The sequence below is a fragment of the Schistocerca americana genome, chromosome 8 (genome assembly GCF_021461395.2).
Source record: "Schistocerca americana isolate TAMUIC-IGC-003095 chromosome 8, iqSchAmer2.1, whole genome shotgun sequence".
Classification (NCBI taxonomy): domain Eukaryota; kingdom Metazoa; phylum Arthropoda; class Insecta; order Orthoptera; family Acrididae; genus Schistocerca; species Schistocerca americana.
The window spans coordinates 19,072,036-20,225,468 of NC_060126.1; positions in this window are offsets into that span (position 1 = coordinate 19,072,036).

A 1,153,433-nucleotide genomic window follows, 5' to 3' on the forward strand; every position below is an offset into this window, starting at 1 on the left:
ACAAGAGGACTGACACTCTCACTTTCTATGATTTGAACCTCTCCTGTGAGTCCAGTTTTAGATTCCGATGCTTCACTTCAGGTTTACTGTTTACCTTGGACCTTCTTATTGACGATGAGACACTGAAATGGCATCCGAATTTAATAGAAAAGGCACAATGCCGACTTAAGTACAAGAGGACTTACACTCTAACTTTCTATGATTTGAACCACTCTTTTGAGTCCAGTTTTAGATTCCGATGATTCACCTCAGGTTCACTGTATACCTTGGACCTTCCTATTGACGATGAAACACAAAAATTGCATCCGAATTTAATACAAAAGGCAATTTGCCGACTTAAGTACAAGAGGACTGACACTCTAACTTTCTATGATTTGAACCTCTCCTGTGAGTTCTGTTTTAGATTCCGCTGCCTCACTACAGGTTTACTGTATCCCTTGGACCATCTTATTGACGATGAAATACAGAAATTACATCCGAATTTAATAAAAAATGCACAATGCCTACTTAAGTTCATAAGGGCTGACACTCTAACATTCTATGATTTAAACCTCTCCTGTGAGTCCAGGTATAGTTTCCGATGCTATACTTCAGGTTTACTGTATACCTTGGACCTTCTTATTGACGATGAAACACAGAAATTGCATTTGAACTTATTACAAAAGGAACAATGCCGACTTAAGTACAAGGGGACAGACACTCTAATTTTCTATGACTTGAACCTATCCTATGAGTCCAGTTTTAGGTTCCGATGCTTCACTTCAGGTTTACTGTTTACGTTGGACCTTCTCATTGACGATGAAGCACTGAAATTGCATCCGAATTTAATACAAAAGGCACAATGCCGACTTAAGTGCAAGAGGACTGACCCTCTCACTTTCTATGATTTGAACCTCTCCTGTGAGTCCAGTTTTAAATTCCGCTGCTTCACTTCAGGTTTGCTGTATCCCTTGGACCTTCTTATTGACGATGAAACACAGAAATTGCATTAGAATTTAATACAAGAGTCACAATGCCTACTTAAGTACAAGAGAACTGACACTCTAAATTTCTATGATTTGATTCTCTCCTGTGAGTCCAGTTTCAGATTCCGATGCTTCACTTCAGGCTTCCTGTATACCGTGGACCTTCTTATTGACGATGAATCACAGAAATTGCATCCGAATTTAATACAAAGGGCACAATGCCGACTTAAGTACAAGAGGAGTGACACTCTCACTTTCTATGACTTGAACCTCTCCTGTAAGTCCAGTTTTAGATTCCGGTGCTTCACTTCAGGTTTACTGTATACCTTGGGCCTTCTTATTGACGATGAGACTCAGAAATTGAATCCGAATTTAATACGAAAGGCACAATGCCGACTTATGTACAATAGGACTGACACTCTAACTTTCTAAGGTTTGAACTCTTCCTGTGAGTCCAGTTTTAGATTCCGATGCCTCACTTCACGTTTACTGTATCCCTTGGACCTTCTTATTGACGATAAAACACAGAAATTGCATCCGAAATTAATACAAAAGGCACAATGCCGACTTAGGTACAAGAGGACTGACACTCTAACTTTCTATGATTTGAACCTCTCCTGTGAGTCCAGTTTTAGATTCCGAAACTTCACTTCAGGTTTACTGTATACCTTGGACTATCTTATTGACGATGAAACACAGAAATAGCATCCAAATTTAATACAAAAGGCACAATGCCGACTTATGTACAAGAGGACTGACACTCTAACTTTCTATGATTTAAACCTCTCCTGTGAGTACAGTTTTAGATTACGATGTTTCACTTAACGTTTACTGTATCCCTTGGACTGTCTTATTGACGACGAAACACAGATATTGCATCCGAATTTAACACAGAAGCACAATGCCGACTTAAGTACAAGAGGACTGACACTCTCACTTTCAATGATTTGAACCACTCCTGTGAATCCAGTTTTAGATACCGATGCTTCACTTCAGGTTTACTGTATCCCTTGGACCTTACTATTGACGATGAAACACAGAGATTGCATCCGTATTGAATACAAAAGGCACAATGCCGACATAAGTACAAGAGGACTGAAACTGTCACTTTCTATGATTTGAACCTCTCCCGTGAGTCCAGTTTTAGATTCCAATGCTTCACTTCAGGTTTACTGTATACCTTGGACCATCTAATTGACGATGAAACACAGAAATTGCATCCGAATTTAATACAAAAGGCACAATGCCGACATAAGTACAAGAGGACTGAAACTGTCACTTTCTATGATTTGAACCTCTCCTGTGAGTCCAGTTTTAGATTCCAATGCTTCACTTCAGGTTTACTGTATACCTTGGACCTTCTTATTGACGATGAAACTCAGAAATTGAATCCGACTTTTATACAAAAGGCACAATGCCAACTTAAGTACAAGAGGACTGACACTCTAACCCACTATGATTTAAAATTCTCCTGTGAGTCCAGTTTTAGATTACGATGTTACACTTCAAGTTTACTGTATCCCTTGGACCTTCTTATTGACGATGAAACACAGATATTGCATCCGAAATTAATACAAAAGCACAATGCCGACTTAAGTACAAGAGGACTGACACTCTCACTTCCTATGATTTGAACCTCTCCTGTGAGTCCAGTTTTAGATTCCGATGCTTCACTTCAGGTTTACTGTATCTCTTCGACCTTCTTATTGACGAAACACAGATATTGCATCCGATTTTAACACAAAGGGCACAATGCCGACTTAAGTACAGGAGGACTGACACTCTAACTTTCTATGATTTGAATCTCTCCTGTGAGTTCAGATTTAGATTCCGATGCTTCACTAAGGGTTTACTGTATCCCTTGGACCTTCTTTTTGACGATGGAAGACAGAAATGGCATACGAATTTAATACAAAAGGCACAATGCCGACTTAATTGCAAGAGGACTGACACTCTCACTTTCTATGATTTAAACTTCTCCTGTGAGTCCAGTTTTAGTTTCCGATGCTTCACTTCAGGTTTACTGTATCCCTTGGACCTACTTATTGACGATGAATCACAGAAATAGCATCCGAATTTAATACGAAAGGCACAATGCCGAGTTAAGTACAAGAGGACTCACACTCACACTTTCTATGATTTGAACGTCTCCTGTGAGTCCAGTGTTAGATACCGCTGCTTCACTTCAGGTTTACCGTATACCTTGGACCTTCTTATTGACGATGAAACACAGAAATTCCATCGAATTTAATAAAAAAAGCACAATGCCGACTTAAGTACTAGGGGACTGACACTCTAACTTTCAATGATTTGAACCTTTCCTGTGAGTCCAGATTCAGATTCCGATGCTTCACTTCAGGTTTAAAGTATACCGTGGACCATCTAATTGACGATGAAACACAGAAATTGCATCCGAATTTAATACAAAAGGCACAATGCCGACATAAGTACAAGAGGACTGAAACTGTCACTTTCTATGATTTGAACCTCTCCTGTGAGTCCAGTTTTAGATTCCAATGCTTCACTTCAGGTTTACTGTATACCTTGGACCTTCTTATTGACGATGAAACTCAGAAATTGAATCCGACTTTTATACAAAAGGCACAATGCCAACTTAAGTACAAGAGGACTGACACTCTAACCCACTATGATTTAAAATTCTCCTGTGAGTCCAGTTTTAGATTACGATGTTACACTTCAAGTTTACTGTATCCCTTGGACCTTCTTATTGACGATGAAACACAGATATTGCATCCGAAATTAATACAAAAGCACAATGCCGACTTAAGTACAAGAGGACTGACACTCTCACTTCCTATGATTTGAACCTCTCCTGTGAGTCCAGTTTTAGATTCCGATGCTTCACTTCAGGTTTACTGTATCTCTTCGACCTTCTTATTGACGAAACACAGAAATTGCATCCGAATTTAACACAAAGGGCACAATGCCGACTTAAGTACAGGAGGACTGACACTCTAACTTTCTATGATTTGAATCTCTCCTGTGAGTTCAGATTTAGATTCCGATGCTTCACTTCGGGTTTACTGTATCCCTTGGACCTTCTTTTTGACGATGGAAGACAGAAATGGCATACGAATTTAATACAAAAGGCACAATGCCGACTTAATTGCAAGAGGACTGACACTCTCACTTTCTATGATTTAAACTTCTCCTGTGAGTCCAGTTTTAGTTTCCGATGCTTCACTTCAGGTTTACTGTATCCCTTGGACCTACTTATTGACGATGAATCACAGAAATAGCATCCGAATTTAATACGAAAGGCACAATGCCGAGTTAAGTACAAGAGGACTCACACTCACACTTTCTATGATTTGAACGTCTCCTGTGAGTCCAGTGTTAGATACCGCTGCTTCACTTCAGGTTTACCGTATACCTTGGACCTTCTTATTGACGATGAAACACAGAAATTCCATCGAATTTAATAAAAAAAGCACAATGCCGACTTAAGTACTAGGGGACTGACACTCTAACTTTCAATGATTTGAACCTCTCCTGTGGGTCCAGTTTTAGATTCCGATGCTTCACTCCAGGTTTACTGTATACCTTGGATCTTCTTATTGAAGATGAAGCACAGAAATTGCATCCGAATTAAATACAAAAGGCACAATGCCGACTTAAGTACAAGAGGACTGACACTCTTACTTTCTATGATATTAACCTCTCATGTAAATCCAGTTTTACATTCCGATGCTTTACTTCAGGTTTACTGTTTACCTTGGACCTTCTTATTGACGATGAAACACAGGAATTACATTTGAATTTAATACAAAAGGCTCAATGCCGACTTAAGTACAAGAGGACTGACACTCTAACTTTCTATAATTTGAACCTCTCCTGTGAGTGGAAATCAGATTCCGATGCTTCACTTCAGGTTTAGTGTATACCTTACACCTTCATATTGACGATGAAACACAGATATTGCATCCGAATATAATACAAAAGCACAATGCCGACTTAAGTACAAGAGGACTGACACTCTCACTTTCTATGATTTGAACCTCTCCTGTGAGACCAGTTTTTGATTCCGATGCTTCACTTCAGGTTTACTGTATCCCTTGGACCTTCTTATTGACGATGAAACACAGAAACTGCATCCGAATTTAATACAAAAGGCACAATGCCGACTTAAGTACAAGAGCACTGAGACTCTAACTTTCTGGAGTTTGAACTTCTCCTGTAAGTCCAGTTTTAGATTCCGATGCCTCACTTCGTATTTACTGTATCCCTTGGACCTTCTTGTTGACGATGAAACACAGAAATTGCATCCGATTTTAATACAAAAGGCACAATGCCGACTTAAGTACAAGAGGACTGACATTCTATCTTTCTGTGATTTTAACCTCTCCTGTGAATCCAGTTTTAGATTCCGATGCTTCACTTCAGGTTTACTGTATCCCTTGGACCTTGTTATTGACGATGAAACACAGAAATTGCATCCGAACTTAATACAAAAGTCATAATGCCGACTTAAGTACAAGAGGACTGACACTCTCACTTTCTATGATTTGAACCTCTCCTGTGTGTCCAGTTTTAGATGCCGATGCTTCACTTCAGGTTTACTGTATCACTTGGACCTTCTTATTGACGATGAAACACAGACATTGCACCCGAGATTAATACAAAATGCACAATGCCGACTTATGTACAAGAGGACTGACACTCTAACTTTCTATGATTTGAACCTCTCCTGCGAGTCCAGTTTTAGATTCCGATGCTTCACTACAGGTTTACTGTATACCTTGTACCTTCTTATTGACCATGAAGCACAGAAATTGCAGTCGAATTTAATACAAAACGCACAATGCCGACTTAAGTACAAGAGGACTGACACTCTCACTTTTGTTGATTTGAATCTCTCCCGTGAGTCCAGTTTTAGATTCCGATGCTTCATTTCAGGTTTACTGTATCCCTTGGACCTTCTTATTGACGATGAAACACAGAAATTGCATCCGAATTTAATACAAAAGGCACAATGCCGACTTAAGTACAGGAGGACTGACACTCTCACTTTTGTTGATAGAAGCCCTCCCGTGAGTCCAGTTTTAGATTCCGATGCTTCACTTCAGGTTTACTGCATCCCTTGGACCTTCTTATTGACGATGAAACACAGAAATTGCATCCGTACTTAATACAAAAGCACAATGCCGACTTAAGTACAAGAGGACTGACACTCTCACTTTCTATGATTTGAACCTCTCCTGTGAGTGCAGTTTTAGATTCCGATGCTTCACTTCAGGTTTACTGTATCTCTTGGACCTTCTTATTTACGATGAAACAAAGAAATTGCATCCGAATTTAATACAAAAGGCACAATGCCGACATAAGTACAAGAGGACTGACACTCTCACTTTCTTTGATTTGAACCTCTCCTGTGAGACCAGTTTTTGATTCCGATGCTTCACTTCAGGTTTACTGTATCCCTTGGACCTTCTTATTGACGATGAAACACAGAAATTGTATCCGAATTTAATACAAAAGGCACAATGCCGACTTAAGTACAGGAGGACTGACACTCTCACTTTTGTTGATTGAACCTCTCCCGTGAGTCCAGTTTTAGATTCCGATGCTTCACTTCAGGTTTACTGCATCCCTTGGACCTTCTTATTGACGATGAAACACAGATATTGCATCCGAACTTAATACAAAAGGCACAATGCCGACTTAAGTACAAGAGGACTGACAGTCTCACTTTCTATGATTTGAACCTCTCCTGTGAGTCCAGTTTTAGATTCCGATGCTTCACTTCAGGTTTACTGTATACCTTAGACTTTCTTATTGACGATGAAACACAGAAATTGCATCCGAATTTAATAAAAAAAGGCACAATGCCGACTTAAGTACAAGAGGACTGACACTCTCACTATCTATGATTTGAACCTCTACTGTGAGTCCAGTTTTAGATTCCCATGCTTCACTTCAGGTTTACTGTATCCCTTGGACCTTCTTATTGACGATGAAACACAGAAATTGCATCCGAATTTAATACAAAAGGCACAATGCCGACTTACGTACAAGAGGACTGAGACTCTCACTTTCTATGATTTGAACCTCTCCTGGGAGTCCAGTTTTAGATTCCGATGCTTCACTTCAGGTTTACTGTATCCCTTTGGACCTTCTTATTGACGATGAAACACAGAAATTGCATCCGAATTTAATACAAAAGGCACAATGTCGACTTAAGTACAGGAGGACTGACACTCTCACTTTTGTTGATTGAACCTCTCCTGTGAGTCCAGTTTCAGATTCCGATGCTTCACTTCAGGTTTACTGCATCCCTTGGACCTTCTTATTGACGATGAAACACAGAAATTGCATCCGAACTTAATACAAAAGGCACAATGCCGACTTAGGTACAAGAGGACTGACACTCTCACTTTCTATGATTTGAACCTCTCCTGTGAGTCCAGTTTTAGATTCCGATGCTTCACTTCGGGTTTACTGTATCCCTTGGACCTTCTTATTTACGATGAAACAAAGAAATTGCATCCGAATTTAATACAAAAGGCACAATGCCGACATAAGTACAGGAGGACTGACACTCTCACTTTTGTTGATTAGAACCTCTCCTGTGAGCCCAGTTTTAGATTCCGATGCTTCACTTCAGGTTTACTGTATCCCTTGGACCTTCTTATTGACGATGAAACACAGAAATTGCATCCGAATTTAATACAAAAGGCACAATGCCGACTTACGTACAAGTGGACTGACACTCTCACTTTCTATGATTTGAACCTCTCCTGTGTGTCCAGTTTTAGATTCCGATGCTTCACTTCAGGTTTACTGTATCACTTGGACTTTCTTATTGACGATGAAACACAGACATTGCATCCGAGATTAATACAAAATGCACAATGCCGACTTATGTACAAGAGGACTGACACTCGAACTTTCTATGATTTGAACCTCTCCTTCGAGTCCAGTTTTAGATTCCGATGCTTCACTTTGGGTTCACTGTATCCCTTGGAACTTCTTATTGACGATGAAACACAAAAATTTCATCCGAATTTAATACAAAAGGCACAACGCCGACTTATGCACAAGAGGACTGACACTCTAACTTTCTATGATTTGAACCTCTCCTGTGAGTCCAGTTTATGATTCGGATGCTTCACTTCAGGTTTACTGTATACCTTGGACCTTCTCATTGACGATGAAGCACAGAAATTGCATCCGAATGTAGCACAAAAGGCACAATGCCGACTTAAGTACAAGAGGACTGGCACTCTAACTTTCTATGATTTGAACCTCTCCTGTGAATCCAGTTTTAGATACCGATGCTTCACTTCAGGTTTACTGTATACCTTGGACCTTCTTATTGACGATGAACCACAGAAATTGCATCCGAATTTAATACAAAATGCACAATGGCGACTTAAGTACAAGAGGACTGACACTCTCACTTTCTATGATTTGAACCTCTCCTGTGTGTCCAGTTTTAGATTCCGATGCTACACTTCAGGTTTACTGTATCTCATGGACCTTCTTATTGACGATGAAACACAGAAATTGCATCCGAATTCAATACAAAATGCACATGCCGACCTAAGTACAAGAGGACTGGCACTCTCACATTCTACGACGTGAACCTCTCCTGTGAGTCCAGTTTCAGATTCCGATGCTTCACTTCAGGTTTACTGTATCCCTTGGACCTTCTTATTGACGATGTAACAAAGAAATTGTATCCGAATTATATACAAAAGGCACAATGCCAACTTAAGTACAAGAGGACTGACACTCTCACTTTTGTTGATTTGAACCTCTCCAATTAGTCCAGTTTTAGATTCCGATGCTTCACTTCCGGTTTACTGTATCCCTTGTACCTTCTTATTAACGATGATACACAGAAATTGCATCCGAATTTAATACAAAAGGCACAATGCCGACTTACGTACAAGAGGACTGACACTCTCACTTTCCATGATTTGAACCTCTCCTGTAAGTCCAGTTTTAGATTCCGATGCTTCACTTCAGGTTTACTGTATCCCTTGGACCTTCTTATTGACGATGAAACACAGGAAACACATTTGAAATTAATACAAAATGCACAATACCGACCTAAGTACAAAAGGACTGACACTCTCACATTCTATGACGTGAACCTCTCCTGTGAGTCCAGTTTTAGATTCCGATGCTTCACTTCAGGTTTACTGTATCCCTTGTACCTTCTTATTGACGATGATACACAGAAATTGCATCCGAATTTAATACAAAAGGCACAATGCCGACTTGTGCACAAGAGGACTGACACTCTAACTTTCTATGATTTGAACCTCTCCTGTGAGTCCAGTTTTAGATTCCGATGCTTCACTTCAAGTTTACTGTATACCTTAGACTTTCTTATTGACGATGAAACACAGAAATTGCATCCGAATTTAATACAAAAGGCACAATGGCGACTTAAGTACAGGAGGACTGACACTCTCACTTTCTATGATTTGAACCTCTCCTGTGAGTCCAGTTTTAGATTCCGATGCTACACGTCAGGTTTACTGTATCCCTTGGACCTTCTTATTGACGATGAAACACAGAAATTGCATCCGAATCTAATACAAAAGGCACAATGCCGACTTCAGTACAAGAGGACTGAAACTCTCACTTTATATGATTTGAACCTCTCCTGTGAGTCCAGTTTTAGATTCCGATGCTTCACTTCAGGTTTACTGTATTCCTTGGACCTTCTTATTGACGATGAAACACAGAAATTGCATCCGAATTTAATACAAAAGACACAATGCCGACTTAAGTACAAGAGGACTGCCACTCTAACTTTCTAAGGTATGAACTTCTCCCGTGAGTCCAGTTTTGGATTCCGATGCCTCACTTCGTATTTACTGTATACCTTGGACCTTCTTATTGACGATGAAACACATGAAATTGCATCCGAATTTAATACAATAGGCACAATGCCGACTTAAGTACAAGAGAACTGACGCTCTAACTTTCTATGATTTGAACCTCTAATGTGAGTCCAGTTTTAGATTCCGATGCTTCACTTCAGTTTTACTGCATCCCTTGCACCTTCTTATTTACGATGAAACAAAGAAATTGCATACGAATTTAATACAATAGGCACAATGCCGACATAAGTACAGGTGGACGGACACTCTCACTTTTGTTGATTAGAACCTCTCCTGTGAGCCCAGTTTTAGATTCCAATGCTTCACTTCAGGTTTACTGTATCCCTTGTACCTTATTATTGACGATGAAACACAGAAATTGCATCCGAATTTAATACAAATGGCACAATGCCGACTTAAGTACAAGAGGACTGACACTCTAACTTTCTAAGGTTTGAACTTCTCCTGTGAGTCTAGTTTTAGATTCCGATGCCTCACTTCGTATTTACTGTATCCCTTCGACCATCTTATTGACGATGAAACACAGAAATTGCATCCGAATTTTTTACAAAAGGCACAATGCCGACTTGTGCACAAGAGGACTGACACTCTAACTGTCTATGATTTGAACCTCTCCTGTGAGTCCAGTTTTAGATTCGTATGCTTCACTTCAGGTTTACTGTATACCTTGGACCTTCTCATTGACAATGAAGCACAGAAATTGCATCCGAATTTAATACAAAATGCACAATGCCGACTTAAGTACAAGAGGACTGACACTCTAACGTTCGATGAATTGAACCTCTCCTGTGAATCCAGTTTTAGATTCCGATGCTTCACTTCAGGTTTACTGTATACCTTGGACCGTCTTATTGACGAAGAAACACAGGAATTACATTTGAATTTAATACAAAAGGCACAATGCCGACTTAAGTGCAAGAGGACTGACACTCTAACTTTCTATGATTTGAACCTCTCCTGTAAGTCCAGTTTTAGATTCCGATGCTTCACTTCAGGTTTACTGTATACCTTAGACTTTCTTATTGACGATGAAACACAGAAATTGCATCCGAATTTAATACAAAAGGCACAATGGCGACTTAAGTACAAGAGGACTGACACTCTCACTTTCTATTATTTGAAGCTCTCCTGTGAGTCCAGTTTTAGATTCCGATGCTACACTTCAGGTTTACTGTATCCCTTGGACCTTCTTATTGACGATGAAACACAGAAATTGCATCCGAATCTAATACAAAAGGCACAATGCCGACTTAAGTACAAGAGGACTGACACTCTCATTTTCTATGATTTGAACTTCTCCTGTGAGTCCAGTTTTAGATTCCGATGCTTCACTTCAGGTTTACTGCATTCCTTGGACCTTCTTATTGACGATGAGACACAGAAATTGCCTCCGAATTTAATACAAAAGGCACAATGCCGACTTAAGTACAAGAGGACTGACGCTCACACTTTTGTTGATTGAACCTCTCCCGTGAGTCCAGTTTTAGATTCCGATGCTTCACTTCAGGTTTACTGCATCCCATGGACCTTCTTATTGACGATGAAACACAGAAATTGCATCCGAATTTAATACAAAAGGCACAATGGAGGCTTAAGTACAAGAGGACTGACACTCTCACTTTCTGTGATATGAACCTCTCCTGTGAGTCTAGTTTTAGATTCCGATGCTTCACTTCAGGTTTACTGTATCCCTTGGACCTTCTTATTTACGATGAAACAAAGAAATTGCATCCGAATTTAATACAAAAGGCACAATGCCGACATAAGTACGGGAGGACGGACACTCCTAGTTTTGTTGATTAGAACCTCTCCTGTGTGCCCAGTTTTAGATTCCGATGCTTCACTTCAGGTTTACTGTATCCCTTGTACCTTCTTATTGACGATGAAACACAGAAATTGCATCCGAATTTAATACAAAAGGCACAATGCCGACTTAAGAACAAGAGGACTGACACTCGAACTTTCTAAGGTTTCAACTTCTCCTGTGAGTCTAGTTTTAGATTCCGATTCCTCACTTCGTATTTACTGTATCCCTTGGACCTTCTTATTGACGATGAAACACAGAAATTGCATCCGAAATTAATACAAAAGGCACAATGCCGACTTGTGCACAAGAGGACTGACACTCTAACTTTCTATGATTTGAACCTCAACTGTGAGTCCAGTTTTAGATTCGGATGCTTCACTTCAGGTTTACTGTATACCTTGGACCTTCTCATTGACGATGAAGCACAGAAATTGCATCCAAATTTAATACAAAATGCACAATGCCGACTTAAGTACAAGAGGACTGACACTCTAACTTTCTATGATTTGAACCTCTCCTGTGAATCCAGTTTTAGATTCCGATGCCTCACTTCAGGTTTACTGTATACCTTAGACTTTCTTATTGACGATGAAACACAGAAATTGCATCCGAATTTAATACAAAAGGCACAATGGCGACTTAAGTACAAGAGGACTGACACTCTCACTTTCTATGATTTGAACCTCTCCTGTGAGTCCAGTTTTAGATTCCGATGCTACACTTCAGGTTTACTGTATCCCTTGGACCTTCTTATTGACGATGAAACACAGAAATTGCATCCGAATCTAATACAAAAGGCTCAATGCCGACTTAAGTACAAGAGGACTGACACTCTCACATTCTATGATTTGAACCTCTCTTGTGAGTCCAGTTTTAGATTCCGATGCTTCACTTCAGGTTTACTGTATACCTTGGACCTTCTTATTGACGATGAAACACAGAAATTGCATCCGAATTTAATACAAAAGGCACAATGCCGACTTAAGTACAAGAGGACTGACACTCTCACTTTCTATGATTTGAACCTCTCCTGTGAGTCCAGTTTTAGATTCCGATGCTTCACTTCAGGTTTACTGTATCCCTTGGACCTTCTTATTGACGATGAAACACAGATAGTGCATCCGAATTTAATACAATAGGCACAATGCCGACTTAAGTACAAGAGGACTGACACTCTCACATTCTATTATTTGATCCCCTCCTGTGAGTCCAGTTTTAGATTCCGATGCATCACTTCAGGTTTACTGTATCCCTTGGACCTTCTTATTGACGATGAAACAAAGAAATTGCATCCGAATTTTATACAAAATGCACAATGCCGACTTAAGTACAAGAGGACTGACACTCTCATATTTGTTGATTTGAACCTCTCATATGAGTCCAGTTTTAGATTCCGATGCTTCACTTCAGGTTTACTGTATCCCTTGTACCTACTTATTCACGATGAAACACAGAAATTGCATCCGAGTTTAATACAAAATATGCACAATGGCGACTTAAGTACAACAGGACTGACACTCTAATTTTCTATGATTTGAACCTCTCCTGTGAGTCTAGTTTTAGATTCCGATGCTTCATTTCAGGTTTACTGTATACCTTAGACCTTCTTATTGACGATGAAACACAAAAATTGCATCGGAATTTAATACAAAAGGCACAATGCCGACTTAAGTACAAGAGGACTGACACTCTCACTTTCTATGATTTGAACCTCTCCTGTGAGTCCAGTTTTAGATTCCGATGGTTCACTTCAGGTTTCCTGTATCCCTTGGACCTTCTTATTGACGATGAACACAGAAATTACATCCGAATTTAATACAAACTGCACAATGCCGACTTAAGTACAAGAGGACTGACACTCTCACTTTCTATGATTTGAACCTCTCCTGTGAGTCCAGCTTTAGATTCCGATGCTTCACTTCAGGTTTACTGTATCCCTTGGACCTTCTTATTGACGATGAAACACCGAAATTGCATCCGAATTTAATACAAAAAGCACAATGACGACTTAAGTACAGGAGGACTGCCACTCTAACTTTCTAAGGTTTGAACTTCTCCTGTGAGTCCAGTTTTGGATTCCGAAGCCTCACTTCGTATTTACTGTGTACCTTGGACCTTCTTATTGACGATGAAACAAAGAAATTGCATCCGAATTTAATACAAAAGGCACAATGCCGACATAAGTACAGGAGGACGGACACTCTCAGTTTTGTTGATTAGAACCTCTCCTGTGTGCCCAGTTTTAGATTCCGATGCTTCACTTCAGGTTTACTGTATCCCTTGTACCTTCTTCTTGACGATGAAACACCGAAATTGCATCCGAATTTAATACAAAGGGCACAATGCCGACTTAAGTACAAGAGGACTGACACTCTCACTTTCTATGATTTGAACCTCTCCTGTGAGTCCAGCTTTAGATTCCGATGCTTCACTTCAGGTTTACTGTATCCATTGGACCTTCTTATTGTCGATGAAACACAGAAATTGCATCCGAATTTAATACAAAAAGCACAATGACGACTTAAGTACAAGAGGACTGACACTCTAACTTTCTAAGGTTTGAACTTCTCCTGTGAGTCCAGTTTTGGATTCCGAAGCCTCACTTCGTATTTACTGTATACCTTGGACCTTCTTATTGACGATGAAACAAAGAAATTGCATCCGAATTTTATACAAAAGGCACAATGCCGACTTAAGTACAAGGGGACTGACACTCTCACATTTGTTGATTTGAACCTCTCATATGAGTCCAGTTTTAGATTCCGATGCTTCACTTCAGGTTTGCTGTATCCCTTGTACCTTCTTATTGACGATGAAACACAGAAATTGCATCCGAGTTTAATACAAATGGCACAATACCGACTTAAGTACAAGAGGACTGACACTCTCACTTTCTATGATTTGAACCTCTCCTGTGAGTCCAGTTTTAGATTCCGATGCTTCACTTCAGGTTTACTGTATCCCTTGGACCTTCTTATTGACGATGAAACACAGATAGTGCATCCGAATTTAATACAAAAGGCACAATGCCGACTTAAGTACAAGAGGACTGACACTCTCACATTCTATAATTTGATCCCCTCCTGTGAGTCCAGTTTTAGATTCCGATGCTTCACTTCAGGTTTACTGTATCCCTTGGACCTTCTTATTGACGATGAAACAAAGAAATTGCATCCGAATTTTATACAAAAGGCACAATGCCGACTTAAGTACAAGAGGACTGACACTCTCACATTTGTTGATTTGAACCTCTCCTATGAGTCCAGTTTTAGATTCCGATGCTTCACTTCAGGTTTACTGTATCCCTTGTACCTTCTTATTGACGATGAAACACAGAAATTGCATCCGAGTTTAATACAAAATATGCACAATGGCGACTTAAGTACAACAGGACTGACACTCTAACTTTCTATGATTTGAACCTCTCCTGTGAGTCTAGTTTTAGATTCCGATGCTTCACTTCAGGTTTACTGTATACCTTAGACTTTCTTATTGACGATGAAACACAAAAATTGCATCGGAATTTAATACAAAAGGCACAATGCCGACTTAAGTACAAGAGGACTGACATTCTCACTTTCTATGATTTGAACCTCTCCTGTGAGTCCAGTTTTAGATTCCGATGGTTCACTTCAGGTTTCCTGTATCCCTAGGACCTTCTTATTGACGATGAAACACAGAAATTGCATTCGAATTTAATACAAAGGGCACAATGCCGACTTAAGTACAAGAGGACTGACACTCTCACGTTCTATGATTTGAACCTCTCCTGTGAGTCCAGCTTTAGATTCCGATGCTTCACTTCAGGTTTACTGTATCCCTTGGACCTTCTTATTGACGATGAAACACCGAAATTGCATCCGAATTTAATACAAAAAGCACAATGACGACTTAAGTACAAGAGGACTGCCACTCTAACTTTCTAAGGTTTGAACTTCTCCTGTGAGACCAGTTTTGGATTCCGAAGCCTCACTTCGTATTTACTGTATACCTTGGACCTTCTTATTGACGATGAAAAACAGAAATTGCATCCGAAATAAATACAAAAGGCACAATGCCGACTTGTGCACAAGAGAACTGACACTCTAACTTTCTATGATTTGAACCTCTCCTGTGAGTCCAGTTTTAGATTCGGATACTTCACTTCAGGTTTACTGTATACCTTGGACCTTCTCATTGACGATGAAGCACAGAAATTGCATCCAAATTTAATACAAAATGCACAATGCCGACTTAAGTACAAGAGGACTGACACTCTAACTTTCTATGATTTGAACCTCTCCTGTGAATCCAGTTTTAGATTCCGATGCTTCACTTCAGGTTTACTGTATACCTTGGACCTTCTTATTGACGAAAAGACACAGGAATTACATTTGAATTTAATACAAAAGGCACAATGCCGACTTAAGTACAAGAGGACTGACACTCTAAATTTCTATGATTTGAACCTCTCCTGTGAGTCCAGTTTTAGATTCCGATGCTTCACTTCAGGTTTACTGTATACCATAGACTTTCTTATTGACGATTAAACACAGAAATTGCATTTGAATTTAATACAAAAGGCACAATGGGGACTTAAGTACAAGAGGACTGACACTCTCACATTCTATAATTTGATCCCCTCCTGTGAGTCCAGTTTTAGATTCCGATGCTTCACTTCAGGTTTACTGTATCCCTTGGACCTTCTTATTGACGATGAAACAAAGAAATTGCATCCGAATTTTATACAAAAGGCACAATGCCGACTTAAGTACAAGAGGACTGACACTCTCACATTTGTTGATTTGAACCTCTCCTATGAGTCCAGTTTTAGATTCCGATGCTTCACTTCAGGTTTACTGTATCCCTTGTACCTTCTTATTGACGATGAAACACATAAATTGCATCCGAGTTTAATACAAAATATGCACAATGGCGACTTAAGTACAACAGGACTGACACTCTAACTTTCTATGATTTGAACCTCTCCTGTGAGTCTAGTTTTAGATTCCGATGCTTCACTTCAGGTTTACTGTATACCTTAGACCTTCTTATTGACGATGAAACACCGAAATTGCATCCGAATTTAATACAAAAAGCACAATGACGACTTAAGTACAAGAGGACTGCCACTCTAACTTTCTAAGGTTTGAACTTCTCCTGTGAGTCCAGTTTTGGATTCCGAAGCCTCACTTCGTATTTACTGTATACCTTGGACCTTCTTATTGACGATGAAACACAGAAATTGCATCCGAATTTAATACAAAAGGCACAATGCCGACTTGTGCACAAGAGAACTGACACTCTAACTTTCTATGATTTGAACCTCTCCTGTGAGTCCAGTTTTAGATTCGGATACTTCACTTCAGGTTTACTGTATACCTTGGACCTTCTCATTGACGATGAAGCACAGAAATTGCATCCAAATTTAATACAAAATGCACAATGCCGACTTAAGTACAAGAGGACTGACACTCTAACTTTCTATGATTTGAACCTCTCCTGTGAATCCAGTTTTAGATTCCGATGCTTCACTTCAGGTTTACTGTATACCTTGGACCTTCTTATTGACGAAGAAACACAGGAATTACATTTGAATTTAATACAAAAGGCACAATGCCGACTTAAGTACAAGAGGACTGACACTCTAAATTTCTATGTTTTGAACCTCTCCTGTGAGTCCAGTTTTAGATTCCGATGCTTCACTTCAGGTTTACTGTATACCATAGACTTTCTTATTGACGATTAAACACAGAAATTGCATTTGAATTTAATACAAAAGGCACAATGGCGACTTAAGTACAAGAGGACTGAACCTCTCACTTTCTATGATTTGAACCTCTCCTGTGAGTCCAGTTTTAGATTCCGATGCTTCACTTCAGGTTTACTGTATACCTTGGACCTTCTTATTGACGATGAAACACAGATATTGCATCCCAATTTAATCCAAAAGCCACAAAGCCGACTTAAGTACTAGAGGACTGACACTCTAACTTTCTATGATTTGAACCTCTCCTGTGAGTGCAGTTTCAGATTCCGATGCCTCACTTCAGGTTTACTGTATACCTAGGACCTTCTTATTGACGATAAAACATTGAAATTGCATCCGAATTTAATACAAAAGGCACATGCCGAATTAAGTACAAGAGGACAGTCACACTCACTTTCTATGATTTGAACCTCTCCTGTGAGTCCAGTTTTAGATTCCGATGCTTCACTTCAGGTTTACTGTATCCTTTGGATCTTCGTATTCACGATGAAACACAGAAAATGCATCCGAATTTCATACAAAAGGCACAATGCCGACTTAAGTACAAGAGGACTGACACACTCACTTTCTATGATTTGAACATCTCCTGTGAGTCCAATTTTAGATTCCGGTGCTTTACTTCAGGTTTTATGTATCCCTTGGACCATCTTATTGACGATGAAAAACTGAAATTGCATCAGAATTAAATACAAAAGCCACAATGCCGACATAAGTACAAGAGGACTGACACTCTAACGTTCTATGATTTGAACGTCTCCTTAGAGTCCAGTTTTAGATTCCGATGCTTCACTTCAGGTTTACTGTATCCCTTGTACCTTCTTATTGACGATCAAACACAGAAATTGTATCCGAATTTAATACAAAAGTCACAATGCCGACTTAAGTACAAGAGGACTGACACTCTAACTTTCTACGATTTGAATCTCTCCTGTGAGTCCAGTTTTAGTTTCCGATGCTTCACTTCAGGTTTACTGTATCCTTTGGATCTTCGTATTCACGATGAAACACAGAAAATGCATCCGAATTTCATACAAAAGGCACAATGCCGACTTAAGTACAAGAGGACTGACACTCTCACTTTCTATAATTTGAGCCCCTCCTGTGAGTCCAGTTTTAGATACCGATGCTTCACTTCAGGTTTACAGTATCCCTTGGACCTTCTTATTGACGATGAAACACAGGAATTGCATCCGAATTTAATACAAAACGCACATTGCCGACTTAAGTACAAGAGGACTGACACTCTTACTTTCTATGATGTGAACCTCTCCTGTGAGTCCTGTTTTAGATTCCGATGCTTCACTTCAGGTTTACTGTATACCTCGGACCTTCTTATTGACGATGGAAAACAGAAATTGCATCGCAATTAAATTCAAAAGGCAGAATGCCGAGTTAAGTACTAGAGGACTGACACTCTAACTTTCAATGATTTGAACCTCTCCTGTGAGTCCAGTTTTAGATTCCGAGGTTTCCTTTCAGGTTTACTGTATCCCTTGGACCTTCTCATTGACGATAAACACAGAAATAGCATCCCAATTTTATACAAAATTCACAATGCCGACTTAAGTACTAGAGGACTGACACTCTAATTTTCTATGATTTGAACCTCTCCTGTGAGTGCAGTTTTAGATTCCGATGCTTAACTTCAGCTTTGCTGTATACCTTGGACCATCTTATTGACGATGAAACATAGAAATTGCATTCGAATTTAATACAAAAGGCACATGCCGACTTAAGTACAAGATGACTGACACTCTCACTTTCTATGATTTGAACCTCTCCTGTGAATCCAGTTTTAGATTCCAATACTTCACTTCATGTTTACTGTATCCTTTGGACCTTCTTATTGACGATGAAACACAGAAATCGCGTCCGAATTTAATACAAAAGGCACAATGCCGACTTACGTACACGAGGACTGACACTCTCACTTTCTATGATTTGAACCTCTCCTATGAGTCCAGTTTTAGATTCCGATGTTTTACTTCAGCTTTGTTGTATACCTTGGACCTTCTTATTGACGTTGAAACACGGAAATTGCATCCGAATTTAATACAATAGGCACAATGCCGACTTAAGTACAAGATGACTGACAGTCACACTTTCCGTGATTTGAACCTCTCCTGTGAGTCCAGTTTTAGATTCCGAGGTTTCCTTTCAGGTTTACTGTATCCCTTGGACCTTCTCATTGACGATGAAACTCAGAGTTTGCATCGGAATTTAATACAAAAGTCACAATGCCGACTTAAGTACAAGAGGACTGACACTCTCACTTTCTATGATTTGAACCTCTCCTGTGAGTTGAGTGTTAGATTCCGATGCTTCACTTCAGGTTACTGTATACCTTGCACCTTCTTATTGACGATGAAATACAGAAATTGCTTCGGAATTTAGTACAAAAGGCACAATGCCGACTTAAGTACACGAGGACTGACGCCCTCACTTTCGATTATTTGTACCTCTCCTGTAAGTCCAGTTTTAGATTCCGATGCTTCACTTCAGGTTTACTGTATCCCTTGGACCTTCATACTGACGATGAAACACTGAGTTTGGATCCGAATTTTATGCAAAAGGCACAATGCCGACTTCAGTACTAGAGGACTGACACTCTAACTTTCTATGATTTGAACCTCTCCTGTGTGTCCAGTTTTAGATTCTGATGCTTCACTTCAGGTTTACTGTATCCCTTGGACCTTCTTATTGACGATGAACACAGAAATCGCATCCGAATTTAATACAAAAGGCACAATGCCGACTCAAGTACAAGAGGACATACACTCTCACTTTCTATGATTTGAACCTCTCCTGGGTGTCCAGTTTTAGATTCCGATGCTTCACGTCAGGTTTACTGTATACCTTGGACCTTCTTATTGACGATGAAACACAGAAATTGCATCCCAATTTAATACAAAAGGCACAATGCAGCCTTAAGTACTAGAGGACTGACGCTCTAACTTTCTATGATTTGAACCACTCCTGTGAGTGCAGTTATAGATTCCGATGCCTCACTTCAGGTTTACTGTATACCTTGGACCTTATTATTGACGATGAAACATAGAAATTGCATCCGAATTTAATACAAAAGGCACATGCCGACTTAAGTACAAGAGGACTGACACTCTCACTTTCTATGATTTGAACCTCTCCTGTGAGTCCAATCTTAGATTCCGATGCTTCACTTTAGGTCTTATGTATCCCTTGGACCATCTTATTGACGATGAAAAAAATAAATTGCATCAGAATTTAATACAAAAGGCACAATGCCGACTTAAGTACAAGAGGACTGACACTATAACTTTCTATGATTTGAACCTCTCGTGTGAGTCCAGTTTTAAATTCCGGTATTTCCTTTCAGGTTTACTGTATCTTTTGGACCTTCTTATTGACGATGAAACACAGAAAATGCATCCGTATTTAATAGAAAAGGCACAATGCCGACCTATGTACAAGAGGACTGACAGTCTCATTTACTATGATTTGAAGCTCTCCTGTGTGTCCAGTTTTAGATTCCGATGCATCACTTCAGGTTAACTGTATCCCTTGGACCTTCTTATTGACGATGAAACACAGAAATTGCATCCGAATTTAATACAAAAGGCACAATACCGACTTAAGTACAAGAGGAGTGACAATCTAACTTTCTATGATATGAACCTCTCCTGTCAGTCCAGATTTAGATTCCGATGCTTCAGTTCAGGTTTAGTGTATACCTTGCGCCTTCTTATTGACGATGAAACACAGTAATTGCATCCGAATTTAATACAAAAGGCACAATACCGACTTAAGTACAAATAGAGTGACAATCTAACTTTCTATGATATGAACCTCCCCTGTGAGTCCAGTTTTAGATTCCGATGCTTCGTTTCAGGTTTACTGTATCCCTTGGACTTTCGTATTGCCGATGAAACACATAAATTGCATCCGAATTTAATACAAATGGCACAATGCCGACTTAAGTACAAGAGGACTGACACTCTTACTTTCTATGAATTGAACCTCTCCTGTGAGTCCAGTTTTAGATTCCGATGATTCACTTCAGGTTTACTGTATCCCTTTTACCTTCTTATTGACAATGAAACACAGAAATTGCATCGGAATATAATTCAAAAGCCACAATGCCGACTTAAGTAAAAGAGGACTGAATCTCTCACTTTCTATGATTTGAACCTCTCCAGTGAGTCCAGTTTCAGATTTCGATGCTTCACTTCAGATTTACTGTATCCCTTGGACATTCTTATTGACGGTGAAACACAGAGTTTGAATCCGAATTTAATACAAAAGGCACAATGCCGACTGAAGTAAAAGAGGACTGACACTCTCACTTTCTACGATTTGAACCTCTCCTGTTAGTCCAGTTTTAGATTCCGACGCTGCACTTCAGGTTTACTGTATACCTTGCACATTATTATTGACGATGAAACACAGAAATTGCATCGGAATTAAATTCAAAAGGCACAATGACGACTTAAGTGCAAGTGGACTGACACTCTAACTTTCTATGATTTGAACCTTTCCTGTGAGTCCTTTTTTTGATTCCGATGCTTCACTTCAGGTTTACTGTATCCCTTAGACCTTTTTATTGACGATGAAACACAGAAATTGCATCCGAATTTAATACAAAAGGCACAATACTGACTTAAGTACAAGAGGAGAGACACTCTCACTTTCTACGATTTGAACATCTCCTGTGAGTACAGTTTTAGATTCCGATGCTACACTTCAGGTTTACTGTATACCTTGCACCTTCTTATTGACGATGAAACACAGAAATTGCATCCGAATTTAATACGAAAGGCACAATGCCAACTCAAGTAAAAGAGGACTGACACTCTCACTTCCTATGATTTGAACCTCTCCTGTGAGTGCAGTTCTAGATTCCGATGCTACACTTCAGGATTACTGTATACCTTGCAACTTCTTATTGACGGTGAATCACAGAAATTGCATCCGAAATTAATACAAAAGGCACAATGCCGACTTAAGAACGAGAGGACTGACACTCTCACTTTCTACGATTGGAACCTCTCCTGTGAGTCCAGTTTTAGATTCTGATGTTTCACTTCAGGTTTACAGTATCCCTTGGACCTTTTTATTGACGATGAAACACAGAAATTGCATCCGAATTTAATACAAAAGGCACAATGCCGACTTAAGTATAGGAGGACTGACACTCTCACTTTCTACGATTTGAACCTCTCCTGTGAGTCCAGTTTTAGATTCCGATGCTTCACTTCAGGTTTACTGTATACCTTGCACCTTCTTATTGACGATGAATCACAGAAATTGCATCCGAAATTAATACAATAGGCACAATGCCGGCTTAAGTACAAGAGGACCGACACTCTCACTTTCTATGATTTGAACTTCTTCTGTGAGTCAAGTTTTAGATTCCTAAGCTTCACTTCAGGTTTACTGTATACCTTGCACCTTCTTATTGATGATGAATCGCCGAAATTGCATCCGAAATTAATACAAAAGGCACAATGCCGACTTAAGTATAAGAGGCCTGACACTCTCACTTTCTACGATTTGAACCTCTCCTGTGAGTATTGTTTTAGATTCCGATGCTACACTTCAGGTTTACTGTATACCTTGCACCTTCTTATTGACGATTAAACACAGAAATTGCATCGGAATTTAATACAAAAGGCACAATGCCAACCCAAGTAAAAGAGGACTGACACTCTCACTTCCTATGATTTGAACCTCTCCTGTGAGTGAGGTTCTACATTCCGATGCTACACTTCAGGATTGCTGTATACCTTGCAACTTCTTATTGACGGTGAATCACAGAAATTGCATCCGAAATTAATACAAAAGGCACAATGCCGACTTATGTACAAGAGGACTGACACTCTCACTTTCTTCGATTGGAACCTCTCCTGTGAGTCCAGTTTTAGATTCCGATGCTTCACTTCAGGTTTACTGTATCCCTTGGTTCTTCTTATTGACGATGAAACACAGAAATTGCATCCGAATTTAATACAAAAGGCACAATGAAGACTTAAGTACAAGAGGACTGACACTCTAACTTTCTATGCTGTGAACCTCTCCTGTGAGTCCGTTTCAGATTCCGTTGCTTCACCTCAGGTTTACAGTATCCCTTGGACATTTTTATTGACGATGAAACACAGAAATTGCATCCGAATTTAATACAAAAGGCACAATGCCGACTTAAGGAAAAGAGGTCTGACACTCTCACTTTCTATGATTTGAACCTCTCCTGTGAGTCAAGTTTTAGATTCCTAAGCTTCACTTCAGGTTTACTGTATACCTTGCACCTTCTTATTGATGATGAATCGCCGAAATTGCATCCGAAATTAATACAAAAGGCACAATGCCGACTTAAGTATAAGAGGCCTGACACTCTCACTTTCTACGATTTGAACCTCTCCTGTGAGTATAGTTTTAGATTCCGATGCTACACTTCAGGTTTACTGTATACCTTGCACCTTCTTATTGACGATTAAACACAGAAATTGCATCGGAATTTAATACAAAAGGCACAATGCCAACCCAAGTAAAAGAGGACTGACACTCTCACTTCCTATGATTTGAACCTCTCCTGTGAGTGAGGTTCTACATTCCGATGCTTCACTTCAGGATTGCTGTAAACCTTGCACCTTCTTATTGAGATGAAACACAGAGATTGCATCCGAATTTAATACAAAAGGCACAATGCCAACTTAAGTACAAGAGGACTGACACTCTCACTCTCTACGATTTGAACCTCTCCTGTGCGTGCAGTTTTAGATTCCGATGCTTCACTTCAGGTTTACTGTATACCTTGTAGCTTCTTATTAACGATGAAGCACAGAGTTTGCCTCCGAATTTAATACTAAAGACACAATGCCGACTTAAGTACAAGAGGACTGACACTCTCACTTTCTAAGATTTGAACCTCTCCTGTGAGTCCAGTTTTAGATTCCGATGCTTCACTTCAGGTTTACTGTATACCTTGCACTTTCTTATTGACGATGAAACTCAGAAATTGCATCCGAATTTAATACAAAAGACACAATGCCAACTCAAGTAAAAGAGGACTGACACACTCACTTTCTACGATTTGAACCTCTCCTGTGAGTATAGTTTTAGATTCCGATGCTTCACTTCAGGTTTACTGTATCCCTTGGACCTTCTTATTGACGATGAAACACAGAAATTGCATCCGAATTTAATACAAATGCACAGTGAAGACTTAAGTACAAGAGGACTGACACTCTAACTTTCTATGCTGTGAACCTCTCCTGTGAGTCCAGTTTCAGATTCCGATGCTTCACTTCAGGATTACTGTATACCTTGCACCTTCTTATTGACGATAAAACACAGAAATGGCATCAGAATTTAATACAAAAGGCACAATGCCGACTTAAGTAAAAGAGGACTGACACTCTCACTTTCTACGATTGGAACCTCTCCTGTGAGTCCAGTTTTAGATTCCGATGTTTCACTTCAGGTTTACTGTATTCCTTGGACCTTCTTATTGACGATGAAACACAGAGTTTGCATCCGAATTTAATACAAAAGACACAATGCCAACTCTAGTAAAAGAGGACTGACACTCTCACTTTCTACGATTTGAACCTCTCCTGTGAGTATAGTTTTAGATTCCGATGCTTCACTCAGGTTTACTGTATCCCTTGCACCTTCTTATTGACGAGGAAACACAGAAATTGTTCCGAATTTAATACTAAAGGCACAATGCCGACTTAAGTTCAAGGGGACTGACACTCTCACTTTCTACGATTTGAACCTCTCCTGTGAGTCCAGTATTAGATTCCGATGCATCACTTCGGGTTTACTGTATACCTTGCACTTTCTTATAGACGATGAAACTCAGATATTGCATTCGAATGTAATACAAAAGGCACAATTCCGACATGAGTACAAGAGGACTGACACTCTCACTTTCTATGATTTGAACCTCTCCTGTGAGTCCAGTTTAAGATTCCGATGCTTCACTTCAGGTTTACTGTATCCCTTGGACCTTCTTATTGACGATGAAACACAGAGTTTGCATCCGAATTTAATACAAAAGGCACAATGCCGACTTAAGTACAAGAGGACTGACACTCTCTCTTTCTACGATTTGAACCTCTCCTGTGAGTGCAGTTTTAGATTCCGATGCTTCACTTCAGGTTTACTGTATACCTTGTAGCTTCTTATTAACGATGAAGCACAGAGTTTGCCTCCGAATTTAATCCTAAAGACACAATGCCGACTTAAGTACAAGAGGACTGACACTCTCACTTTCTATGATTTGAACCTCTCCTGTGAGTCCAGTTTTAGATTCCGATGTTTCACTTCAGGTTTACTGTATTCCTTGCACCTTCTTATTGACGAGGAAACACAGAAATTGTTCCGAAATTAATACAAAAGGCACAATGCCGACTTAAGTACAAGAGGACTGACACTCTCACTTTCTACGATTGGAACCTCTCCTGTGAGTCCAGTTTTAGATTCTGATGTTTCACTTCAGGTTTACAGTATCCCTTGGACCTTTTTATTGACGATGAAACACAGAAATTGCATCCGAATTTAATACAAAAGGCACAATGCCGACTTAAGGAAAATAGGTCTGACACTCTCACTTTCTATGATTTGAACCTCTCCTGTGAGTCCAGTTTTAGATTCCGATGCTTCACTTCAGGTTTACTGTATACCTTGCACTTTCTTATTGACGATGAATCACAATAATTGCATCCGAAATTAATACAAAAGGCACAATGCCGACTTAAGTACAAAAGGACTGACACTCTCACATTCTACGAATTGAACCTCTCCTGTGAGTATAGTTTTAGATTCCGATGCTTCACTCAGGTTTACTGTATCCCTTGGACCTTCTTATTGACGATGAAACACAGAAATTGCATCCGAATTTAATACAAAAGGCACAATGAAGACTTAAGTACAAGAGGACTGACACTCTAACTTTCTATGCTGTGAACCTCTCCTGTGAGTCCAGTTTCAGATTCCGATGCTTCACCTCAGGTTTACTGTATACCTTGCACCTTCTTATTGACGATGAAACGCAGAAATTGCATCCGAATTTAATACAAAAGGCACAATGCTGACTTAAGTAAAAGAGGACTGACACTCTCACTTTCTATGATTTGAACCTCTCCTGTGAGTCCAGTTTTAGATTCCGATGCTTCACTTCAGGTTTGCTGTATACCTTGCTCCTTCTTATTGAGATGAAAAACAGAGATTGCATCCGAATTTAATAAAAAAGGCACAATGCCAACTTAAGTACAAGAGGACTGACACTCTCACTTTCTACGATTTGAACCTCTCCTGCGAGTGCAGTTTTAGATTCCGATGCTTCACTTTAGGTTTACTGTATACCTTGTAGCTTCTTATTAACGATGAAGCACAGAGTTTGCTTCCGTATTTAATACTAAAGACACAATGCTGACTTAAGTACATGAGGACTGACACTCTCACTTTCTAAGATTTGAACCTCTCCTGTGTGTCCAGGTTTAGATTCCGATGCTACACTTCAGGTTTACTGTATACCTTGCACTTTCTTATTGACGATGAAACTCAGAAATTGCATCCGAATTTAATACAAAAGACACAATGCCAACTCAAGTAAAAGAGGACTGACACTCTCACTTTCTACGATTTGAACCTCTCCTGTGAGTATAGTTTTAAATTCCGATGCTTCACTTCAGGTTTACTGTATCCCTTGGACCTTCTTATTGACGATGAAACACAGAAATTGCATCCGAATTTAATACAAATGCACAGTGAAGACTTAAGTACAAGAGGACTGACACTCTAACTTTCTATGCTGTGAACCTCTCCTGTGAGTCCAGTTTCGGATTCCGATGCTTCACTTCAGGTTTACTGTATACCTTGCACCTTCTTTTTGACGATGAAACACAGAAATTGCATCCGAATTTAATACAAAAGGCACAATGCCGACTTAAGTAAAGTAGGACTGACACTCTCACTTTCTATGATTTGAACCTCTCCTGTGAGTCCAGTTTTAGATTCCAATGCTCACTTCAGGTTTGCTGTATACCTTGCACCTTCTTATTGAGATGAAACGCAGAGATTGCATCCGAATTTCGGACAAAAGGCACAATCCCAACTTAAGTACAAGAGGACTGACACTCTCACTTTCTACGATTTGAACCTCTCCTGTGAGTGCAGTTTTAGATTCCGATGCTTCACTTCAGGTTTACTGTATACCTTGTAGCTTCTTATTAACGATGAAGCACATAGTTTGCCTCCGAATTTAATCCTAAAGACACAATGCCGACTTAAGTACAAGAGGACTGACACTCGCGCTCTCTATGATTTGAACCTCTCCTGTGAGTCCAGTTTTAGATTCCGATGTTTCACTTCAGGTTTACTGTATTCCTTGCACGTTCTTATTGACGAGGAAACACAGAAATTGTTCCGAATTTAATACTAAAGGCACAATGCCGACTTAAGTACAAGAGGACTGACACTCTCACTATCTACGATTTGAACCTCTCCTGTGAGTCCTATTTTAGATTCCGATGCATCACTTCAGGTTTACTGTATACCTTGCACTTTCTTATAGACGATGAAACTCAGATATTGCATTCGAATGTAATACAAAAGGCACAAATCCGACATGAGTACAAGAGGACTAACACTCTCACTTTCTATGATTTGAACCTCTCCTGTGAGTCCAGTTTAAGATTCCGATGCTTCACTTCAGGTTACTGTATCCCTTGGACCTTCTTATTGACGATAAAACACAGAGTTTGCATCCGAATTTAATACGAAAGGCACAATGCCGACTTAAGTACAAGAGGACTGACACTCTCTCTTTCTACGATTTGAACCTCTCCTGTGAGTGCAGTTTTAGATTCCGATGCTTCACTTCAGGTTTACTGTATACCTTGTAGCTTCTTATTAACGATGAAGCACAGAGTTTGCCTCCGAATTTAATCCTAAAGACACAATGCCGACTTAAGTACAAGAGGACTGACACTCTCACTTTCTATGATTTGAATCTCTCCTGTTAGTCCAGTTTTAGATTCCGATGTTTCACTTCAGGTTTACTGTATTCCTTGCACCTTCTTATTGACGAGGAAACACAGAAATTGTTCCGAAATTAATACAAAAGGCACAATGCCGACTTAAGTACAAGAGGACTGACACTCTCACTTTCTACGATTGGAACCTCTCCTGTGAGTCCAGTTTTAGATTCTGATGTTTCACTTCAGGTTTACAGTATCCCTTGGACCTTTTTATTGACGATGAAACACAGAAATAGCATCCGAATTTAATACAAAAGGCACAATGCCGACTTAAGGAAAAGAGGTCTGACACTCTCACTTTCTATGATTTGAACCTCTCCTGTGAGTCCAGTTTTAGATTCCGATGCTTCACTTCAGGTTTACTGTATACCTTGCACCATCTTATTGACGATGAATCACAATAATTGCATCCGAAATTAATACAAAAGGCACAATGCCGACTTAAGTACAAAAGGACTGACACTCTCACATTCTACGAATTGAACCTCTCCTGTGAGTATAGTTTTAGATTCCGATGCTTCACTTCAGGTTTACTGTATCCCTTGGACCTTCTTATTGACGATGAAACATAGAAATTGCATCCGAATTTAATACAAAAGGCACAATGAAGACTTAAGTACAAGAGGACTGACACTCTAACTTTCTATGATTTGAACCTCTCCTGTGAGTCCAGTTTTAGATTCCGATGCTTCACTTCAGGTTTGCTGTATACCTTGCACCTTCTTATTGAGATGAAAAACAGAGATTGCATCCGAATTTAATACAAAAGGCACAATGCCAACTTAAGTACAAGAGGACTGACACCTTAACTTTCTATGATTTGAACCTCTCCTGTGAGTCCAGTTTTAGATTCCAATGCTCACTTCAGGTTTGCTGTATACCTTGCACCTTCTTATTGAGATGAAAAACAGAGATTGCATCCGAATTTAATACAAAAGGCACAATGCCAACTCAAGTAAAAGAGGACTGACACTCTCACTTTCTATGATTTGAACCGTCTGTGAGTCCAGTTTTAGATTCCGATGTTTCACTTCAGGTTTACTGTATTCCTTGCACGTTCTTATTGACGAGGAAACACAGAAATTGTTCCGTATTTAATACTAAAGGCACAACGCCGACTTAAGTACAAGAGGACTGACACTCTCAATATCTACGATTTGAACCTCTCCTGTGAGTCCAGTTTTAGATTCCGATGCATCACTTCTGGTTTACTGTATACCTTGCACTTTCTTATAGACGATGAAACTCAGATATTGCATTCGAATGTAATACAAAAGGCACAATTCCGACATGAGTACAAGAGGACTAACACTCTCACTTTCTATGATTTGAACCTCTCCTGTGAGTCCAGTTTAAGATTCCGATGATTCACTTCAGGTTACTGTATCCCTTGGACCTTCTTATTGACGATGAAACACAGAGTTTGCATCCGAATTTAATACAAAAGGCACAATGCTGACTTGATTACAAGAGGACTGACACTCTCACTTTCTATGATTTGAACCGCTCCTGTGAGTCCAGTTTAAGATTCCGATGCTTCACTTCAGGTTTACTGTATCCCTTGGACCTTCTTATTGACGATGAAACACAGAGTTTGCATCCGAATTTAATACAAAAGGCACAATGCCGACTTAAGTACAAGAGGACTGACACTCTCTCTTTCTACGATTTGAACCTCTCCTGTGAGTGCAGTTTTAGATTCCGATGCTTCACTTCAGGTTTACTGTATACCTTGTTGCTTCTCATTAACGATGAAGCACAGAGTTTGCCTCCGAATTTAATACTAAAGAAACAATGCCGACTTAAGTACAAGAGGACTGACACTCTCACTTTCTGTGATTCGAACCTCTCCTGTGAGAACAGTTTTAGATTCCGATGCTTCACTTCAGGTTTACTGTATTCCTTGCACCTTCTTATTGACGAGGAAACACAGAAATTGCATCCGAATTTAATACTAAAGGCACAATGCCGACTTAAGTACAAGAGGACTGACACTCTCACTTTCTACGATTTGAGCCTCTCCTGTGAGTCCAGTTTTAGATTCCGATGCTTCATTTCAGGCTTAGTGTATACCTTGCACCTTCTTATCGACTATGAAACACATAAATTGCATCAGAATTAAATTCAAAAGGCACAATGCCGACTTAAGTACAAGAGGACTGACACTCCAACTTTCTATGATTTGAACCTCACCTGTGAGTCCAGTTTTAGATTCCGATGCTTCACTTCAGGTTTACTGTATCCCTTGGACCTTCTTATTGACGATGAAACACAGAAATTGCATCCGAATTTAATACAAAAGGCACAATACCGACTTAAGTACAAGAGGAGTGACAATCTAACTTTCTATGATATGAACCTCTCCCGTGAGTCCAGTTTTAGATTCCGATGCTTCATTTCAGGTTTACTGTATCCCTTGGACCTTCTTATTGACGATGAAACACCGAAATTGCATCCGAATTTAATACAAATGGCACAATGCCGACTTAAGTACAAGAGGACTGACACTCTTACTTTCTATGATCTGACCTATCCTGGGAGTCCAGTTTTGGTTTCCGATGCTTCACTTCAGGTTTTCTGTATACCTTGCACCTACTTATTGACAATGAAACACTGAAATTGCATCTGAATGTAATACAAAAGGCACAATGCCGACTTAAGTACATGAGGACTGAAACTCTCACTTTCTACGATTTGAACCTCTCCTGTGAGTGCAGTTTTAGATTCCGATGCTTCTCTTCAGGTTTACTGTATACCTTGCACCTTATTATAGACGATGAAGCACAGAGTTTGCATCCGAATTTAATACAAAAGGCACAATGCCGGCTTAAGTACAAGAGGACTGACACTCTCACTTTCTATGTTTTGAACCTCTCCTGTGAGACCAGTTTTAGGGTCCGATGCTTCACTTCAGGTTTACTGTATAATTTGCACCTTCTTATTGACGATGAAACACAGAAATTGCATCTGAATGTAATACAAAAGGCACAATGCCGACTTAAGTACACGAGGACTGACACTCTCACTTTCTATGGTTTGAACCCCTCCTGTGAGTCCAGTTTCAGATTCCGATGTTTCACTTCAGGTTTACTGTATCCCTTTGACCTCCTTATTGACGATGAAACACAGAAATTGCATCCGAATTTAATACAAAAGGCACAGTGCCGACTTAAGTACAAGAGGACTGACACTCTCACATTCTACGACTTGAACCTCTCCTGTGAGTCCAGTTTTAGATTCCGATGCTTCACTTCAGGTTTACTGTATACCTTGCACCTTCTTATTGACGATGAATCACAGAAATTGCATCCGACATTAATACAATAGGCACAACGCCGGCTTAAGTACTAGAGGACCGACACTCTCACTTTCTATGATTTGAACCTCTCCTGTGAGTCAAGTTTTAGATTCCTAAGCTTCACTTCAGGTTTACTGTATTTCTTGCACCTTCTTGTTGATGATGAATCACGGAAATTGCATCCGAAATTAATTCAAAAGGCACAATGCCGACTTAAGTACAAGAGGACTGACACTCTCACTTTCTACGATTTGAACCTCTCCTGTGAGTATAGTTTTAGATTCCGATGCTACACTTCAGGTTCACTGTATACCTTGCACCTTCTTATTGACGTTAAAACACAGAAATTGCATCCGAATTTAATACAAAAGGCACAATGCCAACTTAAGTAAAAGAGGACTGATACTCTCACTTCCTATGATTTGAACCTCTCCTGTTAGTGCAGTTTTAGATTCCGATGCTACACTTCAGGATTACTGTATACCTTGCAACTTCTTGTTGACGGTGAATCACAGAAATTGCATCCGAAATTAATACAAAAGGCACAATGCCGACTTAAGTACAAGAGGACTGACACTCTCACTTTCTACGATTTGAACCTCTACTGTGAGTATAGTTTTAGATTCCGATGCTACACTTCAGGTTTACTGTATACCTTGCACCTTCTTATTGACGATGAAACACAGAAATTGCATCCGAATTTAATACAAAAGGCACAATGCCAACTCAAGTAAAAGAGGACTGACACTCTCACTTTCTATGATTTGAACCTCTCCTGTGTGTGCAGTTCTAGATTCCGATGCTACACTTCAGGATTACTGTATACCTTGCAACTTCTTATTGACGATGAATCACAGAAATTGCATCCGAATTTAATACAAAAGGCACAATGAAGACTTAAGTACAAGAGGACTGACACTCTCACTTTCTACGATTTGAACCTCTCCTGTGAGTCCAGTTTTAGATTCCGATGCTTCACATCAGGTTTACTGTATACCTTGCACCTTCTTATTGACGATGAATCACAATAATTGCATCCGAAATTAACACAAAAGGCACAATGCCGACTTAAGTACAAGAGGACTGACACTCTCACTTTCAACGATTTGAACCTCTCCTGTGAGTATAGTTTTAGATTCCGATGCTTCACTTCAGGTTTGCTGTATACCTTGTAGCTTCTTATTAACGATGAAGCACAGAGTTTGCCTCCGAATTTAATACTAAAGACACAATGCCGACTTAAGTAAAAGAGGACTGACACTCTCACTATCTATGATTTGAACCTCTCCTGTGAGTCCAGTTTTAGATTCCGATGCTTCACTTCAGGTTTACTGTATTCCTTGCACCTTCTTACTGACGAGGAAACACAGAAATTGTTCCGAATTTAATTCTAAAGGCACAATGCCGACTTAAGTACAAGAGGACTGACACTCTCACTATCTACGATTTGAACCTCTCCTGTGAGTCCAGTTTTATATTCCGATGCATCACTTCAGGTTTACTGTATACCTTGCACTTTCTTATAGACGATTAAACTCAGAAATTGCATCCGAATGTAATACAAAAGGCACAATTCCGACTTGAGTACAAGAGGACTAACACTCTCACTTTCTATGATTTGAACCTCTCCTGTGAGTCCAGTTTAAGATTCTGATGCTTCACTTCAGGTTATTGTATACCTTGGACCTTCTTATTGATGATGAAACACAGAGTTTGCATCCGAATTTAATACAAAAGGCACAATAACGTTTTAAGTACAAGAGGACTGACACTCTCTCTTTCTACGATTTGAACCTCTCCTGCACTCGCAGTTTTAGATTCCGATGATTCACTTCAGGTTTACTGTATACCTTGTAGCTTCTTATTAACGATGAAGCACAGAGTTTGCCTCCGAATTTAATACCAAAGCCACAATGCCGACTTAAGTACAAGAGGACTGACACTCTCACTTTCTATGATTTGAACGTCTCCTGTGAGTCCAGTTTTAGATTCCGATGCTTCACTTCAGGTTTGCTGTATACCTTGCACCTTCTTATTGAGATGAATCAGAGAGATTGCATCCGAATTTAATACAAAAGGCACAATGCCAACTTAAGTACAAGAGGACTGACACTCTCACTTTCTATGATTTGAGCCTCTCCTGTGAGTCCAGTTTTAGATTCCGATGCTTCACTTCAGGTTTACTGTATCCCTTGGACCTTCTTATTGACGATGAAACACAGAAATTGCATCCGAATTTAATACAAAAGGTACAATGCCGACTTAAGTACATGAGGACTGACACTCTGACTTTCTACGATTTGAACCACTCCTGTGTGTCCAGTTTTGGATTCCGATGCTTCACTTTAGATTTACTGTATACCTTGCACCTTCTTATTGACGATGAAACAGAGAATTTGCATCCGAAATAAATACAAAAGGTACAATGCCGACTTAAGTACAAGAGGACTGACACTCTCACTTTATACGATTTGAACCTCTCCTGTGAGTCCTGTTTTAGTTTCTGATGCTTCACTTCAGGTTTACTGTATCCCTTGGACCTTCTTATTGACGATGGAACACAAAAATTGCATCCGAATTTAATACAAAAGGCACAAAGCCGACTTATGTAAAAGAGGACTGACACTCTCACTTTCTTATTTAAACCTCTACTGTGAGTGCAGTTTTAGATTCCGATGCTTCACTTCAGGTTTACTGTATACCTTGCACCTTCTTATTGACGATAAATCACAGAAATTGCATCAGAAAGTAATACAAAAGGCGCAATTCCGACTTAAGTACAAGAGGACTGACACTCTCACTTTCTACGATTTTAAACTCTCTTGTGAGTCCAGTTTTAGATTATGATGCTTCACTTCAAATTTACTGTACCCCTTGGACATTCTTATTGACGATGAAACACAGAAATTGCATCCGAATCTAATACACAAGGCACAATGAAGACTTAAGTACATGAGGACAGACACTCTAACTTTCTATGCTTTGAAACTCTCCTATGAGTCCAGGTTCAGATTCTGATGCTTCACTTCTGGTTTACTGTATACCTTGCACCTTCTTATTGACGATAAAACACAGTAATTGCATCCGAATTTAATACAAATGGCCCAATGCCGACTTGAATACAAGAGGACTGACACTCTCACTCTCTATGAATTGAACCTCTCCTGTGAGTCCAGTTTCAGATTCCGATGCTTCACTTCTGGTTTACTGTAACCTTGGACCTTCTTATTGACGATGAAACACGGACATTGCATCCGAATTTAATACAAGAGGCACAATGCCGACTTAAGTACAAGAGGACCGACACTCTCACTTTCTACGATTTGAACCTCTCCGGTGAGTCCAGTTTTAGATTCCGATGCTTCACTTCAAGATTACTGTATAATTTGCACCTTCTTATTGATGATGAAACACAGAAATTGCATCCGACATTAATACAAAACGCACAATGCCGACTCAAGTACAAGAGGGCTGACACTCTCATTTTCTATGATGTGAATCTCTCCTGTGAGTCCAGTTTTAGATTCTGATGCTTCATCTTCAAGATTACTGTCTACCTTGCACCTCCTTATTGACGATGAAACCCAGAAATTGCATCCGAATTTAATACAAAAGGCACAATGCCGACTTAAGTACAAGAGGACTGACACTCTCACTTTCTACGATTTGAACCTCTACTGTGAGTATAGTTTTAGATTCCGATGCTACACTTCAGGTTTACCGTATACCTTGCACCTTCCTATTGACGATGAAAAAGAAATTGCATCCGAATTTAATACAAAAGGCACAATGCCAACCCAAGTAAAAGAGGACTGACACTCTCACTTTCTATGATTTGAACCACTCCTGTGAGTGCAGTTCTAGATTACGATGCTACACTTCAGGATTACTGTATACCTTGCAACTTCTTATTGACGATGATCACAGAATTTGCATCCGAAATTAATACGTAAGGCACAATGCCGACTTAAGTACAAGAGGACTGACACTCTCACTTTCAAGGATTTGAACCTCTCCTGTGAGTATAGTTTTAGATTCCGATGCTTCACTTCAGGTTTACTGTATTCCTTGCACCTTCTTACTGACGAGGAAACACAGAAATTGTTCCGAATTTAATACTAAAGGCACAATGCCGACTTAAGTACAAGAGGACTGACACTCTCACTATCTACGATTTGAACCTCTCCTGTGAGTCCAGTTTTAGATTCCGATGCATCACTTCAGGTTTACTGTATACCTTGCACTTTCTTATAGACGATGAAACTCAGAAATTGCATCCGAATGTAATACAAAAGGCACAATTCCGACTTGTGTACAAGAGGACTGACACTCACACTTTCTATGATTTGAACCTCTCCTGTGAGTCCAGTTTAAGATTCTGATGCTGCACTTCAGGTTACTGTATCCCTTGGACCTTCTTATTGACGATGAAACACAGAGTTTGCATCCGAATTTAATACAAAAGGCACAATGCCGACTTGAGGACAAGAGGACTGACACTCTCACTTTCTATGATTTGAACCTCTCTTGTGAGTCCAGTTTAAGATTCCGATGCTTCACTTCAGGTTTACTGTATCCCTAGGACCTTCTTATTGACGATGAAACACAGAGTTTGCATCCGAATTTAATACAAAAGGCACAATAACGACTTGAGTACAAGAGGACTGACACTCTCAATTACTATGTTTTTTGTCGTCTCCTGTGAGTCCAGTTTTAGATTCCGATGCTTCACTTCAGGTTTGCTGTATACCTTGCACCTTCTTATTGAGATGAATCAGAGAGATTGCATCCGAATTTAATACAAAAGGCACAATGCCAACTTAAGTACAAGAGGACTGACACTCTCACTTTCTATAATTTGAGCCTCTCCTGTGAGTCCAGTTTTAGATTCCGATGCTTCACTTCAGGTTTACTGTATCCCTTGGACCTTCTTATTGACGATGAAACACAGAAATTGCATCCGAATTTAATACAAAGGGTACAATGCCGACTTAAGTACATGAGGACTGACACTCCGACTTTCTACGATTTGAACCACTCCTGTGTGTCCAGTTTTGGATTCCGATTCTTCACTTCAGATTTACTGTATACCTTGCACCTTCTTATTGACGGTGAAACACAGAATTTGCATCCGAAATAAATACAAAAGGTACAATGCCGACATAAGTACAAGAGGACTGACACTCTCACTTTATACGATTTGAACCTCTCCTGTGAGTCCTGTTTTAGTTTCTGATGCTTCACTTCAGGTTTACTGTATCCCTTGGACCTTCTTATTGACGATGAAACACAAAAATTGCATCCGAATTTAATACAAAAGGCACAAAGCCGACTTATGTAAAAGAGGACTGACACTCTCACTTTCTTATTTAAACCTCTACTGTGAGTGCAGTTTTCGATTCCGATGCTTCACTTCAGGTTTACTGTATACCTTGCACCTTCTTATTGACGATAAATCACAGAAATTGCATCAGAAAGTAATACAAAAGGCACAATTCCGACTTAAGTACAAGAGGACTGACACTCTCACTTTCTACGATTTTAAACTCTGTTGTGAGTCCAGTTTTAGATTATGATGTATCACTTCAAATTTACTGTATCTCTTGGACCTTCTTATTGACGATGAAACACAGAAATTGCACCTGAATTTAATACACAAGGCACAATGAAGACTTAAGTACATGAGGACAGACACTCTAACTTTCTATGCTTTGAAACTCTCCTATGAGTCCAGGTTCAGATTCTGATGCTTCACTTCTGGTTTACTGTATACCTTGCACCTTCTTATTGACGATAAAACACAGTAATTGCATCCGAATTTAATACAAATGGCCCAATGCCGACTTGAATACAAGAGGACTGACACTCTCACTCCCTATGAATTGAACCTCTCCTGTGAGTCCAGTTTCAGATTCCGATGCTACACTTCTGGTTTACTGTAACCTTGGACCTTCTTATTGACGATGAAACACAGACATTGCATCCGAATTTAATACAAGAGGCACAATGCCGACTTAAGTACAAGAGGACTGACACTCTCGCTTTGTACGATTTGAACCTATCTTGTGAGTCCAGTTTTAGATTCCGATGCTTCATTTCAGGTTTACTGTATCCCTTGGACCTTGTTATTGACGATGAAACACAGAAATTGCATCCGAATTTAATACACAAGTCACAATGCCGACTAAAGTACAAGAGGACTGACACTCTAACTTTCCTTGATTTGAACCTCTCCTGTGAGACCAGTTTTAGATTCCGATGCCTTACTTCAGGTTTACTGTATACCTTGCACCTGCTTATTGACGAAGAAACACAGAGTTTGCATCCGAATTTAATACAAATGGCACAATGCCGACTTAAGTACAAGAGGACTGACACTCTAACTTTCTATGATTTGAACCTCTCCTGTGAGTCCAGTTTTAGATTCCGATGCTTCACTTCATGTATACTGTATCCCTTGGACCTTCTAATTGACGATGGAACACATAAATTGCATCCGAATTTAATACAAAAGGCACAATGCCGACTTAAGTACAAGAGGACTGACACTCTCACTTTCTATGATTTGAACCTCTCCTGTGAGTCCAGCTTTAGATTCCGATGCTTCACTCCAGATTTACTGTATACCTTGCACCTTCTTACTGACGATGAAATACAGAAATTGCATCCGAATTAATACAAAAGGCACAATGCCGACTTAAGTACAAGTGGAATGACACTCTCACTATCTATGATTTGAACCTCGCCTGTGAGTAGAGTTTTAGATTCCGATGCTTCACTTCAGGTTTACAGTATACCTTGCACCTTCTTATTGACGATGAAACACAGAAATTGCATCCGAATTCAATACAAAAGGCTCAATGCCGACTTAAGTACAAGAGGACTGACACACTCACTTTCAACGATTTGAACCTCTCCTGTGAGTGCAGTTTTAGATTGCGATGCTTCACTTCTGGTTTACTGTATACCTTGCACCTTCTTATTGACGACGAAACACAGAAATTGCATCCCAATTTAATGCAAAAGGCACAATACCGACTTAAGTACAAGAGGACTGACACTCTCACTTTCTACGATTTGAACCTCTCCGGTGAGTCCAGTTTTAGATTCCGATGCTTCACTTCAAGATTACTGTATACCTTGCAACTTCTTATTGATGATGAAACACAGAAATTGCATCCGAAATTAATACAAAACGCACAATGCCGACTCAAGTACAAGAGGGCTGACACTCTCATTTTCTATGATATGAACCTCTCCTTTGAGTCCAGTTTTAGATTCTGATGCTTCATCTTCAAGATTACTTTCTACCTTGCACCTTCGTATTGACGATGAAACACAGAAATTGCATCCGAATTTAATACAAAAGGCACAATGCCGACTTAAGTACAAGAGGACTGACACTCTCACGTTCTACGATGTTAACCTCTCCTGTGAATCCAGTTTTAGATTCCGATGCTTCACTTCAAGATTACTGTATACCTTGCACCTTCTTATTGACAATGAAACAAAGAAATAGCATCCGAATTTAATACAAAAGGCAAAATGCCGATTTAAGTACAAGCGGACTGACACTCTCGCTTTCTACGATTTGAACCTCTCTTGTGAGTCCAGTTTTAGATTCCGATGCTTCACTTCAGGTTTACTGTATACCTTGCACCTTCTTATTGACGATGAAACACAGAAATTGCATCCGAATGTAATAGAAAAGGCACAATGCCGACTTTAGTACTAGAGGACTGACACTCTCACTTTCTACGATTGGAACCTCTCCTGTGAGTGCAATTTAGATTCACATGCTTCACTTCAGGTTTACTGTATACCTTGCACCTTCTTATTGACAATGAAACACAGAAATAGCATCCGAATTTAATACAAAAGGCAAAATGCCGATATAAGTACAAGCGGACTTACACTCTCGCTTTCTACGATTTGAACCTCTCTTGTGAGTCCAGTTTTAGATTTCGATGCTTCACTTCAGGTTTACTGTATACCTTGCACCTTCTTATTGACGATGAAGCACAGAGTTTGCATCCGAATTTAACACAAGAGGCACAATGCCGACTTAAGTAGAAGAGGACTGACACTCTCACTTTCTACGTTTTGAACCTCTCTTGTGAATCCAGTTTTAGATTCCGATGCTTCACTTCAGGTTTACTGTATACCTTGCACCTTCTTATTGACGATGAAACTGGGAAATTGCATCCCAATGTAATAGAAATGGCACAATGCCGACTTAACTACAAAAGGACTGACACTCTCACTTTCTACGATTTGAACCTCTCCTATGAGTCCACTTTTAGATTCCGATGCTTCACTTCAGGTTTACTGTATCCCTTGGACCTTCTTATTGACGATGAAACACAGAAATTGCATCCGAATTTAATACAAAAGGCACAATGTCGACTAAAGTACAAGAGTACTGACACTCTCACTTTCTACGATTTGAACCTCTCCTTTGAGTCCAGTTTTAGATTCCGATGCTTCGCTTCAGGTTTACTGTATACCTTGCAACATCTTATTGACTATGAAACACAGAAATAGCATCCGAATGTAATACAAAAGGCACAATGCCGACTTGAGGACATGAGGACTGACACTCTCACTTTCTGTGATTTGAACCCCACCTGTGAGTCCAGTTTTAGATTGCGATGCTTCACTTCAGGTTTACTGTATCCCTTGGACCTTCTCATTGACGATGAAACAAAGAAATTGCATCCGAATTTAATACAAAAGGCACAATCCCGACTTAAGAGCAAGAGGACTGACACTCTAACTTTCAATGATTTGAACCTCTCCTGTGAGTCCAGTTTTAGATTCCGATGCTTCACTTCAGGTTTAGTGTATACCTTGCACCTTCTTATTGACGATGAAACACAGACTTTGAATCCGAATTTAATACAAAAGGCACAATGCCGACTTAAGTACAATAGGACTGGCACTCTAACTTTCTATGATTTGAACCTCTCCTGTGAGTCCAGCTTTTGATTCCGATGCTTCACTTAAGGAATACTGTACCCCTTGGACCTTCTTATTGACGATGAAACACAGAATTTGCATCCGAATTTAATACAAATGGCACAATGCCGACTTAAGTACAAGAGGACTGACACTCTCTCTTTCTATGATTTGAACCTCTCCTATGAGTCCAGTTTTAGATTCCGATGCTTCACTTCAGGTTTACTGTGCACCTTGCACATTCTTATTGACGATGAAACACAGAAATTGCATCCGAATTTAAGACAAAAGGCACAATGCTGTCTCAAGTACAAGAGGACTGAGACTCTCACTTTCTATGATCTGAACGTCGCCTGTGAGTCCAGTTTTAGATTCCGATGCTTCACTTCAGGTTTACTGTATACCTTGCACCTTCATATTGACGAGGAAACACAGAGTTTGCATCCGAATTTAATACAAAAGGCACAATGCCGGCTTAAGTACAAGTGGACTGACACTCTCACTTTCTATGATTTTATCCTCTCCTGTGAGTCCACTTATATATTCCAATGCTTCACTTCAGATTTACTGTATACCTTGCACCTTCTAATTGACGATGAAACACAGATATTGCATCCGAATTTAATACAAAAGGCACAATGCCGACTTAAGGAAAAGAGGACTGACACTCTCACTCACTACGATTTGAACCCCTCCTGTGAGTCCAGTTATAGATTCCGATGCTTCACTTCAGGTTTACTTTATCCCTTGGACCTTCTTATTGACAATGAAACACGGAAATAGCATCCGAATTTAATACAAACGGCACAATGCCGACTTAAGTACAAGAGGACTGATACTCTCACTTTCTACGATTTGAACCTCTCCAATGAGTCCAGTTTTCGATTCCGATGCTTCACTTCAGGTTTACTGTACCCCTTGGACCTTCTTATTGCCGATGAAACACAGAAATTGCATCCGAATTTAATACAAAAGGCACAATGCTGACTCAAGTACAAGAGGACTGACACTCTCACTATCTACGATTTGAACCTCTCCAATGAGTCCAGTTTTAGATTCCGATGATTCACTTCAGGTTTACTGTATCCCTTGGACCTTCTTATTGACGATGAAACACAGATATTGCATCCGAATTTAATACACAAGGCACAATGCCACTTAAGTACAAGAGGACTGACACTCTCACTTTCTATGATTTGAACCTCTCCTGTGAGTCCAGTTTTAGATTCCGATGCTTCACTTCAGATTTACTGTATACCTTGCACCTTCTTATTGACGATGAAACACAGAAATTGCAACCGAATTTAATACAAATGGCACAATGCCGACTTAAGTACAAGAGGACTGACACTCTAACTTTCTATGATTTGAACCTCTCCTGTGAGTCCAGTTTTAGATTCCGATGCTTCACTTCATGTATACTGTATCCCTTGGACCTTCTAATTGACGATGGAACACAGAAATTGCATCCGAATTTAATACAAAAGGCACAATGCCGACTTAAGTACAAGAGGACTGACACTCTCACTTTCTATGATTTGAACCTCTCCTGTGAGTCCAGCTTTAGATTCCGATGCTTCACTCCAGATTTACAGTATACCTTGCACCTTCTTACTGACGATGAAATGCAGAAATTGCATCCGAATTAATACAAAAGGCACAATGCCGACTTAAGTACAAGAGGAATGACACTCTCACTATCTATGATTTGAACCTCGCCTGTGAGTAGAGTTTTAGATTCCGATGCTTCACTTCAGGTTTACAGTATACCTTGCACCTTCTTATTGACGATGAAACACAGAAATTGCATCCGAATTCAATACAAAAGGCTCAATGCCGACTTAAGTACAAGAGGACTGACACACTCATTTTCAACGATTTGAACCTCTCCTGTGAGTGCAGTTTTAGATTGCGATGCTTCACTTCTGGTTTACTGTATACCTTGCACCTTCTTATTGACGACGAAACACAGAAATTGCATCCCAATTTAATGCAAAAGGCACAATACCGACTTAAGTACAAGAGGACTGACACTCTCACTTTCTACGATTTGAACCTCTCCGGTGAGTCCAGTTTTAGATTCCGATGCTTCACTTCAAGATTACTGTATACCTTGCAACTTCTTATTGATGATGAAACACAGAAATTGCATCCGAAATTAATACAAAACGCACAATGCCGACTCAAGTACAAGAGGGCTGACACTCTCATTTTCTATGATATGAACCTCTCCTGTGAGTCCAGTTTTACATTCTGATGCTTCATCTTCAAGATTACTTTCTACCTTGCACCTTCGTATTGACAATGAAACACAGAAATTGCATCCGAATTTAATACAAAAGGCACAATGCCGACTTAAGTACAAGAGGACTGACACTCACGTTCTACGATTTTAACCTCTCCTGTGAATCCAGTTTTAGATTCCGATGCTTCACTTCAAGATTACTGTATACCTTGCACCTTCTTATTGACGATGAAACAAAGAAATAGCATCCGAATTTAATACAAAAGGCAAAATGCCGATTTAAGTACAAGCGGACCGACACTCTCGCTTTCTACGATTTGAACCTCTCTTGTGAGTCCAGTTTTAGATTTCGATGCTTCACTTCAGGTTTACTGTATACCTTGCACCTTCTTATTGACGATGAAGCACAGAGTTTGCATCCGAATTTAACACAAGAGGCACAATGCCGACTTAAGTAGAAGAGGCCTGACACTCTCACTTTCTACGTTTTGAACCTCTCTTGTGAATCCAGTTTTAGATTCCGATGCTTCACTTCAGGTTTACTGTATCCCTTGGACCTTCTTATTGACGATGAAACACAGAAATTGCATCCAAAATTAATACAAAATGCACAATGCCGACTTAAGTACAAGAGGACAGACACTCTCACTTTCTATGATTTGAACCTCTCCTGTGAGTCAAGTTTTAGATTCCGATGCTTCACTTTAAGATTACTGTTTACCTTGCACCTTCTTATTGACGATGAAACACAGAAATTGCATCCGAATTTAATACCAAAGGCACAATGCCGACTTAAGTACAAGAGGACTGGCACTCTCACTTTCAACGATTTGAACCACTTCTGTGAGTCCAGTTTTAGATTCCGATGCCTCACTTCAGGTTTATTGTATACCTTGCACTTTCTTGTTGATGATGAAACACAGAAATTGCATCCGAATTTAATACAAAAGTTACAATGCCGACTTAAGTACAAGAGGACTGACACTCTCACTTTCAACGATTTGAACCTCTCCTGTGAGTCCAGTTTTAAATTCCGATGCTTCTCTTCAGGTTTACTGTATACCTTGCACCTTCTTATTGACGATGAAACACAGAGTTTGCATCCGAACTTAATACAAAAGGCACAATGCTGACTTAAGTACAAGAGGACTGACACTCTAACTTTCTATGATTTGAACCTCTCCTGTGAGTCCAGTTTTAGATTCCGATGCTTCACTTAACGTATACTGTATCCCTTGGACTTTCTTATTGACGATGAAACATAGAAATTGCATCCGTATTTAATACAAAATGCACAATGCCGACTTAAGTACAATAGGTCTGACACTCTCACTTTCTATGATTTGAACCTCTCCGTGAGTCCAGTTTTAGATACCGATGCTTCACTTCAGGTTTATTGTATACCTTGCACCTTCTTATTGACGATGATACACAGAAATTGCATCCTAATTTAATACAAAATTCACAATGATGACTTAAGTACAAGAGGACTGACACTCTCACTATCTACGATTTGACCCTCTCTTGTGAGTCCAGTTTCAGATTCCGATGCTTTACTTCATGTTTACTGTATACCTTGCACCTTTTTATTGACGATGAAACACAGAAATTGCATCCGAATGTAATAGTAAAGGCACAATGCCGACTTAAGTACAAGTGGACTGACACACTCACTTTCTATGATTTGAACCTCTCCTGTGAGTCCAGTTTTAGATTCCGATGCCTCACTTCAGGTTCACTGTATACCTTGCACCTTCTTATTGACGATGAAACACAGAAATTGCATCCGAATTTAATACATAAGGCACAATGCCGTCTTAAGTACAAGAGGACTGACACTCTCACTATCTATGATTTGAACCTCTCCGTGAGTCCAGTTTTAGATACCGATGCTTCACTTCAGGTTTACTGTATACCTTGCACCTTCTTATTGACGATGAAACACAGAAATTGCATCCGAATTTAATTCATAAGGCACAATGCCTTCTTAAGTACAAGAGGACTGACACTCTCACTTTCTACGATTTGAACCTCTCCTGTGAGTCCAGTTTTGGATTCCGATGCTTCACTTCAGGTTTACTGTATATCTTGCACCTTCTTATTGACGATGACACACAGAAATTGCATCCGAATTTTATACAAAAAGCACAATGCCGACTTAAGTAAATAGAGGACTGAAACTCTCACTTTCTACGATTTGAATATCTCCTGTGTGTCCAGTTTTAGATTCCGATGCTTCGCTTCAGGTTTACTGTATACCTTGCACCTTCTTATTGATGATGATACACAGAAATTGCATCCGAATTTAATACAAAATTCACAATGATGACTTAAGTACAAGAGGACTAACACTCTCACTATCTACGATTTGAACCTCTCCTGTGAGTCCAGTTTCAGATTCCGATGCTTCACTTCAGGTTCACTGTATACCTTGCACCTTCTTATTGACGATGAAACACAGAAATTGCATCCGAATTTAATAGTAAAGGCACAATGCCCACTTAAGTACAAGAGGACTGACGCTCTCACTTTCTATGATTTGAACCTCTCCTGTGAGTCCAGGTTTAGATTCCGATGCCTCACTTCAGGTTCACTGTATACCTTCCACCTTCTTATTGACGATGAAACACAGAGTTTACAACCGAATTTAATACAAAAGGCACTATGCCGACTTAAGTACAAAATTACTGACACTCTAACTTTCTATGATTTGAAACCCTCCTGTGAGTCCAGTTTTAGATTCCGATGATTCACTTCAGGTTTACTGTATTCCTTGGACCTTCTTATTGACGATGAAACACAGAAATTGCATCCGAATTTAATACAAATTGCACAATGCCGACTTAAGTAAAAGAGTACTGACACTCTCACTTTCTATGATTTGAACCTCCCCTGTAAGTCCAGTTTTAGATTCCGATGCTTCTCTTCAGGTTTACTGTATACCTTGCACCTTCTTATTGACGATGAAACACAGAAATTGCATCCGAATTTAATACAAAAGGCACAATGCCGTCTTAAGTACAAGAGGACTGACGCTCCCACTTTCTACGATTTGAACCTCTCCTGTGAGTCCAGTTTTAGATTCCGATGCTTCACTTCAGGTTTACTGTATACCTTGCACCTTCTTATTGACGATGACACACAGAAATTGCATCCTAATTTAATACAAAATGCTCAATGCTGACTTAAGTACAAGAGGACTGACACTCTCACTGTATATGATTTGAACCTAGCCTGTTAGTCCAGCTTTGGATTCCGATGCTTCACTTCAGGTTTACTGTATACCTTGCACCTTCTTGTTGACGATGAAACACAGAAATTGCATCCAAACTTAATACAAAAGGCACAATGCCGACTTAAGTACAAGAGGACTGACACTCTCACTTTCAACGATTTGAACCTCTTCTGTGAGTCCAGTTTTAGATTCCGATGCTTCACTTCAGGTTTACTGTATACCTTGCACCTTCTTATTGACGATGAAACACAGAAATTGCATCCGAATTTAATACAAAAGGCACAATGCCGACTTAAGTACAAGAGAACTGACACTCTCACTTTCTATGATTTGAACCTCTCCTGTGAGTCCAGTTTTAGGTTCCTATGCTTCACTACAGGTTTACTGTATACCTTGCACCTTCTTATTGACGATGATACACAGAAATTGCATCCGAATCTAATACAAAAAGCTCAATGCCGACACAAGTACAAGAGGACTGACACTCTTTTTTTTCTATGACTTGAACCTCTCGTGTGAATCCAGTTTTAGATTCCGATGCTTCATTTTCAAGATTACTTTATACCTTGCACCTTCCTATTGACAATGAAACAAAGAAATAGCATCCGAATTTAATACAAAAGGCACAATACCGACTTAAGTACAAGAGGACTGACACTCTCATTTTCTATGATTTGCACCTCTCGTGTGATTCACGTTTTACATTCCGATGCTTCACTTCAAGATTACTGTATACCTTGCACCTTCTGATTGACGATGAAACACAGAAATTGCATCCGAATTTAATACAAAAGGCACAATGCCGACTTAAGTACAAGAGGACTGACACACTCACTTTCTATGAATTGAACCTCCCCTGTGAGTCCAGTTTTAGATTCCGATGCTTCACTTCAGGTTTACTGTATACCTTGCACCTTCTTATTGACAATGAAACAAAGAAATAGCATCCGAATTTAATAGAAAAGGCACTATGAAGACTTAAGTACAAGATTTCTGACACTCTAACTTTCTATGATTTGAAACTCTCCTGTGAGTCCAGTTTTAGGTTCCGATGCTTCACTTCAGGTTTACTGTATACCTTGCGTCTTCTTACTGACGATGATACACAGAAATTGCATCCGAATCTAATACAAAAAGCACAATGCCGACATAAGCACAAGAGGACTGACACTCTCTCTTTCTATGATTTGAACCGCTCCTGTGAGTCCAGTTGTAGATTCCGATGCTTCATTTTCAAGATTACTTTATACCTTGCACCTTCTTATTGACAATGAAACAAAGAAATAGCATCCGAATTTAATACAAATGGCACAATACCGACTTAAGTACAAGAGGACTGACACTCTCACGTTCTACGTTTTGAACCTCTCCTGTGAGTCCAGTTTTAGATTCCGATGCTTCACTTCATGATTACTGTATACCTTGCACCTACTTATTGACGATGAAACACAGAAATTGCATCCGAATTTATTTCAAAAGGCACAATGCCGACTTTAGTACAAGAGGACTGTCACTCTCACTTTCTACGATTTGAACCTCTCCTGTGAGACTAGTTTTAGATACCGATGCTTCACTTCAAGATTACTGTATACCTTGCACCTACTTACTGACGATGAAACACAGAAATTGCATCCGAATTTAATTCAAAAGGCACAATGCCGACCTAAGTACAGGAGGACTGACACTCTCACTTTCCATGATTTGAACCTCTCCTGTGAGTCCAGTTTTAGATTCCGATGCTTCACTTCAGGTTTACTGTATTCCTTGGACCTTCTTATTGACGATGAAACACAGAGTTTGCATCCGAATTTAATACAAATGCACAATGCCGACATAAGTACAAGAGGACTGACACTCTAACTCTCTATGATTTGAACCTCTCCTGTGAGTTCAGTTTTAGATTCCGATGCTTCACTACAGGTATACTGTATCCCTTGGACCTTCTTATTGACGATGAAACACAGAAATTGCATCCGAATTAAATACAAAAGGCACAATGCCGTCTTAAGTACAAGAGGACTGACACTCACACTTACTATGATTTGAGCCTCTCCTGTGAGTCCAGTTTTAGATTCCGATGCTTCACTTCAGGTTTACTGTATACCTTGCACCTTCTTATTGACGATGAATCACAGAGTTTGCATCCGAATTTAATACAAAAAGCACAATGCCGACTTAAGTACAAGAGGACTGACACTCTCACTTTCTATGATTTGAACCTCTCCTGTGAGTCCAGTTTTAGATTCCGATGCTTCACTTCAAGGTTACTGTATATCTTGTACCTTCTTACTGACGATGAAACTCAGAAATTGCAACCGAATTTAATACAAATGGCACAATGCCGTCTCAAGTACAAGCGGACTGACACTCTCACTTTCTACGATTTCAACCTCTCCTGTGAGTCCAGTTTTAGATTCCGATGCTTCACTTCATGTTTACTGTATACCTTGCACCTTCCTATTGACGATGAAAGGCAGAAATTGCATCCGAAATTAATACAAAATGCACAATGCCGACTTAAGTATAAGAGGACTGACACTCTCACTTTCTACGATTTGAACCTCTCCTGTGAGTCCAGTTTTAGATTCCGATGCTTCACTTCAGGTTTACAGTATACCTTGCACCGTCTTATTGACGATGAAACACAGAAATGGCATCCGAATTTAATACAAAAGGCACAATGCCGACTTAAGTACAAGAGGGCTGACACTTTCACTTCCTACGATTTGAACCTCTCCTGTGAGTCCAGTTTTAGATTCCGATGCTTCACTTCAGGTTTACTGTATCCCTTGGACCTTCTTATTGACGATGAGACACATAGTTTGCATCCGAATTTAATACAAAAGGCACAATGCCGACTTAAGTACAAGAGGACTGACACTCTAACATTCTATGATTTGAACCTCTCATGTGAGTCCAGTTTTAGATTCCGATGCTTCACTTCAGGTTTACTGTATACCTTGCACCTTCTTATTGACGAGGAAACACAGAAATATCATCCGAATTTAATACAAAAAGCACAATGCCGACCTAAGTACAAGAGGACTGACCCTCTCACTTTCTATGATTTGAACCTTTCGTGTGAGTCCAGTTTTAGATTACGATGCTTCACTTCAGCTTTATTGTATTCCTTGGACCTTCTTATTCACGATGATACACAGAGTTTGCATCCGAATTTATTGCGAAAGGCACAATGCCGACTTAAGTACAAGAGGACTGACACTCTAACTTTCTATGATTTTAACCTCTCCTATGAGTCCAGTTTTAGATTCCGATGATTCACTTCAGGTTTACAGTATACCTTGCACCTTCTTATTGACGATAAAACACAGAAATTGCATCCGAATTTAATACAAAAGACACAATGCCGACTTAAGTACAAGAGGGTCGACACTCTCACTTTCTACGATTTGAACCTTTCCTGTGTGTCCAGTTTTAGATTCCGCTGCTTCACTTCAGGTTTACTGTATCCCTTGGACCTTCATATTGACGATGAAACACAGAGTTTGCATCCGAATTTAATACAAAAGGCACAATGCCGACTTAAGTACAAGAGGACTGACACTCTAACTTTCTATGATTTGAACCTCTCCTGTGAGTCCAGTTTTAGATTCCGATGCTTCATTTCAGCTTTACTGTATCCCTTGGACCTTCTTATTGAGGATGAAACACAGAAATTGCATCCGAATTTAATACAAAAGGCACAAAGCCGATTTAAGTAAAAGAGGACTGACACTTTCACTCTCTATGATTTGAACATCTCATGTGAGTCCAGTTTCAGATTCCGATGCTTCACTTCAGGTTTACTGTATACCTAGCACCCTCTTATTGACGAAGAAACACAGAAATATTGTCCGAATTTAATACAAAAAGCACAATGCCGACTTACGAACATGGGGACTGACACTCTCACTTTCCACGATTTGAACCCCTCCTGTGAGTCCAGCTTTAGATTCCGAAGCTTCACTTCAGGTTTACTGTACACCTTGCACCTTCTTATTGACGATGAAACACAGACATTGCATCCGAATTTAATACAAAAGGCACAATGCCGACATAAGTACAAGAGGACTGACACTCTCACTTTCTATGATTTGAATCTCCCCTGTGAGTCCAGTTTTAGATTCCGATGCTTCACTTCAGGTTTACTGTATACCTTACACCTTCTTACTGACTATGAAACACAGAAATTGCATCCTAATTTAATACAAAAGGCACAATGCCGACTACAGTACAAGAGGACTGACACTCTCACTTTCTACGATTTGAACCTCTCCTGTGAGTCCAGTTTTAGATTCTGATGCTTCACTTCGGTTTACTGTATACCTTGCACCTTCTTATTGACGATGAAACACAGAAATTGCATCCAAATTTAATACAAAAGGCACAATGCCGACATAAGTACAAGAGGACTGACACTCTCACTTTCTACGATTTGAACTTCTCCTGTGAGTCCAGTTTTACTTTCCGATGCTTCACTTCAGGTTAACTGTATACCTTGCACCTTCTTATTGATGATGAAACACAGAAATTGCATCCGAATTTAATACAAAAGGCACAATGCCGACTTAAGTACAAGAGGCCTGACACTCTCACTTTCTATGATTTGAACCTTTCGTGTGAGTCCAGTTTTAGATTACGATGCTTCACTTCAGCTTTATTGTATTCCTTGGACCTTCTTATTCACGATGATACACAGAGTTTGCATCCGAATTTATTGCGAAAGGCACAATGCCGACTTAAGTACAAGAGGACTGACACTCTAACTTTCTATGATTTTAACCTCTCCTATGAGTCCAGTTTTAGATTCCAATGCTTCACTTCAGGTTTACAGTATACCTTGCACCTTCTTATTGACGATAAAACACAGAAATTGCATCCGAATTTAATACAAAAGACACAATGCCGACTTAAGTACAAGAGGGTCGACACTCTCACTTTCTACGATTTGAACCTTTCCTGTGTGTCCAGTTTTAGATTCCGCTGCTTCACTTCAGGTTTACTGCATACCTTGCACCATCTTATTGACGATGAAACACAGAAATCGAGTCCGAATTTAATACAAAGGGCACAATGCCGACATAAGTACAAGAGGACTGACACTCTCAATTTCTACGATTTGAACCTCTCCTGTGAGTCCTGTTTTAGATTCCGATGCTTCACTTCAGGTTTACTGTATCCCTTGCACCTTCTTATTGACGATGAAACACAGAAATTGCATCCGAATTTAATACAAAAGGCACAATGCCGACTTAAGTACAAGAGGGCTGACACTTTCAATTTCTACGATTTGAACCTCTCCTGTGAGTCCAGTTTTAGATTCCGATGCTTCACTTCATGTTTACTGTATACCTTGCACCTTCTTATTGACGATGAAAGGCAGAAATTGCATCCGAATTTAATACAAAAGGCACAATGCCGACTTAAGTATAAGAGGACTGACACTCTCACTTTCTACGATTTGAGCCTCTCCTGTGAGTCCAGTTTTAGATTCCGATGCTTCACTTCAAGTTTACAGTCTACCTTGCACCTTCTTATTGACGATGGAACACAGAAATGGAATCCGAATTTAATACAAAAGGCACAATGCCGACTTAAGTACAAGAGGGCTGACACTTTCACTTTCTACGATTTGAACCTCTCCTGTCAGTCCAGTTTTAGATTCCGATGCTTCACTTCAGGTTTTCTATATCCCTTGGACCTTCTTATTGACGATGAAACACATAGTTTGCATCCGAATTTAATACAAAAGGCACAATGCCGACTTAAGTGCAAGAGGACTGAAACTCTAACATTCTATGATTTGAACCTCTCATGTGAGTCCAGTTTTACATTCCGATGCTTCACTTCACGTTTACTGTATACCTTGCACCTTCTTATTGACGAGGAAACACAGAAATATCATCCGAATTTAATACAAAAGGCACAATGCCGACTTAAGTACAAGAGGACTGACACTCTCACTTTCTACGATTTGAACGTCTCCTGTGAGTCCAGTTTTACTTTCCGATGCTTCACTTCAGGTTAACTGTATACCTTGCACCTTCTTATTACTGATGAAACACAGAAATTGCATCCGAATTTAATACAAAAGGCACAATGCCGACTTAAGTACAAGAGGACTGACACTCTCACTTTCTACGATTTGAACCTCTCCTGTGAGTCCAATTTTAGATTCCGATGCCTCACATCAGGTTTACTGTATACCTTGCACCTTCTTATTGACGGTGAAACACAGAAATTGCATCCGAAAACAATACAAAAGGCACAATGCCTACTTAAGTACAAGAGGACTGACACTCTCACTTTCCACGATTTGAACCTCCCCAGTGAGTCCAGTTTTAGATTCCGATGCTTCACTTCAGGTTTACTCTATACCTTGCGCCTTCTTATTGACGATGAAACACAGAAGTTGAGTCCGAATTTAATACAAAAGGCACAATGCCGACATAAGTACAAGAGGACTGACACTCTCACTGCCTACGATTTGAACCTCTCCTGTGAGTCCTGTTTTAGATTCCAATGCTTCACTTCAGGTTTACTGTATCCCTTGCACCTTCTTATTGACGATGAAACACAGAAATTGCATCCGAATTTAATACAAAAGGCACAATGCCGACTTAAGTACAAGAGGACTGACACTCTCTCCTTCTACGATTTGAACCGCTCCTGTGAGTCCAGTTTTAGATTCCGGTTCTTCACTTCAGGTTTATTGTATCCCTTGGACATTCTTATTGACGATGAAACACAGAAATTGCATCCGAATTTAATACAAAATGCACAATGCCAACATAAGTACAAGAGGACTGACACTCTCACTTTCTACGATATGAATCTCACCTGTGAGTCCAGTTTTAGATTCCAATGCTTCACTTCAGGTTTACTGTATCACTTGGACCTTCTTATTGACGATGAAACGCAGAGTTTGCATTCGAATTTAATACAAAAGGCACAATGCCGACTTAAGTACAAGAGGGCCGACACTTTCACTTTCTACGATTTGAACCTCTCCTGTGAGTCCAGTTTTACATTGCGATGCTTCACTTCATGATTACTGTATACCTTGCACCTTCTTATTGACGATGAAAGGCAGAAATTGCACACGAATTTCATACAAAAGGCACAATGCCGACTTAAGTATAAGAGGACTGACACTCTCACTTTCTACGATTTGAGCCTCTCCTGTGATTCCAGATTTAGATTCCGATGCTTCACTTCAGGTTTACAGTATACCTTGCACCTTCTTATTGACGAGGAAACACAGAAATATCATCCGAATTTAATACAAAAAGCACAATGCCGACCTAAGTACAAGAGGACTGACCCTCTCACTTTCTATGATTTGAACCTCTCCTGTGAGTCCTGTTTTAGATTCCGATGCTTCACTTCAGGTTTACTGTATCCCTTGCACCTTCTTATTGACGATGAAACACAGAAATTGCATCCGAATTTAATACAAAAGGCACAATGCCGACTTAAGTACAAGAGGACTGAATCTCTCACCTTCTACGATTTGAACCGCTCCTGTGAGTCCAGTTTTAGATTCCGATGCTTCACTTCAGGTTTAATGTATACCTTGCACCTTCTTATTGACGATGAAACACAGAAATTGCATCCGAATTTAATACAAAAGGCACAATGCCGACTTAAGTACAAGAGGACTGACACTCTCACTTTCTACGATTTGAACCTCTCCTGTGAGTCCAATTTTAGATTCCGATGCCTCACATCAGGTTTACTGTATACCTTGCACCTTCTTTTTGACGGTGAAACAACGAAATTGCATCCGAAAACAATACAAAAGGCACAATGCCGTCTTAAGTACAAGAGGACTGACACTCTCACTTTCCACGATTTGAACATTCCCTGTGAGTCCAGTTTTAGATTCCGATGCTTCACTTCAGGTTTACTGTATACCTTGCACCTTCTTATTGACGATGAAACACAAAAATTGCGTCCGAATTTAATACAAAAGGCACAATGCCGACATAAGTACAAGAGGACTGACACTCTCACTGCCTACGATTTGAACCTCTCCTGTGAGTCCTGTTTTAGATTCCGATGCTTCACTTCAGGTTTACTGTATCCCTTGCACCTTCTTATTGACGACGAAACACAGAAATTGCATCCGAATTTAATACAAAAGGCACTTAAGTACAAGAGGACTGAATCTCTCACCTTCTACGATTTGAACCGCTCCTGTGAGTCCAGTTTTAGATTCCGATGCTTCACTTCAGGTTTAATGAATACCTTCTTATTGACGATGAAACACAGAAATTGCATCCGAATTTAATACAAAATGCACAATGCCAACTTAAGTACAAGAGGACTGACACTCTCACACTCTACGATATGAATCTCACCTGTGAGTCCAGTTTTAGACTCCGATGCTTCACTTCAGGTTTACTGTATCACTTGGACCTTCTTATTGACGATGAAACGCAGAGTTTGCATTCGAATTTAATACAAAAGGCACAATGCCGACTTAAGTACAAGAGGACTGACACTCTCAATTTCTACGATTTGAACCTCTCCTGTGAGTCCTGTTTTAGATTCCGATGCTTCACTTCAGGTTTACTGTATCCTTTGCACCTTCTTATTGACGATGAAACATAGAAATTGAATCCGAATTTAATACAAAAGGCACAATGCCGACTTAAGTACATGAGGGCTGACACTTTCACTTTCTACGATTTGAACCTCTCCTGTGAGTCCAGGTTTAGATTCCGATGCTTCACTTCATGTTTACTGTATACCTTGCACCTTCTTATTGACGATGAAAGGCAGAAATTGCATCCGAATTTAATACAAAAGGCACAATGCCGACTTAAGTATAAGAGGACTGACACTCTCACTTTCTACGATTTGAGCCTCTCCTGTGAGTCCAGTTTTAGATTCCGATGCTTCACTTCAGGTTTACAGTATACCTTGCACCTTCTTATTGACGATGAAACACAGAAATGGCATCCGAATTTAATACAAAAGGCACAATGCCGACTTAAGTACAAGAGGGCTGACACTTTCACTTTCTACGATTTGAACCTCTCCTGTCAGTCCAGTTTTAGATTCCGATGCTTCACTTCAGGTTTACTGTATCCCTTGCACCTTCTTATTGACGATGAAGCACAATAATTGCATCCGAATTTAATACAAAAGGCACAATGCCGACTTACTTACAAGAGGACTGACACTCTCACTTTCTTCGATTTGGACCTCTCCTGTGGGTCCAGTTTTAGATTCCGATACTTCACTTCGGGTTTACTGTATACCTTGCACCTTCTTATTGACGATGAAACACAGAAATGGCATTCGAATTTAATACAAAAGCCACAATGCCGACTTAAGTACAAGAGGACTGACACTCTAACTTTCTATGATTTGAACCTCTCCTGTGAGTCCAGTTTTAGATTCCGATGCTTTACTTCAGGTTTACTGTATCCCTTGGACCTTCTTTTATTGACGAGGAAACACAGAAATTGCATCCTAATGTAATACAAAAAGCACAATGCCGACCTAAGTACAAGAGGACTGACCCTCTCACTTTCTATGATTTGAACCTCTCCTGTGAGACCAGTTTTACATTCCGATGCTTCACTTCAGCTTTACTGTCTCCCTTGGACCTTCTTATTGACGATGAAACGCAGAGTTTGCATTCGAAAGTAATACAAAAGGCACAATGCCGACTTAAGTACAAGAGGACTGACACTCTAACTTTCTATGATTTTAACCTCTCCTATGAGTCCAGTTTCAGATTCCGATGCTTCACTTCAGGTTTACTGTATCCCTTGCACCTTCTTATTGACGACGAAACACAGAAATTGCATCCGAATTTAATACAAAAGGCACTTAAGTACAAGAGGACTGAATCTCTCACCTTCTACGATTTGAACCGCTCCTGTGAGTCCAGTTTTAGATTCCGATGCTTCACTTCAGGTTTAATGAATACCTTCTTATTGACGATGAAACACAGAAATTGCATCCGAATTTAATACAAAATGCACAATGCCAACTTAAGTACAAGAGGACTGACACTCTCACACTCTACGATATGAATCTCACCTGTGAGTCCAGTTTTAGACTCCGATGCTTCACTTCAGGTTTACTGTATCACTTGGACCTTCTTATTGACGATGAAACGCAGAGTTTGCATTCGAATTTAATACAAAAGGCACAATGCCGACTTAAGTACAAGAGGACTGACACTCTCAATTTCTACGATTTGAACCTCTCCTGTGAGTCCTGTTTTAGATTCCGATGCTTCACTTCAGGTTTACTGTATCCTTTGCACCTTCTTATTGACGATGAAACATAGAAATTGAATCCGAATTTAATACAAAAGGCACAATGCCGACTTAAGTACATGAGGGCTGACACTTTCACTTTCTACGATTTGAACCTCTCCTGTGAGTCCAGGTTTAGATTCCGATGCTTCACTTCATGTTTACTGTATACCTTGCACCTTCTTATTGACGATGAAAGGCAGAAATTGCATCCGAATTTAATACAAAAGGCACAATGCCGACTTAAGTATAAGAGGACTGACACTCTCACTTTCTACGATTTGAGCCTCTCCTGTGAGTCCAGTTTTAGATTCCGATGCTTCACTTCAGGTTTACAGTATACCTTGCACCTTCTTATTGACGATGAAACACAGAAATGGCATCCGAATTTAATACAAAAGGCACAATGCCGACTTAAGTACAAGAGGGCTGACACTTTCACTTTCTACGATTTGAACCTCTCCTGTCAGTCCAGTTTTAGATTCCGATGCTTCACTTCAGGTTTACTGTATCCCTTGCACCTTCTTATTGACGATGAAGCACAATAATTGCATCCGAATTTAATACAAAAGGCACAATGCCGACTTACTTACAAGAGGACTGACACTCTCACTTTCTTCGATTTGGACCTCTCCTGTGGGTCCAGTTTTAGATTCCGATACTTCACTTCGGGTTTACTGTATACCTTGCACCTTCTTATTGACGATGAAACACAGAAATGGCATTCGAATTTAATACAAAAGCCACAATGCCGACTTAAGTACAAGAGGACTGACACTCTAACTTTCTATGATTTGAACCTCTCCTGTGAGTCCAGTTTTAGATTCCGATGCTTTACTTCAGGTTTACTGTATCCCTTGGACCTTCTTTTATTGACGAGGAAACACAGAAATTGCATCCTAATGTAATACAAAAAGCACAATGCCGACCTAAGTACAAGAGGACTGACCCTCTCACTTTCTATGATTTGAACCTCTCCTGTGAGACCAGTTTTACATTCCGATGCTTCACTTCAGCTTTACTGTCTCCCTTGGACCTTCTTATTGACGATGAAACGCAGAGTTTGCATTCGAAAGTAATACAAAAGGCACAATGCCGACTTAAGTACAAGAGGACTGACACTCTAACTTTCTATGATTTTAACCTCACCTATGAGTCCAGTTTCAGATTCCGATGCTTCACTTCAGGTTTACAGTATACCTTGCACCTTCTTATTGACGATGAAACACAGAAATTGCATCCGAATTTAATATAAAAGGCACAATGTCGACTTAAGTACAAGAGGTCTGACACTCTCACTTTCTACGAGTTGAATCTCTCCTGTGACTCCAGTTTTAGATTCCGATGCTTCACTTCAGGTTTACTGTACCCCTTGGACCTTCATATTGACGATGAAACACAGAAATTGCATCCGAATTAAATACAAAAGGCACAATGCCGTCTTAAGTAAAAGAGGAATGACACTCTCACTTTCCACGATTTGAACCTCTCCAGTGAGTCCAGTTTTAGATTCCGATGCTCCACTTCAGGTTTACTGTATACCATGCACCTTCTTATTGACGATGAAACACAAAAATTGCATCCGAATTTAATACAAAAGGCACAATGCCGACTTACGTACAAGAGGACTGACACTCTCACTTTATACGATTTGAACCTCTCCTGTGAGTCCGGTTATAGATTCCGATGCTTCACGCCAGGATTACTGTATACCTTGCACCTTCTTATTGACGATGAGACACAGATATTGCATCCGAATTTAATAGAAAAGGCACAATTCCGACTTAAGTACAAGGCGACTGACACTCTCACTTTCAATGATTTGAGCATCTCCTGTGAGTGCAGTTTTAGATTCTGATGCTTCACTTCAGGCTTACTGTATACCTTGCACCTTCTTATTGACGATGAAACACAGAGTTTTCATCCGAATTTAATACAAAAGGCACAATGCCGTCTTAAGTACAAGAGGACTGACACTCTCACTTTCTATGATTTGAACCTCTCCTGTGAGTCAAGTTTTAGATTCCGATGCTTCACTTCAAGATTACTGTATTTCTTGCACCGTCTTATTGACGATGAAACTCAGAAACTGCATCCGAATTAAATACAAAAGGCCCAATGCCGACTTAAGTACAAGAGGACTGACACTCTCACTTTCTACGATTTGGACCTCTCCTGTGGGTCCAGTTTTAGATTCCGATGCTTCACTTCGGGTTTACTGTATACCTTTAACCTTCATACTGACGATGAAACACAGAGTTTGCATCCGAATTTAATACAAAAGGCACAATGCCGACTTAAGTATATGAGGACTGACACTCTCACTTTCTACGATTTGAACCTCTCCTGTGAGTCCAGTTTTAGATTCCGATGCTTCACTTCAGGTTTACTGCATACATTGCACATTCTTATTGACGAAGAAACACAGAAATGGCATTCGAATTTAATACAAAAGCCACAATGCCGACTTAAGTACAAGAGGGCTGACACTCTCAATTTCTACGATTTGAACCTCTCCTGAGTGTCCAGTTTTAGATTCCGAAGCTTCACTTCAGGTTTACTGTATCCCTTGGACCTTCTTATTGGCGATGAAACACAGAGTTTGCCTCCGAATTTAATACAAAATTCACAATGCCGACTTAAGTACCAGAGGTCTGAGACTCTAACTTTCTATGATTTGAACCTCTCCTGTGAGTCCAGTTTTAGATTCCGGTGCTTCACTTCAGGTTTACTGTATCCCTTGGACCTTCTTATTGAAGATGAAACACAGAAATTGCATCCGAATTTAATAGAAAGCTCACAAAGCCGATTTAAGTAAAAGAGGACTGACACTCTGACTTTCTATGATTTGAACCTCTCATGTGAGTCCAGTTTTAGATTCCGATGCTTCACTTCAGGTTTACTGTATACCTTGCACCTTCTTATTGACGAGGAAACACAGAAATTGCATCCGAATTTAATACAAAAAGCACAATGCCGACCTAAGTACAAGAGGACTGACCCTCTGACTTTCTATGATTTGAACCTCTCATGTGAGTCCAGTTTTCGATTCCGATGCTTCACTTCAGCTTTACTGTATCCCTTGGACCTTCGCATTGACGATGAAACGCAGAGTTAGCATCCGAATTTAATACAAAAGGCACAATGCCGACTTAAGTACAAGCGGGCCGACACTCTCACTTTCTGCAATTTGAACCTTTCCTGTGAGTCCAGTTTTAGATTCCGATACTTCACTTCAGGTTTACTGTATCCCTTGGACCTTCATATTGACGATGAAACACAGAGTTTGCATCCGAATTTAAAACAAAAGGCACAATGCCGACTTAAGTACAAGAGAACTGACACTTAAACTTTCTATGATTTTAACCTCTCCTATGAGTCCAGTTTTAGATTCCGATGTTTTACATCAGGTTTACAGTATACCTTGCACCTTCTTATTGACGATGAAACACAGAAATTGCATCCGAATTTAATACAAAAGGCACAATGCCGACTTAAGTACAAGAGGGCCGACACTCTCACTTTCTACGATTTGAACCTTTCCTGTGAGTCCAGTTTTAGATTCCGATACTTCACTTCAGGTTTACTATATCCCTTGGACCTTCATATTGACGATGAAACACAGAGTTTGCATCCGAATTTAATACAAAAGGCACAATGCAGATTTAAGTACAAGAGGACTGACACTCTAACTTTCTATGATTTGAACCTCTCCTGTGACTCCAGTTTTAGATTCCGATGCTTCACTTCAGGTTTACTGTATCCCTTGGACCTTCTCATTGAAGCTGAAACACAGAAATTGCATCCGAATTTAATACAATAGGCACAAAGCCGATTTAAGTAAAAGAGGACTGACACTCTCACTTTCTATGATTTGAACCTCTCCAGTGAGTCCAGTTTTAGATTCCGATGCTTCACTTCAGGTTTACTGTATACCTAGCACCTTCTTATTGACGAAGAAACACAGAAATTGCATCCGAATTTAATACAAAAAGCACAATTCCGACTTACAACAAGAGGACTGACACTCTCACATTCCACGATTTGAACCCCTCCTGTGAGTCCAGTTTTAGACTCCGGAGCTTCACTTCAGGTTTACTGTATACCTTGCACCTTCATATTGACGATTAAACACAGAAATTGCATCCGAATTTAATACAAAAGGCACAATGCCGACATAAGTACAAGAGGACTGACACTCTCACTTTCTATGATTTGAACCTCTCCTGTGAGTCCAGTTTTAGATTCCGATGCTTCACTTCAGGTTTACTGTATGCCTTGCACCTTCTTATTGACGATGAAACACAGAAATTGCATCCGAATTTAATACAAAAGTTAAAATGCCGACTAAAGTACATGACGACTGACACTCTCACTTGCTGCGATTTGAACCTCTCCTGTGAGTCCAGTTTTAGATTCCGATGCTTCACTTCAGGTTTACTGTATACCTTGCACCTTCTTATTGACGATCAAACACAGAAATAGCATCCGATTTTAATACAAAAGCACAATTCCCACTTAAGTACAAGAGGACTGACACTCTCACTTTCTACGATTTGAACGTCTCCTGTGAGTACAGTTTTTGATTCCGATGCTTCACTTCAGGTTTACTGTATACCTTGCACCTTCTTATTGACGATGAAACACAGAATTTGAGTCCGAATTTAATACAAAAGGCACAATGCCGACATAAGTACAAGACGACTGACACTCTCACTTTCCACGATTTGAACCTCTCCTGTGAGTCCTGTTTTAGATTCCGATGCTTCACTTCAGGTATACTGTATCCCTTGCACCTTCTTATGGACGATGAAACACAGAAATTGCATCCGAATTTAATACAAAAGGCACAATGCCGACTTAAGTACAAGAGGACTGACACTCTCACCTTCTACAATGTATACCTCTCCTGTGAGTCCAGTTTTAGATTCCGATGCTTCACTTCAGGTTTACTGTATACCTTGCACCTTCTTATTGACGATGAAACACAGAAATTGCATCCGAATTTAATACCAAAGGCACAATGCCGACATAGGTACAAAAGGACTGACACTCTCACTTTCTACGATTTGAACCTCTCCTGTGAGTCCAGTTTTACTTTCCGATGCTTCACTTCAGGTTTACTGTATACCTAGCACCATCTTATTGACGATCAAACACAGAAATTGCATCCGAATTTAATACAAAATGCACAATGCCGACTTAAGTACAAGAGGACTGACACTCTCACTTTCTACGATGTGAACCTCTCCTCTGAGACCGGTTTTAGATTCCGATGCCTCACTTCAGGTTTACTGTATACCTTGCACCTTCTTATTGACGGTGAAACACAGAAATTGCATCGGAATTCAATACAAAATTCACAATGCCGACTTAAGTACAAGAGGAGTGACACTCTCACTTTCTACGATTTGTACCTCTCCTGTGAGCCCAGTTTTAGATTCCGATGCTTCACTTCAGGTTTACTGTATACCTTGCACCTTCTTATTGACGATGAATCACAGAAATTGCATCCGAATTTAATACAAAAGTTACAATGCCGACTTAAGTACAAGAGGACTGACACTCTCACTTTCTACGATTTGAACATCTCCTGTGAGTCCAGTTTTAGATTCCGATGCTTCACTTCAGGTTTACTGTATACCTTGCACCATCGTAGTGACGATGAAACACAGAAATTGCATCCGAATTTAATACAAAAGCCACAATGCCGACTTAAATACTAGAGGGCTGACACTCTAATTTTATTTGCCTTGAACCTTTCCTGTGAGTCCAGTTTTAGATTCCGATGCTTCACTTCAAGATTACTGTATACCTTGCACCTACTTATTGACGATGAAACACAGAAATTGCATCCGAATTTAATACAAAATGCACAATGCCGACTTAAGTACAAGAGGACTGCTACTCTAACTTTCTATGATTTGAACCTCTCCTGTGAGTCCAGTTTTAAATTCCGATGCTTCACTTCACGTTTACTGTATCCCATGGACCTTCTTATTGACGATCAAACACAGAAATTGCATCCTAATCTAATACAAAAGGCACAATGCCGACTTAAGTACAAGAGTACTGACACTCTCACTTTCTACGATTTGAACCTCTCCTGTGAGTCCAGTTTTTGATTCCGATGCTTCACTTCAGGTTTACTGTATACCTTGCACCTTCTTATTGACGGTGAAACACAGAAATTGCATCCGAATTTAATACAAAAGGCACAATGCCGACTTAAGTAAAAGAGGACTGACACTCTCACTTTGTTCGATTTGCACTTCTCCCGTGAGTCCAGTTTTAGATTCCGATGCTTCACTTCAGGTTTACTGTATACCTTACACCTTCTTGTTGACGATGAAAAACAGAAATTGCATCCGTATTTAATACAAAAGTTACAATGCCGACTAAAGTACATGACGACTGACACTCTCACTTTCTACGATTTGAACCTCTCCTGTGAGTCCAGTTTTAGTTTCCGATGCATCACTTCAGGTTTACTGTATACCTTGCACCATCTTATTGACGATGAAACACAGAAATTGCATCCGAATTTAATACAAAAGTCACAATGCCGACTTAAGTACAAGAGAACTGACACTCTCACTTTCTACGATTTGAACCTCTCCTGTGAGTCCAGTTTTAGGTTCCGATGCTTCACTTCAGGTTTACTGTATACCTTGCACCTTCTTATTGACGATCAAACACAGAAATAGCATCCGATTATAATACAAAAGCACAATTCCCACTTAAGTACAAGTGGACTGACACTCTCACTTTCTACGATTTGAACGTCTCCTCTGAGTACAGTTTTTGATTCCGATGCTTCACTTCAGGTTTACTGTATACCTTGCACCTTCTTATTGAGGATGAAACACAGAAATTGAGTCCGAATGTAATACAAAGGGCACAATGCCAACATAAGTACAAGAGGACTGACACTCTCACTTTCTACGATTTGAACCTCTCCTGTGAGTCCTGTTTTAGATTCCGATGCTTCACTTCAGGTTTACTGTATCCCTTGCACCTTCTTATGGATGATGAAACACAGAAATTGCATCCGAATTTAATACAAAAGGCACAATGCCGACTTAAGTACAAGAGGACTGACACTCTCACTTTCTACCATGTGAACATCTCCTGTGTGTCCGGTTTTAGATTCCGATGCTTCACTTCAGGTTTACAGTATACCTTGCACCTTCTTATTGACGATCAAACACAGAAATAGCATTAGATTTTAATACAAAAACACAATGCCCACTTAAGTACAAGAGGACTGACACACTCAGTTTCTACGATTTGAACCTCTTATGTGAGTTCAGTTTTAGATTCCGATGCTTCATTTCACGTTTACTGTATACCTTGCACCTTCTTATTGACGATGAAACACAGAAATAGCATCCGAATATAATACAAAAGGCACAATGCCGACATAAGTACAAGAGGACTGACACTCTCACTCTGTACGATTTGAACCTCTCCTGTGAGTCCAGTTTTAGATTCCGATGCTTCACTTCAGGTTTACTGTATACCTTATATTTTCTTATTGACGATGAAACACAGAAATTGCATCCGAATTTAATACAAAAGGCACAATGCCGACTTAAGTACAAGTGGACTGACACTCTCACTTTCTGCGATTTGAACCTCTCTTGAGAGTCCAGTTTTCTTTCCGATGCTTCACTTCAGGTTTACTGTATACCTTGCACCTTCTTATTGACGATGAAACACAGAAATTGCATCCGAATTTAATACAAAGGGCACAATGCCGACATAATAACAAGAGGACTGACACTCTCACTTTCTATGAATTGAATCTCTCCTGTGAGTTCAGTTTTAGATTCCGATGCTTCATTTCAGGTTTACTGTATACCTTACACCTTCTTACTGAGAATGAAACACAGACATTGCATCCTAATTTAATACAAAAGGCTTAATGCAGACTTAGGTACAAGAGGAATGACACTCTCACTTTCTTCGATTTGAACCTCTCCTGTGAGTCCAGTTTTAGATTCCGATGCTTCACTTCAGGTTTACTGTATACCTTGCACCTTCTTATTGACGATGAAACACAGAAATTGCATCCGAATGTCATACAACGGCACAATGCCGACTTAAGTACAAGTGGACTGACACTCTCACTTTCTACGATTTGAACCTCTCCTGTGAGTCCAGTTTTGGATTCCATTGCTTCGAGTCAGGTTCACTGTATACCTTGCACCTTCTTATTGACGATGAAACACAGAAATTGCATTTAAATTTAATACAAAAGGCACAATGCCGTTTTAAGTATAAGAGGCCTGACACTCTCACTTTCTACGATTTGAACCTCTCCTGTGAGTCCAGTTTTAGATTCCGATGCCTGATTTTAGGTTTACAGTATACCTTGCACCTTCATATTGACGATGAAACACAGATATAGCATCCGAATTTAATACAAAAGGCACAATGCCGACTTATGTACAAGAGGACTGACACTCACACTTTCTACGATTTGAACCTCTCCTGTGAGTCCAGTAGTAGATTCCGATGCTTCACTTCAGGTTTACAGTATACCTTGCACCTTCTTATTGACGATGAAACACAGAAATTGCATCCGAATTTAATACAAAAGGCACAATGCCGACTTAAGTAAAACAGGACTGACACTCTCACTTTGTTCGATTTGAACTTCTCCCGTGAGTCCAGTTTTAGATTCCGATGCTTCACTTCAGGTTTACTGTATACCTTGCACCTTCTTACTGACGATGAAACACAGAAATTTCATCCGAATTTAATATAAAAGGCACAATGCCGACTTAAGTAAAAGAGGACTGACAGTCTCACTTTCTACGATTTGAGCCTCTCCTGTGAGTCCACTTTTAAATTCCGATGCTTGACTTCAGGTTTACTGCATACCTGGCACCTTCTTATTGACGATGAAACACAGAAATTACATCCAAATTTATTACAAAAGGCACAATGCCGATTTAAGTATAAGAGGACTGACACTCTCAGTTTCTACGATTTGAACCTCTCCTCTGAGTCCAGTTTTAGATTCCGATGCTACACTTCAAGATTACTGTTTACCTTGTACCTACATATTGACGATGAAACACAGAAATTGCATCCGAGAATATTACAAAAGGCACAATGCCGACCTAAGTACAAGAGGACTGACCCTCTCACTGTCTATGATTTGAACCTCTCCTGTGAGTCCAGTTTTAGATTCCGATGCTTCACTTCAGGTTTACTGTATCCCTTGGACCTTCTTATTGAAGATGAAACACAGAAATTGCATCCGAATTTAATACAAGAGGCACAAAGCCGATTTAAGTAAAAGAGGACTGACACTCTCACTTTCTATGATTTGAACCTCTCATGTGAGTCCAGTTTTAGATTCCGATGCTTCACTTCAGGTTTACTGTATACCTTGCACCTTCTTATTGACGATGAAACACAGAAATTGCATCCGAATTTAATACAAAAGGCACAATGCCGACTTAAGTACAAGAGGACTGACACTCTCACTTTCTACGATTTGAACCTCTCCTGTGAGTCCAGTTTTAGATTCCGATGCTTCACTTCAGGTTTACTGTATCCCTTGGACCTTCTTATTGAAGATTAAACACAGAAATTGCATCCGAATTTAATACAAGAGGCACAAAGCCGATTTAAGTAAAAGAGGACTGACACTCTCATTTTCTATGATTTGAACCTCTCATGTGAGTCCAGTTTTAGATTCCGATGCTTCACTTCAGGTTTACTGTATACCTTGCACCTTGTTATTGACGATGAAACACAGAAATTGCATCCAAATTTAATACAAAAGGCACAATGCCGACTTAAGTATAAGAGGACTGACACTCTCACTTTCTACGATTTGAACCTCTCCTGTAAGTCCACTTTTAGATTCTGATGCTTCACTTCAGGTTTACAGTATACCTTGCACCTTCTTATTGACGATGAAACACAGAAATAGCATCCGAATTTAATACAAAAGGCACAATGCCGACTTAAGTACAAGAGGACTGACACTCTCACTTTCTACGATTTGAACCTCTCCTGTGAGTCCAGTTTTAGATTCCGATGCTTCACTTCAGGTTTACTGTATACCTTTAACCCCCGTATTGACGAAGAAACACAGAAATTGCATCCGAATCTAATACAAAAAGCACAATGCCGACATAAGTACAAGAAGACTGACACTCTCACTCTCTATGATTTGAGCCTCTCCTGTGAGTCCAGTTTTAGATTCCGATGCTTCACTTCAGGCTTACTGTATACCTTGCACCTTCTTATCGACGATGAACCACAGAAATTGCATCCTAATGTAATACAAAAGGCACAATACCGACTTAAGTACAAGAGGACTGACACTCTCACCTTCTATGGTATGAACCTCTCCTGTGAGTTCAGTTTTAGATTGCGATGCTTCACTTCAGGTTTACTGTATACCTTGCACCTTCTTATTGGCGATGAAACACACTAATTGCATCCGAATTTAATACAATAGTTACAATGCCGACTTAAGTATAGGGGACTGACACTCTCACTTACTACGATTCGAACCTCTCTTGTGAGTCCAGTTTTACTTTCCGATGCTTCACATCAGGTTTACTGTATACCTTGCACCTTCTTATTGACGATGAAACACAGAAATTGCATCCGAATTTAATACAAAAGGCACAATGTGACATAAGTACAAGAGGACTGAAACACTAACTATCTATGATTTGAGCCTCTCCAGTGAGCCCAGTTTTAGATTCCGATGCTTCACCCTAGGTGTACTGTATACCTTGCACATTCTTATTGACGATGAAAGACAGAGTTTGCATCGGAATTTAATACAAAAGGCACAATGCCGACTGAAGTACAAGAGGACAGACACTCTAACTTTCTATGATTTGAATCTCTCCTTTGAGTCCACTTTTAATTTCCGATGCTTCACTTCAGGTATACTGTATACCTTGGACATTCTTATTGACGATGGAACACAGAAAATGCATCCGAATTTAATACAAAAGGCACAATGCCGACTTAAGTAAAAGAGGACTGACACTCTCACGTTCGATGGTTTGAACCTCTCCTGTGAGTCCAGTTTTAGATTCCGATGCTTCACTTCAGGTTTACTGTATACCTTGCACCTTCTTATTGACGATGAAACACAGAAATTTCATCCGAATTTAATACAAAAGGCACAATGCCGACTTAAGTACAAGAGGACTGACACTCTAACTTTCTATGATTTGAACCTCTCCTGTGAGTCCAGTTTTAAATTCCGATGCTTCACGTCACGTTTACTGTATACCTTGCACCTTCTTATTGACGATGAAACACAGAAATTTCATCCGAATTTAATACAAAAGGCACAATGCCGACTTAAGTACAAGAGGACTGACACTCTAACTTTCTATGATTTGAACCTCTCCTGTGAGTTCAGTTTTAGATTGCGATGCTTCACTTCAGGCTTACTGTATACCTTGCACCTACTTATTGACGATGAAACACAGAAATTGCATCCGAATTTAATACAAAAGGCACAATGCCGACTTAAGTACAAGAGGGCTGACACTCTCACTTACTACGATTTGAACCTCTCCTGTGAGTCCAGTTTTTGATTCCGATGCTTCACTTCAGGTTTACTGTATACCTGGCACCTTCTTATTGACGATGAAACACAGAAATTGCATCCGAATTTAATACAAAAGGCACAATGTGACATAAGTACAAGGGGACTGACACACTAACTTTCTATGATTTGAGCCTCTCCTGTGAGTCCAGTTTTAGATTCCGATGCTTCACTTCGGGTTTACTGTATACCTTGCACCTTCTTATTGACGATAAAACACAGAGTTTGCATCGGAATTTAATACAAAAGGCACAATGCCGACATGAGAGCAAGAGGACTGACACTCTCACTTTCTACGATTCGAACCTTTAATGTGAGTCCAGTTTTAGATTCCGATGCTTCACTTCAGGTTTACTGTATACCTTGCGCCATCTCATTGACGATGAAACACAGAAATTGCATCCGAATTTGATACAAAATGCACAATGCCGACTTAAGTACAAGAGGACTCACACTCTCACTTTCTATGATTTGAACCTCTCCTGTGAGTCCAGTTTTAGATTCCGATGCTTCACTTCAGGTATAATGTATACCTTGCACCTTCTTATTGACGATGACACACAGAAATTGCATCCGATTTTAATACAAAAGGCACAATGCCGACTTAAGTACAAGAGGACTGACACTCTCACTTTCGACGATTTGAACCTCTCCTGTGAGTCCACTTTTAAATTCCGATGCTTCACTTCAGGTTTACTGTATACCCGGCACCGTCTTATTGACGATGAAACACAGAAATTGCATCCAAATTTAATACAAAAGGCACAATGCTGACGTAAGTATAAGAGGACTGACACTCTCAGTTTCTACGATTTGAACCTCTCCTGTGAGTCCAGTTTTAGATTCCGATGCTTGACTTCAGGTTTACAGTATACCTTGCACCTTCTTATTGCCGATGAAACACAGAATTAGCATCGGAATTTAATACAAAAAGTACAATGCCGACTTAAGTACAAGAGGACTGACACTCTCACTTTCTACGATTTGAACTTCTCCTGTGAGTCCAGTTTTAGATTCCGATGCTTCACTTCAGGTTTACTGTATACCTTGCTCCTTCGTATTGACGACGAAGCACAGGTATTGCATCCGAATTTAATACAAAAGATACTATGCCGACTTATGTACAAGAGGACTGACACTCTCACTTTCTACAATTTGGACCTCTCCTGTGAGTCCGGTTTTAGATTCCGATGCTTCACTTCAGGTTTACTGTATCTCTTGGACCTTCTTATTGACGATGAAACACAGAAATTGCATTCGAATTTAATACAAAAGCCACAATGCCGAGTTAAGTACAAGAGGGCTGACACTCTAATTTTATTTGCTTTGAACCTCTCCTGTGAGTCCAGTTTTAGATTCCGTTGCTTCACTTCAAGATTACTGTATACCTTGCACCTTCTTATTGACGATGAAACACAGAAATTGCACCCGAATTTAATACAAAATGCACAATGCCGACTTAAGTACAAGAGGACTGACACTCTAACTTTCTATGATTTGAACCTCTCCTGTGAGTCCAGTTTTAAAATCCGATGCTTCACTTCACGTTTACTGTATCCCTTGGACCTTCTTATTGACGATGAAACACAGAAATTGCATCCTAATCTAATACAAAAGGCACAATGCCGACTTAAGTACAAGAGGACTGACACTCTCACTTTCTACGATTTGAACCTCTCCTGTGAGTCCAGTTTTTGATTCCGATGCTTCACTTCAGGTTTACTGTATACCTTGCGCCATCTTATTGACGATGAAACACAGAAATTGCATCCGAATTTAAGACAAAATGCACAATGCCGACTTAAGTACAAGAGGACTCACACTCTCACTTTCTATGATTTGAACCTCTCCTGTGAGTCCAGTTTTAGATTCCGATGCATCACTTCAGGTATAATGTATACCTTGCACCTTCTTATTGACGACGACACACAGAAATTGCATCCGATTTTAATACAAAAGGCACAATGCCGACTTAAGTACAAGAGGACTGACACTCTCACTTTCGACGATTTGAACCTCTCCTGTGAGTCCAGTTACAGATTCCGATGCTTCACGTCAAGATTACTGTATACCTGGCACCTTCTTATTGACGATGAAACAAAGAAATTGCATCCAAATTTAATACAAAAGGCACAATGCCGACTTAAGTACAAGAGGACTGACACTCTCACTTTCTACGATTTGAACCTCTCCTGTGAGACCAGTTTTAGATTCCGATGCTTCACTTCAGGTTTACTGTATACCTTGCACCTTCGTATTGACGATGAAGCACAGGTATTGCATCCGAATTTAATACAAAAGGTACAATGCCGACTTATGTACAAGAGGACTGACACTCTCAATTTCTATAATTTTGACCTCTCCTGTGAGTCCAGTATTAGATTCCGATGCTTCACTTCAGGTTTACTGTATCCCTTGCACCTTGTTATTGACGATGAAACACAGAAATTGCATCCGAATTTAATACAAAAGGCACAAGGCTGACTTAAATACAAGAGGACTGACACTCTCACTTTCTACGATTTGAACCTCTCCTGTGAGTCCAGTTTTAGATTCCGATGCTACACTTCAAGATTACTGTTTACCTTGTACCTACTTATTGACAATGAAACACAGAAATTGCATCCGAGAATATTACAAAAGGCACAATGCCGACCTAAGTACAAGAGGACTGACCCTCTCACTGTCTATGATTTGAACCTCTCCTGTGAGTCCAGTTTTAAATTCCGATGCTTCACTTCAGGTTTACTGTATCCCTTGGACCTTCTTATTGAAGATGAAACACAGAAATTGCATCCGAATATAATACAAGAGGCACAAAGCCGATTTAAGTTAAAGAGGACTGACACTCTCACTTTCTATGATTTGAACCTCTCATGTGAGTCCAGTTTTAGATTCCGATGCTTCACTTCAGGTTTACTGTATACCTTGCACCTTCTTATTGACGATGAAACACAGAAATTGCATCCGAATTTAATACAAAAGGCACAATGCCGACTTAAGTACAAGAGGACTGACACTCTCACTTTCTACGATTTGAACCTCTCCTGTGAGTCCACTTTTAGATTCCGATGCTTCACTTCAGGTTTACTGTATACATTGCACCTTCTTATTGACGATGAAACACAGAAATTGCATCCAAATTTAATACAAAAGGCACAATGCCGACTTAAGTATAAGAGGACTGACACTCTCAGTTTCTACGATTTGAATCTCTCCTGTGAGTCCAGTTTTAGATTCCGATGCTTGACTTCATGTTTACTGTATACCTTGCACCTTCTTATTGACGATGAAACACAGAAATTGCATCCGAATTTAATATAAAACGCACAATGCCGACTTAAGTAAAAGAGGACTGACAGTCTCACTTTCTACGATTTGAACCTCTCCTGTGAGTCCACTTTTAAATTCCGATGCTTCACTTCAGGTTTACTGTATACCTGGCACCTTCTTATTGACGATGAAACACAGAAATTGCATCCAAATTTAATACAAAAGGCACAATGCCGACTTAAGTATAAGAGGACTGACACTCTCAGTTTCTACGATTTGAACCTCCCTGTGAGTCCAGTTTCAGATTCCGATGCTTGACTTCAATTTTACAGTATACCTTGCACCTTCTTATTGACGATGAAACACAGAAATAGCATCCGAATTTAATACAAAAGGTACAATGCCGACTTAAGTACAAGAGGACTGACACTCTCACTTTCTACGATTTGAACCTCTTCAGTGAGTCCAGTTTTAGATTCCGATGCTTCACTTCAGGTTTACTGTATACCTTGCACCTTCTTATTGACGATGAAGCACAGGTATTGCATCCGAATTTAATACAAAAGATACAATGCCGACTTATGTACAAGAGGACTGACACTCTCACTTTCTATAATTTGGACCTCTCCTGTGAGTCCAGTATTAGATTCCGATGCTTCACTTCAGGTTTACTGTATCCCTTGCACCTTGTTATTGACGATGAAACACAGAAATTGCATCCGAATTTAATACATAAGGCACAATGCTGACTTAAATACAAGAGGACCGACACTCTCACTTTCTACGATTTGAACCTCTCCTGTGAGTCCAGTTTTAGATTCCGATGCTACACTTCCAGATTACTGTTTACCTTGTACCTACTTATTGACGATGAAACACAGAAATTGCATCCGAGAATATTACAAAAGGCTCAATGCCGACCTAAGTACAAGCGGACTGACCATCTCACTGTCTATGATTTGAACCTCTCCTGTGAGTCCAGTTTTAGATTCCGATGCTTCACTTCAGGTTTACTGTATCCCTTGGACCTTCTTATTGAAGATGAAACACAGAAATTGCATCCGAATTTAATACAAGAGGCACAAAGCCGATTTAAGTAAAAGAGGACTGACACTCTCACTTTCTATGATTTGAACCTCTCATGTGAGTCCAGTTTTAGATTCCAATGCTTCACTTCAGGTTTACTGTATACCTTGCACCTTCTTATTGACGATGAAACACAGAAATTGCATCCGAATGTAATACAAAAGGCACAATGCCGACTTAAGTACAAGAGGACTGACACTCTCACTTTCTACGATTTGAACCTCTCCTGTGAGTCCACTTTTAGATTCCGATGCTTCACTTCAGGTTTACTGTATACATTGCACCTTCTTATTGACGATGAAACACAGAAATGGCATCCAAATTTAATACAAAAGGCACAATGCCGACTTAAGTATAAGAGGATTGACACTTTCAGTTTCTACGATTTGAACCTCTCCTGTGAGTAAAGTTTTAGATTCCGATGCTTGACTTCAGGTTCACAGTATACCTTGCACCTTCTTATTGACGATGAAACACAGAAATAGCACCCGAAATTAATACAAAAGGCACAATGCCGACTTAAGTACAAGAGGACTGACACTCTCACTTTCTACGATTTGAACCTCTCCTGTGAGACCAGTTTTAGATTCCGATGCTTCACTTCAGGTTTAATGTATACCTTGCACCTTCGTATTGACGATGAAGCACAGGTATTGCATCCGAATTTAATACAAAAGATACAATGCCGACTTATGTACAAGAGGACTGACACTCTCACTTTCTATAATTTGGACCTCTCCTGTGAGTCCAGTATTAGATTCCGATGCTTCACTTCAGGTTTACTGTATCCCTTGCACCTTGTTATTGACGATGAAACACAGAAATTGCATCCGAATTTAATACAAAAGGCACAAGGCTGACTTAAATACAAGAGGACTGACACTCTCACTTTCGACGATTTGAACCTCTCCTGTGAGTCCAGTTTTAGATTCCGATGCTACACTTCCAGATTACTGTTTACCTTGTACCTACTTATTGACCATGAAACACAGAAATTGCATCCGAGAATATTACAAAAGGCACAATGCCGACCTAAGTACAAGAGGACTGACCCTCTCACTGTCTATGATTTGAACCTCTCCTGTGAGTCCAGTTTTAAATTTCGATGCTTCACTTCAGGTTTACTGTATCCCTTGGTCCTTCTTATTGAAGATGAAACACAGAAATTGCATCCGAATTTAATACAAGAGGCACAAAGCCGATTTAAGTAAAAGAGGACTGACACTCTCACTTTCTATGATTTGAACCTCTCGTGTGAGTCCAGTTTTAGATTCCGATGCTTCACTTCAGGTTTACTGTATACCTTGCACCTTCTTATTGACGATGAAACACAGAAATTGCATCCGAATTTAATACAAAAGGCACAATGCCGACTTAAGTCCAAGAGGACTGACACTCTCACTTTCTACGATTTGAACCTCTCCTGTGAGTCCACTTTTAGATTCCGATGCTTCACTTCAGGTTTACTGTATACATTGCATCTTCTTATTGACGATGAAACACAGAAATTGAATCCAAATTTAATACAAAAGGCACAATGCCGACTTAAGTATAAGAGGACTGACACTCTCAGTTTCTACGATTTGAACCTCTCCTGTGAGTCCAGTTTTAGATTCCGATGCTTCACTTCAGGTTTACTGTATACCTTGCACCTTCTTATTGACGATGAAACACAGAAATTGCATCCGAATTTAATATAAAAGGCACAATGTCGACTTAAGTAAAAGAGGACTGACAGTCTCACTTTCTACGATTTGAACCTCTCCTGTGAGTCCACTTTTAAATTCCGATGCTTCACTTCAGGTTTACTGTATACCTGGCACCTTCTTATTGACGATGAAACACAGAAATTGCATCCAAATTTAATACAAAAGGCACAATGCCGACTTAAGTATAAGAGGACTGACACTCTCAGTTTCTACGATTTGAACCTCCCTGTGAGTCCAGTTTCAGATTCCGATGCTTGACTTCAATTTTACAGTATACCTTGCACCTTCTTATTGACGATGAAACACAGAAATAGCATCCGAATTTAATACAAAAGGTACAATGCCGACTTAAGTACAAGAGGACTGACACTCTCACTTTCTACGATTTGAACCTCTTCAGTGAGTCCAGTTTTAGATTCCGATGCTTCACTTCAGGTTTACTGTATACCTTGCACCTTCTTATTGACGATGAAGCACAGGTATTGCATCCGAATTTAATACAAAAGATACAATGCCGACTTATGTACAAGATGACTGACACTCTCACTTTCTATAATTTGGACCTCTCCTGTGAGTCCAGTATTAGATTCCGATGCTTCACTTCAGGTTTACTGTATCCCTTGCACCTTGTTATTGACGATGAAACACAGAAATTGCCTCCGAATTTAATACATAAGGCACAATGCTGACTTAAATACAAGAGGACCGACACTCTCACTTTCTACGATTTGAACCTCTCCTGTGAGTCCAGTTTTAGATTCCGATGCTACACTTCCAGATTACTGTTTACCTTGTACCTACTTATTGACGATGAAACACAGAAATTGCATCCGAGAATATTACAAAAGGCTCAATGCCGACCTAAGTACAAGAGGACTGACCATCTCACTGTCTATGATTTGAACCTCTCCTGTGAGTCCAGTTTTAGATTCCGATGCTTCACTTCAGGTTTACTGTATCCCTTGGACCTTCTTATTGAAGATGAAACACAGAAATTGCATCCGAATTTAATACAAGAGGCACAAAGCCGATTTAAGTAAAAGAGGACTGACACTCTCACTTTCTATGATTTGAACCTCTCATGTGAGTCCAGTTTTAGATTCCAATGCTTCACTTCAGGTTTACTGTATACCTTGCACCTTCTTATTGACGATGAAACACAGAAATTGCATCCGAATGTAATACAAAAGGGACAATGCCGACTTAAGTACAAGAGGACTGACACTCTCACTTTCTACGATTTGAACCTCTCCTGTGAGTCCACTTTTAGATTCCGATGCTTCACTTCAGGTTTACTGTATACATTGCACCTTCTTATTGACGATGAAACACAGAAATGGCATCCAAATTTAATACAAAAGGCACAATGCCGACTTAAGTATAAGAGGATTGACACTTTCAGTTTCTACGATTTGAACCTCTCCTGTGAGTAAAGTTTTAGATTCCGATGCTTGACTTCAGGTTTACAGTATACCTTGCACCTTCTTATTGACGATGAAACACAGAAATAGCACCCGAAATTAATACAAAAGGCACAATGCCGACTTAAGTACAAGAGGACTGACACTCTCACTTTCTACGATTTGAACCTCTCCTGTGAGACCAGTTTTAGATTCCGATGCTTCACTTCAGGTTTAATGTATACCTTGCACCTTCGTATTGACGATGAAGCACAGGTATTGCATCCGAATTTAATACAAAAGATACAATGCCGACTTATGTACAAGAGGACTGACACTCTCACTTTCTATAATTTGGACCTCTCCTGTGAGTCCAGTATTAGATTCCGATGCTTCACTTCAGGTTTACTGTATCCCTTGCACCTTGTTATTGACGATGAAACACAGAAATTGCATCCGAATTTAATACAAAAGGCACAAGGCTGACTTAAATACAAGAGGACTGACACTCTCACTTTCTACGATTTGAACCTCTCCTGTGAGTCCAGTTTTAGATTCCGATGCTACACTTCCAGATTACTGTTTACCTTGTACCTACTTATTGACCATGAAACACAGAAATTGCATCCGAGAATATTACAAAAGGCACAATGCCGACCTAAGTACAAGAGGACTGACCCTCTCACTGTCTATGATTTGAACCTCTCCTGTGAGTCCAGTTTTAAATTTCGATGCTTCACTTCAGGTTTACTGTATCCCTTGGTCCTTCTTATTGAAGATGAAACACAGAAATTGCATCCGAATTTAATACAAGAGGCACAAAGCCGATTTAAGTAAAAGAGGACTGACACTCTCACTTTCTATGATTTGAACCTCTCATGTGAGTCCAGTTTTAGATTCCGATGCTTCACTTCAGGTTTACTGTATACCTTGCACCTTCTTATTGACGATGAAACACAGAAATTGCATCCGAATTTAATACAAAAGGCACAATGCCGACTTAAGTCCAAGAGGACTGACACTCTCACTTTCTACGATTTGAACCTCTCCTGTGAGTCCACTTTTAGATTCCGATGCTTCACTTCAGGTTTACTGTATACATTGCACCTTCTTATTGACGATGAAACACAGAAATTGAATCCAAATTTAATACAAAAATCACAATGCCGACTTAAGTATAAGAGGACTGACACTCTCAGTTTCTACGATTTGAACCTCTCCTGTGAGTCCAGTTTTAGATTCCGATGCTTCACTTCAGGTTTACTGTATACCTTGCACCTTCTTATTGACGATGAAACACAGAAATTGCATCCGAATTTAATATAAAAGGCACAATGTCGACTTAAGTAAAAGAGGACTGACAGTCTCACTTTCTACGATTTGAACCTCTCCTGTGAGTCCACTTTTAAATTCCGATGCTTCACTTCAGGTTTACTGTATACCTGGCACCTTCTTATTGACGATGAAACACAGAAATTGCATCCAAATTTAATACAAAAGGCACAATGCCGACTTAAGTATAAGAGGACTGACACTCTCAGTTTCTACGATTTGAACCTCTCCTGTGAGTCCAGTTTTAGATTCCGATGCTTCACTTCAGGTTTACTGTATACCTTGCACCTTCGTATTGACGATGAAGCACAGGTATTGCATCCGAATTTAATACAAAAGATACAATGCCGACTTATGTACAAGAGGACTGACACTCTCACTTTCTATAATTTGGACCTCTCCTGTGAGTCCAGTATTAGATTCCGATGCTTCACTTCAGGTTTACTGTATCCCTTGCACCTTGTTATTGACGATGAAACACAGAAATTGCATCCGAATTTAATACAAAAGGCACAATGCTGACTTAAATACAAGTGGACCGACACTCTCACTTTCTACGATTTGAACATCTCCTGTGAGTCCAGTTTTAGATTCTGATGCTACACTTCCAGATTACTGTTTACCTTGTACCTACTTATTGACGATGAAACACAGAAATTGCATCCGAGAATATTAGAAAAGGCACTATGCCGACCTAAGTACAAGAGGACTGACCCTCTCACTGTCTATGTTTTGAACCTCTCCTGTGAGTCCAGTTTTAGATTCCGATGCTTCACTTCAGGTTTACTGTATCCCTTGGACCTTCTTATTGAAGATGAAACACAGAAATTGCATCCGAATTTAATACAAGAGGCACAAAGCCGATTTAAGTAGAAGAGGACTGACACTCTCACTTTCTATGATTGGAACCTCTCATGTGAGTGCAGTTTTAGATTCCAATGCTTCACTTCAGGTTTTTCTGTATACCTTGCACCTTCTTATTGACGATGAAACACAGAAATTGCATCCGAATGTAATAAAAAAGGCACAATGCCGACTTAAGTACAAGAGGACTGACACTCTCACTTTCTACGATTTGAACCTCTCCTGTGAGTCCACTTTTAGATTCCGATGCTTCACTTCAGGTTTACTGTATACATTGCACCTTCTTATTGACGATGAAACACAGAAATGGCATCCAAATTTAATACAAAAGGCACAATGCCGACTTAAGAATAAGGGGACTGACACTTTCAGTTTCTACGATTTGAACCTCTCCTGTGAGTAAAGTTTTAGATTCCGATGCTTGACTTCAGGGTTACAGTATACCTTGCACCTTCTTATTGACGATGAAACACAGAAATAGCACCCGAATTTAATACAAAAGTCACAATGCCGACTTAAGTACAAGAGGACTGACACGCTCACTTACTACGATTTGAACCTCTCCTGTGAGACCAGTTTTAGATTCCGATGCTTCACTTCAGGTTTACTGTATACCTTGCACCTTCGTATTGACGATGAAGCACAGGTATTGCATCCGAATTTAATACAAAAGATACAATGCCGACTTATGTACAAGAGGACTGACACTCTCACTTTCTATAATTTGGACCTCTCCTGTGAGTCCAGTATTAGATTCCGATGCTTCACTTCAGGTTTACTGTATCCCTTGCACCTTGTTATTGACGATGAAACACAGAAATTGCATCCTAATTTAATACAAAAGGCACAAGGCTGACTTAAATACAAGAGGACTGACACTCTCACTTTCTACGATTTGAACCTCTCCTGTGAGTCCAGTTTTAGATTCCGATGCTACACTTCAAGATTACTGATTACCTTGTACCTACTTATTGACGATGAAACACAGAAATTGCATCCGAGAATATTACAAAAGGCACAATGCCGACCTAAGTACAAGAGGACTGACCCTCTCACTGTCTATGATTTGAACCTCTCCTGTGAGTCCAGTTTTAAATTCCGATGCTTCACTTCAGGTTTACTGTATACATTGCACCTTCTTATTGACGATGAAACACAGAAATTGCATCCAAATTTAATACAAAAGGCACATTGCCGACTTAAGTATAAGAGGACTGACACTCTCAGTTTCTACGATTTGAACCTCTCCTGTGAGTCCAGTTTTAGATTCCGATGCTTGACTTCAGGTTTACAGTATACCTTGCACCTTCTTATTGACGATGAAACACAGAAATTGCATCCGAATTTAATACAAAAGGCACAAGGCTGACTTAAATACAAGAGGACTGACACTCTCACTTTCTATGATTTGAACCTCTCATGTGAGTCCAGTTTTAGATTCCGATGCTTCACTTCAGGTTTACTGTATACCTTGCACCTTCTTATTGACGATGAAACACAGAAATTGCATCCGAATTTAATACAAAAGGCACAATGCCGACTTAAGTACAAGAGGACTGACACTCTCACTTTCTACGATTTGAACCGCTCCTGTGAGTCCACTTTTAGATTCCGATGCTTCACTTCAGGTTTACTGTATACATTGCACCTTCTTATTGACGATGAAACACAGAAATTGCATCCAAATTTAATACAAAAGGCACAATGCCGACTTAAGTATAAGAGGACTGACACTCTCAGTTTCTACGATTTGAACCTCTCCTGTGAGTCCAGTTTTAGATTCCGTTGCTTGACTTCAGGTTTACAGTATACCTTGCACCTTCTAATTGACGATGAAACACAGAAATAGCATCCGAATTTAATACAAAAGGCACAATGCCGACATAAGTACAAGAGGACTGACACTCTCACTTTCTACGATTTGAACCTCTCCTGTGAGTCCAGTTTTAGATTCCGATGCTTCACTTCAGGTTTACTGTATACCTTTAACCCCCGTATTGACGATGAAACACAGAAATTGCATCCGAATCTAATACAAAAAGCACAATGCCGACATAGGTACAAGAAGACTGACACTCTCACTTTCTATGATTTGAGCCTTTCCTGTGAGTCCAGTTTTAGATTCCGATGCTTCACTTCAGGCTTACTGTATACCTTGCACCTTCTTATCGACGATGAACCACAGAAATTGCATCCTAATCTAATACAAAAGGCACAATGCCGACTTAAGTACAAGAGGACTGACACTCTCACCTTCTATGGTATGAACCTCTCCTGTGAGTTCAGTATAAGATTCCGATGCTTCACTTCAGTTTTACTGTATACCTTGCACCTTCTTATTGGCGATGAAACACAGAAATTGCAACCGAATTTAATACAAAAGTTACAATGCCGACTTAAGTATAGGGGACTGACACTCTCACTTACTACGATTCGAACCTCTCTTGTGAGTCCAGTTTTACTTTCCGATGCTTCACTTCAGGTTTACTGTATACCGTGCACCTTCTTATCGACGATGAAACACAGAAATTGCATCCGAATTTAATACAAAAGGCACAATGTGACAAAAGTACAAGAGGACTGACACACTAACTTTCTATGATTTGAGCCTCTCCTGTGAGTCCAGTTTTAGATTCCGATGCTTCACTTCAGGTTTACTGTATACCTTGCACCATCTTATTGACGATAAAACACAGAGTTTGCCCCCGAATTTAATACAAAAGGCACAATGCCGACATAAGAGCAAGAATACTGACACTCTCACCTTCTACGATTTGAACCTCTAATGTGAGTCCAGTTTTAGATTCCGATGCTTCACTTCAGGTAGTCTGTATACCTTGCGCCATCTTATTGACGATGAAACACAGAAATTGCATCCGAATTTAATACAAAATGCACAATGCCGACTTAAGTACAAGAGGACTCACACTCTCACTTTCTATGATTTGAACCTCTCCTGTGAGTCCAGTTTCAGATTCCGATGCTTCGCTTCAGGTATAATGTATACCTTGCACCTTCCTATTGACGATGACACACAGAAATTGCATCCGATTTTAATACAAAAGGCACAATGCCGACATAAGTACAAGAGGACTGACACTCTCACTTTCGACGATTTGAACCTCTCCTGTGAGTCCAGTTTCAGATTCCGATGCTTCACGTCAAGAATACTGTATACCTGGCACCTTCTTATTGACGATGAAACACAAATTGTATCCGTATTTAATACAAAAGGCACAATGACGACTTAAGTACAAGAGGACTGACACTCTCACTTTCTACGATTTGAACCTCTCCTGTGAGTCCAGATTTAGATTCCGATGCTTCACTTCAAGATTACTGTATACCTTGCACCTTCTTATTGACGATGAAAAACAGAAATTGCATCCGAATTTAAAACAAAATGCACAATGCCGACCTAAGTACAAGAGGACTGACACTCGCACTTTCTATGATTTGAACCTCTCCTGTGAGTCCAGTTTTAGATTCCGATGCTTCTCTTCAGGTTTACTGTATACATTGAACCTTCTTATTGACGATGAAACACAAATTGTATCCGAATTTAATACAAAAGGCACAATGAGGACTTAAGTACAAGAGGACTGACACTCTCACTTTCAACGATTTGAACCTCTCCTGTGAGTCCAGTATTAGATTCCGATGCTTCACTTCACGTTTACTGTATCAACTGGATCTTCTTATTGACGATGGAACACAGAGTTTGCATCCGAATTTAATACAAGAGGCACAATGCCGACCTAAGTACAAGAGGACTGACACTCTAACTTTCTATGATTTGAACCTCTCCTGTGAGTCCAGTTTTAAATTCCGATGCTTCACTTAACGTTTACTGTATCTCTTGGACATTCTTATTGACGATGAAACACAGAAATTGGATCCGAATTTAATACAAAAGCCAGAAAGCCGACTTAAGTACAAGAGGGCTGACACTCTAACTTTATTTGCTTTGAACCTCTCCTGTAAGTCCAGTTTTAGATTCCGATGCTTCACTTCAAGATTACTGTATACCTTGCACCTTCTTATTGACGATGAAACACAGAAATTGCATCCGAATTTAATACAAAATCCACAATGCCGACTTAAGTACAAGAGGACTGACACTCCAACTTTCTATGATTTGAACCGCTCCTGTGAGTCCAGTTTTAAATTCCGATGCTTCACTTCATGTTTACTGTATCCCTTGGACATTCTTATTGACGATGAAACACAGAAATTGCATCCTAATCTATTACAAAAGGAACAATGACGACTTAGGTACAAGAGGACTGACACTCTCACTTTCTACGATTTGAACCTCTCCTGTGAGTCCAGTTTTTGATTCCGATGCTTCACTTCCGGTTAACTGTATACCTTGCACCTTCTTATTGACGATGAAACACAGAAATTGCATCCGAATTTAATACAAAAGGCACATTGTGACATAAGTACAAGAGGACTGACACACTGTCTTTCTATTATTTGAGCCTCTCCTGTGAGTCCAGTTTTAGATTCCGATGCTCCACTTCAGGTTTACAGTATACCTCGCACCATCTTATTGACGATAAAACACAGAGTTTGCTTCCGAATTTAATACAAAAGGCACAATGCCGACTTAAGTAACAGAGGACTGACACTCTCACTTTCGACGATTTGAACCTCTCCTGTGAGTCCAGTTTTAAATTCCGATGCTTCACTTCATGTTTACTGTATCCCTTGGACATTCTTATTGACGATGAAACACAGAAATTGCATCCTAATCTATTACAAAAGGAACAATGCCGACTTAAGTACAAGAGGACTCACACTCTCACTTTCTGTGATTTGAACCTCTCCTGTGAGTCCAGTTATAGATTCCGATGCTTCACTTCAGGTTTAATGTATACCTTGCACCTTCTTATTGACGATGAAACACAGAAATTACATCCGATTTTAATACAAAAGTCACAATGCCGACTTAAGTAACAGAGGACTGACACTCTCACTTTCGACGATTTGAACCTCTCCTGTGAGTCCAGTTTCAGATTCCGATGCTTCACGTCAAGATTACTGTATACCTGGCACCTTCTTATTGACGATGAAACACAGAAATTGCATCCGAATTTAATACAAAAGGCACAATGCCGACTTAGGTGCAAGAGGACTGACACTCTCACTTTCTACGATATGAACCCCTCCTGTGAGTCCAGTTTTAAATTCCGATGCTTCACTTCACGTTTACTGTATCCCTCGGACCTTCTTATTGACGAAGAAACACAGAAATTGCATCCTAATCTAATACAAAATTCACAATGCCGACTTAAGTACAAGAGGACTGACACTCTCACTTTCTACGATTTGAACCTCTCCTGTGAGTCCAGTTTTTGATTCCGATGCTTCACTTCAGGTTTACTGTATACCTTGCACCTTCTTATTGACGATGAAACACAGAAATTGCATCCGAATTTAATACAAAAGGCACAATGTGACAAAAGTACAAGAGGACTGACACACTAACTTTCTATGATTTGAGCCTCTCCTGTGAGTCCAGTTTTAGATTCCGATGCTTCACTTCAGGTTTACTGTATACCTTGCACCTTCTTATTGACGGTGAAACACAGAAATTGCATCCGAATTTAATACAAAAGGCACAATGTGACATAAGTACAAGAGGACTGACACACTAACTTTCTATTATTTGGGCCTCTCCTGTGAGTCCAGTTTTGATTCCGATGCTTCCTTTCAGGTTTACTGTATACCTTGCACCATCTTATTGACGATAAAACACAGAGTCTGCATCCGAATTTAATACAAAAGGCACAATGCCGACATAAGAGCAAGAGGACTGACACTCTCACTTGCTACGATTTGAACCTCTAGTGTGAGTCCAGTTTTAGATTCCGATGCTTCACTTCAGGTTTACTGTATACCTTGCACCATCTTATTGACGATGAAACACAGAAATTGCATCCGAATTTAATACAAAAGGCACAATGCCGACTTAAGTACAAGAGGACTCACACTCTCACTTTCTATGATTTGAACCTCTCCTGTGAGTCCAGTTTTAGATTCCGATGCTTCACTTCAGGGTTAATGTATACCTTGCACCTTCTTATTGACGATGAAACACAGAAATTGCATCCGATTTTAATACAAAAGGCACTATGCCGACTTATATACAAGAGGACTGACACTCCCACTTTCGACGATTTGAACCTCTCCTGTGAGTCCAGTATCAGATTCCGATGCTTTACGTCAAGATTACTGTATACCTGGCACCTTCTTATTGACGATGAAACACAGAAATTGCATCCGAATTAAATACAAAAGGCACAATGCCGACTTAGGTGCAAGAGGACTGACACTCTCACTTTCTACGATATGAACCTCTCCCGTGAGTCCAGTTTCAGATTCCGATGCTTCTCTTCAGGTTTACTGTATACATTGCACCTTCTTATTGACAATGAAACACAAATTGTATCCGAATTTAATACAAAAGGCACTATGCCGACTTAAGTACAAGAGGACTGACACTCTCACTTTCTACGATTTGAACCTTTCCTGTGAGTCCAGTTTTAGATTCCGATGCTTCACTTCAAGATTACTGTATACCTTGCACCTTTTAATTGACGATGAAACACAGAAATTGCATCCGAATTTATAAAAAAATGTACAATGCCGACCTAAGTACAAGAGGACTGACACTCTCACATTCTATGATTTGAACCTCTCCTGTGAGTCCTGTTTAAAATTCCGATGCTTCACTTCAGGTATACTGTATCACTTGGACCTTCTTATTGACGATGAAACACAGAAATTGCATCCGAATTTAGTACAAAAGGCACAATGACGACTTAAGTAACAGAGGACTGACACTCTCACATTCTATGATTTGAACCTCTCCTGTGAGTCCAGTTTTAGATTCCGATGCTTCACTTCAAGATTACTGTATACCTTGCACCTTCTTATTGACGATGAAACACAGAAATTTCATCCGAATTTAATACAAAAGGCACAATGCCGAATTAAGTACAAGAGGACTGACACTCTAACTTTCTATGATTTGAACCTCTCTTGTGAGTCCAGTTTTTGATTCCGGTGCTTCACTTCAGGTTTACTGTATACCTTGCACCTTCGTATTGACGATGAAACACAGAAATTGCATCCGAATTTAATACCAATGGCACAATGCCGACTTAAGTACAAGAGGACTGACAGTCTCACTTTCTACGATTTGAACCTCTCCTTGAGTCCAGTTGTAGATTCCGATGCTTCACTTCAAGTTTACTGTATCAACTGGACCTTCTTATTGACGATGAAACACAGAGTTTGCATCAGTATTTAATACAAAAGCACAATGCCGACTTAAGTACAAGAGGACTGACACTCTAACTTTCTATGATTTGAACCTCTCCTGTGAGTCCAGTTTTAAATTCCGATGCTTCACTTCACGTTTACTGTATCTCTTGGACCATCTTATTGACGATGAAACACAGAAATTGCATCCGAAACTAATACAAAAGCCACAATGCCGACTTAAGTACAAGAGGGCTGACACTCTAACTTTATTTGCTTTGAACCTCCCCTGTGAGTCCAGTTTTAGATTCCGATGCTTCACTTCAAGATTACCGTATACCTTGCACCTTCTTATTGTCGATGAAACACAGAAATTGCATCCGAATTTAATACAAAATGCACAATGCCGACTTAAGTACAAGAGGACTGACACTCTAACTTTCTATGATTGGAACCTTTCCTGTGAGTCCAGTTTTAAATTCCGATGCTTCACTTCACGTTTAGTGTATCCCTTGGACCTTCTTATTGACGATGAAACACAGATATTGCATCCTAATCTAATACAAAAGGTACAACGCCGACTTAGGTACAAGAGGACTGACACTCTCACTTTTTACGATTTGAACCTCTCTTGTGAGTCCCGTTTTTGATTCCAATGCTTCACCTCAGGTTTACTGTATACCTTGCACCTTCTTATTGACGATGAAACACAGAAATTGCATCCGAATTTAATACAAAAGGCACAATGTGACATAAGTACAAGAGGACTGACACACTAACTTTCTATTATTTGGGCCTCTCCTGTGAGTCGAGTTTTAGATTCCGATGCTTCATTTCAGGTTTACTGTATACCTTGCACCATATTATTGACGATAAAACACAGAGTTTGCATCCGAATTTAATACAAAAGGCACAATGCCGACATAAGAGCAAGAGGACTGACACTCTCACTTTCTACGATTTGAACCTCTAGTGTGAGTCCAGATTTAGATTCCGATGCTTCACTTCAGGTTTACTGTATACCTTGCACCATCTTATAGACGATGAAAGACAGAAATTGCATCCGAATTTAATACAAAAGGCACAATGCCGACTTAAGTACAAGAGGACTCACACTCTCACTTTCTATGATTTCAACCTCTCCTGTGAGTCCAGTTTTAGATTCCGATGCTTCACTTCAGGTTTAATGTATACCTTGCACCTTCTTATTGACGATGAAAGACAGAAATTGCATCCGATTTTAATACAAAAGGCACTATGGCGACTTAAGTACAAGAGGACTGACACTCTCACATTCTATGATTTAACCTCTCCTGTGAGTCCAGTTTTAGATTCCGATGCTTCACTTCAGGTTTACTGTATACTTTGTACCTTCTTATTGACGATGAAACACAGAAATTGCATCCGTATTTAACACAAAAGTCACAATGCCGACTTAAGTACGAGAGGACTCACTCTTTCACTTTCTATGATTTGAACCTCTCCTGATTGTCCAGTTTTAGATTCCCATGCTTCACTTCAGGTTTACTCTATACCTTGCAACTTCTTATTGACGATGAAACACAGGAATTGCATCCGAATTTAATACAAAAGGCACAATGCCGACTTAAGTACAAGAGGACTGACACTCTCACTTTCTACGATTTGAACCTCTCCTTTGAGTCCAATTTTAGATTCCGATGCTTCACTTCAGGTTTAATGTATACCTTGCACCTTCTTATTGACGATGAAACACTGAAATTGCATCCGATTTTAATACAAAAGGCACAATGCCGACTTAAGTACAAGAGGAGTGACACTCTCACTTTCTACGATTTGAACCTCTCCTGTGAGTCCAGTTTTAGATTCCCATGCTTCACTTCAAGATTACTGTATACCTTGCACCTTCTTATTGACGATGAAACACAGAAATTGCATCCGAATTTAGTACAAAAAGCACAATGCCGACTTAAGTAACAGAGGACTGACACTCTCACATTCTATGATTTGAATCTCTCCTGTGAGTCCAGTTTTAGATTCCGATGCTTCATTTCAGGTTAACTGTATACCTTGCACCTTCTTACTGACGATGAAACACAGAAATAGCATCCGAATTTTATACAAAAGGCAAAAAGCCGACTTAAGTAAAAGAGGACTGACACTCTCGCTTTCTATGATTTGAACCACTCCTGTGAGTCCAGTTTTAGATTCCGATGCTTCACTTCAGGTTTACTGTATACCTTGCACCTTCTCATTGACGATGAAACACAGAAATTGCATTAAAAATTTAATACAAAAGGCACAATGACGACTTAAGTACAAGAGAACCAACACTCTCACTCTCTACGATTTGAACCTCTCCTGTGGGTCCAGATTTAGATTCCGATGCTTCACTTCAGGTTTACTGTATACTTTGTACCTTCTTATTGACGATGAAACACAGAAATTGCATCCGTATTTAACACAAATGTCACAATGCCGACTTAAGTACAAGAGGACTGACACTCTCACTTTCTACGATTTGAACCTCTCCTTTGAGTCCAATTTTAGATTCCGATGCTTCACTTCAGGTTTAATGTATACCTTGCACCTTCTTATTGACGATGAAACACTGAAATTGCATCCGATTTTAATACAAAAGGCACAATGCCGACTTAAAAACAAGAGGACTGACACTCTCACTTTCTACGATTTGAACCTCTCCTGTGAGTCCAGTTTTAGATTCCGATGCTTCACTTCAAGATTTTTGTATACCTTGCACCTTCTTATTGACGATGAAACACAGAAATTGCATCCGAATTTAAAACAATATGCACAATGCCGACCTAAGTACAAGAGGACTGACACTCTCACATTCTATGATTTGAAACTCTCCTGTGAGTCCTGTTTCAAATTCCGATGCTTCACTTCAGGTATACTGTATCCCTTGGACCTTCTTATTGACGATGAAACACAGAAATTACATCCGAGTTTAGTACGAAAGGCACAATGCCGACTTAAGTATCAGAGGACTGACACTCTCACTTTCTGTGATTTGAATCACTCCTGTGTGTCCAGTTTTAGATTCCGATGCTTCATTTCAGGTTAACTGTATACCTTGCACCTTCTTACTGACGATGAAACACAGAAATTGCTACGGAATTTGATACAAAAAGCACAAAGCCGTTTTAAGTAAAAGAGGAATGACACTCTCGCTTTCTATGTTTTGAACCTCTTTTGTGAGTCCAGTTTTAGATTCCGATGCTTCACTTCAGGTTTACTGTATACCTTGCACCTCCTCATTGACGATGAAACACAGAAATTGCATCCGAATTTAATACAAAAGGCACAATGACGACTTAAGTACAAGAGAACCGACACTCTCACTTTCTACGATTTGAACCTCTCCTGTGAGTCCAGTTTTAGATTCCGATGCTTCACTTTAGGTTTACTGTATACTTTGCACCTTCTTATTGACGATGAAACACAGAAATTGCATCCGTATTTAACACAAAAGTCACAATGCCGACTTAAGTACGAGAGGACTCACTCTCTCACTTTCTATGATTTGAACCTCTCCTGATTGTCCAGTCTTAGATTCCCATGCTTCACTTCAGGTTCACTCTATACCTTGCAACTTCTTATTGACGATGAAACACAGGAATTGCATCCGAAATAATACAAAAGGCACAATGCCGACTTAAGTACAAGAGGACTGACACTCTCACTTTCTACGATTTGAACCTCTCCTGTGAGTCCTGTTTTAGATTCCAATGCTTCACTTCAGGTTTAATGTATACCTTGTACCTTCTTATTGACGATGAAACACAGAAATTGCATCCGATTTTTATACAAAAGGCACAATGCCGACTTAAGTACAAGAGGACTGACACTCTCACTTTCGACGATTTGAACCTCTCCTGTGAGTCCTGTTTCAGATTCCGATGCTTCACGTCTAGATTAATGTATACCTGGCACCTTCTTATTGACGATGAAACACAGAAATTGCATCCGAATTTAATACAAAAGGCACAATGCCGACGTAGGTGCAAGACGACTGACACTCTCACTTTCTACGATATGAACCTCTCCTGTGAGTCCAGTTTTAGATTCCGATGCTTCTCTTCAGGTTTACTGTATATATTGCACCTTCTTATTGAAGATGAAACACAAATTGTATCCGAATTTAATACGAAAGGCACAATGCCGACTTAAGTACAAGAGGACTGACACTCTCACTTTCTACGATTTGAACCTCTCCTGTGAGTCCAGTTTTAGATTCCGATGCTTCACTTCAAGATTACTGTATACCTTGCACCTTCTTATTGACGATGAAACACAGAAATTGCATTCGAATTTTAAACAAAATGCACAATGCCGACCTAAGTACAAGAGGACTGACACTCTCACATTCTATGATTTGAACCTCTCCTGTGAGTCCAGTTTTAGATTCCGATGCTTCACTTCAAGATTACTGTATACCTTGCACCTTCTTATTGACAATGAAACACAGAAATTTCATCCGAATTTAATACAAAAGGCACAATGCCGACTTAAGTACAAGAGGACTGACACTCTCACTTTCTATGATTTGAACCTCTCCTGTGAGTAAAGTTTTTGATTCCGATGCTTCACTTCAGGTTTACTGTATACCTTGCACCTTCGTATTGACGATGAAACACAGAAATTGCATCCGAATTTAATACAAAATGCACACTGCCGACTTAAATACAAGAGGACTGACACTCTCACTTTCTACGATTCGAACCTCTCCTGTGAGTCCAGTTTTAGATTCCGATGCTTCACTTCAAGTTTACTGTATCAACTGGACCTTCGTATTGACGATGAAACACAGAGTTTGCATCCGAATTTAATACAAAAGGCACAATGCCGACTTAAATAAAAGAGGACTGACACTCTCGCTTTCTATGATTTCAACCTCTCCTGTGAATCCAGTTTTAGATTCCGATGCTTCACTTCAGGTTTACTGTATACCTTGCACCTTCTCATTGACGATGAAACACAATAATTGCATCAGAATTTAATACGAGAGACATAATGACGACTTAAGTACAAGAGGACTGAAACTATCACTTTCTACGATTTGAACCACTCCTGTGAGACCAGTTTTAGATTCCGATGCTTCACTTCAGGTTGACTGTATACCTTGGACCTTCTTATTGACGATGAAACACAGAAATTGCATCCGATTTTTATACAAAAGGCACAATGCCGACTTAAGTACAAGAGGACTGACACTCTCACTTTCGACGATTTGAACCTCTCCTGTGAGTCCTGTTTCAGATTCCGATGCTTCACGTCTAGATTAATGTATACCTGGCACCTTCTTATTGACGATGAAACACAGAAATTGCATCCGAATTTAATACAAAAGGCACAATGCCGACGTAGGTGCAAGAGGACTGACACTCTCACTTTCTACGATATGAACCTCTCCTGTGAGTCCAGTTTTAGATTCCGATGCTTCTCTTCAGGTTTACTGTATATATTGCACCTTCTTATTGAAGATGAAACACAAATTGTATCCGAATTTAATACGAAAGGCACAATGCCGACTTAAGTACAAGAGGACTGACACTCTCACTTTCTACGATTTGAACCTCTCCTGTGAGTCCAGTTTTAGATTCCGATGCTTCACTTCAAGATTACTGTATACCTTGCACCTTCTTATTGACGATGAAACACAGAAATTGCATCCGAATTTTAAACAAAATGCACAATGCCGACCTAAGTACAAGAGGACTGACACTCTCACATTCTATGATTTGAACCTCTCCTGTGAGTCCAGTTTTAGATTCCGATGCTTCACTTCAAGATTACTGTATACCTTGCACCTTCTTATTGACAATGAAACACAGAAATTTCATCCGAATTTAATACAAAAGGCACAATGCCGACTTAAGTACAAGAGGACTGACACTCTCACTTTCTATGATTTGAACCTCTCGTGTGAGTAAAGTTTTTGATTCCGATGCTTCACTTCAGGTGTACTGTATACCTTGCACCTTCGTATTGACGATGAAACACAGAAATTGCATCCAAATTTAATACAAAATGCACACTGCCGACTTAAGTACAAGAGGACTGACACTCTCACTTTCTACGATTTGAACCTCTCCTGTGAGTCCAGTTTTAGATTCCGATGCTTCACTTCAAGTTTACTGTATCAACTGGACCTTCGTATTGACGATGAAATACAGAAATTGCATCCGAACTTAATACAAAAGGCACAATGCCGACTTATGTACAAGAGGACTGACACTCACACTTTCTATGATTTGAACATCTCCTGTGAGTCCAGTATTAGATTCCGGTGCTTCACGTCAAGATTATTGTTTACCTTGCATCTTCTTATTAACGATGAAACACAGAAATTGCATCCGAAATTAATACAAAAGCACAATGCCGACTTAGGTACAAGAGGACTGACACTCTATCTTTATATGCTTTGAACGTCTACTGTGAGTCCAGTTTTAGATTCCGATGCTTCACTTCAGGTTTACTGTATCCCTTGGACGTCCTTATTGACGATGAAACAAAGAAATTGCATCCGAATTTAATACAAAGGTCACAATGCCGACTTAAGTACAAGAGGACGGACACTCTCTCTTTCTATGATTTGAGCCACTCCAGTGAGTCCAGATTTAGATTCCGATGCTTCACTTCAGGTTTACTGTATACATTGCACCTTCTTATTGACGATTAAACACAGAGATTGCATCAGAATTTAATACAAAAGGCACAATGCCGACTTAAGGAAAAGAGGACTGACACTCTCACTTTCTATGATTTGAATCCCTCCTGTGAGTCAAGTTTCAGGTTCCGATGCATCACTTTATTTTTACTGTATACCTTGCACCTTCGTATTGACGATGAAATACAGAAATTGCATCCGAATTTAATACTAAAGGCACAATGCCGACTTAGGTATAAGAGGAATGACATTCTCACTTTCCACGATTTCAACCTCTCCTGTGAGTCCAGTTTTAGATTCCGATGCTTCACTTCAGGTTTACTGTATACCTTGCACCTTCGTATTGACGATGAAACACAGAAAATTGCAACCGAATTTAATACAAAAGGCACAATGCCGACTTAAGTACAAAAGGACTGACACTCTCACTTTCTATGATTTGAACCTCTCCTGTGAGTCCAGTTTTAGATTCCGATGCTTCACTTCAAGATTACTGTATACCTTGCACCTTCTTATTGACAATGAAACACAGAAATTTCATCCGAATTTAATACAAAAGGCACAATGCCGACTTAAGTACAAGAGGACTGACACTCTCACTTTCTATGATTTGAACCTCTCCTGTGAGTAAAGTTTTTGATTCCGATGCTTCACTTCAGGTTTACTGTATACCTTGCACCTTCGTATTGACGATGAAACACAGAAATTGCATCCGAATTTAATACAAAATGCACACTGCCGACTTAAATACAAGAGGACTGACACTCTCACTTTCTACGATTCGAACCTCTCCTGTGAGTCCAGTTTTAGATTCCGATGCTTCACTTCAAGTTTACTGTATCAACTGGACCTTCGTATTGACGATGAAACACAGAGTTTGCATCCGAATTTAATACAAAAGGCACAATGCCGACTTAAATAAAAGAGGACTGACACTCTCGCTTTCTATGATTTCAACCTCTCCTGTGAATCCAGTTTTAGATTCCGATGCTTCACTTCAGGTTTACTGTATACCTTGCACCTTCTCATTGACGATGAAACACAATAATTGCATCAGAATTTAATACGAGAGACATAATGACGACTTAAGTACAAGAGGACTGAAACTATCACTTTCTACGATTTGAACCACTCCTGTGAGACCAGTTTTAGATTCCGATGCTTCACTTCAGGTTGACTGTATACCTTGGACCTTCTTATTGACGATGAAACACAGAAATTGCATCCGATTTTTATACAAAAGGCACAATGCCGACTTAAGTACAAGAGGACTGACACTCTCACTTTCGACGATTTGAACCTCTCCTGTGAGTCCTGTTTCAGATTCCGATGCTTCACGTCTAGATTAATGTATACCTGGCACCTTCTTATTGACGATGAAACACAGAAATTGCATCCGAATTTAATACAAAAGGCACAATGCCGACGTAGGTGCAAGAGGACTGACACTCTCACTTTCTACGATATGAACCTCTCCTGTGAGTCCAGTTTTAGATTCCGATGCTTCTCTTCAGGTTTACTGTATATATTGCACCTTCTTATTGAAGATGAAACACAAATTGTATCCGAATTTAATACGAAAGGCACAATGCCGACTTAAGTACAAGAGGACTGACACTCTCACTTTCTACGATTTGAACCTCTCCTGTGAGTCCAGTTTTAGATTCCGATGCTTCACTTCAAGATTACTGTATACCTTGCACCTTCTTATTGACGATGAAACACAGAAATTGCATCCGAATTTTAAACAAAATGCACAATGCCGACCTAAGTACAAGAGGACTGACACTCTCACATTCTATGATTTGAACCTCTCCTGTGAGTCCAGTTTTAGATTCCGATGCTTCACTTCAAGATTACTGTATACCTTGCACCTTCTTATTGACAATGAAACACAGAAATTTCATCCGAATTTAATACAAAAGGCACAATGCCGACTTAAGTACAAGAGGACTGACACTCTCACTTTCTATGATTTGAACCTCTCGTGTGAGTAAAGTTTTTGATTCCGATGCTTCACTTCAGGTGTACTGTATACCTTGCACCTTCGTATTGACGATGAAACACAGAAATTGCATCCAAATTTAATACAAAATGCACACTGCCGACTTAAGTACAAGAGGACTGACACTCTCACTTTCTACGATTTGAACCTCTCCTGTGAGTCCAGTTTTAGATTCCGATGCTTCACTTCAAGTTTACTGTATCAACTGGACCTTCGTATTGACGATGAAATACAGAAATTGCATCCGAACTTAATACAAAAGGCACAATGCCGACTTATGTACAAGAGGACTGACACTCACACTTTCTATGATTTGAACATCTCCTGTGAGTCCAGTATTAGATTCCGGTGCTTCACGTCAAGATTATTGTTTACCTTGCATCTTCTTATTAACGATGAAACACAGAAATTGCATCCGAAATTAATACAAAAGCACAATGCCGACTTAGGTACAAGAGGACTGACACTCTATCTTTATATGCTTTGAACGTCTACTGTGAGTCCAGTTTTAGATTCCGATGCTTCACTTCAGGTTTACTGTATCCCTTGGACGTCCTTATTGACGATGAAACAAAGAAATTGCATCCGAATTTAATACAAAGGTCACAATGCCGACTTAAGTACAAGAGGACGGACACTCTCTCTTTCTATGATTTGAGCCACTCCAGTGAGTCCAGATTTAGATTCCGATGCTTCACTTCAGGTTTACTGTATACATTGCACCTTCTTATTGACGATTAAACACAGAGATTGCATCAGAATTTAATACAAAAGGCACAATGCCGACTTAAGGAAAAGAGGACTGACACTCTCACTTTCTATGATTTGAATCCCTCCTGTGAGTCAAGTTTCAGGTTCCGATGCATCACTTTATTTTTACTGTATACCTTGCACCTTCGTATTGACGATGAAATACAGAAATTGCATCCGAATTTAATACTAAAGGCACAATGCCGACTTAGGTATAAGAGGAATGACATTCTCACTTTCCACGATTTCAACCTCTCCTGTGAGTCCAGTTTTAGATTCCGATGCTTCACTTCAGGTTTACTGTATACCTTGCACCTTCGTATTGACGATGAAACACAGAAAATTGCAACCGAATTTAATACAAAAGGCACAATGCCGACTTAAGTACAAAAGGACTGACACTCTCACTTTCTACGATTCGAACCTCTCCTGTGAGTCCAGTTTTAGATTCCGATGCTTCACTTCAAGTTTACTGTATCAACTGGACCTTCGTATTGACGATGAAACACAGAGTTTGCATCCGAATTTAATACAAAGGGCACAATGCCGACTTAAATAAAAGAGGACTGACACTCTCGCTTTCTATGATTTCAACCTCTCCTGTGAATCCAGTTTTAGATTCCGATGCTTCACTTCAGGTTTACTGTATACCTTGCACCTTCTCATTGACGATGAAACACAATAATTGCATCCGAATTTAATACAAGAGACACAATGACGACTTAAGTACAAGAGGACTGAAACTCTCACTTTCTACGATTTGAACCTCTCCTGTGAGACCAGTTTTAGATTCCGATGCTTCACTTCAGGTTGACTGTATACCTTGGACCTTCTTATTGACGATGAAACACAGAAATTGCATCCGATTTTTATACAAAAGGCACAATGCCGACTTAAGTACAAGAGGACTGACACTCTCACTTTCGACGATTTGAACCTCTCCTGTGAGTCCTGTTTCAGATTCCGATGCTTCACGTCTAGATTAATGTATACCTGGCACCTTCTTATTGACGATGAAACACAGAAATTGCATCCGAATTTAATACAAAAGGCACAATGCCGACGTAGGTGCAAGAGGACTGACACTCTCACTTTCTACGATATGAACCTCTCCTGTGAGTCCAGTTTTAGATTCCGATGCTTCTCTTCAGGTTTACTGTATATATTGCACCTTCTTATTGAAGATGAAACACAAATTGTATCCGAATTTAATACGAAAGGCACAATGCCGACTTAAGTACAAGAGGACTGACACTCTCACTTTCGACGATTTGAACCTCTCCTGTGAGTCCTGTTTCAGATTCCGATGCTTCACGTCTAGATTAATGTATACCTGGCACCTTCTTATTGACGATGAAACACAGAAATTGCATCCGAAATTAATACAAAAGCACAATGCCGACTTAGGTACAAGAGGACTGACACTCTATCTTTATATGCTTTGAACGTCTACTGTGAGTCCAGTTTTAGATTCCGATGCTTCACTTCAGGTTGACTGTATACCTTGGACCTTCTTATTGACGATGAAACACAGAAATTGCATCCGAATTTAGTACAAAAGGCCAATGCCGACTTAAGTACAAGAGGACTGACACTCTATCTTTATATGCTTTGAACGTCTACTGTGAGTCCAGTTTTAGATTCCGATGCTTCACTTCAGGTTGACTGTATACCTTGCACCTTCTTATTGACGATGAAACACAGAAATTGCATACGTATTTAATACAAAAGGCACAATGCCGTCTTAAGTACAAGAGGACTGACACTTTCTATGATTTGAACCTCTCCTGTGAGTCTAGTTTTAGAATCCGATGCTTCACTTCAGGTTTACTGCATCCCTTGGACGTCCTTATTGACGATGAAACAATGAAATTGCATCCGAATTTAATACAAAGGTCACAATGCCGACTTAAGTACAAGAGGACGGACACTCTCCCTTTCTATGATTTGAGCCACTCCAGTGAGTCCAGATTTAGATTCCGATGCTTCACTTCAGGTTTACTGTATACATTGCACCTTCTTATTGACGATTAAACACAGAGATTGCATCCGAATTTAATACAAAAGGCACAATGCCGACTTAAGGAAATGAGGACTGACACTCTCACTTTCTATGATTTGAATCCCTCCTGTGAGTCAAGTTTCAGGTTCCGATGCATCACTTTATTTTTACTGTATACCTTGCACCTTCGTATTGACGATGAAATACAGAAATTGCATCCGAATTTAATACTAAAGGCACAATGCTGGCTTAGGTATAAGAGGAATGACATTCTCACTTTCCACGATTTCAACCTCTCCTGTGAGTCCAGTTTTAGCTTCTGATGCTTCACTTCAGGTTTACTGTATACCTTGCACCTTCGAATTGACGATGAAACACAGAAAATTGCATCCGAATTTAATACAAAAGGCACAATGCCGACTTAAGTACAAGAGGACTGACACTCTCACTTTCTATGAGTTGTACCTCTCCTGTGAGTCCAGTTTTAGATTCCGATGATTCACTTCAGGTTTACTGTATACCTTGCACTTTGTTATTGACGATGAAACACAGAAATTGCATCCGAATTTAATACAAAAGGCACAATGCAGACTTAAGTACAAGAGGACTGACACTCACACTTTCTACGATTTGAACCTCTCCTGTAAGTCCAGTTTCTGATTCCGATGCTTCACTTCAGGTTTACTGTATCACTTGTCCCTTCTTATTGAAGATGAAACACAGAAATTGCATCCAAATTTAATACAAAAGGCCCAAAGCCGATTTAAGTAAAACAGGACTGACACTCTCATTTTCTATGATTTGGACCTCTCATGTGAGACCAGTTTTAGAATCCGATGCTTCACTTCAGGATTACTGTATACCTTGCACATTCTTATTGACGACGAAACACAAAAATTGCATCCGAATTTAATACAAAACACACAATGCCGACTTAAGTACAAGAGGACTGACACTCTAACTTTCTATGATTTGAACCTCTCCTGTGAGTCCAGTTTTAGGTACCGATGCTTCACTTCAGGTATACTGTATTCCTTGGACATTCTTATTGACGATGGAACACAGAAAATGCATCCGAATTTTATATAAAAGGCACAATGCCGACTTAAGTACAAGAGGGCTGACACTCTAACTTTATTTGCCTTGAACCTCTCCTGTGAGTCCAGTTTTAGATTCCGATGCTTCCCTTCAGGTTTATTGTATACCTTGCACCTTCTTATTGACGATGAAACACAGAGTTTGCATCCGAAATTAATACAAATTGGCACAATGCCGACATAAGAACAAGAGGACTGACACTCTCACTTACTATGATTTGAATCTCTCCTGTGAGTCCAGTTTCAGATTCCGATGCTTCACTTCAGGTTTACTGTATACCTTGCACCTTCTTATTGACGAAGAAACACAGAAATTGCATCCGAATGTAATACAAAAGCCACAATGCCGACTTGCGTACAAGAGGACTGACACTCTCACTTTCTACGATTTGAACCTTTCCTGTGAGGCCTGTTTTAGATTCCCATGCTTCACTGCAGGTTTACTGTATACCTTGCACCTTCTTATTGACGATGAAATACAGAAACTGCATCCGAATTTAATACAAAAGACACAATGCCGACATAAGTACAGGAGGACTGACACTCCCACTTTCTACGATTTGAACCTCTCCTGTGAGTCCAGTTTTAGAATCCGATACTTCACTTCAGGTTTACTGTATACCTTGCACCTTCTTATTGACGAAGAAACACAGAAATAGCATCCGAATTTAATACAAAAAGTACAATGCCGACTTACGTACAAGAGGACTGACACTCTTACTTTCTACAATATGAACCTCTCCTGTGAGTCTAGTTTTGGATTCCGATGCTTCACGTCGGGTTTACTGTATACCTTGCACCTTCTTATTGACGATGAAACACAGAAAATGCATCCGAATTTTATATAAAAGGCACAATGCCGACTTAAGTACAAGAGGGCTGACACTGTAACTTTATTTGCCTTGAACCTCTCCTGTGAGTCCAGTTTTAGATTCCGATGCTTCCCTTCAGGTTTATTGTATACCTTGCACCTTCTTATTGACGATGAAACACAGAGTTTGCATCCGAAATTAATACAAATTGGCACAATGCCGACATAAGAACAAGAGGACTGACACTCTCACTTACTATGATTTGAATCTCTCCTGTGAGTCCAGTTTCAGATTCCGATGCTTCACTTCAGGTTTACTGTATACCTTGCACCTTCTTATTGACGAAGAAACACAGAAATTGCATCCGAATGTAATACAAAAGCCACAATGCCGACTTGCGTACAAGAGGACTGACACTCTCACTTTCTACGATTTGAACCTTTCCTGTGAGGCCTGTTTTAGATTCCCATGCTTCACTGCAGGTTTACTGTATACCTTGCACCTTTTTATTGACGATGAAATACAGAAACTGCATCCGAATTTAATACAAAAGGCACAATGCCGACATAAGTACAGGAGGACTGACACTCCCACTTTCTACGATTTGAACCTCTCCTGTGAGTCCAGTTTTAGAATCCAATACTTCACTTCAGGTTTACTGTATACCTTGCACCTTCTTATTGACGAAGAAACACAGAAATAGCATCCGAATTTAATATAAAAAGTACAATGCCGACTTACGTACAAGAGGACTGACACTCTTACTTTCTACAATATGAACCTCTCCTGTGAGTCTAGTTTTGGATTCCGATGCTTCACGTCGGGTTTACTGTATACCTTGCACCTTCTTATTGACGATGAAACACAGAAATTGCATCCGAATTTAATACAAAAGGCACAATGCCGACTTAAGTACAAGATGACTGACACTCTCACTTTCTTCGATTTGAACCTCTCCTGTGAGTCCAGTTTTTGATTCCTATGCTTCACTTCAGGTTTACTGTATACCTTGCTCCTTCTTATTGACGATGAAACACAGAAATTGCATCCGAATTTAATACAAAAGGCACAATGCCGATTTAAGTATAGGAGGACTGACACTCACACTTACTATGATTTGAATCTCTCCTGTGAGTCCAGTTTTAGATTCCGATGCCTCACTTCAGGTTTATTGTATACCTTGCACCTTCTTATTGGCGATGAAACACAGAGTTTGCATCCGAATTTAATACAAAAGGCACAATGCCGACATAAGAACAAGAGGACTGACACTCTCACTTACTATGATTTGAATCTCTCCTGTGAGTCCAATTTTAGATTCCGATGCTTCACTTTAGGTTTACTGTATACCTTGCACCATCTTATTGACGATGAAACACAGAAATTGCATCCGAATGTAATACAAAAGCCACAATGCCGACATAGGTACAAGAGGACTGACACTCTCACTTTCTACGATTTGAACCTTTCCTGTGAGGTCTGTTTTAGATTCCCATGCTTCACTTAGGTTTACTGTATACCTTGCCCCTTCTTATTGACAATGATACACAGAAAAAGCATCCGAATTAAATACAAAAGGCACAATGCCGACATAAGTACAAGAGGACTGACACTCTCACTTTCTACGATTCGAACCTCTCCTGTGAGTCCAGTTTTAGATTCCGATGCTTCACTTCAGGTTTACTGTATACCTTGAACCATCTTTTTGACGATGAAACACAGAAATTGCATCCGAATTTAATACAAAAGTTACAATGCCGACTTAAGTACAAGAGGACTGACACTCTCACTTTCTACGATTTGAACCTCTAATGTGAGTCCAGGTTTAGATTCCGATGCTTCACTTCAGGTTTACTGTATACCTTGCACCTTCTTATTGACGATGAAACACAGAAATTGCATTAGAATTTACTACAAAAGGCACAATGCCGACTTAAGTATAAGAGGACTGACACTTTCACTTTCTACGATTTGAACCTCTCCTGTGAGTCCAGTTTTAGATTCCGATGCTTCACTTCAGGTTTACTGTATACCTCGCACCTTCTTATTGACGATGAAACACAGAAATTGCATCCGAATTTAATACAAAAGGCACAATGCCGACTTAAGTATAAGTGGACTGACACTCTCACTTTCTACGATTTGAACCTCTCCTGTGAGTCCAGTTTTAGATTCCGATGCCTAACTTCAGGTTTGCTGTATACTTTGCACCTTCTTATTGACGATGAAACACAGAAATTTTATCCGAATTTTATACAAAAGTTACAATGCCGACTTAAGTACAAGAGGAGTGACACTCTCTTATTCTACGATTTGAACCTCTACTATGAGTCCAGTTTTAGATTCCGATGCTTCACTTCAGGTTTACTGTATACCTTGCACCATCTTATTGACGATGAAACACAGAAATTGCATCAGAATTTAATACAAAAGTCACAATGCCGACTTAAGTACAAGACGACTGACTCTCTCACTTTCTACGATTTGAACCCCTCCTGTGAGTCCAGTTTTAGATTCCGATGGTTCACTTCAGGTTTACTGTATACCTTGCACCTTCTTATTGACGATGAAACACAAAAATTGCATCCGTATTCAATACAAAAGGCACAATGCTGACTTAAGTACAAGTGGACTGACACTCTAACTTTCTATGATTTGAGCCTCTCCAGTGAGCCCAGTTTTAGATTCCGATGCTTCACTTCAGGTTTACTGTATCCCTTGGACCTTGTAATTGAAGATGAAACACAGAAATTGCATCCGAATTTAATATAAAAGGCACAAAGCCGATTTAAGTAAAAGAGGACTGACACTCTCACTTTCTATGATTTGTACCTCTCATGTAAGTCCAGTTTTAGTTTCCGATGCTACACTTCAGGTTTACTGTATACCTTGCACCCACTTACTGAAGAAGAAACACAGAATTTGCATTCGAATTTAATACAAAAAGCACAATGCCGGCTTACGTACAAGAGGACTGACACTCTTACTTTCTACGATTTGAACCTGTCCTGTGAGTCCAGTTTTGGATTCCGATGCTTCAGGTCAGGTTTACTGTATACCTTACACCTTCTTATTGACGATGAAACACAGAAATTGCATCCGAATTTAATACGAAAGGCACAATACCGACTTAAGTACAAGTGGACTGACACTCTCACTTTCAACGATTTGAACCTCTTCTGTGAGTCCAGTTTTAGATTCCGATACTTCACTTCAGGTTTACTCTATACCTTGCACCTTCTTATTGACGATGAAACACAGAAACTGCATCCTAATCTAATACTAAAGGCACAATGCCGACTTAAGTACAAGAGGACTGACACTCTCACTTTCTACTATTCGAACCTCTCTTGTGAGTCCAGTTTTAGTTTCTGATGCTTCACTTCAGGTTTACTGTATACCTTGCGCCTTCTTATTGACGATGAAACACAGAAATTGCATCCGAATTTAATACAAAAGGCAGAATGCCGACTTAAGTACAAGAGGACTGACTCTCTCACTTTCTACGATTTGAACCTCTCCTGTGAGTCCAGTTTTCGATTCCGATGCTTCACTTCAGGTTTGCTGTATACCTTGCACCTTCTTATTGACGATAAAACACAGAAATTTTATCCGAATTTAATACAAATGTTACAATGCCGACTTAAGTACAAGAGGAGTGACACTCTCACATTCTACGATTTGAACCTCTCCTGTGAGCCCAGTTTTAGATTCCGATGCTTAACTTCAGGTTTACTGTATACCTTGCACCGTCTTATTGACGATGAAACACAGAAATTGCATCAGAATTTAATACAAAAGTCACAATGTCGACTTAAGTACAAGACGACTGACTCTCTCACTTTCTACTATTTGAACCTCTCCTGTGAGTCCAGTTCTGGATTCCGATGCTTCACTTCAGGTTTACTGTATACCTTGCACCTTCTAATTGACGATGAAACACAAAAATTACATCCGAATTTAATACAAAAGGCACAATGCTGACTTAAGTACAAGAGGACTGACACTCTAACTTTCTATGATTTGAGCCTCTCCTGTGAGTCCTGTTTTAGATTCCGATTCTTCATTTTCAAGATTACTGTATACCTTGCACCTTCTTATTGATGATGAAACGCAGAAATTGCATCCGAATTTTATACAAAAGACACAATGACGACTTAAGTACAAGAGAACAGACAATCTCACGTTCTACGATTTGAACTTCTCCTGTGAGTTCAGTTTTAGATTCCGGGGCTTCACTTCAGGTTTAATGTATACCTTGCACCTTCTTATTGACGATGAAACACAGAAATTGCATCCGCATTTAATACAAAAGGCACAATGCCGACTCAAGTACATGAGGACTGACACTCTCACTTTCTATGATTTGAACCTCTCCTGTGAGTCCTGTTTTAGATTCCGATTCTTCATTTTCAAGATTACTGTATACCTTGCACCTTCTTATTGATGATGAAACACAGAAATTGCATCCGAATTTTATACAAAAGACACAATGACGACTTAAGTACAAGCCAACAGACAATCTCACGTTCTACGATTTGAACTTCTCCTGTGAGTTCAGTTTTAGATTCCGATGCTTCACTTCAGGATTACTGTATACCTTGCACTTTCTTATTGACGATGAAACACAGAAATTGCATCCGAATGTAATACAAAATGCACAATGCCGACTTAAGTACAAGCGGACTGACGCTCTAACTTTCTATGATTTGAACCTCACCTGTGAGTCCAGCTTAAATTCCGATGCTTCAGTTCAGGTTTACTGTATCCCTTGGACCTCTTATTTGACGATGAAACACAGAAATTGGATCCGAATTTAATACAAAAGGCACAATACCGACTTAAGTACAAGAGGACTGACACTATCACTTTCTACGATTTGAACCCCTCCTGTGAGTCCAGTTTTAGATTCCGATCCTTCACTTCAGGTTTACTGTATACCTTGCACCTTCTTATTGACGATGAAATACAGAATTTGCATCCGAATTTAATACAAAAGGCACAATGCCGACTTAAGTACAAGAGGACTGACACTCAAACTCTCTGTGATTTGAACCTCTCCTGTGAGTCAATTTTTTGATTCCGAAGCTTCACTTCAGGTTAACTGTATCCCTTGGACCTTCTAATTGACGATGAAACACAGAAATTGCATCAGAATTTAATACAAAAGTCACAATGCCGACTTTAGTACAAGAGGACTGACACTCTCACTTTCTTCGATTTAATCCTCTCCTGTGAGTCCAGTTTTAGATTCCGGGGCTTCACTTCAGGTTTAATGTATACCTTTCACCTTCTTATTGACGATGAGACACAGAAATTGCATTCGAATTTAATACAAAAGGCACAATGCCGACTTAAGTACAAGAGGACTGACAGTCTCACTTTCTATGATTTGAACCCCACCTGTGAGTCCAGTTTTAGATTCGGATGCTACACTTCTGGTTTACTGTATACTTTGCACCTTCTTATTGACGATGAAACACAGAAATTGCATCCGAATTTAATACAAAAGCACAATGCCGACTTAAGTACAAGAGGACTGACACTCTCACTTTCTACGATTCAAACCTCTCCTGTGAGACCAGTTCTAGATTCTGATGCTTCACTTAAGGGTTTACTGTGTCCCTTGGACCTTAGTATTGACGATGAAACACAAAAATTGGATCCGAATTTAATACAAAAGGCGCAATGCCGACTTAAGAACAAGGAGACTGACACTATCACTTTCTACGATTTGAACCCCTCCTGTGAATCCAGTTTAAGATTCCGATGCTTCACTTCAGGTTTACTGTATACCTTGCACCTTCTTATAGACGATGAAGCACAGAAATTGCATCCGAATTTAATACAAAAGGCACAATGCCGACTTAAGTACGAGAGGACTGACACTCTCACTTTTGACGATTTGAACCTATCCTGTTAGTCCAGTTTTAGATTCCGATGCCTCACGTCAAGATTACTGTATACCTTGCACCTTCTTATTGACGAGGAAACACAGAAATTGCATCCAAATTTAATACAAAATGCACAATGCCGACTTAGCTGCAAGAGGACTGACACTCTCACATTCTACGATTTGAACCTCTCCTGTGAGTCCAGTTTTAGATTCGGATGCTTCACGTCAGATTTACTGTATACTTTGCATCTTCTTATTGACGATGAAACACAGAAATTGCATCCGAATTTAATACAAAAGGCACAATGCCGACTTAAGTACAGGAGCACTGACACTCTCACTTTCTACAATTCAAACCTCTCCTGTGAGTCCAGTTTTAGATTCCGATGCTTCACTTCAGGTTTACTGTATCCCTTGGACCTTGTAATTGAAGATGAAACACAGAAATTGCATCCGAATTTAATACAAAAGGCACAAAGCCGATTTAAGTAAAAGAGGACTGACACTCTCACTTTCTATGACTTGAACCTCTCATGTGAGTCCAGTTTTAGATTCCGATGCTTCCCTTCAGGTTTACTGTATACCTTGCACCCTCTTACTGAAGAAGAAACACAGAAATTGCATTCGAATTTAATACAAAAAGCACAATGCCGACTTACGTACAAGAGGCCTGACACTCTTACTTTCTACGATTTGAACCTCTCCTGTGAGTCCAGTTTCGGATTCCGATGCTTCACGTCAGGTTAACTGTATACCTTGCACCTTCTTATTGACGATGAAACACAGAAATTGCATCCGAATTTAATACAAAAGGCACAATACCGACTTAAGTACAAGAGGACTGACACTCTCACCTTCTACGATTTGATCCTCTCCTGTGAGTCCAGTTTTAGATTCCTATGCTTCACTTCAGGTTTACTGTATACCTTGCTCCTTCTTATTGACGATGAAACACAGAAATTGCATCCGAATTTAATACAAAAGGCACAATGCCGACTTAAGTACAAGATGACTGACACTCTCATTTTCTTCGATTTGAACCTCTCCTGTGAGTCCAGTTTTTGATTCCTATGCTTCACTTCAGGTTTACTGTATACCTTGCTCCTTCTTATTGACGATGAAACACAGAAATTGCATCCGAATTTAATACAAAAGGCACAATGCCGATTTAAGTATAGGAGGACTGACACTCACACTTACTATGATTTGAATCTCTCCTGTGAGTCCAGTTTTAGATTCCGATGCCTCACTTCAGGTTTATTGTATACCTTGCACCTTCTTATTGGCGATGAAACACAGAGTTTGCATCCGAATTTAATACAAAAGGCACAATGCCGACATAAGAACAAGAGGACTGACACTCTCACTTACTATGATTTGAATCTCTCCTGTGAGTCCAATTTTAGATTCCGATGCTTCACTTTAGGTTTACTGTATACCTTGCACCATCTTATTGACGATGAAACACAGAAATTGCATCCGAATGTAATACAAAAGCCACAATGCCGACATAGGTACAAGAGGACTGACACTCTCACTTTCTACGATTTGAACCTTTCCTGTGAGGTCTGTTTTAGATTCCCATGCTTCACTTAGGTTTACTGTATACCTTGCCCCTTCTTATTGACAATGATACACAGAAATTGCATCCGAATTAAATACAAAAGGCACAATGCCGACATAAGTACAAGAGGACTGACACTCTCACTTTCTACGATTCGAACCTCTCCTGTGAGTCCAGTTTTAGATTCCGATGCTTCACTTCAGGTTTACTGTATACCTTGAACCATCTTTTTGACGATGAAACACAGAAATTGCATCCGAATTTAATACAAAAGTTACAATGCCGACTTAAGTACAAGAGGACTGACACTCTCACTTTCTACGATTTGAACCTCTAATGTGAGTCCAGGTTTAGATTCCGATGCTTCACTTCAGGTTTACTGTATACCTTGCACCTTCTTATTGACGATGAAACACAGAAATTGCATTAGAATTTACTACAAAAGGCACAATGCCGACTTAAGTATAAGAGGACTGACACTTTCACTTTCTACGATTTGAACCTCTCCTGTGAGTCCAGTTTTAGATTCCGATGCTTCACTTCAGGTTTACTGTATACCTCGCACCTCCTTATTGACGATGAAACACAGAAATTGCATCCGAATTTAATACAAAAGGCACAATGCCGACTTAAGTATAAGTGGACTGACACCCTCACTTTCTACGATTTGAACCTCTCCTGTGAGTCCAGTTTTAGATTCCGATGCCTAACTTCAGGTTTGCTGTATACTTTGCACCTTCTTATTGACGATGAAACACAGAAATTTTATCCGAATTTTATACAAAAGTTACAATGCCGACTTAAGTACAAGAGGAGTGACACTCTCTTATTCTACGATTTGAACCTCTACTATGAGTCCAGTTTTAGATTCCGATGCTTCACTTCAGGTTTACTGTATACCTTGCACCATCTTATTGACGATGAAACACAGAAATTGCATCAGAATTTAATACAAAAGTCACAATGCCGACTTAAGTACAAGACGACTGACTCTCTCACTTTCTACGATTTGAACCCCTCCTGTGAGTCCAGTTTTAGATTCCGATGGTTCACTTCAGGTTTACTGTATACCTTGCACCTTCTTATTGACGATGAAACACAAAAATTGCATCCGTATTCAATACAAAAGGCACAATGCTGACTTAAGTACAAGTGGACTGACACTCTAACTTTCTATGATTTGAGCCTCTCCAGTGAGCCCAGTTTTAGATTCCGATGCTTCACTTCAGGTTTACTGTATCCCTTGGACCTTGTAATTGAAGATGAAACACAGAAATTGCATCCGAATTTAATATAAAAGGCACAAAGCCGATTTAAGTAAAAGAGGACTGACACTCTCACTTTCTATGATTTGTACCTCTCATGTAAGTCCAGTTTTAGTTTCCGATGCTACACTTCAGGTTTACTGTATACCTTGCACCCACTTACTGAAGAAGAAACACAGAATTTGCATTCGAATTTAATACAAAAAGCACAATGCCGGCTTACGTACAAGAGGACTGACACTCTTACTTTCTACGATTTGAACCTGTCCTGTGAGTCCAGTTTTGGATTCCGATGCTTCAGGTCAGGTTTACTGTATACCTTACACCTTCTTATTGACGATGAAACACAGAAATTGCATCCGAATTTAATACGAAAGGCACAATACCGACTTAAGTACAAGTGGACTGACACTCTCACTTTCTACGATTTGAACCTCTTCTGTGAGTCCAGTTTTAGATTCCGATACTTCACTTCAGGTTTACTCTATACCTTGCACCTTCTTATTGACGATGAAACACAGAAACTGCATCCTAATCTAATACTAAAGGCACAATGCCGACTTAAGTACAAGAGGACTGACACTCTCACTTTCTACTATTCGAACCTCTCTTGTGAGTCCAGTTTTAGTTTCTGATGCTTCACTTCAGGTTTACTGTATACCTTGCGCCTTCTTATTGACGATGAAACACAGAAATTGCATCCGAATTTAATACAAAAGGCAGAATGCCGACTTAAGTACAAGAGGACTGACTCTCTCACTTTCTACGATTTGAACCTCTCCTGTGAGTCCAGTTTTCGATTCCGATGCTTCACTTCAGGTTTGCTGTATACCTTGCACCTTCTTATTGACGATAAAACACAGAAATTTTATCCGAATTTAATACAAATGTTACAATGCCGACTTAAGTACAAGAGGAGTGACACTCTCACATTCTACGATTTGAACCTCTCCTGTGAGCCCAGTTTTAGATTCCGATGCTTAACTTCAGGTTTACTGTATACCTTGCACCGTCTTATTGACGATGAAACACAGAAATTGCATCAGAATTTAATACAAAAGTCACAATGCCGACTTAAGTACAAGACGACTGACTCTCTCACTTTCTACTATTTGAACCTCTCCTGTGAGTCCAGTTCTGGATTCCGATGCTTCACTTCAGGTTTACTGTATACCTTGCACCTTCTAATTGACGATGAAACACAAAAATTACATCCGAATTTAATACAAAAGGCACAATGCTGACTTAAGTACAAGAGGACTGACACTCTAACTTTCTATGATTTGAGCCTCTCCTGTGAGTCCTGTTTTAGATTCCGATTCTTCATTTTCAAGATTACTGTATACCTTGCACCTTCTTATTGATGATGAAACGCAGAAATTGCATCCGAATTTTATACAAAAGACACAATGACGACTTAAGTACAAGAGAACAGACAATCTCACGTTCTACGATTTGAACTTCTCCTGTGAGTTCAGTTTTAGATTCCGGGGCTTCACTTCAGGTTTAATGTATACCTTGCACCTTCTTATTGACGATGAAACACAGAAATTGCATCCGCATTTAATACAAAAGGCACAATGCCGACTCAAGTACATGAGGACTGACACTCTCACTTTCTATGATTTGAACCTCTCCTGTGAGTCCTGTTTTAGATTCCGATTCTTCATTTTCAAGATTACTGTATACCTTGCACCTTCTTATTGATGATGAAACACAGAAATTGCATCCGAATTTTATACAAAAGACACAATGACGACTTAAGTACAAGCCAACAGACAATCTCACGTTCTACGATTTGAACTTCTCCTGTGAGTTCAGTTTTAGATTCCGATGCTTCACTTCAGGATTACTGTATACCTTGCACTTTCTTATTGACGATGAAACACAGAAATTGCATCCGAAAGTAATACAAAATGCACAATGCCGACTTAAGTACAAGCGGACTGACGCTCTAACTTTCTATGATTTGAACCTCACCTGTGAGTCCAGCTTAAATTCCGATGCTTCAGTTCAGGTTTACTGTATCCCTTGGACCTCTTATTTGACGATGAAACATAGAAATTGGAACCGAATTTAATACAAAAGGCACAATACCGACTTAAGTACAAGAGGACTGACACTATCACTTTCTACGATTTGAACCCCTCCTGTGAGTCCAGTTTTAGATTCCGATCCTTCACTTCAGGTTTACTGTATACCTTGCACCTTCTTATTGACGATGAAATACAGAATTTGCATCCGAATTTAATACAAAAGGCACAATGCCGACTTAAGTACAAGAGGACTGACACTCAAACTCTCTGTGATTTGAACCTCTCCTGTGAGTCAATTTTTTGATTCCGAAGCTTCACTTCAGGTTAACTGTATCCCTTGGACCTTCTAATTGACGATGAAACACAGAAATTGCATTCGAATTTAATACAAAAGTCACAATGCCGACTTTAGTACAAGAGGACTGACACACTCACTTTCTTCGATTTAAACCTCTCCTGTGAGTCCAGTTTTAGATTCCGGGGCTTCACTTCAGGTTTAATGTATACCTTTCACCTTCTTATTGACGATGAGACACAGAAATTGCATTCGAATTTAATACAAAAGGCACAATGCCGACTTAAGTACAAGAGGACTGACAGTCTCACTTTCTATGATTTGAACCCCACCTGTGAGTCCAGTTTTAGATTCGGATGCTACACTTCTGGTTTACTGTATACTTTGCGCCTTCTTATTGACGATGAAACACAGAAACTGCATCCGAATTTAATACAAAAGCACAATGCCGACTTAAGTACAAGAGGACTGACACTCTCACTTTCTACGATTCAAACCTCTCCTGTGAGACCAGTTCTAGATTCTGATGCTTCACTTAAGGGTTTACTGTGTCCCTTGGACCTTAGTATTGACGATGAAACACAAAAATTGGATCCGAATTTAATACAAAAGGCGCAATGCCGACTTAAGAACAAGGAGACTGACACTATCACTTTCTACGATTTGAACCCCTCCTGTGAATCCAGTTTAAGATTCCGATGCTTCACTTCAGGTTTACTGTATACCTTGCACCTTCTTATAGGCGATGAAGCACAGAAATTGCATCCGAATTTAATACAAAAGGCACAATGCCGACTTAAGTACGAGAGGACTGACACTCTCACTTTTGACGATTTGAACCTATCCTGTTAGTCCAGTTTTAGATTCCGATGCCTCACGTCAAGATTACTGTATACCTTGCACCTTCTTATTGACGAGGAAACACAGAAATTGCATCCAAATTTAATACAAAATGCACAATGCCGACTTAGCTGCAAGAGGACTGACACTCTCACATTCTACGATTTGAACCTCTCCTGTGAGTCCAGTTTTAGATTCGGATGCTTCACGTCAGGTTTACTGTATACTTTGCATCTTCTTATTGACGATGAAACACAGAAATTGCATCCGAATTTAATACAAAAGGCACAATGCCGACTTAAGTACAGGAGGACTGACACTCTCACTTTCTACAATTCAAACCTCTCCTGTGAGTCCAGTTTTAGATTCCGATGCTTCACTTCAGGTTTACTGTATCCCTTGGACCTTGTAATTGAAGATGAAACACAGAAATTGCATCCGAATTTAATACAAAAGGCACAATGCCGACCTAAGTACAAGAGGACTGACACTCTCACTTTCTACGATTTGAACCTCTCCTGTGAGTCCAGTTTTAGATACCGATGCTTCACTTCAGGTTTGCTGTATACCTTGCACCTTCTTATTGACGATGAAACACAGAAATTTTATCCGAATTTTATACAAAAGTTACAATGCCGACTTAAGTACAAGAGGAGTGACACTCTCACATTCTACGATTTGAACCTCTCCTATGAGTCCAGTTTTAGATTCCGATGCTTCACTTCAGGTTTACTCTATACCTTGCACCATCTTATTGACGATGAAACACAGAAATTGCATCAGAATTTAATACGAAAGTCACAATGCCGACTTAAGTACAAGACGACTGACTCTCTCACTTTCTACGATTTGAACCTCTCCTGTGAGTCCAGTTTTAGATTCCGATGATTCACTTCAGGTTTACTGTATACCTTGCACTTTGTTATTGACGATGAAACACAGAAATTGCATCCGAATTTAATACAAAAGGCACAATGCAGACTTAAGTACAAGAGGACTGACACTCTCACTTTCTACGATTTGAACCTCTCCTGTAAGTCCAGTTTCAGATTCCGATGCTTCACTTCAGGTTTACTGTATCACTTGTCCCTTCTTATTGAAGATGAAACACAGAAATTGCATCCAAATTTAATACAAAAGGCCCAAAGCCGATTTAAGTAAAACAGGACTGACACTCTCACTTTCTATGATTTGGACCTCTCATGTGAGACCAGTTTTGGAATCCGATGCTTCACTTCAGGATTACTGTATACCTTGCACCTTCTTATTGACGATGAAACACAAAAATTGCATCCGAATTTAATACAAAACACACAATGCCGACTTAAGTACAAGAGGACTGACACTCTAACTTTCTATGATTTGAACCTCTCCTGTGAGTCCAGTTTTAGGTACCGATGCTTCACTTCAGGTATACTGTATTCCTTGGACATTCTTATTGACGATGGAACACAGAAAATGCATCCGAATTTTATATAAAAGTCACAATGCCGACTTAAGTACAAAAGGGCTGACACTCTAACTTTATTTGCCTTGAACCTCTCCTGTGAGTCCAGTTTTAGACTCCGATGCTTCCCTTCAGGTTTATTGTATACCTTGCACCTTCTTATTGACGATGAAACACAGAGTTTGCATCCGAAATTAATACAAATTGGCACAATGCCGACATAAGAACAAGAGGACTGACACTCTCACTTACTATGATTTGAATCTCTCCTGTGAGTCCAGTTTCAGATTCCGATGCTTCACTTCAGGTTTACTGTATACCTTGCACCTTCTTATTGACGAAGAAACACAGAAAATGCATCCGAATGTAATACAAAAGCCACAATGCCGACTTACGTACAAGAGGACTGACACTCTCACTTTCTACGATTTGAACCTTTCCTGTGAGGCCTGTTTTAGATTCCCATACTTCACTGCAGGTTTACTGTATACCTTGCACCTTCTTATTGACGATGAAATACAGAAACTGCATCCGAATTTAATACAAAAGGCACAATGCCGACATAAGTACAGGAGGACTGACACTCCCACTTTCTACGATTTGAACCTCTCCTGTGAGTCCAGTTTTAGAATCCGATACTTCACTTCAGGTTTACTGTATACCTTGCACCTTCTTATTGACGAAGAAACACAGAAATAGCATCCGAATTTAATACAAAAAGTACAATGCCGACTTACGTACAAGAGGACTGACACTCTTACTTTCTACAATATGAACCTCTCCTGTGAGTCTAGTTTTGGATTCCGATGCTTCACGTCGGTTTTACTGTATACCTTGCACCTTCTTATTGACGATGAAACACAGAAATTGCATCCGAATTTAATACAAAAGGCACAATGCCGACTTAAGTACAAGATGACTGACACACTCACTTTCTTCGATTTGAACCTCTCCTGTGAGTCCAGTTTTTGATTCCTATGCTTCACTTCAGGTTTACTGTATACCTTGCACCATCTTATTGACGATGAAACACAGAAATTGCATCCGAATGTAATACAAAAGCCACAATGCCGACATAGGTACAAGAGGACTGACACTCTCACTTTCTACGATTTGAACCTTTCCTGTGAGGTCTGTTTTAGATTCCCATGCTTCACTTAGGTTTACTGTATACCTTGCCCCTTCTTATTGACAATGATACACAGAAATTGCATCCGAATTAAATACAAAAGGCACAATGCCGACATAAGTACAAGAGGACTGACACTCTCACTTTCTACGATTTGAACCTCTAATGTGAGTCCAGTTTTAGATTCCGATGCTTCACTTCAGGTTTACTGTATACCTTGCACCTTCTTATTGACGATGAAACACAGAAATTGCATTAGAATTTACTACAAAAGGCACAATGCCGACTTAAGTATAAGAGGACTGACACTTTCACTTTCTACGATTTGAACCTCTCCTGTGAGTCCAGTTTTAGATTCCGATGCTTCACTTCAGGTTTACTGTATACCTCGCACCTTCTTATTGACGATGAAACACAGAAATTGCATCCGAATTTAATACAAAAGGCACAATGCCGACTTAAGTATAAGTGGACTGACACTCTCACTTTCTACGATTTGAACCTCTCCTGTGAGTCCAGTTTTAGATTCCGATGCCTAACTTCAGGTTTGCTGTATACTTTGCACCTTCTTATTGACGATGAAACACAGAAATTTTATCCGAATTTTATACAAAAGTTACAATGCCGACTTAAGTACAAGAGGAGTGACACTCTCTTATTCTACGATTTGAACCTCTACTATGAGTCCAGTTTTAGATTCCGATGCTTCACTTCAGGTTTACTGTATACCTTGCACCATCTTATTGACGATGAAACACAGAAATTGCATCAGAATTTAATACAAAAGTCACAATGCCGACTTAAGTACAAGACGACTGACTCTCTCACTTTCTACAATTTGAACCTCTCCTGTGAGTCCAGTTTTAGATTCCGATGGTTCACTTCAGGTTTACTGTATACCTTGCACCTTCTTATTGACGATGAAACACAAAAATTGCATCCGTATTTAATACAAAAGGCACAATGCTGACTTAAGTACAAGTGGACTGACACTCTAACTTTCTATGATTTGAGCCTCTCCAGTGAGCCCAGTTTTAGATTCCGATGCTTCACTTCAGGTTTACTGTATCCCTTGGACCTTGTAATTGAAGATGAAACACAGAAATTGCATCCGAATTTAATATAAAAGGCACAAAGCCGATTTAAGTAAAAGAGGACTGACACTCTCACTTTCTATGATTTGTACCTCTCATGTAAGTCCAGTTTTAGTTTCCGATGCTACACTTCAGGTTTACTGTATACCTTGCACCCACTTACTGACGAAGAAACACAGAAATTGCATTCGAATTTAATACAAAAAGCACAATGCCGGCTTACGTACAAGAGGACTGACACTCTTACTTTCTACGATTTGAACCTCTCCTGTGAGTCCAGTTTTGGATTCCGATGCTTCAGGTCAGGTTTACTGTATACCTTACACCTTCTTATTGACGATGAAACACAGAAATTGCATCCGAATTTAATACGAAAGGCACAATACCGACTTAAGTACAAGTGGACTGACACTCTCACTTTCTACGATTTGAACCTCTTCTGTGAGTCCAGTTTTAGATTCCGATGCTTCACTTCAGGTTTACTCTATACCTTGCACCTTCTTATTGACGATGAAACACAGAAACTGCATCCTAATCTAATACTAAAGGCACAATGCCGACTTAAGTACAAGAGGAGTGACACTCTCACATTCTACGATTTGAACCTCTCCTGTGAGCCCAGTTTTAGATTCCGATGCTTCACTTCAGGTTTACTGTATACCTTGCAGCGTCTTATTGACGATGAAACACAGAAATTGCATCAGAATTTAATACAAAAGTCACAATGCCGACTTAAGTACAAGACGACTGACTCTCTCACTTTCTACTATTTGAACCTCTCCTGTGAGTCCAGTTTTGGATTCCGATGCTTCACTTCAGGTTTACTGTATACCTTGCACCTTCTTATTGACGATGAAACACAAAAATTACATCCGAATTTAATACAAAAGGCACAATGCTGACTTAAGTACAAGAGGACTGACACTCTAACTTTCTATGATTTGAGCCTCTCCTGTGAGTCCTGTTTTAGATTCCGGTTCTTCATTTTCAAGATTACTGTATACCTTGCACCTTCTTATTGATGATGAAACACAGAAATTGCATCCGAATTTTATACAAAAGACACAATGACGACTTAAGTACAAGAGAACAGACAATCTCACGTTCTACGATTTGAACTTCTCCTGTGAGTTCAGTTTTAGATTCCGATGCTTCACTTCAGGATTACTGTATACCTTGCACCTTCTTATTGACGATGAAACACAGAAATTGCATCCGCATTTAATACAAAAGGCACAATGCCGACTCAAGTACATGAGGACTGACACTCTCACTTTCTATGATTTGAACCTCTCCTGTGAGTCCTGTTTTAGATTCCGATTCTTCATTTTCAAGATTACTGTATACCTTGCACCTTCTTATTGATGATGAAACACAGAAATTGCATCCGAATTTTATACAAAAGACACAATGACGACTTAAGTACAAGACAACAGACAATCTCACGTTCTACGATTTGAACTTCTCCTGTGAGTTCAGTTTTAGATTCCGATGCTTCACTTCAGGATTACTGTATACCTTGCACTTTCTTATTGACGATGAAACACAGAAATTGCATCCGAATGTAATACAAAATGCACAATGCCGACTTAAGTACAAGCGGACTGACGCTCTAACTTTCTATGATTTGAACCTCACCTGTGAGTCCAGCTTAAATTCCGATGCTTCAGTTCAGGTTTACTGTATCCCTTGGACCTCTTATTGACGATGAAACACAGAAATTGGATCCGAATTTAATACAAAAGGCACAATACCGACTTAAGTACAAGAGGACTGACACTATCACTTTCTACGATTTGAACCCCTCCTGTGAGTCCAGTTTTAGATTCCGATCCTTCACTTCAGGTTTACTGTATACCTTGCACCTTCTTATTGACGATGAAATACAGAATTTGCATCCGAATTTAATACAAAAGGCACAATGCCGACTTAAGTACAAGAGGACTGACACTCAAACTCTCTGTGATTTGAACCTCTCCTGTGAGTCAATTTTTTGATTCCGAAGCTTCACTTCAGGTTAACTGTATCCCTTGGACCTTCTAATTGACGATGGAACACAGAAATTGCATCCGAATTTAATACAAAAGCACAATGCCGACTTAAGTACAAGAGGACTGACACTCTCACTTTCTATGATTTGAACCCCACCTGTGAGTCCAGTTTTAGATTCGGATGCTACACTTCTGGTTTACTGTATACTTTGCACCTTCTTATTGACGATGAAACACAGAAATTGCATCCGAATTTAATACAAAAGCACAATGCCGACTTAAGTACAAGAGGACTGACACTCTCACTTTCTACGATTCAAACCTCTCCTGTGAGACCAGTTCTAGATTCTGATGCTTCACTTAAGGGTTTACTGTATCCCTTGGACCTTAGTCTTGACGATGAAACACAAAAATTGGATCCGAATTTAATACAAAAGGCGCAATGCCGACTTAAGAACAAGGAGACTGACACTATCACTTTCTACGATTTGAACCCCTCCTGTGAATCCAGTTTAAGATTCCGATGCTTCACTTCAGGATTACTGTATACCTTGCACCTTCTTATAGACGATGAAGCACAGAAATTGCATCCGAATTTAATACAAAAGGCACAATGCCGACTTAAGTACGAGAGGACTGACACTCTCACTTTTGACGATTTGAACCTATCCTGTTAGTCCAGTTTTAGATTCCGATGCCTCACGTCAAGATTACTGTATACCTTGCACCTTCTTATTGACGAGGAAACACAGAAATTGCATCCAAATTTAATACAAAATGCACAATGCCGACTTAGCTGCAAGAGGACTGACACTCTCAATTTCTACGATTTGAACCTCTCCTGTGAGTCCAGTTTTAGATTCGGATGCTTCACGTCAGGTTTACTGTATACTTTGCATCTTCTTATTGACGATGAAACACAGAAATTGCATCCGAATTTAATACAAAAGGCACAATGCCGACTTAAGTACAGGAGGACTGACACTCTCACTTTCTACAATTCAAACCTCTCCTGTGAGTCCAGTTCTAGATTCTGATGCTTCACTTCAGGTTTACTGTATACCTTGCACCTCCTTATTGACGATAAAACACAGAAATTGCATCCGAATTTAATACAAAAGGCACAATGCCGACTTAAGTACAAGAGGACTGACACTCACACTTACTATGATTTGAACCTCTCCTGTGAGTCCAGTTTTAGATTCCGATGCCTCACTTCAGGTTTACTGTATACCTTGCACCTTCTTATTGACGATGAAACACAGAAATTGCATCCGAATTTAATACAAAAGGCACATTGCCGACTTAAGTACAAGAGGACTGACACTCTCACTTTCTATGATTTGAACCTCTCCTGTGAGTCCAGTTTTACATTCCGATAGTTCACTTCAGGTTTACTGTATACCTTGCACCTTCTTATTGACGATGAAACACAGGTATTGCATCTGAATTTAATACAAAAGGCACAATGCCGACTGAAGTACAAGAGGACTGACGCTCTCACTTTCTGCGATTTGAACCTCTCCTGTGAGTCCAGTTTTAGATTCCGATGCTTCACTTCAGGTTTACTGTATCCCTTGGACCTTGTAATTGAAGATGAAACACAGAAATTGCATCCGAATTTAATACAAAAGGCACAAAGCCGATTTAAGTAAAAGAGGACTGACACTCTCAGTTTCTATGACTTGAACCTCTCATGTGAGTCCAGTTTTAGATTCCGATGCTTCCCTTCAGGTTTACTGTATACCTTGCACCCTCTTACTGAAGAAGAAACACAGAAATTGCATTCGAATTTAGTACAAAAAGCACAATGCCGACTTACGTACAAGAGGCCTGACACTCTTACTTTCTACGATTTGAACCTCTCCTGTGAGTCCAGTTTCGGATTCCGATGCTTCAGGTCAGGTTAACTGTATACCTTGCACCTTCTTATTGACGATGAAACACAGAAATTGCATCCGAATTTAATACAAAAGGCACAATACCGACTTAAGTACAAGAGGACTGACACTCTCACCTTCTACGATTTGATCCTCTCCTGTGAGTCCAGTTTTAGATTCCGATGCTTCACTTCAGGTTTACTGTATACCTTGCACCTTCTTATTGACGATGAAACACAGAAATTGCATCCGAATTTGATACAAGAGTTGCAATGCCGACTTAAGTACAAGAAGACTGACACTCTCACTTTCTACGAATCGAACCTCTCTTGTGAGTCCAGTTTTAGTTTCCGATGCTTCACTTCAGGTTTACTGTATACCTTGCACCTTCCTATTGACGGTGAAACACAGAAATTGCATCCGAATTTAATACAAAAGGCACAATGCCGACTTAAGTACAAGAGGACTGACACTCTCACTTTCTACGATTTGAACCTCTCCTGTGAGTCCAGTTTTAGATACCGATGCTTCACTTCAGGTTTGCTGTATACCTTGCGCCTTCTTATTGACGATGAAACATAGAAATTTTATCCGAATTTTATACAAAAGTTACAATGCCGACTTAAGTACAAGAGGAGTGACACTCTCACATTCTACGATTTGAACCTCTCCTATGAGTCCAGTTTTAGATTCCGATGCTTCACTTCAGGTTTACTCTATACCTTGCACCATCTTATTGACGATGAAACACAGAAATTGCATCAGAATTTAATACGAAAGTCACAATGCCGACTTAAGTACAAGACGACTGACTCTCTCACTTTCTACGATTTGAACCTCTCCTGTGAGTCCAGTTTTAGATTCCGATGATTCACTTCAGGTTTACTGTATACCTTGCACTTTGTTATTGACGATGAAACACAGAAATTGCATCCGAATTTAATACAAAAGGCACAATGCAGACTTAAGTACAAGAGGACTGACACTCTCACTTTCTACGATTTGAACCTCTCCTGTAAGTCCAGTTTTAGGTACCGATGCTTCACTTCAGGTATACTGTATTCCTTGGACATTCTTATTGACGATGGAACACAGAAAATGCATCCGAATTTTATATAAAAGTCACAATGCCGACTTAAGTACAAGAGGGCTGACACTCTAACTTTATTTGCCTTGAACCTCTCATGTGAGTTCAGTTTTAGATTCCGATGCTTCCCTCCAGGTTTATTGTATACCTTGCACCTTCTTATTGACGATGAAACACAGAGTTTGCATCCGAAATTAATACAAATTGGCACAATGCCGACATAAGAACAAGAGGACTGACACTCTCACTTACTATGATTTGAATCTCTCCTGTGAGTCCAGTTTCAGATTCCGATGCTTCACTTCAGGTTTACTGTATACCTTGCACCTTCTTATTGACGAAGAAACACAGAAATTGCATCCGAATGTAATACAAAAGCCACAATGCCGACTTACGTACAAGAGGACTGACACTCTCACTTTCTACGATTTGAACCTTTCCTGTGAGGCCTGTTTTAGATTCCCATACTTCACTGCAGGTTTACTGTATACCTTGCACCTTCTTATTGACGATGAAAAACAGAAACTGCATCCGAATTTAATACAAAAGGCACAATGCCGACATAAGTACAGGAGGACTGACACTCCCACTTTCTACGATTTGAACCTCTCCTGTGAGTCCAGTTTTAGAATCCGATACTTCACTTCAGGTTTACTGTATACCTTGCACCTTCTTATTGACGAAGAAACACAGAAATTGCATCCGAATTTAATACAAAAGGCACAATGCCGACTTAAGTACAGGAGGACTGACACTCTCACTTTCTACAATTCAAACCTCTCCTGTGAGTCCAGTTCTAGATTCTGATGCTTCACTTCAGGTTTACTGTATACCTTGCACCTCCTTATTGACGATAAAACACAGAAATTGCATCCGAATTTAATACAAAAGGCACAATGCCGACTTAAGTACAAGAGGACTGACACTCACACTTACTATGATTTGAACCTCTCCTGTGAGTCCAGTTTTAGATTCCGATGCCTCACTTCAGGTTTACTGTATACCTTGCACCTTCTTATTGACGATGAAACACAGAAATTGCATCCGAATTTAATACAAAAGGCACATTGCCGACTTAAGTACAAGAGGACTGACACTCTCACTTTCTATGATTTGAACCTCTCCTGTGAGTCCAGTTTTACATTCCGATAGTTCACTTCAGGTTTACTGTATACCTTGCACCTTCTTATTGACGATGAAACACAGGTATTGCATCTGAATTTAATACAAAAGGCACAATGCCGACTGAAGTACAAGAGGACTGACGCTCTCACTTTCTGCGATTTGAACCTCTCCTGTGAGTCCAGTTTTAGATTCCGATGCTTCACTTCAGGTTTACTGTATCCCTTGGACCTTGTAATTGAAGATGAAACACAGAAATTGCATCCGAATTTAATACAAAAGGCACAAAGCCGATTTAAGTAAAAGAGGACTGACACTCTCAGTTTCTATGACTTGAACCTCTCATGTGAGTCCAGTTTTAGATTCCGATGCTTCCCTTCAGGTTTACTGTATACCTTGCACCCTCTTACTGAAGAAGAAACACAGAAATTGCATTCGAATTTAGTACAAAAAGCACAATGCCGACTTACGTACAAGAGGCCTGACACTCTTACTTTCTACGATTTGAACCTCTCCTGTGAGTCCAGTTTCGGATTCCGATGCTTCAGGTCAGGTTAACTGTATACCTTGCACCTTCTTATTGACGATGAAACACAGAAATTGCATCCGAATTTAATACAAAAGGCACAATACCGACTTAAGTACAAGAGGACTGACACTCTCACCTTCTACGATTTGATCCTCTCCTGTGAGTCCAGTTTTAGATTCCGATGCTTCACTTCAGGTTTACTGTATACCTTGCACCTTCTTATTGACGATGAAACACAGAAATTGCATCCGAATTTGATACAAGAGTTGCAATGCCGACTTAAGTACAAGAAGACTGACACTCTCACTTTCTACGAATCGGACCTCTCTTGTGAGTCCAGTTTTAGTTTCCGATGCTTCACTTCAGGTTTACTGTATACCTTGCACCTTCCTATTGACGGTGAAACACAGAAATTGCATCCGAATTTAATACAAAAGGCACAATGCCGACTTAAGTACAAGAGGACTGACACTCTCACTTTCTACGATTTGAACCTCTCCTGTGAGTCCAGTTTTAGATACCGATGCTTCACTTCAGGTTTGCTGTATACCTTGCGCCTTCTTATTGACGATGAAACACAGAAATTTTATCCGAATTTTATACAAAAGTTACAATGCCGACTTAAGTACAAGAGGAGTGACACTCTCACATTCTACGATTTGAACCTCTCCTATGAGTCCAGTTTTAGATTCCGATGCTTCACTTCAGGTTTACTCTATACCTTGCACCATCTTATTGACGATGAAACACAGAAATTGCATCAGAATTTAATACGAAAGTCACAATGCCGACTTAAGTACAAGACGACTGACTCTCTCACTTTCTACGATTTGAACCTCTCCTGTGAGTCCAGTTTTAGATTCCGATGATTCACTTCAGGTTTACTGTATACCTTGCACTTTGTTATTGACGATGAAACACAGAAATTGCATCCGAATTTAATACAAAAGGCACAATGCAGACTTAAGTACAAGAGGACTGACACTCTCACTTTCTACGATTTGAACCTCTCCTGTAAGTCCAGTTTTAGGTACCGATGCTTCACTTCAGGTATACTGTATTCCTTGGACATTCTTATTGACGATGGAACACAGAAAATGCATCCGAATTTTATATAAAAGTCACAATGCCGACTTAAGTACAAGAGGGCTGACACTCTAACTTTATTTGCCTTGAACCTCTCATGTGAGTTCAGTTTTAGATTCCGATGCTTCCCTCCAGGTTTATTGTATACCTTGCACCTTCTTATTGACGATGAAACACAGAGTTTGCATCCGAAATTAATACAAATTGGCACAATGCCGACATAAGAACAAGAGGACTGACACTCTCACTTACTATGATTTGAATCTCTCCTGTGAGTCCAGTTTCAGATTCCGATGCTTCACTTCAGGTTTACTGTATACCTTGCACCTTCTTATTGACGAAGAAACACAGAAATTGCATCCGAATGTAATACAAAAGCCACAATGCCGACTTACGTACAAGAGGACTGACACTCTCACTTTCTACGATTTGAACCTTTCCTGTGAGGCCTGTTTTAGATTCCCATACTTCACTGCAGGTTTACTGTATACCTTGCACCTTCTTATTGACGATGAAAAACAGAAACTGCATCCGAATTTAATACAAAAGGCACAATGCCGACATAAGTACAGGAGGACTGACACTCCCACTTTCTACGATTTGAACCTCTCCTGTGAGTCCAGTTTTAGAATCCGATACTTCACTTCAGGTTTACTGTATACCTTGCACCTTCTTATTGACGAAGAAACACAGAAATAGCATCCGAATTTAATACAAAAAGTACAATGCCGACTTACGTACAAGAGGACTGACACTCTTACTTTCTACAATATGAACCTCTCCTGTGAGTCTAGTTTTGGATTCCGATGCTTAACGTCGGGTTTACTGTATACCTTGCACCTTCTTATTGACGATGAAACACAGAAATTGCATCCGAATTTAATACAAAAGGCACAATGCCGACTTAAGTACAAGAGGACTGACACACTCACTTTTTTCGATTTGAACCTCTCCTGTGAGTCCAGTTTTTGATTCCTATGCTTCACTTCAGGTTTACTGTATACCTTGCTCCTTCTTATTGACGATGAAACACAGAAATTGCATCCGAATTTAATACAAAAGGCACAATGCCGATTTAAGTATAGGAGGACTGACACTCACACTTACTATGATTTGAATCTCTCCTGTGAGTCCAGTTTTAGATTCCGATGCCTCACTTCAGGTTTATTGTATACCTTGCACCTTCTTATTGGCGATGAAACACAGAGTTTGCATCCGAATTTAATACAAAAGGCACAATGCCGACATAAGAACAAGAGGACTGACACTCTCACTTGCTATGATTTGAATCTCTCCTGTGAGTCCAATTTTAGATTCCGATGCTTCACTTCAGGTTTACTGTATACCTTGCACCATTAAATTGACGATGAAACACAGAAATTGCATCCGAATGTAATACAAAAGCCACAATGCCGACATAGGTACAAGAGGACTGACACTCTCACTTTCTACGATTTGAACCTTTCCTGTGAGGTCTGTTTTAGATTCCCATGCTTCACTTAGGTTTACTGTATACCTTGCCCCTTCTTATTGACAATGAAACACAGAAATTGCATCCGAATTAAATACAAAAGGCACAATGCCGACATAAGTACAAGAGGACTGACACTCTCACTTTCTACGATTAGAACCTCTCCTGTGAGTCCAGTTTTAGATTCCGATGCTTCACTTCAGGTTTACTGTATACCTTGAACCTTCTTTTTGACGATGAAACACAGAAATTGCATCCGAATTTAATACAAAAGTTACAATGCCGACTTAAGTACAAGAGGACTGACACTCTCACTTTCTATGATTTCAACCGCTCCTGTGAGTCCAGTTTTAGATTCCGATGCTTCACTTCAGGTCTACTGTATACTTTGCACATTCTTATCGAAGATGAAACACATAGTTTACATCCGAATATAATACAAATGGCACAATGCCGACTTAAGTAAAAGAGGACTGACACTCTCACTCTCTATGATTTGAACCCCTCCTGTGAGTCAAGTTTTAGATTCCGATGCTTCACACCAGGTTTACTGAATACCTTGCACCTTCGTATTGACGATGAAACACAGAAATTGCATTAGAATTTAATACAAACGGCACAATGCCGACTTAGGTATAAGAGGACTGACACTCTCACTTTCCACGATTTGAACCTCTCCTGTGAGTCCAGTTTTAAATTCCCATGCTTCACTTCAGGTTTAAAGTATACCTTGCACCTTCTTATTGACGATGAAACACAGAAATTGCATTAGAATTTACTACAAAAGGCACAATGCCGACTTAAGTACAAGAGGACTGACACTTTCACTTTCTACGATTTGAACCTCTCCTGTGAGTCCAGTTTTAGATTCCGATGCTTCACTTCAGGTTTACTGTATACCTCGCACCTTCTTATTGACGATGAAACACAGAAATCGCATCCGAATTTAATACAAAAGGCACAATGTCGACTTAAGTACAAGAGGACTGACACTCAGACGTTCTATGATTTGAACCTCTCCTGTGAGTCCAGTTTTAGATTCCGATTCTTCACTTCAGGTATACTGTATCCCTTGGACCTTCTTATTGACGATGAAACACAGAAATTGCATCCGAAATTAATACAAAAGGCACAATGCCGACTTAAGAACAAGAGGACAGACACTCTCACTTTCTGCGATTTGAACCTCTCCTGTGAGTCCAGTTTTAGATTCCGATGCTTCACTTCAGGTTTACTGTATCCCTTGGACCTTCTCATTGACGTAGAAACACAGAAATTGCATCCAAATTTAATACAAAAGCACAATGCCGACTTAAGTACAAGAGGACTGACACTCTCACTTTCTACGATTTGAAACTCTCCTGTGAATCGAGTTTTAGATTCCGATGCTTCACTTCAGGATTACTGTACACCTTGCACCTTGTTATTTACGATGAAACACAGAAATTGCATCCCAATTTAATACAAAAGGCACAATGCCGACTTAATTTCAACTGGACTGACACTCTCACTTTCTACGATTTGAACCTCTTCTGTGAGTCCAGTTTTAGATTCCGATGCTTGACTTCAGGTTTACTGTATACCTTGCACCTTCTTATTGACGATGGAACACAGATACTGCATCCTAATCTAATACAAAAGGCACAATGCCGACTTAATTACAAGAGGACTGAGACTCTCACCTTCCACGATTTGATCCTCTCCTGTGAGTCCAGGTTTAGATTCCGATGCTTCACTTCAGGTTTACTGTATACCTTGCACCCTCTTATTGACGATGCAACACAGAAATTGCATCTGAATTTGATACAAGAGTTGCAATGCCAACATAAGTACAAGAGGACTGACACTCTCACTTTCTACGATACGAACGTCTCTTGTGAGTCCAGTTTTAGTTTCCGATGCTTCACTTCAGGTTTACTGTATACCTTGCACCACCTTATTGACGATGAAACACAGAAATTGCATCAGAATTTAATACAAAAGTCACAATGCCGACTTAAGTACAAGACGACTGACTCTCTCACTTTCTACGATTTGAACCTCTCCTGTGAGTCCAGTTTTAGATTCCGATGCCTAACTTCAGGTTTGCTGTATACTTTGCACCTTCTTATTGACGATGAAACACAGAAATTTTATCCGAATTTTATACAAAAGTTACAATGCCGACTTAAGTACAAGAGGAGTGACACTCTCTTATTCTACGATTTGAATCTCTACTATGAGTCCAATTTTAGATTCCGATGCTTCACTTCAGGTTTACTGTATACCTTGCACCATCTTATTGACGATGAAACACAGAAATTGCATCAGAATTTAATACAAAAGTCACAATGCCGACCTAAGTACAAGACGACTGACTCTCTCACTTTCTACGATTTGAACCTCTCCTGTGAGTCCAGTTTTAGATTCCGATGGTTCACTTCAGGTTTACTGTTTACCTTGCACCTTCTTATTGACGATGAAACACAAAAATTGCATCCGTATTTAATACAAAAGGCACAATGCTGACTTAAGTACAAGTGGACTGACACTCTAACTTTCTATGATTTGAGCCTCTCCTGTGAACCCAGTTTTAGATTCCGGTGCTTCACTTCAGGTTTACTGTATCCCTTGGACCTTGTAATTGAAGATGAAACACAGAAATTGCATCCGAATTTAATATAAAAGGCACAAAGCCGATTTAAGTAAAAGAGGACTGACACTCTCACTTTCTATGATTTGTACCTCTCATGTAAGTCCAGTTTTAGTTTCCGATGCTACACTTCAGGTTTACTGTATACCTTGCACCCACTTACTGAAGAAGAAACACAGAAATTGCATTAGAATTTAATACAAAAAGCACAATGCCGGCTTACGTACAAGAGGAGTGACACTCTTACTTTCTACGATTTGAACCTCTCCTGTGAGTCCAGTTTTGGATTCCGATGCTTCAGGTCAGGTTTACTGTATACCTTGCACCTTCTTATTGACGATGAAACACAGAAATTGCATCCGAATTTAATACGAAAGGCACAATACCGACTTAAGTACAAGTGGACTGACACTCTCACTTTCTACGATTTGAACCTCTTCTGTGAGTCCAGTTTTAGATTCCGATGCTTCACTTCAGGTTTACTCTATACCTTGCACCTTCTTATTGATGATGAAACACAGAAACTGCATCCTAATCTAATACTAAAGGCACAATGCCGACTTAAGTACAAGAGGACTGACACTCTCACTTTCTACTATTCGAACCTCTCTTGTGAGTCCAGTTTTAGTTTCTGATGCTTCACTTCAGGTTTACTGTATACCTTGCGCCTTCTTATTGACGATGAAACACAGAAATTGCATCCGAATTTAATACAAAAGTCAGAATGCCGACTTAAGTACAAGAGGACTGACACTCTCACTTTCTACGATTTGAACCTCTCCTGTGAGTCCAGTTTTCGATTCCGATGCTTCACTTCAGGTTTGCTGTATACCTTGCACCTTCTTATTGACGATAAAACACAGAAATTTAATCCGAATTTAATACAAATGTTACAATGCCGACTTAAGTACAAGAGGAGTGACACTCTCACATTCTACGATTTGAACCTCTCCTGTGAGCCCAGTTTTAGATTCCGATGCTTCACTTCAGGTTTACTGTATACCTTGCACCATCTTATTGACGATGAAACACAGAAATTGCATCAGAATTTAATACAAAAGTCACAATGCCGACTTAAGTACAAGACGACTGACTCTCTCACTTTCTACTATTAGAACCTCTCCTGTGAATCCAGTTTTGGATTCCGATGCTTCACTTCAGGTTTACTGTATACCTTGCACCTTCTTATTGACGATGAAACACAAAAATTACATCCGAATTTAATACAAAATGCACAATGCTGACTTAAGTACAAGAGGACTGACACTCTAACTTTCTATGATTTGAGCCTCTCCTGTGAGCCCAGTTTTAGATTCCGATGCTTCACTTCAGGTTTACTGTATAACTTGCACATTCTTATTGACGATGAAACACAGAGTTTGCATCCGAATTTAATACAAAAGGCACAATGCCGACTTAAGTACAAGAGGACTGACACTCTAACTTTCTATGATTTGATCCCGTCCTGTGTGGCCAGTTTTAGATTCCGATGCTTCACTTCAGGTATACTGTATCCCTTGGACATTCTTATTGACGATGGAACACAGAAATTGCATCCAAATTTAATACAAAAGGCACAATGCCGACTTAAGTACAAGAGGAATGACACTCTCACTTTCAATGATTTGAACCTCTCCTGTGAGTCCAGTTTTAGATTCCGATGCTTCACTTCAGGTTTACTGTATACCTTGAACCTTCTTATTGACGATGAAACACAGAAATTGCATCCGCATTTAATACAAAAGGCACAATGCCGACTCAAGTACATGAGGACTGACACTCTCACTTTCTATGATTTGAATCTCGCCTGTGAGTCCTGTTTTAGATTCCGATTCTTCATTTTCAAGATTACTGTATACCTTGCACCTTCTTATTGATGATGAAACACAGAAATTGCATCCGAATTTTATACAAAAGACACAATGACGACTTAAGTACAAGAGAACAGACAATCTCACGTTCTACGATTTGAACTTCTCCTGTGAGTTCAGTTTTAGATTCCGATGCTTCACTTCAGGATTACTGTATACCTTGCACTTTCTTATTGACGATGAAACACAGAAATTGCATCCGAATGTAATACAAAATGCACAATGCCGACTTAAGTACAAGCGGACTGACGCTCTAACTTTCTATGATTTGAACCTCACCTGTGAGTCCAGCTTAAATTCCGATGCTTCAGTTCAGGTTTACTGTATCCCTTGGACCTCTTATTGACGATGAAACACAGAAATTGGATCCGAATTTAATACAAAAGGCACAATGCCGACTTAAGTACAAGAGGACTGACACTATCACTTTCTACGATTTGAACCCCTCCTGTGAGTCCAGTTTTAGATTCCGATCCTTCACTTCAGGTTTACTGTATACCTTGCACCTTCTTATTGACGATGAAATACAGAATTTGCATCCGAATTTAATACAAAAGGCACAATGCCGACTTAAGTACAAGAGGACTGACACTCAAACTCTCTGTGATTTGAACCTCTCCTGTGAGTCAATTTTTTGATTCCGAAGCTTCACTTCAGGTTAACTGTATCCCTTGGACCTTCTAATTGACGATGAAACACAGAAATTGCATTCGAATTTAATACAAAAGTCACAATGCCGACTTTAGTACAAGAGGACTGACACACTCACTTTCTTCGATTTAAACCTCTCCTGTGACTCCAGTTTTAGATTCCGATGCTTCACTTCAGGTTTAATGTATACCTTTCACCTTCTTATTGACGATGAGACACAGAAATTGCATTCGAATTTAATACAAAAGGCACAATGCCGACTTACGTACAAGAGGACTGACAGTCTCACTTTCTATGATTTGAACCCCTCCTGTGAGTCCAGTTTTAGATTCGGATGCTTCACTTCTGGTTTACTGTATACTTTGCACCTTCTTATTGACGATGAAACACAGAAATTGCATCCGAATTTAATACAAAAGCACAATGCCGACTTAAGTACAAGAGGACTGACACTCTCACTTTCTACGATTCAAACCTCTCCTGTGAGACCAGTTCTAGATTCTGATGCTTCACTTAAGGGTTTACCGTATCCCTTGGACCTTAGTCTTGATGATGAAACACAAAAATTGGATCCGAATTTAATACAAAAGGCGCAATGCCGACTTAAGTACATGGAGACTGACACTATCACTTTCTACGATTTGAACCTCTTCTGTGAATCCAGTTTTAGATTCCGATGCTTCACTTCAGGTTTACTGTATACCTTGCACCTTCTTATTGACGAGGAAACACAGAAATTGCATCCAAATTTAATACAAAATGCACAATGCCGACTTAGCTGCAAGAGGACTGACACTCTCACTTTCTACGATTTGAACCTCTCCTGTGAGTCCAGTTTTAGATTCGGATGCTTCACGTCAGGTTTACTGTATACTTTGCATCTTCTTATTGACGATGAAACACAGAAATTGCATCCGAATTTAATACAAAAGGCACAATGCCGACTTAAGTACAGGAGGACTGACACTCTCACTTTCTACAATTCAAACCTCTCCTGTGAGTCCAGTTCTAGATTCTGATGCTTCACTTCAGGTTTACTGTATACCTTGCACCTCCTTATTGACGATAAAACACAGAAATTGCATCCGAATTTAATACAAAAAGCACAATGCCGACTTAAGTACATGAGGACTGACACTCACACTTACTATGATTTGTACCTCTCCTGTGAGTCCAGTTTTAGATTCTGATGCCTCACTTCAGGTTTACTGTATACCTTGCACCTTCTTATTGACGATGAAACACAGAAATTGCATCCGAATGTAATACAAAAGGCACATTGCCGACTTAAGTACAAGAGGACTGACACTCTCACTTTCTATGATTTGAACCTCTCATGTGAGTCCAGTTTTTGATTCCGATGGTTCACTTCAGGTTTACTGTATAACTTGCACCTTCTTATTGACGATGAATCACAAAAATTGCATCCGAAATTAATACAAAAGGCACAATGCTGACTTAAGTACAAGTGGACTGACACTCTAACTTTCTGTGATTTGAGCCTCTGCTGTGAGCCCAGTTTTAGATTCCGATGCTTTACTTCAGGTTTACTGTATCCCTTGGACCTTGTAATTAAAGATGAAACTTAGAAATTGCATCCGAATTTAATATAAAAGGCACAAAGCCGATTTAAGTAAAAGAGGACTGACACTCTCACTTTCTATGATTTGAACCTCTCATGTGAGTCCAGTTTTAGTTTCCGATGCTTCACTTCAGGTTTACTGTATACCTTGCACCCACTTACTGAAGAAGAAACACAGAAATTGCATTCGAATTTAATACAAAAAGCACAATGCCGACTTACGTACAAGAGGACTGACACTCTTTCTTTCTACGATTTGAACCTCTCCTGTGAGTCCAGTTTTGGATTCCGATGCTTCAGGTCAGGTTAACTGTATACCTTGCACCTTCTTATTGACAATGAAACACAGCAATTGCATCCGAATTTAATACAAAAGGCACAATGCCGACTTAAGTACAAGAGGACTGACACTCTCACTTTCTATGATTTGAACCTCTCATGTGAGTCCAGTTTTAGATTCCGATTCTTCATTTACAAGATTACTGTATACCTTGCACCTTCTTATTAATGATGAAACACAGAAATTGCATGCGAATTTTATACAAAAGACACAATGACGACTTAAGTACAAGAGAACAGACAATGTCACGTTCTACGATTTGAACTTCTCCTGTGAGTCCAGTTTTAGATTCCGATGTTTCACTTCAGGATTACTGTATACCTTGCACTTTCTTATTGACGATGAAACACAGAAATTTCATCCGAATGTAATACAAGATGCACAATGCCGACATCAGTACAAGAGGACTGACACTCAAATTTTCTGTGATTTGAACCTCTTCTGTGAGTCCAATTTTTGATTCCGAAGCTTCACTTCAGGTTTACTGTATCCCTTGGACCTTCTTATTGACGATGAAACACAGAAATTGCATTCGAATATAATACAAAAGTCACAATGCCGGCTTCAGTACAAGAGGACTGACACTCTCACTTTCTTCGATTTAAACCTCTCCTGTGAGTCCAGTTTTAGACTCCGATGCTTCACTTCAGGTTTAATGTATACCATGCACCTTCTTATTGACGATGAAACACAGAAATTGCATTCGAATTTTATACAAAAGGCACAATGCCGACTTAAGTACAAGAGGACTGACACTCTCACTTTCTATGATTTGAACCTCTCCTGTGAGTCCAGTTTTAGATTCCGATGCTTCACTTCAGTTTTACTGTATACCTTGCACCCACTTACTGAAGAAGAAACACAGAAATTGCATTCGAATTTAATACAAAAAGCACAATGCCGACTTACGTACAAGAGGACGGACACTCTTTCTTTCTACGATTTGAACCTCTCCTGTGAGTCCAGTTTTGGATTCCGATGCTTCAGGTCAGGTTAACTGTATACCTTGCAACTTCTTATTGACAATGAAACACAGAAATATCATCCGAATTTAATACAAAAGGCACAATGCCGACTTAAGTACAAGAGGACTGACACTCTCACTTTCTATGATTTGAACCTCTCCTGTGAGTCCAGTTTTAGATTCTGATTCTTCATTTACAAGATTACTGTATACCTTGCACCTTCTTATTAATGATGAAACACAGAAATTGCATGCGAATTTTATACAAAAGACACAATGACGACTTAAGTACAAGAGAACAGACAATGTCACGTTCTACGATTTGAACTTCTCCTGTGAGTCCAGTTTTAGATTCCGATGTTTCACTTCAGGATTACTGTATACCTTGCACTTTCTTATTGACGATGAAACACAGAAATTTCATCCGAATGTAATACAAAATGCACAATGCCGACATAAGTACAAGAGGACTGACACTCTAACTTTATATGATTTGAACCTCTCCTGTGAGTTCAGCTTAATTATCGATGCTTCAGTTCAGGTTTACTGTATCGATTGGACCCTCTTATTGACGATGAGACACAGAAATTGGATCCGAATTTAATACAAAAGGCACAATGCCGACTTAAGTACAAGAGGACTGACACTATCACTTTCTACGATTTGAACCCCTCCTGTGAGTCCAGTTTTAGATTCCGATCCTTCACTTCAGGTTTACTGTATAATTTTGCACCTTCTTATTGACGATGAAAAACAGAATTTGCATCCGAATTTCATACAAAAGGCACAATGCCGACTTAAGTACAAGAGGACTGACACTCAAATTTTCTGTGATTTGAACCTCTTCTGTGAGTCCAATTTTTGATTCCGAAGCTTCACTTCAGGTTTACTGTATCCCTTGGACCTTCTTATTGACGATGAAACATAGAAATTGCATTCGAATTTAATACAAAAGTCACAATGCCGGCTTCAGTACAAGAGGACTGACACTCTCACTTTCTTCGATTTAAACCTCTCCTGTGAGTCCAGTTTTAGATTCCGATGCTTCACTTCAGGTTTAATGTATACCTTGCACCTTCTTATTGACGATGAAACACAGAAATTGCATTCGAATTTCATACAAAAGGCACAATGCCGACTTAAGTACAAGAGGACTGACACTCTCACTTTCTATGATTTGAACCTCTCCTGTGAGTCCAGTTTTAGATTCCGATGCTTCACGTCAGGTTTACTGTATACCTTGCACTTTCTTATTGACGATGAAGCACAGAAATTGCATCCGAATTTAATACAAAAGGCCAATGCCGACTTAAGTACAAGAGGACTGACAGTCTCACTTTCTATTATTTGAACCCCTCCTGTGAGTCCAGTTTTAGATTCGGATGCTTCACTTCAGGTTTACTGTATACTTTGCACCTTCTTATTGACGATGAAACACAGAAATTGCATCCGAATTTAATACAAAAGCACAATGCCGACTTAAGTACAAGAGGACTGACACTCTCACATTCTACGATTCAAACCTCTCCTGTGAGTCCAGTTCTAGATTCTGACGCTTCACTTCAGGTTAACTGTATCCCTTGGACCTTAATATAGATGATGAAGCACAAAAATTGGGTTCGAATTTAATACAAAAGGCACAATGCCGACTTAAGTACAAGGAGACTGACACTATCACTTTCTACGATTTGAACCTCTCCTGTGAATCCAGTTTTAGATACCGATGCTTCACTTCATTTTTACTGTATACCTTGCACCTTCTTATTGACGATGAAGCACAGAAATTGCATCCGATTTTAATACAAAAGGCACAATGCCGACTTAGCTACAAGAGGACTGACTCTCTCACCTTCTACGATTTGAACCTCTCCTGTGAGTCCAGTTTCAGATTCCGATGCTTCACTTCAGGTTTACTGTATCAATTGGACCTTCTTATTAACGATGAAACACAGAAATTGTATCCGAATATAATACAAAAGGCACAATGCCGACAAAGGTACAAGTGGACTGACACTCTAACTTTATATGCTTTGAACTTCTCCTGTGAGTATAGTTTTAGATTCCGATGCTTCACTTCAGGTTTACTGTATACCTTGCACCTTCTTATTGACGATGAAACACAAAAATTGCATCCGAATTTAATACAAAAGGCCCAATGCCGACTTAAGTACAAGAAGACTGATACTTTCTATGATTTGAACCTCTCCTGTGAGTCTAGTTTTAGATTGCGACCCTTCACTTTAGGTTTACTGTATCCCTTGGAACTTCTTATTGACGATGGAACACAGAAATTGCATCGGAATTTAATACAAAAGGCACAATGCCGACGTAAGTACAAGAGGACTGACACTCTAACTTTCTATGATTTGAACGTCTTATGTGAGTCCAGTTTTTGATTCCGATGCTTCACTTCAGGTTTACTGTATACCTTGCATCTTCTTATTGACGATGAAACACAGAGTTTGCATCCGAATTTGATACAAAAGGCACAATGCCGACTTAATTAAAAGAGGACTCACAGTCTCACTTTCTATGATTTGAACCCCTCCTGTGAGTCCAGTTTTAGATTCGGATGCTTCACTTCTGGTTTACTGTATACTTTGCACCTTCTTATTGACGATGAAACACAGAAATTCCATCCACATTTAATACAAAAGGCACAATGCCGACTGAAGTACAAGAGGACTGACACTCTCACTTTCTACGATTCAAACCTCTCCTGTGAGTCCAGTTCTAGATTCTGATGCTTCACGTAAGGTTTACTGTATACCTTGCACCTTCTTATTGACGATAAAACACAGAAATTGCATCCGAATTTAATACAAAAGGCACAATGCCGACTTAAGTACAAGAGGACTGACACTCTCACTTTCCACGATTTGAACCTCTCCTGTGAGTCCAGTTTGACATTCCGATGGATCACTTCAGGTTTTATTGTATACCTTGCACCTACTCATTGACGATGAAACACAGAAGTTGCATCCGAATTTAATAGGAAAGGCACAATGCCGACTTAAGTACAAGTGGACTGACACTCACACTCTCTATGATTTAAACCTCTCTTGTGAGTCCAGTTTTAGATTCCGATGCTTCACCTCAGGTTTACTGTATACCTTGCACCTTCTTATTGACGATGAAACACAGAAATTGCATCCGAATTTAATAAAAAACGCACAATGCCGTCTTAAGTACAAGAGGACTGACCCTCTCACTTTCAACGATTTGAACCTCTCCTGTGAGTCCAGTTTTAGACTCCGATGCCTCACTTCAGGTTTACTGTATACATTGCACCTTGTTATTGACGATGAAACACAAATGGCATCCGAATTTAATACAGAAGGCACAATGCCGACTTAAGTACAAGAGGACTGACACTCTCACTTTCTATGATTTGAACCTCTCCTGTGAGTCAAGTTTTAGATTCCGATGCCTCACTTCAGGTTTACTGTATACCTTGCACCTTCTTATTGACGATGAAACACAGAAAGTGCATCCGAATTTAATACAAAAGGCACAATGCCGACTTAAGTACAAGAGGACTGACACTCTCACTTTCTACGATTTGAACGTCTCCTGTGAGTCCAGTTTTAGATTCCGATCCTTCACTTCAAGATTACTGTATACTTTGCACCTTCTTATTGACGATGAAACACAGAAATTGCATCCGAATTTATTACAAAAGGCAAAATGACGAATTAAATACAAGAGGACTGACGCTCTCACTTTCTATGATTTGAACATCTCATGTGAGCCCAGTTGTAGATTCCAATGCTTCATTTTCAAGATTACTGTATACCTTGCACATTCTAATTGACGATGAAACACAGTAATTGCATCCGAATTTAATGCAAAAAGGCACAATGCCGACTTAAGTACAAGAGGACTGACACTCTCACTTCCTATGATTAGAACCTCTCCTGTGAGTCCAGTTTTTGATTCCGATGCTTCACTTCAGGTTTACTGTATACCTTGCACCCTCTTACTGAAGAAGAAACACAGAAATTGCATTCGAATTTAATACAAAAAGCACAATGCCGACTTACGTACAAGAGGCCTGACACTCTTACTTTCTACGATTTGAACCTCTCCTGTGAGTCCAGTTTTGGATTCCGATGCTTCAGGTCAGGTTAACTGTATACCTTGCACCTTCTTATTGACGATGAAACACAGAAATTGCATCCGAATTTAATACAAAAGGCACAATACCGACTTAGGTACAAGAGGACTGACACTCTCACCTTCTACGATTTGTTCCTCTCCTGTGAGTCCAGTTTTAGATTCCGATGCTTCACTTCAGGTTTACTGTATACCTTGCACCTTCTTATTGACGATGAAACACCGTAATTGCATCCGAATTTGATACAAGAGTTGCAATGCCGACTTAAGTACAAGAAGACTGACACTCTCACTTTCTACGAATCGAACCTCTCTTGTGAGTCCAGTTTTAGTTTCCGATGCTTCACTTCAGGTTTACTGTATACCTTGCACCTTCCTATTGACGGTGAAACACAGAAATTGCATCCGAATTTAATACAAAAGGCACAATGCCGACATAAGTACAAGAGGACTGACACTCTCACTTTCTACGATTTGAACCTCTCCTGTGAGTCCAGTTTTAGATACCGATGCTTCACTTCAGGTTTGCTGTATACCTTGCACCTTCTTATTGACGATGAAACACAGAAATTTTATCCGAATTTTATACAAAAGTTACAATGCCGACTTAAGTACAAGAGGAGTGACACTCTCACATTCTACGATTTGAACCTCTCCTATAAGTCCAGTTTTAGATTCCGATGCTTCACTTCAGGTTTACTCTATACCTCGCACCATCTTATTGACGATGAAACAGAGAAATTGCATCAGAATTTAATACGAAAGTCACTATGCCGACTTAAGTACAAGACGACTGACTCTCTTACTTTCTGCGATTTGAACCTCTCCTGTGAGTCCAGTTTTTGATTCCGATGGTTCACTTCAGGTTTACTGTATAACTTGCACCTTCTTATTGACGATGAAACACAAAAATTGCATCCGAAATTAATACAAAAGGCACAATGCTGACTTAAGTACAAGTGGACTAACACTCTAACTTTCTATGATTTGAGCCTCTGCTGTGAGCCCAGTTTTAGATTCCGATGCTTTACTTCAGGTTTACTGTATCCCTTGGACCTTGTAATTAAAGATGAAACTTAGAAATTGCATCCGAATTTAACATAAAAGGCACAAAGCCGATTTAAGTAAAAGAGGACTGACACTCTCACTTTCTATGATTTGAACCTCTCATGTGAGTCCAGTTTTAGTTTCCGATGCTTCACTTCAGGTTTACTGTATACCTTGCACCCACTTACCGAAGAAGAAACACAGAAATTGCATTCGAATTTAATACAAAAAGCACAATGCCGACTTACGTACAAGAGGACTGACACTCTTTCTTTCTACGATTTGAACCTCTCCTGTGAGTCCAGTTTTGGATTCCGATGCTTCAGGTCAGGTTAACTGTATACCTTGCACCTTCTTATTGACAATGAAACACAGAAATTGCATCCGAATTTAATACAAAAGCACAATGCCGACTTAAGTACAAGAGGAGTGACACTCTCACTTTCTATGATTTGAACCTCTCCTGTGAGTCCAGTTTTAGATTCCGATTCTTCATTTACAAGATTACTGTATACCTTGCACCTTCTTATTAATGATGAAACACAGAAATTGCATGCGAATTTTATACAAAGGACACAATGACGACTTAAGTACAAGAGAACAGACAATGTCACGTTCTACGATTTGAACTTCTCCTGTGAGTCCAGTTTTAGATTCCGATGTTTCACTTAGGATTACTGTATACCTTGCACTTTCTTATTGACGATGAAACACAGAAATTTCATCCGAATGTAATACAAAATGCACAATGCCGACATAAGTACAAGAGGACTGACACTCTAACTTTATATGATTTGAACCTCTCCTGTGAGTTCAGCTTAAATATCGATGCTTCAGTTCAGGTTTACTGTATCCCTTGGACCCTCTTATTGACGATGAAACACAGAAATTGGATCCGAATTTAATACAAAAGGCACAATGCCGACTTAAGTACAAGAGGACTGACACTATCACTTTCTACGATTTGAACCCCTCCTGTGAGTCCAGTTTTAGATTCCGATCCTTCACTTCAGGTTTACTGTATACCTTGCACCTTCTTATTGACGATGAAAAACAGAATTTGCATCCGAATTTAATACAAAAGGCACAATGCCGACTTAAGTACAAGAGGACTGACACTCAAATTTTCTGTGATTTGAACCTCTTCTGTAAGTCCAATTTTTGATTCCGAAGCTTCACTTCAGGTTTACTGTATACCTTGCACCTTCTTATTGACGATGAAGCACAGAAATTGCATCCGAATTTAATACAAAAGGCACAATGCCGACTTAAGTACAATAGGACTGACAGTCTCACTTTCTATGATTTGAACCCCTCCTGTGAGTCCAGTTTTAGATTCGGATGCTTCACTTCAGGTTTACTGTATACTTTGCACCTTCTTATTGACGATGAAACACAGAAATTGCATCCGAATTTAATACAAAAGCACAATGCCGACTTAAGTACAAGAGGACTGACACTCTCACTTTCTACGATTCAAACCTCTCCTGTGAGTCCAGTTCTAGATTCTGATGCTTCACTTCAGGTTAACTGTATCCCTTGGACCTTAATATAGACGATGAAGCACAAAAATTGGATCCGAATTTAATACAAAAGGCACAATGCCGACTTAAGTACAAGGAGACTGACACTATCACTTTCTACGATTTGAACCTCTCCTGTGAATCCAGTTTTAGATTCCGATGCTTCACTTCAGGTTTACTGTATACCTTGCACCTTCTTATTGACGATGAAGCACAGAAATTGCATCCGAATTTAATACAAAAGGCACAATGCCGACTTAAGTACAAGAGGACTGACACTCTCACTTTTGACGATTTGAACCTCTCCTGTGAGTCCTGTTTTAGATTCCGATGCCTCACGTCAAGATTACTGTATACCTTGCACCTTCTTATTGACGAGGAAACACAGAAATAGCATCCAAATTTAATACAAAAGGCACAATGCCGACTTAGCTACAAGAGGACTGACTCTCTCACTTTCTACGATTTGAACCTCTCCTGTGAGTCCAGTTTCAGATTCCGATGCTTCACTTCAGGTTTACTGTATCAATTGGACCTTCTTATTAACGATGAAACATAGAAATTGCATCCGAATATAATACAAAAAGCACAATGCCGACATAGGTACAAGTGGACTGACACTCTCACTTTCTACGATTTAAACGTCTCCTGTGAGTCCAGTTTTAGACTCCAATCCTTCACTTCAAGATTACTGTATACTTTGCACCTTCTTATTGACGATGAAACACAGAAATTGCATCCGAATTTATTACAAAAGGCAAAATGCCGAATTAAATACAAGAAGACTGACGCTCTCACTTTCTATGATTTGAACATCTCCTGTGAGCCCAGTTTTAGATTCCAATGCTTCATTTTCAAGATTACTGTATACCTTGCACATTCTAATTGACGATGAAACACAGTAATTGCATCCGAATTTAATGCAAAAGGCACAATGCCGACTTAAGTACAAGAGGACTGACACTCTCACTTCCTATGATTAGAACCTCTCCTGTGAGTCAAGTTTTTGATTCCGATGCTTCACTTCAGGTTTACTGTATCCCTTGGACCTTCTTATTGACGATGAAACACAGAGTTTGCATCCGAACTTAATACAATAGGCACAATGCCGACTTAAGTACAAGTAGACTGACACTCTAACTTTCTATGATTTGAACCTCACCTGTGAGTCCACTTTTAGACTCCGATGCTTCACTTCAGGTATACTGTATCCCTTGGACCATCTTATTGACGATGAAACAAAGAAATTGCATCCGAATTTAGTACAAAAGGCACAATGCCGACTTATGTAAAAGAGGACTGACACTCTCATTTTCTACGATTTGAAACTCTCCTGTGAGTCCAGTTTTAGAATCCGATGCTTCACTTCAGGTTTACTGCATACCTTGCACCTTCTTATTGACGATTAAATACAGAAATTGCATCCGAATTTAATACAAAAGGCACAATGCTGACATAAGTACAAGAGGACTGACGCTCTCACTTTATATGATTTGAACCTCTCCTGTGAGTCCAGTTTTAGATTCCGATGCTTCACTTCAGGTTTACTGTATACCTTGCACCTTCTTATTGACGATGAAACAAAGAAATTGCATCCGTATTTAATACAAACGGCACTTTCTATGATTTAAATCACTCCTTGGAGTCCAGTTTTAGATTCCGATGCTTCACTTCAGGTTTACTGTATACCTTGGACCGTCTTATTGACGATGAAACACAGCAATAGCATCCGAATTTAATGCAAAAGGCACAATGCCGACTTAAGTACAAGAGGACTGACACTCTCACTTTCTACGATTTGAAACTCTCCTGTGAGTCCAGTTTTAGAATCCGATGCTTCACTTCAGGTTTACTGCATACCTTGCACCTTCTTATTGACGATTAAGTACAGAAATTGCATCCGAATTTAATACAAAAGGCACAATGCCGACATAAGTACAAGAGGACTGACGCTCTCACTTTAGATGATTTGATCCTCTCCAGTGAGTCCAGTTTTAGAATCCGATGCTTCACTTAAGGTTTACTGTATATCATGCACCTTCTTCTTGACGATGAAACACAGAAATTGCATCCGAATTTAAAACAAAAGGCACAAAGCCGACTTGAGTACAAGAGGACTGACACTCTCACTTTCTACGATTTGAACCTCTCCTGTGAGTCCAGTTTTAGATTCCGATGCTTCACTTCAGGTTTACTAAATACCTTGCTCCTTCTTATTGACGATGAAGCACAGAAATTGCATCCGAATTTAATGCAAAAGGCACAATGCCGACTTAAGTACAAGAGGACTGACACTCTCACTTTCTATGAGTTGAACCTCTTCTCTGAATCTAGTTTTAGATTCCGATGCTTCACTTGAGGTTTACTGTATACCTTGCACCTTGTTATTCACGATGAAACACAGAAACTGCATCCGAATTTAATACAAAAGGCACAATGCCGACTTAAGTACAAGAGGACTGACACTCTCATTTTCTATGATTTAAACCCCTCCTGCGAGCCCAGTTTAAGATTCCGATGCTTCACTTCAGGTTTACTGTATACCTTGCACCTTCTTATTGACGATTAAACACATAAATTGCATCCAAATTTAATACAAAAGGCACAATGCCGACCTAAGTAAAGAGGACTGACACTCTCACTTTCTACGATTTGAACCTTTCCTGTGCGTCCAGTTTTAGATTTCGATGCTTCACTTCAGGTTTACTGTATACCTTGCACCTTCTTATTGCCGATGAAACAAAGAAATTGCATCCGTATTTAATACAAAAGGCACTTTCTATGACTTAAACCATTCCTTGGAGTCCAGTTTTAGATTCCGATGCTTCACTTCAGGTTTACTGTATACCTTGCACTTTCTTATTGACGATGAAACACAGAAATTGCATCGGAATTTAATACAAAAGGCACAATGCCGACTTAAGTAAAAGAGGACTGACACTCTCACTTCCTATGATTTGAACCTCTCCTGTGAGGCCAGGTTTAGATTCCGCTGCTTCACTTCAGGTTTACTGTATACCTTGCACCTTCTTATTGACGATGAAACACAGAAATTGCATCCGAATTTAATACTAAAGGCACAATGCCGACGTAAGTACATAAGGACCGACACTCTCACTTTCTACGATTTGAACCTTTCCTGTGAGTCCAGTTTTAGATTCCGATGCTTCACTTTAGGTTTACTGTATTCCTTGCACCTTCTTATTGACGATGAAACACAGAAATTGCATCCGTATTTAATACAAAAGGCACAATGCCGACTTAAGTACAAGAGGACTGACACTCTCACTTTCTATGATTTGAACTTTTCCTGTTAGTCCAGTTTTAGGTTCCGATGCTTCACTTCAGGTTTACTGTATACCTTGAACCTTCTTATTGACGATGAAACACAGAAATTGCATCCGAATTTAATACAAAAGTTACAATGACAAATTAAGTACAAGAGGACTCAAACTCTCACTTTCTACGATTTGAACCTCTAATGTGAGCCCAGTTTTAGATTCCAATGCTTCATTTTCAAGATTACTGTATACCTTGCACATTCTAATTGACGATGAAACACAGTAATTGCATCCGAATTTAATGCAAAAGGCACAATGCCGACTTAAGTACAAGAGGACTGACACTCTCACTTCCTATGATTAGAACCTCTCCTGTGAGTCCAGTTTTAGATTCCGATGCTTCACTTCAGGTTTACTGAATCCCTTGGACCTTCTTATTGACGATGAAACACAGAGTTTGCATCCGAACTTAATACAAAAGGCACAATGCCGACTTAAGTACAAGTAGACTGACACTCTAACTTTCTATGATTTGAACCTCTCCTGTGAGTCCACTTTTAGACTCCGATGCTTCACTTCAGGTATACTGTATCCCTTGGACCATCTTATTGACGATGAAACAAAGAAATTGCATCCGAATTTAGTACAAAAGGCACAATGCCGACTTATGTAAAAGAGGACTGACACTCTCATTTTCTACGATTTGAAACTCTCCTGTGAGTCCAGTTTTAGAATCCGATGCTTCACTTCAGGTTTACTGCATACCTTGCACCTTCTTATTGACGATTAAATACAGAAATTGCATCCGAATTTAATACAAAAGGCACAATGCTGACATAAGTACAAGAGGACTGACGCTCTCACTTTATATGATTTGAACCTCTCCTGTGAGTCCAGTTTTAGATTCCGATGCTTCACTTCAGGTTTACTGTATACCTTGCACCTTCTTATTGACGATGAAACAAAGAAATTGCATCCGTATTTAATACAAACGGCACTTTCTATGATTTAAATCACTCCTTGGAGTCCAGTTTTAGATTCCGATGCTTCACTTCAGGTTTACTGTATACCTTGACCGTCTTATTGACGATGAAACACAGCAATAGCATCCGAATTTAATGCAAAAGGCACAATGCCGACTTAAGTACAAGAGGACTGACACTCTCACTTTCTACGATTTGAAACTCTCCTGTGAGTCCAGTTTTAGATTCCGATGCTTCACTTCAGGTTTACTAAATACCTTGCTCCTTCTTATTGACGATGAAGCACAGAAATTGCATCCGAATTTAATGCAAAAGGCACAATGCCGACTTAAGTACAAGAGGACTGACACTCTCACTTTCTACGATTTGAACCTCTCCTGTGAGTCCAGTTTTAGATTCCGATGCTTCACTTCAGGTTTACTAAATACCTTGCTCCTTCTTATTGACGATGAAGCACAGAAATTGCATCCGAATTTAATGCAAAAGGCACAATGCCGACTTAAGTACAAGAGGACTGACACTCTCACTTTCTATGAGTTGAACCTCTTCTCTGAATCTAGTTTTAGATTCCGATGCTTCACTTGAGGTTTACTGTATACCTTGCACCTTGTTATTCACGATGAAACACAGAAACTGCATCCGAATTTAATACAAAAGGCACAATGCCGACTTAAGTACAAGAGGACTGACCCTCTCACTTTCAACGATTTGTACCTCTCCTGTGAGTCCAGTTTTAGATTCCGATGCTTCACTTCAGGTTTACTGTATACCTTGCACCTTTTTATTGACGATGAAACACAGAGTTTGCATCCGAACTTAATACAAAAGGCACAATGCCGACTTAAGTACAAGTGGACTGACACTCTAACTTTCTATGATTTGAACCTCTCCTGTGAGTCCACTATTAGATTCCGATGCTTCACGTCAGGTATACTGTATCCCTTGGACCATCTTATTGACGATGAAACTCAGAAATTGCATCCGAATTTAGTACAAAAGGCACAATGCCGACTTATGTAAAAGAGGACTGACACTCTCATTTTCTATGATTTAAACCCCTCCTGCGAGCCCAGTTTAAGATTCCGATGCTTCACTTCAGGTTTACTGCATACCTTGCACCTTCTTATTGACGATTAAGTACAGAAATTGCATCCGAATTTAATACAAAAGGCACAATGCCGACATAAGTACAAGAGGACTGACGCTCTCACTTTAGATGATTTGATCCTCTCCAGTGAGTCCAGTTTTAGATTTCGATGCTTCACTTCAGGTTTACTGTATACCTTGCACCTTCTTATTGACGATGAAACAAAGAAATTGCATCCGTATTTAATACAAAAGGCACTTTCTATGATTTAAACCACTCCTTGGAGTCCAGTTTTAGATTCCGATGCTTCACTTCAGGTTTACTGTATACCTTGCACTTTCTTATTGACGATGAAACACAGAAATTGCATCGAAATTTAATACAAAAGGCACAATGCCGACTTAAGTAAAAGAGGACTGACACTCTCACTTCCTATGATTTGAACCTCTCCTGTGAGGCCAGGTTTAGATTCCGCTGCTTCACTTCAGGTTTACTGTATACCTTGCACCTTCTTATTGACGATGAAACACAGAAATTGCATCCGAATTTAAAACAAAAGACACAATGCCGACTTGAGTACAAGAAGACTGACACTCTCACTTTCTACGATTTGAACCTCTCCTGTGAGTCCAGTTTTAGATTCCGATGCTTCACTTCAGTTTTACTGTATACCTTGCTCCTTCTTATTGACGATGAAGCACAGAAATTGCATCCGAATTTAATGCAAAAGGCACAATGCCGACTTAAGTACAAGAGGACTGACACTCTCACTTTCTATGAGTTGAACCTCTCCTCTGAGTCCAATTTTAGATTCCGATGCTTCACTTCAGGTTTACTGTATACCTTGCACCTTCTTATTGACGATGAAACACATAAATTGCATCCGAATTTAATACAAAAGGCACAATGCCGACCTAAGTACAAAAGGACTGACACTCTCACTTTCTACGATTTGAACCTTTCCTGTGCGTCCAGTTTTAGATTCCGATGCTTCACTTCAGGTTTACTGTATACCTTGCACCTTCTTATTGACGATGAAACAAACAAATTGCATCCATATTTAATACAAAAGGCACTTTCTATTATTTAAACCACTCCTTGGAGTCCAGTTTTAGATTCCGATGCTTCACTTCAGGTTTACTGTATACCTTGCACTTTCTTATTGACGATGAAAAACAGGAATTGCATCGTAATTTAATACAAAAGGCACAATGCCGACTTAAGTACAAGAGTACTGACACTCTCACTTTCTATGATTTGAACCTCTCCTGTGAGTCCAGCTTTAGATTCCGATGCTTCACTTCAGGTTTACTGTATACCTTGAACCTTCTTATTGACGATGAAACACAGAAATTGCATCCGAATTTAGTATAAAAGGCACAAAGGCGACTTATGTAAAAGAGGACTGACACTCTCATTTTCTATGATTTAAACCCCTCCTGTGAGCCCAATTTTAGATTCCGATGCTTCACTTCAGGTTTACTGTATACCTTGCACCTTCTTATTGACGATTAAAACACATAAATTGCATCCGAATTAAATACAAAAGGCACAATGCCGACCTAAGTACAAGAGGACTGACACTCTCACTTTCTACGATTTGAACCTTTCCTGTGCGTCCAGTTTTAGATTCCGATGCTTCACTTCAGGTTTACTGTATACCTTGCACCTTCTTATTGACGATGAAACAAAGAAATTGCATCCGTATTTAATACAAAAGGCACTTTCTATGATTTAAACCACTCCTTGGAGTCCAGTTTTAGATTCCGATGCTTCACTTCAGGTTTACTGTATACCTTGCACTTTCTTATTGACGATGAAAAACAGAAATTGCATCGGAATTTAATACAAAAGGCACAATGCCGACTTAAGTAAAAGAGGACTGACACTCTCACTTTCTACGATATGAACCTCTCCTGTGAGTCCAGTTTTAGATTCCGATGCTTCACTTTAGGTTTACTGTATTCCTTGCACCTTCTTATTGACAATGAAACACAGAAATTGCATCCGTATTTAATACAAAAGGCACAATGCCGACTAAAGTACTAGAGGACTGACACTCTCACTTTCTATGATTTGAACCTTTCCTGTGAGTCCAGTTTTAGATTCCGATGCTTCACTTCGGGTTTACTGTATACCTTGAACCTTCTTATTGACGATGAAACACAGAAATTGCATCCGAATTTAATACAAAAGGCACAATGCCGACATAAGTACAAGAGGACTGACACTCTCACTTTATATGATTTGAACCTCTCCTGTGAGTCCAGTTTTAGAATCCGATGCTTCACTTCAGGTTTACTGTATACCTTGCACCTTCTTCTTGACGATGAAACACAGAAATTGCATCCGAATTTAATGCAAAAGGCAGAATGCCGACTTAAGTACAAGAGGACTGACACTCTCACTTTCTATGAGTTGAACCTCTCCTCTGAGTCCAATTTTAGATTCCGAAGCTTCACTTCAGGTTTACTGCATACATTGCACCTTCTTATTGACGATTAAATACAGAAATTGCATCCGAATTTAATACAAAAGGCACAATGCCGACATAAGTACAAGAGGACTGACACTCTCACTTTATATGATTTGAACCTCTCCTGTGAGTCCACTTTTAGATTCCGATGGTTCACTTCAGGTTTACTATATACCTTGCACCTTCTTATTGACAATGAAACAGAGAAATTGCATCCGAATTTAATACAAAAGGCACACTGCCGACTTAAGTACAAGAGGACTGACACTCTCACTTTCTACGATTTGAACCTCTCCTGTGAGTCCAGTTTTAGATTCCGATGAATCACTTCAAGATTACTGTATACTTTGCACCTCCTTATTGACGATGAAGCGCTGAAATTGCATCCGAATTTAATACAAGATGCCCAATGCCGACTTAAGTACAAGATCACTGACACTCTCACTTTCTACGATTTGAACCTCTCGTGTGAGTCCAGTTTTAGATTCCGATGCTTCACTTCAGGTATACTGTATCCCTTGGACCCTCTTATTGACGATGAAACACACATTTAGCATCCGAATTTAGTACAAAAGGCACAATGTCGACTTAGGTAAAAGAGGACTGGCACTCTCACTTTCTATGATTTGAACCTCTCCTAAGAGTCCAGTTTTAGATTCCGATGCTTCACTTCAGGTTTACTGTATACCTTGCACCTTCTTAATTTCGATGAAACACATAAATTGCATCCGAATTTAATACAAAAGGCACAATGCCGACTTAAGTAAAAGAGGACTGACACTCTCGCTTTCTACGATTTGACCCTCTCCTGTGAGTCCAGATTTACATTCCGATGCTTCACTTCACGTTTACTGTATACCTTGCACCTTTTTATTGAAGATGAAACACAGAAATTGCATCGGAATTTAATACAAAAGGCACAATGCCGACTTAAGTACAAGAGGACTGACTCTCTCACTTTCACCGATTTGAACCTCTCCTGTGAGTCCAGTTTTAGATTCCGATGCTTCACTTCAAGATTACTGTATACATTGCACCTTCTTATTGACGATGAAACAGAAATTGCATCCGAATTTAATACTAAAGGCACAATGCCGACGTAAGTACAAGCGGACTGACACTCTCACTTTCGATGATTTGAACCTCTCCTGTGAGTCCAGTTTTAGAATCCGATGCTTCACTTCAGGTTTACTGTATACCTTGCACCTTCTTCTTGACGATGAAACACAGAAATTGCATCCGAATTTAAAACAAAATGCACAATGCTGACTTGAGTACAAGAGGACTGACACTCTCACTTTCTACGATTTAAACCTCTCCTGTGAGTCCAGTTTTAGATTCCGATGCTTCACTTCAGGTTTACTGTATACCTTGCTCCTTCTTATTGACGATGAAGCACAGAATTTGCATCCGAATTAATTGCAAAAGGCACAATGCCGACTTAAGTACAAGAGGACTGACACTCTCACTTTCTATGAGTTGAACCTCTCCTCTGAGTCCAGTTTTAGATTCGGATGCTTCACTTCAGGTTTACTGTATACCTTGCACTTTCTTATTGACGATGAAACACAGAAACTGTATCCGAATTTAATACAAAAGGCACAATGACGACTTAAGTACCAGAGTACTGACCCTCTCACTTTCAACGATTTGAACCTCTCCTGTGAGTCCAGTTTTAGATTCCGATGCTTCACTTCAGGTTTACTGTATACCTCGCACCTTCTTATTGACGATGAAACACAGAAATTGCATCCGAATTTAATACAAAAGGCACATTGCCGACTTAAGTACAAGTGGACAGACACTCTCACTTTCTATGATTTCGACATCTCCTGTGAGTCCACTTTTAGATTCCGATGGTTCACTTCAGGTTTACTATATACCTTGCACCTTCTTATTGACAATGAAACACAGAAATTGCATCCGAATTTAATACAAAAGGCACACTGCTGACTTAAGTACAAGAGGACTGACACTCTCACTTTCTACGATTTGAACCTCTCCTGTGAGTCCAGTTTTAGATTCCGATGCTTCACTTCAAGATTACTGTATACTTTGCACCTCCTTATTGACGATGAAGCACAGAAATTGCATCCGAATTTAATACAAAATGCACAATGCCGACTTAAGTACAAGATCACTGACACTCTCACTTTCTACGATTTGAACCTCTCGTGTGAGTCCAGTTTTAGATTCCGATGCTTCACTTCAGGCATACTGTATCCCTTGGACCCTCTTATTGACGATGAAACACACATTTAGCATCCGAATTTAGTACAAAAGGCACAATGTCGACTTAGGTAAAAGAGGACTGGCACTCTCACTTTCTATGATTTGAACCTCTCCTGTGAGTCCAGTTTTAGATTCCGATGCTTCACTTCAGGTTTACTGTATACCTTGCACCTTCTTAATTTCGATGAAACACATAAATTGCATCCGAATTTAATACAAAAGGCACAATGCCGACCTAATTACGAGAGGACTGATACTCTCACTTTCTACGACTTGAACCTCTCCTGTGAGTCCAGTTTTAGATTCCGATGCTTCACTTCAGGTTTACTGTATACCTTGCACCTTCGTATTGACGATGAAACACAGAAATTGCATCCGCGTTTAATACAAAATTCTCTTTCTATGATTTGAACCTCTCCTCTGAGTCCAGTTTTAGATTCCGATGCTTCACTTCAGGTTTACTGTATACCCTGCACCTTCTTCTTGACGATGAAACACTGAAATTGCATCCGAATTTAATACAAAAGGGACAATGCCGACCTAAGTACAAGAGGGCTGACACTCTCACTTTCTAAGACTTGAACCTCTCCTGTGAGTCCAGTTTTAGATTCCGATGCTTCACTTCAGGTTTACTGTATACCTTGCACCTTCTTATTGACGAAGAAACACAGAAATTGCATCCGAATTTAATACAAAAGGCACAATGCCGACTTAAGTACAAGAGGACTGACACTCTCACTTCCTATGATTTGAACATCTCCTGTGAGTCCAGTTTTAGATTCCGATGCTTCACTTCAGGTTTACTGTATCCCTTGGACCTTGTTATTGACGATGAAACACATAGTTTGCATCCGAATATAATACAAATGGCACATTGCCGACTTTAGTACAAGAGGACTGACACTCTATCCTTCTCTCCTGTGAGTCCAGTTTTAGATGCCGATGCTTCACTTCAGGTTTTCTGTATCCCTTGGAACTTCTTATTGACGATGAAACGCAGAAATTGCATCCGAATTTAATACAAAAGGCACAATGAAGACTTAAGCACAAGAGGACTGACACTCTCTTTTTCTATGATTTTAGAGTCTCCTGTGAGTCCAGTTTTAGATTCCGATGCTTCACTTCAGGTTTACTGTATACCTTGCACCATCTTATTGACGATGAAACACAGAAATCGCATCCGAATTTAATACAAAAAGCACAATGCCGACTTAAGTACAAGAGGACTGACACTCTCACTTTCTACGATTTGAACCTCTCCTGTGAGTCCAGTTTTAGATTCCGATGCTTCACATCAGGTTTACTGTATACCTTGCACCTTCTTATTGACGATGAAACACAGAAATTGCATCCGAATTTAATACAAAAGCCACAATGCCGACTTAAGTACAAGACGACTGACACTCTCACTTTCTATGACTTGAACCTCTCCTGTGAGTCCAGTTTTAGATTCTGATGCTTCACTTCATGTTTACTGAATCCCTTGGACCTTCTTGTTGACGATGAAACACGTAGTTTGCATACGAATTTAATACAAAAGCACAATGCCGACTTAAGTACAAGAGGACTGACTCTCTAACTTTCTATGATTTGAACCTCTCCTGTGAGTCCGGTTTAAGATTCCGATGCTTCACTTCACGTGTACTGTATACCTTGCACCTGCTAATTGACGATGAAACACAGAAATTGCATCGGAATTTAATACAAAAAGTACAATGCCGACTTAAGTACAAGAGGACTGACACTCTCACTTTCTACGATTTGAACCTCTCCTGTGAGTCCAGTTTTAGATTCCGATGTTCCACTTCAGGTTTACTGTATACCTTGCACCTTCTTATTGACGATGAAACACAGAAATTGCATCCGTATTTAATACAAAAGGCACAATGCCGACTTAAGTAAAAGAGGACTGACACTCTCGCTTTCTACGATTTGACCCTCTCCTGTGAGTCCAGATTTACATTCCGATGCTTCACTTCACGTTTACTGTATACCTTGCACCTTCTTATTGACGATGAAACACAGAAATTGCATCCGTATTTAATACAAGAGGCACAATGCCGACTTAAGTAAAAGAGGACTGACACTCTCGCTTTCTACGATTTGAACCTCTCCTGTGAGTCCAGTTTTAGATTCCGATGCTTCACTTCAAGATTACTGTATACATTGCACCTTCTTATTGCCGATGAAACAGAAATTGCATCCGAATTTAATACTAAAGGCACAATGCCGACGTAAGTACAAGCGGACTGACACTCTCACTTTCGATGATTTGAACCTCTCCTGTGAGTCCAGTTTTAGATTCCGATGCTACACTTCAGGTTTACTGTATAAGTTGCACCTTCGTATTGACGATGAAACACAGAAATTGCATCCGAATTTAATACAAAAGGCACAATGCCGACTTAAGTACAAGAGGACTAACTCACTTTCTACGATTTGAACCTCACCTGTGAGTCCAGTTTTTGATTCCGATGCTTCACTTCAGGATTACTGTATACCTTGAACCTTCTCATTGACGATGAAACACAGAAATTGCATCCGAATTTAATACAAAAGGCACAATGCCGACATAAGTACAAGAGGACTGACACTCTCACTTTCTTCGATTTGAACCTCTCCTGTGAGCCTAGTTTTAGATTCCGATGCTTCACTTCAAGATTACTGTATACCTTGCACCTACTTATTGACGATGAAACACAGAAATTGCATCCGAATTTAATACAAAAGGAGCAATGCCGACTTAAGTACAAGAGGACTAATACTCTCACTTTCTACGATTTGAGCCTCACCGGTGAGTCCAGTTTTTGATTTCGATGCTTCACTTCATGATTACTGTATACCTTGAACCTTCTTATTGATGATGAAACACAGAAATTGCATCCTAATTTAATACAAAAGGCACACTGCCGACATAAGTACAAGAGGACTGACACTCTCACTTTCTACGATTTGAACCTCTTCTGTGAACCGAGTTTTAGATTCCGATGCTTCACTTCAAGATTACTGTATACCTTGCACCTAATTATTGATGATGAAACACAGAAATTGCATCCGAATTTAATACAAAAGGCTCAATGCAGACGTGAGCACAAGAGGACTGACACTCTCACTTTCTATGATTTGAACCTGTCCTCTGAGTCCACTTTAAGATTCCGATGCTTCTCTTCAGGTTTACTGTATCCCTTGGACCTTCTTATTGACGATGAAACACATAGTTTGCATCCGAATATAATACAAATGGCACAATGCCGACTTTAGTACAAGAGGACCGACACTCTAACTTACTCTCCTGTGAGTCCAGTTTTAGATTCCGATGCTTCACTTCAGGTTTACTGTATCCCTTGGACCTTCTTATTGACGTTGAAACGCAGAAATTGCATCCGAATTTAATACAAAAGGCACAATGCCGACTTAAGTACAAGAGGACTGACACTCTCCTTTCTATGATTTGAGAGTCTCCTGTGAGTCCAGTTTTAGATTCCGATGCTTCACTTCAGGTTTACTGTATACCTTGCACCATCTTATTGACGATGAAACACAGAAATCGCATCCGAATTTAATACAAAATGCACAATGCCGACTTAAGTACAAGAGGACTGACACTCTCACTTTCTACGATTTGAACCTCTCCTGTGAGTCCAGTTTTAGATTCCTATGCATCACATCAGGTTTACTTCATACCTTGCACCTTCTTATTGACGATGAAACACAGATATTGCATCCGAATTTAATACAAAATGCACAATGCCGACTTAAGTACAAGATTACTGACACTCTCACTTTCTAAGATTTGAACCTCTCCTGTGAGTCCAGATTTAGATTCCGATGCTTCACTTCACGTTTACTGTATACCTTGCACCATCTTATTGACGATGAAACACAGAAATCGCATCCGAATTTAATACAAAAAGCACAATGCCGACTTAAGTACAAGAGGACTGACACTCTCACTTTCTACGATTTGAACCTCTCCTGTGAGTCCAGTTTTAGAATCCGATGCTTCACATCAGGTTTACTGTATACCTTGCACCTTCTTATTGACGATGAAACACAGAAATTGCATCCGAATTTAATACAAAAGCCACAATGCCGACTTAAGTACAAGACGACTGACACTCTCACTTTCTATGACTTGAACCTCTCCTGTGAGTCCAGTTTTAGATTCTGATGCTTCACTTCATGTTTACTGAATCCCTTGGACCTTCTTGTTGATGATGAAACACGTAGTTTGCATCCGAATTTAATACAAACGCACAATGCCGACTTAAGTACAAGAGGACTGACTCTCTAACTTTCTATGATTTGAACCTCTCCTGCGAGTCCGGTTTAAGATTCCGATGCTTCACTTCAGGTATACTGTATCCCTAGAACCTGCTTATTGACGATGAAACACAGAAATTGCATCCGAATTTAGTACAAAAGGCTCAATGCTGATATAAGTGAAAGAGGACTGACACTGTCATTTTCTATGATTTGAACCTCTCCTGTGAGTCCAGTTTTAGATTCCGATGCTACACTTCACGTGTACTGTATACCTTGCACCTGCTAATTGACGATGAAACACAGAAATTGCATCGGAATTTAATACAAAAAGTACAATGCCGACTTAAGTACAAGAGGACTGACACTCTCACTTTCTACGGTTTGAACCTCTCCTGTGAGTCCAGTTTTAGATTCCGATGTTCCACTTCAGGTTTACTGTATACCTTGCACCTTCTTATTGACGATGAAACACAGAAATTGCATCCGTATTTAATACAAAAGGCACAATGCCGACTTAAGTAAAAGAGGACTGACACTCTCGCTTTCTACGTTTTGACCCTCTCCTGTGAGTCCAGATTTACATTCCGATGCTTCACTTCACGTTTACTGTATACCTTGCACCTTTTTATTGAAGATGAAACACAGAAATTGCATCGGGATTTAATACAAAAGGCACAATGCCGACTTAAGTACAAGAGGACTGACTCTCTCACTTTCACCGATTTGAACCTCTCCTGTGAGTCCAGTTTTAGATTCCGATGCTTCACTTCAAGATTACTGTATACATTGCACCTTCTTATTGCCGATGAAACAGAAATTGCATCCGAATTTAATACTAAAGGCACAATGCCGACGTAAGTACAAGCGGACTGACACTCTCACTTTCGATGATTTGAACCTCTCCTGTGAGTCCAGTTTTAGATTCCGATGCTACACTTCAGGTTTACTGTATAAGTTGCACCTTCTTATTGACGATGAAACACAGAAATTGCATCCGAATTTAATACAAAAGGCACAATGCCGACTTAAGTACAAGTGGACTAACTCACTTTCTACGATTTGAACCTCACCTGTGAGTCCAGTTTTTGATTCCGATGCTTCACTTCAGGATTACTGTATACCTTGAACCTTCTCATTGACGATGAAACACAGAAATTGCATCCGAATTTAATACAAAAGGCACAATGCCGACATAAGTACAAGAGGACTGACACTCTCACTTTCTTCGATTTGAACCTCTCCTGTGAGCCTAGTTTTAGATTCCGATGCTTCACTTCAAGATTACTGTATACGTTGCACCTACTTATTGACGATGAAACACAGAAATTGCATCCGAATTTAATACAAAAGGAGAAATGCCTACTTAAGTACAAGAGGACTAATACTCTCACTTTCTACGATTTGAACCTCACCGGTGAGTCCAGTTTTTGATTTCGATGCTTCACTTCATGATTACTGTATACCTTGAACCTTCTTATTGATGATGAAACACAGAAATTGCATCCTAATTTAATACAAAAGGCACACTGCCGATATAAAAACAAGAGGACTGACACTCTCACTTTCTACGATTTGAACCTCTTCTGTGAGCCGAGTTTTAGATTCCGATGGTTCACTTCAAGATTACTGTATACCTTGCACCTAATTATTGATGATGAAACACAGAAATTGCATCCGAATTTAATACAAAAGGCTCAATGCAGACGTGAGCACAAGTGGACTGACACTCTCACTTTCTATGATTTGAACCTCTCCTCTGAGTCCACTTTAAGATTCCGATGCTTCTCTTCAGGTTTACTGTATCCCTTGGACCTTCTTGTTGACGATGAAACACATAGTTTGCATCCGAATATAATACAAATGGCACAATGCCGACTTGAGTACAAGAGGACCGACACTCTAACTTACTCTCCTGTGAGTCCAGTTTTAGATTCCGATGCTTCACTTCAGGTTTACTGTATCCCTTGGAGCTTCTTATTGACGTTGAAACGCAGAAATTGCATCCGAATTTAATACAAAAGGCACAATGCCGACTTAAGTACAAGAGGACTGACACTCTCTTTTTCTATGATTTGAGAGTCTCCTGTGAGTCCAGTTTTAGATTCCGATGCTTCACCTCAGGTTTACTGTATACCTTGCACCATCTTATTGACGATGAAACACAGAAATCGCATCCGAATTTAATACAAAATGCACAATGCCGACTTAAGTACAAGAGGACTGACACTCTCACTTTCTACGATTTGAACCTCTCCTGTGAGTCCAGATTTAGATTCCGATGCTTCACTTCATGATTACTGTATACCTTGAAACTTCTTATTGACGATGAAACACATAATTTGCATCCGAATATAACACAATTGGCACAATGCCGACTTTAGTACAAGAGGACTAACACTCTCACTTTCTACTATTTGAACCGCACCTGTGAGTCCAGTTTTTGATTCCGATGCTACACTTCAAGATTATGGTATACCTTGAACCTTCTCATTGACGATGAAACAGAGAAATTGCATACGAATTTAATACAAAAGGCACAATGCCGACATAAGTACAAGAGGACTGACACTCTCACTTTCTACGATTTGAACCTCTAGTGTGGGCCTAGTTTTAGATTCCGATGCTTCACTTCAAGAATACTGTATACCTTGCACCTGCTTATTGACCATGAAACACAGATATTGTATCCGAATTTAATACAAAAGGCACAATGCAGACCTAAGTACAAGAGGACTGACACTCTCACTATCTATGATTTGAACATCTCCTGTGAGTCCAGTTTTAGATTCCGATGCTTCGCTTCAGGTTTACTGTATCCCTTGGACCTTCTTATTGACGATGAAACACATAGTTTGCATCCGAATATAATACAAATGGCACAATGCCGACTTTAGTACAAGAGGACGGACACTCTATCTTTCCCTCCTGTGTGTCCAGTTTTAGATTCCGATGCTTCACTTCAGCTTTACTGTATCCCTTGGACCTTCTCATTGACGATGAAACACAGAAATTGCATCGGAAATTAATACAAAAGGCACAATGCCGACTTAAGTACAAGAGGAACGACACTCTCACTTTCAACGATTTGAACCTCTCCTGTGAGTCCAGTTTTAGATTCCGATGGTACACTTCAGGTTTACTGTATACCTTGCACCTTCGTATTGACGATGAAACACAGAAATTGCATCCGAAATTAATACAAAAGGCACAATGCCGACTTAAGTACAAGAGGACTAACACTCTCACTTTCTACGATTTGAACCTCAACTGTGAGTCCAGTTTTAGATTCCGATTCTTCGCTTCAGGTTTACTCTATCCCTTGGACCATCTTATTGACGATGAAACGCAGAAATTGCATCCGAATTTAATACAAATGGCACAATGCCGACTTAAATACAAGAGGACTGACACTCTCTTTTTCTATGATTTGAGAGTCTCCTGTGAGTCCAGTTTTAGATTCCGATGCTTCACTTCAGGTTTACTGTATACCTTGCACCATGTTATTGACGATGAAACACAGAAATCGCATCCGAATTTAATACAAAAAGCAAAATGCCGACTTAAGTACAAGAGGACTGACACTCTCACTTTCTACGATTTGAACCTCTCCTGTGAGTCCAATTTTAGATTCCGATGCATCACATCAGGTTTACTTCATACCTTGCACCTTCTTATTGACGATGAAACACAGATATTGCATCCGTATTTAATACAAAATGCACAATGCCGACTTAAGTACAAGAGGACTGACACTCTCACTTTCTACGATTTGAACCTCTCCTGTGAGTCCAGATTTAGATTCCGATGCTTCACTTCACGTTTACTGTATACCTTGCACCATTTTATTGACGATGAAACACAGAAATTGCATCCGAATTTAATACAAAAGGCACAATGCCGACATAAGTACAAGAGGACTGACACTCTCACTTTCTACGATTTGAACCTCTCCCGTGAGCCTAGTTTTAGATTCCGATGCTTCACTTCAAGATTACTGTATACCTTGCACCTACTTATTGACGATGAAACACAGAAATTGCTTCCGAACTTAATACAAAAGGCACAATGCCGACCTAAGTACAAGAGGACTGACACTCTCACTTTCTATGATTTGAACATCTCCTGTGAGTCTAGTTTTAGATTCCGATGCTTCACTTCAGGTTTACTGTATCCCTTGGACCTTCTTATTGACGATGAAACACATAGTTTGCATCCGAATATAATACAAATGGCACAATGCCGACTTTAGTACAAGAGGACTGACACTCTATCCTTCTCTCCTGTGAGTCCAGTTTTAGATTCCGATGCTTCACTTCAGGTTTACTGTATCCCTTGGACCTTCTTATTGACGATGAAACGCAGAAATTGCATCCGAATTTAATAGAAAAGGCACAATGCCGACTTAAGTACAAGAGGACTGACACTCTCTTTTTCTATGATTTTAAAGTCTCCTGTGAGTCCAGTTTTAGATTCCGATGCTTCACTTCAGGTTTACTGTATACTTTGCACCATCTTATTGACGATGAAACACAGAAATCGCATCCGAATTTAATACAAAAAGCACAACGCCGACTTAAGTACAAGAGGACTGACACTCTCACTTTCTACGATTTGAACCTCTCCTGTGAGTCCAGTTTTAGATTCCGATGCTTCACTTCAGGTTTACTGTATACCTTGCACCTTCTTATTGACGATGAAACACAGAAATTGCATCCGAATTTAATACAAAAGCCACAATGCCGACTTAAGTACAAGACGACTGACACTCTCACTTTCTATGACTTGAACCTCTCCTATGAGTCCAGTTTTAGATTCTGATGCTTCACTTCATGTTTACTGAATCCCTTGGACCTTCTTGTTGACGATGAAACACGTAGTTTGCATCCGAATTTAATACAAAAGCACAATGCCGACTTAAGTACCAGAGGACTGACTCTCTAACTTTCTATGATTTGAACCTCTCCTGTGAGTCCGGTTTAAGATTCCGATGCTTCACTTCAGGTATACTGTATCCCTAGGACCTGCTTATTGACGATGAAACACAGAAATTGCATCCGAATTTAGTACAAAAGGCACAATGCCGATATAAGTGAAAGAGGACTGACACTCTCATTTTCTATGATTTGAACCTCTCCTGTGAGTCCAGTCTTAGATTCCGATGCTTCACTTCACGTGTACTGTATACCTTGCACCTGCTAATTGACGATGAAACACAGAAATTGCATCGGAATTTAATACAAAAAGTACAATGCCGACTTAAGTACAAGAGGACTGACACTCTCACTTTCTACGATTTGAACCTCTCCTGTGAGTCCAGTTTTAGATTCCGATGTTCCACTTCAGGTTTACTGTATGCCTTGCACCTTCTTATTGACGATGAAACACAGAAATTGCATCCGTATTTAATACAAAAGGCACAATGCCGACTTAAGTAAAAGAGGACTGACACTCTCGCTTTCTACGATTTTACCCTCTCCTGTGAGTCCAGATTTACATTCCGATGCTTCACTTCACGTTTACTGTATACCTTGCACCTTTTTATTGAAGATAAAACACAGAAATTGCATCGGAATTTAATACAAAAGGCACAATGCCGACTTAAGTACAAGAGGACTGACTCTCTCACTTTCACCGATTTGAACCTCTCTTGTGAGTCCAGTTTTAGATTCCGATGCTTCACTTCAAGATTACTGTATACATTGCACCTTCTTATTGACGATGAAACAGAAATTGCATCCGAATTTAATACTAAAGGCACAATGCCGACGTAAGTACAAGCGGACTGACACTCTCACTTTCGATGATTTGAACCTCTCCTGTGAGTCCAGTTTTAGATTCCGATGCTACACTTCAGGTTTACTGTATAAGTTGCACCTTCTTATTGACGATGAAACACAGAAATTGCATCCGAATTTAATACAAAAGGCACAATGCCGACTTAAGTACAAGAGGACTAACTCACTTTCTACGATTTGAACCCCACCTGTGAGTCCAGTTTTTGATTCCGATGCTTCACTTCAGGATTACTGTATACCTTGAACCTTCTCATTGACGATGAAACACAGAAATTGCATCCGAATTTTATACAAAAGGCACAATGCCGACATAAGTACAAGAGGACTGACACTCTCACTTTCTTCGATTTGAACCTCTCCTGTGAGCCTAGTTTTAGATTCCGATGCTTCACTTCAAGATTACTGTATACCTTGCACCTACTTATTGACGATGAAACACAGAAATTGCATCCGAATTTAATACAAAAGGAGCAATGCCGACTTAAGTACAAGAGGACTAATACTCTCACTTTCTACGATTTGAACCTCACCGGTGAGTCCAGTTTTTGATTTCGATGCTTCACTTCATGATTATTGTATACCTTGAACCTTCTTATTGATGATGAAACACAGAAATTGCATCCTAATTTAATACAAAAGGCACACTGCCGACATAAGTAAAAGAGGACTGACACTCTCACTTTCTACGATTTGAACCTCTTCTGTGAGCCGAGTTTTAGATTCCGATGCTTCACTTCAAGATTACTGTATACCTTGCACCTAATTATTGATGATGAAACACAGAAATTGCATCCGAATTTAATACAAAAGGCTCAATGCAGACGTGAGCACAAGAGGACTGACACTCTCACTTTCTATAATTTGAACCTCTCCTCTGAGTCCACTTTAAGATTCCGATGCTTCTCTTCAGGTTTACTGTATCCCTTGGACCTTCTTATTGACGATGAAACACATAGTTTGCATCCGAATATAATGCAAATGGCACAATGCCGACTTTAGTACAAGAGGACCGACACTCTAACTTACTCTCCTGTGAGTCCACTTTAAGATTCCGATGCTTCACTTCATGATTACTGTATACCTTGAAACTTCTTATTGACGATGAAACACAGAAATTGCATCAGAATTTAATACAAAAGGCACAGTGCCGACATAAGTACAAGAGGACTGACACTCTCACTTTCTACGATTTGAACCTCTGCTGTGAGACTAGTTTTAGATTCCGATGCTTCACTTCAAGATTACTGTATACCTTGCACCTACTTATTGACGATGAAACACAGAAATTGCATCCGAATTTAATACAAAAGGCACAATGCCGACCTAAGTACAAGAGGACTGACACTGTCACTTTCTATGATTTAAGCCTCTCCTGTGAGTCCAGTTTTAGATTCCGATGCTTCTCTTCAGGTTTACTGTATCCCTTGGACCTTCTTATTGACGATGAAACACATAGTTTGCATCCGAATATAATACAATTGGCACAATGCCGACTTTAGTACAAGAGGACTGACACTTTATCTTACTCTCCTGTGAGACCAGTTTTTGATTCCGGTGCTACACTTCAGGTTTACTGTTTACCTTGCACCTTCTTATTGACGATGAAACACAGAAATTGCATCCAAATTTAATACAAAAGGCACAATGCCGACTTAAGTACAAGAGGACTAACACTCTCACTTTCTACGATTTGAACCTCACCTGTGAGTCCAGTTTTTGATTTCGATGCTGCACTTCATGATTACTGTTTACCTTGAACCTTGTTATTGACGATGAAACACAGAAATTGCATCCGAATTTAATACAAAAGGCACACTGCCGACATAAGTACAAGAGGACTGACACTCTCACTTTTTACGATTTGAACCTCTCCTGTGAGCCTAGTTTTAGATTCCGATGCTTTAGTTCAAGATTACTGTATACCTTGCACCTACGTATTGACGATGAAACACAGAAATTGCATCCGAATTTAATAAAAAAGGCACAATGCCGACCTAAGTACAAGAGGACTGACGCTCTCACTTTCTATGATTTGAACCTCTCCTGTGAGTCCAGTTTTAGATTCCGATGCTTCACTTCAGGTTTACTGTATCCCTTGGACCTTCTTATTGACGATGAAACACATAGTTTGCATCCGAATATAATACAAATGGCACAATGCCGACTTTAGTAGAAGAGGACTGACACTCCATCTTTCTCTCCTGTGAGTCAAGTTTTAGATTCCGATGCTTCACTTCAGGTTTACTGTATCCCTTGGACCTTCTTTTTGACGATGAAACGCAGAAATTGCATCCGAATTTAAACAAAATGCACAATGCCGACTTAAGTACAAGAGGACTGACACTCTCTTTTTCTATGCTTTGAGAGTGTCCTGTGAGTCCAGTTTTAGAATCCGATGCTTCACTTCAGGTTTACTGTATACCTTGCAACATCTTAGTGACGATGATACACAGAAATCGCATCCGAAGTTAATACAAAAAGCACAATGCCGACTAAAGTACAAGAGGACTGACACTCTCACTTTCTACGATTTGAACCACTCCTGTGAGTCCAGATTTAGATTCCGATGCTTCACTTCAAGTTTACTGTATACCTTGCACCTTTTTATTGACGATGAAACACAGAAATTGCATCGGAATTTAATACAAAAGGCACAATGCCGACTTAAGTACAAGAGGACTGACACTCTCACTTTCACCGATTTGAACCTCTCCTGTGAGTCCAGTTTTAGATTCCGATGCTTCACTTCAAGATTACTGTATACCTTGCACCTTGTTATTGACGATGAAACACAGAAATTGCATCAAAATTTAATACAAAAGGCACACTGCCGACATAAGTACAAGAGGACTGACACTCTCACTTTCTACGATTTGAACCTCTGCTGTGAGACTAGTTTTAGATTCCGATGCTTCAGTTCAAGATTAGTGTATACCTTGCACCTACTTATTGACAATGAAACACAGAAATTGCATCCGAATTTAATACAAAAGGCACAATGCCGACCTAAGTACAAGAGGGGTGACACTCTCACTTTCTATGATTTGAACCTCTCCTGTGAGTCCAGTTTTAGATTCCGATGCTTCTCTTCAGGTTTACTGTATCCCTTGGACCTTCTTATTGACGATGAAACACATAGTTTGCATCCGAATATAATACAAATGGCACAATGCCGACTTTAGTAGAAGAGGACTGACACTCCATCCTTCTCTCCTGTGAGTCCAGTTTTAGATTCCGATGCTTCACTTCAGGTTTACTGTTTCCCTTGGACCTTCTTATTGACGATGAAACGCAGAAATTGCATCCGAATTTAATACAAAAAGCACAATGCCGACTTAAGTACAAGAGGACTGACACTCTCTCTTTCTACGATTTGAACCTCTCCTGTGAGTCCAGATTTAGATTCCGATGCTTCACTTCACGTTTACTGTATACCTTGCACCTTTTTATTGACGATGAAACACAGAAATTGCATCGGAATTTAATACAAAAGGCACAATGCCGACTTAAGTACAAGAGGACTGACACTCTCACTTTCACCGATTTTAACCTCTCCCGTGAGTCCAGTTTTAGATTCCGATGCTTCACTTCAAGATTACTGTATACCTTGCACCTTGCTATTGACGATGAAACACAGAAATTGCATCCGAATTTAATACAAAAACACAATGCCGACGTAAGTACAAGCGGACTGACACTCTCACTTTCGATGATTTGAACCTCTCCTGTGAGTCCAGTTTTAGATTCCGATGCTACACTTCAGGTTTACTGTATACCTTGCACCTTCTTATTGACGATGAAACACAGAAATTGCATCCGAATGTAATACAAAAGGCACAATGCCGACTTAAGTACAAGAGGACCAACACTCTCACTTTCTACTATTTGAACCGCACCTGTGAGTCCAGTTTTTGATTCCGATGCTACACTTCAAGATTATTGTATACCTTGAACCTTCTCATTGACGATGAAACAGAGAAATTGCATACGAATTTAATACAAAAGGCACAATGCCGTCATAAGTACAAGAGGACTGACACTCTCACTTTCTACAATTTGAACCTCTAGTGTGGGCCTAGTTTTAGATTCCGATGCTTCACTTCAAGAATACTGTATACCTTGCACCTGCTTATTGACCATGAAACACAGAAATTGTATCCGAATTTAATACAAAAGGCACAATGCAGACCTAAGTACAAGAGGACTGACACTCTCACTTTCTATGATTTGAACATCTCCTGTGAGTCCAGTTTTAGATTCCGATGCTTCGCTTCAGGTATACTGTATCCCTCGGACCTTCTTATTGACGATGAAACACATAGTTTGCATCCGAATATAATACAAATGGCACAATGCCGACTTTAGTACAAGAGGACTGACACTCTATCTTTCCCTCCTGTGTGTCCAGTTTTAGATTCCGATGCTTCACTTCAGCTTTACTGTATCCCTTGGACCTTCTTATTGACGATGAAACACAGAAATTGCATCGGAACTTAATACAAAAGGCACAATGCCGACTTAAGTACAAGAGGAACGACACTCTCACTTTCAACGATTTGAACCTCTCCTGTGAGTCCAGTTTTAGATTCCGATGGTACACTTCAGGTTTACTGTATACCTTGCACCTTCTTATTGACGATGAAACACAGAAATTGCATCCGAAATTAATACAAAAGGCACAATGCCGACTTAAGTACAAGAGGACTAACACTCTCACTTTCTACGATTTGAACCTCCACTGTGAGTCCAGTTTTAGATTCCGATTCTTCGCTTCAGGTTTACTCTATCCCTTGGACCATCGTATTGACGATGAAACGCAGAAATTGCATCCGAATTTAATACAAATGGCACATTGCCGACTTAAATACAAGAGGACTGACACTCTCTTTTTCTATGATTTGAGAGTCTCCTGTGAGTCCAGTTATAGATTCCGATGCTTCACTTCAGGTTTACTGTATACCTTCCACCATGTTATTGACGATGAAACACAGAAATCGCATCCGAATTTAATACAAAAAGCAAAATGCCGACTTAAGTACAAGAGGACTGACACTCTCACTTTCTACGATTTGAACCTCTCCTGTGAGTCCAGTTTTAGATTCCGATGCATCACATCAGGTTTACTTCATACCTTGCACATTCTTATTGACGATGAAACACAGATATTGCATCCGAATTTAATACAAAATGCACAATGCCGACTTAAGTACAAGAGGACTGACACTCTCACTTTCTACGATTTGAACCTCTCCTGTGTGTCCAGATTTAGATTCCGATGCTTCACTTCACGTTTACTGTATACCTTGCACCTTTTTATTGACGATGAAACACAGAAATTGCATCCGAATTAATTACAAAAGGCACAATGCCGACATAAGTACAAGAGGACTGACACTCTCACTTTCTACGATTTGAACCTCTCCCGTGAGCCTAGTTTTAGATTCCGATGCTTCACTTCAAGATTACTGTATACCTTGCACCTACTTATTGACGATGAAACACAGAAATTGCTTCCGAACTTAATACAAAAGGCACAATGCCGACCTAAGTACAAGAGGACTGACACTCTCACTTTCTATGATTTGAACATCTCCTGTGAGTCCAGTTTTAGATTCCGATGCTTCACTTCAGGTTTACTGTATCCCTTGGACCTTCTTATTGACGAAGAAACACATAGTTTGCATCCGAATATAATACAAATGGCACAATGCCGACTTTAGTACAAGAGGACTGACACTCTATCCTTCTCTCCTGTGAGTCCAGTTTTAGATTCCGATGCTTCACTTCAGGTTTACTGTATCCCTTGGACCTTCTTATTGACGATGAAACGCAGAAATTGCATCCGAATTTAATACAAAAGGCACAATGCCGACTTAAGTACAAGAGGACTGACACTCTCTTTTTCTATGATTTTAGAGTCTCCTGTGAGTCCAGTTTTAGATTCCGATGCTTCACTTTAGGTTTACTGTATACCTTGCACCATCTTATTGACGATGAAACACAGAAATCGCATCCGAATTTAATACAAAAAGCACAATGCCGACTTAAGTACAAGAGGACTGACACTCTCCCTTTCACCGATTTGAACCTCTCCTGTGAGTCCAGTTTTAGATTCCGATGCTTCACATCAGGTTTACTGTATACCTTGCACCTTCTTATTGACGATGAAACACAGAAATTGCATCCGAATTTAATACAAAATGCACAATGCCGACTTAAGTACAAGAGGACTGACACTCTCACTATCTACGATTTGAACCTCTCCTGTGATTCCAGTTTTAGATTCCGATGCTTCACTTCAGGTTTAATGTATATCTTGCACCTTCTTATTGACGACGACACACAGAAATTGCATCCGTATTTAATACAAAAGGCACAATGCCGACATAAGTACAAGAGGACTGACACTCTCACTTTCTATGATTTGAACCTCTCCTGTGAGTCCAGTTTTAGATTCCGATGCATCACTTCTGGTTTACATTATACCTTGCACCTTCTTATTGATGATGAAACATAGAAATTGCATTCGTATTTAATACAAAAGGCACAATGCCGACTTAAGTACAAGCGGACCGACCATCTCACTTTCAACGATTTGAACCTCTCCCGTGAGTCCAGTTTTAGATTCCGATGCTTCACTTCAGGTTTACTGTATACCTTGCACCTTCTTATTGACGATGAAACGCAGAAATTGCATCCGAATTTAATACAAAAGGCACAATGCCGACTTAAGTACAAGAGGACTGACACTCTCCCTTTCACCGATTTGAATCTCTCCTGTGAGTCCAGTTTTAGATTCCGATGCTTCACTTCAGGTTTACAGTATACCTTGCACCTCCTTATTGACGATGAAACACAGAAATTGCATCCGAATTTAAACAAAAGGCACAATGCCGACTTAAGTACATGAGGACTGACACTCTCACTTTCTACGATTTGAACCTTTTCTGTGAGTCCAGTTTTAGATTCCGATGTTTCACTTCAAGATTACTGTATACCTTGAAACTTCTTATTGACGATGAAACACAGAAATAGCATCCGAATTTAATACAAAATGCTCAATGCCGACTTAAGTACAAGAGGACTGACACTCTCACTTTCTACGATTTGAACCTCTCCTGTGAGTCCAGTTTTAGGTTCCGATGCTTCACTTCAGGTTTACTGTATACCTTGCACCTTCTTATTGACAATGAAACACAGAAATTTCATCCGAATTTAATACAAAAAGCACAATGCCGACTTAAATACAAGAGGACTGACACTCTCACTTTCTACGATTTGAACCTCTCCTGTGAGTCCAGATTTAAATTCCGATGCTTCACTTCAAGATTACTGTATACCTTGCACCTTCTTATTGACGATGAAACACAGAAACTGCATCCGAATTTAATACAAAAGGCACAATGCCGACGTAATTACAAGCGGACTGACACTCTCACTTTCGATGATTTGAACCTCTCCTGTGAGTCCAGTTTTAGATTCCGATGCTACACTTTAGGTTTACTGTATACCATGCACCTCCTTATTGACGATGAAACACAGAAATTGCATCCGAATTTAATACAAATGGCACAATGCCGACTTCAGTACAAGAGTACTAACACTCTCACTTTCTACGATTTGAACCTCACCTGTGAGTCCAGTTTTTGATTCCGATGCTTTACTTCAAGATTACTGTATACCTTGAACCTTCTTATTGACGATGAAACACTGAAATTGCATCCGAATTTAATACAAAAGGCACAATGCCGACATAAGTACAAGAGGACTGACACTCTCACTTTCTACGATTTGAACCTCTCCTGTGACTCCAGATTTAAATTCCTATGCTTCACTTCACGTTTACTGTATACCTTGCACGTTTTTATTGACGATGAAACACAGAAATTGCATCGGTATTTAATACAAAAGACACAATGCCGACTTAAGTACAAGAGGACAAGCACTCTCACTTTCTACGATTTGAACCTCACCTGTGAGTCCAGTTTTTGATTCCGCTGCTTCACTTCAAGATTACTGTATACGTTGCACCTTCTTATTGACGATGAAACACTGAAATTGCATCCGAATTTAATACAAAAGGCACAATGCCGACAGAAGTACAAGAGGACTGACACTGTCACTTTCTACAATTTGAACATCTCCTGTGAGCATAGTTTTAGATTCCGATGCTTCACTTCAAGATTACTGTATACCTTGCACCTACTTATTGACGATGAAACACAGAAATTGCATCCGAATTTAATACAAAAGGCACAATGCCGACCTAAGTACAAGAGGACTGACACTCTCACTTTCTATTATTTGTACATCTCCTGTGAGTCCAGTTTTAGATTCCGATGCTTCACTTCAGGTATACTGTATACCTTGCGCCTTCTTATTGACGATGAAACACAGAAATTGCATCCGAATTTTATACAAAAGGCACAATGCCGACTTAAGTACCAGAGGACTGACAGTCTCACTTTCTATGATTTGAACCTCTCCTTTGAGTACAGTTTTAGATTCCGATGCTTCACTTCAGGTTTACTGTATAACTTGCACCTTCTTATTGACTATGAAACACAGGAATTGCATCCAAATTTAATACAAAAGGCACAATGCCGACATAAGTACAAGAGGACTGACACTCTCACTTTTTACGATTTGACCCTCTCCTGTGAGTCCTGTTTTAGATTCCGATGCTTCACTTCAGGTATACTGTATACCTTGCACCTTCTTATTGACGACGACACACAGAAATTGCATCCGTATTTAATACAAAAGGCACAATGCCGACATAACTACAAGAGGACTGACACTCTCACATTCTATGATTTGAACCTCTCCTGTGAGTCCAGTTTTAGTTTCCGAAGCTTCACTTCTGGTTTACTTTATACCTTGCACCTTCTTATTGATGATGAAACATAGAAATTGCATTCGTATTTAATACAAAAGGCACAGTGCCGACTTAAGGACAAGAGGACCGACCCTTTCACTTTCAACGATTTGAACCTCTCCCGTGAGTCCAGTTTTAGATTCCGATGCTTCACTTCAGGTTAACTGTATACCTTGGACCTTCTTATTAACGATGAAACACAGAAATCGCAATCGAATTTATTACGAAGGGCACAATGCCGACTTAAGTACAAGAGTACTGACACTCTCTTTTTCTATGATTTGAGTCTCCTGTGAGTCCAGTTTTAGATTCCGATGCTTCACTTCAGGTTTACTGTATCCCTTGGACCTTCTTATTGACGATGAAACACATAGTTTGCATCCGAATATAATACAAATGGCACAATGCCGACTTTAGTACAAGAGGACTGACACTCTATCTTTGTCTCCTGTGAGTCCAGTTTTAGATTCCGATGCTTCACTTCAGGTTTACTGTATCCCTTGGACCTTCTTATTGACGACGAAACGCAGAAATTGCATCCGAATTTAATACAAAAGGCACAATGCCGACCTAAGTACAAGAGGACTGACACTCTCTTTTTCTATGATTTGAGAGTCTCCTGTGAGTCCAGTTTTAGATTCCGATGCTTCACTTCAGGTTTACTGTATACCTTGCACCTTCTTATTGACGATGAAACACAGAAACTGCATCGGAATTTAATACAAAAGGCACAATGCCAACTTAAGTACAAGAGGACTGACACTCTCACTTTCTATAATTTGAACCTCTAATGTGAGTCCAGTTTTAGATTCCGATGCTTCACTTCAGGTTTACAGTATACCTTGCACCTCCTTATTGACGATGAAACACAGAAATTGCATCCGAATTTAAACAAAAGGCGCAATGCCGACTTAAGTACACGAGGACTGACACTCTAACTTTCTACGATTTGAACCTTTTTTGTGAGTCCAGTTTTAGATTCCGAAGCTTCACTTCAAGATTACTGTATACCTTGCACCTTCTTATTGACGATGAAACACAGAAATTGCATCCGAATTTAATACAACATACACAATGCCGACTTAAGTACAAGATGACTGACACTCTCACTTTCTAAGATTTGAACCTCTCCTGTGAGTCCAGTTTCAGATTCCGATGCTTCACTTCAAGATTACTGTATACCTTGCACCTTCCTATTGACAATGAAACAAAGAATTGCATCCGAATTTAATAGAAAATGCACAATGCCGACTTAAGTACTAGAGGACTGACACTCTCAATTTCTATGATTTGAACCTCTCCTGTGAGCCCAGTTTTAGATTGCGATGCTTCTCTTCAAGATTACTGTACAGCTTGGACCTTCTTATTGACGATGAAACACAGAAATAGCATCCGAATTTATTACGAAAGGCACAATGCCGACTTAAGTACAAGAGTACTGACACTCTCACTTCCTACGATTTGAACCTCTCCTGTGAGACCAGTTTTAGATTCCGATGCTTCACTTCAGGTTTACTGTATACCTTGCACCTTCTTATTGACGATAAAACACAGAAATTGCATCCGAATTTAATACAAAAGGCACAATGCCGACTTAAGTACAAGAGGACTGACACTCTCACTTTCTATGATTTGAACCTCTCCTGTGAGTCCAGTTTTTGATTCCGATGCTTCACGTCAGGTTTACTGTATACCTTGCACCTTCTTATTGTCGATGAAAGACATAAATTGCATCCGAATTTAATACAAAAGGCACAATGCCGACCTAAGTACAAGATGACTGACACTCTCACTTTCTACGACTTGAACCTCTCCTGTGAGTCCAGTTTTAGATTCCGATGCTTCACTTCAGGTTTACTGTATACCTTGCACCTTCTTATTGACGATGAAACACAGAAATTGCATCCGCATTTAATACCAAAGGCACTTTCTAGGATTTGAACCTCTCCTCTGCGTCCAGTTTTAGATTCCGATGCCTCACTTCAGGTTTACTGTATAGCTTGCAACTTCTTATTGACGATGAAGCACAGAAATTGCATCGGAATTTAATACAAAAGGCACAATGCCGACTTAAGTAAAAGAGGACTGACACTCTCATTTTCTATGGTTTGAACCTCTCCTGTGAGTCCAGTTTTAGAATCCGATGTTTCACTTCAGGTTTACTGTATACCTTGCACCTTATTATTGACGATCAAACACAGAAATTGCATCCGAATTTAAAACAAAAGGCACAATGCCGACTTGAGTACAAGAGGACTGACACTCTCTCTTTCTACGATTTTAACCTCTCCTGTGAGTCCAGTTTTAGATTCCAATGCTTCACTTCAGGTTTACTGTATACCTTGCACCTTCTTATTGACGATGAAGCACAGAAATTGCATCCGAATTTAATGCAAAAGGCACAATGCCGACTGAAGTACAAGAAGACTGACGCTCTCACTTTCTATGAGTTGAACCTCTCGTCTGAGTCCAGTTTTAGATTCCGATGATTCACTTCAGGTTTACTGTATACCATGCACCTTGTTATTGACGATGAAACTCAGAAACTGCATCCGAATTTAATACAAAAGGCACAATGCCGACTTAAGTACAAGAGGACTGACCCTCTCACTTTCAACGACTTGAACCTCTCCTGTGAGTCCAGTTTTAGATTCCGATGCTTCACTTCAGGTTTACTGTATACCTTGCACCTTCTTATTGACGATGAAACACAGAAATTGCATCCGCATTTAATACCAAAGGCACTTTCTAGGATTTGAACCCCTCCTCTGCGTCCAGTTTTAGATTCCGATGCCTCACTTCAGGTTTACTGTATAGCTTGCACCTTCTTATTGACGATGAAGCACAGAAATTGCATCGGAATTTAATACAAAAGGCACAATGCCGACTTAAGTAAAAGAGGACTGACACTCTCACTTTCTATGGTTTGAACCTCTCCTGTGAGTCCAGTTTTAGAATCCGATGTTTCACTTCAGGTTTACTGTATACCTTGCACCTTATTATTGACGATCAAACACAGAAATTGCATCCGAATTTAAAACAAAAGGCACAATGCTGACTTGAGTACAAGAGGACTGACACTCTCTCTTTCTACGATTTTAACCTCTCCTGTGAGTCCAGTTTTAGATTCCAATGCTTCACTTCAGGTTTACTGTATACCTTGCACCTTCTTATTGACGATGAAGCACAGAAATTGCATCCGAATTTAATGCAAAAGGCACAATGCCGACTGAAGTACAAGAAGACTGACGCTCTCACTTTCTATGAGTTGAACCTCTCCTCTGAGTCCAGTTTTAGATTCCGATGATTCACTTCAGGTGTACTGTATACCATGCACCTTGTTATTGACGATGAAACTCAGAAACTGCATCCGAATTTAATACAAAAGGCACAATGCCGACTTAAGTACAAGAGGACTGACCCTCTCACTTTCAACGATTTGAACCTCTCCTGTGAGTCCAGTTTTAGATTCCGATGCTTCACTTCAGGTTTACTATATACCTTGCACCTCCTTATTGACGATGAAACACAGAAATTGCATCCGAATTTAATGCTAAAGGCACATTGCCACTTAAGTACAAGAGGACTGACACTCTTACTCTCTATGATTTGAACATCTCCTGTTAGTCCAGTTTTAGATTCCGATGATTCATTTTCAAGATTACTGTACACCTTGCATCTTCTTATTCACGATGAAACACAGAAATTGCATCCGAATTTAATACAAAAGGCACAATGCCGACTTAAGTACAAGAGGACTGACACTCTTACTTTCTATGATTTGAACAACTCCTGTTAGTCCAGTTTTAGATTCCGATGATTCATTTTCAAGATTACTGTACACCTTGCACCTTCTTATTCACGATGAAACACAGAAATTGCATCCGAATTTAATACAAAAGGCAAACGCCGTTTTAAGTACAAGAGGACTGACACTCTCACTTTCTATGATTTGAACCTCTCCTGAGATTCCAGTTTTAGATTCCGATGCTTCAATTCAGGTTTACTGTATACCTTGCACCTTCGTATTAACGATGAAACACAGAAATTGCATCCGAAATTAATACAAAAGGCACAATGCCGACTTAAGTACAAGAGGACTGACACTCTCACTTTCTACGATTTGAACCTCTCGTGTGAGTCCAGTTTTAGATCCCGATGCTTCACTTCAAGTTTACTGTATCCCTTGGACCTTCTTATTGACGATGAAACACAGAGTTTGCATCCGAATTTAATACAAAAGGCACAATGCAGACTTAAGTACAAGAGGACTGACATTCTCACTTTCTATGATTTGAAGCCCTCCTGTGAGTCCAGTTTTTGATTCCGATGCTTCACTTCAGGTTTACTGTATCCCTTGGACCTTCTTATTGACGAAGAAACACAGAGTTGGCGTCCGAATTTAATACAAAAGGCACAATGCCGACTTAAGTACAAGAGGACAGACACTCTTGCTTTCTATGATTTGAACCTCTCCTGTGAGTCCAGTTTTAGATTCCGATGCTTCACTTCAGGTATACTGCATCCCCTGGACCCTCTTATTGACGATGAAACGCAGATATAGCATCCGAATTTAGTACAAAAGGCACAATGTCGACTTAAGCAAAAGAGGACTGGCACTCTCACTTTCTATGATTTGAACCTCTCCTGTGAGTCCAGTTTTTGATTCCGATGCTTCACTTCAGGTTTACTGTATACCTTGCACCTTCTTATTGTCGATGAAACACATAAATTGCATCCGAATTTAATACAAAAGGCACAATGCCGACCTAAGTACAAGAGGACTGACACTCTCACTTTCTACAACTTGAACCTCTCCTGTGAGTCCAGTTTTAGAATCCGATGCTTCACTTCAGGTTTACTGTATAATTTGCACCTTCTTATTGACGATGAAACACAGAAATTGCATCCGCATTTAATACCAAAAGCACTTTCTATGATTTGAACCTCTCCTCTGCGTCCAGTTTTAGATTCCGATGCTTCACTTCAGGTTTACTTTATAGCTTGCACCTTCTTATTGACGATGAAACACAGAAATTGCATCGGAATTTAATACAAAAGGCACAATGCCGACTTGAGTACAAGAGGACTGACACTTTCACTTTCTAAGATTTGAACCTCTCCTGTGAGTCCAGTTTTAGATTCCGATGCTTCACTTCAAGATTACTGTATACCTTGCACCATCCTATTGACAATGAAACAAAGAATTGCATCCGAATTCAATAGAAAATGCACAATGCCGACTTAAGTACAAGAGGACTGACACTCTCAATTTCTATGATTTGAACCTCTCCTGTGAGTCCAGTTATAGATTGCGATGCTTCACTTCAAGATTACTGTACACCTTGCACCTTCTTATTGACGATCAAACACAGAAATTGCATCCGAATTTAATACAAAAGGCACAATGCCGACTTAAGTACAAGAGGACTGACACTCTCACTTTCTATGATTTGAACCTCTCCTGTGAGTCCAGTTTTAGATTCCGATGCTTCACTTCAGGTTTACTGTATACCTTGTACCTTCTTATTGACGATGAAACACAGAAATAGCATCCGAATTTATTACGAAAGGCACAATGCCGACTTAAGTACAAGAGTACTGACACTCTCACTTTCTACGATTTTAACCTCTCCTGTGAGTCCAGTTTTAGATTCCGATGCTTCACTTCAGGTTTACTGTATACCTTGCACCTTCTTATTGACGATGAAACACAGAAATTGCATCCGAATTTAATACAAAAGGCACAATGCCGACTTAAGTACAAGAGGACTGACACTCTCACTTTCTATGATTTGAACATCTCCTGTGAGTCCAGTTTTAGATTCCGATGCTTCATTTTTAAGATTACTGTACACCTTGCACCTTCTTATTCACGATGAAACACAGAAATTGCATCCGAATTTAATACAAAAGGCACAACGCCGTTTTAGGTACAAGAGGATTGACACTCTCACTTTCTATGATTTGAACCTCTCCTGTGATTCCAGTTTTAGATTCCGATGCTTCATTTTTAAGATTACTGTACACCTTGCACCTTCGTATTGACGATGAAACACAGAAATTGCATCCGAATTTAATACAAAAGCCACAATGCCAACGTAAGTACAAGAGGACTGACACTTTCACTTTCTACGATTTGAACCTCTCCTCTGAGTCCAGTTTTAGATTCCGATGCTTCACTTCAGGTTTACTGTATACCTTGCACCTTCTTGTTGACGATGAAACACAGAAATTGCATCCGAATTTAATACAAGAGGCACAATGCCGACATAAGTACAAGAGGACTGACACTCTCACATTTTACGATTGAAACCTCCCCTGTGAGTCCAGTTTTAGATTCCGATGCTTCACTTCAGGTTTACTGTATACCTTGGACCTTCTTATTGACGATGAAACACAGAAATGGCATCCGAATTTAATGCAAAAGGCACAATGCCGACTTAAGTACAAGAGGACTGACACTCTCACTTTATATGATTTGAACCTCTCCTGTGAGTCCAGTTTTAGAATCCGATGTTTCACTTCAGGTTTACTGTATACCTTGCACCTTCTTGTTGACGATGAAACACAGAAATTGCATCCGAATTTAATACAAAAGGCACAAGGCCGACTTAAGTACAAGAGGACTGACACTCTCACATTCTACGATTTAAACCTCTCCTGTGAGTCCAGTTTTAGATTCCGATGCTTCACTTCAGGGTTACTGTATACCTTGGACCTTCTAATTGACGATGAAACACAGAAATAGCATCCGAATTTAATGCAAAAGGCACGATGCCGACTTAAGTACAAGAGGACTGACACTCTCACTTTATATGATTTGAACCTCTCCTGTGAGTCCAGTTTTAGAATCCGATGTTTCACTTCAGGTTTACTGTATACCTTGCACCTTATTATTGACGATGAAACACAGAAAGTCCATCCGAATTTAAAACAAAAGGCACAATGCCGACTTGAGTACAAGAGGACTGACACTCTCACTTTCTACGTTTTGAACCTCTCCTGTGAGTCCAGTTTTAGATTCCAATGCTTCACTTCAGGTTTACTGTATACCTTGCACCTTCTTATAGACGATGAAGCACAGAAATTGCATCCGAATTTAATGCAAAAGGCACAATGCCGACTGAAGTACAAGTAGACTGACACTCTCACTTTCTATGAGTTGAACCTCTCCTCTGAGTCAAGTTTTAGATTCCGATGATTCACTTCAGGTTTACTGTATACCTTGCACCTTGTTATTGACGATGAAACTCAGAAACTGCATCCGATTTTAATACAAAAGGCACAATGCCGACTTAAGTACAAGAGGACAGACCCTCTCACTTTCAACGATTTGAACCTCTCCTGTGAGTCCAGTTTTAGATTCCGATGCTTCACTTCAGGTTTACTATATACCTTGCACCTCCTTATTGACGATGAAACACAGAAATTGCATCCGAATTTAATGCTAAAGGCACATTGCCGACTTAAGTACAAGAGGACTGACATGCTCACTTTCTATAATTTGAACCTCTCCTGTGAGTCCACTTTTAGATTCCGATGCTTCACTTCAGGTTTACTGTATACCTTGCACCTTATTATTGACGATGAAACACAGAAATTGCATCCGAATATAAAACAAATGGCACAATGCCGACATCAGTACAAGAGGACTGACACTCTCACTTTCTACGATTTGAACCTCTCCTGTGAGTCCAGTTTTAGATTCCGATCCTTCACTTCAAGATTACTGTATACTTTGCACCTCCTTATTGACGATGAAACACAGAAATTGCATCCGAATTTAATACAAAAGGCACAATGCCGACTTAAGTACAAGAGGACTGACACTCTCACGTTCTATGATTTGAACATCTCCTGTGAGTCCAGTTTTAGATTCCGATGATTCATTTTCAATATTACTGTACTCCTTGCACCTTCTTATTCACGATGAAACACAGAAATTGCATCCGAATTTAATACAAAAGGCAAACGCCGTTTTAAGTACAAGAGGACTGAGACTCTCACTTTCTATGATATGAACCTCTCCTGTGATTCCAGTTTTAGATTCCTATGCTTCAATTCAGGTTTACTGTATACCTTGCACCTTCGTATTGACGATGAAACACAGAAATTGCATCCGAATTTAATACAAAAGGCACAATGCCAACTTAAGTACGAGAGGACTGACACTCTCACTTTCTACGATTTGAACCTCTCGTGTGAGTCCAGTTTTAGATCCCGATGATTCACTTCAAGTTTACTGTATCCCCTGGACCTTCTTATTGACGAAGAAACACAGAGTTGGCGTCCGAATTTAACACAAAAGGCACAATGCCGACTTAAGTACAAGAGGACTGACACTCTAGCTTTCTATGATTTGAACCTCTCCTGTGAGTCCAGTTTTAGATTCCGATGCTTCACTTCAGGTATACTGTATCCCCTGGACCCTCTTATTGACGATGAAACACAGATATAGCATCCGAATTTGGTACAAAAGGCACAATGTCGACTTAAGTAAAAGAGGACTGGCACTCTCACTTTCTATGATTTGAACCTCTCCTGTGAGTCCAGTTTTTGATTCCGATGCTTCACTTCAGGTTTACTGTATACCTTGCACCTTCTTATTGTCGATGAAACACATAAATTGCATCCGAATTTAATACAAAAGGCACAATGCCGACCTAAGTACAAGAGGACTGACACTCTCACATTCTACGACTTGAACCTCTCCTGTGAGTCCAGTTTTAGATTCCGATGATTCATTTTCAATATTACTGTACTCCTTGCACCTTCTTATTCACGATGAAACACAGAAATTGCATCCGAATTTAATACAAAAGGCAAACGCCGTTTTAAGTACAAGAGGACTGAGACTCTCACTTTCTATGATATGAACCTCTCCTGTGATTCCAGTTTTAGATTCCTATGCTTCAATTCAGGTTTACTGTATACCTTGCACCTTCGTATTGACGATGAAACACAGAAATTGCATCCGAATTTAATACAAAAGGCACAATACCGACTTAAGTACAAGAGGACTGACACTCTCACTTTCTATGATTTGAACATCTCCTGTGAGTCCAGTTTTAGATTCCGATGATTCATTTTCAAGATTACTGTACACCTTGCACCTTCTTATTCACGATGAAACACAGAAACTGCATCCGAATTTAATACAAAAGGCAAACGCCGTTTTAAGTACAATAGGACTGACACTCTCACTTTCTATGATTTGAACCTCTCCTGTGATTCCAGTTTTAGATTCCGATGCTTCAATTCAGGTTTACTGTATACCTTGCACCTTCGTATTGACGATGAAACACAGAAATTGCATCCGAATTTAATACAAAAGGCACAATGCGGACTTAAGTACGAGAGGACTGACACTCTCACTTTCTACGATTTGAACCTCTCGTGTGAGTCCAGTTTTAGATCCCGATGATTCACTTCAAGTTTACTGTATCCCTTGGACCATCTTATTGACGATGAAACACAGAGTTTGCATCCGAATTTAATACAAAAGGAACAATGCAGACTTAAGTACAAGAGGACTGACACTCTCACTTTCTATGATTTGAAGCCCTCCTGTGAGTCCAGTTTTTGATTCCGATGCTTCACTTCAGGTTTACTGTATCCTTTGGACCTTCTTATTGACGAAGAAAAACAGAGTTGGCGTCCGAATTTAACACAAAAGGCCCAATCCCGACTTAAGTACAAGAGGACTGACACTCTAGCTTTCTATGATTTGAACCTCTCCTGTGAGTCCAGTTTTAGATTCCGATGCTTCACTTCAGGTATACTGTATCCCCTGGACCCTCTTATTGACGATGAAACACAGATATAGCATCCGAATTTAGTACAAAAGGCACAATGTCGACTTAAGTAAAAGAGGACTGGACCTCTCACTTTCTATTATTTGAACCTCTCCCGTGACTCCAGTTTTTGATTCCGATGCTTCACTTTAGATTTACTGTATACCTTGCACCTTCTTATTGTCGATGAAACCCATAAATTGCATCGGAATTTAATACAAAAGGCACAATGCCGACTTAAGTAAAAGAGGACTGACACTCTCACTTTCTATGATTTAAACTTCTCCTGTGAGTACAGTTTTAGATTCCGATGCTTCACTTCAGGTTTACTGTATTCCTTGCACCTTCTTATTGACGATGAAACACAGAAATTGCATCCGAATTTAATAGAAAATGCACAATGCCGACTTAAGTACAAGAGGACCGACACTCTCACTTTCTACGATTTGAACCTCTCCTGTGTGTCCACTTTTAGATTCCGATGCTTCACATCAGGTTTACTGTATACCTTGCACCTTCTTATTGACGATGAAACACAGAAATTGCATCGCAATTTAATACAAAAGGCACAATGCCGACTTAAGTTCAAGAGGACTGACACTTTCACTTTCTTAGATTTGAACCTCTCCTGTGAGTCCAGTTTTGGATTCCGTTGCTTCACTTCAAGATAACTGTATACCTTGCACCTTCCTATTGACAATGAAACAAAGAATTGCATCCGAATTTAATAGAAAATGCACAATGCCGACTTAAGTACAAGAGGACTGACACTCTCAATTTCTATGATTTGAACCTCCCCTGTGAGTCCAGTTTTAGATTGCGATGCTTCACTTCAAGATTACTGTACACCTTGCACCTTCTTATTGACGATCAAACACAGAAATTGCATCCGAATTTAATATAAAAGGCACAATGCCGACTTAAGTACAAGAGGACTGACACTCTCACTTTCTATGATTTGAACCTCTCCTGTGAGTCCAGTTTTAGATTCCGATGCTTCACTTCAGGTTTACTGTTTACCTTGGACCTTCTTATTGACGATGAAACACAGAAATAGCATCCGAATTTATTACGAAAGGCACAATGCCGACTTAAGTACAAGAAAACTGACACTCTCACTTTCTACGATTTGAACCTCTCCTGTGAGTCCAGTTTTAGATTCCGATGATTCACTTCAGGTTTACTGTATACCTTGCACCTTCTCATTGACGATGAAACACAGAAATTGCATCCGAATTTAATACTAAAGGCACAATGCCGACTTAAGTACAAGAGGACTGACACTCTCACTTTCTATGATTTGAACATCTCCTGTGAGTCCAGTTTTAGATTCCGATGCTTCATTTTCAAGATTACTGCACACCTTGCACCTTCTTATTCACGATGAAACACAGAAATTGCATCCGAAATAATAATACAAAAGGCAAAACGCCGTTTTAAGTACAAAAGGACTGACACTCTCACTTTCTATGATTTGAACCTCTCCTGTGATTCCTGTTTTAGATTCCGATGCTTCACTTCAGGTTTACTGTATACCTTGCACCTTCTTGTTGACGATGAAACACAGAAATTGCATCCGAATTTAATACAAAAGGCACAATGCCTACTTAAGTACAAGAGGACTGACACTCTCACATTCTACGATTTAAACCTCTCCTGTGAGTCCAATTTTAGATTCCGATGCTTCACTTCAAATTTACTGTATACCTTGGACCTTCTTATTGACGATGAAACACAGAAATAGCATCCGAATGTAATGCAAAAGGCACAATGCCGACTTAAGTACAAGAGGACTGACACTCTCACTTTATATGATTTGAACCTCTCCTGTGAGTCCAGTTTTAGAATCCGATGTTTCACTTCAGGTTTACTGTATACCTTGCACCTCCTTATTGGCGATGAAACACAGAAATTGCATCCGAATTTAATACTAAAGGCACATTGCCGACTTAAGTACAAGAGTACTGACACGCTCACTTTCTATGATTTGAACCTCTCCTGTGAGTCCACTTTTACATTCCGATGCTTCACTTCAGGTTTACTGTATACCTTGCACCTTATTATTGACGATGAAACACAGAACTTGCATCCGAATATAATACAAAAGGCACAATGCCGACTTAAGTACAAGAGGACTGACACTCTCACTTTCTACGATTTGAACCTCTCCTGTGAGTCCAGTTTTAGATTCCGATGCTTCACTTCAAGACTACTGTATACTTTGCACCTCCTTATTGACGATGAAACACAGAAATTGCATCCGAATTTAATACAAAAGGCACAATGCCGACTTAAGTACAAGAGGACTGACACTCTCACTTTCTATGATTTGAACATCTCCTGTGAGTCCAGTTTTAGATTCCGATGATTCATTTTCAAGATTACCGTACACCTTGCACCTTCTTATTCACGATGAAACACAGAAATTGCATCCGAATTTAATACAAAACGCAAACGCCGTTTTAAGTACAAGAGGACTGACACACTCACTTTCTATGATTTGAACCTCTCCTGTGAGTCCAGTTTTTGATTCCGATGCTTCACTTCAGGTTTACTGTATACCTTGCACCTTCTTATTGTCGATGAAACACTTAAATTGCATCCGAATTTAATACCAAAGGCACAATGCCGACCTAAGTACAAGAGGACTGACACTCTCACTTTCTACGACTTGAACCTCTCCTGTGAGTCCAGTTTTAGATTCAGATGCTTCACTTCAGGTTTACTGTATACCTTGCACCTTCTTATTGACGATGAAACACAGAAATTGCATCCGCATTTAATACCAAAGGCACTTTCTATGATTTGAACCTCTCCTCTGTGTCCAGTTTTAGATTCCGATGCTTCACTTCAGGTTTACTGTATAGCTTGCACCTTCTTATTGACGATGAAACACAGAAATTGCGTCGGAATTTAATACAAAAGGCACAATGCCGACTTAAGTAAAAGAGGACTGACACTCTCACTTTCTATGATTTGAACTTCTCCTGTGAGTACAGTTTTAGATTCCGATGCTTAACTTCAGGTTTACTGTATACCTTGCACCTTCTTATTGACGATGAAACACAGAAATTGCATCCGAATTTAATACAAAAGGCACAATGCCGACTTAAGTACAAGAGGACCGACACTCTCACTTTCTACGATTTGAACCTCTCCTGTGAGTCCACTTTTAGATTCCGATGCTTCACATCAGGTTTACTGTATACCTTGCACCTTCTTATTGACGATGAAACACAGATATTGCATCCGAATTTAATAGAAAATGCACAATGCCGACTTAAGTACAAGAGGACTGACACTCTCAATTTCTATGATTTGAACCTCTCCTGTGAGTCCAGTTTTAGATTGCGGTGCTTCACTTCAAGATTACTGTACACCTTGCACCTTCTTATTGGCGATCAAACACAGAAATTGCATCCGAATTTAATACAAAAAGCACAATGCCGACTTAAGTACAAGAGGACTGACACTCTTACTTTCTATGATTTGAACCTCTCCTGTGAGTCCAGTTTTAGATTCCGATGCTTCACTTCAGGTTTACTGTATACCTTGGACCTTCTTATTGACGATGAAGCACAGAAATAGCATCCGAATTTATTACGAAAGGCACAATGCCGACTTAAGTACAAGAGTACTGACACTCTCACTTCCTACGATTTGAACCTCTCCTGTGAGTCCAGTTTTAGATTCCGATGCTTCACTTCAGGTGTACTGTATACCTTGCACCTTCTTATTGACGATGAAACACAGAAATTGCATCCGAATTTAATACAAAAGGCACAATGCCGACTTAAGTACAAGAGGACTGACACTCTCACTTTCTACGATTTGAACATCTCCTGTGAGTCCAGTTTTAGATTCCGATGCTTCATTTTCAAGATTACTGTACACCTTGCACCTTCTTATTCACGATGAAACACAGAAATTGCATCCGAATTTAATACAAAAGGCACAATGCCGACTTAAGTACAAGAGGACTGACACTCTCACTTTCTACGATTTGAACCTCTCCTGTGAGTCCAGTTTTAGATTCCGATGCTTCACTTCAAGATTACTGTATACTTTGCACCCCCTTATTGACGATGAAACACAGAAATTGCATCCGAATATAATACAAAAGGCACAATGCCGACTTAAGTACAAGAGGACTGACACTCTCACTTTCTACGATTTGAACCTCTCCTGTGAGTCCAGTTTTAGATTCCGATGCTTCACTTCAAGATTACTGTATACTTTGCACCCCCTTATTGACGATGAAACACAGAAATTGCATCCGAATTTAATACAAAAGGCACAATGCCGACTTAAGTACAGGAGGACTGACACTCTCACTTTCTAGGATTGAACATCTCCTGTGAGTCCAGTTTTAGATTCCGATGCTTCATTTTCAAGATTACTGTACACCTTGCACCTTCTTATTCACGATGAAACACAGAAATTGCATCCGAATTTAATACATGAGGCACAACGCCGTTTTAAGTACAAGAGGACTGACACTCTCACTTTCTATGATTTGAACCTCTCTTGTGATTCCAGTTTTAGGTTCCGATGCTTCAATTCAGGTTTACTGTATACCTTGCACCTTCGTATTGACGATGAAACACAGAAATTGCATCCGAATTTAATACAAAAGGCACAATGCCGACTTAAGTACAAGCGGACTGACACTATCACTTTCTACGATTTGAGCCTCTCGTGTGAGTCCAGTTTTAGATTCCGATGCTTCACTTCTGGTTTACTGTATACCTTGCACCTTCTTATTGACGGTGAAACACAGAAATTGCATCCACATTTAATACCAAAGGCACTTTCTATGAATTGAACCTCTCCTCTGCGTCGAGTTTTAGATTCCGATGATTTATTTCAGGTTTAATGTATAGCTTGCACCTTCTTATTGACAATGACACACAGAAATTGCATCGGAATTTAATACAAAAGGCACAATGCCGACTTAAGTAAAAGAGGACTGACACTCTCACTTTCTATGATTTGAACTCCTCCTGTGAGTACAGTTTTAGATTCCGATGCTTCACTTCAGGGTTACTGATTACCTTGCACCTTTTTATTGACGATGAAACACAGAAATTGCATCCGAAATTAATACAAAATGCACAATCCCGACTTAAGTACAAGAGGACCGACACTCTCACTTTCTACGATTTGAACCTCTCCTGTGAGTCCACTTTTAGATTCCGATGCTTCACTTCAAGACTACTGTATACCATGCACCTACTTATTGACGATGAAACACAGAAATTGCATCCGAATTTAATACAAAAGGCACAATGCCTACCTAAGTACAAGAGGACTGACACTCTCACTTTCTATGATTTGAACCTCTCCTGTGAGTCCACTTTTAGATTCCGACGCTTCACTTCAGGTTTAGTGTATCCCTTGGACATCTCATTGACGATGAAACACTGAATTTGCATCTGACTTCAATACAAAAGCCACAATGCCGACTAGCCGGCCGAAGTGGCCGTGCGGTTAAAGGCGCTGCAGTCTGGAACCGCAAGACCGCTACGGTCGCAGGTTCGAATCCTGCCTCGGGCATGGATGTTTGTGATGTCCTTAGGTTAGTTAGGTTTAACTAGTTCTAAGTTCTAGGGGACTAATAACCTCAGCAGTTGAGTCCCATAGTGCTCAGAGCCATTCGAACCATTCACAATGCCGACTTAAGTGCAAGACGACTGACACTCTCACTTTCTATGATTTGAACCTCTCCTGTGAGTCCAGTTTTTAATTCCGATGCTTCACTTCATGTTTACTGTATCCCTTGGACCTTCTTGTTGACGATGAAACACGTAGTTTGCATCCGAATTTAATCCAAAGGCACAATGCCGACTTAAGTACAAGAGGACTGACTCTCTAACTTTATATGATTTGAACCTCTCCTGTGAGGCCAGTTTTAGATTCCGATGCTTCACTTCAGGGATACTGTATCCCTAGGCCCTGCTTAGTGACGATGAAACACAGAAATTGCATGCGAATTTAGTACAAAAGGCACAATGCCGATATAAGTGAAAGAGGACTGACATACTCATTTTCCATGATTTGAACCTCTCCTGTGAGTCCAGTTTTAGATTCCGATGCTTCACAACAGGTTTACTGTATACCTTGCACCTTCTTATTGACGATGAAACACAGAAATCGCATCCGAATTTAATACAAATGGCACAATGCCGACGTAAGTGCAAGCGGACTGACACTCTCACTTTCTACGATTTGAACCTCACCTGTGAGTCCAGTTGTTGATTCTGATGCTTCACTTCAAGATTATTGTATACCTTGCACGTTCTTATTGACGATGAAACACAGCAATTGCATCCGAATTTGATACAAAATGCACAATGCCGACTTAAGTACAAGAGGACTGACACTCTCTTTTTCTATGATTTGAGAGTCTCCTGTGAGTCCTGTTTTAGAATCCGATGCTTCACTTCAGGTTTGCTGTATACCTTACACCATCTTATTGACGATGAAACACAGAAATCGCATTCAAATTTAATACAAAAAGCACAATGCCGACTTAAGTACAAGAGGACTGACACTCTCACTTTCTACGATTTGAACCTCTCCTGTGAGTCCAGTTTTAGATTCCGATGCTTCACTTCAGGTTTACTGTATACCTTGCACCTTCTTATTGACGATGAAACACAGAAATAGCATCCGAAATTAATACAAAAGGCACAATGCCGACTTAAGTACAAGCGGATTGACACTCTCAATTTCAACGATTTGAACCTCTCCTGTGAATTCAGTTTTAGATTCCGATGCTTCACTTCAAGATTTACTGTATGGCTTGCACCTTCTTATTGACGATGAAGCACAGAAATTGCATCCGAATTTAATACAAAAGGCACAATGCCGACGTAAGTACAAGCGGACTGACAATCTTACTTTCGATGATTTGAACGTCTCCTGTGAGTCCAGTTTTAGATCCTGATGCTACACTTCAGGTTTACTGATTACCTTGCACCTTCTTATTGACGATGAAACACAGAAATTGCATCCGAATTTAATACAAAAGGCACAATGCCGACTTAAGTACAAGAGGACTAACACTCTCACTTTCTACGATTTGGACCTCACCTGTGAGTCCAGTTTTTGATTTCGGTGCTTCACTTCAAGATTGCTGTATACCTTGAACCTTCTCATTGACGATGAAACACAGAAATAGCATCCGAATTAAATACAAAAGGCACACTGCCGACGTATGTACAAGAGGACTGACACTCTCACTTACTACGATTTGAACCTCTCCTGTGAGCCTAGTTTTAGATTCCGATGCTTCACTTCAAGATTACTGTATACCTTGCACCTACTTATAGACGATGAAACACAGAAATTGCATCCGAATTTTATACAAAAGGCACAATGCCGACCTAAGTACAAGAGGACTGTTACTCTCACTTTCTATGATTTGAACCTCTCCTGTGAGTCCAGTTTTAGATTCCAATGCTTCACTTCAGGTTTACTGTATACCTTGCACCGTCTTATTGACGATGAAACACAGAAATTGCATCCTAATTTTATACAAAAGGCACAATGCCGACTTAAGTACAACAGGACTGACACTCTCACTTTCTACGATTGGTTCCGATGCTTAACTTCAAGTTTACTGTATACCTTGCACCTTCTCATTGACGATGAAACACAGAAATTGCATACGAATTTAATACAAAATGCACAATGCCGACTTATGTACAAGAGGACAGACACTCTCACTTTCTATGATTTGAACCTCTCCTGTGAGTCCAGTTTTACATTCCGATGCTTCACTTCAAGATTGCTGTATACCTTGCACCTTCTTATTGACGAAGGAACACAGAAATTGCATCCGATTTTAATACAAAAGGCACAATGCCGACTTGAGTACAATCGGAATGACACCCTCACTTTCTAGGATTTGAACCTCTCCTGTGAGTCCAGTTTTAGATTCCGATGCTTCACATCAGGTTTACTGTATACCTTGCACCTTCTTATTGACGATGAAACGTAGAAATTGCATCCGATTTTAATACAAAACTCACAATGCCGACTTAAGTACCAGAGGATTGACAGTCTCACTTTCTATGATTTGAACCTCTCCTGTGAGTACAGTTTTAGACTCCGATGCTTCACTTCAGGTTTACTGTATAACTTGCACCTTCTTATTGACGATGAAACACAGAAATTACATCCTAATTTAATACGAAAGGCACAATGCCGACATAAGTACAAGAGGACTGACACTCTCACTTTCTGTGATTTGAACCTCTCCTGTGAGTCCAGTTTTAGTTTCCGATGCTTCACTTCTGGTTTACTTTATACCTTGCACCTTCTTATTGTCGATGAAACACAGAAATTGCATCCGAATTTAATACAAAAGGCACAATGCCGACTTAAGTACAAGAGGACCGCTACTTTCACTTTCTAAGATTTGAACCTCTCCTGTGAGTCCAGTTTTAGATTCCGATGCTTCACTTCAAGATTACTGTATACCTTGCACCTTCCTATTGACAATGAAACAAAGAATTGCATCCAAATTTAATAGAAAATGCACAATGCCGACTTAAGTACAAGGGGACTGACACTCTCACTTTCTATGATTTGAACCTCTCCTGTGAGACCAGTTTTAGATTCCGATGCTTCACTTCAGGTTTACTGTATTCCTTGCACCTTCTTATTGACGATGAAACACAGAAATTGCAACCGAATTTAATATAAAAGGCACAATGCCGACTTAAGTACATGAGGACTGACACTCTCACTTTCTACGATTGGTTCCGATGCTTAACTTCAAGTTTACTGTATACCTTGCACCTCCTTATTGACGATGAAACACAGATATTGCATACGAATTTAATACAAAATGCACAATGCCGACTTATCTACAAGAGGACAGACACTCTCACTTTCTATGATTTGAACCTCTCCTGTGAGTCTAGTTTTACATTCCGATGCTTCACTTCAAGATTGCTGTATACCTTGCACCTTCTTATTGACGATGGAACACAGAAATTGCATCCGAATTTAATACAAAAGGCACAATGCCCACTTAAGTACAATCGGAATGACACCCTCACTTTCTAGGATTCGAACCTCTCCTGTGAGTCCAGTTTTAGATTATAATGCTACACTTCATGTTTACTGTATACCTTGCACCTTCTTATTGACGATGAAACACAGAAATTGCATCCGAATTTAATACAAAAGGCACATTGCCGACGTAAGCACAAGAGGACTGACACTCTCACTTTCTACGATTTGAACCTCTCCTGTGAGTCCAGTTTTAGATTTCGATGCTTCACTTCAAGATTACTGTATACCTTGCACCTTCTTATTGACGATGAAGCACAGATATTGCATCCGAATTTAATTCAAAAGTCACAATGCCGACTTAAGTACAAGAGGGCCGACACTCTCACTTTCTACGATTTGAACCTCTCCTGTTAGTCCAGTTTTAGATTTCGATGCTTCACTTCAAGATTACTGTATACCTTCCACCTACTTGTTGACGATGAAACACAGAAATTGCAACCGATGTTAATACAAAAGGCACAATGCCGACCTAGGTACATAAGGTCTGACACTCTCACTCTCTATGATTTGAATCTCTCCTGTGAGTCCAGTTTTTGATCGCGATGCTTCACTTCAGGTTTAATGTATCCCTTGGACCTTCTTATTGACGATGAAACACAGAGATTGCATCCGAATTTAATACAAAAGGCACAATACCGACTTAAGTACAAGAGGACTGACACTCTCACTTTCTATGATTTGAACCTCTCCTGTGAGTCCAGTTTTAGATTCCGATGCCTCACTTCAGGTTTACTGTATACCTTGCACCTTCTTATTGACGATGAAACATAGAAATTGCATCCGAATTTAATACAAAAAGCACAATGCCGACTTAAGTACAAGAGGACTGACACTCTCACTTGCTACGATTTGAAGCTCTCTTGTGGTTCCATTTTAGATTCCGATGCTTCACTTCAGTTTTACTGCACACCTTGCACCTTCTTATTGACGATGGAACACAGAAATTGCATCCGAATATAATACAAAAGACACAATGCCGACATAAGGACAAGAGGATTGACACTCTCCCTTCCTATGATTTGAACCTCTCCTGTGAGTCCAGTTTCAGATTCCGATGCTTCAGGACAGGTTTACTGCATCCCTTGGACATTCTTATTGACGATGAAACATAGAAATTGCATCCGAATTTAATACAAAAGGCACAATGCCGACTTAAGTACAAAGGGACTGACACTCTCACTTTCTACGATTTGAACCTCTCCAATGAGTTCAGTTTTAGATTCCGATGCTTCACTTCAAGATCACTCTATACCTTGCACCTTCATATTGACGATGAAAGACAGAAATTGCATCCGAATTTAATACAAAAGCACAATGCCGAATTAAGTACAAGAGGACTGACTTTCTCCCTTTCCACGATTTGAACCTCTCCTGTGAGTCCAGTTTTAGATTCCGATGCTTCACTTCAAGATCACTCTATACCTTGCACCTTCATATTGACGATGAAACACAGAAATTGCATCCGAATTTAATACAAAAGGCACAATACCGACTTATGTAAAGAGGACTGACACTCTCACTTTCTAAGATTTGAACCTCTCCTGTGAGTCCAGATTTACATTCCGATGCTTCACTTCAAGATTACTGTATACCTTGCACTCTCTTATTGTCGATGAAACACAGAAATTGCATCCAAATTTAATACAAAAGGCACAATGCCGACTTAAGTACAAGAGGACTGACACTCTCACTTTCTACGATTTGAACCTCTCCTGTGGGTCCAGTTTTAGATTCCGTTGCTTCACTTCAAGATAGCTGTATACCTTGCACCTTCTTATTGACGAAGGAACACAGAAATAGCATCCGAATTTAATACAAAAGGCACAATGAGGACTTAAGTACAAGAGGACTGACACTTTCACTTTCTAGGATTTGAACCTCTCCTGTGAGTCCAGTTTTAGATTATGATGCTACCCTTCAGGTTTACTGTATACCTTGCAACTTCTTATTGACGATGAAACACAGAAATTGCATCCGAATTTAATACAAAAAGCACAATGCCGACGTAAGTACAAGAGGACTGTCACTCTCACTTTCTATGTTTTGAACCTCTCCTGTGAGTCCAGTTTTAGATTCCGATGCTTCACTTCATGTTTACTGTATACCTTGCACCTTTTTATTGACGATGAAACACAGAAATTGCATACGAATTTAATACAAAATGCACAATGCCGACTTATGTACAAGCCAACAGACACTCTCACTTTCTATGATTTGAACCTCTCATGTGAGTCCAGTTTTAGATCCCGATGCTTCAATTCAGGTTTAATGTATCCCTTGGACCTTCTTATTGACGATGAAACATAGAGATTGCATCCGAATTTAGTACAAAACGCACAATGCCGACTTAAGTACAAGAGGACTGACACTCTCACTTTCTACGATGTGGACCTCTCCTGTGAGTCCAGTTTTAGATTCCGATGCTTCACTTCAGGTTTACTGTATTCCTTGCACCTTCTTATTGACGATGATACACAGAAATTGCAACCGAATTTAATACAAAAGGCACAATGCCGACTTAAGTACAAGAGGACTGACAGTCTCACTTTCTACGATTGGTTCCGATGCTTAACTTCAAGTTTACTGTATGCCTTGCACCTTCTTATTGCCGATGAAACACAGAAATTGCATCTGAATTTAATACAAAGGGCTCAATGCCGACTTAAGTAAAAGAGGACTAACACTCTCACTTTCTACGAGTTGAACCTCTCCTGTGAGTCCAGTTTTAGATTCCGATGCTTCACTTCAGGGTTACTGTATACCTTGCACCTTCTTATTGACGATGAAACACAGAAATTGCATCCGAATTTAATACAAAAGGCTCAATGCCGACATAAGTACAAGCGGACTGAAACTCTCACTTTCTACGATTTGAACCTCTCCTGTGAGTCCAGTTTTAGATTCCGATACTTCACTTCGGGTTTACTGTATACCTTGCACTTTCTTATTGACGATGAAATACAGAAATTGCATCGGAATTTAATACAAAAGGCACAATGCCTACTTAAGTACAAGAGGACTGACACTCTCACTTTCTACGATTTGAACCTCTCCTGTGAGTCCAGTTTTAGATTCCGATGCTTCACTTCAGGTTTACTGTATACCTTGCACCTTCTTATTGACGATGAAGCACAGAAATTGCATCCGAAATAATACAAAAGGATGAATGCAGACTTAAGTACAAGTGGACTGACACTCTCACTTTCTATGATTTGAACCTTTCCTGTGAGTCCAGTTTTAGATTCCGATTCTTCACTACAGGTTTACTGTATTCCTTGCACCTTCTTATTGACGATGAAACACAGAAATTGCATCCGAATTTCATAAAAAAGACACATTGCCGACTTAAGTACATGGGGACTGACTCTCTCACTTTCAACGATTTGAACCTCTCCTGTGAGTCCAGTTTTAGATTCCGATGCTTCACTTCAGGTTTACTGTATCCCTTGGACCTTCTTATTGACGATAAAACACAGATATTGCATCCGAATTTAATGCAAAAGCCACGATGCCGACATAAGTACAAGAGCACTGACACTCTAACTTTCTATGATTTGAACCTCACCTGTGAGTCCAGTTTTAGATTCCGATGCTTCACTTCTGGTTTACTGTATACCATGCCCCTTCTTATTGACGATTAAACACTTAAATTTCATCCGAATTTAATACAAAAGGCACAATGCCGACTTAAGTACAAGAGGACTGACACTCTCACTTTCTACAATTTAGACCTCTCCTGTGAGTCCAGTTTTATATTCCGATGCTTTACTTCAGGTTTACTGTATACTTTGCACCTTCTTATTGACGATGAAACACAGAGTTTACATCCGAATATAATACAAAAGGCACAATGCCGACTTAAGTAAAAGAGGACTGACACTCTCACTTTCTATGATTTGAACCACTCATTTGATCCAGTTTTAGATTCCGATGCTTCACTTCAGGTTTACTGTATCCCTTGGACCTTCTTATTGGCGATGAGACACAGAAATTGGATCCGAATTTAATACAAAAGGCACTATGCCAACGTAAGTAAAAGAGGACTGACGCTCTCACTTTCTATGATCTGAACCCCTCCTGTGAGTCCTGTTTTAGATTCCGATGCTTCACTTCAGGTTTACTGTACCCCTTGGACCTTCTTATAGACGATGAAACACAGAGTTTGCATCCGAATGTAATACAAAAGGCAGGATGCCGACTTAAGTACAAGAGGACTGACACTCTAACTTTCTATGATTTGAACCTCTCCTGTGAGTCCTGTTTTAGATTCCGATGCTTCACTTCAGGTTTACTGTATCCCTTGGACCTTCTAATTGACGATGAAATACAGAAATTGCATCCGAATTTAATACAAAAGGCACAATGCCGTCTTAAGTACACGAAGACTGACACTCTCTCCTTCTATGATTTGAACCTCTCCTGTGAGTCCAGTTTCAGATTCTGATGGTTCACTTCAGGCTTACTGTATACCTTGCACAATCTTATTGACGATGAAACATAGAAATTGCATTCGAATTTGATACAAATGGCACAATGCCGACTTAAGTACAAGAGGATTGACACTCTCCCTTTCTATGATTTGAACCTCTCCTGTGAGTCCAGTTTTCGATTAGATGCTTCACTTCAGGTTTACTGCATCCCTTGGACCTTCTTATTGACGATGAAACACAGAAATTGGATCCGAATTTAATACAAAAGGCACAATGCCGACTTAAGTAAAAAGGACTGACACTGTCACATTCTATGATGTGAAGCTCTCCTGTGAGTCCAGTTTTAGATTCCGATGCTTCACTTCAGTTTTACTGTATCCGTCGGACCTTCTTATTGACGTTGAGACACAGAAATTGCATCCGAATTCAATACAAAAGGCACAATGCCGACTTAAGTACAAGAGGACTGAACCTCTCACTTCCTATGATTTGAACCTCTCCTGTGCGTCCAGTTTTAGATTCCGATGCTTCACTTCAGGTTTACCGTATCCCTTGGACCTTCTAATTGACGATGAAATACAGAAATTGCATCCGAATTTAATACAAAAGGCACAATGCCGACTTAAGTACACGAAGACTGACACTCTCTCCTTCTATGATTTGAACCTCTCCTGTGAGTCCAGTTTCAGATTCTGATGGTTCACTTCAGGTTTACTGTTTACCTTGCACAATCTTATTGACGATGAAACATAGAAATTGCATCCGACCTTGATACAAATGGCACAATGCCGACTTAAGTACAAGAGGGCTGACACTCTCCCTTTCTATGATTTGAACCTCTCCTGTGAGTCCTGTTTTAGATTCCGATGCTTCACTTCAGGTTTACTGTATCCCTTGGACCTTCTAATTGACGATGAAATACAGAAACTGCATCCGAAATTAATACAAAAGGCACAATGAAGACTTAAGTACAAGTGGACTGACACTCTCTTTTTCTATGATTTGAAAATCTCCTGTGAGTCCAGTTTTAGATTCCGATGCTTCACTTCAGGTTAACTGTCTCCCTTGGACCTTCTTATTGACGATGAAACACAGATAATGCGTCCGAATTTAATACAAAAAGCACAATGACGACTTAAGTAAAAGAGGACTGACACTCTATCTTTCTATGATTTGAACCTCTCCTGTGAGTCCAGTGTTGGATTCCGATGCTTCACTTCAGGTTTACTGTATCCCTTGGACTTTCTTATTTACGATGAAACACAGAAATTGCATCGGAATTTAATACAAAAGGCACAATGCCGACTTAAGTACAAGAGGACTGAAACTCTCAATTTCTATAATTTAAACCCCTCCTGTGAGTCCAGTTTTATATTGCGATGCTTCACTTCAGGTTTGCTGTATACTTTGCACCTTCTTATTGACGATGAAACGCAGAGTTTACATCCGAATATAATACAAAAGGCACAATGCCGACTTAAGTAAAAGAGGACTGACACTCTCACATTCTATGATGTGATGCTCTCCTGTGAGTCCAGTTTTAGATTCCGATGCTTCACTTCAGTTTACTGTATCCCTCGGACCTTCTTATTGACGATGAGACACAGAAATTGCATCCGAATTCAATACAAAAGGCACAATGCCGACTTAAGTACAAGAGGACTGACACTCTCACTTCCTATGATTTGAACCTCTCTTGTGAGTCCAGTTTTAGATTCCTTTGCTTCACTTCAGGTTTACTGTACCCCTTTGGACCTTCTTATAGACGATGAAACACAAAGTTTGCATCCGAATTTAATACAAAAGGCACATTGCCGACTTAAGTACAAGAGGACTGACACTCTAACTTTCTATGATTTGAACCTCTCCTGTGAGTCCTGTTTTAGATTCCGATGCTTCACTTCAGGTTTACTGTATCCCTTGGACCTTCTAATTGACGATGAAATACAGAAATTGCATCCGAATTTAATACAAAAGGCACAATGCCGACTTAAGTACACGAAGACTGACACTCTCTCCTTCAATGATTTGAACCTCTCCTGTGAGTCCAGTTTCAGATTCTGATGGTTCACTTCAGGTTTACTGTATACCTTGCACAATCTTATTGACGATGAAACATAGAAATTGCATCCGAATTCGATACAAATGGCACAATGCCGACTTAAGTACAAGAGGACTGACACTCTCCCTTTCTATGATTTGAACCTCTCCTGTGAGTCCAGTTATCGATTCCGATGCTTCACTTCAGGTTTACTGCATCCCTTGGACCTTCTTATTGACGATGAAACACAGATATTGGATCCGAATTTAATACAAAAGGCACCATGCCGACTTAAGTAAAAGAGGACTGACACTCTCTCTTTCTATGATTTGAACCTCTCCTGTGAGTCCAGTTTTAGATTCCGATGCTTCACTTCAGGTTAACTGTATACCTTGCACCTTCTTATTGACGATGAAACACAGAAATTGCATCGGAATTTAATACAAACGGCACAATGACGACTTAAGTACAAGAGGACTGACACACTCACTTTCTATAATTTAAACCTCTCCTGTGAGTCCACTTTTATATTCCGATGCTTCACTTCAGGTTTACTGTATACTTTGCACCTTCTTATTGACGATCAAACACAGAGTTTACATCCGAATATAATACAAAAGGCTCAATGACGACTTAAGTAAAAGAGGCCTGACACTCTCACTATCTATGATTTGAACCTCTCCTGTGAGTCCAGTTTTAGATTCCGATGCTTCACTTCAAGTTTACTGTATACCTTGGACCTTCTTATTGTCGATGAAACACAGAAATTGCATCCGAATTTAATACAAAAGGCACAATGCCGACTTAAGTAAAAGAGGACTGACACTCTCACATTCTATGATGTGAAGCTCTCCTGTGAGTCCAGTTTTAGATTCCGATGCTTCACTTCGGGTTTACTGTATCCCTCGGACCTTCTTATTGACGATGAGACACAGAAATTGCATCCGAATTCAATACAAAAGGCACAATGCCGACTTAAGTACAAGAGGACTGACACTCTCACTTTCTATGATTTGAACCTCTCCTGTGAGTCCAGTTTTAGATTCCGATGCTTCACTTCAGGTTTACTGTATCCCTTGGACCTTCTTATAGACGATGAGTTTGCATCCGAATTTAATAAAAAGGCACAATGCCGACTTAAGTACGAGAGGACTGACACCCTAACTATCTATGATTTGAACCTCTCCTGTGAGCCCAGTTTTAGATTCCGATGCTTCACTTCAGGTTTCCTGTATCTCTTGGACCTTCTAATTGACGATGAAACACAGACATTGCATCCTAATTTAATACAAAAGGCACAATGCCGACTTAAGTACAAGAGGACTGACACTCTCACTTTCTATGATTTGAACCACTCATTTGATCCAGTTTTAGATTCCGATGCTTCACTTCAGGTTTACTGTATCCCTTGGACCTTCTTATTGGCGATGAGACACAGAAATTGGATCCGAATTTAATACAAAAGGCACTATGCCAACGTAAGTAAAAGAGGACTGACGCTCTCACTTTCTATGATCTGAACCCCTCCTGTGAGTCCCGTTTTAGATTCCGATGCTTCACTTCAGGTTTACTGTACCCCTTGGACCTTCTTATAGACGATGAAACACAGAGTTTGCATCCGAATGTAATACAAAAGGCAGAATGCCGACTTAAGTACAAGAGGACTGACACTCTAACTTTCTATGATTTGAACCTCTCCTGTGAGTCCTGTTTTAGATTCCGATGCTTCACTTCAGGTTTACTGTATCCCTTGGACCTTCTAATTGACGATGAAATACAGAAATTGCATCCGAATTTAATACAAAAGGCACAATGCCGTCTTAAGTACACGAAGACTGACACTCTCTCCTTCTATGATTTGAACCTCTCCTGTGAGTCCAGTTTCAGATTCTGATGGTTCACTTCAGGCTTACTGTATACCTTGCACAATCTTATTGACGATGAAACATAGAAATTGCATTCGAATTTGATACAAATGGCACAATGCCGACTTAAGTACAAGAGGATTGACACTCTCCCTTTCTATGATTTGAACCTCTCCTGTGAGTCCAGTTTTCGATTAGATGCTTCACTTCAGGTTTACTGCATCCCTTGGACCTTCTTATTGACGATGAAACACAGAAATTGGATCCGAATTTAATACAAAAGGCACAATGCCGACTTAAGTAAAAAGGACTGACACTGTCACATTCTATGATGTGAAGCTCTCCTGTGAGTCCAGTTTTAGATTCCGATGCTTCACTTCAGTTTTACTGTATCCGTCGGACCTTCTTATTGACGTTGAGACACAGAAATTGCATCCGAATTCAATACAAAAGGCACAATGCCGACTTAAGTACAAGAGGACTGAACCTCTCACTTCCTATGATTTGAACCTCTCCTGTGCGTCCAGTTTTAGATTCCGATGCTTCACTTCAGGTTTACCGTATCCCTTGGACCTTCTAATTGACGATGAAATACAGAAATTGCATCCGAATTTAATACAAAAGGCACAATGCCGACTTAAGTACACGAAGACTGACACTCTCTCCTTCTATGATTTGAACCTCTCCTGTGAGTCCAGTTTCAGATTCTGATGGTTCACTTCAGGTTTACTGTTTACCTTGCACAATCTTATTGACGATGAAACATAGAAATTGCATCCGACCTTGATACAAATGGCACAATGCCGACTTAAGTACAAGAGGGCTGACACTCTCCCTTTCTATGATTTGAACCTCTCCTGTGAGTCCTGTTTTAGATTCCGATGCTTCACTTCAGGTTTACTGTATCCCTTGGACCTTCTAATTGACGATGAAATACAGAAACTGCATCCGAAATTAATACAAAAGGCACAATGAAGACTTAAGTACAAGTGGACTGACACTCTCTTTTTCTATGATTTGAAAATCTCCTGTGAGTCCAGTTTTAGATTCCGATGCTTCACTTCAGGTTAACTGTCTCCCTTGGACCTTCTTATTGACGATGAAACACAGATAATGCGTCCGAATTTAATACAAAAAGCACAATGACGACTTAAGTAAAAGAGGACTGACACTCTATCTTTCTATGATTTGAACCTCTCCTGTGAGTCCAGTGTTGGATTCCGATGCTTCACTTCAGGTTTACTGTATCCCTTGGACTTTCTTATTTACGATGAAACACAGAAATTGCATCGGAATTTAATACAAAAGGCACAATGCCGACTTAAGTACAAGAGGACTGAAACTCTCAATTTCTATAATTTAAACCCCTCCTGTGAGTCCAGTTTTATATTGCGATGCTTCACTTCAGGTTTGCTGTATACTTTGCACCTTCTTATTGACGATGAAACGCAGAGTTTACATCCGAATATAATACAAAAGGCACAATGCCGACTTAAGTAAAAGAGGACTGACACTCTCACATTCTATGATGTGATGCTCTCCTGTGAGTCCAGTTTTAGATTCCGATGCTTCACTTCAGTTTACTGTATCCCTCGGACCTTCTTATTGACGATGAGACACAGAAATTGCATCCGAATTCAATACAAAAGGCACAATGCCGACTTAAGTACAAGAGGACTGACACTCTCACTTCCTATGATTTGAACCTCTCCTGTGAGTCCAGTTTTAGATTCCGATGCTTCACTTCAGGTTTCCTGTATCTCTTGGACCTTCTAATTGACGATGAAACACAGAAATTGCATCCTAATTTAATACAAAAGGCACATGGCCGACTTAAGTACAAGAGGACTGACACTCTCACTTTCTATGATTTGAACCACTCATTTGATACAGTTTTAGATTCCTTTGCTTCACTTCAGGTTTACTGTACCCCTTTGGACCTTCTTATAGACGATGAAACACAAAGTTTGCATCCGAATTTAATACAAAAGGCACATTGCCGACTTAAGTACAAGAGGACTGACACTCTAACTTTCTATGTTTTGAACCTCTCCTGTGAGTCCTGTTTTAGATTCCGATGCTTCACTTCAGGTTTACTGTATCCCTTGGACCTTCTAATTGACGATGAAATACAGAAATTGCATCCGAATTTAATACAAAAGGCACAATGCCGACTTAAGTACACGAAGACTGACACTCTCTCCTTCAATGATTTGAACCTCTCCTGTGAGTCCAGTTTCAGATTCTGATGGTTCACTTCAGGTTTACTGTATACCTTGCACAATCTTATTGACGATGAAACATAGAAATTGCATCCGAATTCGATACAAATGGCACAATGCCGACTTAAGTACAAGAGGACTGACACTCTCCCTTTCTATGATTTGAACCTCTCCTGTGAGTCCAGTTATCGATTCCGATGCTTCACTTCAGGTTTACTGCATCCCTTGGACCTTCTTATTGACGATGAAACACAGATATTGGATCCGAATTTAATACAAAAGGCACCATGCCGACTTAAGTAAAAGAGGACTGACACTCTCTCTTTCTATGATTTGAACCTCTCCTGTGAGTCCAGTTTTAGATTCCGATGCTTCACTTCAGGTTAACTGTATACCTTGCACCTTCTTATTGACGATGAAACACAGAAATTGCATCGGAATTTAATACAAACGGCACAATGACGACTTAAGTACAAGAGGACTGACACACTCACTTTCTATAATTTAAACCTCTCCTGTGAGTCCACTTTTATATTCCGATGCTTCACTTCAGGTTTACTGTATACTTTGCACCTTCTTATTGACGATCAAACACAGAGTTTACATCCGAATATAATACAAAAGGCTCAATGACGACTTAAGTAAAAGAGGCCTGACACTCTCACTATCTATGATTTGAACCTCTCCTGTGAGTCCAGTTTTAGATTCCGATGCTTCACTTCAAGTTTACTGTATACCTTGGACCTTCTTATTGTCGATGAAACACAGAAATTGCATCCGAATTTAATACAAAAGGCACAATGCCGACTTAAGTAAAAGAGGACTGACACTCTCACATTCTATGATGTGAAGCTCTCCTGTGAGTCCAGTTTTAGATTCCGATGCTTCACTTCAGGTTTACTGTATCCCTCGGACCTTCTTATTGACGATGAGACACAGAAATTGCATCCGAATTCAATACAAAAGGCACAATGCCGACTTAAGTACAAGAGGACTGACACTCTCACTTTCTATGATTTGAACCTCTCCTGTGAGTCCAGTTTTAGATTCCGATGCTTCACTTCAGGTTTACTGTATCCCTTGGACCTTCTTATAGACGATGAGTTTGCATCCGAATTTAATAAAAAGGCACAATGCCGACTTAAGTACGAGAGGACTGACACCCTAACTATCTATGATTTGAACCTCTCCTGTGAGCCCAGTTTTAGATTCCGATGCTTCACTTCAGGTTTCCTGTATCTCTTGGACCTTCTAATTGACGATGAAACACAGACATTGCATCCTAATTTAATACAAAAGGCACAATGCCGACTTAAGTACAAGAGGACTGACACTCTCACTTTCTATGATTTGAACCACTCATTTGATCCAGTTTTAGATTCCGATGCTTCACTTCAGGTTTACTGTATCCCTTGGACCTTCTTATTGGCGATGAGACACAGAAATTGGATCCGAATTTAATACAAAAGGCACTATGCCAACGTAAGTAAAAGAGGACTGACGCTCTCACTTTCTATGATCTGAACCCCTCCTGTGAGTCCTGTTTTAGATTCCGATGCTTCACTTCAGGTTTACTGTACCCCTTGGACCTTCTTATAGACGATGAAACACAGAGTTTGCATCCGAATGTAATACAAAAGGCAGAATGCCGACTTAAGTACAAGAGGACTGACACTCTAACTTTCTATGATTTGAACCTCTCCTGTGAGTCCTGTTTTAGATTCCGATGCTTCACTTCAGGTTTACTGTATCCCTTGGACCTTCTAATTGACGATGAAATACAGAAATTGCATCCGAATTTAATACAAAAGGCACAATGCCGTCTTAAGTACACGAAGACTGACACTCTCTCCTTCTATGATTTGAACCTCTCCTGTGAGTCCAGTTTCAGATTCTGATGGTTCACTTCAGGCTTACTGTATACCTTGCACAATCTTATTGACGATGAAACATAGAAATTGCATCCGAATTTGATACAAATGGCACAATGCCGACTTAAGTACAAGAGGATTGACACTCTCCCTTTCTATGATTTGAACCTCTCCTGTGAGTCCAGTTTTCGATTAGATGCTTCACTTCAGGTTTACTGCATCCCTTGGACCTTCTTATTGACGATGAAACACAGAAATTGGATCCGAATTTAATACAAAAGGCACCATGCCGACTTAAGTAAAAGAGGACTGACACTCTCTCTTTCTATGATTTGAACCTCTCCTGTGAGTCCAGTTTTCGATTCCGGTGCTTCACTTCAGGTTTACGGTATACCTTGCACCTTCTTATTGACGCTGAAACACAGAAATTGCATCGGAATTAAATACAAAACGCACAATGACGACTTAAGTACAAGAGGACTGACACTTTCACTTTCTATGATTTGAACCTCTCCTGTGAGTCCAGTTTTCGATTCCGATGCTTCACTTCAGGTTTACTGCATACCTTGGACCTTCTTATTGACGATGAAACACAGAAATTGGATCCGAATTTAATACAAAAGGCACCATGCTGACTTAAGTAAAAGAGGAGTGACACTCTCTCTTTCTACACTCCTGGAAATGGAAAAAAGAACACATTGACACCGGTGTGTCAGACCCACCATACTTGCTCCGGACACTGCGAGAGGGCTGTACAAGCAATGATCACACGCACGGCACAGCGGACACACCAGGAACCGCGGTGTTGGCCGTCGAATGGCGCTAGCTGCGCAGCATTTGTGCACCGCCGCCGTCAGTGTCAGCCAGTTTGCCGTGGCATACGGAGCTCCATCGCAGTCTTTAACACTGGTAGCATGCCGCGACAGCGTGGACGTGAACCGTACGTGCAGTTGACGGACTTTGAGCGAGGGCGTATAGTGGGCATGCGGGAGGCTGGGTGGACGTACCGCCGAATTGCTCAACACGTGGGGCGTGAGGTCTCCACAGTACATCGATGTTGTCGCCAGTGGTCGGCGGAAGGTGCACATGCCCGTCGACCTGGGACCGGACCGCAGCGACGCACGGATGCATGCCAAGACCGTAGGATCCTACGCAGTGCCGTAGGGGACCGCACCGCCACTTCCCAGCAAATCAGGGACACTGTTGCTCCTGGGGTATCGGCGAGGACCATTCGCAACCGTCTCCATGAAGCTGGGCTACGGTCCCGCACACCGTTAGGCCGTCTTCCACTCACGCCCCAACATCGTGCAGCCCGCCTCCAGTGGTGTCGCGACAGGCGTGAATGGAGGGACGAATGGAGACGTGTCGTCTTCAGCGATGAGAGTCGCTTCTGCCTTGGGGCCAATGATGGTCGTATGCGTGTTTGGCGCCGTGCAGGTGAGCGCCACAATCAGGACTGCATACGACCGAGGCACACAGGGCCAACACCCGGCATCATGGTGTGGGGAGCGATCTCCTACACTGGCCGTACACCACTGGTGATCGTCGAGGGGACACTGAATAGTGCACGGTACATCCAAACCGTCATCGAACCCATCGTTCTACCATTCCTAGACCGGCAAGGGAACTTGCTGTTCCAACAGGACAATGCACGTCCGCATGTATCCCGTGCCACCCAACGTGCTCTAGAAGGTGTAAGTCAACTACCTTGGCCAGCAAGATCTCCGGATCTGTCCCCCATTGAGCATGTTTGGGACTGGATGAAGCGTCGTCTCACGCGGTCTGCACGTCCAGCACGAACGCTGGTCCAACTGAGGCGCCAGGTGGGAATGGCATGGCAAGCCGTTCCACAGGACTACATCCAGCATCTCTACGATCGTCTCCATGGGAGAATAGCAGCCTGCATTGCTGCGAAAGGTGGATATACACTGTACTAGTGCCGACATTGTGCATGCTCTGTTGCCTGTGCCTACGTGCCTGTAGTTCTGTCAGTGTGATCATGTGATGTATCTGACCCCAGGAATGTGTCAATAAAGTTTCCCCTTCCTGGGACAATGAATTCACGGTGTTCTTATTTCAATTTCCAGGAGTGAATGATTTGAACCTCTCCTGTGAGTCCAGTTTTAGATTCCGATGCTTCACTTCAGGTTTACTGTATACCTTGCACCTTCTTCTTGACGATGAAATACAGAAATTGCATCCGAAATTAATACAAAAGGCACACGGCCGACTTAAGTACAAGAGGACTGACACTTTCTTTTTCTATGATTTGAAAATCTCCTGTGAGTCCAGTTTTAGATTCCGATGCTTCACTTCAGGTTAACTGTCTCCCTTGGATCTTCTTATTGACGATGAAACACAGATATTGCGTCCGAATTTAATACAAAAGGCACAATGACGACTTAATTAAAAGAGGACTGACACTCTATCTTTCTATGATTTGAACCTCTCCTGTGGTCCAGTGTTACATTCCGATGCTTCACTTCAGGTTTACTGTATCCCTTGGACCTTCTTATTGACGATGAAACACAGAAATTGCATCGGAATTTAAAACAAAATTCACAATGCCGACATAAGTACAAGAGGACTGACACTCTCACTTTCTATAATTTAAACCTCCCCTGTGAGTCCAGTTTTATATTCCGATGCTTCACTTCAGGTTTTCTGTATACTTTGCACCTTCTTATTGACGATGAAACACAGAGTTTACATCCGAATATAATACGAAAGGCACAATGCCGACTTAAGTAAAAGAGGACTGACACTCTCACTATCTATGATTTGAACCTCTCCTGTGAGTCCAGTTTTAGATTCCGATGCTTCACTTCAAGTTTACTGTATACCTTGGACCTTCTTATTGTCGATGAAACACAGAAATTGCATCCGAATTTAATACAAAAGGCACAATGCCGACTTAAGTAAAAGAGGACTGACACTCTCACATTCTATGATGTGAAGCTCTCCTGTGAGTCCAGTTTTAGATTCCGATGCTTCACTTCAGGTTTACTGTATCCCTCGGACCTTCTTATTGACGATGAGACACAGAAATTGCATCCGAATTCAATACAAAAGGCACAATGCCGACTTAAGTACAAGAGGACTGACACTCTCACTTTCTATGATCTGAACCTCTCCTGTGAGTCCAGTTTTAGATTCCGATGCTTCACTTCATGTTTACTGTATACCTTGCACCTTCTTATTGACGATGAAACATAGAAATTGCAACCGAATTTAATCCAAAAGGCACAATGCCGACATAAGTACAAGAGCACTGACTTTCTCACTTTCCACGATTTGAACTTCTCCTGTGAGTCCAGTTTTAGATTCCGATGCTTCACTTCAAGATCACTCTATACCTTGCACCTTCATATTGACGATGAAACACAGAAATTGCATCCGAATTTAATACAAAAGGCACAATACCGACTTATGTAAAGAGGACTGACACTCTCACTTTCTAAGATTTGAACCTCTCCTGTGTGTCCAGATTTACATTCCGATGCTTCACTTCAAGATTACTGTATACCTTGCACTCTCTTATTGTCGATGAAACACAGAAATTGCATCCAAATTTAATACAAAAGGCACAATGCCGACTTAAGTACAAGAGGACTGACACTCTCACTTTCTACGATTTGAACCTCTCCTGTGGGTCCAGTTTTGGTTCCGATGCTTCACTTCAAGATTACAGTATACCTTGCACCTTCTTATTGACGATGAAACATAGAGATCGCATCCGAATTTAATACAAAACGCACAATGCCGACTTAAGTACAAGAGGACTGACACTCTCACTTTCTACGATTTGGACCTCTCCTGTGAGTCCAGTTTTAGATTCCGATGCTTCACTTCAGGTTTACTGTATTCCTTGCACCTTCTTATTGACGATGAAACACAGAAATTGCAACCGAATTTAATACAAAAGGCACAATGCCGACTTAAGTACAAGAGGACTGACACTCTCACTTTCTACGATTGGTTCCGATGCTTAACTTCAAGTTTACTGTATGCCTTGCACCTTCTTATTGCCGATGAAACACAGAAATTGCATCTGAATTTAATACAAAGGGCTCAATGCCGACTTAAGTAAAAGAGGACTAACACTCTCACTTTCTACGAGTTGAACCTCTCCTGTGAGTCCAGTTTTAGATTCCGATGCTTCACTTTAGGTTTACTGTATTCCTTGCACCTTCTTATTGACAATGAAACACAGAAATTGCATCCGTATTTAATACAAAAGGCACAATGCCGACTTAAGTACAAGAGGACAGACACTCTCACTTTCAATGATTTGAACCTCTCCTGTGAGTCCAGTTTTAGATTCCGATGCTTCACTTCAAGATTGCTGTATACCTTGCACCTTCTTATTGACGAAGGAACACAGAAATTGCATCCGAATTTAATACAAAAGGCACAATACCGACTTATGTAAAGAGGACTGACACTCTCACTTTCTAAGATTTGAACCTCTCCTGTGTGTCCAGATTTACATTCCGATGCTTCACTTCAAGATTACTGTATACCTTGCACTCTCTTATTGTCGATGAAACACAGAAATTGCATCCAAATTTAATACAAAAGGCACAATGCCGACTTAAGTACAAGAGGACTGACACTCTCACTTTCTACGATTTGAACCTCTCCTGTGGGTCCAGTTTTGGTTCCGATGCTTCACTTCAAGATTACAGTATACCTTGCACCTTCTTATTGACGATGAAACACAGAAATTGCATACGAATTTAATACAAAATGCACAATGCCGACTTATGTACAAGACAACAGACACTCTCACTTTCTATGATTTGAACCTCTCCTGTGGGTCCAGTTTTAGATCCCGATGCTTCAGTTCAGGTTTAATGTATCCCTTGGACCTTCTTATTGACGATGAAACATAGAGATTCCATTCGAATTTAATACAAAACCCACAATGCCGACTTAAGTACAAGAGGACTGACACTCTCACTTTCTACGATTTGGACCTCTCCTGTGAGTCCAGTTTTAGATTCCGATGCTTCACTTCAGGTTTACTGTATTCCTTGCACCTTCTTATTGACGATGAAACACAGAAATTGCAACCGAATTTAATACAAAAGGCACAATGCCGACTTAAGTACAAGAGGACTGACACTCTCACTTTCTACGATTGATTCCGATGCTTAACTTCAAGTTTACTGTATGCCTTGCACCTTCTTATTGCCGATGAAACACAGAAATTGCATCTGAATTTAATACAAAGGGCTCAATGCCGACTTAAGTAAAAGAGGACTAACACTCTCACTTTCTACGAGTTGAACCTCTCCTGTGAGTCCAGTTTTAGATTCCGATGCTTCACTTTAGGTTTACTGTATTCCTTGCAACTTCTTATTGACAATGAAACACAGAAATTGCATCCGTATTTAATACAAAAGGCACAATGCCGACTTAAGTACAAGAGGACTGACACTCTCATTTTCTATGATTTGAACCTCTCCTGTGAGTCCAGTTTTAGATTCCGATGCTTCACTTCAGGTTTACTGTATACCTTGCAACTTCTTATTGACGATGAATCACAGTAATTGCATCCGAATTTAATACAAAAGGCACAATGCCGACGTAAGTACAAGAGGCCAGGCACTCTCACTTTCCACGACTTGAACCTCTCCTGTGATTCAGGTTTAGATTCCAATGCTTCACTTCAGGTTTACTGTATCCCTTGGACCTTCTTATTGTCGATGAAGCACAGAAATTGCATCCGAAATAATACAAAAGGATGAATGCAGACTTAAGTACAAGAGGACTGACACTCTCACTTTCTATGATTTGAACCTTTCCTGTGAGTCCAGTTTTAGATTCCGATTCTTCACTGCAGGTTTACTGTATACCTTGCACCTTCTTATTGACGATGAAACACAGAAATTGCATCCGAATTTCATAAAAAAGACACATTGCCGACTTAAGTACACGGGGACTGACTCTCTCACTTTCAACGATTTGAACCTCTCCTGTGAGTCCAGTTTTAGATTCCGATGCTTCACTTCAGGTTTACTGTATCCCTTGGACCTTCTTATTGACGATAAAACACAGATATTGCATCCGAATTTAATACAAAAGCCACGATGCCGACATAAGTACAAGAGCACTGACACTCTAACTTTCTATGATTTGAACCTCACCTGTGAGTCCAGTTTTAGATTCCGATGCTTCACTTCTGGTTTACTGTATACCTTGCACCTTCTTATTGACGATTAAACACTTAAATTTCATCCGAATTTAATCCAAATGCACAATGCCGACTTAAGTACAAGAGGACTGACACTCTCACTTTCTACAATTTAGACCTCTCCTGTGACTCCAGTTTTATATTCCGATGCTTTACTTCAGGTTTACTGTATACTTTGCACCTTCTTGTTGACGATGAAACACAGAGTTTACATCCGAATATAATACAAAAGGCACAATGCCGACTTAAGTAAAAGAGGACTGACACTCTCACTATCTATGATTTGAACCTCTCCTGTGAGTCCAGTTTTAGATTCCGATGCATCACTTCAAGTTTACTGTATACCTTGGAGCTTCTTATTGTCGATGAAACACAGAAATTGCATCCGAATTTGATACAAAAGGCACAATGCCGACTTAAGTAAAAGAGGACTGACACTCTCACATTCTATGATGTGAAGCTCTCCTGTGAGTCCAGTTTTAGATTCCGATGCTTCACTTCAGTTTTACTGTATCCCTCGGACCTTCTTATTGACGATGAGACACAGAAATTGCATCCGAATTCAATACAAAAGGCACAATGCCGACTTAAGTACAAGAGGACTGACACTCTCACTTCCTATGATTTGAACCTCTCCTGTGAGTCCAGTTTTAGATTCCGATGCTTCACTTCAGGTTTACCGTATCCCTTGGACCTTCTTATAGACGATGAGTTTGCATCCGAATTTAATACAAAAGGCACAATGCAAACTTAAGTACGAGAGGACTGACACTCTAACTATCTATGATATGAACCGCTAATGTGAGTCCAGTTTTAGATTCCGATGCTTTACTTCAGGTATCCTGTATCTCTTGGACCTTCTAATTGACGATGAAACACAGAAATTGCATCCTAATTTAATACAAAAGGCACAATGCCGACTTAAGTACAAGAGGATTGACACTCTCACTTTCTATGATTTGAACCACTCATTTGATCCTGTTTTAGATTCCGATGCTTCACTTCAGGTTTACTGTATCCCTTGGACCTTCTTATTGACGATGAAACACAGAAATTGGATCCGAATTTAATACAAAAGGCACTATGCCAACGTAAGTAAAATTGGACTGACACTCTCACTTTCTATGATTTGAACCCCTCCTGTGAGTCCAGTTTTAGATTCCGATGCTTCACTTCAGGTTTACTGTACCCCTTTGGACCTTCTTATAGACGATGAAACACAAAGTTTGCATCCGAATGTAATACAAAAGGCACAATGCCGACTTAAGTACAAGAGGACTGACACTCTAACTTTCTATGATTTGAACCTCTCCTGTGAGTCCTGTTTTAGATTCCGATGCTTCACTTCAGGTTTACTGTATCCCTTGGACCTTCTAATTGACGATGAAATACAGAAATTGCATCCGAATTTAATACAAAAGGCACAATGCCGACTTAAGTACACGAAGACTGACACTCTCTCCTTCTATGATTTGAACCTCTCCTGTGGGTCCAGTTTCAGATTCTGATGGTTCACTTCAGGTTTACTGTTTACCTTGCACAATCTTATTGACGACGAAACATAGAAATTGCATCCGACTTTGATACAAATGGCACAATGCCGACTTAAGTACAAGAGGACTGACACTCTCCCTTTCTATGATTTGAACCTCTCCTGTGAGTCCTGTTTTAGATTCCGATGCTTCACTTCAGGTTTACTGTATCCCTTGGACCTTTTAATTGACGATGAAATACAGAAATTGCATCCGAAATTAATACAAAAGGCACAATGCCGACTTAAGTACAAGTGGACTGACACTCTCTTTTTCTATGATTTGAAAATCTCCTGTGAGTCCAGTTTTAGATTCCGATGCTTCACTTCAGGTTAACTGTCTCCCTTGGACCTTCTTATTGACGATGAAACACAGATAATGCGTCCGAATTTAATACAAAAGGCACAATGACGACTTAAGTAAAAGAGGACTGACACTCTATCTTTCTATGATTTGAACCACTCATTTGATACAGTTTTAGATTCCGATGCTTCACATCAGGTTTACTGTATCCCTTGGACGTTCTTATTGACGATGAAACACAGAAATTGGATCCGAATTTAATACAAAAGGCACTATGCCAACGTAAGTAAAAGAGGACTGACACTCTCACTTTCTATAATTTGAACCCCTCCTGTGAGTCCAGTTTTAGATTCCTTTGCTTCACTTCTGGTTTACTGTACCCCTTTGGACCTTCTTATAGACGATGAAACACAAAGTTTGCATCCGAATGTAATACAAAAGGCACATTGCCGACTTAAGTACAAGAGGACTGACACTCTAACTTTCTATGATTTGAACCTCTCCTGTGAGTCCTGTTTTAGATTCCGATGCTTCACTTCAGGTTTACTGTATCCCTTGGACCTTCTAATTGACGATGAAATACAGAAATTGCATCCGAATTTAATACAAAAGGCACAATGCCGACTTAAGTACACGAAGACTGACACTCTCTCCTTCAATGATTTGAACCTCTCCTGTGAGTCCAGTTTCAGATTCTGATGGTTCACTTCAGGTTTACTGTATACCTTGCACAATCTTATTGACGATGAAACATAGAAATTGCATCCGAATTTGATATAAATGGCACATTGCCGACTTAAGTACAAGAGGACTGACACTCTCCCTTTCTATGATTTGAACCTCTCCTGTGAGTCCAGTTATCGATTCCGATACTTCACTTCAGGTTTACTGCATCCCTTGGACCTTCTTATTGACGATGAAACACAGATATTGGATCCGAATTTAATACAAAAGGCACAATGACGACTTAAGTACAAGAGGACTGACACTCTCACTTTCTATGATTTGAACGTCTCCTGCGAGTCCTGTTTTAGATTCGGATGCTTCACTTCAGGTTTACTGTATCTTTTGGCCCTTCTTATTGACGATGAAATACAGAAATTGCATCCGAAATTAATACAAAAGGCACAATGCCGACTTAAGTACAAGAGGACTGACACTTTCTTTTTCTATGATTTGAAAATCTCCTGTGAGTCCAGTTTTAGATTCCGATTCTTCACTTCTGGTTAACTGTCTCCCTTGGACCTTCTTATTGACGATAAAACACAGATATTGCGTTTGAATTTAATACTAAAGGCACAATGACGACTTAAGTAGAAGAGGACTGACACTCTATCTTTCTATGATTTGAGCCTCTCCTGTGAGTCCAGTGTTAGATTCCGATGCTTCACTTCAGGTTTACTGTATCCCTTGGACCTTCTTATTGACGATAAAACACAGAAATTGCATCGGAATTTAATACAAAAGGCACAATGCCGACTTAAGTACAAGAGGGCTGACACTCTCACTTTCTATAATTTAAACCTCTCCTGTGAGTCCACTTTTATATTCCGATGCTTCACTTCAGGTTTACTGTATACTTTGCACCTTCTTATTGACGATCAAACACAGAGTTTACATCCGAATATAATACAAAAGGCTCAATGCCGACTTAAGTAAAAGAGGACTGACACTCTCACTATCTATGATTTGAACCTCTCCTGTGAGTCCAGTTTTAGATTCCGATGCTTCACTTCAAGTTTACTGTATACCTTGGACCTTCTTATTGTCGATGAAACACAGAAATTGCATCTGAATTTAATACAAAAGGCACAATGCCGACTTAAGTAAAAGAGGACTGACACTCTCACATTCTATGATGTGAAGCTCTCCTGTGAGTCCAGTTTTAGATTCCGATGCTTCACTTCAGGTTTACTGTATCCCTCGGACCTTCTTATTGACGATGAGACACAGAAATTGCATCCGAATTCAATACAAAAGGCACAATGCCGACTTAAGTACAAGAGGACTGACACTCTCACTTTCTATGATTTGAACCTCTCCTGTGAGTCCAGTTTTAGATTCCGATGCTTCACTTCAGGTTTACTGTATCCCTTGGACCTTCTTATAGACGATGAGTTTGCATCCGAATTTAATAAAAAGGCACAATGCCGACTTAAGTACGAGAGGACTGACACCCTAACTATCTATGATTTGAACCTCTCCTGTGAGCCCAGTTTTAGATTCCGATGCTTAACTTCAGGTTTCCTGTATCTCTTGGACCTTCTAATTGACGATGAAACACAGATATTGCATCCTAATTTAATACAAAAGGCACAATGCCGACTTAAGTACAAGAGGACTGACACTCTCACTTTCTACGATTTGAACCACTCAATAGATCCAGTTTTAGATTCCGATGCTTCACTTCAGGTTTACTGTATCCCTTGGACCTTCTTATTGACGATGAAACACAGAAATTGGATCCGAATTTAATACAAAAGGCACTATGCCAACGTAAGTAAAAGAGGACTGACGCTCTCACTATCTATGATCTGAACCCCTCCTGTGAGTCCAGTTTTAGATTCCGATGCTTCACTTCAGGTTTACTGTACCCCTTGGACCTTCTTATAGACGATGAAACACAGAGTTTGCATCCGAATGTAATACAAAAGGCACAATGCCGACTTAAGTACAAGAGGACTGACACTCTAACTTTCTATGATTTGAACCACTCCTGTGAGTCCTGTTTTAGATTCCGATGCTTCACTTCAGGTTTACTGTATCCCTTGGACCTTCTAATTGACGATGAAATACAGAAATTGCATCCGAATTTAATACAAAAGGCACAATGCCTTCTTAAGTACACGAAGACTGACACTCTCTCCTTCCATGATTTAAACCTCTCCTGTGAGTCCAGTTTCAGATTCTGATGGTTCACTTCAGGCTTACTGTATACCTTGCACAATCTTATTGACGATGAAACATAGAAATTGCATCCGAATTTGATACAAATGGCACAATGCCGACTTAAGTACAAGAGGATTGACACTCTCCCTTTCTATGATTTGAACCTCTCCTGTGAGTCCAGTTTTCGATTAGATGCTTCACTTCAGGTTTACTGCATCCCTTGGACCTTCGTATTGACGATGAAACACAGAAATTGGATCCGAATTTAATACAAAAGGCACCATGCCGACTTAAGTAAAAGAGGACTGACACTCTCTCTTTCTATAATTTGAACCTCTCCTGTGAGTCCAGTTTTCGATTCCGGTGCTTCACTTCAGGTTTACTGTATACCTTGCACCTTCTTATTGACGCTGAAACACAGAAATTGCATCGGAATTAAATACAAAACGCACAATGACGACTTAAGTACAAGAGGACTGACACTTTCACTTTCTATGATTTGAACCTCTCCTGTGAGTCCAGTTTTCGATTCCGATGCTTCACTTCAGGTTTACTGCATCCCTTGGACCTTCTTATTGACGATGAAACACAGAAATTGGATCCGAATTTAATACAAAAGGCACCATGCCGCCTTAAGTAAAAGAGGAGTGACACTCTCTCTTTCTATGATTTGAACCTCTCCTGTGAGTCCAGTTTTAGATTCCGATGCTTCACTTCAGGTTTACTGTATACCTTGCACCTTCTTATTGACGATGAAACACAGAAATTGCATCGGAATTTAATAAAAAAGGCACAATGACGACTTAAGTACAAGAGGACTGACACTCTCACTTTCTATGATTTGAACCTCTCCTGTGAGCCCTGTTTTAGATTCGGATGCATCACTTCAGGTTTACTGTATTCTTTGGCCCTTCTTATTGACGATGAAATACAGAAATTGCATCCGAAATTAATACAAAACGCACAAGGCCGACTTAAGTACAAGAGGACTGACACTCTCTTTTTTCTATGATTTGAAAATCTCCTGTGAGTCCAGTTTTAGATTCCGATGCTTCACTTCAGGTTAACTGTCTCCCTTGGATCTTCTTATTGACGATGAAACACAGATATTGCGTCCGAATTTAATACAAAAGGCACAATGACGACTTAAGTAAAAGAGGACTGTCACTCTATCTTTCTATGATTTGAACCTCTCCTGTGAGTCCAGTGTTACATTCCGATGCTTCACTTCAGGTTTACTGTATCCCTTGGACCTTCTTATTGACGATGAAATACAGAAATTGCATCGGACTTTAACACAAAATTCACAATTCCGACTTAAGTACAAGAGGACTGACACTCTCACTTTCTATAATTTAAACCTCTCCTGTGAGTCCAGTTTTATATTCCGATGCTTCACTTCAGGTTTTCTGTATACTTTGCACCTTCTTATTGACGATGAAACACAGAGTTTACATCCGAATATAATACGAAAGGCACAATGCCGACTTAAGTAAAAGAGGACTGACAGTCTCACTATCTATGATTTGAACCTCTCCTGTGAGTCCAGTTTTAGATTCCGATGCTTCACTTCAAGTTTACTGTATACCTTGGACCTTCTTATTGTCGATGAAACACAGAAATTGCATCCGAATTTAATACAAAAGGCACAATGCCGACTTAAGTAAAAGAGGACTGACACTCTCACATTCTATGATGTGAAGCTCTCCTGTGAGTCCAGTTTTAGATTCCGATGCTTCACTTCAGGTTTACTGTATCCCTCGGACCTTCTTATTGACGATGAGACACAGAAATTGCATCCGAATTCAATACAAAAGGCACAATGCCGACTTAAGTACAAGAGGACTGACACTCTCACTTTCTATGATTTGAACCTCTCCTGTGAGTCCAGTTTTAGATTCCGATGCTACACTTCAGGTTTACTGTATCCCTTGGACCTTCTTATAGACGATGAGTTTGCATCCGAATTTAATACAAAAGGCACAATGCCGACTTAAGTACGAGAGGACTGACACTCTAACTATCTATGATTTGAACCTCTCCTGTGAGTCCAGTTTTAGATTCCGATGCTTCACTTCAGGTTTCCTGTATCTCTTGGACCTTCTAATTGACGATGAAACACAGAAATTGCATCCTAATTTAATACGAAAGGCACAATGCATACTTAAGTACGAGAGGACTGACAATCTATCTATGATTTGAACCTCTCCTGTGAGTCCAGTTTTAGATTCCGATGCTTCACTTCAGGTTTACTGTATCCCTTGGACCTTCGTATTGACGATGAAACACAAAAATTGCATCGGAATTTAATACAAAAGGCACAATGCCGACTTAAGTAAAAGAGGACTGACACTCTCTCTTTCTATGATTTGAACCTCTCCTGTGAGTCCAGTGTTAGATTCCGATGCTTCACCTCAGGTTTACTGTATCCCTTGGACCTTCGTATTGACGATGAAACACAGAGTTTGCATCCGAATTTAATACAAAGGGCACAATGCCGACTTAAGTACAAGAGGACTGACACTCTAACTTTCTAACATTTGAACCTCTCCTGTGAGTCCAGTTTTAGATTCCGATGCTTCACTTCAGCTTTACGGTATATCTTGCACCTTCTTATTGACGATGAAACACAGAAATTGCATCCGAATTTAATACAAAAGGCACAATGCCGACTTAAGTACAAGAGGACTGACACTCTCACTTTCTATGATTTGATCCTCACCTGTGAGTCCAGTTTTAGATTCCGATGCTTCACTTCAGGTTTACTGTACCCCTTGGACCTTCTTATAGACGATGAAACACAGAGTTTGCATCCGAATGTAATACAAAAGGCACAATGCCGACTTAAGTACAAGAGGACTGACACTCTAACTTTCTATGATTTGAACCTCTCCTGTGAGTCCTGTTTTAGATTCCGATGCTTCACTTCAGGTTTACTGTATCCCTTGGACCTTCTAATTGACGATGAAATACAGAAATTGCATCCGAATTTAATACAAAAGGCACAATGCCGTCTTAAGTACACGAAGACTGACACTCTCTCCTTCTATGATTTGAACCTCTCCTGTGAGTCCAGTTTCAGATTCTGATGGTTCACTTCAGGCTTACTGTATACCTTGCACAATCGTATTGACGTTGAAACATAGAAATTGCATCCGAATTTGATACAAATGGCACAATGCCGACTTAAGTACAAGAGGATTGACACTCTCCCTTTCTATGATTTGAACCTCTCCTGTGAGTCCAGTTTTCGATTAGATGCTTCACTTCAGGTTTACTGCATCCCTTGGACCTTCTTATTGACGATGAAACACAGAAATTGCATCGGAATTTAATAAAAAGGGCACAATGACGACTTAAGTACAAGAGGACTGACACTCTCACTTTCTATGATTTGAACCTCTCCTGTGAGCCCTGTTTTAGATTCGGATGCTTCACTTCAGGTTTACTGTATCCTTTGGCCCTTCTTATTGACGATGAAATACAGAAATTGCATCCGAAATTAATACAAAAGGCACAAGGCCGACTTATGTACAAGAGGACTGACACTCTCTTTTTCTATGATTTGAAAATCTCCTGTGAGTCCAGTTTTAGATTCCGATGCTTCACTTCAGGTTTACTGTATCCTTTGGACCTTCTAATTGACGATGAAATACAGAAATTGCATCCGAATTTAATACAAAAGGCACAATGCCGTCTTAAGTACACGAAGACTGACACTCTCTCCTTCTATGATTTGAACCTCTCCTCTGAGTCCAGTTTCAGATTCTGATGGTTCACTTCAGGCTTACTGTATACCTTGCACAATCGTATTGACGTTGAAACATAGAAATTGCATCCGAATTTGATACAAATGGCACAATGCCGACTTAAGTACAAGAGGATTGACACTCTCCCTTTCTATGATTTGAACCTCTCCTGTGAGTCCAGTTTTCGATTAGATGCTTCACTTCAGGTTTACTGCATCCCTTGGACCTTCTTATTGACGATGAAACACAGAAATTGGATCCGAATTTAATACAAAAGGCACCATGCCGACTTAAGTAAAAGAGGAGTGACACTCTCTCTTTCTATGATTTGAACCTCTCCTGTGAGTCCAGTTTTAGATTCCGATGCTTCACTTCAGGTTTACTGTATACCTTGCACCTTCTTATTGACGATGAAACACAGAAATTGCATTGGAATTTAATAAAAAGGGCACAATGACGACTTAAGTACAAGAGGACTGACACTCTCACTTTCTATGATTTGAACCTCTCCTGTGAGCCCTGTTTTAGATTCGGATGCTTCACTTCAGGTTTACTGTATCCTTTGGCCCTTCTTATTGACGATGAAATACAGAAATTGCATCCGAAATTAATACAAAAGGCACAAGGCCGACTTATGTACAAGAGGACTGACACTCTCTTTTTCTATGATTTGAAAATCTCCTGTGAGTCCAGTTTTAGATTCCGATGCTTCACTTCAGGTTAACTGTCTCCCTTGGATCTTCTTATTGACGATGAAACACGGATATTGCGTCCGAATTTAATACAAAAGGCACAATGACGACTTAAGTAAAAGAGGACTGACTATCTATCTTTCTATGATTTGAACCTCTCCTGTGAGTCCAGTGTTACATTCCGATGCTTCACTTCAGGTTTACTGTATCCCTTGGACCTTCTTATTGACGATGAAACACAGAAATTGCATCGGAATTTAAAAAAAAATTCAGAATGCCGACTTAAGTACAAGAGGACTGACACTCTCACTTTCTATAATTTAAACCTCTCCTGTGAGTCCAGTTTTATATTCCGATGCTTCACTTCAGGTTTTCTGTATACTTTGCACCTTCTTATTGACAATGAAACACAGAGTTTACATCCGAATATAATACGAAAGGCACAATGCCGACTTAAGTAAAAGAGGACTGACACTCTCACTATCTATGATTTGAACCTCTCCTGTGAGTCCAGATTTAGATTCCGATGCTTCACTTGAAGTTTACTGTATACCTTGGACCTTCTTATTGTCGATGAAACACAGAAATTGCATCCGAATTTAATACAAAAGGCACAATGCCGACTTAAGTACAAGAGGACTGACACTCTCACATTCTATGATGTGAAGCTCTCCTGTGAGTCCAGTTTTAGATTCCGATGCTTCACTTCAGGTTTACTGTATCCCTCGGACCTTCTTATTGACGATGAGACACAGAAATTGCATCCGAATTCAATACAAAAGGCACAATGCCGACTTAAGTACAAGAGGACTGACTCTCTCACTTTCTATGATTTGAACCTCTCCTGTGAGTCCAGTTTTAGATTCCGATGCTTCACTTCAGGTTTACTGTATCCCTTGGACCTTCTTATAGACGATGAGTTTGCATCCGAATTTAATACAAAAGGCACAATGCCGACTTAAGTACGAGAGGATTGACACTGTAACTATCTATGATTTGAACCTCTCCTGTGAGTCCAGTTTTAGATTCCGATGCTTCACTTCAGGTTTCCTGCATCTCTTGGACCTTCTAATTGACGATGAAACACAGAAATTGCATCCTAATTTAATACGAAAGGCACAATGCCGACTTAAGTACGAGAGGACTGACAATCTATCTATGATTTGAACCTCTCCTGTGAGTCCAGTTTTAGATTCCGATGCTTCACTTCAGGTTTACTGTATCCCTTGGACCTTCGTATTAACGATGAAACACAAAAATTGCATCGGAATTTAATACAAAAGGCACAATGCCGACTTAAGTAAAAGAGGACTGACACTCTCTCTTTCTATGATTTGAACCTCTCCTGTGAGTCCAGTGTTAGATTCCGATGCTTCACTTCAGGTTTACTGTATCCCTTGGACCTTCGTATTGACGATGAAACACAGAGTTTGCATCCGAATTTAATACAAAGGGCACAATGCCGACTTAAGTACAAGAGGACTGACACTCTAACTTTCTAACATTTGAACCTCTCCTGTGAGTCCAGTTTTAGATTCCGATGCTTCACTTCAGCTTTACTGTATACCTTGCACCTTCTTATTGACGATGAAACACAGAAATTGCATCCGAATTTAATACAAAAGGCACAATGCCGACTTAAGTACAAGAGGACTGACACTCTCACTTTCTATGATTTGATCCTCACCTGTGAATCCAGTTTCAGATTCCGATGCTTCACCCCAGGTTTACTGTATCCCTAGGACTTTCTTATTGACGATGAGACGCAGAAATTGCATCCGAATTTAATACAAAAGGCACAATGCCGACTTAAGTACGAGAGGACTGACACTCTAAATATCTACGATTTGAACCTCTGCTGTGAGTCCAGTTTTACACTCCGATGCTTCACTTCCGGTTTACTGTATCCCTTTGACCATCTTATTGACGATGAAACACAGAAATTACATCCGAATTTAATACAAAATGCACAATGCCAACTTAAGTAAAAGAGGACTGTCACTCTCTCTTTCTATGATTTGACCCTCTGCTGTCAGTCCAGTTTCAGATTCCGATGCTTCACTTCAGGTTCACTGTATACCTTGCACCTTCTTATTGACGATGAAACACAGAAATTGCATTGGAATTTAATGCAAAAGGCACAACGTCGTATTAAGTACAAGAGGACTGACACTCTCACTTTCTGTGATTTGAACCTCTCCTGTGAGTCCAGTTTTTGATTCCGATGCTTCACTTCAGGTTTACTGTATACCTTGCACCTTCGTATTGACGATGGAACACAGAAATTGCATCGGAATTAAATTCAAAAGGCACAATGCCGACTTAAGTACAAGAGGACTGAAACTCTAACTCTCTATGATTTGAACCACTCCTGTGAGTACAGTTTTGCATTCCGATGCTTCACTTCAGGTTTACTGTGTACCTTGCACCTTCTTATTAACGATGAAACACAGAAATTGCATCGGAATTAAATTGAAAAGACACAATTCCGACTTAAGTACAAGAGGACTGACACTCTAACTATCTATGATTTGAACCTCTGCTGTGAGTCCAGTTTTACATTCCGATGCTTCACTTCAGGTTTACTGTATCCCTTGGACCATCTTATTGACGATGAAACACAGAAATTGCATCCGAATTTAATACAAAATGCACAATGCCGACTTAAGTAATAGAGGACTGTCACTCTCGCTTTCTATGATTTGATCCTCTCCTGTGAGTCCAGTTTTAGATTCCGATGCTTCACTTCAGGTTCACTGTATACCTTGCACCTTCGTATTAACGATGGAACACAGAAATTGCATCGGAATTAAATTCAAAAGGCACAATGCCGACTTAAGCACAAGAGGACTGACACTCTAACTCTCTATGATTTGAACCTCTCCTGTGAGTACAGTTTTGGATTCCGATGCTTCACTTCAGGTTTACTGTATCCCTTGGACCTTCTTATTGACGATGAAATACAGAAATTGCATCCGTATTTAATACAAAAGTCACAATGCCGACTTAAGTAAAAGAGTACTGACACTCTCACTTTCTATGATTTGAACCTCTCCTGTGAGAACAGTTTTAGATTCCGATGCTTCACTTCAGGTTTACTGTATCCCTTGGACCTTCTTATTGACGATGAAACACAGAGTTTGCATCCGAATTTAATACAAAGGGCACAATGCCGACTTAAGTACAAGAGTACTGACACTCTAACTTTCTAAGATTTGAACCTCTCCTGTGAGTCCAGTTTTAGATTCCGATGCTTCACTACAGCTTTACTGTATACCTTGCACCTTCTTATTGACGATGAAACACAGAAATTGCATCCGAATTTAATACAAAAGGCACAATGCCGACTTAAGTACTAGAGAACTGACACTCTCCCTTTCTATGATTTGAACCTCTGCTGTGAGTCCAGTTTTACATTCCGATGCTTCACTTCAGGTTTACTGTATCCCTTGGACCATCTTATTGACGATGAAACACAGAAATTGCATCCGAATTTAATACAAAATGCACAATGCCGACTTAAGTAATAGAGGACTGTCACTCTCGCTTTCTATGATTTGATCCTCTCCTGTCAGTCCAGTTTTAGATTCCGATGCTTCACTTCAGGTTCACTGTATAAATTGCACCTTCTTATTGACGATGAAACACAGAAATTGCATCGGAATTTAATACAAAAGGCACAATGCCGTCTTAATTACAAGAGGGCTGACACTGTCACTTTCTATGGTTTGAACCTCTCCTGTGAGTCCAGTTTTAGATTCCGATGCTTCACTTCAGGTTTACTGTATACCTTGCACCTTCGTATTAACGATGGAACACAGAAATTGCATCGGAATTAAATTCAAAAGGCACAATGCCGACTTAAGCACAAGAGGACTGACACTCTAACTCTCTATGATTTGAACCTCTCCTGTGAGTACAGTTTTGGATTCCGATGCTTCACTTCAGGTTTACTGTATCCCTTGGACCTTCTTATTGACGATGAAATACAGAAATTGCATCCGTATTTAATACAAAAGTCACAATGCCGACTTAAGTAAAAGAGTACTGACACTCTCACTTTCTATGATTTGAACCTCTCCTGTGAGTCCAGTTTCAGATTCCGATGCTTCACTCCAGGTTTACTGTATCCCCTGGACTTTCTTATTGACGATGAGACGCAGAAATTGCATCCGAATTTAATACAAAAGGCACAATACCGACTTAAGTACAAGAGGACTGACACTCTAACTATCTATGATTTGAACCTCTCCTGTGAGTCCAGTTTTAGATTCCGATGCTTAAATTCAGGTTAACTGTATCCCTTGGACCTTCTTATTGACGATGAAATACAGAAATTGCATCCGTATTTAATACAAAAGTCACAAAGCCGACTTAAGTAAAAGAGTACTGACACTCTCACTTTCTATGATTTGAACCTCTCCTTTGAGTCCAGTTTCAGATTCCGATGCTTCACTCCAGGTTTACTGTATCCCTTGGTCTTTCTTCTGGACGATGAGACGCAGAAATTGCATCCGAATCCGATACAAAAGGCACAATGCCGACTTAAGTAAAAGAGGACTGACACTCTCACATTCTATGATTTGAACCTCCTTTGTGAGTCCAGTTTTAGACTCCAATGCTTCACTTCAGGTTTACTGTATACCTTGCACCTTCTTATTGACGATGAAAGACAGAAAATTCATCCGAATTTAATACAAAAGGCACAATGCCGACTTAAGGAAAAGCGGACAGACACACTCACTTTCTATGATTTGAACCCCTTCTGTGTTTCCAGTTTTACATTCCGATGCTTCACTTCAGGTTTACTGTATACCTTGCACCTTCTTATTGACGATGAAACAAAGAAGTTGCATCGGAATTAAATTCAAAAGACACAATGCCGACTTAAGTACAAGAGGACTGACACTCACACTTTCTATGATTTGAACCTCTTCTGTGAGTCCAGTTTTAGATTCCGATGCTTCACTTCAGGTTTACTGTATCCCTTGGACCTTCTTATTGACGATGAAACACAGAGTTTGCATCCGAATTTAATACAAAGGGCACAATGCCGACTTAAGTACAAGAGTACTGACACTCTAACTTTCAAAGATTTGAACCTCTCCTGTGAGTCCAGTTTTAGATTCCGATGCTTCACTTCAGCTTTACTGTATACCTTGCACCTTCTTATTGACGATGAAACACAGAAATTGCATCCGAATTTAATACAAAAGGCACAATGCCGACTTAAGTACTAGCGGACTGACACTCTCCCTTTCTATGATTTGAACCTCTGCTGTGAGTCCAGTTTTACATTCCGATGCTTCACTTCAGGATTACTGTATCCCTTGGACCATCTTATTGACGATGAAACACAGAAATTGCATCCGAATTTAATACTAAATGCACAATGCCGACTTAAGTAATAGAGGACTGTCACTCTCGTTTTCTATGATTTGATCCTCTCCTGTCAGTCCAGTTTTAGATTCCGATGCTTCACTTCAGGTTCACTGTATACCTTGCACCTTCTTATTGACGATGAAACACAGAAATTGTATCCGTATTTAAAACAAAAGGCACAATGCCGACTTAAGTACAAGAGGACTGACACTCTAACTATCTATGATTTGAACCTCTCCTGTGAGTCCAGTTTTAGATTCCGATGCTTAAATTCAAGTTAACTGTATCCCTTGGACCTTCTTATTGACGATGAAATACAGAAATTGCATCCGTATTTAATACAAAAGTCACAATGCCGACTTATGTAAAAGAGTACTGACACTCTCACTTTCTATGATTTGAACCTCTCCTGTGAGTCCAGTTTCAGATTCCGATGCTTCACTCCAGGTTTACTGTATCCCTTGGACTTTCTTATTGACGATGAGACGCAGAAATTGCATCCGAATTTAATACAAAAGGCACAATGCCGACTTAAGTACAAGAGGACTGACACTCTAACTATCTATGATTTGAACCTCTCCTGTGAGTCCAGTTTTAGATTCCGATGCTTAAATTCAGGTTAACTGTATCCCTTGGACCTTCTTATTGACGATGAAATACAGAAATTGCATCCGAATTTAATACATAGGACACAATGCCGACTTAAGTACACGAAGACTGACACTCTCTCCTTCTATGATTTGAACCTCTCCTGTGAGTCCAGTTTCAGATTCTGATGGTTCACGTCAGGTTTACTGTATACCTTGCACAATCTTGTTGACGATGAAACATAGAAATTGCATCCGAATTTGATACAAATGGCACAATGCCGACTTAAGTACAAGAGGACTGACACTCTCACTTTCTATGATTTGAACCTCTACTGTGAGTCCTGTTTTAGATTCCGATGCTTCACTTCAGGTGTACTGTATCCCTTGCACCTTCTTATTGACGACGAAACACAGAAAATGCATCGGAATTTAATACAAAAGGCACAATTACGACTTAAGTACAAGAGGACTGACACTCTCACTTTCTATGATTTGAACCTCTCCTGTGAGTCCTGTTTTAGATTCGGATGCTTCACTTCAGGATTACTGTATCCTTTGGCCCTTCTTATTGACGATGAAATACAGAAATTGCATCCGAATTTAATACATAAGGCACAATGCCGACTTAAGTACAAGAGGACTGACACTCTCTCTTTCTATGATTTGAACCTCTCCTGTGAGTCCAGTTTTAGATTCCGATGCTTCACTTCAGGTTTACTGTATCCCTTGGACCTTCTTATTGACGATGAAACACAGAGTTTGCATCCGAATTTAATACAAAATGCACAATGCCGACTTAAGTAATAGAGGACTGTCACTCTCGCTTTCTATGATTTGATCCTCTCCTGTGAGTCCAGTTTTAGATTCCGATGCTTCACTTCAGGTTCACTGTATACCTTGCACCTTCGTATTAACGATGGAACACAGAAATTGCATCGGAATTAAATTCAAAAGGCACAATGCCGACTGAAGCACAAGAGGACTGACACTCTAACTCTCTATGATTTGAACCTCTCCTGTATGTACAGTTTTGGATTCCGATGTTTCACTTCAGGTTTACTGTATCCCTTGGACCTTCTTATTGACGATGAAATACAGAAATTGCATCCGTATTTAATACAAAAGTCACAATGCCGACTTAAGTAATAGAGTACTGACACTCTCACTTTCTATGATTTGAACCTCTCCTGTGAGTCCAGTTTCAGATTCCGATGCTTCACTCCAGGTTTACTGTATCCCTTGGACTTTCTTATTGACGATGAGACGCAGAAATTGCATCCGAATTTAATACAAAAGGCACAATGCCGACTTAAGTACAAGAGGACTGACACTCTAACTATCTATGATTTGAACCTCTCCTGTGAGTCCAGTTTTAGATTCCGATGCTTAAATTCAGGTTAACTGTATCCCTTGGACCTTCTTATTGACGATGAAATACAGAAATTGCATCCGTATTTAATACAAAAGTCACAATGCCGACTTAAGTAAAAGTGTACTGACACTCTCACTTTCTATGATTTGAACCTCTCCTGTGAGAACAGTTTTAGATTCCGATGCTTCACTTCAGGTTTACTGTATCCCTTGGACCTTCTTATTGACGATGAAACACAGAGTTTGCATCCGAATTTAATACAAAGGGCACAATGCCGACTTAAGTACAAGAGTACTGACACACTAACTTTCTAAGATTTGAACCTCTCCTGTGAGTCCAGTTTTAGATTCCGATGCTTCACTACAGCTTTACTGTATACCTTGCACCTTCTTATTGACGATGAAACACAGAAATTGCATCCGAATTTAATACAAAAGGCACAATGCCGACTTAAGTACTAGAGGACTGACACTCTCCCTTTCTATGATTTGAACCTCTGCTGTGAGTCCAGTTTTACATTCCGATGCTTCGCTTCAGGTTTACTGTATCCCTTGGACCATCTTATTGACGATGAAACACAGAAATTGCATCCGAATTTAATACAAAATGCACAATGCCGACTTAAGTAATAGAGGACTGTCACTCTCGCTTTCTATGATTTGATCCTCTCCTGTCAGTCCAGTTTTAGATTCCGATGCTTCACTTCAGGTTCACTGTATACCTTGCACCTTCTTATTGACGATGAAACACAGAAATTGCATCGGAATTTAATACAAAAGGCACAATGCCGTCTTAATTACAAGAGGACTGACACTGTCACTTTCTATGGTTTGAACCTCTCCTGTGAGTCCAGTTTTAGATTCCGATGCTTCACTTCAGGTTTACTGTATACCTTGCACCTTCGTATTAACGATGGAACACAGAAATTGCATCGGAATTAAATTCAAAAGGCACAATGCCGACTTAAGCACAAGAGGACTGACACTCTAACTCTCTATGATTTGAACCTCTCCTGTGAGTACAGTTTTGGATTCCGATGCTTCACTTCAGGTTTACTGTATCCCTTGGACCTTCTTATTGACGATGAAATACAGAAATTGCATCCGTATTTAATACAAAATTCACAATGCCGACTTAAGTAAAAGAGTACTGACACTCTCACTTTCTATGATTTGAACTACTCCTGTGAGTCCAGTCTCAGATTCCGATGCTTCACTCCAGGTTTACTGTATCCCTTGGACTTTCTTATTGACGATGAGACGCAGAAATTGCATCCGAATTTAATACGAAAGGCACAATGCCGACTTAAGTACAAGAGGACTGACACACTAACTATCTATGATTTGAACCTCTCCTGTGAGTCCAGTTGTAGATTCCGATGCTTAAATTCAGGTTAACTGTATCCCTTGGACCTTCTTATTGACGATGAAATACAGAAATTGCATCCGTATTTAATACAAAAGTCACAAAGCCGACTTAAGTAAAAGAGTACTGACACTCTCACTTTCTATGATTTGAACCTCTCTTTTGAGTCCAGTTTCAGATTCCGATGCTTCACTCCAGGTTTACTGTATCCCTTGGTCTTTCTTCTGGACGATGAGATGCAGAAATTGCATCCGAATTTAATACAAAAGGCACAATGCCGACTTAAGTAAAAGAGGACTGACACTTTCACATTCTATGATTTGAACCTCCTTTGTGAGTCCAGTTTTAGACACCAATGCTTCACTTCAGGTTTACTGTATACCTTGCACCTTCTTATTGACGATGAAAGACAGAAAATTCATCCGAATTTAATACAAAAGGCACAATGCCGACTTAAGGAAAAGCGGACAGACACACTCACTTTCTATGATTTGAACCCCTTCTGTGTTTCCAGTTATACATTCCGATGCTTCACTTCAGGTTTACTGTATACCTTGCACCTTCTTATTGACGATGAAACAAAGAAGTTGCATCGGAATTAAATTCAAAAGACACAATGCCGACTTAAGTACAAGAGGACTGACACTCTCACTTTCTATGATTTGAACCTCTCCTGTGAGTCCAGTTTTAGATTCCGATGCTTCACTTCAGGTTTACTGTATCCCTTGGACCTTCTTATTGACGATGAAACACAGAGTTTGCATCCGAATTTAATACAAAGGGCACAATGCCGACTTAAGTACAAGAGTACTGACACTCTAACTTTCAAAGATTTGAACCTCTCCTGTGAGTCCAGTTTTAGATTCCGATGCTTCACTTCATGATTACTGTATACCTTGCACCTACTTATTGACGATGAAACACAGAAATTGCATCCGAATTTATTTCAAAAGGCACAATGCCGACTTTAGTACAAGAGGACTGTCACTCTCACTTTCTACGATTTGAACCTCTCCTGTGAGACTAGTTTTAGATACCGATGCTTCACTTCAAGATTACTGTATACCTTGCACCTACTTACTGACCATGAAACACAGAAATTGCATCCGAATTTAATTCAAAAGGCACAATGCCGACCTAAGTACAGGAGGACTGACACTCTCACTTTCCATGATTTGAACCTCTCCTGTGAGTCCAGTTTTAGATTCCGATGCTTCACTTCAGGTTTACTGTATTCCTTGGACCTTCTAATTGACGATGAAACACAGAGTTTGCGTCCGAATTTAATACAAATGCACAATGCCGACATAAGTACAAGAGGACTGACACTCTAACTCTCTATGATTTGAACCTCTCCTGTGAGTCCAGTTTTAGATTCCGATGGTTCACTACAGGTATACTGTATCCCTTGGACCTTCTTATTGACGATGAAACACAGAAATTGCATCCGAATTAAATACAAAAGGCACTATGCCGACTTAAGTAAAAGAGGAATGACACTCTCACTTTCTACGATTTGAACCTCTCCTGTGAGTCCAGTTTAAGATTCCGATGCTTCACTTCAGGTTTACTGTATACCATGCACTTTCTTATTGACAATGAAACACAGAGTTTACATCCGAATATAATACGAAAGGCACAATGCCGACTTAAGTAAAAGAGGACTGACACTCTCACTATCTATGATTTGAACCTCTCCTGTGAGTCCAGATTTAGATTCCGATGCTTCACTTGAAGTTTACTGTATACCTTGGACCTTCTTATTGTCGATGAAACACAGAAATTGCATCCGAATTTAATACAAAAGGCACAATGCCGACTTAAGTAAAAGAGGACTGACACTCTCACATTCTATGATGTGAAGCTCTCCTGTGAGTCCAGTTTTAGATTCCGATGCTTCACTTCAGGTTTACTGTATCCCTCGGACCTTCTTATTGACGATGAGACACAGAAATTGCATCCGAATTCAATACAAAAGGCACAATGCCGACTTAAGTACAAGAGGACTGACTCTCTCACTTTCTATGATTTGAACCTCTCCTGTGAGTCCAGTTTTAGATTCCGATGCTTCACTTCAGGTTTACTGTATCCCTTGGACCTTCTTATAGACGATGAGTTTGCATCCGAATTTAATACAAAAGGCACAATGCCGACTTAAGTACGAGAGGATTGACACTGTAACTATCTATGATTTGAACCTCTCCTGTGAGTCCAGTTTTAGATTCCGATGCTTCACTTCAGGTTTCCTGTATCTCTTGGACCTTCTAATTGACGATGAAACACAGAAATTGCATCCTAATTTAATACGAAAGGCACAATGCCGACTTAAGTACGAGAGGACTGACAATCTATCTATGATTTGAACCTCTCCTGTGAGTCCAGTTTTAGATTCCGATGCTTCACTTCAGGTTTACTGTATCCCTTGGACCTTCGTATTAACGATGAAACACAAAAATTGCATCGGAATTTAATACAAAAGGCACAATGCCGACTTAAGTAAAAGAGGACTGACACTCTCTCTTTCTATGATTTGAACCTCTCCTGTGAGTCCAGTGTTAGATTCCGATGCTTCACTTCAGGTTTACTGTATCCCTTGGACCTTCGTATTGACGATGAAACACAGAGTTTGCATCCGAATTTAATACAAAGGGCACAATGCCGACTTAAGTACAAGAGGACTGACACTCTAACTTTCTAACATTTGAACCTCTCCTGTGAGTCCAGTTTTAGATTCCGATGCTTCACTTCAGCTTTACTGTATACCTTGCACCTTCTTATTGACGATGAAACACAGAAATTGCATCCGAATTTAATACAAAAGGCACAATGCCGACTTAAGTACAAGAGGACTGACACTCTCACTTTCTATGATTTGATCCTCACCTGTGAATCCAGTTTCAGATTCCGATGCTTCACCCCAGGTTTACTGTATCCCTAGGACTTTCTTATTGACGATGAGACGCAGAAATTGCATCCGAATTTAATACAAAAGGCACAATGCCGACTTAAGTACGAGAGGACTGACACTCTAAATATCTACGATTTGAACCTCTGCTGTGAGTCCAGTTTTACACTCCGATGCTTCACTTCCGGTTTACTGTATCCCTTTCACCATCTTATTGACGATGAAACACAGAAATTACATCCGAATTTAATACAAAATGCACAATGCCAACTTAAGTAAAAGAGGACTGTCACTCTCTCTTTCTATGATTTGACCCTCTGCTGTCAGTCCAGTTTCAGATTCCGATGCTTCACTTCAGGTTCACTGTATACCTTGCACCTTCTTATTGACGATGAAACACAGAAATTGCATTGGAATTAATTGCAAAAGGCACAACGTCGTATTAAGTACAAGAGGACTGACACTCTCACTTTCTGTGATTTGAACCTCTCCTGTGAGTCCAGTTTTTGATTCCGATGCTTCACTTCAGGTTTACTGTATACCTTGCACCTTCGTATTGACGATGGAACACAGAAATTGCATCGGAATTAAATTCAAAAGGCACAATGCCGACTTAAGTACAAGAGGACTGAAACTCTAACTCTCTATGATTTGAACCACTCCTGTGAGTACAGTTTTGCATTCCGATGCTTCACTTCAGGTTTACTGTGTACCTTGCACCTTCTTATTAACGATGAAACACAGAAATTGCATCGGAATTAAATTGAAAAGACACAATTCCGACTTAAGTACAAGAGGACTGACACTCTAACTATCTATGATTTGAACCTCTGCTGTGAGTCCAGTTTTACATTCCGATGCTTCACTTCAGGTTTACTGTATCCCTTGGACCATCTTATTGACGATGAAACACAGAAATTGCATCCGAATTTAATACAAAATGCACAATGCCGACTTAAGTAATAGAGGACTGTCACTCTCGCTTTCTATGATTTGATCCTCTCCTGTGAGTCCAGTTTTAGATTCCGATGCTTCACTTCAGGTTCACTGTATACCTTGCACCTTCGTATTAACGATGGAACACAGAAATTGCATCGGAATTAAATTCAAAAGGCACAATGCCGACTTAAGCACAAGAGGACTGACACTCTAACTCTCTATGATTTGAACCTCTCCTGTGAGTACAGTTTTGGATTCCGATGCTTCACTTCAGGTTTACTGTATCCCTTGGACCTTCTTATTGACGATGAAATACAGAAATTGCATCCGTATTTAATACAAAAGTCACAATGCCGACTTAAGTAAAAGAGTACTGACACTCTCACTTTCTATGATTTGAACCTCTCCTGTGAGAACAGTTTTAGATTCCGATGCTTCACTTCAGGTTTACTGTATCCCTTGGACCTTCTTATTGACGATGAAACACAGAGTTTGCATCCGAATTTAATACAAAGGGCACAATGCCGACTTAAGTACAAGAGTACTGACACTCTAACTTTCAAAGATTTGAACCTCTCCTGTGAGTCCAGTTTTAGATTCCGATGCTTCACTTCAGCTTTACTGTATACCTTGCACCTTCTTATTGACGATGAAACACAGAAATTGCATCCGAATTTAATACAAAAGGCACAATGCCGACTTAAGTACTAGCGGACTGACACTCTCCCTTTCTATGATTTGAACCTCTGCTGTGATTCCAGTTTTACATTCCGATGCTTCACTTCAGGATTACTGTATCCCTTGGACCATCTTATTGACGATGAAACACAGAAATTGCATCCGAATTTAATACTAAATGCACAATGCCGACTTAAGTAATAGAGGACTGTCACTCTCGTTTTCTATGATTTGATCCTCTCCTGTCAGTCCAGTTTTAGATTCCGATGCTTCACTTCAGGTTCACTGTATACCTTGCACCTTCTTATTGACGATGAAACACAGAAATTGTATCCGTATTTAAAACAAAAGGCACAATGCCGACTTAAGTACAAGAGGACTGACACTCTAACTATCTATGATTTGAACCTCTCCTGTGAGTCCAGTTTTAGATTCCGATGCTTAAATTCAAGTTAACTGTATCCCTTGGACCTTCTTATTGACGATGAAATACAGAAATTGCATCCGTATTTAATACAAAAGTCACAATGCCGACTTATGTAAAAGAGTACTGACACTCTCACTTTCTATGATTTGAACCTCTCCTGTGAGTCCAGTTTCAGATTCCGATGCTTCACTCCAGGTTTACTGTATCCCTTGGACTTTCTTATTGACGATGAGACGCAGAAATTGCATCCGAATTTAATACAAAAGGCACAATGCCGACTTAAGTACAAGAGGACTGACACTCTAACTATCTATGATTTGAACCTCTCCTGTGAGTCCAGTTTTAGATTCCGATGCTTAAATTCAGGTTAACTGTATCCCTTGGACCTTCTTATTGACGATGAAATACAGAAATTGCATCCGAATTTAATACATAGGACACAATGCCGACTTAAGTACACGAAGACTGACACTCTCTCCTTCTATGATTTGAACCTCTCCTGTGAGTCCAGTTTCAGATTCTGATGGTTCACGTCAGGTTTACTGTATACCTTGCACAATCTTGTTGACGATGAAACATAGAAATTGCATCCGAATTTGATACAAATGGCACAATGCCGACTTAAGTACAAGAGGACTGACACTCTCACTTTCTATGATTTGAACCTCTACTGTGAGTCCTGTTTTAGATTCCGATGCTTCACTTCAGGTGTACTGTATCCCTTGCACCTTCTTATTGACGACGAAACACAGAAAATGCATCGGAATTTAATACAAAAGGCACAATTACGACTTAAGTACAAGAGGACTGACACTCTCACTTTCTATGATTTGAACCTCTCCTGTGAGTCCTGTTTTAGATTCGGATGCTTCACTTCAGGATTACTGTATCCTTTGGCCCTTCTTATTGACGATGAAATACAGAAATTGCATCCGAATTTAATACATAAGGCACAATGCCGACTTAAGTACAAGAGGACTGACACTCTCTCTTTCTATGATTTGAACCTCTCCTGTGAGTCCAGTTTTAGATTCCGATGCTTCACTTCAGGTTTACTGTATCCCTTGGACCTTCTTATTGACGATGAAACACAGAGTTTGCATCCGAATTTAATACAAAATGCACAATGCCGACTTAAGTAATAGAGGACTGTCACTCTCGCTTTCTATGATTTGATCCTCTCCTGTGAGTCCAGTTTTAGATTCCGATGCTTCACTTCAGGTTCACTGTATACCTTGCACCTTCGTATTAACGATGGAACACAGAAATTGCATCGGAATTAAATTCAAAAGGCACAATGCCGACTTAAGCACAAGAGGACTGACACTCTAACTCTCTATGATTTGAACCTCTCCTGTATGTACAGTTTTGGATTCCGATGTTTCACTTCAGGTTTACTGTATCCCTTGGACCTTCTTATTGACGATGAAATACAGAAATTGCATCCGTATTTAATACAAAAGTCACAATGCCGACTTAAGTAATAGAGTACTGACACTCTCACTTTCTATGATTTGAACCTCTCCTGTGAGTCCAGTTTCAGATTCCGATGCTTCACTCCAGGTTTACTGTATCCCTTGGACTTTCTTATTGACGATGAGACGCAGAAATTGCATCCGAATTTAATACAAAAGGCACAATGCCGACTTAAGTACAAGAGGACTGACACTCTAACTATCTATGATTTGAACCTCTCCTGTGAGTCCAGTTTTAGATTCCGATGCTTAAATTCAGGTTAACTGTATCCCTTGGACCTTCTTATTGACGATGAAATACAGAAATTGCATCCGTATTTAATACAAAAGTCACAATGCCGACTTAAGTAAAAGTGTACTGACACTCTCACTTTCTATGATTTGAACCTCTCCTGTGAGAACAGTTTTAGATTCCGATGCTTCACTTCAGGTTTACTGTATCCCTTGGACCTTCTTATTGACGATGAAACACAGAGTTTGCATCCGAATTTAATACAAAGGGCACAATGCCGACTTAAGTACAAGAGTACTGACACACTAACTTTCTAAGATTTGAACCTCTCCTGTGAGTCCAGTTTTAGATTCCGATGCTTCACTACAGCTTTACTGTATACCTTGCACCTTCTTATTGACGATGAAACACAGAAATTGCATCCGAATTTAATACAAAAGGCACAATGCCGACTTAAGTACTAGAGGACTGACACTCTCCCTTTCTATGATTTGAACCTCTGCTGTGAGTCCAGTTTTACATTCCGATGCTTCGCTTCAGGTTTACTGTATCCCTTGGACCATCTTATTGACGATGAAACACAGAAATTGCATCCGAATTTAATACAAAATGCACAATGCCGACTTAAGTAATAGAGGACTGTCACTCTCGCTTTCTATGATTTGATCCTCTCCTGTCAGTCCAGTTTTAGATTCCGATGCTTCACTTCAGGTTCACTGTATACCTTGCACCTTCTTATTGACGATGAAACACAGAAATTGCATCGGAATTTAATACAAAAGGCACAATGCCGTCTTAATTACAAGAGGACTGACACTGTCACTTTCTATGGTTTGAACCTCTCCTGTGAGTCCAGTTTTAGATTCCGATGCTTCACTTCAGGTTTACTGTATACCTTGCACCTTCGTATTAACGATGGAACACAGAAATTGCATCGGAATTAAATTCAAAAGGCACAATGCCGACTTAAGCACAAGAGGACTGACACTCTAACTCTCTATGATTTGAACCTCTCCTGTGAGTACAGTTTTGGATTCCGATGCTTCACTTCAGGTTTACTGTATCCCTTGGACCTTCTTATTGACGATGAAATACAGAAATTGCATCCGTATTTAATACAAAATTCACAATGCCGACTTAAGTAAAAGAGTACTGACACTCTCACTTTCTATGATTTGAACTACTCCTGTGAGTCCAGTCTCAGATTCCGATGCTTCACTCCAGGTTTACTGTATCCCTTGGACTTTCTTATTGACGATGAGACGCAGAAATTGCATCCGAATTTAATACGAAAGGCACAATGCCGACTTAAGTACAAGAGGACTGACACACTAACTATCTATGATTTGAACCTCTCCTGTGAGTCCAGTTTTAGATTCCGATGCTTAAATTCAGGTTAACTGTATCCCTTGGACCTTCTTATTGACGATGAAATACAGAAATTGCATCCGTATTTAATACAAAAGTCACAAAGCCGACTTAAGTAAAAGAGTACTGACACTCTCACTTTCTATGATTTGAACCTCTCTTTTGAGTCCAGTTTCAGATTCCGATGCTTCACTCCAGGTTTACTGTATCCCTTGGTCTTTCTTCTGGACGATGAGATGCAGAAATTGCATCCGAATTTAATACAAAAGGCACAATGCCGACTTAAGTAAAAGAGGACTGACACTTTCACATTCTATGATTTGAACCTCCTTTGTGAGTCCAGTTTTAGACTCCAATGCTTCACTTCAGGTTTACTGTATACCTTGCACCTTCTTATTGACGATGAAAGACAGAAAATTCATCCGAATTTAATACAAAAGGCACAATGCCGACTTAAGGAAAAGCGGACAGACACACTCACTTTCTATGATTTGAACCCCTTCTGTGTTTCCAGTTATACATTCCGATGCTTCACTTCAGGTTTACTGTATACCTTGCACCTTCTTATTGACGATGAAACAAAGAAGTTGCATCGGAATTAAATTCAAAAGACACAATGCCGACTTAAGTACAAGAGGACTGACACTCTCACTTTCTATGATTTGAACCTCTCCTGTGAGTCCAGTTTTAGATTCCGATGCTTCACTTCAGGTTTACTGTATCCCTTGGACCTTCTTATTGACGATGAAACACAGAGTTTGCATCCGAATTTAATACAAAGGGCACAATGCCGACTTAAGTACAAGAGTACTGACACTCTAACTTTCAAAGATTTGAACCTCTCCTGTGAGTCCAGTTTTAGATTCCGATGCTTCACTTCATGATTACTGTATACCTTGCACCTACTTATTGACGATGAAACACAGAAATTGCATCCGAATTTATTTCAAAAGGCACAATGCCGACTTTAGTACAAGAGGACTGTCACTCTCACTTTCTACGATTTGAACCTCTCCTGTGAGACTAGTTTTAGATACCGATGCTTCACTTCAAGATTACTGTATACCTTGCACCTACTTACTGACGATGAAACACAGAAATTGCATCCGAATTTAATTCAAAAGGCACAATGCCGACCTAAGTACAGGAGGACTGACACTCTCACTTTCCATGATTTGAACCTCTCCTGTGAGTCCAGTTTTAGATTCCGATGCTTCACTTCAGGTTTACTGTATTCCTTGGACCTTCTAATTGACGATGAAACACAGAGTTTGCGTCCGAATTTAATACAAATGCACAATGCCGACATAAGTACAAGAGGACTGACACTCTAACTCTCTATGATTTGAACCTCTCCTGTGAGTCCAGTTTTAGATTCCGATGGTTCACTACAGGTATACTGTATCCCTTGGACCTTCTTATTGACGATGAAACACAGAAATTGCATCCGAAATAAATACAAAAGGCACTATGCCGACTTAAGTAAAAGAGGAATGACACTCTCACTTTCTACGATTTGAACCTCTCCTGTGAGTCCAGTTTAAGATTCCGATGCTTCACTTCAGGTTTACTGTATACCATGCACTTTCTTATTGACAATGAAACACAGAGTTTACATCCGAATATAATACGAAAGGCACAATGCCGACTTAAGTAAAAGAGGACTGACACTCTCACTATCTATGATTTGAACCTCTCCTGTGAGTCCAGATTTAGATTCCGATGCTTCACTTGAAGTTTACTGTATACCTTGGACCTTCTTATTGTCGATGAAACACAGAAATTGCATCCGAATTTAATACAAAAGGCACAATGCCGACTTAAGTAAAAGAGGACTGACACTCTCACATTCTATGATGTGAAGCTCTCCTGTGAGTCCAGTTTTAGATTCCGATGCTTCACTTCAGGTTTACTGTATCCCTCGGACCTTCTTATTGACGATGAGACACAGAAATTGCATCCGAATTCAATACAAAAGGCACAATGCCGACTTAAGTACAAGAGGACTGACTCTCTCACTTTCTATGATTTGAACCTCTCCTGTGAGTCCAGTTTTAGATTCCGATGCTTCACTTCAGGTTTACTGTATCCCTTGGACCTTCTTATAGACGATGAGTTTGCATCCGAATTTAATACAAAAGGCACAATGCCGACTTAAGTACGAGAGGATTGACACTGTAACTATCTATGATTTGAACCTCTCCTGTGAGTCCAGTTTTAGATTCCGATGCTTCACTTCAGGTTTCCTGTATCTCTTGGACCTTCTAATTGACGATGAAACACAGAAATTGCATCCTAATTTAATACGAAAGGCACAATGCCGACTTAAGTACGAGAGGACTGACAATCTATCTATGATTTGAACCTCTCCTGTGAGTCCAGTTTTAGATTCCGATGCTTCACTTCAGGTTTACTGTATCCCTTGGACCTTCGTATTAACGATGAAACACAAAAATTGCATCGGAATTTAATACAAAAGGCACAATGCCGACTTAAGTAAAAGAGGACTGACACTCTCTCTTTCTATGATTTGAACCTCTCCTGTGAGTCCAGTGTTAGATTCCGATGCTTCACTTCAGGTTTACTGTATCCCTTGGACCTTCGTATTGACGATGAAACACAGAGTTTGCATCCGAATTTAATACAAAGGGCACAATGCCGACTTAAGTACAAGAGGACTGACACTCTAACTTTCTAACATTTGAACCTCTCCTGTGAGTCCAGTTTTAGATTCCGATGCTTCACTTCAGCTTTACTGTATACCTTGCACCTTCTTATTGACGATGAAACACAGAAATTGCATCCGAATTTAATACAAAAGGCACAATGCCGACTTAAGTACAAGAGGACTGACACTCTCACTTTCTATGATTTGATCCTCACCTGTGAATCCAGTTTCAGATTCCGATGCTTCACCCCAGGTTTACTGTATCCCTAGGACTTTCTTATTGACGATGAGACGCAGAAATTGCATCCGAATTTAATACAAAAGGCACAATGCCGACTTAAGTACGAGAGGACTGACACTCTAAATATCTACGATTTGAACCTCTGCTGTGAGTCCAGTTTTACACTCCGATGCTTCACTTCCGGTTTACTGTATCCCTTTGACCATCTTATTGACGATGAAACACAGAAATTACATCCGAATTTAATACAAAATGCACAATGCCAACTTAAGTAAAAGAGGACTGTCACTCTCTCTTTCTATGATTTGACCCTCTGCTGTCAGTCCAGTTTCAGATTCCGATGCTTCACTTCAGGTTCACTGTATACCTTGCACCTTCTTATTGACGATGAAACACAGAAATTGCATCGGAATTAAATTGAAAAGACACAATTCCGACTTAAGTACAAGAGGACTGACACTCTAACTATCTATGATTTGAACCTCTGCTGTGAGTCCAGTTTTACATTCCGATGCTTCACTTCAGGTTTACTGTATCCCTTGGACCATCTTATTGACGATGAAACACAGAAATTGCATCCGAATTTAATACAAAATGCACAATGCCGACTTAAGTAATAGAGGACTGTCACTCTCGCTTTCTATGATTTGATCCTCTCCTGTGAGTCCAGTTTTAGATTCCGATGCTTCACTTCAGGTTCACTGTATACCTTGCACCTTCGTATTAACGATGGAACACAGAAATTGCATCGGAATTAAATTCAAAAGGCACAATGCCGACTTAAGCACAAGAGGACTGACACTCTAACTCTCTATGATTTGAACCTCTCCTGTGAGTACAGTTTTGGATTCCGATGCTTCACTTCAGGTTTACTGTATCCCTTGGACCTTCTTATTGACGATGAAATACAGAAATTGCATCCGTATTTAATACAAAAGTCACAATGCCGACTTAAGTAAAAGAGTACTGACACTCTCACTTTCTATGATTTGAACCTCTCCTGTGAGAACAGTTTTAGATTCCGATGCTTCACTTCAGGTTTACTGTATCCCTTGGACCTTCTTATTGACGATGAAACACAGAGTTTGCATCCGAATTTAATACAAAGGGCACAATGCCGACTTAAGTACAAGAGTACTGACACTCTAACTTTCTAAGATTTGAACCTCTCCTGTGAGTCCAGTTTTAGATTCCGATGCTTCACTACAGCTTTACTGTATACCTTGCACCTTCTTATTGACGATGAAACACAGAAATTGCATCCGAATTTAATACAAAAGGCACAATGCCGACTTAAGTACTAGAGAACTGACACTCTCCCTTTCTATGATTTGAACCTCTGCTGTGAGTCCAGTTTTACATTCCGATGCTTCACTTCAGGTTTACTGTATCCCTTGGACCATCTTATTGACGATGAAACACAGAAATTGCATCCGAATTTAATACAAAATGCACAATGCCGACTTAAGTAATAGAGGACTGTCACTCTCGCTTTCTATGATTTGATCCTCTCCTGTCAGTCCAGTTTTAGATTCCGATGCTTCACTTCAGGTTCACTGTATAAATTGCACCTTCTTATTGACGATGAAACACAGAAATTGCATCGGAATTTAATACAAAAGGCACAATGCCGTCTTAATTACAAGAGGACTGACACTGTCACTTTCTATGGTTTGAACCTCTCCTGTGAGTCCAGTTTTAGATTCCGATGCTTCACTTCAGGTTTACTGTATACCTTGCACCTTCGTATTAACGATGGAACACAGAAATTGCATCGGAATTAAATTCAAAAGGCACAATGCCGACTTAAGCACAAGAGGACTGACACTCTAACTCTCTATGATTTGAACCTCTCCTGTGAGTACAGTTTTGGATTCCGATGCTTCACTTCAGGTTTACTGTATCCCTTGGACCTTCTTATTGACGATGAAATACAGAAATTGCATCCGTATTTAATACAAAAGTCACAATGCCGACTTAAGTAAAAGAGTACTGACACTCTCACTTTCTATGATTTGAACCTCTCCTGTGAGTCCAGTTTCAGATTCCGATGCTTCACTCCAGGTTTACTGTATCCCCTGGACTTTCTTATTGACGATGAGACGCAGAAATTGCATCCGAATTTAATACAAAAGGCACAATGCCGACTTAAGTACAAGAGGACTGACACTCTAACTATCTATGATTTGAACCTCTCCTGTGAGTCCAGTTTTAGATTCCGATGCTTAAATTCAGGTTAACTGTATCCCTTGGACCTTCTTATTGACGATGAAATACAGAAATTGCATCCGTATTTAATACAAAAGTCACAAAGCCGACTTAAGTAAAAGAGTACTGACACTCTCACTTTCTATGATTTGAACCTCTCCTTTGAGTCCAGTTTCAGATTCCGATGCTTCACTCCAGGTTTACTGTATCCCTTGGTCTTTCTTCTGGACGATGAGACGCAGAAATTGCATCCGAATCCGATACAAAAGGCACAATGCCGACTTAAGTAAAAGAGGACTGACACTCTCACATTCTATGATTTGAACCTCCTTTGTGAGTCCAGTTTTAGACTCCAATGCTTCACTTCAGGTTTACTGTATACCTTGCACCTTCTTATTGACGATGAAAGACAGAAAATTCATCCGAATTTAATACAAAAGGCACAATGCCGACTTAAGGAAAAGCGGACAGACACACTCACTTTCTATGATTTGAACCCCTTCTGTGTTTCCAGTTTTACATTCCGATGCTTCACTTCAGGTTTACTGTATACCTTGCACCTTCTTATTGACGATGAAACAAAGAAGTTGCATCGGAATTAAATTCAAAAGACACAATGCCGACTTAAGTACAAGAGGACTGACACTCACACTTTCTATGATTTGAACCTCTCCTGTGAGTCCAGTTTTAGATTCCGATGCTTCACTTCAGGTTTACTGTATCCCTTGGACCTTCTTATTGACGATGAAACACAGAGTTTGCATCCGAATTTAATACAAAGGGCACAATGCCGACTTAAGTACAAGAGTACTGACACTCTAACTTTCAAAGATTTGAACCTCTCCTGTGAGTCCAGTTTTAGATTCCGATGCTTCACTTCAGCTTTACTGTATACCTTGCACCTTCTTATTGACGATGAAACACAGAAATTGCATCCGAATTTAATACAAAAGGCACAATGCCGACTTAAGTACTAGCGGACTGACACTCTCCCTTTCTATGATTTGAACCTCTGCTGTGAGTCCAGTTTTACATTCCGATGCTTCACTTCAGGATTACTGTATCCCTTGGACCATCTTATTGACGATGAAACACAGAAATTGCATCCGAATTTAATACTAAATGCACAATGCCGACTTAAGTAATAGAGGACTGTCACTCTCGTTTTCTATGATTTGATCCTCTCCTGTCAGTCCAGTTTTAGATTCCGATGCTTCACTTCAGGTTCACTGTATACCTTGCACCTTCTTATTGACGATGAAACACAGAAATTGCATCCGTACTTAAAACAAAAGGCACAATGCCGACTTAAGTACAAGAGGACTGACACTCTAACTATCTATGATTTGAACCTCTCCTGTGAGTCCAGTTTTAGATTCCGATGCTTAAATTCAAGTTAACTGTATCCCTTGGACCTTCTTATTGACGATGAAATACAGAAATTGCATCCGTATTTAATACAAAAGTCACAATGCCGACTTATGTAAAAGAGTACTGACACTCTCACTTTCTATGATTTGAACCTCTCCTGTGAGTCCAGTTTCAGATTCCGATGCTTCACTCCAGGTTTACTGTATCCCTTGGACTTTCTTATTGACGATGAGACGCAGAAATTGCATCCGAATTTAATACAAAAGGCACAATGCCGACTTAAGTACAAGAGGACTGACACTCTAACTATCTATGATTTGAACCTCTCCTGTGAGTCCAGTTTTAGATTCCGATGCTTAAATTCAGGTTAACTGTATCCCTTGGACCTTCTTATTGACGATGAAATACAGAAATTGCATCCGAATTTAATACATAGGACACAATGCCGACTTAAGTACACGAAGACTGACACTCTCTCCTTCTATGATTTGAACCTCTCCTGTGAGTCCAGTTTCAGATTCTGATGGTTCACGTCAGGTTTACTGTATACCTTGCACAATCTTGTTGACGATGAAACATAGAAATTGCATCCGAATTTGATACAAATGGCACAATGCCGACTTAAGTACAAGAGGACTGACACTCTCACTTTCTATGATTTGAACCTCTACTGTGAGTCCTGTTTTAGATTCCGATGCTTCACTTCAGGTGTACTGTATCCCTTGCACCTTCTTATTGACGACGAAACACAGAAAATGCATCGGAATTTAATACAAAAGGCACAATTACGACTTAAGTACAAGAGGACTGACACTCTCACTTTCTATGATTTGAACCTCTCCTGTGAGTCCTGTTTTAGATTCGGATGCTTCACTTCAGGATTACTGTATCCTTTGGCCCTTCTTATTGACGATGAAATACAGAAATTGCATCCGAATTTAATACATAAGGCACAATGCCGACTTAAGTACAAGAGGACTGACACTCTCTCTTTCTATGATTTGAACCTCTCCTGTGAGTCCAGTTTTAGATTCCGATGCTTCACTTCAGGTTTACTGTATCCCTTGGACCTTCTTATTGACGATGAAACACAGAGTTTGCATCCGAATTTAATACAAAATGCACAATGCCGACTTAAGTAATAGAGGACTGTCACTCTCGCTTTCTATGATTTGATCCTCTCCTGTGAGTCCAGTTTTAGATTCCGATGCTTCACTTCAGGTTCACTGTATACCTTGCACCTTCGTATTAACGATGGAATACAGAAATTGCATCGGAATTAAATTCAAAAGGCACAATGCCGACTTAAGCACAAGAGGACTGACACTCTAACTCTCTATGATTTGAACCTCTCCTGTATGTACAGTTTTGGATTCCGATGTTTCACTTCAGGTTTACTGTATCCCTTGGACCTTCTTATTGACGATGAAATACAGAAATTGCATCCGTATTTAATACAAAAGTCACAATGCCGACTTAAGTAAAAGAGTACTGACACTCTCACTTTCTATGATTTGAACCTCTCCTGTGAGTCCAGTTTCAGATTCCGATGCTTCACTCCAGGTTTACTGTATCCCTTGGACTTTCTTATTGACGATGAGACGCAGAAATTGCATCCGAATTTAATACAAAAGGCACAATGCCGACTTAAGTACAAGAGGACTGACACTCTAACTATCTATGATTTGAACCTCTCCTGTGAGTCCAGTTTTAGATTCCGATGCTTAAATTCAGGTTAACTGTATCCCTTGGACCTTCTTATTGACGATGAAATACAGAAATTGCATCCGTATTTAATACAAAAGTCACAATGCCGACTTAAGTAAAAGTGTACTGACACTCTCACTTTCTATGATTTGAACCTCTCCTGTGAGAACAGTTTTAGATTCCGATGCTTCACTTCAGGTTTACTGTATCCCTTGGACCTTCTTATTGACGATGAAACACAGAGTTTGCATCCGAATTTAATAAAAAGGGCACAATGCCGACTTAAGTACAAGAGTACTGACACACTAACTTTCTAAGATTTGAACCTCTCCTGTGAGTCCAGTTTTAGATTCCGATGCTTCACTACAGCTTTACTGTATACCTTGCACCTTCTTATTGACGATGAAACACAGAAATTGCATCCGAATTTAATACAAAAGGCACAATGCCGACATAAGTACTAGAGGACTGACACTCTCCCTTTCTATGATTTGAACCTCTGCTGTGAGTCCAGTTTTACATTCCGATGCTTCGCTTCAGGTTTACTGTATCCCTTGGACCATCTTATTGACGATGAAACACAGAAATTGCATCCGAATTTAATACAAAATGCACAATGCCGACTTAAGTAATAGAGGACTGTCACTCTCGCTTTCTATGATTTGATCCTCTCCTGTCAGTCCAGTTTTAGATTCCGATGCTTCACTTCAGGTTCACTGTATACCTTGCACCTTCTTATTGACGATGAAACACAGAAATTGCATCGGAATTTAATACAAAAGGCACAATGCCGTCTTAATTACAAGAGGACTGACACTGTCACTTTCTATGGTTTGAACCTCTCCTGTGAGTCCTGTTTTAGATTCCGATGCTTCACTTCAGGTTTACTGTATACCTTGCACCTTCGTATTAACGATGGAACACAGAAATTGCATCGGAATTAAATTCAAAAGGCACAATGCCGACTTAAGCACAAGAGGACTGACACTCTAACTCTCTATGATTTGAACCTCTCCTGTGAGTACAGTTTTGGATTCCGATGCTTCACTTCAGGTTTACTGTATCCCTTGGACCTTCTTATTGACGATGAAATACAGAAATTGCATCCGTATTTAATACAAAATTCACAATGCCGACTTAAGTAAAAGAGTACTGACACTCTCACTTTCTATGATTTGAACTACTCCTGTGAGTCCAGTCTCAGATTCCGATGCTTCACTCCAGGTTTACTGTATCCCTTGGACTTTCTTATTGACGATGAGACGCAGAAATTGCATCCGAATTTAATACGAAAGGCACAATGCCGACTTAAGTACAAGAGGACTGACACACTAACTATCTATGATTTGAACCTCTCCTGTGAGTCCAGTTTTAGATTCCGATGCTTAAATTCAGGTTAACTGTATCCCTTGGACCTTCTTATTGACGATGAAATACAGAAATTGCATCCGTATTTAATACAAAAGTCACAAAGCCGACTTAAGTAAAAGAGTACTGACACTCTCACTTTCTATGATTTGAACCTCTCTTTTGAGTCCAGTTTCAGATTCCGATGCTTCACTCCAGGTTTACTGTATCCCTTGGTCTTTCTTCTGGACGATGAGATGCAGAAATTGCATCCGAATTTAATACAAAAGGCACAATGCCGACTTAAGTAAAAGAGGACTGACACTTTCACATTCTATGATTTGAACCTCCTTTGTGAGTCCAGTTTTAGACTCCAATGCTTCACTTCAGGTTTACTGTATACCTTGCACCTTCTTATTGACGATGAAAGACAGAAAATTCATCCGAATTTAATACAAAAGGCACAATGCCGACTTAAGGAAAAGCGGACAGACACACTCACTTTCTATGATTTGAACCCCTTCTGTGTTTCCAGTTATACATTCCGATGCTTCACTTCAGGTTTACTGTATACCTTGCACCTTCTTATTGACGATGAAACAAAGAAGTTGCATCGGAATTAAATTCAAAAGACACAATGCCGACTTAAGTACAAGAGGACTGACACTCTCACTTTCTATGATTTGAACCTCTCCTGTGAGTCCAGTTTTAGATTCCGATGCTTCACTTCAGGTTTACTGTATCCCTTGGACCTTCTTATTGACGATGAAACACAGAGTTTGCATCCGAATTTAATACAAAGGGCACAATGCCGACTTAAGTACAAGAGTACTGACACTCTAACTTTCAAAGATTTGAACCTCTCCTGTGAGTCCAGTTTTAGATTCCGATGCTTCACTTCAGCTTTACTGTATACCTTGCACCTTCTTATTGACGATGAAGCACAGAAATTGCATCCGAATTTAATACAAAAGGCACAATGCCGACTTAAGTACTAGCGGACTGACACTCTCCCTTTCTATGATTTGAACCTCTGCTGTGAGTCCAGTTTTACATTCCGATGCTTCACTTCAGGTTTACTGTATCCCTTGGACCATCTTATTGACGATGAAACACAGAAATTGCATCCGAATTTAATACTAAATGCACAATACCGACTTAAGTAATAGAGGACTGTCACTCTCGTTTTCTAAGATTTGATCCTCTCCTGTCAGTCCAGTTTTAGATTCCGATGCTTCACTTCAGGTTCACTGTATACCTTGCACCTTCTTATTGACGATGAAACACAGAAATTGTATCCGTATTTAAAACAAAAGGCACAATGCGGACTTAAGTACAAGAGGACTGACACTCTAACTGTCTATGATTTGAACCTCTCCTGTGAGTCCAGTTTTAGATTCCGAATCTTAAATTCAAGTTAACTGTATCCCTTGGACCTTCTTATTGACGATGAAATACAGAAATTGCATCCGTATTTAATACAAAAGTCACAATGCCGACTTAAGTAAAAGAGTACTGACACTCTCACTTTCTATGATTTGAACCTCTCCTGTGAGTTTAGTTTCAGATTCCGATGCTTCACTCCAGGTTTACTGTATCCCTTGGACTTTCTTATTGACGATGAGACGCAGAAATTGCATCCGAATTTAATACAAAAGGCACAATGCCGACTTAAGTACAAGAGGACTGACACTCTATCTATCTATGATTTGAACGTCTCCTGTGAGTCCAGTTTTAGATTCCGATGCTTAAATTCAGGTTAACTGTATCCCTTGGACCTTCTTATTGACGATGAAATACAGAAATTGCATCCGTATTTAATACAAAAGTCACAATGCCGACTTAACTAAAAGAGTTCTGACACTCTCACTTTCTATGATTTGAACCTCTCCTGTGAGTCCAGTTTCAGATTCCGATGCTTCACTCCAGGTTTACTGTATCCCTTGGACTTTCTTATTGACGATGAGACGCAGAAATTGCATCCGAATTTAATACAAAAGGCACAATGCCGACTTAAGTAAATGAGGACTGACACTCTCACATTCTATGATTTGAACCTCCTTTGTGAGTCCAGTTTTAGACTCCAATGCTTCACTTCAGGTTTACTGTATACCTTGCACCTTCTTATTGACGATGAAAGACAGAAAATTCATTCGAATTTAATACAAAAGGCACAATGCCGACTTAAGGAAAAGCGGACAGACACACTCTCTTTCTATGATTTGAACCCCTTCTGTGTTTCCAGTTTTACATTCCGATGCTTCACTTCAGGTTTACTGAATACCTTGCACCTTCTTATTGACGATGAAACAAAGAAGTTGCATCGGAATTAAATTCAAAAGACACAATGCCGACTTAAGTACAAGAGGACTGACACTCTCACTTTCTATGATTTGAACCTCTCCTGTGAGTCCAGTTTTAGATTCCGATGGTTCACTTCAGGTTTACTGTATACCTTGCACTTTCTTATTGACGATGAAACACAGAAATTGCATCCGAATTTAATACAAAAATCACAATGCCGACTTAAGTACAAGAGGACTAACACTCTCACTTTCTATGATTTGAACACCTCCTGTGAGTCCAGTTTTAGATTCCGATGCTTCACTTTAGGTTTACTGTATCCCTTGGACCTTCTTATTGACGTTGATATACAGAAATTGCATCCGAATTTAATACAAAAGACACAATGCCGACTTAAGTACACGAAGACTGACACTCTCTCCTTCTATGATTTGAACCTCTCCTGTGAGTCCAGTTTCAGATTCTGATGGTTCACTTCAGGTTTACTGTATACCTTGCACAATCGTATTGGCGAAGAAACATAGAAATTGCATCCGAATTTGATACAAATGGCACAATGCCGACTTAAGTACAAGAGGACTGACACTCTCCCTTTCTATGATTTGAACCTCTACTGTGAGTCCTGTTTTAGATTCCGATGCTTCACTTCAGGTTTACTGTATCCCTTGCACCTTCTTATTGACTATGAAACACAGAAATTGCATCGGAATTTAATACAAAAGGCACAATTACGACTTAAGGACAAGAGGACTGACACTCTCACTTTCTATGATTTCAACCTCTCCTGTGAGTCCTGTTTTAGATTCGGATGCTTCACTTCAGGTTTACTGTATCCTTTGGACCTTCTTATTGACGATGAAATACAGAAATTGCATCCGAATTTAATACAAAAGGCACAATGACGACTTAAGTACGAGAGGACTGACACCCTCTTTTTCTATGATATGAAAATCTCCCGTGAGTCCAGTTTTAGATTCCGATGCTTCACTTCAGGTTAACCGTCTCCCTTGGACCTTCTTATTGACGATGAAACACAGATATTGCGTCCGAATTTAATACAAAAGGCACAATGACGACTTAAGTAAAAGAGGACTCACATTCTATCTTTCTATAATATGAACCTCTCCTGTGAGTCCAGTGTTAGATTCCGATGCTTCACTTCAGGTTTACTGTATCCCTTGGACCTTATTATTGACGATGAAACACAGAAATTGCATCGGAATTTAATACAAAAGGCACAATGCCGACTTAAGTAAAAGAGGACTGACACTCTCTCTTTGTATGATTTGAACGTCTCCTGTGAGTCCAGCTTTAGATTCCGATGCTTCACTTCAGCTTTACTGTATACCTTGCACCTTCTTATTGACGATGAAACACAGAAATTGCATCGGAATTTATTACAAAACGCACAATTCCGACTTAAGTAAAAGAGGACTGACACTCTCACTTTCTATGATTTGAACCTCTCCTGTGAGTCCAGTTTTAGATTCCGATGCTTCACTTCAGCTTTACTGTATCCCTTGGACCTTCTTATTGACGATGAAACACAGACATTGCATCCGAATTTAATACAAAAGGCACAATGCCGACTTAAGTACTAGAGGACTGACACTCTCCCTCTCTATGATTTGAACCTCTGCTGTGAGTCCAGTTTTTCATTCCGATGCTTCACTTCAGGTTTACTGTATCCCTTGGACCATCTTATTGACGATGAAACACAGAAATTGCATCCGCATTTAATACAAAATGCACAATGCCGACTTAAGTAATAGAGGACTGTCACTCTCTCATTCTATGATTTGATCCTCTCCTGTCAGTCCAGTTTTAGATTCCGATGCTTCACTTCAGGTTCACTGTATACCTTGCACCTTCTTATTGACGATGAAACACAGAAATTGCATCGGAATTTAATACAAAAGGCACAATGCCGTCTTCAGTACAAGAGGACTGACACTCTCACTTTCTATGATTTGAACCTCTCCTGTGAGTCCAGTATTAGATTCCGATGCTTCACTTCAGGTTAACTGTATACCTTGCACCTTCGTATTAACGATGGAACACAGAAATTGCATCGGAATTTAATTCAAAAGGCACAATGCCGACTTAAGTACAAGAGGACTGACACTCTAACTCTCTATGATTTGAACCTCTCCTGTGAGTACAGTTTTCAATTCCGATGCTTCACTTCAGGTTTACTGTGTACCTTGCACCTTCTTATTGACGATGAAACACAGAAATTGCATCGGAATTAAATTCAAAAGACAGAATGCCGACTTAAGTACAAGAGGACTGACACTCTAACTATCTATGATTTGAACCTCTCCTGTGAGTCCAGTTTTAGATTCCGATGCTTCAATTCAGGTTTACTGTATCCCTTGGACCTTCTTATTGTCGATGAAATACAGAAATTGCATCCGAATTTAATACAAAAGTCAGAATGCCGACTTAAGTACAAGAGTACTGACACTCTCACTTTCTATGATTTGAATCTCTCCTGTGAGTTTAGTTTCAGATTCCGATGCTTCACTCCAGGTTTACTGTATCCCTTGGACTTTCTTATTGACGATGAGATGCAGAAATTGCATCCGAATTTAATACAAAAGGCACAATGCCGACTTAAGTAAAAGAGGACTGACACTCTCACATTCTATGATTGGAACCTCCTTTGTGAGTCCAGTTTTAGACTCCGATGCTTCACTTCAGGTTTACTGTATACCTTGCACCTTCTTATTGACGATGAAAGACAGAAAATTCATCCGAATTTAATACAAAAGGCACAATGCCGACTTAAGTAAAAGCGGACAGACACACTCTCTTTCTATGATTTGAGCCCCTTCTGTGATTCCTGTTTTACATTCCGATGCTTCACTTCAGGTTTACTGTATACCTTGCACCTTCTTATTGACGATGAAACAAAGAAGTTGCATCGGAATTAAATTCAAAAGACACAATGCCGACTTAAGTACAAGAGGACTGACACTCTAACGCTCTATGATTTGAACTTCTCTTGTGAGTCCAGTTTTAGATTCCGATGCATCACTTCAGGTTTACTGTATACCTTGCACCTTCTTATTGACAATGAAACACAGAAATTGCATCGGAATTAAATTCAAAAAGCACAATGGCGACTTAAGTACAAGAGGACTGACACTCTCACTTTCTATGATTTGAACCTCTCCTGTGAATCCAGTTTTAGATTCCGATGCTTCACTTCAGGTTTTCTGTATACCATGCACCTTCTCATTGACGATAAAACACAGAAATTGCATCGGAATTTAATACAAAAGGCATAATGCCGACTTAAGTAAGAGTGGACTGACACTCTCACTTTCTATGATTTGAACCTCTCCTGTGAGTCCAGTTTTAGATTCCGACGCTTCACTTCAGGTTTACTGTATACCTTGGACCTTCGTATTGACGATGAAACATAGAAATTGCATCGGAATTAAATTCAAAAGGCACAATGCCGGCTTAAGTACAAGAGGACTGACACTCTCACTTTCTATGATTTGAACCTCATCTGTGAGTCCAGTTTTAGATTCCGATGCTTCACTTCATGTTTACTGTATACCTTGGACCTTCTTATTGACGATGAAACACAGAAATTGCATCGGAATTAAATTCAAAAAGCACAATGCCGAGTTAAGTACAAGAGGACTGCACTCTAACTCTCTATGATTTGAACCTCTCCTGTGAGTCCAGTTTTGGATTCCGATGCTTCACTTCTGGTTTACTGTATACCTTGCACCTTCTTTTTGACGATGAAACACAGAAATTGCATCGGATTTAAATTCAAAAGACACAATACCGACTTAGGTACAAGAGGACTTACACTCTAACTATCTATGATTTGAACCTCTCCTGTGAGGCCAGTGTTAGATTCCGATGCTTCACTTCAGCTTTACTGTATCCCTTGGACCTTCTAAATGACGATGAAATACAGAAATTCCATCCGAATTTCATACAAAAGACACAATGCCGACTTAAGTAAAAGAGGAGTGACACGCTCTCTTTCTATGATTTGAACCACTCCTGTGAGTCCAGTTTCAGATTCAGATGCTTCACTTCAGGTTTACTGTATACCTTGGACCTTCTTATTGACGATGAAACAGAGAAATTGCATCGGAATTAAATCCAATAGGCACAATACCCAGTTAAGTACAAGAGGACTGACACTCACGTTTTCTATGATTTGAACCTCTCCTGTGAGTCCAGTTTCAGATTCCGATGCTTCACGCCAGGTTTACTGTATCCCTTGGACCTTCTTATTGACGATGAGACGCAGAAATTGCATCCGAATTTAATACAAAAGGCACAATGCCGACTTAAGTACAAGGGTACTGACACTCTCATTTTCTATGATTTGAACCTCTCCTGTGAGTCCGGTTTCAGAATCCGATGCTTCACTCCAGGTTTACTGTATCCCTTGGACCCTCTCATTGACGATGAGACGCAGAAATTGCATCCGAATTTAATACAAAAGGCACAATGCCGACTTAAGTACTAGAGGACTGACACTCTCCCTCTCTATGATTTGAACCTCTGCTGTGAGTCCAGTTTTACATTCCGATGCTTCACTTCAGGTTTACTGTAGCCCTTATACCTTCCTATTGACGATGAAATACAGAAATTGCATCCGAATTTAATACAAAAGGCACAATGCCGACTTAAGTAAAAGAGGACTGACACTCTCTCTTTCTATGATTTGAACCTCTCCTGTGAGTCCAGTTTTAGATTCCGATGCTTCACTTAAGGTTTACTGTATACCTTGCACCTTCTTATTGACGATGAAACACAGAAATTGCATAGAAATTTAATACAAAGGCACAATGCCGACTTAAGTAAAAGAGGACTGACACTCTCACATTCTGTGATTTGAACCACCCCTGTGAGTCCAGTTTTAGGTCCGATGCTTCACTTCAGGTTTACTGTATTCCTTCCACCTTCTTATTGACGATGAAACACAGAAAATGTATCGGGATTAAATTCAAAAGGCACAATGCCGACTTAAGTACAAGAGGACTGACACTCTAATTTTCTATGATTTGAACCTCTCCTGGGAGTCAAGTTTCAGATTCCGATGCTTCACTTCAGGTTTACTGTATACCTTGGACCTTCTTAATGACGATGAAACACAGAAATTGCATCCGAATATAATTAATAGTCACAATGCCGACTTAAGTACAAGAGGACTGACGCTCTCCCTTTCTATGATTTGAACCTCTCCTGTGAGTCCAGTTTTAGATTCCGATGCTTCACTTCAGGTTTACTGTATCCCTTGGACCTTCTTATTGACGATGAAACACAGAAATTGCATCCGACTGTAATACAAAGGGCACAATGCCGACTTAAGTAAAAGAGGACTGTCACTCTCTCTTTCTATGATTTAAACCTCTCCGGTGAGTCCAGTTTTAGATTCCAATGGTTCACTTCAGGTTGACTGTATACTTTGCACCTTCTTATTGACGATGAAACACAGAAATTGCATCAGAATTTAATACAAAAGCACAACGCCGATTTAAGATTATGAGGACTGACAGTCTCACTTTCTATGATTTGAACCTCTCCTGTGAGTCCAGTTTTAGATTCCGATGCTTCACTTCAGGTTTACTGTATACCTTGCACCGTCTTATTGACGATGAAACAGAAAAATTGCATCGGAATTAAATTGAAAAGGCACAATGCCGACCTAAGTACAAGAGGACTGCCCTTCTAACTTTCTATTATTTGAACCTCTCCTGTGAGTCAATTTTCAGATTCCGATGCTTCACTTCAGGTTTACAGTATACCTTGGACATTCTTATTGGCGATGAAACACAGAAATTGCATCCGAATTTAATACAAAAGGCACAATGCCGACTTAAGTAAAAGAGGACTGACACTCTTACTCTCTGTGATTTGAACCACTCCTGTGAGTCCAGTTTTAGATTCCGATGCTTCACTTCAGGTTTACTGTATACCTTCTACATCTACATCTACATTGATACTCCGCAAGCCACCCAACGGTGTGTGGCGGAGGGCACTTTACGTGCCACTGTCATTACCTCCCTTTCCTGTTCCAGTCGCGTATGGTTCGCGGGAAGAACGACTGTCTGAAAGCCTCCGTGCACGCTCTAATCTCTCTAATTTTACATTCGTGATCTCCTCGGGAAGTATAAGTAGGGGGAAGCAATATATTCGATACCTCATCCAGAAACGCACCCTCTCGAAACCTGGCGAGCAAGCTACACCGCGATGCAGAGCGCCTCTCTTGCAGAGTCTGCCACTTGAGTTTATTAAACATCTCCGTAACGCTATCACGGTTACCAAATAACCCAGTGACGAAACGCGCCGCTCTTCTTTGGATCTTCTCTATCTCCTCCGTCAACCCGACCTGGTACGGATCCCACACTGATGAGCAATACTCAAGTATAGGTCGAACGAGTGTTTTGTAAGCCACCTCTTTTGTTGATGGACTACATTTTCTAAGCACTCTCCCAATGAATCTCAACCTGGTACCCGCCTTACCAACAATTAGTTTTATACGATCATTCCACTTCAAATCGTTCCGTACGCATACTCCCAGATATTTTACAGAAGTAACTGCTACCAGTGTTTGTTCCGCTATCATATAATCATACAGTAAAGGATCCTTCTTTCTATGTATTCGCAATACATTACATTTGTCTATGTTAAGGGTCAGTTGCCACTCCCTGCACCAAGTGCCTATCCGCTGCAGATCTTCCTGTATTTCGCTACAATTTTCTAATGCAGCAACTTCTCTGTATACTACAGCATCATCCGCGAAAAGCCGCATGGAACTTCCGACACTATCTACTAAGTCATTTATATATATTGTGAAAAGCAATGGTCCCATAACACTCCCCTGTGGCACGCCAGAGGTTACTTTAACGTCTGTAGACGTCTCTCCATTGATAACAACATGCTGTGTTCTGTTTGCTAAAAACTCTTCAATCCAGCCACACAGCTGGTCTGATATTCCGTAGGCTCTTACTTTGTTTATCAGGCGACAGTGCGGAACTGTATCGAACGCCTTCCGGAAGTCAAGAAAAATAGCATCTACCTGGGAGCCTGTATCTAATATTTTCTGGGTCTCATGAACAAATAAATTGAGTTGGGTCTCACACGATCGCTGTTTCCGGAATCCATGTTGATTCCTACATAGTAGATTCTGGGTTTCCAGAAATGACATGATACGCGAGCAAAAAACATGTTCTAAAATTCTACAAGAGATCGACGTCAGAGATATAGGTCTATAGTTTTGCGCATCTGCTCGACGACCCTTCTTGAAGACTGGGACTATCTGTGCTCTTTTCCAATCATTTGGAACCCTCCGTTCCTCTAGAGACTTGCGGTACACGGCTGTTAGAAGGGGGGCAATTTCTTTCGCATACTCTGTGTAGAATCGAATTGGTATCCCGTCAGGTCCAGTGGACTTTCCTCTATTGCTTTTCTATTCCTTGGACACTTATTTCGATGTCAGCCATTTTTTCGTTTGTGCGAGGATTTAGAGAAGGAACTGCAGTGCGGTCTTCCTCTGTGAAACAGCTTTGGAAAAATGTGTTTAGTATTTCAGCTTTACGCGTGTCATCCTCTGTTTCAATGCCATCATCATCCCGTAGTGTCTGGATATGCTGTTTCGAGCCACTTACTGATTTAACGTAAGACCAGAACTTCCTAGGATTTTCTGTCAAGTCGGTACATAGAATTTTACTTTCGAATTCAATGAACGCTTCACGCATAGCCCTCCTTACGCTAACTTTGACATCGTTTAGCTTCTGTTTGTCTGAGAGGTTTTGGCTGCGTTTAAACTTGGAGTGGAGCTCTCTTTGCTTTCGCAGTAGTTTCCTAACTTTGTTGTTGTACCACGGTGGGTTTTTCCCGTCCCTCACAGTTTTACTCGGCACGTACCTGTCTAAAACGCATTTTACGATTGCCTTGAACTTTTTCCATAAACACTCAACATTATCAGTGTCGGAACAGAAATTTTCGTTTTGATCTGTTAGGTAGTCTGAAATCTGCCTTCTATTACTCTTGCTAAACAGATAAACCTTCCTCCCTTTTTTTATATTCCTATTAACTTCCATATTCAGGGATGCTGCAACGGCCTTATGATCACTGATTCCCTGTTCTGTACATACAGATTCGAAAAGTTCGGGTCTGTTTGTTATCAGTAGGTCCAATATGTTATCTCCACGAGTCGGTTCTCTGTTTAATTGCTCGAGGTAATTTTCGGATAGTGCACTCAGTATAATGTCACTCGATGCTCTGTCCCTACCACCCGTCCTAAACATCTGAGTGTCCCAGTCAATATCTGGTAAATTGAAATCTCCACCTAAGACTATAACATGCTGAGAAAATTTATGTGAAATGTATTCCAAATTTTCTCTCAGTTGTTCTGCCACTAATGCTGCTGAGTCGGGAGGTCGGTAAAAGGAGCCAATTATTAACCTAGTTCGGTTGTTTAGTGTAACCTCCACCCATAATAATTCACAGGAACTATCCACTTCTACTTCACTACAGGATAAACTACTACTAACAGCGATGAACACTCCACCACCGGTTGCATGCAATCTATCCTTTCTAAACACCGTCTGTACCTTTGTAAAAATTTCGGCAGAATTTATCTCTGCCTTAAGCCAGCTTTCTGTACCTATAACGATTTCAGCTTCGGTGCTTTCTATCAGCGCTTGAAGTTCCGGTACTTTACCAACGCAGCTTCGACAGTTGACAATTAGAATACCGATTGCTGCTTGTTCCCCGCATGTCCTGACTTTGCCCCGCACCCGTTGAGGCTGTTGCCCTTTCTGTACTTGCCCAAGGCCATCTAACCTAAAAAACCGCCCAGCCCACGCCACACAACCCCTGCTACCCGTGTAGCCGCTTGTTGCGTGTAGTGGACTCCTGACCTATCCAGCGGAACCCGAAACCCCACCACCCTATGGCGCAAGTCGAGGAATCTGCAGCCCACACGGTCGCAGAACCGTCTCGGCCTCTGATTCAGACCCTCCACTCGGCTCTGTACCAAAGGTCCGCAGTCAGTCCTGTCGACGATGCTGCAGATGGTGAGCTCTGCTTTCATCCCGCTAGCGAGACTGGCAGTCTTCACCAAATCAGATAGCCGCCGGAAGCCAGAGAGGATTTCCTCCGATCCATAGCGACACACACAATTGGTGCCGACATGAGCGACCACCTGCAGATGGGTGCACCCTGTACCCTTCATGGCATCCAGAAGGACCCTTTCCACATCTGGAATGACTCCCCCCGGTATGCACACGGAGTGCACATTGGTTTTCTTCCCCTCTCTTGCTGCCATTTCCCTAAGGGGCCCCATTACGCGCCTGACGTTGGAGCTCCCAACTACCAGTAAGCCCACCCTCTGCGACTGCCCAGATCTTGCAGACTGAGGGGCAACCTCTGGAACAGGACAAGCAGCCATGTCAGGCCGAAGATCAGTATCAGCCTGAGACAGAGCCTGAAACCGGTTCGTCAGACACACTGGAGAGGCACCTTCTTATTGACAAAGAAACACAGAAATTATATCATAATTAAATTCAAAAGCCACAATGCCGACTTAAGTACAAGAGGACTGACACTCTAACTTTCTAAGAATTTAACCTCTCCTGTGAGTCCAGTTTTTGATTCCGATGCTTCACTTCAGGTTTACTGTATACCTTGCACTTTCTTATTGACGATGAAACACAGAAATTGCATGGGATTTAAATTCAAAAGGCACAATGCCGACTTAAGTACAAGAGGACTGACACTCTAACTCTCTATGATTTGAACCTCTCCTGTGAGTCCAGTTTTGGATTCCGATGCTTCACTTCAGGTTTACTGTATACCTTGCACCTTCTTTTTGACGATGAAACACAGAAATTGCATCGGAATTAAATTCAAAAGACACAATGCCGAGTTAGGTACAAGATTACTTACACTCTAACTATCTATGATTTGAACCTCTCCTGTGAGTCCAGTTTTAGATTCCGATGCTTCACTTCAGGTTTACTGTATCCCTTGGACGTTCTTATTGACGTTGAAATACTGAAATTGCATCCGAATTTAATACAAAAGGCACAATGCCGACTTAAGTAAAAGAGGAGTGACACTCTCTCTTTCTATGATTTGAACCACTCCTGTGAGTCCAGTTTCTGATTCAGATGCTTCACTTCAGGTTTACTGTATACTTTGGACCCTCTTATTGACGACTAAACAGAGAAATTGCATCGGAATTAAATTCAAAAGGCACAATACCGACTTAAGTACAAGAGGACTGCCACTCTCGTTTTCTATGATTTGAACCTCTTTTGTGAGTCCAGTTTTAGATTCCGATGCTTCGCTTCAGGTTTACTGTATACCTTGCACCTTCTTATTGACGATGAAACACAGAAATAGCATCGGAATTTAATACAAAAGGCACATTGCCGACTTAAGTACAAGAGGACTGACACTCTCACTTTCTATGATTTGAACCTCTCCTGTGAGTCCAGTTTTAGATTCCGATGCTTCACTTCAGGTTTACTGTAGCCCTTGGACCTTCCTATTGACGATGAAATACAGAAATTGCATCCGAATTTAATACAAAAGGCACAATGCCGACTTAAGTAAAAGAGGACTAACACTCTCTTTTTGTATAATTTGAACCTCTCCTGTGAGTCCAGTTTTAGATTCCGATGCTTCACTTCAGGTTTACTGTATACCGTGCACCTTCTTATTGACGATGAAACACAGAAATTGCATCCGAATTTAATACAAAAGGCACAATGCCGACTTAAGTACAAGAGGACTGACACTCTCACTTTCTATGATTTGAACCTCTCCTGTGAGTCCTGTTTTAGATTCGGATGCTTCACTTCAGGTTTACTGTATCCTTTGGCCCTTCTTATTGACGATGAAATACAGAAATTGGATCCGAATTTAATACATAAGGCACAATGCCGACTTAAGTACAAGAGGACTGACACTCTCTCTTTCTATGATTTGAACCTCTCCTGTGAGTCCAGTTTTAGATTCCGATGCTTCACTTCAATTTTACTGTATCCCTTGGACCTTCTTATTGACGACGAAACACAGAGTTTGCATCCGAATTTAATACAAAATGCACAATGCCGACTTAAGTAATAGAGGACTGTCACTCTCGCTTTCTATGATTTGATCCTCTCCTGTGAGTCCAGTTTTAGATTCCGATGCTTCACTTCAGGTTCACTGTATACCTTGCACCTTCGTATTAACGATGGAACACAGAAATTGCATCGGAATTAAATTCAAAAGGCACAATGCCGACTTAAGCACAAGAGGACTGACACTCTAACTCTCTATGATTTGAACCTCTCCTGTATGTACAGTTTTGGATTCCGATGTTTCACTTCAGGTTTACTGTATCCCTTGGACCTTCTTATTGACGATGAAATACAGAAATTGCATCCGTATTTAATACAAAAGTCACAATGCCGACTTAAGTAAAAGAGTACTGACACTCTCACTTTCTATGATTTAAACCTCTCCTGTGAGTCCAGTTTCAGATTCCGATGCTTCACTCCAGGTTTACTGTATCCCTTGGACTTTCTTATTGACGATGAGACGCAGAAATTGCATCCGAATTTAATACAAAAGGCACAATGATGACTTAAGTACAAGAGGACTGACACTCTAACTATCTATGATTTGAACCTCTCCTGTGAGTCCAGTTTTAGATTCCGATGCTTAAATTCAGGTTAACTGTATCCCTTGGACCTTCTTATTGACGATGAAATACAGAAATTGCATCCGTATTTAATACAAAAGTCTCAATGCCGACTTAAGTAAAAGTGTACTGACACTCTTACTTTCTATGATTTGAACCTCTCCTGTGAGAACAGTTTTAGATTCCGATGCTTCACTTCAGGTTTACTGTATCCCTTGGACCTTCTTATTGACGATGAAACACAGAGTTTGCATCCGAATTTAATACAAAGGGCACAATGCCGACTTAAGTACAAGAGTACTGACACACTAACTTTCTAAGATTTGAACCTCTCCTGTGAGTCCAGTTTTAGATTCCGATGCTTCACTACAGCTTTACTGTATACCTTGCACCTTCTTATTGACGATGAAACACAGAAATTGCATCCGAATTTAATACAAAAGGCACAATGCCGACTTAAGTACTAGAGGACTGACACTCTCCCTTTCTATGATTTGAACCTCTGCTGTGAGTCCAGTTTTACATTCCGATGCTTCGCTTCAGGTTTACTGTATCCCTTGGACCATCTTATTGACGATGAAACACAGAAATTGCATCCGAATTTAATACAAAATGCACAATGCCGACTTAAGTAATAGAGGACTGTCACTCTCGCTTTCTATGATTTGATCCTCTCCTGTCAGTCCAGTTTTAGATTCCGATGCTTCACTTCAGGTTCACTGTATACCTTGCACCTTCTTATTGACGATGAAACACAGAAATTGCATCGGAATTTAATACAAAAGGCACAATGCCGTCTTAATTACAAGAGGACTGACACTGTCACTTTCTATGGTCTGAACCTCTCCTGTGAGTCCAGTTTTAGATTCCGATGCTTCACTTCAGGTTTACTGTATACCTTGCACCTTCGTATTAACGATGGAACACAGAAATTGCATCGGAATTAAATTCAAAAGGCACAATGCCGACTTAAGCACAAGAGGACTGACACTCTAACTCTCTATGATTTGAACCTCTCCTGTGAGTACAGTTTTGGATTCCGATGCTTCACTTCAGGTTTACTGTATCCCTTGGACCTTCTTATTGACGATGAAATACAGAAATTGCATCCGTATTTAATACAAAATTCACAATGCCGACTTAAGTAAAAGAGTACTGACACTCTCACTTTCTATGATATGAACCTCTCCTGTGAGTCCAGTCTCAGATTCCGATGCTTCACTCCAGGTTTACTGTATCCCTTGGACTTTCTTATTGACGATGAGACGCAGAAATTGCATCCGAATTTAATACGAAAGGCACAATGCCGACTTAAGTACAAGAGGACTGACACACTAACTATCTATGATTTGAACCTCTCCTGTGAGTCCAGTTTTAGATTCCGATGCTTAAATTCAGGTTAACTGTATCCCTTGGACCTTCTTATTGACGATGAAATACAGAAATTGCATCCGTATTTAATACAAAAGTCACAAAGCCGACTTAAGTAAAAGAGTACTGACACTCTCACTTTCTATGATTTGAACCTCTCTTTTGAGTCCAGTTTCAGATTCCGATGCTTCACTCCAGGTTTACTGTATCCCTTGGTCTTTCTTCTGGATGATGAGACGCAGAAATTGCATCCGAATCTAATACAAAAGGCACAATGCCGACTTAAGTAAAAGAGGACTGACACTTTCACATTCTATGATTTGAACCTCCTTTGTGAGTCCAGTTTTAGACTCCAATGCTTCACTTCAGGTTTACTGTATACCTTGCACCTTCTTATTGACGATGAAAGACAGAAAATTCATCCGAATTTAATACAAAAGGCACAATGCCGACTTAAGGAAAAGCGGACAGACACACTCACTTTCTATGATTTGAACCCCTTCTGTGTTTCCAGTTTTACATTCCGATGCTTCACTTCAGGTTTACTGTATACCTTGCACCTTCTTATTGACGATGAAACAAAGAAGTTGCATCGGAATTAAATTCAAAAGACACAATGCCGACTTAAGTACAAGAGGACTGACACTCTCACTTTCTATGATTTGAACCTCTCCTGTGAGTCCAGTTTTAGATTCCGATGCTTCACTTCAGGTTTACTGTATCCCTTGGACCTTCTTATTGACGATGAAACACAGAGTTTGCATCCGAATTTAATACAAAGGGCACAATGCCGACGTAAGTACAAGAGTACTGACACTCTAACTTTCAAAGATTTGAACCTCTCCTGTGAGTCCAGTTTTAGATTCCGATGCTTCACTTCAGCTTTACTGTATACCTTGCACCTTCTTATTGACGATGAAGCACAGAAATTGCATCCGAATTTAATACAAAAGGCACAATGCCGACTTAAGTACTAGCGGACTGACACTCTCCCTTTCTATGATTTGAACCTCTGCTGTGAGTCCAGTTTTACATTCCGATGCTTCACTTCAGGTTTACTGTATCCCTTGGACCATCTTATTGACGATGAAACACAGAAATTGCATCCGAATTTAATACTAAATGCACAATACCGACTTAAGTAATAGAGGACTGTCACTCTCGTTTTCTAAGATTTGATCCTCTCCTGTCAGTCCAGTTTTAGATTCCGATGCTTCACTTCAGGTTCACTGTATACCTTGCACCTTCTTATTGACGATGAAACACAGAAATTGCATCCGTATTTAAAACAAAAGGCACAATGCCGACTTAAGTACAAGAGGACTGACACTCTAACTATCTATGATTTGAACCTCTCCTGTGAGTCCAGTTTTAGATTCCGATGCTTAAATTCAAGTTAACTGTATCCCTTGGACCTTCTTATTGACGATGAAATACAGAAATTGCATCCGTATTTAATACAAAAGTCACAATGCCGACTTAAGTAAAAGAGTACTGACACTCTCACTTTCTATGATTTGAACCTCTCCTGTGAGTCCAGTTTCAGATTCCGATGCTTCACTCCAGGTTTACTGTATCCCTTGGACTTTCTTATTGACGATGAGACGCAGAAATTGCATCCGAATTTAATACAAAAGGCACAATGCCGACTTAAGTACAAGAGGACTGACACTCTAACTATCTATGATTTGAACCTCTCCTGTGAGTCCAGTTTTAGATTCCGATGCTTAAATTCAGGTTAACTGTATCCCTTGGACCTTCTTATTGACGATGAAATACAGAAATTGCATCCGTAATTAATACAAAAGTCACAATGCCGACTTAACTAAAAGAGTTCTGACACTCTCACTTTCTATGATTTGAACCTCTCCTGTGAGTCCAGTTTCAGATTCCGATGCTTCACTCCAGGTTTACTGTATCCCTTGGACTTTCTTATTGACGATGAGACGCAGAAATTGCATCCGAATTTAATACAAAAGGCACAATGCCGACTTAAGTAAATGAGGACTGACACTCTCACATTCTATGATTTGAACCTCCTTTGTGAGTCCAGTTTTAGACTCCAATCCTTCACTTCAGGTTTACTGTATACCTTGCACCTTCTTATTGACGATGAAAGACAGAAAATTCATCCGAATTTAATACAAAAGGCACAATGCCGACTTAAGGAAAAGCGGACAGACACACTCCCTTTCTATGATTTGAACCCCTTCTGTGTTTCCAGTTTTACATTCCGATGCTTCACTTCAGGTTTACTGAATACCTTGCACCTTCTTATTGACGATGAAACAAAGAAGTTGCATCGGAATTAAATTCAAAAGACACAATGCCGACTTAAGTACAAGAGGACTGACACTCTCACTTTCTATGATTTGAACCTCTCCTGTGAGTCCAGTTTTAGATTCCGATGGTTCACTTCAGGTTTACTGTATACCTTGCACTTTCTTATTGACGATGAAACACAGAAATTGCATCCGAATTTAATACAAAAATCACAATGCCGACTTAAGTACAAGAGGACTAACACTCTCACTTTCTATGATTTGAACACCTCCTGTGAGTCCAGTTTTAGATTCCGATGTTTCACTTTAGGTTTACTGTATCCCTTGGACCTTCTTATTGACGTTGATATACAGAAATTGCATCCGAATTTAATACAAAAGACACAATGCCGACTTAAGTACACGAAGACTGACACTCTCTCCTTCTATGATTTGAACCACTCCTGTGAGTCCAGTTTCAGATTCTGATGGTTCACTTCAGGTTTACTGTATACCTTGCACAATCTTATTGGCGAAGAAACATAGAAATTGCATCCGAATTTGATACAAATGGCACAATGCCGACTTAAGTACAAGAGGACTGACACTCTCCCTTTCTATGATTTGAACCTCTACTGTGAGTCCTGTTTTAGATTCCGATGCTTCACTTCAGGTTTACTGTATCCCTTGCACCTTCTTATTGACTATGAAACACAGAAATTGCATCGGAATTTAATACAAAAGGCACAATTACGACTTAAGTACAAGAGGACTGACACTCTCACTTTCTATGATTTCAACCTCTCCTGTGAGTCCTGTTTTAGATTCGGATGCTTCACTTCAGGTTTACTGTATCCTTTGGACCTTCTTATTGACGATGAAATACAGAAATTGCATCCGAATTTAATACAAAAGGCACAATGACGACTTAAGTACGAGAGGACTGACACTCTCTTTTTCTATGATATGAAAATCTCCTGTGAGTCCAGTTTTAGATTCCGATGCTTCACTTCAGGTTAACCGTCTCCCTTGGACCTTCTTATTGACGATGAAACACAGATATTGCGTCCGAATTTAATACAAAAGGCACAATGACGACTTAAGTAAAAGAGGACTCACATTCTATCTTTCTATAATATGAACCTCTCCTGTGAGTCCAGTGTTAGATTCCGATGCTTCACTTCAGGTTTACTGTATCCCTTGGACCTTATTATTGACGATGAAACACAGAAATTGCATCGGAATTTAATACAAAAGGCACAATGCCGACTTAAGTAAAAGAGGACTGACACTCTCTCTTTGTATGATTTGAACGTCTCCTGTGAGTCCAGCTTTAGATTCCGATGCTTCACTTCAGCTTTACTGTATACCTTGCACCTTCTTATTGACGATGAAACACAGAAATTGCATCGGAATTTATTACAAAACGCACAATTCCGACTTAAGTAAAAGAGGACTGACACTCTCACTTTCTATGATTTGAACCTCTCCTGTGAGTCCAGTTTTAGATTCCGATGCTTCACTTCAGCTTTACTGTATCCCTTGGACCTTCTTATTGACGATGAAACACAGACATTGCATCCGAATTTAATACAAAAGGCACAATGCCGACTTAAGTACTAGAGGACTGACACTCTCCCTCTCTATGATTTGAACCTCTGCTGTGAGTCCAGTTTTTCATTCCGATGCTTCACTTCAGGTTTACTGTATCCCTTGGACCATCTTATTGACGATGAAACACAGAAATTGCATCCGCATTTAATACAAAATGCACAATGCCGACTTAAGTAATAGAGGACTGTCACTCTCTCATTCTATGATTTGATCCTCTCCTGTCAGTCCAGTTTTAGATTCCGATGCTTCACTTCAGGTTCACTGTATACCTTGCACCTTCTTATTGACGATGAAACACAGAAATTGCATCGGAATTTAATACAAAAGGCACAATGCCGTCTTCAGTACAAGAGGACTGACACTCTCACTTTCTATGATTTGAACCTCTCCTGTGAGTCCAGTTTTAGATTCCGATGCTTCACTTCAGGTTAACTGTATACCTTGCACCTTCGTATTAACGATGGAACACAGAAATTGCATCGGAATTAAATTTAAAAGGCACAATGCCGACTTAAGTACAAGAGGACTGACACTCTAACTCTCTATGATTTGAACCTCTCCTGTGAGTACAGTTTTCAATTCCGATGCTTCACTTCAGGTTTACTGTGTACCTTGCACCTTCTTATTGACGATGAAACACAGAAATTGCATCGGAATTAAATTCAAAAGACAGAATGCCGACTTAAGTACAAGAGGACTGACACTCTAACTATCTATGATTTGAACCTCTCCTGTGAGTCCAGTTTTAGATTCCGATGCTTCAATTCAGGTTTACTGTATCCCTTGGACCTTCTTATTGTCGATGAAATACAGAAATTGCATCCGAATTTAATACAAAAGTCAGAATGCCGACTTAAGTACAAGAGGACTGACACTCTCACTTTCTATGATTTGAATCTCTCCTGTGAGTTTAGTTTCAGATTCCGATGCTTCACTCCAGGTTTACTGTATCCCTTGGACTTTCTTATTGACGATGAGACGCAGAAATTGCATCCGAATTTAATACAAAAGGCACAATGCCGACTTAAGTAAAAGAGGGCTGACACTCTCACATTCTATGATTGGAACCTCCTTTGTGAATCCAGTTTTAGACTCCGATGCTTCACTTCAGGTTTACTGTATACCTTGCACCTTCTTATTGACGATGAAAGACAGAAAATTCATCCGAATTTAATACAAAAGGCACAATGCCGACTTAAGTAAAAGCGGACAGACACACTCTCTTTCTATGATTTGAACCTCTCCTGTGAGTTTAGTTTCAGATTCCGATGCTTCACTCCAGGTTTACTGTATCCCTTGGACTTTCTTATTGACGATGAAACAAAGAAGTTGCATCGGAATTAAATTCAAAAGACACAATGCCGACTTAAGTACAAGAGGACTGACACTCTAAAGCTCTATGATTTGAACTTCTCTTGTGAGTCCAGTTTTAGATTCCGATGCATCACTTCAGGTTTACTGTATACCTTGCACCTTCTTATTGACAATGAAACACAGAAATTGCATCGGAATTAAATTCAAAAAGCACAATGGCGACTTAAGTACAAGAGGACTGACACTCTCACTTTCTATGATTTGAACCTCTCCTGTGAATCCAGTTTTAGATTCCGATGCTTCACTTCAGGTTTTCTGTATACCATGCACCTTCTCATTGACGATAAAACACAGAAATTGCATCGGAATTTAATACAAAAGGCATAATGCCGACTTAAGTAAGAGTGGACTGACACTCTCACTTTCTATGATTTGAACCTCTCCTGTGGGTCCAGTTTTAGATTCCGACGCTTCACTTCAGGTTTACTGTATACCTTGGACCTTCGTATTGACGATGAAACATAGAAATTGCATCGGAATTAAATTCAAAAGGCACAATGCCGGCTTAAGTACAAGAGGACTGTCACTCTCACTTTCTATGATTTGAACCTCTCCTGTGAGTCCAGTTTTAGATTCCGATGCTTCACTTCATGTTTACTGTATACCTTGGACCTTCTTATTGACGATGAAACACAGAAATTGCATCGGAATTAAATTCAAAAAGCACAATGCCGAGTTAAGTACAAGAGGACTGACACTCTAACTCTCTATGATTTGAACCTCTCCTGTGAGTCCACTTTTGGATTCCGATGCTTCACTTCTGGTTTACTGTATACCTTGTACCTTCTTTTTGACGATGAAACACAGAAATTGCATCGGATTTAAATTCAAAAGACACAATACCGACTTAGGTACAAGAGGACTTACACTCTAACTATCTATGATTTGAACCTCTCCTGTGAGGCCAGTGTTAGATTCCGATGCTTCACTTCAGCTTTACTGTATCCCTTGGACCTTCTAAATGACGATGAAATACAGAAATTCCATCCGAATTTCATACAAAAGACACAATGCCGACTTAAGTAAAAGAGGAGTGACACGCTCTCTTTCTATGATTTGAACCACTCCTGTGAGTCCAGTTTCAGATTCAGATGCTTCACTTCAGGTTTACTGTATACCTTGGACCTTCTTATTGACGATGAAACAGAGAAATTGCATCGGAATTAAATCCAATAGGCACAATACCGAGTTAAGTACAAGAGGACTGACTCTCACGTTTTCTATGATTTGAACCTCTCCTGTGAGTCCAGTTTCAGATTCCGATGCTTCACGCCAGGTTTACTGTATCCCTTGGACCTTCTTATTGACGATGAGACGCAGAAATTGCATCCGAATTTAATACAAAAGGCACAATGCCGACTTAAGTACAAGGGTACTGACACTCTCATTTTCTATGATTTGAACCTCTCCTGTGAGTCCGGTTTCAGAATCCGATGCTTCACTCCAGGTTTACTGTATCCCTTGGACCCTCTTATTGACGATGTGACGCAGTAATTGCATCCGTATTTAATACAAAAGGCACAATGCCGACTTAAGTACTAGAGGACTGACACTCTCCCTCTCTATGATTTGAACCTCTGCTGTGAGTCCAGTTTTACATTCCGATGCTTCACTTCAGGTTTACTGTAGCCCTTATACCTTCCTATTGACGATGAAATACAGAAATTGCATCCGAATTTAATACAAAAGGCACAATGCCGACTTAAGTAAAAGAGGACTGACACTCTCTCTTTCTATGATTTGAACCTCTCCTGTGAGTCCAGTTTTAGATTCCGATGCTTCACTTAAGGTTTACTGTATACCTTGCACCTTCTTATTGACGATGAAACACAGAAATTGCATAGAAATTTAATACAAAGGCACAATGCCGACTTAAGTAAAAGAGGACTGACACTCTCACATTCTGTGATTTGAACCACCCCTGTGAGTCCAGTTTTAGGTCCGATGCTTCACTTCAGGTTTACTGTATTCCTTCCACCTTCTTATTGACGATGAAACACAGAAAATGTATCGGGACTAAATTCAAAAGGCACAATGCCGACTTAAGTACAAGAGGACTGACACTCTAATTTTCTATGATTTGAACCTCTCCTGGGAGTCAAGTTTCAGATTCCGATGCTTCACTTCAGGTTTACTGTATACCTTGGACCTTCTTAATGACGATGAAACACAGAAATTGCATCCGAATATAATTAATAGTCACAATGCCGACTTAAGTACAAGAGGACTGACGCTCTCCCTTTCTATGATTTGAACCTCTCCTGTGAGTCCAGTTTTAGATTCCGATGCTTCACTTCAGGTTTACTGTATCCCTTGGACCTTCTTATTGACGATGAAACACAGAAATTGCATCCGACTGTAATACAAAGGGCACAATGCCGACTTAAGTAAAAGAGGACTGTCACTCTCTCTTTCTATGATTTAAACCTCTCCGGTGAGTCCAGTTTTAGATTCCAATGGTTCACTTCAGGTTGACTGTATACTTTGCACCTTCTTATTGACGATGAAACACAGAAATTGCATCAGAATTTAATACAAAAGCACAACGCCGATTTAAGATTATGAGGACTGACAGTCTCACTTTCTATGATTTGAACCTCTCCTGTGAGTCCAGTTTTAGATTCCGATGCTTCACTTCAGGTTTACTGTATACCTTGCACCGTCTTATTGACGATGAAACAGAAAAATTGCATCGGAATTAAATTGAAAAGGCACAATGCCGACCTAAGTACAAGAGGACTGCCACTCTAACTTTCTATTATTTGAACCTCTCCTGTGAGTCAATTTTCAGATTCCGATGCTTCACTTCAGGTTTACAGTATACCTTGGACATTCTTATTGGCGATGAAACACAGAAATTGCATCCGAATTTAATACAAAAGGCACAATGCCGACTTAAGTAAAAGAGGACTGACACTCTTACTCTCTGTGATTTGAACCACTCCTGTGAGTCCAGTTTTAGATTCCGATGCTTCACTTCAGGTTTACTGTATACCTTCTACATCTACATCTACATTGATACTCCGCAAGCCACCCAACGGTGTGTGGCGGAGGGCACTTTACGTGCCACTGTCATTACCTCCCTTTCCTGTTCCAGTCGCGTATGGTTCGCGGGAAGAACGACTGTCTGAAAGCCTCCGTGCACGCTCTAATCTCTCTAATTTTACATTCGTGATCTCCTCGGGAAGTATAAGTAGGGGGAAGCAATATATTCGATACCTCATCCAGAAACGCACCCTCTCGAAACCTGGCGAGCAAGCTACACCGCGATGCAGAGCGCCTCTCTTGCAGAGTCTGCCACTTGAGTTTATTAAACATCTCCGTAACGCTATCACGGTTACCAAATAACCCAGTGACGAAACGCGCCGCTCTTCTTTGGATCTTCTCTATCTCCTCCGTCAACCCGACCTGGTACGGATCCCACACTGATGAGCAATACTCAAGTATAGGTCGAACGAGTGTTTTGTAAGCCACCTCTTTTGTTGATGGACTACATTTTCTAAGCACTCTCCCAATGAATCTCAACCTGGTACCCGCCTTACCAACAATTAGTTTTATACGATCATTCCACTTCAAATCGTTCCGTACGCATACTCCCAGATATTTTACAGAAGTAACTGCTACCAGTGTTTGTTCCGCTATCATATAATCATACAGTAAAGGATCCTTCTTTCTATGTATTCGCAATACATTACATTTGTCTATGTTAAGGGTCAGTTGCCACTCCCTGCACCAAGTGCCTATCCGCTGCAGATCTTCCTGTATTTCGCTACAATTTTCTAATGCAGCAACTTCTCTGTATACTACAGCATCATCCGCGAAAAGCCGCATGGAACTTCCGACACTATCTACTAAGTCATTTATATATATTGTGAAAAGCAATGGTCCCATAACACTCCCCTGTGGCACGCCAGAGGTTACTTTAACGTCTGTAGACGTCTCTCCATTGATAACAACATGCTGTGTTCTGTTTGCTAAAAACTCTTCAATCCAGCCACACAGCTGGTCTGATATTCCGTAGGCTCTTACTTTGTTTATCAGGCGACAGTGCGGAACTGTATCGAACGCCTTCCGGAAGTCAAGAAAAATAGCATCTACCTGGGAGCCTGTATCTAATATTTTCTGGGTCTCATGAACAAATAAATTGAGTTGGGTCTCACACGATCGCTGTTTCCGGAATCCATGTTGATTCCTACATAGTAGATTCTGGGTTTCCAGAAATGACATGATACGCGAGCAAAAAACATGTTCTAAAATTCTACAAGAGATCGACGTCAGAGATATAGGTCTATAGTTTTGCGCATCTGCTCGACGACCCTTCTTGAAGACTGGGACTATCTGTGCTCTTTTCCAATCATTTGGAACCCTCCGTTCCTCTAGAGACTTGCGGTACACGGCTGTTAGAAGGGGGGCAATTTCTTTCGCATACTCTGTGTAGAATCGAATTGGTATCCCGTCAGGTCCAGTGGACTTTCCTCTATTGCTTTTCTATTCCTTGGACACTTATTTCGATGTCAGCCATTTTTTCGTTTGTGCGAGGATTTAGAGAAGGAACTGCAGTGCGGTCTTCCTCTGTGAAACAGCTTTGGAAAAATGTGTTTAGTATTTCAGCTTTACGCGTGTCATCCTCTGTTTCAATGCCATCATCATCCCGTAGTGTCTGGATATGCTGTTTCGAGCCACTTACTGATTTAACGTAAGACCAGAACTTCCTAGGATTTTCTGTCAAGTCGGTACATAGAATTTTACTTTCGAATTCAATGAACGCTTCACGCATAGCCCTCCTTACGCTAACTTTGACATCGTTTAGCTTCTGTTTGTCTGAGAGGTTTTGGCTGCGTTTAAACTTGGAGTGGAGCTCTCTTTGCTTTCGCAGTAGTTTCCTAACTTTGTTGTTGTACCACGGTGGGTTTTTCCCGTCCCTCACAGTTTTACTCGGCACGTACCTGTCTAAAACGCATTTTACGATTGCCTTGAACTTTTTCCATAAACACTCAACATTATCAGTGTCGGAACAGAAATTTTCGTTTTGATCTGTTAGGTAGTCTGAAATCTGCCTTCTATTACTCTTGCTAAACAGATAAACCTTCCTCCCTTTTTTTATATTCCTATTAACTTCCATATTCAGGGATGCTGCAACGGCCTTATGATCACTGATTCCCTGTTCTGTACATACAGATTCGAAAAGTTCGGGTCTGTTTGTTATCAGTAGGTCCAATATGTTATCTCCACGAGTCGGTTCTCTGTTTAATTGCTCGAGGTAATTTTCGGATAGTGCACTCAGTATAATGTCACTCGATGCTCTGTCCCTACCACCCGTCCTAAACATCTGAGTGTCCCAGTCAATATCTGGTAAATTGAAATCTCCACCTAAGACTATAACATGCTGAGAAAATTTATGTGAAATGTATTCCAAATTTTCTCTCAGTTGTTCTGCCACTAATGCTGCTGAGTCGGGAGGTCGGTAAAAGGAGCCAATTATTAACCTAGTTCGGTTGTTTAGTGTAACCTCCACCCATAATAATTCACAGGAACTATCCACTTCTACTTCACTACAGGATAAACTACTACTAACAGCGATGAACACTCCACCACCGGTTGCATGCAATCTATCCTTTCTAAACACCGTCTGTACCTTTGTAAAAATTTCGGCAGAATTTATCTCTGCCTTAAGCCAGCTTTCTGTACCTATAACGATTTCAGCTTCGGTGCTTTCTATCAGCGCTTGAAGTTCCGGTACTTTACCAACGCAGCTTCGACAGTTGACAATTAGAATACCGATTGCTGCTTGTTCCCCGCATGTCCTGACTTTGCCCCGCACCCGTTGAGGCTGTTGCCCTTTCTGTACTTGCCCAAGGCCATCTAACCTAAAAAACCGCCCAGCCCACGCCACACAACCCCTGCTACCCGTGTAGCCGCTTGTTGCGTGTAGTGGACTCCAGACCTATCCAGCGGAACCCGAAACCCCACCACCCTATGGCGCAAGTCGAGGAATCTGCAGCCCACACGGTCGCAGAACCGTCTCGGCCTCTGATTCAGACCCTCCACTCGGCTCTGTACCAAAGGTCCGCAGTCAGTCCTGTCGACGATGCTGCAGATGGTGAGCTCTGCTTTCATCCCGCTAGCGAGACTGGCAGTCTTCACCAAATCAGATAGCCGCCGGAAGCCAGAGAGGATTTCCTCCGATCCATAGCGACACACACAATTGGTGCCGACATGAGCGACCACCTGCAGATGGGTGCACCCTGTACCCTTCATGGCATCCGGAAGGACCCTTTCCACATCTGGAATGACTCCCCCCGGTATGCACACGGAGTGCACATTGGTTTTCTTCCCCTCTCTTGCTGCCATTTCCCTAAGGGGCCCCATTATGCGCCTGACGTTGGAGCTCCCAACTACCAGTAAGCCCACCCTCTGCGACTGCCCGGATCTTGCAGACTGAGGGGCAACCTCTGGAACAGGACAAGCAGCCATGTCAGGCCGAAGATCAGTATCAGCCTGAGACAGAGCCTGAAACCGGTTCGTCAGACACACTGGAGAGGCACCTTCTTATTGACAAAGAAACACAGAAATTATATCATAATTAAATTCAAAAGCCACAATGCCGACTTAAGTACAAGAGGACTGACACTCTAACTTTCTAAGAATTTAACCTCTCCTGTGAGTCCAGTTTTTGATTCCGATGCTTCACTTCAGGTTTACTGTATACCTTGCACTTTCTTATTGACGATGAAACACAGAAATTGCATGGGATTTAAATTCAAAAGGCACAATGCCGACTTAAGTACAAGAGGACTGACACTCTAACTCTCTATGATTTGAACCTCTCCTGTGAGTCCAGTTTTGGATTCCGATGCTTCACTTCAGGTTTACTGTATACCTTGCACCTTCTTTTTGACGATGAAACACAGAAATTGCATCGGAATTAAATTCAAAAGACACAATGCCGAGTTAGGTACAAGATTACTTACACTCTAACTATCTATGATTTGAACCTCTCCTGTGAGTCCAGTTTTAGATTCCGATGCTTCACTTCAGGTTTACTGTATCCCTTGGACGTTCTTATTGACGTTGAAATACTGAAATTGCATCCGAATTTAATACAAAAGGCACAATGCCGACTTAAGTAAAAGAGGAGTGACACTCTCTCTTTCTATGATTTGAACCACTCCTGTGAGTCCAGTTTCTGATTCAGATGCTTCACTTCAGGTTTACTGTATACTTTGGACCCTCTTATTGACGACTAAACAGAGAAATTGCATCGGAATTAAATTCAAAAGGCACAATACCGACTTAAGTACAAGAGGACTGCCACTCTCGTTTTCTATGATTTGAACCTCTTTTGTGAGTCCAGTTTTAGATTCCGATGCTTCGCTTCAGGTTTACTGTATACCTTGCACCTTCTTATTGACGATGAAACACAGAAATAGCATCGGAATTTAATACAAAAGGCACATTGCCGACTTAAGTACAAGAGGACTGACACTCTCACTTTCTATGATTTGAACCTCTCCTGTGAGTCCAGTTTTAGATTCCGATGCTTCACTTCAGGTTTACTGTAGCCCTTGGACCTTCCTATTGACGATGAAATACAGAAATTGCATCCGAATTTAATACAAAAGGCACAATGCCGACTTAAGTAAAAGAGGACTAACACTCTCTTTTTGTATAATTTGAACCTCTCCTGTGAGTCCAGTTTTAGATTCCGATGCTTCACTTCAGGTTTACTGTATACCGTGCACCTTCTTATTGACGATGAAACACAGAAATTGCATCCGAATTTAATACAAAAGGCACAATGCCGACTTAAGTAAAAGAGGACTGACACTCTTACTTTCTGTGATTTGAACCACTCCTGTGAGTCCAGTTTTAGATTCCGATGCTTCACTTCAGGTTTACTGTATACCTTGCACCTTCTTATTGACAAAGAAACACAGAAATAATATCATAATTAAATTCAAAAGCCACAATGCCGAATTAAGTACAAGAGGACTGACACTCTAACTTTCTAAGATTTTAACCTCTCCTGTGAGTCCAGTTTTTGATTCCGATGCTTCACTTCAGGTTTACAGTATACCTTGCACTTTCGTTTTGACGATGAAACACAGAAATTGCATCGGAATTAAATTCAAAAGACACAATGCCGAATTAGGTACAAGATTACTTACACTCTAACTATCTATGATTTGAACCTCTCCTGTGAGTCCAGTTTTAGTTTCCGATGCTTCACTTCAGGTTTACTGTATCCCTTGGACATTCTTATTGACGTTGAAATACTGAAATTGCATCCGAATTTAAAACAAAAGGCACAATGCCGACTTAAGTAAAAGAGGAGTGACACTCTCTCTTTCTATGATTTGAACCACTCCTGTGAGTCCAGTTTCTGATTCAGATGCTTCACTTCAGGTTTACTGTATACTTTGGACCTTCTTATTGACGACTAAACAGAGAAATTGCATCGGAATTAAATTCAAAAGGCACAATACCGACTTATGTACAAGAGGACTGACACTCTCGTTTTCTATGATTTGAACCTCTTTTGTGAGTCCAGTTTCAGATTCCGATGTTTCGCTTCAGGTTTACTGTATACCTTGCACCGTCTTATTGAAGATGAAACACAGAAATTGCATCGGAATTTAATACAAAAGGCACAATGCCGACTTAAGTACAAGAGGACTGACACTCTCACTTTCTATGATTTGAACCTCTCCTGTGAGTCCAGTTTTAGATTCACATGCTTCACTTCAGGTTTACTGTATACCTTATACATTCTTATTGACGATGAAACACAGAAATTGCATCCGAATTTAATAAAAAGGCACAATGCCGACTTAAGTACAAGAGGACTGACGCTCTCGTTTTTTATGATTTGAACCTCTCCTGTGAGTCCAGTTTTAGATTCCGATGCTTCACTTCAGGTTTACTGTATACCGTGCACCTTCTTATTGACGATGAAACACAGAAATTGCATCCGAATTGAATACAAAAGGCACAATGCCGACTTAAGTAAAAGAGGACTGACACTCTTACTTTCTGTGATTTGAACCAATCCTGTGAGTCCAGTTTTAGATTCCGATGCTTCACTTCAGGTTTACTGTATACCTTGCACCTTCTTATTGACAAAGAAACACAGAAATTATATCATAATTAAATTCAAAAGCCACAATGCCGAATTAAGTACAAGAGGACTGACACTCTAACTTTCTATGATTTGAACCTCTCCTGTGAGTCCAGTTTTAGATTCTCATGCTTCACTTCAGGTTTACTGTAGCCCTTATACCTTCCTATTGACGATGAAATACAGAAATTGCATCCGAATTTAACACAAAAGCACAATGCCGACATAAGTAAAAGAGGGCTGACACTCTCTTTTTGTATAATTTGACCTCTCCTGTGAGTCCAGTTTTTGATTCCGATGCTTCACTTCAGGTTTACTGTATACCTTGCACTTTCTTTTTGACGATGAAACACAGAAATTGCATCGGAATTAAATTCAAAAGACAAAATGCCGAATTAGGTACAAGATTACTTACACTCTAACTATCTATGATTTGAACCTCTCCTGTGAGTCCAGTTTTAGATTCCGATGCTTCACTTCAGGTTTACTGTATCCCTTGGACATTCTTATTGACGTTGAAATACTGACATTGCATCCGAATTTAATACAAAAGGCACAATGCCGACTTAAGTAAAAGAGGAGTGACACTCTCTCTTTCTATGATTTGAACCACTCCTGTGAGTCCAGTTTCTGATTCACATGCTTCACTTCAGGTTTACTGTATACTTTGGACCTTCTTATTGACTACTAAACAGAGAAATTGCATCGGAATTAAATTCAAAAGGCACAATACCGACTTATGTACAAGAGGACTGACACTCTCGTTTTCTATGATTTGAACCTTTGTTGTGAGTCCAATTTTAGATTCCGATGCTTCGCTTCAGGTTTACTGTATACCTTGCACCGTCTTATTGAAGATGAAACACAGAAATTGCATCGGAATTTAATACAAAAGGCACAATGCCGACTTAAGTACAAGAGGACTGACACTCTCCCTTTCTATGATTTGAACCTCTCCTGTGAGTCCAGTTTTAGATTCCGATGCTTCACTTCAGGTTTACTGTATCCCTTGGACCTTCTAATTGACGATGAAACAAAGAAATTGCATCCGAATTTATACAAAAGGCACAATGCCGACTTAAGTAAAAGAGGACTGTCACTCTCTCTTCGGATGATTTGAACCTCTCCTGTGAGTCCAGTTATAGATTCCAATGGTTCACATCAGGTTTACTGTATACTTTGCACCTTCTTATTGACGATGAAATAAAGAAATTGCATCGGAATTTAATACAAAAGGCACAACGCCGACTTAAGATTAAGAGGACTGGCTGTCTCACTTTCTATGATTTGATCCCCTCCTGTGAGTCCAGTTCTAGATTCCGATGCTTAACTTCAGGTTTACTGTATTCCTTGCACCGTCTTATTAACGATGAAACACAAAAATTGCATCGGAATTAAATTCAAAAGGCCCAATGCGGACCTATGTACAAGAGGACTGACACTCTAACTTTGTATTATTTGAACCTCTTCTGTGAGTCAAGTTTCAGATTCCGATGCTTCACTTCAGGTTTACAGTATACCTTGGAGCTTCTTATTGACGATGAAACACAGAAATTGCATCCGAATTTAATACAAAAGGCACAATGCCGACTTAAGTAAAAGAGGACTGACACTCTTACTTTCTGTGATTTGAACCACTCCTGTGAGTCCAGTTTTAAATTCCGATGCTTCACTTCAGGTTTGCTGTATACCTTGCACCTTCTTATTGACGATGAAACACAGAAATTACATCATAATTAAATTCAAAACCCACAAAGCCGACTTAAGTACAAGAGGACTGACACTCTAACTTTCTAAGATTTAAACCTCTCCTGTGAGTCCAGTTTTAGATTCCGATGCTTCACTTCAGGTTTACTGTATTCCTTGCACCGTCTTATTGACGATGAAACACAAAATTTGCATCGGAATTAAATTCAAAAGGCACAATGCCGACCTATGTACAAGAGGACTGACACTCTAACTTTGGATTATTTGAATCTCTTCTCTGAGTCAAGTTTCAGATTCCGATGCTTCATTTCAGGTTTACAGTATACCTTGGACCTTCTTATTGACGATGAAACACAGAAATTGCATCGGAATTAAATTGAAAAGGCACAATGCCGACTTAAGTACAAGAGGACTGACACTCTAACTATCTATGATTTGAACCTCTCCTGTGAGTCCAGTTTTAGATTCTCATGCTTCACTTCAGGTTTACTGTAGCCCTTATACCTTCCTATTGACGATGAAATACAGAAATTGCATCCGAATTTAACACAAAAGCACAATGCCGACATAAGTAAAAGAGGGCTGACACTCTCTTTTTGTATAATTTGACCTCTCCTGTGAGTCCAGTTTTAGATTCCGATGCTTCACTTCAGGTTTACTGTATACCGTGCACCTTCTTATTGACGATGAAACACAGAAATTGCATCCGAATTGAATACAAAAGGCACAATGCCGACTTAAGTAAAAGAGGACTGACACTCTTACTTTCTGTGATTTGAACCAATCCTGTGAGTCCAGTTTTAGATTCCGATGCTTCACTTCAGGTTTACTGTATACCTTGCACCTTCTTATTGACAAAGAAACACAGAAATTATATCATAATTAAATTCAAAAGCCACAATGCCGAATTAAGTACAAGAGGACTGACACTCTAACTTTCTATGATTTGAACCTCTCCTGTGAGTCCAGTTTTAGATTCTCATGCTTCACTTCAGGTTTACTGTAGCCCTTATACCTTCCTATTGACGATGAAATACAGAAATTGCATCCGAATTTAACACAAAAGCACAATGCCGACATAAGTAAAAGAGGGCTGACACTCTCTTTTTGTATAATTTGACCTCTCCTGTGAGTCCAGTTTTTGATTCCGATGCTTCACTTCAGGTTTACTGTATACCTTGCACTTTCTTTTTGACGATGAAACACAGAAATTGCATCGGAATTAAATTCAAAAGACAAAATGCCGAATTAGGTACAAGATTACTTACACTCTAACTATCTATGATTTGAACCTCTCCTGTGTGTCCAGTTTTAGATTCCGATGCTTCACTTCAGGTTTACTGTATCCCTTGGACATTCTTATTGACGTTGAAATACTGAAATTGCATCCGAATTTAATACAAAAGGCACAATGCCGACTTAAGTAAAAGAGGAGTGACACTCTCTCTTTCTATGATTTGAACCACTCCTGTGAGTCCAGTTTCTGATTCACATGCTTCACTTCAGGTTTACTGTATACTTTGGACCTTCTTATTGACTACTAAACAGAGAAATTGCATCGGAATTAAATTCAAAAGGCACAATACCGACTTATGTACAAGAGGACTGACACTCTCGTTTTCTATGATTTGAACCTTTGTTGTGAGTCCAATTTTAGATTCCGATGCTTCGCTTCAGGTTTACTGTATACCTTGCACCGTCTTATTGAAGATGAAACACAGAAATTGCATCGGAATTTAATACAAAAGGCACAATGCCGACTTAAGAACAAGAGGACTGACACTCTCACTTTCTATGATTTGAACCTTTCCTGTGAGTCCAGTTTTAGATTCATATGCTTCACTTCAGGTGTACTGTAGCCCTTGGACCTTAATATTGACGATGAAATACAGATATTGCATCCGAATTTAATACAAAAGGTACAATGCCGACTTAAGTAAAAGAGGACTGACACTCTCTCTTTGTATAATTAGAACCTCTCCTGTGAGTCCAGTTTTAGATTCCGATGCTTCACTTCAGGTGTACTGTATACCGTGCACCATCTTATTGACGATGAAACACAGAAATTGCATCCGAATTTAATACAAAAGGCATAATGCCGACTTAAGTAAAAGAGGACTGACACTCTCACTTTCTGTGATTTGCACCTCCCCTGTGAGTCCAGTTTTAGGTCCGATGCTTCACTTCAGGTTTACTGTATACTTTCCACCTTCTTATTGACAATGAAGCACAGAAAATGTATCGGGATTAAATTCAAAAGGCACAATGCCGACTTAAGTACAAGAGGACTGACACTCTAATTTTCTATGATTTGTACCTCTCCTGTGAGTCAAGTTTCAGATTCCAATGCTTCACTTCAGGTTTACTGTATACCTTGGACATTCTTATTGACGATGAAACACAGAAATTGCATCCGAATTTAATAAAAAGGCACAATGCCGACTTAAGTACAAGAGGACTGACACTCTCGTTTCTTATGATTTGAACCTCTCCTGTGAGTCCAGTTTTAGATTCCGATGCTTCACTTCAGGTTTACTGTATACCTTGCACCTTCTTATTGACGATGAAACACAGAAATTGCATCCGAATTTAATACAAAGGGCACAATGCCGACTTAAGTACAAGAGGACTGACACTCTCCCTTTCTATGATTTGAACCTCTCCTGTGAGTCCAGTTTTAGATTCCGATGCTTCACTTCAGGTTTACTGTATCCCTTGGACCTTCTTATTGACGATGAAACAAAGAAATTGCATCCGAATTTATACAAAAGGCACAATGCCGACTTAAGTAAAAGAGGACTGTCACTCTCTCTTCCGATGATTTGAACCTCTCCTGTGAGTCCAGTTTTAGATTCCAATGGTTCACATCAGGTTTACTGTATACTTTGCACCTTCTTATTGACGATGAAATAAAGAAATTGCATCGGAATGTAATACAAAAGGCACAACGCCGACTTAAGATTAAGAGGACTGGCTGTCTCACATTCTATGATTTGATCCCCTCCTGTGAGTCCAGTTTTAGATTCCGATGCTTAACTTCAGGTTTACTGTATTCCTTGCACCGTTTTATTAACGATGAAACACAAAAATTGCATCGGAATTAAATTCAAAAGGCACAATGCCAACCTATGTACAAGAGGACTGACACTCTAACTTTGTATTATTTGAACCTCTTCTGTGAGTCAAGTTTCAGATTCCGATGCTTCACTTCAGGTTTACAGTATACCTTGGACCTTTTTATTGACGATGAAACACAGAAATTGCATCCGAATTTAATACAAAAGGCACAATGCCGACTTAAGTAAAAGAGGACTGACACTCTTACTCTCTGTGATTTGAACCACTCCTGTGAGTCCGGTTTTAAATTCCGATGATTCACTTCAGGTTTGCTGTATACCTTGCACCTTCTTATTGACGATGAAACACAGAAATTACATCATAATTAAATTCAAAACCCACAAAGCCGACTTAAGTACAAGAGGACTGACACTCTAACTTTCTAAGATTTGAACCTCTCCTATGAGTCCAGTTTTAGATTCCGATGCTTCACTTCAGGTTTACTGTATTCCTTGCACCGTCTTATTGGCGATGAAACACAAAAATTGCATCGGAATTAAATTCAAAAGGCACAATGCCGACCTATGTACAAGGGGACTGACACTCTAACTTTGTATTATTTGAACCTCTTCTGTGAGTCAAGTTTCAGATTCCGATGCTTCATTACAGGTTTACAGTATACCTTGGACCTTCTTATTGACGATGAAACACAGAAACTGCATCGGAATTAAATTGAAAATGCACAATGCCGACTTAAGTACAAGAGGACTGACACTCTAACTATCTATGATTTGAACCTCTCCTGTGAGTCCAGTTTTAGATTCTGATGCTTCACTTCAGGTTTACTGTAGCTCTTATACCTTCCTATTGACGATGAAATACAGAAATTGCATCCGAATTTAATACAAAAGCACAATGCCGACATAAGTAAAAGAGGACTGACACTCTCGCTTTCTGTGATTTGAACCTCTCCTGTGAGTCCAGTTTTAGATTCCGATGCTTCACTTAAGGTTTACTGTATTCCTTCAACCTTCTTATTGACGATGAAACACAGAAAATGTGTCGGGATTAAATTCAAAAGGCACAATGCCGACTTAAGTACAAGAGGACTGACACTCTAATTTTCTATGATTTGAACGTCTCCTGGGAGTCAAGTTTCAGATTCCGATGCTTCACTTCAGGTTTACTGCATACCTTGGACCTTCTTATTGACGATGAAACACAGAAATTGCATCCGAATTTAATAAAAAGGCACAATGCCGACTTAAGTACAAGAGGACTGACACTCTCGTTTTCTATGATTTGAACCTCTCCTGTGAGTCCAGTTTTAGATTCCGATGGTTCACTTCAGGTTTACTGTATACCTTGCACCTTCTTATTGACGATGAAACACAGAAATTGCATCCGAATTTAATACAAAAGGCACAATGCCGACTTAAGTACAAGAGGTCTGACACACTCCCTTTCTATGATTTGAACGTCTCCTGTGAGTCCAGTTTTAGATTCCGATGCTTCACTTCAGGTTTACTGTATCCCTTGGACCTTCTTATTGACGATGAAACACAGAAATTGCATCCGAATGTAATACAAAAGGCACAATGCCGACTTAAGTAAAAGAGGACTGTCACTCTCTCTTTCTATGATTTAAACCTCTCCGGTGAGTCCAGTTTTAGATTACAATGGTTCACTTCAGGTTTACTGTATACTTTGCACCTTCTTATTGACGATGAAACACAGAAATTGCACCAGAATTTAATACAAAAGCACAACGCCGATTTAAGATTATGAGGACTGACAGTCTCACTTTCTATGATTTGAACCTCTCCTGTGAGTCCAGTTTTAGATTCCGATGCTTCACTTCAGGTTTACTGTATACCTTGCACCGTCTTATTGACGATGAAAGAGAAAAATTGCATGGGATTTAAATTCAAAAGGCACAATGCCGACTTAAGTACAAGAGGACTGACACTCTAACTCTCTATGATTTGAACCTCTCCTGTGAGTCCAGTTTTGGATTCCGATGCTTCACTTCAGGTTTACTGTATACCTTGCACCTTCTTTTTGACGATGAAACACAGAAATTGCATCGGAATTAAATTCAAAAGACACAATGCCGATTTAGGTACAAGATTACTTACACTCAAACTATCTATGATTTGAACCTCTCCTGTGAGTCCAGTTTTAGATTCCGATGCTTTACTTCAGGTTTACTGTATCCCTTGGACCTTCTTACTGACGTTGAAAGACTGAAATTGCATCCGAATTTAATACAAAAGGCACAATGCCGACTTAAGTAAAAGAGGAGTGACACTCTCTCTTTCTATGATTTGAAACACTACTGTGAGTCCAGTTTCTGATTCAGATGCTTCACTTCAGGTTTACTGTATACTTTGGACCTTCTTATTGACGACTAAACAGAGTAATTGCATCGGAATTAAATTCAAAAGGCACAATGCCGACTTAAGTAAAAGAGGACTTTCACTCCCACTTTCTATGATTTGAAGCTCTCCTGTGAGTCCAGTTTTAGATTCTGATGCTTCACTTCAGGTTTACTGTATCCCTTGCACCATCTTATTGACGATGAAACACAGAAATTGCATCCGAATTTAATACAAAAGGCATAATGCCGACTTAAGTAAAAGAGGACAGACACTCTCACTTTCTGTGATTTGAACCTCCCCTGTGAGTCCAGTTTTAGGTCCGATTCTTCACTTCAGGTTTACTGTTTCCCTTGCACCATCTTACTGACGATGAAACACAGACAATGTATCGGGATTAAATTCAAAAGGCAGAATGCCGACTTAAGTACAAGAGGACTGACGCTCTAATTTTCTATGATTTGAACCTCTCCTGTGAGTCAAGTTTCAGATTCCGATGCTTCACTTCAGGTTTACTGTATACCTTGGACCTTCTTATTGACGATGAAACACAGAAATTGCATCCGAATTTAATAACAAGGCACAATGCCAACTTAAGTACAAGAGGACTGACACTCTCGTTTTCTATTATTTGAACCTCTCCTCTGAGTCCAGTTTTAGATTCCGATGCTTCACTTCAGGTTTACTGTATACCTTGCACCTTCTTATTGACGATGAAACACTGAAATTGCATCCGAATGTAATACAAAAGGCACAATGCGGACTTAAGTACAAGAGGACTGACACTCTCCCTTTCTATGATTTGAACCTCTCCTGTGAGTCCAGTTTTAGATTCCAATGGTTCACATCAGGTTTACTGTATACTTTGCACCTTCTTATTGACGATGAAACACAAAAATTGCATCGGAATTAAATTCAAAACGCACAATGCCGACGTATGTACAAGAGGACTGACACTCTAACTTTGTATTATTTGAACCTCTTCTGTGAGTCAAAGTTCAGATTCCGATGCTTCACTTTAGGATTACTGTATACCTTGGACCTTCTTATTGACGATGAAACACAGAAATTGCATCCGAATTTAATACAAAAGGCATCATGCCGACTTAAGTAAAAGAGGACTGACACTCTTACTTTCTGTGATTTGAACCACTCCTGTGAGTCCAGTTTTAAATTCCGATGCTTCACTTCAGGTTTGCTGTATACCTTGCACCTTCTTATTGACGATGAAACATAGAAATTACATCATAATTAAATTCAAAACCCACAATGCCGACTTAAGTACAAGCGGACTGACACTCTAACTTTCTAAGATTTGAACCTCTCCTGTGAGTCCAGTTTTAGATTCCGATGCTTCACTTCAGGTTTACTGTATACCTTGCACATTTCTAATTGACGATGAAACACAGAAATTGCATCGGAATTTAATACAAAAGGCACAACGCCGACTTAAGATTAAGAGGACTGACTGTCTCACTTTCTATGATTTGAACCTCTCCTGTGAGTCCAGTTTTAGATTCCGGTGCTTCACTTCAGGTTTACTGTACCCTTGGAACGTCTTATTGACGATGAAACACAGAAATTTCATCCGAATTTAATACAAAAGGCATCATGCCGACTTAAGTACAAGAGGACTGACACTCTATCTCTCTATGATTTGAACCTCTCCTGTGAGTCCAGTTTTAGATTCCGATGCTTCACTACAGTCTTACTGTATCCCTTGCACCTTCTTATTGACGATGAAACACAGAAATAGCATCGGAATTAAATTCAAACGACACATGCCGAATTAAGTATAAGAGGACTGACACTCTAACAATCTATGATTTGAACCTCTCCTGTGAGTCCAGTTTTAGATTCCGATGCATCACTACAGGTTTACTGTATCCCTTGGACCTTCTTATTGACGATGAAACACAGAAATTGCATCCGAATTTAATAAAAAGCACAATGCCGACTTAAGTACAAGAGGACTGATACTCTCGTTTTCTATGATTTGAACCTCTCCTGTGAGTCCAGTTTTAGATTCCGATGCTTCACTTCAGGTTACTGTATACCTTGCGCCTTCTTATTGACGATGAAACACAGAAATTGCATCCGAATTTAATACAAAAACCACAATGCCGACTTAAGTACAAGATGACTGACACTCTCCCTTACTATGATTTCAAACTTTCCTGTGAGTCCAGTTTTAGATTCCGATGCTTCACTTCAGGTTTACTGTATCCCTTGGACCTTCTTATTGACGATGTCACAGAGAAATTGCATCCGAATTTAATACACAAGGCACAATGCTGACTTAGTAAAAGAGGTCTGTCACTCTGTGTTTCTATTATTTGAACCTCTCCTGTGAGTCCTGTTTTAGATTCCGATGCTTCACTTCAGGTTTACTGTATACCTTGGACCTTCTTATTGACGATGAAACACAGAAATGCATCCGAATTTAACACAAAAGGCACAATGCCGACTTAAGTAAAAGAGGACTGGCACTCTCACTTTCTGTGATTTGAACCTCTCCTGTGAGACCAGTTTTAGATTCCGATGCTTCACTTCAGGTTTACTGTACGCCTTGCACCTTCTTATTGACGATGAAACAAAGTAATTGCATCATAATTAAATTCAAAAGGCACAATGCCGACTTAAGTAAAAGAGGACTGACACTCTCACTTTCTGTGGTTTCAACCTCTCCTGTGAGTCCAGTTTTCGATTCCGATGCTTCACCTCAGGTTTTCTGTATACCTTGGTGGACCTTCTTATTGGCGATGAGACACAGAAATTGCATCCGAATTTAATACAAAAGGCACAAAGCCGACTTAAGTACAAGAGGACTGACACTCTAACTGTCTATTTTTTGAACCCCTCCGGTGAGTACAGTTTTAAATTCCGATGCTTCACTTCAGGTTTACTGTATCCCTTGGACCTTCTTATTAACGATGAAACACAGAGTTTGCTTCCGAATTTAATACAAAAGGCACAATGATGACTTATGTACAAGAGGACTGACACTCAAACTTTCTATAATTTGAACCTCTCCTGTAAGTCCAGTTTTAGATTCTGATGCTTCACTACAGGTTTACTGTATCCCTTGGACCTTCTTATTGACGATGAAACACAGAAATTGCATCCGAATTTAATACAAAAGGCAAAATGCCGACTTAAGTAAAAGAGGACTGACACTCTCATTCTCTATGATTTGAACCTCTCCTGTGAGTCCAGTTTTAGATTCCGATGCGTCACTTCAGGTTTACTGTATATCTTGCACCTTCTTATTGACGATGAAACACAGATTTTGCATCGGAATTTAATACAAAAGGCACAATGATGACATAAGTACAAGCGGACTGACACTCTATCTCTCTATGATTTGAAACTCTCCTGAGAGTCCAGTTTTAGATTCCGATGCTTCACTTCAGGTTTACTTTGTCCCTTGCACCTTCTTATTGACGATGGAACCCAAAAATTTGTATCCGAATGTAATACAAAAGGCACAATGCCGACATAAGTAAAAGAGGACTGACACTCTCACTTTCTATGATTTGAACCTATCCTTTGAGTCCAGTTTTAGATTCCGATGCTTCACTTCAGGCTTACTGTATCCCTTGGACCTTCTTATTGACGATGAAACACAGAAATTGCATCGGAATTTAATACAAAAGGCACAATGCCGACTTAAGTAAAAGAGGACTGACACTCTCACTTTCTATGATTGGAACCACTCCTGTGAATCCAGTTTTAGATTACGATGCTTCACTTCAGGTTTACTATATACCTTCCACCTTCTCATTGACGATGAACCAGAGAAAATGCATAGGGATTTAATTCAAAAGGCACAATGCCGACGTAAGTACAAGAGGACTGACACTCTAACTTTCTATGATTTGAACCTCTCCTGTGAGTCCTGTTTTAGATTCCGATGCTTAACTTCAGGTTTACTGTATAGCTTGCACCTTCTTATTGACGATGAAATACAGATATTGCATCGGAATTATATTCAGAAGGAACAATGCCGACTTAAGTACAAGAGGACTGCCACTCTAAATCTCTGTGATTTGAACCTCTCCTGTGAGTCGAGTTTTAGATTCCGATGCTTCACTTCTGGTTTAGTGTATACCTTGCACCTTCTTATTGACGATGAAACACAGAAATTGCAACGGAATTAAATTCAAAAGACACAATGCCTTCTTATGTACAGGTGGACTGACACTCTAACTACCTATGATTTGAACCTCTCCTGTTAGTCCAGTTTTAGATTCCGATGCTTCACTTCAGGTTTATTGTATCCCTTGGACCTTCTTATTAACGATGAAATATAGAAATTGCATCCGAAATTAATACAAAAGGCATAATGCCGACTTAAGTACAAGAGGACTGACACTCTCACGTTCTATGATTTGAACCTCTCCTGTGATTCCAGTATTTGATTCCGATGCTTCACTTCAGGTTTACTGTATAACTTGCACCATCTCATTGACGATGAAACACAAAAATTGCATCGGAATTAAATTCAAAAGGCACAATGCCGACTTAAGTACAAGTAGCTTGACACTCCAACTTTCTATGATTTGAACCTCTCCTGTGAGTCCAGTTTTAGATTCAGATGCTTCACTTCAGGTTTACTGTATACCTTGCACCTCCTTATTGACGATGAAACACAGATATTGCATCGGAAATAAATTCAAAAGGAACAATGCCGACTTAAGTACAAGAGGACTGCCACTCTAAATCTCTATGATTTGAACCTCTCCTGTGAGTCGAGTATTAGATTCCGTTGCTTCACTTCTGGTCTACTGTATACCTTGCACCTTCTTATTGTCGATGAAACACAGAAATTGCATCGGAATTAAATTCAAAAGACACAATGCCTTCTTAAGCACAAGAGGACTGACACTCTAACTATCTATGATTTGAACTTCTCCTGGGAGTCCAGTTTTAGATTCCGATGCTTCACTTCAGGTTTACTGTATCCCTTTGACCTTCTTATTGACGGTGAAATACAGAAATTGCATCCGAATTTAATACAAAAGGCACAATGCCGATTTAAGTACAAGAGGACTGACACTCTCACTTTCTATGATTTGTACCTCTCCTGTGATTCCAGTATTTGATTCCAATGCTTCACTTCAGGTTTACTGTATACCTTGCACCGTCTTATTGACGATGAAACACAAAAATTGCATCGGAAAAAATTCAAAATTCACAATGCTGACTTAAGTACAAGAGGACTGACACTCTAACTCTCTATGATTTGAACCCCTCCTGTGAGTACAGTTTTAGATTCCGATGCTTCGTTTCAGGTTTACTGTATCCCTTGGACCTTCCTGTTGACGATGAAACACAGAAATTGCATCCGAATTTAATACAAAAGGCACAAAGCCGACTTAAGTACATGAGGACTGACACTCACACTTTCTATGATATAAACCTCTCCAGTGAGTCCAGTTTTAGATTCCGATGCATCACTTCAGGTTTACTGTATCCCTTGGACCGTCGTATCGGCGATGAAACACAGAATTTGCATCCGAATTTAATACAAAATGCACAATGCTGACTGAAGTACAAGAGGACTGACACTCTAATTTTCTGAGATTTGAACCTCTCCTGTGAGTCCAGTTTTAGATTCCGATGCTTCACTTAAGGTTTACTATATGCCTTCCACCATCTTATTGAAGATGAAACACAGAAATTGCATCGGGATTAAATTCAAAAGGTACAATGCCGACTTAAGTACAAGAGGACTGACACTCTAACTTTCTATGATTTGAACCTCTCCTGTGAGTCCAGTTTTAGTTTCCGATGTTTCGTATCAGGTTTACTGTATCCCTTGGACCTTCTTATTGACGATGAAACACAGAAATTGCATCAGATTTTAATAGAAAAGGCACAATGAGACTTAAGTAAAGGAGGACGGACACTCTCTAATTTCTATGATTTGAAACTTTCCTGTGAGTACAGTTTTAGATTCCGATGCTTCAATTCAGGTTTACTGTATACCTTGCACCTTCTTATTGACGATGAAACACAGAAATTGCATCGGAATTTAATACAAAAGGCATAATGCCGACTTAAGTACAAGAGGACTACCACTCTCATTTTCTATTATTTGAACCTCTCCTGTGAGTCCAGTTTTAGATTCCGATGCTTCACTTCAGGTTTACTGTATAACTTGGACCGTCGTATTGGCGATGAAACACAGAATTTGCATCCGAATTTAATACAAAATGCACAATGCCGACTTAAGTACAAGAGGACTGACACTCTAACTTTCTACGATTTGAACCTCTCCTAAGAGTCCAGTTTTAGATTCCGATGCTTGACTTCAGGTTTACAGTATCCCTTGGACCTTCTTATTGACGATGAAACACAGAAATTGCATCCGAATTTAATAACAAGGCACAATGCCAACTTAAGTACAAGAGGACTGACACTCTCGTTTTCTATGATTTGAACCTCTCCTCTGAGTCCAGTTTTAGATTCCGATGCTTCACTTCAGGTTTACTGTATACCTTGCACCTTCTTATTGACGATGAAACACTGAAATTGCATCCGAATGTAATACAAAAGGCACAATGCGGACTTAAGTACAAGAGGACTGACACTCTCCCTTTCTATGATTTGAACCTCTCCTGTGACTCCAGTTTTAGATTCCGATGCTTCACTTCAGGTTTACTGTATCCCTTGGACCTTCTTATTGACGATGAAACACAGAAATTGCATCCGAATTTATACAAAAGGCACAATGCCGACTTAAGTACAAGGGGACTGTCACTCTCTCTTTCGATGATTTGAACCTCTCCTGTGAGTCCAGTTTTAGATTCCAATGGTTCACATCAGGTTTACTGTATACTTTGCACCTTCTTATTGACGATGAAACACAAAAATTGAATCGGGATTAAATTCAAAAGGCACAATGCCGACCTATGTACAAGAGGACTGACACTCTAACTTTGTATTATTTGAACCTCTTCTGTGAGTCAAGGTTCAGATTCCGATGCTTCACTTTAGGATTACTGTATACCTTGGACCTTCTTATTGACGATGAAACACAGAAATTGCATCCGAATTTAATACAAAAGGCATAATGCCGACTTAAGTAAAAGAGGACCGACACTCTTACTTTCTGTGATTTGAACCACTCCTGTGAGTCCAGTTTTAAATTCCGATGCTTCACTTCAGGTTTGCTGTATACCTTGCACCTTCTTATTGACGATGAAACATAGAAATTACATCATAATTAAATTCAAAACCCACAATGCCGACTTAAGTACAAGCGGACTGACACTCTAACTTTCTAAGATTTGAACCTCTCCTGTGAGTCCAGTTTTAGATTCCGATGCTTCACTTCAGGTTTACTGTATACCTTGCACATTTCTAATTGACGATGAAACACAGAAATTGCATCGGAATTTAATACAAAAGGCACAACGCCGACTTAAGATTAAGAGGACTGACTGTCTCACTTTCTATGATTTGAACCTCTCCTGTGAGTCCAGTTTTAGATTCCGGTGCTTCACGTCAGGTTTACTGTACCCTTGGAACGTCTTATTGACGATGAAACACAGAAATTTCATCCGAATTTAATACAAAAGGCACAATGCCGACTTAAGTAAAAGAGGACTGTCACTCTCTCTTTCTATGATATGAACCTATCCTCTGAGCCCAGTTTTAGATTACGACGCTTCACTTCAGGTTTACTGTATACCTTGCACCGTCTTATTGACGATGAAACACATAAATTGCATCGGAATTTAACACAAAAGGCACAAAGCCGACTTAAGTACAAGAGGACTGACACTCTCACTTTCTATGATTTGAACCTTTCCTGTGATTCCAGTTTTTGATTCCGATGCTTCACTTCAGGTTTACTGTATACCTTGCACCGTCTTATTGACGATGAAACACAAAAATTGCATCGGAATTAAATTCAAAAAGCACAATGCCGACTTAAGTACAAGAGGACTGACACTCTAACTATCTATGATATGAACCTCTCCTGTGAGTCCACTTTTAGATTCCGATGCTTCACTTCAGGTTTACTGTATCCCTTGGACCTTCTTATTGACGATGAATTACAGAAATTGCATCCGAATTTAATACAAAAGGCACATTGCCGTCTTAAGTAAAAGAAGACGGACACTAACACTTTCTATCATTTGAAACTCTCCTGTGAGTCCAGTTTTAGATTCCAATGCTTCACTTCAGGTTTTCTTTATACCTTGCACCTTCTTATTGACGATGAAACACAGAAATTGCATCGGAATTAAATTCAAAAGCACAATGCCGACTTAAGTACAAGAGGACTGACACTCTATCTCTCTATGATTTGAACCTCTCCTGTGAGTCCAGTTTTAGATTCCGATGCTTCACTACAGTCTTACTGTATACCTTGCACCTTCTTATTGACGATGAAACACAGAAATTGCATCGGAATTAAATTCAAACGACACATGCCGAATTAAGTATAAGAGGACTGACACTCTAACAATCTATGATTTGAACCTCTCCTGTGAGTCCAGTTTTAGATTCCGATGCATCACTACAGGTTTACTGTATCCCTTGGACCTTCTTATTGACGATGAAACACAGAAATTGCATCCGAATTTAATAAAAAGCACAATGCCGACTTAAGTACAAGAGGACTGATACTCTCGTTTTCTATGATTTGAACCTCTCCTGTGAGTCCAGTTTTAGATTCCGATGCTTCACTTCAGGTTACTGTATACCTTGCACCTTCTTATTGACGATGAAACACAGAAATTGCATCCGAATTTAATACAAAAACCACAATGCCGACTTAAGTACAAGATGACTGACACTCTCCCTTACTATGATTTCAAACTCTCCTGTGAGTCCAGTTTTAGATTCCGATGCTTCACTTCAGGTTTACTGTATCCCTTGGACCTTCTTATTGACGATGTCACAGAGAAATTGCATCCGAATTTAATACACAAGGCACAATGCTGACTTAGTAAAAGAGGTCTGTCACTCTGTCTTTCTATTATTTGAACCTCTCCTGTGAGTCCAGTTTTAGATTCCGATGCTTCACTTCAGGTTTACTGTATACCTTGGACCTTCTTATTGACGATGAAACACAGAAATGCATCCGAATTTAACACAAAAGGCACAATGCCGACTTAAGTAAAAGATGACTGGCACTCTCACTTTCTGTGATTTGAACCTCTCCTGTGAGACCAGTTTTAGATTCCGATGCTTCACTTCAGGTTTACTGTACGCCTTGCACCTTCTTATTGACGATGAAACAAAGTAATTGCATCATAATTAAATTCAAAAGGCACAATGCCGACTTAAGTAAAAGAGGACTGACACTCTCACTTTCTGTGATTTCAACCTCTCCTGTGAGTCCAGTTTTCGATTCCGATGCTTCACCTCAGGTTTTCTGTATACCTTGGTGGACCTTCTTATTGGCGATGAGACACAGAAATTGCATCCGAATTTAATACAAAAGGCACAAAGCCGACTTAAGTACAAGAGGACTGACACTCTAACTGTCTATTTTTTGAACCCCTCCGGTGAGTACAGTTTTAAATTCCGATGCTTCACTTCAGGTTTACTGTATCCCTTGGACCTTCTTATTAACGATGAAACACAGAGTTTGCATCCGAATTTAATACAAAAGGCACAATGATGACTTAAGTACAAGAGGACTGACACTCAAACTTTCTATAATTTGAACCTCTCCTGTAAGTCCAGTTTTAGATTCCGATGCTTCACTACAGGTTTACTGTATCCCTTGGACCTTCTTATTGACGATGAAACACAGAAATTGCATCCGAATTTAATACAAAAGGCAAAATGCCGACTTAAGTAAAAGAGGACTGACACTCTCATTCTCTATGATTTGAACCTCTCCTGTGAGTCCAGTTTTAGATTCCGATGCTTCACTTCAGGTTTACTTTGTCCCTTTCACCTTCTTATTGACGATGGAACACAGAAATTGCATCCGAATTTAATACAAAAGGCACAATGCCGACATAAGTAAAAGAGGACTGACACTCTCACTTTCTATGATTTGAACCTATCCTTTGAGTCCAGTTTTAGATTCCGATGCTTCACTTCAGGCTTACTGTATCCCTTGGACCCTCTTATTGACGATGAAACACAGAAATTGCATCGGAATTTAATACAAAAGGCACAATGCCGACTTAAGTAAAAGAGGACTGACACTCTCACTTTCTATGATTGGAACCACTCCTGTGAGTCCAGTTTTAGATTACGATGCTTCACTTCAGGTTTACTATATACCTTCCACCTTCTCATTGACGATGAACCAGAGAAAATGCATAGGGATTTAATACAAAAGGCACAATGCCGACGTATGTACAAGAGGACTGACACTCTAACTTTCTATGATTTGAACCTCTCCTGTGAGTCCTGTTTTAGATTCCGATGCTTAACTTCAGGTTTACTGTATAGCTTGCACCTTCTTATTGACGATGAAATACAGATATTGCATCGGAATTATATTCAAAAGGAACAATGCCGACTTAAGTACAAGAGGACTGCCACTCTAAATCTCTATGATTTGAACCTCTCCTGTGAGTCGAGTTTTAGATTCCGATGCTTCACTTCTGGTTTAGTGTATACCTTGCACCTTCTTATTGACGATGAAACACAGAAATTGCAACGGAATTAAATTCAAAAGACACAATGCCTTCTTATGTAAAGGTGGACTGACACTCTAACTACCTATGATTTGAACCTCTCCTGTTAGTCCAGTTTTAGATTCCGATGCTTCACTTCAGGTTTACTGTATACCTTGCACCTTCTTTTTGACGATGAAACACAGAAATTGCATCGGAATTAAATTCAAAAGACACAATGCCGAATTAGGTACAAGATTACTTACACTCAAACTATCTATGATTTGAACCTCTCCTGTGAGTCCAGTTTTAGATTCCGATGGTTCACTTCAGGTTTACAGTATACCTTGCACCTTCTTATTGACGATGAAACACAGAAATTGCATCCGAATTTAATACAAAAGGCACAATGCCGACTTAAGTACAAGAGGTCTGACACACTCCCTTTCTATGATTTGAACCTCTCCTGTGAGTCCAGTTTTAGATTCCGATGCTTCACTTCAGGTTTACTGTATCCCTTGGACCTTCTTATTGACGATGAAACACAGAAATTGCATCCGAATGTAATACAAAAGGCACAATGCCGACTTAAGTAAAAGAGGACTATCACTCTCTCTTTCTATGATTTAAACCTCTCCGGTGAGTCCAGTTTTAGATTACAATGGTTCACTTCAGGTTTACTGTATACTTTGCACCTTCTTATTGACGATGAAACACAGAAATTGCATCAGAATTTAATACAAAAGCACAACGCCGATTTAAGATTATGAGGACTGACAGTCTCACTTTCTATGATTTGAACCTCCCCTGTGAGTCCAGTTTTAGATTCCGATGCTTCACTTCAGGTTTACTGTATACCTTGCACCTTCTTTTTGACGATGAAACACAGAAATTGCATCGGAATTAAATTCAAAAGACACAATGCCGAATTAGGTACAAGATTACTTACACTCAAACTATCTATGATTTGAACCTCTCCTGTGAGTCCAGTTTTTGATTCCGATGCTTTACTTCAGGTTTACTGTATCCCTTGGACCTTCTTACTGACGTTGAAATACTGAAATTGCATCCGAATTTAATACAAAAGGCACAATGCCGACTTAAGTAAAAGAGGAGTGACACTCTCTCTTTCTATGATTTGAACCACTACTGTGACTCCAGTTTCTGATTCAGATGCTTCACTTCAGGTTTACTGTATACTTTGGACCTTCTTATTGACGACTAAACAGAGTAATTGCATCGGAATTAAATTCAAAAGGCACAATGCCGACTTAAGTAAAAGAGGACTTTCACTCCCACTTTCTATGATTTGAAGCTCTCCTGTGAGTCCAGTTTTAGATTCCGATGCTTCACTTCAGGTTTACTGTATCCCTTGCACCATCTTATTGACGATGAAACACAGAAATGGCATCCGAATTTAATACAAAAGGCATAATGCCGACTTAAGTAAAAGAGGACAGACACTCTCACTTTCTGTGATTTGAACCTCCCCAGTGAGTCCAGTTTTAGGTCCGATTCTTCACTTCAGGTTTACTGTATCCCTTGCACCATCTTACTGACGATGAAACACAGACAATGTATCGGGATTATATTCAAAAGGCAGAATGCCGACTTAAGTACAAGAGGACTGACGCTCTAATTTTCTATGATTTGAACCTCTCCTGTGAGTCAAGTTTCAGATTCCGATGCTTCACTTCAGGTTTACTGTATACCTTGGACCTTCTTATTGACGATGAAACACAGAAATTGCATCCGAATTTAATAACAAGGCACAATGCCAACTTAAGTACAAGAGGACTGACACTCTCGTTTTCTATGATTTGAACCTCTCCTCTGAGTCCAGTTTTAGATTCCGATGCTTCACTTCAGGTTTACTGTATACCTTGCACCATCTTATTGAAGATGAAACACAGAAATTGCATCGGGATTAAATTCAAAAGGTGCAATGCCGACTTAAGTACAAGAGGACTGACACTCTAACTTTCTATGATTTGAACCTCTCCTGTGAGTCCAGTTTTAGTTTCCGATGTTTCGTATCAGGTTTACTGTATCCCTTGGACCTTCTTATTGACGATGAAACACAGAAATTGCGTCAGATTTTAATAGAAAAGGCACAATGCCGACTTAAGTAAAGGAGGACGGACACTCTCTAATTTCTATGATTTGAAACTTTCCTGTGAGTACAGTTTTAGATTCCGATGCTTCAATTCAGGTTTACTGTATACCTTGCACCTTCTTATTGACGATGAAACACAGAAATTGCATCGGAATTTAATACAAAAGGCATAATGCCGACTTAAGTACAAGAGGACTACCACTCTCATTTTCTATTATTTGAACCTCTCCTGTGAGTCCAGTTTTAGATTCCGATGCTTCACTTCAGGTTTACTGTATAACTTGGACCGTCGTATTGGCGATGAAACACAGAATTTGCATCCGAATTTAATACAAAATGCACAATGCCGACTTAAGTACAAGAGGACTGACACTCTAACTTTCTACGATTTGAACCTCTCCTAAGAGTCCAGTTTTAGATTCCGATGCTTGACTTCAGGTTTACAGTATCCCTTGGACCTTCTTATTGACGATGAAACACAGAGTTTGAATCCGAATTTAATACAAAAGGCACAATGCCGACTTAAGTACAAGAGGACTGACACTCTCACTTTCTGTGATTTGAACCTCCCCTGTGAGTCCACTTTTAGGTCCGATTCTTCACTTCAGGTTTACTGTATCCCTTGCATCATCTTACTGACGATGAAACACAGACAATGTATCGGGATTAAATTCAAAAGGCAGAATGCCGACTTACGTACAAGAGGACTGACGCTCTAATTTTCTATGATTTGAACCTCTCCTGTGAGTCAAGTTTCAGATTCCGATGCTTCACTTCAGATTTACTGTATACCTTGGACCTTCTTATTGACGATGAAACACAGAAATTGCATCCGAATTTAATAACAAGGCACAATGCCAACTTAAGTACAAGAGGACTGACACTCTCGTTTTCTATGATTTGAACCTCTCCTCTGAGTCCAGTTTTAGATTCCGATGCTTCACTTCAGGTTTACTGTATACCTTGCACCTTCTTATTGACGATGAAACACTGAAATTGCATCCGAATGTAATACAAAAGGCACAATGCGGACTTAAGTACAAGAGGACTGACACTCTAACTTTGTATTATTTGAACCTCTTCTGTGAGTCAAGGTTCAGATTCCGATGCTTCACTTTAGGATTACTGTATACCTTGGACCTTCTTATTGACGATGAAACACAGAAATCGCATCCGAATTTAATACAAAAGGCATAATGCCGACTTAAGTAAAAGAGGACCGACACTCTTACTTTCTGTGATTTGAATCACTCCTGTGAGTCCAGTTTTAAATTCCGATGCTTCACTTCAGGTTTGCTGTATACCTTGCACCTTCTTATTGACGATGAAACATAGAAATTACATCATAATTAAATTCAAAACCCACAATGCCGACTTAAGTACAAGCGGACTGACACTCTAACTTTCTAAGATTTGAACCTCTCCTGTGAGTCCAGTTTTAGATTCCGATGCTTCACTTCAGGTTTACTGTATACCTTGCACATTTCTAATTGACGATGAAACACAGAAATTGCATCGGAATTTAATACAAAAGGCACAACGCCGACTTAAGATTAAGAGGACTGACTGTCTCACTTTCTATGATTTGAACCTCTCCTGTGAGTCCAGTTTTAGATTCCGGTGCTTCACGTCAGGTTTACTGTACCCTTGGAACGTCTTATTGACGATGAAACACAGAAATTTCATCCGAATTTAATACAAAAGGCACAATGCCGACTTAAGTAAAAGAGGACTGTCACTCTCTCTTTCTATGATATGAACCTATCCTCTGAGCCCAGTTTTAGATTACGACGCTTCACTTCAGGTTTACTGTATACCTTGCACCGTCTTATTGACGATGAAACACATAAATTGCATCGGAATTTAACACAAAAGGCACAAAGCCGACTTAAGTACAAGAGGACTGACACTCTCACTTTCTATGATTTGAACCTTTCCTGTGATTCCAGTTTTTGATTCCGATGCTTCACTTCAGGTTTACTGTATACCTTGCACCGTCTTATTGACGATGAAACACAAAAATTGCATCGGAATTTAATTCAAAAAGCACAATGCCGACTTAAGTACATGAGGACTGACACTCTAACTATCTATGATATGAACCTCTCCTGTGAGTCCACTTTTAGATTCCGATGCTTCACTTCAGGTTTACTGTATCCCTTGGACCTTCTTATTGACGATGAATTACAGAAATTGCATCCGAATTTAATACAAAAGGCACATTGCCGTCTTAAGTAAAAGAAGACTGACACTAACACTTTCTATCATTTGAAACTCTAATGTGAGTCCAGTTTTAGATTCCAATGCTTCACTTCAGGTTTACTTTATACCTTGCACCTTCTTATTGACGATGAAACACAGAAATTGCATCGGAATTAAATTCAAAAGCACAATGCCGACTTAAGTACAAGAGGACTGACACTCTATCTCTCTATGATTTGAACCTCTCCTGTGAGTCCAGTTTTAGATTCCGATGCTTCACTACAGTCTTACTGTATACCTTGCACCTTCTTATTGACGATGAAACACAGAAATTGCATCGGAATTAAATTCAAACGACACATGCCGAATTAAGTATAAGAGGACTGACACTCTAACAATCTATGATTTGAACCTCTCCTGTGAGTCCAGTTTTAGATTCCGATGCATCACTACAGGTTTACTGTATCCCTTGGACCTTCTTATTGACGATGAAACACAGAAATTGCATCCGAATTTAATAAAAAGCACAATGCCGACTTAAGTACAAGAGGACTGATACTCTCGTTTTCTATGATTTGAACCTCTCATGTGAGTCCAGTTTTAGATTCCGATGCTTCACTTCAGGTTACTGTATACCTTGCACCTTCTTATTGACGATGAAACACAGAAATTGCATCCGAATTTAATACAAAAACCACAATGCCGACTTAAGTACAAGATGACTGACACTCTCCCTTACTATGATTTCAAACTCTCCTGTGAGTCCAGTTTTAGATTCCGATGCTTCACTTCAGGTTTACTGTATCCCTTGGACCTTCTTATTGACGATGTCACAGAGAAATTGCATCCGAATTTAATACACAAGGCACAATGCTGACTTAGTAAAAGAGGTCTGTCACTCTGTCTTTCTATTATTTGAACCTCTCCTGTGAGTCCAGTTTTAGATTCCCATGCTTCACTTCAGGTTTACTGTATACCTTGGACCTTCTTATTGACGATGAAACACAGAAATGCATCCGAATTTAACACAAAAGGCACAATGCCGACTTAAGTAAAAGAGGACTGGCACTCTCACTTTCTGTGATTTGAACCTCTCCTGTGAGACCAGTTTTAGATTCCGATGCTTCACTTCAGGTTTACTGTACGCCTTGCACCTTCTTATTGACGATGAAACAAAGTAATTGCATCATAATTAAATTCAAAAGGCACAATGCCGACTTAAGTAAAAGAGGACTGACACTCTCACTTTCTGTGATTTCAACCTCTCCTGTGAGTCCAGTTTTCGATTCCGATGCTTCACCTCAGGTTTTCTGTATACCTTGGTGGACCTTCTTATTGGCGATGAGACACAGAAATTGCATCCGAATTTAATACAAAAGGCACAAAGCCGACTTAAGTACAAGAGGACTGACACTCTAACTGTCTATTTTTTAAACCCCTCCGGTGAGTACAGTTTTAAATTCCGATGCTTCACTTCAGGTTTACTGTATCCCTTGGACCTTCTTATTAACGATGAAACACAGAGTTTGCATCCGAATTTAATACAAAAGGCACAATGATGACTTAAGTACAAGAGGACTGACACTCAAACTTTCTATAATTTGAACCTCTCCTGTAAGTCCAGTTTTAGATTCCGATGCTTCACTACAGGTTTACTGTATCCCTTGGACCTTCTTATTGACGATGAAACACAGAAATTGCATCCGAATTTAATACAAAAGGCAAAATGCCGACTTAAGTAAAAGAGGACTGACACTCTCATTCTCTATGATTTGAACCTCTCCTGTGAGTCCAGTTTTAGATTCCGATGCGTCACTTCAGGTTTACTGTATACCTTGCACCTTCTTATTGACGATGAAACACAGATTTTGCATCGGAATTTAATACAAAAGGCACAATGATGACATAAGTACAAGCTTACTGACACTCCATCTCTCTATGATTTGAAACTCTCCTGTGAGTCCAGTTTTAGATTCCGATGCTTCACTTCAGGTTTACTTTGTCCCTTGCACCTTCTTATTGACGATGGAACACAGAAATTGCATCCGAATTTAATACAAAAGGCACAATGCCGACATAAGTAAAAGAGGACTGACACTCTCACTTTCTATGATTTGAACCTATCCTTTGAGTCCAGTTTTAGATTCCGATGCTTCACTTCAGGCTTACTGTATCCCTTGGACCTTCTTATTGACGATGAAACACAGAAATTGCATCGGAATTTAATACAAAAGGCACAATGCCGACATAAGTAAAAGAGGACTGACACTCTCACTTTCTATGATTGGAACCACTCCTGTGAGTCCAGTTTTAGATTACGATGCTTCACTTCAGGTTTACTATATACCTTCCACCTTCTCATTGACGATGAACCAGAGAAAATGCATAGGGATTTAATACAAAAGGCACAATGCCGACGTAAGTACAAGAGGACTGACACTCTAACTTTCTATGATTTGAACCTCTCCTGTGAGTCCTGTTTTAGATTCCGATGCTTAACTTCAGGTTTACTGTATAGCTTGCACCTTCTTATTGACGATGAAATACAGATGTTGCATCGGAATTATATTCAAAAGGAACAATGCCGACTTAAGTACAAGAGGACTGCCACTCTAAATCTCTATGATTTGAACCTCTCCTGTGAGTCGAGTTTTAGATTCCGATGCTTCACTTCTGGTTTAGTGTATACCTTGCACCTTCTTATTGACGATGAAACACAGAAATTGCAACGGAATTAAATTCAAAAGACACAATGCCTTCTTATGTAAAGGTGGACTGACACTCTAACTACCTATGATTTGAACCTCTCCTGTTAGTCCAGTTTTAGATTCCGATGCTTCACTTCAGGTTTACTGTATACCTTGCACCTTCTTTTTGACGATGAAACACAGAAATTGCATCGGAATTAAATTCAAAAGACACAATGCCGAATTAGGTACAAGATTACTTACACTCAAACTATCTATGATTTGAACCTCTCCTGTGAGTCCAGTTTTAGATTCCGATGGTTCACTTCAGGTTTACTGTATACCTTGCACCTTCTTATTGACGATGAAACACAGAAATTGCATCCGAATTTAATACAAAAGGCACAATGCCGACTTAAGTACAAGAGGTCTGACACACTCCCTTTCTATGATTTGAACCTCTCCTGTGAGTCCAGTTTTAGATTCCGATGCTTCACTTCAGGTTTACTGTATCCCTTGGACCTTCTTATTGACGATGAAACACAGAAATTGCATCCGAATGTAATACTAAAGGCACAATGCCGACTTAAGTAAAAGAGGACTATCACTCTCCCTTTCTATGATTTAAACCTCTCCGGTGAGTCCAGTTTTAGATTACAATGGTTCACTTCAGGTTTACTGTATACTTTGCACCTTCTTATTGACGATGAAACACAGAAATTGCATCAGAATTTAATACAAAAGCACAACGCCGATTTAAGATTATGAGGACTGACAGTCTCACTTTCTATGATTTGAACCTCTCCTGTGAGTCCAGTTTTAGATTCCGATGCTTCACTTCAGGTTTACTGTATACCTTGCACCGTCTTATTGACGATGAAACAGAAAAATTGCATGGGATTTAAATTCAAAAGGCACAATGCCGACTTAAGTACAAGAGGACTGACACTCTAACTCTCTATGATTTGAACCTCTCCTGTGAGTCCAGTTTTGGATTCCGATGCTTCACTTCAGGTTTACTGTATACCTTGCACCTTCTTTTTGACGATGAAACACAGAAATTGCATCGGAATTAAATTCAAAAGACACAATGCCGAATTAGGTACAAGATTACTTACACTCAAACTATCTATGATTTGAACCTCTCCTGTGAGTCCAGTTTTAGATTCCGATGCTTTACTTCAGGTTTACTGTATCCCTTGGACCTTCTTACTGACGTTGAAATACTGAAATTGCATCCGAATTTAATACAAAAGGCACAATGCCGACTTAAGTAAAAGAGGAGTGACACTCTCTCTTTCTATGATTTGAACCACTACTGTGAGTCCAGTTTCTGATTCAGATGCTTCACTTCTGGTTTACTGCATACTTTGGACCTTCTTATTGACGACTAAACAGAGTAATTGCATCGGAATTAAATTCAAAAGGCACAATGCCGACTTAAGTAAAAGAGGACTTTCACTCCCACTTTCTATGATTTGAAGCTCTCCTGTGAGTCCAGTTTTAGATTCCGATGCTTCACTTCAGGTTTACTGTATCCCTTGCACCATCTTATTGACGATGAAACACAGAAATTGCATCCGAATTTAATACAAAAGGCATAATGCCGACTTAAGTAAAAGAGGACAGACACTCTCACTTTCTGTGATTTGAACCTCCCCTGTGAGTCCAGTTTTAGGTCCGATTCTTCACTTCAGGTTTACTGTATCCCTTGCACCATCTTACTGACGATGAAACACAGACAATGTATCGGGATTAAATTCAAAAGGCAGAATGCCGACTTAAGTACAAGAGGACTGACGCTCTAATTTTCTATGATTTGAACCTCTCCTGTGAGTCAAGTTTCAGATTCCGATGCTTCACTTCATGTTTACTGTATACCTTGGACCTTCTTATTGACGATGAAACACAGAAATTGCATCCGAATTTAATAACAAGGCACAATGCCAACTTAAGTACAAGAGGACTGACACTCTCGTTTTCTATGATTTGGACCTCTCCTCTGAGTCCAGTTTTAGATTCCGATGCTTCACTTCAGGTTTACTGTATACCTTGCACCTTCTTATTGACGATGAAACACTGAAATTGCATCCGAATGTAATACAAAAGGCACAATGCGGACTTAAGTACAAGAGGACTGACACTCTCCCTTTCTATGATTTGAACCTCTCCTGTGACTCCACTTTTAGATTCCGATGCTTCACTTCAGGTTTACTGTATCCCTTGGACCTTCTTATTGACGATGAAACACAGAAATTGCATCCGAATTTATACAAAAGGCACAATCCCGACTTAAGTACAAGGGGACTGTCACTCTCTCTTTCGATGATTTGAACCTCTCCTGTGAGTCCAGTTTTAGTTTCCAATGGTTCACATCAGGTTTACTGTATACTTTGCACCTTCTTACTGACGATGAAACACAAAAATTGCATCGGAATTAAATTCAAAAGGCACAATGCCGACGTATGTACAAGAGGACTGACACTCTAACTTTGTATTATTTGAACCTCTTCTGTGAGTCGAGGTTCAGATTCCGATGCTTCACTTTAGGATTACTGTATACCTTGGGCCTTCTTATTGACGATGAAACACAGAAATTGCATCCGAATTTAATACAAAAGGCATAATGCCGACTTAAGTAAAAGAGGACTGACACTCTTACTTTCTGTGATTTGAACCACTCCTGTGAGTCCAGTTTTAAATTCCGATGCTTCACTTCAGGTTTGCTGTATACCTTGCACCTTCTTATTGACGATGAAACATAGAAATTACATCATAATTAAATTCAAAACCCACAATGCCGACTTAAGTACAAGCGGACTGACACTCTAACTTTCTAAGATTTGAACCTCTCCTGTGAGTCCAGTTTTAGATTCCGATGCTTCACTTCAGGTTTACTGTATACCTTGCACATTTCTAATTGACGATGAAACACAGAAATTGCATCGGAATTTAATACAAAAGGCACAACGCCGACTTAAGATTAAGAGGACTGACTGTCTCACTTTCTATGATTTGAACCTCTCCTGTGAGTCCAGTTTTAGATTCCGGTGCTTCACTTCAGGTTTACTGTACCCTTGGAACGTCTTATTGACGATGAAACACAGAAATTTCATCCGAATTTAATACAAAAGGCACAATGCCGACCTAAGTAAAAGAGGACTGTCACTCTCTCTTTCTATGATATGAACCTATCCTCTGAGCCCAATTTTAGATTACGACGCTTCACTTCAGGTTTACTGTATACCTTGCACCGTCTTATTGACGATGAAACACATAAATTGCATCGGAATTTAACACAAAAGGCACAAAGCCGACTTAAGTACAAGAGGACTGACACTAACACTTTCTATCATTTGAACCACTCCTGTGAGTCCAGTTTTAGATTCCGATGCTTCACTTCAGGTTTACTTTATACCTTGCACCTTCTTATTGACAATGAAACACAGAAATTGCATCGGAATTAAATTCAAAAGCACAATGCCGACTTAAGTACAAGAGGACTGACACTCTATCTCTCTATGATTTGAACCTCTCCTGTGAGTCCAGTTTTAGATTCCGATGCTTCACTACAGTCTTACTGTATACCTTGCACCTTCTTATTGACGATGAAACACAGAAATTGCATCGGAATTAAATTCAAACGACACATGCCGAATTAAGTATAAGAGGACTGACACTCTAACAATCTATGATTTGAACCTCTCCTGTGAGTCCAGTTTTAGATCCCGATGCATCACTACAGGTTTACTGTATCCCTTGGACCTTCTTATTGACGATGAAACACAGAAATTGCATCCGAATTTAATAAAAAGCACAATGCCGACTTAAGTACAAGAGGACTGATACTCTCGTTTTCTATGATTTGAACCTCTCCTGTGAGTCCAGTTTTAGATTCCGATGCTTCACTTCAGGTTACTGTATACCTTGCACCTTCTTATTGACGATGAAACACAGAAATTGCATCCGAAATTAATACAAAAACCACAATGCCGACTTAAGTACAAGATGACTGACACTCTCCCTTACTATGATTTCAAACTCTCCTGTGAGTCCAGTTTTAGATTCCGATGCTTCACTTCAGGTTTACTGTATCCCTTGGACCTTCTTATTGACGATGTCACAGAGAAATTGCATCCGAATTTAATACACAAGGCACAATGCTGACTTAGTAAAAGAGGTCTGTCCCTCTGTCTTTCTATTATTTGAACCTCTCCTGTGAGACCAGTTTTAGATTCCGATGCTTCACTTCAGGTTTACTGTATACCTTGGACCTTCTTATTGACGATGAAACACAGAAATGCATCCGAATTTAACACAAAAGGCACAATGCCGACTTAAGTAAAAGAGGACTGGCACTCTCACTTTCTGTGATTTGAACCTCTCCTGTGAGACCAGTTTTAGATTCCGATGCTTCACTTCAGGTTTACTGTACGCCTTGCACCTTCTTATTGACGATGAAACAAAGTAAATGCATCATAATTAAATTCAAAAGGCACAATGCCGACTTAAGTAAAAGAGGACTGACACTCTCACTTTCTGTGATTTCAACCTCTCCTGTGAGTCCAGTTTTCGATTCCGATGCTTCACCTCAGGTTTTCTGTATACCTTGGTGGACCTTCTTATTGGCGATGAGACACAGAAATGGCATCCGAATTTAATACAAAAGGCACAAAGCCGACTTAAGTACAAGAGGACTGACACTCTAACTGTCTATTTTTTGAACCCCTCCGGTGAGTACAGTTTTAAATTCCGATGCTTCACTTCAGGTTTACTGTATCCCTTGGACCTTCTTATTAACGATGAAACACAGAGTTTGCATCCGAATTTAATACAAAAGGCACAATGATGACTTAAGTACAAGAGGACTGACACTCAAACTTTCTATAATTTGAACCTCTCCTGTAAGTCCAGTTTTAGATTCCGATGCTTCACTACAGGTTTACTGTATCCCTTGGACCTTCTTATTGACGATGAAACACAGAAATTGCATCCGAATTGAATACAAAAGGCAAAATGCCGACTTAAGTAAAAGAGGACTGACACTCTCATTCTCTATGATTTGAACCTCTCCTGTGAGTCCAGTTTTAGATTCCGATGCGTCACTTCAGGTTTACTGTATACCTTGCACCTTCTTATTGACGATGAAACACAGATTTTGCATCGGAATTTAATACAAAAGGCACAATGATGACATAAGTACAAGCGGACTGACACTCCATCTCTCTATGATTTGAAACTCTCCTGTGAGTCCAGTTTTAGATTCCGATGCTTCACTTCAGGTTTACTTTGTCCCTTGCACCTTCTTATTGACGATGGAACACAGAAATTGCATCCGAATTTAATACAAAAGGCACAATGCCGACATAAGTAAAAGAGGACTGACACTCTCACTTTCTATGATTTGAACCTATCCTTTGAGTCCAGTTTTAGATTCCGATGCTTCACTTCAGGCTTACTGTATCCCTTGGACCTTCTTATTGACGATGAAACACAGAAATTGCATCGGAATTTAATACAAAAGGCACAATGCCGACTTAAGTAAAAGAGGACTGACACTCTCACTTTCTATGATTGGAACCACTCCTGTGAATCCAGTTTTAGATTACGATGCTTCACTTCAGGTTTACTATATACCTTCCACCTTCTCATTGACGATGAACCAGAGAAAATGCATAGGGATTTAATTCAAAAGGCACAATGCCGACGTAAGTACAAGAGGACTGACACTCTAACTTTCTATGATTTGAACCTCTCCTGTGAGTCCTGTTTTAGATTCCGATGCTTAACTTCAGGTTTACTGTATAGCTTGCACCTTCTTATTGACGATGAAATACAGATATTGCATCGGAATTATATTCAAAAGGAACAATGCCGACTTAAGTACAAGAGGACTGCCACTCTAAATCTCTATGATTTGAACCTCTCCTGTGATTCGAGTTTTAGATTCCGATGCTTCATTTCTGGTTTAGTGTATACCTTGCACCTTCTTATTGACGATGAAACACAGAAATTGCAACGGAATTAAATTCAAAAGACACAATGCCTTCTTATGTACAGGTGGACTGACACTCTAACTACCTATGATTTGAACCTCTCCTGTTAGTCCAGTTTTAGATTCCGATGCTTCACTTCAGGTTTATTGTATCCCTTGGACCTTCTTATTAACGATGAAATACAGAAATTGCATCCGAAATTAATACAAAAGGCACAATGCCGACTTAAGTACAAGAGGACTGACACTCTCACGTTCTATGATTTGAACCTCTCCTGTGATTCCAGTATTTGATTCCGATGCTTCACTTCAGGTTTACTGTATTCCTTGCACCATCTCATTGACGATGAAACACAAAAATTGCATCGGAATTAAGTTCAAAAGGCACAATGCCGACTTAAGTACAAGTAGCTTGACACTCCAACTATCTATGATTTGAACCTCTCCTGTGAGTCCAGTTTTAGATTCCGATGCTTCACTTCAGTTTTACTGTATACCTTGCACCTCCTTATTGACGATGAAACACAGATATTGCATCGGAAATAAATTCAAAAGGAACAATGCCGACTTAAGTACAAGAGGACTGCCACTCTAAATCTCTATGATTTGAACCTCTCCTGTGAGTCGAGTATTAGATTCCGTTGCTTCACTTCTGGTTTACTGTATACCTTGCACCTTCTTATTGTCGATGAAACACAGAAATTGCTTCGGAATTAAATTCAAAAGACACAATGCCTTCTTAAGTACAAGAGGACTGACACTCTAACTATCTATGATTTGAACTTCTCCTGGGAGTCCAGTTTTAGATTCCGATGCTTCACTTCAGGTTTACTGTATCCCTTTGACCTTCTTATTGACGGTGAAATACAGAAATTGCATCCGAATTTAATACAAAAGGCACAATGCCAATTTAAGTACAAGAGGACTGACACTCTCACTTTCTATGATTTGTACCTCTCCTGTGATTCCAGTATTTGATTCCAATGCTTCACTTCAGGTTTACTGTATACCTTGCACCGTCTTATTGACGATGAAACACAAAAATTGCATCGGAAAAAATTCAAAATTCACAATGCTGACTTAAGTACAAGAGGACTGACACTCTAACTTTCTATGATTTGAACCCCTCCTGTGAGTACAGTTTTAGATTCAGATGCTTCGTTTCAGGTTTACTGTATCCCTTGGACCTTCCTGTTGACGATGAAACACAGAAATTGCATCCGAATTTAATACAAAAGGCACAAAGCCGACTTAAGTACATGAGGACTGACACTCACACTTTCTATGATATAAACCTCTCCAGTGAGTCCAGTTTTAGATTCCGATGCATCACTTCAGGTTTACTGTATCCCTTGGACCGTCGTATCGGCGATGAAACACAGAATTTGCATCCGAATTTAATACAAAATGCACAATGCTGACTGAAGTACAAGAGGACTGACACTCCAACTTTCTGAGATTTGAACCTCTCTTGTGAGTCCAGTTTTAGATTCCGATGCTTCACTTAAGGTTTACTATATGCCTTCCACCATCTTATTGAAGATGAAACACAGAAATTGCATCGGGATTAAATTCAAAAGGTACAATGCCGACTTAAGTACAAGAGGACTGACACTCTAACTTTCTATGATTTGAACCTCTCCTGTGAGTCCAGTTTTAGTTTCCGATGTTTCGTTTCAGGTTTACTGTATCCCTTGGACCTTCTTATTGACGATGAAACACAGAAATTGCATCAGAATTTAATACAAAAGGCACAATGCCGACTTAAGTAAAGGAGGACGGACACTCTCTAATTTCTATGATTTGAAACTTTCCTGTGAGTACAGTTTTAGATTCCGATGCTTCAATTCAGGTTTACTGTATACCTTGCACCTTCTTATTGACGATGAAACACAGAAATTGCATCGGAATTTAATACAAAAGGCATAATGCCGACTTAAGTACAAGAGGACTACCACTCTCATTTTCTATTATTTGAACCTCTCCTGTGAGTCCAGTTTTAGATTCCGATGCTTCACTTCAGGTTTACTGTATAACTTGGACCGTCGTATTGGCGATGAAACACAGAATTTGCATCCGAATTTAATACAAAATGCACAATGCCGACTTAAGTACAAGAGGACTGACACTCTAACTTTCTACGATTTGAACCTCTCCTGTGAGTCCAGTTTTAGATTCCGATGCTTCACTTCAGGTTTACTGTATACCTTGCACCTCCTTATTGACGATGAAACACAGATATTGCATCGGAAATAAATTCAAAAGGAACAATGCCGACTTAAGTACAAGAGGACTGCCACTCTAAATCTCTATGATTTGAACCTCTCCTGTGAGTCGAGTATTAGATTCCGTTGCTTCACTTCTGGTTTACTGTATACCTTGCACCTTCTTATTGTCGATGAAACACAGAAATTGCATCGGAATTAAATTCAAAAGACACAATGCCTTCTTAAGTACAAGAGGACTGACACTCTAACTATCTATGATTTGAACTTCTCCTGGGAGTCCAGTTTTAGATTCCGATGCTTCACTTCAGGTTTACTGTATCCCTTTGACCTTCTTATTGACGGTGAAATAGAGAAATTGCATCCGAATTTAATACAAAAGGCACAATGCCGATTTAAGTACAAGAGGACTGACACTCTCACTTTCTATGATTTGTACCTCTCCTGTGATTCCAGTATTTGATTCCAATGCTTCACTTCAGGTTTACTGTATACCTTGCACCGTCTTATTGACGATGAAACACAAAAATTGCATCGGAAAAAATTCAAAATTCACAATGCTGACTTAAGTACAAGAGGACTGACACTCTAACTTTCTATGATTTGAACCCCTCCTGTGAGTACAGTTTTAGATTCCGATGCTTCGTTTCAGGTTTACTGTATCCCTTGGACCTTCCTGTTGACGATGAAACACAGAAATTGCATCCGAATTTAGTACAAAAGGCACAAAGCCGACTTAAGTACATGAGGACTGACACTCACACTTTCTATGATATAAACCTCTCCAGTGAGTCCAGTTTTAGATTCCGATGCATCACTTCAGGTTTACTGTATCCCTTGGACCGTCGTATCGGCGATGAAACACAGAATTTGCATCCGAATTTAATACAAAATGCACAATGCTGACTGAAGTACAAGAGGACTGACACTCTAACTTTCTGAGATTTGAACCTCTCCTGTGAGTCCAGTTTTAGATTCCGATGCTTCACTAAAGGTTTACTATATGCCTTCCACCATCTTATTGAAGATGAAACACAGAAATTGCATCGGGATTAAATTCAAAAGGTACAATGCCGACTTAAGTACAAGAGGACTGACACTCTAACTTTCTATGATTTGAACCTCTCCTGTGAGTCCAGTTTTAGTTTCTGATGTTTCGTTTCAGGTTTACTGTATCCCTTGGACCTTCTTATTGACGATGAAACACAGAAATTGCATCAGAATTTAATACAAAAGGCACAATGCCGACTTAAGTAAAGGAGGACGGACACTCTCTAATTTCTATGATTTGAAACTTTCCTGTGAGTACAGTTTTAGATTCCGATGCTTCAATTCAGGTTTACTGTATACCTTGCACCTTCTTATTGACGATGAAACACAGAAATTGCATCGGAATTTAATACAAAAGGCATAATGCCGACTTAAGTACAAGAGGACTACCACTCTCATTTTCTATTATTTGAACCTCTCCTGTGAGTCCAGTTTTAGATTCCGATGCTTCACTTCAGGTTTACTGTATAACTTGGACCGTCGTATTGGCGATGAAACACAGAATTTGCATCCGAATTTAATACAAAATGCACAATGCCGACTTAAGTACAAGAGGACTGACACTCTAACTTTCTACGATTTGAACCTCTCCTAAGAGTCCAGTTTTAGTTTCCGATGCTTGACTTCAGGTTTACAGTATCCCTTGGACCTTCTTATTGACGATGAAACACAGAGTTTGAATCCGAATTTAATACAAAAGGCACAATGCCGACTTAAGTACAAGAGGACTGACACTCTCACTTTCTGTGATTTGAACCTCCCCTGTGAGTCCAGTTTTAGGTCCGATTCTTCACTTCAGGTTTACTGTATCCCTTGCACCATCTTACTGACGATGAAACACAGACAATGTATCGGGATTAAATTCAAAAGGCAGAATGCCGACTTAAGTACAAGAGGACTGACGCTCTAATTTTCTATGATTTGAACCTCTCCTGTGAGTCAAGTTTCAGATTCCGATGCTTCACTTCAGGTTTACTGTATACCTTGGACCTTCTTATTGACGATGTAACACACGAAATTGCATCCGAATTTAATAACAAGGCACAATGCCAACTTAAGTACAAGAGGACTGACACTCTCGTTTTCTATGATTTGAACCTCTCCTCTGAGTCCAGTTTTAGATTCCGATGCTTCACTTCAGGTTTACTGTATACCTTGCACCTTCTTATTGACGATGAAACACTGAAATTGCATCCGAATGTAATACAAAAGGCACAATGCGGACTTAAGTACAAGAGGACTGACACTCTCCCTTTCTATGATTTGAACCTCTCCTGTGACTCCAGTTTTAGATTCCGATGCTTCACTTCAAGTTTACTGTATCCCTTGGACCTTCTTATTGACGATGAAACACAGAAACTGCATCCGAATTTATACAAAAGGCACAATGCCGACTTAAGTACAAGGGGACTGTCACTCTCTCTTTCGATGATTTGAACCTCTCCTGTGAGTCCAGTTTTAGATTCCAATGGTTCACATCAGGTTTACTGTATACTTTGCACCTTCTTATTGACGATGAAACACAAAAATTGCATCGGGATTAAATTCAAAAGGCACAATGCCGACCTATGTACAAGAGGACTGACACTCTAACTTTGTATTATTTGAACCTCTTCTGTGAGTCAAGGTTCAGATTCCGATGCTTTACTTTAGGATTACTGTATACCTTGCACCTTCTTATTGACGATGAAACATAGAAATTACATCATAATTAAATTCAAAACCCACAATGCCGACTTAAGTACAAGCGGACTGACACTCTAACTTTCTAAGATTTGAACCTCTCCTGTGAGTCCAGTTTTAGATTCCGATGCTTCACTTCAGGTTTACTGTATACCTTGCACATTTCTAATTGACAATGAAACACAGAAATTGCATCGGAATTTAATACAAAAGGCACAACGCCGACTTAAGATTAAGAGGACTGACTGTCTCACTTTCTATGATTTGAACCTCTCCTGTGAGTCCAGTTTTAGATTCCGGTGCTTCACGTCAGGTTTACTGTACCCTTGGAACGTCTTATTGACGATGAAACACAGAAATTTCATCCGAATTTAATACAAAAGGCACAATGCCGACTTAAGTAAAAGAGGACTGTCACTCTCTCTTTCTATGATATGAACCTATCCTCTGAGCCCAGTTTTAGATTACGACGCTTCACTTCAGGTTTACTGTATACCTTGCACCGTCTTATTGACGATGAAACACATAAATTGCATCGGAATTTAACACAAAAGACACAAAGCCGACTTAAGTACAAGAGGACTGACACTCTCACTTTCTATGATTTGAACCTCTCCTGTGATTCCAGTTTTTGATTCCGATGCTTCACTTCAGGTTTACTGTATACCTTGCACCGTCTTATTGACGATGAAACACAAAAATTGCATCGGAATTAAATTCAAAAAGCACAATGCCGACTTAAGTACAAGAGGACTGACACTCTAACTATCTATGATATGAACCTCTCCTGTGAGTCCACTTTTAGATTCCGATGCTTCACTTCAGGTTTACTGTATCCCTTGGACCTTCTTATTGACGATGAATTACAGAAATTGCATCCGAATTTAATACAAAAGGCACATTGCCGTCTTAAGTAAAAGAAGACTGACACTAACACTTTCTATCATTTGAACCTCTCCTGTGAGTCCAGTTTTAGATTCCAATGCTTCACTTCAGGTTTACTTTATACCTTGCACCTTCTTATTGACGATGAAACACAGAAATTGCATCGGAATTAAATTCAAAAGCACAATGCCGACTTAAGTACAAGAGGACTGACACTCTATCTCTCTATGATTTGAACCTCTCCTGTGAGTCCAGTTTTAGATTCCGATGCTTCACTACAGTCTTACTGTATACCTTGCACCTTCTTATTGACGATGAAACACAGAAATTGCATCGGAATTAAATTCAAACGACACATGCCGAATTAAGTATAAGAGGACTGACACTCTAACAATCTATGATTTGAACCTCTCCTGTGAGTCCAGTTTTAGATTCCGATGCATCACTACAGGTTTACTGTATCCCTTGGACCTTCTTATTGACGATGAAACACAGAAATTGCATCCGAATTTAATAAAAAGCACAATGCCGACTTAAGTACAAGAGGACTGATACTCTCGTTTTCTATGATTTGAACCTCTCCTGTGAGTCCAGTTTTAGATTCCGATGCTTCACTTCAGGTTACTGTATACCTTGCACCTTCTTATTGACGATGAAACACAGAAATTGCATCCGAATTTAATACAAAAACCACAATGCCGACTTAAGTACAAGATGACTGACACTCTCCCTTATTATGATTTCAAACTCTCCTGTGAGTCCAGTTTTAGATTCCGATGCTTCACTTCAGGTTTACTGTATCCCTTGGACCTTCTTATTGACGATGTCACAGAGAAATTGCATCCGAATTTAATACAGAAGGCACAATGCTGACTTAGTAAAAGAGGTCTGTCACTCTGTCTTTCTATTATTTGAACCTCTCCTGTGAGTCCAGTTTTAGATTCCGATGCTTCACTTCAGGTTTACTGTATACCTTGGACCTTCTTATTGACGATGAAACACAGAAATGCATCCGAATTTAACACAAAAGGCACAATGCCGACTTAAGTAAAAGAGGACTGGCACTCTCACTTTCTGTGATTTGAACCTCTCCTGTGAGACCAGTTTTAGATTCCGATGCTTCACTTCAGGTTTACTGTACGCCTTGCACCTTCTTATTGACGATGAAACAAAGTAATTGCATCATAATTAAATTCAAAAGGCACAATGCCGACTTAAGTAAAAGAGGACTGACACTCTCACTTTCTGTGATTTCAACCTCTCCTGTGAGTCCAGTTTTCGATTCCGATGCTTCACCTCAGGTTTTCTGTATACCTTGGTGGACCTTCTTATTGGCGATGAGACACAGAAATTGCATCCGAATTTAATACAAAAGGCACAAAGCCGACTTAAGTACAAGAGGACTGACACTCTAACTGTCTATTTTTTGAACCCCTCCGGTGAGTACAGTTTTAAATTCCGATGCTTCACTTCAGGTTTACTGTATCCCTTGGACCTTCTTATTGACGATGAAACACAGAGTTTGCATCCGAATTTAATACAAAAGGCACAATGATGACTTAAGTACAAGAGGACTGACACTCAAACTTTCTATAATTTGAACCTCACCTGTAAGTCCAGTTTTAGATTCCGATGCTTCACTACAGGTTTACTGTATCCCTTGGACCTTCTTATTGACGATGAAACACAGAAATTGCATCCGAATTTAATACAAAAGGCAAAATGCCGACATAAGTAAAAGAGGACTGACACTCTCATTCTCTATGATTTGAACCTCTCCTGTGAGTCCAGTTTTAGATTCCGATGCGTCACTTCAGGTTTACTGTATACCTTGCACCTTCTTATTGACGATGAAACACAGATTTTGCATCGGAATTTAATACAAAAGGCACAATGATGACATAAGTACAAGCGGACTGACACTCCATCTCTCTATGATTTGAAACTCTCCTGTGAGTCCAGTTTTAGATTCCGATGCTTCACTTCAGGTTTACTTTGTCCCTTGCACCTTCTTATTGACGATGGAACACAGAAATTGCATCCGAATTTAATACAAAAGGCACAATGCCGACATAAGTAAAAGAGGACTGACACTCTCACTTTCTATGATTTGAACCTATCCTTTGAGTCCAGTTTTAGATTCCGATGCTTCACTTCAGGCTTACTGTATCCCTTGGACCTTCTTATTGACGATGAAACACAGAAATTGCATCGGAATTTAATACAAAAGGCACAATGCCGACTTAAGTAAAAGAGGACTGACACTCTCACTTTCTATGATTGGAACCACTCCTGTGAGTCCAGTTTTAGATTACGATGCTTCACTTCAGGTTTACTATATACCTTCCACCTTCTCATTGACGATGAACCAGAGAAAATGCATAGGGATTTAATTCAAAAGGCACAATGCCGACGTAAGTACAAGAGGACTGACACTCTAACTTTCTATGACTTGAACCTCTCCTGTGAGTCCTGTTTTAGATTCCGATGCTTAACTTCAGGTTTACTGTATAGCTTGCACCTTCATATTGACGATGAAATACAGATATTGCATCGGAATTATATTCAAAAGGAACAATGCCGACTTAAGTACAAGAGGACTGCCACTCTAAATCTCTATGATTTGAACCTCTCCTGTGAGTCGAGTTTTAGATTCCGATGCTTCACTTCTGGTTTAGTGTATACCTTGCACCTTCTTATTGACGATGAAACACAGAAATTGCAACGGAATTAAATTCAAAAGACACAATGCCTTCTTATGTACAGGTGGACTGACACTCTAACTACCTATGATTTGAACCTCTCCTGTTAGTCCAGTTTTAGATTCCGATGCTTCACTTCAGGTTTACTGTATCCCTTGGACCTTCTTATTAACAATGAAATATAGAAATTGCATCCGAATTAATACAAAAGGCACAATGCCGACTTAAGTACAAGAGGACTGACACTCTCACGTTCTATGATTTGAACCTCTCCTGTGATTCCAGTATTTGATTCCGATGCTTCACTTCAGGTTTACTGTATACCTTGCACCATCTCATTGACGATGAAACACAAAAATTGAATCGGAATTAAATTCAAAAGGCACAATGCCGACTTAAGTACAAGTAGCTTGACACTCCAACTTTCTATGATTTGAACCTCTCCTGTGAGTCCAGTTTTACATTCCGATGCTTCACTTCAGGTTTACTGTATACCTTGCACCTCCTTATTGACGATGTAACACAGATATTGCATCGGAAATAAATTCAAAAGGAACAATGCCGACTTAAGTACAAGAGGACTGCCACTCTAAATCTCTATGATTTGAACCTCTCCTGTGAGTCGAGTATTAGATTCCGTTGCTTCACTTCTGGTTTACTGTATACCTTGCACCTTCTTATTGTCGATGAAACACAGAAATTGCATCGGAATTAAATTCAAAAGACACAATGCCTTCTTAAGTACAAGAGGACTGACACTCTAACTATCTATGATTTGAACTTCTCCTGGGAGTCCAGTTTTAGATTCCGATGCTTCACTTCAGGTTTACTGTATCCCTTTGACCTTCTTATTGACGGTGAAATACAGAAATTGCATCCGAATTCAATACAAAAGGCACAATGCCGATTTAAGTACAAGAGGACTGACACTCTCACTTTCTATCATTTCAACCTCCCCTGTGATTCCAGTATTTGATTCCAATGCTTCACTTCAGGTTTACTGTATACCTTGCACCGTCTTATTGACGATGAAACACAAAAATTGCATCGGAAAAAATTCAAAATTCACAATGCTGGCTTAAGTACAAGAGGACTGACACTCTAACTTTCTATGATTTGAACCCCTCCTGTGAGTACAGTTTTAGATTCCGATGCTTCGTTTCAGGTTTACTGTATCCCTTGGACCTTCCTGTTGACGATGAAACACAGAAATTGCATCCGAATTTAATACAAAAGGCACAAAGCCGACTTAAGTACATGAGGACTGACACTCACACTTTCTATGATATAAACCTCTCCAGTGAGTCCAATTTTAGATTCCGATGCATCACTTCAGGTTTACTGTATCCCTTGGACCGTCGTATCGGCGATGAAACACAGAATTTGCATCCGAATTTAATACAAAATGCACAATGCTGACTGAAGTACAAGAGGACTGACACTCTAACTTTCTGAGATTTGAACCTCTCCTGTGAGTCCAGTTTTAGATTCCGATGCTTCACTTAAGGTTTACTATATGCCTTCCACCATCTTATTGAAGATGAAACACAGATATTGCATCGGGATTAAATTCAAAAGGTACAATGCCGACTTAAGTACAAGAGGACTGACACTCTAACTTTCTGTGATTTGAACCTCTCCTGTGAGTCCAGTTTTAGTTTCCGATGTTTCGTTTCAGGTTTACTGTATCCCTTGGACCTTCTTATTGACGATGAAACACAGAAATTGCATCAGAATTTAATACAAAAGGCACAATGCCGACTTAAGTAAAGGAGGACGGACACTCTCTAATTTCTATGATTTGAAACTTTCCTGTGAGTACAGTTTTAGATTCCGATGCTTCAATTCAGGTTTACTGTATACCTTGCACCTTCTTATTGACGATGAAACACAGAAATTGCATCGGAATTTAATACAAAAGGCATAATGCCGACTTAAGTACAAGAGGACTAACACTCTCATTTTCTATTATTTGAACCTCTCCTGTGAGTCCAGTTTTAGATTCCGATGCTTCACTTCAGGTTTACTGTATAACTTGGACCGTCGTATTGGCGATGAAACACAGAATTTGCATCCGAATTTAATACAAAATGCACAATGCCGACTTAAGTACAAGAGGACTGACACTCTAACTTTCTACGATTTGAACCTCTCCTAAGAGTCCAGTTTTAGATTCCGATGCTTGACTTCAGGTTTACAGTATCCCTTGGACCTTCTTATTGACGATGAAACACAGAGTTTGAATCCGAATTTAATACAAAAGGCACAATGCCGACTTAAGTACAAGAGGACTGACACTCTGACTTTCTATGATTCGAACCTCGCCTGTGAGTCCAGTTTTAGATTCCGTTGCTTCTCTTCAGGTTTACTGTATCCCTTGGACCTTCTAATTGAGATGAATCACAGAATTTGCATCCGAATTCAATACAAAAGGTACAATGCCGATATAAGTACAAGAGGACTGACACTCTCTCTTTCTATGATTTGAACCTCTCCTGTGAGTCCAGTTTTAGATTCCGATGGTTCACTTCAGGTTTACTGTATACCTTGCACCTTTTTATTAACGACGAACAGCAGAAATAGCATCCGAATTTAATACAAAAGGCACATCGCCGACTTAAGTACAAGAGGACTGACACTCTCCCTTTCTATGATTTGAACCTCTCCTGCGAGTCCAGTTTTAGATTCCGATGCTTCACTTCAGGTTTACAGTATCCCTTTTACGTTCTTATTGATGATGAAACACAGAAATTGCATCCGAATTTAATACAAAAGGCACAATGCCGACTTAAGTGAAAGAGGACTGACTCTCTCTCGTTCTATGATTTGAACCTCTCCTGTGAGTCCAGTTTTAGTTTCCGATGCTTCACTTCAGGTTTACTGTATCCCTTGGACCTTCTTATTGACGATAAAACACACAAATTGCATTGGAATTTAATACAAGAGCATAATGCCGACTTCAGTAAAAGAGGACTGACACTCTCTCTTTCTATGATTTGAACCTATCCTGTGAGTCCAGTTTTAGATTCCGATGCTTCACTTCAGGTTTACTGTATACCTTGGACCTTCTTATTGACGATGAAACACAGAAATTGCATCCGAATTTAATAACAAGGCACAATGCCAACTTAAGTACAAGAGGACTGACACTCTCGTTTTCTATGATTTGAACCTCTCCTCTGAGTCCAGTTTTAGATTCCGATGCTTCACTTAAGGTTTACTATATGCCTTCCACCATCTTATTGAAGATGAAACACAGAAATTGCATCGGGATTAAATTCAAAAGGTACAATGCCGACTTAAGTACAAGAGGACTGACACTCTAACTTTCTGTGATTTGAACCTCTCCTGTGAGTCCAGTTTTAGTTTCCGATGTTTCGTTTCAGGTTTACTGTATCCCTTGGACCTTCTTATTGACGATGAAACACAGAAATTGCATCAGAATTTAATACAAAAGGCACAATGCCGACTTAAGTAAAGGAGGACGGACACTCTCTAATTTCTATGATTTGAAACTTTCCTGTGAGTACAGTTTTAGATTCCGATGCTTCAATTCAGGTTTACTGTATACCTTGCACCTTCTTATTGACGATGAAACACAGAAATTGCATCGGAATTTAATACAAAAGGCATAATGCCGACTTAAGTACAAGAGGACTAACACTCTCATTTTCTATTATTTGAACCTCTCCTGTGAGTCCAGTTTTAGATTCCGATGCTTCACTTCAGGTTTACTGTATAACTTGGACCGTCGTATTGGCGATGAAACACAGAATTTGCATCCGAATTTAATACAAAATGCACAATGCCGACTTAAGTACAAGAGGACTGACACTCTAACTTTCTACGATTTGAACCTCTCCTAAGAGTCCAGTTTTAGATTCCGATGCTTGACTTCAGGTTTACAGTATCCCTTGGACCTTCTTATTGACGATGAAACACAGAGTTTGAATCCGAATTTAATACAAAAGGCACAATGCCGACTTAAGTACAAGAGGACTGACACTCTGACTTTCTATGATTTGAACCTCGCCTGTGAGTCCAGTTTTAGATTCCGTTGCTTCTCTTCAGGTTTACTGTATCCCTTGGACCTTCTAATTGAGATGAATCACAGAATTTGCATCCGAATTCAATACAAAAGGTACAATGCCGATATAAGTACAAGAGGACTGACACTCTCTCTTTCTATGATTTGAACCTCTCCTGTGAGTCCAGTTTTAGATTCCGATGGTTCACTTCAGGTTTACTGTATACCTTGCACCTTTTTATTAACGACGAACAGCAGAAATAGCATCCGAATTTAATACAAAAGGCACAATGCCGACTTAAGTACAAGAGGACTGACACTCTCCCTTTCTATGATTTGAACCTCTCCTGCGAGTCCAGTTTTAGATTCCGATGCTTCACTTCAGGTTTACAGTATCCCTTTTACGTTCTTATTGATGATGAAACACAGAAATTGCATCCGAATTTAATACAAAAGGCACAATGCCGACTTAAGTGAAAGAGGACTGACTCTCTCTCGTTCTATGATTTGAACCTCTCCTGTGAGTCCAGTTTTAGATTCCGATGCTTCACTTCAGGTTTACTGTATCCCTTGGACCTTCTTATTGACGATAAAACACACAAATTGCATTGGAATTTAATACAAGAGCATAATGCCGACTTCAGTAAAAGAGGACTGACACTCTCTCTTTCTATGATTTGAACCTATCCTGTGAGTCCAGTTTTAGATTCCGATGCTTCACTTCAGGTTTACTGTATACCTTGGACCTTCTTATTGACGATGAAACACAGAAATTGCATCCGAATTTAATAACAAGGCACAATGCCAACTTAAGTACAAGAGGACTGACACTCTCGTTTTCTATGATTTGAACCTCTCCTCTGAGTCCAGTTTTAGATTCCGATGCTTCACTTAAGGTTTACTATATGCCTTCCACCATCTTATTGAAGATGAAACACAGAAATTGCATCGGGATTAAATTCAAAAGGTACAATGCCGACTTCAGTACAAGAGGACTGACACTCTAACTTTCTGTGATTCGAACCTCTCCTGTGAGTCCAGTTTTAGTTTCCGATGTTTCGTTTCAGGTTTACTGTATCCCTTGGACCTTCTTATTGACGATGAAACACAGAAATTGCATCAGAATTTAATACAAAAGGCACAATGCCGACTTAAGTAAAGGAGGACGGACACTCTCTAATTTCTATGATTTGAAACTTTCCTGTGAGTACAGTTTTAGATTCCGATGCTTCAATTCAGGTTTACTGTATACCTTGCACCTTCTTATTGACGATGAAACACAGAAATTGCATCGGAATTTAATACAAAAGGCATAATGCCGACTTAAGTACAAGAGGACTAACACTCTCATTTTCTATTATTTGAACCTCTCCTGTGAGTCCAGTTTTAGATTCCGATGCTTCACTTCAGGTTTACTGTATAACTTGGACCGTCGTATTGGCGATGAAACACAGAATTTGCATCCGAATTTAATACAAAATGCACAATGCCGACTTAAGTACAAGAGGACTGACACTCTAACTTTCTACGATTTGAACCTCTCCTAAGAGTCCAGTTTTAGATTCCGATGCTTGACTTCAGGTTTACAGTATCCCTTGGACCTTCTTATTGACGATGAAACACAGAGTTTGAATCCGAATTTAATACAAAAGGCACAATGCCGACTTAAGTACAAGAGGACTGACACTCTGACTTTCTATGATTTGAACCTCTCCTGTGAGTCCAATTTTAGATTCCGTTGCTTCTCTTCAGGTTTACTGTATCCCTTGGACCTTCTAATAGAGATGAATCACAGAATTTGCATCCGAATTCAATACAAAAGGCACAATGCCGATATAAGTACAAGAGGACTGACACTCTCTCTTTCTATGATTTGAACCTCTCCTGTGAGTCCAGTTTTAGATTCCGATGGTTCACTTCAGGTTTACTGTATACCTTGCACCTTTTTATTAACGACGAACAGCAGAAATAGCATCCGAATTTAATACAAAAGGCACAATGCCGACTTAAGTACAAGAGGACTGACACTCTCCCTTTCTATGATTTGAACCTCTCCTGCGAGTCCAGTTTTAGATTCCGATGCTTCACTTCAGGTTTACAGTATCCCTTTTACGTTCTTATTGATGATGAAACACAGAAATTGCATCCGAATTTAATACAAAAGGCACAATGCCGACTTAAGTGAAAGAGGACTGACTCTCTCTCGTTCTATGATTTGAACCTCTCCTGTGAGTCCAGTTTTAGATTCCGATGCTTCACTTCAGGTTTACTGTATCCCTTGGACCTTCTTATTGACGATAAAACACACAAATTGCATTGGAATTTAATACAAGAGCATAATGCCGACTTCAGTAAAAGAGGACTGACACTCTCTCTTTCTATGATTTGAACCTATCCTGTGAGTCCAGTTCTAGATTCCGATGCTTCACTTCAGGTTTACTGTATACCTTGGACCTTCTTATTGACGATGAAACACAGAAATTGCATCCGAATTTAATAACAAGGCACAATGCCAACTTAAGTACAAGAGGACTGACACTCTCGTTTTCTATGATTTGAACCTCTCCTCTGAGTCCAGTTTTAGATTCCGATGCTTCACTTCAGGTTTACTGTATACCTTGCACCTTCTTATTGACGATGAAACACTGAAATTGCATCCGAATGTAATACAAAAGGCACAATGCGGACTTAAGTACAAGAGGACTGACACTCTGCCTTTCTATGATTTGAACCTCTCCTGTGACTCCAGTTTTAGATTCCGATGCTTCACTTCAGGTTTACTGTATCCCTTGGACCTTCTTATTGACGATGAAACACAGAAATTGCATCCGAATTTATACAAAAGGCACAATGCCGACTTAAGTACAAGGGGACTGTCACTCTCTCTTTCGATGATTTGAACCTCTCCTGTGAGTCCAGTTTTAGATTCCAATGGTTCACATCAGGTTTACTGTATACTTTGCACCTTCTTATTGACGATGAAACACAAAAATTGCATCGGAATTAAATTCAAAAGGCACAATGCCGACCTATGTACAAGAGGACTGACACTCTAACTTTGTATTATTTGAACCTCTTCTGTGAGTCAAGGTTCAGATTCCGATGCTACGCTTTAGGATTACTGTATACCTAGGACCTTCTTATTGACGATGAAACACAGAAATTGCATCCGAATTTAATACAAAAGGCATTATGCCGACTTAAGTAAAAGAGGACTGACACTCTTACTTTCTGTGATTTGAACCACTCCTGTGAGTCCAGTTTTAAATTCCGATGCTTCACTTCAGGTTTGCTGTATACCTTGCACCTTCTTATTGACGATGAAACATAGAAATTACATCATAATTAAATTCAAAACCCACAATGCCGACTTAAGTACAAGCGGACTGACACTCTAACTTTCTAAGATTTGAACCTCTCCTGTGAGTCCAGTTTTAGATTCCGATGCTTCACTTCAGGTTTACTGTATACCTTGCACATTTCTAATTGACGATGAAACACAGAAATTGCATCGGAATTTAATACAAAAGGCACAACGCCGACTTAAGATTAAGAGGACTGACTGTCTCACTTTCTATGATTTGAACCTCTCCTGTGAGTCCAGTTTTAGATTCCGGTGCTTCACTTCAGGTTTACTGTACCCTTGGAACGTCTTATTGACGATGAAACACAGAAATTTCATCCGAATTTAATACAAAAGGCACAATGCCGACTTAAGTAAAAGAGGACTGTCACTCTCTCTTTCTATGATATGAACCTATCCTCTGAGCCCAGTTTTAGATTACGACGCTTCACTTCAGGTTTACTGTATACCTTGCACCGTCTTATTGACGATGAAACACATAAATTGCATCGGAATTTAACACAAAAGGCACAAAGCCGACTTAAGTACAAGAGGACTGACACTCTCACTTTCTATGATTTGAACCATTCCTGTGATTCCAGTTTTTGATTCCGATGCTTCACTTCAGGTTTACTGTACACCTTGCACCGTCTTATTGACGATGAAACACAAAAATTGCATCGGAATTAAATTCAAAAAGCACAATGCCGACTTAAGTACAAGAGGACTGACACTCTAACTATCTATGATATGAACCTCTCCTGTGAGTCCACTTTTAGATTCCGATGCTTCACTTCAGGTTTACTGTATCCCTTGGACCTTCTTATTGACGATGAATTACAGAAATTGCATCCGAATTTAATACAAAAGGCACATTGCCGTCTTAAGTAAAAGAAGACTGACACTAACACTTTCTATCATTTGAACCTCTCCTGTGAGTCCAGTTTTAGATTCCAATGCTTCACTTCAGGTTTACTTTATACCTTGCACCTTCTTATTGACGATGAAACACAGAAATTGCATCGGAATTAAATTCAAAAGCACAATGCCGACTTAAGTACAAGAGGACTGACACTCTATCTCTCTATGATTTGAACCTCTCCTGTGAGTCCAGTTTTAGATTCCGATGCTTCACTACAGTCTTACTGTATACCTTGCACCTTCTTATTGACGATGAAACACAGAAATTGCATCGGAATTAAATTCAAACGACACATGCCGAATTAAGTATAAGAGGACTGACACTCTAACAATCTACGATTTGAACCTCTCCTGTGAGTCCAGTTTTAGATTCCGATGCATCACTACAGGTTTACTGTATCCCTTGGACCTTCTTATTGACGATGAAACACAGAAATTGCATCCGAATTTAATAAAAAGCACAATGCCGACTTAAGTACAAGAGGACTGATACTCTCGTTTTCTATGATTTGAACCTCTCCTGTGAGTCCAGTTTTAGATTCCGATGCTTCACTTCAGGTTACTGTTTACCTTGCACCTTCTTATTGACGATGAAACACAGAAATTGCATCCGAATTTAATACAAAAACCACAATGCCGACTTAAGTACAAGATGACTGACACTCTCCCTTACTATGATTTCAAACTCTCCTGTGAGTCCAGTTTTAGATTCCGATGCTTCACTTCAGGTTTACTGTATCCCTTGGACCTTCTTATTGACGATGTCACAGAGAAATTGCATCCGAATTTAATACAGAAGGCACAATGCTGACTTAGTAAAAGAGGTCTGTCACTCTGTCTTTCTATTATTTGAACCTCTCCTGTGAGTCCAGTTTTAGATTCCCATGCTTCACTTCAGGTTTACTGTATACCTTGGACCTTCTTATTGACGATGAAACACAGAAATGCATCCGAATTTAACACAAAAGGCACAATGCCGACTTAAGTAAAAGAGGACTGGCACTCTCACTTTCTGTGATTTGACCCACTCCTGTGAGACCAGTTTTAGATTCCGATGCTTCACTTCAGGTTTACTGTACGCCTTGCACCTTCTTATTGACGATGAAACAAAGTAATTGCATCATAATTAAATTCAAAAGGCACAATGCCGACTTAAATAAAAGAGGACTGACACTCTCACTTTCTGTGATTTCAACCTCTAATGTGAGTCCAGTTTTCGATTACGATGCTTCACCTCAGGTTTTCTGTATACCTTGGTGGACCTTCTTATTGGCGATGAGACACAGAAATTGCATCCGAATTTAATACAAAAGGCACAAAGCCGACTTAAGTACAAGAGGACTGACACTCTAACTGTCTATTTTTTGAACCCCTCCGGTGAGTACAGTTTTAAATTCCGATGCTTCACTTCAGGTTTACTGTATCCCTTGGACCTTCTTATTAACGATGAAACACAGAGTTTGCATCCGAATTTAATACAAAAGGCACAATGATGACTTAAGTACAAGAGGACTGACACTCAAACTTTCTATAATTTGAACCTCTCCTGTAAGTCCATTTTTAGATTCCGATGCTTCACTACAGGTTTACTGTATCCCTTGGACCTTCTTATTGACGATGAAACACAGAAATTGCACCCGAATTTAATACAAAAGGCAAAATGCCGACTTAAGTAAAAGAGGACTGACACTCTCATTCTCTATGATTTGAACCTCTCCTGTGAGTCCAGTTTTAGATTCCGATGCGTCACTTCAGGTTTACTGTATACCTTGCACCTTCTTATTGACGATGAAACACAGATTTTGCATCGGAATTTAATACAAAAGGCACAATGATGACATAAGTACAAGCGGACTGACACTCCATCTCTCTATGATTTAAAACTCTCCTGTGAGTCCAGTTTTAGATTCCGATGCTTCACTTCAGGTTTACTTTGTCCCTTGCACCTTCTTATTGACGATGGAACACAGAAATTGCATCCGAATTTAATACAAAAGGCACAATGCCGACATAAGTAAAAGAGGACTGACACTCTCACTTTCTATGATTTGAACCTATCCTTTGAGTCCAGTTTTAGATTCCGATGCTTCACTTCAGGCTTACTGTATCCCTTGGACCTTCTTATTGACGATGAAACACAGAAATTGCATCGGAATTTAATACAAAAGGCATAATGCCGACTTAAGTAAAAGAGGACTGACACTCTCACTTTCTATGATTGGAACCACTCCTGTGAGTCCAGTTTTAGATTACGATGCTTCACTTCAGGTTTACTATATACCTTCCACCTTCTCATTGACGATGAACCAGAGAAAATGCATAGGGATTTAATTCAAAAGGCACAATGCCGACGTAAGTACAAGAGGACTGACACTCTAACTTTCTATGATTTGAACCTCTCCTGTGAGTCCTGTTTTAGATTCCGATGCTTAACTTCAGGTTTACTGTATAGCTTGCACCTTCTTATTGACGATGAAATACAGATATTGCATCGGAATTATGATCAAAAGGAACAATGCCGACTTAAGTACAAGAGGACTGCCACTCTAAATCTCTATGATTTGAACCTCTCCTGTGAGTCGAGTTTTAGATTCCGATGCTTCACTTCTGGTTTAGTGTATACCTTGCACCTTCTTATTGACGATGAAACACAGAAATTGCAACGGAATTAAATTCAAAAGACACAATGCCTTCTTATGTACAGGTGGACTGACACTCTAACTACCTATGATTTGAACCTCTCCTGTTAGTCCAGTTTTAGATTCCGATGCTTCACTTCAGGTTTACTGTATCCCTTGGACCTTCTTATTAACGATGAAATATAGAAATTGCATCCGAAATTAATACAAAAGGCACAATGCCGACTTAAGTACAAGAGGACTGACACTCTCACGTTCTATGATTTGAACCTCTCCTGTGATTCCAGTATTTGATTCCGATGCTTCACTTCAGGTTTACTGTATACCTTGCACCATCTCATTGACGATGAAACACAAAAATTGCATCGGAATTAAATTCAAAAGGCACAATGCCGACTTAAGTACAAGTAGCTTGACACTCCAACTTTCTATGATTTGAACCTCTCCTGTGAGTCCAGTTTTAGATTCCGATGCTTCACTTCAGGTTTACTGTATACCTTGCACCTCCTTATTGACGATGAAACACAGATATTGCATCGGAAAGAAATTCAAAAGGAACAATGCCGACTTAAGTACAAGAGGACTGCCACCCTAAATCTCTATGATTTGAACCTCTCCTGTGAGTCGAGTATTAGATTCCGTTGCTTCACTTCTGCTTTACTGTATACCTTGCACCTTCTTATTGTCGATGATACACATAAATTGCATCGGAATTAAATTCAAAAGACACAATGCCTTCTTAAGTACAAGAGGACTGACACTCTAACTATCTATGATTTGAACTTCTCCTGGGAGTCCAGTTTTAGATTCCGATGCTTCACTTCAGGTTTACTGTATCCCTTTGACCTTCTTATTGACGGTGAAATACAGAAATTGCATCCAAATTTAATACAAAAGGCACAATGCCGATTTAAGTACAAGAGGACTGACACTCTCACTTTCTATGATTTGTACCTCTCCTGTGATTCCAGTATTTGATTCCAATGCTTCACTTCAGGTTTACTGTATACCTTGCACCGTCTTATTGACGATGAAACACAAAAATTGCATCGGAAAAAATTCAAAATTCACAATGCTGACTTAAGTACAAGAGGACTGACACTCTAACTTTCTATGATTTGAACCCCTCCTGTGAGTACAGTTTTAGATTCCGATGCTTCGTTTCAGGTTTACTGTATCCCTTGGACCTTCCTGTTGACGATGAAACACAGAAATTGCATCCGAATTTAATACAAAAGGCACAAAGCCGACTTAAGTACATGAGGACTGACACTCACACTTTCTATGATATAAACCTCTCCAGTGAGTCCAGTTTTAGATTCCGATGCATCACTTCAGGTTTACTGTATCCCTTGGACCGTCGTATCGGCGATGAAACACAGAATTTGCATCCGAATTTAATACAAAATGCACAATGCTGACTGAAGTACAAGAGGACTGACACTCTAACTTTCTGAGATTTGAACCTCTCCTGTGAGTCCAGTTTTAGATTCCGATGCTTCACTTAAGGTTTACTATATGCCTTCCACCATCTTATTGAAGATGAAACACAGAAATTGCATCAGAATTTAAAACAAAAGGCACAATGCCGACTTAAGTAAAGGAGGACGGACACTCTCTAATTTCTATGATTTGAAACTTTCCTGTGAGTACAGTTTTAGATTCCGATGCTTCAATTCAGGTTTACTGTATACCTTGCACCTTCTTATTGACGATGAAACACAGAAATGGCATCGGAATTTAATACAAAAGGCATAATGCCGACTTAAGTACAAGAGGACTAACACTCTCATTTTCTATTATTTGAACCTCTCCTGTGAGTCCAGTTTTAGATTCCGATGCTTCACTTCAGGTTTACTGTATAACTTGGGCCGTCGTATTGGCGATGAAAAACAGAATTTGCTTCCGAATTTAATACAAAATGCACAATGCCGACTTAAGTACAAGAGGACTGACACTCTAACTTTCTACGATTTGAACCTCTCCTAAGAGTCCAGTTTTAGATTCCGATGCTTGACTTCAGGTTTACAGTATCCCTTGGACCTTCTTATTGACGATGAAACACAGAGTTTGAATCCGAATTTAATACAAAAGGCACAATGCCGACTTAAGTACAAGAGGACTGACACTCTGACTTTCTATGATTTGAACCTCTCCTGTGAGTCCAGTTTTAGATTCCGATGGTTCACTTCAGGTTTACTGTATACCTTGCACCTTTTTATTAACGACGAACAGCAGAAATAGCTTCCGAATTTAATACAAAAGGCACAATGCCGACTTAAGTACAAGAGGACTGACACTCTCCCTTTCTATGATTTGAACCTCTCCTGCGAGTCCAGTTTTAGATTCCGATGCTTCACTTCAGGTTTACAGTATCCCTTGTACGTTCTTATTGACGATGAAACACAGAAATTGCATCCGAATTTAATACAAAAGGCACAATGCCGACTTAAGTGAAAGAGGACTGACTCTCTCTCGTTCTATGATTTGAACCTCTCCTGTGAGTCCAGTTTTAGATTCCGATGCTTCACTTCAGGTTTACTGTATCCCTTGGACCTTCTTATTGACGATAAAACACACAAATTGCATTGGAATTTAATACAAGAGCATAATGCCGACTTCAGTAAAAGAGGACTGACACTCTCTCTTTCTATGATTTGAACCTCTCCTGTGGGTCCAGTTTCAGATTCCGATGCATCACTTAAGGTTTACTGTATACTTGCACCTTCTTATTGACGATGAAACACAGAAATTGCATCCGAATTTAATACAAAAGGCACAATGCCGACTTAAGTAGAAGAGGACTGACACTCTCAATTTCTATGATTTGAACCTCTCCTGTGAGTCCAGTTTTAGATTCCGATGGTTCACTGCAGGTTTACTGTATCCCTTGGACTACTTATTGACGATGAAACACAGAGTTTGCATCCGAATATAATACAAAAGGCACAATGCTGACTGAAGTACAAGAGGACTGACACTCTAACTTTCTGAGATTTGAACCACTCCTGTGAGTCCAGTTTTAGATTCCGATGCTCACTTAAGGTTTGCTATATGCCTTCCACCATCTTATTGAAGATGAAACACAGAAATTGCATCGGGATTAAATTCAAAAGGTACAATGCCGACTTAAGTACAAGAGGACTGACACTCTAACTTTCTATGATTTGAACCTCTCCTGTGAGTCCAGTTTTAGTTTCCGATGTTTCGTTTCAGGTTTACTGTATCCCTTGGACCTTCTTATTGACGATGAAACACAGAAATTGCATCAGAATTTAATACAAAAGGCACAATGCCGACTTAAGTAAAGGAGGACGGACACTCTCTAATTTCTATGATTTGAAACTTTCCTGTGAGTACAGTTTTAGATTCCGATGCTTCACTTCAGGTTTACTGTATACCTTGCACCTCCTTATTGACGATGAAACACAGATATTGCATCGGAAATAAATTCAAAAGGAACAATGCCGACTTAAGTACAAGAGGACTGCCACTCTAAATCTCTATGATTTGAACCTCTCCTGTGAGTCGAGTATTAGATTCCGTTGCTTCACTTCTGGTTCACTGTATACCTTGCACCTTCTTATTGTCGATGAAACACAGAAATTGCATCGGAATTAAATTCAAAAGACACAATGCCTTCTTAAGTACAAGAGGACTGACACTCTAACTATCTATGATTTGAACTTCTCCTGGGAGTCCAGTTTTAGATTCCGATGCTTCACTTCAGGTTTACTGTATCCCTTTGACCTTCTTATTGACGGTGAAATACAGAAATTGCATCCGAATTTAATACAAAAGGCACAATGCCGATTTAAGTACAAGAGGACTGACACTCTCACTTTCTATGATTTGTACCTCTCCTGTGATTCCAGTATTTGATTCCAATGCTTCACTTCAGGTTTACTGTATACCTTGCACCGTCTTATTGACGATGAAATACAAAAATTGCATCGGAAAAAATTCAAAATTCACAATGCTGACTTAAGTACAAGAGGACTGACACTCTAACTTTCTATGATTTGAACCCCTCCTGTGAGTACAGTTTTAGATTCCGATGCTTCGTTTCAGGTTTACTGTATCCCTTGGACCTTCCTGTTGACGATGAAACACAGAAATTGCATCCGAATTTAATACAAAAGGCACAAAGCCGACTTAAGTACATGAGGACTGACACTCACACTTTCTATGATATAAACCTCTCCAGTGAGTCCAGTTTTAGATTCCGATGCATCACTTCAGGTTTACTGTATCGCTTGGACCGTCGTATCGGCGATGAAACACAGAATTTGCATCCGAATTTAATACAAAATGCACAATGCTGACTGAAGTACAAGAGGACTGACACTCTAACTTTCTGAGATTTGAACCTCTCCTGTGAGTCCAGTTTTAGATTCCGATGCTTCACTTAAGGTTTACTATATGCCTTCCACCATCTTATTGAAGATGAAACACAGAAATTGAATCGGGATTAAATTCAAAAGGTACAATGCCGACTTAAGTACAAGAGGACTGACACTCTAACTTTCTATGATTTGAACCTCTCCTGTGAGTCCAGTTTTAGTTTCCGATGTTTCGTTTCAGGTTTACTGTATCCCTTGGACCTTCTTATTGACGATGAAACACAGAAATTGCATCAGAATTTAATACAAAAGGCACAATGCCGACTTAAGTACAAGAGGACTGACACCCTCCCTTTCTATGATTTGAACCTCTCCTGCGAGTCCAGTTTTAGATTCCGATGCTTCACTTCAGGTTTACAGTATCCCCTTTACGTTCTTATTGACGATGAAACACAGAAATTGCATCCGAATTTAATACAAAAGGCACAATGCCGACTTAAGTGAAAAAGGACTGACTCTCTCTCGTTCTATGATTTGAAACTTTCCTGTGAGTACAATTTTAGATTCCGATGCTTCAATTCAGGTTTACTGTATACCTTGCACCTTCTTATTGACGATGAAACACAGAAATTGCATCGGAATTTAATGCAAAAGGCATAATGCCGACTTAACTACAAGAGGACTAACACTCTCATTTTCTGTTATTTGAACCTCTCCTGTGAGTCCAGTTTTAGATTCCGATGCTTCACTTCAGGTTTACTGTATAACTTGGACCGTCGTATTGGCGATGAAACACAGAATTTGCATCCGAATTTAATACAAAATGCACAATGCCGACTTAAGTACAAGAGGACTGACACTCTAACTTTCTACGATTTGAACCTCTCCTAAGAGTCCAGTTTTAGATTCCGATGCTTGACTTCAGGTTTACAGTATCCCTTGGACCTTCTTATTGACGATGAAACACAGAGTTTGAATCCGAATTTAATACAAAAGGCACAATGCCGACTTAAGTACAAGAGGGCTGACACTCTGACTTTCTATGATTTGAACCTCTCCTGTGAGTCCAGTTTTAGATTCCGTTGCTTCTCTTCAGGTTTACTGTATCCCTTGGACCTTCTAATTGAGATGAATCACAGAATTTGCATCCGAATTAAATACAAAAGGCACAATGCCGATATAAGTACAAGAGGACTGACACTCTCTCTTTCTATGATTTGAACCTCTCCTGTGAGTCCAGTTTTAGATTCCGATGGTTCACTTCAGGTTTACTGTATACCTTGAACCTTTTTATTAACGACGAACAGCAGAAATAGCATCCGAATTTAATACAAAAGGCACAATGCCGACTTAAGTACAAGAGGACTGACACTCTCCCTTTCTATGATTTGAACCTCTCCTGCGAGTCCAGTTTTAGATTCCGATGCTTCACTTCAGGTTTACAGTATCCCCTTTACGTTCTTATTGACGATGAAACACAGAAATTGCATCCGAATTTAATACAAAAGGCACAATGCCGACATAAGTGAAAAAGGACTGACTCTCTCTCGTTCTATGATTTGAACCTCTCCTGTGAGTCCAGTTTTAGATTCCGATGCTTCACTTCAGGTTTACTGTATCCCTTGGACCTTCTTATTGACGATAAAACACACAAATTGCATTGGAATTTAATACAAGAGCATAATGCCGACTTCAGTAAAAGAGGACTGACACTCTCTCTTTCTATGATTTGAACCTCTCCTGTGGGTCCAGTTTCAGATTCCGATGCATCACTTCAGGTTTACTGTATACTTGCACCTTCTTATTGACGATGAAACACAGAAATTGCATCCGAATTTAATACAAAAGGCACAATGCCGACTTAAGTAGAAGAGGACTGACACTCTCATTTTCCATGATTTGAACCTCTCCTGTGAGTCCAGTTTTAGATTCCGATGCTTCACTTAAGATTTACTGTATACCTCGCACCTTCCTATTGACGATAAAGCGCAGAAATTGCATCCGAATTTAATACAAAAGGCACAATGCCGACATAAGTACAAGAGGACTGACACTCTAACTCTCTGTGATTTGAACCTCTCCTGTGAGTCCAGTTTTAGATTCCGATGCTTCACTTCAGGTTTACTGTATACCTTGCACCTTCTTATTGACGATGAAACACAGTAATTGCATCGGAATTCAATTCAAACGACACATTGGCTTCTTAAGTATAAGAGGACTGACACTCTAACTATCTATGATTTGAACCCCTCCTGTGAGTCCAGTTTTAGATTCCGAAGCTTTACTTCAGGTTTACTGTATCCCTTGGTCCTTCTTATTGACGATGAAACACAGAAATTGCATCTGAATTTAATGAAAAGGCACAATGCCGACTTAAGTCCAAAAAGACTGAGACTCTCGTTTTCTATGATTTGAACCTCTCCTGTGAGTCCAGTTTTAGATTCCGATGCTTCACTTTAGATTTACTATATACCTCGCACCTTCTTGTTAACGATGAAGCGCAGAAATTGCATCCGAATTTAATACAAAAGGCACAATGCCGACATAAGTACAAGAGGACTGACACTCTCACTTTCTATGATTTGAACCTCTCCTGTGAGTCCAGTTTTAGATTCCGATGCTTCACTTCAGGTTTATTGTATCCCTTGGACCTTCTTATTGTCGATGAAATATAGAAATTGCATCCGAATTTAATACAAAAGCACAATGCCGTATTATGTAAAAGAGGACTGACACTCTCTCTTTCTATGATTTGAACCTCTCCTGTGAGTCCAGTTTTGGGTTCCGATGCTTCACTTCAGGTTTACTGTATACCTTGCACCTTCTTATTGACGATGAAACACAGAAATTGCATCGGAATTAAATTCAAAAGGAACAATGCCGACTTAAGTACAAGAGGACTGACACTAAAAATCCCTATGATTTGAACAACTCCTGTGAGTCGAGTTTTAGATTCCGATGCTTCACATCTGGTATACTGTATACCTTGGACCTTCTTATTGACGATGAAACGCAGAAATTGCATCGGAATTTAACACAAAAGTCACAAAGCCGACTTAAGTACAACAGGACTGACACTCTCACTTTCTATGATTTGAACCTCTTCTGTTATTCCAGTTTTTGATTCCGATGCTTCACTTCAGGTTTACTGTATACCTTGCACCGTCTTATTGACGATGAAACACAAAAATTGCATCGGAATTAAATTCAAAGGCACAATGCCGACTTAACTACAAGTGGACTGACACTCTAACTATCTATGATTTGAACCTCTCCTGTGAGTCCAGTTTTAGTTTCCGATGCTTCACTTAAGGTTTACTGTATCCCTTGGACCTTCTTATTGACGATGAAATACAGAAATTGCATCCGAATTAATTACAAAAGGCACAATGCCGACGTAAGTAAAAGAGGACTGACACTCTCTCTTTCTATGATTTGAACCTCTCCTGTGAGTCCAGTTTTAGATTCCGATGCTTCACTTCAGGTTTACTGTATGCCTTGCACCTTCTTATTGTTGATGAAACACAGAAATTGCATCGGAATTAAATTCAAAAGGCACAATGCCGACTTAAGTACAAGAGGACTGACACTCTAACTTATTATGATTTGAACCTCTCCTGTGAGTCCAGTTTTAGATTCCGATGCCTCGTTTCATGTTTACTGTATCCCTTGGACCTTCCTATTGACGATAAAACACAGAAATTGCATCGGAATTAAATTCAAAAGGAACAATGCCGACTTAAGTACAAGAGGACTGGCACTCTAAAACTCTATGATCTGAACCTCTCCTGTGAGTCCAGTTTTAGATTCCGATGCTTCACTTCAGGTTTACTGTATCCCTTGGACCTTCTTATTGACGATGAAATACAGAAATTGCATCCGAATTTATTATAAAAGGCACAATGCCGACTTAAGTACAAGAGGACTGACACTCTAACTCTCTGTGATTTGAATCATTCCTGTGAGTCCAGTTTTAGATTCCGATGCTTCACTTCAGGTTTACTGTATACCTTGCACCTTTTTATTGACGATGAAACACAGAAATTGCATCTGAATTCAATTCAAACGACACAATGGCGACTTAAGTATAAGAGGACTGTCACTCTAACTATCTATGATTTGAACCCCTCCTGTGAGTCCAGTTTTAGATTCCGAACCTTTACTTCAGGATTACTGTATCTCTTGGTCCTTCTTAAGGCGATGAAACACAGAAATTGCATCTGAATTTAATAAAAAGGCACAATGCCGACTTAAGTACAAGAGGACTGAGACTCTCGTTTTCTATGATTTGAACCTCACCTGTGAGTCCAGTTTTAGATTCCGATGCTTCACTTAATATTTACTATATACCTCGCACCTTCTTATTGACGATGAAGCGCAGAAATTGCATCCGAATTTAATACAAAAGGCACAATGCCGACTTAAGTACAAGAGGACCGAGACTCTCGTTTTCTATGATTCGAACCTCTCCTGTGAGTCCAGTTTTAGATTCCGATGCTTCAATTAAGATTTACTGTATACCTTGCACCGTCTTATTGACGATGAATCACAAAAATTGCATCGGAATTAAATTCAAAAGGCACAATGACGACTTAAGTACAAGAGGACTGACACTCTATCTATCTATGATTTGAACCTCTCCTGTGAGTCCAGTTTTAGATTACGATGCTTCACTTCAGGTTTACTGTATCCCTTGGACCTTCTTATTGACAATGAAATACAGAAATTGCATCCGAATTTAATACAAAAGGCACAATGCCGACATAAGTAAATGAGTACTGACACACTCTCTTTCTATGATTTGAACCTCTCCTGTGAGTCCAATTTTAGATTCCGATGCTTCACTTTAGGTTTACTGTATACCTTGCATCTTCTTATTGACGATGAAACACAGAAATTGCATCGGAATTAAATTCAAAAGGCACAATGCCGACTTAAGTGCAAGAGGACTGACACCATAACTTTCTATGATTTGAAACCCTCCTGTGAGTCCAGTTTTAGATTCCAATGCTTCGTTTCAGGTTTACTGTATCCCTTGGATCTTCTTATTAACGATGAAGTACAGAAATTGCATCCGAATTTAATACAAAAGGCACAATGCCGACTTAAGTAAAAGCGGACTGACACTCTCTCTTTCTACGATTTGAACCTCTCCTGTGAGTCCAGTTTTTGATTCCGATGCTTCACTTCATGTTTACTGTATACCTTGCACCTTCTTATTGACGATGAAACACAGAAATTACATCGGAATTTAACACAAAGGTCACAAAGCCGACTTACGTACAAGAGGACTGACACTCTAACTATCTATGATTTGAACCTCTCCTGTGAGTCCAGTTTTAGATTCCGATGCTTCACTTCAGGTTTACTGTATCCCTTGGACTTTCTTATTGTCGATGAAATATAGAAATTGCATCGGAATTTAATACAAAAGGCACAATGCCGACTTATGTAAAAGAGGACTGACACTCTCTATTTCTATGATTTGAACCCCTCCTGTGAGTCCAGTTTTAGTTTCCGATGCTTCACTTCAGGTTTACTGTATACCTTGCACCTTCTTATTGACGATGAAACACAGAAATTGCATCGGCATTAAATTCAAAAGGAACATTGCCGACTTAAGTACAAGAGGACTGACACTCAAAATCCCTATGATTTCAACATCTCCTGTGAGTCGAGTTTTAGATCCGATGCTTCACTTCTGGTATACTGTATACCTTGCACCTTCTTATTGACGATGAAACACAGAAATTGCATCGGAATTAAATTAAAAAGACACAATGCCTTCTTAAGTACAAGAGGACTGACACTCTAACTAACTATGATTTGAACCTCTCCTGTGAGTCCCTTTTTAGATTCCGATGCTTCACTTTAGGTTTACTGTATCCATTGGACCTTCTTATTGACGATGAAACACAGAAATTTCATCCGAAATTAATACAAAAGGCACAATGCCGACTTAAGTAAAAGAGGCCTGTCACTCTCTCTTTCTATGATATGAACCTATCCTGTGAGTCCAGTTTTAGTTTCCGACGCTTCACTTCCGGTTTACTGTATACCTTGCACCTTCTTATTGACGATGAAACACAGAAATTGCATCGGAATTTAACACAAAAGGCACAAAGCCGACTTAAGTACAAGAGGACTGACACTCTCACTTTCTATGATTTGAACCTCTCCTGTTATTCCAGTTTTTGATTCCGATGCTTCACTTCAGGTTTACTGAATACCTTGCACCGTCTTTTTGACGATGAAACACAAAAATTGCATCGCAATTAAATTCAAAAGGCAGAATGCCGACTTAAGTACAAGAGGACTGACACTCTAACTATCTATGATTTGAACCTCTCCTGTGAGTCCAGTTTTAGATTCCGATGCTTCACTTCAGGTTTACTGTATCTCTTAGACCTTCTTATTGACGATGAAATACAGAAATTGCATTCGAATTAATTACAAAAGGCGCAATGCCGACGTAAGTAAAAGAGGACTGACACTCTCTCTTTCTATGATTTGAACCTCTCCTGTGAGTCCAGTTTTAGATTCCGATGCTTCACTTCAGGTTTACTGTATGCCTTGCACCTTCTTAATGTTAATGAAACACAGAAATTGCATCGGAATTAAATTCAAAAGGCACAATGCCGACTTATGTACAAGAGGACTGACACTCTAACTTTCTATGATTTGAACCTCTCCTGTGGGTCCAGTTTTAGATTCCGATGCTTCGTTTCAGGTTTACTATATCCCTTGGACCTTCCTATTGACGATGAAACACAGAAATTGCATCCGAATTTAATACAAAAGGCACAATGCCGACTTAAGTACATGAGGTTGACACTCTCACTTTCTATGATATAAACCTCTCCTGTGAGTCCAGTTTCAGATTCCGATGCTTCACTTTAGGTTTACTGTATCCCTTGGACCCTCTTATTGGCGATGAAACACAGAATTCGCATCCGAATTTAATACAAAAGGCGCAATGCCGACTTAAGGAAAGGAGGACTGACACTCTCACTTTCTATGATCTGAACCGCTCCTGTGAGTACAGTTTTAGATTCCGATGCTTCAATTCAGGTTTACTGTATACCTTGCACCTTTTTATTGACGATGAAACACAGAAATTGCATCGGAATTTAATAAAAAAGGCACAATGCCGTCTTAAGTACGGGAGGACTAACAGTCTCACTTTCTATGATTTGAACCTCTCCTGTGAGTCCAGTTTTAGATTCGGATGCTTCACTTCAGGTTTACTGTATCCCTTGGACCTTCTTATTGTCGACGAAATATAGAAATTGCATCCGAATTTAATACAAAAGGCACAATGCCGACTTATGTAAAAGAGGACTGACACTCTCTATTTCTATGATTTGAACCCCTCCTGTGAGTATAGTTTTAGGTTCCGATGCTTCACTTCAGATTTACTGTACACCTTGCACCTTCATATTGACGATGAAACACAGATATTGCATCGGAATTAAATTCAAAAGGAACAATGCCGACATAAGTACAAGAGGACTGACACTCAAAATTCCTATGATTTGAACTTCTCCTGTGAGTCGAGTTTTAGATCCGATGCTTCACTTCTGGTATACTGTATACCTTGCACCTTCTTATTGACGATGAAACACAGAAATTGCATCGGAATTAAATTAAAAAGACACAATGCCTTCTTAAGTACAAGAGGACTGACACTCTAACTATCTATGATTTGGACCTCTCCTGTGAGTCCAGTTTTAGATTCCGATGCTTCACTTCAGGTTTACTGTATCCATTGGACCTTCTTATCGACGATGAAACACAGAAATTTCATCCGAAATTAATACAAAAGGCACAATGCCGACTTAAGTAAAAGAGGCCTGTCACTCTCTCTTTCTATGATATGAACCTATCCTGTGAGTCCAGTTTTAGATTCCGACGCTTCACTTCCGGTTTACTGTATTCCTTGCACCTTCTTATTGACGATGAAACACAGAAATTGCATCGGAATTCAACACAAAAGGCACAAAGCCGACTTAAGTACAAGAGGACTGACACTCTCACTTTCTATGATTTGAACCTCTCCTGTTATTCCAGTTTTTGATTCCGATGCTTCACTTCAGGTTTACTATATACCTTGCACCGTCTTTTTGACGATGAAACACAAAAATTGCATCGGAATTAAATTCAAAAGGCACAATGCCGACTTATGTACAAGAGGACTGACACTCTAACTTTCTATGATTTGAACCTCTCCTGTGGGTCCAGTTTTAGATTCCGATGCTTCGTTTCAGGTTTACTATATCCCTTGGACCTTCCTATTGACGATGAAACACAGAAATTGCATCCGAATTTAATACAAAAGGCACAATGCCGACTTAAGTACATGAGGTTGACACTCTCACTTTCTATGATATAAACCTCTCCTGTGAGTCCAGTTTCAGATTCCGATGCTTCACTTTGGGTTTACTGTATCCCTTGGACCCTCTTACTGGCGATGAAACACAGAATTCGCATCCGAATTTAATACAAAAGGCACAATGCCGACTTAAGACAAGGAGGACTGACACTCTCACTTTCTATGATTCGAACCTCTCCTGTGAGTCCAGTTTTAGATTCCGATGCTTCAATTCAGGTTTACTGTATACCTTGCACCTTCTTATTGACGATGAAACACAGAAATTGCATCGGAATTTAATAAAAAAGGCACAATGCCGTCTTAAGTACGAGAGGACTAACAGTCTCACTTTCTATGATTTGAACCTCTCCTGTGAGTCCAGTTTTAGATTCGGATGCTTCACTTCAGGTTTACTGTATCCCTTGGACCTTCTTATTGTCGATGAAATATAGAAATTGCATCCGGATTTAATACAAAAGGCACAATGCCGACTTATGTAAAAGAGGACTGACAATCTCTACTTCTATGATTTGAACCCCTCCTGTGAGTCCAGCTTTAGGTTCCGATGCTTCACTTCAGATTTACTGTATACCTTGCACCTTCATATTGACGATGAAACACAGATATTGCATCGGAATTAAATTCAAAAGAACAATGCCGACATAAGTACAAGAGGAGTGACACTCAAAATCCCTGGGATTTGAACATCTCCAGTGAGTCGAGTTTTAGATCCGATGCTTCACTTCTGGTATACTGTATACCTTGCACCTTCTTATTGACGATGAAGCACAGAAATTGCATCGGAATTAAATTAAAAAGACACAATGCCTTCTTAAGTACAAGAGGACTGACACTCTAACTATCTACGATTTGAACCTCTCCTGTGAGTCCAGTTTTAGATTCCGATGCTTCACTTCAGGTTTACTGTATCCATTGGACCATCTTATTGACGATGAAACACAGAAATTTCATCCGAAATTAATACAAAAGGCACAATGCCGACTTAAGTGAAAGAGGCCTGCCACTCTCTCTTTCTATGATATGAACCTATCCTGTGAGTCCAGTTTTAGATTCCGACGCTTCACTTCCGGTTTACTGTATACCTTGCACCTTCTTATTGACGATGAAACACAGAAATTGCATCGGAATTTAACACAAAAGGCAAAAAGCCGACTTAAGTACAAGAGCACTGACACTCTCACTTTCTATGATTTGAACCTCTCCTGTTACTCCAGTTTTTGATTCCGATGCTTCACTTCAGGTTTACTGTATACCTTGCACCGTCTTATTGACGATGAAACACAAAAATTGCATCGGAATTAAATTCAAAAGGCACAATGCCGACTTAAGTACAAGTGGACTGACACTCTAACTATCTATGATTTGAACCTCTCCTGTGAGTCCAGTTTTAGATTCCGATGCTTCACTTCAGGTTTACTGTATCCCTTAGACCTACTTATTGACGATGAAATACAGAAATTGCATTCGAATTAATTACAAAAGGCACAATGCCGACGTAAGTAAAAGAGGACTGACACTCTCTCTTTCTATGATTTGAACCTCTCCTGTGAGTCCAGTTTTTGATTCCGATGCTTCACTTCAGGTTTACTGTATGCCTTGCACCTTCTTATTGTTGATGAAACACAGAAATTGCATCGGAATTAAATTCAAAACGCACAATGCCGACTTATGTACAAGAGGACTGACACTCTAACTTTCCATGATTTGAACCTCTCCTGTGGGTCCAGTTTTAGATTCCAATGCTTCGTTTCAGGTTTACTGTATCCCTTGGACCTTCCTATTGACGATGAAACAAAGAAATTGCATCCGAATTTAATACAAAAGGCACAATGCCGACTTAAGTACATGAGGAATGACACTTTCACTTTCTATGATATAAACCTCTCCTGTGAGTCCAGTTTCAGATTCCGATGCTTCACTTTAGGTTTACTGTATCCCTTGGACCCTCTTATTGGCGATGAAACACAGAATTCGCATCCGAATTTAATACAAAAGGGACAATGCCGACTTAAGGATAGGAGGACTGACAGTCTCACTTTCTATGATTTGAACCTCTCCTGTGAGTCCAGTTTTAGATTCAGATGCTTCACTTCAGGTTCACTGTATACCTTGCACCTTCTTATTGACGATGAAACACAGAAACTGCATCGGAATTAAAATCAAAGGGAACAATGCCGACTTAAGTACGAGAGGACTGCCACTCTAAATCTCTATGATTTGAACCTCTCCTGTGAGTCGAGTTTTAGATTCCGATGCTTCACTTCTGGTTTACTGTATACCTTGCGCCTTCTTATTGACGATGAAACACAGAAATTGCATCGGAATTAAATTCAAACGACACAATTCCGACTTAAGTACAAGAGGACTGACACTCTAACTATCTATGATTTGAACCTCTTCTTTGAGTCTAGTTTTAGATTCCGACGCTTCACTTCTGGTATACTGTATACCTTGCACCTTCTTATTGACGATGAAACACAGAAATTGCATCGGAATTAAATTAAAAAGACACAATGCCTTCTTAAGTACAAGAGGACTGACACTCTAACTACCTATGATTTGAACCTCTCCTGTGAGTCCAGTTTTAGATTCCGATGCTTCACTTCAGGTTTACTGTATCCATTGGACCTTCTTATTGACGATGAAACACAGAAATTTCATCCGAAATTAATACAAAAGGCACAATGCCGACTTAAGTAAAAGAGGCCTGTCACTCTCTCTTTCTATGATATGAACCTATCCTGTGAGTCCAGTTTTAGATTCCGACGCTTCACTTCAGGTTTACTGTATACCTTGCACCGTCTTATTGACGATGAAACACAAAAATTGCATCGGAATTAAATTCAAAAGGCACAATGCCGACTTAAGTACAAGAGGACTGACACTCTAACTATCTATGATTTGAACCTCTCCTGTGAGTCCAGTTTTAGATTCCGATGCTTCACTTCAGGTTTACTGTATCCCTTAGACGTTCTTATTGACGATGAAATACAGAAATTGCATTCGAATTAATTACTAAAGGCAAAATCCCGACGTAAGTAAAAGAGGACTGACACTCACTCTTCCTATGATTTGAACCTCTCCTGTGAGTCCAGTTTTAGATTCCGATGCTTCACTTCAGGTTTACTGTATGCCTTGCACCTTATTATTGTTGATGAAACACAGAAATTGCATCGGAATTAAATTCAAAATTCACAATGCCGACTTATGTACAAGAGGACTGACACTCTAACTTTCTATGATTTGAACCTCTCCTGTGGGTCCAGTTTTAGATTCCGATGCTTCGTTTCAGGTTTACTATATCCCTTGGACCTTCCTATTGACGATGAAACACAGAAATTGCATCCGAATTTAATACAAAAGGCACAATGCCGACTTAAGTACATGAGGACTGACACACTCACTTTCTATGATATAAACCTCTCCTGTGAGTCCAGTTTCAGATTCCGATGCTTCACTTTAGGTTTACTGTATCCCTTGGACCCTCTTATTGGCGATGAAACACAGAATTCGCATCCGAATTTAATACAAAAGGCACAATGCCGACTTAAGGAAAGGAGGACTGACACTCTCACTTTCTGTGATTTGAACCTCTCCTGTGAGTACAGTTTTAGATTCCGATGCTTCAATTCAGGTTTACTGTATACCTTGCAACTTCTTATTGACGATGAAACACAGAAATTGCATCGGAATTTAATAAAAAAGGCACAATGCCGTCTTAAGTACAAGAGGACTAACAGTCTCACTTTCTATGATTTGAACCTATCCTGTGAGTCCAGTTTTAGATTCAGATGCTTCACTTCAGGTTCACTGTATACCTTGCACCTTCTTATTGACGATGAAACACAGAAATTGCATCGGAATTAAAATCAGAGGGAACAATGCCGACTTAAGTACGAGAGGACTGCCACTCTAAATCTCTATGATTTGAACCTCTCCTGTAAGTCGAGTTTTAGATTCCGATGCTTCACTTCTGGTTTACTGTATACCTTGCGCCTTCTTATTGACGATGAAACACAGAAATTGCATCGGAATTTAACACAAAAGGCAAAAAGCCGACTTAAGTACAAGAGGACTGACACTCTCACTTTCTATGATTTGAACCTCTCCTGTTATCCAGTTTTTGATTCCGATGCTTCACTTCAGGTTTACTGTATACCTTGCACCGTCTTATTGACGATGAAACACAAAAGTTGCATCGGAATTAAATTCAAAAGGCACAATGCCGACTTAAGTACAAGAGGACTGACACTCTAACTATCTATGATTTGAACCTCTCCTGTGAGTCAAGTTTTAGATTCCGATCCTTCACTTCAGGTTTACAGTATCCCTTAGACCTTCTTATTGACGATGAAATACAGAAATTGCATTCGAATTAATTACAAAAGGCACAATGCCGACGTAAGTAAAAGAGGACTGACACTCTCTCTTTCTATGATTTGAACCTCTCCTGTGAGTCCAGTCTTAGATTCCGATGCTTCACTTCAGGTTTACTGTATGCCTTGCACCTTCTTATTTTTGATGAAACACAGAAATTGCATCGGAATTAAATTCAAAAGGCACAATGCCGACTTATGTACAAGAGGACTGACACTCAAACTTTCTCTGATTTGAACTTCTCCTGTGGGTCCAGTTTTAGATTCCGATGCTTCGTTTCAGGTTTACTGTATCCCTTGGACCTTCCTATTGACGATGAAACACTGAAATTGCATCCGAATTTAATACAAAAGGCACAATGCCGACTTAAGTAAATGAGGACTGACACTCTTACTTTCTATGATATAAACCTCTCCTGTGAGTCCAGTTTCAGATTCCGATGCTTCACTTTAGGTTTACTGTATCCCTTGGACCCTCTTATTTTCGATGAAACACAGAATTCGCATCCGAATTTAATACAAAAGGCACAATGCCGACTAAAGGAAAGGAGGACTGACACTCTCACTTTCTGTGATTTGAACCTCTCCTGTGAGTCCAGTTTTAGATTACGATGCTTCACTTCAGGTTTACTGTTTACCTTGAACCTTCTTATTGACGATGAAACACAGAAATTGCATCGGAATTATATTCAAAAGGAACAATGCCGACTTAAGTACAAGAGGACTGCCACTCTAAACCTCTATGATTAGAACCTCTCCTGTGAGTCGAGTTTTAGATTCCGATGCTTCACTTCTGGTTTACTGTATACCTTGCACCTTCTTATAGACGATGAAACACAGTAATTGCATCGGAATTAAATTCAAAAGACCCAATGCCGACTTAAGTACAGGAGGACTGGCACTCTAACTATCTATGATATGAACCTCTCCTGTGAGTCCAGTTTTAGATTCCGATGCTTTACTTCAGGTTTACTGTATCCCTTGGACCTTCTCATTGACGATGAAACACAGAAATGTCATTCAAATTTAATACAAAAGGCACAATGCCGACTTAAGTAAAAGAGGCCTGTCACTCTCTCTTTCTATGATATGAACCTATCCTGTGAGTCCAGTTTTAGATTCCGACGCTTCACTACAGGTTTACTGTATACCTTGCACCTTCTTATTGACGATGAAACACAGAAACTGCATCGGAATTTAACACAAAAGGCACAAAGCCGACATACGTACAAGAGGACTGACACTCTCTCTTTCTATGATTTGAACCTCTCCTGTGATTCCAGTTTTTGATTCCCATGCTTCACTTCAGGTTTACTGTATACCTTGCACCGTCTTATTGACGCTGAAACACAAAAATTGCATCGGAATTAAATTCAAAAGGCACAATGTCGACTGAAGTACAAGAGGACTGACACTCTAACTACCTATGATTTGAACCTCTCCTGTGAGTCCAGTTTTAGATTCCGATGCTTCACTTCAGGTTTACTGTATCCCTTGGACCTTCTTATTGACGATGAAATACAGAAATTGCATCCGAATTTATTACAAAAGGCACAATGCCGACTTATGTAAAAGAGGACTGACACTCCCTCTTTCTATGATTTGAACCTCTCCTGTGAGTACAGTTTTAGTTTCCGATGCTTCACTTCAGGTTTACTGCATACCTTGCACCTTCTTATTGACGATGAAAAACAGAGATTGCATCGGAATTAATTTCAAAAGGAACAATGCCGACATAAGTACGAGTGGACTGCCACTCTAAATCTCTATGATTTGAACCTCTCCTGTGAGACGAGTTTTAGATTCCGATGCTTCACTTCTGGTTTACTGTATACCTTGCGCCTTCTTATTGACGATGAAACACAGAAAGTGCATCGGAATTTAACACAAAGGGCACAAAGCCGACTTAAGTACAAGAGGACTGACACTCTCACATTCTATGATTTGAACCTCTCCTGTAATTCCAGCCTTTGATTCCGATGCTTTACCTCAGGTTTACTGTATACCTTGCACAGTCTTATTGACGATGAAACACAAAAATTGCATCGGAATTAAATTCAAAAGGCACAATGCCGACTTAAGTACAAGAGGACTGACACTCTAAGTATCTATGATTTGAACCTCTCCTGTGAGTCCAATTTTGATTGCGATGCTTCACTTCAGGTTTACTGTATACCTTGCACCTTCTTATTGACGATGAAACACAGAAATTTCATCGGAATTAAATTCAAAAGGCACAATGCCGACTTAAGTACAAGAGGACTTTCACTCTTACTTTCTATGATTTGAACCCCTCCTGTGAGTCCAGTTTTAGATTCCAATGCTTCGTTTCAGGTTTACTGTATCCCTTGGACCTTCCTATTGACGATGTAACACAGAAATTGCATCCGAATTTAATACAAAAGGCACAATGCCGTCTTAAGTACATGAGGACTGACACTCTCACTTTCTATGATTTAAACCTCTCCTGTGAGTCCAGTTTGAGATTCCGTTGCTTCACTTCAGGATTACTGTATCCCTTGAACCTTCTTATTGACGATGAAATACAGATTTTGCATCCGAATTCAATACAAAAGGCACAATTCCGACTTAAGTAAAAGAGGACTGACACTCTCTCTTTCTATGATTTGAAACTCTCCTGTGAGTCCAGTTTTAGATTACGATGCTTCACTTCAGGTTTACTGTTTACCTTGAACCTTCTTATTGACGATGAAACACAGAAATTGCATCGGAATTATATTCAAAAGGAACAATGCCGACTTAAGTACAAGAGGACTGCCACTCAAAACCTCTATGATTAGAACCTCTCCTGTGAGTCGAGTTTTAGATTCCGATGCTTCACTTCTGGTTTACTGTATACCTTGCACCTTCTTATAGACGATGAAACACAGAAATTGCATCGGAAATTAATTCAATAGACCCAATGCAGACTTAAGTACAGGAGGACTGACACTCTAACTATCTATGATATGAACCTCTCCTGTGAGTCCAGTTTTAGATTCCGATGCTTTACTTCAGGTTTACTGTATCCCTTGGACCTTCTTATTGACGATGAAACACAGAAATGTCATTCAAATTTAATACAAAAGGCACAATGCCGACTTAAGTAAAGGAGGCCTGTCACTCTCTCTTTCTATGATATGAACCTATCCTGTGAGTCCAGTTTTAGATTCCGACGCTTCACTACAGGTTTACTGAATACCTTGCACCTTCTTATTGACGATGAAACACAGAAACTGCATCGGAATTTAACACAAAAGGCACAAAGCCGACTTACGTGCAAGAGGACTGACACTCTCTCTTTCTATGATTTGAACCTCTCCTGTGATTCCAGTTCTTGATTCCCATGCTTCACTTCAGGTTTACTGCATACCTTGCACCGTCTTATTGACGATGAAACACAAAAATTGAATCGGAATTAAATTCAAAATTCACAATGCCGACTTAAGTAAAAGAGGACTGACACTCTAACTATCTATGATTTGAACCTCTCCTGTGAGTCCAGTTTTAGGTTCCGATGCTTCACTTCAGGTTTACTGTATCCCTTGGACCTTCTTATTGACGATGAAATACAGAAATTGCATCCGAATTTATTACAAAAGGCACAATGCCGACTTAAGTAAAAGAGGACTGACACTCCCTCTTTCTATGATTTGAACCTCTCCTGTGAGTACAGTTTTAGATTCCGATGCTTCACTTCAGGTTTACTGCATACCTTGCACCTTCTTATTGACGATGAAACACAGAAATTTCATCCGAAATTAATACAAAAGGCACAATGCCGACTTAAGTAAAAGAGGCCTGTCACTCTCTCTTTCTATGATATGAACCTATCCTGTGAGTCCAGTTTTAGATTCCGACGGTTCACTTCCGGTTTACTGTATACCTTGCACCTTCTTATTGACGATGAAACACAGAAATTGCATCGGAATTTAACACAAAAGGCAAAACGCCGACTTAAGTACAAGAGGACTGACACTCTCACTTTCTATGATTTGAACCTCTCCTGTTATTCCAGTTTTTGATTCCGATGCTTCACTTCAGGTTTACTGTATACCTTGCACCGTCTTATTGACGATCAAACACAAAAATAGCATCGGAATTAAATTCAAAAGGCGCAATGCCGACTGAAGTACAAGAGGACTGACACTCTAACTATCTATGATTTGAACCTCTCCTGTGAGTCCAGTTTTAGATTCCGATGCTTCACTTCAGGTTTACTGTATCCCTTAGACCTTCTTATTGACGATGAAATACAGAAATTGCATTCGAATTAATTACAAAATGCACAATGCCGACGTAAGTAAAAGAGGACTGACACTCTCTCTTTCTATGATTTGAACCTCTCCTGTGAGTCCAGTTTTAGATTCCGATGCTTCACTTCAGGTTTACTGTATGCCTTGCACCTTCTTATTGTTGATGAAACACAGAAATTGCATCGGAAATAAATTCAAAAGGCACAATGCCGACTTATGTACAAGAGGGCTGACACTCTAACTTTCTATGATTTGAACCTCTCCTGTGGGTCCAGTTTTAGATTCCGATGCTTTGTTTCAGGTTTACTGTATCCCTTGGACCTTCCTATTGACGATGAAACACAGAAATTGCATCCGAATTTAATACAAAAGGCACAATGCCGACCTAAGTACATGAGGACTGCCACTCTCACTTTCTATGATATAAACCTCTCCTGTGAGTCCAGTTTCAGATTCTGATGCTTCACATTAGGTTTACTGTTTCACTTGGACCCTCTTATTGGCGATGAAACACAGAATTCGCATCCGAATTTAATACAAAAGGCACAATGCCGACTTAAGGAAAGGAGGACTGACACTCTCACTTTCTGTGATTTGAACCTCTCCTGTGAGTACAGTTTTAGATTCCGATGCTTCAATTCAGGTTTACTGGATACCTTGCAATTTCTTATTGACGATGAAACACAGAAATTGCATCGGAATTTAATAAAAAAGGCACAATGCCGTCTTAAGTACAAGAGGACTAACAGTCTCACTTTCTATGATTTGAACCTCTCCTGTGAGTCCAGTTTTGTATTCAGATGCTTCACTTCAGGTTCACTGTATACCTTGCACCTTCTTATTGACGATGAAACACAGAAATTGCATCGGAATTAAAATCAAAGGAAACAATGCCGACTTAAGTACGAGAGGACTGCCACTCTAAATCTCTATGATTTAAACCTCTCCTGTGAGTCGAGTTTTAGATTCCGATGCTTCACTTCTGGTTTACTGTATACCTTGCGCCTTCTTATTGACGATGAAACACAGAAATTGCATCGGAATTAAATTCAAAAGACACAATTCCGACTTAAGTACAAGAGGACTGACACTCTAAATCTCTATGATTTGAACCTCTTCTTTGAGTCTAGTTTTAGATTCCGACGCTTCACTTCAGGTTTACTGTATCCCTTGGACCTTCTTATTGACGATGAAACACAGAAATTTCATCCGAATTTAATACAAAAGGCACAGCGCCGACTTATGTAAAAGAGGCCTGTCACTCTCTCTTTCTATGATATGAACCTATCCTGTGGGTCCAGTTTTAGATTCCGACGCTTCACTTCAGGCTCACTGTATACCTTGCACCTTCTTATTGACGATGAAACACAGAAAGTGCATCGGAATTTAACACAAAAGGCACAAAGCCGACTTAAGTACGATAGGACTGACACTCTCACATTCTATGATTTGAACCTCTCCTGTGATTCCAGTTTTTGATTCCGATGCTTTACCTCAGGTTTACTGTATACCTTGCACAGTCTTATTGACGATGAAACACAAAAATTGCATCGGAATTAAATTCAAAAGGCACAATGCCGAATTAAGTACAAGAGGACTGACACTCTAAGTATCTATGATTTGAACCTCTCCTGTGAGTCCAATTTTAAAATGCGATGCTTCACTTCAGGTTTACTGTATACCTTGCACCTTCTTATTGGCGATGAAACACAGAAATTGCATCGGAATTAAATTCAAAAGGCACAATGCCGACTTAAGTTCAAGAGGACTTTCACTTTAACGTTCTATGATTTGAACCCCTCCTGTGAGTCCAGTTTTAGATTCCGATGCTTTGTTTCAGGTTTACTGTATCCCTTGGACCTTCCTATTGACGATGAAACACAGAAATTGCATCCGAATTTAATACAAAAGGCACAATGCCGACCTAAGTACATGAGGACTGCCACTCTCACTTTCTGTGATATAAACCTCTCCTGTGAGTCCAGTTTCAGATTCCGATGCTTCACATTAGGTTTACTGTATCACTTGGACCCTCTTATTGGCGATGAAACACAGAATTCGCATCCGAATTTAATACAAAAGGCACAATGCCGACTTAAGGAAAGGAGGACTGACACTCTCACTTTCTGTGATTTGAACCTCTCCTGTGAGTACAGTTTTAGATTCCGATGCTTCAATTCAGGTTTACTGGATACCTTGCAATTTCTTATTGACGATGAAACACAGAAATTGCATCGGAATTTAATAAAAAAGGCACAATGCCGTCTTAAGTACAAGAGGACTAACAGTCTCACTTTCTATGATTTGAACCTCTCCTGTGAGTCCAGTTTTAGATTCAGATGCTTCACTTCATTTTCACTGTATACCTTGCACCTTCTTATTGACGATGAAACACAGAAATTGCATCGGAATTAAAATCAAAGGGAACAATGCCGACTTAAGTACGAGAGGACTGCCACTCTAAATCTCTATGATTTAAACCTCTCCTGTGAGTCGAGTTTTAGATTCCGATGCTTCACTTCTGGTTTACTGTATACCTTGCGCCTTCTTATTGACGATGAAACACAGAAATTGCATCGGAATTAAATTCAAAAGACACAATTCCGACTTAAGTACAAGAGGACTGACACTCTAACTATCTATGATTTGAACCTCTTCTTTGAGTCTAGTTTTAGATTCCGACGCTTCACTTCAGGTTTACTGTATCCCTTCGACCTTCTTATTGACGATGAAACACAGAAATTTCATCCGAATTTATTACAAAAGGCACAGCGCCGGCTTATGTAAAAGAGGCCTGTCACTCTCTCTTTCTATGATATGAACCTATCCTGTGGGTCCAGTTTTAGATTCCGACGCTTCACTTCAGGCTCACTGTATACCTTGCACCTTCTTATTGACGATGAAACACAGAAAGTGCATCGGAATTTAACACAAAAGGCACAAAGCCGACTTAAGTACGAGAGGACTGACACTCTCACATTCTATGATTTGAACCTCTCCTGTGATTCCAGTTTTTGATTCCGATGCTTTACCTCAGGTTTACTGTATACCTTGCACAGTCTTATTGACGATGAAACACAAAAATTGCATCGGAATTAAATTCAAAAGGCACAATGCCGAATTAAGTACAAGAGGACTGACACTCTAAGTATCTATGATTTGAACCTCTCCTGTGAGTCCAATTTTAGATTGCGATGCTTCACTTCAGGTTTACTGTATACCTTGCACCTTCTTATTGGCGATGAAACACAGAAATTGCATCGGAATTAAATTCAAAAGGCACAATGCCGACTTAAGTTCAAGAGGACTTTCACTTTAACTTTCTATGATTTGAACCCCTCCTGTGAGTCCAGTTTTAGATTCCAATGCTTCGTTTCAGGTTTACTGTATCCCTTGGACCTTCCTATTGACGATGTAACACAGAAATTGCATCCGAATTTAATACAAAAGGCACAATGCCGTCTTAAGTACATGAGGACTGACACTCTCACTTTCTATGATTTAAACCTCTCCTGTGAGTCCAGTTTGAGATTCCGTTGCTTCACTTCAGGATTACTGTATCCCTTGAACATTCTTATTGACGATGAAATACAGAAGTTGCATACGAATTCAATACAAAAGGCACAATTCCGACTTAAGTAAAAGAGGACTGACACTCTCTCTTTCTATGATTTGAACCTCTCCTGTGAGTCCAGTTTTAGATTACGATGCTTCACTTCAGGTTTACTGTTTACCTTGAACCTTCTTACTGACGATGAAACACAGAAATTGCTTCGGAATTATATTCAAAAGGAACAATGCCGACTTAAGTACAGGAGGACTGACACTCTAACTATCTATGATATGAACCTCTCCTGTGAGTCCAGTTTTAGATTCCGATGCTTACTTCAGGTTTACTGTATCCCTTGGAGCTTCTTAATGACGATGAAACACAGAAATGTCATTCAAATTTAATACAAAAGGCACAATGCTGACTTAAGTAAAAGAGGCCTGTCACTCTCTCTTTCTGTGATATGAACCTATCCTGTGAGTCCAGTTTTAGATTCCGACGCTTCACTACAGGTTTACTGTATACCTTGCACCTTCTTATTGACGATGAAACACAGAAACTGCATCGGAATTTAACACAAAAGGCACAAAGCCGACTTACGTACAAGAGGACTGACACTCTCTCTTTCTATGATTTGAACCTCTCCTGTGATTCCAGTTCTTGATTCCCATGCTTCACTTCAGGTTTACTGTATACCTTGCACCGTCTTATTGACGATGAAACACAAAAATTGAATCGGAATTAAATTCAAAAGGCCCAATGCCGACTTAAGTACAAGGGGACTGACACTCTAACTATCTATGATTTGAACCTCTCCTGTGAGTCCAGTTTTAGATTCCGATGCTTCACTTCAGGTTTACTGTATCCCTTGGACCTTCTTATTGACGATGAAATACAGAAATTGCATCCGAATTTATTACAAAAGGCTCAATGACGACTTAAGTAAAAGAGGACTGACACTCCCTCTTTCTATGATTTGAACCTCTCCTGTGAGTACAGTTTTAGATTCCGATGCTTCACTTCAGGTTTACTGCATACCTTGCACCTTCTTATTGACGATGAAACACAGAGATTGCATCGGAATTAAATTCAAAAGGCACAATGCCGACTCAAGTACAAGAGGACTGACACTCTAACTCTCTGTGATTTGAACCTCTCCTGTAAGTCCAGTTTTAGATTCCGATGCTTCACTTCAGGTTTACTGTATACCTTGCACCTTCTTATTGACGATAAAACACAGAAATTGCATCGGAATTAAATGCAAACGACATAATGTCGACTCAAGTGTAAGAGGACTGACTCTCTAACTATCTATGATTTGAACCCCTCCTGTGAGTCTAGTTTTGGATTCCGATGCTTCACTTCAGGTTTACTGTATCCCTTGGACCTTCTTATTGACGATGAAACACAGAAATTGCATCCGAATTTAATAAAAAGGCACAATGACGACTTAAGTACAAGAGGACTGACAATCTAACTTTCTGTGATTTGAACCGCTCCTGTGAGTCCAGTTTTAGATTCCGTTGCTTCGTTTCAGGTTTACTGTATCCCTTGGACCTTCCTATTGACGATGAAACACAGAAATTGCATCCGAATTTAATACAAAAGGCACAATGCCGACTTAAGTAAAAGAGGACTGACACTCTCTCTTTCTATGATTTGAACCTCTCCTGTGAGTCCAGTTTCAGATTCCGATGCTTCACTTCAGGTTTACAGTATACCTTGCATCTTCTTATTGATGAGGAAACACAGAAATTGCATCGGAATTAAATTCAAACGACACAATGGCGACTTAAGTATAAGAGGACTGACACTCTCACTATCTATGATTTGAACCCCTCCTGTGAGTCCAATTTTAGATTCTGATGCTTCACTTCAGGTTTTCTGTATCCCTTGGACCTGCTAATCGATGATGAAACACAGAAATTGCATCCGAATTTAATACAAAAGGCACAATGCCGAATTAAGGAAAGGAGGACTGACACTCTCACTTTCAATGATTTGAACCTCGCCTGTGCCTGTGAGTACAGTTTCAGATTCCGGTGCTTCAATTCAGGTTTACTGTATACCTTGCACCTTCTTATTGACGAAGAAACACAGAAATTGCATCGGAATTTAATACAAAAGGCACAATGCCGTCTTAAGTACAAGCGGACTAACACTCTCACTTTCTATTATTTGAACCTCTCCTGTGAGTCCAATTTTAGAATCCGATGCATCAATTCAGGTTTACTGTATCCCTTGGACTTTCTTATTGACGATGAAACACAGAAATTGTAACCGAATTTAATACTAAAGTCACAATGCCGACTTATGTAAAAGTGGACTGTCACTCTCTCTTTCTATGATTTGAACCTCTCCTGTGAGTCCAGTTTTAGATTCCGATGCTTCACTTCAGCTTTACTGTATACCTCGCACTTTCTTATTGACGATGATACACAGAAATTGCATCGGAATATAATACAAAAGGCCCAATGCCGACTTAAGTACAAGAGGACTGACAGTCTCACTTTCTATGATTCAATTCTCTCCTGTGAGTCTAGTTTTAGACTACGATGCTTCACTTCAGGTTCACTGTATACCTTGCACCGTCTTATTGACGATGAAACACAAAAATTGCATCGGAGTTATATACAAAAGGCCCAATGCCGACTTAAGTACAAGAGGACTGACAGTCTCACTTTCTATGATTTGAACCTATCCTGTGAGTCCAGTTTTAGATTCCGATGCTTCACTTCAGGTTTGCTTCATACCTTGCACCTTCGTATTGACGATGAATCACAGAAATTGCATCATAATTAAATTCAAACGGCACAATGCCGACTTAAGTACAAGAGGACTGACATTCTAACTTTCTAAGATTTGAACCTCTCCTGTGAGTCCAGTTTTAGATTCCGATGCTACACTTCAGGTTTACTGTATCCCTTGGACATTCCTATGGACGATGAAACACAGAAATTGCATCCAAATTTAATACAAAAGGCACAATGCCGACTTAAGTACATGAGGACTGACACTCTCACTTTCTATGTTATAAACCTCTCCTGTGAGTCCAGTTTTAGATTCCGATGCTTCACTTCAGGTTTACTGTATCCCTTGGACCCTCTTATTGGCGATCAAACACAGAATTTGCATCCGAATTTAATACAAAAGGCACAATGCCGACTTACGGAAAGGGGGACTGACACTCTCACTTTCTATGATTTGAACCCCTCCTGTGAGTCCAGTTTTAGATTCCGATGCTTCACTTCAGGTTTACTGTATACCTTGCACCTTCTTATTGACGATAAAACACAGAAATTGCATCGGAATTAAATTCAAACGACATAATGTCGACTCAAGTGTAAGAGGACTGACTCTCTAACTATCTATGATTTGAACCCCTCCTGTGAGTCTAGTTTTAGATTCCGATGCTTCACTTCAGGTTTACTGTATCCCTTGGACCTACATATTGACGATGAAACACAGATATTGCATCGGAATTAAATTCAAAAGGAACAATGCCGACATAAGTACAAGAGGACTGACACTCAAAATCCCTATGATTCGAACTTCTCCTGTGAGTCGAGTTTTAGATCCGATGCTTCACTTCTGGTATACTGTATACCTTGCACCTTCTTATTGTTGATGAAACACAGAAATTGCATCGGAATTAAATTCAAAAGGCACAACGCCGACTTAAGTACAAGAGGCCTGACACTCTCTCTTTCTATCATATGAACCTATCCTGTGATTCCAGTTTTAGATTCCGATGCTTCACTTCAGGTTTACTGTATCCCTTGGACCCTCTTATTGGCGATGAAACACAGAAATTTCATCCGAAATTAATACAAAAGGCACAATGCCGACTTAAGTAAAAGAGGCCTGTCACTCTCTCTTTCTATCATATGAACCTATCCTGTGAGTCCAGTTTTAGATTCCGACGCTTCACTTCCGGTTTACTGTATACCTTGCACCTTCTTATTGACGATGAAACACAGAAATTGCATCGGAATTTAACACAAAAGGCAAAAACCCGACTTAAGTACAAGAGGACTGACACTCTCACTTTCTATGATTTTAACCTCTCCTGTTATTCCAGTTTTTGATTCCGATGCTTCACTTCAGGTTTACTGTATCCCTTAGACCTTCTTATTGACGATGAAATACAGAAATTGCATTCGAATTAATTACAAAAGGCACAATGCCGACGTAAGTAAAAGAGGACTGACACTCTCTCTTTCTATGATTTGAACCTCTCCTGTGAGTCCAGTTTTAGATTCCGATGCTTCACTTCAGGTTTACTGTATGCCTTGCACCTTCTTATTGTTGATGAAACACAGAAATTGCATCGGAATTAAATTCAAAAGGCACAATGCCGACTTAAGTACAAGAGGCCTGACACTCTAACTATCTATGATTTGAACCTCTCCTGTGAGTCCAGTTTTAGATTCCGATGCTTCACTTCAGGTTTACTGTATCCCTTAGACCTTCTTATTGACGATGAAACACAGAAATTGCATCCGAATTTAATACAAAAGGCACAATGCCGACTTAAGTACATGAGGACTGACACTCTCACTTTCTATGATATAAACCTCTCCTGTGAGTCCAGTTTCAGATTCCGATGCTTCACATTAGGTTTACTGTATCCCTTGGACCCTCTTATTGGCGATGAAACACAGAATTCGCATCCGAATTTAATACAAAAGGCACAAAGCCGACTTAAGGAAAGGAGGACTGACACTCTCACTTTCTGTGATTTGAACCTCTCCTGTGAGTCCAATTTTAGATTCCGATGCTTCAATTCAGGTTTACTGTATACCTTGCAATTTCTTATTGACGATGAAACACAGAAATTGCATCGGAATTTAATAAAAAAAGCACAATGCCGTCTTAAGTACAAGAGGACTAACAGTCTCACTTTCTATGATTTGAACCTCTTCTGTGAGTCCAGTTTTAGATTCAGATGCTTCACTTCAGGTTCACTGTATACCTTGCACCTTCTTATTGAAGATGAAACACAGAAATTGCATCGGAATTAAAATCAAAGGGAACAATGCCGACATAAGTACGAGAGGACTGCCACTCTAAATCTCTATGATTTGAACCTCTCCTGTGAGACGAGTTTTGGATTCCGATGCTTCACTTCTGGTTTACTGTATACCTTGCGCCATCTTATTGACGATGAAACACAGAAATTGCATCGGAATTAAATTCAAAAGACACAATTCCGACTTAAGTACAAGAGGACTGACACTCTAACTATCTATGATTTGAACCTCTTCTTTGAGTCTAGTTTTAGATTCCGACGCTTCACTTCAGGTTTACTGTATCCCTTGGACCTTCTTATTGACGATGAAACACAGAAATTTCATCCGAATTTAATACAAAAGGCACAGCGCCGACTTAAGTAAAAGAGGCCTGTCACACTCTCTTTCTATGATATGAACCTATCCTGTGGGTCCAGTTTTAGATTCCGACGCTTCACTTCAGGCTCACTGTATACCTTGCACCTTCTTATTGACGATGAAACACAGAAAGTGCATCGGAATTTAACACAAAAGGCACAAAGCCGACTTAAGTACAAGAGGACTGACACTCTCACATTCTATGATTTGAACCTCTCCTGTGATTCCAGTTTTTGATTCCGATGCTTTATTTCAGGTTTACTGTATACCTTGCACAGTCTTATTGACGCTGAAACAAAAAAATTGCATGGGAATTATATTCAAAAGGCACAATGCCGACTTAAGTACAAGAGGACTGACACTCTAAGTATCTCTGATTTGAACCTCTCCTGTGAGTCCAATTTTAGATTGCGATGCTTCACTTCAGGTTTACTGTATACCTTGCACCTTCTTATTGACGATGAAACACAGAAATTGCATCGGAATTAAATTCAAAAGGCACAATGCCGACTTAAGTACGAGAGGACTTTCACTCTAACTTTCTATGATTTGAACCCCTCCTGTGTGTCCAGTTTTAGATTCCAATGCTTCGTTTCAGGTTTACTGTATCCCTTGGACCTTCCTATTGACGATGTAACACAGAAATTACATCCGAATTTAATACAAAAGGCACAATGCCGTCTTAAGTACATGAGGACTGACACTCTCTCTTTGTATGATTTAAACCTCTCCTGTGAGTCCAGTTTGAGATTCCGTTGCTTCACTTCAGGATTACAGTATACCTTGCATCTTCTTATTGATGAGGAAACACAGAAATTGCATCGGAATTAAATTCAAACGACACAATGTGGACTTAAGTATAAGAGGACAGACACTCTCACTATCTATGATTTGAACCCCTCCTGTGAGTCCAATTTTAGATTCCGATGCTTCACTTCAGGTTTACTGTATCCCTTGGACCTGCTAATTGACGTTGAAACACAGAAATTGCATCCGAATTTGATACAAAAGGCACAATTCCGACTTAAGTAAAGGAGGCCTGTCACTCTCTCTTTCTATGATACGAACCTATCCTGTGAGTCCAGTTTTAGATTCCGACGCTTCACTACAGGTTTACTGTATACCTTGCACCTTCTTATTGACGATGAAACACAGAAACTGCATCGGAATTTAACACAAAAGGCACAAAGCCGACTTACGTACAAGAGGACCGACACTCTCTCTTTCTATGATTTGAACCTCTCCTGTGATTCCAGTTCTTGATTCCCATGCTTCACTTCAGGTTTACTGTATACCTTGCACCGTCTTATTGACGATGAAACACAAAAATTGCATCGGAATTAAATTCAAAAGGCACAACGCCGACTTAAGTACAAGAGGCCTGACACTCTAACTATCTATGATTTGAACCTCTTCTGTGAGTCCAGTTTTAGATTCCGATGCTTCACTTCAGGTTTACTGTATCCCTTAGACCTTCTTATTGACGATGAAATACAGAAATTGCATTCGAATTAATTACAAAAAGGCACAATGCCGACGTAAGTAAAAGAGGACTGACACTCTCTCTTTCTATGATTTGAACCTCTCCTGTGAGTCCAGTTTTAGATTCCGATGCTTCACTTCAGGTTTACTGTATGCCTTGCACCTTCTTATTGTTGATGAAACACAGAAATTGCATCGGAATTAAATTCAAAAGGCACAATGCCGACTTAAGTACAAGAGGCCTGACACTCTAACTATCTATGATTTGAACCTCTCCTGTGAGTCCAGTTTTAGATTCCGATGCTTCACTTCAGGTTTACTGTATCCCTTAGACCTTCTTATTGACGATGAAACACAGAAATTGCATCCGAATTTAATACAAAAGGCACAATGCCGACTTCAGTACATGAGGACTGACACTCTCACTTCCTATGATATAAACCTCTCCTGTGAGTCCAGTTTCAGATTCCGATGCTTCACATTAGGTTTACTGTATCCCTTGGACCCTCTTATTGGCGATGAAACACAGAATTCGCATCCGAATTGAATACAAAAGGCACAAAGCCGACTTAAGGAAAGGAGGACTGACACTCTCACTTTCTGTGATTTGAACCTCTCCTGTGAGTACAGTTTTAGATTCCGATGCTTCAATTCAGGTTTACTGTATACCTTGCAATTTCTTATTGACGATGAAACACAGAAATTGCATCGGAATTTAATAAAAAAGGCACAATGCCGTCTTAAGTACAAGAGGACTAACAGTCTCACTTTCTATGATTTGAACCTCTTCTGTGAGTCCAGTTTTAGATTCAGATGCTTCACTTCAGGTTCACTGTATACCTTGCACCTTCTTATTGAAGATGAAACACAGAAATTGCATCGGAATTAAAATCAAAGGGAACAATGCCGACATAAGTACGAGAGGACTGCCACTCTAAATCTCTATGATTTGAACCTCTCCTGTGAGTCGAGTTTTGGATTCCGATGCTTCACTTCTGGTTTACTGTATACCTTGCGCCATCTTATTGACGATGAAACACAGAAATTGCATCGGAATTAAATTCAAAAGACACAATTCCGAATTAAGTACAAGAGGACTGACACTCTAAGTATCTCTGATTTGAACCTCTCCTGTGAGTCCAATTTTAGATTGCGATGCTTCACTTCAGGTTTACTGTATACCTTGCACCTTCTTATTGACGATGAAACACAGAAATTGCATCGGAATTAAATTCAAAAGGCACAATGCCGACTTAAGTACGAGAGGACTTTCACTCTAACTTTCTATGATTTGAACCCCTCCTGTGAGTCCAGTTTTAGATTCCAATGCTTCACTTCAGGTTTACTGTATCCCTTGGACCTGCTAATTGACGTTGAAACACAGAAATTGCATCCGAATTTGATACAAAAGGCACAATTCCGACTTAAGTAAAGGAGGCCTGTCACTCTCTCTTTCTATGATACGAACCTATCCTGCGAGTCCAGTTTTAGATTCCGACGCTTCACTACAGGTTTACTGTATACCTTGCACCGTCTTATTGACGATGAAACACAAAAATTGCATCGGAATTAAATTCAAAAGGCACAATGCCGACTTAAGTACAAGAGGACTGACACTCTAACTATCTATGATTTGAACCTCTCCTGTGAGTCCAGTATTAGATTCCGATGCTTCACTTCGGGTTTACTGTATCCCTTGGACCTTCTTATTGACGATGAAATACAGAAATTGCATCCGAATTTGTTACAAAAGGCACAATGCCGACTTAAGTAAAAGAGGACTGACACTCCCTCTTTCTATGATTTGCACCTCTCCTGTGAGTACAGTTTTAGATTCCGATGCTTCACTTCAGGTTTACTGCATACCTTGCACCTTCTTATTGACGATGAAACACAGAGATTGCATCGGAATTAAATTCAAAAGGCACAATGCCGACTCAAGTACAAGAGGACTGACACTCTAACTGTCTGTGATTTGAACCTCTCCTGTAAGTCCCGTTTTAGATTCCGATGCTTCACTTCAGGTTTACTGTATACCTTGCACCTTCTTATTGAAGATAAAACACAGAAATTGCATCGGAATTAAATTCAAACGACATAATGTCGACTCAAGTGTAAGAGGACTGACTCTCTAACTATCTATGATTTGAACCCCTCCTGTGAGTCTAGTTATAGATTCCGATGCTTCACTTCAGGTTTACTGTATCCCTTGGACCTTCTTATTGACGATGAAACACAGAAATTGTATCCGAATTTAATAAAAAGGCACAATGACGACTTAAGTACAAGAGGACTGACAATCTAACTTTCTGTGATTTGAACCGCTCCTGTGAGTCCAGTTTTAGATTCCGTTGCTTCGTTTCAGGTTTACTGTATCCCTTGGACCTTCCTATTGACGATGAAACACAGAAATTGCATCCGAATTTAATACAAAAGGCACAATGCCGACATAAGTAAAAGAGGACTGACACTCTCTCTTTCTATGATTTGAACCTCTCCTGTGAGTCCAGTTTTAGATTCCGATGCTTCACTTCAGGTTTACAGTATACCTTGCATCTTCTTATTGATGAGGAAACACAGAAATTGCATCGGAATTAAATTCAAACGACACAATGGGGACTTAAGTATAAGAGGACAGACACTCTCACTATCTATGATTTGAACCCCTCCTATGAGTCCAATTTTAGATTCCGATGCTTCACTTCAGGTTTACTGTATCCCTTGGACCTGCTAACTGACGATGAAACACAGAAATTGCATCCGAATTTAATACATAAGGCACAATGCCGAATTAAGGAAAGGAGGACTGACACTCTCACTATCTATGATTTGAACCTCGCCTGTGAGTACAGTTTCAGATTCCGGTGCTTCAATTCAGGTTTACTGTTAACCTCGCACTTTCTTATTGACGATGAAACACAGAAATTGCATCGGAATATAATACAAAAGGCCCAATGCCGACTTAAGTACAAGAGGACTGACAGTCTCGCTTTCTATGATTCGAAGCTCTCCTGTGAGTCTAGTTTTAGATTACGATGCTTCACTTCAGGTTTACTGTATACCTTGCACCGTCTTATTGACGATGAAACACAAAAATTGCATCGGAATTAAATACAAAAGGCCCAATGCCGACTTAAGTACAAGAGGACTGACAGTCTCACTTTCTAAGATTTGAACCTCTCCTGTGAGTCCAGTTTTAGATTCCGATGCTACACTTCAGGTTTACTGTATCCCTTGGGCATTCCTATGGACGATGAAACACAGAAATTGCATCCAAATTTAATACAAAAGGCACAATGCCGACTTAAGTAAAAGAGGACTGACACTCTCTCTTTCTATGATTTGAACCTCTCCTGTGAGTCCAGTTTTAGATTCCGATGCTTCACTTCAGGTTTACTGTATACCTTGCACCTTCTTATTGACGATGAAACACAGAAATTGCATCGGAATTACATTCAAACTACACAATGGCGACTTAAGTATAAGAGGACTGACACTCTAACTATCTATGATTTGAACCCCTCATGTAAGTCCAGTTTTAGATTCCGATGCTTCACTTCAGGTTTACTGTATACCTTGGACCTTCTTATTGACGATGAAACACAGAAATTGCACCCGAATTTAATAAAAAGGCACAATGCCGACTTAAGTACAAGAGGACTGACACTCTCGTTTTCTATGGTTTGAACCTCTCCTGTGAGTCCAGTTTTAGATTCCGATGCTTCACTTAAGATTTGCTGTATACCCCGCACCTTCGTATTGACGATGAAACACAGAAATTACATCAGAATTAAATTCAAAAGGCACAATGCCGACTTAAGTACAAGAGGACTGACACTCTCACTTTCTATGATTTGAACCTCTCCTGTGATTCCAGTTTTAGATTCCGATGCTTCACTTCAGGTATACTGTATCCCTTGGAATTTCTTATTGACGATTAAACACAGAAATTGCATCGGAATTAAATTCAGAAGGCACGAAGCCGACTTCAGTACAAGAGGTCTGACACTCTAACTTTCTAAGATTTGAACCTCTCCTGTGAGTCCAGTTTTAGATTCCGATGCTTCACTTCAAGTTTTACTGTATACCTTGCACCTTCTTATTCACGATGAAACACAGAAATTGCAACCGAAATGAATACAACAGGCAAAATGCCGACTTAAGTACTAAAGGACTGACACTCTCACTATCTATGATTTGAACCTCTCCTGTGGGTCCAGTTTTAGATTCCGATGCTTCACTTCAGGATTACTGCATCCCTTGGACCTTCTTATTGACGATGAAACACAGAAATTGCATCCGAATTTAATACAAAAGGCACAATGCCGACTTAGGTACATGAGGAATGACACTCTCACTTTCTATGATTTCAACATCTCCTGTGAGTCCAGTTTTCGATTCCGATGCTTCACTTCAGGTTTACTGTATACCTTGCACCTCCTTATTGACGATGAAACACAGAAATTGCATCGGAATTAAATTCAAAAGGAACAATGCCGACTTAAGTACAAGAGGACTGCCACTCTAAATCTCTATGATTTGAACCTCTCCTGTGAGTCCAGTTTTAGATTCCGATGCTTCACTTCAGGTTTACTGTATCCCTTGGTCCTTCTTATTGACGATGAGACACAGAAATTTCATCCGAATTTAATACAAAAGGAACAATGCCGCCTTAACTAAAAGAGGCCTCTCACTCTCCCTTTCTATGATATGAACCTTTCCTGTGAGTCCAGTTTTAGATTCCGACGCTTCACTTCCGGTTTACTGTATACCTTGGACCTTCTTATTAACGATGAAACACAGAAATTGCATCGGAATTTAACACAAAAGGCACAAAGCCGACTTAAGTACAAGAGGACTGACACTCTAACTATCTATGATTTGAACCTCTCCTGTGAGTCCAGTTTTAGATTCCGATGCTTCACTTCAGGTTTACTGTATCCCTTGGACCTTCTTATTGACGATGAAATACAGATCTTGCATCCCAATTTATTACTGACACTCTCTCTTTCTATGATTTGAACCCCCCCTATGAGTCCCGTTTTAGATTCCGATGCTTCACTTCATGTTTACTGTATACCTTGCACCATCTTATTGACGATGAAACACAGAAATTGCATCGGAATTAAATTCAAAAGGCACAATGCCGACTTAAGTACAAGTGGACTGACCCTCAAACTATCTGTGATTTGAACCTCTCCTGTGAGTCCAGTTTTCCATTCCGATGCTTCACTTAAGGTTTACTGTATACCTTGCCCCTTCTTATTGACGATGAAACACAGAAATTGCATCGGAATTAAAATCAAAAGGAACAATGCCGACTTAAGTACAAGAGGACTGCCATTCTAAAACTCTATGATTTGAACCTCTCCTGTGAGTCGAGTGTTAGATTCCGATGCTTAACTTCTGGTTTACTGTATACCTTGCACCTTCTTATTGACGATGAAACACAGAAATTGCATCGGAATTAAATTCAAAAGGCACAATGCCGACTTAAGTACAAGAGGACTTTCACTCTAACTTTCTATGATTTGAACCCTCCTGTGAGTCCAGTTTTAGATTCCGATGCTTCGTTTCAGGTTTACTCTATCCCTTGGACCTTCCTATTGACGATGTAACACAGAAATTGCATCCGAATTTATTACAAACGGCACAATGCTGACTTATGTAAAAGTGGACTGTCACTCTCTCTTTCTGTGATTTGAACCTCTCCTGTGAGTCCAGTTTTACATTCCGATGCTACACTTAAGGTTTACTGTATACCTTGCCCCTTCTTGTTGACGATGAAACACAGTAATTGCATCGGAATTAAAATCAAAAGGAACAATGCCGACTTAAGTACAAGAGGACTGCCATTCTAAAACTCTATGATTTGAACCTCTCCTGTGAGTCGAGTGTTAGGTTCCGATGCTTCACTTCAGGTTTACTGTATACCTCGCACTTTCTTATTGACGATGAAACACAGAAATTGCATCGGAATATAATAGAAAAGGCCCAATGCCGACTTAAATACAAGAGGACTGACAGTCTCACTTTCTATGATTCGAACCTCTCCTGTGAGTCCAGTTTTAGATTACGATGCTTCACTTCAGGTTTGCTGCATACCTTGCACCTTCTTATTGACGATGAATCACAGAAATTGCATCATAATTAAATTCAAACGGCACAATGCCGACTTAAGTACAAGAGGACTGACACTCTAACTTTCTAAGATTTGAACCACTCCTGTGAGTCCAGTTTTAGATTCCGATGCTTCACTTCAGGTTTACAGTATACCTTGGACCTTCTTATTGACGATGAAATACAGAAATTGCATCCGAATTAATTACTGACACTCTCTCTTTCTATGATTTGAACCCCCCCTATGAGTCCAGTTTTAGATTCCGATGCTTCACTTCATGTTTACTGTATACCTTGCACCATCTTATTGACGATGAAACACAGAAATTGCATCGGATTAAATTCAAAAGGCACAATGCCGACTTAAGTACAAGTGGACTGACACTCAAACTATCTATGATTTGAACCTCTCCTGTGAGTCCAGTTTTAGATTCCGATGCTTCACTTCAGGTTAACTGTATACCTTGCACCTTCTTATTGACGATGAAACACAGAAATTGCATCGGAATTAAAATCAAAAGGAACAATGCTGACTTAAGTACAAGAGGACTGCCATTCTAAAACTCTATGATTTGAACCTCTCCTGTGAGTCGAGTTTTAGGTTCCGATGCTTCACTTCTGGTATACTGTATACCTTGTACCTTCTTATTGACGATGAGACACAGAAATTTCATCCGAATTTAATACAAAAGGAACAATGCCGACTTAAGTAAAAGAGGCCTCTCACTCTCCCTTTCTATGATATGAACCTTTCCTGTGAGTCCAGTTTTAGATTCCGACACTTCACATCCGATTTACTGTATACCTTGGACCTTCATATTGACGATGAAACACAGAAATTGCATCGCAATTTAACACAAAAGGCACAAAGCCGACTTAAGTACAAGAGGACTGACACTCTAACTATCTATGATTTGAACCTCTCCTGTGAGTCCAGTTTTAGATTCCGATGCTTCACTTCAGGTTTACTGTATCCCTTGGACCTTCTTATTGACGATGAAATACAGAAATTGCATCCGAATTAATTACTGACACTCTCTCTTTCTATGATTTGAACCCCCCCTATGAGTCCAGTTTTAGATTCCGATGCTTCACTTCATGTTTACTGTATACCTTGCACCATCTTATTGACGATGAAACACAGAAATTGCATCGGATTAAATTCAAAAGGCACAATGCCGACTTAAGTACAAGTGGACTGACACTCAAACTATCTATGATTTGAACCTCTCCTGTGAGTCCAGTTTTAGATTCCGATGCTTAACTTCAGGTTAACTGTATACCTTGCACCTTCTTATTGACGATGAAACACAGAAATTGCATCGGAATTAAAATCAAAAGGAACAATGCTGACTTAAGTACAAAAGGACTGCCATTCTAAAACTCTATGATTTGAACCTCTCCTGTGAGTCGAGTTTTAGGTTCCGATGCTTCACTTCTGGTTTACTGTATACCTTGCACCTTCTTATTGACGATGAAACACAGAAATTGCATCAGAATTAAATTCAAAAGACACAATGCCGACTTCAGTACAAGAGGACTGACACTCTCCCTTTCTATGATTTAAACCTCTCCTGTGAGTCCGGTTTTAGATTCCGATGCTTCAATTCAGGTTTACTGTATCCCTTGGACCTTCTTATTGACGATGAAAAACAGAAATTGCATCGGAATTTAAAACAAAAGGCACAATGCCGTCTTAAGTACAAGAGGACTAACACTCTCACTTTCTATTATTAGAACCTCACCTGTGAGTCTAATTTTAGATTCCGATGCTTCACTTCAGGTTTGCTGTATCCCTTGGACCTTCTTGTTGACGATGAAATACAGAAATTGCATCCGAAATTAATACAAAAGGCACAATGCCGACTTAAGTAAATGAGGACTGACACTCACTCTTTCTATGATTTGAACCTCTCCTGTGAGTCCAGTTTTAGATTCCGATGCTTCACTTCAGGTTTACAGTATACCTTGCATCTTCTTATTGATGAGGAAACACAGAAATTGCATCGGAATTAAATTCAAACGACACAATGGCGACTTAAGTATAAGAGAACTGACACTCTAACTATCTATGATTTGAACCCCTCCTGTGAGTCCAATTTTAGATTCCGATGCTTAACTTCAGGTTTACTGTATCCCTTGGACCTGCTTATTGACGATGAAACACAGAAATTGCATACGAATTTAATAAAAAGGCACAATGCCGACTTAAGTACAAGAGGACTGACACCCTCGTTTTCTATGATTTGAACCCTCCTGTGAGTCCAGTTTTAGATTCCGATGCTTCACTTAAGATTTGCTGTATACCCCGCATCTTCTTATTGACGATGAAACACAGAAATAGCATCCGAATTTAATACAAAAGGCACAATGCCGACTTAAGTACAAGAGGACTGACACTCTCCCTTTCTATGATTTGAACCTCTCCTGTGAGTCCGGTTTTAGATTCCGATGCTTCAATTCAGGTTTACTGTATCCCTTGGATTTTCTTATTGACGGTGAAACACAGAAATTGCATCTGAATTTAATACAAAAGGAGCAATGCCGACTTAAGTAAAAGAGGCCTCTCACTCTCCCTTTCTATGATATGAACCTTTCCTGTGAGTCCAGTTTTAGATTCCGACGCTTCACTTCCGGTTTACTGTATACCTTGGAGCTTCTTATTGACGATGAAATACAGAAATTGCATCCGAATTAATTACTGACACAATCTCTTTCTATGATTTGAACCTCCCCTATGAGTCCAGTTTCAGATTCCGATGCTTCACTTCATGTTTACTGTATACCTTGCACCATCTTATTGACGATGAAACACAGAAATTGCATCGGAATTAAATTCAAAAGGCACGATGCCGACTTAAGTACAAGTGGACTGACACTCAAACTATCTAAGATTTGAACCTCTCCTGTGGGCCCAGTTTTAGATTCCGATGCTTCACTTCAGGTTTACTGTATACCTTGCACCTTCTTATTGACGATGAAACACAGAAATTGCATCGGAATTAAAATCAAAAGGAACAATGCCGACTTAAGTACAAGAGGACTGCCATTCTAAATCTCTATGATTTGAACCTCTCCTGTGAGTCGAGTGTTAGATTCCGATGCTTCACTTCTGGTTTACTGTATACCTTGCACCTTCTAATTGACGATGAAACACAGAAATTGCATCGGAATTAAATTCAAAAGTTACAATGCCGACTTGAGTACAAGAGGACTTTCACTCTAACTTTCTATGATTTTAACCCCTCCTGAGAGTCCAGTTTTAGATTCCGATGCTTCGTTTCAGGATTACTGTATCCCTTGGACCTTCCTATTGACGATGTAACACAGAAATTGCATCCGAATTTAATACAAAAGGCACAATGCCGTCTTAAGTACATGAGGACTGACACTCTTACTTTCTATGATTTAAACCTCTCCTGTGAGTCCAGTTTTAGATTCCGTTGCTTCACTTCAGGATTACTGTATCCCTTTAACCTTCTTATTGACGAAGGAATACAGAAATTGCAGCCGAATTCAATACAAAAGGCACAATGCCGACTTAAGTAAAAGAGGACTGACACTCTCTCTTTCTATGATTTGAACCTCTCCTGTGAGTCCAGTTTTAGATTACGATGCTTCACTTCAGGTTTACTGTTTACCTTGAACCTTCTTATTGACGATGAAACATAGAAATTGCATCGGAATTAAATTCAAAAGGAACAATGCCGACTTAAGTACAAGAGGACTGCCACTATAAACCTCTATGATTTTAACCTCTCCTGTGAGTCGAGTTTTAGATTCTGATGCTTCACTTCTGGTTTACTGTATACCTTGCACCTTCTTATTGACGATGAAACACAGAAATTGCATCAGAATTAAATTCAAAAGACACAATGCCGACTTAAGTACAAGAGGACTGACACTCTCCCTTTCTATGATTTGAACCTATCCTGTGAGTCCGGTTTTAGATTCCGATGCTTCAATTCAGGTTTACTGTATCCCTTGGACCTTCTTATTGACGATGAAACACAGAAATTGCATCGGAATTTAATACAAAAGGCACAATGCCGTCTTAAGTACAAGAGGACTAACACTCTCACTTTCTACTATTTGAACCTCTCCTGTGAGTCCAATTTTAGATTCCGATGCTTCACTTCATGTTTACTGTATGCCTTGGACCTGCTTATTGACGATGAAACACAGAAATTGCATCCGAATTTAATAAAAAGGCACAATGCCGACTTAAGTACAAGAGGACTGACACTCTCGTTTTCTATGATTTGAACCCTCCTGTGAGTCCAGTTTTAGATTCCGATGCTTCACTTAAGATTTGCTGTATACCCCGCATCTTCTTATTGACGATGAAACACAGAAATTGCATCCAAATTATACAAAAGGCACAATGCCGACTTAAGTACAAGAGGACTGACACTCTCCCTTTCTATGATTTGATCCTCTCCTGTGAGTCCGGTTTTAGATTCCGATGCTTCAATTCAGGTTTACTGTATCCCTTGGACCTTCTTATTGACGATGAAACACAGAAATTGCATCCGAATTTAATACAAAAGTCACAATGCCGACTTATGTAAAAGTGGACTGTCACTCTCTCTTTCTATGATTTCAACCTCTCCTGTGAGTCCAGTTTTAGATTTCGATGCTTCACTTCAGGTTCACTGTATACCTCGCACCTTCTTATTGACGATGAAACACAGAAATTGCATCGGAATATAATACAAAAGGCCCAATGCCGACTTAAGTACAAAAGGACTGACAGTCTCACTTTCTATGTTTTGAACCTCACCTGTGAGTCCAGTTTTAGATTACGATGCTTCACTTCAGGTTTACTGTATACCTTGCACCGTCTTATTGACGATGAAACACAAAAATTGCATCGGAATTAAATACAAAAGGCCCAATGCCGACTTAAGTACTAGAGGACTGACAGTCTCACTTTCTATGATTTGAACCTCTCCTGTGAGTCCAGTTTTAGATTCCGATGCTTCACTTCAGGTTTGCTGCATACCTTACACCTTCTTATTGACGATGAATCACAGAAATTGTATCATAATTAAATTCAAACGCCACAATGCCGACCTTAGTACAAGAGGACTGACACTCTAACTTTCTATGATTTGAACCTCTCCTGTGAGTAAAATTTTAGATTCCGATGCGACACTTCAGGTTTACTGTATCCCTTGGACATTCCTATTGACGATAAAACACAGAAATTGCATCCGAATTTAATACAAAAGCCACAATGCCGACTTAAGGAAAGGGGAACAGACACTCTCACTTTCTATGATTTGATCCTCTCCTGTGAGTGCAGTTTTAAATTCCGACGCTTCACTTCAGGTTTACTGTATCCCTTGGACATTCCTATTGACGATGAAATACAGAAATAGCATCCGAATTGATTACAAAAGGCACAATGCCGAATTAAGTAAAAGAGGACTGACACTCTCTCTTTCTTTGATTTGAACCTCTCCTGTGAGTCCAGTTTTAGATTCCGATGCTTCACATCAGGTTTACAGTATACCTTGCACCTTCTTATTGACGATGAAACACAGAAATTGCATCGGAATTACATTCAAACGACACAATGGCGACTTAAGTATAAGAGGACTGACAGTCTAACTATCTATGATTTGAACCCCTCCTGTAAGTCCAGTTTTAGATTCCGATGCTTCACTTCAGGTTTACTGTATCCCTTGGACCTTCTTATTGACGATGAAACACAGAAATTGTATCCGAATTTAATAAAAAGGCACAATGCCGACTTAAGTACAAGAGGACTGACACTCGTTTTCTATGGTTTGAACCTCTCCTGTGAGTCCAGTTTTAGATTCCGATGCTTCACTTAAGATTTGCTGTATACCCCGCACCTTCGTATTGACGATGAAACACAGAAATTGCATCGGAATTACATTCAAAAGGCACAATGCCGACTTAAGTACAAGAGGACTTTCACTCTAACTTTCTATGATTTGAACCTCTCCTGTGAGTCCAATTTTAGATTCCGATGCTTCACTTCAGGTATACTGTATCCCTTGGACCTACTTATTGACGATGAAATACAGAAATTGCATCCGAAATCAATACAAAAGGCACAATGCCGACTTATGTAAAAGAGGACTGACACTCTCTCTTTCTATGATTTGAACCTCTCCTGTGAGTCGAGTTTTAGATTCCGATGCTTCACTTCTGGTTTACTGTATACCTTGCACCTTCTTATTGACGATGAAACACAGAAATTGCATCAGAATTAAATTCAAAAGACACAATGCCGACTTAAGTACAAGAGGACTGACACTCTAACTATCTATGATATGAACCACTCCTGTGAGTCCAGTTTTAGATTCCGATGCTTTACTTCAGGTTTACTGTATCCCTTGGACCTTCTTATTGACGATGAAACACAGAAATTTCATTAAAATTTAATACAAAAGGCACAATGCCGACTTAAATAAAAGAGGCCTGTCACTCTCTCTGTCTATGATGTGAACCTATCCTGTGAGTCCAGTTTTAGATTCCGACGCTTCACTACAGGTTTACTGTAAACCTTGCACCTTCTTATTGACGATGAAACACAGAAACTGCATCGGAATTTAACACAAAAGGCACAAAGCCGACTTACGTACAAGAGGACTGACACTCTCACTTTCTATGATTTGAACCTCTCCTGTGATTCCAGTTTTAAATTCCGATGCTTCACTTCAGGTTTACTGTATCCCTTGGAATTTCTTATTGACGATGAAACACAGAAATTGCATCCGAATTTAATAAAAAGCACAATGCCGACTTAAGTACAAGAGGATTGACAATCTAACTTTCTGTGATTTGAACCGCTCCTGTGAGTCCAGTTTTAGATTCCGATGCTTCGTTTCAGGTTTACTGTATCCCTTGGACCTTCCTATTGACGATGAAACACAGAAATTGCATCCGAATTTAATACAAAAGGCACAATGCCGACTTACGTACATGGGGACTGACACTCTCACTTTCTATGATATAAACCTCTCCAGTGAGTCCAGTTTTAGATTCCAATGCTTCACTTCTGGTTTACTGTATCCCTTGGACCCTCTTATTGGCGATGAAACACAGAATTTGCATCCGAATTTAATACAAAAGGCACAATGCCGAATTAAGGAAAGGAGGACTGACACTCTCACTTTCTATGATTTGAACCTCGCCTGTGATTACAGTTTCAGATTCCGGAGCTTCAATTCAAGTTTACTGTATACCTTGCACCTTCTTATTGACGAAGAAGCACAGAAATTGCATCGGAATTTAATACAAAAGACACAATGCCGTCTTAAGTACAAGAGGACTAACACTCTCACTTTCTATGATTTGAACCTCTCCTGTGAGTCCAATTTTAGATTCCGATGCTTCACTTCAGGTTTACTGTATCCCTTGGACCTTCTTATTGACGATGAAATACAGAAATTGCATCCGAAATTAATACAAAAGGCACAATGCCGACTTAAGTAAAAGAGGAGTGACACTCTCTCTTTCTATGATTTGAACCTCTCCTGTGAGTCCAGTTTTAGATTCTGATGCTTCACTTCAGGTTTACTGTATACCCTGCACCTTCTTATTGACGATGAAACACAGAAATTGCATCGGAATTAAATTCAAAAGGCACAATGCCGACATAAGTAATAGAGGACTGACACTGTAACTCTCTGTGATTTGAACCTCTCCTGTGAGTCCAGTTTTAGATTCCGATGCTTCACTTCAGGTTTACAGTATACATTGCATCTTCTTATTGATGAGGAAACACAGAAATTGCATCGGAATTAAATTCAAACGACACAATGGCGACTTAAGTATAAGAGGACTGACACTCTAACTATCTACGATTTGAACCCCTCCTGTGAGTCCAATTTTAGATTCCGAAGCTTCACTTCAGGTTTACTGTATCCCTTGGACCTTCCTATTGACGATGAAACACAGAAATTGCATCCGAATTTAATAAAAAGGCACAATGCCGACTTAAGTATAAGAGGACTGACACTCTCGTTTTCTATGATTTGAACCTCTCCTGTGAGTCCAGTTTTAGATTCCGATGCTTCACTTCAGGTTTGCTGCATACCTTGCACCTTCTTATTGACGATGAAACACAGAAATTGCATCGGAATTATATTCAAACGACACAATGGCGACTTAAGTATAAGTGGACTGACACTCTAACTATCTATGATTTGAATCCCTCCTGTAAGTCCAGTTTTAGATTCCGATGCTTCACTTCAGGTTTACTGTATGCCTTGGACCTTCTTATTGACGATGAAACACAGAAATTGCATCGGAATTTAATAAAAAGGCACAATGCCGGCTTAAGTACAAGAGGACTGACACTCTCGTTTTCTATGGTTTGAACCCCCTTCTGTGAGTCCAGTTTTAGATTCCGATGCTTCACTTAAGATTTGCTGTATACCCCGCACCTTCGCATGACGATGAAACACAGATATTGCATCGGAATTAAATTCAAAAGGCACAATGCCGACTTAAGTACAAGAGGACTGACACTCTCACTTTCTATGATTTGAACCTCTCCTGTGATTCCAGTTTTAGATTCCGATGCTTCACTTCAGGTTTACTGTATCCCTTGGAATTTCTTATTGACGATGAAACACAGAAATTGCATCGGAATTAAATTCAAAAGGCACGAAGCCGACTTAAGTACAAGAGGACTGACCCTCTAACTATCTAAGATTTGAACCTCTCCTGTTAGTCCAGTTTTAGATTCCGATGCATCACTTCAAGTTTTACTGTATACCTTGCACCTTCTTATTGACGATGAAACACAGAATTTGCATCCGAATTTAATACAAAAGGCACAATGCCGAATTAAGGAAAGGAGGACTTACACTCTCACTTTCTATGATTTGAACCTGGCCTGTGAGTACAGTTTGAGATTCCGGTGCTTCAATTCAGGTTTACTTTATACCTTGCACCTTCGTATTGACGAAGAAACACAGAAAATGCATCGGAATTTAATACAAAAGGCACAATGAGGTCTTAAGTACAAGAGGCCTGTCACTCTCACTTTCTATGATATGAACCTATCCTGTGAGTCCAGTTTTAGATTCTGACGCTTCACTTCAGGTTTACTGTATCCCTCGGACCTTCTTATTCACGATGAAATACAGAAATTGCATCCGAATTTTTACAAAAGGCACAACGCCGACTTAAGTAAAAGAGCACTGACACTCTCTCTTTCTATGATTTGAACCTCTCCTGTGAGTCCAGTTTTAGATTCCGATGCTTCACTTCAGGTTTACAGTATACCTTGCACCTTCTTATTGATAAGGAAACACAGAAATTGCATCGGAACTAAATTCAAACGACACAATGGCGACTTAAGTTTAAGAGGACTGACACTCTAGCTATCTATGATTTGAACCCCTCCTGTGAGTCCAGTTTTAGATTCCGATGCTTCCCTTCAGGTTTACTGTATCCCTTGGACCTTCTTATTGACGCTGAAACACAGAAATTGCATCCGAATTTAGTAAAAAGGCACAATGTCGACTTAAGTACAAGAGGACTGACACTCTCGTTTTCTATGATTTGAACCTCTCCTGTGAGTCCAGTATTAGATTCCGATGCTTCACTTCAGGTTTACTGTATACGTTGCACCTTCTTATTGACGATGAAACACAGAAATTGCAACGGAATTAAATTCAAAGGGCACAATGCCGGCATAAGTACAAGAGGACTGACACTCTAACTCTCTGTGATTTGAACCTCTCCTGTGAGTCCAGTCTTAGATTCCGATGCTTCACTTCAGGTTTACTGTATACCTTGCACCTTCTTATTGACGATGAAACACAGAAATTGCATCGGAATATAATAGAAAAGGCCCAATGCCGACTTAAGTACAAGAGGACTGACACTCTCTCTTTCTATGATTTGAACTTCGCCTATGAGTCCAGTTTTAAATTCCGATGCTTCACTTCATGTTTACTGTATACCTTGCACCATCTTATTGACGATGAAACACAGAAATTGGATCGGAATTAAATTCAAAAGTCACAATGCCGACTTAAGTACAAGTGGACTAACACTCTAACTATCTATGATTTGAACCTCTCCTGTGAGTCCAGTTTTAGATTCCGATGCTTCACTTCGGGTTTAATGTATACCTTGCACCTTCTTATTGACGATGAAACACAGAAATTGCATCGGAATTAAAATCAAAAGGAACAATGCCGACTTAAGTACAAGAGGACTGCCATTCTAAATCTCTATGATTTGAACCTCTCCTGTGAGTCCAGTATTAGATTCCGATGCTTCACTTCAGGTTTACTGTATACCTTGCACCTTCTTATTGACGATGAAACACAGAAATTGCATCGGAATTAAATTCAAAAGGCACAATGCCGACATAAGTACAAGAGGACTGACACTCTAACTCTCTGTGATTTGAACCTCTCCTGTGAGTCCAGTTTTAGATTCCGATGCTTCACTTCAGGTTTACAGTATACCTTGCATCTTCTTATTGATGGGGAAACACAGAAATTGCATCGGAATTAAATTCAAACGACACAATGGCGACTTAAGTATAAGAGGACTGACACTCTAACTATCTATGATTTGAACCCCACCTGTGAGTCCAGTTTTAGATTCCGATGCTTCACTTCAGGTTTACTGTATCCCTTGGACCTTCTTATTGACGATGAAACACAGAAATTGCATCCGAATTTAGTAAAAAGGCAGAATGCCGACTTAAGTACAAGAGGACTGTCACTCTCTCTTTCTATGATTTGAACCCCTCCTGTGAGTCCAGTTTTAGATACCGATGCTTCACTTCAGGTTTACTGTATACCTTGTACCTTCTTATTGACGATGAAACACAGAAATTGCATCGGAATATAATACAAAAGGCCCAATGCCGACTTCAGTACAAGAGGACTGACACTCTCTCTTTCTATGATTTGAACCTCCCCTATGAGTCCAGTTTTAGATTCCGATGCTTCACTTCATGTTTACTGTATACCTTGCACCATCTTATTGACGATGAAACACAGAAATTGCATCGGAATTAAACTCAAAGGCACAATGCCGACTTAAGTACAAGTGGACTGACACTCTAACTATCTTTGATTTGAACCTCTCCTGTGAGTCCAGTTTCAGATTCCGATGCTTCACTTCAGGTTTAATGTATACCTTGCACCTTCTTATTGACGATGAAACACAGAAATTGCATCGGAATTAAATTCAAAAGGCACAATGCCGACATAAGTACAAGAGGACTGACACTCTAACTCTCTGTGATTTGAACCTCTCCTGTGAGTCCAGTTTTAGATTCCGATGCTTCACTTCAGGTTTACAGTATACCTTGCATCTTCTTATTGATGGGGAAACACAGAAATTGCATCGGAATTAAATTCAAACGACACAATGGCGACTTAAGTATAAGAGGACTGACACTCTAACTATCTATTATTTGAACCCCACCTGTGAGTCCAGTTTTAGATTCTGATGCTTCACTTCAGGTTTACTGTATCCCTTGGACCTTCTTATTGACGATGAAACAAAGAAATTGCATCCGAATTTAGTAAAAAGGCAGAATGCCGACTTAAGTACAAGAGGACTGTCACTCTCTCTTTCTATGATTTGAACCTCTCCTGTTAGTCCAGTTTTAGATACCGATGCTTCACTTCAGGTTTACTGTATACCTTGTACCTTCTTATTGACGATGAAACACAGAAATTGCATCGGAATATAATACAAAAGGCCCAATGCCGACTTAAGTACAAGAGGACTGACACTCTCTCTTTCTATGATTTGAACCTCCCCTATGAGTCCAGTTTTAGATTCCGATGCTTCACTTCATGTTTACTGTATACCTTGCACCATCTTATTGACGATGAAACACAGAAATTGCATCGGAATTAAACTCAAAGGCACAATGCCGACTTAAGTACAAGTGGACTGACACTCTAACTATCTTTGATTTGAACCTCTCCTGTGAGTCCAGTTTCAGATTCCGATGCTTCACTTCAGGTTTAATGTATACCTTGCACCTTCTTATTGACGATGAAACACAGAAATTGCATCGGAATTAAAATCAAAAGGAACAATGCCGACTTAAGTACAAGACGACTGCCATTCTAAATCTCTATGATTTGAACCTCTCCTGTGAGTCGAGTGTTAGATTCCGATGCTTCACTTCTGGTTTACTGTATACCTTGCACCTTCTTGTTGACGATGAACCACAGAAATTGCATCGGAATTTAATTCAAAAGGCACAATGCCGACTTAAGTACAAGAGGGCTTTCACTCTAACTCTCTGTGATTTGAACCTCTCCTGTGAGTCCAGTTTTAGATTCCGATGCTTCACTTCAGTTTTACAGTATACCTTGCATCTTCGTATTGATGGGGAAACACAGAAATTGCATCGGAATTAAATTCAAACGACACAATGGCGACTTAAGTATAAGAGGACTGACACTCTAACTATCTATGATTTGAACCCCACCTGTGAGTCCAGTTTTAGATTCCGATGCTTCACTTCAGGTTTACTGTATCCCTTGGACCTTCTTATTGACGATGAAACACAGAAATTGCATCCGAATTTAGTAAAAAGGCAGAATGCCGACTTAAGTACAAGAGGACTGTCACTCTCTCTTTCTATGATTTGAACCTCTCCTGTGAGTCCAGTTTTAGATACCGATGCTTCACTTCAGGTTTACTGTATACCTTGTACCTTCTTATTGACGATGAAACACAGAAATTGCATCGGAATATAATACAAAAGGCCCAATGCCGACTTAAGTACAAGAGGACTGACACTCTCTCTTTCTATGATTTGAACCTCCCCTATGAGTCCAGTTTTAGATTCCGATGCTTCACTTCATGTTTACTGTATACCTTGCACCATCTTATTGACGATGAAACACAGAAATTGCATCGGAATTAAACTCAAAGGCACAATGCCGACTTAAGTACAAGTGGACTGACACTCTAACTATCTTTGATTTGAACCTCTCCTGTGAGTCCAGTTTCAGATTCCGATGCTTCACTTCAGGTTTAATGTATACCTTGCACCTTCTTATTGACGATGAAACACAGAAATTGCATCGGAATTAAATTCAAAAGGCACAATGCCGACATAAGTACATGAGGACTGACACTCTAACTCTCTGTGATTTGAACCTCTCCTGTGAGTCCAGTTTTAGATTCCGATGCTTCACTTCAGGTTTACAGTATACCTTGCATCTTCTTATTGATGGGGAAACACAGAAATTGCATCGGAATTAAATTCAAACGACACAATGGCGACTTAAGTATAAGAGGACTGACACTCTAACTATCTGTGATTTGAACCCCACCTGTGAGTCCAGTTTTAGATTCCGATGCTTCACTTCAGGTTTACTGTATCCCTTGGACCTTCTTATTGACGATGAAACACAGAAATTGCATCGGAATTTAATACAAAAGGCACAATGCCGACTTAAGTACAAGAGGGCTTTCACTCTAACTTTCTGTGATTTGAACCCCTCCTGTGAGTCCAGTTTTAGATTCCGATGCTTCGTTTCAGGTTTACTGTATCCCATGGACATTCCATTGACGATGTAACACAGAAATTGCATCCGAATTTAATACAAAAGGCACAATGCCGTCTTAAGTACATGAGGACTGACACTCTCACTTTCTATGATTTAAACCTCTCCTGTGAGTCCAGTTTTAGATTCCGTTGCTTCACTTCAGGATTACTGTATCCCTTGAACCTTCTTATTGACGAAGAAATACAGATATTGCATCCGAATTCAATTCAAAAGGCACAATGCCGACTTAAGTAAAAGAGGACTGACACTCTCTCTTTCTATGATTTGATCCTCTCCTGTGAGTCCAGTTTTAGATTACGATGCTTCACTTCATGTTTACTGTTTACCTTGCACCTTCTTATTGACGATGAAACACAGAAATTGCATCGGAATTAAATTCAGAAGGCACAATGCCGACTCAAGTACAAGGGGACTGACACTCTAACTCTCTATGATTTGAACCTCTCCTGTAAGTCCAGTTTTAGATTCTGATGCTTCACTTCAGGTTTACTGTATACCTTGCACCTCCTTATTGACGATGAAACACAGAAATTGCATCGGAATTAAATTCAAACGACATAATGTCGACTCAAGTGTAAGAGGACTGACTCTCTAACTATCTATGATTTGAACCCCTCGTGTGAGTCTAGTTTTAGATTCCGATGCTTCACTTCAGGTTTACTGTATCCCTTGGACCTTCTTATTGACGATGAAACACAGAAATTGCATCCGAATTTAATACAAAAGGCACAATGCCGACTTACGTACATGAGGACTGACACTCTCGCTTCTATGATATAAACCTCTACGGTGAGTCCAGTTTTATATTCCAATGCTTCACTTCTGGTTTACAGTATCCCTTGGTCCCTCTTATTGGCGATGAAACACAGAATTTGCATCCCAATTTAATACAAAAGGCACAATGCCGAATTAAGGAAAGGAGGGCTGACGCTCTCACTTTCTATGATTTGAACCTCGCCCGCGAGTACAGTTCCAGATTCCGGTGCTTCAATTCAGGTTTACTGTATACCTTGCACCTTCTTATTGACGAAGAAACACAGAAATTGCATCGGAATTTAATACAAAAGGCACAATGCCGTCTTAAGTACAAGAGGACTAACACTCTCACTTTCTATGATTTGAACCTCTCCTGTGAGTCCAAATTTAGATTCCGATGCTTCACTTCAGGTTTACTGTATCCCTTGGACCATCTTATTGACCATGAAATACAGAAATTGCATTCGAAATTAATACAAAAGGCACAATGCCGACTTAAGTAAAAGAGGACTGACACTTTCTCTTTCTATGATTTGAACCTCTCCTGTGAGTCCAGTTTCAGATTCCGATGCTTCACTTCAGGTTTACTGTATACCCTGCACCTTCTTATTGACGATGAAACACAGAAATTGCATCGGAATTAAATTAAAAAGGCACAATGCCGACATAAGTACAAGAGGACTGACACTCTAACTCTCTGTGATTTGAACCTCTCCTGTGAGTCCAGTTTTAGATTCCGATGCTTCACTTCAGGTTTACAGTGTACCTTGCATCTTCTTATTGATGAGGAAACACAGAAATAGCATCGGAATTAAATTCAAACGACACAATGGCGACTTAAGTATAAGAGGACTAACACTCTAACTATCTATGATTTGAACCCCTCCTGTGAGTCCAATTTTAGGTTCCGATGCTTCACTTCTGGTTTACTGTATCCCTTGCACCCTCTCTTTGACGAAGAAACACAGAAATTGCATCCGAATTTAATACAAAAGGCACAATGCCGACTTAATACATGAGGACTGACACTCTCACTTTCTATGTTATAAACCTCTCCTGTGAGTCCAGTTTTAGATTCCGATGCTTCACTTCCGGTTTACTGTATCCCTTAGACCCTCTTATTGGCGATGAAACACAGAATTTGCATCTGAATTTAATACAAAAGGCACAATGCCGACTTAAGGAAAGGGGGACTGACACTCTCACTTTCTATGATTTGATCCTCTCCTGTGTGTGCAGTTTTAAATTCCGACGCTTCACTTCAGGTTTACTGTATCCCTTGGACCTTCTTATTGACGATGAAATACAGAAATTGCATCCGAATTTATTACAAAAGGCACAATGCCGACTTAAGTAAAAGAGGACTGACACTCTCTCTTTCTTTGATTTGAACCTCTCCTGTGAGTCCAGTTTTAGATTCCGATGCTTCACTTCAGGTTTACTGTATACCTTGCACCCTCTTATTGACGAAGAAACACAGAAATTGCATCCGAAATTAATACAAAAGGCACAATGCCGACTTAAGTACATGAAGACTGACACTCTCACTTTCTATGATTTGAACCCAGCCTATGAGTACAGTTTCAGATTCTGGTGCCTCAATTCAGGTTTACTGTATACCTTGCACCCTCTTATTGACGAAGAAACACAGAAATTGCATCGGAATTTAATACAAAAGGCACAATGCGGTCTTAAGTACAAGAGGACTAACACTCTCACTTTCTATGATTTGAACCTCTCCTGTGAGTCCACTTTTAGATTCCGATGCTTCACTTTAGGTTTACTGTATCCCTTGGGCCTTCTTATTGACGATGATATACAGAAATTGCATCCGAAATTAATACAAAAGGCACAATGCCGACTTAAGTAAAAGAGGACTGACACTCTCTCTTTCTATGATTTGAACCTCTCCTGTGAGTCCAGTTTTAGATTCCGATGCTTCTCTTTAGGTTTACTGTACACCTTGCACCTTCTTATTGACGATGAAACACATAAATTGCATCGGAATTAAAATCAAAAGGAACAATGCCGACTTAAGTACAAGAGGGCTGCCATTCTAAATCTCTATGATTTTAACCTCTCCTGTGAGTCGAGTTTTAGATTCCGATGCTTCACTTCTGGTTTACTGTATTCCTTGCACCTTCTTATTGACGATGAAACACAGAAATTGCATCGGAATTAAATTCAAAAGACACAATGCCGACTTAAGTACAAGAGGACTGACACTCTAACTATCTATGATTTGAACCGCTCCTGTGAGTCCAGTTTTAGATACCGATGCTTCACTTCAGGTTTACTGTATCCCTTGGACCTTCTTATTGACGATGAAACACAGAAATTTCATCCGAATTTAATACTAAAGGCACACCGCCGACTTAAGTAAAAGAGGCCTGTCACTCTCACTTTCTATGATATGAACCTATCCTGTGAGTCCAGTTTTAGATTCCGATGCTTCACTTCTGGTTTACTGTATCCCTTGTACCTTCTTATTGACGATGAAACACAGAAATTGCATCCGAATTTAGTAAAAAGGCACAATGCCGACTTAAGTACAAGAGGACTGACACTCTCGTTTTCTATGATTTGAACCTCTCCTGTGAGTCCAGTATTAGATTCCGATGCTTCACTTCAGGTTTAGTGTATGCGTTGCACCTTCTTATTGACGATGAAACACAGAAATTGCATCGGAATTAAATTCAAAAGGCACAATGCCGACATAAGTACAAGAGGACTGACACTCTAACTCTCTGTGATTTGAACCTCTCCTGTGAGTCCAGTTTTAGATTCCGATGCTTCACTTCAGGTTTACAGTATCCCTTGCACCTTCTTATTGATGAGGAAACACAGAAATTGCATCGGAATTAAATTCAAACGACACAATGGCGACTTAAGTATAAGAGGACTGACACTCTAACTATCTATGATTTGAACCCCTCCTGTGAGTCCAGTTTCAGATTCCGAAGCTTCACTTCAGGTTTACCGTATCCCTTGGACCTTCTTATTGCCGATGAAACACAGAAATTGCATCCGAATTTAATACAAAAGTCACAATGCCGACTTAAGTAAAAGAGGACTGTCACTCTCTCTTTCTATGATTTGAACTTCTCCTGTGAGTCCAGTTTTAGATTCCGATGCTTCACTTCAGGTTTACTGTGTACCTTGCACCTTCTTATTGACGATGAAACACAGAAATTGCATCGGAATATAATACAAAAGGCCCAATGCCGACTTAAGTACAAGAGGACTGACAGTCTCACTTTCTATGATTTGAACCTCTCCTGTGAGTCCAGTTTTAGATTACGATGCTTCACTTCAGGTTTACTGTATACCTTGCACCGTCTTATTGACGATGAAACACAAAAATTGCATCGGAATTAAATACAAAAGGCCCAATGCCGACTTAAGTACAAGAGGGCTGACAGTCTCTTTTCTATGATTTCAACCTCTCCTGTGAGTCCAGTTTTAGATTCCGATGCTTCATTTCAGGTTTGCTGCATACCTTGCACCTTCTTATTGACGATGAATCACAGAAATTGCATCATAATTAAATTCATACGGCACAATGCCGACTTAAGTACAAGAGGACTGACACTCTAACTCTCTAATATTTGAACCTCTCCTGTGAGTCCAGTTTTAGATTCCGATGCTACACTTCAGGTTCACTGTATCCCTTGGACATTCCTATTGACGATGAAACACAGAAATTGCATCCAAATTTAATACAAAAGGCACAATGCCGAATTAAGTACATAAGGACTGACAATCTCACTTTCTATGTTATAAACCTCTCCTGTGAGTCCAGTTTTAGATTCCGATGCTTCACTTCAGGTTTACTGTATCCCTTGGACCCTCTTATTGGCGATGAAACACAGATTTTGCATCCGAATTTAATACAAAAGGCACAATGCCGACTTAAGGAAAGGGGGACTGACACTCTCACTTTCTATGATATGATGCTCTCCTGTGAGTGCAGTTTTAGATTCCGACGCTTCACTTCAGGTTTACTGTATCCCTTGGACCTTCTTATTGACGATGAAATACAGAAATTGCATCCGGATTTATTACAAAAGGCATAACGCCGACTTAAGTAAAAGAGGACTGACACTCTCTCTTTCTATGATTTGAACCTCTCCTGTGAGTCCAGTTTTAGATTCCGATGCTTCACTTCAGTTTTACTGTATACCTTGCACCTTCTTATTGACGATGAAACACAGAAATTGCATCGGAATTATATTCAAACGACACAATGGCGACTTAAGTATAAGAGGACTGACACTCTAACTAGCTATGATTTGAACCCCTCCTGTAAGTCCAGTTTTAGATTCCGATGCTTCAATTCAGGTTTACTGTATCCCTTGGACCTTCTTATTGACGATGAAACACAGAAATTGCATCCGAATTTAATAAAAAGGCACAATGCCGACTTAAGTACAAGAGGACTGACACTCTCTTTTTCTATGGTTTGAACCTCTCCTGTGAGTCCTGTTTTAGATTCCGATGCTTCACTTAAGATTTGCTGTATGCCCTGCACCTTCGTATTGACGATGAAACACAGAAATTGCATCGGAATTAAATTCAAAAGGCACAATGCCGACTTAAGTACAAGAGGACTGACACTCTCACTTTCTATGATTTGAACCTCTCCTGTGATTCCAGTTTTAGATTCCGATGCTTCACTTCAGGTTTACTGTATCCCTTGGACCTTCTTATTGACGATGAAACACAGAAATTGCATCGGAATTAAATTCAAAAGGCACGAAGCCGACTTAAATACAAGAGGACTGACAGTCTCACTTTCTATGATTTGAACCTCTCCTGTGAGTCCAGTTTTAGATTACGATGCTTCACTTCAGGTTTACTGTATACCTTGCACCGTCTTATTGACGATGAAACACAAAAATTGCATCGGATTTAAATACAAAAGGCTCAGTGCCGACTTAAGTACAAGAGGACTGACAGTCTCACTTTCTATGATTTCAACCTCTCCTGTGAGTCCAGTTTTAGATTCCGATGCTTCACTTCAGGTTTGCTGCATACCTTGCACCTTCTTATTAACGATGAATCACAGAAATTGCATCATAATTAAATTCAAAGGCCACAGTGCCGACTTAAGTACAAGAGGACAGACACTCTAACTTTCTAAGATTTGAACCTCTCCTGTGAGTCCAGTTTTAGATTCCGATGCTTCACTTCAAGTTTTACTGTATACCTTGCACCTTCTTATTGACGATGAAACACAGAAATTGCATCCGAAATGAATACAAAAGGCACAATGCCGACTTCAGTACAAGAGGACTGACACTCTCACTTTCTATGATTTGAACCTCTCCTGTGAGACCAGTTTTAGATTCCGATGCTTCACTTCAGGTTTAATGCATACGTTGGACCTTATTATTGACGATGAAACACAGAAATTGCATCCGAATTTAATACAAAAGGCACAATGCCTACTAAAGTACATGAGGAATGACACTCTCACTTTCTATGATTTCAACATCTCCCGTGAGTCCAGTATTAGATTCCGATGCTTCACTTCAGGTTTAGTGTATACGTTGCACCTTCATATTGACGATGAAACACAGAAATTGCATCGGAATTAAATTCAAAAGGCACAATGCCGACATAAGTACAAGAGGACTGACACTCTAACTCTCTGTGATTTGAACCTCTCCTGTGAGTCCAGTTTTAGATTCCGATGCTTCACTTCAGGTTTACAGTATCCCTTGCACCTTCTTATTGATGAGGAAACACAGAAATTGCATCGGAATTAAATTCAAACGACACAATGGCGACTTAAGTATAAGAGGACTGACACTCTAACTATCTATGATTTGAACCCCTCCTGTGAGTCCAGTTTCAGATTCCGAAGCTTCACTTCAGGTTTACAGTATCCCTTGGACCTTCTTATTGAAGATGAAACACAGAAATTGCATCCGAATTTAATACAAAAGTCACAATGCCGACTTAAGTAAAAGAGGACTGTCACTCTCTCTTTCTATGATTTGAACCTCTCCTGTGAGTCCAGTTTCAGATTCCGATGCTTCACTTCAGGTTTACTGTGTACCTTGCACCTTCTTATTGACGATGAAACACAGAAATTGCATCGGAATATAATACAAAAGGCCCAATGCCGACTTAAGTACAAGAGGACTGACAGTCTCACTTTCTATGATTTGAACCTCTCCTGTGAGTCCAGTTTAGATTACGATGCTTCACTTCAGGTTTACTGTATACCTTGCACCGTCTTATTGACGATGAAACACAAAAATTGCATCGGAATTAAATACAAAAGGCCCAATGCCGACTTAAGTACAAGAGAGCTGACAGTCTCACTTTCTATGATTTCAACCTCTCCTGTGAGTCCAGTTTTAGATTCCGATGCTTCATTTCAGGTTTGCTGCATACCTTGCACCTTTTTATTGACGATGAATCACAGAAATTGCATCATAATTAAATTCATACGGCACAATGCCGACTTAAGTACAAGAGGACTGACACTCTAACTCTCTAAGATTTGAACCTCTCCTGTGAGTCCAGTTTTAGATTCCTATGCTACACTTCAGGTTCACTGTATCCCTTGGACATTCCTATTGACGATGAAACACAGAAATTGCATCCAAATTTAATACAAAAGGCACAATGCCGAATTAAGTACATAAGGACTGACAATCTCACTTTCTATGTTATAAACCTCTCCTGTGAGTCCAGTTTTAGATTCCGATGCTTCACTTCAGGTTTACTGTATCCCTTGGACCCTCTTATTGGCGATGAAACACAGATTTTGCATCCGAATTTAATACAAAAGGCACAATGCCGACTTAAGGAAAGGGGGACTGACACTCTCACTTTCTATGATATGATGCTCTCCTGTGAGTGCAGTTTTAGATTCCGACGCTTCACTTCAGGTTTACTGTATCCCTTGGACCTTCTTATTGACGATGAAATACAGAAATTGCATCCGGATTTATTACAAAAGGCACAACGCCGACTTAAGTAAAAGAGGACTGACACTCTCTCTTTCTATGATTTGAACCTCTCCTGTGAGTCCAGTTTTATATTCCGATGCTTCACTTCAGTTTTACTGTATACCTTGCACCTTCTTATTGACGATGAAACACAGAAATTGCATCGGAATTATATTCAAACGACACAATGGCGACTTAAGTATAAGAGGACTGACACTCTAACTAGCTATGATTTGAACCCCTCCTGTAAGTCCAGTTTTAGATTCCGATGCTTCAATTCAGGTTTACTGTATCCCTTGGACCTTCTTATTGACGATGAAACACAGAAATTGCATCCGAATTTAATAAAAAGGCACAATGCCGACTTAAGTACAAGAGGACTGACACTCTCTTTTTCTATGGTTTGAACCTCTCCTGTGAGTCCTGTTTTAGATTCCGATGCTTCACTTAAGATTTGCTGTATGCCCCGCACCTTCGTATTGACGATGAAACACAGAAATTGCATCGGAATTAAATTCAAAAGGCACAATGCCGACTTAAGTACAAGAGGACTGACACTCTCACTTTCTATGATTTGAACCTCTCCTGTGATTCCAGTTTTAGATTCCGATGCTTCACTTCAGGTTTACTGTATCCCTTGGACCTTCTTATTGACGATGAAACACAGAAATTGCATCGGAATTAAATTCAAAAGGCACGAAGCCGACTTAAATACAAGAGGACTGACAGTCTCACTTTCTATGATTTGAACCTCTCCTGTGAGTCCAGTTTTAGATTACGATGCTTCACTTCAGGTTTACTGTATACCTTGCACCGTCTTATTGACGATGAAACACAAAAATTGCATCGGATTTAAATACAAAAGGCTCAATGCCGACTTAAGTACAAGAGGACTGACAGTCTCACTTTCTATGATTTCAACCTCTCCTGTGAGTCCAGTTTTAGATTCCGATGCTTCACTTCAGGTTTGCTGCATACCTTGCACCTTCTTATTAACGATGAATCACAGAAATTGCATCATAATTAAATTCAAAGGCCACAGTGCCGACTTAAGTACAAGAGGACAGACACTCTAACTTTCTAAGATTTGAACCTCTCCTGTGAGTCCAGTTTTAGATTCCGATGCTTCACTTCAAGTTTTACTGTATACCTTGCACCTTCTTATTGACGATGAAACACAGAAATTGCATCTTAACGAATACAAAAGGCACAATGCCGACTTCAGTACAAGAGGACTGACACTCTCACTTTCTATGATTTGAACCTCTCCTGTGAGTCCAGTTTTAGATTCCGATGCTTCACTTCAGGTTTACTGCATACGTTGGACCTTATTATTGACGATGAAACACAGAAATTGCATCCGAATTTAATACAAAAGGCACAATGCCTACTTAAGTACATGAGGAATGACACTCTCACTTTCTATGATTTCAACATCTCCCGTGAGTCCAGTTTTAGATTCCGATGCTTCACTTCAGGTTTACTGTATACCTTGCACCTTCTTATTGACGATGAAACACAGAAATTCCATCGGAATTAAATTCAAAAGGAACAATGCCGACTTAAGTACAAGAGGACTGCCACTCTAAATCTCTATGATTTGAATCTCTCCTGTGAGTCCAGTTTTAGATTCCGATGCTTCACTTCAGGTTTACTGTATCCCTTGGACCTTCTTATTGACGATGAAACACAGAAATTTCATCCAAATTTAATACAAAAGGAACAATGCCGACTTAAGTAAAAGAGGCCTCTCACTCTCTCTTTCTATGATATGTACCTTTCCTGTGAGTCCAGTTTTAGATTCCGACGCTTCACTTCCGGTTTACTGTATACCTTGGACCTTCTTATTGACGATGAAACACAGAAATTGCATCGGAATTTAACGCAAAAGGCACAAAGCTTACTTAAGTACAAGGGGACTGACACTCTAACTATCTATGATTTGAACCTCTCCTGTGAGTCCAGTTTTAGATTCCGATGCTTCACTTCAGGTTTACTGTATCCCTTGGAACTTCTTATTGACGATGAAATACAGAAATTGCATCCGAATTAATTACTGACACTCTCTCTTTCTATGATTTGAACCTCCCCTATGAGTCCAGTTTTAGATTCCGATGCTTCACTTCAGGTTTGCTGTATACCTTGCACCATCTTATTGACGATGAAACACAGAAATTGCATCGGAATTAAATTGAAAATGCACAATGCCGACTTAAGAACAAGTAGACTGACACTCTAATTGTCTATGATTTGAACCTGTCCTGTGAGTCCAGTTTTAGATTCCGATGCTTCACTTCAGGGTTACTGTATACCTTGCACCTTCTTATTGACGATGAAACACAGAAATTGCATCGGAATGAAATTCAAAAGACACAATGCCGACTTAAGTACAAGAGGACTGACGCTCTAACTATCTATGATTTGAACCTCTCCTGTGAGTCCAGTTTTAGATTCCGATTCTTCACTTCAGGTTTACTGTACCCCTTGGACCTTCTTATTGACGATGAAACACAGAAATTTCATCCGAATGTAATACTAAAGGCACAATGCCGACTTAAGTAAAAGAGGACTGACACTCTCTCTTTCTATGATTTCAACCTCTCCTGTGAGTCCAGTTTTAGATTCCGATGCATCACTTCAGGTTTACTGTATACCTTGCACCTTCTTATTGACGATGAAACACAGAAATTGCATCGGAATTAAATTCAAAAGGCACAATGCCGACTTAAGTACAAGAGGACTGAAACTTAAACTTTCTATTATTTGAACCTCTCCTGTGAGTCCAGTTTTAGATTCCGATGCTTCACTTCAGGTTTACTTTATACCTTGCACCATCTTATTGACGATGAAACACAGTAATTGCATCGGAATTAAATTCAAAAGGCCTATTGCCGACTTAAGCAAAAGAAGACTGACACCCTCACTTTCTGTGATTTGAACCTCTCCTGTGAGTCCAGTTTTAGATTCCGATGCTTCACATCAGGTTTGCTGCATACCTTGCACCTTCTTATCGACGATGAAACACAGAAATTGCATCATAAATAAATTCAAAAGGGACAATGCCGACTTAAGTACAAGAGGACTGACACTCTATCTTTCTAAGATTTGAACTTCTCCTGTGAGTCCAGGTTTAGATTCCGATGCATCACTTCAGGTTTACTGTATGCCTTGGAAATTCCTATTGACGATGAAACAAAGAAATTGCATCCAAATTTAATACAAAAGGCACAATGCCGACTTAAGTACATGAGGACTGACACTCTCACTTTCTATGTTATAAACCCCTCCAGTGAGTCCAGTTTTAGATTTCGATGCTTCACTTCAGGTTTACTGTATCCCTTGGACCCTCTTATTGGCGACGAAACACAGAGTTTGCATCCGAATTTAATACAAAATGCACAATGCCGACTTATGGAAACGGGGACTGACACTCTCACTTTCTATGATTTAAACCTCTCCTGTGAGTACAGTTTTAGATTCCGATGCTTCAATTCAGGTTTACTGTATACCTTGGACCTTCTTATTGACGATGAAACACAGAAATTGCATCTGAATTTAATACAAAAGGCACAATGCCGTCTTAAGCACAAGAGGACTAACACTCTCACTCCCTATGATTTAAACCTTTCTTGTGAGTCCAGTTTTAGATTCCGATGCTTCACTTCAGGTTTACTGTATCCCTTGGACCTTCTTATTGACGATGAAATACAGAAATTGCATCCGAAATTAATACAAAAGGCACAATGCCGACTTAAGTAAAAGAGGAATGACACTCTCTCTTTCTATGATTTGAACTTCTCTTGTGAGTTCAGTTTTAGATTCCGATGCTTCACTTCAGGTTTACTGTATACCTTGCACCTTCGTATTGACGATGAAACGCAGAAACAGCATCGGAATTAAAATCAAAAGGAACAATGCCGACTTAAGTACAAGGGGACTGCCACTCTAAATCTGTATGATTTGATCCTCTCCTGTGAGTCGAGTTTTAAATTCCGATGTTTCACTTCTGGTTTACTGTATACCTTGCACCTTCTTATTGACGATGAAACACAGAAATTGCATCAGAATTAAATTCAAAAGACACAATACCGACTTAAGTACAAGAGGACTGTCACTCTAACTATCTATGATTTGAACCTCTTCTGTGAGTCCAGTTTTAGATTCCGATGCTTCACTTCAGGTTTACTGTATCCCTTGGACCTTCTTGTTGACGATACAACACAGAAATTTCATCCAAATTTAATACAAAAGGCACAACGACGACTTAAGTATAGGAGGCCTGTCACTCTCTCTTTCTATGATATGAACCTATCCTGTGAGCCCAGTTTTAGGTTCCGACGCTTCACTTCACGTTTAATGTATCCCTTGGACCTTCTTATTGACGATGAAATACAGAAATTGCATCCGAATTTATTACAAAAGGCACAATGCCGACTTAAGTAAAAGAGGACTGACACTCTCTCTTTCCATGATTTGAACCTCTCCTGTGAGTCCAGTTTTAGATTACGATGCTTCACTTCAGGTTTACTGTATACCTTGCACCGTCTTATTGACGATGAAACACAAAAATTGCATCGGAATTAAATACAAAAGCCCAATGCCGACTGAAGTACAAGAGGGCTGACAGTCTCACTTTCTATGATTTCAACCTCTCCTGTGAGTCCAGTTTTAGATTCCGATGCTTCACTTCTGGTTTGCTGTATACCTTGCACCTTCTTATTGACGATGAATCACAGAAATTGCATCATAATTAAATTCAAACGGCACAATGCCGACTGAAGTACAAGAGGACTGACACTCTAACTTTCTAAGATTTGAACCTCTCCTGTGAGTCCAGTTTTAGATTCCGATGCTACACTTCAGGTTTACTGTATCCCTTGGACATTCCTATTGGCGATGAAACACAGAAATTGCATCCAAATTTAATACAAAAGGCACAATGCCGACTTAAGTAAAAGAGGACTGACACTCTCTCTTTCTATGATTTGAACCTCTCCTGTGAGTCCAGTTTTAGATTCCGATGCTTCACTTCAGGTTTACTGTATACCTTGGACATTCCTATTGACGATGAAACACAGAAATTGCATCCAAATTTAATACAAAAGGCACAATGCCGAATTAAGTACATGAGGACTGACACTCTCACTTTCTATGTTATAAACCTCTCCAGTGAGTCCAGTTTTAGATTCCGATGCTTCACTTCAGGTTTACTGTATCCCTTGGACCCTCTTATTGGCGATGAAACACAGAATTTGCATCCGAATTTAACACAAAAGGCACAATGCCGACTTAAGGAAAGGGGGACTGACACTCTCACTTTCTATGATATGATGCTCTCCTGTGAGTGCAGTTTTAGATTCCGACGCTTCACTTCAGGTTTACTGTATCCCTTGGACCTTCTTATTGACGATGAAATACAGAAATTGCATCCGAATTTATTACAAAAGGCACAATGCCGACTTAAGTAAAAGAGGACTGACACTCTCTCTTTCTATGATTTGAACCTCTCCTGTGAGTCCAGTTTTAGATTCCGATGCTTCACTTCAGGTTTACTGTATACCTTGCACCTTCTTATTGACGATGAAACACAGAAATTGCATCGGAATTATATTCAAACGACACAATGGCGACTTAAGTATAAGAGGACTGACACTCTAACTAGCTATGATTTGAACCCCTCCTGTAAGTCCAGTTTTAGATTCCGATGCTTCACTTCAGGTATACTGTATCCCTTGGACCTTCTTATTGACGATGAAACACAGAAATTGCATCCGAATTTAATAAAAAGGCACCATGCCGACTTAAGTACAAGAGGACTGACACTCTCTTTTTCTATGGTTTGAACCTCTCCTGTGAGTCCAGTTTTAGATTCCGATGCTTCACTTAAGATTTGCTGTATGCCCCGCACCTTCGTATTGACGATGAAACACAGAAATTGCATCGGAATTAAATTCAAAAGGCACAATGCCGACTTAAGTACAAGAGGACTGACACTCTCATTTTCTATGGTTTGAACCTCTCGTGTGATTCCAGTTTTAGATTCCGATGCTTCACTTCAGGTTTACTGTATCCCTTGGACCTTCTTATTGACGATGAAACACCGAAATTGCATCGGAATTAAATTCAAAAGGCACGAAGCCGACTTAAGTACAAGAGGACTGTCAGTCTCACTTTCTATGATTTGAACCTCTCCTGTGAGTCCAGTTTTAGATTACGATGCTTCACTTCAGGTTTACTGTATACCTTGCACCGTCTTATTGACGATGAAACACAAAAATTGCATCGGATTTAAATACAAAAGGCTCAATGCGACTTAAGTACAAGAGGACTGACAGTCTCACTTTCTATGATTTCAACCTCTCCTGTGAGTCCAGTTTTAGATTCCGATGCTTCACTTCAGGTTTGCTACATACCTTGCACTTTCTTATTGACGATGAATCACAGAAATTGCATCATAATTAAATTCAAAGGGCACAATGCCGACTTAAGTACAAGAGGACTGACACTCTAACTTTCTAAGATTTGAACCTCTCCTGTGAGTCCAGTTTTAGATTCCGATGCTTCACTTCAAGTTTTACTGTATACCTTGCACCTTCTAATTGACGATGAAACACAGAAATTGCATCCGAAATGAATACAAAAGGCACAATGCCGACTTAAGTACAAGAGGACTGACACTCTTACTTTCCATGATTTGAACCTCTCCTGTGAGTCCAGTTTTAGATTCCGATGCTTCACTTCAGGTTTACTGCATCCCTTGGAACTTCTTATTGACGATGAAACACAGAAATTGCATCCGAATTTAATACAAAATGCACAATGCCTACTTAAGTACATGAGGAATGACACTCTCACTTTCTATGATTTCAACATCTCCTGTGAGTCCAGTTTTAGATTCCGATGCTTCACTTCAGGTTTACTGTATACCTTGCACCTTCTTATTGACGATGAAACACAGAAATTGCATCGGAATTAAAGTCAAAAGGAGCAATGCCGACTTAAGTACAAGAGGACTGCCACTCTAAATCTCTATGCTTTGAACCTCTCCTGTGAGTCCAGTTTTAGATTCCGATGCTTCACTTCAGGTTTACTGTATCCCTTGGACCTTCTTATTGACGATGAAGCACAGAAATTTCATCCGAATTTAATACAAAAGGAACAATGCCGACCTAAGTAAAAGAGGCCTCTCAATCTCTCTTTCTATGATATGTACCTTTCCTGTGAATCCAGTTTTAGATTCCGACGCTTCACTTCCGGTTTACTGTATCCCTCGGACCTTCTTATTGACGATGAAACACAGAAATTGCATCGGAATTTAACACAAAAGGCACAAAGCCTACTTAAGTACAAGAGGACCGACACTCTAACTATCTATGATTTGAACCTCTCCTGTGAGTCCAGTTTTAGATTCCGATGCTTCACTTCAGGTTTACTGTATCCCTTGGACCTTCTTATTGACGATGAAATACAGAAATTGCATCCGAATTAATTACTGACACTCTCTCTTTCTATGATTTGAACCTCCCCTATGAGTCCAGTTTTAGATTCCGATGCTTCACTTCAGGTTTACTGTATACCTTGCATTATCTTATTGACGATGAAACACAGAAATTGCATCGGAATTAAATTCAAAATGCACAATGCCGACTTAAGTACAAGTGGACTGACACTCTAATTACCTATGATTTGAACCTCTCCTGTGAGTCCAGTTTTAGATTCCGATGCTTCACTTCAGGTTTACTGTATCCCTTGGACCTCCTTATTGACGATGAAGCACAGAAATTGCATCGGAATTAAATTCAAAAGACACAAAGCCGACTTATGTACAAGAGGACTGACGCTCTAACTATCTATGATTTGAACCTCTCCTGTGAGTCCAGTTTTAGCTTCCGATACTTCACTTCAGGTTTACTGTATCCCTTGGACCTTCTTATTGACGATGAAACACAGAAATTTCATCCGAATTTAGTACTAAAGGCACAATGCCGACTTAAGTAAAAGAGGACTGACACTCTCTCTTTCTATGATTTGAACCTCTCCTGTGAGTCCAGTTTTAGATTCCGATGCATCACTTCAGGTTTACTGTATCCCTTGGACCTTCTTATTGACGATGAAACAAAGAAATTGCATCCAAATTTAATACAAAAGGCACAATGCCGACTTAAGTACATGAGGACTGACACTCTCACTTTCTATGTTATAAACCCCTCCAGTGAGTCCAGTTTTAGATTTCGATGCTTCACTTCAGGTTTACTGTATCCCTTGGACCCTCTTATTGGCGACGAAACACAGAGTTTGCATCCGAATTTAATACAAAATGCACAATGCCGACTTATGGAAACGGGGACTGACACTCTCACTTTCTATGATTTAAACCTCTCCTGTGAGTACAGTTTTAGATTCCGATGCTTCAATTCAGGTTTACTGTATACCTTGGACCTTCTTATTGACGACGAAACACAAAAATTGCATCTGAATTTAATACAAAAGGCTCAATGCCGTCTTAAGCACAAGAGGACTAACACTCTCACTCCCTATGATTTAAACCTTTCTTGTGAGTCCAGTTTTAGATTCCGATGCTTCACTTCAGGTTTACTGTATCCCTTGGACCTTCTTATTGACGATGAAATACAGAAATTGCATCCGAAATTAATACAAAAGGCACAATGCCGACTTAAGTAAAAGAGGAATGACACTCTCTCTTTCTATGATTTGAACTTCTCTTGTGAGTTCAGTTTTAGATTCCGATGCTTCACTTCAGGTTTACTGTATACCTTGCACCTTCGTATTGACGATGAAACGCAGAAACAGCATCGGAATTAAAATCAAAAGGAACAATGCCGACTTAAGTACAAGGGGACTGCCACTCTAAATCTGTATGATTTGATCCTCTCCTGTGAGTCGAGTTTTAAATTCCGATGCTTCACTTCTGGTTTACTGTATACCTTGCACCTTCTTATTGACGATGAAACACAGAAATTGCATCAGAATTAAATTCAAAAGACACAATACCGACTTAAGTACAAGAGGACTGTCACTCTAACTATCTATGATTTGAACCTCTTCTGTGAGTCCAGTTTTAGATTCCGATGCTTCACTTCAGGTTTACTGTATCCCTTGGACCTTCTTGTTGACGATACAACACAGAAATTTCATCCAAATTTAATACAAAAGGCACAACGACGACTTAAGTATAGGAGGCCTGTCACTCTCTCTTTCTATGATATGAACGTATCCTGTGAGCCCAGTTTTAGGTTCCGACGCTTCACTTCACGTTTAATGTATCCCTTGGACCTTCTTATTGACGATGAAATACAGAAATTGCATCCGAATTTATTACAAAAGGCACAATGCCGACTTAAGTAAAAGAAGACTGACACTCTCTCTTTCCATGATTTGAACCTCTCCTGTGAGTCCAGTTTTAGATTACGATGCTTCACTTCAGGTTTACTGTATACCTTGCACCGTCTTATTGACGATGAAACACAAAAATTGCATCGGAATTAAATACAAAAGGCCCAATGCCGACTTAAGTACAAGAGGGCTGACAGTCTCACTTTCTATGATTTCAACCTCTCCTGTGAGTCCAGTTTTAGATTCCGATGCTTCACTTCAGGTTTGCTGTATACCTTGCACCTTCTTATTGACGATGAATCACAGAAATTGCATCATAATTAAATTCAAACGGCACAATGCCGACTGAAGTACAAGAGGACTGACACTCTAACTTTCTAAGATTTGAACCTCTCCTGTGAGTCCAGTTTTAGATTCCGATGCTACACTTCAGGTTTACTGTATCCCTTGGACATTCCTATTGACGATGAAACACAGAAATTGCATCCAAATTTAATACAAAAGGCACAATGCCGACTTAAGTAAAAGAGGTCTGACACTCTCTCTTTCTATGATTTGAACCTCTCCTGTGAGTCCAGTTTTAGATTCCGATGCTTCACTTCAGGTTTACTGTATACCTTGGACATTCCTATTGACGATGAAACACAGAAATTGCATCCAAATTTAATACAAAAGGCACAATGCCGAATTAAGTACATGAGGACTGACACTCTCACTTTCTATGTTATAAACCTCTCCAGTGAGTCCAGTTTTAGATTCCGATGCTTCACTTCAGGTTTACTGTATCCCTTGGACCCTCTTATTGGCGATGAAACACAGAATTTGCATCCGAATTTAACACAAAAGGCACAATGCCGACTTAAGGAAAGGGGGACTGACACTCTCACTTTCTATGATATGATGCTCTCCTGTGAGTGCAGTTTTAGATTCCGACGCTTCACTTCAGGTTTACTGTATCCCTTGGACCTTCTTATTGACGATGAAATACAGAAATTGCATCCGAATTTATTACAAAAGGCACAATGCCGACTTAAGTAAAAGAGGACTGACACTCTCTCTTTCTATGATTTGAACCTCTCCTGTGAGTCCAGTTTTAGATTCCGATGCTTCACTTCAGGTTTACTGTATACCTTGCACCTTCTTATTGACGATGAAACACAGAAATTGCATCGGAATTATATTCAAACGACACAATGGCGACTTAAGTATAAGAGGACTGACACTCTAACTAGCTATGATTTGAACCCCTCCTGTAAGTCCAGTTTTAGATTCCGATGCTTCACTTCAGGTATACTGTATCCCTTGGACCTTCTTATTGACGATGAAACACAGAAATTGCATCCGAATTTAATAAAAAGGCACCATGCCGACTTAAGTAAAAGAGGACTGACACTCTCTTTTTCTATGGTTTGAACCTCTCCTGTGAGTCCAGCTTTAGATTCCGATGCTTCACTTAAGATTTGCTGTATGCCCCGCACCTTCGTATTGACGATGAAACACAGAAATTGCATCGGAATTAAATTCAAAAGGCACAATGCCGACTTAAGTACAAGAGTACTGACACTCTCTTTTTCTATGGTTTGAACCTCTCGTGTGATTCCAGTTTTAGATTCCGATGCTTCACTTCAGGTTTACTGTATCCCTTGGACCTTCTTATTGACGATGAAACACCGAAATTGCATCGGAATTAAATTCAAAAGGCACGAAGCCGACTTAAGTACAAGAGGACTGTCAGTCTCACTTTCTATGATTTGAACCTCTCCTGTGAGTCCAGTTTTAGATTACGATGCTTCACTTCAGGTTTACTGTATACCTTGCACCGTCTTATTGACGATGAAACACAAAAATTGCATCGGATGTAAATACAAAAGGCTCAATGCGACTTAAGTACAAGAGGACTGACAGTCTCACTTTCTATGATTTCAACCTCTCCTGTGAGTTCAGTTTTAGATTCCGATGCTTCACTTCAGGTTTGCTACATACCTTGCACTTTCTTATTGACGATGAATCACAGAAATTGCATCATAATTAAATTCAAAGGGCACAATGCCGACTTAAGTACAAGAGGACTGACACTCTATCTTTCTAAGATTTGAACCTCTCCTGTGAGTCCAGTTTTAGATTCCGATGCTACACTTCAGGTTTACTGTATCCCTTGGACATTCCTATTGACGATGAAACACAGAAATTGCATCCAAATTTAATACAAAAGGCACAATGCCGACTTAAGTAAAAGAGGTCTGACACTCTCTCTTTCTATGATTTGAACCTCTCCTGTGAGTCCAGTTTTAGATTCCGATGCTTCACTTCAGGTTTACTGTATACCTTGGACATTCCTATTGACGATGAAACACAGAAATTGCATCCAAATTTAATACAAAAGGCACAATGCCGAATTAAGTACATGAGGACTGACACTCTCACTTTCTATGTTATAAACCTCTCCAGTGAGTCCAGTTTTAGATTCCGATGCTTCACTTCAGGTTTACTGTATACCTTGCACCTTCTTATTGACGATGAAACACAGAAATTGCATCGGAATTAAAGTCAAAAGGAGCAATGCCGACTTAAGTACAAGAGGACTGCCACTCTAAATCTCTATGCTTTGAACCTCTCCTGTGAGTCCAGTTTTAGATTCCGATGCTTCACTTCAGGTTTACTGTATCCCTTGGACCTTCTTATTGACGATGAAGCACAGAAATTTCATCCGAATTTAATACAAAAGGAACAATGCCGACCTAAGTAAAAGAGGCCTCTCAATCTCTCTTTCTATGATATGTACCTTTCCTGTGAATCCAGTTTTAGATTCCGACGCTTCACTTCCGGTTTACTGTATCCCTCGGACCTTCTTATTGACGATGAAACACAGAAATTGCATCGGAATTTAACACAAAAGGCACAAAGCCTACTTAAGTACAAGAGGACCGACACTCTAACTATCTATGATTTGAACCTCTCCTGTGAGTCCAGTTTTAGATTCCGATGCTTCACTTCAGGTTTACTGTATCCCTTGGACCTTCTTATTGACGATGAAATACAGAAATTGCATCCGAATTAATTACTGACACTCTCTCTTTCTATGATTTGAACCTCCCCTATGAGTCCAGTTTTAGATTCCGATGCTTCACTTCAGGTTTACTGTATACCTTGCATTATCTTATTGACGATGAAACACAGAAATTGCATCGGAATTAAATTCAAAATGCACAATGCCGACTTAAGTACAAGTGGACTGACACTCTAATTACCTATGATTTGAACCTCTCCTGTGAGTCCAGTTTTAGATTCCGATGCTTCACTTCAGGTTTACTGTATCCCTTGGACCTCCTTATTGACGATGAAGCACAGAAATTGCATCGGAATTAAATTCAAAAGACACAAAGCCGACTTATGTACAAGAGGACTGACGCTCTAACTATCTATGATTTGAACCTCTCCTGTGAGTCCAGTTTTAGCTTCCGATACTTCACTTCAGGTTTACTGTATCCCTTGGACCTTCTTATTGACGATGAAACACAGAAATTTCATCCGAATTTAGTACTAAAGGCACAATGCCGACTTAAGTAAAAGAGGACTGACACTCTCTCTTTCTATGATTTGAACCTCTCCTGTGAGTCCAGTTTTAGATTCCGATGCATCACTTCAGGTTTACTGTATCCCTTGGACCTTCTTATTGACGATGAAACAAAGAAATTGCATCCAAATTTAATACAAAAGGCACAATGCCGACTTAAGTACATGAGGACTGACACTCTCACTTTCTATGTTATAAACCCCTCCAGTGAGTCCAGTTTTAGATTTCGATGCTTCACTTCAGGTTTACTGTATCCCTTGGACCCTCTTATTGGCGACGAAACACAGAGTTTGCATCCGAATTTAATACAAAATGCACAATGCCGACTTATGGAAACGGGGACTGACACTCTCACTTTCTATGATTTAAACCTCTCCTGTGAGTACAGTTTTAGATTCCGATGCTTCAATTCAGGTTTACTGTATACCTTGGACCTTCTTATTGACGACGAAACACAAAAATTGCATCTGAATTTAATACAAAAGGCTCAATGCCGTCTTAAGCACAAGAGGACTAACACTCTCACTCCCTATGATTTAAACCTTTCTTGTGAGTCCAGTTTTAGATTCCGATGCTTCACTTCAGGTTTACTGTATCCCTTGGACCTTCTTATTGACGATGAAATACAGAAATTGCATCCGAAATTAATACAAAAGGCACAATGCCGACTTAAGTAAAAGAGGAATGACACTCTCTCTTTCTATGATTTGAACTTCTCTTGTGAGTTCAGTTTTAGATTCCGATGCTTCACTTCAGGTTTACTGTATACCTTGCACCTTCGTATTGACGATGAAACGCAGAAACAGCATCGGAATTAAAATCAAAAGGAACAATGCCGACTTAAGTACAAGGGGACTGCCACTCTAAATCTGTATGATTTGATCCTCTCCTGTGAGTCGAGTTTTAAATTCCGATGCTTCACTTCTGGTTTACTGTATACCTTGCACCTTCTTATTGACGATGAAACACAGAAATTGCATCAGAATTAAATTCAAAAGACACAATACCGACTTAAGTACAAGAGGACTGTCACTCTAACTATCTATGATTTGAACCTCTTCTGTGAGTCCAGTTTTAGATTCCGATGCTTCACTTCAGGTTTACTGTATCCCTTGGACCTTCTTGTTGACGATACAACACAGAAATTTCATCCAAATTTAATACAAAAGGCACAACGACGACTTAAGTATAGGAGGCCTGTCACTCTCTCTTTCTATGATATGAACGTATCCTGTGAGCCCAGTTTTAGGTTCCGACGCTTCACTTCACGTTTAATGTATCCCTTGGACCTTCTTATTGACGATGAAATACAGAAATTGCATCCGAATTTATTACAAAAGGCACAATGCCGACTTAAGTAAAAGAAGACTGACACTCTCTCTTTCCATGATTTGAACCTCTCCTGTGAGTCCAGTTTTAGATTACGATGCTTCACTTCAGGTTTACTGTATACCTTGCACCGTCTTATTGACGATGAAACACAAAAATTGCATCGGAATTAAATACAAAAGGCCCAATGCCGACTTAAGTACAAGAGGGCTGACAGTCTCACTTTCTATGATTTCAACCTCTCCTGTGAGTCCAGTTTTAGATTCCGATGCTTCACTTCAGGTTTGCTGTATACCTTGCACCTTCTTATTGACGATGAATCACAGAAATTGCATCATAATTAAATTCAAACGGCACAATGCCGACTGAAGTACAAGAGGACTGACACTCTAACTTTCTAAGATTTGAACCTCTCCTGTGAGTCCAGTTTTAGATTCCGATGCTACACTTCAGGTTTACTGTATCCCTTGGACATTCCTATTGACGATGAAACACAGAAATTGCATCCAAATTTAATACAAAAGGCACAATGCCGACTTAAGTAAAAGAGGTCTGACACTCTCTCTTTCTATGATTTGAACCTCTCCTGTGAGTCCAGTTTTAGATTCCGATGCTTCACTTCAGGTTTACTGTATACCTTGGACATTCCTATTGACGATGAAACACAGAAATTGCATCCAAATTTAATACAAAAGGCACAATGCCGAATTAAGTACATGAGGACTGACACTCTCACTTTCTATGTTATAAACCTCTCCAGTGAGTCCAGTTTTAGATTCCGATGCTTCACTTCAGGTTTACTGTATCCCTTGGACCCTCTTATTGGCGATGAAACACAGAATTTGCATCCGAATTTAACACAAAAGGCACAATGCCGACTTAAGGAAAGGGGGACTGACACTCTCACTTTCTATGATATGATGCTCTCCTGTGAGTGCAGTTTTAGATTCCGACGCTTCACTTCAGGTTTACTGTATCCCTTGGACCTTCTTATTGACGATGAAATACAGAAATTGCATCCGAATTTATTACAAAAGGCACAATGCCGACTTAAGTAAAAGAGGACTGACACTCTCTCTTTCTATGATTTGAACCTCTCCTGTGAGTCCAGTTTTAGATTCCGATGCTTCACTTCAGGTTTACTGTATACCTTGCACCTTCTTATTGACGATGAAACACAGAAATTGCATCGGAATTATATTCAAACGACACAATGGCGACTTAAGTATAAGAGGACTGACACTCTAACTAGCTATGATTTGAACCCCTCCTGTAAGTCCAGTTTTAGATTCCGATGCTTCACTTCAGGTATACTGTATCCCTTGGACCTTCTTATTGACGATGAAACACAGAAATTGCATCCGAATTTAATAAAAAGGCACCATGCCGACTTAAGTAAAAGAGGACTGACACTCTCTTTTTCTATGGTTTGAACCTCTCCTGTGAGTCCAGCTTTAGATTCCGATGCTTCACTTAAGATTTGCTGTATGCCCCGCACCTTCGTATTGACGATGAAACACAGAAATTGCATCGGAATTAAATTCAAAAGGCACAATGCCGACTTAAGTACAAGAGTACTGACACTCTCTTTTTCTATGGTTTGAACCTCTCGTGTGATTCCAGTTTTAGATTCCGATGCTTCACTTCAGGTTTACTGTATCCCTTGGACCTTCTTATTGACGATGAAACACCGAAATTGCATCGGAATTAAATTCAAAAGGCACGAAGCCGACTTAAGTACAAGAGGACTGTCAGTCTCACTTTCTATGATTTGAACCTCTCCTGTGAGTCCAGTTTTAGATTACGATGCTTCACTTCAGGTTTACTGTATACCTTGCACCGTCTTATTGACGATGAAACACAAAAATTGCATCGGATGTAAATACAAAAGGCTCAATGCGACTTAAGTACAAGAGGACTGACAGTCTCACTTTCTATGATTTCAACCTCTCCTGTGAGTTCAGTTTTAGATTCCGATGCTTCACTTCAGGTTTGCTACATACCTTGCACTTTCTTATTGACGATGAATCACAGAAATTGCATCATAATTAAATTCAAAGGGCACAATGCCGACTTAAGTACAAGAGGACTGACACTCTATCTTTCTAAGATTTGAACCTCTCCTGTGAGTCCAGTTTTAGATTCCGATGCTTCACTTCAAGTTTTACTGTATACCTTGCACCTTCTAATTGACGATGAAACACAGAAATTGCATCCGAAATGAATACAAAAGGCACAATGCCGACTTAAGTACAAGAGGACTGACACTCTTACTTTCCATGATTTGAACCTCTCCTGTGAGTCCAGTTTTAGATTCCGATGCTTCACTTCAGGTTTACTGCATCCCTTGGAACTTCTTATTGACGATGAAACACAGAAATTACATCCGAATTTAATACAAAAGGCACAATGCCTACTTAAGTACATGAGGAATGACACTCTCACTTTCTATGATTTCAACATCTCCTGTGAGTCCAGTTTTAGATTCCGATGCTTCACTTCAGGTTTACTGTATACCTTGCACCTTCTTATTGACGATGAAACACCGAAATTGCATCGGAATTAAAATCAAAAGGAGCAATGCCGACTTAAGTACAAGAGGACTGCCACTCTAAATCTCTATGCTTTGAACCTCTCCTGTGAGTCCAGTTTTAGATTCCGATGCTTCACTTCAGGTTTACTGTATCCCTTGGACCTTCTTATTGACGATGAAGCACAGAAATTTCATCCGAATTTAATACAAAAGGAACAATGCCGACCTAAGTAAAAGAGGCCTCTCAATCTCTCTTTCTATGATATGTACCTTTCCTGTGAATCCAGTTTTAGATTCCGACGCTTCACTTCAGGTTTACTGTATCCCTCGGACCTTCTTATTGACGATGAAACACAGAAATTGCATCGGAATTTAACACAAATGGCACAAAGCCTACTTAAGTACAAGAGGACCGACACTCTAACTATCTATGATTTGAACCTCTCCTGTGAGTCCAGTTTTAGATTCCGATGCTTCACTTCAGGTTTACTGTATCCCTTGGACCTTCTTATTGACGATGAAATACAGAAATTGCATCAGAATTAATTACTGACACTCTCTCTTTCTATGATTTGAACCTCCCCTATGAGTCCAGTTTTAGATTCCGATGCTTCACTTCAGGTTTACTGTATACCTTGCATTATCTTATTGACGATGAAACACAGAAATTGCATCGGAATTAAATTCAAAAGACACAAAGCCGACTTATGTACAAGAGGACTGACGCTCTAACTATCTATGATTTGAACCTCTCCTGTGAGTCCAGTTTTAGATTCCGATACTTCACTTCAGGTTTACTGTATCCCTTGGACCTCCTTATTGACGATGAAGCACAGAAATTGCATCGGAATTAATTTCAAAAGACACAAAGCCGACTTATGTACAAGAGGACTGACGCTCTAACTATCTATGATTTGAACCTCTCCTGTGAGTCCAGTTTTAGATTCCGATACTTCACTTCAGGTTTACTGTATCCCTTGGACCTTCTTATTGACGATGAAACACAGAAATTTCATCCGAATTTAATACTAAAGGCACAATGCCGACTTAAGTAAAAGAGGACTGACACTCTCTCTTTCTATGATTTGAACCTCTCCTGTGAGTCCAGTTTTAGATTCCGATGCATCACTTCAGGTTTACTGTATACCTTGCACCTTCTTATTGACGATGAAACCCAGAAATTGCATCGGAATTAAATTCAAAAGGCACAATGCCGACTTAAGTACAAGAGGACTGAAACTCAAACTTTCTATTATTTGAACCTCTCCTGTGAGTCCAGTTTTAGATTCCGATGCTTCACTTCAGGTTTACTTTATACCTTGCACCGTCTTATTGACGATTAAACACAGTAATTGCATCGGAATTAAATTCAAAATGCCTATTGCCGACTTAAGCAAAAGAAGACTGACACTCTCACTTTCTGTGATTTGAACCTCTCCTGTGAGTCCAGTTTTAGATTCCGATGCTTCACTTCAGGTTTGCTGCATACCTTGCACCTTCTTATTGACGATGAAACACAGATATTGCATCATAAATAAATTCAAAAGGGACAATGCCGACTTAAGTGCAAGAGGACTGACACTCTAACTTTCTAAGATTTGAACCTCTCCTGTGGGTCCAGTTTTAGATTCCGATGCATCACTTCAGGTTTACTGTATCCCCTGTAAATTCCTGTTGACGATGAAACAAAGAAATTGCATCCAAATTTAATACAAAAGGCACAATGCCGACTTAAGTACATGAGGACTGACACTCTCACTTTCTATGTTATAAACCCCTCCTGTGAGTCCAGTTTTAGATTCCGATGCTTCACTTCAGGTTTACTGTATCCCTTGGACCCTCTTATTGGCGATGAAACACAGAATTTGCATCCGAATTTAATACAAAAGGCACAATGCCGACTTAAGGAAAGGGGGACTGACACTCTCACTTTCTATGATTTGAACCTCTCCTGTGAGTACAGTTTTAGATTCCGATGCTTCAATTCAGGTTTACTGTATACCTTGGACCTTCTTATTGACGATGAAACACAGGAATTGCATCTGAATTTAATACAAAAGGCACAATGCCGTCTTAAGCACAAGAGGACTAACACTCTCACTCCCTATGATTTAAACCTCTCCTGTGAGTCCAGTTTTAGATTCCGATGCTTCACTTCAGGTTTGCTGCATACCTTGCACCTTCTTATTGACGATGAATCACAGAAATTGCATCATAATTAAATTCAAAGGGCACAATGCCGACTTAAGTACAAGAGGACTGACACTCTAACTTTCTAAGATTTGAACCTCTCCTGTGAGTCCAGTTTTAGATTCCGATGCTTCACTTCAAGTTTTACTGTATACCTTGCACCTTCGTATTGACGATGAAACACAGAAATTGCATCCGAAATGAATACAAAAGGCACAATGCCGACTTAAGTACAAGAGGACTGACACTCTCACTTTCCATGATTTGAACCTCTCCTGTGAGTCCAGTTTTAAATTCCGATGCTTTACTTCAGGTTTACTGCATCCCTTGGAACTTCTTATTGACGATGAAAGACAGAAATTGCATCCGAATTTAATACAAAAGGCACAATGCCTACTTAAGTACATGAGGAATGACACTCTCACTTTCTATGATTTCAACATCTCCTGTGAGTACAGTTTTAGATTCCGATGCTTCACTTCAGGTTTACTGTATACCTTGCACCTTCATATTGACGATGAAACACAGAAATTGCATCGGAATTAAATTCAAAAGGAACAATGCCGACTTAAGTACAAGAGGACTGAAAACTCTAAATCTCAATGATTTGAACCTCTCCTGTGAGTCCAGTTTTAGATTCCGATGCTTCACTTCAGGTTTACTGTATCCCTTGGACCTTCTTATTGACGATGAAACACAGAAATTTCATGCGAATTTAATACAAAAGGAACAATGCCGACCTAAGTAAAAGAGGCCTCACAATCTCTCTTTCTATGATACGTACCTTTCCTGTGAGTCCAGGTTTAGATTCCGACGCTTCACTTCCGGTTTACTGTATCCCTCGGACCTTCTTATTGACGATGAAACACAGAAATTGCATCGGAATTTAACACAAAAGGCACAAAGTTTACTTAAGTACAAGAGGACCGACACTCTAACTATCTATGATTTGAACCTCTCCTGTGACTCCAGTTTTAGATTCCGATGCTTCCCTTCAGGTTTACTGTATCCCTTGGACCTTCTTATTGACGATGAAATACAGAAATTGCATCCGAATTAATTACTGACACTCTCTCTTTCTATGATTTGAACCTCCCCTATGAGTCCAGTTTTAGATTCCGATGCTTCACTTCAGGTTTACTGTATACCTTGCATTATCTTATTGACGATGAAACACAGAAATTGCATCGGAATTAAATTCAAAATGCACAATGCCGACTTAAGTACAAGTGGACTGACACTCTAATTATCTATGATTTGAACCTCTCCTGTGAGTCCAGTTTTAGATTCCGATGCTTCACTTCAGGTTTACTGTATACCTTACACCTCCTTATTGACGATGAAGCACAGAAATTGCATCGGAATTAAATTCAAAAGACACAAAGCCGACTTAAGTACAAGAGGACTGACGCTCTAACTATCTATGATTTGAACCTCTCCTGTGAGTCCAGTTTTAGATTCCGATACTTCACTTCAGGTTTACTGTATCCCTTGGACCTTCTTATTGACGATGAAACACAGAAATTTCATCCGAATTTAATACTAAAGGCACAATGCCGACTTAAGTAAAAGAGGACTGACACTCTCTCTTTCTATGATTTGAACCTCTCCTGTGAGTCCAGTTTTAGATTCCGATGCATCACTTCAGGGTTTACTGTATACCTTGCACCTTCTTATTGACGATGAAACACAGAAATTGCATCGGAATTAAATTCAAAAGACACAATGCCGACTTAAGTACAAGAGGACTGAAACTCAAACTTTCTATTATTTGAACCTCTCCTGTGAGTCCAGTTTTAGATTCCGATGCTTCACTTCAGATTTCCTTTATACCTTGCACCGTCTTATTGACGAGTAAACACAGTAATTGCATCGGAATTAAATTCAAAAGGCCTATTGCCGACTTAAGCAAAAGAAGACTGACACTCTCACTTTCTGTGATTTGAACCTCTCCTGTGAGTCCAGTTTTAGATTCCGATGCTTCACTTCAGGTTTGCTGCATACCTTGCACCTTCTTATTGACGATGAAACACAGATATTGCATCATAAATAAATTCAAAAGGGACAGTGCCGACTTAAGTACAAGAGGACTGACACTCTAACTTTCTATGTTATAAACCCCTCCTGTGAGTCCAGTTTTAGATTCCGATGTTTCACTTCAGGTTTACTGTATCCCTTGGACCCTCTTATTGGCGATGAAACACAGAATTTGCATCCGAATTTAATACAAAAGGCACAATGCCGACTTAAGGAAAGGGGGACTGACACTCTCACTTTCTATGATTTGAACCTCTCCTGTGAGTACAGTTTTAGATTCCGATGCTTCAATTCAGGTTTACTGTATACCTTGGACCTTCTTATTGACGATGAAACACAGGAATTGCATCTGAATTTAATACAAAAGGCACAATGCCGTCTTAAGCACAAGAGGACTAACACTCTCACTCCCTATGATTTAAACCTCTCCTGTGAGTCCAGTTTTAGATTCCGATGCTTCACTTCAGGTTTACTGTATCCTTTGGACCTTCTTATTGACGATGTAATACAGAAATTGCATCCGAAATTAATACAAAAGGCACAATGCCGACTTAAGTAAAAGAGGAATGACACTCTCTCTTTCTATGATTTGAACCTCTCTTGTGAGTTCAGTTTTAGATTCCGATGCTTCACTTCAGGTTTACTGTATACCTTGCACCTTCGTATTGACGATGAAACGCAGAAACTGCATCGGAATTAAAATCAAAAGGAACAATGCCGACTTAAGTACAAGTGGACTGCCACTCTAAATCTCAATGATTTGAACCTCTCCTGTGAGTCGAGTTTTAAATTCCGATGCTTCACTTCTGGTTTACTGTATACCTTGCACCTTCTTATTGACGATGAAACACAGAAATTACATCAGAATTAAATTCAAAAGACACAATAACGACATAAGTACAAGAGGACTGTCACTCTAACTATCTATGATTTGAGCCTCTTCTGTGAGTCCAGTTTTAGATTCCGATGCTTCACTTTTGGTTTACTGTATCCCTTGGACCTTCTTGTTGACGATGCAACTCAGAAATTTCATCCGAATTTAATACAAAAGGCACAACGACAACTTTAGTATAGGAGGCCTGTCACTCTCTCTTTCTATGATATGAACGTATCCTGTGAGCCCAGTTTTAGGTTCCGACGCTTCACTTCACGTTTAATGTATCCCTTGGACCTTCTTATTGACGATGAAATACAGAAATTGCATCCGAATTTATTACAAAAGGCACAATGCCGACTTAAGTAAAAGAGGACTGACACTCTCTCTTTCTACGATTTGAACCTCTCCTTTGAGTCCAGTTTTAGATTACGATGCTTCACTTCAGGTTTACTGTATACCTTGCACCGTCTTATTGACGATGAAACACAAAAATTGCATCGGAATTAAATACAAAAGGCCCAATGCCGACTTAAGTACAAGAGGGCTGACAGTCTCACTTTCTATGATTTCAACCTCTCCTGTGAGTCCAGTTTTAGATTCCGATGCTTCACTTCAGGTTTGCTGCATACCTTGCACCTTCTTTTTGACGATGAATCACAGAAATTGCATCATAATTAAATTCAAACGGCACAATGCCGACTTAAGTAGAAGAGGACTGACACTCTAACTTTCTAAGATTTGAACCTCTCCTGTGAGTCCAGTTTTAGATTCCGATGCTACACTTCAGGTTTACTGTATCCCTTGGACATTCCTATTGACGATGAAATACAGAAATTGCATCCAAATTTAATACAAAAGGCACAATGCCGAATTAAGTACATGAGGACTGACACTCTCACTTTCTATGTTATAAACCTCTCCTGTGAGTCCAGTTTTAGATTCCGATGCTTCACTTCAGGTTTACTGTATCCCTTGGACCCTCTTATTGGCGATGAAACACAGAATTTGCATCCGAATTTAATACAAAAGGCACAATGCCGACTTAAGGAAAGGGGGACTGACACTCACTTTCTATGATATGATCCTCTCCTGTGAGTGCAGTTTTAGATTCCGACGCTTCACTTCAGGTTTACTGTATCCCTTGGACCTTCTTATTGACGATGAAATACAGAAATTTCATCCGAATTTAATACAAAAGGAACAATGCCGACCTAAGTAAAAGAGGCCTCTCAATCTCTCTTTCTATGATATGTACCTTTCCTGTGAGTCCAGGTTTAGATTCCGACGCTTCACTTCCGGTTTACTGTATCCCTCGGACCTTCTTATTGACGATGAAACACAGAAATTGCATCGGAATTTAACACAAAAGGCACAAAGTTTACTTAAGTACAAGAGGACCGACACTCTAACTATCTATGATTTGAACCTCTCCTGTGACTCCAGTTTTAGATTCCGATGCTTCACTTCAGGTTTACTGTATCCCTTGGACCTTCTTATTGACGATGAAATACAGAAATTGCATCCGAATTAATTACTGACACTCTCTCTTTCTATGATTTGAACCTCCCCTATGAGTCCAGTTTTAGATTCCGATGCTTTACTTCAGATTTACTTTATACCTTGCACCGTCTTATTGACGAGTAAACACAGAAATTGCATCGGAATTAAATTCAAAAGACACAATGCCGACTTAAGTACAAGAGGACTGAAACTCAAACTTTCTATTATTTGAACCTCTCCTGTGAGTCCAGTTTTAGATTCCGATGCTTCACTTCAGATTTACTTTATACCTTGCACCGTCTTATTGACGAGTAAACACAGTAATTGCATCGGAATTAAATTCAAAAGGCCTATTGCCGACTTAAGCAAAAGAAGACTGACACTCTCACTTTCTGTGATTTGAACCTCTCCTGTGAGTCCAGTTTTAGATTCCGATGCTTCACTTCAGGTTTGCTGCATACCTTGCACCTTCTTATTGACGATGAAACACAGATATTGCATCATAAATAAATTCAAAAGGGACAGTGCCGACTTAAGTACAAGAGGACTGACACTCTAACTTTCTAAGATTTGAACCTCTCCTGTGGGTCCAGTTTTAGATTCCGATGCATCACTTCAGGTTTACTGTATCCCCTGGAAATTCCTGTTGACGATGAAACAAAGAAATTGCATCCAAATTTAATACAAAAGGCACAATGCCGACTTAAGTACATGAGGACTGACACTCTCACTTTCTATGTTATAAACCCCTCCTGTGAGTCCAGTTTTAGATTCCGATGTTTCACTTCAGGTTTACTGTATCACTTGGACCCTCTTATTGGCGATGAAACACAGAATTTGCATCCGAATTTAATACAAAAGGCACAATGCCGACTTAAGGAAAGGGGGACTGACACTCTCACTTTCTATGATTTGAACCTCTCCTGTGAGTACAGTTTTAGATTCCGATGCTTCAATTCAGGTTTACTGTATACCTTGGACCTTCTTATTGACGATGAAACACAGGAATTGCATCTGAATTTAATACAAAAGGCACAATGCCGTCTTAAGCACAAGAGGACTAACACTCTCACTCCCTATGATTTAAACCTCTCCTGTGAGTCCAGTTTTAGATTCCGATGCTACACTTCAGGTTTACTGTATCCTTTGGACCTTCTTATTGACGATGTAATACAGAAATTGCATCCGAAATTAATACAAAAGGCACAATGCCGACTTAAGTAAAAGAGGAATGACACTCTCTCTTTCTATGATTTGAACCTCTCTTGTGAGTTCAGTTTTAGATTCCGATGCTTCACTTCAGGTTTACTGTATACCTTGCACCTTCGTATTGACGATGAAACGCAGAAACTGCATCGGAATTAAAATCAAAAGGAACAATGCCGACTTAAGTACAAGAGGGCTGACAGTCTCACTTTCTATGATTTCAACCTCTCCTGTGAGTCCAGTTTTAGATTCCGATGCTTCACTTCAGGTTTGCTGCATACCTTGCACCTTCTTTTTGACGATGAATCACAGAAATAGCATCATAATTAAATTCAAACGGCACAATGCCGACTTAAGTAGAAGAGGACTGACACTCTAACTTTCTAAGATTTGAACCTCTCCTGTGAGTCCAGTTTTAGATTCCGATGCTACACTTCAGGTTTACTGTATCCCTTGGACATTCCTATTGACGATGAAATACAGAAATTGCATCCAAATTTAATACAAAAGGCACAATGCCGAATTAAGTACATGAGGACTGACACTCTCACTTTCTATGTTATAAACCTCTCCTGTGAGTCCAGTTTTAGATTCCGATGCTTCACTTCAGGTTTACTGTATCCCTTGGACCCTCTTATTGGCGATGAAACACAGAATTTGCATCCGAATTTAATACAAAAGGCACAATGCCGACTTAAGGAAAGGGGGACTGACACTCACTTTCTATGATATGATCCTCTCCTGTGAGTGCAGTTTTAGATTCCGACGCTTCACTTCAGGTTTACTGTATCCCTTGGACCTTCTTATTGACGATGAAATACAGAAATTGCATCCGAATTTATTACAAAAGGCACAATGCCGACTTACGTAAAAGAGGACTGACACTCTCTCTTTCTATGATTTGAACCTCTCCTGTGAGTCCAGTTTTAGATTCCGATGCTTCACTTCAGGTTTACTGGATACCTTGCACCTTCTTATTGACGATGAAACACAGAAATTGCATCGGAATTATATTCAAACGACACAATGGCAACTGAAGTATAAGAGGACTGACACTCTAACTAGCTATGATTTGAACCCCTCCTGTAAGTCCAGTTTTAGATTCCGATGCTTCACTTCAGGTTTACAGTATCCCTTGCACCTTCTTATTGACGATGAAATACAGAAATTGCATCCGAAATTAATACAAAAGGCACAATGGCGGCTTAAGTACAAGAGGACTGACACTCTAACTTTCTAAGATTTGAACCTCTCCTGTGGGTCCAGTTTTAGATTCCGATGCATCACTTCAGGTTTACTGTATCCCTTGGAAATTCCTGTTGACGATGAAACAAAGAAATTGCATCCAAATTTAATACAAAAGCCACAATGCCGACTTAAGTACATGAGGACTGACACTCTCACTTTCTATGTTATAAACCCCTCCTGTGAGTCCAGTTTTAGATTCCGATGCTTCACTTCAGGTTTACTGTATCCCTTGGACCCTCTTATTGGCGATGAAACACAGAATTTGCATCCGAATTTAATACAAAAGGCACAATGCCGACTTAAGGAAAGGGGGACTGACACTCTCACTTTGTATGATTTGAACCTCTCCTGTGAGTACAGTTTTAGATTCCGATGCTTCAATTCAGGTTTACTGTATACCTTGGACCTTCTTATTGACGATGAAACACAGAAATTGGATCTGAATTTAATACAAAAGGCACAATGCCGTCTTAAGCACAAGAAAACTAACACTCTCACTCCCTATGATGTAAACCTCTCCTGTGAGTCCAGTTTTAGATTCCGATGCTTCACTTCAGGTTTACTGCATCCCTTGGACCTTCTTATTGACGATGAAATACAGAAATTGCATCCGAAATTAATACAAAAGGCACAATGCCGACTTAAGTAAAAGAGGAATGACACTCTCTCTTTCTATGATTTGAACCTCTCTTGTGAGTTCAGTTTTAGATTCCGATGCTTCACTTCAGGTTTACTGTATACCTTGCACCTTCGTATTGACGATGGAACGCAGAAACTGCATCGGAATTAAAATAAAAAGGAACAATGCCGACTTAAGTACAAGAGGACTGCCACTCTAAATCTCAATGATTTGAACCTCTCCTGTGAGTCGAGTTTTAAATTCCGATGCTTCACTTCAGGTTTGCTGCATACCTTGCACCTTCTTATTGACGATGAATCACAGAAATTGCATCATAATTAAATTCAAAGGGCACAATTCCGACTTAAGTACAAGAGGACTGTCGCTCTAACTATCTATGATTTGAACCTCTCCTGTGAGTCCAGTTTTAGATTCCGATACTTCACTTCAGGTTTACTGTATCCCTTGGACCTTCTTATTGACGATGAAACACAGAAATTTCATCCGAATTTAATACAAAAGGCACAATGCCGACTTAAGTACAAGAGGACTGACACTCTCTTTTTCTATGGTTTGAACCTCTCCTGTGAGTCCAGTTTTAGATTCCGATGCTTTACTTAAGATTTGCTGTATGCCCCGCACCTTCGTATTGACGATGAAACACTGAAATTGCATCGGAATTAAATTCAAAAGGCGCAATGCCGACTTAAGTACAAGAGGACTGACACTCTCACTTTCTATGATTTGAACCTCTCCTGTGATTTCAGTTTTAGATTCCGATGCTTCACTTCAGGTTTACTGTATCCCTTGGACCTTCTTATTGACGATGAAACACAGAAATTGCATCGGAATTAAACTCAAAAGGCACGAAGCCGACTTAAGTACAAGAGGACGGTCAGTCTCACCTTCTATGATTTGAACCTCTCCTGTGAGTCCAGTTTTAGATTACGATGCTTCACTTCAGGTTTACTGTATACCTTGCACCGTCTTATTGACGATGAAACACAAAAATTTCATCGGATTTAAATACAAAAGGCTCAATGCCGACTTAAGTACAAGAGGACTGACAGTCTCACTTTCTATGATTTCAACCTCTCCCGTGAGTCCAGTTTTAGATTCCGATGCTTCACTTCAGGTTTGCTGCATACCTTGCACCTTCTTATTGACGATGAATCACAGAAATTGCATCATAATTAAATTCAAAGGGCACAATTCCGACTTAAGTACAAGAGGACTGTCGCTCTAACTATCTATGATTTGAACCTCTCCTGTGAGTCCAGTTTTAGATTCCGATACTTCACTTCAGGTTTACTGTATCCCTTGGACCTTCTTATTGACGATGAAACACAGAAATTTCATCCGAATTTAATACAAAAGGCACAATGCCGACTTAAGTAAAAGAGGACTGACACTCTCTCTTTCTATGATTTGAACCTCTCCTGTGAGTCCAGTTTTAGATTCCGATGCATCACTTCAGGTGTACTGTATACCTTGCACCTTCTTATTGACGATGAAACACAGAAATTGCATCGGAATTAAATTCAAAAGGCACAATGCCGACTTTAGTACAAGAGGACTGAAACTCAAACTTTCTATTATTTGAACCTCTCCTGTGAGTCCAGATTTAGATTCCGATGCTTCACTTCAGGTTTACTTTATACCTTGCACCGTCTTATTGACGATGAAACACAGTAATTGCATCGGAATTAAATTCAAAAGGCCTATTGCCGACTTAAGCAAAAGAAGACTGACACTCTCACTTTCTGTGATTTGAGAATCTCCTGTGAGTCCAGTTTTAGATTCCGATGCTTCACTTCAGGTTTGCTGCATACCTTGCACCTTCTTATTGACGATGAAACACAGAAATTGCATCATAATTAAATTCAAACGGCACAATGCCGACTTAAGTAGAAGAGGACTGACACTCTAACTTTCTAAGATTTGAACCTCTCCTGTGAGTCCAGTTTTAGATTCCGATGCTACACTTCAGGTTTACTGTATCCCTTGGACATTCCTATTGACGATGAAATACAGAAATTGCATCCAAATTTTATACAAAAGGCACAATGCCGAATTAAGTACATGAGGACTGACACTCTCACTTTCTATGTTATAAACCTCTCCTGTGAGTCCAGTTTTAGATTCCGATGCTTCACTTCAGGTTTACTGTATCCCTTGGACCCTCTTATTGGCGATGAAACACAGAATTTGCATCCGAATTTAATACAAAAGGCACAATGCCGACTTAAGGAAAGGGGGACTGACACTCACTTTCTATGATATGATCCTCTCCTGTGAGTGCAGTTTTAGATTCCGACGCTTCACTTCAGGTTTACTGTATCCCTTGGACCTTCTTATTGACGATGAAATACAGAAATTGCATCCGAATTTATTACAAAAGGCACAATGCCGACTTACGTAAAAGAGGACTGACACTCTCTCTTTCTATGATTTGAACCTCTCCTGTGAGTCCAGTTTTAGATTCCGATGCTTCACTTCAGGTTTACTGGATACCTTGCACCTTCTTATTGACGATGAAACACAGAAATTGCATCGGAATTATATTCAAACGACACAATGGCAACTGAAGTATAAGAGGACTGACACTCTAACTAGCTATGATTTGAACCCCTCCTGTAAGTCCAGTTTTAGATTCCGATGCTTCACTTCAGGTTTACAGTATCCCTTGCACCTTCTTATTGACGATGAAATACAGAAATTGCATCCGAAATTAATACAAAAGGCACAATGGCGGCTTAAGTACAAGAGGACTGACACTCTAACTTTCTAAGATTTGAACCTCTCCTGTGGGTCCAGTTTTAGATTCCGATGCATCACTTCAGGTTTACTGTATCCCTTGGAAATTCCTGTTGACGATGAAACAAAGAAATTGCATCCAAATTTAATACAAAAGGCACAATGCCGACTTAAGTACATGAGGACTGACACTCTCACTTTCTATGTTATAAACCCCTCCTGTGAGTCCAGTTTTAGATTCCGATGCTTCACTTCAGGTTTACTGTATCCCTTGGACCCTCTTATTGGCGATGAAACACAGAATTTGCATCCGAATTTAATACAAAAGGCACAATGCCGACTTAAGGAAAGGGGGACTGACACTCTCACTTTGTATGATTTGAACCTCTCCTGTGAGTACAGTTTTAGATTCCGATGCTTCAATTCAGGTTTACTGTATACCTTGGACCTTCTTATTGACGATGAAACACAGAAATTGGATCTGAATTTAATACAAAAGGCACAATGCCGTCTTAAGCACAAGAAAATTAACACTCTCACTCCCTATGATGTAAACCTCTCCTGTGAGTCCAGTTTTAGATTCCGATGCTTCACTTCAGGTTTACTGCATCCCTTGGACCTTCTTATTGACGATGAAATACAGAAATTGCATCCGAAATTAATACAAAAGGCACAATGCCGACTTAAGTAAAAGAGGAATGACACTCTCTCTTTCTATGATTTGAACCTCTCTTGTGAGTTCAGTTTTAGATTCCGATGCTTCACTTCAGGTTTACTGTATACCTTGCACCTTCGTATTGACGATGGAACGCAGAAACTGCATCGGAATTAAAATAAAAAGGAACAATGCCGACTTAAGTACAAGAGGACTGCCACTCTAAATCTCAATGATTTGAACCTCTCCTGTGAGTCGAGTTTTAAATTCCGATGCTTCACTTCTGGTTTACTGTATACCTTGCACCTTCTTATTGACGATGAAACACAGAAATTACATCAGAATTAAATTCAAAAGACACAATAACGACTTAAGTACAAGAGGACTGTCACTCTAACTATCTATGATTTGAGCCTCTTCTGTGAGTCCAGTTTTAGATTCCGATGCTTCACTTCAGGTTTACTGTATCCCTTGGACCCTCTAATTGGCGATGAAACACAGAATTTGCATCCGAATTTAATACAAAAGGCACAATGACGACTTAAGGAAAGGGGGCCTGACACTCACTTTCTATGATATGATCCTCTCCTGTGAGTGCGGTTTTAGATTCCGACGCTTCACTTCAGGTTTACTGTATCCTTTGGACCTTCTTATTGACGATGAAATACAGAAATTGCATCCGAATTTATTACAAAAGGCACAATGCTGACTTAAGTAAAAGAGGACTGACACTCTCTCTTTCTATGGTTTGAACCTCTCCTGTGAGTCCAGTTTTAGATTCCGATGCTTCACTTCAGGTTTACTGTATACCTTGCACCTTCTTATTGACGATGAAACACAGAAATTGCATCGGAATTATATTCAAACGACACAATGGCGACTGAAGTATAAGAGGACTGACACTCTAACTTGCTATGATTTGAACCCCTCCTGTAAGTCCAGATTTAGATTCCGATGCTTCACTTCAGGTTTACTGTATCCCTTGGACCTTCTTATTGACGATGAAACACAGAAATTGCATCCGAAATTAATAAAAAAGACACAATGCCGACTTAAGTACAAGAGGACTGACACTCTCACTTTCTATGATTTGAACCTCTCCTGTGATTTCAGTTTTAGATTCCGATGCTTCACTTCAGGTTTACTGTATCCCTTGGACCTTCTTATTGACGATGAAACACAGAAATTGCATCGGAATTAAACTCAAAAGGCACGAAGCCGACTTAAGTACAAGAGGACGGTCAGTCTCACCTTCTATGATTTGAACCTCTCCTGTGAGTCCAGTTTTAGATTACGATGCTTCACTTCAGGTTTACTGTATACCTTGCACCGTCTTATTGACGATGAAACACAAAAATTTCATCGGATTTAAATACAAAAGGCTCAATGCCGACTTAAGTACAAGAGGACTGACAGTCTCACTTTCTATGATTTCAACCTCTCCCGTGAGTCTAGTTTTAGATTCCGATGCTTCACTTCAGGTTTGCTGCATACCTTGCACCTTCTTATTGACGATGAATCACAGAAATTGCATCATAATTAAATTCAAAGGGCACAATTCCGACTTAAGTACAAGAGGACTGTCGCTCTAACTATCTATGATTTGAACCTCTCCTGTGAGTCCAGTTTTAGATTCCGATACTTCACTTCAGGTTTACTGTATCCCTTGGACCTTCTTATTGACGATGAAACACAGAAATTTCATCCGAATTTAATACAAAAGGCACAATGCCGACTTAAGTAAAAGAGGACTGACACTCTCTCTTTCTATGATTTGAACCTCTCCTGTGAGTCCAGTTTTAGATTCCGATGCATCACTTCAGGTGTACTGTATACCTTGCACCTTCTTATTGACGATGAAACACAGAAATTGCATCGGAATTAAATTCAAAAGGCACAATGCCGACTTTAGTACAAGAGGACTGAAACTCAAACTTTCTATTATTTGAACCTCTCCTGTGAGTCCAGATTTAGATTCCGATGCTTCACTTCAGGTTTACTTTATACCTTGCACCGTCTTATTGACGATGAAACACAGTAATTGCATCGGAATTAAATTCAAAAGGCCTATTGCCGACTTAAGCAAAAGAAGACTGACACTCTCACTTTCTGTGATTTGAGAATCTCCTGTGAGTCCAGTTTTAGATTCCGATGCTTCACTTCAGGTTTGCTGCATACCTTGCACCTTCTTATTGACGATGAAACACAGAAATTGCATCATAAATAAATTCAAAAGGGACAATGCCGACTTAAGTACAAGAGGACTGACACTCTCACTTTCTATGTCATAAACCCCTCCTGTGAGTCCAGTTTTAGATTCCGATGCTTCACTTCAGGTTTACTGTATCCCTTGGACCCTCTTATTGGCGATGAAACACAGAATTTGCATCCGAATTTAATACAAAAGGCACAATGCCGACTTAAGGAAAGGGGGACTGACACTCTCACTTTCTATGATTTGAACCACTCCTGTGAGTACAGTTTTAGATTCTGATGCTTCAATTCAGGTTTACGGTATACCTTGGACCTTCTTATTGACGATGAAACACAGAAATTGCATCTGAATTTAATACAAAAGGCACAATGCCGTCTTAAGCACAAGAGGACTAACACTCTCTCTCTCTATGATTTAAACCTCTCCTGTGAGTCCGGTTTTAGATTCCGATGCTTCACTTCAGGTTTACTGTATCCCTTGGACCTTCTTATTGACGATGAAATACCGAAATTGCATCCGAAATTATTACAAAAGGCACAATGCCGACTTAAGTAAAAGAGGAATAACACTCTCTCTTTCTATGATTTGAACCTCGCTTGTGAGTTCAGTTTTAGATTCCGATGCTTCACTTCAGGTTTACTGTATACCTTGCACCTTCGTATTGACGATGAAACACAGAAACTGCATCGGAATTAAAATCAAAAGGAACAATGCCGACTTAAGTACAAGAGGACTGTCACTCTAACTATCTACGATTTGAACCTCTTCTGTGAGTCCAGTTTTAGATTCCGATGCTTCACTTAAGATTTGCTGTATACCTCGCACCTCCGTATTGACGATGAAACACATAAATTGCATCGGAATTAAATTCAAAAGGCACAATGCCGACTTAAGTACAAGAGGACTGACACTCTCACATTCTATGATGTGTACCTCTCCTGTGATTCCAGTTTTAGATTCCGATGTTTCACTTCTGGTTTACTGTGTCCCTTGGACGTTCTTATTGACAATAAAACACAGAAATTGCATCGGAATTAAATTCAAAAGGCACGAAGCCGACTTAAGTACAAGAGGTCTGACACTCTAACTTTCTAAGATTTGAACCTCTCCTGTGATTCCAGTTTCAGATTCCGAAGCTTCACTTCAAGTTTTACTGTATACCTTGCACCTTCTTATTGACGATGAAACACAGAAATTGCATCCGAATTTAATACAAAAGGCACAATGCCGACTTAAGTACAAGAGGACTGACACTCTCACTTTCTATGATTTGAACCTCTCCTTTAAGTCCAGTTTTAGATTCCGATGCTTCACTTCAGGTTTACTGCATCCCTTAGACCTTCTTATTGACGGTGAAACACAGAAATTGCATCCGAATTTATTACAGAAGGCACAATGCCGACTTAAGTACTTGAGGAATGACACTCTCACTTTCTATGATTTCAACATCTCCTGTGAGTCCAGTTTTAGATTCCGATGCTTCACTTCAAGTTTACTGTATCCCTTGGACCTTCTTATTGACGATGAAACACAGAAATTGCATCCGAATTTAATACAAAAGGCAGAATGCCGTCTTAAGTACAAGAGGACTGATACTCTCACTTTCTACGATTTGAACCTCTCCTGTGAGTCCCGTTTTAGATTCCGATGCTTCACTTCGGGTTTACTGTATACCTTGCACCTTGTTATTGACGATGAAACACAGAAATTGCATCGGAATTTAATACAAAAGGCACAATGCCGACTTAAGTACAAGAGGACTGACACTCTCACTATCTACGATTTGCAGCTCTCCTGTGAGTCCAGTTTTAGATTCCGATGCTTCACTTCAGGTTTACAGTATACCTTGCACCTTCTTATTGTCGATGAAACACAGAAATTGCATTCGAATTTAATACAAAAGGCACAATGCCGACTAAGGTAAAAGGGAACTGACACTCTCTCTTTCTATGGTTCAAATGGCTCTGAGCACTATGGGACTTAACATCCATGGTCATCAGTCCCCTAGAACTTAGAACGACTTAAACCTAACTAACCTAAGGACACCACACAACACCCAGCCAGCTCGAGGCAGAGAAAATCCCTGACCCCGCCGGGAATCGAAGCCGGGAACCCGGGCGTGGGAAGCGAGAACGCTACCGCACGACCACGAGATGCGGGCTCTCTTTCTATGATTTGAACCTCTGCTTTGAGTCCAGTTTTAGATTCCGATGCTTCACTCCAGGTATACTGTATCCCTTGGACCTTCTTATTGACGATGTAACACAGAAATTGCATCGGAATTTAAAACAAAAGGCACAATGCCGACTTAAGTAAAAGAGGACTGACACTCTCACTTTCTATGATTTGAACCCCTCCTTTGAGTCCAGTTTTAGATTCCGATGCTTTACTTCAGGATTGCTGTATGCCTTGGACCTTCTTATTGACGATGAAACACAGAAATTGCATCCGAATTTAATACAAAAGGCACAATGCCGACTTAAGTACAAGAGGACTGACACTCTAACTTTCTATGATTTGAACCTCTCCTGTGAGTCCAGTTTTAGATTCCGATGTTTCACTTCAGGTTTACTGTATCCCTTGGACTTTCTTATTGACGATGAAACACAGGAATTGCATCCGAATTTAATACAAAAGGCGCAATGCCGACTTAAGCACAAGAGGACTGACACTCTAACTTTCCTAGATTTGAACCTCTCCAGTGAGTATAGTTTTAGATTCCGATGCTTCACTTCAGGTTTACTGTATCCCTTGGACCTTCTTATTGACGATGAAACACAGAAAATGCATCGGAATTTAATACAAAAGGCCCAATGCCGATTTAAGTACATGAGGACTGACAGTTTCACTTTCTATGATTTGAACCTCTCCTGTGAGTCCAGTTTTAGATTCCGATGCTTCAATTCAGGTTTACTGTATACCTTGCACCGTCTTATTGACGATGAAACACAAAAATTGCATCGGAATTAAATTCAAAAGGCCAATTGCCGACTTAAGTGAAAGAGGACTGACACTCTCACTTTCTGTGATTTCAACCTCTCCTGTGAGTCCAGTATTAGATTCCGACGCTCCACTGCAGGTCTGCTGCATACCTTGCACCTTCTTATTGACGATGAAACACAGATATTGCATCATAATTAAATTCAAAAGGCACAATGCCGACTTAAGCACAAGAGGACTGACACTCTAACTTTCTAAGATTTGAACCTCTCCTGTGAGTCCAGTTTTAGATTCCGATGCTTCACTTCAGGTTTACTGTATCCCTTGGACATTCCTATTGACGATGAAACACAGAAATTGCATCCGAATTTAATACAAAAGGGACAATGCCGACTTAAGTACATCGATACTGACACTCTCACTTTCTATGTTATAAACCTCTCCTGTGAGTCCAGTTTTAGATTCCGATGCTTCACTTCAGGTTTACTGTATCCCTTGGACCTTCTTATTGACGATGAAACAAAGAAATTGCATCCGAATTTAATAAAAAGCCACAATGCCGACTTAAGTACAAGAGGACTGACACTCTCGTTTTCTATGATTTGAACCTCTCCTGTGAGTCCAGTTTTAGATTCCGATGCTTCACTTAAGTTTTGCTGTATACCTCGCACCTTCTTATTGACGATGAAACACAGAAATTGCATCCGAATTTAATACAAAAGGCACAATGCCGACTTAAGTACAAGAGGACTGATACTCTCCCTTGCTATGATTTGAACCTCTCCTGTGAGTCCGGTTTTAGATTCCGATGCTTCACTTCATGTTTACTGTATCCCTTAGACCTTCTTATTGACGATGAAACACAGAAATTGCATCCGAATTTAATACAAAAGGCACAATGCCGACTTAAGTAAAAGAGAACTGACACTCTCTCTTTCTATGATTTGAACCTCTGCTTTGTGTCCAGTTTTAGATTCCGATGCTTCACTCCAGGTTTACTGTATCCCTTGGACCTTCTTATTGACGATGTAACACAGAAATTGCATCAGAATTTAAAACAAAAGGCACAATGCCGACTTAAGTAAAAGAGGACTGACACTTTCACTTTCTATGATTTGAATCCCTCCTTTGAGTCCAGTTTTAGATTCCGATGCTTTACTTCAGGTTTGCTGTATCCCTTGGACCTTCTTATTGACGATGAAACACAGAGATTGCATCCGAATTTAATACAAAAGGCACAATGCCGACTTAAGTACAAGAGGACTGACACTATAACTTTCTATGATTTGAACCTCTCCTGTGAGTCCAGTTTTAGAATTCGATGCTTCACTTCAGGTTTACTGTATCCTTTGGACTCTCTTATTGACGATGAAACACAGGAATTGCATCCGAATTTAATACAAAAGGCACAATGCCGACTTAAGTACAAGAGGACTCACACTTTAACTTTCCTAGATTTGAACCTCTCCTGTGAGTCCAGTTTTAGATTCCGATGCTTCACTTCAGGTTTTCAGTATACCTTGCACCTTCTTATTGACGATGAAACACAGAAATTGCATCGGAATTAAATTCAAACGACACAATGGCAACTTAAGTATAAGAGGACAGACACTATAACTATCTATGATTTGAACCCCTAATGTGAGTCCAGTTTTAGATTTCGATGCTTCACTTCAGGTTTACTGTATCCCTTGGACCTTCTTATTGACGATGAAACAAAGAAATTGCATCCGAATTTAATAAAAAGGCACAATGCCGACTTAAGTACAAGAGGACTGACACTCTCGTATTCTATGATTTGAACCTCTCCTGTGAGTCCAGTTTTAGATTCCGATGCTTCACTTCAGGTTTACTGTATACCTTGCACCTTCTTATTGACGATGAAACACAGAAAATGCATCGGAATTTAATACAGAAGGCCCAATGCCGACTTAAGTACAAGAGGACTGACAGTCTCACTTTCTATGATTTGAACCTCTCCTGTGAGTCCAGTATTAGATTCCGACGCTTCACTTCAGGTTTGCTGCATACCTTGCACCTTCTTATTGACGATGCAACACAGATATTGCATCATAATTAAATTCAAAAGGCACAATGCCGACTTAAGCACAAGAGGACTGACATTCTAACTTTCTAAGATTTGAACCTCTCCTGTGAGTCCAGTTTTAGATTCCGATGCTTCACTTCAGGTATACTGTATCCCTTCGACCCTCTTATTGGCGATGAAACACAGAATTTGCATCCGAATTTAATACAAAAGGCACAATGCCGACTTAAGCACAAGAGGACTAACACTCTCACTCTCTATGATTTGAACCTCTCCTGTGAGTCCAGTTTTAGATTCCGATGCTTCACTTCAAGTTTTACTGTATACCGTGCACCTTCTTATTGACGATGAAACACAGAAATTGCATCCGTAATGAATACAAATGGCACAATGCCGACTTAAGTACAAGAGGACTGACACTCTCACTTTCTATGATTTGAACCTCTCCTGTGAGTCCAGTTTCAGATTCCGATGCTTCACTTCAGGTTTACTGTATCCCTTGGACCTTCTTATTGACGATGAAACACAGAAATTGCATCCGAATTTAATACAAAAGGCATAATGCCGACTTATGTAAAAGAGGACTGACACTCTCACTTTCTATGATTTGAACCTCTCGTGTGAGTCCAGTTTTAGATTCCGATGCTTCACTTCAGGTTTACTGGATACCTTGCACCTTCTTATTGACGATGAAACACAGAAATTGCAACCGAATTTAATACAGAAGGCAGAATGCCGACATAAGTACAAGAGGACTGACACTCTCACTTTCTACGATTTGAAACTCTATTGTGAGTCCAGTTTTAGATTCCAATGCTTCACTTTGAGTTTACTGTATACCTTGCACCTTCTTATTGACGATGAAACACAGAAATTGCATCGGAATTTAGTACAAAAGGCACAATGCCGACTTAAGTACAAGAGGACTGACACTCTCATTATCTACGATTTGAACCTCTCCTGTGAGTCCAGTTTTAGATTCCGATGCTTCACTTCAGGTTTACTGTATACCTTGGACCTTCTTATTGACGATGAAACACAGAAATTGCATTCGAATTAATTACAAAAGGCACAATGCCGACTTAACTAAAAGAGGACTGACACTCTCACTTTCTATGATTTGAACCTCTCCTGTGAGTCGAGTTTTAGATTCCGATTCTTCACTTCAGGTTTGCTGTATCCCTTGGACCTTCTAATTGACGATGAAACACAGAGATTGCATCCGAATTTAATACAAAAGGAACAATGCCGACTTAAGTACGAGAGGACTGACACTCTCACTTTCTATGATTTGAACTTCTCCTGTGAGTCCAGTTTTATATTCCGATGCTTCATTACAAGTTTTACTGTATACCGTGCACCTTCTTATTGACGATGAAACACAGAAATTGCATCCGTAATGAATACAAATGGCACAATACCGACTTAAGTACAAGAGGACTGACACTCTCACTTTCTATGATTTGAACCTCTCCTGTGAGTCCAGTTTCAGATTCCGATGCTTCACTTCAGGTTTACTGTATCCCTTGGACCTTCTTATTGACGATGAAACACAGAAATTGCATCCGAATTTAATACAAAAGGCATAATGCCGACTTAAGTAAAAGAGGACTGACACTCTCACTTTCTATGATTTGAACCTCTCGTGTGAGTCCAGTCTTAGATTCCGATGCTTCACTTCAGGTTTACTGGATACCTTGCACCATCTTATTGACGATGAAACACAGAAATTGCAACCGAATTTAATACAGAAGGCAGAATGCCGACATAAGTACAAGAGGACTGAGACTCTCACTTTCTACGATTTGAAACTCTATTGTGAATCCAGTTTTAGATTCCAATGCTTCACTTTGAGTTTACTGTATATCTTGCACCTTCTTATTGACGATGAAACACAGAAATTGCATCGGAATTTAGTACAAAAGGCACAATGCCGACTTAAGTACAAGAGGACTGACACTCTCACTATCTACGATTTGAACCTCTCCTGTGAGTCCAGTTTTAGATTCCGATGCTTCACTTCAGGTTTACTGTATACCTTGGACCTTCGTATTGACGATGAAACACAGAAATTGCATTCGAATTAATTACAAAGGGCACAATGCCGACTTAACTAAAAGAGGACTGACACTTTCACTTTCTATGATTTGAACCTCTCCTGTGAGTCCAGTTTTAGATTCCGATTCTTCACTTCAGGTTTGCTGTATCCCTTGGACCTTCTTATTGACGATGAAACACAGAGATTGCATCCGAATTTAATACAAAAGGAACAATGCCGACTTAAGCACAAGAGGACTAACACTCTCACTCTCTATGATTTGAACCTCTCCTGTGAGTCCAGTTTTAGATTCCGATGCTTCACCTCAAGTTTTACTGTATACCGTGCACCTTCTTATTAACGATGAAACACAGAAATTGCATCCGTAATGAATACAAATGGCACAATGCCGACTTAAGTACAAGAGGACTGACACTCTCACTTTCTATGATTTGAACCTCTCCTGTGAGTCCAGTTTCAGATTCCGATGCTTCACTTCAGGTTTACTGTATCCCTTGGACCTTCTTATTGACGATGAAACACAGAAATTGCATCCGAATTTAATACAAAAGGCATAATGCCGACTTAAGTAAAAGAGGACTGACACTCTCACTTTCTATGATTTGAACCTCTCGTGTGAGTCCAGTTTTAGATTCCGATGCTTCACTTCAGGTTTACTGGATACCTTGCACCTTCTTATTGACGATGAAACACAGAAATTGCAACCGAATTTAATACAGAAGGCAGAATGCCGACATAAGTACAAGAGGACTGACACTCTCACTTTCTACGATTTGAAACTCTATTGTGAGTCCAGTTTTAGATTCCAATGCTTCACTTTGAGTTTACTGTATACCTTGCACCTTCTTATTGACGATGAAACTCAGAAATTGCATCGGAATTTAGTACAAAAGGCACAATGCCGACTTAAGTACAAGAGGACTGACACTCTCACTATCTACGATTTGAACCTCTCCTGTGAGTCCAGTTTTAGATTCCGATGCTTCACTTCAGGTTTACTGTATACCTTGGACCTTCTTATTGACGATAAAACACAGAAATTGCATTCGAATTAATTACAAAAGGCACAATGCCGACTTAACTAAAAGAGGACTGACACTCTCACTTTCTATGATTTGAACCTCTCCTGTGAGTCCAGTTTTAGATTCCGATTCTTCACTTCAGGTTTGCTGTATCCCTTGGACCTTCTTATTGACGATGAAACACAGAGATTGCATTCGAATTTAATACAAAAGGAACAATGCCGACTTAAGTACAAGAGGACTGACACTCTAACTTTCTATGATTTGAACCTCTCCTGTGAGTCCAGTTTTAGATTCCGATGCTTCACTTCAGGTTTACTGTATACCTTGGACCTTCTTATTGACGATGAAACACAGAAATTGTATCCGAATTTGATACAAAATGCACAATGCCGACTTAAGTAAAAGAGGACTGTCACTCTCTCTTTCTATGATTTGAACCTCTCCTGTGAGTCCAGTTTTAGATTCCGATGCTTCACTTCAGGTTTACTGTATCCCTTGGACCTTCTTATTGACGATAAAACACAGAAATTGCATCCGAATTAAATACAAAAGGCACAATGCCGAATTAAGTACAAGAGGACTGACAGTCTCACTTTCTATGATTTGAACCTCTCCTGTGAGTCCAGTTTTAGATTCGGATGCTTCACTTCAGGTGTGCTGCATACCTTGCACCTTCTTATTGACGATGAAACACAGATATTGCATCATAATTAAATTCAAAAGGCACAATGCCGACTTAAGTACAAGAGGACTGACACTCTAACTTTCTAAGATTTGAACCTCTCCTGTGAGTCCAGTTTTAGATTCCGATGCTTCACTTCAGGTTTACTGTATCCCTTGGACATTCCTATTGACGATGAAACACAGAAATTGCATCCGAATTTAATACAAAAGGCACAATGCCGACTTAAGTACATGAGGACCGACACTCTCACTTTCTATGTTATAAACCTCTACTGTGGGTCCAGTTTTAGATTCCGATGCTTCACTTCAGGTTTACTGTATCCCTTGGACCCTCTTATTGGCGATGAAACACGGAATTTGCATCCGAATTTAATACAAAAGGCACAATGCCGACTTAAGGAAAGGGGGACTGACACTCTCACTTTCTATGTTTTGAACCTCTCCTGTGAGTACAGTTTTAGATTCCGATGCTTCAATTCAGGTTTACTGTATACCTTGCACCTTCTTATTGACGATGAAACACAGAAATTGCATTGGAATTTAATACAAAAGGCACAATGCCGTCTTAAGCACAAGAGGACTAACACTCTCACTCTCTATGATTTGAACCTCTCCTGTGAGACCAGTTTTAGATCCCGATGCTTCACTTCAGGTTTACTGTATCCCTTGGACCTTCTTATTGACGATGAAATACAGAAATTGCATCCGAAATTAATACAAAAGGCACAATGCCGACTTAAGTAAAAGAGGACTGACACTCTCTCTTTCTATGATTAGAACCTCACTTGTGAGTCCAGTTTTAGATTCCGATGCTTCACTTCAGGTTTACTGTATACCTTGCACCTTCTTATTGACGATGAAACACAGAAACTGCATCGGAATTAAAATCAAAAGGAACAATGCCGACTTAAGTACAAGAGGACTGCCACTCTAAATCTCTATGATTTGAACCTCTCCTGCGAGTCGAGTTTTAAATTCCGATGCTTCAGTTCTGGTTTACTGTATACCTTGAACCTTCTTATTGACGATGAAACACAGAAATTGCATCGGAATTAATTTCAAAAGACACAATGCCGACTTAAGTACAAGAGGACTGTCACTCAAACTATCTATGATTTGAACCTCTCCTGTGAGTGTAGTTTTAGATTCCGCTGCTTCACTTCAGGTTTACTGTATCCATTGGAACTTCTTATTGACGATGAAACACAGAAATTGCATCCGAATTTAATAAAAAATGCACAATGCCGACTTAAGTAAAAGAGGACTGTCACTCTCTCTTTCTATGATTTGAACCTCTCGTGTGAGTCCAGTTTCAGATTCCGATGCTTCACTTCAGGTTTACTGTATCCCTAGGACCTTCTTATTGACGATGAGACACAGAAATTGCATCCGAATTTAATACAAAAGGCACAATAACGACTTAAGTAAAAGAGGACTGACACTCTCACTTTCAATGATTTGAACCTCTCGTGTGAGTCCAGTTTTAGATTCCGATGCTTCACTTCAGCTTTACTGGATACCTTGCACCTTCTTATTGACGATGAAACACAGAAATTGCAACCGAATTTAATACAGAAGGCAGAATGCAGACATAAGTACAAGAGGACTGACACTCTCACTTTCTACGATTTGAAACTCTATTGTGAGTCCAGTTTTAGATTCCGATGTGTCACTTTGAGTTTACTGTATACCTTGCACCTTCTTATTGACGATGAAACACAGAAATTGCATCGGAATTTAGTACAAAAGGCACAATGCCGACTTATGTACAAGAGGACTGACACTCTCACTATCTACGATTTGAACCTCTCCTATGAGTCCAGTTTTAGATTCCGATGCTTCACTTCAGGTTTACTGTATACCTTGGACCTTCTTATTGACGATGAAACACAGAAATTGCATTCGAATTAATTACAAAAGGCACAATGCCGACTTAAGTAAAAGAGGACTGACACTCTCACTTTCTATGATTTGAACCTCTCCTGTGAGTCCAGTTTTAGATTCCGATTCTTCACTTCAGGTTTGCTGTATCCCTTGGACCTTCTTATTGACGATGAAACACAGAGATTGCATCCGAATTTAATACAAAAGGAACAATGCCGACTTAAGTAAAAGAGGACTGTCACTCTCTTTTTCTATGATTTGAACCTCTCCTGTGAGTCCAGTTTTAGATTCCGATGCTTCACTTCAGGTTTACTGTATCCCTTGGACCTTCTTATTGACGATAAAACACAGAAATTGCATCCGAATTTAATGCAAAAGGCACAATGCCGAATTAAGTACAAGAGGACTGACAGTTCACTTTCTATGATTTGAACCTCTCCTGTGAGTCCAGTTTTAGATTCCGATGCTTCACTTCAGGTTTACTGTATACCTTGCACCGTCTTATTGAAGATGAAACACAAAAATTGCATCGGAATTAAATTCAAAAGGCCTATTTCCGACTTAAGTAAAAGAGGACTGACACTCTCACTTTCTGTGATTTGAACATCTCCTGTGAGTCCAGTTTTAGATTCCGATGCTTCACTTCAGGTTTGCTGCATACCTTGCACCTTCTCATTGACGATGAAACACAGATATTGCATCATAATTAAATTCAAAAGGCACAATGCCGACTTAAGTACAAGAGGACTGACACTCTAACTTTCTAAGATTTGAACCTCTCCTGTGAGTCCAGTTTTAGATTCCGATGCTTCACTTCAGGTTTACTGTATCCCTTGGACATTCCTATTGACGATGAAACACAGAAATTGCATCCGAATTTAACACAAAAGGCACAATGCCGACTTAAGTACATGAGGACCGACACTCTCACTTTCTATGTTATAAACCTCTCCTGTGAGTCCAGTTTTAGATTCCGATGCTTCACTTCAGGTTTACTGTATCCCTTGGACCCTCTTATTGGCGATGAAACACGGAATTTGCATCCGAATTTAATACAAAAGGCACAATGCCGACTTAAGGAAAGGGGGACTGACACTCTCACTTTCTATGTTTTGAACCTCTCCTGTGAGTACAGTTTTAGATTCCGATGCTTCAATTCAGGTTTACTGTATACCTTGCACCTTCTTATTGACGATGAAACACAGAAATTGCATTGGAATTTAATACAAAAGGCACAATGCCGTCTTAAGCACAAGAGGACTAACACTCTCACCCTCTATGATTTGAACCTCTCCTGTGAGTCCAGTTTTAGATTCCGATGCTTCACTTCGGGTTTACTGTATCCCTTGGACCTTCTTATTGACGATGAAATACAGAAATTGCATCCGAAATTAATACAAAAGGCACAATGCCGACTTAAGTAAAAGAGGACTGACACTCTCTCTTTCTATGATTTGAACCTCACTTGTGAGTCCAGTTTTAGATTCCGATGCTTCACTCAGGTTTACTGTATACCTTGCACCTTCTTATTGACGATGAAACACAGAAACTGCATCGGAATTAAAATCAAAAGGAACAATGCCGACTTAAGTACAAGAGGACTGCCACTCTAAATCTCTATGATTTGAACCTCTCCTGTGAGTCGAGTTTTAAATTCCGATGCTTCACTTCTGGTTTACTGTATACCTTGCACCTTCTTATTGACGATGAAACACAGAAAATGCATCGGAATTAATTTCAAAAGACACAATGCCGACTTAAGTACATGAGGACTGTCACTCAAACTATCTATGATTTGAACCTCTCCTGTGAGTGTAGTTTTAGATTCCGTGCTTCACTTCAGGTTTACTGCATCCATTGGAACTTCTTATTGACGATGAAACACAGAAATTGCATCCGAATTTAATAAAAAATGCACAATGCCGACTTAAGTAAAAGAGGACTGTCACTCTCTCTTTCTATGATTTGAACCTCTCGTGTGAGTCCAGTTTTAGATTCCGATGCTTCACTTCAGGTTTACTGGATACCTTGCTCCTTCTTATTGACGATGAAACACAGAAATTGCATCCGAATTTAATACAAAAGGCAGAATGCCGACTTAAGTACAAGAGGACTGACACTCTCACTTTCTACGATTTGAAACTCTCCTGTGAGTCCAGTTTCAGATTCCGATGCTTCACTTTGAGTTTACTGTATACCTTGCACCTTCTTATTGACGATGAAACACAGAAATTGCATCGGAATTTAGTACAAAAGGCACAATGCCGACTTAAGTACAAGAGGACTGACACTCTCACTATCTACGATTTGAACCTCTCCTGTGAGTCCAGTTTTAGATTCCGATGCTTCACTTCAGGTTTACTGTATACCTTACACCTTCTTATTGACGATGAAACACAGAAATTGCATTCGAATTAATTACAAAAGGCACAATGCAGACTTAAGTAAAAGAGGACTGACACTCTCTCTTTCTATGATTTGAACCTCTCCTTTGAGTCCAGTTTTAGATTCCGATGCTTCACTCCATGTTTACTGTATCCCTTCTACCTTCTTATTGACGATGAAACACAGAAATTGCATCGGAGTTTAAAACAAAAGGCACAATGCCGACTTAAGTAAAAGAGGACTGACACTCTCACTTTCTATGATTTGAACCTCTCCTGTGAGTCCAGTTTTAGATTCCGATTCTTCACTTCAGGTTTGCTGTATCCCTTGGACCTTCTTATTGACGATGAAACACCGAGATTGCATCCGAATTTAATACAAAAGGCACAATGCCGACTTAAGTACAAGAGGACTGACACTCTTTCTATGATTAGAACCTCTCCTGCGAGTCCAATTTTAGATTCCCACGCTTCACTTCAGGTTTACAGTATACCTTGGACCTTCTTATAGACGATGAAACACAGAAATTGTATCCGAATTTGATACAAAATGCACAATGCCGACTTAAGTAAAAGAGGACTGTCACTCTCTCTTTCTATGATTTGAACCTCTCCTGTGAGAACAGTTTTAGATTCCGATGCTTCACTTCAGGTTTACTGTATCCCTTGGACCTTCTTATTGACGATGAAACACAGAAATTGCATCCGAATTTAATGCAAAAGGCACAATGCCGAATTAAGTACAAGAGGACTGACAGTCTCACTCTCTATGATTTGAACCTCTCCTGTGAGTCCAGTTTTAGATTCCGATGCTTCACTTCAGGTTTACTGTATACCTTGCACCGTCTTATTGACGATGAAACACAAAAATTGCATCGGAATTAAATTCAAAAGGCCTATTGCCGACTTAAGTAAAAGAGGACTGACACTCTCACTTTCTGTGATTTGAACATCTCCTGTGAGTCCAGTTTTAGATTCCGATGCTTCACTTCAGGTTTGCTGCATACCTTGCACCTTCTTATTGATGATGAAACACAGATATTGCATCATAATTAAATTCAAAAGGCACAATGCCGACTTAAGTACAAGAGGACTGACACTCTAACTTTCTAAGATTTGAACCTCTCCTGTGAGTCCAGTTTTAGATTCCGATGCTTCACTTCAGGTTTACTGTATCCCTTGGACATTCCTATTGACGATGAAACACAGAAATTGCATCCGAATTTAATACAAAAGGCACAATGCCGACTTAAGTACATGAGGACCGACACTCTCACTTTCTATGTTATAAACCTCTCCTGTGAGTCCAGTTTTAGATTCCGATGCTTCACTTCAGGTTTACTGTATCCCTTGGACCCTCTTAAAGGCGATGAAACACGGAATTTGCATCCGAATTTAATACAAAAGGCACAATGCCGACTTAAGGAAAGGGGGACTGACACTCTCACTTTCTATGTTTTGAACCTCTCCTGTGAGTACAGTTTTAGATTCCGATGCTTCAATTCAGGTTTACTGTATACCTTGCACCTTCTTATTGACGATGAAACACAGAAATTGCATTGGAATTTAATACAAAAGGCACAATGCCGTCTTAAGCACAAGAGGACTAACACTCTCACTCTCTATGATTAGAACCTCTCCTGTGAGTCCAGTTTTAGATTCCGATGCTTCACTTCAGGTTTACTGTATCCCTTGGACCTTCTTATTGACGATGAAATACAGAAATTGCATCCGAAATTAATACAAAAAGCACAATGCGGACTTAAGTAAAAGAGGACTGACAATCTCTCTTTCTATGGTTTGAACCTCACTTGTGAGTCCAGTTTTAGACTCCGATGCTTCACTCAGGTTTACTGTATACCTTGCACCTTCTTATTGACGATGAAACACAGAAACTGCGTCGGAATTAAAATCAAAAGGAACAATGCCGACTTAAGTACAAGAGGACTGCCACTCTAAATCTCTATGATTTGAACCTCTCCTGTGAGACGAGTTTTAAATTCCGATGCTTCACTTCTGGTTTACTGTATATCTTGCACCTTCTTATTGACGATGAAACACAGAAAATGCATCGGAATTAGTTTCAAAAGACACAATGCCGACTTAAGTACAAGAGCTCTGTCACTCAAACTATCTATGATTTGAACCTCTCCTGTGAGTGTAGTTTTAGATTCCGCTGCTTCACTTCAGGTTTACTGCATCCATTGGAACTTCTTATTGACGATGAAACACAGAAATTGCATCCGAATTTAATAAAAAATGCACAATGCCGACTTAAGTAAAAGAGGACTGTCACTCTCTCGTTCTATTATTTGAACCTCTCGTGTGAGTCCAGTTTTAGATTCCGATGCTTCACTTCAGGTTTACTGGATACCTTGCACCTTCTTATTGACGATGAAACACAGAAATTGCATCCGAATTTAATACAAAAGGCAGAATGCCGACTTAAGTACAAGAGGACTGACACTCTCACTCTCTACGATTTGAAACTCTCCTGTGAGTCCAGTTTCAGATTCCGATGCTTCACTTTGAGTTTACTGTATACCTTGCACCTTCTTATTGACGATGAAACACAGAAATTGCATCGGAATTTAGTACAAAAGGCACAATGCCGACTTAAGTACAAGAGGACTGACACTCTCACTATCTACGATTTGAACCTCTCCTGTGATTCCAGTTTTAGATTCCGATGCTTCACTTCAGGTTTACTGTATACCTTACACCTTCTTATTGACGATGAAACACAGAAATTGCATTCGAATTAATTACAAAAGGCACAATGCAGACTTAAGTAAAAGAGGACTGACACTCTCTCTTTCTATGATTTGAACCTCTCCTTTGAGTCCAGTTTTAGATTCCGATGCTTCACTCCATGTTTACTGTATCCCTTGGACCTTCTTATTGACGATGAAACACAGAAATTGCATCGGAGTTTAAAACAAAAGGCACAATGCCGACTTAAGTAAAAGAGGACTGACACTCTCACTTTCTATAATTTGAACCTCTCCTGTGAGTCCAGTTTTAGATTCCGATTCTTCACTTCAGGTTTACTGTATCCCTTGGACCTTCTTATTGACGATAAAACACAGAAATTGCATCCGAATTTAATGCAAAAGGCACAATGCCGAATTAAGTACAAGAGGACTGACAGTCTCACACTCTATGATTTGAACCTCTCCTGTGAGTCCAGTTTTAGATTCCGATGCTTCACTTCAGGTTTACTGTATACCTTGCACCGTCTTATTGACGATGAAACACAAAAATTGCATCGGAATTAAATTCAAAAATCCTATTGCCGACGTAAGTAAAAGAGGACTGACACTCTCACTTTCTGTGATTTGAACATCTCCTGTGAGTCCAGTTTTAGATTCCGATGCTTCACTTCAGGTTTGCTGCATACCTTGCACCTTCTTATTGATGATGAAACACAGATATTGCATCATAATCAAATTCAAAAGGCACAATGCCGACTTAAGTACAAGAGGACTGACACTCTAACTTTCTTAGATTTGAACCTCTCCTGTGAGTCCAGTTTTAGATTCCGATGCTTCACTTCAGGTTTACTGTATCCCTTGGACATTCCTATTGACGATGAAACACAGAAATTGCATCCGAATTTAATACAAAAGGCACAATGCCGACTTAAGTACATGAGGACCGACACTCTCACTTTCTATGTTATAAACCTCTCCTGTGAGTCCAGTTTTAGATTCCGATGCTTCACTTCAGGTTTACTGTATCCCTTGGACCCTCTTATTGGCGATGAAACACGGAATTTGCATCCGAATTTAATACAAAAGGCACAATGCCGACTTAAGGAAAGGGGGACTGACACTCTCACTTTCTATGTTTTGAACCTCTCCTGTGAGTACAGTTTTAGATTCCGATGCTTCAATTCAGGTTTACTGTATACCTTGCACCTTCTTATTGACGATGAAACACAGAAATTGCATTGGAATTTAATACAAAAGGCACAATGCCGTCTTAAGCACAAGAGGACTAACACTCTCACTCTCTATGATTAGAACCTCTCCTGTGAGTCCAGTTTTAGATTCCGATGCTTCACTTCAGGTTTACTGTATCCCTTGGACCTTCTTATTGACGATGAAATACAGAAATTGCATCCGAAATTAATACAAAAGGCACAATGCCGACTTAAGTAAAAGAGGACTGACACTCTCTCTTTCTATGATTTGAACCTCACTTGTGAGTCCAGTTTTAGACTCCGATGCTTCACTCAGGTTTACTGTATACCTTGCACCTTCTTATTGACGATGAAACACAGAAACTGCGTCGGAATTAAAATCAAAAGGAACAATGCCGACTTAAGTACAAGAGGACTGCCACTCTAAATCTCTATGATTTGAACCTCTCCTGTGAGACGAGTTTTAAATTCCGATGCTTCACTTCTGGTTTACTGTATATCTTGCACCTTCTTATTGACGATGAAACACAGAAATTGCATCCGAATTTAATAAAAAATGCACAATGCCGACTTAAGTAAAAGAGGACTGTCACTCTCTCTTTCTATGATTTGAACCTCTCGTGTGAGTCCAGTTTTAGATTCCGATGCTTCACTTCAGGTTTAGTGGATACCTTGCACCTTCTTATTGACGATGAAACACAGAAATTGCATCCGAATTTAATACAAAAGGCAGAATGCCGACTTAAGTACAAGAGGACTGACACTCTCACTCTCTACGATTTGAAACTCTCCTGTGAGTCCAGTTTCAGATTCCGATGCTTCACTTTGAGTTTACTGTATACCTTGCACCTTCTTATTGACGATGAAACACAGAAATTGCATCGGAATTTAGTACAAAAGGCACAATGCCGACTTAAGTACAAGAGGACTGACACTCTCACTATCTACGATTTGAACCTCTCCTGTGATTCCAGTTTTAGATTCCGATGCTTCACTTCAGGTTTACTATATACCTTACACCTTCTTATTGACGATGAAACACAGAAATTGCATTCGAATTAATTACAAAAGGCACAATGCAGACTTAAGTAAAAGAGGACTGACACTCTCTCTTTCTATGATTTGAACCTCTCCTTTGAGTCCAGTTTTAGATTCCGATGCTTCACTCCATGTTTACTGTATCCCTTGGACCTTCTTATTGACGATGAAACACAGAAATTGCATCGGAGTTTAAAACAAAAGGCACAATGCCGACTTAAGTAAAAGAGGACTGACACTCTCACTTTCTATGATTTGAACCTCTCCTGTGAGTCCAGTTTTAGATTCCGATTCTTCACTTCAGGTTTGCTGTATCCCTTGGACCTTCTTATTGACGATGAAACACCGAGATTGCATCCGAATTTAATACAAAAGGCACAATGCCGACTTAAGTACAAGAGGACTGACAGTCTCACTTTCTATGATTTGAACCTCTCCTGTGAGTCCAGTTTTAGATTCCGATGCCTCACTTCAGGTTTACTGTATACCTTGCACCGTCCTATTGACGATGAAACACGAAAATTGCATCGGAATTAAATTCAAAAGGCCTATTGCCGACTTAAGTAAACGAGGACTAACACTCTCACTTTCTGTGATTTGAACCTCTCCTGTGGGTCCAGTTTTAGATTCCGATGCTTCACTTCAGGTTTGCTGCATACCTTGCACCTTCTTATTGACGATGAAACACAGATATTGTATCATAATTACATTCAAAAGGCACAATGCCGACTTAAGTACAAGAGGACTGACACTCTAACTTTCTAAGATTTGAACCTCTCCTGTGAGACCAGTTAAAGATTCCGATGCTTCATTTCAGGTTTACTGTATCCCTTGGACATTCCTATTGACGATGAAACACAGAAATTGCATCCGAATTTAATACAAAAGGCACAATGCCGACTTAAGTAAAAGAGGACTGACACTCTCTCTTTCTATGATTTGAACCTCACTTGTCAGTCCAGTTTTAGATTCCGATGCTTCAATTCAGGTTTACTGTATACCTTGCACCTTCTTATTGACGATGAAACACAGGAACTGCATCGGAATTAAAATCAAAAGGAACAATGCCGACTTAAGTACAAGAGGACTGCCACTCTAAATCTCTATGATTTGAACCTCTCCTGTGAGTCGAGTTTTTAATTCCGATGCTTCACTTCTGGTTTACTTTATACCTTGCACCGTCTTATTGACGATGAAACACAGAAATTGCATCGGAATTAAATTCAAACGACACAATGGCGACTTAAGTATAGGAGGACTGACACTCTAACTATCTATGAATTGAACCCCCCCTGTAAGTCCAATTTTAGATTCCGATGCTTCACTTCAGGTGTACTGTATCCCTTGGACCTTCTTATTGACGATGAAACACAGAAATTGCATCGGAATTAAATTCAAAAGACACAATGCCGACTTAAGTACAAGAGGACTGTCACTCTCTCTTTCTATGATTTGAACCACTCCTGTGAGTCTAGTTTTAGATTCCGCTGCTTCACTTCAGGTTTACTGTATCCATTGGAACTTCTTATTGACGATGAAACACAGAAATTGCATCCGAATTTTATACAAAATGCACAATGCCGACTTAAGTAAAAGAGGACTGTCACTCTCTCTTTCTATGATTTGAACCTCTCTTGTGAGTCCAGTTTTAGATTCCGATTCTTCACTTCAGGTTTGCTGTATCCCTTGGACCTTCTTATTGACGATGAAACACAGAGATTGCATCCAAATTTAATACAAAAGGCACAATGCCAACTTAAGGTCAAGAGGACTGACACTCTCACTTTCTATTTTATAAACCTCTCCTGTGAGTCCAGTTTAAGGATTCTGATGCTTCACTTCAGGTTTACTGTATACCTTGCACCTTCTTATTGACGATGAAACACAGAAATTGCATCGGAATTAAATTCAAAAGACACAATGCCGACTTAAGTACAAGAGGACTGTCACTCTAACTATATATGATTTGAACCTCTCCTGTGAGTCCAGTTTTAGATTACGATGCTTCACTTCAGGTTTACTGTATCCTTGGAACTTCTTATTGTCGATGAAACACAGAAATTGCATCCGAATTTAATACAAAATGCACAATGCCGACTTAAGTAAAAGAGGACTGTCACTCTCTCTTTCTATGATTTGAACCTCTCCTCTGAGTCCAGTTTTAGATTCCGATGCTTCACTTCAGGTTTACTGTATCCCTGGGACATTCCTATTGACGATGAAACACAGAAATTGCATCCGAATTTAATACAAAAGGCACAATGCCGACTTAAGTACATGAGGACCGACACTCTCACTTTCTATGTTATAAACCTCTCCTGTGAGTCCACTTTTAGATTCCGATGCTTCACTTCAAGTTTTTCTGTATACCTTGCACCTCCTTATTGATGATGAAACACAGAAATTGCATCCGAATTTAATACAAAATGCACAATGCCGACTTAAGGAAAGGGGGACTGACAGTCTCACTTTCTATGTTTTGAACCTCTCCTGTGAGTACAGTTTTAGATTCCGATGCTTCAATTCAGGTTTACTGTATACCTTGCACCTTCTTATTGACGATGAAACACAGAAATTGCATCGGAATTTAATACAAAAGGCACAATGCCATCTTAAGCACAAGAGGACTAACACTCTCACTCTCTATGATTTGAACCTCTCCTGTGAGTCCAGTTTTAGATTCCGATTCTTCACTTCAGGTTTACTGTATCCCTTGGACCCTCTTATTGACGATGAAATACAGAAATTGCATCGGAAATTAATACAAAAGGCACAATGCCGACTTAAGTAAAAGAGGACTGACACTCTCTCTTTCTATGATTTGAACCTCACTTGTGAGTCCAGTTTTAGATTCCGATGCTTCAGTTCAGGTTTACTGTATACCTTGCACCTTCTTATTGACGATGAAACACAGAAACTGCATCGGAATTAAAATGAAAAGGAACAATGCCGACTTAAGTACAAGAGGACTGCTTCTCTAAATCTCTATGATTTGAACCTCTCCTGTGTGTCGAGTTTTAAATTCCGATGCTTGCACCTTCTTACTGACGATGAAACACAGAAATTGCATCGGAATTAAATTCAAAAGACACAATGCCGACTTAAGTACAAGAGGACTGTCACTCGAACTATCTATGATTTGAACCTCTCCTGCGAGTCTAGTTTTAGATTCCGCTGCTTCACTTCCGGTTTAATGTATCCATTGGAACTTCTTATTGACGATGAAACACAGAAATTGCATCCGAATTTAATATAAAATGCACAATGCCGACTTAAGTAAAAGAGGACTGTCACTCTCTCTTTCTATGATTTGAACCTCTCCTCTGAATCAAGTTTTAGATTCCGATGCTTCACTTCAGGTTTACTGTATACCTTGCACCTTCTTATTGACGATGAAACACAGAAATTGCATCGGAATTTAATACAAAAGGAACAATGCCGACTTAAGTACAAGAGGACTGACAGTCTCACGGTCTATGATTTGAACCTCTCTTGGGAGTCCAGTTTTAGATTCCGATGCTTCACTTCAGGTTTACTGTATACCTTGCACCGTCTTATTGACGATGAAACACAGAAATTGCATCGGAATTAAATTCAAACGACACAATGGCGACTTAAGTATAGGAGTACTGACACTCTAACTATCTATGAATTGAACCCCCCCCTGTAAGTCCAGTTTTAGATTCCGATGCTTCACTTCAGGTTTACTGTATCCCTTGGACCTTCTTATTGACGATTAAAAACAGAAATTGCATCGGAATTAAATTCAAAAGGCACGAAGCCGACTTAAGTACAAGAGGACTGACACTCTAACTTTCTATGATTTGAACCTCTCCTGTGAGTCCAGTTTTAGATTCCGATGCTTCACTTCAAGTTTTTCTGTATACCTTGCACCTTCTTATTGATGATGAAACACAGAAATTGCATCCGAATTTAATACAAAGTGCACAATGCCGACTTAAATAAAAGAGGACTGTCACTCTCTCTTCCTATGATTTGAACCTCTCCTCAGAGTCCAGTTTTAGATTCCGATGCTTCACTTCAGGTTTACTGTATACCTTGCACCTTCTTATTGACGATGAAACACAGAAATTGCATCGGAATTTAATACAAAAGGCCCAATGCCGACTTAAATACAAGAGGACTGACAGTCTCACTTTCTATGATTTGAACCTCTCCTGTGAGTCCAGTTTTAGATTCCGATTCTTCACTTCAGGTTTGCTGTATCCCTTGGACCTTCTTATTGACGATGAAACACAGAGATTGCATCCAAATTTAATACAAAAGGCACAATGCCGACTTAAGTTCAAGAGGACTGACACTCTAACTTTCTATGATTTGAACCTCTCCTGTGAGTCCAGTTTTAGATTCCGATGCTTCACTTCAGGTTTACTGTATACCTTGGACCTTCTTATTGACGATGAAACACAGAAATTGTATCCGAATTTAATACAAAGTGCACAATGCCAACTTAAGTTAAAAGAGGACTCTCACTCTCTCTTTCTATGATTTGAACCTCTCCTGTGAGTCCAGTTTTTGATTCCGATGCTTCACTTCAGGTTTACTGTATCCCTTGGACCTTCTTATTGACGACGAAACACAGAAATTGCATCCGAATTTAATACAAAAGGCACAATGCCGACTTAAGTACAAGAGGACTAACACTCTAACTTTCTAAGATTTGAACCTTTCCTGTGAGTCCAGTTTTAGATTCCGATGCTTCACTTCAGGTTTACTGTATCCCTTGGACATTCCTATTGACGATGAAACACAGAAATTGCATCCTAATTTAATACGAAAGGCACAATGCCGACTTAAGTACATGAGGACTGACACTCTCACTTTCTATGTTATAAACCTCTCCTGTGAGTCCAGTTTTAGATTCCGATGCTTCACTTCAGGTTTACTGTATCCCTTGGACCCTCTTATTGGCGATGAAACACAGAATTTGCATCCGAATTTAATACAAAAGGCACAATGCCGACTTAAGGAAAGGGGGACTGACACTCTCACTTTCTATGTTTTGAACCTCTCCTGTGAGTACAGTTTTAGATTCCGATGCTTCAATTCAGGTTTACTGTATACCTTGCACCTTCTTATTGACGATGAAACACAGAAATTGCATCGGAATTTAATACAAAAGGCACAATGCCGACTTAAGTAAAAGAGGACAGACACTCTCTCTTTCTATGATTTGAACCTCACTTGTGAGTCCAGTTTTAGATTCCGATGCTTCACTTCAGGTTTACTGTATACCTTGCACCGTCTTATTGACGATGAAACACAGAAATTGCATCGGAATTAAATTCAAACGACACAATGGCGACTTAAGTATAGGAGGACTGACACTCTAACTATCTATGAATTGAACCCCCCCTGTCAGTCCAGATTTAGATTCCGATGCTTCACTTCAGGTTTACTGTATCCCTTGGACATTCCTATTGACGATGAAACACAGAAATTGCATCCTAATTTAATACGAAAGGCACAATGCCGACTTAAGTACATGAGGACTGACACTCTCACTTTCTATGTTATAAACCTCTCCTGTGAGTCCAGTTTTAGATTCCGATGCTTCACTTCAGGTTTACTGTATCCCTTGGACCCTCTTATTGGCGATGAAACACAGAATTTGCATCCGAATTTAACACAAAAAGCACAATGCCGACTTAAGGAAAGGGGGACTGACACTCTCATTTTCTATGTTTTGAACCTCTCCTGTGAGTACAGTTTTAGATTCCGATGCTTCAATTCAGGTTTACTGTATACCTTGCACCTTCTTATTGACGATGAAACACAGAAATTGCATCGGAATTTAATACAAAAGGCACAATGCCGACTTAAGTAAAAGAGGACTGACACTCTCTCTTTCTATGATTTGAACCTCACTTGTGAGTCCAGTTTTAGATTCCGATGCTTCACTTCAGGTTTACTGTATACCTTGCACCGTCTTATTGACGATGAAACACAGAAATTGCATCGGAATTAAATTCAAACGACACAATGGCGACTTAAGTATAGGAGGACTGACACTCTAACTATCTATGAATTGAACCCGCCCTGTCAGTCCAGATTTAGATTCCGATGCTTCACTTCAGGTTTACTGTATCCCTTGGACCTTCTTATTGACGATTAAAAAACAGAAATTGCATCGGAATTAAATTCAAAAGGCACGATGCCGACTTAAGTACAAGAGGACTGTTACTCTAACTTTCTAAGATTTGAACTTCTCCTGTGAGTCCAGTTTTAGATTCCGATGCTTCACTTCAAATTTTTCTGTATACCTTGAACTTCTTATTGACGATGAAACACAGAAATTGCATCCGAAATGAATACAAAAGGCACAATGTCGACATAAGTAAAAGAGGAATGACACTCTCACTTTCTATGATTTGAACCTCTCGTGTGAGTCCGGTTTAAGATTCCGATGCTTCACTTCAGGTTTACTGTATACCTTGCACCTCCTTATTGACGATGAAACCAGAAATAGCATCCGAATTTAATACAAAAGGCAGAATGCCGACTTAAGTACAAGAGGACTGACACTCTCACTTTCTACGACTTGAACCTCTCCTGTGAGTCCAATTTTAAATTCCGATGCTTCACTTCAGGTTTACTGTGTACCTTGCACCTTCTTATTGACGATGAAACAAAGAAATTGCATGCGAATTTAATACAAATGGCACAATGCCGACTTAAGTACATGAGGACTGACACTCTCACTTTCTATGATTTGAACCTCTACTGTGAGTCCAGTTATAGATTCCGATGCTTTACTTCAGGTTTACTGTATCCCTTGGACCTTCTTATTGACGATGAAACACAGAAATTGCATCCGAATTTAATACAAAAGGCACAATGCTGACTTAAGTACAAGTGGACTGACACTCTCACTTTCTATGATTGGAACCTCTCCTGTGAGTCCAGTTTTAGATTCCGATGCGTCACTTTAGGTTTACTGTATCCCTTGGACTTTCCTATTGACGATGAAATACAGAAGTTGCATCCGAATTTAATACAAATGGCACAATGCCGACTTAAGTAAAAGAGGCCTGACACTCACTGTTTCTATGATTTGAACCTCTCCTGTAAGTCCAGTTTTAGATTCCGATGCTTCACTTCAGGTTTACTGTATACCTTGCACCATCTTATTGACGATGAAACACAGAAATTGCATCGGAATTTAATAAAAAGGCACAATGCCGATTAAAGTACAAGCGGACTAACACTCTAACTTTCTATGATTTGAACCTCTCCCGTGAGACCTGTTTTAGATTCCGATGCTTCACTTCAGGTTTACTGAATACCTTGCACCGTCTTATTGACAATTAAACACAAAAATTGCATCGGAATTAAATTCAAAAGGCACAATGCCGACTTAAGTACAAGAGGACTGACACTCTCCCTTTCTATGATTTGAACCTCTCCTGTGAGTCCGGTTTTAGATTTCGATGCTTCACTTCAGGTTTACTGTATCCCTTGGAACTTCTTATTGACGATGAAACACAGAGTTTGCATCCGAATTTAATACGAAACTCACAATGACGACTTAAGTACAAGAGGAGTGACACTCTAGCTGTCTATGATTTGAACCTCTCCTATGATTCCAGTTTTAGATTCCGATGCTTCACTTCAGGTTTACTGTATCCCTTGGACCTTCTTATTGACGATGAAACACAGAAATTGCATCCGAATTTTATACAAAAGGCACAATGCAGACATAAGTACAAGAGGACTGACACACACACTTTCTATGATTTAAACCTCTCCTGTAAGTCCAGTTTTAGATTCCGATGCTTCACTTCAGGTTTACTGTATACCATGGACCTTCTTATTGACGATTAAACACAGAAACTGCATCCGAATTTAATACAAATTCACAATGCCGACTTAAGTAAAAGAGGACAGACACTCTCACTTTCTGTGATTTAAACATCTCCTGTCAGTCCAGTTTTAGATTCCGATGCTTCACTTCAGGTTTACTGTATACCTTGGACCTTCTTATTGTCGATGAAACACAGAAATTGCATCCGAATTTAGTACAAAAGGCACAATGCCGACTTAAGTACATGAGGACTGACACTCTCACTTTCTATGATTGGAACCTCTCCTGTGAGTCCAGTTATAGATTCCGATGCTTCACTTCAGGTTTACTGTATCCCTTGGACCTTCTTATTGACGATGAAACACAGAAATTGCATGCGAATTTAATACAAAAGGCACAATGCCGACATAAGTACAAGTGGACTGACACTCTCACTTTCTATGATTTGAACCTCTCCTGTGAGTTCAGTTTTAGATTCCGATGCATCACTTCAGGTTTACTGTATCCCTTGGACCTTCTTATTGACGATGAAATACAGAAATTGCATCCGAATTTAATACAAAAGGCACAATGACGACATAAGTACAAGATGACTGACACTCTAACTTTCTATGATTTGAAAATCTCCTGTGAGTCCAGTCTTAGATTCCGATGCTTCACTTCAGGTTTACTGTATTCCTTGGAGCTTCTTAGTGACGATGAAACACAGAAGTTGAATCCGAATTTTATACAAAAGGCACAATGCAGACATAAGTACAAGAGGACTGACACACACACTTTCTACGATTTAAACCTCTCCTGTAAGTCCAGTTTTAGATTCCGATGCATCACTTCAGGTTTACTGTATACCATGGACCTTCTTATTGACGATTAAACACAGAAACTGCATCCGAATTTAATACAAATTCACAATGCCGACTTAAGTAAAAGAAGACAGACACTCTCACTTTCTGTGATTTGAACATCTCCTGTCAGTCCAGTTTTAGATTCCGATGCTTCACTTCAGGTTTACTGTATACCTTGGACCTTCTTATTGTCGATGAAACACAGAAATTGCATCGGAATTAAATTCAAAAGGCACAATGCAGACTTAATAACAAGAGGACTGACACTCTAACTCACTATGATTTGAAACTCTCCTGTGAGTCCAGTTTTGGATTCCGATGCTTCACTTCAGGTTTACTGTTTAACTTGCACCTTGTTATTGACGATGAAACACAGAAATTGAATTGGAATTAAATTCAAACGACACAATGCCGACTTAGCCATAAGAGGACTGACAACCTAACTATCTATGATTTGAACCCCTCCTGTGAGTCCAGTTTTAGATTCCGATGCTTCACTTCATGTTTTTCTATATCCCTTGGACCTTCTCATTGACGATGAAACATAGAAATTGCATCCGAATTTTAATACAAAAGGCACAATGCCGACTTAAGTACATGAGGACTGACACTCTCACTTTCTATGATTTGAACCTCACTTGTGTGTCCAGTTTTAGATTCCGATGCTTCACTTCAGAATCACTGTATCCCTTGGACCTTCTTATTGACGATGAAATACAGAAATTGCATCCGAATTTAATACAAAAGGCACAATGCCGACTTAAGTACAAGAGGAGTGACACTCTAACTGTCTATGTTTGGACCTCTCCTGTGATTCCAGTTTTAGATTGCGATGCTTCACTTCAGGTTTACTGTATCACTTGGACCCTCTTATTGACGATGAAACACAGAGTTTGCATCCGTATTTAATACAAAAGGCCCAATGACGACATAAGTACAAGATGACTGACACTCTAACTTTCTATGATTTGAACCTCTCCTGTCAGTCCAGTTTTAGATTCCGATGCCTCACTTCAGGTTTACTGTATTCCTTGGACCTTCGTAGTGACGATGAAACACAGAAATTGCATCCGAATTTTATACAAAAGGAACAATGCCGACATAAGTTTAAGAGGACTGACACACACACTTTCTATGACTTAAACCTCTCCTGTAAGCCCAGTTTTAGATTCCGATGCTTCACTTCAGGTTTACTGTATACCATGGACCTTCTTATTGACGATTAAACACAGAAACTGCATCCGAATTTAATACAAAAGGCTCAATGCCGACTTAAGTAAAAGTGGACAGACACTCTCACTTTCTGTGATTTGATCATCTCCTGTCAGTCCAGTTTTAGATTCCGATGCTCACTTGAGGTTCACTGACTACCTTGCACCTTCTTATTGACGATGAAACACAGAAATTGCATCGTTATTAAATCCAAAAGGCACAATGCCGACTTAAGTACAAGAGGACTGACACTCTAAATTTCCAAGATTCGAAAATCTCCTGTGAGTACTTTTTAGATTCCGATGCTTCACTTCAGGTTTACTGTTAACCTTGGACCTTCTTATTGACGATGAAACACAGAAGTTGCATCGGAATTAAATTCAAAAAGCACAATGCAGACTTAAGTACAAGAGGACTGACACTCTAACTATCTATGATTTGAACCTCTCTTGTGAGTCCAGTTTTAGATTCCGATGCTTCACTTCAGGTTTACTGTATCCCTTGGACCTTCTAAATGACGATGAAACACAGAAATTGCATCCGACTTAAATACAAAGGCACAATGCCGACTTAAGTACAAGGGGACTGACACTCTCACTTTCTATGATTTGAACCTGTCCTGTGAGTCCGGTTTTAGATTCCGATGCTTCACTTCAGGTTTACTGTATACCTTGCACCTTCTTATAGACGATGAAACACAGAAATTGCATCTGAATTTAATACAAAAAGCACAAGGCCGACTTAAGTACAAGAGGACTGACACTCTCAATTTCTATGATTTGAACCTCTCCTGTGAGTCCAGTTTTAGATTCCGATGCTTCACTTCAGGTTTACTGTATATCTTGCACATTCTTATTGACGATGAAACACAGAAATTGCATCCGAATTTAATACAAAAGGCACAATGCCGACTTAGGTAAAAGAGGACTGACACTCTCACTTTCTGTGATTTGAACCTCTCCTGTGAGTCCAGTTTTAGATTCCGATGCTTCACTTCAGGTTTACTGTGTACCTTGAACCTTCGTATTGACGATGAGACACAGAAATTGCATCCGCATTTAATACAAAAGGCACAATGCCGACTTAAGTACAAGAGGACTGACACTCTAAGTGTCAATGCTTTGAACCTCTCCTGTGATTCCAGTTTTAGATTCCGATGCTTCACTTCAGGTTTACTGTATCCCTTGGACCTTCTTATTGACGATGAAACACAGAGTTTGCATCCGAATTTAATTCAAAAGGTACAATGCCAACTTATGTACAAGAGGACTGACATTCTAACTCTCTATGATTTGAAACCCTCCTGTGAGTCCAGTTTTAGATTCCGATGATTCACTTCAGGTTTACTGTATACCTTACACCATCTCATTGACGATAAACACAGAAATTGCATCGGAATTAAATTCAAACGACACAATGCTGACTTAAGCATAAGAGGACTGACACCCTAACTATCTATGATTTGAACCCCTCCTGTAAGTACAGTTTTAGAATCTGATGCTTCACATCAGGTATACTGTATCCCTTGGACCTTCTTATTGACGATGAAACACAGAAATTGCATCCGAATTTTAATACAAAAGGCACAATGCCGACTTAAGTACAAGAGGACTGACACTCTCGTTTTCTATGATTTGAACCTCTCCTGTAAGTCCGGTATTCGATTCCGATGCTTCACTTCAGGTTTACTGTATACCTTGAAACTTCTTATTGACGATGAAACACAGAAATTGCATCCGAATTTAATACAAAAGGCACAATGCCGACTTAGGTAAAAGATGACTGTCACTCTCTCTTTCTATGGTTTGAACCTCTCCTGTGAGTCCAGTTTTAGATTCCGATGCTTCACTTCGGGTTTACTGCATACCTTGCACCCTCTTATTGACGATGAAACACAGAAGTTGCTTCGGAATTTAATACAAAAGGCACAATGCTGACTTAAGTACAAGAGGACTGACACTCTCACTTTCAATGATTTGAACCTCTCCTGTGAGTCCAGTTTTAGATTCCGATTTTTCACTTCAGGTTTACTGTGTACCTTGCACCGTCTTACTGACGATGAAACACAGAAATTGCATCGGAATTAAATTCAAAAGGCACAATGCCGACTTAAGTACAAGAGGACTAACACTCTAACTTTCTATGATTTGAATCTCTCCTGTGAGTCGAGTTTTAGATTCCGATGCTTCACTTCCGGTTTACTGTATCCCTTGGACCTTCTTGTTGACGATGAAACACAGAAATTGCATCCGAATTTAATACAAAAGGCACAATGCCAGCTTAAGTACTAGAGGACTGACACTCTCACTTTCTATGATTTGAACCTCTCCTGTGAGTCCAGTTTTAGATTCCGATGCTTCACTTCTAGTTTACTGTATACCTTGCACCGTCTTATTGATGATAAAACACAGAATTTGCATCGGAATTAAATTCAAAAGGCACAATGCCGACTTAAGTACAAGAGGACTGACACTCTAACTTTCCTAGATTTGAACCTCTCCTGTGAGTCCTGCTTTAGATTCCGATGCTTCACTTCAGGCTTACTGTGTACCTTGGACCTTCTTACTGACGATGAAACACAGAAATTGCATCGGAATTAAATTCAAAAGGCACAATGCCGACTTAAGTACAAGAGGACTGACACTCTAACTATCTATGACATGAACCTCTCCAGTGAGTCCAGTTTTAGATTCCGATGCTTCACTTCAGGTTTACTTTATCCCTTGGACCTTCTAATTGACGATGGAACACAGAAATTGCATCCGAATTAAATACAAAAGGCACAATGCCGACTTCAGTACAAGAGTACTGACACTCTCACTTTCTATGATTTGAACCTCTCCTGTGAATCCAGTTACAGATTCCGATGCTTCACTTCAGGTTTAATGTATACCTTGCACCTTTTTATTGAAGATGAAACACAGAAATTGCAACCGATATTAATACAAAATGCACAATGCTGACTTAAGTACAAGAAGACTGACACTCTCCCTTTCAATGATTTGAACCTCTCCTGTGAGTCCAGTGTTAGATTCCGATGCTTCACTTCTGGTTTACTGTATCCCTTGGTCCTTCTTATTGACGATGAAACACAGAAATTGCATCCGTATTTAATAAAAAAGGCACAAAGCCGACTAAAGAAATGAGGACTAACACTCTCTCTTTCTATGATTTGAACCTGTCCTGAGAGTCCAGTTTTAGATTCCGATGCTTCACTTCAGGTTTACTGTATACCTTGCACCATCTAATTGACTATGAAACACAGAAATTACATCCGAATTTAATATAAAAGTCACAATGCCGACTTAAGTACAAGACGACTGACACTCTCAATTTCTATGATTTTAACCTCTCCTTTGAGTCCAGTTTTAGATTCCGATGTTTCACTCCAGGTTTACTGTATCCCTTGGACCTTGTTATTGACGATGAATCACAGAAATTGCATCCGAATTTAATTCAAAAGGCACAATGCCGACTTAAGTAAAAGAGCACTGACACTCTCACTTTCTATGATTTGAACCTCTCCTGTGAGTCCAGTTTTAGATTCCGATGCTTCACTTCAGGTTTAATGTATCCCTTGGATCGTCTTATTGACGAAGATACACAGAAATTGCATCCGAATTTAATTCAAAAGGCACATTGCCGACTTAAGTAAAAGAGGACTGACACTCTCACTTTCTGTGATTTGAACCTCTCCTGTGAGTCCAGTTTTAGATTCCGATGCTTCACTTCAGGTTTACTGTATACCTTGGACTTTCCTATTGGCGATGAGACACAGAAATTGCATCCGCATTTAATACAAAAGGCACAATGTCGACTTAAGTACAAGAGGACTGACACTCTAACTGTCTATGTTATGAACCTCTCCTGTGATTCCAGTTTTAGATTCCGATGCTTCACTTCAGGTTTACTGTATCCCTTGGACCTTCTTATTGACGATGAAACACAGAGTTTGCATCCGAATTTAATTCAAAATGCGCAATGACGACATAAGTACAAGAGGACTGACACTCTAATTTCCTATGATTTGAACGTCCCCTATCAGTCCAGTATTAGATTCCGATGCTTCACTTCAGGTTTACTGTATTCCTTGGACCTTCTTAGTGACGATGAAACACAGAAATTGCATCCGAATGTAATACGAAAGGCACAATGCCGACATAAGTACAAGAGGACTGACACACTCACTTACTGTGATTTAAACCTCTCCTGTAAGTCCAGTTTTAGATTCCGATGCTTCACTTCAGGTTTACTGTATACCATGGACCTTCTTATTCACGATGAAACACAGAAACTGCATCCGAATTTAATACAAAAGGCACAATGCCGACTTACATAAAAGAGGACTGACACTCACACTTTCTGTGTTTTAACCTCTCCTATCAGTCCAGTTTTAGATTCCGATGCTTCACTTCAGGTTCACTGTCTACCTTGCACCTTCTTATTGACGATGAAACACAGAAATTGCATCAGAATTAATTTCAAAAGGCACAATGCAGACTTAGGTACAAGAGGACTGACACTCTAACTTTCTAAGATTTGAACCTCTCCTGTGAGTCCAGTTTCTGATTCCGATGCTTCACTTCAGGTTTACCGTATACCTTGGACCTTCTTATTGACGATGAAACACAGAAATTGCAACCGAATTTAATACAGAAGGCACAATTTTGACCTAAGTACAAGAGGACTGACACTGTCAATATCTATGATTTGAACCTCTCCTGTGAGTCCAGTTTTAGATTCCGATGCTTCACTCCAGGTTTACTGTATCCCTTGGACCTTCTTATTGACGATGAAACACAGAAATTGCATCCAAATTTAATTCAAAAGGCACAATGCCGACATAAGTGAAAGACTGACACTCTCCCTTTCTATGATTTGAACCTCTCCTGTGAGTCCAGTTTTAGATTCCGATGCTTCAGCTAGGGTTTGCTGTTACCCTTGGACCATCTCATTGACGATGAAACACAGAAATTGCATCCGAATTTAATACAAAAGGCACAATGCCCACTTAAATACAAGAGGACTGACACACTCACTTTCTATTATTTGAACCTCTCCTATGAGACCAGTTTTAGATTCCGATGCTTCACTTCAGGTTTACTGTGTACCTTGCACCGTCTTACTGACGATGAAACACAGAAATTGCATCGGAATTAAATTCAAAAGGCACAATGCCGACTTAAGTACAAGAGGACTGACACTCTAACTTTCTATGATTTGGATCTCTCCTGTGAGTCGAGTTTTAGATTTGGATGCTTCACTTCTGGTTTACTGTATCCCTTGGACCTTCTTGTTGACGATGAAACACAGAAATTGCATCCGAATTTGATACAAAAGGCACAATGCCAGCTTAAGTACTAGAGGACTGACACTCTCACTTTCTATGATTTGAACCTCTCCTGTGAGTCCAGTTTTAGATTCCGATGCTTCACTTCTAGTTTACTGTATACCTTTCACCGTCTTATTGATGATAAAACACAGAATTTGCATCGGAATTAAATTCAAAAGGCACAATGCCGACTTAAGTACAAGAGGACTGACACTCTAACTTTCCTAGATTTGAACCTCTCCTGTGAGTCCTGCTTTAGATTCCGATGCTTCACTTCTGGCTTACTGTGTACCTTGGACCTTCTTTATGACGATGAAACACAGAAATTGCATCGGAATTAAATTCAAAAGGCACAATGCCGACTTAAGTACAAGAGGACTGACACTCTCACTTTCTATGATTTGAACCTCTCCTGTGAATCCAGTTACAGATTCCGATGCTTCACTTCAGGTTTAATGTATACCTTGCACCTTTTTATTGAAGATGAAACACAGAAATTGCAACCGATATTAATACAAAATGCACAATGCTGACTTAAGTACAAGAAGACTGACACTCTTCCTTTCAATGATTTGAACCTCTCCTGTGAGTCCAGTGTTAGATTCCGATGCTTCACTTCTGGTTTACTGTATCCCTTGGTCCTTCTTATTGACGATGAAACACAGAAATTGCATCCGTATTTAATAAAAAGGCACAAAGCCGACTAAAGAAATGAGGACTAACACTCTCTCTTTCTATGATTTGAACCTGTCCTGAGAGTCCAGTTTTAGATTCCGATGCTTCACTTCAGGTTTACTGTATACCTTGCACCATCTAATTGACTATGAAACACAGAAATTACATCCGAATTTAATATAAAAGTCACAAAGCCGACTTAAGTACAAGACGACTGACACTCTCAATTTTTTATGGTTTTAACCTCTCCTGTGAGTCCAGTTTTAGATTCCGATGCTTCACTCCAGGTTTACTGTATCCCTTGGACCTTGTTATTGACGATGAATCACAGAAATTGCATCCGAATTTAATATAAAAGTCACAATGCCGACTTAAGTACAAGACGACTGACACTCTCAATTTCTATGATTTTAACCTCTCCTTTGAGTCCAGTTTTAGATTCCGATGCTTCACTCCAGGTTTACTGTATCCCTTGCACCTTGTTATTGACGATGAATCACAGAAATTGCATCCGAATTTAATTCAAAAGGCACATTGCCGACTTAAGTAAAAGAGGACTGACACTCTCACTTTCTGTGATTTGAACCTCTCCTGTGAGTCCAGTTTTAGATTCCGATGCTTCACTTCAGGTTTACTGTATACCTTGGACTTTCCTATTGACGATGAGACACAGAAATTGCATCCGCATTTAATACAAAAGGCACAATGTCGACTTAAGTACAAGAGGACTGACACTCTAACTGTCTATGTTTTGAACCTCTCCTGTGATTCCAGTTTTAGATTCCGATGCTTCACTTCAGGTTTACTGTATCCCTTGGACCTTCTTATTGACGATGAAACACAGAGTTTGCATCCGAATTTAATTCAAAATGCGCAATGACGACATAAGTACAAGAGGACTGACACTCTAATTTCCTATGATTTGAACCTCTCCTATCAGTCCAGTATTAGATTCCGATGCTTCACTTCAGGTTTACTGTATTCCTTGGACCTTCTTAGTGACGATGAAACACAGAAATTGCATCCGAATGTAATACAAAAGGCACAATGCCGACATAAGTACAAGAGGACTGACACACTCACTTACTGTGATTTAAACCTCTCCTGTAAGTCCAGCTTTAGATTCCGATGCTTCACTTCAGGTTTACTGTATACCATGGACCTTCTTATTCACGATGAAACACAGAAACTGCATCCGAATTTAATACAAAAGGCACAATGCCGACTTACATAAAAGAGGACTGACACTCACACTTTCTGTGTTTTAACCTCTCCTATCAGTCCAGTTTTAGATTCCGATGCTTCACTTCAGGTTCACTGTCTACCTTGCACCTTCTTATTGACGATGAAACACAGAAATTGCATCAGAATTAATTTCAAAAGGCACAATGCAGACTTAGGTACAAGAGGACTGACACTCTAACTTTCTAAGATTTGAACCTCTCCTGTGAGTCCTGTTTCAGATTCCGATGCTTCACTTCAGGTTTACCGTATACCTTGCACCTTCTTATTGTCGATGAAACACAGAAATTGCAACCGAATTTAATACAGAAGGCACAATTTTGACCTAAGTACAAGAGGACTGACACTGTCAATATCTATGATTTGAACCTCTCCTGTGAGTCCAGTTTTAGATTCCGATGCTTCACTCCAGGTTTACTGTATCCCTTGGACCTTCTTATTGACGATGAAACACAGAAATTGCATCCAAATTTAATTCAAAAGGCACAATGCCGACATAAGTGAAAGAGGACTGACACTCTCCCTTTCTATGATTTGAACCTCTCCTGAGAGTCCAGTTTTAGATACCGATGCTTCACTTAGGGTTTGCTGTTACCCTTGGACCATCTTATTGACGATGAAACACAGAAATTGCATCCGAATTTAATACAAAAGGCACAATGCCCACTTAAATACAAGAGGACTGACACACTCACTTTCTATGATTTGAACCTCTCCTATGAGACCAGTTTTAGATTCCGATGCTTCACTTCAAGTTTACTGTATCCCTTGCACCTTCTTATTGACGATGAAACACAGAAATTGCATCCGACTTTAATACAAAAGGCACAATGCTGACTTAAGTAAAAGGGGATTGACACTATCTCTTTCTATGTTTTGAACCTCCCCTGTGAGTGCAGTTTTAGATTCCGATGCTCCACTTCAGGTTTGCTGTATACCTTGCACCTTCTTATTGACGATGAAACACAGAAATTGCATCGGACCTACATTCAAAGGGCACAATGCCGACATAATTAAAAGAGGACTGACACTCTCCCTTTCTATGATTTGAACCTCTCCTGTGAGTCCAGTTTTAGATTCCGATGCTTCACTTCAGGTTTACTGTATCCCTTGGACCTTCTTATTGACGATGAAACACAGAAATTGCATCGGAATTTCATACAAGAGGCACATTGCCGACTTAAGTAAAAGGGGATTGACACTATATCTTTCTATGATTTGAACCTCTCCTGTGAGTCCAGTTTTAGATTCCGATGTCTCACTTCAGGTTTACTGTATCCATTGGACCTTCTTATTGACGATGAAACACAGAAATTGCATCGGAATCTAATACAAAAGGCACAATGCCGACTTAAGTAAAAAAGGACTGACTCACTCTCTCTCTATGATTTGAACCTCTCCTGTGAGTCCAGTTTTAGATTCCGATGCTTCACTTCAGGTTTTCTGTATACCTTGCTCCTTCTTATTGACGATGAAATACAGAAATTGCATCGGAATTTAATACAAAAGGCACAATACTGACTTAAGTAGAGGAGGACTGACACTCTCACTTTCTATGACTTGAACCTCTCCTGTGAGTCCAGTTTTAGATTCCGATGCTTCACTTCAGGTTTGCTGCATACCTTGCACCTTCTAATTGACGATGAAACACAGAATTTGCTAATGAGTTAAATTCAAAAGGCACAATGCCGACTTAAGTACAAGAGGACTGACACTCTCACTTTCTATGATTTGAACCTCTCCTGTGAGTCCAGTTTTAGATTCCGATGCTTCACTCCAGGTTTACTGTATCCCTTGGACCTTCTTATTGACGATGAAACACAGAAATTGCATCCAAATTTAATTCAAAAGGCACAATGCCGACATAAGTGAAAGAGGACTGACACTCTCCCTTTCTATGATTTGAACCTCTCCTGTGAGTCCAGTTTTAGATTCCGATGCTTCACTTAGGGTTTGCTGTTACCCTTGGACCATCTTATTGACGATGAAACACAGAAATTGCATCCGAATTTAATACAAAAGGCACAATGCCCACTTAAATACAAGAGGACTGACACACTCACTTTCTATGATTTGAACCTCTCCTATGAGACCAGTTTTAGATTCCGATGCTTCACTTCAGGTTTACTGTATCCCTTGCACCTTCTTATTGACGATGAAACACAGAAATTGCATCCGACTTTAATACAAAAGGCACAATGCTGACTTAAGTAAAAGGGGATTGACACTATCTCTTTCTATGTTTTGAACCTCTCCTGTGAGTCCAGTTTTACATTCCGATGCTACACTTCAGGTTTACTGCATCCCTTGGACCTTCTTATTGACGATGATACACAGAAATTGCATCGGAATCTAATACAAAAGGCACAATGCCGACTTAAGTAAAATAGGACTGACACTCTTACTTTCTATGATTTGAACCTCTCCTGTGAGTCCAGTTTTAGATTCCGATGCTTCACTTCCGGTTAGCTGTATACCTTGCTCCTTCTTATTGACGATGAAATACAGAAATTGTATCGGAATTTTATACAAAACGCACAATACCGACTTAAGTATAAGAGGACTGACACTCTTACTTTCTATGATTTGAACCTCTCCTGTGAGTGCAGTTTTAGATTCCGATGCTCCACTTCAGGTTTGCTGTATACCTTGCACCTTCTTATTGACGATGAAACAGAAATTGCATCGGACCTACATTCAAAGGGCACAATGCCGACATAATTAAAAGAGGACTGACACTCTCCCTTTCTATGATTTGAACCTCTCCTCTGAGTCCAGTTTTAGATTCCGATGCTTCACTTCAGGTTTACTGTATCCCTTGGACCTTCTTATTGACGATGAAACACAGAAATTGCATCGGAATTTCATACAAGAGGCACATTGCCGACTTAAGTAAAAGGGGATTGACACTATATCTTTCTATGATTTGAACCTCTCCTGTGAGTCCAGTTTTAGATTCCGATGTCTCACTTCAGGTTTACTGTATCCATTGGACCTTCTTATTGACGATGAAACACAGAAATTGCATCGGAATCTAATACAAAAGGCACAATGCCGACTTAAGTAAAAAAGGACTGACTCACTCTCTCTCTATGATTTGAACCTCTCCTGTGAGTCCAGTTTTAGATTCCGATGCTTCACTTCAGGTTTTCTGTATACCTTGCTCCTTCTTATTGACGATGAAATACAGAAATTGCATCGGAATTTAATACAAAAGGCACAATACCGACTTAAGTAGAGGAGGACTGACACTCTCACTTTCTATGACTTGAACCTCTCCTGTGAGTCCAGTTTTAGATTCCGATGCTTCACTTCAGGTTTGCTGCATACCTTGCACCTTCTAATTGACGATGAAACACAGAATTTGCTAATGAGTTAAATTCAAAAGGCACAATGCCGACTTAAGTACAAGAGGACTGACACTCTCACTTTCTATGATTTGAACCTGCCCTGTGAGTCCAGTTTTAGATTCCGATGCTTCACTCCAGGTTTACTGTATCCCTTGGACCTTCTTATTGACGATGAAACACAGAAATTGCATCCAAATTTAATTCAAAAGGCACAATGCCGACATAAGTGAAAGAGGACTGACACTCTCCCTTTCTATGATTTGAACCTCTCCTGTGAGTCCAGTTTTAGATTCCGATGCTTCACTTAGGGTTTGCTGTTACCCTTGGACCATCTTATTGACGATGAAACACAGAAATTGCATCCGAATTTAATACAAAAGGCACAATGCCCACTTAAATACAAGAGGACTGACACACTCACTTTCTATGATTTGAACCTCTCCTATGAGACCAGTTTTAGATTCCGATGCTTCACTTCAGGTTTACTGTATCCCTTGCACCTTCTTATTGACGATGAAACACAGAAATTGCATCCGACTTTAATACAAAAGGCACAATGCTGACTTAAGTAAAAGGGGATTGACACTATCTCTTTCTATGTTTTGAACCTCTCCTGTGAGTCCAGTTTTACATTCCGATGCTACACTTCAGGTTTACTGCATCCCTTGGACCTTCTTATTGACGATGATACACAGAAATTGCATCGGAATCTAATACAAAAGGCACAATGCCGACTTATGTAAAATAGGACTGACACTCTTACTTTCTATGATTTGAACCTCTCCTGTGAGTCCAGTTTTAGATTCCGATGCTTCACTTCCGGTTAGCTGTATACCTTGCTCCTTCTTATTGACGATGAAATACAGAAATTGTATCGGAATTTTATACAAAACGCACAATACCGACTTAAGTATAAGAGGACTGACACTCTTACTTTCTATGATTTGAACCTCTCCTGTGAGTGCAGTTTTAGATTCCGATGCTCCACTTCAGGTTTGCTGTATACCTTGCACCTTCTTATTGACGATGAAACAGAAATTGCATCGGACCTACATTCAAAGGGCACAATGCCGACATAATTAAAAGAGGACTGACACTCTCCCTTTCTATGATTTGAACCTCTCCTCTGAGTCCAGTTTTAGATTCCGATGCTTCACTTCAGGTTTATTGTATCCCTTGGACCTTCTTATTGACGATGAAACACAGAAATTGCATCGGAATTTCATACAAGAGGCACATTGCCGACTTAAGTAAAAGGGGATTGACACTATATCTTTCTATGATTTGAACCTCTCCTGTGAGTCCAGTTTTAGATTCCGATGTCTCACTTCAGGTTTACTGTATCCATTGGACCTTCTTATTGACGATGAAACACAGAAATTGCATCGGAATCTAATACAAAAGGCACAATGCCGACTTAAGTAAAAAAGGACTGACTCACTCTCTCTCTATGATTTGAACCTCTCCTGTGAGTCCAGTTTTAGATTCCGATGCTTCACTTCAGGTTTTCTGTATACCTTGCTCCTTCTTATTGACGATGAAATACAGAAATTGCATCGGAATTTAATACAAAAGGCACAATACCGACTTAAGTAGAGGAGGACTGACACTCTCACTTTCTATGACTTGAACCTCTCCTGTGAGTCCAGTTTTAGATTCCGATGCTTCACTTCAGGTTTGCTGCATACCTTGCACCTTCTAATTGACGATGAAACACAGAATTTGCTAATGAGTTAAATTCAAAAGGCACAATGCCGACTTAAGTACAAGAGGACTGACACTCTAACTATCTATGATTTGAACCTCTCCTGTGAGTCCAGTTTTAGATTCCGATGCTTCACTTCGGGGTTACGGTATCCCTTGGACCTTCTAATTGACGATGAAACACAGAAATAGCATCCGAATATAGTACAAAAGCACAATGCCGACTTAAGGACAAGTGGACTGACTCTCTCACATTCTATGATTTGAACCTCTCCGGTGAGTCCAGTTTTAGATTCCGATGCCTCACTTCAGGTTTTCTGTATTCCTTGCACCATCTTATTGACGATGCTACACAGAAATTGCATCCGAATTTAATACAAAAGGCACAATTCCGACTTAAGTACAAGAGGACTGACACACTCCCTTTCTATGATTTGAACCTCTCATGTGAGTCCAGTTTAAGATTCCGATGCGTCACTTCAGGTTTACAGTATTACTTGGACCTTCTTATTGACGATGAAACAAAGAAATTGCATCCGTATTTAATACAAAATGCACAATGCCGACTTAAGTAAAATAAAGAGTGACACTCTCTCTTTCTATGATTTGAACCTCTCCTTTGAGTCCAGTTTTTGATTCAGATGCTTCACTTCAGGTGTACTGTATACCTTGCACCTTCCTATTGCTGATGAAACACAGAAATTGCATCCGAATTTAATACAAAAGCACAATGCCGACTTAAGTACAAGAGGACTGACACTCTCACTTTCTATGATTTGAACCTCTCCTGTGAGTCCAGTTTTAGGTTCTGATGCTTCACTTCAGGTTTACTGTCTCCCTTGGACCTTCTTATTGACGATGAAATACAGAAATTGCATCCGAATTTAATACAAAAGGCACAATGCCGACTTAAGTAAAAGAGGATTGACACTATCTCTATCTATGATTTGAACCTCTCCTGTGAGTCCACTTTTGGATTCCGATGCTTCACTTCAGGTTTACTGTATCTCTTGGACCTTCTTATTGACGATGAAACACAGAAATTGCATCGGAATTTAATACAAAACGCACAATGCCGACTTGAGTAAAGGAGGACTGACACTCTCCCTTTCTATGATTTGAACATCTCCTGTGAGTCCAGTTTTAGATTCCGATGCATCACTTCAGGATTACTGTATACCTTGCACCTTCTTATTGACGATGACATACAGAAATTGGAACGGAATTTAATACAAAAGGCACAATACCGACTTAAGTAAAAGAGGACTGACACTATCACTTTCTATGATTTGAACCACTCCTGTGAGTCCAGTTTTAGATTCCGATGCTTCACTGCAGGTTTGCTGTATACCTTGCACCTTCTCATTGACGATGATACACAGAAATTGCATCGGAATTGAATTCAAAAGGCACAATGCCGACTTAAGTACAAGAGGACTGACACTCAAACTTTCTAAGATTTGAACCTCTCCTGTGAGTCCAGTTTTAGATTCCGATGCTTCACTTCAGGTCTCCTGTATTACTTGCTCCTTCTTATTGACGATGAAACACAGAAAATGCATCCGAATTAAATACAAAAGGCACAATGCCGACTTAAGTATAAGAGGACTGACACTCTCACCTTCTATGATTTGAACCTCTCCTGTGAGTCTAGTTTTAGGTTCCGATGCTTCACTTCAGTTTTACCGTATCCCTTGGACCTTCTTATTGACGATGAAACACATAAATTGCAACCGGATTTAATACAAAAGGCACAATGCCGACTTAAGTACAAGAGGACTGACACTTTCACTTTCTGTGATTTGAACCTCTCCTGTGAGTCCAGTTTTAGATTCCGATGCATCACTTCAGGTTTACTGTATACCTTGCACCTTTTTATTGACGATGAAACAGAAATTGCATCGGAATTAAATTCAAAAGGAACAATGCCGACTTAAGTTCAAGAGGACTGACACTCTCACTTTCTATGCTTTGAACCTGTCCTGTGAAATTGGTTTTAGATTCCGATGCTTCGCTTCAGGGTTACTGTATCCCTTGGACCTTCTTATTGACGATGAAATACAGAAATTGCATCCGAATTTAATACAAAAGGCACAATGCCGACTTAAGTACAAGCGGACTGACACTCTTTCTTTCTATGATTTGAATCTCTCCTTAGAGTCCAGTTTTAGATTCCGATGCTTCACTTCCGGTTTACTGTATCCCTTGGACCTTCTTATTGACGATGAAACACAGAAATTGCATTGGAATTTAATTCAAAATGCACAATGCCGACAAAAATAAAAGAAGACTGACACTCTCTAGGATTTGAACCTCTCCTGTGAGTCCAGTTTTAGATTCCGATGTTTCACTTCAGGTTTAATGTATCCCTTGGACCTTCTTATTGACGATGAAAAACAGATATTGCATCGGAATTTAATACAAAAGGCACAATGCCGACTTAAGTAAAATAGGACTGACACTCTCTCTTTCTATGATTTGAACCTCTCCTGTGAGTCCAGTTTTAGATTCCGATGCTTCACTTCAGGTTTACTGTATACCTTGCACCTTCTTATTGACGATGAAACACAGAAATTGCATCGGAATTAAATTCAAAGGGCACAATGCCGACTTAAGTACAAGAGGACTGACACTCTAATTATCTATGATTTGAACCACTCCTGTGAGTCCAGTTTTGGATTCCGATGCTTCACTTCGGGTTTACTGTATCCCTTGGACCTTGTAATTGACGATGAAACACAGAAATTGCATCCAAATTTAATACAAAAGGCAAAATGCCGACTAAAGTAAAAGAGGACTGACACTCTCACTTTCTATGATTTGAACCTCTCCGGTGAGTCCAGTTTTAGATTCCGATGCTTCACTTCAGGTTTACTGTATACTTTGCACCATCCTGTTGACGATGAAACACAGAAATTGCATCCGAATTTAATAGAATAGGCACAATGCCGACTTAATTAAAAGAAGACTGACACTATCTCTATCTATGATTTGAACCTCTCCTGTGAGTCCACTTTTAGATTCCGATTCTTCACTTCAGGTTTACTGTATCCCTTGGACCTTCTTATTGACGATGAAACACAGAAATTGCATCGGAATTTATTACAAAACGCACAATGCCGACTTAAGTAAAAGTTGACTGACACTCTCCGTTTCTATGATTTGAACATCTCCTGTGAGTCCAGTTTTAGATTCCGATGCATCACTTTAGGTTTACTGTATACCTTGCACCTTCTTATTGACGATGACATACAGAAATTGCATTGGAATTTAATACAAAAGGTACAATACCGACTTAAGTAAAAGAGGACTGACACTATCACTTTCTTGATTTGAACCACCCCTGTGAGTCCAGTTTTAGATTCCGATGCTTCACTGCAGGTTTGCTGTATACCTTGCACCTTCTCATTGACGATGATAAACAGAAATTGCATCGGAATTAAATTCAAAAGGCACAATGCCGACTTAAGTACAAGAGGACTGACACTCCAACTTTCTAAGATTTGAACCTCTCCTGTGAGTCCAGTTTTAGATTCCGATGCTTCACTTCAGGTTTACTGTATTACTTGCTCCTTCTTATTGACGATGAAACACAGAAATTGCATCCGAATTTAATACAAAAGGCACAATGCCGACTTAAGTATAAGAGGACTGACACTCTCACTTTCTATGATTTGAATCTCTCCTGTGAGTCTAGTTTTAGATTCCGATGCTTCACTTCAGTTTTACTGTATCCCTTGCACCTTCTTATTGACGATGAAACACAGAAATTGAAACCGAATTTAATACAAAAGGCAGAATGCCGACTTAAGTACAAAAGGACTGAACATTCTCTTTCTGTGTTTTGAACCTCTCCTGTGAGTCCAGTTTTAGATTCCGATGCTTCACTTCAGGTTTACTGTATACCTTGCACCTTTTTATTGACGATAAAACACAGAAATTGCATCGGAATTAAATTTAAAAGGAACAATGTCGACTTAAGTTCCAGAGTACTGACACTCTCACTTTCAATGCTTTGAACCTGTGCTGTGAAACCAGTTTTAGATTCCGATGCTTCACTTCAGGGTTACTGTATCCCTTGGACCTTCTTATTGACGATGAAATACAGAAATTGCATCCGAATTTAATTCAAAATGCACAATGCCGACATAAATTAAAGAGGACTGACACTCTCTATGATTTGAACCTCTCCTGTGAGTCCAGTTTTAGATTCCGATGCTTCACTTCAGGTTTAATGTATTACTTGGACCTTCTTATTGACGATGAAACACAGAAATTGCATCGGAATGTAATACAAAAGGCACAATGCCGACTTAAGTAAAATAGGACTGACACTCTCTCTTTCTATGATTTGAACCTCTCCTGCGAGTCCAGTTTTAGATTCCGATACTTCACTTCAGGTTTACTGTATACCTTGCACCTTCTTATTGACGATGAAACACAGAAATTGCATCGGAATTAAATTCAAAGGGCACAATGCCGACTTAAGTACAAGAGGACTGACACTATAATTATCTATGATTTGAACCCCTCCTGTGAGTCCAGTTTTAGATTCCGATGCTTCACTTCGGGTTTACTGTATCCCTTGGACCTTCTAATTGACGATGAAACACAGAAATTGCATCCGAATTTAATACAAAAGGCACAACGCCCACTTAAGTAAAATAGGACTGACACTCTCTCTTTCTATGATTTGAACCTCTCCTGCGAGTCCAGTTTTAGATTCCGATACTTCACTTCAGGTTTACTGTATACCTTGCACCATCTTATAGAAGATGAAACACAGAAATTGCATTCGAATTTAATACAAAAGGCACAATGCCGACTTAAGTAAAAGAGGACTGACACTCTCCCTTTCTATGATTTGAACCATTCCTGTGAGTCCGGTGTAAGATTCCGATGCTTCACTTCAGGTTAACTGTATCCCTTATACCTCCTTATTGACGATGAAACACAGAAATTGCATCCGAATTTAATACAAAAGGCACAATGCCGACTTAAGTAAAAGAGGACTGACACTCTCTCTTTCTATGATTTGAACCTCTCCTGTCAGTCCAGTTTTAGATTCCGATGCTTCACTTCAGGTTTACTGTATACCTTGCGACCATCTTATTGATGATGAAACACAGAGTTTGCATCCGAATTTAATACAAAAAGCACAATGCCGACTGAAGTACAAGAGGACTGACACTCTAACTTTCTATGATTTGATCATCTCCTGTGAGTCCAGTTTCAGATTCCGATGGCTCATTTCAGGTTTACTGTATCCCTTCGAATTTCTTGTTGACGATGAAACACAGAAATTGCATCCGAATTTAATACAAAAAGCACAATGCCGACTTAAGTAAAAGAGGACTGACTCTCTCACTTTCTATGATTTGAACATCTCCGGTGAGTCCAGTTTTAGATTCCGATGTTTCACTTCAGGTTTACTGTATACTTTGCACCATCTTATTGACGATGAAACACAGAAATTGCATCCGAATTTAATAGAAAAGGCACAATGCCGACTTAAGTAAAAGAGGACTGACACTATCTCTATCTATGATTTGAACTTCTCCTGTGAGTCCACTTTTAGATTCCGATTCTTCACTTCAGGATTACTGTATCCCTTGGACCTTCTTATTGACGATGAAACACAGAAATTGCATCGGAATTTAATACAAAACGCACAATGCCGACTTAAGTAAAAGTTGACTGACACTCTCCCTTTCTATGATTTGAACATCTCCTGTGAGTCCAGTTTTAGATTCCGATGCATCACTTCAGGTTTAATGTATACCTTGCACCTTCTTATTGACGATGACATACAGAAATTGCATCGGAATTTAATACAAAAGGTGCAATACCGACTTAAGTAAAAGAGGACTGACACTATCACTTTCTATGATTTGAACCACTCCTGTGAGTCCAGTTTTAGATTCCGATGCTTCACTGCAGGTTTGCTGTATACCTTGCACCTTCTCATTGACGATGATAAACAGAAATTGCATCGGAATTAAATTCAAAAGGCACAATGCCGAATTAAGTACAAGAGGACTGACACTCCAACTTTCTAAGATTTGAACCTCTCCTGTGAGTCCAGTTTTAGATTCCGATGCTTCACTTCAGGTTTACTGTATTACTTGCTCCTTCTTATTGACGATGAAACACAGAAATTGCATCCGAATTTAATACGAAAGGCACAATGCCGACTTGAGTATAAGAGGACTGACACTCTCACTTTCTATGATTTGAATCTCTCCTGTGAGTCTAGTTTTAGATTCCGATGCTTCACTTCAGTTTTACTGTATCCCTTGGACCTTCTTATTGACGATGAAACACAGAAATTGAAACCGAATTTAATACAAAAGGCACAATGCCGACTTAAGTACAAGAGGACTGACACATTCTCTTTCTGTGTTTTGAACCTCTCCTGTGAGTCCAGTTTTAGATTCCGATGCTTCACTTCAGGTTTACTGTATACCTTGCACCTTTTTATTGATGATGAAACACAGAAATTGCATCGGAATTAAATTTAAAAGGAACAATGTCGACTTAAGTTCAAGAGGACTGACACTCTCACTTTCAATGCTTTGAACCTGTCCTGTGAAACCAGTTTTAGATTCCGATGCTTCACTTCAGGGTTACTGTATACTTTGCACCATCTTATTGACGATGAAACACAGAAATTGCATTCGAATTTAATACAAAAGGCACAATGCCGACTTAAGTAAAAGAGGACTGACACTCTCCCTTTCTATGATTTGAACCTCTGCTGTGAGTCGAGTTTTAGATTCCGATGCTTCACTTCAGGTTTACTGTATACCTTGCACCATCTTGTTGACGATGAAACATAGAGTTTGCATCTGAATTTAATACAAAAGGCACAATGCCGACTTAAGTACAAGAGGACTGACACTCTAACTTTCTATGATTTGATCCTCTCCTGTGAGTCCAGTTTCAGATTCCGATGCTTCACTTCTGGTTTACTGTATCCCTTGGACCTTCTTATTGACGATGAAACACAGAAATTGTATCCGAATTTATTACAAAAGGCTCAATGCCGACTTAAGTAAAAGAGGACTGACACTCCCACTTTCTGTGATTTGAACCTCTCCTGTGAGTCCAGTTTTAGATTCCGATGCTTCACTTTAGGTTTGCTGTATACCTCGCACCTTCGTAATGACAATGAAACACAGAAATTGCATCGGAATTAAATTCAAATGGCACAATGCCGACTTAAGTACAAGAGGACTGACACTCTAACTTTCTAAGATTTGTACCTCTCCTTTGAGTCCAGTTTTATATTCCGATGCTTCACTTCAGGTTTACTGTATACCTAGCATCTTCTTATTGACGATGAAACACAGAAATTGCATCAGAATTTAATACAAAAGGCACAATGCCGACTTAAGTACATGTGGACTGACACTCTCACTTTCTATGATTTGAACCTGTCCTGTGAGTCCAGATTTAGATTCCGATGCTTCACTTCAGGTTTGCTGTATCCCTTGGACCTTCTTATTGACGATGAAACACAGAAATTGAATCCGAATTTAATAAAAAGGCACAATGCTGACTTAAGTACAAGAGGACTGACACTCTCTCTTTCTATGATTTGAACCTCCCCTGTGTGTCCAGTTTTAGATTCCGATGCTTCACTTTAAGTTTACTGTATACCTTGCACTTTCTTATTGACGATGTAACACAGAAATTGCATCGGAATTAAATTCAAAAGGCACAATGCCGACTTAAGTACAAGAGGACTGACACTCTAACTATCTATGATTTGAACCACTAATATGAGTCCAGTTTTAGATTCCGATGCTTCACTTCGAGTTTACTGTATCCCTTGGACCTTCTAATTGACAATGAAACACAGAAATTGCATCAGAATATAATACAAAAGCACAATGCCGACTTAAGTACAAGAGGACTGACACTCTCACTTTCTATGAGTTTTAACCTCTCCTGTGAGTCCAGTTTTAGATTCCGATACTTCACTTCAGAATTATTGTATCCCTTGGACTTTCTTATTGACAATGAAGTACAGAAATTGCATTAGAATTTAATACAAAAGGCACAATGCCGAATTAAGTAAAAGAGGACTGACACTCTTTCTATGATTTGAACATCTCCTGTGAGTCCAGTTATAGATTCCGATGACTCACTTAAGGTTTACTGTATACGTTGCACCTTCTTATTGACGATGAAATACAGAAATGGCATCGGAATTTAATACAAAAGGCACAATACCGACTTAAGTAAAAGAGGACTGACACTCTCATTTCCTATGATTTGAACCTCTCCTGTGAGTCCAGTTTTAGATTCCGATGCTTCACTTCAGGTTTACTGTATACCTTGCACCTTCTTATTGACGATATAACACAGAGTTTGCATCCGAATTTAATACAAAAGGCACAATGCCGACTTAAGTACAAGAGGACAGATACTCTAACTTTCTATGAATTGATCCGCTCCTGTGAGTCCAGTTTCAGATTCCGCTGCTTCACTTTAGGTTTACTGTAACACTTGGACCTTCTTATTGACGATGAAACAGAGATATTGCATCCGAATTTAATACAAAAGGCACTATGCCGACTTAAGTAAAAGAGGACTGACACTCTCACTTTCTGTGATTTGAACCTCTCCTGCGAGTGCAATTTTAGATTCCGATGCTTCACTTCAGGTTTGCTGTATACCTTACACCTTCTTTTTGATGATGAAACACAGAGTTTGCAACCGAATTTAATACAAAAGGCACAATGCCGACCTAAGTACAAGAGGACTGACACTCTAACTTTCTATGATTTGAACCTCTCCTGTGACTCCAGTTTCAGATTCGAATGCTTCACTTCAGGTTTACTGTATCCCTTGAACCTTCTTATTGTCGATGGAACACAGAAATTATATCCGAATATAATACAAAAGGCACAATTCCGACTTAAGTAAAAGAAGACTGACACCCTCACTTTCTGTGATTTGAACCTCTCCTGCGAGTCCAGTTTTAGATTCCGATGCTTCACTTCAGGTTTGCTGTATACCTTGCACCTTCTTGTTGACGATGAAACACAGAAAATGCATCATAATTAAATTCAAAAGGCACAATGCCGACTTAAGTACAATAGGACTGACACTCTAACATTCTATGATTTGAACCACTCCTGTGAGTCCAGTTTTAGATTCCGATGCTTCACTTCAGGATAACTGTATACCTTGCACCATCTTATTGACGATGAAACACAGAAATTGCATCCGAATTTAATAGAAAAGGCACAATGCAGACTTAAGTACAAGAGGACTGACACTCTCCCTTTCTATGATTTGAACCTCTCCTGTGAGTCCAGTTTAAGATTCCGATGCTTCACTTCAGGTTTACTGTATCCCTTGGACCTTCTTATTGACGATGAAACACAGAAATTGCATCCAGATTTAATACAAAATGCACAATGCCGACTGAAGTAAAATAGGAATGACACTCTCCTTTTCTATGATTTGAACCTCTCCTGTGAGTCCAGTTTTTGATTCAGATGCTTCACTTCAGGTTTACTGTATTCCTTGCACCTTCGTATTGTTGATGAAACACAGATATTGCATCCGAATTTAATACAAAATCACAATGCCGACTTAAGAACAAGAGGACTGACACTCTCACATTCTATGATTTGAACCTCTCCTGTGAGTCCAGTTTTAGTTTCCGATGCATCAATTCAGGTTTACTGTATAACTTGCACCTGCTTATTGACGATGACACACAGAAATTGCATCGGAATTTAATACAAAAGGCACAATACCGACTACAGTAAAAGAGTTCTGACACGCTCACTTTCTATGATTTGAACCAATCCTGTGAGTCCAGTTTTAGACTCCGATTTTTCACTTCAGGTTTGCTGTATACCCTGCACCTTCTCATTGACGATGATACACAGAAATTGCATCGGAATTAAATTCAAAAGGCACAATGCCGATTTAAGTACAAGAGGACTGACACTCCAACATTTTAAGATTTGAACCTCTCCTGTGAGTCCAGTTTTAGATTTCGATGCTTCACTTCAGGTTTACTGTATCCCTTGGACCTTCTTATTGACGATGAAACACAGAAATTGCAACCGAATTTAATACAAAAGGCACAATGCCGACTTAAGTACAAGAGGACAGACACTCTCACTTTCTGTGATTTGAACCTCTCCTGTGAGTCCAGTTTTAGATTCCGATGCTTCACTTCAGGTTTACTGTATACCTTACACCTTTTTATTGACGATGAAACACAAAAATTGCATCGGAATTAATCTCAAAAGGCACAATGCCGACTTAAGTTCAAGAGGACTGACACTCTCACTTTCTATGATTTGAACCTGTGCTGTGAATCCAGTTTTAAAATCCGATGCTTCACTTCAGGTTTACTGTATCCCTTGGACCTTCTTACTGACGATGAAATACAGAAATTGCATCCGATTTTAATACAAAAGGCACAATGCCGACTTAAGTACAAGCATACTGATACTCTTTCTTTCTATGATTTGAATCTCTCCTTAGAGTGCAGTTTTAAATTCCGATGCTTCACTTCAGGTTTACTGTATCCCTTGGACCTTCTTATTGACGATGAAACACAGAAATTGCATTCGAATTTAATTCAAAATGCACAATGCCGACATAATTAAAAGAGGACTGACACCCTCTATAATTTGAACCTCTCCTGTGAGTCCAGTTTTAGATTCCGATGCTTCACTACAGGTTTACTGTATCCCTTGCACCTTCTTATTGACGATGAAACACAGAAATTGCATCGGAATTAAATCCAAAGGGCACAATGCCGACTTAAATACAAGAGGACTGACACTCTAACTATCTATGATTCGAACCTCTCCTGTGTGTCCAGTTTTAGATTCCGATGCTTCACTTCGGGTTTACTGTTTCACTTGGACCTTCTAATTGACGATGAAACACAGAAATTGCATCCGAAATTAATACAAAAGGCACAATGCCGCCTTAAGTAAAAGAGGACAGACACTCTCACTTTCTATGATTTGAACCTCTCCGGTGAGTCCAGTCTTAGATTCCGATGCTTCACATCAGGTTTACTGTATACTTTGCACCATCTTATTGACGATGAAACACAGAAATTGCATCCGAATTTAATACAAAAGGCACAATGCCGACTTAAGTACAAGAGGACTGACACTCTCCCTTTCTATGATTTGAACCTTTCCTGTGAGTCCAGTTTAAGATTCTGATGCTTCACTTCTGGTTTACTTTATCCCTCGGACCTTCTTATTGACGATGAAACACAGAAATTGCATCCGGATTTAATACAAAAGTCACAATGCCGACTTAAGTAAAAGAGGACTGACACTCTCTCTTTCTATGATTTGAACCTCTCCTGTGAGTCCAGTTTTAGATTCAGCTGCTTCACTTCAGGTTTACTGTATACCTTGCACCTTCTTATTGATGATGAAACGCAGAAATTGCATCCGAATTTAATACAAAAGGCACAATGCGGACTTAAGTACAAAAGGACTGACACTCTCACTTTCTATGATTTGAACCTCTCCTGTGAGTCCAGTTTTTGATTCCGAAACTTCACTTCAGGTTTACTGTATCCCTTGCACCTTCTTATTGACGATGAAATACAGAAATTGCATCCGAATTTAATACAAAAGGCACAATGCCGACTTGAGTAAAAGAGGACTGACACTCTCCCTTTCTATGATTTGAACCTCTCCTGTGAGTCCAGTTTTAGATTCCGATGCATCACTTCAGGTTTACTGTATGCCTTGCACCTTCTTATTGACGATGACATACAGAAATTGCATCGGAATTTAATACAAAAGGCACAATACCGACTTAAGTAAAAGAGGACTGACACTCTCACTTTCCATGATTTGAACCAATCCTGTGAGTCTAGTTTTAGATTCCGATGCTTCACTTCAGGTTTGCTGTATACTTTGCACCTTCTCATTGACGATGATCCACAGAAATTGCATCGGAATTAAATTCAAAATGCACAATGCCGACTTAAGTACAAGAGGACTGACACTCCAACTTTCTAAGATTTGAACCTCTCCTGTGAGTCCAGTTTTAGATTCCGATGCTTCACTTCAGGTTTACTGTATACCTTGCTCCTTCTTATTGACGATGAAACACAGAAATTGCATCCGAATTTAATAAAAAATGCACAATGCCGACTAAAGTATAAGAGGACTTACACTCTCACTTTCTATGATTTGAACCTGTCCTGTGAGTCTAGTTTTAGATTCCGATGCTTCACTTCAGGTTTACTGCATCCCTTGGACCTTCTTATTGACGATGAAACACAGAAATTGCATTCGAATTTAATTCAAAATGCACAATGCCGACATAATTAAAAGAGGACTGACACTCTCTATGATTTGAACCTCTCCTGTGAGTCCAGTTTTAGATTCCGATGCTTCACTTCAGGATTACTGTATACCTTGCACCTTGTTATTGACGATGAAACAAAGAGTTTGCGTCTGAATTTAATACAAAAGGCACAATGCCGACTTAAGTACAAGAGGACTGACACACTAACTTTCTATGATTTGATCCTCTCCTGTGAGTCCAGTTTCAGATTCCGATGCTTCACTTCTGGTTTACTGTATCCCTTGGACCTTCGTATTGACGATGAAACACAGAAATTGCATCGGAATTTAATACAAAAGACACAATACCGACTTAAGTAAAAGAGGACTGACACTCTCACTTTCCATGATTTGAACCAATCCTGTGAGTCTAGTTTTAGATTCCGATGCTTCACTTCAGGTTTGCTGTATACTTTGCACCTTCTCATTGACGATGATCCACAGAAATTGCATCGGAATTAAATTCAAAAGGCACAATGCCGACTTAAGTACAAGAGGACTGACACTCCAACTTTCTAAGATTTGAACCTCTCCTGTGAGTCCAGTTTTAGATTCCGATGCTTCACTTCAGGTTTACTGTATACCTTGCTCCTTCTTATTGACGATGAAACACAGAAATTGCATCCGAATTTAATAAAAAATGCACAATGCTGACTAAAGTATAAGAGGACTTGCATTCTCACTTTCTATGATTTAAACCTGTCCTGTGAGTCTAGTTTTAGATTCCGATGCTTCACTTCAGGTTAACTGTATCCCTTGGACGTTCTCATTGACGATGAAACACCGAAATTGCATCCGAATTTAATACAAAAGGCACAATGCCGACTTATGTAAAAGAGGACTGACACTCTCTCTTTCTATGATTTGAACCTCTCCCGTGAGTCCAGTTTTAGATTCCGATGCTTCACATCAGGTTTACTGTATACCTTGCACCTTCTTATTGACGATGAAACACAGAGTTTGCATCTGAATTTAATACAAAAGGCACAATGCCGACTTAAGTACAAGAGGACTGACACTCTAACTTTCTATGATTTGATCCTCTCCTGTGAGTCCAGTTTCAGATTCCGATGCTTCACTTCTGGTTTACTGTATCCCTTGGACCTTCTCATTGACGATGAAACACAGAAATTGTATCCGAATTTAATACAAAAGGCTCAATGCTAACTTAAGTAAAAGAGAACTGACACTCTCACTTTCTGTGATTTGAACCTCTCCTGTGAGTCCAGTTTTAGATTCCGATGCTTCACTTCAGGTTTGCTGTATACCTTGCACCTTCGTATTGACGATGAAACACAGAAATTGCATCGGAATTAAATTCAAAAGGCACAATGCCGACTTATGTACAAGAGGACCAACACTCTACCTTTCTAAGATGTGAACAACTCCTTTGAGTCCAGTTTTATATTCCGATGCTTCACTTCAGGTTTACTGTATACCTTGCACCTTCTTATTGACGATGAAACACAGAAATTGCATTAGAATTTAAAACAAAAGGCACAATGCCGACATAAGTAAAAGAGGACTGACACTCTTTCTTTGATTTGAACCTCTCCTGTGAGTCCAGTTTCAGATTCGAATGCTTCACTTCAGGTTTACTGTATTCCTTGGACCTTCTTATTGTCGATGAAACACAGAAATTGCATCCGAATTTAATACAAAAGGCACAATTCCGACTTTAGTACAAGAGGACTGACACCCTCACTTTCTGTGATTTGAACTTCTCCTGTGAGTCCAGTTTTAGATTCCGATGCTTCACATCAGGTTTACTGTATACCTTGCACCTTTTAGTTGACGATGTAACACAGAAATTGCATCATAATTAAATTCAAAAGGCACAATGCCGACTTATGTACAAGAGGACTGACACTCTAACATTCTAAGATTCGAACCACTCCTGTGAGTCCAGTTTTTGTTTCCGATGCTTCACTTCAGGATAACTGTATACCTTGCACCATCTTATTGACGATGAAACACAGAAATTGCATCGGAATTAAATTCAAAAGGCACAATGCCGACTTAAGTACAAGTGGACTGACACTCTCACATACTATGATATGAACCTCTCCTGTGAGTCCAGTTTCAGATTCCGATGCTTCACTTCTGGTTTATTGTATACCTTGGACCTTCTTTTTGACGATGAAAGACAGAAATTGCATCCGAATTTAATACAAATGGCGCAATGCCAACTTAAGTAAAAGAGGACTGAAACTCTAACTTTCTATGATTTGAACCTCTCCTGTGAGTCCAGTTTTACATTCCGATGCTTCACTTCAGGTTTCTGTATCCCTTGGACCTTCCTATTGAGGATGAAACACAGAAATTGCATCCGAATTTAATACAAAAGGCACAATGCCTACATAAGTCAAAGAGGACTGACACTCTCTCTTTCTATGATTTGAACTTTTCCTGTGAGTCCAGTTTTAGATTCCGATGATTCACTTCAGGTTTACTGTATAACTTGCACCTTCTTATTGACGATGAAACACAGAAATTGCATTGGAATTAATTTCAAAAGGCACAATGCCGACTTAAGTACAAGAGGACTGACACTCTAACTCACTATGATTCGAACCTCTCCTGTGAGTACAGTTTTAGATTACGATGCTTTACTTCAGGCTTATTGTATACCTTGCACCTTCTCATTGTCGATGAAACACAGAAATTTCATCCGAATATAATACAAAAGGCACAATGCCGTCTTAAGTGAAAGTGGACAGACACTCACTCTTTCTATGATTTTAACCTCTCCTGTGAGTCTAGATTTGGATTCCGAAGCTTCACTTCAGGTTTCCTGTATACCTTGCACCTTCTTATTGACGATGAAATACAGAAATTGCATCGGAATTTAATACAAAAGGCACTAAGCCGACTTAAGTACAAGAGGACTGACACTCTAACTCTCTATGATTTGAACCTGTCCTGTGAGTCCAGTATTAGATTACAATGCTTCACTTCAGGTTCACTGTATCCCTTGGGCCTTCTTATTGACGATGAAACACAGAAATTGCATCGGAATTTAATACAAAAAGCACAATGCCGACATAAGTACAAGAGGACTGACACTTTCACTTTCTATAATTTGAACCGCTCCTGTGTGTCCAGTTTTAGATTCCAATGCTTCACTTCAGGTTTACTGTATCCCTTGGACTTTCTTATTGACGACGAAACACAGAAATTGCATCCGAATTTAATACAAAAGGCACAATGCCGACTTAAGTAAAAGAGGACTGACACTCTCTCTTTCTATGATTTGAACCTCTCCTGTGAGTTCAGTTTTAGATTCCGATGCTTCACTTATGGTTTACTGTATCCCGTGGACCTTCTTATTGTCGACGAAACACAGAAATTGCATCCGAATTTAATACAAAAGGTACAATGCGGACTTAAGTAAAAATGGACTGACACTCTCACTTGCTATGATTTCAACCTCTCCTGTGAGTCCAGTTTTAGAATCCGATGCTTCACTTCAGGTTTACTGTATACCTTGCACCTTCTTATTGACGATGAAACACAGAAATTGCATCGGAATTAAATTCAAAAGGCTTAATGCCGTCTTAAGTAAAGAGGACTGACACTCTAACTTTCTAAGATTTGAACCTCTCCTGTGAGTCTAGTTTTAGATTCCGATGCTTCGTTTCAGGTTTACTGCATACCTTAGACCTTCTTATTGACCATGAAACACAGAAATTGCATCCAAATTAATACAAAAGGCACAATGCCTAGTTAAGTAATAGAGGACTGACACTCTCACTTTCTGTGATTTGAACCTCTGCTGTGAGTACAGTTTTAGATTCCGATGCTTCACTTCAGGTTTACTGTATACCTTGCACCTTCTTATTGACGATGAAACACAGAAATTGCATCGTAATTTAATACAAAAGGCACTATGCCGACTTAAGTACAAGAGGACTGACACTCTAACTTTCTATGATTTGAACCTCTCCTGTGAGTCCAGGTTTGGATTCCGATGCTTGACTTCAGGTTTACTGTATCCCTTGTCCCTTCTTATTGACGATAAAACACAGAAATTGTATCCGAATTTAATTTAAAAGCCACAATGCCGACTTAAGTAAAAGAGGACTGACACTCTCACTTTCTAAGATTTGAACCTTTCCTGTGAGTCCAGGTTTGGATTCCGATGCTTGACTTCAGGTTTACTGTATCCCTTGTCCCTTCTTATTGACGATAAAACACAGAAATTGCATCGTAATTTAATACAAAAGGCACTATGCCGACTTAAGTAAAAGAGGACTGACACTCTCACTTTCTATGATTTGAACCTCTCCTGTGAGTCCAGTTTTAGGATCCGATGCATCACTTCAGGTTTACTGTATCCCTTGGACCTTCTTATTGACGATGATACACAGAAATTGGATCTGAATTTAATAAGATGCCACAATGTCGACTTAAGTGTAAGAGGACTGACACTCTAACGCTCTATGATTTAACCTCTCCTGTGAGTCCATTTTTAGATTCCGATGCTTCACTTCAGGTTTACTGTATCCCTTGGACCTTCCTATTGACGATGAAACACAGGAACTGCATCCGAATTTAATACGAAAGGCACAATGGCGACTTAAGTACAAGAGGACTGACACTCTCACATTCTTTGATTTGAACCTCTCCTGTGAGTCCAGTCTTAGATTCCGATGCTTCACTTCAGGTGTACTGTATCCCTTGGACCCTCTTATTAACGATAAAACACAGAAATTGCATCCAAATTTAATACAAAAGGCAAAATGCCGACTTAAGTACAAGAGGACTGACACTCTAACTTTCTATGATTTGAACCTCTCCTGTGCGTCCAGTTTTAGATTCCGATGCTTCACTTCAGGTTTACTGTATCCCTTGGACATTCTTATTGACGATGAAACACAGAAATTGCATCCGACTGTAATACAAATGGCACAATGCCGACTTAAGTACAAGATTACTGACACTCTCACTTTCTATGATTTGAACCTCTCCTGTGAGTCCAGTCTTAGATTCCGATGCTTCACTTCAGGTTTACTGTACACCTTGGACCTTCTTATTGACGATGAAACACAGAAATTGCATCCGAATTAATACAAAAGGCACAATGCCTAGTTAAGTAATACAGGACTGACGCTCTCACTATCTGTGATTTGAACCTCTCCTGTAAGTACAGTTTTAGATTCCGATGCTTCACTTCAGGTTAACTGTACCCCTTGACCTTCTCATTGACGATGAAACACTGAAATTAAATCCGAATTTAATACAAAAGGCATAATGCCGACTTAAGTACACGAGGACTGAAACTCTAACTAACTATGATTTAAACCTCTCCTGTGAGTCCAGTTTTAGATTCCAAAGCTTCACTTCAGGTTTACTGTATCCCTGGGACCTTCTTATTGACGATGAAACACAGATATTGCATCGGAATTAAATTCAAAGGCACAATGCAGACTTAAGTACAATAGGACTGACACTCTAACTTTCTATGATTTCAACCTCTCCTGTGAGTCCAGGTGTAGATTCCGTTGCTTGACTTCATGTTTACTGTATACCTTGGACCTTCTTATTGACGATGAAACACAGAAATTGCATCCGAATTTAATTCAAAAGGCAAAATGCCGACTTTAGCACAAGAGGACTGACACTCTCACATTCTTTGATTTGAACCTCTCCTGTGAGTCCAGTATTAGATTCCGATGCTTCACTTCAGGTGTACTGTATACCTTGGACCTTCTTATTGGCGATGAAACACAGAAATTGCATCCGAATTAATACAAAAGGCACAATGCCTAGTTAAGTAATAGAGGACTGTCGGTCTCACTTTCTGTGATTTGAACCTCTCCTGTGAGTACAGTTTTAGATTCCGATGCTTCACTTCACGTTTACTGTATACCTTGCACCATCTTATTGAGGATGAAACACAGAAATTGCATCGTAATTTAATTTAAAAGGCACAATGCCGACTTAAGTACAAGAAGTCTGACACTCACCCTTTCTATGATTTGAACTTCTCCTGTGAGTCCAGTTTTAGATTCCGATGCTTCACTTCAGGTTTACTGTATCCCTTGGACCTTCTTATTGACGATGAAACACAGAAATTGCATCTGAATTTAATAAAATGCCACAATGCCGACTTAAGTGCAAGAGGACTGACACTCTCACATTCTATGATTTGAACCTCTCCTTTGAGTAAAGTTTTAGATTCCGATGCTTCACTTCAGGTTTACTGTATACCTTGCACCTTCTTATTGACGTTGAAAACACAGAAATTGCACCCGAATTTTATACAAAAGGCACAATGCCGAATTAAGTGCAAGAGGACTAACACTCTAACTTTCTAAGATTTGAACCTCTCCTGTGAGTCCAGTTTTAGATTCCGATTCTTCACTTCAGGTTAACTGTATCCCTTGACCTTCTTATTGACGATGAAACACAGAAATTGTATCCGAATTTAATACAAAATGCGTAATGCCGACTTAAGTACACGAGGACTGAAACTCTAACTATCTATGATTTAAACCTCTCCTGTGAGTCCAGTTTTAGATTCCGATGCTTCACTTCAGTTTACTGTATCCCTTGGACCTTCTTATTGACGATGAAACACAGAAATTGCATCGGAATTTAATACAAAATGCACAATGCCGACTTAAGTACAAGAGGACTGACACTCTCACTTTCTATGATTTGAACCTCTCCTGTGAGTCCAGTTTTAGATTCCAATGCTTCATTTCAGGTTTACTGTATCCCTTGGACTTTCTTATTGACGACGAAACACAGAAATTGCATCCGAATTTAATACAAAAGGCACAATGCCGACTTAAGTAAAAGAGGACTGACACTCTCTCTTTCTATGATTTGAACCTCTCCTGTGAGTCCAGTTTTATATTCCGATGCTTCACTTCATTTTACTGTATCCGTTTGACTTTCTTATTGACGATGAAACTCAGAGTTTGCATCCGAATTTATTACAAAAGGCACAATGCCGACTTAAGTACAAGAGGACCGACACTCTAAATTTCTATGATTTGAACCTCTCCTGTGAGTCCAGGTTTGGATTCAGATGCTTGACATCAGGTTTACTGTATCCCTTGGACCTTCTTATTGACGGCGAAACACAGAAATTGCATCCGAATTTAATACAAAAGGTACAATGCCGACTTAAGTAAAAGATGACTGACACTCTCACTTTCTATGATTTGAATCTCTCCTGTGAGTCCAGTTTTAGATTCCGATGCTTCACTTCAGGATTATTGTATACCTTGGACCTTCTTATTGACGATGATACACAGAAATTTCATCGGAATTAAATTCAAAAGGCACAATGCCGACTTATGTACTAGAGGACTGACACTCTAACTCTCTATGGTTTGAACCTCTCCTGAGAGTCCAGTTTTAGATTCCGATGATTCACTTCAGGTTCATTGTATACCTTGCACCTTCTTATTGACGATGAAACACAGATATTGCATCGGAATTAAATTCAAAATGCTCAATGCCGTCTTAAGTAAAGAGGACTGACGCACTAACTTTCTAAGATTTGAACCTCTCCTGTGAGTCCAGTTTTAGATTCCGATGCCTCATTTCAGGTTTACTGTATACCTTAGACCTTCTTATTGACGATGAAACACAGAAATAGCATCCGAATTTAATACAAAAGGCAAAATGCCGACTTTAGCACAAGAGGACTGACACTCACCCTTTCGATGATTTGAATCTCTCCTGTGAGTCCAGTTTTAGAATCCGATGCATCACTTCAGGTTTACTGTATCTCTTGGACCTGCTTATTGACGATGATACACAGTAATTGGATCGGAATTTAATAAGATGCCACAATGCCGACATAAGTGCAAGAGGACTGACACCCTCACTTTCTATGATTTGAACCTCTCCTGTGAGTAAAGTTTCAGATTCCGATGCTTCACTTCAGGTTTACTGTATACCTTGCACCTACTTATTGACGATGAAAACACAGAAATTGCACCCGAATTTTAAACAAAAGGCACAATGCCAACTTAAGTGCAAGAGGACTAACACTCTAACTTTCTATGATTTGAACCTCTCCTGTGAGTCCAGTTTTAGATTCCGATTCTTCACTTCAGGTTAACTGTACCCCTTGACTTTCTTATTGACGATGAAACACTGAAATTATATCCGAATTTAATACAAAAGGCATAATGCCGACTTAAGTACACGAGGACTGAAACTCTAACTATCTATGATTTAAACCTCTCCTGTGAGTCCAGTTTTAGATTCCGAAGCTTCACTTCAGGTTTACTGTATCCCTGGGACCTTCTTATTGACGATGAAACACAGATATTGCATCGGAATTAAATTCAAAAGGCACAATGCCGACTTAAGTACAAGAGGACTGACACTCTAACTTTCTATGATTTCAACCTCTCCTGTGAGTCCAGGTGTAGATTCCGATGCTTGACTTCAGGTCTACTGTATCCCTTGGACCTTCTTATTGACGATGAAACACAGAAATTGCATCCGAATTTAATTCTAAAGGCACAATGCCGACTTCAATTAAAGAGGACTGACACTCTCACTTTCTATGATTTGAACCTCTCCTGTGAGTCCAGTTTTAGATTCCGGTGCTTCACTTCAGGTTTATTGTATACCGTGGACCATCTTATTGACGATTAAACACAGAAATTGCATCGGAATTAAATTCAAAAGGCACAATGCCGACTTAAGTACCATGGGACTGACACTCTAACGCTCTATGATTTAACCTCTCCTGTGAGTCCATTTTTAGAATCCGATGCTTCACTTCAGGTTTACTGTATCCCTTGGACCTTCCTATTGACGATGAAACGCAGGAACTGCATCCGAATTTAATACAAAAGGCACAATGGCGACTTAAGTACAAGAGGACTGACACTCTCACATTCTATGATTTGAACCTCTCCTGTGAGTAAAGTTTTAGATTCCGATGCTTCACTTCAGGTTTACTGTATACCTTGCACCTTCTTATTGACGATGAAAACACAGAAATTGCACCCGAATTTTATACAAAAGGCACAAAGCCGACTTAAGTGCAAGAGGACTAACACTCTAACTTTCTAAGATTTGAACCTCTCCTGTGAGTCCAGTGTTAGATTCCGATTCTTCACTTCAGGTTAACTGTATCCCTTGACCTTCTTATTGACGATGAAACACAGAAATTGTATCCGAATTTAATACAAAAGGCGTAATGCCGACTTAGGTACACGAGGACTGAAACTCTAACTATCTATGATTTAAACCTCTCCTGTGAGTCCAGTTTTAGATTCCGAAGCTTCACTTCGGGTTTACTGTATCCCTTGGACCTTCTTATTGACGATGAAACACAGATATTGCATCGGAATTAAATTCAAAAGGCACAATGCCGACTTAAGTACAAGAGGACTGACACTCTAACTTTCTATGATTTGAACCTCTCCTGTGAATCCAGGTTTAGATTCCGATGCTTGACTTCAGGTTTACTGTATCTCTTCGACCTTCTTATTGACGATGAAACACAGAAATTGCTTCCGACTTGAATTCAAAAGGCACAATGCCGACTTAAGTAAAAGAGGACTGACACTCTCACTTTCTATGATTTGAACCTCTCCTGTGAGTCCAGTTTTAGATGCCGGTGCTTCACTTCAGGTTTATTGTATACCTTGGACCTTCTTATTGACGATGAAACACAGAAATTGCATCGGAATTAAATTCAAAAGGCACATTGCCGACCTAAGTACAAGAGGACTGACACTCTAACGCTCTATGATTTAAGCTCTCCTGTGAGTCCAGTTTTAGATTCCGATGCTTCACTTCAGGTTTACTGCATCCCTTGGACGTTCTTATTGACGATGAAACACAGAAATTGCATCCGACTCTAATACAAATGGCACAATGCCGACTTAAGTACTAGAGGACTGACACTCTAACTTTCTATGATTTGAACCTCTCCTGTGAGTCCAGTTTTAGATTCCGATGCTTCACTTCAGGTTTACTGTATCCCTTGGACCTTCTTATTGACGATGAAACACAGAAATTGCATCCGAATTAATACAAAAGGCACAATGCCGAGTTAAGTAATAGAGCACTGACACTCTCACATTCTGTGATTTGAACCTCTCCTGTGAGTCCAGTTTTAGGTTCCGATGCTTCACTTCAGGTTTACTGTATACCTTGCACCTTTTTATTGACGATGAAACACAAAAATTGCATCGGAATTTAATACAAAAGGCACTATGCAGACTTAAGTACAAGAGGACTGACATTCTAACTCCCTATGATTTGAACCTTTCCTGTGAGTCCAGTTTTAGATTCCGATGCTTCGCTTCAGGTTTACTGTATCCCTTGGACCTTCTTATTGACGATGAAAAACAGAAATTGCATCCGAATTTAATACAAAAGGCACAATGCCGACTTAAGTTAAAGAGGACTGACACTCTCACTTTCTATGCTTTGAACCTCTCCTGTGAGTCCAGTTTAAGATTCCGTTGCTTCACTTCAGGTTTACTGTATACCTTGCACTTTCTTAATGACGATGAAACACAGAAATTGCATCCGAATTTAATTCAAAAGGCACAATGCCGACTTAAGTTAAAGAGGACTGACACTCTCACTTTCTATGATTTGAACCTCTCCTGTGAGTCAAGTTTTTGATTCCGGTGCTTCCCTTCAGGTTCATTGTATACCTTGGACCTTCTTATTGACGATTAAACACAGAAATTGCATCGGAATTAAATTCAAAAGGCACAATGCCGACTTAAGTACAAGAGGACTGACACTCTAACGCTCTATGATTTAACCTCTCCTGTGAGTCCATTTTTAGAATCCGATGCTTCACTTCAGGTTTACTGTATCTCTTGGACCTTCCTATTGACGATGAAACACAGGAACTGCATCCGAATTTAATACAAAAGGCACAATGGCGACTTAAGTACAAGATGACTGACACTCCCACATTCTTTGATTTGAACCTCTCCTGTAAGTCCAGTCTTAGATTCCGATGCTTCACTTCAGGTATACTGTATCCCTTGGACTCTCTTATTGACGATAAAACACTGAAATTGCATCCGAATTTAATACAAAAGGCAAAATGCCAACTTAAGTACAAGAGGACTGACACTCTAACTTTCTATGATTTGAACCTCTCCTGTGCGTCCAGTTTTAGATTCCGATGCTTCACTTCAGGTTTACTGTATCCCTTGGACATTCTTATTGACGATGAAACACAGAAATTGCATCCGACTGTAATACAAATGGCACAATGCCGACTTAAGTACAAGAGGACTGACACTCTCACATTCTATGATTTGAACCTCTCCTGCGAGTAAAGTTTTAGATTCCGATGCTTCACTTCAGGTTTACTGTATACCTTGCACCTTCTTAATGACGATGGAAACACAGAAATTGCACCCGAATTTTGTACAAAAGGCACAATGCCGACTTAAGTGCAAGAGGACTAACACTCTAACTATCTAAGATTTGAACCTCTCCTGTGAGTCCAGTTTTAGATTCCGATTCTTCACTTCAGGTTAACTGTATCCCTTGACCTTCTTATTGACGATGAAACACAGAAATTGTATCCGAATTTAATACAAAAGGCGTAATGCCGACTTAAGTACACGAGGAGTGAAACTCTAACTATCTATGATTTAAACCTCTCCTGTGAGTCCAGTTTTAGATTCCGAAGCTTCACTTCGGGTTTACTGTATCCCTTGGACCTTCTTATTGACGATGAAACACAGATATTGCATCGGAATTAAATTCAAAAGGCACAATGCCGACTTAAGTACAAGAGGACTGACACTCTAACTTTCTATGATTTGAACCTCTCCTGTGAATCCAGGTTTAGATTCCGATGCTTGACTTCAGGTTTACTGTATCCCTTGGACCTTCTTATTGACGATGAAACACAGAAATTACTTCCAAATTTAATTCAAAAGGCACAATGCCGACTTAAGTAAAAGAGGACTGACACTCTCACTTTCTATGATTTGAACCTCTCCTGTGAGTCCAGTTTTAGATTCCGGTGTTTCACTTCAGGTTTATTGTATACCTTGGACCTTCTTATTGACGATGAAACACAGAAATTGCATCGGTATTAAATTCAAAAGGCACATTGCCGACTTAAAAGCAAGAGGACTGACACTCTAACGCTCTATGATTTAAGCTCTCCTGTGAGTCCAGTTATAGATTCCGATGCTTCACTTCAGGTTTACTGCATCCCTTGGACGTTCTTATTGACGATGAAACACAGAAATTGCATCCGACTGTAATACAAATGGCACAATGCCGACTTAAGTACTAGAGGACTGACACTCTCACTTTCTATGATTTGAACCTCTACTGTGAGTCCAGTTTTAGATTCCGATGCTTCACTTCAGCTTTACTGTATCCCTTGGACCTTCTTATTGACGATGAAACACAGAAATTGCATCCGAATTAATACAAAAGGCACAATGCCGAGTTAAGTAATAGAGCACTGACACTCTCACATTCTGTGATTTGAACCTCTCCTGTGAGTCCAGTTTTAGATTCCGATGCTTCACTTCAGGTTTACTGTATACCTTGCACCTTCTTATTGACGATGAAACACAAAAATTGCATCGGAATATAATACAAAAGGCACTATGCAGACTTAAGTACAAGAGGACTGACATTCTAACTCCCTATGATTTGAACCTCTCCTGTGAGTCCAGTTTTAGATTCCGATGCTTCACTTCAGGTTTACTGTTTACCATGCACCTTCTTATTGACGATCGAACACAGAAATTGCATCCGAATTTAATATAAAAGGCGCAATGCCGACTTAAGTACAAGAAGTCTGACACTCCCCTTTTCTATGATTTGAACCTCTCCTGTGAGTCTAGTTTTAGATTCCGATGCTTCACTTTGGGTTTACTGTATCCCTTGGACCTTCTTATTGACGATGAAAAACAGAAATTGCATCCGAATTTAATACAAAAGGCACAATGCCGACTTCAGTAAAAGAGGACTGACACTCTCTCTTTCTATGATTTGAACCTCTCCTGTGAGTCCAGTTTTAGATTCCGTTGCTTCACTTCAGGTTTACTGTATACCTTGCACTTTCTTAATGACGATGAAACACAGAAATTGCATCGGAATTTAATACAAAAGGCAGAATGCCGACTTCAGTACAAGAGGACTGACACTCTCACTTTCTAAGATTTGAACCTCTCCTGTGAGTCCAGTTTTAGATCCCGAAGCTTTACTTCAAGATAACTGTTTACCTTGCACCTTCTTATTGACGATGAAACACAGAAATTGCATCCGAATTTAATACAAAAGGCACAATGCCGACTTGAGTACAAGAGGACTGACACTCTCACTTACTACGATTTGAACCTCTCCTGTGAGTACAGTTTTAGATTCCGATGCTTCACTTCAGGTTTACTGTATCCCTTGGACCTTCTTATTGACGATGAAACACAGGAATTGCATCCGAATTTAATACAAAAGGCACAATGCCGACTTAAGTACAAGAGGACTGACACTCTCACATTCTTTGATTTGAACCTCTCTCGTGAGTCCAGTTTTAGATTCCGATGCTTCACTTCAGGTTTACTGTATCCCTTGGACCTTCTTAGTGACGATGGAACACAGAAATTGCATCCGAATTTAATAAAATGCCACAATGCCGACTTAAGTACAAGTGGACTGACACTCTCACTTTCTATGATTTGAACCTCTCCTGTGAGTAAAGTTTTAGATTCCGTTGCTTCACTTCAGGTTTACTGTATACCTTGCACTTTCTTAATGACGATGAAACACAGAAATTGCATCGGAATTTAATACAAAAGGCAGAATGCCGACTTAAGTACAAGAGGACTGACACTCTCACTTACTACGATTTGAACCTCTCCGGTGAGTCCAGTTTTAGATTCCGATGCTTCACTTCAGGTTTACTGTATACCATGCACCTTCTTTTTGACGATGAAACACAGAAATTGCATCCGAATTTAATACAAAAGGTACAATGCCGACTTAAGTACAAGAGGACTGACACTCTCACTTTTTACCTCTACTTTGAGTCCAGTTTTAGATTCCAAAACTTCATCGCAGTTTCACTGTATCTTTTAGACCTTCTTGTTGACGATGAAACACAGGAATTGCATCCGAATTTATTACGAAAGGCACAATGCCGACTTCAGTAAAAGAAGACTGACACATCTCACTTTCTATGATTTGAACCTCTCCTGTGCGTCCAGTTTTAGATTCCGATGCTTCACTTCAGGTCTACTGTATCACTTGGACCTTCTTATTGACGATGAAACACAGAGTTAGCATTCGAATTTAATACAAAATGCACAATGCCGACTTAAGTACAAGAGGACTGACACTCTCACTTTCTATGATTTGAACCTCTCCTGTGGGTCCAGTTTTAGATTCTGGTGCTTCACTTCAGGTTTACTGTATCCCTTGGACCTTCTTATTGACGATAGCACACAGAAATTGCATCCGAAATTAATACAAATGGCACTATGCCGACTTAAGTAAAAGAGGAATGACACTCACACTCTCTATGATTTGAACCTCTCCTGCGAGTCCAGTTTTAGATTCCGATGCTTCACTTCAGGTTTACTGTATACCTTGCACCTTCTTATTGACGATGAAACACAGAAATTGCATCGGAATTAAATTCAAAAGGCACAATGCCGACTAAAGTACAAGAGGACTGACACTCTAACTTTTTAAGATATGAACCTCTCCTGTGAGTCCAGTTTTAGATTCTGTTGCTTCACTTCAGGTTTACTGTATACCTTGGACCTTCTTATTGACGATGAAACACAGAAATTGCATCCGAATTTAATACAAAAGGCACAATGCCGACTTACGTACAAGAGGACTGACACTCTAACTTTCTATGATATGAACCTCTCCTGTGAGTCCAGTTACAGATTCCTATGCTTCACTTCAGCTTTACTGAATCCATTGGACCTTCTTACTGACGATGAAACACTGAAAATGCATCCGAATGTAATGCAAAAGGCACAATGCCGACTTAAGTACAAGAGGACTAACACTCTAATTATCTATGATTTGAACCTCTTCTGTGAGTCCAGTTTTAGATTCCGATGCTTCTCTTCAGGCTTACTGTATCCCTTGGACCTTCTTATTGACGATGAAACACAAAAGTTGCATCCGAATTTAATACAAATGCCACAATGCCGACTTAAGTACAAGAGGACTGACACTCTCACTTTCCATGATTTGAACCTCTCCTGTGAGTCCAGTTTTAGATTCCGATGCTTCACTTCAGGTTTACTGTATACCTTGCACCCTCTAATTGACGATGAAACACAGAAATTGCATCCGAATTTTATACAAAAGGCACATTGCCGACTTAAGTGCAAGAGGACTAACACTCTAACTTTCTATGATTTGAACGTCTCCAGTGAGACCAGTTTTTGATTTCGATGCTTCCCTTCAGGTTTAGTGTATCCCGTGGACCTTCTTATTGTCGATGAAACACAGAAATTGTATCCGACTTTAATACAAAAGGCATAATGCCGACTTAAGTACAAGAGGCCTGAAACTCTCACTTTCTATGATTTAAACTTCTCCTGTGGGTCCAGTTATAGATTCCGAAGCTTCACTTCAGGTTTACTGTATCCCTTGGACCTTCTTATTGACGATGAAACACAGAAATTGCATCCGAATTTCATACAAAAGTCATAATGACAACTTAAGTACAAGAGGAATGACACTCTAAGTTTCCATGATTTGAACCTCTCCTGTGAGTCCAGTTTTAGATTCCGATGCTTAACTTCAGGTTTACTGTATACCATAGACCTTCTTATTGAAGATGAAGCACAGAAAATGCATCGGAATTAAATTCAAAAGGCACAATGCCGACATAAGTAGAAGAGGACTGACACTCAAACTTTCTATGGTTTGAACCTCTCCTGTGAGTCCAGTTTTAGATTCCGAAGCTTCACTTCAGGTATACTGTATCCCTTGGACCTTCTTATTCACGATGAAACACAGAATTTGCATCCGAATTTAATACAAAAGGCACAATGCCAACATAAGTACAGGAGGACTAACACTCTAACTTTCTATGATTTGAACCTCTCCTGTGAGTCCAGTTTTAGATTCCGATGCTTCACTTCAGGTTTACTGTTTCCCTTGGTCCATCTTATTGACGATGAAACACAGAAATTGCATCCGAATTTAATACAAAAGGCACAATGCCGACTTAAGTAAAAGAGGACTGACACTGTAATTCTCCATGATTTCAACCTCTCCTGTGAATCCTGTTTTAGATACCGATGCTTCACTTCGTGGTTACTGTATCCCTTGGACCTTCTTATTCACGATGAAACACAGAAATTGCATCCGAAATTAATGCAAAAGGCACAATGCTGACTTAAGTACAAGAGGACTGACACTCTCACATTCTATGATTTGAACCTCTCCTGTGAGTCCAGTTTTAGATTCCGGTGCTTCACTTCAGGTTTACTGTATCCCTTGGACCTTCTTATTGACGATGAAACACAGAAATTGTATCTGAATTTAATACAAAAGGCACATGCCGACTTAAGTAAAAGAGGAATAACACTCTCACCTTCTATGATTTGAACCTCTCCTGTGAGTCCAGTTTTGGATTCCGATGCTTTACTACAGGTTTACTGTATACCTTGCACCTTCTTATTGACGATGAAACACAGAAATTGCATCGGAATTAAATTCAAAAGGCACAATGCCGACTTTAGTACAAGAGGACTGAAACTCTAACACTCTATGATATGAACCTCTCCTGTGAGTCCAGTTTTGGTTTTCCGATGCTTCGTTTCAGATTTACTGTATCCCTTGGACATTCTTATTGACGATGAAACACAGAAATTGCATCCGAATTTGATACAAAAGGCACAATGCCGACTTAAGTACAAGAGGACTGACATTCTCACTTTCTGTGATTTGAACCTCTCCTGTGAGTCCACTTTTAGATTCCGATGCTTCACTTCAGGTTTTCTGTATCCCATGGACCTTCTTATTGACGATGAAACACAGAAACTGCATCGAATTTAATACAAATGGCACAATGCCGACTTAAGTACGAGAGGACTGACACTCTCCCTTTCTATGCTTTGAACCTCTCCTGTGAGTCCAGTTTTAGATTCCGATCCTTCACTTCAAGATTACTGTATACCCAGCACCTTCTTATTGACGATGAAACACAGAAATTGCATCCGAATTTAATGCAAAAGGCACAATGCCGACTTAAGTACAAGAGGACTGACACTCTCACATTCCATAATTTGAACCTCTCCTGTAAGTCCAGTTTTAGATTCCGATGCTTCACTTCAGGTTTACTGTATCCCTGGACCTTCTTATTGACGATGAAACACAGAAATTGTATCTGAATTTAATACAAAAGGCACAATGCCGACTTACGTAAAATAGGAATGACGCTCTCACTTTATACGATTTGAACCTGTCCTGTGAGTCCAGTTTTAGATTCCGTTGCTTCACTACAGGTTTACTGTATACCTTGCGACTTCTTATTGACGATGAAACAGAGAAATTGCATCGGAATTAAATTCAAAAGGCACAATGCCGACTTTAGTTCAAGAGGACTGACACTCTAACACTCTATGATTTGAACCTCTCCTGTGAGTCCAGTTTTGGATTCCGATGCTTCACTTCAGGTTTACTGTATACCTTGCACCTTCTTATTGACGATGAAACACAGAAATTGCATCCGAAATAATTACAAGAGGCACAATGCCGACTTAAGTACAAGAGGACTGTTACTCTAACACTCTATGATTTGAACCTCCCCTGTGAGTCCAGTTTTAGATTCCGATGCTTCACATCCGGTTTTCTGTATCCCTTGGACCTTGTAAATGACGATAAAAAGCAGAAATTGCATCCGAATCTAATACAAAAGGCACAATGCCGACTTGAGTACAGGAGGACTGACACTCTAACTTTCTTTGATTTGAACCTCTCCAGTGAGTCCAGTTTTAGATTCCGATGCTTCAGTTTAGGTTTACTGTATACCTTGCACCTTCTTATTGACGATTAAACACAGAAATTGCATCCGAATTTAATACAAAAGGCACAATGCCGACTTAAGTATAAGAGGACTGACACTCTCTCTTTCTACCTCTCCTTTGAGTCCACTTTTAGAATCCGAAGCATCACCTCAGTTTTACTGTATCCCTTGGACCTTCTTATTGAGGATGAAACACAGAAATTGCATCCGAATTTAATGCAAAGGGCACAATGCCGACTTAAGTACAAGAGGACTGACACTCTCACATTCTATGATTTGAACCTCTCCTGTGAGTCCAGTTTTAGATTCCGATGCTTCACTTCAGGGTTACTGTTTCCCTTGGTCCATCTTATTGACGATGAAACACAGAAATTGCATCCGAATTTAATACAAAAGGCACAATGCCGACTTAAGTAAAAGAGGACTGACACTGTAATTCTCCATGATTTCAACCTCTCCTGTGAATCCTGTTTTAGATACCGATGCTTCACTTCGTGGTTACTGTATCCCTTGGACCTTCTTATTCACGATGAAACACAGAAATTGCATCCGAAATTAATGCAAAAGGCACAATGCTGACTTAAGTACAAGAGGACTGACACTCTCACATTCTATGATTTGAACCTCTCCTGTAAGTCCACTTTTAGATTCCGATGCTTCACTTCAGGTTTACTGTATCCCTGGACCCTCTTATTGACGATGAAACACAGAAATTGTATCTGAATTTAATACAAAAGGCATAATGCCGACTTCAGTAAAAGAGGAGTGACACTCTCACGTTATATGATTTGAACCTCTCCTGTGAGTCCAGTTTTAGATTCCGATGCTTCACTACAGGTTTACTGTATACCTTGCGACTTCTTAATGACGATGAAACACAGAAATTGCACCGGAAATAAATTCAAAAGGCACAATGCCGACATTAGTGCCAGAGGTCTGACACTCTAACACTCTATGATTTGAACCTCTCCTATGGGTACAGTTTTGGATTCCGATGCTTCACTTCAGGTTTACTGTAAACCTTGCACCTTCTTATTGACTATCAAACACAGTAATAGCATCCTAATTTAATACAAAAGGCACAATGCCGACTTAAGTACAAGAGGACTGACACTCTAACACTCTATGATTTGAACCTCTCCTGTGAGTTCAGTTTTAGATTCCGATGCTTCACATCTGGTTTACTGTATCCCTTGGACCTTGTAAATGACGATAAAACACAGAAATTGCATCCGAATCTAATACAAAAGGCAAAATGCCGACTTAAGTACAGGAGGACTGACACTCTAACTTTCTTTGATTTGAACCTCTCCAGTGAGTCCAGTTTTAGATTCTGATGCTTCAGTTTAGGTTTAATGTATACCTTGCACCTACTTATTGACGATTAAACACAGAAATTGCATGATAATGTAATACAAAAGGCACAATGCCGACTTAAGTACAAGAGGACTGACACTCTCACTTTCTACCTCTAATTTGAGTCCAGTTTTAGATTCCAAAGCTTCACTTCAGTTTCACTGTATCTTTTGGACCTTCTTATTGACGATGAAACACAGGAATTGCATCCGAATTTAATACAAAAGGCACAATGCCGACTTAAGTAAAAGAGGACTGACACATCTCACTTTCTATGATTTGAACGTCTCCTGTGCGTCCAGTTTTAGATTCCAATGCTTCACTTCAGGTCTACTGTATCATTTGGACCTTCTTATTGACGATGAAACACAGAGTTTGCATTCGAATTTAATACAAAAGGCACAAAGCCGACTTAAGTACAAGAGGACTGTCACTCTCACTTTCTATGATTTGAGCCTCTCCTGTGAGTCCATTTTTAGATTCCGATGCGTCACTTCAGGTTTACTGTATACCTTGGACCTTCTTATTGACGATGCAACACAGTAATTGCATCGGAATTAAATTCAAAAGGCACAATGCCGACTTAAGTACAAGAGGACTGACACTCTAACTTTCCATGATTTGAACCTCTCCTGTGAGTCCAGTTTTAGATTCCGATGCTTCACTTCAGGTTTACTGTTCCCTTGGACCTTCTTATTGACGATGAAACACAGAAATTGCATCCGAATTTAATGCAAAGGGCACAATGCCGACTTAAGTACAAGAGGACTGACACTCTCACATTCTATGATTTGAACCTCTCCTGTGAGTCCAGTTTTAGATTCCGGTGCTTCACTTCAGGTTTACTGTATCCCTTGGACCTTCTTATTGACGATGAAACACAGAAATTGTATCTGAATTTAATACAAAAGGCACATGCCGACTTAAGTAAAAGAGGAATAACACTCTCACCTTCTATGATTTGAACCTCTCCTGTGAGTCCAGTTTTGGATTCCGATGCTTTACTACAGGTTTACTGTATACCTTGCACTTTCTTATTGACGATGAAACACAGAAATTGCATCGGAATTAAATTCAAAAGGCACAATGCCGACTTTAGTACAAGAGGACTGAAACTCTAACACTCTATGATATGAACCTCTCCTGTGAGTCCAGTTTTGGTTTTCCGATGCTTCGTTTCAGATTTACTGTATCCCTTGGACATTCTTATTGACGATGAAACACAGAAATTGCATCCGAATTTGATACAAAAGGCACCATGCCGACTTAAGTACAAGAGGACTGACATTCTCACTTTCTATGATTTGAACCTCTCCTGTGAGTCCACTTTTAGATTCCGATGCTTCACTTCAGGTTTTCTGTATCCCATGGACCTTCTTATTGACGATGAAACAAAGAAACTGCATCGAATTTAATACAAATGGCACAATGCCGACTTAAGTACGAGAGGACTGACACTCTCACTTTCTAAGCTTTGAACCTCTCCTGTGAGTCCAGTTTTAGATTCCGATCCTTCACTTCAAGATTACTGTATACCCAGCACCTTCTTATTGACGATGAAACACAGAAATTGCATCCGAATTTAATGCAAAGGGCACAATGCCGACTTAAGTACAAGAGGACTGACACTCTCACATTCTATAATTTGAACCTCTCCTGTAAGTCCAGTTTTAGATTCCGATGCTTCACTTCAGGTTTACTGTATCCCTGGACCTTCTTATTGACGATGAAACACAGAAATTGTATCTGAATTTAATACAAAAGGCACAATGCCAACTTACGTAAAAGAGGAATGACGCTCTCACTTTATATGATTTGAACCTGTCCTGTGAGTCCAGTTTTAGATTCCGTTGCTTCACTACTGGTTTACTGTATACCTTGCGACTTCTTATTGACGATGAAACAGAGAAATTGCATCGGAATTAAATTCAAAAGGCACAATGCCGACTTTAGTGCAAGAGGACTGACACTCTAACACTCTATGATTTGAACCTCTCCTGAGAGTCCAGTTTTGGATTCCGATGCTTCAATTCAGGTTTACTGTATACCTTGCACCTTCTTATTGACGATGAAACACAGAAATTGCATCCGAAATAATTACAAAAGGCACAATGCCGACTTAAGTACAAGAGGACTGTTACTCTAACACTCTATGATTTGAACCTCCCCTGTGAGTCCAGTTTTAGATTCCGATGCTTCACATCCGGTTTTCTGTATCCCTTGGACCTTGTAAATGACGAAAAAAAGCAGAAATTGCATCCGAATCTAATACAAAAGGCACAATGCCGACTTGAGTACAGGAGGACTGACACTCTAACTTTCTTTGATTTGAACCTCTCCAGTGAGTCCAGTTTTAGATTCCGATGCTTCAGTTTAGGTTTACTGTATACCTTGCACCTTCTTATTGACGATTAAACCCAGAAATTGCATCCGAATTTAATACAAAAGGCACAATGCCGACTTAAGTACAAGAGGACTGACACTCTCTCTTTCTACCTCTCCTTTGAGTCCACTTTTAGAATCCGAAGCATCACCTCAGTTTTACTGTATCCCTTGGACCTTCTTATTGAGGATGAAACACAGAAATTGCATCCGAATTTAATGCAAAGGGCACAATGCCGACTTAAGTACAAGAGGACTGACACTCTCACATTCTATGATTTGAACCTCTCCTGTGAGTCCAGTTTTAGATTCCGGTGCTTCACTTCAGGTTTACTGTATCCCTTGGACCTTCTTATTGACGATGAATCACAGAAATTGTATATGAATTTAATACAAAAGGCACAATGCCGACTTAAGTAAAAGAGGAATAACGCTCTCACCTTCTATGATTTGAACCTCTCCTGTGAGTCCAGTTTTGGATTCCGATGCTTTACTACAGGTTTACTGTATACCTTGTACCTTCTTATTGACGATGAAACACAGAAATTGCATCGGAATTAAATTCAAAAGGCACATTGCCGACTTTAGTAATAGAGGACTGAAACTCTAACACTCTATGATATGAACCTCTCCTGTGAGTCCAGTTTTAGATTCCGATCCTTCACTTCAAGATTACTGTATACCCAGCACCTTCTTATTGACGATGAAACACAGAAATTGCATCCGAATTTAATGCAAAGGGCACAATGCCGACTTAAGTACAAGAGGACTGACACTCTCACATTCTATAATTTGAACCTCTCCTGTAAGTCCAGTTTTAGATTCCGATGCTTCACTTCAGGTTTACTGTATCCCTGGACCTCCTTATTGACGATGAAACACAGAAATTGTATCTGAATTTAATACAAAAGGCACAATGCCGCCTTACGTAAAAGAGGAATGACGCTCTCACTTTATATGATTTGAACCTGTCCTGTGAGTCCAGTTTTAGATTCCGTTGCTTCACTACAGGTTTACTGTATACCTTGCGACTTCTTATTGACGATGAAACAGAGAAATTGCATCGGAATTAAATTCAAAAGGCACAATGCCGGCTTTAGTGCAAGAGGACTGACACTCTAACACTCTATGATTTGAACCTCTCCTGAGAGTCCAGTTTTGGATTCCGATGCTTCACTTCAGGTTTACTGTATACCTTGCACCTTCTTATTGACGATGAAACACAGAAATTGCATCCGAAATAATTACAAAAGGCACAATGCCGACTTAAGTACAAGAGGACTGTTACTCTAACACTCTATGATTTGAACCTCCCCTGTGAGTCCAGTTTTAGATTCCGATGCTTCACATCCGGTTTTCTGTATCCCTTGGACCTTGTAAATGACGAAAAAAAGCAGAAATTGCATCCGAATCTAATACAAAAGGCACAATGCCGAGTTGAGTACAGGAGGACTGACACTCTAACTTTCTTTGATTTGAACCTCTCCAGTGAGTCCAGTTTTAGATTCCGATGCTTCAGTTTAGGTTTACTGTATACCTTGCACCTTCTTATTGACGATTAAACCCAGAAATTGCATCCGCATTTAATACAAAAGGCACAATACCGACTTAAGTACAAGAGGACTGACACTCTCTCTTTCTACCTCTCCTTTGAGTCCACTTTTAGAATCCGAAGCATCACCTCAGTTTTACTGTATCCCTTGGACCTTCTTATTGAGGATGAAACACAGAAATTGCATCCGAATTTAATGCAAAGGGCACAATGCCGACTTAAGTACAAGAGGACTGACACTCTCACATTCTATGATTTGAACCTCTCCTGTGAGTCCAGTTTTAGATTCCGGTGCTTCACTTCAGGTTTACTGTATCCCTTGGACCTTCTTATTGACGATGAATCACAGAAATTGTATATGAATTTAATACAAAAGGCACAATGCCGACTTAAGTAAAAGAGGAATAACGCTCTCACCTTCTATGATTTGACCCTCTCCTGTGAGTCCAGTTTTGGATTCCGATGCTTTACTACAGGTTTACTGTATACCTTGTACCTTCTTATTGACGATGAAACACAGAAATTGCATCGGAATTAAATTCAAAAGGCACATTGCCGACTTTAGTAATAGAGGACTGAAACTCTAACACTCTATGATATGAACCTCTCCTGTTAGTCCAGTTTTCGTTTTCCGCTGCTTCACTTCAGATTTACTGTATCTCTTGGACATTCTTATTGACGATGAAACACAGAAATTGCATCCGAATTTAATACAAAAGGCTCAATGCCGACTTAAGTACAAGAGGACTGACATACTCACTTTCTATGATTTGAACCTCTCCTGTGAGTCCAGTTTTAGATTCCGATGCTTCACTTCAGGTTTACTGTATCCCTTGGACCTTCTTATTGACGATGAAACACAGAAATTGCATCCGAATTTAATACAATAGGCACAGTGCCGACTTAAGTAAAAGAGGACTGACACTCTAATTCTCCATGATTTAAACCTCTCCTGTGAGTCCAGTTTTAGATACCGATGCTTCACTTCATGTAAGCTGTATCCCTTGGACCTTCTTAATGACGATGAAACACAGAAATTGCATCCGAATTTAATGCAAAAGGCACAATGCCGACTTAAGTACAAGAGGACTGACACTCTCACATTCTATAATTTGAACCTCTCCTGTAAGTCCAGTTTCAGATTCCGATGCTTCACTTCAGGTTTACTGTATCCCTGGACCTTCTTATTGACGAAGAAACACAGAAATTGTATCTGAATTTAATACAAAAGGCACAATGCCGACTTAAGTGAAAGAGGAATGACACTCTCACTTTATATGATTTGAACCTGTCCTGTGAGTCCAGTTTTAGATTCCGTTGCTTCACTACAGGTTTACTGTATACCTTGCGACTTCTTATTGACGATGAAACAGAGAAATTGCATCGGAATTAAATTCAAAAGGCACAATGCCGACTTTAGTGCAAGAGGACTGACACTCTAACACTCTATGATTTGAACCTCTCCTGTGAGTCCAGTTTTGGATTCCGATGCTTCACTTCAGGTTTACTGTATACCTTGCACCGTCTTATTGACGATGAAACACAGAAATTGCATCCGAATTAATTACAAAAGGCACAATGCCGACTTAAGTACAAGAGGACTGTTACTCTAACACTCTATGATTTGAACCTCTCCTGTGAGTCCAGTTTTAGATTCCCATGTTTCACATCCGGTTTTCTGTATCCCTTGACCTTGTAAATGACGATAAAAAGCAGAAATTGCATCCGAATCTAATACAAAAGGCACAATGCCGACTTGAGTACAGGAGGACTGACACTCTAACTTTCTTTGATTTGAACCTCTCCAGTGAGTCTAGTTTTAGATTCCGATGTTTCAGTTTAGGTTTACTGTATACCTTGCTCCTTCTTATTTACGATTAAACACAGGAATTGCATACGAATTTAATTCAAAAGGCACAATGCCGACTTAAGTACAAGAGGACTGACACTCTCACTTTCACCTCTCCTTTGAGTCCACTTTTAGATTCCAAAGCATCACCTCATTTTTACTGTATCCCTTGGACCTTCTTATTGAGGATGAAACACAGAAACTGCATCAGAATTTAATACAAAAGGCACAATGCCGAATTAAGTAAAAGAGGACTGACACTCTCTCTTTCTATGATTTGAACCTCTCCCGTGAGTCCAGTTTTAGATTCCGATGCTTCACTTCAGGTTTACTGTATCCCTTGGACGTTCTTATTGACGATGAAACACAGAAATTGCACCGGAATTTAATACAAAAGGCACAATGACGACTTAAGTAAAAGAGGACTGACACTCTCACTTTCTACTATTTAAACCCCACCTGTGAGTCCAGTTTTAGATCCCGAAGCTTCACTTCAAGATTACTGTTTGCCTTGCACCTTCTTATTGACGACGAAACACAGAAATTGCATCAGAATTTAATACAAAAGGCACAATGCCGACTACAGTACAAGAGGACTGACACTCTCGCTTACTACGATTTGAACCTCTCCTGTGAGCCCAGTTTTAGATTCCGATGCTTCACTTCAGGTTTACTGTATCCCTTGGACCTTCTTATTGACGATGAAACATAGAAACTGCATCGGAATTTAATACAAAAGGCACAATGCCGACTTAAGTACAAGAGGACTGACACTCTTACTTTCTATGATTAGAACCTCTCCTGTGAGTCCAGTTTTAGATTCCGATGCTTCACTTCAGGTTTACTCTATACCTTGCACCTTCTTATTGACGATGAAACACAAAAATTGCTTCGGAATTAAATTCAAAATGCACAATGCTGACTTAAGTACATGAGGACTGACACTCTAACTCTCTATTATTTGAACCTCTCCTGTGAGTCCAGTTTTAGATTCCCATGCTTCACTTCAGGTTTACTGTATACCTTGCATCTTCTTACTGACGATGAAACACAGAAATTGCATCGGAATTAAATTCAAAAGGCACAATGCCGCCTTAAGTACAAGAGGACTGACACTCTAACTTTCTATGATATGAACCTCTCCTGTGAGTCCAGTTGTAGATTCCTATGCATCACTTCAGGTTTACTGTATCCCTTGGACCATCTAATTGACAATGAAACACAGAAATTGCATCCGAATTTAATACAAAAGGCACAATGCCGACTTAAGTACAAGATGACTGACACTCTCACAATCTATGATTTGAACCTCTCCTGTGAGTCCGGTTTTAGATTTCGATGCTTCAATTCAGGTTTACTGTATCCTTTGGACCTTCTTATTGACGATGAAACACAGAAATTCCATCCGAATTTAATACAAAAGGCACAATGCCGACTTAAGTAAAAGAGGACTGACACTCTAACTCTCCATGATTTGAACCTCTCCTTTGAGTCCAGTTTTAGATTCCGATGCTTCACTTCAGGTTTACTATATCCATTGGACCTTCTTATTGACGATGAAACACAGAAATTGCATCGGAATTTAATGCAAAAGGCACAATGCCTACTTAAGTACAAGAGGACTGACACTCTCACATTCTATGATTTGAACCTCTCCTGTGAGTCCAGTTTTAGATTCAGATGCTTCACTTCAGGTTTACTGTATCCCTTGGAGTTTCTTATTGACGATGAAACACAGAAATTGCATCCGAATTTAATACAAAAGGCACAATGCCGACTTAAGTACAAGGGGACTGACTCTCTCACTTTCTACGATTTGAACCTCTCCTGTGTGCCCAGTTTTAGAGTCCGATGCTTCACTTCAACATTACTGTATACCTTGCACCTTCTTATTGACGATGAAACACAGAAATTGCATCCGAATTTAATACAAAAGGCACAATCCCGACTTAAGTAAAAGAGGACTGACACTCTCTCATTCCATGTTATGATCCTCTCCTGTGAGTTCAGTTTTAGATTCCGATGCTTCACTTCAGGTTTACTGTATACCTTGCACCTTCTTATTGACGATGAAACACAGAAATTGCATCGGAATTTAATACAAAATGCACAATGCCGACTTAAGTACAAGAGGACTGACACTCTCTCTTTCTACGATTTGAACCTCTCCTGCGAGTCCAGTTTTAGATCCTGAAGCTTCACTTCAAGATTACTGTTTACCTTGCACCTTCGTATTGACGATGAAACACAGAAATTGCATCCGAATTTAATACAAAAGGCACAATGCCGACTTAAGTACAAGAGGACTGACACTCTCACTTACTACGATTTGAACCTCTCCTGTGAGTCCAGTATTAGATTCCGATCCTTCACTTCAAGATTACTGTATACCCTGCACCTTCTTATTGACGATGAAACACAGAAATTGCATCCGAATTTAATACAAAAGGCACAATGCCGACTTAAGTACAGGAGGACTGTCACTCTAACTTTCTATGATATGAACCTCTCCTGTGAGTCCAGTTTTAGATTCCTATGCCTAATTCAGCTTTACTGTATCCCTTGGACCTTTGTATTGACGATGAAACACAGAAATTGCATCCGAATTTAATACAAAAGGCACAATGTCGACTTAAGTACAAGAGGACTGACACTCTCACATTCTATGATTTGAACCTCTCCTGTGAGTCCAGTTTTAGATTCCGATGCTTCACTTCAGGTTAACTGTATCCCTTGGACCTTCTTATTGACGATGAAACACAGATATTGCATCCGAATGTAATACAAAAGGCACAGTGCCGACTTAAGTAAAAGAGGACTGACACTCTAATTCTCCATGATTTCAACCTCTCCTGAGAGTCCAGTTTTAGATACCGATGCTTCACTTCATGTAAACTGTATCCCCTGGACCTTCTTATCGACGATGAAACACAGAAATTGCATCCGAATTTAATGCAAAAGGCACAATGCCGACTTAAGTACAAGAGGACTGACACTCTCACATTCTATAATTTGAACCTCTCCAATCAGTCCAGTTTTAGATTCCGATGCTTCACTTCAGGTTTACTGTATCCCTGGACCTTTTTATTGACGATGAAACACAGAAATTGTATCTGAATTTAATACAAAAGGCACAATGCCGACTTAAGTAAAAGAGGAATGACACTCTCACCTTATATGATTTGAACCTGTCCTGTGAGTCCAGTTTATGAATCCGTTGCTTCACTACAGGTTTACTGTATACCTTGCGATTTCTTATTGACGATGAAACAGGGAAATTGCATCGGAATTAAATTCAAAAGGCACAATGCCGACTTTAGTGTAAGAGGACTGACTCTCTAACACTCTATGATTTGAACCTCTCCTGTGAGTCCAGTTTTGGATTCCGATGCTTCACGTCAGGTTTACTGTATACCTTGCACCTTCTTATTGACGATGAAACACAGAAATTGCATCCGAATTAATTACAAAAGGCACAAAGCCGACTTAAGTACAATAGGACTGTTACTCTAACACTCTATGATTTGAACCCCTCCTGTGAGTCCAGTTTTAGTTTCCGATGCTTCACATCCGGTTTTCTGTATCCCTTGGACCTCGTAAATGACGATAAAAAGCAGAAATTGCATCCGAATCTAATACAAAAGGCACAATGACGACTTGAGTACAGGAGGACACACACTCTAACTTTCTTTGATTTGAACCTCTCCAGTGTGTCTAGTTTTAGATTCCGATGCTTCAGTTTAGGTTTACTGTATACCTTGCACCTTCTTATTGACGATTAAACACAGAAATTGCATCCGAATTTAATTCCAAAGGCACAATGCCGACTTAAGTACAAGAGGACTGACACTCTAACTTTCTACCTCTCCTTTGAGTCCACTTTTAGATTCCAAAGCATCACCTCAGTTTTACTGTATCCCTTGGACCTTCTTATTGAGGATGAAACACAGAAACTGCATCCGAATTTAATACAAAAGGCACAATGCCGAATTAAGTAAAAGAGGACTGACACTCTCTCTTTCTATGATTTGAACCTCTCCTGTGAGTCCAGTTTTAGATTCCGATGCTTCACTTCGGGTTTACTGTATCCCTTGGACCTTCTTATTGACGATGAAACACAGACACTGCATCGGAATTTAATACAAAAGGCACAATGCCGACTTAAGTACAAGAGGACTGACACTCTTACTTCCTACGTTTTGAACTTCACCTGTGAGTCCAGTTTCAGGTCCGATGCTTCACTTCAGGTTTACTGTATCCCTTGGACCTTCTTATTGACGATGAAATACAGATATTGTATCCGAATTTAATACAAAAGGCACAATGCCGACGTAAGTAAAAGATGACTGACACTCCCTCTTTCTATGATTTGAACCTTTCCTGTGAGTCCAGTCTTAGATTCCGATGCTTCACTTCAGGTTTACTCTATACCTTGCATCTTCTTATTGACGCTGAAACACAAAAATTGCTTCGGAATTAAATTCAAAATGCACAATGCCGACTTAAGTACATGAGGACTGACACTCTAACTCTCTATGATTTGAACCTCTCCTGTGAGTCCAGTTTTAGATTCCGATGCTTCACTTCAGGTTTACTGTATACCTTGCATCTTCTTACAGACGATGAAACACAGAAATTGCATCGGAATTAAATTCAAAAGGCACAATGCCGCCTTAAGTACAAGAGGACTGACACACTAACTTTCTATGATATGAACCCCTCCTGTGAGTCCAGTTTTAGATTCCTATGCATCACTTCAGGTTTACTGTATCCCTTCGACCATCTAATTGACGATGAAACACAGAAATTGCATCCGAATTTAATACAAAAGGCACAATGCCGACTTAAGTACAAGATAACTGACACTCTCACAATCTATGATTTGAACCTCTCCTGTGAGTCCGGTTTTAGATTTCGATGCTTCAGTTCAGGTTTACTGTATCCTTTGGACCTTCTTATTGACGATGAAACACAGAAATTGCATCCGAATTTAATACAAAACGTACAATGCCGACTTAAGTAAAAGAGGACTGACACTCTAACTCTCCATGATTTGAAACTCTCCTTTGAGTCCAGTTTTAGATTCCGATGCTTCACTTCAGGTTTATTGTATCCCTTGGACCTTCTTATTGACGATGAAACACAGAAATTGCATCGGAATTTAATGCAAAAGGCACAATGCCGACTTAAGTACAAGAGGACTGACACTCTCACATTCTATGATTTGAACCTCTCCTGTGAGTCCAGTTTTAGATTCAGATGCTTCACTTCAGGTTTACTGTATCCCTTGGACTTTCTTATTGACGATGAAACACAGAAATTTTATATGAATTTAATACAAAAGGCACAATGCCGACTTAAGTAAAAGAGGAATGACACTCTCACTTTCTATGATTTGAAACTCTCCTGTGAGTACAGTTTTAGATTCCGATGCTTCACTACAGGATTACTGTATACCTTGCACCATCTTATTGACGATGAAACACAGAAATTGCATCGGAATTAAATTCAAAAGGCACAATGCCAACTTAAGTACAAGTGGACTGACACTCTAACACTCTATGATTTGAACCTCTCTTGAGAGTCCAGTTTTGGATTCCGATGCTTCACTTCAGGTTCACTGTATCCCTTGGACCTTCTTATTGACGATGAAACGCAGAAATTGCATCCGAATTTAATACAAAAGGCACAATGCCGACTTAAGTACAAGAGGACTGCACTCTCACTTTCTATGATTTCAACCTCTGCTGTGAGTCCAGTTTTAGATTCCGTTGCTTCACTTCAGGTTTACTGTATCCCTTGGACCTTCTTATTGACGATGAAACACGGAAATTGCATCCGAATTTAATACAAATGGCACAATGCCGACCTAAGTAAAAGAGGACTGACACTCTCACTTTCTATGATTTGAACCTCTCCTGTGAGTCCAGTTTTAGATTCCGATGCTTCACTTCAGGTTTACTGCATACCATGGACCTTCTTATTGAAGATGAAGCACAGAAAATGCATCGGAATTAAATTCAAAAGGCACAATGCCGACTTATACAGAAGAGGACTGACACTGTAACTTACTATGATTTGAACCTCTCCTGTGAGTCCAGTTTTAGATTCCGAAGCTCCACTACAGGTTTTCTGTATCCTTTGGACCTTCTTATTGACGATGAAACACAGAAATTGCATCCGAATTTAATCCAAAAGGCACAATGCCGACTTAAGTAGAAACGGACTGACACTCTAACTTTCTATGATTTGAACCTCTCCTGTGAGTCCAGTTTTAGAGTCCGATGCTTCACTTCAGGTTTACTGTTTCCCTTGGACCTTCTTAATGACGATGAAACAGAGAAATTGCATCCGAATTCAATACAATAGGCACAATGCCGACTTAAGTACAAGAGGACTGACTCTCTCACTTTCTACGATTTGAACCTCTCCTGTGTGTCCAGTTTTAGAGTGCGATGCTTCACTTCAAGATTACTGTATACCTTGCACCTTCTTATTGGCGATGAAACACAGAAATTGCATCCGAATTTAATACAAAAGGCACAATCCCGACTTAAGTAAAAGAGGACTGACACTCTCTCATTCCATGATATGATCCTCCCCTGTGAGTCCAGTTTGAGATTCCGATGCTTCACTTCAGGTTTACTGTATACCTTGCACCTTCTTATTGACGATGAAACACAGAAATTGCATCGGAATTTAATACAAAAGGCACAATGCCAACTTAAGTACAAGAGGACTGACACTCTCTCTTTCTACGATTTGAACCTCTCCTGTGAGTCCAGTTTTAGATCCTGAAGCTTCACTTCAAGATTACTGTTTACCTTGCACCTTTGTATTGACGATGAAACACAGAAATTGCATCCGAATTTAATACAAGAGGCACAATGCCGACTTAAGTACAAGAGGACTGACACTCTCAATTACTACGATTTGAACCTCTCCTGTGAGTCCAGTATTAGATTCCGATGCTCACTTCAAGTTTACTGTATCCCTTCGACATTCTTATTGACGATGAAACACAGGAATTGCATCCGAATCTAATGCAAAACGTACAAAGCCGACTTAAGTACAAGAGGACTGACACTCTCACTTTCTATGATTTGAACCTCTCCTGTGAGTCCAGTTTTAGATTCCGATGTTTCACTTCAGGTTCACTGTATCCCTTGGACTTTCTTATTGACGATGAAACACTGAAATTGTATCTGAATTTTATACAAAAGGAACAATGCCGACTTAAGTAACAGAGGAACGACACTCTCACTTTCTATAATTTGAACGTCTCCTGTGAGTCCAGTTTTAGATTTCGATGCTTCACTACAGGTTTACTGTATACCTTGCACCTTCTTATTGACGATGAAACACAGAAATTGGATCGGAATTAAATTCAAAAGGCACAATGCCGACTTTAGTACAAGAGGACTGACACTCAAACACTCTATGATTTGAACCACTCCTGTGAGTCCAGTTTTGGATTCCGATGCTTCACATCAGGTTTACTGTAGCCCTTGGACCTTCGTATTGGCGATGAAACACAGAAATTGCATCCGAATTTAATACAAAAGGCACAATGCCGACTTTAGTACAAGAGTACTGACATTCTCACTTTCTATGATTTGAACCACTCCTCTGAGTCCAGTTTTAGATTCCGATGCTTCACTTCAGGTTTACTGTATCCCTTGGTCCTTCTTATTGACGATGAAACACAGAAATTGCATCCGAATGTAATACAAATGGCACAATGCCGACTTAAGTACAAGAGGACTGAAACTCTTACTCTCTATGATTTGAACCTACCCTGTGAGTCCAGTTTTAGATTACGATGCTTCCCTTCAAGATTACTGTACACCTTGCACCTTCTTATTGACGATGAAACACAGAAATTGCATCCGAATTCAATGCAAAAGGCATAATGCCGACATAAGTACAGGAGGACTGACACTCTAACATTCTATGAATTGAACCTCTCCTGTGAGTCCAGTTTTAGATTCCGATGCTTCACTTCAGGTTTACTGTTTCCCTTGGACCTTGTTATTGACGATGAAACACAGCAATTGCATCCGAATTTAATACAAAAGGCACAATGCCGACTTAAGTACAAGAGGACTGACACTCTCACTTTCTACAATTTGGACCTCTCCCGTGAGTCCACTTTTAGAGTCCGATGCTTCACTACAAGATTACTGTATACCTTGCACCTACTTATTGACGATGAAACACATAAATTGCATCCGAATTTAATAAAAAGGCACAATGCCGACTTAAGTACAAGAGGACTAACACTCTCACTTTCTATGATTTGAACCTCTCCTGTGAGTCCAGTTTTAGATTCCGATGCTTCACTTCAGGTTTACTGTATCCCTTTTACCTTTTTATTGACAATGAAACACAGAAATTGCATCCTAATTTAATACAAATGGCACAATGCCGACTTAAGTAAAAGAGGACTGACACTATCATTTTCTATGATTTAAACCTCTCCTGTGAGTCCAGTTTTAGATTCCGATGCTTCACTTCAGGTTTACTGTATACCATGGACCATCTTATTGAACATGAAGCACAGAAAATGCATCGGAATTAAATTCAAAAGGCACAATGCCGACTTAAGTACAAGAGGACTGACACTCAAACTTTCTATGATTTGAGCCTCTCCTGTGAGTCCAGGTTTAGATTCCGATGCTTCACATCAGGTTTACTGTATTCCATGGACCTTGTAAATGACGATAAAACACAGAAATAGCACCCAAATCTAATACAAAAGGCACAATGCCGACTTAAGTAAAAGAGGACTGACACTCTCACTTTCTATGATTTGAACCTCTCCTGTGAGTCCAGTTTTAGATTCCGATGCTTCACTTCAGGTTTACTGTATCCCTTGGACCTTCTTATTGACCATGAAATACAGAACTTGCATCCGAATTTAATACAAAATGCACAATGCCGACGTAAGTAAAAGATGACTGAAACTCTCTCTTTCTATGATCAGAACCTTTCCTGTGAGTCCAGTTTTAGATTCCGATGCTTCACTTCAGGTTTACTCTATACCTTGCACCTTCTTAATGACGATGAAACACAAAAATTGCGTCGATATTTAATTCAAAATGCACAATGCCGACTTAAATACAAGAGGACTGACACTCTAACTCTCTATGATTTGAACCTCTCCTGTGAGTCCAGTTTTGGATTCCGATGCTTCACTTCAGTTTTACTGTATCCCTTGGACCTTCTTATTGACGATGAAACACAGAAATTGCATTCGAATATAATACAAAAGGCACAACGCCGACTTAAGTACAAGGGGACTGCACTCTCACTTTCTAAGATTTGAACCTCTCCTGTGAGTCCAGTTTGAGATTCGGTTGCTTCACTTCAGGTTTACTGTATCCCTTGGACCTTCTTATTGACGATGAACCACAGAAATTGCATCCGAATTTAATACAAATGGCACAATGCCGACCTAAGTAAAAGAGGACTGACACTCTCACTTTCTATGATTTGAACCTCTCCTGTGAGTCCAATTTTAGATTCCGATGCTTCACTTCAGGTTTACTGTATACCATGGACCTTCTTATTGAAGATGAAGCAAAGAAAATGCATCGGAATTAAATTCAAAAGGCACAATGCCGACTTATGCAGAAGAGGACTGACACTGTAACTTTCTATGATTTGAACCTCTCCTGTGAGTCCAGTTTTAGATCCTGAAGCTTCACTTCAAGATTACTGTTTACCTTGCACCTTCGTATTGACGATGAAACACAGAAATTGCATCCGAATTTAATACAAAAGGCACAATGCCGACTTAAGTACAAGAGGACTGACACTCTCACTTACTACGATTTGAACCTCTCCTGTGAGTCCAGTATTAGATTCCGATGCTTCATTTCAAGTTTACTGTATCCATTCGACCTTCTTATTGACGATGAAACACAGAAATTGCATCCGAATTTAATGCAAAAGGCACAATGCCGACTTAAATACAAGAGTACTGACATTCTCACTTTCTATAATTTGAACCTCTCCTGTGAGTCCAGTTTTAGATTTTCTTGCTTCACTACAGGTTTACTGTATACCTTGCACCTTCTTATTGACGATGAAACACAGAAATTGGATCGGAATTAAATTCAAAAGGCACAATGCCGACGTTAGTACAAGAGGACTGACACTCTAACACTCTATGATTTGAACCACTCCTGTGAGTCCAGTTTTGGATTCCGATGCTTCACATCAGGTTTACTGTATCCCTTGGACCTTCTTATTGACGATGAAACACAGAAATTGCATCCGAATTTAATACAAAATGCACAATGCCGACTTAAGTACATGAGTACTGACATTCCCACTTTCTATGATTTGAACCTCTCCTCTGAGTCCAGTTTTAGATTCCGATGCTTCACTTCAGGTTTACTGTATCCCTTGGACCTTCTTATTGACGATGAAACACAGAAATTGCATCCGAATGTAATAAAAATGGCACAATACCGACTCAAGTACAAGAGGACTGACACTCTCACTATCTATGATTTGAACCTCTCCTGTGATTCCAGTTTTAGATTCCGATGCTTCACTTCAAGATTACTGTACACCTTGCACCTTCTTACTGACGATGAAACACATAAATTGCATCCGAATTTAATAAAAAGGCACAATGCCGACTTAAGTACAAGAGGACTGACACTCTAACTTTCTATCATTTGAACCTCTCCTGTGAGTCCAGTTTTAGATTCCGATGCTTCACTTCAGGTGTACTGTATACCATGGACCTTCTTATTGAAGATGAAGCACATAAAATGCATCGGAATTAAATAGAAAAGGCACAATGCTGACTTAAGTAGTAGAGGACTGACACTCTCACCTTCTACGATTTGAACCTCTCCTGTGAGTCTACTATTAGAGTCCTATGCTTCACTTCAAGATTACTGTATACCTTGCACCTTCTTATTGACGATGAAACACAGAAATTGCATCCAAATTGAATACAAATGGCACAATGCCGACTCAAGTACAAGAGGACTGACGCTCGCACTTTCTAAGATTTGAACCTCTCCTGTGGGTACAGTTTTAGATTCCGATGCTTCACTTCAGGTTTACTGTATCCCTTGGACCGTCTTATTGACGATGAAACACAGAGTTTGCATCCGAATTTAATACAAAAGGCACAATGCCGACTTAAGTACAAGAGGACTGACACTCAAACTTTCTATGATTTGAGCCTCTCCTGTGAGTCCAGGTTTAGATTCCGATGCTTCACATCAGGTTTACTGTATCCATTGGACCTTGTAAATGACGATAAAACACAGAAATAGCACCCAAATCTAATACAAAAGGCACAATGCCGACTTAAGTAAAAGAGGACTGACACTCTCACTTTCTATGATTTGAACCTCTCCTGTGAGTCCAGTTTTAGATTCCGATGCTTCACTTCAGGTTTACTGTATCCCTTGGACCTTCTTATTGACCATGAAATACAGAACTTGCATCCGAATTTAATACAAAATGCACAATGCCGACGTAAGTAAAAGATGACTGAAACTCTCTCTTTCTATGATCAGAACCTTTCCTGTGAGTCCAGTTTTAGATTCCGATGCTTCACTTCAGGTTTACTCTATACCTTGCACCTTCTTAATGACGATGAAACACAAAAATTGCGTCGATATTTAATTCAAAATGCACAATGCCGACTTAAATACAAGAGGACTGACACTCTAACTCTCTATGATTTGAACCTCTCCTGTGAGTCCAGTTTTGGATTCCGATGCTCCACTTCAGTTTTACTGTATCCCTTGGACCTTCTTATTGACGATAAAACACAGAAATTGCATTCGAATATAATACAAAAGGCACAACGCCGACTTAAGTACAAGAGGACTGCACTCTCACTTTCTATGATTTGAACCTCTCCTGTGAGTCCAGTTTTAGATTCGGTTGCTTCACTTCAGGTTTACTGTATCCCTTGGACCTTCTTATTGACGATGAACCACAGAAATTGCATCCGAATTTAATAAAAAGGCACAATGCCGACCTAAGTAAAAGAGGACTGACACTCTCACTTTCTATCATTTGAACCTCTCCTGTGAGTCCAATTTTAGATTCCGATGCTTCACTTCAGGTGTACTGTATACCATGGACCTTCTTATTGAAGAGTAAGCACAGAAAATGCATCGGAATTAAATTGAAAAGGCACAATGCTGACTTAAGTAGAAGAGGACTGACACTCTAACTTTCTATGATTTGAACTACTCCTGTGAGTCCAGTTTTAGTTTCCGAAGCTTCACTTCAGGTTTACTGTATCCATTGGACCTTCTTATTGACGATGAAACACAGAAAATGCATCCGAATTTAATACAAAAGCACAATGCCGACTAGAGTACGGGAGGACTGACACTCTAACTTTCTATGATTTGAACCTGTCCTGTGAGCCCAGTTTTAGATTCCGATGCTTCACTTCAGGTTTACTGTTTCCCATGGACCTTCTTATTGACGATGAAACACAGCAATTGCATCAGAATTTAATACAAAAGGCACAATGCCGACTTACGTACAAGAGGACTACCACTCTCACTTTCTACGATTTGAACCTCTCCTGTGAGTCTAGTATTAGAGTCCTATGCTTCACTTCAAGATTACTGTATACCTTGCACCTTCTTATTGACGATGAAACACAGAAATTGCATCCAAATTGAATACAAAAGGCACAATGCCGACTTAAGTACAAGAGGACTGACACTCTCACTTTCTAAGATTTGTACCTCTCCTGTGAGTACAGTTTTAGATTCCGATGCTTCACTTCAGGTTTACTGCATCCCTTGGACCTTCTTATTGTCGATGAAACACAGAGTTTGCATCCGAATTTAATACAAAAGGCACAATGCCGACTTAAGTACAAGAGGACTGACACTCAAACTTTCTATGGTTTGAGCCTCTCCTGTGAGTCCAGTTTTAGATTCCGATGCTTCACATCAGGTTTACTGTATTCCATGGACCATGTAAATGACGATAAAACACAGAAATTGCACCCAAATCTAATACAAAAGGCACAATGCCGACTTAAATAAAAGAGGACTGACACTCTCACTTTCTATGATTTGAACCTCTCCTGTGAGTCCAGTTTTAGATTCCGATGCTTCACTTCAGGTTTACTGTATCCCTTGGACCTTCTTATTGACCATGAAATACAGAAATTGCATCCGAATTTAATACAAAATGCACAATGCCGACGTAAGTAAAACATGACTGACACCCTCTCATTCTATGATTTGAACCTTTAGTGTGAGTCCAGTTTTAGATTCCGATGCTTCACTTCAGGTTTACTCTATACCTTGCACCTTCTTAATGACGATGAAACACAAAAATTGCATCGATATTTAATTCAAAATGCACAATGCCGACTTAAATACAAGAGGACTGACACTCTAACTCTCCATGATTTGAACCTCTCCTGTGAGTCAAGTTTTAGATTCCGATGCTTCACTACAGGATCAATCTGTCTACCTTGCACCTTCTTATTGACGATGAAACACAGAAATTGCATCCGAATTTAATACAAAAGGCACAATGCCGATATTGAGTACAGGAGGACTCACACTCTAACTTTCTATGATTCGAACCTCTCCTGTGAGCCCAGTTTTAGATTCCGATGCTTCTCTTCAGGTTTACTGTTTCCCATGGACCTTCTTATTGACGATGAAACACAGCAATTGCATCCGAATTTAATACAAAAGGCACAATGCCGACTTAAATACAACAGGACTGACACTCTCACTTTCTATGATTTGAACCTCTCCTGTGAGTGGAGTTTTAAATTCCGATGCTGCACTTCAGGTTTACTGTATACCATGGACCTTCTTATTGAAGATGAAGCACATAAAATGCATCGGAATTAAATTCAAATGGCACAATGCCGACTTACGTACAAGAGGACTGACACTCTCAATTTCTACGATTTGAACCTCTCCTGTGAGTCGAGTATTAGAGTCCGATGCTTCACTTCAAGATTACTGTATACCTTGCACCTTCTTATTGACGATGAAACTAAAAAATTGCATCGGAATTAAATTCAAAATGCACAATGCCGACTTAAGTTCAAGAGGACTGACACTCTAACTTTCTATGATATGAACCTCTCCTGTGAGTCCAGTTTTAGATTCCGATGCTTCACTTCAGATTTACTGTATCCCTTGGACCTTCTTATTGACGATGAAACACAGAAATTGCATCCGTATTTAATGCAAATGGCACAATGCCGACTTAAGTACAAGAGGACTGACACTCTCACATTCTATGATTTGAACCTCTCCTGTGAGACCAGTTTTACATTCCGATGCTTCACTTCAGGTTTACTGTATCCCTTGGACCTTCTTATTGACGATGAAACACAGAAATTGCATTCGAATATAATACAAAAGGCACAACGCCGACTTAAGTACAAGAGGACTGCACTCTCACTTTCTATGATTTGAACCTCTCCTGTGAGTCCAGTTTTAGATTCGGTTGCTTCACTTCAGTTTTACTGCATCCCTTGGACCTTCTTATTGACGATGAACAACAGAAATTGCATCCGAATTTAATACAAATGGCACAATGCTGACTTACGTACAAGAGGACTGACACTCAAACTTTCTATGATTTGAGCCTCTCCTGTGAGTCCAGTTTTAGATTCCGATGCTTCACATCAGGTTTACTGTATTCCATGGACCATGTAAATGACGATAAAACACAGAAATTGCACCCAAATCTAATACAAAAGGCACAATGCCGACTTAAGTAAACGAGGACTGACACTCTCACTTTCTATGATTTGAACCTCTCCTGTGAGTCCAGTTTTAGATTCCGATGCTTCACTTCAGGTTTACTGTATCCCTTGGACCTTCTTATTGACCATGAAATACAGAAATTGCATCCGAATTTAATACAAAATGCACAATGCCGACGTAAGTAAAACATGACTGACACTCTCTCATTCTATGATTTGAACCTTTCCTGTGAGTCCAGTTTTAGATTCCGATGCTTCACTTCAGGTTTACTCTATACCTTGCACCTTCTTATTGACGATGAAACACAGAAATTGCATTCGAATATAATACAAAAGGCACAACGCCGACTTAAGTACAAGAGGACTGCACTCTCACTTTCTATGATTTGAAGCTCTCCTGTGAGTCCAGTTTTAGATTCGGTTGCTTCACTTCAGTTTTACTGTATCCCTTGGACCTTCTTATTGACGATGAACCACAGAAATTGCATCCGAATTTAATACAAATGGCACAATGCTGACTTACGTACAAGAGGACTGACACTCAAACTTTCTATGATTTGAGCCTCTCCTGTGAGTCCAGTTTTAGATTCCGATGCTTCACATCAGGTTTACTGTATTCCATGGACCATGTAAATGACGATAAAACACAGAAATTGCACCCAAATCTAATACAAAAGGCACAACGCCGACTTAAGTACAAGAGGACTGCACTCTCACTTTCTATGATTTGAACCTCTCCTGTGAGTCCAGTTTTAGATTCGGTTGCTTCACTTCAGTTTTACTGTATCCCTTGGACCTTCTTATTGACGATGAAACACAGAAATTGCATTCGAATATAATACAAAAGGCACAACGCCGACTTAAGTACAAGAGGACTGCACTCTCACTTTCTATGATTTGAACCTCTCCTGTGAGTCCAGTTTTAGATTCGGTTGCTTCACTTCAGTTTTACTGCATCCCTTGGACCTTCTTATTGACGATGAACCACAGAAATTGCATCCGAATTTAATACAAATGGCACAATGCTGACTTACGTACAAGAGGACTGACACTCAAACTTTCTATGATTTGAGCTACTCCTGTGAGTCCAGTTTTAGATTCCGATGCTTCACATCAGGTTTACTGTATTCCATGGACCATGTAAATGACGATAAAACACAGAAATTGCACCCAAATCTAATACAAAAGGCACAATGCCGACTTAAGTAAACGAGGACTGACACTCTCACTTTCTATGATTTGAACCTCTCCTGTGAGTCCAGTTTTAGATTCCGATGCTTCACTTCAGGTTTACTGTATCCCTTGGACCTTCTTATTGACCATGAAATACAGAAATTGCATCCGAATTTAATACAAAATGCACAATGCCGACGTAAGTAAAACATGACTGACACTCTCTCATTCTATGATTTGAACCTTTCCTGTGAGTCCAGTTTTAGATTCCGATGCTTCACTTCAGGTTTACTCTATACCTTGCACCTTCTTATTGACGATGAAACACAGAAATTGCATTCGAATATAATACAAAAGGCACAACGCCGACTTAAGTACAAGAGGACTGCACTCTCACTTTCTATGATTTGAACCTCTCCTGTGAGTCCAGTTTTAGATTCGGTTGCTTCACTTCAGTTTTACTGTATCCCTTGGACCTTCTTATTGACGATGAACCACAGAAATTGCATCCGAATTTAATACAAATGGCACAATGCTGACTTACGTACAAGAGGACTGACACTCAAACTTTCTATGATTTGAGCCTCTCCTGTGAGTCCAGTTTTAGATTCCGATGCTTCACATCAGGTTTACTGTATTCCATGGACCATGTAAATGACGATAAAACACAGAAATTGCACCCAAATCTAATACAAAAGGCACAACGCCGACTTAAGTACAAGAGGACTGCACTCTCACTTTCTATGATTTGAACCTCTCCTGTGAGTCCAGTTTTAGATTCGGTTGCTTCACTTCAGTTTTACTGTATCCCTTGGACCTTCTTATTGACGATGAACCACAGAAATTGCATCCGAATTTAATACAAATGGCACAATGCTGACTTACGTACAAGAGGACTGACACTCAAACTTTCTATGATTTGAACCTCTCCTGTGAGACCAGTTTTACATTCCGATGCTTCACTTGAGGTTTACTGTATCCCTTGGACCTTCTTATTGACGATGAAAAACAGAAATTGCATTCGAATATAATACAAAAGGCACAATGCCGACTTAAGTACAACAGGACTGACACTCTCACTTTCTATGATTTGAACCTCTCCTGTGAGTGGAGTTTTAAATTCCGATGCTGCACTTCAGGTTTACTGTATACCATGGACCTTCTTATTGAAGATGAAGCACAGAAAATGCATCGGAATTAAATTGAAAAGGCACAATGCTGACTTAAGTAGAAGAGGACTGACACTCTAACTTTCTATGATATGAACCACTCCTGTGAGTCCAGTTTTAGATTTCCTTGCTTCACTACAGGTTTACTGTATACCTTGCACCTTCTTATTGACGATGAAACACAGAAATTGGATCGGAATTAAATTCAAAAGGCACAATGCCGACGTTAGTACAAGAGGACTGACACTCTAACACTCTATGATTTGAACCACTCCTGTGAGTCCAGTTTTGGATTCCGATGCTTCACATCAGGTTTACTGTATCCCTTGGACCTTGTTATTGACGATGAAACACAGAAATTGCATCCGAATTTAATACAAAATGCACAATGCCGACTTACGTACAAGAGGACTACCACTCTCACTTTCTACGATTTGAACCTCTCCTGTGTGTCTAGTATTAGAGTCCTACGCTTCACTTCAAGATTACTGTATACCTTGCACCTTCTTATTGACGATGAAACACAGAAATTGCATCCAAATTGAATACAAAAGGCACAATGCCGACTTAAGTACAAGAGGACTGACACTCTCACTTTCTAAGACTTGTACCTCTCCTGTGAGTACAGTTTTAGATTCCGATGCTTCACTTCAGGTTTACTGTATCCCTTGGACCTTCTTATTGACGATGAAACACAGAGTTTGCATCAGAATTTAATACAAAAGGCACAATGCTGACTTAAGTACAAGAGGACTGACACTCAAACTTTCTATGATTTGAGCCTCTCCTGTGAGTCCAGTTTTAGATTCCGATGCTTCACATCAGGTTTACTGTATTCCATGGACCATGTAAATGACGATAAAACACAGAAATTGCACCCAAATCTAATACAAAAGGCACAATGCCGACTTAAGTAAAAGAGGACTGACACTCTCACTTTCTATGATTTGAACCTCTCCTGTGAGTCCAGTTTTAGATTCCGATGCTTCACTTCAGGTTTACTGTATTCCATGGACCATGTAAATGACGATAAAACACAGAAATTGCACCCAAATCTAATACAAAAGGCACAATGCCGACTTAAGTAAACGAGGACTGACACTCTCACTTTCTATGATTTGAACCTCTCCTGTGAGTCCAGTTTTAGATTCCGATGCTTCACTTCAGGTTTACTGTATCCCTTGGACCTTCTTATTGACCATGAAATACAGAAATTGCATCCGAATTTAATACAAAATGCACAATGCCGACGTAAGTAAAACATGACTGACACTCTCTCATTCTATGATTTGAACCTTTCCTGTGAGTCCAGTTTTAGATTCCGATGCTTCACTTCAGGTTTACTCTATACCTTGCACCTTCTTATTGACGATGAAACACAGAAATTGCATTCGAATATAATACAAAAGGCACAACGCCGACTTAAGTACAAGAGGACTGCACTCTCACTTTCTATGATTTGAACCTCTCCTGTGAGTCCAGTTTTAGATTCGGTTGCTTCACTTCAGTTTTACTGTATCCCTTGGACCTTCTTATTGACGATGAACCACAGAAATTGCATCCGAATTTAATACAAATGGCACAATGCTGACTTACGTACAAGAGGACTGACACTCAAACTTTCTATGATTTGAGCCTCTCCTGTGAGTCCAGTTTTAGATTCCGATGCTTCACATCAGGTTTACTGTATTCCATGGACCATGTAAATGACGATAAAACACAGAAATTGCACCCAAATCTAATACAAAAGGCACAACGCCGACTTAAGTACAAGAGGACTGCACTCTCACTTTCTATGATTTGAACCTCTCCTGTGAGTCCAGTTTTAGATTCGGTTGCTTCACTTCAGTTTTACTGTATCCCTTGGACCTTCTTATTGACGATGAAACACAGAAATTGCATTCGAATATAATACAAAAGGCACAACGCCGACTTAAGTACAAGAGGACTGCACTCTCACTTTCTATGATTTGAACCTCTCCTGTGAGTCCAGTTTTAGATTCGGTTGCTTCACTTCAGTTTTACTGCATCCCTTGGACCTTCTTATTGACGATGAACCACAGAAATTGCATCCGAATTTAATACAAATGGCACAATGCTGACTTACGTACAAGAGGACTGACACTCAAACTTTCTATGATTTGAGCTACTCCTGTGAGTCCAGTTTTAGATTCCGATGCTTCACATCAGGTTTACTGTATTCCATGGACCATGTAAATGACGATAAAACACAGAAATTGCACCCAAATCTAATACAAAAGGCACAATGCCGACTTAAGTAAACGAGGACTGACACTCTCACTTTCTATGATTTGAACCTCTCCTGTGAGTCCAGTTTTAGATTCCGATGCTTCACTTCAGGTTTACTGTATCCCTTGGACCTTCTTATTGACCATGAAATACAGAAATTGCATCCGAATTTAATACAAAATGCACAATGCCGACGTAAGTAAAACATGACTGACACTCTCTCATTCTATGATTTGAACCTTTCCTGTGAGTCCAGTTTTAGATTCCGATGCTTCACTTCAGGTTTACTCTATACCTTGCACCTTCTTATTGACGATGAAACACAGAAATTGCATTCGAATATAATACAAAAGGCACAACGCCGACTTAAGTACAAGAGGACTGCACTCTCACTTTCTATGATTTGAACCTCTCCTGTGAGTCCAGTTTTAGATTCGGTTGCTTCACTTCAGTTTTACTGTATCCCTTGGACCTTCTTATTGACGATGAACCACAGAAATTGCATCCGAATTTAATACAAATGGCACAATGCTGACTTACGTACAAGAGGACTGACACTCAAACTTTCTATGATTTGAGCCTCTCCTGTGAGTCCAGTTTTAGATTCCGATGCTTCACATCAGGTTTACTGTATTCCATGGACCATGTAAATGACGATAAAACACAGAAATTGCACCCAAATCTAATACAAAAGGCACAACGCCGACTTAAGTACAAGAGGACTGCACTCTCACTTTCTATGATTTGAACCTCTCCTGTGAGTGGAGTTTTAAATTCCGATGCTGCACTTCAGGTTTACTGTATACCATGGACCTTCTTATTGAAGATGAAGCACAGAAAATGCATCGGAATTAAATTGAAAAGGCACAATGCTGACTTAAGTAGAAGAGGACTGACACTCTAACTTTCTATGATATGAACCACTCCTGTGAGTCCAGTTTTAGATTTCCTTGCTTCACTACAGGTTTACTGTATACCTTGCACCTTCTTATTGACGATGAAACACAGAAATTGGATCGGAATTAAATTCAAAAGGCACAATGCCGACGTTAGTACAAGAGGACTGACACTCTAACACTCTATGATTTGAACCACTCCTGTGAGTCCAGTTTTGGATTCCGATGCTTCACATCAGGTTTACTGTATCCCTTGGACCTTGTTATTGACGATGAAACACAGAAATTGCATCCGAATTTAATACAAAATGCACAATGCCGACTTACGTACAAGAGGACTACCACTCTCACTTTCTACGATTTGAACCTCTCCTGTGTGTCTAGTATTAGAGTCCTACGCTTCACTTCAAGATTACTGTATACCTTGCACCTTCTTATTGACGATGAAACACAGAAATTGCATCCAAATTGAATACAAAAGGCACAATGCCGACTTAAGTACAAGAGGACTGACACTCTCACTTTCTAAGACTTGTACCTCTCCTGTGAGTACAGTTTTAGATTCCGATGCTTCACTTCAGGTTTACTGTATCCCTTGGACCTTCTTATTGACGATGAAACACAGAGTTTGCATCAGAATTTAATACAAAAGGCACAATGCTGACTTAAGTACAAGAGGACTGACACTCAAACTTTCTATGATTTGAGCCTCTCCTGTGAGTCCAGTTTTAGATTCCGATGCTTCACATCAGGTTTACTGTATTCCATGGACCATGTAAATGACGATAAAACACAGAAATTGCACCCAAATCTAATACAAAAGGCACAATGCCGACTTAAGTAAAAGAGGACTGACACTCTCACTTTCTATGATTTGAACCTCTCCTGTGAGTCCAGTTTTAGATTCCGATGCTTCACTTCAGGTTTACTGTATCCCTTGGACCTTCTTATTGACCATGAAATACAGAAATTGCATCCGAATTTAATACAAAATGCACAATGCCGACGTAAGTAAAACATGACTGACACTCTCTCATTCTATGATTTGAACCTTTCCTGTGAGTCCAGTTTTAGATTCCGATGCTTCACTTCAGGTTTACTCTATACCTTGCACCTTCTTAATGACGATGAAACACAAAAATTGCATCGATATTTAATTCAAAATGCACAATGCCGACTTAAATACAAGAGGACTGACACTCTAACTCTCCATGATTTGAACCTCTCCTGTGAGTCAAGTTTTAGATTCCGATGCTTCACTACGGGATTAATCTGTATACCTTGCACCCTCTTATTGACGATGAAACACAGAAATTGCATCCGAATTTAATACAAAAGGCACAATGCCGATATTGAGTACAGGAGGACTCACACTCTAACTTTCTATGATTCAAACCTCTCCTGTGAGCCCAGTTTTAGATTCCGATGCTTACTTCAGGTTTACTGTTTCCCATGGACCTTCTTATTGACGATGAAACACAGCAATTGCATCCGAATTTAATACAAAAGGCACAATGCCGACTTAAGTACAAGAGGACTGACACTCTCACTTACTATGATTTGAACCTCTCCTGTGAGTCCAGTTTTAAATTTCGATGCTGCACTTCAGGTTTACTGTATACCATGGACCTTCTTATTGAAGATGAAGCACATAAAATGCGTCGGAAATAAATTCAAATGGCACAATGCCGACTTACGTACAAGAGGACTGACACTCTCAATTTCTACGATTTGAACCTCTCCTGTGAGTCGAGTATTAGAGTCCGATGCTTCACTTCAAGATTACTGTATACCTTGCACCTTCTTATTGACGATGAAACTAAAAAATTGCATCGGAATTAAATTCAAAATGCACAATGCCGACTTAAGTTCAAGAGGACTGACACCCTAACTTTCTACGATATGAACCTCACCTGTGAGTCCAGTTTTAGATTCCGATGCTTCACTTCAGGTTTACTGTATCCCTTGGACCTTCTTATTGACGATGAAACACAGAAATTGCATCCGTATTTAATGCAAATGGCACAATGCCGACTTAAGTACAAGAGGACTGACACTCTCACATTCTATGATTTGAACCTCTCCTGTGAGACCAGTTTTACATTCCGATGCTTCACTACAGGTTTACTGTATCCCTTGGACCTTCTTATTGACGATGAAACACAGAAATTGTATCTGAATTTAATACAAATTGGCACAATGCCGACTTAAGTAAAAGGGGAATGGCATTCTCACTTTCTATGATTTGATCTTCTCCTGTGAAGCCAGTTTTAGATTCCGATGCTTCACTTTAGGTTTACTGTATCCCTTGGACCTTCTTATTGAAGATGAAATACAGAAATTGCATCCAAATTTAATACAAAAGGTACAATGCCGACTTAAGTAAAAGATTACTGACACTCACTCTTTCTATGATTTGAACCTTTCCTGTGAGTCCAGTTTTAGAATCCGATGCTTCACTTCAGGTTTACTCTATACCTTGCACCTTCTTATTGATAATGAAACACTAAAATTGCATCGGATATAAATTCAAAATGCACAATGCCGACTTAAGTACAAGAGGACTGACACTCTAACTCTCTATGATTTGAACCTCTCCTGTGTGTCCAGTTTTAGATTCCGATGCTTCACTTCAGATTTACTGTATACCTTGCATCTTCGTATTGACGATGAAACACAGAAATTGCATCGGAATTAAATTCAAAAGGCACAATGCCGACTTAAGTACAAGAGGACTGACACTCTCACACTCTATGATTTGAACCTCTCCTGTGAGTCCAGTTTTAGATCCCGATGGTTCACTTCAGGTTTACTGTATCCCTTGGACCTTCTTATTGACGATGAAACACAGAAATTGTATCTGAATTTAATACAAAAGGCACAATGCCGACTTAAGTAAAAGGGGAATGGCACTCTCACTTTCTATGATTTGAACCTCTCCTGTGAGTCCAGTTTTAGATTCCGATGCTTCACTTCTGGTTTACTGTATCCCTTGAACCTTCTTATTGACGATGAAACACCGAAATTGCATCGGAATTTAATACAAATGGCACAGTGCCGACTTAAGTAAATGAGGACTAACACTCTCACTTTCTATGATTTGAACCTCTCCTGTGAGTCCAGTTTTAGATTCCGATGCTTCACTTCAGGTTTACTGTATACCATGGACCTTCTTATTGAAGATGAAGCACAGAAAATGCATCGGAATTAAATTCAAAAGGCACAATGCCGACTTCAGTAGATGAGGGCTGACACTCGAAATTTCTATGATTTGAACCTCTCCTGTGAGTCCAGTTTTAGATTCCGAAGCTCCACTTCAGGTTTACTGTATCCCTTGGACCTTCTTATTGACGATGAAACACAGAGTTTGCATCCGTATTTAATACAAAAGGGACAACGCCGACTTAAGCACAAGAGGACTGACACTCTAACTTTCTATGATTTGAATCTCTCCTGTGAGTCCAGTTTTGGATTCCGATGCTTTACATCAGGTTTACTGTATCCCTTGGACCTTCTAAATGACGATAAAACACAGAAATTTCATCCGAATCTAATACAAAAGGCACAATGCCGACTTAAGTACAAGAGGACTGACACTCTAACTTTCTATGACTTGAACCTCTTCTGTGAGTCCAGTTTTAGATTCCGATGCTTCACTTGAGGTTTACTGTATACCTTGCACCTTCTAATTGACGATGAAGCACAGAAATTGGATCGGAATTTAATACAAAGGGCACAATGCCGACTTAGGTACAAGAGGACTGACACGCTCATTTTCTATGATTTGAACCTCTCCTGTGAGTCCAGTTTTAGATTCCGATGCTTCACTTCATGTTTACTCTATACCTTCCACCTTCTTATTGACGATGAAACACAAAAATTGCATCGGAATTAAATTCAAAATGCACAATGCCGACTTAAGTTCAAGAGGACTGTCACTCTAACTTTCTATGATGTGAACCTCTCCTGTGGGTCCAGTTTTAGATTCCGATACTTCACTTCAGGTTTACTGTATCCCTTGGACCTTCTTATTGACGATGAAACACAGAAATTGCATCCGAATTTAATGCAAAAGGCACAATACCGACTTAAGTACAACAGGACTGACACTCTCACATTCTATGATTTGAACCTCTCCTGTGAGTCCAGTTTTAGATTCCGATGCTTCACTTCAGGTTTACTGTATCCTTTGGACCTTCTCATTGACGATGACACACAGAAATTGTATCTGAATTTAATACAAATTGGCACAATGCCGACCTAAGTAAAAGGGGAATGGCACTCTCACTTTCTATGTTTTGAACCTCTCCTGTGAGTCCTGTTTTAGATTCCGATGCTTCACTTCAGGTTTACTGTATCCCTTGGACCTTCTTATTGACGATGAAACACCGAAATTGCATCCGCATTTAATACAAATGGCACAGTGCCGACTTAAGTAAAAGAGGACTGACACTCTCACTTTCTATGATTTGAACTTCTCCTGTGAGTCCAGTTGTAGATTCCGAAGCTTCATTTCAGGTTTACTGTATCCATTGGACCTTCTTATTGACGATGATACACAGAAATTGCATCCGAATTTAATACAAAAGGCACAATGCCGACTTGAGTACAGGAGGACTGACACTCGATTTTTCTATGATTTGAATCTCTCCTGTGAGTCCAGTTTTAGATTCCGATGCTTCACATCAGGTTCACTGTATCCCTTGGACCTTTTAAATGACGATAAAACACAGAAATTGCATCCGAATCTAACACAAAAGGCACAATGCCGACTTAAGTACAAGAGGACTGACGCTCTAACTTTCTATGACTTGAACCTCTTCTGTGAATCCAGTTTTAGATTCCGATGCTTCACTTGAGGTTTACTGTATACCTTGCACCTTCTAATTGACGATGAAACACAGAAATTGGATCGGAATTTAATACAAAGAGTACAATGCCGACTTAAGTACAAGTGGACTGACACGCTCACTTTCTATGATATGAACCTCTCCTGTGAGTGCAGTTTTAGATTCCGATGCTTCACTTCAGGTTTACTGTATCCCTTGGACCTTCTTATTGACGATGAAACACAGAGTTTGCATCCGAATCTGATACAAAAGGCACAATGCCGACTTAAGTACAAGAGGACTTACACTCTAACTTTCTACGATTTGAACCTCTCCTGTGAGTCCAGTTTTAGATTCCGATGCTTCACTTCAGGTTTACTGTATCCCTTGGACCTTCTTATTGACGATGAAATACAGAAATTGCATCCGAATTTTATACAAAAGGCACAATGCCGACTTAAGTAAAAGATTACTGACACTCTCTCTCTCTATGATTTGAACCTCTCCTGTGAGTCCAGTTTAGATTCCGATGCTTCACTTCAGGTTTACTGTATCCCTTGGACCTTCTTATTGACGATGAAGCACAGAAATTATATCTGAATTTAATACAAAAGGCACATTGCCGACTTAAGTAAAAGGGGAATGGCACTCTCAATTTCTATGATTTGATTCTCTCCTGTGAGTCCAGTTTAGATTCCGATGCTTCACTTCAGGTTTACTGTATCCCTTGGACCTTCTTATTGCCGATGAAACACCGAAATTGCATCCGAATTTAATACAAATGGCACAGTGCCGACTTAAGTAAAAGAGGACTGACACTCTCACTTTCTATGATTTGAACTTCTCCTGTGAGTCCAGTTTTAGATTCCGAAGCTTCATTTCAGGTTTACTGTATCCATTGGACCTTCTTATTGACGATGAAACACAGAATTGCATCCGAATTTAATACAAAAGGCACAATGCCGACTTGAGTACAGGAGGACTGACACTCGAACTTTCTATGATTTGAACCTCTCCTGTGAGTCCAGTTTTAGATTCCGAAGCTTCACTTCAGGTTTACTGTATCCCTTGGACCTTCTTATTGACGATGAAACACAGAGTTTGTAACCGAATTTAATACAAAAGGGACAATGCCGACTTAAGCACAAGAGGACTGACACTCTAACTTTCTATGATTTGAATCTCTCCTGTGAGTCCAGTTTTAGATTCCGATGCTTCACATCAGGTTTACTGTATCCCTTAGACGTTGTAAATGACGATAAATCACAGAAATTGCATCCGAATCTAATACAAAAGGCACAATGCCGACTTAAGTACAAGAGGACTGACACTCTAACTTTCTATGACTTGAACCTCTTCTGAGAGTCCAGTTTTAGATTCCGATGCTTCACTTGTGGTTTACTGTATACCTTGCACCTTCTAATTGACGATGAAACACAGAAATTGGATCGGAATTTAATACAAAGGGCACAATGCCGACTTAAGTACAAGAGGACTGACACGCTCACTTTCTATGATTTGAACCTCTCCTGTGAGTCCAGTTTTAGATTACGATGCTTCACTTCAGGTTTACTGTATCCCTTGGACCTTCTTATTGACGATGAAACACAGAGTTTGCATCCGAATTTAATACAAAAGGCACAATGCCGACTTAAGTACTAGAGGACTGACACTCTAACTTTCTATGATTTGAACCATTCCTGTGAGTCCAGTTTTAGAATCCGATGCTTCACTTCAGGTTTACTCTATACCTTCCACCTTCTTATTGACGATGAAACACAAAAATTGCATCGGCATTAAATTCAAAATGCACAATGACGACTTAAGTTCAAGAGGACTGTCACTCTAACTTTCTGTGATATGACCTCTCCTGTGAGTCCAGTTTTAGATTCCGATACTTCACTTCAGGTTTACTGTATCCCTTGGACCTTCTTATTGACGATGAAACACAGAAATTGCTTCCGAAGTTAATGCAAAAGGCACAATACAAACTTAAGTACAACAGGACTGACACTCTCACATTCTATGATTTGAACCTCTCCTGTGAGTCCAGTTTTAGATTCCGATGCTTCACTTCAGGTTTACTGTATCCTTTGGACCGTCTTATTGACGATGAAACACAGAAATTGTATCTGAATTTAATACAAATTGGCACAATGCCGACTTAAGTAAAAGGGGAATGGCACTCTCACTTTCTATGATTTGAACCTCTCCTGTGAGTCCAGTTTTAGATTCAGATGCTTCACTTCAGGTTTACTGTATCCCTTGGACCTTCGTATTGACAATGAAGCACAGAAATTGTATCTGAATTTAATACAAAAGGCACATTGCCTACTTAAGTAAAAGGGGAATGGCACTCTCAATTTCTATGATTGGAACCTCTCCTGTGAGTCCAGTTTAGATTCCGATGCCTCACTTCAGGTTTACTGTATCCCTTGGACCTTCTTATTGACGATGAAACACCGAAATTGCATCCGAATTTAATACAAATGGCACAGTGCCGACTTAAAAAAAATAGGACTGACACTCTGACTTTCTATGATTTGAACTTTTCCTGTGAGTCCAGTTTTAGATTCCGAATCTCCATTTCAGGTTTACTGTATCCATTGGACCTTCTTATTGACGATGAAACACAGAAATTGCATCCGAATTTAATACAAAAGGCACAATGCCGACTTGAGTACAGGAGGACTAACGCTCTACCTTTCTATGATTTTGAACCTCTCCTGTGAGCCCAGTTTTAGATTCCGATGCTTCACTTCAGGTTTACTGTATACCATGGACCTTCTTATTGAAGATGAAGCACAGAAAATGCATCGGAATTAAATTCATAAGGCACAATGCCGACCTACGTACAAGAGGACTGACACTCTCACTTTCTACGATTTGAACCTCTCCTGCGAGTCTAGTATTAGAGTCCGATGCTTCACTTCAAGATTACCGTATACCTTTCACCTTCTTATTGACGATGAAACACAGAAATTGCATCCAAATTGAATACAAAAGGCACAATGCCGACTTAAGTACAAGAGGACTGACACTCTCACTTTCTAAGAGTTGAACCTCTCGTGTGAGTACAGTTTTAGATTCCGATGCTTCACTTCAGGTTTACTGTATCCCTTGGACCCTCTTATTGACGATGTAACACAGATATTGCATCCGAATTTAATACAAAAGGCACAATGCCGACTTAAGTACAAGAGGACTGACACTCTAACTTTCTATGATTTGAACCTCTCCTGTGAGTCCAGTTTTAGATTCCGATGCTTCACATCAGTTTTACTGTATCCCTTGGACCTTCTTATTGACGATGAAATACAGAAATTGCATCCGAATTTAATACAAAAGGCACAATGCCGACTTAAGTAAAAGATTACTGACACTCTCTCTTTCTATGATTTGAACCTTTCCTGTGAGTCCAGTTTCAGAATCCGATGCTTCACTTCAGGTTTACTCTATACCTTGCACCTTCTTATTGACGATGAATCACAAAAATTACATCGGAATTAAATTCAAAATGCACAATGCCAACTTAAGTTCAAGAGGACTGACACTCTAACTTTCTATGATATGAACCTCTCCTGTGAGTCCAGTTTTAGATTCCGATGCTTCACTTCAGGTTTACTGTATCCCTTGGACCTTCTTATTGACGATGAAACACAGAAATTCTATCCGAATTTAATGCAAAAGGCACAATGGCGACATAAGTACAAGAGGACCGACACTCTCACATTCTATGATTTGAACCTCTCCTGTGAGTCCAGTTTTAGATTCCGATGCTTCACTTCAGGTTTACTGTATCCTTTGGACCTTCTTATTGACGATGAAACACAGAAATTTTATCTGAATTTAATACAAATTGGCACAATGCCGACTTAATTAAAAGGGGAATGGCACTCTCACTTTCTATGATTTGATCCTCTCCTGTGAGTCCAGTTTTAGATTCCGATGCTTCACTTCAGGTTTACTGAATCCCTTGGACATTCTTATTGACGATGAAATACAGAAATTGCATCCGAATTTAATACAAAAGGTACAATGCCGACTTATGTAAAAGATTACTGACACTCTTTCTTTCTATGATTTGAACCTTTCCTGTGAGTCCAGTTTTAGAATCCGATGCTTCACTTCAGGTTGACTCTATACCTTGCACCTTCTTATTGACAATGAAACACAAAAATTGCATCGGATATAAATTCAAAATGCAAAATGCCGACTTAAGTACAAGAGGACTGACACTCTAGCTCTCTATGATTTGAACCTCTCCTGTGAGTCTAGATTTAGATCACTTCAGGTTTACTGTATATCTTGCATCTTCTTATTGACGATGAAACATAGAAATTGCATCGGATTAAATTCAAAAGGCACAATGCCGACTTAAGTACAAGAGAACTGACACTCTCACTTTCTATGATTTCAACCTCTCCTGTGAGTCCAGTTTTAGATTCCGATGCTGCACTTCAGTTTTACTGTATACCATGGACCTTCTTATTGAAGATGAAGCACAGAAAATGCATCGGAATTAAATTCAAAAGGCACAATGCCGACCTACGTACAAGAGGACTGACACTCTCACTTTCAACTATTTGAACCTCTACTGTGAGTTTAGTATTAGAGTCCGATGCTTCACTTCAAAATTACTGTATACTTTGCACCTTCTTATTGACGATGAAACACAGAAATTGCATCCAAATTTAATACAAAAGGCACAATGCCGACTTAAGTACAAGAGGACTGACACTCTCACTTTCTAGGATTTGAACCTCTCCTGTGAGTACAGTTTTAGATTCCGATGCTTCACTTCAGGTTTACTGTATCCCTTGGACCCTCTTATTGACGATGTAACACAGATATTGCATCCGAATTTAATACAAAAGGCACAATGCCGACTTAAGTACAAGAGGACTGACACTCTAACTTTCTATGATTTGAACCTCTCCTGTGAGTCCAGTTTTAGATTCCGATGCTTCACATCAGGTTTACTGTATCCCTTACACCTTCTTATTGACGATGAAATACAGAAATTGCATCCGAATTTAATACAAAAAGCACAATGCCGACTTAAGAAAAGATTACTGACACTCTCTCTTTCTATGATTTGAACCGTTCCTGTGAGTCCAGTTTCAGAATCCGATGCTTCACTTCAGGTTGACTCTATACCTTGCACCTTCTTATTGACGATGAAACACAAAAATTGCATCGGAATTAAATTCAAAATGCACAATGCCAACTTAAGTTCAAGAGGACTGACAATCTAACTTTCTATGATACGAACCTCTCCTGTGAGTCCAGTTTTAGATTCCGATGCTTCACTTCAGGTTTACTGTATCCCTTGGACCTTCTTATTGACGATGAAACACAAAAATTCTATCCGAATTTAATGCAAAAGGCACAATGGCGACTTAAGTACAAGAGGACAAACACTCTCACATTCTATGATTTGAACCTCTCCTGTGAGTCCAGTTTTAGATTCCGATGCTTCACTTCAGGTTTACTGTATCCTTTGGACCTTCTTATTGACGCTGAAACACAGAAATTTTATCTGAATTTAATACAAATTGGCACAATGCCGACTTAAGTAAAAGGGGAGTGGCACTCTCACTTTCTATAATTTCATCCTCTCCTGTGAGTCCAGTTTTAGGTTCCGATGCTTCACTTCAGGTTTACTGTATCCCTTGGACCTTCTTATTGACGATGAAATACAGATATTGCACCCGAATTTAATACAAAAGGTACAATGCCGACTTAAGTAAAAGATTACTGACACTCTCTCTTTCTATGATTTGAACCGTTCCTGTGAGTCCACTTTTAGAATCCGATGCTTCACTTCAGGTTTACTCTATACCTTGCACATTCTTATTGTCAATGAAACACAAAAATTGCATCGGAATTAAGTTCAATATGCACAGTGCCAACTTAAGTTCAAGTGGACTGACACTCTAACTTTCTATGATTTGAACCTCTCCTGTGAGTCCAGTTTTAGATTCCGATGCTTCACTTCAGGTTTACTGTATATCTTGGACCTTCTTATTGACGATGAAACACAGAGCTTGCATCCGAATTTAATACAAAAGGCACAATGCCGACTTACGTACAAGAGGACAGACACTCTAACTTTCTATGACTTGAACCTCTCCTGTGAGTCCAGTTTTAGATTCCGATGCTTCACTTGAGATTTGCTGTATACCTTGCACCTTCTAATTGACGATGAAACACAGAAATTGGATCGGAATTTAATACAAAGGGCACAATGCCGACTTGAGTACAAGATGACTGACACGCTCACTTTCTATGATTTGAACCTCTCCTGTGAGTCCAGTTTTAGATTCCGATGCTTCACTTCAGGTTTACTGTATCCTTTGGACCGTCTTATTGACGATGAAACACAGAAATTGTATCTGAATTTAATACAAATTGGCACAATGCCGACTTAAGTAAAAGGGGAATGGCACTCTCACTTTCTATGATTTGAACCTCTCCTGTGAGTCCAGTTTTAGATTCCGATGCTTCACTTCAGGTTTACTGTATCCCTTGGACATTCTTATTGACGATGAAAAACAGAAATTGCATCCGAATTCAATACAAAAGGTACAATGCCGACTTAAGTAAAAGATTACTGACACTCTCTCTTTCTATGATTTGAACCTTTCCTGTGAGTCCAGTTTTAGAATCCGATGCTTCACTTCAGGTTGACTCTATACCTTGCACCTTCTTATTGACAATGAAACACAAAAATTGCATCGGATATAAATTCAAAATGCACAATGCCGACTTAAGTACAAGAGGACTGACACTCTAGCTCTCTATGATTTGAACCTCTCCTGTGAGTCCAGATTTAGATTCCAATGCTTCACTTCAGGTTTACTGTATACCTTGCATCTTCTTATTGACGATGAAACATAGAAATTGCATCGGATTAAATTCAAAAGGCACAATGCCGACTTAATTACAAGAGGACTGACACTCTCACATTCTATGATTTGAACCTCTCCTGTGAGTCCAGTTTTAGATTCAGATGCTTCACTTCAGGTTTACTGTATCCCTTGGACCTTCGTACTGACAATGAAGCACAGAAATTGTATCTGAATTTAATACAAAAGGCACATTGCCTACTTAAGTAAAAGGGGAATGGCACTCTCAATTTCTATGATTGGAACCTCTCCTGTGAGTCCAGTTTAGATTCCGATGCCTCACTTCAGGTTTACTGTATCCCTTGGACCTTCTTATTGACGATGAAACACCGAAATTGCATCCGAATTTAATACAAATGGCACAGTGCCGACTTAAAAAAAATAGGACTGACACTCTGACTTTCTATGATTTGAACTTCTCCTGTGAGTCCAGTTTTAGATTCCGAAGCTTCATTTCAGGTTTACTGTATCCATTGGACCTTCTTATTGACGATGAAACACAGAAATTGCATCCGAATTTAATACAAAAGGCACAATGCCGACTTGAGTACAGGAGGACTAACACTCTACCTTTCTATGATTTTGAACCTCTCCTGTGAGCCCAGTTTTAGATTCCGATGCTTCACTTCAGGTTTACTGTTTCCCATGGACCTTCTTAATGACGATGAAACACAGCAATTGCATCCGAATGTAATACAAAAGGCACAATGCCGACTTAAGTACAAGAGAACTGACACTCTCACTTTCTATGATTTGAACCTCTCCTGTGAGTCCAGTTTTAGATTCCGATGCTGCACTTCAGGTTTACTGTATACCATGGACCTTCTTATTGAAGATGAAGCACAGAAAATGCATCGGAATTAAATTCATAAGGCACAATGCCGACCTACGTACAAGAGGACTGACACTCTCACTTTCTACGATTTGAACCTCTCCTGTGAGTCTAGTATTAGAGTCCAATGCTTCACTTCAAGATTACCGTATACCTTTCACCTTCTTATTGACGAAGAAACACAGAAATTGCATCCAAATTGAATACAAAAGGCACAATGCCGACTTAAGTACAAGAGGACTGACACTCTCACTTTCTAAGATTTGAACCTCTCCTGTGAGTCCAGTTTTAGATTCCGATGCTTCACTTCAGGTTTACTGTATCCCTTGGACCTTCTTATTGACGATGAAACACAGAAATTCTATCCGAATTTAATGCAAAAGGCACAATGGCGACATAAGTACAAGAGGACCGACACTCTCACATTCTATGATTTGAACCTCTCCTGTGAGTCCAGTTTTAGATTCCGATGCTTCACTTCAGGTTTACTGTATCCTTTGGACCTTCTTATTGACGATGAAACACAGAAATTGCATCCGAATTTAATACAAAAGGCACAATGCCGACTTAAGTAAAAGATTACTGACACTCTCTCTTTCTATGATTTGAACCGTTCCTGTGAGTCCACTTTTAGAATCCGATGCTTCACTTCAGGTTTACGCTATACCTTGCACCTTCTTATTGACAATGAAACACAAAAATTGCATCGGATATAAATTCAAAATGCACAATGCCGACTTAAGTACAAGAGGACTGACACTCTAACTCTCTATGATTTGAACCTCTCCTGTGTGTCCAGTTTTAGATTCCGATGCTACACTTCAGGTTTACTGTATACCTTGCATCTTCGTATTGACGATGAAACACAGAAATTGCATCGGAATAAAATTCAAAAGGCACAATGCCGACTTAAGTTCAAGAGGACTCACACTCTCACATTCTATGATTTGAACCTCTCCTGTGAGTCCAGTTTTAGATTCCGATCCTTCACTTCAGGTTTACTGTATCCCTTGGACCTTCTTATTGACGATGAAACACAAAAATTGCATCGGAATTAAATTCAAAATGCACAATGCCAACTTAAGTTCAAGAGGACTGACAATCTAACTTTCTATGATACGAACCTGTCCTGTGAGTCCAGTTTTAGATTCCGATGCTTCACTTCAGGTTTACTGTATCCCTTGGACCTTCTTATTGACGATGAAACACAAAAATTCTATCCGAATTTAATGCAAAAGGCACAATGGCGACTTAAGTACAAGAGGACAGACACTCTCACATTCTATGATTTGAACCTCTCCTGTGAGTCCAGTTTTAGATTCCGATGCTTCACTTCAGGTTTACTGTATCCTTTGGACCTTCTTATTGACGCTGAAACACAGAAATTTTATCTGAATTTAATACAAATTGGCACAATGCCGACTTAAGTAAAAGGGGAGTGGCACTCTCACTTTCTATAATTTCATCCTCTCCTGTGAGTCCAGTTTTAGGTTCCGATGCTTCACTTCAGGTTTACTGTATCCCTTGGACCTTCTTATTGACGATGAAATACAGATATTGCACCCGAATTTAATACAAAAGGTACAATGCCGACTTAAGTAAAAGATTACTGACACTCAATCTTTCTATGATTTGAACCGTTCCTGTGAGTCCACTTTTAGAATCCGATGCTTCACTTCATGTTTACTCTATACCTTGCACATTCTTATTGACAATGAAACACAAAAATTGCATCGGAATTAAGTTCAATATGCACAGTGCCAACTTAAGTTCAAGTGGACTGACACTCTAACTTTCTATGATTTGAACCTCTCCTGTGAGTCCAGTTTTAGATTCCGATGCTTCACTTCAGGTTTACTGTATATCTTGGACCTTCTTATTGACGATGAAACACAGAGCTTGCATCCGAATTTAATACAAAAGGCACAATGCCGACTTAAGTACAAGAGGACAGACACTCTAACTTTCTATGACTTGAACCTCTCCTGTGAGTCCAGTTTTAGATTCCGATGCTTCACTTGAGATTTGCTGTATACCTTGCACCTTCTAATTGACGATGAAACACAGAAATTGGATCGGAATTTAATACAAAGGGCACAATGCCGACTTGAGTACAAGATGACTGACACGCTCACTTTCTATGATTTGAACCTCTCCTGTGAGTCCAGTTTTAGATTCCGATGCTTCACTTCAGGTTTACTGTATCCTTTGGACCGTCTTATTAACGATGAAACACAGAAATTGTATCTGAATTTAATACAAATTGGCACAATGCCGACTTAAGTAAAAGGGGAATGGCACTCTCACTTTCTATGATTTGAACCTCTCCTGTGAGTCCAGTTTTAGATTCCGATGCTTCACTTCAGGTTTACTGTATCCCTTGGACATTCTTATTGACGATGAAAAACAGAAATTGCATCCGAATTTAATACAAAAGGTACAATGCCGACTTAAGTAAAAGATTACTGACACTCTCTCTTTCTATGATTTGAACCTTTCCTGTGAGTCCAGTTTTAGAATCCGATGCTTCACTTCAGGTTGACTCTATACCTTGCACCTTCTTATTGACAATGAAACACAAAAATTGCATCGGATATAAATTCAAAATGCACAATGCCGACTTAAGTACAAGAGGACTGACACTCTAGCTCTCTATGATTTGAACCTCTCCTGTGAGTCCAGATTTAGATTCCAATGCTTCACTTCAGGTTTACTGTATACCTTGCATCTTCTTATTGACGATGAAACATAGAAATTGCATCGGATTAAATTCAAAAGGCACAATGCCGACTTAATTACAAGAGGACTGACACTCTCACATTCTATGATTTGAACCTCTCCTGTGAGTCCAGATTTAGATTCCGATGCTACACTTCAGGTTTACTGTATACCTTGCATCTTCGTATTGACGATGAAACACAGAAATTGCATCGGAATAAAATTCAAAAGGCACAATGCCGACTTAAGTTCAAGAGGACTCACACTCTCACATTCTATGATTTGAACCTCTCCTGTGAGTCCAGTTTTAGATTCCGATCCTTCACTTCAGGTTTACTGTATCCCTTGGACCTTCTTATTGACGATGAAACACAGAGTTTGCATCCGAATTTAATACAAAAGGCACAATGCCGACTTAAGTACAAGAGGACTGACACTCTAACTTTCTATGATTTGAACCTCTCCTGTGTGTCCAGTTTTAGATTCCGATGCTTCACTTCAGGTTTACTGTATCCCTTGGACCTTCTTATTGACGATGAAATACAGAAATTGCATCCGAATTTAATACAAAAGGCACAATGCCGACTTAAGTAAAAGATTACTGACACTCTCTCTCTCTATGATTTGAACCATTCCTGTGAGTCCAGTTTTAGAATCCGATGCTTCACTTCAGGTTTACTCTATACCTTCCACCTTCTTATTGACGATGAAACACAAAAATTGCATCGGAATTAAATTCAAAATGCTCAATGACGACTTAAGTTCAAGAGGACTGTCACTCTAACTTTCTATGATATGAACTTCTCCTGTGAGTCCAGTTTTAGATTCCGATACTTCACTTCAGGTTTACTGTACCCCTTGGACCTTCTTATTGACGATGAAACACAGAAATTGCATCCGAATTTAATGCAAAAGGCACAATACCGACTTAAGTACAACAGGACTGACACTCTCACATTCTATGATTTGAACCTCTCCTGTGAGTCCAGTTTTGGATTCCGATGCTTCACTTCAGGTTTACTGTATCCTTTGGACCGTCTTATTGACGATGAAACACAGAAATTGTATCTGAATTTAATACAAATTGGCACAATGCCGACTTAAGTAAAAGGGGAATGGCACTCTCACTTTCTATGATTTGAACCTCTCCTTTGAGTCCAGTTTTAGATTCCGATGCTTCACTTCAGGTTTACTGTATCCCTTGGACATTCTTCTTGACGATGAAATACAGAAATTGCATCCGAATTTAATACAAAAGGTACAATGCCGACTTAAGTAAAAGATTACTGACACTCTTTCTTTCTATGATTTGAACCTTTCCTGTGAGTCCAGTTTTAGAATCCGATGCTTCACTTCAGGTTGACTCTATACCTTGCACCTTCTTATTGACAATGAAACACAAAAATTGCATCGGATATAAATTCAAGATGCACAATGCCGACTTAAGTACAAGAGAACTGACACTCTAGCTCTCTATGATTTGAACCTCTCCTGTGAGTCTAGATTTAGATCACTTCAGGTTTACTGTATATCTTGCATCTTCTTATTGACGATGAAACATAGAAATTGCATCGGATTAAATTCAAAAGGCACAATGCCGACTTAAGTACAAGAGAACTGACACTCTCACTTTCTATGATTTGAACCTCTCCTGTGAGTCCAGTTTTAGATTCCGATGCTGCACTTCAGGTTTACTGTATACCATGGACCTTCTTATTGAAGATGAAGCACAGAAAATGCATCGGAATTAAATTCAAAAGGCACAATGCCGACCTACGTACAAGAGGACTGACACTCTCACTTTCTACGATTTGAACCTCTCCTGTGAGTCTAGTATTAGAGTCCGATGCTTCACTTCAAAATTACTGTATACTTTGCACCTTCTTATTGACGATGAAACACAGAAATTGCATCCAAATTTAATACAAAAGGCACAATGCCGACTTAAGTACAAGAGGACTGACACTCTAACTTTCTATGATTTGAACCTTTCCTGTGAGTCCAGTTTTAGATTCCGATGCTTCACATCAGGTTTACTGTATCCCTTGGACCTTCTTATTGACGATGAAATACAGAAATTGCATCCGAATTTAATACAAAAAGCACAATGCCGACTTAAGTAAAAGATTACTGACACTCTCTCTTTCTATGATTTAAACCGTTCCTGTGAGTCCAGTTTCAGAATCCGATGCTTCACTTCAGGTTTACTCTATACCTTGCACCTTCTTATTCACGATGAAACACAAAAATTGCATCGGAATTAAATTCAAAATGCACAATGCCAACTTAAGTTCAAGAGGACTGACAATCTAACTTTCTATGATACGAACCTCTCCTGTGAGTCCAGTTTTAGATTCCGATGCTTCACTTCAGGTTTACTGTATCCCTTGGACCTTCTTATTGACGATGAAACACAAAAATTCTATCCGAATTTAATGCAAAAGGCACAATGGCGACTTAAGTACAAGAGGACAGACACTCTCACATTCTATGATTTGAACCTCTCCTGTGAGTCCAGTTTTAGATTCCGATGCTTCACTTCAGGTTTACTGTATCCTTTGGACCTTCTTATTGACGCTGAAACACAGAAATTTTATCTGAATTTAATACAAATTGGCACAATGCCGACTTAAGTAAAAGGGGAGTGGCACTCTCACTTTCTATAATTTCATCCTCTCCTGTGAGTCCAGTTTTAGGTTCCGATGCTTCACTTCAGGTTTACTGTATCCCTTGGACCTTCTTATTGACGATGAAATACAGATATTGCACCCGAATTTAATACAAAAGGTACAATGCCGACTTAAGTAAAAGATTACTGACACTCTCTCTTTCCATGGTTTGAACCGTTCCTGTGAGTCCACTTTTTGAATCCGATGCTTCACTTCAGGTTTACTCTATACCTTGCACATTCTTATTGACAATGAAACACAAAAATTGCATCGGAATTAAATTCAATATGCACAGTGCCAACTTAAGTTCAAGTGGACTGACACTCTAACTTTCTATGATTTGAACCTCTCCTGTGAGTCCAGTTTTAGATTCCGATGCTCCACTTCAGGTTTACTGTATATCTTGGACCTTCTTATTGACGATGAAACACAGAGCTTGCATCCGAATTTAATACAAAAGGCACAATGCCGACTTAAGTACAAGAGGACAGACACTCTAACTTTCTATGACTTGAACCTCTCCTGTGAGTCCAGTTTTAGATTCCGATGCTTCACTTGAGATTTGCTGTATACCTTGCACCTTCTAATTGACGATGAAACACAGAAATTGGATCGGAATTTAATACAAAGGGCACAATGCCGACTTGAGTACAAGATGACTGACACGCTCACTTTCTATGATTTGAACCTCTCCTGTGAGTCCAGTTTTAGATTCCGATGCTTCACTTCAGGTTTACTCTATACCTTCCACCTTCTTTTTGACGATGAATGACAAAAATTGCATCGGAATTAAATTCAATATGCACAGTGCCAACTTAAGTTCAAGTGGACTGACACTCTAACTTTCTATGATTTGAACCTCTCCTGTGAGTCCAGTTTTAGATTCCGATGCTTCACTTCAGGTTTACAGTATCCCTTGGACCTACTTATTGACGATGAAACACAGAAATTCTATCCGAATTTAATGAAAAAGGCACAATGCCGACTTAAGTACAAGAGGACTGACACTCTCACTTTCTATGATTTGAACCTCTCCTGTGAGTCCAGTTTTAGTTTCCGATGCTTCACTTCAGGTTTACTGTATCCATTGGACCTTCTTATTGACGATGAAACACAGAAATTGTATCTGAATTTAATACAAATTGGCACAATGCCGACTTAAGTAAAAGGGGAATGGCACTCTCACTTTCTATGATTTGGTCCTCTCCTGTGAGTCCAGTTTTAGGTTCCGATGCTTCACTTCAGGTTTACTGTATCCCTTGGACCTTCTTATTGACGATGAAATACAGATATTGCACCCGAATTTAATACAAAAGGTACAATGCCGACTTATGTAAAAGATTACTGACACTCGCTCGTTCTATGATTTGAACCGTTCCTGTGAGTCCACTTTTAGAATCCGATGCTTCACTTCAGGTTTACTCTATACCTTGCACCTTCTTATTGAGAATGAAACACATAAACTGCATCGGATATAAATTTAAAAAGCACAATGCCGACTTAAGTACAAGAGGACTTACACTCTAACTCTCTATGATTTGAACCTCTCCTGTGTGTCCAGTTTTAGATTCCGATGCTTCACTTCAGGTTTACTGTATACCTTGCATCTTCGTATTGACGATGAAACACAGAAATTGCATCGGAATTAAATTCAAAAGGCACAATGCCGACTTAAGTACAAGAGGACTCACACTCTCACTTTCTATGATTTGAACCTCTCCTGCGAGTCCAGTTTTAGATTCCGATCCTTCACTTCAGGTTTACCGTATCGCTTGGACCTTCGTATTGACGATAAAACACAGAAATTGTATCTGAATTTAATACAAAAGGCAAAATGCCGACTTAAGTAAAAGGGGAATGGCACTCGCACTTTCTATGATTTGAACGTCTCCTGTGAGTCCAGTTTTAGATTCCGATGCTTCACTTCTGGTTTACTGTATCCCTTGGTCCTTCTTATTGACGATGAAACACCGAAATTGCATCCGAATTTAATACAAATGGCACAGTGCCGACTTAAGTAAAAGAGGACTGACACTCTCACTTTCTATGAGTTGAACCTCTCCTGTGAGTCCAGTTTTAGATTCCGATGCTTCACTCAGGTTTATTGTATACCATGGACCTTCTTATTGAAGAAGAAGCACAGAAAATGCATCGGAATTAAAATCAAAAGGCACAATGCTGACTTAAGTAGATGAGGACTGACTCTCGAACTTTCTATGATTTGAACCACTCCTGTGAGTCCAGTTTTAGATTCCGAAGCTTCACTTCAGGTTTACTGTATCCCTTGGACCTTCTTATTGACGATGTAACACAGAGTTTGCATCCGAATTTAATACAAAAGGCACAATGCCGACTTAAGCACAAGAGGACTGACACTCTAACTTTCTATGATTTGAATCTCTCCTGTGAGTACAGTTTTAGATTCCGATGCTTCAAATCAGGTTTTCTGTATCCCTTGGACCTTGTAAATGACGATAAAACACAGAAATTGCATCCGAATCTAATACAAAAGGCACAATGCCGACTTAAGTAAAAGATTACTGACGATCTATCTTTCTATTATTTGACCCTTTCCTGTGAGTCCAGTTTTCAAATCCAATGCTTCACTTCAGGTTTACTCTATACCTTGCACCTTCTTATTGACAATGAAACACAAAAATTGCATCGGATATAAATTCAAAATGCACAATGGCGACTTAAGTACAAGAGGACTGACACTCTAACTCTCTATGGTTTGAACCTCTCCTGTGAGTCCAGTTTTAGATTCCGATGCTTCACTTCAGGTTTACTGTATCCATTGGACCTTCTTATTGACGATGAAACACAGAAATTGCATCCGAATTTAATACAAAAGGCACAATGCCGACTTGAGTACAGGAGGACTAACACTCTAACTTTCTATGATTTGAACCTCTCCTGTGAGGCCAGTTTTAGATTCCGATGCTTCACTTCAGGTTTACTGTTTCCCATGGACCTTCTTATTGACGATGAAACACAGCAATTGCATCCGAATTTAATACAAAAGGCACAATGCCGACTTAAGTACAAGAGGACTGACACTCTCACTTTCTATGATTTGAACCTCTCCTGTGAGTCCAGTTTTAGATTCCGATGCTGCACTTCAGGTTTACTGTATACCATGGACCTTCTTATAGAAGATGAAGCACAGAAAATGCATCGGAATTAAATTCAAAAGCCACAATGCCGACTTACGTACAAGAGGACTGTCACTCTCACTTTCTACGATTTGAACCTCTCCTGTGAGTCCAGTTTTAGATTCCGATGCTTCAAATCAGGTTTACTGTATCCCTTGGACCTTCTTATTGACGATGAAATACAGAAATAGCATCCGAATTTAATACAAAAGGCACAATGCCGACTTAAGTAAAAGATTACTGACACTCTCTCTTTCTATGATTTGAACCTTTCCCGTGAGTCCGGTTTTAGAATCCGATGCTTCACTTCAGGATTACTCTATACCTTGCACCTTTTTATTGACGATGAAAAACAAAAATTGCATCGGAATTAAATTCAAAATGCACAATGCCGAATTATGTACAAGAGGACTGACACTCTAATTCTCCGTGATTTGAACCTCTCCTGTGAGTACAGTTTCAGATTCCGATGCTTCACATCAGGTTTACTGTACACCTTGCATCTTCTTATTGACGATGAAACACAGAAATTGCATCGGAATTAAATTCAAAAGGCACAATGCCGACTTAAGTACAAGAGGACTGACACTCTAACTTTCTATGATATGAACCTCTCCTGTGAGTCCAGTTTTAGGTTCCGATGCTTCACTTCAGGTTTACTGTATCCCTTGGACCTTCTTATTGACGATGAAACACAGAAATTGCATCCGAATTTAATGCAAAAGGCACAATGCCGACTTAAGTACATGAGGACTGACACTCTCACATTCTATGATTTGAACCACTCCTGTGAGTCCAGTTTTAGATTCCGATGCTTCACATCAGGTTTACTGTATCCCATGGACCTTCTTATTGACGATGAAATACAGAAATTGCATCCGAATGTAATACAAAAGGCACAATGCCGACTTAAGTAAGAGATTACTGACACTCTCTCTTTCTATGATTTGAACCTTTCCTGTGAGGCCAGTTTCAGAATCCGATGCTTCACTTCAGGTTTACTCTATACCTTGCACCTTCTTATTGGCGATGAAACACAAAAATTGCATCGGAATTAAATTCAAAATGCACAATGCCAACTTTAGTTCAAGAGGACTGACACTCTAACTTTCTATGATATGAACCTCTCCTGTGAGTCCAGTTTTAGATTCCGATGCTTCACTTCAGGTTTACTTTATCCCTTGGACCTTCTTATTGACGATGAAACACAGCAATTCTATCCGAATTTAATGCAAAAGGCACAATGGCGACTTAAGTACAAGAGGACCGACACTCTCACATTCTATGATTTGAACCACTCCTGTCAGTCCAGTTTTAGATTCCGATGCTTCACTTCAGGTTTACTGTATCCTTTGGACCTTCTTATTGACGATGAAACACAGAAATTTTATCTGAATTTACTACAAATTGGCACAATGCCGACTTAAGTAAAAGGGGAATGGCACTCTCACTTTCTATGATTTGATCCTCTCCTGTGAGTCCAGTTTTAGGTTCCGATGCTTCACTTCAGGTTTACTGTATCCCTTGGACCTTCTTATTGACTATGAAATACAGATATTGCACCCGAATTTAATACAAAAGGTACAATGCCGACTTAAGTAAAAGATTACTGACACTCTCTCTTTCTATGATTTGAACCGTTCCTGTGAGTCCACTTTTAGAATCCGATGCTTCACTTCAGGTTTACTCTATACCTTGCACCTTCTTATTGACAATGAAACACAAAAATTGCATCGGATATAAATTCAAAATGCACAATGCCGACTTAAGTACAAGCGGACTGACACTCTAACTCTCTATGATTTGAACCTCTCCTGTGTGTGCAGTTTTAGATTCCGATGCTTCACTTCAGGTTTACTCTATAACTTCCACCTTCTTATTGACGATGAAACACAAAAATTGCATCGGAATTAAATTCAATATGCACAGTGCCAACTTAAGTTCAAGTGGACTGACAATCTAACTTTCTATGATTTGAACCTCTCCTGTGAGTCCAGTTTTAGATTCCGATGCTTCACTTCAGGTTTACAGTATCCCTTGGACCTTCTTATTGACGATGAAACACAGAAATTCTATCCGAATTTAATGCAAAAGGCACAATGCCGACTTAAGTACAAGAGGACTGACACTCTCACTTTCTATGATTTGAACCTCTCCTGTGAGTCCAGTTTTAGTTTCCGATGCTTCACTTCAGGTTTACTGTATCCATTGGACCTTCTTATTGACGATGAAACACAGAAATTGTATCTGAATTTAATACAAATTGGCACAATGCCGACTTAAGTAAAAGGGGAATGGCACTCTCACTTTCTATGATTTGATCCTCTCCTGTGAGTCCACTTTTAGGTTCCGATGCTTCACTTCAGGTTTACTGTATCCCTTGGACCTTCTTATTGACGATGAAATACAGATATTGCACCCGAATTTAATACAAAAGGTACAATGCCGACTTATGTAAAAGATTACTGTCACTCGCTCGTTCTATGATTTGAACCGTTCCTGTGAGTCCACTTTTAGAATCCGATGCTTCACTTCAGGTTTACTCTATACCTTGCACCTTCTCATTGACAATGAAACACAAAAATTGCATCGGATATAAATTTAAAAAGCACAATGCCGACTTAAGTACAAGAGGACTTACACTCTAACTCTCTATGATTTGAACCTCTCCTGTGTGTCCAGTTTTAGATTCCGATGCTTCACTTCAGGTTTACTGTATACCTTGCATCTTCGTATTGACGATGAAACACAGAAATTGCATCGGAATTAAATTCAAAAGGCACAATGCCGACTTAAGTACAAGAGGACTCACACTCTCACTTTCTATGATTTGAACCTCTCCTGTGAGTCCAGTTTTAGATTCCGATCATTCACTTCAGGTTTACTGTATCCCTTGGACCTTCGTATTGACGATGAAACACAGAAATTGTATCTGAATTTAATACAAAAGGCAAAATGCCGACTTAAGTAAAAGGGGAATGGCACTCTCACTTTCTATGATTTGAACTTCTCCTGTGAGTCCAGTTTTAGATTCCGATGCTTCACTTCTGGTTTACTGTATCCCTTGGTCCTTCTTATTGACGATGAAACACCGAAATTGCATCCGAATTTAATACAAATGGCACAGCGCCGACTTAAGTAAAAGAGGACTGACACTCTCACTTTCTATGATTTGAACCTCTCCTGTGAGTCCAGTTTTAGATTCCGATGCTTCACTTCAGGTTTACTGTATCCCTTGGACCTTCTTATTGACGATGTAACACAGAGTTTGCATCCGAATTTAATACAAAAGGCACAATGCCGACTTAAGCACAAGAGGACTGACACTCTAACTTTCTATGATTTGAATCTCTCCTGTGAGTCCAGTTTTAGATTCCGATGCTTCAAATCAGGTTTTCTGTATCCCTTGGACCTTGTAAATGACGATAAAACACAGAAATTGCATCCGAATCTAATACAAAAGGCACAATGCCGACTTAAGTACAAGAGGACTGACACTCTAACTTTCTATGATATGAACCTCACCTGTGAGTCCAGTTTTAGATTCCGATGCTTCACTTCAGGTTTACTGCATCCCTTGGACATTCTTATTGACGATGAAACACAGAAATTGCATCCGAATTTAATGCAAAAGGCACAATGCCGACTTAAGTACAAGAGGACTGACACTCTCATATTCTATGATTTGAACCTCTCCTGTGAGTCCAGTTTTAGATTCCAATGCTTCACTTCAGGTTTACTGTATCCCTTGGACCTTCTTATTGACGATGAAACACAGAAATTGTATCTGAATTTAATACAAATTGGCACAATGCCGACTTAAGTAAAAGGGGAATGGCACTCTCACTTTCTACGATTAGAACCTCTCCTGTGAGTCCAGTTTTAGATTCCGATGCTTCACTTCAGGTTTACTGTACCCCTTGGACCTTCTTATTGACGATGAAATACAGAAATTGCATCCGAATTCAATACAAAAGCTACAATGTCGACTTAAGTAAAAGATTACTGACGATCTCTCTTTCTATTATTTGACCCTTTCCTGCGAGTCCAGTTTTCGAATCCAATGCTTCACTTCAGGTTTACTGTATACCTTGTACCTTCTTATTGACAATGAAAATCAAAAATTGCATCGGATATAAATTCAAAATGCACAATGGCGACTTAAGTACAAGAGGACTGACACTCTAACTCTCTATGATTTGAACCTCTCCTGTGAGTCCAGTTTTAGATTCCAATGCTTCACTTCAGGTTTACTGTATACCTTGCATCTTCTTATTGACGATGAAACACAGAAATTGCATCGGAATTAAATTCAAAAGGCCCAATGCCGACTTAAGTACAAGAGGACTGACACTCTCACATTCTATGATTTGAACCTCTCCTATGAGTCCAGTTTTAGATTCCAATGCTTCACTTCAGGTTTACTGTATCCCTTGGACCTTCTTATTGACGATGAAGCACAGAAATTGTAACTGAATTTAATACAAAAGGCACATTGCCGACTTAAGTAAAAGGGGAATGGCACTCTCACTTTCTATGATTTGAACCTCTCCTGTGAGTCCAGTTTTAGATTCCGATGCTTCACTTCAGGTTTACTGTATCCCTTGGACCTTCTTATTGACGATGAAACACCGAAATTGCATCCGAATTTAATACAAATGGCACAGTGCCGACTTAACTAAAAGAGGACTGACACTCTCACTTTCTATGATTTGAACTTCTCCTGTGAGTCCAGTTTTAGATTCCGAAGCGTCACTTCAGGTTTACTGTTTCCCATGGACCTTCTTATTGACGATGAAACACAGCAATTGCATCCGAATTTAATACAAAAGGCACAATGCCGACTTAAGTACAAGAGGACTGACACTCTCACTTTCTATGATTTGAACCTCTCCTGTGAGTCCAGTTTTAGATTCCGATGCTGCACTTCAGGTTTACTGTATACCATGGACCTTCTTATAGAAGATGAAGCACAGAAAATGCTCCGGAATTGAATTCAAAAGGCACAATGCCGACTTACGTACAAGAGGACTGTCACTCTCACTTTCTACGATTTGAACCTCTCCTGTGAGTCCAGTTTTAGATTCCGATGCTTCAAATCAGGTTTACTTTATCCCTTGGACCTTCTTATTGACGATGAAATACAGAAATAGCATCCGAATTTAATACAAAAGGCACAATGCCGACTTAAGTAAAAGATTACTGACACTCTCCCTTTCTATGATTTGAACCTTTCCCGTGAGTCCAGTTTTAGAATCCGATGCTTCACTTCAGGTTTACTCTATACCTTGCACCTTTTTATTGACGATGAAAAACAAAAATTGCATCGGAATTAAATTCAAAATGCACAATGCCGACTTATGTACAAGAGGACTGACACTCTAATTCTCTATGATTTCAACCTCTCCTGTGAGTACAGTTTCAGATTCCGATGCTTCACTTCAGGTTTACTGTACACCTTGCATCTTCTTATTGACGATGAAACACAGAAATTGCATCGGAATTAAATTCAAAAGGCACAATGCCGACTTAAGTACAAGAGGACTGACACTCTAACTTTCTATGATATGAACCTCTCCTGTGAGTCCAGTTTTAGGTTCCGATGCTTCACTTCAGGTTTACTGTATCCCTTGGACCTTCTTATTGACGATGAAACACAGAAATTGCATCCGAATTTAATGCAAAAGGCACAATGCCGTCTTAAATACATGAGGACTGACACTCTCACATTCTATGATTTGAACCTCTCCCGTGAGTCCAGTTTTAGATTTCGATGCTTCACATCAGGTTTACTGTATCCCTTGGACCTTCTTATTGACGATGAAATACAGAAATTGCATCCGAATGTAATACAAAAGGCACAATGCCGACTTAAGTAAAAGATTACTGACACTCTCTCTTTCTATGATTTGAACCTTTCCTGTGAGTCCAGTTTCAGAATCCGATGCTTCACTTCAGGTTTACTCTATACCTTGCACCTTCTTATTGACGATGAAACACAAAAATTGCATCGGAATTAAATTCAAAATGCACAATGCCAACTTAAGTTCAAGAGGACTGACACTCTAACTTTCTATGATATGAACCTCTCCTGTGAGTCCAGTTTTAGATTCAGATGCTTCACTTCAGGTTTACTGTATCCCTTGGACCTTCTTATTGACGATGAAACACAGAAATTCTATCCGAATTTAATGCAAAAGGCACAATGGCGACTTAAGTACAAGAGGACCGACACTCTCACATTCTATGATTTGAACCACTCCTGTGAGTCCAGTTTTAGATTCCGATGCTTCACTTCAGGTTTACTGTATCCTTTGGACCTTCTTATTGACGATGAAACACAGAAATTTTATCTGAATTTAATACAAATTGGCACAATGCCGACTTAAGTAAAAGGGGAATGGCACTCTCACTTTCTATGATTTGATCCTCTCCTGTGAGTCCAGTTTTAGGTTCCGATGCTTCACTTCAGGTTTACTGTATCCCTTGGACCTTCTTATTGACGATGAAACACAGAAATTGTATCTGAATTTAATACAAAAGGCACAATGCCGACTTAAGTAAAAGGGGAATGGCACTCTCACTTTCTATAATTTCATCCTCTCCTGTGAGTCCAGTTTTAGAATCCGATGCTTCACTTCAGGTTTACTCTATACCTTGTACATTCTTATTGACAATGAAACACAAAAATTGCATCGGATATAAATTCAAAATGCACAATGCCGACTTAAGTACAAGAGGACTGACACTCTACCTCTCTATGATTTGAACCTCTCCAGTGTGTGCAGTTTTAGATTCCGATGCTTCACTTCAGGTTTACTGTATACCTTGCATCTTCGTATTGACGATGAAACACAGAAATTGCATCGGAATTAAATTCAAAAGACACAGTGCCGACTTAAGTTCAAGAGGACTCACACTCTCACATTCTATGATTTGAACCTCTCCTGTGAGTCCAGTTTTAGATTCCGATCCTTCACTTCAGGTTTACTGTATCCCTTGGACCTTCTTATTGACGATGAAACACAGAAATTGTATCTGAATTTAATACAAAAGGCACAATGCCGACTTAAGTAAAAGGGGAACGGCACTCTCACTTTCTATGATTTGAACTTCTCCTGTGAGTCCAGTTTTAGATTCCGATGCTTCACTTCTGGTTTACTGTATCCCTTGGTCCTTCTTATTGACGATGAAACACCGAAATTGCATCCGAATTTAACACAAATGGCACAGTGCCGACTTAAGTAAAAGAGGACTGACACTCTCACTTTCTATGATTCGAACCTCTCCTGTGAGTCCAGTTTTAGATTCCGATGCTTCACTTCAGGTTTACTGTATACCATGGACCTTCTTATTGAAGAAGAAGCACAGAAAATGCATCGGAATTAAAATCAAAATGCACAATGCCGACTTAAGTAGATGAGGACTGACACTCGAACTTTCTATGATTTGAACCTCTCCTGTGAGTCCAGTTTTAGATTCCGATGCTTCACTTCAGGTTTACTGTATCCTTTGGACCGTCTTATTGACGATGAAACACAGAAATTGTATCTGAATTTAATACAAATTGGCACTATGCCGACTTAAGTAAAAGGGGAATGGCACTCTCACTTTCCATGATTTGAACCTCTCCTGTGAGTCCAGTTTTAGATTCCGATGCTTCACTTCAGGTTTACTGTATCCCTTGGACATTCTTATTGACGATGAAATACAGAAATTGCATCCGAATTTAATACAAAAGGTACAATGCCGACTTAAGTAAAAGATTACTGACACTCTTTCTTTCTATGATTTGAACCTTTCCTGTGCGTCCAATTTTAGTATCCGATGCTTCACTTCAGGTTGACTCTATACCTTGCACCTTCTTATTGGCAATGAAACACAAAAATTGCATCGGATATAAATTCAAAATGCACAATGCCGACTTAAGTACTAGAGGACTGACACTCTAGCTCTCTATGATTTGAACCTCTCCTGTGAGTCTAGATTTAGATTCCAATGCTTCACTTCAGGTTTACTGTATATCTTGCATCTTCTTATTGACGATGAAACATAGAAATTGCATCGGATTAAATTCAAAAGGCACAATGCCGACTTAAGTACAAGAGAACTGACACTCTCACTTTCTATGATTTGAACCTCTCCTGTGAGTCCAGTTTTAGATTCCGATGCTGCACTTCAGGTTTACTGTATATCATGGACCTTCTTATCGAAGATGAAGCACAGAAAATGCATCGGAATTAAATTCAAAAGGCACAATGCCGACCTACGTACAAGAGGACTGACACTCTCACTTTCTACGATTTGAACCTCTCCTGTGAGTCTAGTATTAGAGTCCGATGCTTCACTTCAAGATTACTGTATACTTTGCACTTTCTTATTGACGATGAAACACAGAAATTGCATCCAAATTTAATACAAAAGGCACAATGCCGACTTAAGTACAAGAGGACTGACACTCTCACTTTCTAGGATTTGAACCTCTCCTGTGAGTACAGTTTTAGATTCCGATGCTTCACTTCAGGTTTACTGTATCCCTTGGACCCTCTTATTGACGATGTAACACAGATATTGCATCCGAATTTAATACAAAAGGCACAATGCCGACTTAAGTAAAAGATTACTGACACTCTCTCTTTCTATGATTTGAACCTTTCCTGTGAGTCCAGTTTCAGAATCCGATGCTTCACTTCAGGTTTACTCTATACCTTGCACCTTCTTATTGACGATGAAACACAAAAATTGCATCGGAATTAAATTAAAAATGCACAATGCCAACTTAAGTTCAAGAGGACTGACAATCTAACTTTCTATGATATGAACCTCTCCAGTGAGTCCAGTTTTAAATTCCGATGCTTCACTTCAGGTTTACTGTATCCCTTGGACCTTCTTATTGACGATGAAACACAGAAATTCTATCCGAATTTAATGCAAAAGGCACAATGGCGACTTAAGTACAAGAGGACCGACACTCTCACATTCTATGATTTGAACCTCTCCTGTGAGTCCAGTTTTAGATTCCGATGCTTCACTTCAGGTTTACTGTATCCTTTGGACCTTCTTATTGACGATGAAACACAGAAATTTTATCTGAATTTAATACAAATTGGCACAATGCCGACTTAAGTAAAAGGGGAGTGGCACTCTCACTTTCTATAATTTCATCCTCTCCTGTGAGTCCAGTTTTAGGTTCCGATGCTTCATTTCTGGTTTACTGTATCCCTTGGACCTTCTTATTGACGATGAAATACAGATATTGCACCTGAATTTAATACAAAAGGTACAATGCCGACTTAAGTAAAAGATTACTGACACTCTCTCTTTCTATGATTTGAACCGTTCCTGTGAGTCCACTTTTAGAATCCGATGCTTCACTTCAGGTTTACTCTATACCTTGCACATTCTTATTGACAATGAAACACAAAAATTGCATCGGATATAAATTCAAAATGCACAATGCCGACTTAAGTACAAGAGGACTGACACTCTAACTCTCTATGATTTGAACCTCTCCTGTGTGTCCAGTTTTAGATTCCGATGCTTCACTTCAGGTTTACTGTATACCTTGGACCTTCTTATTGACGATGAAACACAGAGCTTGCATCCGAATTTAATACAAAAGGCACAATGCCGACTTAAGCATAAGAGGACTGACACTCTAACTTTCTATGATTTGAAACTCTCCTGTGAGTCCAGTTTTAGATTCCGATGCTTCACATCAGGTTTTCTGTATCCCTTGGACCTTGTTAATGACGATAAAACACAGATATTGCATCCGAATCTAATACAAAAGGCACAATGCCGACTTAAGTACAAGAGGACAGACACTCTAACTTTCTATGACTTGAACCTCTCCTGTGAGTCCAGTTTTAGATTCCGATGCTTCACTTGAGATTTGCTGTATACCTTGCACCTTCTAATTGACGATGAAACACAGAAATTGGATCGGAATTTAATACAAAGGGCACAATGCCGACTTGAGTACAAGAGGACTGACACGCTCACTTTCTATGATTTGAACCTCTCCTGTGAGTCCAGTTTTAGATTCCGATGCTTCACTTCAGGTTTACTCTATACCTTCCACCTTCTTATTGACGATGAAACACAAAAATTGCATCGGAATTAAATTCAATATGCACAGTGCCAACTTAAGTTCAAGTGGACTGACACTCTAACTTTCTATGATTTGAACCTCTTCTGTGAGTCCAGTTTTAGATTCCGATGCTTCACTTCAGGTTTACAGTATCCCTTGGACCTTCTTATTGACGATGAAACACAGAAATTCTATCCGAATTTAATGCAAAAGGCACAATGCCGACTTAAGTACAAGAGGACTGACACTCTCACTTTCTATGATTTGAACCTCTCCTGTGAGTCCAGTTTTAGATTCCGATGCTGCACTTCAGGTTTACTGTATCCCTTGGACATTCTTATTGAAGAAGAAGCACAGAAAATGCATCGGAATTAAAATCAAAATGCACAATGCCGACTTAAGTAGATGAGGACTGACACTCGAACTTTCTATGATTTGAACCTCTCCTGTGAGTCCAGTTTTAGATTCCGATGCTTCACTTCAGGTTTACTGTATCCCTTGGACCGTCTTATTGACGATGAAACACAGAAATTGTATCTGAATTTAATACAAATTGGCACTATGCCGACTTAAGTAAAAGGGGAATGGCACTCTCACTTTCTATGATTTGAACCTCTCCTGTGAGTCCAGTTTTAGATTCCGATGCTTCACTTCAGGTTTACTGTATCCCTTGGACATTCTTATTGACGATGAAATACAGAAATTGCATCCGAATTTAATACAAAAGGTACAATGCCGACTTAAGTAAAAGATTACTGACACTCTTTCTCTCTGTGATTTGAACCTTCCCTGTGAGTCCAATTTTAGAATCCGATGCTTCACTTCAGGTTGACTCTATACCTTGCACCTTCTTATTGACAATGAAACACAAAAATTGCATCGGATATAAATTCAAAATGCACAATGCCGACTTAAGTACTAGAGGACTGACACTCTAGCTCTCTATGATTTGAACCTCTCCTGTGAGTCTAGATTTAGATTCCAATGCTTCACTTCAGGTTTACTGTATATCTTGCATCTTCTTATTGACGATGAAACATAGAAATTGCATCGGATTAAATTCAAAAGGCACAATGCCGACTTAAGTACAAGAGAACTGACGCTCTCACTTTCTATGATTTGAACCTCTCCTGTGAGTCCAGTTTTAGATTCCGATGCTGCACTTCAGGTTTACTGTATACCATGGACCTTCTTATCGAAGATGAAGCACAGAAAATGCATCGGAATTAAATTCAAAAGGCACAATGCCGACCTACGTACAAGAGGACTGACACTCTCACTTTCTACGATTTGAACCTCTCCTGTGAGTCTAGTATTAGAGTCCGATGCTTCACTTCAAGATTACTGTATGCTTTGCACCTTCTTATTGACGATGAAACACAGAAATTGCATCCAAATTTAATACAAAAGGCACAATGCCGACTTAAGTACAAGAGGACTGACACTCTCACTTTCTAGGATTTGAACCTCTCCTGTGAGTACAGTTTTAGATTCCGATGATTCACTTCTGGTTTACTGTATCCCTTGGTCCTTCTTATTGACGATGAAACACCGAAATTGCATCCGAATTTAACACAAATGGCACAGTGCCGACTTAAGTAAAAGAGGACTGACACTCTCACTTTCTATGATTCGAACCTCTCCTGTGAGTCCAGTTTTAGATTCCGATGCTTCACTTCAGGTTTACTGTATACCATGGACCTTCTTATTGAAGAAGAAGCACAGAAAATGCATCGGAATTAAAATCAAAATGCACAATTCCGACTTAAGTAGATGAGGACTGACACTCTAGCTCTCTATGATTTGAACCTCTCCTGTGAGTCTAGATTTAGATTCCAATGCTTCACTTCAGGTTTACTGTATATCTTGCATCTTCTTATTGACGATGAAACATAGAAATTGCATCGGATTAAATTCAAAAGGCACAATGCCGACTTAAGTACAAGAGAACTGACACTCTCACTTTCTATGATTTGAACCTCTCCTGTGAGTCCAGTTTTAGATTCCGATGCTGCACTTCAGGTTTACTGTATACCATGGACCTTCTTATCGAAGATGAAGCACAGAAAATGCATCGGAATTAAATTCAAAAGGCACAATGCCGACCTACGTACAAGGGGACTGACTCTCTCACTTTCTACGATTTGAACCTCTCCTGTGAGTCTAGTATTAGAGTCCGATGCTTCACTTCAAGATTACTGTATACTTTGCACCTTCTTATTGACGATGAAACACAGAAATTGCATCCAAATTTAATACAAAAGGCACAATGCCGACTTAAGTACAAGAAGACTGACACTCTCACTTTCTAGGATTTGAACCTCTCCTGTGAGTACAGTTTTAGATTCCGATGCTTCACTTCAGGTTTACTGTATCCCTTGGACCCTCTTATCGACGATGTAACACAGATATTGCATCCGAATTTAATACAAAAGGCACAATGCCGACTTAAGTAAAAGATTACTGACACTCTCTCTTTCTATGATTTGAACCTTTCCTGTGAGTCCAGTTTCAGAATCCGATGCTTTACTTCAGGTTTACTCTATACCTTGCACCTTCTTATTGACGATGAAACACAAAAATTGCATCGGAATTAAATTCAAAATGCACAATGCCAACTTAAGTTCAAGAGGACTGACAATCTAACTTTCTATGATATGAACCTCTCCTGTGAGTCCAGTTTTAGATTCCGATGCTTCACTTCAGGTTTACTGTATCCCTTGGACCTTCTTATTGACGATGAAACACAGAAATTCTATCCGAATTTAATGCAAAAGGCACAATGGCGACTTAAGTACAAGAGGACCGACACTCGCACATTCTATGATTTGAACCTCTCCTGTGAGTCCATTTTTAGATTCCGATGCTTCACTTCAGGTTTACTGTATCCTTTGGACCTTCTTATTGACGACGAAACACAGAAATTTTATCTGAATTTAATACAAATTGGCACAATGCCGACTTAAGTAAAAGGGGAGTGGCACTCTCACTTTCTATAATTTCATCCTCTCCTGTGAGTCCAGTTTTAGGTTCCGATGCTTCACTTCTGGTTTACTGTATCCCTTGGACCTTCTTATTGACGATGAAATACAGATATTGCACCCGAATTTAATACAAAAGGTACAATGCCGACTTAAGTAAAAGATTACTGACACTCTCTCTTTCTATGATTTGAACCGTTCCTGTGAGTCCACTTTTAGAATCCGATGCTTCACTTCAGGTTTACTCTATACCTTGCACATTCTTATTGACAATGAAACACAAAAATTGCATCGGATATAAATTCAAAATGCACAATGCCGACATAAGTACAAGAGGACTGACACTCTAACTCTCTATGATTTGAACCTCTCCTGTGTGTCCAGTTTTAGATTCCGATGCTTCACTTCAGGTTTACTGTATACCTTGGACCTTCTTATTGACGATGAAACACAGAGCTTGCATCCGAATTTAATACAAAAGGCACAATGCCGACTTAAGCATAAGAGGACTGACACTCTAACTTTCTATGATTTGAAACTCTCCTGTGAGTCCAGTTTTAGATTCCGATGCTTCACATCAGGTTTTCTGTGTCCCTTGGACCTTGTAAATGACGATAAAACACAGATATTGCATCCGAATCTAATACAAAAGGCACAATGCCGACTTAAGTACAAGAGGACAGACACTCTAACTTTCTATGACTTGAACCTCTCCTGTGAGTCCAGTTTTAGATTCCGATGCTTCACTTGAGATTTGCTGTATACCTTGCACCTTCTAATTAACGATGAAACACAGAAATTGGATCGGAATTTAATACAAAGGGCACAATGCCGACTTGAGTACAAGAGGACTGACACGCTCACTTTCTATGATTTGAACCTCTCCTGTGAGTCCAGTTTTAGATTCCGATGCTACACTTCAGGTTTACTCTATACCTTCCACCTTCTTATTGACGATGAAACACAAAAATTGCATCGGAATTAAATTCAATATGCACAGTGCCAACTTAAGTTCAAGTGGACTGACACTCTAACTTTCTATGATTTGAACCTCTTCTGTGAGTCCAGTTTTAGATTCCGATGCTTCACTTCAGGTTTACAGTATCCCTTGGACCTTCTTATTGACGATGAAACACAGAAATTCTATCCGAATTTAATGCAAAAGGCACAATGCCGACTTAAGTACAAGAGGACTGACACTCTCACTTTCTATGATTTGAACCTCTCCTGTGAGTCCAGTTTTAGTTTCCGATGCTTCACTTCAGGTTTACTGTATCCATTGGACCTTCTTATTGACGATGAAACACAGAAATTGTATCTGAATTTAATACAAATTGGCACAATGCCGACTTAAGTAAAAGGGGAATGGCACTCTCTCTTTCTATGATTTGAACCGTTCCTGTGAGTCCACTTTTAGAATCCGATGCTTCACTTCAGGTTTACTCTATACCTTGCACATTCTTATTGACAATGAAACACAAAAATTGCATCGGATATAAATTCAAAATGCACAATGCCGACTTAAGTACAAGAGGACTGACACTCTACCTCTCTATGATTTGAACCTCTCCAGTGTGTGCAGTTTTAGATTCCGATGCTTCACTTCAGGTTTACTGTATACCTTGCATCTTCGTATTGACGATGAAACACAGAAATTGCATCGGAATTAAATTCAAAAGGCACAATGCCGACTTAAGTTCAAGAGGACTCACACTCTCACATTCTATGATTTGAACCTCTCCTGTGAGTCCAGTTTTAGATTCCGATCCTTCACTTCAGGTTTACTGTATCCCTTGGACCTTTTTATTGACGATGAAACACAGAAATTGTATCTGAATTTAATACAAAAGGCACAATGCCGACTTAAGTAAAAGGGGAAAGGCACTCTCACTTTCTATGATTTGAACTTCTCCTGTGAGTCCAGTTTTAGATTCCGATGCTTAACTTCTGGTTCACTGTATCCCTTGGTCCTTCTTATTGACGATGAAACACCGAAATTGCATCCGAATTTAACACAAATGGCACAGTGCCGACTTAAGTAAAAGAGGACTGACACTCTCACTTTCTATGATTCGAACCTCTCCTGTGAGTCCAGTTTTAGATTCCGATGCTTCACTTCAGGTTTACTGTATACCATGGACCTTCCTATTGAAGAAGAAGCACAGAAAATGCATCGGAATTAAAATCAAAATGCACAATGCCGACTTAAGTAGATGAGGACTGACACTCGAACTTTCTATGATTTGAACCTCTCCTGTGAGTCCAGTTTTAGATTCCGATGCTTCACTTCAGGTTTACTGTATCCCTTGGACCGTCTTATTGACGATGAAACACAGAAATTGTATCTGAATTTAATACAAATTGGCACTACGCCGACTTAAGTAAAAGGGGAATGGCACTCTCACTTTCTATGATTTGAACCTCTCCTGTGAGTCCAGTTTTAGATTCCGATGCTTCACTTCAGGTTTACTGTATCCCTTGGACATTCTTATTGACGATGAAATACAGAAATTGCATCCGAATTTAATACAAAAAGTACAATGCCGACTTAAGTAAAAGATTACTGACACTCTTTCTCTCTGTGATTTGAACCTTCCCTGTGAGTCCAATTTTAGAATCCGATGCTTCACTTCAGGTTGACTCTATACCTTGCACCTTCTTATTGACAATGAAACACAAAAATTGCATCGGATATAAATTCAAAATGCACAATGCCGACTTAAGTACTAGAGGACTGACACTCTAGCTCTCTATGATTTGAACCTCTCCTGTGAGTCTAGATTTAGATTCCAATGCTTCACTTCAGGTTTACTGTATATCTTGCATCTTCTTATTGACGATGAAACATAGAAATTGCATCGGATTAAATTCAAAAGGCACAATGCCGACTTAAGTACGAGAGAACTGACGCTCTCACTTTCTATGATTTGAACCTCTCCTGTGAGTCCAGTTTTAGATTCCGATGCTGCACTTCAGGTTTACTGTATACCATGGACCTTCTTATCGAAGATGAAGCACAGAAAATGCATCGGAATTAAATTCAAAAGGCACAATGCCGACCTACGTACAAGAGGACTGACACTCTCACTTTCTACGATTTGAACCTCTCCTGTGAGTCTAGTATTAGAGTCCGATGCTTCACTTCAAGATTACTGTATACTTTGCACCTTCTTATTGACGATGAAACACAGAAATTGCATCCAAATTTAATACAAAAGGCACAATGCCGACTTAAGTACAAGAGGACTGACACTCTCACTTTCTAGGATTTGAACCTCTCCTGTGAGTACAGTTTTAGATTCCGATGCTTCACTTCAGGTTTACTGTATCCCTTGGACCCTCTTATTGACGATGTAACACAGATATTGCATCCGAATTTAATACAAAAGGCACAATGCCGACTTAAGTAAAAGATTACTGACACTCTCTCTTTCTATGATTTGAACCTTTCCTGTGAGTCCAGTTTCAGAATCCGATGCTTTACTTCAGGTTTACTCTATACCTTGCACCTTCTTATTGACGATGAAACACAAAAATTGCATCGGAATTAAATTCAAAATGCACAATGCCAACTTAAGTTCAAGAGGACTGACAATCTAACTTTCTATGATATGAACCTCTCCTGTGAGTCCAGTTTTAGATTCCGATGCTTCACTTCAGGTTTACTGTATCCCTTGGACCTTCTTATTGACGATGAAACACAGAAATTCTATCCGAATTTAATGCAAAAGGCACAATGGCGACTTAAGTACAAGAGGACCGACACTCTCACATTCTATGATTTGAACCTCTCCTGTGAGTCCAGTTTTAGATTCCGATGCTTCACTTCAGGTTTACTGTATCCTTTGGACCTTCTTATTGACGATGAAACACAGAAATTTTATCTGAATTTAATACAAATTGGCACAATGCCGACTTAAGTAAAAGGGGAGTGGCACTCTCACTTTCTATAATTTCATCCTCTCCTGTGAGTCCAGTTTTAGGTTCCGATGCATCACTTCTGGTTTACTGTATCCCTTGGACCTTCTTATTGACGATGAAATACAGATATTGCACCCGAATTTAATACAAAAGGTACAATGCCGACTTAAGTAAAAGATTACTGACACTCTCTCTTTCTATGATTTGAACCGTTCCTGTGAGTCCACTTTTAGAATCCGATGCTTCACTTCAGGTTTACTCTATACCTTGCACATTCTTATTGACAATGAAACACAAAAATTGCATCGGATATAAATTCAAAATGCACAATGCCGACTTAAGTACAAGATTACTGACACTCTAACTCTCTATGATTTGAACCTCTCCTGTGTGTCCAGTTTTAGATTCCGATGCTTCACTTCAGGTTTACTGTATACCTTGGACCTTCTTATTGACGATGAAACACAGAGCTTGCATCCGAATTTAATACAAAAGGCACAATGCCGACTTAAGCATAAGAGGACTGACACTCTAACTTTCTATGATTTGAAACTCTCCTGTGAGTCCAGTTTTAGATTCCGATGCTTCACATCAGGTTTTCTGTATCCCTTGGACCTTGTAAATGACGATAAAACACAGCTATTGCATCCGAATCTAATACAAAAGGCACAATGCCGACTTAAGTACAAGAGGACAGACACTCTAACTTTCTATGACTTGAACCTCTCCTGTGAGTCCAGTTTTAGATTCCGATGCTTCACTTGAGATTTGCTGTATACCTTGCACCTTCTAATTGACGATGAAACACAGAAATTGGATCGGAATTTAATACAAAGGGCACAATGCCGACTTGAGTACAAGAGGACTGACACGCTCACTTTCTATGATTTGAACCTCTCCTGTGAGTCCAGTTTTAGATTCCGATGCTTCACTTCAGTTTTACTCTATACCTTCCACCTTCTTATTGACGATGAAACACAAAAATTGCATCGGAATTAAATTCAATATGCACAGTGCCAACTTCAGTTCAAGTGGACTGACACTCTAACTTTCTATGATTTGAACCTCTCCTGTGAGTCCAGTTTTAGATTCCGATGCTTCAAATCAGGTTTTCTGTATCCCTTGGACCTTGTAAATGACGATAAAACACAGAAATTGCATCCGAATCTAATACAAAAGGCACAATGCCGACTTAAGTACAAGAGGACTGACACTCTAACTTTCTATGACTTGAACCTCTCCTGTGAGTCCAGTTTTAGATTCCGATGCTTCACTTGAGGTTTACTGTATACCTTGCACATTCTAATTGACGATGAAACACAGAAATTGGATCGGAATTTAATACAAAGGGCACAATGCCGACTTAAGTACAAGAGGACTGACACGCTCACTTTCTATGATTTGAACCTCTCCTGTGAGTCCAGTTTTAGATTCCGATGCTTCACATCAGGGTTACTCTATACCTTCCACCTTCTTATTGACGATGAAACACAAAAATTGCATCGGAATTAAATTCAAAGTGCACAATGCCGACTTAAGTACAAGAGGACTGACACTCTCATATTCTATGATTTGAACCTCTCCTGTGAGTCCAGTTTTAGGTTCCGATGCTTCACTTCAGGTTTACTGTATCCTTTGGACCTTCTTATTGACGATGAAACACAGAAATTGTATCTGAATTTAATACAAATTGGCACAATGCCGACTTAAGTAAAAGGGGAATAGCACTCTCACTTTCTATGATTTGAACCTCTCCTGTGAGTCCAGTTTTAGATTCCGATGCTTCACTTCAGGTTTACTGTATACCATGGACCTTCTTATTGAAGAAGAAGCACAGAAAATGCATCGGAATTAAAATCAAAAGGCACAATGCCGACTTAAGTAGATGAGGATTGACACTCGAACTTTCTATGATTTGAACCTCTCCTGTGAGTCCAGTTTTAGATTCCGAAGCTTCACTTCAGGTTTACTGTATCCCTTGGACCTTCTTATTGACGATGTGACACAGAGTTTGCATCCGAATATACAACAAAAGGCACAATGCCGACTTAAGCACAAGAGGACTGACACTCTAACTTTCTATGATTTGAATCTCTCCTGTGAGTCCAGTTTTAGATTCCGATGCTTCAAATCAGGTTTTCTGTATCCCTTGGACCTTGTAAATGACGATAAAACACAGAAATTGCATCCGAATCTAATGCAAAAGGCACAATGCCGACTTAAGTACAAGAGGACTGACACTTTAACTTTCTATGACTTGAACCTCTCCTGTGAGTCCAGTTTTAGATTCCGATGCTTCACTTGAGGTTTACTGTATACCTTGCACCTTCTAATTGACGATGAAACACAGAAATTGGATCGGAATTTAATACAAAGGGCACAATGCCGACTTAAGTACAAGAGGACTGACACGCTCACTTTCTATGATTTGAACCTCTCCTGTGAGTCCAGTTTTAGATTACGATGCCTCACATCAGGGTTACTCTATACCTTCCACCTTCTTATTGACGATGAAACACAAAAATTGCATCGGAATTAAATTCAAAGTGCACAATGCCGACTTAAGTTCAAGAGGACTGACACTCTAACTTTCTATGATATGAACCTCTCCTGTGAGTCCAGTTTTAGATTCCGATGCTTCACTTCAGGTTTACTGCATCCCTTGGACATTCTTATTGACGATGAAACACAGTAATTGCATCCGAATTTAATGCAAAAGGCACAATGCCGACTTAAGTACAATAGGACTGACACTCTCATATTCTATGATTTGAACCTCTCCTGTGAGTCCAGTTTTAGGTTCCGATGCTTCACTTCAGGTTTACTGTATCCTTTGGACCTTCTTATTGACGATGAAACACAGAAATTGTATCTGAATTTAATACAAATTAACACAATGCCGACTTAAGTAAAAGGGGAATAGCAATCTCACTTTCTATGATTAGAACCTCTCCTGTGAGTCCAGTTTTAGATTCCGATGCTTCACTTCAGGTTTACTGTACCCCTTGGACCTTCTTATTGACGATGAAATACAGAAATTGCATCCGAATTTAATAAAAAAGGTACAATGCCGACTTAAGTAAAAGATTACTGACGATCTATCTTTCTATTATTTGACCCTTTCCTGTGAGTCCAGTTTTCGAATCCAATGCTTCACTTCAGGTTTACTCTATACCTTGCACCTTCTTATTGGCAATGAAACACAAAAATTGCATCGGATATAAATTCAAAATGCACAATGGCGACTTAAGTACAAGAGGACTGACACTCTAACTCTCTATGATTTGAACCTCTCCTGTGAGTCCAGTTTTAGATTCCGATGCTTCACTTCAGGTTTACTGTATCCCTTGGACTTTTTTATTGACGATGAAACACCGAAATTGCATCCCAATTTAATACAAATGGCACAGTGCCGACTTAAGTAAAAGAGGACTGACACTCTCACTTTCTATGATTTGAACTTCTCCTGTGAGTCCAGTTTTAGATTCCGAAGCTTCACTTCAGGTTTACTGTATCCATTGGACCTTCTTATTGACGATGAAACACCGAAATTGCATCCGAATTTAATACAAAAGGCACAATGCCGACTTGAGTACAGGAGGACTAACACTCTAACTTTCTATGATTTGAACCTTTCCTGTGAGCCCAGTTTTAGATTCCGATGCTTCACTTCAGGTTTACTGTTTCCCATGGACCTTCTTATTGACGATGAAACACAGCAATTGCATCCGAATTTAATACAAAAGGCACAATGCCGACTTAAGTACAAGAGGACTGACACTCTCACTTTCTATGATTTGAACCTCTCCTGTGAGTCCAGTTTTAGATTCCGATGCTGCACTTCAGGTTTACTGTATACCATGGACCTTCTTATAGAAGATGAAACACAGAAAATGCATCGGAATTAAATTCAAAAGGCACAATGCCGACTTACGTACAAGAGGACTGTCACTCTCACTTTCTACGATTTGAACCTCTCCTGTGAGTCCAGTTTTAGATTCCGATGCTTCAAATCAGGTTTACTGTATCCCTTGGACGTTCTTATTGACGATGAAATACAGAAATAGCATCCGAATTTAATACAAAAGGCACAATGCCGACTTAAGTAAAAGATTACTGACACTCTCTCTTTCTATGATTTGAACCTTTCCCGTGAGTCCAGTTTTAGAATCCGATGCTTCACTTCAGGTTTACTCTATACCTTGCACCTTTTTATTGACGATGAAAAACAAAAATTGCATCGGAATTAAATTCAAAATGCACAATGCCGACTTATGTACAAGAGGACTGACACTCTAATTCTCTATGATTTGAACCTCTCCTGTGAATACAGTTTCAGATTCCGATGCTTCACTTCAGGTTTACTGTACACCTTGCATCTTCTTATTGACGATGAAACACAGAAATTGCATCGGAATTAAATTCAAAAGGCACAATGCCGACTTAAGTACAAGAGGACTGACACTCTAACTTTCTATGATATGAACCTCTCCTGTGAGTCCAGTTTTAGGTTCCGATGCTTCACTTCAGGTTTACTGTATCCCTTGGACCTTCTTATTGACGATGAAACACAGAAATTGCATCCGAATTTAATGCAAAAGGCACAATGCCGACTTAAGTACATGAGGACTGACACTCTCATATTCTATGATTTGAACCTCTCCTGTGAGTCCAGTTTTAGATTCCGATGCTTCACATCAGGTTTACTGTATCCCTTGGACCTTCTTATTGACGATGAAATACAGAAATTGCATCCGAATGTAATACAAAAGGCACAATGCCGACTTAAGTAAAAGATTACTGACACTCTCTCTTTCTATGATTTGAACCTTTCCTGTGAGTCCAGTTTCAGAATCCGATGCTTCACTTCAGGTTTACTCTATACCTTGCACCTTCTTATTGACGATGAAACACAAAAATTGCATCGGAATTAAATTCAAAATGCACAATGCCAACTTTAGTTCAAGAGGACTGACACTCTAACTTTCTATGATATGAACCTCTCCTGTGAGTCCAGTTTTAGATTCCGATGCTTCACTTCAGGTTTACTGTATCCCTTGGACCTTCTTATTGAAGATGAAACACAGAAATTCTATCCGAATTTAATGCAAAAGGCACAATGGCGACTTAAGTACAAGAGGACCGACACTCTCACATTCTATGATTTGAACCACTCCTGTGAGTCCAGTTTTAGATTCCGATGCTTCACTTCAGGTTTACTGTATCCTTTGGACCTTCTTATTGACGATGAAACACAGAAATTTTATCTGAATGTAATACAAATTGGCACAATGCCGACTTAAGTAAAAGGGGAATGGCACTCTCACTTTCTATGATTTGATCCTCTCCTGTGAGTCCAGTTTTAGGTTCCGATGCTTCACTTCAGGTTTACTGTATCCCTTGGACCATCTTATTGACGATGAAATACAGATATTGCACCCGAATTTAATACAAAAGGTACATTGCCGACTTAAGTAAAAGATTACTGACACTCTTTCTTTCTATGATTTGAACCGTTCCTGTGAGTCCACTTTTAGAATCCGATGCTTCACTTCAGGTTTACTCTATACCTTGCACCTTCTTATTGACAATGAAACACAAAAATTGCATCGGATATAAATTCAAAATGCACAATGCCGACTTAAGTACAAGAGGACTGACACTCTAACTCTCTATGATTTGAACCTCTCCTGTGTGTGCAGTTTTAGATTCCGATGCTTCACTTCAGGTTTACTCTATACCTTCCACCTTCTTATTGACGATGAAACACAAAAATTGCATCGGAATTAAATTCAATATGCACAGTGCCAACTTAAGTTCAAGTGGACTGACACTCTAACTTTCTATGATTTGAACCCCCAATGTGAGTCCAGTTTTAGATTCCGATGCTTCACTTCAGGTTTACAGTATCCCTTGGACCTTCTTATTGACGATGAAACACAGAAATTCTATCCGAATTTAATGCAAAAGGCACAATGCCGACTTAAGTACAAGAGGACTGACACTCTCACTTTCTATGATTTGAACCTCTCCTGTGAGTCCAGTTTCAGTTTCCGATGCTTCACTTCAGGTTTACTGTATCCATTGGACCTTCTTATTGACGATGAAACACAGAAATTGTATCTGAATTTAATACAAATTGGCACAATGCCGACTTAAGTAAAAGGGGAATGGCACTCTCACTTTCTATGATTTGATCCTCTCCTGTGAGTCCAGTTTTAGGTTCCGATGCTTCACTTCAGGTTTACTGTATCCCTTGGACCTTCTTATTGACGATGAAATACAGATATTGCACCCGAATTTAATACAAAAGGTACAATGCCGACTTATGTAAAAGATTAATGACACTCGCTCGTTCTATGATTTGAACCGTTCCTGTGAGTCCACTTTTAGAATCCGATGCTTCACTTCAGGTTTACTCTATACCTTGCACCTTCTTATTGCCAAAATTGCATCGTATATAAATTTAAAAAGCACAATGCCGACTTAAGTACAAGAGGACTTACACTCTAACTCTCTATGATTTGAACCTCTCCTGTGTGTCCAGTTTTAGATTCCGATGCTTCACTTCAGGTTTACTGTATACCTTGCATCTTAGTATTGACGATGAAACACAGAAATTGTATCTGAATTTAATACAAAAGGCAAAATGCCGACTTAAGTAAAAGGGGAATGGCACTCTCACTTTCTATGATTTGAACTTCTCCTGTGAGTCCAGTTTTAGATTCCGATGCTTCACTTCTGGTTTACTGTATCCCTTGGTCCTTCTTATTGACGATGAAACACCGAAATTGCATCCGAATTTAATACAAATGGCACAGTGCCGACTTAAGTAAAAGAGGACTGACACTCTCACTTTCTATGATTTGAACCTCTCCTGTGAGTCCAGTTTTAGATTCCGATGCTTCACTTCAGGTTTACTGTATACCATGGACCTTCTTATTGAAGAAGAAGCACAGAAAATGCATCGGAATTAAAATCAAAAGGCACAATGCCGACTTAAGTAGATGAGGACTGACACTCGAACTTTCTATGATTTGAACCTCTCCTGTGAGTCCAGTTTTAGATTCCGAAGCTTCACTTCAGGTTTACTGTATCCCTTGGACTGCATCCCTTGGACATTCTTATTGACGATGAAACACAGAAATTGCATCCGAATTTAATGCAAAAGGCACAATGCCGACTTAAGTACAAGAGGACTGACACTCTCATATTCTATGATTTGAACCTCTCCTGTGAGTCCAGTTTTAGGTTCCGATGCTTCACTTCAGGTTTACTGTATCCTTTGGACCTTCTTATTGACGATGAAACACAGAAATTGTATCTGAATTTAATACAAATTGGCACAATGCCGACTTAAGTAAAAGGGGAATGGCACTCTCACTTTCTATAATTAGAACCTCTCCTGTGAGTCCAGTTTTAGATTCCGATGCTTCACTTCAGGTTTACTGTACCCCTTGGACCTTCTTATTGACGATGAAATACAGAAATTGCATCCGAATTTAATACAAAAGCTACAATGCCGACTTAAGTAAAAGATTACTGACGATCTCTCTTTCTATTATTTGACCCTTTCCTGTGAGTCCTGTTTTCGAATCCAATGCTTCACTTCAGGTTTACTCTATACCTTGCACCTTCTTATTGACAATGAAACACAAAAATTGCATCGGATATAAATTCAAAATGCACAATGGCGACTTAAGTACAAGAGGACTGACACTCTAACTCTCTATGATTTGAACCTCTCCTGTGAGTCCAGTTTTAGATTCCAATGCTTCACTTCAGGTTTACTGTATACCTTGCATCTTCTTATTGACGATGAAACACAGAAATTGCATCGGAATTAAATTCAAAAGGCCCAATGCCGACTTAAGTACAAGAGGACTGACACTCTCACATTCTATGATTTGAACCTCTCCTATGAGTCCAGTTTTAGATTCCGATGCTTCACTTCAGGTTTACTGTATCCCTTGGACCTTCTTATTGACGATGAAGCACAGAAATTGTAACTGAATTTAATACAAAAGGCACATTGCCGACTTAAGTAAAAGGGGAATGGCACTCTCACTTTCTATGATTTGAACCTTTCCTGTGAGTCCAGTTTTAGATTCAGATGCTTCACTTCAGGTTTACTATATCCCTTGGACCTTCTTATTGACGATGAAACACCGAAATTGCATCCGAATTTAATACAAATGGCACAGTGCCGACTTAAGTAAAAGAGGACTGACACTCTCACTTTCTATGATTTGAACTTCTCCTGTGAGTCCAGTTTTAGATTCCGAAGCTTCACTTCAGGTTTACTGTATCCATTGGACCTTCTTATTGACGATGAAACACAGAAATTGCATCCGAATTTAATACAAAAGGCACAATGCCGACTTGAGTACAGGAGGACTAACACTCTAACTTTCTATGATTTGAACCTCTCCTGTGAGCCCAGTTTTAGATTCCGATGCTTCACTTCAGGTTTACTGTTTCCCATGGACCTTCTTATTGACGATGAAACACAGCAATTGCATCCGAATTTAATACAAAAGGCACAATGCCGACTTAAGTACAAGAGGACTGACACTCTCACTTTCTATGATTTGAACCTCTCCTGTGAGTCCAGTTTTAGATTCCGATGCTGCAGTTCAGGTTTACTGTATACCATGGACCTTCTTATAGAAGATGAAGCACAGAAAATGCATCGGAATTAAATTCAAAAGGCACAATGCCGACTTACGTACAAGAGGACTGTCACTCTCACTTTCTACGATTTGAACCTCTCCTGTGAGTCCAGTTTTAGATTCCGATGCTTCAAATCAGGTTTACTGTATCCCTTGGACCTTCTTATTGACGATGAAATACAGAAATAGCATCCGAATTTAATACAAAAGGCACAATGCCGACTTAGGTAGAAGATTACTGACGCTCTCTCTTTCTATGATTTGAACCTTTCCCGTGAGTCCTGTTTTAGAATCCGATGCTTCACTTCAGGTTTACTCTATACCTTGCACCTTTTTATTGACGATGAAAAACAAAAATTGCATCGGAATTAAAATCAAAATGCACAATGCCGACTTATGTACAAGAGGACTGACACTCTAATTCTCTATGATTTGAACCTCTCCTGTGAGTACAGTTTCAGATTCCGATGCTTCACTTCAGGTTTACTGTACACCTTGCATCTTCTTATTGACGATGAAACACAGAAATTGCATCGGAATTAAATTCACAAGGCACAATGCCGACTTAAGTACAAGAGGACTGACACTCTAACTTTCTATGATATGAACCTCTCCTGTGAGTCCAGTTTTAGGTTCCGATGCTTCACTTCAGGTTTACTGTATCCCTTGGACCTTCTTATTGACGATGAAACACAGAAATTGCATCCGAATTTAATGCAAAAGGCACAATGCCGACTTAAATACATGAGGACTGACACTCTCACATTCTATGATTTGAACCACTCCTGTGAGTCCAGTTTTAGATTCCGATGCTTCACTTCAGGTTTACTGTATCCTTTGGACCTTCTTATTGACGATGAAACACAGAAATTTTATCTGAATGTAATACAAATTGGCACAATGCCGACTTAAGTAAAAGGGGAATGGCACTCTCACTTTCTATGATTTGATCCTCTCCTGTGAGTCCAGTTTTAGGTTCCGATGCTTCACTTCAGGTTTACTGTATCCCTTGGACCATCTTATTGACGATGAAATACAGATATTGCACCCGAATTTAATACAAAAGGTACATTGCCGACTTAAGTAAAAGATTACTGACACTCTTTCTTTCTATGATTTGAACCGTTCCTGTGAGTCCACTTTTAGAATCCGATGCTTCACTTCAGGTTTACTCTATACCTTGCACCTTCTTATTGACAATGAAACACAAAAATTGCATCGGATATAAATTCAAAATGCACAATGCCGACTTAAGTACAAGAGGACTGACACTCTAACTCTCTATGATTTGAACCTCTCCTGTGTGTGCAGTTTTAGATTCCGATGCTTCACTTCAGGTTTACTCTATACCTTCCACCTTCTTATTGACGATGAAACACAAAAATTGCATCGGAATTAAATTCAATATGCACAGTGCCAACTTAAGTTCAAGTGGACTGACACTCTAACTTTCTATGATTTGAACCCCCAATGTGAGTCCAGTTTTAGATTCCGATGCTTCACTTCAGGTTTACAGTATCCCTTGGACCTTCTTATTGACGATGAAACACAGAAATTCTATCCGAATTTAATGCAAAAGGCACAATGCCGACTTAAGTACAAGAGGACTGACACTCTCACTTTCTATGATTTGAACCTCTCCTGTGAGTCCAGTTTCAGTTTCCGATGCTTCACTTCAGGTTTACTGTATCCATTGGACCTTCTTATTGACGATGAAACACAGAAATTGTATCTGAATTTAATACAAATTGGCACAATGCCGACTTAAGTAAAAGGGGAATGGCACTCTCACTTTCTATGATTTGATCCTCTCCTGTGAGTCCAGTTTTAGGTTCCGATGCTTCACTTCAGGTTTACTGTATCCCTTGGACCTTCTTATTGACGATGAAATACAGATATTGCACCCGAATTTAATACAAAAGGTACAATGCCGACTTATGTAAAAGATTAATGACACTCGCTCGTTCTATGATTTGAACCGTTCCTGTGAGTCCACTTTTAGAATCCGATGCTTCACTTCAGGTTTACTCTATACCTTGCACCTTCTTATTGCCAAAATTGCATCGTATATAAATTTAAAAAGCACAATGCCGACTTAAGTACAAGAGGACTTACACTCTAACTCTCTATGATTTGAACCTCTCCTGTGTGTCCAGTTTTAGATTCCGATGCTTCACTTCAGGTTTACTGTATACCTTGCATCTTAGTATTGACGATGAAACACAGAAATTGTATCTGAATTTAATACAAAAGGCAAAATGCCGACTTAAGTAAAAGGGGAATGGCACTCTCACTTTCTATGATTTGAACTTCTCCTGTGAGTCCAGTTTTAGATTCCGATGCTTCACTTCTGGTTTACTGTATCCCTTGGTCCTTCTTATTGACGATGAAACACCGAAATTGCATCCGAATTTAATACAAATGGCACAGTGCCGACTTAAGTAAAAGAGGACTGACACTCTCACTTTCTATGATTTGAACCTCTCCTGTGAGTCCAGTTTTAGATTCCGATGCTTCACTTCAGGTTTACTGTATACCATGGACCTTCTTATTGAAGAAGAAGCACAGAAAATGCATCGGAATTAAAATCAAAAGGCACAATGCCGACTTAAGTAGATGAGGACTGACACTCGAACTTTCTATGATTTGAACCTCTCCTGTGAGTCCAGTTTTAGATTCCGAAGCTTCACTTCAGGTTTACTGTATCCCTTGGACTGCATCCCTTGGACATTCTTATTGACGATGAAACACAGAAATTGCATCCGAATTTAATGCAAAAGGCACAATGCCGACTTAAGTACAAGAGGACTGACACTCTCATATTCTATGATTTGAACCTCTCCTGTGAGTCCAGTTTTAGGTTCCGATGCTTCACTTCAGGTTTACTGTATCCTTTGGACCTTCTTATTGACGATGAAACACAGAAATTGTATCTGAATTTAATACAAATTGGCACAATGCCGACTTAAGTAAAAGGGGAATGGCACTCTCACTTTCTATAATTAGAACCTCTCCTGTGAGTCCAGTTTTAGATTCCGATGCTTCACTTCAGGTTTACTGTACCCCTTGGACCTTCTTATTGACGATGAAATACAGAAATTGCATCCGAATTTAATACAAAAGCTACAATGCCGACTTAAGTAAAAGATTACTGACGATCTCTCTTTCTATTATTTGACCCTTTCCTGTGAGTCCTGTTTTCGAATCCAATGCTTCACTTCAGGTTTACTCTATACCTTGCACCTTCTTATTGACAATGAAACACAAAAATTGCATCGGATATAAATTCAAAATGCACAATGGCGACTTAAGTACAAGAGGACTGACACTCTAACTCTCTATGATTTGAACCTCTCCTGTGAGTCCAGTTTTAGATTCCAATGCTTCACTTCAGGTTTACTGTATACCTTGCATCTTCTTATTGACGATGAAACACAGAAATTGCATCGGAATTAAATTCAAAAGGCCCAATGCCGACTTAAGTACAAGAGGACTGACACTCTCACATTCTATGATTTGAACCTCTCCTATGAGTCCAGTTTTAGATTCCGATGCTTCACTTCAGGTTTACTGTATCCCTTGGACCTTCTTATTGACGATGAAGCACAGAAATTGTAACTGAATTTAATACAAAAGGCACATTGCCGACTTAAGTAAAAGGGGAATGGCACTCTCACTTTCTATGATTTGAACCTTTCCTGTGAGTCCAGTTTTAGATTCAGATGCTTCACTTCAGGTTTACTATATCCCTTGGACCTTCTTATTGACGATGAAACACCGAAATTGCATCCGAATTTAATACAAATGGCACAGTGCCGACTTAAGTAAAAGAGGACTGACACTCTCACTTTCTATGATTTGAACTTCTCCTGTGAGTCCAGTTTTAGATTCCGAAGCTTCACTTCAGGTTTACTGTATCCATTGGACCTTCTTATTGACGATGAAACACAGAAATTGCATCCGAATTTAATACAAAAGGCACAATGCCGACTTGAGTACAGGAGGACTAACACTCTAACTTTCTATGATTTGAACCTCTCCTGTGAGCCCAGTTTTAGATTCCGATGCTTCACTTCAGGTTTACTGTTTCCCATGGACCTTCTTATTGACGATGAAACACAGCAATTGCATCCGAATTTAATACAAAAGGCACAATGCCGACTTAAGTACAAGAGGACTGACACTCTCACTTTCTATGATTTGAACCTCTCCTGTGAGTCCAGTTTTAGATTCCGATGCTGCAGTTCAGGTTTACTGTATACCATGGACCTTCTTATAGAAGATGAAGCACAGAAAATGCATCGGAATTAAATTCAAAAGGCACAATGCCGACTTACGTACAAGAGGACTGTCACTCTCACTTTCTACGATTTGAACCTCTCCTGTGAGTCCAGTTTTAGATTCCGATGCTTCAAATCAGGTTTACTGTATCCCTTGGACCTTCTTATTGACGATGAAATACAGAAATAGCATCCGAATTTAATACAAAAGGCACAATGCCGACTTAGGTAGAAGATTACTGACGCTCTCTCTTTCTATGATTTGAACCTTTCCCGTGAGTCCTGTTTTAGAATCCGATGCTTCACTTCAGGTTTACTCTATACCTTGCACCTTTTTATTGACGATGAAAAACAAAAATTGCATCGGAATTAAAATCAAAATGCACAATGCCGACTTATGTACAAGAGGACTGACACTCTAATTCTCTATGATTTGAACCTCTCCTGTGAGTACAGTTTCAGATTCCGATGCTTCACTTCAGGTTTACTGTACACCTTGCATCTTCTTATTGACGATGAAACACAGAAATTGCATCGGAATTAAATTCACAAGGCACAATGCCGACTTAAGTACAAGAGGACTGACACTCTAACTTTCTATGATATGAACCTCTCCTGTGAGTCCAGTTTTAGGTTCCGATGCTTCACTTCAGGTTTACTGTATCCCTTGGACCTTCTTATTGACGATGAAACACAGAAATTGCATCCGAATTTAATGCAAAAGGCACAATGCCGACTTAAATACATGAGGACTGACACTCTCACATTCTATGATTTGAACCTCTCCTGTGAGTCCAGTTTTAGATTCCGATGCTTCACATCAGGTTTACTGTATCCCTTGGACCTTCTTATTGACGATGAAATACAGAAATTGCATCCGAATGTAATACAAAAGACACAATGCCGACTTAAGTAAAAGAATACTGACACTCTCTCTTTGTATGATTTGAACCTTTCCTGTGAGTCCAGTTTCAGAATCCGATGGTTCACTTCAGGTTTACTCTATACCTTGCACCTTCTTATTGACGATGAAACACAAAAATTGCATCGGAATTAAATTCAAAATGAACAATGCCAACTTAAGTTCAAGAGGACTGACACTCTAACTTTCTATGATATGAACCTCTCCTGTGATTCCAGTTTTAGATTCCGATGCTTCACTTCAGGTTTACTGTATCCCTTGGACCTTCTTATTGACGATGAAACACAGAAATTCTATCCGAATTTAATGCAAAAGGCACAATGGCGACTTAAGTACAAGAGGACCGACACTCTCACATTCTATGATTTGAACCACTCCTGTGAGTCCAGTTTTAGATTCCGATGCTTCACTTCAGGTTTACTGTATCCTTTGGACCTTCTTATTGACGATGAAACACAGAAATTTTATCTGAATTTAATACAAATTGGCACAATGCCGACTTAAGTAAAAGGGGAATGGCACTCTCACTTTCTATGATTTGATCCTCTCCTGTGAGTCCAGTTTTAGGTTCCGATGCTTCACTTCAGGTTTACTGTATCCCTTGGACCTTCTTATTGACGATGAAATACAGATATTGCACCCGAATTTAATACAAAAGGTACAATGCCGACTTAAGTAAAAGATTACTGACACTCTCTCTTTCTATGATTTGAACCGTTCCTGTGAGTCCACTTTTAGAATCCGATGCTTCATTTCAGGTTTACTCTATACCTTGCACCTTCTTATTGACAATGAAACACAAAAATTGCATCGGATATAAATTCAAAATGCACAATGCCGACTTAAGTACAAGAGGACTGACACTCTAACTCTCTATGATTTGAACCTCTCCAGTGTGTGCAGTTTTAGATTCCGATGCTCCACTTCAGGTTTACTGTATACCTTGCATCTTCGTATTAACGATGAAACACAGAAATTGCATCGGAATTAAATTCAAAAGGCACAATGCCGACTTAAGTTCAAGAGGACTCACACTCTCACATTCTATAATTTGAACCTCTCCTGTGAGTCCAGTTTTAGGTTCCGATCCTTCACTTCAGGTTTACTGTATCCCTTGGACCTTCTTATTGATGATGAAACACAGAAATTGTATCTGAATTTAATACAAAAGGCACAATGCCGACTTAAGTAAAAGGGGAATGGCACTCTCACTTTCTATGATTTGAACTTCTCCTGTGAGTCCAGTTTTAGATTCCGATGCTTCACTTCTGGTTTACTGTATCCCTTGGTCCTTCTTATTGACGATGAAACACCGAAATTGCATCCGAATTTAACACAAATGGCACAGTGCCGACTTAAGTAAAAGAAGACTGACACTCTCACTTTCTATGATTCGAACCTCTCCTGTGAGTCCAGTTTTAGATTCCGATGCTTCACTTCAGGTTTACTGTATACCATGGACCTTCTTATTGAAGAAGAAGCACAGAAAATGCATCGGAATTAAAATCAAAATGCACAATGCCGACTTAAGTAGATGAGGACTGACACTGGAACTTTCTATGATTTGAACCTCTCCTGTGAGTCCAGTTTTAGATTCCGAAGCTTCACTTCAGGTTTACTGTATCCCTTGGACCTTCTTATTGACGATGAAACACAGAGCTTGCATCCGAATTTAATACAAAAGGCACAATGCCGACTTAAGCATAAGAGGACTGACACTCTAACTTTCTATGACTTGAACCTCTCCTGTGAGTCCAGTTTTAGATTCCGATGCTTCACTTGAGATTTACTGTATACCTTGCACCTTCTAATTGACGATGAAACACAGAAATTGGATCGGAATTTAATACAAAGGGCACAATGCCGACTTAAGTACAAGAGGACTGACACGCTCACTTTCTATGATTTGAACCTCTCCTGTGAGTTCAGTTTTAGATTCCGATGCTTCACTTCAGGTTTACTCTATACCTTCCACCTTCTTATTGACGATGAAACACAAAAATTGCATCGGAATTAAATTCAAAATGCACAATGCCAATTTAAGTTCAAGAGGACTGACACTCTAACTTTCTATGATATGAACCTCTCCTGTGAGTCCAGTTTTAGATTCCGATGCTTCACTTCAGGTTTACAGTATCCCTTGGACCTTCTTATCGACGATGAAACACAGAAATTCTATCCGAATTTAATGCAAAAGGCACAATGCCGACTTAAGTACTAGAGGACTGACACTCTCACATTCTATGATTTGAACCTCTCCTGTGAGTCCAGTTTTAGATTCCGATGCTTCACTTCAGGTTTACTGTATCCTTTGGACCTTCTTATTGACGATGAAACACAGAAATTTTATCTGAATTTAATACAAATTGGCACAATGCCGACTTAAGTAAAAGGGGAGTGGCACTCTCACTTTCTATGATTTGATCCTCTCCTGTGAGTCCAGTTTTAGGTTCCGATGCTTCACTTCAGGTTTACTGTATCCCTTGGACCTTCTTATTGACGATGAAATACAGATATTGCACCCGAATTTAATACAAAAGGTACAATGCCGACTTAAGTAAAAGATTACTGACACTCGCTCTTTCTATGATTTGAACCGTTCCTGTGAGTCCACTTTTAGAATCCGATGCTTCACTTCAGGTTTACTCTATACCTTGCACCTTCTTGTTGACAATGAAACACAAAAATTGCATCGGATATAAATTCAAAAAGCACAATGAAGACTTAAGTACAAGAGGACTTACACTCTAACTCTCTATGATTTGAACCTCTCCTGTGTGTCCAGTTTTAGATTCCGATGCTTCACTTCAGGTTTACTGTATACCTTGCATCTTCGTATTGACGATGAAACACAGAAATTGCATCGGAATTAAATTCAAAAGGCACAATGCCGACTTAAGTACAAGAGGACTCACACTCTCACATTCTACGATTTGAACCTCTCCTGTGAGTCCAGTTTTAGATTCCGATGCTTCACTTCTGGTTTACTGTATCCCTTGGTCCTTCTTATTGACGATGAAACACCGAAATTGCATCCGAATTTAATACAAATGGCACAGTGCCGACTTAAGTAAAAGAGGACTGACACTCTCACTTTGTATGATTTGAACCTCTCCTGTGAGTCCAGATTTAGATTCCGATGCTTCACTTCAGGTTTACTGTATACCATGGACCTTATTGAAGAAGAAGCACAGAAAATGCATCGGAATTAAAATCAAAAGGCACAATGCCGACTTAAGTAGATGAGGACTGACACTCGAGCTTTCTATGATTTGAAACTCTCCTGTGAGTCCAGTTTTAGATTCCGATGCTTCACATCAGGTTTTCTGTATCCCTTGGACCTTGTAAATGACGATAAAACACAGAAATTGCATCCGAATCTAATACAAAAGGCACAATGCCGACTTAAGTACAAGAGGACTGACACTCTAACTTTCTATGACTTGAACCTCTCCTGTGAGTCCAGTTTTAGATTCCGATGCTTCACTTGAGGTTTACTGTATACCTTGCACCTTCTAATTGACGATGAAACACAGAAATTGGATCGGAATTTAATACAAAGGGCACAATGCCGACTTAAGTACAAGAGGACTGACACGCTCACTTTCTATGATTTGAACCTCTCCTGTGAGTCCAGTTTTAGATTCCGATGCTTCACATCAGGTTTACTCTATACCTTCCACCTTCTTATTGTCGATGAAACACAAAAATTGCATCGGAATTAAATTCAAAATGCACAATGCCGACTTAGCTTCAAGAGGACTGACACTCTAACTTTCTATGATATGAACCTCTCCTGTGAGTCCAGTTTTAGATTCCGATGCTTCACTTCAGGTTTACTGCATCCCTTGGACATTCTTATTGACGATGAAACACAGAAATTGCATCCGAATTTAATGCAAAAGGCACAATGTCGACTTAAGTACAAGAGGACTGACACTCTCATATTCTATGATTTGAGCCTCTCCTGTGAGTCCAGTTTTAGGTTCCGATGCTTCACTTCAGGTTTACTGTATCCTTTGGACCTTCTTATTGACGATGAAACACAGAAATTGTATCTGAATTTAATACAAATTGGCACAATGCCGACTTAAGTTAAAGGGGAATGGCACTCTCACTTTCTATGATTAGAACCTCTCCTGTGAGTCCAGTTTTAGATTCCGATGCTTCACTTCAGGTTTACTGTACCCCTTGGACCTTCTTATTTACGATGAAATACAGAAATTGCATCCGAATTTAATACAAAAGGTACAATGCCGACTTAAGTAAAAGATTACTGACGATCTCTCTTTCTATTATTTGAACCTTTCCTGTGAGTCCAGTTTTCGAATCCAATGCTTCACATCAGGTTTACTCTATACCTTGCACCTTCTTATTGACAATGAAACACAAAAATTGCATCGGATATAAATTCAAAATGCACAATGCCGACTTAAGTACAAGAGGACTGACACTCTAACTCTCTATGATTTGAACCTCTCCTGAGAGTCCAGTTTTAGATTCCAATGCTTCACTTCAGGTTTACTGTATACCTTGCATCTTCTTATTGACGATGAAACACAGAAATTGCATCGGAATAAATTCAAAAGGCCCAATGCCGGCTTAAGTACAAGGGGACTGACACTCTCACATTCTATGATTTGAACCTCTCCTATGAGTCCAGTTTTAGATTCCGATGCTTCACTTCAGGTTTACTGTATCCCTTGGACCTTCTTATTGACGATGAAGCACAGAAATTGTAACTGAATTTAATACAAAAGGCACATTGCCGACTTAAGTACAAGAGGACTGACACTCTCACTTTCTATGATTTGAACCTCTCCTGTGAGTCCTGTTTTAGATTCCGATGCTTCACTTCAGGTTTAATGTATCCCTTGGACCTTCTTATTGACGATGAAACACAGAGTTTGCATCCGAATTTAATACAAAATGCACAATGCCGAATTAAGTAAAAGAGGACTGACACTCTCACTTTCTATAATTTGAACCTCTCCTGTGAGTCCAGTTTTAGATTCCGATGCTTCACTTCAGGTTTACTGTATCCCTTGGACCTTCTTATTGACGATGAAACACAGAGTTTGCATCCGAATTTAATACAAAATGCACAATGCCGAATTAAGTAAAAGAGGACTGACACTCTCACTTTCTATAATTTGAACCTCTCCTGTGAGTCCAGTTTTAGATTCCGATGCTGCACTTCAGGTTTACTGAATACCATGGACCTTCTTATTGAAGATGAAGCACAGAAAATGCATCGGAATTAAATTTAAAGGCACAATGCCGACTTAAGTACAAGAGGACTGACACTCTAACTTTCTATGATATGAACCTCTCCTGTGAGTCCAGTTTTAGATTCCGATCCTTCACTTCAGGTTTACTGTATCCCTTGGACCTTCTTATTGACGATGAAACACAGAAATTGCATCCGAATTTAATGCAATAGGCACAATGCCGACTTAAGTACAAGAGGACGTACACTCTCACTTTCTATGATTTGAACCTGTCCTGTGAGTCCAGTTTTACATTCCGATGCTTCACTTCAGGTTTACTGTATCCCTTGGACCTTCTTATTGACGATGAAACACCGAAATTGCATCCGAATTTAATACAAATGGCACAGTGCCGACTTAAGTAAAAGAGGACTGACGCTCTCACTTTCTATGATTTGAACCTCTCCTGTGAGTCCAGTTTTAGATTCCGATGCTTCACTTCAGGTTTACTGTATACCTTGGACCTACTTATTGACGATGAAACACAGAAATTGCATCCGAATTTAATAAAAAGGAACAATGCCGACTTAAGTACAAGAGGACTGACACTCTCACTTTCTATGATTTGAACCTCTCCTGTGAGTCCTATTTTAGATTCCGATGCTTCACTTCAGGTTTAATGTATCCCTTGGACCTTCTTATTGACGATGAAACACAGAGTTTGCATCCGAATTTAATACAAAATGCACAATCCCGAATTAAGTAAAAGAGGACTGACGCTCTCACTTTCTATAATTTGAACCTCTCCTGTGAGTCCAGTTTTAGATTCCGATGCTTCACTTCAGGTTTACTGTATCCCTTGGACCTTCTTATTGACGATGAAACACAGAGTTTGCATCCGAATTTAATACAAAATGCACAATGCCGAATTAAGTAAAAGAGGACTGACACTCTCACTTTCTATAATTTGAACCTCTCCTGTGAGTCCAGTTTTAGATTCCGATGCTGCACTTCAGGTTTACTGAATACCATGGACCTTCTTATTGAAGATGAAGCACAGAAAATGCATCGGAATTAAATTTAAAGGCACAATGCCGACTTAAGTACAAGAGGACTGACACTCTAACTTTCTATGATATGAACCTCTCCTGTGAGTCCAGTTTTAGATTCCGATCCTTCACTTCAGGTTTACTGTATCCCTTGGACCTTCTTATTGACGATGAAACACAGAAATTGCATCCGAATTTAATGCAATAGGCACAATGCCGACTTAAGTACAAGAGGACGTACACTCTCACTTTCTATGATTTGAACCTGTCCTGTGAGTCCAGTTTTACATTCCGATGCTTCACTTCAGGTTTACTGTATCCTTTGGACCTTGTTATTGACGATGAAACACAGAAATTGTATCTGAATTTAATACAAATTGGCACAATGCCGACTTAAGTAAAAGGGGAATGGCACGCTCACTTTCTATGATTAGAACCTCTCCTGTGAGTCCAGTTTTAGATTCCGATGCTTCACTTCAGGTTTACTGTACCCCTTGGACCTTCTTATTGACGATGAAATACAGAAATTGCATCCGAATTTAATACAAAAGGTACAATGCCGACTTAAGTAAAAGATTACTGACGATCTCTCTTTCTATTATTTGAAACTTTCCTGTGAGTCCAGTTTTCGAATCCAATGCTTGACTTCAGGTTTACTCTATACCTTGCACCTTCTTATTGACAATGAAACACAAAAATTGCATCGGATATAAATTCAAAATGCACAATGCCGACTTAAGTACAAGAGGACTGACACTCTAACTCTCTTTGATTTGAACCTCTCCTGTGAGTCCAGTTTTAGATTCCGATGCTTCACTTCAGGTTTACTGTATCCCTTGGACCATCTTATTGACGATGAAGCACAGAAATTGTAACTGAATTTAATACAAAAGGCACATTGCCGACTTAAGTAAAAGGGGAATGGCACTCTCACTTTCTATGATTTGAACCTCTCCTGTGAGTCCAGTTTTAGATTCCGATGCTTCACTTCAGGTTTACTGTATCCCTTGGACTTTCTTATTGACGATGAAACACCGAAATTGCATCCGTATGTAATACAAATGGCACAGTGCCGACTTAAGTAAAAGAGGACTGACACTCTCACTTTCTATGATTTGAACTTCTCCTGTGAGTCCAGTTTTAGATTCCGAAGCTTCACTTCAGGTTAACTGTATCCGTTGGACCTTCTTATTTACGATGAAACACAGGAATTGCATCCGAATTTAATACAAAAGGCACAATGCCGACTTGAGTACAGGAGGACTAACACTCTAACTTTCTATGTTTTGAACCTCTCCTGTGAGCCCAGTTTTAGATTCCGATGCTTCACTTCAGGTTTACTGTTTCCCATGGACCTTCTTATTGACGATGAAACACAGCAATTGCATCCGAATTTAATACAAAAGGCACAATGCCGACTTAAGTACAAGAGGACTGACACTCTCACTTTCTATGTTTTGAACCTCTCCTGTGAGTCCAGTTTTAGATTCCGATGCTGCACTTCAGGTTTACTCTATACCATGGACCTTCTTATTGAAGATGAAGCACAGAAAATGCATCGGAATTAAATTCAAAAGGCACAATGCCGACTTACGTACAAGAGGACTGTCACTCTCACTTTCTACGATTTGAACCTCTCCTGTGAGTCCAGTTTTCGATTAAGATGCTTCAAATCAGGTTTACTGTATCCCTTGGACCTTCTTATTGACGATGAAATACAGAAATAGCATCCGAATTTAATACAAAAGGCACAATGCCGACTTAAGTAAAAGATTACTGACACTCTCTCTTTCTATGATTTGAACCTTTCCTGTGAGTCCAGTTTTAGAATCCGATGCTTCACTTCAGGTTTACTCTATACCTTGCACCTTTTTATTGACGATGAAAAACAAAAATTGCATCGGAATTAAATTCAAAATGCACAATGCCGACTTATGTACAAGAGGACTGACACTCTAATTCTCTATGATATGAACCTCTCCTGTGAGTACAGTTTCAGATTCCGATGCTTCACTTCAGGTTTACTGTACACCTTGCATCTTCTTATTGACGATGAAACACAGAAATTGCATCGGAATTAAATTCAAAAGGCACAATGCCGACTTAAGTACAAGAGGACTGACACTCTAACTTTCTATGATATGAACCTCTCCTGTGAGTCCAGTTTTAGATTCCGATGCTTCACTTCAGGTTTACTGTATCCCTTGGACCTTCTTATTGACGATGAAACACATAAATTGCATCCGAATCTGATGCAAAAGGCACAATGCCGACTTAAGTACATGAGGACTGACACTCTCACATTCTATGATTTGAACCTCTCCTGTGAGTCCAGTTATAGATTCCGATGCTTCACTTCAGGTTTACTGTATCCATTGGACCTTCTTATTGACGATGAAGCACAGAAATTGTATCTGAATTTAATACAAAATGCGCAATGCCGACTTAAGTAAAAGGGGATTGGCACTCTCACTTTCTATGATTTGAACCTCTCCTGTGAGTCCAGTTTTAGATTCCGATGCTTCACTTCAGGTTTAGCGCATCCCTTGGACCTTCTTATTGACGATGAAGCACAGCAGTTGCATCCGAATTTAATACCATTGGCACAAGGCCGACTTAAGTAAAAGAGGACTGACACTCTCACTTTCAATGATTTGAACCTCTCCAGTGAGTCCAGTTACAGATTCCGCAGCTTCACTTCAGGTTTACTGTATACCATGGACCTTCTTATTGAAGATGAAGCACAGAAAATGCATCGGAATTAACTTCAAAATGCACAATGCCGACTTAAGTAGAAGAGGACTGACACTCTAACTTTCTATGATCTGAACCTCTCCAGTGAGTCCTGTTTTAGATTCCGAAGCTTCACTTCAAGTTTACTGTGTCCTTTGGACCTTCTTATTGACGATGAAACACAGAGTTTGCATCCGAATTTAATTCAAAAGGCACAATGCCGACTTAAGTACAAGAGGACTGACACTCTAACTTTCTATGATTTGAATCTCTCCTGTGAGTCCTGTTTTAGATTCCGATGCTTCACATCAGGGTTACTGTATCCGTTGGACCTTGTAAATGACGATAAAACACAGAAATTGCACCCAAATCTGATACAAAATGCACAATGCCGACTTAAGTACAAGAGGACTGACACTCTCACATCCTTGATTTGAACCTCGCCTGTGAGTCCAGTTTTAGAATCCGATGCTTCACTTCAGGTTTACTCTATACCCTGCACCTTCGTATTGATGATGAAACACAAAAATTGCATCGGAATTAAATTCAAAATGCACAATTCCAACTTAAGTACACGAGGACTGACACTCTAACTCTCTATGGTTTGAACCTCTCCTGTGAGTCCAGTTTTAGATTCCGATGCTTCACTTCAGGTTTACTGTATACCTCGCATCTTCTTATTGACGATGAAACACAGAAATTGCATCGGAATTTAATTCAAAAGACTGAATGCCGACTTAAGTACAAGAGGACAGTCACTCTCACATTCTATGATTTGAACCTCTCCTGTGAGTCCAGTTTTAGATTCCGATGCTTCACTTCAGGTTTACTGTATCCCTTGGCCCTTCTTATTGACGATGAAACACAGAAATAGTATCTGAAATTAATACAAAAGGCACAATGCCGTCTTATGTAAAAGGGGAATGGCACTCTCACTTTCTATGATTTAAACCTCTCCTGTGAGCCCAGTTTTAGATTCCGATGCTTCACTTCAGGTTTACTGTATCCCTTGGACCTTCTTATTGACGATGAAACACAGAAATTGCATCCGAATTTAATACAAATGCCACAGTGCCGACTTTCGTAAAAGAGGACTGACACTCTCACTTTCTATGATTTGAACCTCTCCTGTGATTCAAGTTTTAGATTCCGATGCTTCACTTCAGGTTTACTGTATACCATGAACCTTCTTATTGAAGATGAAGCACAGAAAATGCATCAGAATTAAATTCAAAAGGCACAATGTCGACTTAAGTAGAAGAGGACTGACACTGTAAATTTCTATGATTTGAACCTCTCCTGTGAGTCCAGTTTCAGATTCCGAAGCTTCACTTCAGGTTTACTGTATCCCTTGGACCTTCTTATTGACGAAGAAACACAGAGTTTGCTTCCGAATTTAAAACAAAAGGCACAATGACGACTTACGTACAAGAGGACTGACTGTCTCACTTTCTATGATTTTAACCTCTCCTGTGAGTCCAGTTTTAGATTCCGATGCTTCACTTCAGGTTTAGTGTATCCCTTGGACCTTCTTATTGACGACGATATACAGAAATTGCATCCGAATCTAATACAAAAGGCACAATGCCGACTTAAGTGCAAGAGGACTGACTCTCCGACTTTCTATGACTTGAACCTCTCATGTGAGTCCAGTTTTAGATTCCGATGCTTCACTTGAGGTTTACTGTATACCTTGCACCTTCAAATTGACGATGAAACACAGAATTTGCATCCGAATTTAGTACAAAGGGCACAATGCCGACTTCAGTACAAGAGGACTGACACGCTCACTTTCTATGATTTGAACCTCTCCTGTGAGTCCAGTTTTAGATTCTGATGCTTCACATCAGGTTTACTCTATACCTTCCACCTTCTTATTGACGATGAAACACAAAAATTGCATCGGAATTAAATTCAAAATGCACAATGCCGACTTAAGTTCAAGAGGACTGACACTCTAACTTTCTATGATATGAACCTCTCCTGTGAGTCCAGTTTTAGATTCCGATGCTTCACTTCAGGTTTACTGCATCCCTTGGACATTCTTATTGACGATGAAACACAGAAATTGCATCCGAATTTAATGCAAAAGGAACAATGCCGACTTAAGTACAAGAGGACTGACACTCTCATATTCTATGATTTGAACCTCTCCTGTGAGTAAAGTTTTAGATTCCGATGCTTCACTTCAGGTTTACTGTATCCTTTGGACCTTCTTATTGACGATGAAACACAGAAATTGTATCTGAATTTAATACAAATTTTCACAATGCCGACTTAAGTAAAAGGTGAATGGCACTCTCACTTTCTATGATTAGAACCTCTCCTGTGAGTCCAGTTTTAGATTTCGATGCTTCACTTCAGGTTTACTGTACCCCTTGGACCTTGTTATTGACGATGAAATACAGAAATTGCATCCGAATTTAATACAAAAGGTACAATGCCGACTTAAGTAAAAGATTACTGACGATCTCTGTTTCTATTATTTGAACCTTTCCTTTGAGTCCAGTTTTCGAATCCAATGCTTCACTTCAGGGTTACTCTATACCTTGCACCTTCTTATTGACAATGAAACACAAAAACTGCATCGGATATAAATTCAAAATGCACAATGCCGACTTAAGTACAAGAGGACTGACACTCTAACTCTCTATGATTTGAACCTCTCCTGTGAGTCCAGTTTTAGATTCCAATGCTTCACTTCAGGTTTATTGTATACCTTGCATCTTCTTATCGACGATGAAACACTAAATTGCATCGGAATTAAATTCAAAAGGCCCAATGCCGACTTAAGTACAAGAGGACTGACACTCTCACATTCTATGATTTGAACCTCTCCTATGAGTCCAGTTTTAGATTCCGATGCTTCACTTCAGGTTTACTGTATCCCTTGGACCTTCTTATTGACGATGAAGCACAGAAATTGTAACTGAATTTAATACAAAAGGCACATTGCCGACTTAAGTAAAAGTGGAATGGCACTCTCACTTTCTACGATTTGAACCTCTCCTGTGAGTCCAGTTTTAGATTCCGATGCTTCACTTCAGGTTTACTGTATCCCTTGGACCTTCTTATTGACGATGAAACACCGAAATTGCATCCGAATTTAATACAAATGGCACAGTGCCGACTTAAGTAAAAGAGGACTGACACTCTCACTTTTTATGATTTGAACTTCTCCTGTGAGTCCAGTTTTAGATTCCGAAGCTTCACTTCAGGATTACTGTATCCATTGGACCTTCTTGTTGCCGATGAAACACAGAAATTGCATCCGAATTTAATAAAAAAGGCACAATGCCGACTTGAGTACAGGAGGACTAACACTCTAACTTTCTATGATTTGAAACTCTCCTGTGAGCCCAGTTTTAAATTCCGATGCTTAACTTCAGGTTTACTGTCTCCCATGGACCTTCTTATTGACGATGAAACACAGCAATTGCATCCGAATTTAACACAAAAGGCACAATGCCGACTTAAGTACAAGAGGACTGACACTCTCAGTTTCTATGATTTGAACCTCTCCTGTGAGCCCAGTTTTAGATTCCGATGCTTCACTTCAGGTGTACTGTATCCCTTGGACCTTCTTATTGACGATGAAACACAGAAATTGCATCCGAATGTAATGCAAAAGGCACAATGCCGACTTAAGTACATGAGGACTGACACTCTCATATTCTATGATTTGAACCTCTCCTGTAAGTCCAGTTATAGATTCCGATGCTCCACTTCAGGTTTACTGTATACCATGGACCTTCTTATTGAAGATGAAGCACAGAAAATGCATCGGAATTAAATTCAAAAGGCACAATGCCGACTTACGTACAAGAGGACTGTCACTCTCACTTTTTACGATTTGAACCTCTCCTGTGAAACCAGTTTTAGATTGCGATGCTTCAAATCTGGTTTACTGTATCCCTTGGACCTTCTTATTGACGATGAAATACAGAAATTGCATCCGAATTTAATACATAAGGGACAATGCCGACTTAAGTAAAAGATTACTGACACTCTCTCTTTCTATGATTTGAACCTTTCCTGTGAGTCCAGTTTTAGAATCCGATGCTTCACTTCAGGTTTACTCTATACCTTGCACCTTTTTATTGACGATGAAAAACAAAAATTGCATCGGAATTACATTCAAAATGCACAATGCCGACTTAAGTACAAGAGGACTGACACTCTAATTCTCTATGATTTGAACCTCTCCTGTGAGTACAGTTTCAGATTCCGATGCTTCACTTCAGGTTTACTGTACACCTTGCATCTTCTTATTGACGATGAAACACAGAAATTGCATCGGAATTAAATTCAAAAGGCACAATGCCGACTTAAGTACAAGAGGACTGACACTCTAACTTTCTATGATATGAACCTCTCCTGTGAGTCCAGTTTTAGATTCCGATGCTTCACTTCAGGTGTACTGTATCCCTTGGACCTTCTTATTGACGATGAAACACAGAAATTGCATCCGAATTTAATGCAAAAGGCACAATGCCGACTTAAGTACATGAGGACTGACACTCTCATATTCTATGATTTGAACCTCTCCTGTGAGTCCAGTTATAGATTCCAATGCTTCACTTCAGGTTTACTGTATCCCTTGGACCTTCTTATTGACGATGAAACACAGAAATTGTATCTGAATTTAATACAAAATGCGCAATGCCGACTTAAGTAAAAGGGGATTGGCACTCTCACTTTCTATGATTTGAACCTCTCCTGTGAGTCCAGTTTTAGATTCCGATGCTTCACTTCAGGTTTAGTGTATCCCTTGGACCTTCTTATTGACGATGAAGCACAGCAGTTGCATCCCAATTTAATACAATTGGCACAAGGCCGACTTAAGTAAAAGAGGACTGACACTCTCACTTTCAATGATTTGAACCTCTCCAGTGAGTCCACTTATAGATTCCGAAGCTTCACTTCAGGTTTACTGTATACCATGGACCTTCTTATTGAAGATGAAGCACAGAAAATTCATCGGAATTAACTTCAAAATGCACAATGCCGACTTAAGTACAAGAGGACTGACACTCTCACATTCTATGATTTGAACCTCTCCTGTGAGTCCAGTTTTAGAATCCGATGCTTCACTTCAGGTTTACTCTATACCCTGCACCTTCGTATTGATGATCAAACACAAAAATTGCATCGGAATTAAATTCAAAATGCACAATGCCGACTTAACTACAAGAGGACTGACACTCTAACTCTCTATGGTTTGAACCTCTCCTGTGAGTCTAGTTTTAGATTCCGATGCTTCACTTCAGGTTTACTGTATACCTCGCATCTTCTTATTGACGATGAAACACAGAAATTGCATCGGAATTAAATTCAAAAGGCTGAATGCCGACTTAAGTACAAGAGGACAGACACTCTCACATTCTATGATTTGAACCTCTCCTGTGAGTCCAGTTTTAGATTCCGATGCTTCACTTCAGGTTTCCTGTATCCCTTGGCCCTTCTTATTGACGATGAAACACAGAAATAGTATCTGTATTTAATACAAAAGGCACAATGCCGTCTTATGTAAAAGGGGAATGGCACTCTCACTTTCTGTGATTAGAACCTCTCCTGTGAGCCCAGTTTTAGATTCCGATGCTTCACTTCAGGTTTACTGTATCCCTTGGACCTTCTTATTGACGATGAAACACAGAAATTGCATCGGAATTAAATTAAAAAGGCACAATGCCGACTTAAGTAGAAGAGGACTGACACTGTAACTTTCTATGATTTGAACCTCTCCTGTGAGTCCAGTTTCAGATTCCGAAGCTTCACTTCAAGTTTACTGTATCCCTTGGACCTTCTTATTGACGATGAAACACAGAGTTTGCTTCCGAATTTAAAACAATGGCACAATGACGACTTACGTAGAAGAGGACTGACACTCTAACTTTCTATGATTTGAATCCCTCCTGTGAGTCCAGTTTTTGATTTCGATGCTTCACATCAGATTTACTGTATCCCTTGGACCTTGTAAATGACGATAAAACACAGAAATTGCATCCGAATATAATACAAAAGGCACAATGCCGACTTAAGTACAAGAGGACTGACACTCTAACTTTCTATGATTTGAACCTCTCCTGTGAGTCCAGTTTTAGATTCCGATGCTTCACTTGAGGTTTACCGTATACCTTGCACCTTCTTATTGACGATGAAACACAGAAATTGCATCCGAATTTAATACAAAAGGCACAATGCCGACTTAAGTACAAGAGGACTGACACTCTCACATTCTATGATTTGAACCTCTCCTGTGAGTCCAGTTTTAGATTCCGATGCTTCACTTCAGTTTTACTGTATCCCTTGGACCTTCTTATTGACGATGAAACACAGATACTGAATCCGAATTTAATACAAAGGCACAATGCCGACTTAAGTACAAGAGGACTGACTGTCTCACTTTCTATGATTTGAACCTCTCCTGTGAGTCCAGTTTTAGATTCCGATGCTTCACTTCAGGTTTAGTGTATCCCTTGGACCTTCTTATTGACGATGATATAGAGAAATTGCATCCGAATCTAATACAAAAGGCACAATGCCGACTTAAGTACAAGAGGACTGACTCTCCGACTTTCTATGACTTGAACCTCTCCTGTGAGTCCAGTTTTAGATTCCGATGCTTCACTTGAGGTTTACTGTATACCTTGCACCTTCAAATTGACGATGAAACACAGAACTTGCATCCGAATTTAGTACAAAGGGCACAATGCCGACTTAAGTACTAGAGGACTGACACTCTCACTTTCTACGATTTGAACCTCTCCTGTGAGTCCAGTTTTAGATTCCGATGCTTCACTTCAGGTTTACTGTATCCCTTTGACCTTCTTTTTGACGATGATATACAGAAATTGCATCCGAATTTATTACAAAAGGCACTATGCCGACTTAAGTAAAAGATTACTGACACTTTCCCTTTCTATGATTTGAACCTTTCCTGTGAGTGCAGTTTTAGAATCCGATGCTTCACTTCAGGTTTACCCTATACCTTGCACCTTCTTATTGACGATGAAACACAAAAATTGCATCGGAATTAAATTCAAAATGCACAATGCCAACTTAAGTACAAGAGGACTGACACTCTAACTTTCTATGATTTGAATCTCTCCTGTGAATCCTGTTTTAGATTCCGATGTTTCACATCAGGGTTACTGTATCCGTTGGACCTTGTAAATGACGATAAAACACAGAAATTAAAATCAAATCTGATACAAAAGGCACAATGCCGACTTAAGTACAAGAGGACTGACACTCTCACATTCTATGATTTGAACCTCTCCTGTGAGTCCAGTTTTAGAATCCGATGCTTCACTTCAGGTTTACTCTATACCCTGCACCTTCGTATTGATAATCAAACACAAAAATTGCATCGGAATTAAATTCAAAATGCACAATGCCGACTTAAGTACAAGAGGACTGACACTCTAACTCTCTATGGTTTGAACCTCTCCTGTGAGTCCAGTTTTAGATTCCGATGCTTCACTTCAGGTTTACTGTATACCTCGCATCTTCTTATTGACGATGAAACACAGAAATTGCGTCGGAATTAAATTCAAGAGGCTGAATGCCGACTTAAGTACAAGAGGACAGACACTCTCACATTCAATGATTTGAACCTCTCCTGTGAGTCCAGTTTTAGATTCCGATCCTTCACTTCAGGTTTACTGTATCCCTTGGACCTTCGTATTGACGATGAAACACAGAAATTGTATCTGAATTTAATACAAAAGGCAAAATGCCGACTTAAGTAAAAGGGGAATGGCACTCTCACTTTCTATGATTTGAACTTCTCCTGTGAGTCCAGTTTTAGATTCCGATGCTTCACTTCTGGTTTACTGTATCCCTTGGTCCTTCTTATTGACGATGAAACACCGAAATTGCATCCGAATTTAATACAAATGGCACAGTGCCGACTTAAGTAAAAGAGGACTGACACTCTCACTTTCTATGATTTGAACCTCTCCTGTGAGTCCAGTTTTAGATTCCGATGCTTCACTTCAGGTTTACTGTATACCATGGACCTTCTTATTGAAGAAGAAGCACAGAAAATGCATCGGAATTAAAATCAAAAGGCACAATGCCGACTTAAGTAGATGAGGACTGACACTCGAACTTTCTATGATTTGAACCTCTCCTGTGAGTCCAGTTTTAGATTCCGAAGCTTTACTTCAGGTTTACTGTATCCCTTGGACCTTCTTATTGACGATGTAACACAGAGTTTGCATCCGAATTTAATACAAAAGGCACAATGCCGACTTAAGCACAAGAGGACTGACATTCTAACTTTCTATGATTTGAATCTCTCCTGTGAGTCCAGTTTTAGATTCCGATGCTTCACTTGAGGTTTACTGTATACCTTGCACCTTCTAATTGACGATGAAACACAGAAATTGGATCGGAATTTAATACAAAGGGCACAATGCCGACTTAAGTACAAGAGGACTGACACGCTCACTTTCTATGATTTGAACCTCTCCTGTGAGTCCAGTTTTAGATTCCGATGCTTCACATCAGGGTTACTCTATACCTTTCACCTTCTTATTGACGATGAAACACAAAAATTGCATCGGAATTAAATTCAAAGTGCACAATGCCGACTTAAGTTCAAGAGGACTGACACTCTCACTTTCTATGATATGAACCTCTCCTGTGAGTCCAGTTTTAGATTCCGATGCTTCACTTCAGGTTTACTGCATCCCTTGGACATTCTTATTGACGATGAAACACAGAAATTGCATCCGAATTTAATGCAAAAGGCACAATGCTGACTTAAGTACAAGAGGACTGACACTCTCATATTCTATGATTTGAACCTCTCCTGTGAGTCCAGTTTTAGGTTCCGATGCTTCACTTCAGGTTTACTGTATCCTTTGGACCTTCTTATTGACGATGAAACACAGAAATTGTATCTGAATTTAATACAAATTGGCACAATGCCGACTTAAGTAAAAGGGGAATGGCACTCTCACTTTCTACGATTAGAACCTCTCCTGTGAGTCCAGTTTTAGATTCCGATGCTTCACTTCAGGTTTACTGTACCCCTTGGACCTTCTTATTGGCGATGAAATACAGAAATTGCATCCGAATTCAATACAAAAGCTACAATGTCGACTTAAGTAAAAGATTACTCACAATCTCTCTTTCTATTATTTGACCCTTTCCTGTGAGTCCAGTTTTCGAATCCAATGCTTCACTTCAGGTTTACTGTATACCTTGCACCTTCTTATTGACAATGAAAATCAAAAATTGCATCGGATATAAATTCAAAATGCACAATGGCGACTTAAGTACAAGAGGACTGACACTCTAACTCTCTATGATTTGAACCTCTCCTGTGAGTCCAGTTTTAGATTCCAATGCTTCACTTCAGGTTTACTGTATACCTTGCATCTTCATATTGACGATGAAACACAGAAATTGCATCGGAATTAAATTCAAAAGGCCCAATGCCGACTTAAGTACAAGAGGACTGACACTCTCACATTCTATGATTTGAACCTCTCCTATGAGTCCAGTTTTAGATTCCGATGCTTCACTTCAGGTTTACTGTATCCCTTGGACCTTCTTATTGACGATGAAACACAGATACTGAATCCGAATTTAATACAAAGGCACAATGCCGACTTAAGTACAAGAGGACTGACTGTCTCACTTTCTATGATTTGAACCTCTCCTGTGAGTCCAGTTTTAGATTCCGATGCTTCACTTCAGGTTTAGTGTATCCCTTGGACCTTCTTATTGACGATGAAACACCGAAATTGCATCCGAATTTAATACAAATGGCACAGTGCCGACTTAAGTAAAAGAGGACTGACACTCTCACTTTCTATGATTTGAACCTCTCCTGTGAGTCCAGTTTTAGATTCCGATGCTTCACTTCAGGTTTACTGTATACCATGGACCTTCTTATTGAAGAAGAAGCACAGAAAATGCATCGGAATTAAAATCAAAAGGCACAATGCCGACTTAAGTACAAGAGGACTGACACTCTCACATTCTATGATTTGAACCTCTCCTATGAGTCCAGTTTTAGATTCCGATGCTTCACTTCAGGTTTACTGTATCCCTTGGACCTTCTTATTGACGATGAAACACAGATACTGAATCCGAATTTAATACAAAGGCACAATGCCGACTTAAGTAAAAGGGGAATGGCACTCTCACTTTCTATGATTTGAACTTCTCCTGTGAGTCCAGTTTTAGATTCCGATGCTTCACTTCTGGTTTACTGTATCCCTTGGTCCTTCTTATTGACGATGAAACACCGAAATTGCATCCGAATTTAATACAAATGGCACAGTGCCGACTTAAGTAAAAGAGGACTGACACTCTCACTTTCTATGATTTGAACCTCTCCTGTGAGTCCAGTTTTAGATTCCGATGCTTCACTTCAGGTTTACTGTATACCATGGACCTTCTTATTGAAGAAGAAGCACAGAAAATGCATCGGAATTAAAATCAAAAGGCACAATGCCGACTTAAGTAGATGAGGACTGACACTCGAACTTTCTATGATTTGAACCTCTCCTGTGAGTCCAGTTTTAGATTCCGAAGCTTTACTTCAGGTTTACTGTATCCCTTGGACCTTCTTATTGACGATGTAACACAGAGTTTGCATCCGAATTTAATACAAAAGGCACAATGCCGACTTAAGCACAAGAGGACTGACATTCTAACTTTCTATGATTTGAATCTCTCCTGTGAGTCCAGTTTTAGATTCCGATGCTTCACTTGAGGTTTACTGTATACCTTGCACCTTCTAATTGACGATGAAACACAGAAATTGGATCGGAATTTAATACAAAGGGCACAATGCCGACTTAAGTACAAGAGGACTGACACGCTCACTTTCTATGATTTGAACCTCTCCTGTGAGTCCAGTTTTAGATTCCGATGCTTCACATCAGGGTTACTCTATACCTTTCACCTTCTTATTGACGATGAAACACAAAAATTGCATCGGAATTAAATTCAAAGTGCACAATGCCGACTTAAGTTCAAGAGGACTGACACTCTCACTTTCTATGATATGAACCTCTCCTGTGAGTCCAGTTTTAGATTCCGATGCTTCACTTCAGGTTTACTGCATCCCTTGGACATTCTTATTGACGATGAAACACAGAAATTGCATCCGAATTTAATGCAAAAGGCACAATGCTGACTTAAGTACAAGAGGACTGACACTCTCATATTCTATGATTTGAACCTCTCCTGTGAGTCCAGTTTTAGGTTCCGATGCTTCACTTCAGGTTTACTGTATCCTTTGGACCTTCTTATTGACGATGAAACACAGAAATTGTATCTGAATTTAATACAAATTGGCACAATGCCGACTTAAGTAAAAGGGGAATGGCACTCTCACTTTCTACGATTAGAACCTCTCCTGTGAGTCCAGTTTTAGATTCCGATGCTTCACTTCAGGTTTACTGTACCCCTTGGACCTTCTTATTGGCGATGAAATACAGAAATTGCATCCGAATTCAATACAAAAGCTACAATGTCGACTTAAGTAAAAGATTACTCACAATCTCTCTTTCTATTATTTGACCCTTTCCTGTGAGTCCAGTTTTCGAATCCAATGCTTCACTTCAGGTTTACTGTATACCTTGCACCTTCTTATTGACAATGAAAATCAAAAATTGCATCGGATATAAATTCAAAATGCACAATGGCGACTTAAGTACAAGAGGACTGACACTCTAACTCTCTATGATTTGAACCTCTCCTGTGAGTCCAGTTTTAGATTCCAATGCTTCACTTCAGGTTTACGGTATACCTTGCATCTTCATATTGACGATGAAACACAGAAATTGCATCGGAATTAAATTCAAAAGGCCCAATGCCGACTTAAGTACAAGAGGACTGACACTCTCACATTCTATGATTTGAACCTCTCCTATGAGTCCAGTTTTAGATTCCGATGCTTCACTTCAGGTTTACTGTATCCCTTGGACCTTCTTATTGACGATGAAACACAGATACTGAATCCGAATTTAATACAAAGGCACAATGCCGACTTAAGTACAAGAGGACTGACTGTCTCACTTTCTATGATTTGAACCTCTCCTGTGAGTCCAGTTTTAGATTCCGATGCTTCACTTCAGGTTTAGTGTATCCCTTGGACCTTCTTATTGACGATGATATAGAGAAATTGCATCCGAATCTAATACAAAAGGCACAATGCCGACTTAAGTACAAGAGGACTGACTCTCCGACTTTCTATGACTTGAACCTCTCCTGTGAGTCCAGTTTTAGATTCCGATGCTTCACTTGAGGTTTACTGTATACCTTGCACCTTCAAATTGACGATGAAACACAGAACTTGCATCCGAATTTAGTACAAAGGGCACAATGCCGACTTAAGTACTAGAGGACTGACACTCTCACTTTCTACGATTTGAACCTCTCCTGTGAGTCCAGTTTTAGATTCCGATGCTTCACTTCAGGTTTACTGTATCCCTTTGACCTTCTTTTTGACGATGATATACAGAAATTGCATCCGAATTTATTACAAAAGGCACTATGCCGACTTAAGTAAAAGATTACTGACACTTTCCCTTTCTATGATTTGAACCTTTCCTGTGAGTGCAGTTTTAGAATCCGATGCTTCACTTCAGGTTTACCCTATACCTTGCACCTTCTTATTGACGATGAAACACAAAAATTGCATCGGAATTAAATTCAAAATGCACAATGCCAACTTAAGTACAAGAGGACTGACACTCTAACTCTCTATGATTTGAACCTCTCCTGTGAGTCCAGTTTTAGATTCCGATGCTTCACTTCAGGTTTACTGTATACCTTGCATCTTCTTATTGACGATGAAATACAGAAATTGCATCGGAATTAAATTCAAAATGCACAATGCCGACTTAAGTACAAGAGGACTGACACTCTAACTTTCTATGATTTGAATCTCTCCTGTGAATCCTGTTTTAGATTCCGATGTTTCACATCAGGGTTACTGTATCCGTTGGACCTTGTAAATGACGATAAAACACAGAAATTAAAATCAAATCTGATACAAAAGGCACAATGCCGACTTAAGTACAAGAGGACTGACACTCTCACATTCTATGATTTGAACCTCTCCTGTGAGTCCAGTTTTAGAATCCGATGCTTCACTTCAGGTTTACTATATACCCTGCACCTTCGTATTGATAATCAAACACAAAAATTGCATCGGAATTAAATTCAAAATGCACAATGCCGACTTAAGTACAAGAGGACTGACACTCTAACTCTCTATGGTTTGAACCTCTCCTGTGAGTCCAGTTTTAGATTCCGATGCTTCACTTCAGGTTTACTGTATACCTCGCATCTTCTTATTGACGATGAAACACAGAAATTGCGTCGGAATTAAATTCAAGAGGCTGAATGCCGACTTAAGTACAAGAGGACAGACACTCTCACATTCAATGATTTGAACCTCTCCTGTGAGTCCAGTTTTAGATTCCGATCCTTCACTTCAGGTTTACTGTATCCCTTGGACCTTCGTATTGACGATGAAACACAGAAATTGTATCTGAATTTAATACAAAAGGCAAAATGCCGACTTAAGTAAAAGGGGAATGGCACTCTCACTTTCTATGATTTGAACTTCTCCTGTGAGTCCAGTTTTAGATTCCGATGCTTCACTTCTGGTTTACTGTATCCCTTGGTCCTTCTTATTGACGATGAAACACCGAAATTGCATCCGAATTTAATACAAATGGCACAGTGCCGACTTAAGTAAAAGAGGACTGACACTCTCACTTTCTATGATTTGAACCTCTCCTGTGAGTCCAGTTTTAGATTCCGATGCTTCACTTCAGGTTTACTGTATACCATGGACCTTCTTATTGAAGAAGAAGCACAGAAAATGCATCGGAATTAAAATCAAAAGGCACAATGCCGACTTAAGTAGATGAGGACTGACACTCGAACTTTCTATGATTTGAACCTCTCCTGTGAGTCCAGTTTTAGATTCCGAAGCTTCACTTCAGGTTTACTGTATCCCTTGGACCTTCTTATTGACGATGTAACACAGAGTTTGCATCCGAATTTAATACAAAAGGCACAATGCCGACTTAAGCACAAGAGGACTGACATTCTAACTTTCTATGATTTGAATCTCTCCTGTGAGTCCAGTTTTAGATTCCGATGCTTCACTTGAGGTTTACTGTATACCTTGCACCTTCTAATTGACGATGAAACACAGAAATTGGATCGGAATTTAATACAAAGGGCACAATGCCGACTTAAGTACAAGAGGACTGACACGCTCACTTTCTATGATTTGAACCTCTCCTGTGAGTCCAGTTTTAGATTCCGATGCTTCACATCAGGGTTACTCTATACCTTTCACCTTCTTATTGACGATGAAACACAAAAATTGCATCGGAATTAAATTCAAAGTGCACAATGCCGACTTAAGTTCAAGAGGACTGACACTCTCACTTTCTATGATATGAACCTCTCCTGTGAGTCCAGTTTTAGATTCCGATGCTTCACTTCAGGTTTACTACATCCCTTGGACATTCTTATTGACGATGAAACACAGAAATTGCATCCGAATTTAATGCAAAAGGCACAATGCCGACTTAAGTACAAGAGGACTGACACTCTCATATTCTATGATTTGAACCTCTCCTGTGAGTCCAGTTTTAGGTTCCGATGCTTCACTTCAGGTTTACTGTATCCTTTGGACCTTCTTATTGACGATGAAACACAGAAATTGTATCTGAATTTAATACAAATTGGCACAATGCCGACTTAAGTAAAAGGGGAATGGCACTCTCACTTTCTACGATTAGAACCTCTCCTGTGAGTCCAGTTTTAGATTCCGATGCTTCACTTCAGGTTTACTGTACCCCTTGGACCTTCTTATTGACGATGAAATACAGAAATTGCATCCGAATTCAATACAAAAGCTACAATGTCGACTTAAGTAAAAGATTACGCACAATCTCTCTTTCTATTATTTGACCCTTTCCTGTGAGTCCAGTTTTAGATTCCGATGCTTCAAATCAGGTTTACTGTATACCTTGCACCTTCTTATTGACAATGAAAATCAAAAATTGCATCGGATATAAATTCAAAATGCACAATGGCGACTTAAGTACAAGAGGACTGACACTCTAACTCTCTATGATTTGAACCTCTCCTGTGAGTCCAGTTTTAGATTCCAATGCTTCACTTCAGGTTTACTGAATACCTTGCATCTTCATATTGACGATGAAACACAGAAATTGCATCGGAATTAAATTCAAAAGGCCCAATGCCGACTTAAGTACAAGAGGACTGACACTCTCACATTCTATGATTTGAACCTCTCCTATGAGTCCAGTTTTAGATTCCGATGCTTCACTTCAGGTTTACTGTATCCCTTGGACCTTCTTATTGACGATGAAGCACAGAAATTGGAACTGAATTTAATACAAAAGGCACATTGCCGACTTAAGTAAAAGGGGAATGGCACTCTCACTTTCTATGATTTGAACCTCTCCTGTGAGTCCTGTTTTAGATTCCGATGCTTCACTTCAGGTTTACTGTATCCCTTGGACCTTCTTATTGACGATGAAACACCGAAATTGCATCCGAATTTAATACAAATGGCACAGTGCCGACTTAAGTAAAAGAGGACTGACACTCTCACTTTCTATGATTTGAACTTCTCCTGTGAGTCCAGTTTTAGATTCCGAAGCGTCACTTCAGGTTTACTGTATACCATGGACCTTCTTATAGAAGATGAAGCACAGAAAATGCATCGGAATTGAATTCAAAAGGCACAATGCCGACTTACGTACAAGAGGACTGTCACTCTCACTTTCTACGATTTGAACCTCTCCTGTGAGTCCAGTTTTAGATTCCGATGCTTCAAATCAGGTTTACTGTATCCCTTGGACCTTCTTATTGACGATGAAATACAGAAATAGCATCCGAATTTAATACAAAAGGCACAATGCCGACTTAAGTAAAAGATTACTGACACTCTCTCTTTCTATGATTTGAACCTTTCCCGTGAGTCCAGTTTTAGAATCCGATGCTTCACTTCAGGTTTACTCTATACCTTGCACCTTATTATTGACGATGAAAAACAAAAATTGCATCGGAATTAAATTCAAAATGCACAATGCCGACTTATGTACAAGAGGACTGACACTCTAATTCTCTATGATTTCAACCTCTCCTGTGAGTACAGTTTCAGATTCCGATGCTTCACTTCAGGTTTACTGTACACCTTGCATCTTCTTATTGACGATGAAACACAGAAATTGCATCGGAATTAAATTCAAAAGGCACAATGCCGACTTAAGTACAAGAGGACTGACAGTCTAACTTTCTATGATATGAACCTCTCCTGTGAGTCCAGTTTTTGGTTCCGATGCTTCACTTCAGGTTTACTGTATCCCTTGGACCTTCTTTTTGACGATGAAACACAGAAATTGCATCCGAATTTAATGCAAAAGGCACAATGCCGTCTTAAATACATGAGGACTGACACTCTCACATTCTATGATTTGAACCTCTCCTGTGAGTCCAGTTTTAGATTCCGATGCTTCACATCAGGTTTACTGTATCCCTTGGACCTTCTTATTGACGATGAAATACAGAAATTGCATCCGAATGTAATACAAAAGGCACAATGCCGACTTAAGTAAAAGATTACTGACACTCTCTCTTTCTATGATTTGAACCTTTCCTGTGAGTCCAGTTTCAGAATCCGATGCTTCACTTCAGGTTTACTCTATACCTTGCACCTTCTTATTGACGATGAAACACAAAAATTGCATCGGAATTAAATTCAAAATGCACAATGCCAACTTAAGTTCAAGAGGACTGACACTCTCACATTCTATGATTTGAACCACTCCTGTGAGTCCAGTTTTAGATTCCGATGCTTCACTTCAGGTTTACTGTATCCTTTGGACCTTCTCATTGACGATGAAACACAGAAATTTTATCTGAATTTAATACAAATTGGCACAATGCCGACTTAAGTAAAAGGGGAATGGCACTCTCACTTTCTATGATTTGAACCTCTCCTGTGAGTCCAGTTTTAGGTTCCGATGCTTCACTTCAGGTTTACTGTATCCCTTGGACCTTCTTATTGACGATGAAACACAGAAATTGTATCTGAATTTAATACAAAAGGCACAATGCCGACTTAAGTAAAAGGGGAATGGCACTCTCACTTTCTATAATTTCATCCTCTCCTGTGAGTCCAGTTTTAGGTTCCGATGCTTCACTTCAGGTTTACTGTATCCCTTGGACCTTCTTATTGGCGATGAAATACAGATATTGCACCCGAATTTAATACAAAAGGAACAATGCCGACTTAAGTAAAAGATTACTGACACTCTCTCTTTCTATGATTTGAACCGTTCCTGTGAGTCCACTTTTAGAATCCGATGCTTCACTTCAGGTTTACTCTATACCTTGCACATTCTTATTGACAATGAAACACAAAAATTGCATCGGAATTAAATTCAAAATGCACAATGCCAACTTAAGTTCAAGAGGACTGACAATCTAACTTTCTATGATATGAACCTCTCCTGTGAGTCCAGTTTTAGATTCCGATGCTTCACTTCAGGTTTACTGTATCCCATGGACCTTCTTATTGACGATGAAACACAGAAATTCTATCCGAATTTAATGCAAAAGGCACAATGGCGACTTAAGTACAAGAGGACCGACACTCTCACATTCTATGATTTGAACCTCTCCTGTGAGTCCAGTTTTAGATTCCGATGCTTCACTTCAGGTTTACTGTATCCTTTGGACCTTCTTATTGACGATGAAACACAGAAATTTTATCTGAATTTAATACAAATTGGCACAATGCCGACTTAAGTAAAAGGGGAGTGGCACTCTCACTTTCTATAATTTCATCCTCTCCTGTGAGTCCAGTTTTAGGTTCCGATGCTTCACTTCTGGTTTACTGTATCCCTTGGACCTTCTTATTGACGATGAAATACAGATATTGCACCCGAATTTAATACAAAAGGTACAATGCCGACTTAAGTAAAAGATTACTGACACTCTCTCTTTCTATGATTTGAACCGTTCCTGTGAGTCCACTTTTAGAATCCGATGCTTCACTTCAGGTTTACTCTATACCTTGCACATTCTTATTGACAATGAAACACAAAAATTGCATCGGATATAAATTCAAAATGCACAATGCCGACTTAAGTACAAGAGGACTGACACTCTAACTCTCTATGATTTGAACCTCTCCTGTGTGTCCAGTTTTAGATTCCGATGCTTCACTTCAGGTTTACTGTATACCTTGGACCTTCTTATTGACGATGAAACACAGAGCTTGCATCCGAATTTAATACAAAAGGCACAATGCCGACTTAAGCATAAGAGGACTGACACTCTAACTTTCTATGATTTGAAACTCTCCTGTGAGTCCAGTTTTAGATTCCGATGCTTCACATCAGGTTTTCTGTATCCCTTGGACCTTGTAAATGACGATAAAACACAGATATTGCATCCGAATCTAATACAAAAGGCACAATGCCGACTTAAGTACAAGAGGACAGACACTCTAACTTTCTATGACTTGAACCTCTCCTGTGAGTCCAGTTTTAGATTCCGATGCTTCACTTGAGATTTGCTGTATACCTTGCACCTTCTAATTGACGATGAAACACAGAAATTGGATCGGAATTTAATACAAAGGGCATAATGCCGACTTGAGTACAAGAGGACTGACACGCTCACTTTCTATGATTTGAACCTCTCCTGTGAGTCCAGTTTTAGATTCCGATGCTTCACTTCAGGTTTACTCTATACCTTCCACCTTCTTATTGTCGATGAAACACAAAAAATGCATCGGAATTAAATTCAATATGCACAGTGCCAACTTAAGTTCAAGTGGACTGACACTCTAACTTTTTATGATTTGAACCTCTCCTGTGAGTCCAGTTTTAGATTCCGATGCTTCACTTCAGGTTTACAGTATCCCTTGGACCTTCTTATTGACGATGAAACACAGAAATTCTATCCGAATTTAATGCAAAAGGCACAATGCCGACTTAAGTACAAGAGGACTGACACTCTCACTTTCTATGATTTGAACCTCTCCTGTGAGTCCAGTTTTAGTTTCCGATGCTTCACTTCAGGTTTACTGTATCCATTGGACGTTCTTATTGACGATGAAACACAGAAATTGTATCTGAATTTAATACAAATTGGCACAATGCCGACTTAAGTAAAAGGGGAATGGCACTCTCACTTTCTATGATTTGATCCTCTCCTGTGATTCCAGTTTTAGGTTCCGATGCTTCACTTCAGGTTTACTGTATCTCTTGGACCTTCTTATTGACGATGAAATACAGATATTGCACCCGAATTTAATACAAAAGGAACAATGCCGACTTAAGTAAAAGATTACTGACACTCTCTCTTTCTATGATTTGAACCGTTCCTGTGAGTCCACTTTTAGAATCCGATGCTTCACTTCAGGTTTACTCTATACCTTGCACATTCTTATTGACAATGAAACACAAAAATTGCATCGGATATAAATTCAAAATGCACAATGCCGACTTAAGTACAAGAGGACTGACACTCTACCTCTCTATGATTTGAACCTCTCCAGTGTGTGCAGTTTTAGATTCCAATGCTTCACTTCAGGTTTACTGTATACCTTGCATCTTCGTATTGGCGATGAAACACAGAAATTGCATCGGAATTAAATTCAAAAGGCACAATGCCGACTTAAGTTCAAGAGGACTCACACTCTCACATTCTATGATTTGAACCTCTCCTGTGAGTCCAGTTTTAGATTCCGATCCTTCACTTCAGGTTTACTGTATCCCTTGGACCTTTTTATTGACGATGAAACACAGAAATTGTATCTGAATTTAATACAAAAGGCACAATGCCGACTTAAGTAAAAGGGGAACGGCACTCTCACTTTCTATGATTTGAACTTCTCCTGTGAGTCCAGTTTTAGATTGCGATGCTTCACTTCTGGTTTACTGTATCCCTTGGTCCTTCTTATTGACGATGAAACACCGAAATTGCATCCGAATTTAACACAAATGGCACAGTGCCGACTTAAGTAAAAGAGGACTGACACTCTCACTTTCTATGATTCGAACCTCTCCTGTGAGTCCAGTTTTAGATTCCGATGCTTCACTTCAGGTTTACTGTATACCATGGACCTTCTTATTGAAGAAGAAGCACAGAAAATGCATCGGAATTAAAATCAAAATGCACAATGCCGACTTAAGTAGATGAGGACTGACACTCGAACTTTCTATGATTTGAACCTCTCCTGTGAGTCCAGTTTTAGATTCCGATGCTTCACTTCAGGTTTACTGTATCCTTTGGACCGTCTTATTGACGATGAAACACAGAAATTGTATCTGAATTTAATACAAATTGGCACTATGCCGACTTAAGTAAAAGGGGAATGGCACTCTCACTTTCTATGATTTGAACCTCTCCTGTGAGTCCAGTTTTAGATTCCGATGCTTCACTTCAGGTTTACTGTATCCCTTGGACATTCTTATTGACGATGAAATACAGAAATTGCATCCGAATTTAATACAAAAGGTACAATGCCGACTTAAGTAAAAGATTACTGACACTCTTTCTCTCTGTGATTTGAACCTTTCCTGTGAGTCCAATTTTAGAATCCGATGCTTCACTTCAGGTTGACTCTATACCTTGCACCTTCTTATTGACAATGAAACACAAAAATTGCATCGGATATACATTCAAAATGCACAATGCCGACTTAAGTACTAGAGGACTGACACTCTAGCTCTCTATGATTTGAACCTCTCCTGTGAGTCTAGATTTAGATTCCAATGCTTCACTTCAGGTTTACTGTATATCTTGCTTCGTCTTATTGACGATGAAACATAGAAATTGCATCGGATTAAATTCAAAAGGCACAATGCCGACTTAAGTACAAGAGAACTGACACTCTCACTTTCTATGATTTGAACCTCTCCTGTGAGTCCAGTTTTAGATTCCGATGCTGCACTTCAGGTTTACTGTATACCATGGACCTTCTTATCGAAGATGAAGCACAGAAAATGCATCGGAATTAAATTCAAAAGACACAATGCCGACCTACGTACAAGAGGACTGACACTCTCACTTTCTACGATTTGAACCTCTCCTGTGAGTCTAGTATTAGAGTCCGATGCTTCACTTCAAGATTACTGTATACGTTGCACCTTCTTATTGACGATGAAACACAGAAATTGCATCCAAATTTAATACAAAAGGCACAATGCCGACTTAAGTACAAGAGGACTGACACTCTCACTTTCTAGGATTTGAACCTCTCCTGTGAGTACAGTTTTAGATTCCGATGCTTCACTTCAGGTTTACTGTATCCCTTGGACCCTCTTATTGACGATGTAACACAGATATTGCATCCGAATTTAATACAAAAGGCACAATGCCGACTTAAGTAAAAGATTACTGACACTCTCTCTTTCTATGATTTGAACCTTTCCTGTGAGTCCAGTTTCAGAATCCGATGCTTCACTTCAGGTTTACTCTATACCTTGCACCTTCTTATTGACGATGAAACACAAAAATTGCATCGGAATTAAATTCAAAATGCACAATGCCAACTTAAGTTCAAGAGGACTGACAATCTAACTTTCTATGATATGAACCTCTCCTGTGAGTCCAGTTTTAGATTCCGATGCTTCACTTCAGGTTTACTGTATCCCTTGGACCTTCTTATTGACGATGAAACACAGAAATTCTATCCGAATTTAATGCAAAAGGCACAATGGCGACTTAAGTACAAGAGGACCGACACTCTCACATTCTATGATTTGAACCTCTCCTGTGAGTCCAGTTTTAGATTCCGATGCTTCACTTCAAGTTTACTGTATCCTTTGGACCTTCTTATTGACGATGAAACACAGAAATTATATCTGAATTTAATACAAATTGGCACAATGCCGACTTAAGTAAAAGGGGAGTGGCACTCTCACTTTCTATAATTTCATCCTCTCCTGTGAGTCCAGTTTTAGGTTCCGATGCTTCACTTCTGGTTTACTGTATCCCTTGGACCTTCTTATTGACGATGAAATACAGATATTGCACCCGAATATAATACAAAAGTACAATGCCGACTTAAGTAAAAGATTACTGACACTCTCTCTTTCTATGATTTGAACCGTTCCTGTGAGTCCACTTTTAGAATCCGATGCTTCACTTCAGGTTTACTCTATACCTTGCACATTCTTATTGACAATGAAACACAAAAATTGCATCGGATATAAATTCAAAATGCACAATGCTGACTTAAGTACAAGAGGACTGACACTCTAACTCTCTATGATTTGAACCTCTCCTGTGTGTCCAGTTTTAGATTCCGATGCTTCACTTCAGGTTTACTGTATACCTTGGACCTTCTTATTGACGATGAAACACAGAGCTTGCATCCGAATTTAATACTAAAGGCACAATGCCGACTTAAGCATAAGAGGACTGACACTCTAACTTTCTATGATTTGAAACTCTCCTGTGAGTCCAGTTTTAGATTCCGATGCTTCACATCAGGTTTTCTGTATCTGTTGGACCTTGTAAATGACGATAAAACACAGATATTGCATCCGAATCTAATACAAAAGGCACAATGCCGACTTAAGTACAAGAGGACAGACACTCTAACTTTCTATGACTTGAACCTCTCCTGTGAGTCCAGTTTTAGATTCCGATGCTTCACTTGAGATTTGCTGTATACCTTGCACCTTCTAATTGACGATGAAACACAGAAATTGGATCGGAATTTAAAACAAAGGGCACAATGCCGACTTGAGTACAAGAGGACTGACACGCTCACTTTCTATGATTTGAACCTCTCCTGTGAGTCCAGTTTTAGATTCCGATGCTTCACTTCAGTTTTACTCTATACCTTCCACCTTCTTATTGACGATGAAACACAAAAATTGCATCGGAATTAAATTCAGTATGCACAGTGCCAACTTCAGTTCAAGTGGACTGACACTCTAACTTTCTATGATTTGAACCTCTCCTGTGAGTCCAGTTTTAGATTCCGATGCTTCAAATCAGGTTTTCTGTATCCCTTCGACATTGTAAATGACGATAAAACACAGAAATTGCATCCGAATCTAATACAAAAGGTACAATGCCGACTTAAGTACAAGAGGACTGACACTCTCATATTCTATGATTTGAACCTCTCCTGTGAGTCCAGTTTTAGGTTCCGATGCTTCACTTCAGGTTTACTGTATCCTTTGGACCTTCTTATTGACGATGAAACACAGAAATTGTATCTGAATTTAATACAAATTGGCACAATGCCGACTTAAGTAAAAGGGGAATAGCACTCTCACTTTCTATGATTTGAACCTCTCCTGTGAGTCCAGTTTTAGATTCCGATGCTTCACTTCAGGTTTACTGTATACCATGGACCTTCTTATTGAAGAAGAAGCACAGAAAATGCATCGGAATTAAAATCAAAAGGCACAATGCCGACTTAAGTAGATGAGGATTGACACTCGAACTTTCTATGATTTGAACCTCTCCTGTGAGTCCAGTTTTAGATTCCGAAGCTTCACTTCAGGTTTACTGTATCCCTTGGACCTTCTTATTGACGATGTAACACAGAGTTTGCATCCGAATATACAACAAAAGGCACAATGCCGACTTAAGCACAAGAGGACTGACACTCTAACTTTCTATGATTTGAATCTCTCCTGTGAGTCCAGTTTTAGATTCCGATGCTTCAAATCAGGTTTTCTGTATCCCTTGGACCTTGTAAATGACGATAAAACACAGAAATTGCATCCGAATCTAATGCAAAAGGCACAATGCCGACTTAAGTACAAGAGGACTGACACTCTAACTTTCTATGACTTGAACCTCTCCTGTGAGCCCAGTTTTAGATTCCGATGCTTCACTTGAGGTTTACTGTATACCTTGCACCTTCTAATTGACGATGAAACACAGAAATTGGATCGGAATTTAATACAAAGGGCACAATGCCGACTTAAGTACAAGAGGACTGACACGCTCACTTTCTATGATTTGAACCTCTCCTGTGAGTCCAGTTTTAGATTCCGATGCTTCACATCAGGGTTACTCTATACCTTCCACCTTCTTATTGACGATGAAACGCAAAAATTGCATCGGAATTAAATTCAAAGTGCACAATGCCGACTTAAGTTCAAGAGGACTGACACTCTAACTCTCTATGATTTGAACCTCTCCTGTGAGTCCAGTTTTAGATTCCGATGCTTCACTTCAGGTTTACTGTATCCCTTGAACCTTCTTATTGACGATGAAACACCGAAATTGCATCCGAATTTAATGCAAATGGCACAGTGCCGACTTAAGTAAAAGAGTACTGACACTCTCACTTTCTATGATTTGAACTTCTCCTGTGAGTCCAGTTTTGGATTCCGAAGCTTCACTTCAGGTTTACTGTATCCATTGGACCTTCTTATTGACGATGAGACACAGAAATTGCATCCGAATTTAATACAAAAGGCACAATGCCGACTTGAGTACAGGAGGACTAACACTCTAACTTTCTATGATTTGAACCTCTCCTGTGAGCCCAGTTTTAGATTCCGATGCTTCACTTCAGGTTTACTGTTTCCCATGGACCTTCTTATTGACGATGAAACACAGCAATTGCATCCGAATTTAATACAAAAGGCACAATGCCGACTTAAGTGCAAGAGGACTGACACTCTCACTTTCTATGATTTGAACCTCTCCTGTGAGTCCAGTTTTAGATTCCGATGCTGCACTTCAGGTTTACTGTATACCATGGACCTTCTTATAGAAGATGAAGCACAGAAAATGCATCGGAATTAAATTCAAAAGGCACAATGCCGACTTACGTACAAGAGGACTGTCACTCTCACTTTCTACGATTTGAACCTCTCCTGTGAGTCCAGTTTTAGATTCCGATGTTTCAATTCAGGTTTACTGTATCCCTTGGACGTTCTTATTGACGATGAAATACAGAAATAGCATCCGAATTTAATACAAAAAGCACAATGCCGACTTAAGTAAAAGATTACTGACACTCTCTCTTTCTATGATTTGAACCTTTCCCGTGAGTCCAGTTTTAGAATCCGATGCTTCACTTCAGGTTTACTCTATACCCTGCACCTTTTTATTGACGATGAAAAACAAAAATTGCATCGGAATTAAATTCAATATGCACAATGCCGACTTATGTACAAGAGGACTGACACTCTAATTCTCTATGATTTGAACCTCTCCTGTGAGTCCAGTTTTAGGTTCCGATGCTTCACTTCAGGTTTACTGTATCCCTTGGACCTTCTTATTGACGATGAAACACAGAAATTGCGTCCGAATTTAATGCAAAAGGCACAATGCCGACTTAAGTACATGAGGACTGACACTCTCACATTCTATGATTTGAACCTCTCCTGTGAGTCCAGTTTTAGATTCCGATGCTTCACATCAGGTTTACTGTATCCCTTGGACCTTCTTATTGACGATGAAATACAGAAATTGCATCCGAATGTAATACAAAAGGCACAATGCCGACTTAAGTAAAAGATTACTGACACTCTCTCTTTCTATGATTTGAACCTTTTCTGTGAGTCCAGTTTCAGAATCCGATGCTTCACTTCAGGTTTACTCTATACCTTGCACCTTCTTATTGACGATGAATCACAAAAATTGCATCGGAATTAAATTCAAAATGCACAATGCCAACTTTAGTTCAAGAGGACTGACACTCTAACTTTCTATGATATGAACCTCTCCTGTGAGTCCAGTTTTAGATTCCGATGCTTCACTTCAGGTTTACTGTATCCCTTGGACCTTCTTATTGAAGATGAAACACAGAAATTCTATCCGAATTTAATGCAAAAGGCACAATGGCGACTTAAGTACAAGAGGACCGACACTCTCACATTCTATGATTTGAACCACTCCTGTGAGTCCAGTTTTAGATTCCGATGCTTCACTTCAGGTTTACTGTATCCTTTGGACCTTCTTATTGACGATGAAACACAGAAATTTTATCTGAATTTAATACAAATTGGCACAATGCCGACTGAAGTAAAAGGGGAATGGCTTTCTCACTTTCTATGATTTGATCCTCTCCTGTGAGTCCAGTTTTAGGTTCCGATGCTTCACTTCAGGTTTACTGTATCCCTTGGACCTTCTTATTGACGATGAAATACAGATATTGCACCCGAATTTAATACAAAAGGTACATTGCCGACTTAAGTAAAAGATTACTGACACTCTTTCTTTCTATGATTTGAACCGTTCCTGTGAGTCCACTTTTAGAATCCGATGCTTCACTTCAGGTTTACTCTATACCTTGCACCTTCTTATTGACAATGAAACACAAAAATTGCATCGGATATAAATTCAAAATGCACAATGCCGACTTAAGTACAAGAGGACTGACACTCTAACTCTCTATGATTTGAACCTCTCCTGTGTGTGCAGTTTTAGATTCCGATGCTTCACTTCAGGTTTACTCTATACCTTCCACCTTCTTATTGACGATGAAACACAAAAATTGCATCGGAACTAAATTCAATATGCACAGTGCCAACTTAAGTTCAAGTGGACTGACACTCTAACTTTCTATGATTTGAACCCCCCCTGTGAGTCCAGTTTTAGATTCCGATGCTTCACTTCAGGTTTACAGTATCCCTTGGACCTTCTTATTGACGATGAAACACAGAAATTGTATCTGAATTTAATACAAATTGGCACAATGCCGACTTAAGTAAAAGGGGAATGGCACTCTCACTTTCTATGATTAGAACCTCTCCTGTGAGTCCAATTTTAGATTCCGATGCTTCACTTCAGGTTTACTGCATCCCTTGGACATTCTTATTGACGATGAAACACAGAAATTGCATCCGAATTTAATGCAAAAGGCACAATGCCGACTTAAGTACAAGAGGACTGACACTCTCGTATTCTATGATTTGAACCTCTCCTGTGAGTCCAGTTTTAGGTTCCGATGCTTCACTTCAGGTTTACTGTATCCTTTGGACCTTCTTATTGACGATGAAACACAGAAATTGTATCTGAATTTAATACAAATTGGCACAATGCCGACTTAAGTAAAAGGGGAATGGCACTCTCACTTTCTATGATTAGAACCTCTCCTGTGAGTCCAGTTTTAGATTCCGATGCTTCACTTCACGTTTACTGTACCCCTTGGACCTTCTTATTGACGATGAAATACAGAAATTGCATCCGAATTTAATACAAAAGCTACAATGCCGACTTAAGTAAAAGATTACTGACGATCTCTCTTTCTATTATTTGACCCTTTTCTGTGAGTCCTGTTTTCGAATCCAATGCTTCACTTCAGGTTTACTCTATACCTTGCACCTTCTTATTGACAATGAAACACAAAAATTGCATCGGATATAAATTCAAAATGCACAATGGCGACTTAAGTACAAGAGGACTGACACTCTAACTCTCTATGATTTGAACCTCTCCTGTGAGTCCAGTTTTAGATTCCAATGCTTCACTTCAGGTTTACGGTATACCTTGCATCTTCTTATTGACGATGAAACACAGAAATTGCATCGGAATTAAATTCAAAAGGCCCAATGCCGACTTAAGTACAAGAGGACTGACACTCTCACATTCTATGATTTGAACCTCTCCTATGAGTCCAGTTTTAGATTCCGATGCTTCACTTCAGGTTTACTGTATCCCTTGGACCTTCTTATTGACGATGAAGCACAGAAATTGTAACTGAATTTAATACAAAAGGCACATTGCCGACTTAAGTAAAAGGGGAATGGCACTCTCACTTTCTATGATTTGAACCTTTCCTGTGAGTCCAGTTTTAGATTCCGATGCTTCACTTCAGGTTTACTATATCCCTTGGACCTTCTTATTGACGATGAAACACCGAAATTGCATCCGAATTTAATACAAATGGCACAGTGCCGACTTAAGTAAAAGAGGACTGACACTCTCACTTTCTATGATTTGAACTTCTCCTGTGAGTCCAGTTTTAGATTCCGAAGCTTCACTTCAGGTTTACTGTATCCATTGGACCTTCTTATTGACGATGAAACACAGAAATTGCATCCGAATTTAATACAAAAGGCACAATGCCGACTTGAGTACAGGAGGACTAACACTCTAACTTACTATGATTTGAACCTCTCCTGTGAGCCCAGTTTTAGATTCCGATGCTTCACTTCAGGTTTACTGTTTCCCATGGACCTTCTTATTGACGATGAAACACAGCAATTGCATCCGAATTTAATACAAAAGGCACAATGCCGACTTAAGTACAAGAGGACTGACACTCTCACTTTCTATGATTTGAACCTCTCCTGTGAGTCCAGTTTTAGATTCCGATGCTGCACTTCAGGTTTACTGTATACCATGGACCTTCTTATAGAAGATGAAGCACAGAAAATGCATCGGAATTAAATTCAAAAGGCACAATGCCGACTTACGTACAAGAGGACTGTCACTCTCACTTTCTACGATTTGAACCTCTCCTGTGAGTCCAGTTTTAGATTCCGATGCTTCAAATCAGGTTTACTGTATCCCTTGGACCCTCTTATTGACGATGAAATACAGAAATAGCATCCGAATTTAATACAAAAGGCACAATGCCGACTTAAGTAAAAGATTACTGACACTCTCTCTTTCTATGATTTGAACCTTTCCCGTGAGTCCTGTTTTAGAATCCGATGCTTCACTTCAGGTTTACTCTATACCTTGCACCTTTTTATTGACGATGAAAAACAAAAATAGCATCGGAATTAAAATCAAAATGCACAATGCCGACTTATGTACAAGAGGACTGACACTCTAATTCTCTATGATTTGAACCTCTCCTGTGAGTACAGTTTCAGATTCCGATGCTTCACTTCAGGTTTACTGTACACCTTGCATCTTCTTATTGACGATGAAACACAGAAATTGCATCGGAATTAAATTCACAAGGCACAATGCCGACTTAAGTACAAGAGGACTGACACTCTAACTTTCTATGATAAGAACCTCTCCTGTGAGTCCAGTTTTAGGTTCCGATGCATCACTTCAGGTTTACTGTATCCCTTGGACCTTCTTATTGACGATGAAACACAGAAATTGCATCCGAATTTAATGCAAAAGGCACAATGCCGACTTAAATACATAAGGACTGACACTCTCACATTCTATAATTGGAACCTCTCCTGTGAGTCCAGTTTTAGATTCCGATGCTTCACATCAGGTTTACTGTATCCCTTGGACCTTCTTATTGACGATGAAATACAGATATTGCACCCGAATTTAATACAAAAGGTACAATGCCGACTTAAGTAAAAGATAACTGACACTCTCTCTTTCTATGATTTGAACCGTTCCTGTGAGTCCACTTTTAGAATCCGATGCTTCATTTCAGGTTTACTCTATACCTTGCACCTTCTTATTGACAATGAAACACAAAAATTGCATCGGATATAAATTCAAAATGCACAATGCCGACTTAAGTACAAGAGGACTGACACTCTAACTCTCTATGATTTGAACCTCTCCAGTGTGTGCAGTTTTAGATTCCGATGCTCCACTTCAGGTTTACTGTATACCTTGCATCTTCGTATTAACGATGAAACACAGAAATTGCATCGGAATTAAATTCAAAAGGCACAATGCCGACTTAAGTTCAAGAGGACTCACACTCTCACATTCTATGATTTGAACCTCTCCTGTGAGTCCAGTTTTAGATTCCGATCCTTCACTTCAGGTTTACTGTATCCCTTGGACCTTCTTATTGACGATGAAACACAGAAATTGTATCTGAATTTAATACAAAAGGCACAATGCCGACTTAAGTAAAAGGGGAATGGCACTCTCACTTTCTATGATTTGAACTTCTCCTGTGAGTCCAGTTTTAGATTCCGATGCTTCACTTCTGGTTTACTGTATCCCTTGGTCCTTCTTATTGACGATGAAACACCGAAATTGCATCCGAATTTAACACAAATGGCACAGTGCCGACTTATGTAAAAGAGGACTGACACTCTCACTTTCTATGATTCGAACCTCTCCTGTGAGTCCAGTTTTAGATTCCGATGCTTCACTTCAGGTTTACGGTATACCATGGACCTTCTTATTGAAGAAGAAGCACAGAAAATGCATCGGAATTAAAATCAAAATGCACAATGCCGACTTAAGTAGATGAGGACTGACACTCGAACTTTCTATGATTTGAACCTCTCCTGTGAGTCCAGTTTTAGATTCCGTAGCTTCACTTCAGGTTTACTGTATCCCTTGGACCTTCTTATTGACGATGAAACACAGAGCTTGCATCCGAATTTAATACAATAGGCACAATGCCGACTTAAGCATAAGAGGACTGACACTCTAACTTTCTATGATTTGAATCTCTCCTGTGAGTCCAGTTTTAGATTCCGATGCTTCACATCAGGTTTTCTGTATCCCTTGGACCTTGTAAATGACGATAAAACACAGATATTGCATCCGAATCTAATACAAAAGGCACAATGCCGACTTAAGTACATAAGGACTGACACTCTAACTTTCTATGACTTGAACCTCTCCTGTGAGTCCAGTTTTAGATTCCGATGCTTCACTTGAGATTTACTGTATACCTTGCACCTTCTAATTGACGATGAAACACAGAAATTGGATCGGAATTTATTACAAAGGGCACAATGCCGACTTAAGTACAAGAGGACTGACACGCTCACTTTCTATGATTTGAACCTCTCCTGTGAGTCCAGTTTTAGATTCCGATGCTTCACTTCAGGTTTACTCTATACCTTCCACCTTCTTATTGACGATGAAACACAAAAATTGCATCGGAATTAAATTCAAAATGCACAATGCCAATTTAAGTTCAAGAGGACTGACACTCTAACTTTCTATGATATGAACCTCTCCTGTGAGTCCAGTTTTAGATTCCGATGCTTCACTTCAGGATTACAGTATCCCTTGGACCTTCTTATCGACGATGAAACACAGAAATTCTATCCGAATTTAATGCAAAAGGCACAATGCCAACTTAAGTACAAGAGGACTGACACTCTCACATTCTATGATTTGAACCTCTCCTGTGAGTCCAGTTTTAGATTCCGATGCTTCACTTCAGGTTTACTGTATCCTTTGGACCTTCTTATTGACGATGAAACACAGAAATTTTATCTGAATTTAATACAAATTGGCACAATGCCGACTTAAGTAAAAGGGGAATGGCACTCTCACTTTCTATGATTTGATCCTCTCCTGTGAGTCCAGTTTTAGGTTCCGATGCTTCACTTCAGGTTTACTGTATCCCTTGGACCTTCTTATTGACGATGAAATACAGATATTGCACCCGAATTTAATACAAAAGGTACAATGCCGACTTAAGTAAAAGATTACTGACACTCGCTCTTTCTATGATTTGAACCGTTCCTGTGAGTCCACTTTTAGAATCCGATGCTTCACTTCAGGTTTACTCTATACCTTGCACCTTCGTGTTGACAATGAAACACAAAAATTGCATCGGATATAAATTCAAAAAGCACAATGAAGACTTAAGTACAAGAGGACTTACACTCTAATTCTCTATGATTTGAACCTCTCCTGTGTGTCCAGTTTTAGATTCCGATGCTTCACTTCAGGTTTACTGTATACCTTGCATCTTCGTATTGACGATGAAACACAGAAATTGCATCGGAATTAAATTCAAAATGCACAATGCCGACTTAAGTACAAGAGGACTCACACTCTCACATTCTACTATTTGAACCTCTCCTGTGAGTCCAGTTTTAGATTCCGATGCTTCACTTCTGGTTTACTGTATCCCTTGGTCCTTCTTATTGACGATGAAACACCGAAATTGCATCCGAATTTAATACAAATGGCACAGTGCCGACTTAAGTAAAAGAGGACTGACACTCTCACTTTGTATGATTTGAACCTCTCCTGTGAGTCCAGATTTAGATTCCGATGCTTCACTTCAGGTTTACTGTATACCATGGACCTTCTTATTGAAGAAGAAGCACAGAAAATGCATCGGAATTAAAATCAAAAGGCACAATGCCGACTTAAGTAGATGAGGACTGACACTCGAACTTTCTATGATTTGAAACTCTCCTGTGAGTCCAGTTTTAGATTCCGAAGCTTCACTTCAGGTTTACTGTATCCCTTGGACCTTCTTATTGACGATGAAACACAGAGTTTGCATCCGAATTTAATACAAAAGGCACAATGCCGACTTAAGCACAAGAGGACTGACACTCTAACATTCTATGATTTGAATCTCTCCTGTGAGTCCAGTTTTAGATTCCGATGCTTCACATCAGGTTTTCTGTATCCCTTGGACCTTGTAAATGACGATAAAACACAGAAATTGCATCCGAATCTAATACAAAAGGCACAATGCCGACTTAAGTACAAGAGGACTGACACTCTAACTTTCTATGACTTGAACCTCTCCTGTGAGTCCAGTTTTAGATTCCGATGCTTCACTTCAGGTTTACTGTATACCTTGCACCTTCTAATTGACGATGAAACACAGAAATTGGATCGGAATTTAATACAAAGGGCACAATGCCGACTTAAGTACAAGAGGACTGACACGCTCACTTTCTATGATTTGAACCTCTCCTGTGAGTCCAGTTTTAGATTCCGATGCTTCACATCAGGTTTACTCTATACCTTCCACCTTCTTATTGACGATGAAACACAAAAATTGCATCGGAATAAAATTCAAAATGCACAATGCCGACTTAGCTTCAAGAGGACTGACACTCTAACTTTCTATGATATGAACCTCTCCTGTGAGTCCAGTTTTAGATTCCGATGCTTCACCTCAGGTTTACTGCATCCCTTGGACATTCGTATTGACGATGAAACACAGAAATAGCATCCGAATTTAATGCAAAAGGCACAATGTCGACTTAAGTACAAGAGGACTGACACTCTCATATTCTATGATTTGAACCTCTCCTGTGAGTCCAGTTTTAGGTTCCGATGCTTCACTTCAGGTTTACTGTATCCTTTGGACCTTCTTATTGACGATGAAACACAGAAATTGTATCTGAATTTAATACAAATTGGCACAATGCCGACTTAAGTAAAAGGGGAATGGCACTCTCACTTTCTATGATTAGAACCTGTCCTGTGAGTCCAGTTTTAGATTCCGATGCTTCACTTCAGGTTTACTGTACCCCTTGGACCTTCTTATTTACGATGAAATACAGAAATTGCATCCGAATTTAATACAAAAGGTACAATAGCGACTTAAGTAAAAGATTACTGACGATCTCTCTTTCTATTATTTGAACCTTTCCTGTGAGTCCAGTTTTCGAATCCAATGCTTCACTTCAGGTTTACTCTATACCTTGCACCTTCTTATTGACAATGAAACACAAAAATTGCATCGGATATAAATTCAAAATGCACAATGCCGACTTAAGTACAAGAGGACTGACACTCTAACTCTCTATGATTTGAACCTCTCCTGAGAGTCCAGTTTTAGATTCCAATGCTTCACTTCAGGTTTACTGTATACCTTGCATCTTCTTATTGACAATGAAACACAGAAATTGCATCGGAATAAATTCAAAAGGCCCAATGCCGACTTAAGTACAAGGGGACTGACACTCTCACAAACTATGATTTGAACCTCTCCTATGAGTCCAGTTTTAGATTCCGATGCTTCACTTCAGGTTTACTGTATCCCTTGGACCTTCTTATTGACGATGAAGCACAGAAATTGTAACTGAATTTAATACAAAAGGCACATTGCCGACTTAAGTAAAAGGGGAATGGCACTCTCACTTTCTATGATTTGAACCTCTCCTGTGAGTCCAGTTTTAGATTCCGATGCTTCACTTCAGGTTTACTGTATCCCTTGGACCTTCTTATTGACGATGAAACACCGAAATTGCATCCGAATTTAATACAAATGGCACAGTGCCGACTTAAGTAAAAGAGGACTGACACTCTCACTTTCTATGATTTGAACTTCTCCTGTGAGTCCAGTTTTAGATTCCGAAGCTTCACTTCAGGTTTACTGTATCCATTGGACCTTCTTATTGACGATGAAACACAGAAATTGCATCCGAATTTAATACAAAAGGCACAATGCCGACTTGAGTACAGGAGGACTAACACTCTAACTTTCTATGATTTGAGCTTCTCCTGTGAGCCCAGTTTTAGATTCCGATGCTTCACTTCAGGTTTACTGTTTCCCATGGACCTTCTTATTGACGATGAAACACAGCAATTGCATCCGAATTTAATACAAAATGCACAATGCCGACTTAAGTACAAGAGGACTGACACTCTCACTTTCTATGATTTGAACCTCTCCTGTGAGTCCAGTTTTAGATTCCGATGCTTCACTTCAGGTTTACTGTATACCTTGGACCTACTTATTGACGATGAAACACAGAAATTGCATCCGAATTTAATAAAAAGGAACAATGCCGACTTAAGTACAAGAGGACTGACACTCTCCCTTTCTATGATTTGAACCTCTCCTGTGAGTCCTGTTTTAGATTCCGATGCTTCACTTCAGGTTTAATGTATCCCTTGGACCTTCTTATTGACGATGAAACACAGAGTTTGCATCCGAATTTAATACAAAATGCACAATGCCGAATTAAGTAAAAGAGGACTGACACTCTCACTTTCTATAATTTGAACCTCTCCTGTGAGTCCAGTTTTAGATTCCGATGCTTCACTTCAGGTTTACTGTATCCCTTTGACCTTCTTATTGACGATGAAACACAGAGTTTGCATCCGAATTTAATACAAAATGCACAATGCCGAATTAAGTAAAAGAGGACTGACACTCTCACTTTCTATAATTTGAACCTCTCCTGTGAGTCCAGTTTTAGATTCCGATGCTGCACTTCAGGTTTACTGAATACCATGGACCTTCTTATTGAAGATGAAGCACAGAAAATGCATCGGAATTAAATTCAAAAGGCACAACGCCGACTTACGTACAAGAGGACTGTCACTCTCACTTTCTACGATTTGAACCTCTCCTGTGAGTCCAGTTTTAGATTCCGATGCTTCAAATCAGGTTTACTGTATCCCTTGGACCTTCTTATTGACGATGAAATACAGAAATAGCATCCGAATTTAATACAAAAGGCACAATGCCGACTTAAGTAAAAGATTACTGACACTCTCTCTTTCTATGATTTGAACCTTTCCTGTGAGTCCAGTTTTAGAATCCGATGCTTCACTTCAGGTTTACTCTATACCTTGCACCTTTTTATTGACGATGAAAAACAAAAATTGCACCGGAATTCAATTCAAAATGCACAATGCCGACTTATGTACAAGAGGACTGACACTCTAATTCTCTATGATTTGAGCCTCTCCTGTGAGTACAGTTTCAGATTCCGATGCTTCACTTCAGGTTTACTGTACACCTTGCATCTTCTTATTGACGATGAAACACAGAAATTGCATCGGAATTAAATTCTAAAGGCACAATGCCGACTTAAGTACAAGAGGACTGACACTCTAACTTTCTATGATATGAACCTCTCCTGTGAGTCCAGTTTTAGATTCCGATCCTTCACTTCAGGTTTACTGTATCCCTTGGACCTTCTTATTGACGATGAAACACAGAAATTGCATCCGAATTTAATGCAAAAGGCACAATGCCGACTTAAGTACAAGAGGACGTACACTCTCACTTTCTATGATTTGAACCTGTCCTGTGAGTCCAGTTTTACATTCCGATGCTTCACTTCAGGTTTACTGTATCCTTTGGACCTTCTTATTGACGATGAAACACAGAAATTGTATCTGAATTTAATACAAATTGGCACAATGCCGACTTAAGTAAAAGGGGAATGGCACGCTCACTTTCTATGATTAGAACCTCTCCTGTGAGTCCAGTTTTAGATTCCGATGCTTCACTTCAGGTTTACTGCACCCCTTGGACCTTCTTATTGACGATGAAATACAGAAATTGCATCCGAATTTAATACAAAAGGTACAATGCCGACTTAAGTAAAAGATTACTGACGATCTCTCTTTCTATTATTTGAACCTTTCCTGTGAGTCCAGTTTTCGAATCCAATGCTTTACTTCAGGTTTACTCTATACCTTGCACCTTCTTATTGACAATGAAACACAAAAATTGCATCGGATATGAATTCAAAATGCACAATGCCGACTTAAGTACAAGAGGACTGACACTCTAACTCTCTATGATTTGAACCTCTCCTGTGAGTCCAGTTTTAGATTCCGATGCTTCACTTCAGGTTTACTGTATCCCTTGGACCATCTTATTGACGATGAAGCACAGAAATTGTAACTGAATTTAATACAAAAGGCACATTGCCGACTTAAGTAAAAGGGGAATGGCACTCTCACTTTCTATGATTTGAACCTCTCCTGTGAGTCCAGTTTTAGATTCCGATGCTTCACTTCAGGTTTACTGTAGCCCTTGGACTTTCTTATTGACGATGAAACACCGAAATTGCATCTGTATTTAATACAAATGGCACAGTGCCGACTTAAGTAAAAGAGTACTGACACTCTCACTATCTATGATTTGAACTTCTCCTGTGAGTCCAGTTTTAGATTCCGAAGCTTCACTTCAGGTTTACTGTATCCGTTGGACCTTCTTATTTACGATGAAACACAGAAATTGCATCCGAATTTAATACAAAAGGCACAATGCCGACTTGAGTACAGGAGGACTAACACTCTAACTTTCTATGTTTTGAACCTCTCCTGTGAGCCCAGTTTTAGATTCCGATGCTTCACTTCAGGTTTACTGTTTCCCATGGACCTTCTTATTGACGATGAAACACAGCAATTGCATCCGAATTTAATACAAAAGGCACAATGCCGACTTAAGTACAAGAGGACTGACACTCTCACTTTCTATGTTTTGAACCTCTCCTGTGAGTCCAGTTTTAGATTCCGATGCTGCACTTCAGGTTTACTCTATACCATGGACCTTCTTATTGAAGATGAAGCACAGAAAATGCATCGGAATTAAATTCAAAAGGCACAATGCCGATTGACGTACAAGAGGACTGTCACTCTCACTTTCTACGATTTGAACCTCTCCTGTGAGTCCAGTTTTCGATTCCGATGCTTCAAATCAGGTTTACTGTATCCCTTGGACCTTCTTATTGACGATGAATTACAGAAATAGCATCCGAATTTAATACAAAAGGCACAATGCCGACTTAAGTAAAAGATTACTGACACTCTCTCTTTCTATGATTTGAACCTTTCCTGTGAGTCCAGTTTTAGAATCCGATGCTTCACTTCAGGTTTACTCTATACCTTGCACCTTTTTATTGACGATGAAAAACAAAAATTGCATCGGAATTAAATTCAAAATGCACAATGCCGACTTATGTACAAGAGGACTGACACTCTAATTCTCTATGATATGAACCTCTCCTGTGAGTACAGTTTCAGATTCCGATGCTTCACTTCAGGTTTACTGTACACCTTGCATCTTCTTATTGACGATGAAACACAGAAATTGCATCGGAATTAAATTCAAAAGGCACAATGCCGACTTAAGTACAAGCGGACTGACACTCTAACTTTCTATGATATGAACCTCTCCTGTGAGTCCAGTTTTAGATTCCGATGCTTCACTTCAGGTTTACTGTATCCCTTGGACCTTCTTATTGACGATGAAACACAGAAATTGCATCCGAATCTAATGCAAAAGGCACAATGCCGACTTAAGTACATGAGGACTGACACTCTCACATTCTATGATTTGAACCTCTCCTGTGAGTCCAGTTATAGATTCCGATGCTTCACTTCAGGTTTACTGTATCCCTTGGACCTTCTTATTGACGATGAAGCACAGAAATTGTATCTGAATTTAATACAAAATGCGCAATGCCGACTTAAGTAAAAGGGGATTGGCACTCTCACTTTCTATGATTTGAACCTCTCCTGTGAGTCCAGTTTTAGATTCCGATGCTTCACTTCAGGTTTAGCGCATCCCTTGGACCTTCTTATTGACGATGAAGCACAGCAGTTGCATCCGAATTTAATACAATTGGCACAAGGCCGACTTAAGTAAAAGAGGACTGACACTCTCACTTTCAATGATTTGAACCTCTCCAGTGAGTCCAGTTACAGATTCCGCAGCTTCACTTCAGGTTTACTGTATACCATGGACCTTCTTATTGCAGATGAAGCACAGAAAATGCATCGGAATTAACTTCAAAATGCACAATGCCGACTTAAGTAGAAGAGGACTGACACTCTAACTTTCTATGATTTGAACCTCTCCAGTGAGTCCTGTTTTAGATTCCGAAGCTTCACTTCAAGTTTACTGTGTCCTTTGGACCTTCTTATTGACGATGAAACACAGAGTTTGCATCCGAATTTAATTCAAAAGGCACAATGCCGACTTAAGTACAAGAGGACTGACACTCTCACATTCTTGATTTGAACCTCTCCTGTGAGTCCAGTTTTAGATTCCGATGCTTCACTTCAGGTTTACTGTATACCTCGCATCTTCTTATTGACGATGAAACACAGAAATTGCATCGGAATTTAATTCAAAAGGCTGAATGCCGACTTAAGTACAAGAGGACAGTCACTCTCACATTCTATGATTTGAACCTCTCCTGTGAGTCCAGTTTTAGATTCCGATGCTTCACTTCAGGTTTACTGTATCCCTTGGCCCTTCTTATTGACGATGAAACACAGAAATAGTATCTGAAACTAATACAAAAGGCACAATGCCGTCTTATGTAAAAGGGGAATGGCACTCTCACTTTCTGTGATATGAACCTCTCCTGTGAGAACAGTTTTAGATTCCGATGCTTCACTTCAGGTTTACTGTATCCCTTGGACCTTCTTATTGACGATGAAACACAGAAATTGCATCCGAATTTAATACAAATGCCACAGTGCCGACTTTCGTAAAAGAGGACTGACACTCTCACTTTCTATTATTTGAACCTCTCCTGTGATTCAAGTTTTAGATTCCGATGCTTTACTTCAGGTTTACTGTATACCATGAACCTTCTTATTGAAGATGAAGCACAGAAAATGCATCGGAATTAAATTCAAAAGGCACAATGTCGACTTAAGTAGAAGAGGACTGACACTGTAACTTTCTATGATTTGAACCTCTCCTGTGAGTCCAGTTTCAGATTCCGAAGCTTCACTTCAGGTTTACTGTATCCCTTGGACATTCTTATTGACGATGAAACACAGAGTTTGCTTCCGAATTTAAAACAAAAGGCACAATGACGACTTACATACAAGAGGACTGACTGTCTCACTTTCTATGATTTTAACCTCTCCTGTGAGTCCAGTTTTAGATTCCGATGATTCACTTCAGGTTTAGTGTATCTCTTGGACCTTCTTATTGACGACGATATACAGAAATTGCATCCGAATCTAATGCAAAAGGCACAATGCCGACTTAAGTACAAGAGGACTGACAATCTCATTTTCTATGATTTGAACCTCTCCTGTGAGTCCAGTTTTAGATTCTGATGTTTCACATGAGGTTTACTCTATACCTTCCACCTTCTTATTGACGATGATACACAAAAATTGCATCGGAATTAAATTCAAAATGCACAATGCCGACTTAAGTTCAAGAGGACTGACACTCTAACTTTCTATGATATGAACCTCTCCTGTGAGTCCAGTTTTAGATTCCGATGCTTCACTTCAGGTTTACTGCATCCGTTGGACATTCTTATTGACGATGAAACACAGAAATTGCATCCGAATTTAATGCAAAAGGAACAATGCCGACTTAAGTACAAGAGGACTGACACTCTCATATTCTATGATTTGAACCTCTCCTGTGAGTAAAGTTTTAGATTCCGATGCTTCACTTCAGGTTTACTGTATCCTTTGGACCTTCTTATTGACGATGAAACACAGAAATTGTATCTGAATTTAATACAAATTGGCACAATGCCGACTTAAGTAAAAGGTGAATGGCACTCTCACTTTCTATGATTAGAACCTCTCCTGTGAGTCCAGTTTTAGATTCCGATGCTTCACTTCAGGTTTACTGTACCCCTTGGACCTTGTTATTGACGATGAAATACAGAAATTGCATCCGAATTTAATACAAAAGGTACAATGCCGACTTAAGTAAAAGATTACTGACGATCTCTGTTTCTATTATTTGAACCTTTCCTGTGAGTCCAGTTTTCGAATCCAATGCTTCACTTCAGGGTTACTCTATACCTTGCACCTTCTTATTGACAATGAAACACAAAAATTGCATCGGATATAAATTCAAAATGCACAATGCCGACTTAAGTACAAGAGGACTGACACTCTAACTCTCTATGATTTGAACCTCTCCTGTGAGTCCGGTTTTAGATTCCAATGCTTCACTTCAGGTTTATTGTATACCTTGCATCTTCTTATCGACGATGAAACGCTAAATTGCATCGGAATTAAATTCAAAAGGCCCAATGCCGACTTAAGTACAAGAGGACTGACACTCTCACATTCTATGATTTGAACCTCTCCTATGAGTCCAGTTTTAGATTCCGATGCTTCACTTCAGGTTTACTGTATCCCTTGGACCTTCTTATTGACGATGAAACACCGAAATTGCATCCGAATTTAATACAAATGGCACAGTGCCGACTTAAGTAAAAGAGGACTGACACTCTCACTTTTTATGATTTGAACTACTCCTGTGAGTCCAGTTTTAGATTCCGAAGCTTCACTTCAGGATTACTGTATCCATTGGACCTTCTTGTTGACGATGAAACACAGAAATTGCATCCGAATTTAATAAAAAAGGCACAATGCCGACTTGAGTACAGGAGGACTAACACTCTAACTTTCTATGATTTGAACCTCTCCTGTGAGCCCAGTTTTAGATTCCGATGCTTAACTTCAGGTTTACTGTTTCCCATGGACCTTCTTATTGACGATGAAACACAGCAATTGCATCCGAATTTAACACAAAAGGCACAATGCCGACTTAAGTACAAGAGGACTGACACTCTCAGTTTCTATGATTTGAACCTCTCCTGTGAGCCCAGTTTTAGATTCCGATGCTTCACTTCAGGTGTACTGTATCCCTTGGACCTTCTTATTGACGATGAAACACAGAAATTGCATCCGAATGTAATGCAAAAGGCACAATGCCGACTTAAGTACATGAGGACTGACACTCTCATATTCTGTGATTTGAACCTCTCCTGTGAGTCCAGTTATAGATTCCGATGCTCCACTTCAGGTTTACTGTATACCATGGACCTTCTTATTGAAGATGAAGCACAGAAAATGCATCGGAATTAAATTCAAAAGGCACAATGCCGACTTACGTACAAGAGGACTGTTACTCTCACTTTTTACGATTTGAACCTCTCCTGTGAGTCCAGTATTAGATTGCGATGCTTCAAATCAGGTTTACTGTATCCCTTGGACCTTCTTATTGACGATGAAATACAGAAATTGCATCCGAATTTAATACATAAGGCACAATGCCGACTTAAGTAAAAGATTACTGACACTCTCTCTTTCTATGATTTGAACCTTTCCTGTGAGTCCAGTTTTAGAATCCGATGCTTCACTTCAGGTTTACTCTATACCTTGCACCTTTTTATTGACGATGAAAAACAAAAATTGCATCGGAATTACATTCAAAATGCACAATGCCGACTTAAGTACAAGAGGACTGACACTCTAATTCTCTATGATTTGAACCTCTCCTGTGAGTACAGTTTCAGATTCCGATGCTTCACTTCAGGTTTACTGTACACCTTGCATCTTCTTATTGACGATGAAACACAGAAATTGCATCGGAATTAAATTCAAAAGGCACAATGCCGACTTAAGTACAAGAGGACTGACACTCTAACTTTCTATGATATGAACCTCTCCTGTGAGTCCAGTTTTAGATTCCGATGCTTCACTTCAGGTGTACTGTATCCCTTGGACCTTCTTATTGACGATGAAACACAGAAATTGCATCCGAATTTAATGCAAAAGGCACAATTCCGACTTAAGTACATGAGGACTGACACTCTCATATTCTATGATTTGAACCTCTCCTGTGAGTCCAGTTATAGATTCCAATGCTTCACTTCAGGTTTACTGTATCCCTTGGACCTTCTTATTGACGATGAAACACAGAAATTGTATCTGAATTTAATACAAAATGCGCAATGCCGACTTAAGTAAAAGGGGATTGGCACTCTCACTTTCTATGATTTGAACCTCTCCTGTGAGTCCAGTTTTAGATTCCGATGCTTCACTTCAGGTTTAGTGTATCCCTTGGACCTTCTTATTGACGATGAAGCACAGCAGTTGCATCCCAATTTAATACAATTGGCACAAGGCCGACTTAAGTAAAAGAGGATTGACACTCTCACTTTCAATGATTTGAACCTCTAAAGTGAGTCCACTTATAGATTCCGAAGCTTCACTTCAGGTTTACTGTATACCATAAACCTTCTTATTGAAGATGAAGCACAGAAAATTCATCGGAATTAACTTCAAAATGCACAATGCCGACTTAAGTACAAGAGGACTGACACTCTCACATTCTATGATTTGAACCTCTCCTGTGAGTCCAGTTTTAGATTCCGATGCTTCACTTCAGTTTTACTGTATCCCTTGGACCTTCTTATTGACGATGAAACACAGATATTGAATCCGAAATTAATACAAAGGCACAATGCCGACTTAAGTACAAGAGGACTGACTGTCTCACTTTCTATGATTTGAACCTCTCCTGTGAGTCCAGTTTTAGATTCCGATGCTTCACTTCAGGTTTAGTGTATCCCTTGGACCTTCTTATTGACGATGATATAGAGAAATTGCATCCGAATCTAATACAAAAGGCACAATGCCGACTTAAGTACAAGAGGACTGACTCTCCGACTTTCTATGACTTGAACCTCTCCTGTGAGTCCAGTTTTAGATTCCGATGCTTCACTTGAGGTTTACTGTATACCTTGCACCTTCAAATTGACGATGAAACACAGAACTTGCATCCGAATTTAGTACAAAGGGCACAATGCGACTTAAGTACTAGAGGACTGACACTCTCACTTTCTACGATTTGAACCTCTCCTGTGAGTCCAGTTTTAGATTCCGATGCTTCACTTCAGGTTTACTGTATCCCTTTGACCTTCTTTTTGACGATGATATACTGAAATTGCATCCGAATTTATTACAAAAGGCACTATGCCGACTTAAGTAAAAGATTACTGACACTTTCCCTTTCTATGATTTGAACCTTTCCTGTGAGTGCAGTTTTAGAATGCGATGCTTCACTTCAGGTTTACTCTATACCTTGCACCTTCTTATTGACGATGAAACACAAAAATTGCATCGGAATTAAATTCAAAATGCACAATGCCAACTTAAGTACACGAGGACTGACACTCTAACTCTCTATGATTTGAACCTCTCCTGTGAGTCCAGTTTTAGATTCCGATGCTTCACTTCAGGTTTACTGTATACCTTGCATCTTCTTATTGACGATGAAATACAGAAATTGCATCGGAATTAAATTCAAAATGCACAATGCCGACTTAAGTACAAGAGGACTGGCACTCAAACTTTCTATGATTTGAATCTCTCCTGTGAATCCTGTTTTAGATTCCGATGTTTCACATCAGGGTTACTGTATCCGTTGGACCTTGTAAATGAGGATAAAACACAGAAATTAAACCCAAATCTGATACAAAAGGCACAATGCCGACTTAAGTACAAGAGGACTGACACTCTCACATTCTATGATTTGAACCTCTCCTGTGAGTCCAGTTTTAGAATCCGATGCTTCACTTCAGGTTTACTCTATACCCTGCACCTTCGTATTGATAATCAAACACAAAAATTGCATCGGAATTAAATTCAAAATGCACAATGCCGGCTTAAGTACAAGAGAACTGACACTCTAACTCTCTATGGTTTGAACATCTCCTGTGAGTCCAGTTTTAGATTCCGATGCTTCACTTCATGTTTACTGTATACCTCGCATCTTCTTATTGACGATGAAGCACAGAAATTGCGTCGGAATTAAATTCAAAAGGCTGAATGCCGACTTAAGTACAAGAGGACAGACACTCTCACATTCAATGATTTGAACCTCTCCTGTGAGTTCAGTTTTAGATTCCGATGCTTCACTTCAGGTTTACTGTATCCCTTGGCCCTTCTTATTGACGATGAAACACAGAAATAGTATCTGTATTTAATACAAAAGGCACAATGCCGTCTTATGCAAAAGGGGAATGGCACTCTCACTTTCTATGATTTGAACCTCTCCTGTGAGCCCAGCTTTAGATTCCGATGCTTCACTTCAGGTTTACTGTATCCCTTGGACCTTCTTATTGACGATGAAACACAGAAATTGCATCCGAATTTAATACAAATGCCACAGTACCGACTTTCGTAAAAGAGGACTGACACTCTCACTTTCTATGATTTGAACCTATCCTGTGAGTCAAGTTTTAGATTCCGATGCTTCACTTCAGGTTTAGTGTATCCCTTGGACCTTCTTATTGACGATGATATACAGAAATTGCATCCGAATCTAATACAAAAGGCACAATGCCGACTTAAGTACAAGAGGACTGACACTCTCACTTTCTATGATTTGAACCTCTCCTGTGAGTCCAGTTTTAGATTCCGATGCTTCACTTCAGTTTTACTGTATCCCTTGGACCTTCTTATTGACGATGAAACACAGATATTGAATCCGAATTTAATACAAAGGCACAATGCCGACTTAAGTACAAGAGGACTGACACTCTCACTTTCTATGATTTGAACCTCTCCTGTGAGTCCAGTTTTAGATTCCGATGCTTCACTTCAGTTTTACTGTATCCCTTGGACCTTCTTATTGACGATGAAACACAGATATTGAATCCGAATTTAATACAAAGGCACAATGCCGACTTAAGTACAAGAGGACTGACTGTCTCACTTTCTATGATTTGAACCTCTCCTGTGAGTCCAGTTTTAGATTCCGATGCTTCACTTCAGGTTTAGTGTATCCCTTGGACCTTCTTATTGACGATGATATACAGAAATTGCATCCGAATCTAATACAAAAGGCACAATGCCGACTTAAGTACAAGAGGACTGACTCTCCGTCTTTCTATGACTTGAACCTCTCCTGTGAGTCCAGTTTTAGATTCCGATGCTTCACTTGAGGTTTACTGTATACCTTGCACCTTCAAATTGACGATGAAACGCAGAACTTGCATCCAAATGTAGTACAAAGGGCACAATGCCGACTTAAGTACTAGAGGACTGACACTCTCACTTTCTATGATTTGAACCTCTCCTGTGAGTCCAGTTTTAGATTCCGATGCTTCACTTCAGGTTTACTGTATCCCTTTGACCTTCTTTATGACGATGATATACAGAAATTGCATCCGAATTTATTACAGAAGGCACTATGCCGACTTAAGTAAAAGATTACTGACACTTTCCCTTTCTATGATTTGAACCTTTCCTGTGAGTGCAGTTTTAGAATCCGATGCTTCACTTCAGGTTTACTCTATACCTTGCACCTTCTTATTGTCGATGAAACACAAAAATTGCATCGGAATTAAATTCAAAATGCACAATGCCAACTTAAGTACAAGAGGACTGACACTCTAACTCTCTATGATTTGAACCTCTCCTGTGAGTCCAGTTTTAGATTCCGATGCTTCACTTCAGGTTTACTGTATACCTTGCATCTTCTTATTGACGATGAAATACAGAAATTGCATCGGAATTAAATTCAAAATGCACAATGCCGACTTAAGTACAAGAGGACTGACACTCTAACTTTCTATGATTTGAATCTCTCCTGTGAATCCTGTTTTAGATTCCGATGTTTCACATCAGGGTTACTGTATCCGTTGGACCTTGTAAATGACGATAAAACACAGAAATTAAACCCAAATCTGATACAAAAGGCACAATGCCGACTTAAGTACAAGAGGACTGACACTCTCACATTCTATGATTTGAACCTCTCCTGTGAGTCCAGTTTTAGAATCCGATGCTTCACTTCAGGTTTACTCTATACCCTACACCTTCGTATTGATAATCAAACACAAAAATTGCATCGGAATTAAATTCAAAATGCACAATGCCGACTTAAGTACAAGAGGACTGACACTCTAACTCTCTATGGTTTGAACCTCTCCTGTGAGTCCAGTTTTAGATTCCGATGCTTCACTTCAGGTTTACTGTATACCTCGCATCTTGTTATTGACGATGAAACACAGAAATTGCGTCGGAATTAAATTCAAAAGGCTGAATGCCGACTTAAGTACAAGAGGACAGACACTCTCACATTCAATGATTTGAACCTCTCCTGTGAGTCCAGTTTTAGATTCCGATGCTTCACTTCAGGTTTACTGTATCCCTTGGCCCTTCTTATTGACGATGAAACTCAGAAATAGTATCTGTATTTAATACAAAAGGCACAATGCCGTCCTATGCAAAAGGGGAATGGCACTCTCACTTTCTATGATTTGAACCTCTCCTGTGAGCCCAGTTTTAGATTCCGATGCTTCACTTCAGGTTTACTGTATCCCTTGGACCTTCTTATTGACGATGAAACACAGAAATTGCATCCGAATTTAATACAAATGCCACAGTGCCGACTTTCGTAAAAGAGGACTGACACTCTCACTTTCAATGATTTGAACCTCTCCTGTGAGTCAAGTTTTGGATTCCGATGCTTCACTTCAGGTTTACTGTATACCATGGACCTTCTTATTGAAGATGAAGCACAGAAAATGCATTGGAATTAAATTCAAAATGCACAATGCCGACTTAAGTAGAAGAGGACTGACACTGTAACTTTCTATGATTTGAACCTCTCCTGTGAGTCCAGTTTCAGATTCCGAAGCTTCACTTCAGGTTTACTGTATCCCTTGGACCTTCTTATTGACGATGAAACACAGAGTTTGCTTCCGAATTTGAAACAATGGCACAATGACGACTTACGTACACGAGGACTGACACTCTAACTTTCTATGATTTGATTCTCTCCTGTGAGTCCAGTTTTAGATTCCGATGCTTCACTTCAGTTTTACTGTATCCCTTGGACCTTCTTATTGACGATGTAACACAGAAATTGAATCCGAATTTAATACAAATGGCACAATGCCGACTTAAGTAAAAGAGGATTGACACTCTCACTATCTATGATTTGAACCTCTCTTGTGAGTCCAGTTTTAGTTTCCAATGCTTCACCTCTGGTTTATTGTATCCCTTGGACCTTCTTATTGACGATGAAACAAAGAAATTGTATCCGAATTTAATACAAAGGCACAATGCCGACTTAAGTACAAGAGGACTGACTGTCTCACTTTCTATGATTTGAACCTCTCCTGTGAGTCCAGTTTTAGATTCCGATGCGTCACTTCAGGTTTAGTGTATCCCTTGGACCTTCTTATTGACGATAATATACAGAAATTGCATCCGAATCTAATACAAAAGGCACAATGCCGAATTAAGTACAAGAGGACTGACTCTCCGACTTTCTATGACTTGAACCTCTCCTGTGAGTCCAGTTTTAGATTCCGATGCTTCACTTGAGGTTTACTGTATACCTTGCACCTTCAAATTGACGATTAAACACAGAACTTGCATCCGAATTTAGTACAAAGGGCACAATGAAGACTTAAATACTAGAGGACTGACACTCTCACTTTCTATGATTTGAACCTCTCCTGTGAGTCCAGTTTTAGATTCCCATGCTTCACTTCAGGTTTACTGTATCCCATTGACCTTCTTTTTGACGATGATATACAGAAATTGCATCCGAATTTATTACAAAAGGCACTATGCCGACTTAAGTAAAAGATTACTGACACTTTCCCTTTCTATGATTTGAACCTTTCCTGTGAGTGCAGTTTTAGAATCCGATGCTTCACTTCAGGTTTACACTATACCTTGCACCTTCTTATTGACGATGAAACACAAAAATTGCATCGGAATTAAATTCAAAATGCACAATGCCAACTTAAGTACAAGAGGACTGACACTCTAACTCTCTATGATTTGAACCTCTCCTGTGAGTCCAGTTTTAGATTCCGATGCTTCACTTCAGGTTTACTGTATACCTTGCATCTTCTTATTGACGATGAAATACAGAAATTGCATCGGAATTAAATTCAAAAGGCACAATGCCGACTTAAGTACAAGAGGACAGACACTCTCACATTCTATGATTTGAACCCCTCCTGTGAGTCCAGTTTTAGATTCCGATGCTTCACTTCAGGTTTACTGCATCCCTTGGCCCTTCTTGTTGACGATAAAACACAGAAATTGCATCCGAATCTAATACAAAATTCACAATGCCGACTTAAGTACAAGAGGACTGACACTCCGACTTTCTATGACTTGAACCTCTCCTGTGAGTCCAGTTTTAGATTCCGATGCTTCACTTGAGGTTAACAGTATTCCTTGCACCTTCTAATTGACGATGAAATACAGAAATTGCATCCGAATTTAATACAAAGGGCACAATGCCGACTTAAGTACAAGAGGACTGACACTCTAAGTTTCTATGAATTGAACCTGTCCTGTGAGTCCAGTTTTAGTTTCCGATGCTTCACTTCAGGTTTACTGTATCCCTTTGACCTTCTTTTTGACGATGATATACAGAAATTGCATCCGAATTTAATACAAAGGGCACTATGCCGACTTAAGTAAAAGATTACTGACACTCTCTCTTTCTATGATTTGAACCTTTCCTGTGAGTGCAGTTTTAGAATCCGATGCGTCACTTAATGTTTACTCTATACCTTGCACCTTCTTATTGACGATGAAACACAAAAATTGCATCGGAATTAAATTCAAAATGCACAATGCCGACTTATGTACAAGAGGACTGGCACTCTAATTCTCTATGATTTGATCCTCTCCTGTGAGTCCAGTTTTAGATTCCGATGCTTCACTTCAGGTTTACTGTACACCTTGCATCTTCTTATTGACGATGAAACACAGAAATTGCATCGGAATTAAATTTAAAAGGCATAATGCCGACTTAAGTACAAGAGGACTGACACTCTAACTTTCTATGATATGAACCTCTCCTGTGAGTCCAGTTTTAGATTCCGATGCTTCACTTCAAGTTTACTGTATCCCTTGGACCTTCTTATTGACGATGAAACACAGAAATTGCATCCGAATTTAATGCAAAAGGCACAATGCCGACTTAAGTACATGAGGACTGACACTCTCACATTCGGTGATTTGAACCTCTCCTGTGAGTCCAGTTTGAGGGTCCGATGCTTCACTTCAGGTTTACTGTATCCCATGGACCTTCTTATTGACGATGAAACACAGAAATTGTATCTGAATTTAATACAAAAGGCACAGTGCCGACTTAAGTAGAAGGGGAATGGCACTCTCACTTTCTATGATTTGAACCTCTCCTGTGAGTCCAGTTTTAGATTCCGATGCATCACTTCAGGTTTAGTGTATCCCTTGGACCTTCTTATTGACGATGAAGCACAGAAGTTGCATCCGAATTTAATACAAATTTCACAAGGCAGACTTAAGTAAAAGAGGACTGACACTCTCACTTTCAATGATTTGAACCTCTCCAGTGAGTCCAGTTATAGATTCCGATGCTTCACTTCAGGTTTACTGTATACCATGGACCTTCTTATTGAAGATGATGCACAGAAAATGCATAGGAATTAAATTCAAGTGGCACAATGCCGACTTAAGTAGAAGAGGACTGACTCTCTAACTTTCTATGATCTGAACCTCTCCTGTGAGTCCAGTTTTAGAATCCGATGCTTCACTTCAGGTTTACCCTATACCCTGCACCTTCGTATTGATGATGTAACACAAAAATTGCATCGGAATTTAATTCAAAATGCACAATGCCGACTTAAGTACAAGAGGACTGACACTCTAACTCTTTATGATTTGAACCTCTCCTGTGAGTCCAGTTTTAGATTCCGATGCTTCACTTCAGGTTTACTGTATACCTTGCATCTTCTTATTGATGATCAAAGACAGACATTGCATCGGAATTAAATTCAAAAGGCACAATGCCGACTGAAGTACAAGAGGACAGACACTCTCACATTCTATGATTTGAACCTCTCCTGTGAGTCCAGTTTTAGATTCCGATGCTTCACTTCAGGTTTACTGTATCCCTTAGCCCTTCTTATTGACGATGAAACACAGAAATTGTATCTGAATTTAATACAAAAGGCACAATGACATCTTATAAAAAAGGGGAATGGCACTCTCACTTTCTATGATATGAACCTCTCCTGTGAGTACAGTTTTAGATTCCGATGCTTCCCTTCAGGTTTACTGTATACCTTGAACCTTCTTATTGACGATGAAACACAGAAATTGCATCCGAATTTAATACAAATGCCACAGTGCCGACTTTAGTAAAAGAGGACTGACACTCTCACTTTCTATGATTTTAACCTCTCCTGTGAGTCAAGTTTTAGATTCCGATGCTTCACTTCAGGTTAACTGTATACCATGGACCTTCTTATCGTAGATGAAGCTCGGAAAATGCATCGGAATTAATTTCAAAAGGCACAATGCCGACTTAAGTAGAAGAGGACTGACACTGTAACTTTCTATGATTTGAACCTCTCCTGTGAGTCCAGTTTCAGATTCCGAAGTTTCACTTCAGGTTTACTGTATCCCTTGGACCTTCTTATTGACGATGAAACACAGAGTTTGCTTCCGAATTTAAAACAAAAGGCACAATGCCGACTTACGTACAAGAGGACTGACACTCTAACTTTCTATGATTTGAATCTCTCCTGTGAGTCCAGTTTTAGATTCCGATGCTTCACATCAGTTATACTGTATCCCTTGGACCTTGTAAATGACGATAAAACACAGAAATTGCATCCGAATCTAATACAAAAGGCACAATGCCGACTTAAGTACAAGAGGACTGACACTCTAACTTTCTATGATTTGAACCTCTCCTGTGAGTCCAGTTTTACATTCCGATGCTTCACTTGAGGTTTGCTGTATACCTTGCACGTTCTTATTGACGATGAAACACAGAAATTGCATCCGAATTTAATACAAAAGGCACAATGCCGACTTAGGTACAAGAGGTCTGACACTCTCACTTTCTATGATTTGAACCTCTCCTGTGAGTCCAGTTTTAGATTCCGATGTTTCACTTCAGTTTTACTGTATCCCTTGGACCCTCTTATTGACGATGAAACACAGAAATTGAATCCGAATTTAATACAAAAGGCACAATGCCGACTTAAGTAAAAGGGGACTGACACTCTCACTATCTATGATTTGAACCTCTCTTGTGAGTCCAGTTTTAGATTCCGATGCTTCACTTCTGGTTTATTGTATCCCTTGGACCTTCTTATTGACTATGAAACACAGAAGTTGCATCCGAATTTAATACAAAAGGCACAATGCCGACTTAAGTACAAGAGGCCTGACACTCTAACAACCTATGATTTGAACCTCTCCTGTGTGTCCAGTTTTAGATTCCGATGCTTCACTTAAGGTTTACTGTATCCCTTGGAACTTCTTATTGACGAAGAAATACAGAATTTGCATCCGAAATTAATACAAAAGTCACAATGCCGACTTAAGTACAACAGGACTGACACTCTAACTTTCTATGATTTGAACCTCTCCTGTTAGTCCAGTATTAGATTCCGATGTTTCACTTCATGTTTACTGTATCCCTTGGAACTTCTTATTGACGATGACACAAAGAAATTGCATCCGAAATTAATACAAAAGGCACAATGCCGACTTAAGTACAAGAGGACTGACTGTCTCACTTTCTATGATTTGAACCTCTCCTGTGAGTCCTGTTTTAGATTCCGATGCTTCACATCAGGTTTACTGTATCCCTTGGACCTTGTAAATGACGATAAAACACAGAAATTGCATCCGAATCTAATACAAAAGGCACAATGCCGACTTAAGTACAAGAGGACTGACATTCTTACTATCTATTATTTGAACCTCTCCTGTGAGTCCAGTTTTATATTCCGATGCTTCACTTCAGGTTCACTGTATACCTTGCACCTTCTTATTGACGATGAAACACAGAAATAGCATCCGAATTTAATACAAAAGGCACAAGGCCGACTTAAGTACAAGAGGACTGACACTCTCACTTTCTATGATATGAACCTCTCCATTGAGTCCAGTTTTTGATTCCGATGCTTCACTTCAGGTTTACTGTATACCTTGCACCTTCTTATTGACGACGAAACACAGAAATTGCATCCGAATTTTATACAAAAGGCACAATGCCGACTTAAGTACAAGAGGACTGACTGTCTCACTTTCTATGATTTGAATCTCTCCTGTGAGTCCAGTTTTTGACTCCGATGCTTCACTTCAGGTTTAGTGTATCCCTTGGATGTTCTTAATGACGATGATATACAGAAATTGCATCCGAATCTAATACAAAAGGCACAATGCCGACTTAAGTACAAGAGGACTGACTCTCCGACTTCCTATGACTTGAACCTCTCCTGTGAGTCCAGTTTTAAATTCCGATGCTCCACTTGAGGTTTACTGTATACCTTGCACCTTCAAATTGACAATGAAACACAGAACTTGCATCCGAATTTAGTAAAAATTGCACAATGCCGACTTAAGTACTAGAGGACTGACACTCACACTTTCTATGATTTGAACCTCTCCTGTGAGTCCAGTTTTAGATTCCGATGCTACACTTCAGGTTTACTGTATCCCTTTGACCTTCTTTTTGACAATGATATACAGAAATTGCATCCGAATTTATTACAAAAGGCACTATGCCGACTTAAGTACAAGAGGACTGACACTTTCCCTTTCTATGATTTGAACCTTTCCTGTGAGTGCAGTTTTAGAATCCGATGCTTCACTTCAGGTTTACTCTATACCTTGCACCTTCTTATTGACGATGAAACACAAAAATTGCATCGGAATTAAATTCAAAATGCACAATGCTAACTTAAGTACAAGAGGACTGACACTCTAACTCTCTATGATTTGAACCTCTCCTGTGAGTCCAGTTTTAGATTCCGATGCTTCACTTCAGGTTTACTGCATCCCTTGGCCCTTCTTATTGACGATAAAACACAGAAATTGCATCCGAATCTAATACAAAATTCACAATGCCGACTTAAGTACAAGAGGACTGACACTCCGACTTTCTATGACTTGAACCTCTCCTGTGAGTCCAGTTTTAGATTCCGATGCTTCACTTCAAGTTTACTGTATCCCTTGGACCTCCTTATTGACGATGACACACAGAAATTGCATCCGAATTTAATGCAAAAGGCACAATGCCGACTTAAGTACATGAGGACTGACACTCTCACATTCTGTGAATTGAACCTCTCCTGTGAGTCCAGTTATAGATTCCGATGCTTCACTTCAGGTTCAGTGTATCCCTTGGACCTTCTTATTGACGATGAAGCACAGGAGTTGCATCCGAATCTAATACAAAATTCACAATGCCGACTTAAGTAAAAGAGGACTGACACTCTCACTTTCAATGATTTGAAACTCTCCAGTGAGTCCAGTTATAGATTCCGATTGTTCACTTGAGGTTTACTGTATACCATGGACCTCCTTATTGAAGATAAAGCACAGAAAATGCATCGGAATTAAATTCAAGTGACACAATACCGACTTAAGTAGAAGAGGACTGACACTCTAACTTTCTATGATCTGAACCTCTCCTGTGAGTCCAGTTTTAGAATCCGATGCTTCACTTCAGGTTTACTCTATACCCTGCACCTTCGTATTGATGATGTAACACAAAAATTGCATCGGAATTTAATTCAAAATGCACAATGCAGACTTAAGTACAAGAGGACTGACACTCTAACTCTTTATGATTTGAACCTCTCCTGTGAGTCCAGTTTTAGATTCCGATGCTTCACTTCAGGTTTTCTGTATACCTTGCATCTTTTTATCGATGATCAAACACAGTAATTGCATCGGAAATAAAATTCAAAAGGCACAATGCCGACTGAAGTACAAGAGGACAGACACTCTCACATTCTATGATTTGAACCTCTCCTGTGAGTCCAGTTTTAGATTCTGATGCTTCACTTCAGGTTTACTGTATCCCTTGGCCCTTCTTATTGACGATGAAACACAGTAATTGTATCTGAATTTAATACAAAAGGCACAATGCCATCTTATGTAAAAGGGGAATGGCACTCTCACTTTCTATGATATGAACCTCTCCTGTGAGTCCAGTTTTAGATTCCGATGCTTCCCTTCAGGTTCACTGTATACCTTGAACCTTCTTATTGACGATGAAACACAGAAATTGCATCCGAATTTAATACAAATGCCAGAGTGCCGACATTAGTAAAAGAGGACTGACACTCTCAGTTTCTAAGATTTTAACCTCTCCTGTGAGTCAAGTTTTAGATTCCGATGCTTAACTTCAGGTTTACTGTATACCATGGACCTTCTTACCGAAAATGAAGCACGGAAAATGCATCGGAATTAAATTCAAAAGGCACAATGCCGACTTAAGTAGAAGAGGACTGACACTGTAACTTTCTATGATTTGAACCTCTCCTGTGAGTCCAGTTTTAGATTCCGACGCTTCACTTGAGGTTTACTGTATACCTTGCACCTTCTTATTGACGAAGAAACACAGAAGTTGCATCCGAATTTAATAAAAAGGCACAATGCCGACTTAAGTACAAGAGGACTGACACTCTCACTTTCTATGATTTGAACCTGTCCTGTGAGTCCAGTTTTAGATTCCGATGCTTCACTTCAGATTTACTGTATCCCTTGCACCTTCTTGTTGACGATGAACCACAGAAATTGCATCCGAATTTAATACAAAAGACACAATGCCGACGTAAGTACAGGAGGACTGACACTCTCACTTTCAATGATTTGAACCTCTCCTGTGAGACTAGTTTTAGATTCCGATGTTTCACATCAGTTTTACTGTATCCCTTGGACCTTGTTATTGACAATGAAACACAGATTTTGCATCCGAATTTAATACAAAAGACACAATGCCGACTTAAGTACAGGAGGACTGACACTCTCACTTTCAATGATTTGAACCTCTCCTGTGAGACCAGTTTTAGATTCCGATGCTTCGCTTCAGGTTTACCTGAACCCTTGGCCTTCTTATTGACGGTGAAACACAGAAATTGCATCCGAAATTAATACAAAAGGCACAATGCCGACTGAAGTACAAGAGGAGTGACACTCTCACTTTCTACGATATGAACCTATCCTGTGAGTCCAGTTTTAGAGGCCGAAGCTTCACTTCAAGGTTACTGTATACCTTGCACCTTCTTATTGACGAAGAAACACAGAAGTTGCATCCGAATTTAATAAAAAGGCACAATGCCGACTTAAGTACAAGAGGACTGACACTCTCACTTTCTATGATTTGAACCTGTCCTGTGAGTCCAGTTTTAGATTCCGATGCTTCACTTCAGATTTACTGTATCCCTTGGACCTTCTTATTGACGATGAAACACAGAGTTTGCATCCGAATTTAATACAAAAGCACAATACCGACTTAAGTACAAGAGGACTGACGCTCTAACTTTCGATGATTTGAAGCTGTCCTGTGAGTCCAGTTTTATATTCCGATGCTGCACTTATGGTTTACTGTATACCTTGCACCTTCTTATTGACGATGAAACACAGAAATTGCATCCGAATTTAATACAAAAGGCACAATGCCGACATAAGTACAAGAGAACTGACACTCTCACTTTCTATGATTTGAACCTCTCCTGTGAATCCAGTTTTAGATTCCGATGCTTCACTTCAGGTTTACTGTATACCTTGCACCTTCTTATTGACGATGAAACACAGAAATAGCATCCGAATTTAATACAAAAGGTACAATGCCGACTTAAGTACAAGACGACTGACACTCTCACTTTCTATGATTTGAACCTCTCAGGTGAGTCCAGTTTTTGATTCCGATGCTTCACCTCAGGTTTACTGTATACCTTGCACCTTCTTATTGACGACGAAACACAGAAATAGCATCCGAATATTATACAAAAGGCACAATGCCGACTTAAGTACAAGAGGACTGACACTCTAACTCTCTATGATTTGAACCTCTACTGTGAGTCCAGTTTTAGATTCCGATGCTTCACTTCAAGTTTACTGTATCCCTTGGACCTCCTTATTGACGATGACACACAGAAATTGCATCCGAATTTAATGCAAAAGGCACAATGCCGACTTAAGTACATGAGGACTGACACTCTCACATTCTGTGAATTGAACCTCTCCTGTGAGTCCAGTTATAGATTCCGATGCTTCACTTCAGGTTCAGTGTATCCCTTGGACCTTCTTATTGACGATGAAGCACAGGAGTTGCATCCGAATTTAATACAAAAGGCACAATGCCGACTTAAGTAAAAGAGGACTGACACTCTCACTTTCAATGATTTGAAACTCTCCAGTGAGTCCAGTTATAGATTCCGATTGTTCACTTCAGGTTTACTGTATACCATGGACCTCCTTATTGAAGATAAAGCACAGAAAATGCATCGGAATTAAATTCAAGTGACACAATACCGACTTAAGTAGAAGAGGACTGACACTCTAACTTTCTATGATCTGAACCTCTCCTGTGAGTCCAGTTTTAGAATCCGATGCTTCACTTCAGGTTTACTCTATACCCTGCACCTTCGTATTGATGATGTAACACAAAAATTGCATCGGAATTTAATTCAAAATGCACAATGCAGACTTAAGTACAAGAGGACTGACACTCTAACTCTTTATGATTTGAACCTCTCCTGTGAGTCCAGTTTTAGATTCCGATGCTTCACTTCAGGTTTTCTGTATACCTTGCATCTTTTTATCGATGATCAAACACAGTAATTGCATCGGAAATAAAATTCAAAAGGCACAATGCCGACTGAAGTACAAGAGGACAGACACTCTCACATTCTATGATTTGAACCTCTCCTGTGAGTCCAGTTTTAGATTCTGATGCTTCACTTCAGGTTTACTGTATCCCTTGGCCCTTCTTATTGACGATGAAACACAGTAATTGTATCTGAATTTAATACAAAAGGCACAATGCCATCTTATGTAAAAGGGGAATGGCACTCTCACTTTCTATGATATGAACCTCTCCTGTGAGTCCAGTTTTAGATTCCGATGCTTCCCTTCAGGTTCACTGTATACCTTGAACCTTCTTATTGACGATGAAACACAGAAATTGCATCCGAATTTAATACAAATGCCAGAGTGCCGACTTTAGTAAAAGAGGACTGACACTCTCAGTTTCTAAGATTTTAACCTCTCCTGTGAGTCAAGTTTTAGATTCCGATGCTTAACTTCAGGTTTACTGTATACCATGGACCTTCTTATCGAAAATGAAGCACGGAAAATGCATCGGAATTAAATTCAAAAGGCACAATGCCGACTTAAGTAGAAGAGGACTGACACTGTAACTTTCTATGATTTGAACCTCTCCTGTGAGTCCAGTTTTAGATTCCGACGCTTCACTTGAGGTTTACTGTATACCTTGCACCTTCTTATTGACGAAGAAACACAGAAGTTGCATCCGAATTTAATAAAAAGGCACAATGCCGACTTAAGTACAAGAGGACTGACACACTCACTTTCTATGATTTGAACCTGTCCTGTGAGTCCAGTTTTAGATTCCGATGCTTCACTTCAGATTTACTGTATCCCTTGCACCTTCTTGTTGACGATGAAACACAGAAATTGCATCCGAATTTAATACAAAAGACACAATGCCGACGTAAGTACAGGAGGACTGACACTCTCACTTTCAATGATTTGAACCTCTCCTGTGAGACTAGTTTTAGATTCCGATGTTTCACATCAGTTTTACTGTATCCCTTGGACCTTGTTATTGACAATGAAACACAGATTTTGCATCCGAATTTAATACAAAAGACACAATGCCGACTTAAGTACAGGAGGACTGACACTCTCACTTTCAATGATTTGAACCTCTCCTGTGAGACCAGTTTTAGATTCCGATGCTTCGCTTCAGGTTTACCTGAACCCTTGGCCTTCTTATTGACGGTGAAACACAGAAATTGCATCCGAAATTAATACAAAAGGCACAATGCCGACTGAAGTACAAGAGGAGTGACACTCTCACTTTCTACGATATGAACCTATCCTGTGAGTCCAGTTTTAGAGGCCGAAGCTTCACTTCAAGGTTACTGTATACCTTGCACCTTCTTATTGACGAAGAAACACAGAAGTTGCATCCGAATTTAATAAAAAGGCACAATGCCGACTTAAGTACAAGAGGACTGACACTCTCACTTTCTATGATTTGAACCTGTCCTGTGAGTCCAGTTTTAGATTCCGATGCTTCACTTCAGATTTACTGTATCCCTTGGACCTTCTTATTGACGATGAAACACAGAGTTTGCATCCGAATTTAATACAAAAGCACAATACCGACTTAAGTACAAGAGGCTTGACGCTCTAACTTTCGATGATTTGAAGCTGTCCTGTGAGTCCAGTTTTATATTCCGATGCTGCACTTATGGTTTACTGTATACCTTGCACCTTCTTATTGACGATGAAACACAGAAATTGCATCCGAATTTAATACAAAAGGCACAATGCCGACATAAGTACAAGAGAACTGACACTCTCACTTTCTATGATTTGAACCTCTCCTGTGAATCCAGTTTTAGATTCCGATGCTTCACTTCAGGTTTACTGTATACCTTGCACCTTCTTATTGACGATGAAACACAGAAATAGCATCCGAATTTAATACAAAAGGTACAATGCCGACTTAAGTACAAGACGACTGACACTCTCACTTTCTATGATTTGAACCTCTCAGGTGAGTCCAGTTTTTGATTCCGATGCTTCACCTCAGGTTTACTGTATACCTTGCACCTTCTTATTGACGACGAAACACAGAAATAGCATCCGAATTTTATACAAAAGGCACAATGCCGACTTAAGTACAAGAGGACTGACACTTTCCCTTTCTATGATTTGAACCTTTCCTGTGAGTGCAGTTTTAGAATCCGATGCTTCACTTCAGGTTTACTCTATACCTTGCACCTTCTTATTGACGATGAAACACAAAAATTGCATCGGAATTAAATTCAAAATGCACAATGCTAACTTAAGTACAAGAGGACTGACACTCTAACTCTCTATGATTTGAACCTCTCCTGTGAGTCCAGTTTTAGATTCCGATGCTTCACTTCAGGTTTACTGCATCCCTTGGCCCTTCTTATTGACGATAAAACACAGAAATTGCATCCGAATCTAATACAAAATTCACAATGCCGACTTAAGTACAAGAGGACTGACACTCCGACTTTCTATGACTTGAACCTCTCCTGTGAGTCCAGTTTTAGATTCCGATGCTTCACTTCAAGTTTACTGTATCCCTTGGACCTCCTTATTGACGATGACACACAGAAATTGCATCCGAATTTAATGCAAAAGGCACAATGCCGACTTAAGTACATGAGGACTGACACTCTCACATTCTGTGAATTGAACCTCTCCTGTGAGTCCAGTTATAGATTCCGATGCTTCACTTCAGGTTCAGTGTATCCCTTGGACCTTCTTATTGACGATGAAGCACAGGAGTTGCATCCGAATTTAATACAAAAGGCACAATGCCGACTTAAGTAAAAGAGGACTGACACTCTCACTTTCAATGATTTGAAACTCTCCAGTGAGTCCAGTTATAGATTCCGATTGTTCACTTCAGGTTTACTGTATACCATGGACCTCCTTATTGAAGATAAAGCACAGAAAATGCATCGGAATTAAATTCAAGTGACACAATACCGACTTAAGTAGAAGAGGACTGACACTCTAACTTTCTATGATCTGAACCTCTCCTGTGAGTCCAGTTTTAGAATCCGATGCTTCACTTCAGGTTTACTCTATACCCTGCACCTTCGTATTGATGATGTAACACAAAAATTGCATCGGAATTTAATTCAAAATGCACAATGCAGACTTAAGTACAAGAGGACTGACACTCTAACTCTTTATGATTTGAACCTCTCCTGTGAGTCCAGTTTTAGATTCCGATGCTTCACTTCAGGTTTTCTGTATACCTTGCATCTTTTTATCGATGATCAAACACAGTAATTGCATCGGAAATAAAATTCAAAAGGCACAATGCCGACTGAAGTACAAGAGGACAGACACTCTCACATTCTATGATTTGAACCTCTCCTGTGAGTCCAGTTTTAGATTCTGATGCTTCACTTCAGGTTTACTGTATCCCTTGGCCCTTCTTATTGACGATGAAACACAGTAATTGTATCTGAATTTAATACAAAAGGCACAATGCCATCTTATGTAAAAGGGGAATGGCACTCTCACTTTCTATGATATGAACCTCTCCTGTGAGTCCAGTTTTAGATTCCGATGCTTCCCTTCAGGTTCACTGTATACCTTGAACCTTCTTATTGACGATGAAACACAGAAATTGCATCCGAATTTAATACAAATGCCAGAGTGCCGACTTTAGTAAAAGAGGACTGACACTCTCAGTTTCTAAGATTTTAACCTCTCCTGTGAGTCAAGTTTTAGATTCCGATGCTTAACTTCAGGTTTACTGTGTACCATGGACCTTCTTATCGAAAATGAAGCACGGAAAATGCATCGGAATTAAATTCAAAAGGCACAATGCCGACTTAAGTAGAAGAGGACTGACACTGTAACTTTCTATGATTTGAACCTCTCCTGTGAGTCCAGTTTTAGATTCCGACGCTTCACTTGAGGTTTACTGTATACCTTGCACCTTCTTATTGACGAAGAAACACAGAAGTTGCATCCGAATTTAATAAAAAGGCACAATGCCGACTTAAGTACAAGAGGACTGACACTCTCACTTTCTATGATTTGAACCTGTCCTGTGAGTCCAGTTTTAGATTCCGATGCTTCACTTCAGATTTACTGTATCCCTTGCACCTTCTTGTTGACGATGAAACACAGAAATTGCATCCGAATTTAATACAAAAGACACAATGCCGACGTAAGTACAGGAGGACTGACACTCTCACTTTCAATGATTTGAACCTCTCCTGTGAGACTAGTTTTAGATTCCGATGTTTCACATCAGTTTTACTGTATCCCTTGGACCTTGTTATTGACAATGAAACACAGATTTTGCATCCGAATTTAATACAAAAGACACAATGCCGACTTAAGTACAGGAGGACTGACACTCTCACTTTCAATGATTTGAACCTCTCCTGTGAGACCAGTTTTAGATTCCGATGCTTCGCTTCAGGTTTACCTGAACCCTTGGCCTTCTTATTGACGGTGAAACACAGAAATTGCATCCGAAATTAATACAAAAGGCACAATGCCGACTGAAGTACAAGAGGAGTGACACTCTCACTTTCTACGATATGAACCTATCCTGTGAGTCCAGTTTTAGAGGCCGAAGCTTCACTTCAAGGTTACTGTATACCTTGCACCTTCTTATTGACGAAGAAACACAGAAGTTGCATCCGAATTTAATAAAAAGGCACAATGCCGACTTAAGTACAAGAGGACTGACACTCTCACTTTCTATGATTTGAACCTGTCCTGTGAGTCCAGTTTTAGATTCCGATGCTTCACTTCAGATTTACTGTATCTCTTGGACCTTCTTATTGACGATGAAACACAGAGTTTGCATCCGAATTTAATACAAAAGGTACAATGCCGACTTAAGTACAAGACGACTGACACTCTCACTTTCTATGATTTGAACCTCTCAGGTGAGTCCAGTTTTTGATTCCGATGCTTCACCTCAGTTTTACTGTATACCTTGCACCTTCTTATTGACGACGAAACACAGAAATAGCATCCGAATTTTATACAAAAGGCACAATGCCGACTTAAGTACAAGAGGACTGACACTCTCACTTTCTATGATTTGAACCTCTCCTGTGAGTTCAGTTTTAGATTCCGGTACTTCACTTCAGGTTTACTGTATTGCTTGGACCTTCTTATTGACGATGAAACACAAATATTGTATCCAAAGTTAATACAAAAGGCATAATGCCGACTTAATCACAAGAGGACTGAAACTCTAACTTTCTATGATTTGAACCTCTCCTGTGAGTCCAGTTTTAGATTCCGGTGCTTCACTTCAGGTTTACTGTATTGCTTGGACCTTCTTATTGACGATGAAACACAAATATTGTATCCAAAGTTAATACAAAAGGCATAATGCCGACTTAATCACAAGAGGACTGAAACTCTAACTTTCTATGATTTGAACCTCTCCTGTGAGTCCAGTTTTAGATTCCGAAGCTTCACTTCAGGTTTACTGTATCCTTTGGACCTTCTTATTGACGATGAAACACAGAAATTGCAACCGAATTTAATACAAAAGTCACAATGCCGACTTAAGTACAAGAGGACTGACACTCTAACTTTCTATGATTTGAACCTCTCCTATGAGTCCAGTTTTAGATTCCGATGCTTCACTTGAGGTTTACTGTATACCTTGCACCTTCTTATTGACGATGAAACACAGAAATTGCATCCGAATTTAATACAAAAGGCACAATGCCGACTTATTTACAAGGGGTCTGTCACTCTCACTTTCTATGATTTGAACCTCTCCTGTGAGTCCAGTTTTAGATTCCGATGTTTCACATCAGTTTTACTGTATCCCTTGGACCTTTTTATTGACGATGAAACACAGAAATTGAATCCGAATTTAATACAAAAGGCACAATGCCGACTTAAGTAAAAGGGGACTGACACTCTCACTATCTATGATTTGAACCTCTCTTGTGAGTCCAGTTTTAGATTCCGATGCTTCACTTATGGTTTATTGTATCCCTTGGACCTTCTTATTGACGATGAAACACAGAAATTGCATCCGAGTGTAATACAAAGGAACAATGCCGACTTAAGTACAAGAGGACTGACTGTCTCACTTTCTATGATTTGAACCTCTCCTGTGAGTCCAGTTTTAGATTCCGATGCTTCACATCAGGTTTACTGTATCCCGTGGACCTTGTAAATGGCGATAAAACACAGAAATTGCATCCGAATCTAATACAAAAGGCACAATGCCGACTTAAGTACAAGAGGACTGTCCGTCTCACTTTCAATGATTTGAACCTGTCCTGTGAGACCGGTTTTAGATTCCGATGCTTCACTTCAGGTTTACCTGATCCCTTGGACCTTCTTATTGACGGTGAAACACAGTAATTAAAGCCTAAATTAATACAAAAGGCACAATGCCGATTTAAGTACAACAGGACTGACACTCTCACTTTCTACGATTTGAACCTATCCTGTGATCCAGTTTTAGAGTCCGATGCTTCACTTCAAGATTACTGTATACCTTGCACCTTCTTATTGACGATGAAACACAGAAATTGCATCCGAATTTAATAAAAAGGCACAATGCCGACTTAAGTACAAGAAGACTGACACTCTCACTTTCTATGATTAGAACCTGTCCTGTGAGTCCAGTTTTAGATTCCGATGCTTCACTTCAGATTTACTGTATCCCTTGGACCTTCATATTGACGATGAAACACAGAGTTTGCATCCGAATTTAATACAAAAGCACAATGCCGACTTAAGTACAAGAGGACTGACGCTCTAACTTTCGATGATTTGAACCTGTCCTGTGAGTCCAGTTTTAGATTCCGGTGCTTCACTTCAGGTTTACTGTATTGCTTGGACCTTCTTATTGACGATGAAACACAGATATTGTATCCGAATTTAACACAAAAGGCATAATGCCGACTTAATCACAAGAGGACTGAAACTCTAACTTTCTATGATTTGAACCTCTCCTGTGAGTCCAGTTTTAGATTCCGATGCTTAACTTCAGGTTTATTGTATACCATGGACCTTCTTATCGAAGATGATGCACAGAAAATGCATCGGAATTAAATTCAAAAGGCACAATGCTGACTTAAGTAGAAGAGGACTGACACTCTAACTTTCTATGACTTGAACCTCTCCTGTGAGTCCAGTTTTAGATTCCGAAGCTTCACTTCAGGTTTACTGTATCCCTTATACCTTCTTATTGACAATGAAACACAGAAATTGCATCCGAATTTAATACAAAAGACACAATGCCGACTTAAGTACAGGAGGACTGACACTCTCACTTTCAATGATTTGAACCTCTCCTGTGAGACCAGTTTTAGATTCCGAAGCTTCACTTCAGGTTTACTGTATCCCTTGGACCTTCTTATTGACAATGAAACACAGAAATTGCATCCGAATTTAATACAAAAGACGCAATGCCGACTTAAGTACAGGAGGACTGACACTCTCACTTTCAATGATTTGAACCTCTCCTGTGAGACCAGTTTTAGATTCCGATGCTTCGCTTCAGGTTTACCTGAACCCTTGGCCTTCTTATTGACGGTGAAACACAGAAATTGCATTCGAAATTAATACAAAAGGCACAATGCCGACTGAAGTACAAGAGGACTGACACTCTCACTTTCTACGATTTGAACCTATCCTGTGAGTCCAGTTTTAGAGTCCGAAGCTTCACTTCAAGGTTACTGTATACTTTGCACCTTCTTATTGACGATGAAACACAGAAGTTGCATCCGAATTTAATAAAAAGGCACAATGCCGACTTAAGTACAAGAGGACTGACTCTCTCACTTTCTATGATTTGAACCTGTCGTGTGAGTCCAGTTTTAGATTCCGATGCTTCACTTCAGATTTACTGTATCCCTTGGACCTTCTTATTGACGATGAAACACAGAGTTTGCATTCGAATTTAATACAAAAGCACAATACCGACTTAAGTACAAGAGGACTGACGCTCTAACTTTCGATGATTTGAACCTGTCCTGTGAGTCCAGTTTTGGATTCCGATGCTTCACATCAGGTTTACTGTATCCGATGGACCTTCTAATTGACGACAAAACACAGAAATTGCATCCGAATTTAATACAAAAGGCACAATGCCGACTTACGTACAAGAGGACTGACACTCTTACTTTCTATGATTTGAACCTCGCCTGTGAGTCCAGTTTTATATTCCGATCCTTCACATCAGGTTTACTGTATACCTTGAACCTTCTTATTGACGATGAAACACAGAAATTGCATCCGAATTTAATACAAAACGCACAATGCCGACATAAGTACAAGAGGACTGACACTCTCACTTTCTATGATTTGAACCTCTCCTGTGAAACCAGTTTTACATTCCGATGCTTCACTTCAGCTTTACTGTATACCTTGCACCTTCTTATTGACGACGAAACACAGAAATTGCATCCAAATTTTATACAAAAGGCACAATGCCGACTTAAGTACAAGAGGACTGACACTCTCACTTTCTACGATTTGAACCTCTCCTGTGAGTCCAGTTTTAGATTCCGAAGCTTCACTTGAGGTTTACTGTATCCCATGGACCTTCTTATTGACGGTGAAACACAGAAATTGCATCCGAAATTAATACAAAAGGCACAATGCCGACTTAAGTACAAGAGGACTGACACTCTCACTTTCTACGATTTGGACCTATCCTCTGAGTCCAGTTTTAGATTCCGATGCTTCACTTCAGATTTACTGTATCCCTTGGACCTTCTTATTGACGATGAAACACAGAGTTTGCATCCGAATTTAATACAAAAGCACAATGCCGACTTAAGTACAAGAGGACTAATGCTCTAACTTTCGATGATTTGAACCTGTCCTGCGAGTCCAGTTTTGGATTCCGATGCTTCACATCAGGTTTACTGTATCCCATGGACCTTCTAATTGACGACAAAACACAGAAATTGCATCCGAATTTAATACAAAAGGCACAGTGCCGTCTTAAGTACAAGAAGACTGACACTCTTACTTTCTATGAATTGAACCTCTCCTGTGAGTCCAGTTTTAGATTCCGATGCTTCACTTCAGGTTTACTGTATACCTTGCACCTTCTTATTGACGATGAAACACAGAAATAGCATCCGAATTTAATACAAAAGGCACAATGCCGACTTAAGTACAAGAGGACTGACAATCTCACTTTCTATGATTTGAACCTCTCCTGTGAGTCCAGTTTTAGATTCCGATGCTTCACTTCAGGTTTACTGTATACCTTGCACCTTCTTATTGACGACGAAACACAGAAATTGCATCCGAATTTTATACAAAAGGCACAATGCCGACTTAAGTACAAGAGGACTGACACTCTCACTTTCTATGATTGGAACCTCTCCTGTGAGTCCAGCTTTAGATTCCGGTGCTTCACTTCAGGTTTACTGTATTCCTTGGACCTTCTTATTGACGATGAAACACAGATATTGTATCCAAATTTAATTCAAAAGGCATAATGCCCACTTAATCACAAGAGGACTGAAACTCTAACTTTCTATGATTTGAACCTCTCCTGTGAGTCCAGTTTTAGATTCCAATGCTTAACTTCAGGTTTACTGTATACCATGGACCTTCTTATCGAAGATGAAGCGCAGAAAACGCATCGGAATTAAATTCAAAAGGCACAATTCTGACTGAAGTAGAAGAGAACTGACACTCTAACTTTCTATGATTTGAACCTCTCCTGTGAGTCCAGTTTTAGATTCAAAACCTTCACTTCAGGTTTACTGTCTCCCTTGGACCTTCTTATTGACGATGAAACACAGAAATTGCATCCGAATTTAATACTAAAGTCACAATGCCGACTTAAGTACAGGAGGACTGACACTCTCACTTTCAATGATTTGAACCTCTCCTGTGAGACCAGTTTTAGATTCCGATGCTTCACTTCAGATTTACTGTATCCCTTGGACTTTCTTATTGACGATGAAACATAGAGTTTGCATCCGAATTAATACAAAAGCACAATGCCGACTGAAGTACAAGAGGACTGACGCTCTAACTTTCGATGATTTGAACCTGTCCTGTGAATTCAGTTTTGGATTCCGATGCTTCACTTCAGGTTTCCTGTATACCTTGCACCTTCTTATTGACGACGAAACACAGAAATTGCATCCGAATTTTATACAAAAGGCACAATGCTGACTTAACTACAAGAGGTCTGACACTCTCACTTTCTATGATTTTAACCTCTCCTGTGAGTCCATTTTTAGATTCCGGAGCTTCACTTCAGGTTTACTGTATTCCTTGGACCTTCTTATTGACGATGAAACACAGATATTGTATCCGAATTTAATACGAAAGGCATAATGCCGACTTAATCACAAGAGGACTGAAACTCTAACTTTCTATGATATGAACCTCTCCTGTGAGTCCAGTTTTAGATTCCGAAGCTTCACTTCAGGTTAACTGTATCCTTTGGACCTTCTTATTGACGATGGAACACAGAAATTGCAACCGAATTAAATACAAAAGGCACAATGCCGACTTAAGTACAAGAGGACTTACACTCTAATTTTCTATGATTTGAACCTCTCCTGTGAGTCTAGTTTTAGATTCCGATGCTTAACTTCTGGTTTACTGTATACCATGGACCTTCTTATCGAAGATGAAGCACAGAAAATGCATCGGAATTAAATTCAAAAAGCACAATGCCGACTTAAGTAGGAGAGGACTGACACTCTAACTTTCTATGATTTGTACCACTCCTGTGAGTCCAGTTTTAGATTCCGAAGCCTAACTTCAGGTTTACTGTATTCCTTGGACCTTCTTATTGACGATGAAACACAGAAATTGCATCCGAATTTAATACAAAAGTCACAATGCCGACTTAAGTACAGGAGGTCTGACACTCTCACTTTCAATGATTTGAACCTCTCCTGTGAGACCAGTTTTAGATTCCGATGCTTCACTTCAGGTTTACTGGAACCCTTGGACCTTCTTATTGACGGTGAAACACAGAAATTGCATCCGAAAGTAATACAAAAGGCACAATGCCGACTTAAGTACATGAGGACTGACACTCTAACTTTCGATGATTTGAACCTGTCCTGTGAGTCCAGTTTTGGATTCCGATGCTTCACATCAGGTTTACTGTATCCCATGGACCTTCTAATTGACGACAAAACACAGAAATTGCATCCGAATTTAATACAAAGGGCACAATGCCGACTTAAGTAGAAGAGGGCTGACACTCTAACTTTCTATGATTTGAACCTCTCCTGTGAGTCCAGTTTTAGATTCCGATGCTTCACTTCAGGTTTACTGTATACCTTGCATCTTCTTATTGACGATGAAACACAGAAATTGCATCCGAATTTAATACAAAAGTCACAATGCCGACTTAAGTACAGGAGGACTGACACTCTCACTTTCAATGATTTGAACCTCTCCTGTGAGACCAGTTTTAGATTCCAATGCTTCACTTGAGGTTTACCTGAACCCTTGGACCTGCTTATTGACGGTGAAACACAGTAATTGCATCCGAAATTAATACAAAAGGCACAATGGCGACTTAAGTACAAGAGGACTGACACTATCACTTTCTACGATTTGAACCTATCCTGTGAGTCCAGTTTTAGAGTCAGATGCTTCACTTCAAGATTACTGTATACCTTGCACCTTTTTATTGACGATGAAACACAGAGGTTGCATCCGAATTTAATAAAAAGGCACAATGCCGACTTAAGTATAAGAGGACTGACACTCTCACTTTATATGATTTGAACCTGTCCTGTGAGTCCAGTTTTAGATTCCGATGCTTCACTTCAGATTTACTGTATCCCTTGGACTTTCTTATTGACGATGAAACACAGAGTTTGCATCCGAATGTAACACAAAAGCACAATGCCGACTGAAGTACAAGAAGACTGACGCTCTAACTTTCGATGATTTGAACCTGTCCTGTGAGTCCAGTTTTGGATTCCGATGCTTCACATCAGGTTTACTGTATCCCATGGACCTTCTAATTGACGACAAAACACAGAAATTGCATCCGAATTTAATACAAAGGACACAATGCCGACTTAAGTACAAGAGGACTGACACTCTTACTTTCTATGATTTGAACCTCACCTGTGAGTCCAGTTTTATATTCCGATGCTTCACTTCAGGTTTACTGTATACCTTGCACCTTCTTGTTGACGGTGAAACACAGAAATTGCATCCGAATATAGTACAAAAGGCACAATGCCGACTTAAGTACAAGAGGACTGACACTCTCACTTTCTATGATTTGAACCTCTCCTGTGAGTCCAGTTTTAGATTCCGATGCTTCACTTCAGGTTTACTGTATACTTTGCACCTTCTTATTGACGGCGAAACACAGAAATTGCATCCAAATTTTATACAAAAGGCACAATGCCGACTTAAGTACAAGAGGACTGACACTCTCACTTTCTATGATATTAACCTCTCCTGTGATTCCAGTTTTAGATTCCGGAGCTTCACTTCAGGTTTACTGTATTCCTTGGACCTTCTTATTGACGATGAAACGCAGGTATTGTATCCGAATTTAATACAAAAGGCATAATGCCGACTTAATCACACGAGGACTGAAACTCTAACTTTCTATGATTTGAACCTCTCCTGTGAGTCCAGTTTTAGATTCCGAAGCTTCGCTTCAGGTTTACTGTATCCTTTGGACCTTCTTATTGACGATGAGACACAGAAATTGCATCCGAATATAATACAAAAGTCACAATGCCAACTTAAGTACAAGAGGACTGACACTAGAACTTTCTATGATTTGAACCTCTCCTGTGAGTCCAGTTTTAGATTCCGATGCTTAACTTCAGGTTTACTGTATACCATGGACCTTCTTGTCGAAGATGAAGCACAGAAAATGCATCGGAATTTAATTCAAAAGGCACAATGCCGACTTAAGTAGAAGAGGACTGACACTCTAACTTTCTATGATTTGAACCTCTCCTGTGAGTCCAGTTTTAGATTCCGAAGCTTCACTTCTGGTTTACTGTATTCCTTGGACCTTCTTATTGACGATGAAACACAGAAATTGCGTCCGAATTTAATACAAAAGTCACAATGCCGACTTAAGTACAGGAGGACTGACACTCTCACGTTCAATGATTTGAACCTCTCCTGTGAGACCAGTTTTAGATTCCGATGCTTCACTTCAGGTTTACTGGAACCCTTGGACTTTCTTATTGACGGTGAAACACAGAAATTGCATCCGAAATTAATACAAAAGGCACAATGCCGGCTTAAGTACAAGAGGACTGACACTCTCACTTTCTACGATTTGAACCTATCCTCTGTGTCCAGTTTTAGATTCCGATGCTTCACTTCAGATTTACTGTATCCCTTGGACCTTCTTATTGACGATGACACACAGAGTTTGCATCCGAATTTAATTCAATAGCACAATGTCGACTTAAGTACAAGAGGACTAACGCTCTAACTTTCGATGATTTCAACCTGTCCTGTGTGTCCAATTTTAGATTCCGATGTTTCACTTCAGGTTTACTGTATACCTTGCACCTTCTTATTGATGACGAAACACAGAAATTGCATCCGAATTTTATACAAAAGGCACAATGCCGACTTAAGTACAAGAGGCCTGACACTCTTCTTTTCTATGATTTGAACGTAACCTGTGAGTCCAATTTTATAATCCGATGCTTCACTTCAGGTTTACAGTATACCTTGCACCTTCTTATTGACGATGAAACACAGAAATTGCATCCGAATTTAATACAAAAATCACAATGCCGAATTAAGTACAAGAGGACTGACACTCTCACTTTCTATGATTTGAACCTCTCTTGTGAGTCCAGTTTTAGATTCCGATGCTTCACTTCAGGTTTCCTGTATACCTTGCACCTTCTTATTGACGACGAAACACAGAAATTGCATCCGAATTTTATACAAAAGGCACAATGAGGACTGACACTCTCACTTTCTATGATTTTAACCTCTCCTGTGAGTCCATTTTTAGATTCCGGAGCTTCACTTCAGGTTTACTCTATTCCTTGGACCTTCTTATTGACGATGGAACACAGATATTGTATCCGAATTTAATACGAAAGACATAATGCCGACTTAATCACAAGAGGACTGAAGCTCTAACTTTCTATGTTATGAACCTCTCCTGTGAGTCCAGTTTTAGATTCCGATGATTAACTTCTGGTTTACTGTATACCATGGACCTTCTTATCGAAGATGAAGCACAGAAAATGCATCGGAATTAAATTCAAAAGGCACAATGCCGACTTAAGTAGAAGAGGACTGACACTCTAACTTTCTATGATTTGAACCACTCCTGTGATTCCAGTTTTAGATTCCGAAGCTTCACTTCAGGTTTACTGTATTCCTTGGACCTTCTTATTGACGATGAAACACAGAAGTTGCATCCGAATTTAATAAAAAGGGACAATGACGACTTAAGTACAAGAGGGCTGACACTCTCACTTTCAATGATTTGAACCTGTCCTGTGAGTCCAGTTTTAGATTCCGATGCTTCACTTCAGATTTACTGTATCCCTAGGACCTTCTTATTGACGATGAAACACAGAGTTTGCATCCGAATTAATTACAAAAGCACAATGCCGACTTAAGTACAAGAGGACTGGCGCTCTAACTTTCGATGATTTGAACCTGCCCTGTGAGTCCAGTTTTGGATTCCGATGCTTCACATCAGGTTTACTGTATCCCATGGACCTTCTAATTGACGACAAAACACAGAAATTGCATCCGAATTTAATACAAAAGGCGCAATGCCGACTTAAGTACAAGGGGACTGACACTCCTACCTTCTATGATTTGAACCTCTCCTGTGAGTCCAGTTTTATATTCCGATGCTTCACTTCAGGTTAACTGTATACCTTGCACCTTCTTATTGACGATGAAACACAGAAATTGCATCCGAATTTAATACAAAAGTCACAATGCCGACTTAAGTACAGGAGGACTGACACTCTCACTTTATATGATTTGAACCTGTCCTGTGAGTCCAGTTTTAGATTCCGATGCTTCACTTCAGATTTACTGTATCCCTTGGACTTTCTTATTGACGATGAAACACAGAGTTTGCATCCGAATTTAACACAAAAGCACAATGCCGACTGAAGTACAAGAGGACTGACGCTCTAACTTTCGATGATTTGAACCTGTCCTGTGAGTCCAGTTTTGGATTCCGATGCTTCACATCAGGTTTACTGTATCCCATGGACCTTCTAATTGACGACAAAACGCAGAAATTGCATCCGAATTTAATACAAAAGACACAATGCCGACTTAAGTACAGGAGGACTGACACTCTTACTTTCTATGATTTGAACCTCACCTGTGAGTCCAGTTTTATATTCCGATGCTTCACTTCAGGTTTACTGTATACCTTGCACCTTCTTATTGACGGTGAAACACAGAAATTGCATCCGAATATAGTACAAAAGGCACAATGCCGACTTAAGTACAAGAGGACTGTAACTCTCACATTCTATGATTTGAACCTCTCCTGTGAGTCCAGTTTTAGATTCCGATGCTTCACTTCAGGTTTACTGTATACTTTGCACCTTCTTATTGACGGCGAAACACAGAAATTGCATCCAAATTTTATACAAAAGGCACAATGCCGACTTAAGTACAAGAGGACTGACACTCTCACTTTCTATGATATTAACCTCTCCTGTGAGTCCAGTTTTAGATTCCGGAGCTTCACTTCAGGTTTACTGTATTCCTTGGACCTTCTTATTGACAATGAAACGCAGGTATTGTATCCGAATTTAATACAAAAGGCATAATGCCGACTTAATCACACGAGGACTGAAACTCTAACTTTCTATGATTTGAACCTCTCCTGTGAGTCCAGTTTTAGATTCCGAAGCTTCGCTTCAGGTTTACTGTATCCTTTGGACCTTCTTATTGACGATGAGACACAGAAATTGCATCCGAATATAATTCAAAAGTCACAATGCCAACTTAAGTACAAGAGGACTGACACTCGAACTTTCTATGATTTGAACCTCTCCTGTGAGTCCAGTTTTAGATTCCGATGCTTAACTTCAGGTTTACTGTATACCATGGACCTTCTTGTCGAAGATGAAGCACAGAAAATGCATCGGAATTTAATTCAAAAGGCACAATGCCAACTTAAGTAGAAGAAGACTGACACTCTAACTTTCTATGATTTGAACCTCTCCTGTGAGTCCAGTTTTAGATTCCGAAGCTTCACTTCAGGTTTACTGTATTCCTTGGACCCTCTTATTGACGATGAAAAACAGAAATTGCATCCGAATTTAATGCAAAAGTCACAATGCCGACTTAAGTACAGGAGGACTGACACTCTCACTTTCAATGATTTGAACCTCTCCTGTGAGACCAGTTTTAGATTCCGATGCTTCACTTCAGGTTTACTGGAATCCTTGGACTTTCTTATTGACGGTGAAACACAGAAATTGCATCCGAAATTAATACAAAAGGCACAATGCCGGCTTAAGTACAAGAGGACTGACACTCTCACTTTCTACGATTTGAACCTATCCTCTGTGTCCAGTTTTAGATTCCGATGCTTCACTTCAGATTTACTGTATCCCTTGGACCTTCTTATTGACGATGACACAGAGTTTGCATCCGAATTTAATTCAATAGCACAATGTCGACTTAAGTACAAGAGGACTAACGCTCTAACTTTCGATGATTAGAACCTGTCCTGTGTGTCCAATTTTAGATTCCGATGTTTCACTTCAGGTATACTGTATACCTTGCACCTTCTTATTGATGACGAAACACAGAAATTGCATCCGAATTTCATACAAAAGGCACAATGCCGACTTATGTACAAGAGGCCTGACTTTCTTCTTTTCTTTGATTTGAACCTCACCTGTGGGTCCAATTTTATATTCCGATGCTTCACTTCAGGTTTACTGTATACCTTGCACCTTCTTATTGACGATGAAACACAGAAATTGCATCCGAATTTAATACAAAAATCACAATGCCGACTTAAGTACAAGAGGACTGACACTCTCACTTTCTATGATTTGAACCTCTCTTGTGAGTCCAGTTTTAGATTCCGATGCTTCACTTCAGGTTTCCTGTATACCTTGCACCTTCTTATCGACGACGAAACACAGAAATTGCATCCGAATTTTATACAAAATGCACAATGCCGACTTAACTACAAGAGGACTGACACTCTCACTTTCTACGATTTGAACCTATCCTCTGTGTCCAGTTTTAGATTCCGATGCTTCACTTCAGATTTACTGTATTCCTTGGACCTTCTTATTGACGATGAAACACAGAAATTGCATCCGAATTTAATCCAAAACTCACAATGCCGACTTAAGTACGGGAGGTCTGACACTCTCACTTTCAATGATCTGAACCCCTCCTGTGAGACCAGTTTTAGATTCCGATGCTTCACTTCAGGTTTACTGGAACCCTTGGACCTTCTTATTGACGGTGAAACACAGAAATTGCATCTGAAAGTAATACAAAAGGCACAATGCCGACTTCAGTACACGAGGACCGACAATCTAAGTTTCGCTGATTTGAACCTGTCCTGTGAGTCCAGTTTTGGATTCCGATGCTTCACATCAGGTTTACTGTATCCCATGGACCTTCTAATTGACGACGAAACACAGAAATTGCATCCGTATCTAATACAAAAGGCACAATGCCGACTTAAGTAGAAGAGGACTGACACTCTAACTTTCTATGATTTGAACCTCTCCTGTGAGTCCAGTTTTAGATTCCGAAGCTTCACTTCAGGTTTACTGTATTCCGTGGACCTTCTTATTGACGATGAAACACAGAAATTGCATCCGAATTTCATACAATAGTCACAATGCCGACTTAAGTACAGGAGAACTGACACTCTCACTTTCAATGATTTGAACCTCTCCTGTGAGACCAGTTTTAGATTCCGATGCTTCACTTCAGGTTTACCTGAACCCTTGGACCTTCTTATTGACGGTGAAACACAGAACATGCATCCGAAATTAGTACTAAAGGCACAATGCCGACTTAAGTACAAGAGCACTGACACTCTCACTTTCTACGATTTGAACCTATCCTGTGAGTCCAGTTTTAGAGTACGATGCTTCACTTCAAGATTACTGTATACCTCGCACCTTCTTATTGACGATGAAACACAGTGTTTGCATCCGAATTTAATACAAAAGCACAATGCCGACTTAAGTACAAGAGGACTGACACTCTAACTTTCGATGATTTGAACCTGCCCTGTGAGTCCAGTTTTGGATTCCGATGCTTCACATCAGGTTTACTGTATCCCATGGACCTTCTAATAGACGACAAAACACCGAAATTGCATCCGAATTTAATACAAAAGGCACAATGCCGACTTAAGTACAAGGGGACTGACACTCTTACTTTCTATGATTTGAACCTCACCTGTGAGACCAGTTTTAGATTCCGATGCTTCACTTCAGGTTTACTGTATACCTTGCACCTTCTTATTGACGATGAAACACAGAAATTGCATCCGAATTTAATACAAAAGTCACAATGCCGACTTAAGTACAGGAGGACTGACACTCTCACTTTCAATGATTTGAACCTCTCCTGTGAGACCAGTTTTAGATTCCGATGCTTCACTTCAGGTTTACTGGAACCCTTGGACCTTCTTATTGACGGTGAAACACAGAAATTGCATCCGAAATTAATACAAAAGGCACAATGCCGACTTAAGTACAAGAGGACTGACACTCTCACTTTCTACGATTTGAACCTATCCTGTGAGTCCAGTTTTAGAGTCCGATGCTTCACTTCAAGATAACTGTATCCCTTGGACCATCTTATTGACGATGAAACACAGAGTTTGCATCCGAATTTAATACAAAAGCACAATGCCAACTTAAGTACAAGAGGACTCACGCTCTAACTTTCGATGATTTGAACCTGCCCTGTGAGTCCAGTTTTGGATTCCGATGCTTCACATCAGGTTTACTGTATCCCATGGACCTTCTAATTGACGACAAAACACAGAAATTGCATCCGAATTTAAAACAAAAGGCACAATGCCGACTTAAGTACAAGAGGACTGACATTCTAACTTTCTATGATTTGAACCTCCCCTGTGAGACCAGTTTTATATTCCGATGCTCACTTCAGGTTTAGTGTATACCTTGCACCTTCTTATCGACGATGAAACACAGGAATTGCATCCGAATTTAATACAAAAGGCACAATGCCGACTTAAGTACAGAAGGTCTGACACTCTCACTTTCAATGATTTGAACCTATCCTGTGAGACCAGTTCTAGATTCCGATGCTTCACTTCAGGTTTACTGGAACCCTTGGACCTTCTTATTGACGGTGAAACACAGAAATTGCATCCGAAATTAATACAAAAGGCACAATGCCGACTTAAGTGCAAGAGGACTGACACCCTAACTTTCGATGATTTGAACCTGTCCTGTGAGTCCAGTTTTGGATTCCGATGCTTCACATCAGGTTTACTGTATCCCATGGACCTTCTAATTGACGACAAAACACAGAAATTGCATCCGAATTTAATACAAAAGTCACAATGCCGACTTAAGTACAAGAGGACTGACACTCTTACTTTCTATCATTTGAACCTCACCTGTGAGTCCAGTTTTAGATTCCGATGTTTCACTTCAGGTTTACTGTATACCTTGCACCTTCTTATTGACGACGAAACACAGAAATTGCATCCGAATTTTATACAAAAGGCACAATGCCGACTTAAGTACAAGAGGACTGACACTCTCAATTTCTATGATTTGAACCTCTCCTGTGAGTCCAGATTTAGATTCCGGTGCTTCACTTCAGGTTTACCGTATCCCTTGTACCTTCTTATTGACGATGAAACACAGATATTGTATCCGAATTTAATACAAAAAGCATAATGCCGACTTAATCACAAGAGGACTAAAACTCGAACTTTCTATGATTTGAAACTCTCCTGTGAGTCTAGTTTTAGATTCCGATGCTTAACTTCAGGTTTACTGTATACCATGGACCTTCTTATCGAAGATGAAGCGCAGAAAATGCATCGGAAGTAAATTCAAAAGGAACAATGCTGACTTAAGTAGAGGAGGACTGAAACTCTAACTTTCTATGATTTGAACCTCTCCTGTGAGTCCAGTTTTAGATTCCGAAGCTTCACTTCAGGTTTACTGTATCCCCTGGACCTTCTTATTGACGATGAAACACAGAAATTGCACCTGATTTAATGCAAAAGTCACAATGCCGACTTAAATACAGGAGGACTGACACTTTCACTTTCAATGATTTGAACCTCTCCTGTGAGACCAGTTTTAGATTCCGATGCTTCACTTCAGGTTTACCAGAACCCTTGGACCTTCTTATTGACGGTGAACCACAGAAATTGCATCCGAAATTAATACTAAAGGCACAATGCCGACTTAAGTACAAGGGGACTGACGCTCTAACTTTCGATGATTTGAACCTGTCCCGTGAGTCCAGTTTTGGATTCCGATGCTTCACATCAGGTTTACTGTATCCCATGGACCTTCTAATTGACGACAAAACACAGAAATTGAATCCGAATTTAATACAAAAGGCACAATGCCGACTTAAGTACAAGGGGACTGACACTCTTACTTCCTATGATTTGAACCTCTCCTGTGAGTCCAGTTTTAGATTGCGATGCTTCACATCAGGTTTACTGTCTACCTTGGACCTTGTAAATGACGATAAAACACAGATATTGCATCCGAATCTAATCCAATAGCCACAATGCCAACTTAAGCACAAGAGGACTGACACTCTAAGTTTCTATGATTTCAACCTCTCTTGTGAGTCCAGTATTAGATTCCGATGCTTCACTTGAGGTTTACTGTATACCTTGCACATTCTTATTTACGATGATACTCAGAAATTGCATCCGAATTTAATACAAAAGGCACATTGCCGACTTAAGTACAAGAGGACTGACACTCTCACTTTCTACGATTTGAACCTATCCTGTGAGTCCAGTTTTTGAGTGCGATTCTTCACTTCAAGATTACAGTATACCTTGCACCTTCTTATTGACGATGAAACACAGAAATTGCATCCGAATTTAATAAAAATGCACAATGCCGACTTAAGTACAAGAGGACTGAAACTCTCACTTTCTATGATTTGAACCTGTCCTGTGAGTCCAGTTTTAGATTCCGATGCTTTACTTCAGATTTACTGTATCCCGTGGACCTTCTTATTGACGATGAAACAGAGTTTGCATCCGAATTTAATACAAAAGGCACAATGGCGACTTAAGTACAAGAGGACTAACACTCTAAGTTTCTATGATTTCAACCTCTCTTGTGAGTCCAGTTTTAGATTCCGATGCTTCACTTCAGGTTTACTGTATCCCGTGGACCTTCTTATTGACAATGAAACACAGAGTTTGCTTCCGAATTTAATACAAAAGGCACAATGCCGACTTAAGTACAAGAGAACTGACACTCTTACTTTCTATGATTTGAACCTCTCCTGTGAGTCCAGTTTTAGATTGCGATGCTTCACATCAGGTTTACTGTCTACCTTGGACCTTGTAAATGACGATAAAACACAGAAATTGCATCCGAATCTAATCCAATAGCCACAATGCCTACTTAAGCACAAGAGGACTGACACTCTAAGTTTCTATGATTTCAACCTCTCTTGTGAGTCCAGTATTAGATTCCGATGCTTCACTTGAGGTTTACTGTATACCTTGCACATTCTTATTGACGATGATACTCAGAAATTGCATCCGAATTTAATACAAGAGGCACATTGCCGACTTAAGTACAAGAGGACTGACACTCTCACTTTCTATGATTTGAACCTCTCCTGTGAGTCCAGTTTTAGATTCCGATGCTTCACTTCACGTTTACCTGAACCCTTGGACCTTCTTATTGACGGTGAAACACAGAAATTGCGTCCGAAATTAATACAAAAGGCACAATGGCGACTTAAGTACAAGATTACTGACACTCTCACTTTTTACGATTTGAACCTATCCTGTGAGTCCAGTTTTAGAGTCCGATGCTTCAATTCAAGATTACTGTATACCTTGCACCTTCTTATTGACGATGAAACACAGAAATTGCATCCGAATTTAATAAAAAGGCACAATGCCGGCTTAAGTACAAGACGACTGACACTCTCACTTTCTATGATTTGAACCTGTCCTGTGACTCCAATTTTAGATTCCGATGCTTCACTTCAGATTTACTGTATCCCTTGGACCTTCTTTTTGTCGATGAAACACAGAGTTTGCATCCGAATTTAATACAAAAGCACAATGCCGGCTTAGGTACAAGAGGACTGACGCTCTAACTTTCGATGGTTTGAACCTGTCCTGTGAGTCCAGTTTTGGATTCCGATGCTCCACATCAGGTTTACTGTATCCCATGGACCTTCTAATTGACGACAAAACACAGAAATTGCATCCGAATTTAATACAAAAGGCACAATGCCGACATAAGTAAAAGAGAACTGACACTCTTACTCTCTATGATTTGAACTTCCCCTGTGAGTCCAGTTTTATATTCCGATGCTTCACTTCAGGTTTACTGTATACCTTGCATCTTCTTATTGACGATGAAACACAGAAATTGCATCCGAATTTAATACAAAAGGCACAATGCCGACTTAAGTACAAGAGGACTGACACTCTTACTTTCTATGATTTGAACCACTCCTGTGAGTCCAGTTTTAGATTCCGATGCTTCACTTCAGGTATACTGTATACCTTGCACCTTCTTATTGACGACGAAACACAGAAATTGCATCCGACTTTAATACAAAAGGCACAATGCCGACTTAAGTAGAAGAGGACTGACACTCTAACTTTCTATGATTTGAACCTCTCCTGTGAGTCCTGTTTTAGATTCCGAAGCTCCACCTCAGGTTTACTGTATCCCATGGACCTTCTTATTGACGATGAAACACAGAAATTGCATCCGACTTTAATACAAAAGTCACAATGCCGACTTAAGTACAAGAGGACTGATACTCTATCTTTCTATGATTTGAACCTCTCCTGTGAGTCCAGTATTAGATTCCGAAGCTTCACTTCAGGTTTACTGTATCCATTGGACCTTCTTATTGACGATGAAACACAGAGTTTGCATATGAATTTAATACAAAAGGCACAATGCCGACTTAAGTACAAGAGAACTGACACTCTAACTTTCTATGATTTGAACCTCTCCTGTGAGTCCAGATTTCGATTCCGATGCTTCACATCAGGTTTACTGTCACCCTTGAACCTTGTAAATGACGATAAAACACAGATATTGCATCCGAATCTAATACAATAGGCACAATGCCGGCTTAAGCACAAGAGGACTGACACTCCAAGTTTCTATGATTTGAACCTCTCCTGTGAGTCCAGTTTTAGATTCCGATGCTTCACTTCAAGATTACTGTATACCTTGCACCTTCTTATTGACGATGAAACACAGAAATTGCTTCCGAATTTAATACAAAAGGCACAATGGCGACTTAAGAACAAGATTACTGACACTCTCACTTTTTACGATTTGAACCTATCCTGTGAGGCCAGTTTTAGAGTCCGATGCTTCACTTCAAGATTACTGTATACCTTGCACCTTCTTATTGACGATGAAACACAGAAATTGCATCCGAATTTAATAAAAAGGCACAATGCCGGCTTAAGTACAAGACGACTGACACTCTCACTTTCTATGATTTGAACCTGTCCTCTGAGTCCAATTTTAGATTCCGATGCTTCACTTCAGACTTACTGTATCCGTTGGACCTTCTTTTTGTCGATGAAACACAGAGTTTGCATCCGAATTTAATACAAAAGCACAATGCCGACTTAGGTACAAGAGGACTGACGCTCTAACTTTCGATGATTTGAACCTGTCCTGTGAGTCCAGTTTTGGATTCCGATGCTTCGCATCAGGTTTACTGTATCCCATGGACCTTCTAAATGACGACAAAACACAGAAATTGCATCCGAATTTAATGCAAAAGGCACAATGCCGACATAAGTACAAGAGGACTGACACTCTTACTCTCTATGATTTGAACTTCCCCTGTGAGTCCAGTTTTATATTCCGATGCTTCACTTCAGGTTTACTGTATACCTTGCACCTTCTTATTTACGATGAAACACAGAAATTGCATCCGAATTTAATACAAAAGGCACAATGCCGACTTAAGTACAAAGGGACTGACACTCTTACTTTCTATGATTTGAACCACTCCTGTGAGTCCAGTTTTAGATTCCGATGCTTCAGTTCAGGTTTACTGTATACCTTGCACCTTCTTATTGACGACGAAACACAGAAATTGCATCCGAATTTTATACAAAAGGCACAATGCCGACTTAAGTACAAGAGGACTGACACTCTAACTTTCTATGATTTGAACCTCTCCTGTGAGTCCAGTTTTAGATTGCAATGCTTAACTTCAGGTTTACTGTATACCATGGACCTTCTTATCGATGATGAAGCACAGAAAATGCATCGGAATTTAATACAAAAGGCACAATGCCGACTTAAGTAGAAGAGGACTGACACTCTAACTTTCTATGATTTGAACCTCTCCTGTGAGTCCAGTTTTAGAGTCCGAAGCTTCACTTCAGGTTTACTGTATACCTTGCACCATCTTATTGACGATGATACACAGAAATTGCATCCGAATTTAATACAAAAGTCACAATGCCGACTTAAGTACAGGAGGACTGACACTCTCACTATCAATGATTTGAACCTCTCCTGTGAGACCAGTTTTAGATTCCGATGCTCCACTTCAGGGTTACTGGAACCTTTGGACCTTCTTATTGACGGTGAAACACAGAAATTGCTTCCGAAATTAATACAAAAGGCACAATGCCGACTTAAGTACAAGGTGACTGACACTCTCACTTTCTACGATTTGAACCTATCCTGTGAGTCCAGTTTTAGAGTCCGATGCTTCACTTCAAGATTACTGAATACTTTGCACCTTCTTATTGACGATGAATCACAGAAATTGCTTCCGAATTTAATACAAAAGGCACAATGCCGACTTAAGTACAAGGTTACTGACACCCTAACTTTCTATGATTTGAACCTCTCCTGTTAGTCCAGTTTTAGATTCCGATGCTTCACATCAGGTTTACTGTCTCCCTTGGACCTTGTAAATGACGATAAAACACAGAAATTGCATCCGAATCTAATCCAATAGCCACAATGCCGACTTAAGCACAAGAGGACTGACACTCTAAGTTTCTATGATATCAACCTCTCCTGTGAGTCCAGTTTTAGATTCCGATGCTTCACTTGAGGTTTACTGCATACCTTGCACATTCTTATTGACGATGAGACACAGAAATTGCATCCGAATTTAATACAAAAGGCACAATGCCGACTTAAGCACAAGAGGACTGACACTCTTACTCTCTATGATTAGAACCTCCCCTGTGAGTCCAGTTTTATATTCCGATGCTTCACTTCAGGTTTACTGTATACCTTGCACCTTCGTATTGACGACGAGACACAGAAATTGCATCCGAATTTAATACAAAAGGCACAATGCCGACTTAAGTATAAGAGGACTGACACTCTCACTTTCTACCTCTCCTTTGGGTCCAGTTTTAGATTCCAAAGCCTCACTTCAGGTTTACTGTATCCCTTGGACCTTCTTATTGACGATGAAACACAGAAATTGCATCCGAATTTAATACAAAAAGGTACAATGCCGAATTAAGTAAAAGAGGACTGACGCTATAACTTTCTATGATTTGAACCTCTCCTGTGAGTCTAGTTTTAGATTCCGATGCTTCCCTTCAGGTTTACCTGAACGCTTGGACCTTCTTATTGACGGTGAAACACAGAAATTGCATCTGAAATTAATACAAAAGGCACAATGCCGACTTAAGTACAAGAGGACTGACACACTCACTTTCTACGATTTGAAGCTATCCTGTTTTTCGAGTTTTAGAGTCCGATGCTTCACTTCAAGATTACTGTATACCTTGCACCTTCTTATTGACGATGAAACAGAGAAATTGCATCCGAATTTAATAAAAAGGCACAATGCCACCTTAAGTACTAGAGGACTGACACTCTCACTTTCTATGTATTGAACCTGTCCTCTGAGTCCAGTTTTAGATTCCGATGCTTCAATTCAGATTTACTGTATCCCTTGGACCTTCTTATTGTCGATGAAACACAGAGTTTGCATCCGAATTTAATACAAAAGCACAATGCCGAGTTAGGTACAAGAGGACTGACGCTCTAACTTTCGATGATTTGAACCTGTCCTGTGAGTCCAGTTTTGGATTCCGATGCTTCACATCAGGTTTACTGTATTGCATGGACCTTCTAATTGACGACAAAACTCAGAAATTGCATCCGAATTTAATACAAGAGGCACAATGCCGACATAAGTACAAGAGGACTGACACTCTTACTCTCTATGATTTGAACCTACCCTGTGAGTCTAGTTTTATATTCCGATGCTTCACTTCAGGTTTACTGTATACCTTGCACCTTCTTATTGACGATGAAACACAGAAATTGCATCCGAATTTAATACAAAATGCACAATGCCGACTTAAGTACAAGAGGACTGACACTCTTACTTTGTATGATTTGAACCACTCCTGTGAGTCCAGTTTTAGATTCCGATGCTTCACTTCAGGTTTACTGTATACCTTGCACCTTCTTATTGACGATGAAACACAGAAATTTCATCCGAATTTAATACAAAAGGCACAATGCCGACTTAAGTACAAGAGGACTGACACTCTTACTTTCTATGATTTGAACCACTCCTGTGAGTCCAGTTTTAGATTCCGAAACTTCACTTCAGGTTTACTGTATCCCTTGGACCTTCTTATTGACGATAAAACACAGAAATTGCATCCGAATTTAATACAAAAGGCACAATGCCGAATTAAGTAAAAGATGGCTGACACTCTCTCTTTCTATGATTTGAACCTCTCCTGTGAGTCCAGTTTTAGGTTCCGATGCTTCACTTCAGGTTTACTGTATCCCTTGGACCTTCGTATTGACGGTGAAACACAGAAATTGCATCCGAATTTAATACAAAAGCCACAATGCCGACTTAAGTACAGGAGGACTGACACTCTCACTTTCAATGATTTGAACCTCTCCTGTGAGACCAGTTTTAGATTCCGATGCTTCACTTCAGGTTTACCTGAACCCTTGGACCTTCTTATTGACGGTGAAACACAGAAATTGCATCCGAAATTATTACTAAAGGCACAATGCCGACTTAAGTACAAGAGGACTGACACTCTCACTTTCTACGATTTGAACCTATCCTGTGAGTCCAGTTTTAGAGTCCGATGCTACACTTCAAGATTACTGTATACCTTGCACCTTCTTATTGACGATGAAACACAGAAGTCGCATCCGAATTTAATAAAAAGGCACAATGCCGACTTAAGTACAAGAGGACTGACACTCTCACTTTCTATGATTTGAACCTGTCCTGTGAGTCCAGTTTTACATTCCGATGCTTCACTTCAGATTTACTGTATCCCTTGGACCTTCTTATTGACGATGAAACACAGAGTTTGCATCCGAATGTAATACAAAAGCACAATGCCGACTTAAGCACAAGAGGACTGACGCTCTAACTTTCGATGATTTGAACCTGTCCTGTGAGTCCAGTTTTGGATTCCGATGCTTCACATCAGGTTTACTGTATCCCATGGACCTTCTAAGTGACGACAAAACACAGAAATTGCATCCGAACTTAATACAAAAGGCACAATGCCGACTTAAGTACAAGGGGACTGACACTCTTACTTTCTATGATTTGAACCTCTCCTGTGAGTCCAGTTTCAGATTCCGATGCTTCACTTGAGGTTTACTGTATACCTTGCACATTCTTATTGACGATGATACACAGAAATTGCATCCGAATTTAATACAAAAGGCACAATGCCGACTTAAGTACAAGAGGACTGACACTCTCACTTTCTACGATTTGAACTCATCCTGTGAGTCCAGTTTTACAGTCCGATGCTTCACTTCGAGATTACTGTATACCCTGCACCTTCTTATTGACGATGAAACACAGAAATTGCATCCGAATTTAATAAAAATGCACAATGCCGACTTAAGTACAAGAGGACTGACACTCTCACTTTCTATGATTTAAACCTGTCCTGTGAGTCCAGTTTTTGATTCCGATGCTTTACTTCAGATTTACTGTATCCCTTGGACCTTCTTATTGACGATGAAACAGAGTTTGCATCCGAATTTAATACAAAAGGCACAATGGCGACTTAAGTATAAGAGGACTGACACTCTAACTTTCGATGATTTGAACCTGTCCTGTGAGTCCAGTTTTGGATTCCGATGCTTCACATCAGGTTTACTGTATCCCATGGACAATCTAATTGACGACAAAACACAGAAATTGCAACAGAATTTAATACAAAAGGCACAATGACGACTTAAGTACATGAGGACTGACACTCCAATTTTCTATGCTTTGAACCTCTCTTGAGAGTCCAGTTTTAGATTCCGATTCTTCACTTCAGGTTTACTGTATACCTTGCACCTTCTTATTGACGATGAAACACAGAAATTGCATCCGAATTTTATACAAAAGTCACAATGCCGACTTAAGCACAAGAGGACTGACACTCTACGTTTCTATGATTTGAACCTCTCCTGTGAGTCCTGTTTCAGATTCCGATGCTACATTTGAGGTTTACTGTATACCTTGCACCATCTTATTGACGATGATACACAGAAATTGCATCCGAATTTAATACAAAAGGCACAATGCCGACTTGAGTATAAGAGGACTGACACTTTCACTCTCTACCTCTCCTTTGAGTCCAGTTTTAGACTCCAAATCCTCACTTCAGGTTTACTGTATCCCTTGGACCTTCTTATTGACGAAGAAACACAGAAATTGCATCCGAATTTAATACAAAAAAGCACAATGCCGAATGAAGTAAAAGAGGACTGACACTGTAACTTTCTATTATTTGAACCTCCCCTGTGAGTCCAGTTTTAGAGTCCGATGCTTCACTTCAAGATTACTGTATACCTTGCACCTTCTTATTGACGATGAAACACAGAAATTGCATCCGAATTTAATAAAAAGGCACAATGCCGACTTAAGTACAAGAGGACTGACACTCTCACTTTCTATGATTTGAACCTGTCCTCTGAGTCCAGTTTTAGATTCCGATGCTTCACTTCAGGTTTACTGTATCCCTTGGACCTTCTTATTGTCGATGAAACACAGAGTTTGCATCCGAATGTAATACAAAAGCACAATGCCGATTTAAGTACATGAGGACTGACGCTCTAACTTTCGATGATTTGAACCTCTCCTGTGAGACCAGTTTTAGATTCCGATGCTCCACTTCAGGGTTACTAGAACCCTTGGACCTTCTTATTGACGATGAAACAGGGTTTGCATCCGAATTTAATACAAAAGGCACAATGGCGACTTAAGTACAAGAGAACTGACACTGTAACTTTCGATGATTTGAACCTGTCCTGTGAGTCCAGTTTTGGATTCCGATGCACACATCAGGTTTACTGTATCCGATGGACCATCTAATTGACGACAAAACACAGAAATTGCAACAGAATTTAATACAAAAGGCACAATGCCGACTTAACAACATGAGAACTGACTTTCTAATTTCCTATGCTTTGAACCTCTCCTGTGAGTCCAGTTTTAGATTCCGATGCTTCACTTCAGGTTTACTGTATACCTTGCACCTTCTTATTGACGATAAAACACAGAAATCGCATCCGAATTTAATACAAAAGTCACAATGCCGACTTAAGTACAAGAGGACTGATACTCTATCTTTCTATGATTTGCACCTCTCCTGTGAGTCCAGTATTAGATTCCGAAGCTTCACTGCAGGTTTACTGTGTCCATTGGACCTTCTTATTGACGATGAAACACAGAGTTTGCATCCGAATATAATACCAAAGGCACAATGCCGACTTAAGTACAAGAGAACTGACACTCGAACTTTCTATGATTTGAACCTCTCCTGTGAGTCCAGTTATACATTCCGATGCTTCACATCAGGTTTACTGTCATCCTTGAACCTTGTAAATGACGAGAAAACACAGAAATTGCATCCGAATCTGATACAATACGCACAACGCCGACTTAAGCACAAGAGGACTGACACTCTAAGTTTCTATGATTTGAACCTCCCTTTGAGTCCAGTTTTAGATTCTGATGCTTCACTTGAGGTGTACTGTATACCTTGCACCATCTTATTGACGATGATACACAGAAATTGCATCCGAATTTAATACAAAAGGCACAGTGCCGACTTAAGTATAAGAGGACTGACACTCTCACTTTCTACCTCTCCTTTGCGTCCAGTTTTAGATTCCAAAGCCTCACTTCAGGTTTACTGTATCCCTTGGTCCTTCTTATTGACGATGAAACACAGAAATTGCATCAGAATTTAGTTCAAAAAGGCACAATGCCGAATTAAGTAAAAGAGGACTGACACTATGACTTTCTATGATTTGAACCTCTCCTGTGAGTCCAGTTTTAGATTCCGATGCTTCACTTCAGGTTTACCTGAACCCTTGGACCTTCTTGTTGACGGTGAAACACAGAAATTGCATCCGAAATTAATACAAAACGCACAATGCCGCCTTAAGTACAAGAGGACTGACACTCTCACTTTCTACGATTTGAACCTATCCTGTGAGTCCAGTTTTAGAGTCCGATGCCTCACTTCAAGATTACTTTATACCTTGCACCTTCTTATTGACGATGAAACACAGAAATTGCATCCGAATTTAATACAAAAGCACAATGCTGACTTAAGTACAAGAAGACTGACACTCTTACTCTCTATGATTTGAACCTCCCCTGTGAGTCCAGTTTTATATTCCGATGCTTCACTTCAGGTTTACTGTATACCATGGACCTTCTTATCGAATATGAAGCACAGAAAGTGCATCGGGATTAAAGTCAAAAGGCACAATGCCGACTTAAGTACAAGAGGACTGACACTCTTACTCTCTATGATTTGAACCTCCCCTGTGAGTCCAGGTTTATATTCCGATGCTTCACTTCAGGTTTACTGTATACCTTGCACCTTCTTATTGACGATGAAACACAAAAATTGCATCCGAATTTAATACAAAAGGCACAATGCCGACTTAAGTACAAGAGGACTGACACACTCACTTTCTATGATTTGAACCTCTCCTGTGAGTCCAGTTTTAGATTCCGATGCTTCACTTCAGGTTTACTCTATACCTTGTACCTTCTTATTGACGACGAAACACAGAAAATGCATCCGAATTTTATACAAAAGGCACAATGCCGACTTAAGTACAAGAGGACTGACACTTTAACTTTCTATGATTTGAACCTCTCCTGTGAGTCCAGATTTAGATTCCGTTGCTTAACTTCAGGTTTACTGTATACCATGGACCTTCTTATCGAAGATGAAGCACAGAAAATGCATCGGAATTAAATTCAAAAGGCACAATGCCGACATAAGTAGAAGAGGACTGACACTCTAACTTTCTATGATTTGAACCTCTGCTGCGAGTCCAGTTTTAGATTCCGAAGCTTCACTTCAGGTTTACTGTATCCCATGGACCTTCTTATTGACGATGAAACACAGAAATTGCATCCGAATTTAATACAATAGTCACAATGCCAACTTGAGTACAGGAGGACTGACACTCTCACTATCAATGATTTGAACCTCTCCTGTGAGACCAGTTTTGGATTCCGATGCTCCACTTCAGGGTTACTGGAACCCTTGGACCTTCTTATTGACGGTGAAACACAGAAATTGCATCCGAAATTAATACAAAAGGCACAATGCCGACTTATGTACAAGGTGACTGACACTCTCACTTTCTACGATTTGAACCTATCCCGTGAGTCCAGTTTTAGAGTCCGATGCTTCACTTCAAGATTACTGTATACGTTGCACCTTCTTATTGACGATGAAACACAGATATTGCATCCGAATTTAATAAAAAGGCACAATGCCGACTTAAGTACAAGAGGACTGACACTCTCACTTTCTATGATTTGAACCTGTCCTGTGAGTCCAGTTTTAGATTCCGATGCTTCACTTCAGATTTACTGTATCCCTTGGACCTTCTTATTGACGATGAAACACAGAGTTTGCATCCGAATTTAATACAAAAGCACAATGCCGACTTATGTACAAGAGGACTGACGCTCTAACTTTCGATGATTTAAAGCTGTCCTGTGAGTCCAGTTTTGGATTCCGATGCTTCACGTCAGGTTTACTGTATCCCATGTACCTTCTAATTGTCGACAAAACAGAGAAATTGCATCCGAATTTAATACAAAAGGCACAATGCCGACTTAAGTAAAAGAGGACTGACATTCGCTTTTTGTATGATTTGAACCTCCCCTGTGAGTCCAGTTCTATATTCCGATGCTTCACTTCAGGTTTACTGTATACCTTGCACCTTCTTATTGACGATGAAACACAGATGTTGCATCCGAATTTAATACAAAAGGCACAATGCCGTCTTAAGTACAAGAGGACTGACACTCTCACTTTCTACCTCTCCTTTGAGTCCAGTTTTAGATTCTTAAGCTTCACTTCTGGTTTACTGTATCCCTTGGACCTTCTTATTGACGATAAAACACAGAAATTGCATCCGAATTTAATACAAAAGGCACAAGGCCAAATTAAGTAAAAGAGGACTGACACTCTCACTTTCTATGATTTGAACCTCTCCAGTGAGTCCAGTTTTAGATTCCTATGCTTCACTTCAGGTTTACTGTATACCTTGCAACTTCTTATTGACAATGAAACACACATATTGCATCCCAATTTATGACAAAAGGCACAATGCCGACTTAAGTACAAGAGGACTGACACTCTCACTTTCTATGATTTGAACCTGTGCTGTGAGTCCAATTTTAGATTCCGATGCTTCACTTCAGATTTTCTGTATCCCTTGGACCTTCTTATTGACGATGAAACACAGAGTTTGCATCTGAATATAATACAAAAGCACAATGCCGACTTAAGTACAAGAGGACTGATACTCTATCTTTCTATGATTTGAACCTCTCCTGTGAGTCCAGTTTTAGATTCCGATGCTACACTTCAGGTTTACTGTATATCTGGCACCTTCTTATTGACGACGAAACGCAGATATTGCATCCCAATTTAATACAAAAGGCACAATGCCGACTTAAGTACAAGAGGACTGACACTCAAACTTTCTATGATTTGAACCTCTCCTGTGAGTCCAGTTTTAGATTCCGATGCTTCACTTCAGGTTTACTGTATCCCTTGCACCTTCTTATTGACGATGAAACAAAGAGATTGCATCCCAATTTAATACAAAAGGCACAATGCCGACTTAAGTACAAGAGGACTGACACTCTCACTTTCTATGATTTGAACCTGTCCTGTGAGTCCAGTTTTAGATTCCGATGCTTCACTTCAGACTTACTGTATCCCTTGGACCTTCTTATTGACGATGAAACACAGAGTTTGCATTCGAATTTAATACAAAAGCACAATGCCGACTTATGTACAAGAGGACTGACGCTCTAACTTTCGATGCTTTAAAGCTGTCCTGTGAGTCCAGTTTTGGACTCCGATGCTTCACATCAGGTTTACTGTATCCCATGGACCTTCTAATTGTCGACAAAACACAGAAATTGCATCCGAATTTAATACAAAAGGCACAATGCCGACTTAAGTAAAAGAGGACTGACACTCGCACTTTCTATGATTTGAACCTCCCCTGTGATTCCAGTTCTATATTCCGATGCTTCACTTCAGGTTTACTGTATCCCTTGGACCTTCTTATTGACGATAAAACACAGAAATTGCATCCGAATTTAATACAAAAGGCACAATGCCGAATTAAGTAAAAGATGGCTGACACTCTCTCTTTCTATGATTTGAACCTCTCCTGTGAGTCCAGTTTTAGGTTCCGATGCTTCACTTCAGGTTTACTGTATCCCTTGGACCTTCGTATTGACGGTGAAACACAGAAATTGCATCCGAATTTAATACAAAAGCCACAATGCCGACTTAAGTACAGGAGGACTGACACTCTCACTTTCAATGATTTGAACCTCTCCTGTGAGACCAGTTTTAGATTCCGATGCTTCACTTCAGGTTTACCTGAACCCTTGGACCTTCTTATTGACGGTGAAACACAGAAATTGCATCCGAAATTATTACTAAAGGCACAATGCCGACTTAAGTACAAGAGGACTGACACTCTCACTTTCTACGATTTGAACCTATCCTGTGAGTCCAGTTTTAGAGTCCGATGCTACACTTCAAGATTACTGTATACCTTGCACCTTCTTATTGACGATGAAACACAGAAGTCGCATCCGAATTTAATAAAAAGGCACAATGCCGACTTAAGTACAAGAGGACTGACACTCTCACTTTCTATGATTTGAACCTGTCCTGTGAGTCCAGTTTTACATTCCGATGCTTCACTTCAGATTTACTGTATCCCTTGGACCTTCTTATTGACGATGAAACACAGAGTTTGCATCCGAATGTAATACAAAAGCACAGTGCCGACTTAAGCACAAGAGGACTGACGCTCTAACTTTCGATGATTTGAACCTGTCCTGTGAGTCCAGTTTTGGATTCCGATGCTTCACATCAGGTTTACTGTATCCCATGGACCTTCTAATTGACGACAAAACACAGAAATTGCATCCGAACTTAATACAAAAGGCACAATGCCGACTTAAGTACAAGGGGACTGACACTCTTACTTTCTATGATTTGAACCTCTCCTGTGAGTCCAGTTTCAGATTCCGATGCTTCACTTGAGGTTTACTGTATACCTTGCACATTCTTATTGACGATGATACACAGAAATTGCATCCGAATTTAATACAAAAGGCACAATGCCGACTTAAGTACAAGAGGACTGACACTCTCACTTTCTACGATTTGAACTCATCCTGTGAGTCCAGTTTTACAGTCCGATGCTTCACTTCGAGATTACTGTATACCCTGCACCTTCTTATTGACGATGAAACACAGAAATTGCATCCGAATTTAATAAAAATGCACAATGCCGACTTAAGTACAAGAGGACTGACACTCTCACTTTCTATGATTTAAACCTGTCCTGTGAGTCCAGTTTTTGATTCCGATGCTTTACTTCAGATTTACTGTATCCCTTGGACCTTCTTATTGACGATGAAACAGAGTTTGCATCCGAATTTAATACAAAAGGCACAATGGCGACTTAAGTATAAGAGGACTGACACTCTAACTTTCGATGATTTGAACCTGTCCTGTGAGTCCAGTTTTGGATTCCGATGCTTCACATCAGGTTTACTGTATCCCATGGACAATCTAATTGACGACAAAACACAGAAATTGCAACAGAATTTAATACAAAAGGCACAATGACGACTTAAGTACATGAGGACTGACACTCCAATTTTCTATGCTTTGAACCTCTCTTGAGAGTCCAGTTTCAGATTCCGATTCTTCACTTCAGGTTTACTGTATACCTTGCACCTTCTTATTGACGATGAAACACAGAAATTGCATCCGAATTTTATACAAAAGTCACAATGCCGACTTAAGCACAAGAGGACTGACACTCTACGTTTCTATGATTTGAACCTCTCCTGTGAGTCCTGTTTCAGATTCCGATGCTTCATTTGAGGTTTACTGTATACCTTGCACCATCTTATTGACGATGATACACAGAAATTGCATCCGAATTTAATACAAAAGGCACAATGCCGACTTGAGTATAAGAGGACTGACACTTTCACTCTCTACCTCTCCTTTGAGTCCAGTTTTAGACTCCAAATCCTCACTTCAGGTTTACTGTATCCCTTGGACCTTCTTATTGACGAAGAAACACAGAAATTGCATCCGAATTTAATACAAAAAAGCACAATGCCGAATGAAGTAAAAGAGGACTGACACTGTAACTTTCTATTATTTGAACCTCCCCTGTGAGTCCAGTTTTAGAGTCCGATGCTTCACTTCAAGATTACTGTATACCTTGCACCTTCTTATTGACGATGAAACACAGAAATTGCATCCGAATTTAATAAAAAGGCACAATGCCGACTTAAGTACAAGAGGACTGACACTCTCACTTTCTATGATTTGAACCTGTCCTCTGAGTCCAGTTTTAGATTCCGATGCTTCACTTCAGGTTTACTGTATCCCTTGGACCTTCTTATTGTCGATGAAACACAGAGTTTGCATCCGAATGTAATACAAAAGCACAATGCCGATTTAAGTACATGAGGACTGACGCTCTAACTTTCGATGATTTGAACCTCTCCTGTGAGACCAGTTTTAGATTCCGATGCTCCACTTCAGGGTTACTAGAACCCTTGGACCTTCTTATTGACGATGAAACAGGGTTTGCATCCGAATTTAATACAAAAGGCACAATGGCGACTTAAGTACAAGAGAACTGACACTGTAACTTTCGATGATTTGAACCTGTCCTGTGAGTCCAGTTTTGGATTCCGATGCACACATCAGGTTTACTGTATCCGATGGACCATCTAATTGACGACAAAACACAGAAATTGCAACAGAATTTAATACAAAAGGCACAATGCCGACTTAACAACATGAGAACTGACTTTCTAATTTCCTATGCTTTGAACCTCTCCTGTGAGTCCAGTTTTAGATTCCGATGCTTCACTTCAGGTTTACTGTATACCTTGCACCTTCTTATTGACGATAAAACACAGAAATCGCATCCGAATTTAATACAAAGGTCACAATGCCGACTTAAGTACAAGAGGACTGATACTCTATCTTTCTATGATTTGCACCTCTCCTGTGAGTCCAGTATTAGATTCCGAAGCTTCACTGCAGGTTTACTGTGTCCATTGGACCTTCTTATTGACGATGAAACACAGAGTTTGCATCCGAATATAATACCAAAGGCACAATGCCGACTTAAGTACAAGAGAACTGACACTCGAACTTTCTATGATTTGAACCTCTCCTGTGAGTCCAGTTATACATTCCGATGCTTCACATCAGGTTTACTGTCATCCTTGAACCTTGTAAATGACGAGAAAACACAGAAATTGCATCCGAATCTGATACAATACGCACAACGCCGACTTAAGCACAAGAGGACTGACACTCTAAGTTTCTATGATTTGAACCTCCCTTTGAGTCCAGTTTTAGATTCTGATGCTTCACTTGAGGTGTACTGTATACCTTGCACCATCTTATTGACGATGATACACAGAAATTGCATCCGAATTTAATACAAAAGGCACAGTGCCGACTTAAGTATAAGAGGACTGACACTCTCACTTTCTACCTCTCCTTTGCGTCCAGTTTTAGATTCCAAAGCCTCACTTCAGGTTTACTGTATCCCTTGGTCCTTCTTATTGACGATGAAACACAGAAATTGCATCAGAATTTAGTTCAAAAAGGCACAATGCCGAATTAAGTAAAAGAGGACTGACACTATGACTTTCTATGATTTGAACCTCTCCTGTGAGTCCAGTTTTAGATTCCGATGCTTCACTTCAGGTTTACCTGAACCCTTGGACCTTCTTGTTGACGGTGAAACACAGAAATTGCATCCGAAATTAATACAAAACGCACAATGCCGCCTTAAGTACAAGAGGACTGACACTCTCACTTTCTACGATTTGAACCTATCCTGTGAGTCCAGTTTTAGAGTCCGATGCCTCACTTCAAGATTACTTTATACCTTGCACCTTCTTATTGACGATGAAACACAGAAATTGCATCCGAATTTAATACAAAAGCACAATGCTGACTTAAGTACAAGAAGACTGACACTCTTACTCTCTATGATTTGAACCTCCCCTGTGAGTCCAGTTTTATATTCCGATGCTTCACTTCAGGTTTACTGTATACCATGGACCTTCTTATCGAATATGAAGCACAGAAAATGCATCGGGATTAAAGTCAAAAGGCACAATGCCGACTTAAGTACAAGAGGACTGACACTCTTACTCTCTATGATTTGAACCTCCCCTGTGAGTCCAGGTTTATATTCCGATGCTTCACTTCAGGTTTACTGTATACCTTGCACCTTCTTATTGACGATGAAACACAAAAATTGCATCCGAATTTAATACAAAAGGCACAATGCCGACTTAAGTACAAGAGGACTGACACACTCACTTTCTATGATTTGAACCTCTCCTGTGAGTCCAGTTTTAGATTCCGATGCTTCACTTCAGGTTTACTCTATACCTTGTACCTTCTTATTGACGACGAAACACAGAAAATGCATCCGAATTTTATACAAAAGGCACAATGCCGACTTAAGTACAAGAGGACTGACACTTTAACTTTCTATGATTTGAACCTCTCCTGTGAGTCCAGATTTAGATTCCGTTGCTTAACTTCAGGTTTACTGTATACCATGGACCTTCTTATCGAAGATGAAGCACAGAAAATGCATCGGAATTAAATTCAAAAGGCACAATGCCGACATAAGTAGAAGAGGACTGACACTCTAACTTTCTATGATTTGAACCTCTGCTGCGAGTCCAGTTTTAGATTCCGAAGCTTCACTTCAGGTTTACTGTATCCCATGGACCTTCTTATTGACGATGAAACACAGAAATTGCATCCGAATTTAATACAATAGTCACAATGCCAACTTGAGTACAGGAGGACTGACACTCTCACTATCAATGATTTGAACCTCTCCTGTGAGACCAGTTTTGGATTCCGATGCTCCACTTCAGGGTTACTGGAACCCTTGGACCTTCTTATTGACGGTGAAACACAGAAATTGCATCCGAAATTAATACAAAAGGCACAATGCCGACTTATGTACAAGGTGACTGACACTCTCACTTTCTACGATTTGAACCTATCCCGTGAGTCCAGTTTTAGAGTCCGATGCTTCACTTCAAGATTACTGTATACGTTGCACCTTCTTATTGACGATGAAACACAGATATTGCATCCGAATTTAATAAAAAGGCACAATGCCGACTTAAGTACAAGAGGACTGACACTCTCACTTTCTATGATTTGAACCTGTCCTGTGAGTCCAGTTTTAGATTCCGATGCTTCACTTCAGATTTACTGTATCCCTTGGACCTTCTTATTGACGATGAAACACAGAGTTTGCATCCGAATTTAATACAAAAGCACAATGCCGACTTATGTACAAGAGGACTGACGCTCTAACTTTCGATGATTTAAAGCTGTCCTGTGAGTCCAGTTTTGGATTCCGATGCTTCACAACAGGTTTACTGTATCCCATGTACCTTCTAATTGTCGACAAAACAGAGAAATTGCATCCGAATTTAATACAAAAGGCACAATGCCGACTTAAGTAAAAGAGGACTGACATTCGCTTTTTGTATGATTTGAACCTCCCCTGTGAGTCCAGTTCTATATTCCGATGCTTCACTTCAGGTTTACTGTATACCTTGCACCTTCTTATTGACGATGAAACACAGATGTTGCATCCGAATTTAATACAAAAGGCACAATGCCGTCTTAAGTACAAGAGGACTGACACTCTCACTTTCTACCTCTCCTTTGAGTCCAGTTTTAGATTCTTAAGCTTCACTTCTGGTTTACTGTATCCCTTGGACCTTCTTATTGACGATAAAACACAGAAATTGCATCCGAATTTAATACAAAAGGCACAAGGCCAAATTAAGTAAAAGAGGACTGACACTCTCACTTTCTATGATTTGAACCTCTCCAGTGAGTCCAGTTTTAGATTCCTATGCTTCACTTCAGGTTTACTGTATACCTTGCAACTTCTTATTGACAATGAAACACACATATTGCATCCCAATTTATGACAAAAGGCACAATGCCGACTTAAGTACAAGAGGACTGACACTCTAACTTTCTATGATTTGAACCTCTCCTGTGAGGCCAGTTTTAGATTCCGATCCTTCAATTCAGGTTTACTATATCCCTTGACCTTCTTATTGACGATGAAACAAAGAGATTGCATCGGAATTAAATTCAAAAGGCACAATGCCGACTTAAGTACAAGAGGACTGACACTCTCACTTTCTACGATTTGAACCTATCCTGTGAGTCCAGTTGTAGAGTCCGATGCTTCACTTCAAGATTACTGTATACCTTGTACCTTCTAATTGACGATGAAACACAGAAATTGCATCCGAATTTAATAAAAAGGCACAATGCCGACTTAAGTACAAGAGGACTGACACTCTCACTTTCTATGATTTGAACCTGTGCTGTGAGTCCAATTTTAGATTCCGATGCTTCACTTCAGATTTTCTGTATCCCTTGGACCTTCTTATTGACGATGAAACACAGAGTTTGCATCTGAATATAATACAAAAGCACAATGCCGACTTAAGTACAAGAGGACTGATACTCTATCTTTCTATGATTTGAACCTCTCATGTGAGTCCAGTTTTAGATTCCGATGCTACACTTCAGGTTTACTGTATATCTGGCACCTTCTTATTGATGACGAAACGCAGATATTGCATCCCAATTTAATACAAAAGGCACAATGCCGACTTAAGTACAAGAGGACTGACACTCAAACTTTCTATGATTTGAACCTCTCCTGTGAGTCCAGTTTTAGATTCCGATGCTTCACTTCAGGTTTACTGTATCCCTTGCACCTTCTTATTGACGATGAAACAAAGAGATTGCATCCCAATTTAATACAAAAGGCACAATGCCGACTTAAGTACAAGAGGACTGACACTCTCACTTTCTATGATTTGAACCTGTCCTGTGAGTCCAGTTTTAGATTCCGATGCTTCACTTCAGACTTACTGTATCCCTTGGACCTTCTTATTGACGATGAAACACAGAGTTTGCATTCGAATTTAATACAAAAGCACAATGCCGACTTATGTACAAGAGGACTGACGCTCTAACTTTCGATGCTTTAAAGCTGTCCTGTGAGTCCAGTTTTGGACTCCGATGCTTCACATCAGGTTTACTGTATCCCATGGACCTTCTAATTGTCGACAAAACACAGAAATTGCATCCGAATTTAATACAAAAGGCACAATGCCGACTTAAGTAAAAGAGGACTGACACTCGCACTTTCTATGATTTGAACCTCCCCTGTGATTCCAGTTCTATATTCCGATGCTTCACTTCAGGTTTACTGTATACCTTACACCTTCTTATTGAGGATGAAACACAGATATTGCATCCGAATGTAATACAAAAGGCACAATGCCGTCTTAAGTACAAGTGGACTGACACTCTCACTTTCTACCTCTCCTTTGAGTCCAGTTTTAGATTCCGAAGTTTCACTTCTGGTTTACTGTATCCCATGGAACTTCTTATTGACGATAAAACACAGAAATTGCATCCGAATTTAAAACAAAAGGCACAAGGCCGAATTAAGTAAAAGAGGACTGACACTCTCACTTTCTATGATTTGAACCTCTCCAGTGAGTCCAGTTTTACATTCCGATGTTTCACTTCAGGTTTACTGTATACCTTGCACCCTCTTATTGACGATGAAACACACATATTGCATCCCAATTTATGACAAAAGGCACAATGCCGACTTAAGTACAAGAGGACTGTCACTCTAACTTTCTATGATTTGAACCTCTCCTGTGAGGCCAGTTTTAGATACCGATGCTTCACTTCAGGTTTACTATATCCCTTGACCTTCTTATTGACGATGAAACAAAGAGATTGCATCGGAATTAAATTCAAAAGGCACAATGCCGACTTAAGTACAAGAGGACTGACACTCTCACTTTCTACGATTTGAACCTATCCTGTGAGTCCAGTTTTTGAGTCCGATGCTTCACTTCAAGATTACTGTATACCTTGCACCTTCTAATTGACGATGAAACACAGAAATTGCATCCGAATTTAATAAAAAGGCACAATGCCGACTTAAGTACAAGAGGACTGACACTCTCACTTTCTATGATTTGAACCTGTGCTGTGAGTCCAATTTTAGATTCCGATGCTTCACTTCAGATTTTCTGTATCCCTTGGACCTTCTTATTGACGATGAAACACAGAGTTTGCATCTGAATTTAATACAAAAGCACAATGCCGACTTAAGTACAAGAGGACTGATACTCTATCTTTCTATGATTTGAACCTCTCCTGTGAGTCCAGTTTTAGATTCCGATGCTTCACTTCAGGTTTACTGTATATCTGGCACCTTCTTATTGACGACGAAACACAGATATTGCATCCCAATTTAATACAAAAGGCACAATGCCGACTTAAGTACAAGAGGACTGACACTCAAACTTTCTATGATTTGAACCTCTCCTGTGAGTCCAGTTTTAGATTCCGATGCTTCACTTCAGGTTTACTGTATCCCTTGGGCCTTCGTATTGACGGTGAAACACAGAAATTGCATCCGAATTTAATACAAAAGGCACAATGCCGACTTAAGTAAAAGAGGACTGACACTCGCACTTTCAATGATTTGAACCTCTCCTGTGAGACCAGTTTTAGATTCTGATGCTTCACTTCAGGTTTACTGTATCACTTGCACCTTCTTATTGACGATGAAACAAAGAGATTGCTTCCCAATTTAATACAAAAGGCACAATGCCGACTTAAGTACAAGAGGACTGACACTCTCACTTTCTATGATTTGAACCTGTCCTGTGAGTCCAGTTTTAGATTCCGATGCTTCACTTCAGACTTACTGTATCCCTTGGACCTTCTTATTGACGATGAAACACAGAGTTTGCATCCGAATTTAATACAAAAGCACAATGCCGACTTATGTACAAGAGGACTGACGCTCTAACTTTCGATGCTTTAAAGCTGTCCTGTGAGTCCAGTTTTGGATTCCGATGCTTCACATCAGGTTTACTGTATCCCATGGACCTTCTAATTGTCGACAAAACACAGAAATTGCATCCGAATTTAATACAAAAGGCACAATGCCGACCTAAGTAAAAGAGGACTGACACTCGCACTTTCTATGATTTGAACCTCCCCTGTGATTCCAGTTCTATATTCCGATGCTTCACTTCAGGTTTACTGTATGCCTTGCACCTTCTTATTGATGATGAAACACAGATATTGCATCCGAATTTAGTACAAAAGGCACAATGCCGTCTTAAGTACAAGTGGACTGACACTCTCACTTTCTACCTCTCCTTTGAGTCCAGTTTTAGATTCCGAAGCTTCACTTCTGGTTTACTGTATCCCTTGGACCTTCTTATTGACGATAAAACACAGAAATTGCATCCGAATTAAATACAAAAGGCACAAGACCGAATTAAGTAAAAGAGGACTGACACTCTCACTTTCTATGATTTGAACCTCTCCTGTGAGTCCAGTTTTAGATTCCGATGCTTCACTTCAGGTTTACTGTATACCTTGCACCTTCTTATTGACGATAAAACACACATATTGCATCCCAATTTAATACAAAAGGCACAATGCCGACTTAAGTACAAGAGGACTGACACTCAAACTTTCTATGATTTGAACCTGTGCTGTGAGTCCAATTTTAGATTCCGATGCTTCACTTCAGATTTTCTGTATCCCTTGGACCTTCTTATTGGCGATGAAACACAGAGTTTGCATCTGAATTTAATACAAAAGCACAATGCCGACTTAAGTACAAGAGGACTGATACTCTATCTTTCTATGATTTGAACCTCTCCTGTGAGTCCAGTTTTAGATTCCGATGCTTCACTTCAGGTTTACTGTATATCTGGCACCTTCTTATTGACGACGAAACAAAGAGATTGCATCGGAATTAAATTCAAAAGGCACAATGCCGACTTAAGTACAAGAGGACTGACACTCTCACTTTCTACGATTTGAACCTATCCTGTGAGTCCAGTTTTGGATTCCGATGCTTCACATCAGGTTTACTGTATCCCATGGACCTTCTAATTGACGATAAAACACGGAAACTGCATCCGAACTTAATACAAATGGCATAATGCCGACTTAAGTACATGAGGACTGACACTCTAATTTTCTATGATTTGAACCTCTCCTGTGAGTCCAGTTTGAGATTCCGATTCTTAACTTCAGGATTACTGTATACCTTGGACCTTCTTATTGAAGATGAAACACAGAAATTGCATCCGAATTTAATAAGAAGGCACAATGCCGACTTAAGTACAAGAGGACTGACACTGTCACTTTCTATGATTTGAACCTGTCCTGTGAGTCCAGTTTTAAATTCCGATGCTTCACTTCAGATTTACTGTATCCCTTGGACCTTCTTATTGACAATGAAACACAGAGTTTGCTTAAGAATTTAATACAAAAGGCACAATGCCGACTTAAGTACAAGAGAACTGACACTCTAACTTTCTATGATCTGAACCTGTCCTGTGAGTCCAGTTTTAGATTCCGATGCTTCACATCAGGTTTACTGTCTCCCTTGGACCTTGTAAATGACGATAAAACACAGAAATTGCATCCAAATCTAATCCAATAGCCACAATGCCGACTTAAGCACAAGAGGACTGACACTCTAAGTTTCTGTGATTTGAACCTCTCCTGTGAGTCCAGTTTTAGATTCCGATGCTTCACTTGAGGTTTACTGTATACCTTGCACATTCTTATGACAATGATGTACAGAAATTGCATCCGAATTTAATACAAAAGGCACAATGCCGACTTAAGTACAAGAGGACTGACACTCTCACTTTCAACGATTTGAACCTATCCTGTGAGTCCAGTTCTAGTGTCCGATGCTTCACTTCAAGATTACTGTATACCTTGCACCTTCTTATTGACGATGAAACACAGAAATTGCATCCGAATTTAATAAAAATGCACAATACCGACTTAAGTACAAGCGGACTGACACTCTCACTTTCTATGATTTGAACCTGTCCTGTGAGTCCAGTTTTAGATTCCGATGCTTCACTTCAGATTTACTGTATCCTTGGACCTTCTTATTGACGATGAAACAGAGTTTGCATCCGAATTTAATACAAAAGGCACAATGGCGACTTAAGTACAAGAGGACTGACACTCTAAGTTTCTATGATTTGAACCTCTCCTGTGAGTCCAGTTTCAGATTCCGATGTTTCACTTCAGATTTACTGTATACCTTGCACCTTCTTATTGACGATGAAACACAGAGTTTGCATCCGAATTTAATACAAAAGGCACAATGCCGACTTAAGTATAAGAGGACTGACACTCTTACTTTCTACCTCTCCTTTGAGGCCAGTTTTAGATTCCAAAGCCTCACTTCAGGTTTACTGTACCCCTTGGACCTTCTTATTGACGGTGAAACACAGAAATTGCATCCGAAATTAATACAAAAGGCACAATGCCGACTTAAGTACAAGAGGACTGACACTCTCACTTTCTTCGATTTGAACCTATCCTGTGAGTCCAGTTTTAGAGTCCGATGCTTCATTTCAAGATTACTGTATACCTTGCACCTTCGTATTGACGATGAAACACAGAAACTGCATCCGAATTTAATAAAAAGGCACAATGCCGACTTAAGTACAAGAGGACTGACACTGTCACTTTCTATGATTTGAACCTGTCCTGTGAGTCCAGTTTTAAATTCCGATGCTTCACTTTAGATTTACTGTATCCCTTGGACCTTCATATTGACGATGAAACACAGAGTTTGCATCCGAATTTAATACTAAAGCACAATGCCGACTTAAGTACAAGAGGACTGACGCTCTAACTTTCGATGATTTGATCCTGTCCTGTGAGTCCAGATTTGGATTCCGATGCTTCACTTCAGGTTTACTGTATACCTTGCACCTTCTTATTGACGATAAAACACAGAAATTGCATCGGAATTAAATTCAAAAAGCACAATGCCGACTGAAGTACAAGAGGACTGACACTCTCACTTTCTACGATTTGAACCTATCCTGTGAGTCCAGTTTTAGAGTCCGATGCTTCACTTCAAAATTACTGTATACCTTGCACCTTGTTATTGACGATGAAACACAGAAATTGCATCCGAATTTAATAAAAGACACAATCCGACTTAAGTACAAGAGGACTGATACTTTACCTTTCTATGATTTGAACCTCTCCTGTGAGTCCAGTTTTAGATTCCGATGCTTCACTTCAGGTTTACTGTATACCTTGCACCTTTTTATTGACGATGAAACACAGAAATTGCATCCGAATATAATACAAATGGCACAATGCCGACTTATGTACAAGAGGACTGACACTCGCATTTTCTACCTCTCCTTTGAGTCCAGTTTTAGATTCCGAAGATTCACTTGAGGTTTACTGTATCCCTTGGACCTTTTTATTGACGATAAAACACAGAAATTGCATCCGAATTTAATACAAAAGGCACAATGCCGAATTAAGTAAAAGAGGACAGACACTCTCACTTTCTATAATTTGAACCTCTCCTGTGAGTCCAGTTTTAGATTCCGATGCTTCACTTCAGGTTTACTGTATACCTTGCACCTTCTTATTGACGATGAAACACAGTTATTGCATCCCAATTTAATACAAAAGGCACAATGCCGACTTAAGTACAAGAGGACTGACACTCTAACTTTCTATGATTTGAACCTCTCCTGTGAGTCCAGTTTTAGATTCGGATGCTTCACTTCAGGTTTACCGTATCCCTTGGACCTTCGTATTGACGGTGAAACACAGAAATTGCATCCGAATTTAATATAAAAGCCACAATGCCGACTTAAGTAAATGAGGACTGACACTCGCACTTTCTATGATTTGAACCTCTCCTGTGAGACCTGTTTTAGATTCCGATGCTTCACTTCAGGTTTACTGTATCCCTTGACGGTGAAACACAGAAATTACATCCGAATTTAATACAAAAGCCACAATGACGACTTAAGTAAATGAGGACTGACACTCGCACTTTCTATGATTTGAACCTCTCCTGTGAGACCAGTTTTAGATTCCGATGCTTCACCTCAGGTTTGCTATATCCCTTGCACCTTCTTATTGACGATGAAACAAAGAGATTGCATCAGAATTAAATTCAAAAGGCACAATGCCGACTTAAGTACAAGAGGACTGACACTCTCACTTTCTATAATTTGAACCTCTCCTGTGAGTCCAGTTTTAGATTCCGATGCTTCACTTCAGGTTTACTGTATACCTTGCACCTTCTTATTGACGCTGAAACACAGAGTTTGCATCCGAATTTAATACAAAAGGCACAATGGCGACTTAAGTACAAGAGGACTGACACTCTAACTTTCGATGATATGATCCTGTCTTGTGAGTCCAGTTTTAGATTCCGATGCTTCACTTCAGGTTTACTGTATACCTTGCACCTTCTTATTGACGAAGAAACACAGAAATTGCATGCGAATTTAATACAAAAAGGCACAATGCCCAATTAGGTAAGAGAGTACTGACACTATAAATTTCTATGATTTGAACCTCTCCTGTGAGTCCAGTTTTAGATTCCGATGCTTCACTTCAGGTTTACTGTATCCCTTGGACCTTCTTATTGACGATGAAACACAGAAATTGCAACGGAATTAAATTCAAAAGGAACAATGCCGACTGAAGTACAAGAGGACTGACACTCTCACTTTCTACGATTTGAACCTATCCTGTGAGTCCAGTTTTAGAGTCCGATGCTACACTTCAAGGTTACTGTATACCTTGCACCTTCTTATTGACGATGAAACACATAAAATGCATCCGAATTTAATAAAAGACACAATCCGACTTAAGTACAAGAGGACTGATACATTACCTTTCTATGATTTGAACCTCTCCTGTGAGTCCAGTTTTAGATTCCGATGCTTCACTTCAGGTTTACTGTATACCTTGGACCTTCTTATTGACGATGAATCACAGAAATTGTATCCGAATTTAATTCAAAAGGCACTATGCCGAATTAAGTAAAAGTGGACTGACACTCTCACTTTCTATAATTTGCACCTCTACTGTGAGTCCAGTTTTGGATTCCGATCCTTCACTTCAGGTTTACTGTATCCCTTGCACCTTCTTATTGACGATGAAACACAGAGTTTGGATCCGAATTTAATACAAAAGCACAATGCCGACTTAAGTACAAGAGGACATGCGCTCTAACTTTCGATGATTTAAACCTGTCCTGTGAGTCCATTTTTGGATTTTGATGCTTCACATCAGGTTTACTGTATCCCATGGACCTTCTAATTGACGACAAAACACAGAAATTGCATCCGAATTTAATACAAAAGGCACAATGCCGACTTATGTACAAGAGGACTGACACTCGCATTTTCTACCTCTCCTTTGAGTCCAGTTTTAGATTCCGAAGATTCACTTCAGGATTACTGTATCCCTTGGACCTTCTTATTGACGATAAAACACAGAAATTGCATCCGAATTTAATACAAAAGGCACAATGCCGAATTAAGTAAAAGAGGACTGACACTCTCACTTTCTATAATTTGAACCTCTCCTGTGAGTCCAGTTTTAGATTCCGATGCTTCACTTCAGGTTTACTGTATACCTTGCACCTTCTTATTGACGATAAAACACAGATATTGCATCCCAATTTAATACAAAAGGCACAATGCCGACTTAAGTACAAGAGGACTGACACTCTAACTTTCTATGATTTGAACCTCTCCTGTGAGTCCAGTTTTAGATTCCGATGCTTCACTTCAGGTTTACTGTATCCCTTGCACCTTCTTATTGACGATGAAACAAAGAGATTGCATCGGAATTAAATTCAAAAGGCACAATGCCGACTTAAATACAAGAGGACCGACACTCTCACTTTCTAACATTTGAACCTGTCCTGTGAGTCCAATTTTAGATTCCGTTGCTTCGCTTCAGATTTACTGTATCCCTTGGACCTGCTTATTGACGATGAAACACAGAGTTTGCATCCGAATTTAATACAAAAGGCACAATGGCGACTTAAGTACAAGAGGACTGACACTCTAACTTACGATGATTTGAACCTGTCTTGTGAGTCCAGTTTTATATTCCGATGCTTCACTTCAGGTTTACTGTAAACCTTGCACCTTCTTATTGACGAAGAAACACAGAAATTGCATCCGAATTTAATACAAAAGTCACAATACCGACTTAAGTACAAGAGGACTGATACTCTATCTTTCTATGACTTGAACCTCTCCTGTGAGTCCAGTTTTAGATTCCGATGCTTCACTTCAGGTTTACCTGAACCCTTGGACCTTCTTATTGACGGTGAAACACAGAAATTGCATCCGAAATTAATACAAAAGGCACAATGCCGACTTAAGTACAAGAGGACTGACACTCACACTTTCTATGATTTGAACCTCTCCTGTGAGTCCAGTTTTAGATTCAGATGCTTCACTTCAGGTTTACTGTATCCTTTGGACCTTCTTATTGACTATGAAACACAGAGTTTCCATCCGAATTTAATACAAAATGCACAATGCCGACTTAAGTACAAGAGAACTGACACTAATTTTCTATGATTGAACCTCTCCTGTGAGTCCAGTTTTAGATTCCGCTGCTTCACTTCAGGTTTACTGTCTCCCTTGGACCTTGTAAATGACGATAAAACACAGAAATTGCATCGGAATTTAATACAAAAGTCACAATGCCGACTTAAGTACAAGAGGACTGACACTCTCACTTTCTACCTCTCCTTTAAGTCCAGTTTTACATTCCAAAGCCTCACATCAGGTTTACTGTATCCCTTGGACCTTCTTATTGACGATGAAACACAGAAATTGCATGCGAATTTAATACAAAAAGGCACAATGCCCAATTAAGTAAGAGAGTACTGACACTATAAATTTCTATGATTTGAACCTCTCCTGTGAGTCCAGTTTTAGATTCCGATGCTTCACTTCAGGTTTACTGTATCCCTTGGACATTCTTATTGACGATGAAACACAGAAATTGCATCGGAATTAAATTCAAAAGGCACAATGCCGACTGAAGTACAAGAGGACTGACACTCTCACTTTCTACGATTTGAACCTATCCTGTGAGTCCTGTTTTAGAGTCCGATGCTTCACTTCAAGATTACTGTATACCTTGCACCTTCTTATTGACGATAAAACACAGAAATTGCATCCGAATTTAATAAAAAGACGCAAACCGACTTAAGTACAAGAGGACTGATACTTTACCTTTCTATGATTTGAACCTCGCCTGTGAGTCCAGTTTTAGATTCCGATGCTTCACTTCAGGTTTACTGTATACCTTGGACCTTCTTATTGACGATGAATCACAGAAATTGCATCCGAATTTAATTCAAAAGGCACTAGGCCGAATTAAGTAAAAGAGGACTGACACTCTCACTTTCTATAATTAGAACTCCTCCTGTGAGTCCAGTTTTAGATTCCGATGCTTCACTTCAGGTTTACTGTATACCTTGCACCTTCTTATTGACTATGAAACTCAGAGTTTGCATCCGAATTTAATACAAAAGCACAATGCCGACTTAAGTACAAGAGGACTGACACTCTAACTTTCTATGATTTGGACCTCTCCTGTGAGTCCAGATTTAGATTCCGATGCTTAACTTCAGGTTTACTGTATACCATGGACCTTCTTATCGAAGATGAAGCACAGAAAATGCATCGGAATTAAATTCAAAAGGCACAATACCGACTTAAGTAGAAGAGGATTGACACTCTAACTTTCTATTATTTGAACCTCTCCTGTGAGTCCAGTTTCAGATTCCGAAGTTTCACTTCAGGTTTACTGTATCCCATGGACCTTCTTATTGACGATGAAACACAGAAATTGCATCCGAATTTAATACAAAAGACACAATGCCGACTTAAGTACAGGAGGACTGACACTCTAACTTCCTATGATTTGAACCTCTCCTGTGAGACCAGTTTTAGATTCTGGTGCTCCACTTCAGGTTTACTGGAACCCTTGGACCTTCTTATTGACGGTGAAACACAGAAATTGTATCCGAAATTAATACAAAAGGCACAATGTCGACTTAAGTACAAGGTGACTGACACTCTCACTTTCTACGATTTGAACCTATCCTGTGAGTCCAGTTTTAGAGTCCGATGCTTCACTTCAAGATTACTGTATACCTTGCACCTTCTTATTGACGATGAAACACAGAAATTGCATCCGAATATAATAAAAAGGCACAATGCCGACTTAAGTACAAGAGGACTGACACTCTCACTTTCTATGATTTGAACCTCTCCTGTGAGTCCAGTTTTGGATTCCGATGCTTCACATCAGGTTTACTATATCCCATGGACCTTCTTATTGACGATCATACACAGATACTGCATCCGAATTTAATACAAAAGTCACAATGCCGACATAAGTACAAGAGGACTGACACTCTCACTTTCTACCTCTCCTTTGAGTCCAGTTTTAGATTCCAAAGCCTCACATCAGGTTTACTGTATCCCTTGGACCTTCTTACTGACGATGAAACACAGAAATTGCATGCGAATTTAATACAAAGGGGCACAATGCCCAATTAGGTAAGGGAGTACTGACACTATAAATTTCTATGATTTTAACCTCTCCTGTGAGTCCAGTTTTAGATTCCGATGCTTCACTTCAGGTTTACTGTATCCCTTGGACCTTCTTATTGACGATGAAACACAGAAATTGCATCGGAATTAAATTCAAAAGGCACAATGCCGACTGAAGTACAAGAGGACTGACACTCTCACTTTCTACGATTTGAACCTATCCTGTGAGTCCTGTTTTAGAGTCCGATGCTTCACTTCAAGATTACTGTATACCTTGCACCTTCTTATTGACGATGAAACACAGAAATTGCATCCGAATTTAATAAAAAGACGCAATCCGACTTAAGTACAAGAGGACTGATACTTTACCTTTCTATGATTTGAACCTCGCCTGTGAGTCCAGTTTTAGATTCCGATGCTTCACTTCAGGTTTACTGTATACCTTGCACCTTTTTATTGACGATGAAACACAGAAATTGCATCCGAATATAATACAAATGGCACAATGCCGACTTATGTACAAGAGGACTGACACTCGCATTTTCTACCTCTCCTTTGAGTCCAGTTTTAGATTCCGAAGATTCACTTCAGGTTTACTGTATCCCTTGGACCTTCTTATTGACGATAAAACACAGAAATTGCATCCGAATTTAATACAAAAGGCACAATGCCGAATTAAGTACAAGAGGACTAACACTCTAACTTTCTATGATTTGAACCTCTCCTGTAAGTCCAGTTTTAGATTCGGATGCTTCACTTCAGGTTTACTGTATCCTTTGGACCTTCTTATTGACTATGAAACACAGAGTTTCCATCCGAATTTAATACAAAATGCACAATGCCGACTTAAGTACAAGAGAACTGACACTAATTTTCTATGATTGAACCTCTCCTGTGAGTCCAGTTTTAGATTCCGCTGCTTCACTTCAGGTTTACTGTCTCCCTTGGACCTTGTAAATGACGATAAAACACAGAAATTGCATCCGAATCTAATCCAATAGGCACAATGCCGACTTAAGCACAAGAGGACTGACACTCTAAGTTTCTATGATTTGAACCTCTCCTGTGAGTCCAGTTTTAGATTCCGATGCTTCACTTGAGGTTTACTGTATACCTTGCACCTTCTTATTGACGATCATACACAGAAATTGCATCCGAATTTAATACAAAAGTCACAATGCCGACTTAAGTACAAGAGGACTGACACTCTCACTTTCTACCTCTCCTTTAAGTCCAGTTTTAGATTCCAAAGCCTCACATCAGATTTACTGTATCCCTTGGACCTTCTTATTGACGATGAAACACAGAAATTGCATGCGAATTTAATACAAAAAGACACAATGCCCAATTAAGTAAGAGAGTACTGACACTATAAATTTCTATGATTTGAACCTCTCCTGTGAGTCCAGTTTTTGATTCCGATGCTTCACTTCAGGTTTACTGTACCCTATGGACATTCTTATTGACGATGAAACACAGAAATTGCATCGGAATTAAATTCAAAATTCACAATGCCGACTGAAGTACAAGAGGACTGACACTCTCACTTTCTACGATTTGAACCTATCCTGTGAGTCCTGTTTTAGAGTCTGATGCTTCACTTCAAGATTACTGTATACATTGCACCTTCTTATTGACGATGAAACACAGAAATTGCATCCGAATTTAATAAAAAGACGCAATCCGACTTAAGTACAAGAGGACTGATACTTTACCTTTCTATGATTTGAACCTCGCCTGTGAGTCCAGTTTTAGATTCCGATGCTTCACTTCAGGTTTACTGTATACCTTGGACCTTCTTATTGACGATGAATCACAGAAATTGCATCCGAATTTAATTCAAAAGGCACTAGGCCGAATTAAGTAAAAGAGGACTGACACTCTCACTTTCTATAATTTGAACTTCTCCTGTGAGTCCAGTTTTAGATTCCGATGCTTCACTTCAGGTTTACTGTAAACCTTGCACCTTCTTATTGACGATGAAAATCAGAGTTTGCATCCGAATTTAATACAAAAGCACAATGCCGACTTAAGTACAAGAGGACTGACGCTCTAGATTTCGATGATTTAAACCTGTCCTGTGAATCCAGTTTTGGATTCCGATGCTTCACATCAGGTTTACTGTATCCCATGGACCTTCTAATTGACGACAAAACACAGAAATTGCATCCGAATTTAATACAAAAGGCACAATGCCAACTTAAGTACAAGAGGACTGACACTCTTACTTTCTACCTCTCCTTGGAGTCCAGTTTTAGATTCCGAAGCTTCACTTCACGTTTACTGTATCCCATGGACCTTCTTATTGACGATGAAACACAGAAATTGCATCCGAATTTAATACAAAAGGCACAATGCCGAATTAAGTAAAAGAGGACTGACACTCTCACTTTCTATAATTTGAACCTCTCCTGTGAGTCCAGTTTTAGATTCCGATGCTTCACTTCAGGTTTGCTGTATACCTTGCACCTTCTTATTGACGATGAAACACAGATATTGCATCACAATTTAATACAAAAGGCACAATGCCGACTTAAGTACAAGAGGACTGACACTCTAACTTTCTATGATTTGAACTTCTCCTGTGAGTCCAGTTTTAGATTCCGATGCTTCACTTCAGGTTTACCGTATCCCTTGGACCTTCGTATTGACGGTGAAACACAGAAATTGCATCCGAATTTAATACAAAAGCCACAATGCCGACTTAAGTAAATGAGGACTGACACTCGCTCTTTCTATGTTTTGAACCTCTCCTGTGAGACTAGTTTTAGATTCCGATGCTTCACTTCAGGTTTACTGTATCCCTTGCACCTTCTTATTGACGATGAAACAAAGAGATTGCATCGGAATTAAATTCGAAAGGCACAATGCCGACTTAAGTACAAGAGGACTGACACTCTAACTTTCTATGATTTGGACCTCTCCTGTGAGTCCAGATTTAGATTCCGATGCTTAACTTCAGGTTTACTGTATACCATGGACCTTCTTATCGAAGATAAAGCACAGAAAATGCATCGGAATTAAATTCAAAAGGCACAATACCGACTTAAGTAGAAGAGGATTGACACTCTAACTTTCTATTATTTGAACCTCTCCTGAGAGTCCAGTTTCAGATTCCGAAGTTTCACTTCAGGTTTACTGTATCCCATGGACCTTCTTATTGACGATGAAACACAGAAATTGCATCCGAATTTAATACAAAAGACACAATGCCGACTTAAGTACAGGAGGACTGACACTCTAACTTCCTATGATTTGAACCTCTCCTGTGAGACCAGTTTTAGATTCTGATGCTCCACTTCAGGTTTACTGGAACCCTTGGACCTTCTTATTGACGGTGAAACACAGAAATTGTATCCGAAATTAATACAAAAGGCACAATGTCGACTTAAGTACAAGGTGACTGACACTCTCACTTTCTACGATTTGAACCTATCCTGTGAGTCCAGTTTTAGAGTCCGATGCTTCACTTCAAGATTACTGTATACCTTGCACCTTCTTATTGACGATGAAACACAGAAATTGCATTCGAATTTAATAAAAAGGCACAATGCCGACTTAAGTACGAGAGGACTGACACTCTCACTTTCTATGATTTGAACCTGTCATGTGAGTCCAGTTTTAGATTCCGATTCTTCTCTTCGGATTTAATGTATCCCTTTGACCTTCTTATTGACGATGAAACACAGAGTTTGCATCCGAATTTAATACAAAAGCACAATGCCGACTTAAGTACAAGAGGACTGACGCTCTAACTTTCGATGATTGAAACCTGTCCTGTGAGTCCAGTTTTGGATTCCGATGCTTCACATCAGGTTTACTGTATCCCATGGACATTCTAATTGACGACAAAACACAGAAATTGCATCCGAATTTAATACAAAAGGCACAATGCCAACTTAAGTACAAGAGGTCTGACACTCTTACTTTCTACCTCTCCTTTGAGTCCAGTTTTAGATTCCGAAGCTTCACTTCACGTTTACTGTATCCCTTGGACCTTCTTATTGACGATAAAACACAGAAATTGCATCCGAATTTAATACAAAAGGCACAATGCCGAATTAAATAAAAGTGGACTGACTCTCTAACTTTTTATAATTTGAACCTCTCCTGTGAGTCCAGTTTTAGATTCCGATGCTTCACTTCAGGTTTACTGTATACCTTGCACCTTCTTATTGACGATGAAACACAGAAATTGCATCCGAATTTAATACAAAAGTCACAATGCCGACTTAAGTACAAGAGGACTGATACTCTATCTTTCTATGATTTGAACCTCTCCTGTGAGTCCAGTTTTAGATTCCGATGCTTCACTTCAGGTTTACTGTATACCTTGGACCTTCTTATTGACGATGAAACACAGAAATTGCATCCGAATTTAATAAAAAGGCACAATGCCGACTTAAGTACAAGAGGACTGACACTCTCACTTTCTATGATTTGAACCTCTCCTGTGAGTCCTGTTTTAGATTCCGATGATTCACTTCAGTTTTACTGTATCCCTTGGACCTTCTTATTGACGATGAAACACAGAGTTTGCATCCGAATTTAATACAAAATGCACAATGCTGACTTAAGTACAAGAGAACTGACACTCTAATTTTCTATGATTGAACCTCTCCTGTGAGTCCAGTTTTAGATTCCGATGCTTCACATCATGTTTACTGTCTCCCTTGGACCTTGTAAGTGACGATAAAACACAGAAATTGCATCGGAATCTAATCCAATAGGCACAACGCCGACTTAAGCACAAGAGGACTGACACTCTAAGTTTCTATGATTTGAACCTCTCCTGTGAGTCCAGTTTTAGATTCCGATGCTTCACTTGAGGTTTACTGTATACCTTGCACCTTCTTATTGACGATCATACACTGAAATTGCATCCGAATTTAATACAAATGTCACAATGCCGACTTAAGTACAAGAGGACTGACACTCTCACTTTCTACCTCTCCTTTGAGTCCAGTTGTAGATTCCAAAGCCTCACATCATGTTTACTGTATCCCTTGGACCTTCTTATTGACGATGAAACGCAGAAATTGCATCGGAATCAAATTCAAAAGGCACAATGCCGACTGAAGTACAAGAGGACTGACACTCTCACTTTCTTCGATTTGAACCTATCCTGTGAGTCCAGTTTTAGAGTCCGATGCTTCACTTCAAGATTACTGTATACCTTGCACCTTCTTATTGACGATGAAACACAGAAATTGCATCCGAATTTAATAAAAAGATACAGTCCGACTTAAGTACAAGAGGACTGATACTTTACCTTTCTATGATTTGAACCTCTCCTGTGAGTCCAGTTTTAGATTCCGATGCTTCACTTCAGGATTACTGTATACCTTGGACCTTCTTATTGACGATGAAACACAGAAATTGCATCCGAATTTAATTCAAAAGGCACAATGACGAATTTAGTAAAAGAGGACTGACACCCTCACTTTCTATAATTTGAACCTCTCCTGTGAGTCCAGTTTTAGATTCCGATGTTTCACTTCAGGTTTTACTGTATACCTTGCACCTTCTTATTGACGATGAAACACAGAGTTTGCATCCGAATTTAATACAAAAGTACAATGCCGACTTAAGTACAAGAGGACTGATGCTCTAACTTTCGATGATTTAAACCTGTCCTGTGAGTCCAGTTTTGGATTCCGATGCTTCACATCAGGTTTACTGTATCCCATGTACCTTCGTATTGACGGTGAAACACAGAAATTGCATCCGAATTTAATATAAAAGGCACAGTGCCGACTTAAGTACAAGAGGACTGACTCTCTAACTTTCTATGATTTGAACCTCTCCTGTGGGTCCAATTTTAGATTCCGATGCTTCACTTCAGATTTACTGTATCCCTTGGACCTTCTTATTGACGATGCAACACTGAGTTAGCATCCGAATTTAATACAAAAGTCACAATGCCGACTTAAGTAAATGAGGACTGACACTAGCACTTTCTATGTTTTGAACCTCTCCTGTGAGACCAGTTTTAGATTCCGATGCTTCACTTCAGGTTTACTGTATCCCTTGCACCTTCTTATTGACGATGAAACAAAGAGATTGCATCGGAATTAAATTCAAAAGGCACAATGCCGACTTAAGTACAAGAGGACTGACACTCTCACTTTCAACGATTTGAACCTATCCTGTGAGTCCAGTTTTAGAGTCCGATGCTTCACTTCTAGATTAAGGTATACCTTGCACCTTCTAATTGACGATGAAACAAAGAAGCTGCATCCGAATATAATATAAAAGGCACAATGCCGACTTAAGTACAAGAGGACTGACACTCTCACTTTCTATGATTTGAACCTGTCCTGTGAGCCCAATTTTAGATTCCAATGCTTCACTTCAGATTTACTGTATCCCTTGGACCTTCTTATTGACGATGAAACACTGAGTTTGCATCCGAATTTAATACAAAAGACACAATGGCGACTTAAGTACAAGAGGACTGACACTCTAACTTTCGATGATTTGAACCTGTCCTGTGAGTCCAGTTTTAGATTCCGATGCTTCACATCAGGTTTACTGTATCCCATGGACCTTCTAATTGACGATAAAACACGGAAATTGCATCCGAATTTAATACAAAAGTCACAATGCCGACTTAAGTACATGAGGACTGACACTCTAATTTTCTAAGATTTGAACCTCTCCTGTGTGTCCAGTTTTAGATTCCGATGCTTCACTTCAGGTTTACTGTATACCTTGCACCTTCTTATTGACGATGAAACACAGAAATTGCATCCGAATTTAATACAAAATGCACAATGCCGACTTAAGTACAAGAGAACTGACACTCTAATTTTCTATGATTGAACCTCTCCTGTGAGTCCAGTTTTAGATTCCGATGCTTCACATCAGGTTTACTGTATACCTTGCACCTTCTTATTGACGATCATACACTGAAATTGCATCCGAATTTAATACAAATGTCACAATGCCGACTTAAGTACAAGAGGACTGGCACTCTCACTTTCTACCTCTCCTTTGAGTCCAGTTTTAGATTCCAAAGCCTCACATCAGGTTTACTGTATCCCTTGGACCTTCTTATTGACGATGAAACAAAGAAATTGCATCGGAATTAATTTCAAAAGGCACAATGCCGACTGAAGTACAATAGGACTGACACTCTTACTTTCTTCGATTTGAACCTATACTGTGAGTACAGTTTTAGAGTCCGATCCTTCACTTCAAGATTACTGTATACCTTGCACCTTCTTATTGACGATGAAACACAGAAATTGCATCCGAATTTAATAAAAAGACACAATCCGACTTAAGTACAAGAGGACTGATACTTTACCTTTCTATGATTTGAACCTCTCCTGTGAGTCCAGTTTTAGATTCCGATGCTTCACTTCAGGTTTACTGTATACCTTGGACCTTCTTATTGACGATGAAACACAGAAATTGCATCCGAATATAATTCAAAAGGCACAATGCCGAATTAAGTAAAAGAGGACTGACACTCTCACTTTCTATAATTTGAACGTCTCCTGTGAGTCCAGTTTTAGACTCCGCTGCTTCACTTCAGGTTTTACTGTATACCTTGGACCTTCTAATTGACGATGAAACACAGGGTTTGCATCCGAATTTAATACAAAAGCACAATGCCGACTTAAGTACAAGAGGACTGACGCTCTAACTTTCGATGATTTAAACCTGTCCTGTGAGTCCAGTTTTGGATTCCGATGCTTTACATCAGGTTTTCTGTATCCCATGGACCTTCTAATTGACGACAAAACACAGAAATTGCATCCGAATTTAATACAAAAGGCACAATGCCGACTGAAGTACAACAGGGCTGACACTCTTACTTTCTATGATTTGAACCTCCCCTGTGAGTCCAGTTTTATATTCCGATGCTTCACTTCAGGTTTACTGTATACCTTGCACCTTCTTATTGACGATGAAACACAGAAATTGCATCCGAATTTAATACAAAAGGCACAATGCCGACTTATGTACAAGAGGACTGACACTCTCACTTTCTACCTCTCCTTTGAGTCCAGTTTTAGATTCCGAAGCTTCACTTCAGGTTTACTGTATCCCTTGGACCTTCTTATTGACGATAAAACACAGAATTGCATCCGAATTTAATACAAATGGCACAATGCCGAATTAAGTAAAAGAGGACTGACACTCTCACTTTCTATAATTTGAACCTCTCCTGTGAGTCCAGTTTTAGATTCCGATGCTTCACTTCAGGTTTACTGTATACCTTGCACCTTCTTATTGACGATGAAACACAGATATTGCATCCCAATTTAATATAAAAGGCACAATGCCGACTTAAGTACAAGAGGACTAACTCTATAACTTTCTATGATTTGAACCTCTCCTGTGGGTCCAGTTTTAGATTCCGATGCTTCACTTCAGGTTTACTGTATCCCTTGGACCTTCGTATTGACGGTGAAACACAGAAATTGCATCCGAATTTAATACAAAGGCCACAATGCCGACTTAAGTAAATGAGGACTGACACTCGCACGTTCTATGTTTTGAACCTCTCCTGTGAGACCAGTTTTAGATTCCGATGCTTCACTTCAGGTTTACTGTATCCCTTGCACCTTCTTATCGACGATGAAACAAAGAGATTGCATCGGATTAAATTCAAAAGGCACAATGCCGACTTAAGTACAAGAGAACTGACACTCTCACTTTCTACGATTTGATCCAATCCTGTGAGTCCAGTTTTAGAGTCCGATGCTTCACTTCTAGATTGCTGTATACCTTGCACCTTCTAATTGACGATGAAACACAGAAATTGCATCCGAATTTAATAAAAAGGCACAATGGCGACTTAAGTACAAGAGGACTGACACTCTAACTTTCGATGTTTTGAACCTGTCCTGTGAGTCCAGTTTTAGATTCCGATGCTTCACTTCAGATTTACTGTATCCCTTGGACCTTCTTATTGACGATGAAACACTGAGTTTGCATCCGAATTTAATACAAAAGGCACAATGGCGACTTAAGTACAAGAGGACTGACACTCTAACTTTCGATGATTTGAACCTGTCCTGTGAGTCCAGTTTTAGATTCCGATGCTTCACATCAGGTTTACTGTATCCCATGGACCTTCTAATTGACGATAAAACACGGTAATTGCATCCGAATTTAATACAAAAGTAACAATGCCGACTTAAGTACATGTGGACTGACACTCAAATTTTCTAAGATTTGATCCTCTCCTGTGTGTCCAGTTTTAGATTCCGATGCTTCACTTCAGGTTTACTGTATACCTTGCACCTTCTTATTGACGATGAAACACAGAAATTGCATCCGAATTTAATACAAAATGCACAATGCCGACTTAAGTACAAGAGAACTGACACTCTAATGTTCTATGATTGAACCCCTCCTGTGAGTCCAGTTTTAGATTCCGATGCTTCACATCAGGTTTACTGTTTCCCTTGGACCTTGTAAATGACGATAAAACACAGAAATTGCATCCGAATCTAATCCAATAGGCACAACGCCGACTTAAGCACAAGAGGACTGACACTCTAAGTTTCTATGATTTGAACCTCTCCTGTGAGTCCAGTTTTAGATTCCGATGCTTCACTTGAGGTTTACTGTATACCTTGCACCTTCTTGTTGACGATCATACACTGAAATTGCATCCGAATTTAATACAAATGTCACAATGCCGACTTAAGTACAAGAGGACTGACACTCTCACTTTCTACCTCTTCTTTGAGTCCAGTTTTAGATTCCAAAGCCTCACATCAGGTTTACTGTATCCCTTGGACCTTCTTATTGACGATGAAACACAGAAATTGCATCGGAATTAAATTCAAAAGGCACAATGCCGACTGAAGTACAAGAGGACTGACACTCTCACTTTCTTCGATTTCAACCTATCCTGTGAGTCCAGTTTTAGAGTCCGATGCTTCACTTCAAGATTACTGTATACCTTGCACCTTCTTATTGACGATGAAACACAGAAATTGCATCCGAATTTAATAAAAAGACACAATCTGACTTAAGTACAAGAGGACTGATACTTTACCTTTCTATGATTTGAACCTCTCCTGTGAGTCCCGTTTTAGATTCCGATGCTTCACTTCAGGTTTACTGTATACCTTGGACCTTCTTATTGACGATGAAACACAGAAATTGCATCCGAATTTAATTCAAAAGGCACAATGCCGAATTAAGTAAAAGAGGACTGACACTCTCACTTTCTATAATTTGAACCTCACCTGTGAGTCCACTTTTAGATTCCGATGCTTCACTTCAGGTTTTACTGTATACCTTGCACCTTCTAATTGACGATGAAACACAGAGTTTGCTTCCGAATTTAATACAAAAGCACAATGCCGACTTAAGTACAAGAGGACTGACGCTCTAAATTTCGATGATTTAAACCTGTCCTGTTAGTCCGGTTGGGGTTCCGATGCTTCACATCAGGTTTACTGTATCCCATGGACCTTCTAATTGACGACAAAACACAGAAATTGCATCGGAATTTAATACAAAAGGCACAATGCCGAATTAAGTAAAAGAGGACTGACACTCTCACTTTCTATAATTTGAACCTCTCCTGTGAGTCCAGTTTTAGATTACGATGCTTCACTTCAGGTTTACTGTATACCTTGCACCTTCTTATTGACGATGAAACACAGATATTGCATCCCAATTTAATATAAAAGGCACAATGCCGACTTAAGTACAAGAGGACCTGACTCTCTAACTTTCTATGATTTGAACCTCTCCTGTGGGTCCAGTTTTAGATTCCGATGCTTCACTTCAGGTTTACTGTATCCCTTGGACCTTCGTATTGACGGTGAAACACAGAAATTGCATCCGAAATTAATACAAAAGCCACAATGCCGACTTAAGTAAATGAGGACTGACACTCGCACTTTCTATGTTTTGAACCTCTCCTGTGAGACCAGTTTTAGATTCCGATGCTTCCCTTCAGGTTTACTGCATCCCTTGCACCTTCTTATTGACGATGAAACAAAGAGATTGCATCGGAATTAAATTCAAAAGGCACAATGCCGACTTAAGTACAAAAGAACTGACACTCTCACTTTCTACGATTTGATCCAATCCTGTGAGTCCAGTTTTAGAGTCCGATGCTTCACTTCTAGATTACTGTATACCTTGCACCTTCTAATTGACGATGAAACACAGAAATTGCATCCGAATTTAATACAATAGGCACAATGGCGACTTAAGTACAAGAGGACTGACACTCTAACTTTCGATGTTTTGAACCTGTCCTGTGAGTCCAGATTTAGATTCCGATGCTTCACATAAGGTTTTCTGTATCCCATGGACCTTCTAATTGACGATAAAACACGGAAATTGCATCCGAATTTAATACAAAAGTCACAATGCCGACTTAAGTACATGAGGACTGACACTCTAATTTTCTAAGATTTGAACCTCTCCTGTGTGTCCAGTTTTAGATTCCGATGCTTCACTTCAGGTTTACTGTATACCTTGCACCTTCTTATTGACGATGAAACACAGAAATTGCATTCGAATTTAATACAAAAGTCACAATGCCGACTTAAGTACAAGAGGACTGATACTCTATCTTTCTATGATTTGAACCTCTCCTGTGAGTCCAGTTTTAGAATCCGATGCTTCACATCAGGTTTACTGTCTCCCTTGGACCTTGTAAATGACGATAAAACACAGAAATTGCATCCGAATCTAATCCAATAAGCACAATGCCGACTTAAGCACAAGAGGACTGACACCCTTAGTTTCTATGATTTGAACCTCTCCTGTGAGTCCAGTTTTAGATTCCGATGCTTCACTTGAGGTTTACTGTATACCTTGCACCTTCTTATTGACGATGATACACAGAAATTGCATCCGAATTTAATACAAAAGTCACAATGCCGACTGAAGTTAAAGAGGACTGACACTCTCACTTTCTACGATTTGAACCTATCCTGTGAGTCTAGTTTTAGAGTCTGATGCTTCACTTTAAGATTACTGTATACCTTGCACCTTCTTATTGACGATGAAACACAGAAATTGCATCCGAATTTAATAAAAAGACACAATCCGACTTAAGTACAAGAGGACAGATACTTTACCTTTCTATGATTTGAACCTCTCCTGTGAGTCCAGTTTTAGATTCCGATGCTTCACTTCAGGTTTACTCTATACTTTGGACCTTCTTATTGACGATGAAACACAGAAATTGCATCCGAATTTAATAAAAAGGCACAATGCCGACTTAAGTACAAGAGGACTGACACTCTCACTTTCTATGATTTGAACCTCTCCTGTGAGTCCAGTTTTAGATTCCGATGCTTCACTTCAGGTTTACTGTATCCCTTGGACGTTCTTATTGACGATGAAAAACAGAGTTTGCATCCGAATTTAATACAAAAAGCGCAATGCCGACTTAAGTACAAGAGAACTGACTCTCTAACTTTCTATGATTTGAACCTCACCTGTGAGTCCAGTTTTAGATCCGATGCTTCACATCAGGTTTACTGTCTCCCTTGGACCTTGTAAATGACGATAAAACACAGAAATTGCATCTGAATTTAATACAATAGGCACAATGCCGTCTTAAGCACAAGAGGACTGACACTCTAAGTTTCAATGATTTGAACCTCTCCTGTGAGTCCAGTTTTAGATTACGATGCTTCACTTGAGGTTTACTGTATACCTTGCACCTTCTTATTGACGATGATACACAGAAATTGCATCCGAATTTAATACAAAAAGGCACAATGCCCAATTAAGTAAGAGAGTACTGACACTATAAATTGCTATTATTTAAACCTCTCCTGTGAGTCCAGTTTTAGATTCCGATGCTTCACTTCAGGTTTACTGTATACCTTGCACCTTCTTATTGACGATGAAACAAAGAGATTGCATCGGAATTAAATTCAAAAGGCACAATGCCGACTGAAGTACAAGAGGACTGACGCTCTAACTTTCGATGATTTAAACCTGTCCTGTGAGTCCAGTTTTGGATTCCGATGCTTCACATCAGGTTTACTGTATCCCATGGACCTTCTAATTGACGACAAAACACAGAAATTGCATCCGAAATTAATACAAAAGGCACAATGCCGACTGAAGTACAAGAGGGCTGACACTCTTACTTTCTATGATTTGAACCTACCCTGTGAGTCCAGTTTTATATTCCGATGCTTCACTTCAGGTTTACTGTATACCTTGCACCTTCTTATTGACGATGAAACACAGAAATTGCATCCGAATTTAATACAAAAGGCACAATGCCGACTTATGTACAAGAAGACTGACACTCTCACTTTCTACCTCTCCTTTGAGTCCAGTTTTAGATTCCGAAGCTTCACTTCAGGTTTACTGTATCCTTTGGACCTTCTTATTGACGATAAAACACAGAAATTACATCCGAATTTAATACAAAAGGCACAATACCGAATTAAGTAAATAAGGACTGACACTCTCACTTTCTATAATTTGAACCTCTCCTGTGAGTCCAGTTTTAGATTCCGATGCTTCACTTCAGGTTTACTGTATACCTTGCACCTTCTTATTGACGATGAAACAAAGAGATTGCATCGGAATTAAATTCAAAAGGCACAATGCCGACTTAAGTACAAGAGGACTGACACTCTCACTTTCTACGAGTTTAACCAATCCTGTGAGTCCAGTTCTAGAGTCGGATGCTTCACTTCTAGATTACTGTATACCTTGCACCTTCTAATTGACGATGAAACAAAGAAATTGCATCCGAATTTAATAAAAAGGCACAATGCCGACTTAAGTACAAGAGGACTGACACTCTCACTTTATATGATTTGAACCTGTCCTGTGAGTCCAATTTTAGATTCCGATGCTTCACTTCAGATTTACTGTATCCCTTGGACCTTCTTATTGACGATGAAACACAGAGTTTGCATCCGAATTTAATACAAAAGGCACAATGGCGACTTGAGTACAAGAGGACTGACACTCTAATTTTCGATGATTTGAACCTGTCCTGTGAGTCCAGTTTTAGATTCCGATGCATCACATCAGGTTTACTGTATCCCATGGACCTTCTAATTGACGATGAAACACGGAAATTGAATCCGAATTTAATACAAAAGTCAAAATGCCGACTTAAGTACATGAGGACTGACACTCTAATTTTCTAAGATTAGAACCTCTCCTGTGTGTCCAGTTTTAGATTCCGATGCTTCACGTCAGGTTTACTGTATATCTTGCACCTTCTTATTGACGATGAAACACAGAAATTGCATCCGAATTTAATACAAAAGTCACAATGCCGACTTAAGTACAAGAGGACTGATACTCTATCTTTCTATGATTTGATCCTCTCCTGTGAGTCCAGTTTTAGATTCCGATGCTTCACTTCAGGTTTACTGTATACCTTGGACCTTCTTATTGCCGATGAAACACAGAAATTGCATCCGAATTTAATAAAAAGGCACAATGCCGACTTAAGTAGAAGAGGCTTGACACTCTCACTTTCTATGATTTGAACCGCTCCTGTGATTCCAGTTTTAGATTCCGATGCTTCACTTCAGGTTTACTGTCTCCCTTGGACCTTGTAAATGACGATAAAACACAGAAATTGCATCCGAATCTAATCCAATAGGCACCATGCCGTCCTAAGCACAAGAGGACTGACACTCTAAGTTTCTATGATTTGAACCTCTCCTGTGAGTCCAGATTTAGATTCCGATGCTTCACTTGAGGTTTACTGTATACCTTGCACCTTCTTATTGACGATGATACACAGAAATTGCATCCGAATTTAATACAAAAGTCACGATGCCGACTTAAGTACAAGAGGACTGACACTCTCACTTTCTACCTCTCCTTTGAGTCCAGTTTTAGATTCCAAAGCCTCACATCAGGTTTTTCTGTATCCCTTGGACCTTCTCATTGACGATGAAACACAGAAATTGCATCCGAATTTAATACAAAAAGGCACAATGCCCAATTAAGTAAAAGAGTACTGACACTATAAATTTCTATGATTTGAACCTCTCTTGTGAACCCAGGTTAGATTCCGATGCTTCACTTCAGGTTTACTGTATCCATTGGACCTTCTTATTGACGATGAAACACAGAAATTGCATCGGAATTAAATTCAAAAGGCACAATGCCGACTGGAGTACAAGAGGACTGACACTCTCACTCTCTACGATTTGAACCTATCCTGTGAGTCCAGTTTTAGAGTCTGATGTCTCACTTCAAGATTACTGTATACCTTGCACCTTCTCATTGACGATGAAACACAGAAATTGCATCCGAATTTAATAAAAAGACACTATCCGACTTAAGTAGAAGAGGACTGATACTTTACATTTCTATGATTTGAACCTCTCCTGTGAGTCCAGTTTTAGATTCCGATGCTTCACTTCAGGTTTACTGTATACCTTGGCCCTTCTTATTGACGATGAAACACAGAAATTGCATCCGAATTTAATAAAAAGGCACAATGCCGACTTAAGTACAAGAGGACTGACACTCTCTCTTTCTATGATTTGAACCTCTCCTGTGAGTCCAATTTTAGATTCCGATGCTTCACTTCAGGTTTACTGTATCCCTTGGACCTTCTTAATGACGATGAAACACAGAGTTTGCATCCGAATTTAATACAAAAGGCACAATGCCGACTTAACTACAAGAGAACTGACTCTCTAACTTTCTATGATTTGAACCTCTCCTGTGTGTCCAGTTTTAGATTCCGATGCTTCACATCAGGTTTACTGTCTCCCTTGGACGTTGTAAATGACGATAAAACACAGAAATTGCATCTGAATTTAATACAATAGGCACAATACCGACTTAAGCACGAGAGGACTGACACTCTAAGTTTCTATGATTGGAACCTCTCCTGTGAGTCCGGTTTTAGATTCCGATGCTTCACTTTAGGTTTTCTGTCTACCTTGCACCTTCTTATTGACGATGATACACAGAAATTGCATCCGAATTTAATACAAAAGGCACACTGCCGACTTAAGTAAAAGATTACTGACACTCGCACTTTCTATGATTTGAACCTCTCCTGTGAGCCCAGTTTTAGATTCCGATGCTTCACTTCAGGTTTACTGTATCCCTTGGACCTTCTAATTGACGATGAAACACAGAAATTGCATCGGAAATAAATTCAAAAGGCACAATGCCGACTTTAGTACAAAAGGACAGACACTCGAACTTTGTAAGATTTGAACCTCTCCTGTGAGTCCAGTTTTAGATTCCGATGCTTCACTTCAGGTTTACTGTATACCTTGGAAATTCTTATTGACGATGAAACACAGAAATTGCATCCGAATTTAATAAAGAGGCACAATGCCGACTTAAGTACAAGAGGACTGACACTCTCACTTTCTATGATTTGAACCTCTCCTGTGAGAGCAGTTTTAGATTCCGATGCTTCACTTCAGGTTTACTGTATACCTTGGACCTTCTTATTGACGGTGAAACACAGAAATTGCATCCATATTTAATACGAAAGGCACAATGCCGACTAAAGTACAAGAGGACTAACACTCTCACTTTCTACGATTTGAACATATCCTGTGAGTCCAGTTTTAGTGTGCGATGCTTCACTTCAAGATTGCTCTATACCTTGCACCTTCTTATTGACGATGAAACACAGAAATTGCATCCGAATGTGATAAAGAGGCACAATGCCGACTGAAGTACAAGAGGACTGACACTCTCTCTTTCTATGATTTGAACCTGTCCTGTGGGTCCAATTTTAGATTGCGATGCTTCACTTCAGATTTACTGTATCCCTTGCACCTTCTTATTGACGATGATACACAGAAATTGCATCCGAATTTAATACAAAAGGCAAATGCCGACTTAAGTACAAGAGGACTGACACTCTCACTTTCTATGATTTGAACCTCTCCTGTGAGTCCAGTTTTAGATTCCGATGCTTCACTTCAGGTTTACTGTATCCCTTGGACCTTCGCATTGACGATGAAACACAGAAATTGCATCCGAATTTAATACAAAAGGCACACTGCTGACTTAAGTAAAAGATTACTGACACTCGCACTTTCTATGATTTGAACCTCTCTTGTGAGCCCATTTTTAGATTCCGATGCTTCACTTCAGGTTTACTGTATCCCTTGGACCTTCTAATTGACGATGAAACACAGAAATTGCATCGGAAATAAATTCAAAAGGCACAATGCCGACTTTAGTACAAAAGGACAGACACTCGAACTTTATAAGATTTGAACCTCTCCTGTGAGTCCAGTTTTAGATTCCGATGCTTCACTTCAGGTTTACTGTATACCTTGGAAATTCTTATTGACAATGAAACACAGAAATTGCATCCGAATTTAATAAAGAGGCACAATGCCGACTTAAGTGCAAGAGGACTGACACTCTCACTTTCTATGATTTGAACCTCTCCTGTGAGAGCAGTTTTAGATTCCGATGCTTCACTTCAGGTTTACTGTATACCTTGGACCCTCTTATTGACGGTGAAACACAGAAATTGCATCCGTATTTAATACGAAAGGCACAATTCCGACTAAAGTACACGAGGACTAACACTCTCACTTTCTACGATTTGAACATATCCTGTGAATCCAGTTTTAGTGTCCGATGCTTCACTTCAACATTACTGTATACCTTGCACCTTCTTATTGACGATGAAACACAGAAATTGCATCCGAATGTGATAAAGAGGCACAATGCCGACTGAAGTACAAGAGGACTGACACTCTCTCTTTCTATGATTTGAACCTGTCCTGTGAGTCCAATTTTAGATTGCGATGCTTCACTTCAGATTTACTGTATCCCTTGCACCTTCTTATTGACGATGATACACAGAAATTGCATCCGAATTTTATACAAAAGGCAAATGCCGACTTAAGTACAAGAGGACTGACACTCTCACTTTCTATGATTTGAACCTCTCCTGTGAGTCCAGTTTTAGATTCCGATGCTTCACTTCAGGTTTACTGTATCCCTTGGACCTTCGTATTGACGATGAAACACAGAAATTGCATCCGAATTTAATACAAAAGGCACAATGCCGAATTAAGTAAAAGAGGACAGACACTATAACTTTCTATGATTTGAACCTCTCGTGTGAGACCAGTTTTAGAATCCGATGCTTCACTTCAGGTTTACTGTATACCTTGGACCTTCTTATTGACGATGAAACACAGAAATTGCATCCTAATTTAATACAAAAGGCACAATGCCGACTTAAGTACAAGAGGACTGACACTCTCACTTTCTACGATTTGAACCTATCTTGTGAGTCCAGTTTTAGAGTGCGATGCTTCACTTCAAGATTACTGTATACCTTGCATCTTCTTTATGACGATGAAACACAGAAATTAAATCCGAATTTAATAAAAAGGCACAATGCCGACTTAAGAACAAGAGGACTGACACTCTCACTTTTTTTGATTTAAACCTGTCCTGTGAGTCCAGTTTTACATTCCGATGCTTCACTTCAGATTTACTGTATCCCTTGGACCTTCTTATTGACGATGAAACACAGAGTTTGCATCCGAATTTAATACAAAAGGCACAATACCGACTTACGTACAAGAGGACTGACACTCTAACCTTCGATGATTTGAACCTGTCCTGTGAGTCCAGTTGTGGATTCCGATGCTTCACATCAGGTTTACTGTATCCCACGGACCTTCTAATTGACGACAAAACACAAAATTGCATCCGAATTTAATACAAAAGGCACAATGCCGACTTAAGTACAAGAGGACTGACACTTTAACTTTCTATGATTTGAACCACTCCTGTGAGTTCTTTTTTAGAATCCGATGCTTCACTTCAGGTTTACTGTATCCCTTGGACCTTCTTATTGGAGATGAAACACAGAAATTGCATCCGAATTTAATACAAAAAGGCACAATGCCGAATTAGGTAAAAGAGGACAGACACTATAACTTTCTATGATTTGAACCTCTCCTGTGAGTCCAGTTTTAGAATCCGATGCTTCACTTCAGGTTAACTGTATACCTTGGACCTTCTTTTTGACGATAAAACACAGAAATTGCATCCTAATTTAATACAAAAGTCACAATGCCGACTTAAGTAAAAGAGGACTGACACTCTCACTTTCACTGATTTGAACCTCTCCTCTGAGTCCAGTTTTAGATTCCGATGCTTCACTTCAGGTTTACTGTATCCCTTGGACCTTCTCATTGACGATGAAACACAGAAATTGCATCGGAATTAAATTCAAAAGGCACAATGCCGACTTAAGTACAAGAGGACTGACACTCTCACTTTCTACGATTTGAACCTATCTTGTGAGTCCAGTTTTAGATTGCGATGCTTCACTTCATGATTACTGTATACCTTGCACCTTCTTGATGACGATGAAACACAGAAATTGCATCCGATTTTAATAAAAAGGCACAATGCCGACTTAAGAACAAGAGGACTGACACTCTCACTTTCTATGATTTAAACCTGTCCTGTGAGTCTAGTTTTAGATTCCGATGCTTCACTTCAGATTTACTGTATCCCTAGGACCTTCTTATTGACGATGAAACACAGAGTTTGCATCCGAATTTAATACAAAAGGCACAATACCGACTTAAGTACAAGAGGACTGACACTCTAACCTTCGATGATTTGAACCTGTCCTGTAAGTCCAGTTTTGGATTCCGATGCTTCACATCAGGTTTACTGTATCCCTTGGACCTTCGTATTGACGGTGAAACACAGAAATTGCATCCGAATTGAATACAAAAGCCACAATGCCGACTTAAGTAAATGAGGACTGACACTCGCACTTTCTATGTTTTGAACCTCTCCTGTGAGACCAGTTTTAGATTCCGATGCTTCACTTCAGGTTTACTGTATCCCTTGCACCTTCTTATTGACGATGAAACAAAGAGATTGCATCGGAATTAAATTCAAAAGGCACAATGCCGACTTAAGTACAAGAGGACTGACACTCTCACTTTCTACGAGTTGAACCAATCCTTTGAGTCCAGTTTTAGAGTCGGATGCTTCACTTCTAGATTACTGTATACCTTGCACCTTCTAATTGACGATGAAACACAGAAATTGCATCCGAATTTAATAAAAAGGCACAATGCCGACTTAAGTACAAGAGGACTGACACTCTCACTTTCCATGATTTGAACCTGTCCTGTGAGTCCAATTTCAGATTCCGATGCTTCACTTCAGATTTACTGTATCCCTTGGACCTTTTTATTGACGATGAAACACAGAGTTTGCATCCGAATTTAATACAAAAGGCACAATGGCGACTTAAGTACAAGAGGACTGACACTCTAACTTTCGATGATTTGAACCTGTCCTGTGAGTCCAGTTTTAGATTCCGATGCTTCACATCTGGTTTACTGTATCCCATGGACCTTCTAATTGATGATAAAACACAGAAATTGCATCCGAATTTAATACAAAAGTCAAAATGCCGACTTAAGTACATGAGGACTGACAATCTAATTTTCTAAGAATTGAACCTCTCCTGTGTGTCCAGTTTTAGATTCCGATGCTTCACTTCAGGTTTACTGTATACCTTGCACCTTCTTATTGACGATGAAACACAGAAATTGCATCCGAATTTAATACAAAAGTCACAATGCCAACTTAAGTACAAGAGGATTGATACTCTACCTTTCTAAGATTTGAACCTCTCCTGTGAGTCCAGTTTTAGATTCCGATGCTTCACTTCAGGTTTACTGTATACCTTGGACCTTCTTATTGACGATGAAACACTGAAATTGCATCCGAATTTAATAAAAAGGCACAATGCCGACTTAAGTACAAGAGGACTGACACTCTCTCTTTCTATGATTTGAACCTCTCCTGTGAGTCCAGTTTTAGATTCCGATGCTTCACTTCAGGTTTACTGTATCCCTTGGACCTTCTTATTGACGATGAAACACAGAGTTTGCATCCGAATTTAATACAAAAGGCACAATGCCGACTTAAGTACAAGAGAACTGACTCTCTAACTTTCTATGATTTGAACCTCTCCTGTGAGTCCAGTTTTAGATTCCGATGCTTCACATCAGGTTTACTGTCTCCCTTGGACCTTGTAAATGACGATAAAACACAGAAATTGCATCCGAATTTAATACAATAGGCACAATGCCGTTTTAAGCACAAGAGAACTGACACTCTAAGTTTCTATGATTTGAACCTCTCCTGTGAGTCCAGTTTTAGATTCCGATGCTTCACTTGAGGTTTACTGTATACCATGCACCTTCTTATTGACGATGATACACAGAAATTGCATCCGAATTTAATACAAAAGGCAAATGCCGACTTAAGTACAAGAGGACTGACACTCTCGCTTTCTATGATTTGAACCTCTCCTGTGAGTGGAGTTTTAGATTCCGATGCTTCACTTCAGGTTTACTGTTTCCCTTGGACCTTCGTATTGACGATGAAACACAGAAATTGCATCCGAATTTAATACAAAAGGCACACTGCCGACTTAAGTAAATGATTACTGACACTCGCACTTTCTATGATTTGAACCTCTCCTGTGAGCCCAGTTTTGGATTCCGATGCTTCACTTCAGAGTTACTGTATCCCTTGGACCTTCTAATTGACGATGAAACACAGAAATTGCATCGGAAAAAAATTCAAAAGGCACAATGCCGACTTTAGTACAAAAGGACAGACACTCGAACTTTATAAGATTTGAACCTCTCCTGTGAGTCCAGTTTTAGATTCCGATGCTTCACTTCAGGTTTACTGTATACCTTGGACCTTCTTATTGACGGTGAAACTCAGAAATTGCATCCGTATTTAATACGAAAGGCACAAGGCCGACTAAAGTACAAGAGGACTGACACTCTCATTTTCTACGATTTGAACCTATCTTGTGAGTCCAGATTTAGAGTGCGATGCTTCACTTCAAGATTACTGTATACCTTGCACCTTCTTGATGACGATGAAACACAGAAATTGCATCCGAATTTAAGAAAAAGGCACAATGCCGACTTAAGAACAAGAGGACTGACACTCTCACTTTCTATGATTTAATCCTGTCCTGTGAGTCCAGTTTTAGATTCCGATGCTTCACTTCAGATTTACTGTATCCCTTGGACCTTCTTATTGACGATGAAACACAGAGTTTGCATTCCTAATTTAATACAAAAGGCACAATACCGACTTAAATACAAGAGGACTGACACTCTCACTTTCTACCTCTCCTTTGAGTCCAGTTTTAGATTCCAAAGCCTCACATCAGGTTTTTCTGTATCCCTTGGACCTTCTCATTGACGATGAAACACAGAAATTGCATCCGAATTTAATACAAAAAGGCACAATGCCCAATTAAGTACAAGAGTACTGACACTATAAATTTCTATGATTTGAACCTCTCTTGTGAACCCAGGTTAGATTCCGATGCTTCACTTCAGGTTTACTGTATCCATTGGACCTTCTTATTGACGATGAAACACAGAAATTGCATCGGAATTAAATTCAAAAGGCACAATGCCGACTGGAGTACAAGAGGACTGACACTCTCACTCTCTACGATTTGAACCTATCCTGTGAGTCCAGTTTTAGAGTCTGATGTCTCACTTCAAGATTACTGTATACCTTGCACCTTCTCATTGACGATGAAACACAGAAATTGCATCCGAATTTAATAAAAAGACACTATCCGACTTAAGTAGAAGAGGACTGATACTTTACATTTCTATGATTTGAACCTCTCCTGTGAGTCCAGTTTTAGATTCCGATGCTTCACTTCAGGTTTACTGTATACCTTGGCCCTTCTTATTGACGATGAAACACAGAAATTGCATCCGAATTTAATAAAAAGGCACAATGCCGACTTAAGTACAAGAGGACTGACACTCTCTCTTTCTATGATTTGAACCTCTCCTGTGAGTCCAATTTTAGATTCCGATGCTTCACTTCAGGTTTACTGTATCCCTTGGACCTTCTTAATGACGATGAAACACAGAGTTTGCATCCGAATTTAATACAAAAGGCACAATGCCGACTTAACTACAAGAGAACTGACTCTCTAACTTTCTATGATTTGAACCTCTCCTGTGTGTCCAGTTTTAGATTCCGATGCTTCACATCAGGTTTACTGTCTCCCTTGGACCTTGTAAATGACGATAAAACACAGAAATTGCATCTGAATTTAATACAATAGGCACAATACCGACTTAAGCACGAGAGGACTGACACTCTAAGTTTCTATGATTGGAACCTCTCCTGTGAGTCCGGTTTTAGATTCCGATGCTTCACTTTAGGTTTTCTGTCTACCTTGCACCTTCTTATTGACGATGATACACAGAAATTGCATCCGAATTTAATACAAAAGGCACACTGCCGACTTAAGTAAAAGATTACTGACACTCGCACTTTCTATGATTTGAACCTCTCCTGTGAGCCCAGTTTTAGATTCCGATGCTTCACTTCAGGTTTACTGTATCCCTTGGACCTTCTAATTGACGATGAAACACAGAAATTGCATCGGAAATAAATTCAAAAGGCACAATGCCGACTTTAGTACAAAAGGACAGACACTCGAACTTTGTAAGATTTGAACCTCTCCTGTGAGTCCAGTTTTAGATTCCGATGCTTCACTTCAGGTTTACTGTATACCTTGGAAATTCTTATTGACGATGAAACACAGAAATTGCATCCGAATTTAATAAAGAGGCACAATGCCGACTTAAGTACAAGAGGACTGACACTCTCACTTTCTATGATTTGAACCTCTCCTGTGAGAGCAGTTTTAGATTCCGATGCTTCACTTCAGGTTTACTGTATACCTTGGACCTTCTTATTGACGGTGAAACACAGAAATTGCATCCATATTTAATACGAAAGGCACAATGCCGACTAAAGTACAAGAGGACTAACACTCTCACTTTCTACGATTTGAACATATCCTGTGAGTCCAGTTTTAGTGTGCGATGCTTCACTTCAAGATTACTCTATACCTTGCACCTTCTTATTGACGATGAAACACAGAAATTGCATCCGAATGTGATAAAGAGGCACAATGCCGACTGAAGTACAAGAGGACGGACACTCTCTCTTTCTATGATTTGAACCTGTCCTGTGGGTCCAATTTTAGATTGCGATGCTTCACTTCAGATTTACTGTATCCCTTGCACCTTCTTATTGACGATGATACACAGAAATTGCATCCGAATTTAATACAAAAGGCAAATGCCGACTTAAGTACAAGAGGACTGACACTCTCACTTTCTATGATTTGAACCTCTCCTGTGAGTCCAGTTTTAGATTCCGATGCTTCACTTCAGGTTTACTGTATCCCTTGGACCTTCGTAGTGACGATGAAACACAGAAATTGCATCCGAATTTAATACAAAAGGCACACTGCTGACTTAAGTAAAAGATTACTGACACTCATACTTTCTATGATTTGAACCTCTCTTGTGAGCCCATTTTTAGATTCCGATGCTTCACTTCAGGTTTACTGTATCCCTTGGACCTTCTAATTGACGATGAAACACAGAAATTGCATCGGAAATAAATTCAAAAGGCACAATGCCGACTTTAGTACAAAAGGACAGACACTCGAACTTTATAAGATTTGAACCTCTCCTGTGAGTCCAGTTTTAGATTCCGATGCTTCACTTCAGGTTTACTGTATACCTTGGAAATTCTTATTGACAATGAAACACAGAAATTGCATCCGAATTTAATAAAGAGGCACAATGCCGACTTAAGTGCAAGAGGACTGACACTCTCACTTTCTATGATTTGAACCTCTCCTGTGAGAGCAGTTTTAGATTCCGATGCTTCACTTCAGGTTTACTGTATACCTTGGACCCTCTTATTGACGGTGAAACACAGAAATTGCATCCGTATTTAATACGAAAGGCACAATTCCGACTAAAGTACACGAGGACTAACACTCTCACTTTCTACGATTTGAACATATCCTGTGAATCCAGTTTTAGTGTCCGATGCTTCACTTCAACATTACTGTATACCTTGCACCTTCTTATTGACGATGAAACACAGAAATTGCATCCGAATGTGATAAAGAGGCACAATGCCGACTGAAGTACAAGAGGACTGACACTCTCTCTTTCTATGATTTGAACCTGTCCTGTGAGTCCAATTTTAGATTGCGATGCTTCACTTCAGATTTACTGTATCCCTTGCACCTTCTTATTGACGATGATACACAGAAATTGCATCCGAATTTAATACAAAAGGCAAATGCCGACTTAAGTACAAGAGGACTGACACTCTCACTTTCTATGATTTGAACCTCTCCTGTGAGTCCAGTTTTAGATTCCGATGCTTCACTTCAGGTTTACTGTATCCCTTGGACCTTCGTATTGACGATGAAACACAGAAATTGCATCCGAATTTAATACAAAAGGCACAATGCCGAATTAAGTAAAAGAGGACAGACACTATAACTTTCTATGATTTGAACCTCTCGTGTGAGACCAGTTTTAGAATCCGATGCTTCACTTCAGGTTTACTGTATACCTTGGACCTTCTTATTGACGATGAAACACAGAAATTGCATCCTAATTTAATACAAAAGGAACAATGCCGACTTAAGTACAAGAGGACTGACACTCTCACTTTCTACGATTTGAACCTATCTTGTGAGTCCAGTTTTAGAGTGCGATGCTTCACTTCAAGATTACTGTATACCTTGCATCTTCTTGATGACGATGAAACACAGAAATTGCATCCGAATTTAATAAAAAGGCACAATGCCGACTTAAGAACAAGAGGACTGACACTCTCACTTTTTTTGATTTAAACCTGTCCTGTGAGTCCAGTTTTACATTCCGATGCTTCACTTCAGATTTACTGTATCCCTTGGACCTTCTTATTGACGATGAAACACAGAGTTTGCATCCGAATTTAATACAAAAGGCACAATACCGACTTACGTACAAGAGGACTGACACTCTAACCTTCGATGATTTGAACCTGTCCTGTGAGTCCAGTTGTGGATTCCGATGCTTCACATCAGGTTTACTGTATCCCACGGAACTTCTAATTGACGACAAAACACAGAAATTGCATCCGAATTTAATACAAAAGGCACAATGCCGACTTAAGTACAAGAGGACTGACACTTTAACTTTCTATGATTTGAACCACTCCTGTGAGTTCTTTTTTAGAATCCGATGCTTCACTTCAGGTTTACTGTATCCCTTGGACCTTCTTATTGGAGATGAAACACAGAAATTGCATCCTAATTTAATACAAAAGTCACAATGCCGACTTAAGTAAAAGAGGACTGACACTCTCACTTTCACTGATTTGAACCTCTCCTCTGAGTCCAGTTTTAGATTCCGATGCTTCACTTCAGGTTTACTGTATCCCTTGGACCTTCTCATTGACGATGAAACACAGAAATTGCATCGGAATTAAATTCAAAAGGCACAATGCCGACTTAAGTACAAGAGGACTGACACTCTCACTTTCTACGATTTGAACCTATCTTGTGAGTCCAGTTTTAGATTGCGATGCTTCACTTCATGATTACTGTATACCTTGCACCTTCTTGATGACGATGAAACACAGAAATTGCATCCGATTTTAATAAAAAGGCACAATGCCGACTTAAGAACAAGAGGACTGACACTCTCACTTTCTATGATTTAAACCTGTCCTGTGAGTCTAGTTTTAGATTCCGATGCTTCACTTCAGATTTACTGTATCCCTAGGACCTTCTTATTGACGATGAAACACAGAGTTTGCATCCGAATTTAATACAAAAGGCACAATACCGACTTAAGTACAAGAGGACTGACACTCTAACCTTCGATGATTTGAACCTGTCCTGTAAGTCCAGTTTTGGATTCCGATGCTTCACATCAGGTTTACTGTATCCCTTGGACCTTCGTATTGACGGTGAAACACAGAAATTGCATCCGAATTGAATACAAAAGCCACAATGCCGACTTAAGTAAATGAGGACTGACACTCGCACTTTCTATGTTTTGAACCTCTCCTGTGAGACCAGTTTTAGATTCCGATGCTTCACTTCAGGTTTACTGTATCCCTTGCACCTTCTTATTGACGATGAAACAAAGAGATTGCATCGGAATTAAATTCAAAAGGCACAATGCCGACTTAAGTACAAGAGGACTGACACTCTCACTTTCTACGAGTTGAACCAATCCTGTGAGTCCAGTTTTAGAGTCGGATGCTTCACTTCTAGATTACTGTATACCTTGCACCTTCTAATTGACGATGAAACACAGAAATTGCATCCGAATTTAATAAAAAGGCACAATGCCGACTTAAGTACAAGAGGACTGACACTCTCACTTTCTATGATTTGAACCTGTCCTGTGAGTCCAATTTCAGATTCCGATGCTTCACTTCAGATTTACTGTATCCCTTGGACCTTTTTATTGACGATGAAACACAGAGTTTGCATCCGAATTTAATACAAAAGGCACAATGGCGACTTAAGTACAAGAGGACTGACACTCTAACTTTCGATGATTTGAACCTGTCCTGTGAGTCCAGTTTTAGATTCCGATGCTTCACATCTGGTTTACTGTATCCCATGGACCTTCTAATTGATGATAAAACACAGAAATTGCATCCGAATTTAATACAAAAGTCAAAATGCCGACTTAAGTACATGAGGACTGACAATCTAATTTTCTAAGAATTGAACCTCTCCTGTGTGTCCAGTTTTAGATTCCGATGCTTCACTTCAGGTTTACTGTATACCTTGCACCTTCTTATTGACGATGAAACACAGACATTGCATCCGAATTTAATACAAAAGTCACAATGCCAACTTAAGTACAAGAGGATTGATACTCTATCTTTCTAAGATTTGAACCTCTCCTGTGAGTCCAGTTTTAGATTCCGATGCTTCACTTCAGGTTTACTGTATCCCTTGCACCTTCTTATTGACGATGAAACAAAGAGATTGCATCGGAATTAAATTCAAAAGGCACAATGCCGACTTAAGGACAAGAGGACTGACACTCTCACTTTCTACGAGTTGAACCAATCCTGTGAGTCCAGTTTTAGAGTCGGATGCTTCACTTCTAGATTACTGTATACCTTGCACCTTCTAATTGACGATGAAACACAGAAATTGCATCCGAATTTAATAAAAAGGCACAATGCCGACTTAAGTACAAGAGGACTGACACTCTCACTTTCTATGATTTGAACCTGTCCTGTGAGTCCAATTTCAGATTCCGATGCTTCACTTCAGATTTACTGTATCCCTTGGACCTTTTTATTGACGATGAAACACAGAGTTTGCATCCGAATTTAATACAAAAGGCACAATGGCGACTTAAGTACAAGAGGACTGACACTCTAACTTTCGATGATTTGAACCTGTCCTGTGAGTCCAGTTTTAGATTCCGATGCTTCACATCTGGTTTACTGTATCCCATGGACCTTCTAATTGATGATAAAACACAGAAATTGCATCCGAATTTAATACAAAAGTCAAAATGCCGACTTAAGTACATGAGGACTGACAATCTAATTTTCTAAGAATTGAACCTCTCCTGTGTGTCCAGTTTTAGATTCCGATGCTTCACTTCAGGTTTACTGTATACCTTGCACCTTCTTATTGACGATGAAACACAGAAATTGCATCCGAATTTAATACAAAAGTCACAATGCCAACTTAAGTACAAGAGGATTGATACTCTATCTTTCTAAGATTTGAACCTCTCCTGTGAGTCCAGTTTTAGATTCCGATGCTTCACTTCAGGTTTACTGTATACCTTGGACCTTCTTATTGACGATGAAACACTGAAATTGCATCCGAATTTAATAAAAAGGCACAATGCCGACTTAAGTACAAGAGGACTGACACTCTCTCTTTCTATGATTTGAACCTCTCCTGTGAGTCCAGTTTTAGATTCCGATGCTTCACTTCAGGTTTACTGTATCCCTTGGACCTTCTTATTGACGATGAAACACAGAGTTTGCATCCGAATTTAATACAAAAGGCACAATGCCGACTTAAGTACAAGAGAACTGACTCTCTAACTTTCTATGATTTGAACCTCTCCTGTGAGTCCAGTTTTAGATTCCGATGCTTCACATCAGGTTTACTGTCTCCCTTGGACCTTGTAAATGACGATAAAACACAGAAATTGCATCCGAATTTAATACAATAGGCACAATGCCGACTTAAGCACAAGAGAACTGACACTCTAAGTTTCTATGATTTGAACCTCTCCTGTGAGTCCAGTTTTAGATTCCGATGCTTCACTTGAGGTTTACTGTATACCATGCACCTTCTTATTGACGATGATACACAGAAATTGCATCCGAATTTAATACAAAAGGCAAATGCCGACTTAAGTACAAGAGGACTGACACTCTCGCTTTCTATGATTTGAACCTCTCCTGTGAGTCGAGTTTTAGATTCCGATGCTTCACTTCAGGTTTACTGTTTCCCTTGGACCTTCGTATTGACGATGAAACACAGAAATTGCATCCGAATTTAATACAAAAGGCACACTGCCGACTTAAGTAAATGATTACTGACACTCGCACTTTCTATGATTTGAACCTCTCCTGTGAGCCCAGTTTTGGATTCCGACGCTTCACTTCAGAGTTACTGTATCCCTTGGACCTTCTAATTGACGATGAAACACAGAAATTGCATCGGAAAAAAATTTAAAAGGCACAATGCCGACTTTAGTACAAAAGGACAGACACTCGAACTTTATAAGATTTGAACCTCTCCTGTGAGTCCAGTTTTAGATTCCGATGCTTCACTTCAGGTTTACTGTATACCTTGGACCTTCTTATTGACGGTGAAACTCAGAAATTGCATCCGTATTTAATACGAAAGGCACAAGGCCGACTAAAGTACAAGAGGACTGACACTCTCATTTTCTACGATTTGAACCTATCTTGTGAGTCCAGATTTAGAGTGCGATGCTTCACTTCAAGATTACTGTATACCTTGCACCTTCTTGATGACGATGAAACACAGAAATTGCATCCGAATTTAAGAAAAAGGCACAATGCCGACTTAAGAACAAGAGGACTGACACTCTCACTTTCTATGATTTAATCCTGTCCTGTGAGTCCAGTTTTAGATTCCGATGCTTCACTTCAGATTTACTGTATCCCTTGGACCTTCTTATTGACGATGAAACACAGAGTTTACATTCCTAATTTAATACAAAAGGCACAATACCGACTTAAATACAAGAGGACTGACACTCTAACCTTCGATGATTTGAACCTGTCCTGTGAGTCCAGTTTTGGATTCCGATGCTTCACATCAGGTTTACTGTATCCCATGGACCTTCTAATTGACGACAAAACACAGAAATTGCATCCGAATTTAATACAAAAGGCACAATGCCGACTTAAGTACAAGAGGACTGAATCTTTAACTTTCTATGATTTGAACCACTCCTGTGAGTTCTTTTTTGCAATCCGATGCTTCACTTCAGGTTTACTGTATCCCTTGGACCTTCGTATTGACGATGAAACACAGAAATTGCATCCGAATTTAATACAAAAGGCACACTGCCGACTTAAGTAAAAGAGGTCTGACACTCGCTCTTTCTATGTTTTGAACCTCTCCTGTGAGCCCAGTTTTAGATTCCGATGCTTCACTTCAGGTTTACTGTATCCCTTGGACCTTCTAATTGACGATGAAACACAGAAATTGCATCGGAAATAAATTCAAAAGGCACAATGCCGACTTAAGTACAAAAGGACAGACACCTTAAATTTATAAGATTTGAACCACTCCTGTGAGTCCACTTTTAGATTCCGATGCTTCACTTCTGGTTTACTGTATACCTTGGAACTTCTTATTGACGATGAACCACAGAAATTGCATCCGAATTTAATAAAAAGACACAATCTTTCTTAAGTACAAGAGGACCGATACTTTACCTTTCTATGATTTTAACCTCTCCTGTGAGTCCAGTTTTAGATTCCGATGCTTCACTTCAGGTTTACTGTATACCTTGGACCTTCTTATTGACGATGATACACAGAAATTGCATCCGAATTTAATAAAAAGGCACAAAGCCGACTTAAGTACCAGAGGACTGACACTCTCACTTTCTATGATTTGAACCCCTCCTGTGAGTCCGGATTTAGATTCCGATGCTTCACTTCAGGTTTACTGCATCCCTTGGACCTTCTTATTGACGATGAAATACAGAGTTTGCATCCGAATTTAATACAAAGGCACAATGCCGACTTAAGTACAAGCGAACTGACTCTCTAACTTTCTATGATTTGAACCTCTCCTGTGAGTCCAGTTTTAGATTCCGATGCTTCACGTCAGGTTTACTGTCTCCCTTGTACCTTGTAAATGACGATAAAACACAGAAATTGCATCCGAATTTAATACAATAGGCACAATGCCGACTTAAGCACAAGAGGACTGACACTCTAAGTGTCTATGATTTGAACCTCTCCTGTGAGTCCAGTTTTAGATTCCGATGCTTCACTTGAGGTTTACTGTATACCTTGCACCTTCTTATTGACGATGATACACAGAAATTGCATCCGAATTTAATACAAAAGGCACAATACCGACTTAAGTACAAGAGGACTGACACTCTCACTTTCTACCTTTCCTTTGAGTCCAGTTTTAAATTCCAAAGCCTCACTTCAGGTTTACTGTATCCCTTGGACCTTCTTATTGACGATGAAACACAGAAATTGCATCCGAATTTAATACAAAAGGCACAATACCGACTTAAGTACAAGAGGACTGACACTCTCACTTTCTACCTTTCCTTTGAGTCCAGTTTTAAATTCCAAAGCCTCACTTCAGGTTTACTGTATCCCTTGGACCTTCTTATTGACGATGAAACACAGAAATTGCATCCTAATTTAATACAAAAGGCACAATGCCGACTTAAGTAAAAGAGGACTGACACTCTCACTTTCAATGATTTGAACCTCTCCTCTGAGTCCAGTTTTACATTCCGATGCTTCACTTCAGGTTTACTGTATCCCTTGGACCTTCTCATTGACGATGAAACACAGAAATTGCATCGGAATTAAATTCAAAAGGCACAATGCCGACTTAAGTACAAGAGGACTGACACTCTCATTTTCTACGATTTGAACCTATACTGTGAGTACAGTTTTAGAGTCCGATCCTTCACTTCAAGATTACTGTATACCTTGGACCTTCTTATTGACGATGAAACACAGAGTTTGCATTCCGAATTTAATACAAAAGGCACAATACCGACTTAAATACAAGAGGACTGACACTCTAACCTTCGATGATTTGAACCTGTCCTGTGAGTCCAGTTTTGGATTCCGATGCTTCACATCAGGTTTACTGTATCCCATGGACCTTCTAATTGACGACAAAACACAGAAATTGCATCTGAATTTAATACAAAGGGCACAATGCCGACTTAAGTACAAGAGGACTGAATCTTTAACTTTCTATGATTTGAACCACTCCTGTGAGTTCTTTTTTGCAATCCGATGCTTCACTTCAGGTTTACTGTATCCCTTGGACATTCGTATTGACGATGAAACACAGAAATTGCATCCGAATTTAATACAAAAGGCACACTGCCGACTTAAGTAAAAGAGGTCTGACACTCGCTCTTTCTATGATTTGAACCTCTCCTGTGAGCCCAGTTTTAGATTCCGATGCTTCACTTCAGGTTTACTGTATCCCTTGGACCTTCTAATTGACGATGAAACACAGAAATTGCATCGGAAATAAATTCAAAAGGCACAATGCCGACTTCAGTACAAAAGGACAGACACCTTAAATTTATAAGATTTGAACCTCTCCTGTGAGTCCAGTTTTAGATTCCGAAGCTTCACTTCTGGTTTACTGTATACCTTGGAACTTCTTATTGACGATGAACCACAGAAATTGCATCCGAATTTACTAAAGAGGCACAATACCGACGTAAGTACAAGAGGACTGACACTCTCACTTTCTATGATGTGAACCTCTCCTGTGAGACCAGTTTTAGATTCCGATGGTTCACTTCAGGTTTACTGTATACCTTGCACCTTCTTATTGTTGATGAAACACAGAAATTGCATCCGAATTTAATACAAAAGGAATAATGCCGACTTAAGTACAAGAGGACTGACACTCTCACTTTCTACCTCTCCTTTGAGTCCAGTTTTAGACTCCGAAGCTTCACTTCAGGTTTACTGTATCCCCGGGACCTTCTTATTTACGATGAAACACAGATATTGCATCCGAATTTAATACAAAAGGCACAATGCCGACTTAAGTACAAGAGGACTGACACTCTAACTTCCTTCGATTTGAACCTCTCCTGTGAGTCCAGATTTAGATTCCGATGCTTCACTTCAGGTTTACTGTATCCCTTGGACCATCGTATTGACGATGAAACACAGAAATTGCATCCAAATTTAATACAAATGGCACGTTGCCGACATAAGTACAAGAGGACTTACACTCTCACTTTCTACGATTTTAACATATCCAGAGAGTTCAGTTCTAGAGTCCGATGCTTCACTTCAAGATTACTGTATACCTTGCACCTTCTTATTGACGATGAAACACAGAGTTAGCATCCGAATTTAATACAAAGGTCACAATGCCGACTTAATTACAAGAGGACTGACACTCTCACTTTCTATGATTTGAACCTCTCCTGTGTGTCCAGTTTTAGATTCCGATGCTTCACATCAGGTTTACTGTATCCCTTGGACCTTGTAAATGACGATAAAACACAGAAATTGCATCCGAATTTAATACAAAAGGCACAATGCCGACTTAATTACAAGAGGACTGACACTCTCACTTTCTACTTCTCCTTTGAGTCCAGTTTTAGATTCCGAAGCTTCCCTTCAGGTTTACTGTATCCCTTGGACCTTCCTATTGACGATGAAACACAGAAATTGCATCCGAATTTAATACAAGATGCACAATGCCGAATGAAGTGAAAGAGGACTGACACTCTCACTTTCTATGATTTGAACCTCTCCTGTGAGTCCAGTTTTATATTACGATGCTTCACTTCAGGTTTACTGTATACCTTGCACCATCTTATTGACGATGAAACACAGAAGTTGCATCGGAATTAAATTCAAAAGGCACAATGCCGACATAAGTACAAGAGAACTGACACTCTAATTTTCTATGATTTGAACCTCTCCGGTGAGTCCAGTTTCAGATTACGATGCTTCACTTCAGGTTTACTGTATCCCTTGGACCTTCTTATTGACGATGAAACACAGAAATTGCATCTGAATTTAATACAAAAGGCACAATGCCGACTTAAGTAAAAGAGGTATGACACAATCACTTTCTATGATTTGAACCTCTCCTGTGAGTCCAGTCTTAGATTTCGATGTTTCACTACAGGTTTCCTGTATACCTTGCACCTTCTTGTTGACAATGAAACACAGAAATTGCATCGGTATTAAATTCAAAAGGCACAATGCCGACTTTAGTACAAGAGGACTGACACTCTAACACACTATGATTTGACCCTCTCCTGTGAGTCCAGTTTTGGATTCCGATGCTTCACTTCAGGTTTACTGTATCCCTTGGACCTTCGTATTGACGATGAAACACAGAAATTGCATCCGAATTTAATACAAAAGGCACAATGCCGACTTTAGTACAAGAGGACTGACATTCTCACTGTCTATGATTTGAACCTGTCCTGTGAGTCCAGTTTTAGATTCCGATGATTCTCTTCAGGTTTACTCTATCCCTTGGACCTTCTTATTGACGATGAAACACAGAAATTGCATCCGAATTTAATACAAATGGCACAATGCCGACTTAAGTACAAGAGGACAGACACTCTCACTTTCTACGATTTGGACCTCTCCTGTGAGTCCAGTTTTTGATTCCGATGCTTCACTTTCAGATTACTGTATACCTTGCACCTTCTTATTAACGATGAAACACAGAAATTGCATCCGAATTTAATACAAAAGGCACAATGCCGACTTAAGTAAAAGATTACTGACACTCTAACTTTCTATGATTTGAACCTCTCCTGTGAGTCCAGTTTTAGATTCCGATGCTTCACTTCAGGTTTACTGTTTCCCTTGGACCTTCTTAATGACGATGAAACACAGAAATTGCATCCGAATTTAATACAAAAGGCACAATGCCGACTTAAGTACAAGAGGAATTACACTCTCACTACCTACGATTTGAACCTCTCCTGTGAGTCCAGATTTAGAGTCTGATGCTTCACTTCGAGATTACTGTATACCTTCCACTTTCTCATTGACGATGACACACATACATTGCATCCGAATTTAAGAGAAAGGCACAATACCGACTTAAGTACAAGAGGACTGACACTCTAACTCTCTATGATTTGAACCTCTCCTGTGAGTTGAGTTTTAGATTCCGATGCTTCACTTGAGGTTTACTGTATACCTTGCACCTTCTTATTGACGGTGAAACACAGAAATTGCGTCCGAATTTAATACAAATGGCACAATGCCGACTTAAGTACAAGAGGACTGACACTCTCACTTGCTACCTCTCCTTTGAGTCCAGTTTTAGATTCCAAAGCTTCACTTCAGTATTACTGTATCCCTTGGCGCATCTTATTGAGGATGAAACACAGAAATTTCATCCGAATTTAATACAAAAGGCACAATGCCGAATTAAGTAAAAGAGGACTGACACTCTCGCTTTCTATAATTTGAACCTCTCCTGTGAGTCCAGTTCTAGATTCCGATTTTTCACTTCAGCTTTACTGTATCCCTTGGACCTTCTTATTGACGATGAAACACAGAAATTTCATCAGAATGTAATACAAAAGGCACAATGCCGACTTAAGTACAAGAGGACTGACACTCTAACTTTTGATGATTTGAACCTGTCCTGTGAGTCCAGTTTTTGATTCCGATGCTTCACTTCAGTTTTACTGTATCCCATTGACCTTCTAATTGACGATAAAACACAGAAATTGTATCCGAATTTAATACTAAAAGCACAATGCCGACTTAAGTTCAAGACTACTGACACTCTAATTTTCTATGGTTTGAACCTCTCCTGTGAGTCCAGTTTTAGATTCCGATGCTTCACTTCAGGTTTACTGTATACCTTGCACCTTCTTATTGACGATGAAACACAGAAATTGTATCCGAATTTAATACAAAAGTCACAATGCCGACTTAAGTACAAGAGGACTGACACTCTATCTTTCTATGATTTGAACCTTTCCTGTGAGTCCAGTTTTCGATTCCGATGCTTCACTTCAGGTTTACTGTATCCCTTGGACCTTCTTATTGATGATGAAACACAGAAATTGCATCTAAATGTAATACAAAAGGCACAATGCCGACTTAAATAAAAGAGGAATGGCACTCTCACTTTCTATGATTTGAACCTCTCCTGTGAGTCCAGTTTTAGATTTCGATGTATCACTACAGGTTTCCTGTATACCTTGCACCTTCTTATTGACAATGAAACACAGATACTGCATCGGAATTAAATTCAAAAGGCACAATGCCGACTTTAGTACAAGAGGACTGACACTGTAACACACTATGATTTGAACCCCACCTGCGAGTCCAGTTTTGGATTCCGATGCTTCATTTCAGGTTTACTGTATCCCTTGGACCTTCTTATTGACGATGAAACGCAGAAATTGCATCCGATTTTAATACAAAAGGCACAATGCCGACTTAACTACAAGAGGACTGACACTCTCCCTTTCTATGATTTGAACCTCTCCTGTGAGTCCAGTTTTAGATTCCGATGCTTCACTTCAGGTTTACTGTATCCCTTGGACCTTTTTATTGACGATGAAACACAGAAATTGCATCCGAATTTAACACAAAAGCCACAATACCGACTTAAGTAAAAGAGGACTGACACTCTCATTATCTATGATTTGAACCTCTCCTGTGAGTCCAGTTTTAGATTCCGTTGCTTCACTTCAGGTTTACTGTATCCCTTGGACCTTTTTATTGACGATGAAACACAGAAATTGCATCCGAATTTAATACAAAAGCCACAATACCGACTTAAGTAAAAGAGGACTGACACTCTCATTATCTATGATTAGAACCATTCCTGTGAGTCCAGTTATAGATTCCGATGCTTCACTTCAGGTTTACTTTATACCTTGCACCTTCTTGTTGACGCTGAAACACAAAAATTGTATCGGAATTAAATTCAAAATGCACAATGCCGACATAAGTGCATGAGGACTGACACTGTAACTCTCTATGATTTGAACCTCTCCTGTGAGTCCAGTTTTAGATTCCGATGCTTCACTTCAGGTTTACTGTATACCTTGCATCTTCTTATTGACGATGAAACACAGAAATTTCGTCGGAATTAAATTCAAAAGGCACAACGCCGACTTAAGTACCAGAGGACTGACACACTAACTTTCTATGATATGAACCTCTCCTGTGAGTCCAGTTTTAGATTCCTATGCTTCACTTCAGGTATACTGTATCCCTTGGACCTTTTTATTGACGATGAAACACAGAAATTGCATCCGAATTTAATACAAAAGGCACAATGCCGACTTAAGTACGAGAGGACTGACACTCTCACATTCTATGATTTGAACCTCTCCTGTGAGTCCAATTTTAGATTCCGATGCTTCACATCAGGTTTACTGTATCCCTTGGACTTTCTTATTGACGATGAAACACAGAAACTATATCCCAAATTAATACAAAAGGCACAATGCCGACTTAAGTAAAAGAGGACTGACACTCTAACTCTCCATGATTTGAACCTCTCCTGTGAGTCCAGTTTTTGCTTCCGATGCTTCACTTCAGGTTTACTGTATCTCTTGGTTCTTCTTATTGACGATGAAACACAGAAATTGCATCCGAATTTAATGCAAAAGGCACAATGCCGACTCAAGTACAAGAGGACTGACACTCTCACATTCTATGATTTGAACCTCTCCTGTGAGTCCAGTTTTAGATTCAGATGCTTCACTTCAGGTTTACTGTATCCCTTGGACCTTCTTATTGACGACGAAACACAGAAATTGTATCTGAATTTAATACAAAAGGCACAATGCCGACTTAGGTAAAAGAGGAATGACACTCTCACTTTCTATGATTTGAAACTCTCCTGTGAGTCCAGTTTTAGATTCCGATGCTTCACTACAGGATTACTGTATTCCTTGCACCAGCTTATTGACGATGAAACACAGAAATTACATCGGAATTAAATTCAAAGGGCACAATGCCGACTGAAGTACAAGAGGAGTGACACTCTAACACTCTATGATTTGAAGCTCTCCTGTGAGTCCAGTTTTGGATTCCGATGCTTCACTTCAGGTTTACTGTATCCCTTGGACCTTCTTATTGACGATGAAACACAGATATTGCATCCGAATTTAATACAAAAGGCACAATGCCGACTTAAGTACAAGAGGACTGACACTCTCACTTTCTATGATTTGAACCTCTCCTGTGAGTCCAGTTTTAGATTCCGATGCTTCTCTTCAGGTTTACTGTATCCCTTGGACCTTCTTATTGACGATGAAACACAGAAATTGCATCCGAATTTAATACAAATGGCACAATGCCGACATAAGTACAAGAGGACTGACACTCTCATTTTCTATGATTTGAACCTCTCCTGTGAGTCCAGTTTTAGATTCCAATGCTTTAGGTTTACTGTATCCCTGGGACCTTCTTATTGACGATGAAACGCAGAAATTGCATCCGAATTTAATACAAAAATAAAAATGCCGACTTAAGTACAAGATGACTGACACTCTAACTTTCGATGATTTGAACCTGTCCTGTGAGTCCAGTTTTAGATTCCGATGCTTCACATCAGGTTTACTGTATCCCATTGACCTTCTAATTGACGATAAAACACAGAAATTGCATCCGAATTTAATACAAAAGGCACAATGCCGACTTAAGTTCAAGAGGACTGACACTCTAATTTTCTATGATTTGAACCCCTCCTGTGAGTCCAGTTTTAGATTCCGATGCTTCACTTCTGGTTTACTGTATACCTTGCACCTTCTTATTGACGATGAAACACAAAAATTGTATCCGAATTTAATACAAAAGTCACAATGCCGACTTAAGTACAAGAGGACTGACACTCTATATTTCTATGATTTGAACCTCTCCTGTGAGTCCAGTTTTAGATTCCGATGCTTCACTTCAGGTTTACTGTATCCCTTGGACCTTCTTATTGATGATGAAACACAGAAATTGCATCTGAATGTAATACAAAAGGCACAATGCCGACTTAAGTAAAAGAGGATTGACACTCTCACTTTCTATGATTTGAACCTCTCCTGCGAGTCCACTTTTAGATTTCGATGTTTCACTACAGGTTTACTGTATACCTTGCACCTTCTTATTGACAATGAAACACAGAAATTGCATCGGAATTAAATTTAAAAGGCACAATGCCGACTTTAGTACAAGAGGACTGACACTCTAACACACTATGATTTGAACCTCTCCAGTGGGTCCAGTTTTGGATTCCGATGCTCCACTTCAGGTTTACTGTATCCCTTGGACCGTCTTATTGACGATGAAACACAGAAATTGCATCCGAATTTAATACAAAAGGCACAATGTCGACTTAAGTACAAGAGGACTGACATTCTCACTTTCTATGATTTGAACCTCTCTTGTGAGTCCAGTTTTAGATTCCGATGCTTCACTTCAGGTTTACTGTATCCCTTGGACTTTCTTACTGACGAAGACACACAGAAATTGCATCCGAATTTAGTACAAAAGGCACAATGCCGACCTAAGTACTGGAGGACTGACACTCTATCTTTGTATGATTGAACCTCTCCTGTGAGTCCAGTTTTAGATCCCGATGCTTCACTTCAAGATTACTGTTTACCTTGCACCTTCTTATTCACGATGAAACACAGAAATTGCATCAGAATGTAATACAAAAGGCACAATGCCGACTTCAGTGCAAGAGGACTGACACTCTCACTTACTACGATTTGAAACTCTCCAGTGAGTCCAGTTTTAGATTCCGATGCTTCACTTGAGGTTTACTGTATCCCTTGGACCTTCTTATTGTCGATGAAACGCAGAAATTGCATCCGATTTTAATACAAAAGGCACAATGCCGACTTAACTACAAGAGGACTGACACTCTCCCTTTCTATGATTTGAACCTCTCCTGTGAGTCCAGTTTTAGATTCCGATGCTTCACTTCAGGTTTACTGTATTCCTTGGACCTTCTTATTGACGATGAAACAAAGAAATTGCATCCGAATTTAATACAAAAGCCACAATACCGACTTAAGTAAAAGGGGACTGACACTCTCATTATCTATGATTTGAACCTCTCCTGTGAGTACAGTTTTAGATTCCGATGCTTCACTTCAGGTTTACAGTATCCCTTGCACATTCTTATTGATGAAGAAATACAGAAATTGCATGCGAATTTAATACAAAAGGCACAATGCCGACGTAAGTAAAATATGACTTACACTCTCTTTTTCTGTGATTTGAACCATTCCTGTGAGTCCAGTTATAGATTCCGATGCTTCACTTCAGGTTTACTTTATACCTTGCACCTTCTTATTGACGATAAAACACAAAAATTGTATCGGAATTACATTCAAAATGCACAATGCCGACTTAAGTATATGAGGACTGACACTCTCACTCTCTATGAATTGAACCTCTCCTGTGAGTCCAGTTTTAGATTCCGATGCTTCACTTCAGGTTTACTGTATACCTTGCATCTTCTTATTGACGATGAAACACAGAAATTGCGTCGGAATTAAATTCAAAAGGCACAACGCCGACTTAAATACCAGAGGACTGACACTGTAACTTTCTATGATATGAACCTCTCCTGTGAGTCCAGTTTTAGATTCCTATGCTTCACTTCAGGTATACTGTATCCCTTGGACCTTTTTATTGACGATGAAACACAGAAATTGCATCCGAATTTAATGCAAAAGGCACAATGCCGACTTTAGTACAAGAGGACTGACACTCTCACATTCTATGATTTGAACCTCTCCTGTGAGTCCAGTTTTAGATTCCGATGCTTCACTTCTGGTTTGCTGTAAAGCTTGCATCTTCTTATTGACGATGAAACACAGAAATTGCGTCGGAATTAAATTAAAAAATCACAATGCCGACTTAAGTACCAGAGGACTGACACTCTAACTTTCTATGATATGAACCTCTCCTGTGAGTCCAGTTCTAGATTCCGATGCTTCACTTCAGGTTACTGTATCCCTTGGACTTTCTTATTGACGATGAAACACAGAAATTGCATCTGAGTTTAATACAAAAGGCACAATGCCGACTTAAGTACAAGAGGAATTACACTCTCACTATCTACGATTTGAACCTCTCCTGTGAGTCCAGATTTAGAGTCTGATGCTTCACTTCAAGATTAATGTATACCTTGCACTTTCTTTTTGACGATGTCTCACATAAATTGCATCCGAATTTAATAGAAAGGCACAATACCGACTTAAGTACAAGAGGACTGACACTCTAACTTTCTATGATTTGAACCTCTCCTGTGAGTCCAGTTTTAGATTCCGATGCTTCACCTCAGGTTTACTGTGTCCCTTGGACCTTCTTATTGACGATGAAACACAGAGTTTGCATCCGAATTTTATACAAAAGGCACAATGCCGGGTTAAGTACAAGCGGACTGACACTCAAATTTTCTATGATTTGAACCTCTCCTGTGAGTCCTGTTTTAGATTCCGATGCATCACATCAGGTTTACTGTATCCCTTGGACCTTGTAAATGACGATAAAACACAGAAATTGCATCCGAATCTACTACAAAATGCACAATGCCGACTTAAGTACAAGAGGACTGACACTCTAACTTTCTTTGATTTTAACCTCTCCTGTGAGTCCAGTTTTAGATTCCAATGCTTCACTTGAGGATTACTGCATACCTTGCACCTTCTTATTGACGATGAAACACAGAAATTGTATCCGAATTTAATACAAAAGTCACAATGCCGACTTAAGTACAAGTGGACTGACACTCTATCTTTCTATGATTTGAACCTCTCCTGTGAGTCCAGTTTTAGATTCCGATGCTTCACTTCAGGTTTACTGTATCCCTTGGACCTTCTTATTGATGATGAAACACAGAAATTGCATCTGAATGTAATACAAAAGGCACAATGCCGACTTAAGTAATAGAGGAATGACACTCTCACTTTCTATGATTTGAACCTCTCATGTGAGTCCAGTTTTAGATTTCGATGTTTCACTACAGGTTTGCTGTATACCTTGCACCTTCTTATTGACAATGAAACACAGAAATTCCATCGGAATTAAATTCAAAAGGCACAATGCCGACTGTAGTACAAGAGGACTGACACTCTAACACACCATGATATGAACCTCTCCTGTGAGTCCAGTTTTGGATTCCGATGCTTCACATCAGGTTTACGGTATCCCTTGGACCGTCTTATTGACGATGAAACACAGATATTGCATCCGAATTTAATCCAAAGGCACAATGCCGACTTAAGTACAAGAGGACTGACATTCTCACTTTCTATGATTTGAACCTCTCCTGTGAGTCCAGTTTTAGATTCCGATGCTTCACTTCAGGTTTACTGTATCCCTTGGACCTTCTTATTGACGATGAAACACAGAAATTGCATCCGAATTTAATAAAAAGCACAATACCGACTTAAGTGCAAGTGGACTGACACTCTAACTTTCTTTGATTTGAACCTCTCCAGTGAGTCCAGTTTTAGATTCCGATGCTTCACTTGAGGTTTACTTTATATATTGCACCTTCTTATTGACGATGAAACACAGAAATTGCATCCGAATTTAATACAAATGGCACAATGCCGACTAAAATAGAAGAGGACTGACACTCTCACTTTCTACCTCCCCTTTGAATCCAGTTTTAGATTCCAAATCTTCACTTCAGTTTTACTGTGTCCCTTGGCCCATCTTATTAAGGATGAAACACAGAAATTGCATCCGAATTTAATACAAAAGGCACATTGCCGAATTAAGTGAAAGAGGACTGACACTCTCACTTTCTATGATTTGAACCTCCCCTGTGAGTCCAGTTTTAGATTCCGATGCTTCACTTCCGGTTTACTGTATCCATTGGACCTTCTTATTGACGATGAAACACAGAAATTGCATCGGAATTTAATACAAAAGGCACAATGCCATCTTAAGTACAAGAGGACTGACACTCTCACTTTCTACGATTTGAACCTCTCCTGTGAGTCCAGTTTTAGATCCCGAAGCCTCACTTCAAGATTACTGTTTACCTTGCACCTTCTTATTGACGATGAAACACAGAAATTGCATCAGAATGTAATTCAAAAGGCACAATGCCGACTTCAGTACAAGACGACTGACACTCTCACTTACTACGATTTGAACCTCTCCTGTGAGTCCAATTTTGGATTCCGATGCTTCACTTCAGGATTACTGTATCCCTTGGACCTTCTTATTGACGATGAAACGCAGAAATTGCATCCGATTTTAATACAAATGGCACAATGCCGACTTAAGTACAAGAGGACTGACACTCTCCCTTTCAATGATTTGAACCTCTCCTGTGAGTCCAGTTTTACATTCCGATACTTCACTTCAGGTTTACTGTATCCCTTGGACCTTCTTATTGACGATGAAACACATAAAATGCATCCGAATTTAATTCAAAAGCCACAATACCGACATAAGTAAAAGAGGACTGACACTCTCGCTTTCTATGATTTGAACCTCTCCTGTGAGTCCAGTTTTGGATTCCGATGCTTCACTTCAGGTTTACTGTATCCCTTGGACCTTCTTATTGACGATGAAACACAGAAATTGCATCAGAATTTAATACAAAAGGCACATTGCCGACGTAAGTAAAAGATCACTTACACTCTCTTTTTCTATGATTTGAACCATTCCTGTGAGTCCAGTTTTAGATTCCGATGCTCACTTCAGGTTTACTTTATACCTTGCAACGTCTTATTGACGATGAAACACAAGAATCGTATCGGAATTAAATTCAAAATGCACAATGCCGACTTAAGTACAAGAGGACTGACACTCTAACTCTCTATGATTTGAACCTCTCCTGTGAGTCCAGTTTTAGATTCCGATGCTTCACTTCAGGTTTACTGTAAAGCTTGCATCTTCTTATTGACGATGAAAAACAGAAATTGCGTCGGAATTAAATTAAAAAATCACAATGCCGACTTAAGTACCAGAGGACTGACACTCTAACTTTCTATGATATGAACCTCTCCTGTGAGTCCAGTTTTCGATTCCTATGCTTCACTTCAGGTATACTGTATCCCTTGGACCTTCTTATTGACGATGAAACACAGAAATTGCATCCGAATTTAATACAAAAGGCACAATGCCGACTTAACTACAAGAGGACTGACACCCTCACATTCAATGATTTGAACCTCTCCTGTGAGTCCAGTTTTAGATTCCGATGCTTCACTTCAGGTTTACCGTATCCCTTGGACTTTCTTATTGACGATGAAACACAGAAACTGCATCCGAAATTAATACAAAAGGCACAATGCCGACTTAAGTAAAAGAGGACTGACACTCTAACTCACCATGATTTGAACCTCTCCTGTGAGTCCAGTTTTAGATTCCGATGCTTCACTTCTGGTTTACTGTAAAGCTTGCATCTTCTTATTGACGATGAAACACAGAAATTGCGTCGGAATTAAATTAAAAAATCACAATGCCGACTTAAGTACCAGAGGACTGACACTCTAACTTTCTATGATGTGAACCTCTCCTGTGGGTCCAGTTTTAGATTCCTATGCTTCACTTCAGGTATACTGTATCCCTTGGACCTTCTTATTGACGATGAAACACAGAAATTGCATCCGAATTTAATACAAAAGGCACAATGCCGACTTAAGTACAAGAGGACTGACACCCTCACATTCTATGATTTGAACCTCTCCTGTGAGTCCAGTTTTAGATTCCGATGCTTCACTTCAGGTTTACTGTATCCCTTGGACTTTCTTATTGACGATGAAACACAGAAACTGCATCCGAAATTAATACAAAAGGCACAATGCCGACTTAAGTAAAAGAGGACTGACACTCTAACTCACCACGATTTGAACCTCTCCTGTGAGTCCACTTTTAGATTCCGATGCTTCACTTCTGGTTTACTGTATCCCTTGGTTCTTCTTATTGACGATGAAACACAGAAATTGCATCCGAATTTAATGCAAAAAGCACAATGCCGACTCAAGTACAGGAGGACTGACACTCTCACATTCTATGATTTGAACCTCTCCTGTGAGTCCAGTTTTAGATTCAGATGCTTCACTTCAGGTTTACTGTATCCCTTGGACCTTCTTATTGACGATGAAACACAGAAATTGTATCTGAATTTAATACAAAAGGCACAATGACGACTTAAGTAAAAGAGGAATGACACTCTCACTCTCTATGATTTGAAACTCTCCTGTGAGTCCAGTTTTAGATTCCGATGCTTCACTACAGGATTACTGTATACCTTGAACCTTCTTATTGACGATGAAACACAGAAATTACATCGGAATTAAATTCAAAAGTCACAATGCCGACTTAAGTACAAGAGGACTGACACTCTCACTTTCTATGATTTGAACCTCTCCTGTGAGTCCAGTTTTAGATTCCGATGCTTCTCTTCAGGTTTACTGTATCCCTTGGACCTTCTTATTGACGATGAAACAAGACATTCCATCCGAATTTAATACAATTGGCACAATGCCGACTTCAGTACAAGAGGACTGACACTCTCACTTTCTATGATTTGAACCTCTCCTGTGAGTCCAGTTTTTGATTCCGATGCTTCACTTCAAGATTACTGTATACTTTGCACCTTCTTTTTGATGATGAAAAAGAAATTGCATCCGAATCTACTACAAAATGCACAATGCCGACTTAAGTACATGAGGACTGACACTCTAACTTTCTTTGATTTGAACCTCTCCTGTGAGTCCAGTTTTAGATTCCGATGCTTCACTTCAGATTTACTGTATCCCTTGGACCTTCTTATTGATGATGAAACACAGAAATTGCATCTGAATGTAATACAAAAGGCACAATGCCGACTTAAGTAAAAGAGGAATGACACTTCCACTTTCTATGATTTGAACCTCTCCTGTGAGTCCAGTTGTAGATTTCGATATTTCACTACAGGTTTACTGTATACCTTGCACCCTCTTATTGACAATGAAACAGAGAATTTGCATCGAAATTAACTTCAAAAGGCACAATGCCGACTTTAGTACAAAAGGACTGACACCCTCACATTCTATGATTTGAACCTCTCCTGTGAGTCCAGTTTTAGATTCCGATGCTTCACTTCAGGTTTACTGTATCCCTTGGACTTTCTTATTGACGATGAAACACAGAAACTGCATCGGAAATTAATACAAAAGGCACAATGCCGACTTAAGTAAAAGAGGACTGACACTCTAACTCACCATGATTTGAACCTCTCCTGTGAGTCCAGTTTTAGATTCCGATGCTTCACTTCTGGTTTACTGTAAAGCTTGCATCTTCTTATTGACGATGAAACACAGAAATTGCGTCGGAATTAAATTAAAAAATCACAATGCCGACTTAAGTACCAGAGGACTGACACTCTAACTTTCTATGATATGAACCTCTCCTGTGGGTCCAGTTTTAGATTCCTATGCTTCACTTCAGGTATACTGTATCCCTTCCACCTTCTTATTGACGATGAAACACAGAAATTGCATCCGAATTTAATACAAAAGGCACAATGCCGACTTAAGTACAAGAGGACTGACACCCTCACATTCTATGATTTGAACCTCTCCTGTGAGTCCAGTTTTAGATTCCGATGCTTCACTTCAGGTTTACTGTATCCCTTGGATTTTCTTATTGACGATGAAACACAGAAACTGCATCCGAAATTAATACAAAAGGCACAATGCCGACTTAAGTAAAAGAGGACTGACACTCTAACTCACCACGATTTGAACCTCTCCTGTGAGTCCAGTTTTAGATTCCGATGCTTCACTTCTGGTTTACTGTATCCCTTGGTTCTTCTTATTGACGATGAAACACAGAAATTGCATCCGAATTTAATGCAAAAGGCACAATGCCGACTCAAGTACAAGAGGACTGACACTCTCACATTCTACGATTTGAACCTCTCCTGTGAGTCCAGTTTTAGATTCAGATGCTTCACTTCAGGTTTACTGTATCCCTTGGACCTTCTTATTGACGATGAAACACAGAAATTGTATCTGAATTTAATACAAAAGGCACAATGCCGACTTAAGTAAAAGAGGAATGACACTCTCACTCTCTATGATTTGAAACTCTCCTGTGAGTCCAGTTTTAGATTCCGATGCTTCACTACAGGATTACTGTATACCTTGAACCTTCTTATTGACGATGAAACACAGAAATTACATCGGAATTAAATTCAAAAGGCACAATGCCGACTTAAGTACAAGAGGACTGACACTCTCACTTTCTATGATTTGAACCTCTCCTGTGAGTCCAGTTTTAGATTCCGATGCTTCTCTTCAGGTTTACTGTATCCCTTGGACCTTCTTATTGACGATGAAACAAGACATTCCATCCGAATTTAATACAATTGGCACAATGCCGACTTAAGTACAAGAGGACTGACACTCTCACTTTCTATGATTTGAACCTCTCCTGTGAGTCCAGTTTTTGATTCCGATGCTTCACTTCAAGATTACTGTATACCTTGCACCTTCTTTTTGATGATGAAAAAGAAATTGCATCCGAATCTACTACAAAATGCACAATGCCGACTTAAGTACAAGAGGACTGACACTCTAACTTTCTTTGATTTGAACCTCTCCTGTGAGTCCAGTTTTAGATTCCGATGCTTCACTTCAGGTTTACTGTAGCCCTTGGACCTTCTTATTGATGATGAAACACAGAAATTGCATCTGAATGTAATACAAAAGGCACAATGCCGACTTAAGTAAAAGAGGAATGTCACTTCCACTTTCTATGATTTGAACCTCTCCTGTGAGTCCAGTTGTAGATTTCGATGTTTCACTACAGGTTTACTGTATACCTTGCACCCTCTTATTGACAATGAAACACAGAATTTGCATCGAAATTAACTTTAAAAGGCACAATGCCGACTTTAGTACAAAAGGACTGACACTCTAACACACTATGATTTGAACCTCTCCTGTGAGTCCAGTTTTGGATTCCGATGCTTCACTTCAGGTTTACTGTATCCCTTGGCCCTTCTTATTGACGATGAAACACAGAAATTGCATCCGAATTTAATACAAAAGGCACAATGCCGACTTAAGTACAAGAGGAATTACACTCTCACTTTCTATGATTTGAACCTCTCCTGTGAGTCCAGTTTTAGATTCCGATGCTTCACTTCAAGATTAAACTATACGTAGCATCTTCTTAATGAGGAAGAAACACAGAAATTGCATCCGAATTTGATACAAAACGCACAATGCCGTCTTAAGTACAGGAGGACTGACACTCTATCTTTCTATGATTTGAACCTCTCCTCTGAGTCCAGTTTTAGATTCCGATGCTTCACTTCAGGTTTACTGTTTCCCTTGGACCTTCTTAATGACGATGAAACACAGAAATTGCATCCGAATTTAATACAAAAGGCACAATGCCGACTTAAGTACAAGAGGAATTACACTCTCACTATCTACGAGTTGAACCTCTCCTGTAAGTCAAGATTTAGAGTCTGATGCTTCACTTCAAGATACCTGTATACCTTGCACTTTCTTATTGACGATGAAACACATAAATTGCAACCGAATTTAATAAAAAGCACAATACCGACTTAAGTACAAGTGGACTGACACTCTAACTTTCTATGATTTGAACCTCTCCTGTGATTCCAGTTCTAGATTCTGATGCGACACTTCAGGTTTACTGTGTCCCTTGGACCTTCTTATTGACGATGAAACACAGAGTTTGCATCCGAATTTAATACAAAAGGCACAATGCCGGTTTAAGTACAAGAGGACTGACACTCAAATTTTCTATGATTTGAACCTCTCCTGTGAGTCCAGTTTTAGATTCTGATGCTACACTTCAGGTTTACTGTGTCCCTTGGACCTTCTTATTGACGATGAAACACAGAGTTTCCATCCGAATTTAATACAAAAGTCACAATGCCGACTTAAGTACAAGAGGACTGACACTCAAATTTTCTATGATTTGAACCTCTCCTGTGAGTCCAGTTTTAGATTCCGATGCTTCACTTCAGGTTTACTGTAAAGCTTGCATCTTCTTATTGACGATGAAACACAGAAATTGCGTCGGAATTAAATTAAAAAATCACAATGCCGACTTAAGTACCTGAGGAGTGACACTCTAACTTTCTATGATATGAACCTCTCCTGTGAGTCCAGTTTTAGATTCCTATGCTTCACTTCAGGTATACTGTATCCCTTGGACCTTCTTATTGACGATGAAACACAGAAATTGCATCCGAATTTAATACAAAAGGCACAATGCCGACTTAAGTACAAGAGGACTGACACCCTCACATTCTATGATTTGAACCTCTCCTGTGAGTCCAGTTTTAGATTCCGATGCTTCACTTCAGGTTTACTGTATCCCTTGGACTTTCATATTGACGATGAAACACAGAAACTACATCCGAAATTAACACAAAAGGCACAATGCCGACTTAAGTAAAAGAGGACTGACACTCTAACTCACCATGATTTGAACCTCTCCTTTGAGTTCAGTTTTAGATTCCGATGCTTCACTTCAGGTTTACTGTATCCCTTGGTTCTTCTTATTGACGATGAAACACAGAAATTGCATCCGAATTTAATGCAAAAGGCACAATGCCGACTCAAGTACAAGAGGACTGACACTCTCACATTCTATGATTTGAACCTCTCCTGTGAGTCCAGTCTTAGATTCAGATGCTTCACTTCAGGTTTACTGTATCCCATGGACCTTCTTATTGACGATGAAACACAGAAATTGTATCTGAATTTAATACAAAGGGCACAATGCCGACTTAAGTAAAAGAGGAATGACACTCTCACTCTCTATGATTTGAAACTCTCCTGTGAGTCCAGTTTTAGATTCCGATGCTTCACTACAGGATTACTGTATACCTTGAACCTTCTTATTGACGATGAAACACAGAAATTACATCGGAATTAAATTCAAAAGGCACAATGCCGACTTAAGTACAAGAGGACTGACACTCTCACTTTCTATGATTTGAACCTCTCCTGTGAGTCCAGTTTTAGGTTCCTATGCTTCTCTTCAGGTTTACTGTATCCCTTGGACCTTCTTATTGACGATGGAACAAGACATTGCACCCGAATTTAATACAATTGGCACATCGCCGACTTAAGTACAAGAGGACTGACACTCTCACTTTCTATGATTTGAACCTCTCCTGTGAGTCCAGTTTTTGATTCCGATGCTTCACTTCAAGATTACTGTATACCTTGCACCTTCTTTTTGATGATGAAACAGAAATTGCATCCGAATCTACTACAAAATGCACAATGCCGACTTAAGTACAAGAGGACTGACACTCTAACTTTCTTTGATTTGAACCTCTCCTGTGAGTCCAGTTTTAGATTCCGATGATTCACTTCAGGTTTACTGTATCCCTTGGACCTTCTTATTGATGATGAAACACAGAAATTGCATCTGAATGTAATACAAAAGGCACAATGCCGACTTAAGTAAAAGAGGAATGACACTTCCACTTTCTATGATTTGAACCTCTCCTGTGAGTCCAGTTGTAGATTTCGATGTTTCACTACAGGTTTACTGTATACCTTGCACCCTCTTATTGACAATGAAACACAGAATTTGCATCGGAATTAAATTCAAAAGGCACAATGCCGACTTTAGTACAAAAGGACTGACACTCTAACACACTATGATTTGAACCTCTCCTGTGAGTCCAGTTTTGGATTCCGATGCTTCACTTCAGGTTTACTGTATCCCTTGGACGCTGTTATTGACGATGAAACACAGAAATTGCATCCAAATTTAATACAAAAGGCACAATGCCGACTTAAGTACAAGAGGACTGACATACTCACTTTCTATGATTTGAACCTCTCCTGTGAGTCCAATTTTAGATTCCGATGCCTCACTTCAGGTTTACTGTATCCCTTGGACATTCTTATTGACGATGAAACACAGAAATTGCATCCGAATTTAATACAAATGGCACAATGCCGACTTAAGTACAAGAGGACTGACACTCTCACTTTCTATGATTTGAACCTCTCCTGTGAGTCCAGTTTTAGATTCCGATGCTTCACTTCAAGATTAGTGTATACCTAGCATCTTCTTAATGACGAAGAAACACAGAAATTGCATCCGAATTTAATACAAAAGTCACAATGCCGACTTAAGTACAAGAGGACTGACACTCAAATTTTCTATGATTTGAACCTCTCCAGTGAGTCCAGTTTTAGATTCCGATGCTTCACTTCAGGTTTACTTTATACCTTGCACCTTCTTATTGACGATGAAACACAAGAATTGTATCGGAATTAAATTCAAAATGCACAATGCCGACTTAAATACAAGAGGACTGACACTCTAACTCTCTATGATTTGAACCTCTCCTGTGAGTCCAGTTTTAGATTCCGATGCTTCACTTCAGGTTTACTGTAAAGCTTGCATCTTCGTATTGACGATGAAACACAGCAATTGCGTCGGAATTAAATTAAAAAATCACAATGCCGACTTAAGTACCTAAGGACTGACACTCTAACTTTCTATGATATGAACCTCTCCTGTGAGACCAGTTTTAGATTCCTATGCTTCACTTCAGGTATACTGTATCCCTTGGACCTTCTTATTGACGATGAAACACAGAAATTGCATCCGTATTTAATACAAAAGGCACAATGCCGACTTAAGTACAAGAGGACTGACACCCTTACATTCTATGATTTGAACCTCTTCTGTGAGTCCAGTTTTAGATTCCGATGCTTCACTTCAGGTTTACTGTATCCCTTGGACTTTCTTATTGACGATGAAACACAGAAACTGCATCCGAAATTAATACAAAAGGCACAATGCCGACTTAAGTAAAAGAGGACTGACACTCTAACTCACCATGATTTGAACCTCTCCTGTGAGTTCAGTTTTAGATTCCGATGCTTCACTTCAGGTTTACTGTATCCCTTGGTTCTTCTTATTGACGATGAAACACAGAAATTGCATCCGAATTTAATGCAAAAGGCACAATGCCGACTCAAGTACAAGAGGACTGACACTCTCACATTCTATGATTTGAACCTCTCCTGTGAGTCCAGTCTTAGATTCAGATGCTTCACTTCAGGTTTACTGTATCCCATGGACCTTCTTATTGACGATGAAACACAGAAATTGTATCTGAATTTAATACAATTTTATCGGAATTAAATTCAAAAGGCACAATGCCGACTTAAGTACAAGAGGACTGACACTCTCACTTTCTATGATTTGAACCTCTCCTGTGAGTCCAGTTTTAGATTCCGATGCTTCTCTTCAGGTTTACTGTATCCCTTGGACCTTCTTATTGACGATGAAGCAAGACATTGCATCCGAATTTAATACAATTGGCTCATCGCCGACTTAAGTACAAGAGGACTGACACTCTCACTTTCTATGATTTGAACCTCTCCTGTGAGTCCAGTTTTTGATTCCAATGCTTCGCTTCAAGATTACTGTATACCTTGCACCTTCTTTTTGATGATGAAACAGAAATTGCATCCGAATCTACTACAAAATGCACAATGCCGACTTAAGTACAAGAGGACTGACACTCTAACTTTCTTTGATTTGAACCTCTCCTGTGAGTCCAGTTTTAGATTCCGATGCTTCACTTCAGGTTTACTGTATCCCTTGGACCTTCTTATTGATGATGAAACACAGAAATTGCATCTGAATGTAATACAAAAGGCACAATGCCGACTTAAGTAAAAGAGGAATGACACTTCCACTTTCTATGATTTGAACCTCTCCTGTGAGTCCAGTTGTAGATTTCGATGTTTCACTACAGGTTTACTGTATACCTTGCACCCTCTTATTGACAATGAAACACAGAATTTGCATCGGAATTAAATTCAAAAGGCACAATGCCGACTTTAGTACAAAAGGACTGACACTCTAACACACTATGATTTGAACCTCTCCTGTGAGTCCAGTTTTGGATTCCGATGCTTCACTTCAGGTTTACTGTATCTCTTGGACGCTCTTATTGACGATGAAACACAGAAATTGCGTCCGAATTTAATACAAAAGGCACAATGCCGACTTAAGTACAAGAGGACTGACATTCTCACTTTCTATGATTTGAACCTCTCCTGTGAGTCCAATTTTAGATTCCGATGCCTCACTTCAGGTTTACTGTATCCCTTGGACCTTCTTATTGACGATGAAACACAGAAATTGCATCCGAATTTAATACAAATGGCACAATGCCGACTTAAGTACAAGAGGACTGACACTCTCACTTTCTATGATTTGAACCTCTCCTGTGAGTCCAGTTTTAGATTCCGATGCTTCACTTCAAGATTAGTGTATACCTAGCATCTTCTTAATGACGAAGAAACACAGAAATTGCATCCGAATTTAATACAAAAGGCACAATGCCGACTTAAGTACAGGAGGACTGACACTCTATCTTTCTATGGTTTGAACCTCTCCTGTGAGTCCAGTTTTAGATTCCGATGCTTCACTTCAGGTTTACTGTTTCCCTTGGACCTTCTTAATGACGATGAAACACAGAAATTGCAACCGAATTTATTACAAAAGGCACAATGCCGACTTAAGTACAAGAGGAATTACACTCTCACTATCTACGAGTTGAACCTCTCCTGTAAGTCAAGATTTAGAGTCTGATGCTTCACTTTAAGATAGCTGTATACCTTGCACTTTCTTATTGACGATGAAACACATAAATTGCAACCGAATTTAATAAAAATCACAATACCGACTTAAGTACAAGTGGACTGACACTCTAACTTTCTATGATTTGAACCTCTCCTGTGAGTCCAGTTTTAGATTCTGATGCTACACTCAGGTTTACTGTGTCCCTTGGACCTTCTTATTGCCGATGAAACACAGAGTTTGCATCCGAATTTAATACAAAAGGCACAATGCCGGTTTAAGTACAAGAGGACTGACACTCAAATTTTCTATGATTTGAACCTCTCCTGTGAGCCCAGTTTTAGATTCTGATGCTACACTTCAGGTTTACTGTGTCCCTTGGACCTTCTTATTGACGATGAAACACAGAGTTTGCATCCGAAATTAATACAAAAGGCACAATGCCGGTTTAAGTCCAAGAGGACTGACACTCAAATTTTCTATGATTTGAACCTCTCCTGTGAGTCCTGTTTTAGATTCCGATGCATCACATCAGGTTTACTGTATCCCTTGGACCTTGTAAATGAAGATAAAACACAGAAATTGCATCCGAATCTAATACAAAACGCACAATGCCGACTTAAGTACAAGAGGACTGACTTTCTAACTTTCTTTGATTTGAACCTCTCCAGTGAGTCCAGTTTTAGATTCCGATGCTTCACTTCAGGTTTACTGTATCCCTTGGACCTTCTTATTGACGATGAAACACAGAAATTGCATCCGAATTTAATAAAAAGCACAATACCGACTTAAGTGCAAGTGGACTGACACTCTAATTTTCTATGATTTGAATCCCTCCAGTGAGTCCAGTTTTAGATTCCGATGCTTCACTTCAGGTTTACTGTATCCCTTGGACCTTCTTATTGACGATGAAACACAGAAATTGCATCCGAATTTAATAAAAAGCACAATACCGACTTAAGTGCAAGAGGACTGACACTCTATCTTTCTATGATTTGAATCTCTCCTGTGAGTCCAGTTTTAGATTCCGATGCTTCACTTCAGGTTTACTGTATCCCTTGGACCTTCTTATTGACGATGAAACACAGAAATTGCATCCGAATTTAATAAAAAGCACAATACCGACTTAAGTGCAAGTGGACTGACACTCTAACTTTCTTTGATTTGAACCTCTCCAGTGAGTCCAGTTTTAGATTCCGATGCTTCACTTGAGGTTTACTTTATACATTGCACCTTCTTATTGACGATGAAACGCAGAAATTGCTTCCGAATTTAATACAAATGGCACAATGGCGACTTAAGTACAAGAGGACTGATATTCTCACTTTCTATGATTTGAACCTCTCCTGTGAGTCCAGTTTTAGATTCCGATGCTTCACTTCAGGTTTACTGTATCCCTTGGACCTTCTTATTGACGATGAAACACAGAAATTGCATCCGAATTTAATAAAAAGCACAATACCGACTTAAGTGCAAGTGGACTGACACTCTAACTTTCTTTGATTTGAACCTCTCCAGTGAGTCCAGTTTTAGATTCCGATGCTTCACTTGAGGTTTACTTTATACATTGCACCTTCTTATTGATGATGAAACACAGAAATTGCATCCGAATTTAATACAAATGGCACAATGCCGACTTAAGTACAAGAGGGCTGACACTCTCACTTTCTATGATTTGAACCTCTCCTGTGAGTCCAGTTTTAGATTCCGATGCTTCACTTCAAGATTACTGTATACCTAGCATTTTCTTAATGACGAAGAAACACAGAAATTGCATCCGAATTTAATACAAAAGGCACAATGCCGACTTAAGTACAGGAGGACTGACACTCTATCTTTCTATGATTTGAACCTCCCCTGTGAGTCCAGTTTTAGATTCCGATGCTTCACTTCCGGTTTACTGTATCCATTGGACCTTCTTATTGAGATGAAACACAGAAATTGCATCGGAACTTAATACAAAAGGCACAATGCCATCATAAGTACAAGAGGACTGACACTCTCACTTTGTACGATTTGAACCTCTCCTGTGAGTCCAGTTTTAGATCCCGAAGCCTCACTTCAAGATTACTGTTTACCTTGCACCTTCTTATTGACGATGAAACACAGAAATTAGATGAGAATGTAATTCAAAAGGCACAATGCCGACTTCAGTACAAGAGGACTGACACTCTCACTTACTACGATTTGAACCTCTCCTGTGAGTCCAATTTTGGATTCCGATGCTTCACTTCAGGATTACTGTATCCCTTGGACATTCTTATTGACGATGAAACGCAGAAATTGCATCCGATTTTAATACAAATGGCACAATGCCGACTTAAGTACAAGAGGACTGACACTCTCCCTTTCAGTGATTTGAACCTCTCCTGTGAGTCCAGTTTTAGATTCCGATACTTCACTTCAGGTTTACTGTATCCCTTGGACCTTCTTATTGACGATGAAACACAGAAAATGCATCCGAATTTAATTCAAAAGCCACAATACCAACATAAGTAAAAGAGGACTGACACTCTCTCTTTCTATGATTTGAACCTCTCCTGTGAGTCCAGTTTTGGATTCCGATGCTTCACTTCAGGTTTACTGTATCCCTTGGACCTTCTTATTGACGATGAAACACTGAAATTGCATCGGAATTTAATACAAAAGGCACATTGCCGACGTAAGTAAAAGATGACTTACACTCTCTTTTTCTATGATTTGAACCATTCCTGTGAGTCCAGTTTTAGATTCCGATGCTTCACTTCAGGTTTACTTTATACCTTGCACCTTCTTATTGACGATGAAACACAAGAATTGTATCGGAATTAAATTCAAAATGCACAATGCCGACTTAAGTACAAGAGGACTGACACTCTAACTCTCTATGATTTATACCTCTCCTGTGAGTCCAGTTTTAGATTCCGATGCTTCACTTCAGGTTTACTGTAAAGCTTGCATCTTCTTATTGACGATGAAACACAGAAATTGCGTCGGAATTAAATTAAAAAATCACAATGCCGACTTAAGTACCAGAGGACTGACACTCTAACTTTCTATGATATGAACCTCTCCTGTGAGTCCAGTTTTAGATTCCTATGCTTCACTTCAGGTATACTGTATCCCTTGGACCCTCTTATTGACGATGAAACACAGAAATTGCATCCGAATTTAATACAAAAGGCACAATGCCGACTTAAGTACAAGAGTACTGACACCCTCACATTCTATGATTTGAACCTCTCCTGTGAGTCCAGTTTTAGATTCCGATGCTTCAGTTCAGGTTTACTGTATCCCTTGGACTTTCTTATTGACGATGAAACACAGAAACTGCATCCGAAATTAATACAAAAGGCACAATGCCGACTTAAGTAAAAGAGGACTGACACTCTAACTCACCATGATTTGAACCTCTCCTGTGAGTCCAGTTTTAGATTCCGATGCTTCACTTCAGGTTTACTGTATCCCTTGGTTCTTCTTATTGACGATGAAACACAGAAATTGCATCCGAATTTAAGGCAAAAGGCACAATGCCGACTCAAGTACAAGAGGACTGACACTCTCACATTCTATGATTTGAACCTCTCCTGTGAGTCCAGTTTTAGGTTCCGATGCTTCACTTCAGGTTTACTGTATCCCTTGGACCTTCTTATTGATGATGAAAGACAGAAATTGCATCTGAATGTAAGACAAAAGGCACAATGCCGACTTAAGTAAAAGAGGAATGACACTCTCACTTTCTACGAGTTGAACCTCTCCTGTAAGTCAAGATTTAGAGTCTGATGCTTCACTTCAAGATACCTGTATACCTTGCACTTTCTTATTGACGATGAAACACATAAATTGCAACCGAATTTAATAAAAAGCACAATACCGACTTAAGTACAAGTGGACTGACACTCTAACTTTCTATGATTTGAACCTCTCCTGTGATTCCAGTTCTAGATTCTGATGCTACACTTCAGGTTTACTGTGTCCCTTGGACCTTCTTATTGACGATGAAACACAGAGTTTGCATCCGAATTTAATACAAAAGGCACAATGCCGGTTTAAGTACAAGAGGACTGACACTCAAATTTTCTATGATTTGAACCTCTCCTGTGAGTCCAGTTTTAGATTCTGATGCTACACTTCAGGTTTACTGTGTCCCTTGGACCTTCTTATTGACGATGAAACACAGAGTTTGCATCCGAATTTAATACAAAAGGCACAATGCCGGTTTAAGTACAAGAGGACTGACACTCGAATTTTCTATGATTTGAACCTCTCCTGTGAGTCCTGTTTTAGATTCCGATGCATCACATCAGGTTTACTGTATCCCTTGGACCTTGTAAATGACGATAAAACACAGAAATTGCATCCGAATCTAATACAAAACGCACAATGCCGACTTGAGTACAAGAGGACTGACACTCTAACTTTCTTTGATTTGAACCTCTCCAGTGAGTCCAGTTTTAGATTCCGATGCTTCACTTCAGGTTTACTGTATCCCTTGGACCTTCTTATTGACGATGAAACACAGAAATTGCATCCGAATTTAATAAAAAGCACAATACCGACTTAAGTGCAAGTGGACTGACACTCTAATTTTCTATGATTTGAGCCCCTCCTGTGAGTCCAGTTTTAGATTCCGATGCTTCACTTCAGGTTTACTGTATACCTTCCACCTTCTTATTGACGATGAAACACAGAAATTGTATTCGAATTTAATACAAAAGTCACAATGCCGATTTAAGTACAAGAGGACTGACACTCTATCTTTCTATGATTTGAACCTCTCCTGTGAGTCCAGTTTTAGATTCCGATGCTTCACTTCAGGTTTACTGTATCCCTTGGACCTTCTTATTGATGATGAAAGACAGAAATTGCATCTGAATGTAATACAAAAGGCACAATGCCGACTTAAGTAAAAGAGGAATGACACTCTCACTTTCTATGATTTGAACCTCTCCTGTGAGTCCAGTTTTAGATTTCGATGTTTCACTACAGGTTTGCTGTATACCTTGCACCTTCTTATTGACAATGAAACACAGAAATTCCATCGGAATTAAATTCAAAAGACACAATGCCGACTGTAGTACAAGAGGACTGACACTCTAACACACTATGATATGAACCTCTCCTGTGAGTCCAGTTTTGGATTCCGATGCTTCACTTCAGGTTTACGGTATCCCTTGGACCGTCTTATTGACGATGAAACACAGAAATTGCATCCGAATTTAATACAAAAGGCACAATGCCGACTTAAGTACAAGAGGACTGACATTCTCACTTTCTATGATTTGAACCTCTCCTGTGAGTCCAGTTTTAGATTTCGATGCTTCACTTCAGGTTTACTGTATCCCTTGGACCTTCTTATTGACGATGAAACACAGAAATTGCATCCGAATTTAATAAAAAGCACAATACCGACTTAAGTGCAAGTGGACTGACACTCTAACTTTCTTTGATTTGAACCACTCGAGTGAGTCCAGTTTTAGATTCCGATGCTTCACTTGAGGTTTACTTTATACATTGCACCTTCTTATTGACGATGAAACACAGAAATTGCATCCGAATTTAATACAAATGGCACAATGCTGACTTAAGTACAAGAGGACTGACACTCTCATTTTCTATGATTTGAACCTCTCCTGTGAGTCCAGTTTTAGATTCCGATGCTTCACTTCAAGATTACTGTTAACCTTGCACCTTTTTATTGACGATGAAACACAGAAATTGCATGAGAATGTAATTCAAAAGGCAGAATGCCGACTTCAGTACAAGAGGACTGACACTCTCACTTACTACGATTTGAACCTCTCCTGTGAGTCCAATTTTGGATTCCGATGCTTCACTTCAGGATTACTGTATCCCTTGGACCTTCTTATTGACGATGAAACGCAGAAATTGCATCCGATTTTAATACAAATGGCACAATGCCGACTTAAGTACAAGAGGACTGACACTCTCCCTTTCAGTGATTTGAACCTCTCCTGTGAGTCCAGTTTTAGATTCCGATACTTCACTTCAGGTTTACTGTATCCCTTGGACCTTCTTATTGACGATGAAACACAGAAAATGCATCCGAATTTAATTCAAAAGCCACAATACCGACATAAGTAAAAGAGGACTGACACTCTCTCTTTCTATGATTTGAACCTCTCCTGTGAGTCCAGTTTTGGATTCCGATGCTTCACTTCAGGTTTACTGTATCCCTTGGACCTTCTTATTGACGATGAAACACAGAAATTGCATCGGAATTTAATACAAAAGGCACATTGCCGACGTAAGTAAAAGATGACTTACACTCTCTTTTTCTATGATTTGGACCATTCCTGTGAGTCCAGTTTTAGATTCCGATGCTTCACTTCAGGTTTACTTTATACCTTGCACCTTCTTATTGACGATGAAACACAAGAATTGTATCGGAATTAAATTCAAAATGCACAATGCCGACTTAAGTACAAGAGGACTGACACTCTAACTCTCTATGATTTGAACCTCTCCTGTGAGTCCAGTTTTAGATTCCGATGCTTCACTTCAGGTTTACTGTAAAGCTTGCATCTTCTTATTGACGATGAAACACAGAAATTGCGTCGGAATTAAATTAAAAAATCACAATGCCGACTTAAGTACCAGAGGGCTGACACTCTAACTTTCTATGATATGAACCTCTCCTGTGAGTCCAGTTTTAGATTCCTATGCTTCACTTCAGGTATACTGTATCCCTTGGACCTTCTTATTGACGATGAAACACAGAAATTGCATCCGAATTGAATACAAAAGGCACAATGCCGACTTAAGTACAAGAGGACTGACACCCTCACATTCTATGATTTGAACCTCTCCTGTGAGTCCAGTTTTAGATTCCGATGCTTCACTTCAGGTTTACTGTATCCCTTGGACTTCCTTATTGACGATGAAACACAGAAACTGCATCCGAAATTAATACAAAAGGCACAATGCCGACTTAAGTAAAAGAGGACTGACACTCTAACTCACCATGATTTGAACCTCTCCTGTGAGTTCAGTTTTAGATTCCGATGCATCACTTCAGGTTTACTGTATCCCTTGGTTCTTCTTATTGACGATGAAACACAGAAATTGCATCCGAATTTAATGCAAAAGGCACAATGCCGACTCAAGTACAAGAGGACTGACACTCTCACATTCTATGATTTGAACCTCTCCTGTGAGTCCAGTTTTAGATTCAGATGCTTCACTTCAGGTTTACTATATCCCTTGGACCTTCTTATTGACGATGAAACACAGAAATTGTATCTGAATTTAATACAAAAGGCACAATGCCGACTTAAGTAAAAGAGGAATGACACTCTCACTCTCTATGATTTGAAACTCTCCTGTGAGTCCAGTTTTAGATTCCGATGCTTCACTACAGGATTACTGTATACCTTGAACCTTCTTATTGACGATGAAACACAGAAATTACATCGGAATTAAATTCAAAAGGCACAATGCCGACTTAAGTACAAGAGGACTGACACTCTCACTTTCTATGATTTGAACCTCTCCTGTGAGTCCAGTTTTAGATTCCGATGCTTCTCTTCAGGTTTACTGAATCCCTTGGACCTTCTTATTGACGGTGAAACAAGACATTGCATCCGAATTTAATACAATTGGCACAATGCCGACTTAAGTACAAGAGGACTGACACTCTCACTTTCTATGATTTGAACCTCTCCTGTGAGTCCAGTTTTTGATTCCGATGCTTCACTTCAAGATTACTGTATACCTTGCACCTTCTTTTTGATGATGAAACAGAAATTTCATCCGAATCTACTACAAAATGCACAATGCCGACTTAAGTACAAGAGGACTGACACTCTAACTTTCTTTGATTTGAACCTCTCCTGTGAGTCCAGTTTTAGATTCCGATGCTTCACTGCAGGTTTACTGTATCCCTTGGACCTTCTTATTGATGATGAAACACAGAAATTGCATCTAAATGTAATACAAAAGGCACAATGCCGACTTAAGTAAAAGAGGAATGACACTTCCACTTTCTATGATTTGAACCTCTCCTGTGAGTCCGGTTGTAGATTTCGATGTTTCACTACAGGTTTACTGTATACCTTGCACCCTCTTATTCACAATGAAACACAGAATTTGCATCGGAATTTAATACAAAAGGCACAATGCCGACTTAAGTACAAGAGGACTGACATTCTCACTCTCTATGATTTGAACCTCTCCTGTGAGTCCAATTTTAGATTCCGATGCTTCACTTCAGGTTTACTGTATCCCTTGGACCTTCTTACTGACGATGAAACACAGAAATTGCATCCGAATTTAATACAAATGGCACAATGCCGACTTAAGTACAAGAGGACTGACACTCTCACTTTCTATGATTTGAACCTCTCCTGTGAGTCCAGTTTTAGATTCTGATGCTACACTTCAGGTTTACTGTGTCCCTTGGACCTTCATATTGACGATGAAACACAGAGTTTGCATCCGAATTTAATACAAAAGGCACAATGCCGGTTTAAGTACAAGAGGACTGACACTCAAATTTTCTATGATTTGAACCTCTCCTGTGAGTCCAGTTTTAGATTCTGATGCTACACTTCAGGTTTACTGTGTCCCTTGGACCTTCTTATTGACGATGAAACACAGAGTTTGCATCTGAATTTAATACAAAAGGCACAATGCCGGTTTAAGTACAAGAGGACTGACACTCAAATTTTCTATGATTTGAACCTCTCCTGTGAGTCCTGTTTTAGATTCCGATGCATCACATCAGGTTTACTGTATCCCTTGGACCTTGTAAATGACGATAAAACACAGAAATTGCATCCGAATCTAATACAAAACGCACAATGCCGACTTAAGTACAAGAGGACTGACACTCTAACTTTCTTTGATTTGAACCTCTCCAGTGAGTCCAGTTTTAGATTCCGATGCTTCACTTCAGGTTTACTGTATCCCTTGGACCTTCTTATTGACGATGAAACATAGAAATTGCATCCGAATTTAATAAAAAGCACAATACCGACTTATGTGCAAGTGGACTGACACTCTAATTTTCTATGATTTGAACCCCTCCTGTGAGTCCAGTTTTAGATTCCGATGCTTCGGTTCAGGTTTACTGTATACCTTCCACCTTCTTATTGACGATGAAACACAGAAATTGTATCCGAATTTAATACAAAAGTCACAATGCCGACTTAAGTACAAGAGGACTGACACTCTATCTTTCTATGATTTGAACCACTCCTGTGAGTCCAGTTTTAGATTCCGATGCTTCACTTCAGGTTTACTGTATCCCTTGGACCTTCTTATTGATGATGAAAGACAGAAATTGCATCTGAATGTAATACAAAAGGCACAATGCCGACTTAAGTAATAGAGGAATGACACTCTCACTTTCTATGATTTGAACCTCTCCTGTGAGACCAGTTTTAGATTTCGATGTTTCACTACAGGTTTGCTGTATACCTTGCACATTCTAATTGACAATGAAACACGGAAATTCCATCGGAATTAAATTCAAAAGGCACAATGCCGACTGTAGTACAAGAGGACTGACACTCTAACACACTATGATATGAACCTCTCCTGTGAGTCCAGTTTTGGATTCCGATGCTTCACTTCAGGTTTACGGTATCCCTTGGACCGTCTTATTGACGATGAAACAAAGAAATTGCATCCGAATTTAATACAAAAGACACAATGCCGACTTAAGTACAAGAGGACTGACATTCTCACTTTCTATGATTTGAACCTCTCCTGTGAGTCCAGTTTTAGATTCCGATGCTTCACTTCAGGTTTACTGTATCCCTTGGACCTTCTTATTGACGATGAAACACAGAAATTGCATCCGAATTTAATAAAAAGCTCAATACCGACTTAGTGCAAGTGGACTGACACTCTAACTTTCTTTGATTTGAACCTCTCCAGTGAGTCCAGTTTTAGATTCCGATGCTTCACTTGAGGTTTACTTTATACATTGCACCTTCTTATTGACGATGAAACACAGAAATTGCATGCGAATTTAATACAAATGGCACAATGCCGACTTAAGTACAAGAGGGCTGACACTCTCACTTTCTATGATTTGAACCTCTCCTGTGAGTCCAGTTTTAGATTCCGATGCTTCACTTCAAGATTACTGTATACCTAGCATCTTCTTAATGACGAGGAAACACAGAAATTGCATCCGAATTTAATACAAAAGGCACAATGCCGACTTAAGTACAGGAGGACTGACACTCTATCTTTCTATGATTTGAACCTCCCCGGTGAGTCCAGTTTTAGATTCCGATGCTTCACTTCCGGTTTACTGTATCCATTGGACCTTCTTATTGACGATGAAACACAGAAATTGCATCGGAATTTAATACAAAAGGCACAATGCTATCTTAAGTACAAGAGGACTGACACTCTCACTTTCTACGATTTGAACGTCTCCTGTGAGTCCAGTTTTAGATCCCGAAGCCTCACTTCAAGATTACTGTTTACCTTGCACCTTCTTATTGACGATGAAACACAGAAATTGCATGAGAATGTAATTCAAAAGGCACAATGCCGACTTCAGTACAAGAGGACTGACACTCTCACTTACTACGATTTGAACCTCTCGTGTGAGTCCAATTTTGGATTCCGATGCTTCACTTCAGGATTACTGTATCCCTTGGACCTTCTTATTGACGATGAAACGCAGAAATTGCATCCGGTTTTAATACAAATGGCACAATGCCGACTTAAGTACAAGAGGACTGACACTCTCCCTTTCAGTGATTTGAACCTCTCCTGTGAGTCCAGTTTCAGATTCCGATACTTCACTTCAGGTTTACTGTATCCCTTGGACCTTCTTATTGACGATGAAACACAGAAAATGCCTCCGAATTTAATTCAAAAGCCACAATACCGACATAAGTAAAAGAGGACTGACACTCTCTCTTTCTATGATTTGAACCTCTCCTGTGAGTCCAGTTTTCGATTCCGATGCTTCACTTCAGGTTTACTGTATCCCTTGGACCTTCTTATTGACGATGAAACACTGAAATTGCATCGGACTTTAATACAAAAGGCACATTGCCGACGTAAGTAAAAGATGACTTACACTCTCTTTTTCTATTATTTGAACCATTCCTGTGAGTCCAGTTTTAGATTCCGATGCTTCACTTCAGGTTTACTTTATACCTTGCACCTTCTTATTGACGATGAAACACAAGAATTGTATCGGAATTAAATTCAAAATGCACAATGCCGACTTAAGTACAAGAGGACTGACACTCTAACTCTCTATGATTTGTACCTCTCCTGTGAGTCCAGTTTTAGATTCCGATGCTTCACTTCAGGTTTGCTGTAAAGCTTGCATCTTCTTATTGACGATGAAACACAGAAATTGCGTCGGAATTAAATTAAAAAATCACAATGCCGACTTAAGTACCAGAGGACTGACACTCTAACTTTCTATGATATGAACCTCTCCTGTGAGTCCAGTTCTAGATTCCGATGCTTCACTTCAGGTTACTGTATCCCTTGGACTTTCTTATTGACGATGAAACACAGAAACTGCATCCGAAATTAATACAAAAGGCACAATGCCGACTTAAGTAAAAGAGGACTGACACTCTAACTCACCATGATTTGAACCTCTCCTGTGAGTCCAGTTTTAGATTCCGATGCTTCACTTCAGGTTTACTGTATCCCTTGGTTCTTCTTATTGACGATGAAACACAGAAATTGCATCCGAATTTAATGCAAAAGGCACAATGCCGACTCAAGTACAAGAGGACTGACACTCTCACATTCTATGATTTGAACCTCTCCTGTGAGTCCAGTTTTAGATTCAGATGCTTCACTTCAGGATTACATTATCCCTTGGACCTTCTTATTGACGATGAAACACAGAAATTGTATCTGAGTTTAATACAAAAGGCACAATGCCGACTTAAGTAAAAGAGGAATGACACTCTCACTCTCTATGATTTGAAACTCTCCTGTGAGTCCAGTTTTAGATTCCGATGCTTCACTACAGGATTACTGTATACCTTGAACCTTCTTATTGACGATGAAACACAGAAATTACATCGGAATTAAATTCAAAAGGCACAATGCCGACTTAAGTACAAGAGGACTGACACTCTAACACTATGATTTGAAGCTCTCCTGTGAGACCAGTTTTTGATTCCGATGCTTCACTTCAAGATTACTGTATACGTTGCACCTTCTTTTTGACGATGAAACAGAAATTGCATCCGAATCTACTACAAAATGCACAATGCCGACTTAAGTACAAGAGGACTGACACTCTAACTTTCTTTGATTTGAACCTCTCCTGTGAGTCCAGTTTTAGATTCCGATGCTTCACTTCAGGTTTACTGTATCCCTTGGACCTTCTTATTGATGATGAAACACAGAAATTGCATCTGAATGTAATACAAAAGGCACAATGCCGACTTAAGTAAAAGAGGAATGACACTTCCACTTTCTATGATTTGAATCTCTCCTGTGAGTCCAGTTGTAGATTTCGATGTTTCACTACAGGTTTACTGTATACCTTGCACCCTCTTATTGACAATGAAACACAGAATTTTCATCGGAATTAAATTCAAATGGCACAATGCCGACTTTAGTACAAAAGGACTGACACTCTAACACACTATGATTTGAACCTCTCCTGTGAGTCCAGTTTTGGATTCCGATGCTTCACTTCAGGTTTACTGTATCCCTTGGACGCTCTTATTGACGATGAAACACAGAAATTGCATCCGAATTCAATACAAAAGGCACAATGCCGACTTAAGTACAAGAGGACTGACATTCTCACTTTCTATGATTTGAACCTCTCCTGTGAGTCCCGTTTTAGATTCCGATGCTTCACTTCAGGTTTACTGTATCCCTTGGACCTTCTTATTGACGATGAACACAGAAATTGCATCCGAATTTAATACAAATGGCACAATGCCGACTTAAGTACAAGAGGACTGACACTCTATCTTTCTATGATTTGAACCTCTCCTGTGAGTCCAGTTTTAGATTCCGATGCTTCACTTCAGGTTTACTGTATCCCTTGGACCTTCTTATTGATGATGAAAGACAAAAATTGCATCTGAATGTAATACAAAAGGCACAATGCCGACTTAAGTAATAGAGGAATGACACTCTCACTTTCTATGATTTGAACCTCTCCTGTGAGTCCAGTTTTAGATTTCGATGTTTCACTACAGGTTTGCTGTATACCTTGCACCTTCTTATTGACAATGCAACACAGAAATTCCATTGGAATTAAATTCAAAAGGCACAATGCCGACTGTAGTATAAGAGGACTGACACTCTAACACACTATGATATGAACCACTCCTGTGAGTCCAGTTTTGGATTCCGATGCTTCACTTCAATTTTACGGTATCCCTTGGACGCTCTTATTGACGATGAAACACAGAAATTGCATCCGAATTCAATACAAAAGGCACAATGCCGACTTAAGTACAAGAGGACTGACATTCTCACTTTCTATGATTTGAACCTCTCCTGTGAGTCCCGTTTTAGATTCCGATGCTTCACTTCAGGTTTACTGTATCCCTTGGACCTTCTTATTGACGATGAACACAGAAATTGCATCCGAATTTAATACAAATGGCACAATGCCGACTTAAGTACAAGAGGACTGACACTCTATCTTTCTATGATTTGAACCTCTCCTCTGAGTCCAGTTTTAGATTCCGATGCTTCACTTCACGTTTACTGTATCCATTGGACCTTCTTATTGACGATGAAACACAGAAATTGCATCGGAATTTAATACAAAAGGCACAATGCCATCTTAAGTACAAGAGGACTGACACTCTCACTTTCTACGATTTGAACCTCTCCTGTGAGTCCAGTTTTAGATCCCGAAGACTCACTTCAAGATTACTGTTTACCTTGCACCTTCTTATTGACGATGAAACACAGAAATTGCATGAGAATGTAATTCAAAAGGCACAATGCCGACTTCAGTACAAGAGGACTGACACTCTCACTTACTACGATTTGAACCTCTCCTGTGAGTCCAATTTTGGATTCCGACGCTTCACTTCAGGATTACTGTATCCCTTGGACCTTCTTATTGACGATGAAACGCAGAAATTGCATCCGATTTTAATACAAATGGCACAATGCCGACATAAGTACAAGAGGACTGACACTCTCCCTTTCAGTGATTTGAACCTCTCCTGTGAGTTCAGTTTTAGATTCCTATACTTCACTTCAGGCTTACTGTATCCCTTGGAATTTCTTATTGACGATGAAACAGAAAATGCATCCGAATTTAATTCAAAAGCCACAATACCGACATAAGTAAAAGAGGACTGACACTCTCTCTTTCTATGATTTGAACCTCTCCTGTGAGTCCAGTTTTGGATTCCGATGCTTCACTTCAGGTTTACTGTATCCCTTGGACCTTCTTATTGACGATGAAACACTGAAATTGCATCGGAATTTAATACAAAAGGCACATTGCCGACGTAAGTAAAAGATTACTTACACTCTCTTTTTCTATGATTTGAACCATTCCTGTGAGTCCAGTTTTAGATTCCGATGCTTCACTTCAGGTTTACTTTATACCTTGCACCTTCTTATTGACGATGAAACACAAGAATTGTATCGGAATTAAATTCAAAATGCACAATGCCGACTTAAGTACAAGAGGACTGACACTCTAACTCTCTATGATTTGTACCTCTCCTGTGAGTCCAGTTTTAGATTCCGATGCTTCACTTCAGGTTTACTGTAAAGCTTGCATCTTCTTATTGACGATGAAACACAGAAATTGCGTCGGAATTAAATTAAAAAATCACAATGCCGACTTAAGTACCAGAGCACTGACACTCTAACTTTCTATGATATGAACCTCTCCTGTGAGTCCAGTTTTAGATTCCTATGCTTCACTTCAGGTATACTGTATCCCTTGGACCTTCTTATTGACGATGAAACACAGATATTGCATCCGAATTTAATACAAAAGGCACAATGCCGACTTAAGTAAAAGAGGACTGACACTCTAACTCACCATGATTTGAACCTCTCCTGTGAGTCCAGTTTTAGATTCCGATGCTTCACTTCAGGTTTACTGCATCCCTTGGTTCTTCTTATTGACGATGAAACACAGAAATTGCATCCGAATTTAATGCAAGAGGCACAATGCCGACTCAAGTACAAGAGGACTGACACTCTCACATTCTATGATTTGAACCTCTCCTGTGAGTCCCGTTTTAGATTCAGATGCTTCACTTCAGGATTACATTATCCCTTGGACCTTCTTATTAACGATGAAACACAGAAATTGTATCTGAATTTAATACAAAAGGCACAATGCCGACTTAAGTAAAAGAGGAATGACACTCTCACTCTCTATGATTTGAAACTCTCCTGTGAGTCCAGTTTTAGATTCCGATGCTTCACTACAGGATTACTGTATACCTTGAACCTTCTTATTGACGATGAAACACAGAAATTACATCGGAATTAAATTCAAAAGGCACAATGCCGACTTAAGTACAAGAGGACTGACACTCTAACACTATGATTTGAAGCTCTCCTGTGAGTCCAGTTTTGGATTCCGATGCTTCACTTCATGTTTACTGTATCCCTTGGACCTTCTTATTGACGATGAAACACAGAAATTGCATCCGAATTTAATACAAAAGGCACAATGCCGACTTAAGTACAAGAGGACTGACATTCTCACTTTCTATGATTTGAACCTCTCCTGTGAGTCCCGTTTTAGATTCCGATGCTTCACTTCAGGTTTACTGTATCCCTTGGACCTTCTTATTGACGATGAACACAGAAATTGCATCCGAATTTAATACAAATGGCACAATGCCGACTTAAGTACAAGAGGACTGACACTCTATCTTTCTATGATTTGAACCTCTCCTCTGAGTCCAGTTTTAGATTCCGATGCTTCACTTCACGTTTACTGTATCCATTGGACCTTCTTATTGACGGTGAAACACAGAAATTGCATCGGAATTTAATACAAAAGGCACAATGCCATCTTAAGTACAAGAGGACTGACACTCTCACTTTCTACGATTTGAACCTCTCCTGTGAGTCCAGTTTTAGATCCCGAAGACTCACTTCAAGATTACTGTTTACCTTGCACCTTCTTATTGACGATGAAACACAGAAATTGCATGAGAATGTAATTCAAAAGGCACAATGCCGACTTCAGTACAAGAGGACTGACACTCTCACTTACTACGATTTGAACCTCTCCTGTGAGTCCAATTTTGGATTCCGACGCTTCACTTCAGGATTACTGTATCCCTTGGACCTTCTTATTGACGATGAAACGCAGAAATTGCATCCGATTTTAATACAAATGGCACAATGCCGACATAAGTACAAGAGGACTGACACTCTCCCTTTCAGTGATTTGAACCTCTCCTGTGAGTTCAGTTTTAGATTCCTATACTTCACTTCAGGCTTACTGTATCCCTTGGAATTTCTTATTGACGATGAAACAGAAAATGCATCCGAATTTAATTCAAAAGCCACAATACCGACATAAGTAAAAGAGGACTGACACTCTCTCTTTCTATGATTTGAACCTCTCCTGTGAGTCCAGTTTTGGATTCCGATGCTTCACTTCAGGTTTACTGTATCCCTTGGACCTTCTTATTGACGATGAAACACTGAAATTGCATCGGAATTTAATACAAAAGGCACATTGCCGACGTAAGTAAAAGATTACTTACACTCTCTTTTTCTATGATTTGAACCATTCCTGTGAGTCCAGTTTTAGATTCCGATGCTTCACTTCAGGTTTACTTTATACCTTGCACCTTCTTATTGACGATGAAACACAAGAATTGTATCGGAATTAAATTCAAAATGCACAATGCCGACTTAAGTACAAGAGGACTGACACTCTAACTCTCTATGATTTGTACCTCTCCTGTGAGTCCAGTTTTAGATTCCGATGCTTCACTTCAGGTTTACTGTAAAGCTTGCATCTTCTTATTGACGATGAAACACAGAAATTGCGTCGGAATTAAATTAAAAAATCACAATGCCGACTTAAGTACCAGAGCACTGACACTCTAACTTTCTATGATATGAACCTCTCCTGTGAGTCCAGTTTTAGATTCCTATGCTTCACTTCAGGTATACTGTATCCCTTGGACCTTCTTATTGACGATGAAACACAGATATTGCATCCGAATTTAATACAAAAGGCACAATGCCGACTTAAGTAAAAGAGGACTGACACTCTAACTCACCATGATTTGAACCTCTCCTGTGAGTCCAGTTTTAGATTCCGATGCTTCACTTCAGGTTTACTGCATCCCTTGGTTCTTCTTATTGACGATGAAACACAGAAATTGCATCCGAATTTAATGCAAAAGGCACAATGCCGACTCAAGTACAAGAGGACTGACACTCTCACATTCTATGATTTGAACCTCTCCTGTGAGTCCCGTTTTAGATTCAGATGCTTCACTTCAGGATTACATTATCCCTTGGACCTTCTTATTAACGATGAAACACAGAAATTGTATCTGAATTTAATACAAAAGGCACAATGCCGACTTAAGTAAAAGAGGAATGACACTCTCACTCTCTATGATTTGAAACTCTCCTGTGAGTCCAGTTTTAGATTCCGATGCTTCACTACAGGATTACTGTATACCTTGAACCTTCTTATTGACGATGAAACACAGAAATTACATCGGAATTAAATTCAAAAGGCACAATGCCGACTTAAGTACAAGAGGACTGACACTCTAACACTATGATTTGAAGCTCTCCTGTGAGTCCAGTTTTGGATTCCGATGCTTCACTTCATGTTTACTGTATCCCTTGGACCTTCTTATTGACGATGAAACACAGAAATTGCATCCGAATTTAATACAAAAGGCACAATGCCGACTTAAGTACAAGAGGACTGACACTCTCACTTTCTATGATTTGAACCTCTCCTGTGGGTCCATTTTTAGATTCCGATGCTTCTCTTCAGGTTTACTGTATCCCTTGGACCATCTTATTGACGATGAAACAAGACATTGCATCCGAATTTAATACAATTGGCACAATGCCGACTTAAGTACAAGAGGACTGACACTCTCACTTTCAATGATTTGAACCACTCCTGTGAGTCCAGTTTTTGATTCCGATGCTTCACTTCAAGATTACTGTATACGTTGCACCTTCTTTTTGACGATGAAACAGAAATTGCATCCGATCTACTACAAAATGCACAATGCCGACTTAAGTACTAGAGGACTGACACTCTAACTTTCTTTGATTTGAACCTCTCCTGTGAGTCCAGTTTTAGATTCCGATGCTTCACTTCTGGTTTACTGTATCTTTTGCCCCTTCTTATTGATGATGAAACACAGAAATTGCATCTGAATGTAATTCAAAAGGCACAATGCCGGCTTAAGTAAAAGAGGAATGACACTTCCAGTTTCTATGATTCGAACCTCTCCTGTGAGTCCAGTTGTAGATTTCGATGTTTCACTACAGGTTTACTGTATACCTTGCACCCTCTTATTGACAATGAAACACAGAAATTGCATCGGAATTAATTTCAAAAGGCACAATGCCGACTTTAGTACAAAAGGACTGACACTGTAACACACTATGATTTGAACCTCTCCTGTGAGTCCAGTTTTGGATTCCGATGCTTCACTTCAGGTTTACTGTATCCCTTGGACGATCTTATTGACGATGAAACACAGAAATTGCATCCGAATTTAATACAAATGGCACAATGCCGTCTTAAATAGAAGAGGACTGACACTCTCACTTTCTACCTCTCCTTTGAATCCAGTTTAGGATTCCAAAGCTTCACTTCAGTGTTACTGTATCCCTTGGCCCATCTTATTGAGGATGAAACACAGAAATTGCATCCAAATTTAATACAAAAGGCACAATGCCGAATTAAGTAAAAGAGGTCTGACACTCTCACTTTCTATGATTTGAACCTCTCCTGTGAGTCCAGTTTTAGATTCCGATGCTTCACTTCAGGTTTACTGTATCCCTTGGACCTTTTTGTATACGATGAAACACAGAAATTGCATCGGAATTGAATACAAAAGGCACAATGCCGTCTTAAGTACAAGAGGACTGACACTCTCACTTTCTACGATTTGAACCTCTCCTGTGAGTCCAGTTTCAGATCCCGAAGCTTCACTTCAAGATTACTGTTTACCTTGCACCTTCTTATTGACGATGAAACGCAGAAATTGCATCCGATTTTAATACAAATGGCACAATGCCGACTTAAGTACAAGAGGACTGACACTCTCCCTTTCTATGATTTGAACCTCTCATGTGAGTCCAGTTTTAGATTCCGATGCTTCACTTCAGGTTTACTGTATCCCTTGGACCTTCTTATTGACGATGAAACACAGAAATTGCATCCGAATTAAATACTAAAGGCACAATGCCGACTTAAGTACAAGAGGACTGACACTCTCACTTTCTATGATTTGAACCTCTCCTGTGAGTGCAGTTTTAGATTCCGATCCTTCACTTCAGGTTTACTGTATCCCTTGGACCTTCTTATTGACGATGAAACACAGAAATTGCATCGGAATTTAATACAAAAGGCACAATGCCGACTTAAGTACAAGAGGACTGACACTCTCATTATCTATGATTTAAACCTCTCCTGTGAGTCCAGTTTTAGATTCCGATGCTTCACTTCAGGTTTACAGAATCCCTTGGACCTTCTTATTGATGAAGAAATACAGAAATTGCATCCGAATTTAATACAAAAGGCACAATGCCGACGTAATTAAAAGATGACTTACACTCTCTTTTTCTATGATTTGAACCATTCCTGTGAGTCCAGTTTTAGATTCCGATGCTTCACTTCAGGTTTACTGTATACCTTGCACATTCTTATTGACGATGAAACACAAAAATTGTATCGGAATTAAATTCAAAATGCACAATGCCGACTTAAGTACAAGAGGACTGACACTCTAACTCTCTATGATTTGAACCTCTCCTGTGAGCCCAGTTTTAGATTCCGATGCTTCACTTCAGGTTTACTGTATACCTTGCATCTTCTTATTGACGATGAAACACAGAAATTGCATCCGAATTTAATACAAAAGGCACAATGTCGACTTAAGTAAAAGAGGAATGACACTCTCACTTTCTATGATTTGGAACTCTCCTGTGAGTCCAGTTTTAGATTCCTATGCTTCACTACAGGATTACTGTATACCTTGCACCTTCTTATTGACGATGAAACACAGAAATTACATCGGAATTAAATTCAAAAGGCACAATGCCGACTTCAGTACAAGAGGACTGACACTCTAACACTCTGTGATTTGAAGCTCTCCTGTGAGTCCAGTTTTGGATTCCGATGCTTCACGTCAGGTTTACTGTATCCCTTGGACCTTCTTATTGACGATGAAACACAGAAATTGCATCCGAATTTAATACAAAAGGCACAATGCCGACTTAAGTACAAGAGGACTGACACTCTCACTTTCTATGATTTGAACCTCTCCTGTGAGTCCAGTTTTAGATTCCGATCCTTCACTTCAGGTTTACTGTATCCCTTAGACCTTCTTATTGACGATGAAACACAGAAATTGCATCCGAATTTAATACAAATGGCACAATGCCGACTTAAGTAAACAGGACTGACACGCTCACTTTCTATGATTTGAAACTCTCCTGTGAGTCCAGTTTTAGATTCCAATGCTTCACTTCAGCTTTACTGTATACCATGGACCTTCTTATGCAAGATGAAGCACAGAAAATGCATCGGAATTAAATTCAAAAGGCACAATGCCGACTTAAGTAGAAGAGGACTGACACTCTAACTTTCTATGATTTGAACCTCTCCTGTGAGTCCAGTTTTAGATTCCGAAGCTTCACTTCAGGTTTACTGTACCCCTTGGACCTTCTTATTGACGATGAAACACAGAAATTGCATCCGAATTTAATACAAAAGGCACAATGCCGACTTAAGTACAAGAGGACTGACATTCTCACTTTCTATGATTTCAACCTCTCCTGTGAGTCCAGTTTTACATTCTGATGCTTCACTTCAGGTTTACTGTATCCCTTGGACCTTCTTATTGACGATGAAACACAGAAATTGCATCCGAATTTAATACAAATGGCACAATGCCGTCTTAAATAAAAGAGGATTGACACTCTCACTTTCTACCTCTCCTTTGAATCCAGTTTAGGATTCCAAAGCTTCACTTCAGTGTTACTGTATCCCTTGGCCCATCTTATTGAGGACGAAACACAGAAATTGCATCCAAATTTAATACAAAAGGCACAATGCCGAATTAAGTAAAAGAGGTCTGACACTCTCACTTTCTATGATTTGAACCTCTCCTGTGAGTCCAGTTTTAGATTCCGATGCTTCACTTCAGGTTTACTGTATCCCTTGGACCTTTTTGTATACGATGAAACACAGAAATTGCATCGGAATTGAATACAAAAGGCACAATGCCGTCTTAAGTACAAGAGGACTGACACTCTCACTTTCTACGATTTGAACCTCTCCTGTGAGTCCAGTTTCAGATCCCGAAGCTTCACTTCAAGATTACTGTTTACCTTGCACCTTCTTATTGACGATGAAACGCAGAAATTGCATCCGATTTTAATACAAATGGCACAATGCCGACTTAAGTACAAGAGGACTGACACTCTCCCTTTCTATGATTTGAACCTCTCATGTGAGTCCAGTTTTAGATTCCGATGCTTCACTTCAGGTTTACTGTATCCCTTGGACCTTCTTATTGACGATGAAACACAGAAATTGCATCCGAATTAAATACAAAAGGCACCATGCCGACTTAAGTACAAGAGGACTGACACTCTCACTTTCTATGATTTGAACCTCTCCTGTGAGTGCAGTTTTAGATTCCGATCCTTCACTTCAGGTTTACTGTACCCCTTGGACCTTCTTATTGACGATGAAACACAGAAATTGCATCGGAATTTAATACAAAAGGCACAATGCCGACTTAAGTACAAGAGGACTGACACTCTCATTATCTATGATTTAAACCTCTCCTGTGAGTCCAGTTTTAGATTCCGATGCTTCACTTCAGGTTTACAGAATCCCTTGGACCTTCTTATTGATGAAGAAATACAGAAATTGCATCCGAATTTAATACAAAAGGCACAATGCCGACGTAATTAAAAGATGACTTACACTCTCTTTTTCTATGATTTGAACCATTCCTGTGAGTCCAGTTTTAGATTCCGATGCTTCACTTCAGGTTTACTTTATACCTTGCACCTTCTTATTGACGATGAAACACAAAAATTGTATCGGAATTAAATTCAAAATGCACAATGCCGACTTAAGTACAAGAGGACTGACACTCTAACTCTCTATGATTTGAACCTCGCCTGTGAGCCCAGTTTTAGATTCCGATGCTTCACTTCAGGTTTACTGTATACCTTGCATCTTCTTATTGATGATGAAACACAGAAATTGCATCCGAATTTAATACAAAAGGCACAATGTCGACTTAAGTAAAAGAGGAATGACACTCTCACTTTCTATGATTTGGAACTCTCCTGTGAGTCCAGTTTTAGATTCCTATGCTTCACTACAGGATTACTGTATACCTTGCACCTTCTTATTGACGATGAAACACAGAAATTACATCGGAATTAAATTCAAAAGGCACAATGCCGACTTCAGTACAAGAGGACTGACACTCTAACACTCTATGATTTGAAGCTCTCCTGTGAGTCCAGTTTTGGATTCCGATGCTTCACGTCAGGTTTACTGTATCCCTTGGACCTTCTTATTGACGATGAAACACAGAAATTGCATCCGAATTTAATACAAAAGGCACAATGCCGACTTAAGTACAAGAGGACTGACACTCTCACTTTCTATGATTTGAACCTCTCCTGTGAGTCCAGTTTTAGATTCCGATCCTTCACTTCAGGTTTACTGTATCCCTTAGACCTTCTTATTGACGATGAAACACAGAAATTGCATCCGAATTTAATACAAATGGCACAATGCCGACTTAAGTAAAGAGGACTGACACGCTCACTTTCTATGATTTGAAACTCTCCTGTGAGTCCAGTTTTAGATTCCAATGCTTCACTTCAGCTTTACTGTATACCATGGACCTTCTTATGCAAGATGAAGCACAGAAAATGCATCGGAATTAAATTCAAAAGGCACAATGCCGACTTAAGTAGAAGAGGACTGACACTCTAACTTTCTATGATTTGAACCTCTCCTGTGAGTCCAGTTATAGATTCCGAAGCTTCACTTCAGGTTTACTGTACCCCTTGGACCTTCTTATTGACGATGAAACACAGAAATTGCATCCGAATTTAATACAAAAGGCACAATGCCGACTTAAGTACCGGAGGACTGACACTCTAACTTTCTATGATTTGAACCTCTCCTGTGAGTCCAGTTTTAGAACCGATGCTTCACTTAATGTTTACTGTTTCCCTTGGACCTTCTTATTGACGATGAAACACAGAAATTGCATCCGAATTTAATACAATAGGCACAATGCCGACATAAGTACAAGAGGACTGACACTCTTACTTTCTACGAGTTGAACCTCTCCTGTGAGTCCACTTTTAGAGTCCGATGCTTCACTTCAAGATTACTGTATACCTTGCACCTTCTCATTGACGATGAAACGCAGAAATTGCATCCGAATTTAATAAAAAGGCACAATGGCGACTTATGAACAAGAGGACTGTCACTCTCACTTTCTATGATTTGAACCTCTCCTGTGAGTACTGTTATGGATTCCGATGCTTCACTTCAGGTTTACTGTATCCCTTGGACCTTCTTATTGACAATGAAACACAGAGTATGCATCCGAATTTAATACAAAAGGCACAATGCCGACTTAAGTACAAGAGGACTGACACTCCAACTTTCTATGATTTGAACCTCTCCTGTGAGTCCAGTTTTTGATTCCGATGCTTCACTTCAAGATTACTGTATACGTTGCACCTTCTTTTTGACGATGAAACAGAAATTGCATCCGAATCTACTACAAAATGCACAATGCCGACTTAAGTACTAGAGGACTGACACTCTAACTTTCTTTGATTTGAACCTCTCCTGTGAGTCCAGTTTTAGATTCCGATGCTTCACTTCTGGTTTACTGTATCTTTTGCACCTTCTTATTGATGATGAAACACAGAAATTGCATCTGAATGTAATTCAAAAGGCACAATGCCGGCTTAAGTAAAAGAGGAATGACACTTCCAGTTTCTATGATTCGAACCTCTCCTGTGAGTCCAGTTGTAGATTTCGATGTTTCACTACAGGTTTACTGTATACCTTGCACCCTCTTATTGACAATGAAACACAGAATTTGCATCGGAATTAATTTCAAAAGGCACAATGCCGACTTTAGTACAAAAGGACTGACACTCTAACACACTATGATTTGAACCTCTCCTGTGAGTCCAGTTTTGGATTCCGATGCTTCACTTCAGATTTACTGTATCCCTTGGACGCTCTTATTGACGATGAAACACAGAAATTGCATCCGAATTTAATACAAAAGGCACAATGCCGACTTAAATACAAGAGGACTGACATTCTCACTTTCTATGATTTCAACCTCTCCTGTGAGTCCAGTTTTAGATTCTGATGCTTCACTTCAGGTTAACTGTATCCCTTGGACCTTCTTATTGACGATGAAACACAGAAATTGCATCCGAATTTAATACAAATTGCACAATGCCGACTTAAGTACAAGAGGACTGACACTCTCACTTTCTATGATTTGAACCTCTCCTGTGAGTCCAGTTATAGATTCCGATGCTTCACTTCAAGATTACTGTTTACCTAGCATCTTCTTAATGACGAAGAAACACAGAAATTGCATCCGAATTTAATACAAAAGGCACAATGCCGACTTAAGTACAGGAGGACTGACACTCTATCTTTCTATGATTTGAACCTCTCCTGTGAGTCCAGTTTTAGATTCCGATGCTTCACTTCAGGTTTACTGTTTCCCTTATACCTTCTTAATGACGATGAAACACAAAAATTGCATCCGAATTTAATACAAAAGGCACAATGCCGACTTAAGTACAGGAGGACTGACACTCTATCTTTCTATGATTTGAACCTCTCCTGTGAGTCCAGTTTTAGATTCTGATGCTTCACTTCAGGTTTACTGTGTCCCTTGGACCTTCTTATTGACGATGAAACACAGAGTTTGCATCCGAATTTAATACAAAAGGCACAATGCCGGTTTAAGTACAAGAGGACTGACACTCAAATTTTCTATGATTTGAACCTCTCCTGTGAGTCCTGTTTTAGATTCCGATGCATCACATCAGGTTTACTGTATCCCTCGGACCTTGTAAATGACGATAAAACACAGAAATTGCATCCGAATCTAATACAAAACGCACAATGCCGACTTAAGTACAAGAGGACTGACACTCTAACTTTCTTTGATTTGAACCTCTCTAGTGAGTCCAGTTTTAGATTCCGATGCTTCACTTGAGGTTTACTGTATACATTGCACCTTCTTATTGACGATGAAACACAGAAATGGCATCCGAATTTAATACAAATGGCACAATGCCGTCTTAAATAGAAGAGGACTGACACTCTCACTTTCTACCTCTCCTTTGAATCCAGTTTAGGATTCCAAAGCTTCACTTCAGTGTTACTGTATCCCTTGGCCCATCTTATTGAGGATGAAACACAGAAATTGCATCCAAATTTAATACAAAAGGCACAATGCCGAATTAAGTAAAAGAGGTCTGACACTCTCACTTTCTATGATTTGAACCTCTCCTGTGAGTCCAGTTTTAGATTCCGATGCTTCACTTCAGGTTTACTGTATCCCTTGGACCTTTTTGTATACGATGAAACACAGAAATTGCATCGGAATTGAATACAAAAGGCACAATGCCGTCTTAAGTACAAGAGGAATGACACTCTCACTTTCTATGATTTGGAACTCTCCTGTGAGTCCAGTTTTAGATTCCCATGCTTCACTACAGGATTACTGTATACCTTGCACCTTCTTATTGACGATGAAACACAGAAATTACATCGGAATTAAATTCAAAAGGCACAATGCCGACTTCAGTACAAGAGGACTGACACTCTAACACTCTATGATTTGAAGCTCTCCTGTGAGTCCAGTTTTGGATTCCGATGCTTCACGTCAGGTTTACTGTATCCCTTGGACCTTCTTATTGACGATGAAACACAGAAATTGCATCCGAATTTAATACAAAAGGCACAATGCCGACTTAAGTACAAGAGGACTGACACTCTCACTTTCTATGATTTGAACCTCTCCTGTGAGTCCAGTTTTAGATTCCGATCCTTCACTTCAGGTTTACTGTATCCCTTAGACCTTCTTATTGACGATGAAACACAGAAATTGCATCCGAATTTAATACAAATGGCACAATGCCGACTTAAGTAAAGAGGACTGACACGCTCACTTTCTATGATTTGAAACTCTCCTGTGAGTCCATTTTTAGATTCCAATGCTTCACTTCAGCTTTACTGTATACCATGGACCTTCTTATGCAAGATGAAGCACAGAAAATGCATCGGAATTAAATTCAAAAGGCACAATGCCGACTTAAGTAGAAGAGGACTGACACTCTAACTTTCTATGATTTGAACCTCTCCTGTGAGTCCAGTTTTAGATTCCGAAGCTTCACTTCAGGTTTACTGTACCCCTTGGACCTTCTTATTGACGATGAAACACAGAAATTGCATCCGAATTTAATACAAAAGGCACAATGCCGACTTAAGTACCGGAGGACTGACACTCTAACTTTCTATGATTTGAACCTCTCCTGTGAGTCCAGTTTTAGAACCGATGCTTCACTTAATGTTTACTGTTTCCCTTGGACCTTCTTATTGACGATGAAACACAGAAATTGCATCCGAATTTAATACAATAGGCACAATGCCGACATAAGTACAAGAGGACTGACACTCTTACTTTCTACGAGTTGAACCTCTCCTGTGAGTCCACTTTTAGAGTCCGATGCTTCACTTCAAGATTACTGTATACCTTGCACCTTCTCATTGACGATGAAACGCAGAAATTGCATCCGAATTTAATAAAAAGGCACAATGGCGACTTATGAACAAGAGGACTGTCACTCTCACTTTCTATGATTTGAACCTCTCCTGTGAGTACTGTTATGGATTCCGATGCTTCACTTCAGGTTTGCTGTATCCCTTGGACCTTCTTATTGACAATGAAACACAGAGTATGCATCCGAATTTAATACAAAAGGCACAATGCCGACTTAAGTACAAGAGGACTGACACTCCAACTTTCTATGATTTGAACCTCTCCTGTGAGTCCAGTTTTTGATTCCGATGCTTCACTTCAAGATTACTGTATACGTTGCACCTTCTTTTTGACGATGAAACAGAAATTGCATCCGAATCTACTACAAAATGCACAATGCCGACTTAAGTACTAGAGGACTGACACTCTAACTTTCTTTGATTTGAACCTCTCCTGTGAGTCCAGTTTTAGATTCCGATGCTTCACTTCTGGTTTACTGTATCTTTTGCACCTTCTTATTGATGATGAAACACAGAAATTGCATCTGAATGTAATTCAAAAGGCACAATGCCGGCTTAAGTAAAAGAGGAATGACACTTCCAGTTTCTATGATTCGAACCTCTCCTGTGAGTCCAGTTGTAGATTTCGATGTTTCACTACAGGTTTACTGTATACCTTGCACCCTCTTATTGACAATGAAACACAGAATTTGCATCGGAATTAATTTCAAAAGGCACAATGCCGACTTTAGTACAAAAGGACTGACACTCTAACACACTATGATTTGAACCTCTCCTGTGAGTCCAGTTTTGGATTCCGATGCTTCACTTCAGATTTACTGTATCCCTTGGACGCTCTTATTGACGATGAAACACAGAAATTGCATCCGAATTTAACCCTTTGAACGGAACATCGGTCTGAGATACCGCCATAGTTGACATTAACAATGCTAACGGCGCTGCATTGTTCGTGAGGGTGGGGAGAAGCCCAGTAATCTTCAGTCGGGTCCCGAACCGCAGCTGGCCAACAACGTATTGTCGGCGCATGCATTGTTTTCAAGTAAGTAGAATTTTTGTTACGTATTGTCGGTCTGTGAGACCGTGTTCCGAAAAAATGCATTCCCCTCCCGGTCTGACAGACCGGGTGTTCCTAAAAGTGTCAAATTTTTGCCGGTCTCCCAGACCGGTGTTCCTAAAAGTATCACGCATTTGTCGGTCTGTATGACCGATGTTCCACTCTTTGAACTCTTCTGTTTTCTGTGTAGCAACATTTCATCTATTTGATTGAAATTTTTGCCACCACACGATGCTTAATACTTTTGTGTTCATAGAAGAACGAGAAAAAAGTGTAACAACTCGTATTTAACGTTTTAATTTTTCCTCTTTCCGTTTTTCACACACATTCTCCAATTTACCGCGCAAACTTATTACAGCGATAGAATTATCCCCATTAAATTTCGTTAAAACTCATTTTTCCCTTTTTCCTTGCAGGTTTACAATGGAAGGTCCGAAATATGTTTCAAATCGGTCGAAAAGAATTGTAGCCCTTGCACGCTCTCAAAATTACCTTGAAGAATCAGACTCGGAAGTGGATTCAGATGAATCATGCATTCCAGATGAGGACCTTACTATCCAAGATCCTCGCAATGAAACAGATAATGACGATGACTCTCCCAATGATGATGATCGCGATGATGAAACTATTCGAGAAATATTTGAAGTCGAAAATACCGCAGTTCGCGAAGAAACTGGAGAGCAACCACAGTCTGACATAACTTCTGGTGGAAGCAGACTAATCACTCCACAGAAGCCTGCTGATGTTGCTAGCTCATCTACGCGTTCTGATGACACTCTAGATGAGAGTCGTCTTCCAGTTTCTTACTACGGAAGAAACAAGTGTTTCACATGGTCATCAACTCCTGTTCGCTCTAAGACGCGAACAGCAGCATCCAATATAATAAAGGTACGGCTATCAAAGATACAAGGGCCTGCTCTTACCGTGGGGAAAAACCCACTCCCAGGTGAAGTGTGGCGCCTTTTGTTTACTGACGACATGATTGAGACGATTGTAAAGCATACTAATGAAAAGTTGGCCAAAATTCGTTCTGTTATTGAACTAAAAGAAAGTGTAGCTTACAGAGACACTACTGTGCAGGAAGTGAACGCTGTGATTGGAGTCACAGTTCTTTGCAGCATATTCAAATCTGCGAGGGAGCCTATGACCTCGCTGTTTTCCACTTCGGTCTTGGGGAGGCCAATTTTTCGATCAATAATAACAGAAAAGCGATTAGGAATATTGCTTAGGGCATTTAGATTCGATGACTCGAGCACGAGGGAACAGAGGGAAAAATATGACCCAGCTGCTGCCATTACAGACATATTTAATAAGTTTATTTGGAACTGCCAACAAATTTATAGCCCTGGAGCGCATTTGACAGTTGATGAAACTTTGGTGCCTTTCAGAGGGAGGGTTAAATTTCGTATATATATGCCGAATAAACCGGCTAAATATGGCATTAAGGTCATGGGTCTGGCAGATGCACACAATGCATATATTTACAATGCCTACATCTACTCCGGCAAAGGCTGTGATGGAGCCACACTTTCTACAGCAGAAAAGAAAAAGAGCATTCCCACGCAGTCTGTAATCCGCCTATCTAAAGGGCTGTATGGCACAAACAGAAATATTAGTTGCGACAATTGGTTTTGTTCTGTGGAACTTGCCCAGGAGCTACTAGCTCACAATTTGACATTAGTTGGGACACTAAAAAGAAACAGACCCCAGATACCAGCAGAATTTCAAGCAAGAAGCGATCGTGAAATTGGGTCCAGCCTTTATGGCTTTACGAAAGAAATGACTCTGCTTTCTTATGTCCCAAAAAGGAATAAGGCAGTCCTACTTCTTTCGTCAATGCATCATTCCAATTACACTGACGTTTCAAATGATAAACCTGAAATCATATCTTTTTATAACGCCACAAAAAGTGGAATAGACACGCTAGATATGAAGTGCAGTGTTTATTCTACTAATCGCAAAACAAGAAGGTGGCCGTTGGCTATTTTTTACCACATGGTGGCCATGGCTGGATCAAACGCAAGTATACTTTATGGACTTTTTGGAGAGAAGAAAACCGTATCACGTTTTGATTTCCTGAAAAGAGTTTCTCTATATTTGGTCTACGATTTCGTAAAATCCCGACTGGCAATCTCCAATCTGCCTCAAGAGCTACAAAGTATTATTTCATCTTTAGAAGAAGAGGCAGCAAAAGAAAAGCAAATCGTTAGCCAACGGAATAAATTTGTTGTTCGAGTTGATGAGTGTCCGACGGACACACTTGGTAAAAGAAAAACCTGTCGATTTTGTCCATATCAAAAAAAGAGGAAAACTGCCTACAAGTGTATTTCTTGCGAAGAACCAACGTGCTTGGAGTGTTCACGAAAAGTGTGCAAGACTTGTGCAATTAAAAATAAAAGTTAAATTTTTTCTTTGCATTACATTTTAGTATTCATTTTCTTTGTGTTGTAACTATAATAATGTAAAAAAAAAGTATTTCTAAAGGAGTAATGTGTAAACAACAAAACACTGCAAATTAAAGTTTTTCCTAGTAATAAACTTGAATTTACTGGTATTTTAACAAATATTATGGTTCAAAAACCTATTATTATGTTTAATTACACCTTAAAGAGAGAGAGAAGCAACGTAGAAGTGCGGAAAAGTCATAAAAATAGAGAAAAATACACTTTAAATGTCCTAGCGGTCTAGCAGACCGATGTTCCATCTTACCGCCGAGTAAAAGATGTTCCGGTTAGAGGGTTAATACAAAAGGCACAATGCCGACTTAAATACAAGAGGACTGACATTCTCACTTTCTATGATTTCAACCTCTCCTGTGAGTCCAGTTTTAGATTCTGATGCTTCACTTCAGGTTAACTGTATCCCTTGGACCTTCTTATTGACGATGAAACACAGAAATTGCATCCGAATTTAATACAAATTGCACAATGCCGACTTAAGTACAAGAGGACTGACACTCTCACTTTCTATGATTTGAACCTCTCCTGTGAGTCCAGTTATAGATTCCGATGCTTCACTTCAAGATTACTGTTTACCTAGCATCTTCTTAATGACGAAGAAACACAGAAATTGCATCCGAATTTAATACAAAAGGCACAATGCCGACTTAAGTACAGGAGGACTGACACTCTATCTTTCTATGATTTGAACCTCTCCTGTGAGTCCAGTTTTAGATTCCGATGCTTCACTTCAGGTTTACTGTTTCCCTTATACCTTCTTAATGACGATGAAACACAAAAATTGCATCCGAATTTAATACAAAAGGCACAATGCCGACTTAAGTACAGGAGGACTGACACTCTATCTTTCTATGATTTGAACCTCTCCTGTGAGTCCAGTTTTAGATTCTGATGCTTCACTTCAGGTTTACTGTGTCCCTTGGACCTTCTTATTGACGATGAAACACAGAGTTTGCATCCGAATTTAATACAAAAGGCACAATGCCGGTTTAAGTACAAGAGGACTGACACTCAAATTTTCTATGATTTGAACCTCTCCTGTGAGTCCTGTTTTAGATTCCGATGCATCACATCAGGTTTACTGTATCCCTTGGACCTTGTAAATGACGATAAAACACAGAAATTGCATCCGAATCTAATACAAAACGCACAATGCCGACTTAAGTACAAGAGGACTGAAACTCTAACTTTCTTTGATTTGAACCTCTCTAGTGAGTCCAGTTTTAGATTCCGATGCTTCACTTGAGGTTTACTGTATACATTGCACCTTCTTATTGACGATGAAACACAGAAATGGCATCCGAATTTAATACAAATGGCACAATGCCGTCTTAAATAGAAGAGGACTGACACTCTCACTTTCTACCTCTCCTTTGAATCCAGTTTAGGATTCCAAAGCTTCACTTCAGTGTTACTGTATCCCTTGGCCCATCTTATTGAGGATGAAACACAGAAATTGCATCCAAATTTAATACAAAAGGCACAATGCCGAATTAAGTAAAAGAGGTCTGACACTCTCACTTTCTATGATTTGAACCTCTCCTGTGAGTCCAGTTTTAGATTCCGATGCTTCACTTCAGGTTTACTGTATCCCTTGGACCTTTTTGTATACGATGAAACACAGAAATTGCATCGGAATTGAATACAAAAGGCACAATGCCGTCTTAAGTACAAGAGGACTGACACTCTCACTTTCTACGATTTGAACCTCTCCTGTGAGTCCAGTTTCAGATCCCGAAGCTTCACTTCAAGATTACTGTTTACCTTGCACCTTCTTATTGACGATGAAACGCAGAAATTGCATCCGATTTTAATACAAAAGGCACAATGCCGACTTAAGTACAAGAGGACTGACACTCTCCCTTTCTATGATTTGAACCTCTCATGTGAGTCCAGTTTTAGATTCCGATGCTTCACTTCAGGTTTACTGTATCCCATGGACCTTCTTATTGACGATGAAACACAGAAATTGCATCCGAATTAAATACAAAAGGCACAATGCCGACTTAAGTACAAGAGGACTGACACTCTCACTTTCTATGATTTGAACCTCTCCTGTGAGTCCAGTTTTAGATTCCGATCCTTCACTTCAGGTTTACTGTATCCCTTGGAGCTTCTTATTGACGATGAAACACAGAAATTGCATCGGAATTTAATACAAAAGGCACAATGCCGACTTAAGTACAAGAGGACTGACACTCTCATTATCTATGATTTAAACCTCTCCTGTGAGTCCAGTTTTAGATTCCGATGCTTCACTTCAGGTTTACAGAATCCCTTGGACCTTCTTATTGATGAAGAAATACAGAAATTGCATCCGAATTTAATACAAAAGGCACAATGCCGACGTAATTAAAAGATGACTTACACTCTCTTTTTCTATGATTTGAACCATTCCTGTGAGTCCAGTTTTAGATTCCGATGCTTCACTTCAGGTTTACTTTATACCTTGCACCTTCTTATTGACGATGAAACACAAAAATTGTATCGGAATTAAATTCAAAATGCACAATGCCGACTTAAGTACAAGAGGACTGACACTCTAACTCTCTATGATTTGAACCTCTCCTGTGAGCCCAGTTTTAGATTCCGATGCTTCACTTCAGGTTTACTGTATACCTTGCATCTTCTTATTGACGATGAAACACAGAAATTGCATCCGAATTTAATACAAAAGGCACAATGCCGACTTAAATAAAAGAGGAATGACACTCTCACTTTCTATGATTTGGAACTCTCCTGTGAGTCCAGTTTTAGATTCCTATGCTTCACTACAGGATTACTGTATACCTTGCACCTTCTTATTGACGATGAAACACAGAAATTACATCGGAATTAAATTCAAAAGGCACAATGCCGACTTCAGTACAAGAGGACTGACACTCTAACACTCTATGATTTGAAGCTCTCCTGTGAGTCCAGTTTTGGATTCCGATGCTTCACGTCAGGTTTACTGTATCCCTTGGACCTTCTTATTGACGATGAAACACAGAAATTGCATCCGAATTTAATACAAAAGGCACAATGGCGACTGAAGTAGGAGAGGACTGACACTCTCACTTTCTATGATTTGAACCTCTCCTGTGAGTCCAGTTTTAGATTCCGATCCTTCACTTCAGGTTTACTGTATCCCTTGGACCTTGTAAATGACGATAAAACACAGAAATTGCACCAAAATCTAATACAAAAGGCACAATGCCGACTTAAGTACAAGAGGACTGACTCTCTCACTTTCTATGGTTTGAACTTTTCCTGTGAGTCCAGTTTTAAAATCCGATGCTTCACTTCAGGTTTACTCTATGCCTTGCAACTTCTTATTGACGATGAAACACAAAATTTGCTACGGAATTAAATTCAAAATGCACAATGCCGACCTAAGTACTAGAGGACTGACACTCTTACTCTCTATGATATGAACCTCTCCTGTGAGTCCAGTTTTACATTCTGATGCTTCACTTCAGGTTTACTGTATACCTTGCATCTTCTTATTGACGATGAAACACAGAAATTGCATCGAATTTAAATTCAAAAGGCGCAATGCCGACTTAAGTAGAAGAGGACTGACACTCTAACTTTCTATGATATGAAGCTCTCCTGTGAGTGCAGTTTTAGATTACGATGCTTCACTTCAAGGCTACTGTATACCTTGCACCTTCTTATTGACGATGAACCACAGAAATTGCATCTGAATTTAATACAAAAGGCACAATGCCGACTTAAGTAAAAGGGGAATGGCACTCTCACTTTCTATGATTTGAACCTCTCCTGTGAGTCCTGTTTTAGATTCCGATGCTTCTCTTCAGGTTTACTGTATCTCTTGGACCTTCTTATTGACGATGAAACACAGAGATTGCATCGGAATTTAATACAAAAGGCACAATGCTGTCTTAAGTACAAGAGGACTGACACTCTCACTTTCTACGATTTGAACCTCTCCTGTGAGTCCAGATTTAGATCCCGAAGCTTCACTTCAAGATTACTGTTTACCTTGCACCTTCTTATTGACGATGAAACACAGAAATTGCATCAGAATGTAATACAAAAGGCACAATGCCGACTTCAGTACAAGAGGACTGACACTCCCACTTATTACGATTTGAACCTCTCCTGTGAGTCCAGTTTTAGATTCCGATGCTTCACTTCAGGTTTACTGTATCCCTTGGACCTTCTTAATGACGATGAAACGCAGAAATTGCATCCGATTTTAATATAAAAGGCACAATGCCGACTTAAGTACAAGAGGACTGACACTCTCCCTTTCTATGATTTGAACCTCTCCTGTGAGTCCAGTTTTAGATTCCGATGCTTCACTTCAGGTTTACTGTATCCCTTGGACCTTCTTATTGACGATGAAACACAGAAATTGCATCCGAATTTAATACAAAAGCCACAATACCGACTTAAGTAAAAGAGGACTGACACTCTCTCCTTCTATGATTTGAATCTCTCCTGTGAGTACAGTTTTGGATTCCGATGCTTCACTTCAGGTTTACTGTATCCCTTGGACCTTCTTATTGACGATGAAACACAGAAATTGCATCGGAATTTAATACAAAAGGCAAATGCCGACTTAAGTACAAGAGGACTGACACTCTTATTTTCTATGATTTGAACCTCTCCTGTGAGTCCAGTTTTAGATTCCGATGCTTCACTTCAGGTTTACAGTATCCCTTGGACCTTCTTATTGACGATGAAATACAGAAATTGCATCCGAATTTAATACAAAAGGCACAATGCCGACGTAAGTAAAAGATGACTTACACTCTTCCTTTCTATGATTTGAACCTTTCCTGTGAGTCCAGTTTTAGATTCCGATGCTTCACTTCAGGTTTACTGTATCCCTTGGACTTTCTTATTGACGATGAAACACAGAAACTGCATCCGAATTTAATACAAAACGCACAATGCCGACTTAAGTAAATGAGGACTGACACTCTAACTCTCCATGATTTGAACCTCTCCTGTGAGTCCAGTTTTATATTCTGATGCTTTACTTCAGGTTTACTGTATCTCTCTGACCTTCTTAATTACGATGAAACACAGAAATTGCATCCGAATTTAATGCAAAAGGCAAAATGCCGACTCAAGTACAAAAGGACTGACACTCTCACTTTCTACAACTTGAACCTCTCCTGTGAGTCCACTTTTAGTGTCCGATGCTTCACTTCCAGATTACTGTATACCTTGCACCTTCTCATTGACGATGAAACACAGAAATTGCATCCGAATTTAATAAAAAGGCACAATGACGACTTAAGTACAAGAGCACTGACACTCTCACTTTCTATGATTTGAACCTCTCCTGTGAGTACAGTTTTGGAATCCGATGCTTCACTTCAGGTTTACTGTATCCCTTGGAGCATCTTATTGACGATGAAACACAGGGTTTGCATCCGAATTTAATACAATAGGCGCAATGCCGACTTAAGTACAAGAGGACTGACACTCTAACTTTCTATGATTTGAACCTCTCCTGTGAGTCCAGTTTTAGATTCCGATGCTTCATTTCAGGTTAACTGTATCCCTTGGATCTTCTTATTGATGATGAAACACAGAAATTGCATCCGAATTTAATACAAAAGGCACAATGCCGACTTAAGTACAAGAGGACTGATACACTCACTTTCTATGATTTGAACCTCGCCTGTGAGTCCAGTTTTAGATTCCGATGCTTCACTTCAGGTATTCTGTATACCTTGCACCTTCTTATTGACGATGAATCACAGAAATTGCATCCGAAATTAATACAAAACGCACAATGCCGACTTAAGTACAAGAGGACTGACACTCTCACTTTCTACGATTTGAACCTCTCCTGTGAGTTCAGTTTTAGATTCCGATGCTTCACTTCAGGTTTACTGTATACCTTGCACCTTCTTATTGACGATGAAACACAGAAATTGCATCCGAATGTAATACAAAAGGGACAATGCCGTTTTAAGTACATGAGAACTGACACTCTCACTTTCTATGATTTGAACCTCTCCTGTGAGTCCAGTTTTAGATTCCGATGCTTTACTTCAGGTTTACTATACACCTTGCACCATCCTATTGACGATGAACACAGAGTTTGCATCCGAATTTAATGCAAAAGGAACAATGCCGACTTAAGTACAAGAGGACTGACACTCTAACATTCTATGATTTGAACCTCTCCTGTGAGTCCAGTTTTAGATCCCGATGCATCACTTCAGGTATATTGTATCCCTTTTACCTTCTTATTGACGATGAAACACAGAAATTGCATCCGAATTTAATACAAAAGGCACAATGCCGACTTAAGTACAAGCGCAATGACACTCTAACGTGCTAAGATTTGAGCCTCTCCTGCGAGTCCCGTCTCAGAATCCGATGCGCCACTTCACGTTTACTGTATACCTTGCACCTTCTTACTGACGATGAAACACAGAAATTGCATCCGAATTTAATACAAAAGGCAAAATGCCGACTTAGGTACAAGGGGACTGACACTCTCACTTTCTACGATTTGAACCTCTCCTGTGAGTCCAGTTTTAGATTCCGATGCTTCACTTCAGGTTTACTGTCTCCCTTGGACCTTCTTATTGACGATGAAAGATAGAAATTGCATCCGAATTTAATACAAAAGGAACAACGCCGACTTAGGTACAAGAGGACTGACACTCACTTTCTATGATTTGAACCTCTCCTGTGAGTCCAGTTTTAGATTCCGATGCTTCACTTCAGGTTTAGTGTATACCTTGCACCTTGTTATTGACGATGAAACACAGAAATTGCATCCGAATTTAATACAAAAGGCACAATGCCGACTTAAGTAAAAGAGGACTGACACTCTCACTTTCCATCATTTGAACCACTCCTGTGAGTCCAGTTTTAGGTTCCGATGCTTCACTTCCGGTTTACTTTATACCTTGCACCTTCTTATTGACGATGAATCACAGAAATTGCATCCGAATTTAATACAAAAGGCACAATGCCGACTTAAGTAAAAGAGGACAGACACTCTCACTTTCTATGATTCGAACCACTCCTGTGAGTCCAGTTTTAGATTCCGATGCTTCACTTCAGGTTTACTGTATACTTTGCACCTTCTTATTGACGATGAATGACAGAAATTGCATCTGAAATTAATACAAAAGGCTCAATGCCGACTTAAGTGCAAGAGTTCTGACACTCTCACTTTCTACGATTTGACCCTCTCCTGAGAGTCCAGTTTTAGATTCCGATGCTTCACTTAAGGTTTACTGTATCCCTTGGACCTTCTTATTGACGATGAAGCACAGAAATTGCATCCGAATTTAATACAAAGGGCACAATACCGACTTAAGTAAAAGAGGACTGACACTCTCACTTTCTATGATTTGAACCTCTCCTGTGAGTCCAGTTTTAGATTCCGATGCTTCACTTCAGGTTTACAATACACCTTGCACCATCCTATTGACGATGAACACAGAGTTTGCATCCGAATTTAATACAAAAGGAACAATGCCGACTTAAGTACAGGAGGACTGACACTCTAACTTTCTAAGATTTGAACCTCTCCTGCGTGTCCAGTTTTAGAATCCGATGCACCACTTCAGGTTTACTATATACCTTGCACCTTCGTACTGACGATGAAACACAGAAATTGAATCCGAATTTAATACAAAAGGCAAAATGCCGACTTAGGGACAAGAGGACTGACACTCTCACTTTCAACGATTTGAACCTCACCTGTGAGTCCAGTTTTAGATTCCGAGGCTTCACTTCAGGTTTACTGTCTCCCTTGGACCTTCTTATTGACGATGAAAGATAGAAATTGCATCCGAATTTAATACAAAAGGAACAACGCCGACTTAGGTACAAGAGGACTGACACTCTAACTTTCTATGATTTGAACCTCTCCTGTGAGTCCAGTTTTAGATTCCGATGCTTCACTTCAGGTTTAGTGTATACCTTGCACCTTCTTATTGACGATGAAACACAGAAATTGCATCAGAATTTAATACAAAAGGCACAATAACGACTTAAGTACAAGAGGACTGACACTCTAACTTTCTATGATTTGAACCTCTCCTGTGAGTCCAGTTTTAGATTCCGATGCTTCACTTCAGATTTACTGTATACCTTGCACCTTCTTATTGATGATGAAACACAGAAATTGCATCAGAATTTAATACAAAAGGCACAAGGCCGACTTATGTAGAAGAGGACTGACACTCTCACTTTCTACGATTTGAACCTCTCCTGTGAGTCCAGTTTCAGATTCCGATGATGAACTTCAGGTTTACTGTATACATTGGATCTTCGTATTGACGATGAATAACAGAAATTGCATCTGAAATTAATACAAAAGGCACAATGCCGACTTAAGTAGAAGAGGACTGACACTCTCACTTTCTATGATTTGAACCTCTCCTGTGAGTCCAGTTTCAGATTCCGATGATTCACTTCATGTTTACTGTATCCCTTGGACCTTCTTAATGACGATGAAACACAGAAATTGCATCCGAATTTTATACAAAAGGAACAATGACGACTTAAGTACAAGAGGACCGACACTCTCACTTTCTTCGATTTTAACCTCTCCTGTGAGTCCAGTTTTAGATTCCGATGCTTCACTTCAGGTTTAGTGTATACCTTGCACCTTCTTATTGACAATGAAACACAGAAATTGCATCCGAATTTAATACAAAAGGCACAACGCCGACTTAAGTAAAAGAGGACTGACACACTCACTTTCTATGATTTGAACCTCTCCTTTGAGTCCAGTTTTAGATTCCGATGCTTACTTCAGGTTTTCTGTATACCTTGCACCTTCTTATTGACGATGAATCACAGAAATTGCATCCGAAATTAATACAAAAGGCACAATACCGACTTAAGTACAAGAGGACTTACACTCTCACTTTCTACGATTTGAACCTCTCCTGTGTGTCCAGTTTTAGATTCCAATGCTCCACTTCATGTTTACTGTATCCCATGGAAAATGTTATTGACGATGAAACACAGAAATTGCATCCGAATTTAATACAAAAGGCACAATGCCGACTTAAATACAATAGGACTGACTCTCTAACTTCCTATGCTTTGAACCTCTCCTGTGAGTCCAGTTTTAGATCCCGATGCTTCACTTCAGGTTTACTGTATACCTTGCACCTTCTTATTGACGATGAAACATAGAAATTGCATCCGAATGTACTACAAAAGGCACAATGCCGACTTAAGTACATGAGGACTGACACTCTCACTTTCTAAGATTTGAACCTCTCCTGTGAGTCCAGTTTTAGATTCCGATGCTTCACTTCAGGTTTACTATATACCTTGCACCATCTTATTGACGATGAACACAGAGTTTGCATCCGAAATTAATACAAAAGTCACAATGCTGACTTAAGTACAGGAGGACCGACACTCTAACTTTCTAAGATTTGAACCTCTCCTGTGAGTCCAGTTTTAGATCCCGATGCTTCACTTCAGGTTTACTGTATCCCTTGGACCCTCTTATTGACGATGAAACATAGAAATTGCATCCGAATTTATTACAAAAGTCACAATGCCGTCTTAAATAAAAGAGGACTGACACTCTCACTTTCTATGATTTGAACCTCTCCTGTGAGTCCAGTTTTAGATTGCGATGCTTCACTTCATGTTTACCGTGTACCTTGCACCTTCTAATCGACGATGAAACACAGAAATTGCATCCGAATTTAATACAAAAGGCACAATGCCGACTTAAGTTCAAGGGGACTGACACTCTCACTCTCTACGATTCGAACCTCTCCTGTGATTCCAGTTTTAGATTCCGATGCTTCACTTCAGGTTTACAGTATACCTTGCACCTTCATATTGACGATGAAACACAGAAATTGAAACCGACTTTAATATAAAAGGCACAATGCCGTCTTAAGTACAAGATGACTGACATTCTCACTTTCTTCGATTTGAACCTCTCCTGTGAGTCAAGTTTTTGATTCCGATGCTTCACTTCAGGTTTACTGTATCCCTTGGACCTTTATTATTGACGATGAAAGACAGAAATTGGATCCGAATTTAATACAAAAGGCACAATGCCGACTTAAGTACAAGAGGACTGACACCCTCCCTTTCTACGATTTGAACCTCTCCTGTGGGTCCAGTTTTAGATTCCGATGCTTCACTTCAGGTTTACTGTATCCCGTGGACCTTCGTATTGACGATGAACCACAGAGATTACATCTGAATTTAATCCAAAAGGCACAATGCCGATTTAAGTAACAGAGGACTGACACTCTCACTTTCTATGATTTGAACCACTCCTGTGAGTCCAGTTTTAGATTCCGATGCCTCACTTCAGGTTTACTGTATACTTTGCGCCTTCTTATTGACGATTAATAACAGAAATTGCATCTGAAATTAATACAAAAGGCACAATGCCGACTTAAGTACAAGAGGACTGACACTCTCACCATCTACGATTTGAACCTCTCCTGTGAGTCCAGTTTTAGTTTCCGATGCTTCACTTCAGGTTTACTGTATCCCTTGGACCTTCTTATTGACGATGAAGCACAGAAATTGCATCCGAATTTAATACAAAAGGCACAATGCCGACTTATGCAAAAGAGGACTGACTCTCTCACTTTCTATGATTTGAACCTCTCTTGTGAGTCCAGTTTTAGATTCCGATGCATCACTTCAGGTTTACTGTATACCTTGCACCTTTTTATTGACGATGAATCACAGAAATAGCATCCGAAATTAATATTAAAGGCACAATGCCGACTTAAGTACAATAGGACTGACACTCTCACTTTCTACGATTTGAACCCCTCCTGTCAGTCCAGTTTTAGATTCCGATGCTTCACTTCAGGTTTGCTGTATCGCTTGGACATACTTATTGACGATGAAACACAGAAATTGTATCCGAATTTAATACAAAAGGCTCAAAGCCGACTTAAGTACGAGAGGGCTGACACTCTCACTTTCTACGATTTGAACCTCCCCGTGAGTCCAGTTTTAGATTCCGATGCTCACTTCAGGTTTACTGTATACCTTGCACCTTCTTATTGACCATGAAACACAGAAATTGCATCCGAATGTAATACAAGAGGCACAATGCCGACTTAAGTACATGAGGACTGACACTCTCACTTTCTATGATTTGAACCTCCACTGTGAGTCCAGTTTTAGATTCCGATGCTTCACATCAAATTTACTATATACCTTACACCTTCTTATTGACGATGAAACTCAGAGTTTGCATCCGAATTTAATACAAAAGGCACAATGCCGACTTAAGTACAGGAGGACTGATACTCTAACTTTCTATGATTTCAAATTCCCCTGTGAGTCCAGTATTAGATTCCGATGCTTCACTTCAGGTATACTGTATCCCTTGGACCTTCTTATTGACGATGAAACACAGATATTGCATGCGAATTCATTACAAAAGTCACAATGCCGACTTAAGTAAAAGACTACTGATACTCTCACTTTCTATGATTTCAACCTTTCCTGTGAGTCCAGTTTTAGATTCCGCTGCTTCACTTCAGGTTTACTGTATACCTTGCACCTTCTTATTGACGTTGAAACACAGAAATTGCATCCGAATTTAATACAAAAGGCTCAAAGCCGACTTAAGTACGAGAGGGCTGACACTCTCACTTTCTACGATTTGGACCTCCCCGTGAGGCCAGTTTTAGATTCCGATGCTTCACTTCAGGTTTACTGTATACCTTGCACCTTCTTGTTGACGATGAAACACAGATATTGCATCCGAATTTAATACAAAAGGCACAATGCCGACTTAAGTACAAGAGGACTGACTCTCTAACTTTCTATGCTTCGAACCTCTCCTGTGAGTCCAGTTTGAGATTCCGACGCTTCACTTCAGGTTTACTGTATACCTTGCAACTCCTTATTGACGATGAAACACAGAAATTGCATCCGAATGTAATACAAAAGGCACAATGCCGACTTAAGCACAAGAGGACTGACACTCTAACTTTCTACGATTTGAACCACTCCTGTGAGTCCAGTTTTAGATTCCGATGCTTCACTTCAGGTTTACTGTATCCCTTGGACCTTCTTATTGATGATGAAACACAGAAATTGCATCCGAATTTAATACAAAAGGCACAATGCCGACTTAAGCAAAAGAGGACTGACACTCTCACTTTCTATGATTTGAACCTCTCCTGTGAGTCCAGTTTTAGATTCCGATGCTTCACTTCAGGTTTACTGTATACCTTGCACCTTTTTATTGACGATGAATCACAGAAATAGCATCCGAAATTAATGTTAAAGGCACAATGCCGACTTAAGTACAAGAGGACTGACACTCTCACTTCCAACGATTTGAACCCCTCCTGTCAGTCCAGTTTTAGATTGCGATGCTTCACTTCAGGTTTACTGTATCCCTTGGGCATACTTATTGACGATGAAACACAGAAATTGTATCCGAATTTAATACAAAAGGCACAATGCCGACTTAAGTACAAGAGCACTGACTCTCTAACTTTCTATGCTTTGAACCTCTCCTGTGAGTCCAGTTTTAGATTCCGATGCTTCACTTCAGGTTTACTGTATACCTTGCACCTTCTTATTGACCATGAAACACAGAAATTGCATCTGAATGTAATACAAAAGGCACAATGCCGACTTAAGAACATGAGGACTGACTCTCTCACTTTCTTTGATTTGAACCTCTCCTGTGAGTCCAGTTTTAGATTCCGATGCTTCACTTCAAATTTACTATATACCGTGCACCTTCGTATTGACGATGAAACTCAGAGTTTGCATCCGAATTTAATACAAAAGGCACAATGCCGACTTAAGTACAGGAGGACTGATACTCTAACTTTCTATGATTTCAACCTCCCCTGTGAGTCCAGTTTTAGATTCCGATGCTTCACTTCAGGTATACTGTATCCCTTGGACCTTCTTATTGACGATGAAACACAGAAATTGCATGCGAATTTATTACAAAAGTCACAATGCCGACTTAAGTAAAAGAGGACTGATACTCTCACTTTCTATGATTTGAACCTTTCCTGTGAGTCCAGTTTTAGATTCCTCTGCTTCACTTCAGGTTTACTGTATACCTTGCACCTTCTTATTGACGATGAAACACAGAAATTGCATCCGAATTTAATACAAAAGGCACAATGCCGACTTAAGTTGAAGAGGACTGACACTCTCACTTTCTATGATTTGAACCTCTCCTGTGAGTCCAGTTTCAGATTCCGATGATTCACTTCAGGTTTACTTTATCCCTTGGACCTTCTTATTGACGATGAACCACAGAGATTACATCCGAATTTAATCCAAAAGGCACAATGCCGATTTAAGTAACAGAGGACTGACACTCTCACTTTCTATGATTTGAACCACTCCTGTGAGTCCAGTTTTAGATTCCGATGCTTCACTTCAGGTTTACTGTATCCCTTGGACCTTTATTATTGACGATGAAAGACAGAAATTGGATCCGAATTTAATACAAAAGGCACAATGCCGACTTAAGTACAAGAGGACTGACACCCTCCATTTCTATGATTTGAACCTCTCCTGTGAGTCCAGTTTTAGATTCCGATGCTTCACTTCAGGTTTACTGTATCCCGTGGACCTTCTTATTGACGATGAACCACAGAGATTACATCCGAATTTAATCCAAAAGGCACAATGCCGATTTGAGTAACAGAGGACTGACACTCTCACTTTCTATGATTTTAACCACTCCTGTGAGTCCAGTTTTAGATTCCGATGCTTCACTTCAGGTTTACTGTATACTTTGCGCCTTCTTATTGACGATGAATAACAGAAATTGCATCTGAAATTAATACAAAAGGCACAATGCCGACTTAAGTACAAGAGGACTGACACTCTCACCTTCTACAATTTGAACCTCTCCTGTGAGTCCAGTTTTAGATTCCGATGCTTCACTTCAGGTTTACTGCATCCCTTGGACCTTCTTATTGACGATGAAACACAGAAATTGCATCCGAATTTAATACAAAAGGCACAATGCCGACTTATGCAAAAGAGGACTGACTCTCTCACTTTCTATGATTTGAACCTCTCCTGTGAGTCCAGTTTTAGATTCCGATGCATCACTTCAGGTTTACTGTATACCTTGCACCTTTTTATTGACGATGAATCACAGAAATAGCATCCGAAATTAATATTAAAGGCACAATGCCGACTTAAGTACAATAGGACTGACACTCTCACTTTCTACGATTTGAACCCCTCCTGTCAGTCCAGTTTTAGATTCCGATGCTACCCTTCAGGTTTGCTGTATCGCTTCGACATACTTATTGACGATGAAACACAGAAATTGTATCCGAATTTAATACAAAAGGCACAATGCCGACTTAAGTACAAGAGCACTGACTCTCCAACTTTCTGTGCTTTGAACCTCTCCTGTGAGTCCAGTTTTAGATTCCGATACTTCACTTCAGGTTTACTGTATACCTTGCACCTTCTTATTGACCATGAAACACAGAAATTGCATCCGAATGTAATACAAAAGGCACAATGCCGACTTAAGTACATGAGGACTGACACTATCACTTTCTATGATTTGAACCTCCACTGTGAGTCCAGTTTTAGATTCCGATGCTTCACTTCAAATTTACTATATACCTTGCACCTTCTAATTGACGATGAAACTCAGAGTTTGCATCCGAATTTAATACAAAAGGTACAATGCCGACTTAAGTACAGGAGGACTGTTACTCTAACTTTCTATGATTTCAACCTCCCCTGTGTGTCCAGTATTAGATTCCGATGCTTCACTTCAGGTATACTGTATCCCTTGGACCTTCTTATTGACGATGAAACACAGATATTGCATGCGAATTCATTACAAAAGTCACAATGCAGACTTAAGTAAAAGAGGACTGATACTCTCACTTTCTATGATTTCAACCTTTCCTGTGAGTCCAGTTTTAGATTCCGCTGCTTCACTTCAGGTTTACTGTATACCTTGCACCTTCTTATTGACGATGAAACACAGAAATTGCACCCGAATTTAATACAAAAGGCTCAAAGCCGACTTAAGTACGAGAGGGCTGACACTCTCACTTTCTACGATTTGAACCTCCCTGTGAGTCCAGTTTTAGATTCCGATGCTTCACTTCAGGTTTACTGTATACCTTGCACCTTCTTATTGACGATGAAACACAGATATTGCATCCGAACTTAATACAAAAGGCACAATGCCGACTTAAGTACAAGAGGACTGACTCTCCAACTTTCTACGATTTGAACCTCTCCTGTGAGTCCAGTTTTTGATTCCGATGCTTCACTTCAGGTTTACTGTATCCCTTGGACCTTCTTATTGATGATGAAACACAGAAATTGCATACGAATTTAATACAAAAGGCACAATGCCGACTTAAGCAAAAGAGGACTGACACTCTCACTTTCTATGATTTGAACCTCTCCTGTGAGTCCAGTTTTAGATTCCGATGCTTCACTTCAGGTTTGCTGTATACCTTGCACCTTTTTATTGACGATGAATCACAGAAATAGCATCCGAAATTAATTTTAAAGGCACAATGCCGACTTAAGTACAAGAGGACTGACACTCTCACTTTCTTTGATTTGAACCTCTCCTGTGAGCCCAGTTTTAGATTCCGATGCTTCACTTCAAATTTACTATATACCGTGCACCTTCGTATTGACGATGAAACTCAGAGTTTGCATCCGAATTTAATACAAATGGCACAATGCCGACTTAAGTACAGGAGGACTGATACTCCAACTTTCTATGATTTCAACCTCCCCTGTGAGTCCAGTTTTAGATTCCGATGCTTCACTTCAGGTATACTGTATCCCTTGGACCTTCTTATTGACGATGAAATACAGAAATTGCATGCGAATTTATTACAAAAGTCACATTGCCGACTTAAGTAAAAGAGGACTGATACTCTCACTTTCTATGATTTGAACCTTTCCTGTGAGTCCAGTTTTAGATTGCGCAGCTTCACTTCAGGTTTACTGTATACCTTGCACCTTCTTATTGACGATGAAACACAGAAATTGCATCCGAATTTAATACAAAAGGCACAATGCCGACTTAAGTAGAAGAGGACTGACACTCTCACTTTCTATGATTTGAACCTCTCCTGTGAGTCCAGTTTCAGATTCCGATGATTCACTTCAGGTTTACTGTATCCCTTGGACCTTCTTATTGACGATGAATAACAGAAATTGCATCTGAAATTAATACAAAAGGCACAATGCCGACTTAAGTACAATAGGGCTGACACTCTCACTTTCTACGATTTGAACCTCTCCTGTGAGTCCAGTTTTAGATTCCGAAGCTTCAGTTCAGGTTTACTGTATCTCTTGGACCTTCTTATTGACGATGAAACACAGAAATTGCATCCGAATTTAATACAAAAGGCAAAATGCCGACTTAAGTAAAAGAGGACTGACACTCTCACTTTCTACGATTTTAACCTCTCCTGTGATTCCAGTTTCAGATTCCGATGCTTCACTTCAGGTTTAGTGTATCCCTTGCACCTTCTTATTGACGATGAAACACAGAAATTGCATCCGAATTTAATACAAAATGCACAATGCCGACTTATGTACAAGAGTGCGGACACTCTAACTTTCTATGAATTTAACCTCTCCTGTGAGTGCAGTTTTAGATTCCGATGCATCACTTCAGGTTTACTTTATCCCTTGGTCCTACTAATTGACGATGAAATACAGAAATTGCATTCGAATTTAATACTAAAGGCACAATGCCGACTTAAGTAGAAGAGGACTGACACTCTCACTTTCTATGATTTGAACATCTCCTGTGAGTCCAGTTTCAGATTACGATGATTCACTTCAGGTTTACTGTATCCCTTGGACCTTCTTATTGACGATGAAACACAGATATTGCATCCGAATTTAATACAAAAAGAACAATGCCGACTTAAGTACAAGAGGACCGACACTCTCACTTTCTACGATTTTAACCTCTCCAGTGAGTCCAGTTTTAGATTCCGATGCTTCACTTCAGGTTTACTGTATACCTTGCACCTTCTTATTGACGATGAATCACAGAAATTGCATCCGAAATTAATCCAAAAGGCACAATGCCGACTTAAGTACAAGAGGACTTACACTCTCACTTTCTACGATTTGAACCTCTCCTGTGTGTAAAGTTTTAGGTTCCAATGCTTCACTTCAGGTTTACTGTATCCCATGGACATTGTTATTGACGATGAAACACAGAAATTGCATCCGAATTTAATACAAAAGTCACAATGCCGACTGAAATACAATAGGACTGACTCTCTAACTTCCTATGCTTTGAACCTCTCCTGTGAGTCCAGTTTTAGATTCCGATGCTTCACTTCAGGTTTACTGTATACCTTGCACCTTCTTATTGGCGATGAAACACAGAAATTGCATCCGAATGTAATACAAAAGGCACAATGCCGACTTAAGTACATGAGGACTGACACTCTCACTTTCTATGATTTGAACCTCTCCTGTGAGTCCAGTTTTAGATTCCGATGCTTCACTTCAGGTTTACTATATACCTTGCACCATCTTGTTGACGATGAACACAGAGTTTGCATCCGGATTTAATACAAAAGGCACAATGCCGACTTAAGTACAGGAGGACTGACACTCTCACTTTCTATGATTTGAACCTCTCCTGTGAGTCCAGTTTCAGATTCCGATGATTCACTTCAGGTTTACTGTATCCCTTGGACCTTCTTATTGACGATGAAACACAGAAATTGCATCCGAATTTAATACAAAAGGAACAATGCCGACTTAAGTACAAGAGAAAAGACACTCTCACTTTCTACGATTTTAACCTCTCCTGTGAGTCCAGTTTTAGATTCCGATGCTTCACTTCAGGTTTAGTGTTTACCTTGCACCTTCTTATTGACAATGAAACACAGAAATTGCATCCGAATTGAACACAAAAGGCACAACGCCGACTTAAGTAAAAGAGGACTGACACTCTCACTTTCTATGATTTGAACCACTCCTGTGAGTCCAGTTTTAGATTCCGATGCTTCACTTCAGGTTTACTGTATACTTTGCACCTTATTATTGACGATGAATAACAGAAATTGCATGTGAAATTAATACAAAAGGCACAATGCCGACTTAAGTACAAGAGTACTGACACTCTCACTTTCTACGATTTGAACCTCTCCTGTGAGTCCCGTTTTAGATTCCGATGCTTCAGTTCAGGTTTACTGTATCCCTTGGACCTTCTTATTGACGATGAAACACAGAAATTGAATCCGAATTTAATACAAAAGGCACAATGCCGACTTAAGTAAAAGAGGACTGACACTCTCACTTTCAACGATTTGAACCTCTCCTGTGTGTCCAGTTTTAGATTCCGATGCTTCACTTCAGGTTTACTATATACGTTGCACCATCTTATTGACGATGAACACAGAGTTTCCATCCGAATTTAATACAAAAGGCACAATGCCGCCTTAAGTACAGGAGGACTTACACTCTAACTTTCTATGATTTGAACCTCTCCTGTGAGTCCAGTTTTAGATCCCGATGCTTCATTTCAGGTATACTGTATCCCTTGGACCCTCTGATTGACGATGAAGCATAGAAATTGCATCCGATTTTATTACAAAAGTCACAATGCCGTCTTAAATAAAAGAGGACTGAGACTCTCACTTTCTATGATTTGAACCTCTCCTGTGAGTCCAGTTTTAGATTCCGATGCTTCACTTCCGGTTTACTGTATACCTTGCACCTTCTTATTGACGATGAAACACAGAAATTGCATCCGAATGTAATACAAAAGGCACAATGCCGACTTAAGTACATGAGGACTGACACTCTCACTTTCTATGATTTGAACCTCTCCTGTGAGTCCAGTTTTAGATTCCGATGCTTCAATTCAGGTTTACTATATACCTTGCACCATCTTATTGACGATGAACACAGAGTTTGCATCCGAATTTAATACAAAAGGCACAATGCCGCCTTAAGTACAGGAGGACTTGCACTCCAACTTTCTATGATTTGAACCTCTCCTGTGAGTCCAGTTTTAGATCCCGATGCTTCACTTCAGGTATACTGTATCCCTTGGACCCTCTTATTGACGATGAAACATGGAAATTGCATCCGAATTTATAAAAAAAGTCACAATGCCGTCTTAATTAAAAGAGGACTGACACTCTCACTTTCTATGATTTGAACCTCTCCTGTGAGTCCAGTTTTAGATTGCGATGCTTCACTTCAGGTTTACTGTGTACCTTGCACCTTCTTATCGACGATGAAACACAGAAATTGCATCCGAGTTTAATACAAAAGGCACAATGCCGACTTAAGTTCAAGGGGACTGACACTCTCACTTTCAACGATTTGAACCTCACCTGTGAGTCCAGTTTTAGATTCTGATGCTTCACTTCAGGTTTACTGTATACTTTGCACCTTCTTATTGACGATGAATAACAAAAATTGCATCTGAAATTAATACTAAAGGCACAATGCCGACTTAAGTACAAGAGGTCTGACACTCTCACTTTCTACGATTTGAACCTCTCCTGTGAGTCCAGTTTTAGATTCCGATTCTTCACTTCAGGTTTACTGTATCCCTTGGACCTTCTTATTGACGATGAAACACAGAAATTGCATTCGAATTTAATACGAAAGGCACAATGCCGACTTAAGCAAAAGAGGACTGATACTCTCACTTTCTATGATTTGAACCTCTCCTGTGAGTCCAGTTTTAGATTCCGATGCGTCACTTCAGGTTTACTGTATATCTTGCACCTTTTTATTGACGATGAATCACAGAAATAGCATCCAAAATTAATATTAAAGGCACAATGCCGACTTAAGTACGAGAGGACTGACACTCTCACTTCCTATGATTTGAACCTCTCCTGTGAGTCCAGTTTCAGATTCCGATGATTCACTTCAGGTTTACTGTTTCCCTTGGACCTTCTTATTGACGATGAAACACAGAAATTGCATCCGAATTTAATACAAAAGGAACAATGCCGACTTAAGTACAAGAGGAAAGACATTCTCACTTTCTATGATTTGAACCTCTCCTTTGAGTCCAGTTTTAGACGCCGATGCTTCACTTCAGGTTTACTGTATACGTTGCACCTTCTTATTGACGATGAATCATAGAAATAGCATCCGAAATTAATGTTAAAGGCACAATGCCGACTTAAGTACAAGAGGACTGGCACTCTCACTTTCTTTGATTTGAACCTCTCCTGTGAGCCCAGTTTTAGATTCCGATGCTTCACTTCAAAATTTACTATATACCGTGCACCTTCGTATTGAAGATGAAACTCAGAGTTTGCATCCGAATTTAATACAAATGGCACAATGCCGACTTAAGTACAGGAGGACTGATACTCCAACTTTCTATGATTTCAACCTCCCCTGTGAGTCCAGTTTTAGATTCCGATGCTTCACTTCAGGTATACTGTATCCCTTGGACCTTCTTATTGACGATGAAATACAGAAATTGCATGCGAATTTATTACAAAAGTCACAATGCCGACTTAAGTAAAAGAGGACTGATACTCTCACTTTCTATGATTTGAACCTTTCCTGTGAGTCCAGTTTTAGATTCCGCAGCTTCACTTCAGGTTTACTGTATACCTTGCACCTTCTTATTGACGATGAAACACAGAAATTGCATCCGAATTTAATACAAAAGGCACAATGCCGACTTAAGTAGAAGAGGACTGACACTCTCACTTTCTATGATTTGAACCTCTCCTGTGAGTCCAGTTTCAGATTCCGATGATTCACTTCAGGTTTACTGTATCCCTTGGACCTTCTTATTGACGATGAATAACAGAAATTGCATCTGAAATTAATACAAAAGGCACAATAACGACTTAAGTACAATAGGGCTGACACTCTCACTTTCTACGATTTGAACCTCTCCTGTGAGTCCAGTTTTAGATTCCGAAGCTTCAGTTCAGGTTTACTGTATCGCTTGGACCTTCTTATTGACGATGAAACACAGAAATTGCATCCGAATTTAATACAAAAGGCAAAATGCCGACTTAAGTACAAGAGGACTGACACTCTCACTTTCTACGATTTTAACCTCTCCTGTGATTCCAGTTTCAGATTCCGATGCTTCACTTCAGGTTTAGTGTATCCCTTGCACCTTCTTATTGACGATGAAACACAGAAATTGCATCCGAATTTAATACAAAATGCACAATGCCGACTTATGTACAAGAGTGCGGACACTCTAACTTTCTATGAATTTAACCTCTCCTGTGAGTGCAGTTTTAGATTCCGATGCATCACTTCAGGTTTACTTTATCCCTTGGTCCTACTAATTGACGATGAAATACAGAAATTGCATTCGAATTTAATACTAAAGGCACAATGCCGACTTAAGTAGAAGAGGACTGACACTCTCACTTTCTATGATTTGAACATCTCCTGTGAGTCCAGTTTCAGATTACGATGATTCACTTCAGGTTTACTGTATCCCTTGGACCTTCTTATTGACGATGAAACACAGAAATTGCATCCGAATTTAATACAAAAAGAACAATGCCGACTTATGTACAAGAGGACCGACACTCTCACTATCTACGATTTTAACCTCTCCAGTGAGTCCAGTTTTAGATTCCGATGCTTCACTTCAGGTTTAGTGTATACCTTGCACCTTCTTATTGACAATGAAACTCAGAAATTGCATCCGAATTTAATACAAAAGGTACAACGCCGACTTAAGTAAATGAGGACTGACACTCTCGCTTTCTATGATTTGAACCACTCCTGTGAGTCAAGTTTTAGATTCAGATACTTCACTTCAGGTTTACTGTATACTTTGCACCTTCTTATTGACGATGAATAACAGAAATTGCATCTGAAATTAATACAAAAGGCACAATGCCGACATAAGTAAAAGAGGACTGACACTCTCACTTTCTACGATTTGAACCTCTCCTGTGAGTGTCGTTTTAGATTGCGATGCTTCAGTTCAGGTTTACTGGATCCCTTGCACCTTCTTATTGACGATGAAACACAGAAATTGGATCCGAATTTAATACAAAAGCCACAATGCCGACTTAAGTAAAAGATTACTGACACTCTCACTTTCTATGATTTGAACCTCTCCTTTTAGTCCAGTTTTAGATTCCGATGCTTCACTTCAGGTTTACTGTATACCTTGCACCTTCTTATTGACGATGAATCACAGAAATTGCATCCGAAATTAATCCAAAAGGCACAATGCCGACTTAAGTACAAGAGGACTTACACTCTCACTTTCTACGATTTGAACCTCTCCTGTGTGTAAAGTTTTAGGTTCCAATGCTTCACTTCAGGTTTACTGTATCCCATGGACATTGTTATTGACGATGAAACACAGAAATTGCATCCGAATTTAATACAAAAGTCACAATGCCGACTGAAATACAATAGGACTGACTCTCTAACTTCCTATGCTTTGAACCTCTCCTGTGAGTCCAGTTTTAGATTCCGATGCTTCACTTCAGGTTTACTGTATACCTTGCACCATCTTATTGACGATGAAACACAGAAATTGCATCCGAATGTAATACAAAAGGCACAATGCCGACTTAAGTACATGAGGACTGACACTCTCGTTTTCTATGACTTGAACCTCTCCTGTGAGTCCAGTCTTAGATTCCGATGCTTCACTTCAGGTTTACTATATACCTTGCACCATCTTGTTGACGATGGACACAGAGTTTGCATCCGGATTTAATACAAAAGGCACAATGCCGACTTAAGTACAGGAGGACTGACACTCTCACTTTCCATGATTTGAACCTCTCCTGTGAGTCCAGTTTCAGATTCCGATGATTCACTTCAGGTTTACTGTATCCCTTGGACCTTCTTATTGACGATGAAACACAGAAATTGCATCCTAATTTAATACAAAAGGAACAATGCCGACTTAACTACAAGAGAAAAGACACTCTCACTTTCTACGATTTTAACCTCTCCTGTGAGTCCAGTTTTAGATTCCGATGCTTCACTTCAGGTTTAGTGTTTACCTTGCACCTTCTTATTGACAATGAAACACAGAAATTGCATCCGAATTGAACACAAAAGGCACAACGCCGACTTAAGTAAAAGAGGACTGACACTCTCACTTTCTATGATTTGAACCACTCCTGTGAGTCCAGTTTTAGATTCCGATGCTTCACTTCAGGTTTACTGTATACTTTGCACCTTATTATTGACGATGAATAACAGAAATTGCATGTGAAATTAATACAAAAGGCACAAAGCCGACTTAAGTACAAGAGGACTGACACTCTCACTTTCTACGATTTGAACCTCTCCTGTGAGTCCCGTTTTAGATTCCGATGCTTCAGTTCAGGTTTACTGTATACTTTGCACCTTCTTATTGACGATGAAACACAGAAATTGAATCCGAATTTAATACAAAAGGCACAATGCCGACTTAAGTAAAAGAGGACTGACACTCTCACTTTCTACGATTTGAACCTCTCCTGTGTGTCCAGTTTTAGATTCCGATGCTTCACTTCAGGTTTACTATATACGTTGCACCATCTTATTGACGATGAACACAGAGTTTGCATCAGAATTTAATACAAAAGGCACAATGCCGCCTTAAGTACAGGAGGACTTACACTCTAACTTTCTATGATTTGAACCTCTCCTGTGAGTCCAGTTTTAGATCCCGATGCTTCATTTCAGGTATACTGTATCCCTTGGAACCTCTGATTGACGATGAAACATAGAAATTGCATCCGATTTTATTACAAAAGTCACAATGCCGTCTTAAATAAAAGAGGACTGACACTCTCACTTTCTATGATTTGAACCTCTCCTGTGAGTCCAGTTTTAGATTCCGATGCTTCACTTCCGGTTTACTGTATACCTTGCACCTTCTTATTGACGATGAAACACAGAAATTGCATCCGAATGTAATACAAAAGGCACAATGCCGACTTAAGTACATGAGGACTGACACTCTCACTTTCTATGATTTGAACCTCTCCTGTGAGTCCAGTTTTAGATTCCGATGCTTCAATTCAGGTTTACTATATACCTTGCACCATCTTATTGACGATGAACACAGAGTTTGCATCCGAATTTAATACAAAATGCACAATGCCGCCTTAAGTACAGGAGGACTTACACTCCAACTTTCTATGATTTGAACCTCTCCTGTGAGTCCAGTTTTAGATCCCGATGCTTCACTTCAGGTATACTGTATCCCTTGGACCCTCTTATTGACGATGAAACATGGAAATTGCATCCGAATTTATAACAAAAGTCACAATGCCGTCTTAATTAAAAGAGGACTGACACTCTCACTTTCTATGATTTGAACCTCTCCTGTGAGTCCAGTTTTAGATTGCGATGCTTCACTTCAGGTTTACTGTGTACCTTGCACCTTCTTATCGACGATGAAACACAGAAATTGCATCCGAGTTTAATACAAAAGGCACAATGCCGACTTAAGTTCAAGGGGACTGACACTCTCACTTTCTACGATTTGAACCTCACCTGTGAGTCCAGTTTTAGATTCTGATGCTTCACTTCAGGTTTACTGTATACTTTGCACCTTCTTATTGACGATGAATAACAAAAATTGCATCTGAAATTAATACTAAAGGCACAATGCCGACTTAAGCAAAAGAGGACTGATATTCTCACTTTCTATGATTTGAACCTCTCCTGTGAGTCCAGTTTTAGATTCCGATGCTTCACTTCAGGTTTACTGTATACCTTGCACCTTTTTATTGACGATGAATCACAGAAATAGCATCCAAAATTAATATTAAATGCACAATGCCGACTTAAGTACGAGAGGACTGACACTCTCACTTTCTATGATTTGAACCTCTCCTGTGAGTCCAGTTTCAGATTCCGATGATTCACTTCAGGTTTACTGTTTCCCTTGGACCTTCTTATTGACGATGAAACACAGAAATTGCATCCGAATTTAATACAAAAGGAACAATGCCGACTTAAGTACAAGAGGAAAGACACTCTCACTTTCTATGATTTGAACCTCTCCTTTGAGTCCAGTTTTAGAAGCCGATGCTTCACTTCAGGTTTACTGTATACGTTGCACCTTCTTATTGACGATGAATCACAGAAATTGCATCCGAAATTAATACAAAAGGCACAATGCCGACTTAAGTACAAGAGGACTTACACTCTCACTTTCTACGATTTGAACCTCTGCTGTGTGTCCAGTTTTAGATTCCAATGCTTCACTTCAGGTTTACTGTATCCCATGGACATTGTTATTGACGATGAAACACAGAAATTGCATCCGAATATAATTCAAAAGGCACAATGCCGACTTAAATACAATAGGACTGACTCTCTAACTTCCTATGCTTTGAACCTCTCCTGTGAGTTCAGTTTTAGATTCCGATGCTTCACTTCAGGTTTACTATATACCTTGCACCAACTTATTGACGATGAACACAGAGTTTGGATCCGAATTTAATACAAAAGGCACAATGCCGCATTAAGTACAGGAGGACTTTCACTCTAACTTTGTATGATTTTAACCTCTCCTGTGAGTCCAGTTTTAGATCACGATGCTTCACTTCAGGTATACTGTATCCCTCGGACCCTCTTGTTGACGATGAAACATGGAAATTGCATCCGAATTTATAACAAAAGTCACAATGCCGTCTTAATTAAAAGAGGACTGACACTCTCACTTTCTATGATTTGAACCTCTCCTGTGAGTCCAGTTTTAGATTGCGATGCTTCACTTCAGGTTTACTGTGTACCTTGCACCTTCTTATCGACGATGAAACACAGAAATTGCATCCGAGTTTAATACAAAAGGCACAATGCCGACTTAAGTTCAAGGGGACTGACACTCTCACTTTCTACGATTTGAACCTCACCTGTGAGTCCAGTTTTAGATTCTGATGCTTCACTTCAGGTTTACTGTATACTTTTCACCTTCTTATTGACGATGAATAACAAAAATTGCATCTGAAATTAATACTAAAGTTACAATGCCGACTTAAGTACAAGAGGACTGACACTCTCACTTTCTACGATTTGAACCTCTCCTGTGAGTCCAGTTTTAGATTCCGATTCTTCACTTCAGGTTTACTGTATCCCTTGGACCTTCTTATTGACGATGAAACACAGAAATTGCATCCGAATTTAATACGAAAGGCACAATGCCGACTTAAGCAAAAGAGGACTGATACTCTCACTTTCTATGATTTGAACCTCTCCTGTCAGTCCAGTTTTAGATTCCGATGCTTCACTTCAGGTTTACTGTATACCTTGCACCTTTTTATTGACGATGAATCACAGAAATAGCATCCAAAATTAATATTAAAGGCACAATGCCGACTTAAGTACAAGAGGACTGACACTCTCACTTTCTATGATTTGAACCTCTCCTGTGAGTCCAGTTTTAGATTCCGATTCTTCACTTCAGGTTTACTGTTTCCCTTGGACCTTCTTATTGACGATGAAACACAGAAATTGCATCGGAATTTAATACAAAAGGCACAATGCCGACTTAAATACAATAGGACTGACTCTCTAACTTCCTACGCTTTGAACCTCTCCTGTGAGTTCAGTTTTAGATTCCGATGCTTCACTTCAGGTTTACTATATACCTTGCACCAACTTATTGACGATGAACACAGAGTTTGGATCCGAATTTTATACAAAAGGCACAATGCCGCATTAAGTCCAGGAGGACTTACACTCTAACTTTCTATGATTTCAACCTCTCCTGTGAGTCCAGTTTTAGATCCCGATGCTTCACTTCAGGTATACTGTATCCCTTGGACCCTCTGATTGACGATGAAACATAGAAATTGCTTCCGAATTTATTACAAAAGTCACAATGCCGTCTTAAATAAAAGAGGACTGACACTCTCACTTTCTATGATTTGAACCTCTCCTGTGAGTCCAGTTTTAGATTGCGATGCTTCACTTCAGGTTTACTGTGTACCTTGCACCTTCTTATCGACGAAGAAACACAGAGATTGCATCCGAATTTAATACAAAAGGCACAATGCCGGCTTAAGTTCAAGGGGACTGACACTCTCACTTTCTACGATTTGAACCTGTCCTGTGATTCCAGTTTTAGATTCCGATGCTTCACTTCAGGTTTACAGTATACCTAGCCCTTCATATTGACGATGAAACACAGAAATTGCATCCGACTTTAATGCAAAAGGCACAATGCCGTCTTAAGTACAAGGTGACCGACACTCTCACTTTCTACGATTTGAACCACTCCTGTGAGTCCAGTTTTAGATTCCGATGCTTCACTTCAGTATTACTGTATCCCTTGGAACTTATTATTAACGATGAAAGACAGAAATTGCATCCGAATTTAATACAAAAGGCACAATGCCGACTTAAGTGCAAGAGGACTGACACCCTCCCTTTCTACGATTTGAACCTCTCCTGTGAGTCCTGTTGTAGATTCCGATGCTTCACTTCAGGTTTACTGTACACTTTGCACCTTCTTATTGACGATGAATAACAGAAATTGCATCCGAATTTAATACAACAGGCACAATGCCGACTTAAGCAAAAGAGGACTGACACTCTTACTTTCTATGATTTGACCCTCTCCTGTTAGACCAGTTTTTGATTCCGATGCTTCACTTCAGGTTTACTGTATACCTTGCACCTTCTTATTGACGATGAAACACAGAAATTGCATTCGAATTTAATACAAAAGGCATAACGCCGACTTAAGTTAAAGAGGACTGACACTCTCACTTTCTACGATTTGAACCTCTCCTGTGAGTGCAGTTTTAGATTCCGATGCTTTATTTCAGGTTTACTGTATCCCATGGACCTTCTTATTGACGATGAAACGCAGAAATTGCATCCGAATTTAACACAAAAGGCACAATGCGGACATAAATACAAGAGGACTGACTCTCTCACTTTCTACGATTTGAACCTCTCCAGTGCGTCCAGTTTTAGATTCCGATGCTTCACTTCAACATTACTGTATACCTTGCACCTTCTTATTGACGATCAAACACAGAAATTGCATCCGAATTAAATACAAAAGGCACATTGCCGACTTAAGTACAAGAGGACTGACACTCTCACTCTCTACGATTTGAACCTCTCCTGTGAGTCCAGTTTTAGATTCCGATGCTTCACTTCAAGATTACTGTTTACCTTGCACCTTCTTGTTGATGACGAAACACAGAAATTGCATCCGATTTTAATACAAAAGGCACAAGGCCGACTTAAGTACAACAGGACTGAAACTCTCAACTTCTATGATTTGAACCTCTCCTGTGAGTCCAGTTTTAGGTTCCGATGCTTCACTTCAGGTTTACTGTATCCCTTGGACCCTTTTATTGACGATGAAACACAGAGTTTGCATCCGAATTTAATACAAAAGGCACAATGCCGACTTAAGTACAAGCGGACTGACACTCTCACATACTACGATTTGAATCTCTCCTGTGAGTCCAGTTTTAGATTCCGATGCTTCACTTCAAGGTTACTGTATACCTTGCACCTTCTTATTGAGGATGAAACACAGAAATTGCATCCGAAATTAATGCAAAAGGCACAATGCCGACTTAAGTACAACAGGACTGACACTCTCACTTTCTATGATTTAAACCTCACCTGCGAGTCCAGTTTTAGATACCGATGCTTCATTTTCAAGATTACTTTATACCCTGCACCTTCTTATTGACGATGAAACACAGATATTGCATCCGAAATTAATACAAAATGCACAATGACGACCTAGGTACAAGAGGACTGACTCTCTCACTTTCTATGATTTGAACATCTCCTGTGAGTCCAGATTTAGATTCCGATGCTTCACTTCAGGTTTACTGTATCCCTTGGACCTTCTTATTGACGATGAAACATAGAGTTTGCATCCGAATTTAATACAAAGGGCACAATGCCGACCTAAGTACAAGCGGACTGAAACTCTCACTTTCGATGATTTGAACATTTCTTGTGAGTCCATTTTTAGATTCCGTTGCTTCAATTCATGTTTAGTGTATCCCTTCGACCTTCTTATTGACGATGAAACACAGAGTTTGCATCCGAATTTAATACAAAAGGCACTATGCCGACTTAAGTACAAGAGGACTGACACTCTCAATTTCTACGATTTGAACCTCTCCTGTTTGAAAAGTTTTAGATTCCGATGCTTCACTTGAAATTTACTGTATACCTTGCACCTTCTTATTGACGATGAAACAGAGAATTTTCAACCGAATTTAATACAAAAGGCACAATGCGGATTTAAATACAAGAGGACTGACTCTCTAACTTCCTATGCTTTCAACTTCTCCTGTGAGTCCAGTTTTAGATTCCGATTCTTCATTTCAGGTTTACTGTATACCTTCCACTTTCTTATTGACGATGAAACACAGAAATTGCATCCGAATGTAATACAAAAGGCACAATGCCGACTTAAGTACATGAGGACTGACACTCTCACTTTCTATGATTTGAACCTCTCCTGTGAGTCCAGTTTTAGATTCCGATGCTTCACTTCAGGTTTACTATATACCTTGCACCTTCTTATTGACGATGAAACACAGAGTTTGCATCCGAATTTAATACAAAAGGCACAATGCCGACTTAAGTACATGAGGACTGACACTCTCACTCTCTACGATTTGAACCTCTCCAGTGAGTCCAGTTTTAGATTCCAATGCTTCACTTCAAGGTTACTGTTTACCTTGCACCTTCTTGTTGATGACGAAACACAGAAATAGCATCCAATTTTAATACAAAAGGCACAAGGCCGATTTAAGTACAAGAGGACTGACACTCTCACTTTCTACGATTTGAACCTCTCCTGGGAGTCCGGTTTTAGATCCCGATGCTTCACTTCAGGTATACTGTATCCCTTGGACCTTCTTATTGACGATGAAACACAGAAATTGCATTTGAATTTATTACAAAAGTCACAATGCCGAATTAAGTAAAATTGGACTGACACTCTCACTTTCTATGATTTGAACCTCTCCTGTGAGTCCGGTTCTAAATTCCGATGCTTCACTTCAGGTTTACTGTATACCTTGCACCATCTTATTGACGATGGAACACAGAAATTGCATCCAAATATAATACAAAAAGCACAATGCCGACTTAAGTACAAGAGGGCTGACACTCACACTTTCATTGATTTGAACCTCTCCTGTGAGTCCAGTTTTAGATTCCGTTGCTTCACTTTAGGTTTACTGTATACCTTGCACCTTCTTATTGACGATGAAACACAGGAATTGCATTCGAATTTAATTCAAAAGGCACAATGCCGACTTAAGTACAAGCGGACTGACACTCTCACTTTCTACGATTTGAACCTCTCCTGTGAGTCCAGTTTTAGATTCCGATGCTTCACTTCAAGATTACTGTATACCTTGCACCTTCTTATTGACGATGGAACACAGAAATTGCATCCGAATTTAATACAAAAGGCAGAATGCCAACTTAAGTACAAGAGGACTGACACTCTCACTCTCTACGATTTGAACCTCTCCTGTGAGTCCAGTTTTAGATTCTAATGCTTCACTTCAAGATTACTGTTTACCTTGCACCTTCTTGTTGATGACGAAACACAGAAATTGCATCCGATTTTAATACAAAAGGCACAAGGCCGACTTAAGTACAAGAGGACTGACACTCTCACTTTCTACGATTTGAACCTCTCCTGGGAGTCCAGTTTTATTTTCCGATGCTTCACTTCAAGGTTACTGTATACCTTGCACCTACTTATTGCCGATGAAACACAGAAATTGCATCCGAATTTAATACAAAAGGCACAATGCTGACTTAAGTACAATACCACTGAAACTCTCTACTTCTATGATTTGAACCTCTCCTGTGAGCCCAGTTTGAGGTTCCGATGCTTCACTTCAGGTTTACTGTTTCCCTTGGACCTTTTTATTGACGATGAAACACAGAGTTTGCATCCGAATTTAATACAAAAATCACAATGCCGACTTAAGTACAAGCGGACTGACACTCTCACTTTCTAAGATTTGAACCTCTCCTGTGAGTCCAGTTTTAGATTCCGATGCTTCACTTCAGATTTACTGTTTCCCTTGGACCTTCTTATTGACGATGAAACACAGAAATTGCTTCAGAATTTAATACAAAAGGTAAAATGCCGACTTAAGTACAAGAGGACTGACACTCTCACATTCTACGATTTGAACCTCTCCTGTGAGTCCAGTTTTAGATTCCGATGCTTCACTTCAGGTTTACTGTATACCTTGCACTTTCTTATTGACGATTAAACACAGAAATTGCATCTGAATTTAATACAAAAGCACAATGCCGACTTAAGTACAAGAGGACTGACAATCTCACTTTCAACGATTTGAACCTGTCCTGTGAGTCCAGTTTTAGTTTCCGATGCTTCACTTCAGGATTACTGTATATCTTGCACCTTCATATTGACGATGAAACACAGAAAGTCCATCCGAATTTAATACAAAAGGACCAATGCCGACTTAAGTACAAGAGGACTGAACCTCTCAGTTTCTATGATTTGAACCTCTCCTGTGAGTCCAGTTTTAGATTTCAATGCTTCACTTCAGGTTTACTGAATACCTTGCACCTTCTAATTGACGATTAAATACAGAAATTGCATCCGAATTTAATACAAAAGGCACAGTGCAGACTTAAGTACATGGGGACTGACACTCTCACTTTCTACGATTTCAACCTTTCCTGTGAGTCCATTTTTAGATTCCGATGCTTCACTTCAAGATTACTGTATACCTTGCACCTTCTTATTGAGGATGAAACACAGAAATTGCATCCGAAATTAACACAAAAGGCACAATGCGTACTTAAATACAAGAGGACTGACTCTCTAACTTCCTATGATTTGAACCTCTCCTGTGAGTCCAGTTTTAGATTCCGATGCTTCACTTCAGGTATACTGTATCCCTTGGACGTTCTTATTGACGATGAAACACAGAAATTGCATTCGAATTTAATACAAAAGGCACAATGCCGACTTAAGTACAAGAGGACTGACGCTCTCACTTTCTACGATTTGAACCTCTCCTGTGAGTCCAGTTTTAGATTGCGATGCTTCACTTCAAGATTACCGTATACCTTGCACCTTCTTATTGACGATGAAACACAGATATTGCATCCGAATTTAATACAAAAGGCACAATGCCGACTTAAGTACAAGAGGACTGACACTCTCACTCTCTACGATTTGAACCTCTCCTGTGAGTCCAGCTTTAGATTCCGATGCTTCACTTCAAGATTACTGTTTACCTTGCACCTTCTTGTTGATGACGAAACACAGAAATTGCATCCGATTTTAATACAAAAGGCACAAGGCCCACTTAAGTACAAGAGGACTGACACTCTCACTTTCTACGATTTGAACCTCTCCTGTGAGTCCAGTTTTAGATTCCGATGCTTCGCTTCAAGGTTACTGTATACCTTGCACCTACTTATTGCCGATGAAACACAGAAATTGCATCCGAATTTAATACAAAAGGCACAATGCTGACTTAAGTACAATAGGACTGAAACTCTCAACTTCTATGATTTGAACCTCTCCTGTGCGTCCAGTTTTAGGTTCCGATGCTTCACTTCAGGTTTACTGTATCCCTTTGACCTTTTTATTGACGATGAAACGCAGAGTTTTCATCCGAATTTAATACAAAAGGCACAATGCCGACTTAAGTACAAGCGGACTGACACTCTCACTTTCTACGATTTGAACCTCTCCTGTGAGTCCAGTTTTAGATTCCGATGCTTCACTTCAGATTTACTGTTTCCTATGGACCTTCTTATTGACGATGAAACACAGAAATTGCTTCAGAATTTAATACAAAAGGTAAAATGCCGACTTAAGTACAAGAAGACTGACACTCTCACATTCTACGATTTTGACCTCTCCTGTGAGTCCAGTTTTGGATTCCGATGCTTCACTTCAGGTTTACTGTATACCTTGCACATTCTTATTGACGATTAAACACAGAAATTCCATCCGAATTTAATGCAAAAGGCAAAATGCCGACTTAAGTACAAGAGGACTGACACTCTCACATTCTACGATTTTAACCTCTCCTGTGAGTCCAGTTTTGGATTCCGATGCTTCACTTCAGGTTTACTGTATACCTTGCACATTCTTATTGACGATTAAACACAGAAATTCCATCCGAATTTAATGCAAAAGGCACAATGCCGACTTAAGTACAAGAGGACTGACACTCTCACTTTCTATGATTTGAACATCTCCTGTGAGTCCAGATTTAGATTCCGATGCTTCACTTCAGGTATACTGTATCCCTTGGACCTTCTTATTCACGATGAAACATAGAGATTGCATCCGAATTTAATACAAAAGGCACAATGCCGACCTAAGTACAAGCGGACTGACACTCTCACTTTCTATGATTTGAACATCGCTTGTGAGTCCAGTTTTAGATTCCGTTGCTTCACTGCGTGTTTAGTGTATCCCTTGGACCTTCTTATTGACGATGAAACACAGAGTTTGCATCCGAATTTAATACAAAAGGCACTATGCTGACTTAAGTACAAGAGGACTAACACTCTCAATTTCTACGATTTGAACCTCTCGTGTTAGACCAGTTTTAGATTCCGATGCTTCACTTTAGGTTTACTGTATACCTTGCACCTTCTTATTGACGATGAATCACAGAAATTGCATCCGAATTTAATACAATAGGCACAATGCCGACTTAAGTAAAAGAGGACTGTCACTCTCACTTTCTATGATTTGAACCTCTAGTGTGAGTCCAGTATTAGATTCCGATTCTTCACTTCAGGATTACTAAATACCTTGCACCTTCTTATTGACGATGAATAACACAAATTGCATCTGAAATTAATACAAAATGCACAATGCCGACTTAAGTACAAGGGGACTGACACTCTCGATTTCTACGATTTGAACCTCTCCTGTGAGTCCAGTTTTAGATTCCGATGATTCACTTCAAGATTACTGTATACCTTGCACCTTCTTGTTGACGACGAAACTCAGAAATTGCATCCGATTATAATACAAAAGGCACAATGCCGACTTAAGTATATTAGGACTGACACTCTCACTTTCTACGATTTGAGCCTCTCCTGTGAGTCCAGTTTAAGGTTCCGATGCTTCACTTTAGGTATACTGTATCCCTTGCACCTTCTTATTGACGATGAAACACAGAGTTTGCATCCGAATTTAATAGAAAAGGCAAAATGCCGACTTAAGTACTTGAGGACTGACACTCTCACTTTCTACGATTTTAACCTCCCCTGTGAGTCCAGTTTTAGATTCCGATGCTTCACTTCAGGTTTACTGTATACCTTGCACCGTCATATTGACGATGAAACACAGAAATTGCATTCGAATTTAATACAAAAGGCACATAGCCGACTTATGTACAAGATGACTGACTCTCTCACTTTCTACGATTTGAACCTCTCCTGTGAGTCCAGTTTAAGATTCCGATGCTTCACTTCAAGATTACTGTATACCTTGCACCTCCTTATTGGCGATGAAGCACAGAAATTGCATCCGAATTTAATACAAAATTCATAATACCGACTTAAGTACAAGAGGACTGACACTCTCACTTTCTATGATTTGAACCTCTCCTGTGAGACCATTTTTAGATTCCGATACTTCACTTCAGGTTTACTGTATACCTTGCACCTTCTTATTGTCTATGAAACACAGAAATTGCATCCGAATATAAAACAAAATGCACAATGCCGACTTAAGTACAAGAGGACTGACACTCTCACTCTCTACGATTTGACCCTCTCCTGTGAGTCCAGTTTTATATTCCGATGCTTCACTTCAAGATTACTGTATACCTTGCACCTTCTTCTTGACGACGAAACACAGAAATTGCATCCGAATTTAATACAAAAGGCACAAGGCCGACTTAAGTACCAGAGGACTGACACTCTCACTTTCTACGATTTGAACCTTTCCCGTGAGTCCAGTTTTAGATTCCGATGCTTCACTTCAAGATTACTGTATACCTTGCACCTACTTATAGCCGATGAAACACAGAAATTGCATCCGAATTTAATACAAAAGGCACAATGCTGACTTAAGTACAAGAGGGCTGACACTCTCACTTTCTACCATTTGAACCTCTCCTGTGAGTCCAGTTTTAGATTCCGATGCTTCACTTCAAGATTACTGTATACCTGGCACCTACTTATTCCGATGAAACACAGAATTTGCATCCGAGTGTAATACCAAAGGCACAATGCCGACTTAAGTAAAGTAGGACTGACACTCTTACTTCCTACGATTTGAACCTCTCCTGTGACTCCAGTTTTAGATTCCAATGCTTCACTTCAAGATTACTGTATACCTTGGACCTTCTTATTGACGATGAACACAGAAATTGCATCCGAATTTAATACAAAAGGCACAATGCTGACTTAAGTACAAGAGGGCTGACACTCTCGCTTTCTACGATTTGAACATCTCCTGTGAGTCCAGTTTTAGATTCCGATGATTCACTTCAAGATTACTCTATACCTTGCATCTACTTATTGCCGATGAAACAGAGGAACTGCATCCGAATTTAATACAAAAGGCACAATGCCGACTTAAGTACAATAGGACTGAAACTCTCACTTTCTATGATTTGAACCTCTTGTTTGAGTCCAGTTTAAGGTTCCGATGCTTCACTTTAGGTATACTGTATCCCTTGCACCTTCTTATTGACGATGAAACACAGAGTTTGCATCCGAATATAATATAAATGGCACAATGCCGACTTAAGTACTTGAGGACTGACACTCTCACTTTCTATTATTTGAACCTCTCCTGTGAGACCATTTTTAGATTCCGATACTTCACTTCAGGTTTACTGTATACCTTGCACTTTCTTATTGTCTATGAAACACAGAAATTGCATCCGAATATAATACAAAATGCACAATGCCGGCTTAAGTACAAGAGGACTGACACTCTCACTCTCTACGATTTGAACCTCTGCTGTGAGTCCAGTTTTATATTCCGATGCTTCACTTCAAGATTACTGTATACCTTGCACCTTCTTCTTGACGACGAAACACAGAAATTGCATCCGAATTTAATACAAAAGGCACAAGGCCGACTTAAGTACCACAGGACAGACACTCTCACTTTCTACGATTTGAACCTTTCCCGTGAGTCCAGTTTTAGATTCCGATGCTTCACTTCAAGATTACTGTATACCTTGCACCCACTTATTGCCGATGAAACACAGAAATTGCATCCGAATTTAATACAAAAGGCACAACGCTGACTTAAGTACAAGAGGGCTGACACTCTCACTTTCTACGATTTGAACCTCTCCTGTGAGTCCAGTTTTAGATTCCAATGCTTAACTTCAAGATTACTGTACACCTTGGACCTTCTTATTGACGATGAACACAGAAATAGCATCCGAATTTAGTACAACAGGCATAATGCCGAGTTAAGTACAAGTGGACTGACACTCTCACTTTGTCTGATTTGAACCTCTCCTGTGAGTCCAGTTTTAGATTCCGATGCTTCACTTCAGATTTACTGTATACCTTGCACCTTCTTATTGACGATGAAACACAGAATTTGCATCCGAATTTAGTACAAAAGTATCAATGCCGACTAAAGCAAAAGAGGCCTGACACACTCACTTTCTATGATTTGAACCACTCCTGTGAGTCCAGTTTTAGAATCCGATGCTTCACTTCAAGATTACTGTATCCCTCAGACCTTCTTATTCACGATGAAACACAGAGTTTGCATCCGAATTTAATACAAAAGGCACAACGCCGACTTAAGTACAAGAGGACTGACACTCTAACTTTCTATGATTTGAACCTCTCCTGTGAGTCCAGTTTTAGATTCCGATGCTTCACTTCAGGTTTACTGTATACTTTGCACCTTCTTATTGACGATGAATAAAAGAAGTTGCATCTGAAATTAATACAAAAGGTACAATGCCGACTTAAGTACAAGAGGACTGACACTCTCACTTTCTACGATTTGAACCACTCCTGTGAGTGCAGTTTTAGATTCCGATGCTTCACTTCAGGTTTACTGTATCCCTTGGACCTTCTTATTGACGATGAAACACAGAAATAGAATCCGAATTTAATACAAAAGGCACAATGTCGACTTAAGTAAAAGAGGCCTGACACTCTCTCTTTCTATGATTTGCACCTCTCCTGTGAGTCCAGTTTTAGATTCCGATGCTTCACTTCAGGTTTACTGTATACCTTGCACCTTCTTATTGATGATGAAACACAGAAATTGCATCTGAATGTAATACAGAAGGCACAATGCCGACATAAGTACATGAGGACTGACACTCTCACTTTCTATGATTTGAACCTCTCCTGTGAGTCCAGTTTTAGATTCCGATGCTTCACTTCAGGTTTACTATATACCTTGACCCTTCTTTTTGCCGATGAAACACAGAGTTTGTATCCAAATTTAATACAAAAGGCACAATGCCGACTTAAATACAGGAGGACTGACTCTCTAACTTCCTATGATTTGAACCTCTCCTGTGAGTCCAGTTTTAGATCGCGATGCTTCACTTCAGGTATACTGTGTCCCTTGGACCTTCTTATTGACGATGAAACACAGAAATTGCATCCGAATTTATTACAAAAGTCACAATGCCGGATTAAGTAAAATTGGACTGACACTCTCACTTTATACGATTTGAACCTCTCCTGTGAGTCCGGTTTTAGGTTCCGATGCGTCACTTCAGGTTTACTGTATACCTTGCACCTTCTTATTGACGGTGAAACACAGTAATTGCATCCGATATTAATACAAAAAGCACAATGCCGACTTAAGTACAAGAGGACTGACACTCTCACTTTCTATGATTTGCACCTCTCCTGTGAGTCCAGTTTTAGATTCCGATGCTTCACTTCAGGTTTACTGTATACCTTGCACCTTCTTATTGACGATGAAACACAGAAATTGCATCCAAATTTAATACAAAAGGCACAATGCCGACTTAAGTACAAGACGACTGACACTCTCGCTTTCTACGATTTGAACCTCTCCTGTGAGTCCAGTTTTAGATTCCGATGCTTCACTTCAATTTTACTGTATACCTTGCACCTTCTTATTGTCTATGAAACACAGGTTTAGTGTATCCCTTGGACCTTCTTATTGACGATGAACCACAGAGTTTGCATCCGAATTTAATACAATAGGCACAATGCCGACTTAAAAAATAGAGGACTGACACTCTCACTTTCTATGATTTGAACCTCTCCTGTGAGTCCAGTATTAGATTCCGATGCTACACTTCAGGTTTACTGTATACCTTGCACCTTCTTATTGACGATGAATAACACAAATTGCAACTGCAATTAATACAAAATGCACAATGCCGACTTAAGTACAAGAGGACTGACACTCTCACTTTCTACGATTTGAACCTCTCCTGTGAGTCCAGTTTTAGATTCCGATGCTTCACTTCAAGATTACTGTATACCTTGCACCTACTTATTGCCGATGAAACACAGAAATTGCATCCGAATTTAATACAAAAGGCACAATGACGACTTAAGTACAATAGGACTGAAACTCTCACTTTCTATGATTTGAACCTCTCCTTTGAGTCTAGTTTTAGGTTCTGATGCTTCACTTTAGGTATACTGTATCCCTTGGACCTTCTTATTGACGATGAAACACTGAGTTTGCATCCGAATGTAATACAAAATGCACAATGCCGACTTAAGTACAAGCAGACTGACACTCTCACTTTCTACGATTTGAACCTCCCCTGTGAGTCTAGTTTTAGATTCCGATGCTTCACTTCAAGATTACTGTATACCTTGCACCTTCTTGTTGACGACGAAACACAGAAATTGCATCCGAATTTAATACAAAAGGCACAAGGCCGACTTAAGTACAAGAGGACTGACACTCTCACTTTCTACGATTTGAACCTCTACTGTGAGTCCAGTTTTAGATTCCGATGCTTCACTTCAAGATTACTGTATACCTTGCACCTACTTATTCCGATGAAACACAGAATTTGCATCCGAATGTAATGTAAAAGGCACAATGCCGACTTAAGTAAAATAGGACTGACACTCTCACTTCCTACGATTTGAACCTCTCCTGTGACTCCAGTTTCAGAATCCAATGCTTCACTTCAAGATTACTGTACACCTTGGACCTTCTTATTGACGATGAACACAGAAATTGCATCCGAATTTAATACAACAGGCACAATGCCGAGTTAAGTACAAGAAAATGACACTCTCACTTTCTATGATTTGAACCTCTCCTGTGAGTCCAGTTTTAGATTCCGATGCTTCACTTCAGGTTTAGTGTATACCTTGCACGTTCTTATTGACGATGTAACACAGAAATTGCATCCGAATTTAATACAATAGGCACAATGCCGACTTAAGTTGAAGAGGACTGACACTCTCACTTTCTATGATTTGAACCACTCCTGTGAGTCCAGTTTTAGATTCCGATGCTTCACTTCAGGTTTACTGTATACTTTGCACCTTCTTATTGACGATGAATAACAGAAGTTGCATCTGAAATTAATACAAAAGTTACAATGCCGACTTAAGTACAACAGGACTGACACTCTCACTTTCTACGATTTGAACCACTCCTGTGAGTGCAGTTTTAGATTCCGATGCTTCACTTCAGGTTTACTGTATCCCTTGGACCTTCTTATTGACGATGAAACACAGAAATAGAATCCGAATTTAATACAAAAGGCACAATGTCGACTTAAGTAAAAGAGGCCTGACACTCTCTCTCTTTCTATGATTTGAACCTCTCCTGTGAGTCCAGTTTTAGATTTAGATGCTTCACTTCAGGTTTACTGTAAACCTGGCACCGTCTTATTGACAATGAATCACAGAAATTGCATCCGACATTAATACAAAAGGCACAATGCCGACTTAAGTACAAGAGGTCTGACACTCTCACTTTCTACGATTTGAACCTCTCCTGTGTGTGCAGTTTTAGATTCCGATGCTTCACTTCAGGTTTACTGCATCCCTTGAAAATTGTTATTAACGATGAAACACAGAAATTGCATCCGAATTTAACACAAAAGGCACAATGCTGACTTAAATACATGAGGACTGAGTCTCTAACTTCCTATGCTTTGAACCTCTCCTGTGAGTCCAGTCTTAGATTCCGATGCTTCACTTCAGGTTTACTGTATACCTTGCACCTTCTTATTGACGATGAAACACAGAAATTGCATCTGAGTGTAATACAAAAGGCACAATGCCGACATAAGTACATGAGGACTGACACTCTCACTTTCTATGATTTGAACCTCTCCTGTGAATCCAGTTTTAGATTCCGATGCTTCACTTCAGGTTTACAATATACCTTGACCCTTCTTATTGCCGATGAAACACAGAGTTTGCATCCAAATTTAATACAAAAGGCACAATGCCGACTCAAATACAGGAGGACTGACACTCTAACTTCCTATGATTTGAACCTCTCCTGTGAGTCCAGTTTTAGATTCCGATGCTTCACTTCAGGTATACTGTATCCCTTGGACCTTCTTATTGACGATGAAACACAGAAATTGCATCCGAATTTATTACAAAAGTCACAATGCCGAATTAAGTAACATTGGACTGACACTCTCACTTTCTATGATTTGAACCTCTCCTGTGAGTCCGGTTTTAGTTTCCGATGCTTCACTTCAGGTTTACTGTATACCTTGAAATTTCTTATTGACGATGAAACACAGTAATTGCATCCGAAATTAATACAAAAAGCACAATGCCGACTTAAGTACAAGAGGACTGACACTCTCACTTTCTATGATTTGCACCTCTCCTGTGAGTCCAGTTTTAGATTCCGATGCTTCACTTCAGGTTTACTGTATACCTTGCACCTTCTTATTGACGATGAATAACACAAATTGCATCTGCAATTAATACAAAATGCACAATGCCGACTTAAGTACAAGAGGACTGACACTCTCACTTTCTACGATTTGAACCTCCCCTGTGAGTCCAGTTTTAGATTCCGATGCTTCACTTCAAGATAACTGTATACCTTGCACCTTCTTGTTGACGACGAAACACAGAAATTGCATCCAAATTTAATACAAAAACCACAAGGCCGACTTAAGTACAAGAGGACTGACACTCTCACTTTCTACGATTTGAATCTCTCCTGTGAGTCCAGTTTTAGATTCCGATGCTTCACTTCAAGATTACTGTATACCTGGCACCTACTTATTCCGATGAAACACAGAATTTGCATCCGAATGTAATACAAAAGGCACAATGCCGACTTAAGTAAAATAGGACTGACACTCTCACTTCCTACGATTTGAACCTCTCCTGTGACTCCAGTTTCAGATTCCAATGCTTCACTTCAAGATTACTGTACACCTTGGACCTTCTTATTGACGATGAACACATAAATTTCATCCGAATTTAATACAACAGGCACATTGCCGAGTTAAGTACAAGAGGACTGACACTCTCACTTTCTATGATTTGAACCTCTCCTGCGAGTCCAGTTTTACATTCCGATGCTTCACTTCAGATTTACTGGATACCTTGCACCTTCTTATTGACGATGAAACACAGAATTTGCATCCGAATTTAACACAAAAGTATCAATGCCGACTTAAGCAAAAGAGGACTGACACTCTCACTTTCGATGATTTGAACCTCTCCAGTGAGTCCAGTTTTAGATTCCGATGCTACACTTCAGGTTTAGTGTATCCCTTGGACGTTCTTATTGACGATGAAACATAGATATTGCATCCGAATTTAATACAATAGGCACAATGCCGACTTAAGTTAAAGAGGACTGACACTCTCACTTTCTATGATTTGAACCACTCCTGTGAGTCCAGTTTTAGATTCCGATGCTTCACTTCAAGATTACTGTATACCTGGCACCTACTTATTCCGATAAAACACAGAATTTGCATCCGAATGTAATACAAAAGGCACAATGCCGACTTAAGTAAAATAGGACTGACACTCTCACTTCCTACGATTTGAACCTCTCCTGTGACTCCAGTTTTAGATTCCGATGCTTCACTTCAAGACTACTGTATACCTTGGACCTTCTTGTTGGCGATGAACACATAAATTGCATCCGAATTTAATACAACAGGCACAATGCCGACTTAAGTACAAGAGGCCTGACACTCTCACTTTCTATGATTTGAACCTCTCCTGTGAGTCCAGTTTTAGATTCCGATGCTTCACTTCAATTTTACTGTATACCTTGCACCTTCTTATTGACGATGAAACACAGAAATTGCATCCGAATGTAATACAAAAGGCACAATGCCGACTTAAGTGCAAGAGGACTGACACTCTTACTTTCTATGATTTGAACCTCTCCTGTGAGTCCAGTTTTAGATTCAGATACTTCACTTCAGGTTTACTGTATCCCTTGGACCTTCTTATTGTCTATGAAACACAGGTTTAGTGTATCTCTTGGACCTTCTTATTGACGATGAAACACAGAGTTTGCATCCGAATTTAATACAATAGGCACAATGCCGACTTAAGTAATAGAGGACTGACACTCTCACTTTCTATGATTTGAACCTCTCCTGTGAGTCCAGTATTAGATTCCGATGCTTCACTTCAGGTTTACTGTATACCTTGCACCTTCTTATTGACGATGAATAACACAAATTGCATCTGCAATTAATACAAAATGCACAATGCCGACTTAAGTACAAGAGGACTGACACTCTCACTTTCTACGATTTGAACCTCCCCTGTGAGTCCAGTTTTAGATTCCGATGCTTCACTTCAAGATAACTGTATACCTTGCACCTTCTTGTTGACGACGAAACACAGAAATTGCATCCAAATTTAATACAAAAACCACAAGGCCGACTTAAGTACAAGAGGACTGACACTCTCACTTTCTACGATTTGAACCTCTCCTGTGAGTCCAGTTTTAGATTCCGATGCTTCACTTCAAGATTACTGTATACCTGGCACCTACTTATTCCGATGAAATACAGAATTTGCATCCGAATGTAATACAAAAGGCACAATGCCGACTTAAGTGAAATAGGACTGTCACTCTCACTTCCTACGATTTGAACCTCTCCTGTGACTCCAGTTTCAGATTCCAATGCTTCACTTCAAGATTACTGTACACTTTGGACCTTCTTATTGACGATGAACACATAAATTGCATCCGAATTTAATACAACAGGCGCATTGCCGAGTTAAGTACAAGAGGACTGACACTCTCACTTTCTATGATTTGAAACTCTCCTGCGAGTCTAGTTTTACATTCCGATGCTTCACTTCAGATTTACTGGATACCTTGCACCTTCTTATTGACGATGAAACACAGAATTTGCATCCGAATTTAACACAAAAGTATCAATGCCGACTTAAGCAAAAGAGGGCTGACACTCGCACTTTCTATGATTTGAACCTCTCCAGTGAGTCCAGTTTTAGATTCCGATGCTACACTTCAGGTTTAGTGTATCCCTTGGACGTTCTTATTGACGATGAAACATAGATATTGCATCCGAATTTAATACAATAGGCACAATGCCGACTTAAGTTAAAGAGGACTGACACTCTCACTTTCTATGATTTGAACCACTCCAGTGAGTCCAGTTTTAGATTCCGATGCTTCACTTCAAGATTACTGTATACCTGGCACCTACTTATTCCGATGAAACACAGAATTTGCATCCGAATGTAATACAAAAGGCACAATGCCGACTTAAGTGAAATAGGACTGACACTCTCACTTCCTACGATTTGAACCTCTCCTGTGACTCCAGTTTTAGATTCCGATGCTTCACTTCAAGATTACTGTATACCTTGGACCTTCTTGTTGGCGATGAACACAGAAATTGCATCCGAATTTAATACAACAGGCACAATGCCGACTTAAGTACAAGAGGCCTGACACTCTCACTTTCTATGATTTGAACCTCTCCTGTGAGTCCAATTTTAGATTCATAAGCTTCACTTCAGGTTTACTGTATCCCTCGGACCTTCTTATTCACGATGAAACACAGAGTTTGCATCCGAATTTAATACAAAAGGCACAACGCCGACTTAAGTACAAGAGGACTGACACTCTAACTTTCTATGATTTGAACCTCTCCTGTGAGTCCAGTTTTAAATTCAGATGCTTCACTTCAGATTTACTGTATACTTTGCACCATCTTATTGACGATGAAACACAGAATTTGCATCCGAATTTAATACAAAAGGCACAATGCCGACTTAAGTACAAGAGGACTGACACTCACACTTTCTACGACTTTTACCTCTCCTGTGACACCAGTTTTAGATTCCGATGCTTCACTTCAGGTTTAGTGTATACCTTGCACCTTCTTATTGACGATGAAACACAGAAATTGCATCCGAATTTAATACAATAGGCACAATGCCGACTTCAGTTAAAGAGGACTGACACTCTCACTTTCTATGATTTGAACCACTCCTGTGAGTCCAGTTTTAGATTCCGATGCTTCACTTCAGGTTTACTGTATACTTTGCACCTTCTTATTGACGATGAATAACAGAAATTGCATCTGAAATTAATACAAAATGTACAATGCCGTCTTAAGTACAAGAGGACTGACACTCTCACTTTCTACGATTTGAACCACTCCTGTGAGTGCAGTTTTAGATTCCGATGCTTCACTTCAGGTTTACTGTATCCCTTGGACATTGTTATTGACGATGAAACACAGAAATTGCATCCGAATTTAACACAAAAGGCACAATGCCGGCTTAAGTACATGAGGACTGACACTCTCACTTTCTATGATTTGAACCTCTCCTGTGGGTCCAGTTATAGATTCCGATGCTTCACTTCAGGTTTACTATATACCTTGACCCTTCTTATTGCCGATGAAACACAGAGTTTGCATCCAAATTTAATACAAAAGGCACAGTGCCGACTTAAATACAGGAGGACTGACACTCTAACTTGCTATGATTTGAACCTCTCCTGTGAGTCCAGTTTTAGATCCCGATGCTTCACTTCAGGTATACTGTATCCCTTGGACCTTCTTATTGACGATGAAACACAGAAATTGCATCCGAATTTAATACAAAAAGCACAATGCCGACTTAAGTACAAGAGGACCGACACTCTCACTCTCTACGATTTGACCCTCTCCTGTGAGTCCAGTTTTAGATTCCGATGCTTCACTTCAATATTACTGTATACCTTACACCTACTTATTGCCAATGAAACACAGAAATTGTATCCGAATTTAATACAAAAGGCACAATGCTGACTTAAAGACAATAGGACTGACACTCTTACTTTCTATGATTTGAACCTCTCCTGTGAGTCCAGTTTTAGGTTCCGATGCTTCACTTCAGGTTTACTGTATCCCTTGGACCTTCTTATTGACGATGAAACACAGAGTTTGGATCCGAATTTAATACAAATGGCACAATGCCGACTTAAGTACAAGCGGACTGACACTCTCACTTTCTATGATTTGAACCTCCCCTGTGAGTCAAGTTTTAGTTTCCGAAGCTTCACTTCAGATTTACTGTTTCCCTTGGACCTTCTTATTGACGATGAAACGCAATTATTGCATCCGAATTTAATACAAAAAGCAAAATGCCGACTTAAGTACAAGACACTGACACTCTCACATTCTACGATTTGAACCTCTCCTGTGAGTCCAGTTTTAGATTCCGATGCTTCACTTCAAGATTACTGTATACCTGGCACCTACTTATTCCGATGAAACACAGAATTTGCATACGAATGTAATACAAAAGGCACAATGCCGACTTAAGTAAAATAGGACTGGCACTCACACTTCCTACGATTTGAACCTCTCCTGTGACTCCAGTTTTAGATTCCGATGCTTCACTTCAAGATTACTGTATACCTTGGACCTTCTTGTTGACGATGAACACAGAAATTGCATCCGAATTAAATACAACAGGCATAATGCCGACTTAAGTACAAGAGGCCTGACACTCTCACTTACTATGATTTGAACCTCTCCTGTGAGTCCAGTTTCAGATTCCGATACTTCACTTCAGGTTTACTGTATACCTTGCACCGTCTTATTGACGATGAAACACAGAAATTGCATCCGAATTTAATACAAAAGGCACAATGCCGACTTAAGTACAAGAGGACTGACACTCTCACTTTCTACGATTTGAATATTTCCTGTGAGTCCAGTTTTAGATTCCGATGCTTTACTTCAGGTTTACTGTATACCTTGCACCCTCTTATTGATTATGAAACACAGAAATTGCATCCGAATATAATACAAAAGGCACAATGCCGACTGAAGTACAAGAGGACTGACACTCTTACTCTCTACGATTTGCACCTCTCCTGTGAGTCCAGTTTTAGATTCCGATGCTTCACTTCATGATTACTGTATACCTTGCACCTTCTTAATGACAATGAAACACAGAAATTGCATCCGATTTTAATACGAAAGGCACAAGGCTGACTTAAGTACAAGAGGACCGACACTCTCACTTTCTACGATTTGAACCTCTCGTGTAAGTTCAGTTTTAGATTCCGATGCTTCACTTCAAGATTACTGTATACCTTGCACCTACTTATTGCCGATGAAACACAGATATTGCATCCGAATTTAATACAAAAGGCACAATGCTGACTTAAGTACAATAGGACTGACACTCTCACTTTCTATGATTTGAACCTCTCCTGTGAGTCCAGTTTTAGGTTCCGATGCTTCACTTCAGGTTTACTGTATCCCTTGGACTTTCTTATTGACGATGAAACACAGAGTTTGCATCCGAACTCAATACAAAAGGCACAATGCCGACTTAAGTACAAGCGGACTGACACTTTCACTTTCTATGATTTGAACCTCCCCTGTGAGTCCAGTTTTAGATTCCGATGCTTCACTTCAGATTTACTCTTTCCCTTGGACCTTTTTATTGACGATGAAACACAGAAATTGCATCCGAATTTAAAACACAAGGCAAAATGCCGACTTAAGTACAAGAGGACTGACACTCTCACATTCTACGATTTGAACCTCTCCTGTGAGTCCAGTTTTAGATTCCGATGCTTCACTTCAGGTTTACTGTATACCTTGCACCTTCTTATTGACGATGAAACACAGAAATTCCATCCGAATTTAATACAAAAGGCACAATGCCGACTTAAGTAGAAGAGGACTGACACTCTCACTTTCTATGATTTGAACATCTCCTGTGAGTCCAGTTTTACATTCCGATGCTTCGCTTCAGGTTTACTGTATACCTTGCACCTTCTTATTGACGATGAAACACAGAAATTGCATCCGAATTTAATACAAAAGGCACAGTGCCGACTTAAGCACTAGAGGACTGACACTCTCACTTTCTACGATTTGTGCCTCTCCTGTGAGTCCAGTTTTAGATTCCGATGCTTCACTTTAAGATTGCTGTATACCTTGCACCATCTTATTGACGATGAAACACAGATATTGCATCCGAAATTAATACAAAAGGCACAATGCCGACTTAAGCAATAGAGGACTGACACACTCACTTTCTATGATTTGAACCTCTCCTGTGAGTCCAGTTTTGGATTCCGATGCTTCACTTCAGGTTTAGTGTATCCCTTGGACCTTCTTATTGACGATGAAACACAGAGTTTGCACCCGAATTTAATACAAAAGGGACTATGCCGACTTAAGTACAAGAGGACTGACACTCTAACTCTCTACGATTTGAACCTCTCCTGTGAGTCCAGTTTTAGATTCCGATGCTTCGCTTCAGGTTTACTGTATACCTTGCACCTTCTTATTGACGATGAAACACAGAAATTGCATCCGAATTTAATACAAAAGGCACAATGCCGACTTAAGTACAAGAGGACTGACACTCTCACATTCTACGATTTGAACCTCTCCTGTGAGTCCAGTTTTAGATTCCGATGCTTCACTTGAGGTTTACTGTATACCTTGCACCTTCATATTGACGATGAAACACAGAAATTCCATCCGAATTTAATACAAAAAGCACAATGCCGACTTATGTACAAGAGGACTGACACTCTCACTTTCTATGATTTGAACATCTCCTGTGAGCCTGTTTTAGATTCCGATGCTTCACTTGAGGTTTAGTGTATCCCTTGGACCTTCTTATTGACGATGAAACACAGAGTTTGCACCCGAATTTAATACAAAAGGGACTATGCCGACTTAAGTACAAGAGGACTGACACTCTAACTCTCTATGATTTGAACCGCTCCTGTGAGTCCAGTTTTAGATTCCGATGCTTCGCTTCAGGTTTACTGTATACCTTGCACCTTCTTATTGACGATGAAACACAGAAATTGCATCCGAATTTAATACAAAAGGCACAATGCCGACTTAAGTAATAGAGGACTGACACTCTCACTTTCTATGATTTGAACCTCTCCTGTGAGTCCAGTTTTGGATTCCGATGCTTCACTTCAGGTATTCTGTATCCCTTGGACCTTCTTATAGACGATGAAACACATAAATTACATTCGAATTTAATACGAAACGCACAATGCCGACTTAAGTACAAGAGGAATGACACTCTCACTTTCTATGATTTGAACCTCTCCTGTGAGTCCAGTTTTAGATTCCGATGCTTCACTTCAGATTTACTGTATCCCTTGGACATTCTTATTGACGATGAAACACAGAGTTTGCAGCCGAATTAATTACACAAGGCACAATAACGACTAAAGTACAAGCGGACTGACACTCTCACTTTCTATGAAGTGAACATCTCCTGTGAGTCCAGTTTTAGATTCCGATGCTTCACTTCAGGGTTACTGTATCCCTTGGACCTTCTTATTGACGATGAAACACAGAATTTGCATCCGAATTTAATACAAAAGGCACTATGCCGACTTAAGTAAAAGAGGTCTGACACTCTAACTTTCTATGATTTGAACCTCTCCTGTGAGTCCAGTTTTAGATTCCGATGCTTCACTTCAGGTATTCTGTATCCCTTGGACCTTCTTATCGACGATGAAACACAGAAATTGCATTCGAATCTAATACGAAAGGCACAATGCCGACTTAAGTACAAGAGGACTGACACTCTCACTTTCTATCATTTGAACCTCTCCTGGATTCCAGTTTTAGATTCCGATGCTTCACTACAGGTTTACTATATACCTAGCACCTTCTTATTGACGATGAATAACAGAAATTGCATCTGAAATTAATACAAAAGGCACAATGCCGACTTAAGTACAAGAGGACGGACACTCTCACTCTCTACGATTTGAACCTCTCCTGTGAGTCCAGTTTTAGATTGCGATGCTTCACATCAAGATAACTGTATACCTTGCACCTTCTTGTTGACGACGAAACACAGAAATTGCATCCGATTTTAATACAAAAGTCACAATGCCGACTTAAGTACAAGAGGACTGACACTCTCACTTTCTACGATTTAAACCTCTCATGTGAGTCCAGTTTGAGGTTCCGATGCTTCAATTCAAGATTACTGTATACCTTGCATCTACTTATTGCCAATGATACACAGAATATGCATTCGAATTTAATACAAAAGGCACAATGCCGACTTAAGTACAATAGGACTGACACTCTCACTCTCTATGATTTGAACCTCTCCTTTGAGTCCCGTTTTAGGTTCCGATGCTTCACTTTAGGTATACTATATCCCTTGGACCTACTTATTGACGATGAAACACAGAGTTTGCATCCGAATTTAATACAAAAGGCACAATGCCGACTTAAGTACAAGCAGACTGACACTCTCACTTTCTACGATTTGAACCTCCCCTGTGAGCCCAGTTTTAGGTTCCGATGCTTCACTTCAGGTTTACTGTATCCCTTGGACCGTCTTATTGACGATGAAACATAGAAATTGCATCCGAATTTAATACAAAAGGCACAATGCCGACTTAAGTACAAGAGGACTGACACTCTTACTTTCTACGATTTGAATATCTCCTGTGAGTCAGTTTTAGATTCCGATGCTTCACTTTAAGATTCCTGTATACCTTGCACCTTCGTATTGACGATGAAACACAGAAATTGAATCCGAAATTAATACAAAATGCACAATGCCGACTTAAGTACAAGAGGACTGACACTCTCACTGTCTATGATTTGAACCTCTCCTGTGAGTTTGTTTTAGATTCCGATGTTTCACTTCAAGATTACTGTATACCTTGCACCTCCTTATTGACGATGAAACACAGAAATTGCATCCGAATTTAATACAAAAGGCACAAGGCTGACTTAAGTACAAGAGGACCGACACTCTCGCTTTCTACGATTTGAACCTCTCGTGTGAGTTCAGTTTTAGATTCCGATGCTTCACTTCAAGATTACTGTATACCTTGCACCTACTTATTGCTGATGAAACACAGAAATTGCATCCGAATTTAATACAAAAGCGAAAATGCCGACTTAAGCACAAGAGGACTGACACTCTCACTTTCTACGATTTGAGCCACTCCTGTGAGTCCAGTTTGAGATTCCGATGCTTCACTTCAAGATTGCTGTATACCTTGCACCATCTTATTGACGATGAAACACAGATATTGCATCCGAAATTAATACAAAATGCACAATGCCGACCTAAGTACAAGAGGACTGACACTCTCACTTTCTATGATTTGAACATCTCCTGTGAGTCCTGTTTTAGATTCCGATGCTTCACTTCAGGTTTACTGTATCCCTTGGATCTTCTTATTGACGATGAAACATAGAGTTTGCATCCGAAATTAATACAAAAGGCACAATGGCGACTTAAGTACAAGAGGACTGACACTCTAATTTTCTATGATTTGAACCTCTCCAGAGAGTCCAGTTTTAGATTCCGATGCTTCACTTCAGGTATACTGTATCCCTTGGACCTTCCTACTGACGATGAAACACAAAAATTGCATCCGAATGTAATACAAAAGGCACAATGCCGACTTACGTACAAGAGGACTGACACTCTCAATTTCTACGATTTGAACCTCTCCTGTGGGTCCAGTTTTAGATTCCGATGCTTCACTTCAGGTTTACTGTATACCTTGCACCTTCGTATTGACGATGAAACACAGAACATGCATCCGAATTTAATACAAAAGGCACAATGCCGACTTAAGTAATAGAGGACTGACACTCTCACTTTCTATGATTTGAACCTCTCCTGTGAGTCCAGTTTTAGATTCCGATGTTTCACTTCAGGTTTACTGTATACCTTGCACCTCTTATTGACGATGAATAACACAAATTGCATCTGAAATTAATACAACATGCACAATGCCGACCAAAGTACAAGAGGACTGACACTCTAACTTTCTATAATTTGAACCTCTCCTGTAACTCCAGTTTTAGATTCCGATGCTTCACGTCAGGTATTCTGTATCCCTTGGGACATTCTTATAGACGATGAAGCTCATAAATTGCATTCGAATTTAATACGAAACGCACAATGCCGCCTTAAGTACAAGAGGACTGACACTCTCACTTTCTATGATTTGAACCTCTCCTGTGAGTCCAGTTTTAGATTCCGATGCTTCACTTCTTATTTACTGTATCCCTTGGACATTCTTATTGACTCTGAAACACAGAGTTTGCATCCGAATTTAATACAAAAGGGACAATGCCGACTAAAGTACAAGCGGACTGACACTCTCACTTTCTATGAAGTGAACATCTCCTGTGAGTCCAGTTTTAGATTCCGATGCTTCACTTCAGGTTTACTGTATCCCTTGGACCTTCTTATTGACGAAGAAACACAGAATTTGCATCCGAATTTAATACAAAAGGGCACTATGCCGACTTAAGTAAAAGAGGTCGGACACTCTAACTTTCTATGATTTGAACCTCACCTGTGAGTCCAGTTTTAGATTCCGATGCTTCACTTCAGGTATTCTGTATCAATTGGACCTTCTTATCGATATGAAACACAGAAATTGCATTCGAATCTAATACGAAAGGCACAATGCCGACTTAAGTACAAGAGGACTGGACACTCTCACTATCTATGATTTGAACCTCTCCTGGAGTCCAGTTTTAGATTCCGATGCTTCACTACAGGTTTACTATATACCTTGCACCTATTTATTGACGATGAATAACAGAAATTGCATCTGATATTAATACAAAAAGGCACAATGCCGACTTAAGTACAAGAGGACGGACACTCTCACTCTCTACGATTTGAACCTCTCCTGTGAGTCCAGTTTTTAGATTGCGATGCTCCACATCAAGATTACAGTATACCTTGCACCTTCTTGTTGACGACGAAACACAGAAATTGCATCCGATTTTAATACAAAAGTCACAATGCCGACTTAAGTACAAGAGGACTGACACTCTCACTTTCTATGATTTGAACCTCTCCTGTGAGTCCAGTTTGAGATTCCGATGCTACAATTCAAGATTACTGTATACCTTGCACCTTCTTATTGCGAATGATACACAGAATATGCATCCGAATTTATATAAAAGGCACAATGCCGACTTAAGTACAGGTGGACTGACACTCTCACTTTCTATGATTTGAACATCTCCTGTGAGTCCAGTTTTAGATTCCGATGCTTCACTTCAGATTTACTGGATCCCTTGGACCTTCTTATTGACGATGAAACACAGAGTTTGAATCCGAATTAATTACAAAAGGCACTATGCCGACTTAAGTAAAAGAGGACTGACACTCTAACTTTCTATGATTTGAACCTCTCCTGTGAGTCCAGTTTTAGATTCCGATGTTTCACTTCAGGTACTCTGTATCCCTTGGACCTTCTTATTGACGATGAAACACAGAAATTGCATTCGAATTTAATACGAAAGGCACAATGCCGACTTAAGTACAAGGGGACTGACACTCTCACTTTCTATGATTTGAACCCCTCCTGTGAGACCAGTTTTAGATTCCGATGCTTCACTTCAGATTTACTGTATCCCTTGGACATTCTTATTGACGATGAAACACAGAAATTGCATCCGAATTTAATACAAAAGACAAAATGCCGACTTAAGTACAAGAGGACTGACACTCTCACTTTCTACGATTTGAACCTCTCCTGTGAGTCCAGTTTTAGATTCCGATGCTTCATTCTCAAGATTACTTTATACCTTGCACCTTCTTATTGACGAAGAAACACAGAATTTGCATCCGAATTTAATACAAAAGGCACTATGCCGACTTAAGTAAAAGAGGTCGGACACTCTAACTTTCTATGATTTGAACCTCACCTGTGAGTCCAGTTTTAGATTCCGATGCTTCACTTCAGGTATTCTGTATCAATTGGACCTTCTTATCGATATGAAACACAGAAATTGCATTCGAATCTAATACGAAAGGCACAATGCCGACTTAAGTACAAGAGGACTGACACTCTCACTATCTATGATTTGAACCTCTCCTGGAGTCCAGTTTTAGATTCCGATGCTTCACTACAGGTTTACTATATACCTTGCACCTATTTATTGACGATGAATAACAGAAATTGCATCTGATATTAATACAAAAGGCACAATGCCGACTTAAGTACAAGAGGACGGACACTCTCACTCTCTACGATTTGAACCTCTCCTGTGAGTCCAGTTTTAGATTGCGATGCTCCACATCAAGATTACAGTATACCTTGCACCTTCTTGTTGACGACGAAACACAGAAATTGCATCCGATTTTAATACAAAAGTCACAATGCCGACTTAAGTACAAGAGGACTGACACTCTCACTTTCTATGATTTGAACCTCTCCTGTGAGTCCAGTTTGAGATTCCGATGCTACAATTCAAGATTACTGTATACCTTGCACCTACTTATTGCCAATGATACACAGAATATGCATCCGAATTTAATATAAAAGGCACAATGCCGACTTAAGTACAATAGGACTGACACTCTCACTCTCTATGATTTGAACCTCTCCTTTGAGTCCCGTTTTAGGTTCCGATGCTTCACTTTAGGTATACTATATCCCTTGGACCTACTTATTGACGATGAAACACAGAGTTTGCATCCGAATTTAATACAAAAGGCACAATGCCGACTTAAGTACAAGCAGACTGACACTCTCACTTTCTACGATTTGAACCTCCCCTGTGAGCCCAGTTTTAGGTTCCGATGCTTCACTTCAGGTTTACTGTATCCCTTGGACCGTCTTATTGACGATGAAACATAGAAATTGCATCCGAATTTAATACAAAAGGCACAATGCCGACTTAAGTACAAGAGGACTGACACTCTTACTTTCTACGATTTGAATATCTCCTGTGAGTCAGTTTTAGATTCCGATGCTTCACTTTAAGATTCCTGTATACCTTGCACCTTCGTATTGACGATGAAACACAGAAATTGAATCCGAAATTAATACAAAATGCACAATGCCGACTTAAGTACAAGAGGACTGACACTCTCACTGTCTATGATTTGAACCTCTCCTGTGAGTTTGTTTTAGATTCCGATGCTTCACTTCAAGATTACTGTATACCTTGCACCTCCTTATTGACGATGAAACACAGAAATTGCATCCGAATTTAATACAAAAGGCACAAGGCTGACTTAAGTACAAGAGGACCGACACTCTCGCTTTCTACGATTTGAACCTCTCGTGTGAGTTCAGTTTTAGATTCCGATGCTTCACTTCAAGATTACTGTATACCTTGCACCTACTTATTGCTGATGAAACACAGAAATTGCATCCGAATTTAATACAAAAGCGAAAATGCCGACTTAAGCACAAGAGGACTGACACTCTCACTTTCTACGATTTGAGCCACTCCTGTGAGTCCAGTTTGAGATTCCGATGCTTCACTTCAAGATTGCTGTATACCTTGCACCATCTTATTGACGATGAAACACAGATATTGCATCCGAAATTAATACAAAATGCACAATGCCGACCTAAGTACAAGAGGACTGACACTCTCACTTTCTATGATTTGAACATCTCCTGTGAGTCCTGTTTTAGATTCCGATGCTTCACTTCAGGTTTACTGTATCCCTTGGACCTTCTTATTGACGATGAAACATAGAGTTTGCATCCGAAATTAATACAAAAGGCACAATGCCGACTTAAGTACAAGAGGACTGACACTCTAATTTTCTATGATTTGAACCTCTCCAGAGAGTCCAGTTTTAGATTCCGATGCTTCACTTCAGGTATACTGTATCCCTTGGACCTTCCTACTGACGATGAAACACAAAAATTGCATCCGAATGTAATACAAAAGGCACAATGCCGACTTACGTACAAGAGGACTGACACTCGCAATTTCTACGATTTGAACCTCTCCTGTGGGTCCAGTTTTAGATTCCGATGCTTCACTTCAGGTTTACTGTATACCTTGCACCTTCGTATTGACGATGAAACACAGAAATTGCATCCGAATTTAATACAAAAGGCACAATGCCGACTTAAGTAATAGAGGACTGACACTCTCACTTTCTATGATTTGAACCTCTCCTGTGAGTCCAGTTTTAGATTCCGATGTTTCACTTCAGGTTTACTGTATACCTTGCACCTTCTTATTGACGATGAATAACACAAATTGCATCTGAAATTAATACAACATGCACAATGCCGACCAAAGTACAAGAGGACTGACACTCTAACTTTCTATAATTTGAACCTCTCCTGTAACTCCAGTTTTAGATTCCGATGCTTCACGTCATTTATTCTGTATCCCTTGGACATTCTTATAGACGATGAAGCTCATAAATTGCATTCGAATTTAATACGAAACGCACAATGCCGCCTTAAGTACAAGAGGACTGACACTCTCACTTTCTATGATTTGAACCTCTCCTGTGAGTCCAGTTTTAGATTCCGATGCTTCACTTCTTATTTACTGTATCCCTTGGACATTCTTATTGACTCTGAAACACAGAGTTTGCATCCGAATTTAATACAAAAGGGACAATGCCGACTAAAGTACAAGCGGACTGACACTCTCACTTTCTATGAAGTGAACATCTCCTGTGAGTCCAGTTTTAGATTCCGATGCTTCACTTCAGGTTTACTGTATCCCTTGGACCTTCTTATTGACGAAGAAACACAGAATTTGCATCCGAATTTAATACAAAAGGCACTATGCCGACTTAAGTAAAAGAGGTCGGACACTCTAACTTTCTATGATTTGAACCTCACCTGTGAGTCCAGTTTTAGATTCCGATGCTTCACTTCAGGTATTCTGTATCAATTGGACCTTCTTATCGATATGAAACACAGAAATTGCATTCGAATCTAATACGAAAGGCACAATGCCGACTTAAGTACAAGAGGACTGACACTCTCACTATCTATGATTTGAACCTCTCCTGGAGTCCAGTTTTAGATTCCGATGCTTCACTACAGGTTTACTATATACCTTGCACCTATTTATTGACGATGAATAACAGAAATTGCATCTGATATTAATACAAAAGGCACAATGCCGACTTAAGTACAAGAGGACGGACACTCTCACTCTCTACGATTTGAACCTCTCCTGTGAGTCCAGTTTTAGATTGCGATGCTCCACATCAAGATTACAGTATACCTTGCACCTTCTTGTTGACGACGAAACACAGAAATTGCATCCGATTTTAATACAAAAGTCACAATGCCGACTTAAGTACAAGAGGACTGACACTCTCACTTTCTATGATTTGAACCTCTCCTGTGAGTCCAGTTTGAGATTCCGATGCTACAATTCAAGATTACTGTATACCTTGCACCTACTTATTGCCAATGATACACAGAATATGCATCCGAATTTAATATAAAAGGCACAATGCCGACTTAAGTACAGGTGGACTGACACTCTCACTTTCTATGATTTGAACATCTCCTGTGAGTCCAGTTTTAGATTCCGATGCTTCACTTCAGATTTACTGGATCCCTTGGACCTTCTTATTGACGATGAAACACAGAGTTTGAATCCGAATTAATTACAAAAGGCACTATGCCGACTTAAGTAAAAGAGGACTGACACTCTAACTTTCTATGATTTGAACCTCTCCTGTGAGTCCAGTTTTAGATTCCGATGTTTCACTTCAGGTACTCTGTATCCCTTGGACCTTCTTATTGACGATGAAACACAGAAATTGCATTCGAATTTAATACGAAAGGCACAATGCCGACTTAAGTACAAGGGGACTGACACTCTCACTTTCTATGATTTGAACCCCTCCTGTGAGACCAGTTTTAGATTCCGATGCTTCACTTCAGATTTACTGTATCCCTTGGACATTCTTATTGACGATGAAACACAGAAATTGCATCCGAATTTAATACAAAAGACAAAATGCCGACTTAAGTACAAGAGGACTGACACTCTCACTTTCTACGATTTGAACCTCTCCTGTGAGTCCAGTTTTAGATTCCGATGCTTCATTCTCAAGATTACTTTATACCTTGCACCTTCTTATTGACGATGAAACACAGAAATTGCATCCGAATTTAATACAAAAGGCACAATGACGACTTAAGTACAAGCGGACTGACACTCTCACTTTCTATGATTTGAACATCTCCTGTGAGTCCAGTTTTAGATTCCGATGCTTCACTTCAGATTTACTGGATCCCTTGGACCTTCTTATTGACGATGAAACACAGAGTTTGCATCCGAATTAATTACAAAAGGCACTATGCCGACTTAAGTAAAAGAGGACTGACACTCTAACTTTCTATGATTTGAACCTCTCCTGTAAGTCCAGTTTTAGATTCCGATGTTTCACTTCAGGTACTCTGTATCCCTTGGACCTTCTTATTGACGATGAAACACAGAAATTGCATTCGAATTTAATACGAAAGGCACAATGCCGACTTAAGTACAAGGGGACTGACACTCTTACTTTCTACGATTTGTACCTCTCCTGTGAGTCCAGTTTTAGATTCCGATGCCTCACTTCAGGTTTACTATATACCCTGCACGTCCTTATTGACTATTAAACACAGAAATTGCATCCGAATTTAATACAAAAGGCACAATACCGACTTAAGTACAAGAGGACTGACACTCTCACTTTCTATGATTTGAACCTCGCCTGTGAGTCCAGTTTTAGACTCCGATGCTTCACTTAAGGTTTACTGTATACCTTGCACCTTCTTATTGACGGTGAAACACAGAAATTGCATCCTAATTTAATACAAAAGGCACAATGCCGACTTAAGTACAAGAAGACTGACATTCTCACTTTCACCGATTTGAACCTCTCCTGTGAGTCCAGTATTAGATTCCGATGCTTCACTTCAGGTTTACTGTATCCCTTGGACGTTCTTATTGACAATGAAACGTAGAATTTTCATCCGAATTTAATACAAAAGGCATAATGCCGACTTAAGTACCAGAGGACAGACACTCTCACTTTCTACGATTTTAACCTCTCCTGTCAGTCCAGTTTTAGATTCCGATGCTTCACTTCAGGTTTAGTGTATACCTCGCACCTTCTTATTGACGATGAAACACAGAAGTTGCATCCGAATTTAATACAAAAGACAAAATGCCGACTTAAGTACAAGAGTAGAGACACTCTCACTTTCTACGATTTGAACCTCTCCTGTGAGTCCAGTTTTAGATTCCGATGCTTCATTCTCAAGATTACTTTATACCTTGCACCTTCTTATTGACGATGAAACACAGAAATTGCATCCGAATTTAATACAAAAGGCACAAGCCGACTTAAGTACAAGCGGACTGACACTCTCACTTTCTACGATTTGAACCTCCCCTGTGAGCCCAGTTTTAGGTTCCGATGCTTCACTTCAGGTTTACTGTATCCCTTGGACCGTCTTATTGACGATGAAACATAGAAATTGCATCCGAATTTAATACAAAAGGCACAATGCCGACTTAAGTACAAGAGGACTGACACTCTTACTTTCTACGATTTGAATATCTCCTGTGAGTCCAGTTTTAGATTCCGATGCTTCACTTTAAGATTCCTGTATACCTTGCACCTTCGTATTGACGATGAAACACAGAAATTGAATCCGAAATTAATACAAAATGCACAATGCCGACTTAAGTACAAGAGGACTGACACTCTCACTGTCTATGATTTTAACCTCTCCTGTGAGTTTGTTTTAGATTCCGATGCTTCACTTCAAGATTACTGTATACCTTGCACCTCCTTATTGACGATGAAACACAGAAATTGCATCCGAATGTAATACAAAAGGCACAAGGCTGACTTATGTACAAGAGGACCGACACTCTCGCTTTCTACGATTTGAACCTCTCGTGTGAGTTCAGTTTTAGATTCCGATGCTTCACTTCAAGATTACTGTATACCTTGCACCTACGTATTGCTGATGAAACACAGAAATTGCATCCGAATTTAATACAAAAGCGAAAATGCCGACTTAAGCACAAGAAGACTGACACTCTCACTTTCTACGATTTGAGCCACTCCTGTGAGTCCAGTTTGAGATTCCGATGCTTCACTTCAAGATTGCTGTATACCTTGCACCATCTTATTGACGATGAAACACAGATATTGCATCCGAAATTAATACAAAATGCACAATGCCGACCTAAGTACAAGAGGACTGACACTCTCACTTTCTATGATTTGAACATCTCCTGTGAGTCCTGTTTTAGATTCCGATGCTTCACTTCAGGTTTACTGTATCCCTTGGACCTTCTTATTGACGATGAAACATAGAGTTTGCATCCGAAATTAATACAAAAGGCACAATGCCGACTTAAGTACAAGAGGACTCACACTCTAATTTTCTATGATTTGAACCTCTCCAGAGAGTCCAGTTTTAGATTCCGATGCTTCACTTCAGGTATACTGTATCCCTTGGACCTTCCTACTGACGATGAAACACAAAAATTGCATCCGAATGTAATACAAAAGGCACAATGCCGACTTACGTACAAGAGGACTGACACTCTCAATTTCTACGATTTGAACCTCTCCTGTGGGTCCAGTTTTAGATTCCGATGCTTCACTTCAGGTTTACTGTATACCTTGCACCTTCGTATTGACGATGAAACACAGAAATTGCATCCGAATTTAATACAAAAGGCACAATGCCGACTTAAGTAATAGAGGACTGACACTCTCACTTTCTATGATTTGAACCTCTCCTGTGAGTCCAGTTTTAGATTCCGATGTTTCACTTCAGGTTTACTGTATACCTTGCACCTTCTTATTGACGATGAATAACACAAATTGCATCTGAAATTAATACAACATGCACAATGCCGACCAAAGTACAAGAGGACAGACACTCTAACTTTCTATAATTTTAACCTCTCCTGTAACTCCAGTTTTAGATTCCGATGCTTCACGTCAGGTATTCTGTATCCCTTGGACATTCTTATAGACGATGAAGCTCATAAATTGCATTCGAATTTAATACGAAACGCACAATGCCGCCTTAAGTACAAGAGGACTGACACTCTCACTTTCTATGATTTGAACCTCTCCTGTGAGTCCAGTTTTAGATGCCGATGCTTCACTTCTTATTTACTGTATCCCTTGGACATTCTTATTGACTCTGAAACACAGAGTTTGCATCCGAATTTAATACAAAAGGGACAATGCCGACTAAAGTACAAGCGGACTGACACTCTCACTTTCTATGAAGTGAACATCTCCTGTGAGTCCAGTTTTAGATTCCGATGCTTCACTTCAGGTTTACTGTATCCCTTGGACCTTCTTATTGACGAAGAAACACAGAATTTGCATCCGAATTTAATACAAAAGGCACTATGCCGACTTAAGTAAAAGAGGTCGGACACTCTAACTTTCTATGATTTGAACCTCACCTGTGAGTCCAGTTTTAGATTACGATGCTTCACTTCAGGTATTCTGTATCAATTGGACCTTCTTATCGATATGAAACACAGAAATTGCATTCGAATCTAATACGAAAGGCACAATGCCGACTTAAGTACACGAGGACTGACACTCTCACTATCTATGATTTGAACCTCTCCTGGAGTCCAGTTTTAGATTCCGATGCTTCACTACTGGTTTACTATATACCTTGCACCTATTTATTGACGATGAATAACAGAAATTGCATCTGATATTAATACAAAAGGCACAATGCCGACTTAAGTACAAGAGGACGGACACTCTCACTCTCTACGATTTGAACCTCTCCTGTGAGTCCAGTTTTAGATTGCGATGCTCCACATCAAGATTACAGTATACCTTGCACCTTCTTGTTGACGACGAAACACAGAAATTGCATCCGATTTTAATACAAAAGTCACAATGCCGACTTAAGTACAAGAGGACTGACACTCTCACTTTCTACGATTTGAACCTCTCCTGTGAGTCCAGTTTGAGATTCCGATGCTACAATTCAAGATTACTGTATACCTTGCACCTACTTATTGCCAATGATACACAGAATATGCATCCGAATTTAATACAAAAGGCACAATGCCGACTTAAGTACAGGTGGACTGACACTCTCACTTTCTATGATTTGAACATCTCCTGTGAGTCCAGTTTTAGATTCCGATGCTTCACTTCAGATTTACTGGATCCCTTGGACATTCTTATTGACGATGAAACACAGAGTTTGAATCCGAATTAATTACAAAAGGCACTATGCCGACTTAAGTAAAAGAGGACTGACACTCTAACTTTCTATGATTTGAACCTCTCCTGTGAGTCCAGTTTTAGATTCCGATGTGTCACTTCAGGTACTCTGTATCCCTTGGACCTTCTTATTGACGATGAAACACAGAAATTGCATTCGAATTTAATACGAAAGGCACAATGCCGACTTAAGTACAAGGGGACTGACACTCTCACTTTCTATGATTTGAACCCCTCCTGTGAGTCCAGTTTTAGATTCCGATGCTTCACTTCAGATTTACTGTATCCCTTGGACATTCTTATTGACGATGAAACACAGAAATTACATCCGAATTTAATACAAAAGACAAAATGCCGACTTAAGTACAAGAGGACTGACACTCTCACTTTCTACGATTTGAACCTCTCCTGTGAGTCCAGTTTTAGATTCCGATGCTTCATTCTCAAGATTACTTTATACCTTGCACCTTCTTATTGACGATGAAACACAGAAATTGCATCCGAATTTAATACAAAAGGCACAATGACGACTTAAGTACAAGCGGACTGACACTCTCACTTTCTATGATTTGAACATCTCCTGTGAGTCCAGTTTTCGATTCCGATGCTTCACTTCAGATTTACTGGATCCCTTGGACCTTCTTATTGACGATGAAACACAGAGTTTGCATCCGAATTAATTACAAAAGGCACTATGCCGACTTAAGTAAAAGAGGACTGACACTCTAACTTTCTATGATTTGAACCTCTCCTGTAAGTCCAGTTTTAGATTCCGATGTTTCACTTCAGGTACTCTGTATCCCTTGGACCTTCTTATTGACGATGAAACACAGAAATTGCATTCGAATTTAATACAAAAGGCACAATGCCGACTTAAGTACAAGGGGACTGACACTCTCACTTTCTATGATTTGAACCTCTCCTGTGAGTCCAGTTTTAGATTCCGATGCTTCACTTCAGATTTACTGTATCCCTTGGACATTCTTATTGACGATGAAACACAGAAATTGCACCGAATTTAATACAAAAGACTAAATGCCGACTTAAGTACAAGAGGACTGACACTCTCACTTTCTACGATTTGAACCTCTCCTGTGAGTCCAGTTTTAGATTCCGATGCTTCATTCTCAAGATTACTTTATACCTTGCACCTTCTTATTAACGATGAAACACAGAAATTGCATCCGAATTTAATACAAAAGGCACAATGCCGACTTAAGTACAAGCGGACTGACACTCTCACTTTCTGTGATTTGAACATCTCCTGTGAGTCCAGTTTTAGATTCCGATGCTTCACATCAGATTTACTGGATCCCTTGGACCTTCTTATTGCCGATGAAACACAGAGTTTGCATCCGAATTAATTACAAAAGGCACAATGCCGACTTAAGTACAAGAGGACTGACACTCTCACTTTCTATGATTTGAACCTCGCTTGTGAGTCCAGTTTTAGGCTCCGATGCTTCACTTCAGGTTTACTGTATACCTTGCACCTTCTTATTGACGGTGAAACACAGAAATTGCATCCTAATTTAATACAAAAGGCACAATGCCGACTTAAGTACAAGAGGACTGACATTCTCACTTTCAACGATTTGAACCTCTCCTGTGAGTCCAGTTTTAGATTCTGATGCTTCGCTTCAGGTTTACTGTATCCCTTGGACGTTCTTATTGACAATGAAACGTTGAATTTTCATCCGAATTTAATACAAAAGGCAAAATGCCGACTTAAGTACCAGAGGACTGACACTCTCACTTTCTACGATTTTAACCTCTCCTGTGAGTCCAGTTTTACATTCCGATGCTTCACTTCAGGTTTAGTGTATACCTTGCACCTTCTTATTGACGATGAAACACAGAAATTGCATCCGAATTTAATACAAAAGGCACAATGCCGACTTAAGTAAAAGAGGACTGACATTCTCACTTTCTATGATTTGAACCACTCCTGTGAGTTTAGTTTTGGATTCCGATGCTTCACTTCAGGTTTACTGTATACTTTGCACCTTCATATTGACGATGAATAACAGAAATTGCATCTGAAATTAATACAAAAGGCACAATGCCGACTTAAGTACAAGAGGACTGAAACTCTCAGTTTTTACGATTTGAACCTCTCCTGTGTGTCCACTTTTAGATTCCGATGTTTCACTTCAGGTTTACTGTATCCCTTGGACTTTGTTATTGACGATGAAACACAGATATTGCATCCGAATTTAATACAAAAGGCACAAAGCCGACCTAAATACAAGAGGACTGACTTTCTAACTTCCTATGCTTTGAGCCTCTCCTGTGAGTCCAATATTAGATTCCGATGCTTAGCTTCAGGTTTACTGTATACCTTGCACCTTCTTATTGACGATGAAACACAGAATTTGCCTCCGAATTCAATACAAAAGGCACAATGCCGACTTAAGTACAAGAGGACTGACACCCTCACTTTCTACGATTTGAACCTCTCCTGTGAGTCCAGTTTTAGATACCGATGCTTCACTTCAGGTTTACTGTATACCTTGCACCTTCTTGTTGACGATGAAACACAGAAATTGCATCCGAATTTAATACAAAAGCCACAATGCCGACATAAGTACAAGAGGACTGACACTCTCACTTTCTTTGATTTGAACCACTCCTGTGAGTTTAGTTTTAGATTCCGATGCTTCACTTCAGGTTTACTGAATACCCTGCACCTTCTTATTGACGATTAAACACAGAAATTGCATCCGAATTTAATCTAACAGGCACAATGCCGACTTAAGTGCAAGAGGACTGACACTCTCACTTTCTATGATTTGAACCTCGCCTGTGAGTCCAGTTTTAGATTCCGATGCTTCACTTTAGGTTTACTTTATACCTTGCACCTTCTTATTGACGATGAAGCACAGAAATAGCATCCGAATTTAATACAAAAGGCACAATGCCGACTTAAGTACAAGAGGACTGACACTCTCACTTTCAACGATTTGAACCTCTCCTGTGAGCCCAGTATTAGATTCCGATGCTTCACTTCAGGTTTACTGTATCCCTTGGACGTTCTTATTGACAATGAAACGTAGAATTTTCATCCGAATTTAATACAAAAGGCATAATGCCGACTTAAGTACCAGAGGACTGACACTCTCACTTTCTACGATTTTAACCTCTCCTGTGAGTCCAATTTTGGATTCCGATGCTTCACTTCAGGTTTAGTGTATACCTTGCACCTTCTTATTGCCGATGAAACACAGAGTTTGCATCCGAATTAATTACAAAAGGCACAATGCCGACTTAAGTACAAGAGGACTGACACTCTCACTTTCTATGATTTGAACCTCGCTTGTGAGTCCAGTTTTAGATTCCGATGCTTCACTTCAGATTTACTGGATCCCTTGGACCTTCTTAGTGACGATGAAACACAGAGTTTGAATCCGAATTAATTACAAAAGGCACTATGCCGACTTAAGTAAAAGAGGACTGACACTCTAACGTTCTATGATTTGAACCTCTCCTGTGAGTCCAGTTTTAGTTTCCGATGTTTCACTTCAGGTACTCTGTATCCCTTGGACCTTCTTATTGACGATGAAACACAGAAATTGCATTCGAATTTAATACGAAAGGCACAATGCCGACTTAAGTACAAGGGGACTGACACTCTCACTTTCTATGATTTGAACCTCTCCTGTGAGTCCAGTTTTAGATTTCGATGCTTCACTTCAGATTTACTGTATCCCTTGGACATTCTTATTGACGATGAAACACAGAAATTGCATCCGAATTTGATACAAAAGACAAAATGCCGACCTAAGTACAAGAGGACTGACACTCTCACTTTCTACGATTTGAACCTCTCCTGTGAGTCCAGTTTTGGATTCCGATGCTTTATTCTCAAGATTACTTTATACCTTGCACCTTCTTATTGACTATGAAACACAGAAATTGCATCCGAATTTAATACAAAGGCACAATGACGACTTAAGTACAAGCGGACTGACACTCTCACTTTCTATGATTTGAACATCTCCTGTGAGTCCAGTTTTAGATTCCGATGCTTCACTTCAGATTTACTGGATCCCTTGGACCTTCTTATTGACGATGAAACACAGAGTTTGCATCCGAATTAATTACAAAAGGTACTATGCCGACTTAAGTAAAAGAGGACTGACACTCTAACTTTCTATGATTTGAACCTTTCCTGTGAGTCCAGTTTTAGATTCCGATGTTTCACTTCAGGTACTCTGTATCCCTTGGACCATCTTATTGACGATGAAACACAGAAATTGCATTCGAATTTAATACGAAAGGCACAATGCCGACTTAAGTACAGGGGGACTGACACTCTCACTTTCTATGATTTGAACCTCTCCTGTGAGTCCAGTTTTAGTTTCCGATGCTTCACTTCAGATTTACTCTATCCCTTGGACATTCTTATTGACGATGAAACACAGAAATTGCACCGAATTTAATACAAAAGACAAAATGCCGACTTAAGTACAAGAGGACTGACACTCTCACTTTCTACGATTTGTACCTCTCCTGTGAGTCCAGTTTTAGATTCCGATGCTTCACTTCAGGTTTACTGTATACCCTGCACCTTCTTATTGACGATTAAACACAGAAATTGCATCCGAATTTAATACAAAAGGCACAATACCTACTTAAGTACAAGAGGACTGACACTCTCACTTTCTATCATTTGAACCTCGCCTGTGAGTCCAGTTTTAGACTCCGATGCTTCACTTCAGGTTTACTGTATACCTTGCACCTTCTTATTGACGGTGAAACACAGAAATTGCATCCTAATTTAATACAAAAGGCACAATGCCGACTTAAGTACAAGAAGACTGACATTCTCACTTTCAACGATTTGAACCTCTCCTGTGAGTGCAGTTTTAGATTCCGATGCTTCACTTCAGGTTTACTGTATCCCTTGGACGTTCTTATTGACAATGAAACGTAGGATTTTCATCCGAATTTAATACAAAAGGCATAATGCCGACTTAAGTAATAGAGGACAGACACTCTCTCTTTCTACGATTTTAACCTCTCCTGTGAGTCCAGTTTTAGATTCCGATGCTTCACTTCAGGTTTAGTGTATACCTTGCACCTTCTTATTGACGATGAAACACAGAAATTGCATCCGAATTTAATACAAAAGGCAAAATGCCGACTTAAGTACAAGAGGACTGACACTCTCACTTTCTACGATTTGAACCACTCCTGTGAGTCCAGTTTTAGATTCCGATGCTTCATTCTCAAGATTACTTTATACCTTGCACCTTCTTATTGACGATGAAACACAGAAATTGCATCCGAATTTAATACAAAAGGCACAATGCCGACTTAAGTACAAGCGGACTGACACTCTCACTTTCTGTGATTTGAACCTCTCCTGTGAGTCCAGTTTTAGATTCCGATGCTTCACATCAGATTTACTGGATCCCTTGGACTTTCTTATTGACGATGAAACACAGAGTTTGCATCCGAATTAATTACAAAAGGCACTATGCCGACTTAAGTAAAAGAGGACTGACACTCTAACTTTCTATGATTTGAACCTCTCCTGTGAGTCCAGTTTTAGATTCCGATTTTTCACTTCAGGTACTCTGTATCCCTTGGACCTTCTTATTGACGATGAAACACAGAAATTGCATTCGAATTTAATACGAAAGGCACAATGCCGACTTAAGTACAAGGGGACTGACACTCTCACTTTCTATGATTTGAACCTCTCCTGTGAGTCCAGTTTTAGATTCCGATGCTTCACTTCAGATTTACTGTATCCCTTGGACATTCTTATTGACGATGAAACACAGAAATTGCACCGAATTTAATACAAAAGACAAAATGCCGACTTAAGTACAAGAGGACTGACACTCTCACTTTCTACGATTTGTACCTCTCCTGTGAGTCCAGTTTTAGATTCCGATGCTTCACTTCAGGTTTACTGTATACCCTGCACCTTCTTATTGACGATTAAACACAGAAATTGCATCCGAATTTAATACAAAAGGCACAATACCGACTTAAGTACAAGAGGACTGACACTCTCACTTTCTATGATTTGAACCTCGCCTGTGAGTCCAGTTTTAGACTCCGATGCTTCACTTCAGGTTTACTGTATACCTTGCACCTTCTTATTGACGGTGAAACACAGAAATTGCATCCTAATTTAATACAAAAGGCACAATGCCGACTTAAGTACAAGAAGACTGACATTCTCACTTTCAACGATTTGAGCCTCTCCTGTGAGTCCAGTTTTACATTCCGATGCTTCACTTCAGGATTACTGTATCCCTTGGACGTTCTTATTGACAATGAAACGTAGAATTTTCATCCGAATTTAATACAAAAGGCATAATGCCGACTTAAGTACCAGAGGGCAGACACTCTCACTTTCTACGATTTTAACCTCTCCTGTGAGTCCAGTTTTAGATTCCGATGCTTCACTTCAGGTTTAGTGTATACCTTGCACCTTCGTATTGACGACGAAACACAGAAATTGCATCCGAATTTAATACAAAAGACAAAATGCCGACTTAAGTACAAGCGGACTGACACTCTCACTTTCTGTGATTTGAACATCTCCTGTGAGTCCAGTTTTAGATTCCGATGCTTCACATCAGATTTACTGGATCCCTTGGACCTTCTTATTGACGATGAAACACAGAGTTTGCATCCGAATTAATTACAAAATGCACTATGCCGACTTATGTACAAGAGGACTGACACTCTCACTTTCTATGACTTGAACCTCGCCTGTGAGTCCAGTTTTAGACTCCGATGCTTCACTTCAGGTTTACTGTATACCTTGCACCTTCTTGTTGACGGTGAAACACAGAAATTGCATCCTAATTTAATACATAAGGCACAATGCCGACTTAAGTACAAGAGGACTGACATTCTCACTTTCAACAATTTGAACCTCTCCTGTGAGTCCAGTTTTAGATTCTGATGCTTCGCTTCAGGTTTACTGTATCCCTTGGACGTTCTTATTGACAATGAAACGTAGAATTTTCATCCGAATTTAATACAAAAGGCAAAATGCCGACTTAAGTACCAGTGGACTGACACTCTCACTTTCTACAATTTTAACCTCTCCTGTGAGTCCAGTTTTGGATTCCGATGTTTCACTTCAGGTTTACTGTATCCCTTGGACTTTGTTATTGACGATGAAACACAGATATTGCATCCGAATTAAATACAAAAGGCACAAAGCCGACCTAAATACAAGAGGACTGACTTTCTAACTTCCTATGCTTTGAGCCTCTCCTGTGAGTCCAATATTAGATTCCGATGCTTAGCTTCAGGTTTACTGTATACCTTGCACCTTCTTATTGACGATGAAACACAGAATTTGCCTCCGAATTTAATACAAAAGGCACAATGCCGACTTAAGTACATGAAGACTGACACCCTCACTTTCTACGATTTGAACCTCTCCTGTGAGTCCAGTTTTAGATACCGATGCTTCACTTCAGGTTTACTGTATACCTTGCACCATCTTGTTGACGATGAAACACAGAAATTGCATCCGAATTTAATACAAAAGGCACAATGCCGACTTAAGTACAAGCGGACTGACACTCTCACTTTCTGTGATTTGAACATCTCCTGTGAGTCCAGTTTTAGAATCCGATGCTTCACATCAGATTTACTGGATCCCTTGGACCTTCTTATTGCCGATGAAACACAGAGTTTGCATCCGAATTAATTACAAAAGGCACTATGCCGACTTAAGTAAAAGAGGACTGACACTCTCACTTTCTACGATTTGAACCTCTCCTGTGAGTCCAGTTTTAGATTCCGATGCTTCACTTCAGGTTTACTGTATACCCTGCACCTTCTTATTGACGATTAAACACAGAAATTGCATCCGAATTTAATACAAAAGGCACAATGCCGACTTAAGTACAAGAGGACTGACACTCTCACTTTCTATGATTTGAACCTCGCTTGTGAGTCCAGTTTTAGACTCCGATGCTTCACTTCAGGTTTACTGTATACCTTGCACCTTCTTATTGACGGTGAAACACAGAAATTGCATCCTAATTTAATACAAAAGGCACAATGCCGACTTAAGTGCAAGAGGACTGACATTCTCACTTTCAACGATTTGAACCTCTCCTGTGAGTCCAGTTTTAGATTCTGATGCTTCGCTTCAGGTTTACTGTATCCCTTGGACGTTCTTATTGACAATGAATCGTAGAATTTTCATCCGAATTTAATACAAAAGGCAAAATGCCGACATAAGTACCAGAGGACTGACACTCTCACTTTCTACGATTTTAACCTCTCCTGTGAGTCCAGTTTTAGATTCCGATGCTTCACTTCAGGTTTAGTGTATACCTTGCACCTTCTTATTGACGATGAAACACAGAAATTGCATCCGAATTTAATACAAAAGGCACAATGCCGACTTAAGTAAAAGAGGACTGACACTCTCACTTTCTATGATTTGAACCACTTCTGTGAGTTTAGTTTTAGATTCCGATGCTTCACTTCAGGTTTACTGTATACTTTGCACCTTCATATTGACGATGAATAACAGAAATTGCATCTGAAATTAATACAAAAGGCACAATGCCGACTTAAGTACAAGAGGACTGAAACTCTCACTTTCTACGATTTGAACCTCTCCTGTGTGTCCACTTTTAGATTCCGATGTTTCACTTCAGGTTTACTGTATCCCTTGGACTTTGTTATTGACGATGAAACACAGATATTGCATCCGAATTTAATACAAAAGGCACAAAGCCGACCTAAATACAAGAGGACTGACTTTCTAACTTCCTATGCTTTGAGCCTCTCCTGTGAGTCCAATATTAGATTCCGATGCTTAGCTTTAGGTTTACTGTATACCTTGCACCTTCTTATTGACGATGAAACACAGAATTTGCCTCCGAATTCAATACAAAAGGCACAATGCCGACTTAAGTACAAGAGGACTGACACCCTCACTTTCTACGATTTGAACCACTCCTGTGAGTCCAGTTTTAGATACCGATGCTTCACTTCAGGTTTACTGTATACCTTGCACCTTCTTGTTGACGATGAAACACAGAAATTGCATCCGAATTTAATACAAAAGCCACAATGCCGACTTAAGTACAAGAGGACTGACACTCTCACTTTCTACGATTTTCACCTCTCCTGTGAGTCCAGTTTTGGATTCCGATGCTTCACTTCAGGTTTAGTGTATACCTTGCACCTTCTTATTGACGGTGAAACACAGAAATTGCATCCGAATTTAATACAAAAGGCACAATGCTGACTTAAGTACAAGAGGACTGACACTCTCACTTTCTACGATTTGAACCTCTCCTATGAGTCCAGTTTTAGATTCCGATGCTTCACTTCAGGTGTACTGTATCCCTTGGACTTTCTTATTGACGATAAAACACAGAAATTGCATCCGAATTTTATACAAAAGGCACAATGCCGACTTAAGTAAAAGAGGACTGACACTCTCACTTTCTATGATTTGAACCTCTCCTGTGAGTCCAGTTTTAGGTTCCGATGCTTCACTTCAGGTTTTCTGTATACCTTGCACCTTCTTATTGACGATGAATAACACAAATTGCATCTGAAATTAATACAACATGCACAATGCCGACCAAAGTACAAGAGGACTGACACTCTAACTTTCTATAATTTGAACCTCTCCTGTAACTCCAGTTTTAGATTCCGATACTTCACGTCAAATATTCTGTATCCCTTGGACCTTCTTATAGACGATGAAGGTCATAAATTGCATTCGAATTTAATACGAAACGCACAATGCCGACTTAAGTACAAGAGGACTGATACTCTCACTTTCTATGATTTGAACCTCTCCTGTGAGTCCAGTTTTAGATTCCGATGCTTCACTTCATATTTACTGTATCCCTTGGACATTCTTATTGACGATGAAACACAGAGTTTGCATCCGAATTTAATACAAAAGGGACAATGCCGACTAAAGTACAAGCGGACTGACACTCTCACTTTCTATGAAGTGAACATCTCCTGTGAGTCCAGTTTTAGATTCCGATGCTTCACTTCAGGTTTACTGTATCCCTTGGACCTTCTTATTGACGAAGAAACACAGAATTTGCATCCGAATTTAATACAAAAGGCACTATGCCGACTTAAGTAAAAGAGGTCTGACACTCTAACTTTCTATGATTTGAACCTCACCTGTGAGTCCAGTTTTAGATTCCGATGCTTCACTTCAGGTATTCTGTATCAATTGGACCTTCTTATCGACGATGAAACACAGAAATTGCATTCGAATCTAATACGAAAGGCACAATGCCGACTTAAGTACAAGAGGACTGACACTCTCACTTTCTATGATTTGAACCTCTCCTGGAGTCCAGTTTTAGATTCCGATGCTTCACTACAGGTTTACTATATACCTTGCACCTATTTATTGACGATTAATAACAGAAATTGCATCTGATATTAATACAAAAGGCACAATGCCGACTTAAGTACAAGAGGACGGACACTCTCACTCTCTACGATTTGAACCTCTCCTGTGAGTCCAGTTTTAGATTGCGATGCTCCACATCAAGATTACTGTGTACCTTGCACCTTCTTGTTGACGACGAAACACAGAAATTGCATCCGATTTTAATACAAAAGTCACAATGCCGACTTAAGTACAAGAGGACTGACACTTTCACTTTCTACGATTTGAACCTCTCCTGTGAGTCCAGTTTGAGATTCCGATACTACAATTCAAGATTACTGTATACCTTGCACCTACTTATTGCGAATGATACACAGAATATGCATCCGAATTTAATACAAAAGGCACAATGCCGACTTAAGTACAATAGGACTGACAGTCTCACTTTCTATGATTTGAACCTCCCCTGTGAGTCCAGTTTTAGGTTCCGATGCTTCACTTCAGGTTTACTGTTTCCCTTGGACCTTCTTATTAACGATGAAACACAGAGTTTGCATCCGAATTTAATACAAAAGGCACAATGCCGACTTAAGTACAGGTGGACTGACACTCTCACTTTCTGTGATTTGAACATCTCCTGTGAGTCCAGTTTTAGATTCCGATGCTTCACTTCAGATTTACTGGATCCCTTGGACCTTCTTATTGACGATGAAACACAGAGTTTGAATCCGAATTAATTACAAAAGGCACTATGCCGACTTAAGTAAAAGAGGACTGACACTCTAACGTTCTATGATTTGAACCTCTCCTGTGAGTCCAGTTTTAGTTTCCGATGTTTCACTTCAGGTACTCTGTATCCCTTGGACCTTCTTATTGACGATGAAACACAGAAATTGCATTCGAATTTAATACGAAAGGCACAATGCCGACTTAAGTACAAGGGGACTGACACTCTCACTTTCTATGATTTGAACCTCTCCTGTGAGTCCAGTTTTAGATTCCGATGCTTCACTTCAGATTTACTGTATCCCTTGGACATTCTTATTGACGATGAAACACAGAAATTGCATCCGAATTTAATACAAAAGACAAAATGCCGACCTAAGTACAAGAGGACTGACACTCTCACTTTCTACGATTTGAACCTCTCCTGTGAGTCCAGTTTTGGATTCCGATGCTTCATTCTCAAGATTACTTTATACCTTGCACCTTCTTATTGACTATGAAACACAGAAATTGCATCCGAATTTAATACAAAGGCACAATGACGACTTAAGTACAAGCGGACTGACACTCTCACTTTCTATGATTTGAACATCTCCTGTGAGTCCAGTTTTAGATTCCGATGCTTCACTTCAGATTTACTGGATCCCTTGGACCTTCTTATTGACGATGAAACACAGAGTTTGCATCCGAATTAATTACAAAGGTCACAATGCCGACTTAAGTACAAGATGACAGACACTCTCACTTTCTACGATTTGTACCTCTCCTGTGAGTCCAGTTTTAGATTCCGATGCTTCACTTCAGGTTTACTGTATACCCTGCTCCTTCTTATTGACGATTAAACACAGAAATTGCATCCGAATTTAATACAAAAGGCACAATACCGACTTAAGTACAAGAGGACTGACACTCTCACTTTCTATGATTTGAACCTCGCCTGTGAGTCCAGTTTTAGACTCTGATGCTTCACTTCAGGCTTACTGTATACCTTGCACCTTCTTATTGACGGTGAAACACAGAAATTGCATCCTAATTTAATACAAAAGGCACAATGCCGACTTAAGTACAAGAAGACTGACATTCTCACTTTCAACGATTTGAACCTCTCCTGTGAGTCCAGTTTTAGATTCCGATGCTTCACTTCAGGTTTACTGTATCCCTTGGACGTTCTTATTGACAATGAAACGTAGAATTTTCATCCGAATTTAATACAAAAGGCATAATGCCGACTTAAGTACCAGAGGACAGACACTCTCACTTTCTACGATTTTAACCTCTCCTGTGAGTCCAGTTTTAGATTCCGATGCTTCACTTCAGGTTTAGTGTATACCTTGCACCTTCTTATTGACGATGAAACACAGAAATTGCATCCGAATTTAATACAAAAGACAAAATGCCGACTTAGGTACAAGCGGACTGACACTCTCACTTTCTGTGATTTGAACATCTCCTGTGAGTCCAGTTTTAGATTCCGATGCTTCACATCAGATTTACTGGATCCCTTGGACCTTCTTATTGACGATGAAACGCAGAGTTTGCATCCGAATTAATTACAAAAGGCACTATGCCGACTTAAGTAAAAGAGGACTGACACTCTAACTTTCTATGATTTGAACCTCTCCTGTGAGTCCAGTTTTAGATTCCGATGTTTCACTTCAGGTACTCTGTATCCCTTGGACCTTCTTATTGACGATGAAACACAGAAATTGCATTCGAATTTAATACGAAAGGCACAATGCCGACTTAAGTACAAGGGGACAGACACTCTCACTTTCTATGATTTGAACCTCTCCTGTGAGTCCAGTTTTAGATTCCGATGCTTCACTTCAGATTTACTGTATCCCTTGGACATTCTTATTGACGATGAAACACAGAAATTGCACCGAATTTAATACAAAAGACAAAATGCCGACTTAAGTACAAGAGGACTGACACTCTCAGTTTCTACGATTTGAACCTCTCCTGTGAGTCCAGTTTTAGATTCCGATGCTTCACTTCAGGTTTACTGTATACCCTGCACCTTCTTATTGACGATTAAACACAGAAATTGCATCCGAATTTAATACAAAAGGCACAATGCCGACTTAAGTACAAGAGGACTGACACTCTCACTTTCTATGATTTGAACCTCGCCTGTGAGTCCAGTTTTACACTCCGATGCTTCACTTCAGGTTTACTGTATACCTTGCACCTTCTTGTTGACGGTGAAACACAGAAATTGCATCCTAATTTAATACAAAAGGCACAATGCCGACTTAAGTACAAGAGGACTGACATTCTCACTTTCAACGATTTTAAAATCTCCTGTGAGTCCAGTTTTAGATTCTGATGCTTCGCTTCAGGTTTACTGTATCCCTTGGACGTTCTTATTGACAATGAAACGTAGAATTTTCATCCGAATTTAATACAAAAGGCAAAATGCCGACTTAAGTACCAGAGGACTGACACTCTCACGTTCTACGATTTTAACCTCTCCTGTGAGTCCAGTTTTGGATTCCGATGCTTCACTTCAGGTTTAGTGTATACCTTGCACCTTCTTATTAATGATGAAACACAGAAATTGCATCCGAATTTAATACAAAAGGCACAATGCCGACTTAAGTAAAAGAGGACTGACACTCTCACTTTCTATGATTTGAACCACTCCTGTGAGTTTAGTTTCAGATTCCGATGCTTCACTTCAGGTTTACTGTATACTTTGCACCTTCATATTGACGATGAATAACAGAAATTGCATCTGAAATTAATACAAAAGGCATAATGCCGACTTAAGTACAAGAGGACTGAAACTCTTACTTTCTACGATTTGAACCTCTCCTGTGTGTCCAGTTTTTGATTCCGATGTTTCACTTCAGGTTTACTGTATCCCTTGGACTTTGTTATTGACGATGAAACACAGATATTGCATCCGAATTTAATACAAAAGGCACAAAGCCGACCTAAATACAAGAGGACTGACTTTCTAACTTCCTGTGCTTTGAGCCTCTCCTGTGAGTCCAATATTAGATTCCGATGCTTAGCTTCAGGTTTACTGTATACCTTGCACCTTCTTATTGACGATGAAACACAGAATTTGCCTCCGAATTTAATACAAAAGGCACAATGCCGACTTAAGTACATGAGGACTGACACCCTCACTTTCTACGATTTGAACCTCTCCTGTGAGTCCAGTTTTAGATACCGATGCTTCACTTCAGGTTTACTGTATACCTTGCACCTTCTTGTTGACGATGAAACACAGAAATTGCATCCGAATTTAATACAAAAGCCACAATGCAGACTTAAGTACAAGAGGACTGACACTCTCACTTTCTTTGATTTGAACCTCTCCTGTGAGTCCAGTTTTAGATTCCGATGCCTCACTTCAGGTTTACTGTATCCCTTGGACGTTCTTAATGACAATGAAACATAGAAATTGCATCCGAATTTAATACAAAAGGCAAAATGCCGACTTAAGTACAAGAGGACTGACACTCTCACTTTCTATGATTTGAACCTCTCCTGTGAGTCCAGTTTTGGATTCCGATGCTTCACTTCAGGTTTAGTGTATACCTTGCACCTTCTTATTGACGATGAAACACAGAAATTGCATCCGAATTTAATACAAAAGGCACAATGCCGACTTAAGTAAAAGAGGACTGACACACTCACTTTCTATGATTTGAACCACTCCTGTGAGTCCTGTTTTAGATTCCGATGCTTCACTTCAGGTTTACTGTGTGCTTTGCACCTTCTTATTGACGATGAATAACAGAAATTCCATCTGAAATTAATACAAAAGGCACAATGCTGACTTAAGTACAAGAGGACAGACACTCTCACTTTCTACGATTTGAACCTCTCCTGTGAGTCCAGTTTTAGATTCCGATGCTTCACTTCAGGTTTACTGTATCCCTTGGACTTTCTGATTGACGATAAAACACAGAAATTGCATCCGAATTTTATACAAAAGGCACAATGCCGACTTAAATAAAAGAGGACTGACACTCTCACTTTCTATGATTTGAACCTCTCCTGTGAGTCCAGTTTTAGGTTCCGATGCTTCACTTCAGGTTTACTGTATACCTTGCACCTTCTTATTGACGATGAATCACAGAAATTGCATCCGAAATTAATATAAAAGGCACAATGCCGACTTAAGTAGAAGAGGACTGACACTCTCACTTTCTAGATTTGAACCTCTCCTGTGTGTCCAGTTTTAGATTCCGATGCTTCACTTCAGGTTTACTGTATCCCTTGGACATTGTTATTGACGATGAAACACAGAAATTGCATCCGAATTTAATACAAAAGGCACAATGCCGATTAAAATACAACAGCACTGACTCTCTAACAACCTATGCTTTGAACCTCTCCTGTGAGTCCAGTATTAGATTCCGATGGTTCACTTCAGGTTTACTGTATACCTTGCACTTTCTTATTGCCTATGAACCACATAAATGGCTTCCGAATATAATACAAAAGGCACAAAGCCGACTAAAGTACAAGAGGACTGACACTCTCACTCTCAACGATTTGTACCTCTCATGTGAGTCCAGTTTTAGTTTCCAATGCTTCACTGCAAGATTACTGTATACCTTGCACCTTTTTGTTGACGACGAAGCACAGAAATTGCATCCGATTTTAATACAAAAGGCACAAGGCCGACTTAAGTACAAGAGGACTGACACTCTCACTTTCTATGATTTTAACCTCTCCTGTGAGTCCAGTTTTGGATTCCGATGCTTCACTTCAGGTTTAGTGTATACCTTGCACCTTCTTATTGACGATGAAACACAGAAATTGCATCCGAATTTAACACAAAAGGCACAATGCCGACTTAAATAAAAGAGGACTGACACTCTCACTTTCTATGATTTCAACCACTCCTGTGAGTTTAGTTTTAGTTTCCGATGCTTCACTTCAGGTTTACTGTATACTTTGCAATTTCTTATTCACGATGAATAACAGAAATTGTATCCGAAATTAATACAAAAGACACAATGCCGACTAAAGTACAAGAGGACTGAAACTCTCACTTTCTACGATTTGGACCTCTCCTGTGAGTCCAGTTTTAGACTCGGATGCTCCACTTCAGGTTTACTGTATCCCTTGGACCTTCGTATTGACGATGAAACACAGAAATTGCATCCGAGTTTAATACAAAAGGCACAATGCCGACTTAAGTAAAAGAGGACTGACACTCTCACTTTCTAAGATTTGAACCTCTCCTGTGAGTCCAGTTTTAGATTCCGATGCTTCACTGCAGGTTTACTGTACACCTTGCACCTTCTAATTGACGATGAATCACAGAAATTGCATCCGAAATTAATATAAAAGGCAAAATGCCGACTTAGGTACTAGAGGACTGACACTCTCACTTTCTACAATTTTAACCTGTCCTGTGTGTCCAGTTTTAGATTCCGATGTTTCACTTCAGGTTTACTGTATCCCTTGGCCATTCTTATTTACGACGAAACACAGAAATTGCATCCGAATTTAATACAAAAGGCACAAAGCCGATTTAAAAACAAGAGGACTGACTTTCTAACTTCCTATGCTATGAGCCTCTCCTGTGAGTCCAATATTAGATTCCGATGCTTCACTTCAGGTTTACTGTATACCTTGCACCTTCTTATTGACGACGAAACACAGAAATTGCTTCCGAATGTAATACAAAATGCACAATGCCGACTTAAGTACTTGAGGACTGACACTCTCACTTTCTATAATTCGACCCTCCCCTGTGAGTACAGTTTTAGATTCCGATGCTTCACTTCAGGTTTACAAAATACTTTGCACCTTCTTATTGACGATGAAACACAGAGTTTGCATCCATATATAATACAAAAGGCACAATGCCGACTTAAGTACAGGAGGACTGACACTCTAACTTTCTATGATTTGAACCTCTCCTGTGAGTCCAGTTTTAGATCCCGATGCTTCACTTCAGGTATACCGTATCCCTTGGACCTTCTTATTGACGATGAAACACAGAAATTGCATCCGAATTTATTACAAAAGTCACAATGCCGACTTAAGTAAACGAGGACTGACACTCTCACTTCCTATGATTTGTACCTCTCCTGTGAGTCCAGTTTTAGATTCCTATGCTTCACTTCAGGTTTACTGTATACCTTGCACCATCTTATTGACGATGAAACACAGAATTTGCATTCGAATTTAATACAAAAGGCACAATGCCGACTTACGTACAAGAGGACTGACACTCTCACTTTCTACGATTTGAACCCCTCCTGTGAGTCCAGTTTTCGATACCGATGCTTCACTTCAGGTTTACTGTATACCTTGCACCTTCTTATTGGCGATGAAACACAGAAATTGCATCCGAATTTAATACAAAAGGCACAATGCCGACTTAAGTACAAGAGGACTGACACTCTCACTTTCTACGATTTTAACCTCTCCTGTGAGTCCAGTTTTGGATTCCGATGCTTCACTTCAGGTTTAGTGTATACCTTGCACCTTCTTATTGGCGGTGAAACACAGATATTGCATCCGAAATTAATACAAAATGCATAATGCCGACTTAAGTACAAGAGGACTGACAGTCTCACTTTCTATGATTTGATCCTCTCTTGTGAGTCCAGTTTTAGATTCCGATACTTCACTTTAGGTTTACTGTATACCTTGCACTATCTTATTGTCAATGAAACACATACATTGCATCCGAATATAATACAAAAGGCACAAAGCCGACTTAAGTACAAGTGGACTGACACTCTCACTCTCTACGATTTGAACCTCTCATGTGAGTCCAGTTTTAGTTTCCGATGCTTCACTTCAAGATTACTGTATTCCTTGCACCTTTTTGTTGACAACGAAACACAGAAATTGCATCCGAGTTTAATACAGAAGGCACAATGCCGACTTCAGTAAAAGAGGACCGACACTCTAATTTTATATGATTTGAACCTCTCCTGTGAGTCCACTTTTAGATCCCGATGCTTCACTTCAGGTATACCGTATCCCTTGGACCTTCTTATTGACGATGATACACAGAAATTGCATCCGAATTTATTACAAAAGTCACAATGCGGACTTAAGTAGACGAGGACTGACACTCTCACTTTCAATGATTTGAACCTCTCCTGTGAGTCCAGTTTTAGATTCCGATGCTTCCCTTCAGGTTTACTGTATACCTTGTACCTTCTTATTGACGATGAAACACAGAATTTGCATCCGAATTTAATGCAAAGGGCACAATGCCGACTTAAGTACAAGAGGACTGACACTCTCACTTTCTACGATTTTAACCTCTCCTGTGAGTCCAGTTTTAGATACCGATGCTTCACTTCAGGTTTACTGTATACCTTGCACCTTCTTGTTGACGATGAAACACAGAAATTGCATCCGAATTTAATACAAAAGGCACCAATGCCGACTTAAGTACAAGAGGACTGACACTCTCACTGTCTACGATTCGAAACTCTGCTGTGAGTCCAGTATTAGTTTCCGATGCCTCACTTCAAGATTACTGTATACCTTGCACCTTCGTATTGACGATGAAACACAGAAATTGCATCCGAATTTAATAGAAAAGGCAAAATGCCGACTTAAGTACAAGAGGACTGACACTCTCACTTTCTACGATTTGAACCTCTCCTATGAGTCCTGTTTTAGATTCCGATGCTTCACTTCAGGTTTACTGTATACCCTGCACCTTCTTATTGACGATTAAACACAGAAATTGCATCCGAATTTATTACAAAAATCACAATGCCGACTTAAGTACAAGAGGTCTGACACTCTCACTTTCTATGATTTGAACCTCGCCTGTGAGTCCAGTTTTAGATTCCGATGCTTCACTTCAGGTTTACTGTATACCTTGCACCTTCTTGTTGACGATGAAACACAGAATTTGCATCCGAATTTAATACAAAAGGCACAATGCCGACTTAAGTACAAGAGGCATGACACTCTCACTTTCAACGATTTGAACCCCTCCTGTGAGTCCAGTTTTAGATTCCGATGCTTCACTTCAGGTTTACTGTATGCCCTGGACGTTCATATTGACAATGAAACATAGAAATTGCATCCGAATTTAATACAAAAGGCAAAATGCCGACTTAAGTACAAGAGGACTGACACTCTCACTTTCTACGATTTTAACCTCTCCTGTGAGTCCAGTTTTAGATTACGATGCTTCACTTCAGGTTTAGTGTATACCTTGCACCTTCTTATTGACGATGAAACACAGAAATTGCATCCGAATTTAATACAAAATTCACAATGCCGATTTAAGTAAAAGAGGACTGTCACTCTCACCTTGTATGATTTGAACCTCTCCTGTGAGTCCAGTAATAGATTCCGATGCTTCACTTCAGGTTTACAATATACCTTGCACCTTCTTATTGACGATGAAACACAGAGTTTGCATCCATATATAATACAAAAGGCACAATGCCGACTTACGTACAGGAGGACTGTTCCTCTCACTTTCTATGATTTGAACCTCGCCTGTGAGTCCAGTTTTTGATTCCGATGCTTCACTTCAAGATTACTGTATACCTTGCACCTACTTATTGCCGATGAAACACAGAAATTGCATCCGAATTTAATACAAAAGGCACAATGCCGTCTTAAGTACAGTGGGACTGAAACTCTCTCTTTCTATGATTTGAACTTCTCCTTTGAGTCCAGTTTTAAGTTCTGATGCTTCACTTTAGGTATACTGTATACCTTGCACCTTCTTATTGACGATGAAACACAGAAATTGCATCTGAATGTAATACAAAAGGCACAATTTTGACTTAAGTACATGAGGACTGACACTCTCACTTTCTATGATTTGAACCTCCCCTCTGAGTCCAGTTTCAGATTCCGATGCTTCACTTCAGGTTTACAATATACCTTGCACCTTCTTATTGACGATGAAACACAGAGTTTGCATCCATATATAACACAAAAGGCACAATGCCGACTTAAGTACAGGAGGACTGACCCTCTAACTTTCTATGATTTGAACCTCTCCTGTGAGTCCAGTTTTAGATCCCGATGCTTCACTTCAGGTATACCGTATACCTTGGACCTTCTTATTGATAATGAAACACAGAAATTGCATCCGAATTTATTACAAAAGTCACAATGCCGACTTAAGTAGACGAGGACTAACACTCTCACTTTCTATGATAAGAACCTCTCCTGTGAGTCCAGTTTTAGATTCCGATGCTTAACTTCAGGTTTACTGTATACCTTGCACCTTTCTTATTGACGATGAAACACAGAATTTGCATCCGACTTTAATACAAAAGGCACAATGTTCAAGAGGACTGACACTCTCACTTTCTACGATTTTAACCTCTCCTGTGAGTCCAGTTTTAGATACCGATGCTTCACTTCAGGTTTACTGTATACTTTGCACCTTCTTATTGGCGATGGAACACAGAAATTGCATCCGAATTTAATACAAAAGGCACAATGCCGACTTAAGTACAAGAGGTCTGACACTCTCACTTTCTACGATTTGAACCTCTCCTGTGAGTCCAGTTTTTGATTCCGATGCCTCACTTCAAGATTACTATATACCTTTCACCTTCGTATTGACGATGAAACCTAGAAATTGCATGCGGCATTAATACAAAATGCATAATGCCGACTTAAGTACAAGAGGACTGTCACTCTCACTCTGTACGATTTGAACCTCTCATGTGAGTCCAGTTTTAGTTTCCGATGCTTCACTTCAAGGTTACTGTTTACCTTGCACCTTCTTGTTGACGACGAAACACAGAAATTGCATCCGAATTTAATACAAAAGGCACAAGGCCGTCTAAAGTACAAGAGGACTGACACTCTCACTTTCTACGATTTGAACCTCTCCTGTGAGTCCAGTTTTAGATCCCGATGCTTCACGTCAAGATTACTGTATACCTTGCACCTACTTATTGCCGATGGGACACAGAAATTGCATCCGAATTTAATACAAAAGGCACAATGCCGACTTAAGTACAATAGAACTGACACTCTCAATTTCTATGATTTGAACCTCTCCTGTGTGTCCAGTTTCAGGTTCCGATGCTTCACTTCAGGTTTACTGTATCCCTTGGACCTTCTTATTGAGGATGAAACACAGAGTTTGCATCCGAATTTAATACTAAAGGCACAATGCCGACTTAAGTACAAGTGGACTGACACTCTCACTTTCTATGATTTGAACCTCTCCTGTGAGTCCAGTTTTAGATTCCAATGCTTCACTTCAGGTATTCTGTATCCCTTGGACCTTCTTATTGACGATGAATCACGGAAACTGCGTCCGAATTTAATACGAAAGGCACAATGCCGACTTAAGTACAAGAGGACTGACACTCTCACATTCTACGATTTGAACCTCTCCTGTGAGTCCAGTTTTATATTCCGATGCTTCACTTCAGGTTTACTGTATACCTTGCACCTTCTTATTGACGATGAAACACAGAAATTGCATCCGAATTTGATACAAAAGGCACAATGCCGACTTAAGTACAAGAGGACTGACACTCTCACGTTCTACGATTTGAACCTCTCCTGTGAGTCCAGTTTTAGATTCCGATGCTTCACCTCAAGATTACTGTATACCTTGCATCTTCGTATTGACGATGAAACACAGAAATTGCATCCGAAATTAATACAAAATGCACAATGCCGACTAAAGTACAAGAGGACTGACACTCTCACTTCCTATGATTTGAACCTCTCCTTTGAGTCCCGTTTTAGAATCCGATACTTCTCTTCAGGTTTACTGTATACCGTGCACCTTCTTATTGTCTATGAAACACAGAAATAGCATCCGAATATAATACATAAGGCACAATGCCGACTTAAGTACAAGAGGACTGACACTCTCGCTCTCTACGATTTGAACCTCTCCTGTGAGTCCTGTTTTAGTTTCCGATGCTTCACATAAAGATTACTGCATACCTTGCACCTTCTTGTTGACGACGAAACACAGTAATTGCATCTGATTCTAATACAAAAGGCACAAGGCCGACTTAAGTACAAGAGGACTGACACTCTCACTTTCTACGATTTGACCCTCTCCTGTGAGTCCAGTTTTAGATTCCGATGCTTCACCTCAAGATTACTGTATACCTTGCACCTTTCTTATTGCCGATGAAACACAGAAATTGCATCCGAATTTAATACAAAAGGCACAATGCCGACTTAAGTACAATATGACTGACACTCTCAATTTCTATGATTTGAACCTCTCCTGTGAGTCTAGTTTTAGGTTCCGATGCTTCACTTCAGGTTTACTGTATCCCTTGGACCTTCTTATTGACGATGAAACACTGAGTTTGCATCGGAATTTAATACAAAAGGCACAAAGCCGACTTAAGTACAAGCAGACTGACACTCTCACTTTCTATGATTTGAACCTCTCCTGTGAGTCCCGTTTTAGATTCCGATACTTCTCTTCAGGTTTACTGTATACCGCGCACCTTCTTATTGTCTACGAAACACAGAAACTGCATCCGAATATAATACATAAGGCACAATGCCGACTTAAGTACAAGAGGACTGACACTCTCACTTTCTACGATTTTAACCACTCCTGTGAGTCCAGTTTTAGATTCCGATGCTTCACTTCAGGTTTACTGTATACCTTGCACCTTCTTATAGACGATTAAACACAGAAATTGCATCCGAATTTAATACAAAAGGCACAATGCCGACTTAAGTAAACGAGGACTGACACTTTCACTTTCTATGATTTGAATCTCTCCTGTGAGTCCAGTTTTAGATTCCGATGCTTCACTTCAGGTTTACTGTACACCTTGCACCTTCTTATTGACGATGAATCGCAGAAATTGCATCCGAAATTAATATAAAAGGCACAATGGCGACTTAAGTACAAGAGGATTGACACTCTCACTTTCTACGATTTGAACCTCTCCTGTGTGTCCAGTTTTAGATTCCGATGTTTCACTTCAGGTTTACTGTATCCCTTGGACATTGTTATTGACGATGAAACACAGAAATTGCATCCGAATTTAATACAAAAGGCACAAAGCCGACTTAAATACAAGGGGCCTGACTTTCTAACTTACTGTGCTTTGAGCCTCTCCTGTGAGTCCAATATTAGGTTCCGATGCTTCACTTCAGGTTTACTGTATACCTTGCACCTTCTTATTGACGATGAACCACAGAAATTGCATCCGAATGTAATACAAAAGGCACAATGCCGACTTAATTACTTGAGGACTGAACCTCTCACATTCTATGATTTGAACCTCCCTAGTGAGTCCAGTTTTAGATTCCGATGCTTCACTTCAGGTTTACAATATACCTAGCACCTTCTTATTGACGATGATACACAGAGTTTGCATCCATATATAATACAAAAGGCACAATGCCGACTTAAGTACAGGAGGACTGACACTCTAATTTTATGTGATTTGAACCTCTCCTGTGAGTCCAGTTTTAGATCCCGATGCTTCACTTCAGGTATACCGTATCCCTTGGACTTTCTTATTGACGTTGAAACACACAAATTGCATCCGAATTTACTACAAAAGTCAAATGCCGACTTAAGTAAACGAGGACTGACACTCTCACTTTCTATGATTTGAACCTCTCCTGTGAGTCCAGTTTTAGATTCCGATGCTTCACTTCAGGTTTACTGTATACCTTGCACCTTCGTATTGACGATGAAACACAGAAATTGCATCCGAATTTAATAGAAAAGGCAAAATGCCGACTTAAGTACAAGAGGACTGACACTCTCACTTTCAACGATTTGAACCTCTCCTGTGAGTCCAGTTTTAGGTTCCGATGCTTCACTTCATGTTTACTGTATCCCTTGGACCTTCTTATTGACGATGAAACACTGAGTTTGCATCCGAATTTAATACAAAAGGCACAAAGCCGACTTAAGTACAAGCGGACTGACACTCCCACTTTCTATGATTTGAACCTCGCCTGTGAGTCCAGTTTTAGATTCCGATGCTTCACTTCAGGTTTACTGTATACCTTGCATCATCTTGTTGACAATGAAACACAGAAATTGCATCTGAATTTAATACAAAAGGCACAATGCCGACTTAAGTAAAAGAGGACTGACACTCTCACTTTCTATGATTTGAACCACTCCTGCGAGTTTAGTTTTAGATTCCGATGCTTCAGTTCAGGTTTACTGTATACTTTGCACCTTCTTATTGACGATGAATAACAGAAATTGCATCTGAAATTAATACAAAAGGCACAATGCCGACTTAAGTACAAGAGGACTCAAACTCTCACTTTCTACGATTTGAACCTCTCCTGTGAGTCCAGTTTTAGATTCCGTTGCTTCACTTCAGGTTTACTGTATCCCTTGGACCTTCTTATTGACGATGAAACACAGAAATTGCATCCGAGTTTAATACAAAAGGCACAATGCCGACTTAAGTAAAAGAGGACTGACACTCTCACTTTCTATGATTTGAACCTCTCCTGTGAGTCCAGTTTTAGATTCCGATGCTTCACTTCAGGTTTACTGTACACCTTGCACCTTCTTATTGACGATGAATCGCAGAAATTGCATCCGAAATTAATATAAAATGCACAATGGCGACTTAAGTACAAGAGGACTGACACTCTCACTTTCTACGATTTGAACCTCTCCTGTGTGTCCAGTTTTAGATTCCGATGTTTCACTTCACGTTTACTATATCCCTTGCACATTGTTATTGACGATGAAACACAGAAGTTGCATCCGAGATTAATACAAAACTCACAATGCCGACTTAAGTAAAAGAGGACTGACACTCTCACTTTCTATGATTTGAACCACTCCTGTGACTTTAGTTTTAGATTCCGATGCTTCACTTCAGGTTTACTGTATACTTTGCACCTTCGTATTGACGATGAATAACAGAAATTGCATCCGATTTTAATACAAAAGGCACAATGCCGACTTAAGTACAAGAGGACTGACACTCTCACTTTCTGTGATTTGAACCTCTCCTGTGAGTCCAGTTTTAGATTCCGATGCTTCACTTCTGGTTTACTGTACACCTTGCACCTTCCTATTGACGATGAATCGCAGAAATTGCATTTAAAATTAATACAAAAGTCACAATGCCGACTTATGTAGAAGAGGACTGACACTCTCACTTTCTATGATTTGAACCTCTCCTGTGAGTCCAGTTTTAGATTCCGATGTTTCACTTCAGGTTTACTCTATCCCTTCGACATTGTTATTGACGATGAAACACAGAAATTGCATCCGAATTTAATACAAAAGGCACAATGCCGACTTAAATACAAGAGGACTGTCTCTCTAACAACCTATGCTTTGAACCTCTCCTGTGAGTCCAGTATTAGATTCCGATGCTTCGCTTCAGGTTTACTGTATACCTTTCCACCTTCTTATTGACGATGAAACACAGAAATTGCATCCGAATGTAATACAAAAGACACAATGCCGACTTAAGTACATGAGGACTGACACTCTCACTTTCTATGATTTTAACCTCCCCTGCGAGTCCAGTTTTAGATTCCGTTGCTTCACTTCAGGTTTACTGTATCCCTTGCACATTGTTATTGACGATGAAACACAGAAATTGCATCCGAGTTTAATACAAAAGGCACAATGCCGACTTAAGTAGAAGAGGACTGACACTCTCACTTTCTATGATTTGAACCTCTCCAGTGAGTCCAGTTTTAGATTCCGATGCTTCACTTCTGGTTTACTGTACACCTTGCACCTTCTTATTGACGATGAATCGCAGAAATTGCATCCGAAATTAATACAAAAGTCACAATGCCGACTTAAGTAGAAGAGGACTGACACTCTCACTTTCTATGATTTGAACCTCTCCTGTGAGTCCAGTTTTAGAATCCGATGTTTCACTTCAGGTTTACTGTATACCTTGCACCTTCGTATTTACGATGAAACACAGAAATTGCATCCGAATTTAATAGAAAAGGCAAAATGCCGACTTAAGTAGAAGAGGACTAACACTCTCACTTTCTACGATTTGAACCTCTCCTGTGAGTCCGGTTTTAGATTCCGACGCTTCACTTGTGGTTTACTGTATCCCTTGGACGTTCTTATTGACAATGAAACATAGAAATTGCATCCGAATATAAAACAAAGGCAAAATGCCGACTTAAGTACAAGAGGACTGACACTCTCACTTTCTACGATTTTAACCTCTCCTGTGAGTCCAGTTTTAGATTCCGATGCTTCACTTAAGTTTCAGTGTATACCTTGCTCCTTCTTATTGACGATGAAACACAGAAATTGCATACGAATTTAATACAAAAGACACAATGCCGACTTAAGTACAAGAGGACTGACACTCTCACTTTCTATGATTTGAACCCCTCCTGTGAGTCGAGTTTTAGATTCCGATACTTCACTTCAGGTTTACTGTATACCTTGCCCTTTCTTATTGTCTATGAAACACATAAATTGCATCCGAATATAATATAAAAGGCACAAAGCCGACTTAAGTACAAGATGACTGACACTCTCACTCTCTACGATTTGAACCACTCCTGTTAGTCCAGTTTTAGATTCCGTTGCTTCACTTCAGGTAAACTGTATCCCTTGGACCTTCTTATTGACGATGAAACACAGAAATTGCATCCGAGTTTAATACAAAAGGCACAATGCCGACTTAAGTAAAAGAGGACTGACACTCTCACTTTCTATGATTTGAACCTCTCCTGTGAGTCCAGTTTTAGATTCCGATGCTTCACTTCAGGTTTACTGTACACCTTGCACGTTCTTATTGACGATGAATCACAGAAATTGCATCCGATATTAATATAAAAGGCACAATGCCGACTTAAGTACAAGAGGACTGACACTCTCACTTTCTACGATTTGAACCTCTCCTGTTGCCCAGTTTTAGATTCCGATGTTTCACTTCAGGTTTACTGTATCCCTTGGACATTGTTATTGACGATGAAACACAGAAATTGCATCCGAATTTAATACAAAAGGCACAAAGCCGACTTAAATACAAGAGGACTGACTTTCTAACTTCCAATGCTCTGAGCCTCTCCTGTGAGTCCAATATTAGATTCCGATGCTTCACTTCAGGTTTACTGTATACCTTGCACCTTCTTATAGACGATGAAACACAGAAATTGCATCCGAATGTAATACAAAAGGCACAATGCCTACTTAAGTACTTGAGGACTGACACTCTCACTTTCTATGATTTGAACCTCAACTGTGAGTCCAGTTTTTGATTCCGATGCTTCACTTCAGGTTTGCAATATACCTTGCACCATCTTATTGACGATGAAACACAGAATTTGCATCCGAATTTAATACAAAGGGCACAATGCCGACTTAAGTACAAGAGGACTGACACTCTCACTGTCTACGATTTGAACCTCTCCTGTGAGTCCAGTATTAGAATCCGATGCTTCACTTCAGGTTTACTGTATACCTTGCACGTTCTTATTGACGATGAATCACAGAAATTGCTTCCGAAATTAATATAAAAGGCACAATGCCGACTTGAGTTAAAGAGGACTGACTCTCTCACTTTCTACGATTTGAACCTCTCCTGTGTGTCCAGTTTTAGACTCCGATGCTTCACTTCAGGTTTACTGTATACCTTGCACCTTCTTATTGACGATGAAACACAGAAATTGCATCCGAATGTAATACAAAAGGCACAATGCCGACTTAAGTACATGAGGACTGACACTCTCACTTTCTATGATTTGAACCTCCCCTGTGAGTCCAGTTTCAGATTCCGATGCTTCACTTCAGGTTTACAATATACCCTGCACCTTCTTATTAAAGATGAAACACAGAGTTTGCATCCATATATAATACAAAAGGCCCAATGCCGACTGAAGTACAAGAGGACTGACACTCTACTTTCTATGATTTGAACCTCTCCTGTGAGTCCAGTTTTAAATTCCGATGCTTCACTTCAGGTATACCGTATATCTTGGACTTTCTTATTGACGATGAAATACAGAAATTGCATCCGAATTAATTACAAAAGTCACAATGCCGACTTAAGTAAACGAGGACTGACACTCTCACTTTCTATGATTTGAACCTCTCCTGTGAGTCCAGTTTTAGATTCCGATGCTTCACTTCAGGTTTACTGTATACCTTGCACCTTCGTATTGACGATGAAACACAGAAATTGCATCCGAATTTAATAGAAAAGGAAAAATGCCGACTTAAGTAGAAGAGAACTGACACTCTCACTTTCTACGATTTGAACCTCTCCTGTGAGTCCAGTTTTAGTTACCGATGCTTCACTTCAGGTTTACTGTATCCCTTGGACGTTCTTATTGACAATGAAACATAGAAATTGCATCCGAATATAATACAAAAGGCTAAATGCCGACTTAAGTACAAGAGGACTGACACTCTCACTTTCTACGATTTGAACCTCTCCTGTGAGTCCAGTTTTAGATTCCGATGCTTCACTTGAGGTTTACTGTATCCCTTGGACGTTCTTATTGACAATGAAACATAGAAATTGCATCCGAATATTATACAAAGGCAAAATGCCGACTTAAGTACAAGAGGACTGACACTCTCACTTTCTACGATTTTAACCTCTCCTGTGAGTCCAGTTTTAGATTCCGATGCTTCACTTCAGTTTCAGTGTATACCTTGCTCCTTCTTATTGACGATGAAACACAGAAATTGCATACGAATTTAATACAAAAGGCACAATGGCGACTTAAGTAAAAGAGGACTGACACTCTCACTTTCTATGATTTGAACCTCCCCTGTGAGTCCAGTTTCAGATTCCGATGCTTCACTTCAGGTTTACAATATACCTTGCACCTTCTTATTGACGATGAAACACAGAGTTTAAATCCATATATAATACAAAAGGCACAATGCAGACTTAAGTACAAGAAGACTGACACTCTCACTTTCTATGATTTGAACCTCTCCTGTGAGTCCAGTTTTAGATTCCGATGCTTCACTTCAGGTTTACTGTACACCTTGCACCTTCTTATTGACGATGAATCACAGAAATTGCATCCGAAATTAATATAAAAGGCACAATGCCGACTTAAGTACAAGAGGACTGACACTCTCACTGTCTACGATTTGAACCTCTCCTGTGAGTCCAGTATTCGAATCCGATGCTTCACTTCAGGTTTACTGTATACCTTGCACGTTCTTATTGACGATGAATCACAGAAATTGCATCCGAAATTAATATCTACATCTACATCTACATTGATACTCCGCAAGCCACCCAACGGTGTGTGGCGGAGGGCACTTTACGTGCCACTGTCATTACCTCCCTTTCCTGTTCCAGTCGCGTATGTTTCGCGGGAAGAACGACTGTCTGAAAGCCTCCGTGCGCGCTCTAATCTCTCTAATTTTACATTCGTGATCTCCTCGGGAAGTATAAGTAGGGGGAAGCAATATATTCGATACCTCATCCAGAAACGCACCCTCTCGAAACCTGGCGAGCAAGCTACACCGCGATGCAGAGCGCCTCTCTTGCAGAGTCTGCCACTTGAGTTTATTAAACATTTCCGTAACGCTATCACGGTTACCAAATAACCCAGTGACGAAACGCGCCGCTCTTCTTTGGATCTTCTCTATCTCCTCCGTCAACCCGACCTGGTACGGATCCCACACTGATGAGCAATACTCAAGTATAGGTCGAACGAGTGTTTTGTAAGCCACCTCCTTTGTTGATGGACTACATTTTCTAAGCACTCTCCCAATGAATCTCAACCTGGTACCCGCCTTACCAACAATTAGTTTTATATGATCATTCCACTTCAAATCGTTCCGTACGCATACTCCCAGATATTTTACAGAAGTAACTGCTACCAGTGTTTGTTCCGCTATCATATAATCATACAATAAAGGATCCTTCTTTCTATGTATTCGCAATACATTACATTTGTCTATGTTAAGGGTCAGTTGCCACTCCCTGCACCAAGTGCCTATCCGCTGCAGATCTTCCTGTATTTCGCTACAATTTTCTAATGCAGCAACTTCTCTGTATACTACAGCATCATCCGCGAAAAGCCGCATGGAACAATGCCGACTTAAGTGAAAGAGGACTGACACTCTCACTTTCTACGATTTGAACCTCTCCTGTGTGTCCAGTTTTAGACTCCGATGCTTCACTTCAGGTTTACTGTATACCTTGCACCTTCTTATTGACGATGAAACACAGAAATTGCATCCGAATGTAATACAAAAGGCTCAATGCCGACTTAAGTACATGAGGACTGACACTCTCACTTTCTATTATTTGAACCTCCCCTGTGAGTCCAGTTTCAGATTCCGATGCTTCACTTCAGGTTTACAATATACCCTGCACCTTCTTATTAAAGATGAAACACAGAGTTTGCATCCATATATAATACAAAAGGCCCAATGCCGACTGAAGTACAAGAGGACTGACACTCTAACTTTCTATGAATTGAACCTCTCCTGTGAGTCCAGTTTTAGATCCCGATGCTTCACTTCAGGTATACCGTATCCCTTGGACCTACTTATTGACGATGAAACACAGAAATTGCATCCGAGTTTAACACAAAAGGCACAATGCCGACTTAAGTAGAAAAGGACTGACACTCTCACTTTCTATGATTTGAACCTCTCCTGTGAGTCCAGTTTTAGAATCCGATGCTTCACTTCAGGTTTACTGTACACCTTGCACCTTCTTATTGACGATGAATCGCAGAAATTGCATCCGAAATTAATACAAAAGGCACAATGCCGACTTAAGTAGAAGAGGACTGACACTCTCACTTCCTATGATTTGAACCTCTCCTGTGGGTCCAGTTTTAGATTCCGATGCTTCACTTCAGGTTTACTGTATACCTTGCACCTTCGTATTTGCGATGAAACACAGAAATTGCATCCGAATTTAATAGAAAAGGCAAAATGCCGACTTAAGTAGAAGAGGACTGACACTCTCACTTTCTACGATTTCAACCTCTCCTGTGAGTCCAGTTTTAGATTCCGATGCTTCACTTCAGGTTTACTGTATCCCTTGGACGTTCTCATTGACAATGAAACATAGAAATTGCATCCGAATATAATACAAAAGCAAAATGCCGACTTAAGTACAAGAGGACTGACACTCTCACTTACTACGATTTTAACCTCTCCTGTGAGTCCAGTTTTAGATTCCGATGCTTCACTTCAGGTTCAGTGTATACCTTGCTCCTTCTTATTGACGATGAAACACAGAAATTGCATACGAATTTAATACAAAAGGCACAATGCCGACTTCAGTAAAAGAGGACTGACACTCTCACTTTCTATGATTTGAACCTCCCCTGTGAGTCCAGTTTTAGATTCCGATGCTTCACTTCAGGTTTACAATATACCTTGCACCTTCTTATTGACGATGAAACACAGAGTTTGCATCCATATACAATACAAAAGGCACAATGCCGACTTAAGTACTGGAGGACTGACACTCTAATTTTATATGATTTGAACCTCTCCTGTGAGTCCAGTTTTAAATTCCGATGCTTCACTTCAGGTATACCGTATGCCTTGGACTTTCTTATTGACGATGAAATACAGAAATTGCATCCGAATTTATTACAAAAGTCACAATGCCGACTTAAGTAAACGAGGACTGACACTCTCACTTTCTATGATTTGAACCTCTCCTGTGAGTCCAGTTTTAGATTCCGATGCTTCACTTCAGGTTTACTGTATACCTTGCACCTTCGTATTGACGATGAAACACAGAAATTGCATCCGAATTTAATACAAAAGGCACAATGCCGACTTAAATACAAGAGGACTGACTCTCTAACAACCTATGCTTTGAACCTCTCCTGTGAGTCCAGTATTAGATTCCGATGCTTCACTTCAGGTTTACTGTATACCTTTCCACCTTCTTATTGACGATGAAACACAGAAATTGCATCCGAATGTAATACAAAAGGCACAATGCCGAGTTAAGTATATGAGGACTGACACTCTCACTTTCTATGATTTTAACCTCCCCTGTGAGTCCAGTTTTAGATTCCGTTGCTTCACTTCAGGTTTACTGTATCCCTTGCACATTGTTATTGACGATGAAACACAGAAATTGCATCCGAGTTTAATACAAAAGGCACAATGCCGACTTAAGTAGAAGAGGACTGACACTCTCACTTTCTATGATTTGAACCTCTCCTGTGAGTCCAGTTTTAGATTCCGATGCTTCACTTCAGGTTTACTGTACACCTTGCACCTTCTTATTGACGATGAATCGCAGAAATTGCATCCGAAATTAATACAAAAGGCACAATGGCGACTTAAGTAGAAGAGGACTGACACTCTCACTTACTATGATTTGAACCTCTCCTGTGAGTCCAGTTTTAGAATCCGATGCTTCACTTCAGGTTTACTGTATACCTTGCACCTTCGTATTTACGATGAAACACAGAAATTGCATCCGAATTTAATAGAAAAGGCAAAATGCCGACTTAAGTAGAAGAGGACTGACACTCTCACTTTCTACGATTTTAACCTCTCCTGTGAGTCCAGTTTTAGATTCCGATGCTTCACTTCAGGTTTACTGTATCCCTTGGACGTTCTTATTGACAATGAAACATAGAAATTGCATCCGAATATAATACAAAAGCAAAATGCCGACTTAAGTACAAGAGGACTGACACTCTCACTTTCTACGATTTTAACCACTCCTGTGAGTCCAGTTTTAGATTCCAATGCTTCACTTCAGGTTCAGTGTATACCTTGCTCCTTCTTATCGACGATGAAACACAGAAATTGCATACGAATTTAATACAAAAGGCACAATGCCGACTTAAGTAAAATAGGACTGACACTCTCACTTTCTATGATTTGAACCTCCCCTGTCAGTCCAGTTTCAGATTCCGATGCTTCACTTCAGGTTTACAATATACCTTGCACCTTCTTATTGACGATGAAACACAGAGTTTGAATCCATCTATAATACAAAAGGCACAATGCCGACTTAAGTACAAGAGGACTGACACTCTCACTTTCTACGATTTGAACCTCCCCTGTGAGTCCAGTTTTTGATTCCGATGCCTCACTTCAAGGTTACTATATACCTTGCACCTTCGTATTGACGATAAAACACAGAAATTGCATCCGAAATTAATACAAAATGCATAATGCCGACTTAAGTACAAGAGGACTGACACTCTCACTTTCTATGATTTGAACCTCTCCTGTGAGTCCAGTTTTAGATTCCGATACTTCACTTCAGGTTTACTGTATACCTTGCCCTTTCTTATTGTCTATGAAACACATAAATTGCATCCGAATATAATACAAAAGGCACTAAGCCGACTTAAGTACAAGAGGACTGACACTCTTACTCTCTACGATTTGAACCTCTCCTGTTAGTCCAGTTTTAGATTCCGTTGCTTCACTTCAGGTTTACTGTATCCCTTGGACCTTCTTATTGACGATGAAACACAGAAATTGCATCCGAGTTTAATACAAAAGGCACAATGCCGACTTAAGTGAAAGAGGACTGACACTCTCACTTTCTATGATTTGAACCTCTCCTGTGAGTCCAGTTTTAGATTCCGATGCTTCACTTCAGGTTTACTGTACACCTTGCTCCTTCTTATTGACGATGAATCACAGAAATTGCATCCGAAATTAATATAAATGGCACAAAGCCGACTTAAGTACAAGAGGACTGACACTCTCACATTCTACGATTTGAACCTCTCCTGTGTTTCCAGTTTTAGATTCCGATGTTTCACTTCAGGTTTACTGTATCCCTTGGACATTGTTATTGACGCTGAAACACAGAAATTGCATCCGAATTTAATACAAAAGGCACAAAGCCGACTTAATTACAAGAGGACTGACTTTCTAACTTCCAATGCTCTGAGCCTCTCCTGTGAGTCCAATATTAGATTCCGATGCTTCACTTCAGGTTTACTGTATACCTTACACCTTCTTATTGACGATGAAACACAGAAATTGCATCCGAATGTAATACAAAAGGCACAATGCCTACTTAAGTACTTGAGGACTGACACTCTCACTTTCTATGACTTGAACCTCAACTGTGAGTCCAGTTTTAGATTCCGATGCTTCACTTCAGGTTTACAATATACCTTGACATTTCTTATTGACGATGAAACACAGAGTTTGAATCCATATATAATACAAAAGGCACAATGCCGACTTATGTACAGGAGGACTGACACTCTAATTTTATATGATTTGAACCTCTCCTGTGAGTCCAGTTTTAGATCCCGATGCTTCACTTCAGGTATACCGTATCCCTTGGACCTTCCTATTGACGATGAAACACAGAAATTGCATCCGAATTTATTACAAAAGTCACAAGCCGACTTAAGTAAACGAGGACTGACACTCTCACTTTCTATGATTTGAACCTCTCCTGTGAGTCCAGTTTTAGATTCCGATGCTTCACTTCAGGTTTAATGCATACCTTGCACCTTCTTATTGACGATGAAACACAGAATTTGCATCCGAATTTAATACAAAAGGCACAATGCCGACTTAAGTACAAGAGGACTGACACTCTCACTTTCTACGACTTTTAACCTCTCCTGTGAGTCCAGTTTTAGATACCGATGCTTCACTTCAGGTTTACTGTCTACCTTGCACCTTCTTGTTGACGATTAAACACAGAAATTGCATCCGAATTTAATACAAAGGGCACAATGCCGACTTAAGTACAAGAGGACTGACACTCTCACTGTCTACGATTTGAACCTCTCCTGTGAGTCCAGTATTAGATTCCGATGCCTCACTTCAAGATTACTGTATACCTTGCACCTTCGTATTGACGATGAAACACAGAAATTGCATCCGAATTTAATAGAAAAGGCAAAATGCCGACTTAAGTACAAGAGGACTGACACTCTCACTTTCTACGATTTGAACCTCTCCTGTGAGTCCACTTTTAGATTCCGATGCTTCACTTCAGGTTTACTGTATACCCTGCACCTTCTTATTGACGATTAAACACAGAAATTGCATCCGAATTTAATACAAAAGGCACAATGCCGACTTAAGTACAAGAGGACTGACATTCTCACTTTCTAAGATTTGAACCTCGCAGTGAGTCCAGTTTTAGAATCCGATGCTTCACTTCAGGTTTACTGTATACCTTGCACGTTCTTATTGACGATGAATCACAGAAATTGCATCCGAAATTAATATAAAAGGCACAATGCCGACTTAAGTTAAAGAGGACTGAAACTCTCACTTTCTACGATTTGAACCCCTCCTGTGTGTCCAGTTTTAGACTCCGATGCTTCACTTCAGGTTTAGTGTATACCTTGCACCTTCTTATTGACGATGAAACACAGAAATTGCATCCGAATGTAATACAAAAGGCACAATGCCGACTTAGGTACATGAGGACTGACACTCTCACTTTCTATGATTTGAACCGCCCCTGTGAGTTCAGTTTCAGATTCCGATGCTTCACTTCAGGTTTACAATTTACCCTGCACCTTCTTATTAAAGATGAAACACAGAGTTTGCATCCATATATAATACACAAGGCCCAATGCCGACTGAAGTACAAGAGGACTGACACTCTAAGTTTCTATGATTTGAACCTCTCCTGTGAGTCCAGTTCTAGATCCCGATGCTTCACTTCAGGTATACCGTATCCCTTGGACCTCCTTATTGACGATGAAACACAGAAATTGCATCCAAATTTATTACAAAAGTCGCAATGCCGACTTAAGTAAACGAGGATTGACACTCTCACTTTCTATGATTTGAACCTCTCCTGTGAGTCCAGTTTTAGATTCCGATGATTCACTTCAGGTTTACTGTATACCTTGCACCTTCTTATTGACGATGAAACACAGAATTTGCATCCGAATTTAATACAAAAGGCACAATGCCGACTTAAGTACAAGAGGACTGACACTGTCACTTTCTACGATTTGAACCTCTGCTGTGAGTCCAGTTTTAGATACCGATGCTTCACTTCAGGTTTACTGTATACCTCGCACCTTCTTATTGGCGATGAAACACAGAAATTGCATCCGAATTTAATACAAATGGCACAATGCCGACTTAAGTACAAGAGGACTGACACTCTCACTTTCTACGATTTGAAACTCTCCTTTGAGTCCAGTTTTTGATTCCGATGCCTCACTTCAAGGGTACTATATACCTTGCACCTTCGTATTGACGATAAATCACAGAAATTGCATCCGAAATTAATACAAAATGCATAATGCCGACTTAAGTACAAGAGGACTGACACTCTCACTTTCTATGATTTGAACTTCTCCTGTGAGACCAGTTTTAGATTCCGATACTTCACTTCAGGTTTACTGTATACCTTGCACTTTCTTATTGTCTATAAAACACATAAATTGCATCCGAATATAAGACAAAAGGCACAAAGCCGACTTAAGTACAAGAGGACTCACACTCTCACTCTCTACGATTTGAACCTCTCATGTGAGTCCAGTTTTAGTTTCCGATGCTTCACTTCAAGATTACAGTATACCTTGCACCTTCTTGTTGACAACGAAACACAGAAATTGCATCCGATTTTAATACAATAGGCACAAGGCCGACTTAAGTACAAGAGGACTGACACTCTCACTTTCTACGATTTGAACTTCTCCTGTTATATCCAGTTTTAGATTCCATTGCTTCACTTCAGGTTTACTGTATCCCTTGGACCTTCTTATTGACGATGAAACACAGAAATTGCATCCGAGTTCAATACAAAAGGCACAATGCCGACTTAAGTAAAAGGGGACTGACACTCTCACTTGCTATGATTTGAACCTCTCCTGTGAGTCCAGTTTTAGATTCCGATGCTTCACTTCAGGTTTACTGTACGCCTTGCACCTTCTTATTGACGTTGAATCACAGAAATTGCATCCGAAACTAATATAAAAGGCACAATGCCGACGTAAGTACAAGAGGACTGACACCCTCACTTTCTACGATTTGAACCTCTCCTGTGTGTCCAGTTTTAGATTCCGGTGTTTCACCTCAGGTTTACTGTATCCCTTGGACATTGTTACTGACGATGAAACACAGAAATTGCATCCGAATTTAATACAAAAGGCACAAAGCCGACTTAAATACAAGAGGACTGACTATCTAACTTCCAATGCTCTGAGCCTCTCCTGTGAGTCCAATATTAGATTCCGATGCTTCACTTCAGGTTTACTGTATACCTTGCACCTTCTTATTGACGATGAAACACAGAAATTGCATCCGAATGTAATGCAAAAGGCACAATGCCGACTTAAGTAATTGAGGACTGACACTATCACTTCCTATGATTTGAACCTCCCCTGTGAATCCAGTTTTAGATTCCGATGCATCACTTCAGGTTTACTGTATCCCTTGGACCTTCTTATTGACGATGAAACACAGAAATTGCATCCGAGTTTAATACAAAAGGCACAATGCCGACTTCAGTAGAAGAGGACTGACACTCTCACTTTCAATGATTTGAACCTCTCCTGTGAGTCCAGTTTTAGATTCCGATGCTTCACTTCAGGTTTACTGTACACCTTGCACCTTCTTATTGACGATGAATCGCAGAAATTGCATCCGAAATTAATACAAAAGGCACAATGCCGACATAAGTAGAAGAGGACTGACACTCTCTATTTCTATGATTTGAACCTCTCCTGTGAGTCCAGTTTTAGATTCCGATGCTTCACTTCAGGTTTACTGTACACCTTGCACCTTCTTATTGACGATGAATCGCAGAAATTGCATCCGAAATTAATACAAAAGGCACAATGCCGACTAAAGTAGAAGAGGACTGACACTCTCACTTTCTATGATTTGAACCTCCCCTGTGAGTCCAGTTTCAGATTCCGATGCTTCACTTCAGGTTTACAATATACCTTGCACCTTCTTATTGACGATGAAACACAGAGTCTGAATCCATATATAATACAAAAGGCACAATGCCGACTTAAGTACAGGAGGACTGACACTCTAACTTTCTATGATTTGAACCTCTCCTGTGAGTCCAGTTTTAGATCCCGATGCTTCACTTCCGGTATACCGTATCACTTGGACCTTCTTATTGACGATGAGACACAGAAATTGCATCCGAATGTATTACAAAAGTCACAATGCCGACTTAAGTAAACGAGGACTGACACTCTCACTTTCTATCATTTGAACCTCCCCTGTGAGTCCAGTTTTAGATTCCGTTGCTTCACTTCAGGTTTACTGTATCCCTTGGACCTTCTTATTGACGATGAAACACAGAAATTGCATCCGAGTTTAACACAAAAGGCACAATGCCGACTTAAGTAGAAGAGGACTGACACTCTCACTTTCTACGATTTGAACCTCTCCTGTGAGTCCAGTTTTTGATTCCGATGCCTCACTTCAAGGTTACTATATACCTTGCACCTTCGTATTGACGATAAAACACAGAAATTGCATCCGAAATTAATACAAAATGCATAATGCCGACTTAAGTACAAGAGGACTGACTCTCTCACTTTCTATGATTTGAACCTCTCCTGTGAGTCCAGTTTTAGATTCCGATACTTCACTTCAGGTTTACTGTATACCTTGCCCTTTCTTATGGTCTATGAAACACATAAATTGCGTCCGAATATAATACAAAAGGCACAAAGCCGACTTAAGTACAAGAGGACTGACACTCTCACTCTCTACGATTTGAACCTCTCCTGTTAGTTCAGTTTTAGATTCCGTTGCTTCACTTCAGGTTTACTGTATCCCTTGGACCTTCTTATTGACGATGAAACACAGAAATTGCATCCGAGTTTAATACAAAAGGCACAATGCCGACTTAAGTAAAAGAGGACTGACACTCTCACTTTCTATGATTTGAACCTCTCCTGTGAGTCCAGTTTTAGATTCCGATGCTTCACTTCAGGTTTACTGTACACCTTGCACCTTCTTATTGGCGATGAATCACAGAAATTGCATCCGAAATTAATATAAAAGGCACAATGCCGACTTAAGTACAAGGGGACTGACACTCTCACTTTCTACGATTTAAACCTCTCCTTTGTGTCCAGTTTTAGATTCCGATGTTTCACTTCAGGTTTACTGTATCCCTTGGACATTGTTATTGACGATGAAACACAGAAATTGCATCCGAATGTAATACAAAAGGCACAGTGCCGACTTAAGTACTTGAGGACTGACACTCTCACTTTCTATGATTTGACCTCAACTGTGAGTCCAGTTTTACATTCCGATGCTTCACTTCAGGTTTACAATATACCATGCACCTTCTTATTGACGATGAAACACAGAGTTTGAATCCATATATAATACAAACGGCACAATGCCGACTTAAGTACAAGAGGACTGACACTCTCACTTTCTATGATTTGAACCTCTCCTGTGAGTCCAGTTTTAGATTCCGATGCTTCACTTCAGGTTTACTGTACACCTTGCACCTTCTTATTGACGATGAATCGCAGAAATTGCATCCGAAATTAATACAAAAGGCACAATGCCGACTTAAGTAGAAGAGGACTGACACTCTCACTTACTATGATTTGAACCTCTCCTGTGAGTCCAGTTTTAGAATCCGATGCTTCACTTCAGGTTTACTGTATACCTTGCACCTTCGTATTTACGATGAAACACAGAAATTGCATCCGAATTTAATAGAAAAGGCAAAATGCCGACTTAAGTAGAAGAGGACTGACACTCTCACTTTCTACGATTTGAACCTCTCCTGTGAGTCCAGTTTTAGATTCCGATGCTTCACTTCAGGTTTACTGTATCCCTTGGACGTTCTTATTGACAATGAAACATAGAAATATGCATCCGAATATAATACAAAAGCAAAATGCCGACTTAAGTACAAGAGGACTGACACTCTCACTTTCTACGATTTTAACCACTCCTGTGAGTCCAGTTTTAGATTCCGATGCTTCACTTCAGGTTCAGTGTATACCTTGCTCCTTCTTATCGACGATGAAACACAGAAATTGCATCCGAATGTAATACAAAAGGCACAATGCCGACTTAGGTACATGAGGACTGACACTCTCACTTTCTATGATTTGAACCGCCCCTGTGAGTTCAGTTTCAGATTCCGATGCTTCACTTCAGGTTTACAATTTACCCTGCACCTTCTTATTAAAGATGAAACACAGAGTTTGCATCCATATATAATACAAAAGGCCCAATGCCGACTTAAGTAAAATAGGACTGACACTCTCACTTTCTATGATTTGAACCTCCCCTGTCAGTCCAGTTTCAGATTCCGATGCTTCACTTCAGGTTTACAATACACCTTGCACCTTCTTATTGACGATGAAACACAGAGTTTGAATCCATCTATAATACAAAAGGCACAATGCCGACTTAAGTACAAGAGGACTGACACTCTCACTTTCTACGATTTGAACCTCTCCTGTGAGTCCAGTTTTTGATTCCGATGCCTCACTTCAAGGTTACTATATACCTTGCACCTTCGTATTGACGATAAAACACAGAAATTGCATCCGAAATTAATACAAAATGCATAATGCCGACTTAAGTACAAGAGGACTGACACTCTCACTTTCTATGATTTGAACCTCTCCTGTGAGTCCGGTTTTAGATTCCGATACTTCACTTCAGGTTTACTGTATACCTTGCCCTTTCTTATTGTCTATGAAACACATAAATTGCATCCGAATATAATACAAAAGGCACAAAGCCGACTTAAGTACAAGAGGACTGACACTCTTACTCTCTACGATTTGAACCTCTCCTGTTAGTCCAGTTTTAGATTCCGTTGCTTCACTTCAGGTTTACTGTATCCCTTGGACCTTCTTATTGACGATGAAACACAGAAATTGCATCCGAGTTTAATACAAAAGGCACAATGCCGACTTAAGTGAAAGAGGACTGACACTCTCACTTTCTATGATGTGAACCTCTCCTGTGAGTCCAGTTTTAGATTCCGATGCTTCACTTCAGGTTTACTGTACACCTTGCTCCTTTTTATTGACGATGAATCACAGAAATTGCATCCGAAATTAATATAAAAGGCACAATGCCGACTTAAGTACAAGAGGACTGACACTCTCACATTCTACGATTTGAACCTCTCCTGTGTTTCCAGTTTTAGATTCCGATGTTTCACTTCAGGTTTACTGTATCCCTTGGACATTGTTATTGACGCTGAAACACAGAAATTGCATCCGAATTTAATACAAAAGGCACAAAGCCGACTTAATTACAAGAGGACTGACTTTCTAACTTCCAATGCTCTGAGCCTCTCCTGTGAGTCCAATATTAGATTCCGATGCTTCACTTCAGGTTTACTGTATACCTTGCACCTTCTTATTGACGATGAAACACAGAAATTGCATCCGAATGTAATACAAAAGGCACAATGCCTACTTAAGTACTTGAGGACTGACACTCTCACTTTCTATGACTTGAACCTCAACTGTGAGTCCAGTTTTAGATTCCGATGCTTCACTTCAGGTTTACAATATACCTTGACATTTCTTATTGACGATGAAACACAGAGTTTGAATCCATATATAATACAAAAGGCACAATGCTGACTTATGTACAGGAGGACTGACACTCTAATTTTATATGATTTGAACCTCTCCTGTGAGTCCAGTTTTAGATCCCGATGCTTCACTTCAGGTATACCGTATCCCTTGGACCTTCCTATTGACGATGAAACACAGAAATTGCATCCGAATTTATTACAAAAGTCACAAGCCGACTTAAGTAAACGAGGACTGACACTCTCACTTTCTATGATTTGAACCTCTCCTGTGAGTCCAGTTTTAGATTCCGATGCTTCACTTCAGGTTTACTGTCTACCTTGCACCTTCTTGTTGACGATGAAACACAGAAATTGCATCCGAATTTAATACAAAGGGCACAATTCCGACTTAAGTACAAGAGGACTGACACTCTCACTGTCTACGATTTGAACCTCTCCTGTGAGTCCAGTATTAGATTCCGATGCCTCACTTCAAGATTACTGTATACCTTGCACCTTCGTATTGACGATGAAACACAGAAATTGCATCCGAATTTAATAGAAAATGCAAAATGCCGACTTAAGTACAAGAGGACTGACACTCTCACTTTCTACGATTTGAACCTCTCCTGTGAGTCCACTTTTAGATTCCGATGCTTCACTTCAGGTTTACTGTATACCCTGCACCTTCTTATTGACGATTAAACACAGAAATTGCATCCGAATTTAATACAAAAGGCACAATGCCGACTTAAGTACAAGAGGACTGACATTCTCACTTTCTAAGATTTGAACCTCGCCTGTGAGTCCAGTTTTAGAATCCGATGCTTCACTTCAGGTTTACTGTATACCTTGCACGTTCTTATTGACGATGAATCACAGAAATTGCATCCGAAATTAATATAAAAGGCACAATGCCGACTTAAGTTAAAGAGGACTGACACTCTCACTTTCTACGATTTGAACCCCTCCTGTGTGTCCAGTTTTAGACTCCGATGCTTCACTTCAGGTTTAGTGTATACCTTGCACCTTCTTATTGACGATGAAACACAGAAATTGCATCCGAATGTAATACAAAAGGCACAATGCCGACTTAGGTACATGAGGACTGACACTCTCACTTTCTATGATTTGAACCGCCCCTGTGAGTTCAGTTTCAGATTCCGATGCTTCACTTCAGGTTTACAATTTACCCTGCACCTTCTTATTAAAGATGAAACACAGAGTTTGCATCCATATATAATACAAAAGGCCCAATGCCGACTGAAGTACAAGAGGACTGACACTCTAAGTTTCTATGATTTGAACCTCTCCTGTGAGTCCAGTTCTAGATCCCGATGCTTCACTTCAGGTATACCGTATCCCTTGGACCTCCTTATTGACGATGAAACACAGAAATTGCATCCAAATTTATTACAAAAGTCGCAATGCCGACTTAAGTAAACGAGGATTGACACTCTCACTTTCTATGATTTGAACCTCTCCTGTGAGTCCAGTTTTAGATTCCGATGATTCACTTCAGGTTTACTGTATACCTTGCACCTTCTTATTGACGATGAAACACAGAATTTGCATCCGAATTTAATACAAAAGGCACAATGCCGACTTAAGTTCAAGAGGACTGAAACTGTCACTTTCTACGATTTGAACCTCTGCTGTGAGTCCAGTTTTAGATACCGATGCTTCACTTCAGGTTTACTGTATACCTTGCACCTTCTTATTGGCGATGAAACACAGAAATTGCATCCGAATTTAATACAAATGGCACAATGCCGACTTAAGTACAAGAGGACTGACACTCTCACTTTCTACGATTTGAAACTCTCCTTTGAGTCCAGTTTTTGATTCCGATGCCTCACTTCAAGGTTACTATATACCTTGCACCTTCGTATTGACGATAAATCACAGAAATTGCATCCAAAATTAATACAAAATGCATAATGCCGACTTAAGTACAAGAGGACTGACACTCTCACTTTCTATGATTTGAACTTCTCCTGTGAAACCAGTTTTAGATTCCGATACTTCACTTCAGGTTTACTGTATACCTTGCACTTTCTTATTGTCTATGAAACACATAAATTGCATCCGAATATAATACAAAAGGCACAAAGCCGACTTAAGTACAAGAGGACTCACACCCTCACTCTCTACGATTTGAACCTCTCATGTGAGTCCAGTTGTAGTTTCCGATGCTTCACTTCAAGATTACAGTATACCTTGCACCTTCTTGTTGACGACGAAACACAGAAATTGCATCCGATTTTAATACAAAAGGCACAAGGCCGACTTAAGTACAAGAGGACTGACACTCTCACTTTCTACGATTTGAACTTCTCCTGTTATATCCAGTTTTAGATTCCATTGCTTCACTTCAGGTTTACTGTATCCCTTGGACCTTCTTATTGACGATGAAACACAGAAATTGCATCCGAGTTCAATACAAAAGGCACAATGCCGACTTAAGTAAAAGGGGACTGACACTCGCACTTGCTATGATTTGAACCTCTCCTGTGAGTCCAGTTTTAGATTCCGATGCTTCACTTCAGGTTTACTGTACGCCTTGCACCTTCTTATTGACGTTGAATCACAGAAATTGCATCCGAAACTAATATAAAAGGCACAATGCCGACGTAAGTACAAGAGGACTGACACCCTCACTTTCTACGATTTGAACCTCTCCTGTGTGTCCAGTTTTAGATTCCGGTGTTTCACCTCAGGTTTACTGTATCCCTTGGACATTGTTACTGACGATGAAACACAGAAATTGCATCCGAATTTAATACAAAAGGCACAAAGCCGACTTAAATACAAGAGGACTGACTATCTAACTTCCAATGCTCTGAGCCTCTCCTGTGAGTCCAATATTAGATTCCGATGCTTCACTTCAGGTTTACTGTATACCTTGCACCTTCTTATTGACGATGAAACACAGAAATTGCATCCGAATGTAATGCAAAAGGCACATTGCCGACTTAAGTAATTGAGGACTGACACTCTCACTTCCTATGATTTGAACCTCCCCTGTGAATCCAGTTTTAGATTCCGATGCTTCACTTCAGGTTTACTGTATCCCTTGGACCTTCTTATTGACGATGAAACACAGAAATTGCATCCGAGTTTAATACAAAAGGCACAATGCCGACTTAAGTAGAAGAGGACTGACACTCTCACTTTCTATGATTTGAACCTCTCCTGTGAGTCCAGTTTTAGATTCCGATGCTTCACTTCAGGTTTACTGTACACCTTGCACCTTCTTATTGACGATGAATCGCAGAAATTGCATCCGAAATTAATACAAAAGGCACAATGCCGACATAAGTAGAAGAGGACTGACACTCTCTATTTCTATGATTTGAACCTCTCCTGTGAGTCCAGTTTTAGATTCCGATGCTTCACTTCAGGTTTACTGTACACCTTGCACCTTCTTATTGACGATGAATCGCAGAAATTGCATCCGAAATTAATACAAAAGGCACAATGCCGACTAAAGTAGAAGAGGACTGACACTCTCACTTTCTATGATTTGAACCTCCCCTGTGAGTCCAGTTTCAGATTCCGATGCTTCACTTCAGGTTTACAATATACCTTGCACCTTCTTATTGACGATGAAACACAGAGTCTGAATCCACATATAATACAAAAGGCACAATGCCGACTTAAGTACAGGAGGACTGACACTCTAACTTTCTATGATTTGAACCTCTCCTGTGAGTCCAGTTTTAGATCCCGATGCTTCACTTCCGGTATACCGTATCCCTTGGACCTTCTTATTGACGATGAGACACAGAAATTGCATCCGAATGTATTACAAAAGTCACAATGCCGACTTAAGTAACCGAGGACTGACACTCTCACTTTCTATCGTTTGAACCTCCCCTGTGAGTCCAGTTTTAGATTCCGTTGCTTCACTTCAGGTTTACTGTATCCCTTGGACCTTCTTATTGACGATGAAACACAGAAATTGCATCCGAGTTTAACACAAAAGGCACAATGCCGACTTAAGTAGAAGAGGACTGACACTCTCACTTTCTACGATTTGAACCTCTCCTGTGAGTCCAGTTTTTGATTCCGATGCCTCACTTCAAGGTTACTATATACCTTGCACCTTCGTATTGACGATAAAACACAGAAATTGCATCCGAAATTAATAAAAAATGCATAATGCCGACTTAAGTACAAGAGGACTGACACTCTCACTTTCTATGATTTGAACCTCTCCTGTGAGTCCAGTTTTAGATTCCGATACTTCACTTCAGGTTTACTGTATACCTTGCCCTTTCTTATGGTCTATGAAACACATAAATTGCGTCCGAATATAATACAAAAGGCACAAAGCCGACTTAAGTACTAGAGGACTGACACTCTCACTCTCTACGATTTGAACCTCTCCTGTTAGTTCAGTTTTAGATTCCGTTGCTTCACTTCAGGTTTACTGTATCCCTTGGACCTTCTTATTGACGATGAAACACAGAAATTGCATCCGAGTTTAAGACAAAAGGCACAATGCCGACTTAAGTAAAAGAGGACTGACACTCTCACTTTCTATGATTTGAACCTCTCCTGTGAGTCCAGTTTTAGATTCCGATGCTTCACTTCAGGTTTACTGTACACCTTGCACCTTCTTATTGGCGATGAATCACAGAAATTGCATCCGAAATTAATATAAAAGGCACAATGCCGACTTAAGTACAAGGGGACTGACACTCTCACTTTCTACGATTTAAACCTCTCCTTTGTGTCCAGTTTTAGATTCCGATGTTTCACTTCAGGTTTACTGTATCCCTTGGACATTGTTATTGACGATGAAACACAGAAATTGCATCCGAATGTAATACAAAAGGCACAATGCCGACTTAAGTACTTGAGGACTGACACTCTCACTTTCTATGATTTGACCTCAACTGTGAGTCCAGTTTTACATTCCGATGCTTCACTTCAGGTTTGCAATATACCTTGCACCTTCTTATTGACGATGAAACACAGAGTTTGAATCCATATATAATACAAACGGCACAATGCCGACTTAAGTACAGGAGGACTGACACTTTAATTTTATATGATTTGAACCTCTCCTGTGAGTCCAGTTTTAGATCCCGATGCTTCACTTCAGGTATACCGTATCCCTTGGACCTTCCTATTGACGATGAAACACAGAAATTGCATCCGAATTTATTACAAAAGTCACAATGCCGACTTAAGTAAACGAGGACTGACACTCTCACTTTCTATGATTTGAACCTCTCCTGTGAGTCCAGTTTTAGATTCCGATGCTTCACTTCAGGTTTACTGTATACCTTGCACCTTCTTATTGACGATGAATCACAGACTTTGCATCCGAATTTAATACAAAAGGCACAATGCCGACTTAAGTACAAGAGGACTGACACTCTCACTTTCTACGATTTTAACCTCTCCTGTGAGTCCAGTTTTAGATACCGATGCTTCACTTCAGGATTACTGTCTACCTTGCACCTTCTTGTTGACGATGAAACACAGAAATTGCATCCGAATTTAATACAAAGGGCACAATGCCGACTTAAGTACAAGAGGACTGACACTCTCACTGTCTACGATTTGAACCTCTCCTGTGAGTCCAGTATTAGATTCCGATGCCTCAGTTCAAGATTACTGTATACCTTGCACCTTCGTATTGACGATGAAACACAGAAATTGCATCCGAATTTAATAGAAAAGGCAAAATGCCGACTTAAGTACAAGAGGACTGACACTCTCACTTTCTACGATTTGAACCTCTCCTGTGAGTCCAGTTTTAGATACCGATGCTTCACTTCATGTTTACTGTATACCCTGCACCTTCTTATTGACGATTAAACACAGAAATTGCATCCGAATTTAATACAAAAGGCACAATGCCGACTTAATTACAAGAGGACTGACATTCTCACTTTCTATGATTTGAACCTCGCCTGTGAGTCCAGTTTTAGAATCCGATGCTTCACTTCAGGTTTACTGTATACCTTGCACGTTCTTATTGACGATGAAACACAGGAATTGCATCCGAAATTAATATAAAAGGCACAATGCCGACTTAAGTTAAAGAGGACTGACACTCTCACTTTCTACGATTTGAACCTCTCCTGTGTGTCCAGTTTTAGAGTCCGATGCTTCACTTCAGGTTTACTGTATACCTTGCACCTTCTTAACGACGATGAAACACAGAAATTGCATCCGAATGTAATACAATAGGCACAATGCCGACTTAAGTACATGAGGACTGACACTCTCACTTTCTATGATTTGAACCTCTCCTGTAAGTCCAGTTTTAGATCCCGATGCTTCACTTCAGGTATACCGTATCCCTTGGACCTTCTTATTGACGATGAAACACAGAAATTGCATCCGAATTTATTACAAAAGTCGCAATGCCGACTTAAGTAAACGAGGAATGACACTCTCACTTTCTATGATTTGAACCTCTCCTGTGAGTCCAGTTTTAGATTCCGATGCTTCACTTCAGGTTTACTGTATACCTTGCACCTTCTTATTGACGATGAAACACAGAATTTGCATCCGAATTTAATACAAAAGGCACAATGCCGACTTAAGTACAAGAGGACTGACACTGTCACTTTCTACGATTTGAACCTCTCCTGTGAAACCAGTTTTAGATTCCGATACTTCACTTCAGGTTTACTGTATACCTTGCACTTTCTTATTGTCTATGAAACACATAAATTGCATCCGAATATAATACAAAAGGCACAATGTCGACTGAAGTACAAGAGGACTGACACTCTCACTCTCTACGATTTGAACCTCTCATGTGAGTCCAGTTTTAGTTTCCGATGCTTCACTTCAAGATTACTGTATACCTTGCACTTTCTTGTTGACGGCGAAACACAGAAATTGCATCCGATTTCAATACAAAAGGCACAAGGCCGACTTAAGTACAAGAGGACTGACACTCTCACTTTCTACGATTCGAACTTCTCCTGTTAGTCCAGTTTTAGATTCCGTTGCTTCACTTCAGGTTTACTGTATCCCTTTTACCTTCTTATTGACGATGAAACACAGAAATTGCATCTGAGTTTAATACAAAAGGCACAATGCCGACTTAAGTAAAAGGGGACTGACACTCTCACTTGCTATGATTTGAACCTCTCCTGTGAGTCCAGTTTTAGATTCCGATGCTTCACTTCAGGTTTACTGTACGCCTTGCACCTTCTTATTGACGTTGAATCACAGAAATTGCATCCGAAACTAATATAAAAGGCACAATGCCGACTTAAGTACAAGAGGACTGACACCCTCACTTTCTACGATTTGAACCTCTCCTGTGTGTCCAGTTTTAGATTCCGGTGTTTCACTTCAGGTTTACTGTATCCCTTGGACATTGTTATTGACGATGAAACACAGAAATTGCATCCGAATTTAATACAAAAGGCACAAAGCCGACCTAAATACAAGAGGACTGACTTTCTAACTTCCAATGCTCTGAGCCTCTCCTGTGAGTCCAATATTAGATTCGGATGCTTCACTTCAGGTTTACTGTATACCTTGCACCTTCTTATTGACGATGAAACACAGAAATTGCATCCGAGTTTAACACAAAAGGCACAATGCCGACTTAAGTAGAAGAGGACTGACACTCTCACTTTCTACGATTTGAACCTCTCCTGTGAGTCCAGTTTTTGATTCCGATGCCTCACTTCAAGGTTACTATATACCTTGCACCTTCGTATTGACGATAAAACACAAAAATTGCATCCGAAATTAATACAAAATGCATAATGCCGACTTAAGTACAAGAGGACTGACACTCTCACTTTCTATGATTTGAACCTCTCCTGTGAGTCCAGTTTTAGATTCCGATACTTCACTTCAGGTTTACTGTATACCTTGCCCTTTCTTATGGTCTATGAAACACATAAATTGCATCCGAATATAATACAAAAGGCACAAAGCCGACTTAAGTACAAGAGGACTGACACTCTCACTCTCTACGATTTGAACCTCTCCTGTTAGTTCAGTTTTAGATTCCGTTTCTTCACTTCAGGTTTACTGTATCCCTTGGACCTTCTTATTGACGATGAAACACAGAAATTGCATCCGAGTTTAATACAAAAGGCACAATGCCGACTAAAGTAAAAGAGGACTGACACGCTCACATTCTATGATTTGAACCTCTCCTGTGAGTCCAGTTTTAGATTCCGATGCTTCACTTCAGGTTTACTGTACACCTTGCACCTTCTTATTGGCGATGAATCACAGAAATTGCATCCGAAATTAATATAAAAGGCACAATGCCGACTTAAGTACAAGAGGACTGACACTCTCACTTTCTACGATTTGAACCTCTCCTTTGTGTCCAGTTTTAGATTCCGATATTTCACTTCAGGTTTACTGTATCCCTTGGACATTGTTATTGACGATGAAACACAGAAATTGCATCCCAATTTAATACAAAAGGCACAAAGCCGACTTAAATACAAGAGGACTGACTTTCTAACTTCCAATGCTCTGAGCCTCTCCTGTGAGTCCAATATTAGATTCCGATGCTTCACTTCAGGTTTACTGTATACCTTGCACCTTCTTATTGACGATGAAACACAGAAATTGCATCCGAATGTAATACAAAAGGCACAATGCCGACTTAAGTACTTGAGGACTGACACTCTCACTTTCTATGATTTGACCTCAACTGTGAGTCCAGTTTTAGATTCCGATGCTTCACCTCAGGTTTACAATATACCTTGCACCTTCCTATTGACGATGAAACACAGAGTTTGAATCCATATATAATACAAACGGCACAATGCCGACTTAAGTACAGGAGGACTGACACTTTAATTTTATATGATTTGAACCTCTCCTGTGAGTCCAGTTTTAGATCCCGATGCTTCACTTCAGGTATACCGTATCCCTTGGACCTTCTTATTGACGATGAAACACAGAAATTGCATCCGAATTTATTACAAAAGTCGCAATGCCGACTTAAGTAAACGAGGAATGACACTCTCACTTTCTATGATTTGAACCTCTCCTGTGAGTCCAGTTTTAGATTCCGATGCTTCACTTCAGGTTTACTGTATACCTTGCACCTTCTTATTGACGATGAATCACAGACTTTGCATCCGAATTTAATACAAAAGGCACAATGCCGACTTAAGTACAAGAGGACTGACACTCTCACTTTCTACGATTTTAACCTCTCCTGTGAGTCCAGTTTTAGATACCGATGCTTCACTTCAGAATTACTGTCTACCTTGCACCTTCTTGTTGACGATGAAACACAGAAATTGCATCCGAATTTAATACAAAGGGCACAATGCCGACTTAAGTACAAGAGGACTGACACTCTCACTGTCTACGATTTGAACCTCTCCTGTGAGTCCAGTATTAGATTCCGATGCCTCAGTTCAAGATTACTGTATACCTTGCACCTTCGTATTGACGATGAAACACAGAAATTGCATCCGAATTTAATAGAAAAGGCAAAATGCCGACTTAAGTACAAGAGGACTGACACTCTCACTTTCTACGATTTGAACCTCTCCTGTGAGTCCAGTTTTAGATACCGATGTTTCACTTCAGGTTTACTCTATACCCTGCACCTTCTTATTGACGATTAAACACAGAAATTGCATCCGAATTTAATACAAAAGGCACAATGCCGACTTGAGTACAAGAGGACTGACACTCCCACTTTCTACGATTTGAACCTCTCCTTTGAGTCCAGTTTTTGATTCCGATGCCTCACTTCAAGGTTACTATATACCTTGCACCTTCGTATTGACGATAAATCACAGAAATTGCATCCAAAATTAATACAAAATGCATAATGCCGACTTAAGTACAAGAGGACTGACACTCTCACTTTCTATGATTTGAACCTCTCCTGTGGTACCAGTTTTAGATTCCGATACTTCACTTCAGGTTTACTGTATACCTTGCACTTTCTTATTGTCTATGAAACACATAAATTGCATCCGAATGTAATACAAAAAGGCACAAAGCAGACTGAAGTACAAGAGGACTGACACTCTCACTCTCTTCGATTTGAACCTCTCATGTGAGTCCAGTTTTAGTTTCCGATGCATCACTTAAAGATTACTGTATACCTTGCACCTTCTTGTTGACGACGAAACACAGAAATTGCATCCGATTTTAATACAAAAGGCACAAGGCCGACTTAAGTACAAGAGGACTGACACTCTCACTTTCTACGATTCGAACTTCTCCTGTTAGTCCAGTTTTAGATTCCGTTGCTTCACTTCAGGTTTACTGTATCCCTTGGACCTTCTTATTGACGATGAAACACAGAAATTGCATCTGAGTTTAATACAAAAGGCACAATGCCGACTTAAGTACAAGAGGACTGACACACTCACTTTCTACGATTTGAACCTCTCCTGTGTGTCCAGTTTTAGATTCCGGTGTTTCACTTCAGGTTTACTGTATCAGTTGGACATTGTTATTGACGATGAAACACAGAAATTGCATCCGAATTTAATACAAAAGGCACAAAGCCGACTTAAATACAAGAGGACTGACTTTCTAACTTCCAATGCTCTGAGCCTCTCCTGTGAGTCCAATATTAGATTCCGATGCTTCACTTCAGGTTTACTGTATACCTTGCACCTTCTTATTGACGATGAAACACAGAAATTGCATCCGAATGTAATACAAAAGTCACAATGCCGACTTAAGTAATTGAGGACTGACACTCTCACTTTCTATGATTTGAACGTCCCCTGTGAGTCCAGCTTTAGATTCCGATGCTTCACTTCAGGTTTACAATATACCTTGCACCTTCTTATTGACGATGAAACACAGAGTTTGCATCCATATATAATACAAAAGGCACAATGCCGACTTAAGTACAGGAGGACTGACACTCTAATTTTATATGATTCGAACCTCTCCTGTGAGTCCAGTTTTAGATCCCGATGCTTCACTTCAGGTATACCGTATCCCTTGGACCCTCCTATTGACGATGAAACACAGAAATTGCATCCGAATTTATTACAAAAGTCACAACGCCGACTTAAGTAAACGAGGACTGACACTCTCACTTTCCATGATTTGAACTTCTCCTGTGAGTCCAGTTTTAGATTCCGATGCTTCACTTCAGGTTTACTGTATACCTTGCACCTTCTTATTGACGATGAAACACAGATTTTGCATCCGAATTTAATACAAAAGGCACAATGCCGACTTAAGTACAAGATGACTGACACTCTCACTTTCTACGATTTTAACCTCTCCTGTGAGTCCAGTTTTAGATACCGATGCTTCACTTCAGGTTTACTGTCTACCTTGCAGCTTCTTGTTGACGATGAAACACAGAAATTGCATCCGAATTTAATACAAAGGGCACAACGCCGACTTAAGTACAAGAGGACTGACACTCTCACTGTCTACGATTTGAACCTCTCCTGTGAGTCCAGTATTAGATTCCGATGCCTCACTTCAAGATTACTGTATACCTTGAACCTTCGTATTGACGATGAAACACAGAAATTGCATCCGAATTTAATAGAAAAGGCAAAATGCCGACTTAAGTGCAAGAGGTCTGACACTCTCACTTTCTACGATTTGAACCTCTCCTGTGAGTCCAGTTTTAGATTCCGATGCTTCACTTTAGGTTTACTGTATACCCTTCACCTTCTTATTGACGATTAAACACAGAAATTGCATCCGAATTTAGTACAAAAGGCACAATGCCGACTTAAGTACAAGAGGACTGACACTCTCACTTTCTATGATTTGAACCTCGATTGTGAGTCCAGTTTTAGATTCCGGTGCTTCACTTCAGGTTTACTGTATACCTTGAATGTTCTTATTGACGATGAATCACAGAAATTGCATCCGAAATTAATATAAAAGGCACAATGCCGACTTAAGTTAAAGAGGACTGACACTCTCACTTTCTACGATTTGAACCTCTCCTGTGTGTTCAGTTTTAGATTCCGATGCTTCACTTCAGGTTTACTGTATACCTTGCACCTTCTTATTGACGATGAAACACAGAAATTGTATCCGAATGTAATACAAAAGGCACAATGACGACTTAAGTACTTGAGGACTGACACTCTCACTTTCTATGATTTGAACCTCAACTGTGAGTCCAGTTTTAGATTCCGATGGTTCACTTCAGGTTTACAATATACCTTGCACCTTCTTATTGACGATGAAACACAGAGTTTGCATCCATATATAATACAAAAGGCACAATGCCGACTTAAGTACAGGAGGACTGACACTCTAATTTTATATGATTTGAACCTCTCCTGTGAGTCCAGTTTTAGATCCCGATGCTTCACTTCAGGTTTACTGTCTACCTTGCACCTTCTTGTTGACGATGAAACACAGAAATTGCATCCGAATTTAATACAAAGGGCACAATGCCGACTTCAGTACAAGAGGACTGACACTCTCACTGTCTACGATTTGAACCTCTCCTGTGAGTCCAGTATTAGATTCCGATGCCTCACTTCAAGATTACTGTATACCTTGCACCTTCGTATTGACGATGAAACACAGAAATTGCATCCGAATACAATAGAAAAGGCAAAATGCCGACTTAAGTACAAGAGGACTGACACTCTCACTTTCTACGATTTGAACCTCTCCTGTGAGTCCACTTTTAGATTCCGATGCTTCACTTCAGGTTTACTGTATACCCTGCACCTTCTTATTGACGATTAAACACAGAAATTGCATCCGAATTTAATACAAAAGGCACAATGCCGACTTAAGTACAAGAGGACTGACACCCTCACTTTCTATGATTTGAACCTCGCCTGTGAGTCCAGTTTTAGATTCCGATGCTTCACTTCAGGTTTACTGTATACCTTGCACCTTCTTATTGACGATGAATCACAGAAATTGCATCCGAAATTAATATAAAAGGCACAATGCCGACTTAAGTTAAAGAGGACTGACACTCTCACTTTCTACGATTTGAACCTCTCCTGTGTGTCCAGTATTAGACTCCGATGCTTCACTTCAGGGTTACTGTATACCTTGCACCTTCTTATTGACGATGAAACACAGAAATTGCATCCGAATGTAATAAGAAAGGCACAATGCCGACTTAAGTACATGAGGACTGACACTCTCACATTCTATGATTTGATCCTCCCCTGTGAGTCCAGTTTCAGATTCCGATGCTTCACTTCAGGTTTACAATATACCCTGCACATTCTTATTGACGATGAAACACAGAGCTTGCATCCATATATAATACAAAAGGCACAATGCCGACTTAAGTACAAGAGGTCGGACACTCTAACTTTCTATGATTTGAACCTCTCCTGTGAGTCCAGTTTCAGATCCCGATGCTTCACTTCAGGTATACCGTATCCCTTGGACCTTCTTATTGACGATGAAACACAGAAATTGCATCCGAATTTATTACAAAAGTCGCAATGCCGACTTAAGTAAACGAGGATTGACACTCTCACTTTCTATGATTTGAACCTCTCCCGTGAGTCCAGTTTTAGATTCTGATGCTTCACTTCAGGTTTACAATATACCTTGCACCTTCATATTGACGATGAAACACAGAATTTGCATCCGAATTTAATACAAAAGGCACAATGCCGACTTAAGTACAAGAGGACTGACACCCTCACTTTCTATGATTTTAACCTCGATTGTGAGTCCAGTTTTAGATTCCGATGCTTCACTTCAGGTTTACTGTATACCTTGCACGTTCTTATTGACGATGAATCACAGAAATTGCATCCGAAATTAATATAAAAGGCACAATGCCGACTTAAGTTAAAGAGGACTGACACTCTCACTTTCTACGATTTGAACCTCTCCTGTGTGTCCAGTATTAGACTCCGATGCTTCACTTCAGGTTTACTGTATACCTTGCACCTTCTTATTGACGATGAAACACAGAAATTGCATCCGAATGTAATACGAAAGGCACAATGCCGACTTAAGTACATGAGGACTGACACTCTCACTTTCTATGTTTTGAACTTCCCCTGTGAGTCCAGTTTCAGATTCCGATGCTTCACTTCAGGTTTACAATATACCCTGCATCTTCTTATTGACGATGAAACACAGAGCTTGCATCCATATATAATACAAAAGGCACAATGCCGACTTAAGTACATGAGGACTGACACTCTAACTATCTGTGATTTGAACCTCTCCTGTGAGTCCAGTTTCAGATCCCGATGCTTCACTTCAGGTATACCGTATCCCTTGGACCTTCTTATTGACGATGAAACACAGAAATTGCATCCGAATTTATTACAAAAGTCGCAATGCCGACTTAAGTAAACGAGGATTGACACTCTAACTTTCTATGACTTGAACCTCTCCCGTGAGTCCAGTTTTAGATTCTGATGCTTCACTTCAGGTTTACTGTATACCTTGCACCTTCTTATTGACGATGAAACACAGAATTTGCATCCGAATTTAATACAAAAGGCACAATGCCGACTTAAGTACAAGAGGACTGACACTGTCACTTTCTACGATTTGAACCTCTGCTGTGAGTCCAGTTTTAGATACCGATGCTTCACTTCAGGTTTACTGTATACCTTGCACCTTCATATTGGCGATGAAACACAGAAATTGCATCCGAATTTAATACAAAAGGCACAATGCCGACTTAAGTACAAGAGGACTGACACCCTCACTTTCCACGATTTGAACCTCTCCTGTGTGTCCAGATTTAGATTCCGGTGTTTCACTTCAGGTTTACTGTATCCCTTGGACATTGTTATTGACGATGAAACACAGAAATTGCATCCGAATTTAATACAAAATGCACAAAGCCGACTTAAATACAAGAGGACTGACTTTCTAACTTCCAATGCTCTGAGCCTCTCCTGTGAGTCAAATATTAGATTCCGATTGTTCACTTCAGGTTTACTGTATACCTTGCACCTTCTTATTGACGATGAAACACAGAAATTTCATCCGAATGTAATACAAAAGGCACAATGCCGACTTAAGTAATTGAGGACTGACACTCTCACTTTCTATGATTTGAACCTCCCCTGTGAGTCCAGTTTTAGATTCCGATGCGTCACTTCAGGTTTACAATATACCTTGCACCTTCTTATTGAGGATGAAACAAAGAGTTTGCATCCATATATAATACAAAAGGCACAATGCCGACTTAAGTACAGGAGGACTGACACTCTAATTTTATGTGACTTGAACCTCTCCTGTGAGCCCAGTTTTAGATCCCGATGCTTCACTTCAGGTATACCGTATCCCTTGGACCTTCCTATTGACGATGAAACACAGAAATTGCATCCGAATTTATTACAAAAGTCACAATGCCGACTTAAGTAAACGAGGACTGACACTCTCACTTTCTATGATTTGAACCTCTCCTGTGAGTCCAGTTTTAGAGTCCGATGCTTCACTTCGGGTTTACTGTATACCTTGCACCTTCTTATTGACGATGAAACACAGATTTTGCATCCGAATTTAATACAAAAGGCACAATGCCGACATAAGTACAAGAGGACTGACACTCTCACTTTCTACAATTTTAACCTCTCCTGTGAGTCCAGTTTTAGATACCGATGCTTCATTTCAGGTTTACTGTCTACCTTGCACCTTCTTGCTGACGATGAAACACAGAAATTGCATCCGATATTAATACAAAGGGCACAATGCCGACTTAAGTACAAGAGGACTGACACTCTCACTGTCTACGATTTGAACCTCTCCTGTGAGTCCAGTATTAGATTCCGATGCCTCACTTCAAGATTACTGTATACCTTGCACCTTCGTATTGACGATGAAACACAGAAATTGCATCCGAATTTAATAGAAAAGGCAAAATGCCGACTTAAGTGCAAGAGGTCCGACACTCTCACTTTCTACGATTTCAACCTCTCCCGTTAGTCCAGTTTTAGATTCCGATGCTTCACTTCAGGTTTACTGTATACCCTGCACCTTCTTATTGACGATTAAACACAGAAATTGCATCCGAATTTAATACAAAAGGCACAATGCCGACTTAAGTACAAGAGGACTGACACTCTCACTTTCTACGATTTGAACCTCTCCTGTGAGTCCACTTTTAGATTCCGATGCTTCACTTCAGGTTTACTGTATACCCTGCACCTTCTTATTGACGATTAAACACAGAAATTGCATCCGAATTTAATACAAAAGGCACAATGCCGACTTAAGTACAAGAGGACTGACACTCTCACTTTCTATGATTTGAACCTCGCCTGTGAGTCCAGTTTTAGATTCCGATGCTTCACTTCAGGTTTACTGTATACCTTGCACGTTCTTATTGACGATGAATCACAGAAATTGCATCCGAAATTAATATAAAAGCCACAATGCCGACCTAAGTTAAAGAGGACTGACACTCTCACTTTCTACGATTTGAACCTCTCCTGTGTGTCCAGTATTAGACTCCGATGCTTCACTTAAGTTTACTGTATACCTTGCACCTTCCTATTGACGATGAAACACAGAAATTGCATCCGAATGTAATATAAAAGGCACAATGCCGACTTAAGTACAAGAGGACTGACACTCTCACTTTCTATGATTTGAACCTCCCCTGTGAGTCCAGTTTCAGATTCCGATGCTTCACTTCAGGTTTACAATATAACCTGCACCTTCTTATTGACGATGAAACACAGAGTTTGCATCCATATATAATACAAAAGGAACAATGCCGACTTAAGTACAAGAGGACTGACACTCTAACTTTCTATGATTTGAACCTCTCCTGTGAGTCCAGTTTCAGATCCCGATGCTTCACTTCAGGTATACCGTATCCCTTGGACCTTCTTATTGACGATGAAACACAGAAATTGCATCCGAATTTATTACAAAAGTCGCAATGCCGACTTAAGTAAACGAGGATTGACACTCTCACTTTCTATGATTTGAACCTCTCCCGTGACTCCAGTTTTATATTCTGATGCTTCACTTCAGGTTTACTGTATACCTTGCACCTTCTTATTGACGATGAAACACAGAATTTGCATCCGAATTTAATACAAAAGGCACAATGCCGACTTAAGTACAAGAGGACTGACACTGTCACTTTCTACGATTTGAACCTCTGCTGTGAGTCCAGTTTTAGATACCGATGCTTCACTTAAGGTTTACTGTATACCTTGCACCTTGTTATTGGCGATGAAACACAGAAATTGCATCCGAATTTAATACAAAAGGCACAATGCCGACTTAAGTACAAGAGGACTGACACTCTCACTTTCTACGATTTGAACCTCTCCTTTGAGTCCAGTTTTTGATTCCGATGCCTCACATCAAGGTTACTATATACCTTGCACCTTCGTATTGACGATAAATCACAGAAATTGCATCCGAAATTAATACAAAATGCATAATGCCGACTTAAGTACAAGAGGACTGACACTCTCACTTTCTATGATTTGAACCTCTCCTGTGAAACCAGTTTTAGATTCCGATACCTCACTTCAGGTTTACTGTATACCTTGCGCTTTCTTATTGTCTATGAAACACATAAATTGCATCCGAATATAATACAAAAGGCACAAAGCCGACTTAAGTACAAGAGGACTGACACTCTCACTCTCTACGATTTGAACCTCTCCTGTTAGTTCAGTTTTAGATTCCGTTTCTTCACTTCAGGTTTACTGTATCCCTTGGACCTTCTTATTGACGATGAAACACAGAAATTGCATCCGAGTTTAATACAAAAGGCACAATGCCGACTAAAGTAAAAGAGGACTGACACGCTCACATTCTATGATTTGAACCTCTCCTGTGAGTCCAGTTTTAGATTCCGATGCTTCACTTCAGGTTTACTGTACACCTTGCACCTTCTTATTGGCGATGAATCACAGAAATTGCATCCGAAATTAATATAAAAGGCACAATGCCGACTTAAGTACAAGAGGACTGACACTCTCACTTTCTACGATTTGAACCTCTCCTTTGTGTCCAGTTTTAGATTCCGATATTTCACTTCAGGTTTACTGTATCCCTTGGACATTGTTATTGACGATGAAACACAGAAATTGCATCCCAATTTAATACAAAAGGCACAAAGCCGACTTAAATACAAGAGGACTGACTTTCTAACTTCCAATGCTCTGAGCCTCTCCTGTGAGTCCAATATTAGATTCCGATGCTTCACTTCAGGTTTACTGTATACCTTGCACCTTCTTATTGACGATGAAACACAGAAATTGCATCCGAATGTAATACAAAAGGCACAATGCCGACTTAAGTACTTGAGGACTGACACTCTCACTTTCTATGATTTGACCTCAACTGTGAGTCCAGTTTTAGATTCCGATGCTTCACTTCAGGTTTACAATATACCTTGCACCTTCCTATTGACGATGAAACACAGAGTTTGAATCCATATATAATACAAACGGCACAATGCCGACTTAAGTACAGGAGGACTGACACTTTAATTTTATATGATTTGAACCTCTCCTGTGAGTCCAGTTTTAGATCCCGATGCTTCACTTCAGGTATACCGTATCCCTTGGACCTTCCTATTGACGATGAAACACAGAAATTGCATCCGAATTTATTACAAATGTCACAATGTCGACTTAAGTAAACGAAGACTGACACTCTCACTTTCTATGATTTGAACCTCTCCTGTGAGTCCAGTTTTAGATTCCGATGCTTCACTTCAGGTTTACTGTATACCTTGCACCTTCTTATTGACGATGAATCACAGACTTTGCATCCGAATTTAATACAAAAGGCACAATGCCGACTTAAGTACAAGAGGACTGACACTCTCACTTTCTACGATTTTAACCTCTCCTGTGAGTCCAGTTTTAGATACCGATGCTTCACTTCAGAATTACTGTCTACCTTGCACCTTCTTGTTGACGATGAAACACAGAAATTGCATCCGAATTTAATACAAAGGGCACAATGCCGACTTAAGTACAAGAGGACTGACACTCTCACTGTCTACGATTTGAACCTCTCCTGTGAGTCCAGTATTAGATTCCGATGCCTCAGTTCAAGATTACTGTATACCTTGCACCTTCGTATTGACGATGAAACACAGAAATTGCATCCGAATTTAATAGAAAAGGCAAAATGCCGACTTAAGTACAAGAGGACTGACACTCTCACTTTCTACGATTTGAACCTCTCCTGTGAGTCCAGTTTTAGATACCGATGTTTCACTTCAGGTTTACTCTATACCCTGCACCTTCTTATTGACGATTAAACACAGAAATTGCATCCGAATTTAATACAAAAGGCACAATGCCGACTTAATTACAAGAGGACAGACATTCTCACTTTCTATGATTTGAACCTCGCCTGTGAGTCCAGTTTTAGAATCCGATGCTTCACTTCAGGTTTACTGTATACCTTGCACGTTCTTATTGACGATGAAACACAGAAATTGCATCCGAAATTAATATAAAAGGCACAATGCCGACTTAAGTTAAAGAGGACTGACACTCTCACTTTCTACGATTAGAACCTCTCCTGTGTGTCCAGTTTTAGAGTCCGATGCTTCACTTCAGGTTTACTGTATACCTTGCACCTTCTTAACGACGATGAAACACAGAAATTGCATCCGAATGTAATACAAAAGGCACAATGCCGACTTAAGTACATGAGGACTGACACTCTCACTTTCTATGATTTGAACCTCCCCTGTGAGTCCAGTTTCAGATTCCGATGTTTCACTTCAGGTTTACAATATACCCTGCACCTTCTTACTAAAGATGAAACACAGAGTTTGCATCCATATATAATACAAAAGGCACAATGCCGACTTAAGCACAAGAGGACTGACACTCTAACTTTCTATGATTTGAACCTCTCCTGTGAGTCCAGTTTTAGATCCCGATGCTTCACTTCAGGTATACCGTATCCCTTGGACCTTCTTATTGACGATGAAACACAGAAATTGCATCCGAATTTATTACAAAAGTCGCAATGCCGACTTAAGTAAACGAGGAATGACACTCTCACTTTCTATGATTTGAACCTCTCCTGTGAGTCCAGTTTTAGATTCCGATGCTTCACTTCAGGTTTACTGTATACCTTGCACTTTCTTATTGACGATGAAACACAGAATTTGCATCCGAATTTAATACAAAAGGCACAAAGCCGACTTAAATACAAGAGGACTGACTTTCTAACTTCCAATGCTCTGAGCCTCTCCTGTGAGTCCAATATTAGATTCCGATGCTTCACTTCAGGTTTACTGTATACCTTGCACCTTCTTATTGACGATGAAACACAGAAATTGCATCCGAATGTAATACAAAAGTCACAATGCCGACTTAAGTAATTGAGGACTGACACTCTCACTTTCTATGATTTGAACCTCCCCTGTGAGTCCAGCTTTAGATTCCGATGCTTCACTTCAGGTTTACAATATACCTTGCACCTTCTTATTGACGATGAAACACAGAGTTTGCATCCATATATAATACAAAAGGCACAATGCCGACTTAAGTACAGGAGGACTGACACTCTAATTTTATATGATTCGAACCTCTCCTGTGAGTCCAGTTTTAGATCCCGATGCTTCACTTCAGGTATACCGTATCCCTTGGACCCTCCTATTGACGATGAAACACAGAAATTGCATCCGAATTTATTACAAAAGTCACAACGCCGACTTAAGTAAACGAGGACTGACACTCTCACTTTCCATGATTTGAACTTCTCCTGTGAGTCCAGTTTTAGATTCCGATGCTTCACTTCAGGTTTACTGTATACCTTGCACCTTCTTATTGACGATGAAACACAGATTTTGCATCCGAATTTAATACAAAAGGCACAATGCCGACTTAAGTACAAGATGACTGACACTCTCACTTTCTACGATTTTAACCTCTCCTGTGAGTCCAGTTTTAGATACCGATGCTTCACTTCAGGTTTACTGTCTACCTTGCAGCTTCTTGTTGACGATGAAACACAGAAATTGCATCCGAATTTAATACAAAGGGCACAACGCCGACTTAAGTACAAGAGGACTGACACTCTCACTGTCTACGATTTGAACCTCTCCTGTGAGTCCAGTATTAGATTCCGATGCCTCACTTCAAGATTACTGTATACCTTGAACCTTCGTATTGACGATGAAACACAGAAATTGCATCCGAATTTAATAGAAAAGGCAAAATGCCGACTTAAGTGCAAGAGGTCTGACACTCTCACTTTCTACGATTTGAACCTCTCCTGTGAGTCCAGTTTTAGATTCCGATGCTTCACTTTAGGTTTACTGTATACCCTTCACCTTCTTATTGACGATTAAACACAGAAATTGCATCCGAATTTAGTACAAAAGGCACAATGCCGACTTAAGTACAAGAGGACTGACACTCTCACTTTCTATGATTTGAACCTCGATTGTGAGTCCAGTTTTAGATTCCGGTGCTTCACTTCAGGTTTACTGTATACCTTGAATGTTCTTATTGACGATGAATCACAGAAATTGCATCCGAAATTAATATAAAAGGCACAATGCCGACTTAAGTTAAAGAGGACTGACACTCTCACTTTCTACGATTTGAACCTCTCCTGTGTGTTCAGTTTTAGATTCCGATGCTTCACTTCAGGTTTACTGTATACCTTGCACCTTCTTATTGACGATGAAACACAGAAATTGTATCCGAATGTAATACAAAAGGCACAATGACGACTTAAGTACTTGAGGACTGACACTCTCACTTTCTATGATTTGAACCTCAACTGTGAGTCCAGTTTTAGATTCCGATGGTTCACTTCAGGTTTACAATATACCTTGCACCTTCTTATTGACGATGAAACACAGAGTTTGCATCCATATATAATACAAAAGGCACAATGCCGACTTAAGTACAGGAGGACTGACACTCTAATTTTATATGATTTGAACCTCTCCTGTGAGTCCAGTTTTAGATCCCGATGCTTCACTTCAGGTATACCGTATCCCTTGGACCTTCCTATTGACGATGAAACACAGAAATTGCATCTGAATTTATTACAATAGTAACAATGCCGACTTAAGTAAACGAGGACTGGCACTCTCACTTTCTATGATTTGAACCTCTCCTGTGAGTCCAGTTTTAGATTCCGATGCTTCACTTCAGGTTTACTGTATACCTTGCACCTTCTTATTGACGACGAAACACAGAATTTGCATCCGAATTTAATACAAAAGGCACAATGCCGACTTAAGTACATGAGGACTGACACTCTCACTTTCTATGTTTTGAACTTCCCCTGTGAGTCCAGTTTCAGATTCCGATGCTTCACTTCAGGTTTACAATATACCCTGCACCTTCTTATTGACGATGAAACACAGAGCTTGCATCCATATATAATACAAAAGGCACAATGCCGACTTAAGTACATGAGGACTGACACTCTAACTATCTGTGATTTGAACCTCTCCTGTGAGTCCAGTTTCAGATCCCGATGCTTCACTTCAGGTATACCGTATCCCTTGGACCTTCTTATTGACGATGAAACACAGAAATTGCATCCGAATTTATTACAAAAGTCGCAATGCCGACTTAAGTAAACGAGGATTGACACTCTAACTTTCTATGATTTGAACCTCTCCCGTGAGTCCAGTTTTAGATTCTGATGCTTCACTTCAGGTTTACTGTATACCTTGCACCTTCTTATTGACGATGAAACACAGAATTTGCATCCGAATTTAATACAAAAGGCACAATGCCGACTTAAGTACAAGAGGACTGACACTGTCACTTTCTACGATTTGAACCTCTGCTGTGAGTCCAGTTTTAGATACCGATGCTTCACTTCAGGTTTACTGTATACCTTGCACCTTCATATTGGCGATGAAACACAGAAATTGCATCCGAATTTAATACAAAAGGCACAATGCCGACTTAAGTACAAGAGGACTGACACCCTCACTTTCCACGATTTGAACCTCTCCTGTGTGTCCAGATTTAGATTCCGGTGTTTCACTTCAGGTTTACTGTATCCCTTGGACATTGTTATTGACGATGAAACACAGAAATTGCATCCGAATTTAATACAAAATGCACAAAGCCGACTTAAATACAAGAGGACTGACTTTCTAACTTCCAATGCTCTGAGCCTCTCCTGTGAGTCAAATATTAGATTCCGATTGTTCACTTCAGGTTTACTGTATACCTTGCACCTTCTTATTGACGATGAAACACAGAAATTTCATCCGAATGTAATACAAAAGGCACAATGCCGACTTAAGTAATTGAGAGCTGACACTCTCACTTTCTATGATTTGAACCTCCCCTGTGAGTCCAGTTTTAGATTCCGATGCTTCACTTCAGGTTTACAATATACCTTGCACCTTCTTATTGACGATGAAACACAGAGTTTGCATCCATATATAATACAAAAGGCACAATGCCGACTTAAGTACAGGAGGACTGACACTCTAATTTTATGTGACTTGAACCTCTCCTGTGAGTCCAGTTTTAGATCCCGATGCTTCACTTCAGGTATACCGTATCCCTTGGACCTTCCTATTGACGATGAAACACAGAAATTGCATCCGAATTTATTACAAAAGTCACAATGCCGACTTAAGTAAACGAGGACTGACACTCTCACTTTCTATGATTTGAACCTCTCCTGTGAGTCCAGTTTTAGATTCCGATGCTTCACTTCGGGTTTACTGTATACCTTGCACCTTCTTATTGACGATGAAACACAGATTTTGCATCCGAATTTAATACAAAAGGCACAATGCCGACATAAGTACAAGAGGACTGACACTCTCACTTTCTACAATTTTAACCTCTCCTGTGAGTCCAGTTTTAGATACCGATGCTTCATTTCAGGTTTACTGTCTACCTTGCACCTTCTTGCTGATGATGAAACACAGAAATTGCATCCGATATTAATACAAAGGGCACAATGCCGACTTAAGTACAAGAGGACTGACACTCTCACTGTCTACGATTTGAACCTCTCCTGTGAGTCCAGTATTAGATTCCGATGCCTCACTTCAAGATTACTGTATACCTTGCACCTTCGTATTGACGATGAAACACAGAAATTGCATCCGAATTTAATAGAAAAGGCAAAATGCCGACTTAAGTGCAAGAGGTCCGACACTCTCACTTTCTACGATTTCAACCTCTCCCGTTAGTCCAGTTTTAGATTCCGATGCTTCACTTCAGGTTTACTGTATACCCTGCACCTTCTTATTGACGATTAAACACAGAAATTGCATCCGAATTTAATACAAAAGGCACAATGCCGACTTAAGTACAAGAGGACTGACACTCTCACTTTCTACGATTTGAACCTCTCCTGTGAGTCCACTTTTAGATTCCGATGCTTCACTTCAGGTTTACTGTATACCCTGCACCTTCTTATTGACGATTAAACACAGAAATTGCATCCGAATTTAATACAAAAGGCACAATGCCGACTTAAGTACAAGAGGACTGACACTCTCACTTTCTATGATTTGAACCTCGCCTGTGAGTCCAGTTTTAGATTCCGATGCTTCACTTCAGGTTTACTGTATACCTTGCACGTTCTTATTGACGATGAATCACAGAAATTGCATCCGAAATTAATATAAAAGCCACAATGCCGACCTAAGTTAAAGAGGACTGACACTCTCACTTTCTACGATTTGAACCTCTCCTGTGTGTCCAGTATTAGACTCCGATGCTTCACTTAAGTTTACTCTATACCTTGCACCTTCTTATTGACGATGAAACACAGAAATTGCATCCGAATGTAATAAAAAAGGCACAATGCCGACTTAAGTACAAGAGGACTGACACTCTCACTTTCTATGATTTGAACCTCCCCTGTGAGTCCAGTTTCAGATTCCGATGCTTCACTTCAGGTTTACAATATAACCTGCACCTTCTTATTGACGATGAAACACAGAGTTTGCATCCATATATAATACAAAAGGAACAATGCCGACTTAAGTACAAGAGGACTGACACTCTAACTTTCTATGATTTGAACCTCTCCTGTGAGTCCAGTTTCAGATCCCGATGCTTCACTTCAGGTATACCGTATCCCTTGGACCTTCTTATTGACGATGAAACACAGAAATTGCATCCGAATTTATTACAAAAGTCGCAATGCCGACTTAAGTAAACGAGGATTGACACTCTCACTTTCTATGATTTGAACCTCTCCCGTGACTCCAGTTTTATATTCTGATGCTTCACTTCAGGTTTACTGTATACCTTGCACCTTCTTATTGACGATGAAACACAGAATTTGCATCCGAGTTTAATACAAAAGGCACAATGCCGACTTAAGTACAAGAGGACTGACACTGTCACTTTCTACGATTTGAACCTCTGCTGTGAGTCCAGTTTTAGATACCGATGCTTCACTTAAGGTTTACTGTATACCTTGCACCTTGTTATTGGCGATGAAACACAGAAATTGCATCCGAATTTAATACAAAAGGCACAATGCCGACTTAAGTACAAGAGGACTGACACTCTCACTTTCTACGATTTGAACCTCTCCTTTGAGTCCAGTTTTTGATTCCGATGCCTCACATCAAGGTTACTATATACCTTGCACCTTCGTATTGACGATAAATCACAGAAATTGCATCCGAAATTAATACAAAATGCATAATGCCGACTTAAGTACAAGAGGACTGACACTCTCACTTTCTATGATTTGAACCTCTCCTGTGAAACCAGTTTTAGATTCCGATACCTCACTTCAGGTTTACTGTATACCTTGCGCTTTCTTATTGTCTATGAAACACATAAATTGCATCCGAATATAATACAAAAGGCACAAAGCCGACTTAAGTACAAGAGGACTGAAACTCTCACTCTCTACGATTTGAACCTCTCATGTGAGTCCAGTTTTAGTTTCCGATGCTTCACTTCAAGATTACTGTATACCTTGCACCTTCTTGTTGAAGACGAAACACAGAAATTGCATCCGATTTTAATACAAAAGGCACAAGGCCGACTTAAGTACAAGAGGACTGACACTCTCACTTTCTATGATTTGAACTTCTCCTGTTAGTCCAGTTTTAGATTCCGTTGCTTCACTTCAGGTTTACTGTATCCCTTGGACCTTCTTATTGACGATGAAACACCGAAATTGCATCCGAGTTTAATACAAAAGGCACAATGCCGACTTAAGTAAAAGGGGACTGACACTCTCACTTCCTATGATTTGAACCTCTCCTGTGAGTCCAGTTTTAGATTCCGATGCTTCACTTCAGGTTTACTGTACACCTTGCACCTTCTTTTTGACGATGAATCACAGAAATTGCATCCGAAACTAATATAAAAGGCACAATGCCGACTTAAGTACAAGACGACTGACACTCTCACTTTCTACGATTTGAACCTCTCCTGCGTGTCCAGTTTTAGATTCCGGTGTTTCACTTCAGGTTTACTGTAACCCTTGGACATTGTTATTGACGATGAAACACAGAGTTTGCATCCGAATTTAGTATAAAAGGCACAAAGCCGACTTAAATACAAGAGGACTGACTTTCTAACTTCCAATGCTCTGAGCCTCTCCTGTGAGTCCAATATTAGATTCCGATGCTTCACTTCAGGTTTACAATATACCTTGCACCTTCTTATTAACGATGAAACACAGAGTTTGCATCCATATATAATACAAAAGGCACAATGCCGACTTAAGTACAAGAGGACTGACACTCTCACTCTCTACGATTTGAACATCTCATGTGAGTCCAGTTTTAGTTTCCGATGCTTCACTTCAAGATTACTGTATACATTGCACCTTCTTGTTGACGACGAAACACAGAAATTGCATCCGATTTTAATACAAAAGGCACAAGGCCGACTTAAGTACAAGAGGACTGACTCTCTCACTTTCTACGATTTGAACTTCTCCTGTTAGTCCAGTTTTAGATTCCGTGGCTTCACTTCAGGTTTACTGTATCCCTTGGACCTTCTTATTGACGATGAAACACAGAAATTACATCCGAGTTTAATACAAAAGGCACAATGCCGACTTAAGTAAAAGGGGACTGACACTCTCACTTCCTATGATTTGAACCTCTCCTGTGAGTCCAGTTTTAGATTCCGATGCTTCACTTCAGGTTTACTGTACACCTTGAACCTTCTTAGTGACGATGAATCACACAAATTGCATCCGAAACTAATATAAAAGGCACTATGCCGACTTAAGTACAAGAGGACTGACACTCTCACTTTCTACGATTTGAACCTCTCCTGTGTGTACAGTTTTAGATTCCGGTGTTTCACTTCAGGTTTACTGTAACCCTTGGACATTGTTATTGACGTTGAAAAACAGAAATTGCATCCGAATGTAATACAAAAGGCACAAAGCCGACTTAAATACAAGAGGACTGACTTTCTAACTTCCAATGCTCTGAGCCTCTCCTGTGAGTCCAATATTAGATTCCGATGCTTCACTTCAGGTTTACTTTATACCTTGCACCTTCTTATTGACGATGAAACACAGAAATTGCATCCGAATGTAATACAAAACGCACAATGCCGACTTAAGTAATTGAGGACTGACACTCTCACTTTCTATGATTTGAACCTATCCTGTGAGTCCATTTTTGATTCCGATGCCTCACTTCAAGGTTACTATATGCCTGGCACTTTCGTATTGACGATAAATCACAGAAATTGCATCCGAAATTAATACAAAATGCATAATGCCGGCTTAAGTACAAGAGGACTGACACTCTCACTTTCTATGATTTGAACCTCTCCTGTGAAACCAGTTTTAGATTCCGATACTTCACTTCAGGTTTACTGTATACCTTGCACTTTCTTATTGTCTATGAAACACATAAATTGCATCCGAATATAATACAGAAGGCACAATGCCGACTTAAGTACAAGAGGACTGACACTCTCACTCTCTACGATTTGAACCTCTCATGTGAGTCCAGTTTTAGTTTCCGATGCTTCACTTCAAGATTACTGTATACCTTGCACCTTCTTGTTGACGACGAAACACAGAAATTGCATCCGATTTTAATACAAAAGGCACAAGGCCGACTTAAGTACAAGAGGACTGACACTCTCACTTTCTACGATTTGAACTTCTCCTGTTAGTCCAGTTTTAGATTCCGTTGCTTCACTTCAGGTTTACTGTATCCCTTAGACCTTCTTATTGACGATGAAACACAGAAATTGCATCCGAGTTTAATATAAAAGGCACAATGCCGACTTAAGTAAAAGGGGACTGACACTCTCACTTCCTATGATTTGAACCTCTCCTGTGAGTCCAGTTTTAGATTCCGATGCTTCACTTCAGGTTTACTGTACACATTGCACCTTCTTATTGACGTTGAATCACAGAAATTGCATCCGAAACTAATATAAAAGGCACAATGCCGACTTAAGTACAAGAGGACTGACACTCTCTCTTTCTACGCTTTGAACCTCTCCTGTGTGTCCAGTTTTAGATTCCGGTGTTTCACTTCAGGTTTACTGTAACCCTTGGACATTGTTATTGACGATGAAACACAGAAATTGCATCCGAATTTAATACAAAAGGCACAAAGCCGACTTAAATACAAGAGGACTGACTTTCTAACTTCCAATGCTCTGAGCCTCTCCTGTGAGTCCAATATTAGATTCCGATGCTTCACTTCAGGTTTACTTTATACCTTGCACCTTCTTATTGACGATGAAACACAGAAATTGCATCCGAATGTAATAAAAACGCACAATGCCGACTTAAGTAATTGAGGACTGACACTCTCACTTTCTATGATTTGATCGTCCCCTGTGAGTCCAGTTTTAGAATCCGATGCTTCACTTCAGGTTTACAATATATCTTGCACCTTCTTATTGACGATGAAACACAGAGTTTGCATCCATATATAATACAAAAGGCACAATGCCGACTTAAGTACAAGAGGACTGACACTCTCACTCTCTACGATTTGAACCTCTCATGTGAGTAAAGTTTTAGTTTCCGATGCTTCACTTCAAGATTACTGTATACCTTGCACCTTCTTGTTGACGACGAAACACAGAAATTGCATCCGATTTTAATACAAAAGGCACAAGGCCGACTTAAGTACAAGAGGACTGACACTCTCACTTTCTACGATTTGAACTTCTCCTGTTAGTCCAGTTTTAGATTCCGTTGCTTCACTTCAGGTTTACTGTATCCCTTGGACCTTCTTATTGACGATGAAACACAGAAATTGCATCCGAGTTTAATACAAAAGGCACAATGCCGACTTAAGTAAAAGGGGACTGACACTCTCATTTCCTATGATTTGAACCTCTCCTGTGAGTCCAGTTTTAGATTCCGATGCATCACTTCAGGTTTACTGTTCACCTTGCACCTTCTTATTGACGATGAATCACAGAAATTGCATCCGAAACTGATATAAAAGGCACAATGCCGAGTTAAGTACAAGAGGACTAACACTCTCACTTTCTACGATTTGAACCTCTCCTGTGTGTCCAGGTTTAGATTCCGGTGTTTCACTTCAGGTTTACTGTAACCTTTGGACTTTGTTATTGACGATGAAACACAGAAATTGCATCCGAATTTAATACAAAAGGCACAAAGCCGACATAAATACAAGAGGACTGACTTTCTAACTTCCAATGCTCTGAGCCTCTCCTGTGAGTCCAATATTAGATTCCGATGCTTCACTTCAGGTTTACTGTATACCTTGCACCTTCTTATTGACGATGAAACACAGAAATTGCATCCGAATGTAATACAAAACGCACAATGCCGACTTAAGTAATTGAGGACTGACACTCTCACTGTCTCTGATTTGAACCTCCCCTGTGAGTCCAGTTTTAGATTCCGATGCTTCACTTCAGGTTTACAATATACCTTGCACCTTCTTATTGACGATGAAACACAGAGTTTGCATCCATATATAATACAAAAGGCACAATGCCGACATAAGTACAAGAGGACTGACACTCTAACTTTCTATGATTTGAACCTATCCTGTGAGTCCAGTTTTAGATCCCGATGCTTTACTTCAGATATACCGTATCCCTTGGACCTTATTATTGACGATGAAACACAGAAATTGCATCCGAATTTATTACAAAAGTCACAATGCCGACTTAAGTAAACGAGGATTGTCACTCTCACTTTCTATGATTTGAACCTCTCCTGTGAGTCCAGTTTTAGATTCCGATGCTTCACTTCAGGTTTACAGTATACCTAGCACCTTCTTATTGACGATGAAACACAGAATTTGCATCCGAATTTAATACAAAAGGCACAATGCCGACTTAAGTACAAGAGGACTGACACTGTCACTTTCTACGATTTGAACCTCTGCTGTGAGTCCAGTTTTAGTTACCGATGCTTCACTTCAGGTTTACTGTATACCTTGCACCTTCTTATTGGCGATGAAACACAGAAATTGCATACGAATATAATACAAAAGGCACAAAGCCGACTTAAGAACAAGAATACTGACACTCTCACTCTCTACGATTTGAACCTCTCATGTGAGTCCAGTTTTAGTTTCCGATGCTTCACTTCAAGATTACTGTATACCTTGCACCTTCTTCTTGACGACGAAATACAGAAATTGCATCCGATTTTAATACAAAAGGCACAAGGCCGACTTAAGTACAAGAGGACTGACACTCTCACTTTCTACGATTTGAACTTCTCCTGTTAGTCCAGTTTTAGATTCCGTTGCTTCACTTCAGGTTTACTGTATCCCTTGGACCTTCTTATTGACGATGAAACACAGAAATTGCATCCGAGTTTAATACAAAAGGCACAATGCCGACTTAAGTAAAAGGGGACTGTCACTCTCACTTGCTATGATTTGAACCTCTCCTGTGAGTCCAGTTTTAGATTCCGATGCTTCACTTCAGGTTTACTGTACACCTTGCACCTTCTTATTGACGATGAATCACAGAAATTGCATACGAAACTAATATAAATGGCGCAATGCCGACATAAGTACAAGAGGACTGGCACTCTCACTTTCTACGATTTGAACCTCTCCTGTGTGTCCAGTTTTAGATTCCGGTGTTTCACTTCACGTTTACTGTATCCCCTGGAAATTGTTATTGACGATGAAACACTGAAATTGCATCCTAATTTAATACAAAAGGCACAAAGAAGACTTAAATACAAGAGGACAGACTTTCTAACTTCCAATGCTCTGAGCCTCTACTGTGAGTCCAATATTAGATTCCGATGCTTCACTTCAGGTTTACTGCATACCTTGCACCTTCTTGTTGACGATGAAACACAGAAATTGCATCCGAATTTAATTCAAAGGGCACAATGCCGAATTAAGTACAAGAGGACTGACACTCTCACTTTCTATGATTTGAACCTAACCTGTGGGTCCAGTTTTAGATTCCGATGCTTCACTTCAGGTTTACTGTATACCTTGCACGTTCTTATTGACGATGAATCACAGAAATTGCATCCGAAATTAATATAAAAGGCACAATGCCGACTTAAGTTAAAGAAGACTGACACTCTCACTTTCTACGATTTGAACCTCTTCTGTGTGTCCAGTTTTAGATTCCGACGCTTCACTTCAGGTTTACTGTCTACCTTGCACCTTCTTGTTGACGATGAAACACAGAAATTGCATCCGAAAGTAATACAAAAGGCACAATGCCGACTTAAGTACAAGAGGACTGACACTCTCACTTTCTATGATTTGAACCTCTCCTGTGAGTCCAGTTTTAGTTTCCGATGCTTCACTTCAAGATTACTGTATACCTTGCACCTTTTTATTGACGATGAAACACAGAATTTGCATCCGAATTTAATACAAAAGGCACAATGCCGAGTTAAGTACATGATTACTGACACTCTCACTTTCTACGATTTGAACCTCTAATGTGAGTCCAGTTTTAGGTTCCGATGCTTCACTTCAATATTACTGTATACCTTGCACCTTCTTGTTGAGTATGAAACACAGTAATTGCATCCGAATTTAATACAAAAGGCACAATGCCGACTTAAGTAAAAGAGGGCTGACACTCTCACTTTCTATGATTCGAACCTCTCCTGTGAGTCCAGTTTTATGTTCCGAAGCTTCACTTCAGGCTTACTGTATACCTCGCACCTTCTTATTGACGATGAATCAGAGAAATTGCATCCGATATTAATACAAAAGGCACAATGCCGACTCAAGTACAAGAGGACTGACACTCTCTCTTTCTACGATTTGATCCTCTCCTGTGAGTCCAGTTTAAGATTCCGATGCTTCACTTCAGGTATACTGTATCCCTTGGACCTTCTTATTGACGATGAAACAAAGAAATTGCATCCGAATTTAATACAAAAGGCACAATGCCGACTTAAGTACAAGAGGACTTACACTCTAACTTTCTATGATTTGAACCTTTCCTGTGAGTCCAGTTTTAGATTCCGATGCTTCACTTCAGGTTTACTGTATGCCTTGCGCCTTCTTATTGACGATGAAACACAGAGTTTGCATCCGAATTTTATACAAAAGGCACAATGCCGACTTAAGTACAAGAGGACTGACACTCTCACTTTCTACGATTTGAACCACTCCTGTGAGTCCAGTTTTAGATTCCGATGCTTCACTTCAGGTTTACTGTAAACATTTCACCTTCTTATTGACGATGAAACACAGATATTGCATCCGAATTTAATACAAAAGTCACAATGGCGACTTAAGTACAAGAGGACTGACACTCTCACTTTCTATGATTTGAACCTCTCCTGTGAGTCCAGTTTTAGATTCCGATGCTTCATTTCAGGTTTACTTTATACCTTCCACCATCTTATTGTCGATGAAACACAGAAATTGCATCCGAATTTAATACAAAAGGCACAATGCCGACTTAAGTACAAGAGGACTGACACTCTCACTTTCTATGATTTGAACCTCGCCTGTGAGTCCAGTTTTAGATTCCGATGCTTCACTTTAAAATTACTGTATACCTTGCACCTTCTTGTTGACGACGAAACACAGAAATTGCATCCGAATTTAATACAAAAGGCACAATGCCGCCTTAAGTACAAGAGGACTGACACTCTCACTTTCTACGATTTGAACCTCTCCTGTAAGTCCAGTTTTAGATTCCGATGCTTCACTTCACGATTACAGTATACCTTGCACCTTCTTGTTGACGACGAAACACAGAAATTGCATCCGAATTTAATACAAAAGGCACAATGCCGACTGAAGTACAAGAGGACTGACACTCTCACTTTCTATGATTTGAACCTCTCCTGTGAGTCCAGTTTTAGATTCCGATGCTTCACTTCAAGATTACTGTATACCTTGCACCTACTTATTGTCGATGAAACGCAGAATTTGCATCCGAATTTAATAGAAAAGGCACAATACCGACCTAAGTACAAGAGGACTGACACTCTCACTTTCTATGATTTGAACAGCTCCTGTGAGTCCAGTTTTAGATTGCGATGCTTCACATCAGGTTTATTGTATCCCTTGGACCTTCTTATTGACGATGAAACACAGAGTTTGCATCCGAATTTAATACAAAAGGCACAATACCGACCTAAGTGCAAGGGGACTGACACTCTAACTTTCTATGATTTGAACCTCTCCTGTGAGTCCAATTTTAGATTCCGATCTTCACTTCAAGATTAATTTATACCTTGCACCTTCTCATTGACGATGAAACACAGAAATTGCATCCGAATTTAATACAAAAGGCACAATGCCGACTTAAGTACAAGAGGACTGACACTCTCACTTTCTATGATTTGATCCTTTCCTGTGAGTCCAGTTTTAGATTCCGATGCTTCATTTTCAAGATTACTTTATACCTTGCACCTTCTTATTGACGATGAAACACAGAAATTGCATCCGAATTTAATACAAAAGGCACAATGCCGACTTAAGTACAAGAGGAGTGACACTCTCACTTTCTACGATCTGAACATCTCCTGTGAGTCCAGTTTTAGATTCCGATGTTTCCCTTCAAAATTACTGTATACCTTGCACCTTCTTATTGACGATGAAACACAGAGTTTGCATCCGAATTTAATACAAAAGGCACAATGCCGACTTAAGTACAAGAGGACTGACACTCTCACTTTCTATGATTTGAACCTCTCCTGTGAGTCCAGTTTTAGATTCCGATGCTTCATTTTCAAGATTACTTTATACCTTGCACCTTCTTATTGACGATGAAACATAGGGTTTGCATCCGAATTTAATACAAAAGACACAATGCCGGCTTAAGTAAAAGCGGACTGACACTCTTACTTTCTATGATTTGAACATCTCCTGTGAGTCCAGTTTTAGATTACGTTGCTTCACTTCTGGTTTGCTGTACCCATTGGACCTTCTTGTTGACGATGAAACACAGAGTTTCCATCCGAATTTATTACAAAAGGCACAATGCCGACTTAAGTACAAGCGGACTGACACTCGCACTTTCAATGATTTAAACTTCTATTGTGAGTCCAGTTTTAGATTCCGATGCTTCATTTTCAAGATTACATTATACCTCGCACCTTCTTATTGACGATGGAACACAGTAATTGCTTCCGAATTATATACAAAAGGCACAATGAAGACTTAAGTACAAGCGGACTTACACTCTCACTTTCTACGATTTGAACCTCTCCTGTGAGTTCAGTTTTAGATTCCGATGCTTCACTTTAAGATTGCTTTATACCTTGCACCTTCTTATTGACGATGAAACACAGAAATTGCATCCGAAATTAATACATAATGCACAATGCCGACTTAAGTACAATATGACTGACACTCTCACTTTCTATGTTGTGAACCTCTCCTATGAGTCCAGCTTTAGATTCCGATGCTTCTCTTCAAGATTACTGTATACCTTGCACCTTCTTATTGACGATGAAACACAGAAATCGCATCCGAATTTATACAAAAGGCACAATGCCGGCTTAAGTAAAAGAGGACTGACACTCTCACTTTCTACGATTTGAACCTCTCGTGTGAGTGCAGTTTTAGATTCCGATGCTTCACTTCAGGTTTACTGTATTCCTTGCACCTTCTTATAGACGATGAAACACAGAAATTGCATCCGAATTTATACAAAAGGCACAAAGCCGACTTAAGTACAAGAGGACTAACACTCTCACTTTCTATGATTTGAACCTCTCCTGTGAGTCCATTTTAGATTCCGATGCTTCACTTCAGGTTTACTGTATCCCGTGGACCTTCTTACTGACGATAAAACACAGAAATTGCATCCGAATTTAATACATAAGGCACAATACCGACATAAGGACAAGAGGACTGACACTCTCACTTTCTACGTTTTCAACCTCTCCTGTGAGTCCAGTTTTAGATTCCGATGCTTCACCTCAGGTTTACTGTATACCTTGCACCTTCTTATTGACGATGAAACACAGAAATTGCATCCGAATTTATACAAAAGGCACAATGCCGACATAAGTAAAAGAGGACTGACACTCTCACTTTCTATGATTTGAACCTCTCCTGTGAGTCCAGTTTTAGATTCCGATGCTTCACTTCAGGTTTACTGTATACCTTGCACCTTCTTATTGACGATGAATCACAGAAATTGCATCCGAAATTAATACAAAAGGCACAATGCCGACTTAAGTACAAGAGGACTGACACTCTCACTTTCTACGATTTGAACCTCTTCTGTGAGTCCAGTTTTAGATTCCGATCTTCACTTCAAGATTACTGTATACCTTGCACCTTCTCATTGACGATGAAACACAGAAATTGCATCCGAATTTAATACAAAAGGCACAATGCCGACTTAAGTACAAGAGGACTGACACTCTCACTTTCTATGATTTGATCCTTTCCTGTGAGTCCAGTTTTAGATTCCGATGCTTCATTTTCAAGATTACTTTATACCTTGCACCTTCTTATTGACGATGAAACACAGAAATTGCATTCGAATTTAATACAAAAGGCACAATGCCGACTTAAGTACAAGAGGAGTGACAATCTCACTTTCTACGATCTGAACCTCTCCTGTGAGTCCAGTTTTAGATTCCGATGCTTCACTTCTAAAATTACTGTATACCTTGCACCTTCTTATTGACGATGAAACACAGAGTTTGCATCCGAATTAATACAAAAGGCACAATGCCGACTTAAGTACAAGAGGAGTGACACTCTCACTTTCTACGATTTGAACCTCTTCTGTGAGTCCAGTTTTAGATTCCGATCTTCACTTCAAGATTACTGTATACCTTGCACCTTCTCATTGACGTTGAATCACAGAAATTGCATCCGAAAATAATACAAAAGGCACAATGCCGACTTAAGGACAAGAGGACTGACACTCTCACTTAGTGCGATTTGAACCTCTCCTGTGGGACAAGTTTAAGGTTCCGATTCTTTACTTCAGGTTTACTGTATCCCTTGGACCTTCTTATTGACGATGAAACACAGAAATAGCATCCGAATTTAATACAAAAGGCACAATTCCGACTTAAGTAAAAGAGGACTGACACTCACACTTTCTATGATTTGAACCTCTCCTGTGAGTCCAGTTTTATGTTCCGAAGCTTCACTTCAGGCTTACTGTATACCTTGCACCTTCTTATTGACGATGAATCACAGAAATTGCATCCGAAATTAATACAAAAGGCACAATGCCGACTCAAGTACAAGAGGACTGACACTCTCTCTTTCTACGATTTGATCCTCTCCAGTGAGTCCAGTTTTAGATTCCGATGCTTCACTTCAGGTATACTGTATCCCTTGTACCTTCTTATTGACGATGAAACAAAGAAATTGCATCCGAATTTAATACAAAAGGCACAATGCCGACTTAAGTACAAGAGGACTTACACTCTAACTTTCTATGATTTGAACCTCTCCTGTGAGAATAGTTTCAGATTCCGATGCTTCATTTCAGGTTTACTGTATACCTTGCGCCTTCTTATTGACGATGAAACACAGAGTTTGCATCCGAATTTTATACAAAAGGCACAATGCCGACTTAAGTACAAGAGGACTGACACTCTCACTTTCTATGATTTGAACCTCTCCTGTGAGTCCAGTTTTAGATTCCGATGCTTCACTTCAGGTTTACTGTATCCCGTGGACCTTCTTATTGACGATAAAACACAGAAATTGCATCCGAATTTAAAACATAAGGTACAATACCGACATTAGGACAAGAGGACTGACACTCTCACTTTCTACGATTTGAACCTCTCCTGTGAGTCCAGTTTTAGATTCCGATGCTTCACCTCAGGTTTACTGTATACCTTGCACCTTCTTATTGACGATGACACACAGAAATTGCATCCTAATTCATACAAAAGGCACAATGCCGACTTAAGTAAAAGAGGACTGACACTCTCACTTTCTATGATTTGAACGTCTCCTGTGAGTCCAGTTTTAGATTCCGATGCTTCACATCAGGTTTACTGTATACCTTCCACTTTCTTATTGACGATGAATCACAGAAATTGCATCCGAAATTAATACAAAAGGCACAATGCCGACTTTATTACAAGAGGACTGACACTCTCACTTTCTACGATTTGAACCTCTTCTGTGAGTCTAGTTTTAGATTCCGATGCTTCACTTCAGGTTTACTGTATCCCTTGGACCTTCTTATTGACGATGAAACACAGAAATTGCATGCGAATTTAATACAAAAGGCACAATGCCGACTTAAGTAAAATAGGACTGACACTCACACTTTCTATGATTTGAACCTCTCCTGTGAGTCCAGTTTTATATTCCGATGCTTCATTTCTGGTTTACTGTATACCTTGCACCATCTTATTGACATTGAATCACAGAAAGTGCATCCGAAATTAATACAAAAGGCACAATGCCGACTCAAGTACAAGAGGACTGACACTCTCACTTTCTACGATTTGAACCTCTCCTGTGAGTCCAGTTTTAGATTCCGACGCTTCACTTCAGGTTTACTGTATCCCTTGGACCTTCTTATTGGCGATGAAACAAAGAAATTGCATCCGAATTTAATCCAAAAGGCACAATGCCGCCTTAAGTACAAGAGGACTGACACTCTAACTTTCTATGATTTGAACCTCGCCTGTGAGTCCAGTTTTAGATTCAGATGCGTCACTTCAGGTTTACTGTATACCTTGCACCTTCTTATTGATGATGAAACACAGAAATTGCATCCGACTTTAATACAAAAGGCACAATGCCGACTTAAGTAAAAGGGGACTGACACTCTCACTTTCTATGATTTGAACCTCTCCTCTGAGTCCAGTTTTAGATTCCGATGCTTCACTTCAGATTTACAGTATACCTTGCACCATCTTATTGACGATGAAACACAGAAATTGCATCCGAATTTAATATAAAAGGCACAATACCGACTTAAATACAAGCGGACTGATACTCTCACTTTCTATGATTTGAACCCCTCCTGTGAGTCCAGTTTTAGATTCCGATGCTTCATTTTCAAGATTACTTTATACCTTGCACCTTCTTATTGACGATGAAACACAGAAATTGCATCCGAATTAAACACAAAAGGCACAAAGCCGACTTAAGTACAAGCGGACTGACACTCTCATTTTCTACGATTTGAACCTCTCCTGTGAGTCCAGTTTTATGTTCCGAAGCTTCACTTCAGGCTTACTGTATACCTTGCACCTTCTTATTGACGATGAATCACAGAAATTGCATCCGAAATTATTACAAAAGGCACAATGCCGACTCAAGTACAAGAGGACTGACACTCTCTCTTTCTACGATTTGATCCTCTCCTGTGAGTCCAGTTTAAGATTCCGAAGCTTCACTTCAGGTGTACTGTATCCCTCGGACCTTCTTATTGACGATGAAACAAAGAAATTGCATCCGAATTTAATACAAAAGGCACAATGCCGACTTAAGTACAAGAGGACTTACACTCTAACTTTCTATGATTTGAACCTTTCCTGTGAGTCCAGTTTTAGATTCCGATGCTTCACTTCAGGTTTACTGTATACCTTGCGCCTTCTTATTGACGATGAAACACAGAGTTTGCATCCGAATTTTATACAAAAGGCACAATGCCGACTTAAGTACAAGAGGACTGACACTCTCACTTTCTACGATTTGAACCACTCCTGTGAGTCCAGTTTTAGATTCCGATGCTTCACTTCTGGTTTACTGTAAACATTGCACCTTCTTATTGACGATGAAACACAGATATTGCATCTGAATTTAATACAAAAGGCACAATGGCGACTTAAGTACAAGAGGTCTGACACTCTCACTTTCTATGATTTGAACCTCTCCTGTGAGCCCAGTTTTAGATTCCGATGCTTCATTTCAGGTTTACTGTATACCTTCCACCATCTTATTGTCGATGAAACACAGAAATTGCATCCGAATTTAATACAAAAGGCACAATGCCGACTTAAGTACAAGAGGACTGACACTCTCACTTTCTATGATTTGAACCTCGCCTGTGAGTCCAGTTTTAGATTCCGATGCTTCACTTTAAGATTACTGTATACCTTGCACCTTCGTGTTGACGACGAAACACAGAAATTGCATCCGAATTTAATACAAAAGGCACAATGCCGCCTTAAGTACAAGAGGACTGACACTCTCACTTTCTACGATTTGAACCTCTCCTGTGAGTCCAGTTTTAGATTCCGATGCTTCACTTCAAGATTACTGTATACCTTGCACCTTCATATTCACAATGAAACCCAGAAATTGCATCTGAATTTAATACAAAAGGCACAATGCCGACTTAAGTACAAAATGGATTGACACTCTCACTTTCTATGATTTGAATCTCTCCTGTGAGTCCAGTTTTAGATTCTGATGCTTCATTTTCAAGATCACTTTATACCTTGCACCTTCTAATTGACGATGAAACACAGAAATTGTATCCGAATTTAATACTAAAGGCACAATGCCGACTTAAGTGCAAGAGGACTGACACTCTCACTTTCTACGATTTGAACCACTCCTGTGAGTCCAGTTTTAGATTCCGATGCTTCACTTCACGATTACAGTATACCTTGCACCTTCTTGTTGACGACGAAACACAGAAATTGCATCCGAATTTAATACAAAAGGCACAATGCCGACTGAAGTACAAGAGGACTGACACTCTCACTTTCTATGATTTGAACCTCTCCTGTGAGTCCAGTTTTAGATTCCGATGCTTCACTTCAAGATTACTGTATACCTTGCACCTACTTATTGTCGATGAAACGCAGAATTTGCATCCGAATTTAATAGAAAAGGCACAATACCGACCTAAGTACAGGAGGACTGACACTCTCACTTTCTATGATTTGAACCACTCCTGTGAGTCCAGTTTTAGATTGCGATGCTTCACATCAGGTTTACTGTATCCCTTGGACCTTCTTATTGACGATGAAACACAGAGTTTGCATCCGAATTTAATACAAAAGGCACAATACCGACCTAAGTACAAGAGGACCGACACTCTCACTTTCTATGATTTGAACCGCTCCTGTGAGTCCAGTTTTAGATTGCGATGCTTCACATCAGGTTTACTGTATCCCTTGGACCTTCTTATTGACGATGAAACACAGAGTTTGCATCCGAATTTAATACAAAAAGCACTATGTCGACTTAAGTAAAAGAGGAGTGACACTCTCACTTTCTACGATCTGAACCTCTCCTGTGAGTCCAGTTTTAGATTCCGATGCTTCCCTTCAAAATTACTGTATACCTTGCACCTTCTTATTGACGATGAAACACTGAGTTTGCATCCGAATTTAATACAAAAGGCACAATGCCGACTTAAGTACAAGAGGACTAACACTCTCACTTTCTATGATTTGAACCTCTCCTGTGAGTCCAGTTTTAGATTCCGATGCTTAATTTTCAAGATTACTTTATACCTTGCACCTTCTTATTGACGATGAAACATAGGGTTTGCATCCGAATTTAATACAAAAGGCACAATGCCGGCTTAAGTAAAAGCGGACTGACACTCTTACTTTCTATGATTTGAACATCTCCTGTGAGTCCAGTTTTAGATTACGTTGCTTCACTTCTGGTTTGCTGTATCCCTTGGACCTTCTTGTTGACGATGAAACACAGAGTTTCCATCCGAATTTGTTACAAAAGGCACAATGCCGACTTAAGTACAAGCGGACTGACACTCGCACTTTCAATGATTTAAACTTCTATTGTGAGTCCAGTTTTAGATTCCGATGCTTCATTTTCAAGATTACATTATACCTCGCACCTTATTGACGATGGAACACAGTAATTGCTTCCGAATTACATACAAAAGGCACAATGAAGACTTAAGTACAAGCGCACTTACACTCTCACTTTCTACGATTTGAACCTCTCCTGTGAGTTCAGTTTTAGATTCCGATGCTTCACTTTAAGATTACTTTATACCTTGCACCTTCTTATTGACGATGAAACACAGAAACTGCATCCGAAATTAATACATAATGCACAATGCCGACTTAAGTACAATAGGACTGACACTCTCACTTTCTATGTTTTGAACCTCTCCTGTGAGTCCAGCTTTAGATTCCGATGCTTCTCTTCAAGATTACTGTATACCTTGCACCTTCTTATTGACGATGAAACACAGAAATCGCATCCGAATTTATACAAAAGGCACAATGCCGGCTTAAGTAAAAGAGGACTGACACTCTCACTCTCTACGATTTGAACCTCTCGTGTGAGTGCAGTTTTAGATTCCGATGCTTCACTTCAGGTTTACTGTATTCCTTGCACCTTCTTATTGACGATGAAACACAGAAATTGCATCCGAATTTATACAAAAGGCACAAAGCCGACTTAAGTACAAGAGGACTGACACTCTCACTTTCTATGATTTGAACCTCTCCTGTGAGTCCATTTTAGATTCCGATGCTTCACTTCAGGTTTACTGTATACCGTGGACCTTCTTACTGACGATAAAACACAGAAATTGCATCCGAATTTAATACATAAGGCACAATACCGACATAAGGACAAGAGGACTGACACTCTCACTTTCTACGATTTGAACCTCTCCTGTGAGTCCAGTTTTAGATTCCGATGCTTCACCTCAGGTTTACTGTGTACCTTGCACCTTCTTATTGACGATGAAACACAGAAATTGCATCCGAATTTATACAAAAGGCACAATGCCGACATAAATAAAAGAGGACTGACACTCTCACTTTCTATGATTTGAACCTCTCCTGTGAGTCCAGTTTTAGATTCCGATGCTTCACTTCAGGTTTACTGTATACCTTGCACCTGCTTATTGACGATGAATCACAGAAATTGCATCCGAAATTAATACAAAAGGCACAACGCCGACTTAAGTACAAGAGGACTGACACTCTCACTTTCTACGATTTGAACCTCTTCTGTGAGTCCAGTTTTAGATTCCGATCTTCACTTCAAGATTACTGTATACCTTGCACCTTCTCATTGACGATGAAACACAGAAATTGCATCCGAATTTAATACAAAAGGCACAATGCCGACTTAAGTACAAGAGGACTGACACTATCACTTTCTATGATTTGATCCTTTCCTGTGAGTCCAGTTTTAGATTCCGATGCTTCATTTTCAAGATTACTTTATACCTTGCACCTTCTTATTGACGATGAAGCACAGAAATTGCATCCGAATTTAATACAAAAGGCACAATACCGACTTAAGTACGAGAGGAGTGACACTCTCACTTTCTACGATCTGAACCTCTCCTGTGAGTCCAGTTTTAGATTCCGATGCTTCACTTCTAAAATTACTGTATACCTTGCACCTTCTTATTGACGATGAAACACAGAGTTTGCATCCGAATTTAATACAAAAGGCACAATGCCGACTTAAGTACAAGAGGAGTGACACTCTCACTTTCTACGATTTGAACCTCTTCTGTGAGTCCAGTTTTAGATTCCGATGTTCACTTCAAGATTAATGTATACCTTGCACCTTCTCATTGACGATGAATCACAGAAATTTCATCCGAAAACAATACAAAAGGCACAATGCCGACTTAAGGACAAGAGGACTGACACTCTCACTTTCTGCGATTTGAACCTCTCCTGTGGGACAAGTTTAAGATTCCGATTCTTTACTTCAGGTTTACTGTATCCCTTGGACCTTCTTATTGACGATGAAACACAGAAATAGCATCCGAATTTAATACAAAAGGCACAATGCCGACTTAAGTAAAAGAGGACTGACACTCACACTTTCTATGATTTGAACCTCTCCTGTGAGTCCAGTTTTACGTTTCGAAGCTTCACTTCAGGCTTACTGTATACCTTGCACCTTCTTATTGACGATGAATCACAGAAATTGCATCCGAAATTAATACAAAAGGCACAATGCCGACTCAAGTACAAGAGGACTGACACCCTCTCTTTCTACGATTTGATCCTCTCCTGTGAGTCCAGTTTAAGATTCCGATGCTTCACTTCAGGTATACTGTATCCCTTGTACCTTCTTATTGACGATGAAACAAAGAAATTGCATCCGAATTTAATACAAAAGGCACAATGCCGACTTAAGTACAAGAGGACTTACACTCTAACTTTCTATGATTTGAACCTCTCCTGTGAGACCAGTTTCAGATTCCGATGCTTCACTTCAGGTTTACTGTATACCTTGCGCCTTCTTATTGACGATGAAACACAGAGTTTGCATCCGAATTTTATACAAAAGGCACAATGCCGACTTAAGTACAAGAGGACTGACACTCTCACTTTCTACGATGTGAACCTCTCCTGTGAGTCCAGTTTTAGATTCCGATGCTTCACTTCAGGTTTACTGTAAACATTGCACTTTCTTATTGACGATGAAACACAGATATTGCATCCGAATTTAATACAAAAGGCACAATGCCGACTTAAGTACAAGAGGACTGACACTTTCACTTTCTATAATTTGAACCTCGCCTGTGAGTCCCGGTTTAGATTCCAATGCTTCACTTCAGGTTTACTGTAAACCTTGCACCTTCTTATTGATGATGAAACACAGATATTGCATCCGAATTTAATACAAAAGGCACAATGCCGACATACGTACAAGTAGACTGACACTCTCACTTTCTACGATTTGAACCTCTCCTGTGAGTGCAGTTTTAGATTCCGATGCTTCACTTCAGGTTTACTGTATACCTTGCACCTTCTTATAGACGATGAAACACAGAAATTGCATCCGAATTTATACAAAAGGCACAATGCCGACTTAAGTACAAGAGGACTGACACTCTCACTTTCTATGATTTGAACCTCTCCTGTGAGTCCAGTTTTAGATTCCGATGTTTCACTTCAGGTTTACTGTATCCCGTGGACCTTCTTATTGACGATAAAACACAGAAATTTCATCCGAATTTAATACATAAGGCACAATACCGACATAAGGACAAGAGGACTGACACTCTCACTTTCTACGATTTGAACCTCTCGTGTGAGTCCAGTTTTAGATTCCGATACTTCACCTCAGGTTTACTGTATACCTTGCACCTTCTTATTGACGATGACACACAGAAATTGCATCCTAATTTATACAAAAGGCACAATGCCGACCTAAGTAAAAGAGGACTGACACTCTCACTTTCTATGATTTGAACCTCTCCTGTGAGTCCAGTTTTAGATTCCGATGCTTCACATCAGGTTTACTGTATACCTTGCACTTTCTTATTGACGATGAATCACAGAAATTGCATCCCAAATTAATACAAAAGGCACAATGCCGACTTAAGTACAAGAGGACTGACACTCTCACTTTCTACGATTTGAACCTCTCCTGTGAGTCCAGTTTTAGATTCCGATGCTTCACTTCAGATTTACAGTATACCTTGCACCATCTTATTGACGATGAAACACAGAAATTGCATCCGAATTTAATATAAAAGCCACTATGCCGACTTAAGTACAAGAGTACTGACACTCTCACTTTCTATGATTTGAACCTCGCCTATGAGTCCAGTTTTAGATTCCGATGCTTCACTTCAGGTTTACTATATACCTTGCACCTTCTTATTGACGATGAAACACGGAAATTCCATCCGAATTTAATACAAAATGCACAATGCCGACTTAAGTACAAGAGGACTGACACTCTCACTTTCTATGATTTGAACCTCTCCTGTGAGTCCAGTTTCAGATTCCGATGCTTCACTTCAGGTTTACTGTATACCTTGCACCTTCTTATTGACGATGAATAACAGAAATTGCATCCGAATTAAACACAAAAGGCACAATGCTGTCATAAGTACAAGAGGGCTGACTCTCTCACTTTCTATGATTTGAACCTCTCCTGTGAGTCCAGTTTTAGATTCCGATGCTTCATTTACAAGATAACTTTATTCCTTGCACCTTCTTATTGACGATGAAACACAGAAATTGAATCCGAATTTAATACAAAAGGCACAATGCCGACCTAAGTACAAGAGGACTGACACTCTCAATTCCTATGATTTGAATCTCTCCTGTGAGTCCAGTTTTAGATTCCGATGCTTCACTTTAGATTTACTGTATCCCGTGGACCTTCTTATTGACGATAAATCACAGAAATTGCATCCGAAATTAATACATAAGGCACAATGCCGACATAAGGACAAGAGGACTGACACTCTCACTTTCTACGATTTTAACCTCTCCTGTGAGTCCAGTTTTAGATTCCGATGCTTCACCTCAGGTTTACTGTATACCTTGCACCTTCTTATTGGCGATGAATAACAGAAATTGCATCCGAATTTATACAAAAGGCACAATGCCGACTTAAGTAAAAGAGGACTGACACTCTCACTTTCTATGATTTGAACCTCTCTTGTGAGTCCAGTTTTAGATTCCGAAGCTTCACTTCAGGTTTACTGTATACCTTGCACCTTCTTATTGACGATGAATCACAGAAATTGCATCCGAAATTAATACAAAAGGCACAATGCCGACATAAGTACAAGAGGACTGACACTCTCACTTTCTACGATTTGAACCTCTTCTGTGAGTCTAGTTTTAGATTCCGATGCTTCACTTCAGGTTTACTGTATCACTTGGACCTTCTTATTGACGATGAAACACAGAAATTGCATGCAAATTTAATACAAAAGGCACAATGCCGACTTAAGTAAAGGAGGACTGACACTCTCACTTTCTATGATTTGAACCTCTCCTGTGAGTCCAGTTTAATATTCCGATGCTTCACTTCAGGTTTACTGTATACCTTACACCATCTTATTGACAATGAATCACAGACATTGCATCCGAAATTAATACAAAAGGCACAATGCCGACTCAAGTACAAGAGGACTGACACTCTCACTTTCTACGATTTGAACCTCGCCTGTGAGTCCAGTTTTAGATTCCGATGCTTCACTTCAGGTTTACTGTATCCCTTGGCCCTTCTTATTCACGATGAAACAAAGAAATTGCAACCGAATTTAATACAAAAGGCACAATGCCGCCTTTAGTACAAGAGGACTGACACTCCAACTTTCTATGATTTGAGCCTCGCCTGTGAGTCCAGTTTCAGATTCAGATGCGTCACTTCAGGTTTACTGTATACCTTGCACCTTCTTATTGATGATGAAACACAGAAATTGCATCCGAATTTAATACAAAAGGCACAATGCCGACTTAAGTACAAGAGGACTGACACTCTCACTTTCTATGATTTGAACCTCTCCTATGAGTCCAGTTTTAGATTCCGATGCTTCACTTCAGGTTTACAGTATACCTTGCACCATCTTATTGACGATGAAACACAGAAATTGCATCCGAATTTAATACAAAATGCACAATGCCGACTTAAGTACAAGCGGACTGATACTCTCACGTTCTATGATTTGAACCTCTCCTGTGAGTCCAGTTTAATATTCCGATGCTTCACCTCAGGTTTACTGTATACCTTGCACCTTCTTATTGACGATGAAACACAGAAATTGCATCCGAAATTAATACAAAAGGCACAATGCCGCCTTAAGTACAAGAGGACTGACACTCTCACTTTCTACGATTTGAACCTCTCCTGTGAGTCCAGTTTTAGATTCCTATGCTTCACTTCAAGATTACTGTATACCTTGCACCATCTTATTGACGATGAAACACAGAAATTGCATCCGAAATTAATACAAAATGCACAATGCCGACGTAAGTACAAGAGGACTGACACTCTCATTTTCTATGATTTGAACCTCTCCTGTGAGTCCAGTTTTAGATTCCGATGCTTCTCTTCAAGATTACTGTATGCCTTGCACCTTCTTATTGACGATGAAACCCAGAAATTGAATCCGAATTTAATACAAAAGGCACAATGCCGACTTAAGTACAAGAGGACAGACACTCTGACTTTCTATGATTTGAACCTCTCCTGTGAGTCCAGTTTTAGATTCCGATGCTTCACTTCACTTTTACTATATACCTTGCACTTTCTTATTGACGATGAAACACGGAAATTGCATCCGAATTTAATACAAAAGGCACAATGCCGACTTAAGTACAAGAGGACTGACAGTCCCACTTTCTATGATTTGAACTTCTCCTGTGAGTCCAGTTTCAGATTCCGATGCTTCACTTCAGGTTTACTGTATACCTTGCACCTTCTTATTGACGACGAATAACAGAAATTGCATCCGAATTAAACACAAAAGGCACAATGCTGACATAAGTACAAGAGGGCTGACTCTCTCACTTTCTATGATTTGAACCTCTCCTGTGAGTCCAGTTTTAGATTCCGATGCTTCATTGACAAGATAACTTTATTCCTTGCACCTTCTTATTGACGATGAAACACAGAAATTGAATCCGAATTTAATAGAAAAGGCACAATGCCGATCTAAGTACAAGAGGACTGACACTCTCAATTTCTATGATTTGAATCTCTCCTGTGAGTCCAGTTTTAGATTCCGATGCTTCACTTTAGATTTACTGTATCCCGTGGACCTTCTTATTGACGATAAAACACAGAAATTGCATCCGAAATTAATACATAAGGCACAATGCCGACGTAAGGACAAGAGGACTGACACTCTCACTTTCTACGATTTTAACCTCTCCTGTGAGTCCAGTTTTAGATTCCGATGCTTCACCTCAGGTTTACTGTATACCTTGCACCTTCTTATTGACGATGAAACACAGAAATTGCATCCGAAATTAATACAAAAGGCACAATGCCGCCTTAAGTACAAGAGGACTGACACTCTCACTTTCTACGATTTGAACCTCTTCTGTGAGTCTAGTTTTAGATTCCGATGCTTCACTTCAGGTTTACTGTATCACTTGGACCTTCTTATTGACGATGAAACACAGAAATTGCATGCAAATTTAATACAAAAAGCACAATGCCGACTTAAGTAAAGGAGGACTGACACTCTCACTTTCTATGATTTGAACCTCTCCTGTGAGTCCAGTTTAATATTCCGATGCTTCACTTCAGGTTTACTGTATACCTTGCACCATCTTATTGACAATGAATCACAGACATTGCATCCGAAATTAATACAAAAGGCACAATGCCGACTCAAGTACAAGAGGACTGACACTCTCACTTTCTACGATTTGAACCTCGCCTGTGAGTCCAGTTTTAGATTCCGATGCTTCACTTCAGGTTTACTGTATCCCTTGGCCCTTCTTATTCACGATGAAGCAAAGAAATTGCAACCGAATTTAATACAAAAGGCACAATGCCGCCTTAAGTACAAGAGGACTGACATTCCAACTTTCTATGATTTGAGCCTCGCCCGTGAGTCCAGTTTCAGATTCAGATGCGTCACTTCAGGTTTACTGTATACCTTGCACCTTCTCATTGATGATGAAACACAGAAATTGCATCCGAATTTAATACAAAAGGCACAATGCCGACTTAAGTACAAGAGGACTGACCCTCTCACTTTCTATGATTTGAACATCTCCTATGAGTCCAGTTTTAGATTCCGATGCTTCACTTCAGGTTTACAGTATACCTTGCACCATCTTATTGACGATGAAACACAGAAATTGCATCCGAATTTAATACAAAAGGCACAATGCCGACTTAAGTACAAGCGGACTGATACTCTCACGTTCTATGATTTGAACCCCTCCTGTGAGTCCAGTTTTAGATTCCGATGCTTCATTTTCAAGATTACTTTATACCTTGCACCTTCTTATTGACGATGAAACACTGAAATTGCATCCGAATTAAACACAAAAGGCACAATGCCGACTTAAGTACAAGAGGACTTACACTCTCACTTTCTATGATTTGAACCACTGCTGTGAGTCCAGTTTTAGATTCCGATGCTTCACCTCAGGTTTACTGTATTCCTTGCACCTTCTTATTGACGATGAAACACAGAAATTGCATCCGAAATTAATTTAAAAGGCACAATGCCGCCTTAAGTACAAGAGGACTGACACTCTCACTTTCTACGATTTGAACCTCTTCTGTGAGTCTAGTTTTAGATTCCGATGCTTCACTTCAGGTTTACTGTATCACTTGAACCTTCTTATTGACGATGAAACACAGAAATTGCATGCAAATTTAATACAAAAAGCACAATGCCGACTTAAGTAAAGGAGGACTGACACTCTCACTTTCTATGATTTGAACCTCTCCTGTGAGTCCAGTTTAATATTCCGATGCTTCACTTCAGGTTTACTGTATACCTTGCACCATCTTATTGACAATGAATCACAGACATTGCATCCGAAATTAATACAAAAGGCACAATGCCGACTCAAGTACAAGAGGACTGACACTCTCACTTTCTACGATTTGAACCTCGCCTGTGAGTCCAGTTTTAGATTCCGATGCTTCACTTCAGGTTTACTGTATCCCTTGGCCCTTCTTATTCACGATGAAACAATGAAATTGCAACCGAATTTAATACAAAAGGCACAATGCCGCCTTAAGTACAAGAGGACTGACACTCCAACTTTCTATGATTTGAGCCTCGCCTGTGAGTCCAGTTTCAGATTCAGATGCGTCACTTCAGGTTTACTGTATACCTTGCACCTTCTTATTGATGATGAAACACAGAAATTGCATCCGAATTTAATACAAAAGGCACAATGCCGACTTAAGTACAAGAGGACTGACCCTCTCACTTTCTATGATTTGAACATCTCCTATGAGTCCAGTTTTAGATTCCGATGCTTCACTTCAGGTTTACAGTATACCTTGCACCATCTTATTGACGATGAAACACAGAAATTGCATCCGAATTTAATACAAAAGGCACAATGCAGACTTAAGTACAAGCGGACTGATACTCTCACGTTCTATGATTTGAACCCCTCCTGTGAGTCCAGTTTTAGATTCCGATGCATCATTTTCAAGATTACTTTATACCTTGCACCTTCTTATTGACGATGAAACACTGAAATTGCATCCGAATTAAACACAAAAGGCACAATGCCGACTTAAGTACAAGAGGACTGACACTCTCACTTTCTATGATTTGAACCTCTCCTGTGAGTCCAGTTTTAGATTCCGATGCTTTTCTTCAAGATTACCGTATGCCTTGCACCTTCTTATTGACGATGAAACCCACAAATTGAATCCGAATTTAATACAAAAGGCACAATGCCGACTTAAGTACAAGAGGACAGACACTCTGACTTCATATGATTTGAACCTCTCCTGTGAGTCCAGTTTTAGATTCCGATGCTTCACTTCAGGTTTACTGTATACCTTGCACCATCTTATTAACTATGAAACACAGAAATTGCATCCGAATTTAATACAAAAGGCACTATTGCGACTTAAGTACAAGAGTACTGACACTCTCACTTTCTATGATTTGAACCTCGGCTATGAGTCCACTTTTAGATTACAATGCTTCACTTCAGGTTAACTATATACCTTGCACCTTCTTATTGACGATGAAACACAGAAATTGCATCCGAATTTAATACAAAAGCCACAATGCCGACTTAAGTACAAGAGGACTGACAATCTCACTTTCTATGACTTGAACCTCTCCTGTGAGTCCAGTTTCAGATTCCGATGCTTCACTTCAGGTTTACTGTATACCTTGCACCTTCTTATTGACGATGAATAACAGAAATTGCATCCGAATATAATACAAAAGGCGCAATGCCGACATAAGTACAAGAGGGCTAACCCTCTCACTTTCTATGATTTGAACCTCTCCTGTGAGTCCAGTTTTAGATTCCGATGCTTCATTTACAAGATTACTTTATCCCTTGCACCTTCTCATTGACGATGAAACACAGAAATTGCATCTGAATTTAATACAAAAGGCACAATGCTGACTTAAGTACAAGAGGACTGACACTCTCACTTTCTACGATTTGAACCTCTCCTGTGAGTCCAGTTTTGGTTTCCGATGCTTCACTTCAAGATTACTGTATACCTTGTACCTTCTTATTGACGATGAAATACAGAAATTGCATCCGAAATTAATACAAAAGGCACAATGCCGACTTAAGTACAAGAGGACTGACACTCTCACTTTCTATGATTTGAACCTCTCCTGTGAGTCCAGTTTTAGATTACGATGCTTCTCTTCAAGTTTACTGTATACCTTGCACCTTCTTTCTACGATTTGAACCTCTCCTGTGAGTCCAGTTTTTGATTCCGATGCTTCACTTCAATATTACTGTATACCTTGCACCTTCTTGTTGAGTATGAAATACAGTAATTGCATCCGAATTTAATACAAAAGGCACAATCCCGACTTAAGTAAAAGAGGACTGACACTCTCACTTTCTATCATTTGAACCTCTCCTGTGAGTTTAGTTTAAAGTTCCGATGCTTCACTTCAGGTTTACTGTATACCTTGCACCATCATATTGACAATGAATCCCAGAAATTGCATCCGAAATTAATACAAAAGGCACAATGCCGACTCAAGTACAAGAGGACTGACACTCTCACTTTCTACGATTTGAACCTCGCCTGTGAGTCCAGTTTTAGATTCCGATGCTTCACTTCAGGTTTACTGTATCCCTTGGCCCTTCTTATTCACGATGAAACAAAGAAATTGCAACCGAATTTAATACAAAAGACACAATGCCGCCTTAAGTACAAGAGGACTGACACTCCAACTTTCTATGATTTGAGCCTCGCCTGTGAGTCCAGTTTCAGATTCAGATGCGTCACTTCAGGTTTACTGTATACCTTGCACCTTCTTATTGATGATGAAACACAGAAATTGCATCCGAATTTAATACAAAAGGCACAATGCCGACTTAAGTACAAGAGGACTGACCCTCTCACTTTCTATGATTTGAACCTCTCCTATGAGTCCAGTTTTAGATTCCGATGCTTCACTTCAGGTTTACAGTATACCTTGCACCATCTTATTGACGATGAAACACAGAAATTGCATCCGAATTTAATACAAAAGGCACAATGCCGACTTAAGTACAAGCGGACTGATACTCTCACGTTCTATGATTTGAACCCCTCCTGTGAGTCCAGTTTTAGATTCCGATGCTTCATTTTCAAGATTACTTTATACCTTGCACCTTCTTATTGACGATGAAACACTGAAATTGCATCCGAATTAAACACAAAAGGCACAATGCCGACTTAAGTACAAGAGGACTGACACTCTCACTTTCTATGATTTGAACCTCTCCTGTGAGTCCAGTTTTAGATTCCGATGCTTTTCTTCAAGATTATCGTATGCCTTGCACCTTCTTATTGACGATGAAACCCAGAAATTGAATCCGAATTTAATACAAAAGGCACAATGCCGACTTAAGTACAAGAGGACAGACACTCTGACTTCATATGATTTGAACCTCTCCTGTGAGTCCAGTTTTAGATTCCGATGCTTCACTTCAGGTTTACTGTATACCTTGCACAATCTTATTAACTATGAAACACAGAAATTGCATCCGAATTTAATACAAAAGGCACTATTGCGACTTAAGTACAAGAGTACTGACACTCTCACTTTCTATGATTTGAACCTCGGCTATGAGTCCACTTTTAGATTACAATGCTTCACTTCAAGTTAACTATATACCTTGCACCTTCTTATTGACGATGAAACACAGAAATTGCATCCGAATTTAATACAAAAGCCACAATGCCGACTTAAGTACAAGAAGACTGACACTCTCACTTTCTATGACTTGAACCTCTCCTGTGAGTCCAGTTTCAGATTCCGATGCTTCACTTCAGGTTTACTGTATACCTTGCACCTTCTTATTGACGATGAATAACAGAAATTGCATCCGAATATAATACAAAAGGCGCAATGCCGACATAAGTACAAGAGGGCTAACCCTCTCACTTTCTATGATTTGAACCTCTCCTGTGAGTCCAGTTTTAGATTCCGATGCTTCATTTACAAGATTACTTTATCCCTTGCACCTTCTCATTGACGATGAAACACAGAAATTGCATCTGAATTTAATACAAAAGGCACAATGCTGACTTAAGTACAAGAGGACTGACACTCTCACTTTCTACGATTTGAACCTCTCCTGTGAGTCCAGTTTTGGTTTCCGATGCTTCACTTCAAGATTACTGTATACCTTGTACCTTCTTATTGACGATGAAATACAGAAATTGCATCCGAAATTAATACAAAAGGCACAATGCCGACTTAAGTACAAGAGGACTGACACTCTCACTTTCTATGATTTGAACCTCTCCTGTGAGTCCAGTTATAAGTTCCGATGCTTCACTTCAGGTTTACTGTATACCTTGCACCATCATATTGACAATGAATCCCAGAAATTGCATCCGAAATTAATACAAAAGGCACAATGCCGACTCAAGTACAAGAGGACTGACACTCTCACTTTCTACGATTTGAACCTCTCCTGTGAGTCCAGTTTTAGATTCCGATGCTTCACTTCAGGTTTACTATATCCCTTGGACCTTCTTATTGACGATGAAACACAGAGTTTGCATCCGAATTTAATACAAAAGGCACAATGCCGCCTAAAGTACAAGAGGACTGACACTCTAACTTTCTATGATTTGGACCTCTCCTGTGACTCCAGTTTTAGATTCCGATGCTTCACTTCAGCATTATTGTATACCTTGCGCATTCTTATTGACGATGAAACACAGAGTTTGCATCCAAATTTTATACAAAAGTCACAATGCCGACATAAGTACAAGAGGGCTGACACTCTCACTTTCTACGATTTGAACTTCTCCTGTGAGTCCAGTTTTAGATTCCGATGCTTCACTTCAGGTTTACTGTACACCTTGCACCTTCTTATTGACGATGAAATATCGATATTGCATCCGAATTTAATACAAAAGGCACAATGCCGACTTAAGTACAAGAGGACTGACACTCTCACTTACTACGATTTGAACCTCTCCTGTGAGTCCAGTTTTAGATTCCTATGCTTCACTTCAAGATTACTGTATACCTTGCACCTTCCTATTGACGATGAAACACAGAAATTGCATCCGAAATTAATACAACATGCACAATGCCGACTTAAGTACAAGAGGACTACACTCTCACTTTCTATGATTTGAACCTCTCCTGTGAGTCCTGTTTTAGATTCCGATGCTTCTCTTCAAGAGAACTGTATGCCTTGCACCTTCTTATTGACGATGAAACCCAGAAATTGAATCCGAATTTAATACAAAAGGCACAATGCCGACTTAAGTACAAGAGGACAGACACTCTGACTTTCTATGATTTGAACCTCTCCTGTGAGTCCAGTTTTAGATTCCGATGCTTCACTTCAGATTTACTGTGTACCTTGCACCTTCTTATTAACGATGAAACACAGATATTGCATCCCAATTTAATACAAAAGGCACTATGCCGACTTAAGTACAAGAGTACTGACACTCTCACTTTCTATGATTTGAACCTCGACTATGAGTTCAGTTTTAGATTCCGATGCTTCACTTCAGGTTTACAGTATACCTTGCACCATCTTATTGACGATGAAACACAGAAATTGCATCCGAATTTAATACAAAAGGCACAATGCTGACTTAAGTACAAGCGGACTGATACTCTCACGTTCTATGATTTGAACCCCTCCTGTGAGTCCAGTTTTAGATTCCGATGCTTCATTTTCAAGATTACTTTATACCTTGCACCTTCTTATTGACGATGAAACTCTGAAATTGCATCCGAATTAAACACAAAAGGCACAAAGCCGACTTAAGTACAAGCGGACTGACACTCTCACTTTCTACGATTTGAACCTCTCCTGTGAGTCCAGTTTTAGATTCCTATGCTTCACTTCAAGATTACTGTATACCTTGCACCATCTTATTGACGATGAAACACAGAAATTGCATCCGAAATTAATACAAATGGCACAATGCCGACTTAAGTACAAGAGGACTGACACTCTCACTTTCTATGATTTGAACCTCTCCTGTGAGTCCAGTTTTAGATTCCGATGCTTTTCTTCAAGATTACCGTATGCCTTGCACCCTCTTATTGATGATGAAACCCAGAAATTGAATCCGAATTTAATACAAAAGGCACAATGCCGACGTAAGTACAACAGGACAGACACTCTGACTTTATATGATTTGAACCTCTCCTGTGCGTCCAGTTTTAGATTCCGATGCTTCACTTCAGGTTTACTGTATACCTTGCACCTTCTTATTAACGATGAAACACAGAAATTGCATCCGAATTTAATACAAAAGGCACTATTGCGACTTAAGTACAAGAGTACTGACACTCTCACTTTCTATGATTTGAACCTCGGCTATGAGTCCACTTTTAGATTCCGATGCTTCACTTCAGGTTTACTGTATACCTTGCACCATCATATTGACAATGAATCCCAGAAGTTGCATCCGAAATTAATACAAAAAACACAATGCCGACTCAAGTACAAGAGGACTGACACTCTTACTTTCTACGATTTGAACCTCTCCTGTGAGTCCAGTTTTAGATTCCGATGCTTCACTTCAGGTTTACTATATCCCTTGGACCTTCTTATTGACGATGAAACACAGAGTCTGCATCCGAATTTAATACAAAAGGCACAATGCCGCCTTAAGTACAAGAGGACTGACACTCTAACTTTCTATGATTTGAACCTCTCCTGTGAGTCCAGTTTTAGATTCCGGTGCTTCACTTCAGCATTATTGTATACCTTGCGCATTCTTATTGACGATGAAACACAGAGTTTGCATCCAAATTTTATACAAAAGTCACAATGCCGACATAAGTACAAGAGGGCTGACACTCTCACTTTCTACGATTTGAACCTCTCCTGTGAGTCCAGTTTTAGATTCCGATGCTTCACTTCAGGTTTACTGTACACCTTGCACCTTCTTATTGACGATGAAATATCGATATTGCATCCGAATTTAATACAAAAGGCACAATGCCGACTTAAGTACAAGAGGACTGACACTCTCACTTACTACGATTTGAACCTCTCCTGTGAGTCCAGTTTTAGATTCCTATGCTTCACTTCAAGATTACTGTATACCTTGCACCTTCCTATTGACGATGAAACACAGAAATTGCATCCGAAATTAATACAAAATGCACAATGCCGACTTAAGTACAAGAGGACTGACACTCTCACTTTCTATGATTTGAACCTCTCCTGTGAGTCCTGTTTTAGATTCCGATGCTTCTCTTCAAGAGAACTGTATGCCTTGCACCTTCTTATTGACGATGAAACCCAGAAATTGAATCCGAATTTAATACAAAAGGCACAATGCCGACTTAAGTACAAGAGGACAGACACTCTGACTTTCTATGACTTGAACCTCTCCTGTGAGTCCAGTTTTAGATTCCGATGCTTCACTTCAGATTTACTGTGTACCTTGCACCTTCTTATTAACGATGAAACACAGATATTGCATCCGAATTTAATACAAAAGGCACTATGCCGACTTATATACAAGAGTACTGACACTCTCACTTTCTATGATTTGAACCTCGCCTATGAGTTCAGTTTTAGATTCCGATGCTTCACTTCAGGTTTACAGTATACCTTGCACCATCTTATTGACGATGAAACACAGAAATTGCATCCGAATTTAATACAAAAGGCACAATGCTGACTTAAGTACAAGCGGACTGATACTCTCACGTTCTATGATTTGAACCCCTCCTGTGAGTCCAGTTTTAGATTCCGATGCTTCATTTTCAAGATTACTTTATACCTTGCACCTTCTTATTGACGATGAAACACTGAAATTGCATCCGAATTAAACACAAAAGGCACAAAGCCGACTTAAGTACAAGCGGACTGACACTCTCACTTTCTACGATTTGAACCTCTCCTGTGAGTCCAGTTTTAGATTCCTATGCTTCACTTCAAGATTACTCTATACCTTGCACCATCTTATTGACGATGAAACACAGAAATTGCATCCGAAATTAATACAAATGGCACAATGCCGACTTAAGTACAAGAGGACTGACACTCTTACTTTCTATGATTTGAACCTCTCCTGTGAGTCCAGTTTTAGATTCCGATGCTTTTCTTCAAGATTACCGTATGCCTTGCACCTTCTTATTGATGATGAAACCCAGAAATTGAATCCGAATTTAATACAAAAGGCTCAATGCCGACTTAAGTACAACAGGACAGACACTCTGACTTTATATGATTTGAACCTCTCCTGTGAGTCCAGTTTTAGATTCCGATGCTTCACTTCAGGTTTACTGTATACCTTGCACCTTCTTATTAACGATGAAACACAGAAATTGCATCCGAATTTAATACAAAAGGCACTATTGCGACTTAAGTACAAGAGTACTGACACTCTCACTTTCTATGATTTGAACCTCGGCTATGAGTCCACTTTTAGATTCCGATGCTTCACTTCAGGTTAACTATGTACCTTGCACCTTCTCATTGACGATGAAACACAGAAATTGCATCCGAATTTAATACAAAAGCCACAATGCCGACTTAAGTACAAGAGGACTGACCCTCTCACTTTCTATGATTTGAACCTCTCCTGTGAGTCCAGTTTTAGATTCCGATGCTTCATTTACAAGACTACTTTATTCCTTGCACCTTCTTATTGACGATGAAACACAGAAATTGCATCTGAATTTAATACAAAAAGCACAATGCTGACTTAAGTACAAGAGGACTGACACTCTCACTTTCAACGATTTGAACCTCTCCTGTGAGTCCAGTTTTGGTTTCCGATGCTTCACTTCAAGATTACTGTATACCTTGTACCTTGTTATTGACGATGAAATACAGAAATTGCATCCGAAATTAATACAAAAGGCACAATGCCGACTTAAGTACAAGAGGACTGACACTCTCACTTTCTAAGATTTGAACCTCTCCTGTGAGTCCAGTTTTAGATTACGATGCTTCTCTTCAAGTTTACTGTATACCTTGCACCTTCTTTCTACGATTTGAACCTCTCCTGTGAGTCCAGTTTTAGATTCCGATGCTTCACTTCAATATTACTGTATACCTTGCACCTTCTTGTTGAGTATGAAATACAGTAATTGCTTCCGAATTTAATACTAAAGGCACAATCCTGACTTAAGTAAAAGAGGACTGACACTCTCACTTTCTATGATTTGAACCTCTCCTGTGAGTCCAGTTTTAAATTCCAATGCTTCACTTCAGGTTTACTGTATACCTTGCACCATCTCATTGACAATGAATCACAGAAATTGCATCCGAAATTAATACAAAAGGCACAATGCCGACTCAAGTACAAGAGGACTGACACTCTCACTTTCTACGATTTGAACCTCTCTTGTGAGTCCAGTTTTAGATTCCGATGCTTCACTTCAGGTTTACTGTATCCCTTGGACCTTCTTATTGACGATGAAACACAGAGTTTGCACCCGAATTTAATACAAAAGGCACAATGCCGCCTAAGGTACAAGAGGACTGACACTCTAACTTTCTATGATTTGAACCTCTCCTGTGAGTCCAGTTTTAGATTCCGATGCTTCACTTCAGGTTTATTGTATACCTTGCGCATTCTTATTGACGATGAAACACAGAGTTTGCATCCAAATTTTATACAAAAGTCACAATGCCGACATAAGTACAAGAGGACTGACACTCTAACTTTCTATGATTTGAACCTCTCCTGTGAGTCCAGTTTTAGATTCCGATGCTTCACTTCAGGTTTACTGTACACCTTGCACCTTCTTATTGACGATGAAACATCGATATTGCATCCGATTTTAATACAAAAGGCACAATGCCGACTTAAGTACAAGAGGACTGACACTCTCACTTTCTACGATTTGAACCTCTCCTGTGAGTCCAGTTTTAGATTCCTATGCTTCACTTCAAGATTACTGTATACCTTGCACCTTCTTATTGACGATGAAACACAGAAATTGCATCCGAAATTAATACAAAATGCACAATGCCGACTTAAGTACAAGAGGACCGACACTCTCACTTTCTATGATTTGAACCTCTCCTGTGAGTCCTGTTTTAGATTCCGATGCTTCTCTTCAAGAGAACTGTATGCCTTGCACCTTCTTATTGACGATGAAACCCAGAAATTGAATCCGAATTTAATACAAAAGGCACAATGCCGACTTAAGTACAAGAGGACAGACACTCTGACTTTCTATGATTTGAACCTCTCCTGTGAGTCCAGTTTTAGATTCCGATGCTTCACTTCAGATTAACTGTATACCTTGCACCTTCTTATTAACGATGAAACACAGATATTGCATCCGAATTTAATACAAAAGGCACTATGCCGACTTAAGTACAAGAGTACTGACACTCTCACTTTCTATGATTTGAAGCTCGCCTATGAGTTCAGTTTTAGATTCCGATGCTTCACTTCAGGTTTACTTTATACCTTGCACCTTCTTATTGACGATGAAACACAGAAATTGCATCCGAATTTAATACAAAAGGCACAATGCCGACTCAAGTACAAGAGGACTGACACTCTCACTTTCTACGATTTGAACCTCGCCTGTGAGTCCAGTTTTAGATTCCGATGCTTCACTTCAGGTTTACTGTATCCCTTGGCCCTTCTTATTGACGATGAAACAAAGAAATTGCAACCGAATTTAATACAAAAGGCACAATGCCGCCTTAAGTACAAGAGGACTGACACTCCAACTTTCTATGATTTGAGCCTCGCCTGTGAGTCCAGTTCCAGATTCAGATGCGTCACTTCAGGTTTACTGTATACCTTGCACCTTCTTATTGATGATGAAACACAGAAATTGCATCCGAATTTAATACAAAAGGCACAATGCCGACTTAAGTACAAGAGGACTGACACTCTCACTTTCTATGATTTGAACCTCTCCTATGAGTCCAGTTTTAGATTCCGATGCTTCACTTCAGGTTTACAGTATACCTTGCACCTTCTTATTGACGATGAAACACTGAAATTGCATCCGAATTAAACACAAAAGGCACAAAGCCGACTTAAGTACAAGCGGACTGACACTCTCACTTTCTACGATTTGAACCTCTCCTGTGAGTCCAGTTTTAGATTCCTATGCTTCACTTCAAGATTACTGTATACCTTGCACCATCTTATTGACGATGAAACACAGAAATTGCATCCGAAATTAATACAAAAGGCACAATGCCGACTTAAGTACAAGAGGACTGACACTCTCACTTTCTATGATTTGAACCTCTCCTGTGAGTCCAGTTTTAGATTCCGATGCTTTTCTTCAAGATTACCGTATGCCTTGCACCTTCTTATTGACGATGAAACCCAGAAATTGAATCCGAATTTAATACAAAAGGCACAATGCCGACTTAAGTACAAGAGGACAGACACTCTGACTTCATATGATTTGAACCTCTTCTGTGAGTCCAGTTTTAGATTCCGATGCTTCACTTCAGGTTTACTGCATAGCTTGCACCATCTTATTAACTATGAAACACAGAAATTGCATCCGAATTTAATACAAAAGGCACTATTGCGACTTAAGTACAAGAGTACTGACACTCTCACTTTCTATGATTTGAACCTCGGCTATGAGTCCACTTTTAGATTCCAATGCTTCACTTCAGGTTAACTATATACCTTGCACCTTCTTATTGACGATGAAACACAGAAATTGCATCCGAATTTAATACAAAAGCCACAATGCCGACTTAAGTACAAGAGGACTGACACTCTCACTTTCGATGACTTGAACCTCTCCTGTGAGTCCAGTTTCAGATTCCGATGCTTCACTTCAGGTTTACTGTATACCTTGCATCTTCTTATTGACGATGAATAACAGAAATTGCATCCGAATATAATACAAAAGGCGCAATGCCGACATAAGTACAAGAGGGCTAACCCTCTCAGTTTCTATGATTTGAACCTCTCCTGTGAGTCCAGTTTTAGATTCCGATGCTTCATTTACAAGATTACTTTATTCCTTGCACCTTCTCATTGACGATGAAACACAGAAATTGCATCTGAATTTAATACAAAAGGCACAATGCTGACTTAAGTACAAGAGGACTGACACTCTCACTTTCTACGATTTGAACCTCTCCTGTGAGTCCAGTTTTGGTTTCCGATGCTTCACTTCAAGATTACTGTGTACCTTGTACCTTCTTATTGACGATGAAATACAGAAATTGCATCCGAAATTAATACAAAAGGCACAATGCCGACTTAAGTACAAGAGGACTGACACTCTCACTTTCTATGATTTGAACCTCTCCTGTGAGTCCAGTTTTAGATTACGATGCTTCTCTTCAAGTTTACTGTAGACGTTGCACCTTCTTTCTACGATTTGAACCTCTCCTGTGAGTCCAGTTTTAGATTCCGATGCTTCACTTCAATATTACTGTAAACCTTGCACCTTCTTGTTGAGTATGAAATACAGTAATTGCATCCAAATTTAATACAAAAGGCACAATCCCGACTTAAGTAAAAGAGGACTGACACTCTCACTTTCTATGATTTGAACCTCTCCTGTGAGTCCAGTTTTAAGTTCCGATGCTTCACTTCAGGTTTACTGTATACCTTGCACCATCTTATTGACAATGAATCACAGAAATTGCATCCGAAATTAATACAAAAGGCACAATGCCGACTCAAGTACAAGAGGACTGACACTCTCACTTTCTACGATTTGAACCTCTCCTGTGAGTCCAGTTTTAGATTCCGATGCTTCACTTCAGGTTTACTTTATCCCTTGGACCTTCTTATTGACGATGAAACACAGAGTTTGCATCCGAATTTAATACAAAAGGCACAATGCCGCCTTAAGTACAAGAGGACTGACACTCTAACTTTCTATGATTTGAACCTCTCCTGTGAGTCCAGTTTTAGATTCCGATGCTTCACTTCAGCATTATTGTATACCCTGCGCATTCTTATTGACGATGAAACACAGAGTTTGCATCCAAATTTTATACAAAAGTCACAATGCCGACATAAGTACAAGAGGGCTGACACTCTCACTTTCTACGATTTGAACCTCTCCTGTGAGTCCAGTTTTAGATTCCGATGCTTCACTTCAGGTTTACTGTACACCTTGCACCTTCTTATTGACGATGAAATATCGATATTGCATCCGAATTTAATACAAAAGGCACAATGCCGACTTAAGTACAAGAGGACTGACACTCTCACTTTCTACGATTTGAACCTCTCCTGTGAGTCCAGTTTTAGATTCCTATGCTTCACTTCAAGATTACTGTATACCTTGCAGCTTCCTATTGACGATGAAACACAGAAATTGCATCCGAAATTAATACAAAATGCACAATGCCGACTTAAGTACAAGAGGACTGACACTCTCACTTTCTATGATTTGAACCTCTCCTGTGAGTCCTGTTTTAGATTCCGATGCTTCTCTTCAAGAGAACTGGATGCCTTGCACCTTCTTATTGACGATGAAACCCAGAAATTGAATCCGAATTTAATACAAAAGGCACAATGCCGACATAAGTACAAGAGGACTGACACTCTCACTTTCTATGATTTGAACCTCTCCTGTGAGTCCAGTTTTAGATTCCGATGCTTTTCTTCAAGATTACCGTATGCCTTGCACCTTCTTATTGACGATGAAACACAGAAATTGCATGCGAATTTAATACAAAAGCCACAATGCCGACTTAAGTACAAGAGGACTGACACTCTCACTTTCTATGACTTGAACCTCTCCTGTGAGTCCAGTTTCAGATTCCGATGCTTCACTTCAGGTTTACTGTATACCTTGCACCTTCTTATTGACGATGAATAACAGAAATTGCATCCGAATATAATACAAAAGGCGCAATGCCGACATAAGTACAAGAGGGCTAACCCTCTCACTTTCTATGATTTGAACCTCTCCTGTGAGTCCAGTTTTAGATTCCGATGCTTCATTTACAAGATTAGTTTATTCCTTGCACCTTCTCATTGACGATGAAACACAGAAATTGCATCTGAATTTAATACAAAAGGCAATATGCTGACTTAAGTACAAGAGGACTGACACTCTCACTTTCTATGATTTGAACCTCTCCTGTGAGTCCAGTTTTGGTTTCCGATGCTTCACTTCAAGATTACTGTATACCTTGTACCTTCTTATTGACGATGAAATACAGAAATTGCATCCGAAATTAATACAAAAGGCACAATGCCGACTTAAGTACAAGAGGACTGACACTCTCACTTTCTATGATTTGAACCTCTCCTGTGAGTCCAGTTTTAGATTACGATGCTTCTCTTCAAGTTTACTGTATACCTTGCACCTTCTTTCTACGATTTGAACCTCTCCTGTGAGTCCAGTTTTAGATTCCGATGCTTCACTTCAATATTACTGTATACCTTGCACCTTCTTGTTGAGTATGAAATACAGTAATTGCATCCGAATTTAATACAAAAGGCACAATCCCGACTTAAGTAAAAGAGGACTGACACTCTCACTTTCTATGATTTGAACCTCTCCTGTGAGTCCAATTTTAAGTTCCGATGCTTCACTTCAGGTTTACTGTATACCTTGCACCATCTTATTGACAATGAATCACAGAAATTGCATCCGAAATTAATACAAAAGGCACAATGCCGACTCAAGTACAAGAGGACTGACACTCTCACTTTCTACGATTTGAACCTCTCCTGTGAGTCCAGTTTTAGATTCCGATGCTTCACTTCAGGTTTACTATATCCCTTGGACCTTCTTATTGACGATGAAACACAGAGTTTGCATCCGAATTAAATACAAAAGGCACAATGCCGCCTTAAGTACAAGAGGACTGACACTCTCACTTTCTATGATTTGAACCTCTCCTGTGAGTCCAGTTTTAGATTCCGATGCTTTTCTTCGAGATTACCGTATGCCTTGCACCTTCTTATTGACGATGAAACCCAGAAATTGAATCCGAATTTAATACAAAAGGCACAATGCCGACTTAAGTACAACAGGACAGACACCATGACTTTATATGATTTGAACCTCTCCTGTGAGTCCAGTTTTAGATTCCGATGCTTCACTTCAGGTTTACTGTATACCTTGCACCTTCTTATTAACGATGAAACACAGAAATTGCATCCGAATTTAATAAAAAAGGCACTATTGCGACTTAAGTACAAGAGTACTGACACTCTCACTTTCTATGATTTGAACCTCGGCTATGAGTCCACTTTTAGATTCCGATGCTTCACTTCAGGTTAACTATGTACCTTGCACCTTCTCATTGACGATGAAACACAGAAATTGCTTCCGAATTTAATACAAAAGCCACAATGCCGACTTAAGTACAAGAGGACTGACCCTCTCACTTTCTATGATTTGAACCTCTCCTGTGAGTCCAGTTTTAGATTCCGATGCTTCATTTACAAGACTACTTTATTCCTTGCACCTTCTTATTGACGATGAAACACAGAAATTGCATCTGAATTTAATATAAAAGGCACAATGCTGACTTAAGTACAAGAGGACTGACACTCTCACTTTCAACGATTTGAACCTCTCCTGTGAGTCCAGTTTTGGTTTCCGATGCTTCACTTCATGATTACTGTATACCTTGTACCTTCTTATTGACGATGAAATACAGAAATTGCATCCGAAATTAATACAAAAGGCACAATGCTGACTTAAGTACAAGAGGACTGACACTCTCACTTTCTATGATTTGAACCTCTCCTGTGAGTCCAGTTTTAGATTACGATGCTTCTCTTCAAGTTTACTGTATACTTTGCACCTTCTTTCTACGGTTTGAACCTCTCCTGTGAGTCCAGTTTTAGATTCCGATGCTTCACTTCAATATTACTGTATACCTTGCACCTTCTTGTTGAGTATGAAATACAGTAATTGCATCCGAATTAAATACAAAAGGCACAATCCTGACTTAAGTAAAAGAGGACTGACACTCTTACTTTCTATGATTTGAACCTCTCCTGTGAATCCAGTTTTAAATTCCGAAGCTTCACTTCAGGTTTACTGTATACCTTGCACCATCTCATTGACAACGAATCACAGAAATTGCATACGAAATTAATACAAAAGGCACAATGCCGACTCAAATACAAGAGGACTGACACTCTCACTTTCTACGATTTGAACCTCTCTTGTGAGTCCAGTTTTAGATTCCGATGTTCACTTCAGGTTTACTGTATCCCTTGGACCTTCTTATTGACGATGAAACACAGAGTTTGCATCCGAATTTAATACAAAAGGCACAATGCTGCCTAAGGTACAAGAGGACTGACACTCTAACTTTCTATGATTTGAACCTCTCCTGTGAGTCCAGTTTTCGATTCCGATGCTTCACTTCAGGTTTATTGTATACCTTGCGCATTCTTATTGACGATGAAACACAGAGTTTGCATCCAAATTTTATACAAAAGTCACAATGCCGACATAAGTACAAGAGGACTGACACTCTCACTTTCTATGACTTGAACCTCTCCTATGAGTCCAGTTTCAGATTCCGATGCTTCACTTCAGGTTTACTGTATACCTTGCACCTTCTTATTGACGATGAATAACAGAAATTGCATCCGAATATAATACAAAAGGCGCAATGCCGACATAAGTACAAGAGGGCTAACCCTCTCACTTTCTATGATTTGAACCTCTCCTGTGAGTCCAGTTTTGGATTCCGATGCTTCATTTACAAGATTACTTTATTCCTTGCACCTTCTCATTGACGATGAAACACAGAAATTGCATCTGAATTTAATACAAAAGGCACAATGCTGACTTAACTACAAGAGGACTGACACTCTCACTTTCTACGATTTGAACCTCTCCTGTGAGTCCAGTTTTGGTTTCCGATGCTTCACTTTAAGATTACTGTATACCTTGTACCTTCTTATTGACGATGAAATACAGTAATTGCATCCGAAATTAATACAAAAGGCACAATGCCGACTTAAGTACAAGAGGACTGACACTCTCACTTTCTATGATTTGAACCTCTCCTGTGAGTCCAGTTTTAGATTACGATGCTTCTCTTCAAGTTTACTGTATACCTTGCACCTTCTTTCTACGATTTGAACCTCTCCTGTGAGTCCAGTTTTAGATTCCGATGCTTCACTTCAATATTACTGTATACCTTGCACCTTCTTGTTGAGTATGAAATACAGTAATTGCATCCGAATTTAATACAAAAGGCACAATCCCGACTTAAGTAAAAGAGGACTGACACTCTCACTTTCTATGATTTGAACCTCTCCTGTGAGTCCAGTTTTAAGTTCCGATGCTTCACTTCAGGTTTACTGTATACCTTGCACCATCTTATTGACAATGAATCACAGAAATTGCATCCGAAATTAATACAAAAGGCACAATGCCGACTCAAGTACAAGAGGACTGACACTCTCACTTTCTACGATTTGAACCTTTCCTGTGAGTCCAGTTTTAGATTCCGATAATTTACTTTAGGTTTACTATATCCCTTGGACCTTCTTATTGACGATGAAACACAGAGTTTGCATCCGAATTTAATACAAAAGGCACAATGCCGCCTTAAGTACAAGAGGACTGACACTCTAACTTTCTATGATTTGAACCTCTCCTGTGAGTCCAGTTTTAGATTCCGATGCTTCACTTCAGCATTATTGTATACCTTGCGCATTCTTATTGACGATGAAACACTGAGTTTGCATCCAAATTTTATACAAAAGTCACAATGCCGACATAAGTACAAGAGGGCTGACACTCTCACTTTCTACGATTTGAACCTCTCCTGTGAGTCCAGTTTTAGATTCCGATGCTTCACTTCAGGTTTACTGTACACGTTGCACCTTCTTATTGACGATGAAATATGGATATTGCATCCGAATTTAATACAAAAGGCACAATGCCGACTTAAGTACAAGAGGACTGACACTCTCACTTTCTACGATTTGAACCTCTTCTGTGAGTCCAGTTTTAGATTCCTATGCTTCACTTCAAGATTACTGTATACCTTGCACCTTCCTATTGACGATGAAACACAGAAATTGCATCCGAAATTAATACAAAATGCACAATGCCGACTTAAGTACAAGAGGACTGACACTCTCACTTTCTATGATTTGAACCTCTCCTGTGAGTCCTGTTTTAGATTCCGATGCTTCTCTTCAAGAGAACTGTATGCCTTGCACCTTCTTATTGACGATGAAACCCAGAAATTGAATCCGAATTAAATACAAAAGGCACAATGCCGACTTAAGTACAAGAGGACAGACACTCTGACTTTCTATGATTTGAACCTCTCCTGTGAGTCCAGTTTTAGATTCCGATGCTTCACTTCAGATTTACTGTGTACCTTGCACCTTCTTATTAACGATGAAACACAGATATTGCATCCGAATTTAATACAAAAGGCACTATGCCGACTTAAGTACAAGAGTACTGACACTCTCACTTTCTATGATTTGAACCTCGCCTATGAGTTCAGTTTTAGATTCCGATCCTTCACTTCAGGTTTACAGTATACCTTGCACCATCTTATTGATGATGAAACACAGAAATTGCATCCGAATTTAATACAAAAGCCACAATGCCGACTTAAGTACAAGCGGACTGATACTCTCACGTTCTATGATTTGAACCCCTCCTGTGAGTCCAGTTTTAGATTCCGATGCTTCATTTTCAAGATTACTTTATACCTTGCACCTTCTTATTGACGATGAAACACTGAAATTGCATCCGAATTAAACACAAAAGGCACAAAGCCGACTTAAGTACAAGCGGACTGACACTCTCACTTTCTACGATTTGAACCTCTCCTGTGAGTCCAGTTCTAGATTCCTATGCTTCACTTCAAGATTACTGTATACCTTGCACCATCTTATTGACGATGAAACACAGAAATTGCATCCGAAATTAATACAAAAGGCACAATGCCGACTTAAGTACAAGAGGACTGACACTCTCACTTTCTATGATTTGAACCTCTCCTGTGAGTCCAGTTTTAGATTCCGATGCTTTTCTTCAAGATTACCGTATGCCTTGCACCTTCTTATTGACGATGAAACCCAGAAATTGAATCCGAATTTAATACAAAAGGCACAATGCCGACTTAAGTACAACAGGACAGACACTCTGACTTTATATGATTTGAACCTCTCCTGTGAGTCCAGTTTTAGATTCCGATGCTTCACTTCAGGTTTACTGTATACCTTGCACCTTCTTATTAACGATGAAACACAGAAATTGCATCCGAATTTAATACAAAAGGCACTATTGCGACTTAAGTACAAGAGTACTGACACTCTCACTTTCTATGATTTGAACCTCGGCTATGAGTCCACTTTTAGATTCCGATGCTTCACTTCAGGTTAACTATATACCTTGCACCTTCTCATTGACGATGAAACACAGAAATTGCATCCGAATTCAATACAAAACCACAATGCCGACTTAAGTACAAGAGGACTGACACTCTCTCTTTTTATGACTTGAACCTCTCCTGTGAGTCCAGTTTCAGATTCCGATGCTTCACTTCAGGTTTACTGTATACCTTGCACCATCTTATTGACGATGAAACACAGAAATTGCATCCGAAATTAATACAAAAGGCACAATGCCGACTTAAGTACAAGAGGACTGACACTCTCACTTTCTACGATTTGAACCTCTCCTGTGAGTCCAGTTTTAGATTCCGATGCTTTTCTTCAAGATTACCGTATGCCTTGCACCTTCTTATTGACGATGAAACCCAGAAATTGAATCCGAATTTGATACAAAAGGCACAATGCCGACTTAAGTACAACAGGACAGACACTCTGACTTTATATGATTTGAACCTCTCCTGTGAGTCCAGTTTTAGATTCCGATGCTTCACTTCAGGTTTACTGTATACCTTGCACCTTCTTATTAACGATGAAACACAGAAATTGCATCCGAATTTAATACAAAAGGCACTATTGCGACTTAAGTACAAGAGTACTGACACTCTCACTTTCTATGATTTGAACCTCGGCTATGAGTCCACTTTTACATTCCGATGCTTCACTTCAGGTTAACTATGTACCTTGCACCTTCTCATTGACGATGAAACACAGAAATTGCATCCGAATTTAATACAAAAGCCACAATGCCGACTTAAGTACAAGAGGACTGACCCTCTCACTTTCTATGATTTGAACCTCTCCTGTGAGTCCAGTTTTAGATTCCGATGCTTCATTTACAAGACTACTTTATTCCTTGCACCTTCTTATTGACGATGAAACACAGAAATTGCATCTGAATTTAATACAAAAATCACAATGCTGACTTAAGTACAAGAGGACTGACACTCTCACTTTCAACGATTTGAACCTCTCCTGTGAGTCCAGTTTTGGTTTCCGATGCTTCACTTCAAGATTACTGTATACCTTGTACCTTCTTATTGACGATGAAATACAGAAATTGCATCCGAAATTAATACAAAAGGCACAATGCCGACTTAAGTACAAGAGGACTGACACTCTCACTTTCTATGATTTGAACCTCTCCTGTGAGTCCAGTTTTAGATTACGATGCTTCTCTTCAAGTTTACTGTATACCTTGCACCTTATTTCTACGATCTGTACCTCTCCTGTGAGTCCAGTTTTAGATTCCGATGCTTCACTTCAATATTACTGTATACCTTGCACCTTCTTGTTGAGTATGAAATACAGTAATTGCATCCGAATTTAATACAAAAGGCACAATCCTGACTTAAGTAAAAGAGGACTGACACTCTCACTTTCTATGATTTGAACCTCTCCTGTGAGTCCAGTTTTAAATTCCGATGCTTCACTTCAGGTTTACTGTATACCTTGCACCATCTCATTGACAATGAATCACAGAAATTGCATCCGAAATTAATACAAAAGGCACAATGCCGACTCAAGTACAAGAGGACTGACACTCTCACTTTCTACGATTTGAACCTCTCTTGTGAGTCCAGTTTTAGATTCCGATGCTTCACTTCAGGTTTACTGTATCCCTTGGACCTTCTTATTGACGATGAAACACAGAGTTTGCTTCCGAATTTAATACAAAAGGCACAATGCCGCCTAAGGTACAAGAGGACTGACACTCTAACTTTCTATGATTTGAACCTCTCCTGTGAGTCCAGTTTTAGATTCCGATGCTTCACTTCAGGTTTATTGTATACCTTGCGCATTCTTACTGACGATGAAACACAGAGTTTGCATCCAAATTTTATACAAAAGTCACAATGTCGACATAAGTACAAGAGGACTGACACTCTAACTTTCTATGATTTGAACCTCTCCTGTGAGTCCAGTTTTAGATTCCGATGCTTCACTTCAGGTTTACTGTACACCTTGCACCTTCTTATTGACGATGAAACATCGATATTGCATCCGATTTTAATACAAAAGGCACAATGCCGACATAAGTACAAGAGGACTGACACTCTCACTTTCTATGATTTGAACCTCTCCTGTGAGTCCAGTTTTAGATTCCGATGCTTCACTTCAGGTTTACTGTACACCTTGCACCTTCTTATTGACGATGAAACATCGATATTGCATCCGATTTTAATACAAAAGGCACAATGCCGACATAAGTACAAGAGGACTGACACTCTCACTTTCTATGATTTGAACCTCTCCTGTGAGTCCAGTTTTAGATTCCGATGCTTCACTTCAGATTTACTGTATACCTTGCACCTTCTTATTAACGATGAAACACAGATATTGCATCCGAATTTAATACAAAAGGCACTATGCCGACTTAAGTACAAGAGGACAGACACTCTGACTTTCTATGATTTGAACCTCTCCTGTGAGTCCAGTTTTAGATTCCGATGCTTCACTTCAGATTTACTGTATACCTTGCACCTTCTTATTAACGATGAAACACAGATATTGCATCCGAATTTAATACAAAAGGCACTATGCCGACTTAAGTACAAGAGTACTGACACTCTCACTTTCTATGATTTGAACCTCTCCTGTGAGTCCAGTTTTAGATTCCGATGCTTCATTTACAAGATTACTTTATTCCTTGCACCTTCTTATTGACGATGAAACACAGAAATTGCATCCGAATTTAATACAAAAGGCACAATGCTGACTTAAGTACAAGAGGACTGACACTCTCCCTTTCTACGATTTGAACCTCTCCTGTGAGTCCAGTTTTAGTTTCCGATGCTTCACTTCAAGGTTACTGTATACCTTGTACCTTCTTATTGACGATGAAATACAGAAATTGCATCCGAAATTAATACAAAAGGCACAATGCCGACTTAAGTACAAGAATACTGACACTCTCACTTTATATGATTTGAATATCTCCTGTGAGTCCAGTTTTAGATTCCGATGCTTCACTTCAGGTTTACTGTATCCCTTGGACCTTCTTATTGACGATGAAACACAGAGTTTGCATCCGAATTTAATACAAAAGCCACAATGCCGACTTAAGTACAAAAGGACTGACACTATAACTTTCTTTGATTTAAACCTCTCCTGTGAGTCCAGTTTTAAATTCTGATGCTTCACTTCAGGTATACTTTATCCCTTGCACCTTCTTATTGACGAGGAAACACAGAAATTGCATCCGAAATTAATACAAAATGCACAATGCCCACTTAAGTACAATAGGACTGACACTCTCACTTTCTATGATTTGAACCTCTCCTGTGAGGCCAGTTTTAGATTCCGATGCTTCTCTTCAAGATTACTGTATACCTTGCACCTTCTTATTGACGATGAAACACAGAAATTTCATCCGAATTTAATACAAAACGCACAATGCCGACTTAAGTACAAGAGGACTGACACTCTGACTTTCTATGATTTGAACCTCGCCTATGAGTTCAGTTTTAGTTTCCGATGCTTCACTTCAGGTTTCCTTTATACCTTGCACCTTCTTATTGACGATGAAACACAGAAATTGCATCCGAATTTAATACAAAAGGCACAATGCCGACTTAAGTACAAGAGGACTGACACTCTCACTTTCTATGATTTGAACCCCTCCTGTGAGTCCAGTTTCAGATTCCGATGCTTCTCTTCAGGTTTACTGTATACCTTGCACCATCTTATTGACGATGAATAACAGAAATTGCATCCGAATATAATACAAAAGGCATAATGCCGACATAAGTACAAGAGGACTGACCCTCTCACTTTCTATGATTTGAACCTCTCCTGTGAGTCCAGTTTTAGATTCCGATGCTTCATTTACAAGATTACTTTATTCCTTGCACCTTCTTATTGACGATGAAACACAGAAATTGCATCCGAATTTAATACAAAAGGCACAATGCTGACTTAAGTACAAGAGGACTGACACTCTCCCTTTCTACGATTTGAACCTCTCCTGTGAGTCCAGTTTTAGTTTCCGATGCTTCACTTCAAGGTTACTGTATACCTTGTACCTTCTTATTGACGATGAAATACAGAAATAGCATCCGAAATTAATACAAAAGGCACAATGCCGACTTAAGTACAAGAATACTGACACTCTCACTTTATATGATTTGAATATCTCCTGTGAGTCCAGTTTTAGATTCCGATGCTTCACTTATGGTTTACTGTATCCCTTGGACCTTCTTATTGACGATGAAACACAGAGTTTGCATCCGAATTTAATACAAAAGCCACAATGCCGACTTAAGTACAAAAGGACTGACACTATAACTTTCTTTGATTTAAACCTCTCCTGTGAGTCCAGTTTTAAATTCTGATGCTTCACTTCAGGTATACTTTATCCCTTGCACCTTCTTATTGACGAGGAAACACAGAAATTGCATCCGAAATTAATACAAAATGCACAATGCCCACTTAAGTACAATAGGACTGACACTCTCACTTTCTATGATTTGAACCTCTCCTGTGAGGCCAGTTTTAGATTCCGATGCTTCTCTTCAAGATTACTGTATACCTTGCACCTTCTTATTGACGATGAAACACAGAAATTTCATCCGAATTTAATACAAAAGGCACAATGCCGACTTAAGTACAAGAGGACTGACACTCTGACTTTCTATGATTTGAACCTCTCCTGTGAGTCCAGTTTTAGATTCCGATGCTTCACTTCAGGTTTACTGTATACCTTGCACCTTCTTATTAACGACGAAACACAGAAATTGCATCCGAATTTAATACAAAAGGCACAATGCCGTCCTAAGTACAAGAGTGCTGACACTCTCATTTTCTACGATTTGAACCTCTCCTGTGTGTCCAGTTTTAGATTCCGATGCTTCACTTCAAGATTACTGTATACCTTGCACCTTCTTGTTGACGATGAAACACAGAAATTGCATCCGAATTTAATACAAAAGGCAGAATGCCGACTTAAGTACAAGAGGACTGACACTCTCACTTTCTATGATTTGAACCTCGCTAGTGAGTCCAGTTTTAGATTCAGATGCTTCACTTCAGGTTTACTGTATACCTTGCACCTTCTTATTGATGATGAAACACAGAAATAGCATCCGAATTTAATACAAAAGGCACAATTCCGACTTAAGTACAAGAGGACTGACACTCTCACTTTCTATGATTTGATCCTCTCCTCTGAGTCCAGATTTAGATTCCGATGCTTCACTTCAGGTTTACAGTATACCTTGCACCATCTTATTGACGATGAAACACAGAAATTGCATCCGAATTTAATTCAAAAGGCACAATGCCGACTTAAGTACAAGCGGATTGACACTCTCACTTTCTATGATTTGAACCTCTTCTGTGAGTCCAGTTTTAGATTCCGATGCTTCATTTACAAGATTACATTATTCCTTGCACCTTCTTATTAACGATGAAACACAGAAGTTGCATCCGAATTTAATACAAAAGGCACAATGCCGACTTAACTACAGGAGGACTGACACTCTCATTTTCTACGATTTGAACCTCTCCTGTGAGTCCAGTTTTAGTTTCCGATGCTTCACTTCAAGATTACTGTATACCTTGTACCTTCTTGTTGACGATGAAACACAGAAATTGGATCCGAAATTAATACAAAAGGCACAATGCCGACTTAAGTAAAAGACGACTGACACTGTCATTTTCTATGATTTGAACCTCTCATGTGAGTCCAGTTTTAGATTCCGATGCTTCACTTCACTGTACCCCTTGCACCTTCTTAGTGACGATGAAACACAGAAATTGCATCCGAATTTAATACAAAAGGCACAATGCCGACTTAAGTATAAGAGTACTGACACTCTCACGTTCTACGATTTGAACCTCTCCTGTGAGTCATGTTTTATATTCCGATGCTTCACTTCAATATTACTGTATAACTTGCACCTTCTTGATGAGTATGAAACACAGTAATTGCATCCGAATTTAATACAGAAGGGACAATGCCGACTTAAGTAAAAGAGGACTGACATTCTCACTTTCTACGATTTGAACCTCGCCTGTGAGTCCAGTTATAGATTCCGATGCTTCACTTCAGGTTTACTGTATCCCTTGGACCTTCTTATTGACAATGAAACAAAGAAATTGCATCGGAAATTAAAACAAAAGGCACAATGCCGACATAAGTACAAGAGGACTGACACTCTAACTCTCTATGATTTGAACCCCTCCTGTGAGTCCAGTTTTAGATTCCGATTCTTCACTTCAGGTTTACTGGATACCGTGCACCTTCTTATTAACGATGAAACACAGAGTTTGCATCCGAACTTAATACAAAAGGCACAATGCCGACTTAAGTACAGGAGGAGTTACACTCTAATTTTCTATGATTTGAACCTCTCCTGTGAGTCCCGTTTTAGATTTCGATGCTTCACTTCAGGTATACTGCATCCCTTGGACCTTCTTATTGACGATGAAACACAGATATTGCATCCCAATGTAATACAAAATGCACAATGCCGACTTAAGTACAAGAGGACTGACACTCTCACTTTCTATGATTTGAACCTCTCCTGTGAGTCCAGTTTTAGATTCCGATGCTTCACTTCAGGTTTACTGTATACCTTGCACCTTCTTATTGACGATGAAACACAGAAATTGCATCCGAATTCAATACAAAAGGCACAATGCCGACTTAAGTACAAGCGGACTGACACTCTCACATTCTATGATTTGACCCTCTCCTGTGAGTCTAGTTTTAGATTCCGATGCTTCTTTTTTAAGATTACTTTATACCTTGCACCTTCTTATTGACGATGAAACACAGAAATTGCATCCGAATTAAACACAAAAGGCACAAAGCCGACTTAAGTACAAGCGGACTGACACTCTCACTTTCTACGATTTGAACCTCTCCTGTGAGTCCAGTTTTAGATTCCTATGCTTCACTTCAAGATTACTGTATACCTTGCACCTTCTTATTGACGATGAAACACAGAAATTGCATCCGAAATTAATACAAAATGCACAATGCCGACTTAAGTACAAGAGGACTGACTCTCTCACTTTCTATGATTTGAACCTCTCCTGTGAGTCCACTTTTAGATTCCGATGCTTCACTTCAGGTTTACTGTATACCTTGCACCTTCTTGTTAACGATGAAACACAGAAATTGTATCCGAATTAAACACAAAAGGCACAAAGCCGACTTAAGTACAAGCGGACTGACACTCTCACTTTCTACGATTTGAACCTCTCCTGTGAGTCCAGTTTTAGATTCCTATGCTTCACTTCAAGATTACTTTATCCCTTGCACCTTCTTATTGACGAGGAAACACAGAAATTGCATCCGAAATTAATACAAAATGCACAATGCCCACTTAAGTACAATAGGACTGACACTCTCACTTTCTATGATTTGAACCTCTCCTGTGAGGCCAGTTTTAGATTCCGATGCTTCTCTTCAAGATTACTGTATACCTTGCACCTTCTTATTGACGATGAAACACAGAAATTGCATCCGATTTTAATACAAAAGGCGCATTGCCGACTTAAGTTCCAGAGGACTGACACTCTCACTTTCTACGATTAGAACCTCTCCTGTGAGTCCAGTTTTAGTTTCCGATGCTTCACTTCAAGATTACTGTATACCTTGTACCTTCTTATTGACGATGAAACACAGATATTGCATCCCAAATTAATACAAAAGGCACAATGCCGACTTAAGTACAAGAGTACTGACACTCTCACTTTCTACGATTTGAACCTCTCCTGTGTGTCCAGTTTTAGGTTCCGATGCTTCACTTCGGTTTACTGTATACTTTGCACCTTATTATTAACGATGAAACACAGAAATAGCATCCGAATTTTATACAAAAGGCACAATGCCGACTTAAGTACAAGAGGACAGACACTCTCACTTTCTACGATTAGAACCTCTCCTGTGAGTCCTGTTTTAGATTCCGAAGCTTCACTTCAGGTTTACAGTATACCTTGCACCTTCTTATTGACGATGAAACACAGATATTGCGTCCGAATTTAATACAAAAGGCACAATGCCGACTTAAGTACAAAAGGACTGACACTATAACTTTCTATGATTTAAACCTCTCCTGGGAGTCCAGTTTTAAATTCTGATGTTTCACTTCAGGTATACTTTATCCCTTGGACCTTGTTATTGACGATGAAACAACAGAAATGGCATCCGAATTTAATACAAAAGGCACATTGCCGACTTAATTAAAAGTGGGCTGATACTCTCACTTTCTATGATTTCAACCTCTCCTGTGAGTCCAGTTTTAGATTCCGATGCTTCACTTCAGGCTTACTGTATACCTTGCACCTTCTCATTGACGATGAAACACAGAAATTGCATCCAAATTTAATACAAAAGGAACAATGCAGACTTAAGTACAAGGGGACTGACACTCTCACTTTCTACGATTTGAACCTCTCTTGTGAGTCCAGTTATAGATTCCGATGCTCCACTTCAGGTTAACTGTATCCCTTGGACCTTCTTATTGACAATGAAACACAGAAATTGCATCCGAAATTAAAACAAAAGGCACAATGCCGACTTAAGAACAGGCGGACTGACACTTTAACTCTCTATGATTTGAACCCCTCCTGTGAGTCCAGTTTTAGATTCCGATGCTTCACTTCAGGTTTACTGGATACCGTGCACACTCTTATTGACGATGAAACACAGAGTTTGCATCCGAATTTAATACAAAAGGCACAATGCCGACTTAAGTACGGGAGGAGTTACACTCTAACCTTCTATGATTAGAACCTCTCCTGTGAGTCCAGTTTTAGATTTCGATGCTTCACTTTAGGTATACTGTATCCCTTGGACCTTCTTATTGACGATGAAACACAGAAATTGCATCCGAATTTAATACAAAATTCACAATACCGACTTAAGTAAAAGAGGACTGACACTCTCACTTTCTATGATTTGAATCTCTCCTGTGAGTCCAGTTTTAGATTCCGATGCTTCACTTCGGTTTACTGTATACTTTGCACCTTCTTATTGACGATGAAACACAGAAATTGCATTCGAATTTAATACAAAAGGCACAATGCCGACTTAAGTACAAGAGGACTGACACTCTCACTTTCTACGGTTAGAACCTCTCCTGTGAGCCCTGTTTTAGATTCCGATGCTTCACTTCAGGTTTACAGTATACCTTGCACCTTCTTATTGACGATGAAACACAGATATTGCATCCGAATTTAATACAAAAGGCACAATGCCGACTTAAGTACAAGGGGACTGACACTCTCACTTTCTATGATTTGAACCTCGCCTGTGAGGCCAGTTTTAGATTCCGTTGCATCACTTCAGGTTTACTGTATAGCTTGCACCTCCTTATTGGCAATGAAAAACAGAAATTAAATCCGAATTAATACAGAAGGGCCAATGCCGACTTAAGTAAAAGCGCACTGACACTCTCACTTTCTATGATTTGAACCTCTCCTGTGAGTCCAGATTTAGATTCCGATGCATCACTTCAGGTTTACTGTATCCCTTGGACCTTCTTATTGACGATGAAACACAGAAATTGCATCCGAATTTAATACAAAAGGCACAATTCCGACTTAAGTACAGGAGGACTGACACTCTCACTTTCTTTTATTTTAACCTCTCCTGTGAGTCCAGTATTGGATTCCGATGCTTCACTTCAGGTTTACTGTATACCTTGCGCCTTCTTTTTGACGATGAAACACAGAGTTTGCATCCGAATTTAATACAAAAGGCACTTTGCCGACCTAAGTACAAGAGGACTGACACTCTCACTTTCCACGATTTGAACCTCTCCTGTGAGTCCAGTTTTAGATTCCGATGCTTCACTTCAGGTTTACTGTATACCTTGCACCTTCTTATTGACGATGAAACACAGAGTTTGCATCTGAATTTAATACAAAAGGCACAATACCGACTTAAATACAAGCGGACTCACACTGTGACTTTCTTTGATTTGAACATCTCCTGTGAGTCCAGTTTTAGATTCCGATGCTTCACTTAAGGTTTACTGTATCCCTTGGACCCTCTTATTGACGATGAAACACAGAGTTTGCATCCGAATTTAATACAAAGGGCACAATGCCGACTTAAGTACAAAAGGACTGACACTATAACATTCTATGATTACCACCTCTCCTGTGAGTCCAGTTTTAATTTCTGATGCTTCATTACAGGTATACTTAATCACTTCGACCTTCTTATTGACGATGAAACACAGAAATTGCATCCGCATTTAATACAAAATTCACAATACCGACTTAAATAAAAGAGGACTGACACTCTCACTTTCTATGATTTGAACCTCGCCTGTGAGGCCAGTTTTAGATTCCGTTGCTTCACTTCAGGTTTGCTGTATAGCTTGCACCTCCTTATTGGCAATGAAAAACAGAAATTGCATCCGAATTTAATACAAAAGGCACAATGCCGACTTAAGTACAAGCGGACTGACACTCTCACTTTCTATGATTTGAACCTCTCCTGTGAGTCCAGATTTAGATTCCGATGCATCACTTCAGGTTTACTGTATCCCTTGGACATACTTATTGACGATGAAACACAGAAATTGCATCCGAATTTAATACAAAAGGCACAATTCCGACTTAAGTACAGGAGGACTGACACTCTCACTTTCTATGATTTGAACCTCGCCTGTGAGGCCAGTTTTAGACTCCGATGCTTCACTTCAGGTTTACTGTATAGCTTGCACCTCCTTATTGGCAATGAAACACAGAAATTGTATCCGAATTTAATACAAAAGGCACAATGCCGACTGAAGTACAAGAGGACTGACACTCTCACTTTCTATTATTTTAACCTCTCCTGTGAGTCCAGTTTTGGATTCCGATGCTTCACTTCAGGTTTACTGTATACCTTGCGCCTTCTTATTGACGATGAAACACAGAGTTTGCATCCGAATTTAATACAAAAGGCACAATGCCGACCTAAGTACAAGAGGACTGACACTCTCACTTTCCACGATTTGAACCTCTCCTGTGAGTCCAGTTTTAGATTCCGATGCTTCACTTCAGGTTTACTGTATACCTTGCACCTTCTTATTGACGATGAAACACAGAAATTGCATCCGAATTTTATACAAAAGGCACAATGAAGGCTTAAGTACTTGAGGACTGACACTTTCACTCTCTATGATTTGAACCTCGCCTGTGAGCCCAGTTTTAGATCCCGTTGCTTGACTTCAGGTTTACTGTATACCTTGCGCCTTCTTATTGACGATGAAACACAGAGTTTGCATCCAAATTTAATACAAAAGGAACAATGCAGACTTAACTACAAGGGGACTGACACTCTCACTTTCTACGATTTGAACCTCTCTTGTGAGTCCAGTTATAGATTCCGATGCTCCACTTCAGGTTTACTGTATCCCTTGGACCTTCTTATTGACAATGAAACACAGAAATTGCATCCGAAATTAAAACAAAAGGCACAATGCCGACTTAAGAACAGGCGGACTGACACTTTAACTCTCTATGATTTGAACCCCTCCTGTGAGTCCAGTTTTAGATTCCGATGCTTCACTTCAGGTTTACTGGATACCGTGCACCCTCTTATTGACGATGAAACACAGAGTTTGCATCCGAATTTAATACAAAAGGCACAATGCCGACTTAAGTACGGGAGGAGTTACACTCTAACCTTCTATGATTAGAACCTCTCCTGTGAGTCCAGTTTTAGATTTCGATGCTTCACTTTAGGTATACTGTAACCCTTGGACCTTCTTATTGACGATGAAACACAGAAATTGCATCCGAATTTAATACAAAATTCACAATACCGACTTAAGTAAAAGAGGACTGACACTCTCACTTTCTATGATTTGAATCTCTCCTGTGAGTCCAGTTTTAGATTCCGATGCTTCACTTCGGTTTACTGTATACTTTGCACCTTCTTATTGACGATGAAACACAGAAATTGCATCCGAATTTAATACAAAAGGCACAATGCCGACTTAAGTACAAGAGGACTGACACTCTCACTTTCTACGGTTAGAACCTCTCCTGTGAGTCCTGTTTTAGATTCCGATGCTTCACTTCAGGTTTACAGTATACCTTGCACCTTCTTATTGACGATGAAACACAGATAATGCATCCGAATTTATTACAAAAGGCACAATTCCGACTTAAGTACTGGAGGACAGACACTCTCACTTTCTATGATTTGAACCTCGCCTGTGAGGCCAGTTTTAGACTCCGATGCTTCACTTCAGGTTTACTGTATAGCTTGCACCTCCTTATTGGCAATGAAACACAGAAATTGCATCCGAATTTAATATAAAAGGCACAATGCCGACTGAAGTACAAGAGGACTGACACTCTCACTTTCTTTTATTTTAACCTCTCCTGTGAGTCCAGTTTTGGATTCCGATGCTTCACTTGAGGTTTACTGTATACCTTGCGCCTTCTTATTGACGATGAAACACAGAGTTTGCATCCGAATTTAATACAAAAGGCACAATGCCGACCTAAGTACAAGAGGACTGACACTCTCACTTTCCACGATTTGAACCTCTAGTGTGAGTCCAGTTTTAGATTCCGATGCTTCACTTCAGGTTTACTGTATACCTTGCACCTTCTTATTGACGATGAAACACAGAAATTGCATCCGAATTTTATACAAAAGGCACAATGAAGGCTTAAGTACTTGAGGACTGACACTCTCACTCTCTATGATTTGAACCTCGCCTGTGAGTCCAGTTTTAGATCCCGATGCTTCACTTCAGCTTTACTGTATACCTTGCACCTTCTTATTGACGATGAAACACAGAGTTTGCATCTGAATTTAATACAAAAGGCACAATACCGACTTAAATACAAGCGGACTCACACTGTGACTTTCTTTGATTTGAACATCTCCTGTGAGTCCAGTTTTAGATTCCGATGCTTCACTTAAGGTTTACTGTATCCCTTGGACCCTCTTATTGACGATGAAACACAGAGTTTGCATCCGAATTTAATACAAAGGGCACAATGCCGACTTAAGTACAAAAGGACTGACACTATAACTTTCTATGATTTACACCTCTCCTGTGAGTCCAGTTTTAATTTCTGATGCTTCATTACAGGTATACTTTATCACTTCGACCTTCTTATTGACGATGAAACACAGAAATTGCATCCGCATTTAATACAAAATTCACAATACCGACTTAAGTAAAAGAGGACTGACACTCTCACTTTCTATGATTTGAACCTCGCCTGTGAGGCCAGTTTTAGATTCCGTTGCTTCACTTCAGGTTTACTGTATAGCTTGCACCTCCTTATTGGCAATGAAAAACAGAAATTGCATCCGAATTTGATACAAAAGGCACAATGCCGACTTAAGTACAAGCGGACTGACACCCTCACTTTCTATGATTTGAACCTCTCCTGTGAGTCCAGATTTAGATTCCGATGCATCACTTCAGGTTTACTGTATCCCTTGGACCTACTTATTGACGATGAAACACAGAAATTGCATCCGAATTTAATACAAAAGGCACAATTCCGACTTAAGTACAGGAGGACTGACACTCTCACTTTCTATGATTTGAACCTCGCCTGTGAGGCCAGTTTTAGACTCCGATGCTTCACTTCAGGTTTACTGTATAGCTTGCACCTCCTTATTGGCAATGAAACACAGAAATTGCATCCGAATTTAATACAAAAGGCACAATGCCGACTGAAGTACAAGAGGACTGACACTCTCACTTTCTATTATTTTAACCTCTCCTGTGAGTCCAGTTTTGGATTCCGATGCTTCACTTCAGGTTTACTGTATACCTTGCGCCTTCTTATTGACGATGAAACACAGAGTTTGCATCCGAATTTAATACAAAAGGCACAATGCCGACCTAAGTGCAAGAGGACTGACACTCTCACTTTCCACGATTTGAACCTCTCCTGTGAGTCCAGTTTTAGTTTCCGATGCTTCACTTCAGGTTTACTGTATACCTTGCACCTTCTTATTGACGATGAAACACAGAAATTGCATCCGAATTTTATACAAAAGGCACAATGCCGGCTTAAGTACTTGAGGACTGACACTCTCACTCTCACTCTCTATGATTTGAACCTCGCCTGTGAGTCCAGTTTTAGATCCCGATGCTTCACTTCACGTTTACTGTATACCTTGCACCTTCTTATTGACGATGAAACACAGAGTTTGCATCTGAATTTAATACAAAAGGCACAATACCGACTTAAATACAAGCGGACTCACACTGTGACTTTCTTTGATTTGAACATCTCCTGTGAGTCCAGTTTTAGATTCCGATGCTCCACTTCAGGTTTACTGTATCCCTTGGACCTTCTTATTGACAATGAAACACAGAAATTGCATCCGAAATAAAAACAAAAGGCACAGTGCCGACTTAAGAACAGGCGGACTGACACTTTAACTCTCTATGATTTGAACCCCTCCTGTGAGTCTAGTTTTAGATTCCGATGCTTCACTTCAGGTTTACTGGATACCGTGCACCCTCTTATTGACGATGAAACACAGAGTTTGCATCCGAATTTAATACAAAAGGCACAATGCCGACTTAAGTACGGGAGGAGTTACACTCTAACCTTCTATGATTAGAACCTCTCCTGTGAGTCCAGTTTTAGATTTCGATGCTTCACTTTAGGTATACTGTATCCCTTGGACCTTCTTATTGACGATGAAACACAGAAATTGCATCCGAATTTAATACAAAATTCACAATACCGACTTAAGTAAAAGAGGACTGACACTCTCACTTTCTATGATTTGAATCTCTCCTGTGAATCCAGTTTTAGATTCCGATGCTTCACTTCGGTTTACTGTATACTTTGCACCTTCTTATTGACGATGAAACACAGAAATTGCATCCGAATTTAATACAAAAGGCACAATGCCGACTTAAGTACAAGAGGACTGACACTCTCACTTTCTATGGTTAGAACCTCTCCTGTGAGTCCTGTTTTAGATTCCGATGCTTCACTTCAGGTTTACAGTATACCTGGCACCTTCTTATTGACGATGAAACACAGATATTGCATCCGAATTTAATACAAAAGGCACAATGCCGACTTAAGTACAAGGGGACTGACTGTCTCACTTTCTATGATTTGAACCTCGCCTGTGAGGCCAGTTTTAGATTCCGTTGCTTCACTTCAGGTTTACTGTATAGCTTGCACCTCCTTATTGGCAATGAAAAACAGAAATTAAATCCGAATTAATACAAAAGGCACAATGCCGACTTAAGTACAGGAGGACTGACACTCTCACTTTCTATGATTTGAACCTCGCCTGTGAGGCCAGTTTTAGACTCCGATGCTTCACTTCAGGTTTACTGTATAGCTTGCACCTCCTTATTAGCAATGAAACACAGAAATTGCATCCGAATTTAATACAAAAGGCACAATGCCGACTTAGGTACAAGAGGGCTGACACTCTCACTTTCTATTATTTTTACCTCTCCTGTGAGTCCAGTTTTAGATTCCGATGCTTCACTTCAGGTTTACTGTATACCTTGCCCCTTTTTATTGACGATGAAACACAGAGTTTGCATCCGAATTTAATACAAAAGGCACAATGCCGACCTAAGTACAAGAGGACTGACACTCTCACTTTCTACGATTTGAACCTCTCCTGTGAGTCCAGTTTTAGATTCCGATGCTTCACTTCAGGTTTACTGTATACCTTGCTCCTTCTTATTGACGATGAAACACAGAAATTGCATCCGAATTTTATACAAAAGGCACAAAGCCGACTTAAGCACAAGAGGACTCACACTCTCTTTTTCTATGATTCTAACCTCGCCTTTGAGTCCACTTTTAGATTCCGATGCTTTACTTCAGGTTTACTGTATACCTTGCACCTTCTTATTGACAATGAAACACAGAAATTGCATCCGAATATAATACAAAAGGCACAATGCCGACTTAAGTACAAGAGGACTGACCCACTCACTTTCTATGATTTGAACCTCTCCTGTGAGTCCAGTTTTAGATTCCGATGCTTCATTTTCAAGATTACTTTATACCTTGCACCTTCTTATTGACGATGAAACACAGAATTTGCATCCGAATATAATACAAAAGTCTCAATGCCGACTTAAGTACAAGAGCACTGACGCTCTCACTTTCTACGATTCGAACCTCTCCTGTGAGTCCAGTTTTAGATTTAGATGCTTCACTTCAAGATTACTGTATACCTTGCACCTACTTATTGACGATGAAACACAGAAATTGCATCCGAATTAATACAAAAGGCACAATGCCGTCTTAAGTACAAGTGGACTGACACTATCACTTTCTATGATTTGAACATCTTCGGCGAGTCCAGTTTTCGATTCCGATGCTTCACTTCAGGTTTACTGTACGCCTTGGACCTTCTTATTGACGATGAAACACAGAGTTTGCATTCGAATTTAATACAAAAGGCACAATGGCGACTTAAGTACAAGAGGACTGACACTCAAACTTTCTATGATTTGAACCCCTCCTGTGAGTCCAGTTTTGGATTCCGATGCTTCACTTCAGGTTTACTGCATCCCTTGGACCTTCTTATTGACGATGAAACACAGAAATTGCATCCGAATTTAATACAAAAGGCAAAACGCCGACTTAAATAAAAGAGGACTGACACTCTCACTTTCTATGATTTGAACCTCGCCTGTGAGGCCAGTTTTAGATTCCGTTGCTTCACTTCAGGTTTACTGTATAGCTTGCACCTCCTTATTGGCAATGAAAAACAGAAGTTGCATCCGAATTTAATACAAAAGGCACAATGCCGACTTAAGTACAAGAGGACTGACACCCTCACTTTCTACGATTTGAACGTCTCCTGTGAGTCCAGATTTAGATTCCGATGCATCACTTCAGGTTTACTGTATCCCTTGGACCTTCTTATTGACGATGAAACACAGAAATTGCATCCGAATTTAATACAAAAGGCACAATTCCGACATAAGTACAGGAGGACTGACACTCTCACTTTCTATGATTTGAACCTCGCCTGTGAGGCCAGTTTTAGACTCCGATGCTTCACTTCAGGTTTACTGTATACCTTGCACCTTCTTGCCGACGATGAAACACAGAAATTGCATCCGAATTTAATACAAAAGGCACAATGACGTCTTAAGTACAAGTGGACTGACACTCTCACTATCTATGATTTGAACATCTCCGGCGAGTCCAGTTTTCGATTCTGATGCTACACTTCAGGTTTACTGTACGCCTTGGACCTTCTTATTGACGATGAAACACAGAGTTTGCATTCGAATTTAATACAAAATGCACAATGACGACTTAAGTACAAAAGGACTGACACTATAACTTTCTATGATTTAAACCCCTCCTCTGAGTCCAGTTTTAAATTCTGATGCTTCACTTCAGGTACACTTTATCCCTTGGACCTTCTTATTGACGATGAAATACACAAATAGCATCCTAATTTAATACAAATAGCACATTGCCGACTAAAGTAAAAGTGGCCTGACACTCTCACTTTCTACGATTTGAACCTCTCCTGTGAGTCCAGTTTTAGATTCCGATGCTTCACTTCAGGTTTACTGTATCCCTTGGACCTTCTTATTGACAATGAAACACAGAAATTGCATCCGAAATTAAAACAAAAGGCACAATGCCGACTTAAGTACAAGAGGACTGACACTCTAACTCTCTATGATTTGAACCCCTCCTGTGAGTCCAGTTTTAGATTCCGATGCTTCATTTTCAAGATTACTTTATACCTTGCACCTTCTTATTAACGATGAAACACAGAATTTGATCCGAATTTAATACAAAAGGCACAATGCCGACTTAAGTACAACAGTACTGACACTCTCACTTTCTACGATTTGAACCTCTCCTGTGAGTCCAGTCTTAGATTCCGATGCTTCACTTCAAGATTACTGTATACCTTGCACTTTCTTGCTGACGATGGAACACAGTAATTGCATCCGAATTTAATACAAAAGGCTCAATGCCGACTTAAGTACAAGAGCACTGACACTCTCACTTTCTACGATTTGAACCTCTCCTGTGAGTCCAGTTTTAGATTCCGATGCTTCACTTCAAGATTACTGTATACCTTGCACCTACTTATTGACGATGAAACACAGAAATTGTATCCGAATTTAATACAAAAGGCACCATGCCGTTTTAAGTACAAGTGGACTGACACTCTCACTATCTATGATTCGAACATCTCCTGCGAGTCCAGTTTTCAATTCCGATGCTACACTTCAGGTTTACTGTACGCCTTGGACCTTCTTATTGACGTTTAAACACAGAGTTTGCATTCGAATGTAATACAAAAGGCACAATGCCGACTTAAGTACAAGAGGACTGACACTCAAACTTTCTATGATTTGAACCTCTCCTGTGAGTCCAGTTTTGGAGTCCGATGCTTCACTTCAAGTTTACTGCATCCCTTGGACCTTCTTATTGACGATGAAACACAGAAATTGCATCCGAATTTAATACAAAAGGCACAACGCCGACTTAAGTAAAAGAGGACTGACACTCTTACTTTCTATTATTTGAACCTCTCCTGTGAGTCCAGTTTTAGATTCCGATGCTTCACTTCAGGTTTACTGTATCCCTTGCACCTTCTTATTGAGGATGAAACACAGAATTTGCATCCGAATTTAATACAAAAGGCACAATGCCGACATAAGTACAAGAGGACTGACACTCTCACTTTCTACGATTTGAACCTCCCCTGTGAGTCCAGTTTTCGATTCCGATGCCTCACTTTAGGTTTACTGTATACCTTGGACCTTGTTATTGACGATGAAACACAGAGTTTGCATCCGAATTTAATAAAAAATGCACAATGCCGACTTAAGTACAAAAGGACTGACACTATAACTTTCTATGATTTAAACCCCTCGTCTGAGTCCAGTTTTAAATTCTGATGCTTCACTTCAGGTACACTTTATCCCTTGGACCTTCTTATTGACGATGAAACACAGAAATAGCATCCTAATTTAACACAAACAGAACAATGCCGACTTAAGTAAAAGTGGCCTGACACTCTCACTTTCTACGATTTGAACCTCTTTTGTGAGTCCAGTTTTGATTCCGATGCTTCACTTCAGGTTTACTGGATACCGTGCACCTTCTTATTGACGATGAAACTCAGAGTTTACATCCGAATTTAATACAAAAGGCACAATGCCGACTTACGTACAGGAGGAGTTACACTCTAACTTTCTATGATTTGAACCTCTCCTGTGAGTCCAGTTATAGATTTCGATGCTTTACTTCAGGTATACTGTATCCCTTGGGCCTTCTTATTAACGATGAAACACAGAAATTGCATCCGAATTTAATACAAAAGTGACAGTACCGACTTAAGTAATAGAAGACTGACACTCGCACTTCCTACGATTTGAATCTCTCCTGTGAGTCCAGTTTTAGATTCCGATGCTTCACTTCGGTTTACTGTATACTTTGCACCTTCTTATTGACGATGAAACACAGAAATTGCATCCGAATTTAATAAAAAAGGCACAATGCCGACTTAAGTACAAGAGGACTGACACTCTCACTTTCTACGATTAGAACCTCTCCTGTGAGACCTGTTTTAGATTCCGATGCTTCACTTCAGGTTTACAGTATACCTTGCACCTTCTTATTGACGATGAAACACAGATATTACATCCGAATATAATACAAAAGGCACAATGCCGACTTCAGTACAAGGGGACTGAAACTCTCACTTTCTATGATTTGAACCTCGCCTGTGGGGCCAGTTTTAGATTCCGTTGCTTCACTTCAGGTTTACTGTATAGCTTGCACCTCCTTATTGGCAATGAAAAACAGAAATTGCATCCGAATTCAATACAAAAGGCACAATGCCGACTTAAGTACAAGAGGACTGACACCTTCACTTTCTATGATTTGAACCTCTCCTGTGAGTAGAGATTTACATTCCGATGCATCACTTCAGGTTTACTGTATCCCTTGGACCTTCTTATTGACGATGAAACACAGAAATTGCATCCGAATTTAATACAAAAGGCACAATTCCGACTTAAGTACAGGAGGACTGACACTCTCACTTTCTATGATTTGAACCTCCCCTGTGAGGCCAGTTTTAGATTCCGATGCTTCACTTCAGGTTTACTGTATACCTTGCACCTTCTTATTGACGATGTAACACAGACATTGCATCCGAATTTAATACAAAAGGCACAATGCCGACTTAAGTACAAGAGGACAGACACTCTCACTTTCTACGATATGAACCTCTCCTGTGAGTAAAGTTTTAGATTCCGATGCTTCACTTCAGGTTCACAGTATCCCTTGGACCTTCTTATTGACGATGAAACACAGAGTTTGCATCCGAATTTAATACAAAAGGCACAATGCCGACTTAAGTACAAGAGGACTGACACTATAACTTTCTATGATTTAAACCTCTCCTGTGAGTCCAGTTTTAGATTCCGATGCTCCACTTCAGGTTTACTGTATACCTTGCACCTTCTTATTGACGATGAAAACAGAAATTGCATCCAAATTGAATACAAAAGGCACAATGCTGACTTAAGTACAAGAGGACAGACACTCTCACTTTCTACAATTTGAACCTCTCCTGTGAGTCCAGTTTTAGATTCCCATGCTTCATTTACAAGATTACTTTATTCCTTGCACCTTCTTATTGACGATGAAACACAGAAATTGCATCCGAATTTAATACAAAAGGCACATTTCCGACTTAAGTACAAGAGGACTGACACTCTCACATTCTACTATTTTAACCTCTCCTGTGAGTCCAGTTTTAGTGTCCGCTGCTTCACTTCAAGATTACTGTATACCTTGTACCTTCTTATTGACGATGAAACACAGATATTGCATCCGAAATTAATACAAAAGGCACAATGTCGACTTAAGTACAAGAGGACTGACACTCTCACTTTCTATGATTTGAACGTCTCCTGTGAGTCCAGTTTTAGATTACGATGCTTCTCTTCAAGATTACTATATAACTTGCACCTTCTTATTGACGATGAAACACAGAATTTGCATCCTAATTTTATACAAAAGGCACATGGCCGACTTACGTACAAGAGTACTGACACTCTCACTTTCTATGATTTGAACCTCTCCTGTGAGTCCAGTTTTAGATTCCGATGCTTCACTTCAATATTACTGTATACCTTGCACTTTCTTGTTGAGCATGAAACACAGTAATTGCATCCGAATTTAATACAAAAGTCACAATACCGACTTAAGTAAAAGAGGACTGACACTCTCACTTTCTATTACTTGAATCTCTCCTGTGAGACCAGTTTTAGATTCCGATGCTTCACTTCGGTTTACTGTATACTTTGCACCTTCTTATTGACGATGAAACACAGAAATTGCATCCGTATTTAATAAAAAAATCACAATGCCGTCTTAAGTACAAGAGGACTAACACTCTCACTTTCTACGATTAGAACCTCTCCTGTGGGTCCTGTTTTAGATTCCGATGCTTCACTTCAATATTACTGTATACCTTGCACCTTCTTGTTGAGCATGAAACACAGTAATTGCATCCGAATTTAATACAAAAGGCACAATGCCGACTTAAGTAAAAGAGGACTGACACTCTCACTTTCTATGATTTGAACCTCTCATGTGAGTCCAGTTTTCGATTCCGATGCTTCACTTCAGGTTTACTGTACCCCTTGCACCTTCTTAGTGATGTTGACACACAAAAATTGCATCCGAATTTAATACGAAACGCACAATGCCGACTTAAGTACAAGAGGACTGACACTCTCACTTTCTACGATTTGAACCTCTCCTGTGAGTCCAGTTTTAGATTACGATGCCTCACTTCAGGTTTACTGTATCCCTTGGACCTTCTTATTGACGATGAAACACAGAGTTTGCATCCGAATTTAATACAAATGGCACAATGCCGACTTAAGTACAAAAGCACTGACACTATAACTTTCTATGATTTAAACCTCTCCTGTGAGTCCAGTTTTAAATTCTGATGCTTCACGTCAGGAATACTTTATCCCTTGGACCTTCTTATTGACGATGAAACACAGAAATAGCATCCGAATTTAATACAAAAGGCACAATGCCGACTTCAGTAAAAGTGGCCTGACACTCTCACTTTCTATGATTTGAACCTCTCCTGTGAGTCCAGTTTTAGATTCCGATGCTTCACTTCAGGCTTAGTGTATAACTTGCACCTTCTTATTGACGATGAAACACAGAATTTGCATCCGAATTTAATACAAATGGCACAATGCCGACTTAAGTACAAAAGGACTGACACTATAACTTTCTATGATTTAAACCTCTCCTGTGAGTCCAGGTTTAGATTCCGATGCTTCACTTCGGTTTACTGCATACTTTGCACCTTCTTATTGACGATGAAACACAGAAATTGCATCCGAATTTAATACAAAAGGCACAATTCCGACTTAAGTACAGGAGGACTGACACTCTCACTTTCTATGATTTGAACCTCGCCTGTGAGGCCAGTTTTAGACTCCGATGCTTCACTTCAGGTTTACTGTATAGCTTGCACCTCCTTATTGGCAATGAAACACAGAAATTGCATCCGAATTTAATACAAAAGGCACAATGCCGACGTAAGTACAAGAGGACTGACACTCTCACTTTCTATGATTTTAACCTCTCCTGTGAGTCCAGTTTTAGATTCCGATGCTTCACTTCGGGTTTACTGTATACCTTGCGCCTTCTTATTGACGATGAAACACAAAGTTTGCATCTGAATTTAATACAAAAGGAACAAAGCCGACCTAAGTACAAGAGGACTGACACTCTCACTTTCTACGATTTGAACCTCTCCTGTGAGTCCAGTTTTAGATTCCGATGCTTCACTTCAGGTTTACTGTATATCTTGCACCTTCTTATTGACGATGAAACACAGAAATTGCATCCGAATTTTATACAAAACGCACAATGCCGGCTTAAGCACTTGAGGACTGACACTCTCACTCTCTATGATTTGAACCTCGCCTGTGAGTCCAGTTTTAGATCCCGATGCTTCACTTCAGGTTTACTGTATACCTCGCACCTTCTTATTGACGATGATACACAGAGTTTGCATCTGAATTTAATACAAAAGGTACAATACCGACTTAAGTACAAGCGGACTGACACTGTGACTTTCTATGATTTGAACATCTCCTGTGAGTCCAGTTTTAGATTCTGATGCTTCACTTCAGGTTTACTGTATCCCTTGGACCCTCTTATTGACGATGAAACACAGAGTTTGCATCCGAATTTAATACAAAGGGCACAATGCCGACTTAAGTACAAAAGGACTGACACTATAACTTTCTATGATTTAAACCTCTCCTGTGAGTCCAGTTTTAAATTCTGATGCTTCACTTCAGGTATACTTTATCCCTTGGACCTTCTTATTGACGATGAAACACAGAAATAGCATCCGAATTTAATACAAAAGGCACAATGCCGACTTAAGTAAAAGTTGCCTGACACTCTCACTTTCTATGATTTGAACCTCTCCTGTGAGTCCAGTTTTAGATTCCGATGCTTCACTTCAGGCTTACTGTATTCCTTGCACCTTCTTATTGACGATGAAACACAGAAATTGCATCCAAATTTAATACAAAAGGCACAATGCCGACTTAAGTACAAGAGGACTGACACTCTCACTTTCTACGATTTGAACCTCTCCTGTGAGTCCAGTTATAGATTCCGATGCTTCACTTCAGGTTTACTGTATCCCTTGGACCTTCTAATTGACAATGAAACACAGAAATTGCATCCGCAATTAATACAAAAGGCACAATGCCGACTTAAGTACAGGAGGAGTTACACTCTAATTTTCTACGATTTGAACCTCTCCTGTGGGTCTAGTTTTAGATTTCGATGCTTCACTTCACTTATACTGTATCCCTTGGACCTTCTTATTGACGATGAAACACAGATATTGCATCCGAATTTAATACAAAAGTCACAATACCGACTTAAGTAAAAGAGGACTGACACTCTCACTTTCTATGTTTTGAATCTCTCCTGTGAGTCCAGTTTTAGATTCCGATGCTTCACTTCAGGTTTACTGTATACTTTGCACCTTCTTATTGACGATGAAACACAGAAATTGCATCCGAATTTAATACAAAAGCACAATGCCGACTTAAGTACAAGCGGACTGACACTCTCACTTTCTATGATTTGAACCTCTCCTGTGAGTCCAGTTTTAGATTCCGATGCTTCATTTTCAAGATTACTTTATACCTTGCACCTTCGTATTGACGATGAAACACAGAAATTGCATCCGAATTAAACACAAAAGGCACAAAGCCGACTTAAGTACAAGCGGACTGACACTCTCACGTTTTACGATTTGAACCTCTCCTGTGAGTCCAGTTTCAGATTCCTACGCTTCACTTCTAGATTACTGTATGCCTTGCACCTTCTTATTGACGATGAAACACAGAAATTGCATCCGAAATTAATACAAAATGCACAATGCCGACTTAAGTACAAGAGGACTGACACTCTCACTTTCTATGATTTGAACCCCTCCTGTGAGTCCAGTTTTAGATTCCGGTGCTTCTCTTCAAGATTACTGTATACCTTGCACTTTCTTATTGACGATGAAACCCAGAAATTGAATCCGAATTTAATACAAAAGGCACAATGCCGACTTAAGTACAAGAGGACTGACACTCTAAATTTCTATTATTTGAACCTCTCCTGTGAGTCAAGTCTTAGATTCCGATGCCTCACTTCAGGTTTACTGTATACCTTGCACCTTCTTATTAACGATGAAACACAGAAATTGCATCCGAATTTAATGCAAAAGCACAATGCCGATTTAAGTACAAGCGGACTGACACTCTCACTTTCTATGATTTGAACCTCTCCTGTGAGTCCAGTTTTAGATTCCGGTGCTTCTCTTCAAGATTACTGTATACCTTGCAATTTCTTATTGACGATGAAACCCAGAAATTGAATCCGAATTTAATACAAAAGGCACAATGCCGACTTAAGTACAAGAGGACTGACACTCTAAATTTCTATTATTTGAACCTCTCCTGTGAGTCCAGTCTTAGATTCCGATGCTTCACTTCAGGCTTACTGTATACCTTGCACCTTCTTATTAACGATGACACACAGAAATTGCATCCGAATTTAATACAAAAGGCACTATGCCGACTTAAGTACAAGAGTACTGACACTCTCACTTTCTATGATTTGAACCTCGCCTATGAGTCCAGTTTTAGATTCCGATGCTTCACCACAGGTTTACTGTATACCTTGCACCTTCTTATTGACGATGAAACACAGAAATTGCATCCGAATTTAATACAAAAGGCACAATGCCGTCTTAAGTACAAGAGGACTAACACTCTCACTTTCTATGATTTGAACCTCTCCTGTGAGTCCAGTTTCATATTCCGATGCTTCACTTCAGGTTTACAGTATACCTTGCACCTTCTTATTGACGATGAATAACAGAAATTGCATCCGAATGTAATACAAAAGGCACATTGCCGACTTAAGTACAAGAGGACTGACACTCTCACATTCTACGATTTGAACCTCTCCTGTGAGTCCAGTTTTAGTTTCCGATGCTTCACTTCAAGATTACTGTATACCTTGTACCTTCTTATTGACGATGAAACACAGATATTGCCTCCGAAATTAATACAAAAGGCACAATGTCGACTTAAGTACAAGAGGACTGACACTCTCACTTTCTATGATTTGAACCACTCTTGTGAGTCCATTTTTAGATTACGATCCTTCTCTTCAAGATTACTATATACCTTGCACCTTCTTATTGACGATGAAACACAGAATTTGGCATCCTAATTTAATACAAAAGAATCAATGCCGACTTAAGTACAAGAGTACTGACACTATCACTTTCTACGATTTGAACCTCTCCTGTGAGTCCAGTTTTAGATTCCGATGCTTCACTTCAATATTACTGTATACCTTGCCCCTTCTTGTTGAGCATGAAACACAGAAATTGCATCCGAATTTAATACAAAAGGCACAATGCCGACTTAAGTAAAAGAAGACTGACACTCTCACTTTCTATGATTTGAACCTCTCATGTGAGTCCAGTTTTAGATTCCGATGCTTCACTTCAGGTTTACTGTATCCCTTGGACCTTCTTATTGACAATGAAACACAGAAATTGCATCCGAAATTAAAACAAAAGGCACAATGCCGACTTAAGTACAAGAGGACTGACACTCTAACCCTCTATGATTTGAACTTCTTCTGTGAGTCCAGTCTTAGATTCCGATGCTTCACTTCAGGTTTACTGGATACCGTGCACCTTCTTATGGACGATGAAACACAGAGTTTGCAACCGAATTTAATACAAAAGGCACAATGCCGACTTAAGTACAGGAGGAGTTACACTCTAACTTTCTATGACTTGAACCTCTCCTGTGAGTCCAGATTTAGATTCCGATGCATCACTTCAGGTTTACTGTATCCCTTGGACCTTCGTATTGACGATGAAACACAGAAATTGCATCCGAATTTAATACAAAAGGCACAAATCCGACTTAAGTACTAGAGGACTGACACTCTCACTTTCTATGATTTGAACCTCGCCTGTGAGGGCAGTTTTAGACTCCGATGCTTCACTTCAGGTTTACTGTATAGCTTGCACCTCCTTATTGGCAATGAAACACAGAGATTGCATCCGAATTTAATACAAAAAGCACAATGCCGACTTAAGTACAAAGGTACTGACACTCTCACTTTCTACGATTTGAACCTCTCCTGTGAGTCCAGTTTTAGATTCCGATGCTTCACTTCAATATTACTGTATACCTTGCACCTTCTTGTTGAGCATGAAACACAGTAATTGCAACCGAATTTAATACGAAAGGCACAATGCCGACTTAAGTAAAAGAGGACTGACACTCTCACTTTCTATGATTTGAAACTCACACGTGAGTCCAGTTTTAGATTCCGATGCTTCACTTCAGGTTTATTGTACCCCTTGCACCTTCTTACTGACGATGAAACACAAAAATTGCATCCGAAATTAAAACAAAAGGCACAATGCCGACTTAAGTACAAGAGGACTGACACTCTAACTCTCTATGATTTGAACCCCTCCTGTGAGTCCAGTTTTATATTCCGATGCTTCACTTCAGGTTTACTGTATGGCTTGCACCTCCTTATTGGCAATGAAACACAGAAATTGCATCCGAATTTAATACAAAAAGCACAATGCCGACTTAAGTACAAGAGTACTGACACTCTCACTTGTTACGATTTGAACCTCTCCTGTGAGTCCAGTTTTAGATTCCGATGCTTCACTTCAATATTACTGTATACCTTGCACCTTCTTGTTGAGCATGAAACACAGTAATTGCATCCGAATTTAATACAAAAGGCACAATGCCGACTTAAGTAAAAGAGGACTGACACTCTCACTTTCTATGATTTGAACCTCTCATGTGAGTCCAGTTTTAGATTCCGATGCTTCATTTACAAGATTACTTTATGCCTTGCACCTTCTTATTGACGATTAAACACAGAAATTGCATCCGAATGTAATACAAAAGGCACATTGCCGACTTAAGTACAAGAGGACTGACACTCTCACATTCTACGATTTGAACCTCTCCTGTGAGTCCAGTTTTAGTTTCCGATGCTTCACTTCAAGATTACTGTATACCTTGTACCTTCTTATTGACGATGAAACACAGATATTGCCTCCGAAATTAATACAAAAGGCACAATGTCGACTTAAGTACAAGAGGACTGACACTCTCACTTTCTATGATTTGAACCACTCTTGTGAGTCCATTTTTAGATTACGATCCTTCTCTTCAAGATTACTATATACCTTGCACCTTCTTATTGACGATGAAACACAGAATTTGGCATCCTAATTTAATACAAAAGAAACAATGCCGACTTAAGTACAAGAGTACTGACACTATCACTTTCTACGATTTGAACCTCTCCTGTGAGTCCAGTTTTAGATTCCGATGCTTCACTTCAATATTACTGTATACCTTGCCCCTTCTTGTTGAGCATGAAACACAGTAATTGCATCCGAATTTAATACAAAAGGCACAATGCCGACTTAAGTAAAAGAAGACTGACACTCTCACTTTCTATGATTTGAACCTCTCATGTGAGTCCAGTTTTAGATTCCGATGCTTCACTTCAGGTTTACTGTATCCCTTGGACCTTCTTATTGACAATGAAACACAGAAATTGCATCCGAAATTAAAACAAAAGGCACAATGCCGACTTAAGTACAAGAGGACTGACACTCTAACTCTCTATGATTTGAACTTCTTCTGTGAGTCCAGTCTTAGATTCCGATGCTTCACTTCAGGTTTACTGGATACCGTGCACCTTCTTATGGACGATGAAACACAGAGTTTGCAACCGAATTTAATACAAAAGGCACAATGCCGACTTAAGTACAGGAGGAGTTACACTCTAACTTTCTATGACTTGAACCTCTCCTGTGAGTCCAGATTTAGATTCCGATGCATCACTTCAGGTTTACTGTATCCCTTTGAAACACAGAAATTGCATCCGAATTTAATACAAAAGGCACAATTCCGACTTAAGTACTAGAGGACTGACACTCTCACTTTCTATGATTTGAACCTCGCCTGTGAGGGCAGTTTTAGACTCCGATGCTTCACTTCAGGTTTACTGTATAGCTTGCACCTCCTTATTGGCAATGAAACACAGAGATTGCATCCGAATTTAATACAAAAAGCACAATGCCGACTTAAGTACAAAGGTACTGACACTCTCACTTTCTACGATTTGAACCTCTCCTGTGAGTCCAGTTTTAGATTCCGATGCTTCACTTCAATATTACTGTATACCTTGCACCTTCTTGTTGAGCATGAAACACAGTAATTGCATCCGAATTTAATACGAAAGGCACAATGCCGACTTAAGTAAAAGAGGACTGACACTCTCACTTTCTATGATTTGAAACTCACACGTGAGTCCAGTTTTAGATTCCGATGCTTCACTTCAGGTTTATTGTACCCCTTGCACCTTCTTACTGACGATGAAACACAAAAATTGCATCCGAAATTAAAACAAAAGGCACAATGCCGACTTAAGTACAAGAGGACTGACACTCTAACTCTCTATGATTTGAACCCCTCCTGTGAGTCCAGTTTTATATTCCGATGCTTCACTTCAGGTTTACTGTATGGCTTCCACCTCCTTATTGGCAATGAAACACAGAAATTGCATCCGAATTTAATACAAAAAGCACAATGCCGACTTAAGTACAAGAGTACTGACACTCTCACTTGTTACGATTTGAACCTCTCCTGTGAGTCCAGTTTTAGATTCCGATGCTTCACTTCAATATTACTGTATACCTTGCACCTTCTTGTTGAGCATGAAACACAGTAATTGCATCCGAATTTAATACAAAAGGCACAATGCCGACTTAAGTAAAAGAGGACTGACACTCTCACTTTCTATGATTTGAACCTCTCATGTGAGTCCAGTTTTAGATTCCGATGCTTCACTTCCGGTTTATTGTAATCCTTGCACCTTCTTAGTGACGATGAAACACAAAAATTGCATCCGAAATTAAAACAAAAGGCACAATGCCGACTTAAGTACAAGAGGACTGACACTCTAACTCTCTATTTGAACCCCTCCTGTGAGTCCAGTTTTATATTCCGATGCTTCACTTCAGGTTTACTGTATACCTTGCGCCTTCTTATTGACGATGAAACACAGAGTTTGCATCCGAATTTAACACAAAAGGCACAATGCCGACTTAAGTACAAAAGGACTGACACTATAACTTTCTATGATTTAAACCTCTCCTGTAAGTCCAGTTTTAATTTCTGACGCTTCACTTCAGGTATACTGGATACCGTGCACCTTCTTATTGACGATGAAACACAGAGTTTGCATCCGAATTTAGTACAAAAGGCACAATGCCGACTTAAGTACAGGAGGAGTTACACTCTAATTTTCTATGATTTGAACCTCCCTGTGAGTCCAGTTTTAGATTTCGATGCTTCACTTCAGGTATACTGTATCCCTTGGACCTTCTTATTGACGATGAAACACAGATATTGCATCCGAATCTAATACAACAGTCACAATACCGACTTAAGTAAAAGAGGACTGACACTCTCACTTTCTATGATTTGAATCTCTCCTGTGAGTCCAGTTTTAGATTCTGATGATTCACTTCAGGTTTACTGTATACTTTGCACCTTCTTATTGACGATGAAACACAGAAATTGCATCCGAATTTAATACAAAAGCACAATGCCGACTTAAGTACATGCGGAGTGACACTCTCACTTTCTATGATTTGAACCTCTCCTGTGAGTCCAGTTTTAGATTCCGATGCTTCATTTTCAAGATTACTTTATACCTTGCACCTTCTTATTGACGATGAAACACAGAAATTGCATCCGGATTAAGCACAAAAGGCACAAAGCCGACTTAAGTACAAGCGGACTCACACTCTCACTTTCTACGATTTGAACCTCTCCTGTGAGTCCAGTTTTAGATTCCTACGCTTCACTTCAAGATTACTGTATACCTTGCACCTTCTTATTGACGATGAAACGCAGAAATTGCATCCGAAATTAATACAAAATGCACAATGCCGACTTAAGTACAAGAGGACTGACACTCTCACTTTCTATGATTTGAACCTCTCCTGTGACTCCAGTTTTAGATTCCGATGCTTCTCTTCAAGATTACTGTATACCTTGCACTTTCTTATTGACGATGAAACCCAGAAATTGAATCCGAATTTAATACAAAAGGCACAATATCGACTTAAGTACAAGAGGACTGACACTCTGAACTTCTATTATTTGAACCTCTCCCGTGAGTCCAGTCTTAGATTCCGATGCTTCACTTCAGGTTTACTGTATACCTTGCACCTTCTTAATAACGATGAAACACAGAAATTGCATCCGAATTTAATACAAAAGGCACTATGCCGACTTAAGTACAAGAGTACTGACACTCTCACTTTCTATGATTTGAACCTCGCCTATGAGTCAAGTTTTACATTCCGATGCTTCACTTAAGGTTTACTGTATACTTTGCACCTTCATATTGACGATGAAACACAGAAATTGCATCCGAATTTAAAACAAAAGGCACAATGCCGACTTAAGTACAAAAGGACTGACACTCTCACTTTCTATGATTTGAACCTCTCCTGTGAGTCCAGTTTCATATTCCGATGCTTCACTTCAGGTTTACAGTATACCTTGCACCTTCTTATTGATGATGAATAACAGAAATTGCATCCGAATATAATACAAAAGGCACAATGCCGACATAAGTACAAGAGGACTGACCCTCTCACTTTCTATGACTTGAACCTCTCCTGTGAGTCCAGTTTTAGATTCCGATGCTTCATTTACAAGATTACTTTATGCCTTGCAAATTCTTATTGACGATGAAACACAGAAATTACATCCGAATTTAATACAAAAGGCACATTGCCGACTTAAGTACAAGAGGACTGACACTCTCACTTTCTACGATTTGAACCTCTCCTGTGAGTCCAGTTTTAGTTTCCGATGCTTCACTTCAAGATTACTGTTTACCTTGTACCTTCTTATTGACGATGAAACACAGATATTGCATCCTAAATTAATACCAAAGGCACAATGTCGACTTAAGTACAGGAGGAGTTACACTCTAATTTTCTACGATTTGAACCTCTCCTGTGAGTCCAGTTTTAGATTTCGATGCTTCACTTCACTTATACTGTATCCCTTGGACCTTCTTATTGACGATGAAACACAGATATTGCATCCGAATTTAATACAAAAGTCACAATACCGACTTAAGTAAAAGAGGACTGACACTCTCACTTTCTATGTTTTGAATCTCTCCTGTGAGTCCAGTTTCAGATTCCGATGCTTCACTTCAGGTTTACTGTATACCTTGCACCTTCTTATTAACGATGAAACATAGAAATTGCATCCGAATTTAATGCAAAAGCACAATGCCGATTTAAGTACAAGCGGACTGACACTCTCACTTTCTATGATTTGAACCTCTCCTGTGAGTCCAGTTTTAGATTCCGATGCTTCATTTTCAAGATTACTTTATACCTTGCACCTTTTTATTGACGATGAAACACAGAAATTGCATCCGAATTAAACACAAAAGGCACAAAGCCGACTAAAGTACAAGCGGACTGACACTCTCACTTTTTACGATTTGAACCTCTCCTGTGAGTCCAGTCTTAGATTCCTACGCTTCACTTCAAGATTACTGTATACCTTGCACCTTCTTATTGACGATGAAACACAGAAATTGCATCCGAAATTAATACAAAATGCACAATGCCGACTTAAGTACAAGAGGACTGACACTCCCACTTTCTATGATTTGAACCTCTCCTGTGAGTCCAGTTTTAGATTCCGGTGCTTCTCTTCAAGATTACTGTATACCTTGCACTTTCCTATTGACGATGAAACCCAGAAATTGAATCCGAATTTAATACAAAAGGCACAATGCCGACTTAAGTACAAGAGGACTGACACTCTAAATTTCTATTATTTGAACCTCTCCTGTGAGTCCAGTCTTAGATTCCGATGCTTCACTTCAGGCTTACTGTATACCTTGCACCTTCTTATTAACGATGAAACACAGAAATTGCATCCGAATTTAATACAAAAGGCACTATGCCGACTTAAGTACAAGAGTACTGACACTCTCACTTTCTATGATTTGAACCTCGCCTATGAGTCCAGTTTTAGATTCCGATGCTTCACCTCAGGTTTACTGTATACCTTGCACCTTCTTATTGACGATGAAACACAGAAATTGCATCCGAATTTAATACAAAAGGCACAATGCCGTCTTAAGTACAAGAGGACTAACACTCTCACTTTCTATGATTTGAACCTCTCCTGTGAGTCCAGTTTCATATTCCGATGCTTCACTTCAGGTTTACAGTATACCTTGCACCTTCTTATTGACGATGAATAACAGAAATTGCATCCGAATATAATACAAAAGGCACAATGATGACATAAGTACAAGAGGACTGACCCTCTCACTTTCTATGACTTGAACCTCTCCTGTGAGTCCAGTTTTAGATTCCGATGCTTCATTTACAAGATTACTTTATGCCTTGCACCTTCTTATTGACGATGAAACACAGAAATTGCATCCGAATTTAATACAAAAGGCACATTGCCGACTTAAGTACAAGAGGACTGACACTCTAACTCTCTATGATTTGAACTTCTCCTGTGAGTCCAGTTTTAGATTCCGGTGCTTCCCTTCAGGTTTACTGTATCCCTTGGACCTTCTTATTGACGATGAAACACAGAAATTGCATCCGAATTTAATACAAAAGGCACAATTCCGACTTAAGTACTGGAGGACTGACACTCTCACTTTCTATGATTTGAACCTCGCCTGTGAGGCCAGTTTTAGACTCCGATGCTTCACTTCAGGTTTACTGTATAGCTTGCACCTCATTATTGGCAATGAAACACAGAAATTGCATCCGAATTTAATACAAAAGGAACAATGCCAACTTAAGTACAAGAGTACTGACACTCTCACTTTCTACGATTTGAACCTCTCCTGTGAGTCAAGTTTTAGATTCCGATGCTTCACTTTAAGTGTATTGTACCCCTTGCACCTTCTTAGTGACGATGAAACACAAAAATTGCATCCGAATTTAATACAAAAGGCACAATGCCCACTTAAGTACAAGAGGACTGACACTCTAACACTCTATGATTTGAACCCCTCCTGTGAGTCCAGTTTTAGATTCCGATGCTTCATTTACAAGATTACTTTATGCCTTGCACCTTCTTATTGACGATGAAACACAGATATTGCATCCGAAATTATTACAAAAGGCACAATGTCGACTTAAGTAAAAGAGGACTGACACTCTCACTTTCTATGATTTGAACCTCGCCTGTGAGGCCAGTTTTAGACTCCGATGCTTCACTTCAGGTTTACTGTATAGCTTGCGCCTCATTATTGGCAATGAAACACAGAAATTGAATCCGAATTTAATACAAAAGGCACAATGCCGACTTAAGTACAAGAGGACTGACACTCTAAATTTCTATTATTTGAACCTCTCCTGTGAGTCAAGTCTTAGATTCCGATGCTTCACTTCAGGTTTACTGTATACCTTGCACCTTCTTATTAACGATGAAACACAGAAATTGCATCCGAATTTAATACAAAAGCACAATGCCGATTTAAAAACAAGCGGACTGACACTCTCACTTTCTATGATTTGAACCTCTCCTGTGAGTCCAGTTTTAGATTCCGATGCTTCATTTTCAAGATTACTTTATACCTTGCACCTTCTTATTGACGATGAAACACAGAAATTGCATCCGAATTAAACACAAAAGGCACAAAGCCGACTAAGGTACAAGCGGACTGACACTCTCACTTTTTACGATTTGAACCGCTCCTGTGAGTCCAGTTTTAGATTCCTACGCTTCACTTCAAGATTACTGTATACCTTGCACCTTCTTATTGACGATGAAACACAGAAATTGCATCCGAAATTAATACAAAATGCACAATGCCGACTTAAGTACAAGAGGACTGACACTCTCACTTTCTATGATTTGAACCTCTCCTGTGAGTCCAGTTTTAGATTCCGGTGCTTCTCTTCAAGATTACTGTATACCTTGCACTTTCTTATTGACGATGAAACCCAGAAATTGAATCCGAATTTAATACAAAAGGCACAATGCCGACTTAAGTACAAGAGGACTGACACTCTAAATTTCTATTATATGAACCTCTCCTGTGAGTCCAGTCTTAGATTCCGATGCTTCACTTCAGGTTTACTGTATACCTTGCACCTTCTTATTAACGATGAAACACAGAAATTGCATCCGAATTTAATACAAAAGGCACTATGCCGACTTAAGTACAAGAATACTGACACTCTCACATTCTATGATTTGAACCACGCCTATGAGTCCAGTTTTAGATTCCGATGCTTCACAACAGGTTTACTGTATACCTTGCACCTTCTTATTGACGATGAAACACAGAAATTGCATCCGAATTTAATACAAAAGGCACAATGCCGACTTAAGTACAAGAGGACTAACACTCTCACTTTCTATGATTTGAACCTCTCCTGTGAGTCCAGTTTCATATTCCGATGCTTCACTTCAGGTTTACAGTATGCCTTGCGCCTTCTTATTGACGATGAATAACAGAAATTGCATCCGCATATAATACAAAAGGCACAATGCCGACATAAGTACAAGAGGACTGACCCTCTCACTTTCTATGATTTGAACCTCTCTTGTGAGTCCAGTTTTAGATTCTGATGCTTCATTTACAAGATTACTTTATGCCTTGCACCTTCTTATTGACGATTAAACACAGAAATTGCATCCGAATTTAATACAAAAGGCACATTGCTGACTTAAGTACAAGAGGACTGACACTCTCACATTCTACGATTTGAACCTCTCCTGTGAGTCCAGTTTTAGTTTCCGATGCTTCACTTCAAGATTACTGTATACCTTGTACCTTCTTATTGAGGATGAAACACAGATATTGCCTCCGAAATTAATACAAAAGGCACAATGTCGACTTAAGTACAAGAGGACTGACACTCTCACTTTCTATGATTTGAACCACTCTTGTGAGTCCATTTTTAGATTACGATCCTTCTCTTCGAGATTACTATATACCTTGCACCTCCTTATTGACGATGAAACACAGAATTTGCATCCTAATTTAATACAAAGGAAACAATGCCGACTTAAGTACAAGAGTACTGACACTATCACTTTCTACGATTTGAACCTCTCCTGTGAGTCCAGTTTTAGATTCCGATGCTTCACTTCAATAATACTGTATACCTTGCACCTTCTTGTTGAGCATGAAACACAGTAATTGCATCCGAATTTAATACAAAAGGCACAATGCCGACTTAAGTAAAAGAAGACTGACACTCTCACTTTCTATGATTTGAACCTCTCATGTGAGTCCAGTTTTAGATTCCGATGCTTCACTTCAGGTTTACTGTATCCCTTGGACCTTCTTATTGACAATGAAACACAGAAATTGCATCCGAAATTAAAACAAAAGGCACAATGCCGACTTAAGTACAAGAGGACTGACACTCTAACTCTCTGTGATTTGAACTTCTTCTGTGAGTCCAGTCTTAGATTCCGACGCTTCACTTCAGGTTTACTGGATACCGTGCACCTTCTTATTGACGATGAAACACAGAGTTTGCAACCGAATTTAATACAAAAGGCACAATGCCGACTTAAGTACAGGAGGAGTTACACTCTAACTTTCTATGACTTGAACCTCTCCTGTGAGTCCAGATTCAGATTCCGATGCATCACTTCAGGTTTACTGTATCCCTTGGACCTTCGTATTGACGATGAAACACAGAAATTGCATCCGAATTTAATACAAAAGGCACAATTCCGACTTAAGTACTAGAGGACTGACACACTCACTTTCTATGATTTAACCTCGCCTGTGAGGGCAGTTTTAGACTCCGATGCTTCACTTCAGGTTTACTGTATAGTTTGCACCTCCTTATTGGCAATGAAACACAGAAATTGCATCCGAATTTAATACAAAAAGCACAATGCCGACTTAAGTACAAAGGTACTGACACTCTCACTTTCTACGATTTGAACCTCTCCTGTGAGTCCAGTTTTAGATTCCGATGCTTCACTTCAATATTACTGTATACCTTGCACCTTCTTGTTGAGCACGAAACACAGTAATTGCATCCGAATTTAATACGAAAGGCACAATGCCGACTTAAGTAAAAGAGGACTGACACTCTCACTTTCTATGATTTGAAACTCACATGTGAGTCCAGTTTTAGATTCCGATGCTTCACTTCAGGTTTATTGTACCCCTTGCACCTTCTTAGTGACGATGAAACACAAAAATTGCATCCGAAATTAAAACAAAAGGCACAATGCCGACTTAAGTACAAGAGGACTGACACTCTAACTCTCTATGATTTGAACCCCTCCTGTGAGTCCAGTTTTATATTCCGATGCTTCACTTCAGGTTTACTGTATAGCTTGCACCTCCTTATTGGCAATTAAACACAGAAATTGCATCCGAATTTAATACAAAAAGCACAATGCCGACTTAAGTACAAGAGTACTGACACTCTCACTTGTTACGATTTGAACCTCTCCTGTGAGTCCAGTTTTAGATTCCGATGCTTCACTTCAATATTACTGTATACCTTGCACCTTCTTGTTGAGCATGAAACACAGTAATTGCATCCGAATTTAATACAAAAGGCACAATGCCGACTTAAGTAAAAGAGGACTGACACTCTCACTTTCTATGATTTGAACCTCTCATGTGAGTCCAGTTTTAGATTCCGATGCTTCACTTCAGGTTTATTGTACCCCTTGCACCTTCTTAGTGACGATGAAACACAAAAATTGCATCCGAAATTAAAACAAAAGGCACAATGCCGACTTAAGTACGAGAGGACTGACACTCTAACTCTCTATTTGAACCCCTCCTGTGAGTCCAGTTTTATATTCCGATGCTTCACTTCAGGTTTACTGTATACCTTGCGCCTTCTTATTGACGATGAAAAACAGAGTTTGCATCCGAATTTAACACAAAAGGCACAATGCCGACTTAAGTACAAAAGGACTGACACTATAACTTTCTATGATTTAAACCTCTCCTGTAAGTCCAGTTTTAATTTCTGACGCTTCACTTCAGGTATACTGGATACCGTGCACCTTCTTATTGACGATGAAACACAGAGTTTGCATCCGAATTTAGTACAAAAGGCACAATGCCGACTTATGTCCAGGAGGAGTTACACTCTAATTTTCTATGATTTGAACCTCTCCTGTGAGTCCAGTTTTAGATTTCGATGCTTCACTTCAGGTATACTGTATCCCTTGGACCTTCTTATTGACGATGAAACACAGATATTGCATCCGAATCTAATACAAAAGTCACAATACCGACTTAAGTAAAAGAGGACTGACACTCTCACTTTCTATGACTTGAACCTCTCCTGTGAGTCCAGTTTTAGATTCTGATGATTCACTTCAGGTTTACTGTATACTTTGCACCTTCTTATTGACGATGAAACACAGAAATTGCATCCGAATTTAATACAAAAGCACAATGCCGACTTAAGTACATGCGGAGTGACACTCTCACTTTCTATGATTTGAACCTCTCCTGTGAGTCCAGTTTTAGATTCCGATGCTTCATTTTCAAGATTACATTATACCTTGCACCTTCTTATTGACGATGAAACACAGAAATTGCATCCGAATTTAATACAAAAGGCACAATGCCGACTTAAGTACAAAAGGACTGACACTCTCACTTTCTATGATTTGAACCTCTCCTGTGAGTCCAGTTTCATATTCCGATGCTTCACTTCAGGTTTACAGTATACCTTGCACCTTCTTATTGACGATGAATAACAGAAATTGCATCCGAATATAATACAAAAGGCACAATGCCGACGTAAGTACAAGAGGACTGACCCTCTCACTTTCTATGACTTGAACCTCTCCTGTGAGTCCAGTTTTAGATTCCGATGCTTCATTTACAAGATTACTTTATGCCTTGCACCTTCTTATTGACGATGAAACACAGAAATTGCATCCGAATTTAATACTAAAGGCACATTGCCGACTTAAGTACAAGAGGACTGACACTCTCACTTTCTACGATTTGAACCTCTCCTGTGAGTCCAGTTTTAGTTTCCGATGCTTCACTTCAAGATTACTGTTTACCTTGTACCTTCTTATTGACGATGAAGCACTGATATTGCATCCGAAATTAATACAAAAGGCACAATGTCGACTTAAGTAAAAGAGTACTGACACCCTCACTTTCTATGATTTGAACCTCTCATGTGAGTCCAGTTTTAGATTCCGATGCTTCACCTCAGGTTTACTGTATCCCTTGGACCTTCTTATTGACAACGAAACACAGAAATTGCATCCGAAATTAAAATAAAAGGCACAATGCCGACTTATGTACAAGGGGACTGACACTCTAACTCTCTATGATTTGAACTTCTCCTGTGAGTGCAGTTTTAGATTCCGGTGCTTCACTTCAGGTTTACTGTATCCCTTGGACCTTCTTATTGACGATGAAACACAGAAATTGCATCCGAATTTAATACAAAAGGCACAATTCCGACTTAAGTACTGGAGGACTGACACTCTCACTTTCTATGATTTGAACCTCGCCTGTGAGGCCAGTTTTAGACTCCGATGCTTCACTTCAGGTTTACTGTATAGCTTGCACCTCATTATTGGCAATGAAACACAGAAATTGCATCCGAATTTAATACAAAAGGAACAATGCCAACTTAAGTACAAGAGTACTGACACTCTCACTTTCTACGATTTGAACCTCTGCTGTGAGTCCAGTTTTGGATTCCGATGCTTCACTTTAAGTGTATTGTACCCCTTGCACCTTCTTAGTGACGATGAAACACAAAAATTGCATCCGAAATTAAAACAAAAGGCACAATGCCGACTTAAGTACAAGAGGACTGACACTCTAACTCTCTTTGATTTGAACCTCTCATGTGAGTCCAGTTTTAGATTCCGATGCTTCACTTCAGGTTTACTGTATCCCTTGGACCTTCTTATTGACAATGAAACACAGAAATTGCATCCGAAATTAAAACAAAAGGCACAATGCCGACTTAAGTACAAGAGGACTGACACTATAACTCTCTATGATTTGAACTTCTCCTGTGAGTCCAGTTTTAAAATCTGATGCTTCACTTCAGGTATACTTTATCCCTTGGACCTTCTTATTGACGATGAAACACAGAAATAGCATCCGAATTTAATACAAAAGGCACAATGCCGACTTAAGTAAAAGTGGCCTGACACTCTCACTTTCTATGATTTGAACCTCTCCTGTCGGTCCAGTTTTAGATTCCGATGCTTCACTTCAGGTTTACTGTATCCCTTGGACCTTCTTATTGACAATGAAACACAGAAATTGCACCGAAATTAAAACAAAAGGCACAATGCCCACTTAAGTACAAGAGGACTGACGCTCTAACACTCTATGATTTGAACCCCTCCTGTGAGTCCAGTTTTAGATTCCGATGCTTCATTTACAAGATTACTTTATGCCTTGCACCTTCTTATTGACGATGAAACACAGATATTGCATCCGAAATTAATACAAAAGGCACAATGTCGACTTAAGTAAAAGAGGACTGACACTCTCACTTTGTATGACTTGAACCTCTCCTGTGAGTCCAGATTTAGATTCCGATGCATCACTTCAGGTTTACTGTATCCCTTGGACCTTCTTATTCGCGATGAAACACAGAAATTGCATCCGAATTTAATACAAAAGGCACAATTCCGACTTAAGTACTGGAGGACTGACACTCTCACTTTCTATGATTTGAACCTCGCCTGTGAGGCCAGTTTTAGACTCCGATGCTTCACTTCAGGTTTACTGTATAGCTTGCACCTCATTATTGGCAATGAAACACAGAAATTGCATCCGAATTTTATACAAAAAGCACAATGCCAACTTAAGTACAAGAGTACTGACACTCTCACTTTCTACGATCTGAACCTCTCCTGTGAGTCCAGTTTTAGTATCCGATGCTTCACTTCAATATTACTGTATACCTTGCACCTTCTTGTTGGGCATGAAACACAGTAATTGCACCCGAATTTAATACAAAAGGCACAATGCCGACTTAAGTAAAAGAGGACTGACACTCTCACCTTCTATGATTTTAATATCTCATTCAGTCCAGTTTTAGATTCCAATGCTTCACTTCAAGTGTATTGTACCCCTTGCACCTTCTTAGTGACGATGAAACACAAAAATTGCATCCGAAACTAAAACAAAAGGCACAATGCGGACTTAAGTGCAAGAGGACTGACACTCTAACTCTCTATGATTTGAACCCCTCCTGTGAGTCCAGTTTTATATTACCAAGCTTCACTTAAGGTTTACTGTATACCTTGCGCCTTCTTATTGACGATGAAACACAGAGTTTGCATCCGAATTTAACACAAAAGGCACAATGCCGACTTAAGTACAAAAGGACTGACACTATAACTTTCTATGATTTAGACCTCTCTATGAGTCCAGTTTTAAAATCTGATGCTTCACTTCAGGTATACTTTATCCCTTGGACCTTCTTATTGACGATGAAACACAGAAATAGCATCCGAATTTAATACAAAAGGCACAATGCCGACTTAAGTAAAAGTGGCCTGACACTCTCACTTTCTATGATTTGAACCTCTCCTGTCGGTCCAGTTTTAGATTCCGATGCATCACTTCAGGCTTACTGTATACCTTGCACCTTCTTATTGACGATGAAACACAGAATTTGCATCCAAATTTAATACAAAAGGAACAATGCCGACTTAAGTACAAGGGGACTGACACTCTCACTTTCTACGATTTGAACCTCTCCTGTGAGTCCAGTTATAGATTCCGATGCTTTACTTCAGGTTTACTGTATCCCTTGGACCTTCTTATTGACAATGAAATACAGAAATTGCAACCGAAATTAAAACAAAACTCACAATACTGACTTAAGTACAAGAGGACTGACACTCTCACTTTCCACGATTAGAACCTCTCCTGTGAGTCCTGTTTTAGATTCCGCTGCTTCACTTCAGGTTTACAGTATACCTTGCACCTTCATATTGACGATTAAACACAGATATTGCATCCGAATTTAATACAAAAGGCACCATGCCGACTTAAGTACAAGGGGACTGACACTCTCACTTTCTATGATTTGAACCTCGCCTGTTAGGCCAGTTTTAGATTCCGTTGCTTCACTTCAGGTTTACTGTATAGCTTGCACCTCCCTATTGGCAATGAAAATTAGAAATTGCATCCGAATTTAATACAAAAGGCACAATGCTGACTTAAGTACAAGAGGACTGACACTCTTACTTTCTATGATTTGAACCTCTCCTGTGAGTCCATATTTAGATTCCCATGCATCACTTCAGGTTTACTGTATCCCTTGGACCTTCTTATTGACGATGAAACACAGAAATTGCATCCGAAATTAATACAAAATTCACAATTCCGACTTAAGTACAGGAGGACTGACACTCTCTCTTTCTATGATTTGAACCTCGCCTGTGAGGCCAGTTTTAGACTCCGATGCTTCACTTCAGGTTTACTGTATAGCTTGCACCTCCTTATTGGCAATGAAACACAGAAATTGCATCCGAATTTAATACAAAAGGCACAATGCCGACTTAAGTACAAGAGGACTGACACTCTCACTTTCTATGATTTTAACCTCTCCTGTGAGTCCAGTTTTAGATTCCGATGCTTCACTTCAGGTTTACTGTATACCTTGCGCCTTCTTATTGACGATGACACACAGAGTTTGCATCCGAATTTAATACAAAAGGCACAATGCCGACCTAAGTGCAAGAGGACTGACACTCTCACTTTCTACGATTTGAACCTCTCCTGTGAGTCCAGATTTAGATTCCGATGCTTCACTTCAGGTTTACTGTATACCTTGCACCTTCTTATTGACGATGAAACACAGAAATTGCATCCGAATTTTATACAAAAGGCACAATGCCGGCTTAAGTACTTGAGGACTGACACTCTCACTTTCTATGATTTGAACCTCGCCTGTGAATCCAGTTTTCGATCCCGATGCTTCACCTCAGGTTTACTGTATACCTTGCACCTTCTTATTGACGATGAAACACAGAGTTTGCATCTGAATTTAATACAAAAGGTACAATACCGACTTAAGTACCATCGGACTGACACTGTGACTTTCTATGATTTGAACATCTCCTGTGAGTCCAGTTTTAGATTCCGATGCTTCACTTCAGGTTTACTGTATCCCTTGGACCCTCTTATTGACCATGAAACACAGAGTTTGCATCCGAATTCAATACAAAGGGCACAATGCCGACTTAAGTACAAAAGGACTGACACTATAACTTTCCATGATTTAAACCTCTCCTGTGAGTCCAGTTTTAAATTCTGATGCTTCACTTCAGGTATACTTTATCCCTTGGAAATTCTTATTGACGATGAAACACAGAAATAGCATCCGAATTTAATACAAAAGGCACAATGCCGACTTAAGTAAAAGTGGCCTGACACTCTCACTTTCTATGATTTGAACCTCTCCTGTCGGTCCAGTTTTAGATTTCGATGCTTCACTTCAGGTTTACTGTATCCCTTGGACCTTCTTATTGACAATGAAACACAGAAATTGCAACCGAAATTAAAACAAAAGGCACAATGCCGACTTAAGTACAAGAGGACTGACACTCTAACACTCTATGATTTTAACCCCTCCTGTGAGTCCAGTTTTAGATTCCGATGCTTCATTTACAAGATTACTTTATGCCTTGCACCTTCTTATCGATGATGAAACACAGAAATTCATCCGAATTTAATACAAAAGGCACATTGCCGACTTAAGTACAAGAGGACTGACACTCCCACTTTCTACGATTTGAACCTCTCCTGTGAGTCCAGTTTTAGTATCCGATGCTTCACTTCAATATTACTGTATACCTTGCACCTTCTTGTTGAGCATGAAACACAGTAATTGCACCCGAATTTAATACAAAAGGCACAATGCCGAGTTAAGTAAAAGAGGACTGACACTCTCACTTTCTATGATTTGAACCTCTCATGTGAGTCCAGTTTTAGATTCCGATGCTTCACTTCAAGTGTATTGTACCCCTTGCACCTTCTTAGTGACGATGAAACACAAAAATTGCATCCGAAACTAAAACAAAAGGCACAATGCCGACTTAAGTACAAGAGGACTGACACTCTAACTCTCTATGATTTGAACCCCTCCTGTGAGTCCAGTTTTATATTCCGATGCTTCACTTCAGGTTTACTGTATACCTTGCGCCTTCTTATTGACGATGAAACACAGAGTTTGCATCCGAATTTAACACAAAAGGCACAATGCCGACTTCAGTACAAAAGGACTGACACTATAACTTTCTATGATTTGAACCTCTCCTGTGAGTCCAGTTTTAAAATCTGATGCTTCACTTCAGGTATACTTTATCCCTTGGACCTTCTTATTGACGATGAAACACAGAAATAGCATCCGAATTTAATACAAAAGGCACAATGCCGACTTAAGTAAAAGTAGCCTGACACTCTCACTTTCTATGATTTGAACCTCTCCTGTCGGTCCAGTTTTAGATTCCGATGCTTCACTTCAGGCTTACTGTATACCTTGCACCTTCTTATTGACGATGAAACACAGAATTTGCATCCAAATTTAATACAAAAGGAACAATGCAGACTTAAGTACAAGGGGACTGACACTCTCACTTTCTACGATTTGAACCTCTCCTGTGAGTCCAGTTATAGATTCCGATGCTTCACTTCAGGTTTACTGTATCCCTTGGACCTTCTTATTGACAATGAAACACAGAAATTGCAACCGAAACTAAAACAAAAGGCACAATGCCGACTTAAGTACAAGAGGTTTGACACTCTAACACTCTATGATTTGAACCCCTCCTGTGGGTCCAGTTTCAGATTCCGATGCTTCACTTCGGTTTACTGTATACTTTGCACCTTCTTATTGACGATGAAACACAGAAATTGCATCCGAATTTAATTCAAAAGGCACAATGCCGACTTAAGTACAAGAGGACTGACACTCTCACTTTCTACGATTAGAACCTCTCCTGTGAGTCCTGTTTTAGATTCCGATGCTTCACTTCAGGTTTACAGTATACCTTGCACCTTCATATTGACGATGAAACACAGATATTGCATCCGAATTTAATACAAAAGTCACCATGCCGACTTAAGTACAAGGGGACTGACACTCTCACTTTCTATGATTTGAACCTCGCTTGTGAGGCCAGTTTTAGATTCCGTTGCTTCACTTCAGGTTTACTGTATAGCTTGCACCTCCCTATTGGCAATGAAAATTAGAAATTGCATCCGAATTTAATACAAAAGTCACAATGCTGACTTAAGTACAAGAGGACTGACACTCTTACTTTCTATGATTTGAACCTCTCCTGTGAGTCCATATTTAGATTCCCATGCATCACTTCAGGTTTACTGTATCCCTTGGACCTTCTTATTGACGATGGAACACAGAAATTGCACCCGAATTTAATACAAAAGGCACAATTCCGACTTAAGTACAGGAGGACTTACACTCTCTCTTTCTATGATTTGAACCTCGCCTGTGAGGCCAGTTTTAGACTCCGATGCTTCATTTTCAAGATTACCTTATACCGTGCACCTTCTTATTGACGATGAAACACAGAAATTGCATCCGAATTAAACACAAAAGGCACTAAGCCGACTTAAGTACAAGCGGACTGACACTCTCACTTTCTACGATTTGAACCTCTCCTGTGAGTGCAGTTTTAGATTCCTACGCTTCACTCCAAGATTACTGTATACCTTGCACCTTGTTATTGACGATGAAACACAGAAATTGCATCCGAAATTAATACAAAATGCACAATGCCGACTTAAGTACAAGAGGACTGACCCTCTCACTTTCTATGATTTGAACCTCTCCTGTGAGTCCAGTTTTAGATTCCGAAGCTTCTCTTCAAGATTACTGTATACCTTGCCCTTTCTTATTGACGATGAAACCCAGAAATTGAATCCGAATTTAAAACAAAAGGCACACTGCCGACTTAAGTACAAGAGGACTGACACTCTGACTTTCTATGATTTGAACCTCTCCTGTGAGTCCAGTTTTAGATTCCGATGCTTCACTTCAGGTTTACTGTATACCTTGCACCTTCTTATTAACTATGAAACAGAGAAATTGCATCCGAATTTAATACTAAAGGCACTATGCCGACTTAAGTACAAGAGTACTGACACTCTCACTTTCTATGATTTGAACCTCGCCTATGAGTCCATTTTTAGATTCCGATGCTTCACTTAAGGTTTACTGTATACCTTGCACCTTCTTATTGGCGATGAAACACAGAAATTGCATCCGAATTTAACACAAAAGGCACAATGCCGACTTAAGTGCAAGAGGACTGACACTCTCACTTTCTATGATTTGAATCACTCTTGTGAGTCCAGATTTAGATTACGATCCTTCTTTTCAAGATTACTATATACCTTGCACCTTCTTATTGACGATTAAAAACAGAATTTGCATCCTAATTTAATACAAAAGGCACAATGCCGACTTATGTACAAAAGTACTGACACTCTCACTTTCTACGATTTGAACCTCTCCTGTGAGTCCAGTTTTAGATTCCGATGCTTCACTTTAATATTACTGTATACCTTGCACCTTCTTGTTGAGCATGAAACACAGTCATTGCATCCGAATTTAATACAAAAGGCACAATGCCGACTTAAGTAAAAGAGGACTGACACACTCACTTTCTATGATTTGAACCTCTCCTGGGAGTCCAGTTTTAGATTCCGATGCTTCACCTCAGGCTTACTGTATACCTTGCACCTTCTTATTGACGATGAAACACAGAAATTGCAACCAAATTTAATACAAAAGGCACAATGCCGACTTAAGTACAAGAGGACTGACACTCTCACTTTTTAAGATTTGAACCTCTCCAGTGAGGCCAGTTATAGATTCCGATGCTTCACTTCAGGTTTACTGTATCCCTTGGACCTTCTTATTGACAATGAAACACAGAAATTGCATCCGAAATTAAAACAAAAGGCCAATGCCGACTTAAGTACAAGAGGACTGACACTCTAACTCCCCATGATTTGAACCCCTCCTGTGAGTCCAGTTTTAGATTCCGATGCTTCACTTCAGGTTTACTGGATACCGTGCACCTTCTTATTGACGATGAAACACAGAAATTGCATCCGAATTAAACACAAAAGGCACTAAGCCGACTTAAGTACAAGCGGACTGACACTCTCACTTTCTACGATTTGAACCTCTCCTGTGAGTGCAGTTTTAGATTCCTACGCTTCACTTCAAGATTACTGTATACCTTGCACCTTCTTATTGACGATGAAACACAGAAATTGCATCCGAAAATAATACAAAAGGCACAATGTCGACTTAAGTACAAGAGGACTGACACTCTCACTTTCTACGATTTGAATTACTCTTGTGAGTCCAGTTGTAGTTTACGATCCTTCTTTTCAAGATTACTATATACCTTGCACCTTCTTATTGACGATTAAAAACAGAATTTGCATCCTAATTTAATACAAAAGGCACAATGCCGACTGATGTACAAAAGTACTGACACTCTCACTTTCTACGATTTGAACCTCTCCTGTGAGTCCAGTTTTAGATTCCGATGCTTCACTTTAATATTACTGTATACCTTGCACCTTCTTGTTGAGCATGAAACACAGTCATTGTATCCGAATTTAATACAAAAGGCACAATGCCGACTTAAGTAAAAGAGGACTGACACACTCACTTTCTATGATTTGAACCTCTCATGTGAGTCCAGTTTTAGATTCCGATGCTTCACTTCAAGATTACTGTATACCTTGCACCTACTTATTGACGATGAAACACAGATATTGCATCCGAAATTAATACAAAAGGCACAATGTCGACTTAAGTGCAAGAGGACTGACACTCTCACTTTCTATGATTTGAATCACTCTTGTGAGTCCAGATTTAGATTATGATCCTTCTTTTCAAGATTACTATATACCTTGCACCTTCTTATTGACGATTAAAAACAGAATTTGCATCCTAATTTAATACAAAAGGCACAATGCCGACTTATGTACAAAAGTACTGACACTCTCACTTTCTACGATTTGAACCTCTCCTGTGAGTCCAGTTTTAGATTCCGATGCTTCACTTTAATATTACTGTATACCTTGCACCTTCTTGTTGAGCATGAAACACAGTCATTGCATCCGAATTTAATACAAAAGGCACAATGCCGACTTAAGTAAAAGAGGACTGACACACTCACTTTCTATGATTTGAACCTCTCCTGGGAGTCCAGTTTTAGATTCCGATGCTTCACCTCAGGCTTACTGTATACCTTGCACCTTCTTATTGACGATGAAACACATAAATTGCAACCAAATTTAATACAAAAGGCACAATGCCGACTTAAGTACAAGAGGACTGACACTCTCACTTTTTAAGATTTGAACCTCTCCAGTGAGGCCAGTTATAGATTCCGATGCTTCACTTCAGGTTTACTGTATCCCTTGGACCTTCTTATTGACAATGAAACACAGAAATTGCATCCGAAATTAAAACAAAAGGCCAATGCCGACTTAAGTACAAGAGGACTGACACTCTAACTCCCTATGATTTGAACCCCTCCTGTGAGTCCAGTTTTAGATTCCGATGCTTCACTTCAGGTTTACTGGATACCGTGCACCTTCTTATTGACGATGAAACACAGAAATTGCATCCGAATTAAACACAAAAGGCACTAAGCCGACTTAAGTACAAGCGGACTGACACTCTCACTTTCTACGATTTGAACCTCTCCTGTGAGTGCAGTTTTAGATTCCTACGCTTCACTTCAAGATTACTGTATACCTTGCACCTTCTTGTTGACGATGAAACACAGAAATTGCATCCGAAAATAATACAAAAGGCACAATGTCGACTTAAGTACAAGAGGACTGACACTCTCACTTTCTACGATTTGAATTACTCTCGTGAGTCCAGTTTTAGATTACGATCCTTCTTTTCAAGATTACTATATACCTTGCACCTCCTTATTGACGATTAAAAACAGAATTTGCATCCTAATTTAATACAAAAGGCACAATGCCGACTGATGTACAAAAGTACTGACACTCTCACTTTCTACGATTTGAACCTCTCCTGTGAGTCCAGTTTTAGATTCCGATGCTTCACTTTAATATTACTGTATACCTTGCACCTTCTTGTTGAGCATGAAACACAGTCATTGTATCCGAATTTAATACAAAAGGCACAATGCCGACTTAAGTAAAAGAGGACTGACACACTCACTTTCTATGATTTGAACCTCTCATGTGAGTCCAGTTTTAGATTCCGATGCTTCACTTCAAGATTACTGTATACCTTGCACCTACTTATTGACGATGAAACACAGAAATTGCATCCGAATTTAATACAAAAGGCACAATGCCGACTTAAGTACAAAAGTAGTGACACTCTCACTTTCTACGATTTGAACCTCTCCTGTGAGTCCAGTTTTAGATTCCGATGCTTCACCTTACTTTTACTGTACGCCTTGGACCTTCTTACTGACGATGAAACACAGAGTTTGCATTCGAATTTAATACAAAAGGCACATTGCCGACTTAAGTACAAGAGGACTGACCCTCAAACTCTCTATGATTTGAACCTCTCATGTGAGTTCAGTTTTAGATTCCGATGCTTCACTTCAGGTTTACTGTACCCCTTGCACCTTCTTAGTGACGATGAAACACAAAAATTGCATCCGAATTTAATACAAAAGACACAATGCCGACTTAACTACAAAAGGACTGACACTTTCACTTTCTACGATTTGAACCGCTCCTGTGAGTCCAGTTTTAGATTCCGATGCCTCACTTCAGGTTTACTGTATCCCTTGGACCTTCTTATTGACGATGTAACACAGAGTTTGCATCCGAGTTTAATAAAAAAGGCACAATGCCGACTTAAGTACAAAAGGACTGACACTATAACTTTCTATGAATTAAACCTCTCCCGTGAGTCCAGTTTTAAATTCTGATGCTTCACTTCAGGTATACTTTATCCCTTGGACCTTCTTATTGACGATGAAACACAGAAATAGCATCCGAATTTAACACAAAAGGCACAATGCCGACTTAAGTAAAAGTGGCCTGACACTCTCACTTTCTATGATTTGAACCTCTCCTGTGAGTCCAGTTTTAGATTCCGATGCTTCCCTTCAGGCTTACTGTATTCCTTGCACCTTCTTATTGACGATGAAACACAGAAATTGCATCCAAATTTAATACAAAAGGCACAATGGCGACTTAAGTACAAGGGGACTGACACTCTCACTTTCTATGATTTTAACCTCTCCTGTGAGTCCAGTTTCATATTCCGATGCTTCACTTCAGGTTTACAGTATACCTTGCACCTTCTTATTGACGATGAATAACAGAAATTGCATCTGAATAAAATACAAAAGGCACAATGCCGACATAAGTACAAGGGGACTGACCCTCTCACTTTCTAAGATTTGAACCTCTCCTGTGTGTCCAGTTTTAGATTCCGATGCTTCATTTACAAGATTACTTTATGCCTTGCACCTTCTTATTGACGATGAAACACAGAGTTTGCATCCGAATTTAATACAAAAGGCACAATGCCGACTTAAGTACAGGAGGAGTTACACTCTAACTTTCTATGATTTGAACCTCTCCTGTGAGTCCAGATTTAGATTCCGATGCATCACTACAGGTTTACTGTATCCCTTGGACCTTCTTATTGACGATGAAACACAGAAATTGCATCCGAATTTAATACAAAAGGCACTATTCCGACTTAATTACTGGAGGACTGACACTCTCACTTTCTATGATTTGAACCTCGCCTGTGAGGCCAGTTTTAGACTCCGATGCTTCACTTAAGGTTTACTGTATAGCTTGCACCTCCTTATTGGCAATGAAACACAGAAATTGCATCCGAATTTAATACAAAAAGCACAATGCCGACTTAAGTACAAGAGGACTGACACTCTCACATTCTATGATTTTAACCTCTCCTGTGAGTCCAGTTTTATATTCCGATGCTTCACTTCAGGTTTACTGTATACCTTGCGCCTTCTTATTGACGATGAAACACCGAGTTTGCATCCGAATTTAATACAAAAGGCACAATGCCGACCTAAGTACAAGAGGACTGACACTCTCACTTTCTACGATTTGAACCTCTCCTGTGAGTCCACTTTTAGATTCCAATGCTTCACTTTAGGTTTACTGTATACCTTGCACCTTCTTATTGACGTTGAAACACAGAAATTGCAACCGAATTTTATACAAAACGCACAATGCCGACTTAAGCACAAGAGGACTCACACTCTCACTTTCTATGATTCTAACCTCGCCTTTGAGTCCACTTTTAGATTCCGATGCTTCACTTCAGGTTTACTGTATACCTTGCACCTTCTTACTGACGATGAAACACAGAAATTGCATCCGAATATAATACAAAAGGCACAGTGCCGACTTAAGTACAGGGGACTGACCCACTCACTTTCTATGATTTGAACCTTTCCTGTGAGTCCAGTTTTAGATTCCGATGCTTCATTTTCAAGATTACTTTATACCTTGCACCTTCTTATTGACGATGAAACACAGAATTTGCCTCCGAATTTAATACAAAAGGCACATTGCCGACGTAAGTACAAGAATACTGACACTCTCACTTTCTACGATTTGAACCTCTCCTGTGAGTCCAGTCTTAGATTCCGAAGCTTCACTTCAAGATTACTGTATACCTTGAACCTTCTTGCTGTCGATGTAACACAGTAATTGCATCCGAATTTAATACAAAAGGCTCAATGCCGACGTAAGTACAAGAGCACTGACAATTTCACTTTCTACGATTTGAACCTGTCCTGTGAGTCCAGTTTTAAATTCCGATGCTTCACTTCAAGATTACTGTATACCTTGCACCTACTTATTGACGATGAAACACAGAAATTGCATCCGAATTTAATACAAAATGCACAATGCCGACTTAAGTACAAAAGTACTGACACTCTCACTTTCTACGATTTGAACCTCTCCTGTGAGTCCAGTTTTAGATTCCGATGCTTCACTTCACTTTTACTGTACGCCTTGGACCTTCTAATTGACGATGAAACACAGAGTTTGCATTCGAATTTAATACAATAGGCACAATGCCGACTTAAGTACAAGAGGACTGACACTCAAACTGTCTATGATTTGAACCTCTCATGTGAGTCCAGTTTTAGATTCCGATGCTTCACTTCAGGTTTACTGTACCCCTTGCACCTTCATAGTGACGATGAAACACAAAAATTGCATCCGAATTTAATACAAAAGGCACAATGCCGACTTAAGTACAAGAGGACTGATACTCTCACTTTCTACGATTTGAACCTCTCCTGTGAGTCCAGTTTTAGATTCCGATGCTTCACTTCAGGTTTACTGTATCCCTTGGACCTTCTTATTGACGATGAAACACAGAGTTTGCATCCGAATTTAATACAAAAGGCACAATGCCGACTTAAGTACAAAAGGACTGACACTATAACTTTCTATGAATTAAACCTCTCCTGTGAGTCCAATTTTAAATTCTGATGCTTCACTTCAGGTATACTTTATCCCTTGGACCTTCTTATTGACGATGAAACACAGAAATACCATCCGAATTTAACACAAAAGGCACAATGCCGACTTAAGTAAAAGTGGCCTGACACTCTCACTTTCTATGATTTGAACCTCTCCTGTGAGTCCAGTTTTAGATTCCGATGCTTCCCTTCAGGCTTACTGTATACCTTGCACCTTCCTATTGACGATGAAACACAGAAATTGCATCCAAATTTAATACAAAAGGCACAATGGCGACTTAAGTACAAGGGTACTGACACTCTCACTTTCTACGATTTGAACCTCTCCTGTGAGTCCAGTTATAGATTCCGATCCTTCACTTCAGGTTAACTGTATCCCTTGGACCTTCTTATTGACAATGAAACACAGAAATTGCATCCGAAATTAAAACAAAAGGTACAATGCCGACTTAAGTACAAGAGGACTGACACTCCAACTCTCTATGATTTGAACCCCTCCTGTGAGTCCAGTTTTAGATTCCGATGCTTCACTTTAGGTTTACTGGATACCGTGCACCTTCTTATTGACGATGAAACACAGAGTTTGCATCCGAATTTAATACAAAAGGCACAATGCCGACTTATGTACAGGAGGAGCTACACTCTAACTTTCTATGATTTGTACCTCTCCTGTGAGTCCAGATTTAGATTCCGATGCATCACTTCAGGTTTACTGTATCCCTTGGACCTTCTTATTGACGATGAAACACAGAAATTGCATCCGAATTTATTACAAAAGTTACAATTCCGACTTAATTACTGGAGGATTGACACTCTCACTTTCTATGATTTGAACCTCGCCTGTGAGGCCAGTTGTAGACTCCGATGCTTCACTTAAGGTTTACTGTATAGCTTGCACCTCCTTATTGGCAATGAAACACAGAAATTGCATCCGAATTTAATACAAAAAGCACAATGCCGACTTAAGTACAAGAGGACTGACACTCTCACATTCTATGATTTTAACCTCTCCTGTGAGTCCAGTTTTATATTCCGATGCTTCACTTCAGGTTTACTGTATACCTTGCGCCTTCTTATTGACGATGAAACTCCGAGTTTGCATCCGAATTTAATACAAAAGGCACAATGCCGACCTAAGTACAAGAGGACTGACACTCTCACTTTCTACGATTTGAACCTCTCCTGTGAGTCCACTTTTAGATTCCAATGCTTCACTTTAGGTTTACTGTATACATTGCACCTTCTTATTGACGATGAAACACAGAAATTGCAACCGAATTTTATACAAAAGGCACAATGCCGACTTAAGCACAAGAGGACTCACACTCTCACTTTCTATGATTCTAACCTCGCCTTTGAGTCCACTTTTAGATTCCGATGCTTCACTTCACTTTTACTGTACGCCTTGGACCTTCTTATTGACGATGAAACACAGAGTTTGCATTCGAATTTAATACAAAAGGCACAATGCCGACTTAAGTACAAGAGGACTGACACTCAAACTTTCTATGATTTGAACCTCTCCTGTTAGTGCAGTTTTGGATTCCGATGCTTCACTTCAGGTTTACTGCATCCCTTGGACCTTCTTATTGACGATGAAACACAGAAATTGCATCCGAATTTAATACAAAATGCACAACGCCGACTTAAGTAAAAGAGGACTGACACTCTTACTTTCTATGATTTGAACCACTCCTGTGAGTCCAGTTCTAGATTCCGATGCTTCACTTCAGGTTTACTGTATCCCTTGCACCTTCTTATTGACGATGAAACACAGAATTTGCAACCGAATTTAATAAAAAAGGCACAATGCTGACCTGAGTACAAGAGGACTGACACTATAAATTTCTATGATTTAAACCTCTCCTGTGAGTCCAGTTTTAGATTCCGATGCTTCACTTCAGGTTTACTGTATACCTTGCACCTTCTTATTAACGATGAAAACAGAAATTGCATCCAAATTTAATACAAAAGGCACAATGCCGACTTAAGTACAGGATGAGTTACACTCCAACTTTCTATGATTTGAACCTCTCCTGTTAGTCCAGTTTTAGATTTCGATGCTTCACTTCAGGTATACTGTATCCCTTGGACCTTCTTATTGACGATGAAACACAGAGTTTGCATCCGAATTTAATACAAAAGGCCCAATGCCGACCTAAGTACAAGAGGACTGACTCTCTCACTTTCTACGATTTGAACCACTCCTGTGAGTCCAGGTGTAGATTCCGATGTTTCACTTCAGGTTTACTGTATACCTTGCACCTTCTTATTGACGATGAAACACAGAAATTGCATCCGAATTTTATACAAGAGGCACAATGCCGACTTATGCAAAAGAGGACTCACACCCTCACTTCCTATGATTTGAACCTCGCCTTTGAGTCCAGTTTTAGATTCCGATGCATCACTTCAGGTTTACTGTATACCTTGCACCTTCTTATTGACAATGAAACACAGAAATTGCATTAGAATATAATACAAAAGGCACAATGCCGAATTAAGTACAAGAGGACTGACCCACTCACTTTCTATGAATTGAACCTCTCCTGTGAGTCCACTTTTAGATTCCGATGCTTCATTTTCAAGATTACTTTATACCTTGCACCTTCTTATTGACGATGAAACACAGAATTTGTATCCGAATTTAATACAAAAGGCACAATGCCGACTTAAGTACAAGAGGACTGACACTATCACTTTCTAGTATTTGAACCTCTCCTGTGAGTCCAGTTTTAGTTTCCGATGCTTCACTTCAAGATTACTGTATACCTTGCACCTTCTTATTGACGATGAAACACAGAAATTGCATCCGAAATTAATACAAAATGCACAATGCCGACTTAAGTACAAGAGGACTGACACTCTCACTTTCTATGATTTCAACCTCTCCAGTGAGTCCAGTTTTAGATTCCGATGCTTCTCTTCAAGATTACTGTATACCTTGCACCTTCTTATTGACGAAGAAACACAGTAATTGCATCCGAATTTAATAGAAAAGGCACAATGCCGACTTAAGTACGTGAGGACTGACACTCTCACTTTCTACGATTGAAACCTCTCCCGTGAGTCCAGTTTTAGATTCCGATGCTTCACTTCAAGATTACTGTATACCTTGCACCTACTTATTGACGATGAAACACAGAGTTTGCAGCCGAATTTAATACAAAGGGCACAATGCCGACTTAAGTACAAGAGGACTGACACTCAAAATTTCTACGATATGAACCTCTCCTGTGAGTCCAGTTTTAGATTCCGATGCTTTACTTCTGGTTCACAGTATCACTTGGACCTTCTTACTGACGATGAAACACAGAGTTTGCATCCGAATTTAGTACAAAAGGCACAATGCCGACTTAAGTACAAGAGGACTGACACTATAACTTTCTATGATTTAAACCTCTCCTGTGAGTCCAGTTTTAGATTCCGATGCTTCACTTCAGGTTTACTGTATACCTTGCACCTTCTTATTGGCGATGAAACACAGAAATTGCATCCAAATTTAATACAAAAGGCACAATGACGACTTCAGTACAAGAGGACAGACACTCTCACTTTCTACGATTTGAACCCCTCCTGTGAGTCCAGTTATAGATTCCGATGCTTCACTTCACGTTTACTGTATCCCTTGGACCTTCGTATTGACAATGAAACACAGAAATTGCATCCGAAATTAATACAAAAGGCACAATGCCGACTTAAGTACAAGAGGACTGACACTCTAACTCTCTATGATTTGAACCCCTCCTGTGAGCCCAGTTTTAGATTCAGATGCTTCACTTCAGGTTTACTGGATACCGTGCACCGTCTTATTGACGATGAAACACAGAGATTGCATCCGAATTTAATACAAAATGCACAATGCCGACTTAAGTACAGGAGGAGTTACATTCTAACTTTCTATGATTTAAACCTCTCCCGTGAGTCCAGTTTTAGATTTCGATGCTTCACTTCAGGTATACTGTATCCCTTGGACCTTCTTATTGACGATGAAACACAGAAATTGCATCCGAATTTAATACAAAAGTCACAATACCGACTTAAGTAAAAGAGGACTGACACTCTCACTTTCAATGATTTGAATCTCTCCTGTGAGTCCAGTTTTAGTTTCCGATGCTTCACTTTTAGATTACTGTACACCTTGCACCTTCTTATTGACGATGAAACACAGAAATTGCATCCGAAATTAATACAAAATGCACAATGCCAACTTAAGTACAAGAGGACTGACACCCTCACTTTCTATGATTTCAACCTCTCCTGTGAGTCCAGTTTTAGATTCCGATGCTTCTCTTCAAGATTACTGTATACCTTGCACCTTCTTATTGACGATGAAACACAGAATTTGCATCCGAATTTAATACAAAAGGCATAATGCCGACTTAAGTACAAGAGTACTGACACTCTCACTTTCTACGATTTGAACCTCTCCTGTGAGTCCAGTCTTAGATTCCGATGCTTCACTTCAAGATTACTGTATACCTTGCACCTTCTTGCTGACGATGAAACACAGTAATTGCATCCGAATTTAATAGAAAAGGCACAATGCCGATTTAAGTACGAGAGGACTGACACTCTCACTTTCTGCGATTGAAACCTCTCCTGTGAGTCCAGTTTTAGATTCCGATGCTTTACTTCAAGATTACTGTATACCTTGCACCTACTTATTGACGATGAAACACAGAATTTGCATCCGAATTTAATACAAAAGGCACAATGCCGTCTTAAGTACAAATTGACTGACACTCTCAATTTCTATGATTTGAACATCTCCGGCGAGTCCAGTTTTAGATTCCGATGCTTCACTTCAGGTTTACTGTACGCCTTGGACCTTCTTATTGACGATGAAACACAGAGTTTGCTTCCGAATTTAATACAAAAGGAACAATGCCGACTTAAGTACAAGAGGACTGACACTCAAACTTTCTACGATATGAACCTCTCCTGTGGGTCCAGTTTTAGATTCCGATGCTTCACTTCAGGTTCACAGTATCCCTTGGACCTTCTTATTGACGATGAAACACAGAGGTTGCATCCGAATTTAATACAAATGGCAGAATATGATTTGAACATCTCCTGTGAGTCCAGTTTTAGGTTCCGATGCTTCACTTCAGGTTTACTGTATCCCTTGAACCTTCTTATTGACGATGAAACACAGAGTTTGCATCCGAATTTAATACAAAAAGCACAATGCCGACTTAAGTACAAGAGGACTGACACTATAACTTTCTATGATTTAAACCTCTCCTGTGAGTCCAGTTTTAGATTCCGATGCTTCACTTCAGGTTTACTGTATACCTTGCACCTTCTTATTGACGATGAAACACAGAAATTGCATCCAAATTTAATACAAAAGGCACAATGCCGACTTCACTACAAGAGGACAGACACTCTCACTTTCTACGATTTGAACCTCTCCTGTGAGTCCAGTTATAGATTCCGATGCTTCACTTCACGTTTACTGTATCCCTTGGACCTTCTTATTGACAATGAAACACAGAAATTGCATCCGAAATTTATACAAAAGGCACAATGCCGACTTAAGTACAAGAGGACTGACACTCTAACTCTCTATGATTTGAACCCCTCCTGTGAGCCCAGTTTTATTTCCAGATGCTTCACTTCAGGTTTACTGGATACCGTGCACCGTCTTATTGACGATGAAACATAGAGATTGCATCCGAATTTAATACAAAAGGCACAATGCCGACTTAGGTACAGGAGGCGTTACATTCTAACTTTCTATGATTTGAACCTCTCCCGTGAGTCCAGTTTTAGAGTCAGATGCTTCACTTCAGCTTTACTGGATACCATGCACCGTCTTATTGCCGATGAAACACAGAGATTGCATCCGAATTTAATACAAAAGGCACAATGGCGACTTAAGTACAGGAGGAGTTACATTCTAACTTTCAATGATTTGAACCTCTCCCGTGAGTCCAGTTTTAGATTTCGATGCTTCACTTCAGGTATACTGTATCCCTTGGACCTTCTTATTGACGATGAAAAACAGAAATTGCATCCGAATTTAATACAAAAGGCACAATGCCGACTTAAGTACAAGAGGACTGACACTCTCACTTTCTATGATTTGAACCTCTCCTGGGTGTCCAGATTTAGATTCCGATGCATCACTTCAGGTTTACTGTATCCCTTTTACCTTCTTATTGACGATAAAACACAGAAATTGCATCCGAATTTAATACAAAAGGCACAATGCCGTCTTAAGTACAAGAGGACTGACACTCTCACTTTATATGATTTGAACCACGCCTGTGAGGCCAGTTTTAGACTGCGATGCTTCACTTCAGGTTCACTGTATAGCTTGCACCTCCTTATTGGCAATGAAACACAGAAATTGCATCCGAATTTAATACAAAAGGCACAATGCCGACTTAAGTACAAGTGGACTGACACTCTCACTTTCTATGATTTTAACCTCTCCTGTGAGTCCAGTTTTAGATTCCGATGCTTCACTTCAGGTTTACTGTATACCTTGCGCCTTCTTATTGACGATGAAACACAGAGATTGCATCCGAATTTAATACAAAAGGCACAATGCCGACTTAAGTACAAGAGGACTGACACTCTCACTTTCTATGATTTGAACCTCTCCTGTGAGTCCAGATTTAGATTCCGATGCATCACTTCAGGTTTACTGTATCCCTTTTACCTTCTTATTGACGATTAAACACAGAAATTGCATCCGAATTTAATACAAAAGGCACAATGCCGTCTTAAGTACAAGAGGACTGACACTCTCACTTTCTATAATCTGAACCTCGCCTGTGAGTCAAGTTTTAGATTCCGATGCCTCACTTCAGATTTACTGTATACCTTGCACCTTCTTATTGACGATGTAACACAGATATTGCATCCGAATTTAATACAAAAGGCACAATGCCGACTTAATTACAAGAGGACTGACACTGTCACTTTCTACGATTTGAACCTCTCCTGTGAGTCCAGTTTTAGATTCCGATGCTTTACTTCAGGCTCACAGTATCCCTTGGACATTCTTATTGACGATGAAACACAGAGTTTGCATCCGAATTTAATACAAATGGCATAATTCCGACTTAAGTACATGCGGACTGACACTCTCACTTTCTATGATTTGAACTTCTCCTGTGAGTCCAGTTTTAGATTCCGATGCTTCACTTCAGGTTTACTCTATCCCTTGGACCTTTTTATTGACGATGATACACAGAAATTGCATCCGAATTTAATACAAAAGGCACAATGCCGACTTAAGTACAAGAGAAATGACGCTCTCACTTTCTACGATATGAACCTCCCCTGTGAGTCCAGTTATAGATTCCGATGCTTCACTTCAGGCTTACTGAATACCTTGCACCTTCTTATTGACGATGAAACACAGAAATTGCATCCGAATTTAATACAAAAGGCACAATGCCGACTTAATTACAAGAGGACTGACACTCTCACTTTCTACGATTTGAACCTCTCCTGTGAGTCCAGTTTTACATTCCGATGCTTTACTTCAGGTTCACTGTATCCCTTCGACCTTCTTATTGACGATGAAACACAGAGTTTGCATACGAATTTAATACAAATGGCATAATTCCGACTTAAGTACATGCGGACTAACACTCTCACTTTCGATGATTTGAACATCTCCTGTGAGTTCAGTTTTAGATTCCGATGCTTCACTTCAGGTTTACTGTATCCCTTGGACCTTCTGATTGACGATGAAACACAGAGTTTGCATCCGAATTAAATACAAATGGCACAACGCCGACTTAAGTACAAGGGAACTGACACTATAACTTACTATGATTTAAACCTCTCCTGTGAGTCCAGTTTTAAATTCCGATGCTTCGCTTCAGGTATACTTTATCACTTGGACCTTCTTATTGACGATGAAACACAGAAATTGCATCCGAAATTAATACAAAAGGCACAAAGCCGACTTAAGTAAAAGTGGCCTGACACTCTCACTTTCAATGATTTAAACCTCTCCTGTGAGTCCAGTTTTAGATTCCGATGCTTCACTTCAGGTTTACTGTATACCTTGCACCTTCTTATTGACGATGAAACACAGAAATTGCATCCGAATTTAATACAAAAGGTAAAATGCCGACTTAAGTACAAGTGTACTGACACTCTCACTTTCTATGATTTGAACCTCTCCTGTGAGTCCAGTTTTAGATTCCGATGCTTCACTTCAGGCTTACTCTATACGTTGCACCTTCTTATTGACGATGAAACACAGAAATTGCATCGGAATTTAATACAAAAGGCACAATGCCGATTTAAGTATAAGAGAACAGACACTCTCACTTTCTATGATTTGAACCTCTCCTGTGAGTCCAGTTTTAGGTTCCGATGCTTCACTTGATGTATACTGCATACCTTGCAACTCCTTATTGACGATGAAAGACAGAAATTGCATCCGAATTTAATACAAAAGGAACAATGCCGACTTAAGTACCAGAGGACTGAGACTCTCACTTTCTACGATTTGAACCTCTCCTGTGAGTCCAGTTTTAGATTCTGATGCTTCACTTCAGATTTACTGTATACCTTGCACCTTCTTATTGACGATGAAAGACAGAAATTGCATTCGAATTTAATACTAAAGGCACAACGGCGACTTAAGTGCAAGAGGACTGACACTCTCACTTTCTACGATTTGCACCTCTCCTGTGAGTCCAGTTTTAGATTCTGATAATTCACCTCTGGTTTACTGTATACCTTGCACCTTCTTATTGACGATGAAACACTGAAATTGCATGCGGATTTAATACAAAAGGCACAATTCCGACTTAAGTAAAAGAGGACTGACACTCTCACTTTCCATTATTTGAACCTCGCCTTTGAGGCCAGTTTTAGATTCCGTTGCTTCACTTCAGGTTTACTGTGTAGCTTGCACCTCCTTATTGGCAATGAAAAACAGTAATTGCATCCGAATTTAATACAAAAGGCACAATGCCGACTTAAGTACAAGAGGACTGACACTCTCACTTTCTATGGTTTGAACCTCTCCTGTGAGTCCAGATTTAGATTCCGATGCATCACTTCAGGTTTACTGTATCCCTTAGACCTTCTTATTGACGATGAAACACAGAAATTGCATCCGAATTTTAAAAAAAAGTCACAATGCCGACTTAAGTACAAGAGGACTGACACTCTCACTTTCTACGATTTGAACCTCTCCTGTGAGTGCAGTTATAGATTCCGATGCTTCACTTCAGGCTTACTGAATACCTTGCACCTTCTTATTGACGATGAAACACAGAAATTGCATCCGAATTTAATACAAAAGGCACAATGCCGACTTAATTACAAGAGGACTGACACTCTCACTTTCTACGATTTGAACCTCTCCTGTGAGTCCAGTTTTAGATTCCGATGCTTTACTTCAGGTTCACAGTATCCCTTGGACCTTCTTATTGACGATGAAACACAGAGTTTGCATACGAATTTAATACAAATGGCATAATTCCAACTTAAGTACATGCGGACTGACACTCTCACTTTCTATGATTTGAACATCTCCTGTGAGTTCAGTTTTAGATTCCGATGCTTCACTTCAGGTTTACTGTATCCCTTGGACCTTCTTATTGACGATGAAACACAGAGTTTGCATCCGAATTAAATACAAATGGCACAATGCCGACTTAAGTACAAGAGGACTGACACTATAACTTTCTATGATTTAAACCTCTCCTGTGAGTCCAGTATTAAATTCCGATGCTTCGCTTCAGGTATACTTTATCACTTGGACCTTCTTATTGTCGATGAAACACAGAGTTTGCATCCGAATTTAATACAAAAGGCACAATGCCGACTTAAGTACAGGAGGACTGACACTCTCACTTTCTACGATTTGAACCTCTCCTATGAGTCCAGTTTTAGATTCCGATACTTCTCTTCAGGTTTACTGTATACCTTGCACCTTCTTATTGACGATGAAACACAGATATTGCATCCGAATTTAATACAAAAGGTAAAATGCCGACTTAAGTACAAGTGGACTGACACTCTCACTTTCTATGATTTGAACCTCTCCTGTGAGTCCAGTTTTTGATTCCGATGCTTCACTTCAGGCTTACTCTATACGTTGCACCTTCTTATTGACGATGAAACACAGAAATTGCATCGGAATTTAATACAACAGGCACAATGCCGATTTAAGTATAAGAGAACAGACACTCTCACTTTCTATGATTTGAACCTCTCCTGTGAGTCCAGTTTTAGGTTCCGATGCTTCACTTGATGTATACTGCATACCTTGCAACTCCTTATTGACGATGAAAGACAGAAATTGCATCCGAATTCAATACAAAAGGCACAATGCCGACTTAAGTACCAGAGGACTGACACTCTCACTTTCTACGATTTGAACCTCTCCTGTGAGTCCAGTTTTAGATGCTGATGCTTCACTTCAGATTTACTGTATACCTTGCACCTTCTTATTGACGATGAAACACTGAAATTGCATGCGGATTTAATACAAAAGGCACAATTCCGACTTAAGTAAAAGAGGACTGACACTCTCACTTTCCATTATTTGAACCTCGCCTGTGAGTCCAGTTTTAGATTCCGATGCTTTACGTTAGGTTTACTGTATCCCTTGGACCTTCTTATTGACGATGAAACACAGAGTTTGCATTCGAATTTAATACAAAAGGCACAACGCCGACTTAAGTACAAGAGGTCTGACACTCTCACTTTCTACGATTTGCACCTCTCCTGTGAGTCCAGTTTTAGATTCTGATAATTCACCTCTGGTTTACTGTATACCTTGCACCTTCTTATTGACGATGAAACACTGAAATTGCATGCGGATTTAATACAAAAGGCACAATTCCGATTTAAGTACAAGAGAACTGACACTCCCACTTTCCATTATTTGAACCTCGCCTGTGAGTCCAGTTTTAGATTCCGATGCTTCACGTTAGGTTTACTGTATCCCTTGGACCTTCTTATTGACGATGAAACACAGAGTTTGCAACCGAATTTAATACAAAAGGCACAATGCCGACTTAAGTACAAGAGGACTGACACTCTCACTTTGTACGATTTGAACCTCTCCTGTGGGTCCAGTTTTAGATTCTGATGCTTCACTTCAGTTTTACTGTATACCCTGCACCTTCTTATTGACAATGAAAGACAGAAATTGCATCCGAATATAATACAAAAGGCACATTGCCGACTTAAGTACAAGAGGACTGACACTCTCACTTTCTACGATTTGAACCTCTCCTGTGAGTCCAGTTTTAGATTCTGATGCTTCACTTCAGATTTACTGTATACCTTTCATCTTCTTATTGACGATGAAACACAGAAATTGCATGCGAATTTAATACAAAAGGCACAATGCCGATTTAAGTATAAGAGAACAGACACTCTCACTTTCTATGATTTGAACCTCTCCTGTGAGTCCAGTTTTAGGTTCCGATGCTTCACTCCATGTATACTGCATACCTTGCAACTCCTTATTGACGATGAAAGACAGAAATTGCATCCGAATTTAATACAAAAGGCACAATGCCGACTTAAGTACCAGAGGACTGACACTCTCACTTTCTACGATTTGAACCTCTCCTGTGAGTCCAGTTTTAGATTCTGATGCTTCACTTCAGATTTACTCTATACCTTGCACCTTCTTATTGACGATGAAAGACAGAAATTGCATTCGAATTTAATACAAAAGGCACAACGGCGACTTAAGTACAAGAGGACTGACACTCTCACTTTCTACGATTTGCACCTCTCCTGTGAGTCCAGTTTTACATTCTGATAATTCACCTCTGGTTTACTTTATACCTTGCACCTTCTTATTGACGATGAAACACTGAAATTGCATGCGGATTTAATACAAAAGGCACAATTCCGACTTAAGTAAAAGAGGACTGACACTCTCACTTTCCATTATTTGAACCTCGCCTGTGAGGCCAGTTTTAGATTCCGTTGCTTCACTTCAGGTTTACTGTATAGCTTGCACCTCCTTATTGGCAATGAAAAACAGAAATTGCATCCGAATTTAATACAAAAGGCACAATGCCGACTTAAGTACAAGAGGACTGACACTCTCACTTTCTATGATTTGAACCTCTCCTGTGAGTCCAGATTTAGATTCCGATGCATCACTTCAGGTTTACTGTATCCCTTAGACCTTCGTATTGACGATGAAACACAGAAATTGCATCCGAATTTAAAAAAAAAGGCACAATGCCGACTTAAGTACAAGAGGACTGACACTCTCACTTTCTACGATTTAAACCTCTCCTGTGAGTGCAGTTATAGATTCCGATGCTTCACCTCAGGCTTACTGAATACCTTGCACCTTCTTATTGACGATGAAACACAGAAATTGCATCCGAATTTAATACAAAAGGCACAATGCCGACTTAATTACAAGAGGACTGACACTCTCACTTTCTACGATTTGAACCTCTCCTGTGAGTCCAGTTTTAGATTCCGATGCTTTACTTCAGGTTCACAGTATCCCTTGGACCTTCTTATTGACGATAAAACACAGAGTTTGCATACGAATTTAATACAAATGGCATAATTCCGACTTAAGTACATGCGGACTGACACTCTCACTTTCTATGATTTGAACATCTCCTGTGAGTTCAGTTTTAGATTCCGATGCTTCACTTCAGGTTTACTGTATCCCTTGGACCTTCTTATTGACGATGAAACACAGAGTTTGCATCCGAATTAAATACAAATGGCACAATGCCGACTTAAGTACAAGAGGACTGACACTATAACTTTCTATGATTTTAACCTCTCCTGTGAGTCCAGTTTTAAATTCCGATGCTTCGCTTCAGGTATACTTTATCACTTGGACCTTCTTATTGACGATGAAACACAGAAATTGCATCCGAAATTAATACAAAAGGCACAAAGCCGACTTAAGTAAAAGTGGCCTGACACTCTCACTTTCAATGATTTAAACCTCTCCTGTGAGTCCAGTTTTAGATTCCGATGCTTCACTTCAGGTTTACTGTATACCTTGCACCTTCTTATTGACGATGAAACACAGAGTTTGCATCCGAATTTAATACAAAAGGCACAATGCCGACTTAAGTACAGGAGGACTGACACTCTCACTTTCTACTATTTGAACCTCTCCTATGAGTCCAGTTTTAGATTCCGATACTTCTCTTCAGGTTTACTGTATACCTTGCACCTTCTTATTGACGATGAAAAACAGAAATTGCATCCGAATTTAATACAAAAGGTAAAATGCCGACTTAAGTACAAGTGGACTGACACTCTCACTTTCTATGATTTGAACCTCTCCTGTGAGTCCAGTTTTAGATTCCGATGCTTCACTTCAGGCTTACTCTATACGTTGCACCTTCTTATTGACGATGAAACACGGAAATTGCATCGGAATTTAATACAAAAGGCACAATGCAAATTTAAGTATAAGAGAACAGACACTCTCACTTTCTATGATTTGAACCTCTCCTGTGAGTCCAGTTTTAGGTTCCGATGCTTCACTTGATGTATACTGCATACCTTGCAACTCCTTATTGACGATGAGAGACAGAAATTGCATCCGAATTTAATACAAAAGGCACAATGCCGACTTAAGTACCAGAGGACTGACACTCTCACTTTCTACGATTTGAACCTCTCCTGTGAGTCCAGTTTTAGATTCTGATGCTTCACTTCAGATTTACTGTATACCTTGCACCTTCTTCTTGACGATGAAAGACAGAAATTGCATTCAAATTTAATACAAAAGGCACAACGCCGACTTAAGTACAAGAGGTCTGACACTCTCACTTTCTACGATTTGCACCTCTCCTGTGAATCCAGTTTTAGATTCTGATAATTCACCTCTGGTTTACTGTATACCTTGCACCTTCTTATTGACGAAGAAACACTGAAATTGCATGCGGATTTAATACAAAAGGCACAATTCCGACTTAAGTAAAAGAGGACTGACACTCTCACTTTCCAATATTTGAACCTCGCCTGTGAGGCCAGTTTTAGATTCCGTTGCTTCACTTCAGGCTTACTGAATACCTTGCTCCTTCTTATTGACGATGAAACACAGAAATTGCATCCGAATTTAATACAAAAGGCACAATGCCGGCTTAAGTACTAGAGGACTGACACTCTCACTTTCTATGATCTGAACCTCGCCTGTGAGTCCAGTTTTAGATTCCGATGCCTCACTTCAGGTTCACAGTATCCCTTGGACCTTCTTATTGACGATGAATCACAGAGTTTGCGTCCGAATTTAATACTAAAGGCACAATACCGACCTAAGTACATGCGGACTGACACACTCACATTCTATGATTTGAACATCTCCCGTGAGTCCAGTTTTACATTCCGATGCTTCACGTTAGGTTTACTGTATCCCTTGCACCTTCTTATTGACGATGAAAAACAGAAATTGCATCCGAATTTAATACAAAAGGTAAAATGCCGACTTAAGTACAAGTGGACTGACACTCTCACTTTCTATGATTTGAACCTCTCCTGTGAGTCCAGTTTTAGATTCCGATGCTTCACTTCAGGCTTACTCTATACGTTGCACCTTCTTATTGACGATGAAACACAGAAATTGCATCGGAATTTAATACAAAAGGCACAATGCCGATTTAAGTATAAGAGAACAGACACTCTCACTTTCTATGATTTGAACCTCTCCTGTGAGTCCAGTTTTAGGTTCCGATGCTTCACTTGATGTATACTGCATACCTTGCAACTCCTTATTGACGATGAAAGACAGAAATTGCATCCGAATTTAATACAAAAGGCTCAATGCCGACTTAAGTACCAGAGGACTGACACTCTCACTTTCTACGATTTGAACCTCTCCTGTGAGTCCAGTTTTAGATTCTGATGCTTCACTTCAGATTTACTGTATACCTTGCACCTTCTTCTTGACGATGAAAGACAGAAATTGCATTCGAATTTAATACAAAAGGCACAACGCCGACTTAAGTACAAGAGGTCTGACACTCTCACATTCTACGATTTGCACCTCTCCTGTGAGTCCAGTTTTAGATTCTGATAATTCACCTCTGGTTTACTGTATACCTTGCACCTTCTTATTGACGATGAAACACTGAAATTGCATGCGGATTTAATACAAAAGGCACAATTCCGACTTAAGTAAAGGAGGACTGACACTCTCACTTTCCAATATTTGAACCTCGCCTGTGAGGCCAGTTTTAGATTCCGTTGCTTCACTTCAGGTTTACTGTATAGCTTGCACCTCCTTATTGGCAATGAAAAACAGAAATTGCATCCGAATTTAATACAAAAGGCACAATGCCGACTTAAGTACAAGAGGACTGACACTCTCACTTTCTATGATTTGAACCTCTCCTGTGAGTCCAGATTTAGATTCCGATGCATCACTTCAGGTTTACTGTATCCCTTAGACCTTCTTATTGACGATGAAACACAGAAATTGCATCCGAATTTAAAAAAAAAGTCACAATGCCGACTTAAGTACAAGAGGACTGACACTCTCACTTTCTACGATTTGAACCTCTCCTGTGAGTGCAGTTATAGATTCCGATGCTTCACTTCAGGCTTACTGAATACCTTGCACCTTCTTATTGACGATGAAACACAGAAAATGCATCCGAATTTAATACAAAAGGCACAATGCCGGCTTAAGTACTAGAGGACTGACACTCTCACTTTCTATGATCTGAACCTCGCCTGTGAGTCCAGTTTTAGATTCCGATGCCTCACTTCAGGTTCACAGTATCCCTTGGACCTTCTTATTGACGATGAATCACAGAGTTTGCATCCGAATTTAATACTAAAGGCACAATACCGACCTAAGTACATGCGGACTGACACACTCACTTTCTATGATTTGAACATCTCCCGTGAGTCCAGTTTTAGATTCCGATGCTTTACGTTAGGTTTACTGTAGCCCTTGGACCTTCTTATTGACGATGAAACACAGAGTTTGCAACCGAATTTAATACAAAAGGCACAATGCCGACTTAAGTACAAGAGGACTGACACTCTCACTTTCTATGATTTGAACCTCTCCTGTGAGTCCAGTTATAGATTCCGATGCTTCACGTTGGGCTTACTCTATACGTTGCACCTTCTTATTGACGATGAAACACAGAAATTGCATCGGAATTTAATACAAAAGGCACAATGCCGATTTAAGTACAAGAGAACTGACACTCCCACTTTCTATGATTTGAACCTCTCCTGTGAGTCCAGTTTTAGGTTCCGATGCTTCACTTCATGTATACTGCATACCTTGCACCTCCTTATTGACGATGAAAGACAGAAATTGCATCCGAATTTAATACAAAAGGCACAATGCCGACTTAAGTACAAGAGGACAGACACTCTCACTTTGTACGATTTGAACCTCTCCTGTGAGTCCACTTTTAGATTCTGATGCTTCACTTCAGTTTTACTGTATACCCTGCACCTTCTTATTGACGATGAAAAACAGAAATTGCATCCGAATTTAATACAAAAGGCACATTGCCGACTTAAGTACAAGAGGACTGACACTCTCACTTTCTACGATTTGAACCTCTCCTGTGAGTCCAGTTATAGATTCCGATGCTTCACTTCAGGCTTACTGTATACCTTGCACCTTCTTATTGACGATGAAACACAGAAATTGCATTCGAATTAAATACAAAAGGCACAATGCCGACTTAAGTACAAGCGGACTGACACTCTCACTTTGTACGATTTGAACCTCTCCTGTGAGTCCAGTTTTAGATTCTGATGCTTCACTTCAGTTTTACTGTATATCCTGCACCTTCTTATTGACGATGAAAGACAGAAATTGCATCCGAATTTAATACAAAAGGCACATTGCCGACTTAAGTACAAGAGGACTGACACGCTCACTTTCTACGATTTGAACCTCTCCTGTGAGTCCAGTTTTAGATTCTGATGCTTCACTTCAGATTTACTGTATACCTTGCACTTTCTTATTGACGAAGAAAGACAGTAATTGCATCCGAATTTAATACAAAAGGCACAATGCCGACTTAAGTACAAGAGGACTGACACTCTCACTTTATACGATTTGAACCTCTCCTGTGAGTCCAGTTTTAGATTCTGATGCTTCACTTCAGGTTTACTGTATACCTTGCATCTTCTTACATCTACATCTACATCTATACTCCGCGAGCCACCTTACGGTGTGTGGCGGAGGGTACTTATTGTACCACTATCTGATCCCCCCTTCCCTGTTCCATTCACGAATTGTGCGTGGAAAGAACGACTGCTTGTAAGTCTCCGTATTTGCTCTAATTTCTCGGATCTTTTCGTTGTGATCATTACGCGAGATATATGTGGGCGGTAGTAATATGTTGCCCATCTCTTCCCGGAATGTGCTCTCTCGTAATTTCGATAATAAACCTCTCCGTATTGCGTAACGCCTTTCTTGAAGTGTCCGCCACTGGAGCTTGTTCAGCATCTCCGTAACGCTTTCGCGCTGACTAAATGTCCCCATGACGAATCGCGCTGCTTTTCGCTGGATCATGTCTATCTCTTCTATTAATCCAACCTGGTAAGGGTCCCATACTGATGAGCAATACTCAAGAATCGGACGAACAAGCGTTTTGTAAGCTACGTCTTTCGTCGATGAGTCACATTTTCTTAGAATTCTTCCTATGAATCTCAACCTGGCGCCTGCTTTTCCCACTATTTGTTTTATGTGATCATTCCACTTCAGATCGCTCCGGATAGTAACTCCTAAGTATTTTACGGTCGTTACCGCTTCCAATGATTTACCACCTATGGCATAATCGTACTGGAATGGATTTCTGCCCCTATGTATGCGCATTATATTACATTTATCTACGTTTAGGGAAAGCTGCCAGCTGTCGCACCATGCATTAATCCTCTGCAGGTCCTCCTGGAGTACGTACGAGTCTTCTGATGTTGCTACTTTCTTGTAGACAACCGTGTCATCTGCAAATAGCCTCACGGAGCTACCGATGTTGTCAACTAAGTCATTTATGTATATTGTAAACAATAAAGGTCCTATCACGCTTCCCTGCGGTACTCCCGAAATTACCTCTACATCTGCAGATTTTGAACCGTTAAGAATGACATGTTGTGTTCTTTCTTCTAGGAAATCCTGAATCCAGTCACAAACCTGGTCCGATATTCCGTAGGCTCGTATTTTTTTCACTAAACGTAAGTGCGGAACCGTATCAAATGCCTTCCTGAAGTCCAGGAATACGGCATCAATCTGCTCGCCAGTGTCTACGGCACTGTGAATTTCTTGGGCAAATAGGGCGAGCTGAGTTTCACATGATCTCTGTTTGCGGAATCCATGCTGGTTATGATGAAGGAGATTTGTATTATCTAAGAACGTCATAATACGAGAACACAAAACATGTTCCATTATTCTACAACAGATTGACGTAAGCGAAATAGGCCTATAATTATTCGCATCTGATTTATGACCTTTCTTGAAAATGGGAACGACCTGCGCTTTCTTCCAGTCGCTAGGTACTTTACGTTCTTCCAGCGATCTACGATAAATTGCTGATAGAAAGGGGGCAAGTTCTTTAGCATAATCACTGTAGAATCTTAAGGGTATCTCGTCTGGTCCGGATGCTTTTCCGCTACTAAGTGATAGCAGTTGTTTTTCAATTCCGATATCGCTTATTTCAATATTTTCCATTTTGGCGTCCGTGCGACGGCTGAAGTCAGGGACCGTGTTACGATTTTCCGCAGTGAAACAGTTTCGGACGATGAAACACAGAAATTGCATGCGAATTTAATACAAAAGGCACAATTCCGACTTAAGTAAAAGAGGACTGAGACTCTCACTTTCTATGATTTGAACCCTCGCCTGTGAGGCCAGTTTTAGATTCCGTTGCTTCACTTCAGGTTTACTGTATAGCTTGCACCTCCTTATTGGCAATGAAAAACAGAAATTGCATCCGAATTTAATACAAAAGGCACAATGCCGACTTAAGTACAAGAGGACTGACACTCTCACTTTCTATGATTTGATCTCGCCTGTGAGGCCAGTATTAGACTCCGTAGCTTCACTTCAGGTTTACTGTATAGCTTGCACATCCTTATTGGCAATGAAACACAGAAATTGCATCTGAATTTAATACAAAAGGCACAATGCCGACTTAAGTACAAGAGAACTGACTCTCTCACTTTCTACGATTTTAACCTCTCCTGTGAGTCCAGTTTTAGATTCCGATGCTTCACTTCAGGTTTACTGTATACCTTGCGTCTTCTTATTGACGATGAAACACAGAGTTTGCATCCGAATTTAATACAAAAGGCACAATTCCGACCTAAGAACAAGAGGACTGACACTCTCACTTTCTACGATTTGAACCTCTCCTGTGAGTCCAGTTTTAGATTCCGATGCTTCACTTCAGGTTTACTGTATACCTTGCACCTTCTTATTGACGATGAAACACAGAAATTGCATCCGAATTTTATACAAAAGGCACAATGCCGACTTAAGTACTAGAGGACTGACACTCTCACTTTCTACGATTTGAACCTCTCCTGTGAGTCCAGTTATAGATTCCGATGCTTCACTTCAGGCTTACTGTATACCTTGCACCTTCTTATTGACGATGAAACACAGAAATTGCATTCGAATTTAAAACAAATGGCACAATGCCGGCTTAAGTACTAGAGGACTGACACTCTCACTTTCTATGATTTTAACCTCTCCTGTGAGTCCAGTTTTAGATTCCGATGCTTCACTTCAGGTTTACTGTATACCTTGCGTCTTCTTATTGACGATGAAACACAGAGTTTGCATCCGAATTTAATACAAAAGGCACAATGCCGACTTAAGTACTAGAGGACTAACACTCTCACCTTCTACGATTTCAACCTCTCCTATGAGTCCTGTTTTAGATTCCGATGCTTCACTTCAGGTTCACAGTATTGGCCGGCCGAAGTGGCCGTGCGGTTAAAGGCGCTGCAGTCTGGAACCGCAAGACCGCTACGGTCGCAGGTTCGAATCCTGTCTCGGGCATGGATGTTTGTGATGTCCTTAGGTTAGTTAGGTTTAACTAGTTCTAAGTTCTAGGGGACTAATGACCTCAGCAGTTGAGTCCCATAGTGCTCAGAGCCATTTAGGTTCACAGTATCCCTTGGACCTTCTTATTGACGATGAATCACAGAGTTTGCATCCGAATTTAATACAAAAGGTACAATACCGACCTAAGTACATGCGGACTGACACTCTCACTTTCTATGATTTGAACATCTCCTGTAAGTCCAGTTTTAGATTCCGATGCTTCACGTCAGGTTTACTGTATCCCTTGGACCTTCTTATTGACGATGAAACACAGAGTTTGCAACCGAATTTAATACAAAAGGCACAATGCCGACTTAAGTACAAGAGGACTGACACTATAACTTTCTATTATTTAAACCTCTCCTGTGAGTCCAGTTTTAAATTCCGATGCTTCAGTTCAGGTATACTTTATCACTTGGACCTTCTTATTGACGATGAAACACAGAAATTGCATCCGAATTTAATACAAAAGGCACAAAGCCGACTTAAGTAAAAGTGCCTGACACTCTCACTTTCAATTATTTGAACCTCTCCTGTGAGTCCTGTTTGAGATTCCGATACTTCACTTCAGGTTTACTGTATACCTTGCATTTTCTTATTGACGATGAAACACAGAAATTGCATCCGAATTTAATACAAAAGGTAAAATGCCGACTTAAGTACAAGTGGACTGACACTCTCACTTTCTATGGTTTGAACCTCTCCTGTGAGTCCAGTTTTAGATTCCGATGCTTCACTTCAGGCTTACTCTATACGTTGCACCTTCTTATTGACGATGAAACACAGAAATTGCATCGGAGTTTAATACAAAAGGCACAATGCCGATTTAAGAACAAGAGAACTGACACTCTCACTTTCTATGATTTGAACCTCTCCTGTGAGTCCAGTTTTAGGTTCTGATGCTTCACTTCATGTATACTGCATACCTTGCACCTCCTTATTGACGATGAAAGACAGAAATTGCATCCGAATTTAATACAAAAGGCACAATGCCGACTTAAGTACAAGAGGACTTGCACTTTCACGTTCTACGATTTGAACCTCTCCTGTGAGTCCAGTTTTAGATTCTGATGATTCACTTCAGGTTTACTGTATACCTTGCACCTTCTTATTGACGATGAAACACAGAAATAGCATGCGAATTTAATACAAAAGGCACAATTCCGACTTAAGTAAAAGAGGACTGACACTCTCACTTTCTATGATTCGAACCTCTCCTGTGAGTCCAGTTTTTGATTCCGATGCTTCACTTCAGGTTTACTGTATACCTTGCACCTTCTTATTGACGATGAATCACAGAAATTGCATCCGAAATTAATACGAAAGGCACAATGCCGATTTAAGTACAAGACGACTGACACTCTCACTTTCTACGATTTGAACCACTCCTGTGAGTCTAGCTTTAGATTCCGATGCTTCACTTCAGGTTTACTGTATCCCTTGGACCTTATTATTGACAATGAAACCCAGAAATTGCATCCGAATTTAATACAAAATGCACAATGCCGACTTAAATACAAGAGGACTGACACTCTAACTTTCAATGATTTGAACCTTTCCTGTGAGTCCAGTTTTAGATTCCCATGCTTCACTTCAGGTTTACTGTATACCTTGCAACTTCCTATTGACGATGAAACAGAGAAATTGCATGTGAATTTAATACAAAAGGCTCAATTCCGGCTTAAGTGAAAGAGGACTGACACTCTCACTTTCTATGATTCGAACCTCTCCTGTGAGTCCACTTTTTGATTCCGATGCATCACTTCAGTTTTACTGTATACCTTGCACCTTCTTATTGACGATGAATCACAGAAATTGTATCCGAAATTAATACAAAAGGCACAATGCCGACTTAAGTACAGGAGGACTGACACTCTCACTTTCTACGATTTGAACCCCTCCTGTGAGTCTAGCTTTAGATTCCGATGCTTCACTTCAGGTTTACTCTATCCCTTGGACCTTCTTATTGACAATGAAACACAGAAATTGTATCCGAATTTAATACAAAATGCACAATGCCGACTTAAGTACAAGAGGACTGACACTCTCACTTTCTATGATTTGAACCTCTCCTGTGTGTCCAGTTTTAGATTCTGATGCTTCACTTCAGGTTTACTGTATACCTTGCACCTTCTTGTTCACGATGAAACACAGAAATTGCATGCGAATTTAATACAAAAGTCACAATGCCTACTTAAGTAAAAGAGGACTGACACTCTAACTATCTATGATTTGAACCTCGCCTGTGAGGCCAAATTTAGACTCCGATGCTTCACTTCAGGTTTACTGTATAGCTTGCACCTCCTTATTGGCAATGAAATATTGAAATTGCATCCGAATGTAATACAAAAGGCACAATGTCGACCTAACTACAAGAGGACTGACACTCTCACTTTCTATGTTTTGAACCACTCCTGTGAGTCCAGTTTTACGTTCCGATGCTTCACTTCATGTATACTGCATACCTTGCACCTCCTTATTGACGATGAAAGACAGAAATTGCATCCGAACCTAATACAAAAGGCACAATGCCGACTTAAGTACAAGGGGACTGACACTCTCAATTTGTACGATTTGAACCTCTCCTGTGAGTCCAGCTTTAGATTCTGATGCTTCACTTCAGATTTACTGTATACCTTGCACCTTCTTATTGACGATGAAAGACAGAAATTGCATCCGAATTTAATACAAAAGGCACAATGCCGACTTAAGTACAAGAGGACATACACTCTCACTTTCTACGATTTGAACCTCTCCTGTGAGTCCAGTTTTAGATTCTGATGCCTCACTTCAGGTTTACTGTATACCTTGCACCTTCTTATTGACGATGAAACACAGAAATTGCATGCGAATTTAATACAAAAGGCACAATTCCGACTGAAGTAAAAGAGGACTGACACTCTCACTTTCTATGATTCGAACCGCTCCTGTGAGTCCAGTTTTTGATTCCGATGCATCACTTCAGGTTTACTGTATACCTTGCACCTTCTTATTGACGATGAATCACAGAAATTGTATCCGAAATTAATACAAATGTCACAATGCCGACTTAAGTACAAGAGGACTGACACTCTTACTTTCTCTTATTTGGACCTCTCCTGTGAGTCCAGTTTTAGATTCCCATGCTTCACTTCAGGTTTACTGTATACCTTACAACTTCCTGTTGACGATCAAACACAGAGTTTGCATCCGAATATAATACAAAAGGCACAGTGCCGACTTAAGTACAAGAGGACTGACTCTCTAACTTTCTATGATTTGAACCTCTCCTGTGAGTCCAGTTTTAGATTCCGATGCTTCACTTCAGGTATACTGTATCCCTTGGACCTTCTTATTCACGATGAAACACAGAAATTGCATCCGAATTTAATGCAAAAGGCACAATGCCGACTTAAGTAAAAGAGGACTGACACTCTCACTTTCTATGATATGAACCTCTCCTGTGAGTCCAGTTTTAGATTCCGATGCTTCACTTCAGGTCTACTGTATACCTTGCACCTTCTTGTTAACGATGAAACACAGAAATTGTATCCGAATTTAATACAAAAGGCACAATGCCGGCTTAAGTACTAGAGGACTGACACTCTCACTCTCTATGATTTCAACCTCGTCTGTGAGTCCAGTTTTAGATTCCGATGCTTCTCTTCAAGATTACTGTATACCTTGCACCTTCTTATCGACGATGAAACACAGAAATTGCATCCGAATTTAATACAAAATGCACGATGCCGACTTAAGTACAAGAGGATTGACACTCTCACTTTCTACGATTTTAACCTCTCCTGTGAGTCCAGTATTAGATTCCGATGCTTCACGTCAGGTTTACTGTATCCTCCGAACCATCTTATTGACGATGAAACACAGAGTTTGCATCCAAATTTAATACAAAAGGCTCAATACCGACTTAAGTACAACCGGACTGACACTCTCACTTTCTATGATTTGAACATCTCCTGTGAGTCCAGTTTTAGATTCCGATGCTTCACTTCAGGTTTACTGTATCCCTTGGACCTTCTTATTGACGATGAAACACAGAGTTTGCATCCGAATTTAACACAAAAGGCACAATGCCGACTTAAGTACAAGAGGACTGACTCTATAACATTCTATGATTTGAATCTCTCCTGTGATCCAGTTTTAAATTCCGATGCCTAACTTGAGGTATACTTTACCCCTTGGACCTTCTTATTGACGATGAAACACAGAAATTGCATCCGAGTTTAATACAAAAGGCACAATGACGACTTAAGTACAAGACGACTGACACTCTCACTTTCTACGATTTGAACCTCTCCTGTGAGTCCAGTTTTAGATACCGATGCTCTACTTCAGGTATTCTGTATCCCTTGGACCTTCTTAATGACGATGAAACACAGAAATTGCATCCCAATTTAATACAAAAGGCACAATGCCGACTTATGTACAAGAGGACTGACACTCTCAATTTATATGATTTGAACCTCTCCTGTGAGTCCAGTTATAGATTCCGATGCTTCACTTCACGTTTACTGTATACCTTGCACCTTCTTATTGACGATGAAACACAGAGTTTGCATCCGAATTTAATACAAAAGGCACAATGCCGACTTAAGTACAAGAGGACTGACACTCCCACTTTCTATGATTTGAACCTCTCCTGTGAGTCCAGTTTTAGGTTCCGATGCTTCACTTCTGGTAAACTGTATACCTTGCACCTTCTTGTTGACGATGGAAGACAGAAATTGCATCCGAAAGTAATACAAAAGGCACAATGCCGACTTAAGTACAAGAGGACTGACACTCTCACTTTCTACGATTTGAACCTCTCCTGTGAGTCCAGTTTTAGATTCTGATGGTTCAATTCAGGTTTACTGTATACCTTGCACCTTCTTATTGACGATGAAACAAAGAAATTGCTTGCGAATTTGATACAAAAGGCACAATGCTGACATAAGTAAAAGAGGACTGACACTCTCACTTTCTATGATTCGAACCTCTCCTGTGAGATGCTTCACTTCAGGTTTACTGTATACCTTGCACCTTCTTATTGACGACGAATCACAGAAATTGCATCCGAATTCAATACAAATGGCACAATGCCGACTTAAGTACAAGAGGACTGACACTCTCACTTTCTATGATTTGAACGTCTCCTGTGAGTCCAGTTTTAGATTCCGATGCTTCATTTTCAAGATTACTTTATACCTTGCACCTTCTTATTGACGATGAAACACAGAAATTGCAGCCGAACTTTATACAAAAGGCACAATGCCAACTTAAGTACAAGAGTACTGACTTTCTCACTTTCTACAATTTGAACCTCTCCTGTGAGTCCAGTTTTAGATTCTGATGCTTCACTTCAGGATTACTGTATACCTTGCTCCATCTTATTGACGATGAAACACAGAAATTGCATCCGAAATTAATACAAAATGCACAATGCCGACTTAAGTACAACAGGACTGACACTCTCACTTTCTATGATTTGATCCTCTCCTGTGAGTCCAGTTTTAGATTCCTACGCTTCACTTCAAGATTACTGTATACCTTGCACCTACTTATTGACGATGAAACGCAGAATTTGCATCCGAATTTAATACAAAAGGCGCAATGCCGACCTAAGTACAACAGGACTAACACTCTCACTTTCTATGATTTGAACCTCTCCTGTGAGTCCAGTTTTAGATTCCGATTCTTCACTTCATGTTTACTGTATCCCTTGGCCCATCTTATTGATGATGAAACACAGAGTTTGCATCCGAATTTAATACAAAAGGCACAATGCCGATTTAAGTACAAGCGGACTGACACTCTCACTTTCTATGTTTTGAACATCTCCTGTGAGTCCAGTTTTAGATACCGATGCTTCACTTCAGGTATACTGTATCCCTTGGACCTACTTATTGACGATGAAACACAGAAATTGCGTCCGAATTTAATACGAAAGTCACAATACCGACTTAAGTAAAAGAGGACTGACACTCGCACTTTCTATGATTTGAACCTCTTCTGTGAGTCCAGTTTTAGATTCCGATGCTTCGTTTTCGAGATTACTTTATACCTTGCACTTTCTTATTGACGATGAAACACAGAAGTTGCATCCGAATTTAATACAAAAGGCACAATGCCGACTTAAGTACAAGAGGACTGACTTTCTCACTTTCTACAGTTTGAACCTCTACTGTGAGTCCAGATTTAGATTCCAATGCTTCACTTCAAGATTACTGCAACCCTTGCACCATCTTGTTGCCGATGAAACACAGGAATTGCATCCGAATTTAATACAAAAGTCACAATGCCGACTTAAGTACAAGATGACTGACACTCTCATTTTATATGATTTGAACCTCTCCTATGAGTACAGTTTTAGATTCCGATGCTTCACTTCAAGATTACTGTATACCTTGCACCTACTTATTGACGATGAAACGCAGAAATTGCATCCGAATTTAATACAAAAGGCACAATGCTGACCTAAGTACAAAAGGACTGACACTCTCACTTTCTATGATTTGAACCTCTCCTGTGAGTCCAGTTTTAGATTCCGATGCTTCACTTCAGGTTTACTGTATCCCTTGGACCTTCTTATTGACGATGAGACACAAAGTTTGCATCCGAATTTAATACAAAAGGCACAATGCCGACTTAAGTACGAGCGGACTGACATTCTCACTTTCTATGATTTGAACATCTCCTGTGAGTCCAATTTTAGATTCCGTTGCTTCACTCCAGGTTCACTGTTTCCCTTGGGCGTTCTTATTGACGACGAAACACAGAGTTTGCATCCGAATTTAATACAAAAGGCACTATGCCGACTTAAGTACAAGAGGACTGACACTCTCACTTTCTACGATTTGAACTTCACCTGTGAGTCCAGTTTTAGATACCGATGCTCTACTTCAGGTATTCTGTATCCCTTGGACCTTCTTAACGACGATGAAACACAGAAATTGCATCCCAATTTAATACAAAAGGCACAATGCCGACTTATGTACAAGAGGACTGACACTCTCAATTTATATGATTTGAACCTCTCCTGTGAGTCCAGTTTTAGATTCCGATGCTTCACTTCACGTTTACTGTATACCTTGCGCCTTCTTATTGACGATGATACACAGAGTTTGCATCCGTATTTAATACAAAAGGCACAATGCCGACTTAAGTACAAGAGGACTGACACTCTCACTTTCTACAATTTGAACCTCTCCTGTGAGTCCAGTTTTAGATTCCAATGCTTCACTTCAGGTTTACTGTATACCTCGCACCATCTTATTGACGATGAAACTCAGAAATTGCATCCGAATTTAATACAAAAGGCACAATGCCGACTTAAGAACAAGAGGACTGATACACTCACTTTCTATGACTTGAACCTCTCCTGTGAGTCCAGTTTTAGATTCCGATGCTTCATTTTCAAGATTACTTTATACCTTGCACCTTCTTATTGACGATGAATCACAGAAATTGCAACCGAATTTAATACAAAAGACACAATGCCGACTTAAGTACAAGAGGACTGACACTCTCACTTTCTTTGATTTGAACCTCTCCTGTGAGTCCAGTTTTATTTTCCGATGCTTCACTTCCAGATTACTGTATACCTTGCACCTTCTTATTGACGATGAAACACAGAAATTGCATCCGAAATTAATACAAAATGCACAATGCCGACTTTAGTACAAGAGGACTTACACTCTCACTTTCTATGATTTGAACCTCTCCTGTGAGTCCAGTTTTAGATTCCGATGCTTCTCTTCAAGATTTCTGTATACCTTGCACCTTCTTATTACCGATGAAACACAGAAATTGCATCCGAATTTAATACAAAAGGCACAATGCTGACCTAAGTACAAAAGGACTGACACTCTCACTTTCTATGATTTGAACCTCTCCTGTGAGTCCAGTTTTAGATTCCGATGCTTCACTTCAGGTTTACTGTATCCCTTGGACCTTCTTATTGACGATGAGACACAAAGTTTGCATCCGAATTTAATACAAAAGGCACAATGCCGACTTAAGTACGAGCGGACTGACATTCTCACTTTCTATGATTTGAACATCTCCTGTGAGTCCAATTTTAGATTCCGTTGCTTCACTCCAGGTTCACTGTTTCCCTTGGGCGTTCTTATTGACGACGAAACACAGAGTTTGCATCCGAATTTAATACAAAAGGCACTATGCCGACTTAAGTAAAAGAGGACTGACACTCTCACTTTCTACGATTTGAACTTCACCTGTGAGTCCAGTTTTAGATACCGATGCTCTACTTCAGGTATTCTGTATCCCTTGGACCTTCTTAATGACGATGAAACACAGAAATTGCATCCCAATTTAATACAAAAGGCACAATGCCGACTTATGTACAAGAGGACTGACACTCTCAATTTATATGATTTGAACCTCTCCTGTGAGTCCAGTTTTAGATTCCGATGCTTCACTTCACGTTTACTGTATACCTTGCGCCTTCTTATTGACGATGAAACACAGAGTTTGCATCCGTATTTAATACAAAAGGCACAATGCCGACTTAAGTACAAGAGGACTGACACTCTCACTTTCTACAATTTGAACCTCTCCTGTGAGTCCAGTTTTAGATTCCGATGCTTCACTTCAGGTTTACTGTATACCTCGCACCATCTTATTGACGATGAAACTCAGAAATTGCATCCGAATTTAATACAAAAGGCACAATGCCGACTTAAGAACAAGAGGACTGATACACTCACTTTCTATGACTTGAACCTCTCCTGTGAGTCCAGTTTTAGATTCCGATGCTTCATTTTCAAGATTACTTTATACCTTGCACCTTCTTATTGACGATGAATCACAGAAATTGCAACCGAATTTAATACAAAAGACACAATGCCGACTTAAGTACAAGAGGACTGACACTCTCACTTTCTTTGATTTGAACCTCTCCTGTGAGTCCAGTTTTATATTCCGATGCTTCACTTCCAGATTACTGTATACCTTGCACCTTCTTATCGACGATGAAACACAGAAATTGCATCCGAAATTAATACAAAATGCACAATGCCGACTTTAGTACAAGAGGACTTACACTCTCACTTTCTATGATTTGAACCTCTCCTGTGAGTCCAGTTTTAGATTCCGATGCTTCTCTTCAAGATTTCTGTATACCTTGCACCTTCTTATTACCGATGAAACACAGAAATTGCATCCGAATTTAATACAAAAGTCACAATGCCGACTTAAGAACAAGAGGACTGACACTCTGATTTTCTATGATTTGAACCTCTCCTGTGAGTCCAGTTTTAGATTCCGATACTTCACTTCAGGTTTACTGTATACCTTGCACCTTCTTATTGACGATGAAACACAGAAATTGCATCCGAATTTAATACAAAAGGCACAATGCCGACATAAGTACAAGAGTACTAACACTCTCACTTTCTACGATTTGAACCTCTCCTGTGAGTCCAGTTTTAGATTCCGATGCTTCACTTCAAGATTACAGTATACCTTGCACCTTCTTGTTGACGATGAAACACAGAAATTGCAACCGAATGTAATACAAAAGGCACAATGCCGATTTAAGTACAAGTGGACTGACACTGTCGCTATCTACGATTTGAACCTCTCCTATGAGTCCAGTTTTAGATTCCGATGCTTCATTTCAAGATTAGTGTATACCTTGCACCTACTTATTGACGATGAAACTCAGAAATTGCATCCGAATTTAATACAATAGGCACAAATCCGACCTCAGTACAAGAGCACTGGCACTTTCACTTTCTATGTTTTGAACCTCTCCTATGAGTCCAGTTTTAGATTCAGATGCTTCACTTCAGGTATACTGTAACCCTTGGACCTTCTTATTGACGATGAAACACAGAAATTGCATCCGAATTTAATACAAAAGTCACAATACCGACTTAAGTAAAAGAGGACTGACACTCTCAATTTATATGATTTGAACCTCTCCTGTGAGTCCAGTTTTAGATTCCGATGCTTCACTTCAGGTTTCCTGTATACCTTGCACCTTCTTATTGGCGATGAAACACAGAAACTGCATCCGAATTTAATACAAAAGGCACAACGCCGACTTAAATAAAAGAGGACTGACACTCTCACTTTATATGATTTGAACCTCTCCTGTGAGTCAAGTTTTAGATTCCGATGCTTCACTTCAGGTTTACTGTATCCCTTGCACCTTCTTATTGACGATGAAACACAGAAATTGCATCCGAATTTAATACAAAAGGCACAATGCCGACTTAAGTACAACAGGACTGACACTCTCACTTTCTACGATTTGAACCTCTCCTGTGAGTCCAGTTATAGATTCCGATGCTTCACTTCAGGTTTACTGTATACCTTGCACCTTCTTATTGACGATGAAACACAGAGTTTGCATCTGAATTTAATACAGAAGGCACATGCCGACTTAAGTACAAGAGGACTGACACTCTCACTTTCTATGAATTGATCCTCTCCTGTGAGTCCAGTTTTAGATTCCGATGCTTCTCTTCAAAATTACTGTATACCTTGCACCTTCTTATTGACGATGAAACATAGAGTTTGCATCCGAATTTAATACAAAAGGCACAATACCTACTTAAGTACAAGCGGACTGACACTCTCACTTTCTATGATTTGATCATCTCCTGTGAGTCCAGTTTTAGATTCCGATGCTTCACTTCAGGTTTACTGTATCCCTTGGAAGTTCTTATTGACGATGAAACACAGAGTTTGCATCCGAATTTAATACAAAAGGCACATTGTCGACTTAAGTACAAGAGGACTGACACTATAACTTTCTATGATTTAAACCTCTCCTGTGAGTCCAGTATTAAATTCCGATGCTTCACTTCAGGTATACTTTATCCCTTGGACCTTCTTATTGACGAAGAAACACAGAAATTGCATCCGAATTTAATACAAAAGGCACAATGCCGACTTAAGTAAAAGTGACCTGACACTCTCACTTTCAATGATTTGAACCTCTCCTGTGAGTCCAGTTTTAGATTCCGATGCTTCACTTCAGGTTTACTGTATACCTTGCACCTTCTTATTGATGATGACACACAGAAATTGCATCCGAATTTAATACAAAAGGCACAATGCCGACTTAAGTACAGGAGGACTGACACTCTCACTTTCTATGATTTGAACCTCTCCTGTGAGTCCAGTTTTTGATTCCTTACTACACTTCAGGTTTACTGTAGACCTTGCACCTTCTTATTGACGATGAAACACAGAAATTGCATCCGAATTTAATACAAATGGTAAAATGCCGACATAAGTACAAGTGGACTGACACTCTCACTTTCTATGATTTGAACCTCTCCTGTGAGTCCAGTTTTAGATTCCGATGCTTCACTTCAGGCTTAATCTACACCTTGCTCCTCCTTATTGACGATGAAAGACAGAAATTGCATCCGAATTTAATACAAAGGCACAATGCCGACTTAAGTACAAGAGGACTGACACTCTCACTTTATACGATTTGAACCTCTCCTGTGAGTCCAGTTTTAGATTCTGATGCTTCACTTCAGATTTATTGTATACCTTGCACCTTCTTATTGACGATGAAAGACAGAAATTGCATCCGAATTTAATACAAAAGGCACAATGCCGACTTAAGTACAAGAGGATTGACACTCTCACTTTCTACGATTTGAACCTCTCCTGTGAGTAGAGTTTTAGATTCTGATGCTTCACTTCTGGTTTACTGTATACTTTGCACATTCTTATTGACGATGAAACACAGGAATTGAATGCGAATTTAATACAAAGGGCACAATTCCGACTTAAGTAAAAGAGGACTGACAATCTCTCTTTCTATGATTCGAACCACTCCTGTGAGTCCAGTTTTTGTTTCCGATGCTTCCCTTCAGGTTTACTGTATACCTTACACCTTCTTATTGACGATGAATCACAGAAATTGCATCCGAAATTAATACAAAAGGCACAATGCCGACTTAAGTACAAGAGGACTGACAATCTCGCTTTCTACGATTTGAACCCCTCCTGTGAGTCTAGCATTAGATCCGATGCTTCACTTCAGATTTACTGTATCGCTTGGACCTTCTTATTGACGCTGAAACACAGAAATTGTATCCGAATTTAATGCAAAAGGCACAATGCCGACTTAAGTAAATGAGGACTGACACTCTCACTTTCTATGATTTGAACCTCTCCTGTGAGTCCAGTTTTAGATTCCGATGCTTCACTTCAGGTTTACTGTATACCTTGCACCTTTTTATCGACGATGAAGCACAGAAATTGCATCCGAATTTATTACAAAAGGCACAATGCCGACTTAAATACAAGAGGACTGACATTCTCACTTTCTACGATTTGAACCTCTCCTGTGAGTCCAGTTTTATGATTACGATGCTTCACTTCAGGTTTACTGTATCCCTTGGACCTTCTTATTGACGATGAAACACAGAGTTTGCGTCCGAATTTAATACAAATGGCACAATGCCGACTTAAGTACAAGAGCACTGACACTCTCACTTTCTACGATTTGAACCTCCCCTGTGAGGCCAGTTTTAGATTCCGATGCTTCACTTCAGGTATACTGTATGCCTTGCACCTTCTTATTGACGATGAAACACAGAAATTGCATCCGAATTAATTACAAAAGGCACGATGCCGGCTTAAGTACTAGAGGACTGACACTCTCACTTTATATGATTTGAACCTCTACTGTGAGTCCAGTTTTAGATTCAAATGCTTCACTTCAGGTTTACTGTATGCCTTGCACCTTCTTATCGACGATGAAACACAGAAATTGCATCCGAATTTAATACAAAAATGCACGTTGCCGACTTAAGTACAAGAGGATTGACACTCTCACTTTCTACGATTTTAACCTCTCCTGTGAGTCCAGTTTTAGATTCCGATGCTTCACGTCAGGTTTACTGTATCCTCCGAACCATCTTATTGACGATGAAACACAGAGTTTGCATCCAAATTTAATACAAAAGGCACAATACCGACTTAAGTACAAGCGGACTGACACTCTCACTTTCTATGATTTGAACATCTCCCGTGAGTCCAGTTTTAGATTCCGATGCTTCACTTCAGGTTTACTGTATCCCTTGGACCTTCTTATTGACGATGAAACACAGAGTTTGCATCCGAATTTAACACAAAAGGCACAATGCCGACTTAAGTACAAGAGGACTGACTCTATAACATTCTATGATTTGAATCTCTCCTGTGAGTCCAGTTTTAAATTCCGATGCCTAACTTGAGGTATACTTTACCCCTTGCACCTTCTTATTGACGATGAAACACAGAAATTGCATCCGAGTTTAATACAAAAGGCACAATGACGACTTAAGTACAACACGACTGACACTCTCACTTTCTACGATTTTAACCTCTCCTGTGAGTCCAGTTTTAGATTCTGATGCTTCACTTCAGGTTTACTGTATACCTTGCACCTTCTTATTCACGATGACAACAGAAATTGCATGCGAATTTAATACAAAAGTCACAATGCCGACTTACGTAAAAGAGGACTGACACTCTAACTTTCTATGATTTCAACCTCTCCTGTGAGTCCCGTTATAGATTCCGATGCTTCACTTCAGGTTTACTGTATACCTTGCACCTTCTTATTGACGATGAAACACAGAGTTTGCATCCGAATTTAATACAAAAGGCACAATGCCGACTTAAGTACAAAAGGACTGACACTCCCACTTTCTATGATTTGAACCTCTCCTGTGAGTCCAGTTTTTAGGTTCCGATGCTTCACTTCTGGTAAACTGTATACCTTGCACCTTCTTATTGACGATGAAAGACAGAAATTGCATCCGAAAGTAATACAAAAGGCACAATGCCCACTTAAGTACAAGAGGACTGACACTCTCACTTTCTACGATTTGAACCTCTCCTGTGAGTCCAGTTTTAGATTCTGATGCTTCAATTCAGGTTTACTGTATACCTTGCACCTTCTTATTGACGATGAAACAAAGAAATTGCATGCGAATTTGATACAAAAGGCACAATGCTGACATAAGTAAAAGAGGACTGACACTCTCACTTTCTATGATTCGTACCTCTCCTGTGAGATGCTTCACTTCAGTTTTACTGTATACCTTGCACCTTCTTATTGACGATGAAACACAGAAATTGCATCCGAATTCAATACAAATGGCACAATGCCGACTTAAATACAAGAGGACTGACACTCTCACTTTCTATGATTTGAACGTCTCCTGTGAGTCCAGTTTTAGATTCCGATGCTTCATTTTCAAGATTACTTTATACCTTGCACCTTCTTATTGACGATGAAACACAGAAATTGCAGCCGAACTTTATACAAAAGGCACAATGCCAACTTAAGTACAAGAGTACTGACTTTCTCACTTTCTACGATTTGAACCTCTCCTGTGAGTCCAGTTTTAGATTCTGATGCTTCACTTCAAGATTACTGTATACCTTGCTCCATCTCATTGACGATGAAACACAGAAATTGCATCCGAAATTAATACAAAATGCACAATGCCGACTTAAGTACAACAGGACTGACACTCTCACTTTCTATGATTTGAACGTCTCCTGTGAGTCCAGTTTTAGATTCCGATGCTTCATTTTCAAGATTACTTTATACCTTGCACCTTCTTATTGACGATGAAACACAGAGTTTGCATCCGAATTTAATGCAAAAGGCACAATGCCGATTTAAGTACAAGCGGACTGACACTCTCACTTTCTATGATTTGAACATCTCCTGTGAGTCCAGTTTTAGATACCGATGCTTCACTTCAGGTATACTGTATCCCTTGGACCTACTTATTGACGATGAAACACAGAAATTGCGTCCGAATTTAATACGAAAGTCACAATACCGACTTAAGTAAAAGAGGACTGACACTCGCACTTTCTATGATTTGAACCTCTCCTGTGAGTCCAGTTTTAGATTCCGATGCTTCGTTTTCGAGATTACTTTATACCTTGCACTTTCTTATTGACGATGAAACACAGAAGTTGCATCCGAATTTAATACAAAAGGCACAATGCCGACTTAAGTACAAGAGGACTGACTTTCTCACTTTCTACAGTTTGAACCTCTACTGTGAGTCCAGATTTAGATTCCAAAGCTTCACTTCAAGATTACTGCAAACCTTGCACCATCTTGTTGCCGATGAAACACAGAAATTGCATCCGAATTTCATACAAAAGTCCCAATGCCGACTTAAGTACAAGATGACTGACACTCTTATTTTATATGATTTGAACCTCTCCTGTGAGTACAGTTTTAGATTCCGATGCTTCACTTCAAGATTACTGTATACCTTGCACCTACTTATTGACGATGAAACGCAGAAATTGCATCCGAATTTAATACAAATGGCACAATGCTGACCTAAGTACATGAGGACTGACACTCTCACTTTCTATGATTTGAACCTCTCCTGTGAGTCCAGTTTTAGATTCCGATGCTTCACTTCAGGTTTACTGTATCCCTTGGTCCTTCTTATTGACGATGAGACACAAAGTTTGCATCCAAATTTAATACAAAAGGCACAATGCCGACTTAAGTACGAGCGGACTGACATTCTCACTTTCTATGATTTGAACATCTCCTGTGAGTCCAATTTTAGATTCCGTTGCTTCACTCCAGGTTCACTGTTTCCCTTGGACGTTCTTATTGACGACGAAACACAGAGTTTGCATCCGAATTTAATACAAAAGGCACTATGCCGACTTAAGTACAAGAGGACTGACACTCTCACTTTCTACGATTTGAACTTCACCTGTGAGTCCAGTTTTAGATACCGATGCTCTACTTCAGGTATTCTGTATCCCTTGGACCTTCTTAATGACGATGAAACACAGAAATTGCATCCCAATTTAATACAAAAGGCACAATGCCGACTTAAGTACAAGAGGACTGACACTCTCAATTTATATGATTTGAACCTCTCCTGTGAGTCCAATTTTAGATTCCGATGCTTCACTTCACGTTTACTGTATACCTTGCGCCTTCTTATTGACGATGAAACACAGAGTTTGCATCCGTATTTAATACAAAAGGCACAATGCCGACTTAAGTACATGAGGACAGACACTCTCACTTTCTACAGTTTGAACCTCTCCTGTGAGTCCAGTTTTAGATTCCGATGATTCACTTCAGGTTTACTGTATACCTCGCACCATCTTATTGACGATGAAACTCAGAAATTGCATCCGAATTTAATACAAAAGGCACAATGCCGACTTAAGTACAAGAGGACTGATACACTCACTTTCTATGACTTGAACCTCTCCTGTGAGTCCAGTTTTATATTCCGATGCTTCATTTTCAAGATTACCTTATACCTTGCACCTTCTTATTGACGATGAAACACAGAAATTGCATCCGAATTTAATACAAAAGACACAATGCCGACTTAAGTGCAAGAGGACTGACACTCTCACTTCTATGATTTGAACCTCTCCTGTGAGTCCAGTTTTAGATTCCGATGCTTCTCTTCAAGATTTCTGTATACCTTGCACCTTCTTATTACCGATGAAACACAGAAATTGCATCCGAATTTAATACAAAAGTCACAATGCCGACTTAAGAACAAGAGGACTGACACTCTGATTTTCTATGATTTGAACCTCTCCTGTGAGTCCAGTTTTAGATTCCGATACTTCACTTCAGGTTTACTGTATACCTTGCACCTTCTTATTGACGATGAATCAGAGAAATTGCATCCGAAATTAATACAAAAGGCGCAATGCCGACTAAAGTACAAGGGGAATGACACTCTAACTTTCTATGATTTGAACCTCTCCTGTGAGTCCAGTTTTAGATTCCGATGCTTCACTTCAGGTTTACTGTATGCCTTGCGCCTTCTTATTCACGATGAAACACAGAGTTTGCATCCGAATTTAATACAAAAGGCACAGTGCCGACTTAAGTACAAGAGGACTGACACTCTCACATTCTACGATTTGACTTCTCCTGTGAGTACAGTATTAAACTCCGATGCTTCACCCTAGGTTTACTGTATACCTTGCACCCTCTTATTGACGATGAAACACAGAAATTGCATCCGAATTTAATACAAAAGGCACAATGACGACCTCAGTACAAGAGGACTGACACTTTCACTTTCTATGCTTTGAACCTCTCCTGTGAGTCCCGTTTTAGATTCAGATGCTTTACTTCAGGTTTACTGTATCCCTTGGAACTTCGTATTGACGATGAAACCCAGAGTTTGCATCCGAATTTAATACAAAAGGAACAATGCCGACTTAAGTACAAGCGGACTGACACTCTCACTTTCTATAATTTGAACATCTCCTGTGAGTCTAGTTTTAGATTCCGATGCTTCACTTCAGGTTTACTGTATCCGTTGCGCCTTCTTATTGACGATGAATGACAGAAATTGCATCCGAAATTAATACAAAAGGCACAATGCCCACTCAAGTACAGAAGGACTGACACTCACTCTTTCTACGATATGAACTTCTCCCGTGAGTCCAGTTTTAGATTCCGATGCATCACTTCAGGTTTACTGTATCCCTTGGACCTTCTTATTGACGGTGAAACACAGAAATTGCATCCGAATTTAATACAAAAGGCACAATGCCGATTTAAGTACAAGAGGACTGACACACTCACTATCTACGATTTGAACCTCTCCAATGAGTCCAGTTTTAGATTTCGATGCTTCACTTCAAGATTTCTGTATACCTTGCACCTACTTATTGACGATGAAACACAGAAATTGCATCCGAATTTAATACAAAAGGCACAATGACGACCTCAGTACAAGAGGACTGACACTTTCACTTTCTATGCTTTGAACCTCTCCTGTGAGTCCAGTTTTAGATTCAGATGCTTTACTTCAGGTTTACTGTGTCCCTTGGAACTTCATATTGACGATGAAACCCGGAGTTTGCATCAGAATTTAATACAAAAGGAACAATGCCGACTTAAGTGCAAGCGGACTGACACTCTCACTTTCTATAATTTGAACATCTCCTGTGAGTCCAGTTTTAGATTCCGATGCTTCACTTCAGGTTTACTGTATACGTTGCGCCTTCTTATTGACGATGAATCACAGAAACTGCATCCGAAATTAATACAAAAGGCACAATGCCCACTCAAGTACAAGAGGACAGACAGTCTCTCCTTCTACGATATGAATCTCTCCCGTGAGTCCAGTTTCAGATTCCGATGCATCACTTCAGCTTTACTGTATCCCTTGGACCTTCTTATTGACGGTGAAACACAGAAATTGCATCCGAATTTAATACAAAAGGCACGATGCCGACTTAAATACAAGAGGACTGACACTCTAACTTTCTATGATTTGAACCTCTCCTGTGAGTCCAGTTTTAGATTCCGATGCTTCACTTCAGGTTTACTGTATGTCTTGCGCCCTCTTATTCACGATGAAACACAGAGTTTGCATCCGAATTTAATACAAAAGGCACAATGCCGACTTAAGTACAAGAGGACTGACACTCTCACTTTCTATGATTTGAACCTCTCCTGTGAGTCCGGTTTTAGGTTCCGATGCTTCACTTCATAATTACTGTATACCTTTGACCTTCTTGTTGACGATGAAACACAGAAATTGCATCCGAATTTAATACAAAAAGCACAAAGCCGATTTAAGTACAAGAGGACTGACACTCTCACTTTCTACGATTTGAACCTCTCCTGTGAGCCCAGTTTCAGATTCCGATGCTTCACTTCAGGTTTACTGTTTCCCTTGGACCTTTTTATTGACGATGAAACACAGAAATTGCATCCGAATTTAATACAAAGTGCAAATTGCCGACTCAAGTACAAGAGGACTGACGCTCACACTTTCTACGATTTGAACCTCTCCTGTGAGTCCAGTTTTAGATTCCGATGCTTCACTTCAGGTTTACTGTTTCCCTTGGACCTTTTTATTGACGATGAAACACAGAAATTGCATCCGAATTAAATACAAAATTCAAATTGCCGACTTAAGTACAAGAGGACTGACACTCACACTTTCTACGATTTGAACCTCACCTGTGAGTCCAGTTTTAGATTCCGATGCTTCACTTCAGGTTTACTGTATACCTTGCACCTTCTTATTGACGATGAAACACAGAAATTGCATTGGAATTTAATACAAAAGGCACAATTCCGACTTAAGTACCAGAGGACTGACACTCTCACTATCTACGATTTGAACATCTCCTTTGGGTCCAGTTTTAGATTCCGATGCTTCACTTCAGGTTTACTGTATACGTTGCGCCTTCTTATTGTCGATGAATCACAGAAATTGCATCCGAAATTATTACAAAAGGCACAATGCCCACTCAAGTACAAGAGGACAGACAGTCTCTCCTTCTACGATATGAATCTCTCCCGTGAGTCCAGTTTCAGATTCCGATGCATCACTTCAGCTTTACTGTATCAGTTGGACCTTCTTATTGACGGTGAAACACAGAAATTGCATCCGAATTTAATACAAAAGGCACGATGCCGACTTAAATACAAGAGGACTGACACTCTAACTTTCTATGATTTGAACCTCTCCTGTGAGTCCAGTTTTAGATTCCGATGCTTCACTTCAGGTTTACTGTATGCCTTGCGCCCTCTTATTCACGATGAAACACAGAGTTTGCATCCGAATTTAATACAAAAGGCACAATGCCGACTTAAGTACAAGAGGACTGACACTCTCACTTTCTGTGATTTGAACCTCTCCTGTGAGTCCGGTTTTAGGTTCCGATGCTTCACTTCATAATTACTGTATACCTTTGACCTTCTTGTTGACGATGAAACCCAGAGTTTGCATCCGAATGTAATACAAAAGGCACAATGCCGACTTAAGTACAAGCGAACTGACACTCTCACTTTCTATAATTTGAACATCTCCTGTGAGTCCAGTTTTAGATTCCGTTGCTTCACTTCAGGTTTACTGTATACGTTGCGCCTTCTTATTGACGATGAAACACAGAGTTCGCATCCGAATTTAATACAAAAGGCACAATGCCGACTTAAGTACAAGAGGACTGACACTCTCACATTCTACGATTTGAACCTCTCCTGTGAGTACAGTTTTAAATTCCGATGCTTCACTTCAGGTTTACTGTATACCTTGCACCTTCTTATTGACGATGAAACACAGAAATTGCATCCGAATGTAATACAAAACGCACAATGCCGACTTAAGTACAAGAGGACTGACACTCTAACTTTCTATGATTTGAACCTCTCCTGTGAGTCCAGTTTTAGATTCCGATGCTTCACTTTAGGTTTGCTGTATACCTTGCACCTTCTTATTGACGTTGAAACACAGAAATTGCATCGGAAATTAATACAAAAGGCACAATTACGACTTAAGTACAAGAGGACGGACACTCTCACTTTCTACGATTTGAACATCTCCTGTGAGTCCAGTTTTAGATTCCGATGCTTCACTTCAGGTTTACTGTATACGTTGCGCCTTCTTATTGACGATGAATCACAGAAATTGCATCCGAAATTAATACAAAAGGCACAATGCCCACTCAAGTACAAGAGGACTGACACTCTCTCTTTCTACGATATGAACCTCTCCTGTGAGACCAGCTTTAGATTCTGATGCTTCACTTCAGGTTTTCTGTATACCTTGCACCTTCTTATTGACGATGAATCACAGAAATTGCATCCGAAATTGATACAAAAGGCACAATGCCGACTTAAGTACAAGAGGACTGACACTCTCACTTTCTACGATTTGAACCTCTTCTGTGAGTCCACTTTTAGATTCCGATGCTTCACTTCAGGTTTACTGTATCGCTTGTACGTTCTTATTGACGATGAAACACAGAAATTGCATTCGAATTTAATACAAAAGGCACAATGCCGTTTTAAGTACAAGAGGACTGACACACTCACTATCTACGATTTGAACCTCTCCAATGAGTCCAGCTTTAGATTTCGATGCTTCACTTCAAGATTACTGTATACCTTGCACCTACTTATTGACGATGAAACACAGAAATTGCATCCGAATTTAATACAAAGGGCACAATGCCGACCACAGTAAAAGAGGACTGACACTTTCACTTTCTATGTTTTGAACCTCTCCTGTGAGTCCAGTTTTAGGTTCAGATGCTTTACTTCAGGTTTACTGTATCCCTTGGAACTTCTTATTGACGATGAAACCCAGAGTTTGCATCCGAATTTAATACAAAAGGCACAATGCCGACTTAAGTACAAGCGGACTGACACTCTCACTTTCTATAATTTGAACATCTCCTGTGAGTCCAGTTTTAGATTCCGATGCTTCACTTCAGGTTTACTGTATACGTTGCGCCTTCTTATTGACGATGAATCACAGAAATTGCATCCGAAATTAATACAAAAGGCACAATGCCCACTCATGTACAAGAGGACTGACACTCTCTCTTTCTACGGTATGAACCTGTCCTGTGAGTCCAGTTTTAGATTCCGATGCATCACTTCAGGTTTACTGTATCGCTTGGACCTTCTTATTGACGATGAAACACAGAAATTGCATCCGAATTTAATACAAAAGGCACAATGCCGATTTAAGTACAAGAGGACTGACACACTCACTATCTACGATTTGAACCTCTCCAATGAGTCCAGTTTTAGATTTCGATGCTTCACTTCAAGATTACTGTATACCTTGCACCTACTTATTGACGATGAAACACAGAAATTGCATCCGAATTTAATACAAAAGGCACAATGACGACCTCAGTACAAGAGGACTGACACTTTCACTTTCTATGCTTTGAACCTCTCCTGTGAGTCCAGTTTTAGATTCAGATGCTTTACTTCAGGTTTACTGTATCCCTTGGAACTTCTTATTGACGATGAAACCCAGAGTTTGCATCCGAATTTAATACAAAAAGAACAATGCCGACTTAAGTGCAAGCGGACTGACACTCTCACTTTCTATAATTTGAACATCTCCTGTGAGTCCAGTTTTAGATTCCGATGCTTCACTTCAGGTTTACTGTTTACGTTGCGCCTTCTTATTGACGATGAATCACAGAAATTGCATCCGAAATTAATACAAAAGGCACAATGCCCACTCAAGTGCAAGAGGACTGACACTCTCTCTTTCTATGATATGAATCTCTCCCGTGAGTCCAGTTTTAGATTACGATGCATCACTTCAGGTTTACTGTATACTTTGCACCCTCTTATTGACGATGATACACAGATATTGCATCCGAATTTAATACAAAACGCACAATGCCGACCTAAGTACAAGAGGACTGACACTCTAACTTTCTATGATTTGAACCTCTCCTGTGAGTCCAGTTTTGGATTCCGATGCTTCACTTCTGGTTTACTGTATCCCTTGGACCTTCTTATTGACGATGAAACACAGAAATTACATCCTAATTTAATACAAAAGGCACAACGCCGACTTAAAGAAAAGAGGACTGACACTCACACTTTCTATGATTTGAACCTCTCCTGTGAGTCCAGTTTTACAATCCGATGCTTCACATCAAGATTACTGTATACCTTGCACCTTCTTACTGAAGATGAAATACAGATTTTGAATCTGAATTTTATACAAAAGGCACAATGCCGACTTAAGTACAAGAGGACTGACACGCTCACTTTCTATGATTTCAACCTCTCCTGTGAGTCCGGTTTTAGGTTCCGATGCTTCACTTCATAATTACTGTGTACCTTTGACCTTCTTGTTGACGATGAAACACAGAAATTGCATCCGAATTTAATACAAAAGGCACAAAGCCGATTTAAGTACAAGAGGATTGACACTCTCACTTTCTACGATTTGAAGCTCTCCTATGTGTCCAGTTTTAGATTCCGATGCTTCGCTTCAAGATTACTGTATACCTTGCACCTACTTATTAACGATGAAACACAGAAATTGCATCCGAATTCAATACAAAATGCACAATGCCGACTTAAGTACAAGAGGACTGACACTCTCACTTTCTATGTTTTGAACCTCTCCTGTGAGTCCAGTTTTAGCTTCAGATGCTTCACTTCAGGTTTACTATATCCCTTGGAACTTCTTATTGACGATGAAACACACAGTTTGCATCCGAATTTAATACAAAAGGCACAATGCCGAGTTAAGTACAAGACGACTGACACTCTAACTTTCTAAGATTTGAACCTCTCCTGTGAGTCCAGATTTGGATTCCAATGCTTCACTTCAGGTTTACTGTTTCCCTTGGACCTTCTTATTGACGATGAAACACAGAAATTGCATCCGAATTTAATACAAAAGGCACAATGCCGTCTTAAGTAAAAGAGGACCGACTCTCTCACTTTCTACGATTTAAGCCTCTCCTGTGAGTCAAGTTTTAGATTCCGATGCTTCACTTCAGGTTTACTGTATACCGTGCACCTTCTTATTGACGATGAATCAGAGAAATTGCATCCGAAATTAATACAAAAGGCGCAATCCCGACTAAAGTACAATGGGACTGACACTCTCACTTTCTACGATTTGAACCTCTCCTGTGAGTCCAGTTTTAGATTCCGATGCTTCACTTCAGGTTTACTGTTTCCCTTGGACCTTTTTATTGACGATGAAACACAGAAATTGCATCCGAATTAAATACATAGTTCAAATTGCCGACTTAAGTACAAGAGGACTGACGCTCACACTTTCTACGATTTGAACCTCTCCTGTGAGTCCAGTTTTAGATTCCGATGCTTCACTTCAGGTTTACTGTATACCTTGCACCTTCTTATTGACATTGAAACACAGAAATTGCATTGGAATTTAATACAAAAGGCACAATTTCGACTTAAGTACAAGAGGGCTGACACTCTCACTTTCTACGATTTGAACATCTCCTTTGAGTCCAGTTTTAGATTCCGATGCTTCACTTCAGGTTTACTGTATACGTTGCGCCTTCTTATTGACGATGAATCACAGAAATTGCATCCGAAATTATTACAAAAGGCACAATGCCCACTCAAGTACAAGAGGACTGACACTCTCTCTTTCTACGATATGAACCTCTCCTGTGAGTCCAGTTTTAGATTCCGATGTTTCACTTCAGGTTTACTGTATCCCTTGGAACTTCTTATTGACGGTGAAACACAGAAAATGCATCCGAATTTAATTCAAAAGAAACAATGCCGACTTAAGTACAAGAGGACTGACACTTTCACTTTCTGTAATGTGAACCTCGCCTGTGAGTCCAGCTTTAGATTCTGATGCTTCACTTCAGGTTTTCTGTATACCTTGCACCTTCTTATTGACGATTAATCACAGAAATAGCATCCGAAATTAATACAAAAGGCACAATGCCGACTTAAGTACAAGAGGACTGACACTCACTTTCTACGATTTGAACCTCTCCTGTGAGTCCACTTTTAGATTCCGATGCATCACTTCAGGTTTACTGTATCGCTTGGACCTTCTTATTGACGATGAAACACAGAAATTGCATCCGAATTAAATACAAAAGGCACAATGCCGACTTAAGTACAAGAGGACTGACACTCTCACATTCTACGATTTGAACCTCTCCTGTGAGTACAGTTTTAAATTCCGATGCTTCACTTCAGGTTTACTGTATACCTTGCACCTTCTTATTGACGATGAAACACAGAAATTGCATCCGAATTTAATACAAAACGCACAATGCCGACGTAAGTACAAGAGGACTGACACTCTAACTTTCTATGATTTGAACCTCTCCTGTGAGTCCAGTTTTATATTCCGATGCTTCACTTCAGGTTTACTGTATACCTTGCACCTTCTTATTGACGATGAAACACAGAATTTGCATCGGAATTTAATACAAAAGGCACAATTCCGACTTAAGTACAAGAGGACTGACACTCTCACTTTCTACGATTTGAACATCTCCTGTGAGCCCAGTTTTAGATTCCGATGTTTCACTTCAGGTTTACTGTATACGTTGTGCCTTCTTATTGACGATGAATAACAGAAATTGCATCCGAAATTAATACAAAAGGCACAATGCCCACTCAAGTACAAGAGGACTGACAATCTCTCTTTCTACGATATCAACCTCTCCTGTGAGTCCAGTTTTAGATTCCGATGTTTCACTTCAGGTTTACTGTATCCCTTGGTCCTTCTTATTGACGGTGAAACACAGAAAATGCATCCGAATTTAGTACAAAAGAAACAATGCCGACTTAAATACAAGAGGACCGACAATTTCACTTTCTGTAATTTGAACCTCGCCTGTGAGTCCAACTTTAGATTCTGATGCATCACTTCAGGTTTTCTGTATACCTTGCACCTTCTTATTGACGACAATCACAGAAATTGCATCCGAAATTAATACAAAAGGCACAATGCCGACTTAAGTACAAGAGGACTGACACTCTCACTTTCTACGATTTGAACCTCTCCTGTGAGTCCAGTTTTAGACTCCGATTTTTCACTTCAGGTTTACTGTATACCTTGCACCTTCTTATTGACGATGAATCAGAGAAATTGCATCCGAAATTAATACAAAAGGCGCAATGCCGACTAAAGTACAATGGGACTGACACTCTCACTTTCTGTGATTTGAACCTCACCTGTGAGTCCAGTTTCAGATTCCGATGCTTCACTTCAGGTTTACTGTTTCCCTTGGACCTTTTTATTGACGATGAAACACAGAAATTGCATCCGAATTAAATACATAATTCAAATTGCCGACTTAAGTACAAGAGGACTGACGCTCACACTTTCTACGATTTGAACCTCTCCTGTGAGTCCAGTTTTAGATTCCGATGCTTCACTTCAGGTTTACTGTATACCTTGCACCTTCTTATTGACGATGAAACACAGAAATTGCATCGGAATTTAATACAAAAGGCACAATTCCGACTTAAGTACAAGAGGGCTGACACTCTCACTTTCTACGATTTGAACATCTCCTTTGAGTCCAGTTTTAGATTCCGATGCTTCTCTTCAGGTTTACTGTATACGTTGCGCCTTCTTATTGACGATGAATCACAGAAATTGCATCCGAAACTATTACAAAAGGCACAATGCCCACTCAAGTACAAGAGGACTGACACTCTCTCTTTCTACGATATGAACCTCTCCTGTGAGTCCAGTTTTAGATTCCGATGTTTCACTTCAGGTTTACTGTATCCCTTGGAACTTCTTATTGACGGTGAAACACAGAAAATGCATCCGAATTTAATTCAAAAGAAACAATGCCGACTTAAGTACAAGAGGACTGACACTTTCACTTTCTGTAATGTGAACCTCGCCTGTGAGTCCAGCTTTAGATTCTGATGCTTCACTTCAGGTTTTCTGTATACCTTGCACCTTCTTATTGACGATAAATCACAGAAATTGCATCCGAAATTAATACAAAAGGCACAATGCCGACTTAAGTACAAGAGGACTGACACTCACTTTCTACGATTTGAACCTCTCCTGTGAGTCCACTTTTAGATTCCGATGCATCACTTCAGGTTTACTGTATCGCTTGGACCTTCTTATTGACGATGAAACACAGAAATTGCATTCGAATTTAATACAAAAGGCACAATACCGATTTAAGTACAAGAGGACTGACACACTCACTATCCACGATTTGAACCTCTCCAATGAGTCCAGTTTTAGATTTCGGTGCTTCACTTCAAGATTACTGTATACCTTGCACCTACGTATTGACGATGAAACACAGAAATTGCATCCGAATTTAATACAAAAGGCACAATGCCGACGTCAGTACAAGAGGACTGACACTTTTGCTTTCTATGTTTTGAACCTTTCCTGTGAGTCCAGTTTTAGATTCAGATTCTTTACTTCAGCTTTACTGTATCCCTTGGAACTTCTTATTGACGATGAAACCCAGAGTTTGCATCCGAATTTAATACAAAAGGCACAATGCCGACTTAAGTACAAGCGGACTGACACTCTCACTTTCTATAATTTGAACATCTCCTGTGGGTCCAGTTTTAGATTCCGATGCTTCACTCAGGTTTACTGTATACGTTGCGCCTTCTTATTGACGATGAATCACAGAAATTGCATCCGAAATTAATACAAAGGCACAATGCCCACTCAAGTACAAGAGGACTGACACTCTCTCTTTCTACGATATGAACCTCTCTTGTGAGTCCAGTTTTAGATTCCGCTGCATCACTTCCGGTTTACTGTATCCCTTGGACCTTCTTATTGACGGTGAAACGCAGAAATTGCATCCGAATTTAATACAAAAGGCACAATGCCGACTTAATTACAAGAGGACTGACACTCTAACTTTCTATGATTTGAACCTCTCCTGTGAGTCCAGTTTTATATTCCGATGCTTCACTTCAGGTTTACTGTATACCTTGAGCCTTGTTATTGACGATGAAACACAGAGTTTGCATCTGAAATTAATACAAAAGGCACAATGCCGACTTAAGTACAAGAGGTTTGACACTCTCACATTCAACGATTTGAACCTCTCCTGTGAGTACAGTTTTAAATTCCGATGCTTCACTTAAGGTTTACTGTATACCTTGCACCTTCTTATTGACGATGAAACACAGAAATTGCATACGAATTTAATACAAAACGCACAATGCCGACTTAAGTACAAGAGGACTGACACACTAACTTTCTATGATTTGAACCTCTCCTGTGAGTCCAGTTTTGGATTCCGATGCTTCACTTCAGGTTTACTGTATCCCTTGGACCTTCTTATTGACGATGAAACACAGAAATTGCATCCGAATTAATACAAAAGGCACAACGCCGACTTAAGTAAAAGAGGACTGACACTCTCACTTTCTATGATTTGAACCTCTCCTGTGAGTCCAGTTTTAGATTCCGATGCTTCACTTCAAGATTACTGTATAATTTGCACCTATTTATTGACGATGAAACACAGAAATTGCATCCGAAATTAATACAAAATGCACAATGCCGACTTAAGTACAAGAGGACTGACACTCTCACTTTCTATGATTTGAACCTCTCCTGTGCGTCCAGTTCTAGATTCCTATGCTTCTCTTCAGGATTTCTGTATACCTTGCACCTTCTAATTGACGACGAAACACAGATATTGCATCCGAATTTAATACAAAAGTCACAATGCCGACTAAAGTACAAGAGGCCTGACACTCTGACTTTCTATGAATTGAACCGCTCCTGTGAGTCCAGTTTTAGATTCCGATGCTTCACTTCAGGTTTACTATAAACCTTGCACCTTCTTATTGACGATGAAACACAGAAATTGCATCCGAATTTAATACAAAAGGCACAATGCCGACTTAAGTACAAGAGTACTAACACTCTCACTTTCTAAGATTTGAACCTGTCCTGTGAGTCCAGTGTTAGATTCCGATGCTTCACTTCAAGATTACTGTATACCTTGCACCTACTTATTGACGAAGAAACACAGAAATTGCATCCGAATTTAATACAAAAGGCTCAATGCCGACCGAACTACAAGAGGACTGACACTCTCACTTTCTATGGTTTGAACCTCTCCTGTGAGTCCAGTTTTAGATTCAGATGCTTCACTTCAGGTTTTCTGTATCCCTTGGAACTTCTTACTGACGATGAAACACAGAGTTTGCATCCGAATTTAATACAAAAGGCACAATGCCGACTTAAGTACAAGCGGACTGACACTCTCACTTTCTAAGATTTGAACATCTCCTGTTAGTCCAGTTTTAGATTCCGATGCTTCACTTCAGGTTTACTGTATCCCTTGGACCTTCTTATTGACGATGAAACACAGAGTTTGCATCCGAATCTAATACAAAATGCACAATGCCGACTTAAGTACAAGAGGACTGACACTCTCACTTTATATGATTTGAGCCTCTCCTGTGAGTCCACTTTTAGATTCCGGTGCTTCACTTCAGGTACACATTATCCCTTGGACCTTCTTATTGACGATGAATCACAGAAATTGCATCCGAATTTAATACAAAAGGCACAATGCTGAATTAAGTAAAAGTGTCCTGACACTCTCACTTTCTATGATTTGAACCTCTCCTGTGAGTCCAGTTTTAGATTCCGATGCTTCACTTCAGGTTTACTGTATATCTTGCACCTTCTTATTGACGATGAAACACAGAAATTGCATCCGAATTTAATACAAAAGGCACAATGATGACTTTAGTACAAGAGGACTGACACTCTCACTTTCTACGATTTGAACGACCTGTGAGTCCAGTTTTTGATTCCTATATTTCACTTCAGGTTTACTGTATACCTTGAAACTTTTTATTGACGATGAAACACAGAAATTGCATCCGAATTTAATACAAAAGGCACAATGAATACTTAAGTACAAGCGGACAGACACTCTCACTTTCTATGATCTGAACCTCTCCTGTGAGTCCAGTTTTAGATTCCGATGCATCACTTCAGGCTTACTGTATACCTTGCACCTTCTTATTGACGATGAATCACAGAAATTGCATCCGAATTTAATACAAAAGGCACAATGCTGAATTAAGTAAAAGTGTCCTGACACTCTCACATTCTATGATTTGAACCTCTCCTGTGAGTCCAGTTTTAGATTCCGTTGCTTCACTTCAGGTTTACTGCATACCTTGCACCTTCTTATTGACGATGAAACACAGAAATTGCATCCGAATTTAATACAAAAGGCACAATGGCGACCTAAGTACAAGAGGACTGACATTCTCACTTTCTACGATTTGAACCTCTATTGTGAGTCCAGTTTTTGTTTCCGATGCTTCACTTCATGTTTACTGTATACCTTGCACCTTCTTATTGACGATGAAACATTAAAATTGCATCCGAATTTAATACAAAAGGCACAATGCCGACTTAAGTACAAGAGGACTGACACTCTCACTTTCTACGATTTGAACCTATCCTGTAAGTCCAGTTTTATATTCCGATGCTTCACTTCAGGTTTACTGTATACCTTGCACCTTCTTATTGACGATGAAACACAGAAATTGTATCCGAATTTAATACAAAAGGCACAATGCCGACTTAAGTACAAGTGGACTGACACTCTCACTTTCTACGATTTGAACCTCTCCTGTGAGTCCAATTTTAGATTCCGATGCTTCACTTCAGTTTTACTGTATAGGTTGCACCTTCTTATTGACGATGAAACACAGATATTCCATCCGAATTTAATACAAAAAGCACAATGCCGACTTAAGTACAAGAGGACTTACAGTCTCACTTTCTACGATTTGAACCTCTCCTGTGAGTCCAGTTTTAGATCCCGATGCTTCACTTCAGGTTAACTGAATACTTTGCACCTTCTTATTGACGATGAAGCACAGAAATCGCATACGAATTTAATACAAAATGCACAATGCCGACTTAAGTACAATAGGACTGACACTCTCACTTCCTATGATTTGAACCTCTCCTGTGAGTCCAGTTTTGGATTCCGATGCTTCACTTCAAGATTACTGTATACCTTGCACCTTCCTATTGGCGATGAAACACAGAAATTGAATCCGAATTTAATACAAAAGGCACAATGCCGACTTAAGTACAAGTGGACTGACACTCTCACTTTCTACGATTTGAACCTCTCCTGTGAGTCCAGTTTTTGATTCCTATACTTCACTTCAGGTTTACTGTATACCTTGCATCTTCTTATTGACGATGAAACACAGAAATTGCATCCGAATTTAATACAAAAGGCACAATACCTACTTAACTACAAGCGGACTGACACTCTCACTTTCTATGATCTGAACCTCTCCTGTGAGTCCAGTTTTAGATTCCGATGCATCACTTCAGGCTTACTGTATACCTTGCACCTTCTTATTGACGATGAAACACAGAAATTGCATCGGAATTTAATACAAACGGCACAATGCCGACTTAAGTAGAAGAGGACTGACACTCTCACTTTCTATGATTGGAACCTCTCCTGTGAGTCCAGTTTTAGATTCCGATGCTTCACTTCAGGTATACTGTATCCCTTGCACCTTCTTATTGACGATGAAACACAGAAATTGCATCCGATTTTAATACAAAAGGCACAATGCCGACTTAAATAAAAGAGGAGTGACACTCTCACTTTCTAAGATTTGAACCTCACCAGTGAGTCCAGTTTTAGATTCCGTTGCTTCACTTCAGATTTACTGTATACCTTGCACTGTCTTATTGACGATGAAACACAGAAATTGCATCCGAATTTAATACAAAAGGCACAATGCTGACTTAATTACAAGAGGACTGACACTCTCACTTTCTACGATTTGTATCTCTCCTGTGAGTCCATTTTTAGATTCCGATGCTTCACTTGAGGTTTACTGTATATCTTGCACCTTCTTATTGCCGATGAAACACAGAAATTGCATCCAAATTTAATACAAAAGGCACAATGCCGACTTAAGTACAGAGCACTGACACTCTCACTTTCTACGATTTGAACCTCCCCTGTGAGTCCAGTTTTAGATTCCGATGCTTAACTTCGGCTTTACTGTATACCTTGCACCTTCTTATTGACGATGAAACACAGAAATTGCATCGGAATTTAATACAAAAAGCACAATGCCGACTTCAGTAAAAGAGGACTCACACTCTCACTTTCTACGATTTGAACCTCTCCTGTGAGTCCAGTTTTAGATTACGATGCTTCACTTCAGTTTTACTGTATAACTTGCATCTTCTTATTGACGATGACACACAGAAATTGCATCCGAATTTAATACAAAAAGCACAATGACGACTTAAGTACAAGAGGACTGACACTCTCACTTTCTACGATTTTAACCTCTCCTGTGAGTCCAGTTTTAGATTCCGATGCTTCACTTCAGGTTTACTGTATGCCTTGCAACTTCTTATTGACGATGAAACACAGAAATTGCACCGAATTTAATACAAAAATCACAATGCCGACTTAAGTACAAGAGGACTGACACTCTCACTTTCTACGATTTGAACCTCTCCTGTGAGTCCAGTTTTAGATTCCGATGCTTCACTTCAGGTTTACTGTATACCTTGCACCTTCTTATTGACGATGAAACACAGAAGTTGCATCGGAATTTATACAAAAGGCACAATGCCGACTTAGGTAAAAGAGGACTGACACTCCCACTTTCTACGATTTGAACCTCTGCTGTGAGTCCAGTTTTAGATTCCGATGCTTCACTTCAGGTTTACTGTATACCTTGCACCTTCTTATTGACGATGAAACACAGAAATTGCATCCGAATTTAATACAAAAGCCACAATGCCGACTTAAGTACAAGAGGACTGACACTCTCACTTTCTATGATTTGAACCTCTCCTTTGAGTCCAGTTTTAGATTCCGATGCTTCACTTCAGGTTTACTGTATACCTTGCACCTTCTTAATGCCGATCAAACACAGAAATTGCATTCGAATGTAATACAAAAGGCACAATGCCGACTTACGTACAAGAGGACTGACACTCTCACATTCTACGATTTGAACCTCTCCTGTGAGTCCAGTTTTAGATTCCGATGCTTCACTTCATGTTTACTGTATACCTTGCACCTTCTTATTGACGATGAAACACAGAAATTGCATCCGAATTTAATACAAAAGCCACAATGCCGACTTAAGTACAAGAGGACTGACACTCTCACTTTCTATGATTTGAACCTCTCCTGTGAGTCCAGTTTTAGATTCCGATGCTTCACTTCAGTTTTACTGTATAGGTTGCACCTTCTTATTGACGATGAAACACAGATATTGCATCCGAATTTAATACAAAAGGCACAATGCCGACTTAAGTACAAGAGGCCTTACAGTCTCACTTTCTACGATTTGAACCTCTCCTGTGAGTCCAGTTTTAGATCCCAATGCTTCACTTCAGGTTAACTGAATACTTCGCACCTTCTTATTGACGATGAAGCACAGAAATTGCATACTAATTTAATACAAAAGGCACAATGCCGACTTAAGTACAAGAATAGTGACACTCTCACTTTCTATGATTTGAACCTCTCCTGTGAGTCCAGTTTTAGATTCCGATGCTTCACTTCAAGATTACTGTATACCTTGCACCTTCCTATTGGCGATGAAACACAGAAATTGCATCCGAATTTAATACAAAAGGCACAATGCCGACTTTAGTACAAGTGGACTGACACTCTCACTTTCTACGATTTGAACCTCTCCTGTGAGTCCAGTTTTTGATTCCTATACTTCACTTCAGGTTTACTGTATACCTTGCAACTTCTTATTGACGATGAAACACTGAAATTGCAACCGTATTTAACACAAAATTAACAATACCTACTTAAGTACAAGCGGACTGAAACTCTCACTTTCTATGATCTGAACCTCTCCTGTGAGTCCCGTTTTAGATTCCGATGCATCACTTCAGGCTTACTGTATACCTTGCACCTTCTTATTGACTATGAAACACAGAAATTGCATCGGAATTTAATACAAACGGCACAATGCCGACTTAAGTAGGAGAGAACTGACACTCTCACTTTCTATGATTTGAACCTCTCCTGTGAGTTCAGTTTTAGATTCCGATGCTTCACTTCAGGTATACTGTTTCCCTTACACCTTCTTATTGACGATGAAACACAGAAATTGCATCCGAATTTAATACAAAAGGCACAATGCCGACTTAAGTAAAAGAGGAGTGACACTCTCACTTTCTATGATTTGAACCTCTCCTGTGAGGCCAGTTTTAGATTCCGTTGCTTCACTTCAGGTTTACTGTATACCTTGCACCGTCTTATTGACGGTGAAACACAGAAATTGCATCCGAATTTAATACAAAAGGCACAATGCTGACTTAATTACAAGAGGACTGACACTCTCACTTTCTGCGATTTGAACCTCTCCTGTGAGTCCAATTTTAGATTCCGATGCTTCACTTGAGGTTTACTGTATATCTTGCACCTTCTTATTGGCGATGAAACACAGAAATTGCATCCGAATTTAATACAAAAGGCACAATGCCGACTTAAGTACAAGAGGACTGACACTCTCACTGTCTACGATTTGAACCTCTCCTGTGAGTCCAGTTTTAGATTCCGATGCTTAACTTCGGCTTTACTGTATACCTTGCACCTTCTTATTGACGATGAAACACAGAAATTGCATCGGAATTTAATACAACAAGCACAATGCCGACTTAAGTAAAAGAGGACTGACACTCTCACTTTCTACGATTTGAACCTCTCCTGTGTGTCCAGCTTTAGATTCCGATGCTTCACTTCAGTTTTACTGTTTAACTTGCACCTTCTTATTCACGATGACACACAGAAATTTCATCCGAATTTAATACAAAAATCACAATGCCGACTTAAGTACAAGAGGACTGACACACTCACTTTCTATTATTTGAACCTCTCCTGTAAGTCCAGTTTTATATTCCGTTGCTTCACTTCAGGTTTACTGTATACCTTGCACCTTTTTATTGACGATGAAACAAAGAAATTGTATCCGAATTTAATACAAAAGGCACAATGCCGACTTCAGTACAAGAGGACTGACACTCTCACTTTCTACGATTTGAACCTCTCCTGTGGGTCCAGTTTTAGATTCCGATGCTTCACTTCAGGTTTACTGTATACCTTGCACATTCTTATTGACGATGAAACACAGAAGTTGCATCCGAATTTAATACAAAAGGCACAATGCCGACTTAAGTACAAGAGGACTGACACTCCCACATTCTACGATTTGAACCTCTGCTGTGAGTCCTGTTTTAGATTCCGATGCTTCACTTCAGGTTTACTGTATACCTTGCACCTTCTTATTGACGACGAAACACAGAAATTGCATCCGAATTTAATACAAAAGGCACAATGCCGACTTAAGTACAAGAGGACTGACACTCTCACTTTCTATGATTTGAACCTCTCCTGTGAGTCCAGTTTTAGATTCCGATGCTTCACTTCAGTTTTACTGTATACGTTGCACCTTCTTATTGACGATGAAACACAGATATTGCATCAGAATTAAATACAAAAGGCACAATGCCGACTTAAGTACAACAGGACTTACACTCTCACTTTCTACGATTTGAACCACTCCTGTGAGTCCAGTTTTAGATTCCGATGCTTCACTTCAGGCTAACAGTATACTTTGCACCTTCTTATTGACAATGAAGCACAGAAATTGCATCCGAATTTAATACAAAGGCACAATGCCGACTTAAGTACAAGAGGACTGACATTCTCACTTTCTATGATTTGATCCTCTCCTGTGAGACCAGTTTATGATCCCGATGCTTCACTTCGCGTTTACTGTATACCTTGCACCTTCTTATTGACGATGAGACACCGAAATTGCATCGGAATTTAATACAAAAGGCACAATGCCGACTTAAGTACAAGAGGACTGACACTCTCACTTTCTATGATTTGAACCTCTCCTGTGAGTCCAGTTTTAGATTCCGATGCTTCACTTCAGTTTTACTGTATACGTTGCACCTTCTTATTGACGATGAAACACAGATATTGCATCAGAATTAAATACAAAAGGCACAATGCCGACTTAAGTACAAGAGGACTGACTCTCTCACTTTCTATGATTTGAACCACTCCTGTGAGTCCAGTCTTAGATTCCGATTCTTCACTTCAGCTTTACTGTATACCTTGCACCTTCTTATTGACGATGAAACACAGAAATTGCATGCGAATTTAATACAAAAGGCACAATGCCGACTTAAGTACAAGAGGACTGACACTCTCACTTTCTATGATTTGAACCTCTCCTGTGAGTCCCGTTTTAGATTCCGATGCTTCTCTTCAGGTTTAGTGTATACCTTGCACCTTCTTATTGACGATGAAACACAAAAATAGCATCCGAATTTAATGCTAAAGGTACAATGCCGACTTAACTACAAGAGGCCTGACACTCTCACTTTCTATGGTTTGAACCTCTCCTGTGAGTCCAGTTTTAGATTCCGATTCTTCCCTTCAGCATTACTGTATACCTCGCACCTTCTTATTGACGATGAAACACAGAAATTGCATCCAAATTTACTACAAAAGGCACAAAGCCGACTTAAGTACAAGAGGGCTGACACTCTCACTTTCTACGGTTTGAAACTCTCCTGTGAGTCCAGTTTTAGATTCCGAAGCTTCACGTCAAGATTACAGTATACCTTGCACCTTCTTATTGACGATGAAACACAGAAATAGCATCCGAATTTAATACAAAGGCACAATGCCGACTTAAGTACAAGAGGACTGACATTCTCACTTTCTATGATTTGAACCTCTCCTGTGAGTCCCGTTTTAGATTCCGATGCTTCACTTCAGGTTAACTGTAACCCTTGGACCTTCTTACTGACGATGAAACACAGAAATTGCATCCGAATTTAATACAAAAGGCACAATGCTAACTAATGTAAAAGAGGACTGACACTCTCACTTTCTATGATTTGAAACTCTCCTGTGAGTCCAGTTTTAGATTCCTATGCATCACTTCAGATTCACTGTATACCTTGCACCTTCTTATTGACGATGAAACACAGAAATTGCATCCGAATGTAATACAAAAGGCACAATGGCGACTTAAGTACAAGAGGACCGACACTCTCACTTTCTACGATTTGAACCTCTCCTGTGAGACCAGTTTATGATTCCGATGCTTCACTTCGCGTTTACTGTATACCTTGCACCTTCTTATTGACGATGAGACACCGAAATTGCATCGGAATTTAATACAAAAGGCACAATGCCGACTTAAGTGAAAGAGGACTGACACTCTCAGTTTCTACGATTTGAACCTCTCCTGTGAGTCCAGTTTTAGATTCCGATGCTCCACTTCAGGTTTACGGTATACCTTGCACATTCTTATTGACGATGAAACACAAATATTGCATCCGAATTTAATACAAAAAGCACAATGCCGTCTTAAGTGCAAGAGGACTGACACTCACACTTTCTATGATTTGAACCTCTCCTGTGAGTCCAGTTTTAGATTCCGATGCTTCAGGTTTACTGTATAAGTTGCACCTTCTTATTGACGATGAAACACAGAAATTGCATCCGAATTTAATACCAAGGGCAAAATGCCGACTTAAGTACAAGAGGACTGACACTCTCACTTTCTACGATTTGAACCTCTCCTGTAAGTCCAGTTTTATATTCCGATGCTTCACTTCAGGTTTACTGTATACCTTGCACCTTCTTATTGACCATGAAACACAGAAACTGCATCCGAATTTAATACAAAAGGCACAATGCCGACTTAAGTACAAGAGGACTGACACACTCACTTTCTACGATCTGAACCTCTCCTGTGGGTCCAGTTTTAGATTCCGATGCCTCACTTCACGTTTACTGTATACCTTGCACCTTCTTATTGACGATGAAACACAGAAATTGCATCCGAATTTAATACAAAAGGCACAATGCCGACTTAAGTACAAGAGGACGGACACTCTTACTTTCTATGATTTGAACCTCTCGTGTGTGTCCAGTTTTAAATTCCGATGCTTCACTTTATTTTTACTGTGTACTTTTCACCTTCTTATTGACGATGAAACACAGAAATTGCATCCGAATTTAATACAAAAGCACAATGCCGACATAAGTACAACAGTGCTGACACTCTCACTTTCTACGGTATGAAACTCTCCTGTGAGTCCAGTTTTAGATTCTGATGCTTCACGTCAAGATTACAGTATACCTTGCACCTTCTTATTGACGATGAAACACAGAAATTGCATCCGAATTTAATACAAAGGCACAATGCCGACTTAAGTAAAAGAGGACTGACACTCTCACTTTCTATGATTTGAACCTCTCCTGTGAGTCCAGTTTTACAATCCTATGCATCACTTCAGATTTACTGTATACCTTGCACCTTCTTATTGACGATGAAACACAGAAATTGCATCCGAATGTAATACAAAAGGCACAATGGCGACTTAAATACAAGAGGAGCGACAATCTAAATTTCTACGATTTGAACCTCTCCTGTGAGGCCAGTTTTAGATTCTGATGCTTCACTTCAGGTTTACTGTATACCTTGCACCTTCTTATTGATGATGAAACACAGAAATTGCATCAGAATTTAAAACAAAAGGCACAATGCCGACATAAGTACAAGAGGACTGACACTCTCACTTTCTATGAACTGAACCTCTGCTGTGAGTCCAGTTTTAGATTCCTATGCTTCACTTCAGGTTTACTGTATACCTTACACCTTCTTATTGTCGATGAAACACAGAAATTGCACCCGAATTTAATACAAAAGGCACAATGCCGACTTATGTACAAGAGGACTGACACTCTCACTTTCTACGATTTGAACCTCTCCTTTGAGTCCAGTTTTAGATTCCGATGCTTCACTTCAAGATTACTGTATACCTTGCACCTTCTTATTGACGATGAAACACAGAAATATCATCCGAATTTAACACAAAAGGCACAATGCCGACTTAAGTACAAGAGGACTGACACTCCCACTTTCTATGATTTTAACCTCTCCTTTGAGTCCAGTTTTAGATTCCGATGCGTCATTTTCAAGATTACTGTATACCTTGCACCTTCGTATTGACGATGAAACACAGAAATTGCATCCGAATTTATTACAAAATGCACAATGCCGACTCAAGTACAAGAGGACTGACACTCTAACTTTCTAGGATTTGAACCTTTCCTGTGAGTCCAGTTTTAGATTCCGATGCTCACTTCAGGTTTACTGTGTCCCTTGGACCTTCTTATTGACGATGTAACACAGAAATTGCATCCGAATTTATTACAAAATGCACAAAGCCGACTCAAGTACAAGAGGACTGACACTCTAACTTTCTAGGATTTGAACCTTTCCTGTGAGTCCAGTTTTAGATTCCGGTGCTACACTTCAGGTTTACTGTATACCTTGCACCTTCTTATTGACGATGAAGCACAGAAATTGCATCCGAATTTAATACAAATGGCACAGTGCCGACTTAAGTAAAAGAGGACTGACACTCTCACTTTCTACGATTTGAACCTCTTTGTGAGTCCAGTTTTACATTCCGATGCTTCACTTCAGGTTTACTGTATACCTTGCACCTTCTTATTGACGATGAATCACAGTAATTGCATCCGAAATTAATACAAAAGGCACAATGCCGACTTAAGTACAAAAGGACTGACACTCTCACTTTCTATGATTTGAACCTCTCCTTTGAGTCCAGTTTTAGATTCCGACTCGACATTTTCAAGATTACTCTATACCTTGCACCTTCTTATTGACGATGAAACACAGAAGTTGCATCCGAATTTAATACAAAAGGCACAATGCCGACTTAAGTACAACTGGACTGACACTCTCACTTTCTATGATTTGAACCGCTCCTGTGAGTCCAGTTTTCGATTCCGATGCTTCTCTACAAGATTACTGTATACCTTGCACCATCCTATTGACGATGAAACACAGAAATTGCATCCGAACTTAATACTAAAGGCACAATGCCGACTTAAGTGCAAGAGGACTGACACTCTAACTTTCTATGAATTGAACCTCTCCTGTACGTCCAGTTTTATATTCCGGTGCTTCACTTCAGGTTTACTGTTTCCCTTGGACCTTCTTATTGACGATGAAACACAGAAATTGCATCCGAAGTTAATACAAAATCACAATGCAGACTTAAGTGCAAGAGGACTGACACTCTCACTTTCTACGATTTGAACCTTTCAGGTGAGTCCAGTTTTAGATTCCGATGCTTCACGTCAGGTATTCTGTATCTCTTGGACCTTCATATTGACAATGAAACACAGAAATTGCATCTGAATTTAATACAAAAGGCACAATGCCGACTTAAGTAAAAGAGGACTGACACTCTCATTTTCTATGATTTGAAACTCTCCTGTGAGTCCAGTTTTAGATTCCTATGCTTCACTTCAGATTTACTGTATACCTTGCACCTTCTTGTTGACGATGAAACACAGAAATTGCATCCGAATTTGATACAAAAGGCACAATGCCGTTTTAAGTACAAGAGGACTGACACTCTCACTTCCGTCGATTTGAACCCCTCCTGTGAGTCCAGTTTTAGATTCCGATGCTTCACTTCAGGTTTACTGTATACCTTGCACCTTCTTATTGACGATGAAAAACAGAAATTGCATCCGAATTTAATACAAAAGGCACAACGCCAACTTAAGTACAAGAGGACTGACACTCTCACATTCTATGATTTGAACCTCTCCTGTGAGTCCAGTTTTTGATTCCGATGCTTCATTTTCAAGATTACTGAATAAATTGCACCTTCTTATTGACGATGAAACACAGAAATAGCATTCGAATTAATAACAAAAGGCAAAATACCGACTTAAGTACAAGAGGACTGACACTCTCACTTCCTACGATTTGAACCTCTCCTGTGAGTCCAGATTTAGATTCCGATGCTTCTCTTCCTGATTACTGTATACCTTGCACCTTCTTATTGACGATGAAACACAGAAATTGCATCGCAATGTAATACAAAATGCACAATGCCGACTTAAGTACAAGAGGACTGAAACTCTCACTTTCTATGATTTGAACCTCTCCAGTCAGTCCAGTTTTAGATTCCGATGCTTCACTTCAAGATTACTGTATACCTTGCACCTTCTTATTGACGATGAAACACAGAAATTGCATCCGAATTTAATACAAAAGGCACAACGCCAACTTAAGTACAAGATGACTGACACTCTCACTTTCTATGATTTGAACCTCTCCTGTGAGTCCAGTTTTAGATTCCAATGCCTCACTTCAAGATTACTGTATACCTTGCACCTTCTTATTGACGATGAAACACAAAAATTGCAACGGAATTTAATACAAAAGGCACAATGCAAGAGGACTTACATACTAACATTCTATGATTTGAACCTCTCCTGTAAGTCCAGTTTTATATTCCGATGCTTCACTTCAGGTTTACTGTATCCCTTGGACCTTCTTATTGACGATGAAACACAGAAATTGCATCCTAATTTAATACAAATTCACAATGCCGACTTAAATACAAGAGGACTGACACTCTCACTTTCTACGATTTGATCCTTTCCTGTGAGTCCAGTTTTAGATTCCGATGCTTCACTTCAGGTATTCTGTATCTCTTGGACCTTCATATTGACGATGAAACACAGAAATTGCATCTGCATTTAATACAAAAGGCACAATGCCGACTTAAGTAAAAGAGGACTGACACTCTCACTTTCTATGATTTGAAACACTCCTGTGAGTCCAGTTTTAGATTCCTATGCTTCACTTCAGGTTTACTGTATACTTTGCACCTTCTTGTTGACGATGAAACACAGAAATTGCATCCGAATTTGATACACAAGGCACAATGCCGACTTAAGTACAAGAGGACTAACACACTCACTTCCGTAGATTTGAACCCCGCCTGTGAGTTTAGTTTTAGATTCCGATGCTTCGCTTCAGGTTTACTGTATACGTTGCACCTTCTTATTGACGATGAAACACAGAAATTGCATCCGAATTTAATACAAAAGGCACAATGCCGACTTAAGTACAAGAGGACTGACACTCTCACATTCTATGATTTTAACCTCTCCTGTGAGTCCAGTTTTTGATTTCGATGCTTCATTTTCAAGATTACTGTATACCTTGCACCTTCTTATTGACGATGAAGCACAGAAATAGCATTCGAATTAATTACAAAAGGCACAATGCCGACTTAAGTACAAGAGGACTGACTTTCTAACTTTCTATGATTTGAACCTCTCCTGTGAGGCCAGTTTTAGATTCGGATGCTTCACTTCGGGTATACTGTATCCCTTGGACCTTCTTATTGACGATGAAACACAGAAATTGCATCCGAATTTAATACAAAAGGCACAATGCCGACTAAAGTACAAGAGGACTGACACTCTCACATCCTATGATTTTAACGTCTCCTGTGAGTCCTGTTTTAGATATCGATGCTTCACTTCAGGTTAACTGTATACCTTGCACCTTATTATTGACGATGAAACACAGAAATTGCATCCGAAATAATAAAAAAGGCACAATGCCGAGTTAAGTACAAGGGGACTGACACTCTCACTTACTATGATTTGAAACTCTCCTGTGAGTCCAGTTTTAGATTCCCATGCTTCACTTCAGGTTTACTGTATACCTTGCACCATCTTATTGACAATGAAACACAGAAATTGCATCCGAATTTTATACAAAAGGCACAATGCCGACTAAAGTACAAGAGGACTGACACTCTCACTTTCTACGATTTGAACCTCTCCTGTGAGTCCAGTTTTAGATTCCGATGCTTCACTTCAGGTAAACTGTATCCCTTGGACCTTCTTATTGACGACGAAACACAGAAATTGCATTCGAATTTCATACAAAAGGCACAATGCCGACTAAAGTACAAGAGGACTGACACTCTCACTTTCTACGATTTGAACCTCTCCTGTGAGTCCAGTTTTAGATTTCGATGCTTCACTTCAGGTTTACTGTGTACCTTGCACCTTCTGATTGACGATCAAACACAGAAATTGCATCCGAATTTAATACAATAGGCACAATTCCGACTTAAGTACAAGAGGACTGTTACTCTCACTTTCTACTATTGGAACCTCTCCTGTGAGTCCAGTTTTAGATTCCGATGCATCACTTCAAAATTACTGTATACCTTGCACCTTCATATTGACGATGAAACACAGAAATTGCATCCGAATTTGTTACAAAAGGCACAATGCCGACCCAAGTGCGAGAGGACTGACACTCTCACTTTATATGATTTCAACCTCTCCTGTGAGTCCACTTTTAGATTTCGATGCTTCATTTTCAAGATTACTGTATATCTTGCACCTTCTGATTGACGATGAAACACAGAAATTGCATCCGAATTTAATACAAAAGGCACAATGCCGACTTAAGTACAAGAGGACTGACACTCTCACTTTCTACGATTTGAACCTCTCCTGTGAGTCCAGTTTTAGATTTCGATGCTTCACTTCAGGTTTACTGTATACCTTGCACCTTCTGTATGACGATGAAACACAGAAATTGCATCCGAATTTAATACAATAGGCACAATTCCGACTTAAGTACAAGAGGACTGTTACTCTCACTTTCTACTATTGGAACCTCTCCTGTGAGTCCAGTTTTAGATTCCGATGCATCACTTCAAAATTACTGTATACCTTGCACCTTCTGATTGACGATGAAACACAGAAATTGAATCCGAATTTAATACAAAAGGCACAATGCCGACTTAAGTACAAGAGGACTGACACTCTCACTTTCTACGATTTGGACCTCTCCTGTGAGTCCAGTTATAGATTCCGATGCTTCACTTCAGGTTTACTGTATACCTTGCACCGTCGTATTGACGATGAAACACAGAAATTGCATCCGAATTTAATGCAAAAGGCACAATAACGACTTAAGTACAAGAGGACTGACACTCTCGCTTTCTATGATTTGAACCCCTCCTGTGACTCCAGTTTTAGATTCCGATGCTTCACTTCAGGTATACTGTATCCCTTGGACCTTCTTATTGACGACGAAACACAGAAATTGCATCCGAATTTAATACAAATGGCACAATGCCGACTAAAGTACAAGAGGACTGTTACTCTCACTTTCTACTATTGGAACCTCTCCTGTGAGTCCAGTTTTAGATTCCGATGCTTCACTTCCGGTTTACTGTATACCTTGCACCTTCTTATTGACGATGAAACACAGAGTTTGCATCCGCATTTAATACAAAAGGCACAATGCCGACTTAAGTACAAGAGGACTGACTTTCTAATTTTCTATGATATGAACCTCTCCTGTGAGTCCAGTTTTAGATTCCGATGCTTCACTTCAGGTTTACTGTATGCCTTGCACCATCTTATTGACGATGAAACACAGAAATTGCATCCGAATTTAATACAAAAGGAACAATGCCATCTCAAGTACAAGAGGACTGACACTCTCACTTTCTACGATTTGAACCTCTCCTGTGAGTCCAGTTTTAGATCCCGATGCTTCACTTCAGGTTTACTGTATACCTTGCACCTTCTTATTGACGATGAAGCACAGAAATTGCATCCGAATTTAATACAAAAGGCACAATGCCGACTTAAGTAAAAGAGGAGTGACACTCTCACTTTCTATGAATTGAACCTCTCCTGTGGGTCCAGTTTTAGATTCCGATGCTTCACTTCAGGTTTACTGCATACCTTGCACCTTCTTATTGACGATGAATCACAGAAATTACATCCGAAATTAGTACAAAAGGCACAATGGCGACTTAAGTACAAGAGAGCTGACACTCTCACTTTGTACGATTTGAACTTCTCCTGTGAGTCCAGTTTTAGATTCCGATGCTTCACTTCAGGTATACTGTATCCCTTGGACCTTCTTATAGACGACGAAACACAGAAATTGCATCCGAATTTAATACTAAAGGCACAATGCCGACTTAAGTACAAGAGGACTGACACTCTCACTTTCTACAATTTGGACCTCTCCTGTGAGTCCAGTTTTAGATTCCGATCCTTCACTTCAGGTTTACTGTATCCCTTGGACCTTCTTATTGACGATGAAACACAGAAATTGCATCCGAATTTAATAGAAAAGGCACAATGCCGACTTAAGTACAAGAGGTCTGACATTCTCACATTCTATGATTTGAATCTCTCCTGTGACTCCAGTTTTAGATTCCGATGCTTCACTTCAGGTTTACTGTATCCCCTGGACCTTAATATTGACGATGAAACGCAGAAATTGCATCCGAATTTAATACAATAGGAACAATTCCGACTTAAGTACAAGAGGACTGACACTCTCACTTTCTATGATTTGAACCTCTCCTGTGGGTCCAGTTTAGATTCCGATGCTTCCCTTCAAGTTTACTGCATACCTTGCACCTTCTTATTGACGATAAATCACAGAAATTGCATCCGAAATTAATACAAAAGGCACAATGGCGACTTAAGTACAAGAGAGCTGACGCCCTCACTTTCTACGATTTGACCTTCTCCTGTGAGTCCAGTTTTAGATTCCGATGCTTCACTTCAGGTATACTGTATCCCTTGGACCTTCTTATAGACGATGAAACACAGGAATTGCATCAGAATTTAAAACAAAAGGCACAATGACGACTTAAGTACAAGAGGACTGACAGTCTAACATTCTATGATTTGAACCTCTCCTGTGAGTCCAGTTTTGGATTCTGATGCATCACTTCCGGTTTACTGTATACCTTGCACCTTCTTATTGACGGTGAAACACAGAGTTTGCATCCGAATTTAATACAAAAGGCACAATGCCGAATTAAGTACAAGAGGACTGACTTTCTAAATTTCTATGATTTGAACCTCTCCTGTGAGTCCAGTTTTAGATTCCGATGCTTCACTTCGGGTATACTGTATCCCTTGGACCTTCTTGTTGACGATGAAACACAGAAATTGCATCCGAATTTAATACAAAAGGCACAATGCCGACTAAAGTACAAGTTGACTGACACTCTCACATCCTATGATTTGAACGTCACCTGTGAGTCCTGTTTTAGATATCGATGCTTCACTTCAGGTTAACTGTATACCTTGAACCCTCTTATTGACGACGAAACACAGAAATTGCGTCCGAATTTAATACAAAAGGCACAATGCCGACTTAAGTACAAGGGGACTGACACTCTCACTTTCTATGATTTGAACCTCTCCTGTGGGTCCAGTTTTAGATTCCGATGCTTTACTTCAGGTTTACTGCATACCTTGCACCTTCTTATTGACGATGAATCACAGAAATTACATCCGAAATTAATACAAAAGGCACAATGGCGACATAAGTACAAGAGAGCTGACACTCTCACTTTCTACGATTTGAACTTCTCCTTTGAGTCCAGTTTTAGATTCCGATGCTTCACTTTAGGTATACTGTATCCCTTGGACCTTCTTATTGATGACGAAACGCAGAAATTGCACCCGAATTTAATACAAAAGGCACAATGATGACTAAAGTACGAGAGGACTGACACTCTCACTTTCTATGATTTGAACCCCTCCTGTGAGTCCAGTTTCAGATTTCGATGCTTCACTTCAGGTTTACTGTATCCCTTGAACTTTCTTATTGAGGATGAAACACAGAAATTGCATCCGAATTTAATACAAAAGGCACAATGGCGAATTATGTACAAGAGAGCTGACACTCTCACTTTCTACGATTTGAGCTTCTCCTGTGAGTCCAGTTTTAGATTCCGATGCTTCACTTCAGGTATACTGTATCCCTTGGACCTTCTTATTGACGGCGAAACACAGAAATTGCATCCGAATTTAATACAAAAGGCACAATGCCGACTAAAGTACAAGAGGACTGACACTCTCACTTTTTACGATTTGAACCTCTCCTGTGAGTCCAGTTTTAGATTTCGATGCTTCACTTCAGCTTTACTGTATACCTTGCACCTTCTGATTGACGATGAAACACAGAAATTGCATCCGAATTTAATACAAAAGGCACAATGCCGACTTAAGTACAAGAGGACTGGCACTCTCACTTTCTACGATTTGGACCTCTCCTGTGAGTCCAGTTTTAGATTCCGATGCTTCACTTCAGGTTTACTGTATACCTTGCACCTTCTTATTGACGATGAAACACAGAAATTGCATCCGAATTTAATACAAAAGGCACAATAACGACTTAAAAACAAGAGGACTGACACTCTCACTTTCTATGTTTTGAACCTCTCCTGTAACTCCAGTTTTGGATTCCGATGCTTCACTTCAGGTTTACTGTATCCCTTGGACCTTCTTATTGACGATTAAAACACAGAAATTGCATCCAAATTTAATACAATAGGCACAATTCCGACTTAAGTACAAAAATACTGTTACTCTCACTTTCTACTATTGGAACCACTCCTGTGAGTCCAGTTTTAGATTCCGATGCTTCACTTCAAAATTACTGTATACCTTGCACCTTCATATTGACGATGAAACACAGAAATTGCATCCAAACTTAATACAAAAGGCACAAAGCCGACTTAAGTGCGAGAGGACTGAAACTCTCACTTTATATGATTTCAACCTCTCCTGTGAGTCCAGTTTTAGATTCCGATGCTTCATTTTCAAGATTACTGTATACCTTGCACCTTCTTATTGACGATGAAACACAGGAATTGCTTTCGAATTTAAAACAAAACGCACAATGCCGACTTAAGTACAAGAGGACTGACACTCTAACTTTCTATGATTTGAACCTCTCCTGTGAGTCCAGTTTTAGATTCCGATGCTTCACTTCCGGCTTACTGTATACCTTGCACCTTCTTATTGACGATGAAACACAGAGTTTGCATCCGAATTTAATACAAAAGGCACAATGCCGACTTAAGTACAAGAGGACTTACTTTCTAACTTTCTATGATTTGAACCTCTCCTGTGAGTCCACTTTTAGATTCCGATGCTTCACTTCTGGTATACTGTATCCCTTGGACCTCCTTATTGACGATGAAACACAGAAATTGCATCCGAATTTAATAGAAATGGCACAATGCCGACTTAAGTACAAGAGACTGACACTCTCACTTTCTATGATATGAACCTCTCCTGTGGGTCCAGTATTAGATTCCGATGCTTCACTTCAGGGTTACTGCATACCTTGCACCTTCTTATTGACGATAAATCACAGAAATTGCATCCGACATTAATACAAAAGGCACAATGGCGACTTAAGTACAAGAGAGCTGACGCTCTCACTTTCTACGATTTGAACTTCTCCTGTGAGTCCAGTTTTAGATTCCGATGCTTCACTTCAGGTATACTGTATCCCTTGGACCTTCTTATTGACGACGAAACACAGAAATTGCATCCGAATTTAATACAAAAGGCACAATGCCGACTAAACGAACAAGAGGACTGACACTCTCAGTTTCTACGATTTGAACCTCCCTGTGAATCCAGTTTTAGATTTCGATGTTTCACTTCAGGTTTACTGTATACCTTGCACCTTCTGATTGACGATGAAACACAAAAATTGCATCCGAATTTAATACAAAATTCACAATGACGACTTAAGTACAAGAGGACTGACACTCTCACTTTCTATGATTTGAACCTCTCCTGTGACTCCAGTTTTAGATTCCGATGCTTCACTTCAAGTTTACTGTATACCTTGCACCTTGTTATTGACGATGAAACACAGAAATTGCATCCGAATTTAATACAATAGGCACAATGCCGACTTAAGTAGAAGAGGACTGTTACTCTCACTTTCTATTATTGGAACCTCTCCTGTGAGTCCAGTTTTAGATTCCAATGCTTCACTTCAAAATTACTGTATACCTTGCACTTTAATATTGACGATGAAACACAGAAATTGCATCCGAATTTAATACAAAAGGCACAATGCCGATTTTAAGTGCGAGAGGACTGTCACTCTCACTTTCTATTATTTGAACCTCTCCTGTGAGTCCAGTTTTTGATTCCGATGCTTCATTGTCAAGATAACTGTATTCCTTGCACCTTCTTATTGACGATGAAATACAGGAATTGCTTTCGAATTTACAACAAAAGGCACAATGCCGACTTAAGTACAAGAGGACTGACACTCTAACTTTCTATGATTTGAACCTCTCCTGTGAGTCCAGTTTTAGATTCCGATGCTTCACTTCCGGTTTTCTGTATACCTTGTTCCTTCTTATTGACGATGAAACAGAGTTTGCATCCGAATTTAATACAAAAGGCACAATGCCGACTCAAGTACAAGAGGACTGACTTTCTAACTTTCTATGATTTGAACCTCTCCTGTGAGTCAAGTTTTAGATTCCGACGCTTCACTTCGGGTATACTGTATCCCTTGGACCTTCTTATTGACGATGAAACACAGAAATTGCATCCGAATTTAATACAAAAGGCACAATGCCGACTATAGCACAAGAGGACTGACACTCACACATCCTATGTTTTGAACGTCTCCTGTGAGTCCAGTTTTAGATATCGATGCTTCACTTCAGGTTAACTGTATACCTTGCATTTTCTTATTGACGATGAAACACAGAAATTGCATCCGAAATAATAAAAAAGGCACAATGCCGAGTTCAATACAAGCGGACTGACACTCTCACTTTCTAAGATTTGAACCTCTCCTGTGAGTCCAGTATTAGATTCCGATGCTTCACTTCAGGTTTACTGTATACCTTGCACCATCTTATTGACGATGAAACACAGAAATTGCATCCGAATTTAATACAAAAGGAACAATGCCGACTCAAGTACAAGAGGACTGACACTCTCACTTTCTACGATTTGAACCTCTTCTGTGAGTCCAGTTTTAGATCCCGATGCTTCACTTCAGGTTTACTGTATACCTTGCACCTTCTTATTGACGATGAAGCACAGAAATTGCATCCGAATTTAATACAAATGGCACAATGCCGACTTAAGTAAAAGAGGACTGACACTCTCACTTTTTATGATTTGAACCTCTCCTGCGATTCCAGTTTTAGATTCCGATGCTTCACTTCAGGTTTACTGCATACCTTGCACCTTCTTATTGACGATGAATCACAGAAATTGCATCCGAAATTAATACAAAAGACACAATGGCGACTTAAGTACAAGAGAGCTGACACTCTCACTTTCTACGATTTGAACTTCTCCTGTGAGTCCAGTTTTCGATTCCGATGCATCACTTCAGGTGTAATGTATCCCTTGGACCTTCTTATAGACGACGAAACACAGAAATTGCATCCGAATTTAATACAAAAAGCACAATGCCGACTAAAGTACAAGAGGACTGACACTCTCACTTTCTCTGATTTGAACCTCACCTGTGAGTACAGTTTTAGATTTCGATGCTTCACTTCAGGTTTACTGTATACCTTGCACCTTCTGATTGACGATGAAACACAGAAATTGCATTCGAATTTAATACAAAAGGCACAATGCCGACTTAAGTACAAGTGGACTGACACTCTCTCTTTCTACGATTTGGACCTCTCGTGTGAGTCCAGTTTTAGATTCCGATGCTTCAGTTCAGGTTTACTGTATACCTTGCACCTTCTTATTGACGATGAAACACAGAAATTGCATCCGAATTTAATACAATAGGCACAATGCCCACTTAAGTACTAGAGGACTGACACTCTCCTTTCTTCTGTTGGAACCTTTCCTGTGAGTCCAGTTTTAGATTCCGATAGTTCACTTCAAAATTACTGTATACCTTGCACCTTCATATTGACGATGAAACACAGAAATTGCATCCGAATTTAATACAAAAGGCACAATGCCGACTTAAGTACAAGAGAACTGACACTCTCACTTTCTATGATTTTAACCTCTCCTGTGAGTCCAGTTTTAGATTCCTATGCTTCACTTCAGGTTTACTATATACCTTGCACCTTCTTATTGACGATGAAAAACTGAAATTGCATCCGAATTTAAAACAAAAGGCACAATGCCGGCTTAAGTACTAGAGGACTGACACTCTCACTTTCTATGATCTTTAAATCGCCTGTGAGTCCAGTTTTAGATTCCAATGCCTCACTTCAGGTTTACTGTTTACCTTGCACCTTCTTATTGACAATGTAACACAGACAATGCATCCGAATTTCATACAAAAGGCACAATGCCGACTTAAGTACAAGAGGACTGACACTCTCACTTTCTACGATTTCAACCTCTCCTGTGAGTCCTGTTTTAGATTCCGATGCTTCACTTCAGGTTCACAGTATCCCTTGGACCTTCTTATTGACGTTGAATCACAGAGTTTGCATCCGAATTTAATACAAAAGGCACAATACCGACCTAAGTACATGCGGACTGACACTCTCACTTTCTATGATTTGAACATCTCCTGTAAGTCCAGTTTTAGATTCCGATGCTTCACGTCAGGTTTACTGTATCCCTTGGACCTTCTTATTGACGATGAAACACAGAGTTTGCAACCGAATTTAATACAAAAGGCACAATGCCGACTTAAGTACAAGAGGACTGACACTATAACTTTCTATGATTTAAACCTCTCCTGTGAGTCCAGTTTTAAATTCCGATGCTTCACTTCAGGTATACTTTATCACTTGGACCTTCTGATTGACGATGAAACACAGAAATTGCATCCGAATTTAATACAAAAGGCACAATGCCGACTTAAGTACAAGTGGACTGACACTCTCTCTTTCTACGATTTGAACCTCTCCTGTGAGTCCAGTTTGAGATTCCGATACTTCACTTCAGGTCTACTGTATACCTTGCATTTTCTTATTGACGATGAAACACAGAAATTGCATCCGAATTTAATACAAAAGGTAAAATGCCGACTTAAGTACAAGTGGACTGACACTCTCACTTTCTATGATTTGAACCTCTCCTGTGAGTCCAGTTTTAGATTCCGATGCTTCACTTCAGGCTTACTCTATACGTTGCACCTTCTTATTGACGATGAAACACAGATATTGCATCGGAGTTTAATACAAAAGGCACAATGCCGATTTAAGTACAAGAGAACTGACACTCTCACATTCTATGATTTGAACCTCTCCTGTGAGTCCAGTTTTAGGTTCCGATGCTTCACTTCATGTATACTGCATACCTTGCACCTCCTTATTGACGATGAAAGACAGAAATTGCATCCGAATTTAATACAAAATGCACAATGCCGACTTAAGTACAAGAGGACTGACACTCTTACTTTCAATGATTTGAACCTCTCCTGTGAAGCCAGTTTTAGATTCCGATGCTTCACTTCAGGTTTACTCTATACCTTGCACCTTCTTATTGACGACGAAACACAGAAATTGCATCCGAATTTAATACAAAAGGCACAATGCCGGCTTAAGTACTAGAGGACTGACACTCTCACTTTCTATGATTTGAACCTCTCCTGTGAGTCCAGTTTTAGATTCTGATGCTTCACTTCAGGTTTACTGTATACCTTGCACCTTCTTGTTCACGATGAAACACAGAAATTGCATGCGAATTTAATACAAAAGTCACAATGCCTACTTAAGTAAAAGAGGACTGACACTCTAACTATCTATGATTTGAACCACTCCTGTGAGTCCAGTTATAGATTCCGATGCTTCACTTCAGGTTTACTGTATACCTTGCACCTTCTTATTGACGATGAAACACAGAGTTTGCATCCGAATTTAATACAAAAGGCACAATGCCGACTTAAGTTCAAGATGACTGACACTCTCACTTTCTATGATTTGAACCTCTCCTGTGAGTCCTGTTTTAGGTTCCGATGCTTCACTTCTGGTAAACTGTATACCTTGCACCGTCTTATTGACGATGAAAGACAGAAATTGCATCCGAAAGTAATACAAAAGGCACAACGCCAACTTAAGTACAAGAGGACTGACTTTCTCACTTTCTACGATTTAAACCCCTCCTGTGAGTCCAGTTTTAAATTCCGATGCTTCACTTCAAAATTACTGTATACCTTGCACCATCTTAGTGACGATGAAACACAGAAATTGCATCCGAACTTAATACAAAAGGCACAATGCCGACTTAAGTACAAGAGGACTGACACTCTCACTTTCTACGATTAGAACCTCTTCTGTGAGTCCTGTTTTAGGTTCCGATGCTTCACTTCAGGTTTGCAGTATACCTTGCACCTTCTTATTGACGATGAAACACAGAAATTGCATCCTAATTTAATACAAAAGACACAATGCCGACTTAAGTACAAGAGGACTGATACTCCTAATTTCTATGATTTGAACTTCGCCTGTGAGGCCAGTTTTAGACTCCGATGCTTCACTTCAGGTTTACTGTATAGCTTGCACCTCCTTATTGGCAATGAAACACAGAAATTGCATGCGAATTTAATACAAAAGGCACAATGCCGACCTAAGTACAAGAGGACTGACACTCTCACTTTCTATGATTTGAACCTCTCCTGTGAGTCCAGTTTAGATTCCGATGCTTCACTTCAGGCTTACTCTATACGTTGCACCTTCTTACTGACGATGAAACACAGAAATTGCATCGGAGTTTAATACAAAAGGCACAATGCCGATTTAAGTACAAGAGAACTGACACTCTCACTTTCTATGATTTGAACCTCTCCTGTGAGTCCAGTTTTAGGTTCCGATGCATCACTTCATGTATACTGCATACCTTGCACCTCCTTATTGACGATGAAAGACAGAAATTGCATCCGAATTTAATACAAAAGGCACAATGCCGACTTAAGTACAAGAGGACTGAAACTCTCACACTCTGTACGATTTGAATCTCTCCTGTGAGTCCAGTTGTAGATTCTGATGCTTCACTTCAGGTTTACTGGATACCTTGCACCTTCTTATTGACGATGAAACACAGAAATAGCATGCGAATTTAATACAAAAGGATCAATTCCGACTTAAGTAAATGAGGACTGACACTCTCACTTTCTATGATTTGAACCACTCCTGTGAGTCTAGCTTTAGATTCCGATGCTTCACTTCAGGTTTACTGTATCCATTGGACCTTCTTATTGACAATGAAACGCAGAAATTGCATCCGAATTTAATACAAAATGCACAATGCCGACTTAAATACGAGAGGACTGACACTCTAACTTTCAATGATTTGAACCTTTCCTGTGACTCCAGTTTTAGGTTCCGATGCTTCACTTCAGGTTTACGCTATACCTTGCACCTTCTTATTGACGATGAAACACAGAAATTGCATCCGAATTTAATACAAAAGGCACAATGCCGACATAAGTACAAGAGGACTGACACTCTCTATTTCTACGATTTGAACCTCCACTGTGAGTCCAGTTTTAGATTCCGATGTTTCACTTCTGGTTTATGGGATCAATTGGACCCTCTTATTGACGATGAAACACAGAAATTGCATCTGAATTTTATACAAAAGGCACAATGCCGACTTAAGTACAAGAGGACTGACACTCTAACTTTCTCTGATTTGAACCTCTCCTGTCAGTCCAGTTTCAGATTCCCATGCTTCACTTCAGGTTTACTGGAAACCTTGCAACATCCTATTGACGATGAAACACAGAAATTGCATGCGAATTTAATACAAAAGGCACAATTCCGACTTAAGTAAAAGAGGACTGACACTCTCACTTTCTATGATTCGAACCGCTCCTGTGAGTCCAGTTTTTGATTCCGATGGTTCACTTCAGATTTACTGTATACCTTGCACCTTCTTATTGACGATGAATCACAGAAGTTGCATCCGAAATTAATACAAAAAGCACAATGCCGACTTAAGTACAAGACGACTGACACTCTCACTTTCTACGATTTGAACCCCTCCTGTGAGTCTAGCTTTTGATTCCGATGCTTCACTTCAGGTTTACTGTATCCTTTGGACCTTCTTATTGATAATGAAACACAGAAATTGCATCCGAATTTAATACAATATGCACAATGCCGACTTAAGTGCAAGAGGACTGACACTCTAACTTTCAATGATTTGAACCTCTCCTGTGACTCCAGTTTTAGATTCCGATGCTTCACTTCAGGTTTATTGTATACCTTGCACCTTCTTATTGACGATGAAACACAGAAATTGCATCCGAATGTAATACAAAAGGCACAATGCCGACATAAGTACAAGAGGACTGACACTCTCAATTTCTACGATTTGAACCTCCACTGTGAGTCCAGGTTTAGATTCCGATGCTTCACTTCAGGTTTACTGTATACCTTGCACCTACTGATTGACGATGAAACACAAAAATTGCATCCGAATTTAATACAAAATTCACAATGACGACTTAAGTACAAGAGGACTGACACTCTCACTTTGTATGATTTGAACCTCTCCTGTGACTCCAGTTTTAGATTCCGATGCTTCACTTCAAGTTTACTGTATACCTTGCACCTTCTTATTGACGATGAAACACAGAAATTGCATCTGAATTTAATACAATAGGCACAATGCCGACTTAAGTACAAGAGGACAGTTACTCTCACTTTCAATTATTGGAACCTCTCCTGTGAGTCCAGTTTTAGATTCCAATGCTTCACTTCAAAATTACTGTATACCTTTCACCTTCATATTGACGATGAAACACAGAAATTGCATCCGAATTTAATACAAAAGGCACAATGCCGACTTAAGTGCGAGAGGACTGTCACTCTCACTTTCTATTATTTGAACCTCTCCTGTGAGTCCAATTTTAGATTCCGATGCTTCATTTTCAAGATTACTGTATTCCTTGCACCTTCTTATTGACGATGAAATACAGGAATTGCTTTCGAATTTAAAACAAAAGTCACAATGCCGACTGAAGTACAAGAGGACTGACACTCTAACTTTCTATGATTTGAACCTCTCCTGTGAGTCCAGTTTTAGATTCCGATGCTTCACTTCCGGTTTTCTGTATACCTTGTTCCTTCTTATTGACGACGAAACACAGAGTTTGCATCCAAATTTAATACAAAAGGCACAATGCCGACTCAAGTACAAGAGGACTGACTATCTAACTTTCTATGATTTGAACCTCTCCTGTGAGTCCAGTTTTAGATTCTGATGCTTCACTTCGGGTATACAATATCCCTTGGACCTTCTTATTGACGATGAAACACAGAAATTGCATCCGAATTTAATACAAAATGCACAACGCCAACTTAAGTACAAGAGGACTGACTTTCTCACTTTCTACGATTTAAACCCCTCCTGTGAGTCCAGTTTTAGATTCCGATGCTTCACTTCAAAATTACTGTATACCTTGCACCATCTTAGTGACGATGAAACACAGAAATTGCATCCGAACTTAATACAAAAGGCACAATGCCGACTTAAGTACAAGAGGACTGACACTCTCACTTTCTACGATTAGAACCTCTTCTGTGAGTCCTGTTTTAGGTTCCGATGCTTCACTTCAGGTTTGCAGTATACCTTGCACCTTCTTATTGACGATGAAACACAGAAATTGCATCCTAATTTAATACAAAAGACACAATGCCGACTTAAGTACAAGAGGACTGACACTCCTAATTTCTATGATTTGAACTTCGCCTGTGAGGCCAGTTTTAGACTCCGATGCTTCACTTCAGGTTTACTGTATAGCTTGCACCTCCTTATTGGCAATGAAACACAGAAATTGCATGCGAATTTAATACAAAAGGCACAATGCCGACCTAAGTACAAGAGGACTGACACTCTCACTTTCTATGATTTGAACCTCTCCTGTGAGTCCAGTTTAGATTCCGATGCTTCACTTCAGGCTTACTCTATACGTTGCACCTTCTTATTGACGATGAAACACAGAAATTGCATCGGAGTTTAATACAAAAGGCACAATGCCGATTTAAGTACAAGAGAACTGACACTATCACTTTCTATGATTTGAACCTCTCCTGTGAGTCCAGTTTTAGGTTCCGATGCATCACTTCATGTATACTGCATACCTTGCACCTCCTTATTGACGATGAAAGACAGAAATTGCATCCGAATTTAATACAAAAGGCACAATGCCGACTTAAGTACAAGAGGACTGAAACTCTCACACTCTGTACGATTTGAATCTCTCCTGTGAGTCCAGTTGTAGATTCTGATGCTTCACTTCAGGTTTACTGGATACCTTGCACCTTCTTATTGACGATGAAACACAGAAATAGCATGCGAATTTAATACAAAAGGATCAATTCCGACTTAAGTAAATGAGGACTGACACTCTCACTTTCTATGATTTGAACCACTCCTGTGAGTCTAGCTTTAGATTCCGATGCTTCACTTCAGGTTTACTGTATCCATTGGACCTTCTTATTGACAATGAAACGCAGAAATTGCATCCGAATTTAATACAAAATGCACAATGCCGACTTAAATACGAGAGGACTGACACTCTAACTTTCAATGATTTGAACCTTTCCTGTGACTCCAGTTTTAGGTTCCGATGCTTCACTTCAGGTTTACGCTATACCTTGCACCTTCTTATTGACGATGAAACACAGAAATTGCATCCGAATTTAATACAAAAGGCACAATGCCGACATAAGTACAAGAGGACTGACACTCTCTATTTCTACGATTTGAACCTCCACTGTGAGTCCAGTTTTAGATTCCGATGTTTCACTTCTGGTTTATGGGATCAATTGGACCCTCTTATTGACGATGAAACACAGAAATTGCATCTGAATTTTATACAAAAGGCACAATGCCGACTTAAGTACAAGAGGACTGACACTCTAACTTTCTCTGATTTGAACCTCTCCTGTCAGTCCAGTTTCAGATTCCCATGCTTCACTTCAGGTTTACTGGAAACCTTGCAACATCCTATTGACGATGAAACACAGAAATTGCATGCGAATTTAATACAAAAGGCACAATTCCGACTTAAGTAAAAGAGGACTGACACTCTCACTTTCTATGATTCGAACCGCTCCTGTGAGTCCAGTTTTTGATTCCGATGGTTCACTTCAGATTTACTTTATACCTTGCACCTTCTTATTGACGATGAATCACAGAAGTTGCATCCGAAATTAATACAAAAAGCACAATGCCGACTTAAGTACAAGACGACTGACACTCTCACTTTCTACGATTTGAACCCCTCCTGTGAGTCTAGCTTTTGATTCCGATGCTTCACTTCAGGTTTACTGTATCCTTTGGACCTTCTTATTGATAATGAAACACAGAAATTGCATCCGAATTTAATACAATATGCACAATGCCGACTTAAGTGCAAGAGGACTGACACTCTAACTTTCAATGATTTGAACCTCTCCTGTGACTCCAGTTTTAGATTCCGATGCTTCACTTCAGGTTTACTGTATACCTTGCACCTTCTTATTGACGATGAAACACAGAAATTGCATCCGAATGTAATACAAAAGGCACAATGCCGACATAAGTACAAGAGGACTGACACTCTCAATTTCTACGATTTGAACCTCCACTGTGAGTCCAGGTTTAGATTCCGATGCTTCACTTCAGGTTTACTGTATACCTTGCACCTACTGATTGACGATGAAACACAAAAATTGCATCCGAATTTAATACAAAATTCACAATGACGACTTAAGTACAAGAGGACTGACACTCTCACTTTGTATGATTTGAACCTCTCCTGTGACTCCAGTTTTAGATTCCGATGCTTCACTTCAAGTTTACTGTATACCTTGCACCTTCTTATTGACGATGAAACACAGAAATTGCATCTGAATTTAATACAATAGGCACAATGCCGACTTAAGTACAAGAGGACAGTTACTCTCACTTTCAATTATTGGAACCTCTCCTGTGAGTCCAGTTTTAGATTCCAATGCTTCACTTCAAAATTACTGTATACCTTTCACCTTCATATTGACGATGAAACACAGAAATTGCATCCGAATTTAATACAAAAGGCACAATGCCGACTTAAGTGCGAGAGGACTGTCACTCTCACTTTCTATTATTTGAACCTCTCCTGTGAGTCCAATTTTAGATTCCGATGCTTCATTTTCAAGATTACTGTATTCCTTGCACCTTCTTATTGACGATGAAATACAGGAATTGCTTTCGAATTTAAAACAAAAGTCACAATGCCGACTGAAGTACAAGAGGACTGACACTCTAACTTTCTATGATTTGAACCTCTCCTGTGAGTCCAGTTTTAGATTCCGATGCTTCACTTCCGGTTTTCTGTATACCTTGTTCCTTCTTATTGACGACGAAACACAGAGTTTGCATCCAAATTTAATACAAAAGGCACAATGCCGACTCAAGTACAAGAGGACTGACTATCTAACTTTCTATGATTTGAACCTCTCCTGTGAGTCCAGTTTTAGATTCTGATGCTTCACTTCGGGTATACAATATCCCTTGGACCTTCTTATTGACGATGAAACACAGAAATTGCATCCGAATTTAATACAAAATGCACAACGCCAACTTAAGTACAAGAGGACTGACTTTCTCACTTTCTACGATTTAAACCCCTCCTGTGAGTCCAGTTTTAGATTCCGATGCTTCACTTCAAAATTACTGTATACCTTGCACCATCTTAGTGACGATGAAACACAGAAATTGCATCCGAACTTAATACAAAAGGCACAATGCCGACTTAAGTACAAGAGGACTGACACTCTCACTTTCTACGATTAGAACCTCTTCTGTGAGTCCTGTTTTAGGTTCCGATGCTTCACTTCAGGTTTGCAGTATACCTTGCACCTTCTTATTGACGATGAAACACAGAAATTGCATCCTAATTTAATACAAAAGACACAATGCCGACTTAAGTACAAGAGGACTGACACTCCTAATTTCTATGATTTGAACTTCGCCTGTGAGGCCAGTTTTAGACTCCGATGCTTCACTTCAGGTTTACTGTATAGCTTGCACCTCCTTATTGGCAATGAAACACAGAAATTGCATGCGAATTTAATACAAAAGGCACAATGCCGACCTAAGTACAAGAGGACTGACACTCTCACTTTCTATGATTTGAACCTCTCCTGTGAGTCCAGTTTAGATTCCGATGCTTCACTTCAGGCTTACTCTATACGTTGCACCTTCTTATTGACGATGAAACACAGAAATTGCATCGGAGTTTAATACAAAAGGCACAATGCCGATTTAAGTACAAGAGAACTGACACTCTCACTTTCTATGATTTGAACCTCTCCTGTGAGTCCAGTTTTAGGTTCCGATGCATCACTTCATGTATACTGCATACCTTGCACCTCCTTATTGACGATGAAAGACAGAAATTGCATCCGAATTTAATACAAAAGGCACAATGCCGACTTAAGTACAAGAGGACTGAAACTCTCACACTCTGTACGATTTGAATCTCTCCTGTGAGTCCAGTTGTAGATTCTGATGCTTCACTTCAGGTTTACTGTATACCTTGCACCTTCTTATTGACGATGAAACACAGAAATAGCATGCGAATTTAATACAAAAGGATCAATTCCGACTTAAGTAAATGAGGACTGACACTCTCACTTTCTATGATTTGAACCACTCCTGTGAGTCTAGCTTTAGATTCCGATGCTTCACTTCAGGTTTACTGTATCCGTTGGACCTTCTTATTGACAATGAAACCCAGAAATTGCATCCGAATTTAATACAAAATGCACAATGCCGACTTAAATACAAGAGGACTGACACTCTAACTTTCAATGATTTGAACCTTTCCTGTGACTCCAGTTTTAGGTTCCGATGCTTCACTTCAGGTTTACGCTATACCTTGCACCTTCTTATTGACGATGAAACACAGAAATTGCATCCGAATTTAATACAAAAGGCACAATGCCGACATAAGTACAAGAGGACTGACACTCTCTGTTTCTACGATTTGAACCTCCACTGTGAGTCCAGTTTTAGATTCCGATGTTTCACTTCTGGTTTATGGGATCAATTGGACCCTCTTATTGACGATGAAACACAGAAATTGCATCTGAATTTTATACAAAAGGCACAATGCCGACTTAAGTACAAGAGGACTGACACTCTAACTTTCTCTGATTTGAACCTCTCCTGTCAGTCCAGTTTCAGATTCCCATGCTTCACTTCAGGTTTACTGGAAACCTTGCAACATCCTATTGACGATGAAACACAGAAATTGCATGCGAATTTAATACAAAAGGCACAATTCCGACTTAAGTAAAAGAGGACTGACACTCTCACTTTCTATGATTCGAACCGCTCCTGTGAGTCCAGTTTTTGATTCCGATGGTTCACTTCAGGTTTACTGTATACCTTGCACCTTCTGATTGACGATGAAACACAGAAATTGCATCCGAATTTAATACAAAAGGCACAATGCCGACTTAAGTACAAGTGGACTGACACTCTCTCTTTCTACGATTTGGACCTCTCCTGTGAGTCCAGTTTTAGATTCCGATGCTTCACTTCAGGTTTACTGTATACCTTGCACCTTCTTATTGACGATGAAACACAGAAATTGCATCCGAATTTAATACAATAGGCACAATGCCGACTTAAGTACAAGAGGACTGACACTCTCTCTTTCTTCTATTGGAACCTCTCCTGTGAGTCCAGTTTTAGATTCCGATAGTTCACTTCAAAATTACTGTATACCTCGCACCTTCATATTGACGATGAAACACAGAAATTGCATCCGAATTTAATACAAAAGGCACAATGCCGACTTAAGTACAAGAGAACTGACACTCTCACTTTCTATGATCTGAACCTCGCCTGTGAGTCCAGTTCCAGATTCCGATGCCTCACTTCAGGTTTACTGTATACCTTGCACCTTCTTATTGCCAATGTAACACAGACATTGCATCCGAATTTAATACAAAAAGCACAATGCCGACTTAAGTACAAGAGGACTGACACTCTTACTTTATACGATTTCAACCTCTCCTGTGAGTCCTGTTTTAGATTCCGATGCTTCACTTCAGGTTCACAGTATCCCTTGGACCTTCTTATTGACGATGAATCACAGAGTTTGCATCCGAATTTAATACAAAGGGCACAATACCGACCTAAGTACATGCGGACTGACACTCTCACTTTCTATGATTTGTAAATCTCCTGTAAGTCCAGTTTTAGATTCCGATGCTTCACGTCAGGTTTACTGTATCCCTTGGACCTTCTTATTGACGATGAAACACAGAGTTTGCAACCGAATTTAATACAAAAGGCACAATGCCGACCTAAGCACAAGAGGACTCACACTCTCACTTTCTATGTCTGAACCTCGCCTGTGAGTCCAGTTCCAGATTCCGATGCCTCACTTCAGGTTTACTGTATACCTTGCACCTTCTTATTGCCAATGTAACACAGACATTGCATCCGAATTTAATACAAAAGGCACAATGCCGACTTAAGTACAAGAGGACTGACACTCTCTCTTTCTACGATTTGAACCTCTCCTGTGTGTCCAGTTTGAGATTCCGATACTTCACTTCAGGTTTACTGTATACCTTGCATTTTCTTATTGACGATGAAACACAGAAATTGCATCCGAATTTAATACAAAAGGTAAAATGCCGACTTAAGAACAAGTGGACTGACACTCTCACTTTCTATGATTTGAACCTCTCCTGTGAGTCCAGTTTTAGATTCCGATGCTTCACTTCAGGCTTACTCTATACGTTGCACCATCTTATTGACGATGAAACACAGAAATTGCATCGGAGTTTAATACAAAAGGCACAATGCCGATTTAAGTACAAGAGAACTGACACTCTCCCATTCTATGATTTGAACCTCTCCTGTGAGTCCAGTTTTAGGTTCCGATGCTTCACTTCATGTATACTGCATACCTTGCACCTCCTTATTGACGATGAAAGACAGAAATTGCATCCGAATGTAATACAAAAGGCACAATGCCGACTTAAGTACAAGAGGACTGACACTCTCACTTTGTACGATTTGAACCTCTCCTGTGAGTCCAGTTTTAGATTCTGATGCTTCACTTTAGATTTACTGTATACCTTGCACCTTCTTATTGACGATGAAAGACAGAAATTGCATCCGAATTTAATACAAAAGGCACAATGCCGACTTAAGTACAAGGGGCTGACACTCTCACTTTCTATGATTTGAACCTCGCCTGTGAGGCCAGTTTTAGATTCCGTTGCTTCACTTCAGGTTTACTGTATAGCTTGCACCTCCTTATTGGCAATGAAAAACAGAAATTGCATCCGAATTTAATACAAAAGGCACAATGCCGACTTAAGTACAAGAGGACTGACACTCTCACTTTCTATGATTTGAACCTCTCCTGTGAGTCCAGATTTAGATTCCGATGCATCACTTCAGGTTTACTGTATCCCTTGGACCTTCTTATTGACGATGAAACACAGAAATTGCATCCGAATTTAATACAAAAGACACAATGCCGACTTAAGTACAAGAGGACTGACACTCCCAATTTCTATGATTTGAACCTCGCCTGTGAGGCCAGTTTTACTCCGATGCTTCACTTCTGGTTTACTGTATAGCTTGCACCTCCTTATTGGCAATGAAACACAGAAATTGCATCCGAATTTAATACAAAAGGCACAATGCCGACCTAAGTACAAGAGGACTGACACTCTCACTTTCTATGATTTGAACCTATCCTGTGAGTCCAGTTTTAGATTCCGATGCTTCACTTCAGGCTTACTCTATACGTTGCACCTTCTTATTGACGATGAAACACAGAAATTGCATCGGAGTTTAATACAAAAGGCACAATGCCGATTTAAGTACAAGAGAACTGACACTCTCACTTTCTATGATTTGAACCTCTCCTGTGAGTCCAGTTTTAGGTTCCGATGCTTCACTTCATGTATACTGCATACCTTGCACCTCCTTATTGACGATGAAAGACAGAAATTGCATCCGAATTTAATACAAAAGGCACAATGCCGACTTAAGTACAAGAGGACTGACACTCTCACTCTGTACGATTTGAACCTCTCCTGTGAGTCCAGTTTTAGATTCTGATGCTTCACTTCAGATTTACTGTATACCTTGCACCTTCTTATTGACGATGAAAGACAGAAATTGCATCCGAATTTAATACAAAAGGCACAATGCCGACTTAGGTACAAGAGGACTTGCACTCTCACTTTCTACGATTTGAACCTCTCCTGTGAGTCCAGTTTTAGATTCTGATGCTTCACTTCAGGTTTACTGTATACCTTGCACCTTCTTATTGACGATGAAACACAGAAATAGCATGCGAATTTAATACAAAAAGCACAATTCCGACTTAAGTAAAAAAGGACTGACACTCTCACTTTCTATGATTCGAACCTCTCCTGTGAGTCCAGTTTTTGATTCCGATGCTTCACTTCCGGTTTTCTGTATACCTTGTTCCTTCTTATTGACGATGAAACAGAGTTTGCATCCGAATTTAATACAAAAGGCACAATGCCGACTCAAGTACAAGAGGACTGACTTTCTAACTTTCTATGATTTGAACCTCTCCTGTGAGTCAAGTTTTCGATTCCGACGCTTCACTTCGGGTATACTGTATCCCTTGGACCTTCTTATTGACGATGAAACACAGAAATTGCATCCGAATTTAATACAAAAGGCACAATGCCGACTATAGCACAAGAGGACTGACACTCACACATCCTATGTTTTGAACGTCTCCTGTGAGTCCAGTTTTAGATATCGATGCTTCACTTCAGGTTAACTGTATACCTTGCACCTTCTTATTGACGATGAAACACAGAAATTGCATCCGAAGTAATAAAAAAGGCACAATGCCGAGTTCAGTACAAGCGGACTGACACTCTCACTTTCTAAGATTTGAACCTCTCCTGTGAGTCCAGTATTAGATTCCGATGCTTCACTTCGGGTTTACTGTATACCTTGCACCATCTTATTGACGATGAAACACAGAAATTGCATCTGAATTTAATACAAAAGGAACAATGCCGACTCAAGTACAAGAGGACTGACACTCTCACTTTCTACGATTTGAACCTCTTCTGTGAGTCCAGTTTTAGATCCCGATGCTTCACTTCAGGTTTACTGTATACCTTGCACCTTCTTATTGACGATGAAGCACAGAAATTGCAACCGAATTTAATACAAATGGCACAATGCAGACTTAAGTAAAAGAGGACTGACACTCTCACTTTCTATGATTTGAACCTCTCCTGCGATTCCAGTTTTAGATTCCGATGCTTCACTTCAGGTTTACTGCATACCTTGCACCTTCTTATTGACGATGAATCACAGAAATTGCATCCGAAATTAATACAAAAGACACAATGGCGACTTAAGTACAAGAGAGCTGACACTCTCACTTTCTACGATTTGAACTTCTCCTGTGAGTCCAGTTTTCGATTCCGATGCATCACTTCAGGTGTACTGTATCCCTTGGACCTTCTTATAGACGACGAAACACAGAAATTGCATCCGAATTTAATACAAAAAGCACAATGCCGACTAAAGTACAAGAGGACTGACACTCTCACTTTCTCTGATTTGAACCTCATTTGTGAATCCAGTTTTAGATTTCGATGCTTCACTTCAGGTTTACTGTATACCTTGCACCTTCTGATTGACGATGAAACACAGAAATTGCATTCGAATTTAATACAAAAGGCACAATGCCGACTTAAGTACAAGTGGACTGACACTCTCTCTTTCTACGATTTGGACCTCTCCTGTGAGTCCAGTTTTAGATTCCGATGCTTCAGTTCAGGTTTACTGTATACCTTGCACCTTCTTATTGACGATGAAACACAGAAATTGCATCCGAATTTAATACAATAGGCACAATGCCCACTTAAGTACAAGAGGACTGACACTCTCCTTTCTTCTGTTGGAACCTTTCCTGTGAGTCCAGTTTTAGATTCCGATAGTTCACTTCAAAATTACTGTATACCTTGCACCTTCATATTGACGATGAAACACAGAAATTGCATCCGAATTTAATACAAAAGGCACAATGCCGACTTAAGTACAAGAGAACTGACACTCTCACTTTCTATGATTTTAACCTCTCCTGTGAGTCCAGTTTTAGATTCCTATGCTTCACTTCAGGTTTACTATATACCTTGCACCTTCTTATTGACGATGAAAAACTGAAATTGCATCCGAATTTAAAACAAAAGGCACAATGCCGGCTTAAGTACTAGAGGACTGACACTCTCACTTTCTATGATCTTTAAATCGCCTGTGAGTCCAGTTTTAGATTCCGATGCCTCACTTCAGGTTTACTGTTTACCTTGCACCTTCTTATTGACAATGTAACACAGACATTGCATCCGAATTTAATACAAAAGGCACAATGCCGACTTAAGTACAAGAGGACTGACACTCTCACTTTCTACGATTTCAACCTCTCCTGTGAGTCCTGTTTTAGATTCCGATGCTTCACTTCAAGTTCACAGTATCCCTTGGACCTTCTTATTGACGATGAATCACAGAGTTTGCATCCGAATTTAATACAAAAGGCACAATACCGACCTAAGTACAATCGGACTGACACTCTCACTTTCTATGATTTGAACATCTCCTGTAAGTCCAGTTTTAGATTCCGATGCTTCACGTCAGGTTTACTGTATCCCTTGGACCTTCTTACTGACGATGAAACACAGAGTTTGCAACCGAATTTAATACAAAAGGCACAATGCCGACTTAAGTACAAGAGGACTGACACTATAACTTTCTATGATTTAAACCTCTCCTGTGAGTCCAGTTTTAAATTCCGATGCTTCACTTCAGGTATACTTTATCACTTGGACCTTCTGATTGACGATGAAACACAGAAATTGCATCCGAATTTAATACAAAAGGCACAATGCCGACTTAAGTACAAGTGGACTGACACTCTCTCTTTCTACGATTTGAACCTCTCCCGTGAGTCCAGTTTGAGATTCCGATACTTCACTTCAGGTCTACTGTATACCTTGCATTTTCTTATTGACGATGAAACACAGAAATTGCATCCGAATTTAATACAAAAGGTAAAATGCCGACTTAAGCACAAGTGGACTGACACTCTCACTTTCTATGATTTGAACCTCTCCTGTGAGTCCAGTTTTAGATTCCGATGCTTCACTTCAGGCTTACTCTATACGTTGCACCTTCTTATTGACGATGAAACACAGATATTGCATCGGAGTTTAATACAAAAGGCACAATGCCGATTTAAGTACAAGAGAACTGACACTCTCACATTCTATGATTTGAACCTCTCCTGTGAGTCCAGTTTTAGGTTCCGATGCTTCACTTCATGTATACTGCATACCTTGCACCTCCTTATTGACGATGAAAGACAGAAATTGCATCCGAATTTAATACAAAATGCACAATGCCGACTTAAGTACAAGAGGACTGACACTCTTACTTTCAATGATTTGAACCTCTCCTGTGAAGCCAGTTTTAGATTCCGATGATTCACTTCAGGTTTACTCTATACCTTGCACCTTCTTATTGACGACGAAACACAGAAATTGCATCCGAATTTAATACAAAAGGCACAATGCCGGCTTAAGTACTAGAGGACTGACACTCTCACTTTCTATGATTTGAACCTCTCCTGTGAGTCCAGTTTTAGATTCTGATGCTTCACTTCAGGTTTACTGTATACCTTGCACCTTCTTGTTCACGATGAAACACAGAAATTGCATGCGAATTTAATACAAAAGTCACAATGCCTACTTAAGTAAAAGAGGACTGACACTCTAACTATCTATGATTTGAACCTCTCCTGTGAGTCCAGTTATAGATTCCGATGCTTCACTTCAGGTTTACTGTATACCTTGCACCTTCTTATTGACGATGAAACACAGAGTTTGCATCCGAATTTAATACAAAAGGCACAATGCCGACTTAAGTTCAAGATGACTGACACTCTCACTTTCTATGATTTGAACCTCTCCTGTGAGTCCTGTTTTAGGTTACGATGCTTCACTTCTGGTAAACTGTATACCTTGCACCGTCTTATTGACGATGAAAGACAGAAATTGCATCCGAAAGTAATACAAAAGGCACAACGCCAACTTAAGTACAAGAGGACTGACTTTCTCACTTTCTACGATTTAAACCCCTCCTGTGAGTCCAGTTTTAGATTCCGATGCTTCACTTCAAAATTACTGTATACCTTGCACCATCTTAGTGACGATGAAACACAGAAATTGCATCCTAATTTAATACAAAAGACACAATGATGACTTAAGTACAAGAGGACTGACACTCCTAATTTCTATGATTTGAACTTCGCCTGTGAGGCCAGTTTTAGACTCCGATGCTTCACTTCAGGTTTACTGTATAGCTTGCACCTCCTTATTGGCAATGAAACACAGAAATTGCATGCGAATTTAATACAAAAGGCACAATGCCGACCTAAGTACAAGAGGACTGACACTCTCACTTTCTATGATTTGAACCTCTCCTGTGAGTCCAGTTTTAGATTCCGATGCTTCACTTCAGGCTTACTCTATACGTTGCACCTTCTTATTGACGATGAAACACAGAAATTGCATCGGAGTTTAATACAAAAGGCACAATGCCGATTTAAGTACAAGAGAACTGACACTCTCACTTTCTATGATTTGAACCTCTCCTGTGAGTCCAGTTTTAGGTTCCGATGCATCACTTCATGTATACTCCATCCCTTGCACCTCCTTATTGACGATGAAAGACAGAAATTGCATCCGAATTTAATACAAAAGGCACAATGCCGACTTAAGTACAAGAGGACTGAAACTCTCACTCTGTACGATTTGAATCTCTCCTGTGAGTCCAGTTGTAGATTCTGATGCTTCACTTCAGGTTTACTGTATACCTTGCACCTTCTTATTGACGATGAAACACAGAAATAGCATGCGAATTTAATACAAAAGGATCAATTCCGACTTAAGTAAATGAGGACTGACACTCTCACTTTCTATGATTTGAACCACTCCTGTGAGTCTAGCTTTAGATTCCGATGCTTCACTTCAGGTTTACTGTATCCGTTGGACCTTCTTATTGACAATGAAACCCAGAAATTGCATCCGAATTTAATACAAAATGCACAATGCCGACTTAAATACAAGAGGACTGACACTCTAACTTTCAATGATTTGAACCTTTCCTGTGACTCCAGTTTTAGGTTCCGATGCTTCACTTCAGGTTTACTCTATACCTTGCACCTTCTTATTGACGATGAAACACAGAAATTGCATCCGAATTTAATACAAAAGGCACAATGCCGACATAAGTACAAGAGGACTGACACTCTCTATTTCTACGATTTGAACCTCCACTGTGAGTCCAGTTTTAGATTCCGATGTTTCACTTCTGGTTTATGGGATCAATTGGACCCTCTTATTGACGATGAAACACAGAAATTGCATCTGAATTTTATACAAAAGGCACAATGCCGACTTAAGTACAAGAGGACTGACACTCTAACTTTCTCTGATTTGAACCTCTCCTGTCAGTCCAGTTTCAGATTCCCATGCTTCACTTCAGGTTTACTGGAAACCTTGCAACATTCTATTGACGATGAAACACAGAAATTGCATGCGAATTTAATACAAAAGGCACAATTCCGACTTAAGTAAAAGAGGACTGACACTCTCACTTTCTATGATTCGAACCGCTCCTGTGAGTCCAGTTTTTGATTCCGATGGTTCACTTCAGATTTACTGTATACCTTGCACCTTCTTATTGACGATGAATCACAGAAGTTGCATCCGAAATTAATACAAAAAGCACAATGCCGACTTAAGTACAAGACGACTGACACTCTCACTTTCTACGATTTGAACCCCTCCTGTGAGTCTAGCTTTTGATTCCGATGCTTCACTTCAGGTTTACTGTATCCTTTGGACCTTCTTATTGATAATGAAACACAGAAATTGCATCCGAATTTAATACAATATGCACAATGCCGACTTAAGTGCAAGAGGACTGACACTCTAACTTTCAATGATTTGAACCTCTCCTGTGCCTCCAGTTTTAGATTCCGATGCTTCACTTCAGGTTTACTGTATACCTTGCACCTTCTTATTGACGATGAAACACAGAAATTGCATCCGAATGTAATACAAAAGGCACAATGCCGACATAAGTACAAGAGGACTGACACTCTCAATTTCTACGATTTGAACCTCCACTGTGAGTCCAGGTTTAGATTCCGATGCTTCACTTCAGGTTTACTGTATACCTTGCACCATCTGATTGACGATGAAACACAAAAATTGCATCCGAATTTAATACAAAATTCACAATGACGACTTAAGTACAAGAGGACTGACACTCTCACTTTGTATGATTGGAACCTCTCCTGTGACACCAGTTTTAGATTCCGATGCTTCACTTCAAGTTTACTGTATACCTTGCACCTTCTTATTGACGATGAAACACAGAAATTGCATCTGAATTTAATACAATAGGCACAATGCCGACTTAAGTACAAGAGGACAGTTACTCTCACTTTCAATTATTGGAACCTCTCCTGTGAGTCCAGTTTTAGATTCCAATGCTTCACTTCAAAATTACTGTATACCTTTCACCTTCATATTGACGATGAAACACAGAAATTGCATCCGAATTTAATACAAAAGGCACAATGCCGACTTAAGTGCGAGAGGACTGTCACTCTCACTTTCTATTATTTGAACCTCTCCTGTGAGTCCAGTTTTAGATTCCGATGCTTCATTTTCAAGATTACTGTATTCCTTGCACCTTCTTATTGACGATGAAATACAGGAATTGCTTTCGAATTTAAAACAAAGGGCACAATGCCGACTATAGCACAAGAGGACTGACACTCTCACTTTCTATGATTTGAACTTCTCCTGTGAGTCCAGTTTTAGATTCCGATGCTTCACTTCAGGTATACTGCATCCCTTGGACCTTCTTATAGACGACGAAACACAGAAATTGCATCCGAATTTAATACAAAAGGCACAATGCCGACTAAAGTACAAGAGGACTGACACTCTCACTTTCTATAATTTGAACCTCACCTGTGAGTCCAGTTTTAGATTTCGATGCTTCACTTCAGGTTTACTGTATACCTTGCACCTTCTGATTGACGATGAAACACAGAAGTTGCATCCGAATTTAATACAAAAGGCACAATGCCGACTTAAGTACAAGTGGACTGACACTCTCTCTTTCTACGATTTGGACCTCTCCTGTGAGTCCAGTTTTAGATTCCGATGCTTCACTTCAGGTTTACTGTATACCTTGCACCTTCTTATTGACGATGAAACACAGAAATTGCATCCGAATTTAATACAATAGGCACAATGCCGACTTAAGTACAAGAGGACTGACACTCTCTCTTTCTTCTATTGGAACCTCTCCTGTGAGTCCAGTTTTAGATTCCGATAGTTCACTTCAAAATTACTGTATACCTTGCACCTTCATATTGACGATGAAACACAGAAATTGCATCCGAATTTAATACAAAAGGCACAATGCCGACTTAAGTACAAGAGAACTGACACTCTCACTTTCTATGATTTTAACCTCTCCTGTGAGTCCAGTTTTAGATTCCGATGCTTCACTTCAGGTTTACTGTATACCTTGCGTCTTCTTATTGACGATGAAACACAGAGTTTGCATCCGAATTTAATACAAAAGGCACAATGCCGACCTAAGCACAAGAGGACTCACACTCTCACTTTCTATGATTTGAACCTCTCCTGTGAGTCCAGTTTCAGAATCCGATGCTTCACTTCACGTTTACTGTATCCCTTGCACCTTCTTATTGACGATGAAACACAGATATTGCATCCGAATTTAATACAAAAGGCACAATGCCGACTTAAGTACTAGAGGACTGACACTCTCACTTTCTACGATTTGAACCTCTCCTGTGAGTCCAGTTATAGATTCCGATGCTTCACTTCAGGCTTACTGTATACCTTGCACCTTCTTATTGACGATGAAAAACAGAAATTGCATCCGAATTTAAAACAAAAGGCACAATGCCGGCTTAAGTACTAGAGGACTGACACTCTCACTTTCTATGATCTGAACCTCGCCTGTGAGTCCAGTTCCAGATTCCGATGCCTCACTTCAGGTTTACTGTATACCTTGCACCTTCTTATTGCCAATGTAACACAGACATTGCATCCGAATTTAATACAAAAGGCACAATGCCGACTTAAGTACAAGAGGACTGACACTCTCACTTTATACGATTTCAACCTCTCCTGTGAGTCCTGTTTTAGATTCCGATGCTTCACTTCAGGTTCACAGTATCCATTGGACCTTCTTATTGACGATGAATCACAGAGTTTGCATCCGAATTTAATACAAAGGGCACAATACCGACCTAAGTACATGCGGACTGACACTCTCACTTTCTATGATTTGAACATCTCCTGTAAGTCCAGTTTTAGATTCCGATGCTTCACGTCAGGTTTACTGTATCCCTTGGACCTTCTTATTGACGATGAAACACAGAGTTTGCAACCGAATTTAATACAAAAGGCACAATGCCGACCTAAGTACAAGAGGACTGACACTATAACTTTCTATGATTTAAACCTCACCTGTGTGTCCAGTTTTATATTCCGATGCTTCACTTCAGGTATACTTTATCACTTGGACCTTCTGATTGACGATGAAACACAGAAATTGCATCCGAATTTAATACAAAACGCACAATGCCGACTTAAGTACAAGTGGACTGACACTCTCTCTTTCTACGATTTGTACCTCTCCTGTGAGTCCAGTTTGAGATTCCGATACTTCACTTCAGGTTTACTGTATACCTTGCATTTTCTTATTGACGATGAAACACAGAAATTGCATCCGAATTTAATACAAAAGGTAAAATGCCGACTTAAGAACAAGTGGACTGACACTCTCAATTTCTATGATTTGAACCTCTCCTGTGAGTCCAGTTTTAGATTCCGATGCTTCACTTCAGGCTTACTCTATACGTTGCACCATCTTATTGACGATGAAACACAGAAATTGCATCGGAGTTTAATACAAAAGGCACAATGCCGATTTAAGTACAAGAGAACTAACACTCTCCCATTCTATGATTTGAACCTCTCCTGTGAGTCCAGTTTTGGGTTCCGATGCTTCACTTCATGTATACTGCATACCTTGCACCTCCTTATTGACGATGAAAGACAGAAATTGCATCCGAATTTAGTACAAAAGGCACAATGCCGACTTAAGTACAAGAGGACTGACACTCTCACTTTGTACGATTTGAACCTCTCCTGTGAGTCCAGTTTTAGATTCTGATGCTTCACTTTAGATTTACTGTATACCTTGCACCTTCTTATTGACGATGAAAGACAGAAATTGCATCCGAATTTAATACAAAAGGCACAATGCCGACTTAAGTACAAGAAGACTTGCACTCTCACTTTCTACGATTTGAACCTCTCCTGTGAATCCAGTTTTAGATTCTGATGCATCACTTCAGGTTTACTGTATACCTTGCACCTTCTTGTTCACGATGAAACACAGAAATTGCGTGCGAATTTAATACAAAAGTCACAATGTCTACTTAAGTAAAAGAGGACTGACACTCTAACTATCTATGATTTGAACCTCTCCTGTGAGTCCAGTTATAGATTCCGATGCTTCACTTCAGGTTTACTGTATACCTTGCACCTTCTTATTGACTCTGAAACACAGAGTTTGCATCCGAATTTAATACCAAAGGCACAATGCCGACTTAAGTTCAAGATGACTGACACTCTCACTTTCTATGATTTGAACCTCTCCTGTGAGTCCAGTTTTAGGTTCCGATGCTTCACTTCTGGTAAACTGTATACCTTGCACCTTCTTATTGACGATGAAAGACAGAAATTGCATCCGATAGTAATACAAAAGGCACAACGCCAACTTAAGTACAAGAGGACTGACTTTCTCACTTTCTACGATTTGAACCTCTCCTGTGAGTCCAGTTTTAGATTCCGATGCTTCACTTCAAGATTACTGTATACCTTGCACCATCTTATTGACGATGAAACACCGAAATTGCATCCGAATTTAATACAAAAGGCACAATGCCGACTTAATTACAAGAGGACTGACACTCTCACTTTCTACGATTAGAACCTCTCCTGTGAGTCCTGTTTTAGATTCCGATGCTTCACTTCAGGTTTTCAGTATACCTTGCACCTTCTTATTGACGATGAAACACAGAACTTGCATCCTAATGTAATACAAAAGGCACAATGCCGACTTAAGTACAAGGGGCTGACACTCTCACTTTCTATGATTTGAACCTCGCCTGTGAGGCCAGTTTTAGATTCCGTTGCTTCACTTCAGGTTTACTGTATAGCTTGCACCTCCTTATTGGCAATGAAAAACAGAAATTGCATCCGAATTTAATACAAAAGGCACAATGCCGACTTAAGTACAAGAGGACTGACACTCTCACTTTCTATGATTTGAACCTCTCCTGTGAGTCCAGATTTAGATTCCGATGCATCACTTCAGGTTTACTGTATCCCTTGGACCTTCTTATTGACGATGAAACACAGAAATTGCATCCGAATTTAATACAAAAGACACAATGCCGACTTAAGTACAAGAGGACTGACACTCCCAATTTCTATGATTTGAACCTCGCCTGTGAGGCCAGTTTTAGACTCCGATGCTTCACTTCTGGTTTACTGTATAGCTTGCACCTCCTTATTGGCAATGAAACACAGAAATTGCATCCGAATTTAATACAAAAGGCACAATGCCGACCTAAGTACAAGAGGACTGACACTCTCACTTTCTATGATTTGAACCTATCCTGTGAGTCCAGTTTTAGATTCCGATGCTTCACTTCAGGCTTACTCTATACGTTGCACCTTCTTATTGACGATGAAACACAGAAATTGCATCGGAGTTTAATACAAAAGGCACAATGCCGATTTAAGTACAAGAGAACTGACACTCTCACTTTCTATGATTTGAACCTCTCCTGTGAGTCCAGTTTTAGGTTCCGATGCTTCACTTCATGTATACTGCATACCTTGCACCTCCTTATTGACGATGAAAGACAGAAATTGCATCCGAATTTAATACAAAAGGCACAATGCCGACTTAAGTACAAGAGGACTGACACTCTCACTCTGTACGATTTGAACCTCTCCTGTGAGTCCAGTTTTAGATTCTGATGCTTCACTTCAGATTTACTGTATACCTTGCACCTTCTTATTGACGATGAATCACAGAAATTGCATCCGAAATTATTACGAAAGGCACAATGCCGACTTAAGTACAAGACGACTGACACTCTTATTTTCTACGATTTGAACCACTCCTGTGAGTCTAGCTTTAGATTCTGATGCTTCACTTCAGGTTTACTGTATCCGTTGGACCTTCTTATTGACAATGAAACTAAGAAATTGCATCCGAATTTAATACAAAATGCACAATGCCGACTTAAATACAAGAGGACTGACACTCTCAATTTCTACGATTTGAACCTCCACTGTGAGTCCAGTTTTAGATTCCGATGTTTCACTTCAGGTTTATGGGATCAATTGGACCCTCTTATTGGCGATGAAACACAGAAATTGCATCTGAATTTTATACAAAAGGCACAATGCCGACTTAAGTACAAGAGGACTGACACTCTAACTTTCTCTGATTTGAACCTCTCCTGTCAGTCCAGTTTTAGATTCCCATGCTTCACTTCAGGTTTACTGTATACCTTGCAACTTCCTATTGACGATGAAACACAGAAATTGCATGCAAATATAATACAAAAGGCACAATTCCGACTTAAGTAAAAGAGTACTGACACTCTCACTTTCTATGATTCGAACCTCTTCTGTGAGTCCAGTTTTTGATTCCGATGCATCACTTCAGGTTTACTGTATACCTTGCACCTTCTTATTGACGATGAATCACAGAAATTGTATCCGAAATTAATACAAAAGGCACAATGCCGACTTAAGTACAAGAGGACTGACACTCTCACTTTCTACGATTTGAACCTCTCCTGTGAGTCCAGTTTTAGATTCTGATGCTTCACTTCAGGTTTACTGTATACCTTGCACCTTCTTATTGACGATGAAACACAGAAATAGCATGCGAATTTAATACAAAAGGCACAATTCCGACTTAAGTAAAAAAGGACTGACACTCTCACTTTCTATGATTCGAACCTCTCCTGTGAGTCCAGTTTTTGATTCCGATGCTTCACTTCCGGTTTACTGTATACCTTGCAGCTTCCTATTGACGATGAATCACAGAAATTGCATCCGAAATTATTACGAAAGGCACAATGCCGACTTAAGTACAAGACGACTGACACTCTCACTTTCTACGATTTGAACCACTCCTGTGAGTCTAGCTTTAGATTCCGATGGATCACTTCAGGTTTACTGTATCCGTTGGACCTTCTTATTGACAATGAAACCCAGAAATTGCATCCGAATTTAATACAAAATGCACAATGCCGACTTAAATACAAGAGGACTGACACTCTCAATTTCTACGATTTGAACCTCCACTGTGAGTCCAGTTTTAGATTCCGATGTTTCACTTCAGGTTTATGGGATCAATTGGACCCTCTTATTCACGATGAAACACAGAAATTGCTTCTGAATTTTATACAAAAGGCACAATGCCGACTTAAGTACAAGAGGACTGACACTCTAACTTTCTCTGATTTGAACCTCTCCTGTCAGTCCAGTTTTAGATTCCCATGCTTCACTTCAGGTTTACTGTATATCTTGCAACTTCCTATTGACGATGAAACACAGAAATTGCATGCGAATATAATACAAAAGGCACAATTCCGACTTAAGTAAAAGAGTACTGACACTCTCACTATCTATGATTCGAACCTCTCCTGTGAGTCCAGTTTTTGATTCCGATGCATCACTTCAGGTTTACTGTATACCTTGCACCTTCTTATTGACGATGAATCACAGAAATTGTATCCGAAATTAATACAAAAGGCACAATGCCAACTTAAGTACAAGAGGTCTGACACTCTCACTTTCTACGATTTGAACCTCTCCTGTGAGTCCAGTTTTAGATTCTGATGCTTCACTTCAGGTTCACTGTATACCTTGCACTTCTTGTTCACGATGAAACACAGAAATTGCATGCGAATTTAATACAAAAGTCACAATGCCTACTTAAGTAAAAGAGGACTGACACTCTAACTATCTATGATTTGAACCTCTCCTGTGAGTCCAGTTATAGATTCCGATGCTTCACTTCAGGTTTACTGTATACCTTGCACCTTCTTATTGACGATGAAACACAGAGTTTGCATCCGAATTTAATAGAAAAGGCACAATGCCGACTTAAGTTCAAGATGACTGACACTCTCACTTTCTATGATTTGAACCTCACCTGTGAGTCCAGTTTTAGGTTCCGATGCTTCACTTCTGGTAAACTGTATACCTTGCACTTTCTTATTGACGATGAAAGACAGAAATTGCATCCGAAAGTAATACAAAAGGCACAACGCCAACTTAAGTACAAGAGGACTGACTTTCTCACTTTCTACGATTTGAACCCCTCCTGTGAGTCCAGTTTTAGATTCCGATGCTTCATTTCAAGATTACTGTATACCTTGCACCATCTTATTGACGATGAAAGACAGAAATTGCATCCGAACCTAATACAAAAGGCACAATGCCGACTTAAGTACAAGAGGAATGACACTCTCACTTTGTACGATTTGAACCTCTCCTGTGAGTCCAGTTTTAGATTCTGATGCTTCACTTCAGATTTACTGTATACCTTGCATCTTCTTATTGACGATGAAACACAGAAATTGCATCCGAATTTAATACAAAAGGCAAAATGCCGACTTAAGTACAAGAGGACTTACACTCTCACTTTCTACGATTTGAACCTCTCCTGTGAGTCCAGTTTTAGATTCTGATGCTTCACTTCAGGTTTACTGTATACCTTGCACCTTCTTATTGACGATGAATCACAGAAGTTGCATCCGAAATTAATACAAAAAGCACAATGCCGACTTAAGTACAAGACGACTGACACTCTCACTTTCTACGATTTGAACCCCTCCTGTGAGTCTAGCTTTAGATTCCGATGCTTCACTTCAGGTTTACTGTATCCATTGCACCTCCTTATTGGCAATGAAACACAGAAATTGTATCCGAATTTAATACAAAAGGCACAATGCTGACCTAAGTACAAGAGGACTGACACTCTCACTTTCTATGATTTGAACCTCTCCTGTGAGTCCAGTTTTTGGTTCCGATGCTTCACTTCATGTATACTGCATACCTTGCACCTCCTTATTGACGATGAAAGACACAAATTGCATCCGAACCTAATACAAAAGGCACAATGCCGACTTAAGTACAAGAGGAATGACACTCTCACTTTGTACGATTTGAACCTCTCCTGTGAGCCCAGTTTTAGATTCTGATGCTTCACTTCAGATTTACTGTATACCTTGCACCTTCTTATTGACGATGAAAGACAGAAATTGCATCCGAATTTAATACAAAAGGCACAATGCCGACTTATGTACAAGTGGACTGACACTCTCAATTTCTACGATATGAACCTCCCCTGTGAGTCCAGTTTTAGATTCCGATGCTTCACTACAGGTTTACTGGATCCCTTGGACCTTCTTATTGACCATGAAACACAGAAATTGCATCTGAATTTTATACAAAAGGCGCAATGCCGACTTGAGTACAAGAATACTGACACTCTTACTTTCTCTTATTTGAACCTCTCCTGTGAGTCCAGTTTTAGATTCCCATGCTTCACTTCAGGTTTACTGTATACCTTGCAAGTTCCTGTTGACGATCAAACACAGAGTTTGCATCCGAATTTAATACAAAAGGCATAGTGCCGACTTAAGTACAAGAGGGCTAACTGTCTAACTTTCTATGATTTGAACCTCTCCTGTGAGTCCAGTTTTAGATTCCGATGCTTCACTTCAGGTATACTGTATCCCTTGGACCTTCTTATTCACGATGTAACACAGAAATTGCATCCGAATTTAATGCAAAAGGCACAATGCCGACTTAAGTAAGAGAGGACTGACACTCTCACTTTCTATGATTTGAACCTCTCCTGTGAGTCCAGATTTAGATTCCGATGCTTCACTTCGGGTTTACTGTATACCTTGCACCTTCTTATCGACGATTAATCACAGAAATTGCATCCGAATTTAATACAAAAGACACAATGCCGACATACGTACGAGAGGACTGACACTCTCACTTTCTACGATTTGACCTCTCCTGTGAGTTCAGTTTTAGCTTCCGATGCTTCACTTCAGGTTCACTGTATCATTTGGACCTTCTTATTGACGATGAAACACAGAGTTTGCATGCGAATTTAATACAAAAGGCACAATGCCGACTTAAGTACAAGAGCACTGACACTCTCACTTTTTACGATTTGAACCTCCCCTGTGAGTCCAGTTTTAGATTCCGATGCTTCACTTCAGGTTTACTGTATACTTTGCACCTTCTTATTCACGATGAAACACAGATATTGCATGCGAATTTAATACAAAAGGCACAATGCCGGCTTAAGTACTAGAGGACTGACACTCTCACTCCCTATGATTTGAACCTCGCCTGTGAGTCCAGTTTTAAATTCCGATGCTTCACTTCAGGTATACGTTACCCCTTATACCTTCTTATTGACGATGAAACACAGAAATTGCATCCGAGTTTAATACAAAATGCACAATGACGACTTGAGTACAAGAGGGCTGACACTCTCACTTTCTACGATTTGAACCTCTCCTGTGAGTCCAGTTTTAGATTCGGATGCTTCACTTCAGGTTTACTGTATACTTTGCACCTTCTTATTCACGATGAAACACAGATATTGCATGCGAATTTAATACAAAAGTCACAATGCCGACTTAAGTAAAAGAGGACTGACGCTCTAACTTTCTATGATTTGAACCTCTCCTGTGAGTCCAGTTATAGATTCCGATGCTTCACTTCAGGTTTACTGTATTCCTTGCACCTTATAATTGTCGATGAAACACAGAGTTTGCATCCGAATTTGATACAAAAGGCACAATGAAGACTTAAGTTCAAGAGGACTGACACTCTCACTTTCTACGATTAGAACCTCTCCTCTGAGTCCTGTTTTAGATTCCGATGCTTCATTTTCAAGATTACTTTATTCCTTGCACCTTCTTATTGACGATGAAACACAGAAATTGCATCCGAATTTATTACAAAAGTCACAATGCCGACTTAAGTACAAGAGGACTGACACTCTCACTTTCTACGATTTGAACCACTCCTGTGAGTCCAGTTTTAGTTTCCGATGCTTCACTTTAAGATTACAGTATACCTTGCACCTTCTTATTGACGATGAAACAAAGAAATTGCATCCGAAATTAATACAAAGTGCACAATGCCGACTTAAGTACAAGAGAACTGACACTCTCACTTTCTATGATTTGAACCTATACTGTGAGTCTAGTTTTAGATTCCGATGCTTCTCTTCAAGATTACTGTATACCTTGCACCATCTTATTGACGATGAAACACAGAAATTGCATCCGAATTTAATACAAAAGGCACAATGCCGACTTAAGTACAAGAGGTCTGACACTCTCACTTTCTACGATTTGAACCTCTCCTGTGAGTCCAGTTATAGATTCCGATGCTTCAATTCAGCTTTACTGTATACCTTGCACCTTCTTCTTGACGATGAAACACAGAAATTGCATCCGAATTTAATACAAAAGGCACAATGTCGGCTTAATTACTAGAGGACTGACACTCTCACTTTCTATGATTTTAACCTCGCCTGTGAGTCCAGTTTTAGATTCCAATGCCTCACTTCGGGTTTACTGTATGCCTCGCACCTACTTATTGACGATGTACACAGAAATTGCATCCGAATTTTATACAAAAGGCACAATGCCGACTTAAGTGCAAGAGGACTGACACTCTCACTTTCTACGTTTTGAACCTCTCCTGTGAGTCCAATTTTAGATTCCGATGCTTCACTTCAGGTTCACTGTATCCCTTGGACCTTCTTGTTGATGATGAAACACAGAAATAGCATTAGATATCAATACAAAATGCACAATGCCGACTTAAGTGCAAGTGGACTGACACTCTCACTTTCTATGATTTGAACCTCTCCTGTGAGTCCAGTTTTAGATTCCGATGCTTCTCTTCAAGATTACTGTATACCTTGCACCTTCTTGTCGACGATGAAACACAGAATTTGCATCCGAATTTAATACAAGGGGCACAATGCCGACTTAAGTACAAGAGTACTGACACTCTCACTTTCTACGATTTGATCCTCTCCTGTGAGTCCAGTCTTAGATTCCGATGCTTCACTTTAAGATTACTTTATACCTTGCACCTTCTTGCTGACGATGAAACACAGTAATTGCATCCGAATTTAATACAAAAGGCACAATGCCGACTTAAGTACAAGAGGACTGACACTCTCACTTTCTACGATTTGAACCCCTCCTGTGAGTCCAGTTTTAGATTCCGATGCTTCAATTCAAGACTACTGTATACCTTGCACCTACTTATTGACGATGAAACACAGAAATTGCATCGGAATTTAATACAAAAGGCACAATGCCGTCATAAGTACAAGTGGACTGACACTCTCACTTTCTATGATTTGAACATCTCCGGCGAGTCCAGTTTTCGATTCCGTTGCTTCACTTCAGGTTTACTGTATCCCTTGGACCTTCTTATTGACGAGGAAACACAGAGTTTGCATTCGAATTTAATACAAAAGGCACAATGCCGACTTAAGTATATGAGGACTGACACTCAAACTTTTTATGATTTGAACCTCTCCTGTGAGTCTAGTTTTGGATTCCGATGCTTCACTTCAGGTTTACTGTATCCCTTGGACTTTCTTATTGACGATGAATCACAGAAAATGCATCCGAATTTAATACAAAAGGCACAACGCCGACTTAAATAAAAGAGGACTGACACTCTCACTTTCTACGATTTGAACCTCTCCTGTGAGTCCAGTTTTGGATTCCGATGCTTCACTTCAGGTTTACTGTATCCGTTGGACTTTCTTATTGACGATGAATCACAGAAATTGCATCCGAATTTAATACAAAAGGCGTAACGCCGACTTAAGTAAAAGAGGACTGACACTCTCACTTTCTATGATTTGAACCTCTCCTGTGAGTCAAGTTTTAGATTCCGATGCTTCACTTCAGGTTTACTGTATCCCTTGCACCTTCTTACTGACGATGAAACACAGAAATTGCATCCGAATTTATTCCAAAAGCACAATGCCGAATTAAGTACAAGAGGACTGACACTCTCACTTTCTACGGTTTGAACCTCTCCTGTGAGTCCAGTTATAGATTCCGATGCTTCACTTCAGGTTTACTGTACACCTTGCACCTTCTTACTGACGATGAAACACAGAAATTGCATCCGAATTTATTCCAAAAGCACAATGCCGAATTAAGTAAAAGAGGACTGACACTCTCACTTTCTATGATTTGAACCTCGCCTGTGAGTCCAGTTTTAGATTCCGATGCTTCACTTATGGTTCAGTGTATCCCTTGGACCTTCTTATTGACGATGAAACATAGAGTTTGCATCCGAATTTAATACAAAAGGCACAATACCTACTTAAGTACAAGCGGACTGACACTCTCACTTTCTATGATTTGAACATCTCCTGTGAGTCCAGTTTTAGATTCCGATGCTTCACTTCAGGTTTACTGTATCCCTTGGAAGTTCTTATTGACGATGAAACACAGAGTTTGCATCCGAATTTCATACAAAAGGCACATTGTCGACTTAAGTACAAGAGGACTGACACTATAACTTTCTATGATTTAAACTTCTCCTGTGAGTCCAGTTTTAAATTCCGATGCTTCACTTCAGGTATACTTTATCCCTTGGACCTTCTTATTGACGATGAAACACAGAAATCGCATCCGAATTTAATACAAAAGGCACAGTGCCGACTTAAGTAAAAGTGACCTGACACTCTCACTTTCAATGATTTGAACCTCTCCTGTGAGTCCAGTTTTAGATTCCGATGCTTCAATTCAGTTTTACTGTATACCTTGCACCTTCTTATTGACGATGAATCACAGAAATTGCATCCGAAATTAATACAAAAGGCACAATGCCGACTTAAGTACAAGAGGACTGACAATCTCACTTTCTACGATTTGAACCCCTCCTGTGAGTCTAGCATTAGAATCCGATGCTTCACTTCTGGTTTACTGTATCTCTTGGACCTTCTTATTGACGATGAAACACAGAAATTGTATCCGAATTTAATGCAAAAGGCACAATGCCGACTTAAGTACAAGAGCACTGACACTCTCACTTTCTACGATTTGAACCTCCCCTGTGAGTCCAGTTTTAGATTCCGATGCTTCACTTCAGGTTTACTGTATGCCTTGCACCTTCTTATTGACGATGAAACACAGAAATTGCATCCGAATTTAATACAAAAGGCACGATGCCGGCTTAAGTACTAGAGGACTGACACTCTCACTTTATATGATTTGAACCTCGCCTGTGAGTCCAGTTTTAGATTCAGATGCTTCACTTCAGGTTTACTGTATACCTTGCACCTTCTTATCGACGATGAAACACAGAAATTGCATCCGAATTTAATACAAAATGCACGAGGCTGACTTAAGTACAAGAGGATTGACTCTCTCACTTTCTACGATTTTAACATCTCCTGTGAGTCCAGTTTTAGATTTCGATGCTTCACGTCAGGTTTACTGTATCCTCCGAACCATCTTATTGACGATGGAACACAGAGTTTGCATCAAAAATTTAATACAAAAGGCACAATACCGACTTAAGTACAAGCGGACTGACACTCTCACTTTCTATGATTTGAACATCTCCTGTGAGTCCTGTTTTAGATTCCGATGCTTCACTTCAGGTTTACTGTATCCCTTGGACCTTCTTATTGACGATGAAACACAGAGTTTGCATCCGAATTTAACACAAAAGGCACAATGCCGACTTAAGTACAAGAGGACTGACACTATAACTTTCTATGATTTGAATCTCTCCTGTGAGTCCAGTTTTAAATTCCGATGCTTCACTTCAGGTATACTTTACCACTTGGACCTTCTTATTGACGATGAAACACAGAAATTGCATCTGAGTTTAATACAAAAGGCACAATGACGACTTAAGTACAGGACGACTGACACTCTCACTTTCTACGATTTGAACCTCTCCTGTGCGTCCAGTTTTAGATTCTGATGCTTCACTTCAGGTTTACCGTATACCTTGCACCTTCTTATTCACGATGACATCAGAAATTGCATGCGAATTTAATAAAAAAGTCACAATGCCGACTTAAGTAAAAGAGGACTTACACTCTAACTTTCTATGATTTGAACCTCTTCTGTGAGTCCAGTTACAGATTCCGATGCTTCACTTCAGGTCTACTGTATACCTTGCACCTTCTTATTGACGATGAAACACAGAGTTTGCATCCGAATTTAATACAAAAGGCACAATGCCGACTTAAGTACAAGAGGACTGACACTCCCACTTTCTATGATTTGAACCTCTCCTGTGAGTCCAGTTTTAGGTTCCGATGCTTCACTTCTGGTAAACTGTATACCTTGCACCTTCTTATTGACGATGAAAGACAGAAATTGCATCCGAAAATAATACAAAAGGCACAATGCCGACTTAAGTACAAGAGGACTGACACTCTCACTTTCTACGATTTGAACCTCTCCTGTGAGTCCAGTTTTAGATTCTGATGCTTCACTTCAGGTTTACTGTATACCTTGCACCTTCTTATTGACGATGAAACAAAGAAATTGCATTCGAATTTGATACAAAAGGCACAATGCTGACATAAGTAACAGAGGTCTGACACTCTCACTTTCTATGATTCGAACCTCTCCTGTGAGATGCTTCACTTCAGGTTTACTGTATACCTTGCACCTTCTTATTGACGATGAATCACAGAAATTGCATCCGAATTTAATACAAATGGCACAATGCCGACTTAAGTACAAGAGGACTGACACTCTCACTTTCTATGATTTGAACGTCTCCTGTGAGTCCAGTTTTAGATTCCGATGCTTCATTTTCAAGATTACTTTATACCTTGCACTTTCTTATTGACGACGAAACACAGAAATTGCATCCGAACTTTATACAAAAGGCACAATGCCAACTTAAGTGCAAGAGTACTGACTTTCTCACTTTCTACGATTTGAACCTCTCCTGTGAGTCCAGTTTTAGATTCCGATGCTTCACATCAAGATTACTGTATACCTTGCTCCATCTTATTGACGATGAAACACAGAATTTGCATCCGAATTTAATACAAAAGGCACAATGCCGACCTAAGTACAAGAGGACTAACACTCTCACTTTCTATGATTTGAACTTCTCCTGTGAGACCAGTTTTATATTCCGATTCTTAACTTCATGTTCACTGTATCCCTTGGCCCATCTTATTGACGGTGAAACACAGAGTTTGCATCCGAATTTAATACAAAAGGCACAATGCCGATTTAAGTACAAGCGGACGGACACTCTCACTTTCTATGATTTGAACATCTCCTGTGAGTCCAGTTTTAGATTCCGATGATCCGTTTTCGAGATTACTTTATACCTTGCACTTTCTTATTGACGATGAAACACAGAAGTTGCATCCGAACTTTCTACAAAAGGCACAATGCCAACTTAAGTGCAAGAGTACTGACTTTCTCACTTTCTACGATTTGAACCTCGCCTGTGAGTCCAGATTCAGATTCCAATGCTTCACTTCAAGATTACTGCAAACCTTGCACCATCTTGTTGCCGATGAATCACAGACATTGCACCCGAATTTAATACAAAAGTCACAATGCCGACTTAAGTACAAGATGACTGACACTCTCATTTTATATGATTTGAACCTCTCCTGTGAGTACAGTTTTAGATTCCGATGCTTCACTTCAAGATTACTGTATACCTTGCAACGACTTATTGACGATGAAACGCAGAAATTGCATCCGAATTTAATACAAAAGGCACAATGCTGACCTAAGTACGAGAGGTCTGACATTCTCACTTTCTAAGATTTGAACATCTCCTGTGAGTCCAATTTTAGATTCCGTTGCTTCACTCCAGGTTTACTGTTTCCCTTGGACGTTCTTATTGACGATGAAACACAGAGTTTGCATCCGAATTTAATACAAAAGGCACTATGCCGACTTAAGTACAAGAGGACTGACACTCTCAATTTATATGATTTGAACCTCGCCTGTGAGTCCAGTTTTAGATTCCGATGCTTCACTTCACGTTTACTGTATACCTTGCGCCTTCTTATTGACGATGAAACACAGAGTTTGCATCCGAATTTAATACAAAAGGCACAATGCCGACTTAAGTACAAGAGGACTGACACTCTCACTTTCTACGATTTGAACCTCTCCTGTGAGTCCAGTTTTAGATTCCGATGCTTCACTTCAGGTTTACTGTATACCTTACCCCATCTTATTGACGATGAAACTCAGAAATTGCATCCGAATTTAATATAAAAGGCACAATGCCGACTTAAGTACAAGAGGACTGACTCTCTCACTTTCTATGATTTGAACCTCTCCTTTGAGTCCAGTTTTACATTCCGATGCTTCACTTCCAGATTACTGTATACCTTGCACCTTCTTATTGACGATGAAACACAGAAGTTGCATCCGAATTTAATACAAAAGGCACAATGCCGACTTAAGTACAAGAGGACTGACTTTCTCACTTTCTACGATTTGAACCTCTCCTGTGAGTCCAGATTCAGATTCCAATGCTTCACTTCAAGATTACTGCAAACCTTGCACCATCTTTTTGCCGATGAATCACAGAAATTGCACCCGAATTTAATACAAAAGTCACAATGCCGACTTAAGTACAAGATGACTGACACTCTCATTTTATATGATTTGAACCTCTCCTGTGAGTACAGTTTTAGATTCCGATGCTTCACTTCAAGATTACTGTATACCTTGCACCTACTTATTGACGATGAAACGCAGAAATTGCATCCGAATTTAATACAAAAGGCAAAATGCTGACCTAAGTACAAGAGGACTGACACTCTCACTTTCTATGATTTGAACCTCTCCTGAGAGTCCAGTTTTAGATTCCGATGGTTCACTTCAGGTTTACTGTATCCCTTGGACCTTCTTATTGACGATGAAACACAAAGATTGCATCCGAATTTAATACAAAAAGCACAATGCCGACTTAAGTACGAGCAGACTGACATTCTCACTTTCTATGATTTGAACATCTCCTGTGAGTCCAATTTTAGATTCCGTTGCTTCACTCCAGGTTTACTGTTTCCCTTGGACGTTCTTATTGACGATGAAACACAGAGCTTGCATCCGAATTTAATACAAAAGGCACTATGCCGACTTAAGTACAAGAGGACTGACACTCTCACTTTCTATGATTTGAACTTCTCCTGTGAGACCAGTTTTAGATTCCGATGCTCTACTTCAGGTATTCTGTATCCCTTGGACCTTCTTATTTACGATGAAACACAGAAATTGCATCCCAATTTAATACAAAAGGCACAATGCCGACTTAAGTACAAGAGGACTGACACTCTCAATTTATATGATTTGAACCTCGCCTGTGAGTCCAGTTTTAGATTCCGATGCTTCACTTCACGTTTACTGTATACCTTGCGCCTTCTTATTGACGATGAAACACAGAGTTTGCATCCGAATTTAATACAAAAGGCACAATGCCGACTTAAGTACAAGAGGACTGACACTCTCACTTTCTACGATTTGAACCTCTCCTGTGAGTCCAGTTTTAGATTCCGATGCTTCACTTCAGGTTTACTGTATACCTTGCCCCATCTTATTGACGATGAAACTCAGAAATTGCATCCGAATTTAATACAAAAGGCACAATGCCGACTTAAGTACAAGAGGACTAACACACTCACTTTCTATGACTTGAACCTCTCCTGTGAGTCCAGTTTTAGATTCCGATGCTTCATTTTCAAGATTACTTTATACCTTGCACCTTCTTATTGTCGATGAAACACAGAAATTGCATCCGAATTTAATACTAAAGACACAATGCCGACTTAAGTACAAGAGGACTGACACTCTCACTTTCTATGATTTGAACCTCTCCTGTGAGTCCAGTTTTAGATTCCGATGCTTCACTTCAGGTTTACTGTATACCTTGCACCTTCTTATTGACGATGAAACACAGAAATTGCATCCGAAATTAATACAAAAGGAACAATGCCGACTTAAATACAAGAGGACTGACACTCTCACTTTCTACGATTTGAACCTCTCCTGTGATTCCAGTTTTAGATTCCGAAGCTTCACTTCAGGTTTACTGTATCCCTTGCACCTACTTATTGACAATGAAACACAGAAATTGCATCAGAAGTTAATACTAAAGGCACAATGCCGACTTCAGTACAAGAGTACTAACACTCTCACTTTCTACGATTTGAACATCTCCTGTGACTCCAGTTTCAGATTCCGATGCTTCACTTCAGGTTAACTGTATCCCTTGCACCTTCTTATTACCGATGAAACACAGAAATTGCATCCGAATTTAATACAAAAGTCACAATGCCGACTTAAGAACAACACTACTGACACTCTGATTTTCTATGATTTGAACCTCTCCTGTGAGTCCAGTTTTAGATTCCGATGCTTCACTTCAGGTTTACTGTATACCTTGCACCTTCTTATTGACGATGAAACACAGAAATTGCATCCGAATTTAATACAAAAGGCACAATGCGGACTTAAGTACAAGAGTACTAACACTCTCACTTTCTACGATTTGAACCTCTCCTGTGAGTCCAGTTTTAGATTCTGAGGCTTCACTTCAAGATTACAGTATACCTTGCACCTTCTTGTTGACGATGAAACACAGAAATTGCAACCGAATGTAATACAAAAGGCACAATGCCGATTTAAGTACAGGAGGACTGACACTCTCACTATGTACGATTTGAACCTCTCCTATGAGTTCAGTTTTAGATTCCGATGCTTCATTTCAAGATTACTGTATACCTTGCACCTACTTATTGACGATGAAACACAGAAATTGCATCCGAATTTAATACAATAGGCACAATGCCGACCTCAGTACAAGAGGACTGTCACTTTCACTTTCTATGTTTTGAACCTCTCCTGTGAGTCCAGTTTTAGATTCAGATGCTTCACTTCAGTTTTACTGTATCCCTTGGAACCTCTTATTGACGATGAAACACAGAGTTTGCATCCGAATTTAATACAAAAGGCACAATGCCGACTTAAGTACAAGCGGACTGACACTCTGACTTTCTATGATTTGATCATCTCTTGTGAGTCCAGTTTTAGATTCCGATGCTTCACTTCAGGTATACTGTAACCCTTGCACCTTCTTATTGACGATGAAACACAGAAATTGCATTTGAATTTAATACAAAAGTCACAATACCGACTTAAGGAAAAGAGGACTGACAGTCTCACTTTCTATGATTTGAACCTCTCCTGTGAGTCCAGTTTTGGATTCCGATGCTTCACTTCAGGTTTCCTGTATACCTTGCACCTTCTTATTGACGATGAAACACAGAAATTGCATCCGAACTTAATACAAAAGGCACAATGCCGACTTAAGTACAAGAGGACTGACACTCTCACTTTCTATGATTTGAACCTCTCCTGTGAGTCCAGTTTTAGATTCTGATCCTTCACTTCAGGTTTACTGTATACCTTGCACCTTCTTATTGATGATGAAACGCAGAAATTGCATCCGAATCTAATACAAAAGGCACAATGCCGACTTAAGTACAAGAGGACTGATACTCTCACTTTCTATGATTTGAACCTCTCCTGTGAGTCCAGTTTTAGATTCCGATGCTTCACTTCAGGTTTACTGTATACCTTGCACCTTCTTAATGACGATGAACCACAGAAATTGCATCCGAATTTAATACAAAAGGCACAATGCCGACGTAAGTGCAAGAGGACTGACACTCTCACTTTCTACGATTTGAACCTCTCCTGTGAGTCCAGTTTTAGATTCCGATGCTTCACTTCAAGATTACTGTATACCTTGCACCTTCTTGTTGACGATGAAACAAAGAAATTGCATCCGAATTTAATACAAATGGCACAATGCCGACTTACGTACATGAGGACTGACACTCTCACTATCTATGATTTGAACCTCTCCTGTGAGTCCAGTTTTTGATTCCGATGCTTCATTTTCGAGATTACTTTATACCTTGCACATTCTTATTGACGATGAAAAACAGAAATTGCATCCCAATTTAACACAAAGGGCACAATGCCGACTTAAGTACAAGAGGACTGACTTTCTCACGTTCTACGATTTGAACCTCTCCTGTGAGTCCAGATTTAGATTCCGATGCTACACTTCAAGATTAATGTATACCTTGCACCATCTGGTTCACGATGAAACACAGAAATTGCATCCGAAATTAATACAAAATGCACAATGCCGACTTAAATACAACAGGACTGAAACTCTCACTTTCTATGATTTGAACCTCTCCTGTGAGTCCAGTTTTAGATTCCGATGTTTCACTTCAAGATTACTGTATACCTTGCACCTACTTATTGCCGATGAAACGCAGAAATTGCATCCGAATTTAATACAAAAGGCACAATGCCGATCTAAGTACAAGAGGACTGACACTCTCACTTTCTATGATTTGAACCACTCCTGTGAGTCCAGTTATAGATTCCGATGCTTCACTTCAGGTTTACTGTATCCCTTGGACCTTCTTATTGACGATGAAACACAGAGTTTGCATCCAAATTTAATACAAAAGGCACAATGCCGACTTAAGTACGAGCGGACTGACACTCTCACTTTCTATGATTTGAACTTCTCCTATGAGTCCAGTTTTAGATTCCGATGCTTCACTTCAGGTATTCTGTATCCCTTGGACCTTCTTATTGACGATGAAACACAGAAATTGCATCCGAATTTAATACAAAAGGCACAATGCTGACTTAAGTACAAGAGGACTGACTCTCTCACTTTCTATGATTTGAATCTCTCCTGTGAGTCCAGTTTTATGTTCCGATGCTTCACTTCAGGTTTACTGTATACCTTGCACCTTCTTATTGACGATGAAACACAGAAATTGCATTAGAATTTAATACAAAAGGCACAATGCGGACTTAAGTACAAGGGGACTGACACACTCACTTTCTATGATTTGAACCTCTCCTGTGAGTCCAGTTTTAGATTCCGATGCTTCATTTTCAAGATTACTTTATACCTAGCACCTTCTTATTGACGATGAAACACAGAAATTGCATCCGAATTTAATACAAAGGCACAATGCCGACTTAAGTACAAGAGGACTGACACTCCCACTTTTTATGAATTGAACCTCTCCTGTGAGTCCAGTTTTAGATTCCGAAGCTTCACCACAGCTTTACTGTATACCTTGCACCTTCTTATTGACGATGAAACACAGAAATTGCATCCGAATTTAATACAAAAGGCACAATGCCGACTTAAGTACAAGAGTACTAACACTCTCACTTTCTACGATTTGAACCTCTCCTGTGAGTCCAGTTTTAGATTCCGATGCTTCACTTCAAGATTACTGTATACCTTGCACCTTCTTGTTGACGATGAGAAAAAGAAATTGCATCCGAATTTAATACAAAAAGCACAATGCCGATTTAAGTACAAGAGGACTCACACTCTCACTATCTACGATTTGAACCTTTCCAATGGGTCCAGTTTTAGATTCCGATGCATCACTTCAAGATTACAGTATACCCTGCACCTACTTATTGACGATGAAACACAGAAATTGCATCCGAATTTAATACAAAAGGCACAATGCCGACTTAAGTACAAGAGGACTGACTCCCTCACTTTCTACGATTTGAACCTCCCCTGTGTGTCTAGCTTTAGATTCCGATGCTTCACTTCAGGTTTACTGTATTCCTTGGACCTCCTTATTGACAATGAAATACAGAAATTGCATCCGAAGTTAATACAAAAGGCACAATGCCGACTTAAGTACAAGAGGACTGACACTCTAACTTTCTATGATTTGAACCTCTCCTGTGAGTCCACTTTTAGATTCCGATGCTTCACTTCAGGGTTACTGTATACCTTGCACCTTCTTATTTTCGATGAAACACAGAGTTTGCATCTGAATTTAATACAAATGGCACAATGCCGACTTAAGTAAAGGAGGACTGACACTCTAACTTTCTATGATTTGAACCTCTCCTGTGAGTCCAGTTTTAGATTCCGATGCTTCACTTCAGGTTTCCTGTATACCTTCCACCTTCTTATTGACGATGGAACACAGAAATCGCATCCGAATTTAATACAAAAGGCACAATGCTTACTTAAGTACAAGAGGACTGGTACTCTCATTTTCTATGATTTGAACCTCCCCTGCGAGTCCAGTTTTAGATTCCGATGCTTCACTTCAGGTTTACTGTATACCTTGCACCTTCTTAATGACGATGAACCACAGAAATTGCATCCGAATTTAATACAAAAGGCACAATGCCGACGTAACTGCAAGAGGACTGACACTCTCACTTTCTACGATTAGTAACTCTCCTGTGAGTCCAGTTTTAGATTCCGATGCTTCACTTCAAGATTACTGTATACCTTGCACCTTCTTATTGACGATGAAACAATGAAATTGCATCTGAATTTAGTACAAATGGCACAATGCCAACTTACGTACAAGAGGACTGACACTCTCACTTTCTGTGTTTTGAACCGCTCCTGTGAGTCCAGTTATAGATTCTGATGCTTCATTTTCAAGATTACTTTATACCTTGCACCTTCTTATTGACGATGAAACACAGAAATTGCATCCGAATTTAATACAAAGGGCACAATGCCGACTTAAGTACAAGAGTACTGACTTTCTCACTTTCTACGATTTGAACGTCTCCTGTGAGACCAGATTTAGATTCCGATGCTTCACTTCAAGATTATTGTATACCTTGCACCATCTTATTGACGATGAAACACAGAAATTGCATCCGAAATTAATACAAAATGCACAATGCCGACTTAAATACAACAGAACTGACACTCTCACTTTCTATGATTTGAACCTCTCCTGTGAGTCCAGTTTTAGAATCCGATGCTTCACTTCAAGATTACTGTATACCTTGCACCTACTTATTGACGATGAAACGCAGAAATTGCATCCGAACTTAATACAAAAGGCACAATGCCGACCTAAGTGTAAGAGGACTGACACTCTCACTTTCTATGGTTTGAACATCTCCTGTGAGTCCAATTTTAGATTCCGTTGCTTCACACCAGGTTTACTGTATCCCTTGGACGTTCTTATTGACGATGAAACACAGAGTTTTCATCCGAAGTTAATACAAAATGCACTATGCCGACTTAAGTACAAGAGGACTGACACTCTCACTTTCTATGATTTAAACTTCTCCTGTGACTCCAGTTTTAGATTCCGATGCTTCACTTCAGGTTTACTGTATACCTTGCACCTTCTTGTTGACGATGAATCACAGAAATTGCATCTGAAATTAATACAAAAGGCACAATGCCCACTCAAGTACAGGAGGACAGACACTCTCACTTTCTACGATTTGAACCTCTCCTGTGAGGCAAGTTTTAGATTCCGATGCTTCACTTCAGGTTTACTGTATACCTTGCACCTTCTTATTGACGATGAAACACAGAAATTGCATCCGAATTTTACACAAAAGGCACTATGCCGACTTAAGTACAAGTGGACTGACACACTCACTTTCTATGATTTGAACCTCTCCTGTGAGTGCAGTTTTAGATTCCGATGCTTCATTTTCAAGATTACTTTATACCTTGCACCTTCGTATTGACGATGAAACACAGAAATTGCATCCGAATTTAATACAAAAGACACAATGCCGACTTAAGTACAAGAGGACTGACACTCTCACTTTCTATGATTTGAACCTCTCCTGTGAGTCCAGTTTTAGATTCCGATGCTTCACTTCAGGTTTACTGTATACCTTGCACCTTCTTATTGACGATGAAACACAGAAATTGCATCCGAAATTAATACAAAAGGAACAATGCCGACTTAAATACAAGAGGACTGACACTCTCACTTTCTACGATTTGAACCTCTCCTGTGAGTCCAGTTTTAGATTCCGAAGCTTCACTTCAGGTTTACTGTATTCCTTGCACCTTCTTATTGACGATGAAACACAGAAATTGCATCCGAATTTAATACAAAAAGCACAATGCCGACTTAAGTACAAGAGGACTGACACTCTAACTTTCTATGATTTGAACCTCGCCTGTGAGTCCAGTTTTAGATTCCGATGCTTCACTTCAGGTTTACTGTATACCTTGCACCTTCTTAGTGACGATGAAACACAGAAATTGCATCCGAATTTAATACAAAACGCACAATGCTGACTTAAGTACAAGAGGACTGACACTCTCACTTTCTATGATTTGAACCTCTCCTGTGAGTCCAGTTTTAGATTCCGATGCTTCACTTCAGGTTTACTGTATACCTTGCACCTTCTTATTGACGACGAAACACAGAAATTGCATCCGAATTTTACACAAAAGGCACTATGCCGACTTAAGTACAAGTGGACTGACACACTCACTTTCTATGATTTGAACCTCTCCTGTGAGTCCAGTTTTAGATTCCGATGCTTCATTTTCAAGATTACTTTATACCTTGCACCTTCGTATTGACGATGAAACACAGAAATTGCATCCGAATTTAATACTAAAGGCACAATGCCGACTTCAGTACAAGAGTACTAACACTCTCACTTTCTACGATTTGAACATCTCCTGTGAGTCCAGTTTCAGATTCCGATGCTTCACTTCAGGTTAACTGTATCCCTTGGACCTTCTTATTGACGATGAAACACAGAGTTTGCATCCGAATTTAATACAAAAGGCACAATGCCGACTTAAGTACAAGATGACTGGCACTCTCACTTTCTATGATTTGAACCTCTCCTGTGAGTCCAGTTTTAGATTCCGATGTTTCACTTCAGATTTACTGTATCCCTTGGACCCTCTCATTGACGATGAAACACAGAAATTGCATCCAAATTTAATACAAAAGGCAAAATGCCGACTTAAGTACAAGAGGACTGACACTCACACTTTCTACGTTTTGATCCTCTCCTGTGAGTCCAGTTTTCGATTCCGAAGCTTCACTTCAGGTTTACTGTATTCCTTGCACCTTCTTATTGACGATGAAACACAGAAATTGCATCCGAATTTAATACAAAAAGCACAATGCCGACTTAAGTACAAGAGGACTGACACTCTAACTTTCTATGATTTGAACCTCGCCTGTGAGTCGAGTTTTAGATTCCGATGCTTCACTTCAGGTTTACTGTATACCTTGCACCTTCTTAGTGACGATGAAACACAGAAATTGCATCCGAATTTAATACAAAACGCACAATGCTGACTTAAGTACAAGAGGACTGACACTCACACTTTCTACGATTTGATCCTCTCCTGTGAGTCCAGTTTTCGATTCCGAAGCATCACTTCAGGTTTACTGCATCCCTTGGACCTTCTTATTGACGATGAAACACTGATTTTGCATCCGAATTTAATACAAAAGGCACAATGCCGACTTAAGTACAAGATGACTGACACTCTCACTTTCTACGATTAGAACATCTCCTGTGAGTCCAGTTTTACATTCCGATGCTTCACTTCAGGTTTACTGTATACCTCGCACCTTCTTATTGTTGATGAAACACACAAATTGCATCCGAATTTAATACAAAAGGCACAATGCCGACTTAAGTAAAAGAGGACTGACACTCTCACTATCTATGATTTTAACCCCTCCTGTGATTCCAGTTTTAGATTCCGCTGCTTCACTTCAAGATTACTGTATCGCTTGGGACCTTCTTACTGACGATGAAACACATTAATTGCATCCGAATTTAATACAAAAGGCAAAATTCCGACTTAAGTAAAACAGGTCTGACACTCTCACTTTCGATTATTTGAACCCCTCCTGTGGGTCCAGTTTTAGATTCCGATGCTTCACTTCAAGTTTACTGTACACCTTGCACCTTCTTGTTGACGATGAATCACAGAAATTGCATCCAAAATTAATACAAAAGGCACAATGCCCACTCAAGTACAAGAGGACTGACACTCTCACTTTCTACGATTTGAACTTCTCCTGTGAGTCAAGTTTTAGATTCCGATGCTTCACTTCAGGTTTACTGTATCCCTTCGACCTTCTTATTGACGATGAAACACAGAAATTGCATCAGAATTTAATACAAAAGGCACAATGCCGACTTAAGTAAAAGAGGACTGACACTCTCACTTTCTATGAATTGAAGCTCTCCTGTGAGTTCACTTTTAGATTCCGATGCTTCACTTCAGGTTTACTGTATACCTTGCACCTTCTTATTGAAGATGAAACACAGAAATTGCATCCGAATTTAATACAAAAGGAACAATGCCGACTTAAATACAAGAGGACTGACACTCTCACTTTCTACGATTTGAATCTCTCCTGTGAGTCCAGTTTTAGATTCCGAAGCTTCACTTCAGGTTTACTGTATTCCTTGCACCTTCTTATTGACGATGAAACACAGAAATTGCATCCGAATTTAATACAAAAGGCACAATGCCGACTTAAGTACAAGAGGACTGACACTCTAACTTTCTATGATTTGAACCTCGCCTGTGAGTCCAGTTTTAGGTTCCGATGCTTCACTTCAGATTTACTGTATACCTTGCACCTTCTTAGTGACGATGAAACACAGAAATTGCATCCGAATTTAATACAAAACGCACAATGCTGACTTAAGTACAAGAGGACTGACACTCTCACTTTCTATGATTTGAACCTCTCCTGTGAGTCCAGTTTTAGATTCCGATGCTTCACTTCAGGTTTACTGTATACCTTGCACCTTCTTATTGACGATGAAACACAGAAATTGCATCCGAATTTTACACAAAAGCCACTATGCCGACTTAAGTACAAGTGGACTGACACACTCACTTTCTATGATTTGAACCTCTCCTGTGAGTCCAGTTTTAGATTCCGATGCTTCATTTTCAAGATTACTTTATACCTTGCACCTTCGTATTGACGATGAAACACAGAAATTGCATTCGAATTTAATACAAAAGACACAATGCCGACTTAAGTACAAGAGGACTGACACTCTCACTTTCTATGATTTGAACCTCTCCTGTGAGTCAAGTTTTAGATTCCGATGCTTCACTTCAAGATTACTAAATACCTTGCACCTTCTTATTGACGATGAAACACAGAAATTGCATCCGAAATTAATACAAAATGCACAATGACGACTTAAGTACAAGAGGACTGACACTCTGACTTTCTATGATTTGAACCTGTCCTGTGAGTCCAGTTTTAGATTCCGATGCTTCACTTCAGGTTTACTGTATACCTTGCACCTACTTATTGACAATGAAACACAGAAATTGCATCCGAATTTTATACTAAAGGCACAATGCCGACTTCAGTACAAGAGTACTAACACTCTCACTTTCTACGATTTGAACATCTCCTGTGAGTCCACTTTCAGATTCCGATGCTTCACTTCAGGTTAACTGTATCCCTTGGACCTTCTTATTGACGATGAAACACAGAGTTTGCATCCGAATGTAATACAAAAGGCACAATGCCGACTTAAGTACAAGATGACTGGCACTCTCACTTTCTATGATTTGAACCTCTCCTGTGAGTCCAGTTTTAGATTCCGATGTTTCACTTCAGATTTACTGTATCCCTTGGACCCTCTCATTGACGATGAAACACAGAAATTGCATCCAAATTTAATACAAAAGGCAAAATGCCGACTTAAGTACAAGAGGACTGACACTCACACTTTCTACGATTTGATCCTCTCCTGTGAGTCCAGTTTTCGATTCCGAAGCTTCACTTCAGGTTTACTGTATTCCTTGCACCTTCTTATTGACGATGAAACACAGAAATTGCATCCGAATTTAATACAAAAAGCACAATGCCGACTTAAGTACAAGAGGACTGACACTCTAACTTACTATGATTTGAACCTCGCCTGTGAGTCCAGTTTTAGATTCCGATGCTTCACTTCAGGTTTACTGTATACCTTGCACCTTCTTAGTGACGATGAAACACAGAAATTGCATCCGAATTTAATACAAAACGCACAATGCTGACTTAAGTACAAGAGGACTGACACTCTCACTTTCTATGATTTGAACCTCTCCTGTGAGTCCAGTTTTAGATTCCGATGCTTCACTTCAGGTTTACTGGATACCTTGCACCTTCTTATTGCCGACGAAACACAGAAATTGCATCCGAATTTTACACAAAAGGCACTATGCCGACTTAAGTACAAGTGGACTGACACACTCACTTTCTATGATTTGAACCTCTCCTGTGAGTCCAGTTTTAGATTCCGATGCTTCATTTTCAAGATTACTTTATACCTTGCACCTTCGTATTGACGATGAAACACAGAAATTGCATCCGAATTTAATACAAAAGACACAATGCCGACTTAAGTACAGGAGGACTGACACTCTCACTTTCTATGATTTGAACCTCTCCTGTGAGTCCAGTTTTAGATTCCGATGCTTCACTTCAAGATTACTAAATACCTTGCACCTTCTTATTGACGATGAAACACAGAAAATGCATCCGAATTTAATACTAAAGGCACAATACCGACTTCAGTACAAGAGTACTAACACTCTCACTTTCTACGATTTGAACATCTCCTGTGAGTCCAGTTTCAGATTCCGATGCTTCACTTCAGGTTAACTGTATCCCTTGGACCTTCTTATTGACGATGAAACACAGAGTTTGCATCCGAATTTAATACAAAAGGCACAATGCCGACTTAAGTACAAGATGACTGGCACTCTCACTTTCTATGATTTGAACCTCTCCTGTGAGTCCAGTTTTAGATTCCGAAGTTTCACTTCAGATTTACTGTATCCCTTGGACCCTCTCATTGACGATGAAACACAGAAATTGCATCCAAATTTAATACAAAAGGCAAAATGCCGACTTAAGTACAAGAGGACTGACACTCACACTTTCTACGTTTTGATCCTCTCCTGTGAGTCCAGTTTTCGATTCCGAAGCTTCACTTCAGGTTTACTGTATTCCTTGCACCTTCTTATTGACGATGAAACACAGAAATTGCATCCGAATTTAATACAAAAAGCACAATGCCGACTTAAGTACAAGAGGACTGACACTCTAACTTTCTATGATTTGAACCTCGCCTGTGAGTCCAGTTTTAGATTCCGATGCTTCACTTCAGGTTTACTGTATACCTTGCACCTTCTTAGTGACGATGAAACACAGAAATTGCATCCGAATTTAATACAAAACGCACAATGCTGACTTAAGTACAAGAGGACTGACACTCTCACTTTCTATGATTTGAACCTCTCCTGTGAGTCCAGTTTTAGATTCCGATGCTTCACTTCAGGTTTACTGTATACCTTGCACCTTCTTATTGACGACGAAACACAGAAATTGCATCCGAATTTTACACAAAAGGCACTATGCCGACTTAAGTACAAGTGGACTGACACACTCACTTTCTATGATTTGAACCTCTCCTGTGAGTCCAGTTTTAGATTCCGATGCTTCATTTTCAAGATTACTTTATACCTTGCACCTTCGTATTGACGATGAAACACAGAAATTGCATCCGAATTTAATACAAAAGACACAATGCCGACTTAAGTACAGGAGGACTGACACTCTCACTTTCTATGATTTGAACCTCTCCTGTGAGTCCAGTTTTAGATTCCGATGCTTCACTTCAAGATTACTAAATACCTTGCACCTTCTTATTGACGATGGAACACAGAAATTACATCCGAATTTAATACTAAAGGCACAATGCCGACTTCAGTACAAGAGTACTAACACTCTCACTTTCTACGATTTGAACATCTCCTGTGAATCCAGTTTCAGATTCCGATGCTTCACTTCAGGTTAACTGTATCCCTTGGACCTTCTTATTGACGATGAAACACAGAGTTTGCATCCGAATTTAATACAAAAGGCACAATGCCGACTTAAGTACAAGATGACTGGCACTCTCACTTTCTATGATTTGAACCTCTCCTGTGAGTCCAGTTTTAGATTCCGATGTTTCACTTCAGATTTACTGTATCCCTTGGACCCTCTCATTGACGATGAAACACAGAAATTGCATCCAAATTTAATACAAAAGGCAAAATGCCGACTTAAGTACAAGAGGACTGACACTCACACTTTCTACGATTTGATCCTCTCCTGTGAGTCCAGTTTTCGATTCCGAAGCATCACTTCAGGTTTACTGCATCCCTTGGACCTTCTTATTGACGATGAAACACAGATTTTGCATCCGAATTTAATACAAAAGGCACAATGCCGACTTAAGTACAAGATGACTGACACTCTCACTTTCTACGATTAGAACATCTCCTGTGAGTCCAGTTTTACATTCCGATGCTTCACTTCAGGTTTACTGTATACCTCGCACCTTCTTATTGTTGATGAAACACACAAATTGCATCCGAATTTAATACAAAAGGCACAATGCCGACTTAAGTAAAAGAGGACTGACACTCTCACTATCTATGATTTTAACCCCTCCTGTGATTCCAGTTTTAGATTCCGATGCTTCACTTCAAGATTACTGTATCGCTTGGGACCTTCTTACTGACGATGAAACACATTAATTGCATCCGAATTTAATACAAAAGGCAAAATTCCGACTTAAGTAAAACATGTCTGACACTCTCACTTTCGATTATTTGAACCCCTCCTGTGGGTCCAGTTTTAGATTCCGATGCTTCACTTCAAGTTTACTGTACACCTTGCACCTTCTTGTTGACGATGAATCACAGAAATTGCATCCAAAATTAATACAAAAGGCACAATGCCCACTCAAGTACAAGAGGACTGACACTCTCACTTTCTACGATTTGAACCTCTCCTGTGAGTCAAGTTTTAGATTCCGATGCTTCACTTCAGGTTTACTGTATCCCTTCGACCTTCTTATTGACGATGGAACACAGAAATTGCATCAGAATTTAATACAAAATGCACAATGCCGACTTAAGTAAAAGAGGACTGACACTCTCACTTTCTATGAATTGAAGCTCTCCTGTGAGTTCAGTTTTAGATTCCGATGCTTCACTTCAGGTTTACTGTATACCTTGCACCTTCTTATTGAAGATGAAACACAGAAATTGCATCCGAATTTAATACAAAAGGAACAATGCCGACTTAAATACAAGAGGACTGACACTCTCACTTTCTACGATTTGAATCTCTCCTGTGAGTCCAGTTTTAGATTCCGAAGCTTCACTTCAGGTTTACTGTATTCCTTGCACCTTCTTATTGACGATGAAACACAGAAATTGCATCCGAATTTAATACAAAAGGCACAATGCCGACTTAAGTACAAGAGGACTGACACTCTAACTTTCTATGATTTGAACCTCGCCTGTGAGTCCAGTTTTAGATTCCGATGCTTCACTTCAGATTTACTGTATACCTTGCACCTTCTTAGTGACGATGAAACACAGAAATTGCATCCGAATTTAATACAAAACGCACAATGCTGACTTAAGTACAAGAGGACTGACACTCTCACTTTCTATGATTTGAACCTCTCCTGTCAGTCCAGTTTTAGATTCCGATGCTTCACTTCAGGTTTACTGTATACCTTGCACCTTCTTATTGACGATGAAACACAGAAATTGCATCCGAATTTTACACAAAAGGCACTATGCCGACTTAAGTACAAGTGGACTGACACACAAACTTTCTATGATTTGAACCTCTCCTGTGAGTCCAGTTTTAGATTCCGATGCTTCATTTTCAAGATTACTTTATACCTTGCACCTTCGTATTGACGATGAAACACAGAAATTGCATCCGAATTTAATACAAAAGACACAATGCCGACTTAAGTACAGGAGGACTGACACTCTCACTTTCTATGATTTGAACCTCTCCTGTGAGTCCAGTTTTAGATTCCGATGCTTCACTTCAAGATTACTAAATACCTTGCACCTTCTTATTGACGATGAAACACAGAAATTGCATCCGAATTTAATACTAAAGGCACAATGCCGACTTCAGTACAAGAGTACTAACACTCTCACTTTCTACGATTTGAACATCTCCTGTGAGTCCAGTTTCAGATTCCGATGCTTCACTTCAGGTTAACTGTATCCCTTGGACCTTCTTATTGACGATGAAACACAGAGTTTGCATCTGAATTTAATACAAAAGGCACAATGCCGACTTAAGTACAAGATGACTGGCACTCTCACTTTCTATGATTTGAACCTCTCCTGTGAGTCCAGTTTTAGATTCCGATGTTTCACTTCAGATTTACTGTATCCCTTGGACCCTCTCATTGACGATGAAACACAGAAATTGCATCCAAATTTAATACAAAAGGCAAAATGCCGACTTAAGTACAAGAGGACTGACACTCACACTTTCTACGATTTGATCCTCTCCTGTGAGTCCAGTTTTCGATTCCGAAGCATCACTTCAGGTTTACTGCATCCCTTGGACCTTCTTATTGACGAGGAAACACAGATTTTGCATCCGAATTTAATACAAAAGGCACAATGCCGACTTAAGTACAAGATGACTGACACTCTCACTTTCTACGATTAGAACATCTCCTGTGAGTCCAGTTTTACATTCCGATGCTTCACTTCAGGTTTACTGTATACCTCGCACCTTCTTATTGTTGATGAAACACACAAAATGCATCCGAATTTAATACAAAAGGCACAATGCCGACTTAAGTAAAAGAGGACTGACACTCTCACTATCTATGATTTTAACCCCTCCTGTGATTCCAGTTTTAGATTCCGATGCTTCACTTCAAGATTACTGTATCGCTTGGGACCTTCTTACTGACGATGAAACACATTAATTGCATCCGAATTTAATACAAAAGGCAAAATTCCGACTTAAGTAAAACAGGTCTGACACTCTCACTTTCGATTATTTGAACCCCTCCTGTGGGTCCAGTTTTAGATTCCGATGCTTCACTTCAAGTTTACTGTACACCTTGCACCTTCTTGTTGACGATGAATCACAGAAATTGCATCCAAAATTAATACAAAAGGCACAATGCCCACTCAAGTACAAGAGGACTGACACTCTCACTTTCTACGATTTGAACCTCTCCTGTGAGTCAAGTTTTAGATTCCGATGCTTCACTTCAGGTTTACTGTATCCCTTCGACCTTCTTATTGACGATGAAACACAGAAATTGCATCAGAATTTAATACAAAAGGCACAATGCCGACTTAAGTAAAAGAGGACTGACACTCTCACTTTCTATGAATTGAAGCTCTCCTGTGAGTTCAGTTTTAGATTCCGATGCTTCACTTCAGGTTTACTGTATACCTTGCACCTTCTTATTGATGATGAAACACAGAAATTGCATCCGAATTTAATACAAAAGGAACAATGCCGACTTAAATACAAGAGGACTGACACTCTCACTTTCTACGATTTGAATCTCTCCTGTGAGTCCAGTTTTAGATTCCGAAGCTTCACTTCAGGTTTACTGTATTCCTTGCACCTTCTTATTGACGATGAAACACAGAAATTGCATCCGAATTTAATACAAAAGGCACAATGCCGACTTAAGTACAAGAGGACTGACACTCTAACTTTCTATGATTTGAACCTCGCCTGTGAGTCCAGTTTTAGATTCCGATGCTTCACTTCAGATTTACTGTATACCTTGCACCTTCTTAGTGACGATGAAACACAGAAATTGCATCCGAATTTAATACAAAACGCACAATGCTGACTTAAGTACAAGAGGACTGACACTCTCACTTTCTATGATTTGAACCTCTCCTGTGAGTCCAGTTTTAGATTGCGATGCTTCACTTCAGGTTTACTGTATACCTTGCACCTTCTTATTGACGATGAAACACAGAAATTGCATCCGAATTTTACACAAAAGCCACTATGCCGACTTAAGTACAAGTGGACTGACACACTCACTTTCTATGATTTGAACCTCTCCTGTGAGTCCAGTTTTAGATTCCGATGCTTCATTTTCAAGATTACTTTATACCTTGCACCTTCGTATTGACGATGAAACACAGAAATTGCATTCGAATTTAATACAAAAGACACAATGCCGACTTAAGTACAAGAGGACTGACACTCTCACTTTCTATGATTTGAACCTCTCCTGTGAGTCAAGTTTTAGATTCCGATGCTTCACTTCAAGATTACTAAATACCTTGCACCTTCTTATTGACGATGAAACACAGAAATTGCATCCGAAATTAATACAAAATGGACAATGACGACTTAAGTACAAGAGGACTGACACTCTCACTTTCTATGATTTGAACCTCTCCTGTGAGTCCAGTTTTAGATTCCGATGCTTCACTTCAAGATTACTAAATACCTTGCACCTTCTTATTGACGATGAAACACAGAAAATGCATCCGAATTTAATACTAAAGGCACAATTCCGACTTCAGTACAAGAGTAATAACACTCTCACTTTCTACAATTTGAACATCTGCTGTGACTCCAGTTTCAGATTCCGATGCTTCACTTCAGGTTAACTGTATCCCTTGGACCTTCTTATTGACGATGAAACACAGAGTTTGCATCCGAATATAATACAAAAGGCACAATGCCGACTTAAGTACAAGATGACTGGCACTCTCACTTTCTATGATTTGAACCTCTCCTGTGAGTCCAGTTTTAGATTCCGATGTTTCACTTCAGATTTACTATATCCCTTGGACCCTCTCATTGACGATGAAACACAGAAATTGCATCCAAATTTAATACAAAAGGCAAAATGCCGACTTAAGTACAAGAGGACTGACACTCACACTTTCTACGTTTTGATCCTCTCCTGTGAGTCCAGTTTTCGATTCCGAAGCTTCACTTCAGGTTTACTGTATTCCTTGCACCTTCTTATTGACGATGAAACACAGAAATTGCATGAGAATTTAACACAAAAAGCACAATGCAGACTTAAGTACAAGAGGACTGACACTCTAACTTTCTATGATTTGAACCTCGCCTGTGAGTCCAGTTTTAGATTCCGATGCTTCACTTCAGGTTTACTGTATACCTTGCACCTTCTTAGTGACGATGAAACACAGAAATTGCATCCGAATTTAATACAAAACGCACAATGCTGACTTAAGTACAAGAGGACTGACACTCTCACTTTCTATGATTTGAACCTCTCCTGTGAGTCCAGTTTTAGATTCCGATGCTTCACTTCAGGTTTACTGTATACCTTGCACCTTCTTATTGACGACGAAACACAGAAATTGCATCCGAATTTTACACAAAAGGCACTATGCCGACTTAAGTACAAGTGGACTGACACACTCACTTTCTATGATTTGAACCTCTCCTGTGAGTCCAGTTTTAGATTCCGATGCTTCATTTTCAAGATTACTTTATACCTTGCACCTTCGTATTGACGATGAAACACAGAAATTGCATCCGAATTTAATACAAAAGACACAATGCCGACTTAAGTACAGGAGGACTGACACTCTCACTTTCTATGATTTGAACCTCTCCTGTGAGTCCAGTTTTAGATTCCGATGCTTCACTTCAAGATTACTAAATACCTTGCACCTTCTTATTGACGATGAAACACAGAAATTGCATCCGAATTTAATACTAAAGGCACAATGCCGACTTCAGTACAAGAGTACTAACACTCTCACTTTCTACGATTTGAACATCTCCTGTGAGTCCAGTTTCAGATTCCGATGCTTCACTTCAGGTTAACTGTATCCCATGGACCTTCTTATTGACGATGAAACACAGAGTTTGCATCCGAATTTAATACAAAAGGCACAATGCCGACTTAAGTACAAGATGACTGGCACTCTCACTTTCTATGATTTGAACCTCTCCTGTGAGTCCAGTTTTAGATTCCGATGTTTCACTTCAGATTTACTGTATCCCTTGGACCCTCTCATTGACGATGAAACACAGAAATTGCATCCAAATTTAATACAAAAGGCAAAATGCCGACTTAAGTACAAGAGGACTGACACTCTCACTTTCTATGATTTGAACCACTCCTGTGAGTCCAGTTTTAGATTCCGATGCTTCACTTCAGGATTACTGTATACCTTGCACCTTCTTATTGACGACGAAACACAGAAATTGCATCCGAATTTTACACAAAAGGCACTATGCCGACTTAAGTACAAGTGGACTGACACACTCACTTTCTATGATTTGATCCTCTCCTGTGAGTCCAGTTTTAGATTCCGATGCTTCATTTTCAAGATTACTTCATACCTTGCACCTTCGTATTGACGATGAAACACAGAAATTGCATCCGAATTTAATACAAAAGACACAATGCCGACTTAAGTACAGGAGGACTGACACTCTCACTTTCTATGATTTGAACCTCTCCTGTGAGTCCAGTTTTAGATTCCGATGCTTCACTTCAAGATTACTAAATACCTTGCACCTTCTTATTGACGATGAAACACAGAAAATGCATCCGAATTTAATACTAAAGGCACAATTCCGACTTCAGTACAAGAGTACTAACACTCTCACTTTCTACAATTTGAACATCTCCTGTGAGTCCAGTTTCAGATTCCGATGCTTCACTTCAGGTTAACTGTATCCCTTGGACCTTCTTATTGACGATGAAACACAGAGTTTGCATCCGAATTTAATACAAAAGGCACAATGCCGACTTAAGTACAAGATGACTGGCACTCTCACTTTCTATGATTTGAACCTCTCCTGTGAGTCCAGTTTTAGATTCCGATGTTTCACTTCAGATTTACTGTATCCCTTGGACCCTCTCATTGACGATGAAACACAGAAATTGCATCCAAATTTAATACAAAAGGCAAAATGCCGACTTAAGTACAAGAGGACTGACACTCACACTTTCTACGTTTTGATCCTCTCCTGTGAGTCCAGTTTTCGATTCCGAAGCTTCACTTCAGGTTTACTGTATTCCTTGCACCTTCTTATTGACGATGAAACACAGAAATTGCATCCGAATTTAATACAAAAAGCACAATGCAGACTTAAGTACAAGAGGACTGACACTCTAACTTTCTATGATTTGAACCTCGCCTGTGAGTCCAGTTTTAGATTCCGATGCTTCACTTCAGGTTTACTGTATACCTTGCACCTTCTTAGTGACGATGAAACACAGAAATTGCATCCGAATTTAATACAAAACGCACAATGCTGACTTAAGTACAAGAGGACTGACACTCTCACTTTCTATGATTTGAACCTCTCCTGTGAGTCCAGTTTTAGATTCCGATGCTTCACTTCAGGTTTACTGTATACCTTGCACCTTCTTATTGACGACGAAACACAGAAATTGCATCCGAATTTTACACAAAAGGCACTATGCCGACTTAAGTACAAGTGGACTGACACACTCACTTTCTATGATTTGAACCTCTCCTGTGAGTCCAGTTTTAGATTCCGATGCTTCATTTTCAAGATTACTTTATACCTTGCACCTTCGTATTGACGATGAAACACAGAAATTGCATCCGAATTTAATACAAAAGACACAATGCCGACTTAAGTACAGGAGGACTGACACTCTCACTTTCTATGATTTGAACCTCTCCTGTGAGTCCAGTTTTAGATTCCGATGCTTCACTTCAAGATTACTAAATACCTTGCACCTTCTTATTGACGATGAAACACAGAAATTGCATCCGAATTTAATACTAAAGGCACAATGCCGACTTCAGTACAAGAGTACTAACACTCTCACTTTCTACGATTTGAACATCTCCTGTGAGTCCAGTTTCAGATTCCGATGCTTCACTTCAGGTTAACTGTATCCCTTGGACCTTCTTATTGACGATGAAACACAGAGTTTGCATCCGAATTTAATACAAAAGGCACAATGCCGACTTAAGTACAAGATGACTGGCACTCTCACTTTCTATGATTTGAACCTCTCCTGTGAGTCCAGTTTTAGATTCCGATGTTTCACTTCAGATTTACTGTATCCCTTGGACCCTCTCATTGACGATGAAACACAGAAATTGCATCCAAATTTAATACAAAAGGCAAAATGCCGACTTAAGTACAAGAGGACTGACACTCACACTTTCTACGATTTGATCCTCTCCTGTGAGTCCAGTTTTCGATTCCGAAGCATCACTTCAGGTTTACTGCATCCCTTGGACCTTCTTATTGACGATGAAACACAGATTTTGCATCCGAATTTAATACAAAAGGCACAATGCCGACTTAAGTACAAGATGACTTACACTCTCACTTTCTACGATTAGAACATCTCCTGTGAGTCCAGTTTTACATTCCGATGCTTCACTTCAGGTTTACTGTATACCTCGCACCTTCTTATTGTTGATGAAACACACAAATTGCATCCGAATTTAATACAAAAGGCACAATGCCGACTTAAGTAAAAGAGGACTGACACTCTCACTATCTATGATTTTAACCCCTCCTGTGATTCCAGTTTTAGATTCCGATGCTTCACTTCAAGAATACTGTATCGCTTGGGACCTTCTTTCTGACGATGAAACACATTAATTGCATCCGAATTTAATACAAAAGGCAAAATTCCGACTTAAGTAAAACAGGTCTGACACTCTCACTTTCGATTATTTGAACCCCTCCTGTGGGTCCAGTTTTAGATTCCGATGCTTCACTTCAAGTTTACTGTACACCTTGCACCTTCTTGTTGACGATGAATCACAGAAATTGCATCAAAAATTAATACAAAAGGCACAATGCCCACTCAAGTACAAGAGGACTGACACTCTCACTTTCTACGATTTGAACCTCTCCTGTGAGTCAAGTTTTAGATTCCGATGCTTCACTTCAGGTTTACTGTATCCCTTCGACCTTCTTATTGACGATGAAACACAGAAATTGCATCAGAATTTAATACAAAAGGCACAATGCCGACTTAAGTAAAAGAGGACTGACACTCTCACTTTCTATGAATTGAAGCTCTCCTGTGAGTTCAGTTTTAGATTCCGATGCTTCACTTCAGGTTTACTGTATACCTTGCACCTTCTTATTGAAGATGAAACACAGAAATTGCATCCGAATTTGATACAAAAGGAACAATGCCGACTTAAATACAAGAGGACTGACACTCTCACTTTCTACGATTTGAATCTCTCCTGTGAGTCCAGTTTTAGATTCCGAAGCTACACTTCAGGTTTACTGTATTCCTTGCACCTTCTTATTGACGATGAAACACAGAAATTGCATCCGAATTTAATACAAAACGCACAATGCTGACTTAAGTACAAGAGGACTGACACTCTCACTTTCTATGATTTGAACCTCTCCTGTGAGTCCAGTTTTAGATTCCGATGCTTCACTTCAGGTTTACTGTATACCTTGCACCTTCTTATTGACGATGAAACACAGAAATTGCATCCGAATTTTACACAAAAGGCACTATGCCGACTTAAGTACAAGTGGACTGACACACTCACTTTCTATGATTTGAACCTCTCCTGTGAGTCCAGTTTTAGATTCCGATGCTTCATTTTCAAGATTACTTTATACCTTGCACCTTCGTATTGACGATGAAACACAGAAATTGCATTCGAATTTAATACAAAAGACACAATGCCGACTTAAGTACAAGAGGACTGACACTCTCACTTTCTATGATTTGAACCTCTCCTGTGAGTCAAGTTTTAGATTCCGATGCTTCACTTCAAGATTACTAAATACCTTGCACCTTCTTATTGACGATGAAACACAGAAATTGCATCCGAAATTAATACAAAATGCACAATGACGACTTAAGTACAAGAGGACTGACACTCTGACTTTCTATGATTTGAACCTCTCCTGTGAGTCCAGTTTTAGATTCCGATGCTTCACTTCAGGTTTACTGTATACCTTGCACCTACTTATTGACAATGAAACACAGAAATTGCATCCGAATTTAATACTAAAGGCACAATGCCGACTTCAGTACAAGAGTACTAACACTCTCACTTTCTACGATTTGAACATCTCCTGTGAGTCCACTTTCAGATTCCGATGCTTCACTTCAGGTTAACTGTATCCCTTGGACCTTCTTATTGACGATGAAACACAGAGTTTGCATCCGAATTTAATACAAAAGGCACAATGCCGACTTAAGTACAAGATGACTGGCACTCTCACTTTCTATGATTTGAACCTCTCCTGTGAGTCCAGTTTTAGATTCCGATGTTTCACTTCAGATTTACTGTATCCCTTGGACCCTCTCATTGACGATGAAACACAGAAATTGCATCCAAATTTAATACAAAAGGCAAAATGCCGACTTAAGTACAAGAGGACTGACACTCACACTTTCTACGATTTGATCCTCTCCTGTGAGTCCAGTTTTCGATTCCGAAGCTTCACTTCAGGTTTACTGTATTCCTTGCACCTTCTTATTGACGATGAAACACAGAAATTGCATCCGAATTTAATACAAAAAGCACAATGCCGACTTAAGTACAAGAGGACTGACACTCTAACTTTCTATGATTTGAACCTCGCCTGTGAGTCCAGTTTTAGATTCCGATGCTTCACTTCAGGTTTACTGTATACCTTGCACCTTCTTAGTGACGATGAAACACAGAAATTGCATCCGAATTTAATACAAAACGCACAATGCTGACTTAAGTACAAGAGGACTGACACTCTCACTTTCTATGATTTGAACCTCTCCTGTGAGTCCAGTTTTAGATTCCGATGCTCCACTTCAGGTTTACTGTATACCTTGCACCTTCTTATTGACGACGAAACACAGAAATTGCATCCGAATTTTACACAAAAGGCACTATGCCGACTTAAGTACAAGTGGACTGACACACTCACTTTCTATGATTTGAACCTCTCCTGTGAGTCCAGTTTTAGATTCCGATGCTTCATTTTCAAGATTACTTTATACCTTGCACCTTCGTATTGACGATGAAACACAGAAATTGCATCCGAATTTAATACAAAAGACACAATGCCGACTTAAGTACAGGAGGACTGACACTCTCACTTTCTATGATTTGAACCTCTCCTGTGAGTCCAGTTTTAGATTCCGATGCTTCACTTCAAGATTACTAAATACCTTGCACCTTCTTATTGACGATGAAACACAGAAAATGCATCCGAATTTAATACTAAAGGCACAATGCCGACTTCAGTACAAGAGTACTAACACTCTCACTTTCTACGATTTGAACATCTCCTGTGAGTCCAGTTTCAGATTCCGATGCTTCACTTCAGGTTAACTGTATCCCTTGGACCTTCTTATTGACGATGAAACAAAGAGTTTGCATCCGAATTTAATACAAAAGGCACAATGCCGACTTAAGTACAAGATGACTGGCACTCTCACTTTCTATGATTTGAACCTCTCCTGTGAGTCCAGTTTTAGATTCCGATGTTTCACTTCAGATTTACTGTATCCCTTGCACCCTCTCATTGACGATGAAACACAGAAATTGCATCCAAATTTAATACAAAAGGCAAAATGCCGACTTAAGTACAAGAGGACTGACACTCACACTTTCTACGATTTGATCCTCTCCTGTGAGTCCAGTTTTCGATTCCGAAGCATCACTTCAGGTTTACTGCATCCCTTGGACCTACTTATTGACGATGAAACACAGATTTTGCATCCGAATTTAATACAAAAGGCACAATGCCGACTTAAGTACATGATGACTGACACTCTCACTTTCTACGATTAGAACATCTCCTGTGAGTCCAGTTTTACATTCCGATGCTTCACTTCAGGTTTACTGTATACCTCGCACCTTCTTATTGTTGATGAAACACACAAATTGCATCCGAATTTAATACAAAAGGCACAATGCCGACTTAAGTAAAAGAGGACTGACACTCTCACTATCTATGATTTTAACCCCTCCTGTGATTCCAGTTTTAGATTCCGATGCTTCACTTCAAGATTACTGTATCGCTTGGGACCTTCTTACTGACGATGAAACACATTAATTGCATCCGAATTTAATACAAAAGGCAAAATTCCGACTTAAGTAAAACAGGTCTGACACTCTCACTTTCGATTATTTGAACCCCTCCTGTGGGTCCAGTTTTAGATTCCGATGCTTCACTTCAAGTTTACTGTACACCTTGCACCTTCTTGTTGACGATGAATCACAGAAATTGCATCCAAAATTAATACAAAAGGCACAATGCCCACTCAAGTACAAGAGGACTGACACTCTCACTTTCTACGATTTGAACCTCTCCTGTGAGTCAAGTTTTAGATTCCGATGCTTCACTTCAGGTTTACTGTATCCCTTCGACCTTCTTATTGACGATGAAACACAGAAATTGCATCAGAATTTAATACTAAAGGCACAATGCCGACTTAAGTAAAAGAGGACTGACACTCTCACTTTCTATGAATTGAAGCTCTCCTGTGAGTTCAGTTTTAGATTCCGATCCTTCACTTCAGGTTTACTGTATACCTTGCACCTTCTTATTGAAGATGAAACACAGAAATTGCATCCGAATTTAATACAAAAGGAACAATGCCGACTTAAATACAAGAGGACTGACACTCTCACTTTCTACGATTTGAATCTCTCCTGTGAGTCCAGTTTTAGATTCCGAAGCTTCACTTCAGGTTTACTGTATTCCTTGCACCTTCTTATTGACGATGAAACACAGAAATTGCATCCGAATTTAATACAAAAGGCACAATGCCGACTTAAGTACAAGAGGACTGACACTCTAACTTTCTATGATTTGAACCTCGCCTGTGAGTCCAGTTTTAGATTCCGATGCTTCACTTCAGGTTTACTGTATACCTTGCACCTTCTTAGTGACGATGAAACACAGAAATTGCATCCGAATTTAATACAAAACGCACAATGCTGACTTAAGTACAAGAGGACTGACACTCTCACTTTCTATGATTTGAACCTCTCCTGTGAGTCCAGTTTTAGATTCCGATGCTTCCCTTTAGGTTTACTGTATACCTTGCACCTTCTTATTGACGATGAAACACAGAAATTGCATCCGAATTTTACACAAAAGGCACTATGCCGACTTAAGTACAAGTGGACTGAGACACTCACTTTCTATGATTTGAACCTCTCCTGTGAGTCCAGTTTTAGATTCCGATGCTTCATTTTCAAGATTACTTTATACCTTGCACCTTCGTATTGACGATGAAACACAGAAATTGCATTCGAATTTAATACAAAAGACACAATGCCGACTTAAGTACAAGAGGACTGACACTCTCACTTTCTATGATTTGAACCTCTCCTGTGAGTCAAGTTTTAGATTCCGATGCTTCACTTCAAGATTACTAAATACCTTGCACCTTCTTATTGACGATGAAACACAGAAATTGCATCCGAAATTAATACAAAATGCACAATGACGACTTAAGTACAAGAGGACTGACACTCTGACTTTCTATGATTTGAACCTCTCCTGTGAGTCCAGTTTTAGATTCCGATGCTTCACTTCAGGTTTACTGTATACCTTGCACCTACTTATTGACAATGAAACACAGAAATTGCATCCGAATTTAATACCAAAGGCACAATGCCGACTTCAGTACAAGAGTACTAACACTCTCACTTTCTACGATTTGAACATCTCCTGTGATTCCACTTTCAGATTCCGATGCTTCACTTCAGGTTAACTGTATCCCTTGGACCTTCTTATTGACGATGAAACACAGAGTTTGCATCCGAATTTAATACAAAAGGCACAATGCCGACTTAAGTACAAGATGACTGGCACTCTCACTTTCAATGATTTGAACCTCTCCTGTGAGTCCAGTTTTAGATTCCGATGTTTCAGTTCAGATTTACTGTATCCCTTGGACCCTCTTATTGACGATGAAACACAGAAATTGCATCCAAATTTAATACAAAAGGCAAAATGCCGACTTAAGTACAAGAGGACTGACACTCACACTTTCTACGACTTGATCCTCTCCTGTGAGTCCAGTTTTCGATTCCGAAGCATCACTTCAGGTTTACTGCATCCCTTGGACCTTCTTATTGACGATGAAACACAGAAATTGCATCCGAATTTAATACAAAAGGCACAATGCCGACTTAAGTACAAGATGACTGACACTCTCACTTTCTACGATTAGAACATCTCCTGTGAGTCCAGTTTTACATTCCGATGCTTCACTTCAGGTTTACTGTATACCTCGCACCTTCTTATTGTTGATGAAACACACAAATTGCATCCGAATTTAATACAAAAGGCACAATGCCGACTTAAGTAAAAGAGGACTGACACTCTCACTATCTATGATTTTAACCCCTCCTGTGATTCCAGTTTTAGATTCCGATGCTTCACTTCAGGTTTACTGTATCGCTTGGGACCTTCTTACTGACGATGAAACACATTAATTGCATCCGAATTTAATACAAAAGGCAAAATTCCGACTTAAGTAAAACAGGTCTGACACTCTCACTTTCGATTATTTGAACCCCTCCTGTGGGTCCAGTTTTAGATTCCGATGCTTCACTTCAGGTTTACTGTACACCTTGCACCTTCTTGTTGACGATGAATCACAGAAATTGCATCCGAAATTAATACAAAAGGCACAATGCCCACTCAAGTACAAGAGGACTGACACTCTCACTTCCTACGATTTGAACCTCTCCTGTGAGTCAAGTTTTAGATTCCGATGCTTCACTTCAGGTTTACTGTATCCCTTCGACCTTCTTATTGACGATGAAACACAGAAATTGCATCAGAATTTAATACAAAAGGCACAAGGCCGACTTAAGTAAAAGAGGACCGACACTCTCACTTTCTATGAATTGAAGCTCTCCTGTGAGTTCAGTTTTAGATTCCGATGCTTCACTTCAGGTTTACTGTATACCTTGCACCTTCTTATTGACGATGAAACACAGAAATTGCATCCGAATTTAATACAAAAGGCACAATGCCGACTTAAGTACAAGAGGACTGACTCTCTAACTTTCTAAGTTTTGAACCTCTCCTGTGAGTCCAGTTTTAGATTCCGATGCTTCATTTTCAAGATTACTTTATACCTTCCACCTTCGTTATGACGATGAAACACAGAAATTGCATCCGAATTTAATACAAAAGGCACAATGCCGACTTAAGTACAAGAGGACTGACACTCTCACTTTCTATGATTTGAACCTCTCCTGTGAGTCCAGTTTTAGATTCCGATGCTTCACTTCAAGATTATTGTATACCTTGCACCTTCTTATTGACGATTAAACACAGAAATTGCATCCGAAATTAATACAAAATGCACATGCCGACTTAAGTACAAGAGGACCTGACACTATCACTTTCTATGATTTGAACCTCTCCTGTGAGTCCAGTTTTAGATTCCAATGCTTCTCTTCAAGATTTCTGTATACCTTGCACCTTCTTATTGAGGATGAAACACAGAAATTGCATCCGAATTTGATACAAAAGTCACAAAGCCGACTTAAGTACAAGAGGACTGACACTCTGACTTTAAATGATTTGAACCTCTCCTCTGAGTCCAGTTTTAGATTCCGATGCTTCACTTCAGGTTTACTGTATACCTTGCACCATCTTATTGACGATGAAACACAGAAATTGCATCCGAATTTAATACAAAAGGCACAATGCCGACTTATGTACAAGTGTACTAACACTCTCACTTTCTACGATTTGAACATCTCCTGTGAGTCCAGTTTTAGATGCCGATGCTTCACTTCAGGTTTACTGTATCCCTTGGACCTTCTTATTGACGATGAAACACAGAGTTTGCATCCGAATTTAATACAAAAGGCACAATGCCGACTAAAGTACAAGATGACTGACACTCTCACTTTCTATGATTTGAACCTCTCCTGTGAGTTTAGTTTTAGATTCCGATGCTTCACTTCAGATTTACTGTATCCCTTGGACCTTCTTATTGACGATGAAACACAGAAATTGCATCCGAATTTAATACAAAAGGCAAAATGCCGACTTAAGTACAAGAGGACTGACACTCACACTTTCTACGATTTGAACCTCTCCTGTGAGTCCAGTTTTAGATTCCGATGCTTCACTTCAGGTTTACTGTATCCCTTGGAACTTCTTATTGACGATGAAACACAGAAACTGCATCCGAATTCAATACAAAAGGCACAATGCCGACTTAAGTACAAGAGCACTGACACTCTCACTTTCTACGATTTCAACATCTCCTGTGAGTCCAGTTTTAGATTCCAATGCTTCACTTCAAGATTATTTTATACCTTGCACCTACTTATTGACGATGAAACACAGAAATTGCATCCGAATTTAACACAAAAGGCACAATGCCGACCTAAGTACAAGAGGACTGACACTCTCACTTTCTATGCTTTTAACCTCTCCTGTGAGTCCAGTTTTAGATTCAGATGCTTCACTTCAGGTTTACTGTATCCCTTGGTACTTCGTATTGACGATGAAACACAGAGTTCGTATCCGAATTTAATACAAAAGGCACAATGCCGACTTAAGTACAGGCGGGCTGACACACTCACTTTCTATGATTTGAACATCTCCTGTGAGTCCAGTTTTAGATTCCGATGCTTCACTTCAGGTTTACTGTATCCCTTGGACCTTCTTTTTGACGATGAAACATAGAGTTTGCATCCGAATTTAATACAAATGGCACAATGCCGACTTAAGTACAAGAGGATTCACACTCTAACTTTCTAAGATTTGAAATTCTTTTGTGAGTCCAGTTTTGGATTGCAATGCTTCACTTCAGGTTTACTGTATCCCTTGGACCTTCTTATTGACGATGAAACACAGAAACTGCATCCGAATTTAATACAAAAGGCGCAATGCCGACTAAAGTACAAGAGGACGGATACTCTCACTTTCTACGATTTGAACCTCTCCTGTGAGTCCAGTTTTAGAATCCGAAGCTTCACTTCAGGTTTACTGTATCCCTTGGACCTTTTTATTGACGATGAAACACAGAAATTGCATCCGAATTTAATGCAAAAATCAAGTTGCCGACTTAAGTACAAGAGGACTGACACTCACAATTCCTACGATTTGAACCTCTCCTGTGAGTCCAGTTTTAGATTCCGATGCTTCACTTCAGGTTTACTGTATACCTTGCACCTTCTTATTGACGATGAAACACAGAAGTTGCATCGCAATTTAATACAAAAGGCACAATACCGACTTAAGTACAAGAGGACTGACACTCTCACTTTCTACGATTTTAACTTCTCCTGTGAGTCCAGTTTTACATTCTGATGCTTCACTTCAGGTTCACTGTATACCTTGCACCTTCCTTTTGACGATGAAACACAGAAATTGCATCCGAATTTAATACAAAAGGCACAATGCCGACTCAAGTAAACAGGACTGACACTCTCACTTTCTATGATTTTACCCTCTCCTGTGAGTCCAGTTTTAGATTCTGATGCTTCACTTCAGGTTTACTGTATACCTTGCACCTTCTTATTGACGATGAATCACAGAAATTGCATCCGAAATTAATACAAAAGGAAGAATGCCGACTTAAGTACAAGAGGACTGACACTCTCACTTTCTACGATTTGAACCTCTCCTGTGAGTCCAGTTTTAGATTCCGATGTTCACTTCAGGTTTACTGTATCGCTTGGACCTTCTTATTGACCATGAAACACAGAAATTGCATCCGAATTTAATACAAAAAGCACAATGCCGACTTAAGTAAAAGAGGACTGACACTCTCACTTTCGATGATTTGAACCACTCCTGTGAGTCCAGTTTTAGATTCCGATGTTTCACTTCAGGTTTACTGTATACGTTGCACCTTCTTGTTGACGATGTATCACAGAAATTGCATCCGAAATTAATACAAAAGGCACAATGCCCACTCAAGTACAAGAGGACTGACACTCTCTCTTTCTACGATATGAACCTCTCCTGTGGGTCCAGTTTTAGATTCCGATGCTTCACTTCAGGTTTACTGAATCCCTTGGACCTTCTAATTGACGGTGAAACACAGAAATTGCATCCGAATTTAATACAAAAGGCACAATGCCGACTTAAGTAAAAGAGGACTGAAACTCTCACTTTCTATGATTTGAACCTCTCCTGTGAGTCCAGTTTTAGATTCCGATGCTTCATTTTCAAGATTACTTTATACCTTGCACCTTCTTATTGACGATGATACACAGAAATTGCATCTGAATTTATTACAAAAGGCACAATGCCGACTTAAGTACAAGAGGACTGACACTCTCACTTTCTATGATTTGAACCTCACCTGTGAGACCAGTTTTAGATTCCGATGCTTCACTTCAAGATAACTGTATGATTTGCACCTTCTTATTGACAATGAAACGCAGAAATTGCATCCGAAATTAATACAAAATGCACAATGCCAACTTAAGTACAAGAGGAATGACACTCTCACTTTCTATGATTTGAACCTCTCCTGTGAGTCCAGTTTTAGATTCCGATGCTTCTCTTCAAGATTTCTGTATACCTTGCACCTTCTTATTGACGATGAAACACAGAAATTGCATCCGAATTTAATACAAAAGGCTCAATGCCGACTTAAGTACTAGCGGACTGACACTCTCACTTTCTATGATTTGAACATCTCCTGTGAGTCCAGTTGTAGATTCCGATGCTTCACTTCAGGTTTACTGTATCCCTTGGACCTTCTTATTGACGATGAAACACAGAGTTTGCATCCGAATTTAATACAAAAGGCACAATACCGACTTAAGTACTAGCGGACTGACACTCTCACTTTCTATGATTTGAACATCTCCTGTGAGTCCAGTTTTAGATTCCGATGCTTCACTTCAGGTTTACTGTATCCCTTGGACCTTCTTATTGACGATGAAACACAGAGTTTGCATCCGAATCTAATACAAAATGCATAATGCCGACTTAAGTACAAGAGGACTGACACTATAACTTTCTATGATTTGAACCTCTCCTGTGAGTCCAGTTTTAGATTCCGATGCTTCACTTCAGGTACACTTTATCCCTTGGACCTTCTTATTGACGATGAATCACAGAAATTGCATTCGAATTTAATACAAAAGTCACAATGCCTACTTAAGTACAAGCGGACTGACACTTTCACTTTCTATGCTCTGAACCTCTCCCGTGAGTCCAGTTTTTGATTCCGATGCATCACTTTAGGCTTACTGTATACCTTGCACCTCCTTATTGACGATGAAACACAGAAATTGCAACGGAATTTAATACAAAAGGCACAATGCCGATGTAAGTACAAGAGGACTGACACTCTCACTTTCTACGATTTGAACCTCTCCTGTGAGTCCAGTTTTAGATTCCGATGCTTCACTTCAGGTATACTGTATCCCTTGCACCTTCTTATTGACGATGAAACACAGAAATTGCATCCGAATTTAATACAAAAGGCACAATGCCGACTTAAGTACAAGAGGACTGACACTCTCACTTTCTACGATTTGAACCTCTCCTGTGAGTCCAGTTTTAGATTCCGATGCTTCACTTCAGGTATACTGTATCCCTTGCACCTTCTTATTGTTGATGAAACACACAAATTGCATCCGAATTTAATACAAGAGGCACAATGCCGACTTAAGTAAAAGACGACTGACACTCTCACCATTTATGATTTTAACCCCTCCTGTGATTCCAGTTTTAGATTCCGATGCTTCACTTCAGGTTTACTGTATCGCTTGGGACCTTCTTACTGACGATGAAACACATTAATTGCATCCGAATTTAATACAAAAGGCAAAATTCCGACTAAAGTAAAACAGGTCTGACACTCTCACTTTCGATTATTTGAACCCCTCCTGTGGGTCCAGTTTTAGATTCCGATGCTTCACTTCAGGTTTACTGTACACCTTGCACCTTCTTGTTGACGATGAATCACAGAAATTGCATCCGAAATTAATACAAAAGGCACAATGCCTACTCAAGTACAAGAGGACTGACACTCTCACTTCCTACGATTTGAACCTCTCCTGTGAGTCCAGTTTTAGATTCCGATGCTTCACTTCAGGTTTACTGTATCCCTTGCACCTTCTTATTGACGATGAAACACAGAAATTGCATCCGAATTTAATACAAAAGGAACAATGCCGACTTAAGTACAAGATGACTGGCACTCTCACTTTCTATGATTTGAACCTCTCCTATGAGTCCAGTTTTAGATTCCGAAGCTTCACTTCAGGTTTACTGTATTCCTTGCACCTTCTTATTGACGATGAAACACAGAAATTTCATCCGAATTTAATACAAAAGGCACAATGCCGACTTAAGTACAAGAGGACTGACACTCTAACTTTCTATGATTTGAACCTCGCCTGTGAGTCCAGTTTTAGATTCCGATGCTTCACTTCAGGTTTACTGTATACCTTGCACTTTCTTAGTGACGATGAAACACAGAAATTGCATCCGAATTTAATACAAAACGCACAATGCTGACTTAAGTACAAGAGGACTGACACTCTCACTTTCTATGATTTGTACCTCTCCTGTGAGTCCAGTTTTAGATTCCGATGCTTCACTTCAGGTTTACTGTATACCTTGCACCTTCTTATTGACGATGAAACACAGAAATTGCATCCGAATTTTACACAAAAGGCACTATGCCGACTTAAGTACAAGTGGACTGACACACTCACTTTCTATGATTTGAACCTCTCCTGTGAGTCCAGTTTTAGATTCCGATGCTTCATTTTCAAGATTACTTTATACCTTGCACCTTCGTATTGACGATGAAACACAGAAATTGCATCCGAATTTAATACAAAAGACACAATGCCGACTTAAGTACAAGAGGACTGACACTCTCACTTTCTATGATTTGAACCTCTCCTGTGAGTCCAGTTTTAGATTCCGATGCTTCACTTCAAGATTACTAAATACCTTGCACCTTCTTATTGACGATGAAACACAGAAATTGCATCCGAAATTAATACAAAATGCACAATGACGACTTAAGTACAAGAGGACTGACACTCTGACTTTCTATGATTTGAACCTCTCCTGTGAGTCCAGTTTTAGATTCCGATGCTTCACTTCAGGTTTACTGTATACCTTGCACCTACTTATTGACAATGAAACACAGAAATTGCATCCGAATTTAATACTAAAGGCACAATGCCGACTTCAGTACAAGAGTACTAACACTCTCACTTTCTACGATTTGAACATCTCCTGTGAGTCCAGTTTCAGATTCCGATGCTTCACTTCAGGTTAACTGTATCCCTTGGACCTTCTTATTGACGATGAAACACAGAGTTTGCATCCGAATTTAATACAAAAGGCACAATGCCGACTTAAGTACAAGATGACTGGCACTCTCACTTTCTATGATTTGAACCTCTCCTGTGAGTCCAGTTTTAGATTCCGATGTTTCACTTCAGATTTACTGTATCCCTTGGACCCTCTTATTGACGATGAAACACAGAAATTGCATCCAAATTTAATACAAAAGGCAAAATGCCGACTTAAGTACAAGAGGACTGACACTCACACTTTCTACGATTTGATCCTCTCCTGTGAGTCCAGTTTTCGATTCCGAAGCATCACTTCAGGTTTACTGCATCCCTTGGACCTTCTTATTGACGATGAAACACAGAAATTGCATCCGAATTTAATAAAAAAGGCACAATGCCGACTTAAGTACAAGATGACTGACACTCTCACTTTCTACGATTAGAACATCTCCTGTGAGTCCAGTTTTACATTCCGATGCTTCACTTCAGGTTTACTGTATACCTCGCACCTTCTTGTTGTTGATGAAACACACAAATTGCATCCGAATTTAATACAAAAGGCACAATGCCGACTTAAGTAAAAGAGGACTGACACTCTCACTATCTACGATTTTAACCCCTCCTGTGATTCCAGTTTTAGATTCCGATGCTTCACTTCAGGTTTACTGTATCGCTTGGGACCTTCTTACTGACGATGAAACACATTAATTGCATCCGAATTTAATACAAAAGGCAAAATTCCGACTTAAGTAAAACAGGTCTGACACTCTCACTTTCGATTATTTGAACCCCTCCTGTGGGTCCAGTTCTAGATTCCGATGCTTCACTTCAGGTTTACTGTACACCTTGCACCTTCTTGTTGACGATGAATCACAGAAATTGCATCCGAAATTAATACAAAAGGCACAATGCCCACTCAAGTACAAGAGGACTGACACTCTCACTTCCTACGATTTGAACCTCTCCTGTGAGTCAAGTTTTAGATTCCGATGCTTCACTTCAGGTTTACTGTATCCCTTCGACCTTCTTATTGACGATGAAACACAGAAATTGCATCAGAATTTAATACAAAAGGCACAATGCCGACTTAAGTAAAAGAGGACTGACACTATCACTTTCTATGAATTGAAGCTCTCCTGTGAGTTCAGTTTTAGATTCCGACGCTTCACTTCAGGTTTACTGTATACCTTGCACCTTCTTATTGACGATGAAACACAGAAATTGCATCCGAATTTAATACAAAAGGCACAATGCCGACTTAAGTACAAGAGGACTGACTCTCTAACTTTCTAAGTTTTGAACCTCTCCTGTGAGTCCAGTTTTAGATTCCGATGCTTCATTTTCAAGATTACTTTATACCTTGCACCTTCGTATTGACGATGAAACAGAGAAATTGCATCCGAATTTAATACAAAAGGCACAATGCCGACTTAAGTACAAGAGGACTGACACTATCACTTTCTATGATTTGAACCTCTCCTGTGAGTCAAGTTTTAGATTCCGATGCTTCACTTCAAGATTACTAAATACCTTGCACCTTCTTATTGACGATGAAACACAGAAATTGCATCCGAAATTAATACAAAATGCACAATGACGACTTAAGTACAAGAGGACTGACACTCTGACTTTCTATGATTTGAACCTCTCCTGTGAGTCCAGTTTTAGATTCCGATGCTTCACTTCAGGTTTACTGTATACCTTGCACCTACTTATTGACAATGAAACACAGAAATTGCATCCGAATTTGATACAAAAGTCACAAAGCCGACTTAAGTACAAGAGGACTGACACTCTTACTTTAAATGATTTGAACCTCTCCTGTGAGTCCAGTTTTAGATTCCGATGCTTCACTTCAGGTTTACTGTATACCTTGCACCATCTTATTGACGATGAAACACAGAAATTGCATCCGAATTTAATACAAAAGGCACAATGCCGACTTATGTACAAGTGTACTAACACTCTCACTTTCTGCGATTTGAACATCTCCTGTGAGTCCAGTTTTAGATGCCGATGCTTCACTTCGGGTTTACTGTATCCCTTGGACCTTCTTATTGACGATGAAACACAGAGTTTGCATCCGAATATAATACAAAAGGCACAAAGCCGACTAAAGTACAAGATGACTGACACTCTCACTTTCTATGATTTGAACCTCTCCTGTGAGTCCAGTTTTAGATTCCGATGCTTCACTTCAGATTTACTGTATCCCTTGGACCTTCTTATTGACGATGAAACACAGAAATTGCATCCGAATTTAATACAAAAGGCAAAATGCCGACTTAAGTACAAGAGGACTGACACTCACACTTTCTACGATTTGAAACTCTCCTGTGAGTCCAGTTTTATATTCCGATGCTTCACTTCAGGTTTACTGTATCCCTTGGAACTTCTTATTGACGATGAAACACAGAAACTGCATCCGAATTCAATACAAAAGGCACAATGCCGACTTAAGTACAAGAGCACTGACACTCTCACTTTCTACGATTTGAACATCTCCTGTGAGTCCAGTTCTAGATTCCAATGCTTCACTTCAAGATTATTTTATACCTTGCACCTACTTATTGACGATGAAACACAGAAATTGCATCCGAATTTAACACAAAAGGCACAATGCCGACCTAAGTACAAGAGGACTGACACTCTCACTTTCTATGCTTTTAACCTCTCCTGTGAGTCCAGTTTTAGATTCAGATGCTTCACTTCAGGTTTACTGTATCCCTTGGTACTTCGTATTGACGATGAAACACAGAGTTCGTATCCGAATTTAATACAAAAGGCACAATGCCGACTTAAGTACAGGCGGGCTGACACACTCACTTTCTATGATTTGAACATCTCCTGTGAGTCCAGTTTTAGATTCCGATGCTTCACTTCAGGTTTACTGTATCCCTTGGACCTTCTTTTTGACGATGAAACATAGAGTTTGCATCCGAATTTAATACAAATGGCACAATGCCGACTTAAGTACAAGAGGATTCACACTCTAACTTTCTAAGATTTGAAATTCTCCTGTGAGTCCAGTTTTGGATTGCAATGCTTCACTTCAGGTTTACTGTATCCCTTGGACCTTCTTATTGACGATGAAACACAGAAACTGCATCCGAATTTAATACAAAAGGCGCAATGCCGACTAAAGTACAAGAGGACGGATACTCTCACTTTCTACGATTTGAACCTCTCCTGTGAGTCCAGTTTTAGAATCCGAAGCTTCACTTCAGGTTTACTGTATCCCTTGGACCTTTTTATTGACGATGAAACACAGAAATTGCATCCGAATTTAATGCAAAAGTCAAGTTGCCGACTTAAGTACAAGAGGACTGACACTCACACTTTCTACGATTTGAACCTCTCCTGTGAGTCCAGTTTTAGATTCCGATGCTTCACTTCAGGTTTACTGTATTCCTTGGACCTTTTTATTGACGATGAAACACAGAAATTGCATCCGAATTTAATACAAAAGGCAAATTGCAGACTTAAGTACGAGAGGACTGACACTCACACTTTCTACGATTTGAACCTCTCCTGTGAGTCCAGTTTTAGATTCCGATGCTTCACTTCAGGTTTACTGTATACCTTGCACCTTCTTATTGACGATGAAACACAGAAGTTGCATCGGAATTTAATACAAAAGGCACAATACCGACTTAAGTACAAGAGTACTGACACTCTCACTTTCTACGATTTTAACTTCTCCTGTGAGTCCAGTTTTACATTCCGATGCTTCACTTCAGGTTTACTGTATACCTTGCACCTTCTTATTGACGATGAATCACAGAAATTGCATCCGAAATTAATACAAAAGGAAGAATGCCGACTTAAGTACAAGAGGACTGACACTCTCATTTTCTACGATTTGAACCTCTCCTGTGAGTCCAGTTTTAGATTCCGATGTTCACTTCAGGTTTACTGTATCGCTTGGACCTTCTTATTGACCATGAAACACAGAAATTGCATCCGAATTTAATACAAAAAGCACAATGCCGACTTAAGTAAAAGAGGACTGACACTCTCACTTTCGATGATTTGAACCACTCCTGTGAGTCCAGTTTTAGATTCCGATGTTTCACTTCAGGTTTACTGTATACGTTGCAACTTCTTGTTGACGATGTATCACAGAAATTGCATCCGAAATTAATACAAAAGGCACAATGCCCACTCAAGTACAAGAGGACTGACACTCTCACTTTCTACGATATGAACCTCTCCTGTGGGTCCAGTTTTAGATTCCGATGCTTCACTTCAGGTTTACTGAATCCCTTGGACCTTCTAATTGACGGTGAAACACAGAAATTGCATCCGAATTTAATACAAAAGGCACAATGCCGACTTAAGTAAAAGAGGACTGAAACTCTCACTTTCTATGATTTGAACCTCTCCTGTGAGTCCAGTTTTAGATTCCGATGCTTCATTTTCAAGATTACTTTATACCTTGCACCTTCTTATTGACGATGAAACACAGGAATTGCATCTGAATTTAATACAAAAGGCACAATGCCGACTTAAGTACAAGAGGACTGACACTCTCACTTTCTATGATTTGAACCTCACCTGTGAGACCAGTTTTAGATTCCGATGCTTCACTTCAAGATAACTGTATGATTTGCACCTTCTTATTGACAATGAAACGCAGAAATTGCATCCGAAATTAATACAAAATGCACAATGCCGACTTAAGTACAAGAGGAATGACACTCTCACTTTCTATGATTTGAACCTCTCCTGTGAGTCCAGTTTTAGATTCCGATGCTTCTCTTCAAGATTTCTGTATACCTTGCACCTTCTTATTGACGATGAAACACAGAAATTGCATCCGAATTTAATACAAAAGGCTCAATGCCGACTTAAGTACTAGCGGACTGACACTCTCACTTTCTATGATTTGAACATCTCCTGTGAGTCCAGTTTTAGATTCCGATGCTTCACTTCAGGTTTACTGTATCCCTTGGACCTTCTTATTGACGATGAAACACAGAGTTTGCATCCGAATTTAATACAAAAGGCACAATACCGACTTAAGTACTAGCGGACTGACACTCTCACTTTCTATGATTTGAACATCTCCTGTGAGTCCAGTTTTAGATTCCGATGCTTCACTTCAGGTTTACTGTATCCCTTGGACCTTCTTATTGACGATGAAACACAGAGTTTGCATCCGAATCTAATACAAAATGCAAAATGCCGACTAAAGTACAAGAGGACTGACACTATAACTTTCTATGATTTGAACCTCTCCTGTGAGTCCAGTTTTAGATTCCGATGCTTCACTTCAGGTACACTTTATCCCTTGGACCTTCTTATTGACGATGAATCACAGAAATTGCATTCGAATTTAATACAAAAGTCACAATGCCTACTTAAGTACAAGCGGACTGACACTTTCACTTTCTATGTTCTGAACCTCTCCCGTGAGTCCAGTTTTTGATTCCGATGCATCACTTTAGGCTTACTGTATACCTTGCACCTCCTTATTGACGATGAAACACAGAAATTGCAACGGAATTTAATACAAAAGGCACAATGCCGACTTAAGTACAAGAGGACTGACACTCTCACTTTCTACGATTTGAACCTCTCCTCTGAGTCCAGTTTTAGATTCCGATGCTTCACTTCAGGTATACTGTATCCCTTACACCTTCTTATTGACGATGAAACACAGAAATTGCATCCGAATTTAATACAAGAGGCACAATGCCGACTTAAGAACAAGGGCACTGACACTCTCACTTTCTACGATTTGAACCTCTCCTGTGAGTCCAGTTTTAGATTCCGATGCTTCACTTCAAGATTACTGTATACCTTGCACCTTCTTATTGATGATGAAACACAGAAATTGCACCCGAATTTAATACAAAAGGCACAATGCTGACTTAAGTGCAAGAGGACTGACACACTAACTTTTTATGATTTGAACCTCTCCTGTGAGTCCAGTTTTGGATTCCGATGCTTCACTTCAGGTGTACTGTATCCCTTGGAAAAATTTATTGCTGATGAAACACAGACGATGCATCCGAATTTAATACAAATGGCAAAATGCCGACTTAAGTAAAAGGGGACTGACACTCTCACTTTCAATGATTTGAACCTCTCCTGTGAGTCCAGTTTTAGATTTCGATGGTTCACTTCAGGTTTACTGTATACCATGCACCTTCTTATTGACGATGAAACACAGAAATTTAGATCCGAATTTAATACAAAAGGCACAATGCCGACTTAAGTACAAGAGGACTGACACTCTCACTTTCTATGATTTGATCACCTTCTGTGAGCCCAGTTTTAGATTCCGATGCTTCACTTCAGGTTTACTGTATACCTTGCACCTTCCTATTGACGTTGAAACACACAAATTGCAACCGAATTTAATACAAAAGGCACAATGCCGACTTAAATACAAGAGGACTGACAATCTCACTTTCTATGATTTGAACCTCTCCTGTGAGTCCAGTTTTAGATTCCGATGCTTCACTTCAGGTTTACTGAATACCTTGCACCTTCTTATTGACGATGAAACACAGAAATTGCATCCGAATTTAATACAAAAGGCACAATGCTAACTTAAGTACAAGAGGACTGAAGCCCTCACTTTTAACGATTTGAACCTCTCCCGTGAGTCCAGTTTTAGATTCCGATGCTTCACTTCAGGTTTACTGTATACCTTGCACCTTCTTATTGACGATGAAACACAAAAATTGCATCCGAATTTAACACAAAAGCCACAATGCCGACTTAAGTACAAGAGGACTGACACTCTCATATTCTGCGATTTGAGCCTCTCCTGTGAGTCCAGTTTTAGATTCCGATGCATCAATGCAGGTTTACTGTATACCTTGCATCTTCTAATTGACGATGAAACACATAAATTGCATCCAAATTTAATACAAAAGGCACAATGCCGACTTAAGTACAAGAGGACTGACACTCTCACTTTCTGCGATTTGAACCTCTCATGTGAGTCCAGTTTTAGATTCCGATGCTTCACTTCGAGATTACTGTATACCTTGCACCTTCTTATTGACGATGAAACACAGAAATTGCATCCGAATATAAAACAAAAGGCACAATGCCGACTTAAGTACAAGAGGACTGACACTCTCACATTCTATGATTTAAACCTCTCCTGTGAGTCCAGTTTAGGAATTCCGATGCTTCATTTTCAAAATTACTGTATACTTTGCACCTTCTTATTGACGATAAATCTCAGAAATTGCATCCGAATTTAATACAAAAGGCACAGTGCCGACTTAAGTACAAGAGGACTGACACTCGCACTTTCTATGATTGGTACCTCTCCTGTGAGTCCAGTTTTAGATTCCGATGCTTCACTTCAAGATTACTGTATACCTTGCAACTTCCTATTGACGATGAAACACACAAATTGCATCCGAATTTAATACAAAGTCTCAATGCCGACTTAAGTACAAGAGGACTGACACTCTCACTTTCTACGATTTGAACCTCTCCTGTGAGTCCAGTTTTAGATTCCGGTGCTTCACTTCAAGATTACTGTATACCTTGCACCTTCTTAATGACGATGAAACACAGAAATTGCATCCGAATTTAATACAAAATACACAATGCCGACTTACGTACAAGAGGACTGACACTCTCACTTTTTATGATTTGAACCTCTCGTGTGAATCCAGTTTTAGATTCCGATGCTCCACTTCAGGTTTACTGTATACCTTGCACCTTCGTATTGACAATTAAACACAGAAATTGCATCCAAATTTAATACAAAAGGCACAATGCCGACTTAAGTACAAGAGGACTGACACTCTCACTTTCTATGATTTGATCACCTTCTGTGAGCCCAGTTTTAGATTCCGATGCTTCACTTCAGGTTTACTGTATACCTTGCACCTTCCTATTGACGTTGAAACACACAAATTGCAACCGAATTTAATACAAAAGGCACAATGCCGACTTAAGTACAAGAGGACTGACACTCTCACTTTCTATGATTTGAACCTCTCCTGTGAGTCCAGTTTTAGATTCCGATGCTTCACTTAACGTTTACAGTATCCCTTGGACCTTCTAATTGACGATGAAACACAGAGATGGCACACGAATTTAATACAAAAGGCACAATGGCGACTTAAGTACAAGAGGACTGACACTCTCACTTACTATGATTTGAACCTCTCCTGTGAGTCCAGTTTTAGATTCCAATGCTTCACTTCAAGATTACTGTATACCTTGCACCTTCTTATTGACGATGAAACACAGAAATTGCATCCGAATTTAATACAAAATACACAATGTCGACTTAAGTACAAGAGGACTGACACTCTCACTTTTTATGATTTGAACCTCTCGTGTGAATCCAGTTTTAGATTCCGATGCTTCACTTCAATATTACTGTATACCTTGCACTTTCTTATTGACGATGAAACACAGAGATTGCATCCGAATTTAATAGAAAAGGCACAATGCCGTCTTAAGTAAAAGAGGACTGACACTATCACTTTCTATGACTTGAACCTCTCCTGTGAGTCCAGTTTTAGATTCCGATGCTTCACTTCAGGTTTACTGTATACCTTACACCTTCTTATTGACGGTGAAACACAGAAATTGCATCCGAATATAATAGAAAAGGCACAATGCCGACTTAATGACAAGAGGAATGACACTCTCACTTTCTATGATTTGAACCTCTCCTGTGAGTACAGTTTTAGATTCCGATGCTTCACTTCAGGTTTACTGAATACCTTGCACCTTCTTATTGACGATGAAACACAGAAATTGCATCCGAATTTAATACAAAAGGCACAATGCTGACTTAAGTACGAGAGGACTGACCCCCTCACTTTCAACGATTTGAACCTCTCCCGTGAGTCCAGTTTTAGATTCCGATGCTTCACTTCAGGTTTACTGTATACCTTGCACCTTCTTATTGACGATGAAACACAAATATTGCATCCGAATTTAACACAAAAGCCACAATGCCGACTTAAGTACAAGAGGACTGACACTCTCATATTCTGCGATTTGAGCCTCTCCTGTGAGTCCAGTTTTAGATTCCGATGCATCAATGCAGGTTTACTGTATACCTTGCATCTTCTAATTGACGATGAAACACATAAATTGCATCCAAATTTAATACAAAAGGCACAATGCCGACTTAAGTACAAGAGGACTGACACTCTCACTTTCTACGATTTGAACCTCTCATGTGAGTCCAGTTTTAGATTCCGATGCTTCACTTCAAGATTACTGTATACCTTGCACCTTCTTATTGACGATGAAACACAGAAATTGCATCCGAATATAAAACAAAAGGCACAATACCGACTTAAGTACAAGAGGACTGACACTCTCACATTCTATGATTTGAACCGCTCCTGTGAGTCCAGTTTAGGAATTCCGATGCTTCATTTTCAAAATTACTGTATACCTTGCACCTTCTTATTGACGATAAATCACAGAAATTGCATCCGAATTTAATACAAAATGCACAATGCCGACTTAAGTACAAGAGGACTGACACACGCACTTTCTATGATTGGTACCTCTCCTGTGAGTCCAGTTTTAAATTCCGATGCTTTTCTTCAAGATTACTGTATACCTTGCAACTTCCTATTGACGATGAAACACACAAATTGCATCCGAATTTAATACAAAGTCACAATGCCGACTTAAGTACAAGAGGACTGACACTCTCACTTTCTACGATTTGAACCTCTCCTGTGAGTCCGATTTTAGATTCCGGTGGTTCACTTCAAGATTACTGTATACCTTGCACCTTCTTATTGACGATGAAACACAGAAATTGCATCCGAATTTAATACAAAATACACAATGCCGACTTAAGTACAAGAGGACTGACACTCTCACTTTTTATGATTTGAACCTCTCGTGTGAATCCAGTTTTAGATTCCGATGCTTTACTTCAATATTACTGTATACCTTGCACTTTCTTATTGACGATGAAACACAGAAATTTTATCCGACTTTAATAGAAAAGGCACAATGCCGTCTTAAGTAAATGAGGACTGACACTCTCACTTACTAAGACTTGAACCTATCCTGTGAGTCAAGTTTTAGATTCCGATGCTTCACTTCAGGTTTACTGTATACCTTGCACCTTCTTATTGACGATGAAACACAGAAATTGCATCCGAATATAATACAAAAGGCACAATGCCGACTTAATGACAAGAGGAATGACACTCTCACTTTCTATGATTTGAACCTCTCCTGTGAGTCCAGTTTTAGATTCCGATGTTCCACTACAGGTTTACTGTATACCTTGCACCTTCTTATTGACGATTAAACACAGAAATTGCATCCAAATTTAATACAAAAGGCACAATGCCGACTTAAGTACAAGAGGACTGACACTCTCACTTTCTATGATTTGAACCTCTCCTGTGAGTCCAATTTTAGATTCCGATGCTTCCTTTCAGGTTTACTGTATACCTAGCACCTTCTTATTGACGATGAAACTCAGAAATTGCATCCGAATTTAATACAAAAGGCACAATGCCGACTTAAGTACAAGAGGACTGACACTCTCACTTTCTATGATTTGAACCTCTCCTGTTAGTTCAGTTTTAGATTCCGATGCTTCACTTCAGGTTTACTGTATACCTTGCACCTTCTTATTGACGATGAAACTCAGAAATTGCATCCGAATTTAATACAAGAGGCACAATGCCGACTTAAGAACAAGAGCATTGACACTCTCACTTTCTACGATTTGGACCTCTCCTGTGAGTCCAGTTTTAGATACCGATGCTTCACTTCAAGATTACTGTATACCTTGCACCTTCTTATTGACGATGACACACAGAAACTGCATCCGAATATAATAAAATAGGCACAATGCCGACCTAAGCACAAGAGGACTGACACTCTCACTTTCTATGATTTGAACCTCTCCTGTGAGTCCAGTTTTAGATTCCGATGCTTCACTTAAGGTTTACAGTATCCCTTCGACCTTCTTATTGACGATGAAACACAGAAATTGCATCCGAATGTAATAGAAAAGGCACAATGCCGACTTAATGACAAGAGGAATGACACTCTCACTTTCTATGATTTGAACCTCTCCTGTGAGTCCGGTTTTAGATTCCGATGCTTCACTTCAAGATTACTGTATACCTTGCACCTTCTTATTGACGATGAAACACAGAAATTGCATCCGAATTTAATACAAAATACACAATGTCGACTTAAGTACAAGAGGACTGACACTCTCACTTTTTATGATTTGAACCTCTCGTGTGAATCCAGTTTTAGATTCCGATGCTTCACTTCAATATTACTGTATACCTTGCACTTTCTTATTGACGATGAAACACAGAGATTGCATCCGAATTTAATAGAAAAGGCACAATGCCGTCTTAAGTAAAAGAGGACTGACACTCTCACTTTCTATGACTTGAACCTCTCCTGTGAGTCCAGTTTTAGATTCCGATGCTTCACTTCAGGTTTACTGTATACCTTACACCTTCTTATTGACGATGAAACACAGAAATTGCATCCGAATATAATAGAAAAGGCACAATGCCGACTTAATGACAAGAGGAATGACACTCTCACTTTCTATGATTTGAACCTCTCCTGTGAGTACAGTTTTAGATTCCGATGCTTCACTTCAGGTTTACTGAATACCTTGCACCTTCTTATTGACGATGAAACACAGAAATTGCATCCGAATTTAATACAAAAGGCACAATGCTGACTTAAGTACGAGAGGACTGACCCCCTCACTTTCAACGATTTGAACCTCTCCCGTGAGTCCAGTTTTAGATTCCGATGCTTCACTTCAGGTTTACTGTATACCTTGCACCTTCTTATTGACGATGAAACACAAATATTGCATCCGAATTTAACACAAAAGCCACAATGCCGACTTAAGTACAAGAGGACTGACACTCTCATATTCTGCGATTTGAGCCTCTCCTGTGAGTCCAGTTTTAGATTCCGATGCATCAATGCAGGTTTACTGTATACCTTGCATCTTCTAATTGACGATGAAACACACAAATTGCATCCAAATTTAATACAAAAGGCACAATGCCGACTTAAGTACAAGAGGACTGACACTCTCACTTTCTACGATTTGAACCTCTCATGTGAGTCCAGTTTTAGATTCCGATGCTTCACTTCAAGATTACTGTATACCTTGCACCTTCTTATTGACGATGAAACACAGAAATTGCATCCGAATATAAAACAAAAGGCACAATACCGACTTAAGTACAAGAGGACTGACACTCTCACATTCTATGATTTGAACCGCTCCTGTGAGTCCAGTTTAGGAATTCCGATGCTTCATTTTCAAAATTACTGTATACCTTGCACCTTCTTATTGACGATAAATCACAGAAATTGCATCCGAATTTAATACAAAATGCACAATGCCGACTTAAGTACAAGAGGACTGACACTCGCACTTTCTATGATTGGTACCTCTCCTGTGAGTCCAGTTTTAAATTCCGATGCTTTTCTTCAAGATTACTGTATACCTTGCAACTTCCTATTGACGATGAAACACACAAATTGCATCCGAATTTAATACAAAGTCACAATGCCGACTTAAGTACAAGAGGACTGACACTCTCACTTTCTACGATTTGAACCTCTCCTGTGAGTCCAATTTTAGATTCCGGTGCTTCACTTCAAGATTACTGTATACCTTGCACCTTCTTATTGACGATGAAACACAGAAATTGCATCCGAATTTAATACAAAATACACAATGCCGACTTAAGTACAAGAGGACTGACACTCTCACTTTTTATGATTTGAACCTCTCGTGTGAATCCAGTTTTAGATTCCGATGCTTTACTTCAATATTACTGTATACCTTGCACTTTCTTATTGACGATGAAACACAGAAATTTTATCCGACTTTAATAGAAAAGGCACAATGCCGTCTTAAGTAAATGAGGACCGACACTCTCACTTACTAAGACTTGAACCTATCCTGTGAGTCAAGTTTTAGATTCCGATGCTTCACTTCAGGTTTACTGTATACCTTGCACCTTCTTATTGACGATGAAACACAGAAATTGCATCCGAATATAATACAAAAGGCACAATGCCGACTTAATGACAAGAGGAATGACACTCTCACTTTCTATGATTTGAACCTCTCCTGTGAGTCCAGTTTTAGATTCCGATGTTCCACTTCAGGTTTACTGTATACCTTGCACCTTCTTATTGACGATTAAACACAGAAATTGCATCCAAATTTAATACAAAAGGCACAATGCCGACTTAAGTACAAGAGGACTGACACTCTCACTTTCTATGATTTGAACCTCTCCTGTGAGTCCAATTTTAGATTCCGATGCTTCCTTTCAGGTTTACTGTATACCTAGCACCTTCTTATTGACGATGAAACTCAGAAATTGCATCCGAATTTAATACAAAAGGCACAATGCCGACTTAAGTACAAGAGGACTGACACTCTCACTTTCTATGATCTGAACCTCTCCTGTTAGTTCAGTTTTAGATTCCGATGCTTCACTTCAGGTTTACTGTATACCTTGCACCTTCTTATTGACGATGAAACTCAGAAATTGCATCCGAATTTAATACAAGAGGCACAATGCCGACTTAAGAACAAGAGCATTGACACTCTCACTTTCTACGATTTGGACCTCTCCTGTGAGTCCAGTTTTAGATACCGATGCTTCACTTCAAGATTACTGTATACCTTGCACCTTCTTATTGACGATGACACACAGAAACTGCATCCGAATATAATAAAATAGGCACAATGCCGACCTAAGCACAAGAGGACTGACACTCTCACTTTCTATGATTTGAACCTCTCCTGTGAGTCCAGTTTTAGATTCCGATGCTTCACTTAAGGTTTACAGTATCCCTTCGACCTTCTTATTGACGATGAAACACAGAAATTGCATCCGAATGTAATAGAAAAGGCACAATGCCGACTTAATGACAAGAGGAATGACACTCTCACTTTCTATGATTTGAACCTCTCCTGTGAGTCCGGTTTTAGATTCCGATGCTTCACTTCAAGATTACTGTATACCTTGCACCTTCTTATTGACGATGAAACACAGAAATTGCATCCGAATTTAATACAAAATACACAATGCCGACTTAAGTACAAGAGGACTGATACTCTCACTTTTTATGATTTGAACCTCTCGTGTGAATCCAGTTTTAGATTCCGATGCTTCACTTCAATATTACTGTATACCTTGCACTTTCTTATTGACGATGAAACACAGAGATTGCATCCGAATTTAATAGAAAAGGCACAATGCCGTCTTAAGTAAAAGAGGACTGACACTCTCACTTTCTATGACTTGAACCTCTCCTGTGAGACCAGTTTTAGATTCCGATGCTTCACTTCAGGTTTACTGTATACCTTGCACCTTCTTATTGACGATGAAACACAGAAATTGCATCCGAATATAATAGAAAAGGCACAATGCCGACTTAATGACAAGGGGAATGACACTCTCACTTTCTATGATTTCAACCTCTCCTGTGAGTCCAGTTTTAGATTCCGATGCTCCACTTCAGGTTTACTGTATACCTTGCACCTTCTTATTGACGATTAAACACAGAAATTGCATCCAAATTAAATACAAAAGGCACAATGCCGACTTAAGTACAAGAGGACTCACACTCTCACTTTCAACGATTTGAACCTCTCCTGTAAGTCCAGTTTTAGATTCCGATGCTTCCTTTCAGGTTTACTGTATACCTTGCACCTTCTTATTGACGATGAATCTCAGAAATAGCATCCGAATTTAATACAAAGGGCACAATGCCGACTTAAGTACAAGAGGACTGACACTCTCACTTTCTATGATTTGAACCTCTCCTGTTAGTTCAGTTTTAGATTCCGATGGTTCACTTCAGGTTTACTGTATACCTTGCACCTTCTTATTGACGATGAATCACAGAAATTGCATCCGAATTTAATACAAGAGGCACAATGCCGACTTAAGAACAAGAGCACTGACACCCTCACTTTCTACAATTTGAACCTCTCCTGTGAGTCCAGTTTTATATTCCGATGCTTCACTTCAAGCTTACTGTATACCTTGCACCTATATATTGACGATGAAACACAGAAATTGCATCCGAATATAATAAAATAGGCACAATGCCGACCTAAGCACAAGAGGACTGACACTCTCACTTTCTATGATTTGAACCTGCCCTGTGAGTCCAGTTTTAGATTCCGATGCTTCACTTAAGATTTATTGTATCCCTTGGACCTTCTAATTGACGATGAAACACAGAGATGGCACACGAATTTAATACAAAAGGCACAATAGCGACTTAAGTACAAGAGGACTGACACTCTCACTTTCTACGATTTGAACCTCTATTGTGAGTCCAGTTTTAGATTCCGATGCTTCACTTCAAGATTACTGTATACCTTGCACCTTCTTATTGACGATGAAACACAGAAATTGCATCCGAATTTAATACAAATTACACAATGCCGACTTAAGTACAAGACGACTGACACTCTCACTTTCTACGATTTGAACCTCTCCTGTTAGTTCAGTTTTAGATTCCGATGCTTCACTTCAGGTTTACTGTATACCTCGCACCTTCATATTGGCGATGAAACACAGAAATTGCATCCGAATTTAATGCAAGAGCCACAATGCCGACTTAAGAACAAGAGCACTGACACTCAAACTTTCTACGATTAGAACCTCTCCTGTGAGTCCAGTTTTAGATTCCGATGCTTCACTTCAAGATTACTGTATACCTTGCACCTTCTTATTCACGATGAAAAACAGAAATTGCATCCGAATATAATACAAAATACACAATGCCGACTTAAGTACAGGAGGACTGACACTCTCACTTATTATGATTTGAACCTCTAGTGTGAATCCAGTTTTAGATTCCGATGCTTCACTTCAATATTACTGTATACCTTGCACTTTCTTATTGACGATGAAACACAGAAATTGCATCCGAATTTAATAGAAAAGGCACAATGCCGTCTTAAGTAAAAGAGGACTGACACTCTTACTTTCTGTGACTTGAACCTCTCCTGTGAGTCACGTTTTAGATTCCGATGCTTCACTTCAGGTTTACTGTATACCTTGCACCTTCTTATTGACGATGAAACACAGAAATTGCATCCGAATATAATACAAAAGGCACAATGCCGACTTAATGACAAGAGGAATGACACTCTCACTTTCTATGATTTGAACCTCTCCTGTGAGTCCAGTTTTAGATTCCGATGCTCCACTTCAGGTTTACTGTATACCTTGCACCTTTTTATTGACTATTAAACACAGAAATTGCATCCAAATTTAATACAAAAGGCACAATGCCGACTTAAGTAGAAGAGGACTGACACTCTCACTTTCAACGATTTGAACCTCTCCTGTGAGTCCAGTTTTAGATTCCGATGCTTCCTTTCAGGTTTACTGTGTACCTTGCACCTTCTTATTGACGATGAAACTCAGAAATTGCATCCGAATTTAATACAAATGCACAATGCCGACCTAAGTACAAGAGGACTGACACTCTCACTTTCTACGATTTGAACCTCTCCTGTTAGTTCAGTTTTAGATTCCGATGCTTCACTTCAGGTTTACTGTATACCTTGCACCTTCATATTGACGTTGAAACACAGAAATTGCATCCGAATTTAATACAAGAGCCACAATGCCGACTTAAGTACAAGAGGACTGACACTCTAACTTTCTGTGATTTGAACCTCTCCTGTGAATTCAGTTTTAGAATCCGATGCTTCACTGCAGGTTTACTGTATCGCTTGGACCTTCTTATTGACGATGAAACACAGAAATTGCATCCGAATTTAATACAAAAGTCACAATGCCGACTTAAGTAAAAGAGGACTGACACTCTAACTTTGTATGATTTGAACCTCTCCTGTGAGTCCAGTTTTAGATTCCGATGCTTCACTTCCGGTTTACTGTATACCTTGCACCTTCTTATTGACAATGAAACACATAAATTGCATCCGAATTTAATACAAAAGGCACGGTGCAGACTTAAGTACAAGAGCACTGACACTCTCACTTTCTATGATTTGAACCTCTCCTGTGAGTACAGTTTTAAATTCCGATGCTTCACTTCAGGTTTACTGTATACCTTGCACCTTCTTATTGACGATGAAACACAGAAATTTGCATCCGAATTTAATACAAAAGGCACAATGCCGACTTAAGTATGAGAGCACTGACTCTCTCACTTTCTACGATTTGAACATCTTCTGTGAGTCCAGTTTAAGATTCCGATGCTTCACTTCAGGTTTACTGTATACCTTGCACCTTCTTATTGACGATGAAACACACAAATTGCATCCGAATTTAATACAAAAAGCACAATCCCGACTTAAGTACAAGAGGACTGACCCTCTCACTTTCAACGATTTGAACCTCTCCCGTGAGTCCAGTTTTAGATTCCGATGCTTCACTTCAGGTTTACTGTATACCTTGCACCGTCTTATTGACGATGAACACAAAAATTGCATCCGAATTTAATACAAAAGCCACAATGCCGACTTAAGTACAAGAGGACTGACACTCTCATATTCTACAATTTGAGCCTCTCCTGTGAGTCCAGTTTTAGATTCCGTTGCAGCAATGCAGGTTTACTGTATACCTTGCACCTTCTAATTGACGATGAAACACATAAATTGCATCCAAATTTAAGACAAAATACACAATGCCGACTTAAGTACAAGAGGACTGACACTCTTACTTTCTATGATTTGAACCTCTCGTGTGAATCCAGTTTTAGATTCCGATGCTTCGCTTCAATATTACTGTATACCTTGCTCTTTCTTATCGACGATGAAACACAGAAATTGCATCCGAATTTAATAGAAAAGGCACAATGCCGACTAAAGTAAAAGAGGACTGACACTCTCACCATCTGTGACTTGAACCTCTCCTGTGAGTCAAGTTTTAGATTCCGATGCTTCACTTCAGGTTTACTGTATACCTTGCACATTCTTATTGACGATGAAACACAGAAATTGCATCCGCATTTAATACAAAAGGCACAATGCCGACTTAATGACAAGAGGAATGACACTCTGACTTTGTATGATTTGAACGTCTCCTGTGAGTCCAGTTTTAGATTCCGATGCTCCACTTCAGGTTTACTGTATACCTTGCACCTTCTTATTGACGATTAAACACAGAAATTGCATCCAAATTTAATGCAAAAGGCACAATGCCGACTTAAGTACAAGAGGACTGACACTCTCACTTTCAACGATTTGAACCTCTCCTGTGAGTCCAGTTTTAGATTCCGATGCTTCCTTTCAGGTTTACTGTATACCTTGCACCTTCTTATTGACGATGAAACTCAGAAATTGCATCCGAATATAATACAAAAGGCACAATGCCGACTTAAGTACAAGAGGACTGACACTCTCACTTTCTATGATTTGAACCTCTCCTATGAGTTCAGTTTTAGATTCCGATGCTTCACTTCAGGTTTACTGCATACCTTGCACCTTCTTATTGACGATGAAACACAGAAATTGCATCCGAATTTAATACAAGAGGCACAATGCCGACTTAGGAACAAGAGCACTGACACTCTCACTTTCTACGATTTGATCCTCTCCTGTGAGTCCAGTTTTAGTTTCCGATGCATCACTTCAAGATTACTGTATACCTTGCACCTTCTTATAGACGATGAAAAACAGAAATTGCATCCGAATATAATACAAAAGGCACAATGCCGACTTAAGTTCAAGAGGACTGACACTCTCGCTTTCTATGATTTGAACCTCACCTGTGAGACCAGTTTTAGATTCCGATGCTTCACTTCAAGATTACTGTTACCTTGCACCTTCTTATTGACGATGAAACACAGAAATTGCAGCCGAATTTAATACAAAAGGCACAATGCCGTCTTAAGTACATGAGGACTGACACTCTCACTTTCTACGATTTGAACCTCTCCTGTGAGTCCAGTTTTAGATTCCGATGCTTCACTTCAAGATTACTGTATACCTTGCACCTTCTTATTGACGATGAAACACAGAAATTGCATCTGAATTTAAAACAAAATGCACAATGCCGACTTAAGTACAAGAGGACTGACACTCTCACTTTCTATGATTTGAACCTCTCCTGTGAGTCCAGTTTTAGATTCCGATGCCTCACTTCAAGATTACTGTATCCTTGCACTTTCTTATTGACGATGAAACACAGAAATTGCATCCAAATTTAATACAAATGGCACAATTCCGACTTAAGTACAAGCGGACTGACACTCTCACTTTCTATGATTTGAACGTCTCCTGTGAGCCCAGTTTTAGATTCCGATGCTACACTTCAGGTTTACTGTATACCTTGCACCTTCTTATTGACGATGACACACAGAAATTGCATCCGAATTTAATACAAAAGGCACAATGCCGACTTAAGTACATGAGGACTGACACTCTCACTTTCTACGATTTGAACCCCTCCTGTGAGTCCTGTTTTATATTCCGATGCTTCACTTCAAGATTACTGTATACCTCGCACCTACATATTGACGATGAAACAAAGAAATTGCATCCGAATATAATAAAATAGGCACAATGCCGACCTAAGCACAAGAGGACTGACACTCTCACTTTCTATGATTTGAACCTCTCCTGTGAGTCCAGTTTTAGATTCCGATGCTTCACTTCAGGTTTACTGTATCCCTTGGACCTTCTTATTGACCATGAAACACATAGTTTGCATCCGATTTTAATACAAAAGGCACAATTCCGACTTAAGTACAAGAGGACTGACACTCTAACTTTCTGTGATTTGAACCTCTCCTGTGAATCCAGTTTTAAAATCCGATGCTTCACTACAGGTTTTACTGTATCGCTTGGACCTTATTATTGACGATGAAACACAGAAATTGCATTCGAATTTAATACAAAAGTCACAATGCCGACTTAAGTAAAAGAGGACTGACACTCTCACTTTCTATGATTTGAACCTCTCCTGTGAGTCCAGTTTTAGATTCCGATGCTTCACTTCCGGTTTACTGTATACGTTGCACCTTCTTATTGACAATGAAACACATAAATTGCATCCGAATTTAATACAAAAGGCACAATGCCGACTTCAGTACAAGAGGACTGACACTCTCTCTTTCTATGATTTGAACCTCTCCTGTGGGTCCAGTTATAGATTCCGATTCTTCACTTCAGGTTCACTGCATTCCTTGGACCTTCTTATTGACGATGAAACACAGAGTTTGCATCCGAATTTAATACAAAAGGCACACTGCAGACTTAAGTACAAGAGGACTGACACTCTCACTTTCTATGATTTGAACCTCTCCTGTGAGTCCAGTTTTAGATTCCGATGCTTCACTTCAGGTGTACTGTATACCTTGCACCTTCTTATTGACGATGAATCACAGAAATTGCATCCGAATTTAATACAATAGGCACAATGACCACTTAAGTACAAGAGGACTGACACTCTCACTTTCTACTATTTGAACCTCTCCTGTGAGTAAAGTTTTAGATTCCGATGCTTCACTTCAAAATCACTGTATACCTTGCACCATCACATTGACGATGAAACACAGGAATTGCATCTGAATTTAATACAAAAGGCACAATGCCGACTTAAGTACAAGAGGACTGACACTCTCACTTTCAATGATTTGAACCTCTCCTGTGAGTCCAGTTTTAGATTTCGATGCTTCACTTCAAGTTTACTGTATACCTTGCACCTTCTTATTGACGATGAAACACAGAAATTGCATCCGAATTCAATACAGAAGGCACAATGCCAACTTAAGTACAAGAGGACTGACACTCTCACTTTCTACGGTTTGAACCTCTCCTGTGAGTCCTGTTTTAGATTCCGATGCTTCACTTCCGTTTTACTGTATACCTTGCACCTTCTTATCGACGATGAAACACAGAAATTGCATCCGAAAGTAATACAAAAGGCACAATGCCGACTTAAGTACAAGAGGACTGACACTCTCACTTTCTATGATTTGAACCTCTCCTGTGAGTCCAGTTTTAGAATCCGATGCTTCACTTCAGGTGTACTGGATACCTTGCACCTTCTTATTGACGATGAATCACAGAAATTGCATCCGAATTTAATACAATAGGCACAATGACCACTTAAGTACAAGAGGACTGACACTCTCACTTTCTATGATTTGAACCCCTCCTGTGAGTCCAGTTTTAGATTCCGATGCTTCACTTCAAAACCACTTTATACCTTGCACCTTCACATTGACGATGAAACACAGAAATTGCATCTGAATTTAAAACAAAAGCACAATGCCTACTTAAGTACAAGAGGACTGACACTCTCACTTTCTGTGATTTGAACCTCTCCTGTGAGTCCAGTTTTAGATTCCAATGCTTCATTTTCAATATTACTGTATACCTTGCACCTTGTTATCGACGATGAATCACAGAAATTGCATCCAAATTTAATACAAAAGGCACAATGCCGACTTAAGTACAAGAGGACTGACACTCTCACTTTCTATGATTTGAACCTCTCCTGTGAGTCTAGTTTCAGATTCCAATGCTTCACTTCAAGATTACTGTATACCTTGCACCTTCTTAATGACGATGAAACACAGAAATTGCATCCGAATACAAAATACACATTGCCGACTTAAGTACAAGAGGACTAACAGTCAAACTATCTATGATTTGAACCTCTATTGTGAGTCCAGTTTTAGATTCCGATGTTTCACTTCACTTATACTATATCCCTTAGACCTTCTTATTGATGATGAAACACAAAAATTGCATCCGAATTTAATACAAAAGGCACACGACCGACTTAAGTAAAAGAGGACTGACACTCTCACTTTCTATGATTTGAACCTCTCCTCTGAGTCCAGTTTTATATTCCGATGCTTCACTTCAGGTTTTCTGTATACCTTGCACCTTCTTATTGTCGACGAAACACAGGAGTTGCGTCGGAATTAAATTCAAAAGGCACAATGCCGACTTAAGAACAAGAGGATTGACACTCTCACTTTCTATGATTTGAACCTCTCCTGTGAGTCCAGTTTTAGATTCCGATGCTTCACTTCAGGTTTACTGTATCCCTTGGACCTTCTAATTGACGATGAAACACAGAGATTGCATTCGAATTTAATTCAAAAGGCACCATGCTGTCTTCAGTACAAGAGGACTGACACTCTCACTTTCAATGATTTGAACCTCTCCTGTGAGTCCAGTTTTAGATTCCGATGCTTCACTTCAAGATTACTGTATACCTTGCACTTTCTTATTGACGATGGGACACAGAAATTGCATCCGAATATAATACAAAAGGCACAATGTCGACTTAAGTACAAGAGGACTGTCACTCTCACTTTCTATGATTTGAACCTCTCCCATGAGTCCAGTTTTAGATTTCGATGCTTCACTTCAAGATTACTGTATACCTTGCACATTCTTAATGACGACGAAACACAGAAATTGCATCCGAATTTAATACAAAATGCACAATGCCAACTTAAGCACAAGAGGACTGACACTCTCACTTCCTATGATTTGAACCTCTCCTGTGAGTCCAGTTTTAGATTCCGAAGCTTCACTTCAGGTTTACTGTATACCTTGCACCTTCGAATTAACGATGAAACACAGAAATTGCATCCTAATTTAATACAAAAGGCACAATGCCGACTTAAGTACAAGAGGACTGACAGTCTAACTTTCTATGATTTGAACCTCTCCTGTGAGTCCAGTTTTAGATTCCGATGCTTCACTTCAGGGATACTGCATGCCTTGGACCTTCTTATTGACGATGAAACACAGGAATTGCATCCGAATTTAATACAAAAGGCACAATGCCGACTTAAGTAAAAGAGGACTGACACTCTCACTTTCTATGATTTGAACCTCTCCTCTGAGCCCAGTTTTAGATTCCGATGCTTCACTTCAGGTTTACTGTATACCTTGCACCTCCTTATTGACGATGAAACACATAAATTGCATCCGAATTTAATACAAAAGGTACAATGCCGACTTTAGTACAAGAGGACTGACACTCTCACTTTCAACGATTTGAACCTCTCCTGTGAGTCCAGTTTTAGATTCCGATGCTTCCCTTCAGGTTTACTGTATACCTTGCAATTACTTATTGACGATGAAACAGAGAAATTGCATCCGAAGTTAATACAAAAGGCACAATGCCGACTTAAGTACAAGAAGACTGACACTCTCACTCTCTATGATTTGAACCTCTCCTGTGAGTCCAGTTTTAGATTCCGATGCTTCACTTCAGGTTTACTGTATACCTTGCACCTTCTTATTGACGATGAAACACAGTAATTGCATCCGAATTTAATACAAGAGGCACAATGCCTACTTAAGTACAAGAGCACTGACACTCTCACTTTCTACGATTTGAACCTCTCCTGTGAGTCCAGTTTTAGGTTCAGATGCTTCACTTCAAGATTACTGTTACCTTGCACCTTCTTATTGACGATGAATCACAGAAATTGCATTTGAATTTAATACAAAAGGCACAATGCCGACATAAGTACAGGAGGACTGACACTCTCACTTTCTACGATTTGAACCTCTCCTGTGAGTCCAGTTTTAGATTCCGATGCTTCACTTCACGTTTACTGTATACCTTGCACCTTCTTATTGACGATGAAACACAGAAATTGCGTCGGAATTAAATTCAAAAGGCACAATGCCGACTTAAGTAAAAGAGGACTGACAGTCTAATTTGTGTGTATTGAACCCCTCCTGTGAGTCCAGTTTTAGATTCCGATGCTTCACTTCAGGTATACTGTATGCCTTGGACCTTCTTATTGACGATGAAACGCAGGAATTGCATCCGAATTTAATACAAAAGGCACAATGCCGACTTAAGTAAAAGAGGACTGACACTCTCTCTTTCTACGATTTTAACCTCTCCTGTGAGTCCAGTTTTAGATTCCGATGCTTCACTTCAAGATTACTGTATACCTTGCACTTTCTTATTGACGATGAGACACAGAAATTTGCATCCGAATTTAATACAAAAGGCACAATGTCGACGTAAGTACAAGAGGACTGTCAGTCTCACTTTCTATGATTTGAACCTCTCCTATGAGTCCTGTTTTAGGTTTCGATGCTTCACTTCAAGATTACTGTATACCTTGCACTTCCTTAATGACGATGAACCACAGAAATTGCATCCGAATTTAATACAAAATGCACAATGCCAACTTAAGTACAAGAGGACTGACACTCTCACTTCCTATGATTTGAACCTCTCCTGTGAGTCCAGTTTTAGATTCCGATGCTTCACATCTAGTTTACTGTATACCTTGCACCTTCTTATTAACGATGAAACACAGAAATTGCATCGGAATTTAATACAAAATGCACAATGCCGACTTGAGTACAAGAGGACTGACACTCTCACTTTCAACGATTTGAACCTCTCCTGTGAGTCCAGTTTTAGATTCCGATGCTTCCCTTCAGGTTTACTGTGTACCTTGCACCTTCTTATAGACCATGAAACAGAGAAGTTGCATCCGAATTTACTACAACAGACACAATGCCGACTTAAGTACAAGAGGACTGACACTCTCACATTCTATGATTTGAACCTCTTCTGTGAGTCCGGTTTTAGATTCCGGTGCTTCACTTCAGGTTTACTGTATACCTTGCACCTTCTTATTGACGATGAAACACAGAAAATGCATCCGAATTTAATACAAGAGGCACAATGCCGACTTAAGTACAAGAGCACTGACACGCTCACTTTCTAAGATTTGAACCTCTCCTGTGAGTCCAGTTTTAGATTCCGATGCTTCACTTCAAGATTACTGTATACCTTGCACCTTCTTATTAACGATGAAACACAGAAACTGCATCCGAATTTAATACAAAAGGCACAATGCCGACTTAAGTACAAGAGGACTGACACTCTCACTTTCTATGATTTGAACCTCACTTGTGAGTCCAGTTTTAGATTCCGATGCTTCACTTCAGGTTTACTGTATCCCTTGGACCTTCTTATAGACGATGAAACACAGATATTGCATCCGAATTTAATACAAAGGGCACAATGACGACTTGAGTACAAGAGGACTGACACTCTCATATTCTACGATTTGAACCTTTCCTGTGAGTCCAGTTTCAGATTCCGATGCTTCACTTCAAGATTACTGTATACCTGGCACCTTCTTATTGACGATGAAACACAGAAATTGCATCGGAATTCAATTCAAAAGGCACAATGCCGACTTAAATACAAGAGGACCGACACTCTCACTTTCTACGACTTGAACCTCTCCTGAGAGTCCAGTTTTAGATTCCGATGCTTCACTTCAAGATTACTGTATACCTTGCACCTTCTTGTTGAATATGAAACACAGAAATTGCATCCGAAAGTAATACAAAAGGCACAATGCCGACTTAAGTACAAGAGGACTGACACTCTCACTTTCTATGATTTGAACCTCTCCTGTGAGTCCAGTTTTAGATTCCGATGCTTCACTTCAGGTGTACTGTATACCTTGCACCTTCTTATTGACGATGAATCACTGAAATTGCATCCGAATTTAATACAATAGGCACAATGACCACTTAAGTACAAGAGGACTGACACTCTCACTTTCTACGATTTGAACCCCTCCTGTGAGTCAAGTTTTAGATTCCGATGCTTCACTTCAAAATCACTGTATACCTTGCACCTTCACATTGACGATGAAACACAGAAATTGCATCTGAATTTAAAACAAAAGCACAATGCCTACTTCAGTACAAGAGGACTGACACACTCACTTTCTGTGATTTGAACCTCTCCTGTGAGTCCAGTTTTAGATTCCAATGCTTCATTTTCAATATTACTGTATACCTTGCACCTTGTTATCGACGATGAATCACAGGAATTGCATCCAAATTTAATACAAAAGGCACATTGCCGACTTAAGTAAAAGAGGACTGACACTCTCTCTTTCTACGATTTTAACCTCTCCTGTGAGTCCAGTTTTAGATTCCGATGCTTCACTTCAAGATTACTGTATACCTTGCACTTCCTTAATGACGATGAACCACAGAAATTGCATCCGAATTTAATACAAAATGCACAATGCCAACTTAAGTACAAGAGGACTGACACTCTCACTTCCTATGATTTGAACCTCTCCTGTGAGTCCAGTTTTAGATTCCGATGCTTCACATCAAGTTTACTGTATACCTTGCACCTTCTTATTAACGATGAAACACAGAAATTGCATCGGAATTTAATACAAAATGCACAATGCCGACTTGAGTACAAGAGGACTGACACTCTCACTTTCAACGATTTGAACCTCTCCTGTGAGTCCAGTTTTAGATTCCGATGCTTCCCTTCAGGTTTACTGTATACCTTGCACCTTCTTATAGACGATGAAACAGAGAAGTTGCATCCGAATTTACTACAACAGACACAATGCCGACTTAAGTACAAGAGGACTGACACTCTCACTTTCTATGATTTGAACCTCTTCTGTGAGTCCGGTTTTAGATTCCGATGCTTCACTTCAGGTTTACTGTATACCTTGCACCTTCTTATTGACGATGAAACACAGATATTGCATCCGAATTTAATACAAAAGGCACAATGACGACTTGAGTACAAGAGGACTGACACTCTCATATTCTACGATTTGAACCTTTCCTGTGAGTCCAGTTTCAGATTCCGATGCTTCACTTCAAGATTACTGTATACCTGGCACCTTCGTATTGACGATGAAACACAGAAATTGCATCGGAATTCAATTCAAAAGGCACAATGCCGACTTAAATACAAGAGGACCGACACTCTCACTTTCTACGACTTGAACCTCTCCTGAGAGTCCAGTTTTAGATTCCGATGCTTCACTTCAAGATTACTGTATACCTTGCACCTTCTTAATGACGATGAAACACAGAAATTGCATCCGAATACAAAATACACATTGCCGACTTAAGTACAAGAGGACTAACAGTCAAACTACCTATGATTTGAACCTCTATTGTGAGTCCAGTTTTAGATTCCGATGTTTCACTTCACTTATACTATATCCCTTAGACCTTCTTATTGACGATGAAACACAAAAATTGCATCCGAATTTAATACAAAAGGCACACGACCGACTTAAGTAAAAGAGGACTGACACTCTCACTTTCTATGATTTGAACCTCTCCTCTGAGTCCAGTTTTATATTCCGATGCTTCACTTCAGGTTTTCTGTATACCTTGCACCTTCTTATTGTCGATGAAACACAGGAGTTGCGTCGGAATTAAATTCAAAAGGCACAATGCCGACTTAAGAACAAGAGGATTGACACTCTCACTTTCTATGATTTGAACCTCTCCTGTGAGTCCAGTTTTAGATTCCGATGCTTCACTTCAGGTTTACTGTATCCCTTGGACCTTCTAATTGACGATGAAACACAGAGATTGCATTCGAATTTAATTCAAAAGGCACCATGCTGTCTTCAGTACAAGAGGACTGACACTCTCACTTTCAATGATTTGAACCTCTCCTGTGAGTCCAGTTTTAGATTCCGATGCTTCACTTCAAGATTACTGTATACCTTGCACTTTCTTATTGACGATGGGACACAGAAATTGCATCCGAATATAATACAAAAGGCACAATGTCGACTTAAGTACAAGAGGACTGTCACTCTCACTTTCTATGATTTGAACCTCTCCCATGAGTCCAGTTTTAGATTTCGATGCTTCACTTCAAGATTACTGTATACCTTGCACATTCTTAATGACGACGA